The sequence below is a fragment of the Cydia strobilella genome, chromosome 15, assembly GCF_947568885.1.
Source record: "Cydia strobilella chromosome 15, ilCydStro3.1, whole genome shotgun sequence".
Classification (NCBI taxonomy): domain Eukaryota; kingdom Metazoa; phylum Arthropoda; class Insecta; order Lepidoptera; family Tortricidae; genus Cydia; species Cydia strobilella.
The window spans coordinates 5109410-6262842 of record NC_086055.1 but is presented as its reverse complement, the minus strand read 5'-3'; the positions used below and the strand labels follow the sequence as shown (position 1 = coordinate 6262842).

Genomic DNA, 1153433 nt, shown 5'->3' with positions numbered 1-1153433 from the left:
CGTTCTTGACACAGCGGCACAGCGCCGATGAGCTTGAAACGCTCGAATGGTTGCACGGTTTGGGAACCCCTGCGCTAACCTTTAGAGGGTGGGAACCGTTGCGCCCTCACGATTTGTAACGAACATCACCCCTATTCAATCGGTAATGAGATATTCACAAACAATATTAGGTTATTAAGTAGACATGATTTAATTCACTAATAACGTACGGCTACATATTAGTGATTTGTAATACAAGTGATAATGCAATAAAAATGATAGGTACCTAACCCTTTTTGTGCTGAATGGACTGTAAAGATAGATTAATTGATTTGAATGTTTTTATAGAATGAGTATTAAATGCATTTTTCTTTCGCTTTATCAAATCACATGTAGGGATTTTAGCTGCTTATCGCATCGCATGATATCCACTTCCAAAAACCGGGTCTACTTATTATTTACAATTATTTCCATTTACAACGAGCTCGCTACTTTGAGACATATTCGACAGTTCGACACAAATAAGATGGCGGCTATCAGCGTTAACCGATGACGTAAAACACAATACGTAATATTACACGAGAACTTATGTACAAGGTACGTAATAAGTTTCATTTTGTAGATTACTTCCGTAATGCGTAATTGCTGTACTGCACGTCCACATTGTATCGATAATAAATTCGGATAAAAACACTTAAAAGGAAGTGATTTCTTGATCATCGTAATGGTTTGAACGAGAGGCTATTCGGAATCGAGATACGTCCACACGTGTCGATTCGATATAATTGTCCTCGTCTTGCTTCTTTCTTTGCGTGGGAATCGGGAAACGATCGGATCGAATCGAACGGTGTTCACATTGAGCTGGAATAACCGATTTACTCAGCATTGATCTTAAGAGAATCGGTATTTTTTCTCAGGGCGTCATTGCGATGTAATGGTTTGTTATAAGTCATTATATTTTAATTTCGTATGTGTAAAAACAAGCCGTGTAGGTAGGTAGGTAGTCTCATGTTGTGCGAGCATGGGCCAGTCGAGTACGTCGGGTAGATCAGTGTATCTTGACCTCTCAACATCTGTAACAATAACAACAATAGCATTATGCGTTATCGGGAATAATTCTAAAATCTTAGGTTGACATTACTTGCAGTGAATTTTGGTCATCTCTAAATTGATATGATAAAATTAGTAACCTTCGCCGCCGCATTACTGTCGCAATTATGAAGTTTAATCAGTCAGTTCAGAAATCGTAATATCGCAACCGTAATGCAGCTGCATTTGATATCCGAAGTATCCGAACGTCACCTTAAGACGAAAGGGGACGACCGCCTCGTAACCGCCTTTCCATACAATCGTAGTTCCCATTTTTCGTATATTAACATTATTGAAAATATTTTTACACATTTCGATATGTTTTAATCATAGCTAACGGTCAGGCGTTTAATGTTTTTGATTTTTTTCATTATTGTAAGTAGGAGAATTAAATTTTTTGTATGAAACCTGTTTTTCGCTTCTAGGTGTTGTTGCTTTCATTATAGGTATTTGGAGCACGCAAGGTGCACTGGGAGAAATGTCAAATCATCATCACATTTTTAAAGTTCGATGTTGCTGCTTAAATCTACTCGCTCACGATTTTCATGGAATCGGAAGCGAATATCGCCTCCGCAACCAGTTAAATGTGTGCATTATTTTCAGATTTCAAGTCGCTAGGGAATTCGCAGAATTCTCACGATGACATCATTTTGATTTGACTGATCACACAAATAATAAAATCTACCTTTAATCGTTTCGAATAAGATTGAGTTTGCCTTGTTTAAAAAAACCAGCCCGCATATTTTGCCCATACTGAGATTAAACGACCACAGCAGGGAGTCAAACCCCTAATCGGTGGTTGAGGAGGTACCTACTAGACTGACATGTGATGATTTTATGAGTATTGCCGGTGGATTGTGGTCACACGCGTTGTGTGGAGGGGTCATAAAACCGATGAACTTTGTATGAGAGTACCTATTTCTAAGTATGGGAGCAAAACGATACAATACTGATTACTGGGTATACAACATTTTTTAAAATATTTGTGGCACCGTGCAACTAAGTTTGATAAGGTTACAGCAGAAACCAATAGGTACATAGTGTTTAGGTATCCTTAATCGTACGTTACTACCTCGCAAAGATATACTTATGCAATTTTAACGCTAGATATCCTGAGAGACTTGTGTTACCCGCCATATTATATCTTACTAAGTTCTGCAGTAAAAATTGTTATCCAATATCAATAAAAATCGATTAATGACTTAGCTTACCCTCAAACCTTTTAACTGTTAACCTGTATAAAGGGTTGGTAGAAAAATGTTTTTATTCAATTAATTATTTTTTTGGTATTTCATTTAATTTGACGTAGACAATTTATTTTATATACTTTTTTTTTTATTAAATCTTGTTATTCATACCCGCTGTTTCTTTCAGCAAAGTATGTAAAACTTTTAGCCCTTATTATTTACATCGATTAGGTAATTTAATGATATCTGGCTGATTTCTTCATTTCTGATGTGATATCGCAACTATCGCAAGCAAACTTTGATAGCCTAGAAAGTTTTTCTTTCTAGTGTACTTCGTTTTCTACTGCAGATTATTCAGAATTATGGTTAGCTAGTCAATATAACATAGGTACATATTTCTAAAGGTTGAATGTAGTAAACAACATTGCATGTAGTAAGGAATGCATTGAAGGAACGAAAACTGAACGTAACGTATTGGCTAATTTCGATCAACTCGTAATTGTTATTACATCTTTGCTGTAATAATGTTCTGTAATATTTGCATGCCTTTCTACGGACACGAACTTCATGACCTACAAAGCGAATAGCTAATTACTTAAAAGACGTAACAATGCCTAATTGAAATAGATGGACATAAAATCTTAGTAGAGGGCTTATTAATGCAGAAATTTTAAACATTTATTTTTAATTTATTAAGAAACAAGTCACAAACAAATAGTCTTATAATACAGATAAGTATATAAAGTAACGTTTTTCTAGTAATAGACCTATAGTTTCGTATATATGTAAACAAATATTAATAAAAACTTTTTTTTTGTTTAAAAACATTTATTTTATTTTATTGTATGAATATTGTATAAATATTGTATGAATTAAGCTAATTTTAGGGTTTAACTCGTATATTATGCGCGGCTATCGTGACATTCGTGTCCAATGCTGCTCATGGACTGTTTGTGCCTAAAAATGAAGACATAAAAATACACAATAGAAATACGTAAAATTTACTTAATGTTAGTATGTATGATCCACGGCAGTTAAAATTCGAAAATATTATGATACCGAAATCAAATTGGTATTAAAATTGAATACAAACAGATGAAGTGGTTCTCGAGGAGTAATGAGCTTAATTATTTTTTTTATACGAGTAGGATTCTACTATATAATATACAGCGCGCAGCTCACCTCCTCTAATCTTTTATTTTTAGTGTCATACTTAGTTCGAATCCTTCGAATTAGCAAGTATCCTTAAAGGTTGATTATTACCCTAACCGAAACAAAATAGTATATCAGTTAAAAAAGCATAAGTACGCGTACCTATATTTATTTTACGTAGGTAAAATAAATATAGGTACTTATAGATAAGGTGTACAAAAACTATACACCGACCAAATTACGCGTATCGTGCGTAACAAATCCAATCTTAAGGGTACCTACTTACATTAAAGCAATGGAATAAAGAATATAATTTAATAGGCATTGAGTCATAATTTTTTACACATATAAGGAAGAAACCACCGAAAAGGTACAATTTCATTATAGTACTTAATAATAGTTTGTTCTAAACTGTAATTAACATTGAAATGTAATTTTTTTAGCATTGCTAGTAGATCTAGTAGGTACTCGAATGAGAATAAAAACATTTCCGCAACAAAACCGTATGCAATATACATAGGTATGCTTAGTTTGATAATTGCTACATGCGTTTAAATTTTATTTTACTAACCCATTATTATCCGTCATCCTAATTAAGTTCAATGAAATCTGCCCTACTGTAATATTACATACAATTAACGAAAAATCACAAAAATATTTTATTTTACATATTTTACAGGGGTTTGCAGGGGGGTCAACTATCTCTGCAGCAGACTGATTTATTGAACTGGTCAAAGGGGTCGTTGAATAAAATTGGCAATCTATTTAATACCAGTATTATCGACCAGAGACATTTTTAGAAAACTGTTTCACAGAAGCCGTTTTGGCTATAGCCAGGCTTAATGAAGACCTACGCTTATCTTAGCGAAATCAATATGTTAATAAAGCTAACGGTTATTGTAAAAAACGGGTCGAGGAGACGCGGGGAACACAAACCACCCGCATGGGAGTTATTAGTGGCAGTGCTGCAGTGGTGCGCCAATCTAGCCGCGCTTCCCCTCGCTCTATTTAAAATGAGAGGGTGTCACACTGCTAATAATATCAACCGTTTTATCTTTAAAATCGGTACTCAGTTTTTTTAGTTTAGGTAATTGAATATTGACGCATAGGGCCTAAATAAATTTGTATTCGGTATTACTCGTATCTACCTAGTGGGTACATACTAATATTAGGTATACTTACGAACAGTTTGACCTGCTAATATAGATCAGGTTAAGGAGAAGGTTGCTAATTTTCTGCTTGACGTTACCTTTATTAATACTAACTGAATTCCTGAGTAAACTTACTACTTAAAAAGCTTAATTTCTGAGAGGAGCGTGCGTAAAGTAGCGAGTAGATAAAAGAGATATTCTAGAAAAAAAAACCCTTGTATTTAGGATCAATGCCTGGATTAGAATCACCTAACTATTGACATTATTATATCACCGTTGCAACGTAAACGTACATCTTTGTCGTTTTAATCTAAGAGTTGTATTTTGGTAAACCATATAGAGTGTCTTTGAAGATTTCCATGAGTAGGTACTTACAATACTTAAATGCTCAACTTTTTCTTGAGTGCCCCCAAGTGAATACATAAATAAAGTTGGTTGTGAACACAGCTTGACTTTACCAGCTATTTCGCACTCCAAAGGGGAGTGCTGAGAGGAATGGAAGTGATCTAAATTTAGCTAATTTGCGTGCATCTAAAATGCAAGTCACGTATGAAAACAAAAGGGCCCGGCGACCACCGCCGCGCGTTCTGCGAACACGCGCTTACCACAACACATTTAACTACCAGTACGTTTAAACTCTTTCTTACTATTTCCGGCACAAACTTATACATCTATCTAGTCTTAAACAAAGTAATAAATCTAAGTAATTTACACATACACATGAGATCTAAGACTCGAAGCTAAACCTAAACAGAAATGAATCAGTAACATTTTATTTGTATCATTTGACCTTAAATCGGAATAAGACCGCTAGAATGGTCAGTTTGCATTGCAATAACAAAATCGTTTTAGGATTTAGGATGTTGATCAAAATTTACTTCATTATTACTTAAGTTCCGTTATTGTTTAAACTACCCAAAGATTTATCTAATTTTACGGTACTCACGTGTTTTTAGTCACTCTTGTCGCGCGACATGTTATGTATGCTCGCATTGTTAGTGCTTGAGAAAGGAGACCTATATGGCTACCACCAGTTTGGCTCTGATATAAACGCTATCGAGAACGTAACTTACTTTCTATGCATCTTGTTCGTACTCGCATATTATTGCGAGCGAGATGTATAGAAAGTAAATTACGTAGACGATAGCGTATGTCAGTTTTGACACTGTCAGTGACTCATGATACGGGTACTAGTCTCTTCAAAACATGTCGCACGAGTGACTAAAACAGATGAGTTTAACCGTAAAATTAGTTTAACGTTAGTATGTCTAACGACAGTTTAAATTCGAGTTCGGTAATTTTTTTTTCAGTGCGGTAGATTGTTCAAATTCGAGTTCTTTTTCGAGGTACTAAAACAGATGTGCTGTACTAAATGCGCTGTGTTTAATACACACAAGTGAAGTCGGAACCTCAGAGCGAAAATAAACTTGCTCCATTGAATTTACAAAGTAAACCTAGCGTAAACAGTTCGGCGTGATCGAATCCTGATCGCTTTACGGCCGGTCCGGCTTTTTGCTGCTGCCCCAATATTTTACAATCTCGGTCTGTCATCAAAGTATTTTATGCAACAGTTTATAAGAGAGGTCAAATAAGGCGAATGGACAATGTGAGACAAGGGCACAAGGGTAAACGTCGCAAAGGCCATTAAGCGTTTTTTAAAACTTAGAGACCTATAGTTTTTTTTTGTGTAATTACAAAAATTTACCATTAGTCATAAATGTCATAATAGTTAACGTAATTTTACCAAAAGATACCTTTGGGAAACTCCAGGGGACTTTATTAAGGTGCAGTTGCAGTAGGCTCAGAGAACGGAGTTATTGAAAAGCCGTAGCGCTTTTTTAGATCACAATACGGTTTTAAAAAAATGTATTAGCAATATTGACGCTTTTCTCTAGGGATTTCAGCGATTCAAATCTCGAGTTTTTGACTTTCGCCTTGTAGTAGAAAAAAATCACGAACATAGGTCTAATATGCACTTCAATACATTTTGCACAATAACTACAAATATGAAAAAAAAATTAAAAATGTTATGCTTGGGAACTCGGCGATTACTTTTTTTATTATTTAAACACACACAAAATTTAAATTCATAAACATGATATCCGCGGTCCCGCGTGAGCACGCACGTCCATCTCGCTCACGCTTACGCCCACTGAGAGTGAGAGAAGTAGACGAGTCTATACTGGGCCTTAACCCTAAATCAAAGACTAAATAGTTTCAGACTGTCGCAGATCACTTACCCATAGACAGATCATAGTTATAAAATTATTCAGGCGTGAAATACACACAAACGGCGTAAGGCACAGGCGCAGGTCAGGCACGGTGCCGCTTCAAAACGTTTGGTTACAAAATGTACTAAGGAGACATATTTTGAATTATACCTACACTCAAGCGGCGCGGCGTAGGCATGCTAGCGACGCGCCGCTAGCAGTCACAACTGAAGCGTCGCGCAGGCGGCACGTCGTTTTCTATATAGGACGAGTATTATTTATCAGCAACAAAAATGCGTGATGATATTATGATATAGAAGTTCATATACAGTTCTGCGAAATTGTCGAACAATATCCGGCTCTTTACGACTTTAGCATGCCGGAGTGTAATAGAAATGTACAAGATAAATTATGGATAATTTTCACACAGGGTGGATCCAATATCTTCTGTGCCTCTGCACATTAATGAGTTGCAGCAAAGCAAGCGCAACTTCGTCATCTGAAGAGGAAGACATGCTATCGCAACGAAATCAGCCTGTACCTATAGTGACGCATCGTGCCGTCTCTTCACCTCTTTTCTATATAATTTAAATCGCGTCCGCGCCGTATCCGTTCCACGCCTTATGCCTTACGACGCTTGTGTGTATTTTACGCCTAATAACGCGAATAAAAAATTGCCTACTCCAGAGCACAGTCGCTGTGGCCAAAATCGATCGGGAGAGCATCATCATCATCCATTCATCATTTATATTAAAATTAAACACAATAGGTTGCTATCGTGGCCAAGTAGTCCAGATGCATATCTCTTTTCTCTACGGACGACAAAAAATTGCAAAGGTAAAGACGAGTAAGTGCCCCCTGCTCTTTTGGTATACCTAGGTATGTAGGTACATACTTTTTTAAATAGCCTATCATGTTTCCCACTGGGAAAAGGCCTCCCCTTTCTTCCGTCACTCATCACGGTTTGGTACATGCTCCCGCCAGTCGCTGCAAAAAGCACATACCTACTTACTTAAGAGCCAACAGGAGTGGTCATTTCTCCATACAAACGTACTCGACTGTTTCCTCCCTGGTTTTTGAAGCTAGAGGAATGATTTTTTCAACACAGATTAATATTGTCAATATCTGTGTCGGTGTGTTTTGCTTTTTTTGATATTTTTGTTTTTTAAGGCGCTAGAGCCCTTCAAACATGGCCAAAAATGGCCTCACTGACTATGCCGCAATGAGAGGCGTGGTATTCAAAACTGGTATCAATTAGCCAAAAAATCAAAACAGTCCGACACAGACAATTTCATAATCATTTAGATTTCCAAATTTGGTTACGATTGCTTAAGTTTTGGAGGAGGAAACAGTCGAGTACGAAACCTCGATTTTTGAGATTTTTACGCAGGATTTTTCGCCTAAGCTGCAGTTGTCCTTATCGCACTAATTTTAGGGGCGGGGTCAAGTTTCTAAATACGTACACGGACAGAAAAGTGATGGGCAATAGTCGACATTGAAAGTCGATAATCTAGTGATGTGATAAGTTATCGATAAACCATAACAAAGTCGCGATTTGCCTCTTAGTAGGCGAAGTAAGTAAAGTGAGTATGCACTTTGGCCTCAGGGGATATCGTTTAACACTATTTATTATTCCTTGGTTCATACAAAGCTGAGCTGACGCACTAGCTACGAGATTAAGTCCTGGCTACCCCCCAAAAAGGGAGGGGATAAGTCGGCTTCTGCGGTCCAGTTTGCCTCTATTTCTACCTATCTCTTGATATGAGATCAAATTTGGTATAAATTTTTTTTATGTGGGAATAAACGCTTCGAATACATTTTTCTAGACATCATTCTGAATCCAATGAGGTATCATACGTATTTTTAGGAGTTAGTATCTCTATTAGCGGCAGCCGTACAAGCCCAATTTCAAAGAAAAACCGCAAATCGATGTACAGGTTAGCCGTTTGGCACACGCATACTAAGAGGTCAAAACAAAATTTTTGACCCGCAGTTTCTAAAAAAAATCCCTTAGGAGGGGTATGCTGAAACATTTTTTTTGTATGAAAAAAAAAAAACATATTTTTTTTCCAAAAACCTATCGTGTGTGGTATCATACGAAAGGGCTTTTTGAGGCGATTCTAAAATTATACCACATTTTAGCCATTTTTTTGTAAATTAAAACAAATAGAATTTTCAAAACACACCAAGTTTGGGGTCAAGTTAAAGGGTTAAGTAGAACTGTGTCACTTTGTATTGAAAAAAAAAAAACTAAATAAATTTTTTATTGCTTTTTTGGGGTTACATATGAGGATATCACGTATCATTTGTACAAAAAAAATTAGCCATATCGTATCTGGAGGAGCCCAAACTTGGTATGTTTTGAAAATTCTTTTTCTTTCAATTTAAGAAAAAACCGGCCAAGTGCGAATCGGAATCGGGCGCCGAGGGTTCCGTACATTACACAATTTAAACAATGTATTTTTATGTGAAACGTGAGTGAAAGGTAAATTGCGGTTTACGATTTATAACGTATTAAAAAAAAACTACTAACTAGATCTCGTTCAAACCAGTTCTCGGTAAAAGTTGGCAAGGTAATGTACATCATATATTTTTTCAGTTTTATCATTCTCTTATTTTAGAAGTTAGAGGGGGGGTTACACATTTTACCACTTTGGAAGTGTCTCTCGGTCTCGCGCAAACTATTCAGTTTAGAAAAAAAATATATGAGAAACCTCAATATCATTTTTGAAGACCTATCCATAGATACCACACACGTATGGGTTTGATGAAAAAAAAAAAATTTTTGGGTTTCAGTTCTAAGTATGGGGAACCCCTAAAATTTTTTTTTTCCTATTTTTGAGTGAAAATCTTAATGCGGTTCACAGAATACATCTACTTACCAAGTTTCAACAGTTCTTATAGTTTCGGAAAGAAGTGGCTGTGACATACGGACGGACGACAGACAGACAGACATGACGAATCCATAAGGGTTCCGTTTTTTGCCATTTGGCTACGGAACCCTAAAAATGGCTAAAATGCAATGATGTGGTATATTTTCAGAATCGCTTCAAAAAGCCCTTTCGTATGATAGATGAGAAGTATACGATAGGTTTAAAAAAAAATTTTTTTTTTATACAAAAAAAGGTTTCAGCACTCCCCTCCTAAGGGAATTTTTTTTAGGAACTGCGGGTCAAAATTTTTGTTTTGACTAGTATATACGTGTACCAAACGGCTAACCTGTACATCAATTTGCGGTTTTTTTTATGCGAACAGCTTACACTATTTTTTTCACCACCTTGAACCTTTTGTAGACTAGACTATTGTCCCAAAATATTGGGCGACGACCGGTCGTCTGGCCTAGGAGGTAGTGACCCTGCCTGTGAAGCCGATGGTCCTGGGTTCGATGATATGATATGATGAGCACAGATATTTGTTCCTGAGTCATGGGTGTTTTCTATTTGTATTTAAGTATTTATATATTATGTATATCGTTGTCTGAGTACCCATAACACAAGCCTCCTTGGGCTTACCGTGGGACTTAGTCAATCTGTGTAAGAATGTCCTATAATATTGATTTAATATTTATTATTATTTATTTATTTATTGGGTTTCATATTTATTCCGATCAGAATTAGGAGCTCTTCAATTTATACCTATTTTTATCAAAATCTGACACATAAATAAAAAAACGGACCATCAATAAAACTGTATAATTACATCAAAGTAAGAAATATCACATGTCACATGTTTATTTATTATGATAATTTTATCTAACCTGAGGCTTTCTTTTTTTCTATTCAACGGAGCCGGAGAGCGGCAAATTTGTTTTTCAAGACGCTTGCTCGAAAAGATCTTATTTCATGCAGGTGTACTGAAGGGAAAAGGCCTATATTGTTCCCGCGGGAGTTATAGCTTTCTTTTTTAATTAGGTATGTCACTAATTCATACGAACCAAGTAAGTTATAAGTAAAATACTTTGTTTAAAATCAAGGTATAAGGGAGTTTTACTTTTAAAATACTCACGACTATAATTTAATATTTTTGTTTATCATATTTAAAAATATTTAATTGGATTAATTTAACAGCCGTTATCTTGTATGTTTTTATACAACAATGTTTTCTTGTATGTCCATGTTATGTTATGTTTTTTTACTATTCTGTAACTCGAAATGTTAATTAGATTGCAGGTTGTAGAAGGATATTGAATTTAGTTACTAAAAACGCGAGCGGCGTGAGGCCGGCGAGGAGCGCAAATAACGTGCGCGTCGGTGTGCGTGCACCACACACACTGGGATAGTCCCTCGGTACGCGATACCGCCCCCGTCAGCGCGACGACGATATTCTCTTTCAAATCTCAAAATTGAGTTTGGTCTCGGCTCCTGTTGGCTCTTAAATCAAAAAATTCTGACTATGACGAAAGGTCAACCACGCACTTCACACTGTCTTAATGCTTAATTTTGTAACTGAAGCTGTAACCGAATGTTGCTGTAACCCTCTTGCGTGATGAAATAATTCCTGTGCCCAGCAGTGAAATGTAGATAAGCTGGCGATGATGATGATGAACCACGTTAGGAGGTTTTCTGTGTGATAGATTTACATTTATTTATTTCATAATATTATACATATTACAATATAAATTATTTTACACTAATCACTACTAACTAATAATTAGTAGGAGAATAACAATTGATTATAATTATACAAATGTCAAGCAATACACAATTTAAAAACCATTATAATATATATAATTTGTACATCCTGTAAGTTTGTCTATCTGACCTGGCTATAGTTTTCCACTCATCTACTCGAAGGTTAGCTGGAAGAGATCCCTTATAGGGATAAGTTCGCCTTTGTACTTCCATTACTATAATTTATTTTTGTAAACCTATGTTGTGTACAATAAAGTGATTACTACTACTACTATAATCAATCAATTAATTAACTAAATTATTAACAATGGTAAATAATATACAATGAAAAACAATATCAATACTCTTACTTTTGCTGCTATACTTAACTCATGTCAATGAATAAATAATATCTAATAGCCCTAAGTGTTCTTAGGGTGGCATATTACCCACACTGAAAAAACTTGGCCTTCGCCTTTTGATATAGGTACATTCCCACATAAAGTAAAAACTGTTCCTTATTTGCTGTTACTTTGTCTCTTATCTCCGTTGTATGTACTGTACTGTCGATATCGTTAGATACCTAAACGGGACATAAAATACAAAACCAGAACATTAACTTAATTAGAGCTTTACCATCTAGTCATAAAGTCCTCTTTACGATGGAGTTGTTTTTTGTGTTTGTCTGGTTATATCGGTAGTGAGAACGGGGGTTAGGTCGGGGCTATCTGCCGATAACGCCTGAACCGCCGGTTGTTGGCACTACTGAGCCCAAATTCATGATACAGAGCATTAATAAGTTCGCTGTACAACCTGGAAATGAATACGTTTTTATGAAATGACACCCACGTATTTTGATAGCACAATGAACTTATTTGATAAGCATGGAAGAAGCTTGTACTAATTTGTATACAGTATACTCAGCTTAAATTGGTAAATATTATGAATATGGCTTGAAATAAGTATTTTTTTGCAGGCGTTTTTAGTCACATATGTATGTATGTAGAGTTCACTACAGGGTTGATTTCTGTGGGACTTCGTACTTTGTCACAGTGACAATCAATATGAATCCGTTAGAGATTTCATGTTGTTAGCAACGAAAACTAGTATTAGACATACATACTTTCATAGTATAAAACAAAGTCGTTTTCCGCTGTCTGTCTGTCCCTATGTATGCTTAGATCTTTAAAACTATACGCAACGGATTTTGATGCGGTTTTCACCTATCAATAGAATAATTCTTGAGGAAGGTTTTAGTGTATAATTTGTAAAGGTTTTGTTTAACCCGTGCGAAGCCGGGGCGGGTCGCTAGTAGATATATAAGTATGCTACGTAAATGTTCATGCCAAGTTCCATGTAATTTAATCATGTTTTATAATGAGAGCGTAACTTCGGTTGTGTGTTTTATAGCGTCGGGTTTGTGCGTTGAATTGTAGTGCCTCAAAAGATATACCTAATACTTCATGTCAACTTTCTGTAAGGATAAAGGATGTTATATTTAATCTCAGTCCTGATCGTATTTATAATGAAATTCAAATCCATGCAGAGGTAATCTCAGAAACCTGTTCGAGAATCCAGTTGCTTAAGACGTGGTGAATTTGTTTTTACAAGTATTTGTAGTTAGAATAAAAACTGGAAAATATAATTTCGCTACGAACTGGTTCACTTATTCACCTTAGCTAAATATACTTAACAAAAACCAGTACTAAAAACATTTTCATATTTATTTATATGAATTAAATTATTGGTTGCATAACAAGCGAATGAATACAACACTTCAATAAAATTATAGGTAGGTAGTGTTTGATATGATAATATATAAATACAAATGTAGGTAGGTATAGTTTCGCGCTCTAGTTTATCATCAGAATAATATGTCATGCCATTTTATGTTAATAAAGTCATTTAATTCTTATTTTTATTTTTATGAAGTCGGTCTTAAGCACGATTCACCTCTTGGGGTTGTCGCAACATCTCCGTGAATTGGGAAATATCGATGACGGATGAGGTCACGACTTGTTATCAGACCATTCGCATACTGGTACTGTGCTAATAAAATAAGTTGATTATTGTATTATTTTGTCGTTCTTTTTTATAAGAAGTTTATGCTTAATGAATTGCAGTATAAAAAAAATATATGTTTTCCGCAAATACCAACTAGTCCTTGGTTTTTGCTATTTCAGTAGCGTGATCAAGTAGAGTGCATTGGGATGACTTCAGAAAACAATTTTTTACTTCGTAATTGACCGGTACGTCGTTATTAAGCTTCTCTTTACTTGAATCATACGAGTATAAATTGTGATTGTGACGACCGGTCAGGCCTATTAGCGGATAGTGACGGGTTCGAATCGCGGTAAGGGCATTTATTTGTGTGATGGACACAAATATTTTTTCCTGAGTCATGGGTGTTTTCAATGTATTAATATGCAAAGTAGGTATTTATCTATATACGTATATCTTCCCCTAGTACATAGTACAAGCTTTGCTTAGTTTGGAGCTAGGTCTATCTTCGATCTGTGTAATATTGTCCCCAAATATTTATTTATTTATTTTATTAAATATTAATTGAAGACCATATTTATATTTATATATTTTTATTTATTTATTTACTTATAGAATTAAAGTTTCATTTTGACTTAGGACGATTACCATTACTACCTATCATAATGTTTAAAAGTATCTTTCTCCCACAAGTTGAATAGGTAGGTACATAATTAAAGTTGTAAATAGCGACTACTCTATATACTACGGTAATTACATGAATATTTGAAAACAAAATGCATGAAATCATAAGTTTTCAGAGATTGCGTTAGTTCTACATAACGCATGACTGCTATGACGTAAAATGTGCATAAAACATATTGCAACTTATAAGGAAAGGTCATTCATATTATATACAAAAAGAATTAGCATGTTTTTACAAATTTATAACTAGCTGACCAGACACATTTTTATGCAAAAAATAACACCACACTGTGGATGATTATTTATAATTAGGTTCCTTTATAAAACGTATCTTATTCACAATTGACTCACACACATGTGTTGAAACACACATTTCACATAGTTTGCATCAAACGCACTTATTTTTTATCGTTGAAACATTTAAGTAACTTTTAGTCAGACCAAATTCAACGACTTACTTTCACAACCGCTTAACTTCCTTCAGCGTAGTCACGAAATGCAACTTTATTTCGTACATAGTAAGATTGTTTATGTGTTAAATATTTCTGTAGCATACGAGCCTGAGACAGTCTGATGTCTATATCGATTATGAGGGCCCGCATGTTTGTCTAACACGTCAAACATTATGTAAAAAGAGCTTATCTTGATAAATGTGCTGCCGGGTTGACGGGCTACGTCACTTACTTACTCGTCAAATCAATTCTACGGAGTTAGTTTTATCTTATAACATACTTATACCGGGTGTGTCCTGTAACACGAGCAAAGTATTAAACTGTAGGTTTTTTTTTAATTATAATTTGCGTTACATTTAATTTTTATTCATCATAATGTATAACTACCAACTAAGAGAAGAGCAGTAACCTAACACAGGTAATGATTTACTCAAAAAGAGGTACTAATTACTATATTGTAAACTGTAAGCAACTGTTGATTGAATATATATATATATATATATTTTATAATAAAAGACCCAGAGTATCTGAATTAGGCTGTACTCACCAAACTGACCAACATTTGTCCAGCGATTTTTAAAAATAACTTGTATTTTTGAGTTAATAGCACACCTTAAAGTTTATTCTAAGACGCAACGTATTGCGAACTTTGTTATGTTTAAAGCATGACAAGCAACATCACACACACTGAGGACACTGACATTGATGACAGCGTACATTGAAGACAAATTTGTATGAAAAATAGGAAATCTAAAGTCTTCATAATGTTTAATGTAACTATTATTACTTATTACATAGGTAATATCCTTGCGACGGGCAGTTTTTAGGAGCCAGGTTTATCTTAGAACAATTTCACGAAATGTTAGAATACTATCCGCAATTTATCAATTAGGTATATCAGGTCGGTTCTTGCACCATAGGGTATATCCATCTCATAAGAGCGCGACTATATTGTATTAAAATTCTATTTTATTAAATGTGTTGTCGCTCGCTGCAAGGTAATCTACTCATGATAAAATACGACATTTTAAATAACTCAAGATAATAAACACCCAATATTGTAGGCCATGGCTGTAAATATGAAAATCAATCTCGACGCGAACAAATGACAATCGGGGAATTATTCACCAGCGACGCAATCTGCTCTAAAATTCAGATTTGTAACGTAACGGCCGTGTTACATTGGTGTCTGTGAATTAGGAACGGGTGATACTAAGAGCAAAACGCCCTATTTAAAACTCTTCTCCTTTTGACGTGATTCACGTGATAACACCGGTAGCATGCACGAAAAAGTGTCCTTGGTTTTGTAAACTATTAATTTTGAAATGGCGCAGTCTATTATTATATGTATATTATTTTATGATAAATAAATAAAATATTTCGCTCCCAGTATAGCCCGCTCCGAATTCATATCGCAGTTAAATATTAAACTCTTCTATTTAGCACCTTAAGCGGCTGTATTATAATGCTATTTGTTTTGTGACAGCGTTTGTTTTGTCATAGATACCTATGCGAAATACATGAACGCGTTGTGGTTGTACAAAATTCGCAAATTTATGTGCATAGAATGTGTCTATATCTTCCCGCTTCTACTATGGTAGAAAATGTTGTAAATTTTAAAACTCCCGTGAGACTCAAACATATTAAATTATTTTAAAAAGGGTCACTCACGTATTATTAAGTCGAATAGCTAATAATTAAATAATAATAATGTGTGTGTTTATAATGTTGTGAAAATTACATACCGCGAAAATATTCGAGTATAATATAGATTTCTAGGCATCATTTACGTAGTTAATAAAATAACTCGGATTATTATAACTTATAACGTTACACATTTGAAATAAGAACCTCTTTTCTGCTAAATAGGAGAGATTAAAAAACGATAACATGGAGTAATAACAAACGTTATACATTTACTTGCGGCTTCGTTCATAATCCATAACTCGATGTTCTCATTTGAATTTGACTATTTTTGCACGCTTTTCTTTGTAGTGACAAAATCTGCGAACGTTCGTGTTCGATTTCGAAATGTCAAAGGTCGTATACTAAACGTAAAATGCGATAATACGATTGCGACATTCTACCTATAATTTTTAACATCAAAAGCAGCTTTATGAATCTCTAATTGATTTGACGTTAGTGATTTAATAATTAAAAACATTGAAAACATAATCAACTCCACTGAATTAAGTGGAGTGGTTTCGATTATTTAACCCAACTTGAGTAATTTGACATTGCTTGCAGTATAGTATGCGGTCTATCTACTGAGCTCGTTCACTTACCTGTACTGACAATGGCATTCTGTTAAACAAAAGCCATGATTTATTTTGTGCCTGAGCGCGTGGCCTTTGTGCCTGATCGCGTGGCTATTGTGTGGGAGCCTCAGGCACAAAGGCCACGCGCTCAGGCACAAAAGACATAATGGCTTTTGTTTAACATAATGCCATTGTTAGTACGTAAGTGAACGAGCTCAGTAGAGATAGCGTTAACTATACACACATACTATACGTCACACTTATACTTATACTTGTACAAATCAGCCTCAGACTGAGACTTCGTCCGCGTAGAAGCCGTAAAAAAACAACCCAACAGTTTATCCAAATATATAATTGAATGTATTAAGTTACAGAATTCTACCGTCAACGCTTTGGCTGAGCGTTATCTCTCAGAACCTTAAACTTAAAACGCCAGTTACGAAAAAAGAGACTTAAGTAACGTAATTAACTACTCCGTAAGTTTTTAAGAGCAAGTTCGGCGATTGAAATTTACTGCATGTAATATCAGATCACTATACACGGTGGCAAAAAAAATAAGTCCATTCCCGTTGCCAGGGAGGTTTTGGGATTATACTGAGCAACTTTTACTATGGGATAAACCCCGAAATCGCGAAAAAAAATTTGACTGTTTCATACATTTTGACTGGCCCATTTTATTTATTTATTTAGGTTTGCCAACAGGTGCAATACAAAAAATACTTATAAATGACGAGTTATAAAATAAGATTGCTTGAGTATTCACCCAATTACAGGCAAACACGGCATGCATGTAACAGAAATGTTGCTTACATATGTTTTTTTTTTTATCCTAAGTACTGTATTTTCTATGGGAGGGTAAAAAATATTCGCGATTTCGTGGTTGGTCCCATAGTAAAAGTTGCTCAGTATAATCCCAAAACCTCCCTTGGCAACGGGAATGCACTTATTTTTTAGCCAACCTGTATATGTACATGTACTCATTAAGTTGAGGTTTATAGTTCGATCGAACTGAATAGGTACAGTACAGCCATTTTACACTTACATAATACATTGTTTACGAATTAGATATTAATTACTTGTACAAAATACAATACAAAACCGTATTCTGAATACCATTTTAGACGGTTATTTACACTTAAATACATTTATATTTTTTATTGCGGATTTAACGAATCGTTATCAGTTATCACTCTTTATAGTACAGAAACAGACTGTCCCCACTAGTATGTGACTATGTGTAGACATGTTCTATATTAATTATTCATTGAGAGTAACAGACGAGATGTTTGTTTTGACTCATAAGGCAGACTTGGCAAGCGCCCTGCCTAATCATGTTTAATTATGTGAATGTCCAGTACGAGCGCTGATCGGCTCTGCAATGTATTATAATAATCCGTGAGATCACTGTGTTTTTCATTTCTCATCAAATATACTCGTAAAAAAAAAAAAAATGTTATTAGGTTACTTATGCAATGGATACCTTTGAAATTAATCTGTAACAAAGTCACCAGACAAAAAAAATTGATTGACTTATTAATTTACTGAAAATAATTCTCTACTGATAAATTAGGTATATTTACTGTCTGATAAGAATTGTAAATTAAAAGTGGGTTAACACGTGTAAGAAGAATTTAAGGAACATATTAGTAGGTAAAATCCTCAAGAAAGGCCAGGTCAAGAGCACCCTAAACCGGGGAGCGTGTATGAGGAATGTTATGAAAGTGAAGGAAGCGAAAGAGGTATGTCAGGATCGTAGCAAGTGGAAATCCGTGGTCTCTGCCTACCCCTCCGGGAAATAGGCATGATTATATGTATGTATTAGTAGGTAATAAAACAATATGTGTCTACCCTTTAGGTAAGTTAAAAAATAAGTCATTAAAAATAAACAACTAACTATGTATCTCAAAAGAGTCAACTTGTCAAACTTATTCAAATAATATGGTATATGATCATTTCCTATCTGATTCGGTTAATACGGAATTACGGATACGGTAAGAGTAATGCGACTCACCATTTTATTGCATGTTATTTACTCATGATTCAAAATTAAGTACCTATTATTTAATAATTATGGGCCATTTGAAATGCTTACGTATATATATGTTTATGGTACAGTTCGTGATTGTTTAGTTTTTTTAATGTACTTAATTTGTAGAAATTCGACAAAGCATTTAGCTGAGTTCGAGCTACCTCCCAGACTATGTATAATCAGCGATTGGTAAGCAGCGCGCAACCAAGGTCAGTCACCCACGCAACACCATCACTTCCTCGTTGGCAACCGAGCTTGGGCAACCGCCTCTCACCAGAATTAGGCTCCTGGTTGCAACACTAAGCTGGCCTAAGGCTAGCCTTTGATACGCGTTTATACTAGTTTCTGTAATCGTAGAAATGCTGAGGTTATCTGAGTTATTATGTTAGATGAATAATTTAAGCCATACGCATGTTTACATTAGAATGAGTAATTATGTACGGTCACAGTGACATACAATATAGCCTTTAGGAATATCGTATTATAATTTTCACTCTGGCAAGATACGTGTGGCCCGCCTGAAATCAAATCCCTTGACTGTATGTACCTATACTGATTTGACAATCCAACGGTCCTATGAGATACAATACCTATGCATTAATCAATAAATCTTTCTTGTTAAACGTGAAAATTAAAAGCAAGTAAACAGGTTTATGAATTAAAAAACAATCAACGATCAAATAATTTATAAGTAAAAAAAAACATTAATTGTACGAAAATGTCAAACAGATTTCAAAATAACGGTACAGAAGCTTAATAAAAGCTGTCATGCTGTATATACTTGTCAAAAAATAGTCCGCACTTACCCAAACATACCTTAACTCAAAGACACATGTCAGAAGACTATTCAGATTCTCATTCTTGAAATAATAAATGCCACTTACAATTTCTATAACAAACGTCCGCTACATCCTCTAACTAATATCTTTATTTAACCAGTCACTTAAGCATCTAATGAAGTTGTAAACTTAACTCGATCATGACTTACACGTCATATAAGCGGCACTTTGGAGCAGTTTTAATGATTTCCTGCCCATTTTATTTGATTACTAGATTTACAACCCATGCGAGGAAGATTACTGCGATTACTGGTTGTGGATGTTTACTGGCGCTAGTGTTAGTTAATTATAATTAATTAGGTACGTCGTTGCTTTGTCGATTGTATCAACTATGTTTTATGCATTAAATAAGTAAGGAAAAATCAAGTTATTCGTGTCCTGCTGAAGACATCAAATTTTACATATCGGGAATTTAAAGTATGGCTGATAAGTTTAAAAATATTCGTTTTAAAGATCTACAGGGCCTGCGAGCGACTTTTATTTTCCTTTATCCTGATGCTACGAGTAAAACTACATAGTCTAAAACTACATATGTACAATGTATTTGTAGAAGAGGAGAGCAAAGAGGGATTTGAACAAGAGGAATTTCGATAGTTTTGGAAAAGGAACACACAAGCAGCTGACTTAATCGCACCAGATTTAATAAAGTACTGACATAAAAACATGAATTACAGACATACGTCAATTTTTTAAAAATAGAGTTCTAGAAAAGGAACAAAACTAAACATAGACAAGAAATAAGTATCAAAAACTATACAAATACAACCTCAACAGTATTTGACTCCAGTCGATTTTCTGTTTCCTGACAAATTATTAGGTAGTACCTACTTACATATTTGTGTCCATCATCATCTACCTATCTAGGTCTCTCATATCATCTACTTACCTATCTTTAAGGCATACATGCGTAGGTTATTTCTAAACCAGTGAGCTTGACTATCTTTTGCTGAGACTAGAATCAATAACACCGGTGTTTGTAATAAAAAGTCTAAAACAAAATATTTAGCAACCTTTTCTCGATGTAAATTAGCCGGTCATTAAGCAAGAAGATTTAATTTCAAGCCTGCTTAAATGTCCACTTATTTTTATGAATACTTCGAGTATTCTTAACAATGTTGCTCAACATTCAACTTTTAAGGTCTCAAGTATTACCGGTTCAGTAGAAAAAGAATAAAACGTATGTAAACAAGACGCTATTGTAGATTCATTGCTGTATGGTTCGTACCTCTTTATACACGTATCACAGATCACTCACCCTCTAGATGGAGTACCTATAGGTAGGACGACAATGACGACATAAATGACGATTCAGCTCTCCACGTATAAGTACTCTCAAACTATTAAGGGGGCTTAACCAAGATGAAATTCGTTCATTGAAAACGCCGATTGAAACTTAAATAATGTTCGGAAATAGTCACGTGACCCTTCGTGGCATCTGTCATCCCAATACATTTGTTTCTTTTCGTTTTGCGTTTGTCGATGTACGATTGTCATGTTGGCTAACGCTTAAGGTGTGAGAGCACGATAGTTCAGTTCAGTTACCAGTACCGACCGAGGCATCCATAAATATTGTGCTGTGCTGTTAATTGAGCGCAACTCGAAGGTTTTGTTAAAGTTCCATGTGGAATCTGTAAGAACTAATCTATGACATACATGCATATACGTTAATATAATCCTACATCCAATGAAATGAATTTACATAAACACAGCTCTCGGAACTTGAGACTTATCTCATTTAACGACTTTGCGATGAAATTGGACGCTATGTCGGATTGTAACTGCTGAGCAAACTGAAGCATAACATACCATAATATTAGGCGATCTATACACTATTACCTATCTTAGCATCTAGCCTATATGTCTGTAAGCTACGGCCTTACGGTTGTTATACGTGATGAAGCAATATATATGCCTGCGTTCAAGCCATGCCACGAGCATTCAATTAAAAATGTCTGATACAACTCAAGTTGAATGCTAAGTAATATTATTTTTTTAAGATCGGAAATCAAGGTATACTGACAATATATGTAAATTGACAAAGAAAAAGAAAACCAAAGTGCAGTAGTCTAAAACAAAAGATGAACGCGACGAAGACTTCAACGCATAAGTAACAGTTTTATTTTGGCCGTTCGTCCAAATTTCGAACATCTTTGTTTGCCGCCCCAATTCAATTTTCTTTGTCTTTCATAACCGTATTTTACAGTTACAGCTCAAGATTCTTGGCGTTGTCCAGTTCATTCTGTCTCCGTGTTGCTCTTTATACCTTTGTGCACGTTGGCACAAAGTAGAATTATGGTACTGTTTTAGGGTTCCGTACCCAAAAGGTAAAAACGGGACCCTATTACTAAGACTCCGCTGTCCGTCTGTCCGTCCGCCTGTCTGTCTGTCACCAGGCTGTATCTCATGCGTGATAGCTAGACAGTTGAAATTTTCACAGATGATGTATTTCTGTTGCCGCTATAACAACAAATACTAAAAACAGAATAAAACAATGGTACGGAACCCTTCGAGCGCGAGCCCGACTCGCACTTGGCCGGTTTTTTTTATGTATTTCACACTGTAAGTATGAATCATTTTTAAATTTGCGACATTTTAGGTCATTGCAGTTATATATCTGCACATAAAACATTACATATCATACCAAACTATAATTAGATAAGAACTTTTGAAGAATCTTCAAAATGTCTTACTACACTCATGGACAATGAAACGGGTTACTCTAATTTCTGTATAAACCACCAATGTTCGTTGCTCTATAGTGCAGGTACAAACTTACAAAGGCATTGTTATTCATAACAGCAGTGTAATTTTATAATTCAGTTCTCTGCATGACAAAAATACCGTAGAACGGTGACGCCAGTGTTGGGCATTCAAGAATAAAATTATTATTTGAATAAGAATTCGTAAGAATAAATCCGAGTTGATTTTATTCCCGTCAAAATTATTCAAATAATTTCGGTTGGAACTAATTCGTATGTGACAAAATTGAATGGGAATAACTTATTGTTATTCAAATAAATTTAATCATGATTTTTATTCAAAATAATATTCATCGAATAAAAATGTAGTGACGCCATGCCAATTTCATTTTAGGAGCAGGAAGTGCAGCAGGTATGTGAATTACGTACTTTATACCAGTGCCCTTTTATTTAATACACCACAATAACACCGTCCCATGACGTGACAGGTGACAAACCGGTCCAACCTTTTATACCTTCAATGGTAACCGATCGACAGAAATAAAAGTGTATTCGATTCACATTCAACTCACGTAGTAAACAAAAGACAGAGGCCAATTCGAACTTACATTTTGACATCAAAATGATGTTATACAATATATTATTATTCGTCCGTGCGTCTTGCTCGCACCAACATACATCTTGTTCTTGTATAAATAAGTACGAGCGAAATGCATGTGCAAATGATACCAAAATGACATCATTTAGATATCAAAATGTACGATTGAATTGGCCTCAGAATAACTTTTACAACTGTATACGTACGTAGTACGTACGCGTAAAAACTATGAATTAACATATAAATTGCATCTTACGAGCAGACATTTTGATAAACGCCTCAAGGTCTTATAGCCATGGGCTTTGCGTGTCTGCATCTTTGGAATAGGCGAGCACGGAAGTTTGACTTAATTGGTCTAGTGGGAATCGGCGTCGCCGTAAAAAATCATATAAGTAAGGACTGTATAGTCCTTCCTTATTACTCGTAAGTGAACTATAAATTAGTATGATACCTACATGATCACATCACCCAAGCGCTGGCTATTTCAGATTCTGTATTTCCAGGAGTTGTATTTCTAGTAATAATTTATTTTTTAATAATTTATTTCCAGAAATTGTATTGAAACTTGAATCTGTGCATCCTAGGATCCCTAGGGCCTGATATTGATATTCACCTCGATAGTAAATAATACGTAAGTACACGGGAATAAAAACGTCTAGTTACCTACCTTAATTTTCGATATATCGATATAGGTTTCACTATAGTCATGGTCACTGAATAGTTGAAAGCCCAGCAATTGTCAAAACAATCAATCAGAGAGATGAAGAAAAGTCTGTAAGAAAATTGGGGGTAGGCATCACAATTCATCATCACCGTGAAAAGTTTGTCTGTTCGAGTAGATTTTATACCTACTACATTTTATTTTGTCATGTTCGACTTGGGTCGGATATTTTGACTAGATTCCATAATTTAATGGACATAGACGAAGCATGTTGCTGATTTGTATCTAATTATCTATATTCACCTGATGAAGCCTGGTTTCAGGGTATGTCTTACTCGTACCTGTAATCGTTACCCTTTTTTTGCAAATAAAAATTATTGTATTGTTTTGTAATAGAATAAAAATAATTTGTTCGTTAGCACACACAAATAGAAAATTAATTTATTTAGTGTGTGTTATGTAGGTGTTAGGTTTTGGTATTTTTAACGTTAATATTTATCAATTTTACTAAGGATTTATTTTTAATAGTCATATTTAATTAATTATCTATGGTTCACACGAGAAAATAAAGTCGCTCAACGATTGATTGACGCCATCGATATCACCCGATGTCGTCCACCAATCACGAGGCTCGAGTCTCCCGCCATATTGGAAACGGTTCTTGGCGGGGAAGAGATCGAACTCGGTCATTCGGTCTGGATCGTTCGTTGAGTTAACTTGCTTACTCGTTGGAATAACTTGCTCACGGCTGTAGTTAGCCTAGGTTGCCTAGCCTTTTGTTATCTAGCTAAATCAATAATTATATAGTTATAAAATAATGTTGAGAGGTTTAAGTGGATAAAATAAATTACATATAATAAGTGTATAAAATAAACATTCCTAATCCAATCGTTTGGAGTTTCCTTTGTTCTGGTGCCCAGTAGTTGGATCCTTCATACTTCAGAAGTGGGATGAACAGTTAAAACGTAAGTACACGCCCCAATAGTACGCTATTTTTGTGCGAAGTGATTCAAGTGATCGTTATTTATTTGAAAGTTAACGTTAGTTTTAGTATGCCTAGTGATTTTATTTTAGAATCTCAATCGTCGTTATTGCTATAATATACCGTTAACAGTTTAAATTTAACAAGAGAGTCCTTTGTTAATGCTGTTTAGTGTTTATATAATTTTACGATTAGAAAGTGGGTAGTATTTTTGTTCGATTACTTATTTTACTGATAGAAATCAACCCTAATGATACTACATCTTATTTATATTACTGAATTAACAGTAGTTAAGTTATATATTAATCAGGTTCGAATCCCGGTCAACAATGGAACAAGTTAAATTGAAGTCCAGTGAACTAGCTTGAACGTTAACGCCTTCTTATACTTAATAGCATTGTTGAAGCAAAGGACTTATGCATCGTAACGACAATTCGATTTAAATTCGTATTTTGATTATATGAACTGGTATTAGGTTCATCGTCTTTTTCTTAATAAATAAGATCCTTTTATCTTAAACTTTGTGGTTTGTTTCCTACGTTTTTGGCCACAAAGGTAATAGTAGAATATACCTACCTACTTTAACTATTCCAAGAATTTGCAGTAAAGTTTTTATGAATTAACATTAAAACACATTTTAAAACATTCAGTTCTATATGGTTACTAAATTTTGATCTTGTAATGCGTTACCAGTTTAATACACATATCGTATATCTCTCAATTCTCACTTATTTACATGCATGTGTCATTTCGTTGTAAATGCGTCGTAGGTTAGCCCTCATTTAACTGAAATTATACTATAAGATTCTCAAACCCTCGGACGTGAGATTTCAGACATTATGTCAGAGCCGCCAGACCGACGAAGGCTCCTGACTCCGAGGCGAAGACATGCATACTCGGACACAAGCCGGAGCCGTAGTCGCCTGCGAAGCCGAAGCAAAAGTCACCACCTGTCGGATCGGGACATTGAACTGGGACGCGAGCGACTACTGATGCTGGAAGAAGTACGGCGCGATCGCAATCGCGTACGCGCTGCCAAAGACCTACGTGAATCACCGCGGCGCACCAGCTCACGTCAAGCGGCCAGCTTTCATCGAAGCAATCCCGTCTCAGCAAGGAGACAGGATGAGGAGCATCGAGCTGAGCGCGGATCACGGCAGCCTGACATCGAAGAACGGATTAACAGGTCATGTAGTCTTTTTATTTTCAAATAATTATTCACTCGATATATTTAAAAACCTGCGAGATGGTCTGTCATTGTTGCCCGTTAACCAAAACGCACCCCAACCATTACAGAAAATTGATCATAAAAATATATTGCCAAATTTTGACTTGATTTTGTCAATAAAATTGGAGGATGGATGTACGATTTAAGAAGTTGAATGAGTGCGTTTCGGTATACCTACGGGTGGGATGGGAGAACAACTTCGCATTTTGCTATGCAGAAAACTTCAAGGTCTGAACAAAATATAGTATGAGAGCCTGAATACTATTTTGCATACATGAAGTGAGTGGCAAGATTAGTTGTTGAGTTATTTCCCATGTGAACAAAATTATGGCCAGACCTTGGGGGACATGATTAGAAGGAAAAGTAGGTACAATGAGTCCATAGAGGTGTATTTACTACTATGAGCAGTCGAGTCAAGTGCATCGATGCGAGATAGTGGTCATCTACTGCGCAGCAGAGTGTATAATACCTGGTATTATATTATATTATGCTATTATAGATAAGACACCCAAGTACGGGGCTTTGGCACCACATTGTCCCCATCCCGACCAGCTTTTATAGTACTTGATCAGTAGAAGGGATTATAATTAGAATAAATCGGATCGATCTAATGTTCGGATTAGGACTAGGAATTTTAATACGGTACTGGTTGTTACAACACTTACAACTGCAAGGTAATGGTTCTTAGTTTTTTGCACTGCTCTAAGCCGCTGCTTAAATGTGCGCGATGTAATAAAGTTGGCCACACCATGGAGATGTGTTTCGTTAAGCCAGATGACAAAGTACTAGCAAACACTAGTGGTGCAGTGCAGAAAACTATGCGAATTAAGGACAGTAGGGACATGATGGAATCTTCTGGAATATTATCAAGACGTTAAAGTCGATAGTGCTGAGATGAGGGCGTTCATAGATTACGGAAGCGATGCTCATTAGGGAAACAACTGCTAGTGGGTTGGATCTGTCACATGATCTTGAAAGGATTTGATAATTGTTCTAGTTCAATTGCTAATACGGAATTTATATGAAACAATACAAAATGACGTCAGGGTCAACTCCCCTACATTTATATTTCTATCCGATTTATTAAATATAACTTGTTTTTAAATTAACCACTATCTATGTTTTTCTAATAAATATTTGGTGCTTATTGCACACATGGTGTAAAATAACTTATTTTAAATACAGTCAAATACCCTATTGCAATTCTCTGATGTAGGGAAGGAGTTGCCTACTTCCGAGTTTGTCGATAATAACAACGCCTTGTTGGTGTTTTACCCATCTAGACCGATGTTCATGTTCTTTCGAAAATTATGTAGCAGGAAAGCCCAACGAGCAGTATTCTATCAGCGGCGGGCCTTATCGATCGGTGAATGGACACATTAATGTACTAGTCGTACCATGTTCAGAATCTTGTCTTCTGTCGTGTAGAAGTCGTCAACGTTGTGAATCGGGTAGTAGATGTTCCGCAGGGTGAGACGCATAATAGGCATATGCTATTTAGGTGTGCCAGCTGCAGTAAGACGAAGTCTAATGGAGTTGTTAGGGAAATATCAGCATTGTTTTGTCATCTTTCTTGAGATACCTAGGCTGTACGAGCGTCACTGAAATGAATACAAGAGCTTAATAGTCAGCGTCCAGTCGTTTATTGTCCATACAGGTTGTTATACCACGAACGGGAGAAAATGCGGTCGATCGTTGAAGGTATGTTAGGCGCCGGTGTGAACGGAACGAGTGTTTGAGTGTTAGTCTATTCTGGTTTATAGGCCGGTTCTTGCTATTTACGATCCTCCTGCTGAATTGGAGCTGTCAGTAGGTTAGGGGTCGGCCAGCGGTATGTAACCTTCTGCAACGGGCGCATGGTAACGAGCTTTCACCCAGTAGCATTTTATAGTCGGCAAACATCCCCCGAGAGGAATAACTTCACTATTAGTAGCGAAGATTGGCTCCACACGCTGCAGTTAGGGGATTCCGAGCTGAGCAGAATAATTTGCGTTCTTAAAAGTGATCTAGACGAAAAGGGATTATATCAAACAAAAATTTTTCATTAAATATTATCACTTGTTTCGCTATTTGGACAATATCAGGTGGGCGGTACCAAAGGGCGCAAGGTGGCAGATATGTAGACTCAATCACGATGACATTGGATATTTTAGGATCGACCTTGAAACGAATTAGAAGTAACTGCTGGTTCCCAAAAATCCAGGTTTGTCAAGAAATTAATGGGCGCATGTATTGAATGTGTCTATGCAATAAACAATTGAGGCGCTCGCGAAGAGTTAGTGTACCCTATCCTCTTCCACACCTTTCATGTGGACCACCTTCGACCCTTTGTAAAGTCGTTAAGGGGTTTTACTTATTGTTGGTGGTTGTTGTCAGCTCGTGGTTAGGGATTTTGAAGACATTTTTAACATATGTATTTATAAACCCTGATCGGCTCGTTAGTGACCGGGGTAGTTGTTTTACCTCGCACACGTTCAAACATTTTTGTTTGGATAAAAGAATAAAACATGTCTTAAATGCGGTGGCTAGTGGTGGTCAGGTTGAGCGTTATAACGGCCGCACAGTCTTAGACTGTGATGTTCGAAACTCGTATGAATAGCGAAATTTACCTCATGATCAATGTATTGTCTTTAATAGCCGTAAAAAAAAAAAAAAATAAGCCGGATACCTACCGTCTCCAATTCTCCTTCAATTGCTCAAAAAGTTAACTGGAAGAGATCCCCTAAAGGGATACGTTCGCCTTTGTACTAATGACGAATGTTATTTTTCCTGTGTTGTTTTGATTTTTGTACAATAAAGTGTTCTACTACTAAAACCATGATTTGTGCGAAATAAGCGACATTGTTAAGGCTAGGACAGTTCAGGAGCAGGCTAAACAAAAAGATAGTTATGATTTAGGTTAGTCATGATTGATAGTTGTGATGAGGAAGGAAACTTTCCCGTGTATATAGTAAGGGAGATCTCGTTAAAATAACAATAACGGACAGAGCAAGAAATTGATGCCTTCTTTCATAGGACCATACCGCGTGAGCAAAGTCTTAGGCAATGACCGTTGATCGCTATGTTGTAGCCCCAATACCTGGATTAATCGATACAGAAGAAAATGGGCGGTCAACGACCGCATGAAACGGTGCATGGATACACGTGACCGCTCTAGAAGTTAACGAACCTAATGAAAATCCTGAGTGATGATGGAAACGATTCGATCTAGAATATGACTATTATAGCTGTTAGGATATTTTATTCAGATTTATTTGCTACAGAATGTTTGTTATTCGTTGTTACAGATCAAGTACGCGAGAATCGATCGGTTCGCGGCTTGGTGCAAGTGTCAAGAAAGTCCTTCGGCTGCCATTACGAGCATTAATCGATCGGCTCGGACGGGCATCGATAGGCATCCTGAAAGAATCGATCCTTCAGGAGATCAAGTACGCGAGAATCGATCGGTTCGCGGCTTGTTGCAAGTGTCAAGAAAGTCCTTCGGCTGCCATTACGAGCATTAATCGATCGGCTCGGACGGGCGTCGATAGGCATCCTGAACGAATCGATCGTTCAGGAGGTTAGGGAACCCTGATTAATCGATCGTTCAGGGAATAATGTATTCTGATTAATCGATCGTTCAGAATACTCGTTCGATATGAATAATGAATGTCACGACATAATCGATCGGTCGTGACTTCACTTTATTGTTTGTGGCCCAATTAATCGATCGTTTGGGTTAACTAGATTGAAAATGCCATCGAGGCGAATTGTTATCAAATTTATTATTTTAAATTTCATGAGAAGAGTGGAGATTGCTCCACCAATATTGATGATGATGGTGGTGATGATGATGATGATGACTTATTACTTGGATTAGCCTACAGTCTTTATGTTTGTTGTGTTTAATAAAATTACACAAATCTATTGTGGTAAAGGTACATGATAGCTTCGTAATTTTGCAGTTTATGATTCAATTAAATTTAGTTTAATAATAATTGCTAGACTACTGTCAATATTCACTACTAGAATAGCTTATTTTACATATTGTATGTTAAATATTCTTTGAGAGGGCACAACGTCTGCATTTGCATTGTAATGTAAAAGTTATAAATTAATAATTCAAATGTTATGCATATTCAAGACTAATTTGTTGATAACTGATATAAATTGTCAAGACACCCGATTGTTAGGTTGCCTAGGTTACCACCTGGTGTCGTGTGCGGGGACGCACACGATGTCAGGACAGCCGATTGTTAGGTTTTGGTATTTTTAACGTTAATATTTATCAATTTTACTAAGGATTTATTTTTAATAGTCATATTTAATTAATTATCTATGGTTCACACGAGAAAATAAAGTCGCTCAACGATTGATTGACGCCATCGATATCACCCGATGTCGTCCACCAATCACGAGGCTCGAGTCTCCCGCCATATTGGAAACGGTTCTTGGCGGGGAAGAGATCGAACTCGGTCATTCGGTCTGGATCGTTCGTTGAGTTAACTTGCTTACTCGTTGGAATAACTTGCTCACGGCTGTAGTTAGCCTAGGTTGCCTAGCCTTTTGTTATCTAGCTAAATCAATAATTATATAGTTATAAAATAATGTTGAGAGGTTTAAGTGGATAAAATAAATTACATATAATAAGTGTATAAAATAAACATTCCTAATCCAATCGTTTGGAGTTTCCTTTGTTCTGGTGCCCAGTAGTTGGATCCTTCATATAGGTATATAGGTAAACATGTACACAAACCACATGTACGCAATACATAATTCCATTCTCGAAGTGTAATTCACGTCAGCTTGCAAAATCGCGTGATCAAGAGAATACGTATACTAACTACGTATGTATTATGATACAATACGTACGTACAGTAATCATGCGAACTAAAGTTATTACGTGTTCAGTGATATGTTAATTCGTAATTATTTAAGAGTCCCCGGCAAGCTCGGCCGAATTTCACCTTCCCATACAAACGGAGTTTCGTTCTCATTTTTTTAAACTACGTGTTGGATTGTAATGAAAATTTGCACATACAATGACATGAGGTATATCTACGCCTGTATGTAGTTTATAAAACAAACGAAATGGATCAAAAACAAGTTTTGTATGAAAAACTTCAATTCGCTCTATTTTTTTAACTATGGTATCTGAAGCTACATAAACTAATTACAGAGATAGATGGTATAGGATGAGATGATGAGAGAGATGGATAGTATGGTGGATGGTATAAGGTATTTATTCTATTGTAAGTACAACGTTTCAGAGCAAACTAGCTACTCGTCTTGAAATGAGAGCGTAACTACATTTGTATAGAGAACCGAGCTTGCCGAGGACCCTTAAGTAAATAACACATAAATTACATAAAGTCCGTAGTTACTGATACAATTGTGAAATGGAAAGTGACCAATAACCAGATGTGAACTATGCTGATATCACTTGATGATTTACGATTAAAGTATGTATTACGAGTATCATCATAATAATTTATTACTTAGGTATTCATCTAACAAAAAGTTTAAGTAACGTGCTAATGCTAAGTGAATCCTAGTGTAGTCAGAATAAAAACTAAAATTTTTGCTACTCGAACTCATTTCCTTGTTTTTTACATGCATAATGAGCGCATTATATCGTGTAATATATTCCGTTCAGTCGAATATCCGGGTCAAGTACAATTCGAGCCTTATTTGGTTGCTAATAGCTGTTATTCTGTTGGAGATGAGACCGAAATATGACATGTTTTATAATTAATTACATACATAGTTGAGTAGTATCGACACAATTCCAAAGTTATTCAAGACTGTTACGTTCGTAGTACTCCAGCCATTATGATGCGACCGAGATTGTTATGGGGCCCACTGACTATCAGTCCGCCGGACGACATCGGCCTGTCAGTTGTTCGGAACTGTCAAATTTTTGTTCTAACTGACAGGCCGATATCGTCCGGCGGACTGATAGTCAGTGGGCCCCTTTACGATTGAAAACAAAAGAGAATGAATTTATAGAAAGGGTTTTTGCTTACAAGATCTTAATTATCTTAAATTTTATGTTTACTTTTCTAAACCATGATTGTACATTTATAGTATTTAAGTGACTATTTAAGCCTATTTATTACGATTGTTTTTATTTTTGGATATTTTTCAATGAAATACATTTTATCTTATCTTTGCTATAATCGTACGAACACGATAGCCTTGGATTTAAGTTCTAATAGGAGACAGAATCACATCCTTATATCGTTCTATGATAACAAAGCTGAAGGTATCGATTTACGATATATTTGGGCACTAGTGACAGTACTGACTGTAGGTACGCTATCGTTCAATTACTGGTTTGTGTGTGGGACAGCGCGATGACATTTCACTTTCTCAGACCTCGCATCGTGTTCGAACTGTAAACATACAATTACAATATAATTTTACAATACGTATGGTGCTACTTTCTCATACTAGTGCGTAAAAGAGCACTTTTCGTGCTTATGTCGAAAGTTTAAAGGGCCATATGTACTGTAAAACGTTGTACGATACACGTGCGAATAGGTAATTCGCAAATCGTGTCGATTTAAAACACTCCCTGCGGTCGTGTTTTAATTTATCGCCACTCGTTTGGAATTTCCTCTTTTCCGCACTTGTATCGTAAATAACTATTGTGACACGTGCTCATAGGCACACAATGCGGTTATCTAAGCCGGGTTGGATTAACCACCTATGAACCGAGGAAAATCGGTCAGCGATCGCGATGTGACATAACCGACACTAGAACTAGGTATATCTATACACTTATATAGGTATATGCTGACCGTAATTTGCTCGGTCAATTGTTCCTGCCATGTGAATTACGCCTTTATGAATATAGTATTAGATTGGTTGATTTTTGCGTGATTCATTTAACTATATTCTATAGCTGTGTGTAGTTTCAGCGCGCCGCAATATTGCATGGACACATTATGCATGAAATTCGTTCATAAAGTGGTTATGTACTTTTGCGGCTGGGCGTAAGTAATAAATACGTATATATCTACAATTATTATATTATATTTAAGCCTATTTAACTGTAACTACGGACTTTTACTATTACCTTACCTAGCTTTATACCTGTATAAGGTCTGTTTTTTTATTTCGGAGACTAAAATGACGTTTCATGTGTAAGACATGACATTTCTTAGTACCACATGAAATGTCATTTTAGTCTACGGAATAAAAAAACAGAATATAGTGTCCGACCGAAGATTCGGTTTCGGCCAGTCTCGGCTAAAAAATCATGTTTCGGCCGAAGTTTCGGTTTCGGTCAAAAAACAGCCGAACCTTTCGGCCGGGCCGAAACTTACGATATGTACTTCGTGCTTGTGAATTAAACTATGAAACTAAATCATGTGACAAGGACCAAAAGTAGGGGAACAAGTAGGGCAACAATATTAATATACTGATTTATGTATACAGAAATTAATTTCACCGTCGATATGTATAAAAGCGGTTTTATGACATTTTTTCAACGATTTTAACAAAGTCCTTACAAAAGTTTCAGTTTCGGTTTCGGCCGAAACTAGAGCCAAAGCCGGTTCGGTTTCGGTTTCGGCAAGAAAACATGTTTCAGTCAGACACTATATACTGTAAAAGCTAACGAACAGAATAGTAATCCATAGTATATCGATAGCTTGATATACTTAGGTACATATTAATCCGTATTATCCCTTAAACGCCACCTTGCAAGCTTAGGTACTGAGACTGACAAGCGTATTCTATATCTTAGAATACGATAATGTGAATAGGGTATTACTGCAATGTTCTGCCTCCAGAGTGCAGCACTAGCCCCATTAGTAAACCATAGAGTAACTTATACATACTGTGCCTTTACTGTTAAAGGCTCAGTATGTCTAAGTTACTTTTTTTTAATAAGTTTTCAGAGATAATAAAATATGACATTGATGCATTAAGGCGGTTTGTTTACAAAAGACCTACCGGGAACGCGAATCCGGAATTTTGCTATCTGCCTCTTTATCGCTCGAATATGCAAGAGTGACAGAGATTTTAGATACATTTCTTGTTTCGCGATAGACCCTCAGATTGTGGTAGTGGTGCCCCCTACGCAGAGTTTCGCTTAATATTCCCTATTAGATTTGGATCAGATCCATAACTAATGCAGATCTAATTCACATCCTCTTATTAAAATTATAATACGCCTGTGAGACTTCTCTAAATTAATTCCGACGCTGATGATGAGGAACACAACTTTGTATGTTTATTATTGATTTGTCTCTGCCATTACCAAGCCCATAAAAAAATTATCAACCGACCATTATTAACATAGTTGATTTGTGGTCTATGTATGAAGCAGGCATATAGGGAATTCTCATATTGCCCATTGGCATTACTTATGTCCACTACTTATTACACAAGCATAAATAAACATCTCTAAGTGATCATTAAAATAGCCTTTACTCTGTAGTGACAGTGACTCACAATAAATACCGTGAGAGATTCGATGGAACTTGAAAACATTAAGTCTATAAAGAATGATACATCAGAAGATTAATAACACTCATCGTTCATGAAACACACAGGCGTATTGTGATTTTAATAACATGATATGAATTAGATCTAGATTAGTTATTAAGGCGGTTCCCTGAGCCAGAAGGCGAAAAATCTCCTTATATGATCCTGTTTTTCTAAGAGGAGTTGATATTCGTAGACGTGGAAAAAATATATGTAGTTCTTGACTATATTATCTTTAATATCATAGCTTCCGATACACGAATTATGATACTTCGCTCGATACAATTAATTCCCAAAGTAACATCTAACTCGGACTTTTAATCCAACTTTACTCGGTTATTTATTATGTGATACCATAAACAAAAAAAGAAGAAAAAACAATCTTAACTTAAATAGTAATTTCATAGCTTTCGAATTTCGATATTGTAGGGTAACGTTTTTAAAATAAATAAAAATCGACAAAATTCGATCAAAATTGACACTTGGCGCGCATGATCTTTCCCGTTCTTTCTTGCGAAATGTGACAGAGACAGCGGCAAACCGATGGAACGGCCTTAAAGTCAGAATACGCCCTGACAGTCGAGACGCGAAGTTAAAGATCCACGTACATAAACATATAAATATTACATGTAGTATATTCGCACACAAATAGACTAAATCCCACAGTTAGCTCAATAAAACTTGTGTTCGGGGAGATAAGCACAATATTGATCCTCTAAGGAGTCTAAGGCTTAAGCACGGCTTAAGTAAAGACTTTGCCTGTGATCTAAATTATCGCAGGATACTTTTGTGTAATGCGCAAAACAGGCCCTACGCCTCGCCTTCAAAAAACCCCACCCAGGGTACATCTCTAAGAAATCTGGCGATTTTTCTCATTGCCAAGAACCTGTAGCTGTATAAAATTAGACTTATTTCTATACTTACCATATGTGACGTTTTCAACCAAAAGGTTGCAAGTCATATTTATTGTAACAAACCTACGTAAAGCAAAGCCTATTACGCACACACAATTTCATGACATCACCAACTTACTTTGATTAGTAGGTACGTAAATCAAATACCGATTTGGTTTAGAGAAAATCAAATCTAAATATTTCAGTTTCATCAACTTGGGTCTCAGTTGCCTAAGTTCCCTTCCGTTAACTTTTCCAGTAAATAAGTATCGATTTATTTGATTAAAATTGGAATCCTGTTTTCCTCGTAAATTTTCATTAAATTATAAACTTTATTTCATACACCACAGGATTGCTTTCTAATTGAGACCATTGATTAAGTTAGGAGTCTGAAAAGGAAGCCAATGGTCACCAACATTGAACAGCGGTTCGCCGTCCATTATGCCCTGTCAGCCGTGGGATCGAAGTAATGAATCGGTTCAGCCGATTCTTGGTAAACTTCGGGTTAGTTTGTTCGGATTCCAAATGTCGGAACTAGAAGTAATAACATCGGTCGGAGGACTATTTTATCAATATCATATCCAGCTTAGCTTAGAAATATCAACCTTAAACAGCATAGGACAAGGTTCCTTTAAGCATTCCCTAAGAAAGGTACCTATGCGAGATTGGATAAGTAAATAAAAGGACATAAATTGCTACGGCACGTTCCAGTTTCACACCTATTTCGATGCTTTGCACGTCTGAGCTCAATTTTCAACCCTCTAAATTTTAGAGCATTTGTGGTACGTCCTCTGCAGTGTCGAAATATGCAATTGAGAGATTTAATTCAGTTTCGAATGTGACGTTAAAATGTCAACTAAATCGGTGATATTTTACTAACAACGCTCTTTGACGCAGGTTTCCCATAAATACCATAATACCAATATACGCAAAGGAATTACTAAAATTGATTTTATATTTTGTATATGTATCCACCGAAATAAAAACCGAAACGCACCGCAAAAATTAAAACCAAATACTAAATAGTATTACTATTTTAGGTCCCGTAGTCAACTATTAGTTAGGCATATCTTCACCATGTCCGTCTGTGTGTCTGTCTCTTCGTCCGCGACTTTGCTCAGTGATCATAGCCAATAATGTTCTATATAGCTGCAATTTGGCATGGGTACATAATATAGCAGTCACGCCGACAATAGGTAAAAAAAAATTTGTTATTTGTTTTACAAGGAGTACAAACCCATACAAACGGAGTTTCGTTCTCATTTTAAAACTATGTGTTGGATCGTAATGGAACTTTGCACATACAATGACATGAGGTATATCTAGGTCTGTAATTAGTTTATATAGCTCCACTTTGCAAACAAGTTTAGTACGAAAAACTTAAATTCGCTGTATTATTTTAACTATGGTATCTGAAGCTACATAAACTAATTACAGACATATTAGATATATACCTTATCCTATTGTAAGTACAAAGTTTTAGAGCAAACTAGCTACTCGTTTTAAAATGAGAGCGTATTAACTACGTTTGTTTGGAGAACCGAGCTTGCCGGGGGCCCTTAACTCCTCGTGCTAATTAATTTAAATTATGATAACCGAGCAAATAACAAATTCCGAAATTCATTACTAACTAAACAATACTAACTGTAAAACATTAAAATTAAATCAAACTGAATGCTATATCTAAATCATGACATAGAAGTCAATTCTTCCAGCCAGCATGAGGATATAATACTCAAATTTTGTATCAAAACTTTATTGCACAAAAGAACAACTTAATGTACAAAAGGCGAACTTAATGCCATGAGGTAATCTCTACCGCTTTTGTGGATAAACTGCAACTTTTTCATCAGTTTTTTTTTTTTAATAAAGAGAGCCTTAAACGTTAGTGGAGGACCCGCAAGAAATCGCCTTTACATACAAATTTCCACTCATTTCTCGCTCTTAGTCTCATTTTCCTCTCTGGATATTAACATTATTGTAAATCTTTTGACTCAATTTGTTGTATATCAACCACGGCTATACCCCTTCGTTTGATTTTTTTCGAATTTTTAATTATTACAAGAGTTAGAAGCATTTAAAAATTTGTATGAAATCTATTTTTCGCTCATAATATTTACCATAATCAAAAAATCGAAAAAAGTCAAACGCAGGGGCATAGGTATGGTTAATATACATCCAATTACGTAAAAATATTTTCCATAATGTCAATATCCAGAGAGGAAAACGGGAACTACGTTTGTATGGAGAAACGGCCGTCCCCTTTCCTCTTAAAGAGCTGGTGTGGTGACTGTGGTGACTTGGTGAGAATATTTTATATAGCTCCCGTGCACCTATATAAAAAAAAAACATTTATTTCGGTAAAGTTGAGTATTTACTTTTTTTAGGGTTCCGTGCCCAAATGGTAAAAACGGGATCCTATTACTAAGACTCCTCTGTTCGTCTATCAGTCTGTCACCAACCTTTATCTCATGAACCGTGATAGCTATTAGCCAGACAGTTGAAATTTTGACAGATGTATTTCTGTTGCCGTTACAACAACAAATACTAAAAAGTACGGAACCTTCGGTGGGCGAGTCCGACTCGCACTTGTCCGTTTTTTTTTTCACTTCAACCCTAATATGACACTGTCTATAAAACAATACAGTCATTCGATGAAGCCGTCTACTGAGCTGAGATACATTCACCATTGTTAGTACTGTTAGTAGCTCGATACACGTCAAAGTCGTCAAATGATGTGGGATGCCGTTGGGTAGCTCTTTCAAAAACAATAGGGGTCTTCAAAACTGATATTTCGGTGAAATGCACATTTTCAGAAATAATCGCTCCGAAAGTTAAAAAAAATGTTTCCTCTTGTATACAATTTTTTTAAAGGTATCAGTCGATCATGTTTGTTTTGAGGATCAAATGTCTGTATGGGACCTAATGTCTTAAAGCAATACAAAAGTCACAAATGATGGTCAAAGTCTGGCATCGCCACTTTACTGAGCAAACGCTCTAATACAAATGACAACACATCGTGACGTCACTGACTCTTATCGCTCAAAAGCGAGCTCTTCCAGACAACCTTTGGATAGCAGAAAACCAATAACTTACAAGAATCAACGGGCACTGCTGATACAAAATTACGTAGAAAACTAAAAGAACAGCATCACATATCAAGCAAATGATGTTGAAGAATTATACTAACTACAATAAATATATAAAATATATAAAATACATACAATAAATAAATAAATAAAAGCAAATTTATTTAAGTACTCTCAGAGAATATAGTGCCATCAAAAATGCAATGTGTTCCGATGTTTCTCAAGTTAAGCTCAAGTTGGTTAAATTTATAAAACTGGTTCCAAGCGTAACGCCTTCAAGTCTGCCCTGCAAAATTAAATGACTTGCTGTGGAAAAAAAACAAAAACCAGGTATGGTTGAGGTAAAATCAATTCGTATGCACAAGTATAGCTAATAAAAAGTTAAATTGATTATTAGGCATTTGGCTTATCATGTTTGTAATAGATACTGGCCAGTGTAGTGATATTTGAAAATTAGTTCAGACTAATTGTACGGCGCTAAATAAGGATAGGACTAATTATTTATAATATTATAATGGCTCTGAAGATGAAACCTGTTACTTTTTTTTTTTTTTTTTTTTAATCTTTATTAAAGGGCTTTTTCGAGTGAACGAATATGTCGCCCCAAACCTGTTACTTAGTGGGGACTACTGGTAATGTGATATTTTAGCATCTATGCATCTATGTTATCCGATATTTACTACTTTCTTTAAAAAGTTTTTGGAAAAAAAAATCGTTCTTACTCGATGCGTACACACCTGCCAGGTCTACAATATCCGTGGTGCCGTAGGTTCAGAGAGTAGAGATTTTCAGAAATCGTACCGCTTTTTAAGATCAATGGTTGCCAAAAATTTAATTAGCAATCTTGAGGATTTTCTCTATAGTGACTTTATCGATTCGAATCTTTCGAGTCCCGATTTTTTGACTTTTGCTAGATAGAAAAAAATCACGAGTATAGGTCTAAACGCACTTTATGTATAACCTAATAATATGAAAATTGTTTCTAAAAATGCACAATTTTTTTTAAGGGGACACCAATACCTTTTTTTTGTTCAACTTACAACAAATTAAAATTCAAAAACATGATATCCGCGGTCCCGAGCACGCACATCCATCTCGCTCACGCATACGCTCAGTGACAGTGAGAGAAAAACACGAACGGGGCCTTAAAAGACTGTAAATTTTATTGTACCGACGAGTCTCCTCACACAGAGCCACATTTATACAATGAAGACACAAATATACATTGATGGGCCATTTTTAATTTTATTGTCGATTTTTTTTTTACAGATTTTGATAAAAATTGGTAGGTTTGTAAAGCTCCTTATTCTGGCCGAATAAACACAAAATCCAGGGACAAAAAAAAATATGAAAATTCCCATTCCCAGTGAAATAATTTGTAGGACATACAATGAAATTGCGCTTATGTTGTACAGAGTAACTAGAATAATGAGCTCTATCTATCCACCAAATTTTATCAAAATCTGAGAAAAATTAAAAAATTACAACAAAATTAAAAATGACCCTGAAAGGTGAGTGGTATTTATGTCGAGTTTCCTTGACGTCATAGTGCTGCTACATTTTTGAAGAGTCACCTTTGAGCTCTTGTAAACACATTGCACTCGGAACAGTTTCTTCATTGTTAAAATTAAATCTACGTGAACCACGCAAAACGACGAACGAAGAGCGTTCCACTGTGTTTATGCTGGCTCATCCACCTACATGAGACAGGTGATAAAATAATTATCTAATCAGTCGGCCTCTCAACTGGGATTAATGTTGGGCCGCTAGCTGTCGAGAAGTTCAGCAGATATATAATGTTTGCTTATGACCAGACTAAAATTTAGTGTCTTGTCTTGACATGATAAGAATTACCAAAATGCGCGTGCAGAACGCCACTAGCTAGCCACTGATTCTTCTTGCGCTTGCTGTTGTTTGTTTTGGTGATTTCATCACTTTATTTTGGTGGTAATCATTGCAAGCTTTTTAGCCCTTTCGCTATTTCTAATTAAATATAAGTTTTTTTTTGTTCCATGAGACTTCCAGGGAAATGCTTTATTCGCAAAAAAATACACGCGCACTAAGTTTACCTTTTTCGATTTGATTGTAACTTGCATTAAGGCCTCTTTTCATAAACAACGATACTATAATATAATTAGCTAGGTAAACTTAGTACATAGTTAAGTCACCTCAACTTTATCATTACAAGTAGGCTTACGCTTAAACAGTAATGACAGATAATCTAGGGATTCATTGAGACTTATCATAATTTAAATCCAAGAGGACGAATTTCGTAAATAACTTGCCGCCATTTATTTTTATATCGCCGCTCTCCTAATCAAAGTTACTATTGATTCATTAAATTTATTCTCCTACTACGGACAAAATTGGTTTTTCAGACTAAGCCCGGTTCACATTTGTCTGACGTGTCGTGTTGTGTGATGCACGCTGCGTCAGACAAATGTGCACGCAATCATATTAAATGTATGAAACCGATATGCGTCACGACACAACACAACACGACACGTCAGACAAATGTGAACCGGGCTTACGGCGCGGTTTTCTACAAGATGGTATCTTACATAACAAGGCATGCTAAATATTACCTACCAATACCACGAAAAATCTGAAGAGCCTTTCTTCAGGCTGTCATACATTTGTCATATATATACGCGCTAGGAAGCTTATTGGAAATGCGGGATTGGTAGAGGCTAGACTGCAGAGCCTTGAACACCGTAGAAAGGTAGCTTGTTTATCGGTATTCTACAGGATACATTTCGGGGAGTGTGCGATGGGATTACATAATCTAATCCCCCCATCTCCATTCTGTCACCGTGGGACTAGACGCGGACTTGCGTTTCACCCTTACGTCGTTACTCTGCCACTGATTCGCAGCGCTATGCATCCAGCTTTATCATGCGAACGGCTAAGGAGTGGAATTCACTTCCTGCTAATCTATTTCCAGTCCACTATAACTTGGATCTTTTTAAATCGAGAGTGAATAGACATCTTTTAGGTAAGCATAGAGTTGTGCCGTTCCCGGTAACATTACCCATTTTGTATAGAGAATGTTACCGAGCGAGAAATTTCCCCATACAAAATGGGGAATGTTACCGGGAATGGCACAACTCTAGGTAAGCATGATCCATCCTAGACTGCATCGGCACTTACCATCAGGTGAGATTGCGGTCAAATGCTTGCCTTTTCGTAATAAATATATATATACCTACTTAAGTGCAGCAAAAATGAGATGTATTTTAATGAAATGATATATAATACTCTTGACTCTATTTTGGCGCGCTTCATCATATTACCTAGATCCGAAATGTCTTACGTGTTACAAACTTATTGAACTATGGTGTTTGTCTCTAAAGTAAAACAATCTTAATAAGTAACAAACCATTAAAATCGAGTCGATTGCTAATCAGTGTGGCGTGCAAAGCGATAATTATGTGATCGTTATAGCACACTAATGTGATAATAGTCGTAATAAATGACGATATATCTACGATTATGCCAACCTGCCGATAGACTGTTGACCAATATTTGTTATTATGTTTCAATAAGGACTCAAGTCACGTTATTGTCGTAGTATGTTATTATTATGCAGTATGTATATTTTAATGTTAGCGTTGACAGGATCGTAGAGAAGTTGCGATGGATAAGTAAATAACGAGTAAAAAGGTGATACCTATTGGCTACCCAGATGCTAAATGTAGGTATTGTGAAAAAACTTCCTAACATTAGGTATTAAAAATATAGTATGAATCTTCTCAAATGATTTTTACGCCTAAGACCCTATAATCTGTTAAAGCCATTGTTTCTTTTATGCGAGGCACAATGGCCGACCGCTCTCACAAAAGAAACAATGGCTTTTGTTTAACATACTAGGGTCTTAGCCAATCATTTGAGTAGATTCATACTATAATTGGTTAGACAGCTGCAGCAGAGAACCATATTTTTAGGGTTCCGTACCTCAAAAGGAAAAAACGGAACCCCTATAGGATCACTCGTGCGTCTGTCTGTCTGTCACAGCCTATTTCATCCGAAACTACTGGACCTATAAAGTTGAAATTTGGTATAAGTACATATGTAAGTTTGTGACCCAAAGACGGACATGTAACGTAAACAAATGAATTTTAAACACGGGGGCCACGTGGGGGGGTAAATGAGAAAATTAAAAAATAAAGTTTTTCAAACTATATCGTGTTACATATCAGATGAAAGAGCTCATTGTGAGAATCTCAAATATATTTTTTTATAATTTTATGATAAACAGTTAAGAAGTTATTCAAGAAAATAGGCAAAAAATGACCATCCCCCCCCCCCCCCTTTACCTCCGAAACTACTGGGTCTAAAATTTTGAAAAAAATACACAAAATAGATCTTTACCTATAGATTACAGGAAACCTATTAGCAATGTGCAGTCAAGCGTGAGTCGGATTTAATTACTTAGTTTTTGATCCGGCCCCTACGGGTTTTTTAAAAACATTTCACTAACGTTTCACATAAAAAATACATTGTTTAAATTATGTCATGTACGGAACCCTTGGAACGCGAGTCCGACTCGCACTTGGCCGGTTTTTTTACCTAGATGTTTGAAAATGTCAACTGAAATAATATAAGGAAATAGTCACGTGACTTTTCTAAGCTGAAGTTGATGTGCGAGTTGTTTAATTCCTCTCTGCTGTAGGGCGATACTTGATTTTACTTTACATACATCCACAACTAAGTATTGCAACCTCATGCTTTCGAATAAACGATGTTATAGACTGCAGTGTCCTTCATATCATTTCTATGATTAAATTCCCCTTTACACATTACAAAACATGATGTAATGATCCAATGATATTTAATTTATTGAATGATATCGATTATTTATGTAGAGCGCGCATTAGTTAAATCAAACGTATAAATCTGAGCTTAATTTATTGACTTGTTTGTCTTAATGGTTTAGTTTACAGGTGGTTTAGCTGAAGACCAAATTAATCATAGCAATATAAACCTAATAATACCGTGTTATTGTCATTTAGAAATATATCGCAATCATTGCCCCAGTGGGCTCCAAGCGTTCCTGTTTCCGTTCCTGTTCCTGTCCGACGGTCTGGGTAATTTCTCTACAGTTGGCAGAAAGAAGAACGGAGTGGCGGTTACTCCACCGACAAGAGCCAGGCTCTTAAGAGTTATGATATGAGTATATTTCTCACAGATTTTTGTGAAATTTATTGTGAAATTAACTACTCAATGATTATATAGACGGTTGCAACTCCTGAGATGGCCAGACGTTAAAAACCTGTTCACTCCTTTCCCGGAAAACCTTACACTGTAGTCCTTCGAAAAACCAACAAAGCAACGTATTGTGTAAGTTACGCATACTAAGAAAGTTTGTGCATAGCCTGCATTCCTGCATATATATTTGCTAAAAAAACTTTTATCTTATGAACTGTCAGGAATACTTGTTCATTATTCAATACTTGCAGGTCTTCAAGGTAATGGTAGTGTAACGTTAAGGCAGGTTGACACTTCCAAACTAGAGATAAAGCACGTCTGAAGTAGCGCTCGTGTTCTTTAGTTACGACACTTACGACATGCAAAACTGCACGGTTCGGGGTAACGATGTACGAAATATATGCAACTTTTCGTAAAGTGAGTTTTATGGCGTACCGGGGTAACACTATCATTGTATTGATGTCGAAAATTTGCTTTAGTTTAAGTAAAGAACAGTAATTGTCACGAATTAATCCAGGTACTTACGAGTAGGTATTGCTGAATTTTACAGGTAACGACAAATATGTCGTTAACTATAACACCTTAACCCTTAATTCGGCATAATTCTATATTGTAAGGTAAAAGTGACCTTATCATCACCTTTTTTTTCATGCCTAATTTTAAATTGATGAGGTGGCAATGAGCCTTGAATTGCGTTTTTTTCATATGATGCAAGGATTAATAAAGATCATCGAAAGGATTAGGTGCCAATAGTTATGCCATCGAATATAAATAGATAATAACAATAACAAGTATTATAAGTAGGTAGGTAGGTACTTGTATTAGCAATGTTAAGTAAGCATTAATTCGTTATCGGACTGAGTGTGATTCCAGTCGTTTATACCGAACACGGGTGAGTCAAAAGTTCACTCCAACCAGATTTTAGTTAATCTGAGTTAATACTGTCTGTTGAGGCAAGATAGTCTATTATTACTTTTGTATAAGATATACGTAACCCGTTTAAAAACGAACGATAAAGCAGTAAACATTCACACGGTGACATGCGGATGTCACTTGCTGCCTACTCTACTGTAGCGACATAATTTGACATCACTTAATAATAATTATTTGCCCGTTTATTTCTGTATTTAATACACTGACAATTATCTGATTCAATTCGGCTCATATGTATAGAAACTACTAAATTGACCTACTTTTATATTATACACATAGATTTAAGATTAGATCCTAAGTATGCATGTAATATTGCTATACCCCCACGGGGTCCATGTGGAACTACCAAGAATTTGTAATACCTATAAAACCATGGTTGCAATAAATAAATATGAAATATGACATTAGGTACTGCGGCGTCGTTGATGCCACTCCCTTATCATTCCCTTGATAAAATGAGTGACGGATTTAGATTTATTTATTTCATAATACAGATTACATTATAAATTGCAGGCATGTCAATCTACAAGAATTATGATCGTCAAAACAGACATACAAAAAGGTAAATCAATAAAATATCAAATTAAAAATTAAATAATTACAGGATACCTACTAGGATTTCAAAATAATGTCAAGATAGTATCTCCTCCTAGAGGATCGTCAAAATATATACATCGTTCATAAATTCACTAACAGATACTCGTTTTATCCAGGAAATTGACAGATACAGCGGCGACAGCTGTAGTTGACATCCGAATGTCATGAACTCAGGCACAGTATTACAATTATTCTTACTCAGGCCCACTGATTATCAGTCCACCGGACGATATCAGCCTGTCAGTTAGAACAAAAATTTGACAGTTCCGAACAACTGACAGGCCGATATCGTCCGGCGTACAGGTAATCAGTGGGCCCCTTTACCGACAATGACAATGTCTAAGCGGCGTACCTATACTTAAATACATAAACACCCATGTTCATATTCTGGCCAACCACGCATAACTGCCCTAACAGCCAATGGAATACTGGGTTCACACGGCGTTAATTTTTCCCGTAGGTATACCGTATACAGCATTTTATCGAATACCGTAGTGACAGCAAACTTTGGCTTTGTATGGCAACTTTCAAAATCGTTCACACTGGTATACTTACATATACGGTTTTCCCGCATAGACGCCGTGTGAACGATTTTGAACGTGTGAACTGTGTGAACCTAGCCTAACTAGTCATTGTGTTTACGCGTAATTCAGTGGCCGTTAAGACTGATATACACGGTGTTCTGGTATTACGCAAAATTTTAAGAACCCTTTTTGTGTACTTACTGTTGGGGTACGTACTGTTGGGGCAGTATTGAAGCTTTGTTGTTAACTTGTTTCCAATCTCGATTCGAAAATTCGAATCCGCGATCACGCAAGCATTATGAATACCTATTTAAGCACCGTGGTCGTTAAACTAGTAATAGGTCAGTCATACCTGCGGTTTACGTCACGAATGCAGTTTTAGCGCACTGTATTGCGGTAGGTTTGCTATTATGTCACCTATTCATATTTTCAGGTTATGTAACTTTTCTATTCAGCGCAAGATATTTGTTAGCATTATAACATTTGGTGAAGCTTGGTACAAAATAACCAATTTGCAAGACCGAAGTGACCGAAGTGATCTCATAAGAGCTCCGCGAACAATTTTGTGCCGAGCTCTAAAAAAAACCAGAATCATCTAATGGTTTACAAAACTAACGCATACTTAATACTATCTTACAAAATGAAGCATGTAAAAATATCTAACACCAATAATTATTAGTAGAACCAAAGCCAATATAAGGTCTTAAGTTTTGCGCATTCGAAACGCGTCGCTTTCAACTTGCTCGCAAATCGCCAGTGTGATAGGGCCCAGTCGTATCATGCATGACATATTTTTAGGTCAAAAGTTACCTATACTAAATCTAATTTGGCCGTTTTTGAGAACCGATATACATAAGTATCCAAATGTGGGTCCTTTAATAATGTAGGATCTTGGATCTAATGCTAATGCCAACCCTGTATATACCTATATTAAACTTTAAAACTAACTTCAGATGATGGTAACTTCTGATTTCTAAGGCCTTATGATTCGATACTAATTACTTTAGACACAGACATAGATAAGTAACCCAGTAAAATTAATATCCTTAATTTACTTAAACACACCTTTTTCAAAAGGCAATTAACTTACTGTCTGGCCTAGATGAGCATTCACAATCATCAAATACCAAATAAACGAGTTGATGATAACATTGCAAGATCCTCTTCATCATAAAGGTTACATCACTCTTACTTTATATTTGTCCATAACTAAATGGATGAAATATCGCATTGGGTAATAACAAGGTTGAAGACATTTCAACTGACGTGCAACTTTCAAACCAGTCACTATACGTATCTATCATCATACTTTATATGCATTTTCAAAATTACTTATAAGACTAATAGAATTTAAAAAGAAGCAGCGAAGGTAATAAATACAAGGGCACATATGTTTATAAACCTACGTAAATTCTGAACTCTTTAAGAGACAAAATACCTACTCCTCGTTTCGTCTAATTATTTGACACATTAAGTACGAGTAATGAAGAAATGAGCAGTCGCGTATTAGTATTTTGTGCAACAGGTAAGTACGCAAAAAGGGTTCTTAAAATTCAAGGGCCAAAGAGTCGGACTCGCGCACGAAGGGTTCCGTACCATAACGGAAAAAAACAGTAAAAAAATCACGTTTGTTGTATGGGGGAATATTTATATTATTCTGTTTTTAGTATTTGTTGTTATAGCGGCAACAGAAATACATCATCTCTGAAAATTTCAACTGTCTAGCTATCACGGTTCATGAGATACAGCCTGGTGACAGACAGACGGACGGACAGACGGACAGCGAAGTCTTAGTAATAGGGTCCCGTTTTTACCCTTTGGGTACGGAACCCTAAAAACAACAGTTGCATAGGTAATATTGTATGAATATTCCTAAGAACACTGCTGTTAGGATCCTAAGAACACTGCGCTGCCACACTTCTTATGAAGTTGATTTCGATCTCACTGGCAGTCATATAATCTACAAATAAAAGTGCTGGTGTAGAAAAAAAATCGTTTGTGTGTGTGTGATCACCGCGAGTCTTCTCGTTCTCGCCTGCATGTTCTATGATTGTAGTAGGTACAGCATCTAGTCTAGTGTGTTTCAGTTTGAATAAAGCGGGTAAATTTTTTACGTGCATTTTTTATTCAGCATGCAGCAACACGAAAGTTCATCGAAAAATAAAAAGTGCAATATCTTGTTGGTCGTCAATGTGTTTTATTATTTTACGAAACAACAAAGCAGTAAAGCGTATTTATACAAAATATTTTTCATTTTATTTATGCTTTTCACTAAAAGTAAGGTTAAATATGCATAACAGAAGAGGACATTGATATTTCTGCCAACTACATGGTTCTTAAAATGAGAAAGTCTTGTAGGCGGTTAATGGAAATATACCATAAGGTCATTAAAAGCTATCGCAGTATGTGTAGGTAATAATGTATACAATTATGTATGTATGTATGCATATTGCAATGCAGCAGGAAACTTAATAACAATAACGCATTTGCTATGCATACGAGTACATTTTAGAACGTATCTCTCACGTGTAAGATTTAAAGTTGCAAATATATATTTCGAGACGTGACCGCCTATAGGAAGCCATTCGCCCTTGCTGTATTCCCATTGTTTAGAGTAGGCTAATCCAACGGCTAGACAAACCAGTGTAACGTGCTACCTCGAGATCTCTAATCACTATACGTAATGGGTATACTTAACAAACAATGTCTGTAGGTAGCCGATTGCCCATTTATTAGTCCTGAAAGTTCTTCGGGTACATGACCAACAATTTACATTGAAAGTCTGGTAGAGCAGGGCTGGGTGGAAGCAAGGAAATTCTGCAATGGGTCAACCAGAAAGATGAACAGACTGTCTTCAAATCGCCGACGAAAGATTTCGTCACTCGATGCTCTAACTGTTATGTATCTACATACCTACGTAGCTTGAGTAAAGGTTTTGACAGTTAGTTATTAAATGATCATCTACTGAACCACACCTAGTCTTTTATTTAACACTGGCGACAGGCTGGTAAAATACAGTTTTTTCGAAGTATTTCGCGTATGACAAATACATATGACAACCATCGGCAAGTTAAGTGCATTCGATTTAAGTAATGGGAATTGGCAAGTATATGTGGACAGAGTTGAAATGTACTTCAAGGTTAACTCGACCGCGGACGACATGAAGCTACCGGCATTAATCTCGGCCATCGGTGATACAGCATATGAGTTAATGGCAAACCTTTGTAGCCCTAAAAAACCAGCGGAATTAACATATGCAGAGGTCGTAAAAATAACGGGAAACCATCTCCAACCGCCGCCATCTGTGTTCGCAGAACGTTTTCGCTTCCGTCAATGTTATCAGGGCAAAGGTCAGTTGGTAAAGGAGGACGGAACGCCATGCAAAAGTATATATAGGAGAAACAGAGAGAGCTATGAATACCTCATAGCCAAGATCATTCTGTCAAAAGATACTGATGAAGAAGAACATACGTATCTAATCGAAGAGCCCTTTAATGCTAGTTCGCTAAAGAGTTCGATTCACCTGTACTCGGGAAGTTATGAATCCACGGCCTTGTCTTAATGTCCGCGTGTCACTAGGAAGCGACAGAAACGTTTATTTGGACCGTTTCCTAATGTAAATTTTGATGCACGCGTCTTTGTTAGATACACCATATTAATATTAGTATAATACCAGACGACGTAAAGGTTACTCGGCGGATGTAGTTGTATAACTGTTGATCGTAAATCTTGGGCCGTTGTTTTATGACAATGCCGCATATGGCTGGTATAATCGGACTGGTATATGTGTTCTATATGTATTTTAGAACTGTTAAATTGTAGGACAACGTTTACAAATAACGTTTGGCTATTAACTGTGTGCAGGAAGGTGGCTGGAGTAGTGGGATCACAATCATATGTACAAACAGACTTTACATAAGTTCGCTCAATGAAGTTCAATCTAATCTGGACCCGGGTATGTCCTTAAACTACGTCCAAAAGGAACCGGGTATGTCCTTAAACTACGTCCAAAAGAGAGGTATGGGCACTGTGAATGACATTTCGCTTTGTGTGGTAGGGCACAGGGCAGCGGATGTCATTCCAGATCTAGAGCAGAGCCCAACTGGGGAGGTACCTCCACCTTACAGAAAACCGCAGCCAAATAACACTAGACCCTACTAATAGTGTTGTGTTCCTGCCGGTGAGTAAGGTTGCCAGAGCTCGAGGGAGAGGAGTGTTAGGGTCGGCAACGCGCATGTAACTCCTCTGGAGTTGCAGGCGTACATAGGCTATGGAGACTGCTTAACATCAGGCGGGCCGTATGCTTGCCACCGACGTAGTATAAAAAAAATTAATTTAGTAACAACAATTTAAAAGCCAAAACAAGTTCGCAATAACTTTATTTGCTTAGAGCTTTATTATCAGCAAAACGCAACAGGTTGTTCGACTGACTAGTAGTACTCTGTACTTACATCCAAAATTGCGTAACCCGCAATCCACATCATAACTTGAATTTTTTTGTCCTTATGATTGGGCTTTACTGATCATAATTAAATTACTTACTTACTTAGTAATATTTTTATGATATAGGTGGCAAACGAGCAGTCGAATCGCCTGATGGTAATTGGTACTAATTAGAATAATTAAAAAAAAAAACAAAAAAAATTAAATGACTGTGTTTGCTATCTATAAACGCACTTGAATACCATCATTCATCTAGTTCCCTCATAAGAAGATTAGTTTAATTGCTCGTATTTAAAATAAATTATTAAAAAAAAAAAAACACACCATGCATTAAATAATGCACAAGATAATTATTAGAAAAACATAGACCTAGCAGTCGTTTTTAAACAAGTTCTATTTAATAAATCGAATAGAAATATAATAAAAAGTAGGTGTGTTGACCGTGACGTCAATGTGTAATGTTTCATATAAATTCCATATTAGCAAATCGTTTTGACAGTTCTAAAAAAGAAACTGATTTGAGTAAGAGAATACCCTATTCGAATTAACGATATCAGCAAACAATCTGCATTATTTGCCAGATCTGAACATGATTTTGAATAATCGTGCCTAGTTATAGAATGTGTGATATTTTTTGCCCAGGCTGTCATTAGGCAGTATTATTTAAATTGGTGAGCAAAAACTGGTTTGCGGCTCTCTTTGTGGCAGTCCGCGGACTCTCAGAATGCTCAGGGCTGTTGGGTTAATCAGTTTATTTTATACTGCCTTTTGTCTATATTTTAGGTTTTTCTTCAGTTTGAATATTCATAAACGTGCCTCACGGGTGGCGCGCTTCCGAGGCCGATATTATCAAATGGACCAAAATAGCTCGGTCGTGCCAAATTTTCGGTGGAAACAAAGACTCAGTGTTTCGAGACTTAAAAAGTTAATTGCTGCCACGGATTCACATCGCAAGAAACACCAAATGTGTTTTTTAATGTTTTGTACCCATCGGCTGTATTTAATAATTACTTATTTTTTATTATTTTTGAAGCGGCGTGAGATTTTAACACGGTTAAGTTTAAGATTTGCGCTGACTGATTTTTACATATGTAAGTTTAACTTACAACTAGGTTGGACTTACAATGAATAGAGCGAAAACTCAGTTGATGACCAATCAAGCTAAACATAGCATAGTAGTAGATGGGCAGGATATACAATATGTCGACGAGTACGTTTACTTGGGCCAGATAGCATCCTTCGAGAACAGGCGGTCTATCGAAATCGATAGACGTATCGAGAACGCCTGGAAGAGCTTCTGGTCCATGAAAGCGCTAATGAAGGGTGACCTTCCCTTGTGTCTTAAGCGCAAACTCCTTGACATGTGCATCCTGCCCATCCTAACTTACGGTGCACAAACTTGGTCATTAACTGAGGCCCTAAAATCGAAACTCAAGGTTTGCCAGCGAGCTATGGAGCGTAGTATATTAGGTGTTCGTAGAACTGATCGAATCAGAAACACGGAACTACGCTCCAGAACTAGAGTTGCAGATGTAGGCGTCAAGACCGCTAAGCTTAAGTGGGACTGGGCGGGACATGTCTGTCGCATGCACCCGGAAAGATGGGCCAAAATGGTTACTGAGTGGGACCCACGGAGCACCATAGACGGTGCAGGCCGGGGTTCAGGCAGACCAAAAAGGAGATGGCGGGACGACTTGGACGCATTCTACCCCAAATGGTGGGAAAATGGCGATGACAGGGTCGAGTGGAGAAAACGAGGGGAGGCCTTTGCCCAGCAGTGGGACACCAAAATAGGCTAATAAAAAAAAAAAAAAAGTTTAACTTCACGTCACTGTAGGTTCAGCAAACGTATTAGAGTTAATAGTCGCCTTCGTCGGGTGATAATCGATAGATAAAAATAATCGGCAAGAGAAACCAGTTAAATAAGTTACAACATTGGAAATCAATTAATAGAAAATTAAGATAAGATAAGGTAAGATAATTTATTGACCATGTAATATACATTACATTTAGCACGTCATACATTACAGTAGATTTAAAAATTATATTAATAATATGTCACACACTTATTTTTCAAAATTAATTCATTAAACTCTTTTATAGAGTACACAGGGTTTTTTTTTTCAATAATCTCTTGATTTTGTTCTTGAAGTCCTTCTCTGGTAAAGTAGTTATATCTGTAGGCAGTAGGTTGTATAAATAAATTTTGATAGAATTTCCTTGCTTGTATAATCTCGTAGTTCTTGATTTAGGCATACATAGCTGTTCTTTATTCCTCGTATTGTATCTATGAATATCTTTCTTTTGTTTAAAATTATTCTTATCCTTGTGTATTTCTAGAAGACTATTGTATATAAAAAGTGAGATAACGATCATTATCCTGTCTTTTGCATAATATATTTTAGCTGATTGCTTATAAGGTATTTAATATTCTGATTGATCGCTTTTGTAATTTTAATACTGTCTCGATATCTCCTCCATTCCCCCGTATACTAATTGCATAATTTATATTTGATTAAATATATGCGTAATATACAGATAGCAATGACTGTTTATTCAGTAATTATGAAAAAACCCTCGCAGAAACAATGCAAATAGAACATTGTCATAGGACTTAAAAAGCTACTGTTATTTCACCAGTTCCTACATAATGGAAGACACTTAAAAGGTTTTTTTTGTTGATTCTGGGATTTGTTAAATCCCTGCAATAACATTTATCTAATACCTATGTAGTTAGATAATAGGTAGACATGAGAATCGACCGTAATAGAAGTAAATCAGATCTTCTTCTTCTCATGTCGATTGTTTCAGACTGTGCGGGCTGAAGGTAGCGACATTTATCGCCCTATCTATCGTATAGTAAATCAGATGATCAGATGTGAATATGACAACATACTCGTAATAAGGAATGTCCGTCGTACAGAGACAGCGATACTCTGGTCTGATCCCTCAATAATCCTTCCAAGGATCCGTTTTCAGTTAAATTACTTTAATTCAAGACAGACGCGCTATACAAGGATCCGAGATAAGTTAACATTGTTTTATTTCGATCCGATCCCTAATTTTACTGCATACATAGTACTTAGACCACGACGCAAAAAGGATAATAATGTTGAAACATAAAACCGGACAACTCTAGGGACAACGTAATTCTCCAGTTGAGTGTATCAGCGCTTCTAATGCACATGCAGTTGTCATTAGGCTCGCGGGCCCTAATCAATCCGCCATAAACCTTGCCGTATCCAAGCTAGACTACTTATTCACCGACTTCCTCAATCCACAGCCTTATACGTCACACATGCACAGAGCATCGCACAAAGGAGCCTTGTTCGTGAACCAACGAAGGCCGACCGGCCCGCCAGCAACGAGTTCCTACACACATGAGCAATGTACCCGCTCTTACGAGAAGTTCATGGCTACTTTTATTTTTAAGTGAGATAAACTCGACAAGAAGGTCAAGGACTTTATTTTTGGCGGATGCGGCGGTGTGCCCGTTGGCAGCCGCTTCTGATTCAATAAGAAACATTCGCTCTAACGTCTCTAAGCTTTTAAATTTAACAGATAAGTACATTATAAATAGATGTTATTTTTTTTGGGTTCCTTACTCAGAGGGTAAAAACGGGACCCTATTACTAAGACTCCGCTATCCGTCCGTCGGTCTGTCTTTCCGTCTGTCACCAGGCTGTATCTCATGAACCGTGATAGCTAGACACTTGAAATTTTCACAGATGATGTATTTTTGTTGCCGCTATAACAACAAATACTAAAACAGAATAAAATAAATATTTAAGTAAGTGGGGCTCGCATACAACAAACGTGTTTTTTTTTGCCGTTTTTTGCGTAATGGTACGGAACCCCTTCGTGCGCGAGTCCGACTCGCACTTGGCCGGTTTTTATTGATATATTTATGCATTGCCTGATATGGCACCATATTTTGGGGAAAACGTCACCAAGAACCCAGTTTTACTAAAAAACTGTTTTGATGTCCTTATTATTAACTCTTATTATCTTCTCACAAACATTAATCACAAAAACGCTATAATCGATTTACATAGGTAGTAAAATCTTGTTACTTTCATCTCGAAGTTGTTATGTTTCCATTTTCTTAAAATTACAATGTTTGGCACTACACGACTGTCATCAATATTTTTACAATAATGGATATGTCGTGTCGTGCCGCAGACAAGCTCACAACGGGCTCACAAGAATCGTAGTAAACAACACATAAATTGTATAAATACCTACTCCTGGGAGTCGTGGATATATGTTTTTCCGCAAGCAAGAAATGAATGGACAAGTCCACTTAAAACTCCGCTGCATCCCAACGACATCAGCCAATTTTATTCGAATTTAATTTTATTTTACACTGATGTCAATTCGTCACGCACATCGCTTTTGCTTTAGTGCTAGTGCTAGCAGTTGAAAACATGCATTCAATAAATTTCCAATTAGATTCTCAGCGGCCAAAGCAACATTAAAACCCGATTTAATTACATTTTGACATCACCGCCTCACAGAGCGTATCTTTGGCATTTTCCTCCGGCAAGTATGTAGGCACGGTGTTTTTTTAACACCGCATAAGGTATTCGCCATAGCGGACGCATTAGCATTTCGTCGGCGATTCACTGCCAAGTTGTCCTTGGAATAAGGATGTAGCAAGTCTGAGCAGATATACGCACATAGAATCGGTGTGTTTAAGCACTTTGAATGGGGCTTGTAATCGATACGTTATGAAAGATTGGAAACTGAATACGAAGGCAAGCGCTGTAAAAGTAGGGGATTGGCGTATTGACAGCGGGATCTTGAGTTCTACCGGCGCCTTTCCTTATCGATTACAACTTGAGAATGCTGTTCTGTTTAAGGAAATACTGTAGGTATTTGTAGAGGAGATTATGAATGTAATAGTGTCGCTAAATTATGAACCTATCTTTGGATACCTACCTACGCATTATATGTATTATTAAATTTCAAGAAAAATCGAATGATGACTAACAGTGTCTAATACGCTACCGTTAATGACTAAGATAGTCTTTTAGATGCTTTAATGATATACCTACTTAAATGTGTATGTATGATAAAAAAACTATTCGATTGATGTAGGGGGTATATAGGTATCTTAGTTTTGATTTTATAAATAGAAGAAACTGAACAACCGGCGTATTCTCCCACATTGTAATATTATGATCAACACATTGCAGAAATCCCCTATTTTTAGGTATAACGTAGTCTCAAAACATATTGTACTACGTACGCCACAGGGTTCAACGTACGCATTAAGCGACCATGGCGATTTACCAGAATGTTTGATAAATATTTGTGTGCGTCACATGCGCATGCGATCGTGAGCTAATCACGATCTACATTACTTCGCACCTCGCATCAAATAGTATAGGCAATATGACCGTGAAGCCTCCGTGTTTTTATTATATTCCATATACTAGGTAACCAAAATGACAGTTCAAATAAGCCAACTGGTGGAACTGTCATTTTAGTATCTGGCAAACAAAAAAAAAAAGGTTGCATTACAGAATACTGGGAGTTTTACAATTAATAGAATGAACAACAAGCATAATTTTGGCTCTTTCTAACAAACACAAATGTCAAATTAATAGATAGAGACAAACGATTATCAACGGCTTGTTAAGAGTTGACAAACGTATATGAATAACGCCATAATAATGTATTCGATTCTTATGAATCGCACTTATTGCCTTTGAGTAAATGGGGATGACAAACGTACGTAGGGAGATATGTATTGGTGATCATTGGTCGTATTTTCGTGCTCTATCGTAAATGTTGCATTTACGCAGATGCATGTTTTTGCTAAATTTATTTAGAAAATAGAAACAATGCCATCTCTATAGCTTTTGTATTACTCAAGTGATATAATAGACACTCAAATCGGCGATATTCTTATTCGAATCTCAATGTTCTTTCTCATCCGTAAAACCGTCACGCCGTATATTTTAACTATTTCGAATAAGATACTCGTACTAGTGGCGCTGTGATAAGCACTATACACTGCTAATGTTAAAGACACCAACTAAAACAATAACGACGACCGGCACTTTGTATTGTAATTGTCCGGACAATTAATAAACGTTAGTAATAAAGACGGCCGTCTTTATTACTTACGTTTCTCTTCGATGAGAATAAGCAATTATTATTGTATCAGAATGTGCATAAATAGTATATAATAATAAGTATTAATATTGTAACAATAACAACAGCACGTCCATATTTTAAAAACTATAATATATATGTCTATGCTTCACGGTGAATAACATGTTTACAATATTAAAAATCAAACACATAAAAATTATGCATTCTTAAATTATACAAAGAGCAGCTGACGCAAAAAGTCCAGTTTTCTGTGTATTTACATACTTACCAAACTAGCTCACTCACTTTAATTAACAAAAAAAGTCAGGCGCTCAATATACTAAAATAATGGTTTATTACTCGTATATCCCACGCAAATATTTCCATGTGAATTCGTTCAATAAGTAGGTACAACAGGAAACGCATATCGCTTCATTAAGTACAGTTAACCGGAAATTCTTACTACTTTGTCGCTGTAAAATAAAATAAAAAGGTTTAGTTCGACGAACAATAAATAATCGATGTCATCTATGAAGTTAAGATTTACGTCAGAAATATGTACCTACGTAAAAAGACACGATATATTTCTGCAAAAACAAAAGCATACCTTTTGTTATCTTTTCCTTTTTTGGCTATACATACTCGTAATGCGTTTCACGGCCGGATTCATTTCTGAACTCTAAAATTAACATGCTGAAATTGTACATATAAACATTTGAAAACATAATTAAGCTTGTTATTAATCATCGCCCTAAATATGCCCGGAAAGTCAACATCGCAAGATAAACGATGCATGCGACATAAGTTAATTGCTCGGCCTCCGAGCACCAGGAAGGCGGGCACTTCCGAGCGGAAGATCGGGCGCGGAAGTAGACACTTCCTAGCCTGCCGCCGACGTTTTGACTCAATTTTTGATGCAGGCTCCATGGGTACCTTGCATGCAAAGCTTGCATGCATACCTTGGTATATATAATGGGAAATACCCAGTCCATGAAACCACTTTTTACGGCTATGAAAATCGAGCTGTACCTAAAAGTTTTCAAATTGAACTAAACTTATTTGAGAACGTACACTGAAATATTGAAAATAGATTGGGCCGATGGGTACCTTGCATGCAAAGCATACATGCATCACTTGGTATAAATAATGGGAAATACCCAGTCCATGAAACCACTTTTTACGGCTATGAAAATCGAGCTGTACCTAATAGTTTTCGAATTGAACTAAACTTATTTGATAACGTCTAACTGAAATATTGAAAATAGAATAGGCCGATTGGATTGTGTTCTGCGTTCTGTTTTCGCTAAAGAACTGGCTATCTTTGGCAGCGCGAGGCACTATGATTGTCTATATTTAATTATTCATATTAAAACAAGCCTTATAATTAATTGATTTCAATTTTAAAAATATTGATTTGAAATGGTGAAACGTGATATAGTAGTAAAGCCCAACCGTAATATTGTGATCACGCGCCATGTTGCGGAGTTTCATAAGAACTAAATTTTTCGTAAATAGTACGAACGTAGGTACATACGTACGTACTGAACTGTCATCATATAAATGAGAATAACAGCGCCCTCTTGACAATGGTCATATTATATTACTGTGGTCAGGCTTTAATCAAAATTCAAATCAGCCTGCAGTAAATTGGTTGGCCCTAAGGCAAAGGACAGACAAAAAGTGTAAATGTAACAAATTATTTGCAAATTGTGTATATTCTCAATTATACAATATGTGCTAACACCGTATAGGGATATTTGCTACATTCACGTATGGCTTATTCAACATGTATGGTTCAATAAGTTAACTTCCAAATATGCAAGAATGTTGATAACATTGTTATATAATATTTTTGATTTATAAGTAGGTAAGGTGACGGCACCAATCATGGACATGTTAGGCACAGAGTAGTACCCCAGTAATGGACAGCAAAGGTGTAATGCCTTATAGCCCAACATTTATGATCTTTACTAGTTATTATGGCCATCAGTTACCTGAACATAGTGTTGTTAGTTTAAAAATATAGTGTCTTGTTCTTATTAAAAAATTGAGTTTACGGAAAAAAAATGTCTATAATTGGTTCTTGTCCATTACTGGTGCCGTCACCCTAATATATTCTAAAAATGCAATAAATATTAAACATTTGCAGTCTGTGATAGCAATTTAGTATTATTTATTAGTCTGTGGCTCGGCTCTGTTGCCTCTGTTATTTATTTAAAGTGGGTGTGGCTCCTATAGATCGTCTTGAGATGAGATATCCTTGAATAGCTTATTCTAAATTCTAAATCACTACTACAAAATAGAAATTTAGTACCTTCGAATCGAAAGGGATAATCCCTAAACACACTATTACTATACCTACGACTATATGTGACATTCTCAATCAAAAGGTACCACATTGCCGCTTATGGATTCCGAGATATCAATGATTTTGTAAATCAAGTCGAAATTTACGAAATTTTGTTCTGTTCAGAAACAGTCTAGACGCTTAAAATTTATCGAAAAATTCATATTAAATTTGACGTTTCTTGCAGTAATGTCGCGCTGCAATGTTTTTCGATTACCTATACCGCTTTTATTTGCAATTCTGCATCCATATCATAACTTCCCTACAATACGTTCAGAAACGATAAGGTAATGGCCTATATGATATAGGTATTAAAAAACCTGGATCTGTGTTTGCATCGTAATTTTCACTCCACGGGATCGATAAAAAAGTTTATTTCAAATTATAGCTGTTTAATGATGTTTATTATTATCCCTACATTATAGACTTGCAAGGGCAATATAAGTTAGCCGAGAACTTGTCCATTTCAAGCCACAAAATATATTTTTTTATTTCACGTCCCGATACCCTACGTGCTTTTTTATAATATCTCAATAATATGTAGGTATAATATTAGCGATTTAATGTCATTTGTATAATGATTAAGTAAAACCGCTCTCTCCGTAACTTCGCACTAGAACTTGGGTATTTTAAACTCAAACTTTATCAGAATATTTCAAAACTGTAGGTATTTACATGATGAATTTTCAATAAATCATAGAAACATAAGTAGGTACGAAATTTAGTTCTGATTTTTTTTGCATATTAAAGAGAATGTTTTGAACTGAGTATATGCTGGTAGCAATAACTCAATACCGACAATAAGTTACATTTTGATTGAGGATGACACATATAGGTATGCAAAGTAATGATTATACTACAGTGATTCTGAACATACATATTCATTATCCCATTTTTAACTACTATATGATAAAAGCTTTAGAAACATGTATGGTACAAGTACAAACCAATCAATAGCGTAGTAATAAAAGCATTCTCGATTCTACAGTCGCATACAATAGTTAAAAGCTCTTTGGTCGGATGGAAAAATACTGCCTTAAAATGCAAATACTTTGGTGACTTGCAGCCATTAGCCGGCCACTCGAGAACTGCGCTTTTACGATATGCAGTGAAATTATCTATACAGTCAACGCCCACAATTTGTTATACATTGCTTTACCTATTCCCTATATCTAGCGCGGGTTCTAGTTAACGCGTCGATGGATTACTTACAAAGCGATGTAGTCAGTTGTTTTCTTGGAGTTGTCGCGTTGTTGTGTTGCAGTTTGTACGTGGTAGGGCGCATTGCGTGGGTCGGAATACTCGGAACGAGTGCGACCGGTCCCCAGGTGTCCGCGCTCTACAGGGATGTAATAGTCACTTTACTAAAATAGTACAAATCCTCATTCCTTTGAGATATTGACGGCTTTTAGTAGCTGTCGTACGACACCTACTAAAACTGGTAATTGGGTATACTTGAGAATGGGAATTTAGATTGTTTCAACTATATTGTATGAGGTTGACAAATTGGTTAAATTATTAAAATGAGATTTGTCTGCAAGAGAGTAAGTAGGTGCAGATTGAGCTAATGCAATTTGGTATTTAGTAAGTTCAGTTCGGCTAATAATAAACTACAGTTTACGTACAAGTTGGTACAAGTAAATGTTGTTTATTTCCTTTTCCGAACGCTCCGTCTGTGAAATAACCTTCCTGTCTAGCTTTTCTGAAGAGACTGCATTGTGGGATTCTTCATAAAAGAAATGTACTGAACTAGCTTAAGGTGACATTTGGACGTCAGCTACATTACTGCTGCTGCCTTGACGCAAGCGCTGACACTATCAATTTCCCTGATATAAAATGAGTGACGGATGAGCCATGATTTTGAATGATAAGTTTATTTGAATTTGATTTGATTTGTAATGCTTTACAGTTAGTAATTTTTTAATTGTGTTTCACTCGGGAGCAAAATTTTGTTTAACCCTCATGCCTCGACGCCATTGCTACGCTACGCTTAAGATTCCACTTTTCGAACCAATCGCCGTTACTCGTGGTTCAATTTTGAAATCTTTCGTTTACTCGGGTATCAATATTAGCACGAGGGGTTAAACAACAGCTTTTCCCCCTTGTAAAACAAATAACTATTGTATTACCGGCCAAGCACAATTCCATACTACAAGTTGAGGTTGTATACATATAATATATGTAGTTTTTATAGTTTGGCAAGAGTCGTTTGTCAGTGGATTTAGGCAGACAGATTCATACTGTCTTTTTCTTATGCTAGAATTATGACCCCAAAAAGGGGGAATACTTTGTCTCACACCAAATATCATTTATTGCCTTTATTTGCAGTCTCCCATAATGTTTGCTTTTGTTATACATTTTTTGTTGCACTTTTCTCTCCAAAAAGCTATTGAAGTTCGCTGTATCCGTATAGTATTGATTAAATACTGAATCCAGCTCTGTGGTCAATCCATGCGGGCCCCGACAGGAAAGGTACGGTTGTTTGCGTAAATTTTGCATCAGCTGGCTAGGAGCTTCCTTTAGTCTTTAGTTTAGTGCTAAGCAACATTGACTATCTATACCGTTATAACTATATCCTACGCTACATAAGATATTAGTTGTGTTACAAATAGATACATTTTGTATGTAGTACATATATGCAAATACAAATATCGCTCATTTAACAGAAGCCTTGGTATTTAACGAAAGATAATCATATTTTTTTTTTTTTTTTTTTTTATTATTTATTAAGAAATATTATTTGCATATATATATACATAATATATATATTTCTAACAAACTCAACAACAATAGCGTTCTAAGAGTATAATAAAGTTTCACTCCTGGCCTGGGGGCTTAGCCAAGATTATAATCGTAAATCGACAAACGTAAATCGTCAAGTAAAAAGTTACGTGACTAGTTTCATACATTATTTGTCTCGTTTATATGTTTTCCCAAATACTTAGGTACCCACTTGTATCAAGCGAAGATGCTCACAATTTTCATGCAGGCTAGGTTTATTTTTTATTGCCACTTTATGAGTAAGCACTTAAACAGATAATAATGAATGAAAACTTATGTTGCAATACTTAACAACAACATTACCTAAAACCTAAAAGGGAACACAATGACTTACTACATATATTATTATACTCTTTGATAATGACAATGCTGCTGGCTGGTAAATGATTACAATATTTACAATCATTTAAGTCATACGTAATTAATACATACTTTTTGATTATAACACCGTTGTTGATATTAAAATTTCGCGTTTTCTTAAAAAAACTGAAAACAAAGGTGTTTTTTTAACATGTGGGTACATAAACTCATCTGTGGGACGAGACGAGACAATGTACGGAACGTTTGGGGAAGTGCGTGCCGCGCCTTACAACTTGCGGTTGGCAGACGGCAGGGATGCGCCAGAGCACGATTGTCGATGGTTAAAACAATTTCTTACATAGGTACCTAACAAAAGTAGTTTGTACAAACTGCTTAGTTTGGGACAAGCTCTATCAATGTAAGATCGTCCCAGAATATTCATTTATTTAATTATGTCAATCACAATCTATAATGCTAGCATCCGATGTAACAACTCCATTTATGGCCTGACTACTCACGAGTCCAGCCAATTCTATTTCTCTAACTGAAAATAGTCATTCAAAGAAAATTTACTATGTAGGTACAGTCAGCATAAAAAAAGCGTAAAAGTTCTCTGATAGCTTAATAAAAAGAGATTAATCTCTATATATAGAAAAAAATAAGTATTGCACATACTTTTGAACACGAATTGTCGAGATATATTTCTATTCTGAAAAGTATTCGAAGGTGGCAGATACTTTTGGCGCGTTGTTTCATCTATACGCTACTGTTAATTCTGGCTGTACGTCCATTTACCTGCCGATAAGTAAGTAGGTATATAAAAACGGACCGGCTGAATTAAATAAAGACGTATAGTATTTAATGAGTAATAGTGCTAACATAAATGTTATCGACAATAGCAGCTTGCATCCCTATACAGGTAAGTCAACCTGACGCGGTTAGCATACTATAAAAGTGCATTGTACCGGTGTGTGCGTGGACTTGAGCTCGAAATCATGCAACGTCATCTCAAAACAACATTTACATATGTATAATTACACACATTTACATAACGTATGGGAAAATCACTGATAGGATGTGTTCAAAAGTGCGAGGAGAGTTTGCTATCTTATAGAGGTTGTATGTATTATTGAGGATCATGAATTTCCTTCACATAATGAGAAAGTTAATTACTCAGTTGATACATATAGATGCTCTACTCTTTGGTGTGTTTATTTTCATTTGACTTACTTATATAGTAGCTTGCTACTCACTTACTAACTACTGAGACTTATGTATTCGGTCAGTTAATCTGGCTAATACCAAACTAACCATATAGGCATATATACCAACAATGGCAAGGATAAAGTTTAATTTATATTATCCAGGAAAAAATCAAGATCATTTTGTCTTAACATCAAAGACAGTCAAATGTTATTAAGACTACGATATTCATATATGTACATTAGTAAGTGTGTTTTAGGTTTATCAAATGTTTCAGTAAAATTCTAGGAATAATAGTTTAAACATCGATGAAAATAAATAACGCGACCTGTCAAGAATAAATTTATTTTGAAAATATCCAACGGCTGACGGCTGCCAATGTCAACATCGTTTTGAAGGCACTTTGCATTCGGGTCTGGGCCTCCGTCGTTTCTCCGAACCATAAACAAAGGCCTAGCATTCAAGGCAGGTTTTAGGCGTACTCAGAGACATAACACTTAAAGTATATTATTTACCTAAGTCGGGTCTAGTCTGTCCATATACCTTTAGATAAAATCAAATAGCTCTCAATGTTCTTCTGTTTGCAACTCAACTTGAACTGGAACGGAAAAAACTTATTACTTAACTCGGTGTCATGTTCACCACTTTTTCTACTTTAACTCGCGACCCGCAAGACTAAGGGGATTAAAAAACACTAACCTATTTTTACTTGAGATTTGAAGCAAATGACTTGGGGAAGCTTTATAAACTTCTCTCTTTAAATTCCATAGGGTTTATCCCTACTTTTGCTTTATATTCATATGAAAACAAAGTTGTTTACCTGTTATATAAAAATAAAGACGCACGCACGAAAGAAATAAAAGATCCGCATGTGAAAACGTGACCACATTTCACAAAAAAGGCACTCGTACATTACCTTGAGCTATTTCTGTCAATTGAAATTATAGATGTAGTATAGTTACCTATCTATAGAAATAAACCGGCATGTAGAGCACCGACATCGAACCCCTTAACCGAAAACATGCTTTGTTTCTATTTCTATATATAACATAAATAACATTTATATTATATATGTTCACACAAACTCAACTGATTAGGTATTTAAGAGTGGAGTTGTAATCCGTAATAATTTGTTTTTTTAAATGATGTTGAATGTAATTCTGAACGCACAAGTTGAGTCGATGCAATTTCAAAACGCATCGCCAGAAATGTCAAAATTGTCAACAAAAATTTTCTCACCGACTCCGACACGTAAAAATACACAACTTCCAGTTTTCTGTTATAGTATCGTATTATCGTAAAAAAATGAGTGATTCCAGTGATGAAGACAATCTAACGCCTGTGGATGTTGCACTTTCCTCGCTATAGTGAGGGGAAAAGTTTTGTGTTACACACGGGTGCAAATGTATTTTGTATATAATGTATTCAACTATAGAATCCTTTCGCTTGCTCGTGTTTCAATTCCACACTCACGGGTAAAATACAACTTTGCACCCTTGTATAACAAATAACTATTACGGTATAAGTAATTAAAAAACCGGCCAAGTGCGAGTCGGACTCGCGTCGCGCACGAAGAGTTCCGTACCATTACGCAAAAACCGGCCAAGTACGAGTCGGACTCGCACACGAAGGGGTCCGTACCATTACGCTAAAAAACGGCAAAAAAATCACGTTTGCTGTATGGGAGCCCCACTTAAATATTAATTTTATTCTGTTTTTAGTATTTGTTGTTATAGCGGCAACAGAAATACATCATCTGTGAAAATTTCAGCTGTCTAGCTATCACGGTTCATGAGATACAGCCTGGTGATAGACGGACAGACAGACAGCGGAGGCTTAGTAATAGGGTCCCGTTTTTACCCTTTAGGTATGGAATCCTAAAAATATTGATGAACTAGTGAGCTATATCGCTAACACTAAGCATTTCCACCAAGTATTAAGACTAGATCAGTTTGGTTAGTTTGTAAAAAAAATCTCGACCCGTACATAGCCTTTTCGTTATCTCGCCTTGCTCCATCATAACTTAAATAGCGTAGCGTTATTAACCTGCAAATCGTAAATTAAGCTAAAAGTGATTTCAGCTGTCGAGAAATAATTTATGTATAACCGTGGTCTTGTTTATGGCCTATTAGGAAACGCAACGAAAGAACTCAAGGGCGAGGATTTCAATAACGAAATGACAAGTCGCTCTTAAGGGGAGTTGTTGAAAAAATTCGTTGTCGCCGTATGAGGCATATTTTAGTCGGGCCCGTCAACCCCACTCACGTAAAAAGTAAGCATTGAGTGATGGGACTTTTTATGGCAGTTTTATCGATGTTACCTCATGTTATGCAATTTTGTCGACGCAGGATTTGGTTTGTATACTTTATAAACGTAATTAACAATAAATAGTTCGATATAAGTATGTATTTGATATTTATGTGTGTAACTATTTATGTATGTATATTGTTATATATTTATATGTGCTGATTTATTTTTCTACTACTCTTGTTCTCCATTTATTTTGCTACCTATTTATTTCTTCCATACGGTAAATTGTACTACCTGAAGATTGTCTGGACGAGATCGCTTTTTAGCGATAAGACCGCCTCGCTTAGCTCGTTATGTTACTTGTAATGTATTTAATGTTATTGTTTTAATTGTGCACAATAAAGAATATTATTATCATTACTATTTGTATGTCTTACCATATCTCGGGACCATGGGGTCCCGGACCATTGGGAGGCGTGCGTGGGGCCGAAGCCAACATCGCAGAGGCCCTTTAAGACATGTTTGATTTGATGTCAAATTATAATTATTCATATAAAGTTTACATTTTTGTTTAATAAATGATGTATATATATAAATAGTAAGTCGGTGCCGAAAACGGACTAGTAAAGTAAATAAATGAAATTTATATAAATGTAGGAGTACGATTTATTTTAGCAGTTTTTAAAAAAACCTGTCCTGCAGGTCTCTGTAACTAAACTATTGAGAAAGGTTGCCTTGGTTATTTAAAGCAGTATCTAAAATTTAATTATATAACTAAATAGGTATTCGAAAAAAGTTAAAGATAAAATTCATGAAATTTAGATATAGTTTATTCTGTAAGTACCTCAAGTTTTTACACGGGAGGGCTCTAATTAATGGCACAGGAGCCTGTAATGCCGACGTCAAAGCTGCCATTATTTATGTGGCAATGTGGCATATCGTTTGTTCAAGCTCGCCAGACGCCGCGCCGCGCCGTAGTAATTAAACTGATTGTCCATGTTCGCTCTTTGGGACAAAAATTTCCCCTTATTCACTGTAAGCTGAAATGTCTCTTCTATATTACTAATAGGTTAATGATATTAGTATTACCTTGATACTTTTATCCACTTAGTCTCTTGGTGAAACATAAAAATAACTAACAATTAGCAAACCTATACAAATATGATGGTTCCTATTGATTAACGTGTCATGCGTTACTCGAGCACTTCAGTAAGTGTAAGTACTATCGACTATCGAACAACATGATTCCTGAGCCACTGTGAAACCATTTCACATTTTACATCATTGGCATTACATTGATTTAAAGGTATAGAGCTATTTATGCAACAAGTGCGGAAATCATCTTTACGCACGTGTATCATACAATGTTTTACTATGTATTGTGCGAGTAAATAAAAAAAAATATCATGGCAAATAAATTTAATTATTAAAAAATTGAAAACAAAAAGCACTAGTGCGGAAAAGTGCTCTTTTCCGCACTAGTGCGGAAAAGTGCTCTTTTCCGCACTAGTGCGAGAAAGTACGCCATATGTACTGTAAAAAAAAATGAAAACAAAAAGCACTAGTGCGGAAAAGTAGTACTTTCCGCATGATATGGCTCCGTAGGAAACGCACTTTTCCAGCACATGCATTGTAAAAAATATTTATTATGACACTTTACTGTGGAAACGTTTTATGTTGGGTCACTTGGGTATTGTACATTGTACATGGCTAAATACACACATATACCTACGTAAGTGAGATCACATTTTAGGCTCGCAGATAAACTAACTCAGTCACAGTTTATGTGCTTACAGCTTACAACATATATTTCTATCGATATCGATTAACGACCGCACGTGGCTCAGCCGCCGCCAATCCCAGCGGGAGTCATCTCACAAGTGCAGGGTTGCGTTAGGTCAGGTGCCGCACACAATATACACATGCATACTATGTATTACATTCGTAGACGGGCTTTGTGCTACAAGAAAACACGCCTGTACATCATCTGTTTAACTTTGCGGTCAATGCAAGGACTTTTGAAACAACATGGAGTATATAAAAATTATATCTGAAGTTTTAACAATAGACCTGATTGTTTTGATTATACAATTTTCAATGTTTGTTTGTTTGTTGTAGACATAAAAGGAACTTTTTCTTAGATTCTCATTTAATAATGTGTGAAAGAACTCTGAATTGAAAGATTTGAAAGGCGAAATGGCGGAACACCGGTAATGTGGCGATCTGTGCGCCTACTCGACTTGTCAGAGTTACATGACTTGGCGTTACGAGGTTTGGTGTTTTGAGCATGTTTAACAGTAGGTAAACATATGGTGGTCGCGTAACGACCTGTCATTCTGTCTAGCTAGTCAAATGGATCCCCTTGAGCGGTATTCAGAACTTTTTGAGACCTCTTGACATCACAAAAGCTCTTATTTTAGACGAATATTGTTTATGTTTATCAAACCTATAACTAGTAATGGAGAAAATAACGAACGAATTACTGAATAACTACAAAACTGTTTTAAGTCGAAAAAAATCTCTTACAGCATGTATTTAATACATAGGTACCTATTACTTACACGAGAATTATCTAAGGTGAGGTATTATTACAAACAAGTGGAATACCCACGATTAATTCATGTGGTAGTTTACGTCTATAGGTACATAACTTTAATAGCCTTTGAATTATTCATGGAGTTGTGTTAACATTAAACTATTATATTGGTACCTTCAATAAGTAATCACGTATGAAACGATATTTTCCTCGAGTATATTAGCTGCGAGTACCTACCTATTAATTTCGAAATTATATTTCGGATTACCATATACATATTATCAATTTACAATAAAAAATTACAATCTTAAGCAAACAACTAACAACAGACTGACGGTAGTGACGGTACTCTGCTTGTTCCCCCCAATATTATTATGTCTATATAAAACAATGGTTTTTTTTTACAACGTCGAGATACAGTATGTTTTCAGGTAAGCGATTTCTCGAGATTATTTGAAAAGTGATATAATATTGTCTCAGAAAGATGAGAAAGATCCATCCGATCCTTGATAGGTTAGATGTTAGTGTGTTTTCCATATAAGTAGGAAAACCTTGTACCTACTTAGCAAATAAGTTTAAATTACAAATTGTAAAATATAAAATAGTAAATGGTAAGTAGTCCTGGAACCGACATTTGTATATAAATAACGCAAGGCACTAATCCAAACTGATTTGGACCAATTCCGTTACAACTTTAAATTCTCCTAAAATGTTGCCAATTTTTTGCGTCTCCCAAATGTTAGAAATACTTTTTACAAGAACGTAAAAAGCCATACAATTGTTGCAGTATCAAGGTCTCCGATTTCGTACTGTTACGCATTTTTCTCAATCTTGGCGGTTTGGTCAATCTTTTCCATTATGCGGCCCATTAGATATCAAATTAGCTAAATTAGGCTTACAAAACGCGTTCGAACAGCAACATTAAATTAGTGCTTATGCTTATATACCATCAAAAGTCTGCATCATAGACGTAACCAGTGGACCACTTTATTAATGAGGTATATTAACTATTTATAATACGGACTTATTCTGTCTGTTGTTGAATTCCGTGCGTAATCGCAGAAGGATGTCGAAAAATGCTCACCCTCTTCGTATTAAATTGCACGAGAGCAAAAACACGCATCCGTGAATATGCGAAACCTTACAATTGAGCCGTTACCCATTAGTGATTCACTAGGTACAGCATCTGGACATAATATATGCGCCAATCACTGCCCTACTGAAAAAGTTAACATAGCTGACATACTTAGCAAAATATGAAAACATTGGCAAAACGAGGATTAATGACCTTACATACATACAACACCTTCGTATTGAGTTTTTTTTTGTTATTTATAACGCGAAATTTTTACATTTCCTGAAATATTTTCATAATGTTATGCCTTTAACAAGGATCAAGGCCCATATAGCTGTATTATAAAGGTTGCTTTAGAAATTTTTCATGATCCATTTCGATGTTGGCCTTAATTGTTTTCAGTTTGAGTAACCGAACAATTGACGCGAACTGAATAGGTAGCTACCAAACTGTCGATCCTATGTTATCTGTTGTTTCATACCACTTGACCAACTTGTTTTTATTCTTCGCGATAAATACTCGTAAGTCAGTTCAGGCCCCTATTTCACCACGGAGACAGGTGTGAGTGGTGTGACAATTGTCATTAGCTTCGCAAAAAAAGTATGTACCTATTTATTGGCGATATAATGGAGATATTTTTAAATTAAAATGTTGGTGGCAAACAAGCACACCGCCCGTCCGATGGTAAGCGGTTACCGTAGCCTTATAGAGGCCTGTGACGTGAGTAACAGTGATGTCGACAATTGTCGCACCTGTCACCGTGGTAAAATAGGGGCCTGGTGACATTCGTATGTCAACTGCAGCTGCATTACTGTTGCGACATTACTGCAGCGGCATTGATGTCGCAGCTGTATCTTATAAAAGGAGCACTTTTTGATTTTACTGACCCATTTTTATTTACAACGACGGGACTTAATCGCGTACAATAAGTTTTAAATTTACCTCCGACGTTTCGAGGACGGCGTTGTCCCCGTGGTCTCGGAGAAGACTCGTCATAGTCGTTGTGAATAATTATGAGCAAAACTCGTGAAAGTTTTACTGACTCATTCTTGAATCTATAATCATGTTTGATCATACTCAATACAAAGTTCGATTGCATGTGATTCACATTCAAATAACATTGAATCCAAATGTCATATTAAATCATACGCCAATTATATATACAGTACCTCTTTAAATCGTATTCCGTGCAACTACTAGACCACACTTAACAACTGTAAGTAAAATCAATTATTTACCGTATTTCCGCGCAATAAAATCCAAATTCATACTGATTTTCCAATGTCACTTACGGTGTTATACGGCACAACAAAGGTTTGAATTCACATGGGAGCTGTAAACTTTTCAAATGATCCCTCTAAGCTAGTCTAGCCGAACAATGAATCATCGGCTAGCCAGAGGGCGCATAATTTCAGAATATCTGACTCACGGCACATTGTGCCAAACTGCTGCATGTAGGCGACGACAACGCCGCATGTCATTTCCTGAATAATAAAGATCACTGAACTCTGTAAATACCACAAATAGCAACATGCAAAACAGTTCTGCATCGTAGGAAATTGTCAGATGCTGGCATTTTTGGCGCTGTTTACATCCTTTGTGTACTATTGTTGAAGTTAAGTGTTTCGCTCGGCTACTGAGAAGCCGCTAGGTAGGCTCATTATTGTCATTTGAATTTAGAAGCTTTTTCGCGTTAGGTTTACTACACAGCTACACACTGACAAGGGCTCGGAAAAGAAGTCCGCTTGAAGAGAAAATCACTCGTCAAACTCTCTCTAAAACCCATCTTCCAACTTAGTCGCGATCGTAATAATAATATATAAAAGCGTTTTGCATTTTATTCCAATAAAATATGTTGGTAAAATGTATTAGTACACGATCAACGTTTATGACCATAACTGTACATTTATAAGCAATATTTCTTCTATATTTACAGTCGGTAGGTACGTATTAAATTTGATGCTTTAGTGTACCTATTTAGTTCGTATAATTTGAACCACTTTATTTTGGCTACAGGTTTCAGAAAAATGTTATGTAAATAATATTTTCCGCGTTCCCAGAACAAACACATTACTCATCAATCATTTATTTTCCTGACGAGCCAACAGAATAATGCATCATTTTGTTTCCCAGAATATATAAATGGAATAGCGAACTATTTATTCTTGCTTAAACATTCATTTAGCTTTATTTTGTTACCCGTTTTCACATTCAAAGTGCTAAATCAGGTTTTGAAATGAAAAGACCCGGATGAGAGTATAGTATGAATCTTCCCAAATGATTTTTACGTCTAAGACCCTAATCTGTTAAACAAAAGCCATTGTTTCTTTTCTGCGAGCGATCGGCCATTGTGTACCATTGAGTATGAGCGGCTGCTACGGCGCGTGCCATTGTCAGAGACAATTGCACACAATGGCCGACCGCTCCCACAAAAGAAAAAATGGCTTTTGTTTAACAGATTACCGTCTTAGACGTAAAAATCATTTGAGAAGATGCAGACTATACTTAGGTATAGTCTGCATAGGATATTTTTAGTTACAGCCCGTTGCGGCAACAAACTTGCGGCAAACTTTTGGTACGTATTCTTAATTACATTAACTTTTAATCTATAGTAGCGATCCATTAGTATGTAGGGATTTTTCTGTTAACGCTTAATTAGTTAATGCATCGATCAGCCGAGCCGTCACCTAGGACCCGGGAGGTGAACTCGGGCCAGCGTTACTTGGTCCCTGCCCATCAATTATATTTGTTATTAAAGGCAGCGCGATATGTACAGCATGGATTTATGATGGTTCAATAATTTCCAGTATTTTCAAGGAAGTAGTCGTAATATAGTAGGAAAAAATATTCCATATTATAGTGTCACCCGTCTTCATTGTATTTGAGACCATTTTATCAAACTTTCGACACTGTTTATTAGTCTCTTCAAATTTAAAATTTTAAAAATTCTGCTGAAAATCTGCAAAAAATGTTTTAGATACTTCTTTATCTCGGTTTAAAATAAAAAGACACCGCAGTCCAATAAAAGCTACAAAACTTTTTATGACAGTCGACTTATGATATGACGATTTATGAGTCGACATGTATGGTATGTATATGTATGATATATGATATACATATATTGATCTGCAATCTACCCCATTGTTAGTCACTCGGAAGTCGCAACTTCAGCGTGACTACACTACGTGAGTAAAAAATTGGCACACTCTGTGCATAAAGCTCCTCGACACTGGTCGCCACATGGCGCGGCGTGGGAACCACGCACATATGCACAGCAGCTTTATCTCGCTCTAATAATAATAACGACACGATAGCGATATAGGGAAAATCAGTCGCGTGAGTCTAAGGGCCATCAACGACACTTGTGTCGCTTAACTTCAAACTCGGATAAATCCATTCTACCCTCTCAGCAAATATCTACCCTATTACCTTTTCTTAATACCAAAATCGCATAATCTGACAGATGGATTTACCAGTTTAAAGTTAAGCGACTCACTTATTGGCTCTAGTTATCATGTTTGGTCACGAAAATCAGTCAGTAATAGGAATGCCGGATAGTCGGGAAAGCCGATTTGTAGTCGGCGATTAGGTAGTACAAAAATTGCGCGCGAAAAGCTAAAGCGACGCAAGGAGCAAAACAAATGTTTTTCAAAGCATCCGAACTTAGACAAAGCTGCTGCAGTGACTATTCAAATGCAAACTTTGAAGAGAGAAATTGATTTATGGATTTGGCCGACTAGCAGACTAAAATTACAGAAAATTACAGTCATACTCGCATTTGTGCAATTACATTCAGGTATTTACAAAAATGTAGTCCGCTTCAGATTATTGTTAAAAAACCGGGAATCAAACACGGTATCCCTGGTTTATTGAGCTTGTGTTACGTGTAGGTACCATTTACTCTTACGGTATGATTAGGCCAACGGTTAAAACAACGAATACCTATTACGAAAACGATTGTAAACACCAACATTAATTTTCAAGAACAGAAGGGACGAATTAAGATAATATTTATTAGGTCACATGTGCGGGACTCGATTTTGTTTTCGTTCTTTGAATAGGTATATTGTGGCTTTATTTTTATTTGTAGTAGGTATACAGAAACCTTGTTAAAAAGTTAAAGCCAGAAGCTATTGAGGCAAATTAAAGTAACGCAATATGTGGTGGCATTAGTTTTAGTAGGTAACGGTAATTGTCGGTTCAAAAAGATTTTTCATTTCATTATCTAATAAATACCTACCTTATATTTTACTTTTTATTTTAAGCGACATTCAAAAAGCGGGCATTTTTAATTCCAATGTTTTTGTTGTTACCTCATAACTCTGTCGTTTGTTAACATTATATGTATATTTTTGTTTCAATATTAAGTTTTAACCCTCTTAGTCCCCTGGAATTTGGATAACATATGATTTTGAATTCACAAGGTTCTTTGTTATGAAAATGTGAGACAAAAATAATATAAAAGTAAAAATCAGTAATCGGAGGTGATACTCGTAGGTATGTAGTGTAAGTGTGCAAATGACACGGGATAATATCAAAGAGTTTATTACCTCGGTGCCTACTTCATAAAACAGGACCTACGAACCAGTAAGTACTTACGCCTGGAAACATGAAATGAGCTCATATAGTCAAGTTTTATTAATGTAGATTGTTTACTATTTTGCCCATATAAAGTTTTAAATTTCAAATGAGAAAACCTCTCCAGTTAAAAATTAAACTTGACTTCGAGGACCATATTCCAAATGAAGGTCTTCTTTCACCAACATAGAAATACCTACTTGAGGTGCAATTAATAATGATACTTAATAGCAGTGTTTGTTATCAACATTATTACATTTATATGCTAAATAGAAGTTTGGAGCGGACATTTTAAGCGAGAACGCTTACCTTGACAACTTAATGAAATAACTATGCCTGCCCTTCGTTGCAACGATGTTCATTTAGAGCATAATAATCGAGGTTTATTAGTAGTAACCATAAGAGGATTATTAATTTATATAATTTACTACTAAGATAAAATGAAAAACGTATACATTCAGCAGCAATAGAATCGGATAGAACACTGCCAAAAGCCAGACTTATATTGACCGGGATATAGACCGTGATTACCTTTTCGGGGGGTAATATCGGGAGCTCAACAACAATACAAAAGGTAATCACGGTCTATATCCCGGTCAATATAAGTCTAGCGAAACTAACCGTGAATCTTTCAAAACTGTTACTGCCAAAAGCATCTATACCAAAGCCTAAAGGGTATTTTACTACTTGTCAAATCAGTTTCTTTTTTTGAACTGTCACAACGATTTGTTACTATGGAATTTACATGAAACACTAGCATGTGACGTCACGATAGTTACCTTTATAGTTTTATGCGGGTTTTAAAATAGAAATTGTGTCTAAAAATAACTGCTGTCTACGTTTCTCTATTAATCTTCTGGACCTTCTGGTGCTTTATTTCTTGCATGGTGTAAAATAATTTATGTTAAATACAGTTATATACCCTATATAGAGACATCTCTTTTTGTTAAACTTCGAGAATAGCAGATAGTGTAGATACTTTTGACCCAACCGACTCAAGTTTTCGAATGATAGCCAACAATTTTTTAATGTTCCGTACCTACCAATATTGGTGTATGTGCAGTATGTACATAGAGCTAGACCAAGATAAGTCTGCAACGATTTTGATAGCACACGCAGTGCAAGTGTTATTTTAAACGTCAAACTTCTATAAAATTATGACGTATAAATAACACTTGTACTGCGTATGCTATTAAAAATTGTTGCAGTTTCATTGGTCTAAACTCTACCTACCTACTATAATTACGGAAAAATTAAAATCTTGGGTTTCTTTCAAAATTCATCAACAAACCGGCAACATCAACCGGTCTAAGCGAGTTATCAGCGCAGAGCAGACGCGCCTGTTTAGTTTTCGTACTTCGTTGTGTAAGTACTTATAGTTACTTAGTTCGCTTAACTCAAATGTAATTTCCATATATATAAGAACTTAAAGACTTTATTATGGGCTTATGCTATTGCTACTGCCTTCCTACGTGGTATTTTTGTCATACGTTTTTAGGATTCCGTAGCCAAAATGGCAAAATCGGAAACTTTATACTTAGTTTCGCCATGTCCAAAAGTCAACCGGTGTATCTACCTAACGAGTGGTTTAAGGCGCCAGTTTATTTGCCGATCACAGGTATATAAACATTCATAATGAAGAGTCTGTTTTATCTCGAAACTTATATAGGTGTCATATGTAACAAAATTGCGCAATATACATTACAACTAAACCAATTAAAATATCTCGCAACATTTCCAAGAAAAAGCCGTCAAACGCTGAAAAGGTGACAGAAATTGGCACGACACCTGGATGGCCGCTGGGCAAGTTCAAGGCAGGGTATTTTGAATGATGGCACTGGACGGAATCCAAAACTATTCGGAATTTTACTAGCCGTGTATACGAGCTCACTTTCGCAGTTCGACGGTAGCAGGCTGAACTAAACTTCTGTCATTTTGCGCAGTTGACGTAGGCTGCTATTGCAAGCATGTATAACTATCCCTAATTTGATTAAATGCATACACAACTACTAAATAAGGTATTGTAACTGATACGTAGATGTACAACTATCAAATTCTAGATTCGAATCACTTAATAGCGCTAATTGGTAGACATAAAACTGACCATGAAGGTGCATTGCATATATGTAGTTCAATATGTTCCAGGAAAGGTATGCAAATGTATACAATCCGTAATAGGAAATGTAAGTATACAATGTCTAAAGTCTCCCGGAAATGTGTGAAATAAATTATATTACACACATTTCTTAGGAAATCTATACATTTCCTAAACAGCGATCGGAAATGTATTAAATTCAAGATTTCTGGCAACAATTCGTTTTCATGAGAGTCGCAGTTCTAACCTAACCTAGCCTATTTTTCTGGCAACAGTTTTTTTTGTGGAAGTCGCAGTTCTAACCTAAACTATTTTTCTGGCAACAGTTTCTTTTGGTGGAGGTCGCAGTTCTAACCTAAACTATTTTTCTGGCAACAGTTTCTTATTGTGGAGGTCGCAGTTCTAACACTTCTAACCTGACCTAATCCAAACAAACCCTAAAACAATAGTAGATTGTTAACCAAGGGATGAAATGATGCCTTTCCCCGAGTTAAAAACTACTTTTCATTTCGAATACGAGGAAAGTAAAATGCATGTTTTTTAAAAACATGACATGTATAAATTTTTATAGTATTTCTTGAAGGTACTTTCAATTAACAATTCAGACAAAAGAATCGTTATTTATGGAATGGAGAGTCAAATATTGGAATGGAAATTGTATAACAAATCCATTTAAACTGAAATTTCAATTACTTATTCGAAAAAAAATAAAAAAATCGTACTTCGAACGTATAATGCTCTAGTGCAGACACGTATCATTTTCTGCACACCTTTTAGGACAACAATGACCCTCTTTCAGAGCATGAGAAATGAAAACAAACTCGATGAACACTTTCGAAAAAGGACAAAACACAAGAGGACATTGATGATGATTGTGATGTGCAAATATGATTCGAGCTTTAAACTGCCTGTGCATTCACATATAATATAATATATAATGTAATAATCTACTTCTCTGGCAATAGCTTGTTATGTGCACTTGTGCAGTTTCTTACCGTGTTTTATATTCATTTTATTTTTTATACGTTTCCTAGTACCTATTGTATCGTAATTTCATACAATTGTCTACATTTCCTAGGATAAGCGTGTATTATAAAATCTTTAAAACAATATTTGATACATTTCCTAAATGACCTGGGACTTGTATACATTTCCTAGGTTTCATACATTTCCGGTGACATATATCCAAACAACACATACAAGATGTGTTGTGCGTATAAAGGTGAAAAAACTAGTCGGTCGGACCAAGTTACTCATTTTCAATAACAAGGTGTGGGAATGTCATCACCAATGTCAAATTTCTATGAAAATATAATAATGACACTCATGCATTTCGCTCGTACTTGTCCGTACATGAATTGGTGCGGGCGAAACGCACGATATATCAATCAATCAATCAATCAAATGTTTTATTCGTGATAAACTTAAAACTAAAATTACATACAAAAGTATAACTAAAGCTATAGGAACTTATAAAATAGGTAGGAGTTGAAGTTTACCACGAAATGGTCTCGCTCAGCATAATGCTGACCCGAAGGTCAGCGCTGATCTTCCGGCGGGACCATTTTGGGTCACGATCGCAGCCGTACGACACGGCCCAACCATAAGCTGAACGCAGCCTTTGCAGCAGCGACCAGCGCCATCTTGTCTACTGTCTATGGCAGTACTTGACAATGTCATTATTGACAACAACAAGTGTATAAGAATAAGAAATGGCTATGCCGTACAACGCGATAAAATATATTTTTGCCTTTCATTCGTTTAAATTTACAAGTAACAAAAGAGATAAAACAAATACAACAGAACAAAAGTGGTGAAGTTTACTTTGTCAAGGTGAAAGTTTCCGCAGTTGACCATGGAGTGATCGTGCCTAACTACATAGTTGGGAGTTTATACTGTGCACTGTGCATATAGAAATAATATGATTAGAATATAAACGAGAAACTAAAGTTTTTATTAGATTTATTACTTAAAGGCGTCCTGTATAATGACCATTATTTGGCCTTTTATCAACTTGTGGTGTTAGCCTTTTATTTATACGAGACTTACAATTTTCACAAGACATTTCGTAATACTGAGCCTCATATAAAGCAGATAAACGTAAAAATAAAACTAAAACATAAAAGGCCCATCCCACCCGCACTCCAAATGGAGTCTGTTCTGCACGAGATGTCCTGCTTCATTATTTCTATTTACGAAACCTCATTCACTTGGGCTTACGAAAAACCAATATCTATTGAACCTGAAACTAATTCTTTCTTTAAAAGTATTTCCAAGAAAGTTATCTCGCTTTAAGTAGGTATAAGTCACGTTTTTGCCGGTCTCGTTCTCAAGGGACCCATTCATAAAGGTACAAACATTTTACCTTCCCTATAATTTATATTAATACGGGGATTGAAATAAATTTTCTTTTGCGAAAACGCGCCAGCTTTGTGAAATTAACGAGGCCGCTTGAAAGAACGACAAAGGTAAGTAAGCAAAGCTTTGACTTTGAAACTGTGATGTTTTCCTTATTGAGGAACGGCGACAGGTGATACAAAGGACTCTGGCGGCTGATTGAAAAGCAGGTGTTTCAATGACAAACTGACACAGATTCCGAAAAGAGTTCAACAAACAGACATAACACCTCAATCCAGTGCCTTGCTAACTTTAGTGCCAGGTATTTTACCTGCTGAATACATATTATTTTTGAACAATTACGCCACTTTGTACATGATATTTAGTTCAAACATAAATATGTAGGTAGGTGTAGGTAATACTAACGTCTTAAAGGATCTATATCGGGATTCCTAAAGTTTTTTCTCCTATGTTTGCTTTCCCTAATACTTTTTGGTATAATGATCATTTGTTCTAAAGCTCAAACGCCCTAATTGTGGTTGTCCTAAGATGGAAAGGATGTTTTTTTTGCCCTAATAGCTTATATCCTAATTTGAATTGCCATATTGAATAGTTGTATTTATTTATTTATTTTAAACTTTATTGCACAGTAAAACATATACAGTGACAAAGTGTGACTAGTTTGGACTATTATTGGTTGTCCTAATATATTATTACCTGTATAATTTATCCTAAGGGATTTTTTCCTAATTTTGATTATCCTAATCTGTTTTAATCTAACATGTAGGTACTCTTCTGGTAGCATTTCGTTTTCGTGGGGTTCGCAGTTCTAAACTATCCTAACCTACTCTTCTGGCAACAATTGATTTTCATAGGGGTTGCAGTTCTAACCTCACCTACTCTTCTGGCGACTACTCGTTTTCTTGGAGGTCGCAGTTCTAACCTAACCTAACCTTATCCTCAAAAACTAGTACCTTAGTTAGTTATTTTAAGAACCACCTATACTTTTGTGGCGTCTCCCCTAGCTGTCACTGTCGACATCGTGCCACAAGATTCTTACAGATGGCATTAGGGAGCTAGAACGCAATTAGCTAGAAACCTACATCGCGGTTACGGAGTTTCAAATGTCACTTACTATATATACTGGTTCTGACTACCTCTTAGTGGACTTCGGTCCCCACCCCAGGAATAACACCCACCTGGAGAGAGTACTCTATTGCTCCCTCTCTACATTTTCCTACACTTTCTGTGTCCATTTGTGTTGCGATTGATAAAAAGGCTTTTTTTTTTCAAGAATATAAATTAAATTAATAAGGAAATGTGGAATGGGGCAGGTAACAATTTGGCACACAAAATTAGACTAGTTGATTGTTATGCCAAATATGCTTAGTTCTAATATGTTTAGGACAATTAATACTGTGGCAACTAATCAATATGGCTGTTGAACATTAGGGCTGTACATATTAGTAAAATAGTTATGGTAAAATAGTTAAGCAGTTTAGCAGTTAAGCAGTTTTATAGAGCCAATGTTATGGTAAAGAAAATTAGAATTTGCATCATTATGGTATTGTATTGTATTGTAGTTCGGGCGATTTTCCGCAACTCGACGACTGGCGCCTATTTTGCGTGACAATCATTATGGTAACAATGCTTAGGGCAAATGAATAGTAGAGCTTCCATTACACTATGCCAAGTAACTGTTATGATAATTGATCATTAGGTTAAATACCTATTAGGACAAAACGGTTAGGGCAAGTGATTTTAGGGCAAAAGTTGTTAGGAGGGAGACCCATATAATTAATCAAATAAATTAACTCGATTCAAGTAAACAAACGTCACAGCTCTAATCCAAATCCACATACTGAAACCGCAAATGGAAACCGGTTAAACAAGACTCGAGCAACCCGATTCCATATCTCCATATCTATATAAACAATACGTCCAATACGAAGATAACGTGAGCTTTACGACGACAGTAAATTTAAATTAGCATACGCATATGCACTTGCACTTTCGTCGCTCAGTTCAACGGCCCGGGCCCGGACCTATGCCAAAGCCAACAAATCTTACAGGCGATTGCCAAATCGACAGCCACTTTAAATCGGTAAAGCTAGCTAAACATTAACTCAGTACACATTTTTGTTTGTCTACCCACTAATTTAAGTCCTATTGAATACGCTATAGTAAATAACATAATTATATTATATAATCTTCTAATTAGACACTAATGTAAACTTGCGCGATTAGGTTTTATTGAATTGAATTAGTATGTAGTTTCTGAAAGCAGGCCCAATTTCCACACCATATAGCTAAAAAGCAAAAATCAAGCAAACCCTTAAAACTAGTTAAAACCGGCGTTAAAAACGTGTCCCTTGGTGCAAGAAGAATATTTTACATCGGCAATAGCGTTAACCGTACACTACATAGTTTAAGGCAAACATTTTATCATACTATACCGCCTAACTTACTCGTAACTAGTCTAGTTTATATGTATCATAATATCTGCGATATACCTGTATTTCTAACAGCAGCTTTTCATTAGTCTCTTCATACCTAGGTACATATCGTTTATTATAGTTCTCGCATCTAGTTTAAAGATAACAAGAGCATTGACACGTGGTCGTGAATTTCACTGTTCCTAATTTAATAACCTTGAAAGGTCCTTTTACGAGTCCATTAAACCAGGGCTTTATTCCCCTCTCTTACCGGTAACTCGTCAGGACTAACCAGAATAGGGTGATCTCCGATTACCGATAGCTTTCACAGATTCCAAGGTTACTCTTAAGTAGTAGCAAGGGTGTGCAACATGTAAGACCCGAGGCATAACGTAAAATAAACTACTGAAACTGATGTTTCCTCGAAATATTAATAAACATCTGCTCAGTCTGGCCTCACGTTCGGCCATCTACGCAACTCCTGTCAAAATTGTAAAAATATTGGCTCTCAGAGTATCAAAAAAAAATAGAACGGCCCTTCAGGCACTTGACGTTCCTAGAATCGTGCCAGTTGATTTAGAAACAACCGAAGTCACTATGAAACTCGTATTAAGTTCGGTTGTTTTTAGATACTAATACAATTGACCTTGAAGTATAAAATAGAGCTAGTCAAAAGTGCGTTATGGTTGCTAATGGAATAAACGTAAAATACCTATCTCGATCGTGCACAATTTTGAAAGTTTAATCATTTATAATTGATAATTTGACAGCAGAAAACTAATTAAGTAATATACACAATATCTTAATTAAATTTCTGATCTTCAATATATAAGCATAAAATAATTTGGTTTCTAGTAACTCTGTCCGTACTGTAACATGACTTACATACTTACAGTGACATGTAAATACGTAGACCAAGAAAAGTCTGCAGATTTTGTCATAATTTCATAGAAGTTTGACATTTAAAATAACACCTGCACTGCGTGTGCTGTCAAAATCTCTGCAGACTACGAGTACCATTTCGTTGCTGTTTGACAACCTACTATGTATATACCAGTTTTTGATCTTATATGTATTTTATAACTTTTAATTTTCAAGAACTGGTTCAACCCGAATAGATAAACATATATAACGAGATATTATATAGATAAATAAATTGATGATTAAGTAAATTGTATACCTAATATCGTGTCCATATTCAACCGCATGGCACCACATCAACTTCACGCCATTAGGCGTTTATGTAAATTATAGAGGTCACGTCATTTCAACTTAGTCGTGCTCTATATACGTTGTCCTTAAAGCAAACACATGTCGATTATATAACACAGTTTAGGCTATTCGTATCTGTTATTATTATCCATTAAATTAAATTTACGTGTAACTAGTCATGTAAATCAAAAGCTTTCTTAGCAACGCAGGATTTTTTTGAACGGACGTTTTCATTAAAACAACATATATTTTTGCTTTGCCTTAGTAATGATGTGTTTTTAAAGTAAAGTAAAGTAAAGTAAAGTAAAGTAAAGTAAAGTAAAGTAAAGTAAAGTAAATTAAAGTAAAGTAAAGTAAAGATTTATTTGTGGAACACAGGTAATACAGTTAAGGTCTTATATATAAAATAATAAATAGAGCTCTGTGCTTTGCCTATTGGCGTACAAATATTAAAAACTTAAAATATAATGGTGACTTATTATGTTAATAATAAATTATTTCAGTTAAACAAACATAAATTTTTTTTCCTGTTTTATGTTTCTTTTTTGTACAATAAAGTATTTTATCTACACACATATCATAAAGGATGACTCACGTTAGACCGGGCCGTGTACGGGCCGGAGCTTCCGGCGCTTACTTTTCTATGACATGACAGGTGATCACGTGATGCTTTCCATAGAAAACGAAGCGCCGGAAGCTCCGGCCCGGACACGACCCGGTCTAACGTGAGCTATCCTTAAACCCTCTATGATGCCTTCATATCCGTAAATAATGGCCAACTTAAAAAAAAATATCTGTGAAAATGTTATTAATTATTATTCCTAAATAATAATAACATCGATTTCGATAATATTATTTTATTCAAATTTCGAACATCTCTGAAAAACAAAGAAATTTTTTTGGACCTCTATTCTAATATCAGTAGAGATGACGTTTTATTCAATATTAAATGTCAATTGCCAATAGGCTACGGAGACTGCTTAACATCAGGCGGGCCGTATGCTTGTTTGCCACCGACGTAGTATTAAAAAAAAATGTATACAATTCTGACAAATCTCGCTTGTTAGTTGGTATCGATCGAACGATATGGCAATCGACCCCCCACTCTAGTTTGTCTCTGAATAAAAAAAAACTACGGATGCGTGACATGCGTGAAAAAAGTTTTCTTTGCCGCCATTTCACGTGCAGTTTATCTTTTAATTAGTTTGTAAGTAAAAAAATAATTTGTTTTGTTGTTTTTAAAGTAACTAGCAAAATTTTCGTGTAAAATATGCGATAAAGATATTTCGGAGGCGCCACCTCATATCCGCGAATTCCGCCAGAGAGCAACTATGCCCCAATGTCGGCTGTAATATGAGGATAGTGAGTGAGTGGAAAGTTTATAATATGTAGGTAGATAAAGCAGTGTAACTGTACATAATTAGGCATTATGTAGCAGTCAGATACACTACTATTACTACTACTACCTACTACTACTACTTATGTACATAATTATAAAAAACCCATTCATAGATAATAAGTTGTAAGCAAGCTTTGCAAAAACATAATATATTTCAAATAAGATTTAAGATTAATAAGTACTGATTGGAACGGAAACTGATGTAAGGAGTTAGCAATCTAAGCTTACTTTTACCTCTATGGTTTTATTACTAACTCCTCTGTTACCACACGGTCGTGCGAGTGGCGAGGCAAATAAGGAACACGATTGTGTCAACGCAAAAAAATCACTGTTCGCAATTTACCTACAGGCCGATTCCGATTTGGATTAGAAATAAAAGTAATTTATTTATGTTGACATAAATACTAACAACATACTATTAATATAACATATCATCTAATCTTATCTAAGCCACGAAACGGGTATTTAGGGTTCTCAAGGGTCGGCAATGCTTAAGTGGCTTCTGTGATGTTGCTTACGTCCATGGGCGACGATGACTGCTTCCCATCAGGCGGCTCGTCTGCTCGTTTGATATCACATAAAAAAAAACGGTCCCGACAGCATTTTACGGTTTTGATCTTGTTTTGATACGAATTTGGCAATCGCTCACTCTAATTGGATACCGCGCATCATACAGTCGTGCCAGATACACTGCGAGGCGTGTCAAAGTCATAACGTAACAAGTACAAAACTATAACAAATTGTTAAATTAGAATCGGCCTCCTAGTTTATCGCCTCGCCACACAATCTATGTTTTTAGGGATCCGTACCAAAAAGGTACAAAGGGAACCCTTATGGTGCGACTCTGTCCGTCTGTCTGTCTGTCACATTGCTAAATATCTCGAGAATTACTGAAGCTATCGATTTGAAATTTGGAATAGTTATGAACAACGCTAACCCAAACGAATTGACGAAAAACTATGTTTCAAACAACATATTGTCGCTACGTCAAAAAGAGTTCGGAAGCTCATATACACGATGAAACTGCTGAGAGATGTAGCCGATAGTGAAACCTTAAAACTAGTGTATTTTGCCCTTTGTCAGTCGGTTCTAACATATTGTATCTTGGCGTGGGGGGGCTCAGCATCCTCATCATTGATAGATTTAGAGCGCGCGCAGCGCTCAGTACTTAAGGTTATGCTCAAAAAGTCACCACTTTTCTCAACGGACAGTCTTTTCAGGGAGGCCTGCTTACTTAGTGTTAGAAAACTCTTTTTGGTAAAAATTGTCACCAGGGCCCACCGAAAGGTCTCGCTCTCGGTTGGACCGGTTGAATCCAACAGGCTCAGAAATCGTTGTTTTAGGATGCCATTAATGCCCACAAAGACTAGTTTCTGTAGACGTTTCAGTTCCTACCTAAAACCGTTCCTTTACAACAAGTTCTGCAAGATAGTTGACCTCCAAAAAATGTCTGAAAGGGAAGTAAAAATTGTCGTGACTAGAGCATGCTTGGACTGGGACTATCACGAGACTGAACGTTTCTTAAGAAACATTTATATTTGACACTCCCATACTCTCCTCCTTCTTCTCCCATCCTCCCTCTCTCTTTCACACCCTTATATACAAACACACCCACACACACGCTCTCTCACACATACTCACCGACTTTAATTTGTAAATTTATTAGTCGTTTTTAGCTGTAAGTTTCCTCTTATTTTAATTAATCTCTTCTTAAATTAACTTTTCCTTTTCCTTTTATAGTAGTATAGTTTTGAAGTTTTATTATTCAAATTTAAATAAAATAGGTGTAACATTCTTTAATGTCAACTGCATTCTAGGACCCCAAGTCACAGGGATAGCCTAGTTTGGGATCCACTGTATCCATGTGTCTGAAAACTGTTTTCTATTGTCAATAAAAATTATTCTTATTCTTATTCTTAAACACATCAGATGTGTAATTTTTTTTGTTTTATTTTTATTAATTATGAAAAATTACTAATATAAAGAAGGGGCAAAATTTCAGTCTAGTAACTAGGTCGAGTGGGATATCATTTGAAAGAGCTCGGATTTAACATAACAAAACAATTTTTTACTTGTTTTTCATTTTTAGAAATATAAATTTGACTTATGAAGGATAATATAAAAAAAATACGATTCCCCCCCCCCCCCCCCCCTTATCTCCGAAGTTTACCAACGAAAAATTATAAGTTTTTTTACATAATAATAACATTATTATCACAACATACCGCTACACGCATTACAGGAAAAATATAATCATACAACTTTTATTTTAATTATCATAAAACATTTTCTAATTTAATTTTCAATTTAAGCCCATTTCCGGGTGTATGTATGGACGGAACCCTCGGTGCGCGAGTTAAGCGAACTCGCACTTGACCGGTTTTTTTTTTAAGGGACTGATGATAAGGTTAGGTTATTTCGTGAGGTTTTTCCAAAGTAATAGAGTAAAATTGTTTTTCCCCTGACGAATGTTTACCACCAAAGTAGTCTAATAGTTATTTGTTATACAAGGGTGCAAAGTTGTATTTTACCCGCGAGTGTGGAACTGAAACTTTTAACACACGAGAAGTAAAATACATTTGCACCCGTGTGTAACACAAAACTTTTCCCCTCACTATAGCGAGGAAAGTGCAACATCCATAGGCGTTAGATCATCTTGATCAACTGGAATCACTATTTTTTTACGATATTATAACAAAAAACTCTGGAAATTCTGTAGTTTTACGTGAGAAGTTTTTAAGTAAAATTTTTGTTGACAATGTTGACATTTCCCCACTAGTGGACCTTGGATGGAGCGTGTTTAAGTAGCTTTTGACAGATAACAAAACGTAAAACGCTCATAATAATGGTTCGTTCGATATTAATTATCATTAAATAAATGGTTTGAGAATTTAATAAAACATACCAAATTTAGCTTTATTTGATGATAAACCTTAAATTCCATAAGAAACATTTGTTTGTAATTCTGAACGCACAGGTTGAGTCGATGCAATTTCAAAACGCATTGTCAGAAATGTCAACATTGTCAACAAAAATTTTCTCGCCGACTCCGACAGCTCCGACACGTAAAAATACACAACTTCCAGTTTTCTGTTTCGTATTATCGTAAAAAAAAATGATGAAGATGATCTAACGCCTGTGGATGTTCCACTTCCTCGCTATAGTGAGGGGAAAAGTTTTGTGTTACTCACGGGTGCAAATGTATTTTACTTCTCGTGTGTTGAAACCACTCGCTACGCTCAGTATTCTATTTTAGAACCACTCGCTTCGCTCGTGGTTCAACTATAGAATCCTTTCGCTCCCTCGTGTTTCAATTCCACACTCGCGGGTAAAATACAACTTTGCACCCTTGTATAACAAATAACTATTGTTTACTTAGGTTTCGCTTGTACTCAGGTACCTATAAACTATAGTCGTAAACAGCTTTTCAATTTCTGCTAATTCTATATTTTTAGAGAAGCTCCACTCCGTAGCTCACCTCTAGGAGTACGGTACGTCTCGCGGGGTCAACGTATTAAAGCAATAAACCGTATTTATTTCCTTAATGGTTAAATCTGAATATATCACTACATTAGTATTAAACAAAGTCGCTTTCCGCTGTCTGTCTGTCCCTACATATGTATGCTTAGATCCTTAACCTTTTCGACGCCGTGTCAAACACAAAAGCTCTCATCCAGACGCCACGTCACCGAAGTATCAAAACTGAAATTGAACTTTATGCATATGCATGCAGGTCTATGTTGCTCTGTGGTCTATGACGGATTAATCGGTCTTTGGCGTTGAACCTACGGTGCATATATATCGGTCATTGGCGTCCAAAAGGTTAAAACTACGCAACGGATTTTGATGCGGTTTTTTTAATAGATATAGTGATTCAAGAGGAAGGTTTAGGTGTATAATTTGTTAAGGTTTTGTGTAAATTGGTTGAACTACCCGTGCGAAGCCGGGGCGGGTCGCTAGTTAGGTATATAGGACAAAAGTCATAGAGGTATCGATAACAGTTAATAGGTACTCATGTATTACAGGGTGGCCCACATTACACGTTGACATTTTTTTGACTGTGGCACAATGTTGATAATTTTAACAATTTGCGTTTGTTTAAGATAATATGTTTTGTTTTTTTTAATTGAGTGTATAAAATGCATGGAAAAATGATTAAAACATTATTTTTATACTTTTAAAAACAAAACAAACTGTTTTTGTAAACATTTTAAATCTGACTTTGGGCATAGTTCCATTTGTTGGAAATCGTCACCGCCACGCGCTATAAGTATATTTTTTTACGATAAAATTTATAAATGCCTTCTTTAAAGTGATGTTTTCCAGAATGAAGAATAATAAGAATAAATGGGCTACATGATTGTCCAGGTTTTTATTTAGTGAAAATCGCCACACTGTGGCAGCCAAAATTGTCACAATAAATTACATAACATTTTAATTTTTATACAAAAATATATTTTTTATGTATGGAAAAGTATAATAAATAGCATAGATTGGACCTGGGGAGCCGACTCTTTCACCCCCCCCCCTCTTTTTTGGGTGGTATGCACGGTACGATCTCGTGGCTACTGGGCCAAACCAGTATTGTTTGACCTAAGGAACAATCGTGTCAAGCGGCATCGCCTGAGACAAATGTGCATACTCAAGGCGCTTACTTACCCTACGTGTCCTACGTAGAAGAAATCTAAAATTGTTATCGATCTTTTAGATAAGACTAATTTTATTTATTTACATAATTATGTGATTATTCTTGAATGGAAAATGTGATATCATGATAAAAAACTTGTTATAATTTTTATATTATTTTTAAGTAATAATTAAGACATACACACTGATTGTAAATATTAATTTAGTGCACGGTGCATGCTAATTGCTATTAGCAAACAATACTGAATTTCGTATGCCGTTGGGTACGACATAGTGGAACAATTTTTTTTTTTTACCATCATATGCAATATCATGTTGTGTACACCTATGATCGACGAATAAATAATTTGTTTGTTTGTTCGTTTGTTTGTTTATCTTTAACTATACCTTGTACAGTAAATGGCATCAATGAAATTTGATTAATTGACTTACTTACGGAGGTGATCAGATCAAAGTGCTAGAGTAGGACCAAGCTAACTCTGCATGGCTTTTGCAATGACAGTGTGGCAATTAATGTCATTTTTCTATGAAAATATGACATTTATGATCGGTCTATTTAAATCGATGCTGGTAATAAACAGCAGCTTAAGCCTCGCAGACCTCGCAGTTCACCTCTACGCCTCACAGGTCAACGTATGAAAGCAATAAACCGTGTTTATTTCCTCAACGGTTAAAACTGAATCCGTATTCTGGAGATGTAAAGTCATATGGCCAAAAGCCGTTTCCTTATCATGAGTAAGAATTTTTTTTTTATGGCAAAATCATTATAAATCATACTGGGAGATATTTATCTATCCGGGCCTTGAGTATTCATAGATACCTATCTATATTATAGCGAATAATTGGGGCATTTTCTATGAAAAGGGACCTTATTGTCGATGGCGCTTACGCTGCACAGCGTCGCGCGGCATTGTATTTATAGGTATATCAGAGCATCGTTTATAATGGCGTAAGCGCCATCGATAATAAGGTCCCTTTTTATACAAAATACCACAATTTACCTAAGATACGGTTTTTGCTATTTCACTATCAATGATTGCCTGCGTTAAAAGTAGGTACTACTTATAGAGTCAACTCTCCTTTAGAAAGTTCGTTTAGACAAACCCAAACTCAAATGAGATGATACTCCACTCGATATACACAGCTCTAGCGCGGTATTGCAATATGCTCATACTAAATAGAAGACGATGCAAGAGGAACGCAAAAGGATGTAAAAACCCGATTGTCTTTTAAGTGGTATCGCACTGTATAAATAACTCGGCATGTGCTCACAGCTACATCAATTCGCAAGTCTAACAGACATATATATAGAGGTACCTACTTCTAATATGATAAAATCGAGTAAAAATATTTAGCGATATGGCATAGAAGTCGGTGCGCTCGCGACGCGGAAGGGTGTGAGTGTTGGCGCTGCGCCCGCGCTGCAGATGGTGGCATTGGGCCAGCCACGGTCAGGAGCGGCCGATGCACCCGCCGGCAACGATTCACGTCCATTTTTTTACACATTGGTGAAACATGCGTAGTAGAGATGCAGAAGTAACTAGCTAGGCGAGGTGTTAAAAATAATCTTGGTACGACATTTTTTGAGAACAAAAGCGTTTAGCTCATCCATTCTAGCAGAAGTACGGTCTGCTAGATGCTAATCGGCGAATGGGCTAAACCAAACTCTATTCCTGAGGCACGCCATTCCGTAGTACGACCAAAAAACTCGACAGACTTACATACATAGATTTAAAATAGATCTTAGGTTGTGCTGACTGCTGACGTGAATGTGATGTTCTCAACCACGGCCAGAAGCGGCTGATGCACCCAATATTCAATGCTTCGTGCTCACTGCGTGGTCTGCGTGCTGACACGAGATTCTCAGCGCATCAGTGGAGTTCAGGTAAATAATTCCCTCGAACTTGTGTTAAAGTCAAGTGCAATAATAAACTGATCTAACTCATGAAATGGCCAATTTTATGATCTGACTAGGAAATATGCATAATGCCGAATTTACTAAACGGCTACGGAGAAGCAGGAGAGGTAGGTATACATACTCCTACATACAATATCAATAATTATATCTTTCCAGATATTGTTTGTATATAATGCTACCCTTGTTCGTTCTCTGCATCCTCGGAATGTAAATACAGTATAGGTACATTATTATTAGTAAAAAAGCATTATTAGAGTTGCCCTGGCTCTCTATTCAGGGCATGTAAACGACGTCGTTATGAGAAGCTCAGCCAGGATAAAAATTACATTAGGCCGCGAGCTTCATGAGTATAAATTTCCAAGATAGGTTGAAAAAAACTTCTTACATATGTTTTGCATCGGCATGACTAAAAAGAGGCATGCGGTCATAACAACGAAACTGAACGTGCATGTTAGGGCGCGCAGTTTGCTTTACCAAAACTGTAGTTCTAATTCCAACAAGGGTGTGTTTATTCAAATTACCAGACAACCAAATCTCAGACTTACGGGGCTATCTCTTTTATAGATAAGATAAGCAAAGGGGCTCCCTCTATGGTTCGGAGAAACGATAATACATTATATTTAGAAAGCGCTTACTTAATGGCCAAAAAAAAGGACCTGTCTCCTTAAGCCCAGCGGGACTCGGACCTTTTCTTTGTTTAGATACCAGAACAATATTAGCTGGGCAATAAATTGTAATTTTAGTTTTACACTGCCTCGACAAAGGTCGGCGACGTCGGCGTTGTCGATTTTAGCCACGTTCGAAAGCGGCCATGTGTTTAACATAATATTTATTTAGGCAAACTCGTTAAACGCGCAGGCAGGATGTGCTTTGAGGACTCAAGGTTGTAAAGGATTTGTAATCTCGAGTATTAGTGTTAATAACGTCTTGCCCTCGAAATATCGATATCTAATCACGAAACTGGTTTCTTCTTAAAATGAAGTGGGCGCTAAGTTTTTTTAGCACTTGAATACATTAAGCGCGATAGCACGGTTGGGTTGGGACTGTTGGGAGTAATCTCCGCGAGCATACTGCCAGGATGAATTCCAAATTTAGAGCCAAACTCGTGCAATCGGATTTAGTTGAAACACATAGACCTTATCATCATGGTATTTAAGTTCAAAAAAGCAGTGCTTATTTGAGCTAATTAAGTATTTACGCCGTGTTTATGTCGCTTTTGGCTCTTAAAAACACCACAAAGCGAATGGCGCAAACGTTTCGCAAATCGTCGTTCAGTAGCTCTACACGCGTGTAACGTAGCGTACAACTTCTTATCTTTTTACATCCTGCGTATTGCCACAGATTACTAACACTGTAACCCAAAGAGCAGTAAATTACATCGAACCATTCGAAATCATCGTTAACCATATCGCTTTAGGCAATTGTCTTGCTATTTCTGCGGCCCCTCGGTCGGACTTACCGCAGGGCAGTACTAAATTTGTCGAATTCGGACCAAAGTGCGCTTAGCGTGCGTTTGTCGTGTGCGTTTATTTACGCGATGCCCCGCGGCGCTGGCGTTGGTCCAAAAACCCACGGAAATAGCAGCTTTGTCGATGTCATTGTACTAGAGCAGCCCTAAAGATAATTTCGCTGCTAACCCTTTAAAAACTATGATCTTAGTAAGTTCATCAAACGTATTGAACTCATGGACGGCTGCAATACTCGTAAGTTATGTATTTGCTGTCATGCGTAAACCAAAAACGCATAGTTAACTATACTATAACCAAATAATTTCGGTTGGAATACCAAGAATGTTTTAATAGAAATGTCATAGACATTTAAAGGATTAAAGTTGAAATCTCAAACTTATCTCTATAACCTAAGGGTCGCTTGCACCATCCCACTAACCCGGGGTTAACAGGTTAACCCAGTGTCAAATTGTACTGGTAACCATGGTAACTCTAAGTTAAACCGGTTAACCCCGGGTTACTGGGATCGGATGGTGCAAGTGGCCCTTAGTGATTAACAGATTCGATAGGAGACATCATTTGACATCAACAAACCACTATTTATATAGTCCGTGAAATGAGGTCACTTGTCCCTCTCCTGTCAAGATTTAGCTTAAAAATGTTATTTAACTTTCGTTAAACTTTTTTCCCGTACCATGGTCTCCTAGAGATACCTACCGTCAAATAACCACGAAACCACGAAGTAGGTAATTCAGGTGTAAGTAGACATGAGAAATAAACAACCCAGCAAAATTGCATTGATAACGTACTTTCGCTAAAACCTGTAGGTACCTAGATCTAGTCAATGAGAACATTGACAAATGACAGTGCGGTACTAGGTATACAAAAGATAGAGATAGTTATCAGGGTACCTACCCTACCTTTTAGTTACATAATGCCACTTGATATACCTATTGAAGCTTACCTATAGGTAAACAAAGGCTTGAGTCGCTACGAGGCGATAAAAGGAAAAAAAAACATACAAGGTGAACCTATTCCGGGCCCTCTAAATTAGAACGTAGAAGTTGATCAACAAAAAACTAAAGACGATTCGCTCGCCCAACCCCTTTATTTTGCTTGGCCGAACACTTTTTACTTTTATTCTAAAAATATCGCATTCACGAATGAATTTCGAAACGAAACGTGATTCCGTCCAAGGTCAGGCAAATTAGTATTCGTGCGGTGTGTTCGCTGTTTGACCGGACGCAAAAACTCGTTGCCGACTCTCGGACGGTCCTGTGACTTTTTCTAATCTTGATTAGTATGGCCGGCGCCCGCGCTGGCTGGTTAACACCTCGCTATGACACAACTAATTTAATAGGCACGCACACCTCTGCAATTATGTGAGGAGGATCGTTAATTTTATGATTACTAGTAGTTCGCCTCTAACTGAGAACTCGCGGTTTGCCAAAAACTATATAGAGCGTTTGAATATCGCTCATAAACATCGTTGAAATTGCATTCGCATTCAAGCATCGTTCATAAACTGATACTGCATAATAACATTTCTCCAGTAAGAAAATTTTTAAAGAGTTTATAAAAAGATTGGGTTTCCCTATTGTTTTTAAAGAGATGGGTATTTTATTATAAATTTTGATTACGCTGTTAGGGACCTTTCTGATATATGTCAAGGTCTCAAGGCCAGATTCCGGAAAAATTAGATTGTATTTACGTCTTTCGCTTTTATTATATTTTAATAAATGTCGATTATTTTTCACAAACGTTACAACCTCTAAAATGTACAAACAGGGGAGTGTTAAAACTTTTAGCTTAATGAAGTGAGGCCTACAACTTTCAGATTGGGGTATGTTGGCTATTGTGCGGATACACTTTTTTTGCAGTATAAAAGGTCACTTGCGTTTGTGCTATTGCCCCACAGCATGACACCGTATCGCAACCATGCTTGTCCATATGCGTGATAAGCAGATAATGTACATTGGGTTGTGGATTTTAAGATTCTCAGACCATAGATTAATGACGACAATTTGGATTTGATTTTGTCTATTTGTTTTTTCCAGTTTAGGTTTGTGTCAATTGTGATTCTTAATTTAATGTTAGGTAAGTCTGATTGTTCTTCAATAGTTAGTTCTTGTTTGAGTAAAGTTAGGTTTATTTGTTGTTTTATTTCTATTAACTTGGAGATTGTGATACAGTAGCCATTCTGAGATTAGGTTAAAAGATGACTAGAATAGCAAAACCCCGCACAAATGGCTTTTTAGCCTTCTAAGCTCTTCTAGCTCAATAGCCCCTTGATCGAGCCTGCTCAGCATTTAATGACTAAAATATTATGCCCTCAACTACACGTTTACCAAATTTCATTTAAATTAGAAGTATTAGAACAAATTTACTTAAGTTCTCTCTTTGCCTAGCCACCTCCCATTTCATTTGGGGTCGGCTCTCCTCGTCAATCTTCGCCACACTCTTCGGTTCTGGGTCGTGGTGTCGTTGATTTGGGCTTTCTTTAGGTCAACAACAACAAATTCACTTAAGTTATTGTCCATCATACTATCCTCTGATAGTTCAGCTTCAAAACATCGAAATGCCGGGACGTGCAGAGGCAGCGAGCGCGCCAAACGCGCGCTAGCTAGAGAGCCAACCCCGCGTTCCAAGTTGAATGTAAAGCGCGCTCCAGACTACGCAGCGCGAAGCCGCGATTCGCGCACGAGTGTGGAGGGCCCTTAAGAAATTCGCTCACTCGTTCGAAAAGCTTGGGTTTAACCCGCGTTAATCGTAACAAAGGAATCAAAACAACAGTTAGTTAAGACGATATTTTATGATCTCTTGCCTCTTTTAGCAAATAGTTACACAGATTTCGTCATCGCCATTTCATTCCCGAGTTTATGGTTGTTTAGCTATGGCATATATGTTCGGTTTGCCAATATATCAATATATGCAGTTACTACGTCCACACAGGTTGCTCTGACGTATGTTACCTTATGTATAAGGATGCATAATTCATCCACGTCCGTCATCCTCATCGGAAATTGAGCAATTATTTTGAGTGATGAATTCGAAAATCGATTGGTTTGTGGCTTACCATTATGGTCATGAATACTCAGAATTATTCCTCTACGTCCTGTAGGTACCTATAGTTTTCCTGGTAAGTAATTTACTTTCATATTGCTAAAACTGCGACTAAGCTTTTTTACATTTAGTGTTTTTCATTAAATGGTCAGTTTTGAGGTAGAAAATTGGGTGAGCTGCGTGTGACAAGTGACAATCCGTGACGAGCTTTAGGAATGATCTTCGGTTTTCGGGTCGGATTGGTTAATCGTGATCATGACAATGTGTTTTCGATTTAGTTGGAGACCAACACGCAAAACAAGCAGTCGATAGTGTTGATACCCCCATCCCCCAAGCCCTGCCTACCTCGCCTTTACTAGATAGAAGTAGGTACATACTTATCTAATAAATGCAGGGCAGGTGTGTATTAGGCCAACTCCAAACAATTAATGCAAATCGTTTCAATTTGTCAATTGCAAGGTAATTTAATAAGAAAAAAATCAATACCTACCTTACCTTTACTACATACGTTACATTTTAGATAAAATAGAGGTAATGAACAATTAGGTCGCAGTAATTTTTAGATTTAGGAGACTTCACTTCAGAGATTACGGGAAATCCCCTGTAGGTAAATATTTATTACGTCTGGCGTCGCCGCCGACCACGGCTGCTGGTGGAGCCGCGCGGGCGCACGGACCTGCTCGGTAAGGCTCCGCTGACTCGAGCATTGCGCACCCTCAACTTAATAGCCGAAAATATTGACTTGTTTTCGTGTTCTATGAACGAGTTCACAAAGTCGGCATTATACATTATATGTTATAGCATAAAGATATTTATATTTAAGGAATAAACAAGATTGTTAGAATAGTTACACTGTTGTATTAGGCTTAGTAACCTGTAAAAATAGTTGTGAGGTAAAAAAAAAAAAACGTAGTGTGTTGTGTAGGTACCTATCAAGTTGTGAGTGCAAAAGAAGCCATACTTACGACGCGGGTGAATGAATCATTAAAGGGTTAATATCCTCTAGTCTGAACTATACAAAATACTTTATAAAAAGGTAGGCACGCAAAACTATACTCATAAGAAAATAACAAATCACTCAGTCGTTTTTAAAGTCGCGCTGACCTTTGGCCTACAGTTTGAAAGACGAATGTAAATATTTTAAAATTATTTAAGAACCAGTTTGACTTTAGTGAAGGAATATACCATGTGCTGACGTAAAACAAGCTCCACATAAATGCCAAAATCATAAAAATACACCCAAGATGTTATGACCCATTTTGCCCGCTGCCAATAATGTCGTTATGTGAACCCAAACTAAATTTTCCATTTCATTTGTCACCCGGGTGGAATATCAAAAAAACTTTTCGAAATACGGTCAAGTCCACTTACTAACAGACCTAACAAATACAAATATAAATCATTTATTGTTAGAAAGTGAGTAATAGAATGTTGTATTACCGAGGTTTCCTAGTGCAATAGTGTCGGTGCAGTGCAGATACTGCACAGTGACGGTTACGGAGTATTGTTATTGTTATGGTCGTGCCGTGTGATGTAGCAACCGGCTTCAATCATAACCTCAAAGCTGGGGGTGTCCGGTGTGGCGGAGGGCGCGCGCCGCTCAATGTTGTCGCGCATGCGTCGGCCCCGCACCAGCCCCCACGGCGCACAAAGCAACGGCACCGCGATGCCAGGCGTCGAGCCCTCGCCACGCTAGTGACCGCGACTGCTGCCACCTCAGACGAGACAAAATATGTGATAGCAGTGCATGTGACAACGTAACTGTAGTGTTTCTTTTCACAATACTTAACTTCCGCTAACATGTACAAGACGGTGCGGCATGGCGAGAACAGCCTGCAGTACACCATCCTGCCGCAAACTGAGGAGGTGCTCAACAACAGCGGCCTTAAAGGCAAAGGCCGTGATTATAGCCCCTCGATCCATGTTCGACACTCTCGGAAAAGATCGTCAGTGAAATATATTCTGCTTGTGATATTCGGTATAATAGTAGCGTTGGCGTTGGCATCTATTCCACTTTATGTTATGAACGGAGCCCTGTACGCTCGCAGGAGCCAGCAAGACGTGATTACGTCTTCGCCTCATACGCCAGGTGGAAGGGATATAGTGAAGTCGCGCAAAAAGGACCTTAAGGAGATATCGTCAGAAGTGCTCTCAACACTAATATCAAAACTTGAAACCACGTCGACTACTGCATCTCCCACCACTGCATCCACTACAGTTGCTACAACTGTAGTTAGTGAAAGAGCAACGACGCCTCCATGGACTATGCCCGCTCTAAGGTCGTGGAAAAGCTCGACATCTTCTACAACTATTCCTCCTATTCCAACTGAAGATAACGAGGAGATTCCCCTTATAGGCACTCCCTCTGGTAGCATTCGACGTCTCGATCAGTACATGTCGAATAAACCATGGGGGACAAATAGTAATAATGTAATACCACTAAAACCTACTGTAACACCTGAACCAACAGTGCGGAATATGTATAGATACTACTCTCGGTCATTCGTTCCGTCAGTTAAAACACCAACTGATCCTCCAAAAGTGTTTGAGGAAGTTGTGCTAATTACTACGAAGGGTACTACGACGCGTGCCCCTGTGACGACCGAGATCGCGACCACCAGTGACAGCTCAAGAATGAGTGAAGAATGGAAGGACACTCTGCTATCGGTTGATGATGACGAGACTTTCAAGTCATTGGAAGTGGATGAGGTGTTCTCCCTTCCGCCGCTGAAGCCGAACACCGCGGCCGACGGTGACGAAGTGACGGTGTCCAAGGCGGGTGACGGTGCTTGGTACGGGGCACGGTGGCCTTTCGTGGACACGTCATCATACTTTCAATGGACGGTGAGTACGATTGCAATATTTCCATTCTTACGTAAAAACGTCTCGTGTCTGATCGAAGCGTGGACCAAGCATGTATCCCACGTACAATTTGGATAGGTACATTTCAGAGTAGTTAGATGTAAAATATTACGAAAGCGGACATGAAAACCGCTGCTACAAGTTAATAGAGTACTGGTACCGTAATCGCGGTTGGGTTGCGAATTTTGAGGTGACACAACATTGCAAAATGACCATAATTATTAAGGTAATATTTATCGTAACTTCACATATTGGGAGCCGAATATGATATCATAAATAAAATGTTGTATCAACACACGATACCTACTCGTTGCAAGGTAATTGGAGACAGTCAGTCCCTGGCGAGGACACGAATTACATAACACGATTACTTTGCGGATATGAGAGAAAGTTTTAATATAACTAGATACTCCCGAGACACAATTTTCCCGGTTCTCTAGCAGCATTGAATCTGATCTAGTTTTTTTTCGTAGAGTATTAAGAAATAAAGATTAGGTAACTTCATAATATTCGATTACACTATTTTCTTAATATACTTATGGCAAACAAAAACTAGGCATCCGAAAGCTTAAAGGAGTTTCATTCCGTAGGTACCTATTCAAAAAAGGTACTTACGGAATCATATATGCCTACCTACTCTCTGAGAACACTAACTAAGATACATAGCTTAGCCATGTAAATTTGAGTAGGATACCTACCTGCCGGGTTAATTTCGCTTTAAGTTACCTTTCCCAACGAAAACATCTAGGTATAGCAAGCCTGAAATGAGGCTCTGCTCATTTTCTCCCAAGCAGCTCATAAATTAGGCGCCTCGTTTACGGAGCGGCATATTGCTCTCCACTCCAAGTTAATTTGAGAGTTTAAAACCTCAGAACACATTTCTGTGTCATTACAACGCAACGTGTGAAATGTTGCCCGACACGTAATATCTGTTCATGTATTCATGGAGACTGTATAAAGGAGCCAAATCTCTATGCATGAAAAGTGTCCATCAAAAAACAGTAATTAGGCGGCGCCACCATACACCGAAATACTACCAAAAACAACCTACGTAATTTGGTCGGGTTATTTGTTGGTTCATGTTATACTCATGTCCCAGAGCCTAACTAGCGCCACCGGAGTGATTAGGAACTATTATTTAAAGCTTAACGCGGTCACTTTTACAACAATTCTGCCATAAGAGATTGCGATCCTTTCTATACCATCCATACATGTATTATTACGCGTGTCGCAAACGTGAAAACGCGCGAGAAGTCAGGAAGCTCGCGATAGGGTATTTGAATGTACCTAAATTTACACCATGCATGAAATAAAGCACCAGAGATTAATAGAGAAACGTAGACAACAGTTATTTTTAGACACAATTTCTATTTTAATTTGATTGTGACGTCACAATAAGTGTTGCATATAAATTCCCTAGTAGCAAAATCGTTTTGACAATTCGAAAAAAGAAACTGATTTGACTACTAGTCAAATACCCTATATTAGCCCCTATTAAATACTGTTTTGCAAGAGCTACGTTTCCCGGGCAACTCTTCAGCCTTGGTATTTTGTTCTCGGCCTTTACAAAGAGCCTAAAGTGTGCTAAACCGCAACAGTTATGTCTAGTCTACATATCTACGTAGGTAGTATTAGGAGATACGTTATAAGAAGTGTATACCCTCGTCTGTTATTTATTTGTGATATTTAAGAAATAAATGATACTTACATAGATAATATTCATAGTACTCGTATAATCCAGGTACTTACTTAAATAGAAAACAAAACACAGATGAGTATGGTCTAAAATATATTATACGAAATATAAACCTACGGCAACCTATTTGCAATGTGTCAACGTGAATATTAACTATCATTTATTTCTTATCACAAACAAATAACATATGAGGGTATAATTATATTTCCTATAACATATATCTTAGACTATTAATACTCATCTGTGTTTTGTTTTCTATTTAAGTAAGTTACCTAAGTACCTGGATTATACGAGTATATGTAGGTAGGTACTTGCATTGGGTGCAAGGACATAGAATAATGATTTTTCCCCTCACTAGCTCGGAAAGCCGTCTTTTATCCTTTAAAACAAGCGGGGAAAAACGCATTTTATCCACTAGTGGGGAAAGTAATTTGACCTTGGATGGAGCGTGTTTAAGTAGCTTTTGACAGATAACAAAACGTAAAACGCTCATAATAAGGGTTCGTTCCATATTAATTATCATTAAATAAATGGTTTGAGAATTTAATAAAAAATACCAAATTTAGCTTTATTTACTGATTTTAAGTCAAAAACCTTAAATTCTATAAGAAACATTTGTTTTTTATTAATGATGTTGAATGTAATTCTAAACGCACAAGTTGAGTCGATGCAATTTCAAAACGAATCGTCAGAAATGTCAACATCATTGTCAACAAAAAATTTCTTACCGATTCCGACACGTAAAATACACAACTTTCAGAGTTTTCTGTTATAATATCATATTATCGTTAAAAAAAAATTAGTGATTCCAGTGATGAAGATGATCTAACGCCTGTGGATATTGCACTTTACTCGCTATAGTGAGGGGAAAAGTTTTGTGTTACACACGGGTGCAAATGTATTTTACTTCTCGTGTGTTGAAACACTCGCTACGCTCAGGATTCTGTTTTAGAACCACTCGCTTCGCTCGTGGTTCAACTATAGAATCCTTTCGCTTGCTCATGTTTCAGTTCCACACTCGCGGGTAAAATACAACTTTGCACCCTTGTATAACAAATAACTATATTCATGTAATGTCCGACTTTTGAGTTAGTTGTATTGTGTTTCAGTGTTTACAAGGAACCTCGGCGTAGACCTGCTGTATATACATATGTTGCAAATTTATTTACTATTTGTCAGCCGTATTCAAACAATATTATATAGGTAATCAAATTTAAGGCCGAAATTCATTTTAGAATCCGTGCTTCGCTACTTGTAATTAAGATTGATATCGGTATGATTCATAACGAAATTACGAAGCCGTATTCCCAGAAAATGTTAATGCCCCGAAGTTGTCCAATCAGTCAATCACATAGGATAGGTATGAATTTTTCGGGTACATAACGAGCATTTGTAGCTTATTTCCCTTTTCGCTACCTTAGGCGAGTATAAAGGTACCTATACCTTAATTCATAATTAATATAACTTTAATATTGAACTAAAAGATATATATCGTTATCTGTAACCTTATCGTTTATGTACAGTCGAAGGCAAAAATATCGATCCAGACAAATGGCTCAAAAATATGTGAACACGAGTTTATTTTCTAAGGTGTAAGAGCGTACACATATTTTTGAAACTGTTCGCTTCATTTTATAGGTACTTAGATTGATTGTATATGTAAATACATACTACAAACGATAGAGGATCTTATATTCGAACCTATTTTTATTATTGGAGAAATAAAACAACTTACTGCAAACACCCGAAGCTCTACCCAATTACATACAAAGTGCCAATGCTATATTTACTTAGTAAATGGACCGTTAATCTTTCTTACCTACATTACTTTTCTCTCACCTTCCCTTTTGTCCCTGAAATTCTAAACACTTCGTGTCTTTTCATCTCAAGTTAAGAGTCACCCGAAGTTTGAATGAGGGAGGGATGACAAAACAAAAGCCGTACAACGCAGCGGAGCGTGACATCGTGACCATATCGTAAACATGACCCAATTAAAATAATCTCAAATCAAATCTACTACCCGAACGGCTCCTATCTCGAGCACTCATCGTCCAACTTACATAATGACACCTCTACACGATAGCCCAGCGTTGGACCAGCGAGATGGCCATGCGATGGTTGAAACGCAACTACCCGATATAGTTCTAGAATACGCGACGTGTAAATGCGTACCGCCATCGCTAGCCCATTACCTTTGATGTGCGGACGAAATACCGACACCGTAGCCATCCCATCGCCATACGCCATCCGACACCACTACCCTCCCTACACGCTGGCCCATTTTATTCGGCCAGTATGATGTTCCATGGTGTAGAGGAGCCATAAAACATAAATTCAACTGGATTTTATACCCGCCCGTAGCCAATATTGGAATGTCGCTATTCAGACTAATAGTCACATTTGTGGATATAGATATTAGCTGGAGCCCAGCCCAATTCAGATGTAACCACTTGTTACGGTTTTGAAGATTGCTCTCACTGATTGATGCATGCGAAATAAAGTGAGTCGTGCGTGAGCTGCGCGCCAATCACGAAGACAATCGTCAAGGTCGTGTCAAAACCAGATCCTGTTCTGTGAATCTAACAAACTTTAGCTTTAACTTCGTAGTATTAAAGGTTTATGGCGTTATTCATAAATAAACGCGATATTGGCCTGAATTAGCTATTAATCGTTTGTATTTATCTGTCATTTTGACTTATGTATTTGTAAGAAAGGGAGATAACATAATTTAACTAAATCCAACTAAGGCCCCAATCAAAGTTTTATGAATAAGGGGGTAGTGTGTTGATGTGTCCGCGAGGGTATTAAAGGTAAGGTAGCCCAAAAGGGTGACCCAAAAGTTTGTTTTACGAGTTTTCTTATAGGTACTTACGACTACGACGATTTTCTTGGTTTACACTTTATTTATGTAGTTTACAGGTAGGAGCTAGGTATTAAGAGTCCGTCTACGCTAATTTTGCACCGAATTGAACAAAACGAAGTGAGGGAGTGGCATTATAAACGGCATATTTACATAGAAACGAGAGAAAATAATGATGACACTGTCATTGCAAATGGCATGCATAGTTAGCTTGGTCCGACTCTAAAGAAGCATGTCTCCAGCAGTCTGAGCGGAGTTGAGTTGTCTTTAAGAGGTAAGCGTCCACAGGTCCGCATCGGACGCATCGCACGCAACGGATTTTAGTGTCCTTTGTATGGAAAGTCACACAAGTTCGTCCACTGATTCGCACGCATCGCACGCAACGGATTTTAGTGAACTTTGTATAGAAAGTCACACAAGTGCATCCTGCACTGATCCGTTGCGTGCGATCCGTCCGATGCGTACGATGCGGGACTGTGGACGATACTCCATCTAGTAGTTGAGGTGATCTGTGTTTAAGAATGTTACCCCAATAAGCAAGGTCTATTTGTTGCAGGGCTACTCCCCCGGCGACAACCTGCTGCTGCCGCTTCTGGTCGCGGCGCTATCATCAATCGCGCTAGTCTTGTTGCTGGCGCTCGCTGTGCGCAAACGGAAGCGCAGCCACACCGCCTCAGCGATTGGGGTATGTCTCTAAACTAACAAGGAAAGGTACCCAACTGCCCGGCTCCGATTTGATTTATTTTTATAAATGTTGTAGTCTAAAATAATAGATTATTTTTATTAGCTGCTCAAATTACCTTATGGGAGATGGGAGAAATTGTCCTCCAAAATACTGAAAAGTGACCATACCCTCTCTAACTTCTGTAGAGAGTTTTGTTCAAGCAGATTGCTAGTTAATTACTGGTTTGATTATATGTTGCAGAACATGAAAAAGTAATGGACTCGTGTTTTGTTATTTCGGCTCAAACTCATATTTTACAAAAAAAAACACACACTTCAAAGTTTTACTTGTCATCATTTCACTCAGCAGAATGAGTTCGGCTATATGATAAATGTAATAACCCTCATGCCCTTTCGGGTCCGACTGGGTAACTTGCTTACGACTCTGTACCTAAATCAAGACAGTAGAGATTACGAGTAGTGTAGGCTTTTTATTTGCTCTATTACATACATGCCTACTGCTTACTGAACCTTGTGTTTCGTCACACCTATAGACCGATAATTAGCAGACACAGATAAAAGACACGTAAAACGTTAACATTAAGTTACAAAGTTAATCACACACAACACAATACACACAACTAAAAAAGGAGCCCGATTGAGATTTAACAACTTGTTCCGGTTTTGATCTTATTTTGACACGACCTCCACTCTGATTCGTGCAATCTAAATTAAGAGGAAGTCGTGTGAGATTCGCTCCAATCATCAAGACGATCGTGAAGGTCGTATCAAAACCATAGCACCTTGTTAAATCTGAACCGCGTTCCAGAGTAGTTCTTTGAAGAATAGTCTTTAAAAACCGGCCAAGTGCGAGTCGGATTCGCGTTCCAAGGGTGTTCCGTACATTACACATTCAAGTTTTAACAATGTATTTTTTTTATGTGAAACGTGAGTAAAATGTCTTTAAAAAACCCGTATGGGTCGGATCAAAAACTAAGTAATTAAGTCCGACTCACGCTTAACCTGCATATTTGTAATAGGTTTTCCTGTCATCTATATTCTATAGGTAAAGAACTACTTTGAGTAGTTTTTTCAAAATTTTAGACCCAGTAGTTTCGGAAACAAAGGGGGGGGATTGTCATTTTTTTGGCTATTTTCTTAAATAACTTCTAAATTATTGATTTTGAAATTACAAATTACAAAATATATTTGAGATTCTCAAAATGAGCTCTTTCATTTGATATGTAACACGATATATGTAGTTGGAAAAACATTATTTTTAATTTTTTTCATTTACCCCCCAAAAGGGTTTCAAATTCAAAACCCCCATGTTTAAAATTCATTTGTTTACGTAAATTGACCGTCTTTGGGTCACTTTACATGTTTGTTTGTACCTCAGCTTAATTGGTCCAGTAGTCAGGGCCAGATCTAGGGTAGAGCGAGTGGAGCGGCCGCTCTAGGCGCCGGATGGCAAGGGGGGCGCCAAAATGGAAAATGAGAAAAAAAAATAGTTTTAAAAGACGCGAGTGTTACGCGGGTCCAAAATACGGTTCGTTTTGCTTTTGGGCAAAAAGCTTCAACGAAGGGCGCCAAAACCCGATTTCGCTCTACCCTGATCAAGGACTCTGGCCACGCACCGCCCCGCCCCGACTCGAATTACCTCGCCCCGCGACACCAGATTGACGGCCGTTTGCCGGCCGCTCAGTACTATTTTTAAGCAACTTACTCACACTATGACGCATGCCGCGTGTACAGACGTGCCGTTCACACATAAAAACGCAAGTGATTTTTGATGTATAACGTGTCCGCCCTATGCTTACGCTCAAAGATATTTGAAGGTTACAAAGGGGCAGCCATCACATATGAACATTTCGTGGGTGCGAAAAGGCAGACTATAAATTAACAAAAACGTGACCATTTTTGAGTTTCATAGCGGCCGCTAAAGGCCGCTTGAATGTACCAAAATGTAAGGTTAGCGGGCTGGAAAATATGAAAGCTGTAAGTATTCAGGAGATACGGTGGGTGATTAATGATTATATCTTGTTATATACTGAGCCCGTACCATGAGTCACTGTGTCAAAACTGACATCATCTGACATATACGCTAACGTCTACGCAATTAACTTTCTATTATCTCGCTCGCACTAATATGCGAGTACGAGGGAGATGGATAGAAAGTAAGTTACGTTCTCGATAGCGTTTATGTCAGTGCCAAACTAGTGGTAGCCACACTGTTACAAAAGCTAATACCATCCGCAATCACATGACACTTGACATCTTGGACGATATTTGACCGGCATTTTGTACATCAGATCTGTGATCTAATGTGAATTTCCGAATATTTGGAGATTATATGCTGCCTACTGTTATTGGCGATATACCTACTACTATAAGTACTGGAACCCTCGAAGCTATTTCAAGCAGTGTTGTCATAACATTTTAAGCGTACCCATGAAATGTTGCCATAGGCTGTTGCTCTTTGGCCTTCATTGTTAACAGCCGCCCACGTGGCTAACAATAAGTCAAACGTGAATGTTGTTAGGTTTTATTGAAACATAACATACGTAAGATACGGAATAACGTGAGACATACGTCTGATGACATATAACTATGTCATATTAACAACTATAAAATGATAAATATAGTTGGTCAAATCAAATTGTCAGTAAATAAGAACAAAAAACTATACTAAAAAAAACTAGTGTCAGGGGTTTTACCTCAACTAACCACTAGAAGTCAGCTAGGCTGGCTGTCCACTGAGGCGGAGACGAGCGGAGATGAGTCTAGCCAATTATAACTAATGCTATTGGGTGATTTCCCACATTTCCGCACGTCACCGCCTCAGTGGACAAGGAGCTTAAAAAAGTTTAGCATTGGGCAGAGGAAAGGGAAGGTTATGCTGTAGCTACAGCATACGATGGCGAGTTATGGGGCTAGCGAAAGGTTTTGGAATAAGGGATTCAATTTGGGTGAAATGACCGTGTACAGAACTGTTAGGGTGATATCCGTACATTTGTTAGGATATAAACTGAAATAAATGTCATATACGAAGGAAAAAATGACCAAAGCCTCCAGTGTCCAGAGCTGGAATCGAACCAGCGTACCCCGTTTACCGGACAGGTGCCTGAACCGCTCGGCTATCCGGTCACGATGGCATGGGTCGAAATTTCTGGACACTGGAGGCTTTGGTCATTTTTTCCTTCGTATATGACATTTATTTCAGTTTATAGTTTAAATAGTAGTGTGTCTACTTGAAAAACCACAAATTAAAATATTTTCATAGAAAATAATTTAATTTGTTCTTAGAGTATTTGTTAGGATATTTAAATTTTTCATATGGCAGCCCTAAAAATATTAGAGCCTTTAGAAATATGTTTTACTTGTTCACAGCTGACCTCGGACCTGCAGGCAGACGACAACACGAACCTGCTCACGGCTGAAAATCCGGAGGACGCAGAGGAGTGAGCTCCGAGTCACCGCGCTTCAAGCTTCTTCGATCCATCCTAGAATGCTTCTGTACATATCGTGGGTAAGCACACGGGTATCGTGGGTGGGCTACCGCAAGTCGAAATTTGAAAGTCGTCTTTTTGCCTCTAGCTTATTAGAGCGATAGGTAGCTAGATGCAAATAGAAGAACGAAGTAGTTCGCGGTTATAACCCAGGGTATCTGCACTCAACTTCTTTTGTGTACGTACACAAAGGGAGAAACAAAATATGTCAAAGATGTGCTTACAGCTAAGTTGTAAGTGACATAATATACTCTTACCGAGTGCAGTATCTGTGACGTTATCCATACAGCAGACGCACATGTTAGTGTTAACTACTGTAGGTATATCATCTGTGGCACGGCGCAGCTTGCAAGCCGGGGACTGAAAAACCGCAAAAGTCCTGTAACAGTAACCCAAAATAAAGGTATCAATTGAATAGGTATCCAACAGTAATGGTACCCGAATAAAACATCAAAAGTCCGATAACCTAAAATAAAGGAATGCAAGCAATGTCTCGGAGTTGGAACTGTAAGGTAGAGATTGTTAAGAAGTCCTATAATCACGGTTGGTAATCGGACGCAGAAAGGCTGAAACATTATTACAACACCCGCCTCTTCTATGTTAACACAACACAGACATAGTTAATGAAATAGGGACGTAGGCTGTCCTCGATTGTACACGATGCATTCGCGCACTTTGTAATGATTTAGCTGCCATAGATTTGTTGGAGGTGTATCCTCTGACGTACATAACGGTCATATTTAAAGTTTCAGTGCCTATTGTTTGTATATAAAATGTACCTACGTTCGGAGGTCTCCGTGCCGGCCAAGGACTTCATATTCAGAGATACGATATAATATGTAAGTATATTTTGTATTCACATTAGATATTGGACTGTAAATTAGGTATGCGTCAAATGCCAAAGTCGCTAACTTATTTTTGTTACAAAATATAATCTATAAATATTTATTGAATGTCATTTGCCATCCTATTAAGAAGTATTATTACTAGATATTATAGTAGAATACTGATGAGCTTGCTAGTAACTTTATTGTACGGGGCTTATCACAATTTGTATGATTCCTTTTAAGATACCTTCATTAGTAGCCTCTTTCGTACCCCTATGATAATGTTTATAGGACCTACCTTAGAAGTTAGATAATTCTCAATAATTATTAAATTGCTAGGTTTTCTATTTATTGTCATTGATTAACTTTTGATTGAGATAAATTATAATGGATGCTACCTACTAAAATAATTAACTAATACAATAAAGGAACAAAACTACACCCAATCACTTTATATGAAAAGGTAGGTATTTACTCTTGATCGTAGTACAATTATTGATACGTAAACTTATACACCTATCACCAGCACCTAATTCAACAGTACCTATTAAGTATTCAACAAGTATATGGAAAATGCAATTCACACAGCATGTACTATGTATATCATATCTCTGAAGGTTCAATTGTATGACTCGTCAGTATTATAATAACCCTGTGGTATTACCTTGACGCTAAACATGCAATACTATTTAAGTTATTTAATCGGTACACTAAATAAAAAATCCGAATATTTTTTTTCTGAAAGTATCATTGAGAAAACCATGTTTTATAGAATAATGTTAAACTCGCTTATATTTTCTGCTATATATCCATGACAATATTTCCCTTTAGCAAAGTGGTTTATGGAAACAGAGAAGTATACTTTTGGAGAAAAAACTTTTCGGATTTTTTGAGTGTTCCCCTATTTATTTTAATTGTAGTCGGATGATAGGATAAGGCGAAAATATCAATCTCGGTGTACCTAATAATATTGTACCGTTTAAACGTCATCTTATTATTCTATTATATTCTTTTAACTTTATTATTCTTCAATAAAAATATTTTTAATATAGACATAAGACTGATATAGGATTGCGTTTACATTATTTTGATGTTATTAGATAGTAGCGATTCGTTGAAAATATTTTTTATAACGGCACTATTTGTTTCAATTGTTTTTTCAGCAATGCGTTTTTCGTGTGCTATATATTTAATGTAAATCTATTTATATGTATGTACTTCAGTGTTAGAATATGAGTGAAGATCGAGGGGAGGCGAGTGGGATTGTGTAGGACTAAATAGTTAGATATTCAAATGTGATACCTGTGTAGTATCATCGGAGACAATGTGATTACCCTGAAGACAGAACAGTCCATCGGTCAAGACAAAGACCCCATTCAAAACATTAACGCGTTATATTGCGACAACCCGATATCATTAAATTTGTCATTAAGAGTGACATATTTAGTAACAAACTCCGTAATGTCACCAGTTAACTTTAAACGTCTTGAATGGGGCCATCGTCTTATCCTAAAGTAGCCTTAAGTTGTGTAACATTCTGAATTCAATGGATGGATGGATGGAATGGATCACTATATCAATCATGCTAGCAAACATTATATCTTGCAAATGATCGCACACAAATGTATCAATAGCAATAGGTAGTTGTTATGTTCAATTAGCTTTTGTGACGACATTGTGTTCTGTGAAGCTATGCGCGTAACTTTTATATACGCCGTTGTTTTTACACCCACCATGTACATAAAGTAATGAAATAAACTGTGTTTTCCCACCTTAAAACTGGTTTTAATTAGTATCCGTAAAATTTTGAGGATATTAAGGCGATTCATACATAGCCAACTCGAACTATAGCAATAATTAACCTTTTGAACGCCAATAACACTAAAGTCGTCTCAACTAGTCATGCCCACAGCGCCATGGACAACTATATATATAGGTATTATGGCGGACGCTGTCAAAGTAACCTTAACACTATAAAGTAAGGTTTACATTAGCTCGCTTGCGCCCGAAACCTGGACGTGACGTTTGTTTGTTTATAATGTAAAACGTTCAAAAAGTTAAGATACCTAGTAGCAGATGCAAGCGGGATGGTTGATGTCACTCCGCAGTGTCAATGTGTGAATCGACTAAGCAGGCCAAACACCAACGGGAACAAACCAATTTTTTTTTGGTGTTTTTTAAGTAGTCACACTAATCATCATCATCATCATCATCATGTCAGCCGATAGACGTCCACTGCTGGACATAGGCCTCCCCCAAGGCTCGCCACTCCGACCGATCCTGTGCCGCTCGCAACCACCGAATTCCCGCGACCTTCACCAGGTCGTCACTCCATCTCGTTGGAGGCCTACCGGCAATTCGTCTTCCGGTACGCGGACGCCACTCCAGAACCTTCCGGCCCCACCGGCCATCAGTTCTGCGAGCAATGTGCCCCGCCCACTGCCACTTAAGGTTTGCAATTCTGCGAGCTATGTCGGTGACCCTAGTTCTACTGCGGATATCATCATTTCTGACTCTATCACGCAGAGAAACCCCGAGCATAGCTCTCTCCATTGCCCTTTGCGTGACCTTGAGCCTTCTTATGAGGCCCATTGTTAGCGCCCACGTCTCAGATCCGTATGTCATCACTGGCAACACACACTGGTCAAAGACTTTTGACTTAAGACACTGCGGCAATTTGGACGAAAAGATACTGTGGAGCTTCCCGAACGCTGCCCAACCGAGTCGGATTCGACGAGTGACCTCTTTCTGGAAGTTGGACCTACCTAACTGGACTGTTTGTCCTAGGTATACATAATCGTCAACAACTTCGAGCGCAGAGCCTCCGATTAATACGGGAGTATCACACTAATAAATATATAAATTATAAACTGTAATACATATCATAGGCCAAACACGTTGCTGTTTACCGGACAGGCCTTCATAGACCATTCTATCAAGGGTACTCTAAAATGAGGAGTGTTATTTTATGTTAGAGGTAGCATTGAGAGGGTCAATTTGGAACCTGTGGGTTTTATAAGGAGCTGTAATATTAATAAGTTTCGAGTCTGATTATTTTACACCATCGCAATATTGTGTTTTTTTTTTATATGTTATAGTCAGCAAACGAGACGAGCCGCCTGATGGAAGCGGTCACCGTCGCCCATGGGCATAAGCAACATGATACAAACTTAAACCTCATTCTCATAGGATCTGCATTATACATCTGGATTATAGTAAATGGAGGCATCCCTGTCTCTTTACAAACGCGCAAAAAAATAAAACCAGCATTAAATTGACTTAATATATTGCATTCGTAATTGAATTTCATGTCGAAACAAGTATAATATGAAAACAACAAAATAAATAATGATTCTGTTGTGACGTATTGCATTGCACCATTGAGAAACAAGTAAGGTTAGTGCTGCATCAGTTTCCTTACTTAATATATAATAAGTTGTATGGGAGGTATTGTAAACCGTATTAAAAGTTTTAAACTCGCCGAAAACTTGTTATTAATGAGTTTTTATCTATGTATGGAGTGAGCACTCTAAGCTTACTTGTTTCTCTATGATTCCGCGGACAGGGACAGATCTCTACGTGGCTTTCTGCCCGAGATAAGACGTCGCCAAAGCAATCGACCGATCGGCTGTGCTTTTCAAAACCCTGTCTGCACCATTTGTATGGGTGTCTGCTTGGCTCTACAGTTGAGTACCTTTTCATATTGTGCATTAAACTTAAATTAATAAATAATACTACATAACACACTGGAAAAAGAACTCGACGGAAAAAAGGCCTTTTAAGGTACATTTTTCACTTTCAACCATCTACGTTGACAGATCGACTGATTCGGCACTTTAAAATAAATAATAACATAAATATTTCATAATGTCTCGCTCAAAACTGACACTGGTATATACAATAAGTTGAGAGTTATTAATATTGAGTTAAACTTTAAAAAATCTTTACAACTAATTAACACTTCTCATAAGCATTTATACAAAAAAAGTTGCAGCCTTACGAGCAATTTACAATGCAAAATACTGGCTTTGTACATTTAATATTGTATTATATATAACATACATAGCTATCCTTCTATGATATGAATAAGATAATAAATTTCATTGCAAAAACAACTATTAGGTACCCCTTTACAATCACACACTTAAAACATTAAAAACCTCGATTCGAGCCAATTTACTAACATAACTTCTATGGAAACTTAATATTTTCCTTCTAGATAAACCGCTTTGCAATTAAAGTAAATATTCTATTTACATATGAAAATAATCTGAACGAATCCACGAATTGCTATTCCTGCCGAGGCATATATAGTGCTTTTCTCCAAACTAGCGAGGAAATAAGGTAAAATAATCATTATTTAAGCATCAAGCATTATTCAAATCAAACCTTCATATCAAAATCGTCAAATACAATTTCCCTCTTTAATTATTTTTTTAACAGTTTAAGGCACAACTCATACTGCCATTCAGTACCATTCAATATTGGTTCATTCAATTTAATTGTGCAATAAAAGCTGTATGTGCACGCCTTAGATCCTTAAAAAAATACAAAAGTAATGTAGTCTTTGATTTTATTAATCAGTGTTTGCACGAATATACACGACGGTCTTGTAAGAACGAAACATGAAAGCTGGTTTATCATCACCTATCTCACTCTATCCTATAGCTTAAAATGACTGCTGACCTGTGTAGAGGCGGCTATAAAAATAATTGGCAGTTTGTATTGATTTTTCTTAGCGTTTACATATTTTTAAAAGGTAAAAAACAATACAGTTATAACTTCCCGTCCGCTAAAACAGGACAGTAATTATTTGATTTTTTTTACTTCCTTTACTTCCCGTTCTATAGCCAGTCAAACAAGTTTGTCAGTAGAAAAAGGCGCGAAATTCAAGTTTTCTATAGGATGATAACCCGTCGCGCCTACATTTTTTAAAATTGCCGCTTTTTTCTACTGGCGGAAATGGCTTGACAGACTATATTTTTGCTACAATAAGGTGAACATTTCCGAGCATATTGGAGAAAAACAACTTTACAGTTAGTTTTAATAGGTAGTTAGAAACTCAGGTGCTCATTTAGTTTTACTTAGAATCAGCATCAAACGATTCATAAACAGAGATTATTTACTTCTACAATAATTATGAGGGGATACTTTGGTTAATAGTTTGTTTACCGATTTTTATTTATCTCATTCAATAATCTGTAAAGTCAAGAAACTATCAATTTTCCAAGAAAACTAATATAACTTTTAGTAAAATTAACCGCATGTGTGATAATTTGATACCAACTGCAGATTTGCATAGATAATCAAGTCTAACTCATTCAAACATACACAATATCAACTATAAGTAAACATATCACAACAAACTGAATGTTCACATATCATCCTTCTGTCATTTGAAAACATAAGTAAGCTCTTGTGAATTATATATTTACACACTCGAGCATTATGCTACAACTAAAAATTTATTTACAATGGCAGAAACCCACCAATAATGCTGCTCTGCTTTAAATAAGAGTTATTTCTTGTGGATACATACCTATTCCATACAATCGTGTAGTTTAATAGTAAAAACTAGGTATGTCATTAGTATTAAGTTTGAAAGATGGTAGTTACCAAGAATACAACTTTTGCATTGTGGCAACATGTTGGGTTGTCACTGGGTTCACATATGTAGAACTAAAAATGAAGTTTTAAGATGTGAAAATTGGGTAAGACTCGGTTTACGGCCACTGCCCACTTAACAACATAGACAACATTTCTTCACGATGAATAGGCAACCTAGCACGTGGCTCCTATTTTTTCAGTCTATGTAAGACTTTATGGTGCTACCAGTAGTATCCTCAGCCTATATTAATCTAGGTATACAAAAGAACCGTCAACACATCGCATGGTTGTCCGTTCATGAGCACCCTTCGTACCGCGTTAACGGCGCTAGAACGCTAGCTATTTTGAACTTTACACCACTAGCCTTAGAGCTGACTTTACTGTAGCGGTGCACCGGTCGTACCAAGCGCGTCAGTACATGTCTGGCGCCGACGAGTTTTAGTTGCTAGCCGTCCATGAGAATGCCCGAAACCGCGTCGAGCTCATGCTAGCTAGTTTGAACCTTACACCAAAATCGTTAAAGCTCAGTTCACTGTGGCGGGTGCGCTGGCCGTAACAAGCGCGCGAGTACATGTCTGCCTCCGACGAGTTTGAGTTGCTGACCGTCCATGAGAACACTCCGCACCGCGTTGACGGCGCTAGATGTCGCCACCGTGGCGTTCGCCCCCGCCTGCCCAAATCAAATAATTTGCTGTAGTTAAACCGTTTTAAATCATTTAATTTTTAAATAGTTTTATACACAGTAATGCCAGGTCAAAGTTTCGTATTAGCCAATCAAATGTGTGTATTTTTTATAAACTAGGACCACAAACTATTTAAAACATCTACTAAAATGCGCTTATTTCATAAAAAAAAAGGATTAAAGTACCTATAAAATAAAATGCACAGAGCTCCAGAGAACTAGTCCGAAATAATCAAAGGATTGTCCGCGTGCAAAAAAAAATAGGAAAAATATGGCAGTTTGTTAATATGGTGTTAGTCAGGGGGGTGTCACTGCGCAGTTTAGGTATATTTGGCCGGCGCACCGCCCGGGAAGGAGTATGGCAGTGGGCTGCCGCTCGGCTCGCACGATAGTCGTGTCACGTGGCGCTCGCGCAAAATTGTAAATACGCAATGGCTTCGAAACCTAAATCGCGATCTAATCTGTATAAAAGATAATGTTCTGTTTACGGATGTCTGAATAAACGGAAGAACAAGGAAGCAGAAAAAACTTTTTTTGTAAATTCCGGACTATATTTTCAAAGGAATAAGTACTTCTGTGGCATACCTACTTCCGTGAGAATCAGACATACTATCTCCGGCTAAAAATTGTATGTTTACAGAATCAACGTTTGTAATTCCTACATATTTATCTTAAAAATAATAAATCAGTAGGTATAGGTACAAAAACTGGTCAAGTGACAACCCCGTGCCGACACTCGCAGCTCGGTCATAAAACTGCGGCGCGCAAAGAAGATTCACGGTTCGTGCGCGGTTATAAGTTTCAATTTTGCTTGCAGGCGGCGAGTGTAGGTATAATTTTATACCTAAATCTGGCTTTTGTGAACGAGTGAATTTTCTGTACGGTAGTACTATTAGTTATTCTGTGTGTTAGTACTTATTTTGAAAAGAAAAAATACAGCAAATATTACATGGATTTTACTACCGAAATACTACTTTTATTTTCAGACGTAAAAGAAAGAAAAAGGCCCATCACCAAAATTTTAATTAGTTTAACCGACCTCCAAAAAGACAAGGTTTGAATTAGACGTACCCATGTACCATTTTCTATGTTGTCATCCCTAAACCAATGTTGTTTTTGTTAAGTTTGATGAACCCTTTAAGTTGCGTTTTTTTGGGAAAGAAAATAGTGTTACTACTGGGATATAGGGGAAATGAAACATAAACACGAACAGCAATTAAGCATTATGTTCGCATCAGGTCATGGAAGTCGATAGTCATAAATATTTCATTTACTAGTATTAAATGAAGTGGTACTAATTATTACCTACAACCATTTTCCTCCCTCAAATTCAAATCAACCAAAACCCTATGCATGCTCTACATAAGAAAATCATTCAAACATGCTTAGTGTCAAAACTTCACCTGCTGAATTTTAATTCCTTGGGGAAGTTTAACTTGTTGTATCGGATTGACCTAGAATGTAATTTTAGCTATTATAATTTTCCTGCAGAAAAACATTAATGCAAAAAATGACAATAAGGTTTGACCAATAAATTTTTTATTAATGTAGGTTATAAGTGATAATTTTACAAAGAATTTATGTTTCAATCCTTTCACCGGTAAAGACGTCAACAGACGTGCACGGCTTCAGCCCAATATCGCCCTTCATGCATTCCGACCAGGCTTAAGATGACGCGCCGCACACAATAGGGTATTTGACTTAGTCAAATCAGTTTCTTTTTTCGATCTGTCAAAACGATTTACTACTATGGAATTTATATGAAATACTAGCATGTGACGTCACAATCAAATTACCTACTCTTTATAGTTCGATACGGGTTTTGAAATAGAAATTATGTTTGAAAATAACTGCTGTCTACATTTCTCTATTAATCTTCTGGTGCTTTATTTCATGCATGGTGTAAAATAATTTAAATACAGCCAAATTACCCTAAAGGCGTGGCGTCCATAGAAATAAGAGCCCATCAACGTGCTCACTAGCGCCACTGGTGAATAATTGTGATTATTCAAATTTAACGACAGATATTTAAAAAAGGGGGCCGCTATGTAGTGTATTTTGTAATAATAAACCACGTACCATGCATTCACCACGCATGCACGCATGTAAAGCCTGATCAGTAATATATGATCATTGTCAAGAGGGCGCTGTTCATTCTCATTTATAGGGTGACAGTTCAGTATAGTATGAAAAAATTAGTTACAGTGAAATTCCGCAACATGGCGCGTGATCATATATTCCTGGTCAGGCTTTACCATGTACCTTTTGAATACATTATAATAGTTTTTACGTTGTTGGATTCGTCAATCTATGTACCCAAAGTTAAACGTAAAAATATAGTCTCATTACTAAGTCGTGTGAGATGTAGTCCCAACAGCATTCTAAGAGAAATTGCTGATAGGTTTGATTGTCCGATCCTCAAGCACTGGACCGAGCAAATTAAAAGTGTAGCGCAATTTATAATATAAGTAGGTACCTATTGTATTAAATACTAACACTAGATTAAGATTTTGCTTGTATTACCAACACTCTATGGATGCATTTGTTTGTCCGAAATAAAGATTTTATTTTTTATTTTTTATAAAACGTTTTGAGTTCATAGATCGACGAATCCAGCAACATAAAAACTAGTTTGATATATTCAAAAGGTACTTAAATACAAAAATACAAAATACAGTACATAGCGGCCCCCTTTTTTTAAATATCTATCGTTAAATTTGAATAATCACAATTATTTACCGCTAGTGAGCACGTTGATGGGCTCTTAAATACAATTAGTAATAAAATGATGGCCAAAGCATAGGCCAATCCACCAGGTTTTTATATGCATCTCTGGATCTCAATGGTAGGAGGTAATAATCCTCCGGGTTCCCCCCGAGAAATACTAAGTATCTGAAGTCAATAAATACTTTCGGAAGAAAGGACGGCCGTCGGACACAAAGTATTTTTAATTTTGTCTTATTTAGTTAACCTTTTCATACTGAAAACCACTAAAATTGCTATAGTTGACGTATCTTTTAAAATTTAAACTATCGTGAGACATATTTCAAAATATTTAGATCACTACGGTTGACGACTCCAGGTGCGGACTGCCCCGCGCCCCCTGCCCCCGCCCCCGCCACCGCCCCGTCAGCGCGCGCGCAACGAGCGACGAGGCGGGCGGGGGCGGGGGCAGGGGGCGCGGGGCAGTCCGCACCTGGAGTCGTCAACCGTAGTGATCTAAATATTTTGAAATATGTCTCACGATAGTTTAAATTTTAAAAGATACGTCAACTATAGCAATTTTAGTGGTTTTCAGTATGAAAAGGTTAACTAAATAAGACAAAATTAAAAATACTTTGTGTCCGACGGCCGTCCTTTCTTCCGAAAGTATTTATTGACTTCAGATACTTAGTATTTCTCGGGGGGAACCCGGAGGATTATTACCTCCTACCATTGAGATCCAGAGATGCATATAAAAACCTGGTGGATTGGCCTATGCTTTGGCCATCATTTTATTACTAATTGTATTTAAGAGCCCATCAACGTGCTCACTAGCGGTAAATAATTGTGATTATTCAAATTTAACGATAGATATTTAAAAAAACTAAGGCGGGCGGCGCGGGCGGCGCGGGCAGTGCACGGAGTTCAACCGACGCGAACACGAGCGCCTGAGGAAGGACTCCCGAAGAGTCCGAAATCTATTTAGTTATGTGTAATGGATTGGAGTAAAATAAAATCTGTTTGAACCTAGTACAGTCAGCAGCAGAAGTTGTTAAGCGCGAGGTGTTCAAAATTAGGTTAACGCGCTCTTATTCTCTTAACTATAAAGTCGCGTCATGGTCATTTTGAACACCTCGCCCGCTTAGCAACTATTGCTGCTGACTACATATATACCTGTTGCAATTTTAACAACGGCGCCGAAGAAGTGGACGTAGTAGCTGCCTGCGAGCCTGAAATAATTTAATACAATTATAACATTTACACCCCCCTTACACAACCCGCATCTATTCAAAATAATCAGATTTGGTAATTGCCTTTATTATCACATGATACAAAATTTATAAACAAATTGCTTCCAAATGATAGTAATGATATAAAACTTGATAAAAATGGAAAACATTAAACATTTTAGTTCATTTATTTTAGGTCATAGATCCGAAAACATACTTATATTAATAATTTGATTAGTGATCATCGTCATATATTTAAGAGTAAGACTCTTGTCGGTGGAGCAATTTCCATGTTTGGCGGTCCTCTGCCTTCTCTTTGACAGCCTGATACGACACAACGTTGAGGTTTTCCTTTATTTGATGCATGTACGATCTCCTTGGTTTTCCCTTCTTCCTCTTTGCTTCAATTTTCCTTTCTATGATGTTTTTGATAAATTCGTCGTGTCGTATCCTGATAGCCCATCCCAAGCATCTTTCCTCTAATTTTGTCTATAGTTCTTAACAAACTCCTCCTCTCTCCTACTATACCTACGTAAAACCTCTTCGTTGGTTTTATTTTCAGTCCAACAGATCTTTGCCATTCGACGCCAGCACCACATCTCAAAAGCCAAAAGTGCATCTCAAAAGTTGATTAGTGATGTGTTTTTTAAATAAATGCTCTGTGGATGACTGTGGCGCCACCATGGCTTGTATATAATACATAATAGCGTCATTATGTCGTCGCGTGAGCATCGTGATGGGGGATCGTACCGCGTGCACATAGCATTGTTACATATTACGGCCATAGGTATTACTGTTACACTTGAGATATGACTTACCAATATTGCTAAATACTATAGTTTGCGAGGAGCCCGCGGCACCGCTCGACGTTACCCGTATAGTGCTGCCGTCGCTTTGCTGTCAGAAAAACAAATAATGTAAACCCAAGAGAATATATAGGATAGAGGGGTAATGGCATAGTAAACTTTGTAGTCACAGTAAATTTACTGCAATGTATCGACACACGGATAAAAATAAAATATCAAAAAATGTATATATACACGGTGTTACTTGAGCCACTGAAAACCTGAGACACCCCAACAGATTTTTTTTATTTTGAACTCATTTTGAGTATTTATTCTTTAATCCGATAAATATTTAAAAAAAAATTCGTTGTTTCTCTTTTTTTTTCTTAACAATTCTATTCGACTGGTAATTCTACACAAGATGCTTCGTCGTTTTAGTGACGTCAAACAATTGCTAGTTACCATCATAAACACTGTTAACAGACCACTTGCATACCTTACTGCAACGAGATAAAGTTTACCAATAGTTAAGGCTGTTGCTCATTGACAAATAACATGCCAAATGCTAGTTATTGTTGCATTACAAACTTGTAAACTGGGCATGTAAAAAAATAAAATAAAAAAAAATACCCCCATTAAAATATAGCGCAATCGATTTTCCTATCGATTCTGAACATACTGTTTTTAGGTTTTCAGTGGGTCATGAAACACCGTGTATATGGATAAAAGATTTTTTTTATTTGTATTTATTATTTTTCAGCCGAAAGCATGTCAGCCGGCACGGCAGCATTAGGTATACCTGCAGGATGAAGTTGTGGAGCGGCTTGGCGGCGGTGAGCAGCAGCGGGCGCGCTAGGCGGGCGGTTGCGGCGGCGTGCGCGTGCGCGTGCGCGTGCGCGTGCGCGTGCGCGTGCGCGTGCGCGTGCGCGTGCGCGTGCGCGTGTGCGGGCGCGGGCGCGGACGCGGACGCAGGCGCCAGCACGCGCACGGCTGCGCGCGCACGCCCGCCCACCATGCGCGCGCCCACCATGCTCTCCAGCGAGATCATTTGCCCCTGCAAATATACAACGCTTTTATTACATTGTGCTGGAGAAAATTCAAAATCACTATAGCGACAAAACGGCTTTCCGCTGCGGCACCTGTTCCATATGTGACTACTGATAAACATAAAATAAAAACCATTTGTTTAATTATATCGGGGACCAAAAAAGGACGATGATAGCTGATAACCTCCCGTAAATTTTCTAAATTAAAATTACAAATCTTTAACTATACCTGAGTAAGTAGTTTGGCTCTGATCGGTTGCGCGGACTTGTCGCCGGCCGCCTGACCGCGAACCAGCTGAAAACGAAATAGAAAAAATAAATAAACAAAATGTAACAAGTTAAAAATCAGACTTAAACACTAAAATATAATTACAGCGTTAATTTACGCGCTTGGGCGTCTGACCGGAGAATACCACCGTCTGACCATTAGGACCGCTGGAAAGCTGGAGCTTTTGACCAAAAAGCTGAACTATATATACTTAGTACTTAAAAGCACAGGGCGGACACGCTATACATCAAAACTCACTTGCGTTTCTACGTTTGAACGGCACGTCTGTACACGCGGCATGCGTCATGGTGTGAGTAAGTTGCTTAAAAACAAGTACTGAGCGGTCGGCAAAAGGTCGTCAATCTGCTGTCGCGGGGCGAGATAATTCGAATCGGGGCGGGGCGATGCGTGGCCGTTCTGTATGATAATACTATTACTTATTCTGTGCTTTAAAGGTCTAAAGGGCTTAGGTACCTGCGCCATGGACTTCGGCGTCTGACTCGCCAACTGCACCGTCTGACCGCTAGCCAGCTGCAGTGTCTGGCCGGAAAGTTGCACCGTCTGACCACTGGGTAGCTGAAGCGTTTGACCGGAAAGCTGGACTGTCTGACCGCTCGGTAGTTGGAGCGTCTGACCAGCTAGTTGCACGGTCTGGGAACCTAAGAAAACAAAAGTACAGGCCTCAAATACCCCGTTTTTTATAGATAAGATTTTTTTCTAACCTCAAAAGTAGTGGTAATAAACTTTATCTTCCGAAATGATAGGGTTCCTTTGATATCTAATATTGTGGTACAATAATATGTCAACGACACTATAATTCAGTGCATAGTTACTTAGATTAAATTTTGGAGGAAAAAAGTTACCACTACTTTTGAGGTTATGAAATTTATAATCTAAAAAAACGGACTATAGAAATAAATCTCAATGCTTAATAGTATTTAATCTGTTCTGTCTATTTACTAAGTAAAGTATATGTTCGACTAGGTATTTACAGCTAAGTTTAACAAACTATCTGTAACAAAGTAACAACTGTGACACTTTTCTTATCAAATTAAAAAGAATCGTAAGTTCAGGCCTCGGTGGCGCCTAATAGAGCTGAAAGAATTATCTATAAAAAAAGTGCAAAAGAAAATTTAATAAAATTTGTATCTCGTAAGACGCGTCACCAAGAAGCGTTCAGTGAAATCGTGCCTATATCCGTGAAAGTGAACCGAACTGAGGAGTGTCTTTTCAAAATTGTTTATTTGTCTATGAAAAACCATACAAAAATAAGCCTCGAGTGCCTTTTCACAAGGCTTATTTTTGTATGGTTTTTCATAGAGAAATAAACCCTTTTGGAAAGACACTCCTCAACTATGATTTAGATTTAGACGTAGGTATAAGCTATCCGTCTAAAATTGAATACCTATATATATTACCTAGTTGCACGCTCTGGCTGGTGAGAACGTTCTGACCAGCTAGTTGTACAGTCTGAAGATTTCTGCCTGCCAGTTGGACTGTTTGACCGCTTGGTAGTTGCACCGTTTGCGTCGGAATTACACCCGGCGCGGCTACCTGCAAGTAAAACAAAAAACCTTATTTAATTAATGTCCTGACGAAGGCCCACTGGATTTTTGAATCTGAGTCGGTAAGGTGGACACCTAAGAGCTCAGAGAGAGACTTTGATAACTTAAAGCCTATATATTAAAATTTGCACCCAAGAACTAAAAGGACGCTGGATGGCTCTAAAATAACGCTAGACTTCCGTCGCAAAATCATCTTTTTAAAATCAGTATATTATTATCAAGTCTAAAAGAAATATCAAATCTGAACACTTTTTGTTGAAACCGTTAACCTTTTGGAAGCCAATGACGGGGATCCAGGTCCAGCGCCAAAGACTGATTAATTGCTTAATCCGTCACGGACCACAGAGCAACATAGACCTACGTGTATGTGCATAAAGTTGAATTTCAGTTTTGACAATTCGGTGACGTGGCGTCCAAGTCACAGCTATTGTGTTTGACACGGCGTCGAAAGGTCAACAGGCTCGTCAACTGTGACGCCCTAGCGGCAGTAGTACGGGCTGCTCGCGGGCAGTAGTGCGAGGTGGGACGGTTTGAGGATTCTTTCTAAGTTTTACATAGTATCATACTTGAACGCTCTTGACGGCGTGTTGCGCGAGCTGCACGCTCTGGCCGGCCAGGTGCACGGTCTGCCCCGTCAGCTGCACGGTCGAGGCCGGCACGGGCTTGTGCGCGCGAGCTGGCAACAGGCTGGTCAGCTGGAGCGCCCTAGTTGCCAGCTGTACGGGCTGGCCGCCGGGGAGGTGGACGGTTTGGTTGGCCGCTAGTTGTAGAGTGCGGCCGCCGGCGAGTTGGACGGTGCGCGTGCCGGCGGTGGCTACGCTGGTGGAGCTGTGCGCTACGGTCGTCACGAGGGAACTCTGTATAAGGGGGATACAGATGTAGTGCATAGTTGTTTGTCATCGTATTTTCACGGAAACGCACGAATGTGATATGCTATTTCAGTCAGTCTCTGTACAATAAGTACTGAGGTTAACAGAAGTAGCATGACAAATACGAACATCTCCGAGAAAATACGATGGCAAACAATTATTATTACTAAATCTGTACATAGTTAGTAAGTATTAAAAAAAAACTAATTACTCAACTGCCAAATAATTTAATGTTTGAAAAACGAAATGATAAATTTACTGCAAATAAATGTTTCTTAGTATTATAAAATTTTAATGAGAAAACAATATTTTACGGGGTTACCTGCGCGATAGTCGTAACGGAGCTGGTATTTGGCACAGAAGTCCGTTTCTTCGTCGCCATCGGGGTGGCTGTAAGCAACAATAAGTAATCTTGTTACTATCAAATCGACAAGAATTCCAAGAGCAGAGTCCACATCCACCGAGGAATGGAAGGAGACGGACGCACATTAAAAGGTCGGCAGCGGGCACGTAACACCTCTGGAGTTGGAGGCGTCCATATGCTACGGGGACCGCTTACTATCAGGCGGGCCGTATGCTTGTTTGCCACCGATGTGGTATATATATATATATATATATATATAAAAACATCGGAAACGCATAGATCCGATACTAGATAACGACTTGAGATTAAGTACCCGAGCCGACTCGATAGTTCTGAAAGTATGTAATCGTACAAGTAATGTAGACGATACCTTGGTGCAGCAGGGCGCGCGGCGATATGAGCGACTTGCCCGCGGCCCCCGCCGCCGGGCTCAGCACGCGCACCACGCCGCGCCGGCTGCCGGCGCCGGGGCCGGGGCCGGGGCCGGGGCCGGGGCCGGGGCCGGTGCCGGTGCCGGTGCCGGTGCCGGTGCCGGCCGGCTGTACTCAACACATTACAACGGTAACATTTATACCAAGCAGAGCAAGGCTTAGATAGATAGATAGATAAAACGTTTATTTGGATGCTGCAGAAACACACAATTTACAAATAGGTACATTACAAACAGAACAAAACTAAAATACATGTACAAAATTGCATATACAAAAAAATTATAAATTAACGAAAAATTGGTTTACTTGCTGTACGCTGTGTGCATTGCAGCAAAAACAAAAGGGTTCCAACTCAGCTATACGCTTCACTCTTTTGAGCAAAGCACTGATATTCTGCCGGAAACACAGAACATGTATTCTAAAGACAGCAGTCCCGCTACTCCCCCCCCCCCCCCCTCTGCCACGCATACGGTAGCTATACTCGATAAATTTTTGAATTTCGAATCACGTCACCAATCCTACTTCAGTCGGCGGACCACATGTCTTTGAACGGACCAATCACGGCACGGGACTCGCTCACCTCGTCCCCCGCACCCCTGTATTTTTGGCAGCATCGGTTTCATGAAATAATTGCTCTATACGAGTTCTTTAGAAATAGGTGTTCTGTGGCCGGAAAGCAGTTCACGTTACAGTTGGGTAAATATGAGGGTAAAAAGTACGGTACTGTAAAGTGTGTAGTTTAGTGGTGTTAAAATGTTCCGAAAATGAACTACTTACTACTTACTAGTCAAAGGATTTTAAACCATCTATACAGTAGTTACATTTCATGTTTAAACAGAAGGCTAATGGCCGAGAGTAGTCGCGAGCGAGCGGCACCGTGCAACTACGTATAGATTGTAACCACAGAATGAAAATTAACTGCGATAATGGTCAGAGAATATGCAGTATTAAGATTAATAATATCTCTTCCAGATATATTAAGAATCAAACGTGAAATAGACTTCGATTCGTATCCGTTCTATTTAACATAACTTTTAAGCTATTCCCCCTTATCATCGTATAAGTAAAAAAACGACTAACCTGTGAAATAGGCGTAGAGACAACTGCAGTGACAGTCGTCTGTACTGCAGGCGGCCTTATGAGCAGCGATCTTGTGCCTTGTGTTACCTGCTGATATTATTCATTGTGAATTACATACATTAACCAGTTTATTTCGCTTTCTTTTAATATGAAAACCAGTTTCAACTAGGTATGTTTTAAGTATTTAATAATATTTTGTTGTTATTACCTTGTTTGGTGCCGGATGTAACGTTATGGTGGATACAGGTTGTACAATGGAAACAACAGGCGCAGTGGGTTGACTCGTCACTACCGGAGCGGTTATCTGAAAGGCAACATCACAAACCTATAACCACTCTGCCTGTTCGTTTATTAACTTACTCATCCTTCCTTTGCACCCTGGGTACCGCGAGGGTTACTAGGGTTACTAATAGGGAATATTACGCGAAATTCTGCGTAGGAGGCGACAGGGCGCCACTACCACAATCTGAAACTATCGTGAAACAAGAAAATTTCTTTATCTAACATCTCTGTCACTTGAATTTAAACTGTTGTGAGACATACTAACATTAAATCATTTTACGATTTAGACTCACTTGTTTTAGTCACTCGCGGGACATGTTTCGGACGGACAAGGATCCGCTGGGTAACCCGGGCGTCTACGAGATACCATGCGACTGCGGTAAATCCTACATAGGAAAAACCGGACGCAACGTGTCCACAAGACTGTTAGAACACATACGGAGTGTAAAGAAGATGGAATGCAGCAACTCCGCAGTGGCAGAGCACGCCCTAGATACAGGCGCGTCGCACTATCTTCGGTTTGACAAGGCGAGATTACTGGTACGAGAAAAATGCTACGTACCAAGTAAAATACGTGAAGCGATCGAGATTGGGCGGCGCCCTAATTTCAATCGGGATAGCGGCTGGGCTGTGCCGCCAGCATGGAAGCCTGTGATTCCTCAGCAGAATGCCGGTGAGTGTTGTGACAGTGTAGTGGACATAGTGAGTTCGTGCTGTGTGGCGCTACAAGTGTTGGGTGACCCAAACCCAAACAGACCACTGTGCCCGCCTACAACGATAGCGCAAGACCTCCCCCAACCGGCTTTCTCAGCGCGCGCGCAGCGAGCGACGCGGCGCGCGGCAGCGGCAGTACGCAATACACGGTCGTCGTGAACGCTGCTCGCACTATTAGTGCTTGAGAAAGGAGACCTAGGCTCTCCGAAACATGTCGCGCGAGTGACTAAAACAAGTGAGTCTAAACCGTAAAATGATTTAATCTCTGTCACTCTTGCATATTCGAGCGATAAAGAGGCAGATAGCGAAATTTCGGATTGGCGTTTCCCGGTAGGTCCTCTGTAAACAAACCGCCTTGGTGCATCAATGTCATATTTTATTATCTCTGAAAACTTGTCAAAAACCTGTTAAAGGTACAGTAGGTAGAAGTTACTCTATGGTTTACTAGAAAGGCTATTTCTGCACTGTGGTGGCAGAACATTGCAGTAATATCCCCTATTGACAACGTACAAAAAATGGTAAGTACCTTCTACCGGAAAACGTTATTTAAAATAGTAAACAAAATCGAATGAGTGGTTCGTAAGGTTGGTATTCCATTCGTCCAATTTCTATGTCCAATGTGCATTGCGTATCACTCTCTCACCAAGCAAAATGTGAACCGCAAATACACATTGGACAAAGATAACACCGCATGATAATGTAATGTTCAATGATTCGCTGCAATTCGGACGAGAAATTAGTATAAAGTAAAGGGTCCTAACAACGTAAGAAAAAAAGTCGTGACTTTGTGGCGAAGCCTCGACCAGCAGCGCCCTCTATCTGAGCGGCAGCTGCACGGCGGACGGCGAGGGCTTGGTTGCAGCTGGCTTGGGCATGAAGCCGGCTCGGGCATAATGAACCTACACTCTGTGGAGCCTCGACCAGCAGCGTCCTCTGCCTGAGCGGCGCCTGCTGCACCGCGGTCGGCGAGGACTTGGGCGGCGCGGCCGGCGGCGGCTTGGCCGGAGGCGGCTTGGGCACGGGGGCCGGCTTGGGCGCGGCTTGCTTGGGCGATGGAGGCGGCTTCGCGACCGGCTTGACTGGCTGGCTCACTGGTTGAGCTGGTTTCTGGACCTGTTAGATAATTAATGTAGATGCAGATGTACGGGGCAGTACAGGAAACTCCTGTTTATTAACGAAGTGTCAAGTTAAAGTTTTCGACATTTGCTTGTATTGTGTGGGGGGGGGTCCTCCTTATCGGCGTTAAGCGTACTAAAGTAAAGATAAACTTGGCACCAGGGCACCATGGGCACCAGGTGGCAAACCCTCAACCGCTGTATTCAGTCCGCATCTAACAAGTATGTATAAATCCTACCATTCGGAACCAGATTAACTACCTGATAAAGCTTATTGCAATAATAAGGAGTTCCTTCTCTCGCTTGGAGAAACTAAGCTGGCTTATTTACCCAGATGGGGTATGTAATGTTAAACCTTAACAGCGTTGGCTGGTTTAGCTGGAGCGGGTTTCGCGTGCTGACTTAGATTGGCCTGTTTGGCCGCTTGAGCTTTGAGGTTGCTTTTCACGGCCTGGGCGACCAGGCTGGCGTGTTTGGCCGAGTGGACAATGAAAGAATCATGTTACCTTAACCACATTGACCGGTTTGGCCGGAGCGGGTTTCGCGTGCTGACTTAGATTGGCCTGTTTGGCCGCTTGAGCTATAAGGTTGCTCTTCACGGCCTGGGCGACTAGGCTAGCTTGTTTGGCCGACTGGGCCATGAGAGCCGCCTTTGGTGTTGATTTTTGTTGTGGGGACGGCTTGGGCGGAGTTACGGTGGGTTTCACTTGAGTAGGGGTCGGCCGCGCCTGTAAGAATTAAAACTTTTTATAAGTACTGAGATATACACATATCAATTAAGTTACAGTCTGGCAAAAAAGAGTAGAAATTAAAAAGTGGCAACACTGTAGTGTCGTCCCTTTCAAATCAATCTAAGAAAAACGGGACGACACTACAGTGTTGCCACTTTTTAATTTCTACTCTTTTTTGCCAGGCTGTAGATTTGCTTATTTGGAACTAACAATATAAAATACCTAAACAATTTTTTCATGTTTAATACCCTCAAGTATCGGCTAACGCGACAACCATAGGTTGGAGCGAGACAGCGTTCGGACCTTTCGTTCCCACCTATAGTTTTCGCCTTAACCGAAGCCAGTCGCGCAATGTCGTGGCCAGGCCGTAACAGTACCTGCGGCTCCGGCTTGGCGGGCTTCTGCTTGGGTCGGTCTCGGGCGCGGGGGCGGGCGGGCGTGGACGCGGGCGCGCGGGAGCGGGCGGGCGTGGATGCGGGCGCGGGGGTGGCGGCGGCCAGCAGCAGCTGCGCGGACCCGGGACCCAAGCCGCCCTCCACGTCCACGTCCACGTCGCTGTCCGACACGGATGCCTCCGTGCCCACTTCCAGTTCCACCTGGAACAAAAACTCTATGTCAACGATCTCTGTTCAGGCAGCCAGCTTTCCGATCGGTCACATCTTTACGATTACCGACTACGAAATGGACAATGCGCAAATTTTTTAAATTGATATTCAGAAAAATAATTAGTCGAGCAGATCTCTTAATAAAGGATGCGACCGTGAAAGAGCTAATTAGGCGAGTCCAAAAATAACGAGCCGCCTCGCCAGGACATTACCAGTATTAGTACGTACGTAGTAACAACAATTATTTCTCACTTTCTCATTCTCATTATTTCCACACGAACTTCACTCACTCTAATGACGAACCTTGTTGTGGCTTAGTCGTCGTGTGTGGTAATTTCCTCGCCTTTGAGTAACAATTAGTACTCAAGCAAGCACTATCGGACTTGCTGAGGAGTGATAACAGTATGAAACTATAATAAACATGTAGTTACCGCTGGTGGCGGCGTTACAGGCTCGGGCTCTCTTTTCTCCGCAGCACGACGCCCGCGCGCCGTTGACTTCAGCCAGTCCTCCTCTGTCCTGCACACGGAATATAAAAAACGTGGTCGAAAAGTCTGTATTTTTATTTCAATATTCTCAAAATGATTGTAACGAGCCCAATTTCAAAGATATTTAATTTAATATCATTCCTAGTTAAGTATTGGACACACTGCACTTTAATCTCTACCAAATATTCAAAAATGAGATAAAAATCTACAAAACATTGGTCAAAAATTTCAACAGAGAATAAAAGCGGCTGAAACTGTAAAAACAACTTAAAGAAAGCACTTTGTTACCTGTTTCTGTGCAAATATGTCCAAATGGCCGTCCTTTGGTCGTATTTGACAACAGGGTCCCGCTTGGCAGACAGGAGCCTGTCTAAAGCCGTCGATAACGCGCTGAGGAGCGCCTGGTCACTGCACGTTGAGATCCATTGAGACATCCTGGATTGAGTAAAGGTTGAAACAAGTTTGAAAGGCGTTAGGTTAGATTAGGTGATGTAATGGGTAAAGATCACGGAGTAGGATGGAGATGGCAAGTGGGCGTTCCCGTCTATCCGACAGTTAGTAGCGACCGACTCACTTTATGCACAGACTATGCTCAGTTGTTGTGTAAACTTCATGCTCGAATGACATTCACGTAGTACGTACGCTCGTCTAACAAAAATTGATAATTAAATTTAAAATGCCGTATTGTGCAGTATTAAGCTGCAGAAATCACAGCGGTTTAAAAAATCTTTCACGTGGAGGTATTTCCTAACACCGGTGGTTATTTATTTAAATATAATCCAATAAATACGAAAAATCTGTTTATTTTGCATGATTTAGGAATGTTCGTTAAGTAAATCTATATTTTATTAGTTAGAACTTAGAGTTCACAATCCTTTGTCACTATTCTTTACGTTTATCTGGAATATTCGCTATCCTAAATGTCAAATAACTTCGCTACTCAGATGCTGCGCAATGTCGATATTTATATCGATAAAGTTAAAGTTACGATATTTCAAGTTTGCTGTTTGGTTTGGTAATAAATTATTATTTTAGACACGTTTCTAATTATTATTTGGGATAATCAATGTCTTAGTAAATATGGCAGCTCTGGTCATCAAGCACTAAGTTAAGTCGGGGTCATTTCATGGCAACCTTTCAAACCTTCGTATTCCTTTACATATGTTTTTGTTTTTTACACCCATCATATTTTCATCGTTAATATAATTAGACTAGGTACTTAATGCACTTATGCGTACAATGCATGCAATGTGCCATGAATAAAAGTTTTATATTTTCTATTTCTTTATCATTAATTATTGTAGGTTACCACAAGATGCCGATATTAAAAATAAATGGATCAATGCTACTGGGCAAGAAAATTAGTTTCCGCAAAAATATAGCACCATTTGCTAGGAGCATTTCTTAGAGAAAGATTTCTGGGGATAAAATTGCCATACATCTCATCTAGCGTCCACACGCAACTTAGTTACTAATTTAGTAATTATTAGTGACATTCGGGCTCACTAAATTAATAAAAAGTGTTCCGTACCACGCAAACTAGCGTCAAATATTGGAATTTTGCCGCCCCCCTTCCTGATTTGATAGGTCACAATCTTACAATCAAATCAAGTGGGATCGATGAGCCAGTTTCATGTATGCTTTCACACCATACAATTAATTTGACAATTTAATCAGGTTGTCCCGTCTAGATTGGCCTTAAATGCTGCTACAAGTAAATATATTGTTAAAGACGAATACTTACCTATGTAAGTAATTGCAGATTTGTGATTACAAAATAACAGCAATACCGAGTTAATAGACCTTTAAAGAACTATGATTTTATCTGTTTGACTTTAAGATATATTTAATGTTCACATTAACAACCTAGTTGGTCAATTAATAAGAAACAAATTTCTAGTTAGATATTTGTTGTACTGTACTACATATTATTTTTCATGCAATCACGATTATCACTACCTATATTATAATCATAAATAAAGTATCATCTAAATGTGTTAAAACATACGGTAATGAAATATCAATACCTAACTGAACACACAAATATCGATAAAACACTCCGATTACACTGTCCCCTCCCTATATCGTCGAATGGAAAGAAGTTCCAACGGTTAGCTACTCGCAGGCGTGTAGAGATCTCGAAAGCACCAGTGTAACGTGACCGTGAGATCCGTAACAAACCATGCGTAATTAGACCTTACTTATACTGGTTTTTTAGCCCTTTTCTCGCCTGTAATAAGTAAGTGATTTTAAAATTATATAAAATAACGCCATCTGGTGTTGAGTAGTTGTATTAGGTGAACGTTGAGCGAGCTTTTGTGAGATGAATGAGATAATGAAAGAGTCGTATGTCATATAGCTTTGACATTATATTTTAAACCGTCACTCATGTAGCCTACAGTTGATATTCGTTCGAGAAATGTCCACCGGTAATAACCTTTTGGTATGGAAAGTTGCTACGAATCAGAGCAATTTTGTAAGTGTGTGACATATTTTAACGTGGCTATGAATGTGTGAGTTTAGCGACGCTGGTTTTCATACTAAATAGGAGTCATTTCACATCCACTAGTTTATTAATTCGTGGTAAAGATAATCCGTCCAGTAGAAAAAGGTTGAGAGAACTTCCAATCCTGCCACTTGATTCAAATAATTGGTGAAGTAGTTTTATGGTGCTATTATGGTAAAATCCGAGCACGAAGACCGTCAATTTATGAGCCATGGGACTACATGTAGTTTTAAGTATTTCGTTTTCATTTACTAAGCAATATAAGTCAATCGCACGCAGCCAATCCAAAGTTAAGTAGATATAATGAAAAATCTATGGAAGCGTTAAATCGGTGACCCGTTCAGTTACGAATCGGACTAGTTACAGTTTGTTTAGTGCACTCACTTGAGCAGGGTGAGCACGTCGTGGCGGGTGCCCTCGCCGTTGGGCAGGCGTGCCACGGCGTCGCGCACGAGCGCCAGGAAGGAGGCGTGGCGCGGCCGCGAGGCAGCCAGGAGGCGCTGTATAGTGGCACTCACTTGAGCAGGGTGAGCACGTCGTGGCGGGTGCCCTCGCCGTTGGGCAGGCGTGCCACGGCGTCGCGCACGAGCGCCAGGAAGGAGGCGTGGCGCGGCCGCGAGGCAGCCAGGAGGCGCTGTATAGTGGCACTCACTTGAGCAGGGTGAGCACGTCGTGGCGGGTGCCCTCGCCGTTGGGCAGGCGTGCCACGGCGTCGCGCACGAGCGCCAGGAAGGAGGCGTGGCGCGGCCGCGAGGCAGCCAGGAGGCGCTGTATAGTGGCACTCACTTGAGCAGGGTGAGCACGTCGTGGCGGGTGCCCTCGCCGTTGGGCAGGCGTGCCACGGCGTCGCGCACGAGCGCCAGGAAGGAGGCGTGGCGCGGCCGCGAGGCAGCCAGGAGGCGCTGTATAGTGGCACTCACTTGAGCAGGGTGAGCACGTCGTGGCGGGTGCCCTCGCCGTTGGGCAGGCGTGCCACGGCGTCGCGCACGAGCGCCAGGAAGGAGGCGTGGCGCGGCCGCGAGGCAGCCAGGAGGCGCTGTATAGTGGCACTCACTTGAGCAGGGTGAGCACGTCGTGGCGGGTGCCCTCGCCGTTGGGCAGGCGTGCCACGGCGTCGCGCACGAGCGCCAGGAAGGAGGCGTGGCGCGGCCGCGAGGCAGCCAGGAGGCGCTGTATAGTGGCACTCACTTGAGCAGGGTGAGCACGTCGTGGCGGGTGCCCTCGCCGTTGGGCAGGCGTGCCACGGCGTCGCGCACGAGCGCCAGGAAGGAGGCGTGGCGCGGCCGCGAGGCAGCCAGGAGGCGCTGTATAGTGGCACTCACTTGAGCAGGGTGAGCACGTCGTGGCGGGTGCCCTCGCCGTTGGGCAGGCGTGCCACGGCGTCGCGCACGAGCGCCAGGAAGGAGGCGTGGCGCGGCCGCGAGGCAGCCAGGAGGCGCTGTATAGTGGCACTCACTTGAGCAGGGTGAGCACGTCGTGGCGGGTGCCCTCGCCGTTGGGCAGGCGTGCCACGGCGTCGCGCACGAGCGCCAGGAAGGAGGCGTGGCGCGGCCGCGAGGCAGCCAGGAGGCGCTGTATAGTGGCACTCACTTGAGCAGGGTGAGCACGTCGTGGCGGGTGCCCTCGCCGTTGGGCAGGCGTGCCACGGCGTCGCGCACGAGCGCCAGGAAGGAGGCGTGGCGCGGCCGCGAGGCAGCCAGGAGGCGCTGTATAGTGGCACTCACTTGAGCAGGGTGAGCACGTCGTGGCGGGTGCCCTCGCCGTTGGGCAGGCGTGCCACGGCGTCGCGCACGAGCGCCAGGAAGGAGGCGTGGCGCGGCCGCGAGGCAGCCAGGAGGCGCTGTATAGTGGCACTCACTTGAGCAGGGTGAGCACGTCGTGGCGGGTGCCCTCGCCGTTGGGCAGGCGTGCCACGGCGTCGCGCACGAGCGCCAGGAAGGAGGCGTGGCGCGGCCGCGAGGCGGCTAGCAATGCGCTCGCCGCACCACCGCCGGCGCCGCATCGAGCGCAAGGACCTACTACTGCTCGATACCTGCGTTCAACAACACAGACATCTTTACTAAACAATTAAACACAGAAGAACGGTCAGCACCCAAAAAGCTCAGCAGCTCTTAAATAAATCACTTTCTTATTATTATTTATTAAAGTTATATTTCATCTTGGCCGTATGGTGGCCCGCTTTAAAATAGCGCCATCCCTCACATAGGAGTGTCTTACGAGGCGACTAAGTTTACAAACGGAGCAAGTTCAAGCTATTCGTTGCAAACCAATGCTAAGAGGACCATATCCCCTAGCATTGGTTTGCAATCCATCTAGGTCCTAGATCCTAGGTCCTAGATTCTAGGAGAAGGATACTCCAAAAAAACCGGAATGGAGTCCGTAGTAGGGTCCAACCTGAAATAAGCGGCAGATTCCTGCAGCCGACCTGTCTCCACACGTATTGGCTCCCCTTTCCTGTGGGATAATACAGTGAAGCCGAGAGGGTAATGCGGATGCTGGGCATCCCTGCGTTTCCTTAATTCCATCCCAGGCGGTGTAATGGGGTGTCTGGCTAAGCTAAGGTCAATGGTGATTTCATCTAAACAGCTATCTTATTCATTGCGCTTTTCGCGTTTTCTGTTATAACCTCATAGCCTCAACAATACGATTAGCGGTGGGATTACTCTGGAAATATTACAAAACGAATTCTACCTTGTCTTCATAATCACGAGCGAATTCTTAATGATTTTTTTTTTGACTCACAAAACAAGTTACAGACAATTTTAGAAATTACAGTATTAGCATACAGTTCAGATCTAGACTATAACTCTAAGCTTGTGTGCACAGAAGGATAAGAAGATTTAATTACAATTTATCGCTAGGGAGGTGAGATGTAATTTCTTTATTTTTCTTTTCTTTTCTTTATTTAGAAACATACAGTCTCTTATATTAATAAGTTGTTACAATATAGGGTAATAGACTTATAGACCTACAGTTTCCTAAAATAGAGTATGAAAGCCATATGACATAAGTACTTAATTAAACTAGAAATAGAAATTCTAAGCTGTCAAATCAATGTTACAAAAATACTCTTTCATTTTAACAAAAATAAAACAAAAATGGATAAATTGTAAAAACAGACAAAAAGTGCAATTAAAGTTAATTATCTAATTAAAGCCTATTATAACACTTCAAGGTCAGTCGTTTGAAGGTATAAAACTTTTTATTTAAAATATCTAAATTATTAAATTTATCATGATTAGATATGCGAGCCGCGCCGGCTAGCCGCCGCCATGAAGAGGTGGCGCGCCGCCGCCGCCGCCGGCCTTTTCGAAATTCGCGCCGCGACAGCATTATCAAGCTCACCCGCGATTGGCCAGCGCAAAAAAAAATAAAAGCCGTACGGTACCGTTTACCAGATTTAGAAAAAGAAGCCGATTCCCAAGTGCAATACTTTCGTTTACTTGAAAAGCCAGCGCGCACTTTCGAAGATGATAAAAATGACCCTATTTCTGATGAAGAACAGGAACAGGATTTATTTACCCAAAACGATGGACAGCATCGGGTTGGCGGGTTGGATAATCCAATCCAATTAAACTTGGATCACGTTCCAAGTATTAAATTAGCAACACCAACACGTTGGCATAGCGTACTTGAAATGCTCAAGAGCATGATCCACTGCTGCAATCGCAGAAAGCTTGCACCTTGAATGTGGCATTGGTTTTCAAGTCCGAAATAAAGGATGTGTTGAATTCTATCCCAGAAGACGAAACCTTTATCATAATGCTGTCCTTGAAAAGCAATATGATGAAGCAAGTTGACAAGAGGTTCCCTACAACAAAAGCAACCATAGCAACAGCTCTGCTAGACTACGGGTTCATGGGACTGACGGAGATAGATGTGTATCTTGAAAAGCATAATATGACTCGTGCATCATTTCTGGCTGGGTATTTTAAGGATATTGTGGAAACCAGTGACAGCGAGACTACTCAAGCAGTAGTTCCTAGCACTAGTACTGTCCCTGTCCGTAAAACAAAGGACACAAGCTCTTCTCAGCTGTTGTTAAAGTTAGCCAAGAAGCATTGCTCTTACAACAGTATTGGCTTTCAAAACGAAGATGCAATTGATTAAGAAACGTGGAAATATCTAGCAGCTGACGGTCCCACTGAACTTGATGATGTCGACCTGCTATCTTTTTGAAAATAAAAAAGAACAACCTCTTTTCCGTTGCTGTCAACTTTGGCTAGAGCGATGCTTTGTGTCCCTGCCACAAGCTCACCGAGAGAGCGGGTATTTTCTGTTGCGGGACTAGTGCTCACGGCAAAAAGATCACGCCTGATGCCCCAGCGTGTCAATAAAATTATATTTATCCACGATAATTATCGTGTGTGCAAAGACTGCTGCAGTGTGTGCAGACGCAGACGACTAAATAATTTAAAAACGTATAATTGATTCATGTATTCTTTTATTTTTACAACAATGATCAATCGTTAAGTCATCAACATCATTCGAATATTCTTTATCATAGTCAGATTGTCTAAACTGTTAGTATGGCTTGATTTCAGCCTAAAAGTTAGATTAGGATAGAAATCAAAAACGAGCCGCCGGCTAGACGCCGCCGCCGACTGTTTCGCACCCGGCTCGCATGTCTAATCATGATATACATCCTGCATGCTCTTCTAATGAAACCGTTTCCACAAGATTATGGACAAAAAAGTAAAATAAACAGTAACAAGATTTAGTATTTACAGAGTTGCGTGCGCTAGTAATTAAACTACCTAAGTCTAAAACTAAATATTTTTATGTTACAACTAAACTTACCCGTGTTGGACATAAGTGAAAGGTTTCGCCGAAGCTGCATATCTCTTTCTCTCTTGAGCTCGGAAGTCTGCTATTTCCGTGCTAGTGAGAGGACGCACAACCCATGACGTAGGATACCTGTGTAAATATAAAAATTCGCACATCTCACAATTTGAATGCTTTTACAAGTCATATTATACCAAAGTTGCTGTCAAAATAAAGAGGTAAATATTTCTGCTGCCGCCCCAATTTATCCGCCCGATCTGACATGCCACTAGAAAATTGGTACAAAGGCTAGTAAATTGGCCAATCAAATTGTCTGCCTAAAACCAAAAAGAATATAGTATAGAGGCATAATGTCAAAGTAAATTTTGTAGTCACAGTCCTCCCATCTTTCGCTTTCGACACAGGATTTAAACTTTTAGAACGCCATTTGACTTTGATCCTTGTTCTTTCACTGATATGTGCTAAAATTGTTAAATATCAAACGGTGTCGCCATCTACACTACGAGTATAGGCTAAAGGTATGGCGCCATCTTTTCTAGCATACATTTTTCTTGTAAAACTGAGCTTATAGTTTCGAATTTCCTCTCAACGTCCCACTTTAAAAAAAAACCTGTAGCGTAAACCTTGTTTATTTAGTACTAGCGACCCGCCCCGGCTTCGCACGGGTACACTGTTTATACATATAAACAGTGTTGACCGAACGTTAATTGCAATTAACCATTAACCAGTCATTAATCATTAACCAGTACAAACGGACCGTTACAGTTTACGGTTCAATTTGTACTGGTTAATGGTTAATTGCATTAACGTTTCGGCCAACACTGCATATAAACCTTCCTCTTGAATCAGTCTATCTATTAAAAAAAAACGCATCAAAATCCGTTGCGTAGTTTTAAAGATCTAAGCATATAGGGACAGACATCCATCCAGACAGCAGGAAGCGACTCTGTTTTATACTATGTAGTGATTAGAAAAAAAAGTAATCAATCTTGACGTGTCTTTTTATTGAAAAATAAGTCACGGCAATATGCAAAACTTATAATCATATCATATATGAATTGATACGATGATTTACATTCTTTGGCTTGCAAAAGTAATAGTTAATAATTTTTAATAAGTGTTTTTCAATAAAAAGACACGTCAAGATTGTTTACCTATTTTCCAATGCTAAAAAAACGTAGTATAGTTTAGGGTCGGTTGCACCAACTGTTTGTGATCGTTAAAGAGTTCGCTAAATTTCATTGTATGGAAAGTTTCATAGTAAACCGCCGCGGCGCGCCGGTTGACGTTGATCAGTCTGTCAAGTGCGGATGGTGCAACTGGCACTTAAAGAAGCAAACCTAGGTGGGGGGGGCTCGTTGGCGGGCGGCGCGGGCGACGCGGCGCGGAACCAGCGTTCACACAGCCGGCCCAATATCGCGTCGCAGTCCCGACCCGCGCCTATCCACTGGTACATCTAAATACAAACAATCAATCAATGGTCAACGCTTTTGGTTGGGATGATCGTCATAGGACAAGTTCAGTGGTATTTGAATACGTAGTACATTCAGACATAATAGAGAGGAAGAGCATCGCTCCTTCTGCTCTACTGACCTTCTTACAAACGCAATAGTAAGAAGCGATGAAAAAACTATAGTTCGTTTTTTTAGCATTAGAAAGAAGGTAAGCGATTTTGACGTGTCATTTTTAAAAAATTACTTGAAAAATAAGTCACAGCAAATATGTTACAATTATAAATCATATACAATTTTGCTTTCATAAGTAATAGTATGTTAAAAATGGCCACAATCATTTATAACAGATTGCCGAATGACATCCTACAACTAAATTTGAAATTATTTAAGAGAAAATTAATTAAATTGTTGTTGCAAAAGTGTTACTATTCAATTAAAGATTACCTAAACGATCAAATGCTATAGTTTAATTTTATTTTATTTTATTTATTGATGACTTAATAGTAAGAGTGTTTTCACAGTTGACATCACTATGATATCTAATTTTATTCATAAATTGATAGACATTTTTATAATAATAATTTTAAAAATTTAATAATGTTAGTGACTCCTGTCCTATCATAACTTATTTTAACTTGGTGTAATTTATGTTGTATATAAATTACTACCCTACAGTTAAGATGCATGCTGCATGCGATCAAAAATTTGTATACCTGCACCCGTGGGTAAAACATAGAGAAACCTGTACTGTACATAATTTAACACCACAGTTTTATTATACCTATGTTTTCACAAATAAAAATATTCTGATTCTGAATATAAACTCATTTTTTAAAAGTGTTTTAACTATTTTTCAAAACAGACACGTCAAGATTGTTTATCTTTTTCTAATGTTACAAAAAACCCAACTATAGTAGACGGTATTGACCGTAATTAGTACCTACACAGAAAAAACATTCAGGAAGCGTTTTAGCTTTGTAACGACGTGATTGGCGAAATAAATCAATTTTTAAATTTCAAAATGGTATGACATTTTGATATGAAATTGACTAAAAACTGGCGTAATGTTGTAGAATAATTATTATGTTTTTTTACACGGATTTACTTCAACATATTTTTTATTTTATTTATTTTTTATTTTTTATTTTGGTACATGGAAAACCAACAGCGCTAAACATATCAACAAACTATAATAGAATTAGAGAGCCAATTATAGGTTTTCACTTATAGAAACGGAATAAAATATAACAAGCTTATTGCCCAACTTAATTACACATGTACAAGTTCATACAGCACAAGAACAGAGGATCGATATGAATATGATCGATTATTACAAAAAATAAGTAGAAAAGAAGGTAAAATCTGTTAGGTAGTACATTTAGCCACAGTACATTAGCCAAGATTATATAGCATATCAAAGATTTTATCTGCCATCCGCGTCATCTGACACTAAACAGTAGGAAAGTTGGAAACAGTAGGAAGTTTGGTGTTTTTGGTTGCCAAAAACACCAAAAGTCACCGTGTCCACAGCGCCAAAACAACTGTTATGGCGATGGCATACGGTACAATGTCAATGTGTTCATGCTATCAAGAAAGGTTTTTGTTGTATAATTTGTCGCATTGATTTTATATTTACCTGCGTCTCCGGAATATATTGTAGGTATGGCACGAAGTCGTCAGGGTGCGGGCCTCTCTCGCCGGCCAGGAAATCCAGCGCGGAGTCCAACTCGGCGCACCAGTCTTCTGACACTGAGGACCAAAACCTAACATTAATAACGTTACTTATTTACTCACAAGAATTTTATTATAAATTATGAAAAACCGGACAAGTGCAAGTCGGACTCACCCACCGAGTGTTCCGTACTTTTTAGTATTTTTAGGGTTCCGTAGCCAAATGGCAAAAACGGAACTCTTATAGATTCGTCATGTCTGTCTGTCTCTCCGTCCGTATGTCACAGCCAATTTTCTCTGAAACTATAAGAACTATACTGTTAAAACTTGGTAAGTAGATGTATTCTGTGAACCGCATTAAGATTTTCACACCAAAATAGAAAAAAACAATAAATTTTGGGGGTTCCCCATACTTGGAACTGAAACTCAAAAATTGTATTTTATCAAACCCGTGTGTCATCAAATCAAATGTGGGGTATCTATGGATAGGTCTTCAAAAATGATATTGAGGTTTCTAATATCATTTTTTTCTAAACAGAATAGTTTTCGCGAGAGACACTTCAAAAGTGGTAAAATATGTGTGTCCCCTGTAACTTCTAAAATAAGAGAATGATAAAACTGAAAAAAAATATATGATGTACGTTCCCATGCAAACTTCCACCGAAAATTGGTTTGAACGAGATCTAGTAAGTAGTTTTTTTTAATACGTCATAAATCGTAAACCGCAATTTACCTTTCACTCGCGTTTCACATAAAAAATACATTGTTAAAATTATGTTATATACGGAACCCTCGGTGCGCGAGTCCGACTCGCACTTGGCCGCTTTTTGTTACAGCGGCAACAGGAATACATCATCTGTGCAAATTTCAACTCTCTAGCTATCACGGCACGGTTTATGAGGCACAGCCTGCCTGGTGACAGTCAGACGGACAGAGGAGACTTAATAGGGTCCCGTTTTTACCCTACGGAACCCTAAAAACGGTAATTGCCGTTAATTCAAGATATTTTTTAATTAACAAAAAAAAATAAGAATAATGTATCAAAAATTTATATTAGAGGCTGGCTAATGAAAAATGTACCTGCAAAAACGCGGCTATAAAAAAAATCTAATCTTACGTCAACAAAACGTACAAATGTAAGTCCGGAAAATATATTAAGTACTGAAAATAATATAGACATGATAAAAAGTATCAAGATTATGCAATCATAGAGTAGCCTGCTACATATTTGTTACATTTGAAATTGCCGCGTTTTTGCAGGTTCACTTTCAACCCGACTCTACGCTCAAATACTTTTTTAGCGAACGAATCGCTAACCTGACCCGTACATTTCAAAATCACTAGTAAGTAAATCAGGCTTTAGGAAAAAAACCTATGATTTAAATAATAAGCTTTTGTTGTAATATTTGTAAAAAATGTATTTATTAAAAAAAACAATGATATACAAGATATGATGGAAGTGTTCTTTGACCAGGTGATATTTCAGGTCATAATCCTACCCACCTTATAATAATAACTATTAAATGTACATTTAAAGGTCATTTTAATTATGATTTAATTTAAGTTGAATTGTTAATGATTGTACGATTTAGTAGATTTAGCTGTACTCACAGCTATACCAGGTGTTGAGCGGCGCTATAGGCGAGCTCATGACGGCCGCGCAGCGCGCGTGCAGCTGCTGCTTGCTCGCGCGGTGCGCCGCCCGCGCCGGGAACAGCGCGCGCACCAGCGACAGGAAGCTCGCGTGCGTCGTCTCCGTCAGCGCCGACTCCGTGGCCACGTCCACCGCTTCCTCCCTCTCCGTAGGCGACGGGAGATCCTCGTCCGCTAGCTCGACGGGCAGCGCCATCATGTCTGTTATACATATAGCGTTTAGAGATGCTGCGGCAGATAGAAAATTATATGCGCTTCTAGTTCTACTTCTACAGGAATGTTAGTGAAGATGCGGATAAGCGAGTGCACAAACTGCAGATGATGCAATCAATGGTACGTTCCACGGGAAAAGGCACATATACCCATTCATTTATAATGATTTTCATGCATTACTTTATCTAAGCGAGGCGATTTCCTCGCGCACAAAAGGGCCAGTGTAGACGTGCCTCGGCTAAAAATGTCGATACAACACGCGCGCTTCGGCCGAGGCACGTCTACACTGGACGTTTTGTGCGCGAGGAAATTGCCTCACGCGTATGCTCGCTCTGTGTGGACCCGGCTATTTAAATGAAATAAAGTTTCGCAATATAAACAATCACTACATATTATAAAACAAAGTCCCCCGCCGCGTCTGTCTGTACGTTCGCCATAAACTCAAAAACTACTTAACGGATTTTCAAGCGGCTTTCTCCTATCAATAGGATGTATTCTTGAGGAAGGTTTAGGTATATAATTTACTAAGGTTTTGTGTAACCCGTGCGAACTCTTAGTCTAGTCTACATGTCTCTAGTCTACATGATAAAACTATACCAATCAGCCTTTTAAACTTACCAATTCCATCGAGATCTTCCAATTTGATGGGAACCGGTTGAATTATTCTACCAGCATTCTGTAGCGCAAGTGTAGGATCTAAAGGCTCTTGCTTGATTACACTCTCCAGTTTTGGGTCATTGTAATTTATACTGAAAAAAAAATGTGTTTTACTAAGACTTTGTAAATAACTTCTTGACACAATACCCAATGCTAATGGTAAGCATCCACTTTGCTCCCCACTGGGTAAGTGTGCTCCAACAGTTTACAGTATACATTAAAACTGTATTATATCACAACCTCATTTATGTTTTACAATATGCTAGTAGCATGTAATGTTTATCTGTTAGTGCTCATATTACATATTAAATAAATGAAATTAAATAAATGAATGTAGAGAGAAGGGATGAAAGGGGGGTGAGATGGGATTTTAAGGCTACTGCTACAAAAATAATGTATTCCAATTTAAAATGGAGCTATAGTAATACTCATAATAAATAAAAAAACGATCCAACAATCTTCCAAAATCACCTTTGTATGAAAACCCATCTCACCCTGAGATTTCCTGTTCATCGTCAAAGTTATGAAATGGACCTACCCAAAGTAGTGATGGTAAATTTTGGAGCTAATAACGAGGCATAATATTTATAGAGGCATTTTACAATAAGTTTGATATTTTTATTAGAACGTAACTTACTTTGTTGTATCAGAGTATTTAGGATCCACAATTTCTTGCTTAATTTCAACATTATCACCTAACTTTTTAGAATGTTTGGCCGCCTTCGGCTCTGCAAAGGAACTCTCCGAGTCTGACTCCTCTTGCTCACACTTTATTTTTATATTTGGTAACAATGGTTTATGTTCAACGTCCTCTTCCTTTCTCTTACTAGCTTTAGCATCAGATTTCACTTGTCTCTGACTTGGCTCTTTCTTAGGTCCCCTTTTCACTTTCTGTGCGGATGTTTCTGATTTTTGTCCGCCAAACATGAGTTTTTTTGTACCATTTACAAATGCTACTCTCTGCTTTATGTCTTCTAAAGTTAAACCAGTTGTATTTAGTTCTGGATGGTTCTGAAATATAACATTTTATTTTATTAAAAACTTGTTACTTCTGTTTTCTGTAATTTTTTATTAGTATTTTCATACAGGCAAATAGTAATATACCTCTCTATATTGTCTTCGAGCTCTATGAGCTGCTAAGACATTTTTTAGACAATCCAGAGATGTGGGATGTGAAGATTCTGTGCCTCCAAGAGTACCGGAAACATTGCTGTCCTGATTCTGATAATGCATGAAGAACAAGAAATACAATGATTATCGTTTGTTATTTATTATAGCAACTTGTTTAACTATGTTATCAAAGTTACTTTTTTTATTTTATTGCATAGTAAAACAAAGTACAATGAATAATTCTCTGGTAATATGGAATTAGCATACATAGGGGTTTTTGGGAATGATTTCGTGTATTTATAACTTTGTTTATTGTAAAATAATTACCAAACTATGAATTAAAAGTAGGTAGTAAGCTCCAAATGAGCTTAGAAATGTTAAAATTGTATTTGTTTTTACAGTTTTTATCTAATTTTCGGCTAATGTAAAATATTCCCGCACCAAAAACCTCGATGTATGATAATTAGGGATACCATTGCTGAAAAATTGCTAACCATGCACAAAATTTAAAAACGTAGACAATTATGTAACATAATGTTTATCAACCGACACAATTTCACAAGATTATTTAAATTAGTTTGACTGTATAAAAATCCAGGGGAAAGACAATTTTGTTTTTGATCATTCTTTAACAATTTTGCGTTTTTTGGTTTGGTTTGATAGCTAAGATAGGACTAAAAAATTGTTGATCTTTATACTGTGCGAGGTACATAATCTAATCTAGAGACGTGGTAACAATTTTTTTTTGTCAATTTCATTTTAATATTATTTATTGTTTAGTTTGGTTAAAGTATATTTGTGTACCTGGCCAGCATGCATGTGTTTGCGCTTTTTATTAGACGGCTCTGGAGGTCCCTCGGGATAGTTATCATCCTCAGACTCCTCACCGCCCACTTCACTCCGGATAGCTGCCAATTCCTCAAAATACCTCTGCCTTGCTCGCAAGTATAAAGGTTTATAGGAGTTTTTGGAGGAATGTTTTTGTGGCAGAAGGGGTAGGCGAGGGGTGGGGCCAGGTGGGGCAGCTTTGGCTGCTGCTAGCAACCGTTCCCGAGATATTAACACTTCTGGCATCAGTTTAGCATAGTAGGATTTAATCTGAAAATAAAATGAGGACATATTGCTTTAGTATAGGGAATATTACGCAAAAATCAGCATAGAGAGCGCCACTAGCACAAACAGTAAGCCGCGTCTCGATATCCCGCGGCAAATTATCGAACATTGGCTCGTTGTACTTTAATTTTTTTCCGCCACCATCTTTCCGTTTTGGTTTCTTGTGAATAATATGATAAATAACTATAAAAGCGGCAGCTGCACGTTTACTACGTGATACGTACAGGATTGCCGAGTACAAACTGGTTGATCGTCGGATCGCTTGCCGCGTGCGGCTGCCGTGCTGTAGTTCAAAATGGTGCCAAAAACGGCTCACAAGCCAAAATACAGATTTGCCGCGGTCGAACAATGCTAGCGCGGCCACCGCGTGATATCGAGACACGCCTGTAAACAAACCACCTTGATGCAATGTCATATTTATCATAACAAATAATCAGTGAAAAGTTTACGCCATAGTATGTATAAGTTACTCTATGGTTTACGGTTTATGCTAGTACTGCACTCTGGCGGCAGAACATTGCAGTAATATTCCTCATTGATCATAATGCCTCCAGCCTCCAGGTGCCCCTACATTTATATTCAGTTTATGTTTTAACAATTAAATTAAATCTTAGACCTTTTGCCAAACTTGGGTTGTTGTTATTATTATAACATAGTTTACCTTGTGTTTCTGTTGCTTAGCTCTTGCTTTTTGCAAAAACTTTCTCATCTTGGCTATATCTGGCCGGTAGTTTCCCTGTTTCAAATTGCTGTAAAACACTTCTAGTGGTGATGTGAAATGAAATGGTTCATGATCAAACAGCATCTTTATCGTTTTTTCTCTTTCCTCTTCTTCATTTTGTACAAATTTAGGCAAATATTTCATAAGCTGCTCCTTATGTGTATCTTCTAAGGCTTCCCAAGTCTTATAGGAGAAGAACTCTTTGAAGAGTCCATAGTTCTCACAAAGCTCCTGCGGCAGCTCAAGGCTCTGGCCCAGCAGGCGCACGGGCTCCGTGAGCTCCTCGTCGGGCTCCGAACTGCCGCTCCCACTCCCACTGCAACTTTCCGAGGAGCTGCTACTTTCGCCACTATAACTCTGTTCACTCTCCATCTTCTCCTCCATCGGAAACCGACTAAACGACCACCGTCTGCTTCCGTTGTGCACTAAATACCTTTCTCACTCGCGATAACGACTATTTTCCGCACACTTCATTGAATTATCGCTTTGTTTTGCCAATGTTTACGAAATACCGAAAACAACAGTACACAGAAAAGTCGAATAAAAAGCCATGAAGATATTTTGAGCGGTCGTCAAATCTCATCTAAAATAAAATAGAACGCACACGCCAAATCGTAATGTTTCATACATACTATGCGCCAGAACGGCACATTACGATGAGAAAATAGCTTGACAGCCAAGTACAGCGACATTTTGCTCGTGTTCGTAGAGATTTTTAAACTTTTTAAAAGATAGGACATTTGTTTATGGCTTTTATACATGGCAACACCTACAAACCATAGGCTAAGCGTTTTCTTTTTGTTGCATCACAGAAGCTTAAAGCACTCCAGACTACGTGACGCGAAGCCGCTAACGTGAGTGTGGAGTCGATTTCGCTGATTAGCGAACTAGATTCGCGCATGAGTGTGGAGGAAGCTTTTAGTCAAATTCAAAAGCCGCTCCAGACTACGCGGCATGAAGCCGTGAACGCGAGTGTGGAGGATGCTAAACAGTTTTGTTTGCTTATTACACTATCCTAATTAAGTGACTAACAAGAGGGACGCCGCTATACGTGAGAAACGATAGGATGTATCTCTTATCGCGTCTCACGTATAGCGGCGTTCCTCTTGTTAGTCACTAAATTTAGCAAAGTGTAATAAGCCCTTAAAATAGAAATAAGAAATGTTTTACATACGATATTTTTGAATAATAATAATCTATTAAATAATATTCTGAATTGATTTTTGATTCATATAAATATTAAGTACAATCTACTAAACAAGGCTTGATGTGCTATACCTTGGTCCATTCTAATTGGATGAGTGTAAAAATCACAAGTTTGCTCGCGGCGGTGGTTGTCGAAACCTTTTGACGTAAATTATTCGTGTAGTAAATATGGCTGACGAACTCAATGTTGACAGTCTAATTCACAGACTTTTAGAAGGTAAAGATTCATTTTATTGTTTATAATAGTGTACATTTTGGTAATAAGACTAAAACATTAAAATTCAAAATAACATATCAATGTTCTCGCGCTGTTTGTTGCGTAATTATCACAAGTATGTAGGTACAGAAACGTCAAACTCATAAATAAATCGATTATCCTCAATTCTTATCTGATTCCACTTTTGATGATCGTTTGCCAGAGATGCTAACGGCTTATTTCATTGCCGCAAAGGGATGTTCTCATTGAATAACAATCCGATAACCCAGCATCACTGGTACTTTTGATTATTGCTGATGTCAAATTATATGGAACACTTCCTTGGGCTTATTGTTATGCTTTGTTCGCATTGTATGTTACTTTACTTGATTTAAACATGTTTATTTCACTTTATTATGCTGCTTTTTGATGGGTTACAACAGTATTCAGAGTGCAACAGGAAACAGCAAGGCGGAAAGGGAAATTCAAAGACATCTTTTCATCAGAATGTATGGTTATCTGCATAGTTCTTGGCCACAGTATTGCGCTAGATACGTTTGATTGGTTTTTATTCTTGCGTTTGTATGACCTGACAAGTGGCTTGTTCCCATACAAAGACATTTTATGTTTCAGTTCTTTCCTTTGCAATTTGATCTAGATTTCAATCGAGCTAAAAATAACCCATTCTATGAACCAAATAATAACTGTATGTTTCACGTGGGTTGTACTTGTGTACTGCCACACTCTGCTCAGTGTTGTCTTGTTCTTGGCAACAAGTTTTGTGCCAATTATGTCCTTGGCGCTGTTAGTACCGGTAACATGAGTAATTAATTGTGTGCTAAGGGCATACAAATTATGATTTTTCTTTTTAATTTAAATTACTCTAGCATGTGCTTACAACAGTGGTAATGTGTAATGCTTTGATGAAACCCAAGTGTATGTCCATTAAGTATTTTTCAAATATGTTAAGCGTTCTATACCTAGAGTGCTGATAATAGCATGCATTGTAACCATGAATATTAAGTATTTGTGTATGAATAGTTGAAGGTCTTGCCTGTAAATGCCTATTGTTGTAAAATTGTCTTCTGGCTACACTATAATATGTATATACAGCTGTGTGCAATATAATAGCAGTCAATAGGAAAATGAAAATTAGGGGAAAACTATTACTTTAGATCGATTATATTGTATCTTAGTTTATAATTCTTATGCATTACTTGACATTGTTTTAAAATTAACTGTAACCTTTACTTAAATAATATTGGAAGTATTAATAAAATTATCATGAAAATCGTCTTTTTCACTACCTCGCGGAAATTCTTATAAAAACGACCTACGACCTACGAAACCTACGAAAAAAATACAATTTTGTACTATAATTGTAATTTAGTATCTTGCCTATTATTTCCAATCAAAACTTTACATCTAAACTCATGTCATCCAGAAAAAAATATTTTTTTCTATAAGACGATCTTTGTCTCAGTGTACTAGGTCAGGGGTCGGAAACCGGTATTTGCTCCATACAAAAATACCGGTATTATTACGTTATTTTTCGTTCTTTTGTTTATAATTTCATTTTTAATTGGATGTTTTAATAATGCAAAATTGTTTTCTAAATACATGACTCAGTCCTACGTAATGAGCATTAAAAAAATCAAAATATTGGGCTATTTCGGGGTTTTTAAAAAATACCGTTTCCGAGCCCTGTACTAGGTTGTTACGTTTTTATAAGAATTTCCGCGAGGTAGTAAAAAAGCCGATTTTCATGATATTTTTTTTATACTTCCAACAATATTTGAGTAAAGGTTACAGTTAATTTGAAACAATGTTAAGTAATGCAGAAAAATTATAAAAAAAGATCCAATACAATTGATCTAAAGTTATTGTTTTCCCCTAATTTTCATTTTCCTATTGACTGCTGTTTTATTGCACACAACTGTATGGTAATTCTGCCTGTATTGTAAAGTAATCTTGAATATTGTTGAGTCTATTATTGATATCTTGTAACTCTTATCTATCATATCATTCATTGCTTCATCTTATTGAACATTAGTTAATCATACATGTATCAATCAAAATAGGTTGATCATAATCTCAAATTTACAATGAATCATTTCAAGTGCATTGAAGCATTAATTGTGGACTAATAAATTACACAAGAATTAAATGCCAGCCGTTGAGGCAGGCTTATTAGTAATCATGTTAACACTTGTTGTATAATGTTGGCACAGTTCGAGGATGCAGGCCTGGGAAGACAGTTCAGATGTCCGAGTCGGAGGTGCGTGGGCTGTGCACCAAGTCTCGGGAAATATTTCTGCAACAGCCAATACTACTGGAATTGGAGGCACCACTAAAAATCTGTGGTAAGGATTAGCAATGAGTACTTTATATGTTAAGGTCTGTACCAAATTCATTAATGGGTACTTCTTGTGCCTGACAGATAATTACTTATGAATTCATTTTAATAATTTTATATGTATATTCAATATTGGACCTTGACATAATTGGTCAAAATATTACTTGTTTTCTTTGTGTGTAGTATTTTTCTTACTATACTATACTTTAGGTAAATTAATACCTACACATTATATATAGTTCTATTTTTTGTTCAGATTGCAGTGTATGTATAAAGATTTGAGTTATGGCTAAAAGAAGAGACATTAGTCAAGAGTTGATTGATTTTGTATTCATTTGGAATTTTCGAAGCACTTCAAATGTTTTTTTTTTTCTTCTTTATTTTCCTCGGACCTTGTGTGTTGTGCGTGAACTGTAGAATCAGTTGCGTGAATTTGGTATATACGCAACTTGCGCTGGCTACACGAACACGTATAATGTTTGGAATGGCGCGGATAATGTTCCGCACGAATACCTACTACATGCAGGACATAAAAACCAACCGTGTTAGCTAGTCTACTGACAGTCTAACACCTCTTAATCGTGTTATCCATTCTACATTACAGCATTGAAGTCGGCACAAATAGATTTTACACCTGTTCTGTAACAGTTTGCATCTGGCCTGCACCTTTCTCAAAAACAACTTTAAAGAACATAAATTAAGACTTTGTTTATAAATAGATGCTTGCCAGTTTGACTCTTGAAGGCTAGTAGAGTAAACAAAGCTATTTGACTAGATCATTACTAGCTATTTTTAGCACACTTTAGTATTCAATCATTTTACACAAACTTCTAAATAGACATAGATTCATCTAAACAGACCACGCAAGCTCACCTGCTTCGTGAGCTAACAATGTTTTGGTTTTGATACAAATAGGGGTATATGCGACATCTATTAAAGTACAGTAATTACACTAACCTCCTTTTTATTAAACTTTTTGTCGACTTTAAAACAATTTTAATCATAATAAAAACATGTTATATGATGATTTTATTAAAAGAACCATATTCTAATTATTATAACTATTTTTAGGTGATATCCATGGCCAGTACACAGATTTACTACGCCTGTTCGAATACGGGGGCTTCCCGCCCGAGGCCAACTATCTCTTCCTCGGCGACTACGTGGACCGCGGCAAGCAGTCCCTGGAAACCATATGCCTCCTGCTCGCGTACAAGATCAAATATCCAGAGAATTTCTTCCTTTTGCGAGGCAACCATGAGTGCGCTAGTATAAACCGCATTTACGGTAAGTGTTGCTCTGATGAGATGCCGAACGTCCATATCCTCTCTATCACTCGAATGTGCTATGCAAGAGCGATAGAGATACAAATAACGAAATTTAGATTTTCGATGTTCACAGTAGGTCATATTTACATCTATCTGTGTTACGGGGGCACCCATAATTTACAAACAAATAAAATTCTTAGATCTCTGCAAAGTGTGTCGTGTTGTGAGCGTGAGGGAGCAGGTCACACACCTAGTTAAAATCGAAACTACGGAACCCTCGGTGCGCGAGGCCAGCTTGCACTCACACTGATATAACGAAAACTTAAAATAAAAAAAAGCTTATAAAATGTCAAAATACCAATTAGGTAAAGTTCCAAAATGGATACTGTTTTAAGTGAAAACTTTTTGGATACATGCAAGTCTCTTGTGGTGAATGAAATCACGATATGTTCATTTATTGATAATATTCTTAAAATATTACATGTCAACATCAGAAAGTACAAATATAATTAATTCATAGTAATATATTGACCTGATCATAAATGATGTATGATTTAGTTTTGGAAGGTAATAAACAAAAAACTATTAACATTAACATTTAACATGTACAATTTAAACTTATGCTAACAAAACCTAAAACTAAACCTTAAATATAAAAGACTTCCCCCAAATCACCTCCTTCCGGCATGGTCGCAAGGACGCTAGCGGCGTTACCCCTCTGCACCGCCAGACTTAGCCTCTGGGCAAAGAAAGCGCCCGCCCTATGATCGCATATGTTTGCATAAGAAACATGATTGACATGTTAATACATAATAGTATTTAAGAGAAAAGATAAATATTTATAATCCAACCAAGGCAGCCAATGTCAATTGAAGTTCAGAGTACCTTTTATGGCTTCAACCGAAGTAAACTTATAGTGTATTTTATCTTCAAACAGAGGTACACGCGACAAGGTCAGTGCTACGCCGGCCAAGATTTAGTATAGTGTATTCGGGTGATTCCGAAAATCGATCAGTTTCATCATACCTGAGTATAATTGTGCCATTTTCAACCAAAAGGGTACTTATTGTCGGAATCTCGCTTGCTCGGGTATCAATATTAGCACGAGAGGTTAAACAAATAACTATTATCTGCCTGTCTATCACTTGCATATTCGAGCAAGGTTATCAGATCAGGTTATCATCATTGCAATGCTCCCCCACAGGTTTCTACGACGAGTGCAAACGCCGGTACAACATAAAGCTATGGAAGACGTTCACCGACTGCTTCAACTGCCTGCCCATCGCAGCCATCATCGACGAGAAGATATTCTGTTGTCACGGAGGCCTGTCGCCGGATCTGCAGGGCATGGAGCAGATTAGGAGGATAATGAGACCTACTGATGTGCCTGATACGGGTAAGTACCTAGTCGGCTCATAAGTTCTGTCACTGGCCTTTAAAATTTAAATTTGGAACTCCTAAAACAAAAACCGTTCTGCATTTGAATTTCGAATCTTTATTAAATATTTGAGTAGTATAATTTTGCAATTTTCTGTTTTCTTCAACATGGAGTGGACGCTTAAAAATAGCCGTACCGCAATAATTGCACTATATCGTTGTGGTCACTCGCCGACTAAAATTTTTAAGCTACTTGAAAATTTAAAATTCTCTCTAAGATTTGTGTATCGTACCATAGAAAGATACAGTGAGGTCTCTAGTTTAAATGACAAGAAAAGAAGCGGTCGTCCGCGTACAGCTAGGACTCCAGCGGTTGTACAAGCAATTAGGGCACGCATTGCCAGAAATCCCGCTAGGAAACAAAAAGTTATGGCAGATGGGTTTGAGCAAAAACACGGTGAAAAGAGTGCTTAATCAAGACCTGAGACTTCGTGCTTATAAACGAAAAACTGGCCATCTTCTCAATGGTCGGCTTAAAGCTTTAAGGCTTAAAAGATCTAAAGCTTTATTGAAGAAGTACGCTAAAAATAAGCACCGTTGTATACTGTTTTCGGACGAGAAAATTTTTGACATAGAAGAAAACTGTAATAAACAAAATGATAGAGTGTACGCTCGCAATAGTAAAGAAGCGTCTAATAGCATTCCCCGTATTCAAAGAGGTCATCACCCTTCATCTGTGATGGTTTGGCTGGGAGTTTCTTATGCGGGCGTCACTAGTATGCATTTTTGTGAGAAAGGAGTCAAAACTAGTGCCAAAGTGTACCAAGACACGGTGTTGACTAATATTGTGAAAACACTATCCCATACGATGTTTCTAAACCAGCATTGGGTTTCCCAGCAGGACTCTGCTCCAGCCCATAAGGCAAAGTCTACACAAGCCTGGCTCGCCTCCAATAAAATCGACTTTATACGGCATGAAGATTGGCCCTCCTCTAGCCCAGATCTTAATCCTTTAGACTATAAAATATGGCAGTATTTAGAGGAAAAGGTGTGCTCAAAACCTCATGCAAATCTAGACTCGCTGAAAAAATCTCTTGCTACGGCAGTGGCCAATATCGACATGAAAGTGGTGCGTGAATCCATTGACGACTGGCCACGAAGACTTCAAGCCTGTGTAGATAATTATGGCGGTCATTTTGAATAAATGTTATACATTTAGATTCTCTAGTTTATAAGCTTTCAAACGCTGTACAAATTATACGGAATAAACTTAAACTTTTGATTTTATTTGATACTATGTATATGACAGAACTTATGAGCCGACTAGGTACTTACCATTTTGTTTTTATTGAAAGTTCTTACTAAAGATCAGCAGCCTGGCTATTTTTTCTTAGCGTCTTTTGTTAAGGAACCTTGCTCGTTGAAGGGTCCAGCTCATGGCCTGAATCACAATCTTTAACCTTTTCGACGCCGTGTCAAACACAAAAGCTGTCACTCGGACGCCACGTGAGCGAGGTGTCAAAACTGAAATTGAACTTTATGCACATGCACGTAGCGTAGGTCTATGTTGCTCTGTGGTCTGTGATGGATTAATCGGTCTTTGGCGTTGGACCTGCGGTGCCGATATATCGGTCATTGGCGTCCAAAAGGTTAAGCCTTTGACCGCCAAAGACGTCAACTGACGCGCGCGGCTACAGCCCAATATCAACCATGCATTCCGATGACGCGCCACACAAGGGGTTAACCTTAACGTCTCTAGGCAGGCGCTGCCCCCTAACAGTACATGACTCTTAATATTTATCAGTACGGTTTTTACTCACTATTATGTTTAGTCGCTTTTGGCGACATGTTTCGGATTCTTTCATAATTCTTGTTAGCAAATATTTTGCGAGGGAGTGTTGGCCTAAGGGTGTCAAGTTTTGGCGGTTCCGCGGCCGGCTCCCTGGCACAGCAGGGTTGCGAAGTGCATCGCAGCCATAGCGTGTGTTTTAATTTTTAAGATATATTGTATATGTATGGTATATTGGATATGTTGTCTATGTTTGTTGTTTTAACGTATTTATCTATGGGCCAATAGTTGCCTGAAATAAAAGATTTTCATTTCATTTAAAGTAAACAATTTCGATGTTGAGTTTGCACGTTGCGAGATTCAACCATTGTTTTTTTTCAACAGGTCTGCTTTGCGATTTGCTGTGGTCAGATCCAGACAAGGACGTCCAAGGATGGGGTGAAAATGATCGCGGTGTGTCATTCACATTTGGCCCTGATGTTGTCAGCAAATTTCTCAATAGACATGACTTGGATCTCATTTGTCGAGCCCATCAGGTAAGGGCGATCGATGTAGATCTCCTCGCCGCGGTGTACGAGCGGGACATCGCTATATGCGTAGATAGCTCTGTCTCGCTCACACATCTGAGCGGCGTAAGGAATCGCATCGGTATGATAACCGCATAATTCTTCATTTCAATGAGTTTACAAACCAAACGCTCGTTGCAGATGGCACCGTATTAGGGAAACAAAATAAATGTTATGTAACGTTTCACATAACAAGGAACCGCAATTAGTACATTACGAATATTACGATACGGAAGTGCGGAAAGTAAAAAAATCGCAACGAGTGACGATAAATTAAAGCACGACCAAAAGGAGTGTTTTAAATCGACACGAGTTGCGAATAACCTATTCACACGTGTTTCTTACAACGTTTTGGGGTACATATGGCCTTTAAACTTTCGACAACGGAAAGTGCTCATAGTAGCACCATATGTACTGTAAAGAATGCTGAACCTAACAGCGCCCTCTATAGCAAGCAGTTGGTAGTTAACTTCATTAGTTAACTCCAATTATGGCTCAAGACCTAACTTTTTTTTCCTAATACGTAGTCACGGTTTTCAGGTAGTAGAAGATGGCTACGAATTCTTTGCAAAAAGGCAACTTGTCACGCTATTTTCCGCCCCCAATTACTGTGGCGAGTTTGACAATGCCGGTGGCATGATGTCTGTTGACGAGACGCTCATGTGCTCGTTCCAGGTTGGTATTCTTGTTGTCTGGTGTGGCAAGTGCTCTCCACCAGGTGTCTTTTCCCTGGTACTTGTATACATATAACGGTCTTTATCTACCTCTACCTAGTTTTATTTATCTGTCCGTATTTATAAAGGTACTGACACTTGCCTTTAGTTCGTTTATTTTAGCACTAGAAAGAAAGTAAGCGATCTTGACGTCTTTTTATTAAACATTGAACAACAAATCACGGCAAATATGTTACATATGATAAATCATATACGATCTTTTACATTCTTTTGCTTGAAAAGTAATATAAACTAATTATTTTATAAAATGACACGTCAAGATTGTTTACCTTATTTATAATGCTAAAAAAACGAACTATAGAACTTACCCTACCAGACTTAACATTGTCCATTGTTTATTTTTGCTTTTTTAAATAACTAACCCCAACAATCCCTTCATAGATATTGAAACCGTCTGAGAAGAAGACTATAAAAAAGGAACACTAACTTTCAATTGATGTTTTTTTTACTAACAAGAAACTAACATTGAACATCTCTTCGTAAATTCGAAAATGTATGAGAAGTCGGATTAAAGTGGATTGCTTATATTCAATTGCTGACTTTTTTTCCAACCAAGCGACTAATGATGAAAATCCGTTCATAGATATTGAAACCATCTGAGAAAAAGGCGAAATATCAATACAATGGCATCAACAGTGGCAGGCCCGCCACGCCACAGCGGTCGCCGCCCAAAAAGAAATAACTGACGTTTGGGATCCAGTGTGCTGCACAGTGAGACGAATGCTACAAAATAATTGATTATATCATGTATTATAATTATTGTTTAGTGCGGTCACTGGACAGAGCCGAGTATGTCATGGATTGTTAAAATTATTTATCAATTTGCTTGTGCCTTCTTATTTTTAATTTTTATTATTAATGTGAGTGATATTAATTTATGAATTTAGTTCTACAGAGATTTCGTGGATGAGCAAGCATGATCTATTCGGCGATGCCTCGTGACTTCTGCTTTTTCGATCCCCAGTTTGACACACGTTTTAAGATCGGATTGCCCCTTATTGTGTTTGACATGTTGGTCTCCTAGTTAAATTGTCTTGTTGATTTTAAAAAGTTTGAAGTGGTAAGTCATTCTAAAGATGCGGGCATTGGAAAAGAAAATCGTAGTTACATTTTCACATGACAGTCATGTTTATTGAGTTGTAGTGGATCGAAAGCACGTTCGCTTTGTTTATTCTGTAACTAATGTGCCTATAAATGTAAAGTATATTATTATAGGTCTCGTATATGTGACGATAATAGTTGTTTCGAAAAGATATTATTTAAATTTGTTTATATTTAAAAAAGGTCGTCCCTTAGATAATATTATATTTCTGGTTTGACTTGTTAGAAAGCCAATCGGGAAACGAATGCTGGCTCATTGCTATCACTACGGCGGGAGGAGTAGTCCCAGTGAAATTAATGATATTTTGCACTCAGTATTACTCTTAAAAAATAAGTAGATAATGTAAAATTTGTTTTGTTGTACAAATTGGCATTGATCTCCTAATTGAGGCTTTTCCCTTCACAGCGTACAGTATGTCTAGATAAACCAATATCAGTTGAGGTGATAGAGCAGTGTAGTCCTCGCAACAATAGTGCAATTGCTATATTATAACATAAAATTATATGCAAACTTTGCATTGTACAATTATATTTTTTAGCTATGTTAACAATATCAAATAATTTTCATGAATAAATATTGCTATTACAAATAATAAGTTTATTTTGTTTTATTTTCAGTTAGGTTTGCATTTAAAATATATTTTTCATTTTGTAACATAGTTGTTTGTTTAATGAATGGTGTATGAAGTTTTTATGTACTCTTCTTTCAAAGTATATTTTTCTAAATCATTATCATTCACGAAGCTTGTTTCTTTATCAATTAATTGAATATTACTATAAAATTCAAGTAAGCTTAGTCCTCATTTTGTGTATTTTCTAAGTAGTTAGCGGATAAACATTCACTCCAAGAATACACCTGTGTTAACTAATCAGTGTGATATTATAAATTTAAAATTTTATTATCATACGTCGCACTACAGCGGGCATTTTGCGGGCAAGTCATTTGGTAAGGTTTACAAACAAACAACTTACGAGTACATGTACTTAGTATTTGTAACAGTTACCTGTTATCATGTATTAATCTTTAATGTGTAATACTCTTTGAAGTGACAACTGATAAGCCCATTTAAGTGGCCATCTAAAAAACAAATAAATAGCTGACATGCGTCACATGCGTCATTATGACTGTCGTTCATACTTGTATTTGTTGGTGCAGTGGTGTCTATTTAATAGAAAGATTTGCTTTAGTTGTTAATTTGCACACCTACATATTGAAATGGATAGTCACGGAAAGGTCATATATTCGAAAAAATATTAATAATATATTTGCATAAGTAATAAGTAAGTTGTTAAATCAAATATACTACATATTATTCAGTCTTATTTTTATTTAAAATTGAAGGGATATAAACGAATATAGATACCTAACTAACGTACAACCTTAGTTGCTAAGGTATTTGGAATAATTTGGATTTGCACATTACAAATACTAGGTACCAAATACTTCATTCTGATAACTCGAAAATTGATATGTGAACCTTACGAAGTGACACATGAACATATGACGTATGTTCTTATCTATTTTCATCTACATCTTAGTAAAAGTATTACATAGATTCTGAAGTAATTTAGTTAAATAAATACACTTATTATAAAAATTCACTGTACTTTTTCTCAGGTGTGTACAATTTTCTGAAATATAAATTTTATTCCAATAAAATGGTCATGCGTTTTCAATTTCCTCATGTTCCACATCTGCCCAGTTTATCTCAAGATCTGGCTTGATTGGTATAATTATCTTAATTCGCTGCTCATGGCTCTTAAGTCTTTCACTGATTTTAGAAACATTGCTTTCATTCTTCCTCTTATATTTGGCAATATCCATTTTCAGTGCTTTGATGTATCCTCGCTTGGCAGAAAGAATCTTTCTTAGTCTGCTACCTCTGGCTTCATACTCCTTTGCTAGGCCTTCCAGCACTTTTTTTTGTTTTTGTAAGTTTGCAACATCATGAGCTTTCAATTGGCTTTTGACATCACCCAGCTGAGGCCTCCTGTAATATTAAGGTAAAATATATAAATCACTGGAGAGCTAAAATGTCAAGGAAGTTATTGGTCTATTCAGTCAGTTACAATTAAAATAAGAGGAGCACAAGAATTATGTTAATTTGGGAACCAATTTTATATGTCCCTACTAATATTAAAATGTGAATGTAACTGTCCGTCTGTATGTTACCTCTTCAAGCTTAAACCGCTGAACCAGTTTAGATGAAATTTATGTAAAGAGTATTTTGAGTAAGGTTAGGAAATAGGATAGTATTTAGTTACAGAAATCATAGTGGCCTAGCGGTAAGAGCGTGCGACTTGCAATCCGAAGGTCGCAGGTTCAAACCCTGGCTTGTACCAATGAGTTTTTCGGAACTTATGTACGAAATATCGTTTGATATTTACCAGTCGCTTTTCGGTGAAGGAAAACATCGTGAGGAAACCGGACTAATCCCAACAAGGCCTAGTTTTCCCTCTGGGTTGGAAGGTCAGATGGCAGTCGCTTTCGTAAAAACTAGTGCCTACGCCAAATCTTGGGATTAGTTGCCAAGCGGACCCCAGGCTCCCATGAGCCGTGGCAATATGCCGGGACAACGCGAGGAAGAAGAAGAAGACAGAAATCATAATGGCAATGTGAATATATAGGATAGAAGGGTCCTGTCAGAGTAAATTTTTAGTCACAGTAAATTTACTGCCATCTATCGACACACAATTAAAACTAAAAATAAAAATATTAAAGATGTATAAATGGATAAACGATTTTTTCATTTGTATTTATTATTTTTATATAATTTTGACCCATCTTTTACTCATGAAATAAAACTATGGAAACTTATTTCATGAGTAACTATCGCGGTAACCGAAGACCATCTTTTAGTGATATGTGTTAAAATTGTTAAATAACAAACGAAACCGTCACCGCCATCTAAACGAGAATAGGCTAAAGGTTGGTATTGGTGGTAGCGCCATCTGTGCGAAAATCAAATTTTCTTGATTTCCGAGGCATGTTTTTTCCTTAAACTTTATTCATCTTATACGGACTTATATAGGTCTTTGATAATGCCAAAGAGGATATAATAAGATAGAGCGGTACTGTCATAGTAGATTTTGTAACCACAGTAAATTCACTGCCATCTATTGACACACTTTAAAACTAAAAATGAAGATTTATAAAAATACGATAAAATGTATTTAAATATGGATAAATTATTATTTTTATTTGCATTAATTATTTTTATGATTTTGACCCATGTTCTTTCCCTGATTTGCGTTAAAATTGTTAAATAACAAACGAAACCGTCAACGCCATCTATACGACAGTAGGCCAAAGCTAGTAGCGCCCTCTGATCAATAATCAAATTTTCTTGATTTTCGAGGCATGTTTTGTCCTTAGACTGTATCCATCTATTACGGAGTTATATCTATCTTTGATAATGCAGACTTAGTCCCGGGCAGAAGCTAGTGACTTAATAATTAGATAGAACAATTCAGATTTCAGGATAGTTAAATAGCTTTTTAGGTTTTCTATTATACTAGCATGAGAATGATATCATTTCATATTACATGCTAAATCTCGCCAAAGTTATAGTGAGATGACTAAATTATGACAACGCTACATTGTATATTACAAAATAATTATATTATCCTTTATTTCAGACAGTAAAGTAAATTTCATATATTTTCTTCAGTTCTTGCATATTTTTTTATTGCTGTCTGTGTGCCACTTATGGGCAAAAGGCCTCCTCCAACCTTCTCCATTCCTCTCTATCCTTGGCAACTCTCGTCCATATCCATGACAACACACACTACATTGTATATTACAAAATAATACAAATTCATATATTACAAAAACAATCATTAGATACATATGTATATGAAGAATAGTATATTAATCTTACCATAATGTTGTGTTTGAATTTATGTGACTATATTTCGCCCGCTGCTTCTTTAAGATTTCCAACTTTTGCGGAAACTTTTCCGAGGTCCACATAGCATTCATTTCCTCTATCATTTCATCTAGAATTCCTTGTTTCAAGCAGTTGAACATTGGCACCCATTTTACTCGCTTCATTTTTGCTTTAGGCACAGCTTCAAGGAACTCCTCATCGCTGGAAAGATATAGCATGTATATGACGACATCCCTACAGCTTGTTCACCAAATTTAGATTCACAGTTTATTAAAGGGGAAGGCTTTTGTCCAACTTACCTCACATGATTTACAATACTACTGAATTCCTTTAGAATTATAAGATTATCACACGTTACATCTGATTTGTTCATTGATTCGTTAACGTGTTCTTCTTCCATTTTTACAACACAAATATCAGTAACTCAGTTTGTTTTGAATCGAGGTTTTTAGGTTGTTTGGTTTTGATTTAAAACATCTAATCAACGAACATTTTTGACAGACGAGCGCGTTGTGTGACATTTTGAATTTCGATGTTGCCCTACTGCGACTATCAATTACACACGAATTAACATCTTATGGTAGTATAATAAGGTTAGTTTTTGATATAATGGAAGTGGTTATAATAAAAAATATTTCGCGCTATAGATCGTCTTTTTCTTTCTCTACTTTTTTTGTAAAGCCCCTCCACGCTCTTTCGCGAAGCCGCGAACGCGAGTGTCAGTCGTTTCGGAGATCTGCGACACTCGCGTTCGCGGCTTAATAAAAAAATTGTTGAATTTTCATTGCACCACGGTGTTTATGCCACACTCGCACAACTTCATGCATTAGTTATCTATGGCATCATACATTTGTTGTAAAACGGTAAAGGGCCCTTCACACTCGTGCGCGAATCGTAGTCAGGAGCGCGCTTAAAATATAGCTGCTTAATTTATATAATCTAATATAATTAATATTTATCTTGCCACAGAGGAGCCAAAATAGTGTGTAATGTGGAGTCTTGCAAGTTCGTGCTTCACAGCCTTTGACGCGGGCCGAAAAACCGCCAAACATGGGAAACAAGGCGCATGGCGCGAAGGCATGAACATTCTATTCAAAACTTCAAAACATCTCTTCTTGCATGTGTATTCAAAACTTGATCGTACACTGTTGTTTTTGTTTGTTATTCGTAATTTCCTCAAAGGTTAACTGGAAGAGATCCCATACAGGGATAAGTTCGTCTTGTTGTATTTCATTTACTCCGTGATTGTGTTTTTCGTGTTGTTATTTTTTATGTACGATAAAGTATATACATACGTACGAAATCGACGCCACACTCGCGTTCGCGGCTTCGCGCCGTGACTTCCGCACGAGTGTGAAGGGTACTTTATGGTTAGTGAATAATGTTAAAGCTTTACAGACGGGCGTACTGGACCGCGACCTTGGTCCAGTCAGAGCAAAGAATATAATAAGGCCCCTCCAGACTAGACTGCTACTCCTACTCTCAGAATAATGACTAAAGCATAGAAGTCGGGCAAAAATGCTTCGCAAATATGTATACCCGTACTTTACTTCCTTACGAATTAGATAATGTGCCGAAAAGAGATGCATATATGCTTGTTATTTCTCATTTACGTACGGTGTCATAAGTTTGATAATTTGCTAGGGATGTGACTGTGTCGACTTTTTATATCGATAAATTATGCATAAGTTTATGTGTCGTGAAAAATCACGAAATTGGCAAATTGATCTGGCTAATGAAAGTTGAACCTGAAAAAACGCGGCAATTTCAAGAAATCTGTAGCAGGCGGCTCGTTGAAATGAAATGAAATGCGTGGAATACAAGGATTGCATACCTTTATACTTTTTATAATTTTCATATTCTAAAAATCATTAAAAAGTATAAAAATTATGCAATCCTTGGAATCAAAGAGCCGCCTGATATGAGGATTAATGCATGTACCTAATATAGCTTTTATCTCATTTGCAGTCTACCACTCAGAACCGTCTAACTATACCTCTCGTTTTTTTATCATTAGAAAGAAGGCGAGCGATCTTAACGTGTCGTTTTATCGAAAAACACTTTGAAAATAAGTCACAACAAATATAATATACGATCATTTACATACTTTTGCTTTCATAAGTAAAATATTGCTATATTTATAAAAAAACTTGTCAATAAAAAGACACGTGGAAATGGTTTACCGTTTTTTCTAATGCTAAAAGACTAAGTATAGTTTCTAGTCATGTACAGTCAGCTGCAGAGAAAAGGCACCCCCCCCCCTGCATACAAAGTTCTGTAAATTAGTATGGACGTGGGGTACCTTTTCTGTGCAGCTGACTGTACCAAATAGGAAATGAAAAAAAAAACGTTCGTGTAATATATTTTTTTTATTTAATAATAGGGAATATTACGCGAAACTCGGCGTAGGTGGCGCCACTATCACAATCTGAGGGTCTATCGCGAAACAAGAAAATCGAACTTTCGTTATCTAACATCTCTGTCACTCTTGCGTATTCGAGCGATAAAGAGGCAGCTAGATAACGAAATTTCGGATTCGAGTTTTCCGGTAGGTCCCCTGAAAACTTGTCAAAAACCTGTTAAAGGTACAGTATGAATAAGTTACGATACGGTGCACTAAAAAAGCTAGTGCTGCACTCTGGTGGCAGAACATTGCAGTAATATCCCCTATTCCTCGTCCTTTGGAAATCTGAAATAAAAAGTTGAGATTTGTGACCAACAATATTAATAAAAGGAACATTCATCAATGATCATTAATGTCTTTTTTATTAGGGTTCCGTACCCAAAGGGTAAAGACGGGACCCTATTACTAATACTTCGCTGTCCGTCTGTCTGTCACCAGGCTGTATTTCATGAACCGTGATAGCTAGACAGTTAAAATTTTCACAGATGATGTATTTCTGTTGCTGCTATAACAACAAATACTAAAAAGTACGGTCCCCTTGGTGCGCGCGTCCGACCCGCACTTGACCGGTTTTTAGTATTAAACTATAGTCTGGCAAACACAATCTGTCAGTAAGTAAGAACAAAGAAAACTATAGGTACAGTCAAAGGCAAAAATATCGATCCAGACAAATGGCTTAAAAATATGTGAACACGATTTTATTGTCTGAGCGTACACATATTTTTGAGACTTTGGGAATGTATATATATTTATGCCCTTGACTGTACTCATCAATTAAAATGAGACAGTCCTGGGCCAAACTATAAGAAAGCTGTAAATGTCGATAGGTTATTGATCTGAGGTCGATACATCACTATGCCAAAAATATAACCTTTCATACTTAGCAGAAAAGTTCGAAAATTTATGCAAAAATCTATATAGACTTGAATGCAAGTAATAATTACATAAACAATATATCGATTTCTATGTTTAGGGTCAGGTCCTATAAATTAATTTCTTCAAAATTGAACAAAACTCACCGATTAAAGGTTATCGGTTCGTGCGTATTTTCTTTTCTTCCTGTATGCGATTTACAGCCCTCGATCACACAAGACATTATCACAAAGGGAACTTCAAACCATTACAAATAAAAACTCAACACGTTTTCCAACAATCTTTCAGGAATAGCAAGAATATAATTAAAATAAACCAAGATGACCGCTGAAACATCCCGAAATATTTCAACTAAAATAATACGACTATGTCAAGTTGTTACAGTTGACACCTACCTGTGAAATAACGAACTTATATTTTATTTGGCTGGATTATATTATAGAACCACATAGGACCATTTGACATTTCCCTCAGTTCATCTTATGACAATACTGAAAAAAACGAAAGAACTTGCGGATTGTTGTCTCACTCACTCATAGACAAAAAGTAATAACGTGTTGTGAATACGATATCTTTTACCAAGCTTTTATTTTTGCCCGGCTTCTTTGCTTTAGTCATTATTCTGAGCTCCTACTGAATGTTCCATAAGAGCATCTCATTCAGTCAAATGGGGGAGGGGCCATCCTCTCCATATTATTGTACCTCTATGGTTCTCTACATAAAGTTGCCCTAAACTGAAACAAGATGGCGCTAGTAGTAAAGGTTTCACCGTTATCTTCATCGGTTTCGGCACTAAGCGCCCTCCAGACCTCAGAATAATAACTAAAGCCAAAGATAGATATAACTCTGTAATAGATGGATACAGTCTAAGGAAAAAACGTGCCTCGAAAATCAAGAAACTTTGATTCTCGTTCAGAGGGCGCTACTAGCTTTGGCCTACTGTCGTATAGATGGCGTTGACGGTTTCGTTTGTTATTTAACAATTTTAACGCATACCAGTAAAAGAACATGGGTTAAAATCGTAAAAATAATTAATGCAAATAAAAAAAACATTTATCCATATTTAAATACATTTTATCGTATTTTTATAAATATTTATTTTTAGTTTTAAAGTGTGTCGACAGATGGCAGTGAATTTACTGGGGTTACAAAATTTACTATGACAGTCCGCTCTAGTATAAGTTACTCTATGCTAAAGGATAGAAGCCGGGCAAAAATAAAAGCTTGGTAAAAGGTATCGTATTCACAACACGTTATTACTTTTTGTATATGAGTGAGTTAGACAAAAATCCGCAAGTTCTTTCGTTTTTATCAGTATTGTCATAAGATGAACTGAGGAGAATGTCAAATGGTTCTAATATAATCCAGCCAAATAAAATATATGTTCGTTATTTGACAGGTAGGTGTCAACTGTAACAACTTGACATAGTCGTATTATTTTAGTTGAAATATTTCGCGGAATTTCAGCGGTCATCTTGCTTAATTTTAATTATATTGTTGCTATTCCTGAAAGATTGTTGGAAAACGTGCTGAGTTTTTATTATGTGATAATGTCTTTTGTGATCGAGGGCTGTAAATCGCATACAGGAAGAAAAGAAAATACGCACGAACCGGTAACCATTAATCGGTGAGTTTTGTTCAATTTAGAAGAAATTAATTTATAGGACCTGACCTAAACATTGAAATCGATATGTTGTTTATGTAATTATTACTTGCATTCAAGTCTGTAAAGATTTTTGCATATATTTCCGAAATTTTCTGCTAACTATGAAAGGTTATATTTTTGGCATAGTGATGTACTGTGTATTTATCGACCTCAGATCCTAACCTATCGACATTTACAGCTTTCTTATAGTTTCGCCCAGGACTATCTCATTTTAATTGATGAGTATAGTTTTCTTTGTTCTTACTTACTGACAGATTGTGTTTGCCAGACTATAGTATAATACTAAAAAAGAAATTAATGATCATTGTGTTAAAAATTGTGTATTGATGAATGTTCCTTTTATTAATATTGTTGGTTTACCTATCTGACAAAACCATGAATCTAGTATAACTGGATCGGTCATGAGGGGTGGGGGAAAATGACCGAACGGGATAGTCTTATGTATCTTTCAGTAGGAGTAGCAGAGAAAGCGCTGTTATTGTTTGTCCTTGTCATAGTTTCACTTTTCCACCGCTGCCACAACCGAGGTTGTGGCAAACAAATAACTACGTGACATGTCATGTTTGTTCGTTGCTTGTTTAATTATTGTTGTTTTGTATGAAATTGTGCTTTCTCTTATGAAATATAGTGATGGTTAGCGTTTTGAATGCTTGAACTTTGATAAAATAATGGTGAATTGTTCTGTAATGATCGTATATTGTATTTTTTGTGACTTATTTTCAAAAGTGTTTTTCGATAAAACGATGTAGACTGCAAATGAGATAAAAGCTATATTAGGTACATTCATAAATCCTCATGTCAGACTGCTCTTTGATTACAAGGATTGCATATTTTTTATACTTTTTATGATTTCTAGACTATGAAAATTATAAAAAAGTATAAAAGTTATGCAATCCTTGTATTTAACGAGCCGCCTGCAACAGCCTTTTTTGAAATTGCCGCGTTTTTTCAGGTTCAACTTTCATTAGCCAGACTATTATCAATTTGCCAATTTCGTGATTATATTTTTACACGGCACATAAACTTATGCATAATTTATCGATATAAAAAGACACACTTACATCCCTAGCAAATTATCAAACTTGTGACACCCTACACAAATGAGGAATAACAAACATATATGCATCTCTAATTGACACATTATTTAATTCGTAAGGAAGTTGGGACGGGTGTACATGTTTCCGCAGCATTTTTGCCCGGCTTCTATGCTTTAGTTATTATTCCGAGCTCCAGACTATGTGCGTGAATTGCAGCGCGACGGCGGACGTTGACGTATGACTCCATACTCGCAAACTTAACGGCGATTTCACAGTTTGGTTCGCGCCAAGATGACGGAAAAGCCTCGGCTGATCGATCGATCGAGTGCTAGTGATCTATGGCATCATACGTAATTTAGCCTTTTTTTTCATTTTGTTTTGTCGCTTTTTATTCACATTTCGTTGCATCGATGTATTCGAAAAGTTCACTTGAGATGATTCTTAATCAAATCTACCTCCGACCTCAGCAAATCTAGTTGCTTAGCTGTGGCAGATTGTTCTTTTAATGTGACTTCCCGTTGTAATACCAAAATATCTTTTAACAATTTTGTCACGTCAAGATGATCAAATAACAGAGGCGGTAGTTTTTGAAGGTCTCTGGCCACAAATATAGGTCTCTTCTCGGCAATGGCGTTCTTAAAAACCCAAATGATATCAACTATTTCACGGAGTGTCTTTCCACTCCCTTTCCTGGAAATATTTCTCTTTATAGTCGGTATAGGTATAGCATCAAATAACAAGTTTTTTGCTTCCAGAATATCAGTCCGAGAAAGCACTAACACAAACACGGCTGATGGTATCCTCCGTGACCACATCAATCTTGTTGCTCACAAACGCGCAAATTAACAGCGCAGGCAGCGCATCGACACACGACCAAACACAATGGCGCGTACGGCGAGACTCCGATTTACCGCGAATAAAAAAAAACTAAATTTCATTATCTGCGTCTCTATCACTCGAATATGCAAAGGTGATAAAGAGGCAGATAACGAAATTTGTGTTTCACGATAAACCCATAAGGCTAGAGATCGCTGCTAGAGAGTCTAGAGACCTCTTATAGCTCTTTCAAATTCAGTCGCCGTTAACAGGTGTTCCCAAGGCGTTCCCCTCTGTCGAAAATAGTCGGCCAATGGTCATACACAACGTATGGACTGACGTTTATCTGACATGGCTATTTTTACGTTACGTATACATTTGACGTTCCCCTCCCCCGCAAAAATCGGCAGACGTTTTTGTACAGAAAATTACAGACGGCGTCTTCGTTTGGTTATATCCTCTAAGGCAATCAACGATTGTCATCTTAAGCCCCCCATTCACACTCCTACATGGTAGTCCACCTCGTCGTCCACCTCATTATGTAGGATTGTGAATGTGGTAGCGGACTACATCGCGTCCTACAAAACCCAGGTAGGATGCCTCTTGGGTCCTACAAGTCCTACAAGCCCCGCCCACCGCTTGTAGTTCGCTGTGCAGGATTGTCTGTGGTATGACGTCCTGCGTAGCAGGACTGTCATGTAGCGAATTGGACCGTGAATGTTAATGCAGAACTGCAGTCCGCCATTTTCTTTACAATGGAAAACACTAATGCAATAGGGAGGCAGATAGCGAAATTTCGATTTTCGTCTTTTGTGGTAGGTCCTCTGGTAGGTAGGACTGCAATGTAGGAAGTGAGTGAGCTATATCCTACTCCGCAGTTCTGCGAGGTGGACTGCATTGTAGGAGTGTGAATGGGGGGCTTTAGGGTGGTAAAGCCTGACCACGAATATAATATGATCACGTGCCATGTTGCGGAATTTCACTGGAACTAATATTTTCATACTATACTGAACTGTCACCGTGTACATGAAAATAGCAGCGCCCTCTTGACAATGATCATATGTCACGTTTTCAATCAAAAGGTACCACATTGTCGCGTACCATAAGGACGAAAATTGCTTGTATCTTTATACGAAAAACCTTCAGAGCGTCCTTATGTCAAGCGACAATGTGGTTCCTTTTGCTTGAAAACGAAACATATATTACTGGTCAAGCTTTAAATTCCATGTCCAACCCAACCCCTGCTCTACTAAAATCAATCTGTAGGTATCTCTACATTCTCTACCCACAAGATGCCGACATCGGATCGACCTTAACAAAACCATAACAAAATAATAAATCTAGTTCAAATTTACTTTTTGGTGACAAAGCTGTAGTGTAAACTTCGATGACTCCGTTAGTAGTAGTAGTAGTAGTAAATCACTTTATTGTACAAAAAAAAATGTTAATGCCAGAGAGTGAGTACCAAACGTACCAGTTGGTAGCTAGTACCTATTAGACTAGAGTAAGACCCAGAAAATTCGGCAGAGATTTTGACAGCACACGCTGTGCCAGTGTTATTAATACGCCATAACTTCATATAAGTTTGAGGTTTAAAATACCACCTTGCATAACTACTATACTATGTCTATGACCTTGCAGTACCTGCACCAAAATCTCTGCAGGCTTTTCATGGTTTAACTCTAGTAAAGATCAAAATAATAATTAAAAAAAAATCGTTCAGCTCTGCATACTTAAACTTTTAGGAAGAAATCGTCCATAATCCTAAATAAAATAAATAGTCACACTTACTTACTAGGACCTGGGACATAGATAAATACAACAATAGCAGTGGGTAGCGGATTGTCTACATAGAATTCGATATCCATTGGCTTTCCTAATTTCCAGTGTTAAGCATTTTTCCAAAGCTCACAAAGAAAAGAAAAACCAAATTAGCTTCGGCTTGCCTGAGCATATTTTTGATGCGCCACCACATAGGTGCCACCACCACCTAGTCCTATTAGTGCCTAGTCACTATAGGTACTGTACTGTCGCCATGATGTAGTACGGTTATTACAGGCCTTGGCATGTTTTTGTCTAGCTTCATACATATTTCAGTTTCAAATCTAATTCAGTCACTCCGGTATATATAAATTTTGGTCCTTCGAGCCGGATTCCACGCCTTAATCTAACCGTTCTAGTCATTTTAAATAAGTATTCGTTTATTTGTTACTAGCTGTGCCCGCGGCTTCGCCTACGTGGAATTCGGTCTGTGTCAGTAAGCAGCTAATTCAGCCCTAATTTATCTCCCTCTCCCCTGGAGGCGGAACTTGAAGTAAAGTTGACAGCTAGAGGACTGTAGTCCAGATAAAATATTTTACAATTAGGAACCACTAAATAAAACTACACTCCAAAATCAATATTTTTTTTGCCCTTATTCAAAATTTTGACGTGATTTAAACGACATAGAGTAGTAGGTGTATATCGAACGATACAGTACCATTTTTGTATTTTTACGTCCTTGACTGTACCTATCCAAATCATGTCCATGGCAAATATCATCCAAATCGGTCCTCCAGTCAAATCAGTCTAAGCATGACGCCAGCGGCGCGCAGCGTCTGCCCTTACGACTTGTTGATGGTCATGGCGAAGCAGACGCTCACGGGAACCTGTAGGCGCTTGAAGCGGAACGGGAAGTTGCTCGGGATGCGCGGGATGAACACGGCTTCTCCGGCGCCACACTCCGTCAGGATCTGCGCCTACACATGTATTGCGTACGATGTCTTTGGGATCACAATCGAGACTCGCGCTGGCTTGCCGTTTCAGCCGAAAGCGAAGCGACCTGCCTGGCTAGAGCGCCACTGAGTCTCTCACCGTGGTCTTTCTCAGACTCCTGAGACCGTGCCCCTTGTAGCCTCAATGCGTTGCGAGACTTTAGCCAAAGATTCGTTTTTTTCGGGAAGGCATGGTAACGTGTATAAGTCCCAAATCGTTTGACAATTACTCCGCAAACGACATAGAAAAATGTTTTTTTTTAAAAGTACTCACCTTCGTGGCCATTATTAAGACGAAAGGGCACGGCCGCTTCTCCATACAAACGCAGTCTCCATTTTCCTCTATCATTATGAAAATATTTTTAGGTACATAATTTAATGTATATTTACCATAGCTAAACGCTACGTTTTCTACGTTTGACTTTTTTTAGATTTTTTGATTATTGTAAAAATTAGGAGCGAAAAACTAATTTCAGGCAATTTTTTTAATGCTTCTAACTTTTATAATAAGTAATTAAAAATTCCAAAAACACAAACGTCCACGAGACATAGCTGCGGTTGATACCTACACAACTAATTGTGTCAAAATATTTTGAATAATGTTAATGTCAAGAGAGGAAAATGAGGACTAACAGTTGTACGAAAAGGTGATTTCGCGCGGGTCCTCTTCTTTCGTCTTAAGTGCTTAAAGAATGCGATACGTATGAATATGGATGCGATATAATTACGATTAGGTATTTGGCAGAATTAATCTTGGTGTTCCTAAGATGTAAGTATTTAAGAAGTGGAGCTACCCAGATTTTTGATGTAGGGGGGGTGGGGATGTTTAAGATTAGGTATTAAGACGTTTAGTATCATTTTCAACTAAATCAAAAGACGTATACGTAGATTTCATGTAAATCAGTTCAGGCGGTTATTGATTCCCCCTACAATATTACACCTTCCTTTTCAGTTTTAAGGTAACTTTTTTTGGATAAAAACTACCCTATGTTCTTCTACGGGACTCTGTCCTAAATTTTATCTAAATCGGTTCAGCGGTTATTGAATCCCATACGATTTTCCACCTCCCCTTTTCACACCCTTAAGGGATGATGTTTGAGATTAAAACTATCCTATGCTCTTCCCTAGGACTCAAACTATCTCTATACCAAATTTAAACTAAATTGGTTCTGCGGTTTAAGCGTGAAGAGGAATAAATCAATATAAATCATATTTTTTGTGTTTTCACTCCGGAATGGTGTCATTTTGATATCAAGAATGAATTCGGCATACCCGATTTATACAAAAACGAAACCTAACTTGGCCTAGTAGCTTATTAAATGATATAGTTATCAAGATAAAGTTTTTAACCCCCTTTTCACCACCTCGGGGGATGATTTTTTTAAAACGCTAAAAGTAATTTTCTTGCTTTTTAATATAATACCTTTTTGCAAAGTTTCAAGTTCCTAGCTTAAAATAAAATTTGCACCCCAAGACAAACTTTCATCCCCTTTTCAACCCCCTGAGGCGTTAAATTTCCAAAAACGTCTAAATTACTTTTTTTGTAATCGTCTATTATACCTTTCTAAGAAGTTTCAAAGCATTTGTAATGGATTCAAACTTTCAACCCCCTTTTAACCCCGTTAGGGGACGAATTCTTGATAACGCTGAAATCACTTTTCCTGTATTATAATAATATGCCCATATACAAGGTTTTAAGTAACGCACTCTTAAAAAAATTTGATCATACAAACTTTCAAATCAGTTTTCTTGTATTTCAATAATATATATTTTACGAAGTTTCAAATTAACCCCCATATGAACCCCATACAAATTTTCATCCCTTTTTTAACCCCCTTAGGGGTAAAATTTCTCAATTTTTTATAGCCTTTAACCTGGCCGTGGTTTTTTTCGACAGATTAGTAAAGTTTCCATCAAAATCCGTTCAGCCGTTTTCATTTGATGCGCGGTCAAATAAACAGACAAACAGATACTGACAAACAGACAAAAATTCTAAAAACTGTTGGAACGTGTTCTGTTATCGATTCTAAGTATCCCCAGCCAATTTTTTTTCGAATATCTTCCATGTACAGACTTTCGACCCTCTTCCGCTTTATTATATGTATAGATAGATATAGATTTTCGCAACACATGGAAAGAGAGTAGGTTTCACACACTTTCAGCTCGTTTCATAAAAACATCACACGAGTGGTTTGGACTTGGAGATTATGTGGAGTGACATTACACTGCTTTATCTACACACATTATAAGCTCTCTATGATGTGTTCAGGAACCGCAAGTTACGACCGCCATTGCGGCATTTGATCACACTGTTTGCAATTGACATTTCATTTCGAATAAAACTTCATTTCGACTGATACTACAAATGAGGTCAAAGCAAATTCCTTTGTTTTACGAGATGTTCGAAATTTTAATATATATATTTAATCGATATCGACTTTATTATTACGAAATAATAATATTTTCACAGATAAGAAATTTGTTCTCTATGCTGCCCTTTATGCTACGCTGGCCGTAATTTGCGGTTTTTGAACGCATCATAATTCATAGGGTTATGATGTGTGTAGATAAAATACGTAATAACCTCTTTCGAAAGATGTGACAGGTTTCTGTTCTGAGGGGCTACCGCGAAAACCGAAATTTGCAAATTGCGGGATCTTCCAGTCCTCTTTTACTCCAATGCAGGCGTAATTAGAGTGGCAGAGAAAAATGCCTGCAATTTGCGAATTTCGATTTTTGCGGTTATAGCCATGTAGTTAGAGCATGTCTTGAGCGTCCTGACTTGTCGGTAAAGAATGGGTTCATCATTACGTACCATAGAAATATGATCTATGTTAGGTACAGTAGCCCTACGTTAGAAGCCACTTATAACGACTACCTAAATATGAGTCAATTTGATCTCACCTGGACTGAACTCGCCCATGTAAGTACCTCGCTCGTACTTATACTGGGTGATTTTGGGGTCGTGATCCTGAATGTCAAATATGTTAACACATATTGAGATGGTCATAATAAGCAAATGTCCTCATGGGAGTACCCCCACATGCCACAAAATCGTGAAAATAAATCTAATGCACTTACACGAAACGAAACGAAACGAAACGTATGGACCCACGACCCCTTCGCCCGAGGCACGTGTCTACCGCCACGTCACATCTCGGGCGAGGCAGCGCGCGCGAGGCACGTCTACATTGGCCGTTTCGTGCGCGAGGAAATTGCCTCGCGCGTATGCTTGCTCTGTGTGGACTGTGGACCCGGCTATTAACATATACCTAGGCACTTAGTATATTATTATCTATCAATAACAGATTTTGGGGGAATAAGGAATGGGAGGAAGTAAATCATTTATTGTATTTTAGTGTTTATTTAGCTTTTTTTAGTTTTGAAATACATAAAAATATAATTTATAATAAAAACAAGATTTGTGTAACAAATATTTTTATTTCCGCGGCAGTGACTATGTTATAGCAGTCTTTGAGATCTTTAATTAAGTAAATATTTAGTTATCAATACTAAAAATGTAGTATTGCAATGCGTCCATGAATATTACTTAATTACTTATGTTGTCATATTTTCGATAACATAGTCAACGCATGAATCATCGATTATTATGTAGATAGTTTATTATAAAAATTGTATAATGTACTCATAGGTATATTCTTAAAGTAGAAGGTTCGATGGTTAGCTCCTTAGTAAGCAGCAGCTGAAAAAAAAACATATTATCATAATGTTATTCCTCATTGGCGTGTCGTTGTAGAGTCCACCGCTTCACCAGTGGTGTTAATGTTTATATTTTTTTAAAGCATCTTTGTAAAGTCTTTAAATCCAAAAATAAACTCCCGGCCAATATTTTTTTCTATATCTTCTGCTTAGTGCATACCTTATTTATTTTCTTACATATGATTTTTCAGCAACACAGAGCATTCAATGAAAATTACTTAAGTACTAAATGGCTCAGTCCGTATTGGAGATAAATGAGAACAATTCATTCGTATCTACAAACAAACATCAGCCTCGCGCTCAGATGTCAAATGTTTAATCTAAACGTTACTTATTTAAGTTTTTCCAATTAGCATTTAGTGTATTCGGGTAATTACGAATATTTTACAATATCGGGTAATTCCATAACTCACCAAAAATGACATTATTATTAGACTCCATTTTCGGAATTCCCCAATATTCAAGGAGGAAAGAATTAGGTACCCGAATACATGACCTTATAAAGAAAGATAGTATAAAAGTTGGTCTTCTTTTGCTATCTAATATATATTCCTTTTCCTATATCTAAACTTGGCGTAATTTTTATATTACATGCAAAAATATGTAAAATATAAAGCTTTTTGTATGTGAACCTTGTGGCTAAACCGTGTCCTTTAGACCTACAGATGAAAATGGTGGACCAGCTTAAAAAAGAATATATCTAAAATCCCTGAACTTGTTTGATAATGATACAGTGCTTATTACCTATAGGATGTAATCACCCCAAACATATTTCGATGCAGTAGGTATTTACAGTGTAAAGTTAATGTGAATTATTATAATTATGTAAATGGATATATGTGAATAATGTACGGGTAAATGAAAAAGTGAATAACAAGTCACTGTTTTAACAGCATTAATATGTAATGATTTCAATACATCACAGGTTCCGTTAATAATAAAAAAAACATAAACTTGGAATATAGGGAGGTAGGTACTGGCGACTACTATGTTATGTGTATATTTATCAATGATACTAAGTACAAGTTGACACTTCTACTCATTCAAAACGGAAACCTTTGTTCTTCAAGGTTTTTCAGGTGTAGGAAAATTGGAACAAGAGTATTCTAGCTAATAAGGGCATGTATAGATAGTATATTGCTCTTAGAAAGGTACTACTTCTAAAAAATGCTGTTGCAAGACTCCATAATCTCATCGCCAGATACCTGATTGTACTTTATAGACTATGCATGAAGGGCATAGTGCTGCTTAGGTCACCCACGGTGAGTGCGTCAGCGACCATTAAATCTGCCATGATATAAAGTATTATTTTTTTAAACTCAGCTTCGGACAACACAGTACCTAACGCACAATAATTGATTAATTATTAACGATTCGGCATTAGCTTTCTTTTTACAGCTTCTTGGCAAGCTGCGTGATTTGCGTATATACAGCGGGCCACTAACCTAGCGGCCTGACGGGGTGTTTGTCCCAGAGGAAGGTGCGTTTCACTGGCGACAGATACGAGTCCCGGATGTAGGAAGGGCTGCGGTCCCACCGCGCGAGGGGCTTCAGCTCCGGCCAGTCGTACCAGAAGGGGTCCCTCGTGATCGCCTGGATCGGCAGGGAGGGGCTCGGGTTGAAAATGTCCGCCCACGGCCGGCGGCGCATTCCACCGGCGGTGTACAGCGGGGCACCTACACGCCGCGGCACAACACGTCAGTAACGGCACAAACACACACTTTGTACTTCGTCATCGCCCACAAGTGCTACAAGCCAATAAGCCTTACGTATAAATTGAAGTACACATGCCATCGTTAAGCTGAAACCAACATGGCTGAAGTGATCATGGAACATTGAAGAAGATATTTATTAATATTTGTAATGATATCCCGTTTGTGGACTCGCATGCTGATGATGGTGATACCTATGATGAGTATGCATGCATCATGCTTGAAATTAACTATGCTGATAGGAGACATTTTCCTTTGAAAGAACACATACACTCGAAGGATAAAATTACGTATTCAACGTTACAGAAGAATAAATAACGTGAATAAAGATGTCTTGGGGTCTCATTCAATAATATTACTCGAAAAAAGGATTTAGGATTATCTAACTACAGAAATGGAAGCATGTATACGGGTATAGTTTGCGAAACCAACTATCTACTCAACAGGGCTTAATCTTTGGTTGATTTGTAAAGTTTCTCAACTAGGAGCATTCAGATAGGGGAGCTGACGAGGTACAGAGTGCTCGGGTGCCTGCGGCCCTTACCGTCGGCGTCGTAAGCGACTTCGCAGTCCCTCGGGGGGCTGATCCTTGGCTTCACGGGTGTGGGTGACATCCCTCGGAGCGAGCGATCAAAATCCGTCCATTTTTCGGCTTCAGCGAAAAAGGGATCCCTTTTGAACGCGTCCGATATCCGCTCCGGGCTCGCTCCTTCATGGCAAGTCTTACAATCAGTACCGATCAGAATATCACTGGCTTAGAGACAAGGCATGAGAGCAAGAATAGCTGGAATTTTATGTTTCCTATTGACTGTTTGTTGCCTAAATAAAATAAAATAATTTTTTTTTTTTTTTAAATAAATACAAAGGATTTGAGGAGTTGGAAACTTTGCAAAAAATGCAGGTATACCAATGGTTTCATATGTAGGTATCTAACAGTGAATCATTAAATATTTTCTGAGTGTAGTTGTTCTTCATCAATTTGGAATTAAATTTTGGATGTAAATAGCTTTTTACAATGCAGCTTCCATGCATGTGCTTGATAATAACAGTATGTAGGCAAACTACCTAATTACGTTAAGTTAATTTTTTTGACTGAAGGACCTTTCTCTTTGGCAGACATCTATTCGTTGGCTGTGTGCCAGTGTTTACATTAATGTAATTTGGAAGGTACTAAACTACAAAATCAAAACACGGGTTGGTCTTTTATGTTTTAATACAAATTCGTTTCAGGTTAGTTAACGTAATAAAGTTTTGTACTATAGAATAAATGTATTGTATGATGTGTTGAGGTATGTACATTAACAAGCATTTTCAAGTTGTTTAAAAACTTACTAACACAATGATGAACTAGTTTACAATGATAAATACAAAAATAATTTTGAGTTTTCTATTTTACAAATATTTTATTGATAAGGATATAAATATAAAAAATATTCAGATACGATCATAACACTGGTAATATAAATTTCTTAAATTAATGCGGACTTTATCATTCAACTCAAATTAGATTCAACGATGATCGAATCGAACAGGTGAACAGAGTCGCTATTTTAGTAATTATGATATGCTGTTTCCACATGATTCACTGCGATGCGACTGTACATTGTACATACATCCAGTTGAATACAATCTTAGTAAATCATCTAACTAGATACGAGTATCTGGCGTCGTACCACAGCTCATAATGTGGAACAGAACCTTAACCACAGTTAGTCTGATTGTGATTCAACAATGTAATCAGTCTTTCCGAGACACCAAGAAAGACTTGGCATGGATTTTTCTTGTTAATAACGAACAGTCTAACTGCGGCGGGACTTACTCTAATGTCAGCTTTACACATTACCCGCTAAAACTCCGCAGGACGGCCGCGCAACATAAGCTGGAATGTCTAATATTCGTTCAAATAATAAGAAGTGTTGAGACCAGCGGCCGTCCCAGGTCGATCGTCGTCGAGGCTAACGCGTGCAGCTAGGCCTTATCCTAATAGGGCGTGTCGTGCATAATAGTTGTTTAGTAATATTTACCTGATCCCCAGTGAGGCTTGTTGTCGGGTTCATATTCAATTCCTTTCAGGCTCCTGGGCGACAGGTGGTCGACGAGGGGGGCGCTCAGGTCGGTGATGGGGTATGCCCGGTCCTTGAGGTAGAGACCGTAGCGGGAGGGGTACAGGCGGTCGATGGCGGCCAGCCGGTCAAGATGGTCCTGCCACGCCTTGTGCGCGTCGAAGGGATCGACGCCTCGTCGGATGCGCCTCGGCACATGGTACACTGGACACAAATTAACTTATTATTCAAACGGAAGTTTAACAAAATGTAAACAAAGAAGAAGGTTCTATCAAAACACACTCTTAGTAGGGCGTCCTTTGAGTAGGACTTTGAAGTTACGCTAGAAATTTTTCGATGCTGCAAGTTGGTACAATAGTCACTTTTACCTATGATTTGAGATAAAATACACAAAGATTGTTTGAACCATTTTTATATGGAGATGTACATAAGTAAAATATAGAAAATTAGTAAGGCTCACAGCATAAGCGTCGTTAGAATAAATGATAATGAAATTCTGTACATAAATATATACAGCAACGTAGAACTCACCTCTTCAACATCCATGGAAATACATGTTACAATAATAATGAAAGACATTAATAATATATTTACATAAATAGGGGGATTTATTGATAGACAAAATGCGCCGCCTGACAAATGCTAGAAGATCGGTAGATACAAACAATGAGGTCGATATAACATACATGGATTATTATGTGTGAAGTTTTATTATGTATGTATAAGAGGTGATTTCTAATATATGACACATGCGATTATTAGCCATGATAGCATAAATATATGTAAGTTGCAACGGCAAGCAAACATCTAATGCCAACATATATGTATTATCACGTAGAACCGGCGAAGCGATGCCATCAGCAAATGAAACGGACAACTTGTTCGACAATGTGACCCTTTACATTTACCAAACTACAGAAATAACGTATGAACGCTTGAACGCATGAAACATTGCAGTTGATCCAATATTTTGAAGGCGGATTTAGTTTTATATGTTTGTGATTATGTTGTTTCCATGTAGTGTTAATCGATCCTTTGTATTATTTTCTCTTCGAGCCTTCGGCAGGTTTCGCTTCTATAAAAAAATTCCAACAATTTATTTATAAATTATTATTACAAATTAAAATATTAACTGCAGAATAACCCGCAACGTTATAGAGGACTCCCTCATATTATAATGGTCTAACATAACAGCCGCCTATTTGACGTGAAGTAAATGAATGTTAATTATATATCAAATAGTATGTTGATTCCAATTCAAGATGAAGTCACAACATTGACAACAAAGTGATGCGGCGCCCGTAAATGATGTTCCAAATTACAATATTACTGGCCGTAGATGTTTTATGCTGAAACAATTAAAGTCAAATGCCAATGTGTACTAATAGACTTGGTTAATAGTGGTGTGTGTACCTAGGCCGGTTAATACAATTGCTCAAGCAAGCTTACAATCAAATGCTTTGTACAGTTAAAAATTGTTTGTTAGAATGTTTGGTTATCTACGATTAGAATAACCTCCCATCAATATGATCGGAAAATTTCAGAAGATACTTAGTGCTATGACTGTGTCGATTGCCAAATACCTAAGGTGTATTATTGCTAGTTAAGATGCACTTGCCAATCAATTACCAGCTTCCTGTATTGAAAATGTTTTATCTTTCGTCACTTCAATAGGAAGTACCAAGCTCTATATTCGTGTTGGACGTGTTTACATACGGTCTGACCTTTTGTTTCGAGTCGATAGTAATGCATTGTTGACAAAGGGCTACCGATTTAATGAGAAAGTACTGATTGTATCCTGATAGCTATGAATCTAATTTCCACCGTATATATAAGTAAAAAGGTATATTTCCTGTAAGACTTTATTATTCAAATAGTGTCTCATGTTACCCATTATTCTGATAAATTGCCAATGACCGAAGTATTTTGCTCTTTAAACATCTCAGAAACAGTGAAAGCGCGACAAATGATTGACAAGCTTCGTGTATCACCATATTTTATTAACATTTAGGTAGACTGGTTTCAGTTATAGATTCCTGTTGGCATCAGTTATTATTTCAAATAACGTTTTCCTATTATCAAGCTTAACGTGGTAGAGTTAGACCAAGAAAAATCTGCCCCGATTTTGATCGCATACGCAGTGCGTTATTATGTCATAATTTCATAGAAGTTGACGTTTAAAATAACACTTGTACTGCGTGTGTTATCAAAATCGTTGCAGACTTTCTTGGTCTAGCTAGTGCACGAAAGCCGAAAATACTGTAAATGCTTGACAAATGAACTATGAAAAGACTAGTACAGAGACACCAAAAAGCATCTTCACCTTCACCTACCGATGTGTGCCCAATAAAGCTACTAACCTGGCCTGTATCGGTCGAGGGAGCGGGGGTAGTTGTGCGCGTAGATGGCGCGAGGAGAGTAGCCATACACGTCGCGATGGACCGGCAGGTAGCGGTAGCCAGGCACGTTGATGCGCTCGGCGGCAGCGACGGGGTCGTCGTATATGGACTTGGTGTACGGGTAGGTCAGCTCGGGGAACACGCTGCGGCGTGTGGGCCTGTACCTCTCCTCAGCTCTGATGTCTTCCGATCCTAATACAATATATTGCATCAATAAATTGCTCTGATAATTCGTTTAAGATGATGTGTGCTGATTATTCGAAAGTGATTGTTGCTAGGCGTACTTGAATAAGAAATAGATAAACTTGTGTTATAATTTTCTTTAATACCTTTGTTGCCACAATTTGAACATTTTAAAAAGGGGTGAGAAGTAAGAACTAGTTACATCCTTACTTAACGTATTTATCCGAATCTGATAAATACAAAGTAAAATATTAAGAACTTACCTTTAAGAGATCGGACGAAGGATTGCCAAAATCTGGCTTTCTTCGATGCCGTCTCATTTCTGCCAATCATTTCTAAATGATTTTTAAACATTTTGATGGTTTATGTCGTGCTCGTGGTCTGCAACAAACAGAAAGCATTTTATGTAGGAGTTTGAAGTTTGTTTTGTTTATGTCGATTAATGGGTTACTTTCAGTCGTTAACCTTGTGTGGCGGTTCGGGTCGGGTCGATGGTGTTCAGGTGACATAATTGAGTACAATAGCGTACTCGTTTCTCGTAAATAGAGCAATGACGTGGAGTGGTCGCGGGGCCGCAAATAGCCGCTGAGCCCGTTGTACTTGGGCCGCCGCCAACTCGCCGTGTCGAGGAGAAACTTGAAAATTCGTTTTTACGAATGTCTGCTCATCGCTCGGCTATTTTCGAGATTGTGGCGACCTTGCAGCGAGTTTCTCCGTGGGCAAGTCAGCGGCCTGCCGCAATTTCGATTACGTAAACTCCAGTCTCAGCGCGATGACAAACTTATAGGGCTCGCTAAAACGTTTAGATTTTATTTCAGGATTGAGAGATGGATTGGGATTGTCATTTGGATTCTCAAATGTAAAGATTGTTATCATTAAATTGCAGCAGATATCAGGATGTTACATAGGTACATCGCATTAACACATATATTAATGGTACCTAGCCTAAACATGTAGGTATTTCATTTGATTGTTATTTTAGAATTTTATTATGTGCTCCGGAGCAGTAGGTACCTAACCGAGGATGCAACCGGGATAAACGCTAAGATGAAAGAAACATTCTTCAAATCTTTGCTAAATAAAAAGTTTGAAATCTCATATTTAACCGAGCACTTGATGTTTAATTATACTTCATAAACATAATCAAATTCTCATTTATTTATGCCTCACGTCAAGTTTGTATGCACTGATCGTATTCATTGAGCCATAAAAGTGTTTAGACTCACGTAAATATCAGTAAACTTTAACTAAATGGCCAGTAATGCCAGTATTTCTGGCTCACGTCGGGTAATGCTAACCATAATCATGGATTCGCAGGATTATTACACGGAATCAACGTCATTGGTTCTAATTTAGAACGGCCGTGCCATTCATCAGTCTCGAGTCGAAGCTGTGCAATAGATACTAGCGGGTGGAAGCATCCAGTGTGCTCTTGAAGCATGCAGCTACCTAATGTTAACTGTGTGTCATGTATGGTATGGTTAGACGCTTTTACAATAAATCTCATCTTAAATATTAGAATTATTGGATATATTAACCTCGCTAAAAAAAGTTTGTAAGATGCCCAAGACTATCTTCTGAAGTAATCCGTAACGTTGACATCGAGTGAAAGTGACTAGATTGAAAATAATTTTCGTAGAAATATGTAAAATTTCTACGAAAACATTGCTATAACTTTAACAATTCCCAACGCATATTATGTAAAATTATCTAATACGCGTCTGTAATGAAAAAGAGTTCGTCGTAGCAGGCCACGGAAGTGCTACGCTTCTACGAAATTAGGGTTCTACGCGACAAGCAAGAAGGCTCTACGGATATTTTGACTACCAGTACCTATGTAGTAAAAAAAATTATGAATTAAAATTGAACAATAATAAATTATTGTACATTAAATATGTACACAAATTTGAGTTAATCATTTTAAAAGAAAAATGTATCTTAATTATTATTATTGTATAACGTGATTTAACTATCAAATAATGTAAATAAAATTTACTTTACATTAAAAGAAAGTTGTTGACACAAACATTATGTCAGGGACGCACTTACATAGCTACATCATCGATCATCACTTCCTTTTTAAATGTGTCAAATGAGTCACTAACTGATACTTTATCTTATTTTCGGTCAAGAATGAAGGCCAATGTCAATTGTGTGGCCATAAAAAGCCAGGAAGCAACACATACCTAAAAAATTAGTTATATTTTCATTCGTTTTGAGTTCCTTTAGAAAATTACGGATAGAAGAACGAAGGGCACGTCTTTGATAAACAGTAAAATAAACATAAAACTGTACTTAACAATAATCTCACACTACTTTGTGTCGTATTGGAGTATGCGTTTGTTTCAATCGTTCAAATCCAATTTACTGTATTTAAAAGTGCGGTTATGAAACGGTTACAAAAATACACAGGGCGTCGATTTGGTGGGATCGCAAATTTGGCGCGCGCGCGCCGCGCCTCGAAATAGATCGTATCGTGTTCGCTCGCCACAGGTGCATCGATATCGAGACATCCGACCTATACCAGACACTCGGGAATCTGAAATGACGAGCCAGGTAACTGAAACATGTCTTGTCCGGTGTGTTTTTTAAGCATTTCAAACGGTTCATTTGAATTTTGATTTTGAATTTAAGTACAAGAAAAAACTACACCGTCTTGATAAGAATGTTCAAACTGGCATGATAGCAGCAAAAATACTCGAAAATTTCAGCTGAACAAACTAAACATACACACCACCATGGTGGAGCAGTAGGTACCTAATGTAGCATTTAAAACTATAGAAGAATCCGGTACGTTCACAGACCGGATTGAGATGAGCGATTTTAATGCGATTTTTTCTTGGCACTTAAGACTCCTTCGTGTTATTTGATCAAGAAGATAAAATCTTGGATGTGATTGTATTTTGATTTATAAATGTAATTACCTATTTACTCAAATTGAATTACACACTAAAACCGGGCGTTTTTCATACACAAAATCGGACGAAAACAAAACTTTTGGCTCGAGCAATCCAGTTCCGTTTAGAAATCGGCACATTTTTCGAATGACGCTTATCTAAAATGGGGTCACGTCCACAGATCCCGATTCACTTTACAATTAGACTTACTTGCGACACTTTAGCTTAGGTAACACTCCCTTACCGATAGATAACTGGTCGTTTATAGTGTGTATTCGTGGACGAGCCGACGTCGAGTGTCGGACCGGGGCAGGCGCGCACTGGCCGGCGGCCGCCCTGGCCGGCGCCCGCTCCGCCCGCCCCCACGCCGCCCGCCCAGCGCCCAAGGCTGAGCCCCGCCGTCAGCGATTGGACGCTTGACCGTCGCATTTGATAACATCTCGTGTTTTGCTTCCGAGTTCCGGAATATACTGTTTATACGCAAACTTTAATGTGTGTACAACGTCGCCGCTCCTAGGAAAATCGTTATAGCTGCGTTTTAACTTCTAGTATCTGGAAAATACATTCAACGGATATATTAGTTGAGCACTTCTAATTTATGATAGATGGATTATTTTTATACATTTAATATTTTGGCTTAAACCACAAACAAAATTAAGCCAATATTTTAAAACCCGCCGCGCCGCCTAATGCTATGATGGTATTTACCTTGTGATTATTATGATCTATATGGTATAGATAGGTATGTCGATCACATACTACAGTTAAATCGCTAGTATTAAAAAATAAATTAAATTTGAATTAATTAATTTATAATTTAAATTAAATTAAATTGAAAGAAAAATTAAAAATTGTAATAGAATTATTACAATTTTTAATTATATATAGTAGTGTGACGACTACTTAAAAAACACAAATCAAAATATTTAATAAAATAATTTGATTTGTCCCCAAACTTGTAAATTGAAAGAAATTGAATTGAAATTGGTTAAATTGAAGTTAATTTATTTATAATTTTAAAGTAATTTTAATTTTATTTATTTATTTTACAATTTATGTATTCAACTAATATATTTTTAAGCACTGTAAACCAACAGAATATGGGCCGACAGGCCTGAAATAAAGATTATCAATTTCAATTTCAATTACATATAACTTCCAAACAACGGTGCGATTAGATGACGCGCTTCAAAAATATTTGCCATTCTTTTAGATAAAAATATCAATAGTGTAAATTATAACTAGTATCAGTTTAAGGTACGTTCCCCCTACATTTATTGTACGGTTTAGTATATACTGAAAATGAAATCATTAAACGTTATAAAACCCGCTGCACTTCTAGCCGCAGCCTTACGTTGAAAACAAAAGTAAAACTGACCAGTTGACCACTATGCATTTGGCATCTACACATAATTAGCAATATTACTCGATCATCTTACAAAAACCACATTAAAACTACATATTTTTTATTGTTTGATGTTGGAACAAAAAAAAACATAGTCGCGCGACCTTCCTCGGCCTTGCGGCTGGCTTGCGGAAATTAGACTTGTCCTAGAAATAGGAATAAAATTAGACAGACAGACTGTCAACCTTGACTCCTATTCTTGTGCACTACATTTACTTATACAATACATTTAAATTGTAAAGTATAAACAGAAAACACGTCTAGAAAAACGCCCTATAGATAGAAATACATAAATTAATCGATATTGTAAAACGGTTGAAGCCAAATTATCAGTACCTACTTAACTTATTAACAAAGACAATCAGCAGCAGAAATAAGTTGACTCGCTGAAACCTCTCCTCCTCCTTATGGGAATAGGAAGTTGTTATTAATATAGTATAAATCTTCTCAAATGATGCCATTGTTAGACACAATAGCACGCGAGGTGGCACGCGCTCAGAGACAATGGCACACAATGGCCGACCGCTCGCATAAAATAAACAATGGCTTTTGTTTAACAGATTAGGGTCTTAGCCGTAAAAATCATTTGAGAAGATGCAGATAAATAAAAAATGCCTTCCGCAAAACCACCCTTATCAATATCAATACCAATATTATTTTTAGTGTTGCCTGGGTACCTATTTTCTTTGAACTGCGGCTGAAAATGTTTGAACTGCATTTTTAATACCACGTCGGTGGCAGACAAGCATATGGGCCTGATGGTAAGCAGTCACCGTAGCCTATGGACGTCTGCAACACCAGAGATATTACATGCGCGTTGATGCCGACCCTTTAAAAACCTGTACACTCCTTTTTTGAAGAACCCCATACTGTAGCCCCTCTGTGTGTTAAATTATTCGTTTTATGATGTTGGAGGTACAGGTTTTTTTAACTGAAACCGTAGTTTATAAATTCAAATCCTAGTTGATTAGGTACAGAATTTTGCATTAAGCAATGGTGACGTCAAGTCACGTTTTTCCTCAGTGCTCGCTCACGCACGAGACGCTTCCTGACGCGATATATCGAGACTTCATACGTTGTTATCAAAATCACGTATCTGTTTTACACCACCATTCTATAACAGACCTTGATTTATACAGCTAAAGTATAATCTTCTTAAGAAAAGCGACTTGTATGTGTGCTGAAATATTTAAAATAACTGACGATTTTGCACTCGTTCTCTTAACCGTCATTGCTTATTTAATAATAAACAAGACAGTTTATAAAGCGTAAACATGGCGTCATTGTAGGGATATATTAGTGTTCTTTTGCTGTCTTTGAGCTATATTTAAGTGAAAGTCACATTCATTTTATTAATTCTTCAGAATTTATTCTCACATAATTATTTTAAGTACGAGGACAATTCTAAATTTGTATTCTGAAGTATCTACGCTATCATAGGCGCATTAGGAGGTACATATTAGCCTATTATTAGTTATAGTTATGACTACAAATATGAAATAGCCTCATGCTTATTTATTGTTGACATCTTAGAGAAAGTCTGAATTCACAGCCTTTATTCGACTACAATTCAATTGTGTCTTTGTTTAACAAAAATAAGTCATATTTTACAAGGATAACTGTCGTTACACATTGCCCATAGGAATCGACTAACCCCCTTATTCATAAAACTTTACGGGCCTGATTTAGTTAAATTATGTTTTATTAAATTCTGAAACGGGACTTAATCACGTACTTAAGTTTTAAGATTTACCTCCGACGTTTCGAGGACGGCGACGGGGTAAATCTTAAAACTTAAATACTTACGCGATTAAGTCCCCTTTTACAATTTAATAATGTGTAGAAATCGTAAAAGTTTAAATTAGGAAATTATGTTTTATCCCTTTCTTACAAATACATACGTCAAAATTACAGATAAAGACAAACAATTCATAGCTAATTCAACTAACGCCATTAATCTTGGACGAACCAAAGTCCTTAACTGGGTATGTACGCACGTACTTTTAATCCATCTTATTTGCAACCGAGCTAGAGCATTTTTTACCAAGACCTAATAACAAGGTAATAAGAGGTTTGTGCGTAACTTTGAAGTGCAACCGCTATGACCACTGCCTCCCACTCCCACATGATGACAGCCCAGAATAGTCCATGTTTCATCTGAAAGTCATGAAAACGGACCCAAGTTCACGCGTGACTCACAAACATTCCGAGGTCGTGATATGGCTGTCATGGTCTAAACTGGAATATACCAGGAGGTCGTTCACGACACAGAGCAAAGGACACCGAAAGATCAAATATGTGGAGCATTTCTAAACATAGGTGCGTTTAGAAATGAGCAACGTAATACGTTGCCTATCTACATAGGCGGGCAGTCAACGTTTTATATAGGAAGAGATCCCTCAAAGGGATAAGTTCACCTTTGTACATCTTATTATTTGTACCATGTAATTTTTAATATGTATATTTGTATAATAAAGAGTTTACTACTACTACTACTATATATCTGCTTACAAATTTACATAAACACATTTAAATGTTTTTTCAAATGTGTATATCTAAATTTGTAAGCAGATACAGCAGCTGTCTGTCTATCCGAGGATTTACTACATATCTGTGATCGTTAGTGCTAGAAAGCTGCAATTTGGGATGTTTTGCATTAAAAATATCCACAGGTGGAAATATATCAGCATCAGCAGTAATACGTACGAGGCTTCTATACTTCAATGGTAAGTATAATAATGTAATAATCATCTCTATCACTTTTATTAATCGTTATTTACTTAATTTTTTTATCGCAGTATGTGCCTGATTTAGAACCTCGTCCATATACTTCTACACAGTTCTTTCTTCTTTCGAACGCTAAATAAAACGAAGAACAAGCCTAGCCAAGGTGACAATCGCTATCGCTTCGATAACGAAACGCTTTGTGTCTCTCTATCACTCTTCCATATTAGTGCGACAGTGACAGTTGCGTTTCGATCGCTACGGACCGTTAGCGATTTTCGTGTTGGCTACGCGACCTGTTTCTTTTTAATTTTTTTACCATTTTTGCAGCTAAAATGATTTTTGGGCTTTTCTCCCATAAAACTTGACGTCCTATCTGCTCTAAGTATAAAACAATGTAAGTCCAAAATCATGTATAATTAATTGCAAAGTCCGTCATAATTTTTGATATAGCACCGGATGTTGTTTTCATTTTAATTTATGACGAGAAAATAAATGTTTTTTCAGATACATTTTATTTTCGTAAAGGCGCCAGCAAGGTTAGAATCATCGATTAACCTTAATGTCAACTTGTGTCTTATTTATGACCTATTTTATACCGTCACATAAAAATAATATTTTAATGTATCTATAATATTACGCGAGGCCGATGTTTTTACATTTAACCAGATCTAAGTTTTGGTACTATATTAATAAATTGTAACTATGTCATTAGATTCTTCAAAAAATTAATTCTTAAATCAAATAGGTATTTTTTTTTTCAAGCAACTAAGGTCCATACATACATACATACATCGAGCTGACGGTGAGTGGCGACACCGCGGACCCCTATTCCAGAGGGCCTTTACATCTGGCCTTCGCCTCTGTGCTTGCCTTGACCGGGCCGGCCAGAGTGGAGTCGCATGCTCCAGGTTGGAAAAGTAAAATGTCATTACGCCGGCGGCCTGCTGAACGGATTACCGGGAACTAGCTATCGCAGACTCACCTCTCGACAACCTCACAGCCACTTCAAAGTGTTGCCCTGTTGTCGCACTGTGCGTGCGGTCATTGCGGGGACCACTCAATGAGTTGGCCAGTCACCACCTGTCTTTTACAATTCTGAGACTGATTGTCACGGCAGGTGTCCGCTAGTCTCCACCCATAGCCCGATATCCAGTCCATCCAACATACAAATCAATAGCCTATGACCTTAGCACAAAAGTGCTGCACTACAATAGTCTTTGCATCTGGCGGGGACCATCTCCGGATGTATGATATTGTGCGCTCGGGGGTATTCGCCATGTGTATCCCTGGCTTTTAGATTAAATTGTCTAAAGGGCCTCTGCGCTGTTGGCTTCGGCCCCACGCACGCCTTCTAAAAGTCCGGGACCCTATATGGTCTCGAGATATGGAAAGGACAAACATATAATAATAAAAGCTAATAAATCATTTTGACGACAGAGTTTATGCATGGCGTGTAAGTACTGTTTGTTTGGACTAGAAATGGCTGATTGAAAATAAACATGGATTGAGCTCAAACCAGTAAGTGGCTCGGCATCCTCCCAAAGGAGGACTGAAACCTCGTAAAGAACAACTTATTATCTAAAAAAACCGCCTACAGCGAAAAACGAAAATGAAAATCTCTCCATCGGTCTTGCATTTTCGAATGATGGAGAGCCAGATAACAAATATTCTTATTTTTTATGAAATATTTGAATTGTTTGACTACGATTGGGATCCAAATCTGATAAAGGAACCTAGGGTGGAAATTTTGTCTGTGGCATTGAATGTATTAATTAGCTCAAGTTGGACCGAAACCCCTCCTGGGGTCAATGGGCTGCTTGAGTCTTGGGCAGGAACTACGACCTAACGGAATTTAATTTTCCAATTCAACATTATCAAATTCGCTTCTGGTCTAAGCGAACACGCAAATACACGAAGCACACCTAATTTACATTTATCTAGAACAGTATTACGTATTTAGGTATAGGTATGTGCCGTCCAGCCACTAGGAAAGTAAAACGACAATAATACCACGAAAAACTACGTTTTATCGAATTTTGGCTCAGGATCAAAATACATAAAAATAGTGTTTCAATCTCAAGAGCAGACTTTGATATTATCAAATTCCCATGAAACAAATGTTATTTCCTCTGTCACGCTAAACAAATTAAAATTAGTTTAAAAACATTTTTAATAAACTTTCCTACTTTAGTAGGTTTGGGTTACTTTTGCAAAGAATTCTAATATTTATGTCACTTTTATTGAGGTTACAATACTTACAATTAACTAACCTATATAAAAAAAATAGGGAGCTTTTCTATTAATTCAATCTTCTTATCTATTTTATTAATTAAACCCGAACCTAATGAATATTAGGGAAATCTAACAATTTTACAGCAGGTGAGACCTAGAATTATATCAGAAGAGTTTTATGGCACATTACCAAATCTAAATATTTTGAAAACTACTTACTACACCCTCGAGTGTAACCCTAATCAACAGTCGTAAATACTTAAATATTAATAATTTAATCGACATCATTGCCTAAAAAAGCAACACTTGTGTTTCCTGTGACGTCTTGAATTGGAATCTAAATGTAAACATGACAAGACACTGGAAGTGAAAAGTTGAAAACTATGATGTCATATTGGCTTCAGCCAGGGCTATTATTCAAAACTCTTATTATGCGCTTCGAAAAACGTACCTAGTATAAGCGAGATCTCTAGATACGCATAGTTTTGTTAAGGATTTCGAGGTCTCGTTTTAATGTAGACGAGCTCAATTCAAGACAAATGTCTTAGGAATTAGATAACAACGTGGATCGTGTTGTGTTGTTGCCATTCGCTTTAATTGTACGCCATTCATTATGCCTTCTATGACGCGGGGATGTGCTAGCCAGAACGAGAGATATATATTTAGATTGGAATCATTCGTAGCACATTGTAAATCTTATCCGTTTTGTCGAGAGTAATTAGTGAAGCATCTCGAATGATTGCTAAATTAAAGATAACTACAGCCGCCCCGGGTACTCGAGCCTGAGGAAGGCCTCCCGACGAATCCGAATCATGTCGCCAAAAGCGACTAAAATACTAGTATGTGACTGTAGTGATCTAAATATTTTGAAATACGTCTCATGACAGTTAAAATAACTAATAATTAAAGTAGCTCGGATAGATCAAAATACAGAACGATAGTACAAGTGGCCAACTGCGAAGGCCAAAGGCCGAGCTCCCCTTACTTGGGACAAAAGCTCGGAGCGTCCGACGGGAGCGCGCTTCCCGATAAAACTATATCTAGTGAAAGTAACCGTGAATCATTCAAAACTGTTATTCGTACAAGTACCTAATCAATCAATAGTGCATCTACCATTGCGGCTGTGTGCCAGATACAGCCTAGTCGCATTTTTTTCTTCAGTCCGACTCACGCTTGAACCTAAAGGCGCGCTTCTGGCCTTCGACCCTACGCGGTGTTCGGCCTTCGGCCTTTGCGATTAAGATACCTACATGAACCATTATTCTGCGTTTAAGCACTAATCTCCCGCAACTTGGCCTTCGGCCTCGCGTGTAGTATAGGCGTGCCCCTCCCGGACGTTTCACGACTTCGGGTTTCGGCCTTCGCATTTAAGAAACTTGTGGAATTTTCAGAAAGCATGCACAGATCGGACGCTCCGGGCCTTCGGCTCTACGCGGGGCTCCGCATTCAGTCATCGAATTCAGAGACTTGTACTATTGTTCTTTGTCTGAGCACTATCCTCCAACATGCCGACCTTCGACCTAGTATAGGCACGCCTCTTCAGGACGTTTCGGGCCCTCGGCCCTACGCGGATCTCGGCCTTCTGCTTTCGCAATGCACCACTTTTCACGTAAATCATTGCGGCTGTATCCTTAAAACAGCCTAACCGCATTTTTGTCTTAATTTCTCATTTACCCCCCAAAAGTGGCCCCCATGTTTAAAATTCCTTTGTTGACGTTACAATACATGTCCGACTTTGGTTCACAGATTTACATATGTGTACCTAATTTCAACTGAATTGGTCTAGTAATTTCTGAGAAAATAGGCTGTGACTCCGTTTCTTCCTTTTGAGGTACGGAACCCTAAAAATGATTTCGATATCATGTTGCAGAATCTAAAAGGCCCCAGAGGCGCCTGCGATGCAATTGCGATGTGAATCCGACGTAGGTTGCCTTATAAACCTTATTAAAAATCCTGATTGAGGTAGGTGGGTACGATGGATGCCAATTCGATCGAAGCGACGTCCTTGATCAATTTTCAACTTTTTCTTCAATGGAGGGTAGAAAAAACGAAACACTAAGAAGCGAATGTCAATGACATAACGAAACCAACCCATTCGTTGCATTGCCTTATATAAAGTAACCACAATATGGAATAAGCACAATCGGGGTTGTAAGTTGTAATCGCGATTCTGAATTATATACGCAACGAATTATTGTATTATTAATAAAACTAACAATTCATTATTGTCCCAAATAATTAATTCGTAGGGCCGTCCCAATGTCGAATGTAATTTATATTGTTTTGATGGTCGTATTTGTTACTGTTTATTAGAGTCATCCATTACTGGTCTTGGCTAGGCCTGCTTTGCCAGGTGCGCGTGCGACTATTGCATAAAATACAAAAGCTTCAATCAAAGTAGGTAAAGGTAATTTGTAATACGCCAGATTACTGATGTGCAATCGGAAAGTTTCCATATTTGCGAAATTTAAAGATTATAAAGGAAATTTTCGGAATCTTTTGTTATTATTAGTAAACAGGAAATTTGCCAATTCCGATGTGGTAACTTTTTATTGTCTCTAAATAAAAAACTACGTTGTCAAAGTTGTAACATAACTAAATGAGGCGTGGAATAGGTTCCGAAAACGTACTGCCGCGCCGCTGCTTATTTAATAAATAACTGATTTCTGCTGCTGAAGTTTTTCGCTGCGAGTTCCTTGGTGAGCTTGCGACGGCGGACATACACTAGCACCCGGGGCCAATAATTAGTATTAATCGTTCGGATACGTGGATGAAGATCAAGATACGAACGTAAAGACCAGTGACGATCTCTTATTTGTTTGTCCCCATATTATTATATATTTAAAATATTTAAGTAATAGTCTTCCCGTTTGAAAATCGCACACTACTCGTATAACAGCTTGACTGACACTAAATATTAATAATAACGATATACAGGGTATTTTTTACAAAGAACCTGTATATAAGTGTCTAAGATCCATCCAATTCATGTGATTGAACATTTATGATGCTTTTTAGTAGTAATCACTTTATTGTACATTATGTATCTATTTACAATGAATGCAGCTCCTGTTGACCATTTGTCTTAGTATTTACGACTCGTGCAGTTTCATTGCAGTTGGCGCTTCCCGGAACCGGGAGTTAATGGTTACGAATGATTTAGTGTTAATATGAGAATAGCTACCGCTTTTAAGATTAGTATGATTTTATTACTTTCAAACTCGAAGATTCCATAAGTCATAAAGCTTAAGTAATTAAAAAGTAAGAAGAAAAAGAAGACGGTTTTCTTCAGCTCTAGTTCGCAGTCTGTTAGATTACTGCTTTAATATATGGAAGCCGTTTTACAAATGTCACGTAGAACGAATCGAACGTAAACAAGAGATTCCTATTTTTCCTCACTGTTCACCAGGGTAAACTGCGCTCACTAAACTCATACCGTAAACGATTAATGTTTTTTAAAATGAGTTCTCTCGAGGACCGCCGTTGGATTTCTGACCAAACACTACTACACAAAATTGTCTCGGAAACGCTAGGCTGCCCACAGCTTTTGCAAAAATATATTGGACTGTTCCGCGGCAGCATTCTCGACTGGCTAGTTTTCGGGTTTTCTTATGTAAAACTTATAGAACAAATGTTGGTTCTCATAGTTTAATACCTAGAATTTGTAGAGAGCATACTTATTATAAACAGAATAGGCTTGACATGTTAAAGATTACACAAAATCAGCCCGAAACATATCTACATAGACTCAAGATAAGACCAATTCCAAATTATGCTGTAATAGGGTAGTTGACACATGTTGATTTTTATAGACTACCAATCATTTAGAATAAATATATAGTCACGAAATCACGACTATCTTGTATACTTACAAAATGATTAAATTATTTATTTTCCTTTTCAACTTTTGCAGAAAACACATTGTCGCATCACTAACCTGTCAGTATTCTGTCAAGTGCTAACGTTATGTTACGACTGCTACGAGGTACCAAGTATTTTTTTAATACAAAAGAGACAAGGAAGCTATTTAGTATATATCCGTCCAAGAATATACAAGCAGATTGAGTGCATTACAGAATTTATTGCCAATAAATGTATGTTGAACGCGTGCATATATTACAGCAGCAATGTTGCCGCACAGTCTAGACATCTTACACTTACATATATAATAACATGTACTTATTATATCCCGCAGAAAAAAAACATATAAAGACTGCCAATTCACAGGCTCAAAAAGCTTTTACTCTTAAAAGCCTTAATCTCTTTAGAACCCCTAACACGAAAAACCTTGGATATAGGTCAAGTATACTCGGGTAAGTAGGTAACTTTGGCTGTTCTGGAATATTAATAACTAGTGCCCGCGACTTCGTACGCGTGGATTTGTATGTTGGTGGTTATATATTTTACATGACCATAGAATATTATGCAGCAAAACATATCAGTAGGGACGGTTAATCATCATCACTACATAGTATAAAACAAAGTCGCTTCCTACTGTCTGTCTGTCCCTATGTATGCTTAGATCTTTAAAACTACGCAACGGATTTTGATGCAGGTTTTTTTTTGTGTGAAAATCTTAATGTGGCTCACAGAATACTTACCAAATTTCAACAGTATAGTTCGTATAGTTTCAGAGTAAAGTGGCTGTGACATACGGACGGACAGACAGACAGACATGACGAATCTATAAGGGTTCCGTTTTTTGCCATTTGGCTACGGAACCCTAAAAAGGTATGATCTCCATACAGTCCATACAAACTTTCAACCCCTTATTTACCACCTTGGAGGATGAATTTTCAAAAAAGCAGAAACTTGTTTTCTTCTCTTTTAATTAAATATCTTTCCAAGAAGTTTCAAAAAGTACCTAGCTTAAAATAAAATTAGGACCCCCTACAAAAAGTTTCAACCCCTTTTTAACCCCTTTAGGAGTTGAATTTTTAAAAACGTCAAATTACTTTTTTTGTAATCGGCTATTATGGCTTTCTAAGAAGTTTTAAAGCATTTGTAATGGATTCAAACTTTCGACCCTTTTTAACTCTGTTAGGGGATGAATTTTTGAAAACGCTGAAATTACTTTTCCTGTATTTTAATAATATGTCCATTTCCAAAGTTTCAAGTTTTCAAGTCCCGCACTTAAAAAAATTTTAGATCTCCATACAAACTTTCAACCCCTTTTTCACCACCTTAGGGGATGAATTTTTAAAAACAGTGAAATTAGTTTTCTTGTATTTTAATAATATATCTTTTTAAGAAGTTTTAAATTGCTGGGCGTTGATTTAAATGAGTCAGTCAGTCAAGACTTTTACGTAATAATATAGATGAAATTCCTTTTTTTTGACGCAGGGGTAAATGCATTTACGCATCTCACCCCCGGGCTGGAGAAGCCCATTGGTATGTGGGACTCGCTCCTCCCATAACTTCCTCTGCTAGCCAGAGGAAGAGGAGGAGAATACCCACTAACATCCCCTGCGGCGTTTTCGTCTATGCCGTTGAGGGGGGTGCAATGTGTTCGCGAGCATGTCGACCACGGCGACCCCCCGATATAGATGAAATTCCTAACAATGACCTCCGTAAGTTTACTAACCACCTTGAAATTACAAAAAAATGTAGTTTATCTAATTTAATTTAGAAAAAACTGTCCCCAAATACAAAAAGAACATCAATGTAAGTATTAATAAAAATATATTCCATATTCCCATGGAAACGACATGAATTTATATCGTTTGTCTATTGTTTTATTAACTGGACAGGCGATGTTAATAGCAACTGATTTCTTCCATCGCTCTAGCGTCTAAATTCCATAATCTCCACAAATAAACCTCACCACATTCAAGTATTGTTTACAAACATAAAAACAGTCGTCATCATAGAGACCGCATCAATGGAACGCCGCGCTAAGGGTGTTTGTATACTTTGCAGTTGTCTGGTTTTGGCACGGCGTTGGTCACGTTCAGTCACGTTTTAGATATTTGAGAATAGCGATGACGAAACGTGTCATCGTCATTTCATGGCGAAGCTCTCGTTCATGGCAAATGATGGATTTTGTTTTATTAGCGCGAACGGGTTATAATTAGCATTTTGTTTGTGCCAGAAAAAAAAATCACATGATCTACACACATAGTTATTTTGATTTATTTTTACAAACATACAATTGCTTAATAAAGTTTTTTTTTTATGTTTATGAAGCATTTCGATCATTTTTGGAACTATTTAACCAACTGCAAAAATACTCTTAGGTACTTAAACTCATATTTTCGAAGACTAATGATAACGTTTTCCTTTCTAAAGGAACTTAGAGTAAGAAGTCACATATAGTTCCATTTCAATTATATTATTATGTTTCTTTTATGCAGTTTTGTACAAAATACTGAACTCACGATGGTAATCTCCAATCATCCAAATAGGGAACAAATCAAATTATTTTATGAAATATTTTTTTATTTGTTTTTTAAGTAGTCACACTACTATATATAAATTATAAACTGAAATAGATATCAGTTTATAAACCTGGTCTGCGGCCGGGTGGTCTAGTGGTCAGGACGTTAGCCGCGTAAGCTGAAGACGCGGATTCGATTCCCGCCTGGGCCAGCGGTGGATTGGTCACTTTTTCTTTGGTGTATGATATCTATTTCAGTTTATAATCTCCAATTATCCTTGGATAAACTAGAGCCGGCTAGCGGTCACGCACACTACAAGAAGCATTATGCCTACACATACGTGCACACACAAATATTATCGGTCCGACAGCTGACGGGGGGCTCCGACATGGCTGAATTTATCGGAAGCGCTTTTCCGATATCGGATGTCGGCAGACGTCTATGACAAACAGCTGCAATAGAGTGCCATTGGCATTAAGTCCGCCTTTTTTGGCGTTATTTATCGTTTTTTAGTAATAATGATTTGTTTAATGCATAAATATAGAGAAAAACATATATCTTACATTTTACTTCCTTCCGACATCCGATATCGGATCGGACAATGTGAACCCGCCCTAAGGGAAAGCCAGAAAAAGAAGGTCGATGGTCTAGAAATGTGGCGCTGGAGAAGAATGCTCGACATAACCTGGACACAGTTCCGAACCAACCTCTCAATTCTCCAGGAACTTAGTACCTATAAACAGCGGCTTTCTTCCATCGTCCAGTGTCATATTCTCATTTTCTTTGGACATATCACACGTCGAGACGATACATCCGTGGAACGACTTGTAGTGAAAGGAAAAGTCGAAGGCACAAGGCGCGGCAGGTCACCAAAACGAATGTACAAGAAGGGCCACAGTACGGGAAGAACGGCGACGGATTGTGAAGCTTGCCACCGGCCCGGATATGACGACTACGATCACTCTGACAAGTGTGTGACGACAAAGAAGAAGAATACACTGGACGCGTACCGCCATGATCCGGATGGTCTAGAGGTTAATCCATACTAATATTATAAATGCGAAAGTCTGTCTGTCTGTCTGTCTGTCTGTCTGTGTGTTCCCTCTTCACGCTTAAACCGCTAAATCGATTTAGATGACATTTGGCATAGAGATAGATTGAGTCCCTGAGAAGGACATATGATAGTTTTTATCCCGAAAATCATCCCCTAAGAAAGTAAAAAGCGGGGTGGAATTGAGATAATTAACGAAGTGCCTGCTAATTTGTGTGCATAATATGCTCAAATTTAGATTGCTATGAGAATTTTCCAGGCGCTATTCAGACGAAGTCGCGGGCAAAAGCTAGTATGATATCAGCTGCGAATGCTAAAGACATAGGTTCGACCTCTGCCCTGGGCACCTTAGTCATTCAGTCTGGGAGACCTTAGTCATTTTTTTTGCATCTTGTTCTTCCTCGCATTACAACTAATCCCAAGAATTGACGTAGGTACTATAGTTTATACGAAAGCGACTGCGATTATCTGACCTTCCAACCCAGAGGGGAAAGTAGGCCTTAAGGATGACTCACGTTAGACCGGGCCGTGTCCGGGCCGGAGCTTCCGGCGCTTCGTTTTCTATGGAAAGCATCACGTGATCACCTGTCATGTCATAGAAAAGTAAGCGCCGGAAGCTCCGGCCCGGTCACGGCCCGGTCTAACGTGAGTCATCCTTTATTAGGTTTCCTCACGATGTTTTCCTTCACCGAAAAGCAACTGGTAAATACCATTTTTTTTTTTTGATATTGAATCGAATCTATTTGAGTTTAAATATGCACTGTTTAGAACAAGCACTACCAAACTGTTACTCTCAGAGGCCACGGACATGCCTTCGGCTAATCCCGCTTCCTTTTCGCGAGCCGGCTTATTAGGCCTTTGGCTCTCCCACTCTCTTTTAGCGGTCCAAAAACATGTGTGACCAAAACCCATTACATAATTTAGTGTTATCTCATGCATACAAAAACCTCAGCGTAGGTTTTAATAAGCTCGTAAAGATAAAGAAGAGTAACTAACATTGAGGCGGCGCGTGGGCGTGCGCTATTCGTGGCAAGGTCGGCGATATTGTGTTACAGGCCCATTCCCGGTCCCATCGAACGTTTGACTCGGTTCAACCAGTATAACTACGACCTCGAGATCCATAATAACTTATACTACGTAGGCAATCAAACTTAATACTGGTTCATCTCGTGCGAATTTGCCCTCATGGTCGGTACGCAACACGATTACCTAGCTTACAACTAGCCAGCTCAGACCTTTGCGATCCGATGTCTTTCCCCTTCTCATCTATTTCCCTCTATCAATAAGGTATATTGATTTAAAAAAAAGAAGCATTAGCCTATGGATTATAATGGTAATTTCGACATTTTTGGAATCGTAAGGTTGACTAGACTCGCGTAACAGAGAGATCACCAATGTTGGCAGCACCCACGTATATCGACACGCGTCATTCTTTACCGGATAAACAGACCGTTTTTATTCAATTTTATAATGTAAATCGGAGGCGCCATAAGTCACTTTTACGCGCTAATGTGTCTTCGGATAATAAAGTTTATTCGCAATGTTTTTGATGCTGATAGGCTTGATTATAGATATAGCTATCCTTTATTTCAGCAAGCCGTGACGGTCGTTTATATAGGGCGATATTGAAGAGTTCTTTCTGACACGTTTGTCACATTTTGTTTTCATCACGTAATGCCTTCAACGCGTTAATAACACTTTTGGACAGGTCCAATGGCCATATCTCGTGTCTTCTTATTCGATGATTGTAACTATTCAAAATATTCAAAATTTATAAAAAAAAAGTTAAATATGACTGCAATTTGATATCAGTTTAAGGAGTATTTATCTATGACCATTATACGTTAAAATAGAACCTATATTTACTCATTTACTTTCAGAAAATGTTATTATAGGTACGCACTTAGTTATTAAGGATCTCGTAGCCCGTAGCAAGCGCTACGAAAATAATAAAATTTAACTTGTCGAGATCCACCCGAGACATTTTAATACACAATTTATTTTCACTGGTTCAATTTTACTACAATTTGCTAGTGGAATTTTAAAGTGGCATGCTTCAGTATTTTAAGTCTAGAAATACCGCGTCGCATAAATGACGCTAAATTAGCCTCATGCATGAAGTTTATATTTGAACGAAATATGTTTTATTCGGATGTTTGTTACCATTATATCACGTTACAAATGCATTTCCGTTTTTAAATTACCATTTAATTACTCAAAATTATAAATAAAAAGTACAAAAATTTGCCCGCGAAAAGCTAGTGAGCGAAACGCTCGAAACGCCACGTGACGTCACGCGTTCGACAGATTAGTGTCATTAGTAGCAAACGTCAGTTGGGTCGCCCATCGTGTGACGTCATCACGCTCTGTCGAATTCGCGCCAAAAATTATGAGCGTTTCAACCGCTCAAAAATTTTCAACATTTTAAATATTTTTTAATAAAATATTGTAAGGTTTACAAAAGTATTTTTATCATTTCCGGTGTTTCAACGATATAAATTATGAATCCAAAAATAAAAATAAATTCATGCATGGAGCGAATTGAAGCACATTGCGAAACTACAGATACTTTCATGAACTCGTATTATTTATTGTATATTCATTGAAAAGTTATCTTTATGCTATACAAGTCAAGGTGGAATTTGTAATTATGACACTTAGGCAAATAAGCAGTAAAACTTACGTATTACGTATTAGGTGAATGCAATTATTTCACCTGGTCAGTTGACAAGAGTAGCTAATTCAGGTTTCTTGGATGAAAACGTGAAAGTGACTAAATCCAAATGAATCACTCATAGATTTGCTTTCGTAGGAGAAAACCCGGTCAACGAAATTGAAAATAATCGAAGGAGACTCATTTTATTAGAACCGGAATAATTTAAGACACTTTATTATCATCAGAATACCTTTACCCTCACAGACTTCGTAAACAAATAAATCTCATGAACATTGAATAAAAAGACCCTCAAGGAAACTAGCAGACATCCCCTTAGACGTGACAGCTCGAGACGACTTGAAGGAGCCGGAAACACGTCAGTAGCCGGACAGTTGTAGATGGCGCCACAATGGCAAGTTGCGCAATCCCTCTGGGTACTTCCGCCGGGGCTCGGCATACAAATGGCAACATTACACATTGTTAGAACAAACTTTTTCGAAGTAATACTCGAAGAGTGTGTGCATTTCTGAACTGGCAAGTTTAATAAACAACACATTGTAAAAGTTGTTACTAATCTTAAGGAAACCTTATGTGCGCTATGCACGTTACATTATTTACTCAATTAATGCAATTTTACGTAAATTTTACTTACCAGACTGTCCTTTAAAATTGTAGAAGACAACGCACCACGATCAGTGATCCGTGGTCCATATTGTGTACAAGCACTACTATGGGTGCAAAAAATTCTAATGTGTCTTCCTATCGGAATTAAACACATATTTTCTCGTTCCACGAAGATCGCAATATCCATACTAATATTATAAATGCGAAAGTGTGTCTGTCTGTCTGTTAACTCTTCACGGTTAAACCGCTGAACGAATTTAGTTGAAATTTGGTAGAGATAGTTTAAGTTCCGGGAAAGGACATAGGATAGTTTTTATTCCAGAACTCACCCCTTAAAGGGGTGAAAAGGGGGGTGGAAATTTATATGGGCAATCAATAAAAGGCAGATTGAATAAAAAATAAGCTACCCAAATTACTAACTCCACGCAGACGAAGTGACGACGACGCGGGCAAAAGCTAGTAAGCAATATTGCTATAAAGGAAATATAACTGAACGGCATTGCAAACCAAGCCCATTCCTATGAGATACAAACAACATCGGTGCAGCAAATCACGCGTCCTAGTCAAACAGCAGTTAACCTGACGGCAAGCAATTACTGCCGCCATTATAGTAACAAATAGAACAAACATCGATGCACCGCATCACATCACCCTTGCTGCATCGATTTGTGTTGTAATGTAACAGTGCGTACAGCAGGCTATGAAATGAAAGCATTATTTAGTGACGCACTTTCACGATTTTTGAAAACGATTCTTGATCGGTTAGAAATTTGAAAAAGTAACCGACGCTTCGATCGCGAATATCGCGACATTGTACTTCATGTCTGTAACATGACTGTAACAGTAACAATTGTAACATCTTCCAGCCGCAATTTTTTCATACTACAAACTACCTGCATTTGGTATTTTTATTAACTTAGTTGTTACGTTGTCGACGTACAACACTCACATATACCAGTTTTTCCAACGAATGACGCCTGTATAGCTAAGGAATAAACTAAGGGCTGAAGAATTGACCTGTTATAGCAGCGTTGAAATTGTTGATGCTGTTACGCCGCCGTTTCATAATTGAGAATAACGTTGATAAAACTAACATGTTACATATCAAAAGACAAAAACTTGAAATAAGGTAAGTAATATTAATGACAATGAATGCAACGCGGAATATAAATCGCGGGTTAGTCCTATTCTAATTGTCAAAATGTGAGCCTTACCTAGTTTTTAGGTTTTTACCGAATGATAGGATGTGTATTAATATTCTAAAAAAAACAACACAACGTGACTGACCTTACACTGAGCTGTTGGCTGTCATAATTCAACCTTACCTTAAACTTACTGTATTTACTGTATTCACAGTGAATTGTCAATCAAGACCGGGGCCAAGAGAGGCGCGTACACCCGCAAACATTTGCGGAGCCGCGCCCGCCACGCACCACGCACGGTAGATCGAGCGATACGTGACACTATACATTGTCATTACCTTTCAGGTTTCAGGTAACATTGACTTTTGGCATTTATTCAATAAAAAAAGTCGATTGCATCATGATCTTGAGGAAGGTTCATGTATTTTTAGTTTGCTTGTGGGGCGATGACGTTGGTTCACGTACGTCACGTTAATAATGCTTTCGTTCTTCACATATTTATTTTACACAAAACTAATATCTTGTTTTTCTTTTTTCAACTTATTTATATAAACTAAATTCAGTTACGTAGGTACAACTATTAAATATGATAAATATGCGTAATGGAATGTGTGTATGTGTTTACAAGTTTCTGGTAGGCTTCCGTAGCTCAACTGGTTAAGAGCAACGCACAGATTGCGGAGGTTGCGGGTTCAAGTCCTGCCGGAAGCGTAACTTTTTCCATTTTTCCTTTAATATAAAATTTGGAGTATCGCTCGAAGACGTATATATCAGCATGTTAAAAATTGGTTTATGTGTATTGGGTTTTCGAATTGCTTTAAAAATCTATATCTTTTGTTTATCCCTAACCTAACTCCCTATTTTATCGACGAGTGATGCAACCACGAGCCATAGGTACATTGTTGATTGGTGGACTTTTTCGACTGGGTTAGATTACTGTGTTAGAATCCTAAACAAGCGAAAATTATTTTGGACGGATTTCAGAATTTTAAGTAGTGATGTTTTCGGGTTTACTGCGTTTCGGGACCATAATGTGAGTACGAGTAAGTATACGTACCTACCAGCAACGAAGATTCTTCTTACATGATAATCCATACTAATATTATAAATGCGAAAGTCTGTCTGTCTGTCTGTCTGTCTGTCTGTCTTTCTGTCTGTGTGTTCCCTCTTCACGCTTAAACCGCTGAACCGATTTAGATGAACTTTGGCATAGAGATAGGTTGAGTCCCTGAGAAGGACATAGGATAGTTTTTATCCCGAAAATCATCCCTTAAGAAAGTAAAAAGCGGGGTTGAATTGAGATAATTAACGAAGTGCCTGCTAATTTGTGTGCATAATATGCTTAAGTTTAGAATTCTAATGACAACTTTTCCAGGCGCTATTCTCACTCTAGCTGCGGTTACTAAGTCCACGCAGACGAAGTCGCGGGCAAAAGCTAGTTTTTAATAAACAGTAGCCGCTGATTATTGTAAATTGACTTTCACCAAAATAACGGCTTTCCAAAAAAGGCACACGACCGGTAATAGTATACACGTACCGGCAACACGTTTCAAATAATTACTAAACAACATTAGTGCCACAGATAAAACAATCAACTTTTTTTAACGTTACCGTAACTAAAAAAAAAAATTCAATAATGAACCTTAGTGTACTTGTCTATAGTCGAATATTGCGTAGTTTTTTTTTTTCGAATAAATGTTTATTAATGTTATACTGGCTACACCGGTGTTGTAGGGTGCAATTCAAAGATGGCGCGGCACGTGTCGGAAGAGCGGAAGCGCGGGAACGCCGCCCTAATAAAACAATGAATGCACATCGTGTAAATTGAAATAAATTGATGCTTTCGCATTGTTTCGCCTTTCAATAAGTTTTACGGATCATCGCTGAATGAGCATTAAGTGTTGCTGGGATCGTAATGTTTGTTCACGATGTGTCGTAGTAAAATTTAATTTATTTAAGTATTTAAATTTGATTGAACAATAAGAACCTCACAAAAGGCTGATTTTAAGTAATAAAGTAGGTAGGTAATAATTGTTGGTGCGGCATACGAGAAAAACAAATATGTATAACGAAAGTTGGTAATAATCAGCTAAATACAAATACAGTAGAATCCGCATATAATGACATCGAAGGGAAGTGACAAACACGTCATACTAAGCGGATGTCATATAAAGCATAGTTGATTACGTTCATATTTTTGTTCATTTTTCCAAATTAATCTCAAATTCCTCTGTCTGAGATGAATTTTATTAATCTTGTACCAATTATTAACTTGTCACTGAGAATCAAAACTAAAACACCGCACGCACGGAAAGACGTGGGGATGGCCACGAAAACCAGCGAATGTGTCAGTATAACCGGACATAATTTCATGAAAATAGGATTTACAGGTCATAAGTAAGCGATTTGTCACTATAAGCGAAGTCATCTTATCCGACTTTGTCACAAAGAGTTTTATATGAAAACCAAACTTCGCCGTCTTCGCTTCACACAGTAATTACGTCATAGTAAGCCTCCTTAGACATGGACGCTCACTAAGGAGGCTGTGCATAAAATCCGCGTAGCACAGAGAGCCATGGAGCGCGCCATGCTCGGTATCAAGCTTCAAGATCGAGTAAGGAATGTCGAGATCCGTCGACGCACCAAGGTGCAAGACTAAAATGGAGTTGGGCGGGACATGTTGCTAGGCAGAGTGATGGCAGGTGGACTAAAATGTTAACGGAATGGTGGCCGCTTTCGAATGAAAGAAGCCCCTGGCGTCCATCGGCTCGTTGGGTGGACGACATCCGGAAGATTGCGGGTCACTTCTGGATGAGATTAGCTCAGGACCGGGACAAGTGGCGTACTGGAAGAGAGGCCTATGCTAAGCAGTGGGCGATAAAGGGCTGATATGATGATGATGAGTAAGCGGATGGTCAGTATAGTCATAATAAACGGATTCCACTGTATGTGTGTACATAGATAAATACGTTTTATTTAACTGTTTAACTAATTAACTATAAATGAAAAAGCCAAATAGGAATAAAAATATGTATATAAAATAAATATACTTATATTTGACGTTATAAAATATTACAATTCATCACAATGGTTATTGGAAATCCTAAAATTGCAATCTAGAAAGGACAGGCATAGTGATGGTCACATAACAAGGTCGTTAAACATTAACTGTATGTACCGATCGAGAGCGTTATTGAAGTTCCCACTTATTAAGTCAAGTCAGCAATCATAAAAGCGTGTCAACAAACACTAAATTGACACCAACGCAAACATTAGTAATTAAACAGTCCCACGGGTGCGGTAAAAAACAAACGTAGGGCGGGTTTTCCCTGTTCCCGCGCCCTCTGCTGCCGGTGGTCGCGCTAATTACGGAATAAGTTCTCACAGCTATGGGATACCATCATCACTTGATTCTTAAATCACTTAGATTTTCCGTCTTTTTACAGGTACTACGTCGGTATCCTGCAGTCATGTAACCATTTTAGGTAAGCTTAGTCTACATATGGACGTAAGCAACTTCAGGGGTGGCACATGCGTCTTGTCGACCCTTTATTTATTACACATGCACTAGTTTCTTTAACAACCCGAATCGCATCGAAAAAATATATTTTAATTTATTATGCGCTTGCACAAATTTCAATTTATTCTCATTTTGACATCACTTGCCAGCGTGCCCGCTCGTAAGTTAGTATATGTTTCTCTACTGTTACTTGTTATTACAACAGAATAAATAATAGTACTACCGTACAGACAGGACACTTCCTACAAAACCGAAGTTTGACAGCGATTCAGGGTCGAATCATGCTGTCCCTTTCTAATGTATGGCACTATCCCTTTCGGCTATTTAGGGTTGTCAAAATTCAAGTCCTTATAAAGAGCCTTAATACCCCCGTAACCATTGCTTACACAATGCTACCTACTTTTTAGGATAATAATTATGTTCAAAATAAATAAAAACCGAGGGTGTCGCTTCCCGCGCCCTCTGTGACTTTTAGCGCTAATTACGCAATCAGTTCTCACAACTTGGGACACCGCTACCCTTCCGAATGGTTATCGCTCCATCTTAGATTCACCAAAGTTAAGATAGGCAGGTAATGTGCGATAATAATATTAAACAATCGTAGGTAATGTTTTTTTCTATCACTCCTCATATACAAAGGATACCAATACGGATGTAAAATAGTTATTTTCCCCTCACTAGCTCGGAAAGTTGTCTTGTTGTGCTAATATTATTACCCGAGCAAGCGAAAGATTCCAAAATTGAACCACGAGCGTAACGAGTGGTTCGAAAAATTGAATCTTGAGCGTTACGAGGGTTAAACAAATATTGCCACCGAGTGAAACACAAAAATTTTCACCACACGAACACAAGGAAAATAATAACTCTAAAATATCAAACAAAATCAATGCAAATCGATTAAAACTTAATGTTATTAGATATTCATCATTCAAAATCATAATTTAAAAGTCATTTTTACCAGCAAACATAAGAAAACAACTCAAAATTTGCATTTGTTTATTTTGCCTCACATGTGAATAAAACACAACTTTCTTATCAGTTTTTGAACAATCAAGAGAGCCTTTTTACCAGCTGTGGTGTGGTGAAAAAAGATATACCGCGTATCCATGTAAATATTTTTCTTATTTTTCATTATATTAAAATTGCTAAGTTCAGTGATAGTATTAGAAAGCTGCAATTTGGCATGGATATTCATAAAGCAATAACACCGACAAAGTGTTAAAATGAAAAACAGGCCGTTTTTGAGTGACGTATGTGTTTTAAAATTCTTCTTCTTCTTCTTCCTCGGTCCCTCATTGCTGAGGATCGCGACCATGTATGCTCCGTCTCCATAGTGTGCGGTCATAAGCCATATGGGTCACGCACTGCATGTTGCCGCCAACCACCCTCTTCACACCATCAGACCATCTCGTGGGTGCCTTTCCTCGCCCACGCTTGCCATCTATTTGACCCAAGATAATCTGCCTTTTTAGGTCATGCTTCTTAGACCGCATAAAATTAAATATTTCTATAATTCAATATGATGCAATAACAAGTGATATTTATTTATATTTGCATAGTCAACGTTCATTAACCGCGACCTGAAAGTGCTCTCCATGCGTTAAGGGTGCCCGGCCCGCACCGCATGATATTAATCTTCGGATCCGACCGGTAACGAGTTCGTTAGTAAACGGATTGCGAATATGATGCCAGCGGGAAAACCGTGGAAACAGTCGGTGCCAAAAATAGAAGAGTATGTAACTGGTGGAGCTAAATATAAACGGTGAATCACTACTAACTTATCTACTCGGTCATTCATTGAGAAAAGTGATATGAAAGTTCAGCACGCGAATAAGTTTTTTCTTTTGAAACGTTTAGAAAAGGAATTTTAAAATCATTTAAATAAGCTTTTATTTATTTTTAACAATTTGATTTCACCCCTGCACCGTCTGCCATCCGTAAATAATAGATGTGATTAATAAAAATTACGTATTTTAACAAAATAAGATACAAAGTCTAGTGCAATGCGTTATATAGGTATAGTACTCGTACCTATCTGTTGCAAAAATATTAAAAAATAAAGCTAATAACTAAATTATTTTATCCATCAATCCTTTGCAACTTCTTCAGTGAGTTAAAAACACTTTGAACAATAGCTATTCTACGGATTTGCGATACAAAAATGACAAATACGCACCGGAAAAGATCCATTTTGGCGGGAAACAGTGCACAGGAAGTCGATTCACCGACCGCGAATTTGGCCGGCGCCACCGGGTTGCCATATTTGAAAATAAGCTTTTCTTTTTTTCAACGACCTCGTTGTTCAAACTCTTACAATTAAAGTGCCAGTTTTTGTATTCGTATAATCAGACTTGTGGTGAATTGGTTTTTATTTCAAAGCGGTGCCATTAAACAACTATGATAAATGCCTCACTCGCTGTCTATTGTGCAAAATCATTAAAATACATAAACCGAAAGTAGGGGTAGCGCACATCTGCCAGTCCCCGCCCCCCGTCGCATCTGCACATATTTGAAGAAGTACTTAAATAAAATTTGAAGATCACATAATATAAATTAAACAACCATATTGACAAAAGTCGACGCGTTGCGAATTGCTAAAGGCACCACAGTGTACGGTTAGGGGTCGCGTGGAGGCCAGGTGCCTCCGAGTCATTCTTCGATGACAAATTATCATTGTGTTTTTTAGAGTACGGATTTATTTTTGAACACCACAATGGCAATAAAAACTCAAAAATATTTAATGCATCCCTTTGATACAAAGGTCGCATTTATTGATATAAGTATCCTGCTGACTAGAGTTGGCACCTACTACCTAAAGTAGATATGATGATATTCAGGATTAGAAAAAGTTGTGAAATAAAACTATGAAAACGGATTATTTCGCGTATATTGAATTTATAATACAACCCGACTTACCCGACGTTTCGAACCCTTTACAGCGTTCGTGGTCAACGGGTGACTGAGGGAAAACTACAATGTATATGTTGTATGTGGGTATTTTTGCACTTTGTAGTTTTTCCTGTCACCCGTTTACCACGAACGTTGTAAAGGGTTCGAAACGTCGGGATAATCCGTTTTCAGTTTTAATTCATGAGTAACTATCGCGGTAACCGAAGAATATATCTGAAAAAGTTGTGTTAATATTAATTCTTAGTGCACATTTTTCGTGGCACGATATTGAATAGCCAAGGCATCTGAAAGCTTATTCCGATTGCAATAAGCGGTTATGAATTTGAGCTGAATTTGTTATAGATAGGAATGATCTGCCGGAACATTCAAGCAGAAACAAGCCTGCTGAAAAAACAGTATTATAGGCTTAATTAACTCACATCCAGGCCATAACTGTAAAAAGTAACAGTATTTATTTAAACAACTTCACATAAACTTCACTCTAAATCTAAAGCTACATTTAGGCTGCAGGAATATGTAGGCTAACCCGAACTCAATCTTTTGGTAAAATTTAAATACATAATCCTATCGCTTTCTTATGGATGAGCAGCTCAAAACGCTACCATACAACTTCAATCATAATTTCTCAGCCAACCAACACACAGTAAACATAATTATATTTGACGTTTCTCCGTTTAAACTTTTTTTTTAAATCAAGCAGTAAATTCCCATTGCTTATTACATTCAGGCGAGTCCAACAATTCTAGGCTACGACATACATAAAATTAACAAGGTACTTATTTATATGAAAAACTCATTCAAAACTCAATTCAAAGTTCATAGGGTCACCTTCGGTAATCGTTGTCACCAAAGTGGGGTAGATTTCAGTTCAAATCCGGTTAACTACCTTACCTTACCTTGTTTCCCTAATACCAGGCTCTAAAAATACATACCCACCTCTTCTTCTACTCGTAACATTGGTTCTTTAGTCGGACAGGGTTGAGCACAGCCGTGATAGTTACTCTGACATAGAGAAAAAGATGGAAACTGCACGGCAATCATGGAGACAGACCACGTCGCGATCCTTATAATAGAAGAAAGAAAAAATAGCAATCTTGGTTTTCTTCAGGGTTTGACTCGCCTAGGCTTTTGCAATGCCAGCTGTAATTAACTGGTAAAGGTCTATTACTTCCTGCCCGCCGGAGCCAACGGCAGCCTACTTAGCGTGTTACTTACAAGCAATTACTCCTGTCCCGCCTAGTTCGCGCTATTATGTGTCCAACATGCATTATATGCATACACTTGCTTGAGTGAAAATAATAATTATTACAAATATTAACAAAATAATTGTTGTACGTAATTAAAACTTCTTAAAATTAATAGGTATTGTATAAAAATAGATTTCTGGCGTAAGTTTATTAAAACATGACTGTATATAGGGGAGAGTGGGGGAATTGGGAACGGCGAGTAATTTGGAACAGTGAGATATACATATATAGTACATATGTAATTGACACTCTAAGAACAAATTAAATTATTTTCTATGAAAATATTTTAATTTGTGGTTTTTCAAGTAGACACACTACTATTTAAACTATAAACTAAAAAAAATAAATGTCATATACGAAGGAAAAAATGACCAAAGCCAGAGCTGGAATCGAACCAGCGTACCCCGTTTACGGGACAGGTGCCTGAACCGCTCGGCTATCCGGTCACGGTGGCATGGGTCGAAATTTCCAAGTATATGACAATTCCCGAAGGCTTGTGGCGCCCCCTGGCCATCTCTAAGGTAGAACAGTATGGTTCGACCTTCTAACTGAATCAACTCGGGTGATTACGGGCTAGCGAAGAGAGGTCGCGCTGCCATTAATTCTCTAAGAACAAATTAAAGAGAGACTATTTCATATGTAATTGAATTTAATTTAATTAAATTATAATTTTTAATGTAACTTAAATTAATTTAATTGAAGTATAATTTTAATCTAATTTATTTTCACGTCACAATAAATAAAACCTTAAATGAAAGTCCATGCATAGATCGCGATCAGCAACGCAGGCTTCTAATCTAATTTAATTGAATTGAAGTTAATTTATTTATAATTTTAATGTTATTTAATTTATTTATTTTACAATTGATATATTCAACTAACATATTTTTAAGCACTGTAAACTAACAGAATATGGGCCGACAGGCCTGAAATAAAGATTTTCAATTTCAATTATTAACTTCAAACAAAATTAAATGGTAGTCTAGTCGGTAATAAACTCCCTTCTCAAATGCCGTTGAGTAGCGGAGAAGAGAAATATCGAAGAACAAAACCAGCGTGATATCTGATATGATAGCAAGATTACTTGTAATCCCATTTATCTGAAATATAAATACGAGATACGAGTACCTTAACTCGACTTAATATCAGGTGATTTTTTTAAACTTCACCAGCCTCAGGGAACGTCGAGACCAAAGTATTGTAGGTAACAACATACTTAAAACTTAACATTCTTAACAACTGCAAAAGTTCAACTCCATTTCAAAGTCCAAATTGCAAGTCATGCTTCCTGCTCTGAATTACCATTTGAATGAAGAGTATCCAGAAGTTTTTTCCCTTGTGCAATGGTAGCAGTCTTTTTGAACGCCGCCGCTGCCACTGTTAATCGAATAAAGACTATTTACTTCCTTCCTTTGGCTATTAACTTTCTGTAGGAGAATGCATTCAGCCGGGCGGGTGCCTTTAAGGGTCCATCTACAATGAAAGTCGACTTTTAAATTGATTGGGGTTACGGTTTTTTTGAGTTTTTGGGGGATAGATACGTTTTTAAAACATAAATGTGAGGGTTACCGGTAGGGTAGCGTATAACGTAACCTGTGACGTAATATTAAAATCATGTAAATTATGAGTTATTTAAAATTTCATCTTCATGAAAACTTATTTTGCCTTTGTTTATAGTATAGTATGCTTAAATAATGTTGTTTTAAAAAGAAAATTGCATTCTTGATTTTATTTTTTTATTAATTTATACCAAAACGGTATTAGGTAGGTACCAATAAAGGCATACCCATATAAAATCCTCAATACGAAATTTTCATGACTAATGGCATGTTACTGGCGAATGAAAACTATACCCTAATAACAGGAAAAACTTTTATTTTATCGCACCAAAAAGCGGATACGTCCCCCATGAGATTGACTTGAATGGTGAATCGAAAAATCAATTGTACCTACATGCCCATCGTACTGTTGCGATGACTAACTAATGCTTTATATTATATCTGTCACGCTGATTCCGCATGCAATTAGGGGTTGACTTGACTGTTAAAATTAGCAACCTATTCCTCTGTTTGCTCTGAGCCATGTCGTCGTCATCCATGTGAAACGTAAACGGCAATGGTGTTTGTGACAACGGGAACTGTCACAGGCGGTAATAAGGGTGACTGGTCAGAGTAATATATAGATCCGCTACAAAATATATTAAACTCTCCATTGCGCGGTTTGGTCAAAGCCACCTTCGTCGCGTCAACTTCAAACGTCAATGTTATAGGGACAACGAATGTTTTCGGTGCTGCCTATAGGGGTGAGCGTGACCATGTAGGCCGGTTAGGTGATTTGCTATTAATTCTTATCACTATTCCATTGCTCGGCCTGCCCTAAATCAATTCCTCTGCGTGGAACATAAACGGCGGTGGTTTCTGTGATAACTGTTGAATTCGCAGCTTTAGTAGGGATATGATACCGAAGTGGCGGGCGCTGTTACCATTGTGGACTAATTACACGGTGCACGATGAGCGTTACGATATGCGATAACAGTAAAACTCCAATAATGGCCACCACGACGCCGTTTGTGTCAACGTTGTCGCACTCCGTTAATGACTCGGCTATTAATTGGTCTGTGCACCAATAAATTGTGCCAATTTTATAGGGCTAATTTATCCGTTTATCGAAAAGGGTTCTTATTTTATTTTTATTTTATTTATAAGGCACACTATACAGACAACATTCAATACAGGATTACAATTTACAATATTATAAAAGTGGTAGGCTTTACACAGGAATTCCCTCTAAAATGCACAGCAAGAAAAATAATTAACAATGAGCAAAAACTATCCTAAAATGAATTCACAATATATTTATTAAAACTCATTCACAATAAAATCCAAGTACAATTTAATTTAAACTTATGCTAAAAAACAAAACCTAAACCTAAAATTATAAATATCTCTCTCTATATATATCTTCATACATACTAAATTACAAAATTGCATAAATGATTGTGACATGTTAAATTGCTTACTAGTGTTGTGCAGTATGATGTATGATGGCCGAGAACTGTAACGACTTGCCTTTTGAATACGTCTAGCCGTGAGTTGAATTGAAAATATCAATGTCTCTATATTTTGATACTAAATCATTGTACTGGCGACACATTCTAACGATTGGATTATAAAAAGATGTATTATTTTTGTTGTTCCTAAATGACTCGTAGCGCACACAATCATTGTAAGGTCTATTTAAGAAGGAGGATACTAGATTCTAATACGCAGCAAGACTGAACAACAGCAATGAGTATCTTTGAACTTATTTTACAGTACATATGGTGCTACTTTCTCGCACTAGTGCGTAAAAGAGCACTTTTCGTGCATATGTCGAAAGTTTAAAGGGCCATATGTACTGTAAAACGTTGTACGATACACGTGCGAATAGGTAATTCGTAACTCGTGTCGATTTAAAACACTCCCTGCGGTCGTGTTTTAATTTATCGCCACTCGTTTCGAATTTCCTCTTTTCCGCACTTGTATCGTAAATAACTATTTTAAGTATGCGCGAAACATATTTTTTTTTCACCTCAGCAGCTCGAACAAGCCTACTTTCCTCACTCCAGGGAGTGAAAGAATGTAGTTTTTTAATTTAGTGAAGGCCATGAACTGCCACTTCATACTTTTATTATGGTATTGTATGGTATCGTATCGTATCGTATGGTATCGTATCGTATCGTATCGTATCGTATCGTGTCGTGTCGTGTCGTGTCGTGTCGTGTCGTGTGTCGTGTCGTGTCGTGTCGTGTCATGTCGTGTCGTGTCGTGTCGTATCGTATCGTAACGTATCGTATCGTATCGTATCGTATCGTATGGTATGGTATTATATTACATATTAAATTACATTTTTTTTCTGTTTATTCTGTGTAATTCGAAATACATTTTAACCTTTAATATGTTCTCACTACTGAGGTGAAAAATTATGTGTGCAACACGAGAGCAAAGTTATTTTACATCTCGTGTTTTTGAGTCCCTCGCTGCGCTCAAGATTCTACTTTAGAATCTTTCGCTTTCTCGGGACTCAAAATAAACACTCGCAAAAAAAAACAACTTTCCTCTCTTGTTGCACAAATAACTATATTAGGTTGCCAAAAATCGTGAGTTCGTGGGAAGAATAAGTAATACCAACGAATGCTACTTTTTCTCTTGTTTCGAAAGGTCAAATGGCATGGCAATCATGGCATATATTTCAAATATAGATAGTATTTTTGTTCAAAAACGCCAAGCAAACGTAGCCTAACTGTATCTGAATTTGATATACAGCTAGTGTTGCCTCGTAAACGTATGTAGTGGGGCTACAACTTTCATTAATCAGACTCTAAGACCATCGAAGTATATATAGTCATCAGCGATGGACCATTGATATGATATGATTGATAATGGGCACACCTGCATGTAGGTACACTTATTTTTATACAATCGAGGGGCAACAATGCAATGATCACTTTTACAATATCAAAAGTACAAGTGGCACTAAAAGTTCCGAAGTTCGTAAGTCATTTCCGATTGTCGGTGGCGATGAGCGATGGGCCGGCGAGTTGTGGGTGGAAACATCTCCTAACAATCGCGCATTGTAGAATTATAGCTAGTGAATCTTTCACACAAGCCAGGCAAAATAAAACTCTCTAACAATGGTAGTAAAGCATAACCACCAGCAAATGTCTGTCACGTTATCTGTATCGAAGATTGCGTAAAAAACATCTCTTGCGTTTGTCGGCGGGACGACGCGAATCGCATCCGGTTCCGACTTTTGTCGGCGCAACGAGCCATTGTCGCGCCCGATATTTTTGATAAAATTACGTCACACAATGACTCGGACGCTCTATGGCTTGTTGTCCGATTGTTGTAGCCTCATTAAGCGAATGATGAATGGTCGGGGGTCTATTCTGTATCCCGTTCCTTCCGATCTAATTTGGCTTGTAACGTAACGTTGTACGTTGTACAATGCGATATTTACTGAACATTAAGGGACTATCTATTGCAGGCGGGTATTAAAGTTAAAATTACACGATGAACAACAATGAGGAGTTCTGCTTGATCGACGTTCACATTAATCTTGGCGTTGGTATTACGAATTTGTGTTTCGTCCAAACGAAGACCGATTTAATTGATTGATGTTTTGAGAAACAACAACAAAGAGATCTAGATCGTAATTGTTACGATAACGACGTGACAAATATGTTCCATCTAGGTCTCTTCAGTTCAGAACAATATTAAATGCTATTAATTACGCCTTACGGTATAAGTACCTACATAACAGTAGACATAAAGTAGCGCTGAATCGGTGTTAGTTGATTGTAATTTTAATAAAAAAAAAAAAAAAAAACAAAATAAAAAAAAAAAACTTGATTTGCACCTTAAATTGTATTTTGACTTTTAATGGACAGTGGCAATATATTTAGGTCGGCACATGTTAAACAAGCACGCTTTTAAGTGTTCCGAAAGAATATCTGTGTTTTTTGTTCAATCGTACCTTCTTACTTACCTATCAAATATAATTAAATTATTAAAATTCCTTTTTCGACTTCCGTACTTATATCTATAGGTAAGTTACACTTTATCCGGGTCTGTAGGTCACATAAAAAAGGCAGAACAACACAAAAAATGTAAATTACACGCCGGCCGACAAACGTCACAATATTTCAGCGACCGCCTTTAACCCTTCCTCTGCGCTTTGTCAGGATTAATAACCCGTAAACTGCTCGGAGCAATGTTACTTTTCCGATTCTACGATTGTTTTACGCATTATTAAGCTGGCAATTCAATTACTCAGATAAGGAGAATGGGGTTGGTTTGTGTTTACCGTTACGGTTATGGTTTGAAAACAAAATAGACAAACGATTTTTAAAAATTCAAAGCTTTATTCACTTGTTAAAATTTTAAAACGTTTAAGTCTACTAAACTTAAACCAATTAAAAAAAACTACATACCTAAATGGAAACTACAGAATGGAATTCGCTCCCTTCGTCTGTATTCTGAGATGACGATCGAGGTATTGTCAAGTACAGTTACAGGCAAAAATATCGATCCAGAGATCCAGACAAATGGCTAAAAAATATGTGAACACGACTTTATTGTCTAAAGTAGCGTACACATATTGCTGAAACTTTGGGAATGTATATATATTTATGCCCTTGACTGTACTCGTACTTAAGTAGGTTGCTACTGAATCAGTTACCTAAGTTACGTTTAGGCTCTTCCTTTACAATGCAATCTGAATAAGTCTATAATTCAAAATAAATACGTGTTTTGTACATACTTTGTAGCCAGTACCTACTCTATATTTAGATCAGTACGGTTTTTACTCACTATTATTTTGCCATGCTATTATTAACATGTCGCCAAAAGCGACTAAAAATAATAGTGATTAAAACCGTACTGATCTAAATATTTTGAAATATGTCTCACGATAGTTTAAGTGCGATTAGTACCTACTCTACCTATTTTATATTCAGTTACTAGGTATACTACTATAAACAGTACCCAATAGCCCCAAAAAGCCATACAAATCCGTGTTAATTGATCGCGTTAGCCGACGGGTGTAAAACAACTGGCAGGGGTGCGCCACGCCATGATTAGGCAATATCCTGAACCCTCGGCCTCGCCAGCCCTCTGTTACATCTTACTTAATGCGCTGTGGGACCTCTGGTTTTTGGTGATGGTAAGCGATCGCGTATAAATAAATGCATGTTATAGAGGCAATTTGTGCTTCAATATATTTAAATGCGCCAAGGAGGAATCAATAGGTACTTAAACCAAAGTCAGTATAACTTGCTTCGTATAAATATGTTATTAGTAATCACCGCTAAACGTAGGTATGGTTGATTGAGTTCTTTGCAAATATAATAAATTAAACTATGTAAACGGATTATATCGCGTATAATGAAATACATCACGACGTTTATAACAAAATAGTTTCACACTGATTTAAACTTTCACGATTTTTACTCATTATAACTCGAGAAAACTTCTCCGAGACCACGGGGACAACGCCGTCGTCGAAACGTCGGAGATACATTTAAAATTAAGCGATTAAGTACCGTCGCTGTAAATAATAAAATTGTTTCAATCGACATTAAATAATACAGATAGAGATACGATACCCTATACAATTTGTTTGCGTGTCATCGTAGTTTCAGGATAGATATTTTCTGCAACTGGTTCTTGGGTCATGTATGTATCTACATATCAAGCCTCAGTCTGAGAAAAAAGAACATAGTATTTGCCTCATAAACCACGTGTTTTCTTCATAAACCAATTACTGTTTTAACACCGCCTAATGAAGACAGATCACCCTAAAGGAATTTTTAATATATTTAAGATTGAATTTAAATCAGTGCACCTAGGCGGCCATATTAAACGGATCCATCACACCAGCTTTGCGGTGTCACCCTTTATTCGGTTAATTACACTGGCATTGTCGCGTTTGAGGGTTAACTTAGCGTGCTGTGTTTTTGTTTCGCTACAATCTGTTTAAACATAAGACAACTGTTGGTTACATATCGCATAATAGATTTAATTGAATTTTCACTACAATTTTTAATAAGGGTGGGTACTTATAGGTTAGTACGTCATGTAATAAAACATCATCATCCGAAAAAAGAAACAAGAAGATTAAATAAGAAAAAAGGTTTAAAAAATCTTCAATCGCTGTTTTGCCTTTACGTTCTTCTTAATTTTGTATGTTACAGTAGGTATATAAGTATGTACCTACTCGTAGTTTCTTATTTACACATGCTGGCCCATTTAGATTAAAGATCCTGTATGCAAACAATTACATAATCTTAATAAGAGGAAAGATATAAATTTACCTATGGCTATAATCTTTCAACTAAAAAGCTGAAAGAAGTGCGCCCAAATCGCGTCGAGAGAACGTCATCGGATCCTTCTTTCGAACGTTTACACAGCTATCTCTCGACCAAATAGCTGAAAGAGAAACGTAATGGTGCGACGGTGGTCTTACGACATAATTTGCTAGTTGGGTTGTACCTACACTACCCAAAACTGTAAAATAATGTAATCTGTCTCATGTAACTAAATTAAATTTTTGACGTGTAATATGTAATAATAAATAAATGATTATGAGTATGAATATGAGTATGCCTCTTTCTAAGTTTAACAGCTAATGTTTTGTGGCACCTAACCATATAGATTCCGTAAAATGAGGTAACTTTAGTCCACAACTTACAACTATGGTCCAAATTCAAGTTCCAGTAAAATATATACGTATCAGTATTTTTCAAATTATGTTGAGTACATAAAATAGAACAAGCATTAGTGTATCAAAGCTCCAAAACAAATGTAACGAGTACAAATCATAAAGGCTCGTTAAGAATCAACGTTAAAAACTGGACCATAGTTGGACTTAAAGTCTATAGTTACCTGCTGAGTTTACGGTTGTCAAATATGAACTTTTGACCACCAGTTATAGCGTAGTTATAACATTGCAGCGCAATCTTCGCCAGCTATCAAATTCAAAGCACGACTTTTTATTAGACTAAAATATTCTAGACAATAATATATTTTAGTATTGTTTTACTAGTAGTAGCAATAACGTCATCATGGCACCTATGGTGATGTATACATATGAAGTGATGTAACGTGCGATATTTTAATAAAGTCTTGTACCGAAACGGCGAGAGGCGCAGATATGGCCCGGGATTACCAGCAAAGCCGCGCGTGGGTTAGCATACTACGAGGGTGCGTGCACCGCAGTCCAAGGGACATACTTTTAGTTTCTATGAACCAACCACAACCTGTCATTTCAATCAAAAAAATAATTAGACAAAAAATATTTTTCTTTTCAAATTTAACTATATAATTTCTATGATTCAAGCAGGGCAAAACAAAAACATGTAATACCTACCTATTACTTTGAAGCAACTTTGAAGTAATTATTTCACATCGATATGAACGTAGGTACATTATGTAAGAAAATAATTAATTATACAATATAATTAACAATACTTTTTGGTAACAAATGAATATGATGAAAAAAAAACAGTTTTAAGTTCTAGAAACCATTTTCAGTAGATGTCGTTGACTGTACCTATTTTTTTCAGCGACTGCTACTACCATATTAAACTTAATTAATTGGATGATAATTAAATTTATATGAAGTAAAGACTATATGAAGGGTACACGGAAAGAACATCTCTAGTCACTTTATTAACATTTTGAGTATTTGCGGTTTTAAAATTTGGAACCATGTCAGTATGTATGGTAATTCCGTGACCAGGTCTTTTTTAAGTAAAAAATCTCATTTTCCGAAAAAAGTGACTAGACATGTTCTTTCCGTGTACCCTTCATATAATACTATGAAATTGTTACTATAGAATGTCTTTGAAATCATCTAGTCTGTCCTATCTAGAAGTATTTAATTCAAACTATAGGTACGTTCTTGTGAAAGCACAGGTTTAGGGGAATCGCTTCTCTCTTCTCACTTGTGACAAACACAACAACAGGGGCGATTTATCCGGCACAACAATCAAAATGTACTGGCGGTTTTAATATTGTCGACAATTTATAAGGATAAGTCGTGAGAGTAAATATTAAATTTGTTAACGATACTCTGAGATTAAGTGGGAGGGTCTTATTGGCCTCGAGGGTGGAATCAAATATGTTTCTGGAACCAATTGGATTTGAGAATAATGGTTTGATTAGATTAGAATACTGTTACGGTATTATCGCGTTGTATATCTATAGATATGTACGTGTAAGGTACTTTGGATTGTACCTAGATTGAATGTAAAAAAGTGAATTATCCTTGTCGTAAAAAGGATTCATCGCCAGTTAAGTTCCTACTAAGGTAATACAGTCAACCGTAGAAGTACCTAAGCGGGCGAGATATTCAAAACGACGGACACAACTTTGTTGTTAAGAGAACAAGAGCGAGTAAAGTCCATTTTGAACACCTCACCCACTTAGCTACTTGTTACTGACAGACTGACAGTCGCTATCAGATATATCGGAGCGGCTAAGATGTTCTTAAATATCACAACAAAGGAACAAAGTCTCTATTATCAAGGCGTTAAAATGCACGTTCAGATATTTATGAGCACCTTGACCGCTCGGTCAATTGTAATCTAGTATAAACGGTAATCCAGGGAGCCGTGACGTCCCGCTGTCTGCTATTGCAGGCTACAATGACGTCGGCTAATGAGGATGGATGGCGCGCGATATTGCGAGGCAATAATCCCATCAGCTCTTACTATGAGGGCGCTTGGGCCGAGGAAATATTGTCATGTGAAGGGAAAACAGACGGTTACATAGGTACAAATAATGTAAGTATAGTCCCAGCCTATGATACATTGTAGGTGCGAGATTTGATTCGACACTTCATCTCGAATGTAATCGATAAGTATATAGGTGTGTTCACTTACTTTTTAGGGTTCCGTAACAGAAGGGTAAAAACGGGACACTATTACTAAGACTCCTCTGTCCGTCTGTCTGTCCGTCTGTATCTCATGAACTGTGATAGCTAGACAGTTGAAATTTTCACAGATATATTTCTGTTGCCGCTATAACAACAAATACTAAACACAGAATAAAATAAATATTTAAGGGCTCCTATACAACAAACGTGATTTTTTGCCGTTTTTTGCGTAATGGTACGGACCCCTTCGTGCGTGAGCCCGACTCGCACTTGGCCGATTTTTTTTATTTCATTGATTTAAGTATGTATTTATCATTCAAGTAGAGGTCGTCGTCATCGTCGCCTAGTATTTTACTCATATTATGTACAAGCTTTGCTTGGTTTGGGACTATGTTGGCACTCTACACAGACTAACTTAGTCGCAAAATATTAATTAATTGACTTACCTTTATTTACTTTATATAATATAATATAATATAATATTGATCTAGCAAAAAGTATTTTCAAGTATTTTTCGTCTGAAATAAATGTTTTTTTTTTTTAAGTAAAATCGTGTTGAATTAGGGAAGAAACTTGGTAGGGGTTGGAAGCCTGACAGCGAGCTACAGGGGCGTGATAAAGCGACCGTCAATACTGAACCGGCATCATTAAGTCTTCAGGTTCAGGTGATTAACTCTTGTTTCGACTGATTTATATACGAGATACCGTCGCAATGTACAAAGTGCCAAATAATATAGGTAACTTAAGTAAAGATCCACTTTCATGTAGATACCTAGTTGTTAACAGTTTACAAAAACGCATTTAATTCATTATTTGACTGAATGCTTACAGGAAGAAACAAAGATGTTTCTTGGTAGGGGTTGGAAGCCTGACAGCGGACTCCAGGGGCGCGATAGAGCGACCGTCAATACTGAACCGGCATCATTAAGTCTTCAGGTTCAGGTGAGTAACTCTTGTTTCGACTGATTTATATACGAGATACTGTCGCAATGTACAAAGTGCCAAATAATATAGGTAACTTAAGTAAAGATCCACTTTCATGTAGATACCTAGTTGTTAACAGTTTACAAAAACGCATTTAATTCATTATTTGACTGAATGCTTACAGGAAGAAACAAAGATGTTTCTTGGTAGGGGTTGGAAGCCTGACAGCGGACTCCAGGGGCGCGATAGAGCGACCGTCAATACTGAACCGGCATCATTAAGTCTTCAGGTTCAGGTGAGTAACTCTTGTTTCGACTGATTTATATACGAGATACCGTCGCAATGTACAAAGTCCCAAGTAATATAGGTAACTTAAGTAAAGATCCACTTTCATGTAGATACCTAGTTGTTAACAGTTTACAAAAACGCATTTAATGAGGGCTATCGTTTTTTTGCTCACCAGTTGGCGCCTCTGTTGATGGTGGTCCAAAAGACTAAAGAACAGCAAACAGTCATTGAAGTGACAAGTGACATTTGACATTTCGAAGTATGGAAAAGACCACCATCCACACTAGCGCCCCTAGCGGCGAATTCATACACGTTAGCCCTCATTCATTATTTGACTGAATGCTTACGGGAAGAAACAAAGGTGTTTCTTGGTAGGGGTTGGAAGCCTGACAGCTGGCTTTAGGGGCGTGATAAAGCGACCGTCGATGAAGCGACTAAATCGGCATCATTAACTCGTCAGGTTCAGGTGAGTTACTCTTGTTCCGACTGATTTATATACCTACAAGATGCACCGTCAAAATTTACCCCAGGTATCAAAGTGACGTCAGCGACGTCATAATGACGCCATAATGACGTCATTTATACGTATTAATGCTACCTGAGACAGATCTAAAGTAAGTTAATTAAGGTCACTAAGTATACCTACTCTGGTAAGCGTTTTCAGTAGAATAAGGAGGTAAGTTTGAAAAATGTAGCTATTTCTGCTGACAAAATTAGTTTTCCGGACTGTATTTGCGTATACATCAATCTCTATTACCATCGTCGGTAGGTACCTACTTTTGAATTATATGTGTATAAAATTGAGTAAGGGTAATTAAAATTAGCCTTTTTCTGCATATCTATGCAGCCACCAATTAGATATTTACTGGTCTCTTCATAAAGTAGATCTTCCTGGGCATAACTAATACGAGTACCTAAGGTAAGTTCTTCTGACGCTCCTGGGAAACCCAACTTGGTTAAGACTGCTATTTTACCCTGAAATTGGGGTATACTAACTATTAAGTGTAAAAAGCAATACAATCCTGTCGTTATTCTACATTTTATAGTAAATCAAATACCAAATATACATACATACCTGTATAAGTAGACATTGTGCCTGCAACAGCGACGAGATTGCCTTAATAACATCGATCTTACGTAAACAATGCACATAAATTCTCCAACAATGGAAATAAAGCTGCCTTGTAAGACTTCCTCGTAAGTATGCCTGGTACATACACGCACACATAAATCTTCACATATTGTCTATCAGTATTCAAAATCTCTTATATGATACTAAAATATAATTCGAAAAAGAACTTTATAACTTAGTTCATAATATTCAATTTTAAAAAATGCGCAGGAGGAGTTAAGAGTTTTAGAAAGTTATGAGTCGATATTGCCTGCTGCCGTAAGAGAAACAGCCAACCCTTGGACGCCTCGTTATTGAGCTCTCACTCCCGTGTCTTCTATCCTGCTCGTTCTAATGACGAGCAATGGAGCCTTCAGCGCTCGCTGTCTCTGTCTAGTTTCAATTTACTCGAGACGGATTTTCAGGCCTTCATAAGATCGCTTAGAGAAGTATATGCAAAGAAAGACGATGTTTTAATTTTCGACACAGAGATACCATGATTACCTATCCTATGAGAAGAAATATAAGGCTGCGTTTCCACCAGAGATGTGCGAGGATGCATAGCACGAGATGTGTTTGTTAAGAACCAACAGAATTACTCCATTTGTTTTCCTCGCTCAGCGTGTAGATTCTATTGGTTCTCCCCTTGAAACTCGCAAGGCATCCTCTCACATCTCTGGTGGAAACGCAGCCTTAACAAATCCCCATAAAAATGAAGTATTTTATATTGTGTTAAATGACTGTTTACTTTTAACAGCCATTAACAGTTTGTCTGTTGGGATTGGGAATAACAGCATTTTAACTGGGGATAGAATAGATACGAGTAAGCATCTTCTTATCAGTGTGCAAGCTGCCTACTTTCTAACCTAACCGCCTCGGAAAATCTTGTAAGTTAGGCTAGATAAATAGGGGTAATTATTGGAGTTTTATTTTAGCATATTTGATCTATTCTAGTCCACTGGCTAAACATAGGCTTCTTGCCCCATCAGATAACGTGCGTAAGGTTTGAGGTCGCCCGGGACTACGTTATCTCAACGTAGTGAGTACGTGATCTCAACTCCCTGAACACATTTACCCAAAAGGTTATCGTCAAGACGATGGCTCGGTGGTCATTTTTATAATTAAGTAGTCACTGTCCTTCATAACAGAAGCTTTCGCGATTCGTCACACATTAGTTTTTTGTAGACTGTTATCCGTTGGTAAGCGGTCTAATGTGATTATCCCGCATATACTACGTCCCGTGATACCTTAGGTAATAGCGACGACAGCCTTTTGTTCTTGTTAGATGGTGAGTGCGCAGGCTGTCTCGCTCGCACACAATGGCGGCGTTGCCGATGTGCGTCAACTTTACTGCTTTACTGAAGCGTTCGCTGAAAATACTTATTTCTTACATTTCGGATTTACTAAAGGAAAGGAGTTTTTGATATTTTACTACATTTATTTGGATTATATATTACGAACTGAAAGCTGTATTTTTTTTTTCATTTGAATTGAATTTTGATGAAAACTTAAATAACATAATAAATATAAACTAATAATATATATCAAACTAAAACTACTATTAAAATAAACTAACTAAAACTAAAAAACCAAACTTAAAAATAAATACTAGAATCAAATAGATATATAGATATATTTTTATGTAGATACATTTCCAAGTAGGTCAATATCATAAATCATTTTTTTTTATTCGAACAAGCAAGTGTTAAGGAAGACTCACGCTAGAATCATTTCGAATCATATCAATTCATAACATACTGAGAAAAACAAAAGTATGTCTTTTGTTCCCGAAAGTAATAGTACATTATTGTCGAGTCTCGGAAGAAGCTACTTGCTGGCTGAGGAATCGTTTTAAACGGACGACCTTGGGAGTCCGTTTAATTGAATCCGAAGCCAGCAAGTAGCCTTCCAGCCGAGTCATATATAGTGCTTTTCTCAAAAATGGCGCAATAAATACAAATATAATAGAAATATTTTACAGAAGCAACGTTCTTATGTATATATTTTCACAGAAAAAAGTGAAAAGATTTGCTTTGCCGCCTTTTTTCATTTAATTAAAAATAGAAGTGTATTTTTCTGCTGAAAATACGCCAACCTATTTGAGACGCCTAAATAGTCGCGGTTCCAACATTATAAATATTATAATAATAAGTACTGATCATCTGTTTGGCTGTTTCATGGATCTATGCCTTCATTTGATATGGCCACTTCAACTTTTAAAAAATTTGGAACTCGACAAATAATGGAATTTGTATGCAACATTGCAGTCCCGAAATCGAGACTGCAATGTTTTAAACTTTTTAATTTTTGACTGACCATAAACTTCGCACTTCTCGACCTACTTTTTAACCGGCAACGTCGACTTTGCCGTCCATTTTTGAGAAAAATACTGAAGCCATTTTTTTCTGATATTTATACTTCGACCGAAAACGCTTCCAGGTTAGAATGAAAATGCAGCAAAATTTGGAATTTGTTTGACAAATACATAATTCAAGCATCAGCTCAAACCGAGCTAATCTTACATCTCTTACAAACGGATTTCAACGCAAAGTTTGCCCAAATGTTTTATAGCCTCAGCTATAAACCGCAGCCCGCCGTTTGCACGCCATATATCAGCGGTCGTCTTCTGTCTGATCTGATCATAGTTCTCAGCTGTCTTTAAGAAGCTACGTTATTCACGAGAGCATTTTCATCGAAGAGGCCAGTCGAAGGCGGGGAAGCCATTATTCAGGAGTGGGTGTGAGCAGCGGTTGCGCACATCAAAGGCACAATATGCGCGACGAATGACAAATTGTTTTTTTGATGCATTGCATACGGGTATGCAATTCAATGAATGGGAAGACGAATAAATAATGCTAATATTGGTCGCTGATTCCTATAATACTTTTTTTTATTACAATATCAACTATCCTCTCTCACCGGCTAGCATTAGTTATGTTCTCGCGCGCGATACTTGAAGTCGCGCTAGATGTATGGTATGGAGTCACGCGCGAGAACGCAACTCATGCTAGCCGGTCAGAACCTACTTAAGAGTGAATTTTGATTTTTAAATGCAAAATGTCTTATTTATTCTTAGCAAAATTCAACATGATTTTGATTTCTCATCATTAACTCTGAATGGGTAATTAGAGTTGTTACTTGCGTAGAGACATTTCTCATAAATTACTTGTCTCACGGGTACCTAACCCAATAATCTAATTAGTCGGTTCCGTTTGATCGAATGGAAGGAACATGAGTAGACGTACTTATATTTTAATGGGGTAAAAAAAATCTCATTATTGAAGGCGATTTGCCCATTACAGAATTGGGACCTATCAGAGAATATGAAATTGGATTTGTTTTTTATGGAAACTTAGGTGCCCTAACTTAAATACCCACATCGCCATACTATTGTATAGAAACGTGGATACCTGCGTATTTAGGGCACCAACTGTACCTGTATGTCAGTTAAGTCCTGTTCGAATGGTATTCGACACGATATACATAGTTGAAAAACTTGGTAGTCCGTTGGTACCTACCTACTGTTTTGCTAATCATTAGAGACTTAGAATTAGATTACAATTCTATCTAGTCACGTTCAATTCAAGTACTCAGTTATCATTTTTGAGTATTTTCATAATCTTAAAGCACTTAAAATTTCCTATTTAATTTGTTTTGTTTATTAACATGTTCACAACAAATATTTATATTTCATATATTTTTGCCTACCTACTCGTACTGATGAAATATCTGGTTGACTAGGTACTGGTTAGGTAAGTAAATAACTATAAGTAAGCAAGTTAACTAAACATGGTGTCTATATAGTTCACTAGGGACTGTACTGCATCAACCTACTATGCAAGATTATGTACCTACCTATTTTATGTATGCCTACCTACTTACATCAGTTTCCAAAAATAGCTTTAATCAATCAAAGACATTCAAAGATAACGGTTTATCATATTTAAACAAATTTTAGGATATCCTAATTCTTTCCCAATAGGTAATACCTATACGTATCCATATTTATTTATAGATTGTTATTTAATATTTTACCGATTACAAACTCATGTCTGATTAGGAACTAATTTGCGATAAAGATAATAATAATTGTATCTTATTCAAGATGCGTCATTTTCCAATGCGCGCATGATAAAGTAGACACGAGTATACTCAATGATATATAAACATAAATAGAAACATGTAAAAGCGAAGGTTTTGGTAAAAACAATGTTTTGATTTCATACATGCTTTATATTGTATTTTTTACTACCATCATTTTCACGATACTAAGAATACAAACCAATACAAACTAACGGATTGCATTGTTTATTACATTATTAGGGTACCTGCATAGTGCCTATGACTAAACCTTCCAAATTTAATATCGAACCAGTGACCCGATCAATCTGAAATTTGCTATAAATGCACGCTGATGCTGAAAGTTGCTATAAATCAGCCTATAAATGCACTGGTTTACAGGGAGAAAAGAGAAAAGTGAAATTAAATTATAATCTGTAAAACAACATCATTGTGCAAAACTGCGAATAAAAGCAGTTGCAATGTTGTAGGTAATGTTACTGAGGGCGAGGCCTAATACTTTTTGCAGAATATTGCTGAGACACGCGCAACACGCATTCAGATAGAGCGTATTGAATTCCAACGGGTCGCTGGACTCAAATGTCGCGCCGCCATGTCTGGAGAAGCAATTTTTTCAGTAACAAGAACATATTGAAGGCACTGCAATATTTAAGCTGTATTTATATTAGCTTCATCTTTAATATTAAGATATTTTACCATACGTGCTGCCCTACCACAAACCTACAACGATCGCAAGGACTTTTATTTACTTAGGGACTGAATATTTAATTAGGTACCTACATTCTAAACCTAAACATTTGTCGTAATTTTTTCTGGGCTTGTAGGAACATGCTTGAGACATCTTATTTGTTATTTAATACTTAATGTACAACCTAACTTGTAGTTGTAGCAAATAAATATCTTGAAACTATGCATATACATATTTATAGCAGAGACACTATTAGCTACATTGTTTTCTCAAGGGATTTTGCCGTCCTACTTTATTGTGTCATACAAACAGCAGAAACTTTATTTGATAACCAATTGTTAATCCGGTATTTACAATGAATTTATCTAATTTTACACACAAAATGACCTCCAAAAAGACAAATATATCGTTAAACATAAATACTGAAAGGGATTAGACTAAAAAAGTATGACTCAAAGCGTTATAACATTCAACATTCAGTTTCGTATCACGCTCATACGATGACTTCAAGAAGTACAATTTGTCGTTACACTACTCGTACTTACTTTAAGCACGGTCATGGCAATAATTTATTAGCGTACTTGTACAGCGAAGCAGAGTGTGGTCCATCCATTCAAGATGATCCTTCATTGTCCCTTTGTGAGTCTGTCACTGGCGGCCCAAACATGTATTCTCTCTGGCCGTTAGAAAAAATCAATGTTTACCTTTATACTCGAGCGCATATTTTTATACAAAGTGTGGTTTCATAATGAGACGCGTTTACAGAATAACGCCTGTCCACAAAGGCTGGAATTAAAGGTGGTGTGATAAATGGAACGCGGTCTAATGGGTGCTGGGTGGGCAGAAGAAAGTACTGGCTATATTTGGTAGGTAAGTAAATCGATAATTTGTATTGTTTCTACGTAGGTATGAGAGTTAAGTAAGTTTAGGGCAATGCTGTCTTAGTATTGAGTGCCCCTTGTCTAAGATATACCTACTAAGTAGGATTTGTTAACAAAAAAAGAAGAGCGAAGTTTAGGGCAAAGTGAAAAGCGAAAGCGTGACAAATGAGCATATACATATTAAATGAATAAGAGCAACACACGGCATCCATTCTTATTACGTATTCGCTCTATTTACCTTCATTGAATTAACCACAATCTGATGTAGTTGCCAACTATTGTTACTGAGATTACTAATTTTTGTCCGTCATTAAAATGTTACTACGTAATACCCGTTAGCTCTGAAGATTAAAAATAATTTATTTGACCGTCAAAAACGAGAACAGTGTTTATTATCGCAGGAAGAAATGTTGGCACGCTTCGCCGGCATCGAATACAGGAACGGGTAACTTACTGAAGTTGCTGTCATTGAAACAATCAATAATTGAAATATTTTTGTCAAGATGCTAATATGTCCGTTATTGCTCGTAGGTATCTCGACCATTACCAGTACTATTTGACACTGGGTTAACGGTTTAACCGGTTAACCCTGGGTTAGTGGGATGGTGCAAGTGGCGCTTAATGTTAGTATGTATATATGTTTATGTAGCTTAATGTAAAATTTCTAATACGTATTGATATGCAATTCTATTGGCTATTCTAATCTATAGATCAATTGTATTTACGTTTTATCATAATTAATTTATAACTAAAACCGGCTGCATTTTAAAACAGATTTCCTTTAAGATTCGTCATGGAAAATCCTAACATAAAATATTCCTTTATTAAGAAGGGAAATCAATAATGATTCAGTAATCATCCCGTACTTTTTGGCTGTCGTACACCGCGATGGCTACCGCAGCCTCTCTGGGTGGCCACAACATTGTGTGTACAGTGTGTACACAGCCTTGCCGGACACTTCCGAACGGATGTGGCCGCGCATTCAATGGCATTAAACACATTACAATTATAAAAGTAGTTTAAAAATTATTCGTTTATTGTGCCAAGAAAGATAACCCTGATGTGTCTCCCGAATACTTTTACGATATGAAATCTAAAATCTAAGCTTAACACTCTGATTTTGTAATTGTAATTATATCTAGGAAAAAAATGTTTTATGATTATTAAATTTTAAATGTCATCATCGTGAGGTAACTTACTGTTGACACTTTTTTTATACTTATCAGGAGCGGGAAAAAAATAGAGATTTAAAAACGTAAGCTGTGTAAGAATAACCCATCAATATATCAAAACTATTTAAGTATTTAATACTGTGTGTGTCAACATCAAAAAAAATTAGGTTTGAGAGAAATATATGTATTATGTTCTTGAAATAACACGAACCGACATCTTGCAGAACACAAACCTTCATGAAACAATTCGACTATCAATAACTTATAACCCGATCAACAACACGTTTTTGTGTACCTAGTCTGCAACAACTTCAATAGACTTATCTATTTCTGTTTCTATTTCTAACACCAGATAACTAACGTGTTAGAACAAGCAATGGGCCCAAACCTCAACATCTGTTGGCCAAATTACCTCATCTTTACCATGTGGCGCTTTGTTCTTGACAAACAATTGAATTCTAACAAACAAAAAGAAGAATAAACAAGTGAAGTCGACACTTAATAAACTAACTGTCTGTCCATCGTGGGAACGGCGTAGATCTCTGATTCGCATCCGGATCGGTACCTGACTTTGACTAGGTTTTTTGCGTTGTAAAACACTCCTTACTCCAAATGGGTGTCCATTGAAATAAGTGTGTTTGGAGTGCCCGCCTTTTCACTCAATAGGCTAAGAGTGCACGTTTGAGGAATTACTCATCAGCACCCTGGAGAGTTTTTAATGTCAATTCGATTGACAATTTGAGTCATCTGGAGTAGATTTGCAGGCTCAATCTTTAAAGTTTTAAAGTTTTAAAGATTGAGCTTACCTAGTTTTACCTGCCTACTTACTGGCATATTTAGGGTTCCGTACCCAAAGGGAGGGATGTTAAAAACGGGACCCTATTACTAAGACTTCGCTTTCTGTCTGTCCGTCTGTCACCAGGCTGTATCTCAGGAACCGTGATAGATAGACAGTTGAAATTTTCACAGATGATGTATTACTGTTGCCGCTATAACAACAAATACTAAAAACAGAATAAAAACAACAAACGTGATTTTTTTGCCGTTTTTTGCGTAATGGTACGGACGGAACCCTTCGTGCGCGAGTCCGACTCGCACTTGGCCGGTTTTTTATAAAAAATATAAAACGCCACGAAATGGCGAAATAAGAACAAAACAGACCGAAGCTGCCAATATTTTCATTTAAACAAGCGAACTTTTTGAGAACATTAATTCATTTTGTGTTAGCTAAAATATTCGTAGAAATATCCGTGAATGTTCGGGTAGTATACTAACTAAATAATTTATAAACATAAGTCATCATCATCATCATCATCATCATGTCAGCCGATAGACGTCCACTGCTAGACATAGGCCTCCCCCAAGGCTCGCCACTCCGACCGATCCTGTGCCGCTCGCATCCACCGAATTCCCGCGACCTTCACCAGGTCGTCGCTCCATCTCGTTGGAGGCCTACCGGCAGTTCGTCTTCCGGCACGCGGACGCCACTCCAGAACCTTCCGGCCCCACCGGCCATCAATTCTGCGAGCAATGTGCCCCGCCCACTGCCACTTAAGGTTTGCAATTCTGCGAGATATGTCGGTGACCCTAGTTCTACTGCGGATATTATTATTTCTGATTCTATCACGCAGAGAAACCCCGAGCATAGCTATCTCCATTGCCCTTTGCGTGACCTTGAGCCTTCTTATGAGGCCCATCGTTAGCGCCCACGTCTCCGATCCGAATGTCATCACACACACTGATCAAAGACTTTTGACTTAAGACACTGCGGCAATTTGGACGAAAAGATACTGTGGAGCTATCATACACACAAGTAAACATATGTAAATTAATAAAATAAGTAACCAGCCGCAGATAATTTTGCGTACGAATAGAATGATCCAACAAAATATTTTTTGAATAAAAGTCATCACAGATAATTGACGGAAAAGAGTGAGTAAAACTGGGATTCATTCATAAATTTCGCCTACCTGCGCGTACGCTCACACGTAGTAATATCAATGAATGGACACCGTTTATGAATGGAGGTGTCCAGGGATACTCTTCCGCCTGCTCAATGGCGTGGTCGCGGTCCAATTTCACGCATCTACGCCGTTGCATAAAATAAAACTGCATTTGAATTCTGAACACAAACACCGTGTAATCAGGCTTCATACTGCGATAAAAGTTACATGAAGTGAAAATCATGCGAAAATAGCATTTAAAACATCGACTTATGGTCTTCGTCGTGATTATTTTGCGAGATTTCATACGCGAATTTCTTTCAATTCCCTCGCGATTTGCTAGGAATAACAAATCATATGAGTGAACGCCTTGCTTGAATGAATGAATGGAAACATGGGTTCGATTGAGTCTATTTACTCAATAAACTGCTATTTTAGGGGAGATTTTACCAGAACACGAGAATTGTTGGTAAAGCTTCTGCTATTATTATTTAATCTTTATCACAAACAAACTGTAGAAGTTTAACCATTCCAGCACGATTTCTACAATTATATAGGACATACATTACTTGTAGCTATATGAGTAGGTATCCTGTGATCTGAAATATCTGTTTTTTATTACTTAGGACTTATTATTACCTGCAATCAGACAATAAAGAAACTGCATGCCACCTTCTAACCTTGAACCAAAGTATATAGTTTGTGACTTGTGCAAAAAATATTTTATTTTTAATTTTCCTCACTGTGCTATATAACTAATTAAGTTCAAAGATTACCTAACATTTTTTGAATGTTTTATATAATGCATATGTAGGTAATATGTTTTTTTATAAGAAATGCTTGTTCTATCTATTTCCTAAAATCTAACAATAAAGAAATTGCATGCGATCTTCTTACCTTGAACCAAATTGGGTTACACAATTTTTTTTTCGAAAAATTGTCTTACTGTGCTATATAATTAAGTTCATAGATTACTTAACATTTTTCTTGAATGTTTTACCTAATGTATAGGTATAACTTGTAGATATGTAAGTAAATTAACACTACTACCTATTGCTTTAGGTATTCAGTTTTACTAGGTAGCAAGAGTTTTAATCGAAGTAATAACTTGTTACTTATAATATATATACTGATAAACGTTATCAAACAATACATATAGATACATTAAATCATTGCTATCTGTATTGCTTATTATCTTTAAATATTGTAAAAGTACTCAACAATAATATAGATTCTATTAGTATTTCTTATCAAAACAATACCTAGGCACTTGTCTACACGTGAAGGTTTCTTATTGGGTATGTAGTACCTTCCAATCATACCTAAAACATCTAATTTAATTCCATAATACAATAATACAATTATGATGGCCAATATGGCCAGTCTACATAATCATTTCTTTAACCTAGTATTATAACCACCAACCTGACACAATTTATAAACATAATCATAAAAAAAGTGCCAACATAAACATACTCATCGTTTTAAAAAATTCGGACCTCCAACGATTGCAAAGAAAGTTAAGCGGCGCGTCTATGAATCCATAGAGCTCGGCGACACTCTGTCTGCCCCGAATGGTAGCCCATTCAGCCACATACATTCACGCTTAATTTTTGCTACTACTAATGCCTTTAGTAGCGACGCCTTGACGTGGGTCCTTTCCGGTGGCTACAAAAGACAAGTAATTATAAGAATTACGCGTCGCTGTCTTCTAAAAGGCCCTCCACTTCGGCTTCCGAGTTTCAAAGAAACGCCAAGGATATAATAAGTATAGGATTAACTTAATATAGTTTATTCATTGAAATTATTAGAGAACAGAAAAGGACACCCGTGACGATGAGTTATAACGAGATAAATTTCGTTTTAGTGAAAAGAATAAATATAGATTTGTTTTTTAGCAAACAAAAACTTTTTTTGGTAAATTGAAGTCCGGCATCGCGCCCCGCTGTTATTTAATTCTCCCTCACTAAAACTTTTTTATTTCTGTCACTGCAATGTTCTTCCAATACCCTATACCCAATTGCTTTTAGGTTACCTACAATTACAGTTTTTTTTTCAGATTGTATTAAAAAGATCAATATAATTTCTATAAACAAATTTACCTACTAATGTTTAAAATTCTTTTTTTTTGGTACAAAAGCACTTTCCGAACACACGCATACATTTTATAATACGGTAGCAGCATCAGAAACGTTTATACTCACCTCAAAATCTTTGATAGCCAGTTTGATATACAAATTAAATTCTATAGAAAGTCATTAGCGCCCTAGTGCTGTCGAAACAGTTCTATTCAACTCCGGATTGATTAAATGATTTAAGTGAATACATGTAGACTATGATTGTAGAGTGATGCTGATGGTATGAGATTAATGAGCTTTGACCAACTGAGCGGAGTTTAATAAAATAATGTCTAGTCTCGGTGGTGCCATTGCCTGTTCACACGAACTCAATCCTTCAATTGTACCTGTTATGTTAACTCTTAATGAGAAACTATTTACCGTATTAAAGTCGCTAAAACAGTGATACAGCTACTCTCAGCAGGAAGTAAAAAATAATATTTACGTCATTCAATTTTCTACATGCAAATTATTAAAATTAGTAAAATGCATACGACTTGTGCACGCTGTATGCACTGCTTCGTTTGTTTGCAGTAGTAGTGGTTTAAAAAAATGTTTGTAAGCGTTTTCAGTACCTAGTACGAACCATTCCAATATTTTTAATAATTTGCCCGCAGATAACTTGACTTAATGACTTATTATAATGACATAAAGTTTGACACCGGTTCTAAAATGTTTGCAATTTTCTCATTTATCGCTGTGGAGAAAACTCGACCAACTCTACTAGTTAGTACGCAAGTAACATTTACTCGCTTTTCTATCATCGCTGACATATATGTATAACGTATAACCCTCCAACGCCAAGTCGACTACCTGTATTAAATGACGATGTACTGTGTGTTGTACACATGATGTTTGCAACATTATTGTTTATCGCTGTAGAGAAAACTCCATCTACTCTCCTACTTAATACGCAAGTGCGACCATTTAATTCATATTCTTCCATCGTTAACCCTTCAACGACTAAGACCACTACCTGTATTAAATCTGGGTGCGCTCATCATAGAGCCATCAGCGATAAGGGTCATTAATCATTGCCACGGCGATGACCATTAGACGATGCTGACTCACGCACCGCGGTGGCCAGGAAGCTATGTTTCAATGGACTATTAGCTTAAATAGCGCGCTCAGATTACTTCTAAAGTCAATTTGAAGCGTTTCATGATTAAACCTACAATATTCTGACTTACCTAAGACTCTTCTGACTTAAAAGAATTAAACTCGGACAAAAAAAGAAAGAGCCTAATTTATACATTTAGCAATATTTTTATAAGAATCATATTGTATTTTTACAGAAAAGTATCTAAACTAGTAGTAAAGTAGTAGTAAACTCTAGATAGTAAAGTATATATCTGAGATTATTAACTGTATTACTATTACCGCAAAGTACTTAATCGCCGAAAGAAGGTTTCTTTCTGAATTAATTTTACACCTAATATTTTTCGCGAATCTCCTGGGATGTTTTTTAGCAAATTACTTGTCTTTATTAGTTATGCTGGATGGTCATGACCTGGTTTCATATTCCAGTAGGACACATATTATCAGGCCTCATGTCTCGTAAAACCTCTGCACTGGTTTCATTTGCACTGTAAAGTGAGGAGATCCTGCAGCTGTCGGCTGATAGTTTTTCTATAGCCACGTTCAAGTACAGTAATTTTTATTAATAGCAATAAATCGTAGCTATGCTGGTGGCATGAACCACAATAATGCTCAAGCTGGTGGTCGTAATTGAGCCGTCAGTCATTAATCCACGGGTGTGACGTCTCTTTCACAAGTCCCACAACAAGCAGCGGGGCGCCACTGTGCCAAGAACCGGAATTGGCTCCATATTGCCATTATATCGGGCCAATCAATTTGCCACTTCCGGTGGGTGATACTGCAAAGATATATTGTAACAGCAAATGAATGTTGGAATCGATGGCATACATATTTCAGTAACTATAATGGCGAAATAAATCTGGCTCAAAATGTAATAATGATATCAGCTGCCAATTATTATCATATCGCGTAGATTACATATTCAAATTCAAAACATAAATCGTTCAAGACGACCTTTAGTTATCATTTTTATTTGTTAAAAAAAAACGTAGCTCATAAAGTCTTTAAGTACCTAACCTGCACCTGTATCATTGTCGCGTTTTTGTCACTTGTCATATCATGCGTCACTTTCGCTTACGTACTTGTTAGAGCGTGACAGTTATGGTGACAAATGACAGACAGCCGTCCATCTTAGCCCCGCTGAAAATGCTGCTTACATACCTACCGAGAAACTCATGTTATCACCTACCTCGGAGCGCTACGACCGACGACCGTAGCCTTGCTGTGAATTGGCTCCTTAATTACAGCGCTTTACTATTTAATCCAAGAAAATTGAACGTCAGTTTTCACATTGATCGTGAGTTCTGTCACGGTAAGGCCGCTAAAGATTCGTTAATACCACACAATAATTTCTTACCTAGGACTTACACGGGCAGGTAATTGTGACAAGTCCCTAAGTAACTTTACATACACGATGATGGAAGTTATTAGAAAGTGACCACGCCACGTAAGTTTAAATCGAGCGTGCTGCCCGCGCGTGTATCGATTTACTGATTTAGCTCCCCCTGCAGATAACGGTGACAGGTACCCGCGCCGCGGTGCGTCTTTCCGATTCAAATTATACGTTCAGCTCACACTGTAAACTACAAGGGATTGGGAGTCACTAAAACTGAATTCCGAAAAATAACAATGTTGGATTTCAGTATACCTAAGAAATTTTCTAATAAATTTTTGACAAACTCTGACGTTCATGCGTCAAATCGCATTGATATCCTACTTTTCAATTAGAGTCTGTGCAGAAAAAGAAGAGTAATGTATGAGTTAAGAGTCGTGGAATGTATTGGTTCCCTTATATTCCACGACTCTTAATTCTCTTTCCGCACAGACTTATAACGCAAAGTTGCTGTTATATTTGTTGCTGCCTGCACTCGAAAAACTCTTCAACCATTAAGTAAATAAAAATCTCCATGGTTTACGCAAAAAATAGCTACCTAATAAAATAGTCCTGTCTGTTCTTCGTATAGGTATGACCAAAAGGTCAAGTGCATCAAATGTTCAGTGGATCGGGATCCACTTCCAAAAAAGAACCTATAATGTCAACCTCTTTCCGAAATATCTCAATACATATAGGGTCGTCTCCAATAAATATAATAACAACAATGCAGCCGATAAAAAGCTTAATAAAATAAAGTGTAGTATTAATACAAAAGACCGGTACAGTTTCCTCAGATTGGATGGCGATTTATCGTGCGGAAATGCCGTTACTAGGTAATATTTCCGCCCCGCACTATTCATTTTCCCTTTTTTACGAAAAAAAGGGCGCGAGACGTCTTAATCGAACTGACTGTCCAAACTAACACACTCGGCCATCCGGAGGGCCACAGACAGGCGATATTGATAGTTAAGCTGTTTTCACTCTGCTTAAATCGTATCTTTTTAGTTGGCGTTTTTGTAATGCTGTGGTGTGGGTCTGTTAATTTGGAAAGGGGCTAGGATAACCGTCGTCACCGCGGGAGATTGTCAGGGGTGTTTTACTAACTTTAGTTGCTTGTCTCGTAGATTTATTTAGATACATTGTTTGGATGCTCACTCTTGGACGACAACTGTTTAATTATAAAAAGTGCAATCCTAATTTATGAGCTATTTATTAGCATAGAAAGAACGCTCTTAAGATGGAGCCTTACGCTTTTATACTGTAGAATAAAATCGGAGCATTTGAACACTGTTTATTAAGTGCTTACATAAAATTAATGTGGCGCCACAAATACGTGCTTACAATGTAATGTACAATGATATTTTTTTGAGATATGTGAATTAAAAATGTACGCGGTTTTTGTAGGTTTTTATTTTATTTTAACCTCCACCGGGTATCAGAATATGCCAGTTTAAATTTAACTCTACCAAATTTTCTTTGGAAGCCTTAGCCCAGCAGTGGGACACTTAGATAGGCTAGAGAGAAAGAGAGAGAAATTTTCAGAAGATTATCTAAGCTCAAATCATAATTGTGTTTAAAAAAATCGAAATTGCCATATCACTAAACAAAAAGAAAGAAAGGTCGGCCCAACGGAGTCGCGACCTAACACCAAAACGGTTGCATCCGCGCGATGATATACGCGAGGGCATTTCCTGGCACCGGCCAGTAGCTACTTGATTTAGCGGAAAGCAAGATAAAACCTAATGCGCACAACAAAAAATATATCACAATACCCACGCCATAAATATGACGGCCTGTCGTAAACCTTTATGTCTGTGCGTTGTCGCTGGCACGTGAAAAATGAGCGAGCGATACAAATAGAAAAACCAAAGATAGATATAACTCTCTCGTTTAAGCGCATGTTACGCAAGCATTTTTTCGACAAGCTCACTGGTTAGTTGTCCATCGTAGGCATAGTATTATTTGCACTGGGTACACAAAATGAAGTAATATATATGTAAGTTTATTTAATTATAGTATGTATAGTATGTATAGGTATATGTAAGTTTATTTTCGGTAGTGTGTATTATTTATCGCTATATTTTTTTGTTTTAAGTTACCTATTCTGCTTTTTTTTTGTTCAATGCCTGCACCTATCACTGTTTCTGTTTAGCCTGGTGGTTGACTGGTAGAGAATGCCTTTAGGCATTAAGTCCGCCATTTGTACTTTATTTGTTATATTGTGCAATAAAGTTTAAAATAAATAAAATAAATAAAACTCTGTAATAGATGGATACAGTCTAAGGAAAAAACGTGCCTCGAAAATCACGAAAATTTGATTCTCGATCAGATGGTGCCACTAGTTTTGGCCTACTCTCGTATAGAGTATAGAGGGCGTTGACGGTTTCGTTTGTTATTTATAATTTTAACGCATAGAACATGGGTCAAAATCATATAAAAATAATTAATGCAAATAAAAAAATCATTTATCCATATTTAAATCTTAATTTTTAGTTTTAAAGTATGTCGATAGAGGGCAGTGAATTTACAGTGGTTACAAAATTTACTATGACAGTACCGCTCTATCTTATTATATCCTCATTGGAAAAACTAAACGATCGCGAACGCTTAGCGCGGGAATCCGCGATGCATAATAGGGAAAGTAAGTAAATAGCTTGCTGAAATATTTTATTACTGAATTGCCTCAAAATATATTGTATGGCCACTTTTAACTTTTATCGCACAGAGAATAGAATGAATTTACTTGTAACACAATTCGTACCTACCTATTCACTTAGGTACTTACTTAGGTGTCTTAAGTCATTGAGAAAGAGAATCGGTAAGTAGAGTTAAACGCTGCGCTACTAAAAAAACAGTTCCAACCTTTTAAGTTACCTATATTTCTTGCAAACCTGAAATTATATGGATTACTGAAACTTTTTTTACAATTTCTTAGACGTCATAATTTAGGCTCCATGAGGGGAGGAAAATTTATTCAAACGTAGGCTAATCCTTAAAATCCTAAACGACGTGACGACAGCCGACAACGCAAATGAAAACGTTAGATCGCGGGCACTGTTATTAATATTCGTTTGGTGCACGGAAACCATGATAACGATGCGCTTAAATTAAGGAATAATAGACCTTTTTGCAGAAAATTTAAGGGTTATAATCTAGTTAATATCGATATGGTTTAGCACAACGTGTTTATTAGCAGTGCATAAATCGCCGAGGGCGCGGAGCCGCAGAATGGCTGACGCGTGTCGGCTGAGCTCTAACGATGTTCTTCAGATACTAGTAAATTATTTGATGACTTTGATTTACTTAGCGGATTAGTTGGCGGATGTGTGGTCTATTGAACATTTAGCCAAGCGAGTTGTTGGGAATACGTAGTTGTAAATGAGTCACTCCGCAACCTAGCTCAATTGATTAGTGTTAGGCTTTTCGCCATAATTCAGTTTTGTTCAGTAAGTAAACGTGGACATGCTGTTTGTGAATTGTGATTTCTAGTAAGTAGATGTTACTTAATTAACGGTTAGATAAGTAGATACTGACCGAACTTGCCTATTATTTAAGAAAACGGTCATCAGCCTAAATAAGTAGTGCGTTTAACGTTTATACAAGGAACCTTAATTCATGTCATCGTTTTGAAAGGATTAAGGCTTTATATGATGACGAGTAACTAAAACAACTATAATGTCAGTATTTACAACGTATTTGGAACTAAGTATATCTTGGTACACCGAATATGATTTATGTTAACACTTTTGACCTTAATAACCGATAAGCATTTCAGGTGGCAAAAGTGCCATTCTTCCGCTGTTATCGCGTTTCGAGTCGACTGGGCGCGCTGACCGCCCGGCACGATACGTGGCCGTCCATCATACAGATATTGCGCTTACATCAACAATATTGTGTTTCATATGTTCGCTACTGATCCAAACCTTAACTTAAAACCCACCCTAATCAAAAAGGAATACAGTTGGAAGTCACGCGGCTACTGCTACGAAAATCAATACACCCCACAATCAGAACTCTGACTTCGAACAAACTATCAACTTCCTTTCCAATAACATCGTCTAAAGGAATATAAACTTTATGATATTCACAAAGGGTTGAAATTTATTTGATGCTTCTGCTTGTAGCTATAGGTTTTGCTAATGATACTTTATGTCCAGGTTGCGGCTATAAAGGGCTACGTCATAGTCACTTATTAATAGAGACGACATGCGCACCATTACTGGCCCGATAGAGATAAGCAGAATCTTGTATGTACTTGATGACTTATAACTATGAATCATTGGAGACAACACAAACATTAGTGTATTATTGTGTAATTTAATAAGTCTACTTTTGGACTAGCTTGCAATGAAACTAATTTGTGCATTAATTTTCAAATTATGACACTGGGTATTCAATTAATTTTTTTCAAGGCCGTTGCCCAAAATTATACCTATACGAGCATGCTTTCGTTTTCCGGTTCAAAAATCTGGATCATTCTCTTTTGGCCTCTATTAAGTTACTCATTTCGTAGCTGACACGTCAATTGAAGAATAAAATGAATAGTCACATTCCAAAAACTTGCGCATATTCCATTTGCCAAATAAATGTAAGCAAGTCGTCTGCTTAGGAAAACACGTGAAACTTTGATCTCGACACAACCGGTGATAGCCATGTGTTATCAGAGAGCTCATATTTAATGGTTTACGGGAATGTTTGATACGCCAGTGCTCAGTTACAAGAAATTTCAATTATACCCCTTAAGTATTCACTTGTATAGCCATACAAGTACACGACACATAGACGAGGAGTGAAGGAACAAACAAACGTCCCACGTGTGTCAACGTCAGCACCCGAAAGGCTGTATTTGTGTACGCTAATCGGCTTAACCCTCGATTTTCTCTATTGGGCCGATTGGGCCATTTATACAGCACAATCGAAGGCGTTTGGAGAATTTATCGAAATTATTTCAGTTTGTTTGCCCATTGTGACTACCGACGACTCGAGCTCTTTGTGCTGATGTTATTATTTATTTAATAACGACGACTTCGCATTGTCGCGGGTGTTTCGGGCGGAGGCGTTAGATTAGCTCTTTGTGAGACATTTGCCGGTGCTTTCACCCAGCTTACTGTTCCGTCGTCAAACAAATGGTGGCGAAACTAGAAGTTTTTGTATTTAGATAAATACGTATGTATGTAAACACTTTATTTTTATATTAAAAGTGCATGTGAAGAGAAGTTGTTGTAAAGCATTTTTAGCTACTCAGAATTAATCGTTCTGTTTATTCTGTGTGTGTGTTTTTTAGAACTTTCTTTATGTTTTTCACACTAAGACTTTTTTCATGTTGTTACAGAAATCTGTTGCAGCGTCATATTCTTGATATTACTCTGGAGCGGCACTCAGTTTTAATAATACCGTCTTGTTGATATTTATTGATATACATATACCTAATTAAAAAATATTATCTAAATAGGTAGGTAGGTAGGTAATACCTGTTTTGAAAATATCAGTGTTGCCACTTTTTACTAAAATTAAAGAGCATAAGATATATTATGTTTGCGCACTAAAAAGTTAATAGTACGGGCGGTGACCGTATGATCCACTACGTCATCTGATACAAGAATAAGCCCCATGGCACACGTTCATAAAAGTGAACGACGACGAGTGACGGTGAATGAGTGACGTAGTGGATCATACGGTCGCCGCCCGTACTATAATGAACTTATTTCTGTATTTTGTCACATTTCAACAGTGAACACATGATAAAACTTACATAATGTGTGAATCATGACAAATCTAAAACCACTAGTTATTAATTATTTAATATTTAGTAACTAGTGAATTAATTATGAAACCTTCTTTGGAACTGCCACTGGATTTAGGTATTTGCCTATTAGAAAACATGTGATAATAGTTTTGATTACTTAAATTAAAAAGCACGAATACGTCGGAACCTACTTATTTATTTTGCTATTTACATATTATTACTAAACCCCGACCATAATTAAGGCCTAAAATCCGGTAAATTTTTCTTGATTTAGATCTACAATTATTTGTAGGTACCTGAAATTCTTTTAAATAGTTACGTACAGTACCTACTAATTGATTAAATTCACATTCAGTACAAACAAAAACTAAATGTGTATTTAGGCACACACAGGCCTTTATTGGTTAATTTTTTGCCATAATTTTGTTTTGAAAATAACCCATTTGATTTAATTTGGGTCAATTTAATTTACTTTAAAAAGAAGCCTAATATAGAATAAAGTTTTAGTTAATTTTTCCCGCGGCGTAGCATAGGTAGAAAAGTGGAGCGGGATTTTTTTACTCAATATCAGTAATTAGTTTCATTACCGACTGTTTTAAATAGTAATTCATTCCTAGTCTCGCTTAGCTTACAGAAAATAAACTTTTCTTTGAGCCGAGAATGAATCATTACGTAGTTCTAGGTAACCTGCGCTCCAATAGATAAGTCTTGGCGTTAAATAGAACAGGTGAGGAGAGAAGTTATCAACGTATAGGCACAGTAATCGGGTCGCAAGCTATCGGCAGCTCGATTAGATAAGCCGAGGTAAATGTTTAACCGGTAAACAATACTACGAGTAGTACTGACATCAGTAACTGTTCGATAAAAGTAATCCTGGATGGGATGGTCAGAGGTATGTACTAAAGTGGCGCGTTGTCCAAAGAATGCGAATTCCACCGGATTGTGCAATTTAAAAATTAAGTAACTAGTCAGACTAGGTAAAGGTCTCAGAAAACGCTGACTAACTTGCCAACGGGAGGCTGATGCTGCCTCCTCATCAATGTGGTTTAATACGCTTTGCCAAAAAGTTGAGGATAATTTAAAGACTCTACACGATAAAATCTGACCATGCATGATATGGTAAATCTTTTAAATGAATGTGCCATTTCAAGCAGCAGCGGTATCCTGGTCGCATTTTTATCACCTGTCATGCCACGCGTCACTTTCGCACTTACATATTGGTTAGAACGTGACAGGCATAGTAACAAATGATAAAGAGCCGACCATCTTAGCCCTACAGTACTGTTTTTAAATATTTTTTAACACACTTGCTCAAAGCGACGTTTTTATTCCACCGATTTTTGGCTCATAATCCTAGATATTAAACACGCGTGCTCTTTCAGTGTATTATTCCACTCGTGCTTTTTCATTATATTATCCGACTGAGTTAAGAAGCTAACTGATTGCTAATAATTAATAATATGCATGGAAAGGGAGCCTTCTTTAATTGGTCGGACTGGCGGGCACGGGCGCGCCCGACCGCCTGCACAGTGCGCGGCCCGGCCGACCCGCCCGCCGCGCTTCCCGCGGCCGGGGCGAGCGAGGGCCGGCCGGCAGTACGAGTATGACAGATGAAACACACAATACTAGCTGTAAAAACTATTCAAATTTGATTAATATGAAAGTTTCTTTTTTTTCTCGCAAGTGTGTTGAAAAACGTCGTATGAAACGCGTGTGCATTGGTCATTACACACATCGGCTTTCTTATTGCGCGCTCGCTTACAGCTCGCGCGCACAATATCGCCTCGTGTGTAATGACCAACTTAGCACACTTGTATCATAATGTACTAATTTTCTACTTATCGAGTATAATCTGTGTATTACAATTACAACTTCATATGCAACACTACAACCTTACTCTTTCCAACGTTGGATAGTCTATGGCACTTCCGGCTCAAGCGTAAGAATTTTATCGATACGGTTTGGTCAATTATAAAAATTTTGAAAATAGAACTTCATACATTTCGATAAAATATTTCTTGTTTAAGGAGACTCGATTCAATGCAAATTAGCCTACTTAAACACGCTGCTGCGTCGCATCTGCTTTGTGATTGGTTGGCCAACAAAAACATTTTATTTTATGTTGTAGTAGAAACAATTGCTACATAAGTCAGAAACGCGCATGTGACACCCTTCATATAGCAACATCCATACCCTACGAAAACCGCTTAGCGTTACTTGTGAGTCTCCATAGGCTACGGTGGCCAAAATCGAGAAAAAAACTGTCTTAAAATTGAATTTAGCAAGGTGCAGGTAAGTACCAGGGCCTCATGAGTTACGAGGAGGTGTCGTTGACTAACCCGCCGGGGGCGCCGGGCCCGGCGGCGGCCGGGGCGCGTACGAGTATGAAGGTATCGCGGGCTGCGGCAGCTCGCGTATCTTAGCTGTATACTTTTGGTTTGTTTACCTATATGATTCTACTAGTTGAAAGTATTATTTTTTTTGTCTCGTAGAATATCATTGTATACAATAGTGATATAATCAAGCTTTTCAATCTCGTACCTTAACTTAAGCAACTCAGCAAGCTTCGTTGCTTAAACACGGTACTCGACTGAAAGCTCTCTATTATATCACGATTGTATAAAATACTATTGTGGATGTCAAAATACATAATAATAATAAAATTCAATTATAATATAATATGACAGTAAATTATCTGTGACTTTGCATTATACTCGTACATAGGTATATTCCACCGAACCTTTATTTATTTGGCCAGCGTCTTCTGACTGTCCTATCAAGTTTTCATGTTAAAAATATGTTTTTTATTTTTATTTGGATAAGCCGAATTATACTTTATTACCCGCCCAGAAGTGATCCGACGTTGTTTTGGGCTGTACCTACCAAAATATTGGGCGTCACTTAGTAGGCACTAGGCAGCAGTAAGCAGTGCTAAAAAAGACGTTACAAATAAACTCCTACATTGGTACCCAATTGCAAAGGACCGTGGCCCGCCTGTTTACTGGCTCTACGTAACTGATTTCAGGTATAATTTACAGAAATGCCGCACGGTTGCCTTCCGTGGCAGCTTTCGTTTCGCTGCCACCAAGTGTTGGAATGATTTGCCACCACCAGTACGTAATTCGAAAACCGTGTCCACCTTTAAAATTCACCTCCGTAAATTCATACTGGCTAAGCAAAAATGCAACACTTAGGCAACCGTGCACACTCAGTCACTCACACACAAATCGCATAGACACTTACATACACACGAACATTCATAAGACTTAGGTATAGGCTAATTTTAATTAAGTAATTTGATTGTTATTTGTATTTAAGCTTTCCCTTATTTATTTTTTACATTGTGTTCACTAGTCCATCTACTGGGCCTTACTGAAAATCAGCGTCGCGGAGTGTGCCATGTTGGCTCACACCGTGACACCAAGCTGAGTAAGGACCATTTAGCGCAACCTCATTCTGTTTAATTATTTCTAGTTTTAGTCTTATGTTATGTTGTGCTAATAAATGCTTTTTCTTTCTTCTTTCTTTCTTTCTTAAACCACCAACATTTTCATGCATAAGTATTGTAATTGACGGTTTGACGTCTACTTTTTAAATAATATGGGTATATAGTAGATATATACATACAGTGAGTAAATGCAATACGAGCAAATATTTAATTGGTGGTTAGCATAGGACTTAAGAAGTACCTAAAAGTCACAATTATGTTCAGCAAAATTAAAGAATTTTTTTGAGGGCGCCATTGAGCTTTAACAGGAACCACATGATAAAAACATCCAACTCCTTATGCCGCATAAAGGTAGTTATTTATGTTTGATGTTTGATATTTGACGTTTGGCGTTTACATACGTGGCGTTGATGTCTTGATGTAATAAACGGATATTTTCATCTAACATCAAAATTTACAATAGATAAATTATTTTTATTATTTTAGTATGACGTCACATAGCCTATGTCACCCGGGATGACGTAAGGATTCTAATGATATATCATACATCTAAATCGGTTAAGGCATTTAGAAGTTATGGTGGAATAAAGACTCACATTCAAACATGAACCCTGAAAACAATACACTCCTTTTTTTTGGGCAGTCGTGTAATAAATTAGACCAAAATACTACGTATTTCATCAATAATTGTAAATTTATATTATGGCCAACCTCCATTATAACACGTTTTATGTTTAAGTACGTGTTGTTTAATTCATTTTGATGCTACCTATTTCTTTTCTTCGAAAATAACTAGTTTAACACAGAAATATTTTAAAATAAAAATCTAATTTACTAAAAAAGTGACATAAATGTGATTGTTGGTCGCACCGAGTTGGTGTTGCAACTATGTTTCGCCTTTAGTTCCATTTTATTTAATTTCTACAATTGTATGTACCACTATACCGTAAAGTCGCTAAAAATCTTTGTTATTGTTTTAATCGCGATTGTTGTAATAATAAACAAAACAAGAGATTTCTCTCTCTCGTAAGTACTCGTAATACCTACGTGTGTAGGTACGTGTTTAGTTTATTTAATCATATTATTATTGAAATATTTAAAATAAACAGCCTCGCTACACTTTAATAAACATTTGCTAAAGTTTAATTAAAATATGTAAAACGGGCTCAAATTTGTCCTAATAAGCTTTTACTACCATGTAATTTTATATTACGCCGTTTTGCTGACTTGGCCCTGTCCATTCATACATTTTTGGCATCATCCTTCATTGTTCTGCTCATGCATTTCTTCATCCTATTTCAGCTTTTTTGTACCAATAAACTCTTTAAGGCCATTACCACTTGCACCATTCCACTAACCCGGGTTAACCGGTTAAACCTGGAGTTACCATGGTTACCAGTATAATTTGACACTGGGTGAACGGTTTAACCACTTAACCCGGGTTAGTGGAATGGTGCAAGTGGGCCTAAGGATTCCCCGTATAAAACATAAACGAAAAGGGTTGGCAACAGGAGATTGTATTTTATTTAATAAAAAAAAACATTGTTAAGTATCGCCATGTTTAAAATAACTGTCAACGCTTGTTGGCAGTTACTATTAAAAGCTCGTATCTCGTAATGTCATGTCATGTTATGTTAATGTTTGCAGTAGGTACATTGCTGCTCGGTAAATTAAAAAATAATAATTACGGGGTCATAATTAAGTAAAACTTAAATAAAAACTTCTTAATTAATGATTAGACGGATAAATTCTATATCTGGTTTAATTTATTGACCGTATTGGTTTTACACACTGTATAGTAGATATTAGGTATCGCTTGTTCTTGTTCAATTATTTTGTTATAGACTTGCCACAATTAAATATGTAGTATGGCATTTGGTTGCAAGAAAAAGAAAAGGTATATTTTTCAATCATTTATTTAGTTTTTGATAATAATTTATTTATCATGTAACACATTTCCATTAGCTTATTTTAAATTCACACAGAACTAAGAATGGAGCAGTGCGGACAAATGTGGACACAGGTTTACCTCGCTATGTAATGTAGCTTGCGAGATAAGATAGGGAAGCAATGATGCAGACTGACTGATACGGATCTGTTGGTATTTATTTGCGTAACTGGATACATTTTCTGTTATATACAATATATTATGTACAACTTACAACTCCTAAACTACATAAAAATGTATGTAGTTACGTAAAATAACAATAGTTTATTTGGAATATAAATAATTATTCACTATACACGACTATAATAATACTGAACCTTAAAACTAAATATTGCATTCTGATAAAATCTGGTCATTTCTCATAATATTAATCTAATACTTGTCAAAGGCTTTATACATAAATATACACACTTCTAAAGATGGAATGTTCACTAATGTTCAATCACTAGTTAAGGCCAACTCCAAACAGCTATTCGACGTCTGCAAATAATAATTTACTTGATACAGAATTTTAGATTACCTACTGAAGACTTCAGAATATCTAAATATAAATAAGTAGGAACTCCAGATACCTTATATGCCGATTATTAAATAGTAGGTCTTACTTTAATTTAATTTACTATTCGAGTTTAATTGTTAATTTAACAAGTTCCAAACTCCTAATTTTGTTAGATACATCGTCGACTAAGTTTGCGTGTTGCAAACGGCGACGTGAGGACTAGTAGACACTGTGGAGGGGTTCGGTGGGTTACCACCAGCAGGGTGCGGGCTGCGGGCCGTGCGCAGATACGGGCGGCTGGTGGTGCAGCGGCTGGTACGGGGGCAGCCCCATGCCCAGTGGCGGCAGCTCCGGCTTGCTCAAGCAAGGCCTTCCATCCTTCACTAGCACTGGAACGGCGACTCGCCGCGGTGAGCTCAAGCCTCCAACATTCATCTCGTGCGCTCCTTTTTCTTGCACCGCGCGTTTCGTCTTGTACCTGTGATTCTGGAACCAGATCTTAACCTGCGTAGGGGTCAGGCGGATCAGGCTAGCGAGATGTTCGCGCTCGGGGGCTGATAAGTACCGCTGTTGGCGGAACCGCCTTTCCAGCTCATAGGTCTGCGCTTTAGAAAAGAGTACGCGTCGCTTGCGTTTTTTGTGCACCATGCTGGGGTCGGTGTTGTTGATGGAGTCGTGCTCGTGGTCGTCGTCGTCAGGCTCGACGTCGTGTTCGTCGTCGTCATCGCGCGGGTCGGGCACGGGCGGCGAGGAGGCCGACGGGCCGACATAGGAGAGCTCTGAGGCGCGGGACGTGCTGTCCGGGCTGGCTTGTTGGCCAAGGAGGCCTGTAGGCAAAAAAAAAACTGGATTAAAAACAATTAAAAAGTAATTTTAATTCCAAAATGTTACATTTAACGCGGCGCCATTAGGCCAAAAGACGAGATTCAATCAAAGTATGCAAGTCATGTCATGCTAATTGCCGCAGTAGATATGTTAACTCTATTCCTTTTTTTCTAATATTATTTGGTAGCTATGTACCTACAACTTTTCTCAAATGTAGACAGTATAAGTAGGTTTTATTAATTTAGATTTATTTATTTCATGATAAAAAAATACTTTTAAAATTGTAACAGCTACATATCGTGTAGCCCTATCTAAAAAATAAGTAAGTAATAATACTTAATATAATTTAAAATATTCCCACGTATTAAGTTAAAAGCCCTCGCGCCATATTTGCTCTTAACTGGAGTTATTAATAAATTCATAACAAAACGGAATTATAACACCACTACAGTTGACATACAAATCTCGACTTAATCCTCAGGGTTACGCTCCATTTAACTCCAACTAAGTTCGCATACAAACGAGATGTAAGGGTAAAATGGGGCAACATTGTAGTTGTCGCCCTCGGTAAACGGTTCACACGCGCTGGGCGTGGCGCGGGCCGAGGGGGGAGCCACCCCGCCCACCCCGGGCAGATGGTACTTTGTATCCTCATGAGGACATCTTGGAATTTAATAATGGTAATGCATGTCTATGTCCTAATATTCAGCGGATAGTCTCACTGATTATAGGCTGATAGTTTCTAAGATAATTTTCGGTTTGAATTACCTAATTAACTAATTTTAATGGCTCTACCATATTATTCTTTCATATGATAAAAGGAAAACAAGACGTAAGATAATTAAGCGCAAACTGTTTTGACAGATACCTATTATTTAGTATTTTTTATCTAGAGCTTGAATAACCGTGCGCCTTAGCTGCCTTAATCATAGGTATTTGAGCTCATCTCAGTCCACTGTAGGTATATATGTGTCTCCCGCGTGAGTAGGTACTTACATAATTTCATGCCCTGTACACATGTAGAGCCGAAATACTATTTAGATAAAAAAGGGTTATCTAATCTTACCCGTAACTTAAATAGACATCTCAATACTTCGCAATCTTTAGGTACGTCTTCAATCTAGACGATCATTAAACTGAAGAAATTCTAACATATTCGAAAAAGTACAAATTTGAATTTACCTAGGTATCTAGATAAAAGTACCTAATAACTGGCATATTTAAATCATATCATCACAATGTACCTAATTGTATCTATACTATAACTAGCGGGACCACTAATCAATTCTTGGTTATTAAAATGAAAATCCCATGGACATGTATGAATTTAGACCTTACTAGGTACAGTAGGTACAAACAAATCTCGAAGTGTCGCAGCCGACGGGACATTCCCGCCCGAACAACAGACAATGACGGCACAATAAAATCTATAACTGTCATTGAATAAAGAACAAATAGCGTCCCTAACAGCCGCAAACATTTGTAATTGATCGCCAGCTGCCGTCTATGGCTATTGGTGACAAATTCGCCCCGACCCCTAGCCTGTGGGGCGTGAACATGCAGCCCTTGGCGTGATTCGCATTTAGTGACACGGTATTTTTATTTGAGTTTAATTTTATGTTGTAATATGCTCTGTTCGAAAACAATAGGAAAGTGTTCATAAAGCATCGATCATTTATAAAAATAACTTTATAACATCATTATGAGAGTAAATTTGACTATTATTAATTGTGGATGATATTTGACAAAGAATAATCTCTCACAAATTTATGCCGCTAACGCCACATAAAGCAGTTGAAATTTTATCAAAACAAATTAAAGATACGAAATGTAACCGTTTTGTAAAAAAAACCGGCCAAGTGCGAGTCGGACTCGCGCACCGAGGGTTCCGTACTTTTAGTATTTGTTGTTGTAGCGGCAATAGAAATACATCATCTGTGAAAATTTCAACTGTCTAGCTATCACGGTTCATGAGATACAGCCTGGTGACAGACAGACAGACGGACAGACGGACGGACAGACGGACAGCGAAGTCTTAGTAATAGGGTCCCGTTTTTACCCCTTGAGTACGGAACCCTAAAAAACACAAAATAATTTTTCAAATATTTTTGAACCAACACGGTCCAAAAAGGAAGTTCCGTTAAAATAAACAAGCAATCGGACGCCAAAAGTGCCTGATAGCGATAAAAATAATTAATGACAACAGCAGATTAGTGTGAAGGCACTCCACTGGAGGAGCATTTCAATAAATAATCTCTGCCTCTCCAAACTCACTACCGAATACTATTTTCGAGTGGGCCATACACACATTGTCGATAATTCGATTATGTAGGTACTCGTAAATGTCAAATTTGAAGATATATTTGATCAAATATGCATATTGTTTTATGTTTAACAAGTAAATATATACTTGAAATAATTATGTTACACTTTTATCCGAAATTAAACAAACACGAAAAGTGAGTCAAAGTAGTAGTAGTAGTAAAACTCTTTATTGTACAAAAAGAAACATAAAATAAGAGAAAAACGCATCATTTGTACAAAGGCGAACTTATCCCTTTCAGGGATCTCTACCAGTTAACCTTTGAGCAATTGAGGGAGAATTGGAGAAAGGTAGACATCAAAGCTGTACTAATCGGCATAAAAGAAAATATTTAATTTCCTAAAAGATAGGTAAACCTATAACCTACAGTATATAGCATGGGCATGGGATTTATGTGACATAAAACAAATATATTAACAGTCATGTATACTTATAATATATAATACATATAATACGTTCTATACGATATAATAAATATGTACAAAGTGTACCTATTGCTCAGATATGTTTGTATATAAATATTTGTTGGGAAAACTGCTGATTACTATCTGATCTGCTGGCGTTTTTGCGTTAATAAGTATATATGTTAATAAGTATAAGTAGGTACCTACAACTACTGTAATATTACAAAATTGTTTGAAACGCACATAAGTAGGTAACCACTTCAATTGAATAAAATTTTTGTGAATATACTAAACGAATAAATAATTCTAAATGAATAAATGTTAGGTTGGATATATTTACCTACATCTGCCAGTTTTAGAGGGGAGGCAAATAGTTTTTAAATTTTCAACAACGCACACCGCGCAAACATCGCCTAACACCTGCTAACATTGTAGTCTACATATAATATTTATCTAATAAATAAAAAACAACGCTTACCAGTATTATCATGGTGATCTAACGACAGCCAGGGCTGGTGGTGCCGCAGCAGCTCCGGGGGGTAGTGGTGGGGCGGGTAAGGGGGCAGCTCCACCGGGCAGGCGCCCTGCGGGGGCTCCAGCTTGCCCTCGTTCAGTCCTAGGATGTCTGAGATCTGGAACCCGGGGCGCTGACCGGGCATCTTCATGCTGTCCAGGAGGCTGAGGACAAAGGAAAAATGATGAAGATAAGATAAGGTAGGTTTGGTGCCTATCGTGAGTGCCGAAGCTCAAGTAAGGGATGCAATTTGTACTTATTTATTTTATAATAACTACAGCAGCTACTTAATTTCTCGAGCTGAAAATAATCTAGTGTAGGTAGTTCTTTATTATCTACATATGTAATTAAACGAGAACCTATTACTTAAGTAGCCACAAGAACATAATAGATAAGTATATAAATAAAATAAGCGGCAACTTTTGTGTCCTGCTCTGCGTCTATTGTATCATCTACTAAAGGTTTGTACTTGATATAGGTAAGTACTGAATGAGACTTAACGCTTGCCTGATTTCAACTTTATTTCATTACAGGAATATTTTATTAAAAGGACAAAAATACCTAAAAAATAATGCATAGAGATTTTAAACGCAGTCTAAAATGCCCTTTAAAAGATGTTACGCGCAATGTTACCGTACTCGTAGTTCACTCAGAACAGTTTTGCAAATCAAAGAGCAACCCGTAAAAGCCACTTTACACGCTTGTCCTCTCAACAGTCTACTTATGAATGAAAGGACTCAAAAACGATGTCCTACTCAAGCTTTACAGTCATTGTGAGGACGTAGATTGAAAGAAAACATGAGTACGACATTCCGACAATCGAAACGTTTTTATAAACCTCTCGAAAGAACGTGACCTTAAGAATGAAACAAGTCCATGGTTATTACAAGCACCGTGCCGACACAGAGAAAGATGGATTTACCACTTCTTTACGGCTGGTTGTTTGAATAAATAGTCATACAATACAATAGATTTCTAAGAAAATTGTGCGTCAGTTACAATTGATACAATCTGCAATTATAAGTCTGTACTTATCAAAATATCCTACATACAATATGCAGGTGTGCATATACCTGCGTAACTATAAACTAACAAATAATGGTCCATGGGGTCCCAGCGCGCATAAGTTGTTTGCAGAAATCGCGAAGCGTCTGGTTGACGTAACTGGTGACCGAAGAGCTGGCGGCTTTCTCGCACAACGTATCAGCATTGCGATACAGCGGGGAAATGCCGCCAGCATCCTTGGTACAATGCCTCAAGGGCCTATTTTAGATTTAAGCTAGTTATTAATTTCGTTTACGTAGTACCACTGTATATATCTTGTATGTAAATAAATGTTTAATAACAAATAATTGTAATTAGGGTTTAATTAACCTACTAAATACCTACTTACAAATTTCATTAAAATGACAACTATATAATCAGAATCTCCACCGCACTGAATACCTACTAATCCTAATACTACATATATATTTATCCGCCGGATTTGCATATCTCATGGTTAGGTTTGTTAAAAGGTTTCATTAAATTTGCAGCTTGTTTTGTTCATATTTAATTTAAATCTTTTACACGTATTACAACTAAGCATACAAGTTTATCTCACGTATCTATAAACGGCGGTCATGTGTCACTCCAAACACGGGAACTTGTGATGTGAATCGTACGTGACCTGATGAATGGGCCCTCGGGAGCATTTAGCAGGTTGTAAACAAGTCCAACCGAGGTGCAAACTGTCGCACGCTTTGAGAGCTTAAGAGTCCCCGGGAAGCTCGGCCGAATTGCACCTTTTCTTAAAAAAAAATTTCTCTTTCTTTTTAAACGTTGCTCCGCTCTAATTTTAAAACTACGTGTTGGATTGTAATTAAACTTTGCACATACAATGGCATGAGGTACTATATCTAGGTCTGTAATTAGTTTATATAGCTCCAGTTTATAAAATAAACGAAATAGAGCAAAAACAAGTTTTGTATGAAAAACTTAAATTCGCTGTATTTTTTTAACTATGGTATCTGAAGCTACATAAACTAATTACAGACATAGATATACCTTATCCTATTGTAAGTACAATGTTTCAGAGCAATCTAGATAGCCGTTTTAAAATGAGACCGGAACTAAGTTTGTATAGAGAACCGAGCTTGCCGGGGACCCTTAATACACATGTTAGAAATAATATACCTATACCAAAGTATTTTCTGATCTTTACGTCTTAGATAATCAACTAGTTTATGCTGCCGAAAAATATGCATGCATATTTGAATTAACTTCTACCATTTGCACAGCTAAACTTATGTTATGCGATAGTAATGCAGAAAAGTTTAGGTTGGTATTTTTAACTGTGCTTGCGTTTTAGGTGCTCACACAGTAAAAAATAAAGCACGAATAAACTTATTAGCGCTTATAAGGGCTCGCCGCTTACGCCTGTGCACTTTTATAAATATGTCCAGTAAGCTTATTTACAAGTAGCAACTTGTAAATAAGCTTACTGGACTTATTTTGCTGTTCGTCCGTCTGTTTTCCAAAAGAATGCAGAGCGACAAAAACAAGTACTTAAAAAAAACAAAGAGTCAATCACAATAAACACTTGGGAAAACTTCGGCAACATAGACGAGGTGAGGCTCACCCAGGAAACGCAGACCGGAAGGCCGCCGGGTAGAGCGCCGGCAGGAAGGCCGGCGCCCACGGCGGCAGCAGGATGGGGCTCCACGCTAGCAGCGACGCCGGCGGCAGCAGTGGCGGCGACCGCTCGCCTTCCTCGCACTTCATCTCCCGACCGGGAGAGCTCGCCTTCGGGATAATGGTGAAGCCTTCACAGAACACTCGCGTGACACGTGCTGCGCCCTTCGACGCCGCGCTCGCACTGAACAACCCTCGAGTGGCCCTCGGGGTGAAGAACACCCCGCGCCGCCCTCGTGCCTCGACAGCCTACTCAGCGTCGAGGGTGCTCTACTGACCCCCGCCAATCCGCGCGCGCGCCTGCCTGGGCGGGGCGAGTCCCGACCAATCGCGGCGAATTACTAAAGCCTTCCCAACAAAAAAAACCTGGAGTATACTTTGTGAAAAGAGCTTTCGACGCAGCGTTATGTTATGTCGCTTTTTGTAATGAGTGCGCGCGTTAAGCCCATTGTTGAGGCCGGTTCGTTATGGACGCCGCTCCAAATGCCCAAATAACGATTTTCATTTAGAGTGTTTTTATTAAGCCCGTGTAAGCCCATGTTTGGGAGTTTTTTGCGTAACATCACAATTTCGTTGTAAATGATTTGCAGACTATTGTTGTATCTACTTATACAAAATGTACGCATTCATATCCTAACACGGATATTTACTATATACCTATAGCTACTACATATTTGTATTACTATTAATAGGTCCAGTCTTATAACTAACGAACATTATATTCAATGATTGTAATATCATATCATCCTTAAGCTTCGTATTGTTCAAAATCTTATTCACAATTAAATTAATTAATTAATAAATATTATAGGACAATTCTGCTCAGATCGACCTAGTCCCACAGTAAGCTCAATAGGGCTTGTATCATTGAGAATTTTATCAAATGATGATAGTAGTCTAACTAGACTAAGATAAGCCTGCAACGATTTTGAAAGCACACGCAGTGCATGGAAGTGTTATTAAAAGTCGCACAGATATTGACACTAAATTAAATTTGGTAAACCTATTTAATGCCCATCTTTGAAGTAGGCCCCCAACTCTGTGACATAATAACATTTATATTCCTATAATACTTATATACCAAAATAATGCCAATAATGATTATTGATGAGTATTCTTTTGACTGAAGTCCAAAATAAGTTAGGTATGTTACTAAGTACACAAACGTATTTAAACAATTTCTGTTAAAACATTTTGTTCAACACAATACACTTTGAAAGCCCGTCATTAGTTTTGGAAACATCTGTCAAAAATCCCACTTCGTAGTAATGGACACTTTAAATTTGGGTTCAACTTGAGAAATGTATAGAAACATTAGAAATCTCGCACATGTGCAAGTACTTACCGAAAGACAATGGCGGCAGCGCCGATGGCGATCGCAGCAGGTAGGATTTAGGAATGACAGAAGTATCACTATTTATCATTTTATGACTTGCACGTGTTCGCATTGTTTTAGGATCTCTTGAACTTTAAGGAATTGAAAAGGAATTAATAATTTTATGTAGGTTTATTCCACTCCAGGAAAACTATTTTTTTGGTAGGTATAAAAATGTTACCACAACCCGATGGCAAACATATTAGAGATACCTACTTAGAAGTATGACTATCTTACTCTATCCAGAAAAGTTCTGATTCTAATACTTGCTCACTAATTTCTATTGTTGATTTATGATACTAAGCAATAAAACATCGATATCGATACTGATTTCATAGATCTATTTTACAAATCAGTGAAAAAAAATCTTATCTACCAGTAATGCACAATACGTCACCTGCCGAAAAACCCCCAACCTAACCCCTTTCTATAGAAATTTATCTAGTGCAATGCATTGCTGAATTCAAACAATGACAGGATGTTAAAAAAGTTTTTATCAAACATTATATTTTTAATCGTATTGGTACCTCAAATATTTTTGCAGTGATTTTGGGTATATTTATGAAGATGCAGGTAAGTACATGTTAACTAATTTAAAATCAAGTTTTAAGTGGATTCAAATATTTTTACATGCTTCAAAAGCTGATTGATTTATTTGTGAGAAGCGGATTTATCTAATTCTTGTTTTTATATCCCAGATTGTAAAATGCCAGTTTGATTACCTAATCAACCTACTTGGGGTACCAAAGAAGGCTACCGTTTTTGTGCTCACCAGTTAACGCCACTGTAGATGTAGGTCCAGAAAACACACCTCAAAATTCTTCTATGCTTATTTTTATAAAATCAATACGTTCTAATATACACAATAGTTATTTGTGCAACAAGAGAGGAAAGTTGTTTTTTCTTGCGAGTGTTGATTAATTTGAATCTTGAATTCTAAGTTAGAATCTTAAAATCTTAAAATAACTTTGCTCTCGTATGATACATATAATTTTTCACCTCAGTAGTGAGAACATATTAAAGGTTAAAATGTGTTTCGAATTACACAGAATAATACAGAGAAACAAAAAAAAAACTAATTTGTCAAACAACTAAGTATGAAGTGGCAGTTCAGGGCCTTCACTAAATTAAATAACTACTTTGTTTCACTCCCTGGAGTGAGGAAAGTCGCACTTGGATGGACAAAGATTTACCACAATTATGAATAAGGAGTGAAAATTCCCGATAAAAAAGCTTGAAACCCGAAAAACTTCTATGCATTTGACATTTTGGAAGACCACCATCTACACTAGCGCGAAATTAACCGCGGTAGCCCTCATTAGTATAAAAACAGAGCTTAATTGCAACAAAATTACATTAATTATTAAATACAATATAAAATACAAAAAGAAAAAAATTAAGATCTAAGTGTAATAGGTAGTTATGAAATTGACCCTATTAAAAATGTATTGTACATAATATAGGTTTGTTAGTTCATCCTCCACGTTGATCCGGCCACGACACATTTGGAAAGCCTAAGGTTCGCTTGGCGACCTAAAACTATAGGTTGACAATAGAGAGCCAAATAGATAAATATTTAATGTCCATAAACAATGTTATATCAAAACTGATGAGCAACGAAGTTTTAACTCATAAAGCGCACTTAGTAAAGGGGCTAAACAAAGGGCAATTATTTATATTGGGAACGATCGTAAGCGGCGCGCGGCGTGCGCCCACGGCTTTAATTGACTTATTGTGAATGAGTTTTTAAAATATCTATCGCAGCCATCGTTGCGTGCTCATCGCTTTTATTTACAGTATACGCATAATTTGGTATCTACCAAAAAACGGGGTTTTCTTAGAATTACGGACAACCTTTATTTATTATTATTCACAACAACGGCTTAATCGCGTAAAATAAGTTTTAAATTTACCTCTGACGTTTCGAGGACGGCGTTGTCCCTGTGGTCTCGGAGAAGACTGGCTAAAGTTGACATCAACATCTTCTAGGCGCGCGAGTTTTTCGAGCTACCCGCACTTGGTCTTGTTTAGTTTATACCTATTTAGTCTAACCTTTATTTAGCTTACAGTTTTTTTTTACATTTTAATACACACAATGTAATACTATGAATTTATTACTACATATTCCGAATTGCTACAATCTACATACCTATATATCTACTCTACCCTTACATATACTCTACGTACATGATCACATTTTATGTTACCTTTTACTTAAGTACCTACTTACTTAGGTATTTAATATAATTTGTTTGCCGCCGGCGAAAGGAGTTACTTTAGATGATTTCACCCCATGAGACATAAGGGTTCATCCATTACGTCACACGAATTTCGAGGTTTTTTGTCCCCTCCCCCCTCCTTGTCACACTTGGTCACATTTGGCAAACCCCTCCCCCCTGATGTGACGTCACATTTTTTCAATGAAATCGGCAAATCAAATTACGTATTATTAATATTTTATCAAAATATTTTTGACAAAAGTAATATTAATTTTATAACCCAAAATAGATTAGGAAAGAGAATTAAATGATTAAAAACGATTATCATTCCAAAAACTTGTTACATAACTGTACAGCGAATAAAATAATTTAAATAAGTTAAAGTGACGTCACAAAGTTTGTGACTCCCCCCTCCCCCTTGTCACAATATGTCACATTTTCGTGACCCCCCCCCCCCCCCCCCTAAACGTGTGATGTAATTAATGGATGACCCCTTAAAGCTAAAAGGTAAGAAACCGTTAGTCATCGTTGTTTGATTTATCAGCATAAATAAGTAGGTGCAATATTATATTAGATTTTTAAATATTCATAAAATTATGTAGGTAAGCACCTACTCGTATAATGGTCAATCTTTATCCCCGCTATCGTTAGAAATGAATAGCGGACACAAATGTGTACACGCAGGAAAAAAGTGCACTCATTACTATAGCAAACACTATAGCAATACTGTGGAAATTCCGGCTAAAATTATAAGATTTAAGCTTGATCATTTTTAGGGTTCCGTACTCAAAGGGTATAAAAACTGGACCCTATTACTAAGACTCCGCTGTATGTCTGTCTGTCTGTCCGTCTGTCACCAGTCCAGGTAAAAACAGAATAAAATAAGTATTTAAGTGGGGCTCCACATACAACAAACGTTTTTTGCCGTTTTTGTACGGAACCCTTCGTGCGGGACTCCGACTCGCACTTGGCCGGTTTTCTCATTTGTGTACGTGACACAACGTCAAGTCAGGAATCTCTAGTCTCGACTCATTTTCAAAAAATAACACATCGAGATGCCCAGGTGTTCTAATCTTATTTAGCAGGTGTCAAGGATTCCGCGGATTGAAAAGATAACTCCAAAATCCAGGTACTTAATGAATTGCACAGCTGCACCCGCTTTGAGGCGCCTAGGCCCAGTGCCATAAAACTATTGTTTTTGTTAATCCCTTCTATGTCTTCGCATTATCTTATTCTCGATGTTGCACGTGCAGACTTGAGCCGTTGTCTCACTTAATTGTTTACCAAAAAGAGGTTCTGATTGTTTTTGATAAATATTATTCATTTTATTCATAGGTATCCATGTACATACAAATCGTATACTTTTATAGATACAGTTACTTTAAAAAACAATCGATATTAAATGCGTTTAATGTGATCTGCGCGTATACTGTGAGGTGAGCTGAGGGCCAGATTTGAGGGATGGCGGGCCGGGGCAGGTGCGCGCGCCCTCCGCTGCGCCTCACTAGGCATATGTTGGCATTGTTGGCACTCCCGCTATCCGATTATTCCGAATATGCGCACTTTACGATGGATCTTAACTAGTGTGGAAGCAACATTAAAAGGACCGAATTGAGCTGAAATCAATTCGGTAATTGCCTGATTCCTTAGGAAATAATTCCACAAAAGTGTGTACAAAAATAAGTTGTCAGTTGAAAGCTAATTATTATTTTATTAAATAACTAACTATGGTATTTTAAATTGATTAACAAAGGAAATATGTGTATATACTCGTATATACGAATACTTAAATATGTAAAAACTTTTTAAGAAATGCTAAAAAAGGTCTTTTATTAGAATAATGCAGAAGGTTTTTTAGGTAGAGTCTTAATTTTAAGTAAACAACCGAAAATCGGAGCGATATTTTTTAAATATTAAAAATTGTACAACAGTCAGTATACGAAAATAAGTATTGTTCAGTTATGGGGCACTATCTAGTAGTACCAGTACCTACCTACTACAGTAGACACTGTCAATATTAATCATAACTCCCAATTACGATATTTTGTAATCAAAACTGTTAATGGATTACCAAAGCACACCTGTCCAACCGGGGTTAGAACTCCAAACCCCTTAGCAGGCACTCATGTTCGACCAAATGCGCCGGTTGAAGCCCGGAGTAAGAGAGAGCCAGGTATGAGGGACAAGCCTCTTTACCATAAGTAGAAATTCTTGTATATGTACAATAAAATTGTGTAGTAAATATGTATAATAATGTTAAGAGTAGGTGCAATTTGTTATAGTGTGATGCATGCAGTGATAGGAGATAAATGTTTTTTGGGTGTCCTAACATTTAGTTCTCAATAAAAAACTACTTGATAAAATACACGGCAATTATTTATCTACAGTAGTCATTTAAGTAATAGGTGCATTACATATAACACTAACTACGAGTCATACGAGTGAATATCAATGTTATGACCTTTCAATATACAACAGCACCTAATTTTGCTGGTTCAAATCAAACAAGGGCTTTTATTGCCGTTTAATTTATATCGAGCGAACGTGTCATTATGCTCCGAATTTAAAAAGATGATCATTTCGTATTTGCAATGGTTAATGATAAAATAATGGGGGCTGATAGCGGGCACGATAGGAAAGTAATTTGTGTGAAAGTTGAATATACTTATACCGCCGCGCCATTCGTACCACGCGCCGCCAATCGCCAGAAAAACTACCCTATGACCAAACTAACTTGAAGCCATTATCTGTACCACAGTACCTGTACTGTACCGCAGCTAAAATATGCATAATATGCCTAATTTAAAAACAACTTTGTATCAAGGAACCTAATGGCTTCGTGCTTCGAATAGGCATTCGAATAGCTTAGCAGTTAGCAGTCGGAACCACACGTTGTCCTCTCGTCTTCCTGACCCAGATTAGATACGAAAAACAAACAACAATCGTACACACGTCATCGACCCGACACCTACGGTACTTTAGACGATATTTATGGCCAGCGGAGTCATGGATTCCCTTTAATTTTGTGACTTTGCGATCTCGTTGGAAATTTCGTTTGGCAATCTGGTTAGGCGAACGGGTCTAAATGGGTGGTGGCACGCTAGCTCGCGAAGAGGGTTTCAGAACCAATTAAGGGCTAGGGCGCCTGGGAGAGGGCACAGCTGGTGGATTACGAGCTCAATGGTGCTCACTGCACCGCTTCACCGCTACGAGTGCGGACACGCAACCGCCGCAGCCGAATACCTGTTCACACGCGACACCATGACGAACACATACACTATCAAGTACTATTTCTTGAATTTTTGTTGATAATCGGAAACGTGTAATTTTCTACTTTTAATAGGCTGTAATTTAAGCGGAAAATCAATTTGTTTGTCCCAAAGCCGCTTCAGCATCATTTATGCCTAAGCATTAGGCTCCGGTGTGGTTGATACTTTGGGTCAAAGCGCGGATTTTGCATTCCGCTTGTCACCTCAACTCAACACCAACAGACTCTTCTGATAGGTTAATGATCTAACTATAATCAACTGTCTGAATGTCGGAATAATAATGTTATATTATAGGTACCTTTAACATGAAGTACCTACAGACGTTACGTAGACGTAGCAACAGAAATCTTTTCGATGAGATTCACACGTTGAAGGATATTTTTTTTTTATGAAATAGGAGGCAAACGAGCAGTCGGATCACCTGATGGTAAGCGATTACCGCCGCCCATGGACACCCGCAACACCAGAGGGGGTGTAAGTGCGTTGCCGGCCTTGAAGATGTGAGTACGCTCTTTTCTTGAAGGTTTGAAGGTCATATCGGTCCGAAAATACCCCAGGCGACAGTTCATTCCACAGTTTAGCTGTGCGAGGCAGGAAGTTTCTAGAGAAACGCACAGTTGAGGACTGCCAACCATCTATGTGAGGATGTGAGGATTGTAATGTTGTCGCGTAGGGCGATGGCGAAAAGAAGCGGCAGGGATTAATCCGAACAATTCCTCGGAGCACTCCCCGTTATACACGCGATAGAAAATGCAGAGCGAGGCCACATCTCTACGCAGCGCCAAGGAGTCAAGCCGTTCCGAAATACGCTGGCAGTCGATAGTTCGAGTCGCTCTTCGTTGGATGCGGTCCAGAGGGAGAAGCTGGTATTGGGGTGCTCCTGCCCATAGATGAGAACATTATTCCATGTGTGGGCAAACCTGCGCTTTATACAGCTGTAGGCGGTGGGCCGGCGTTAAATACTGTCTCGATCTGTTGAGCACACCGAGCTTTTTTGAGGCTAATTTGGCCTTACCCTCTAAATGGCCACGGAACTGGACTTCACTCGAAATGTCGACGCCGAGGATTCCGATGCTGGCTGCGGCAGTCAGGGGAGTGCTCTCAAAACGAGGTGACACGACAAACTCAAACTTTTTTGCGGTAAACGCGCAAACCTGTGTCTTGGTAGGGTTAAAACGGAAAACCAACAGAATTGCTCAGTAACACCAATGAGGATTTAATAAGATAGAGCGGTACTGTCATAGTAAATTTTGTAACCACTGTAAATTCACTGCCATCTATCGACATACTTTAAATCTAAAAATGAAGATTTATAAAAATACGTTAAAATGTATTTAAATATGGATAAATGATTTTTTTATTTGCATTAATTATTTTTATATGATTTTGACCCATGTTCTTTCACTGGTATGCGTTAAAATTATAAATAACAAACGAAACAGTCAACGCCCTCTAACGAGAGTAGGCCAAAACTAGTGGCGCCATCTGATCGAGAATCAAATTTTCGTGATTTTCGAGGCACGTTTTTTCCTTAGACTGTATCCATCTATTACGGAGTTATATCTATCTTTGGTAGCACCAAGTAGCGCTATTACACCAATATAAATGCTTGCGATAAAACTATGTAGGTACCTACTTACCCGTAGTTTACATATCTACGGTATCATTAGTCATTACTAACAAACAGTTTTTGTACGTAAATCTTTAGTAGGTAAGTAGTTAAAATATAGACAGGTGCTCTACCTACTCAAAGCTTGAGTTATGCACGTTTCCATGACATTTATTTGTACCTACTACCTACGGGTAAAGTTCCGAAAAATATGTAGTCTACATTCACATGAAGACTAGACAGCAAGCATTTCAATAAACGAAGATAGGATCATTGAAATAGAAGTTTGTTATAAAGCCGTGCAGCGCCGATGCACTTGGCGGCGGCATTCCTACATTGTTAAGTTCGCGTGCATAAAACCCTAACTTTTCTACTTCTATTTTGTAAATAACCCTTCTTTATGGGCACTGCACGAAGTGAACATCTATAAAACTTAGCATTAAGTAACTTTTTTGTAAGTAACAAATGGAAGTCTACTGTCTACGTCTATATACAATATATATATATATTTCTAAATATATAGATCGTTCTTTAAAGTCGCATTTACCTATCGTCAAATTAGGAATTTATAACTTGTGTTATTTAAAAGTAGAAAGAAACACCAGTAATAGTATTAGATTGTTAACCAAGGGATCGCCAATAGTCCGAGGCTGAAATGATGCCTTTTACCCTAGTTAAACACTCTACTTTTAACTCGAGAGTTAGAGTATTAAACTCGGATGAAAGGCATCATTTCATCCCTAAAAAGGGATAAACATAACAATCTACTATTACGGTTTTTCTCTCTTTCAAAAATCCCTTTTTTTTTTTTCATTTTACCCTTCTTGCTACTAGGTAGGCAGCCTAGGCACTCTACTTGCCATGACTCATATTTGGTGGTAAAATAAGTAATTATGTAGATAGGTAGAGTGAGACCAAGAAAAGTCTGCAAGGATTTTGATAGCACACGCAGTGCAAGTGTTATTTTAAACGTCAAATTTCTATAAAATTATGACGAATATCACTTGGTCTAGCTCTAGCTAAATACTATATCCTACTAGATTTTCTTTGTCTAGGTCTACAACCAATGTACACATCTACATGTCTAGATTGGTTATTGGTGTATTATACTCACGCACTGGATTTAAATAACTAATCTAGTTTTTTAACCAGGTATTATGAATAGGTAACAGTACTAACAGTCTTGGTAGCTCTTACTGTTAGCTTTAACATAGGTAAAGCTTTAACATAGGTATTGACTGTTTTTAATGCAATTTCATACAAAACTCACCCGGGTTATTCCCTAAGGTAGGGGGACTGGGGAGACATGAACCTAGGGTTAAAATTGCTATTTTAGATTAATTTTATATTTAATATAACTTTATAATGTAGGTGACCAATACTCCCCAAGGATCAAGTCTCACCAGTCTCCTCTACTATTAGTTAAGTATGCTTTACTTACGCATAAGAGTTGTACCGATAGTCCTCCTCCTGCGGCTGCCGCATCTGGTAGTTAGGGTCATAGTACTCCGGCGGCGCCCAGTTGCTGTCATAATTGTAGTATTCCCCGTAGCCCATGTCCTCACCCATCATTCTCATTACGCACCGCACTCCAAACTTACACCTTTATTTCTTAATTTTAACTATGTTTATTTTAACGTTCTAAATTGTTAAAATGGTGGCAAGTCTGCCGCGCGCTTAAGCGGGACTGCAGGGGATCGGATCGACTGATCGATGCCTGTGCCCTTATCAATAATATTGTATCGTTATCATATCTAGCAGCTTTCCCCGATACGTTTTATAAACGACGCGACGAGCAGCCAATATTGCACAGATAGCTTTATCGGTTCATGTGCCACAGCGTGATGTTATGAAATCCAGGAATGACAGGTGTTGGGATCTTGCGATAAATGTTTGACAGTGGTGACGGAATGAAATGATAGCCGTGTAGCTAAGCGCGGACTGAATGGAAAACCCTCTGACTACATAGTATAAAACAAAGTCGCTTTCCGCTGTCTGTATGTCTGTCCCTACGTAAGCTTAGATCTTTAAAACTACGCAACGGATTTTGATGTGTTTTTTTTTAATAGATAGAGTGATTCAAGAGGAAGGTTTATATGTATAATTTGTAAAGGTTTTGTGTAAATTAGTTGAACTACCCGTGCGAAGCCGGGGCGGGTCGCTAGTAGATAATAATATAAGGTAGCCACTGTATAATTTAATCCCCCGAGGTTTGTGCTAACTGAGAACTTTTCGTTACTAACTTTGGATAAAACTCGTTAAGTAATCGCAAAAAAAGTTGTACCTACCTATGTTGTAGGTATAGTTTTGGAGCTTAACTTGGCAAATTTATATGAAAACGTAGCTTTGGTAGAAAAGCAGCCTAAACGTTGTATAAAAGTGATACCCTGGGTAGGTAATGATAAATGTTCAAAAACAAATAATCACCTATGCCATTAATTCTTAGGTCAATCAATGAAGCATTGTACCTACTATTTGTCCTCTACTTAAGACCGTATAATGTACCTAGTCTGTATAATACTATTTGTTTTAAATTTCACAGTGTATTAGTTCGCTGTAATGCTGTGTACTTTTTTGCATCAAGAAAATAAAAAATAATTTAATTAAAACTATGGGTACCTACATAAAAAGTTACTACTATACAGGAATACAATTACAATTGAATCGTTTAACTTGGGTTATCTTCTAACTACTGAAACATTTCTAATTCTACTCATATAATAACTTCATTTTTCCGCTTTGATAAAAAAAAACTATTTTATTTGTGCTTTAATGTAATTAAAATGAATACGATAAGTAAAAAAAATTAAACCTGGAAAAAACGAAAATAATCCTATAAAATCAATGGGACATCAATCCAATAAGATACTTGGGTCTGAATTTCGTACGTAAACATTTCTTATGTGTAATAAATAAATAGTAGAAAACATTTAAAAAATCAGCAAATGAAGCCTATGCCGTATCCATTGCGCTAATTAATAAAAAAATCTTATTAGAAGACAATCTAACAAGATCTCCCCCTTTATCCCATATTATCCCTTCCATGCCAAATCCTCCAAATCAATCCAAATTTCCCTAAACAAATTTAACAAAAAAACATGTTTTTACCTCTGGTGGGACTCGAACCCACAATCCTCGGCTTAGGAGGCCGATGCCTTATCCATTGGGCCACAGAGGCGGACGGCAGAGCGGCGCGAGAGACGCCTCTGGTTCGAGCGGCCGCGTCACCGCGCACGTCATAACGCCCGCGCTCACACCAATTAATACCTAACCGATAATTACATACGGTAACGTTCGGCTTCACTTGCGGAAGCATTCGTGAGTGACGGTGTGAGACTCACTCTCGATAATAACAAAAAACACAAGTACCCCCCATGGACATGTAACAAAGCTGATACCTATGAAATTTACGTCAAAATGTCAATTTTGGAACTGAACTTTTTTTACACGTTATTTTTACATTCGAAACCTAACTTGGTGTATTTGTGACTCAAAACGGAGGTAGATAGAAAATTCAAGGAGCGAAATTCATAATTTAATAACATACCTACGCTACAATGTACGTAACCTTGATATGAACTGATAGCGGTACGTTAGGTATATACCTACCGAACTAAACACGAGGTCACTAACCTTTGGTATCACCATAATTTTAATGCCGCAATTGAGTATGGCCATGAATTAAACATAGGACCGATGTTTAGATAGTTGTTTCTCGTTCACTGTTCGTATTAATTATGCTGTAATTATCTATGAATACCAATTTCGGGCGAGAATTGTCTGTTCCCATATTTCGGGAAAGACAGACAGACGGACGTTGCACGCTATTATGGGAACCGCTAATTTGGGCGGGTAGAGGTAGCGACGAATTTAGATTCACATTTTTCGAGCGTGCCAAATATTTCGTGAAAAACGAAAAATTTGATTGTTTTAATTATAAATGGTTGATATTCACGCGAGGTGTCAATACGCATTAGAAGTTGTGGCTTTCAATATAATATTGACCTCAATCTAGTTCCATACGTAGCTTGGCGTAAACCGGCCCATGTGTTAACTACCTAATGTGGTTTCTTAGATTAGTAGGCGGCTGTTCGACATTCATTCAAGCAAATACCTAGTGGATCGCCGTTATAAAAATCGCATCATACAGTGTGTATCCACTACGGTCTAATCATTAATTAAGAAGTTTTCCCCTCACTAGCTCGGAAAGTTGTCGTTTATCCTTCAATGCAAGCGGGGAAAAACGCGTTTTATCCTCTAGTGGGGAAAGTAATTTGACCTTGGATGGAGCGTGTTTAAGTAGCTTGACAGATAACAAAACGTAAAACGCTCATGATAATGGTTCGTTCGATATTAATTATTGTTAAATAAATGGTTTGAGAATCTAATAAAAAATACCAAATTTAGCTTTATTTAATGATTTTAAGTCATAAACCTTAAAATTCCATAAGAAACGTTTGTTTTTTATAATGATGTTAAATAAAATTCTGACCGCACAATTTGAGTCGATGCAATTTCAAAACGCATCGTTGACATTTCATACATCAGAAATGTCAACATTGTCAACAATTCTTTTACTTAAAACCTTTTCTCACCGACTCGCGTAAAAATACACAACTTCCAGAGTTTTCTGTTATAATATCGTAAAGAAATGAGTGATTTCAGTGATGAAGATGATCTAACGCCTGTGGATGTTGCACTTTCCTCGCTATAGTGAGGTGAAAAGTTTTGTGTTACACACGGGCGCAAATGTATTTTACTTCTCGTGTGTTGAAACACTCGCGGGTAAAATACAACTTTGCACCCTTGTATAACAAATAACTATTTTTTATGTTACACCTAATCCCATCAAAAACATTACATGTAAAAAGATGCAAGTCACGCAACGCAATTCTTCTACTACAAAAAAGTTTTGAGATGTAATGTAAAACCAAGTCGGTATTTTAGTCAGTGCCAGGGGGTGTTAAAATCGTATCAATATTAGACATCTTTATTTTTTAATACATATAATGACTCCATTTTACGATGGATTTTAACAGGCTACAAAAGTTTCGGTTTCGGTTTCGGCCGAAACTAGAGCCTAAACCGAACCTTCGGTTTCGATTTCGGTTTAGTTAATAGCTTTTGTGCAAAAATAGATACAAATTTTAAATGGTGCGTTTTAGACCTATGTTTGTGTTTTTTTCAATCGAGTGAAAGTTAAATCAGGTTTCGAGTCAATGAAGTTACTAAAGGGAAAGGCCTCAAGATTGCTATTCATATTTTTTGGAAACCGTATTATGGTCTAAAAAAAACCGGACAAGTGCGAGTGGAACTCGCCCACCGAAGGTTCCGTACTTTTTAGTATTTGTTGTTATAGCGGCAACAGAAATACATCATCTGTGAAAATTTCAACTCTCTAGCTATCACGGTTCATGAGATACAGCCTGGTGACAGCCAGACAGAGGAGTCTTAATAATAGGGTCCCGTTTTTACCCTTTGGGTACGGAACCCTAAAAAGCGCTACGATTTTGCACAAACTGTACTGGCTAAACCCAATGCAACTTAATCATTTTCTTTTAGTATGACCTCATAATAGTGCAATTCGAATGTTGAATATTGGTGACATAATAGATTGAGTTCGTTATTATTTTCTAACTACGTAACTTAAAGTTCGGCACGTCAAGGCCCAAAATAGTGCCATGTTAGCCATGTACAGTAAGCTACAGAGTTAAGTGGCCCCCCTGAATAGAAATTTGTTTGCAGGGGGTGGGGGTCACTTTGCAGCTTACTGTACTACTTTATCGCGCGACATAGAGCTTTTGTACCGCGATAAAGACGTGCCGGCTTTTGGGTCCGATGATAAGGGGATATTACATCTATCCTAAAGGCAACTACATAACATATTAACCATAGACTTGCTTATTATGTGTGCGCCTACATAACAAAAACAACCTACTTACGTTATTTAGTCGGATTCGTTGGAGCCCGTCGCACTTGGATTTATTTTTGCTATCTTGTGCAGTAAAACAAATACTTCTGCACAACACGTATAATTTGATAATCACTTCCGAAAGTCACAAAAAACAATCTACACATGGAATTTAAAAAATTAATGTAACCAAAACAAATTGTTTTTCTGACGGTCCGCTTTCCGCACTGGCGTGAACTGGTGTACGTGCGAAAGATAGCGGCGTATAAATTTAGCTGTAGAAGGAAAGAAATGGATTAATGAGATGGAGATTATGGACGATAATGGCTGTTTCAACGTGTGATAGGTACCTAAATTTATTGCCGAATATTAGTTTCGCCTGACAATTAGGGGCAATTATAATTTTAAAAGAAATGCCTTAAATAAATGCGGAATACGGATAACAGCGGCTTTACAGAATTAAAGGAAATATTGCATAAAAAATAACAATGAACCGGGAAAAAAATAACAATTAAACGGGAACTGATTCCAATACGTTAAAAAAATATTCAAGCTCCGTAGACGATGACAATTTGTTCGGCCAACCGAAGCTGTACCGTGACCTATCGAACCGCGCTGTATGCGGACTCGTGTCCTCCGTGGGTCTGCTAGTTCCTTTCTAAAGCAAACGTTCGGCCAACCAACGCTATCGAACCACGCAGTATGCGGGCTCGTCTCCTCCGTGGGTCTGATACCTGACCGCTGACTGATGGGGTCGACGACCATCCACTGCCGACTGCACGTCGGCGGCTGCGCCCTGTCGTTGATACGACCACCACGCACCACCGGAGCACTGCTCCACGGTGGCCTTAAAAAAGGTCCTGTTGCAGGCAACTGCGGCCAACAAGGCCGCGGAACGACGGGAAGTAAAGCGCACTCGAAGTTGTTATTAGCAACCTCAGAAGAAAACGTTCCTTTAGATTAAAAGGTTAACTTTGACGAAAAAAACCAGGAAAAAATCTAATATATCACAAACAGATCTTTACACGTCAATCCCAAAATCCATCTGAAGTACCCCGAAGAAAACAAATTTCTCTTTCCGAATCAGAATTGAAATTCAAAATTCAACGCAATTGTAACCTGCCAATCTCGAAAATATCATCGTCCAAAAAAGGTTCCATGTGTTTCTTTAAACCGCCATCTAACCGTAATTGCGTGAATCAATTCACACTATACGACACGACTAAACAAACAAGCAAACTAGACATGACTGACAAGCAAGTAGTTTCCAAAACAAAACGACAGATGTAGCGTCATGCTACACTTGCTACTAAGAAGAACAGAGAAACAACATAGGTATACTTTACTCTGTCCCTCTAGAAAATAGTAAAAGGGATAGATGTAATAACCCATATAGAGAAGCTTGTTGTGATAATTAGATATGGGTAGTTTAAATCAGCAAAATCCTAACCACTTGGCCTAGGGTGGTATTACGCCTGTCCAATGTGTATTTGCATCTCACATCTTGCTTAGTGAAGACGAGAAGAGTGAGACGTAATGCACATTGGACCAAGATATTGGAGGTGAAATACCAACCTCAGATACATTTTTTGTAAAGTACAAAACAGTTTATAGTTAATGATATAAGACAGGTTTACCTAGTTTAGGGCTCAGGACACTATTTCTAGGCTGTCTAACAATAGAATACTCCTAAAAATGTAATTCTACTATGTAATAAGCTGCGTTTTTGATACACAAATAAATCAGTGTTTTAGGCTGCATCCTATTCTTAATCTACATTAACGATCTGGCAAAAATAATAAATACCGAATATACAAAATGTTTCCTATATGCCGATGATATATCTATAGTATTCTCTTGTTCAAACAGTAACAATCTAACTCATAAGTTAAATAATATTTTTGATACCGTAATTCAATGGCTCAGCGATCATAATCTACAACTAAACCTAAAAAAGACAAATTTAATTCAATTTCGACCCCATCAACGAACCCCATTAAATTTTGATTTCACTTACCTAGATACCCAAATTCAACCAATAAAGCACTGCAATCTCCTCGGCATAGTCATTGACGAGAATATCAATTGGAAAATGCATATAGATAAAATTAGCTTGAAAATATCATGCTTTGCTTATGCCCTCAGAAATATTAAAAAAACCACAGGGTTAAAAACGGCTCTTAGTGCTTATCATGCATTTACCCAGACATGGCTCCAATACGGGATCAATTTGTGGGGTAATAGCACAAATAGTGCAGATTTATTCATATTACAAAAAAGGTGTATTAGAATATTAAGTAATATAAAAAACCAAGAAAGCTGCCGACCGTACTTTAAAAAATTTAATATTTTAACTCTACCATCCCTCTATATATTAGAAACATGTAAATTTGTAAGAAAACATCCTGACCTATATTTAAAAGCTAAAGATCGTCATAATACTTGTACCTTAAATTTAAGACACCAAAACAAAATAGCCCTTCCCGCCAGTAACTTACAAATAAGTAATAAGAGCCCCTATAATATGTCAATAAGAATTTTCAATAGTCTCCCAAAGGAAATAGCGGGAGAGCAAAAATATGATAAATTTGTTAACTGCTTGAAAAATTATTTAACGAGTAATTGTTTTTATTCTATACAAGAATATTTTGATTGTAATAAATACCATAAATAGACATATAAGTAATACATAGCTTAGATAGGTATAACTTTTGTGTAATGTTATCTCTGTGTTTAATTTACATATGTATTAGTTTAGAGTAGATAGATAAAATTGCAATACCCTTACAGGGTGTCATGTTGTGATACATTATCGATTAAGAACATCTGTAATTTTACCAATGTGAAAGCAATAAACATATTATATTATTATTATTATTATCATTTTCATTTCATTAAATCATTTTCATTTTAATTTCATTTCATTTCAATGGAGTCATAGATCTTTAAGGGGCTTTTCAGAAGAAATAGTATCATTAACTTTTTTCGAAAAACCATAAATTTTTGGGTTTAGTCTCAGAATCACGAGTACTGTTGAATGAGACATGTCCCCAGTTTTTCATACAAATTTTGGGTGTCAGTTTTGTAACGATCCATACAAAATGTATGTGGTAATGCGTTACAAAACTGGATTTTTTTTTGGGACACCTTTCTTCTTCTTTTTAAACTGATAGTCCTCGTGATTCTGAGTAGAAATAACCCAAAAGTTGATGGATTTGTGAAAAAAGTAAATGGTACACTTTTAAGTGAAAATGCCCTTAAGAGGCCGGTGTCGATTTTAGTCGCAAAAATGTAAAATTCTAATTGAAATAACAAGTACTGGTTTCCACGTCTTCTTATCTTACCTTTTATCAGACCAATTTTTTTAAAACAGACTCAGTAAATTAGTAATGTTTGCTTTTCTAATGGACGTTTAGGTAAACGCGCGTAAAGCACTGATTTTGTCGCTCTTATTTGTAAATTTTGGACTGCTAAACATGGTAATTTTGTATTACACATATCCTGTACTTGACGTTTATCAGACTACATTTTTATTATTATGACTTTGAAGTAGTGTAAATGAAAGTTAGACGAAATCAATTTTCTCCAGAAATTACTTCAAAACAAGTGACAATTTCTCTAAAAATCAACTTAATTTCAACGTAATTTTGATACTTAAACAATCTACAACATTTGCTGAAACTATTCTTATACATCAATTTGTATAATTTACCACCATGATTTTTTGATGAATTTTTAAAAACTGCCCCTTCTCTTCATGCATTACCGGTGACGCACGCTCGCGACCTCATTATTAAAAGGCAAGATGAGAAGACGTGCTAATAGAAATCAATACTTGTTATTTAGATATTACGTAACAAAACGTGTATAATTTCAACGACTAAATCTATCAATTTTACATTTTTGCTCCAAAATCGACTACGGCCTCTTAATACTCATTAAATTGGTGTTCTTTGAGGCGTACCCCACAAAAATATGATAAGGCTAAGTAGTAACCACTTTGTATTATTAATTAATATTTTTTTCTTTGGTAGCAGGTGATTAAAACCAAATAATTCCGATATAAATTTTACTACAGTCTATAATATATCATTTATACAGGTATAAATATTAACATTATCACGAAATATAACATTTATAAATATACAGCCAAGTCTATCAATAATTTACACTTAAAGCAATTAATTTCGACTTGCGAATTGCATCTTGTAGTCATATACATTAAAGATGCAATTCGCAAATACTGCTAATTTGATTATTTATTCATCGCAGCATTTGTGAAAATCTGCCTTAACATTAAGTAAAATATACAGACACTAAATACATTCTCGTATCTACTTCATGCAATGGATGTAATTCTATTAAAGCAATCTACACAATTTAAGGCAACAAACAGGGCATTACAAGGCATTACGGAAACGTGTTTTTATAGAAAACAGCCTTTTTTTCAATAACTCGTGTTTAAATTGTAACCAAGTCCGTTCCGTATAAAAACCGGGAAAATTTCAAAACGGCTCGTTTTTTTCAAGTTTCTTTCGAAAAAAAACAATGTATTTTTCAATATACTTAATTAGGAATTTAAACAGGTAGGTTAATGTTGCATATCTAATGTGTTTGTCTATGGCATTGACACTGTCATCAGTCATCAGTGGCATTGTGTGTGACGTATTTAATAAAAAAACGAAATTTTGCAAAATTCCCGAAAATTACATTTGATTTTTTCCGGAATTTTCACCCCTAGACTGCGTCTCACATTTTGCTTAATGAGAGAGTGAGACGCAAGACGCAATGCACATTGGACAAATGTAATACCATCCTGAGCAGTGTCCAATAGGGAACGTATGCGTTGTAGTCTGACAGTGCCACCTTGTGAACAAAGTCGGAAACTTGACACTTCACGCCATCTTCATGCTAATTATGGAAGGTCGAGATAAGGTAATGAATCTTCATGTATCAAAAAGTAACCATAAAAAAACAGTAAATAGGCGGCGCCACCATACACTGAAGTACCTAGACCATACACCTAGTATTTTATATAGATGTGCACCCGTGCGACCGTGAGGGACAGAACATACGCAATGCGACAAAATTAAAAACACGTTTTAACGTTCCTGACAACATACCAGAAACAACCTACGTAATTCGGTCGGATTATTTGCTATATTCATTTTAAAACGATTAGCTAGATTGCTCTGAAACTGTATCACAATAGGACTTGGGTATATCTATGTCTGTAATTAGTTTATGAAGCTTCAGATACCATAGTTAAAAAAATACAGCGAATTTTAAGTTTTTCATACAAAACTTGTTTTTGCTCTGTTTCGTTTGTTTTATAAACTGGAACTATATGTGACGTTTTCAACCAAAAGGTACCACATTGTCGCTTGTCAATTATTTATTTAGTCGTATGGCAGTTTATTACAAAATAGGCAATTACAATCTCGCTTGTCAATGCTATATGGAAATAGCGCCTTATTGACAACCGACAATAAGTACACTTTTGATTGAGAATGGCACATATAAACTAATTACAGAGCTAGATATACCTCATGTCATTGCATGTGCAAAGTTTAATCACAATCCAACACGTAGTTTGAAAATGAGAGCGGAACTACGTTTGTCTAAGAAGGTGCAATGGCTGAGCTTGCCGGGGACTCTTAATGGAGATCCCTGTGTCTTTATCTGTGGCTCTAATCTGATGTAACATATACCGTAGTTTGATGGGTTCACTTGTCTAGCCTACATGAATAGTGCACGATGTCACCGTTAGGGTAGCGCACGAAGGCGCTCTGGTTACCGAAGCGCTTCTTGCATACGGGACACACGTTGTAGTCGTTGATTACTACGCTTTTTGACTCGTGGTACTGTTTTAACTCTTGTACCTGGAAAAAATTGGACAGCAAGCTTTTAGTTTTCGCAAACGCGATAAAATAATTGCGATATATGTATTTATCTGGACATTATATCTAAATATACTGACAAAGTTGTCAATAACGAATTCCTACAAATTATCTTAGATTAGCTCTGCTATTAAATAACATAAAAGCGAATATTAATTTTTTGAAGAAACATCGACGCAGCGCAAGCTTCACGTGAAGCGACTGGGCATGAAAATTAAATCGCAATGTGTTCGTGATGTATAGAAATGTAAAAAAAAAGTAATAAATACCTGTAAATGTTCCGCATACAGCAATCCCTTGAGTACTTGTGTTCTTCGCTTCAGCGTGAGCTGGTTGTCCACGGCGCTCTCCAGGAAGTGCTTCAACCTGGCCAGCGGCACTGAATCGGGCAGCACAGAGAGAGCCTGGGTACAACCAAGTTTAACCTTTACATGGTGGGGTAACTAAAAGCAACGAAGAACATATGTGAAATTTAGAAACACTCATATTTTTATACTGATGCACAGCTGTTAAATAACTAGTAGCTGCCGGCGGGCGTCAGTATCGCGCAAACAACCAAAAGTGACATCAGACAAAAGTAACGGCGTGACGTGTTGATAAGTTTTATTTGACTTCTTAATAAGATTTTTCTCTACGCAATCAACTTTTTAATAGGAGCACTGGCAACCGAACGGTAAGGTTTCTATATGGGAGTTCATGTTTCCATCTGCTCGCAGCAAAAAGGACAACTGTTAAAGCGGCCAGAGTCGAGGGTAGGATAGCTAGAGGACGGATAAGCGATCTGCTCTGTTAAGAATTTATCTGGATAAATATGTAGAACTATTTTCGATAGATCTACTACAATATAAGTACATATATGTTCCAACTGTAACCTGTACCTTGCAATACTTTTTATTATTATTCACAACGACGGGACTTAATCGCGTAAAATAAGTTTTACATTTACGTCCGACGTTTCGAGGACGGCGTTGTCCCCGTGGTCTCGGAGAAGACTGGCTAAAGTTGACATCCACATCTCCCGTCCCGTCAGTCCCGTCGTGTGAATAATAATGAGTAAAAATCGTGAGTTTAAATATGTACGTTGATTAGAAATATCTTGTCCGCTTGTTTCTCCAATATACTAAGAGCTGTCTCCAGGTCCGGTTCCGACGTTTTTGGGCGTCTGGGTATGTTGGCCAGTGGGCCTGTCAGCGCGCTGCTCTGTTGAGGGTTCATCAGGATTCGTAGCAGCATGATGTCGCGACTCTTTCCAACAGAGTTATCGCAATATAACATTACCAACTAACCTTGACAGGAGATATTTTGTCCGCGTGTTTGTCCAATATACTAAGAGCTGTCTCCAGGTCCGGTTCCGACGTTTTCGGGTGTCTGGGTATGTTGGCCAGTGGGCCTGTCAGCGCGCTGCTCTGTTGAGGGTTCATCAGGATTCGTAGCAGCATGATGTCGCGACTCTTTCCAACAGAGTTATCGCAATATAACATTACCAACTAACCTTGACAGGAGATATTTTGTCCGCGTGTTTGTCCAATATACTAAGAGCTGTCTCCAGGTCCGGTTCCGACGTTTTCGGGTGTCTGGGTATGTTGGCCAGTGGGCCTGTCAGCGCGCTGCTCTGTTGAGGGTTCATCAGGATTCGTAGCAGCATGATGTCGCGACTCTTTCCAACAGAGTTATCGCAATATAACATTACCAACTAACCTTGACAGGAGATATCTTGTCCGCGTGTTTGTGCAATATACTAAGAGCTGTCTCCAGGTCCGGTTCCGACGTTTTCGGGTGTCTGGGTATGTTGGCCAGTGGGCCTGTCAGCGCGCTGCTCTGTTGAGGGTTCATCAGGATTCGTAGCAGCATGATGTCGCGACTCTTTCCAACAGAGTTATCGCAATATAACATTACCAACTAACCTTGACAGGAGATATTTTGTCCGCGTGTTTGTCCAATATACTAAGAGCTGTCTCCAGGTCCGGTTCCGACGTTTTCGGGTGTCTGGGTATGTTGGCCAGTGGGCCTGTCAGCGCGCTGCTCTGTTGAGGGTTCATCAGGATTCGTAGCAGCATGATGTCGCGACTCTTTCCAACAGAGTTATCGCAATATAACATTACCAACTAACCTTGACAGGAGATATCTTGTCCGCGTGTTTGTCCAATATACTAAGAGCTGTCTCCAGGTCCGGTTCCGACGTTTTCGGGTGTCTGGGTATGTTGGCCAGTGGGCCTGTCAGCGCGCTGCTCTGTTGAGGGTTCATCAGGATTCGTAGCAGCATGATGTCGCGACTCTTTCCAACAGAGTTATCGCAATATAACAGTACCAACTAACCTTGACAGGAGATATCTTGTCCGCGTGTTTCTCCAATATACTAAGAGCTGTCTCCAGGTCCGGTTCCGACGTTTTCGGGTGTCTGGGTATGTTGGCCAGAGGGCCTGTCAGTGCGCTGCTCTGTTGAGGGTTCATGAGGATTCGAAGCAGCATTATGTATATGTCGCGGCTCTTTTCGTTGGAAGTATCGCAGGTTTTCTCGCAGTACTGAATGGCTCGATCGACGTCGCCTGAAATATTAGGGCTGATGATACAAGGTGCTTAAAAGTTGTGTCGTGTGCGAATCCCATTTTGGTATTTGTGTCCTATTTATTTATTCAGGTCCCATTGACCAAGTATGACGGAAATTGTGGTTGGCAAAATCGGGAACCTAACTAATCTAACGACTTGCCGATTTTTAGGTAAACTTACCTAAAATCTGTACATAAATAGCAAGCGCCTGTTCATGCCTGCCCAACTTCTCCAAAATAATAGCCCTCTCCTCAAACAAACTGTCGGACGGGAAATGCAATATTACTCTCTCCGGCGTATAATGTGAAGATTTCTCGAGGAACGCCAACAATTTCGACTTTGTATGCTGGAGCTCCTCTTCAGTAATATTAGCCTTCTTATCCGTTATTTTTTCTCTATACATATTAATCAAAGCATCGTGGAATAGATTATTAGTATCGTTCCATGTATGTATGACATGTTCTAAATAAGGAACGACTAGAGATTTGTGTTCCCGTAGTAAGAAATCTAGAACTTTCGGTCGCGGTAGGTTTTCAACTTCGATTTTGTCTTCGATGAATATTTTGAGGCCTTCTTCGGGGTGGTCCCGTATGATCCAGTCGGAAAACTCGAAGATTAGATTGATGTGTTCGGCACCTTTAACAAAACATAGTATGGCTCAATGCATAAGAATTGACCCTCATTGAAAGAAAATACGATGGCAAAGGATTATGCACTACATGCACTACATCTTACATGCAGAGCCTTTAGATGCTGTCCTTTAGTTTGGTACAGAATCACGAGACCCGTGTATTTTCTAACTGAATTAGTTAAATAACTGGTATAGTAAAATATTACCTAGTTGCTGTAAACACTTCTTGGTCATATTGTATCCCTTCAAATTAGAGTCTGGCTGCTTAGCCTGCTCCTTCAAAAGCTGCAGAGCCTTCAGATGCTGCCCTTTAGTTTGGTACAAGATCACGAGATCCGTATATTTCCCGTGCGCTGACAGGATCTTTTCTGCTTCGTCTAGTCGGCAGTTGTTTAGGCGTAGGAGTGGCGCGATTAGGGCGTCGTTGATCTGGTGAAAACAGTTGTAATTAGTGAATTTGTTATGCTAAAAGAGGCAGTATAGAAGTGAGTTAGCGCTGTACGCTGTAACCTTACGCCCTGAATAATATGACGGAAATATTCGCTGAAATATGTAAAAGTTCCATAACTGCGAAACCGAATGAATTTTTTTATTTTATCTTCTTTAAAAAAAGGTTAACTTAAAAGTTAATAAATATTGTATGAATGCTAGAAGGATGATAATGGGCAGTAGCCGCGCGCGCCAATTGACGTCTTTGGTGGTCATAGGGGTAGCCCTATGACCACCAAAGACGTCATATAAATATGTAGATATGTAGATATTGTAACACATTCAAAATGATAAAACTGTCTAAGATTTAGATTTTTTCTTTGGGTTTTTTTGAATTTCAAAAAAGGTAAAATTACACCAAACATACGGTAGTATTTGCTACTTTAAAACTAACCTGCAAATAACACTTCAGAAGCGTTATATCAATGAGTTCCAGCTGCTGCTGCACATTCCTCTGTCCCGCCTCATCCTGAGAACCACTCGCCTCGCTCGCACTACTCTTCCTCGACCTCAACTCCAACAAGTACTTCACTAAAGCGTTCAATGCATTTTCTAAGTCTTCCCCTTTTAGTTTCCCATTTTTCCCGCTAGAGCCCGGTTTGTTATCTAATTCTGGGAATAACTTTATGACGTCGGCGGGATCGGTGTTCAGTTTACCGAATTCGTTCATAGCCTGAGCGTATTTCTTGTTGTCGAATAGCTCTAGAGCGTACAGCATTTGAATGGAGTGTATCTTTTGACGCTTATCTTCCTCTGGGCAGTCGTTCAAACTCTGTAAGAAATAAAGAATTCGTGAAATGTGCGCTGGGATGTGATGGTTTTCCTTTGAAGTGCAGAAGTTTTAATATATATGCGAAAAAAACAGAAATAATTGCTGTAAGAGGTTTCTGGTGAACATTATTGTTTCTGGGGGGTTTATAGACGGTTCTATTAACGCATTTACTGCCAGCAACCCGCCAGGCGGGCGCTCTGTTCGTAGTCGCTTTTCGCTACATACGAGTTTTCACATGAAATCAGCTATACGCTTGGCACTGAATATGTTAAATATGGTACAATACATGAAATGTGGAAACAAGTCGTATTATTTTTTGTTTCTTGCGTAGCCTTACATTTTGGCCTTCCAATTGAAATTACAAACAAACTGCTATTTTACTCACACGAATCAACAATTCAAGTGTCCTCTTTCCGTTTCGGATAGTACGAGCAATTTTCAATTTTTGCATCTTTTTTCTTGCTAATTTAGTTCCAGAGATATCAAGAAATTATAACTAAACACTATGATCACAATGTTTAATACGACTAAATTCAGCAAATTATAACGTTTAAAACCTGATAATTGGAATTTCAGGTATAAATAACTGAATAATAATGTTAAACAACTCGATTCCACAACAGTACTAGCAAAAACTGTATGTTTAAAAAAACATTCACAATATAAGAGCACTCATTGAAAACAAATTAAATAATTTTAATGACTGTAAACGAACATGTACACTTGTGTATGTTAATCAAAAGAAACTGAGATAGCTAAAAGGATAAAATATACCACTAGCAGGACGGTGTATCACACCAGGAAAGATATTGAAAGAATAATAAATAAACTACAAGGAAAAATATTCAGCTAATTATTGTATTATATAAACATAAATAAGTGTACATTATTATTTCAGTTATGACGGCAGCTTGCAAATTGCAACAAACTTTGCTTTTGCAGCTTCGGAACGAACGATTGTTTAACGGGCAATATTAAACCTTATTGGAATGCATGAAAGTTTATTTCAACCTGCACCTACAAAAAAAGTTTTTGTATAATAAATATAATAATACTACAATAAGTTCCTGTTCAACTGCATGAAATTTTGATAAACAATACACTAGAAATAGTCTAACAAACATCGAAACATACAAACATGAAGGTCCTCCCTAAGACCTTGCTTCGTTCGGTAAGGGAGCGTTTTGACGAATTTCAACCAGTGAGATTCCATCCCAAAGACGCAAAAACTGTACAATCGAGTTTCTTCTTCCTAATGTGTAACCTTAGAGCTGTAACATCCATTATAATATTCACAGCATAATGAAGATGTCCGAGTTAGTTTTAGCCCACAGGTGGGAGCTTTTACGGTACCTATTCCATTACTCACCGTCAAGTTGATGGCAATTTGGAACTGTTTGTCTTTGAGGAGCTGCTGTATTTGTTTATTGATGTCCACGGAGCTCAGACACCACACTTGCCCTACCGAGGCAGCAAACACCAGGCCTCGGTTACATCTGGAATTAATAGCATAGGAGGGTTAGGTATTAGTAGCGTTGTAAAAACAAGATAATCTCCTAAGGCCCAGCCATAAAACTCAAAATTTGCCAGTGAAAATTTAACCTATAGTGTAGGATATAGAGTTGATTTTGGTTAGGTTGAAAATTTAACGAAACAAAACAAATGCAAATCTATTCCGATGGAAACTGATTTGCCCCCCTTGTCAATAAGCACGAAGATTGATATTGGGCTGTAGTCGCGCGCGTATGTTGACATCTTTGGCGGTCAAAAAATTCATAATGCATATTCACCTGTACATCAGTCTCGCTTTGTTAAGTTCAGGCAGTGTCTGCACGAACAAGGCGGGCTCCACTGTCTGCACCACCACGTTGTCGTCCTGCATCAGCCCGAGAAGGTAAGGCTCATCCCACACTAGACAGATAAAAATATATCACTATAATACGATTTCAGTAGGCCAAAGCTGGGGCAAAAATGATTTCATATGTCCGGATGTTGTCCTCTACAGGTCGCAATTATAAACCGATTCTCGTGAAATTTTCTGAGCAGATTCGATTATGTATTAAATAGCTTTTTGTTGTGGATTCATTTTTGGATTTTTTTCAAAATGGTGGAACCATACGATTATTCAGTTTTAAGTTATGCTCGCGAGGTCTCTATAGGTTCATTGCAGTCAATACCCATGAAAACGTCAAACGAACTTGATGGAATTGGGATTAATATTCATGATGGTATCATAACACTGGATTGTCACCAGTTACACCAATTTTTATATATGATAAAGTGTTCTTACCAAGAGCAATAGGTGCTGACTGCCACTTAACAGTGTTCCTTATTTCTATCTCCTTAGCTTCTTCAACTAAAACTGAGGTGAGATCACGACCCAACAGGAAGCAAGTTTCCGAGTACTTTGCTATGGTGGGCTCTAGAGACCTGGAGCTGCTGGTCGGGAAGAGTTCTTTGGGCTTCCCTGATGAAAGCTGAAAGTAAATGATTTCAAGCTGAACATTATTGACTGACGCAGGTTACTTCTAGTTTGTCATTGATAGATGGGATAATCCATTGATTTACTGCCTTCAAACATCAAACATTTATTCAGCAAATAGGCCACAGGGCACTTTTACATGTCAAATTTTTATAAGCAATAAAAATAACTAAAAATTACAAATATGGAATCAATGAAATATTAGATACTTTGTTAGAGATGTATCCAGTCTCTAAATGTCGAATTACACAAAAAAAAACCTATAATAGAAAAAATATACAAACAATAGACAAGTACTAAAATTGTTTAGAGATGTGAAATCATCATAAAATAAAATAAGATGTTTAAAAATAATTTGCCCATCATAAAATAGAGGTAACTAAATTATTAGGTGCAGCCCCCTAAAGTATGAAACAGAAGTATGTGTTCAACTCCAAATAATTGCACTGACAAAGAGATTATCTACTTAATAAACACTTACATCATACAATGTATATTCGGATTTGAAACCAACACATAAATATTGTTGGCCCCACGCCAAAACCTTTGGCACATCGGGAATATTGAAGTCAAACAAATGCTGTTTGAATTCTCCATTCTTTCCGTAAAACAGTTGCAGCTTCCTTCGCACGGCGACGCAAAGGCGGACCACGGAATTTGATTCACCAGTCATGGAGGTTTGAGACTGTAAATAATTAAAAAATGTTTAATAGTTTTACTTGTGCCATCAGCAGTAAAAGTGCATGGCGAATTTATCAATGAATTCATTCATAATTTGTAATACTGTACATATTTTATAGTATTAGATGATGTACAATAAAAAGGCGTCAACACCATGTCTTCCTAAATGGCTATAGGTTTGACATATTATGAATTGTAATGCCACTTGTACATTCACAGAAATGAATAACAAATAACAGGAGGGTCATTTTAGATTTCAGGTTTTTTATGTTATTTCTATTCGGAAATCTCTTTCAATCCTAAATAGGAGAAACAAATGGCCCAGTGAAGGTGGCAAGGTAAGGCAAGGTGGCATGGCCAAATGAAGTTACTGAAAAACAATAGAAAAACCTTATAATATCTTCAATACAATTATAAAAACCATGAATAACACTGACGCTGCAAATCATAACACCTAGTTAAACAACATAAAATTAAAATACTATACACATGAAACACATTTCATAGCTGTTTTCTAATTTATAGTTTCAGTGCATTAGAAGCTAAACAGTTATGATTTTCTTACAACTTTACCTTATTGTCAATAGCAAATAGGGATGCCCCTTTCGTTTGTGAAAATGTTTTCAGAAGTGGGAAATTCACACCTTTAATATCATGTGTCGTGAGTATGTTATCGGTGAGACACAAAAGAAGATTATCTCCTGAAAGCAGAAAAGAAATTATAAAAAAAGTACTTAAGAGTTTAGACTACTGTTTGACCAATAGCAAAAAAGTGACTACCAATAAACTTTTTTCACAAGTTGACTAAGTTCTTCTATCATATCTTGGAAGTGGTATAGCAGCCTAAATGCTTTATTTAGGCTGCTATACCATAATCTATATCTATATAATACCTAATTATTATAATCAAATCCATTTATTTTTCATTAAAAATAATTTTCTACTATTAAGTGGCGGATTTAAGAGGAGGAGTGCTGAGAGACTCAAGGCCTCACACAAGCAAAATTTTACCTAACCAGGTAGGGACCACAAAAATTTTCATGGCATGCTTTTGGGGAAGCCTTAAGTCTCTTAGCGCTCCTCCTCCTAAATCCACCACTTAACAGTAGAAAATTATAATGGTTTATTAACGGTTAGTAACGGGATTATTAACAGTTGTTGGGTTCAAGCCCCTCCCAAACCCAAAACCTGGATCCACCACTGTCGACTATATTATACAATTCGTAAAATTACTATGTAAAGCACAGATGTAACAATCTTTTTTTCTCACCTGGGATAACTTCAATTTGCTGAATAGGTTTCTTGCTAAAATTCTTACAGTACTGTAAGAGTTGTAGCTCATATTTCTGATTCCCGTTAGTGGTTGACAGTGAATACATCATCAGGTGGCCCTGCCTGGTCCCCAGTATCAGGTGATCATCTACAGAATACATGTAATTTAGTGAAAATAGTCCAAAAGGGATTAAAAAAAGGTTGCCATACAAGACCACTTTATGTTAACAACAACAATGAATCTTCAGTCCTTGTATAGGTAGGTTTTAAATCCTGATTACTATTTTATCACTGCACTGTGTGTAGAGGAACTAAATTATTGTTGTTATTAGGTATATGACTGTATACTCAAAAATGTAGAAAATATCCAATAGGTATTTGTGTATTAGGTCGAAGAGTTTCTTACCATATGCTGCAATAGCTTCTATTTGGACCGTAAGATTAAGAAGGTGGGACACCTCATATGCCTCGTGCATGTTTGTATATTATAATAAAATACACGAAATTAATAATTGCTGACACGATACGCGTCCAAAACTCTATTACATCGATACGATTATTTCATATCATGTCGAAGTACAATATGACTAAAGAGCACTATGAATACAGGTAAATTAGCATGTAATATATTTGCTATTAAATCTAAACCAAATAAAATATTTTTATTAACATTTCTGTATTGTTGTTTTTTTACTTGGCATTTGACATTTTTCGTCATTTCATTTGTTCATTTGACACAATTTTGACGGAATACCATAAACAAAATAAACGCGTGTTTAAATGTCCTTTACATCCATCCATATTTACACTGTTAGACAGATATTGGACAGATATATTTTTAATATGTTCAACAATTATCTTTGTACCATGTATACACTAACGTTTCATGTCAAGGCCACTCCTGACTACGCGGCGCGAAGCCGCGAACGCGAGTGTGGAGCCGATTTCGCTGATTAGCGAACTAGACTCCACACTGAATCGTGCACGAGTGTGGAGAACCCTTAATAAACATAGTTTGTCAAGCAAATCTTGACAGCAGAAAAGGGCGCAAAATTCAAATTTTTTATGGGACGATAATCCTTCGCGCCTACATTTTTTAAATTTGCTGCCTTCTTCTACTGACAAGATTTGCTTGCCAACTATAATAGCCGTAACCAAGGTCGGGGTGCGGTGCGGTAGTCTGTTACAACTTTAGACCTATGTCTATGCTCGGAGACGGATGCATGCTTAGAGCGGAAATGGTTTGTCTATGGTTTTTAACCAGCCTGGAAAAACGCGCAAAATAAAGTCTAGTATAACTGGATCGGTCATGAGGGGTGGGGGAAAATGACCGAACGGGATAGTCTTATGTATCTTTCAGTAGGAGTAGCAGAGAAAGCGCTGTTATTGTTTGTCCTTGTCATAGTTTCACTTTTCCACCGCTGCCACAACCGAGGTTGTGGCAAACAAATAAGTACGTGACATGTCATGTTTGTTCGTTGCTTGTTTAATTATCGTTGTTTTGTATGAAATTGTGCTTTCTCTTATTAAATATAGTGATGGTTAGCGTTTTGAATCCTTGAACTTTGATAAAATACTGGTGAATTGTTCTGTAATCGGCTGTAATAGTCGCTCTGAGCAAAAATATGAGATCATAACCTTTCACACGTAAGTACGGTATTTTACACCTTCCTCTTAACGCAATATGTGAGAATAACATCGTAAAATTACGTTACACTCAAAGCAATGTAGAATCAAACGATTTCAATAAAAATATCACAATTATTTACGCAAATTAACAAAACATTACTTGTAAAATTATCCGCCCAAATTACGTAGGTAGGTAGGAGTCTGAGGTCAGCCATTTTTAAACTTCTTCTTAATTTAGCTGCATAACAATCATGTTAGGGATACCAGATGAAAATATCATAATTTTATGGGTAATTTTGACCTCGAAGTTTTTTCGTACTTCTAATTCCAAAAAATAAATAAACAAATGTTGTGAAGATTAAATGTGGTGTACATTAATTGGTGTGATTGCGATTTGTGATTTCTTTAAATTAAAACCCATAATACATTTTATTTTACGTTTTATTTACTAAACATATTTAGTTTTGTACCACCTGCGCGAATTATAGGAGGTATTTCATTGTTTATACGCCTAAAAAGAACGGCCCATTGACATTTTATTTAACAATTTTTTAATACCGTCAAACAAGCTAACTTTGCCTCCAGGGTAATCGCCCCAACGTGATATCAAATATTGGGGTAATTTTTACCAATATGGTATCCCCACGTTTATGACGTCATCTATGTCTATCCCTTACGGGCGCACGCGTATAGCTGGTCTATGTAAGATTCATGGTTCAATGGTTCCATGACCCTATCGTGGAATGAGTCAAATGAGGTCAGGAGGTACAGGAACTTCGTCCCAAGCATAGACATAGTATAATACAAGTAGTTATAGACGCGCCACCGAGCGATCGGGGGTAAGAGAAAGAATATTCATATAAAATTTGGGCAGCATAGGACTTTTTCTCTTTACTCTTACAAATTTCGGTATTTCGCCATCGCCTCCTACCTATGATGCCACCCGGTCGGTGATAAGGACAAAGCATGGCACTATTTTCTCTTTCCTCTTATAGGAATCGCAATAAGAATATCTTTCTCTATCAGTGTCAGGCCCTTGGTCCCAACACAACAATAAATGCTTGTTTTTGTCGCTTCTATTCTCACTTCCAAGATTCATTTATTAGGTTGCGTTGCGCGAATTGCATCTCTTTCTTCATTAAACGTAACTACGCAATAACTAACCAGAAAGAGTTGCGGCAATACACTAAATGATTGTACGAATTTCTTGAATATAAAATTGAATATAATAATAATTAATAATTCAACGAGTAATTGGCAAGTGTCAATTTTTTGACAATTAGTAACTGTGAAAATAGATAATATTTTAACAAATTAATGAAAGGGGTGTGCCTAAGGGATAATTACTGCTAAAATAAAAATAAAACATATTTACTATTCATTTAATATTTACTTTTATAATTATGTTATTTTCATTCATAACTAACAACGATATGGGTGTTATGATGTATTCAATTTCAGTTAAACGAATTTAAAACAAAATACAAATTTCACTCACTATTAAATTTAATATTACAGTAATAGTAATAATAAAAAGTCCTTTTACTTTAAATAATTTATAAGTCATAACCCCATTTCGAACTATGTGTTTTATATACGGAAATTCTCATAAAGGTAGTAAATGTGCACGCAAAACGTGAGAGTGAGAATTCAGTGGGATAAAGTTCAATAAACATCATTTTCATACATTCAGGTCACTAGTATGTCTTAATCTTTTTACACAGAGGGTCTTTAGAAGCAACGTCGATTACAAAATCCATATTAGATAGACTTAACAAAAATATGCGTATCTAAACTACTTCCCCGAGCCCGCAGCGGTGCCGGCAGTCGCAGGCTGCGGGCGCCCGGTACCGGGCGGCAGACACCCGGTACCGGGCCGCCGGCGCCCGGTACCGAGCCACAGGAACCCGGTACCGGGCCGCAGCGCCCAGTACCACGCGCCGGCTTCACCCTCCTAGCCTACGCCCACCCGATTACCAATAAACGGCACTCAGTCATACCACAAAGATAATTGGGGCATTTCAGGTGAAGCGGACAGGGTAAAATGGTTGTTTCCGATTTCGGTTATATTCGAGTATGTTACACATGTATATGATCTCGACACAACCACAAAATATTTTTACAATTGGAAGCCTATTTTACAAATTATGGGCCTTAGATTTGACTAAAGGCGAGATTTATACTTCTTTAAATGCCACGACTCAGTTAGAGAAAGTTTAGTGAACCAAACTAGCTGCTACTTAATGAACCATTAAATTGCCTTTCATATTTCGTATTAGTTTATAACTTTTTTCTAGTTTTTTAGTTCACATTTTTTTTCAAAAAATGTTTGCTAGTAATTTTGAAAACTTATATTATGTTTATACTCTACGCAAAATTTCGTAGTGGGCCGCAAAGTAGTTATAGGAGCTATACGAACAACTGCTACATTTAATGAAGTATAAATCTCGCCTTTAGTCAAATCTGCTAAGGCCCATAATTAGTAAAATAGGCTTCCAACTTCCAATTGTAAAAATATTTTGTGGTTGTGTTGAAATCTCGTACATGTGTAACATACTCGAATATAACCGAAATCGGAAACCTCGACCATTATACCCTGTCCGCTTCACGTGAAATGCCCCACATTTTATAATATATTTACAAGACATATAAAGGTGTCAGCAAATCAATAGCCTTATTGACGACAACTAAGCTCCACTAGGTGTGATTTCAAATCGATGCGCCGCGCGCTCACCGAATGGCGATGATACATCTCTTAAGATACAATAATTTTACAGCTAATTAAAAGTCATTGCGTTTCAGGGTTCAAAGGAAAAACGAGGATTTTGGAAGTACTAGGCAGTGCATGCTAAAAAGAAATAAATCTAGCACATACATTTCATTACGTGTAAAATATAAAATCATTGCGTATGTATATGTAAATGTAACGATACGTTACATTCACATGTTTTGACTACTTATTTATTTTAAAGCGTCGAAATTGCGACGAATATTCACTTGTCCAGCTTTTAAAACTTTCTATCAACTGTAATCATTATTAGGACGTGAATCGTGACCGTGCTACTAACGGATAGGTTATAACATTACATAGGCTGTTTAGGTGTCCGAGTTACCTATCACATCGCCCGAATACACAAATACAACAATTATATCGTTAATGACATATCCATATTTAAAGAAAATGAAAAATTAATGAGACGACCTTTATCACGAAGCAATATCTTAGTAGAGAAGGGAAAGTATTCCGATGAAGAACGCTATAATGTTTAACCTACCTCGCATAAGTTCCAAATGCCTCTATTCGTAAGTCGGCGCGCATGCGCGACTAAGCCGATGGTCGCGCGCTGAGACTACGTCTTCCACGAATAAAGATTTCGATAGTCTACGTTAAAGGTTTACTACCTTTGCCTAATTTGTTTTTATGCCCACAATAGAAGTGCAAAACGAAATTAGTTCGCATACGTACTTAAAAACTATGACAATGAAAATAGCTTTATTTATACACCGTTTCATAAATGACTACTAATAACCATAGTGTTTTCAATGACAAATTTTTATATAATAGAAATATCATTTAAATATTGAATATAGAATACAATATTATCGAAAAACTATGTCGTTACATTAGGACACCGACAGTGCTATCAAATAGATTACATTTATCCAGCTTTGGATAGACTTAATAAGGTACACCGCAATAAAAAAAGGTTATTACATATAGAAGTTGCCCGAAAAAAATCTATAATGTAGTAAATCTAAAAAAATTATATTCTCTGAATTGTTTATACAAATACAATATTCCGAGTTATCATTAAACATTATAAATTATCTCGAGAGATCAGTTTACGCTAGTTATAAAAATTTACAAGTATGCTCCCTATGAATGCGAAAAATGTACCATCTGCTAAGTTTCATCGTTGAAATAACACTAGGCATACGCTTCGTAAGTTTCATGAGTTAGTGATACGTTCCAACAATAAATACACTAATGCACTACAGAATATGTCTGCCCTACTGATTACACGGCCAAGCAAGGTTACGCTCGTAATAGTGTCGCTGTGAGACCGGCGGCGGCCCCTCATCCCGGGACGGTAGTACCAGAAACAAAACGAAGCAACCGCTCCAGGTGATCATCTGTCGTTTACCCGGTAAATATTACTCTCCAACTCAACATTTAAGGTATGTACACAAAGAGACAATTTGAGCTTACAAAAGTACAAAGTAATCACATCGCGACGGTTTAGAATCTACAGCGGATTTACCCTTCTCACCGACTACGACAGCTCAAGCTTTATCGACAATCACACTACTGTATCACACGATAACTCGCCGAAAACACCTATTATGCATAAAATTTATCCCCGACGGCCAATAAAAAGGACTAATCACTAGTTAGCATACGAATGACTCTCAATCTAAAATCCGTATCGGAGAGGTCCGCTCGGCTCTCGGCCGGCTCCGGCCGACGATATGATCACGTATCATCGGCCAGAGGCCAGGCGTCACCACTCACACTGCCTCGCCGAGGGAGCTGCCCGTCTACGACGCGGTCGGCGACCCGCCGCTCGGCCCGCTCGCTGCTGCGTTCTCTCCTGCAATTACAAACAAATATCCCTTTACTCATATGCTCACTATATCCCGGACAATAGTGTAGAGGCCACACTCGGCAGTCCCCGCCAGTCATCGTCTATCATCGCCAATGAACGCCTGCGACCCGTGAGTTGTCGGTTTTTTGGGCACGCATCAAAGGGAATCGCCGGGTGGTTGCGTTAACAAACTACTACAGGATGGACGTGTGGATGCTTGCACGATGCTCTTGCCGATGAGAGACGATGATACTCTCAACCATCATCGCCGATAGTGTAGAAGAGGCATTAGATCCTCGCGGTCGCGATGATGATGATGTAACTCAATTCTGCATTAACCTTAAGGTTGGTTTTTGGCTATCAATTTTAAGTCAAGCATTTACTCTCGTGAATGAGTGGTAGTTTCGTTTCCAGCCTTCGTGTAGTGACATAATTGAACTATTCAATTCAACTAATACTTTTAGTTGCAGCTACCATACTGAATACTGGGCAAGTTTAAGACGAACTTGACCCATTGTTTTTTGTGAGTACCTAAAAAGTTTTTTTTTACTCGTCAACTGTAATGGTTGAATTAAGATTTCGTATACCAAACTGTAATTGCGTACTTTTCATGTATGGGCTCCCAACTCAACTATAATATTTATAAGCAAACGCTGCAGTCAACTATAATGAATTTAACCTATCACGTGGCGCCGAGGTCCAGTGCAACAGACACGAACGCGCTACTATTTCTTGTGTAATATTGATATATTATGCTCGCGTTGATGTCTTTTGTACTACTGAAATACTTACCTAATTTTCTTTTATGGTAGAAAAAGTATTGTATACAATAATGATATTATCGAGCTTTTCAGTCCAGTACTTTGTTTAAGCCACGAAGCTTGCTGAGTGGCCTAATGAAGGTACGAGATTGAAAAGCTCTCTTATGTCACGATCGTATAAAATACTATTATTGGTTTGTAAATGGATAGTTTACATCTTTAATTTCACACCGTTCTGGGTTAATGTCTTCTAGGCTGTTATTGCACATGCGGTTGCATTGACAGTCTCAAGATCACCTATAGTGTCTTTCAGAGTAAAAAAATTATATAAAGTATTTTTATACTAAACGAAAAACTTTTAAGGTAACTTAAGTTGAGTAGGAAATGTATGCCATAGGAATGTTAGGAAAGTGAAAATTGACCTCGGTTAGGACGAGCCATTTGTTTAAGTTTTACTCCTGGGCTACGAAATGTACGGCTCCGAGTGTGTACGCTCGATACTGACACCGATCGTCGGACATCGGTTAAAACAATTTTATGGCGGTCGGCGTCGGCGTTCAGTGTGCATCTGCACGTTCGCAGGCTGGATGCGGGAGGGTGAGGAGCTCTCTCTCACCTGGCGGGTCCTGGTCTTGGGCGGCGTGGTGGCTGGCCGAGGGCGCGTCGGCGGCGGGCGGCGAGGCGCGCGGCTTGAGGAAGTCGTTGAGGCTGGGCTGGATGTGGGTGGGTGTGGGTGAGGAGCTCTCTCTCACCTGGCGGGTCCTGGTCTTGGGCGGCGTGGTGGCTGGCCGAGGGCGCGTCGGCGGCGGGCGGCGAGGCGCGCGGCTTGAGGAAGTCGTTGAGGCTGGGCTGGATGTGGGTGGGTGTGGGTGAGGAGCTCTCTCTCACCTGGCGGGTCCTGGTCTTGGGCGGCGTGGTGGCTGGCCGAGGGCGCGTCGGCGGCGGGCGGCGAGGCGCGCGGCTTGAGGAAGTCGTTGAGGCTGGGCTGGATGTGGGTGGGTGTGGGTGAGGAGCTCTCTCTCACCTGGCGGGTCCTGGTCTTGGGCGGCGTGGTGGCTGGCCGAGGGCGCGTCGGCGGCGGGCGGCGAGGCGCGCGGCTTGAGGAAGTCGTTGAGGCTGGGCTGGATGTGGGTGGGTGTGGGTGAGGAGCTCTCTCTCACCTGGCGGGTCCTGGTCTTGGGCGGCGTGGTGGCTGGCCGAGGGCGCGTCGGCGGCGGGCGGCGAGGCGCGCGGCTTGAGGAAGTCGTTGAGGCTGGGCTGGATGTGGGTGGGTGTGGGTGAGGAGCTCTCTCTCACCTGGCGGGTCCTGGTCTTGGGCGGCGTGGTGGCTGGCCGAGGGCGCGTCGGCGGCGGGCGGCGAGGCGCGCGGCTTGAGGAAGTCGTTGAGGCTGGGCTGGATGTGGGTGGGTGTGGGTGAGGAGCTCTCTCTCACCTGGCGGGTCCTGGTCTTGGGCGGCGTGGTGGCTGGCCGAGGGCGCGTCGGCGGCGGGCGGCGAGGCGCGCGGCTTGAGGAAGTCGTTGAGGCTGGGCTGGATGTGGGTGGGTGTGGGTGAGGAGCTCTCTCTCACCTGGCGGGTCCTGGTCTTGGGCGGCGTGGTGGCTGGCCGAGGGCGCGTCGGCGGCGGGCGGCGAGGCGCGCGGCTTGAGGAAGTCGTTGAGGCTGGGCTGGATGTGGGTGGGTGTGGGTGAGGAGCTCTCTCTCACCTGGCGGGTCCTGGTCTTGGGCGGCGTGGTGGCTGGCCGAGGGCGCGTCGGCGGCGGGCGGCGAGGCGCGCGGCTTGAGGAAGTCGTTGAGGCTGGGCTGGATGTGGGTGGGTGTGGGTGAGGAGCTCTCTCTCACCTGGCGGGTCCTGGTCTTGGGCGGCGTGGTGGCTGGCCGAGGGCGCGTCGGCGGCGGGCGGCGAGGCGCGCGGCTTGAGGAAGTCGTTGAGGCTGGGCTGGATGTGGGTGGGTGTGGGTGAGGAGCTCTCTCTCACCTGGCGGGTCCTGGTCTTGGGCGGCGTGGTGGCTGGCCGAGGGCGCGTCGGCGGCGGGCGGCGAGGCGCGCGGCTTGAGGAAGTCGTTGAGGCTGGGCTGGATGTGGGTGGGTGTGGGTGAGGAGCTCTCTCTCACCTGGCGGGTCCTGGTCTTGGGCGGCGTGGTGGCTGGCCGAGGGCGCGTCGGCGGCGGGCGGCGAGGCGCGCGGCTTGAGGAAGTCGTTGAGGCTGGGCTGGATGTGGGTGGGTGTGGGTGAGGAGCTCTCTCTCACCTGGCGGGTCCTGGTCTTGGGCGGCGTGGTGGCTGGCCGAGGGCGCGTCGGCGGCGGGCGGCGAGGCGCGCGGCTTGAGGAAGTCGTTGAGGCTGGGCTGGATGTGGGTGGGTGTGGGTGAGGAGCTCTCTCTCACCTGGCGGGTCCTGGTCTTGGGCGGCGTGGTGGCTGGCCGAGGGCGCGTCGGCGGCGGGCGGCGAGGCGCGCGGCTTGAGGAAGTCGTTGAGGCTGGGCTGGATGTGGGTGGGTGTGGGTGAGGAGCTCTCTCTCACCTGGCGGGTCCTGGTCTTGGGCGGCGTGGTGGCTGGCCGAGGGCGCGTCGGCGGCGGGCGGCGAGGCGCGCGGCTTGAGGAAGTCGTTGAGGCTGGGCTGGATGTGGGTGGGTGTGGGTGAGGAGCTCTCTCTCACCTGGCGGGTCCTGGTCTTGGGCGGCGTGGTGGCTGGCCGAGGGCGCGTCGGCGGCGGGCGGCGAGGCGCGCGGCTTGAGGAAGTCGTTGAGGCTGGGCTGGATGTGGGTGGGTGTGGGTGAGGAGCTCTCTCTCACCTGGCGGGTCCTGGTCTTGGGCGGCGTGGTGGCTGGCCGAGGGCGCGTCGGCGGCGGGCGGCGAGGCGCGCGGCTTGAGGAAGTCGTTGAGGCTGGGCTGGATGTGGGTGGGTGTGGGTGAGGAGCTCTCTCTCACCTGGCGGGTCCTGGTCTTGGGCGGCGTGGTGGCTGGCCGAGGGCGCGTCGGCGGCGGGCGGCGAGGCGCGCGGCTTGAGGAAGTCGTTGAGGCTGGGCTGGATGTGGGTGGGTGTGGGTGAGGAGCTCTCTCTCACCTGGCGGGTCCTGGTCTTGGGCGGCGTGGTGGCTGGCCGAGGGCGCGTCGGCGGCGGGCGGCGAGGCGCGCGGCTTGAGGAAGTCGTTGAGGCTGGGCTGGATGTGGGTGGGTGTGGGTGAGGAGCTCTCTCTCACCTGGCGGGTCCTGGTCTTGGGCGGCGTGGTGGCTGGCCGAGGGCGCGTCGGCGGCGGGCGGCGAGGCGCGCGGCTTGAGGAAGTCGTTGAGGCTGGGCTGGATGTGGGTGGGTGTGGGTGAGGAGCTCTCTCTCACCTGGCGGGTCCTGGTCTTGGGCGGCGTGGTGGCTGGCCGAGGGCGCGTCGGCGGCGGGCGGCGAGGCGCGCGGCTTGAGGAAGTCGTTGAGGCTGGGCTGGATGTGGGTGGGTGTGGGTGAGGAGCTCTCTCTCACCTGGCGGGTCCTGGTCTTGGGCGGCGTGGTGGCTGGCCGAGGGCGCGTCGGCGGCGGGCGGCGAGGCGCGCGGCTTGAGGAAGTCGTTGAGGCTGGGCTGGATGTGGGTGGGTGTGGGTGAGGAGCTCTCTCTCACCTGGCGGGTCCTGGTCTTGGGCGGCGTGGTGGCTGGCCGAGGGCGCGTCGGCGGCGGGCGGCGAGGCGCGCGGCTTGAGGAAGTCGTTGAGGCTGGGCTGGATGTTGAGCTCGTACTCCGTGAAGTTGAAGAGCGGCGGCAGCGCGCGGCCGTTGGGCAGGCGCGCGGCGGGCTCGCGCAGCTCGTCGAAGAAGCTGTGCGCGCACGCCTGCAGCGGAGACAGCCGCGCGCCCGGCGTGTACTCCAGCAGCCGCGACACCAGCGAGATGGCGTCCGGCGGCGTGCACGCTCGGAACACCTGCCCCCACACACATACACATACACACTCTTATTCACAGCTGCTCTGTTTTAACACGTTCAATGCCGAAAACCCGACTATTGGGTATTTTATGGTTTCGTTCCCAAGCCGGGCGACCCGATAGTCGGGATCGTTGTATTAAGCTTTCACATTTTTGTGGCCCGGCGCGGATGTCTTGTGTGGCTGGGTGGCAATGAATGTGTTAAAACTGCTTCTGACAGAGTAACAGCTCTATACGGCCTTGTTTATATGCTTATGCCTCAAAAAACGCTCTAAACGAATTCGCTCGAAAGAGTGCTAGTATCGAACGATTTCGTTAGGATTTGCCCATTTGAGTCTTAACACATACACAAGTCGATGCTGTCAATGGGCTGCATATAAGTAATAATAGAACCAACTCAGATAATACATACATAATAAAAAATACGATTGTACGAAACAGTTGTTCTAAACTGTACTCTGTGCCATTGTGCCTATTGTATAGAAATCCGACATGCCCACCATCATCTTAGTCACTCACACTCCCATATTTCTACAGCGTACCAGTTCCGTTAACACAGTCCATAATACATTAAAGCCGGACACGATAAGAGCGAAATTAATTATTTATTAATACTCCATATAAAAACATATATAAGATAATAAATAGCTATATTATGTACGCAAGGATTATTTACGAATGAGTTCGTAAGGAACATTTTTTGGAAGTAGTAAGGCGGCGCACCACCGCATTCTAATTTCATTGTGTGGCTGTGTGCTTTACTGTGCCAAGGTTTAAGCGGCTATGTATACGTCGCTTGTACAGCCCTCACCACGCACTTTGCATATTATCAATATAAATGAATACTAAGAAACGTAATGACTAGAAAATAAATAATTTATATTAAAATCATGTTATAATGACTTTTTAATTCAATTTAATCACGGTTCAATTCTTGTTTAATAAAACCACTCTTTAAAACAATGTTAGCACTTACAAAATGAGAAACGATAGGAAGACTATTATGTTAACGTTAATTGTCGGTTAGCTAATTTGAATTTGATGAAATGACCTTGCGAAACCATTTTAGACATGATAGGAGCAAATGTTGCAATTTTATGTATTAAATCATAATCATACGTCACAAAAATGGACGCGAATTGCGCGCATATCATCGAGTACAATGTGCAAAAAAAACCATCTAGTAACCAGTACTTGGTAATCTCGGTATTATACATTAGGTGATTTAGTTGTATGCCTTAAGGTATTAAGTCCGCCATTTGTACTTTCTTGTATTGTGCAATAAATACTATAGCTATTTATGCAACAAGTGCGGAAATCATCTTTACGCACGTGTATCATACAATGTTTTACTATGCATTGTACGAGTAAATAAAAAACATATCATGGCAAATAAGTTTAGTTATTAAAAGGAGTGTTTAAATCGACACGAATTGCTAATTACCTATTCGCACGTGTATCGTACAACGTTTTACAGTACATATGGCCCTTTAAACTTTCGACACATGCACGAAAAGTGCTCTTTTCCGCACTAGTGCGAGAAAGTAGCACCATATGTACTGTAAAAAAAAATTGAAAACAAAAAGGACTAGTGCGGAAAAGTAGTATACTTTCCGCATGATATGGCTCCGTAGGAAACGCACTTTTCAAGCACATGCATTGTAAAATAAATAAAAGATATTTTTGCTCCTTGTACTCAATGAAATACCCGTAATTTGCTCCCAATCTCGCGACGTATGGTTATAAGAAAGAAAACCAATTATTTACAATAATACACTCAGCGTAATGGCACACTGAACACCAACAAACATTTCATAGGGATGGCAACTGCTGGACTATTTACATTTAACATACACTTAACACTACTATAAGACCAACAAGTGAATAAGTCAAGAACTCATCGGCCCTTATAGCGTGAGACGCCATAATCGACCTGTACAGTGTACAGTCACTGTCAAAAAATACTATGAGTCCTATGAGATACATAGGATCTACTTGGCGTTAATGTTGCAATTACAATGTTAATTACAATGAATTACAATGTTAATGTTACAAGTTGAAAATGATTATTTACTTTTGACGCTGACTATACAGAAAAACGTGGATAATTGTCCACGTCGGGCGTTTTCTAAAATAAATATTGAAACCTGATTCTTACAGATCCTGGTGTTTTTGGGTTCTTTCAACTCGCTCACTAGCATATTCAATCCTGATGATAAAAAAATGTCCCAAAAATATGTATGAACATTGTACGTCTACGTCACGAACATACAAATAAAAAGAAATTCACACTAAAACGTGACGTAATGGAATGGACATTTTGGGACATCTTTTTTAATGGCAAAATGGAGAATGCTGTCGATTCTGAGTAGAATGAGCCCAAGAATGTCCAGATTTGAAAGAATCAGGTTTTTAATATTTATTTTAGAAAACACCCTTTAATAACGTAGTGAATTAAAGACTTACTTGGCAAGCCTACTTTACTTACAAACAATCCTTATAAAATGCAACATTTATTTAAGCTTTTTACAAAAGATCATTCGGTTTGCAGTTTCTGTTTGGAAACATAGTGAAATATCACCCCCCCTCCAAGTATTTTAAACAATATTATATTCGTCGCATGGGTATTTTCACAAAGACTAAAAAGAGCTTCTGCATTTGGGTTTTCTTTAAGCATTAGGACAGTCTGTCTGAATCATGGCGTCATGAAATTTTCGCAAAAATACCCGTGTAGTCCTGGAATTACCAATACAAATAGGATGCAATCAATTAGATACATTCAATGGATCAGCATTGCCATCCCCATTTCAGTAGACAGCTTGAAAACATTAGAATGACTGTAGGTCTCCAACAATTCATGCCAAAGGTCATGTAGCAACTGACACTAAATGCCTTCATTTGCATACAATGATAATGCAGGAGGTAAAGAAACTTCAATACGATGATTTATTTTATTTCTATGATAAAATGGCCGTTTCAAATGTGTATTAATTAAACAAATTGGCAATGTTCACGCTCTCTTAATAATCTTAAATATTAACTATTATTTAAAGCTGAATATTAGTTACATCATACTAATTAAATTAAAAGTAGTCTGTTTTTAAAACGTTAACCATCCAGTTAGCAAATCGATATCATCATAGCTCATCTCATTCGTTTTTCCTTTATTTCGTATCATTCTGTATTCGTCACTTGTTCTTTATCCGTCTTGTTCGCTTTTTGGCATTATCTTTTTTAGTCAGTCTGTATCTTTTTTAGTCAAAGCCTCTCTCATAATAAGTCTTATTCGTTTTAGTCACAGTTTTCCTTAGTATCTGTCGTTTCTTTTGTTTTTAGGGATCCGTACCGTATCCGTAAAAATTGGACCCTATTTCTAAGACTCCTCTGTCCGTCTGTCTGTCTGTCACCAGACAGTTGAAAGTTTCACAGATGATGTATTTCTGTTGCCACTATAACACCAAATACTAAAAAGGACGGAACCTTCGGTGGGCGAGTCCGACTCGCACTTCTCCGGTTTTTATCTCACCCGAGAAAGAACGAGTGACGAGTGCAAAATGATACGAAATAAGAAACAAAGAAAAAACTAATGAGACGAGCCATGATGATATCGACAAGTCAATAGTAGTGAAACCATAAACTTACAACAAATACTACTGTCATCTGTAGGGCACACTGAAATTTAAATTTAATCAAAGTCGTCACGATTTTAAAAATCTTTGAAGAATGGAGTTGTTTTAGTAGTTCAGTTACTTTTAACTTGAGTGTACTTTTAAAACCAGAGACAAAAAGAAATAAAGCAGTCTAATGAAAAACATAACTCAGGTTCTATAATTTCACATAATATTTCGGGGCTTGTCGATGGTAAACGAATTAAAAACCTCCATATCTACATTGTAACTAAAGTGACCCAAACGCATTTAATCATACAGCAATTGTCGTATAAAAAAATGAATTTAAGCACGGTTTTCTCAGTTTTAAAAAGGATGACGAATCATTGCCAAGGCGCTTTAGTAATGTATCGAATGATGGCACTTAGCAACGAGCAGTGTCTTACTCGAAGGCGCTGGTGGTCAGTGAGATTCTTGGGCATGGTCATTCGCTCCAACATATACTGCAATGACGGCGCAATATCATATACATAAATATAATATACTGTGACTACATTACGGTATGTCCGTACGTTTTGTAGACTATTCGTTTATGTGTAAAAGACCACGCATAGGTTAACCTTCAACATCCATGGGAAGGCGCATTTTTAGGGTCTTCGTGCTTAATTTATTTACTGCATAATTCACTTAACACCACATAACAACTCTTAATTTAAAGTACGACTACTGTCCATCAATAAGTTAATCTACGCGCAGTGAAGCATGAAGAAGCCTGGTTTTAAAAAGCCTTTTGCATTATGGTAGTTCCAGAACGAGTTTTGCACGAACTATTTTTTTTTAAGTGACAGCACTGATTTCCCGTCACCTACAAACATTTTACTCTGAACCTGTCGAAATGATACAAACGTGGCTCTTTCAAAAGCTTCATGCCATTTCTCCCCTAAATAGACCCAACACATAATGATTGTAAACTTAAAAATAAGAACGTTTTATTACAGAGTGCTCGTCTTCTCACCAAATAGCCAACAAAACGCCCGGACATATCAAGATCGTGCATCTACTTACGTCAATCCATTATAAATTAACGAATGTAATTATTCTACAAATAAAACATATAATTAAACTTGTCTCGCTGTGCTAAAATGTAGTTTGAAACTCTTAAACCTTAAAATAATATTGGTAAGAAAACTCACCTTCGCCCATGGATGACTCTTGATCTGAGGGAATTTGAATTCTGTGTAGTTCGGGTTCATTTCTCTGATCTGTTCCCGCGTGGGAGTGCCTAACACCTGGAAAAAACAAAATAAATATTATTGTACAATAGAAAAAAGGGGGAGTAGAAAGCGGGAAGTCACATTCGCTAACAGTTGATTATGATTTGATGGAGTTGTTTCATGTCATGTTATATGAAGAGGGTTAGGTAGGTACCCTTTCTACGCAGCATGTATTAGCTGTCTATCATGTGGCGCCAAATAGTTGAATTTTGTCTTAATACAACGGCCATTACAAAGTATCAGTGACACGGATAACGAGTATTTTATTCGAGGGCGAGTGTTATTGCCGGCAATGTAAAATATCAGTGACAAACGACAAACATATATTGTATGTAAACTTTCATCCACACAGGATCTTTATTTATAGTGTACACGAACGTTTCTGGCACGAGATAGCTGCCCTAGTGAAATGATTTTGCATTGATTAGGTACCTTGATGATTTCCACGAGTTGGTCTACGCCGGAGTCTCCCGGGAAGATGGGTTGACCGAGCAACAGCTCTGCCACTACGCAACCCGCGCTCCACACATCTGGAATGAGGCACAAACAAATACATATTAATAAATACAATACAGTTTCTTTATTTTTTCAAAGAGCTTTGTCATTGAGTTATTACGACTTTTGTAATAATACATTCTACCCGAGCCTACTTTTACCCAGTTATAAATTAAGTTTGCAGCATCTGACGGCGGATAATATATAATTTAAACGACCTCAAGAGAGTATCCCTATAGTCTAGTTGAATGGACGTAAAATAAATTAAAACAAAGGAATCGAATTGGATCACAGTGGATTAATCAATAACCAGATATTTTGGAGAGAACCAGACCTGACAGTTTACTTTATCTTTATTAATTTGTAACTTACACGTTGAAGTTTTTATACGACATTGTATATAAGAGAATGGCGATTAAAAGGTTAAAAGTTATAATAACACAGAGTTATACTTTTATCTTACGATAGAGCAATAACCAATTTGTTTTATTACGTAGTAGGGTGACTGCTATAGTTACTGGCCATACAGACATACATAGTAATTGGCCTTTCCTAACAAATAAAAAAAAAACAAGCCAATATAAGTCTTATTGGTAAGAGTGGCCAATTACTATATTCTGTAAAAAAAAAATACCAAGCTACATTATCGGTTTGGCCGCCAAAAGTGTAGGAAACTTTACGAACAGGAAAACCCAACGAACGCAGGTTATGAAGCTGTTTGTATTTGCTTTACATATATTTTGCGCATTACAATACAACTTTTAGCGATACGACTCATAAGTACTCTTGAATAAATAAGACACCCTTGAAAAACGAATGACGTAACTTTACAAGAATTTTGTCCACTAAGGTGCTTATATTGCCCTAGCCATAATATATTTTGACACTTGACACCCCTGTATCCCAACGCACTTCTACGACCGCAACACTTGAGCTGTGATAATCGCTCTTTGTTCCTGTAGTGTGTATTAACAGTCACAGATATAATAGATACACTAGATAACGCAAATGCATCTACTTCGCGTGTCCGAATCCCGCGTCGAGGTTGGCCATCGCTACTGACAGTCCACGCGCGTCAGTTGTTGCAGCCGGCCGTCAACGAAAACTTGAAAAATGCCTCATTTGATAATGATAAAAAACTTTCATTATTTTAGTTACCAACATGATCCAGTCGTAAAAGAAAAATCGATTGCAGCCACGGGACGGAAAGACTGGTATCGGTGTCTTAGAATCGGTTAGATTTCCCATCACTAAATTTCGGCTGTGACGTGACATTTGCTTTATCTCGTGTATCTATATCTGTGTTAACAGTAACACACTAATCTGACCATTGATGAACCAAATTTCGTTGTAATAATGTCCAAACATTGCAATTTAGTATACGTAAGTATTATATTTTGAAATAATATCTAAGTTTTCTAAGAGTCTAACAGTTTAAGTTCAGTTGTAAGGTTTTTTAATGGGCATTGTATTGAAAGCTTGCAAACCTTACTTGCAAGCCTGAAGGTTACTTTGATAATGTATATCATATTGTATGTGTTCTTGGTACTACGAGTATACACACGAGAACTCACGTTGAAGGGTTCTTGGAGTACAAAGAGTCAATTTTGAATTTTTGACATAGGGTGGAGCACTTTGATTATGTGTCAACGTTACATAGCTTGAGGAAGGTATTTTCGAGTCAAGTTAGTGGCCTAACAAGGCCGAAAGTCTCTATAAAGAAAGTTACCAAATGTAATACTCAATCACTCACCGATTTTAGTGGTATAATCTATAGCGCCGAAAATAAGTTCCGGCGCGCGGTAGTAACGCGAGCAGATATACGAGACGTTAGGCTCGCCGCGCACGAGGTGCTTCGCCGAGCCGAAGTCGCACAGTTTGAGGACGCCCGTCTTGGGGTCCAGGAGTAAGTTTTGTGGCTTGATGTCCCGGTGGCAGATGCCCAGCGAGTGGATGTACGCCAGACTTCTGAACAACTGGTACATGTAGAGCTGGAAAATATAGGAACGATGTGTTAGTATGAAACTAACATTTTTAAAAAACCTATTGAATACAGAAATTTGATATTGGCTGAATGGAACAGCTGTCACTGTTGTAGCGCTTTAGTTTATAAATGTATGTTTAGTTCCAAAAATGGTCTTCTGGCGCTGGTAGTACGATGGTGGATGTTCGGTTGTATACATTTACCTACTTACCGGCGTTATTCTTTTTTTTTAATACCACGTCGGTGACAAACAAGCATGCAGCCCGCCTGATGGTAAGCAGTCACCGCAGTCTATGGACGGACGCCTGCAAATCCAGAGGTGTTACATGCGCGTTGCCGACCCTTTAAAAACCTGTACACTCCTTTTTTGAAGAACCCCATACTCGGCAGGGAGCTCATTCCGCAGCCGGAGCGTCCGCGGGAGGAAATTCCTCTTAAACCGCACAGTTCACGACCATGTAGGCTTTATAGGGTATGAGGATGAACACCCTGCCCACCACGAGCGGTGCGGTGACAGAAAGTGGCCGTTGGCATCATGTCAAACAATTCTCCAGGACACAGCCCACTGTACAAGCGGTAGAACACACACAAGGAGGCAAAGTCTCTCAGACTTAAAGGTTCAATGCCGCTTGTGAGTTTGGGATCGTCGACGACGACAGCGCGCCTTTGGACTGAGTCGAAGGGTTCAAGCTGGCATTCAGGTGCTCCTGCTCAAAGGTGACGGCAGTGGGGTCTGACTTGCGATTTATATAGTAGCAGTCTTTGTCCCAGAGTAAAGTATCGCCTCGCTTTATTGAACACTGGAAATGTCGACACCAAGGATCCCAAGACTCCCTAACATGGTAAGGGCGTTGCCTTGGAACTGTGGGACTACAGTAAATGGGATTTTCTTAGCGGGAAACGCGCGAACTTGTGTCTTGGTGGGGTTGAATCGGACTAAATTGTCCCGACCCCACACCGAAACTGGATAGAGTGCTCTCAATATTCGCACAAGCTTTTCACGGCTCTTCAGCACCTCAGAACGAGGGATGTTGGCAGAGCCTGCGTAATAGAATAGACATCCCCAGTACTGTCGTCTGCATAACAATGAATGTCGTCGATAGTCATTGATGTGGAGCAAAAACAGCGTTGGGGATAGCACAGAGCCTTGTGCAACAATATTCGATCTAATATACTATTGGTTACGAAATGATCCTTGTTTTTTTATTTCTTTAAGTAAATCAACGCAGGTTAAATGACGTCATATACCACGTCAAGCAAAGCCGTCTCTCGTGTGACGACAAGAATTATCGATATCAAATGCTGTTAAAATATAATTAAATTATTCTAAAGAGTCTTGTTTCTCTACTCCTTATAAGGTTATGAGCCCCTAAGAATCAAATGATTATAAATAGAATTTAGAATGAAGGCAAGACCACAACCTTAAAAAGGGTTAAAAAAGGAAACAAATGATAATTGTCGGATCAGCAAAACGGTTGTTATCAGTTCTATTCCTTTTTGACTTTTAGTAAACTCTACGAAACGATAATGAGAATTTATTTAAACATATTAAAATTACATATTAGAATTCATTTGATAAAAGATCTACACATTAAAATTTTCATGTAGACTGCTGTATTGGCACTCTTAATTTAACCACTAATGAGCTCTTCATTATAAAGATTTAAGAACCATTTGTCATATACCCCCTAATAGACTTTATATTTATTTTAAATTTTACCATCAACTCAACAAGCTAGATTCTTGACCTAATTTGCAAACTCTTACGAAATTCAAGAGTCTTAAGACTAATTAACTTAAATATATTTTAAAACAAAAAAATCTGATTATAGTAGAGAAAAGAGAAAAATTTCACCCCATTATAGGTGTCGCGCAGTCAGCAAACGTATCGATCTACCTAAAAATACCACTGCAGGGTCTGCAGTCTATAAATAAATTACCTATTTAAAAGGTTTCGTAATTGGCCAACGATTCATATTTTATCGTAGATTGGAAGGAAATTCACACACAGTACAATATTGAGTTCTATCCTATGGGCTTTTTAAAGTAAGCAACGCGCATTATAACGCTCTGGTGATATGCGTCTATAACATCTATTCAATCTTATACGACAGCCTCTTACGACTATATATCTAAGGCCTTACCTTTATAAAACTAATGGGTATGGTTTGTTCATCTTTGGAGTAATGACGTGCAACTTTATACACAGTTTCGGGAATATACTCCAGCACCAGGTTCAGGTACACTTCGTCCTTCTGCAAACGCAAAATTAATGTTAAATGGTGTCTTTCAAACTCTTAAATAACTAATGTACCATGTACCTAAGAATATTAAAGCCTAGAAACATTTATAAAAATATGACCTGTTAAATAGTGGAGCCCGAATGCGGCTACCTCCATCTTTCGCTCTTACCTTAATTGAGTGATGTGTCAAGAAGATATAGTAAAACTGGCTTCACAACGGTTGGCTGCAGGCATCTAGTTTCTAAGCTTTATCATTCTATGTAATGTACATACTTTTAAGATCTGTTCTGAGCCTCGACCATTTGAATTTTACCAACATTTATTGTTTGAGTCTAGCTAACTAAAGTTGAACCGGCAACGCGATAACTCCATTGGTCAATATATGACGTACAGTGTAACAGCGTAATCTATACTCTGATTTACAAATCGATTACAAAAAAAAACTATTACTTAGTATCACAGCTTTTGTTCATAATTATGGATGAACCCATATTATTAATAACATATCAACCTCGAAGAATGTAACTAAACGTTTGATGTAATCAAAGATTTCAAAATTACCTTTTTAGGTAAAGCTAGCTAATCGGTTATTTTTATCGGTCTTTTTAATCGGTTATTTTTATTCGGGTTAAAAATGGAACGAATTCAATCTTAAGTCAGAGTATAGGAAGTTCAGTTTTAGTTAGCCAGAGTCCTCTTTTTTTAGATACATATTACCAATTCACGGATAGAGAAGTAATGTTAGGCGCATGAAAACTCATACAAAATCACAAAAAGAGAATAAAACAACCCTTATTGTTAGTCGCGTGACCGTATGATTAGTGAATAGTATTCTAGGTGGACTTCTTTGTCTTACACATGATTCATTTAAACAAGTATGTACATATTTAGGACATTGTGAGAAACGAATCCTTGAGAGGACAAAGATTTGGATTTCTTCCAAAGGTTTTTGGATCTAGCTTTTACCGAGATAAATAATGATAGTTTACTTTGAGCTACTGTGTAAGTATTCAGTATTTAAAATGGCGATGACTTTCAAAGCAGTCACAGGAATAAACAAAAAATCAAGCAAGCACGGGAAAGATGATTGATATTATAGTCCAAATGCATTGTCGGTCATGAAATGATGTAGATCCGTGTAGCTTCATCCGTTCCAAATGTAAAGCTGATTGAAAATGGTTTATGGCGGGATCTTGGCTGCGTAAAAATCGACTGGCGTGCTTGGTTACCGAGCAATGTTTTACTATTGTACTAGAAACCGGTTATACACCATGGTTGAGAGGTACCTTGCAAATTTTGGCAACGTGATTCGATTTTATCTATACATAGGGGCATAATTAAAGTAAATTTTAGCACATGTATCAAAGCTTTACACATTTTGATAACATTTATTAAAGTAATGTTAACTATCTGTCCGATAAACTTACATTTTCCAAGTGGTATTACAGCACGACCTAATAATGTCTTATTAAACAAAACAGTTAACAGGGATTTATGTATTGTAAATCAAGGCTCGGAACCGGTTTAAAAAAGAGCGGTAAGTACCGGTTTATTTAGGTTTTACTCCGAACTTTCATAAGAACGCGAACGTTTTAGGATCGTTATTGTAACCTAAATAAACCGGTTTATTGGACGAGCGAGTCGAGCGACGAGACGGCCGGCCGGCCCGGCTGTGTCCCGCGTAAATATAGACACCGACATAGGAAGAAACCGGTTTTTATTGTTCTATACCGGTTAATCTGACAAGAACTTTATGGAAAAGTTCTCCTAAAACCGGTTTAAAAATAACGGTTTAATGAACGAAACCCGAACTAAAAGGTTTTGCGCCAAGTACATGATACCGGTTTGGAAATTTAACCGGTTTCCGAGCTTTGTTGTAAATAACTACTAAATTGTGATCGACAGGAAGTTAAATCTGCGCAGTACCTCCCCAGATCACGGTGTAGAGATTAGTACTAATTAGAATACGTGTTTATTTCTCGATAACCATTGCCAAGAGTCTGGAGCTAATTGTGCGTTAGCACACTAGCGCAACAATCTGATTGGTTTAGAGACATACTGTGACTTCAATAGACTGCATTGCGCTTAACAACGTACTGACTGCTGAGGGTACTGCCGCCTTCCCCCAAATAAAACACACAAATAACACAAGCTTAAAAACCGGCCATTTTAAAGTACAGTAGATCTAGTGCCACGCGCACCGAGGGTTCCGTACCATCGATCGTCGCCGGGCCTATAAAGTCGCGCTTAAATCAGTTATCACTGTGAGTAAACCTTCGTCGTATCATTGGTAAGGTGACGGACGTTTTACCCGCAGCGATAAACGACCAAAAGGCGATCCTCATATCCGTGCATATCTTCGATCATGCTAGTTGCCTATATTACAGCATACAGAATACATACATAGAGTTTTGCCTTGACGCGGTTGCGTGGCTGTCGGGAAAATATGTTCACTGACTGATTTAATTGTGATATTATTGAAATTACTCTACATACAAACTAGGTATAACATAACTTTTACTTGATTTAGAGACATTTAAAGCGGTTACGAGTTGATGAAAGTACATTAAGCATTATTTGTTACTATTGTTTCTGAACGTAAGCTGATCCTAAGCTACAATAGACATTATTTTTTTAGATACGGAACCCCTAAATAGTCACAATCTTAGCAGAAATAAAAGAGTTAAAGAAGAAATTTGCAGTTTTTACTATAACTCTTATATCTCTGACTTATTACATACAAATAATGTTAATATCATTCGAAATAATCACATAGTAAATATTTCAACTATTACTATTATCTACAAAAAATGGTCACTCACCTTTTCTCCACTAGAGTAAAAGAAGTATTTCAATTTGACAATATTACAGTGCTCCAGCCGTCGCATAATTTGAAGTTCTCGATTCTGTAAAGAATATAATACCATTTCATCTATACAATTTACGTACATTATCTATTCAATAGTGTACAACTTATGCTATAAAGAAGTAGTTTAAATAATAATGCCAATCACAATAGGAAATAATACACAAGGCGACAACCGCACGTAAAAAAACAGTTCAAGGCGGCCAGTTAACTGATCACAACAATGATACATTTATATTTATACAAACAAAAAATCTTTTGCAGGAAAACTTTTTACGTTTGGCTCATGTGCTTGAATTCTTCCCAGGCCAGTCGGTGGAAAAGGTTATTTAGACGATGCTCTGATCGATATTAGAGATTCCGTAAAAGTGAAATTAGACGATACGGCACGATAGAAAATATATTATATCTCGAAGAAAAATAGGTTCCTTTTAAGATATACAGGATTTTCGGTTCAGATGGAACGAAACATAATTTTACTAAGCAGTAAATTGTATAGATAGGGGATACATTTTAATGCGTAATAATAGTAAATTGTGCAACATGGGGTGTAAGTTAAATATTGCAAATGAGAGTATAGTTCGTGAGACTCGAGTTCGCAATATTATTACGCCCCGAGTTACACACAATGTTCTTCATTACACTTGCGATACAAAAATGAATTATAAAGACAAAAAACTATTTATTATAATACTAGAAACTTCATAACTCCCTAGGGAAAACGCTTTTTCTATAGTTCCCGCTATAAGCCTGCGTGCAATTCCACATTTACTGAGCGAGTGTGATGAAAAAGTATATTTCGTTCGATCTGATCATACCAATTTATATTGTTATTTTGTTTTCATATGGCTGAAAGCCCAATCTTATGATCAACCGATTGGCGGTGTTTTCGGGAATTAATTCTAGCGAACGAACTTTGTGATCATGTCATTTACGCAGCGTACTACGTAGGCGAACAACACGCGAACGCGAAGCGATGCGGCGCGGGGTGAATCAATCCTTTGATAGAAGTGTCCTACGTGGGCGATCTCGTTGCGAACGCGAACGCCGTAGGCCCGCTGCGCCGCGCCGCTTCGGTTCGCGTTCGCGAGTTGTTCGCTTACGTAAGACGCTGCGTAAGTAATTCGTCATTTTCGGAACTTCAACTGGCGATAAAACTAAAAGGTTACAATATTACATAGAGTTATCTCGATGGTTTTGGTCCCGAGATTATCAACATTTGATCTACATATCTTTAAAGTATTGACCGAATGATCGTACAAGGCTTACGTTACGTCGCGTAACAACAATTTTACGAACAGGCGCCGGCAATAGCCCGGCCAGTGCAATTAGCTACGCCACAGGTCGAGACAGAAGTGGCAATATGTGGGTCGAGCAACTTTTTTATTGCTGTTATTCTGCCCCGTAAAACCAATAAAAGTATTTGGTTTGTAGGTCATAACATAATATAAAGTAATGTTTGGTTACGAGTAGCTATAGTTATTAATGTTGACCTAAAAAACATTACCAGTGCAATCTGTGCAATGAACCCATTCTTGTAGGTACCTAATATACTTTGATAGGTGTTGTAAAATTGGCCAGACTTAAATGTTGCCTAATGGAGATATACCTATGACGACCGGTCTGACCTAGTGGGTAGTGACCCTGCCTGTGAAGCCGATAGTCCTGGATTCAAATCCCGGTAAGGGCATTTATTTGTGTGATGAGCACATATTTGTTCCTGAGTCATGGATGTTTTCTATGTATTTAAGTATTTGTATAAGTATCGTATATATCGTTGTCCGAGTACCCACAACACAAGTCTTCTTGAGCTTACCGTGGGACTTAGTAAATTTGTGTAAGAATGTCCCTATAATATTTATTTATTTATTACTTCTGCAATCCGTGGACTGTCTTCTCTGGTTCTTGGCAACTACCGTGAGTCATTTATTATCAGAATGTCAAAAATCTAACACCTTACCCACCATTCGGTATGTCTAAAATATAATCTGTATTTTCCATCATTTATCATTCATTCCGTCCAAATGCCAGAACGAGTAAAGTCAAGCCAAGTAACACGTGAATGTCCATTACCTTAAACCTTTTGTCCTGGAGCACTTTTTTGATGGCAATGAGCTCGCCGGTGTCACATAGTTTGGCCTGGTAGACGACGCCGAAGCTGCCGTTACCGATGAGCTTCATGTCGGCATAGCTCACTTCCTGCGGCCGGTCGGGGCCTTGCCCCGGCGTCGCCACCACAGTCGTCACCTTTGAGCCGTCCTTGCCTGGAAAAAATATCGAGCCGTTTAGTATGCCATTTATTACGTCCCAACTCCCACTATACCACTCATTAATCTTATTATAAAACATTCTCACTCTCTGAACTAAAAGACGCTAAAGACCAGCAATCATTACCAGGCGTTTAATTTGAGAACGCTAGTAAAGCTCTCGTCACGTATCATTTGAACGTACATATAGGTATAGGTACTACGCCGCACGCAGCGTCAGATGCGTCCACGTTTATGACCTCGCTTCTATCTATTCCACATACTTGATAATTGTCTTCTGACAATGACAATTCACTGTACCATGGTTACTTGTCAACCCATAAATGTACGATTTATTGTTATAGCCAGACAATATTTTGTCAAGATATATATGGGTGAACAAAATATTAATATTAAGTGGGTTCCAGGGATAAATATGGGATAATGTGTTATAGTTTGGGATGCAACTCGACGGCGCTACTCGCGGTAAGTACTCTACAACCACTTATGAATGGCAAGTGCCGGTCATCTTATATGGTAAATAGCGATTGGTGTACGTGCGCAAATCTAGGTTACCACATGACCCGATCGCCCTTTTATGAATGCTAGTCTAGCTAGATTAATCGCGTACATGTTCATAGTTACCTAGTGCTTGCGTCAAACCTATAATGGATTACTTCAAATGCAATTTGTCTGTTATTGGAAAACTACAAATTGCGTTTACAAGTTGCAAATCAAACAAGAAATACGGCACATATGCAGCTGTAAATAAAAACACGCTTAGTTATAGCTTAAAATTATATTTTACTAAATTACGAACAGAGATAAAATGATCGATTACGAATATACAGATAAATAAGGGTTGAGCAAAGTTTGGTTCACTAGAAAGGCAAAGAGCCCTGCGGGGCTACCGCGAAAACCGAAATTCGCAAATTGCGGGGATCTTTCTCTTTTACTCCAATGCAGGCGTAATTAGAGTGACAGAGAAAAATGTCCGCAATTTGCGAACTTCTATTTTCGCGGTTATAGCCTTGCGCTTACACACACATTTAGCTAGGACTTGGTACAGTAAACTGCAGTTAAGTGACCTGCATAGAAATTTGTTTACAGGGAGGGGTCACATAACTGCAGCTTACAGTACTTGTAAATCTCACAATCAGAAAGTTTTTCTGTCCGATCTCGAAACGTCAAAAGCGCACTCGAGGAAAGACTTAGTTTTAATCTTGTATTTACAACGGAATTGCTTACGCAACGATCAAATGGCCTCTCTAATGCAATTGAGTGTGTGACGCAAATGAATCCATTTCACTGTAATGCGTGCCTGCGGCTTGACAACTTAGAAACCACCTTTGTATACGAGAGAATTTAAGACATTGTTCTTCCCCCCTACCAAAACTTCGGTATCGTAATAATAAACTATAAGTTCGTATATAAATTAATATATAAACGGTATTTCGTTTGAAAAATTGTAATGTGATAATGCTGATTCGTTTTGCTATAATTGGTTAATCAAATTGTTTACAGTTCCATATAATAAGCGTCGTTTCGACTGTCAAGACATGTAATTTTAATCGTTAACATTTAGTATATACCATTATACCTAAATGTTTCTTGTTATACTTAAAAAAAACTCACCAATTGATTCCATTATACCAGAATAATTTATAGGCATGGCTCGCATCCATGTATTATACATCATTTTTACACGGGGTTGTCTATAACCCCGATTTTAAATTTTTATACAAAAATATGTACAATATAAATGTGTTTAGAAAAGGTAACCATCGAGAGTAAAATGTCATTTTTGATGGTCCGTTAAAAAACATGTCAACACGACATATATTATAACCGGACGCGACTCGTTAATAAGCAGTCGTAAAATTAAAAAATCATGTATGGGTAATTGTGTAAGATTTTATAATAAACTTCCAAACCAAATTACTGAATTATCAATTAATAAATTTAAGAATTATGTAAAGCGTAAACTTATTATACCACACAAGACTACATGAATGATAAACCAACGTGGGATTAATTTTGATTCGAAACGATTAATTATTTATTAGGTATATTTGATTAATGATGAGGAAACTGATAATCCAATGCATGTACAGTCAACAATACTATTCGCTTAGCACCTTTGCATACAAACTTCTATGCAGGGGCGGGGGGGTACCTTTTCTCTGCAGCTGACTGTACCTACTTCTTTTGTTGTTGTTGTTTTTTTGACATTTAGATTTTATTCTAATAACATTCTAGACTAGTACTTTCTATACAATTTTTTTATGTTTGACTATCTTTTTATGAAATTCTCAGTATTATTTATATTTGATCTGTATAATAACTCAATATTATTATGGAATAATATTAACATCAATAAATTGCTCTGATAATTAGCTTAAGATAATATATATGTACATATTAGTCACCATTCATAAGTGCTTGTTGCTATGCCTACATGAATAAAGTATATTTGAACTGAACTAAACAAGATGAAAAATATGAATTTTCATACAAGTCCTACGTCCTACAACAGTAACAATTTAACACCTTCCACATTATAGTAATAAATAAAAGAAGTAGATAAATGACAGACATTCTTTACTTCGAGCAAAACAATGGAATGGTAATTTAAGTCAGATGAGTAAGAATGTCAGATGTTACAGAAACATGCCTCACATTTGTGTATCGATTCGATATAGTGTTTGTATTATTAAATTGTCTCTGTATGGCACTTACGTTGTATAATTTACAGTGTGATTAACAACCACATGAACCAAATCAATAGAAGCGACACAAAATAATATGTCCCCTTGCAACTAGCTAGACGCTTTGTTGGTGCGTCTCATATTAATTGATATTAGGTACCATCCCCAGTAAATAAACCTGTTTTGGTACAAAGTGCGCTTACGAAAATATTAGTTTAAAATACTATGCGAAGAAGTGACGGATCGCAATCAATATTGCATTAGAGGACAGGCACGTGACGAATACAGACCATTAGCGCAGCAGCCAGTCTATTTACAAAACATTTTGTTTAGTAGACAGTCAGCAGCAGAAGTTGCTAAGCGGGCGAGGTGTTCAAAATTACCTTGACACGCTCTTATTCTCTTAACAATAAAGTCGCGTCAAGATCATTTTGAACACCTCGCCCGCCCGCCTCGCCTCACCTTACCAACTTCTGCTGCTGACTGTACTTCGACATTCATCATAAATAACATAGTGTAACCGGAAGTCAGGTTTCATTCTGGTCCGCCAGTCGTGTGGCTGAAAGCATTATGAATAGCAACCCGTAGTGTAATCGACGCATCGCAGTTACGTAAAGATGCTCTGCGCACGCAATTGTTCTACTCGTGTCACAAAAGGATCTACGAATCTGATCGCGTTGACAATTCCGCAACTCACTTCTTACAACTCATATTACATTCCTAAATGCCTATATTGTTTGCAAACGAGTTACATTCCTGTATTTATATATACTCGGCCTCCAAACTATAACAATATCTTTGTTCTCAGTTATTTTATAAACAGGAAACTTATCGGAAGTGTAAAAATTTTAGGTACTTCCTTGAGCACCTGTGCGCAAGCAGTAAATTTTGTCATTTCCTTACCGTATTCCGAGACCTAAAATTGGACTGAAATGAAATAAATGGTAAACGAACAAGCGTTCTAAGAATAATTTAGTGTTTCGTTATGATATTGACATTTTCTAAATCTCCAGTCCAGGAAATCAATTTACAACTTGTGTTAGCTTGTTACTGATGACTTACGACACGTCTAAAAATATCACAGGTCACACATATGACCTAATCTGCCTGACGCAGATATAAGCAGACGAGTAATTCGTTAAAAACCTATAAAATAAAACTAAACAAAAGGAATAAAATAGTACATTTCGATGCTAGTACGGAGATATCTTAAAGATATCGATATCGTAAATATTAAAACATTGTACTATTATTACCTAAATATCGTTATTTACGATTATTTGTGTATCGTATATTTATAAAAACAATATCGAATGTTGCCTTTGGAAACTTAAAACATTCTTGCAGTAAGAAAATACGCCTCTTCTTTGACAGGCGTTCCGTTCCATTCAGACAACTTATTAAGAACGGTTTCTCAACATTAAAAAATAAACGTGTTATAATACTTATAATGATGAAGAGGTAAGTAATAAAATATGAAATATGCATATATTTTTTTGTATTCTTACATTAACAGTAGGTTTTTATGTTAATTACGACGTTTAAAAGAAACTAATATTAACACTCATCAATAAGTAGTCATGAATTGAACAAGTAAAAATTTTAAAAAATTGGAAAAGTAAAAAGCACTAGTTCGTGAAAACCAACTTTCGGCACGCTAAACAGCCACGAAAAGTAGCACTTTTTGAGCAACTGTATTAAAAAATACTTTGGCAATCGTCAAGCAACATAATTAAGACAGTAAAATTAATATCCACGACGGACGTAACACAGTACTTGAAACATAATAAGATTCAAAGTCAGGCGATCAAACATGAATGACCGCTCTTAAGTATGCATAAAACTTAGTATTGTTCATTCCTTTCAATTTGTAATAAGTACATAGGCTGTTGACATTTATACAAAATAAGACCGTTGTTATGGTAATGTCTCTGACCATTTTTTTAAATGTTTAACTCAGCATGCGTAACAGACGACCATATTTTGCACATTGCATAATCATTACGAGTTAACAAGTTATAATGATTACGAGACGTAGCAAGACGACGAGCCATAAAAATATAAATCAAAATACGATTTACAAGATATTAACAGCTAATGAAAATGACGATTTCAGAAAGGAATACAAAACAAGCGGCATGAATATGACACCGCCATTTTTACCCCTTAGTTACATTATATATTTATGTAAAATAAAGCTTTCATTTCCTGAGAACCTGAAGCTTAATTTTACAACGGACCCACAACAACACGGACTTTTGACTATACTAGTTTAGATTTTCGTAAGTTCATTCGTTTATAATACAATATAATTATCTATCTCCTGTTGGGTTCGATTTTAAAGATGAATGGCATTGGCAATGGTAATGGTCGGGGTAGCGGGGCGGAGGGGCATCGGTGTATTTGAATCGGTTTGGATTTCCCATCACTAAACTTCGGCTGTGACGAGTTGACGACATAGGTAAGTTAGGTGGTAAAAAGTCGGCAAGCTTGCTTTCAATAGAAATCGTGATATTTGCTCTAGGTATATCTGTGCTAAATATTTACCAATAAATTCGTCCAAGTTGTAGTATGGTCTCTGTGAGCAAAGTATATTTTTAAGTTTGTTCGAAAAAACACTTTTCTGATTATCATTTATCGACTTATAAGTTTTTCCTTTATAAAAATAGATGGCTATGTGATAAATGTACAATATAGTGTAACCAGTTCCAATTAAAAAACCGCAAATCGATGTACAGGTTAGCCATTTGGCACACGCATACTAGAGGTCAAAACAAAATTTTTGAGACCCTCAGTTCCTAAAAAAAAATCCCGGGGGGGGGGGGGTTTGTATGAAGAAAAAAAATTTTTTTTTCCAAAACCTATCGTGTGTGGTTTTATACGAAAGGGCTTTTTGAGTCGATTCTAAAAATATATCACATAATTACATTTCGGCCATTTTTTTTAAATTAAAACAAAAAGAATTTTCGAACAAACATAGTTTGGGCTCCTCCAGATACGATATGGCTGATTTTTTTTTGTACAATATACCACAAATGATACGTTATATCCTCATATCCAACCCCAAGAAAGCAATTTTGATAATAATATCATAAACATTTTTTTTTAATTTTTCAATTTTACAAACTGACACAGTTCTACTTCAATACCTATTTTACGAGACTTATGGAACTGTACTGCAGATACGGTACAAATATTAATCATAAAATGATACGTAATATCCATATATTGAACGGGAAATACCTCTTTAACCCTTTAACTGCGCCTTTTCATCGGTTGGTATAGTTTGTTTTGTTTTTGACACAAAATATCAAGATTGTATCCTTCAGATACGATATATGTACCTTACTGATTTTTTTTTGTACAATATACGTACATCGTAATAATACGTAATATCTTGATATCTAACCCCAAGAAAGAAATTTTGAAAATAATTTCATTAATGGGTATTTCATTTCATTTGTGGTATATTGTAAAAAAAAAACAGCCATATCGTATCTGGAGGAGCCCAAACTTGGTATGTTTCGAAAATTCTTTTTGTTTTAATTAAAACATAATTGCCGAAATGTAATCGCCTCAAAAAGCCCTTTCGTATGATACCACACACGATAGGTTTAGGAAAAAAAAAGTTTTTGTCATACAAAAAAATTATGTTTTTATCACTCCCCGCCGGGAATTTTTTTTAGGAAAATTTTTGTTTTGACCTCTAGTATGCGTGTGCCAAACGGCTAACCTGTACATCGATTTGCGGTATTTCTTTGTACTTGGGGTAGAGTTGCTTCCGCTAATACAATGACAGTTTTGATACAATGTTTACTTAAAAGAGGCCTATGTGTAACGGGAAAACATCTCTCTATTAATCTTTTTTTGTATAAGTAGAATTTTATTTACATATGTGCTATTGCCCCTTACCTCTATGCCGTATCTAATAATATAGCTCTCCAAATAAGAAAAATAAATAATCTTTAGCGTGTCAACATTTACAATTTTAGTCATTCTTTTTAAAGAGTAGCAAGCTTTCGCGAGTTTTTTTGCAACGAAGTCTATGTGATTGTGCCATCACTGCCATCTAAGATATGGGTCTAATTCAATACCAAGGAAACGTATCGAGTCCGTCTTGCTAATAGGCAGATCTAGTCAGACTAGACTATCATCAGAGTTGACAGTACGTCTAAGTCATGTAAAAGGTTCTATCATAATTCAAACCCGAGCCATTTGCATCAAACCAATTACAAAAATTGACCTATACATTTTTTGTAACTACGTTGAGCGCATCACAAGTATCAGCTTTAAATATGATGCTGGTATAGATGATATTGTCTGGTAAGTCGTTAATGAATATAGTAAATAACAATGGTCCGAGTACAGATCCCACACTTGATAATATTATCAGCTGAATTCGTAGTACGTCCGTTCCCTATTTCATCTGTATACCTGAGTTCAACATACTGTTTCACCGATTAAGCCCTGAGAATAGACAAACATCGCCTGAGGAATTCCATCCTAGCGAGAGAAATAAATGAGGGAAAATGTCACAGACCGAATCAAACACAGGCGGACCGCAGGTACAGATTGTAGGTATACATACAAGATAAAACTTAAGTCACCCCACCTGCGTAATTGTTTGCAGAATGCTAGATTTATTGTAGCATGCTTTATTTATCGTTTATCACGTGTAAAGCGTAACCATATTACGCCTGTTGAGAACTGCATCCGCTGTTCTAATCATAAACATGCATTGTAACATTGTATAGGTACAATTGTAATAGTCATAGTTACCTATTTCATATTGGACACACAGTAATCAATAGTTTGATTTTGATCGATCGAACTTCTTCAGTTGGCTATATATTAGTTTTGGTAGGTTGCTAACGTGTACTTTATATAATACCTAATGATACTGACTGTCCGGGTGATCAGTTGATCACAAATGATATCATATCACGGCAATTTAACTAATTTTACCCAAATTATATTCAAGTAGTATTATCGGAGGACTGTAATGTATTTTGAAGTGAGGTGATACTACTCAGACTAGAGAACAATTGTATTCTGTTCATACGGGGTTTATTAATATAAATGACAGACCTATTAGGAAATTGTTTTGTATTACTTTCACAAAGGAGTGAATCAATCATATCATGTCATGGCTTTTTCGTTCCAATATGTCTCGTAAATAATGATTGATTGATAAGAATTATTTACTAACACGGTTATAATATCCTCGTAGTTTATAGAATGCAGACATTTAAAATTTACGTATACAACTTACAACATACGTTGAATCAAGTATTCCTACGCAGGTAATTCGCATTCAGAAAACTAGTAGAATTCTGCCAAGACTATTCAAGTTACGAGGTGTACCCGACTTTGTGAGTAGGTAGGTAGGTACGTGAAAGCCCCATAAAATGTTATATGTACAGTACAGCGTAGAAGTTAACTCAGGAGCGGGGTGCGCCCAGGGTAACACCTCTAAATACCTTGACTTTAGTGGTAAACTTTAGTACGAAAACTACACTAGAAAAATAGTTCAATATGGTATGTTTTTGGAGCCAGCGTGTTGGTCACGTCAGCGCCAGCGTCTTTATCGCCATATACATAAATGAGATAAAGATAACCGATAAGAGTAATGTCAAGTTCGATAAAAGGTTTTATTGCCAACTGTCTTTATCAAACAATTACTTTGTATTATCTATACCCATCGAGACGATGAGATGATGAGACTGCGTTGTTTTATTCTACCTTCGGTCTCCATCTTTTGACCCGCTTGACGATTTCAGGAACAAGCTCAAATCATGCTGGCAAGTTAAATAAAAGCTTGTAATCAATCACTAGATAATATTTTTTATATGAGCGAGAATCTATCATACCCGCCCTGAAAGACCTCAAGCCACATCACAGCCTTAGCAACTCTTATTGACGCAAGCGCAAGACCAAGCGATACACTACACTCCCTTGTTTATCATAGCATACATTCACTTTAATATAGGCACGCTCGTTAATTTACTTAATAACGGTTATCTCAAATTGTCGGTAAACTTAATTGTATTTTAAGCAATTAAAAATATGTGATACGAAATTGGCAAGGCAAGGTGAATAACCAAAAGGTTTCTATTTTAATTCATTATGAAATACATATATTCATTTGTTAAATTTATAGGTTTATTTTTAAAATAGAATTATTTATTTATATTTTGTTAGTTCTTAAACTAAAAGTACCTAAATTACAGGACACTAATCTGTTGCTACGCTTTTGCTCATAAAATTAAAATCTTAAATTAAATCCAACTGCACATGGTTACTAACCTTTGGTTAGCGTGTATCGAGATCACGTGTTAGTAATAGCACAGAATAACTAATGTAATAGTTGGAAAGTGAAGACGAAGGTTCGGTACATTGCACTTCTGGCCGTAGCGGCCAGCAGGAAGCTAGGGAAATGTCAAGTGTGGTGTGTGATATTCCTACTAGGGCAATCAAATTAGATTTTATTCGAAAAATGAATTCCCAGCAAGCTGGAATTCGTTTTAACACCTTCATTTGGTCCTAAATGAGTGTATATCCGAATTTGCGCAGGTTGTAGCATCCCATAAACCAGGCGTACTCGATAGTTCAAGTAACTCCCTCTATCTCGCCAAGTCGAGCAAAACAAAGAGGCACGACCGTAACATCCTTTTCTTGAAGCCACTTAGGCCATTTTCTACGTTCTGTAATTTTGTGATAGCTAAAGCTAGAACCCTGAATTTTAGTGTCGTATAGAGCATAACATGATTAAGATATATTCTCAATACCATGGAATTTGAACATGTAGGTTAAGAATCATTGCATGTCAAAGTTCCTTATTATTTTTGTCACTGACACACACTCACGATCACAGGTGGTAATCGCACACAATGCTTTACTTGTAAATACTCGTATTTGTATTGCTCAAACTGCTGTCATTAGGGCTAGCGCTATGTTCAATTAAGATTATTTTAAATAGTTGACTAATTATCCTTATGTAATTATGTAGCAGTGCGATTGCCAAGTCATTATAAGTATTAAAAAAATAAAGGTATCTAACAACCATCCCTCTGTACCTTACCACCCCCTGGCACTGACTAAAATAACCGACTTGGTATCACATTACATCTCAAAACTTTTTTTAGTAAAAGAACTGCGTTGCGAGACTTGCATCTTGATGGGATCTGATATAACTCAATAACTAAGAGACGAGGTCAAGCAAAATATATCTCTTTGTCTTACAACAAGCAACAAGGACGATTCCTCATTGCACTTTTATATCCAGTAAGTAGGCTCAGCGTTACAGACAACAGACGAAGTTCCTTTTTCTGAGAGCAAAAATAACTTCGCACCCCAGTACAATTACACTGATTGACTATTCAAATGGCCATGATCCTTCAATACAATGTTGACATAATCACGTCGCATTTTCATGTGAACGATCGGTTTTCAAATTTCAACTGGAGTAATCGGAGGACTTGTTTGTCACAATCAACAAAAAGGCTTTGTAATTTATACCCAACTGTTGAAAGGGGAGGTGTGTGTACAACTTTGGTATGGCGTATTGGCCGATCATACTGCGCATCACATAGTCTATAGCAGCGGTTCTCAAATTTTTTTGGTGACGGAACCCTTTTGGAAAGCGAAATATTTGACGGAGCCCCAAATTCAAATTTTGCGTACGTCACTGTGGGCCAGATATATATACCTATAGAAGAGCTGGTTTTCTTTCTTATTATTACAAGTATCCTTGCGGAGCCCCAACTGAGGCTATAATATTTTGAAAGCAGTCGTGTTTTAAAAAGTTTGACTTTATATTCGAAGTTACTGATGGTTAGTGGACGATGAATTGTGCAAAATACGTGCTAATTAGAAGTGTGTTTATACTGTTTATCAAACAAAATTCCGCGTTAGCTTCTACTTCTTATCTCTGTGGTTACCATCGTATGTAATCTAATGCTTGATTGTGTACCTACTTTTATGTTTACTTAATGGAAATAAAGTGATAATTATTAAAAGTACAAGCAACTTTAAAAACAAATTTACCGTTTACTTATAATACTTAAATACATGTTCATATTCTTATAAACTAATTCATGGAAGGAACGTTGTGTCTAAAAAATTTGCAAAACAGAACGTTCAATATGACACGGAACTTATCGTTGTGTAGCAAAACGGGAACGAAAAGGCGTTTTAGGTACCTATATATGTATTACTATAAACCTACATTGTATTTACAAATGTTTATATATCCACAGTTACAAACTAAAGAGATAACAAAACAACTTAGGGGACAACTTGAAAATAACTAAAAAAACCTTGTAGTGTTCAGTAAAAATATTGCAAACTTTCCCGTTCTTAACTTATGGGTAGGTACATCAAAATTTAAAATCCATACTTATCATTAGTTGAGTTATACCATATACCTACATATAAGTACATCCATCCTCTCGGTGACAAGCCGGTATGCATTCATTATTATCTTATTTGCCTATAAAATGTGTCTCGACTCGATGTCGACCACGCGAGTAATATAATGCATTTGCTAATGGAATAGAACTACTTACACGATTGCCTTATTGAATCCAATGTGCTGAGTACATAGATAGATGCATTTAAAAAATTACAAATACACACAACACACAATAACAAAAAAAACTAAGAGATGAAATTGTGTGATCCAGCATATTGCGATAATCCAATTAGCACACGACTCTTTTGAAATTTTAGAATTCATGTGTTGTTTGCGCCAAAAGACACCATTTTTGTTTTGACCACCAAGAAAGTGTCATCTTTAGCTACAAGTTTGGCATACAGTCACCATTAGATATATTTAAACGGCTAAGGAGTGTACAAATATCTGAACAAAGCCACCTATTATCAAGAAATTAAAGTGCATGTTCAGATATTTACGAACACTTGGCTGCTCCTATATATTTGATGGTGACTGTATAAGACTCTAAGAGTCCGAGTGAAGGATTGCCGCATTGCCGGAGCACGAACAGACAAGATGGTGAAGGTTGTGAGACTTGTGAGGAAACGACGACACTACAACCGAACTAAACTAAAGCTATACCAATCAACTAGGAGTGTTCTGTACATGGGCAATAATTCTCCGGACTACGCTACAACTACAATCTAATAAAAATATAAAGATCAGGAATTACGAGTTTGTCGACTTACGTTTGTTAATTAACACTCCCCAAAAGGGTACACAGGTACACAGTTGAGGTTCAACATGAGTGTTGGAATTCAATTTTAAGATGACTTTATTACACATTGTGTCAGTCGGAGCAATTGCAGTTAAAAGTTGAATGCACGTGTTCTAGAAATGTAAACAGTGGGTATTTCTAGAGTAGGAGCATCGTGCAATGGTTGCAATGTCCCGACCCAATCAAAGATTCCACGAACAGGAGAACAATTGCCGGGGTCAAATCCTAAGTTGATTGGACTAATGAAGTGCGGCACATCTAGCACTTACGCGACGTAGCGCCCTTCTTTTCCGTAGCCAGCTCGGCCTTTTTAGGAGTTTCCACGTCGCCTGCGCGCCGCAGCAAAACACAAAAGCAGCATTAGAACAATGACATGGACATACATGTATGATACAACAGGGAAATACCGGTGATATTACACGAGATATACATGACACTGGCGTTATGAAGATGTCGGACACTCACTGATGGTACGTCGGAGTTTCTTACAGAAAGACGACAGACGATCACAAGCGCGGCTGATTTGGGTTTTGTCATTGTCAAGTAGGCGCAGTAGGGAGGGTTCGGAGCGAGCGGCCACTTCGCCGACGGGGCGGAGCAGTACACCGGGCCCGTCGGAGACCGCCAGGCTGTCCACGCATACCGGGCCTGATCGCTCCAGCTTGAAAGGTTAGCACGCGAGCGCGCGACGTGCTAGACTGCCGGCCGATCGAGGCGCCGCGCTCGCGACGCCCCGCCTCTAAGGCCGACTACCTAATTTACTACTGACTTGTCTCTGTGTGAGCTCAGTCCTAGTATTATTTGACATTGATACCCATAACTATTATTCGTAATCGCAGGTCACGCTTACACTGGATAGCTCGAGGCGACGCAGTATGTAATTCGATGAACACCGAGATACATATTACATTTACACGGTAAGAGCATGTTTGTGGTGCTAATTCAAACAACGCGACTCCACACCTCCCTATATAACTTTCATGAAAACATGTGTCATGATGCACAGGAATGTTTTCCTGAAAGAAATAAAACACGATCGGACAATTAAGTTAATTATACGCCCTATACAATGTCTAACGAAGATACATAGCACTTATACATTGGTCAATCAAGAAATGTTTTTTGCAATGCTATGGATAACAAACGCGGCTAATAACGTAAGTATGAGTTCTACTAGATAAACTAGATTAAGAACTTCAACAATAGATTTGACGTATGTAAGTACTAAAAGGTATAATACAAATTGCCAATATTAGTGGCAATAGGATCGCACACCCGTATTAGCATACAAGCTCTATGTAGATTTAACAATATTATTATATTTTCACACGATTGCATGACTTTGCGTGTACTTACTCGTGTTTACTATTAGTAGACCAGTAGTTTACTAATGTAAAAAAAGTTTATCAGTTTACGACAACGATAATAATGTAAACAGTCGTATGTTTATAACAATGCCCGCGGCTCTGTGTAACATCCTTTCCGTAATCAGGATTAAAAAAATATAGGTACCTATATCCATTTGTCTTAAGATTTTTCATGACAAATTCCTTTTAAAACTGTTTAGTAGAATTAGTAGTTTTCCCGTGAAAATGCTACAGAGAGACAGACAAGAGTTAAAATTGTATGACGCAAGATATCTTGTTTCACGTAATTTATAAGTCAATCTCACTAATTTATTGCAATTTTGATCGTAATGATATCGATTTACGAGCATTGCTGTATTAGTTAGATTAGTCTTAGCCTCCAAGTAAGGTAATGATTTGATACCCCGGATATTTGGGTGCGGGGTGCGAGAATAACTTTGTTTATTATAAAATAGTTACCAAACTATGAATAAAAATAGGTAGTAAGCTCCAAACGGGCTTAGAAATGTTGAAATAGTATATTTTTTTACAGTTTTGACTTATTTTTTGGGTAGTGTAAAACTATTGTAAAACATTCCCGCACCCTGGGGTAATTGATGAGATAAAAATACCCTCGAAAACTCAAGCAAATAGAGGTACCTACACGATTCTATTTTAAAATATTTGAATGTATTGAGTTTATTACGATCAAAAATGAAAAAAAAAAGTAAACTAACACGATTTTAGGGTCAATCAAAAAATCCTCAAAAATGCCTTAAGTACCTACACAAATACTGTATTGAATTGTTAACCATTTTACACCGAAGCTTACAGTCTGGTCCCATTCGTACATAAAGTTTAATTAAAACTTGCATGTTAGCAAATGAAAGCTAAAATAAAAATACTGCAGGCTCCATATTGGGATGTAAATCGTATGCCATGCAATATTTTTGGAAATGTTACTTATGCCTAACGATACATTTGACTGAATAATACTTGGTAAAATGAAACCAATTAGGTACCTACCTAAACTTTACAGTGTCACAGATCGTAATTGGCCGTATTATTACAGGTCAGTCACGCAGCAGGGGACCTATGATGGATGATGGCCACCTTTACGTCGAGTTTCGGAAGTCTGGGACAAAATTATATTGCAGAAACATTTTCGCGGACCAAATTCGCAGACTCACGGGCCGGAAAACTGGCCCGCGGGCCGTAGTTTGAAGAGCGCTGGTCAAAACTCACAGATGCGATTATAAAACTTAACTCGACAAGTTTGTATTGATGATGTACCGAGCTCAATGACACCACAATATGTATTGTCATTTAATTTACATTATTATGTTAAAATTCAGGCCAATTAAAAACCGGAAAATGTATCAAAATTTGCACTAACCAGCAAATATGTAATTTAAAATGATTTTTTTTAAAGTAGGAAACATAATAATGGGTCCTACTTGTCTAATATTTAGTGCAGAATCCTATCACGTTGTGTAGAGCGTGTAAAGCTTCTTATAAAACTAGTGATAATGAAACGTGTCGTCACTACTAAACGATAAAAGAATTTGTACACAAGTCGACCACAATAAACTAGATATAGCAAATTGCGGTTTTGTATTTTTATATCACAGTACGTGTTAACGTACTTACGCCGCACTTTTTGTTTACTTGATTTTTATTACTTTTTTCTATTGCGTAGTAGGTTTTTTGTGTATCTTTTTATAGATAAAGAACTCTTATAAATTTACCTGGGGTAATCACGCGGCCATGGCTAATAATGTCTTAATAGAATTATGTCTGTCATATGGTGGACAATTGGATTAAATTTCGGCGGAGTTGGTTGGGTTCCTAAACACGCGAAAGATTAATAAAGCGACATCGGAGAGAACACATCAGTAAACATAATTAGTACGCAACAAGAATCGAAGAAGTGGATCGACGATTAGTTGTTTACACCATTGTGAGGCTGAGGTACACGTAAAGAATGTAGCGATTGAAAAATTTACAGAATAGGAGTATAGGCCCCAGATAGCTTAGTGGAACAAGCGCGTTGTCACCGATAGCAGTGGATTTTACGGTTGAAATCCCGCTTGAATCAAACTAGATTTTCCTTTAAATAAGAAAATGATCAGATCGTATGTACGAGTAAGTTACTGATTCGTAAATACTCACAACTTTGGGAACAAATCAAATTATCTTTTTAATATATCTTTGATTTGTGTTTCTAAGTAGTCACACTACTATATTTAAATTATAAACTGAAATAGATGTCATATATTAGAGAAAAAGTGACGAAGCCCTCCAGTCCGGCCTTCACCATTGGAGGGCTTCGTCACTTTTTCTTTAATATATGACATCTATTTCAGTTCGTAAAATTTAATAATGACTGAATTAAAGAATCCAAAGACAGAAAATCAAAACAAAACGATAGAAATATACTAAAGCTAGTGAAGCAACTTCTAAAGGCAAAATGAAGATGACTGCTATAAATGTTTCCTAACTAACATTTCCCCAATGTTTGTCATATCACGCGTGGGTGGACAACAACTGTAGGGAGACACGCTAAATATACTGGATGCTAAGTAAATTCAGCAAATTTACATCTAATTCGATGAAAAGGCGTCAAACAACGCACCCGGTGCGAAAAGCGAATCTTGTACAGGCTACGTAAATATGAGTATGTAAATATAGTAGGTTTACATAGTAAAGTAACAATAGGCACAATGCATTTTCTCGCTAATCCCCGGCAACACCATTGTTCTTGAAAGACGACACCGCGTTTTATCCCGCGGAAACAGTCGGGCTCGGGAGACTCGGGAGTGATTTGCCGTAATACATGAGAGTGAAGCGGACGATAAGAAACTCCACATAGATCGAGAAAACAGGCTAAGTGCGAGTCGGACTCGCGTTCCAAAGGTTCCGTACATTACACAGTTTTTAACTATGTATTTTTTTTATGTGAAACGTGAGTGAAATGTCTTTAAAAACTCGTAGGGTAATTAAGTCCGACTCACGCTTGACTGCACAATTCTAATAGGTTTTCCTAACATCTATAAGTAAAGAACTATTTTGTGTATCTTTCTCAAAATTTTAGATCCAGTAGTTTCGGAGATAAAGGGGGGAATGTGAGGGGACTTTATAGTGTCAGGCATAGGCCACTCAGGCCATAACCAAGCGGAAAACGCAATGTCCCTCGTGCACACTGGCCTTATCGTATATCGTATATATCGTAGACCTTATTGTAAAGCCGTAAGGTCTACCAATGGTCAGTAATATCTGTACTAAGTCTCACACCACCTAATTGCCCAACACACAAGTTGGGGTGTGATATTTAAATACCGCGAACACCTATCTTCGCAGATTGTGGGCATCTTTCTCTTTTACTTCAATTATGGTACAATTATAGTGACAGAGAAAGATGCCCGCAATTTGCGAAATTCGGTGTTCGTAAAATGACGTTAAAGAGCAGGTATTTATAGTAGTAAAGGTTGCCTGGAAGAGATCGCTTTTTAGCGATAAGACCGCCTGTTGTTACCTGGTTCTGTTTTTCTTTAAAAAATTCTTTGTAGTTTTACATGTATGTAAAATGTATAGTTTTGGTGCAATAAAGAATATTTACTTACTTACTTAATATTATAATACTACCTACTCTTAAGCATTATTCTTAATCAGGGTAACATTACCCTGATATGACTAAACATGACATGACGCTTTATATAATTAACAATAAACATCAACGAAGGATTGAAAGCTAAAAATGAACTGGAAAATCAAGCTAAAACAACAGAAAAGGCATGATTATTAACGTTCTACTCATGAATTGGTGGAGGAGGCCTATGTCCACAAATGGACATCTCAATAAATATTTATAAAATAAATAAATACAATCATTATTAAATTACTTATAGAATTAAATTATAAAAATGCAGGGAACAATAATTTTAAAACAAAACTTAGTACTTATCTTTATAATTGTATAAATTTAAACTGCATAAATTATGAATATATTATTAATACTAAATCTATTTACAAAAACCACTGCATGTTTTGTAAACTAGTGTAATATTTATTGAAATAAATGGCTCTACTACTACTACTCATGAATTTATTTCGTTACTAAAACTCCTAACCTTTCCCGTTCCCGCTATAGGTTATACACTCCACCACCCTGCTGTCACGAGAGACTAACTGCAGATAATAGGACGAACCGGTCGAGCCAGCTCGCTATGACGCGTCGCACCTCGTGTCCGATTACAATAGCTTGCATAGCCGTGGGGCCGGCGAACCAGGATTAATGGGCTGTTCGATTACGCATACTAATCTCGAGGTCACAGTCAGACTGGCAGGTCTTAGCAATCAATTCAGCAAGCAATGGGAATACACTGAAAATGTTTCGCATTAGCTCTCTTCACTGTCAGACACACACACGCGCGGAAAGTTCAAGCGTTTGAAACGAGGAGTCAGGGTACATATTCAGATATTTTTGAGAACTGAGGCTGCTTACATCAGAGTAGCATCTTATTGCGACTGTAAAAGTTGAAATGAAAAGTTGCCTTTGTTCTTTGTATGAGTCCCTCTCCCCCTATCATTTTCTTTTTTAAATATACAATATACGCCTGTCAGTATTCGGTTAACGATATACATCCCGCTGACATGCGTACAGTAAGATGAACATGATTGAAGAGGAAAATATTTTAAGAGTCCTTTTGCTTTTGTAAGGACTTAAAATATTTTCCAAGTATTCCAATGAGGTTAGCAACAACAACAGCAGCAACGGCGGCAACCCACAAGTTACACATAATGGTTTTAAATGTCTTGGAACCAAACAAGTCTGTACTCTGTGGTTTATGTTGTTTGGATTTGGCATATCTACAGACATGTTTCTTAACTTAATTACGTTATCTGTAAATTCAGGATTATTATAGGAAGATTAGAAGAAATGTGTGTAAAAAACACAAGAATCTAATAGGTAATTTAGAAATGGAACCATGTATATAGGTACAGTTTGGTTCCTTTTCCAATTAATATAATATTCCCGCTTGATAACGCTTATCTAGATTCTCAACAATCAACGGAGCAGGCATTCAATGAGTTAATTGGTCCGTGGAAGCGGCAAACTAAACAGGGAGCTAATCTAACCTAATTGTCAATACAGCAGGATGAGTTGCTTACCGGAAAACAAATAAGGAATACAGTGAAGTTATCTTGATAGAATGATAATGAAACGAGTATCTTATTCTCGGGTCAACTTTCTCTTTATATTAACGAAGGCAGTCTATATACAGATTTTATTATTGGTTTGACGTTCGAAGCCTCACCTTGTTGGAAAATCCTTGCCCAGGCGGAAAACTTATAATTTCCTTTGTTTTACAGTAATCACATTTATTACTGTTAAAACAAAACAAATACCATTCAAAACGAATTCTAATTTATTTAAAGGCCGCTGGCTTTTCGCGCCCGAGGCAATGCCTTTTTTTAATTATAATTTATAACACACGAATATGATTAACGTACTGGGATATTTGTGTGAAAATACTGGGCGAATTTCCAAAGGAGGCCGTGTGACGTAAGTAGCGTGTTTACTCCCGAGAGGTGACCACGCCACGCAACAAGAGCAAAAGCATGACGATTCAGCCTCATCTATTGGCGTGTGATTTATCTCGATCAGTATAAGATGACCTCAAGATTCGATATAACATCGCTCTTGCCGGTCTGACTTACACTAGCCGGTAAACGTTTTAAACAGACCAATGTCACCACACACGCGAGCCTAGGATACGTGGACAGTTGTTGATGAATTAAATATAACCCTACAAAATTAGTAGGTGGAACCGGTTATTTTGGGTACAGTTCTGAAGGGCGATGCGATGTCAAAGATGGGACGGTAAAGAAAAATTTCTTCATGGAAAAATGTGCAATAAAAATTTCATTAAATGTCTGGAACGCAGATAACAAGTTGTCCTTCTTTTGTTTCGGAAATAATAAATCTGGAATATATTTTCTAAAAAATTCACTGTAGGTACCTATATCATGTGGCAAGTATAATACGTGTATTGCCTTAAACTGCGAGCGAAATCCTTTAAAGTACTAGGGTTTTCATACGTCTAACTGGTTGTCATACGTCATTTAAATGGATTTCGCTCGCAGTTTACGATGCCTGATAATACGTGTATTGCCTCCGACCGACGTTTTAGTTTGTGTCAAAATTGTGCAAATCAAAGTAGCATTAAATAGTAAGTTTTAGCCTAATTTTCGAACAGATCGTTTTAGATACTTTGTTCGAACTAGCCTAACGAGGTTACTATGATATTAAAGATAGTATGAACACTTTCGGTCTTCATCATCAGACCAGTTTGATGGTATCACAAAATTTCCTTAACGGGAATTTTACTAGGTATGCATGCAGTTCAATCGTAAAACAGGAGGTGGGTCAAAGTACGTCCTAGAAATATCCAATATCTTTGAAAACCCTTGAATTAATAGAAAGAATTAAATTATATACGTATAAGTGAAGATGTTTTTAAATATCTGTAAATACATTACTCATACAATATCTATATGTCATCCGTTTAGATCATTCCATTTGTGTCAGCTTTGGTGTATCGATTTCGACGTAAAGATGGAGAAACAGATAACAACAACAAGAAATCGACATCCGTCACAAACTGCGAAATTAGCATTCCGATATAAAAAACTGAAAGTAGGTCAAGCATCGCCTTTTCGATGATAAACTCGGGCGATGTAAATAAAGCGGAAAATGATTTTGTCGACGTTCTCCACTCTGTCGCGGAGAAGTGCATTTTTAATGAACTCGCGGACTACCAATCGATATGACAAGAAACATTCTCTTAGCTTTATGTAGTTGGTTCAACTGTAGACTCATTGGTATGTTCTAATCTTATCAATACCTGTCAAGATAGTAACATAGTTTCTTATTGCCGCTATAAAATTCTGCAGTAGAAATATGTAAGTAAATGGGCAGTTTAGTAATAACAGTTATGACTTTTATTACATGAACTGACGTATTTATTGTATGTTATTCAAACGAATGCTATCAATTTATAACTGATAAGGAAGTGTCATTTGTCCTATAAGTCTTGTTGTTATGCTGTTACGCCTTGTTAGAAGTTTAAATTACAAAATACTAATTATGTCAAAATTTTACATCCATCCTTACATACAAACCCGACAGTTTGTCGGCTGTTTACCAGACTGTGCTTATACATATCATCATCATCTTCCTCGCGTTGTCCCGGCATTATCCCACGGCTCATAGGAGCCATGGGGTCCGCTTGACAACTAAACATATATAAGTTGGAATAAAACGCAGTCAATGTAGAAACAGTCAACATGCGTATTTAATACGTTACATGACTTTTGTAAAGTCTAAATGCTGACATACATATAACATGTGAGTCTATAGCGCATAAAAAGTCTGCATCACATGTGATCTACATGGACTACGTAACCACTCAGCTGATTCAAAGATGGAGGCTGTTACGTTGAGAGAAAAACAATGTTAAGCATAACAAGTAACTTAATCACAGGCCAAGAATAAACGTACCATATCTTTTGACTAGTAGCGGTAACGAGGATTTAGGCCGATCATCGGGATCAGCATTCACAGTGTATATGCCGCGGCGTCGCAACATTGTATCTAAACAAGATGCAAGGGACGCACAACACTAAGAGCAAATGCTCTGATACTTTTCCTAATTCACATTTCCACATCACAGTATAATTTTAGGGTACACAGAACACAGAATCACATCATGGCAGACCGAGAGCACAGACGCGACGGTTTGTTTTCAAAATGAGCACCGGATACAGGCGGCGAATAACCGAGGAAATGGGTTAATGAACCAATCGGAAATTTTGCAACATGCACCGCCTGCGACCACGTCGCTCGACTGTGACCGATGTTTAGCGAAAGGCGACTCGAAAACCGAGAGTGCGTTTGCGCGATTCTTCCGCGAATGGCGGATGGCGCGGTCACGCCGGCCGCGAGATAGCGAGATCGTCAACGCCACACCACTGATAACGGCGCGATAGCACCCACTCGTACCTACTCCGCGAAACAACTGAACGGCGCTCATTCGAGGCTACGGGTCCCTACAAGTAAATTACTTAAAAACCCCACCACAATCTACATTCTTGACTGTAAATAGCATTTTGCTTAGCGCGGAAGTCAAGCTAATTTAAATAACTTAAGTTATACGACTAGCGTTACGGGGCAATAAAATTTTCTTTTTCCTAACTGCCTCTTTCAACTATAGTATTATATATATATATAAATGCCTATGACTATGAAGATTGCGATTAATTCACAAGATAAAATATGCTGCAGGCCGTAAAATCCACCAAGATAGTAAAAGCGCTGAATAGATGGATTAGGAACTACCTAATTAACTGAACGTCTTGAAGAAAACTGGGAGTGTTGAAAGAAAATGCGAACTGGCCAATAGGTTATTTATTCAGTTATGATTTTTTCCTAGGGAATTAACTGAGTTAACTACTAATTCAACAAGCCACTCTGGCAAACTTCATTACTGAGTAGGTAAACTAATTAAGTCGTTCATTATACAAACGAGTAGGTATTAAACATTAATAAATGCTGCACCGTTCCATTTCGTAATACTTTTCATTAATAAACCTTCATTAAAATTAACATAGTCGAACGCTTGCAAAAGAGTAACAATCTTCAATGCAAGCCAAGGGTGCGTTCAGCGTTGCCAAATCTACCGAAAAATCTGTAAACCTACAGATTTCAGGTATTGAACAATACCATAAAAACAGAAATTTACAACAAGTCTACAGAATATTGGGATTTTCTTCTTTGGCATAATCAGTTTTTAATACAATAAGTATCGAGTGTCTTTTTTAGGGTTCCGTACCCAAAGGGTAAAAACGAGACCCTATTACTAAGACTCCGCTGACCGTCTGTCTGTCTGTCACCAGGCTGTACCTCATGAACCGTGATAGCTACAGTTGAAATTTTCACAGATGATGTATTTTTGTTACCGCTATAACAACAAATACTAAAAAGTAAGGAACCCTCGGTGCGCGAGTCCGACTCGCACTTGGCCGGTTTTTTTTTAATTTATCTGATTATGGCGCTTAAAAGTATAACCTTAATTTTAATGTCTTTGTAAGTTCTGATCTTGGCTAGATTTTTACCGAATAACATTATGCTTTCCTATGTGGCTTGTCAAAAATGTGCTATTGAAATAAGGATCTAGAAGTTTAAATTATTGAATTTTAGAATTGCTTAACTACAGATGCCTGATTCGGGCCTCGTCACACAGGAGATGATTTATCACAATCAATCATATTCAATTACCCATCAAAATATTCTAATTAAAATCTGTAAGACAGAAAGTTTATCGAAAGGTAATCATAATCATAAAGATATTATGAATATGAAAATGAAATTTTCACCGTAATCATAACGATATTCACGATTTTCAACCTTTTGATCTGGCAACACTAGCTGCGTTGCAGAGGCATTAAAAATGCAAACGCGCGTCCGTCGAGGTGTTTACCCGTGAAACGTACGCTCGATGAATTTTTTACGCGCTCCCGTCCGCAATGCTACAGCCGAGCGTGCAGCAGTGCATCGGTAGACAGTCAGCGAGACTCCTGACACAAATTCAGAACTAGGTCATGCAAATTTAAGATACTAATAGCTCAAAAAGGAGGACTCTTGCATGAAGTGACGTGGTGTGTTGACACGTCCCATGTTTAAAGTTCCGGTGTCAATTATATCATAATAGGGCCTTTTTAGAATTAGGGTCCGTAACGTAATGGAATTCCACCCACCAATAAATAGTAGATTGTACAACAAGGGCATAAAGCGATCAATTTTTATCCGAGGCAATTTATTGGGCCACTATGATGGTTCATCATGTAGATGAGCCATAACGTAACATAATCCCGTCTATCTGTCTCTAGATGTCTTTGACGTCAATCACCATTGTCAGTTTAGGAAGACTATGAAAAAATATTGGCACATGCGTTTTTACGTCAGTCTAGTTACTCTAGTTGAAATGCGTGAAATTGAAGCAAGAGCAGCGGCAGACAATATGCCTACAGCGGAATATTTGGACGGGCCAAGAGCTCAAAAAGATCTACACAAGATCCGGCAAGTTTTAGATGGATGTATAGATAGATATTTTTGACTCGAGCTAATATTATCAAGTGAACTTATTTCCACCAATCCAAGCCGAAAACCATCACATTGCAACCGTTATGTAGTTTATCTGAGTAAGTAAAATGACGTTTCATTTGTAAGACATGACATTTCTTAGTACCACATGAAATGTCATTTTAGTCTACGGAATAAAAAAACAGAATATAGGTAATAGTACATTGTGCAACGTGGGGCGTAAATTAAATATTGCAAACGAGAGTATAGTTAAATCGCGACGGCTTGCCGGAGCGATTTATAGACTCGAGTTTTTGCAATTATTATTACGCCCCGAGTTACACACAATGTTTTTCGTCACACTTGCGATACAAATTGAAGTATAGACAAAAAACTGTTATTTATAATACTAGAAACTTTATTACTCCCTAGAGAAAACGCTTTTTCTATAGTTCCCGCTAAGCCTGCGCACATTTACTGAGCGAGTGTGATGAAAATTACTATAATGAGTGTTTTTCTTAGTAAGTCACTTTTTACGCAGCCTTTCGTCAACAAACCCTAAAGTTTATTCGAACACGCTACTCGAAAATAACCTAAGGGTTGCCTTATAAAATTTGTGGCCCTAGTGAAAAAGGGTACAAGTCCCGCAAAGCTTAGCTCTAAAAGGGCATAGGTGTTACGTGGAACTTGCGCCCTTTTATAACTGCGCTGCCCGAGACTTGTACCCTTTTTCACTACGGCCATAGAAATATTTCTTGGAGGGTCTAGGCTAGGAGACTATTTCTTTAGTTTATTAGGCAATGTTATTTATTAGAGATGGGCCGAATATGGACTTTGGCGAGTACTAATCTTCGGTTCAGCTCATACCGAACTACCAAACCGAATATTCAGTTGGGCTAAAACTGGCTAAAACGCTCAATACAACTTTATACAGTTCCACCGTCTGCACTCCGCACGTGTTTTCGATTTCTGGATTTATACCACATGTACGTAGGTAGGTGCTCCTCAAATATTTACAGTATGACACCACCTGGAAATAATGAGACCCAACATACTACTGCATATCACGAAGAAAAAGCTACAAACGCGATTTGAAAGTGTTCAAGTGTCTAAAATGTACTGCATGCAACTTTTTCAGCCCTATTGTAACGGAATTAGATAAATATTTACTGGAGAATTTGCTTTAGCGGGAGAAAAATCCGTTTTTTTTTTCATTTTAAACATATTAGGTTCGCCAAACTTACGTTTAACGGCGAAGTGATACACTCATTCATTTTCAACATTATTAATCTAAATTACATGACTAACTTATATTACTAAGAATTGTGAATGGTGGACAAAAAATTAAATAAATTATCATTTAATGAAAAACTTAGCTAAAATATACCCGGGAGCGCCTGCAGTATATTACAGCAAAAGACTTTTCTCTGAAGCTGAAGAAGGAATGTTTGGTTTTATAAATTATAAGTATTAAGTTACTACTTAATTACCTAATATTCGGCCCATCTCTAAATGTTATTCTTCGGGAACAAACGCAATTAATGGCAAATCAGTCTCCTACAAGCATTGGCAGGGCGACACCAAAATTTGGTGTTTGCAAAAATTCAAAAATGGATTAATCGATCATGTTCCTTCTCTATTGAAAGATTTTTTGTTTTTTTTCGGACCTATGGTTAGGTAAGAGGTAGCGAAAAAGACTTTTTTCATTGCATGAAAACAGACACAGGAATAGAACCAAAAGGCCAAGTGTAAGAATAGCTGAAGGCTGATCTCCGTATAGTGTTGAATGCTTTAAGCTTTCCTGCGGGACACATTCAAGGGAGGCCTAAAGACAAACTTTGGTAGAGCTGTCAGACATGAACCAATCTCTGTTTTTAAAAACTTTATAGCAGGTGGCCCACGGAACGTCGGATCGGAGCTTCCGTAAGTGGAGCTTCTGTAATCCTGCGCTGTTCTCCACCAGTATCTGTCAAAGTTCACTAATTCGTCTCTCCATCTTTTTTTTTTTTTTTGGTTTTTACTAATAACTTAACTACTACTATTAAATTACAAGTGAAACTGTTGGTAAAACTACTTTCACGACATTAATTTCACGCCACTAATTTCGTAATGTAAATCCCGCTTAAGTGGAGTATGTGTACAAATAAATAAATAAACATTATAGGACATTCATACACAGATTGACGAAGTCCCACGGTAAGCCCAAGGAGGCTTGTGTTACGGGTACTAAGACAATGATATTTATAATATATAAATACTTAAATACATAGAAACACCCATGACTCAGGAACAAGTATCTGTGCTCATCACACAAATAAATGCCCTTACCGGGATTCGAACCCAGGACCATCGGCTTCACAGGCAGGTTCACTACCAACTGGGCCAGACTGGTCGTCAAAACAATGTGTACAAGCGCAAGAGTTACAAGTAACGGAAGCACTGGTAGACGGTCTCACCTGATAAACAGTCTTCTCGACATTAACCTTGAGCCAAATAAGTTCTGGCTAACAAAACTGATAGATGATTGATTTAGAAATTTGAATGGAAATAACATTCTTAGGTTAGGGTTTCTACAATATGCATATAAAAGTAAAATAGAAATTATACATATTATTTTATTTATTTCTCCTCTTGTTATATTATTAATTATGATAGTACTTTACCATATACCTATAGGTGGCATAGGTTGGCTAAATCATGTAAAACCAAGAATAACAGCAGAAGGAACAGCCTTAATGCATTCTTATTATGTAATTGCCTATAAATAAAAAGGAAAACTATAATCTAATGAATGGTGTAATGAAGACTTAATTTTTCAGTTTGAATGAGAAGTTCATTACAAGGTTGGTTGACTTCATTAATCTTTAACTGGCTGCCGGCCCTTGAAAGGGTTAAGAAAATGAATCTGACTACCCATCCCCAGAAGCTGAATAATTCTACAAAATTATACCTGTGAACTCAGTTGTATCACAGCGAGACAAAATGATCATGCATTCAGTTCAATCTAGTATAACTAATGTAACAAACATTTTATTTGAAACTCAATTTAATTATCATTTTATGTTGTAAGAGATAAAATTGTTTTAGACAGCTAATAGGGTCCAGCTAATCCATGAAAATCAATAAAAAATTTCCTTACAGTAAGTGGAGGTTACATGAAATTTTGGCATATTAAATAAGACTATTCTGATAGTGATATCCCACTTTCAGACTGATCATGTAAATTTCTATCCATAAATTACAGTGTCTGATTTGAAAATTTAATAAGCTAGGTTGGGTTAGCCCATGGTATATATAATATCTAGCTATGCAGATATATCAGAGCCCTATAGCTGTCAAATACCTATATAGTATGCGCCTAGTTACTGTTGTACTCCTACTTCATTACAAAGTATATAAATGATACTGTACTACTATTTAAATTACGTCATGAAGTAACCTCAAAGAGGTAGTAACATTACTAGTAATTAGCCAGAAATTGCTTAGCAACTCAAGCAACTGCACAAAATGGACTCGAGAGCCGCCACCTAAGGCACTGAGGTGGCGACAGAAATACATCCCATGTTCCAGAGATGATATAAAATACTACGCACTTTTTAACTAAGTTATTTTGACGTGCTAACTGTCACGCCGAGGCATATGTGGCAGAATCGAACCACAGGCTGTGGCCATTTTTGATATGCTTCAGACATAAAACGCTCCAGATATTGATTATTTCTAATTACAGTAAGACACAACCTTAATTTTAGGATGAATTGTGGCAGTTTGCAGCCATATTTGAAATTGTCAGTATTCTGATACGTCACAGGCGTAGGAAATCACGATGGCCGACAAAAGAATGGTTAGGTAGAGGATACTTACTGCTGATTTTTACTCCTCCTAGTGGTTTTGGTGGCTGATTATCGAATGTCTTTCGAACGGATTTGCTGCCCTCGGCGAATGACGTGGTCCTAGGGCGTCCGCTCATTATTATAGGTATAAAATAAAAGGCTTTAGAATCCTGAACTTCATAGATACTTCACATTTCTCGTTACCACCCTTGCACTCGCACTAAACTCTCTCACTTTGCCGACGAAATACAGAGTTATGGGTGTTACAGTCAAAACAATATCACTAAGATACAATTAAAATCAAAACAAGATTGTCTTATTAAGCTTTTACATTATCATTTTGTTGAATTTTCAAATTTTACATCACTAAGGTGAACGACAGATTTTTAGTTTCTTGATTTCTTCAGTCTTGTACTAGTTCGGCTAGTTTCGGCGTTCACTCGGACGTTCGATCATTGAACGAAGATGACGTCACATGAAAGCTAGAGACTTGCAACGCCATCTAGCATCAGTATTTTGCTAAATTTACTCCTATGATAAAGCAGTACGTCTATTGTTTATGGTATTTTATACACGTTATTTTCGTGAATGTAAAGTCCGCACGAAAATAATTTTCATATTTTTATAACTAATGCGTGTGGGAACTAAGCCTAAATAATGTGATCCATAAATTTACCTTTGATTTGACCTTAAGGGCCCTCCACACTCGTGCGCGAATCGCGGCGTGAAGCCGCGAACGCGAACGCGACTCCACACTCGCGTTTGTGGCTTCGCGTCGCGTAGTCTGAATCGCGCTTTATGTCAATGTCAAAAACGCCAAAACGCGCAAATTTTGATTATACGTTAAGTTTAAAATTAAATGTAGGTATTTGGCCAGCGTTAAAAACCTGTTACATTGCATATTTGTTAGTATTAAGAAAGAAATCCCTGTAAAAGATTAGCAAATAAAGTTTCCTAATCAAGTGGTCGAACAATAATATAATAATATAATTGGCTCTGTATTGTTATTCAAAAAGTTAAACTAATATTTTATAGCTGTTGGAATTCCTTGTATAAATAAATAAATAAATAAAAAGCTGGTAAGTACCACCTATATAATTCAATTCTATGTACCTAATGCGTAGACAAAGTTAGGCAAAAAATGACATATCCATACGAATAGCGTACACATGACCTTCAAGATACAACGTAATTTAGCTCTTGGCATGGTCACACGTCTAGGGGGCCACCAACCAACAAACTTCAATTAGGTAATCAAAGCAAGTCGGCTTAATCTGTCTGCGCTGCGCGCACCGCGAGGGGCGCGAGGCGACCGCGGAGGTAAGTACAGGCAGTTGCGCGCGCGCCTCGAGCTAATGCGCGCGTATACACCCGTAGCTCGATAACTATAATATGATTAAACACTTCAGTGCACAACGTATTGGACTTTTTGTCAATATCGAACAAAATGGAGTGCTACACATCCGACAGCTGTGATAGCGACAGTAGGGAACAAAAGACTCTGGACCTGTCCAACCAGTTGCTAGACACGAACAGTCTGGCGCTGGAACTAAAAGGGATCGTCGATGAGAAGGACTGCGCGGAAAGTTACGAGATCGTTCTCTTATACAGCAACAGAATAAGTGCATTGCCCGACACTATAAACAGGTTTTGCAACTTGAAGATATTGGACGTCAGCCACAACAGGCTCAAGACACTCCCTGACCTGCTGAAATACTGCCCGCTGACATCCCTCATAGCCAAACATAACTTGCTCACCAACGAGTCGCTGCCAAAATGCTTCTCCGCGAAAAACACTTTAAAGGAACTCAATCTTAGTGGAAACCAGCTCTGTTCTTTCCCAGAACAAGTAATGGAGTTAACATCACTGCGTTATCTCTATATGGGCGGAAACAATATAGTCAATATACCAAAGGATATATGGAAACTCAACAGGTAGGTCTTATATTATTGGTAAAAAATAAAAATCAAAGACTTAACAACGAATAGAACCATTTTACTGCAGAATTTGCAGTACTGTTCCCAAAGTCAATACTAAATAAGGTCATTGCGCTAGTTTTCGTCCACTTGACGAAATTTGAATATAAACCTACATTGCTGCACAAAATTGGACTTATTGCAATCCTTAACGTCTAAACAATATATCTATCTACATAATCTACATAAATATTATATGTCGCAAGTAGCAAATTAAAAATGAAATGTATTATTTGCTAATCCGTCAAGTGGACGAAAACTAGAGCATGGACGGAAACTAGCGCAATGACCCTACTAAACTTACTATAAATTGAGCTCTTATCAATACAGTGATAAGGTGTGTGTGTTTGTAGTTTGTACTTATGCCAAATAGATATTTATTTAAAACCCCCACATACAAGCAATTAAGATTGTATGGCATTTATATAGGTTTAAATCTACCTAACAATCCTATATTAATCGATTAAGAAAATAATGAAATAAGTTTAGGTAGTTTAGGTACGTATAAGTTTAGTAGGTAGGTTGATATAATTATACTCTGGCACAGCGACCTTGTCAGTAGAAAAAGTCGGCAAATTAAAAAAAATGGCGTGAATAATTTACTTTCCATAGAAAATTTGAATTTCCTGCCCTTTTCTACTGATAAGTTCGGTGTGTTTCAGTATACATGACGGGTTACCATTTTGTTAAAAAAAAATCGGCCAAGTGCGAGTCGGACTCGCCCATCGAGGGTTCCGTACTTTTTAGTATTTGTTGTTATAGCGGCAACACAAATACATCATCTGTGAAAATTTTAACTGTCTAGCTATCACGGTTCATGAAGATATAGCCTGCTGGCAGACAGACGGAAAGCGGAGTCTTAGTAAAAGAGTCCCGTTTTTACCCTTTGGGTACGGAACCCTAAAAAATATATTGCTACAGCTGGCCAAACAAAGGGTTAAAGGCTCCGTCACACACGCGCGTTTTGCGGGCGGAGCGTGAGCGGACGCCGGCGCGACGGGATCGGGAGCGCTCTCATCGCGCTCCGCTCACGCTTCGCCCGCAAAACGCGCGTGTGTGACGGAGCCTTAAACCAGGTAGCAGAAGAGTTTTCGCAATTAGCTTTGCGGTTAGTTTAGTCTTCGCAATACAACAAGTTTTATTGAGACATTGTATCGGTTTACATTGTAAATACTCGTGGAATAATTAATTTTAGTCTCTCGTAGTTAAATAATTGATTATATTAAAGGCTCCTGCTGACGTTGCAACCACGACGTTTTTGCTGACGTTGTGGTTGCAACAGTTGGCATGCGATTAATACTTGCTGGCTAAGTAGGAGCAATAAATTCAATCGATCCACCAAATGCCGCAATGTATTGCAAATCGCGTGCGATTATTGGTGACGTTTGGAGAAGCCCATCTCTAGCGATATTAAGGCACCATTCGCACGAGAGCTTAAAAAGCGTTGCGTGTAGGACGCACCCATAAGTAAGAGCGAGAAAGAGATATCGCTAGATGTTTACAATTATCTAATGACGCTATCGCAAATTTCAAAGGCATGCGAAATTGTTACAGTAACTGTCATAGGTCAGGGGTGTCACCCGACATAGATAACTGAAATGTTAGGTCTAATTTAACTCTTCAGATGATAATGTTCATCATATTGAACATATTACTGTTCATAAAATTTTGTGATAAGGTGCGTTGGGCTAAGATTGAAAGTGATTTTCATGCGGGGTAAGATCAAAAGTCGCCCGTAATGCTTCGGCATACGGACGATTTTTTGTCTTACCCCGCATGAAAAACCCGTTCAATCTTATCCAAACGCACCTTATATTATTAAAGGTACTAACTTCTGCCCGCGACTTTGTCTGCATAGAATAAGGATTTCCGTGAAAAAACCATACATGTCCTTCCCCGGGACTTTAACTATTTTCATATAAAATTTCATCTAGTTTAAACTTAAGAGTTGGTAAGAGGTTACAGACAGACAAACAGTTACTTTCACCTTTATAATATAAGTATTTGTTTTTTTTTTAACGTACAGTAATAAACAAAATTTCCTTATAGTTTTCCTAGGGCACTATAGAACCTTGTCGCTGTAACTACTAAATACATGAGTTACATGACATGACATACATCACTAATAAGACAAGCCAAAAAAATTAGTTCATTATGACATGGTTCTATAGTGGCTTAGGAATCAAATTAGTTGACTGTACCTACCTACTTACTCAAAAAGTTTTGTCAATTTAAAGGGACGCATTTATGCGTTAAAGGGAGGAAGTGGTATTGGTATCTCATTCCACCGCATAGCTGCGTCCCTTAGATTGGCCTACGTTGGTCCAATATGTGGACTCGGCATTGTGTAAACATTGTCGTAGCTTAGGGTGGCACGTACCTGTCCAATTTCTTGGTTCAATGTGCATTGCGTCTCACTCTCTCACTAAGCAAAATGTGAGACGCAAATACACATTACACACGTGGAATACCACCCTAAGCTACGACAATGTTTACATTTTCGAGAACTGAAGCTCTTTGTTAAAGCGAATGTTATTCTAAAACATACCCATGAGTTGGGTTCACAAAACCACGTGACTGGTACAGCTGTGGACATTTAAATTTAAACAATAATGTTTATAGTTTACATACTGTATTAACTTCTTACGTCATACTATGATGAGAACCGACGCTATGGCTTTCACAGTACCTACCACGGCACTCGATTCCCGCCGGCTTGATTTTAAGATAATTTAGAACATGGAGCGTCGTGACGTGACGAAAAAGCAAACTATAATTATGTGGGCGCCAACTTACCTGTTCATAAGTTTGATGCCATGCCGCAGGTTAACCTTTGTTGCATGAATATATTCCTCCTCCTCCTTGCTTCGTTCTCCTCAGTGCTGAGGGTCGTGACCACATGACGCACACGTGGAGCACATGATTCCGGACGGCAGATTTCCAGGCTTTCCTATCCCTTTCGACTTTTATTAAGGCATTATGGATCTTAATGGATAGCAATTTGCTAACCGTCGGACCATCGCGTTGGACTGCGGCCCCTTCTCTTTTCTTCCACCGAACCAGTGACCATAAGCTTTTCCAGGTTGTCTCCAATCTTCCTAGCTATGTGTCCGAAGAATTCAAGTACTCTCCGGGGACATGTGGTTGAAAGCCTGGTGGTTATTCCGAGCTCCTTGAGTATTGAGGCGTTGGTCCGGTGTTCGGTTCAAGATATGCCTAGTATTTTCCGCCAGCACCACATTTCAAAGGCATCGATGCGCTTCCTAGGTCTCAGAGGCATACAGAAAAATGGAGAATACAAGCATGCGCACTGCGCACTAGCTGCACCTTGCTTTTGCGTGTGATATTCCGATCTCGTCAAATTTTTTGTAGCCGTATCATTGCCGCTTTCGCCATACCAAAGCGTCTTCGGATCTCTAGTTCTGAGGAGCCAGTGTTGGAGATGTTGGAACCCAGGTATACAATTTTATCGACCAGCTCAAGATTGAGTACATTATCTTCGTCTTCGATCTGTTTACAGATAAACCCATTTCCTCACCGATAGCTTCCATTCTGCTTAATAGGGCGACGATTACTGGAAGAGATCCCTTATAGGGATAAGTCCGCCTTTGTACATTGTATATATTTATGTTCTTTTATTGTGTTTGTAATCTGTCTTATGTACAATAAAGTGTTTACATACATACATACATACATACATACGATTTCCGCCTCGTTCGATGCAAGTAGTGTGTAGCGTGCTTTGGGGTAAATTCGAAAATGGGGATAAGTCGAAAATCACACATTTCTACTAAACTGGGAACAATTTCTACGCTGGCAACACTTGTCAAGACGCCATGTTTATCTGCCCCTCCGCTTCAGTAACTTCAGTTCACTACTTCACTTCGCGTCGCTAGTCGTGAGCGCACATTTGCTGCGGTCTATTAAATAAAAAAAGTGCGATTTAGTGCCTTATGAGGACTTTCGAAATTATCCCGTAGCACATAACTCGGAAACCTGATAAGTTAAATCATTGTTCGTTTTAACGTTCGTTTTTGTCGTATTAATGAGTACAGCAAAACGGTCTATCTGTAGTTTCCCCACGGGGGCACTTCGAATGAATGTACTAATAACCCCATTTATACAAACCTTCGAAATTACCCCACTTGCTTTCGAAATTACCCGCTCCTTAAAAAATGGTATTCAAAATATTTTATTTTTTTATTTACATTTATTACCAAAATCAAGCAACGTATTAAAACGCTATTTTCACAAACCGTTGACGAATATATCCAATTTCGCAAAGATGTCATTACTTGGAAGGAATAATTCTTAGGTTCTGACTTACGAGCCCAAACCCTAACATACTCTACACTCGCCTAAAAATATGTCGAATATACCCCAAAGCACCTTACTGCAAGTTGGTGAGTTTTACCCCACCAATGTTCACGCCACCCGTCCAGTTTTCGCAGGTGCGTCTCATATAATATATTCACCATACGGCATTGAATAGTATGGGAGAAAGAATACATCCTTGGCGTACCCCCTGCTTGAAATAGAATGGCTCCGAGTTTAAGTATTCTACTCTTACTACTCCTTATGATATAGACTTTGTAGCAACCACACCAGGTGTTCTGGTACTCCAAGTTCTGTAAGGACCTTCCAAAGCCAGATCCATTACCTATAGGCCTATAATAAAACTCTACCCCACCCACAGAGAACATACGACTAAAGTTAGAGGAAGACAAACAAGCGGCCTTAAAAGTTAAAATCTCATAGCTAAAACGCGATTATTTCGAGTCGAGACAACCTTAGGTGGGGTAACAGTCAGTCGCAGGTGTAATTTCAGGGTGATTCTATAATCAACACGCGGTGTAAATTCTATTAAACTTAGAATATGCGTAAACCCTTATAGGTAATATCAGACAAGGTATTAACAATGAATTTAACAAAAACCGTTATCTTGTTCCTATTTATTTGCTCACCATCCCCAGATAAGGTGGAAAGTATTGATAGATAGATTATACCTACCTATCGCAAGAATCATGTATCAAAAGCGTGAAAGATAAAACAATGCACAATGGCATCAGGCGCCAGGCTTCATTGGAATGGGGTCAGGCTTGTTTGCCACGGACGTAGTATTAAAAAATGGTCTAATAATACATATAACTTTGTCAATAAAATTCCTATTACCATAAAGTAACTTATACTAGAGCAGTACTGTCATAGTAAATTTTGTAACCCCAGTAAATTCACTGCCATCTGTCGACACACTTTAAAACTAATAAGATTTATAAAAATACGATAAAATGTATTTAAATATGGATAAATGATTTTTTTTTATTTGCATTAATTATTTTTATGATTTTGACCCATGTTCTTTCACTGATATGCGTTAAAATTGTTAAATAACAAACGCCAACGCCATCTATACGACAGTAGGCCAAAGCTAGTAGCGCCCTCTGATCGAGAATCAAATTTTCTTGATTTTCGAGGCACGTTTTTTCCTTAGACTGTATCCATCTATTACGGAGTTATATCTATCTTTGATATTACTCATATTTAGTATGTTTGTGGATTCTGTCAATTCTAAGAAAACGCGCGAAAACAATATGGTACTCTTAATAATTCAATAACATATATATCTGGATAACTACTATGTAGTAGCTAGTACCTACCTGATAGTATGAATCGATTTATCCCGGTTCTTAAAGTAGGTACCTATACCTAATACGTAAACACCAACTCCAAAGACCGACGTAGTAAACAACTGTTAACATAATGACTCGCGAAACTGGATCATCAGGCTATAAAATTATTCGCGGGCTCTTATCTGGTCAGACGCACAGTCATGTATGGCACACGATGATAGCACCTAAGGATATTACGTTATCTGGGACAGACGAGTCTTCTAAAGGATATAATAGGTATTCATAAGAATCATAAGATTAGTAACAAAACGGCTGTTATTTGTAGATGAGGAAATTGACCATGTTAAGCTATTTTTGCTGTATAAGTAGGTACATATTTTACAAGCAAAACTGACGTAGATATTAATACAGTGAAACTAAACTTGCATATCTATTAGTTAGGTAAGGTAACTAGATGTTAAGCAGCCATTTCTCGCAAAAACTTAGTTTCTGCACTAAATGACTGCCTTGAGGGTATACTGCGTAGTCATAGCTCTAATTATTTCACTGGCAATATTAATTGTAATAAGCACTAGCTAATGGACAATGTTTTGCAGTTTACAGATTCTCTCATTAGGAGGAAACCAAATCAACGAAGTCCCCGATGCAGTGGGAAGACTGACGGGTCTGCAGGCCCTGGTGTTAAGTGACAACTTTATAGAACAGCTCCCGAATAGCATAGCAAACCTGAACCAGTTGCGGTCGCTGCTCATCCACAGAAACAAACTTAAGACACTGCCTACTCAAATCATCAAGTTAAAATGCCTAACAGAGGTAAGTAATAATAAGTTTGATATTTTTCTATTTAGACTAACATCACTGAACGTTTTAGTAATAAGGGACCACTCAAAAATATTTTTTTGTCAAGGACCACCAAATGTTTGGAATACCTATGTCGAATAAAATCAACAAAGCGTTGGTCTGGTGCTCTCAGGAACCACCACTGTGTCTCGGAATTGTTCCTAATCTTATGCATCGTGGTAGAATTACCACTAGTAATGCTAATTATTAATTTTGAATCCTATTTCTGCCAGTATTTTTTTCATACAAAGGTACTTTATATCACCAAAGATAGATATAATCCTTTTTGATATAACGAATAGAATCATGTTTATGCAGGGAGGGGCATTGTAAAAGGATAATACATTGCCTTGTTTGTCTAGACTAATGCGAAGTTCCATTTGTCACTAGCTTTATTAATCAGAGACGGTAACTGCGTCATGTGAAATATTTTAAGGAAACTAAGTAAAGAAATTGTCTGAACTACTTAGTAAATAATGTATTATCTGCAACACAATAAATTGCGCGTTATAGGTACCTATTGCTCCCGTTATCGTGCACGACTGCACGTGCGATGTCACTGGCTGGACAAGAATGTCGAAGAATTTATCGTAAAAGGCTAAAAACATAATATTTCAATTCTAAATTTTGCACTGGTCATTAGTAGGTATAGGTATAATTTAATAATTAATACGATACATATTATGTATTAATACATACTAATGTAGGTGTGCCTATAGGAGAAGGTGATATTTTTCAGTTATGCATAATATTTTTGACGTATTTATATCCAGATATTGCGGCCTACGATAAATAGTTATTTGTTTTACAAGGGGGCAAAGTTGTTGTTTTTAACCGCTCGTGCTAATATAGATACCCGAGCAAGCGAAATATCCCAAAATTAAACAACGAGCGTAGCGAGTATTACGGTATTGGGATCAAAAATAGTTCACTCTTGATAGTAAATGAAATAATAACTAACTACCTAAATAACAACAGCAATAAAGTAGAACAGTTCTCTACTTAGAATCCAACGTGATAAAAATAATAATTCAGAAAGCCTTAGAAGAGTCCACATGAATAAGAATAAGAATGATTTATTGCAGTACTACAAGACACACACAACAACACAACAAGAGCACGTTATTCACCCTTCTGCAGTTATATTCATGATTGTTTTTATTATGTGACAAATACAATAAGCTATTTATTTATAATTAGCATTTCCACAACTATTTATAACATGTGTTGATTTCATTGTATGTCCTTAGTGTTATTGTAAGCTATAGGTACTAATTTAATGAAACACCACAATTACCTATTATTTTTGTTATAGCTAAGTCTCCGAGACAACCCTCTCGTGGTGAGGTTCGTTCGGGACATGACATTGCAGCCCCCCTCGCTACTAGAACTCGCTGGCCGGACCATCAAACTACATGAGATCCAAACTTTGCCAGGGGAGGTGCCAAGGGACCTGATTAACTATTTAGGCGCAGCGCAGTGCTGCGTTAATCCAAAGTGCAAAGGTAACCTGTTTCTACTGTAGCTGTAGATACAAACCAAGACATTACCATGGTATAATAATATCTACACATTTTGCCAATTCGCAATAGGTACAGGCGAAGTCTAGTGCGGAGATTCTTGACATATGACAGAATATTCTGTACCTAAGGTTGGTAATTCCATCTGTCCAATTTCTTGGTCCAATGTGCATTGCGTCTCACTCTCTCACTAAGCAAAATGTGAGACGCAAATACACATTGGACAAGAGAAATACCACCCTAATTTGTATTTTTGGAAATAATGAACATAATATGACATATGAAATCAAAAGAGTACTAATAAACCGTATTATTATCACTTATTACATACGATAAGTTGCCAGTTCGAACACACAAAAATTAAAGATGTTAACAAAATCTAAGAATGTTCATCCTGATGAACATTATCAGCGAAAGGGTTAAAATTGAAAACGTACCCATGTTAAATACCTGCCACTAAAATTTTGTCGATATCTACGCTACGTACATATTTAAGGGGTAAAAAGTTATAACGCTAGTTTTAGAATTATTTAGAAAATGAGCACCATGAACATGTTCACATCTAGCCCACACTATATGTCAATAAAAATATATAATCACCTCCCAAATAACATAAAAAACGAGAGTAAATTAAGCCTGTTTAGCAAGAAACTAAAAACATTTCTGTTAGATAAATGTTACTATAATATCAGAGAATTTTTTGAAGATGTATAATATCTCTTTTGTGATACTTGTGATCGTAGATTGATTGTAATTGTATTTGATATTGTGCATGGCAGATTTTATTTAAATGTAAAATAATTAATTAATTGTTTGGCACATATGTAAATAATATTATGTATAATTTTAGATTAAATAAGTATGTTTCCCGTATGTGGAACTGTTGCCGTGCCCTAACAGGGCGTCACATGAACAGCTTATATTTAAGAACACCTGTACCTGCTATGTGATATGCAATAAATGATTTCAATTTCAATTTCAATTTCAATTTCAATTTCAACATTATGGTTAACTTAAACTCGAGAATATCGCCCCGACCATTTTTAACCTCTTAAGGCCCAGTCATACAACTGAAATGTCCCAAATTTTCTACTGAGATTTGAACCTTTCATGTAACAAATGATGATTTTGTTTTGTTTGAAAATTTAATGAAACCAAACAAAATAAACATAAGCAACTCTATTCCAATTGAATATGATTTAAACTTCATTGAACTGAATAAGTGTACGATAGAGCTACCTACGGGGGTTAATAGAAGTTATTTACACTGAGTTTTAGGACAACTGTTCTTTTTTACGCTATCCTATAGTTATGACCGAACGTCTTATGTATCTTTCAGTAGGAGTAGCAGAGAAAGCGCTGTTATTGTTTTTCCTTGTCACAGTCTCACATTTTTTTTTATTCCCCACCGTAAATTTAGTATGGTTTATGGTGGGCTACAAATCTTCTCGACCAATCATATTGTCGCATTGCGTATGTTTTGTCCCACACGGGCGCACGCGTATAGCTGACCTATGTAATACTAGGTCTATGCTATAGTTCGATTTTTTTAGCATTAGAAAAAAAGTAAACAATCTTGCCGTGTCTATTTATTGAAATAGTTATTTGTTATACAAGGGTGCAAAGTTGTATTTTACCCGCGAGTGTGGAATTGAAACACGAGCAAGCGAAAGGATTTTATAATTGAACCACGAGCGAAGCGAGTGGTTCTAAAATATAATCCTGAGCGTAGCGAGTGTTTTAACACACGAGAAGTAAAATACATTTGCACCCGTGTGTAACACAAAACTTTTCCCCTCACTATAGCGAGGAAAGTGCAACATCCACAGGCGTTAGATCATCTTCATCAACTGGAATCACTAATTTTTTTACGATATTATAACAAAAAACTCTGGAAATTCTGTACTTTTACGTGGGAAGTTCTTCTTCTTCTTTTAAAATTATGGCTTCAGCCCAGTGGGACTATTTGCCAGTATCAAGGTATTAAGAGGTTTAAAAACGACAAAAATTGTACGGTTGTACAAGACAGTGTACGGTGATTTGTTAGCTCTTGTAAATCGATAGCTAGACTTTACAAGAAGCACGTGGACTACCGGCCGTTGACTCCAAGATGGTGGTTAAACGCGCTTCAAAATTAATTCTCCATTCACTGCACACTACTACATTAGTTTACTGTATAATAAGCTATCGATATTACACTTTAAACAATATTAATGAGCAAAACACAAAGTAATTAATCACGATGCTAACTATCAAGATGGCGCTCGAACCGGAAGTCTACGTGAGAAGTTATTAAGTAAAATTTTTGTTGACAATGTTGACATTTCTGACGTATAAAATGTCCATGCGTTTTGAATTTGCATCGACTAACTTGTGCGTTCAGAATTATATTTAACATAATTATTAAATAACAAACGTTTATTATGGAATTTTAAGGTTTATGACTTAAAATCATTAAATAAAGCTAAACCTGGTATTTTCTATTAGATTCTCAAACCATTTATTTAATGATAATTAATATCGAACGAACCATTATTATGAGCGTTTTACGTTTTGTTATCTGTCAAGCTACTTAAACACGCTCTATCCAAGGTCAAATTACTTTCCCCACTAGTGGATAAAGTGCGTTTTCCCCCGCTTGTTTTAAAGGATAAAAGACGGCTTTCCGAGCTAGTGAGGGGAAAAATATTGAAAAACACTAAAAAAAAATTGTTTATAGGTATTACTTATGAAAGCAAAAGAATGTAAAAGATCGTATATGATTTATAATTGTAACATATTCGCTGTGACTTATTTCTCAAAAGTGATTTTTAATAAAAAGACATCGTCAAGATCGCTTACCTTCTTTCTATTGGTAAAAAAAACGAAATATATGTGTAAAAAGAGTTCTCACCTTATCTTGCATATTATTTCAGGCGTTTTCTTCGACAACCGCGTAGAGCACATCAAATTCGTCGACTTCTGCGGCAAATACCGGATCCCACTTCTGCAGTACTTGTGCAGCTCCAAATGCATCACCGGAAGCTGGGAGAGCAGGGAAACAGATAGCAACCCACATCCTCATATGATGCGGAAGGTTCTCCTGGGATAAAGCTCAAAATGATCATGAACTACGACAATACTGTTTAAAAAGCTTTAGGCCTCATTCTCACGAGCCCTTTTTCAACGCGCGTTAAAAAAGTGGCGGTAGCGCTTTTTATCAAGCGTTGTTGGATTTTCAACTTTAAGCCTTGGTCTTTGAATCGAATTTAGCGTGCGAGCAGATTCAAGCGTTTTTTTAACGCGCGTTGAAAAACGCTCGTGATTATGAGGCCTTAGAATAGACCAGGGGTCTCCAACCTATGTGACTATGAGAACGTTGCGAGACTTTGAATCTCTGGCTTGCATTCTGCGGGCCAGAATGAAAGAGCTTGCGAGTAAAATAATCTGTGATGCCTATTAGAAAACAAAAAGCATATCATAATATATTTTATTTAAATGAGATTGGAGATTTTTCTTATCTTAAAAGTACAGACTTTTAAGATGATAAACTTTAGGTAATATATTTGTTTACTCCTGATGATTGTGATTATGTAAATCTAAAATGATACTATAATTTACTTGAATTTAACCTTTTGAGAGTTAAGCTTAGAGAATGGTATAGATATCATCACTACACCTTATAAAACAAAGCCCGTTGCCGCGTCCGTCTGTGTGTATGTATGTTCGCGATAAACTCAAAAACGACTAAACGGATTTTCATGCGGATTTCACCTATCAATAGATTGATTCTTGAGGAAGGTTTAGGTATATCATTTGTTACCCCGTGTAAAGCTGGGGCAGGTCGCTAGTCTTTAGATAAGAAGAGCAGAACTATGCAGCATATAAAAAAGATTTACCCTTCCATAAATCTGTGATTTCTTAAATAATAGGTCAGTCTGGTTCAGGTGCATGAGCTTCAAGCAAAATCAAGATTATTATTTTAAAATTTTATTGCATATTTTTGTATCCAAGTTTGTATAGGTACATTGTGTTATACTGTATATTTTGTTAAACAAATTGTTTTAACTAAGTAACTACATATCATTTATTTCCTTATAAAATAAATGTTATTGAAAGTAATTAGTTTTTACTCAGTTTCTTGTAGGAATTTCATTTTCGCTTCCTTGCCTCTTTGTATGGCACCTTTAAATAGTTTGCAATATAGTTCAATTGCTGCTGGAGTGTCATCATTCCCTGGTACTGGGTAAGTGATTAAATTAGGATTACAATTTGTGTCTACAATGCCAATGGTAGGTATTAGCATCTTAGCACTATCTCTTACTGCTGTATGTTGACTTAAAATGTTATTCTGTGTGTTGAAGAATATGCAGAGATCTGGCAATCTTGTGACCGCACCAAACTGGTGGTTAGCATTTGTGAAGATGCCTCCACGCCAGAATCTAGTATGAGCATATTCCCCACATTCTTTTGCAGTTTTTTCAATAAGATGTGCGTTTAGTGCATTTCTGTTAAAGAAGCAGATTATACCACCTCTGTAGGCAATATGAGCTGTGAAGTTGAGAGCTTTACGGAGATGTTCTGCAGTAACGTCCAGGTCAAATATCAAGTGGCCAAGTCTAGAACCGTACAAGTATGGCCGCATGTAATCATTAAGGGAGCCCTCCTTGTGACCATAGTGCACTCTGGCATCAAACAAATCCTTTACAGTGAATAAATTGTGCACTTGGAAGTAGTCAGGGCTATCCAGGGGATTTTTTCTCGGTGGGTTAGCTTCTACAACAAAATAAACGGATTCTAATTGGGGCATTTCCTATGAAAAGGGACCTTATTGTCGATGGCGCTTATTATATCGGAGCATCGTTTATAATGGCGTAAGCGCCATCTACAATAAGGTCACTTTTTATAGGAAATACGACAATTAATTTAGGATTGTTTCAGTACCCAGTGAGAAAACGGGTTGACGGGTTGAGTTAGATACATATTTACTTGAATAGCAGCACCAATATTCAACAACAGATTCGTAAACTTTATTATTCTATATTATTGAAGTTCATACAACTTTTAGAACAGTGTATGTTACATACCTTCTGACACATTTTGCGGAGCTGCAGCCGCCTGCGTTGCTGTGGAACTGTTTCTTAATGATGCAAATCCAATTTTCACAGGTTGTCCTATAAATAAAAGTAATATTTTACTACAGTACCTTCGAGTATACTCGCAACCATATCGTACAAAACCTTTTTTATAGTACTTACGTAAAGTGCGTGGCAGCATTTTGGATTTTTATTAAGAATTAAACGCAAATAATAATTTGCAATGAATAGTAAAGTATATTTGGAATTATTTCACATACCACAAGAACTTGTATCGTAACAGAAAATAATATTTAGGTTAGATTTAGAAACATATGTCACAATGACAGTTACAGATAAGCTAAATAGCTTGAATAGAAGAAGAAAAAAAATCGAGGTATTTTTTAAATGGTCTTAAATAGCTTTTATATTTCAGTGTTTCCAGTCGAACCAAAAAACCTACAAATTGATGTAAATTTATATTTGAAAATATTCATACGATGGTTATTAAAACTTAGAATCGCTTGACGAAAGCTGATAAATAAAATTTTCTGTGATAATAATATAAAGCCTCCTCCACACTCCTGCGCGAATCGCGGCGCGAAGCCGCGAACGCGTGTGGATTGATTTCGCATATCTGCGACGTGTGCCCCACACTCGCGTCCGCGGATTCGCGCACGAGTGTGAAGCGAGCTTAAGAGCAAAAATTTTCACAGCTCCTTCGCAGCTCATAATTGTTTAAAAAAAAATCGTGGCTACATCACTACTAATGTCACTGTCAAATAAGTCAAATTCAAATATTACCATTACCACTTGAGATTTTAGGTCCGCGTCCCATTTAGCAGTGTATTTATATTATTTAAATTAAAAAGATTAAAATGGCAAAAACTAAAATTGAGGATGTCGATTTATATGCTATCCTTGATCTTACTATCAGCGCCACAGAATCGGAGGTAAGCAGTAGTGTGATGATGGTTTATGTGAAATCATTGTTTTTACCTTATAATTGAGCTATATATTGATTACTGCATTAAATTTCAGATCAAGAAAGCGTACCGCAAGAAAGCACTACAGTGCCATCCAGACAAAAATCCAGATGACCCAAAAGCAGCAGAAGCATTTCACGAGCTCTCAAGGGCTTTGGAGATCCTTACCGATGCCGCCGCCCGATCCGCCTATGACAAAGTATTGCGCGCTAAGGAAGCTGCAAAACTCAGGCATAAGGAACTCGACAGTAAGAGGCAGAAGCTCAAAGAAGACCTGGAAAGGAGAGAAAGAGAGGCTATGTCTGGGTCAGGAATGAATAATCTTACAGATGAGCAAAAACTGGCTGCTGAAATACAAAGATTGCAAAAGGAGGGCAGTAGACTTCTGCAAGAGGAACAAAAGAGAGTTAAAGAAGAAATACAGAGAAGCCTCGGCCGTCTGAGTGAGCCTGTGTGGGACTCTAGTTTAAACAGAATCAAGATTAAATGGAAAGCAGATAAAACAGATGAAAGCAATGGTGGTTATGATGAGCCAATATTGAGAAAGTTTTTGAAAAAGTATGGGGATATTGTAGCTTTAATTGTATCACCTAAGAAGAAGGGGAGTGCTTTAGTGGAGTTTGCTAATAAGGAGGCTTCAGACATGGCCATTGAATTTGAAAAAGGTAAAATTAATCAAAACATTAGAACCCAAAAAGTAATAGTAAAAAAAAACAGTTTTTTCTTTCTTTCTTTTTGTTCAGATCAAATTTAAAATGACTTGCATATTCATAAATAGCTTTAATGGTCTTATAAATTTTAGAAAAGAGAATTTATTTAATATGCGCACACTATATTATAGAGTCATAGACATATGTCTGCAGTAATACCCAATTGTACCCTTAGGTGTTATAAGTTTAAAAAAACTGTTATGGCGTTATTCATAATCGCATTACTGGGCCTGAATTAGCTATGAAGTTTGTCTTTATCTGTCATTTTGACTTGTATTTGTAAGAAAGGGACAAAACATAATTTAACTAAATCAGGTCCGTAAAGTTTTATGAATAAGGGGGTTAGTGTTTATACTAATAATTATTTTTCATTCCAGGTTTACCAGAAAACCCTCTCACATTGAAGTGGCTAAATGAGAAACCTGTACTAACCACGAAGCGGGAAGCTCCAGGGCCCTCACTGGTTTCAGACAGGGACTATGAGTCACTAGTGATGACTAAGATGAGGCAGGCAGCAGAGAGGCAGAGGCTCATAGAAGAAATGAAGAAGGCAGAATCATGACGAACTTAATAAATTATTTGACAAAACAAATAATTGTTTGATATTTTAATGCGTGTGACCCGCAACCCTCTCACTTGTGCCTGGCTATTATTTTGTATGTAATATTGACAAACAACATACCTGATAAAGTTATAATTATTAACAAAGTACGGCCCGCATCAATTTCGTTAACACGTGGCCCTTGGCTGCTAAAAGGTTGCCGACCGCTGCTTTAAAGTATACACGAGTTTCGATGTAGGGTAAAACACTAAAATATCAATGAACCAAATTACATGCCATTGTTGCTATATATTTCTTTGAGTATAATTGATATGTGAATATTATGGAACATAGACTGGATAAATTCACATAATAATTAGGAATTTAAAAAACAAAATTCATAAATAAAATGATTCCAATACTCTGTCACACTTTATTCTTACTAACTATATCAAATGGTTTCCATTCTCTTGAGAATTCTAGCACTTTTTGCCTTTGTTCATTACTTGGTTCCCTTTTAGGATTTTTCCACAAGTAGTGGTCCAGGTCTAGAATACCCCCAATTATTTCCTGCAAAACAATGAAGTATTATAGTAAATTCATACATTTTTGTACAAGTTGCGCAATATTGCACAATATTTTTCAAGAAAAAGTGTTTCTTTAATCATAAATAAAATTACCTCTGCAAAATTTTTTGGAAACAGTTGCTGATCTTCTATAACATGGGCAAAGCCAGGATCCATGGCAAAATCAACCCAAAAATATGGTAGCCCTTTGGGAACACCTTTCCTTATATTTTTCCCTTTTAATTCAACAACTTTCTTATTGACAGACCATTCTGCTTCACATTCCAGAAGTGCTTTCTTGAAGTAGATTGATGCCATGTCTCCTACATCTCTTGGCAATGGTATGCAATTTATTACCAAATGTGGGAATTTATGTAGCCTTGTTGCTGTTTCAAAAAACACAACATCTTTGTCTTGAGAGTTGAAGAATTTTGTGAGAGCTTGTCTGTAATTCTAAAAAAAAAAAAAAAAAAAGGTTGTGAACATTAAGGGTTAACTGGCCATAAATCAACTTATTATTTTATATAGGGGTTGGCCGGTTGAAGTATTTAGCAGATGGCGCCAGCATAGCTCGCCCTGTCAATCCCTAGAATTGTGTAAAATTTTTGTTTTTTATAATATAATTTTATGCCCTGGATGTCAGCCCTTTAAGCCAAATCTCATACAAAAAGGGGCAAGCTATGATGGTCGCTAACCCCATTGAATCTCACCATGATTTCCTCCCAAACATCTTCATCAACAGCAGTAACACATGTAGAATGCTGTATTGTAGAGATAATGCACTGTCCTTTCACCAGTGACTTCTTCGCAGGCAATGCCAAGTACACCTTAGTCCCGCAGCTAACCATGAGATGTTTCAACATGTTCTTAGAATCCAGGCAATATTCACATCCTTCCAGAGATCTCTCCATCTTGCTATGCATTTGAATAGCTCTCTGTTTCTCTCTCTCACTGTCCTTAGCTTCATTCCTGTTTTTGGATATCTCATCAGTGAATATGTCTTCCAGATCATCATTTGGATTCTTGTGTTTGGATGCAATTTTAGCGAGCTCTGCATCTTCATTATAATTGTCACCATATTTCTCTTCTTGGAACTGAAAAATAAATTAAAACATGCATGACATAAGCCTATTTTATGTACAGTTGGTATTCAGCCTATATATCTTGATAATTGCTATATTTTTGATGATTTCTAATTTTAAATATTTTATAGCAGACTTGGCAGACTATGTAGGTACAAAGAGAATATGCATGCAGACAGACACTCACCATTTGCTTAAGATTATATTTGTCATCATTGCCAAAGTACTTAGTCCTTTCTCCAGAAGCATGTGTTTCAGCCTTTCTCTTCCCCCCTTTACTCCTAGGGTCCCCACCTGACCCTTTGGTCAAAGGCCTACTATTACCCATACTGTTAGTAGACATCAGCATTACTCTATTATCCTCCTCCTCTTTGCCTGCATCTGGATTCTGTTTCCTGTATTCTCTAGCTGCTTCAAGTTTAGCTTTAAGTTCAGTAAGTAAAGTTGTGTTTCCCATAATTTCTGCTTTTACAATCTTTGCAGCTAATTTGTTCAGTTTTTCATCACTTAAATAGAGTTCATCCTTTTTAGAATCCTGCTTTGGTTCTACAGAATTTGTAGTGCTTGGTTTTGATTCTATGTCTTTGTTCCCAGGGGATTGATGTCTAAAATCTCTTTTGTTCTCCCTTTCATCCCTCCTGTTGTCATCCCTTGAATCCTTTCTGTGGTCATCCCTTGAATCCTTTCTGTGGTCATCCTTTGACTCTTTTCTGTAGTCATCTCTTGAGTCCCTTCTGTAGTCATCTCTCGAGTCCCTCCTGTAGTCATCTTTAGAGTCTCTTCTACTGTCCTCTCTTGAGCTACTCCTATGTTCCTCTTTTGACTCCCTATGTTCATCTCTTTTGCATTCTTTCCTCCAACCACCAGATTTGTGACTGTAAGAGCTACCGTAACTGCTACTTTTTCTTTTGTAATCTGTATCCGTGTAGGATGCTTTTGAACTAGAAGATCGATATAGATCTCCAGTTGATTCAGGTTTGAGAAATTGTCTAGATTTCCGGAAACTGTCAGGAGTTTGTGGTACACCTCCACCACCATCTTTCCAATAGGGGTTGAGTTCTCTACTGCTAGTTGCTGGGTTGTACGAATCAATGTTTTTCTTCTCTTCTTGTTTTGGCTTCCTTATATCATCCTTAGTGTATGTTTTCATCATACCTGTCATGGCCATCCAATCTTCTCGTTCAGCAGTAGTTTGCTTCGGTGCGGGCTCTTTTTCCACCCACTCATCCTCACTAGAGGTGCTGGAACTAGTGGACTGTAATTAAAATTAGCGGTTAAATGTATAAAAAGACTAATATTCTGATTTAGTAAGTTCTTTTTTTTTATTTAAGAATAAGAATATTTGTAATTGTATCCAACTACTTACGCTATGACGCTTTCGCTCACGTTTATCCTTATGTTTATTTTTCGTTTTGTGCTTATCTTTCTTCCGTTTTTCTTTCATTTTCGAACTCAACAATTGCCAATCAACGTTAAATATATTTAATTGTAATACAATTTAAAACATGTTTTTTTAGACTAGAGTATCTTCATACACTCACGCTGTCAATGTCATTGTCATTCTTAATCTTAAATGTAAAACATTGAACCAAAGACCACTTAAAAAACTGAGAAATAGGACATAATTTAGCATAACAGTCACACGTCAGTTGACTCATTTGACTTTTCCACAGAGTGGAGAGTTCTTGTTACGATCGTGTCCACAATGCGTTCAAGAATTCATTGAAGAATCCATAAAGCCATAACCGACTACCGCACCGCGACCTTAGTGCGGTCAAAATATCTCTTTCTCGCTTAAACTTACAGCTGCGTCCTTACCGCACGTAAGCCGACCACCTCATACACTCGATACGTGTGCCGCACCGCACTATGGTCGCGGTGCGGTGCGGTACTCTGTTACGGTTATAGACAGAAAAAACCGGTTCAAGATGAGTAAGTAAAACCGTACAACCCTAGCCCGGAATGCGCTTTTTTGCGTTTTGAGAGGTTTTGCGTGACAGTTTTGGTTGGGTGATAGAACGACGTGAATTTTAATACTTAACACAAGAGTCATGTTTTTATGTAAATCAAGCATTTCGACAGTGAAACATTAATATAAACAATACCGTCTATAGCCCGTTAATTCAATTAGTTTGATACGCAACGACATGGCCGCTCAGAATGTCATGGTTTCCATGGTGTAGACTATTTGGTATTCAGTTTGTGTTCACCAAGCAACAAAGTGTGCAAGTATTTAGGATATCGGAGGTTCGTATTGACATACACTTGTGGTCATTGTTCCCGTATAATAGCGCAGCGCACCTAGTTGTATATGAATAGTAATCGATTGTTTACGCATCTTATCTAGAAAGTAATGCTACGCTATTTTCCAGCTTTCTTTTTCTCGTTACATAAAGTGTTTCCGGTGCTTACTGTTATTACCGAGTCTAATGAAAAGCAAACACGCTTGGAGAGCTTTCGATTGACGTGTTTGGTCTAATAAAGGAACTTTATTGCAGCAATATAAATGAGCAGTATGTTTTCTAAGAAAAAGAAGAAGCCTCTTATTTCGCCGCCCAGTAATTTTGAACACAGAGTCCATACTGGCTTTGATAGACGAGAGGGCAAATTTGTTGGTCTACCACTGCAGTGGGCATCTCTTGTTGGAAACAATCAGGTAAAATAGTATATATCTCTTAATGTTTTAAAGTATGTACTTACACATTGCATACAAATCACAATAATCAAAATTTTTATTTTGCAGATACTGAAGTCAACAAACAGACCACTGCCAATGGTAGATCCTTCTGAAATTACCCCCACGGAAATCCTAGACTTAAAAACCATAGTAAGAGGTGACCACAGAACTGCCTCCGTATCCTCTCTAATTTCCACTCCATCGCAAGTGCTACCAAACCTTCCAGTACAACCTGTGCAAAATGGTGTCATATTGCCAAAAACATCAAATGTTGCAAGATCAAATTCATTGAGAAGTAGTAGTCCCCCTAGAATAAGAAGAGATTTCCGGAATCAGCCTAATGTTCCACCCGCAGTCCCTGAAGAGTCCCCACCTGTACCACCAGCCCCAACACAGTATCCCAGTTTACGAAGAGAACACAGCAATTACACTCTAAATAAACCTATAGCCGAGTCACCTACGGAGTGGGCTCAGCATACACACGAGGCCACAGTCAGGCCTGTGTCGGAGCTGAATGACAACCACCATGCTACCATGACCTACCAGAATGTACAGAATGCCAATGTACCTTATCAACACAACCACCCACCGAAGCAGATGTCTCATAGTAGCATGCACCGAGGGCTCAATGGAAATAATGCCAATATGGGTAAGTAATATTACTTATTATTTTAATCATTCAAGTATTTAATAGTAAAAAGGATGTAAGCTTCCTTTGAAAGGACATGTATTATTGGTTGTAATACTGGGACTGGGGTAACAGAATTTCTATCTAAAATTAAGAATTTTGAATTCAAGTTAAGACCAATGCTTTAAAATGATGGGTTGTTATAAAGTTGAACCTATAATTATTTTAATAAGTAGGCTAAACTGAATTAGGTTACCTTTATCAAGTTCTCGAAACTAGAATAGTAATTAATAAGAGATAAAGCTTCAAATTTAACCTTATTTGATGTCATATCAAGTGGTAATTAACTGTTAAGTTTGATTATTTAGTTTAGATTAGACAGGCAATTGATGTATGTAAAGAAGTGTTATTTTTAAAAGAATTTAAATTTATACTTAGACTATGTGTTCTTATATGCAACTTTTCCTCTGAAACATCATTTTGGGAATATAGTATACTAAAAAATATGAGACACAAAGTTTCTGATTTTTTATAGTGAGAGAAACAATTTTAAACTATGATAGTTTACTGGACCTGAACCACTCGGCTATCCGGTCATGGTGGCATGGGTTGAAATTTCCAAATATATGATAATTTCCTAAGGCTTGTGGCGCTCCCGTGGCCATCTCTAACGTTCAACCTTCTATAGTTCGTTTTTTTAGCATTAGAAATAAGGTAAACAATCTTGACGTGTATTTTTGTTAAAAAAATATTGAAAAACGCCTTTAAAAAATTAGTTTCTATTACTTATGAAAGCAAAGGAATGTAAAAGATCGTATATGATTTATAATTGTAACAAATTTGCTGTGACTTATTTTTCAAGTGATTTTTAGTAAAAAGACACGTCAAGATCGCTCACCTTCTTTCTAATGCTATAAAAAACGAACTATAACCAAATCAAACTCATGTGATTACGGGCTAGCGAAAGTAGCGAAGAGAGATGGCACATTAATGGTCGGTTGCACCAACTGTTTGTCATTGTTAAAGAGTTCGCTAAATTTTATAGTATGGAAAGTTTCATAGTAAACTGCCGCGGCGCGCCGGGTGACGTTGATCAGTCTGTCAAGTGCGGATGGTGCAACTGGCACTTATAGTGCTACTTGCCTGTGATTAAAAAACTACAAACCATATAGGGTGGATTCCTTCAAAAGCGCCAATATCAAAATATTTATTTTATACATGTGTCCTTAGGTGACATTGGCTTGGAGTAATGATAAAACTAATATATTACTTTGGGATTTATTTAAAAGTGAATGGTTACAATACCTGGGCATAGTATATTTGAATTCCAACCATATGTATTTGTCGAACAGGTGAACCATACGGCGCGCGAGCCGCGCACGCGCCGGGCGCACCGGGCGCACTGGGCGCGGCGCACCTGCCGCTCGCTGCCTCCAAGCACGAGCTGAGGTTGACTCATGAGCAGGTAACTACTCAATTTATTCACTAGCTCCTGTCTGCGACTTACCACTCCCATAATAAATTCCACCCCTCCTGTCACCCCCTTAATTGATAGTGTAGCCGCCGTGCAGGTCTCGACGACAAATAAAAATACTTCGATTTGAAGTAAACTTATAATTAATAGGTGCTGGTTACTTTACAAGGTACAGTTGACGTAAACGCTTAAAAGTGTAGAAGTGGTGTTATGGTATGGAGGCTGATGCGAGTGATTAAGCTAATTTTGAATGGTAAAAAGGTAGTCTAAATTTAGGTGCCTCTAATTGGCCGCGATACAGGTTATGTGGAGCGCTCCTATTGATGCATTTAAATAAGCATAGTAAGCGAGCCCGACGGCTGCGTTTAGCTACTGCATTATACAAATAAAAGGTTGCGTTCGCAATAGATAGTTTCCGAGATAAAAACTATCCTATTCCTATGTCAAAATACGACTCAAAAATCTCCATATCAAATTCATCTAAATCGGTTGATGCGTGAAGAGGTAACAGACAGACAGACAGTATATTAGTATGGATAATAATGATTGGCGAGGCAAACATATTTGTTTCTTATTACAGAAATTAATGCTGTAACTGTACATTCATGGACTTACTTTGTTTGATGAACCATTCAGGTTCGACGTTTCATAGTGCAAGTATTGTACCTAAATTGCTTAACAGTGAAAGCCCGTGATCGTACTTTCCTCAAACTTTACCCTTCATTTATCAGATTATAAATACAACTTTTCTCTCAATTTAGCTCGATCTATGCGTTACAGTTTGCATTAAAAAAATAAAATCCTCGATTACACCAATTACAATTACCACACTGTTAAATAACAATTCATTATTTTAGCCAAGATATAAGGTCCACCGATTGTCATTTAAGGTGTGGTTAAATACATATTAATTTAAAACAGGTTTGCAAGGTGCTTCAAACTCAATAGTGGTTACAGGAAATTGGATAATTCCTGCGCCTGCGCTAATGTGCAGGTTGTGGCATATGTCCATTTCAACATCGACACTTGTGAGTTGTGTCGTATTACTTTGTTGCAGGTGTAATGCTATGTTTATAATTATGGATGCATTCAACTGTTAGCAATCATTTAAAATAAATTCTTTTCTGATAAATTATTACTTATAAACTGAAATCTGGCCGTTGGGTTCGAATCCGGCCTCCGCTGATTTAGGGCTTGGTCACTTTCTAGCTTTTTTTTTGATAAATTGTATATTGTTTGTTAAGGTGTGACAATAAACAATTTTTATTTATGAAATAAAACTATGAAAACGGATTATATCGCGTGACCCGTTGACCACGAACGCTGTAAAGGGTTCGAAAGGTCGGGATGTATTATAAATTCAATATACGCAATATAATCCGTTTTCATAGTTTTATTTCATGAGTAACTATCGCGGTAACCGAAGACAATTTTTATTTATTTATTTATAATGTTAAGAGTGATGATAGCGGCAGTTAAGCTCTAGGGGGCTTTGTTCGCTGTCATATTTAAGTTCGCCTTTGTACAAATGATGTGTGTTTTTTCCTGTTTTATGTTTCTTTTTGTACTATAAAGAGTTTTACTACTACTACTACAATTTTTTTAAATGTATTACATATATGCTTTGTGTTGTTAAAAAAATACCACAATCAAGTTTATGTCATAGAAGCATTTGTCTGAAAGATTTTGCTAATACAATGGCTATGCGTTAAGATCATAATAAAATGTTGTATGTTCAGTTCCGCGCAGCGCTCCGCCTGGTAGTCAGCGAGGGCGACCCGCGCTCCACGCTCTCCGGCTTCAGCAAGATCGGCGAGGGCTCCACCGGCGTGGTGTGCGCCGCCACCGACTCCCGCACGCGCCGCCGCGTCGCCGTCAAGATGATGAACCTGCGCAAGCAGCAGCGGCGAGAGCTGCTGTTCAACGAAGTGGTGAGTTGGTCCAATCGACCGCTAGATGTCGCTGTACTGCGCGGCGCGATTCCTACATCGTGCTATCGGTGTATCGACGTAGAATCGACATCAGGGGCCGATTGCATAAAAACTTGTATCTAATAATATTAGCGGAAGTCTTTTTCTAATCAATCGGCCCCTGGTGAGTTGACTCAATCGTCCAGTAGATGTCTGTGTACTGCGCGGCGCCATTCCTACATTACGCTAACGACGTATAATCTACAATTCTACATAAAATCATGAAGTCCTCTTGCCATTTAGGTATTATAGGTCAAACCAATTTGTCAGTCAGTAACAACCAGGAAAATCATATTCATCCCTTTCTTTTGGGCGCTAGTACTAGTGTAAGACAAAGATGGTATGATTCTCTCTGTCTATGTTTGAAATGAGACAGTCCTTTGACAAACTATAGTTGTTTAACTTGTTTGATTTTTCTGCTTTATACGGCTGCCTGAAGTGCCCGAGCCGTAATTCCTTTTTCGAATTTACTAAGTTATATTTTTATGTTTCACAGGTCATAATGCGCGACTACCCTCACCCTCATATCGTAGAAATGCACGCGTCCTACTTGGTTGGCGACGAGCTGTGGGTAGTCATGGAATACATGGCCGGCGGGGCGCTAACCGACGTGGTCACTCGTGCAAGAATGGACCCGGAACAGATTGCTACTGTCACCAAGCAGTGTCTAAAGGTAGGTACAATCTCTCTGATTTCAATACAGACTTTATTAAAAATGTATTGTGATAAGTTTTAGAAAATCTAAACTGAAAAATTATCTGCAGACTTTTTTACCCGAGTCCCAGCCATAGATAATGTCACAAACCTCTACACCTCTTTTTGACTTTTCATACATTCTGTATGAATGAAATAAAAACGACTACTCGCCCGTAGTACTTGAGGTAACTTCTACGGGATTTCGCCTCCGCGGGACGGGTTAAATGTGATTTTTACCTGACTATGACTAAGTCAGAATGATGGGTTATGATTAATTCAACTATTACCTAACATATTTTTTTATTTTCCAGGCTCTAGCGTTCCTCCACGGACAAGGCGTGATACACCGAGACATTAAGTCTGATTCGATACTTCTCACTGCGGACGGCAGGGTCAAACTATCGGACTTTGGTTTCTGTGCTCAAGTCTCTCAGGTAAATTATAAACTGTAATAGATGTCATATATTAAAGAAAAAGTGACGAAGCCCTCCAGTGGTGAAGGCTGGATTCGAACCGGCGTCTTTAGCTATCGCGGCGTTAGCCTTGAACCTCTAGGCCCTAGGGCATCCCGCCACGGCGGTACCTGTCCCAATTTCTCGACTATATGCCATCTTAGTAAGACTACGCGTCTTTGACCAACTCTAAGGGCAAGCAATGCAAAAAAACGCAAATCAAAATATTTAATAAAATAATTTGATTTGTTCCCAAAGTTGTTCTTTCAGGTAAAGTTTTAAAAGTTTACTATCATCATAGACAATGACTGAGCGCCACTTTCACCATCCCATTAAACCCGAAGTTAACCGGTTAAACCTGGAGTTACCATGGTTACCAGTACAATTTGACACGGGTTAACGGTTTAACCGCTTAACCCTGGGTTAATGGGATGGTGCAAGTGGCGCTAAAGTGTTGTAAAGTATTTAAATCGCAACTTTGAACGGTTAAATAGATGGCCCGCTAGCCCGCTACAGTGGCATATACGTTGACTCTTCAACCCAGGCAAACATTAGCGCCTCACAACTAAGTTAGTCTGTAAACTAGAGGCTGTTTAGCGCTGTCTTTCCCAGGGGTCAATATTGCCTCGTCAATACGTTACGTGTATTAGTAATGTTACTAAAACTGTCTTATTATAGTTAGTCAAACTAAATTGTCAGTAAATAAGAACAAACAAAACTATACTGATCCTTTTCTTTCGGGTGCTAGTACTAGTGTAAGACAAAGATAGTATGATTCTCTCTGTCTATATTTGAAATAACAAACCTCCTTCTTTCCTTCAAGTCCTTTGACAAACTATAAATCGCCGAAAGCTCTAAAATACTAGTACGGAAATATACTCTTCTCTGGTTTCGTAATATGTTTAGTGATAACAAGTCCATTTGTTCTTTCCAGGAGCTTCCAAAACGCAAATCCCTAGTCGGCACGCCATATTGGATGTCACCCGAAGTGATATCGCGGTTGCCGTACGGGCCCGAGGTGGACGTGTGGTCGCTCGGCATCATGATGGTGGAGATGGTCGACGGGGAACCGCCGTTCTTCAACGAGCCTCCCTTGCAGGTACGAATAACAATAGAAAACCGGCCAAGTGCGAGTCGGACTCGCGCACCGAGGGTTCCGTACTTTTTAGTATTTGCTGTTATAGCGGCAACAGAAATACATCATCTGTGAACATTTTAACTGTCTAGCTATCACGGTTCATGAGATACAGCCTGGTGACAGACAGACAGACGGACGGACAGCGGAGTCTTAGTAATAGGGTCCCGTTTTTACCCTTTGGGTACGGAACCCTAATAATAGGGTAAGCTTTCTCCAAAAAGCGCTAGTGGACTAGCGGTAAAAGCGTGCACTTTCAATCCGGAGGTCGCGGGTTCAAACCCCGGCTCGTACCAATGAGTTTCTCGGACCTTATGTACGAAATATCATTTGATATTTACCAGTCGCTTTTTGGTGAAGGAAAAGAACGTGAGGAAACCGGACTAATCCTAACAAGTCCTAGTTCCTTGCCATTTCCCGGCCTTTGCAATAATGTAATATTTCTCTAAAATGCTTCAATTTGCGTCTTATTGTAGCAAAAATAGTACGGGAAGATCTTTGTCAAACTCAAATATAAAAAATCACCCTATACATGAAATTAACAGCGCCCTCTTGACAATGATCATATATCACTGGTCAGGCTCCATTTGTGTCATTCAAACGCTTTTTTAACGTGCGTTGTAAAAGCGCTCGTGCGTAAGAGGCCTTAAGGGTGGTATTCCACCTGTACAATTTCTTTGTCCAATGTGTATTTGCGTCTTACATTTTGTTTAGTGAGATAGTAAGACGCAATGCATATTGGACCAAGAAATTGTACAGGTGGCATACCAACCTAAGAAGAAACAATGCATTTGCCAAGTATAGCCGTCAAACAACTGTCAGTAGAAAAAGGCGCGAAATTCAAAATTTCTATGGGACGATTGCCCTTTGCGCCTAAATATTTTAAATTTGCCGCTTTTTTTCTACTGACGGAAATGACTTGACAGACTATTAAATTATTGAAGCCAATTATTAAAGCCGCATGCACACGGCCCGGTACAGCTATCATTTCAAGCTGTAGAATAGAGTGAGATAGGGAGACAATGACCCTAATATATTTCTCGTTCTTGCAGGATCATTTTGTAAGATCGTGCGTAAACTGCTTAATATAATCAAAGACTATACAACTTTTTTTTAAGGATTACAGGTTTGCAAAATCAGCGTTTTAAAAATTGCCTTAATTAGTTTTAACTTTTCTTTTTTTTCTTAATAAAAATAAAAATATATTAAAGAGGGAAAATAAATAGTTTATGGCGTTTATCATGTTGCGATTCGAGTACGAGTGATGCTTGATGCTTGACATACGAATGGTTAAATAGGGTTAAGTAATTGATGTTTGGCTTTCCATTACATTAGTTTACTAGATAATTATTAGAAAAACATAGATAGCAGTTTTTTTAAACACAAGTTCTATTTAATAAATCGGATAGAGATATAAAAAGTAGGTGAGTTGACCGTGACATCATTATATAATGTTTTATATAAATTCCATATAGGGCATGAATCTGATATAACTGGATCGGGTATGAATAGTTGGGGGAAATGTCTGAACGGGATAGTCTTATAATGATGTATCTTTCAGTAGGAGTAGCAGAGAAAGCGCTGTTATTGTTTGTCCTTGTCCGTCTCAATTTTTTTTTAATTCCCCACCGTAAATTTAGTATGGTTTCTGGTGGGCTACAAATCTAATTGACCAATCATATTGTCGTTTTGCGTATGTTCTGTCCCTCACGGGCGCACGCGTATAGCTCATCTATGTAATGCTAGATCTATGATATAGGGTATTTGACTACGAGTCAAATCAGTTTCTTTTTAGGGTTCCGTACCCAAAGGGTAAAAACTCCGCTGTCCGTCTGTCTGTCTGTCACCAGGCTGTATCTCATGAACCGTGATAGCTAGATAGTTGAAATTTTCACAGATGATGTATTTCTGTTGCCGCTATAACAACAAATACTAAAAACAGAATAATATAAATATTTAAATGGGGCTCCCATACAACAAACGTGATTTTTTTTGCTGTTTTTTTTCGTAATGGTACGGAACCCTTCGTGCGCGAGTCCGACTCGCACTTGGCCGGTTTTTTCGAACTGTCAAACGATTTTGCTACTATGTAATTTATATGAAACACTAGCATGTGACGTCACAATCAAATTACCTAATCTTTATAGTTTTATACGGGTTTTAAAATATAAATTGTACCTAAAAATAACTGCTGTCTACATTTCTCTATTAATCTTCTGGTGCTTTATTTCATGCATGGTGTAAAATAATTAATTTTAAATATGTGCAGTCAAATACCCTATTAATGACACTGAGCTGTTTGTATTCGTTGCAATTCCAAATATCCAAATATATTCAGTTATTCTTTCAACTATTTATATTAGTTACCTAACATTTTCATAATAGAAATAAGTCGCTTAAAGTTACGCCTTATGTTCTAATTACATTAGTTACATTTTCTAAAACAGAAACTTAAGAGTAAATTTGCTTTTGATAATACAAATGTATTGCGGCAAGCGATCAAGACGTTATCGAGCATATCTCTACATCACGGTGCTTGCTCGTATATCAGCTGTATTTCGGCGAGGTACGTTTATATTCGCACATTTAGTTTCGCGAGGCGACAGAGCGTTCTCACATTGTGAGCGACTTAAAAGGAGCAGGACCATAAAGTAAAAGGTACCTTTTTACATTTTTTTTTAAATTTAATTACTATTTGTCGCTCAAAAGAAAGCGTTAATGTTAAAAATGAAAGTACTTTATGTCATAGGGCATTTTCTAGGAGCAGTTTTTTTCCAAAAGTCACCCGACATTCGATATCGGATCGCACAACGTGAAAGCGCTCGCAAGTCTTTGCGCATTCGTCTAGTGAACCATTTTATGTTTGTCCTGCAGGCGATGCGTCGCATCCGCGACATGCCGCCCCCACGCCCCCGCGGCGCCGCGCGCTGCCCCGCGGACCTGCTGGGCTTCATAGAGAGCGCATTAGTACGCGACCCGGCGCAGCGCCTCGCGGCCGCGCGCCTGCTGCAGCACCCCTTCCTGCGCCGCGCCGGCCCGCCCGCGCTGCTCGTGCCGCTCATGCCGCCGCCGCCGAGGCCCGCCCCCGCCACCTGTGAGTATACACGACACAAGCATAGACCCGCGCCTGCTGCAGCACCCCTTCCTGCGCCGCGCCGGCCCGCCCGCGCTGCTCGTGCCGCTCATGCCGCCGCCGCCGAGGCCCGCCCCCGCCACCTGTGAGTATACACGACACAAGCATAGACCCGCGCCTGCTGCAGCACCCCTTCCTGCGCCGCGCCGGCCCGCCCGCGCTGCTCGTGCCGCTCATGCCGCCGCCGCCGAGGCCCGCCCCCGCCACCTGTGAGTATACACGACACAAGCATAGACCCGCGCCTGCTGCAGCACCCCTTCCTGCGCCGCGCCGGCCCGCCCGCGCTGCTCGTGCCGCTCATGCCGCCGCCGCCGAGGCCCGCCCCCGCCACCTGTGAGTATACACGACACAAGCATAGACCCGCGCCTGCTGCAGCACCCCTTCCTGCGCCGCGCCGGCCCGCCCGCGCTGCTCGTGCCGCTCATGCCGCCGCCGCCGAGGCCCGCCCCCGCCACCTGTGAGTATACACGACACAAGCATAGACCCGCGCCTGCTGCAGCACCCCTTCCTGCGCCGCGCCGGCCCGCCCGCGCTGCTCGTGCCGCTCATGCCGCCGCCGCCGAGGCCCGCCCCCGCCACCTGTGAGTATACACGACACAAGCATAGACCCGCGCCTGCTGCAGCACCCCTTCCTGCGCCGCGCCGGCCCGCCCGCGCTGCTCGTGCCGCTCATGCCGCCGCCGCCGAGGCCCGCCCCCGCCACCTGTGAGTATACACGACACAAGCATAGACCCGCGCCTGCTGCAGCACCCCTTCCTGCGCCGCGCCGGCCCGCCCGCGCTGCTCGTGCCGCTCATGCCGCCGCCGCCGAGGCCCGCCCCCGCCACCTGTGAGTATACACGACACAAGCATAGACCCGCGCCTGCTGCAGCACCCCTTCCTGCGCCGCGCCGGCCCGCCCGCGCTGCTCGTGCCGCTCATGCCGCCGCCGCCGAGGCCCGCCCCCGCCACCTGTGAGTATACACGACACAAGCATAGACCCGCGCCTGCTGCAGCACCCCTTCCTGCGCCGCGCCGGCCCGCCCGCGCTGCTCGTGCCGCTCATGCCGCCGCCGCCGAGGCCCGCCCCCGCCACCTGTGAGTATACACGACACAAGCATAGACCCGCGCCTGCTGCAGCACCCCTTCCTGCGCCGCGCCGGCCCGCCCGCGCTGCTCGTGCCGCTCATGCCGCCGCCGCCGAGGCCCGCCCCCGCCACCTGTGAGTATACACGACACAAGCATAGACCCGCGCCTGCTGCAGCACCCCTTCCTGCGCCGCGCCGGCCCGCCCGCGCTGCTCGTGCCGCTCATGCCGCCGCCGCCGAGGCCCGCCCCCGCCACCTGTGAGTATACACGACACAAGCATAGACCCGCGCCTGCTGCAGCACCCCTTCCTGCGCCGCGCCGGCCCGCCCGCGCTGCTCGTGCCGCTCATGCCGCCGCCGCCGAGGCCCGCCCCCGCCACCTGTGAGTATACACGACACAAGCATAGACCCGCGCCTGCTGCAGCACCCCTTCCTGCGCCGCGCCGGCCCGCCCGCGCTGCTCGTGCCGCTCATGCCGCCGCCGCCGAGGCCCGCCCCCGCCACCTGTGAGTATACACGACACAAGCATAGACCCGCGCCTGCTGCAGCACCCCTTCCTGCGCCGCGCCGGCCCGCCCGCGCTGCTCGTGCCGCTCATGCCGCCGCCGCCGAGGCCCGCCCCCGCCACCTGTGAGTATACACGACACAAGCATAGACCCGCGCCTGCTGCAGCACCCCTTCCTGCGCCGCGCCGGCCCGCCCGCGCTGCTCGTGCCGCTCATGCCGCCGCCGCCGAGGCCCGCCCCCGCCACCTGTGAGTATACACGACACAAGCATAGACCCGCGCCTGCTGCAGCACCCCTTCCTGCGCCGCGCCGGCCCGCCCGCGCTGCTCGTGCCGCTCATGCCGCCGCCGCCGAGGCCCGCCCCCGCCACCTGTGAGTATACACGACACAAGCATAGACCCGCGCCTGCTGCAGCACCCCTTCCTGCGCCGCGCCGGCCCGCCCGCGCTGCTCGTGCCGCTCATGCCGCCGCCGCCGAGGCCCGCCCCCGCCACCTGTGAGTATACACGACACAAGCATAGACCCGCGCCTGCTGCAGCACCCCTTCCTGCGCCGCGCCGGCCCGCCCGCGCTGCTCGTGCCGCTCATGCCGCCGCCGCCGAGGCCCGCCCCCGCCACCTGTGAGTATACACGACACAAGCATAGACCCGCGCCTGCTGCAGCACCCCTTCCTGCGCCGCGCCGGCCCGCCCGCGCTGCTCGTGCCGCTCATGCCGCCGCCGCCGAGGCCCGCCCCCGCCACCTGTGAGTATACACGACACAAGCATAGACCCGCGCCTGCTGCAGCACCCCTTCCTGCGCCGCGCCGGCCCGCCCGCGCTGCTCGTGCCGCTCATGCCGCCGCCGCCGAGGCCCGCCCCCGCCACCTGTGAGTATACACGACACAAGCATAGACCCGCGCCTGCTGCAGCACCCCTTCCTGCGCCGCGCCGGCCCGCCCGCGCTGCTCGTGCCGCTCATGCCGCCGCCGCCGAGGCCCGCCCCCGCCACCTGTGAGTATACACGACACAAGCATAGACCCGCGCCTGCTGCAGCACCCCTTCCTGCGCCGCGCCGGCCCGCCCGCGCTGCTCGTGCCGCTCATGCCGCCGCCGCCGAGGCCCGCCCCCGCCACCTGTGAGTATACACGACACAAGCATAGACCCGCGCCTGCTGCAGCACCCCTTCCTGCGCCGCGCCGGCCCGCCCGCGCTGCTCGTGCCGCTCATGCCGCCGCCGCCGAGGCCCGCCCCCGCCACCTGTGAGTATACACGACACAAGCATAGACCCGCGCCTGCTGCAGCACCCCTTCCTGCGCCGCGCCGGCCCGCCCGCGCTGCTCGTGCCGCTCATGCCGCCGCCGCCGAGGCCCGCCCCCGCCACCTGTGAGTATACACGACACAAGCATAGACCCGCGCCTGCTGCAGCACCCCTTCCTGCGCCGCGTCGGCCCGCCCGCGCTGCTCGTGCCGCTCATGCCGCCGCCGCCGAGGCCCGCCCCCGCCACCTGTGAGTATACACGACACAAGCATAGACCCGCGCCTGCTGCAGCACCCCTTCCTGCGCCGCGCCGGCCCGCCCGCGCTGCTCGTGCCGCTCATGCCGCCGCCGCCGAGGCCCGCCCCCGCCACCTGTGAGTATACACGACACAAGCATAGACCCGCGCCTGCTGCAGCACCCCTTCCTGCGCCGCGCCGGCCCGCCCGCGCTGCTCGTGCCGCTCATGCCGCCGCCGCCGAGGCCCGCCCCCGCCACCTGTGAGTATACACGACACAAGCATAGACCCGCGCCTGCTGCAGCACCCCTTCCTGCGCCGCGCCGGCCCGCCCGCGCTGCTCGTGCCGCTCATGCCGCCGCCGCCGAGGCCCGCCCCCGCCACCTGTGAGTATACACGACACAAGCATAGACCCGCGCCTGCTGCAGCACCCCTTCCTGCGCCGCGCCGGCCCGCCCGCGCTGCTCGTGCCGCTCATGCCGCCGCCGCCGAGGCCCGCCCCCGCCACCTGTGAGTATACACGACACAAGCATAGACCCGCGCCTGCTGCAGCACCCCTTCCTGCGCCGCGCAACACGTCATGAAAAAAATATGCTGAAGCTCGAACGCTGGGCGGGTCCACACAGAACGAGCCGCCTAGCGAGGAAATTGCCGCGCGAAGCAGCTCGGTCTGTGGAGACGTGCCTCGCCCGAGGCATTGTGGCCGCGAGTGCGTTTGCTTCGCCCAAGGCAAGTCTGTACAGAGCAGCTTCGCGCGGCATATTCCTTGCGCGGCGGCTCGTCTGTGTGGATCCGCCTATCCCCCCGTAAAAGTTATTAAATTCCGTGCAGCTACAGAAAGAAAATTATTACAGTTAAGCAATGTATGATGTTTGGGTAGATTTCAAAGGAACTTAGGTCAATGTCTGATGAACAGTAAGCGAAAACAATTTATTTACTTATTTATTTATTTTTCATTCAATAAGCACTAACAGCTAAACTTGACGTGCTAATTGGCATTACAATTAATACTTAATGGCTAACATGCATTAATTGCTAAAAACAAAAAGATAGACATACAAATTGCGACTTAACTTATGTAAATAAGAATTCATTAATTCAAACCGGAATAAATGTCATATACAAAACACACATTACATTTGTTACATAATTACACAATGTATGACAAAACTGATTATTATTTTTGAAATAAAACTATGAAAACGGATTATATCGCGTATATTGAATTTATAATACATCCCGACGTTTCGAACCCTTTACAGCGTTCGTGGTCAACGGGTGACTGAGGAAAAATTACAAAGTACAAAAATACCCACATACTAAAATAATGAACAATCATAGACTATAAACTTTAAGGCTGGTTGTACATGCAAAATCGGTTCATAAGGCTAGTTATACCCTACAATTATTTTCAAGTAAAGATATATATATATATATATATATATATATACGCGATAGTAGTAGTTTCAGTTAGCGCCAGATACTCGTCCCGAACGGTTGCTACGTGCGGCCTACCGTGTGACTTATTTGTTTACGTCGTGTGTATCATATCGCGTCACAGAATTATCGACTTAACTACATTGTAACAGAGTTGTTTTTTGTCAGACACCCGTTTTTAGTAAAATCGAATTATCATATCATAATGAACTGTGCTAAGTGCCGTCTGGCAGTTACGGATGGAGTAAATTGCAGTGTTTGTAAAGGTATTTTACATTATGGGTGTGCTGGCATCCTTGAGACTACTTATCGCAAAATGACGAGCGATAAAAAAGCAAACTGGCGGTGTGTAACCTGCCGTGCTGGCAGTAATCCCGCAACTGGCGTCGTACCGGCCGAACCTCAATGCCCGCAGGACCCTATTTCAGCACCAGCAGCGCCTGGTGCATCGTCATCAGAGTTGCAGCAAGGTTTTGCCGCCATCCTGAAAGAGATCCATGACTTTCGCGACGAATTTCGTTCAATAAAGTCCGACCTAGTATCCTGCAAGGATGGTATCCAAGAGATTAATACGAAGTTAAAGGAGATGGAATCTCGAGTGTCTTTTGTAGAGGACAGTGTAAGCCAAATGAAGGAAAAAACCGAGCTTGTGGCTAAGTTACAATCCGACCTTAATACGGCGTCAAAAATGATAACTACCCTCCAACAAGAGTTTGATGCTCGAGAGCAATACTCTAGGATTAATAATATTGAAATCTCCGGCTTGCCCTTCAAAAAAGGAGAAAGTCTGACTAGCATCCTTCAAGATATTTATATTGTAGTAGGGCTGACGTTTGAGGCTCATCATATCGACAGCATACAGCGAGTGCGACGTTTCCAGAATGGTGACGACAACGACGGCGGTGACAACGACCAGGGGCGGTCGTCAAAATATCGCGAACCCGCTATTATCGTAAAGTTTACCAGGCGTGTTTATAAGGACCAGCTTTTATCAGCAGTCCGTGCGCGCAAGGGCATCACAACATCCTCCATTGGCCTTAACGGGCCGGCATTGAATCTGTACTTGGGCGACCATCTCACTCCGGCCAGCAAGATGCTGCTAAAACGCGCACGGGACCTCAAGAAGGACAATAAAATCACGTATTTATGGATTAGAGACTGCAAGATCCTGGCTAGAAAAACCGAGACGTCTAAAGTAATGGTTATAAACAGTAATTTCGATTTTAATAAAATAAAATGACTGTTCTACGTTTTAATCCCATTTTCATGTGCATGTCAACTGTTCTGCTTTTTTTTCCTAAAGTCGTTTAACATAAAAACTAGTTTAATTGCGCCTTATAACTCTTTGGTTGTTTGTGATACGAATATGTGTTGTATATCTATTAATATCTTCCTTATCAGCGCCGAACAAATGCGATTTGAATGTACCACCTGCACTGCCTATCAAAAAAAAGTTATTGTTTTGTTCTTGTCGCCCGATTTACAAATAAAAGGTTACCTACACTTTTTGTTTACTTCACAACGTCTAACTAATGTTACTTTCTGGTATTTAATGACAAAAATAACGTATGTACGATTTGTACGAGTAAGTAACAATGGTCGTGTAATTTCTAACTCTCATTACGGCAGCTAATATTATTGGTTACTATCAAAACGTACGCGGCTTGCGTACAAAAACGCAAAGTTTTTATTCACATGTGTCAATGTCAGACTATGGCTTTATTTGTGTGGCTGAAAGCTGGCTAAATTCAAATTTTTATGACGGGGAACTATTTGACAATAGGTACATCGTGTATCGCAGCGATAGATCTGTGGAATCGAGCGGCATGGAGCGCGGTGGTGGGGTGGCGATAGCGGTGCGCCGCGAGCATCGGCCCGCGCGCCGGGACTGGCCTTGCCCGTCGCCTGCCGCCTCCGAGTGTGTCTGGGTATCAATACCCTTATCGCAGTGCGGCACTCAGGGGCAGACGTCTCTGAATATCTGTTGTGTGTACATCCCGCACGGGCCACTGTATAAAGATACGTTAGAAAACTTTTTTGATATTTGTAGTCAATTAATAATAGAAAATCCCAATGATGTTTTTCTCGTAACAGGCGACTTTAATATATCAGACGCTCAGTGGGCTACATCTGATAGTTCTAAAATGGACCTAATTGGGGGTACTAATACTTTGCACGTACAGTTACTTAGCGAGTTTCTATCATTTTCAGGTTTAGAGCAGTACAATTGTTGCCTAAACTGTAATCAACGAATTCTAGACCTTATTTTTTGCAACAAAAATTGCACAATATCCGCAAGCGACGATCCTTTAACACCGGAAGATTTGCACCATAAGGCTCTTCAAATAGTATTGCTTACACGATTCCTCTCAAACCGGCCCCTACTTTTGTATATCGTTTCTTCAATGCAAACTTCAATGAAATAAACCTCGAGTTATCTAAAATCGCCTGGTCGGAACGCTTTTCGGGCCGTACGTTGGACGATTGTGTTTCGATTTTCTACAATATACTAAATAGCTTAATCGATAGATATGTCCCTAGGGTCCCCCAACGGTTCTCTTGTTCCAAGCCCCCGTGGTATACTAAACCACTTAGAAGACTGTTGAACGAAAAAAAGAAATACCATAAGCTGTGGAAGACGTATGGTAACCCATTAGACCATGACACTTATAAATTGTTAAAGAAAAGAATATCAAAATTGGAGCCGGAATGTTATAGAAGTTATATTAGTTATATTGAAACTAAGATTAATGCTCACCCTAAATTCTTTTGGACTTATATAAAATCTACTATGTCTAAAAGAGGTCTTCCGCAGGTTATGCAATATAAGGGTGTGACAGCTTCAAGTGGGACACAAATATGTGATTTCTTTAATGAACACTTTCACTCAGTTTTTGAAAAACCAGGTAGTGTTTCTTTTGATTTAAATAACCTCCCATCGACAAGTGACTCAGTTTTCGACTTTGATACAATTCACATAACCAAAGAATTAGTTTATAAATATCTTAAATCCATAAATGTAAACAAAGGGGCCGGTCCTGATTTTATACATCCAGTAATAATCAATAAATGCTCTTCCAATTTAGTAGAACCGGTTACATTACTTTTCAAAAAATCCCTTTCAGATGGATGCGTCCCCTCGTTGTGGAAACGTGCACTAGTCACCCCTATACCTAAAGGTGAAATTAGCCATGACATAGAAAAATATCGACCAATCTCGAAACTGTGTCAATTTGGTAAGATTTTGGAAAAAATTGTAACCGATCATCTATCCACTGCCATACGTCGTCACATTATTCCAAACCAACATGGTTTTCTTAAGGGCCGGAGTGTTGAGTCCAATCTGATATCCTACACGGAGATCTTATTGGACGCACTAGATAATAACTATCGGGTGGACGCTGTGTATACCGATTTTGCCAAGGCCTTCGATAAGGTTTGTCATGAGCGCTTACTGCTGAAGCTCTGGCATATCGGTATACACGGTGACCTTTTCCGATGGATAAAATCTTACATTGAGAATCGTTCGCAGGCTGTGGCAGTGGGTGGATATACTTCTCAGTACAGGCCTATCACATCTGGTGTTCCACAAGGGTCTCATCTGGGGCCTTTATTATTTATCATCTACATCAATGATATCTCTGCATGTATAAAAAAGTCAAACTTACTTTTATATGCTGACGATGCAAAGATATTTAGAGTCATTCGTAATGTGGATGATTGTAAAGCCTTACAGGATGACTTGGATCTTTTTGAGACTTATTGCATTGATAATAAGTTGTCCATAAATCCGGACAAATGTTTCGTTATAAGTTTTAGCAGAAAAAGGAGTAGTATTAATTTTGACTATAAACTTTGTAATAAAAATTTAAGTCGTGTTCACCAGATTCGAGACCTCGGTGTCATAATGGACTCAAAACTCACTTTTGTACCTCACATTGATGACATGTTAAGTAAAGCATTTAAGCAGTTAGGATTTATATTACGCGTAGGTAAACCGTTTAAGAGACTTTTAACTTATAAGGTACTGTTTAACAGTTATGTTCGTAGTCGTTTGGAATTTGCAAGCGCTGTGTGGAGCCCACAGTATAAAATACATAGTGATAGGATAGAGAGAGTTCAAAAAAAGTTTGCTAAGACAATAGAATACAGGATTAGAAAAAAAAAATCAGATTACGTCACCGCAATGAGAGCACACAATATAACATCCCTTAGTTATCGCCGAGAACGTACCGATATCTTAACCCTTTATAAAATTATTAACAATATTATTGATTCTCCGTTTTTATTACATTCACTATCCTTCAGAGTTCCTCGACGTTGTGAACGCGCTTGCAGGAAAAAACCCCTCTTTTACATCCCCCGTAGTCGGACTGCTTACGCGAAAAATAGTTTTGTTAGAAGGGCATGCAGGTTGTACAACGAAAAATTTCTGAATCTCGATATTTTCTGCGAGAAACTTAATAGATTTAAAACACTATCCATGCAGTGTAATAACCCAGATCATTAGTTTGGCGCTATTAGGAAAAAATCTCAGTATTGAACGTTAATAAGTAATAAGAATAGTAAAACCTTTTTAGTATTCAGTTTATATACAATTTAATTGTTAACACCCTGATACTCTTGCATCTTTTTTTTTTCTCATTATTGTTGTTATTGTTTTTGTTCTTGTTTGCACAAATAGCTCTGTTTTACTCTGTAGAAACTTTATTAAACATGATGTTAAAATATTTTCATTAAGGAAACTGTAAGTCTAGCTTTAAGAAAATTTCCAGTGTTATGTATAACTATAGAAGACTGTTTGTTTCTTAAATAAATAAATAAAAAAAAAAATAAAATAAAAAAAAACTACGCCGGCTCCAACCCTACACCACGGACCCGAGAAGATTTAATTCCCTCCTAAATTGTAGGAAGGAACACATAGCTGATGTCAAGCACCGTCGACCTAGGTCTGCAGTCTGTGAGCATGTCATGGATAAAGTCAATCACTCAATCTCAAGTTTGATAAGCCTCTGGTTCTTGCCAAGGAGAAGCGTTACATACCCAGAATGCTGCGCGAGGCCATTGAGATTAAGAAATATCCAAACTTTAACAGGGAAGATGGCTTTTCTCTACCACCAGCTTGGGATCCTGTAGTCCATCTGATAAAGGAGCAAGCGAGACATAGACTGTGAGACCTTAGTGTTGGATGAGGTTGGACATTCTGAGTATAATATGTTTTGAAAAGATGTGTCCCGCCGAGTTTGTTGCCGGTCCCATATTGGGATACCCTCCTACAATATAGGAGGGAATTAAATCTTCTCGGGTCCGTGGTGTAGGGTTGGAGCCGGCGTAGTTTTTTATCGCGTATATATATATCTTTACTTTAAAATAATTGTAGTGTATAACTAGCCTTATGAACCGATTTTGCATGTACAACCAGCCTTAAAGTTTATAGTCTATGATTGTTCATTATTTTAGTATGTGGGTATTTTTGCACTTTGTAATTTTTCCTCAGTCACCCGTTGACCACGAACGCTGTAAAGGGTTCGAAACGTCGGGATGTATTATAAATTCAATATACGCGATATAATCCGTTTTCATAGTTTTATTTCATGAGTAACTATCGCGGTAACCGAAGACAATATTATGATTATTATTATCTTTTTCAGGTAATTAAGATATTCCTAACGACTTACCAGATGCCCACCAGTTCGACACGAAAAAGACGTATTTATTTTATCGAAGTGACAAGTGGCGTAGAGCTTGCAGCTTCTTATCATTTAGCATTCCCACAACGATCATGACAAACCAAAGTTGTTACGAAGCAACTTGTAATGTGTAATTTTAGTTTTTTGTACAAAATAGTCGTTACGTCACGCATTTTAGCTATCGTAAGCGGGAATTACGTATAGACCTGAAATGTTGGTATCCTATATTGTATTACTATAAGTTTACTATTCCACATATTTATAAACTAAAATGTTACTTTCCATATCAATAGGTGCCTTATGATATCATGATATGACAAGTGATTAAGGTAGGCTTTTCAAATAGAAAGCCGCAAATATCTACTTTAAATGCAAATAACTAACAGCCGGTTGCTCAAAAATTGTATGTAAAGTGACTTCTTAGCCGAGTAAAAAAGTAATAAGCCGTTGATTGTGGTCGGTGGAACCGGTCAGTGTTGTCTAAAACAGTGGATTTTCAGTCAAGAATGGTGCAAACAAGAGTAATGTGAAATCTACTTTGTACTAAACTATTGTATAATTATTCGTTTTGCTATTTTAAATCGCTTATGTTCCAACTGTTCGAAATCATAATCAAGTTAGTGTTGGATTCATAAATTCCATAAATAATGAAGATTTACATACTGTTGACATTTGATACCTACATATATAATAATAAAAAGCTACAATCCTAAACACATACCGAATGACAAGATTTATGACTTCATCTACGATAACAGAAAACACCACTTAATAATTATTTATAATGGTTGGTTATGGCCCGCATTATAAATATAAAACCCTTTAAAAAGGAAAAAATAAAAGAAAATATTAATTAGGTATTGTGTACAATGAAGACATGATTCAATGCACCAAATTAACAAAAAAAAAACAAACTACTTTCCCTTCTACTTCTGCGTGGAATGAATTTATTTGCATCTTTCTTATCTGAAATCCACTCGTAGCCTAAATTTAACAGCTTTCAAATAACAATTTAATATACTTGACAACGTATTTTACAAATTTCAAATACGTAATTTCCGCGTCTTCTCTTCCAGTGAAGTCATTCCATTGCCGATCCATATACTACATGTATGGAAAACATTCCTTTTGTTTCTATTTTCTCTTGAACATGTAATCGATATATCGTTGAAATATATTTATCGTGTTTTTATGCCATAAAATTGTTGGATACATGTTTGTTGTAGATTTATGTGTTAGTGTATGCCTTTAAGCGTTAAGTAATATTATCACGTTTCTATAACTCCCGTCCAAATGGAGTGTTATACTGTTTTCTTGCACTATAATATTATATTCATACCTTTATGACTTAAAACAAGCCTTTTACACTTATTTAGGTTCTTACCGAATCGTGTCTTGTTATACAGTGTGTTTTAAATTAGTTTCTTAAAAGATGACAAAAATGAATCAGTATTATCGAGTTGCAAGACGGCTGCTGTTGTACTTAACTTACTAAATTATAAATCGATATTAGTAGATATTATTCGTAATCGTAAGTTAAAAACGTCGATTAATCTTCTACATTCCGATTCCGGTATTCGGGTATTTTAAATTTCTATTTTCTTATTTTTATATTCAACTTTATACTTGATATGTAATGTTATTAAATGAAATTTACAAAACGGTCATATCAGCCGATGTTTAGACTTAAGACTGGGCCCTTTTTTTTCATGGAACCAGTGTCCTGGCCCATCAAATTCAGTGGCAGCTATATTATTATTTAAAAAAAACAAAATGGGTCAAAATGGAGGGACTTTAATCCTTACATCATACTTATAACCGATGAATAGGCGCAGTTGCTTACTTGTCCCGAATTAACTTATTGTTTCTCGTACGAGTGTTCGAAATCTTAGTAAAATCATACATTTTTGCATTCGAGCGTATGAACGAAGTTTTATTAGCAATAAGAATAAACAGAGTCACAAATACCCTTTTTTTCCAGTCGATAGGTATTTTAAAGAAGTTAGGATGACTAAAAAGCGATTTGGCCTTAAAACTGTGATGTCTTGAACCTGATTATGATATTTTATCTAAATGAAATTTTGTCTGCCAGATATTTTTACAAAAGATTACATTACTTGCCAGATTTTTGAGGACTACTGCCCTCTGGAACTCACTGAAATTCATTTGAACGACTAATTTCTGAACTTAGGTAGATTGCGCAAAAAAAAACTATAACAGACATACGAACTGGTCACAGATTCCTTAATAATTTTACAAAGTAATAGTCGTTCGAGGTTTGAGTGATTTTTGTATGTAAAAACAAACCACGCAATTTTGGCTTATATGTTAAGTGAGTAATATTACTAACAAAGTATTGTATGTGAATTATAAAGCTAGAGTTGTGACTAAATGATACATACAATCGGAAACATAGGCAGCTAGATGTTACTAAAATAGACTAGAGCCTTACCTAGACTTAGTGCCTTAACACAGCCTAGATTGTTGAAAGCACGTTTGTTATTTACAATATTTGCTCGTATTTATACAGTAACACGTTAAAGTAGATCTTCATCACAAATCATTTTCATTGTCTTCTTGCGACATGATGTTATTCATCAGAATGTCATAATTTATTTGTATCAATTTCAAATTTATGTAAGGTATATGCCAAATATTTTGTAAAATTATGATATCACATTGTTATAAGATTGTTATGAAATATAGATTTTGAGAAAAAGAATGTTTTATTGTTGCTTTATAAAACATTCTAAAGATAGTTACAGAAATGCAACCTCATTGAGTTTGTGCTCTTTAGAATCGCCTTGATGAGTAGGAGATTAATGTTTAAAAGAAAACGTAAAAGCCTGTATAAAACCTGAAATCTGATTTCAGTAAAAAAAACAACGGGTTATAGTGACATAATCATATTTACTTGGAGTTAATTATTTTAAGAATTTTAAGATAATACACGAATACAATTTATATCTATTTGTAGAATTCGTATTCACACTCATCCTTCTTGATATTGTTCTTGTATCCCTTTTCGAAGTCTTTAGGCAGGACAATATACCTGAATAAAAAAACAGAAAATATGTGATTAGTTTCGAGCATTTGGAGAGCAAGAGCAAGACCAAATTAAAATGAGAATGTTGAATAGTGTAATTGCATTGCATAGTGTTTTAGCCATTTTGGTACCGACAACGCCATTTAGCTATGTACCATTCAAGCGTGGGACTTTTCATTTGATTCGTCGCTCGTAAGTCGAAATTCTTTATGGTGTTTATTAACATTTTGAAGGCCATATATGTCACATAAAAACACATTGCCAAAACCACGGGCGTAAGTTTGTCACAATATAAACCTAACTTGAATGCATGTAGTGTACAGCCCAATATCGACTTCGTGCATTCTGAGTATTCTGACAAGTTACACGCTGACCCGCCGCACCATAGGTGTGGCGTTCAATTTAAGGGTGATTAAGTGGAGAACCAACCTGTTCTCGCGCACGGCGTGCATGCCGGCCTCCTGGCAGATGGCGTTGATGTCCGCGCCACGAACTCCTTTAGGTTCCCCTCCTCCAACAGGTTCACCTGCTGTGCCGTGCTCGTGTAGACGAGGGAACACGCACCTGTTCTCGCGCACGGCGTGCATGCCGGCCTCCTGGCAGATGGCGTTGATGTCCGCGCCACGAACTCCTCCAGGTCCACCTCCTCCGACCGGTTCACCTGTGCCGTGCTAGTGTAGACGAGGGAACACGCACCTGTTCTCGCGCACGGCTTGCATGCCGGCCTCATGGCAGATGGCGTTGATGTCCGCGCCAAAAACTCCTCCAGGTCCACCTCCTCCGACAGGTTCACCTGTGCCGTGCTAGTGTAGACGAGGGAACACGCACCTGTTCTCGCGCACGGCTTGCATGCCGGCCGCTTGGCAGATGGCGTTGATGCCCGCGCCACGAACTCCTCCAGGTCCACCTCCTCCGACAGGTTCACCTGTGCCGTGCTAGTGTAGACGAGGGAACACGCACCTGTTCTCGCGCACGGCTTGCATGCCGGCCTCCTGGCAGATGGCGTTGATGTCCGCGCCACGAACTCCTCCAGGTCCACCTCCTCCGACAGGTTCACCTGTGTCGTGCTAGTGTAGACGAGGGAACACGCACCTGTTCTCGCGCACGGCTTGCATGCCGGCCTCCTGGCAGATGGCGTTGATGTCCGCGCCACGAACTCCTCCAGATCCACCTCCTCCGACAGGTTCACCTGTGCCGTGCTAGTGTAGACGAGGGAACACGCACCTGTTCTCGCGCACGGCTTGCATGCCGGCCTCCTGGCAGATGGCGTTGATGTCCGCGCCACGAACTCCTCCAGGTCCACCTCCTCCGACAGGTTCACCTGTGCCGTGCTAGTGTAGACGAGGGAACACGCACCTGTTCTCGCGCACGGCTTGCATGCCGGCCTCCTGGCAGATGGCGTTGATGTCCGCGCCACGAACTCCTCCAGGTCCACCTCCTCCGACAGGTTCACCTGTGCCGTGCTAGTGTAGACGAGGGAACACGCACCTGTTCTCGCGCACGGCTTGCATGCCGGCCTCCTGGCAGATGGCGTTGATGTCCGCGCCACGAACTCCTCCAGGTCCACCTCCTCCGACAGGTTCACCAGTGCCGTGCTAGTGTAGACGAGGGAACACGCACCTGTTCTCGCGCACGGCTTGCATGCCGGCCTCCTGGCAGATGGCGTTGATGTCCGCGCCACGAACTCCTCCAGGTCCACCTCCTCCGACAGGTTCACCAGTGCCGTGCTAGTGTAGACGAGGGAACACGCACCTGTTCTCGCGCACGGCTTGCATGCCGGCCTCCTGGCAGATGGCGTTGATGTCCGCGCCACGAACTCCTCCAGGTCCACCTCCTCCGACAGGTTCACCAGTGCCGTGCTAGTGTAGACGAGGGAACACGCACCTGTTCTCGCGCACGGCTTGCATGCCGGCCTCCTGGCAGATGGCGTTGATGTCCGCGCCACGAACTCCTCCAGGTCCACCTCCTCCGACAGGTTCACCAGTGCCGTGCTAGTGTAGACGAGGGAACACGCACCTGTTCTCGCGCACGGCTTGCATGCCGGCCTCCTGGCAGATGGCGTTGATGTCCGCGCCACGAACTCCTCCAGGTCCACCTCCTCCGACAGGTTCACCAGTGCCGTGCTAGTGTAGACGAGGGAACACGCACCTGTTCTCGCGCACGGCTTGCATGCCGGCCTCCTGGCAGATGGCGTTGATGTCCGCGCCACGAACTCCTCCAGGTCCACCTCCTCCGACAGGTTCACCAGTGCCGTGCTAGTGTAGACGAGGGAACACGCACCTGTTCTCGCGCACGGCTTGCATGCCGGCCTCCTGGCAGATGGCGTTGATGTCCGCGCCACGAACTCCTCCAGGTCCACCTCCTCCGACAGGTTCACCAGTGCCGTGCTAGTGTAGACGAGGGAACACGCACCTGTTCTCGCGCACGGCTTGCATGCCGGCCTCCTGGCAGATGGCGTTGATGTCCGCGCCACGAACTCCTCCAGGTCCACCTCCTCCGACAGGTTCACCAGTGCCGTGCTAGTGTAGACGAGGGAACACGCACCTGTTCTCGCGCACGGCTTGCATGCCGGCCTCCTGGCAGATGGCGTTGATGTCCGCGCCACGAACTCCTCCAGGTCCACCTCCTCCGACAGGTTCACCAGTGCCGTGCTAGTGTAGACGAGGGAACACGCACCTGTTCTCGCGCACGGCTTGCATGCCGGCCTCCTGGCAGATGGCGTTGATGTCCGCGCCCGACACGCGGTCCGGCCGCGCCACGAACTCCTCCAGGTCCACCTCCTCCGACAGGTTCATCTTCGCCGTGATCGTCGAGAAGATCAGGCGCTTCTGACGCCTGGAACATGATATTATTATGATCACTAAGTGCCCTTGTCTGAGACTGTTACAGTCTCAGTTAGTATCAAACATGGTGACAACCAAAGTGATTTAATTTAACCTTACCTATCAGGAAGAGGGAATTCAATTTTTCTATCCAGGCGTCCAGGCCTAAGCAGAGCAGGATCCAACGTATCGGCACGATTCGTGGCCATTATAACCTTGACATTAGTGGTCTGGTCAAAACCATCCATTTGGTTGAGAAGTTCCAGTAGGATTCTCTGTACTTCTCTGTCGGCACCAGTTTGTGCATCAAATCTGGAACAATTTAGAACATGTTAGTAATGATATTTATTCAAAACCTTTGTATATTTTTATTTTTAGCTGTCGATTAAATGCCATACTAAAACAATGACTTCATTTTACAAAGTGTCATACATACATACATAATTTTGGTATAGGAATTGAAATGAGCGTATTTCCTGGATATCAGGTGCAGTTGCTACAAATGGTCTCTAATCGTATTTCCTCTGGACTCTTTAATTATAGTCTATTGTTTAAATTAACCAATACTCGGTCATGCCAGTGTGGATCGCAATGAACATGAGGAGACAACACTGTACAAATCAAGATATTGACGAAATTAGCCCTAAAAGTGGCGTTTATATTAGTTTATTTGATGCCTGGGGTGCTATCTCGAACTAAAGCTCGTGTATTTAATTTAAGTTTTTATCGCTTCTACATAGTTGTATATTTTTGTACCTCTTGGTGGCGATGGCGTCGATCTCGTCGATGAAGATGATGGCGGGGCTGTTCTCCTTGGCGAGGCGGAACACGTCGCGCACCATGCGCGGGCCCTCGCCCAGGTACTTCTGCACGAACTCCGACCCTACTACGCGGATGAACGCCGCTGGAAATTACAAATATTTATGATAGATAAAAAAACTGATACAAACATTTGTATGGCACCATGTCCTAAGAGAGTGTTGCATGACGCATAAAGACATGTGATAGACATGAGGACTCGCAGGGAGAGTGATATAATTACTACATGCCCAGTTCAGGAATGATTTTGCCTTTTTCCCAATTTTTTTAGTGACTTCTGAATTTAAAGTATAGTCAAAATAGAATTCGAAGAACTCGCAAAAAACTAGAATCAGGTTCCAGTGTTCATTTTTAGCATCAGACTATTAGCTTACTTCATAATGCCAGTATTTGTGATTGCTAACCTCTTTAATGTCATTAACCTTGTGTCCCTTTAGGAAGACAAATTTTTCGCCTAATTTAAATAATTTGAAACAATCAATACTAACACTATGCACTATCTTCTACAAGAAGAAGAAGAACACTATGCACTATCGAAATGCATTGTCGGTATAAGTATTTTACTCCTAAGGAATAGTTGTATCCCCAGGTAGGGTTACCCAGGGTAGTTACCCTGTGCTCACCAGTAGTGTGGTGCGCCACGGCCTTGGCCAGCATGGTCTTGCCGCAGCCGGGCGGGCCGTACATGAGCACGCCTCGCGGAGGCTCGATACCGATCTGCCGGTACAACTCCACGTGGGTCAGCGGCAGCTCTACCGCCTCGCGGATTTCTTGCTTCTGTGTGTCCATGCCTCCGATGTCGGCGTATTGAACGTCGGGTTTTTCGTCTGAAAAAAAACAAGAAAATTTTAATATTTATCTTTTAAATCTTAAAAACAAATTTACTTACATTAAAACTTTTTAATAAAATTTTTGTTATTGTATGCGTGTAAAACTGTACATAGACCTAAGACTAACAGAACTCAACACAGCAAATAATACAAACAAACAAACATACAGTATGTCTAATAGTAAGCAGTTACCAGACTATTGTTCGAGGTCATTAAAAATTCTGTACATTTTTTTTAAGAATCTAATTTTGTAGTCATCAAATAAACATAGGGAATACAGTCCATTTATTCATGTCTGATGATTTGATTGGAGCATACAAAATAAAACAAAAAAATGGAGCTAATTTGGCTTTGTTTTATTTTTAGAACATCAGTAAAAGAGTATCTACTGCCCTATAAGAGACACACCACGGTCACCCATTGAGGTAATATGTATACACTAGAGGCGGCCTCTCAAAGAAAATGTTTCCGCACCTCAATAAAATGCATGCACTTCTTTGCTACTGGCTAGCTGCGCTTTCTTTAGCTTAGTGACAGACGTCAAACGCAACAAATGGCGGACACCTCGCGGACACAATTTGTTCTCGGCAGCTTGCCTATAGATATATGTCAGTGCAGCCACCACACATAGATAAAATATTGTCTAAATGAACATACCGGCTTGCAACATTGAGATGGAGCTGTCAGCTTCTGGAGGCAATACATCAACCAGAGCATTGGAGTGCTTGTGCAGGGCAACAGATGCTGAAGGCTTTAGGAGCTCCCGGTCGATGGTAGACAAGATCCGGACATAATAGTTTGATCCTGTTGTGCTGCCCACTGTAAGAGTATAAGTAAAATATATAAATTATACTTAATGAGCTTTCCAGCATTAAATTATTTTCAAAGTTAAAATTAACTGCCAGGAAATCACTTGCAAATTGTGTAAAAATCCTAAAAATGTTTGTGAGATATTTGTGACGTTTTCAACCAAAGGGACCACATTGTCGGTTGTCGATTAGGTTGATTTCAAACTGAAACTATATGGAATATGCACCTTATTAACAACCCTTTTGGTTGAAAATGGCACATTTTCTGTCCATAACTATTATCTGGATCATCTTCAGACAAAGCCACTTTGTTTTTAATAATTTTATTTTGTCTTTATGCCGCCAATGTTGTGTTGGCCAAGGCTCAGGTTATTTCATCATACAGAAAATACCAGTATCATTACGTTCTTTTGTTTATTATTTAATTTTTAATGGGACAATCTAATAATACATGTTACCTTAATACATGATTCAGTCCTACATATAGAGCATAAAATAATTAAAAAACCGGTTCTGAGCCCTGGTGTTAACAACTCACAATTTTTTTTTCATATTTTAAGATTGTTACAAGATATACAGGCTAAAAAGTGTTAACAAATATGTTTTATAGCAAAACTTAAGTATTTCCTTATAAACTCCCTTCGATGTAAAGAGAAAGTGCCTCGCAAAACACTCACAAACTAGTAGGATGAATTAGTGCACAATAAATACCTATGCCGGTATTCTGATCCACAGCCTCAAGGAACTGCCCGATGACCAGCGGAACGGATTGGATGCGCTTCACCTCCTCCTGAGCGTGGAGATACTCCTTTTTGAGGTTCCTCTGTTCATCTTTAATGTAGTCTTCCTGCACTTCGAGAAATTCCAACATGCGCTGCAGTTTCTGCAATAAAATGCAATCATCTCACACAATTCAAGAAACGGAGACATAAACAAAGAAAATAGATTCTGGTAGAGGAAACAGGCAGTTAGCAAAAAAATCCTTTTACACTTTTATCTAAGATTTGATGTTTTTAAGCAATTATTACTAACAGGTGTTTAAGATTGAATTAAAGATATTTAGAACAAAACACAACATAATGTTATAATGTTGACAAACAGGCTATACTTGCCGCAAAACTAAGGCAAGTAGGTAAGGTAAGTATAGTTCCAAGGGGTTCCTGGGTATATTTAGCTTTAAAAACTATTTAAACGTTTAAAGTAGTGTTATGTACGGTTGTAGTTGTATGTTAAGCGTCTTACGCAGTACGTAAAAGTTAACCTACATTTACTACTTAGCATGATATGCATATTTCAAGTCAAAAATATAATATGTACCTTATATTTTGTGTATAAATCTTCTGATTCTATTTCTTCGAAGGTTTGTGGTCCTGCAAAAGCTCCTTTGGCATCGGTAGCAATGTCATCCTACAAAGGCAAACATTTGGATAAATGCACAAAGAATACTACTTACTAAAGAAAATGTATATTTTAATTAAGCTCACTTACCTTCTCAGGTAGTATAATACCAATTTCTTCCATATTTGCTGGCTTTTAATTAACAATTTATTAGAAAAGGTGATAATACAAAAACACTGCCACTACTACCAACAAATTCAATCGTGAATTGTCAAATCTACCTAAACCTAAACGTCAAACAACTAACGCATTGTCATGACTATTTCATTTCACGCAGATTTGTGTTGAACTATTGACACAGCATAAGGCCAAAATCAGGAGCATTGTAAAGGCGTAACACACCATCGCACCACACCAAGGTCATGAGGTCGTAAAGCCCCTCCTCACTCGTGCGCGAAGCCGCGAACGCGAGTGTGGAGTTGATTTCGTAGATCTGCGACGCTCGCTACACACTCGCGTTCGCGGCTTGGCGCTTCGCGATTAGCGCACGAGTCGCTCCACACTCGTGCGCTGTTAAGAGCCCTATTTGTCCTATTTATACTATTCTTTGTTGCGCACACTAACATTTATAAAATAAAATCGAAATAGAATTGCTCAACATTATTGCACGAATTAATCGGATTATTTTTAATCCGATATTTTCATTATAATGATAACCAACCCAAAGTCTACCTAATTAAGTAGTCGGCCAAACTGTCTGTCTAATACAATACAGCACACTATATGTAATGCGATTGCGATAACTTAAACCTACAATTAATGACGAAATCGACAAAATTACAAATGTGGATTAAATCAGTTCGATCAATACGGTTATACGTTATACCTAATAGTTTGAGTCCTGGGAAATGCCATCGCATAGTTTGTAATACGGATATCATCCCTTAAGGAGGTGAAAAGGTCAGTGGAATAGGGTATAGGGCCATAGTATAGGGTTTTTGACTGTATTTAAAATTTCATAATTATACCTACCCTAATATTTGACTAGTCAAATCAGTTTCTTTTTTTGAACTGTCAAAACGATTATGCTACTACTACTATGGAATTTACATGAAACACTAGCATGTGACGTCACAATCAAATTACCTACTCTTTATAGTTTTATACGGATTATAAAACAGAAATTATGTCTAAAAATAACTGCTGTCTACGTTTCACTATTAATCTTCTGGTGCTTTATTTAATGCATGGTGTAAAATAATTTATAATACAGTCAAATACCCTATTTACTTTGAAAGTAGGTATTAATTCCACGCAGACAAAATCGCGGGCAAAAAGTAGTTAATTATATATAAATATGATATGCTTAAAAACAACAGATTAACTGCACACTGATTTTGCAACCGATTAATCAAATCAAATCTTGACATAATCTATAACCATGATCAAAATTGTTCGTAATAAAAGAACTCCACTCATTCCAAACGTCTTGCAGTTGTCATTATGAAGCTATTACTGGTAACTTTGCTGGTAGCGTCCGCTTATGCGGAGTACACCGAGGACATTTCAAGTACTCTTACCGCCTTCGGGTACTTAACTAGGTACGGTGTGCCTCGCTTGGAAGCAATCAAGGCGGCTGAGGAGGCCTATAACAATAGCCCGGAATCTAGGATTGTAGGTGGTGCTGCCTCATCGCCCGGACAGTTCCCTTATCAAGTAAGTTAGTTACACCAAGAAAAGTCTGCAGAGATTTTGACAGCACACGCAGTGCCAGTGTTATTTATACGTCATAATCTCATAGAAGTTTGACGTTTAAAATAACACCTGCACTGCATCTACTGTCAAAATCTCTGCAGACTTTCTTTTGACTCTAGAACACTAGTAAGGCCGAAGAGTACCTTAGTATAAGACTCGTAAAGAGGGGTTTATATAAATAAATGTGTATCAGTGTGTAACCGTAGCTCCCAAACAAATTATCGATGGGAGAGCGATTTTTGAAAAACGAATCGGGATAGATTTAAAAAAGGTTTTAAGTAGATAGGGGCTATAATAATGTTGCCGGAGGTTTTTAATGATACCAAAACCACCGAATCCAAATTTGTAAAAATAATTTCATAGCACACACAAAGATCGTTATAGTTTTAACATTTAAATACATATAATAAAAGCCAGTTTTAATTACCTACCTATAGTTTGTCAAAGGACTGCCTCATTTCAAACATGACAGAGAGTATCATACTATCTTTGTCTTACATTTAGTACTAACACCCAAGAAAAAAGGATGAGTATAGTTTTTTTGTTCTTATTTACTGACAATTTGGTTTGACCAACTATATATCCATTCATCGTGAGAGATTGGACTCTGAACAAGGTCTGAACCTATATATTTTTTGCACATGTAGGCTGGCCTTCTAATCGACCTCATCGGCTTTACCGGCCAAGCGGTCTGCGGGGCTGTCCTCGTCAACAACCAGCGCCTGTTGACGGCTGCCCACTGCTGGTTCGACGGGCAGAACCAAGCCTGGCGCTTTACCGTCGTGCTGGGTACCGTGCAGCTGTTCACTGGCGGCACCAGGGTGGCGACAAGCGTTGTGGTAAACCATCCTCAATGGCTCCCAGCGCTCATTCGCAACGACATTGCAGTTATTTACTTGCCTACGGCGGTTGCTACGTCAGGCAAGTGCCCATCATCGTCATCCCAACATAGATACGATACCTTATTCCATTGCAAGGTGGGCCATTGATTTTCTTGGCGTGGATCCATCAAAGTCATCATTAACGCTTTATTCTGTAGATTTTGCTAGATCGTTTATCATTAGACATAACTGTTATCGATAAGGAAAGCAAGTTAAAGATATACCTAAGTAAACTATAATTTGTCAATCTAGTTTTTGCTAGAAAATGTTCTAAATCTATTTATTTATCACGTTTCTATGCAGTTTTAAGCACCATATGACCTAGTGTAGCTACCACAATACCTACTAAGTCTAATACCTTGTCGTAAAAACAGTACTTTTGTTTTCAGCAACTATTGCCCCTATCACTCTGCCATCTGGAGCCCAACTCAATGAAAACTTCGCTGGTGAAATCGCCATTGCCTCTGGTTTTGGTCTAACCTCTGATGGTAAGCTAAGTAAATGCATAAATAAATAAAAACCGGCCAAGTGCGAGTCGGACTCGCGCACCAAGGGTTCCGTAATTTTTAGTATTTGTTGTTATAGCGGCAACAGAAATACATCATCTGTGAAAATTTCAGCTGTCTAGCTATCACGGTTCATGAGATACAGCCTGGAGACAAACAGACAGACGGACAGCGGAGTCTTAGTAATAGGGTCCCGTTTTTACCCTTTCGGTACCCTAAAAACAACAGCAGATGCTTATCTTCTTGATATTTTTTTTGTTTGTGAATAGGGTATTTGACTACCAGTCAAATCAGTTTCTTTTTTCGAACTGTCAAAACGATTTTGCTACTATGCAATTTATATGAAACACTAGCATGTGACGTCACAATCAAATTACCTACTCTTTACTTTTCTTTTCTTTTTTTTCTTTGTACGGGTTTAAAAATAGAAATTGTGTCTAAAAATAACTGCTGTCTACGTTTCTCTAATAATCTTGTGGTGTTTTATTTATTGCATGGTGTAAATTAATTTATTTTAAATACAGTCAAATACCCTATTGTGATATAAGCGAAGAGTAAGTAACACAATTTGCATTGCAGGCGGTTCTCTCACAACCGATCAGTATCTCAGCCACGTTACGCATAACGTGATCACCAACAGCGCTTGTTCCATCGGATTTCCCTTGGTGATCCAAGAGTCTAACATCTGCACCAGCGGGCTCGGCGGTGTAGGCACCTGCAGCGGTGACTCTGGTGGACCTTTGGCTGTGTACAGGGATGGAAGGCCTGTTTTGGTGAGTTGAAGTCGCGGTACATGTATGCTGTGAACTTTTCCCTTCAAAGACAGATCAATGTAGAATAGGGACGGGGAGGGATAGAAATAGTCAGTCGATTGGTTTTATAAGTACAGACCTGAGGGCTAGCCAAGTGACAATCATTGATAGAAAAGACTAATCGAAACTTATTAATGTATAGTGCGCGAATCGCGGCTTTGCGCACGAGTGTGGAGCCAGCTTATGAAAATCATCACGTAACATTTCGTTGCATCTGTCATCCCGATACATTTTTTCTGTTGCCCCCTGTAACCTGAGGGGTGATTAATTTGGCTGTCTTTATAAGAACCATATCTGTTACAAAGAAACACTTGTACCTAAACGTTACAAATGTTTTAGGCCTTTTCTTAAACGTTATACATAGACACAATTTAAAAAAATGCAAAATTTTGTTGGGTCAGTAGTACTGACAGTTAAGTAGTAGTGACTTTTATACTAGGCACCTTATGAAAATTAACAGACCTTTTTGTTCTCATACATACTGTTTTGATGTTAGAAAGCGATTAACTATACTTAATTATTGTTTTGGCTTTGATGTGTTTCAGCCTTTTGTAACATAATAGTTATATGACTTGCCTAATTTTCAGTAATTGTGTGGCAATGTTGCTCTTGTGTGGCTAAACATTATTCATTGTGCAATTTTTTTATCCAGATTGGAATCACCTCTTTCGGCATCGCATTCGGCTGCGAGCTGATTTTCCCTTCAGCATTCGCCAGGGTGACGTCATTTACCGACTTCATCAACACATACCTGTAAAGAATGTGATAATCTATTCGTATTTATTATAACAGAGAAATTTTTCCACTTATTAAGTTCTTTACTTAACCCATTAGTTCCCAACTTGCTTACCAAAGGCTCTTAGTATTTAATTTGTCACTCATCAGAATTATCGTACTGTCTTGATCAGTCAGTCGATTAGACTTTCAGGTTAAGGCCAAAAGTACCTGTATCAGTAGTTGATATGACCTTCCTTCTTCTTCCTCGCGTTATCCCGGCATTTTACCACGGCTCCCTGGGAGCCTGGGGTCCGCTTGACAACTAATCCTAAGAATCGACGTAGGCACTAGTTTTTACGAAAGCGACTGCCATCTGACCTTTCAACCCAGAGGGGGAACTAGGCCTTGTTAGGATCAGTCCGGTTTCCTCACGATGTTTTCCTTCGCCGAAAAGCGACTGGTAAATATCAAATGATATTTCGTACATAAGTTCCGAAAAACTCATTGGTACAAGCCGGGGTTTGAACCCGCGACCTCCGGATTGAAAGTCGCACGCTCTTACCGCTAGGCCACCAGCGCTTCTCAGTCGTTGATATGACCATGGCACTCTTTATCATTGGTCGTATCGTAAGCAATATAATATAGGTACTATACACATAGGTACAGTAAAGTAAGAAATGTCTCGGAACACATGTAATTTCGATAAACATGTGATCTGAGGCTTTTTCTTATTTACTGACCGAGGTGGTTGTATACATATACTATTTTTCTGTTCGACGGAGCCGGAAAGCGGCAACTTCGTTTAGCTCAGCGGGCCGAAAGATGACGCTTTTCGGCCGGAGGGCAGAAAAATACCTACACGAGTAATAGAAAAATATGCTAATACCTACGAAATTACGAATACTAGGATGTTCCGTCGGTATACCGTATAGTATAGATTCCATCTTCAGATTTTAGTTCCGACGATAATAAGTGAGAATTCAATTCTATATTTGAAAACAAAAGAAAAATTGAAAACAGTGTACAGTTCATAAATATGTATACATTTTTTCACCTTATTGCAATGCATTAATGTGAAGAAATTTACACATATTTATGAACTCGACTGTATCTACCTATAGGTAATTTAAACGAATTTAATATTATGATTATGAAGATGGTTAAAAATATTCTTTGATTTGATCCCTTTCATTTTGGAATGAATGATCAAAAAAGATATAGAGGGAAATGCTTGGAACACAATTTTTGACGTCGTAACTTTGTTCGGATTAGTTAGGTGAACATAATATGTTGACCACATTGATATTATCAAATTATTGATATAATTCAAGAGCGGATATCTCAAAAACTATACAAGATATCGATAAACTTGACAATATAAAACTTGTAGCAAATTTAATGAGCTTTCGGTTTGTCTAAGTAGTCATGTCGCTAAGACGCAACATTTCCAAGATATGTGAAAAACCGAAAAATGGGACCTTCTTACTCCCCTCCCCTCCCGGGCTCAATACCCACTACAAATTAAGCCGAATAATTATGGCCAATCAGCGAAAATAATTCGTGTAGTTTTGAAAATTGGTCCAGATAAACATATTGACCTATCAAATTACGGCCGGGGACTTTTGATATGTTTACCTCCCAACTAGACCAAACAAAGTTACAGAGTCAAAAATTGTGATCCAAGACTTCCAAGCATTTCCCTCTATACCTTCTTATTAGTAAAATGTCAGACTAAGAATCCAAACCCTTCGCAGTAAATCGGCTAAATAGATATGGCTTTTGTTGTTTGTTGTGCGATGGCAATGTATCAACCGACATCCGCACAGGGGACTGTCAGTCAAGCAGTCGCCTGGAACAACCCAATGCTATTAGATAGCAAATTTCAACGGACCCCCGCATGCACCGTTCTGACCCCTCACGAATGTCGTATCGTATCAATTTGCAGTGCTAGGGGGTTCAGGATAAAATTGAGTCTGGGCCTACGGCCTGCAGCAAACACTGACAACCTCTTTAGTTATGCCGACAATGTATTCAGATTCAATTCGCATGCTACTCTGTTAGTTTGCCCGTCACTTTTGGGTAGACGTTTTCGAGTGTAAATAAGTGAGCAGATTTATTATGAATTCTTAATCGTTAGTAGTCTGTTCAGATGAAAACTTAATTATATTTTCATTTGTACTGATACACAAATGAAAATATAATTAATTTAACTATGTTTGAAGTGAGTGTCAAATGTTCGATGTTAATTAAGCATCATTGCTATGAAAAGTATATTTAGTGGTATGGCTAACATACAAAGCTATAATAAAAGGGTAATTTATGTGCATGTATTCCAATTGGTATACATATTAATGTGTGGAGGGAGTGTGGATGAGATGAGTCACACGTTTTAACAAAACTTGACTTAAACGATCGTCTCACTAGGTATTTATTTTAATGGCTTGCTTCGGTATCGGACCGGGGTAAACCATTTCTATTGCTTTAACGTTGACGATTTGATTGATAAATCGTTGAATATTTAACAGTGCATGCTGAATCGGCTGGAAACAAAGAGATTTGATTGGCTGTCTCCGGGCTAGGACAAGCTGCGTCTCGTTCGCTTGTTACCGGTTGACGAACCAAACATGACCCAACCGAAATTCTAAGCAATATGCCATTACAAACTCTTATCTTACTGAAAAACACAACAGCATAATCAACTCTACCTTTATTATAATAAGGTGTATATTGCAAAATGCGTTAAGATAATTCGACGCGGCGGACGTTCGCAGGAAATATAGGGGCAACGTCGAACCATGCATCGTTGTCCTACCAGAAGCCAATTAAATGCAGCGAGGAAGTATTGTTCGTATTTTCAGATGCACCCGAGGTAGCATTCTCTGTATTTTCAAATTTAGGCACTGAAAATCTTACTCTATTAAATAATAAAATAATTTGAAATATTCAATTATTTTATTATGTATTACTGAAACATGCGGGTCATTATTTGGTATAAGGGGGTCTGTAATAGTATAGTGCACTTGTGGAAATAATTGTAAGTACTCGCTGATTGAATTATTTTTCTGGTTTATCTGTATCACAAAATGAAAGAATTAGATGATTTCTTTGTAGGTAAAACAAATACATACACACATGCATACATATATACGTACATATATAATATTGTATATGTACTTGTATAATACTGCTGTAAGTTAAGCTTATTGTTCGTACCAATAGGTAATAATAATAATAACTGTTTTTTTTTACCGCGACAATAAATAACTTTTTTTTAAATATTGAAAGAATTTTTTCACGACAATCTTCCTGGCAAAAAGGAAGAATAAAGGATGACTTACGCTAGAATTGCCTACGTGATCACGTGATGCTTTCTATAGAAAACGAAGTGTCGGACGCCCCGGCCCGGACCCGGGCCGTTCTAAGGTGAGTCATCCTTAATGTTGGGTCTCTCCATCTTGAATGTGCTACAAAAGCGACAAATATTCACGCCCAGCATTTGATACAAAATTAACTTGTTCTTGGCAACAAAAATGTAAAAAAAAAACCGAAACCGTCGCTCACGCCTCACAAGGGTCCGAAGTAGGAAAGTGCAATCCCGTGTACCAATGATTTTTTAAACAGGTGGTCGTCGATATAACTATGCGCAGGCTTTCAAATGCTGTTTTGTTTTATTTTATTTTATTACGCATTCAACGTGAAATCATAATGAGTATAAAAGGATTTCCGCAGCGTTGACTGCTGTATCGTGTACACAGATAAAAATATTCTAATTTTGATTAAGTTTTTTGTGTAGATAGTTTTGCGATACCTAGATTTCTTGGATGCGCACGTACGAACTTTTTTCTTGTTTAATTTATGTAGAACACATTCGGTTAGGTGTGGTACTTTCTAACAAGTAGATATGTACATGACAGTACGATAACCGATAAAATATAATCATCATATTCACGGATTACTTAGCATAATATTTATTAAGTATAGGTAAGTAACATGTACCACAAGGATGCAGAAATTGCAGAATAAAATGAAAATTATGAAAGTACAATAATATTTTAAGTAAGTGAAATTTCTCAAAATGAGAAACGCAAAATAAATTAATTAAAAACGTAAATCTGGATGCTTGAGTTCGGTTTACCATTTTTTCTGGCAAAAAGCAAGACTTTTTCTATGTGTGTGCCAGCTCTTCCTAAGTTATCGGATATAAATCCCAAAAGAGCTCTCCAAGCGCGGCGTCCAAGAATTATACCAGCTGACAAAGAAATTTATGAGATAAATACAAGCCTGAGGAGCTTTGTGTCAAAAACTGGAAATTAGTAGCCGAGGTGCGAAAAAGCAGGTGCATTATTAAACGACTTTTGAACAAGATTCAATTTGAGACTTTATAAATCAGGAGATTACTCGGCTTAGGAGCTTAAGGCATTTATCCAAGTCCGATTCTTGTTATCTCGAGTTCATTGGCACATTTATTTAACTTAACATTAGGCTGCTAAAAATTAATCTTATCGAGACTGAAGAATAAAGCAAACCCTTTTGTCTTTCAGAAATGTCAAACAATGTCGCTACGTCCCGTATTCACAAGTTTCATAACACAATGTGCGAAAATTGACAGTTTTATTACAAGAACCCTACCTTGCCCGTTTATATATAGGCATATATATATCTGGTATTTCACATGTATATACCTATGCGATTTTTCATTCCTGCATGTGAAACCTATGGAATCTAATTATTGGTTTTGATATTAACCCTCTTATAAGGGATGCCCCCTATTATAATAACAGGTTAAACACGATGTTAGGTAGGTAGGTACTTAGGTTTAGGTTTTAGGTACATACAAAATTTCAATACATTGCCTTAGAATGTTATGCTCTAAAAACCTCTTTGCACAGCTAAAAGCCGTGCGTGATAAAAGTCGCTGTACGTTCACGAACGCTTTTCACGCTGCCCAAGCTTCTACTGTTATTGTTCTTATGCTCCCATGGAAATTGAAACACGTAGGATGTTCTACTTCGCTTCCTACAAATATTTAAACTCAAAATCGGGACACTTATGCCACGTTATTCGTAAAATGGCTGTTTCGGGAGTTCCTCAAAGGCGTTTTAATCGCGTGCGTTATTCGCGGCGTTTCAGTCGCTCTCGCGGGCGGCACATTGTTTCATCTCAGTCGTGCCGCGTGCCGCTGACGTTTAATAAACTTGCCGAGGATTATAGAGTTAACGGTGATACGTTTTTGAGAACGCGGGTCGGCAAGTCTTGATACTTGCTCAAGAGGTGTTTTTCTGAAGATGTGACTTTATAAACCTTGGTTTACGCCGATTGTAAAATCAAATTAGAAATGTGTCGTTACCAATTAAAGCAAATTCACATGGAAATAAATCTGGAATATTTTTGTTTGTGACAGTTGAGTCAAGTGTTTGTGAGATTGGTAAAAATGAATTGATATATTGTGGAATTTAAAACACATACATACAATTTTGGTTTCCGTTCCTTTCGGCAGTTTAGTTTCAAATTAAGATTAGGTTTCGATTCGAAACTATTATGTTTTCCAGTTATTTACGAACACAAAAAAATCAATCTATCGATCATCGCCCGGAAAATCAATCCACGAACTCAATCTCAGATAATATATAAATTTTACTGGGTTTTTTATTAAGAAATACTTACCACAATTTACTGTAGGTACACGGTATTTACAAATCACGAGGTCTTAGTTTACCGGTGATACAAATTTAAACAGTACTCATGTATCAAGTATTACGTAGCCGCAAGTGGAGGCGAGTTCACGAGCGCGAGTGTAGGCACTTGTATCTACGCAGGGCTGCCCCTATATCGCTAATTAAAACTAAATAATATGTGGATTTCGTCAGTGATACGTTGCATTCAGAGGGCTTTTAAATTGATTTGGCAAACAAAATGCCCTACCCCTTCTAATAACTTTGGGCCGTAGGTACTTAAAAAAATTATAATCATCACATCAATATCATGTTGTCCATCCATCTTTGTTAATCTAGTTCATAATGCAAGTTTTTGGATTTTATTTAAGAATGCGTCTAGATAAAGACAATGTGCTATAAAACGAACTTTATCTAGATGGTATAATTTGACGCGCTTCAAGCTACGGCGTAGCGCTACGAAGAAAACATGAACCCTGGAAACAGAACGCCCTACCCCTTTCAATAATGATAATGATGACACCTCTAACTACGACGATACCTCTAACGTAAATAAATGTAAAATGAGTAAACGTTCCTTTAGTATTTACCTTTACACTTAAATGCTAAAGGAACTGGTGGTGTGATCACGTCTTGTCCCGAACTGTGTGTGAATCATGACGGGGCATCACTTGTGGGGACTGAATATTAAGTTCACAAAATATAATTTATGCAAAGAAATAAAACAAAAGATAATTATTTTTATATATGTAGTATCAATATCAATATAATCTTTATGCAAATAGGCCTAGCAACAAGCACTTTTAAATTGTCAAGTTTTAAATATTACCTTAATCTAAATATCAGAGCAATTTATAGATGCAGTTATTATTATTCTTAAAAATATTGAATTATTATAGATATGTCAAACTTAATAATAAGAATTCACAAAAGGATCGTCAAACACCAAAATTGTATAAAAAATACTAGTCTAGAAACTTTCTAGAATAAAAATCTAAATGTCAAAAAATACAGATTACCTAATATAGGTATTCATTGAATTATCAATTTCATCATTATTAACACAATAATAAATAATGAATTATTTTCAATCACAATCCCACGGTGTTTCATCATTCATGTAGTCTTGTGTGCTATAATAGGCTTTTTAGTAATATACTAGTATGTGACGTTCTATCAATATTTCAATAACATATTATCGCAGTTTCCAGATCTGTTTGTGGGAGATTAAAATATTGTGACAAGCTAAGCTAGAGCCGCCACAATTGAAATAGTTATTTACGATACAAGTGCGGAAAAGAGGAAATCCTAAAACGAGTGGCGATAAATTAAAACACGACCGCAGGGATTGTTTTAAATCGACACGAGTTGCGAATTACCTATTATTTACAGTACATATGGCCCTTTAAACTTTCGACATATGCACAAAAAGTGCTATTTGACGCACTAGTGCGAGAAAGTAGCACCATATGTACTGTAATAACTATTTATTAACTTACTAAATTTAACACGGTTAAGCGGTGTAAGCGTGATGAAGAGGTAACAGATAGACAGCGTTTCTTTCACATGTATAATATTCGAAATGTTCATCTGACTTTTACGTGTTATTTATGAACACGTGTAGAATGACAAATAAACTAAAAACATACGACTCGCAGCCCTACTCTAGTCGCGAGCATACGTTTTGACGTGCCGCCAATAATATTAGCTCTCTGAGACGTAGGTAGGTATTTTATGCTCGGGACAGCACGGTACATGGGAACTTTTTAATTAAGGATTTATTAATAGTTCTATTTATTTATTTTTCTGTTTTGGTCCCAACCAAAACAGAAAAATATATACTCATTCCTTTTATTTAGGCTTCATAACTATCATAAAATAAATCTTTGAAAACATCGTAAGGTATTTCTGTCTGCGTTGGAAGGCCAGATGACAGTGGCTTTCGTAAAAAACTAAAATACGTAAAAAACATACATTAGGTGTAAAACGAACCATATAGGTATAAAAATACTATTCATTTTTAGAGCCATAAGAACGACGTGCGTCGCCGCCCCCATGCAATCGGTGTTACACTTTCATTTTAAAACGATGGTTTAACCTTTTCGACGCCGTGTCAAACACAAAAGCTGCCACTCGCCACTCCGACGCCACTTCAGCGAAGTGTCAAAACTGAAATTGAACTTTATGCACATGCGCGTAGGTTTATGTTGCTTTGTGGTCTGTGACGGATTAATCCGTCTTCGGCGTTATACCTGCGGTGCCGATATATCGGTCATTGGCGTCCAAAAGGTTTAAAACATACACATATGCACAAATAATAGGTATCATGGGCATTCAAGTACTTATTTAATACATAATATATCTATTTCTGGTAATAGTTTTCGTTTGTACAAATGATAATAACTAGGGGGGGTCATCCATTAATGACATCACACGTTTATGGGGAAGGAGCGGGCCAAGAAAATGTGACATATTGTGACAAGTGGGAGGGAGGAGTCACAAACTTTGTGACGTCACTAACTTATTTAAATTATGTTATTCGCTGTACAGTTAAATAACAAGTTTTTGGAACGATAGTCGTTTTTATACGTTTAATTTTCTTACTAATCGATTTTGGGTTATAAAATTAGCAATATTTCTTTTGTCAAAAATATTTTGATAAAATATTAATAATACTAAATTCGATTTGCCCATTTCGTTGAAAAAATATGACGTCACACCAGGATTTGCCAAATGTGACCAAGTGTGACAAGGAGGGGGGAGGGGTCAAAAAACCTAGAAATTCGTGTGACGTAATTAATGGATGACCCCCTACCAATAACATAGAGCGAGTAGGACTTTATGCTGTTTAAGTGAGTAACTTATACATATATATTCGCTTTATGTACTCATACTCATACTCATTTATTATAATAATATTATTACATATTACACGTCAAAAATTTAATTACATGAGACAGATTACATTATTTTACATTATTTTCTTTGTATAACAATTTTTAGAAACAAAAATATTACCAACCACATATATATAAGTATGTTACTTTAATATTCATGTCAAGTTTCAAGTTATATTGTACGGGGACGGCTTTTTGGCGGCAGGTTCTTATGACTCTTAATAAAACAACAAAGACCCTACAAGACTATAAAGAGAGGCGATTACAATATGGGGTACCTACTTAAAAAAAAAACCGGCCAAGTACGAGTCGGACTCGCGCACCGAGGGTTCCGTACTTTTTAGTATTTGTTGTTTAAATTATACTGTAAAATTAATGTCTACCCGGACCGGACCAAAACCCGCACGCAATTGCTGACACTTCAATTCTGGTAACAATTTTGCTTTCTCACGCAACAAAAATTCAAACACATTTATTTCTTTCATTATCAAGCAACATTGCCAACAACTAATCTTTAACCGGTTTTAGCGTGGTAATTGAGTGAAGGGTTTAGGTGAAAACAGGGGTTTTTCATGAAAACAAAGGCAGCGGCATTAGCGATACGGCAATTATCGCTCTTTAATTAAATTTACCCGCCTTATGACTAATTTATTCGATAACGCGCCCTCTCCGCTAGACCAGAACGACGGCGAAGGACGAATGCGAAGAACTGATTGGGAAATATTTTTTAAACCCTTAGCGACGTGGATATACAAAAAGGGTAACTTTTACTATAGATGCAACTACATTCGCAAACATTTTGTCAGTTTCATACATTATGGCTGATGATCACATGTTCGGTCATGTGTATATGGGAGTGTCAAAATTTTTACGCGATGTTGATGTTGGCATAGTAAAAGTTTCTCAAAATGAGGTATTGGTAGTAGATCCATAAGAGCTGCCGCGAGACTCGCACTGAGCTGTCCTTAGGTATGTGAAGTTCGCGCCAGCTTTCGTAGTTTCACGAAATACCCATGTATTAAATACTAAATTCACGCTATACACAGCCTAGAATGCTTGGCATGCATTTATGATTTGCTTTTCATGTAGATTCATATAGTTCAACTGTTTTATTTTTACGTCATACATATATGCCTATTTTGTGTAACTGGCAAACTTGACACCTCTATGATTATATTTTTTTAAAATTCTTTTATTAACATTTCATTTCATTTTGTAAAAAATATATTATTACTTAGGCTTAAACAATTTATTCCCCAGAAGCGAATTAATGTAAAAATATTAATTTAATATAATTTAAAGAATAAAAAATATTTCTGAAAGTACCTGCTCTTAAATCTATTATGTAAAAAAACTCACATACATACAAACATGAACGCTGAAAACAATACACTCCTTTTTTGGGCAGTCGTGTAATAAAAGATCTACCGTGGCAATAGTAAAAGAAGAATTTAAATCAAAAATTCCCTGTGTCTTTCATAAATAGACACAGGTCCCGAAACTAAAGCACTCAGCATAATTCTTTACGTATGTAAATAATTTAATTCCCTAAAGGGTACGTGCACATATCGTATGTTAATCCGTTTACCGCGATATTAACATTCGGTACCTCCGTAATCCGTATTCGGAAAACAAAATCCAATACTAATTCAACGTGCAAGAACGTGCGTGTGTTCGTTTGAAGTTAAAATTTTGAACACCATTAAAGCGCAAAAAATAGCCAAGATCATGAGTTCGAGCATCTTTGACGCTTTATGGATTCTGGTTTGGAAAAAATGCATGAAAGTTACGCTGTTTCTAACTTACAAGTAACAAATGCGTTGCAAGTGATATCAAAATGAGATGAAATTATGATCAATTTATGAAGTTCCAATGAAGTTTCAAGAAAGGTGGGAAAATAACCCAAGTTACAACATAAACCTTGGTGAAACCACCAAGACCACCTTCTGTAGATGAAACGCATATAAATAAAAAAATAATACTTACATGTTTGCCATAAATACGATTACAATATCATCGTGATACATCAAATACTCATTCGAGAATAAACCCAAAGGAAATCCCTCTTGGGACCTAAGTCGTGAGTATACTATTATCATATTTCAAGACCAGTGAAAATAGTGTGAGACTTGTTGCACTACGAGTGTTTTAAAATATTCAATGGGAATGAAGCACCTGAATATGACTGAGAAACTAAGCTCTACTTCTGAGAGTTGTTTGAAATTTATAATAAGTATAATATGCTTCTTTATCCTGAAAAGAATAAACGCTACAAGATTTTCAAAATTGTTTTGTATGTGGCGCACTGATAAGTTTTAAATTTACCTATATCTTGTTGGAGAAATCAACAAGATATAGGTAAATTTAAAACTTACATCGGCCTCGCACTTACTGGACTTCTGATACTGGTTAGGCATTAGGCATAAACGGCTATATTTAAGTTAGTTGAGGTAGGCTGGGCTCAGGCTGTACTTAATGTCAACCTTTCGATTCAATTTTCTATCGTTATAATAACCAATAATCATGGTAACTTGGTAAAAGTTCCGAAGTAGTTCATAAATGGTTGCAATACTTTTCCAGTTGGGCTGCTTAAGATTTGAACAAGACAACATTTTACTATGCCATTTAAAAAATTACAACAAAGAAATGTTTGCAGAACTATATCGACGTTCCAAGGTCTATGGTTGTAAGCCGAGTGGTATGGTTGTTCCCAACATTTTTAATGGAGTTTAGGTGTTGCGCGATGGCTCGTCGCGGCTTCTAATTGGTCCCGGTGTTCGGCCGCGTCGGCCCGTGCGGTGCGCCAGCCCGGACTACTGCGCGCCGAGCAGCATAGATTCGCCATTAAAATCTAGCTTTACAGCACACCGACTGTACTGTGCTGGAGTTTAAAGCACAGTCGATTACAGGACTAAGTAACTGCGCGTAGAATTTGCCAAGTAAAATGATCGCTTTTGCTAGGGAATTAACGCGATCATGCTAAGTCGTCAAATACAATTATAACCTAGTTATAATACACAAACATAAACTTTGTAATGGATATGACCGGTCGGTATGTCGGTTCCCGAGATTCGACTACGCCTAACATTTACGGTTCAGCTTTCAAGAATGTGGGCAACTAGGGTGCTAGCTAGGTAGCTTTTAGGGTGCCTGGGATTATTTAAATCGGCTTAACGACTGGTATGGTCTATGTACAATTAAATATTAAAAAGGGCTGCTTACCAAAGTACTGAACGCTTTAGGTTCAGTTAGTAACTAGGTAACCACTAAAACAGTTTAACCATTAAATGACAAGCTAACGTTGATTAACGGCTGGGTAAACGATGCGGAGGTTGATATGAAAAAAATCCACTTTCTACATTAATATCTAATTGAGATCGGGACTGCTCTCCTCTCCGCTTGGCAAATTGTATGCATAATATATTAACGGCTTAAAGAAATCAAGTCATAAGTGATTATCAACTACTTAATCAAAGTTAATGCCTGCGTGAGAGACTATTTGGCCCCAGCGCTTTACATCGCAGACAGGTCGAGTAATAGGCGAGGTAAAAGAATTTAACTTCCTAATGGACATCCTTTTAACACATTAATAGGTTTTAAAATTCGTCTAAAGCGGTGGTGAGGCCGAGAGCGGCGCTAATGCAAAATGCGGCTTACTCTGTCGTCCCGTGCAGTGCCCCGGGGGTCTGTTTTGAAAATTGAAACGTTTTCCGATCTCTTTACTCGCCAGTTGAAGAGTCATGGAGTAAAAGAGACAATGAACGGGTTTTTGAATTTTGTTATTTGGTGATTCCCTGCGCGGCGTTTGCGGCTGGCGGCCGCGGGGTCGCCAGGGAATTTAAATTCTAGCCCATTATTTTATCACTATTTTGTTTATACTTATTTTAATGCTATGATAATGAATGTAAGAGACATTCATTTTCACCTACATAGATTGCTATGATTTTACAATGTCAGTGTTTTCACATGCTATGCAGTCTATGTAATTCAAGTTCTTATTTTTATAAAAATAAAATACTTTATATAACGCAATATAATTGCTCTTTTGGATGCACTGCATTAAAAATAGATAGGTAGTTGATGTATGATGATGACGCATTTACCCTGGTGGACCTTATATTTTATAACCTATATCTAAAATCTAAATGCATTCACATCATTTTAGACAGGATCGGCGTTAGGTACTCTCCAGTGGCCGACCCTCGAGCCCATTCACAGCTGCCAGGCTAGATAAACACCGGATTGATATCGGTAGAAGCCAGATACCTCATCCACCAAACATTTTGCCTAGAATGTAAGCTCGTCAAGTATAACGCGACCTCAAAGTCCCTAAAAACTATTTACACCCAGAGGTCTCGACTTATACAGGTTCACCTGAAGCGATGTGGTTGTACGTATTAAATAACAATCTAGGGCACACGACGCATGATCGAATAGGTAGTTGGATCCTACGTCCTCTCAACACGAGTCGGTCCTGTACAGTGCGAAACTCATATTTCACAGCCTAAAACAATAAGAACACCTTTACGCTAACGGCTTTAAGGTCTACTAAGGCATACCAACAGATATTCGTGAATACACGTGTGGGAAGTTGTACATATCTGTGCAAAATGAAGTGAGTGCATCAACCGCGTTGCGTTCGGTGATTCCGTCCTCTGTTTGGACCCTCGACATCCCGATATCACTCTTGGCAGAGATCTCGAGTTTGACTCCGTACGGCGTAGACAAGTATCGAGTATCGAGTTTAACTCGAGAGGAGGGTAATGTGAACTAACGCATACTTGATCGCCCGCCAGACTCGACTACCAAATTCGATTAATGTTTGAGCCCGCAGCCACTCGCTCCGATTCGAGTTGACTGCGACTAATCGAAACCCGAACGGGTCTTGCCAATTTGAAATATATAAATCCCCGTTTAGTTCGCACTTGAAAATGTGTACGAGTGATTCAGTTGGACTGCTTTTTTATTGATAAGAAAATTGTCATGTTTAAGGCTCTATACTTTTTGATTTTACCGAGATGTCTTTATGAAACGTAAGAAGCTGAAGATATCCATACTGTAATATTATAAATGCGAAAGTAACTGTTTGTTTGTCGGTCTATACCTCTTCACACTTCAATCACTGAACCGATATTTGGTATGGCGTAGTTTGAGTCCCGAGGAAGGACGTGAGGTAGTTTTTAACCGACTTCAATTTCATAGAAGGAGGAGGTTCTGTATTCGGTTGTGGCAACTTTTTATTTTATCCAAGTATTCTTCACTTAAGGGAATGAAAACTGGGGGTGGATTTTACTATAGAAGTGATATTATGGAAATATTAATTCTAGTTATGCAGATGAATTCGCGGGCAGGAGCAATTTTTTTTTTGTTTTTTTTTTATAAATAAATGTTATAGGACATTCTTACACAGATTCACTAAGTCCCACAGTAAGCTCAAGAAGGCTTGTGTTGCGGGTACTCAGACAACGATATATATAATGTACAAATACATAGAAAGCACCCAAGACTCAGGAACAAATATCTGTTCTCATCACACAAATAAATGCCCTTACCGGGATTCAAACCCAGGACCATCGGCTTCACAGGCAGGGTCACTACCCACTAGGTAGGCCAGACCAGTCGCCAGGTGTTATAAGTTATAATACATAGGTAGAATAATTTGTGGAAACTCAATTTTAATACATCTACTGCAGTCAGTTAGATATGCAGTCGATCAGATCGGGCGTTGTTGTAGGTACAATTCGGAAAGCGCTAGATTAAGAAGGTCAAAGTTCAAGTATAGCGGGATCAACGCAAATCGACTTAAAGACTTAATATCGTCGAGAACGGTTAATAATAGCAATTAACATTTAAATTAATTTCGCTACAAGTGTGCGTGCGTGCCAGCGTTGTCGCGACGAAGATTATCGCAGTGAGCCGGGCTTACTGTAGTTTACACAAAACGCCATCGATCTGGCGTGATTGGCAGACTCAGCCGGCTGGTTGGGTATTATCATTGCTTGAGCAAGCTCGGAGGCCATTTCTAGTATAACAAGGCCCGAGCACACTCAGTCGCCATGTCTCGACGAAAATGAATCAATAAACGAATGAATCAATAAAATAATGAATGAATCAATATGAATATGGTCAAGGAATTTCATTTCGCACTTTGTCACGGTGATAATAATATGAGGTTTCCTAGCTGCTTTCATACTTCTACAAACTAAATGTCACTATGGTATGGTACGAAGTGGCACATAATAAATAAAATTACTTGACTTCTAAGTCTTCTGTTTCCTTCACTGTGATGGCACAATCACACTGGGTCGTATGCTGCATGCAAACAATGTCTGTTGCCGGGCACGGACATGGACAACCTCATACTCTGTATTCTGCGACCGAACTGGTGAACGACCCAGTGTGATTGCGCGAATGATGTTTAATGGGTATTAGGGTAGTGAGATGACACTTCATTCAAATACCTATTTTTCTACAAGCTCGGTGACCATGTGTCCCTGTACACACCTAAGAGCGCACCAGCGACGCTCTCAGCGGTGAAACGCAGGCGCTTTGGTTGAAAACGGCTAGGAGGAGAAGAGAGCATTGTACAAATACTCAGGACGATTTCACACTAAATACGTGCTCTGTCAATCCCTACCTCCAGAAAGCGTAGGGTACTGGGTGGTCTAGTTGTTATGATTTCCTTGTCTGCCGCCTCAGAATTCTTAAGTCTAACAGGGAACGACTTTAGCTTAATAGCGTAATATAGCGATTTACATAAGTGATCAAGTTGACCGTACTGGCCAAGCGATCGGAATGTAACCCGCGTGCCGCGGCGAACTGTCGGCCTTATTCGATTGATTTGGATTTACATTTTGGGATAATCTAATGGGATGATACGTCCAACCTAACTCCGGGTAGGTATGTATTAACTCGCTTGTTCAACTATAAGTGAGTAACTTATGTACAGAGGTGTTTGGATTTGTTTTTTATCAGACCTACTCCCAGCTTGTATTATGGACGTTATGATGTGACTTTGGTGTGGCCAAAAAGACGACAAAAGACACATTCTTCCACGGGAGATCGATTCAAATTTAACAATTTATAATGGTTTTGAACTGGTTTTGACACGAGTTTGACAATCGTTTTGGTGATGCATTTTGCATGCACACCAATCAACGTTAGTAATCTTCAAGGTTGTATCAAAATAAGATGAAACCTTTGTGTTTGTGTTATTTCCATGGGATATAGTTATAGAGGCTCAATTAATTTGTTTCAAGACAGCTCGTGTTGGTATCAACGCTAAATAGGCAAATGACTGTGGTTGAAGAAATAAAGTTGATTTCCTTTAACTACACATTTTAAAAACGTTACTTTCTTTTTCCCAAGTCGAGTAATTCGAGTCGAGATAATCTAACCTAACCTTACCTAGTACTGTAGTGTTTAAGCTAAATTAAAGGACAAGTAGTAGTATAATAATGACGATGATCATTATTATATCACGACCAACGTAAGCACAGTGCACGGGCGTAAGTTTAAATCTAGCTTTACTCTAACTCTATACATATATTGGGCAAGCTGGTGGGCATCAAGTCCGACGCACGCCCCCCGCTGGTAAATATAAGTATTTGATGTTGGTGCTGTTCTGCTGTTGCACGCCGCAATCGATTCCTCACGTCGCCGGTAATGAATCGGCTGATATGCATTACGCCTCCCGCGCTATTTGTCAACATTCGTCGACGCGACCCCCTAATGTTGACTAGCATTTCCAGTGTTGCGGTTCTAATACACACCATCGAATATATTAGCTAGCCTGTATTAGGTACATAATAGAAATTAAAACTGAGAGCCCATCATGATAAATTACAAAATATACAATCATATATTTTCTTTTATCAATCATATACTTTCTGATACTTCTTGCTCATCCCCTCTTAAGATCAGCACTCTAAAGGAGCCCAAGGTCTGCTTTTGGAAACATAATCCCATTGGGATTAATCAAGTTTCTTTAGTTACGATGTTTTTCTTCACCAACGTACATAAGTTCTCGAGAACGCATTGGCATCAGCCAGGACTCGAACCCAACAGCCGAGTAAATATAATTGATGTAGATATTGTAGATGCAACAGCACGCCGCAATCGATTCCTCGCGTCGCCGGTAATGAATCGGCTGATATGCATTACGCCTCCCGCGCTATTTGTCAACATTCGTTGTCGCGACGCCCTAATGTTGACCAACATTTCCAGTGTTGCGGTTCTAATACAATCATTTTATTTTTTTTATTCACGGGTAACCCGTAAACAAGATACATGCAACTGCGTCGAAATATCGGGAGCTCAAAAACAATACAAAAGGTAATCACGGTCCATATCCCGGTCAATATAAGTAGTGAAACTAACTGTGAATCATTCAAAACTTATATTTTGTCATGTCGTATATGTAATTGTGAAATGTATTGATTATATTAGCTAGGGTAGCCTATAGTGATCATTAAGGGCATATTGTGAGACCATGACGCAATAAAAGGCACGAAAAATTATTTGTTACTTTCCGATACCTCTTGCGATCGACAAAAGGAACGCTTCTACTTCTCAAAGTGAAGTAACTTATTATGTAGATTTTAACTAAAACTAGACTTTGAAATCTTTAGTTATTAACACGCCACTGAACCAGGTTTTAATTAACAATGATGCAATAAAATCTGAATAGTGAAAACTGTAATGAAAACTCGCAAGCTAAAAGTTCAAGGACTAAAATTTATCCTAATCTTGAAGGTCAGTGAAACAAAACCCCTAATGATCGGAGGCATCCGTAATATAAGCAACGTGTTTTCAACGTGTTATAAAAACAAATAATTGCTAAAAATATATTCGTACATATTATAAACAAAGTAACTTCGCGCGTGTTTAATAGGAGCGATAAAGTTCAATTGTACATGACAATATGCCCCAGTTTTGCTCTTAAATAAATCTGAACCCAAAAATTTGAATACGTGACAAATTAACATACCTATCCAAAAGGTTCGCTGATCGAGTTAAAAACAAATGCGAAATTTAAAAACAGAACAAAAGCGTAGATTGAAAAATAAATATAATTAAATGCAAGGAGTGTCGCGAACGTGACAGCAGCGGGACGTTAATGCCGCGGGACTAACGTTAGAGCACCCTTGTTACTGCAATTACGGCCGACCGGCCTAGGGATAGCCAAGGGAATTGCTGGGATTTTTTTCCCAAAAATATTCCCAGTGCTTTCGTTTAATACGAGCGCATCTAGAAAAATTCAGACTCAGGTTTCGACCTGAACAAGGGTTTTGCATTATTTCTACATTTTCTTGTTTATCTCTTTGATGTTGAAACCGTTTAAAGTCACGTCACGTCGGGAGGTTAATTAAGATTTGTTAAATGTTGACACATACATAAAAATAGGACAATCGTTGAAATAAATCCAGGATTAGCCAGATATTGCCCAGAACCAAGACATCGGAAATCAAGAGGGAGGCCTTTGGTCAGCAGTTCATATTTTTTTGTATATGTAAAATACGAAATAATATTATAATTATTATTGAAAAACTATTTATTATTATTTATTTGATATAACACGAAGGATGTAGGCACTTAAGCATTAGCTAGGTACCGATTTACTGCACTTAACCTTATTTTTTGTTCGAAAAATTGTATGGTTCTAAAATGATCATAAGGTCTGCATTTTGTGTCTCTGGCTGAATAATATTCTCAACCACTCCTTGCGGGTAACAGAACTCCCCAGGAATATTCCGGTACGTGAGGTCGCTAATCCTGCCCTACGTTGACTGATTGCACTGGTAAAACCAGCGGGCGATGGGGTCGTCACATCCCTACGCCTATCAATTATTGTTATTATTAACTTGATTCACAAGCCTAAAATAATAATAAAAAACTACACTAAATATTAAAGAAACATCCCCGACATTTTTTATCCTCAGTCAGGAATGTTCCCTACATCAGCACATCATGCTTCGGCCAGTACAGCGTTTTAAAGTTTTCACCCGGATTTAGCAGCATCACGCCACAGGATTTAAAGCATCCATCAAACCAAACACTTTACGGACAACGCTCGATGGTGTCCGTTGCGATTTATTATTGCGACGTGTCGCTGCAATGGTTACGAGTATGTACCTAGGTAACATGCAGTCGAAATAGGGGGCGATGGTACCTATTGCTTTACAGTTTGGGTATAGTACCTATACAATTACGGATATCAAAGGTTGTTGATTCGAACAAAAGGTTCCAAGAATCGGAGGTATTTGTACTTCATTTTATTTCACGCTCAACGTATTTTAATGGTCCTAGAATGACCACTAAGTTATGTTTTTAAATTACAGATTACGTGATCATGACGTGTTTTTTTTTTTGCATTAGCGATAGCCAATGTGGACGAATCAATGCGATTCCAATCTAATATCAATACCTGCGTCAAATATGTAAACGTTACTATTATTTATTAATTTTCTTCCCCGCTTAATAAAGTCTACTGTTGGACTGTTGCAGACTGCTACATGGTGGTTCATCTGCTATTATTTTTAGTGCACGCATTCTCATTTTATCGTCGCTTATTTACAACAGAAAGCCTCAACAAAAATTTAAACGTCGGAGGATGAATGAGCCAATCAATTTGTACATTAAATCGCAACCCTTTTATTGGAATAAACCATTGTTTGTACAATGTACAGCAAGCTACAAATAACGTTGATTGTAACGTTTTTGGCAAACTTTAAGTATTACTTGCAATAAATGTCGCTCATTAACTGCCTTGGTTACGGAATGGGAATTATTTTATAATTGATTAATAAGTGGGCAGCGATGATTTTCATCAGAACAATGGCTCTTGCTCGCATACGAAAAATAAGATATTCTGATCGTCCCGTTGCGGCCATTGCTGAAAATTTACGGATGGTAAAATACCTATTTTTTTGCTGGATTGCGGTGAAAATAAATACTTAGGTGTATATACTACTTAGGTTGTGTTGGAATTGATTACACATTTGCACAAAACAATTTTGTCCAAACCGATTCATAAGACCAAAAAAATCATTTTGCTACCCCACAAAATGAATTTAATAGATGACTACCATAATATGTATTGGAAAATACTTAATTGTAAACCTAAAAGTAAACTTTTGCTTTCGGTCTCTAGATTATTTTTAAACTTTTTGTCGTACTTGGCGTAGTCTGCAATTTTAGAAATTTAAAATGACTTATTACAAGTTATTGTATACAGCCGTTATATTTAGCGTTGTACATGAATATGACAAAGCAATGTGTAATAAGGGATTTAAATGGACAAAACAAGTCCCAAGTTTCTTCTATAATACTTAGGTTTACTTTGAAGCCTAGCTAATTTGTTTCTTCTGAGTCGTCTGACCCTATTTTATTTGGGGTCGGCTACTTCCAAATTTGTAAATGTAAATTTAATTTACCTTTTTACGGCAATAATTATGTACCTCAACAATTCGAAGCCCTTGACAGTAGGTATATTGTTTTCGAGTTGTTTAAACAACTCTTTTCCATTTGATAAAGGTACAGAAAAGCTTTTTAAACTTTGCTTAGGACGAGTTAACTTTTTCATTGTGAACAATTTAAGAGTCGGTCCGGTGCCCTAAACCGATTGTCGTCTTCAAAAGAAAGTATACCTGTCTCATTCATGTACAAATGTTTGAAAAGGATACGATGTTTGTGTTGTTTTATGTTGTAAGAATAGAGATATAAAAGGGAAGTTTTGTGGGGTGTGTAACAAAGTAAATAAAGTGCGTGAACCGGTATATAACCCCGAGCGTCCTGACTTCTCGACCTGGAAAGTGGTTCCAATCGCGTTGAATATTCAGGTGATCCAGTCAATAATCTAGCGGTCTCAGATAATATGTACTTCCTTGTAAGAGTTGTAAGTGTATCTGAGACTGCCCTGTTATTCAAGTAATTGGCTGAAAACAACGGATTTAGATCAGGACAAAAAGTGTTACATGATACTGACGTTATGAATTAGCTGGACGGGATAGGCTTAGGTACCTAGCTAACTATACACGTTGAGTTAATGTATAGGCAAATTGACTTGTTGGATTTTCTGTTCCGGGGCCAGCTTATGTAAGGTCTTGTTCTTGTCTTAACTGTGCGAGTAATTACGAGTCATACATCTATTTAGGTTTTAAGTTCAAACGTGTCTTTTCTGATTCCAACATTTAAGAACATTGGTGAAACAAACACGGCCACAGTTATCGATATAATGTAAGTTAATTTGATCAGCCTTTTAAAGAACCGATTAGCCGGTGCATTAAAATCTCGTGAACCCCAGTACACTTTGATTGAATCGTAATAAAGTATTAATTTCCTGCAGCGAAGTGCCAGGGAGCCTCCCAAGTAATACGCATCTATGAGTCTAACAGGATTGCTATTCACACTTCACACATACATACATGCAGTGTATGCTTGATTGTTGCTAATAACTTTATATTATTTCAAAACGTAAGTATAACCTTACATGGTAAATTAAATGATGCGATTTATATTATGGGCGGGACCGTATGATCTGCTACGTCATATGATACAGCCCTGGCACACGTTTATAAAAGTGATGCTAAGTTCAGAAAAAATTGTATTGGCCGAAAGCACGAAAAAAAGTACTACATGACGGTGACATAAAAAAAGTGAAATTTACGTCATCTAGTGTAGCTAAAAGTACTGTAAGTACCTAAGTGTAAAGTAGTACTGAATCGATTTGAACTGATTCTGTAAAACACCTATAACTCCGCTAAGTAAATTATTTTATGCATGTCTAGTTTTTGACAACTAAGCTCACCAAAACCTTAGCACTAAGCGATCCAACCTCAAACATCCACTCTGAACGTTCCTAATACTCCTGACAGTACAATTTATCATCATTCATTACCCTCCCACGTGCGGTCTCTTGCGGCCAGATTAGCAAAGGGTTTAAGTTCAAGGGATGGAACGTTATCGGCCGGTAAAAGTGATGACGTGAACTTTGCCCATACATGGTTAGCTACATTCGCAAAACATTTTGGCTCAAAGAGTGAATTTATCTCGAGTTTATATCGAGGAAATAATGCTTTTGTTAAAAATGGGCTACAGCGCAGTTTTTGATTAGAGTCAACTATTTTACTCTCGAAGGAATGACGTATGCATTTAGGGTGAGAGGCTGTTTGTTTGTTTGTGTACACGAATGAATTCCAGTCCATTACCTCCAACATCGTAAAGGATTAGGAATAAGCAATGATCACCATCATTTAACAGGATTTAATTCACTAGATAGCGCTGTTATAATTAGGTATGTCATTTTCTTATTTTAAATTTAGATTGTTTTACCTGTAGTTATGTTAGGTAACGAAAGCTTGAAGTTCTTATATTTTTGTATTTGCAGAAACTCGACTACTTTTTTTCTAAATTTAGCTTACCTTACTTTAGTTACTTCTTCTTTTTTTTCTAAATTTAGCTTACCTTACTTTCGTTACATGTGTTTTCGGAGGTCACATACATCACTCGCTTGCTTCGAGCGATGTGCTCAATAATTGTAGTGAATAGCACCATTAGCACCCCGAGGTTTATGACGGTTGTGTTATCAGTACAGGGCGGTGGTCGAATGGGTTTACTATGGGTATGTGCGATTTTGCGACGTCGCTGTGAAGATCTGTAAAGCTTGGCTGATTGAAGTGATTAAGAGGCAGGTCAGAGGGACTTCATGGTCAAGTACCTAATTATTTGAACTTTATAGATGTACTTAAATCACCGATATGTAAAAATGTCCTACAGTTTAGGTGTGATTGTTGAAGTTTCCTAGAAATGAAAAGTCCGCTGTCAATAAGCGAAGTTTATTCTGAACCTCTTGTTCTTAAGAGTCACCGGCAAACTCGGCCGAATTTCACCTTCCCATACAAACGGAGTTTCGTTCTCATTGTAAAACTACGCGTTGGATTGTAATAAAACTTTGCACATACAATGACATGAGGTATATCTAGGTTTGTAATTAGTTTATATAGCTATAGTATATAAAACAAACGAAATGCTTGGCTGAATTTTTTTACTTTTGTATCTGAAGCTACATAAACTAATTACAGACCTAGATGGTATATTTATCCTATTGTAAGTACAAAGTTTCAGAGCAATCTAGCTAGTCGTTTTAAAATGAGAGCGTAACTACGTTTGTATGGAGAACCGAGCTTGCCGGAGACTTCAATTTCCTTTTACGAAAGTACCTATTTATAGGAAGTATTATATATATAATTATATTATATTTTAATTTTAATAGATTTTTTTATGTTTCAAAGCTTTTATGAGCCATTTTGTTGCTTGAATTAAATGAATACAATACAATATACCAGTATCATTGTTAACTGACAATTCGTAATAATTATGTTAAGAGGATTGCTATTAGTATAATTTTATTGTAAAAACTCATGACTTTGTTTAATAATCAATGCTGCATTAGAACGCATATGTATTACAATTATTTTAGAAGACATTAAAAGACATTTAAAGCCGTAAGTTGTGCAATATAAATACAACTATATACATATCCTTGTATATTGCGCTCTGCGTCTAAGCCTCAAGTTAACTTTGCTAATGGTTCGGACACCGAAGACGGAACCACAAGATATTTAGGGGTCCCTCGGGAACGCATCGAAACTACGTGTTCTTTGCGACTGCTAATGATTGTAGATTGCTGCGTAGAACTATACTGACTGTCGGTGATTTATTTAGATATAGTTGGCATAGTTAAGTATGTTCCACATAGAGAATTTTGTAGTCAACTCAAATTCTGGGTATTGACCTCCGATTGAGACTTGAGAGTAGTGTTAGATGAATTTGTGGCTGTTGTAGATTTTTTTGTTGTGCCTGATTAGTAATTAGAAACCATGCGCTTCAGCCATCAATAACCTGTGATAACAACGTCATAAGCATAAGCACCTATGTGAACAGTACGCATAGTTTTCATAATATATATATTTTTTTTTTGCAGGCCCATGATTTATTTTTGTAAAGGTTTTGTCCATATAATATATAAAATAATACATTAGAGAGATGATGACTGTGTGAGAGATGAAATAATGAAATGAACGCAAGTGAATGACGAGATGACAGGCGACAGAGAGGTATGGAAGACATGACATGCTGGCCGACGCCAAGTGAATGGGACAAGGGCAAGCGAATGATGAATGATGATGATATAAAATAATACATTAGAATCATTTGCGGCCAGTTAATGTGCACCTCTTAACAGTTAAAATCAACGAAATACGTAGGTTATTGATGTTCCACAAGTATTCTACTCGTACTTGACGAAATAATCAATCATGTCTCTTTAATTCGTCCATTTAACTGCTTCAAGCGTACTCTCGCCTGCAATTGTTTACGGCGACCTATTTCTGAAGTGGATCCATTAGCTACTGAGATTTCTTGTTCGAATACTATCCATCCCTTTCAATCTAGTACGTACCGAGTGAAAGAGAGGTGATAGAACGACTCCTACTCCGCTAGATCTAATAGGTTCACTGGAAGACTATTATTCAGTCGCAGGAAGGAATTAAGTATTCGGGACAAGTGCAAATGCTGGACAAGGCTGAAGCCCGGAGATTCTATTTCAATTGCTTACAAAGCAAGGGCGAGTTGAAAGGCTTAACAAGACCAGTGTAAGTGCGCTTTCTAGGTTATTACGGATCTCGAGGTCAAGTTAGAATGTTTCATTAGAGAGCTGGATCGAAGGGAATGAACGGCTAAGTCGTTTGTTTCTGTTTGGCGAAGTAAAACATTATTACTGTTAAAGATTACCTACATTGTTATTGAAATTTTGCCATACAACTCATGTACAGTCACAAGCAAAAGAAAGTCCTAAATAGTACCAAAAATACGTAAAGTCGACGTCAAAGATATGATTATATTTCCTCACCTCATTACAAAGAAGTAAATGAAGGTGCAAAAGAAAAAAAGGGAACAATAATGAATAAACATTTTCAAATGAAATTTTTTCAGGAACGGAGCTTAAAAGTCCATAATTCAAATTTCTTAAAACTCAACAATAAATTTTTACAACGAAACGCAATTGGGCAACAGTAAATCTCGTATGGGCACGCATGGCCGCGCGACCCGAAACACCACTTAGGCGGTATAATTCCAATGAGTAATGGTGGCCAGGAACCGACCTGGGTCAACCATTACTGCGAGTAGAGCAGTTTCCGTCGCCACCAGGCAGGATGATTGTATGGAGATGCCTTTGTTTCTTGAGTTTAGAGTTTCTTGTGTCTTTCTAGCTTTTGTACTTGTTAAGCAATCGGATGTGTTGAACTCTCTACGACGCATCATCAGGTGCTGAAGGTTTTGACGGTCTGGTGTCAGTCAACGAAAGGATTCCTGTCTTTCTTCATTATTTCTGTTTTAATATCTGAATAGTTAGATATTTACGATAACAATTAGTGTTTTTATCGTGTCACTTACGGTTTTTCTTTTAAACTGTTGGAGCATATGTCTACCTAGGTAATGCATCTCGTTTATCTGACTTAGAAGTACCTATAGAAGAATTACTTTGTTAATCTCACGGTCCCTCTTTCCGCCCTAGAGAGATATTTGTATCTATTCATAGGAGGTCACTCTGCAGCTATGTGTATCATACTCATTGTATAATTTTCGAATCGCTCATTAAGCTGATTGTAATTAACTACCTATATGATTTTGAATCAGTTCCGTCGCGTTATTTTGACGAAGATTAATGTTTACGCGTAATGTAAACTGATAAGCCAATTTTATTGATGATCAATTTTTAATAAATGTATTAATCATCAGTTTAATAAGCAAAACAAATGAAATGTAATTAATTCTTACGGTTGAAATAAACCACTAAAATGAAAACTTTAAATTATGGTTGACAATAATTAAAGTAAAGTAAACAGACGAACTAACTTTACACATAACTCATTTTGAACAAGTTTAATCTTCTTTGAAAATAAAAGAAAGTTAACATATCTACGTCATACATTTCTTGCATGATTAACTGCCGGTTAATTTGCCTGGTATAACTCTTTCATGTAGGCCTCGCACAGGAGAGACGCGACAGTATCTCGCTCGCGAGATAGACTACCCGTCTTTTTCTAATTGTGGTCTATCTCGCGGGCGAGATACTGTCGCGCCAATCATGTGCTAGCCCGACTGTAGACACGCAAAGTTAAGATAAATAACAACTATTTTTTACGCTGCAACCTTACAAGCGGCCTTATATTTGTACCTACTCCGACTCGCACTTGTTTTGTATTGTACTCAGACTTTTTCCTGAATTGTGTTTGACACATATTTCAGTGTAGTAAGCTCCAATTTTTGATTTCTGTTGTTAACTGTTCTTTCTTCCAACAAAAAAATCGAAATTTCTATTGTTGACTGTTCTTTCTTCCAACTAATAATTCGACTCAACACTATAGTTTCATTGAGACACACCGAAGTCATCTCCGACTACTGCTGCCCCGTGGTACTTCCTGTTAGGGGCATCCCGAGATTGACCACGCTTATCTGCCACTGTAAACATTGGGCGATGATGCCCGTCAGATAGTATCGAGGGCTGCCGAGACTGATCAACGAGGGGCGAACTAATTTATAATAACTGTCCAACACAAACATGACGTAAGTCAATATCGGATTGCAATTTTGGTAGTAAGCTATAGTCCGAAAACACAGGTTTTTGGCACAAACTATCCTGAGTCATAGCCCCGATGCATCCGAAATATACAGTGTGGAAAGATAAGTCGGGCCCTGGAGGGAAACTACCTTAAATCCTTAAGCTGGCTCATTTTACTTAAAGGAGACATTCCTTTATTTTTAAAAAGAAACAAAAATGCATTCAAAGATTTTCTAAAACTTGCTTGCCTCTCCCGGGACTCGAACCAACAAAAATATAAAAATAAAAACACTCCCTATTTTATTATACTAATCGATAGGATAAAATTTCTCTAACAAACATTTGGTTACTGTTTACTTTCAACATAAAAGACAGTTCTCTTATCTCTCCAACATTCGTATGAAGTACACGCGTACGCTAAGTACCTTGTTGAAATCTTTGATAAGAAAATCGTTGAATGGTAGTAATACCTCTAAAATTGCTATGAAACCGTTCAAGATCTAAGGGTTGCGGTAGAAAATGTTATTACACCACATACACCACAACACTTTGCTGAAGGCTACAAGAAATGAATTTCTACGCCGACTAATATTGTGTAGCCGGAACGAGGGGGCTCATTCGAACAATCTATCAGTTAAATAATTTAAATGTAACACATTCATAGTAAAATAAAGTTAATATTAGATTTAACGATCATTTTTATTTTTAGAGAAATTTTATCCTGAATAAGAATACTATCGATTAGTATAATAAAATAGGGAGTGTTTGTTTTTTTTTAATTTTAGTTGGTTCGAGTCCCAGGCGAGGCAAGCGAGTTTTAGAAAATCTTTGAATGCAGTTTTGTTTCTATTTAAAAATAAAGGAATGTCTCCTTTAAGTAAAATGAGCCAGCTTAAGGATTTAAGGTAGTTTCCCTCCCGACTTATCTTTCCACACTGTATATGTGCTAAAATGTGATTTAAATACCCCGCCGTGAAGCCTTTTAATAATATTTTAATATCTAGGAATTCTATAAATTACGGCTACAATTTCATTGAAATTTTTCTGTCTAGGTAGGTAACAATTTTTTTTAAATATGCTTCGTTGATTGGACTACAAGGGGCCAGAGATAGCACCAGTCATCTGACGCAAATGGAAACGAGAGTAATGTCCGGCGGAACGTTGTTGTGCTCAAACGTTATTAACATGACGGGAAGCAACGGGGCCAGGGATATATATATACACTTTCATTATTAAATTAAAAGATGCATAATCATTATCAATAGAGAATAACAGAACTGGTCTGTTGCCAGCGTCAACGAACGAGGGGCCGTAGTAAAGATGACAATCGTTTATCGACAAACTGCAATCGATAGAAAAAAAAAGCCAACCTCAACACATAAATAATTTATATTCGACTCTATTGGCTATTGGCTTATAGAAAAATGTTTTTACTGTGTTAATGATTATTTAAGTTAGTCATAAGTAATTGCAGTATATTGATAAAAATGTAAATATATATGTTGCATATGTATGTACACCTGAAAAGGTAAAGTCTCAGTATAACTGAATGTGTAATTGTATATTCGACCTGCAATGTAACCTGATTCTTATATACAATAAAACTTACTTACATACTTACTTACTGTTGACCATATCTCTATACCTAGTATTTAAGTTTCTGCTGGAGTCAGGCCCCAGCTCTACTTGAGCCCGTTGGCATTGTCAGGGACGAGGCAAAGGACCAGATGAAATGACTGACATCGTAGATTTGCGGGTGACTGAACAGCATTTAGATTTTAAAAACGTGTTATTATTTTACTTTAATTTCTTATTGTTAATTATTATTCATAGTGTAAAGTTTGTTAAAGTTTGTTTCTATCGATTTGTCTAGTCCTATGAATTATTTTAATTTTTATGAATAAATTACTAGGTCTCATTTAGTTTTTTCATCATAAAACCTAGTTCACTAATCACCTCGAGATCTTCGTGGAAAAAAAAAACTAAAGTGATAAAGCTTGGAAACTAAACCTATAAAACACCAATAATTCATTGCCATTAAACAAGCTTCAGGCAAATTAAAAGAAAAATAGGTATCTATCTAGTTGACGGCTCGTCTGTCTGAGCAGTAAAATTCATCAGACGGACAAACAAAGGCTTCGGAATTAATAAAACCCCTTTAAGAAGGCAGAGATGAGAAAATAATAAAAACATCCTAACACGGCCTCCTAGCCCAGCCGGTGCAGGAAATATTTGTGAATTCTTCTGTTCTTCTTAGCCATTTTCAATCTCGGAGAATGCCCTTTTTCAGTTTTTGCCATTCTTTTCTGATTGTGTTCTTTGTACGCAATTCGTTCATCAGGTTTTAGAGATTTTATATAAGTAATAAACACTCAGTAATTATCACTAAGTGTTGTAATACTTACTTGCTAATTCCTAACGTTCTTATAAATGATAACTTACCTACGTTGCCCTTGAGCCATCCTAGATGTCGCTTTTTGTGGGTGCCCATCTTGTGAGGGCGAGTTAACGTCCGTCGGAAATAAAATTGCATACCGTTTTATTAGACAGTCGTCCGGTTTTTTATTCCAGAGCTCAGTACTTAGTCCATCACTTTCACCCAATAACCTAGTTCATTTACACCCGTTGACCACGAACGCTGTAAAGAGTTCGAAACGTCGGGATGTATTATAAATTCAATATACGCGATATAATCCGTTTTCATAGTTTTATTTCATGAGTAACTATCGCGGTAACCGAAGACAATATTACTAGTTCATTTTAGATTTCATTAACTCCAATAGTCCTTACACCCTGGCGGGTGCTGCCTCTGCGTGCGTCCCATGACACGGGCAAGGCCAGCATCCGCTCGGTGTACCCCTTACATTTCATTAAAGTGTCAAAAGGGTATCTACGTGTTAGCTTCGACTCCGCGCACGCCTCGCAAAGGTCCGGAACACCATTGTTCCGTGATGGGAAAGACTTACCTACATAAATATCGACAAGTTAATTCACAAATATTTAGGTACTTAGAAGGCCCACAACATTGCATGAAGACTAACAATTTTTAGGGTTCCGTACCCAAAGGGTAAAAACGGGACCCTATTACTAAGACTCCGCTGTCCGTCTGTCACCAGGCTGTATCTCATGAACCGTGATAGCTAGACAGTTGAAATTTTCACAGATGATGTATTTCTGTTGCCGCTATAACAACAAATACTAAAAACAGATTAATATAAATATTTAAATGGGGCTCCCATACAACAAACGTGATTTTTTTTGCTGTTTTTTCCGTAATGGTACGGAACCCTTCGTGCGCGAGTCCGACTCGCATTTGGCCTGTTTTTTTTTATTCACTCATTAACAGATAAAAGATAAAAAGAACGCTATACTTAACATTAGAAAAAAGTTATGCTTGTGAACGCGACTTAGACTCGTAACAACAAAACTACAATATGCGCGGAGAAAGAATTGAAATAAAACAATACGTTGTCTTTAAATGCAGGTGTATAAAGGAAGTTAATGTACAAAGCTGAGGTGGAAAGCTCGGCTTATGTTGGATTACTACTCTACTCTACTCTACTGCTTTAGGCTGTGGTTCGACGTACAAGAGAACGCGATTTAGTAGAATATTTTGTCAAAAATTGCATCCAGGACACTTAAACACTTAAGTATATATATTTAAGTGTTCGCGCCCCTTTTGTTTCAATACCGTTCACATTCCTAAATCTCACTCGCTCTTCTTTCATAACTCTATTCGACTTCATTTTTATTTTATATCATCTACCTTTGTGGTTGGTGGAAACGTAGAAAGATGTGTATACTTAGTGAAAATGGAAAAAACAAGGTGGGCCAGATTGCAAATGAAGTATTTTCCAAAGATTTTGAAGTCTGCCATTACTTGACTAGATTTTCTGGAATTAAACATATGATGAACAACTTAAGGGGCAAAGTAGAGCCTCACACAAAGGATGATTTTTGTGTGATACTCATCGGAGAACAAGATTTCTTGATATCAAAAAATTATAAAGAATTAGTAAAAAACATAAGGGATACTATAATGGGCATACAAAATGTAAATTTCATAATATGCCTACCAACTTTCAAATGCCATCATTCAGCCTCCATATACAATGGCAGAATTGAAACTTTCAATAATATTCTGTATGAAGATAATGAAATTTACAAATACGCATACTTACTGGATTCAAATTACAATTTAAGTTACGACAGTGACATGTTCTCTAGCAGACATGGAACACTCAATAATAATGGAATGAAGAACATTATGAACACCTTAAAGAATTTTATATTGGAATTAGGGTCTGTTATAAACGAAACTTCTACGAGCTCCGAGGATGGGCCTGAGATCGACGACGCGTGCGACATGAATGTTTTAACAGATGGACAGGAGACAAGACAGGGATCTGCAAACGGGAACATGTCTTTCCTCACTGAGAATCACCATGAAAACACTGTTGATAATACATGTAAGTCAGGTACAAAAAGTATACAAGGAACTATTACGGACTATTTCCCTGTTGTTAAGAATTTAAGTACTGTAAATACTATTGATATTTCTCATGGAAACAATGTTTCAGATACATCACTGAAAAAATTTTTTCGTTCCCAAAAATAGTGTAAGTAACTCTTCTACTATAGGAACATCCTGTAACAAAAGTAATATAGAATCATCTTTTGCAAACTTGGGTATTTTTTGTCAGAACGTATGTGGGATTTCAAATAAAAAAGAGGAACTTGAAGTGTATTTATATAATCTCAATCAAATGACGCATTATGTTTGTATAACTGAACATTTTTTAAATGCTACCTCAGCGCCGCTTTTCAGTCTAACTGAGTACAAAATGGCGTCTTTTAATGTAAGGTCAAAAAAAAAAAGAGGGGGTTCATTAATTCTTGGTCATATAAGTACAAAGTTTGAGGAACTTGTTATCTGCAAAAAAATGTACAGGGATGAATTTTTCGAGGTTTGTGGGGTCAGAGATTGCAACACTAATCCCAATATAATTTGCTGCTATCGCAATCCAACTGCTGCGGACTTCGATCTATTCATGAACCAACTTGAGAGCCTTCTGGAACACTTTTTTAGCAAAAAATGTATAATTTGTGGCGACTTCAACATTAATCTATTGGAGAGCAATAGAAGAACTACAGATTTTATTACATTACTTACGTCATACAATTTCAGATACTTAGTTTCGAAGACCACTTACATACGTAATGAGACTCAGTCGTGCTTAGACAACATATTAACCAACTTACCGGAAAATTGTGTGGCGCCACCATTGGTTGACCACAACGGCATGGCAGATGGTCACGCTGGTTTACTGTGTGGTTTTTTTGTTGATGAAATTAATAAGCCGAAAAACAACAATAAACATATATATAAGGAAATGAGAAAGATAAGCAACAATGGAAAAAAAACTTTTCGGGAAAGAATTAATGCAGAACACTGGATAGGCATAGGGCTGAACACCTTTATCCAGAAATTTAATAAACTATTCACAGAATGTTTCCCGAAAAAGAAAATAAAGGTATACGAAAAAAATGTCTCCAACCTAATTTGGATAACCAAGGGGATTCGAGTTTCTAGTAAAATGAAACGTTTCCTAACCACAAGCACAAATCCCATCTCTGAGTCCATTGCTAGCTATAGAAAAAAGTACATAAATATTTATAAACGAGTCATTAGAACTGCCAAAAGATTGTCAGTCCAGAAAACAATTGAAAAAGCAAGCAACTCTTCAAAAGAGATATGGAAGGTTGTACAAAAGCATCGAAACAAATTTACCCAACATAGTAAAGAAATGCAAATGTTAAAAATTGAGCAGGATGATGGTACTGCTAAAATCGTCAACAATCCCAAAGACATGTGTGATATACTATTGGAACAGTTCACTAACAGCTATCATACGTGTAACCAGTCAGATGAAGCCACTCGATTGCTTCAGTGTCATGTAACAAGAATACAAGACGATATTATTTTTGACAAAGTCAACCCCGCTGAGGTAAGTTTTATTGTAAAAAAACTAAAATCAAAGACTTCCAGCGGTTATGACGAGATTCCTATCGCTGTAATAAAGGAAAATATTGACATCCTAGCAGAACCACTAACTTATTTCTTTAACGAATGTTTTAGTGCTAGCATTTTTCCGGATCAGCTTAAGATTGCAAAAGTCTTACCGATACATAAAAAGGGTTCTAAATCTGATTCAAAAAATTATAGGCCAATATCTCTCTTACCAACACTTTCAAAACTGCTGGAGAGACTTATGAAGGACAGGTTGATGAAGCACCTTATTCTGCATAAAATCTTAAGTGAAAGACAGTTCGGCTATCAGAAAAGTAAGGGAACAAGTGACGCAATCACAACCTTGATTGGAGACATAGTGGGGCAGCTAAACCAGCGTAAGAAAGTGGCGGGTTTGTTTTTAGATTTAAGCTCAGCTTTTGACACAGTTGATCACAATATATTACTCGCCAAGCTGGAACATTATGGAATTAGAGGTAGGACGTTGTCACTTTTTCAATGCTATTTAAATAACAGGAAACAATTCATACAAATTAAAAAGACATCAGACAATGAGGAGAGGGTTTACAGTTCTAGTATGGCCAAACTAACAAGAGGAGTTCCACAAGGATCCATATTAGGCCCTATTTTCTTTATAATTTTTATAAATGATTTAAATACTTTTATAATCAATACTCTTCCTAGTACTCAGGTTGTAGCTTTTGCTGATGATACTAATGCCATCATATCGGCAGAAAGCACTTCAATATTAAATGACAGAGTGAATGAAGCTTTAAAACATTTTAATGCCTGGTTCAGTGTTAACAACTTGTTATTAAACTGTAAGAAAACCAATGTGTTGCTTTTTAGATCCACTGCCAGAAATAAAGAAGTGTTAAACATTTTTACTAACGGAACTGCCATCCACCAAGTTGAATCAGTTAAATTTCTTGGTGTTAATATAGACGAAAACCTAAACTGGAAAAAAGAACTGCATGCAATAGAAAACTCTGTGAGTTCTGCTTGCTATGCCCTAAGGAGTCTTAGGGACGAAGCAAAATTATCTCAGCTAAAAATTGTCTACTACGCATTGATCGAATCCAGGTTACGATATAGCGTCAAGTTTTGGGGTAACAGTTATAAGTACAATATACAAACAGCTTTTGTGGCTCAAAAAAGAGCAATAAGAACGATAGCTAGATTGCCTCAGACAGAGTCCTGTAAGAGCTATTTCTTGGAATATGAAATTCTCACCGTTCCTAGTCTGTATATATTGGTGGTACTAACAGATTTAGTTAAGTCTATTTCTAATATAGAAACACCAGAAGACAGAGAACTTCGTCTAGCTACTAGGAGAAAAGACTTGCCACAAACAATCTCGGCTAAGCTTAACATAGTTAAGCACTCAGCAAGCTATCAGGCCATTATTCTCTTTAATAGATTACCGGTTGAACTGAAGATGATCGTCAATGTAAACAGGTTTAAAACCAAGCTCAAGACTTTTTTGCTAAGCAAGTGTTTTTACTCAGTGGGAGAATTTTGTCAGACTACTAATTAAAATTATTTATTGAATTGACATTATATACACTCAAATTAGAATTATTCATATATATACAATATAAATAATAGAATTATTGCGTAATTGACATATTTTGATTTTTTAATTTTTTTTAATTGTAGTTGTAGGTACAAGTTAAGACTGACATTTTATAATTGTAATAGTTTTTTTTTTTTTTTTCATTAGTAAATCATTTTTGTTATATTTGAGCAAATTAACGTTTATTCCTTGTATGTTATTGTGTATTTTTTTGTGTTAGCCTAAGTATTTTAATGTATAATTTCCAATGCGATGTTTTATTGCTTGTGAATGAAATAAATGAAATGAAATGAAAATGAGGTTGCCTGTAAACAGACACACAAAAGAAGAACAGATTTTAAAATATGACATACCGCTATACTATATAAGCTGTTAACTTATGTTATTTTAGACGATATAGATCTATACTCCGAGCAAGTTGTATTATTTCAACGTCTTGTAGTATTTACCTTGCATCCTTGGATTACTTCTCTGTACTGTAACTCCTCTGTCTCTTGTTTGGTTTTTAGTGTAAGAATCCAATTGGTCCAACCTTTTAAATTGCATTCTCTGGCTCCAATTAAATTTCTATTTTCTTGATCTGCACCTGAAATACAGAGGACCACGAACGGATACAGGTTACGGAGTGCTCAAATAGACCGCGAGCCAGGCGCAAATTTCGTCAATTTCAAATTTCATTTTCAAATTGTTCTGCCGGGCGAAAACTCATATAGCGGTTAGCGGCTATGTATGATGAACCCTCGTCAACGTCAGCTGCCGCTCCGTTGGTGGGTTGAGGTATGGCAGCCACCGAAACGCGTAACACGGTCTTTCCACCGCGATACAACCGGCTGACGATATGTTTTATTAACAATAGCATCTAAACTATCATCTGACAAAGTATCAAACTGGAGGCGATGACGCCGATGACTGAAAAGAATATTCTTTTTTACATGTTCATGTGACCAGCTGACGGTCTTTCCACAGCGATACAATCGGCTGACATCCCTATTTGCCACAGTTCACAGGGCAACAGCGCGCTGCATTGCATCACCATGTTCTACATCTGCATCTGCATGTTCTACGCCTAAATTAACCAGGGCTTATCGCTCGGCGCTCATTGCTTGAGTCCGCGCTCGTCTTAATGCACAACACATAGCACTCATACGCCGCGATTGTTCTTTTATACCGGGAATTAGCAAACATTTCGGAATACTTTAATGCCGCCCGCACTGTATAGTGGAAAATAAAGGCTAGTTTTACCACAAGCAGGTATTTATAGTTATACGCTTTCATCTAACAAAGACTGCAAGTCGTTTGTTGTTACATTAATTAATAAAGGAGTAATTTGGCACCTACTTAATTCGACTATTCATAATGTAACTTATTTTTAGTCCCGTACAAAATTTTCTTTTTTCTGGTAAGTAAATTTAGTGGGCACTGGACATAACAGTATAATAGATATGCCCAAATTAATATTAATCAATCGAAACGGTAATTTCCTCTTGTAATAGATATTCTATAGTCAGTCGCCAGTACGTATATACTTGTAAAGAGTGAAATTTACCATGACATATACAGTTACCAGCCTTAAAGTTTATAGTCTATGATGGTTCATTATTTGCTGTAAAGAGTTCGAAACGTCGGGATGTATTATAAATTCAATATACGCGATATAATCCGTTTTCATAGTTTTATTTCATGAGTAACTATCGCGGTAACCGAAGACAATATTATATACAGTTATATAAAAGAATATTGTATGGTGTAACTATATAGTTTAAGGATCGGATCGACGACAACTAACTCAGTAACCTACTTGTCTTTTGCCGAGTTTTGAGTTAAAATTATGGTGTATGTTACCTATTAAAATCTAATTTTACGTCTAAATGCAACCACGGTTAGCAAGTCAATCAGGGGCCCTATTCGAGATGCACAACTGTCAGTTTCGGCTTCAACATCAGTTCAACAGTGGAATGAATCATTTGTTCATCAACTGTGGAAAGTATCATTTGGTACAACCAAAACTCATTCATTGAAAAAATTATGCAACAAAAATCAACTTTGTTTTCTTACTACTATACGGTTTAAAATGGCTCTGAACTCGGCGTGGTTCGGTTTGGTTTCGTTGTCACCTAACTGTGGATTGCTAATGTCAAATTTACCTATTCGACAACACACGATTTCTTCCATTCAACTGAAGTTCAACACGAAACGTCACTTAACGCATGTCGAATACCGCTCCAGTTGTTGGTCAGCCTCTGCGCAGCGCTCGGCGACGCATCGCTCAGCGACCGCAGCCGTCTGGCGAACCACCAGCGACATGTATTATCGGAATGCTATTCGAGACGTGCGTGTTGTGGCTACAGGACAAGAGTTTGCTTGTAGATGTAGATGCTTGCTTAGACGTATGTAGCTCTGCTGTTATGTGTTCTGAGGCTTTAAGGCTTATTGTTAGCAATATATATAGGTATTCTTAAAAGCTATTCATTTAATCCCATTTAGGCAAATCGAAATTGCTTTGTCTTCGCAGGTTTTTATTTGTGTTGTGGCTAGAGATTAAACTATAAATTAAACTTATTAACTACTTACGAGCAACTCTTGTACTCGAATCATAAAAACAATTTGTTACTTACGAATCTTACGATCGAATGTCAAATTCTTAGATATGCAAGTGAAGCGGAAGATGCTGTCTCACACTTCTTAGAGCCACCCCACATTGCGTCGGCGTCTAGTAAGCACTATGGAAAATGTCGTTGCTGCGCAGTGCAGTCGAGCAGCAGCCATAGAGTCGACTACAGACTAGACGCCGATGCTCGAGAGATGCTAGTGTGGGGTGGACTTAAGACTTGACGTTCCTATCCTGCTGGCAACGCAAGACAAAATTAAGAATAATGGTTATCCTCGTAATACTTACTAACAGCATCTATTTTGTAGGATATTGTTATGCATTGGGTTAGTGTGAGTTAAGACCGTATTATAACTTAGTTTAATGGCTAACTAATCTGCGGGTACAGGTACATATGGTGGTTATGTTCGTGTAGGGGTTCGAATGTGGTACACTGCTCCAGCCTCAGATGGCTGTGCCGGCTCGGCGTATGAGACGCAGTGGAGACTATTGTCAGTATCATAACTTAATAAACGTAGTAAACTATTTTTTGGAGATTCGTTCTAGTACTTAAGTCAAATTATTTATGTACATTGGGTATCTGGTCCAACAGGTCTCCTTGGCAATTCAACGGGGCAACGCTGCCAGTGTCATGGGGTCCTTTGGGCTGGCTAAGGTTCGGGTAGAGACTTGGCTTAGTTTAATTTAGTGTTTAAGATTGATAAAGCCTGTTGCGGATTTATCATTTGTTAATAATTTACATAAACAATTGAAATATGTCTTGGCTTGTAGTACATTTGTGGTTCAACCGTGGTACAAAAATAGCCACAAATGTCTTTGGTACGCAGTCACAGTACAAACGGCATTACAGTCACATATCTATAAGGAATTTACCTAGTCCTGAAAAACAAGAGATTCCATCACAATATTTTGTATTTATTGTGTCTTTATTTAAATGAATAAATTTGGATAATAATATAGATACATCAAAAAATCACAATTGTGTAGATATCTACCAGCTTTTAACCGACTAAAGTTATTTACTTGTCTAGGACTCCGACTGGTATTATAATCTCCTTTCTTTATATACAACTGTTCAGCAGTATAATACAAAAGAGAGAGTAGGTATTATCACTTTTAAAATACTGTTCAAAAGAATAGATTCTAAGAACCATTTACAGGGTGTAGTACAAGATCCCAACCCGATTTCCCTCCGGCGTGTTGTTGTCTGGAGACCGAAGTCCGCCTGCCGCTGGACGCAACTTGCACATCCGAGCTTAGAACTTCGCAACTGCGATATACGACACGTCAGATTAGTTCTGACAAGCCACTAGGAGCACTTGATCTTACGAGTTGTCGTTAGTGGCGGTCACTACTTTAATATTCCACATTGAACACTTTATGGGCACAATAAAAAATGACCACCCTAAAAGTCATCTTTTTGTGTTTTTCCTTAAGCAAAATTTTTGGACTATAAATGGCAATGAGTCTTTAATTGAGAATTTCTTATAGGTAATCTTGTCCGTTATAGGATTGAGTAGCAGTTGTAATCAAAGTATATACGTTACGCAAATATGACCTTGTTTCCTATCCGTCATCGTCGTAACTCTTACATACTTTCTTTTCTTTATTACTCCTGCAACTCCCCGCTATCTCAAAAAGCGTTTCCCTTATATTAATTCTCTAAGATCCTCTTAAAATTTACTCCTAACATCTGTGCCATCTTCCTCTTTCAAATTTTATAATTGCTCATTTACTTTTCGGGCCATACCACTATGGAACTCTCTCCCTGTTGAGTTAAGACGTTCTCAATCTATTACCTCCTTGAAATCATACCTTACAGAATACTATCTTTCCCTTGCTTAGTTTTTTATTATTGTTTTTTTTATGTATGTATGTATATGTATTTTTATGGTTATATGTATTTAAGTATGTTTATCTATAATAATGTTTTGTGTTGTTTGATTATATACTTTTCATATTTTTTTCTTTGCGCCATCTAGCGTATATTCTAATTCTATTGTCTCCGAAACCCAAAGGTTGTCTGGAAGACCGACAAGTCCGCCTGTTGTTACCTCTATCCAATTGTCTTTATGTTACTGTACATTTATTGTAAACTATGTGAGGTGTGCAATAAAGAGTATTGTATTGTATTATATTGTACTGTATTCTATTGTATATAATTAGTATAACAAAAGTCTGTTAATGTGAATCTTACGCGGCAGATCGGTAATCCATAAGTTGATGAGAATTGAGTGGCTTCTAACATTTTGAGGACGCGTTATGAGGCAGATTTGCCTTCAAACCTTGAAGAAAAGAGCGTACTTCCATCTTAAATACCGGCAACGCACTTACAAACTCTCTGGTGTTGCGGGCGTCCATGGGCGGCGGTATTCGCTTACCATCAGGTGATCCGTCTGCTCGTTTGCCTCGTATATCATAAAAAAAGACGACATAAATGAGCAAGGTCAACAGAGGCTTTTGCACCAGGGGGGTAATAAAGTAAAGCGATGGAAATATGTAAAGAAATTAATTCCTTGTGATTTGCCGTCTATAGTCATAGCACTGCAACTACAATTTGAATTAAGAACAATGCCACCACCGTTTTGTATTTTTTATGGGTGTGTATTTTGATCAGTCAAGGAGTTAGGCAGTCAGTTGCTTCTCTGTATATCTGCACTATTTTTAATTATCTTCAGAAATAGTTGCAATACTGAACACTATGTACTGTATTACATCTTGTCTTGACCATAAGCTACCCACGCGGCGTTGGGCACAATCCGACTGTGGACAGCCTCGGGCATTCCTTATGTGCTCGATGTGTTTAATTGCCTAATGGTTGATATACATGAGCATCGAATAATTCAGGTTTGGTAACTGCATTGCGAAGGTTAGCGTTGGTGGGATTATAGTTAGCGGTTACATATAATAGCAATGTAACATCATGTTGGGGATGCAGGAAACTCGGGTTGCTTTAGGAAAATTATATTGATAAACTCTTTTCGAAGATTCTATTTGCACAATTTATCCTAATTTCATATTTTTTCAATAGAAATTCCATAAAAAAACACAAATAAAATCTTAACTATTACAATTCGGATTTTAAAAATAATACCAAGGTATGTCAGATAAATAGAAGACAATTGGGGCATTTCAATATATTTTACTGTTTGGACTCCAATAAGAGTTCTTTTCCACTAAAGTACTGTAAAAAATTAGATACCTGAACTTGTTAGATAGAACCATTTTTATTCCTGGGAGTAGGTATTGTAATTGGAAACTTGAATTCCCACGAGGTATCCTACCAGTAACGCCAATAAAATCCGCAAGAGCAATAAACGTCAGAGAACACACGTTTATGTCGAATCATAAGGTTAACATCTCCCAAAACAGACTTCGCGAGCACCAGGTCCATTCCTTTTACGTCTTATTCAAATGAAAGCCTTCCGTCTACGTCAGTCATAAAAAGAATTTACGTAGGCAAATAAAGCAAGGTACCGGGAACACATAAACTGACAATGCCGATCTTGTTTAAATTCAGCGCGGGGCTCGGGTAACGCAGGACGCAACCGCACGATATGGTACTAACACGGAACTTGTGTGCATTAAAAAGAAAAGCTTTTAGCTATAAAGAAACGGCATATACATATTTCTGTCATTCTCAATCAAAAGGTACCACATTGTCGCTAATGGATTCCGAGATATCAATGATTTTGTAAAACAAGTCGAAATTGACGAAATTTTGTTTTGTTCATTACATGATGAATTTTCACAAAATCAGAAAAATAAGTACAAAATTTAAAAGATCATGTTTTGAACTATATGCTGGTAGCAATAAATCAATACCGACAATAAGTTATCTTTTGATTGAGGATGACACATTTATTCGATGGTATCTAAGCGAAAATTATTTTTATAATAGCATACTCAATATCATTAAAAAAGTTTGTCTAGTTTTATTAGCTTTATTATACTATTAAGTGTAGGTATGTGCATAATATAGGTCACCAGATTACTACCTGATATTGAACTTGGTGATAGTTATTACAACTTTGTATTAAAATTGTCATTTTGATCCAATTGTTTGTGTTTTTTTAAATATGTTTGTGAGCTCGCCACGGAAAGCATCACAAATATAATCCCAGCAGGTTTTGTATATTAGGTATATTGCTTTCATTCTCGACTCGGATTTAATGTTTAGCGATGGGCAACGATCGTGTCGGTAGGGGAACCAGCCACCGTGACCCCAGCTCGTTGCAGTTTGTCTCGAGAAATACTTATTTTAACTTTATACAACTCCTTAATTGTACTCTAACTTTATAGTCTAACCTTAGTAATGCGTTTCTGTGATTATAGCAACGAAATACTCAGAAAGTCAGAAAGTAAGTATAGGTCGTAATGCTAAGGGCGCTATGGCTAGAGAGGTTGATAAAAGTAATTAAGTAACAAAATTATTTATGTGAAATATATGTATACCTATGATAATAGTTTACAATATTGGCAAAATAAAAGAATTCGGACTTGCATCAGAAACTGTTGATAAAAAAAAATACTGATAAATATACTATAGTATATTAATAGTATATTAGTAGTTTATATATAAATAGCACAGTTTTCCAAACTATTGTTATTTAGTCATTAGTATCTATCTGTTTCGTCTGCATACACCACTATATATGATATGACCAATTATTTAAGTGTCCGAGGATTAGGTAAGTACCCCTGCCGGGCTATGATGCTCGACTGTATAAATGATATAGCTGTATAAATGATGATAAAACTGACATTTTATCCAGTTTTGACGTCTTATCCACTTTTGACAACGATAGCCGTTAAATGATATACTGCATAACATGGTCGTTGGATAATATGTCATTTGTCCACATTTCCACCTTAAAATTTGATGATAAGTGGATAAGTTAAATGATATATATGACACTTGTCCAGATTTATACATTTTTATACACTTTTGTCCACTTTGACAGCAATAGCCGGTAAATGGCTACGATTGTTGGATAAATAGATATATAGTCGATTTTTGACGGCTAGCCTTTGATTAATTTATCGTAGTGCTCACTGGGCACGATAAGTGGAAACACATAGACTTGAATACTAGAAGGGGATTTGAAATGAAATGAAATGTAATTAAAAGTATTTATTTGTCAGAATATGGTACATTGATGTGATCTTAAGTTAGAATTAATGCAAGTTCCATCATATTCTACCGTGAAGTTTGGTTTAAGGTCTTTTTGTGAGGATAGTACATCTTTCGTTTGTTCTGCTAAGATTAGCGAAAAATACTTGTGGAATATAAATTGTGAAATATACCAGTTTTTGGAGTTAAATATCAGTAAGTATCTGTTTTTTTTTTCACTATAATATATACAATTTGGATTCCATTTATTTACATATAATATTATCAATACATTCTTTGTAGGGATGGCAAGACACCATTTCTTCTTGGCAGCTGCTGCTATTAAAAAAAGAGGAAAGAAAACTGCAACGACGGGCCATAAGGGATGCATGCAACCGATATGCCTAACAAGGAGTTTCGTCACATATATACCTATAGAGTGCGCAAAAAATTGGCACTCTATTTGTGTGGCGAACTCGACGCCGACCTCAAACCTCAACATGGCGATGGATTGCCGGCACATCTTAAAGTAAAGATATAATGTTGCACTATTCCTCAAATCTTTCTTGTCACCTTTACCACCACCTTGATCTTAATACTTGTTTAATAATGACATACCAACTTACAACTCTTTATTTTAGGTTCTAACATCACTGCACCTATTAACTGACGGTAGTTACCAAAGGGGAACTGGACAAGACCATGGCTTGTCCATTGCTCAATCTACCGTCAGCAAGTCCCTAGATCAATTTGTGACTGCGGTGAATAGAAGGTATGTCCATTTTGGTACTGAACACCACTGACGCAGGTGATGAGAACTATAATGATGTTCCTTTTATACGGCGTAATCACATACATAGTCAGTAACATTATATTTATACATTTTTCCTAATACATACTTACGTAGAATTTTGAGGACTATGAAATAGAAATAAGGCTTGAATGTGTATTTTTGAAAATTAAATGTAATTTGAAGTGTTTCTAAATATTTCAATGCATATTCATATTCATATGTACCTAACTTTTGTTATTAAATGCAACTTCTTTAGGACTCTTCGAAGCTTGTACTTCCATATTTATGGAAGTATTATTCAATATTAGCTACGTGTAGCTAAGGTACCAAATCATAAAAGTGGTGGGTTGTTTACAGACTTAAGGACAAATGGATATCTCTTCCCAGGAGACGAGCGGTCCCGGCAATCCATCGCCAGAGGTTTACCCGGGTACCTGTCGAGTCGACCCTAGTATATAGTATCCATAATTTTTAGATGTAGGTTTTAAGTTTGTAAATTTCTGTATACTTTTTAATATTTGTTATATAAATAAATACACATATAGCTAATAAATTTTTTGATATTTTTTTGTATTAATATAAATAAATGTGGAACTTAAAAATGAAGTTCATAAGATAAGTATGCATAAAGCTGATGAAAGTAATTAATATGTACTTTATATCAATAATAAATTATGAATAAATAATGGGCTTGAAAAATTAGGTAGGTATATGCAACCTTCTCAATGTTACTTCATACAACCAAGTATTGTGTATACGCGAGTCAATGGCTAAAGAAATCGGTATAAGTAAGCTCTCCGATTACGCATAGGTTGTTACGAATCTCACGGTCACGTTATAAATACTGGGGTTTCCGAGATGTCTACATGCTTGCTAGCCTATCGTTGGGAATTAGGATTTTTCTTTTCTAGGGTTCCGTAGTCAACTAGGAACCCTTATAGTTTCGCCATGTCCGTTCGTCTGTCTGTCTGTCCGAGGCTTTGCTCCGTGATCGTTAGTGCTAGAAAGCTGAAATTTGGCATGGATATATAAAATATAAATCAATCGAAAAAAATGATATGAGGTTTTTAAACAGTTTCTGACATTTCCTGCGATAAATCGAGGATTGAAAACATTTTAACAAAAATACTGATGATCTTAGATTTTTCTCATGGGCTGTATTGTCATCGAATAATAAAAGTTATCGAACTATAATAGAAGTGGCCTACCGCGTGCGCCCGTGAGGGATAGAACATACGCAATGCGACAATATGATTGGTCGAGTAGCCCACCATAAACCATTCAAATTTACGATGGGGAATAAAAAAACCGGCCAAGTGCGAGTCGGACTCGCGTTCCTAGGGTTCCGTACATTACACAATTTAACAATTTAAGCAATGTATTTTTTATGTGAAACGTGAGTGAAATGTCTTTAAAAAACCCGTAGGGGTAGGATCAAAAACTAAGTAATTAAGCCCAATTCACGCTTGACTGCACATTTTTAGTAGGTTTTTCTGTAATCTATATGTAAAGATCTGTTTTGTGTGTTTTTTTTTAAATTTAAGACCCAGTAGTATCGGAGATAAAGGGGGGGAATGGTAATTTTTTGTCTATTTTCTTGAATAACTTCTAAATTGTTTATCCTAAAATTATAAAAAATATATATTTGAGATTCTCACAATGAGCTCTTTCATTTGATGACCTTCCAACCCAGAGGGGGAACTAGGCATTGTTAGGATCAGTCCGGTTTCCTCACGATGTTTTCCTTCACCGAAAAGCGACTGGTAAACATCAAATTATATGTCGTACAAAGTCTATCATTTGAACCATGGGTTCAAAACAAAAAAAAAAAACGTGAATGTAGAGCTGTAGAAAGACATTCAATGAAAAGTCGTTTTTGACTTATCGCTAAAACTTCCCTTCTTAGTAAAAAGACGTACCTATGTACAAAGCGTTGCGAAGGTATGCACCTACTCCCTTTTGCCTGTTATGTTATGTTGTTACTTACTAATAGGTTCCATTCAAGGCAGCCTATTGTGACGGACGGGTAACTACGGAGCCCTACAATGAGCATGGCCCGACATGCTCTATGCCTTTTTTTCAGATATTCAGCACTTGAACCTCTTATGGTCACGGAATTAATTTAGATATTGTCTATGTCACCTATTTTGTGTGTTTTTTTACTAGCCTATACATATATAATAGAAGGAAGAATAGAAAAAAGGAGAGGCAGAGGAAGATCGAGACGTGCGTTTTTGGACCAAGCCAAAGAGAAAATCAACGTAGTGACGTATCAGGAGCTCAAAACAGTGGCAGAAAGAAGAACGGAGTGGCGTGGCGGTTACTCCATCGACAAGAGCCATCAGGCTCTTAAGAGTTATGATGATGACATATACATATAAGAGTGTTCCACTGCTCTTCCCTCTCACCGCTATTTAGTCCTATCCAAATTGTCCAATGTACACTCCCACTTCTTTTCTAAATAAGTGTCCTGCCATCTCTATTTTGGTCTTTCTCTGCTCCGAGGTCCATCCTGTGGGATCCAGTATGTGGCTAGTTCGTTAATTCGGCCAACGTGCCCTGCCCAGCCCCATTTAGCCCACTTATAGCTTTGCGACCTTCATGCCCACATCCACAATACCGGTTTTGGATCGCAGTGCGGTGTTTATATGTAATATGCTCGGTTGGTCGGTTCTACGAACATCCAGCATGCTGCGTTCCATTGCTCTCTGACAAACCTTGAGTCTGGACTTTTCAGTTTCAGTTTAAGACAAAGTTTATGAATAGGTAGGATAAACATTCCTACCAGTTTATTTGACAAAGAATATCTGAATTTATACCAAATTGACCTGAATATCTATTCAGGTGCTGAATTTCTTAAAAAACAAGCGCACGTGTTGTCATCACGGTTTATGACATACAGCCTGGTGACAGACAGACGGACAGTAGAGTCTTAGCAATAGAGTCCCGTTTTTACACTTTGGGTACGGAAACCTAAAAAGTAACCAAGGAACCATATACATTGGACACACGTTTTGAAATGTTTACGTTTCCCATTCGTAAAGTGTCCTAACAGCAAAATCCAACTATCTATATCTCTTTCGCTCATTACTTTTCATATGTAAATGTGGTGGTCGAAAATCGTGGGTTCACCCTCGGGTTGTGCTTTAGCTATGAATTTCGGTTAGGGTCCGTTTCATACAGACAAGTGGTTAATAAGGATATTCGCTGACTTTGAATATGTTTGACGAGGATGTATTTTCAAAATGGCATAAAATCGTCAAATGAAGGAGTTTAATAATAAGTAATACTTAGTTTTAAAGAACATATTAACTATTTACTTAAATAAAACCAAAATTGGGCGATATCGTGAGAATTTTTTGAGAAAAGTTATCTTAAAAAAGAAAAAAACGTTAAATGCTAAAAAATTTGCATCTTTGGTGACAGATTGCACAAAAACTATAAGTGATAGCACTGTAGTGTGTATAAGAGATTAATAGCAAATTTATTAAGGATCACTTCGTTCCTACACACTTTTTCTGTATCTTGAACGGTTTCCTTAAAAATTGAGAAAACCCGGGTTTCAGGCCCATTGCGGGGGGGTGGGGGGGGGGTGGGGTGACGCAGAGGGGGGAGGGATGGGGAGGGTTGATGAAAAATAACCTCGGTCCATAACGTACATATCCCAATTTAAAAAAGTCTTCCATTAATTATGCCGTAATTTTAGCTAATTTCCCTTACCTAATGATTGACGCGACAGTATCTCGCCGCGAGATAGACTACCCGTCTTTCTGTATGAATTAAAGGGGGTCGGGTAGTCTATGTCGTGACGAAATACTCTCGCGCCAAACATGTGCTAGCCCGGCTATAATTAGTTTATGTAGCTTCAGATACCATAGTAAAAAAAATACAGCGAATATAAGTTTTTATAGAAAACTTGTTTTTGCTCTATTTCGTTTACGTTTACGAGAGCTATATAAACTAATTACAGACCTAGATATACCTCATGTTATCGTATATGCAAGGTTTCATTAAAATCCAACACGTAGTTTTAAAATGAGAACGAAACTCCGTTTGTATGGGAAGGTGAAATTCGGCCGAGCTTGCCCGGGACTCTTACATGAAGATTACTGTTTACATGGCGGAACAAAAAGTATCATTCATAAGATTAACATATAGGATAGCGTTTACCCCTAAAAGCATCTGCTAATAGGATCAGAGTCACATGGAAAAGCTAGTTACTAAATAAAATACCTAATTCATGCATGTTTGAGAAAGATAGACGCATTTAAAATGGCATGGCGGTAAGAAATTCTGCTTCTTCTGATACAGGCGTTCGCAGGGCTCTGTAGGAAAAAGATAGGAGGGCGAACCATTCGTTCAATCCATTAATTGTAATGCAATTATCAATGATACTACATCAGTTACTAGCGGCGATACTCCTCGCCCCTTTTGGAATGTGGCGAAAATCTCGCACTGACCCTTAATGAAACAAGTTGGTCCAGGCTACAGCTATATGTTTGTGAAGCTGGAGCTGGTGATGGTGGTGTGATATTAAAGCGAACAGAGGCCTCGCCGGCGAGTTGCGGAGGCATGAGGCGGGGAACATCTTTGTGTTAACGAGTAATATGCGACTTAAGACCTCGGGACGTGAACACTCGCGACGAGTCAAGACAGTAAGGGGCACGACGACTCAGACAGAGAACTCATTGCATCTAACACCATGAAATAGTAACATAGTAAATGAGAAACTTATATCAAATAACAAACACAAACCACAGTATATAATTATGTATAACTAAACAATTCACAATTAACGTCTGGCACGATACTGCAGAGTCGATACACTCTCGATGTGTGCACGGTGCACCGTCGCATCTAGCGGCGGCAGCGGGGACTTGGTCGGAGCCGGAGCGCTAGGCCTCAGACAGGGCGTCGAAACGAAAGGGGCTAAAGGGCAGGCGAAAGCCGGCACTCCAATGGGTAGGCCTAGTTTTTACAGGCGCCTTCGGGGACATCGGTAAACAATGAATTCGATAGGGTCGTAATCGTAACACAATTTCAAACCGTACCACAAAATTCTTACATTGCATATTTCCATTTTAAAAGAACATTTTTACATATATATGATTAAAATAGAATTTTACTACTGCTGTAATGCGACATGCTAAAGACGGTTAAATTTGAGGCGACGGTATAAAAGTTTTACTTTAATAAACGCCTTAAATAAACTCAATTAGAGTTTATTTTTCAAAAGCTTACACCATGGATAATTTTTAACTATCAATATCACATGTACATGGATAAGTGATAGGACGTCATTTAGCCAAATATTCATTAAAATACACTTTAATTAAACTTGTTTAGAATTGATTTTTCAAAAGCTCAAACCATGGATAATTTATAACTGTCTATGTCATTTGTACATAGATAAGTGGTAGAATGTGATTTAACAATCTATTCTTTAAAATACACCTTAAGTTATCGACTTTAAAATTGATTTTTCAAAACCTCATCGCTATCATTTGTCACTTATACGTTATCCTCGCGACTTTATATCCAATTATATCACTTATCAGATATGCCGTCTTTTCACTTATACAATTATAAATGAAATGGTGACAAAGCATCATAGCCCTCCTGATTTGTAGACACAAGGAAAAAGGATTATAACAATGCGTAATCAGCAAAACAAAACCGAAACGGCTATGAGTGGGTACCGTGACAAAACCACATCCCGTCCCTTAATTTGATTTCTATAATTTATGAATCAATAATGTTTTGAATTTGTATTCATTGTTGCCATTACGTGCTCGGAAGTTTTACGAGCTTTGTGGTGGAAGAAATGCACAATATTTTCTGTTTGCATACTTTATTTTGCTTTAGGTTTAATGCCAGCACGTCCGTGTTTGTATTGGATTCTGTGTAAAATTTAAAATAAATTAAATTATCGAAAATCAGTGGTGAACACTGAAATATGAGTTGGATTTTTTGGAACTGATTACACGGTTTTTTTCAGGAAAAAGATACTCCAGAAATCCAATATGCTAGTCCTACGATAGACTTACTTAATCTTGTGATTTAACCTGTGACTTTGAACAACAAATTTTATGTAATTTATTACTGTGTACGTACATAGCTCATCTACCTACTAATAAACTATTCTGTGATTAATTTAATTGCCTCATTATCCTGACCTAGTTTCATTCATGCACCTTTACTTCCGCAACTAATAACCCAATAGCAACGCGCACGTTCTTGTTTTCTGCAAGGTAAATTATGCATAAGTTATGATGGTAGAGATACAGTAGGTATCTGAATTTCTTTAGCTTACACGCTGAGCATTCTTGCGCCTAATATAAACCAACATAACAGTGAAATACGATTCCGAAGTGTGGTTATGGATCTAGAGATCACATTTATGTGGTTTGCCGCAATCGTAGTTTTGGAATATAGTACCAGAAAATTGCACCGTCGCTCGCGGCTCACGGTGGTTCGTCGTCGTTTACAGCTCATTGGTACACGAAAATGTAACAATTTTGAAAATGCATAGTATTAATACTACTAGCTGCTACTGCTTAAAAATTTATCAAAAGATTATAGCCAGGTAAAAAAAAGGAGCTTCACTGTTTCTGACGCGTAACTTTATCAAAGTTTAAAAAATATACGTAGTCGTCTTTATTTTACAACCGGTATTACTCTTTATTCAACCCCAGCTAACAATTTAAGAAGCTTTTGAGAGTGTTGCTAGTTAATTAAGTAACAAAGAGGTGGCGTCTGTTACGTACGGGGCCTGACTGCCGCACTCCGCCATTAGCCAGCCGCGCCGCGATGCGTGACTCTTTATGGCCCGTGACTTCACCCCTTCACCCCTACCCTGCTTTAAACGCGGACACGTGTACGAATTAATCCCGATTTTTCCCGATAAATCAGTTCTCCGACGAAGACAAAACATCCAATTGATATACAATTCAATTTCACTCGAATATACGATTCAATCGAGTTTTTCCAAGCAATTTGGATTACGGTCGGCCTGGGAATCGGCGTAGTGATTAAAAAACGTTTACCTTTGGTGTTTAACGGAAAGTTCTTTTTGATCTGATACGAATGCATGAAAGAAAAAGTTTGGAATTTGATTTGTAAAATAAAATTGTACTTGTTCTTCATCAGTGTACAAACTTTTTCGAAAGGTTTTAGCTTAGTTTTAAATAAGTTGCCACAATTGAAAAGTACAATGTTTTTTTTTTAATATGTATACAGACGAAAATGAGTTGTATAATTATTTGACGGAATATTAGTTTTAGCGCATCTTATCAGCCGCTGCCATAAGATTTTTTTTTAAATATATGCGCAAAATTTATTCCAGTTGTAGGTGTTTCGTATGAAAACTCATAATTTACGCATTACTCAGGGAACAAACAAATTCACTTTAGCAGCCGTAAATATTTCCATTCCAACTTGAATTTGTGCGTCGGGCAACTGCAAATTCTTCATTATACCGATTTAGTGTGGCCCCGCACGACACGCTTTATGGCAGCAATACAAGGTTATAATATTTGCATACGTTCATTCGCACTCGTCCTCGGCCATTACCTTTCCATTTGGTAAATAATTTAGGAGCCCTCTAGGAGCCGGCCAAATATTAAAAGTGATGGTTCCCCGAGGTTTAATATTAGACTCCCCTCGTATTAAATTTTCTGTCACGCGAAATTCCCAAATGCATACGCCAGATATTTTTTGCACATGTTCATATTCTTTCTTTTGTCCGCCATTCGATACAGAATGTCACTAGCTGGCGTAATTTCAATACTCTTCTCAGAATTTTGAAATCGTTTTTTGCAGGAAAATTAAATGGCTCTATTGAACTCTATTATGGGATTGGTATTTTTATGTGTGGCCATTATATTGGGCGATTGTTATACAAATTGCGGACGCATTGTTGTTGTTGCTCGGAAATGTTCGCATATTTGGTGGCTTAAGTTAGTTTAGTTTAACTTGCAAAATCGGATAAACTGCTAGGCTCGTGAGTGCTCCATCAAAAATGCACTGGGACTTTTTTCCTATAACATTAAGAGATAATGTTACCTACAGAATATTATTATAATACTATAAGACAAAATGTATACGAAATTATGGCATATTAAAAATATACAAAATACAAAAATACAAAAAAATTATTTCGTTACCAGGCATAGATGAAATATAGGATAAAACAATTGGTTTCACTTACAAATATGACAATTTGGTTAGCAGTAGCCCCTCACACTAGGTCAAGCCTGTGTCGTGAGGACTAGGAAATTCAGTAGATTTATCAATAAGATGATGCGAAAAAAATACAGATAAAACACGAGTTGCAAATATAAATCTAAATTAAACTACTTTTAAAAACTAATAAACAATACAATCTATATCTTATTATTTTAAACTTATGATAAGTATAAACTGTGCGAGCGTATGCATGCATGCATGCATGTGTGTGTGTGTGTGTGTGTGTGTGTGTGTGTGTGTGTGTGTGTGTGTGTGAGAGAGAGAGAGAGAGAGAGAGAGAGAGAGAGAGAGAGAGAGAGAGAGAGAGAGAGAGAGAGAGAGAGAGAGAGAGAGAGAGAGAGAGAGAGAGAGAGAGAGAGAGAGAGAGAGAGAGAGAGAGAGAGAGAGAGAGAGAGAGAGAGAGAGAGAGACTGAGAGAGAGTGCGTGTGTGTGTGTATGTGAAAGAGGGATGTGGTGTTTACTGCAAAGGTTTCAATACATCTTCTGTTGCCTGGTACGAGAGAGGGGTTAACCATCTACGAACAGTGACCTGAAATTCTTTGACTGTCATATCTTGCACATTGAAGTTTTGATATGTGGTTATAAGTAAACGGATGAAGGAATTGTGGGAAGCGTCTTGCATATGGCGTTCTCGTCTTATTTTGAGGGACGCGGAAGATCCTTTTACTAAGGAACGATGCGAATCCGGAAGAATTTATTGTGTTGCGATGCATTATCGTGGCTACCTTGAGGATAAATAATTGGCGGACTGAGAGAGTGTTAGTTTCGGACAGCAGTTGTCTTGTTGGGAATTGGAATGGCTTCTTGTACATTACTTTTAGTACTGATCTTTGTGCCCTTTCTACGTCAAGCATCGTTGTAATACCTGCCCCACCCCAGACCGATATACAGTATCCTAGGATAGACTGACACAGAGTCACATATACTAGTGTTAGGACCCGCTGATCAGCAGAGTTTCGGAGCAGGCGCATTACATACGTGAGCTTCCTTACACGATTAGAGAGAGTTGCTATTTGGTGTTTGAAGTAGAAATGCTGATCAATATCCACGCCCAAGTAACGCACGCACTCCACGCGGCCAATCGAGTTTACAGGGTCTGTCGACAGCGAATTAGCGGAACCGTCAACATAGTGACGTCGGATGATTTGGTTCAGATGCCTTGGTTTTATGGAAGCAGATGTATTTTGTTTTATCGATATTCAGGGAGAGTAGATTGTTGTCTAGCCAGTCTTTCAGGGTATTCATTCCTGCTTCTGCTTCTTGTAGGGCGTCTTGCCATGTAGAGCCATAGTATAATGCCGCTGTATCGTCTGCGTAACATATGAGCTCACCTGTAGGAGCACTGACTGAGAAAATGTCGTTCATGTAGATGATGAATAACGTAGGGCCCAGGACGCTACCCTGGGGAACCCCGAAAGAGTTGGTAATTCGTCACTCAAATCATTCCCGATCTTAACGCGCTGATACCTGCCCGTGAGATAACTCTGGAACCATTGGAGTGGACGTCCCCGATGCCGTAGTGCTCCAACTTTCTCAGAAGTATCGTCACGGACACAGTATCGAACGCTTTGGCGAGGTCGAGGAATACACCTACACACTTTAAGCCATTATCTAAAGCTGTGGTCACTTTCCTAGTTAGGTGATCAACTGCATTCTCCGTTGATTTGCGGCATCTGAAGCCATATTGAGAGTCCGAGAGCAGGGCGTATCGCTCCAGGAAACTGACCAGGCGACGATTAACAATTTTCTCCAATATTTTAGAAAATATTGGCAGAAGCGAGATAGGCCTATAGTTCTCGGGGGCGTTTTTTGGTCCATTTTTGTGAATAGGAATGACTGTAGCCCTCTTCCAAGCGGCTGGAAATATTCCGGTCTTAAGGCTTAAGTTATAAATAAAAGTAAGCGGGCTAATTATATTAGATTTGATTGCTTTAAGTAGCGCAGGTCTCACGTTATCAAATCCAGGGGCGCTATCATTTTGCAATAGGCTTATGAGCCTAGACACTTCGTTGTCATCAGTAGGATGCAAAAAGAATGAGCGAGATGAAGCGGCAGTCTGATTCAGTCTATATGAGAGTGATACTTCTGTTTTGTTTAATCTTGAGAGTATGTTGTTGGCTAAACATTTACCTACATTTGCAAAGTAGTCATTGCAGTGGTTTAACGCTTCTTGAGTAGTAGGTTTAATTTTGGTTAATTCCGTGGACTTTGACGTGCTTTTTGGGTATTCCGCGATGTTTTTAATAGTTTACCTTTTGTATTGTGTTTATGTTTTTCAAGCTGTGATCGGTCGTGGGCGTTTTTCAAACGGTGTAGTAAGTTTGTTAGGAAATTCCTATACCTTTTATATACTAGCAGACGCATGGGGTCATCGGGGTGCTTTCTCGACTCCAGATGCAAGCGATCGCGATGTTTTTGGCATCTAATGAGGCCTGGCGTAATCCACGGCTTAAGATTGTATCTGCTTCTGCTAATCCGCACTTTTGATGTGTGTTTCTTTGTAACAGTATTCAGTATCTTTTGGAACTCCTCAGCGGCCAGATCAGGGCTATTGTGTTTGGTTATGGAAGATATATGAAATCAGACAGTTTTTTATTTTATTATTTTCTTTAATGTGATTTTTCCTTCTTTCGTTTGTTAATTTTTAAGTATACATGGAAAAATATTTAATTTATCAGTGCACGACCCTTATTTAGTCACGAACTCTCCTAAAACTTCACGTAATAAAGATAATTTATTATTTAAGCGCATTAAAGTTACTAACTAATAAAGATAAAATCACCAAAGAGCCGCTCATTCACGCACGAGGGTGCTGCATACAAATGTTAAGACGTAAGTCGTCATATGGCATCATTTTATATTCATAGTACAATAGGATGCAAGTTGCGCAGGGCGTTGAATAATCGAGCTCATTTTATATGCATCAAATTCACGGAACAAAACTAATCTAGAGCTCAGGGGCAATAAAAATGTCCCACCTCCGCCCGTCGCGTTAAAAATAGATGGGTACAAGGTGTAATCTCGGCAAAGCTTATTATAAAAATTTCGCATCAGGGTGTATTCTTATTTCTTACGGGGCGCAGACGAGCTGAACTCTCAAGGGTACCAGTGTGACTGTGATCTTTAAAGTCCATGACAACTTTGCGAAATCAGAGAGCGCATAACACTGGTTTCTCTAAACGGACCTATTTGCGATGGGAATACATTAGAATCCTTCAAGAGTCGGGGCGACCCCGAGCAGGGTAATGTGTGCTACCCGCACAAAGTCGCCGCGTCAAGAACAATCCGCCCCCGCTCTTGGAACATCTTCGTAAATAAATAATACGCCAGTAGAGTTGTGCATGCTCGTTCACTGAAAAGATCGCTTCCAACTAGTACAATCTCACAACTGTACTAGTTCGGTCTTTTAGTACAGTAGTACACAGAGAAAGTCGACGTTTAGTTTTAGTTCGGTCGGATGAGCCGGATCACTCGGATCGCTTTGCTGTCATTGTCACTCCTCGGTCCTCGCTCCAATTCTGTTTCGTTCGCGTGTAGTGTACTAAAATGTACTAAGAGCAGAATCATTAGGGAATAGTTCGGTGTAGTACAGTGGAGGGAATCGTCTTTTTAATTTTACACAAGCCAGGATATAACGTTTGTTTGAGCTTCAAGACATATTTTTTAGAATTATTTTGTATTGTGTACTATAGACGGTAAACACTGAAAAACTTGTTTAAAACACGAATAGCAATAATGATTTGAAGGAAAAAAATGGTAGAGATGTTCAGTTTTTAATTACGTCAGTTTCAGTGATAGTGGCTAGAATCGAAACGATATTCCCGTTTTTTAAGACTTTTCAGTTTTATTTCTATTGTCAGTCTATCGTACTTGGTTAAGTAAAGCACTCAGACAGTAATTGAGTGACAGAATAATTGCTTTGTTTGAGAACTAACCGAATTAACTCGATCCAAATTGTTCCGGGATTGGCTAAATCATTTAACACAAGACTCTCTCATCTCCCATCGCCTGTCGCTACATTGAACCAGAGGTCGACGACGGGTCCCGATGCGAATGTAATAAATCTGCAACAATATGCGTTGATTATCAAAATGAAATCTTTTTGTTGGCCCAACTAATCAAATTTATCGTTGATTTGGATCTTCATTTGTTTAAAAGGGTCTAAGATTAAGTCTGTTTAGGTACATTGGGTTTGATGTGATTACTGTGATTAGGCTAATGAAGTTTTTTTAAATCCTTATGCGAATAACTCTCGGCTCTCGGGTGTTATTTCAGTCGTTTACACAAACCTGGCGAGTTAGAACTTTCAGGACATCCAGTATAAGTTGGCTCTCTGATTACACGTAATTGTTATCCATCTTGAGATCACTGTTTCATGGTTTGGCTAAGCGATCTATTCACCTGTGCTTGGTAAGAAATAGGAAGGCAGCCTGGCGGCTGCGGGCCCTTACCTGCCCTCGGTGCCTACTTAAGACGTGTTCCGCCCCATGCGGCCGGTAAACGGGCAAATATGTTCTGACATCCCCCGTCTTGGGATAACAGGGACATTGTTTGTTCTTCGTATTTTTGCAGAGCCCCGCAATAAAATGTTTGCATTTAACATTTTTGGGGGCCATAAATAAAAGTACTCTTATAAAATTGCATTTTAAGCATTTCTAAAAGCGTGCCGTCACCTTTGCCCGGGAGGCTGGTGGGTTTTATATTGCAAGGGGGATATTAAAGTTTCGGGTAACGATGGGACGGCAGTGCGTTTCTGCGATTTGAAATTTACGACCTAATTTATCACAAGGTCAGCAAAGATTCGGCATTATTTGAAGTAACAAAAATATTCACGTACAATTAAACGCCATCGTCAATTAATTTCGGTGCCCATTATTATGAAAATCTGCGTGTAAACAAGAATACAAATGGACAAGCGGGCGAGCGGACGCGTGCTGTTGGGGTTCAAGCGAAATTAAATTACGAGTTGACAAAATGAGTTACGCCCTTTTCTGTAGATTAACAAACAAAAACTGATGGCATAAGGGTCAGGGCTGCTAATGTTGTTAAAGGCAAATGACTCTATTCTTCGCGGACGCGTCGCTTTCCCGGCCGTTGGCGCACAATGCTACAATTTGAACTGTCCTTTGTTCTTGGTTCGCTTCCGATTTAGTCGCTCTTTTATCGCCGGCCATTATCGCTCGCAGCTTCACTAATTCACCGAATGAGTTGCATCAATGAACGTTGCCTCGGAACATGCATTCGGTCTGTGCAGTCGTGTTCTTGTCGTGTCTTTCGAGATTCTTTTTGTAGTGTTTTTGTTTTAGAATTGACACAATCAAGGAAGGTACCTATTAACTGTTTCGTACCTGCCTACTTAACAGTCACACCAAACCATCGTGATAGTGTGACCCAATTATCAGCGATCTACATTTCTGTTGATTTTGTGTTTACATGGCCAGCCTAACTTGCTTTAACTATTTTTTTTTTAAATTAATATGTCTTGAACTTTTGGGTCATTACTCGTAGACCATGTGGTTTTCTCAGTGTGAACAAGGGGGCTAGCCAAGTAACAATCATTGCAGCTTACTAGCACTAATGGTCAGAGAGCTAACTGGACGGACAGACAGACAAACAGACGGACATGGTAAAACTATAAGGGTTCCTAGTTTACTACGGATCCCTAAAAATTTATTAGATGACCACACATTTTTCTTTGCCACCAAAGCAAAAAGTTTCTCTACTAATATTATTAATGCAAAAGTAACATTGTCTGTCTGCCTGTTTGTTACTTCTTCACGCTTAAACCGTTGAACCGGTTTCGAACTTTCAACGAAGTTTAATATGGAGGTTGTTTGAGGCCCGGGGAAGGACAGTTTTTATCAATCATCATCAACATTTCACGCAGAAGTCGCGAGCAGAAGTTACTACACACTAGTCTTTGCAGCGCAGTATGTCAAATTTTCTATGCTAAGGAGACCAATCCAAAGCCTCCAGTTTCTTCTCGACTTACCTACCCTGTTTAAGTTATCCTTCTTACATAAACTAGTTTAATCTAGTCAGACGTAGGTAGGTGTAATTTGAACTCGGAAACAAAGAGAAGATTGTAAAAACCATCTTCTGCTTCATCCTTTAAATTTATAGCGTTGGTGTTTTACGCTCGTGAAAGTTGGCTCGATTTACGAGGACACTAATACCAGCTACTAACGTAAAACTACGTCTAATTCCGGTATTATGATTAGTTGGTTGAGTTCTCGACCAACCAGTATAAATGTTACAATTCGTACACGTCGTGAATATATCCATTCCCTTAAAAATAATAAATAAGTGGTTTCAAATATCGTACTAAATATTCCAACGCACGTAGCAAACTATCGATACAGATGTAGTGCGTAATTATTTTCCATCGTATTTTCACGGAAACGTACGAACGTGTTTTGCTATTTCAGTCAGTCTTGGTACAACAGTACTGAGGTTGACTGAAGTAGCATGACAAAAACGAACGTTTCCGAGAAAATACTATGGAAAATAACTATGTACTACATCTGTAAGCACGTGCATCCTTGTTGACATCGGGTTTTATTGGACCGACGCTTGTATATTGGCGCTTGTATATTGGATTGTGTAATGGCGCTACAACAGTTGAAATCTGTCTTTGTCAAATAACTAATGTGTCCGACAAGCACCACGCGAGCAAGACTGTGAAGTTTTCTATTTAAGCCACAAGATAACATACCCTACAACGCACAACGCGCGTGAACTGTAGGGAGCAGCATCTGCTTATTAGCATGAAGTGATACCTATTGTGAAGTTATAGTTTTAAATTTAGGTCACAAGGTGGTGGTAGACAGTCCAAATATACGGTCCCTATACTGGTTCACCTGTGCCCTGAACCTACTCCTCGCCCATGGTAAACCAGCGATTGGAATACAACTTCAAGCCGCGGGCGCTGTGCTGGACTGCTTTTTGCATCCATTACCTGGCATTATGAGAGATGCCACCTTCATGAGGTCGCTAAACTAATACCGTGCTATTCTGTGGAACCTTAAGCAAAAAAGATTAAAACTGCACTGAAGCTTTTGCACCCGAAAATCGTGGCCAAGAGTGTATTGGGCTAGGTATGCTTCATCGGCGTGATTGATAATGTAAAATTACAGCTAAGGTAAGGTGGGGTAAGACTAACGTAGTTTATTTTGCTCGGGGCAAGACTAACAGTATGAGGATCCCATACAAGTGATAGTTTCACTAGACTTGTACGTCGAAATATCGGGAGTTCGAAAACAATACAAAAGGTAATCACGGTCCATATCCCGGTCGATATAAGTCAAGTGATAGTCTTACCCCGGTGACAGGGTAAGACATATTAACGGTTACTAAGCTAAGCCTTACTGGAAGTGGAAGTGGACTAACTTATTGGATAGGTATTGTACCTACACATCGAGCTGCAAAAGTCCATAGTCCATACACACTTATGATTGAATACCATTCTTAAATTTTTATATACTCTTTCACATAACCGCCAAGCTTTGTCATTGCAAACAAGCAATTCATAAAGTGGTCATGTACTTTTGCAGCTGGATGTACAATATACTTGATTTTAATTATAGGTTCCTACCGTTGTATTTGTCGTTGGTAAATATATGCTGAGGTACTTACCTATACATAAAACATCTAAAACAACATTTAAGACATCTTTTATCCGTGCCTCTTAGCCTTCTAACCTAGTTCTCAGAAATCTGTGACGTCACACACAATCGCGCCCTCAAGTAAACAGCATTGTCAGAGCGGTCAGGTCGGGCGTAATCCTTTATTACCGCGCGGGATGAGCGGTGTCCCACTCGTAAGCGCATTACCCGAATTAACAATTAGTCATGCCTGCGTCTGCCGGCGAAGTTTGCTCAAATTTACATAACAATAAAGCCGAGGGTTCGATGTTATGGCGATTTTTAAATTAATTGGATCGCGCACCGTGGAAAATTCCTAATCCCCCGCAGGGTTTGCGGTCAGCGTCGTGCGAACTGCTGACGCTGTGCAGAAATCTAATTTTAAACTTGATTTCATATCAATTTTTGACAAAAGTAAAGAATAGTAAAAAGTGTAACTAGTAAGTAACAAGCGTAATAAAATATTTATTGATAGTATTCAATAGGTAATGTCTAAGAGAAATTCGTGTTTCGATTTGACAGCTGATATAGATGGTATTGTACGGCTTCGTATGTAGGTACATATATTTATGTAATTATATTAAACTAAAACTGAACTGAATTGGATCGCGCACCGTGGAAAATTCCTAATCCCCCGCAGGGTTTGCGGTCAGCGTCGTGCGAACTGCTGACGCTGTGCAGAAATCTAATTTTAAACTTGATTTCATATCAATTTTTGACAAAAGTAAAGAATAGTAAAAAGTGTAACTAGTAAGTAACAAGCGTAATAAAATATTTATTGATAGTATTCAATAGGTAATGTCTAAGAGAAATTCGTGTTTCGATTTGACAGCTGATATAGATGGTATTGTACGGCTTCGTATGTAGGTACATATATTTATGTAATTATATTAAACTGAAACTTAGGGGTGACTGCGGTGACTGGGGTGAGGGGCTTGACTGAAAGATAGCGGTTGCGATCCTCGCTCCGGATCGTACCTGGTCCAACAGATCTCCTTGACAATTCAACGGGGCAACGCTGCCAGTGTCATGGGGACGTTTGGGCCGGCTACGGTCCGGGGTGGCACCATAGCCTAGTTTAATTTAGTGGTTAAGATTGACAAAGCCTGTTGCAGATTACATCATTTGTAAGTAGATGACGAAGCCTGTTGCTGATTTGCTTTTATGTCCACTTGACGAAGCCTGCGTTGCCGATCATGGTCTATGCATGGACTTTCTATTTACTGTTTTTTTATTGTGACATTATAATGTAAGTTTAATAAAATAATTTAGTTTGGATTATATTATATTATACATATTATAATAAAACTAGTCATTACATTTTCTGGTATACATTATAATACGGTAATTCTGTTTGTGAAAAGTTGACGTTTGACGATTCAGTGACTACGCAACATATAAGCGCAATACAGCACCATCTATTCAGCTGTCAAACAAGAGGCACGATTTTCTTAGATTTTACATCTTATCGACAATCAATCAGCTACGAACTGGTTAAAATATTAATAGAGTAAAAATGTAATGTATATATTAATGTATTGTATAAGCCAGTTATAGTCTCAAAATTTTTTACTAAAAAATACTGCCCAACTTCTTTACCTACCGCCTGAGATAATTCGTAGACGTAAGTATAATATAATAATATCACATGTTACGTGTAACACTGACTATATATCAAACTAAGCTGGGATTTTTAAAGCTCGAATTATATCCTGTGCCCTTTTAACTTTTACCGGAAAGTTGGAATAGGAACATTCGGCTATCAATGCAGTTGTTTTCTATGCACTTTTGTTTGATAACAAACTTTGTAGACCAACTCCCCGGCAACTAGGGGACCTGGTTTGCTTTGACAAAACTTGGTGGTTATGCGAAGGAATAGATAAAACTTTTACTAAGACCACAATAATCTTAGTACATTTTATTGGAAAAAATATAAAAGTATTTATTTTTGTAAATTACTTAGTCTATTATTTTATATTAATACGCATCGAATTAACTTCGTACAAACGCTGACATAAGATTTTTGTAAAAAGAGGATACTTCAAATCCTGTTTTCTAATATGCCCAGCCTCAGCCAAATCCTCACCTCCGCCATCCTCGAGTTACTTTCAAAAGAACCTATCATTCATAATATATCTAGCTTCGGTCCATGACTTCTTCCTTACTTTCCTGTATTTAAAGTTGCCTTGCGTATTGCATATAGTTATTACGTCTACGGGTAATTACTGATATACTACGTCGACAGGGTAAGCTTTGCAGAAACTATAATTACAGTAGGTACGCTACCCCCTGTCTAGCCCGTAGAGTCATAAAACGGTGGGAGATTGCGAAGACCTTAAGTCTTTGCAGTAAGGTTTATATTCCAGTAGCTAATAACGCTACTTTTAGCACGGTTGAGTCATAGTACACGTGGTATATTCAGTAGCTAGTCTTTGAAGAGTATGCGTTAAATGTCTACAGCTGACATTTTCCGAAACAGACTGTAATAGAGCCGTAGCTTGTATGAAAACTACACGCCAATTAACTCAATGTTTGGTTATATCTTAACAAGTGTATCTGCGTATGCGTATGTTACCAATGATTAAAAGCAAAATTAACAACCAATTTGACAAAATAGACAAAAATTGATAAATACTATTGATGCCCGTCGCAGCTATTTTTCATAATAATAAAAACCCATTAGTCACGTAAATTTTGATACTTCGGTCGTGATATCGCAACGGCAGAGCCTATTGTCACATTTCCGAATCACTATAAGTAAAAGAAAACAGGGAACTTATTGAAACCACTCGCATTGCATGAATGGCTTATCAGCAGAAATTTGAGATTTTTTCATAACGTTTTTGTAGAAATAGTATTTGGCAAATTATTTATGCTACTGTTTTTTCATAAGCACTGCGGTAATAGTTCTTCCCTAGCCGTAATTATTAAATGGAGACGAAGTCCGCGCGCGGCGGGCGGCGTGAAATGGCCATTACATGCTCCACAGTATTTCAACACTAGGAATTTCGCGCTGTTCTTTACTGTCCCCCTTTATTATTAATAATGAGTTATGTGTTATGAAATCTTGGTTGACTTACTAAGTAATATTCTTTGCGGGTTATCAATTTAGTGAGAGCGAGCTTAAGATGCGTGAAATTAGTTTAAATAAGTTCATTTAGTTTTGGATTTAGTATGTTTTCAGAAAGGCGTTTTATTACAGTTAAATTTGAAAATTACTGATGTATTTAAATTGTGTTTTATGGTAGTTGATAAGAGGTACTCTTACTTACTTAGGTATTTACCTTTGTGGTTATAATAAAGTAGACGTTTTACTTTTACTAGATTTTACCATTTGTCAGGTTGTACCTACCTTTATTAACTTAAGCTACTTTTTCATGAATTCTAAATTTTCTAGTTGAATTTTGGCCCTAATCAGAAGCCAAATGTAAGGTAGGGACAGGCCGGGAGACTTGCCAAGGAGACTGGAACCATTAAATTAAAAATAGTGCCAAAATTAAATATTTTTTTACATGTATTTATTTACTCGTATCAGCACTCTAGTATCGCCTGACGGTAACATATGGCATGCATGCCAAAAAAAAAGTTAGATTTTGGCACTATTTTTATACAAATTTTTAAGCCTCCCGGACTCTTCCTACAAACCGTGCGTACAAACATAAGTGAATTGTGAACAAACTCGCGTTCCAAGGGTTCCGTAAATTACACAATTGAAACAATGTATTTTTTATGTGAAACCCGAGTGAAATGTCTTCAATAAACCCGTAGGGGTGGGATCAAAAACTAAATAATTAAGTCCGACTCACGCTTTTAATATACATTTCACATTTCTAATAGGTTTTCCTGTCATCTATAGGCAAAGAACTATTTTGTGTATTCTTTCAAAATTTTAGACCCAGTACTTTCGGAGATAAAGGGGGGAGGGGGGGCGGTAATTTTTTGCCTATTTTCTTGAATAACTTCTAAACTGTTTATCCTAACCGGAACCCTAAGAAGAACAATGCGCTACAGATGTACTAATATTCGATTATTTAGGACTTGTATAGTTTGCATCCCCGTTCTAAACCTACGTATCTAAATTTACGATACGACCGTTACATGAGCACCTACATGAGCACGTTCAATAATGAATTCAGTGCATATACTGCAATATTGTTCAGTCTTACTGTTGTTAGGCGGGCGGACAGACCTATGTCTAGTTTCTAGTTAGACCACGTAAAACAAATCCGATACCTACATAACATATTTATTTTCACCACAGCACCAGCTAGTCTAGGCTCTCTTGCTTGTTCAAAAACTGATAAGAAAGTAGCATTTTATACACATGTGGGGCAAAGTAATCAAATGCAAATTTTGAGTTTGTGATGATTTTGAATAATTAAATATTTAATCGAATCATTTCAATAGATTTGCTTTGATTTTGTTTGATATTTTATTTTCCTTGTGTTGGAGTGGTGAAAATTTTTGTATTTCACTCGGTGGCAAAATTTGTTTAACCCTCGTGCCTTGAATAACTCTAAACCCTCGCAAAGCTCAATATTACATTTCTGTACGCTCAAGATTCGCTTTCGCTTGCTCGGGTATCAATATTACCACGAGAGGTTTTAAACAACAACTTTGCCCCCTTGTAAGACAAATAGCTACTATTTTAAGTTTAGTTTGTAATTTTTACTTTAAGGCCTAATTTTATTGTTTTTTGTTTATATTACTTTTTATAAACAAAAATTACATATTTACCGTTCAAATGTCGGAACTCGGAACAGTAATGCAACTGCAGTTGACATCCGAATGTCACCTTTACGCTACGGTCGTGGCGGGATAAACTATGCTATTGACTACGCCGTAGCACTACGAGCGTAGCATGACAGTGAATGAGTTTATTCACAGGGTTTTTTTAGTAATAGGTACTTGTGAAGGGAGAAAGGGCTAACTACACTCTCACTAAATAAGGGCCACTTGCGTCATCCAGGGTTAGCCACTAACTCGGGGTTAATCGGTTAAACCCGAAGTTACCAGTACAATTTAACCCTGTTAACTCCGTATTAGTGGCTAACCTTGGATGGTGCAAGTGGCCCTAACTACTTCTAACTCTCAGAATTAACTAAGTAAGTTAAAATGATGTAGGCACATTTTGTAAAAATATTAACGACATGGCGAGCGTGGAGCCAAGTAAGTAAAAGGAAACCTAATTAAATTTCATTAAATACACGCCGGTAAACGTCAGTTTTTTACATCTAGGAAACAAATCAAATTATTTTATTACATAATATTTGTGTTTTAACTAGTCATATCATATTATTATTAAGTTAACTTTATCTAAGTTTGAGAAGTATCTATAATTTTTATGGAACATGTTCTAATACGATATCTATTTAGGTACATGTCTGGGCCAGCGTTTGACAAATCCTCCTACCGGTTATGATGCAATCTGGAATGTAATCTTCGGACCGCTTTCTGAGACAAACTGCTCCTAACTTGTCAAACAGTAGTTCTCGCTTACAATGGAATTGCTTCGTAAATTCGGTGCTGCTGTATTATGTGGATAGTTATAATAGCATATAGGATCTAACTAGGGAACAAATCAAATTATTTTATGAAATATTTTTTGATTTGCGTGTTTGAGGTGCAAAGCACACATTGCTTGCCCTTACGGGCCAATTCGAACAATGATCTAGATATCAACAATACCTAATATATTTTAATATCAAAAAATAAAATAAAAAAAAACACACAAATACAAAACAAAACACAAAGCAGTAAGCAACAGTCAGTCAAAAATCCCACCCCGCGTCATCCCCAGCGCAAAGGTGCCCAAAACGCTCGCCACAACTATTTCTAGTGGATATCTAGTTGATATCCACTAGATATGAAACAGAAACGATAACGAGATATTTAAGAAAGTCATGTCAAATTTGACATTTCCGCGTTTCCGAATGTCCTCATACTTATATTTATTATCGGATTAACAATTATTATTATTTAATTAAAAGTAAAACTAAAAGTAACTAAGAATAACAACTTATAAATAAATAAAAAAAATTAAAAAACAAAACTACTCTTAATTAAAAAACATCTAAATAAGGCCCCCGCGGCATTGTGCCAAAGATGCTGGCAGCATTCCCTCGCTGAATGGCAATACTTATGCGCTGCAAGAGAAAGCCGCCAGCTCTCTGGTCACCGGTTGCGTCGACGAGCTTTTTGCTAAGTTCTTTATGTTCTTTATCTTATGTCCTCTGGAACGATCTCTTTAAGATTTGCTTAAAATATTACTTAGACATCCAATGCATATGTAATGGATATCCCAAAACGTCACAATAATTGTAGCGTGAAATGACAATTGGTTTCTCGAATCGAACTGCAAAAGATAACTAGTTGAGAACGAAACTAATAACGTATCTATTAGATCTCGTATTGTTCTCGTATCTAGTAATATCACGTTGTTAGAATTGACCGGTTTGAGTTGGTCAAAGGGGCCTAACCTTTCAAAGATAGCATACACCAGAGAATTTGGGACGGGTACCGCCGTGGCCGGGTGGTCTAGTGGCCAGGACATTAGCCGCGTAAGCTTAAGACGTGGGTTCTATTCCCGCCTCGGCTACCGGTGGACTTGGTCACTTTCTCTTTAGTGTATGTTATCTATTTCAGTTTATAGCATATAGGATACTTTCTATAAATAGTATTTGCTTAAGCTACGCCGTTAGAGGCCAATAAGATGCATTGGGGTGACTTCAAGGTGAGGAAATTTTGAAAATGGCAAATATCTATAAAACCAGAAAGACTTTTCATACTTTAGCAACACTTACGCAGCGTACTACGTAGGTGAACAACACGAGAACGCGAAGCGAAGCGATGCGGCGCGGGGCGAATCCATCCTTTGATACCTATAGAAATAGAAGTCTCCTACGTGGGCGAGTGGGCGATCTCGTTGCGAACGCGAACGCCGTGGGCCCGCCGCGCCACGCCGCGCCGCGCCGCGCCGCTTCGCTTCGTAAGAAGCTGCGTTAACAAGGCATCTTGCTCACTGTTGCTGCAGTAGAAAGCGTTTCTAGTTTAGTTGATATTTACCATTTTCAAAATTACCTCCCTCTCGAAGTTACCCCAATGCACCTTACCTATCAAATTTCTTCATACCATGGTTATAAAAATATGTTGTTTTTTATTCCTTTCTTACTACCTGAAAATATAAAAGGCACAGTAACGGCAGCCTTGAAAATAGCTGTAAAAGGGGCCCACTGACTATCAGTCCGCCGGACGATATCGGATATTGTTTGGAACCGTCAAATTTTTGTTCTAACTGACAGGCCGATATCGTCCGGCGGACTGATAGTCAATGGGCCCCTTAAACTTTAAAGCGATATAATATTGCAGCTACGCGTACGCCTTTGCTCATAAGTTGGTACTAAAGCTAAATGAGCGTTTTCCAAAAAAAATGTGAAAGCTTGATTCTTAAAAATCTGGGCTTTCTTGGGCTTATTCTACTCAGAATCGTCAACATTATCTACTCTACCATTAAAAAAGGTCCTAAAATATCCGTTCCATTACGTCACGTTTTAGTATGAAACATTTTTCACTTGTATTACGTGCGTCACGTGCGTCACGTAGGGTAGACCGAGGAGAATCGGATCACAGGGTGAATCGGATCATGATGAAAAATCCGTTGATATTTGATATATTTCATTGATATGAGTGCACTAAAATAGCGCTGTACATGTCTTCTGTTAGTCTGCGACGCCAGTCATAAGCAATATTTTCAATATCAACAATTTTTTTAGTCTGACTCGATTCGCCCTGTGATCCGATTCGCCTCGTTCTACCCTAGTGGAAACTAAAATACTTATATTTTTTAGAACATTTTAATAGCATCAGGATTGAATATAGCAGTGATTCTGAGTTGTAAGAACCCAAAAAGGTGTGAGAATCAGGTTTTCTATATTTTTTTTGGAAAAAGCTCAAAAAAAGTAAAAGACAGCTGTCAAGTGTCGCATTATCGATCGGTTACGTTGTCGCATTGTCGCGTATATAGGAGCAATGTGACACTTTCACGATGCCTATTGAATCAAAGAACATATATAGTTACTAAATTATACAGAGACTGAGTTGTATTCTTAGAACTGGACAATTCGTATTATACCACACAGTAGCCTGTATTTCATAGGTTTAGGTTTCAACGTCCAAAGTGAACTTTATTATTTTTCCATAACTCATTTCCCAACAAGCGACGCGTTGACGTCACTTTGTTTTAAGGAACCGACGGCAATAATTACGGGCACGCAAGTAAACCTCAAAATAAGTTAAAGGTCACACCAACTTCATTTCCTTCATCAGTTATTCATCAATATCGAAAGCAATTTCGAACGTCGAGGGAAGGGTGTGATTAGCAATTCGTAGTAAAGGAAATAACACACAACAGTAGTAATCAACAGATTCGTTATGAAAAATCACATTTCGGCAGGCGAGGCGGTGCCAAGCACAGATTTTGTTGGCAATGTATCGTGAAATTAGTTTAGTGGCACTATATAATTATGCGCCCTTACTTTTTACGGGCCCTCCGGCCGTCGCCGAGCGACGAGCGGCAGCGAGCCGCGGCGAGGGGCCGCCCCTCCTGTTATGACCAAAACGTCACCCCCGTATGTCACGTGATGAATTGACACTATTTTAAACAATTTCTCTTAGCTTTTATTATGATAGCCGGCGACGTTTACACACTCCTGTCGGCACACAACATCAATGAAATCGGCAAATAAAACTTCAAACATGAGAGATACATTTCATAGATTTATTATATAAAATCTTAACGCTACATTTGAAATTTAACTTAATACAGTATAGTAACATGTGAAATGTACAGAGCTACCTACTCGATTAGTACAGATAATAGTAATTAGTTATAATTATTGCGCAAGACAACCCGCAGGGGCGTCGTAGTTTGAGTACCTAACCACTAAAATACTTAAGTACCGAATCTTAGCTAATATAATAAACGACGAAGCTCAGATATTTTTAAGATTCATTATATCTATTTCGATTTATGTATGTACATGATATGAGAAAAGTCCGAAATATATCATAAAGTATTTGCAAAACTAATCCTTAAATGTCGAAGCACCTAATGAGTCTAAGTCTACAACGGTTACTGATTTCTGCTTTGAAAAGCTTGAAAATCGAATAGCCTTAGTTGGCAAACATTGTCGCATCATAAAATATGAATTATAACATAATACTCTTGGTTTAAAATTGTGAAGGGCGGACTGTTTCAACAATTTACTAGCTGAAATGTCTATCGGACGTGTTTAAAAACTGAACAAAACAATTGAGTTGTTTATTTGGATCTTGCAATACTGACAATTAACACTTTAATTTTACTCTGCCGTGATTATAAATGCCGTTTTAACCGCAATTGTTCCATCAAATATGGTTGTAACAGCACGCCCTAAGATAAATGCGAAATCAACATGAGTTCTCTATTCAACATATCTATGTCTACTATTTAGAATTTGTTTCTACTATGGCTACAGTACTCTTCTCTGCCTACTATTTCATGTCATGTCAACGCAAAGATCTCGACAGGAATGGGCATGAGAGTCATGTAAAACTAGAAGCGAATGGCAGTGGTACTAGTATTCTACTTGCTATGGCATTGTGGCAGCTGAAAAAACCTTAATAGTGGCATTCCGTCAATATATCTCTAGAAAAAATATGTATGATATAATTTTATAAAATGCAATTCGTTTGTAAATTTGTAATCCACCGCTACCTATGTAAAACAATGATAAGATGATCGTTAAATATATACAAGCTCTTAGGTAGGTACAGTAAATGTTTGATATGGTGACTAAAGTCCCAGTACTAGTGAGAATGATAGCTGGCGTGTGGCCGGGGCCATATCGGAGTGGGCATCAAGTCTTGCGATGACTTTGAAACAGTTTTAAGTACCGTAATCAACCTTAGTTATTGACAACCCGGGACATTGCTAATATTTTGTTAAGTAAATGGCCATTTTTTGCGCTTCAAGCAAAATATTGGAGTTTTTCGGCGACATTACCAAATTTTTAGAAATGTGACCATTATTGATAGTGATTATAGTCGTCACTCACGAACTGTCACCAAATAAGTGAAATCATTCCGGACGCTGCCTAGCTGTTCGTTCACTTGTTGCTATTTCACTCTTTCCAACGTAACATTTACCCACTCATCACTGACATTAGGATCGAGTTTTGTACAAAAATATGCAGAGATAAATTCTTAAAACACCGTCTACGTCATATTAAATTATCTCTAATATTAATCTTTGATCCATAAATATCAGAAAAGACTTTGTTGACATTAAGTATTTGAATTATTGCTGCTAGAGTTCGATATAATATAATATGTTTAAGCTATACTGTGGAATAAATTACACTAATATTGTAACTTGAAGTTGGCTAACCTGTATTTAAATAATTTTGATATATAAATGAAATAGGTACAAATACGTAAAACAGTTACATCAAAACGTTATATTAGTAAAACAATTACCCTGAAACATATTTATGACGATGAGAAAATTATAGGACAACAGCGATTTACTCCACTTCCCGACCATTTAAAATTACTTTCTAAACATGTTTCTTATATATCACAGGCTTAAATTATACTCATTACATTTAGGGACGTGCATACTATACGTACGTACACTTATATTAATACAGAACCAAATTAGGTAACTATTTACACAAAATAGGGGAAAAATAATGAGGCGAACCCTCCCACAACCCTCAGAGATTTGAAGCTATAGCGCGTCGGTCCCGTGCGGTTACTCTGCCATTTAAAAACGACGAACGTTATACTCGAACCGCAATGTTAATGATCTTTTTAAATTGGCAGCGTAATACTGCACCTGTACTCATTTCGATTACACTGCAATTCAATGGTCACCGTCCATCGAGTATGCAACACTGCTAGTGTTGTTGAATCGCGTTTGGGCTGATAAATTTAGTTTTTGTAAACTCCAGTCCGTACAAATATAGATTTTTAAATTAAGATAGCAGTCGTTGCATAGACGAGTGGATTACATTATTCCGATACCACACTTTACACAGGCGTTACGGCCATGCTTTTCAATATGTTTGATGCAGGTTGGTTAAAATAGAATGGAATAAAACAGAGCAAATAGCATTTTGTGTTGCATTGGCGTCTATCAGTGACATTTTTTATTTACGGTTACGGGCTTGTAACAAGCCGTTCTAAGCATCGATCGATGATACAATTTACAAGCTCGTATTTTCTCGTTTTTTATAGCTGCCAATTAAACTTTGCTTCGTGTGGAAATTGCAATGCATAGTTTGCCATAAACCCGCAAAATAAAATACAGAGCCAGACCATACGTCACCATTTCAAATAATCTAGTATTAAATAAGCTTTGAATAAACTAGGTACATGGATGTTGGGACACAAATAATAATAAATACTCTCAATATTCACTACGACAATGAACGGCAGCAGTCAATTAATATAATTGCATAATACTTAATACGAGTAAGCAATTATAAAAATTAATTCCATTTTCGTAATGTAACAATTTTCCTATTCTCTTATCCAACGAACAAAGCATACTTATAATAATGAGAATTTTGATCTCTAAATCTTTTTACAATCCATTTCCAACAAGCATAGCGCGACGCGCGTATTTACCGATCGATTTAATTTAATAATGATAAATGTCCATATAAATTTAGAGTGTCTAATCACCTTCTCATGTTCCCGGTTCGGGAGCGGGCACTGTCCTTAACATTAATTTCAATATGTCTTTACAAAAGCTACAGGGAGTCACTTGTTTGGGTCACTAGTGGTCACTACGGGTACTAGCACGGTACCAGCGCAGTACTGGCCAGGCACTCAAGACAGGATGAAGTGGCTGAGGCCGGCGGAGACGTAGGGCACCGGGATGGCGCCCGCGTAGTAGTTCACGGATTGAAACATGAGATAGGCGATGTTCAGAAGCTATCACACGATCTCATTCGGGTGTGTGTTCTGATTCGAATCGTTCAGTCTCGCGCATTGCTGGAAAAACAAAAATTACCCTTTACTTCGCTCATATTCTGTTAAACTCTCGCCGAGTCACAAAGCTGATAAGATTACAATAAAAAATATATGTAAAAATATTGGCTAAACTATTGTTTATGAGTCTCACCTCCTGTTTCCTCTCCCATGTCTTCATGGCAGTTTTATACTTCTCAAATTCATGGCACCAATTAGAATATATCTTTTGATACTCGTTACTCTTCTCCGGGGGAGAGCATCTGAAAAAAGACACGTTTTTACAGACTCTTATTTACCCTTGATGTCGACAAACTTTTTATTAAAAGTAAAATCCTTAATGCTAGGTTGTTTGACGATGCAATATTTGCACTACTTCTTACGTTTCTGTTTGACTTGGGTACAACCCCTAGGATAAATTGATCGATTTGTAAGTTTTCTTGTACGTTAAGTGTGTTGGAAAATAAGATGCCAAAATGTATCAAACCTAACAATTCCATTTTTTTACATTGCTCGTACCATAACTCGGATTTCTCTTTATGCATCGCTGGCATAGTAGGTATCAATACACTTAGGTTCTCTAAAATACGAATCGTAAAATACCGATTGATGTCAACATTATTACCTACCCTATAAATATTTTTTAAGAGGTTGTTTCTTACCTGTGGATATCGACGGTGATGTTGTAGGAGCAGAGCAGCGAGCCGCCGAGCCAGCAGTCGTAGCGTCCAGCGTCGCTCTCACTGACTGAGATGATCAGCAGCCCGTGCTCAGAAGTCTCGATGTACTTCTCCGGTTTGCTGGAAACACGACTCTTGGATTCAATGACTGTTTACACAATGATTTGTGTTAAGTGCGAGTTCATACATTTGCCACTAAACGCAAGTAGCAAATGTATTAACTCGCACTAAACATTAATCAATGTTTTATGTTATGTTTATGTTGTTTATTACCAGGCTTTAATATTGATTCTACTTTGACACGTCTCTAATTAGCATATAATCCCCTCGTGGACTATCGGTAACAATTTTCCGTTATCGTGGCTGAAAACGGTTTGAATAGGAATGCCAAAATACCCGTCGACCCTTTAAATCTTAAAGTTAATAAATAATTTACCTACCAACACTTGTAAAATGTTTTGTATAGCGATTGAGTAAACAAACAAAGACAATCCAGATAAGAAAAATATGTAATCATGTAGGCTGCACACAAATCCGTTTACTCCTATTACGACAAGATAGCCAAATAAAGTCAAATGAAGCGCTTCGAATTTATTGGGTATACCCGTTACGCAAATAAACTAAATGAACTCAGTAATGACCGATGGTCATTATTTTTCTCGTCAGTAAATCAAACCGAGCAAACCACCGATTTCGGAGTCAATTCAATATAGTAGCCCCAATATCAATTGCACGAGCCGCAGCGTTCCCTTTGCATCGTAATTACCGCAGCGGAAGTGCGATAGCAGCAGATTTGGAAACACTTTAATTAATGTTGTTAGACGCGTGTTTAGTTCAAGTGTTTTCTGAATAATTTTCTGTTCGTAAGCAAACTGAAGATAGCGGAGAATTAGGGTTGCATTTAATTAAAGCACAGTTTATTTAACGATTTGTTTTGACGGTGCGTCGGTGGCGTGGAAATTTTGATACGTAAACTGCACTGCTACGTCGTATTTTGGGATTTATTGTATTCTTGTTCAAACACATAAGATAAACATGAATATTTTGTTTACCTGCTGCTTTAAAATTTCACGGTAATGACCACTTTATTAAACTTGTTTTAAAAAACTAGTAATAGTAAAATAATGTTAATTTAACGTTAAAAATAACCCAGTTTCTATGTAGGAGGCATTTTAACGTTGCATTTCCTTAATCTAATGTTAACCAGTCGTATCCTCAACGGAACACCATAGATGGTGCTGGCCGGGGTGCAGGCAGGCCGAAAAGGAGATGGCGGGACGACTTGGACGCATTTTATCCGGATTAGCGGGAAACTACAAACGACAGGGTCGAGTGGAGGAAACGAGGGGAAACCTTTGCCCAACAGTGGGACACTAAATTAGGCTAGTAAAAAAAAAAGAATCCTCAACCAAATGGTTTTACTGAGCGCTTCAATCGAACTCACTTAAACGTGATTGGATGCCGTCCCTTCTCCCTGGAATAGTGGTACCAGGTGATAGCGCGCGGTTGCAGGACCTCGGGCATCTTGATGAAGCTGCCGAGGTGCAGGCTCTGGCCCCATGTCGCCGACACGCTCTTGCGAGCTATGGATGAGTCGCAAATGTCCGCTGTTTCGTTGGCCACGTCTTGAATCAAACTGTGTAAGAAGAAGAAAATAATTACAGGCGAAGGACGTGTTATTTTGGACATAGGTCAACCTTTTCATCTGGGATCCCTACTGTGAACCTATTTAAATTGGATAATAGACTAGCAAGCGTTGTTTCTGTTATAAGATTACAATAATTTTGAACATGTGCCATATTTTACGGAATAAAGTTCTCTACTAAAATATTTATCTCTTCTATTATTAACTTATAAAATTAATACTCGATAAACTAATTATTAATGTTTCATAACTATGACCCCACTGCCTACACTTACCCTGGCGCGTATTCCCTGCACACGGAAGCCTCGCGGTCCCAACCGCAGTAAGGGTCGCGCGCGCAGCGCACGCATGCGTCGTAGCGGCGCGCGCACAGTGCCAACCGCAGCTGCAGAACGCGCCGGTCCGAAGCAGCGTACAGCGAGCCGTGCACGCGGGATATACCCATTGCCTAGAACAAGAACATTTTGTCAAATTTCTGAGACTCATTATTGAATCCTTGAACAAAAATAGCTAAATAAACCAGTAGGTTGTAAGTATCTTTAGTAAGTAAATGAAACCTTATCATCAGTGTAAAAATTTAAAATAACTGATTTACTAAAATCTTTGGGCAGGTTCAGTAGATACCGGATGGTACTTACCTATCGGTCACTAAACACTAAGCTAAACATCTTGAACAAACTAAGCAGTCTCTAGGTATATTAAAATGTAAGAATGAGATAGTTTTGTATATATCTACTTATTTATACGTCATATATAAAATACTTAGGTACTATTAGATTTTGGTATACCTATATAACAATTAACCAGACGAGAGCTCATTCATAACCACATTTACAAAATCACAACCTCATAAACCGCAAACTCATGCTTATATTATAAGTAACTATTTGCGTTTATATTCATGACTCGAGAACGACTACTTACTCCAAGAGAAATGGGTTACGTTACCAATATCAATACTAGATTACTGCTATGTTACTGTCCTATAAAACTTAATAGACTCCCGAGCTACGCTGCTCGATCTATAACACCCAAACCGCCAACAAAATGTTTCCATTATAGTAATCCATACCATATAACTATCCATCCTATGTGAAGATCTTAATACACCATACATACCCGACCGGTCAGCATAATAGTACTCATAAATCCCCAAAAGATACTAGGCAAAAAATTGTTATGGTATTAGTTACCTGAATGGGTTCTCCAGGCGTTACGTCGAAAATATCCAGCAGAGCAGATTGGCTATCGCCGTTTCGGGTCCATTGAACTATCTTGTGAATTTTCCCTTCATCTATAACAAAGGTAATATTGTGTTACTCGTAGTGTAGTTACAAGCTTAGGTATAAGAAAAAGAGAAAGAAGAGTACCGTAAAATCGTCGGTTTATGTTTCGTTACGAGTTTCATGAAAAATATACACATCTGAATAGAGAGCGGAATAGGTAAAAAAACTTATGGAATGGTATTTTTATGTAGTGTTGTTGTAAACTGATGATGTACCTAATTAATGTTTACGTCTAGACTTTGTGTTTGGATATCCAGAGTACACACGTTAGATATATGGTTTTAAATATTTTCATTTAACTTCATTTAAACGTTAAGCTATATTCGACTTAATTATTAGGGCCGATACAGATGGACTGCAACCCGACTGCAATTTGTATGGGAACTGCACGCTGTCGCGTCTGTATCGGCCTTTAGTCATTATGACTACAACAGGTACGGTCACTTTTATGAAAATATAAATTTTATTGATAAAAACATTAAAATTTCCCCAACCTAGAAATTCTATAACTCGAATTTGATCTTTCGGCAATTTTATATGTAAACTTATCACTACATTTTCTATGTTATAAATTGACAAAAAAAAATTACCAAATGCCACTCAAAACGAATATTTATACTTTTTACTTGCAAAGTGATAGTCAAACGTTTTAAATTGTTATGAACTAATCTTATTACTTAGATGTTTCTTTGATTATTCAAGCATAGTAGTACTTGTAGGTAATGTGCTTGACGTGTAAGGTAACGGTTAGGTATAGACTTAGGTACTTTGATCTTGTGACTGAAAATCATGCATATATTGTGTTACCTAGTTACGAAAATGTCAAGCTCCATTAGAAACAGATTAAATGAATCTCCTTTTATGAGTTTTATGAGCTCCAGATTTTCGTCTGGAGAGAAATATTCAATAATTTAGTGCTTAATGTTATGCTTTAATTTATTGGTTTAGGCAGGCATTCATATTATATATTTGTATGAAATATAAATGCAAGTGTATAATGTATATACATAGGTAGGTAGCATGGTAGGTGATTATTTCCTCAGTAATAAATTAAATTAAAAGTGGAAAAATTCACTGTCTTGGGTGGGATTTATTTCTAAGCTTAATAGCATCGTTCGCAGACGTGTCTGTTTGATACAAAATTAATTTAGTATGGGATAGTGCATCTTTACTGGTGAATTTCCATTATGAGTTGGAACTCCGGTAGCCGTTTAAGAAGTGTAACACTCTTACGGTAGATGTCGCTAGAGCCTCCCTAATGGCTAATATATGGTGGAAATATTCGCTGCATTGGGTACGGTCTTGGTGGCTCAGATGGTAGAGCACTGTACTTATATTATTATTATTATTTTTATTCCATTTATTTTTTACCAATTCTTATTAAACATTGCGTGACATACAAATTCTTAATCTTGACATTCTTGACATAACTATTAAATAAACTAATATTATATACCCTACATTTTCAATGTTAAATTTAATTGTCAATAATATCTCCAAGACATTAATAAATTTGTTGCAATATAATTTTAAATTACAATCTCTTAACCATTGTCATAAGACCTAGTTTATATAATGATTACATAGATACTAATACCTAGCATACTTTAGATTTAAGACTATTGCTGTGCCCTACCAGGGTCCATGTGAAACCCACTATGTATGTACCATCAAATGTAAACCATGGGTGCAATAAACAAATTATGAATTATAGTTCCACGGTTCAAGTCCCACCCAAAACAGTGAACTTTTCTACTTTTAAAAGGCCGGTGTCGATTTTAGTCGCAAAAATGTAAAATTGATAGATTTAGTCGGTGAAATTGTACACCTTTTGTTATTGAAATAACAAGTACTGGTTTCTATTAGCACGTCTTCTTATTTTACCTTTTATCCGATCAATTTTTTGAAAACAGACTCACTAAATTAGTAATGTTTGCTTTTCTGATGGACGTTTAGGTAAACGCGCGCAAAGTACTGATTTTGTCCCTCTTATTTGTAAATTTCGTAAAGTTTGGACGGCTAAGCATGGTAATTTTGTATTACACATATCCTGTACTTGACGTTTATCAGACTACATTTTTATTATTATGACTGAAGTAGTGTAAATGAAAGTTAGACGAAATCAATTTTCTCCAGAAATTACTTCAAAACAAGTGACAATTTCTCTGAAAATCGACTTAATTTCAACGTAATTTTGATACTAAAACAATCTACAACATTTGCTGAAACTATTCTTATACATCAATTTGTATAATTTACCACCATAAATTTTTGATGAATTTTTAAAAACTGCCCCTTCTTTTCATATATTACCGGTGACGCATGCTCGCGACCTCATTATTAAAAGGCAAGATGAGAAGACGTGCTAATAGAAACCAATACTTGTTATTTAGATATTACGTAACAAAACGTGTATAATTTCAACGACTAAATCTATCAATTTTAAATTTTTGCTCCAAAATCGACTACGGCCTCTTAATTTAATTTATTTCTGAGCTTAATAGCATCGTTCGCAGACGTTTCTGCTTGATACAAAATTAATTTATTTCCTTAGTCTTGATACCAAATGAATGTAACAATACAAGTCAGAAAACGTCGTGTACGCAATGAAGTACGGTTTTGTCAAAATAAACCCTTCTTTTCCTTCTTATACATATGTTACATCAAACGACAAAATAATTTAACGCTACAAATTAGGAGCGGTAAAGTTGCTTCGTTCTATGAAACACGCAAAACGTCAACTTTAATATAATTCAGAACAATGAGTCACTCAGCAAAGTACTAAATTTAAGGTCCCGTATCCCTACCTCCATTTAAAACTTCACCTTCACGGTTTAATCAACTTTCGGCGTAGTTTGACGACCTTAAGCGTAAGGGTCGGCACAAACACGACGAGTCACGAATCTGAATAGTATTCATTTCTCCACTTCCCTAACCACCGGGTAAATTATAAGGGCACGTCAAAATAAAGGCGCCAATTAAATTGACTCGTTAGTTGTTCCAACAATGGTCACGAAAGCATTGTTAGCAACCTTAGGTCACTTATTTTGCTCGTATGAAAAAAGTATTTACATAAACATTTCAATTGCTTTACGTTTTAAATGACCTGTAATAGTCACGAGCTTCAATGAAGAATTCACATCAATCACAACCGGAATAGAAATGTAGGTTTATTCAAAGAAATACTTATGGCCCGTTCAAGACTCCGACCATTGTTTCCAGTCGCGATTCTCAAGAAAATAAAAGTTCGCCAAGAAACACAATCGACATTGGGCACGTGACCACAATGTATCGACGAAGGATCGCCTTCATTGTAACATTTGTAAATCCGTAAGGTCACGGTTCGATCCGCAGCCTCCTTTCAAAGAGGCCGAATCACGAGCGAATTAATATTCGGCTCACGAATCTTAATAGCTAATTGGATTACAGGCATGTACCGAAATTACCTAACCCGGTTACGCACAATAGTAGCTATACGTGTGCGTACCCGGCGCCCGGCCTCAGACGGAACGGCGGCAAAGCCTCGCATTGTTATTGTGTTTGTTAAGTTATAGTTGCCCTGCTATACACCAATAATTGTATTAGGCCCGTTGTTCATTATGAATGGTAATGCGCACCGATGGTGATCGTGCCTAACAAGAGCGCTGAGTTGCCTTTATTTGTATTATTGGCGCAAAAGGTTTTGTCAGCGAGACGCTTATCTTTAATGACATCATTCTCGCTTTGTTTTCATGTGTCTTATCTATAATCGACTAGCACTATTTGATTATTAGCGAGGAGAAACGTCGGAAAAGTAGATTCTTGGTTAATAGTGAATTATGTATCAGGGATTAATGCCAAGTCGAACGGGACAAATACAACGAACAACGAACGACAAACGAACGAACGAGACAAGTGGAAGAGATCCCTTACAGGGATAAGTTCGCCTTTGTACATTGTATACTTTCTGTTTAATTGTATATCTTAACCTGTCTTCTGTGCAATAAAGTGTTTACATACGTACATATACATACATACAAATTAATAATTATAGTTATGGAAATGTTAATGCATGGATTAAATATTTAACTAAACACTAATCATAAATGACTTGCGTTCCATTAAAATCCATAATTTATTGCAAAACTAAGTGACATAGTACAGTGCGAGTGGTATGTTTGACGAGCGAGGTGCCGGAGTCCATTAGCTATCACACGGAGGCTTTGATTGACACAGACAAGTAGGTGGCGGTAAATTTTGTCCCGGGTGGGGTGCGAGCGGAAAGGGCTGTCACTACGTTTGCATATCATACGCACCTTCAGGCGAATTCAGAAATGCAGAACACGCTAGCAATCTGGTTTCAACATCAGTGCTCCACTTTCACCATCAATTTTAATGCGAGTGCGGTGATCAAATTAGTATAATATTTTACGTTTCTGAATTTATTCGCGCGTCTAAATAATGCTGTCAAGTTTTTGCTTTTAGCAAAGTAAAGTTACGCCTATTTACTGATTTAGAAAACAAAGAAGTAGTATTAGCACAGTGTGTTAAGTATCCCTCGTGATCTAGATACACGGATAGTGTGTAGAATTTTACACTGCTGACCGGTACCTACTTATATCGTTAGTTTGCTTCTACCCGGATCATCATATAGACCATGTAATAGGTATAACTAAGAATAATTACGTATTTTAGATATATATTATTAACTCCTTTATTTATTTTTCTTCTTAAGTTAGGTTTAAAGTAAAATACAAAAAGTTTTACAAAATACATATAAACATATTATAAAAAACCTAAGCTACTACTACTCAGCAGGCTTCGTGGCCTAAACACGGCACTCGACTGAAAAGCTCTCAGCAAAAATATTATTTTAAATTGTTACTATTTTATTGTTTTGTATATCCCTTAAGAAATAGCATGCTATACTACCTTTGTGCCAGCTTAATCTTCTTGATGGGCCTTAGTAAATAGATAAACTTTCTACACGTACACATTAACAAACTGTATCCAAATCATAACCTTACTAATATATTTTCCACACATTTTTTCGGAAAGAGGCTAACTAAGAGCAATCGGAAGTTCTGAACTTGCTTCGTCCGCGACATTGGAGGTTGATTTTGATTAAATGATTTGTAATGGTTATCATCTTATTTTGATGCGACCTTGATTCGTCAGGCATCTCACATGCTCTAAAACAAAATGATAAATCATAATCAGCCTCATGTGTATCTGAACGTAGCCGGGCCACGTCGGCGTATATTAGACAAGTTTACAGAGTGCTTTCACGCATTGACACAAGTATTTGGTTGATGCGATAATAGGGAACACGGGAAAGCATTCACCCAACTTGTCTGCAAGCGGCCTGGTGCCGGGGGCAAGGGAAATCTGTTTAAGGGTAAGGGTAGTGGTGGGATGAATACGGGAATATTCCTGATTCAGGGAATTATTGGAGAATCTTAAGCAGGTATCCCATACAAAGTCCTTTCCATAAATGGTGATCTACCAATCGTGTTAGTAGAACATGTAATAAAATTTATTTGAACAAAATGCGTTAGTGCATTCGGAAGTACTGAATTTGTTTCGTCCGCGACAACATGGGAACACAGAAACACGGGAAAGCATTCACTAAACTTTTTCAACCAGAAATGTCACTTTTGACAGTTGACAGATCATACCAAAAACAAAACTAGATAAAATTCATAACCTTACAATCAGAATAAGCTTCCTGGAAAGAGGTGAGTGGACATATTCCACACACCGCTTATTGGTATTGGTGGTTATTTTATGAGGAATGTTTATAGGTTAATTAGTAATTATATAAGTAGTAACGGTTGAGTTTAAATTTTATTGTCAGGCCAATTCGAACGTATATTGACATCAGAATGATGTCATTTAGATAATATCATTCTGATGTCAGTGAACGATCGAGTTGGCCTGTTGTGACTCATCACCGAAACAACATGTTTGCTCAAAATAAGTCCTACTGCCCTCCTGTCGTTGGCTTACTAGATGATAGTACATAAAAAAGAACGGTATCAAAATTATGATACCGTTTATATCACCCTCGAAGTCGCAAGATGATATACAAGAAAAATGTTTTTTAATATGTGCATCGTCTCCCGGAGGAACTAAAGCTGCTGGAGGCAAACACAGTCTGACTGGCTCTTAGTGCGTTGTTTTTATAGCGTAAAGTCGTATTTCGAATACCAGCAGTATTCAAAATAGTCATAAGTACTTACTTAGTTATATAATTGTATTGTAATATGCCTAATTATGTCAACTTTTTCAATTTAAGTATTTCCATTTGACATTTTATATTGATTTAAATTTATTGTGTGTAATCTTATTGATACTAAATTTGCACGATTGCATGCAAGCTAGATACATGAACTAACACAATGTATTGTAACATCCCCATACTGTATCAAGGCAAATAAATAATTTCTGATAACTGATTTCTAATAAACTTATGATGTAAATATCCATAACAAATAAATTTTCGAACACTGTTTAGGATCGCATATATCATAAATATTTCTGGGACCATAATTTTCTTCCGGGCACGAAAATGTTAACTACGTCACTATGCCCCTACATGTTTAAAGCCTTGAGACGCCGAGTGTAATGGTTACTACTAATATTAGGGCTGGTATTAATTTAATGGGTATTTATCGAATGGCACAGGTGCAGGATACGTGGATGTGATTAAGCGTGCTATTAGGTAAAGCTATTATTAAACCTTATTATAAGTAGGTAACAAAGTATGATTCGATTTACCCTTTATGTGTATTGTTTAATCCTAATTGTATAAGTAATTTAAGGGTTATACTCATTTACTGTACATAATTTTGTTTAATTGTTATTGAAAAATATATTCCGGCCTTTTCTTATTTCAGTTCTAACACAAACATGAAAATCCTGCACAGAACAAAGTGGGTCGAAACTTTTTAAGTAGGTATGAGTTAGTTTTATGCCTCTTTTATGTGCACGTCAAAAATGGACTGTATAGCCTAATATTCTTGATAGACCCTTATCTTAGGTATTTTAAACTTTCTGAAGCACCAGAAAAATGTACCTATCCAAATCGTTAAATTTTATACATGTAGATATATAGCCTTTTTTGATATTTTAAGAGAGGCACTGTGAATGTCATATTGTGTTGTATGGTAGGGCACAGCACAGCGGATGTCATTCCAGATCTAGAGCAGACCCCAACTGGGAAGGACCTCCACCTTACAGAAAACCGCAGCCAAATAACACTAGACCCTACTAATAGTGTTGTGTTCCTGTCGGTGAGTAAGGTAGCCAGAGCTCAACGAGGTGTTAGGGTCTGCAACGCGCATGTAACACCTCTGGAGTTGCAGGCGTACATAGGCTACGGTGACAGCTTACCATCAGGCGGGCCGTATGCTTGTTTGCCACCGACGTAGTATAAAAATCCTTATGGTGCAGTGAGCTACAGAATTGCATAGAGAAATTATAAATGAATTCACTGATAAAGTCGCCATGCACTTATACGGCTGATGGTACATGAATGTGCCCCAATTAGTAGGTAAAACTTCCTTCACGAAATCAATAGTTGACGTTTACCTTATCAATATTCCAGGGGTATCGAATGATAGATTGGTTCCGTCTCTGTTCGCCGGCTAATCAGGTCGCGTCCTGACAGCGTCTTAGATTAAATAATCTATATGAGATATGTAACGCGACTTATAAGAAAATACGTTGCTGTATTATGCGTCTTTAGTACCTACTCGGTTACCTCCCACCGTTGTAGCCTAGTTGTAGAATCCAACGGAACTAGTTTTTTTTTACTAAACGTCAAATTATTCGATAGGTAATTGAAGACAGAAAGACAAACCGGACAAGTGCGAGTCGGACTCGCCCACCAAGGGCCGTTCCGTACTTTTTAGAATTTGTTGTTATAGCGGCAATAGTAATACATCATCTGTCTAGCTATCACGGTTCATGAGATACAGCCTGGTGACAGGCAGACGGACAGACGGATAGTGGAGTCTTAGTAATAGGGTCTCGTTTTTACCCTTTGGGCACGGAACCCTAAAAAGCAAGTTATGATGCACTTATAATGTACACTAGTAGAAAAGTTGGTAATGTAGATTGTCATTTATTAAATTAATTGATTATTATTAATTTTATGTAAAGTAAGAGCAATAGTTTAATTTCTACCGGTATAAAAATATTGATATACAATAGATTAGATTAAACATTTGCGTTTTTGCTTGCCTTGCTGTATATACTACAGTAGCTATATAATCTGTGGCATGCCTAATTACTAACATTGAAACAGTGACACGAACATACGATCTCTAAACCGTCGCGGAGATTTCGCCGTGGTCATTAATTTCCCGATCACGCCCGGCCCGAGCGAAATAATTAAACAATCCCACACTGGGGTTGCCAGGCTAATCAATTTGATAAGGAAACGATATACTCGTAATGTATATAAATAAATAAATAAAAATATTTGAAGATCAGTGGCGGCACTAAGCGAAATATGGGCGACAGCGACATTAACTTTCCGTTTAGGCAATAAAACTTCTTTTTTAAATTTCAATAGTCGCCGACTCCTAGCGCCGCCACTGTTGGTGGTACTCGTACATCGACTAAGTGAGCCTTGAAGGCACTAACTAAGCCATGACGTAAGTACATAATTAGACACAAAACTAAATACGTACTTAGAGACATAGTTTCTTACTACCGTAAAATATTAATTTGACTCTTCATATATACATTTTATTTATCAGATTTAAACAAATAATTATTTCACTGCTCACTGCTATAAATAATACCTAAAATATAATACTTTTATCTTTTTAACTTAGCCAAAAGATCCTCGCGGCGTTTCCATCTTCATAAAGAAAAATCCTTCTTAAGAAGTGAATTAAATCGAATTAAGAACGGATGAATATCGAACAAATACGCGAAGGCGTAAACAAAATTCTTTAATTATCTTTTCATATTTTCCACGTAAACGGGCACAGGGGCCCAGAAAGCCGTCTCAAAAGAAATAATCCCGCAATCCAATAAAGATTTCGCTTATATATACAGGCCTAAGTGAAAACTTTTTGCGATTCCCGAACAATATAAGTTTTATTCCTCCAAGTGGTATAAATTCCAAACACAAAGTAGCTGTAACCTCTTTATTGCTTTTCATACAAGGGCCGAGTTTAACGTATAGATTTACCTGTTACCGACGGCTATGACTTTGCGCGGGTGGGTTGGAGTTCCGACACGAGGAAATGAAAATCACCTTTTTCACCAACGTTACAATACCTATTGTAGATCTCGTAGCTAATATGTTTCGTAAAATACTTAATGATATTTCATGTTGTTTGTAGGCCTAGATAATTAAAAGATGTTCATTTTTCTAAAGGCCTATAAATAAGACGCAATTTATAACTAGAGATATGGTCACGGTTTGAAAGTATTATAATGTATAAATTTGTTTTTTCTTTATTTCAAATGCAAAGATTAATATCAATCCGGCTGAGATCAACTCATTATTTAAAACATTTTTAAATTCAGAATATGCTTGCTGGTCACGATAGATAACATTGTTATTGGTCACGATAGATTACCTAAATTATGTTATTGTATATATTTACAGGATGCTGCATATGATTCTTGACACGAAGCAAAACTTGCCACAACGCAATACTACGAGCTTAGTTTCTCTGATTTAAACTAAATCATCATTCGCTTGCCCTTGTCCCATTCACTTGGAGTCGGCGCAGCATGTCTTTTTCTTCCATACCTCTCTGTCACCCGTCATCTCATCATTCACTTGCGTTAGTTTCATATCATCTTTCACACAGTCCATCCACCTTTTCCTCGGTTTTCCTCTCCTCGTACCTCCCTCCACATTCATTCTGATTTAAACTAAATATCCTAATATTAGGTTAAGAATAACAACATTAATAAAATTAACGTTGTCCTCGTAAGTTTCGCTGACTTAACCGCACCGTTAAGTGCGTAGTTTTTAAATTTTACGACGCACTCGAAATTTGATTGATTCTCACGGATTTCCCCTTATATTCAGTATTCTCACAACTCGAACATATCAAACGTAATAGAAAATCTTGTGGGCAAAATGAAGATCGTTAGAAATTTATTCGTTTTTGTAAGTGGGGTTGGATAAATTTCGCGATTAGCAGTTGGAACGAATTCGGCAGGGCCGTTTTATCGCGATTCGCAATATGTATTTTATAGACGCCGTAAATCGAGAAGCGCGGCTTTTTAACGTGGGCCTACGGACACAGATCACTGTCATGATTAATGGAGCATATAAGACGACTCACGTAGTCGATAATTTAGTGTAAGAGCGCGACTGCTATTTTATTGCATCCATGTTCACATGAATAATACATATGTCAACAAGTCCTTATTGTTATGGTTTAAAAATATGTATGTTGTACCTGTATAAAATAGTGTAGAAAAACAAGAGTGGTAAAATTCAATGAGTGTAAGAGCGATTTGGTATGATGGTCGCGAGTTTTCCATAATATGGAGTCCAAAGGAGTGTGTCTATGCTACGAACATCGGCCCATTCGGCCCACTTTTACAACATTCGTCGCTCGAAATTTTATGTGACTATCAAACGGATAGGCCCGCTGCTCCCTGACCCGTTTGAAAATGTATGTCTACAATCGATATAAATAATTGTCTGTTACTGCCATAACGCAGTTCTCGCAGTGGTAAGGTTTTAATAGCAGTTAAAGGTGCAGTGATACGTTTCTTCAATTGTTTAGAGGTATTCAAACGGTTCAGACATGGTTCAGAGCAGAGTACCACAGATAAATAAAATAACATGCCTAAATGACAATACTTTCGTTATTTTACCGACAAAACAAAAACTATTTGGTATTATGATTTTCGAGCGATATTCTTGCTAAAAGATATCCTTGCTTAACTTGCTAAATAATTGTCAGAAAACTCAAATATCTTCTATAAAAACGTTTTTTGATATCATCACTTTATGAGCTTCTAATTTTCTCCTACAACTGGTAAAAGAAACGTTTTTACATTGTATTTTGGCGAAATATCAAAACAAATGACTAACCGGTTATTTATCCCATAAATGTTATATTTGCGATGGAAGGTCGTTATTCCAAACACGTTCCAAAGGTATATTTTTAAAGCAGGCTTTCTCGGTGGCCAGCATTAGGGATGCCGCGGCCGCGCCCTCCTCGAAACTTTCTCGGCGCACCTTTTGATATTCAATATATTGTGGGTCCTAAGCAATCCTTTGATGAGATGTTTTATGCAAAAAACGTTGGGTGCCGTTAGCGGGGCGCGAATAAGCGTTCCAAACTGAACACATTAGTATTCTCAAACCCGCCCGGGACCGCGGCCTCCCTCCAGTTTTGGGGGAATAAAAAATCAATGTTTATTTTCGTTGAACGCGATTGGAATGCTAATTACGGGCATAACTAATTGCTTGTGTTTGTGTGAAGGCGCGATCGTTTTGCAAATCGCCCCGCAAATCATGTGCCAAAACGGGATTTAATTTTCTGGCAATTGAAACTTATTATGACACTTGTTTGCGAACCATAATTGTTTCGGTAATGTAAACAGATCGTTAAAATCTTGGCACGATACGAGTAGTAACCGCTACACTGAAACGCGATCCCTGGGGTTAAACCGGTAAACCTAATAATATGATATTTTAGTGAGCTGGCCTTAATGAAGCCGGGAAATTTAAAACCTAAGCGCCACTTGCACCATCCTACTCCCGGGGTTAACCCGTTAAGGCCCTTTGCAGCGTTCCACTAACCCGAGGTTAACCGGTTAAACCTGGAGTTATTATGGTTACCAGTACAATTTGACACACGGTTAACGGTTTAACCGCTTAACCCCGGGTTAGTAGGATGGTGCAAGAAGACCTTAACCGTTAACTCAGTGTCAAAATGTACTGGTAAAAATGGGAACTCCAGGGTTAGTGGGATAGTGCAAGTGGCGCTAAGGGGGTTAAAAGGGTATGGATACAATTACTGATTTAAATTCCGGCTATCAATAATAATGTCGGCACTGTTGTATTGTGACAATAATGATACTACATGAGTGATCAAAGTTTTTAACATGGGCCCAGGTGCTTGTTTTACAGCATATAACATTTATGTGTAGGAGCGATAGAGGCAGCTCGCAGTACGGGCAAGCTAAAGGTGTTACAAACTATAAATTACTTGGAAATTCCGTTTCGGAGCATCGTATCGCGGGTGGGCGATAAATATTGTTCAGTTTGGTCCTGCGGCGGCATGCACGTCAATGTAGCTTGGCTTTGAGACGCCCAGGTCTTGACAGTTGAGACCACCTTAGGGTGCCACAAAGAATAAGTAAATATATGTATAATCAAGAACACCATCATGGACCACTTTATATGGAAATATCTATAGGTACAAAAGTCACGTACCTATTGTTTTAAATAAAAATAAATAAAATAATAAAAATAAAAATAATTTATTTTCAGACAGTTACAGTCCATAGTTGTTAGTATTAACTTACAGGCTATGTTATGTTACAGAACAGTACCTACACTTCACACTAATTAAACAGTTCACATTTGCACTAGATACAACGTAGCAGCCCTAATCAGAAAATAATCTCAGATAAAGATATTCGTTGGTCACATCGCATAAATACAGAGTTGTAGTCGTTTCCATTAGAGACTGGCTCGACGTGGCCGGACTAAATTTTCTCCCGAAAAGTTCACGATCTTCTCACAAGTTATGCACAAACTGTGAGCGATCCCATCAATTGCCGAGTAAGCCTCTGTACGTATTTCTAATGGTACGATACCTCAACCATACCTTAGCATATCATTTTGCGCGGTCCGCATTTCATGTTTATGGCAAAACTTGGACTTCATGCACTTAACCAAATGGATTTCCGATACTTGTAAGAGCCAGTATCCTAACTGTATCGCTATGATCTATGCATGGGAACTTATTTTGTGAGTTATTGCCTACATTACTTCAATGGCGGTATAAATATTTCGAACTTTAAGCGCTTAGGCTGCAGAGCAGAAATATTGCGTGCGCTAACTTTGTGGCGAGCACTTTTCTCGTAAATAAATATTATGGACCGCGGAACATGTAACAAAGTAGCGTACTTATTTAAATATCAACTATGTAACTAGTACATTATGGCGCAGGTAACACCTAATTTTATAGTCGATGCGGTAACCAGGTACTTTAAAATCAGGTCAGCGCATTGTCCATAATTTGAGCGTTATCGAGCAAGCAGTACATTTACATCAAATACCGGCCGTAACATAATGTTTCATACACGGGTTTATTGCAAATAATTCTTGGCCATATTATAATAAAATCAGGAGCAGGTTTATGTGAGCAGCACACAGACCGCCCGCCGCTTCCAAACGCTGGTAACTACATTTCAAAACATCAAAGGACATAGCGTTTGGCGACTTGAGCTTCCATAATTATGTCATCAAATAGCTATGAAATTTCCAACTGTGCGGACTGGGCCGTTAAGCCGACTGTGAATTTTAAATCGTTTTTAATAGTACCGCCGGGCAGCAGGCACATATCAAAGCGTAGCGCGTGTCTACAATTTGATTTCTTGCGGCTAATTGCTGCGCTTGGCTCGTCGTTGTTTTTATACATGTTGAATATGCGACAACGCTGATTGATTCGTAACCTACACTGCTGGCTGTAATTGCTATTACGAGGAATATCCAGCGATTTAAACTATTATTAAATTATTTTGTACAACAAGTCGGTTAATAAGTCCAATTATGGAAAAAAGTATCTATATATTTAGGTAGGTACGGGTCTAAAAGAAAAGTAACAAACATTTTATTTTTATATTCAGGAGAGTATTGGCACTGATGCTTTTCTCTATTTCACGACCGCTTATTGGGTTGCTGAATTTAAAAGAGGCTGATTTAGCTGTAAAGACGACCCCCCGCTTCGGCCGGCCTTCCTTGTCAGTTAAATTTTAGAATACAGGCAAATTAGTGTTAAATATCTAGCAGAGACCCTAAAAATTTCATTTGGTATTGTGCAGTCAATCTTGACAGATGTATTGGGATTTAAAACAGCAACAGAAAAATGGGGTCCACAAATGTGAAACAAGGTTAACAAACACACTTTATCTGCTATCCCTACTCGCCAGACTTTAACTAAATTAAATTAAAAAGATTTTATTTCGTACAAGATATCCATATTACAACATAAACAAGTTACAAAAACACAAACAATAAATTAACATACCATAAATTAAATAATTCTTAGTAGTAAAACTAAATACGAGTAATTTCCACTTATTTCCAAAATTAAAGGAACACATCCGTAGAACTAAATTTGATGACAATAACGAGTGCGAGTGCGATAATGATAATAGGTGCTGTTGAGGAGTTTTTAGAGACTTAAGGCATTTAATTCAGACGGATTGAAATAAAGGTACATTAAATGTATACATAGAAAAACAGTTCTGTACAAAAAGTAAAGATAAAAAATAGTACATTGTGAAACGAGGGAGGTAAGTGAAATATTGTTTACGTTGTGTTAAAGACTCAAGTTGGCAATATTCTTACCCCCAGAGTTACACACAATGTTTTTAATAACATTTGCGAAGACAAAACTAAATTTTAAGCGAAATAATTCTTAAATACGGTGACATTCCAACCATTCGAAAAAAGCTATAACAACCTAGGGCTTTTTATCACAATCCATAACTCCCGTGGGAACAATATAGGCCTTTGTCCTGCCTGAAATAATATCTTTTTTAAGGAAGTGTGATGAAATAGTACATTTGAAATAGTACAATAGTACATTCGATACACGTGCGGAAATGTCATTCTTCACTCGTCCCGGTATATCTCGGTTCTCGTGGGCCGATGACATGTTTTCTGCACGTGTATCGAACGACGTTTTTTAATATAGTTGCGAAAAAATAATAAAAACAACAAGTAAAGAATAAAAACTTTGGAAAGTTAAATTATGCTTGCAGTAAGAAAAAACGCCTCTTCTTTGACAGGCGTTTCGGCAGCTATTCCTACCTCTACCTTCCATAGCTATTCCGTTCCATTCAGACCAATTATTAAGAAAGGTTTTTTAATATTCAATATTAAAAAATAAACGTGTTATAATGATGAAGAGGTAAGTAATGAAATATGCATATTTTTCGTATTCTTACATTAACAGTAGGTTTTTATGTTGATTACGACGTTTAAAGGAAACTAATATTAACACTCATCAATAAGTAGTCATGAATTGGAATTGGAAAAGTGAGAAGCACTAGTTCGCGAAAACCGAGTAGCACTTTTTGAGTAACTGTATTAAAAAATACTTTATTTTGTTTTTGACCCTACTTCTAAGAACTTTTTGATTCACCCTCGTAAATATATTGGGTCGATAATTTGGTGTCGTGAAGTTCGACTGTCGATCGAACGGGTTGGTGGCAACGGTCAATCATCATAATTCTCGGTTTTATTAAAAGCCCTTATTTTAAATTACCTACTTAATAAATAGCAATAGTTCCATTACACAGAGGTATCTCGCAATATTCAATTATATATCAATTACGGCTTTCACATAATATCGTCCCAAGAACAGTTATTAAGTACCAAATGTTTCCATATTATAAGTTCCGGTGTCTGAGAGGATTACGTACAAGTCGAATAGTTTGGGAGTTCGTTTGTTTATGCGTGGTAAGGTAATTCAGGAAACTGCGCGACCGATTTGGGAAATTGTTTCGCCATTTGAAAAGTTTACTTCACCCGTCGTACGAGTAGGTACGCCATAAATTGTATCGCTTCTAACAGGAGGAAACATAAAAGCTATTTCAAATACTCAAGTGTGAGAAGTTGATAATGTACCAAATAAGTATTTAATATTCAGGAGTTTCTTAATGGATAACGCGAATGTGCGCCGTGACATACATTTTGCGAAGGCGCCTCATAATTACATTTCGAGTTCCTATTTAAATGTTGATAGGTGCGCATAAACACAACACACTTTGTTGTAGGGCCTGTGTTCGCCCGATATGCAAACATTAATATGTTCTTCATTTGTTTACAAAGACGCCCTTGATACTAAAGAGTCTCGGCGTTGACGTCTAACTCGGGGAATTTAATTAACTTCCTTAACTTCTAAATACTCTTAACGTCTTTGATACCTCGGTTCCCTTTCAGTCGCAAACACGTGACTGGGTGTGCACATGACAGACGCTGTCAAACTTTTATCGAGCGGGGAGACGAGGACGTTTCAAAGTTGTAGCAACAGTGATTTAGGCGTGATAAAACAAACGAAATGAAAGGATAAAGGCGCGTCGCCCGCCCGCGCGCCGCAACCCTGGCCGCAATGCAGGAGCATCACGCGGTCGTTTCTCATTGTCTGGTAGCACCTCGAGCGCCACGGCAACTTTCCGCCTCTGCCGGTGCAGTTTAATGCATATTATAACGCGGTAAGCACTCAAAATGGGCTAAGCGAGGAGGCAATATACTCACAGACGCTAGTGCACGAGCATATTCTTTATTGAAAGAGTAAACTGTCCTTTTTCACGGGACGCCTCGAGCTCTTTGTGACGGCCGGAATTTCGTGCAACTTATTTTGCGCTCTAGTGTAAATAATAGCGGCGTAAAATACGAGAACATCGAGTTTTTGGGGATTTACTTTTTCTTTCTCTTTGCGGTTTAAGTACACGGCGGGAGTATTTATTGCAATGCGCCGGTGGCTAATGCATTGAACACTATTGTCGAAGCCAGAGTAATGAGGGGGGCGTTCGGAACGAGGTAGCGATGCTGTATCGTAACATTGTGTAGATAAGTTAAAGTAATTATTACGGTACGTGGATATAGCTCGGGAGGGAACGTCAAAGGGAACGTTTAAACAATTTAATATTCTACACACAAGCATTTCAAACGCCAACTCAAACGTAGCTCTCCTTTTGGAAAAGTTGTTCCGTAAACGAACCCCTCCTTCGTTAGATATCTACGTGAGTTTAATCCACTGCAGTGTTACGGGAAGGCGGTCGGGTTGGAACGATTTTGCTGGGAAAATTGGTGAAAATTGCAACAACATGGGCGAAAATTACCACTTGGAGGCGTTGTTTGGAGTGGCGCGTGGAATTTATGCGGCTTGTGCAGTGTGACTAGTAATGACCGCCTCCTGTGGATTCCACATTAATATAAATTTTCTACGAAGAGCTGCAGTCAGCAAGCATAGGCGTTCTTATAATTGTAAAGTTATAAACCGGGAGCTTTACCGCTCAATAGCATCCAACACCGTTTTATACTACGACGGCCCTTATTTAGCGCTCGACTTGAATGTAATTTACGTGAGTATATAAAGCTCACAAACGTGCACACAACTGAAATGAGGGATTAGACTTTCATATTCAAAGTATAGAAAGAGCGTTAAAGCGTGGTGAACCTGCGGCATTTTATATCCTCCTTCTAATGGGTATGTAATCTGTGGTAACTGGGCCTCGGTGCAGCCGCGAGTCCGGCGAGCCGTTGCCGGCGCGAGTGCAGGGCATAATGTTTCCACTCAGTTTATGCCCAGTTTACATCGCATTATAGGAGTGAGCTTGCTACAATCGCGTTACGAGCTAGCTTTCTGTATTAACGCTACAACAATTGCCGTTGTTTCATCATAATCAATTTACGTTGAACATGCTGTTATACGACTGAAAGTTCTGAACTGACGTGTCTGAGTAATTTTTTTTTCTAGTTGTTGTCTTTTATCTACAAAAGCGCTGTACCGATTCCAAGCTTATCTCAAATGCACAAAAGAGCTTACGTTCATGCTTTTAGTCAATAAATCGCAAAGCTGTCAAAAATTTGGAAAACGTCCGGTATTTTGCTACAAACAATCATGTTTTAAGCGGTTTTTCACGTTTTCAACTAAATCCCCTGCTTCATAGCCGTGTGCGCGCCACCGAATGGCATCCAGACGAGAATCCAAACGTCCAGCCGTCACGTGCTACACGAATTATGGCCTTTGAGTCACTTTCGCCTCCACTTTTTAATTTCCCTCTGCGTTGCCGTTTTTTAATTCGTATGCTTTTATGAAATTTTATGTGCTACCGTATCCGTAGCAGTGAATGCGGACTTATTGTTCGTGGCTACTCCTTTTGGAATGTGATTGTGCCGTGCATGGGATTGGCTGGAGTGCTCGTTCCGTGACGTTTGCCATACACATACGCGCGGGGTAATTGCGCGAAAGTATAATTGGTTTCATTTCAGCTATGCTACTGTGGATAGATTTATGCAGTCATTGACTGACGCTCTTTGTTTGTATCGGTTGAAAAGGTGTGTTTACATTAAATACAGCCTTAATGAGTAGCAACATTATTGTGATGTCTGAAACCGCATATGTACATATATTTATAATGTAGGGCGGTTGCCACATATAAGGATAGTAATGCTCAGATAGTTAATAGACTGTTGTCAAAGAGTATGATAGCGTTTCAAGCTTGATAGGGAGTCGAGTTCGACAGGGAAATATTAGGAGAGAGGCTGCACAATGTAACGTGACTGGCTTAGTGGTCTGTGTATTACAAAACTGAGTGTACCCCTCAAGTGGTTCAAGCAAAGTAAATGAACTATTTATACAAACATCGAAAAACAATCCATTACTTATCTCACGCTTACTTGGAGGCTTGCAAATACTTAAGTGGCAAAATTAAAAAAAATATGCATTGAAAGTACCTATGTTCACGAAGATATGTTAAGTCAAACCTTACACGCACAAGTACAACGATCGCTATAAGAGGTACAAAAATAGATTTTATATATCCTCAAAACTGTATAAATGATCAGCTTTCAATATTTCAATTCACTGAGAAGTCGGATCGATAAAATCCTGTACAAACTTACTCTCATGTTCCATTCCCACTTAGTTTCACGACCTCCGCAGACGAAGTCCCAAGCAGCGGCTAGTGTTTTATAGTTATTGGGGATTAACTTACTTGTGCCAGCATAGTACACGGTGTAGTCGAGCTGGTGGCCCATCATGTCGACCTTGACGCGGTCTACCACCAGGCGCGTAAAGAACAGGTCTCTCTTGTAGTATATTGGCTTTTCGTTCTCGTGCGATACCGCTGTGTCCATAAGCGGATGTGATCTATTGAAATAAAGAACGCCGTTAGCAGAAATTATAGTGTGTTTCTTTATTAGATTAAAAAAATATTAATGGCCGACCTCTCTGATTTCATTAATTATTAAATAAGTTTGTAGGTGCCAACTGATAAGGCAAAAGTAGGAATTAGCACATACACATTTTATGTCACCTACTTAAAGGGGTGGGATCGTCTTGATAGGTATTTTGTCAGCATATTTTGATGAGTTCAGATCAATTTAGATGATGTCAGAACAATTTATAAACAATAAATTTTTCATAAAAAAGGCGGTAAAAATTAACATTACGGTAAAAACTGGGTCCTAATAAGATAACAAAATACAACATGAATCTTGCAATCTTGTACCTTTGTTTATGGTATTGATCGTACCAAGACAAGCGTATTCTATAGAGCTCGAAACCTTTGAAATATGCCGCCACTAGAAACTACAATATCTATTTGCATTGAATTGAGGGTGTCGAGAAGTGTTTCGCAACATTGTATCTATACTCCCCATGATAATTTCACAACAGAAGTCAGGTGGTAGGTATCAAAGCCGAGTCGCGAGCGAGCGGAAACAACCTCGATAAACATTGTATCAGAATCGACCTCCGCCACCTCAGTGTCGCACGACGCAAATGTCATCAGATAAAAGCCTTTACTCCACCGTTAACAACAAAAATACTCATTCATTTAATTAAAACTCTCACTCGCATGAATAAAATTTTTATAAATTATTTTTCGCCAGACTGGTTCAGGTGGAGTGTTAAAATCTCGACGTTTCCACATGAGGATCGTGAAAAAGTGGGAAAAATAATAATTGAACGCTCTCGGGGTGAGAGCGTCGGATAATTAACAGGACGTGTCGTCAGATAAAAGTGTCTGTAGATTTCAATGAGCGTGGAATTCTGGGATCGCGGAGACCGGCGGCACTCGTGTTCCACGTTTTTAAGGGACGATTTTTAACTTTGTTTACATCCGACTCTCGGTTACAATAACCGTGCCTTTTGTTTTTTCCCGCTCGCCGGCGCCCGACAGTTACATTTTTGCAAATTAATTAATGGTCGTTGTAAAGTTTGCCATCCGTGGAAACTAAACATTCTAAGTTCGCGTGTGTACTTGTTGAACAAAGGCTTTGTAAACAATTATGTACGAAGTAAACATGTAACGAAGTTTTCCGACACTTCATACATGTATGTCGCGATAAATTGATTTAGCTTTTCCTTCACATATTGACGTGTTCGTAAGAATATGCAAATAGATGGCAACGACATTGTCAACTGACCTCATTGAATTTTGAAATGTATGAAATAGATGTTTAGATGTAAATTACTTAGCCCCTTGTCAAATCAAAAAAATGCCAACACTGTTAAAAAATTAATTTGGCAGCATTAAGATTATTGTGTAATTAATTTTTAACACGAAACCCTTCTGCAAATCTTATATTAACATCATAAATTGGAGCCAAAGAATACCTAAATACTAAAGCAAACCATACCTAATAAAATTGAGCACAGTATCCGGCAGCGACGACGTGTCATTGACACAAGTTCCCGGCCTCGGCTCGGGCACTCGGCTGCTGATCACCGGCAGCCAGGCCGAGCTGGACGTGGCCTGCTCCTTGAACTTGCCCTTGAAGGCCTTCTGGATGTCGCCGATGGTAAACGTGCAAATGGCGGAGCCCATGAGCCCCGTGGAGGCGGTTGTGAACACGCCGTAGAAGCGGCTGTCGTCGCCGGGAACCTTGTAGATGCTCTCTATGAAACAGAAAACAAAAGACATTAAGTGATTCATGACAATCATGACATACCTAAAACCATTGTAACATATCAGCCTTAAATATCGGACCGTAAGATTGATATTTGAATGCTACGTCACGCCAAATAGTATTGCGTGCATAAATACAATTAGGTGAAGATGTAGTGCATAATTGTTTTCCATCGTATTTTCTCGGAAACGTTCGTATTTGCTACTTCAGTCAACATCAGTACTTTTTGTACCGAGACTGACTGAAATAGCAAGACAAGTTCGTACGTTTTCGTGAAAATATGATGGAAAATAATTATGCACTACATCTGTATTGATCTTTAAACATTCCAATATAAGACATTGTCTTATATTGTCCATAATACTGTCTTAAGCTTGCCCCGTTTAATCAATAAAATTAGAATATGCACATAATTTAGTCATTTTAAATAGACAGAGGTAAATCTACGCCAGGGATAACTAATTAGTATACAGAATATAATTTGCTTTAATCGTCACACAAAGATACATATTACATAAGAAAAAGAAACGAAGTATGGATAACTAACAAAACCGACATATATGTATACGCCAGAAAACGGCTTTTTTCCAGGATGGTGTTAAATGCGAATGAATAATTGAGTGTAGAATAGATACTAAATTATTATACGACATATTTTATAACATCATTCAACAACTTTAATTACATTTCTTTCTATAATTATTCCTGAAAATATGATAATAGCTTAATTGAAATGGCACCTGTCCTACGAGGAACAAAAGGCCATCTATAATCTATTCATAGTTTAGTTAGTGAGTCGGAGCAGTGGCGAGTCGACTACTAAACTACTGTAATTGTGGCTCTGAACTTTACACTTCGCTGTCACTAAAAGTTGCCGAGACCATTAAAATTGTGTCTAGAATTATAAATGTCAACAGTGATTATTAACAAATGTTTGACTGGAATTTCAGACAAATTAGTCTTACGTATATTTGTCTGAATTAAATATTAAATGCAAAATTAGGTTGAAGGCAGTTTAGCTAATCGTGCCTAGTTAATATTAATACATCTAATTCGACTTTCATGTTTAGTATACAGAAGTATATTAAACATGAAAGTCGAATTAGATGATATACTTGCATACCGTTCTGATTACTTTTATGGTTGAAGGCTAAAGAAAATAATGTGCGAGAATTAGATACTTACTAAGTATTACTAACGAGTAAAACACAATTTCCTTCCGGGTATTTCCTTCCCGTAAACCCAACATATTCTAACAGTATTTTGTGTTAGTCGGAACATAGTCAAAGCATGGAAGCTTCAAAAAGCAAATTGAGACTTCAAAAGGAAAACAGCACAGACAGTTCAGCTTCTAACGGTCTCGGCCCCGTGGAGTAGCCATGATTCAGAGAGGTACCCAACTGTGCGGGTCACAAACATCCCCACGCCGAAAAGAGCGATTACGCGACGCTCGCGTAAACGCTGCTAATGGCGCTTGAACGGACATGTAAATAACACACCTATAGCAAATACTGAGCACTTGAGTGTTCCTATTAGATTCTCATGAGTTATGCAGGGAATGTAGCGGGGCGCGTGAAAAACCGTGGCGGCTCCCGCCGGCTTTAATATTGGATGAACACGGTCTGCGAAGACCAGAGCGGAGCGCCAAACGAATCGGCTAGACTGTTAGTGTACACCTTTTGAGTTCCGAACAAAATGTTTGCTTGAGATTCACTCGCTGTAGGGATTAGGTGAGGGTGTTTACATCCACGGCTTTGTTAGCAAACTAAACTACAAATTCGTAAACAAAAGGCTGCACTATACACTTATTTTTGTTTAGCGGGCTTTCAATTTTCAACGTTGATTAAATTGAAAATCCATGTAGTTTTTATTACGGAACAAACTTGCCATTAAGCTAGGTTTAGACGAAGCGAAGTCAGCGCTGGCTTGTTATTGGCCTCGTATAAACAGTTTTTCAAGAGAAGCCAGCGCTGGCTGCCAGCACTGGCGGGAATAGAGCGCTAGTCTATTCGCGCCAGGGTGCTGGCTTGTCTGAGGACTGGCGCCAGCGTTACTGGCTTCGTCTAAACTTAGCTTTAGCACAGCGGCTCCCTTAGGTTGTTGCGAGCTTAGTTACCACTAAGTACACAACACTTGTTTCAATAGACTTGTTTAATTGTGACATCTGTAACAAAAGTCCCCAAAATAAGTATTTATAACTCACGTATCTCGTTGAAGTAGAATGGGAACTCCCCAGGGATACTGCAGTTGAGGCGCGCCTTGAGATACGTGGCCCAGTTCTGGCTGAGGATGTTTTTGCCGCCGGTGTCGCGCTTGCACACTCGCGCCACGCGCGAGTACACCGCCTTGCCACAGTTGATGTACTCGACGGCCGTCTCGCGGAAGAAGAACAGCACGTACTCGCCGACCTCGAAGGAGCCAACGAAGTTCGGTTCTAGGTACAAATAAATGCTGAGTTAATAGTTGTTGTAGGGAACTGTTATACAGGGAATGGTATATAACATTTATAGATAATAATGTGGTACGCCCCACAATAAAAAAGGAAAAATATTAACATTTAACAAATGTCATATTTTGTACGCTCACACTTTTTCAAATTAGGTATACACTATTTAGTATCAAAAGTAGTAGTACTTAGCGTGATTAGTACTACTACTGTATGCCGAAAGGTATAATTTTGCTGAATTTTGGTAGTATAGATTCGTGACCCTTACTGAAAACGGAAAATATTATGTTAGCACGTAATTTGTGAGTTTGGCAAATATATAATACTCACTGAAAACGGTATCCAATAATTGGTTTAATAGACTGTAGATAATTCGAATTATTGGCACCAACTGTGCCACTATTTCCGATACCTAGTTCGATTAGCTACATATTTAATACCATAATTATTAGAGAAATTCACTAAATAAATTACAATAACAACCTCAATGTAATTTAGACAATAACCGATTTCATGTATTCGGGACAGCCGTTCCCATGTTAATGCTGTTATATCAAATTGCTGTTATTCGATGTGACGTGCAATAAATATTAGATGAAACGGCGGGTGTCGATTATGTCATAGAAAGCGGGGCGGTGGGCGACATTAATAAGTGCTTATTAGCCGCTGTAATGAAATCGCCACGTGTCCTGGATTACGAGCACACGTTCCCAGTCAATATCTCTATATTCCCATTGTTCACTGATACTAAATCTTATACAATATGCTTTGCTAACTGCAAAGGATGTAATTTTAAATAAGGATTCCGCGAGCGTCTGCTAATCTTTTAAAATTATTGCGGCGATAAATTTGGCTTCACCGTAATTAATAGTTTCGATTAAAGCCCGGGCTATTTATTTCATGAATATGTTGTACGTGGTGATATATTTCACAGTAGGTATATTATTTTAAAATTCAAAGATTAAAATATAAACCAAGCAGACCCAAAAAATCCATTCTTCTTTTTTTGAAATGCAGATACCCAATTTAGTAAAAGTGTAAAAGGGATGGCCCTCGATCAATCATTAATGCAAACCAGCAAACCACTGAACTCGGCCAACTACAAAATTTAGGGGCATCACGTCCCTATACGTAAGCTCTCTCGCAAAGGACGGATTTTTAGAAATTCAACTCTTGTGAAGGGTCCTAACAGATCGTGGGATTCATGCTCGGGAACACATTTGTATCAATTTTAATAACACATTTTGTCTAGACGTATAATCAACAAGAATATTAGTCGGTTCGCTTATTAACAATCACTGTTCATGTTCAACCATTATTATCTATGCTTCATTATACGTAGGCGCCACAACTAAAGCCTAAAATATTCTATATTGTTATTCGAATGTAGCAATGATTGCGCAATCATTGTTATTTCATAGCATGTCCAAATATTAACCATTGTTTGTTAGAACAAAAAAAAATGTTCAGTGAACTTGATTCAAATGGAGTTTGATTTTCGGTATTTTTTTGTCATCGTTGAAATAGTTAGTAGAACTAAAATAATTTGTTCAAACATGTGTCTGCTTTAAAAACTGCCTGTAAAATTATGTTGTTTACAGATATTAGAGCCTTATTACTTAACATAAATTCCTAAGAATTTACCATGTGTAATTTTAAGTGCAATTGTATATTGTGAGATAAATAAATCATATCATATCATAAATCATATCATAATAAACAGAATTACTTATACATAAATCCATTCTGCAGGTTGCATTAATGGGTAATTTCGGTCGTATTACTCTAAGGTTAGAAGTTATTATTCCTGAAGGCAAATTTCCCTAGCAATATTAAATACAGCACGTCGCCTTAAATAAGACATGACCAGGTGCAGGGGTGCCAACAAAGTATATTATGTAGTAAAGATGGTAATAACAGTCATAAAGTTGATGCTTTCAACGAGTTACTTTATAAGCATTTCGTTAAAATAATCTAAAACAACATTTTAATTTTATACTTCCCAAGATAAAGGGAGAATGTAGGTACAACAATGTGTGATTTTAAGCCTTTAATCCTTAATTAAATTAAATAAATTGGGAAGGTTTCGTATTATATTCAAAAATGTAATTCACCGTGAAATAAGGTAGGTACCTAGAGAAAGGAAGCAGTATTCGGGTGTGTAGGAGTGATAATTTATAAAGAGAGCCAAGTCGAAATTAGTGTTGAATATGTGAACGGACACAAATCTGACGGAAACGTTGTTAATTGAAAACACTACTGTAATCCCTGAAATACGGCCAATAAAGGAACGAGTTTAATGAACAAACTGTTATTAACCGAATTTGTCGGGTTGTCATTTCTATGCTGTTATTGCGGCACGAATGCCAAGCGGGTAAAGATTAGAATTCGTGGATAATGAACTTAATTTTACTGTTTGATTGCTGTTTTGAATCTGTTAACTATTTTTTCTGATAAAGTGCAAGCCAAGTGGCATTATGTATAAATTATTAGTAAAAGTTTTAGCAAATGCCCCTACGATAGACTTTTTTAGATTTTTTGAATATTATAAAAATTAGGAGCGGAAAACAGATTTAATACCAATTTTTAAATGCTTCTTACTCTTATAATAATTTAAAATTTAACGTAGCGGCATAGCCGTGGTTGATATATATGTACAACGAATTGTGTAAAAATATTTTCAATATTGTTAATTTACAGAGAGGAAAGTGAGGACTTAACTTAAAAACTTAAAAATTAACTTTAAAATTGATCATGTATATGCCTTTGAAAAAAAAAAGAAAAAAAAATTGAAAACTACGTTTGTATGAAAAGGCGATTTCGCGCGGGTCCTCCACTTTCGTCTTCACATAGGGTGTTGAAAATCAGTAATTTTATTAGTGTGACTAGGTAAATAGTATTAATTTTAGTTGGATACAGTACAGTACAATTTTCTATAACTATGTACATCGGTTATTCGATTTTAGATACATTTCCGAATCTATGGCATAATTTGGGTCGTCGCTAGGGATTACTCCACGTCACGCATTTATTGTTTTGTACCCGAATTAACCCTCACTCGATTATTTACTAATACGATTAAGGATAATGACATGATGTAGTCGCTCTCTTAAATCCAAATGTCATTGTTTTATAAATATATCGTAATCTGATTTAATATCAACGACGAACATCCATCCATAGATCTCTCAGATGTTTCAAAGTTACTGTAATATTATACAAAATAAATGGCAGCAATCTTTTCAAACATTACAGTGAACATAAAATGCAGATCAAAATAGCAGATGACCGTTACCAATAATTTTAAAATGCACTTACTGTCGAGCCATTTGGAGTCATACTTGAGCGTCCTCTTGAAAGCAAACTCTTGTCGTCCCGTCGTCAAATTATGCAGATCGGTTCTGAAGATGACTGTATCGGCCTTAGTGAACTCTGCGTTGGTGCCGGAGTAGAGCGCGGGCAGGTCGCCCGGGTTCCCTCTCTCGACCCATAGGGCCGTGGAATTGTCCGCCGGATCGTAGGGGCACTTAGCGACTCCCATCCCGATGCCCGGCACTGGGGTCCGCGCGTGCCGCGGCAGGTGAGTCAGGTTGGACTGCAACAAAAAAACAATTTTATTTCTATTACGTGATCACGTCCTAGACGTTACCTTTGTTGTGCGCGATTTGATTTCTCTATTGAGAGACAAAAGATAAAACGGAAGGTCTAGCGATCGTTTAGTAACCCAATATTTTCGCAAATGGTTTAGGTATTTTTGTATTTATTTTAGTCTCTCCCTTCTGGTAAAAGAATTTTATATAGGTAAGTTCGACTACCTAATTTCCCTAAGCGACACTAAAACGGGAAAAATATTTGAATTTTTACGCGTGAGCACTTCGATTTTATGCGCCATTAATCTAAAACACTTGTAAAAAGCATACCGTAACGAGTGGATTTATACGTTTCAAAGTCAGTAGCAGCCAGCTGGCCCCCGGTTTGCTCGACTCAACAACACATCTGCTATTAATTTTTCTAAAAATTTACGGCCGCTTCACGTTCAACACGATTTATTAACCGAAACTTATTATTTTGAAGCGGTCGAACATTTTTCCGGCATCGCTCGGTCCTCCGGAGAATTCCTCTATTAGTATAATGCGATGGGTGGCGGTACGGTTTTCGAAATTATCATAAAATTACTAAATGTAGCATAAACGTGGGGGTGGGTAGGGCGGCCGTCGTCGTGGATTGAGACTTTATGTAAATTTTAACGACGCTGCGACCATCGGGGCCACCTGTGACCCGGCCCCCGCTCCCCTCGGCGGGGCACCTGTCGAAAACCTATGTCTTTTTTATTTCAATAAGCCGAGGATTAAATTAGGCATGCGAGGACGTGCCGCGCGGCCGCCGCTCGTGAAAACAACCGCCTTCCCTCGTTCCTTACACTTGGAACCGATGGACCCCTCACTTATATTAAGTTCTTGTAACTTAGCAGAAATTAATGCTAGCTGTAAGTACCTACTGATTATTTCAAAAGAATGACAAGGCAGTAATTTATTTTGTAACAGATTTGCAGAAATTAATTGAAAACAACAAATTACGTATACTTATTATATGTATTACAATGTAAATGCTTTTTTTTTGATTTTTTGGATTCACAGGCATAATGACTTTAATGTCTGAAGCAATCACACAGGTACTTTTTACAAACGTTTATTTAAGTTGCAATGTATGTATGTATGTTTGTTGGGGAAGTGGGTCTAATTTCGCTCAAAAGATCCAAATCTTGCTACTTCCCGTTATTCGATTGAGCTGAAACTTCACATAGGTCACATAACTATGATAGTTGGATAACAGTGCAATATTATGGTACCATCGAGCTGATCAGATGATGGATACAGGAGGTGGCCATAGGAACTCTGTGATAAAACAACGCAATCTAATTGTGTCTGGGTTTGTTAGAATTGTCTCGATGAGTTAGCTGCCTGTTGAAAGGAAAATACAGTCAGTAATAAAATCTTGTATCAAAAATGAAATTTTAGAATTTTTACTTATTACAAAACACATCCTCAGTACCTACTAGCACAATCGGATTAGGACTAACCTCAAAATCTCCGGGACAGTCCTGAAATTTAGTATGTACCTATGTTAATAAAAGGTCTCTTTTTCATGTCCACACTAACTGTACATTTGGGGACCTGTTAACATACATACCGAATTTCAGGACTGATCTAGAGATTTCGAGGTTTGTTCTATTGCGATTGTGATATACGCTTATAAATAGATTTTAATAATTATTTATCTTTATACTCTTTGCTAAGCGTATTTAAATATAAAGAACGTATTGTTGATAAAATCTAGCAGGACAACTACAATCCCGCAGCGATCCAGTGGTGTAGAAAAATAAAACGATCTACATATTGCACGCTTGTTTGCTTTAACTTTCAGGTCAGCGTTTGTTGGAAAACATTGTCAGATTCTAGGCACTAAGCACACCGCATCACTGCTTGTATTCCTAAACACTGTAAACTCAAGTGCGAACTGTAAACCCCGCTGAAAACCGCAGCAGGCGTTTACTTTCAAACTCACTAGGGCTGTATTATTTTCCCTTGCGTTTGGGCGTCATCCTAAGTCCAGAATAAACAAGCAAATGGATCGGACGGAAGAGCTCCCCTTGTAGAATAAGAAAGTTTGTCGACGGACCCGCAAGCGCCCCTCATTAGGCCTTTTGCTTTTGTTTATTTACGAAATTAGCATCTAGAAAGCTTTTCAGTGACGGAACGGAGCGTTCGATGACGCCGTAACGACGTAGCATTCAATAAAAGTTGACGGCCGTCGGATTTACATCTTTGTTGGGTTGGCATTTTAATAACGTTCCATTAATGGTTTTATTGCGGTCCCATCAATACTTTTCTATAACGAATATTTATTTCTTCATTCGCAGAAGAGGAGATTCGAAAAACAAGAACCTAGCTAATGACACGAAGACCTCTATCTGTCTTGTTTCCGTTAGTTTACTTTTATTGTCGCAACTTCGCATAAAAGAAAGATAACTTTTAGATTACCTAGCTTACAAAATACTTGCACTTCTGTTATCCGAGCGAGGAAAACTACAAATTTTAAAATAAAGCAGAAGCAACCGTTAAACACGTGACAGACAAAGAACACATCAATAACTAATCCTAAAATAGTTGAATAGTTTATCGTATAACTTAACTCTTACTAATGGGGGCATTCGAACGTTCCTACACTGAAATCCGTATGATATTTTTAGTTATCGTGCGTCTCGCCTGCGCCAATACATGTACGGACAAGTACGAGTGAAATGCACGATAACTAAATACCATGAATCATATATCATTCTGATGTCAGTGTACGTTCAAATCGGCCTGTAATAATGAATACATATATGAGAACAACCACTCAGGTATATAGACATATAGGTTTCATTCAAAGATATCAGCTCAAACCTGTCTTTAACAAAAAAAGTATAAAGTGGAAAATTTATACCACTATGCAAATATGAAGTGCAAAATATATTTTAAACCAACAGTTTTACAATGTAAAACAGCGGACATGAGATGCTCGTAGTTGGCACCTGGAGATACGTCCATGAAATACGACAATGGCTTCCCGATACAATGTGAATACGTATATCAGGCGCAAGAAACTTTGGAGACAGTCGCTGTAAATGCTGTGCAAGCTGAACAACGGAAATTTCATTCGGTTTTTGTGCGCACAGCGGGGATAATGATGGCTTGTTACATCGAGTGGCTGTTGTTTTTACTGAATGTTGTCATTGTTTACGTATGCTAGTAAAGTCAAGGGCATAAATATACATTACCAAAGTTTCAAAAATATGTGTACGCTCTTACACCTTAGACAATTAAATCGTGTTCACATATTTGTGGGGCTTTTGTATGGATCGATATGTTTGCCTTCGACTGTACAGTACAATAGTAGCTAATGAGACTTCGCGTCAGAATTATCTACTTTTCTCCAATATGTTTTAGCTTAATGTAAAGAGATATGGTTCTATATGTATAACTTTGAAAGCGACTGTAGACATATATCGCTATTTGTAAAACAATTAAAGGGTAGCATATACTTTTGCCGCATTATTTTGTTCGTTACTATTGATGCTAATTGTACGGTACGAAAATTATCCTACAATAATTTTATAAACGAAGAGTGGATGAAGATTAAATAATATTTGCTGCAACAGGATCTCTACGGCGGCTTCGTAACTTTTTACCGCTCGCTACTAAAATTGCGCTTGCTCATGCTCTGCTTCTTCCCATTTTAGATTATGCGGATATCAGCTACCCCGATCTTTCTGAAGAGCAACTAAATAAACTCGAACGTCTTCAAAACCTATGCATCCGGTTCATTTATGGCTTGCGAAAATATGATCACGTCTCCTACTATCGTTCGCAGCTCAAGTGGCTTCCTATACGTTTGCGACGCAATTCCCACATTCTAGCTCACCTATACGGTATTCTCTTCAACCCCTCTACCCCGCTTTACCTGAAGGAGCGCTTCAAATACCTCTCTTCTTTAAGATGCTCCCAGAATTATCTGCTTACCCAAGTTTCTTCTTCTTCTAAATTCTATAACGATTCTTTTACCTTCCAAGCGATTCGGTTGTGGAATGCTCTGCCGTCGGAGCTAAGACGAGCTAAATCACTCCCCATTTTTAAGGCTCAGCTCAAAATCCACTATCTGTCCCTTCCTCAAACTCGTTAATTATTAGATTCTGTCTGTCTATCTGTATTGTGTGATATGTTTATATATATATATATATATATATATTTATTTATTGTATATATTACATTTATGCATGTATTGATATTGTTATATATTTAGTTGTGCTGATATATTTTTTTTTCCTGTACTCGTTCTCCATTTATTTTTGCTACCCTTATACATATTTCTTCCTTGCGCTAATTTCTACTACCTGAAGGTTGTCTGGAAGAGATCGCTTTTAAGCGATAAGACCGCCTGTTGCTGCTTAGTTTTTTATGTTAATTTGCTGTATTTAATCATGTTTCATTGTGCACAATAAAGAATATTATTATTATTATTATTTGTATCTCCTTGGATATCACGGGCCTATAAACCCCGGTCTTTTGATAGGCTTGCGTGGGGATATAGATCCAACACGTAGAGGCCCCTTGGAGAGCTTTAATGTCATGTAGAACGCCTGCTGGAACCCGTTCACAGGCGCAACAATAGACACCCATGAACCGGTCGCAGCAGGCATTGGGACTATTGCAGAAAAAGTGAACAGTATACCGGTCTATGGATTGAAGTTTGGGTGGACAATGAGACTGGGCTATTGTAAAGAACTCCGGACACCTGCCATAACAATGTTAATACACGTTATCGAGGCAGGTGGTGACTCGCCGCTGACTAGATGGGCCCCTGAAACTGCCGGCGTGAAGACGACCAGGAGCAACACCGGTGTGAGCGGTTCAGGGGTGTCGAGAGGTGTGCGCCGCTTTCTACCCAGTGGCTGTTACCAGCCGCTGTGCCAACTCGCGTCTTATGCATCTTTCACTTCCACCCCTGGAGCATATAGCTCTTACGACTCCCCTCTGGACGGCCAATGAAGGCAAGCCAGAGCTGAGAGTCCTGCGGGTCCCCTTGGGGTCCACTCCGACCGACGAAGACACGCCGGAGACGGAGACCCTGACCGACTCTCTGGAGCACTCGGGTCCGTGGGGTCGTCACTCCCCAACAGCTCGCCACAAGCTGCCCTTATTATTATTATTATTATTATTATTTCTTACGCTTGTACCTATGTATCTACCTGTAGGTTTGTTTTGTACTGTTTTATCCCGTATTCGTTTTAAAATACCTATCCAACGACACCCCAGAGCATTGGGTTAAACGCGAAAAACAAATTTAAAAAATAACATTTTAACATACATACATACATATAATCACGCCTATTTCCCGGAGGGGTAGGCAGAGACCACGGATTTCCACTTGCTACGATCCTGACATACCTCTTTCGCTTCCTTCAATTTCATAACATTCCTCATACACGCTCGCCGGTTTAGGGTGCTCTTGACCTGGCCTTTCTTCAGGATTTCCCCGATCTGATCAGAGAAAGTCCGCCGAGGTCTGCCCCTTCCAACTCCCGTTTCTACCTCTCCCTTATACACTCTCTTTGTTAGCCTCCTTTCACTCATTCTTTCCACGTGTCCAAACCATCTCAACATACCTTTCTCAATTTTTGTCACTACATCTTCGCTCAGTCCACACTTTTCCCTTATCACACTGTTCCTAATTCTATCTTGTAATCTCACCCCACATACACTTCTCAATGCTCTCATTTCCACTGTATTCACTTGGCTCTGATGCCTCTTCTGCCATACCCAACTTTCGCTACCGTACATAAGTGTAGGCACCAGCACCCCTCTATGTAAAGCTAACCGTGCCTTTTGCGACACCTTCTGGCTGCTCATAAAAGCGTTAAGTGCCCCATTCACGCGATTTCCAGCACTCACTCTCCTTTCAATATCTTTATCATGCTTACCGTCCCTAGTGAATAATGTTCCCAGATACACAAACTCTTTCACTTGTTCTACTCTTTCTTGAAAAATCAAAATTTCACAGTTTGTCATATATTCCTCCTTTTCAAATACCATAACTTTCGTCTTACTTACATTTATTTTCATTCCTTTCCTTTCAAAAGATCCATGCATTCTAGTTACCATCTCCTGCAACTCTTCACCCGATGACGCTAGCAATACCAGGTCATCAGCGTAAAGAAGACATTTGACGGGTAACCCACTCATTCTCAGCCCACATTCATCATTTCTCAAATCATGCAAACTACTGTCCATGAACAGATTAAACAGCCACGGTGACGCTACACATCCCTGCCTAACACCCTTTTCGATGCTAAACCACTCAGTGTACGACCCGTTTACTCACCCACACCACTCATCACTCACTCACTCACTCACTCACTCACTCACTCACCCCACTCATTTTAACCCTAAAAAAAAATGTTTTGTAGTTTTTATTTTACCGTTCTGTCGCCATGCATGATTTATGTATCCATGCCAAATTGCAGTTTTCTAGCACTAACGATCACAGAGCAAAGCCGCGGACGGACAGACAGACGGACTACGGAACCCTAAAAACAAGGAAAGTAATTACACGCCCCCGAACTAAAAGTAGGAATTGCCATAAATTGCATTAGCTGCAACGGAGGCTAAATTAACGGCTACGCGAACCTTGCACGTAATTACTTGTAACCTGCAGCGGTATCATGGTCGCATTTTTATCACCTGTCATGCCATGCGTCACTTTCGCACTTACATATTTGTTAGAGCGTGACAGGCCTGGTGACAAATGATAAAGAGCCGACCATCTTAACCCTACTGAACTTCATATCACTATTTCGTGAACGTTTTAACTGCAAAAATAGCCCATTTCACAAGAGACCCGTCTGAATTCTTAATATGACCTCGTTGCCCGTCACACCAGCGTGTCGCGAAGACAAGGACTGCCCTAGGAATACCAGCGAAATAAAACCGAAATAGTCCACTGGGAAATTCATCTGGAAGTGGTTTTGATATAGTGCTATAATTACGAATTCAAACGTAATCTTCTACAGATTAAATAAGGAAGATAAGAAGGAGGTAGGTACCTACCCCTTTTACAAGAATAGAATTACAAGGCTGATTAATTTTGTCGAAATCTATACCTATTGTAAGCACAAGTCATATTAGAGTTAGATAATTGTTACAGTGTATTAAGGGAGTTGCCTGTCACTGCGTGTACAGAATTAAACTTTCAAACACAGTAGGGACCTCAAATTGTAGATCGCTAGGAGCGACAAAGTTTTGACAACGTTGTCACTATCAGCTAATACTTAAGTAATAACAGGGGAGCGATCTGAATTCATAACGATGCTTTGCTTTGTTGTTGTAATGTTGTAATGACGGGACACGAACTATAAATTTAGTTTAGGTAGGTGTACAAGAAATTTTCTAGTAATGCTTTATACTGAGGTGACAGGGCGACAGTAGGTATCAATAAAAACAGAAGTAAAATATAATAAATATCTAAAGGCAATCTCCATCGTTGGCTTTCAAAACTAACTGTAACGGTCCTTAGTCCCTACTATGTAGTTATTTAGATCACTTAGTAAATTTATCAGGTCCCTGATATTAAACTGAAGTTTTATTAGGTAACATTTTAATAACCAGCAATGTTTGGATTCCTTTTTGAGTAATTAAACTTCATCCGTTTATCGAGAATTCTGAATGAAGTATTTATAGAAAAGACCTAAGAAATCTCTGCGTAGTAGATCAATCTTTACGTTACATCAGAAAGTTAAGTTTTCCTCTAAAGCACCAAGATCCCACGAGACGCAAGTCGGCATAATCAGAATTCCCTCAAAGTTAGAGTACACCAAGTTTTGACAGCCCGTATCACTTGCACACACTGGCTTATTCTGCATTCCCAAAATAGAAATAAGCAGTTTTGTTAGTTGGCAGAAACGAGTATAACGGAAAGTTTAGTACAGGCCGGGCTTACCTGCGGCATACATATTTAAACGACTTCCAGAACTATGCTGTTGTTTTTTTTTATTGAGGTTTTTTGTGATCGAAAGACGCGAGTTACGTATGCACAGCCCTGAAGCTTGTAAGTCTCAGCGAACTTTACAATACAATGTTGTTTATGTATAAACAACAATTGCAGGCGAGTATAAAGGATTAACGAAGTCGCCAATTGTCATTAAAACTGTGGGATATAAAACTATAATGGAACTACAAAGCAACAGTCGTAAAACGTGCGCGATATTGGCTCCTAATTCCGAGTGGGATAGGTATTGCACCTGCGACTCTCACTAGTAGCGGTACGAGTATTGCCTGCGAAATACGACTGTGGATTTTAGATAACCGTATACAATGTTTCAATGCTAGAGAGTAGTTTGAAATATAGGATTGAAATTTATTGTTTGTGAAATATGCGAACAATTGAGAAAAAATAATTTCTTTTTCGCTTGTGAATTTAGATACCGTCCATACGAGTACGTCATTGCTCATACTAGAATGAGTATGTTCGATTTACTTATTGGGTTTAAGAATTCTAAAGAAATGGATAAAATTCAACTGAGTCAAGCATTACAACTAGCAGTAAAAGGCATCATCATAATCTCAGCCGAAAGACGTCCACTGCTGGACAAAGGCCTCCCTCAAGGATCTCCACATCTCATTCGCTGCCCGAAGGCTAAAGGCTATATTAACATTCGCAAAAACATAGGTATTTTAGAACAGTAATGTAAATATGATTTTGATAAATGACTACTGAGTCACTCTCATGTGGGAGTAACCTATTATATCGTATGTTAAAGTTTTACACTCTTCGGTATTTTATAGCTAGAAATATAACTTACATAGCCACGATGTACATAGCTACATTAAAATGGACAGCGCAGCAACAATAAATGTTGGTTAGCAAACACAGAAAGTGTAATAGATTTGTATAGCACCAAAGTTTACAGAGCTATTTGAAGTTGGAAAAGAGTAAGTGTCCATACCGTAGACGCTTTAAACTTTTAAATTGATTTGCAGACAAACTGTAAATACCAAAACAGATTTTAAAATAGAATAAACCGAGAAAGTTTTTTTAAGCTTTAAATTAACAGATGAGTAAACAAGGAAAAATACGCAAAACAAGTGAAGATAAATAGGCAATACAATCCCATACAATCTAAAATACTCCATCATTCATTTGTTTATGTCCTCTTTACCAACAATACAACGATTTGTACCTACGGCAGATTTAAAACTCGCGCATTTATCTTATTGGAACAAAATGCGATAAGCCGAGCTTATTGATTGTTTCCATTTAAATTGAAAGCTTCGATCAGTTTCTCTCCCAGGAACCAAATGAACTGAAACAATAATAAAACATTGCCTGATGAAGTGTGCGATCTTTAGCGCTCACGGGTGCTCAGTCTTTGTTCCTCAACCATTTGGAAATTGCAAAGAGACTATCATTATTCGATCTGATTTAATTGATTATGTTATCCATTAATGTAAATTTTTATAATTTTTTTATTTACTAAGACATAACTAAATTTGAAATAAACTCTTATCCTGCAGACTATTTATAATCTAACAACCTTTATTTGTCCTTCTTCCAGATTTCCGAGAGTGAGTTTCCTTATGAAACAGGTACTTATTGACTAAAAATATAAAGAAATTTCCTTTCGCTTCCGCTCACTTGTTTTACAAATGGTAAACAATAAATTCATTACACCGAGAGGAAAAAAATATAAAAAGGTAATATCAGAAACGCGCAGAACACTGTCATTTGTTTCCAATAACCGTCCAATCGCAAACAGCCATTTGTAACAGATATATTGGTGGTTACTGCAAATATGAGTCGCTCGGGTGGTTTTGCAGCGGTTCCGGTAGTCTACGCCACTAGTGGTTCAGGATCCGCCCGCGTGATTCCATATGTCGTAAGTTAAAAATTGGTGTAGATGAAGGCCGATTGGCCGGATTATAATGCTATTGTATTAACAATGGACAGATTTAATCCATATCTGCAAACATGTATTATTATATCTCTATAATCTACTTGTAGGTATCCTGTGGGATTCTTTCTTATCATCGAACCTTATCTACTCATAAAACGAAATAAAAACCGTAAAATTAAAATAAACCTTGTCTAGACTTTAGTTTATCGCGCTAGCTTTTCTGGCACTCGAACTGATCTACTAGTTAAAAGACAATTAAACAACAATAAAAAAGTTACTTCACGTTAAATCTGCCGTATTTTTTCATGACTTATTAACACTCATGTAAATAAATTATTATTTTTGTACGAACTTAATCGTTATGCAGCCAGACGCTGGACTATGTCATTTGTACCAATCGCGTACCCACATGTGATTTCACTCAATTTTTGAAACTGACGCGCCCTCCTCGAAAGGGAGTGAACGCATAACTCAAAACGCAGATTATACACACTATTTACTTTATGCCATCCAATTATTTCAGTCAAATAGTGATGCGAATTATTTTTACATTTGTAGCATTTGTGCGAATTGAAGTGTAATAAAGTTTTACGATTTAGTATTTGAAATAGCTCTGTTTTACGGAGTTAAAAGACTTATTGGATGTGCAAATAACTTTTGTCTAGGATTGCTCTCATGACTTTACAAACTTACTTAAATGTAAATTACGGACGTCGACTTTCAAGTTTACGTCATCGTCATTTGTATGTTTATAGCAATTTGAGTGATGTAACACTTTTTGTACCCATTACTTAGTAATATTAGAATAGTGAGCGGAGACTTCATATTGTAACCAAATGGGTTTGTTTACCAATAATATAGAATTAGATTAATTAGTTATATCACAATGCAAGTGACGGCTTGTTATAAATATTCGTAAGCAAGCTGGAGCTAATTCGTCTTTCCCTTTCGTCTTGAGCTGTGGGAAAAGTGCACAACTAGCTGAGACTTAGGCAAGCTGGTGAGATAGTTCTATGGTCGCGACGCCACTATTAAATAGTACTAGTACCAATACATAAACATTTAAATCATTAAATTCTAGTTATGTTTCCAACGTTACCTCATACTTTAATGAAAAATCAGTCATTAATGTGCGTAACTTTGATAAACCGCAATAATACCACATATTCCAGACGGTACAATTGAGTTTACGCCATTATAACGACGAGTGACAGCATGCAATTAATATAACTATGAATTAACTAAACCAATTTATGGTAAAATCAAGACGGTTTTATCGTCGCGTCAGAATTGGTACTATCTCTGTTTTGACAGGCTGCTCTGTACAAAGGCTACCCCGGCAAGTATCGAAACGAGCAACCCTCCCATGTCGAGTAATATATTTCCAATTTTTGACTTATAATAGGATTTATCTCTATTGCTGAAATGTGGCACGGTATATATCATAGTGGGAGAAAATCGCGTTGAAATCTATCGCAAATGCATTCCACAAATAGGCGAGCGAGATTTACACTTTTATTGCTTCTAATTTCATTGGGTTGGGGATGAAATCGAATATGTGTCTTTGTTTCTTGACGTTGGTACATGTTCGGGGGTCAATTCGACAAGTTTAAATTACGAGTAGCTGAATGTTATCGTCAATCTATTTAAATAAAGAAGAATGCCAAAACAAGTGTTGTTATCACTGAAAAGCTTTTAGATTTTGCTCCTCGAAATTCAAGCATAAAGGCCTAGAAAGCTTACGTGACATAAGTAATAAAAGAATTTGTAAAAATTGGGCGGGCGTGTTGTATTTTGGCCATGCCACAAATAAAAAAAGCGACATCAAATGCAACCTCACGTTTCTGATTTCGCATTTGCACTTTAGTAGAATACCTACCTACTCGTTCATGTCGTGTATTGCATCATATCGGAAGCCGTTTAAGAATGTCGTCATTTGATTGTATTCTTATCACGAATGGAAAGCCGGCTGGAGGAAGTAAGTCAAACCGGATACACTAACCGTTTCAAAGATACGTTTTATGCTCTATAAAATCACCCCATGGACATAAAGGCTATTTAAACCGAAAATTTGCAATGAGATAAAACTGTTGTAGGTCTTAAAGCGATAAAGCGCGTGAAGGGTCAAAACGGGCGCCGATACATCATAAAATTATATGAAAGTCAAGTGCAGGGAAGGTGAGGGCACGAGAATTTATTGCGGTGTGCTTTCGATACCTATTGTAAAAAGGTTTTATGACTTTTAAAATAATTTTATGGAAATAAGTCTACTTATCTGCGATCATAAAGCACTCACGTGGTCCGTGAGTAATATCTATTCATCAGAGCGTTTATATACTTCATTTTTAAAATGTTTATGAAGGAAAAATACGTTCACACGTAAGATCATTGGAAGCGGGGGTTTTAACGGAGTCTTTCGAGTAGAAATTTCTGCTCTGACGTGGGAGAAAAATCCGCGCTCGTCTTATGGCATCGTTTGGAATCACTGCCCGTGAAATTTGTCGCGGTTCTCGTTTCTCCGTAGTCACAGATGCATCTAGCACCACTCGCGCGGAATCTACACTCAGAGAGCGGTCTAGTTCTTGTACAGGGAACAAGTCGGTAAAGTATTTTATTGGTAGTTGAGTTTGTGGTTATATGGTTAGCTTATGTCATTTTTGAATGCCGAGATAAAAAAACACACACACACACACACTCACCAACAGTCCAACACACCTGTCGATAATCTTATACAATCCCATAGTCATACAATCAAAATTTATAATAGCATTTTTAGGAATATACCTACAAAGCTAGTGCTTTTAAAACCGGGAAATATATAAAGATTTTTTTTTCACTTTGAATTGAGGAACAAAGCAATAATATCCCAGAATATCGAATAACGAATAATTTTGCTGTCTCTCGTATTTAAATGTTTCAAAGTGAAAATCAGAGTTAACACATCTATCACTAAAATACTTTAGCTACGTGACATATACTCCATTTACTTCAAAATCAGTATAGTCAAATATACATTTCATTTAAAATTTGCACGGCACTTGCGACATCTATTTAGATACATATCTGTAAGACAGATGTGTGTTGGAACCTGTTGGGGATCTGTTGCGTCGCTGGCGTGTGTCCAAGGCTCCTTGGGATCAGTTCAAGTAGCGGCTCTTTAGATAGTAGCTACTGCACATTGCTCTTCAAGATAGTACTTATTAAATTTAAAGTGAATTATCGTTATCCTTATTTCAGCAATATTTCAAGGAACGCTTTATTTACTTGCCAATTTGCTTTTGACTTAACGGCCGCCAGATTCGAAACATGCTTATAAGATGTTACAGTGACATGATACTGATATGTCAGTGTCAAAAGGGTCATTTTTTTAAACCAAAAGCGTCACTTTTGACACTGACAGATTAATTACGTATCCGTAAGCATTGTTCGAATCGTGCCGTAATTTAGTAAACATTACTAGATGCTAAACCGCAAGAAGAGTCTTGCTTCAGTTTTAATTACGAGAACAAACAATAAATATCTTAGATCTTTTCTCCAATTGGCGAGAGGTCGTACAGGATCGAGAAAAGTGGCGCTGTCTTGTGTCGGGGGCCAAGTCTCATTTTGGGTCGCTGAGCCAACGGAGTAAGTAAGTAAGTAGATCTTTTAAAATCACGAGTAAAATATGGGTAATCATATCGACCATTCTCAATCCGCGATTATTTAGTGCCAGCGAACTGACTTTACCTAAGCTGTATCATATGGTAGCAAAAAGTTATGCGACTAATAGAGGTTTCTGAGATGTTTCTGAGAATGTCGTCATATTATATCCTGTATACAAGTATAGTCTTAGATATCCATATAAGACACAGTCTATGGGCTTTGCTCATTGGTGCCGCACACATACCTACAGCCACGTCGATGCTGGTAACAATAGGGTATTTGACAACATTAAAAAAATATAACGAATTGCTGTCATCCTGAAAGATAATAAACTAATAATAGTAGATTGTTAACCAAGGGATGAAAAGCACTCATTTCTGCTGAGGTGTTTTGGCGCTCGAACGCAGTGAGAGCGCCAATAGTCCGAGGCAGAAATGATGCCTTTCACCCGAGTTAAACACTCTACTTTTCATTTCGAATACGAGAAAAGTAAAATGCATGTATTTTGTTAAAAACATGGCTAAGTATACATTTTTATAGTATTTCTTGAGGGTACTTTCAATTAACAATTCAGGCAAAAGTATCGTTATTTATGGAATGGAGTCAAACATCAAAATGGAAATTTTATAACAAATCCATTTAAACTCAAATTTCAATTGCGTATCGTAACAAAATTAAAAAAATCGTACTTCGAACGTGAAATGCTCTAGTGCAGACACGTATCATTTTCTGCGCACCTTTTAGAACAACAATGACTCTCTTTCAGAGCATGAGAAATGAAAAGTATATTTCACTATATTTGAATGTAAATTATGTTTATTTTTTGGAAAATAAACGAAAGAAAATTTAATATTTTTTGAAATTTCATCAGGGACGTGAACGCTCTGTGATTGGTCAACGCTCGGATGCCGTCACACGCGGGTAAAAATTCTTGATTGCCTTGAGTGTTTTAACTGTTTTTTTTTTTGTATTTACTTAATTTTAGTTATTGTTCCACAGTTTTCTGATATATTCCGATTTATCCGTATATCTAGTAGCACAATATTCATAAGAATCTCAAAATGGAGCCGAAATATGTGAAAGCTGATAGCGCAACCTACCAGACAGACGCATTAATGGTTGCAATTTTCTTTAAAGATAATCCGGATTACTATGCTGCGGAACTTAGAAATGTAAAAACAGCTGTATGAGTATACGTAGAAATAGTTTATTTACGAACATTTCGATTTCGATGATACGAATACGACGACGATATAATATATATATATAGAATACGATGACGAGAATAATATCTTCATACTGCACTTTAGTTTGAAAGAAAAAGTATGCTACTAACTACCTACCTACTAATGCTGAAAGAGCTATGTTATGAGGTTATGTAGTAATACATTAAATACCTAGATCTTGTTTCGTGAAATAACAAAATCCGCTGCTTTAATTACCATATTTATTTACAGTTAAATATTACTTACATCGAAGTGGTCTTCACACATAAAAACATGTATATACGCTAAAATGCTTTGGGTCTCTTCGCGCTAGTTTTAAACACATTATTCTTTTTTTGGGATTCGTTGGAATGGAAACAAACGATTTGTCTTGATTTTTTATAGTCGTACTTGAACATTGCTGCACTATACACCATTTATATACCATTTTACAGTGAAATAATGAATTCAATGCACATAAACCATAAGATTACCTAAGGTCATTGACTGAGTTTACTTGCGCGTGACGTCACACGTGTCACGTGATTAGCCCTTTGCAAAATCAGCGTTTAAGACGCGTTCAAAATAAATAAACTTTAATATTGTTTTTTTACATTTAATACAGGAAATTTCACGGAAATATCAATGTAGTGTAATTATTAAGTCATAAGCAATAAATTAAAACCATTTTCAAAAATTAGTCAAATAGCCTATAGAAACGGTATTCACATCTTAAATTTACTCAAATATACAGTAGGTACCATAGTATAAATAAACAGGGTGGAAAGGCACGACGATCCTTTCCGCAAAAGGGGGATTGTTTGGATTTAGTACTGTATTTCCTCTAAAGAAACTAGGCTCATATTCGTAACCGTTTTGAAGTTATAGGCAACTTTTAATGCAAAATACTGCAAGTGAAAACCCTCATTAGGTTCAGTAACATATATGGTTATATCCTCTTTGCTTAGAACTACTAATATTTGTGACCCAAAGACATTTCAGTGCAGGTGACAGATTTGACGTGCGGTCTGCAGCCGCAGTTGCAATAATACACTAAATACGCTAAAATGGCCAAGCTACGTGCAGTCGGCCTTCATTAATTTTAGTATGGCAATTGACAATAACACCGACGTGTCGGAGCAGTAGTGCAGCTGCGGTCGGGAAAACGGTAAAATCACCATACGTGCAGTCGATATAGTCATTCCTTTTACTATGGAAATTGACAATAACACCGAAGCGTTCAGGCCGCTGCAGTAGTGTCGGAGCAGTAATGCAGCTGCGGTTGGAAATGGACTGTCACCTTTACCCGTGATAAAACCGTGACCGTGACCGTGAAAACCTATTTTCAAAATGCCCTTTTACCTAAATTTTAGCCCGCGATTACCTAAATTTGCTTATGTTATACGGGGAGTGTAATTATAATGCCGCCGAGACGTTACTACGCTACAGACAAAGATATCCTCCACCACACCCAACTAGCCGTATGTCAATTTTATGTCAAATATTTTTGTAAACTTAAGTGTCACGTTACACTTACATGTAGGTAGATAGTACGTAGTAATAGTAGGGTTGTCACTAAGAAGAAGATTAATTAATTTTAATATTTTTACTAATTGTTCGTAACAAGAATCTAAACATTACGAATCGATTCTCCATCACTTAAACTAACCCTCCTTTGCGAGAAGGATCGTCGTGTCTTTCCACCCTGTATAGTACCTTGCATTTAGGGCGGTGCACTAATTAGGCACTGGACCTCCCAACATCTTAGTTTAGGTACTAACATAGTAATTTAAGAATATTTGTAACTAACAAAACAAGGATTGTATTGTCCGAAATAAATGATTTTATTTTATTTTATTAGTGCCGCACGTCAACTTGCGCAGCGGCCTATCTTGTGCCGTGTACGGGGTAGTAGCAACAACGTCCTGAGTGCGCTTGCTGAACGGGCGGACTGCCTGATACTCATACTCATACTCATACTTATACTCATACTCATACTCATTTATTGACAATATAATTACATATTACACGTCAAGAATGACACAGAAGTCACATGAGACAGATTATAAATTGTTTTTACAGTTTCGGGTAGTGTACAAATATGTCAAATTTTACAATATTAATTAGTTTTGTTACATTAAATTATTTTGTTGGATGTCAATTAAATTATACTTATATTGTTGAAGTCATCCAAGCTGTAAAAGGTGATATAGATAATGCGGCATTGGGACAAAGCACACACTCCAGTGCGTGCCTCTGTTCGTCGTTATTAGTTTTTAAAGATTTCTTTATGTTATCACTTGTCTTAAATTGTATTTTGTTGTAGTGCTGTACTAACTAAACTATGGACCTAGTGTCTGCAAACCTCGTGCCGCCCTCCATACAAAATTTTTGCTAAGGAAGATTGACATTTGGTTGTATTTTTGATTGAGTTGAATTTAATTTGTTCGAAAAATTTATGAGACAAAATAAAAGCTACTTTGTTTTGATGAAAGGTGAAATTCCATTGAAACAGAGTGTACATTGTAATTAACATTTTTATTTTATATATAGAAAATGTACTCACGTATAAGACCCAGTCCTTAGGGCTGTGGGCGTTGGTGCCGCACACGTAGAGCCGGGAGCCGTCGCCCATGGGCTGGATCACGCGCACGTGGTTCCGGCAGTCGAAGTGCTGGAATCAAACACATTTTTAACTTTTTTATAATACATACAAGGCAAGCTCTTAAACGTAATTAGGTATGTTTTATATTTAAACTTGTCGAAAAGAGACATTTTTTTAGGGTTCCGTACCCAGAGGGTAAAAACGGGACCCTATTCCTAAGACTCCGCTGTCCGTCCGTCTGTCTGTCCGTCTGTTACCAGGCTGTATCTCATAAACCGTGATAGCTAGACAATTGAAATTTTCACAGATGATGTATTTCTGTTGCCACTATAACAACAAATACTAAAAACAGAATAATATAAATATTTAAATGGGGCTCCCATACAACAAACGTGATTTTTTTGCTGTTTTTTTTTTCGTAATGGTACGGAACCCTTCGTGCGCGAGTCCGACTAGCACTTGGCCAGGTTTTTTATTGAACTTTTCAAACTGTTCGCTTATGTCTAAAATAGAAACCGACGATATTATTTAAAAAAAATAACCAATAGTACAAACAAGCCAATTTATAAACAAGCGAACGAAAACAACACAACCGCAAATTCAACTTGATTCAATATTGAAAAAGCACAATGAAATAAAAATCATCGAAATATTACCTCGAGCGAAATTCATTGGAATAATAGTTCATTGGCGAAAGTGTGCGGGAACGGAAGAAATACATAATAACTAATCAGTCAGTACCTTGACTTTATCATCATCATCATCATCATTATTATATCAGCCTTCTATCGCCCACTGGCACTGCTGAGCATAGGCCTCTCTTCGAGTACGCCACTTATCCCGGTCCTGAGCCAATCTCATCCAGAAGTCTTCTTGACTTTATACATCGTTTTAATTATATCGGGCGTACAAAACTCTTGTTAAACTTTAACTCAAACCAGCATCTAAACCATCTCATACGTGAATAACCTATTCTATTCGACGCTACGATGTCAGATAATATCGGAAGCAACACGCTGTCTTTCAGCCGATCCTGACTGCTTAATAATCAGAATCAATATAATGAAGCCTATGTACTCGTACTGCTTAAACATTTACTGTGGCATGAGTATGCAGAGCCCATGATTATGTAAATTCGTGCACAACATAAATATTAAAGGGGGCATTAATATTCCGAACGTCAGAAATATGCATTGTAGTGGATAAACACTGCTCCACTGAACTATTGCTGGTTACTGCAAATAATTGTATGCTTAAATGTGTATGTACTGTATGTGTCATTAATTAGACTTGTCATTTACATTAGAATGCCATTGGTTAAATAAATTAAATGTAAAATTATTTTGTAAATTGTCATGCTTTTCCGTAAAGGCTGGTATATTGATTGCAATTATATGCAATTATATGCAATCATGTTGAAATCATATGTAATTATATTGAATGTAATAATTGTAATTCTTACTTTATATAGATCATAAACTTGTTATAAAACGTATCGCTCGAGCTGCCGGCTTACAATCAACCGATATAACAAAAAAAGAACATCCAAATCCAAACTGTTTAATGGCGGATATTTTAGTCTTAAGCTTAAGATAGCTCCTTGTTAACTTTTGATCATTTGAGTAAAAATTATAATTAAGTATGACAGACAAACGAGAACTAAGCTTTTTTCTTAAACCTTGAGAGTAATAAAACACAAATCTAGTTTAATTTTAACGTTTATCCTTTGCAGATCCTTTTAAATAATCCAATTTATATTCTCAGAGGCACAGCGACAGTTCATACCTACACAAAAATCCATTTGAGTCTGTCAATCCTAGCTCAGACGACGATGAAATCGAAATTTCAGTTTTTAGAGTACCTAGTGAAACCGCGTGTTTATTAAAAGCTAGGGGGCTTATTCTCAAACATTCTTTTGACGTATGTATGTTGAAATCATATTGGCTTGCTCATATTCATTAAGAAATCACGTCATGTTCATGTAGCTTTGGAAGCGAGCTGCCTAATATTAAGTATAATCAAAATGTCTTACATGTTTTTATTTTTCGAGATCGCTTAATCTCTAAAGAAACATACATTTCTATTTCATACAATAATAATACGAAATGGTCTCTGACTTTAAAATCATCCTGAATTATATTAACCGTTAAGATGTCGACACCTTATAACTTAATTTTGAGATTAGTGCTTTGTAGCTTTTAACGTATACCTTAACCTTTAACCTTTTGAGGTTTTGAGGTAGTTTTCAAACATTAAATTTCAACGTTTAGACATCTAATTAAATCGGTATTATATTAGAATGAAGTTTTCATATCTGAATACATCGCCAGATTGGTGCGGCCAGGAGATCGGAACTAATTTTCCCCACGTCACCGTGAGAGCACGCGCTGATATTCTGACACAAGTCTCGGTGTACCCGCAAATGAATTTCCACATTTCGATTTAAGCCCTTTTGAAGTCCGTTTATTGACGAAAGATTGGATTTTCGTGTTGCTTGCTTCGACATATACACTTTAATTTGTTTGTGCATATTTTCGTAAACATCGTTCAGGTCAGGTCGCTCGAAGTCAACACACACGATGTACAATGTTTTTTTTGGTTGGTTTTTATTCCGGATCTTCACTGACACTGCACAAAGAAACAATGGTTGTATAACGGTAAGACTGAATAAATGAAGAAGAATTTGAAAGAAATACTACCGACATAATCCACGTTAAAACGATTTTTTTTGCAAGTATCAGTTTTCAAAAACCCAGTAGACAAAAGATACTTTTTAGGGTTCCGTACCCAAAGGGTAAAAACGGGACCCTATTACTAAGACTCCGTTGTCTGTCTGTCTCTCTGTCCGTCTGTTACTAGAACCGTAACACAGTATAGCGTAGTAGCTATAGACAGTTGAAATTTTCACAGATTATGTATTTCTGTTGCCGCTATATAATAACAACAAATACTATTTTATATAATAAAAACAGAATAAAATAATTTATCGAGACGTGGACATTAACCCAGCGTGATAGAGACAGACTAAGCGCTTTTGAAATGTGGACATGGAGAAGAATGGAAGGTATAAGCTGGAAGGAGAGGAAAACGAATGCAGAAGTGTTGGACTTGGTAGGTGAGAAGCGATCTCTGCTGAGAATGATTGAAAACAGAAGGGGAAACATGTTGGGGCACCTGATACGTCACGATACTTACATAAAGTCTATAATAGAAGGAAGAATAGAAAAAAGCAGAGGCAGAGGAAGACCGAGACGTGCGTTTTTGGACCAAGCCAAAGAGAAAATCAACGTAGTGACGTATCAGGAGCTCAAAACAGCGGCAGAAGGAAGAACGGAGTGGCGGTTACTCCACCGACAAGAGCCAGGCTCTTAAGAGTTATGATGATGAGAATAAAATACTTAAGTGGAGTGGTGGTATGAACTGTCGCTGTGCCTCTGAGAATATTTAAGTGGGGCTCCCATACAACAAAACGTGATTTTTTTGCCGTTTTTTTGCGTAATGGTACTTCGTGCGCGAGTCCGACTCGCACTTGGCCGGTTTTTTCATTTTGACTTAATATCATTTAAAAGCAAGTTGTTATTATATGCCGGGAAAACGCAAGGAAGATGATGATCATTTAAAAGCAAGGAAGCATAGTGCCGTTTTGGTTTCGAGTGTATGTTATTGTTTGAGGTATGTTTAAAACTGAGCCTGAGTTTTTATTTTTAATATTAAAACAACTGATTCAATCAAAGTAATCACTTTTAATACAATTCATTTACAATTAGTATTTTACAAAATCATTAGATAAATCATCATTCGAAACGTTATTTTCTTTAAGAAGCTTCTCGCTCGAAACAAACCAAATTAATATGTAAGTGGTTAGTTACCGTAGAAAATTATATTTAATAATTAATTACTCGCCTAAAGTCCGGCCGGCCCTTATTTAGTAATTAATCTGTAGTCTGTAGTGTTGCTGGGCACGTATAATTCATGTAAGAAGAAGACCCACGTGTATTGAACACGTGTACTTACTTATCTTGGATTCCAATCTTGGGGTAAATAAGAGATCAAATAATGGAAACACATGCATTCATATGAGAAAAAAAAACAGTCTATTATAAAGATGTCTCGGCTCTTATATATTTTAATAATATTTATGAACCGATTAGTCGGACTATTATTTTTCCTAAAATTAAAGGACAACACATATTTGAATTGTGACATAAAAATAATATGGTCTTAAGAGAACCGGGTCATATTTTTATCTTCAGTGTAATAATTAAATCTGAAACTTTTAAAGTAAACATATTTTGTACACAAAATGTGTGCGTCTGTGGTTAGTAAACACTTATAGAGAGTCTTTGTGTCTTCATAAAAAGTTCGGCCACACTTTCCTTTGTACGCTAGAGTTGGCAGAGCAAGTTCCAGAAAGATTGTTCTCAAGTAATTATCGGATTAATATACTTGGAACGTCGAGTCGTTGTACTGACGTGAACAGAACTGTTTTGCGCTCGGAAACAATCAGAATTAAGCAGAGAACAATTAGGCCCACGTCTAAGTTTCTTTTAACGGCACTTAGCCGGGAACGCTCGCATAACTTCACTCCCAACTAATGCCTTCGATTGGTCCATTTCGTTAATTATTCGCCACTTCCTACGTAAGTAGATTTACGGCCTGCCTTTCTCGCCTTTTTTCCGCTTATAAGATTTTTACTTAGAAAAAATCGAGTGGCGCAATCCGAAAGCGAATTATTCCATAATGGCTTTAGTTAGAAATTTAACGTTGATCTGTATTGCTAATATTCATTACGGCGCAATCAATACAAAGTGCTTCTACGAATTTCAAATGTTAATTATTAAATAAAGTTAATAACGTGTGGTGTCACGTTGATTATGCTTGTCACGTTATGCAATTAAACATACCTACAGTTGATTCTACAGCAACATATATTTAGGTATATTAGGTAGGTGTTCGTAGACATAAGCAATATAATAGGTATATGTAAAAGCGTCCAATATTACTTTAACCGCACAATTAAACTAATCACCAGGAAACGTAATGGATTCCTTTGTTACGTGACAGGATCAAGAGCCGCCCTTGTAGTTATTATGACACGCGGTAAGTGTAATTGACAAAGACAAGCAAATACATTTGCATATTACGGCGCGCGGGAGCGTCAATGGCGGGAAAGTGCGTCACGTAAAAACCGCGGCTGTTCCCGTCGTAAAAAAACATAGTGAGCCGAGATTTTGTCCCATGAATTCTTTATACGAAAATCGCAAGTTCTCTGATTTACCTAGCTAGTGAATTTTCCTTAATAGCGTCACAAAGAAGAGAGGAGTTAAAACAACAAGCGAGCGACCGGCAGTCTCACGGAATTTTGCCGACGGCATTTTTCCAGCCTTTTTCGTGTTACAACATCGTGTTTAGAGAAAGGAAAACTCGCCGACACCAAGAAACTTTGATTATAGCCTTCACGAGTGGCCGTTCCTTCCACGATCGAGGTGATAGACTCAGGGATATTTCTTTTTTATGGCCCTCTTTGATACTACTAAACCAAATTAACTTTTTTCGCCATAGGAAGAGTTTGAATGGGTAGCATGTGGTCTATAGCTTTTCTTTCCCTATTGTAAAAGTTTTGACCTTTTATTTGGGAGCGGGTGTATGTTTTTATATTACGGGACATTCAGTTGTCGCAGTAAACTCGTGAATTTGCTTGTGGCACTTTTTGCTTTTTGCGAGGGAATCATTTAGAGCCGCACGGGGTTTTACTTTACTGCTTACTTGGAGACTTTATGTATATTTCGCATGAGACGTTCCATTTCTGGTAGCGAGCTTTATGACTTTCTTATTAGATATGACTGCGACGGGGAGGTAACCAGGACAAACAAATGTTCAGCCCTATACGTCTGCATTCTGCACGATAAGGTTTCACAGCGTGTTTAAATAGCCATCTTGTGTGGTTCATTACAAATGTCGTTATTTTATATACGGGAACCGTAACTTATACAGTTCCTTAACGTAAATGGCTTTCTTACCCTTCTACATAAAGGCTTTTGTAACTCAAAACAAGCATGTCACAAACAATCGAATACCTAACGCGATTATCCGAAAAAAAGCGCGGAAAAAATGGAAAGAGCTCACGAAAATACAGCTGCGCACTCAACTGTTAGAATCGCTCGCACAGTGGGCATTATTGAATTAGTCGATCGTGTAGCGAGGCAACTCGCAATAATCGCTCGCCGATCCTCCACTTCCAGACGCGGTTCAACCGCTAGGAAATAAAACAAATATTGCTTTTGCGCAGCGATTGTAAATCAAAATTAACGGCCTTAATATAGCGGGGCGGCCGCCTCTAAGCTCCCGCCGTGAAATATGCTCCGCTCAATGTTAAAAACAGGATTAACCCTTGATGGAAATAGTGCTAGTCCACGCCGTCGCCACGCAGCGCAGCCTCTAATTGATAGATTATAGTTTATGATTTAGAATTTTACCTTATTTTAGAAAGTAGTTTTTTATGCATTTTTTTGTACGCACAAACAAACACTAATTCCTAAATAAATATAAAAATCTATTTATTTCTCTCGTTATTCTCGATCTCGAGTGGAATTATAGAGAGTAATCTATTTATGATAGTACTTTCTTAGTACAGTCGCCATCATATATATTGTAGCGGCCAAGGTGCTAAAAATATCTGAGCACGCCTCTATTGACAAGGCGGTAGTGTGCTTGTTCAGATATTTGTGAACACCTCGGCTGCTCCGATATATCTCATGGCGACTGTACCTACATATACTTATACTCATATACTTATCATATACTTATCGTACCTATTCTGAATATGAAACACAGAACACAACATTGCCAAATTCAGATTCATAATGGTACAAAGCGATCATAAAATGCAATATTTACCTCTGATTTCCCTTTAGACACGCATTGCGCCACGTTGCTCGGTTCCAAGTTTATAGAATCTCGCTGAAAACAAAATAACGCATATTAGTATTATTCTGTTAGCAATTTAATGACGTAGGTAAGTACACGATCGGCTGCTCTGTATACAAGAAAATTTTAACGAAATTGATTGATGAGATTTTATAAGACAAATTAGCTTCATAAACTAAAAGTATCAGGGATATTTTTTTTGCCCTCGACTGTTTCTTTTACAAGATAATGTAACAAGAGGCTTATAAAGTATGACACAAAATTTGCCAAATTTTTAACTCTTAGGTATTACGTAGTTACACTTAAGGGGCCCACTGATTATCAGTCCGCCCCCTGGTGCCCTTAAGTCTAAAAAACATCGCGGTCTAAGGATTAAAGTTTTGACAAGTCAATTGGGCATTCAGGCTTACGTAATCGTTCCAGACCTATTTTCTGCTAAAATATTCTCAAAGTTTGACTTCTCATTGGAATAATAGTGTAGTTTAAGCTATTTCCATTTTCATTTACATAGTGAGGACATTTTAATTGATGCAATTTTATTTAGAATTCAGGTTGTATGGCTCATTACAAAGTCTTGTTTTTATAGAAATCGACTTGTACATACTATGACAATCGGCCTGATTCGAACTTTAAGATACGTCAAATAATTGCTAAAGATACGATATGTATTGGATATGTCAGTGTCAACTTGTCAAGGACGTGTTTGTTTGAAAAAACAAATTTAGCAGTCATCGACACAATTTTAAAATCGGAGTACCGCTATGGTTTTTAGGGTTCCGTACACAAAGGGTAAAAACGGGACCCTATTACTAAGTCCGTCAGTCCGTCTGTCTGTCACCAGGCTGTACTTATCTCATGAACCGTGATAGCTAGACAGTTGAAATTTTCACAGAATATGTATTTCTGTTGCCGCTATAACAACAAATACTAAAAAGTACGTAACCCTCGGTGCGCGAGTCCGACTCGCAGTTGGACGGTTTTTTGAAATATATCCTCCCCGAGAATGTGTGTAATATCGATATCGTATTCGCCGCTTAATAGTGAATACTACTAGGAGCTCTATTCAAATATTTAAAATATCATCTTGTCATTATTAATTTGTTACTGATATTTGTGCATATCTCTCATATTTTATGTACTTTGTGTGACTAAGATGTACATAATATACAACAATGATTACTTTAATAACATATAATAAGAGCTCATTTAGACGGATTGAAAACTAGCATGCAAATTTCATTACATTGCGGCATTTGATCGGTCGGCTGTATTGGATGTAACGTAGTTCGCAATGTAGGAAACTAAACTCGCATATGAGTTCGCGCGCCGTCTAAACGAGTCCTAATATGAGATTATTAAAATTTGTATGCTACTTTGTTAAGCAATACTCACTTCGCAATGGGATGAGCTGATGTTGTTCATGTTCAGTCGATACAGTCGGTCCCTGGAAAAGACACATTTATTATTAATAGTCATTATTAGCACCAATTAAACGCAATAGTCCCGATTTCATCGTTAGTAAGCACATTAAGTTTCAAAATATCGCAGCATTATTGTTAATTGCCTACGGCGGCGTAGGCAGCCTAGCAGTTCGTTTCCTCGGTTACTAAAGAGGCCCATTCGTAGCACTTCAACACATTCTGCTAGCGACCCGGAGGCCGAGTCTAATTTGACAATTGGTTACCGTTCTTACCTTCTTTTGATTTTGACCTTGAAGAACGCTCACGCTGATTGATATGATGTATATGAAATGCAATGAAATTTGCGCGTGAGATGCGCACCAATCACCAAGATCAAGATCGTCAAGGTCGTTAAACCATAATAAATCAGAATGCCTCCCGTTAGGCGGGATCTCGGTTCGCACTATTCGCTACAAGTCAAATTAAACCTACATTTGACACCAAAGGGATATCTAAATGATATTAGGTAGAACAAATCGAGTTTTAGTTATTCGATCTGTTTCCGGATGTTAGTGTCAAAAGTGACGTTTTTGGTTAAATAAAACAAATGTCACTTTTGACACTAAATGTACACTTTCGAGTTAACACGATATTACTCATTACATTGATAAACGTAAAATAGCTATTTTGTTTTAGTCAGTATTTTAACTTTCATAGCGACATAATAATTTAAACAATCCAATAAAATAAAATTACGGTCTCATCAGCATTAAGAGCTAGTACCTAAAGTTCAAATAGCAGTCTGCGCATGATTATGAACTAACATTTAACTATTTAGTGAAACGCTTAAAGAAGATCGATTTACGACAGAAAAACGCCTTTATTACCTTCGTGACATACACGATTGACCTACATCACCCGTTATTATTGCATTACCAATGTAACCTGACCCTACCAATTTCAGCGGCGCTTGTTTACTCTGGGTAAAGCAATGAGCTATTTATAAATGTCAGGGGTTTGAGTAGCTTGGTTAGCAACACATACATGGCAGCTAACAAGTTAAATCGTTTTAGTGTAAAAATGATGAATCTCATTAAAAATCAAAAGACTGCTTTGCTTCAATCGATTTTAAGATACCTAGGAAAACTGAATACATACATATGCAATTACTTATGTTCGTAATGTTATTGATTTCAGGGTATGTTTAAAAAACTTGCTGTTGTAGTGTAATACGCAGTGCCGGCCCGAGTCCTTGATCAGGGTAGAGCGAAATCGGGTTTTGGCGCCCTTCGTTGAAGCTTTTTACCCAAAAGCAAAATGAACCGTATTTTGGGCCCGCGTCACACTCGCGTCTTTTAAAACTTTTTTTTCTAATTTGCCATTTTGGCGCCCCCCTTGCCATCCGGCCGCTCCACTCGCTCTACCCTAGATCCGGCCCTGGTAATACGTTCTCTGCATATAATCTTTGGGCTATTATCGAAGATTCAATTCCCTAACAAGTTTTAAAATCAAAGCAGACTTAATTACTAATTACTACTTATGTATAATCTTTAAGCTAGTAAAAAGGTCAAGACATAAAAGACTTACGTCTTATTATTTATTAACAGGAGACGTACGCATTATTTTTTAAACTTTATTTGCATAATTTATTCGTTTGATGACAGGTAATTGTATTACAACATTCATTTGTGTTACAAATTTGTTTGTATCCTTTCGTGGAGGTTGTTTTAGAAAATAGTTAGTTACCTAGACCTAATTTTTGCTTACAAATTGCCACGAATAATGAATAATTTTACTTTTGCGATAGATTTATGATTTATGAAGAAGTAAGATCAATTTAACAGTTCTCGGAGATATTTTGATATTTTTCTAAACATTTTTTTTTCATACTTTCAATGTCCTGTGACAGCTGCACATTTAACGCTTCGAAGATATAAATTGTACTGTAATGGGGTGATGACAGCTCTCATAGAACCCTTAAGGATAATAATATAATGCTGTCCCATAAAGCATAGGTCAAAACATAAAAAACCGCACAAGCATCAATGCAGTACATGCATCGGAAAACTCATTTACATCACATTTGCTCGAAAAAGATCTTATTTCATTCAGGTGAAGGATAAAGGCCTAGGTATATTGTTCCCGTGGGAGTTATGGATTCTGAAAAAAAGCTATAACACTCGATTACCTTTTTTAATTATGTCACTAATTCATACGAACTAAGTAGATATAAATGAGTTTTACTTTGAAATAATAAAGGCAGTTGTAACTTACATAGCACCAACGTATAGGGTGTCTCTTTTCGAGTCCATGAAGAATGTTCTGTAGTAGAGTGTGCCGCATGTAAATTCCCGGACATGATCTGTGGACAAACGAAATAAATTGTTAACTTGGGTTTTGTGATTTTGTCACTTCACAATAGATTACAACTTGCATGATTTTATTTGTGCATATTCTAAAACAGAATATTCTAAACTTATCATTAATTTGATTACTTAATGTTTAATCATAGGCATTACTTGTATTAGATTGATATGACTTAGATTGATATTAGATGAATATGACTAAAATACTAATTTATTGTTTATGAAAATAAGTTAATTGTCTCCAATACAGATTTGATAAATAACAATTCGTTTCTAAAGATTATTGGCGTTACTCATAAACGCGTTACTGGCCTGATATAGCTATGAATCGTTTGTTTTTATCTGTTATTTTGACTTATGTATTTGTAAGAAAGGGATAAATCCTGACGGAGGAGTTCTTTGGGTGAGCATGCCTTATTGAAATTTCATTGTGCTGTATTTTTTCTTTTTCTTTGTGTATCTTCTTTAGTTAATTTCGAATTATGAGTTTAAGCTTTGGCGTGTAAATGTAGGAATTGTGCAATAGTGCTAACCACCAATTGTTTTTGTTAATATGTAGCTACTGGTGAGAACCTGTAATTGGCTTTTTGTATCATATTTATAATACCTATAGACATGTTAACAGCTGTTGGATCTCCGAATAATAATAAATAAATAAAAAATAAAATAAAAAATTTAACCAAATCAGGCCCGTAAAATTTAATGAATAAAGGGGTAGTTTACATAACTTGCATGATAACATGAAATAACTTGCATATAGCGCAGTGAAAATAACAAAAAAACACGATCAATAAAATAAACATATTTATGTTTTTAGCCTTAGCTGGCCCGTATTAAATGCTATTGCAGCAAAAAGTGTTTTCATGCTACACTTTATTTATTATTTAAAATGTCATGCCTATTGCGTATTGTAAGTGACGCCGCACTATCACTACATAGTAGAAAACAAAGTCGCTTCCTGCTGTCTGTCTGTCCCTATGTATGCTTTTATCTTAAAACTTAAAAAAAAATAACAACGGATTTTGATGCGGTTTTTTTTTAAGATACAATGATTCAAGAGGAAGGTTTATATGTATTAATTCATCAGCATTGCACCCGTGCGAAGCCGGGGCGGGTGGCTAGTAAAAAAAAGATAAGGTTACATATGTGTAGGCAAAGTGGAGGCATATGTTTTAATAGTTCTTAAGACAGGTCACGTTCTGGGGTCGTCCAGTTTCTCTTCTGAAGTCTGTAGGTTGAACAAGGTCGAGGCTAACCGAGATATGTACGAACGAATGTTTGCTCTCCGTAATATCAATAAATCACACACGGCTTACGTTAATTTCGAGCCTATGAAACTAATACATTAGGACCCACAAGAACTTAATAGACAGAACTATAAGTTATCTTAGATTTTGTGATAAACTTAATATAACTATTAAGCTCAGTTTTAGGTTAGTTGTTTTTAGTATGAGATAGCGCATCGCTACTGGTGAATTTCCAATATTACTTGGAACTCCGGTAGCCGTTTGTAAGAAGTATATCAGTCTTATGGTAGATGTCGCTAGGGGCCTCCAAAGACGGCCTATTATAGTGGAAATATTTGCTGTGTTGGGTAAGGCCTCGACGGCATGTCCCGCCCAGTCCCATTTAAGCTAAGCTAAGCTAAGCTTAAGTGGGACTGGGCGGGACATGTCTGTCGCATGCACCCGGAAAGGTGGGCCAAAATGGTTACTGATGGGACCCACGGAGCACCATAGACGGTGCAGGCCGGGGTTCAGGCAGACCAAAAAGGAGATGGCGGGACGACTTGGACGCATTCTACCCCAAATGGTGGGAAAATGCCGATGACAGGGTCGAGTGGAGAAAACGAGGAGAGGCCTTTGCCCAGCAGTGGGACACCAAAGTAGGCTGATAAAATAAAATAAAAAGGTCTTGGTAGCTCAGATGGAAGAGCACTGGGCTAGTGATCCAGTGGTCGTGGGTTCAAGCCTCATCCAAGGCAGTAACTTTTTCCACTTTTAATTTATTTCTAAGCTTAATAGCATCGTTCGCAGACGTTTCTGCTTGATATAAAATTAATGACTCCTTAAGATTGACTTGACAAAATTATTATTGCGCGTATATAATGTTACAGTGAGCAAACATCAAACATGTTATTTTATTTATACACATGTTAATGTTTAACTAGTTTTCTACGAAAGGTTTATACTTATTGTCGCTTAATCTAAAAGGCAATTTACCTACGCTATCATAATAAATCGTAAGTGTTAATTACTAGATTTGACTGGGCTCCGATCCACCTAACAAAAGCTGCCATTTTTGGGGCCCAACTCTTAGCCGTCTTAAAAATGGGCATAAAATATTATTGATAATGCTCAGATTTTGTAGAAGTTTCAGGGCCCACTCAATATTCGCTTCATAGTTTGGGAAATGCTGTACTAAATAGGTAAATGAAACGTTTAATTTTTAAGATTCTAACTACGCAAACATTTTTATGGCTTAGCTGTGTGTACAGTACAATATGTCGCACTAATATTCACATTAGATAACTAGGAAATCTTCAGTTGCCTACTGTGCGACATTTTAACTTATAGTCAATTTGCAATCGAGCGCAGTGCGACCAGTTCCCTCTTGGCAGACTTTTTAAACTGTTCTCCTATTTGCGCGCTCGGCGCTGCCGCCTGATAGAATACATTTTTCACGGCGCCGTCGTCTGCTCAGCCATGCAAGTTTCGACTGTACCTTGACGAGACGCAAAAGTATATGTGCTCTTTATAAATTCACTAGTTTTCCACTTCGGATGTCCCTCGGGTATCTTTCTTCTCAGTGAGAAGCCGACGTTATTCCGGGTTCTGCTGGTATTTTTCAAGGGCCGAATCAGATTAAAATAGAAATGTTATTCAGGGTTTAAGATAGGTTTGGCTGCAGCGAAGAAAGGGTTTAGCTTTGATCATAGAATGAAATATAAAATTCTGATTGCAATGCGTCTAGACAAAGTTTAAGTGCCAAGCAATCTAAGTTGGATAAGTGCCCGCCAAAATTGATTACGACTCCTGTTGCATCCATAAACTTTCTACAAATTAATATAGACAAGTTTTCGAGAGAATATTTGCTCTGAATAGAGTTTGAATAGGGAATGCAACATCGGCAGCAGGGAATAGTCAGGTGTGGATGCAGAAATCAGTATTGCTCGCAGACGCGCCATAGGGACAGTCGGCAGCAAGCTTGTTGTTGCATTTGCATACAGTGACGGCGATGTATGCGGCCGTATGTACGTATGCTAACGCAAGACTTGCCTGGAGACGTAGATTGGAAAACTGAGTAAGCTCAGTTTGGGGAGCGGTTCAAGTTGACTTATGGATTAGCTACGTTTTTAGCATTTAAGGTTTTTTTCCTTTTAAAATCGCGTAGTTGTCACGCATTAATGCATTTGAAATACAAGTAAAACAGCAAATAAACACAACAATCATAGTGCTATGTTTGTCTTTAAGTTCTGAACGTATAGGAAATATCGGAAAAATTAAAATATGTACAAAATACGTACAATATGGCACTAAATAAATAAACATAATAAGATCCCAAGCACGTTTCTTAATAACGTGGAAATTGCTGTGATCTGCGATAGACTTAATAAAAGTCCAGGCAATGAACTTACACATTACTACATTAGTCGTATAGACAGACATACGAAATGCATTGTCTTTTATGAACTCGTTATATTATATGACAGCGTTATTAGTCTGCCAGCATCCATTAGATACATCAATATGTTATGTATTGTTTACGTGACAAAGTGAACGGGATGATTACATTAAGGTCATCAATATTTACCACTTGTGTGAAATAATAACATTATTTTCGAATACATTATTTACCCATGTACTAACATTTACTCTCAATGTCAGCGGATTAAAAGAAAACCTAATTATAGTCTCGTTTTGATACCAATATGACTAACATATGTATGACAATGACAAATCAATTATAAGAATAATGCAAATTAACTATTCCTGGAATTTTTAAATTCTTCTTCTTCTTGTTTCTGGCTGTATATGTTCCATATTATTTGGGGTCCGCCCTCCTTGTACGTTTACGCCACAATGTACGATTTTGTGTCGTCTCCGTGTCTACCTCCACCAATTCCAGGTCCTTTTTAATGGTCTGACTCCAAGTCGCGGGAGGTCGGCCTGAACCTCTTTTTCCCTCCTGAATGGTCACAACTTCTCGTCATGTGGTCTTCATTTCTTCTCATGACATGCCCAATGCCCATACCATCTCAGGCGGTTTTCGCGGTTTTTGTCTTTCTATTTTAGCGACTTTGAAGGTTCGTCGTTTTATTTAGTTGATTTTATTACTATAGCTTACCCTTAGCGATTTCTTTAAATTAATTTTGTTTTTGACTAGTGATAATGTTAAGTAATGAGTTATGAGGCAATAACAATGTTAGAGTATTAACTAGGCCTAAGTAAAAAATCCCTCCTTAGATCTACATGAATACGAGTAAATGAAAGGTGACGTTTACGTCCTCGTGTGTTTAAAAAGACATCTCTGCGTCTCTACAGCAAATATTTGTGTCTATGCAAATGTGGTGCAGACCGGCTTCGGGATCATCCGAACAAATAAGTACATTTCTTCGAACTGGCAACCGACGCCAGCAAGTACCTAACCTTTTAAATCCACTGGATAGAACTAATCTCAGTTAATTAAAGTTTAGTATTTAAACAAGTAGATTGAAACTACGGTTGAATGGAGGAATATTCAAAATGTTAGGAGATAGTCGTACGAAAAGGTCAAGAAAAGAGCATAATTGAAGAAGCTGTTTAACCTTTCGTATGCAAGAGCAGATCTGCTCCATATATATTCAAACTTAAACATGAAGTTGTCACGATTGCTATTTATATGGCAATTTTTTGACATGCGCATACGAAAGGTTAATAAAGCAATGGTTTCACCATGGCCATACATCAAAACATGATGCAATAACATAAAAACGTGATTTTAATCACAAAAACATCGAATAAAATGTAATTGAGTTTAATATAATGAACATGTATGTAATAATAATAATAATATATAATCTTGTTCATGAATTTTACAGCAAACTTACATATCAAACTATATTTTGATAAGTACTTTAATCTATTATTGACTTTTATTTTTCTATCAAAATATACCCAGCCGACTGACATTCACATAATGGATTCTTTACGTATATTCGCCAGCATTCGTCGGTCGCATGGAGCGTACATATTTGAGCACGGCCGCCGCTATCTTTCACTGCGGCTGTCAGAATCATATTCGGTGACGATGCATTTTTCATCATCCAATCCCGCACGATGACAATGAAGTAAGAATTGTTTTGTATGATATGCCTTTCAAATGGCGAGGTACGTGGCTACGGCGTCGGCTACGTAGCTTGTAGCGCTCGTAGCGGTTTGTGTTCTATACAACGAGTTCAAACGCAGCGCGCGGTTATTGGGCTTGGTTCGTAAACTTTTTTATGATAAACCATATTTTAAATGATTTTGTTGATAAAAAGATTTATAAATATGACATAATAATTTACAGAGATTTTGCATTCTGTTATTTTGGTTAGCTCAATAAATCTCAACTAAATAAACACTTCGTAGCATGTGTTATGCCGCGTATATGGATGCCGCCTGGTTTGGATTACTTTCCTGCAAAGGATAACCTTCTCAATTGTGTCACAAACCGGTATAACCAATTTGGTGGGAATCGAGTCATATGTGCACTTCGCTGTCATAATACACAATCTAAAACAACACGTTCCTGTAAACCTAATCAACACAGACACTTCGCAACCGCACTGCCTCATTTCGCGGTGAGTTCAAAGCGAACGCAATCACCGGCTAATCAGTAGGCAGTGGTCTAGTAATAAGCAAAACTATAATTACTCGCCGCGCTATCAAGATCCGAACACACGCGAACAGTTTAGGCCGCAACACGACGACGGAACCACCCGACCTGACAGGAGTAACCTAATGCTTTGTTTACATTTTTTTCTCTAAAGTGGGGGAGAGTACGACCAATATTATTACGGATACTGTAATTGCTTTCATGCTTAAAAGGTATTCATCATGTATTATTGAATAATAATGAGAATATAAATAGGATTGCGAGCAAAGAGAACAGAGAATTGTAGCTTAAGTGCCTATTGTTGGCAGTAGTAAGATAGACATAGTTGATGACGATAAATAGTTAAATTTACTTAAATGAAAAAGCATCTAGACTATAATAAATTAAATTAAAAATAAAATAAAACAGTATTTTATTTCATACAGCATCGTTTATGTTCCTTACATAAATAACGGTGAAATAAAAACGCATTTATTTAGTTAAAAATTTAACCAAGAAAAAATATAGAAATTATGATACATAATTATTTTTTGTCCACGAATATCCGCTAATCTTAAATTACAAAGTTAAACATGTTTTTGTACTTTTACCTAAAAACTACACGGTTACCGACCAAATAAAAATTAACTGCCATGAATACCGCACTTTTATTTATCCAAATGAAGATTGCCTGTCGTGCTTACAACAAATAAAGCAAACCAAGCGATTTAGTTTCAAATTAGGGCAAAATTCCTTCTTTGACTTTACTAATCTAATTCGTAAGCCTGTGAAAACTTTTGCTATTTTTCGGACTGTGAATGTACGAAGGAAACATGGCTTCATTGGGGTAATTGTTTTATCGCATGAGGCAACACCGGCCAGTACTGCGGAGCGCACAGCTGGAGTTCAAAGGAAGAAAGTTATAATAAACCGTAGCACGCTCCAGATCGTATCGCACCAAATTATTTTGGTCAAGGATAGTTTAAGCAAACAACGTTCTCTGTTTCGAGGGTATAATAATAATTTGTGAATTCCCCACTGCTACGAATATCCTATGCCGGTCACACCGCCCGGGCTCTGGAGTAGTGCGGTTTTATTGCGAGTTATAATAAAACAATGTTGCTTTGTACCTAGATGACTGGTACATTATATGTACAAATAATAAAACAATTTCTTTAAAAGCCTGCTGCCAAGCTGTAATTTATAACTGAAACTTTAAAGGACCAGTGTGAATCATTTAAAAAATTAAACGAATATGGGAAAGGCAAATAAAATTATAGCTGTGTAATATCAGATAATATTAGAAACAAAAAAAAAACATAATATTTCAGACTGATACAGTCTGTTTTACTATTGAATAATAAAAGTCGAATAAATGTATCATATTTTATCTGATAAAAAGAAGGCACACAATAAATTCTTTGTTTAGAATTAAGGCACGAAATAGAATTTACGTTAGAATTTAAATATAGACACAGGCACATCCTAATACGGTGGACAGGAAAGGTTTCCAATGTTTTATTTCCCTTTATACGTTTCATAAAATATCATGCGTTACTTTAACATTACGTAATTGTAGAACACACGTGCTACAAAAACAATTATCGAAAAAAAAAACCAATTGAAATCGTAATGATAATCAGAGCATCGGCAGCCGTTCATACATCAGTCACAATCCTCGTAAATATCATGACATCGGCAACGGCGCGTTTCCTAAGCAAAGCGTGCGCCATCGTTTCCCTTGATGGATTACATGGCGATTACCGCCGACAGGAAATCCGCGTATTTTTCATTTGGCAATTGTAACCGTAGGTAATGGGCCCGATATGAAAATATCGTTCTACACGGCACCGATTAGATTAACAGCACACAATTGGCTTACATGGAAACTTGGCCCATTAGCTTGCGGTGTTCTTGCCCGGTTTGGAAAAAGCGGAGGTATTTGTTTTGAATAAACATTTTCGGTGATGTATCGTGATTTTTATCAGTACTACGAAAAGTTGTCAATCTTTTGAAATATTTAGCTCATTGAAAATTGTCCTTTTGCAATTTGATGGATTTAAGATGCGTTAGGATCTTAGGATCTTCTTTAAAGTGGATTTTATCTATTTGTATTTTATTTGGATCTGAATCTTGTCTTTAATAATAACAAAGATGAAATAGGTATCTTGTTTAAAAAAAAAATGGTACACTCTCTTATACGCATATTAGCAAAAAAACCGGCCAAGCGCGAGTCGGACTCGCGCACGAAGGGTTCCGTACCATTACGGAAAAAAACTGCAAAAAAATCACGTTTGTTGTATGGGAGCCCCATTTAAATATTTATATTATTCTGTTTTAGTATTTGTTGTTATAGCGGCAACAGAAATACATCATCTGTGAAAATTTCAACTGTCTAGCTATCACCGTTCACGAGATACAGCCTGGTGACAGACAGACGGACAGACGGACGGACAGACGGACAGCGGAGTCTAAGTAATAGGGTCCCGTTTTGACCCTTTGGGTACGGAACCCTAAAAAGTATCATGAAAATCTTAACTATTATTATTATATCATGTTAAAACCATTGAAAATCGATTTTGTTGTTAATTGTATTGTAATAGCTGGCGCCGTCGCTTGCTATCAAAACGATGGGTAGAACCATAATATTTTATCTTTAGGCTTACTTGTACCCCCGAAAAGGTGATAAAAGTCTTAAGTAGGTGTTTTTTGCGTTTGTGTGTGTGTGTGTGTGTGACGAAATGTGATTGATTATTAGTCTTCGTACACTATCATTTATACAAATTATTGGACCAATTTTTGATCTGACTTCCATTTTTAATTTACATAGGTACAGTAAATAAAATATAACTATTTTAGGGGCGATGTTCGATGATAGGCACAATAACTAGCCTTGTTGACAGAAACACAAATTATCAAAATTTAATTTCTCAATGTATAGATATCCTTTTAAAAGTATTACTTGACTGGACATGGAATACTTGATGAATAAAATACTTGGAACTTCGAACTATACAACTCAATTGATAGCGATTGATCTAGATTGCATTCAAAATTGGGTTCTAAAGTCCGTGCCCACCTGAATTCATTTATAGCTATCAGTAATCAAAATCATCGCTTCAATTGGCCAATTCCCGAATTAAATATTAACTTGTTATTAGATTGCTCCATGCGCATTTGTTTATGCTAACGCAAAAACGAAGTGAGCGAGAAGCAGCCAGATCAAATTGGAATTAAATAAAGACAGATGGAATGATGGCTCAGGTTTTCGATGGAAAATACACCTCGGATTAATTTAGTTACCTACCGGCCATTTCTATTCCTGTTATCACCTCTGACTTTACCAATAGCACGGACGAGGACTAAATTAAATATTTTGTATGCCTCTACTATGCTCCCTAAGGACCAGTTTAAAGTGCAAATGATACGGGTTTGGCAAAGGTAATAAAGGGAGTGTATATAAATGAGAATGGATACTTCATTGGTGTTGTTTCATTTCAAAATGTTGGACACGTTCAGATGTAGGTACTAATTTTATTAAGTTTTGAAATAAGATGTTACCTTTTAAACTATATGCCTGCTTATGTACATCTTTAATACTTTATAAAATTAATACAACGTCTACAAATATTTAGCGTTAAATCTGCACGTTCTGTAGTTAGTTCAAGTGTATACAAAATATTTTTAGTCAATATGTGTTGTCCTCTTTCGAAATTTGATTTATTCCAGTATAAGATTTATAAGTTATTTAATGTAGGAATATTAATATACATATATGCATCCCAAAAAATATCTTGGAATTCCACCTATCACAGTTAATCTTTACCCCTAGCACGAGTGCGCCGCGGCAGTAGTTATCTCGCTAGTCTAGCCTAGTCAAAGCCATTCGTCTCGCTGAACGGAAATTTTAACCTGTCCGACGGCCACACGTATTCACGCAGCTGCGATATAAGATTTGAGTCACGACCGCGAACACGAACTCGAAGTGAGTTAGCGAGTTAATCGGTACACGTGTCGAGATAATGTACTGGGGGGTTATTCCAATTAGTTACCGAACGCTGGCAAATAGAATGTCCTGGCAAACTACTAAAAGTAAACAGGGATGTTGAGAGTTGCTCTGGTATATCTTGACCGCTTAGAATGACTTGTCGCTGTCGACTCCACGCTTGCAGTCGCGCTTGACGATTATTGAGTAGCGCGCGACAACGCGAGTGATGCTGAGGGGTTTGAGCATCCGACTCATTTACGCTCGGAATGATAATCGTGGCCTTCTGAGTGGGGAAGCTGATCACGCCTTTGTTAAACAACAACAACATATTTTGTTGCGTATAAAACAAATGTTATAACATTCTGGTCGAATTCCGTCAAGTTTACATTTGATGACAGCTTGACAAATTACTATGTTTATAAATATTGGTTTGTATATATTTCTGAAAATTTAAAATCGAGTAAGAAATTATATGAAAATATCAATATTGGTGATAAATGGCCGCTGATAAATGGGTGAACATAAGTTAAAATCTTAACACCTAAATGTTAAAATTAACGGACAGTAGTAGTTTGTTTATCTAGTCTAGGTACTTATTGGGCTCGGTAGGACGAATGTAGTAACTTGTTAGTAGCCTTAAAAATATTCTACAATGTTGCCCCATAACCTTTGTTGAACATAATAAATCGGTCCGTTAAACAATTTAGGATAATAAATTAAGAGAGTTTTTACAGGTCGACTCGCGGGGCTCAATCAGCTTTTATGACCTTAAAGAAAAGCTAATAAGTAACAGAAAATGTTGTTAAAACATAAAGTAGCTCTCGAGGCGGCGGGTAATTCAGCAGAGTCGATGAAACTTAGGAGCGATTAAACCAGTGTCGTAAAAGGAAACCGAGTAATCTCATACGAACCGTAATAAAGTATTAACGCGAGGACCCCGCCTTCAGCTCGCGCTTAAGGGACAGTATTTTGAAATAACACAGGATGGACATAACATACGTTACATTTCTAATAATTATGAATAGATAAACGTAAGTACTTTGTCAAAACCCGTTTTAGCAGCATCTCAATATTCTTAGTTTTCGAAAGCGCTGTGGAAAGCGACATCGAAATCTGATAGAATGAGATATATTGATCTTGAAGTGGCAGTAATCGGCATCCCTGAACTGGCTAGCTATTAAGGACTGTATCGTTTATTACAAATACAGGTAAAACCTAAGAGTTAGATTGAGTAAGAGTTTGATCTAAGGGTTTAATTTTTATTTTACTTTAGGGACTTTGTGATGCTTTCAACATCGTCTAGTAAATATATTTCGGACAAGCCTATTGAGCTTAATTTGAGACTATTTCTCTGACTCCTAGGTACGATTTAAAGAAATCCTACCAAAACATCTTATCTAAGTGTCCTCTTCATGATTGCTTAATTGAGTAGCTGCGGAATAAATGTGGTGAATTTATATTTTTACATAAAAACGATTTTTCACCCCACGTTTTAGATTCCCTATTGATGCAAGCGAAATGAGAGAGACAGCTAAAATAATCAGTTAAAAACCAATGCCTAATAAGGGACATTCATGGCGTTGAACCATCGCGACTTCGTCTGCGTGGACTTAGTAACCGCAGCTAGAGTAGGTATATATAAATATGCCGCATGGATAAAGTGTAATAGCAATCATGCAATTTGAGCATATGCTTAATACAATTTATAGATTGTAATAATGTTATACGTCCCACAATAAAAAAGGGAAAATATATTAACATATGCTTAATTGCTTATGTACACAATTTATCGGGCACTACATTATTTCAATTCCACCCCGCTTTTGACCCTCTTAAAGGATGATTTTTGGGATAAAAACTATCCTATATCCTTCTCCGGGACTCAAACTATGTCTATGCCAAATTTCAACTAAATCGGTTCAGCGGTTTAATCGTGAAGAGGTAACACACAGACAGACAGAGAGACAGACTTTCGCATTTATAATATTATAAGTATGGATTACGTAATCGAATATCACTAGTCCTGATGGTACCAATGTCAAATTAAATCACAAATTTATTTACATACAAGATATATACAGTGGTACTACGTAAACGAAATTAATAACTAGCTTAAATCTAAAATAGGCCCTTGAGGCATTGTACCAAGGATGCTGGCGGCATTTCCCCGCTTTATCGCAATGCTGATACGTTGTGCGAGAAAGCCGCCAGCTCTTCGGTCACCAGTTACGTCAACCAGACGCTTAAGCAAACAACTTATGCGCGCTGGGGCCCCATGGACCTAGAGTTTCAACTCCAATTAAATTAAAAGATCAACATAAGTTTTGACAAGTTTCCTTAAGAATAAGTCAATTTCTGTCACATAAAGTAGGTACCTAGCTTATTTCTATTTACTTTGTTGCATTCTGAACTATTTAAAGTGAAGAAATATTTCCTTGCGTCCAAACACGCGGACGCAAGGAAATATTTCTTTACTTTAAATAGTTCAGAATGCAACAAAGTAAATAGAAATAAGCTAGGTACCTATATATAGGTTTAATGAAACTTACCTACTTTTTCATAAACATTACACGTACATTTTAACTTGTAGTGCTATGAAAAGCAAATATTTATCGCGTCATAACTTGCTTTATATCTTATCTTATAAACTTGGCTTTTACGGAGATTATTACTCGCGCCAGCAGGTGAGAATAAATTAATGTAAATATTAATTAGGCGGTTAGACATCTGGCAGTGTTTAATAGGAAGGCACGCCGGCACGAGGTGTTCCATAAAGCGAGCCTTCTCGAGACTGACAGATTACCTGAATACCGCCCTTTACTGCTTATTAACTTCACTTTATGAACTCACTCTGCTCTGTAGGTACCACAATTTCGGAGATGCATGCTAGCAATTTATAACTCCCGTGTTGTAAATATGTTTACACAGAATTAACGAGACACCGCGTCCCGAATTAAGCAAATACTCCGCGAATATTGATCTCAAGAAACACGGAAAAATGCTCAGATAAAAAGCTAACAATATCATAAACATTCTTGCTGCTGTTACGGAAAACTTCAGCGATTTAAAAGTGAGCTACATTATTCGCTCGACTGAGGCTCCGGGTATTGGAGACCGATATTACGACTATACTTTCCGTTCAAATAATCAAAGTTTTGCTATGTTGAAGAGAAAAAAGTTTTTTAAGGGGAACAATAGTTCGTATAATTTTATGGCGTTATGCGACGGCTGCTAGGTAAGCAGTTACCTAACGTTACCCTAGCAACCAGATTTCGATTAACCAATAAAAAGTTTGATATGCCAGCATTGGGCGCTTTGGGGAAAAACTCACTGTTAGTCATTGTAATCCTTTTTTCCATCCATCTTCGCAGACACGGAAAGGCTTTCTCGGTAGCGCGGACTAATTCTGAATGCACCTCCAATCGTAAAAGAAGTCGTAAAGAAGCGAGTCTCCCCTCGAACCGATGCACGGGAATCAGGGAACAAATAGTTGATTTCTTATTGGTTTCCACCCAGACTCAAGATTGAAAATTTGCCATAAAGACATTGGGACACGCCTGGCCGGATTAAAGGGGAAACTAATAAAGAAAAGTTTTGCGACACCGTATTTTTACCAAATGCGCTCTTAGAACTTTCAAGTCTTTATTAGTTTTGCGATGGTAATAGTGGAAAATATCCAAGTGTTGGACGTATTTTCCTGAAACTCTGATGAAACAAAGTCTGAGTTTATGCATTAAACCGGCTCCAGCGAATATATTTTGATATCTACGGTTTTGAAATTGACCGAGCCGCTCAGCGTCTCCTTCATATAAAACGTCTCTGAGTTACGTATCCAAGTGGGAGTACGTTTTAATAATGTTGTTTGTATTTGGGGAAGAGCACGTACATAAATATCAAATAGCTTTTAGCGCGTGATAAAATGTTAGCGAATCTGTCGCTGAGAGCGGAAAAAATTATGAAATACTGCGCCTCGGTGACACAAGCAAATAGTGACTTCAAAGATGAGATAATAAAGACAAAACACAACACTAAACATTCTCGAAAAACATGTCGGAGCGAGCAGGCTTTGAATAGAAGACGGGTAATGTGAATTTTATTTACATAAATTATCTCACGGCGGAATGATGTGTACTCGAGGCGAGAGAGCCTTAAAGGGTTGTTTGTTTGGGCAACACTACGGTGATCGCCTATTGGGAATAATTTACGGGCGCCATTTGTAAACAAAAGGTTCTATAATTACTTCACACAATAAACCTATATACCTGTGAACTTATTGTTTTATAAGCAAAAAAAACACAAAAGAGCTCGTGCGCTGTTGTAATTTCTACAGTATCTTGAAGTAAGTACATAATTTAACACACGCTTTGACTCATCGTTCGGTAATAGTAGATTGTTAACCAAGGGATGAAAGGCACTTAGTACTGGCAAGGTAGTTTGGCGCTCGAACGCAGTGAGAGCGAAAATAGTCCGAGGCTGAAATGATGCCTTTCACCCGAGTTAAACACTACTTTTCATTCCGAATACGAGGAAAGTAAAATATATGTACATGTGTTTTTTTTGAAACCTGATTAAGTATAATTTTTTATAGCATTTCTTGAGGGTACTTTCAATTAACCATTTAGGTAAAAGTATCATTATTTATGGAATGGGGACTTGGGGAGTCAAATATCAGAATGGAAATTGTATAACAAATCCATTTAAAACCAAATTTCAATTGCTTATCGCAAAAAAATGTTAAAATCGTACTTGGAAAGTAAAATGCTCTAGTACAGAAACGTATCACTTTCTGCACACTTTTTAGAACAACTATGACCCTCTTTCAGATCATGAAAAATGAAAAATATTAAGGTATATAAAATGTTATTACGGACGTTACCCCCTTACCCTGTTCTCTATAAACATTTTCTGTCGCGCTCCCCTCGGCCGAGCCGTTCTTTCGCCTGTGCCTTATTTCCCTCTAATGCCACATTCGCGTCTTAATAACGAATGGTATTATGTTACAAACGCTCGCATTGTTTGATTTTCAATCTCTCGAGATTGCAGATCCCTCCGCTAATGGGCCGTGCTCGGAAAATGGAATTTTTGAAACACTATATCGAGAGGCTCAGCTTTATTACGTATTATTTAAACTTCTATTTCTTTCTGATTATTCGAGCACCACTTTTAGCGCGAGCTATTTATAATATTCCATCAATTTGAATGGGCAAAATCATTGCATATTATCTGCTTCAATGAGATGTTTGATCATGATCGGTGCGAGAGCAGACGAGTGGAATATGCATAAAATATGAACTTTGATGCAGGAAAGGAGGCTTTTATTTCATAATTTTATGAAAGTCTCCGATTATTTAAATTTATTAAACTTCTATCCATATATTAAATATGTCTCACTAGCTGTGCATTTAATGCTTTGATAACTAGCGGATATAGTAAGTAGGACATTTCCTTACATAAATAGATCAAGATTCCAAAAAAGATTTGTCTTGTCCATAAAAGTAGCCACTAGGCATATAATGGCAACGTCATGATCTATTATTCTGATGAAATTCATGTGCTTAGAAAAGCTGACATTAATGAATAAATACCCATATTTTATGTTATCTTATCTTTACCTACACTGGTACAGTAAGTCGGTGTCGTAGCTTACGCACGGCACGGCAGCAAACAACTCACAATTTGGAGCGGGGAACATTGAACAAGTGAGTTGCACCGATAGCAATCTGGGCGGTAATCGGTGACAATCTGCGCGCGGCACGTTTCAGGGTTGCCAGTTTATAGTTTTTTTCTTAGAATATAAAATTTTACACATTTTGTTTAGCAAGGCCTGACCTAACTAAGAAGAATTTCAAAAATATTATAATTTAAAAAAGTTCCAGAAATGGTTATGAAAAAATACTTAACTTTTCGAAGCTATTCTTTGAAACGTCATAGTTCTGGAGTCCATTAGCCTCGTAAGGTTTCTACTATCAAATATTACTAAAAAATTTATTTCATCTTCAAATGTTACCACGGTAATTAAGATTTGATCCCTTCATTATACATGAAACTTGAAATGACGGTTTTATAATACAACCAGTTTAAAAATCTTTTTCTGAATTTGTGCCGAAATTTCCTAAAGAAATAATGAGAAGTAGTAAAGCGATGAAAATAAATTCAGCTTTAGATAATAAAAACCCTAAGGCCCTAAGGTAAGGTCAAGGTCCGCTAAGGGCCGCTGCTGGAAGCCAACGCGAGCACGGACTTCTGGCCGAAGGGTGTGATGTAAATGGTGTGATATTTCGGCGGTTCCGTGGGAATCTGCCGAATTCTACACCAAAAAAGGCTGTTGTTTCGCCAAAACAATTTTTAGTTTTTAAGATTATAATTAAATATTGTATGTATGTTAGTGTGTAAGGTAAATATCTATCTCTCTATGGGCCTTCGTTGCCTGAAAATAAATGTTTTGTTTTAATTTTTAGAGAATGCATCATGGCATTACGTTCGCTTGTGGTACATTATGTTTTTCTTTTCTGCAATAATGTTTAAATAAATAAATAAAAAGTAATTATTTAGGTACATATTAACAAAACGCGATTATCTCAATAACTACGTGCCCACAGACGCAATGTCAACTAGCTGGAAATTCTATCGGGATTTTCCAGCTAGTACTTTTTTGCAAATCCCATATTGCAAAAGTCACGGGCCTAGTAAGCTTAATAATGAGTGAGTTGCAGTCTGGGTGATAATGATAATCGACGACAATCTGCGGAAAGCACGACATACGGCCTGATTCGAACTTTAAGATACGTTTAAAATTTGCTAAAGCTACGACAATAAAAACGTCACTTTTGACATATCCGATCCATATCGTATATTTAGCAAATTTTTGACGTATCTTAAAGTTCGAATCAAGCCGTTAGGGTTGCCGAAATATGTTTTATCGGGGATATTGATGCGGTTCCTGATTTGCAATAAATAAACCGAATAATTCATGCAAGTTGCCACTAATTCGTTAGACGATTAATCAAGGCATATGAATAAAGTGTAATCAATAATTATGCAGGTAGGTACTTACATTTAACTTAGAGATGAAATGGACAAGTACAGTCAAGACTTGAAAATATGAGAATACAATTTTGATAAAAACGTACTTGTTTGTGCTGCTCTTAATTATGTACTTGATGTTTTTAGTTCCATTTAATATGTTTACCGTGACTACCTTTACAAAGCAATCCCATTACATTATATAACGCAATACTATAAAATGTAGGCCTTCATTATAAGTATTCTCTGACTTACCTATTTCTATAAATATGTAAGGTGCATTTGTGTAAAATGAAACGTATTGAGTGAATGAGACAGTATACTTGAATAGACATTAGAAAGAAAGGGAAGAATGATTGATTGAATGAAAGAGATAGAAATAGTATTAGGTCTAGAGTAAGTGAAAGAGAAATATATCCATTATGGCCGAAAACGTTGTTTCTTTCTTAAAAATATTTATTCAGAATATTTTGGACTACTATATTCTCTTCTCAAAGGTTATCGACATGAAATCGCTCTTTAGATTAAATGCCATCAGCCTGTACACCATTTCATAGTTATAGTTATTTCTACAAACAGCAATAACGGGACAATAAAGAACATTTGTATTGTATTGCAGGTAGGTACTTAATATTGTCGCAGTCGCACGGCAGCCCTATCTCCTTCGCGGCCTCAATCCCAGCAGTTGGTCGCTTCACGCTTATTGACGGCGCCGGTGTCGGCTATGGATATCCCGATATTGATACCTGTTTGTCTTACAACCACCATATTGGCTAAGGTATCGTCATATTGTTTTATTTTCCCTATTTCCTCGCGTTCGCGGATATAACTATTGACGCCGCGTCGGCGTTTGTGCCGGGGCTCAATAAGCAGACTTGAATAGCTTTGTTTTTGTAGTTATGATAATATAATCCGATTTTCATGTTTTGTTCCAGATGTTTCTTTTATATGTACAGATTAATCGTATATTAGCAAACATTTCATATCGTTGCTTTCCGTTACTATTGTACTTAGACGACATGACCAAGATATTACTTACCGACATAACTACTTTTAAATTAATTAACTACTTTTTAAGGTTGAATGATAATTCTTAATGGAAACTCTTTATTTCGCCTTTTGATTAGTATCATTGAAATGAAGGATTGTAGACTTTTCAATAGAAAAGTTAATTTACAAGCGACAAAGTTTACTGGTTTGTAAGATGTTTTTTGCATTTCACCCTAATTGGTTCAGTGATTTTGTAGCAATAAAGCCGCGGTCGAATGGATACCCAAACTTCGCTAATAGGGTCTCCGGAATGTACCCTCGATAAAGGAAAACATTTTTTTTATAAAATCTAAATATGTTGATGCGTATTTTTGCTACTGAAATCTGTGTTGAAGATAAATTAGGTTTAGGGTAGGGTAGGAAACAGTGGATCAGCTCGAACAGTGGCTCAGTCGCCCCAATATCCCCTTTATCATGTTGAAAATGGGTTGAGTGAGCCACTGTACCCGCGTATTTTTTTCCGAGCCTCTGTTTCCTACCCTATCCTACAAATGATCTGACAAAGAGAGTGCCATATAATTGAGTAACGTAAAATTATTAGCATGTACACCCATGAGTTGAAATCAAAATAATTAATTAGCCTATGACATTTTCTGATTTAAAACTAATGTTCTCATAGATGATTTAACATCAATTAAATCGTGTATGCATATGTATACTTCCTACATATTTTAGTAATAATTACACATTATTACCTATATAGACCGCCGCCGCCGCCGCTGTTCGTGGCGCCGACGGCGGGGCCTCGCACGCGCCGCGCCGGCAACGCGCCCGGCGCTCGTGCGCCAGCGCTGCTCAACCAACTCGTTTTAAGCCAGGATGCCGACGTGTTCGCCGATAGCTGGCACACTTTGATTTGTAAAATACGCTCATTATGTAATGAATTCATTTAAACTTAAATGTACATCAGATTTACTGTTACATAATATATGATATAAATCTACTGTTTCATTATGTATTGTTAAATACTGTTGTTAGCATTATAGGCGCTTTGGTATTACTGTAAGCTTATAATTGTAATTCTTCTTCTTTGTTTGCCATGCCCTAACGGACGTCGGCGACCACCTTTGCCATCTCTCTCCTGTTCTTAGCCATTTCTGCCAGCATGGCTGCGTTATCGACGTTCGTCCATTTTTTTATGTTGTCAAGCCAGGTGACCCTCCTTCTTCCCCTTCCCCTCTTGCCATCAATTTTTCCTTCTAATATTAGTTGTAGTATATTATATTTGTCATTTCTGTATATGTGTCCAAAATATGATATTTTCCTTCTTTTTACCGTGATCAAAACTTCTAACTTTTTATCCATTCTATTAAGTACTTCCACATTCGTAACTCTATCGGTCCAGGAGATTTTTAACATACGCCTATATAGCCACATTTCAAATGCTTCTATTTTCTTTTCCATAGCCTTATTCAGAGTCCACGTTTCGCAGCCACTATAATTGTAATTAAATAAATAAAATAAAAAATAAAAATAAAATAAATAGAAGGATACAATATTTGTACACCTGCATGCAGGTTGAATATGCATGTACTATTAATTAGATCAAGATCCCATGTTAACCGTATTATGATAAATAAAATATTGATTGATTGAAAGCTTCACCCTCTGCTCCTAGTTTAAAAAAACTAAATCTTTTTTGTTGTTATTATTTACTGTCAAAGCGATCAATCGATCGACGTCGTTCGCCTGGTGTGGTAAATTTAGTACAATTGATCGACAATTAATTGATGCTCGATCAAAGTCGATTGAGTGGGAGTGGTTACACTTCATTCCCTAAACAAGAGACAAAACTATATCTAAAATTGGAAAAACGACGACTATTGCACATTGATACTTTTTTCCATGAGCGAACGTTATTGGGATTACAGTCATTCGACTGTAAAAGAAAATCAGTGACCGAAGTTACCTTCCGCATTTCACACCCTCGTACTAAAAGTTTATTGAAAAATAAAATATTAATGCTAACCAATCGCCCTAAGGGTTCCAGGTAAATCTCCGCACCTTTTCTCCTCGCTCGATAGTGACACCGGCGGTTTGGAAGAAATATTTGGGACTATCCAGCGCGTACAATCCTATTGCAGTTCATGCTCAGTGAACTGGAAAAAGTATATGGGGAGGCTATGGTCGGCGTCGATTCTTTTATTGCCAGCGAATCAATAAGATGCGTGACGCGATAGTGTTCAAGGAGCGCAAGAAGCATAATAATCTGGACACTCAGCGGTATAACATATTAACTTAACATATTGTACGCATTGAATTAATTTTGATTGCGATAAGCTAAGGAGGGGTAAACGCGTCAACAAGCATACAAATATGTTATATATATTTGTTATGAATGAATTCTGAATTCCTCCATAACCTAATATTTAAAATATACACATAGATTAAATTACTAGCTCTTTAAGACATATGTAATTTTACCCACTTCTGCTAAGCGGACATAACTTGTAACAAAAAGATATACAATAAATATGTTTCTATTCTATTGATTGCTTACGAAGTTAATACTAATAACGTCATCTGACATGAAAAATTATAGACTGAAATGTTAATTGTGCTCGTTGTGCTGCTATTTGTGATACTGTGACGTTTTAAAATAAATTTTTCGTTCATTAAAACCTGATTCTGAATGCAAGCGTGCAACGATCCAGGCACGAGTAATCAATGCAGTGGCTTTAATAACTCCCTGATCAACTCATCGAATAAATCAAAACTTATTGTTTATCTCCAGAGGGCAAATTCAATCGGACCGGCTGTCTGTGCTGCGAATAATTATTCAGAATACGTTATTGAGGCATCAGCCAGGGCCGATACAGTGCAATAAGTTACGTTCCTCCCGGGACTCGAAGCCGCTGCCACTCCTCCAGGGTCATAATTGAAAATTGAAATTTGTTTAGGCCCGCGCCGGCTCCTACTTAATTCGATTTTGGCGGCGGTTCGTGCAATCGGGATGCAATAACAGTAAATCCTGAGGTGAATCACTGAGCTTAATTTTACAGTCAGTGCTTGTGGGAAAATATAGGTATGTTCGAAGAACCTCATAGTTTTAAAGGGTTCTTTGTACCAAATCAATCACTCGTTATTGAAGTGTGGCAGAATAGAACTGGCTCTCAATACTTGTTTGTTTTAACGTAGTACTTGAATAATGTAGATATATTTATTATGTTTATTGTTTTTCAGTTGTTTGCAAGTGTTCCAAATTAAATTATATTACTTTTCTTCTTGCACCATTTTTATTACATCTCTGTAGCCCTATGGTTGCCTGGTAGAGAATGCCTTTACGCATTAAGTCCGCCATTTGTACTTTTTTGTATTTTGTGCAATAAAGTTTAAATAAATAAATATATTATATTAGTGTTTACAATAAATATAAAACTAGTTGATTTATGTAATGCGTTGGATGCTTTTTGACTTGTTCAATAGACAACGGAATAAACTTTACAAGTATGATGTTGTAGTCAATCAATTACCTATTTTTTCTTTTTAGAACATAAACAGTCACATTTACAAACGGATTTGTAGTACAATGTAAATACTTAACATACCTAAGAAACAGACCTGGAGGTTCATTATTAAGTACTTACATGATGTTAACATACATAATAACAGCAGAAAGAAAAAGAAATCATAAGCCATACCTACCTAGGTAGGTAGGACAACAGGAATGTTACATTTATACGTTTAGTTACGTTACATTTCGCGCCATTCATTAAGGGGCCCACTGACTATCAGTCCGCCGAACGATATCGGCCTGTCAGTTAGAACAAAAATTTGACAGTTTCGAATAACTGACAGGCCGATATCGTCCGGCGGACTGATAGTCAGTGGGTCCCTTTACGTAAGACGATTTTTGCCCGTTTTTGATTCCCTCCCACCCTATGTAAGAAAAAATAAGAATAGGCCTCCCCCCTCTCCCTATATTACGTAAGATTCTAAAGGAAAAAAATAATGCAAGTTTCGTTTGTCTGTGTTTATTTTCAATAAAATCATTTATTAAAATTTGTCCCTACAAAGATACTGGCGCCCGTCTAAGCTAATTCTGTAGCGTGTTTGATAGAATAGAATGTGGAAGTATTATTTTAAACGTCATAATTTCATAGAAATTTTAAAATTTTCGCATCTTTGTGATCTTACGTAAGGACCTATGAAAAACCTTGTAAGAAAAAATAAGACATGTTTGACCCCCCTCCCCCTAAATCGTCTTAAGTAATAAATGAATGGCACCTTTGTAGAATTTGATCGCGTTTTCATAAAAATATACAGATTTCATGAGCGTACAGTCCGTGAGCCCTCATTTTTATTAGAGCCTTTTATGTCAATCTATAGTGTGCAAAGTTCAGTCCAATTACCATGAGACCAACCCCGATGACTTCTCTGAAAAATATATGTATTTCATCATATTGAGTAATGAGATGTCGATGTTTTACATTGGAGGGACTAAAGCAGTCAAGAGCCATGAACTATTATTTTGTAAGTTTTTTTTGCTATTTCGTGGTTGAGAAAGATGTTACGTATGACCTACAATCATCAAAGTTTGGCTAAACATTTTGTTTCAACTTTAACCCGCAAGTCATATAGATCAAGTACTGACGGTATTGAGTGCAGGGTGCCGATGCCATAAACTTGGCCACTATTCCAATTTTATGGATACTGAGCTACGGCTCGCGTGGGGATGTGTTCTCGTAAATACGCATTATGAGTCACATCTCCCTTCTGTCTTTTCTCAGGAGCGTAGACTAGACCTAGCGTACTCAGTGTCTATGGGCTAGTAAATGGTAATCCGTTGCAAACTTTTCCCAAACATAAAACAAATTCTTTTGGAGATAATTTCAGCGATAAAAAGAATCGTTTGTGTTAAAATTATGGGAACTAGGTACATACGTTTGTACCAAAGTATTACCCCCGCCGCTGTTCGAACACATTTTTTGTTGATAATTGTAATTAAGACGAAAGTGGAGGACCCGCGCGAAATCGCCTTTTCATACAAACGTAGTCCTTATTTTCCTCTCTGGATATTAACATAATTGAAAATATTTTGACACAATTTGTTGTATATCAACCACAGCTATGCCCCTACGTTGTGAGTGATGTGATTTTTTTCGAATTTTTAATTATTATAAGAGTTAAGAGCATTTAAAAATTTGTATGAAATCCGTTTTTCGCTCCTAATTTTACCATAATCAAAATATCGAAAAAAGTCTAACGCAGGGGCATAGCAATATACATCCAATAATGTACACCCAACACCAAGTACCTTAGCTCGGACTCTAGTTTTCTCCATTTTTACATACTATGGCGCAGAGACATGGACCCTTAGGAAAGCTGACGGTAACCGAATTGATGCCTTTGAGATGTGGTGTTGGTAGAACAAATACAAACTTTGCTTAGTTTGGGGCTAGGTTGATATGTGTGAGATGTACCCTAATATTTATTTATTTATTTATTTATACACTGGACAGCGCGTCGCACTAATTCATCGATCCTTGATGAACTGAACATCACAACCAGGCTGTCTACTATCTGCTTAGGCAAAGTGCTTGTGTATTTTGGCCATATTGCCATAAAAGACAGTGATAACCTGGAAAAGCTGCGGGCTTAGCACAGTAGCATTTTTATCGCCTGTCACCATGCCTGTCACGTTCTAACAAGTAGGTAAGTGCGAAAGTGACAGGCATAGTGACAGGTGATAAAAATGCAACCATACTGACACCGCTGGTAATCACTGGTAAAATCGAAGGCGACAAGCAGAGACGCAGGAGCCCAATGCGGTGGACAAACCAAATTCGCTCAGCCCTTGATGTAACGCTCCACGGTGCCCTACACTCGGCGACAGACAGAAACAGGTGGCAGCAAGTTGTCCAAGAAAAGCTGTTCCCTAGAAGTGACCACGTCCCTCAGTGATGAGGAAACCGATGCAAGGAGGGAGGAGGTCATCCAATTATGTAAAAATATTTTCTATCATGTCAATATCCAGAGAGGAAAATGGGGACTACGTTTGTATGGAGAAACGGTCGTCCCCTTTCCTCTTAAGAAGCGGACGAGTCGTAAACGTGGCAACTAAAACAAGCTGTGGCGGTCTCGCTATAATATTATGCATGGGAGCGTGAACTCATATACGCTGTCTAGCGGGTACGTCATCTGTACTTCGGAGCTATTCTTCTGTCGATCCCACAGGAGACCATAACTTGTACAGTATCAAAGGTACTTACCTGAGATATAAAGTGCAGTAATGCAACCTGTGTCTCTAATGTACTCATGGTTTATTATAGCGACGTTAAAATTTACCATAAATCCCTATACGTTACAGATATAACATATAAATTTTTGTAGGTTTTATTTAAAGAGTTAAACGACTTTAATTTTTTCAGGCAGGAAAGTTTTCATTATAAAAAATGCTACATAGTGCTTATACATTAAAATTGCCAATCAAATAATAACAAATGTATCGACGCATGGAGAAAACATGCCAATCCTGCTTTTTCCATAATAGATATCTACATATAGGTATGCGAAAAAGCCAATAAAAGGAGGATAATATCAATAAACTCATATTATCTTACCAGTCGCGTGTGACAAGAGAAATGATAAAAACAAAAGTGTACGCACACGTGAACACCCTATATTGGCAATATAAGAAACACCACCGATACAATGGAGAGACACGTTCCGTTATTAGCTAGGGGGTTTCTTAGTTCCTGTGCCCCCTTGCTATCACTCACCTATCCGTATCAAGCCCCGCGCGCCCTACACTAATCACACAGGATGTGCCATAGACGCGCCATGCATATTTATCATTGCCTCCTTCGAATTCTCACTATTCGATCCGAGCGGGACGTGGATGTTTTTCATTTGCTCGACTTATTTATTTAGTGGGGCTCCAGGTACACGTAGGGGCTTAATGTTTGATAAGCTCAGATTCGACCTCTTTAGTTTCTGGTGTTTCTGCACGCATTCAGCTTTCATTTGACCCGTATGGGCATTCTGTTGTTTCTCATTTATCAGTTATTTATTGTTAAGAGTTAAGAAAACAAAAGAATTAAATACGTTGTCATAAATAATGTAGCCATAAAAAGCAAATTTACAAGTCCAGCAGCGAATGAGAGCAATATTACGACCGCAACAAACAATTTGCGACCGACGCGGCGTGGCGCGGCGCGGGGCGCGCTCCTGCGAGCGGCACGCACCTCCCGCTCTGCAGTAATTAAAACTTCTCAGGTGAAAATAAAACCCAATAAAAATAATTACCTTCCCTTTCGTTAACAAACGGAGTCATGTGTGAGAGGAGGAATACTAATGCGAAAAAGTGTAAATAAATATTTTCCATTCCGGCCGAATTAAATTCCTGACGAAAGCTAATGTTTAACCGGGGAATTCTTGTGCACTTAGATCGGGGGAGGTCGGGTTAATTAAATATGCCCGGGGTTCATTTTCATGGAATTATTTGATCTTGTGAGCCCAATTCGCCGCGTTTCATTCGTTAAGATCGAGACTTAGATTTTACTTTTGTACTCTTCTCTGCTTCGCTTCAAGTTTCGCTCGCGCTCCGCGCTTGGGTTAACTTTATTCACAAAGAAACTGCTTAAGCGCGTAAAATCAGTTTACTAACTACAGTTTTCTGTCCGAGTTTTGTAGTTGAGTTTAATAAACAGTGTCCTGTTCTTACTCCAAATGTACTAACATTTTCACTAGGGCTTGTTAACTTTATCCGTCTAGCTGGAGCTACATTTAAAGTCACTTTTTGGTTGGCTCTATTTTAGTATCTGAGTATCAAGAGTAATCAATCCAATTAGGCTTATTTGCCATTTATTTGCTGAAAAAATGACTTGATTGAAGTGTGGTATCGTGTTGAAATAATTATCTTTGAGACTGTTGATTTGGGTCAACTTGGCGTCTGATATAATATAACAATGCAATACAAGGACTAAAAAGGGGTTACAAAAAGCAACATAAAGGTTTTGCTGCATCAGACGGCTAAACCATAAGCTTCCTTACCGCTATAAATAATCATATAATTTGCATATCTCCGGATAACCATACCGTAATAACATTTTCTTGTGCAATAACGGCCACTACGGCATTACGTAAAACAAACACAGAAGATTTATAATCGTAGAGTGCATACGACAGGCTGCATAATTTAATAACATCACACCCTTGATTAAAATTTCGGAATAGCGCATTAGGGCCAAACAACTTAGATGCCGAAGGGCGCGGGCTAGGAAATTAAACGGGCCATAATAATTTTGTAACGCCAGAAGCATGATTAAAATCTTACAATTAATTAGGAAAACTTTTGGTTCAGCATAGGGGATGTTCCGCAGGATCGTTAAACGCAGCTTTGGCTGGTCGCCGACAGTCTGCTCGCTCGAAACTCGCGCTTAACCGCAACTTTATTCGGAAAAGACTTCGACTTTCAAATTGTCTTTCTAATTGTTGTATTTTTTGTAGTGTTAAGTAACGGCCTCTGGGAGCCACATAAAAGAGTCGCAATAGACGACAATGAAAATGGCCAGGAAAATATTATTGAACGAGACTGGCGCAACATGAGAGGCCTTTACCCTTAGCAGTTTTAACTCATCAGTCATCAGTTTAACAAATGTCACTAAAATGTAAGCGTTTAACCTGAAACGGAAAATTGCTGATCTATATCCTGTAATTAAACAAGTGAAGTTGAAATGCGGCCCACAGAAGGCGAACATTGCAGACATAACGTGCCGTGCCCTTCCGATGGTAATAGCTGGAAACCTTCATTCAGAGGTGGAAAACTTCCCCGACGATAATTGCTCGAGTGTGAAGGCGACGCCAATTTTGCTGAGCGAACCACCGTGGCCTTATGCCGAAGCTCAATTTAACAATTTATCAGCTTTTCCTATGTTCGCAATCATACTATTCTAAGCCGTAATTACTTTAATCACAAGTTACGACCTAGCTTGACTCAAAGACAATAGAAACAATCGATATAATGACACCGGTACCGTTTGAGTACGGCTATTAATTTTAGCTTTGAAACAGGTATTTTTAGGGTTCCATACCTCAAAAGGAAAAAACTAAATCCTTATAGGATCACTCGTGTGTCCGTCTGCCTATTTGCAACGAAACATTGCTAAAAAAGTGAGAAGTACGGTACCCTTGGGGCACGAGTTCGACTCGCACTTGGCCGGTTCTTTATTTACGCATGGCCGGACATTGGGCAAGTCGTTAAAGCTCGGAAAGAAAAACAGTCACATATGCAACAATGGACAAAGTCATAAAACATTCCCAGTGTCAATGCTTAAAGCGAGCTCTATCCAGCGGCTGAGACGGAGGGTCGTTAAACGTCAAACGGCTTAAAGTTTAAAAGGGAACAGGGTCTGAGTGCAACATCGATACAAAAACCTGTCGGAGGCCAAACAAGAATAGATCGCCTTAAGTTAGCGCTCGCCGTGGATACGGAGGGTACCTATTCCCGTTTCACGCGATTCAGGCGGGCTCTGAATTATAGATGCGCGGGCCACGCCGACGGTCGTGTGATTTTGAGACAATCTGATCTTGTGTTTTCCCCGTTTTGGCCTTTGAATGTTTTATTAGATCACTCCTCCAGATCGGGGTGCGTCTAATGGCCCTGCGGTTGTCTTATTATCCGTGCTTTGTTTACTCCACGTAACGTGCCTATGCGTGTTCTGACATTTGCCGATCAATACTCACCGATTATGTACAGTCGGGGACATTACCGGTGAACCACTACCAAAAATTTTCACCTCGATGCATTTAGGATTCTTTATATTAATAATGAAAAGGGTAAAAACAGGTAATGAGACAAACAATAGGTACATATAAGGACAGTTTATTAGTTGTTGTTGTTTAGGCTAAGCTTCGCCTCCCCATAAACATAACCAATTAGGATGCATTTTGGATTCCTATATTAGTTTGCAAATGCCGACCGTCACAAAGACAATGAACGGCAATAAACCTGAGCTAACATTTTTGTTTTTAACACCCACATTTTTAAGTGCCATGCTTATGGTCATCACTTTTATGATATCTGCTGACCGTCTGCAAGACGTTTAAACGATTTTTGGCATTAAGGTCGTTCACCGGAAACGTCCCCGATTGAACCTATATTCAGCGCTGGAGCTATTTATTATTATTATTCTCTTTATTTATTCATTTTCTTATGTTAGGTTTTTTATAATATGGATATAAAAGTAAAATATAAAAACACTTACAAAACAATACAAAATACATATAAACAAATTATAAAAAACCTAACCTAGGGTGCCGCCAGCAGCGGGGCAGGGCCCAAGCTGCCGGTGGTCAGGGCCGCAGAGAGAGGAACCGGCGGACTATCCGCGCCGTGTCCAAGATCACCGCCTTCTGCATCTGACCCTTGATCCAACCACCTAGCGAGAGTCTCTCAAGTCTCTCTTATTATTATTTGTATCTCCTTCGATATCACGGGTCTATAAATCCCGGTCTTTTGATAGGCTTGCGTGGGGATATAGATCCAACACGTAGAGGCCCCTTGGAGAGCTTTAATGTCATGTAGAACGCCTGCTGGAACCCGTTCACAGGCGCAACAATAGACACCCATGAACCGGTCGCAGCAGGCATTGGGTCTATTGCAGAAAAAGTGAACAGTATACCGGTCTATGGATTGAAGTTTGGGTGGACAATGAGACTGGGCTATTGTAAAGAACTCCGGACACCTGCCATAACAATGTTAAAACACGTTATCGAGGCAGGTGGTGACTTGCCGCTGACTAGATGGGCCCCTGAAACTGCCGTCGTGAAGACGACCAGGAGCAACACCGGTGTGAGCGGCTCAGGGGTGTCGAGAGGTGTGCGCCGCTTTCTACCCAGTGGCTGTTAGCAGCCACTGTGCCAACTCGCGTCTTATGCATCTTTCACTTCCAGCCCTGGAGCATATAGCTCTTACGACTCCCCTCTGGACGGCCAATGAAGGCAAGCCAGAGCTGAGAGTCCTGCGGGTCCCCTTGGGGTCCACTCCGACCGACGAAGACACGCCGGAGACGGAGACCCTGACCGACTCTCTGGAGCACTCGGGTCCGTGGGGTCGTCACTCCCCAACAGCTCGCCACAAGCTGCCCTGCATTATTATTATTATTATTACGAGCCTATTGTGTCCCACTGCTGGGCAAAGGCCTCCCCCCTCTTCTTCCACTCCTCCCGGTTTTGAGCTACATCTGGCCAGACCCCCCCTCTTAATATGGAGCTATTTATAGCTCTGCAAAATGCCGTAAAAACTTCTTTAGCGAATTAAAACACTCGCAATCTCATTTGGCTATAAATGAAACAAATTTCGGCAATAAAGGCGAGTTTAATTAGGGTCTCAAAATCGAAATCGCGCCATAACATTTCCCAGGAGTCGCGGACATTTATTGGCGTGGAGTGGGCGCGCGGATAAAACAATAAAGAACGGTTAACTGCGTTTTAATGTGAACAAGAACAGAACTGGACAATGGCTGGCGATTGGGGCAGCGTGGTCAGTGCGAACTTGCCGTTACCCCTCTAGGGGCGCACTGTGCTCGATATTTATCGCTATCGATATTTTTAGAGCACTCATTATTTAACTCTACTACCATTATTTCACGTTTTATTTGGTGTTGTTTTTGTTCGCGTTAATGCTGAGTTTATTTCCTAAGTCTAATGTATATTAGGCCTATTAAAGCAAAAACAATTTGTGTAATGCTAATAAGAAACCAGACTGGACAATGACCGTGGTTAATTCGAGTTTATTAAAATTTATCGTTATCAGAATTTAGTTCTCGTGCTCGGAAATGTGTTTAACTGCATTCGTCATGTTTTAATTCAGATGCAATATTTTGTACCGATAAAGGAATTATAATTGGCACAGCACTAAACGTAGGTAAGTAATAAACGTACCCGCATAAACCTTTGAATTGCTGACCACGTTACGGTATCGAACCTGGACCCTTTGTCTGTGTCCGGCCGCAAATTGTTTAAGAAATAAAATAAAATCTAATTTACCGCCTTACTGCGTTTATAGGAAATGTTTTAAGAGTGCTGTCGACTCAGTATTGTTCACTTTCAATACCTACTCGCCCTTTATGTGTTCCTTACGTACTTGAAGTTCGTAATCCGTGCGATTTGTTAAAACCAAGAGGTTCAATTGAATCCACACTTTTTAAATTGTGCGTATAACTTTTTATGTCAGTAAGTTTGGAGTGCCGAATCATAATTTAATCACTGTAAATTTTTTAATAAAATTCTGTTGCGATGAAATCAAAGTGAGTATGTATTTAAACTTTCAAATTTGTTATTACTTTCAAGAGAAGCTAAATAAAATCTTGTCAAACTCATCGTGCAAACGTCTAACGAGATACAAAATACGCTCGCAAGATAACTCGACAGATAAAGGCCCATTCGTCCCCCGATATGATTTGCTATAGCAAGACACTCGGCGGACTCATCAAATCCCAATTACGATGAATTCAAAGTAAGTAAGTATTAAAATTTCAATATTTGTTATACTTTCAAGAGAAGCTAAATAAAATCTTGTCAAACTCATCGTGCAAACGTCTAACGAGATACAAAATACGCACGCAAAATATTACTCAGCGGATAAGGGCTCATTCGTCCCCCGCTATGATTCGCAAAGTAAGATGTATAGCGAGACACTCGGCGGACTCTTGAACTTATATCTCTTATTTATGTTCATTACATTCGTTCCGCGCTGCACCACTCACATGCATTATGGTGGACAATAGAAATTGGCAACATATTTGCAGATAATGCAGTTACCGACACTGGAGGCAGGGGATTGCCGTCATACGTACAGAAAAATAGCCCCAAGCAAGCAAGCAAGCTGCAAAATGTCCAAAAATACATTAGGCGCATTAGAAGCGCCATTAAGGGCCGGCCGATAACAATTAGGGTGGTTCTAGGGGTCTTACAGGGAATTAACAGTGCGTAGCCAGTTAGCACTGGTTTGAAGAATTTGGATAAAATTGCTAAGGCCTAAATCACATAAATATGTACATACATTGTCAACTTGTGGTTCACGTGTTTTATTATTTAAAAAAAAAGATTTGGCAATCAGATAATAAGTTATACCGTTTAATCTGGTGTGTTCTGGTTTGATAATGTTAGTATATGTGACTCTTAAACTTTAACCATTAATAAGTTATCGTCTTGAAATACTTATAAACGCCAAGAGAGTAGAAAAAAATATTTTAAAACGAATATGTTTTTAAGAAGGTAAAAAACGCTTGACTTAAATCAAAAGATTCAGTCAGTAAGTTTTGCTGATTTTAGTAGACACTACAAACTAAGAAGTCACCAAGTCATAACCATAAGATATGTTTAGATGCTAGGGGGGGGGGGGGGGGGGCTGCAATCCGACTGTATTCCGGCTCTAAAGGCAAAACTCGACACGCAAGTGCGGAAAACTCTACAAAATGCATAACTTATTGAGAGAGTAATCAAAAGACTATATAAAGTGAGGAGGAGGACAAGGCGAAAGGCTAAAAATGTAAACCCTCTCTTAGATTTCCTTCAGCAAAGACTGGCGACCCTCGGGCGAAACTTGCTGTAAGATGGGAAAAATTACCTAGCCCCGACAAACTTTTTTCGATTTGAATTATGAATCCTTATTTTATGCTTCGTCCTTAGGAAGTTTGTTTTACATTGCCCGCGCTCATTCTTTGACGTTACACGAATATTATTAACAATGGATAACACTATGCGGTAACCCTACCAAGATTTCACTGAGTCTAAATTTTTCTCTAATTCGGTCCCAAGTTATTTAACGTTGCAAATACATTTTGTTTGAAGTTATTTAATTGTTCTATTCATTTCCGTTGCGTTATTTGACCAACCCGTAGCTAGATAGAAAGTAAGTTGGCAGTGAAAGACGCCTGGGATATTAAAAGACTTTGACATTAAAGTTTGAGAAGAGTTTCTTGAATAAATTTTCTCCATTAAATAGGATTATAGGACGAAACTATTATTTTTCAACCACAAAGTTTTTGCTGTTTTCAGTAAAATTAATGGAATAACCATTCGACGCATAACCTTTAATTGTAGCTTAATAGCGTACTTATAGGGTAGGTAGCTTGTTGTCTGGCAAGAAAACCTCTATCTTCTACAGAAATAATACAAAATTCCTATGCAAACCCGATTTATGGTCGGTTTAAAGCGGCTGGTCCCGTAGGCGTGAGCTCTCCTTCTCACTGAGGAAATATGTAAACTTATAAATTGTATTTGCATTTCATACAAGCGGGAAACATTGGCTTGGCGCTCGTCTGCCTCCCACAAAGACTTCTGCTAGATACGAGTACATAATGGATCCTTTAAAAAAAAAAGATCCGTGCAATTGTATTCCAACGTGAATAAAGTTTTGAACACACACAAACTGCTAATACTCAGTCGTGTATCTAGAGTAGGTACAGAGGATGCGATAGATTCTTTAATGGCATAAATCTCGTTCAACCCTTCGCGTCTTTAAATAGATATATTGAGGGTGTAGTTTCAGCTTCCTCCTATGCCAAGTCTATTTACATCTGTTACTATTTAGGATTAATGCCCTAAATTTTGTATGCCCTAAACTATTAATATTTATGCCCTTAACTTCTACCTTAGCAATAGAACACAAACAGCTGTTGTAAACAAAACCCAATCTAACGGAACTGTAGTCCAATTAGGAGTACCACAAGGTTTATTTTGGGCCCATTCCTATTTTTGGTTTATATAAATGATTTGCCATGTATAGTAGAAAACGTTTGTGATTTCTTTTTGCTGATAACACATCACTACTTTTTAAGGTTGATCGGAAATATACCGATTACAATGAAATTAATAGCACACTCGTTGATGTACTTAACTTGTTTACTATTAACAATTTGCTTTTTAATGCTAAGAAAACCAAATGCATTAGATTTTCTTTGCCGAAATTTAAACTAGTCGATACTAAAATAATTTTGAATAAAGAATGATTACAGATGGTAGATAAGGCACTGTTTCTTGGTTTAACACTAGCTAACAAATTAAGTTCGGCCGCTTACGCCGTTAGGAGAATAAGAGAACTGACTAATGTTGGGACGGCTCGCCTTGTGTATTATAGTTATTTTCATAGTGTAATGTCATATGATATTCTGGTTTGGGGTAAAGCAGCTGACATACAGACTATATATTTTTGACTTACAAAAGAGAATCACTAAAAGAACTTTTTAAAGAAATTAATATTTTAACCGTAGCTTCCCAATACATCTACATATTATGATAGTATTATTTATGTTGTTAAGAATCTAGACTCCTTCACTAAGAATTCTGATGTCCATAACTATTACACTAGAAAAGAAATTAATATTTTAACCGTAGCTTCCCAATACATCTACATATTATGATAGTATTATATATGTTGTTAAGTATCTAGACTCCTTCACTAAGAATTCTGATGTCCATAACTATTACACTAGAAATAAAAATAAGCTTGCTATCAAAAGGTATCGTGTTCGTGAAGTACAGAAGTCATTCGTTGGGCAATGCATTTATTTTTATAACAAGTTACCTGACGATGCTTTAAGATTACCCTTTCCAGCTCTTAAGAATTACTTAAACAAGTCTATGATGTTGAAGGCTTATTACAGTCGAGGACTACTTGACAACCAAACATGCATGATCCAAACCAGAAACTGTAATAAAAACCAGTAGCAATTAAAATCATTGTATTATGTGTATTAGTTATAGGTGACAGAGCTCAGATAAGAAAGCACATCGAATATTTTATGTAGGTATTTCATAACAATCATTCAGATTTATATAATATATGTATAGTCTCATTTCTTTTATGAATTTCATTTTCTTTTCATTTTTAAGAATTTGATATGCTTTCTGAAAGAGCATCGTAGGTACTTGTATAATTTGATGTACATATATATTTTTTTAAATCAAATTTCTATAAAGAAAAGTACCTACTGTATGTAATTGCATGAATTCTATAGTAATTAAAATTGATTTTTTTCTTATTTACCTACTCGTAATACATGTTTATTATAACATGTAATGTTTTGAAAGATGTGTCCCGCCGAGTTTGTTGCCGGTCCCATATTGGGATACCCTCCTCCAATTGAGGCGGGATTTAAATCTTCTCGAGGCAGAGGTGTAGTGTTAGAGCCAGCGTAGCTTTATTTGACGTTCATAAGCGCATTGTAATATGCCTACTTGAATAATAAACTATCTTTATCTTTATTAACTCTCCGAATACATAATAATTATTATAAACAAAACGGTTTATTTCAGTGATGCTTATATTTTACTTCTTTCACACATTACCTGCGCTGCGTTTAGCTAGCCATTAAATGTTTACTAAGAAAAGGTTTTGTAAATTTTAAACGAACCTTCGGGACGGGTCGTGCCTTGACCTTCCGCGCACCCTTTCGGTGACCATAAACGTCAAGGAACAATAAACGAGTAAGAGTGACCCTGCTACCCCTGCCTAGCAAGTTCTTAGCCCGCACCCTCGCTGTCCACCTCCCCTGTCAAAGGCCAGCCAGCACAGCCCCCAGGGAAATTATTGTCGGGATTTAAAGGGCACTGCTTACGTGAAATAAAAAAACATTGCACTTATAATCGCACTTTTGTATTTTGTAATAGATCGTATCGGGTATCGAACACGTGGCTTCGCGACATCGACGGCTGACTGACGGTTTAATTGATATTACATGTATCCCGAGCTGGAGGACAATCCAAACTTACATTTTAGGATCAAAATGATGTCATTTGTACTCATTCGCCCATGCGTCTCGCTCACGCCAATACATTTAAGCATGTTTACTTGTAAAAAACCGTCCAGATTTGTTTAAAATGAGATCTGAATTCTTCTCAAGCCAGAGAACTCAATACCAAAATCTACTTTATCAACCCCGGTGCAACTTGGATATATATATAAGAGGAATGCGTACAATATGTGCATAGTTCTATACAACAATTTGCCCAACAGTATAAAACAACTAAACGCTATGGAATACAAGAAAAAACTAACTAGTTTTCTGTTAGAGCACTGTTTCTATAGCGTTAAGGAATATTTGGAATGTAATTTGCAGTAGTACCTAAGAATTAATGGTTGAAAAATGTATTTATTTTAAGTTAAGTGTTCTTATTATTAATTAATCAATCAATTACTTATTATGAATTTTAATATTGGAATTTTAATCTATTAATTATACTATTACACAACTTTTTTTTTTTTGAAAATTTGCAAGTCGTTATGCGACTGAATACACCATATTTTAACAAAACAACACCTGTATTTTAGAATTAAGTATTCTTGCAAATAAAGAATCTTTATCTTATCTTTATCTTTACGGACAAGTTAGTATGAGTAAAATGCACGTGCAAATGATAACTGAATGACATTATTTACATATAATTTTGGTGTCAAAGTGTACGTTCTTTACCTCCGGATGAAGTTTTATTTTATTAGTGTGTGAATTCTTTTATTTCTATTAGAAAACTAAACATCAAAATCTTTTATTCTTTATATTTAAGATCAAAGAAACAAAACACAACCAAGTAACTGATTGGAAACGCGATGAAGCTTTTAAAATAATTTCACAGCAAATTGTCGGTGTTTACATACTTCCCCTGTTCGATCATCCCTACATCATGAGCTTATGCACTCACGGGTTTTTCAGTAATTTGATTCACCCCACGTTGTCAAAAACGTTCGTGACATCTTAGGAAAACTTTGGTTGAAAATTTTATTTACTTGGACAGGATAAATTCTTCAATCAGCATCAAACAGGTCAGCTCACCCTACACTACCGACTTGGAGAAAATACGCATCGACACTCTACGGACAAACTTTTTTCAAAATCATTGTCAATGCCAATAAAATAAGACGAAATTAAATAAACATCCCTCGCCAAGATAAAAGCCAGATCTAGACGCCGTCAACTAAGACCGCACTTTTGATGGTGTTGTATTTTAAAAAGTTGGGGGAAGTTGACACTTGGACGAATTTAACCTTCCATTGTATTAATTATTCAGGGCGGTGCTTTCGTTTTAAGGTGCGCTGACGGGGGCAGGAAAATTTATTTTTAGAAAAAACCGAGGAAAGAATTCGGGGAAGGTGCAGTCTCGCTTGCGAACATTAGCAGGGGCGGAAGAAAGTTTAATTTTGTTGCGGAATGCATCTTGGAACGAGATAACTTTTAGATGCATCGATCTAGAGGTAGGTATTGGTTTTGAGGAAATCAACTAGCGTAACAGCCCCAAACGATAAAATAATATGAACTAATCAATTATTCAGCAATTGAGTCCTCGGCCGTCTTGACTATTCAGCTCTGAAATTAAATTCTGCCCCGAAACTTGAACCTACGCAAAAATTCGCCCTTCAGAATAAAAATCAGTCAGACATAATTAAGTCTCCAAGTGCACGACATCGGGTGTGTACACAATGGAATATTCCTACACCAATCTCATTTGTAGATACTGGGGAGGCTTACCGTCCCACCCGGAATACTTTAACTTTTCAATTGTAACTTTTGATGGGTTTTCGAACGTAATAATAATCGCTGTATCGTCTTGATGGGGTGCGAGAATCAACGAATGCTACAAAATAATGCCAATTTTTGTGCGGAAAATTGAGTTACAACCCGACTGTATTCAGAGTATCCATCTCCATTTCGTAGTTAAATACATATTTAAGAGAGATCCTTTTAAACTCGAATATTCATCCTTTCAAATAAAGGTGAGCAAAAAAGAAGTGAAATCACGGAAGAGTCAAAGACGGCTGTCGTTAGTGATCGATACTTGTTACCATTCATTCTGGCGCAGACAAGCCGGTAACATTCAATTTTTGAACACACATTTCATGGTAGATAAAACTCATGAATCAGAAGTCCATATGTGAAAGCGAAAGGAGGTGGGTTCGTTTCCTTAAAAAATCCACTCTCCGAGGCGGCACGCGAGTCGAATTTCCTGTCTGATATGAATCTTCCCTACTCGCTTTAAGGTGATGTATTTTCCTATTTCTACCCTCTCAGTTACTAACAGGTCTGTTTCTTCCCGACGTCACCCGTCTATTTCATAGAGGGCCCCTTCGTTAAATTGATTTTCAATTTGTTTGAAATGTGGTCCGCAGTACCTTGGGCAATAAGGAGGCGGAATAGCGGAAAATTATTTGACTGATGTTACCCTTGATGAGATTTCAACTGAATTAGGCGGTTTGTAGTGAGCACTCAAGTAGATTCATTGTTATGTAATTGAATTGTTCGTTTGTCCGATGCGAATACCCTAATTGACTAGTAAAGGAAACTATCAAAGCCAAACCAAAAGTAATTGATCAAATGGATCGTAAATAAATATAATCATTGAGGAAAAATGCCACGGGAAAACAAAAATAGACTTCCGGCTTGATTTAAAAAAACTAATCACAGTCTTCTTTTCCGAGACAATAACTTTCTATTAACTCTCGAGGCGTCTTTCATTTTATTGTCAAGTGATAGGGATTATTTCGTCTGACTTATAACTGCCATATATCTGCTGTCCTGTGGGGGTTGGGTAGGTAGTATAAAATAAAGCTTCCTTGCGATTATATTAATACGTCGGGGGGTTCAGTACAAAATGATCCGGGTAGACGCTGTAAGCCGTCTAAGTGGCGGGCTAAAGGTGACTGAGCCTAACACATCATTTTCAGCCGCGCGGTGACATCCCTCTATATATGTTTATTCTTAATATAAATCAAAACAATGTATATCTGTCGCCAGGTTCAAGCTTCACTCCTTGACTCTGCTGCTTCAAGTAGGGAGAAAGCCCGTCTCCTAGCTTCTGCCAAAACGAAGTCAGCGTATCCCTCCAGTTACTGCGCTACCCTTTTTGGACAATAACTCCCTACGATTGGCGGTCGGCCTCCGCATAGGGGCTGAGTTAGTTGTTTATCGCTGTCCATGCGGAGTGGAGGTTGATAGTCGCGGTTACCACGGCCTTTTCTGCCGGAAGAGAGCTGGCCGGTTTTCCCGCCATGCCAACCTTAGTGATGTTATCCGCCGGGTTCTTGTCAGTGCGGGCGTGCCATCTATGTTGCAGCCTCCCGGTCTTGTGCGCGACGACGGAAAGAGGCCCGACGGAGTGACCCTTATTCCCAGGCGTATGGGACAGCCCCTTATCTGGGATGCAACTTGTGTGGATACTCTGGCGCCGTCCCATTTAGCCGCTACTTCATTGAGGCCTGGCGGAGCGGTGGCAGCAGCTGAAGCTCTAAAGCGCCGCAAATGTGCTGGACTATCGAGCAATCACTTATTTGCGGTGTTTGCGGTTGAGACTTTGGGACCTTGGTGTCAGGATGCGCTTAGTTTGTTTAAAGATTTAAAGAAGATGCTCCTTTGACAGCACCAGAGATCCTCATTCTTTGGCCAAAGAATCTGAATTGCCATTTAGCGGGGAATGTAGCCAGCATTATGGGCACCCTTCCGCGGGGATCAGATCTGGGGGACTATTTTTGTTAGTTATAATTTAGTTTTTATTTAATTGTAATTTATTTTATAAGGTAATTTTAGATATCAAGATATTAATAAATGTATATTATTAGAGCATATTTATTTTAATAAATACATATTATGGTTTTCTGAAAGTGCAATATCTTATCCATAAGTACTATTTTCTTACGAGTGGTACTGTATTTTTATTATTTAATTTAGGAGCAATAATATGCGCATTTTGTTATTATTCAAAATATTTAGATCACACGGTTACACTGAGCCTGAGCCCGCCTGAGGAAGGACTCCCGACGAGTCCGAAACATGTCGCCAAAAGCCGAAACGTCGCAAATTTTTTTCGCCGAAAAGTAAATTTATATTTCACAATACAGTTACGTACGCACAGTTAACATTCCCATGTATTTTTTTAATAAAAACAGTTTGTCTGTGTTCAAAATATCTCTTACCACATATATTGATATTATGTACATATGTACACTCATTGTCTCCGAATAATAGTTCCTACATTCAATACCATCAAACATCTACGAAAACAATCGCACCACCGCGAGGGTGGCGTCGCGAATCGTCGATACGGACTTGCTCTGATTAATTTCAAATGATATTTGATATGTTCATCCAAGGGTGAGGGAGGCCTGACAAATTGGCAGATTTTCGTGTCTTCGGCTCGGGGTCAACGTTAAACGTCTTCGGTATTAAACGTATCGGATTCGGAGTATGAGTTCATATAAAATTAAACGTCATCTGATAACGCTAAGAAAATTAATATTGCTAACTACTAATTGACAGTATCAGATAATTATAATACGTATTAGTTGTTAAAACTATAAAATATTATTGCTGATAAAAAATTCAAAGTGGACGCTATATTATGACCTCTAATAAATCATCTACAGTTTCAGCAAATCGTAGCATTTTTTTTACTTTTCTACCGCTGAGCGTACTATTGAAATCAAAAATACTGTCAAATTTTACTTACAAAAAATAAAGTCCACGTCCATCTAATTTCATGATGTCTGATATCAACAAAGATTGAATACGAATCGTATTTACTTCTGAAACACGTCTTAGTAACAATGGTAAAGAAACGTGTTTACAAAAAAAGTACAAATCGCGTGCATTTCAAATTCTTAAGCTGTATCAAACGAGAAGGCGGAAGAACTCGTTTAGGACGAAATATAAATGAAAGCGAAATTCAAAAGGCAGAAAGCGGGCTCATTCCTCTAAGCACATAATGTTTCACATTTTTTCCTCAACATGGATGATACGATGAGGCGCTACATGAAATTTTTAAAAGTCGTCGGATGGCGGCTTCTTTTGTACTCCTAGGCGGTGCGATTACATAACAATAACGTGCCGCGTGACAAGGGGATAGGCATAAGTAAACCTTACTTCTTAGGGAATAAGAGCTACATATTGACCATAATATGAAGAACAGGTACTTTATATGCCTGAATACATCATACAGATCGTATACACAATGTTAATAACTATAAATTAACATTAAAATTTATAAAAGTATAGGTAGGGTTGATTAATAATAATATAAGACCGAAGTGAACATATCACGTATTTCCTCACTAGAGTATGTGAAAGGGATAAGTTCGCCTTCGTACTAATGACGAATGTTTTTTTTTCCTGCTCTGTTTTCATTTTTGTACAATAAAGTGTTTTACTACTACTACTGCTACAAAGTGAGGAACTGGCATTATAAAGTCAATATCATAATTAGTGTCACATATCTATGAAATACCATTTACACGTCGGTGGCAAACAAGCATACGGCCCGCCTGATGGTAAGCAGTCACCGTAGCCTATGGACGCCTGCAACACCAGTGATATTAGACGCGCGTTGCCGACCCTTTAAAAACCTGTACACTCCTTTTTTGAAGAACCCCATACTGTAGCCCCTCGGGAAAACCTTGCAATGTACTTTGTCATTGCAATGGCATGCAGATTTAACTTGGTCCGTGGTCTATGCGAATTTTTCAGACAGAGCTTAGTCTACCTAGGTAAGCCGAATTTTCTAAAGAAGGGAAAAAAGATGAATCGGTCTTATTTTATTTCTGTCAGAAAGTAAACAGTCTCTACGTAAGCAGCTACTCCTCTATTTAAGTTATTGGATAAAACAACAAACAAAATGAAAAATAAATCTAACAATAGTAAAATATTTGAATCATAAGAACTCTCCTTAGTCTCCTTTCATAAGTTCCTAACATTAAAAAAAACTACTAGAGGCAATCTCAATTTGTAGGAATAAAAATTCATAAGCCAGCTGTTACCGTCATAACGCAAAGTCTTTGATTGCGGTATTGAAGTGTTGTAGCCGTACCGTTATTAGACAATGGATGCACCGCCGAGTTTCCGTTGTCCCTCTGGATCTTTGAATCTTGTAATTCACCGTTTTACTTGGAAGTTTGTCTCCGTGCCGACTTCTTTTGTCGTCCGCTGGAACATCTTTATGAATATCTTATTATGAACCTAAATTGAGGAGGAGCTTACCTAGTCGTTATTTGCGTTGTAGCAATTTTTGTCAGGATTTACCCGGCCATTCGCAAACAATGTTAATTGGGTTTTTCGTGCCTGTGTAAACTTTGTACTGTCCACGAAAATGAAATGAGTTTTTATATATTTCAGTAGCCTATTCAATGTATCTAATTTATTTAGACATTTTTATTCCATTCATGTTTAAGTTTTTTAGCTAACGCGTTTGGGTAGTTTCATTCAAGTATCTGCGAGTTATTATTTAAATCAGATATACATTTTAATAATATTCGGCGTTTGTTCCGAGCATTTATTAGCTCTCAACATTGCCAGTTAATAATTTAATTTTTCGCATTATTTAGTCGTGACGACCGATCACATTAATCACCTCCTGTTGCCATAGCAACTAGTAATTACATCCAAGAGGCACCATCAAACGACATCATTACGCAATCCCGCGTATATTACATCGTTACTCCAGCGCTCCAACAATCCGAGAAGCTAACACGAGATGGTAATGGAAAGAAGGCGACTTTTGATAAATTCCTGGTCGTTACCCCTCGAGTTTAAAGCGCGTGTGATGGCACGTGGTGGATTGGGTGGAAATGAGCCGGTGTGATAAGGGCGCTTTGTGGCGCTACTGATGACGCTACGCCGAATGCTCCTATATTTTCAGTTGCGCTCACTGATAACATTTGTTTAATAAACATAAAGGCCTATTCTCACATGGCTAAAACGAGTTGATATTAAATGAGAAGGATTTCGGTAACAATGCTTTTACTCTCGCTTCTGCTTAATCAAATGAGAAAGTGAGGGAAGCTAGAATATTATTAATTTTCTGTTGAGCAGCAGTGGCCCTATGTTTGCCTACATAGCATACCTTATATTACCTAGGTATAAGGCTGCTAGCAGTAGGTTCAACTGCAATTTATACAAGTAAGAAAAACGTTATAATCAAATGCCCGTAATATTTAAAATCCTTAATAATACCTTGTTTTTAGAAATCAAGATATACATTTCAACTGCCATTGAAGGATTCAGTAGGGACCTACTTATTTTCCATTCATAAAATTAAACTAAACAACCAAACACAAAAGGTCAGAAAAAATAATAAAAATAATTCAGAGAAAAAAAATAGTTTATTTACCAAAAATGATACATATATTATTGTTTTATTAACCTATGATCTCCACACTAGGCTAGGCCTGTCTTGTGGAGTCAGTTGAGACAATTCCAATTTTTAATTAACTTACTACGCTGAAGTTTTGGCATTGTGCTAAGTTATACATATAGCTTACAGTATTAAATAAAAACTTAATCTATACAAGATAAATCACAATTTAGGTAAATAATAAAATACCTGTTCTAGTATCTAAAATTCTATTCCCAACTAAAATGCAATAAAAACATGGCAAAAAGTGAGTGCTCGCGGTTTGTTTACCTTGCGGCTGTGCAGCGCACAGCTCACTGCAACATTTGGTGCTCGCTGCCCCATGTATTCCTCAGGGCATTTCCGCCCCACTCATTATACCCGATAGTTATTACTGTCATTTTTCAACTCGTTATTTACTCTGAGGAGAGCTGATAGCGCGACATTTGCTCGAGCCTAACTTCAAGATTAGGGTGAAGGATTTGCGGGATAGAGGGGGCTTTTCGCGGACTTACACCAAAATTGAAAATGGACCTTTAAAGTTTATTTCCATTTCCCCTGTTTACTCGCTGAGATCATTCCAGATAAGTCCGTTGACTACGACTGTAATTTACGGAGAGATGTTTTAAATTGAATTTGAAATTAAACAGGTGAACGAAGTAAGAGGTAAATAGAGCAGAGTCCAGTGAGCATCCGCTTTGATAATGAGTCGACGAAACAAAATAAATACCTTGCGTACATGTTAAATGGGAAAAGTTATATTTTTCAGGCCGGCTACAGAGCCTACCCCAAGAGACAGTTTGTGGAAGGTTTATCAAAGTGTCACTGAAGATAGCAACCGAAATGACATCTTGATAACTAGAATGAGAAAAGTTTCCTTTTTTAAATTCGTGATCGTACGATTTTACTAAAAAGTACCGGTTTATATTTTTTTACAGCAACTTTATTTTAACAGTAAACAACAGCATAAAATTAGCGAAATAAATTCTAAACGTAGATTTTAGCCATAGGGGCTGTCATCACCCAATGTCCTTGAAATATTTTCATATTGAAAGTCAAACAAGAGTGATATTTCCGGCGTCCGCCCGATACCGCAGTCTACTTTCAAATCACTCCACAATTATCGGAGAATTAAAATTTACCCCTGGAGTTGATGGTACATTAATTTATTCTTTAAAAGCTTCTCGAGTTACTTGAGGCAGTGACGTCACTTTGTCAAACATCAATTACGTTTTGACAATGATCAACGATGAAATGGACGAGCGCACAAAGCGATCAACTCATCGCTCAATATTAATTCGCCTTAATTTAGTGTAACATCTTTGGATAATCGCGACCACAGATTTAAAAGGCACATTAAACGAAGTGGAATACCTAATTACTTGGATACTTATCTAGCAAAGATAATGTAATATCCACGGAATAAAGAATGAGCGCGTGTAATATCCATTTCAAAAATGGTGAGATTTAAGAATTGAATTGCGACGACATACAAATTAGTTAAATTAATGTACTTGAATGTACATAGGGCTTGAGCCAAATCACAAATCATATAAATATATATCTCCATATAACAATGAAGGACTAACTTCGCGAGTAAAACGTAAAATAGAACCCCTTCAACGACCACACGTGCAAGTGCATCTATCCACTAATAATTGATTCGTTCGTGACCGCAAATACGGGAAAAGTTAAAGAAAACTGAACGTGATCGACACTGTCATAAATACGTAACGATTACGCGGTAAGAGCGGCTTATTAAACCTCACCCCCGGCAATATGATAGGGAGAACATTTATAAAAGGCACGTAATGGATTCGCGGCCACTCAGAATTAGGTTTGTAAATATTTTATTCCATCTATTGTGGAGTGGTGGGCGAGTGATTGACGGCGGAGCGGTCCCCAGTGGCCGAAACGCATCGCCCGGCAAATGTCTGCAGATATGTGTCATTCACGAACATGTTGCGAGATTTGATTTTATTATTGAACAAGAGCAGCAATTAAACTGTATTGAATCTAACATGAGTGCAGGGCGGCGTAGATCAAATAATAATCCAGCTGGCTTAAAAGTAAGGTTTTTTTATGATATAGGAGGCAAACGAGCAGACGGATCACCTGATGGTAAGCGATTACCGCCACCCATGGACACCCGCAACACTAGAGGGGTAAGATGGGAGTACGCTCTTTTCTTGAAGGTTTGAAGGTCGCATCGGTCCGGAAATACCGCAAGCGCCAGTTCATTCCACAGTTTAGCTGAGCGAGGCAGGAAGTTTCTGGAGAAACGCACAGTTGAGGACTGCCAACCATCTAAGTGGTAAGGATGGTAATGTTGTCGCGTAGGACGAAAAGTAGCGGCAGGGATTAATCCATACAATTCCTTGGAGCACTGCCCGTTATACATGCGATAGAAAATGCAGAGCGAGGCCACATCTCTACGCAGTGCCAAAGGTCTTCGAAAGTAGCGTAGGTAGTGAAAATATACTGTTTAAATAGGCTTACCCTCATATTTCTCTTTAATTGTATCTCTTTGTCAAGTCAAAGAGGCTCGGATCATAGAGAATTTTATTAATTTTATATATTTTTAGAGAATAAGTGAAAATAAAAACGACATGCTGTGCTCTGTGAATACAATTTTATAAAGAAAATAGAGTAACCGTTTTTAAAAATATATTTTCATTTCTAAAATTGAGAAAGGTATGTTGAGATGGTTTGGACACGTGGAAAGAATGAGTGAAAGAAGGCTAACAAAGAGAGTGTATAAGGGAGAGGTAGAAACGGGAGTTGGAAGGGGCAGACCTCGGCGGACTTTATCTGATCAGATCGGGGAAATCCTGAAGAAAGGCCAGGTCAAGAGCACCCTAAACCGGCGAGCGAGTATGACGAATGTTATGAAAGTGAAGGAAGCGAAAGAGGTATGTCAGGATCGTAGCAAGTGGAAATCCGTGGTCTCTGCCTACCCCTCCGGGAAATAGGCGTGATTATATGTATGTATGTATGTATGTATGTATGTATTTTCATTTCTCATGCTCTGAAAGTGGGTCGTTGTTGTTCTAAGAAGTGTGCAGAAAATGATACGTTTATGCACTAGAGCATTTTACTTTCCAAGTACGTTTTTTTTTCTTATTTTTTACGATAAGCAATTCAAATTTGGATTTGTTGTACAATTTCCATTCTGAGAACTATTAACTCCCTATTCCATAAATAAAGATACTTTTGCCTAAATTGAAAGTACCATCAAGAAATTCTATTGAAGTTTATACTTAGTCGTGTTTTTTAAATGCACGTGCATTTTACTTTCCTCGTATTCGAAATGAAAAGTAGATTGTTTAACTCGGGTAAAAGGCACCATTTCAGTCTTGGACTATTGGCAGTCTCACTGCGTTCGAGCGCCAAACTACCTCGACATAAATGGGTGCCTTTCATCTCTTGGTTAACAATCTACTATTTCAAGATGGCTATGGCTTTTAGATGCATAAAAACTAACAACAAATTAGTATCCGTGCAGAATTCTGCATGAAGTGGTGTTAGCTATTTCAAGTAATGAATATATGGTTCGGCGAGGGACCGGTCAATGTTAACTAGTTTGTAGTTTCAAAGTGGCTCTAAATTGAACACCTGAATGGCTTTCTCTGGGTTCAGACGCACCGTGGTTCTAAAATGCACGAAATTAATCAACATTTAATTCCATATCGCGGCCGACCTGAGCAAAGGCGTTGGTTGCACGTACGAGCGCCGAGGGACTCCTAGGAAATTAACCTACAGTATTAGCCCGTTGCGAAACTCGACCGTCGTTGCAAAATATGCAAATGAGAGGCGACTCATTTGACGAATTTTAATGGATATTTAACTGTGTTAATTATAAAGTTTCAACTTGACTCAATTCGGCGGAAACGTCCAGGCTCACGTCGCTAACACAAATGCATGTTTAAAGAGTTTTCCCGTAACACCGGTTTTCCACTCGAACGCGTGAAAGCTTTGGCTTAGCTACAGATTTAACTAACACATACCGATTGTGGTTCTCATCAATATTAGATAACAATATCTTTTGTCTCCATAAATTTCTATACTTAGTGTGTCGTAGTTATTGTCTAAAATTGGTACGAAAAACAAAATAGAGTTAGACCAAGATAAGTTAGATAAGTCTGTAACGATTATGATAGCACACGCAGTGCAATTGTTATTTTAAACGTCAAACCTATTAAATTATGACGTATAACGTGTGCTATCAAAATCGTTGCAGACTTGGTCTAAAGGGGCCCACTGACTATCAGTCCACCGGACGCTATCAGCCTGTCAGTTGTTCGGAACTGTCAAATTTTTGTTCTAACTGACAGGTCGATATCGTCCGGCGGACTGATAGTCAGTGGGCTCCTTAACTCTAACAGATGTATCTGGATAACATGCATTTGTCAGTCTTACCAATCATATGAAAAGTAGATGTGTCCGTTGCTGCACTTACCTGTAAAGAAAAAAATATTTAAGTAATAGTACTTAATCAAGGCATTATACAATCAACAAGTCGCTAGTTTACAAAATATTTTTTTTTTAGTTGACAGAATCTTTAGTTAATTACGGAGTTGACGACATAAATTTATGCAACAAAAAGAAAAATTTTAAAGCAGTAATCAGATTGTGTCCTTAAAGAAGAGCTGTAAGTTGCAGGGCGGCCAGACAGAGGCCGTGAGCCCGTGACAGATTTACGAGATAATATGTAAATATACCGCCGTGTTGAAAAATTGTTATAACACAATTTGGGTTAATTGAATTTTTGTCCGTTAAACTTGATGTGAAGCACACCTCTCACTTAATTACTGCGAGGGTTTGTTAATTTATAACGTGCCGGCCTTAGCGCACCTACTCGAAGGCCACGGGCTAACATCGAAACTCCCTAAAGATTAATTTGCAGAGTAGGTACTCGGGAACTTTAACTCGTTTGCCTCTGACCGAATTCCCAGCAAGCCACCCTTGGAGTTTAGAATTAAATTTAATGAAATAAAGGGGAATCAGCAGTTGAAAGTTGTGTCTGGGGCCGATGGGCAGTCGGGGATAGTTCGGCTTGCGGCAGACAGCGGCCGCGGGCTCGCTGCGCCTCCGTCTTTTGCGTTCTCGCCTACGATAATGTTTGATAGTACAAGTTGGACAAGTTGGTAGTAAACAATCTACACATTCGTCTACTATATATTGTTTAGTTTTACTGTCTTTGGCTGAGTCTTAGGTTCTAGACCATAGTTTAAATGTCAGCTCGCAACCGATCACTAATTATCATAATTCTCTCTCTTTATCAAAGTTAAAAATAAAACATGAAAATACATTTGTTCCAGGAAACAAAAAAGAAGTTGCAAGGAGCTATCGTCCAGTATTGAGCTTGTGTTAATAACACCTCCCACTGACTAAAGTGATCTCGTAGTTCACGAAGGTAAGGTTGCAGTAAAACTCCGCTAGACCACTTGATCGCCAGCAAAAGCTATCGCAGACGCAGTCGAATGGGCTGGGGAAAACTTGCGTTTACCTACGAATGAGATGTGTTTTCAAGAACTCTCGTAAGGAGTGATTTCGGGAGAGGACGACAAACTCTTATGTCTGTTATTTATCTACATACAGACTTTCAAACTTGCCGCAGAATTAAGCTTTCAAAATGTTAGAGGTTTCTGGTAAGATGATGTAATCCGTCTTGCATTACTCGTACCTCATTATTTATTAATAAGTCTAAATTTATTTTATTGCTCTTTTGCGGTAAATTTATGGACTTTTCACTTCAGTATAAGTAACTTGGATTAGTAATTTCTGGGTGCCTTTTTTTGATTTTCCAGTAATCTGTCCTATATTAATAACTTTAATACTTTACTGACCGGCCTGAGGAAATGTACATAATTATGTGCTCTGTTATCTATTTTATTAATTATGTGGGCATGCAACGCGAACTTCTAGCAACTAATCCTTATGTCTGCCTCTAGCTTCTGGGTACGGTACGGAACGTCTGGGTAATGGGTAAAAATTACTTCTAAGAACTTCCCCCGAATTAAAATTGGCCGCCATTTTGTCAGCGGCCTCAGAAGCCCTATAAAGACTTTTGGGCGCGTATTTAGCGGGTAGACGGATGAAGCCGTATTAGTAGAATGGGGCTAAAGACAATAAGTCTACATTGATATTCGGTTGATCTACTGAATCAAAACGTAAGTAGGTAGCGCTAATTACGAAATCATGTCAAGGATATTGGGATTACTAAGATAATTCGATAATCTAACAAGCTCCTCCTTCATGTTGTAGTTTGCGCTACGAGAAATTGCAAGCGTCATGGTCAGAGACTAAACTAAAGTAAACGAAACAAGATTGCCATTAGCGGCGGGTAGGTGAGTAGCGGCAGGAGCGATGAGTTACGAACTTAAGTGTCAATTCAGGGAGTGTTTGTCAAGTACCGCCGCGGTGTAAGAGGGAAATTAAAAATTGAAAAACTCGCCGCCATGACGGCAGTGGCGTTAATGGCTGTACATAATAATTAAAGCGGGCGGCCCGTAGGCTTATGTGCGAGTCGAGTGGGGGGTGTGGCTCAGCCCCGCGAATGGGCTCTCTCAACGACATCTGAGACGCCCGAGCCCTTTGGAGAGCGCCTCACTCGCCTCGACCTGTTTTATATTGCCCGGCCTGCTGCCCTGAGAGCTACTTTACTTTGATTTAAGAGAAAAAGCCGTTTTGACGCTACACGGCAAATCCTTTACATCATGTTGATTTGAAAAGGGACGCAGAATGCCAAACGTCAATGCCACAGAAATGAAGAAGTGAAAGCGTTGCTTTAAATGAGATAGAAAAGTTGATAAGATATTTTACTTTTATCTTGTCTTTTGTAACATAAAGTTTTAAAGTGTTTTTCTACGACTTCAATGTCGGAGCACAGAAATACTAATTAAGTAGGTACGTTAAGTTTGCAAGGTTAGGCTAAAATTCGACTCGACTTTAGAATTTATGTTTTATGAGTTTGGTACCTACTGCAATAAAATATCCTTTTAGGGATCATTATAGGTACAGTCAAATGATTTAATTTCTGACCCCATTTGTACCTTGTCACAGTGACAATCAATATGAAAGCCGCTAGAGACCTCATACTATTGTCACTGTGACAAAGTACAAAATGGATAGGAAATTAAAATCTACAAAACAAAGTTCCGAAGTCCAAAGTCCAAAGGTCACTAGCTCAATATTGGCGAAGGTTGAGTAAAGAAAGCACAAGTCGGTTCCAATTTTCTTTTAGAATGACTAAACCAAAACTACTTTATACCCCTTTTGCGTGGGGCCGCCATGTTTTTTCTTGTTTCGCGCGTCAGACTGACGTCTGACAAGCCGCCATTTTGAAAAAAACTCGAGTGCGGCTTCCTTCCGCATCGGCGGGCCGTCATGAGAACTATCGCGGTGACTCCCCCTGCGTTTTACATACATCGGATTCATTGTTTTAGGAACGCGTCGTATATGCGAGGAACTTTTGTTGTTCGACGCGCCCCAGTATGAAACTCATCCGCCATGTCAGATTCGATACTCAAATTCACGTGTGACATCAAATACACGTCTCGTATCGCTGCCAAAAACTCTAGAAAGTTTGATCCGCTTTGGCAGGGGAATCTTCGTAATATTTTCTTTGTAATTTGTAAAAAAATATATGCAAATAAGATTGGTACTTGCGTCGTATTTATGGAGTCATTAGAAATTCAGTGTTTACGTACGTGAGTACACATAATTTACCTAAGCATTTTTCCGTCATGTGGTGAAGCGGCGGAGCGAGAACCGTCACCGCTTCCACTTAGTAGTTACTCCCTTCGCTCCCTAGCCCTTATTGTTTTAATTGTTGCCCCTGAGAGGTGGGAGGATCAAGCTCTCAAAGTCTTTTATATCTCAAGCGTAACTTCGATGTACAACGTACCTACATTTTTACATAAATCTGCGATGGCAGCCATTTTGAATATACCTACCTAGTAGTACCTAGTTGCATGCATTTTATAGAAACATACCTAGGTGTTGTTGTCTCAATTTTAGTCAAGCCAAAAGGCCAAAAGGATTGTAGGTACACACTACATACAGCTGCAAAAGTGCCTATCCACTTTATGAATGAATTCCATCTCGCGGTAGATACATAATTATGTATTTGTAATTAGTGTCAATCCAATCTATAACCAACATAAGACCTGCAGCAGTTTGGTATATTGCTATATAAAAGAAAAAAAAAAAACATCTGTCACAAATAAGTAAAAACACTTCTTAAATGTAGGGAAGATAGGCACCGTTCGGACACCTAAAACATTGGTCTTTAAAGATAGATTGCTCAATTATTTATTATAATACTAGCTGTTGCCCGCGACTTCGTACGCGTGGATTTGTATGTTGGTGGTTATATATTATACATGAGCATAATATAGAACATTATGCAGCAAAAGATATCAGTAGGGACGGTGAATCATTTGTTATACAACGCATGAAATTTGTCTTTCACAAACTACGAAGTTTCAAGACCCTAACTGAAAAAAATTGTTCCCGATATAATCCCTCTCGACTCTCTTAGAAAATTTACAAGTTCACTATTTAAAAAAAAATTCGCTCCCGAAACTATTAATACAAACTTTTCAAAAACGGTGTAAGTAATCAGTTTTCGTCTATTTTAATATAATGCCCTTTTTACCAAGTTTCAAGTTCCTAGCTTAAAAGAAAATTTGTACCACATATAAACTTACATCCCCTTTTTAACCCCTTTAGGGGTTGAATTTTTAAGAACGTTGAAATAACTATTTTGGAATCTTATACAATGCCTTTCTAAGAAGTTTAAAAGCATTTGTAATAGATTCACTTTCAACCCCTTTTTAACCCCTTTAAGGAATGAATTTTTAAAAACGCTGAAATTACTTTTCTTGTAATCTAATAATATGCCTTTATACAAAGATTCAAGTCCCACACTCACAAAAATATTTGATCTCCATACAAACTTTCAACCCCTTTTTCACCACCTTGGGGGATGAATTTTTAAAAACGCTGAAATAAGTTTTTTGTTTTTTTGTTATAATTAATAAACATTTATATTATAAAATTTGAACCCCAAGACAATCTTTCATCACCTTTTTAACCCCCTTAGGTTGAGAGTGCAAAAACACATTAATCCTCTCATGTCGCTTGTGACTGCTGCGTTGGCTGCTAACTTCGTGGACACCTGACTCTCGCCAATGGCTACTTATACAAGCAAAGCTGTAATAAATACGCTGTTCTGATATGCTGTAAGAGTGACTGTTTGAAGCTACCCCGTGTATGAATGTTGCCTATCTACCCCCTACCTAAGTTAAACCCTACTAAAGTTTTAATGTATTTCGGAATGTGTCTGTTGATATTGTGTCAATTATATTATTCTGTGTGTATGTTTTTTACAGAAATTTAAAAATAGAAACAATAGACAAATCACATCTCAAACTATTCGTCACCAGTAGTTTTTACGGGACAACTTTTCAGTGCAGCTCTAAAAAATTCATTTGAAACTCTACGCAAAATGAACATTCAATCACAACAAGGGTAAATAAATAATTGAACGGTCAATAGTAGAAACAACAAAGCACAATGAAAACTGTTTATTTTATTGGAGTAACTTCCCAACTGATATACCTAGCTACAATTATTTTCATACTTCAATCGAAGGTAATTACAACGAAATGACATGTAACAAAATAGAACAAGCGAGTATAAAAATATTAGGGTGCTTGCAAAAACAATGGGTCAAGACAACCCTGCAAAAAAGGATACAGCCCTCGGCAACAATATGTGGCCAAATATATTCTATATACGTTTTAGGGGATTTTACCCACTTAATTTGTGCGAATCAGAGGCAAGTGTCTTTTCGAAAACCAATTATCTCGTGACAGTGGAGTCAGTATTTCAATTGTTATCGATTTAAGGGTTAATTGGGGACCTCGATACATACAAGATACATTTTTAATGAAGTCGAATTCCCAAATTATAACTAATTAGGATTGCAATTTTGAGAATATACAAATACATACTTGTACTACACTAGGTATTCTAAAATGCAACATTCTCTAAAGACAATTTAATACAATTTAAAACGAAATGGCGATTACTCCACCGACAAGAGCTAGGTTCTTAAAAGTATCATAATGATATTGATGATGAAAACTTGCCCTTACTCTTAAAAGCTTAGTTATAAAACGGACAAATCAAAAAAGAAGACGATAGATAATGATTTAAATTAGGTATGTCGTCATTCCAAGAAAAAGATGATGCTCTGAGAATATTTTACACCCAAGTAAGTTATTTGATAGCATACATATCTACTTAATAAATAAGTATATATAAATAGGCCATAATTGTTTAAGAATATTAAGAAAATTTGGAGATACTCAATTTTCAATGAGAGTACTTTTAATATGAATACCACATTTCTAAAAGTAAAAAACATTCATTTTTCTTCCAGGATTCCAAACGCAAAAAATCTATTTGATTCCAAATTTAAACATAGGCTACGTACCTATTGGCTAACACGTAGGCTAGTTAAATATAGGTTAGCTATGGATAGGATATGGTTTAGTGCGGCGATTCATCCCCTTGATTATATTTTAGCCGACATGGCGACCGCAACCGCAACGGCATCGGCATCAACATGTCTGGCCTGCCCGCAGAGCGTAAGCCTGTAAGTATTGAAATAGTTTTCAGTATGTTAAACTTACTATCTTCTGCATATAAAGGCTTATCTTTTATGCTGTCTGATATTAGTATAATGAATTCTACTAGATTACCAAATCAAAAAAAAGTTGGTAATTTGTCCTTTTGTGTATCTTTTGCACCGCTAGTCTAGAGTTAGGTAGCCATATTTTTCTTCAAAAGCCACCCCATATCAATATAGTCGATTTTTTTAACGTAACACAAGTTTAAACAGAAAACAACAGCAATAAGCGTGTGAATAAAAGTAGGTAAAGTGGTATTTTCGTAGAACAAAATCCTTATTTTCTAAGCAACACTAACGTAACACGTAAAGTCAACAGTACCGTCACAGAAGGTGACACTCCAAAGGGACTTTAGAAAAATAGTAGTGACAAATAAATACATCTTTGTTGTCTATGTTTCGTTTGTTTTGTGTATTGACAAGCAATTTGTTTTGTAAGAGAGTGTACATAGGGCCGGCTTCTTGATTGCGCCAAGGCCGCGGATGTTTGGATAATGCTCGACGTTTGCCGTTGATTAGCTTCTTTGGGTTGCACTGATTAAACACTAAGCAGAAAACGGAATGCTACAAGCTTTTTTTAACTCTGTTTTTTAAAGGAAAATGTTTTTGAGCTTATAATATACTTCTATTTAATCTAAGGCAAGCTATAAATTATTCGTTAAACTACTGTCAACCAGTTGGTAAACTGTCAAGTGTTAGGCACTGACACATTACACGCGGGGAGATATTTACGAGCAGGCCGAATAGTTTATACCTCTGGTGAGCAACAACTACAAACAAAAAAAGGTGGGCGGCCACTGCACCGCGCAAGTTTTAGCTCAAAAGTTAACTCGCCGGCCCATAAATAAACCTTCGGTTTTGCCGGGACCCTCGTCGATTGCAAATTTCCACTGGAACCGTAAAGTCGCATAAATTACAGTTTCAGACGGTCGCAAAGAGAAAAACAATCGGAAAGTAGCACTTAGCAGCTTGACTAATCGCCAGGCGGCGATGACAGCCGCGCGATGTGGGTTTAGGCACGACACCGCAAGCCAAGTCGCCCGCACCGCAGCCGTAATGCGTTTGCTGTTACTGAATTCTGTGACAAACTGCTTTTGAATAGCCAATCGGCGGCAGGATGTTTGGCCGAGCTCTCGCATTCTTGACTTAAATTGGTTAAGAGAAGATTTATTTGAGCTTCCCGCTTGTTGAGATGACTTGTTCTTACACACAAATACTAAAGTCATCAAATTTAAATATAAACACATTACAGAATTAACAAGCGCTGTACAAAAGACATGTTAAACGCTTTTAGTTAATTTTCAAAGCTATCCCAATGCACCTGACAAGATTCCTACACAATAATGTTATGTTATATTATGCAATGTGCATAATTGCAAACAAATTGATAAGACTAAGGGAATTAAACAGCCTCGCGTCTGTAAATCGTGAACTTACTTAGAGCATTTTGTCCAGAAACGTCTCTCTCAGATAATTTAAGAGGCAGCTCTAATGCTGGGGTGTAGATTTATTCCAACCCGACAGGTGTATGGAGGGCGCAATGAGCGTAACAATTAACATACGCCATTAAGAGACCGGTCTCCGCCATTAGGGAGACGCGTCTTTGTGAGGATCATTCAAAGTTGCACAATTAACATTACACTTCAGTGTACGTCTTTAGGTACGTCTAATCACCTCAAATGCAACCTTCAATAGAAGCTCTTCATTGAAAATGTGTGTAATCTGGGAATAGTTTACGCGTTGATAATATACTATAGGTGATAATTAATGTACTACTAAACAACATTGGACTGTAAATACCTACTAACGCGATTTTAGGCTCATTATTGCCGAAGCACGACTCCTTGATCCAAAAATAGGCTCATGTGGTGATCTGCATAAATGTCATATTTAGGTACATGGGCACACATCTAAGAACCTCAGTTTAATTGAGTCGAAGTAGCATCTAAGTACCAAGTAGCACTATACTACTTATTACCCCATAGAACTATGAAAGTGTGTTGATATTTATGAAAATTTTATACAGTGATCCGCCTTCCTTCAACGTATACAGAAGTAGATATTTTAATACCTACCCAACGTAGATATGTTTACTTCAATGGGTTGCTACGAGTTTTAACTTAAAACTAGTTTCTACGATAACATATCCAACGTAAGTATCTCCATTTATTTCTTACTACATCCGCAAAACATAACCCGTACAAAAAACAAACCCACGGACTTTAAAAATGTATCAGTGCACACCTTGGTCCGGGAACTATTAAACTCACATTATCAAACCGGGCGAGTTGGCGCGGGACCTTTGTACAGCATAAGCCGCTGGCATAATGTTTTCCTTGACGGAACTCACACAAAACAATTCCGCGGACGGTGCTATGTCCATTCGCATCCGCCGAAGTTTAACTACAAACAATGGAGTCCGCCTACAAAGAAGTTAGGGTTGAGGCTAGATCGTATGCGAGCGGTGCGATGGGCTAGTCGCTCGCATGGCTCGGGATAAGTGCATAAATTTTACTATGCAAGCCGCATTAAAACTTTTGTTGAATAAAGCTTTTTAAGGTCAAAATCGTATTGAAAAATTATTATATATATATATATTATATGCTGTGTTATTGATAACAAATAGGTGTGTGTCTGAGTCTGAGTTAAGTTTTTATTTTTATTCTATATTCCAGTTAAAAGAACTAAGTAATTTATGCAGATATACACATCGAGTGGTTTTTGATAAAGGACTTATCAGTATAATAAGTCATAAGTATCATAACACACCACTACATAAACACGACTCATTTCCTACAATGTCTTATAGTACGACCCATGTCTTGGTACGTAGCAACTGATTTATTTGCGGGTATGAGGCGTGAAGCAAACTAACCGCTCGCCGAGACGTACGGCCCTGCCTCGCAGTAACTCTGTGCCTCTGGATCACCAAATAAAGATTGGTAGAACACGCGGAAACTAATTCAAGATGTATTTTCGGGTAGCTAGCGAAGTTGCAAAGTAATCAAGCTAGAGGTGAGGTCGTAAAGACCTCCATTAGTTCAGAGACCAACATAGAGTCTAGGAGATAATAAAGTGATCATCATTGGGAAAGGTCACGTTTTATCCCCTAAGAACAATTTGCTGTGATCATTTGTTTTATCATAATTGGTTACGTGACAAAGGGTTTTAACACTTTCAAGAGTGTTTTTATGTTCCTAAGAAATAAAACAGTCTCTTTAGCGTTGCAGTCATATTGGTAATATTAACTTGAAATTTAAAGATTACCTACCACGCAATTTAAACTTTGTAACATTCACAAAACGCCGTTCACCATCTGAGCCCAGAAAAATATCTAATTTATATACATTTCAAAGAGTGAGTGCTTAAATTGAGGATCTCCAAGTATTGTTTTATGCAAATAACCGCGATGACTAAGCTGCAAGAATAACTTCGGCAAGGAGTATTGAAAGTCGAAAACTCGGCCCATAAAAATGTTTTGTTTGTCCTAATTGCTCCAAGTGGCTGGTAAGCTGACTTTCCGACAAGTCATTGTTTTCGACGTGCCTCTGCCGTAATAGGAATATTTTCGGGTAAGACCCTCCAGAGAAATTCGTGACTTTCAAAATTATTTGTAGTGGTAACCAGCCATATAGTGGCGTGTTTGCTATTCCGGTACATTGGTTAGACGACGACACCGGTTAACAATACCTTAGGAAGGACATTTTCTTAATGTACCAAAAGAAAAACAGAAATAACATTGTATTCAACAACTTTTTATTTAATTGAACTTTGTATTAAAGCTAGCTCGGTTTGCATAAATGTAGGTATGTTAGTCAGAAAATTAAACAATTGATTTGTAAGGTTGAGTCGCATATTCCTTTCAATTTCTCTCAATTAATAATAATTAATTGTTTAAAGCGAACCGCGATCTGTATAGCCGATACAGAAACAATCACTCAAATAGGCTGTTCAAATTGAATATTAATCGCCATTTTCACTGAAGAATGGGAATAATCTGAAAGGCAAGTCCAGATACTGGAGGAAATAAATTTGTAATGCAAAGTTAGAAATTCCATTCCTGTGTTACCGATAAGTAAACGCTTTTACGAAGAGTGCGGCACAAAGGTAAGAAAGAATACGTTTAGCATTTTGGCTCGCTATTGCGACAGCTCGCGAGAACTAGGCTTGGGAGGCGCCGCGGGAAATAATCCAGTGCAGGCCGAACGATTAAACTCTGAGCCAATAAGGTATCCCGCAATTTATTAGCCTTGCAAATTCGATGCCGCCGCTCCCCTCTATGAAATATTGCAGTAGCCACAACAGCCTTCTCGGCCATGCCGACTTCGCAACGTTACACCCCTATTTTAGCTCTAATTAAAAAGCCATCAAAGAGTTTTTAGTCATTAATCATGAAACTGTTAACGGTGAATGCCGACTTCCCTTCGAGTTCGAGTCGAGGAAAAAACGAGGATTAGGATATTAACAAAATGCCTAAAATATTCAGGGTTAGTGGAGTGGCAAGCCGCTTGTAAAAAATACGGCTCACTGGAACTGATTTCGCAGGTTTAATGCGGATGAGTCTTAAGTTGTTTCCAGCGGTTTAAAGGATTGAGAACCCTTCTTTTTAAATACTGTGAAAAATAACAGCGATATTTTTAAGCTCCGTAATTAACCGCGGTTATACTTTTGTGTTTTTCTTTCTTTACTCTTAAATGGTTAGAACGAAGAAATTATATTTACCTTTAATATTTGAGTTGGAAGATAAAACAGAAAGTAGAATAAAATAGAGTTGCAAAAAGTGGGTTGTTACTCTTAGATTATGACTTATTCCTAACTATACATACATAGTCGCAAATCATCTTATAAATAAACGTTAGTTTATAGTTATTGTCTAATAACATTTTGAATATCACTTTTGTTCGATAAATTTAACTAGATTAAGCTGAAGTCAAACCTAATGCACAGTGATGTTATGTTTCTGATTGTTGACATAGGAGACGGATTGATGGGAAAGCCATAAGTTTATAATTTCGTTATGTAGATAATAGATATGGTTATTATACAGTTCTTGTCTAAAGTCCCGTAACCTAAGATGTTATTCGTAGCGACAACCGAATCACGTCAACTCGGCTACAAGTTCTACAAGTTAGGCGCCTAATTGTTAACACGATTGGGTCACAAGGCGCATTAAATGCGAAATTCGTCGCGTCTGTTGGTCGCATTCGCCAATCGCTTACCTAGCTTACTGCATCAGATAAACTAGTACCTATAAACCGAAATTAGCGAGTTTTTCAATCAGTACGAATTCTGTTATATATATATATATATATATATATATATATATATATTAAATTTCTGGTCTTACATTAAAAAAACTCACTAGTGATGACACCTTGAACAAAAATAGTTCACGCAAATAAGGTACGCATACCTACTTATTTGCCACGAATTATTTAGGTACTGTAGATAAATCTACCACTTAACTCAGGCGGTTTATTAATAGAAGGCTGCTTGGTATTTGGATTAAATCTAGTGATAGTTCCCAGTTTATAATTAATCAAAATCATTTCTCACCCACCCATCTCTGTTAAATGGTAGACCCGGTAGATCTCTTCAAAGATGAAATAGTTCTCATGATATACGAAAGAAAAAGTGACCAAAGCCTCCAGTTGCCCAACGCTGGGATCGAACCAGCGTCTTTGCTGCAGATGCCATTCATCTATTTCAGTTTTTTACGGTTCCGTACCCAAAGGGTAAAAACGGGACCCTATTACTAAGACCCCGCTGTCCGTCTGTTCGCCCGTCTGTCACCAGGCTGTATCTGATGAACGGTGATAGCTAGACAGTTGAAATTTTCACAGATGATGTATTTCTGTTGCCGCTATAACAACAAATAATAAAAAGTACGGAACCCTCGGTGCGCGATTCCGACTCGCACTTGGCCGGTTTTTTTAATGTTGTTTTTCTTTTATTAAAAAAAAATACAGCAAAATATTTAATAAAATAATTGGATTTGTTCTCTAGTTAGGTAGACCTTTAGTTACTCAGCGGTGGTTTCATTTTTATCGCCTGTCAATATGCCTGTCACTTTCGCACTTACATACTTATTAAAACGTGACAGGCATGGCGATAGGTGATGCGAATGCGACCGAGCTACGGCCGCTGACTAGCGTCTGAGCGACTAGAATGTCTGCGCAATAATTCCACGTCGGACCTAAACAATCGACCCATTGATTCCGAATACCGCTGATGAACCGCCGTGTCCGCTGAATATGTATTTGAAAACGACATTTGCAACTGTTATTTCGTTTACGTTTTGTTGTGAAAATGTGATTAAACTGTGTTTTATTTAGGGTTCCGTACCCAAAGGGTAAAAACGGGACCCTATTACTAAGACTCCGCTGTCCGTCCGTCTGTCTGTCTGTCCGTCTGTCACCAGGCTGTATCTCATGAACCGTGATAGCTATAGACAGTTGAAATTTTCACAGATGATGTATTTCTGTTGCCGCTATAACAAAAAATACTAAAAACGGAATAAAATAAATATTTAAGTGGGGCTGCCATACAACAAACGTAATTTTTTTGCCGCTTTTTGCGTAACAGTACGGAACCCTTCGCGCGCGAGTCCGACTCGCACTTGGCCGGTTTTTATTTTGAGATGTTGGGGTTAGATTTTTTGGGGAAGGGTTTTTTTTACAATCTGTTTCATATATTTTCGTTAATACCAAAATATTACTTTGCTGATCCGCAGAATGATAACGTGCTAGTCAATGAGTGCTAACCCGTTATACTTACTTGTGTATTTTTTACATGCAATTTAATATTAACACCCTCTCACCGCAAAATAATTACGCAAATAAATATAACAAACAAAATAAAAATATTTTGGTATTAATTAATATGGATTTCCGCAAAGTAACGCCTGATTCTATTCATATATTTTCGTGGCAATTTTTTTGTTCATCACTTTTTAGCCCTTATGGACATTTAGATTTAATTATTATTAAAACTCAAGTACAAAACAGACAGACAGACAGGCGCGAGTAGTGTTCCGAAACATCACTGGATTTATTATAAGTAGGTCAACATAGGTGAAAAAATCATAAACTGTTTTAAATCAATCTTTCTCCTCTAAATAAAGTTCATGAATCATATGTTTAGGAATCAATAAGTTTGATTCGAACCTTAATCATTTTTGAATTTTGATCTTTTTTTAACGCGCCTTAGTAGTTTTGATCATGCCGTCACAAGGTGCTGTCCCACCCGTTATAAGCTATGAGAACCAATTTTTTTTATTTTTTTTACAAATTGCATAAATTATACATGTACCTACCTAATTCAAACAATCTCAGAATTCTAATACCATCCATCAATCACCATCCACCATCCATACCATCTATGTGATGTTGAATAAAAATGTTCTATGACTTCTATGTCTATGTCTATCTATTTATAATAAGCAAACATCAACACTTATTCAGCAAATATGCCAAAGGGGCACTTTTACACGTCAACACTGAATTTACATACAAGCAAAATAATAATAATAAAACATCAACAATTATAAAATTAAAATAACTGCAACTACCAATTCAAACTAACGTATTCCAATCACTTACAGATGTATAAGGTCGAATAACATAAAAAAAAAACTATATTACAATTTAAAAAAACACAGATGCATAAAAAAAATCTAATAATAAAACTATTTTATTACTTTTTACAATGGTGAAGTTACTTTTTACTATTTAATAGGTACAATATTGTAGTTGTTAAGAAGAAATAAATCAAAGTGTAGGTGAAAAAGGAGTAAAAATGTCCCAGCCGTCACTTTGGAATGATCCAGTAGTCAAACTTAAACATAACCACTTTTTACTATTTGTTGATATGCCATACATTTGTTTCATAATCATAGTTAATTTGATGTTGATATATTAACACCTCGCCCGCTTAGCTATATCTGCAGCTGACTGTACGCGGTGGAAATAACACGGCGAGATTAGAAGTGAGGTTTACAATTATCCAATCAGCCGCAGGTAGCAAGTGGGAAAGTGGTTCGTATCGTACCTGGCTTTGTACGTATTCTGACGTAACCTACGTCAATCACCCCATTACTTACAACGAAAAAAGGAAAAAATATTTTTAGATTTCATCACAGTGGGATTTATTTATTCATTTATTTAGTCGTATGGCATCAAAATCACAAACCTTCAGATTCACACAATCACACAAATCATATGGGATTGTAATGGTAGCACGACTGGTGGTGGTAACAAAATTTATTTAAAGTTTGCCTTTGTTATATGTTGCCGATTTGTAAATATAGGTAATAATTCTTTAAGAAAATAATTTTCTGTAAATGCTGTGCACAAAACGTTATACATATTAATATTACCAAGAGTATTCTACGACATGCAAAAAATTAATTTGCATTTAATGCAATTTAAATTTAGAAAACCGGACAAGTGCGAGTCGGACTCGCGTTCCAAGGGTTCCGAACATTACACAATTTTTAACAATGTATTTTTTATGTGAAGGTCGGAACAAAAACTAAGTAATTAAATCCGACTCACGCTTGACTGCACATTTCTAATAGGTTTTCCTGTCATCTATAGGTAAAGAACTATTTTGTGTATTTTTTTTCAAAATTTTAGACCCAGTAGTTTCAGAGATAAAGGGGGGGAATGGTAATTTTTTGGCTATTTTCTTAAATAACTTCTAAACTATTTATTTTAAAATTACACAAAATATATATTTGAGATTCCCTAAATGAGCTCTTTTATTTGATATGTAACACAATATAGTTTTAAAAACTTTATTTTTTAATTTTCCCATTTACCCCCCAAAACTGGCCCCCATGTTGAAAATTAATTTGTTTACGCTACATGTCCGTCTTTGGGTTACAAACTCACATATGTGTACCAAATTTCAACTTAATTGGTTCAGTAGTTGTGGAGAAAATGAGCTGTGACAGACGGACAGACAGAAAGACAGACGCACGAGTGATCCTATAAGGGTTCCGTTTTTTCCTTTTGAGGTACGGAACCCTAAAAAATAAACGTTATTTCAATAAAACAACAATCGAGATAACTTTTATACAGCCAATTAGAGTTAGACCAAGAAAAGTGCAACGATTTTGATAGCATACGCAGTGCAAGTGTTATTTATACGTCATAATTTCATAGAAGTTTGACATTTAAAACAACACTTGCACGGCGTGTGATATCAAAATCGTTGCAGACTTATCTTGGTCTAACTCTAAACATGTTTTACAGGTGGCAGGGTATCAAATCTTCTTTGGTTGACCACAATCGGGATAGTTTCAAATAGGTACGTGCAACTCACCGTTGATTCTCCAAACGAATAACTATTTCAACGTTCTCTATTTTCATGTGCATGTCACAAGGATAGTCCAGGACGTTGATGTGTGCTCGACTGCTCGAGCCGCGAGCGGTTATTTCGATCAACGACGAGTACTGTATGAACGTTCAGCTATAATCCAGTACAAGTCTGACCTCGAGATCCATAATAACTGCTGCTAGTCGGAGAGCACACTACACTGGTTCGTGTCAACGATAAAGAAAACGATCAGTAAGTTTAGTATAGGATTAACCGTCTACGTTAGTTATTCATATTGCTTATCTAGTACACGAAAACTGCTCTAGAAGACCTTAATTACCTTAAAACCGCAGAGGGCAGCTCGCCTTCGGTCGGTAACTGGTTGGAATTACAGTTCAGTACGGAATACGACCGTGGTCGCATTCAAGTGCTCTTCAGGCACTCCATAACCGAATCGGAATCACGACTGATATCGATTATGGCCGATGATCCCCGAAACAATGGACTCTTTATCACGATTGTGTCGGCGAAATTCACGCTGCATTACGGGATTATAAGTGTTATGTGCAAATATATTATGTCAAGTAATAACGGGAGGGCAACATGTATAACTTACTTTTGACAAAATTTTAATTATCTTTACGTTTTTGTCGTTAATAACATGGTATTTCCTCTTTAAAATTACGTGGAACATATCTAACACAGCCTTGACAGGTGCTAAGCTTAAGTGGGACGGACTGGGCACATCTGCCGCATGCTAAATAAGTTGTTAGCCAGTGATTGGATTCCAACGAATAGCGATCGAGAATAGTTTTTATATTCTTTCTATTATAAATATATTTAGTAATGTTTGCCTAAGGTCTTTGACAGTCGATCGAGTTCTAGCTCCTACATAATTATAAAAGTACAGTAAATTAAGTAAAACAAGGTAAGTAGCTGTCATAAGAAATATTTTTATTTTCTGGATGTACCTTAATGCTTTATAAAGATTCATGACATTAAATAACATGCAACCCCTTTAGCAGCAGCGTTTAAAAAATAAAACGTTGCCTATAATAAAAATATAAATCAAGCGATTCATTTCCTGTGTTTGGAGTTGTCAAACGTAATCATTATCAATAGGAGGCAATAACGTTTTTACGATAAATCAATAGAAAAGGTCACCGACGCGAAATCGCTATTAAACCTTATAAAAACAGTCAAATAGTACAGTTTATCGTTATAGTAGCGTGATCCCAAGCCAATTTACGTTAGTTTGGGGGAACAAAGTAAAAAAGAATAACAATAAAGTAATACAATTTAGGGCCAGCGGCGGCCGACGTCGTTACCTATTTGTACGGGGGGCGTAATTTAATGAAGGAGTAGGATTTCCATCGTTACTCGATACGGGAACGACATTAGTAATTAACTTAATAAAAACTGTTTCTCATATAACGAGATTCATCTATAGAAATAGAAATGCAAAGTATAACATATTTCCGTTCAGTTGGAAACCGCAACCTGACCTGAGGCGTAATACCCGATGAAAGCATTTAATTTTTTTTCTGACAAACTCCCGAAAACACAGACGAAAATCGTATAATTGTATTTGACATTTCAATAACACGATAAAGCTTTTGACATAATAATGTAACAACTTAACAAGTAAGGCAGCTATGATTTGACATTTGCTTTCAACTTTCTTATTAAGTAGACACTGTTTAGCAGAAAATACTGATTTATACGTGAAATAAGTATGGATATGGTCTTTAATAATTTTAATTTCTTTGATGAATGTTCAGCAGCAAGCAGCAACGCTACCTAGTACGACAATTGACAAAAATTAAAAACACAAGTTCCAAAAATAAAGTTGTAAATAAAAAATAAAGGAAGAACAAACATCCAAATTATTATTTCGTAATCAGTTTCATTTTTTCAGGATTCAGGCTATAAAAAGAGATTTATTAGATATTTCGGGCACTTTGTTCTATCACGTAAGTATGCACTCTTGAATAAGTCTTCCGTTTTAGTATTAGCTTTCTATTGGTTGCAATTGCTCGACCTACTCATCTATCTTATTCGGTCCCTGTATTGTAAATCTGTCAGCTTCACTAACCGCCCATAGTTAACTATGATGGTTCAAATATGCCCCGTTTAGTGCCCAATTCGTCTTCTCACATGATTAATCTCCCACAGTAAACTCCCTTAACCTTACCTTTACAATGTCATTAGGGAAATTGGAGTCGTTAATTTATAAAGGCTGCTATCGACGTATTTAAATCGGTAATCCCGCGGTTTGTTTTACGGCATGATATCGGCCAATTTATCGGCGGTCGTATAACGTACGTTTAATGCACGGATATCGATCCGTTTAATATACCAATTGAATGAAAACGATCGGTTTGACGATCAAGTTTCGGTTTGCTTGAGGTTGTTTGATTGAAAACGATTTGTTAAAAATCTGTGAAATTAAATTTTAAGGGGGTAGTGTCCATTTTGAGTAGCTAATTTTATATTCAAACTTCTTTTCGCGTAACATATTCTCTGGCCTAAAAAAAGTAATTTCTCTGGGTCTGCCTAAATAATACTCGGTCTGCATAAAGTCAATAAGTTTATGTATTTACATCAACAATCGCTGGAAACTTTGAGTCATAACACTAGCTGCATATAATTTGCTATGTTTCTCGTATCGACTTTGCCATATCACTTCTTTTAATTTATAATTTTAAGTTTAGGTAAGGATTACGTCTTGTATGCTATGTCGCAGAACTCACAGACAGTCCGTTACACTTTATTGCCGTTTTTTGATAAGTGGCTGAACAGTATTAGTGACACCAGCAGTAATGAGTTTTGTTACTCCTACTTATTATGTTGGCCAGTTTCTTACGTTACAGTTTAAGTTTTCCTATGGTGCGACCATACCATTTAGGTTCTACCTTGCTTGCACTTACAGGCAGTTTTAGTTTCGCTAGTAGCCGCTGGCGCCAGCAGCTGCAAGCTGGCGTTGACCATGCGTTGACGCATGGTATGGTCGCGTTCATAATTACAAAGATAGATATAACTCCGTAATAGATGGATACAGTCTAAGGAAAAAACGTGCCTCGAAAATCAAGAAAATTTGATTCTCGTTCAGAGGGCGCTACTAGTTTTGGCCTACAGTCGTATAGATGGCGTTGACGGTTTCGTTTGTTATTTAACAATTTTAATGCATATCAGTGAAAGAACATGCGTCAAAATCATAAAAATAATTAATGCAAATAAAAAAAATCATTTATCTATATTTAAATACATTCGTATCGTTATCGTATTTTTATAAATCTTCATGTTTAGTTTTAAAGTGTGTCGACAGATGGCAGTGAATTTACTGGGGTTACAAAATTTACTATGACAGTACCGCTCTAGTATAAGTTACTCTATGATAATTATAAATTGTTTATGATACTAATTTGTTTGATTTTTAATGTTTTTTTTTCTTGTATATTTGTGTTTTGTTTTGTTTGTGTTCTTAATGACTTCTATGTATATTTTTTGCTTTGTTTGTTTTCTTAACTATTTTTTTTTGTAATGTTTTAATATGTATCTTTATGTGTTATCTGTCGTGGCATCACCGAATAGGCCCTACGGAAGACCAACGCTAGCTATAAGCTAGCATTATGCTCAGTTGGGTCCATTTCATGATGCACCTATACATACATAGTTTTCATCGTAAACCTTAACTAAAATATAGATTAAGTTCCCACAATCGGTTTAGTTTGGTCCTTTCTAACAAACCTTAATAAATGATGCCACTGGGTTAAACCCTTTAAATTCAGCGGAGCATTATTAAAACAAACACGAAATCCCGATCATGGACTCCGAAAACCTTTTAATTCACCGTGTTTTGATGGGAAGTGTCAATAGTGGCGTGAACAGCGTGTAGAATTACCGACCAAACACGAGGCGCGGTGCTTAAGTGCGAAAATAAAACGGAAAGAACTCTATATGGATCAAATTACCTTTAAGCGGACTGCATTCGTATAAAAGAGCGTATTGATCGTGCAGGCGTTGGCTTGTTAGTTTTTTATTCGAGCGCGAATTTGACAAATGCTTGATATATTTTGTTTTTCACGTATAGGGGATTAAGTCATAAAAGTGCTTAATCTGCTGTGGTTGACGCGTTGTGCAATGGAACCATCTGGTAGGGTTATAATTGCACTATCATATATATAAATCAATTTCATAAAAATGTTTGAACAAGCTGTGCTCACGGCAAATGTTAGAGATGTATTATGTGATAATTTAAACAGTATTTTTGAAGGAAAATATAGACACGTATTTCGATACATGTCTATATTTTAATATGCCTCGCCTAATATATGATATATGCCTCGGCCTATTCGACAGTTATACAAGATCTGAAAAGCCAATTTATGTGAGGCACCAAAATATAACATGCAACATAATGTTTCTGTTAGACAAAATTAAATTGAAGTTACTACCGTAAACACTAAGATGTACCTATGTAGGCTATGTGCTTAGTATGTAATTAGCTAAGACTACCCATCTGTATTAAGGGAGTCCCCTCTGCCAACAAACTGTCTTGCAGTTTGGCAGAATAAGATAATGTAAAATGTTATTTCGCCAGAAATAAATGATTTATTTATTTTATTTATTTAATAAAGTTGTATTAATTTTCGAGCACCTTGTCCGCTTTGATATATCTGATGGCGACTGTACTATATCTATTCAGCTGCAGTAGCTACCGTTTATAAAAATATAATTTTATATTCAAGTTAAATAATACATATTTATTAAAAATTTGATTTAACTTGAATATTTAAAATTATATTTTTAAACACAGTGTCTTATATGGGGATGCAACCTGTGTGAGTACATTTGCTGCATCCCATGTAGGACACACTGCTAAGTCGGCAGGCTCAGCGGCAGAGACTGCCGCCAAAAGCAAGCGCCTCAAATACTCTGCTTTGGAAGCCACCTATGACTTCGTGCCCGTCGCCGTCGAGACAGCCGAGCCCTGGGGGCGGGAGGCGCGTGAGCTCTTCCGAGAGCTTGGCAAGCGCCTCAGAGAGAAAGGGAGTGACCCCCGTTCTGAGTCATGGCTCGTCCAACAGGTCTCCATCGCCATACAGCGGGGTAACGCTGCTAGTGTTATGGGGACCTTTGGACCCGGCATGGCTCAGAACGGATTTTAGTTTCTAATTTTTTTTTTTTTTTCGTATTTCTTGTATTACAAATAGTACAGCTAAAATATTAAGTACCTATGTGTAGTATATTGGAAATCGATATTATTTATATGTATCAAAATATATTATAAAGACTGAAATCTGTCCCCTTTCCCAATTAAATTAAAACATTAAAACATTAATTATTTATTTGAATTTATAACTTTTATAACAATTTAATTGTGACAAAACATTTAATTATTTATTTACTTACCTATATATTATTATTTTTAAACCCAGGTGAACAACGTTAGTTCGTTTCTTGCGTTCCTATTCAGCATATAAAATGATATATTGAAAAATAAAAACATTTGAAATGAGTGAAATGCTTCTTCTTCATTTCAGGGATCTCGGAAACGGCTCTAACGATTTCGATGAAATTTGCTATATGGGGGTTATCGGGGGCGAAAAATCGATCTAGCTAGGGCCTATCTCTGGAAAAACGCACATTTTTGAGTTTTTATATGTTTTCCGAGGAAAGTTCGGTCTCCCGGGTACTCATTTTTATGCCGAAACTTCCTATTTCTCTCACGGTGCACGGAAACCCAATATTTATAAACAGGATTGTCCAGATACCCGGACAGCTCTCGGAAAATACTGTTGTCAGACGTTATTAGGCGACTCCAGAAGGTAGCGACGCGGGAGCGAATGATAGCAAAAAAGTCAGGGACTTCGGCCTCAGCAAACATGGTCGACGCGCTGCAGTATCTTGGCACTTTTATTAGAATGCGGTATGCGTCATTATACTGAACTCTAATTTTATTCATCGCGCGTCTTGTGAATCTGCTCCAGAGCTGACATGTATAGAAGCATAAACAATATGCCCTAAACAATGTCACCTTCACTTCATCACTACAACGCGCGAATCTACGCGCAAGCATGTTCGCACGGCCAAACGGTCTTAGTCTACTCAGATAAAAGAAAGCGAATTTATTACAGTTTTACCTACAATTACATCCATCCATTCTAACATTAAACTTTATCCGCCACTTTGTACCTTGCATGCATGCAAGGTTGTCAGTAGCGCACCGTGCATATATGTAAAAATATACAAATATTAACAGGTGCACACATATAATTTGGAACAATGTCATAGTTACCCGATACGATATTTTTTTTTATCTCAAAAATAACGTATTCCTATTTTGTATTTCCAGGAATTCGTCGCGTGCAAGACTTGCGGGCCAGCTGGCATAACATAAACCGGCTCAGAGTAGCATGTTATCGATAATTTTCTTTGTAAAACTTCAAAGTTAACACGAATACTTAACAATTGTTCAAGATACAGCTAATTAAATAATTACAATTGGAGTAAGCACAAAGGAAATGGTTTAGACTGCACATGAACATGGATACAAATATAAGAAGAATTCACACCATGTCTCATAATCTTATTTTACAACACCCGCTCACATAATCACACACATAGGGGCCCACTGATTATCAGTCCGCCGGACGATATCAGCCTGTCAGTTGGGACAAAAATTTGACAGTTCCGAACAACTGACAGGCCGATATCGTCCGGCGGACTGTTAATCAGTGGGCCCCTTAAGACATAAAACCGACCAAACATGCAAAAATTAAAAACTGATTTAAACACGATTTTCACTCATTATTATTTAATTAAATGGGATTTAATCCTTCGAAAAACTTGCGCAGCTAGATTTTGATGTCAACTTTAGCCACTCTTTCTCCGGGATAACGTAGACAATGTCGTCTTTGAAACGTCGGAGGCAATTTTAAAGTTTAGGTAAGTATACGCGATTAAGTATCGTTCAAATAAATAATATCATAAAACAATTACATTTTACTTAGCTTGTAGCACGGAAAACAGTTACAACAAAGCAATGGGTTCAGAAATACCTATTTCAGGATCCTGATCTCGAAATATTGTCTATCTCATTTCGTTATTTTATAGATATGTCCACTTGTCTAGAGCTTTCAGCCGGGCTAGCACATGATTGGCGAGAGAGTATCTCGCCGCGACATAGACTACCCATCCCTCTTTAATTTATAGAGTTGGTAAAAGACGGGTAGTCTATCTCGCGGCGAGATACTGTCGCGCCAATCATGTGCTCGGCCTACAGCTCATACAACTTCAAGCATTTTAAAAGTGGCCATACGGTCTCTGAGCCATCACTGAAACGAGTCGAATTGAGCCCCTTGGTCCCCGCACAGCAAAGAGCAACGAACATTATGCCTGAGACCAAATCTTAATTAAGTCTAGGGCACCTCTACAACGGGAACTAATTAAACTTATTCCATTATTTCTCCTAACGAAATTCTTAGAACGGCCGGGCGCCATGTCGGAAGGATTTGTTGTTATTACATTATATTTTGATGGCTACGTGTAACTTACGCATAAGGGCAGTAGCAGGTATTTTTTATTTATCATGTTAAAATACTATATTTAGATAATTATAATAATTCTATATTAATTCCTTTAGCACAAGCTTTATCATGCTTAACTGATTCATAGAAAATGAAAATGTTAATCCTATTTTTTCATGCGATATTTTTTATATCACGGAATAAATACTTAAATTGGTAAAGCTTATCTCATTAAAGCGTTGTTATTGTTTTCAAGCAATATAATATACCTAACGCGGCGTTGGCATTTAGAATCCTTGTCAGCCAGAACGCAGATCAATAAGTTGATCCCTGCGTCGATTGCTCATCGTTTTCGTCATTTCCGATGATCACACGACGAGCTCTAAAGCCCGGTTTGCACGAGTTAAGTACGTTCGCAAAAAACACAAGAAATAACACCAGCCAAAGTGAATGTGGTGTTTTATAATGATGATGTTGATAAAGTAAACAGGACAGGCTTGTCGCGAGATTTATGGCGCGAGAAGAATGGACTTTTTTGGAAAATTTTGTCGAGCTCTCTTTACAATTATCGAAATTGGTAGAAAAGTTTTTCGTATTCGAAAAAATTTGAGTCATGCAGAGAGCTTTCAATTCTCTGTTTTCCAACACTGTTTAGTGATAGCAGTATTTAAATAGATACTCATCTTTTAAGATAAAACTGGAGCTTATTCTTAACCTGTATCTAAAATATGTGAACTAGTAACTATGTGATGAAACAACGAATTTTTAAGCACCATTAAGTTAAGCACCACACCACCTCGTAAAGACTATCTTTATTTATTAAAATTTAAATGATTCGCTTGTTCGAGTATCAATATTAGCACGATGCGTGAAACATTAACTTTGCCCTCTTGTAAAACCAATAACTATTATTTACCAATACGGCCATGAGATTATGTTAGTTCACTCGCCTATTTACTTGACTCGTGTACACCTAGACTTAGCTGCAATTTGGAAAAGTATTGTGATCCGAGCACAAAGCGGGCGCTTGGAACAGAGATTAAGTAACTTGTGCGGCTTCAATTGTTCGAACGGGCCACAAAGGCACGATATTCCGAAAGGCAAGAGTTTTGATGCTTTTCGCAACTGTCGATGATCACTGAAGAGCCTTTTAATGTGCTTGCTGCCTTAAAACCAGCCATTGTTTTAAGATGACCAAAAACTACGTGACTTGAAATTGCAAATTGAGAATGTCCATGTAACTAATGTCTTCTTATCTTACATATAAAATTATTATGTAAAGGATATTAGAATAAAATTAGTTAAAAAAGGCCAAGATGTGTTTAATAAGTTGTATGTTTAGTCTAGTATAAGAGTATGTAAAGGTACATAAAAATAAAAACGGATAATATACGAGTAGTGCATCAAATAACGTTCCAAAATAAAATAAAATGAATACTCTGTCTAAACATTTTAAGCTTTAAATTGCCGCTTCAAAAGTATTACATTTTATAGATGCAAATTGGCAGACAAAAGCTTATTATAAAAACAGCTCTACAACAATTTCACGCAGACATTACTTATGTCAGTTTTGGTCAGCTCAGCACTGTTAAATATTCATTAAGCTCTCAAAATACGCATTATTTTCCCCGTCCGGCGCGTTATCACCACCTTTACATCAACGAATATTTCCCGACAGCCCGTTGGTATTCAGCAATATGAAAAACTGCACCTATTGCATTTTTGTAAATTACCTGCAATATTTTTTAATATTTACAATCTATAAAAGAGTCGAAAGTGAAATACCAAATTCTGGTGCCCGTGAAATATTTTCTATCGTTGACATTCCATTACCGAGGCTGCGAAAAACAAATAAATACATATATTTAGAACAAAAATTCCTTTTACTGGCATTGGCGTATGAAAGCTGCGGTCATTTCGCTTCAGTCCACTGCAGTGTTTAAGTAAAAGGAATACACTTCTACTTTGAATGCGAGTATTATGCGAGTAAATGGAAAGGAAAAAAGAATACGGCCAGCAACTAAAAACTGCTTAGGAGCTTGCTGGCTCTCGTTTTATCTTTGAGCACCCTGCATTGTGCAATCAGCAGGGTATTGTACGTGGCTTTTGGCTTAAAACAACACTTAAGAAAAATTTATATCTGTTCTATTAAAAGCCATTTTCTTGTTATTGTTATTTTAACAATCTTAAAGCCTTAAAGTTTAAAACGTCAAGTCAATTAAAGCTTGCAACTATGGGACTCAAATATACTAGAAACATAAATAGCGCGTAACTGCATCTACGTACTACATAGCGTACCTACTTTTGCTAGTTAAATAAGAAAGTACATACAGTACCGGCCAATAATAATATTGCAGGTAATTTACAAATAATTAGGAATATCACACCTTGAAGTTTGCACGATATTGCTGGTGGTCGCTAAATGAAATGGCGGCGTTTCATGATATACCTAGGAATATCACACCCTACTTATTTGATATGCCTAAACTTCTCCAGGCAAATCGTCAAACATTGAGGTTTGAACGATATGGCTGGTAGTCGCTAGTCAGATCATGAAATTGCGGCGTTTCATGATCTGCCTAGCACACCTTGAGGTTTGTACGATATGGCTGGTAGTCGCTAGTCAGATTATGAAATGGCGGCGTTTCATGATCTGCCTAGGAATATCTCGATATGCCCGATTTTATGATCTGCCGCCGACATATTGACTAATATAAATATTTACACCACAGTTGCAACTGTCTGCCTGTGGTTACTGAATTGATCTCTTTCTCTTTTAATTAAATTAATAATTATAGTATACATTTACTCTGGCATTTTAATTAAAATGTATTTTTGGTACTTTATTTATTACGTTACCACACAAATTCCCAGAACAATCGCTCAAATTAATTCAAACGGAAGGACAACACGAGATAAAACGCACTGATCAACCTCGAATAGCTAAGCGTTCGGTTCCCGAAAAGTGGTTTGACGAAGGTAACGTCCTGGTCCTCAACCCTTTGTCTCGAAGGAATACAATGGACAGTCGCAATGGCTCCGAGATGCGATATGGGACCCTCGCCTCATGTCTACGTGACCAAATTTTGAGAGAAATGTTTTGCTCTACCTAACGGTTAAAATAAGTAATGTCATCTCCCTTGGGGAGCGTCTTCAGGCGGGTTAGGGGCTCGATATTAATACCTGTTGGTATTACCTGTCGATGAAAGCGGGGAAAATTCTAACTAGATAGAGTAGTGCAGAGATGGCTATAATTTATAATTAATCGTAGCATTATTATTAATGAAAATGTTATTAAAACTAAGCTGTGCTGTGATGAATAATAACACAACTACAAAAACAAAATTAGCTAAGGATAACACTTTAATATAACCAAGTTTAGCACGGTCCTCTAGCGTGTTTTGAGTTATTTTTATAATCGCGCGTTGATAAGATTATCACTATACCTTAAAAATAAAGTCCCCCGCCGCGTCTGTCTGTTTGTATGTATGTATGTTCGCGATAAAATCAAGGACTACTAAACGGATTTTCATGCGGATTTAACCTATAAATAGAGTGATTATTGAGGAATGCCGTGCGAAGCCGGGGCGGGTCGCTAGTTAAGTCATAATCGCGCTGACAGTGATTCACAGAATATTGTTTTGTCCGTGGTTTTTTTCTGCGATGCAGTACTTAACACAACATGAACAAATACGTAACCTATCACTAGGGTTAATACATGAATAATACGGCTGAATATATGCCAATATTATGATCCAGAACTACTAATATCCGTTAGCTGGCCCATCTCAAGCGCCTGGTCAGCCGGTCAAAGGATCTGTTGGAAGTTTTGACTAGACCGGAAGCCGTCTCAGACCTCCTTCACTTATTGTGTGCATTTTTTGCCTGTTTTCGCTTTTTCCCTCGCCCGAGTGTGCTTATTCTTTGAACTCTGTATATTTTGTTTGGACATTTGCTTTTGAGCCCGTCTGCACTCAACGTGCTTTTAAGTTGTTGGTAATTTTTGTTTGTGTTTTGCAAAGTTTGTTACGAGTTTCAATTAGAAAAATGCTTTGTAGGCTATATTTGTGTGTACTGGATAAGGAATCCATGTATATTAAGGGAATAAATAATGAAAATTAAAATAAAGGTGCTGATAGATTTGAGCAATTTGAGCATTCACTCGAGCAGAAAATCAAGCATTCGCAGTTCGACGAACGGTAGTACATTATTCTGTTCGCGAGAATGCTTTCTAAATGAGAAAGGTTGTTAAATCACATTTAGAAACGGGTCTATCGCGAATTTATTTTGTTACCTTTATTTACCTAAATGTGATTTAATATGCACGCTCGGCAGTGGCTACATATTTGAGCCTTTTGGGGTCGAAACGTTAGGGCCGTGGGGACCCAGCGCCCGGCGCTTATATAAGGATTGGCGTCGCGTTTGGTGGATGCCACGGGCGACCAAAGGGCTGGCCAGTATTTTGCCCAGAGAATTAGCATCGCTATTCAACGGGGAAATGCAGCCAGCCTGTTGGGCACACTGCCTGCTGGCGGCGAGTTAGAGGGGGTGTTTTGTTTGTAGGGTTTTTTAATGTACATAATTTTAGAGTAAGTAAGTTGACGAAGCCTGTTGCGGATAGTGAGTTTGTGTTCACCTGACGAAGCCTGCGTTGCGGATATAAAATTATGGTCCCTGAATAAATAATTTTTTTAATATGTGTTCAAACCGCGAAAGTTTTAAATGTTATATGAGAAAGGTTGTATTGAAACCTTGTTATTTTTGCATTCTGCATGATTGTTCATTAAAATCTAGTCGTAGTTATAGGAAAATACTGTCTTCATTAGTTTTATTTTATCTATGTATGAAATTGTCAGGCCCACTAGCATGCTGAAAACACTGTACCTAGGTACCTCAGAAATGTATTTGACAACATCCACTTGACTGTTACTAGCAAATAAATTATTTTATATTTGATCATTACAAGTAAATGCTCAAGTCTATCAGTACCATAATATTACTTATCTTTATTCTGCACGAAATAATACTTAACCAATTTCACACATAATGTATTAAGAAGAGAAAACGTATTTTGAGACAATGAAACCGACATGCAAAGCTGCACGACGTATATAGACAACAAACCGTTTAAATTGAACATTCGTGTAGTTCATCAAACCCTTTCATTAAGCGCGGCTATATCGTGGAGTTCGCAAAACACTGCCCTACTAATGACAGAGCGGGCCAGCGGCGTTTGTCCGTCCTCGTTTACTCTGCCAAAGAATCATCCCAAACTTATTCGGGCCTTTCAACCCGCCTGCTTAACCCTCTGTAATTAGCAACATACTATATAGTTTTGTTTCCGGTTCAATCGTAGGACATTTGGAGCTTAACGAGGAAAACTATTGCTGTATTGTGGGGTACGAGGTGATGGATCGGTTGGCTAGGGAAGCATCCGAAATGGGTGACAAATGCCATAATGTAAATGTAGATTAAAAAACCGGCCAAGTGCGAGTCGGACTCGCGCACGAAGGGTTCCGTACCATTACGCAAAAAACGGCAAAAAAAATCACGTTTGGTGTATAGGCGCCCCACTTAAATATTTATTTTATTCTGTTTTTAGTATTTGTTGTTATAGCGGCAACAGAAATACATAATCTGTGAAAATTTCAATTGTCTAGCTATGACGGTTCATGAGATACAGCCTGGTGACAGACGGACAGACAGACAGACAAATATTCGGGTACGGAACCCTAAAAATAGCATTTTATTGTGTCAATTTGTAAATAAGTACTTAATCAGTTTCTATGCATGTTTTTTACAAATTGATAATTAAAATTTATTATTTAATGGGATAAACGTAATGTGTTTTAAAAACACTATTAGTTTAAGCAGTAGGTATAAATTTGCAAGTATGTATTTTAAAAATGTTAATTGTTACATTCAAAGCGCGAATGTGATTTAAATTAGAAGTTTTAGCTTATTATAAAATTATAGAAAGGTAGAACATGTGCGTATGTCCGTAACACGTCGATCCCTAAAATTTATAACTCGATTATATTTTCGAGAGCCCAAAAAAGAGGGCCACGCAAATTCAAATTTAATAAGAACTCCGACAAAAAAACCTTAGCACAACTACAGGGCGTGCAAGCGCTCCGTGCAGCTGACGCCAAAAATATGGCATATTATGATGTCCCTAATCTACTTCACGCTTCGATGGCCGCCTGTCGATAACAATAACCGACTTAATACGCCCGATAATCGGTTTTGCTATTCGAAAACATCCGTGATTGACACTTTTGATGACGTCTGAGTTGAACCAAACGTCCCGTGCTAGCTGGGATTTGTGTTCGGAGGGGAATGTTAAATCGGGAGGTAAAATCTAGCCGCCCTGAAAATTGTAGTTGTAAAAGTTTGAGCAATGGCACTTAATTTATATAAAATATTATCGTAACTTTTTACAAAAGAAAAAAATCACCGAGAAGTAATATTTTTGAGTGAAGTATGAAACAGTTGCTTCGTAAAATTAATCCTTGTTTTAACAGGATCCATGTGCATTTCCCAAATAAATATGAACCTGGATAAATCTCAATTGAATATCACCACAAACAGGATTAGTAACTGTTTAGTCAAAATAATCAACCAACCGAATGATAATCAAATCGAAACAAGTGCAGTATGCTGCGGAAATCCATTAAGTGTGGTCATGTTTAATGATACAAGTTGCCGCATTTAGTGTTGTGCAAGGAGAATATATAGGATAGAGGGGTACTGTCATAGTAAATTTTGTAGTCACAGTAAATTTACTGCCATCTATCGACACACGATTAAAAAACTAAAAATAAAAATATAAAAAATGTATATAAATGATTTTTTTATTTGTATTTATTATTATTATTTTTATATGATTTTGACCCATGTTCTTTCACTGATATGTGTTAAAATTGTTAAATAACAAACGAAACCGTCAACGCCATCTAGCCGAGAATAGGCCAAAGGTTGGTATTGATGATGGTAGCGCCATCTGTGCGAGTATCCAATTTTCTTGATTTCCGAGGCACGTTTTTTCCTTAGTGTATTCATCTTATAATACGGAGTTACATAGGTGTTCTGTGTTATGGCAATCCCGGGAATATTTCTAGTAACATATCCAAGAATATACAGTTAACTATATTTTTTTCTTTTTAATCATAATTACTATGCATTTGTTTCGGTTTGTGAGCAAAACCTTATAGCATAACGATGCATTTGTTTAAATGCATAGTAATAAATATGTTGTCGGTAATATTTATAATAAACGTTGAAACTTGCGGAATTATAACCGTAAACATTACGTATTTGTACGTTCGTTCTCGAAAAGTCAATAATTATTGAAACGGAAAAATAGAGGGCAAAATAAAGCCAAATATCTTTCTAGGTAATCTACGTTTTCAACAAACGCATTCGCCTAAGTTTCCTCAGTTTTGAAAGTACACGGGTAACATTTTGAATTCAAAAGACTTGAAACTATTTTAATACTTGACCTTTAAATGTATTCCTTGGTGGCCTGATAATAAATAATATTCGGTACATCACTAGCCGCATTCATTTAGCCCTGAGCAAACTGTTTAAGCCCGCAATGTTTAATGGATGGTAAATTGCACATTAATATTGCGCTATCCTAACCGCGTCTCCTCACTAGGCCGGCAAAGCCTATAACAGTAATAACAATTAGTAATTGCCGCAACTACGTTAAATTATTGTGTGCTGATATAATTTACCAATAATTCAGTGAGCGTCATTGTAAACTTATGTTGACGTTAGGTAAAAAACCGGCCAAGTGCGAGTCGGGCTCTCGCACCCAGGGTTCCGTACTTTTTAGGGTTCCGTACCCAAACCCATACAACAAACGTGTTTTTTTTCCGTAATGGTACGGAACCCTTCGTGCGCGAGTCCGACTCGCACTTGGCCGGTTTTTAGTATTTGTTGTTATAGCGGCAATAGAAATACATCATCTGTGAGAATTTGATTTATGAGATTTTTTTTTTTGAGATATGAGATACAGCCTGGTGACAGACAGACGGACAGCGGAGTCTTAGTAATAGGGCCCCGTTTCTACCGTTTGGGCACGGAACCCTAAAAATGGTTTCAACATTGGTAGTTATTTATTGATTTAAATATATTAAACTGTGGTAGTACAATAAGATTCTGTATTACGGAGTTATTAATTTGAAATTAAATAAATACCTATTTTACAAGATGATTTATTACTATTTAGAACGATTATACGTAAATTTAAAATACAATGGTCAATGTTTTAATTAAATCTGTAAGTAATTATTAATTAATGTCAATATTTACTTAAAAATCTAGATACAATCTCTGTTTTTAAAAATAACAGATTTTTTGAAAGCTAAATTAAAAGCGTAACCAATAATTTTCCAGATTAGTAGTGAGAGTAGTAAACTACATACCTACTACACCACACTTCAAAGGGGTACCCTATAGGTACCTACATCCCGAACTTGTAGTGTGCACGGGCGAAATATTAACTACTCGGTCTACAACTGTATTAAAATTCTCACTCTCGGCATCATTGTCGGAGGGCAATGAAACAAAAGAATAATTCCATCTCACTTCCACGCCCTGATATTAATATTTCCTTCTCGCTATACACCGTGGACCCTCGAAAGCGTCTCACTTATGAATGTGTTAGTGATAGTAGCGTTTAGATTACATGGCCGTGTGTGTAGTGTACCTTGATGTGAATACGCTGGTTTACATATGCATCTTAGCAGAATTCACAAAGATCCATGTTATTCAAATCTTGTGTTAAAATACTTAGCGAAGAAGTAAAAAATATATGTTTTAAGAACTTACCTCGTCTGTGTCTGACGTGATATTTACTGTTGGGATTCGTTGGAGTGCAGCAAGATTGTTCGTAGTAGAAATTGTATGAACTTTCCACTTCTGAAGATTGTTGCACTGCCTGGGATCGAACTTGCCACCCGACTCCGAGCAGGAGGAACAACAGCCACCGGACCACCGAAGCGAAGCCCCCCATAGTCCGTCCATTTGTGTACATTCTTGTACTAAATATCACTGGCACTAACACTAAAAGTCAAAGTTTATTTAAATGTCTGAGGGCTAAGCAACGTTTGGTATTCTGTAAAACAAAATTAATATTTTACCTTCAGAAGCCCACCTATAAATTATCTACTGTTAGCATTGTAGAAATAACAATTAATTATGAAGTAGTAACAATTTTTATGATGAATGGCTGGAGATTTTATCAAAGAGAAATATTTAATAAGATATATATTTTCATAAGCAAAACTCGACGCCAGCTAACATTAAATAATACTTACTTAGATTTAATAAAATTATGATAAGTAAAATAAAATTAAGTTAATTATACAAACATGTTATTTTTTTTAATAGTTACTTCTACAAACATAAATTTAGATATGATACGATCGATGCGTGCTAGGGCATAATTACAATAATTGTTCTGAAAACTACATTCGTATCAATCAGTGATATTCGTCCGGCACATTTCGTTGTTTTATTTTTCATTTGTATAATAAATTATTAAGGAGCAGCTCCGCCTTTCGATGTGAACGATAAGTCGAGCCGTGAACAGGGTGGCAGGGACTGGGTATTATTTTAATTTGACGTGAAATTGTAGTGTTTGAATCTACTTTCTTTTTGAAACCAAAGGATTATGACGACCGGTCTGGCCTAGTGGGTAGTGACCCTGCCTGTGAAGCCGATGGTCCTGGGTTCGAATCCCGGTAAGGGCATTTATTTGTGTGATGTACACAGATATTTGTTCCTGAGTCATGGATGTTTTCTATGTATTTGTATAAGTATTATATATATATTATCGTTGTCTGAGTACCCACAACACAAGCCTTCTTGAGCTTACCGTGGGACTTAGTCAATTTGTGTAAGAATGTCCCTATAATATTTATTTATTATTTATTATTTTAATTGAAACCACGAAAGGTGTGGTAGAATAGCATATATATTAGAGATTCTCGCACCGAGCTCTTATAAGATTTTGTTGTACAGTACTTCAAATAAAGCTGAATGTAAAGGATTTCTTTCTAATATTCCATTTTGACAGTGTTTACTAAATCGTACTATAAACAATGTAATCTAAAATCTAAAATGAATAATGAATACATAATAAATATGCACATACTCGTAGTTTATTGCTACGATTAATTTATTTAAGCCCAGAGCACCTAATATTAAAACATTAAGTACTACAGCATATTAAGGTATGAAACATTACGTTTCGCGCATAGTCCTTAATTGTCTCTAAGTTTAATTATTAAGGGAATCTTGCGAGTTTGTAAATATCGTTCATTATTCATCACGCCGCCGGGTAAGCACAGCTTGTAGGCCTAAATCATCGCGAGTCGCGGTCGAACCTAATTCTAGATTTAGTTTGTTATAGCATCTATAACATGGTTACTAATTGTCAGTTAACGCTGAATACTTTTCGAAGGCTTTGTTCATGAATCATATTTATCATTCAAATTATATTACGTTGTAAAGTGTAAGCCTAAAAAGATTGTATAGTATTTTAATTAATCAGCAGCATATAGGTTCAATGATCAGCATTGATGTTACTACTACAAATATGAAGTACCTACATAATTATATTCTAAAAATGCTAAAGGTTGGTTGCTTTGACCATAACATCTGATATCGTTAAAAAAATAATTGTATGAAAAACTCCCACTTTGAACAAATAAAAATCGCTGAATAATTAATCAAGCTACACGCCATTTGCCACCGACATCGACATTAAATAATAAATCCAATTACGAGACCAAAAACAGCAACAGCCACAATATCCACAATAAGAATGACAATTTTGCTTGTTGATTTTACATTAAAAAAGTCTGTTTGTGGGGTTGTTTAATGGGTGTATGGGCCATTAAGACCCACCGGTTAAGCACACCTCTGTAATGGAAACCGCACGGATATGCAACAGGGAATGGTGACATTACATAGCGGCCCTTTATTTCAACCTATTATAGGACACATTTGCAGGATTTAATGGTCACATTCGAAATAAAGTCCAAATAAAATTAGTTTTAGGAACCTTTACGAAAGGTAACGGGTTAGACCTTCGACCGAACAAAGGAAAGGTACCGTTATGTAAAAAGATAAAACGCAGCGAAAGCACATCTCAGACTAGACTAGGGGTTCTCACACATCTTAAAATCTGGGTTTGTCCAATTTTACAAGTGAATTCCTAATTAATATGTTTAAGTATTGCTCTTCCACGTAGTTAATTAAAAATGCCCAACAATTCTAGACACTAAAATTTGGATTGGTAAGCTATTTGGAAAGAACCATGGCAATCGATTTTCGAAGCTAGCCGAGTCGTCAACGTTTAGTTCGTCTATCTACTCTAAATATACAATACACTGATAGTTCGTTAATTCCATATTGATTTTGTGATTACGTATCGTGTTTAAATATACATGGCGCCTAACTCTACCCTTTAACGTTTCAAACAAATGATTATATAATTCATGAATAACTTCGTAAGAGCGGAGATTACACGGGATAGGTATCAGTGAATAAGTAAATATCATCCAGTAAATTTAACGCAAAGTATGGTACAGGCCCTCGTCACATGACCGATATCCCACTGAATGCTATCAGGGATCGCCTGGTGAAAGAGTCCAGCGATGAATTAAATAAACGAGGCCTAAAAGGGATAGAGATGTTTACCCTTCAAGATGTTTTTATGTGATAAACCCCCGAAACCAGATAACGTTTCTCATTTCATATAGACGCCTGCAAAAAGGAAAATGTGTTGCGTATTATATTTCTAGAGGAAAACAGCGGAGGCTATTAGCAGAAAGTCACCATTAATGACAAAAAACCTTTTTCCGACTTCATGAAGACTAATAAAATAAACTTGTCTATGGCTAAAGCAGGTGATAAAATAGTCAGCATCTAAAACAGAGCCAACATTTCAATTGGTAGTACAAAAATTTGACCAAAAAAATTTGGTCGTACAATATTTTTTCGTGTCATTGTACATGGGTAAAAAGCGCTAGGTCATATTTTTTGTATGTGATGCGAATAATTGTATATTCACACATGAATAATACAAGCGCAGTCGCAAAAATGCGGGTGCCAGGTTATCACCATGAGAAGGGTCCTCTAAATTTTAGTTGAAATGATTAATGATATCGGGTTAGCACATGAATGAATTTTGTTCAATTGACAGTAGATCTTTCTGAGTAAACATTTCCAATCTCCCCCAGTTTCAAATAATACTTAAAGAGTATCAACATTAAACTCGTTTCGTATTTTGTTTGTATCCTTTGGGATCAAGGAGACGCGCTGGGAGATATGATTTGGAAAAGAAATGAAAAATACATTAAAAATCATTACTCATCTTGAGTCAATGTCTGACTAGAGGTTTATAATTGATCATCATCTGTTTCCTTAAGGATTTACGGTACGGTACGGATTTGAAGAAAATATTTCATGTTTTAGTCAGCTTCCTAATATATTAGTTATTCAGGTCAAAGAAGAAGCCAATGTTGCGATTTTTAAGAGGGTTTACCAAACTAAGTAATTTTAACAATAGAGTGTGCTATTTAATTTCGCCCCGTTACTTTTTCGTTTAAACTTAAACAAAATATGTACTTGGTACTTATCTACGCATAACATTACATAATCTCATAATAGAACATTCTCAACAGCTATACATTCTCAACGGTTTATTCAGACACCATAACCGGACCCCACGATTTCGAAGAAAAAAGTGGTTGGAGCATTGCGGGCCGCTCTCGGTCATCCGAACCGGTTCTGTAATGATGTCTTCATCTTCATTACCGGTGATTCACTGCGGGTCCACTTATTTTACTTGGCTAGCGGGGGTAATGTTATTATCGAACTTGTGTGAATATTTTTTGTGTACTTTAACACTGCAGCTGTCTTGTTGTTATTTAAAAATCGTGAATACTTAAGATTGAAACTTTATACCTAATATTGTGGTGAGATAAATACTACCTATGTAGAATTATGAGTTTTTTGTCATGTTTCGACCATTTGTGAAGTGCCATTCGTTAACTAATTAAGCCTTTTTTTCTCAGGAGTTTAGTACTAATAATTATGTATATGCGTTATTACTGAAGATCAATTAATCAAAAAATATAACGCCCTTCCACCAAAAATAATGTGACAAGGATTCATTAAGCAGATTCTTATCTATTTTAATATCAGTCGATCTCATTTCGCAATACAATTATACCGTTACTGCCCATTTCATGACAGGCTTCGCTCATTATGAGCGAAGAATGTTAAGAAATTTCATCCGACAACCCATTGAGGCAGCCCTCCCAATTGTACGAAGGTGTTCCAATTGAATGGTAGGTGGAATGGGGGTACGAGTATAATGAAATTTCGCCTCGATAAAGACCACTGAGCCTGTAATACAATACTTGATGTTTCCTCCACAGCCCGTATCCATATCATACCCATTAAACTGCATAAATATATCTACGGAACACATCTTCAAATTAACACTTGCCTGCACTTAATACTTATCATTATGCCCTATGCCTCATGCGTTTAAATCATTAATTAATATCGTCAGTTAGACGTATATTTGGACAAAAATGTATCAGGTAACTAATTATATATTTACTTACTATTAAGATATTTTTCCACAGGTATGCTGTCTTGATTTGGGGTACTTTCAGGTAAATTTTAGTAATTAATTATCTGTCGAATTGATTGTTGAAAGGATGACCCTAAGTAAGCTGATCTTTCTTGATTATATCATACTTGACCGTTTGCGTTAAATTATGATGAGGAATGTTTTTAATAAACAAATTAAGGAGGGGTGCGTATTGTAATCAATAATTGCGCAAATGAGAAATAGGTAATCCAGATGAACAAATGGGCTGCCCAGAAGAGATACGGTTCGGTCCCTGGAAATTGGCTCTGAATTATTAATTAATACAATACTGTAACGGCAGCGAATTGTAAGCTTCTTAACAAGGGAACTGAATAAATATCAGTGAACGATAGTGGAACCAATGATTTATATATAAATTATAATGCGGACTAAAATATTTAGTAAAAGGGATTAAAACTATGCGGAACAGGGATTCATGAATCTTAAATAAACCTTGGAGTTCTTAAATAAACGTTTGAAAAACTTAGGCAGGTATTGCTGTGATATAAATTTTGTACAGCAAGCTGCAAAATTACATGGACACGTGGTACATGGTTGTCGAAGGGATTAATATTGTTTAACGAAAATCATAATTCAAGTTCTGAATAGTTAATAATCAAAGTAGATTTTGTCTTATATGCAAACACAGCCAGGAATATTAATTATTACCTTAACCAATATCAAGGGCGTATTGCTGAGATTGTATTATGACTAACACACGGCAAGTTAGTTATTAATACAAGTCTGTTACATAAACCTCAAGTCTAATTAGTTTCTGTAGTAGGTACAAAATCAATTTAATGCGACTAACGGTACGGGTCTCTGCGTGATAGAGTCAGAAATGATGATATCCGCAGTAGAACTAGGGTCACCGATATAGCTCGCAGAATTGCAAACCTTAAGTGGCAGTGGGCGGGGCACATTGCTCGCAGAACTGATGGCCGGTGGGGCCGGAAGGTTCTGGAGTGGCGTCCGCGTACCGGAAGACGAACTGCCGGTAGGCCTCCAACGAGATGGAGCGACGACCTGGTGAAAGTCGCGGGAATTCGGTGGTTGCGAGCGGCACAGGATCGGTCGGAGTGGCGAGCCTTGGGGGAGGCCTATGTCCAGCAGTGGACGTCTATCGGCTGACATGATGATGATGATGATGATGAACGGTACAATAGCCCATTGCCGCAATATCAAGGAAAGGTTTAGTATTCGCATTACTGTAGACATTCTGGATTGCATAATTTATTCGTTACTAGTTACTTTATTTCTCTTTACTTCCCAATAATAGATTATTTAATCAGTTGATAGATTTGGATTAGGATAGGTATCATGTATATCCGTTTAACGGACGCATTTTAGATCATCATATTCATCATACAATACTTCCTTCCTATGATGATGTCACTAAGCAAAGTTTTAATTAATATTATTATAATGCCAGGAATAGATACTCTACGCATCTAATAGATGATATTTCTTTCTGAAAATAAGTTCCAGTTTATATTTTTTTACATAGCTTTAGTAGGATTGGAAGGAGCTTTATGATTACGCGGTGCACATATTTACACACACTATCCTAATGACTTATTGTTACTAAATAATATTTCACTAGGCATACAACTACCTACACTCCGCTAAAAGAACGTTGGGGCTGTTGGACATTCGATTAGGTAGGTACACCACTAATCTGTAAATAGAATCATTTTGATCAAATCACCCATATTGTGAGTTACTCGCAAGAAATATTTAATACCTGCTTCCCCTACAAAGCTTCCTATGAATTTGGGGAGGATTCACTTCAATGGATTCTGGCCACGTAGCGGCACACGTAAATATCGGCCTCTTGTATTATTGATACAAATGGAGATATCAATTGTTTTGGACAATAACCTTTCTGACAATAGAGGTATCTTTGGTGGGAATGTTTGAATTATTGTGGTGTAGGTAGGAGAAGTGTGTGACTCGACCAATGACGGATTTCATATTTTTTAAGTCCGATATTAGTTATGACAAAATATTAAACATTGAAATCCCATTCCTAGGCTAAACTACTTTTACAATAATGAACTTACAATAATGAACTTTCAATCATGGACATCTACTATTTGACCTTTATCTTACAAATAAAAGGATCCAGGTACAGACCGTTAGGTTATATAAAATTTACTTATTTTACTATAAAAAATACCAACGAAATTTAAAATAAGTCGGTTCTCTTTTAATAGGTACTCGGTCGGTAGGTCAATAATTTTCCCTTACATTTTAAAATTGTTACCCCCTTATACATAAAACTTTACGGGCCTCATTTAGTTAAATTATGTTTTATCCCTTTTTACAAATACACAAGTCAAAATGACAGATAAAGACAAACGATTCATAGCTAATTCAGGCCAGTAGCGCGTTTATGAATGGCGCCATTAGAGATTTATTACAAAAAAACTACATATTTTCCAATATATTTACAGGAATTTAGGTAGGTGATGTACACGAGTTTTTTTTTATATTTTAGCCTCCAATTACTTATGTTGGATTTCTAGCAGAAGATGCCGGTTATTAATAATCTATTTGATCCTAGTGTTTCAGTAAACTTAAATAAATTTGGGAACGAATTTTCAGTGAATTTCATGTTTACAGCAGAATTTCTGTGTTATGCATGCAGCATGATGTGCATCTGTATTCGACGTCTATTTATACTTTTGGGTTGATGAACTCAACGGAGCTGCGGATGGACGAGGTTATAGAAAATCAGTGCCGGATAATGTTGTTGATTTACTTAGTTTAAATTTCACTAATACTTTGAGGAGAAAAGTTTGGCTAATCACTTTTCTCAAATTTTATAATTGAGTTGCATACATTTATTTATTTCGTAACAATCTTTATTTAAAGTGCAAGTTTTATTGAATCACAGCGAATATGCAGCGTATTGGTTTTCATCGTTAACTTTTCTGTCAGCACAATGTTTTAAAATGTTCACTTTCTGTAATAGGTAGTCCGCATTTCTTTGCTTAAAATATCTTATAACTGTGGTATTCACAATCATCCAAATATGAAATCTAATTACAGGTATACATGATAAATCTATATTGAATCGTCCTTCTTTTATTTACATTTGTCTTCACAAGTTAGCTTTTACGTCGCGCAGTCAGTTTTTGTTTATACAACGAAATTTTCCGGAATCATATCATATTTTAATACACAATAATACTGTGTAGCTCTGCCCAGAACACGGGAATGGTGCGCCGACCAACCTCATCCGTAATCCGTTGAACCAAACACGTTGCAGTTTCACATATAAACAAAGAACACACAGAAAACCAAAAGCACTTTATTTATAATTATATAGAGTCACTAACAATAATTGCAATTTACAACATTGTTAGATGAAACAAGTTTTTGTAGTCGGGAGTATTACGAAGAAGTTTATCGCGGAGGTCTCGCACACGTCCATCGCGCGTGCCGGCCGGCGCACAACTAACTGGTTGGTCCCATTCCATACAAAACTTTTAAGTCACGGAGACGGCAAAGCTATGTCGCGCCTCTACAATTCACGCATACAGACGCGAGCAATACCCTATGCACAAACACGAAAGCAAGCTTCCAAGTTCACTAAATAAACGAACACCAACACAAACAAATGCCAACACCGTCTACCCCCTGTGCACGAGACTCGAGAGCGGGACGCGAATATAAACAATTCGTTTCAGAGCTCGAGTGCAAGCGAGAAACAAGTACCGCAACAGATGTATATTACTTCACTCAGGTAAGTATTGGAAATGTGAGTGTGCGACGGAGAGCGCGCATGTATTTAGCTTACGAGAGACCGGCTGCGTTTGAAAGGGACGGAAACTGTTAAAGTCACCCACTACAGTACATTCCTTACTGATACCGGCGCGCCGTCGTCGTACCTTTCGATCGTTCAAGTGGCAGATGAAGCTTTTAGGGCTGTCACCTGATGCAAAATACGTTAGGCTCGAAGTTGAGTAACGACAGTGTTGATTAGCTATACTGCTTCGAAAAATGTCTGAAGTCTAGCACTTGTTCAAGGGATTATTAACAGGCATATTCTGATTTTAATAGCAGGTTAAGAATTAGAACCTGCTATTAAAATCAGAATACATCTGTTAAGTCTAGCACATAGTACAGGCTACAGGCTGGTTATTCAAGAATTATGTTATAATATGTACAAATTTAATTTATTTTAGCAAGTTTTATTTTTAGCTACAGTTTGTTTACTTTTCAAAGAATCCTTTTTTTTAGTTTGTGCTTTGTAATTTAAGTTCAGTAATTAAGTAAATAAAAACCTACTGCAATGATATCCATTTCATAGTGGAAAATTTTATACCTACTTATAATATTAAATATAATCCATACTAATATTATAAATGCGAAAGTCTGTCTGTCTGTCTGTCTGTCTGTGTGTTGCCTCTTCACGCTTAAACCGCTGAACCGATTTAGTTGAAATTTGGTATACAGATAGTTTGAGTCCCGGGGAAGGACATAGGATACTTTTTATCCCAGAACTCACCCATCAAGGGGGTGAAAAGGGGGGTGGAAATTTGTGTGGGGAATCAATAACCGCTGAACCGATTTAGATGAAACTTGGTATGGGGATAGTTTGAGCTATGGGAAAGGATATAGAATAATTTCGGGGATAATCATTCCTTAAGGGTGTAAAAAATGGGGTGGAAATGTGGAACAATTTGGGGGTGAAAAAAGGATGGATTAAAAAGCAGATAAGAATTAAGGTACCCAAATTACTAATTCCACGCAGACGAAGTCGCGGGCAAAAGCTAGTATAATATAAACCTGTCATAATATTTTATATGTATATTTATTAAATGCATGTTTATATAATTGTCATTTTGTTTACTTTATTTTCAACTAGCTTTTGCCCGCGACTTCGTCTGCGCGAACTTAGTAACAGCAGCTAAAGTAAGTATAGCGCCTGGAAAAATTCTCATAGCAATCTAAATTTGAGCATATTTTGCACACAAATTAGCAGGCACTTCGTTAATTATCTCAATTCCACCCCGCTTTTTACTTTCTTAAGGGATGATTTTCGGAATAAAAACTATCCTATGTCCTTCTCAGGGACTCAACCTATCTCTATGCCAAATTTCATCTAAATCGGTTCAGCGGTTTAAGCGTAAAGAGGGAACACACAGACAGACAGACAGACTTTCGCATTTATAATATTAGTATGGATTAATAAGTAAACTGAGCTGGATATATATTACACATACTAAAATTACATGAAACAACTTTGTACTTAAATGTCATATTGGTTGGATAAATTAAGAAATTCCCAGTCAGTACCATTTTAGTATCTGAGACAATTTTTATATTTATTTTACGCAAACGAAAACACCAAGTTTAGAAACAAGTATAAAATCTATATTTTAAAGACGTGCTCAAGAATAATGTGTGAAAATTAAATAGAGAGATGATATATTGAAATTTCAGTTTTTATTTATTAATTAAATTATGTTAGAATCGTGAACCTTAAAATAATTCAAAATATACCAATATTGCAACTTGTTAAATTTTCCCGATGTTTTAATATAAAAAAAAGTAATTGTGTGGTTTTATGAAACCACGATGCAAGTGAAACTTTTTTCTGATTGCAGGTATTTAACTGAAAATTTTCGGAAAATTATTCGATTTAGAATATTAAAATCGCGTTTTTAATCTTAACTTAATAAATATCCTCTTTAATTATCTTACAAAAAATAATTATCAACCCGGATTGGTGCTGAAATTAATTATTAAGGTGGTTCGATTTTCATACAAAATTCAATCTGCTTTAATTAAGGCACTACACACTATTACTACAGAAATATTTGCTCATTTATCTACTTTCGAATATTCGTTTGCGCTAAATTAATAGAAAAACTTTGTTTCATACAGAAATCATACATAAATCAACGTAATTTTTTCATCAATTTTACGTATGTGTGTGTCACAAATGTCGTGTACAAATACGTTGCGTGCGGCGTTGCCACTCTATGACGTTGGCGACGTTGCCTGGCCGACCTGGCAGGATTTGCAGTGCCGTCATGTTTAGTGCATTTTTATTTGACAGTGTTGACACTGACACATAGGGTCATGTTTATTGTGACATCAATTTGTTTGTATAAATTGAAACTGATAGCAACGTCTAAATCAAGTTACAAAAATCATCGGTGTTCTGGTCCGCGAAAATCCAGAAAAATTCAGACTCAATTGAAGCGGAATTCATGATGGTGAAGTTTCGTAAGGTAGGCACAGTTTCATTCCTTCATTGTACATTGTAATTTTCTCGTGCCGATCTTTTTAGAAAATAATTCTCACTTCTTCCGTAATGGTAGATATAAGCAGTGAACAATACCTATATAATGTAATTATTACTGTTTTGGTTGCCGAATAGTCAATGTGTCACTAACTCTAGGTTTTTTTAGGTATTGTGCAAAATGAAGAGGCATTCTTGGAAATAAAATGTTTTCCTTCATTAGCCAGAAAAAATCAGGACATCCTCACTGCAATAAAGTAAAATAAAACATTTCCTGGGGATGAAAATTATGGAATTTTGTCTATGAATGAAAAACACAATTATTACTAGGTAAGTAAATGATAACTTTATTAGAATCCATATTGTTGCATCATCTTTCTTCCTATAACATTAGAGAATTTGTGCTATCATGATATTATTTTTCTTTCAGGTACAGGGACAACTACGGATAACAAATATGAAAAAATGTTATTTCATTTGTTGTGTGAATCCATCTACACCAACAAGACATCCACTGCTGGACATAGGCCTCCCCAGGGATCTCCACAACGACTGGTCTTGCAAGACCGGCCAAAATATCGAGAAATAAATAATATAAATAAACATGATAAATATCCCGTTTTCTATAATAGTTATAATTAGAAGGCCATGCAATGTTGTTACTCACTGTACCTACTTGAATCCAAAAAAAAATATATAAAAAAAGTTTTAATTTTATTTTACAATTACTACTTTATTATTAGTACATTACGATACAAGTGCGAAAAGTAGGAAATTGGCAACGAGTGGCGATAAATTTAAACACGACCGAAGGAAGTGTTTTAATCGACACGAGTTGCGAATTACCTTTTCGCACGTGTATTGTACAACGTTTTACAGTACATAATTATGGCCCTGTACATTTTCGACATATGCACGTATTGTACTAATTACCGCACTAGGGCGGTAACGTATATGTAGCACTATATGTACTAAAAAGTATTTTACAGTACATATGGTGCAACTTTCTCGCCCTAGTGCGTAAAGAGCACTTTTCATGCATATGTCGAAAGTTTAAAGGGCCATAATTATGTACTGTAAAACGTTGTACGATACACGTGCGAATAGGTAATTCGCAACTCGTGTCGATTTAAAACACTCTGCGGTCGTGTTTTAATCTGTCGCCACTCTTTTCGAATTTTCTCTTTTCCGCACTTGTATCGTAAATAACTATTTCAAACTGCAAGGGTACGATGATAGATCTCAATTCAATATAATTTTACAACATTTGGCATTATTAGGTTATAAATTGTATGGAGATGAAATCTATCATCGTACCCTTCCAGTTTGAAAAATACTATAAGAGGCTGGGCAGTAAGGGATTGCTTTACTTGTAGAACTATATTTAGCGCTTTAAAAAAAACTGATACCTGACACTTACAAACCTGGACTTCCTTGGGCTAGTGCTAATAAGAATCGTCAGTATTCTCCATCCTTTCTGAGTTGGAAGAACCCAAAAAGGTGAGATTTGTGAAAGTCAGGTTTTCAATATATGTGGCGTTTTCAACCAAACGGGTACCTACTTATTGTTGTCATATTTCCATAAAGCTTCAAAATGAAATCAACCTAATCGACAACCGACAATGTGGTACCTTTTAGTTCAAAACGTCACATATTTTTATAAAACGTTATAAACTAATTTATTAATAATACTGAATATCTGGGAGAAAAAGAAAACATAAGTAAAAACTCAAAAATGCTCGTTTTCCCAGAGATAAGACCTAGCTAGATCGAACCCCTTACAGCAAATTTCATCGAAATCGTTAGAGCCGTTTCCGATATCACTGAAATATATTTCGGTTATATCGGAATCGGACAAGAATTCGAAGACTAAAAGGTATAAGAAACATAACACAAAAAGGACAAAAAAAAGTACCCCTGACGTACCAGTCTCGAACCCGAATCCTCTTGCACGTATTTCCACGAACATACCGCAACGCCATTGCAGCATACTTACACTGCATGAAATTGTCTACTACAAGCATCACGGAAACACTGTTTGCATGTGTGAGTAATAGTAGGAAATAGCATGACAGAAACACTCTGTCGACTTTAAAAGTGTTTTTTGCACTAATGAAGTATTCAATGTTTATTATAATAGTTCAATATTTATGTAAAGAGTGCGCTAAACATACTTTTAAGTATACAGATACCAACACTATTCCACAAAAAAATAAAACCTGAAAATTTGCGAAAGTGACGCCATCTAGCGGGGTTTAAGCTTTGGGTAACCTAGTCGAACCACCTTAATATCGCTTACTTATCATACACTCGGGTATGATAAGTAAGCAAAGACTAAAGAAACTGGTGTGGTGTAAGTAAGCTCACCGATTACGCATAGGTTGTTATGTTACGGATCTCAAGGTCACGTTACATTACATTGGGTTTTCGAGATGTCTTTGTTTACACGCTTGCGAGTAGCCAACCGTTGAGAATTGTTTGACGAAATCGTGACGTCCGTGACGTTCGAAAACAAAAAGTCGTATGTGACTGTAATCGTCCTATTACGATATAACTATTTACAATTATAGAAAGAGTTTGACGTATTTAATTAAGGTTAATAAGGTCTACTGTCCTTAATTTTTTTTATGAAATATCAGACATTGTGAATGATGTATTGTAACATTTGTAACCTTAGTCCTGTAATGAAGCTTATTTTAAAGACTGAACTTAAGTACTAAAAATAAAGTAGAATTTTACTAGGTAATGCTGTAATTCTGTTATGCGATATGCTAAAGACGGACCAAAAAATTTAAGGCGATAGAATAAAAGTTTCACTTTAAAAGACGAGTAGCACCCCTACATCAAGATGTCACAAAGTAGCAGGTAGCGGTGCAAGGTCCTGCGTAAGTACGCCGAGCACTGCGAATTTTTGGACTCATGTTTTTTTGCATACTCCACGTCCTTTGTTCGGCGCAACACGTTCGTCTGCGATGATGGCTTTATTACATGTAAGAGTTTTTGCAAGCAGACTTGCTAAAATGGATCATGTTTGGATGGTTAGTAAAATCTAAGGATTAAAAGGATGTAGATTCAGTTGGAATCCTTCATTTTATTTATTACTATGTATTTCCCTGTATTTAAATTTTATTTTAGACTTCTTAGACAAAACTTAAGAATTTAGAATTAATGTATAAGTATCGTAATTAATAATTATCTGGAATTATACATGACGTTTACATTAATTACTTGTTTGCTGAAGAATTCAATTAAAAGGCAACAGTGCGGCAATTTGGTCACTGAATAATTTAATTCTGGCGAATAGCCAGTTTATGGATAAAGTGCCAGTGACACCTCGAAACCTCTATCTTCCAATCAATATAAAATATTATTCAGTCCAACAACCAGAGAGAAACGTGAGCATGGCGTCAAGCGACACGCTTCTGCGTAACCGGAGCTTGCGGCCGGCGCGCGGCTGCTGACGCTAATGCGACGCGACACCGGATCACAACACACTACAACTTTTCAGCTAACACACAAATTAGTGTAGCATCATGTTTTCTCTTTATTTTTACACCCTTTTCATACTCACGCGAAATGACAGCTCTCGAAAACAAAAACTGTTCGAGTCAACCGCGCGCTATCCATTTTCATAAATTCTAAACGAAATCGACATGGCGGACGCTTAAAAAACACAAAATGCGTGAAATATGATGTGTTTCTGACAGTTTGACGTAGGTAAAGTATTCGCGGTACACTTCATTAACTTTCAGAGACCGGATATTCTAACATTGAGGAGATCCTCCAAAATACCTACCACCAAATCGTGTTCTGTGTCAGATTTTACTACATAAGGTTAAGGATTTATTTGAAGTTATGTTAGCTATGAATTTACTGCAAAAATAAAATAAGACTACTTTTGAAAAACCAGAATCACTTCATAGATTAAACATTTCGTCATAAATTATTGAGCTTACTTAAGCCTTAAACAATAATTTGTTTTGACTTAGAGCTCACCATACAAGGTGTATGAAGTGAAAAGAGGGCTAGCTCTATAAGCGCGAAATAATGACGACGTATTGTGGCTTCTTAGGATCAAGTAAGTCGCTATTATATTTCTTCGGAGGAGCCCGACAATGGCGTACCAAGGCTTTGCTGTCAGCGATACAATAAGCAGCTGCTCTGGGTTTATTTTGTACGAGCTGCTGAGTAAAGCGTGCGGCAGATGACGTAACGTTACCTGTCTTTAAGACTGCCCGAGAGAAATACGCCGACGTCGTCTCTTGTTGGATCTTATCGCTTTGTGCCCACCACTATTGTGTTCGTTGTGCATGAGACTATTGGCATTTTATTAAACAACGCCCGGGATTTAGAAAAGGATTTAGTTAAAATTTAAAAATAATGAACATCTTTTAAACTTTTTCTTGTGCGGAGAAATGGCAACGACCCGAGGAGTTCTGATCGTTTTTTTGCAATGGTCAGTTGCGCTGTCAAAAAGTTGCCGACGAGCGGAAGCGCGACTCTGCGCGTAATACTCCAGTAGCAAAAACAAAAGTGAGTCCAGATAACCTTTGATTTAGATTTCGTTGGTGAACAAAAAGCGAATGGCTTTATGCGGTACCTATCTGCAAGTCTGACCACTGCATGGCACTCGAAATGCACGCCCGCTATGAAAACTGAATGGAATTACGTATTTTGGGTCGACAGGTGAATACTAAAAGACATTGCATTGTTGCGGAAGCAAATCTACGCGCATTGTTGCTTCGGTAGTTTTGTTGCACAGCAGACCGCTGGAATAATCAATGAGTTATATTTTCAGAATTCAAATCCCATGATAAACTATGTGGTTAAGTTTTCTTCACATGGCTTGGTTATTTAGATAGTGGTCACGATGGCGCGCACAAACTTATAAACACATGTCAGTCGTTAGGACCGAATGATGTTATTCATTTGAGAGCTATTTACGGGAGTAAACGTCACTCGCAAAACGCTGTGGTACAAGTTGAACTTTACAGAGCGGTTAGTCGGCTCTTTCGTATTTCCTACTTAATAAATGTCCAAACGGCGAGTGGCGGGGCAGGCCAAGCCCCGACACTAACCCGACGGGGGCCTGACGGCGTTGCACACAGAGCTAAAAATGATCGAGTTGCTTCACTTGCTACACTTGACGTTTTACTGAGTTAGCAGACCAAGTTCGATCGGGATATAGCTGTGAATATTAGAAAAGTCTTGGCGTATTGGACAGAAGGCGAATGCTAAACTGATATTGCTAAATGGCAAAATCATATTCAACACTGCATGATATTAGAAAGTACCTATCTACTACCTACCTATTTGCGTTATGGTGAATAATACTCGTAAAGTCTAGAAATTGTCAAGGGAACTACTGAGTTAAATTAATCGTGAAGCTAATAAATGACTAGGGAAGGTTCACTTTTTGATTTCCTTAATGCTCTGTTCTATTGTGTTGTGTATTACATGCGTTTTCGGATTCTCATGAAGAATCGATCAGGTGTAACGGGGATTGAATTAAGTCGGTGGTTCGCTGCGATCAATCAGGCGTCAGTGTTATTGTTGTGATTTGTTGCGGCAAGCTCGGCCCAATCGCGCGCCTGGCCCTCCAGCGACCATTAGTTTGATTAGCTCGTCCGACCCACGCACGCTGATTGTGCGAACGTTTGGCTTTGATTGATTCCTCAAATGGCACCGTTTCGGAAGCCGCTTTATTTCGATACGTTGTTGCTGGCTGTAATACGGCCTCCTTCGTTACACCACTTTATAAACCCCTGAAGCATAGCGTGATTTAGGGACAGAAACCCTTCTGTCGCTAAATGCGAACGCGAATGTTTACTTTAATGCCTAAAACAGTTTCAGTGTCAATGCGAGGTAAATGTGTTTGGACGAAACGACATTCCCAAAAAAATGTAGGCGAGGGTTAAGTTAAGATTGGGAAGACTGACAAAAACTCTCCGAATAAAGGAGGTCATGACAACGGACCAGAGGTCGTTTAAGGTGCCCGCTTGAATGACGATATTATGTTTATTTATCTTAAAAAGGGAGACGCAATTTCTTACATTTGGTCTAGAGGTATGTCACTGTAAGTAGCGTGTAGGTAAACAAATAAACAAGTATTAGGGGACATCTTACACACATCAAAATAGCCCCAAACAAAGCAAAGCTTGTACTATGGGTGCTTGGCGACGATATACATACTTATATACATAGAAAACACCCATGACCCATGACTCAGAAACAAATATTTGTGTTCACCACGCAAATAAATGCCCTTGCCGGAATTCGAACCCAGGACCATCGGCTTCACAGGCAGGGTCACTACCCACTAGGCCAGACCGGTCGTACTACGTAGGTATAACAACAAAAGTATGCATGTTAAAAAAGATAACGTGGAATTGATAAGGTAAAGAGTTTTATACATTGAGGTCTTTATTTTATTTCTGCTTTTTAAATATTTTATTTGCATAATAAATCCAGACAAAATGTAAATTATGACACGATTTTTTTCTACACTGTATACGTTCTCAGAAAATAAAATCGAGACTTTATTTAGGAACAGAAGGTACGGATTTAAGTAATTCTTGTTAGAAAACTCTGCGGGAAATTAGTTTTCGTTCATTCCTAAATACGTGACCGGATTATATAATTACATTATCTCCGGGTATCCACGGCAGCGATGCGTATCGTATCGATTGAGGGAGCTTCGGTAAATCGAAGCCACCTACAAGTCACGAAGTGGACCATCAAACTGCAGGAAAAGGACAAAACAAAATGTATAAAGGAAATTGCTTCCACAAATCCACTCGTATCTTGAACAATAAACGTGGACCCGGTCGGCCGCCCTAATAGCAATGAAATCACGAAACCAAAACTGTCTCCCATGTCGGATTCAGCTCGATATCGATTACTCACTTTCGCAACCTCTGATCGACCCTGCGCCTTTTTATGAACTTTGGACTTTAAAATACAGCGGACTGAGTTTCTTTTGCAACTAACATCGAGTAAGATACGTTGTTGCAAAGTTATTTCGCTCGACATAACCACAACTTAAGAATTTCATAGACGGGCTATCTGTAATGTGGTCGTAAAATGATCCTTCGGAAACTGTTACTGTCCGGTATTTTGTCAGTAACTATATCAGTGTACTCACTCTGCATGTCTGTTCTGGATTTATATTTATCGCCTTATTTGTTGAATTATTACAGTTATTTCTTTGGTATGTTAATTATCATTAATTTAGTCGTTTCTCATATTTTTTTATTCACTTGGTAATTGAATAGAATATTATTGCATATACTTATGCAAATGTTTCCTTGTCATTTTGATATGGTGAATTTATTCTTTAAATAGCCAAATCAACGCGATCTTCTTTTTAACGTAGTTTACCAATTTTCAATTCAAATGGTTTAAGTAGCTGTATTTTTATTTCAGGTATCTATTTGTTTTTCTTCTCAAGACAATGTTTATTCACGTGAGATGTAGGTAGAAATGTGATCAGCGATTGGTGTAAGCCCAGAAAAGATACGTGTCCAATACAAGACCGTTACTTTGCACCGCAGTTCACTGCATGGACAATTGGACGATGCTACGTGACCGAGTGAAATGAACCGTTGTGCACTTTCTTTGTCAACCACTAAAATGTCTCTTTACATAAAAGTTTCAGGTATCTTTTTTGCTTACTATGTTTAAAGAGTTTAATTTATTTTTATAAATATCCTGGTTTTGTCATACATTTTCGAAATTGAAAATTTAAAGAAAATAAAATGACTGTGATATTTTTGTCGGATACACGTTTTGAAAATGAAATATTATACATACAACTCTTGAAACATAGTTATTTATTTAATCTTTATTACTTTTTATTTAATGAAATATTTGACCGCAGTCTGGAAAAGTCTAAATACACATCATTTGCTACATACTTGTTGATTTTTCTGCTGTTCAATTATATTTTATTTTAAAAGTCAGAGTATTTAAAAATATTATTATAGTACCAAAGAATACTGTAGAAAATTGCCTGTCAGCTGCAATACGCTAGTGGTCAAAGAATAAAGAAACCGTTATTTTAGTTTCAAACAAAAAATGCTAGTGAGTCATGCATCGGGCACATAACTTCATATACCGGGAATGGGTAAAATATTAAAGGCTAGAATAACTACAAAAAAGTCAAATTCAAAAGCTTATATGAATATTCTTTATTGGCCCGAGTATATATTTATGCCTCTGATAAATTTTTCTCTCCTTTTTATATTTATTTTAAAAACGAAAAGATAAAGAAAAACATCAGTTCTATAGTGCGTTATTCCTGATAATGAGATTTTTTGAGAGGATTTTTTTTAAGGCTCTTACAAATATGAATATGGCTTAGTTTTGAAAGTTCAAAGCCATTTGTGACTTTACGCAATATCTGATCACTAGTCATAGTATAAAACAAAGTCGCTTCCTGCTAACTGTCTGTCCCTATTGTATGCTTAGATCTTTAAAACTACGAAGCGGATTATGATGCGGTTTTTTTAATAGATAGAGTGATTCAAGAGGACGGTTTATATTGTATAATACATCAGCATTGCACCCGTGCGAAGCCGGGGCAGGTCGCTAGTAAAATATAATTGTATTTAATTGAAGGGTGAGTGCGCCCGAGAGTTGTCAAAAGTACCTACAGTTAAAAATTTCTTGGCTTACTTACATATGGGAATTTCCAACATATGAGCAAGAATTTGTAAATTAGGTACTACCACATCTATTCGTATGGCTTACGAATGTTGTAGATATTTAACAGTATTCTCCAAAAACATGCATGCGTAAAATTAAAGCCAATGCATGCGTAAAAGAAGCAACAATATAACGTCCATAAAAGGGTGAATACGAGAACATTTGTCAATTCGTCAATTGTCTTTTGTCAGCAGGCGACAAGGAATACAGCTTTAACTTAATGGATAAAAAAAATTAAAATGTGTGAAATTCACGCACATTTTGTAAAACACAAGTTCCTCTGAGGTTTTTCCTAAAGCAGACTTGTGAATTAGTTTTGCCGACAGATTTTATTTACGATTTCGGGCTTGCTCGTGTTATTGTAGCTGTATATTTAGGTCATTATTCTAAAGCCATTCAGCAATCAGTTTTAAAAAATTATATTCAGTTAATAGTTCACAGTCAGTTAACACTAGTTGTGATTAGAATGAATACCATACCGTTATAGTTATTATCCATATCAAAAGGGTAACACAGAACTTCCGCTGTCCGTCGGTCTATCCGTCCAATTAGGCAAAACATTCTAGATACTAAGAATCTATTATTTTGTATACAAGGAACAAATCAATCTTATGCCGATAAGAAAACATTGTAAACATTTCGCGATTATACGGAACCCTCAGAGTACAAGACTCCGTCTCCTACTCGCAATTGGCAAGTTTTTTATACTAAGGAAGAATTTCAACAGAAATCTGCGATTTAAACTTTAGGTTAAAATTGGTACATCACTAGGATATAAATAAACCACTTTGAGCATTCACTAGAATTAAAGCAAAAACGTTAGTAGGTAATTAATGTTTTTCTTCAATATGCTCGGAAATGTTAACATTTGTAGCAAAAATAGTGCGGGAAGTTCTTCATTATGGACATCCACAAAAAAAAGATCTCAAGTGTATAGAAACAGCGTCCACATTAGCATATGGCATAATAATTTTGCATGAATACAACGAACGCACGGCCACGCACGTATGTGTGAGTTGTAGATTAAAGTTTAAAAAATAATTTAAGAGGGAAATTGTTTTTGACATTTTTGATGTAAAGGTTTGATTCGAGTGATGCTTGGTGTCCTCGCCGTATGTTTGGAGAAAATCATTATATATATGTAGGTACCTCGGCAGGAATAAAAATTCGTGGATTCGTCTGCGAAGCAGTCCGACAAAATAATATCTCATCCACTGATGAGATATTATTTTGTCGGACTCTGCCATTGTCATTTCCCAGCTTCTGCAATAATGTACATTTGTTCATTACTATTGTAATACTTTTATAAACCTTCGTGCAAATGACGTATAGAGGTCATTAGCTTCTAAAACTTAAACTAATCATACACGTATGCCGTCTTCCAAGACGCAAGTAATCATGAACTTCTGCTATAGATGGCGGTACCTACTCTCGAAACTTAGCAACAATTTCCTGATGTAACAGTCTAAATAAGTCCTTTGAATTGAAAGGCAAGTTGATATCGATTTTGAATACGTTCATTTGTACGTAATCATGTTTCGAATGTTGAACATGTTGTCATTTGACAATATTTAGAACATAGTCTGAGAATTTTAATAACAAAACTTCCGTGAGATATAAATTATAATTGTAAATTTGAAAATGTGACGTGTAAAATGATTTTTTTATAAATAAATAATTGAAATTGAAATTGACACAGACATATTAAATATATTAATAACGGGTCACGGGTGACGTAGTGAGTGTTGTGTGCAACCCATCATTTGACAATGATGCCGTAAACGAGGGTAGTTTCTCGCCCCCCCTGCCGCCACCGGCGCCCGCGCCGAGTCATCGGGCGCGGAGGGCTGCGCCCCGCAGTCTGCGCCGGTCCGTCACCGTCGACGCAAGCTCCTGATGACGCTCCTCGGTACGGAGTGAAACATGTCGAGCGTTTTCGACTTCAAATACGTGAGTGACCCGTTATTAATATATTTAATAGTCTGAGAATAATCAAAACTTATTGTGTGTGTGTTTATTTTATTGACGATACAACGATGATGTTTAATTGTCTCCTTTTATGCAAAATTGGGATAATGAAATGACAACCTTCCAGCCGAGGTCATAATAAGTTCTGTTCTGTTAAAGTAAAAGGGTTTTCTGGAAAAACACGCATTATCATTTATTTTTAATGTATAATAATATTGAAAAATGCATCCCGCCGTTTCATGCGCAGAAAGGTTTTTCGTGACTACTTTGAAAAAACTCGTATCTTGTTCTATCAATCAAAAGAAAAATGTGGTAACTATGTATGAGATGCATCCAGTTACTGCGTTTTAACTTTGAGTAGCAGTGCGAGATACGAGATTTTTTCAAAGTAAGTAGTGACGCTATGGGAGTGACATTAATAAGTGCATTGTAACATGGCTAAATTGAAAAATAAAGATTTTAATTTTAATTTTTTATGATATTTTCAGAATTAACCACCTCATAACTTCTCCACGAATTCTCCAGAAAATTACTTAAAATGAATTAGACGAAGAATAGAAATATTCTGAAACAAATAGCCGTCATTTGTGCAGGAACGCGAAGTGTCAAAGTTAAATTGAATATTGTCGAGGAATGATCCCAGTTTAGCTAAAGTTTAGCCCGCTGAGTAGTTAATCCGATGCCACAATTTACTTCAACTCCACTGTTCTAAACTTCAACTATTGACTGTTAAATAGCCACGTTGCTTATTCATTAAATTAAAAAAAGAATACTGCAGGTTTTCTAGTCGGGTCTCCAAAAATAATGTCGATGTTGCCTCTAAATTTCCGCCATGTTTTTTTTTAGTTTCGTATAATAGACATCAATATGCAAATTCGTATAGTGGTCAATGGTCGACATTATGTTGATTATTTTATTCGGTTAATGAATGAATGAATGATAAACTTTTTTCAGACATTAGGTATCCATAAAATTGGTTAGAAACAAATAACAAAACAAAACAATAAGGATAATGTTAGTATAACTTGGTATAACTTAAGGCTAAAACCAAAACAAAAAATAATTACCTATCCTAACTGCGCAGTCTAGATGGTTAAAATGTGCTTTTCCATATCTAATTATCCACCTGAAAAAAATTAGTTATGAAGTAAAATGTTATTCATTTGGGTTAAAAGTGTGCCTGATGTTGTCTCTCCGTTTTTTTTTCTAGTAAATATCTACTAACATATTTAATTTGAGGAGGAATTCTTATTGTTTGTTTATTATTTTAGGAACTCACATTCGACTAATAAACTTTCACCTAAACAGAGTGACATCATGAAGCTAAACACCCACGAGGTAACTGATACACGCTACTTCTGCTGCACTTAACTCTGGTTCCGTAACTATATTTGAAAAGACGTTCAATTATGTACCTTGTTTTGTTATAATAAGGTACAATATTGAATGAATTTTCAAATGTAGTTACGCTACATATGCTAAACATGGCAGACTTGACGTGGACAGATCGCAGCACACACGGAGGTCGACGGAAACCTGATAGCCTAGATGTAAGATTAGGCGCCTACTGGCTGCTCTGCCAAGATGGGAATTACGGTGAGATATACATTTTTAGATACTTGAGTATGGCGTCAAATTACGGGGAAACTGTAGAAAGAAAAAGTAAAAAAAACTGGTCCTAAATGACTAAAACACGGTTAATGTCATTTATATAATTAGGGTTCCGTACCCAAAGGGTAAAAACGGGACCCTATTACTAAGACTCCACTGTCCGTCTGTCTGTCTGTCACCAGGCTGTATCTCATGAACCGTGATAGCTAGACAGTTGAAATTTTCACAGATAATGAATTGCTGTTGCCGCAGCGCTATAACAACAAATACTAAAAAGTACGCAACCCTCGGTGGGCGACTCCGACTCGCACTTGTCCGGTTTTTTTAGACGGATTTGTAGAAAATTTCAAGGAGTATTATTACGTATTCATATTTGAGTGACAAAAACTTCTCCACATTCTACTAAGATATTACTATTGGCCCTATTGGGTCAGTTTTGCACCTAACTGGTCATAACACTCGTAACTATACTGTAGCATACAAGAACCTCAGCTTCGTTAGTAGGATTCGAGTGTACTTTTTTTCAAAGAGACTAACTATTGATTTACGTTCCTATTTGCATTAATAAACCTGAAACAAATTATGTAGGTAGTAATTTTAACTCCCATGAGCCCATGAGAGAGGTATGACACTACAAGTATTGCTGCTACAATTTTTACAGGCTATTTAAAAATATAGGAAAACTGAATAGGTACCTGCTTAAAATATAGATATGTAAGGATAAACTCACTTTCTATCCGAACGTATTCCCGGTGATATCCTTATAAAAGTTACACCCGAGATTTATACAAAAGTAACATCCAACATACGTTCCTAATCATTTGCGAGAAAAAAAAAACAAAGCTATCTATATAACGTACACTAAACAGTGGTCAGACGGGCGGTATGATCCCCTGTCCCTTGGGCGGCACGCCCTAATTGCACGCGGCCTGCCTACAGAATCAGCCGATGTATTTAATTTTTAATACGACGTCTTACGTGACCTTAGTGAAATGCTTACGTGGGTCATATTGGACACGTTACCTTTTTTAGTTGAAGTGAGAGGGTGTTACGTGGTTGAATTCAATTCATACCACACAATTTGATTCAAACTATAGTTTAATGATTTGTTTTAGTGAATTTTGTACTAGTCCCACCGTCGATACTACAAATAGGACTACATACATTTATACAGGCTGACCTTAGCCATTGGACAAACCCTGAAACCCACGTAGGGTTACTTCTCAGGAATTCTTGTTCGACGTTCATATTTTTTTAATTAAAACAAAAGACAAAAAAACAAATTTTTAAACAAAAGTTATTTCCAATAATCGACAACAAAAAGAAACTTAATCATTTGCAGTGTTTTTGAGAATTGGTTCGAAAATGTGCGGCAAAGATGACATTTGTCAAAAGTCACAAGTCACAATCTTATTAGTGTCATAAATAAAAAAAATAAAAAAGGTAGAAGAAGGTTTCATACTATGTAATAGTATGGTAATAAAGCTAGCGTAAGAGCTTCTACCACATACAGGCTGCTCCAAAGTAAAAAATCGTTATTTGTTAATTTCTTCGTAACCGCTACATCGGTTGTTATGATACTTTGTATACTGGTTCTAAATACCCTAATGCATATGTACATTTCGGCTTTGTCCAATGGCTAAGGACACCCTGTATAAATCTAACTTAATAATAAGGAGTTCTTTAAGGTATGCGTCACCAAAGCAATTACGCCTCCCGGCATCAATCAGACGTCGAATACACAGAGCGGAAAAAGGAGCCGATTACCCGTGTTTACGCACAAAATAAAGTTTTCTTCTCATTGGCTCGCAGATAAAGCGGGGCAAAGATTAAAGTCGCGTCGTGTTTGCAGACGGCCCCCAACGGTGTAGATAGATGCAACAGATTTCGTAAAAAATACAGATATGCCATCTAGTTAAGAAACACATTCCAGAAAAATAAACCATCGTTAAAATTTCACAAAAAATTTGTAACGACACATTTTTGAGAGTTGCTTAAATGAAAATAACTAACTAGCCTATTATGAAAAAAACAACGCGCGCAAGCAACGAGCGCGGTAACGCTGCCAGCGTAATGGGGACATTTGAGCCAGGTACGATTCGTGACGGTTATTTTATTAAAACAAAAAAAAATTACAAAGCCTGCGTTGCGGATTTTTTACATGTAACTATATTATTTTTTAAGATTTTCTCAAATTCTGTATTTTATTTTTAATGTAGTGTGCACATTTTTATTGTTTTGTGTGAATAAATGTATTAAAAATTAAAAAAAAAAACAAAAAAAAACAAGGAAAACTATTTTTAACAATGGGTGATCCAGTTAGTAAGATCATAATACTAGATGTCGCTAGGCGCCTCCCTAAGGCGCATATAAGTGATATGGTGGGCATACATAGAAACGGATTGACTTGCATATACCTAAATGTATTATTAATTTTATAATTGTTTTGTTCTCCTAATTGTAAATAATTTTTGAATATGACGACGTACAATTACTACAAATAAAATATATTCTATTCTATTCTATTCTATTCATATTTGCCGTCATTGAGTGAAGTCTCGGTAGCTCAGTGAGCAGATCGAAGGGCTAATAGTGATCCAGTCGCGAGTTCGAGCCTCGCCCGAGACAGTGAACACTTTTCTTTTATTTCTAAGTTTTGTGGTATCGTTTGCAGATACTGCTTAATACAAAATTAATGACAAATTATGTATGTAAGTAGGGGTTTTCCGTGTTCTATTTAAGAGTGAAAGATCTGGTACAAATTGTTTTAATCTGTGCCTTAACTAACGCAAGAGACAACATTTGGCATGGCATCATAGCACTGTCGCATTTTTATCACCTGTCACCATGCCTGTCACGTTCCAAGAAGTATGTAAGTGCGAAAGTGACAGGCATAGTGACAGGCGATAAAAATTAAAGCATGCTGCCACCGCAGGAAAAGTTGCTTTATCACACTTATTCGCCTGAAGGTAATGACTTCTGTTAATGCTAATAATTGGATTGCTTGCGTGAGGTGAATTTCATTTACAATAATTGTTGTTTATGTTCTTTTACATTATAATATGTGATAACCTAATACATATATAACACAGAAACTACCTTGTAATTTTTTCTCTGTTAAAATCTTTTAATTTTCGAACACAAATTGATTAGTTATGTACCTACCAATTTTGATAGGTATTCTTGTTCTTATACTTTTTCCTGGTAATGACTTGGTCTTTATTATATGAATATTATGAATTACACATGAGAAACGGTAATTATCTGTACGTTGTTAGCGAAACAAAAGTATGTTTCGTGTATTTTTCTGTTAAATATACTGTTAGTATTGTTGAAAAGTAACAGTGAATAACGATTTCACAAACAAACAATACTCCTTTTATAATAGCGGCGTAATCCTCTCAATTCGAATTCCGTTCTAACATTACGTCTTTCAGTACACCAGGATTCTAGCATTGTCGGCAGCGGAGACAACGATCCTTGGCCCTGCATTCTAACAGCTTACTAGCATTCAAGTCAAAGGAACCAGTCTTAAATAATGGCAAAGAGGATATAATAAGATAGAGCGGTACTGTCATAGTAAATTTTGTAACCACTGTAAATTCACTGCCATCTATCGATATACTTTAAAACTAAAAATGAAGATTTATAAAAATACTTTAAAATGTATTTAAATATGGATATATTTTTATTTTATTTGCAATATTCATTTTTATATGATTTTGACCCATGTTCTTTCACTGATATGCGTTAAAATTATAAATAACAAACGAAACCGTCAACGCCCTCTATACGAGAGTAGGCCAAAACTAGTGGCGCCATCTGATCGAGAATCAAATTTTCGTGATTTTCGAGGCACGTTTTTTCCTTAGACTGTATCCATCTATTACGGAGTTATCTATCTTTGATAATGGATAAAAGGCTCACTGTTCAATGAAATCTGCCACCGGTTAGTGGCTGCTAATAATCGTTATTCATACCGCTTCCCTCTGGCGTAGCAAGAGACAAGTATTAGAGTAATAATGAATTCTAACTTTTCAGTGCCTAAAATATCGATTGCAGGTACCCTGTTCTGTTCAAGTAACAACTCTCTAGCTCTAATATACGTTTGACCAGGAGGAGTGCTAAGCTTTTGAAGATCTGGACACTAGATTTTATTGTAGTCAAATATGGCGCCGGCATTAGAGATTCTGTAGAGCACCTGTCAATTTTTTTTAATGAGTTACTTTTACGAGTTGATTACAGATGCTTTGCTAGGACCGGTCCTGGGGGCTTGCCAAGTGACAATCGTTGATAGAAATCGCCAATCGAAAGTGTTCAGTAATTCTAATGTATGACAATTATCACGTGACTTATTTTCGTTGCAACTGTTATCTTTTCTATCGACGTTTTTCGATGTAAGATTGTCATGTTGGCTAGGGACCCGAAACGCTTGGCTCCGCTCAGTTAGCGATGAAAACAACAATGCAGAGCCCTTTTCACAACCCACATACAATGAGATGTCAGTGTCAGCGTCTTATGAGAAAACATTTTTACGATGCGAGAAACCAAACTTTAAAAAGAAAGTTTGTGTTTTTTGACAGTAATGCGTTTATACAAACAATAAGACCTTATTTTTTGTAGAATTATATCTTTTTTCGTGAAATTCTGTCTTTGGCATTGAGAGTGATATGAATAGGTTGATTCTATTTTGTTAAATAAAAAGGTTGATTCTATTTTGGAAATGAAATAACTATGATTATCCATAACATAAAGTGACACAAGGTGAGGTAAAACGTGATTCTCACGAAGTTTATTGGGGTCCTTACCAAAAAGGTAATAAGGAACGCTTATGGTGGGAGTCTGACTGTCTGTGTGGCTCTATATCTCGGAAACTACTTAGTTTAATTGTTTTTTTTTCTTATTTTTATAGGTACCTACGGAATCATCTATCTTGCGTAGTTCGATACGCACTAGCCCGGCTTGGTCATATTAAACATATTAAACACTAGCTGTTACTAACGGCTTCGTTCGCGTGAATTTAGTATTTCCCGATACACCCCTTAAACCCCTATTTAATTCTATTACGGGATGAATTTTTAAAAGCACTGATATTAGTTTTCTTACTTTCTAAATAGGTATTTTGCTTTAAACGAATTTCAAGTCCCTACTAAGATTCCCGTTACAAACTTTCAATCCCCTTTTAACCCCCTTAAGGGAAGAATTTTTAGAAACGCTGGAATGACTTTTCTTGTGTTGTAATATAGTGCCTTCCTACGAAGTTTCAAGTCCCGCACTCGAAAAAATATTTGATTCCCATACAACCGTTCAACCCCTTTTTAACCCCCTTAGGGATTAAATTTCTCAAAATCTCTTGTACACATTATAATTGTAACCTGGTGTGCAAATTTCATCTTTCTTGCTTTTGTACATAGTTTCGGCTCTGCGTTGATGAATCAGTCAATCAGTTCACAGTCAGGACACACACATTGATATTAGAAGATAGATAGAAGATTACTTTCGTAAATAGGTACGTAAAAAATTGTGTATGAAATCATAAACCTGCCCATCATCTGGTGAAATGCGATATGTTTAAATTCGGGCCAGCATTAACGTTCATTTTAATGAAAAATTACTTAGCCCGTAATCGAACACTGGCACAAACAGAAGTTCTACGCATTTGATATAGCTTCGCATTTACTTAGTCCCTTATTGGATTTCCAAGAAAACAACAATGTCGATGTTGATGTATTTTATTCCAGCCGCTGTAAGATTTTAGTTCCATTTTTGTATCATTTAATTAAAAATGATTGTTATTCTGATTAGAATATGTGCAACTGAGGCACTTGTTTACAATTAGATTGTAGAGGTCGACCTAAGGATTTAGCAAAAGTGTCGGCCTATAAATTTTTGTCAACTGATATATTCGCGCGCACCGAGGGTTCCGTACTTTTTAGTATTTGTTGTTATAGCGGCAACAGAAATACATCATCTGTGAAAATTTCAACTCTCTAGCTATCACGGTTACGGTGTTAAGCCTACAGGTCAAGTTTTTGGCCAATCCAGTTTTTGAAATCTTTTCAAGAAATACATTTATTAAGTTTTAAGCTATGGAAACTTGGAAAGGCATCAGACTCGCGAGATCTATGTATATCCCACAGAGGCACTACTTAGTTCATTTTTTTCATGAGTAATAATAATAGCAGACAAGCTTTTCTTCTTATTATTATTACATATTTGTTTGATAGATACTACAAAGTGGCAATACTTATGTGACAGTACCGGAAGTATAAATAAATAAAAAAATACCGTAAGTTGTGTCTCGTTTTTATAGGCCATAAGAATCACTTGATACGACCTGTCAGGCAAAACTCTTCATTATCTATTATTGAAATTTATTTTGCCGGTGCCTCCCAGTGACATTTTTTTAAACAGCTGCTAGTTGGCAAAATTTTAATATTAGCCTTTTAACGAAGAGAAGCTACTTGACAACGAAATTGAATATTAAAATTGAGTCGAATTTATTTTAATAAATTAAAGCCACGAGTTAACTTGCCTTTTTCAAGTGCAGATTTAGAAAATATTTATTAATAAACTGGCTTCGGCAATGGAATAACGTAGAAGGGAGCTACTTTTTATGTCCAGGGGTTACATTGATAAAAAACTTCGTTTTGTCTCGCCTTTGAATATAACACGATTTCTGTAATCTTATGTAATACTGGTAAGTTTTCAACTCTTAAAAAAGTTTTAATTTTATTCCGTAATTTTTTGGAATAAACAAGACTGATATTTGCATTTATAGCCCTCAAATTTTTTAATTTGCAAATAGATCAAAGGGACCTCAATTCACGGTATTATCAGTTACAGTTACAGGTATTCAAATTGAGCTGCACTTAGCGTCTTAACAATAAAGCTGTGTTACGTTGATTTTGAACGGGGAGTAATTAAATAATCAGCCGTTTTTGAAACTAATCTGCAAAAAAACAGCTATTAAATCATTTGGACAGCATACAAAAATTTTGCTGGCAATAAATGAAAATCGAACTACAACTCTTGTTCAGCAAATAATTCACAATCGGTCAACATTATAATCAATATCGATCTGCCTCTGTTATTATTTAAATGTTTAATAATAGAGCTGCAAAATTATTATTTGGTCAGCAAGATTTCAAAATTGGTTGGTAGAAATAACATGTTTCTAAGCAATTTAATTGAGACGTATATGCAATATGCATTAAAGGAATGGTAATCTAATATAATAAGGTGGGTGACGTTTGATTTGAAGAATCGGCAGAGTTGCAGGTGGAGCAAAATTAGTCCACGTGACACGAGCAGCCAATCGTGTGCGTGCATTTCATTCGATGATTACTTGTTTGACACCAACTGCTAGGTACTAGAATTAAAGAAGAGGTGATAATTTTAAGTATTTATTTATTATAATCATTTCTATTGGGCTGTTTATTTTCGGACATAGGCCTCCTTCCTGTTCCACTCGTTCCTGTCGGCGGTTACTCGAGTCCAGAGGGCTTACCGCGAACCACGTTCGACGTGTTGCCTCTCTGTCGCACTTGTAAATCCGTACGTAAGTGTAACAGGAAGGCAACACGTCTAACGTGGTTCGTGGTAGGCCCTCATGCAGGTGATGCCCGCCTCGGCCACGATGTCGTCTCGCCAGCTTCGCCGCGGGCGGTACGCGTGCCGCGTGGAGCCGCTAGCCGCGCGGGTACCAGTAATACCAGTGCAGAATCTACTCTCTCTTCGGTCATGCGCTAGTTATGTTTATGTCTTTTTGCTTGAAATCAAAATCCATACTATCCAAAATAGCTTAATGCAAGAGTTTTTTGCCCGACGCAGTGAGTTCCTTAAAAGCCAATTTGAATATTGATATAAAGTTAAAGGTTGCCTGCACGAATATCTATATGGTTTACGCAATCCGTTTGAGCCTTTTTATTGAATATCGGAAACGTATTCGCGGCTGAAATGAGATCTTTTGATATTGTTTTAGAGGCCTCTTGTTCTTTCGCGTTTGAAGTTTGGGAAGAAATTTCTGTCAGTTTTTCCGTGGTTTTGGCGATGAGATTATGAGAAAATCTATTCTTTCCAAAACAAAACGTTTTTATAAAACGGCCTCGAATAATATGAGGAAAAGTCAAAAGAGATATAAATATTTTTAAGTGGTAGGTGTAATAACTAAACTATTAACAAGTTTGTTATTATTCTCCAAATGTATTAATATTTTAGCAGTGACGTAAGTACTCAATTAGTAATAACAACTTTAACATACCGATTTCTTCTTTACAGTGTACCTACATGTAGCTAAGTATAATATTGTTACATCATTATTATCGTTATATCACAGGATTACAACAAGAAAAGTCACAGACAGGACGTGACATGACAGGGCAACGTCAGAATCACATTCCCATTAGCAAAATTAATTAATAAAAGGGGCGATAATAAAAACAACTATGTATTTATGTACAACAAAGAACAACAGATAACGTGCAAAAGACGTTAATCAACGGCGCCTGTCCTCCGGGAAGAGTTTTCTGGATTTTCCCTTCATTTCCTTGAGGACATTCGTGTTTCCGAGGCTGGCAAACGTAAATATTATCAGATGATGACATTGCCGGCAAAAATGAGAGATGCAGAAAGATAGGTGGGAATTAAATCATGTTACTAATGCCGGCAGACTTGTTACACTAATGCATTTCATTTTTCATGCGTTTTAATTTCCGAGGCTGGGTAAACATTATTATTATAATGTAGGCATTATGTTATGTTATGTAGGCATGAATCTCAAGGGAAGCGCGAAAAAATAACAAGTTAACATGTGTTCGCGGCCGTAGTATAGTAACTGCATACAAAAAGGTTTACCATATTTCACGCTAGATGTCGCTGACCCGACCGTACAACTAGCTAACGATATTCTTATCGAATTTAGATACAATGTTCGAAAATTATTTTACAGTACGCAGTACACAGTCCTACCGCTCCAATGGCCTTAGTGCCATAGAGCCTGTCAGATTCAAAAAAAAATTACAGTACATATGGTGCTACTTTCTCGCACTAGTGCGTGAAAGAGCACTTTTCGTGCATATGTCGATGTCGAAAGTTTAAAGGGCCATATGTACTGTAAAACGTTGTACGATACACGTGCGAATAGGTAATTCGCAACTCGTGTCGTTTTAAAACACTCCCTGCGGTCGTGTTTTAATTTATCGCCATTCGTTTCGAATTTCCTCTTTTTCGCACTTGTATCGTGAATAACTATTGCAGTACATAATTATGGTGCTACTTTCTCGCACTAGTGCGTAAAGTGCACTTTTTGTGCATATGTCGAAAGTTTAAAGGGCCATATGTACTGTAAAACGTTGTACGATACAAGTGCGAATTAGGTAATTCGCAACCCGTGTCGATTTAAAACACTCCCTGCGGTCGTGTTTTAATGTATCGCCAAAAAAGGAGAACCACGAAATAAAACGGCAATGTTGAGAAATCCTGCAGTGGAAACAGAATCTCGTAAGAAAAACTTTTAAACACCTATGCGTATACTATTTATACTATTGCGTAAAATAAATGCGATATTTTTCAGAAAAGTTGACAAAATCTGACATGCAACACTGACTCTTTGTTTCGTGTAATATAAAGTAATACTTTGATATTGTTTGTAGTTCATTATTTCATAATAAAAGTGAACATATTGTTAATTGACCATTTGTAACATTTCTTTCCACGATAATAAGGTTTATTTTAGGGTTGGCGTTGCTTGCATAAATATTTGACAGATTGAGAAAAGATGAATGCGTTTCGTTGTATTATATTTTCTTATTCTGAGTACCTTTACATCTCTAACCTGTAAACCAAAATGCTAAATCAAGTGTTTTACTAAACTACGTATTTTAGGCATTTTGATAGTCGTTTGTAATTTAAACGTACGTAGAAAAACTAAATAATACTGCTCGATGATCTCCTTTACATATTGGTTTCTATAATTATGTTATCTTTAAGAATCGAATAGCCATTTTTATAATTTTTTTCAACACACTTGCTCAAAACGACGTTTTTATTCCACCGATTTTTAGCTCATAATCCTAGATATTAAATACAAGTGCTCTTTCAGTGTATTATTCCACTCGTGCTTTTTCATTATATTATCCGACTGAGTTAAGAAGGTAACTGATTGCTAATAATATGCATGGAAAGGGAGCCTTCTTTAATTGGTAGACTGGCGGGCACCGGCGCGCCCGACCGCCTGCACGGTGCACGGCCCCGCCGGCACGCCCGCCGCGCCGCCCGCGGCCGGGGCGAGGGGCGGCCGGCAGTATGACAGATGCAACACACAATACTAACTGTTTTAACTATTAAAATTTGATTAATATGAGTTTCTTTTTTTCTCGCAAGTGTGTTGAAAAACGTCGTATGAAACGCGTGTGCATTGGTCATTACACACATCGGCTTTATTATTGCGCGCTCGCTTACAGCTCGCGCGCACAATATCGCCTCGTGTGTAATGACCGACTTAGCACACTTGTATCATAATGTACTATTAGTACTTTGTAGGTATGTATGTAATTAGTTCGTAAGTTTTCTAACACAATGTATTATTAATATTGTCTTCGGTTACCGCGATAGTTACTCATGAAATAAAACTATGAAAACGGATTATATCGCGTATATTGAATTTATAATACATCCCGACGTTTCGAACTCTTTACAGCGTTCGTGGTCAACGGGTGACTGAGGAAAAATTACAAAATGCAAAAATACCCACATACTAAAATAATGAACAATCATAGACTACAAACTTTAAGGCTGGTTGTACATGCAAAATCGGTTCATAAGGCTAGTTATACACTATAATTATTTTTCAAGTAAAGATATATATATATACGCGATAAAAAAAAAAAAAAAAAAACTATGCCGGCTCCAACCCTACACCACGGACCCGAGAAGATTTAATTCCCTCCTAAATTGTAGGAGGGTATCCCAATATGGGACCGGCAACAAACTCGGCGGGACACATCTTTTCAAAACATCAGAATGTCCAGCATCATCCAACACTACGGTCTCACAGTCTATGTCTCGCTTGCTCCTTTATCAGGTGGACTACAGGATCCCAAGCTGGTGGTAGAGAAAAGCCATCTTCCCTATTAAAGTTTGGATATTTCTTAATCTCAATGGCCTCGCGCAGCATTCTGGGTATGTAACGCTTCTCCTTGGCAAGAACCAGAGGCTTATCAAACTTGATTGAGTGATTGGCTTTATCCATGACATGCTCACAGACAGCAGACCTAGGTCGACGGTGCTTGACATCAGCTATGTGTTCCTTCACCCGAGTGGAAATGCTCCGTTTCGTCTGCCCGACATATGATAGGCCACACTCACAGTCCAGCCTGTACACTCCTGCAGTCTGTAGAGGGGTATTGCATTTTACAGGCCTCAGGAATTGTGACATCTTCTTCATTGGCTTGAAATATGTTTTTATAGAAGCACGCTTCAAGATGTGGCTGATCCTGTCCGTGACCCCCCTGACAAAAGGCAGAATGGCAGGCCTGCGCTCAACTGTGGGGATCTTAATGTGGGACCTCTGGTTGACCCGCGGTATCCTGAGCTCGTTTGCCTGGAGCGCGCGCCTGGCATGCTGGAGCTCCGCGGCCAGATGCTGGTCATCACATATCCTCTGGGCTCTCTGAAACAAAGATTTGCCTACTGTAACAAGTTGACTGGGATGGTGATGCGATTTGCCATTTAAGTACCTATCAGTATGAGTAGGTTTCCTATACACAGTGCGACCTAGGGTGTTATCAGGATTTCTTTTTACCAATACATCTAAGAAGATCTTTTTTTTTATCGCGTATATATATATATCTTTACTTGAAAAATAATTATAGTGTATAACTAGCCTTATGAACCGATTTTGCATGTACAACCAGCCTTAAAGTTTGTAGTCTATGATTGTTCATTATTTTAGTATGTGGGTATTTTTGCATTTTGTAATTTTTCCTCAGTCACCCGTTGACCACGAACGCTGTAAAGAGTTCGAAACGTCGGGATGTATTATAAATTCAATATACGCGATATAATCCGTTTTCATAGTTTTATTTCACAATGTATTATTGTTAAATAAATAAATAAAATAAAATGAATGAATATTATCGTGCCGCATTAACGTCAATTCAAGTTCAAATCTAATTATACAGAATAGAATAGAATAGACTATCTTTATTTTGCTTAAAAATGTGGTACAAGAGATGTTATAAAATATATCGTGGTCACACACATTCCACCAGAAACTGGCATGCAAATTTTAAAGTACCTAAATATTAAAAGAAAGCATGCAACGGTACGCATTTAGAGTACTTAAAACTGATATTCTTACAAAATAAAGGAATAAATTATATCGGGTACATACCTGTGTTATTTTGTTGTTGTTGAAATCAATTGATATATTCCACTACTCCGATTTTTGATGCATCAAAGTCGCAAATTGTAAGCCGTCGTTGCCAGCTCTCTACTTGTTTAGCGTATTTGACCGTGCAGCAGCCAATGGGGCGTGGGGCGCGCGTCATTTGTTTCAGTGTCACAAATCGCCCCCTCGACAAATGGACAGAGTGCTTCCAAATAAACGCGTTTCAAATCTATCTGTTTCGTCTTTCAGTGTAAATAAAGGTGCAGTTCAAAGAAATGTAGAGATGTACGGTAAACGTGAGACAAAACGTGGTTATTTAATATATGTATACAGTTGGGGAATGAGCTGAAAGCCTGCAGGGAATGGCCGAACCTCGCTTGTTTCTCATTGGTATTTGAAAACTATTTAATTTACCTGTAATACTTGTTGTCTAATCAATCTTTTTAATTTAAGATTAGTAGTTAAGTTAAATATTACATGTGTTTTTTTTTATAAAAATAAACAGTTTAAATTTTAAATTTTTTTTTTTTTTTTTAACTAGGATATTATGTTACAGTAGGGTAAAAAAATATTATCCTAAGTTTAAACGTGTAAAATATTGTCGCGTAGATTTCTTTTCCTTAAGAGCTCTTTCTCTCTCTTTCTCACTCTCCATGGTTTTCTAACTCGTAACTATGCTGTATTTAATTGTTAAGTCACTCAATTTAATAATTTTTTATCACTAGGTCTTCACAGGTATTCACATCATCACAAAGTTAGACGAACTTCACAAAGTACATTACATTACAAGCATAGAGTAACTTATACTAGAGCGGTACTGTCATAGTAAATTTTGTAACCCCAGTAAATTCACTGCCATCTGTCGACACACTTTAAAACTAAAAATAAATATTTATAAAAATACGATAAAATGTATTTAAATATGGATAAATGATTTATTTATTTGCATTAATTATTTTTATGATTTTGACCCATGTTCTTTCACTGATATGCGTTAAAATTGTTAAATAACAAACGAAACCGTCAACGCCATCTATACGACAGTAAGCCAAAGCTAGTAGCGCCCTCTGAACGAGAATCAAATTTTCTTGATTTTCGAGGGACGTTTTTTCCTCCATCTATTACGGAGTTATATCTATCTTTGATTACAAGTAAGAACAACGTTACACAAACAGCGCTAGATAATAGTAAGTACAACTTTGTCTGAAGCACGTTGCTATTTCAAAGACAGATAAAAGTTACGTAGGTAAATCTCACCTTCATAAAAATGCCTAATAAAATGCTAAATATAATTTTGAAACAATGTAGCGAAAATGTTGAGGTAACCTAATTGTCCATGAAACAAAAATGTACGCAATGTAAATTAAGGCTATGGTCTTCATAGATGTTCTGGGCTTGGTGAAGTATATATTTTGTTATATTATATATCTAACTTGTGGAGATAAAACTATTCGCGACTGCAAGTGTTGGTAGCGATTCTTCTGTCAAAATTTTTAAAACTCCTCATTTTTACGACTCGGCGCTTAAAAAACTTCCAACTTATTTATGATCCGAGTCAAGCCCTTAAATCTTTTTTTAGCGCAACTCAAAAGGACTCGAGGGGTCTCTATTATTTCCCATATAGTTTCAAGTCATAATGTATTGTTTGTCCACATTTTCTTTAGTCATAATTTGGTTTTTTAGAAACGCGTAATTTTTCAGGATTGCCATAAAACATACCTAACCTAACCTATCTATAGGATAACCTGAGGAAAATCCTGAAAAGCTAACGGTTTCAGAATTATGACTAATGATAATATGACAATCATTACATTATGACTTTATTATGAATTATGTCAAACAAAGGGACCCCGGACTCGAGACCTCGAATAAAGACTCAAGTCATAATTTTATGTGAAGTCAGCATTGTTTTCAATTGTTGGTGTTGATTCTTCTTGTAAATAAAAAATAAATTCTCTGAAGAGGACTCAAGTCTCTACAAAAGACTCGGGTCTCTAACAAGTTGAAAATAACTCGAGTTTCGACTTATGTCATCAAGCTTACTATACTTATTAACCTATCAAATTAGCTGATGCCTTTACAGATACTGGAAAGCAATATGTATACTACATACAGTACATACCTATACGAGGCCTGGACGTTAGTGAGATGACGATAACTCATTGCTGGTGTCCTACGTTATTACCTACATATAATATGAGTCTCACCTGATTATCCACCTGGTTTCTGAGCTTAAGAGCCAACAGGAGTGGTCATTTCTCCATACAAACGTACTCGACTGTTTTCTCCGTGGTTTTTGAAGCTAGAGGAATGATTTTTTCAACACAGATTAATATTGTCAATATCTGTGTCGGTGTGTTTTGCTTTTTTTGATATTTTTGTTTTTTAAGGCGCTAGAGCCCTTCAAACATGGCCAAAAATGGCCTCACTGACTATGCCGCAATGAGAGGCGTGGTATTCAAAACTGATATCAATTAGCCAAAAAATCAAAACAGTCCGACACAGACAATTTCATAATCATTTAGATTTCCAAATTTGCTTACGATTGGTTAAGTTTTGGAGGAGGAAACAGTCGAGTACAAAACCTCGATTTTTGAGATTTTTACGCAGGATTTTTCGCCTAAGCTGCAGTTGTCCTTATCGTACTAATTTTAGGGGCGGGGTCAAGTTTTTAAATACGTACACAGACAGAAAAGTGATGGGCAATAGTCGATAAACTAGTGATGTGATAAGATCGATAAACCATAACAAAGTCGCGATTTGCCTCTTAGTAGGCGAAGTAAGTAAAGTGAGTATGCACTTTGGCCTCAGGGGATATCGTTTAATACTATTTATTATTCCTTGGTTCATACAAAGCTGAGCTGACGCACTAGCTACGAGATTAAGTCCTGGCTACCCCCCAAAAAGGAAGGGGAAAAGTCGGCTTCTGCGGTCCAGTTTGCCTCTATTTCTACCTATCTGTTGCTATGAGATCAAATTTGGTATACATTTTGTGTAAATTAGGGACGAATAATTTATTTTAGAAATAATAGTTTCACATTTTCATACACAAATCTGAATATATGAACGAAACATTAAAATAAAATAAATATTTAAAGGTCGCTCCCAAACAACAATCGTGATTTTTTTTGCCGTTTTTTGCGTAATGGTACGAAACCCTTCGTGCGCGAGTCCGACTCACACTTGGCCGTTTTTTGTTAATAGCTTTTGAACTTTTTTTATGTGGGAATAAACGCTTCGAATACATTTTTCTAGACATCATTCCGAATCCAATGAGGTATCATACGTATTTTTAGGAATTAGTATCTCTATTAGTGGCAGCCGTACAAACCCAATTTCAATGAAAAACCGCAAATCGATGTACAGGTTAGCCGTTTGGCACACGCATACTAAGAGGTCAAAACAAAATTTTTGACCCGCAGTTCCTAAAAAAACCCTTTTTTTTTGTAAATTAAAACAAATAGAATTTTCAAAACATACCAAGTTTGGGGTCAAGTTAAAGGGTTAAAGAGGTATTTCCCGTTGGATATATGGATATTACGTATCATTGTATGATTAATATGTACCGTATCTGCAGTACAGTTCCATAAGTCTCGTAAAATAATTATTGAAGTAGGTTGTGTCACTTTGTATTTAAAAAAAAAACTAAATAAAATTATTTTTAAAATTGCTTTTTTGGGGATCGATATGAGGATATCACGTATCATTTGTGGTATATTGTACAAAAAAAAAATCAGCCATATCGTAACTGGAGGAGCCCAAACTTGGTATGTTTAGAAAATTCTTTTTGTTTCAATTTAAGAAAAACCGGCCAAGTGCGAGTCGGACTCGCGTTCCAAAGGTTCTGTACATTACAAAATTTAAACAATGTATTTTTTATGTGAAACGTGAGTAAAATGTCTTTAAAAAACCCGTAGGGGTGGGATCAAAAACTAAGTAATTAAGTCCGACTCACGCTTGACTGCAATTTCCTATAGGTTTTCCTGTAATCTTTTGGTAAAGATCTATTTTGTGTATTATTTTAAAAATTTTAGACCCAGTAGTTTCGGAGATAAAGGGGGGGAATGGTAATTTTTTGCCTATTTTCTTGAATAACTTCTAAATTGTTTATCCTAAATTATAAAAAAATGTATTAGAGATTCTCACAATGAGCTCTTTCATTTGATATATAACACGATATAGTTTGAAATACTTTATTTTTAATTTTCTCATTTACCCCCCAAAAGTGGCCCCCATGTTTAAAATTCATTTGTTTACGTTACATGTCCGTCTTTGCGTCACAAACTTACATATGTATACCAAATTTTAACTTAATTGGTCCAGTAGTTTCGGAGAAAATAGGCTGTGACAGACGGACACACAGACAGACAGACGCACGATCCTATAAGGGTTCCGTTTTTGAGGTACGGAACCCTAAAACTGGCTAAAATATAATGGTGTGGTATATTTTCAGAATCGCTTCAAAAAGCCCTTTCGTATGATAGATAAGAGAAGAATACGATAGGTGTAAAAAAAAAATATATGAAAAAAAGGTTTCAGCACTCCCTCCTAAGGGAATTTTTTTAGGAACTGCGGGTCAAAAATTTTGTTTTGACCTCTAGTATACGTGTACCAAACGGGTAACCTGTACATCGATTTGCGGTTTTTTTATGCGAACAGCTTACACTATATTTTTCACCACCTTGAACGTTCTGTAGACTAGACTATTGTCCCAAATTGGGGTTTCATATTTATTCCGACCAAAATTAGCTCTTCAAACATTTTTATCAAAATCTGACTCATAAATAAAAAAACGGACAATTCATAAAACTGTATAATTACATCAAAGTAAGAAATATCACATGTCACATGTTTCTTTGTTATGATATTTTATCTAACCTGAGGCTATTTTTTCTATTCCACGTAGCCGGAGAGCGCCAAATTTGTTTTTAATCACACTTGCTCGAAAAGATCTTATTCTATGCAGGTGTACTGAAGGGAAAAGGCCTATATTGTTCCCGCGGGAGTTATAGCTTTCTTTTTTAATTAGGTATGTCACTAATTCATACGAACCAAGTAAGTTATAAGTAAAATACTTTGTTTAAAGTCAAGGTAAGGGAGTTTTACTTTTAAAATACTCACGACTATAATTTAATATTTTTGTCTATATTTAAAAATATTTAATTGGATTAATTTAACAGCCGTTATCTTGTATGTTTTTATACAACAATGTTTTCTTGTATGTCCATGTTATGTTATGTTTTTTTACTCTTCTGTACCTCGAAATGTTAATTAGATTGCAGGTTGTAGAAGGATATTGAATTCAGTTACTTAAAATCAAGGAGTTAATCACAATAACAGGGAATAAGCAAACGCTTAGTGGTGGTAGCGAGCGAACGAGTTATAATCGAAGAATAAAGTAAGGAAAGAACTGGGTGGTGTGTGGCGTGGTATGTGGTATGCATAGCTATAGCGTAGCGGGCCGGCCAGCGGAGGCCGGCGAGGAGCGCAAAATGCGTGCGCGTCTGTGTGCGTGCACCACACACACTGGGATAGTCCCTCGCTACGCGGTACCGCCCCCGTCAGAGCGACGGCAATATTCAACTTGAAATCTCAAAATTAAACCCGGGCTCACCTCCTGTTGGCTCTTAATAGTCGCCTCCATACCTCCTCTTATAGCGACCCCATTCCTCACACTAAGCTTACCTTAAGTTCATATTAGCCATCAACAATTTCCTCGGATCACTGTTCACTGAATACTGATTTACGTTGGTGACAATTTACAGGACACCTTATCATTCTAATAACACCATAAGAAAGTCCTTGTATCGATCCCAAAGAAAATATCACTCTCTCCGTAGATTTGTTCGCACACAACCATCTTTCTTATTGTCGTTCGGGCGTCTACCCTCTCGTCTTCACCTAAAAAATCACAATAACCTAGAAACGGTTATTTAACTTAAACGTGACTACTAGCGCCATCTACTCCACGACGTTGGCAAGTATCTGCCAACTGGTTCGCGATATTCGCGACAACTTAATTATAAGAGTCTGAAGGAGTCTTATAGCAGAGAGCTCAAAGGATTCGAGTTTTTACCAACACTAGCTTGCATTCAGTCGTAGAATGAAAATTAAGACACTGCGTAGTAATATTGTAATATTATAATTGTCCAGAGAGCTGCAAAATTGTATTGGATACATTATGAATAAATTCATTAAAACAAATAATATCTATAGTTACGTGCGATCTTATTGAGAAAGAAGCACTACACACTTTTTTTGCTGGTTTACTTACGCATCAATTTTGTATGAAATAGGTAATCGGACAGTGCTTCGGATACGGTGTGCCGTATCTCGAATTGACACGGCATAATAACCCGTCCCCGTCCGTTCAAGTCCACGAGTCGTCCATTCGTCGGCGGCGCTGCCATCTATAGTTTTAATTGGCAGTCGTACATCTACCGGGGACAGACGGGTTGATGAGGGCAATTCTCTGCAGTCTATCTTGTTGACTGTCTATCTTGTTGAGGCGGCGGCCAAAAGTGGAACCATTAAAAATAAACATGCTGATAAGACCTTAATTACATTATCTAGTATACATTCCTAGAGACACATCCCCACTCCATTTACCTCATTTGCTAACGTTAGTACCGACAAACAGGCAATCGAAATTAGGTCTTCACTCAGCGTACGAATCATTTGTCGACGCCTTCAATTTACTTATTTTAAACTTGTAGTAAAAGCAATGGATTATGATAATTCAGGTAAGAATGTTTTAACCTAGTATATATTTAAGATAGTTTACGTTAGTTTATTATATTTAATTATAGCTCAAACGTAACACCTTTTTTGAAGCAAATTTTTGTAGATTTTAGAATTCAAAAGCTATTTTGAAATATTTCCAAGTCCGTCCAAACCTTTGTTTTAATTTTAATCATTTAAATATATATTAAAAAATATGTGCAAAACTTACAGTACGAAATGAGGTCTGTTGTTTCTGCGGCGCCATGTTGATTATTACTAATTAATTTACAATGCCACTTGTGTGGATTATTTTTTGCTATAATAAAGGATGGTAGATCGACATATTTATAACATTTATTATATTAAGTAATAAAGTGAACCCGCTAGATTTTTTAATGTTTCATGTATCACGGGTGTTACAATGTCAAGATAAGGATAAATAAAATTAATTTTGATGATTAGTAAAAACCAGTTTTCAACAAGGGACTTTGTAAAAACTAGTTTTGACTGGAAAATCCCAATTTTACTTGTTTTCACCGAGGCCTTACGGAAATCTTGTTTTAGCTAGTGAAAAACGCGTATTCACTGAGGCCGTACGGAAAACTAGTTTAACTAGGTAAAACGCGTTTTCTCTAAATTTTGATAGGCAGCTTTTAAATGTTGCATATCATAGGCAGGTTTTAAAAGGTAAATTATTCAACGCACTAAATACTTATAAATAAGAATATATGTTATAAGACACCGTGGTTTCCGTACCGAACCTTACATTCTTTTGTTCGTTGTTGTGTGTCGTCTTCGGGTTTCCGTAAACTGAATCCAGCATCGGAAAAGTTTCCATAATTTTTCTTTTATTACAAAATCGTGTATCATTCATTCCTTCAAATCTCTCGAGGGTAAATGGCCGTGTCATTTACAGAAACTGAGTAATGAATTCAACTTTATGAACTTTTAATTATCACTGCAATGACTTCTCTACGGGAACCGAACAACGAAAACAATACCAAATCCATTCAATTATATAAAACTTTTAATTAATATTAATAGGGTCTCACTTTCAAATCTAAAGAATACTGCAGATTAAAAGTTCTTAGAAATCAACGTTATCCACAGCTGTGGGCTGAATTAATGTGAAAACAATAAAGAGTCAGGGAGTCCGAAAATGGATGATGAGCGGCGAGGCGAAGAGCCGCGAATAAAAATTAATTCCAAATGGTTATTAGTGGCCGCGAACAAAAGCAGAGCGGTGTGAGTGAGCGAAGCTGCAATAAACGTCACGGCAAGAGAGATAGGAAATTAAACGCAACTAAAGCGAAGTCGGTCGTGCGACATCTGGGGGAGGAAGTTTGGGGGAAGCCCATTCAACGAGACTTAAAAAAAACTAAATTAAGTCCGGACGCCTGATTCTGTTTACTCTGTACTATGCCCTGTGAGCGACAGGTTAAAAAAGTGCCGCTTTTGTTTCTGGTGTGCTTTTTTCGTTTTGTTTATCAAGCTTCATTGGAACTTACGAAATAAACGCGGAGAACAAACTAATGATTTATTAGCATATGACAATATATCTATTAGGTACCTTGTAAGATTGTAACTATGTCATACATAAGTAAACTAAATTCTAATAATATTCCTAAATTTAATACTAGTAGCTATCTTGAAGTCCAAGTTAAACGTTGCTTATTGTAATTGTATCGTTCTCAGGGTACAATGTATCTCAAAAAAAATTAAATTATTTACTAATTAGCTGTAACGTAGGTAAGCACATAATTTAAAATTAAACGCTTATTGTCAGTAGTAGTAATTAATTAACTAAGTATTAAAGAAATCCTGGTGTACAAACTTAACGGTTCGATGCAAACTACACACGATGTAAAACGAGCTAAGATTTTGCAGTCAAGATCAAATATGAAGTGCTGAATCCCCTTTGTTATTCTAGCCTTTGGAACGGTAGCATTTGCTAACCCAATTTCACCTGACTTTTCGATGGCAGGCCGAAAAGTCGAAAACTGAATGCCAATTCGTTACTGCCGACCTAGGTTAAAACTCCCTTTGTTATTGCGAGTAACGTATGGAGATACGAGTGGTCCGTAAGTAAGTTGCAATGTTAGTATGTATCCACTTACCTTTGGGAAGGGGTTCTATGACAATTTTGACGGCGTCCACTGCCATCAGTGTTGAGCAGAGCCAGACTAAAAGCATAGCGCCGGGCGCTCGCAAACACGCTTCCATCGTGATTCTGGGTCAGTCTACGTGTTCCACATTGTATAAACCTAGAACAATAAAAGAAATCTGTTAGAAAATAGTTTCATGTAAACACAATATCAGCAGCGGCATTACAACTGAGACCCCGGTTTTGATTTAATATTGTTTTGAAATTAGTCGCAGTGAATGTACCTATCTAATGTTAAAATCAATATCAAATTATGATCGGTTTTATGAAGTTACAATGTTACGGTTTCTGACTGGACATGCGATGCTGAGAAAAAATCATTGGAAAACTAGAAAATCATACATTTTCACGACTTTCCTTTTTGAGCTTTGTCTTAAAATTGAATATTACACGGAAATCATAGCAGTAACTTTCGATAATGTGATTACAAATACATACATATCTTTAAATTGTAATAACAATACATATGGTTATTAATAAGAGTTGGGGATATAACTAGATTAATATATATGTTATTGAAGTCAATTAGATTAAATAAAATTTAAATTTGTTTTAAAGAAATAATAACATGACACAGTGTCGCAATGTCAAAGAAGAATGCAAGACGTTTGAATGTTTTCCGACAAAAAGATCCAATCTCCGTTATAAATCCAATCCTTCAACTTTGCTAAAGTGAGTTCGCCTAATATCTAGCGCCTTTGCATTTATGAATAATAACTGGAAAAAGTTAAACTCTGAAATCCGCCTCCATCTGAATACTGTAGAATTCGAAAGATAACGTGCCAAAAGAAAAAAAGGCTTTCTTTTTTATTCCTCTCCGTGTTTATTCTCGCCGGGAAGTTTCTGAGGTGGATTAAGATTGTCTCTCAATTCCATCGGATTATTTAAGTAATTTCAGTTTCGTATAATCTTTTCCAAATTAGTATTTTTTTGACAGATAATTTTGCAGACTAGGAATTTTTATTTTCTTTATTTAGAATAAATAGTATAAATACCATGAAGATTTTAAAAGAAAAATTATATTTAGGACAGTGTATGTGGCATATGTTAGCTAGCAAAGTGATTTAACTGCTTTGGCCTTTTTGGTACTTAACTCAAATGGTGTGAGAACGACTCCTCCGGACCTTGATTAGATCGCGGATTCGAGTACCGTTGTAAGCGATGTTTCTTTTATTTTTTCTTTAATTTGTTACTGTAATTTTAAACATTTGTAACGTAACTAAAATATTTCGACAATGTGGTTTCCTCAATACTACGTATACACAGGATAAAATTATTGTTTTAATATTTAACTTGGGCAAAGTTGGGCACCCGCTGGTGAAGTTAGTATTCCTTACGGTACATATCTCATATTTCATACAGGAACATATTTTAAGCAAAGACAATGTAGATTGCTTGAAATTTCCTCGCACATCCCTACGTCACGTGCAAATTCAACTAAAGTGAATACACATTCAAGAGAAATTAAGCAAATGCGTGTACCTTAAGGCTAGTAATAATAGATGGTTTGGAATGCTGGGGTAAGCTGCAGTAATTGCAATGTGCATCATTAGTACTGCACTATACAGAGGTCGGGATATTCGCAAAGGTATACGCAAATTTGGGTACTTGCCATATTTATGCATATTTATGAGTCTAGTGCATTGAATTCTTGGATCTATCTATAGGTATTTCTTCTCATTAAATTATATTTATTTGTTGATTTGAGACTAATACGAGCTGATGCACGTACGTGATTTTATTTAATTGCTTATTTTAAAGAACCTCATGTAATGTACCTATGAGAAAAATATATCACGGCACAAAACACACTAACACACGTAGGTAATCGCTTCAATTAGGAAAATGAATTAGAAGTTCGTACTTCGGCTTTACAGAAACATTGCCATATCACAGGGTAAGTTTCTAAATATTACTAGTGGCTGAAACATGCATAATATCAATGCATGCATTATTATTATATGCCTTAATATTTTTAATAGGCCAGTACCAGTAGCTTATTTAGAGTATCTAAAAAAAGCGTAATAGGTAAAAAAAAATACTTGTTATATGTAGTTACCTACTTAAGTAAAATAAATTTGTAATACACTTATAATACCTATGTTTATGCTTCTTATGTATTATGTAATACATAAATTAAAATTAAAGACAAGAAAAGTAGTTTACAAAAAAAAAACAAAAAAAACATACAACCGAATTGATAACCTCCTCCTTTTAAAATATTGAAGTCGGTTAAAAATGAAGCGTCATGGTGCTGATTTACAGGTTAACCAGAAAAACAAGAGGTTGCCTGGGGAGAAGTATTGTTCGGGCATTGTTATCTTTTTAATATGAGAGTATCCCGTTTCGGAGCAAATTCGGAGGTAGATTCAACACCTCTGACTGTCGATCACTTCGGCTCGGGCGCGGCCTGCAACGCATGTTCCTCTGTGTGTTAATATTTCTAAAATTCGGTATTTCGTGGTGTTTGCGAACAATGGGAACCTAGGACCAGCTGAGTTATCGAAGGGGTGGGGGGAGGGGGGTTATGTTCGTACTTGTGTAATAGTTGTGATCGTCACGAATAAATGTCTTTTATCTTTTATACGTGAACAAGTATGCTTTTAAAGCACCTAACACGAAAAGTAACATTCAAATTGTTTAGAAAGGAATATTAAACGAAGAAGAAAGGCATTATGTAAGAGATTAGACATGGACGATGTGAAGAAAAACGTAGTTATGTCAGGCTATTACGGTGTTTATATACACACACACCGTTTTATACTGTCCATAAAAATAAATAAATTATCTGCGAGTACCGTTATGTTATTCAGCACTTTTTCTATCTAGTATATTCCGTTTAGTTTTAGTATCTAGTATGACTATTGAGCTGAGATATGATTTATTGAGCTTATTGTGTGGCAAATTTGGTTTCTTTACCATATTAATAAAATATCATATCTTAACCTATCGTAGTTAATAATTATTACTTTATTTTAATACACTCTATCCCATAAAATCGATAGTATAATAATACTGTAATAATATTATGATGAGAAATATCATCATACGGTTACTACATCGTATGATCGATTAATAGTTTCAGGTAATAGGTAGGTAGGCCATTTACGTACTACTAGTAAAATTATAGTCTATATGCGCTTACGTTTGGACGTCGACGCATCATCGCAATGAATGCACCGTTGCTATGCTACTAGTATTTAGCCTTTTCCGTATAGGCTTAATACTGATGCGTTCATAGTCCAGTACAAAATGATTTATGAATACTAAGGTCGGTTGGAGGATTATAGGCTGGAAACTAGACTTAATGTCAAGGCACGGCTCAATATAACGCAAGGCAATTAGTGTGAAACGGAATTAGTAATGCCCATCGGACGTATCGTATCGTGTTATTTCCACTTCGTCGTAGTCACAACATTAATAGACGAACGATTATCCGTACATAGTTAAAAATATGGATTTATCGGCTATGGTGGATTTATAAAGGGAATTGTGAATATACTGCTAATCGGTAATGTGCTGCTGAATTATTTCCATGGGTATGAAGTTATTGTTAGTCTAATATATTATCGCTGTTTTATTTTGAGGCCCTTCCTGTTTTTTTTTGACGGACCTGTTAATTATTAATAGTAAATCCTTATGTGTAGTGACCGCTACAATCGTCTTATTTATGTTAATTTATATCAGTTTGTTTCATAAAGCTTTTCTTCGTGTGTTCATAAATGTAGAGATGACAGAAAAATATCAAACATCAAATACTTAATGAATACCCTACCCTACCCGACCTTACCCTATCTGTACCACACCGAGTACTGGCCTCCGCAATACAGGCTTGCCTCGTGCGGGGACCACCGAAACCGATTTTGCATCGCATGTTAAGATAAGTTTCTTACATAGTAAATTAGTGAATAAGCCTGTAAATATAGGTTACTTAATAAGTTTATTGTACCTACTTATATTAAATAAATATTTCTTCATTTTTTTTTCAATTATTTTTTAATAAGCAGAAACGTCTCAGAACGATGCTATTAAGCTTAGAATAAATTTAAAAGTGGAAAAATTACTGCCTTGGGTGAGACTTGAACTCACAGCCTCTGGATCGATACTCCAGCGCTCTGCCAACTGAGCCACCAAGACCTCATCCATTATAGTCAGCAAATCTTCCCACTATATGGGTCTAGGGGACCGTAGCGACATCTACCGTAAGAGCCTAACACTTCTTAAACAGCCACCGTAGTTCCAAGTCATATTACCCATTTTAACAAGTCTAACCCAAGGCAGTAATTTTTCCAGTTTTAAATTTATTCTAAATAAATAATGCTCGACATGCGGCATATTATTACTACTATCAAACTACTATTAATCATGTTATAAGAATAAATGTAGTTCCCAAAGGGTAAAAACGGGACCCTATTACTAAGACTCCGCTGTCTGTCTGTCTGTCTGTCACCAGGCTGTATCTCATGAACCGTGATAGCTAGACTCGCACTTGGCCGGTTTCTTTATTTTACTTTTTTTAGGTTTTCGTTCGGTCGTTTGACAACTGGCACGCGACTGATTTTACGGAGTTATTTTGTTATTTTATAGTACCTCATTGACAAAATTTGGATAAAATTGACATCAGGGTTTTAGGCCTCTTTTACCTGTTCGAAAAAAAGGTATATTTGTCCTCAAATACTAATCTGGAACATTGCGGCCAGGGCTCGATGAAGACACTATTCGGAACTAAAAATCGAAGGAAAAAAAGGTTTTCGTTTATAGTGTGATTTTTTTACGGCAAAGATACATGATCAAGTTTAAAAATAAAGTATTTCCAGGATGATTGTATGTTAGATACGGATTTTAAAACTACCTACAAATAGTCTGTCCGACAATTTTACACTTTGAATTTGGCACCTCTTGCTGATAATGAGGAAAAATGTGCCATTTTCAACCAAAAGGGTACTTATTGTCGCTTGTCAGTAAGGCGCTATTTCCATATAGCTTCAATTAGAAATCAACCTTATAGACAACCGACAATGTGGTACCGTTTGGTTGATAAGGTTGATTTCTAAGCATATTCTCATAAGAAGGTAGTCCTTCTTATGAAAATATGTTTCCCACCACAATACGGGCAAGATAATTAAATATAGGTCATTCAGCATAGTAATTCTAATAATTTCTCAATATTTGGTATTGGTATAACTTGATATTTCATCTGTGTAACATCCGTGTTTTCTTTTACTTCCAGTACTTTATTTTCAGTATCGTGTACATCCTACATACCTTCGTCTGGCAGTAGGTTTGTAAAAAGCAGGTAGATGTGTATAGCCTATACACTATAGGTGTGACCTGTTTTGGTGGACTTAAAGATAAGATAACAAAAAAAACAGGTTTTTTTTATTACAACCCGAACCACGCCTTCCAAATTAGCTCTTTTTAATTAAAAATGTTTAGAGTAGTCAATGCACCTATCGGCTCAGCCTCGGTGCTTAGTTGCGCATGTAAAGGTTGGCGTAGACTGAGACCTAAGGCGCGGGCGTGGTCGCCACCTGATTAAGACGAAAGTGGAGGACCCGCGCGAAATCGCCTTTTCACACAAACGTAGTCCTCATTTCCCTCTCTAGATATTAACATTATTGAAAATATTTAGACACAATTTGTTGTATATCAACCACAGCTATGCCGCTACGTTTGATTTTACGAATTTTTAATTATTAAAAGTGTTAGGAGCATTTAAACATTTGTATGAAATCTGTTTTACGCTCCTAATTTTTACAATAATCAAAAAAATCGAAAAAAGTCAAACGTAGGGGCATAGCTGTGGTTGATAATTATAAAAATACATAAAAATGTAAAAATATTCTCCATAATTTCAATATCCAGAGAAGAAAATGGGGACTACGTTTGTATGGAGAAGGAGCCGTCCTCTTTCCTCTTAAGGCATCAAAGATGCCACCCTGAGCCCGTCTCGTAATTATTTGGCCTTTGCAGTAACGCTTTGAGGCGACGAATATCTACACGAAAGTACGAGTATAGAGTACTACAAGTGACGGGAATCAGCTAGGTACTTTTGGCATACTGGGTATTTTTGATACTTCGTAAATGCTCCGTGAATAAATATGTTTGTTATGAGAATTAACTTATAATTGCTATGGCAAAGTACGTATGTATGTTTAGTTAGTTAAGGGTAAATAACTACATGTACAAGTTTGACTTATTCCAAAGGATTAAAGGAAAAATTACGTATGTTTACAAATTTAAAAAATACAATTATTTTGATAGTATAAATAATAAAATTGCTGTATATATAGTTAAAAAATTTAACGTTAGTTCCTTAGGTATCGCCAAATTTCAAAATAACAAGCTATTAAAATGTTAATAATTTTACGTTATATCTTGATTTAGTTCCATTGGATTAATGTACAAAAAATAAATACAAAACTAATATTTATTCTTACATAAGTGACTTACTTTACCATTTATTCTGTGTTTTGGGTATGTATAACGAACAATATGAAGTACGCACTATTTGGATATGAATTTGAAAATGAAAATATTCGGAGTTCAGCCCTCTGAATATTTTCGCAAATAAAATGGGAAGAGGCACGGAGAAAGAAGAAGAGTTGGAAACCAAATTAAAATGGAAGTTGGTAGCAAGTATTCGCATACTTCAGTTTGGTTCTCATACTAAATTAACACTGCTAATGCGGCCTTATCTCGCTCCATGCTCTAACCCAACCATGGTTAACCATCTGAAAATTAACAGCAAAAACCGCAGACTGCGAAAATTGCTTTCAATTTTATAATTAAAGCAAGCAAAGAACGCCTTTGAAATTTAGAAACTTCTCTTTCAAATCGGTTACAACAGATTTTAATTTTAGCCTTTTATTGAATAGACATTTCGGATGGTTAACGAATTTGAATAGCGTCATCAATTCTGTTTTTCTACATTTTCAATTATAATTTGAAATACTAAATTCATGGAATGGATGCTTCAGTGAATAATCGTTGCCTACCGTGTCGGGTTTATTGTATTATTTGAATGTAGGAATGACCGATACGCTGCCGATGTCGGATGACATACATAATCATAGGTATTATTATTATACATGTGTTTTCTGTGTTCATATTTTTGTAAGCTGTCAATCCTAATACCCTCACACGATGAACTGTCGCTTTTAAATTTTAAATGTATTGCAAAGCCAATGATCCACAGTGTACAAAAATCGAGATACAAATAATCTTCGCGGGCATACCGCACGTACGAGTACGCGGTGTTACTCACACCTCTTCAAATCCCATGTAATAACGAGACAAGCTCGAGTCCCTTTGAAGGAAATTTTTAATAAAACGCTTTAAAGGGGTTATAAAAGCCCCGCTATCTTAAAAAAGTAATTGAGCCAGCAAAGAGCCTCTGTTATATCTTTTTTGTTGGTTAATAAGTTTCGAATCTTAATTTTTTTATGGTTGACAAAAATTGTATGGCTTGGAATCAAGGGTTATTATAGCAAATGAAAAAGGTTTAAATTTTAAATTCGGATTTTGAATATTCGTCACTAATTCGTTAGCTAGTAATATAGTCACTAGTCATGTTAATTTGGAATACGTTTTGTCAACTTAAGTACTGAGTAGGATTATTAATAGGATGTTATAATTTATGCACAACACTGAAACTGTTTGGTTTTAGTTTTAGCTAATAAAATATTAAGGAAGTTGGTCCTGTTTGTAGTACTCGTATTTAAACAAAGTTGTTCAAGGCCGAAACATGATGGTAAGACCAATATGAATCAAAATAATATTCTATTTCAGTTGGCGTTGATAGCAAACAAAATTAGTGGAATAGCCGTGGTCGGGTTAAAAAGTGTTGTAATTATGCCCTCGGCGAGTCGTTAGCGATAGTTTAGCGGCACCTGCGGAAGCGGGAACGAGCTCGCTAATTGTGCTTAATTCAATATACCGTGTAATTACACTACATACATATTATATACGTCCAATATTAAATAAAGTCAAAACAAATAAATAATTGCATTGTCATCAACTATTGCTAGCAAAATATTTATCTATTTATATGGCGGAATTTCATCGCAAATCTCGTATTGTGGACGCTATTTTCGAATTAAAGGATACACACCCAATTATAATTTTATTTTTCGTACGTCTAATTTTATTTTTAATTTACGAGGTGTGATTATATTTTTTCTGTAATATTTATGATAATGTTATTATTATGTAAAAAATTCAAAAAAAATCGTTGGTAAACTTCGGAGATAAGATGGGGGGAAGGGTTTTTTTTAACATTTTTCTTCATAAGTCTATATTTTTTACTATTAAAAACAAATAGATAAAATGTTTTGTAATGTTCAATTCGAGGTCTTTCAAATGATATCCCACTCGCCCTAGTAACTAGACTTTGACTTTTTGCCCCCTCTTTATATTGGGCAATTTTCATAATTAATTAAAAAAAAATACACTTCTGATGTGTTAAGGTTAGCGCTGTTCATAAATATTCCAAATTTCAAATCAATGGCTTCAGTAGTTCTCGAGATATTTAGCAATGTGACAGACAGACAGACAGACGGACAGAGTCGCACCATAAGGGTTCCTTTTGTACCTTTTTGGTAAACCGCATCAAAATCCGTTGCCTAGTTTTAAAGATCTAAGCATACATAGGGCATACATACATACAGAGCGGAAAGCGACTTTGTTTTATACTGAGTTTATGCTTTTGTAGTGACAATGCGCTTGTCTCAATTTTATTAACTACTAGCTGTGCCCGCGGCTTCGCCTGCGTGGAATTCGGTCTGTTTCAGTAAGCGGCTAATTCACCCCTAATTTATCTCCCTGTCCCCTGGAGACAGAACTTAAAGTAAAGTTGACAGATGGATACGCTAGAGGACTGTAGTCCAGATAAAATATTTTACAATTAGGTACCTACCACCAAAGATAGATATAACTCCGTAATAGATGGATACAGTCTAAGGAAAAAACGTGCCTCGAAAATCACGAAAATTTGATTCTCGATCAGATGTCGCTACTACCTTTTGCCTACTCTCGTATAGAGGGCGTTGACGGTTTCGTTTGTTATTATCTAACAATTTTAACGCATATCAGTGAAAGAACATGGGTCAAAATAATAAAAATAATTAATGCAAATAAAAAAGATCATTTATCCATATTTAAATACATTTTATCGTATTTTAATAAATCTTCATTTTTAGTTTTAAAGTGTGTCGATAGATGGCAGTGAATTTACTGTGGTTACAAAATTTACTATGTCAGTACCGTTCTATAATATTATATCCTCTTTGCTACCACTAAATAATATTACACTACAAAATGAATATTTTTTTTGCCCTTATTCAAATTTTTGACGTGATTTAAATGGCATAGAGTAGTAGGTGTATATCGAACGATACAGTACCATTTTTGTATTTTTACGTCCTTGACTGTACCTATGCAAATCGGGTACACTACATAATTCCGAAATTTTTTATTTCGAATTTTAGAATGTCGAATTTTAAATCGGAATCAAAATCCCACTGTCACCCATCAAAATTCCGACTGTCATAATTACGAATGATGAAAATCACGAAGATTTTTATTTCCGAAAACCCAAAAAGCCGAATATTGTAAATTCCGAACTACATAATTCCGACTATAACAATTCCGATAGTGGCAAACACCGAATTTAACATTTACGATTTTCAAAATCACGAATTCGGAATTGCCCTTATTCCGAATTAACGTGATTCCTATTTTAAATATCCCAATTTTTAAATTTCCACTTTTCTGGCAACAGTTCGTTTTCTTGGGGGTCGCAGTTCTAACCTAACCTAACCCACTTTTCTGGCAACAGTTCGTTTTCTTGGGGGTCGCAATTCTAACCTAACCTAACCCACTTCTGGCAACAGTTCGTTTTCTTGGGGGTCGCAGTTCTAACTTAACCTAACCCACTTCTAGCAACAGTTCGGGTTCGCAGGTTCGCAGTTCTGTCTAATTTATTTATGCCGAATTTTTATGCCAAACATATTTTATGCCGAATTTAACATGATGCGGCACGACAGGTACCCGTAATAATTACTAAAACGTGAGTCTTCATTTGAATATCACGGATTTCATTTTTCCGATCTTGTAAAAAACCGAATTTCTGAATACCGAATTATTTTATTTCCGATCGGACAATGATTTTTCGGAATTTAGGAATTCGGAAAAAAAATATTTTCGGAAAAGTGTAAAATCGAAACTTTAAGCTTTCTATCAAGTGACAATCGGATTTTAAGTTTTCGGAAATAGCACATTCGTGATTTTATTCCATCGTGTTCTTAAAAATCGTAATTTTGATATTTCGGACTTATAAATAATCGGGATTATGAAAGTCGTGGTTATAAAAATCGGAAAAACATATTTCGGAATATTTGGGTGTTCCCATCAAAATCATGTCATCCAAATCGGTCCTCCAGTCAAATCAGTCAAATGACGGGCAGCGTCTGCCCCTTTTTTTTTTGTTTTCGGAGTGGGAAATGCATCTGCCCCTACGACTTGTTGATGGTCATAGCGAAGCAGACGCTCACGGGGACCTGTAGGCGCTTGAAGCGGAACGGGAAGTTGCTCGGAATGAGAAGGATACGCGGGATGAACACGGCTTCTCCGGCGCCACACACCGTCAGGATCTGCGCCTACATATGTATTACGTACGATATATTTGGGATCACAATCGAACTCGCGCTGGCTTGCCGTTTCAGCCGAAAGCGAAGCGACCTGCCTGGCTAGAGCGCCACTGAGTCTCTCACCGTGGTTTTTCTCAGACTCCTGAGACCGTGCCCCTTGTGGCCGCAATGCATTGCGAGACTTTTGCGGAAGATTCGATTTTTTTCGGGAAGGCATGGTAACGCGTTTAAGTCCCAAATCGTTTGACATTTACTGAAAAATGTTTTTTTAAAGTACCCACCTTCGTGACCATTATTAAGAGGAAAGGGCACGGCCGCTTCTCCATGCAAACGCAGTCTCCATTTTTTTGGTTAAAAACTACCCTATGTTCTTCCACGGGACTCAAACTATCTCTATACCAAATTTTATCTAAATCGGTTTAGCGGTTTAAGCGTAAAGAGAAATTAAAAAAAGTTTTTTCATATTTTTTGTGTTTTCATTTGGGAATGGTGTCATTTTGATATCATAAATGAATTCGGCATACCCGATTTATACAAAATCGATACCTAACTTGGCCTAGTAGCTAAAATGATATAGTTATCAAGATAAAGTTTTTAACCGCTTTTTCACCACCATGGGGGATGAATTTTTAAAAACGCTGAAAGTAATTTTCTTGCTTTTTAATATAATAACGCTTTGCAAAGTTTTAAGTTCCTAGCTTAAAATAAAAATTGATCTCCATACAAACTTTCAACCTCTATTTCACCTCCTTAGGGGATGAATTTTCAAAAACGCTGAAATTAGTTTTCTTGTATTTCAATAATATATCTTCTTACGAAGTTTCAAATTGCTAGCTTAAAATAAATCTTGAACCCCATACAAACTTTCATCCCCTTTTTAACCCCCTTAGGGGTAAAATTTCTCAAATTTTTATAGCCTAAAACCTGGCCGTGGATTTTTTCGACAGATTAGTAAAGTTTGCATCAAAATCCGTTCAGCCGTTTTCATTAGTTGCGCGGTCAAATAAACAGACAAACAGATAAACAGACAAACAGATAAACAGACAAAAATTCTAAAAACTGTTGGAATTTGTTCTGTTATCGATTCTAAGTATCCCCAGGCAATTTTTTTTCGAATATCTTCCATGTACAGACTTTCGACCCTCTTCCGCTTTATTATATGTATAGATTATTACTAGCTGCATCTGGAGCGCTTATCATTATTTATGTAAATTACGCATCCATGACAATGTATGATTAATACAAATAAAAAATATGAATATGAATATATGTAAGAACACAATTACAGAACAAGCTCATTTTTGTAAACAAGTAAACAATTTAGAGAATCTTGGTTTATGTTCACAAAAATCCCAATTAACTCTGTTAATATTGGATTCTTAAAATGTCCCTCGAGAAAGTTCAGCAACCCTTCTTATTGACGTAACTCAAACATTCTGACGGCAATGATCTCCAGAGATTCTAATTCTACTTAATTTAAGCAGCGTCAACAAAGCAAGGATATATTTGGTAGATAATCAAGTCACGGTTTGCCGTCAAGTACGGGGATTCCTGGTGCCTTTGTCAACTGATTGACGCTATAAAAGTGAGAGGCTGACGATAGCCGGAGGTGTGAGGAGCTTTTATAAACCACGGCGACGACACGATTTTTTCAGAAAATAGTGATAACTGCAAATTTACAGATTGATTAAATTAACTGGATTGACGGCCATTCGTGGTAAGTCACTGGGGCTAAAATTTCAGTGCCCTATGATTTACAATGGTAGGGACGCTACGCTAGTTTAATCCTAGCCTAGGGTACACAAAGCTTTAGTCACCGTTTTTTTAGTAAAAATATTGTATTATAATATTTTCTTTAAGTGTTGTAGCAAAGCCAAGAAAAAAGGGTTATTGAAATTCAAAGCGAGAATAATTAATTTACTCAAATATAAGCTGAACAAACAATTGTTATTGTATGTCAAATAGGTACGCTAATAAATTAAGCTATTAGCGATATCATACGCTACCATTAACAATCGTATACAATAATAAATCGTATCATGTAAATCGAGCCTTCTCAAGGAATAATCGGAAGACGGTTTATCAAGCAGATAGCCTGTTCGAGACAAAGGAATATTTTCTAGGCTATTATCAAAATTATAGACTGGGAATAAGCCGGGACAATGCTGGCCGTCCTCCGCTTCTTATTTTAATGGCGTGTCGTTTGTATGCATTTTATGAAAAATATTGTGGGATATTACTGAAGCCAGTGACTACATTGTTCTACAGCTTGAAGAGTTTCGAGATTTTTAATGGACGTTAATGAAACAAGGAGCTGATAACGTTGCTGGAGGAAATAAACATGGTTACAGGGAAATTTTATCATGTTCACGAGCGCGACGAATTTGCTCCGCTACTATTAATATTATCTGACGTTTTGGCGTTATCGGTGTTTCAAATAGGTTTTCATCTTATTTTAACACAAGAAAACTATAGCAAATAAGGAATTACATATGCATAATACTTGTCGTAAAGGATATCAATCTATGAGGTAGTAATATGCTTACTAGAGTGTGATGTTTAAGGCGCTTTAAACTACATTAAATCTTAGTTTGACTGTCATTTCAGTTTTCAGCTCTCTCAAAACCCGCTTTAACTTGATTAAAACGCCATTACAATTTGATTAAATATGCTAAATTTTGCCAAAAACTCCATTAGATTAAGCTCTTTAAGCCCGTCACTTGCCAAAAAGGCAAAGAAAACTATAGAAACAATGGCACCGCACGGCGTTCACGTAAAGGAAATCTATACGCTGCGCCGTTTACGTGCAGGTGCCGCGGACTACAAAGGTGGAGGCTTTGAGCCGTTTAGCCTAACCGTTCCGCTTTACAACTGGGAAAATGTAAACACACATGGCACTAATTTTGAAAAATGTTTGTCAAATATAATATGTAACTTTGAGCTGGCAACAGAATTAACGAGGTAGGATTGGTGGAATAGATAAATTACTTGATAATTACACTAAGTACTGACATTAGTGGTATTTTTTTGGGTAAAATAAAATTACTTAGGTAATACGTTTCCTAAAATTATTTATAAGAGGTATACTAAATATAAATATTTTCACTGAAGTCTTGTCAAGTCAAGGCATAGGTAGCCACAATTTTTTATTTTTTTTTTAATATATGAAAATTTTACTTTCAAATGTATATTACCTACCTGAAATAGTTATTAACAGTAGTTAGTGACTACTTAAAACAATATAAATATTTTGTAAAGACCCAATCTTTAAAAAAAATCTGTTATTAACTTAAGGAAAACCCTATTTCCATATTTCTTAATGTCATACATACGTACGCTGTGTATACCAGCGACCTCATGTGAATGCATACATCTCCACATGCTTTTCCAAAGCTGAAGAATCTCAAACATAATGTTAAAATACGTATCTTAATAATCTAAGTTTATTTAGTAACTACTAGCGCCATCTGTTGTACATTTAGTGTAAAGTGTTATATGTCGTTGTCTGTGACACATTAGAAAAATAAATCAGTCTCATTGCAACGGCTATCCTACTTGTTTCATTTTAGGTACCACCACTGTGTAAACTACACGTTTCTTAGATGGGATCGTGGTATAAAAATACTCGACATCTATATTATCTATGAACGCTGCATCATTATTCATTAACCGTGTCCTCAACAAAATGTACAGTAGGTAAATCGAGCCCGTATTCCAGCTCCCGCCATAATAGACGCGTCAGATAAAACAGGAGTGACGGCCGGACCGACAGTGCACTTTTCAAATATTTTTGCCTTTTAATTTGCTTCTGTCGTCTACTCTGCAATTGTTTTCTGTTACCGCGTTTTCATTGAAAAGAAATGTTGACATCGTGTTTGAGTGATTAGACCCGCAGTTTCTCAATTTAGTTATCTGTAGATGACATAAAAATAAATACAGAGACGAATTACTTATAATTTTTTACAAATTTTTATTATAAATGTGCTCGAAAAACACCTTTAAACAAATAGATACTGTTATTTGTGGTAGATTTCCAACTAAAATGTTCTTGAACTTTATCCTAAAGTAATTTCAAACAGCTTGGGTACGGTGACAGATGTCATCTCAATGTAATTTTGCAAGATTTTGTGTTTTAAGGTTATAAATTGTACGAAGATGACATGTCATCGTACCTACCCAAGCTATTTGAAAAATACTATAGACTTAAAAATACTTCATGCATATTCATATTTTAATAAAATCTCATTGCTATTAACCTTTCACATGCTTTCACTGATAATAGTAGCTTTATGAGCTATAGACCTAGCGAACACCTATGACTCTGCTATTATGAAATATTTCCTAAATCTGATCCATAAAAAAATCTATTAGATTATTTTGAAACGGGTCACTCACGTATTATTAAGTCGAATAGCTCGACATGTTTCGGTCCAATTTACGAGGACCGTCTTCACGGAGACCTCGACCAGTGAAGACGTGTCGTGGCTCCGTGAAGACGGTCCTCGTAAATTGGACAGAAACATGTCGAGCTATTCGACTTAATAATACGTGGGTGACCCGTTTTAAAATAATCTAATATGTTTGAGTCTCACGGGAATTTTATACATAAAAAATCTATATAATTTCCGAATCTGCTGACCAAATTTCACGAGAATCGGTTGAAAAATGCGACTTATACACGAGAACACCCGGACGTAAAAGAAAGAATATCTAAGCTGAAACGGACACCTTCGCTTTCGCTCGGTCAAAAATATATTTGTATTAGTGCAAGAGGAAATAGAAGGTTCAGGTTGGCAGTAAATTACTACTTTACTTTTCATATAGCCGTATTTAGGATTATTTTACAACCAACGAACATTTTAATGATAAATAATTGAGATCATTCCGCAGCTGTATATAAATTATGTCAAAGTTGTATTAAAAGTTCTGCCCACATTACGAACTTATAGCTATAACTTTCTACTGTGGCAAAAAAAAACAAACCTATATCTACTTAGGTATATTTGCAGTATTATAAACTTTTGTATATAATCTAACACAATTTCATGACAAGTAAAGACGCGCTTTCAGAGCACTCCAGTGCTCCGGAGAAGTTAATTAAAATGCTACTTATATCTGTTTAATTTAATTTTCGCCAACAATTCTAGTGCAGACTTAATAAACGGCAGTACTCATACTTCGCCTATTTAGACATGCACAGTCTACTTGTAGTTACGGGAAAATAAGCAGCGAATTTTCACACCCCAGCTTTTAATGGCCTCGCATCGCATACCGACGGCAAAAAAGTCAGTAAATATACAGCCACTATACATAATTAAATTCGTGAAATTCTTTAGCAATATGATGATTAATGAGAAAATTCTTTACGGCCGGAAAAATATTTTATGGTAAAGAAAAGACAAACTTGCAGTTATGTTTTTACTGTACTCCTAGTGTACATTTCATTCAATAGCGTGACGTGACGTAAGTACGTACGCGTTGGCGTTAAGTACGTATGGGATTTTTGAGTTTCCAAAACGTCCCGCTTGGCGCGCTGTTCAAAATCTCATACAAAAATAGACAACGCAAACGCAAACGCACGTCACGCTATCGAATGAAGTTTACACTAGGGGTTTTGAAAATAAAAACGTAATAACAATAATGCACATTGAAATAAATATAACATTTAAACAAACTTACGTAAAACTTGATAGACCTATATTATTAGAAATAGCATGCATTATTACTGTTCTGATATTAATAATTATAATTAGAATAAGTATCAATTTTTTTTTGTACTAAGTTGTTGACATTTTAATGAGATAAGATCTAAAAATGCAATAAATATAAACCTAAAAATATGATTTTTTGTGCTCACTATTCTTCTTTTACTCATATTAAACTGTTGCATGTAACTATTGAATATATATATGCATATATATTTTTTTATTGCAAATATTTTGTAAAATTTTTACGTATTTATTAGCGAACTAACTTCCAATAACAACATCAAGTAAAACACTACAAATTTGAAATTGATATATTGAATAAAAAGTGACGTAGCCCACTACTTAAAATAATTTAATTTGTTCCTAAAGTTGTGTTAAACAATTTAGTTGAAAAGTTGTCCAAAGTCTGCACAGCTCAGTCAAGATAAAGGAAAATATTCTCTAATAAGTATTAAATAACATATTAAAGACTCACTGTTCTCACGAGAAAACTTCCTTAGCAACTAAAACAAGAAAAAGTCGAGCCATTTTTTTCCCAACGTTACGATCTAATTTCGCGAGCCGTCTCCTCGGGCTCTCCACAATCCACAAAGTAGCGAAAGTGGCGCAAAGTGCTCACCGCGGCAGACAATCCGTGCACGCCATTGTTGTCTTTGATTTAGCCACCGCGCTGCATACACGTGCATAATTATACTGACGTACGTACGAGCAAGGCATGACGGCACAAATTACCAAAAATAAAAGAAGATCGTTATCATTCGAAACACGATCTCGTTATTTCCACGAACGGAAAACAATCAAGCCTCAAATCTCCAATAAAATCACTCGCAAGCTAAAAAAATCGTCAAAAAACTCTGGAACATTTTTCATTTCATCAAGTCGTTCATATTAAGTTGGAGAGGTAAATATGCACGCAATTTTCATCCATTCCATTCCTAATGACTTTCACTGACACGGCGCAAAACCCCTCATTTTACACTTTGACGCGTTCGCTTACGCTTAGCCCTGTCGCGGTGACATTTTCCTATGGAAGCGAAAATCAAACCTCTTATAATTTGAACCTCGTTCACTTGAAGTAAAGTTCAAAATTGAATGGGATGCGCCGTCGGGCAGGGTGACTTTTGTCTATTCTGGGTCTCTGAGGATAAGTTTTCGTTTGGACGGCAATAAAGCACATCTTACTTTGAGTTTATTGTAAAGTGAGCCTTGAGTTTGTGTATTTTCAGTTCAAAACAGTTCGCTAGGCGTCGTGGAGTTGCCACTAGCTGCGTGAAATAGTTTCCGCTGTCGGATCGTTTTGTCTATTGGTAATGTGAGACTCGGTTCGCACCTCTGAACAACAGTGTGTAACTTTTTTCACACTTTTTATGTAGGGCCTTCTCAATAGAATGTCAGCGTTGTGAATATTCTGCGTCGAGTGCGTGTCGAGTTACGTTTCAAGGCTGATGCCTTGATTATTTTCGAAGTCTTTCGTCTTGAATTCAGTGTCACGTCTTAAGAAGGATCTGGTGGTGCTCTTTGTTGTATTGAGATCATAAACATATGGAATTGAAGCAGGTGGACTGCGCATTAAGGGTGAGCAATACGAAATAGGTTTTTATATTTAGTCTTATTAGTAAATATAATAAATCATTTTTTTGGGAATTTATAGATACCTATGAGTCATATCCGGTAGTGTACGAGGATTAAAGTTACAAATTTCCATCTCTTTGGTTCAAATTTCCCCTTACTGACCCATTTCGATTGCACACCGAATACACGGGTACGTCCCCTTGAGGCACATTTAGCATCGTAAAATTGTATACCAATATAATATCAATATTACTTCTCGAGCGAAACGAACAGATATTGATATTGAAATTATACCCTTTTAATACCTATGCCTGCTGATGTTACGATACAAAGTTAGGAATCCGCCAACGTATCGATGCTGTAAAATAATAATGAAGCAAGCTGAGCCTGACCAATATTCAGCTTGAAGCTTCTCGCGTGCCGGACATACCCCTGCAACTATGAAATACGAAGTTGGAGACACGGCACGGTCAGCATAGCACAGGAATTCTAAAACTATGGTCTACATGAACGTGAATATACAACTATGCGGTATTTGCCTAATGGAGCGTGCTGCGTTCCTCGAGTGCCGTGGAAAGTTAATCAATTTATTGAATAGTTAATGACTTGATGGAATATGTAAACGGACTACAGAACAAAACACTGTGTATGTTACATTATTAGGTATATACATAATTAAATAAAACAAAAATAACCTTATTTTAGGATAAGTCCGACTTTGACCTATAAGCCTCAAATCATTATCATATTCCGTTTTAGTCAAATCCGACCATAGCAATAAAAAGTCCGTCCAAACTCACAAAATACCAGTAATACAAAAAACGAAATCATTATTCGTGTACCCCATCGATTTTTTTCCTTGTAATATTACTCTAATTCTGTCCTTTCGCCGTACGGACCGGTGCCGCAGGATCGCCCGCGGGATACGCGAAATTCCCCCTTTACATTTACGTACTTTTACTACACGCTTTCACACTTTTCGCCGGCCCTGAAACGGCGAAAAGACGGCCTATTTGAAGGCCTATTGGAAAACTTTACCAGTTTACGTTGTTGCGTTTTTCTGCTCGCAATAACTTTGAATAGCATCCACGTGGTGGGCTATTGAGGCGATAAGTGAGACTTTTTGAGGATTTTCATAAAGGGGTGACGTGAAACGTGAGTTCGGTTTAAAATTTTCGTCTTACGTGCAAATTATATATTATCATGTCTTTATTATTAAAAACACGTTATTAAGCATTACCTAAATATATTAAGGAATAGATTACATTCAATAGTTGCACAAGGTACCGTAAAACGAGGTGGCTTTCAAATGCAGGGGCGACTGAAATTTTAGTTTTTAAGCCATAAATATATTTTTGCGAGATTCTTTACAGTAGGTGAACATCAATATATAGCAATCTAAATAGTTATACGAACAGTTTCAGTTAATAATGAATAATGGTAATTTTATGGCCGTTTTAAAACTATCAAAGTAGCCCCAAATTTTCCTAAAGCCACTCTATTTTACGGTACTAACAGCTGGTTTAATAGATAAACCTCAAATATTGCTTGGTGTTACCTTTTCCAGCCATGTTTAAAATAAACGAATTTGCCTCTTGCCAGTATAAAGAAAAAAAATTACTTCCCTGGCGAATGATATTTTTGTTATTTTCGTAGAAACGAGACAGTTGTGTGCATCCTGTGTGAAATGAGGTTTTTGTTTAAAATATTATGATCACATACGTCAAGGGGTGCTATCAGTCATAGAGTAATGCTATCGCGATGTTAGAGGGAGGTCTTTCTCTGTACAAAATAAATGAACAATTTTAACCATGAGTTGTTTTGACAGTAAAGGTGACAGTCCATTTCTGACCGCAGCTGCGCGACTGCACCGACACTACTGCAGCGGCCTGAACGCGTCGGTGTTATTGTCAATTTCCATAGTAAAATAAATGACGATATCGACTGCACGTAATATGGTGATTTTAACGTTTTCCCGACCGCAGCTGCACTACTGCTCCGACACGTCGGTGTTATTGTCAATTTCCATAGTAAAATGAATGACAAGACCGACCGCACGTAGCATGGCCATTTTTGCGTATTTGGTGTATTATTGCAACTGCGGCTGCAGACCGCACGTCAAATCTGTCACCTGCACTGAAATGTCTTTGGTCACAGATATTAGTAGTTCTAAGCAAAGAGGATATAACCGCTACGTTCTAAGGAGCTTATTACACCCACGGACAAAGAATCCCGATGGTACAGTCGCCATATATCGCAGATATATCGGGGCGGCCAAGGAGGTCACACATATCTAAACACGCCTTTATTGTCAAGGCGCTAGAGTGCATGTTCAGATATTTTTAGCACCTCGGTCGCTCCGATATATCCGATGGCGACTGTACCTACTGTAAACTTTTTTGCTAATCTATATTGAGCCCTAGGAGGATATAACAAAACGGAGTAGCCATTGGCATTCCCCTCTGTCGAAAATAGTCGGCCAATGGTCATACACAATGTATGGACTGACGTTTATCTGACATGGCTATTTTGACGTTACGTATACATTTGACGTTCCCCTCCCCCGCAAAAATTGGCAGACGTTTTTGTACCGCAAATTACAGACGTGGCGGCTCCGTTTGGTAATATCCTCCTAGATTGAGCCATGTCACAGAGCCAGTCAGGAAACTATAATGATAGGTCCGAAAAGAGAGCGTCAAATTCGGAAGTTAACTATAGTCTGGCAAACACTTCGAGCAACACCGGCTTCCGACACGTCGGAAGGGAGGAGCCCAAGCGATATCTTACCGTACAAATCGTTCTGCCATTTTTTACGGAGGAAAACGTGCACACAGTCGCACTTCTCACTCACTACTTACAAAATCCAATCTCTAATGATGACACAAATACATAGAAAATGACACACGTTAAAGACAAGTCTTGCACACCTCGATCTCTTTATAATAAAGAGCGCATTACACAATTATTGTGTGCAACACGAGGTGTGTGTTGTACGTACCGCGCTAGTTGTATGCATGCACAATTGATCTTGTACCTCGACAGAGGGGAAATAGTGCGAATGCCGACTCCCTTCCGTGTTGCTCGAAGGGCAAACCAAATCTGTCAGTAAATAAGAACAACCAAAAATCTACTCATCCATTTCCTTTGGGTGCTATAGTATACTAGCCCAAGACAAAGATAGTATATGATTCTCTCTGTCTGTTTCAATTGAGACAGTCCCTATATTTTCCTATGTGATTTTTTTAACATTTTATGATAAATTCATTATATAAACTGTTCTTATATTTTTTCGTAGTTTTGCGAAGATAGCCATAAGGCCTATAAGCTCGACAGGGCACGAGCGATAGAGAGGCAAATAGAATACCGAATATTCGGCAAAGTGGCCGAATAGGCCGAATACCGAATAGTTGCGAATATTCCTGGCAACTCTAGTCGTAATATCATAGTATAGTTGGTCATCTAATGTTTGAAATGAGACAGTCCTTTGACAAACTATAATTATATAATGTCGTTTATGGTGACACTTTCTCATTTTGTCAATGCAAAGCCATTCCTGAGCTAAATAAAAGAAGCAATCATTAATTTTTATTACAAGGGGCAAAGATGTTGTTTAATATCTCATGGTATTGATACCCAAACGTACGAAAGGATACAAAATTGAACTACGAGAGAAGCGAATGCTTTAAAATTTAGAATATTGACAGTTGCGGGGATCTCAAGGCATGAGGGTTAAACAAACTTTGTTACAGTGCAACACGTAATTTTTCATTACACCAACACGAGGAAACCATTTATTATTCAAATTAATTTATTAAAAGTGCTTTCTATCGCTTAAGGATTTCTTGTCTCGCCCGTCAAGTTTTATATGGATGGTGCGGTCATATCATGAAGAGTGGGACACCTGCAACACGAGAGGAATTATAAGATTTAAATTTGTGTTTCAGTTTGAAATACGAAACTGGACAATATGAAGTGTAAATTGCGCAATTACTTATAGCTCTTACAAATTATTTTATTCATCATACTTCATTGTTAGGTACCTAAAGAAAGTAAAATTGGCTTAATATGAATACTTAGAAAGATAAATCTGTAATACTTTGCTAATACGGAACGACTGTCTGCCCACCATTGGATAATTTATTGTTACGTGTCGCATCGCCATCTCCGGAACCCACGAATCACTGCAGAAATCAATGAAAGACCTGATAAAGAGCCTACCTGGCATGGTTTTGAGGGGACGTTTATCACAGACTTCTAAATCCAGCCGCACGTTTCTGACGGCCGAGTAGGTACCTATACTTGATGCAGGTGGATTAAGTAGTATATATCACGAACTACATGAGTCCCGTTTGCGTCGGCTTGCTGTGTGCGGTGGTCACGCATTCAGGCAAGAGGATGGGGAAGAAAATTTCACAATGTGATCTTACCTTAATGTTAAGAATAATATTTTTCTTCTGCATTAATTTCATTTGAGGAATTTGGTTGTATTTCGTCAATTATTAAGTCTCATTCAATGTTGAATTGCTTTTCATTTAATCGGCAATATTCCCTGAATAAACGATCACCATTAAATATCAGATTTTATATTAATATTGCGTAGCTGCCTTCGTCGGACTCTGACTATTGTACTATTGTAGAAAGGCAAACTGGTCTTCTTTTTCATGTAACATGTAGCATTATCGTCACTCGCTTCTTCTCGTAAAAAATACAAAACTAAAATAAGTATTTTATTTGTACGTCTGACATTATATGACTTGACATTGACAAGCCATCAACGAACGCTGTCGCGACTGCACGCCGCAACAGCAGCAGTCGTGCTGCTACAGTAGTGCTGGACCGCGTAACGTCGCAACTGCAGTGCAGCGGCAGTCACAAATGGACAGTCACCTTTAGGCACAAAATCTTAACTAGCATTTACAAATAATCTCAAATTTTAATACAAGAAAATTTGGAAGCTTTTGTTTTTTAGTTGTGAAGTTGTGTTTATAAATTTTCATCTCTGTTATTGCAAAATAGTCTATGTTCCTTTTTCTTCCTCGCGTTATCCCGGCATTTTACCACGGCTCCTGGGAGCCTGGGGTCCGCTTGACAAGTAATCCTAAGAATCGACGTAGGCACTAGTTTTTACGAAAGCGACTACCATCTGACCTTTCAACCCAGAGGGGGAACTAGGCCTTGTTAGGATCAGTCCGGTTTCCTCACGATGTTTTCCTTCACCGAAAAGCGACTGGTAAATATCAAATGATATTTCGTACATAAGTTCCGAAAAACTCATTGGTACGAGCCGGGGTTTGAACCCGCGACCTCCGGATTTAAAGTAGTAGTAGTAGTAATCACTTTATTGTACACAACATAGGTTTACAAAAATAAAATATAGTAATGGAAGTACAAAGGCGAACTTATCCCTATAAGGGATCTCTTCCAGCTAACCTTCGAGTAGATGAGTGGAAAACTATAGCCAGGTCAGATAGACAAACTTATAGGATGTACAAATTAATATTTAAAAAAAGAAATAACACTAAAGATTAAAATACATACTAGCATACATACATACAATACTAAATATATATTATAATACCTATATATATAAATATCACAAGTGTAAGAAAATAAACATAAAGGTTAGTAATGAAATAAAACTATGAAAACGGATTATATCGCGTATATTGAATTTATAATACATCCCGACGTTTCGAACTCTTTACAGCGTTCGTGGTCAACGGGTGACTGAGGAAAAATTACAAAATGCAAAAATACCCACATACTAAAATAATGAACAATCATAGACTACAAACTTTAAGGCTGGTTGTACATGCAAAATCGGTTCATAAGGCTAGTTATACACTATAATTATTTTTCAAGTAAAGATATATATATATACGCGATAAAAAAAAAAAAAAAAAAAAAAAAAAAAAACTATGCCGGCTCCAACCCTACACCACGGACCCGAGAAGATTTAATTCCCTCCTAAATTGTAGGAGGGTATCCCAATATGGGACCGGCAACAAACTCGGCGGGACACATCTTTTCAAAACATCAGAATGTCCAGCATCATCCAACACTACGGTCTCACAGTCTATGTCTCGCTTGCTCCTTTATCAGGTGGACTACAGGATCCCAAGCTGGTGGTAGAGAAAAGCCATCCATCATCATGTCATGGCTTTTCTCTACCACCAGCTTGGGATCCTGTAGTCCACCTGATAAAGGAGCAAGCGAGACATAGACTGTGAGACCGTAGTGTTGGATGATGCTGGACATTCTGATGTTTTGAAAAGATGTGTCCCGCCGAGTTTGTTGCCGGTCCCATATTGGGATACCCTCCTACAATTTAGGAGGGAATTAAATCTTCTCGGGTCCGTGGTGTAGGGTTGGAGCCGGCATAGTTTTTTATCGCGTATATATATATATCTTTACTTGAAAAATAATTATAGTGTATAACTAGCCTTATGAACCGATTTTGCATGTACAACCAGCCTTAAAGTTTGTAGTCTATGATTGTTCATTATTTTAGTATGTGGGTATTTTTGCATTTTGTAATTTTTCCTCAGTCACCCGTTGACCACGAACGCTGTAAAGAGTTCGAAACGTCGGGATGTATTATAAATTCAATATACGCGATATAATCCGTTTTCATAGTTTTATTTCATGAGTAACTATCGCGGTAACCGAAGACAATATTATAAAGGTTAGTACTTAACCAAATACATATAGTACAAATAGCAGAATAAGCAACCAATTGTCACTTACCACCTAAGACACTATTGTACCTACTTATTTTTTGCAAATAAATACTTACTTACTTACTTTACCAGATCACGCTGATTGGAAAGCCAAAGCTTCTTCAGATTAGCCTTGAGTGACGCTACAGACTGGGACTGTTTGAGCGACAGGGGCAACTCGTTCCACAACTTCACAGCGCGAACCGTGAAAGAATTTGAAAGTCGCACGCTCTTACCGCTAGGCCACCAGCGCAAAATAGTCGTTGTTATGGTCTTAATACTGTAGTTCTAAAATCTTTTAGATAATTTTAAATCGTGCATAGGTGTTTTACACATTGTCGTATAGAAAATCATACAGTCAGATGCAGAAATCAATCCGCCAAAAAGAAATTTCCACCCTGCCAGGACTTTATTTATTGAAATTGTCTTTAAATTGATTTTGCGCCTTATCGAAAGCCGTTACCTAGTAAATAACATTTTCAATTCTCATGCTCTAAAAGAGGATCATTGTTGTTCTAAATGGTCTGCAGAAAATGATATTTAATGTCTTGTTTGTTTTTGCTTACGAATAAAATCTTATTCTATTCTATTCTATATGTGTCTGCACTAGAGCATTTTACGTTCGAAGTACGATTTTTTTAATTTTTTTACGATAAGCAATTGAAAATTTTGAGTCTAAAGGGATTTGTTATACAATTTCCATTCTGATATTTGACTCTCAATTCCATAAATAACGATACTTTTGCCTAAATTGATAATTGAAAATTCCCTCAAGAAATACTATAAAATGTATACTTACTCATGTTTAAAAAAAAAACACATTTATTTTAGTTTCCTTGTATTCGAAATGAAAAGTAGAGAGTTTAACTCGGGTGAAAGGCATCATTTCAGCCTCGTGCTATTGGCGCTCTTACTGCGTTCGAGCGCCAAAATACCTTGGCAGAAATGAGTGACTTTCATCCCTTGGTTAACAATCTACTATTTACACCTGACGACTTCTGTATTTATTCGGTTTACTTTTACAAAACGCGTATCTCTACAACAATTAAATGAATTCGATTATTTACGTTTAGGTAGGTACATCACGTATGACATGAACAGACAAGGAAAGCAAGATGAAACGTATTGTTTCTCTTCCTCTTTCAATGGGACGCTTTTACAGTTTCTGTTCCTCAAAGGAGACCAGTGGTTAACACCAAACTCAAAATGCTCTAATTTTTTTTTTTTTTTTTTATGAAATAGGAGGCAAACGAGCAGACGGATCACCTGATGGTAAGCGATTATCGCCGCCCATGGACACCCGCAACACCAGAGGGGTTGTAAGTGCGTTGCCGGCCTTTAAGATGGGAGTACGCTCTTTTCTTGAAGGTTTGAAGGTCATATCGGTCCGGAAATACCGCAGGCGACAGTTCATTCCACAGTTTAGCTGTGCGAGGCAGGAAGTTTCTAGAAAAACGCACAGTTGAGGACTGCCAACCATCTAAGTGGTAAGGATGATGTAATGTTGTCGCGTAGGGCGATGGCGAAAAGAAGCGGCAGGGATTAATCCGAACAATTCCTCGGAGCACTCCCCGTTATACACGCGATAGAAAATGCAGAGCGAGGCCACATCTCTACGCAGCGCCAAGGAGTCAAGCCGTTCCGAAATACGCTGGCAGTCGACAATTCGAGTCGCTCTTCGTTGGATGCGGTCCAGAGGGAGAAGCTGGTATTGGGGTGCCCCTGCCCATAGATGAGAGCAGTATTCCATGTGCGGGCGAACCTGCGCTTTGTACAGCTGTAGGCGGTGGGCCGGCGTGAAATACTGTCTCGATCTGTTGAGCACACCAAGCTTTTTTGAGGCTAATTTGGCCTTACCCTCTAAATGGCCGCGGAACTGGACTTCACTCGAAATGTCGACGCCGAGGATTCCGATGCTGGCTGCGGCAGTCAGGGGAGTGCTCTCAAAACGAGGTGACACGACAAACTCTAACGATGGGTCACTGACCAGTCCCAGTAAAGTGAGGTAGTGTGCGTTAAGCTTGTGTGTGAAATGGGGTAATATTGATATATGGGGTGAAGATTTACCCCATGCATACCTCGCCTTAAGCATTTAAAGGCAGTTGCTACGGCCAGGCTACAAAAGACCATTTCATTTTTTACGTATTAATATTTATTAATATGAGAAAAGATTCCAACATGTCAATCATCATCATCATATATTTAAGAGTTATACTCTTGTCGGTGCAGCGATTTCCATAAGTGTCGGTCCTCTGCCTTCTCCTTGACAGCCCAATACGACACGATGTTGAGTTTTTCCTTTACTTGATCTATGTATGTTCTCCTTGGTCTCCCCCTCCACAACAACATGTCAATGCGTAATACATATTTAATTCAATATGATTTCATTAAATTCAATCAAGTACGTACGGTTTCTAACTCAAATCAACGTTTGACAAATTGTTACCGAGGTATTCCTATAACTCATAAGTAGTATCAAGAGACACTACAGACAGCCTATTGTTTTCATCGTTCGGGCTTCAAAACAGAACGAATAGAATAATAGGAGCCGTCCAAGAATTCCAGTTATCCCATTAATCATCTTCGAAATTCAATACATCGACACGTTGCCAGAGTGGGGCGGCCATTATCTGAATTCCATAGATTTTATGTTTCAGTTTCTATAGCGAGATGGGATAATTCGAATATCACCACGAGGCGTATTTAGATTTTAAAGTTTGATAGCGTCCGCAGGTGAGCGGTCATCATTCGCTTGCCCTCGTCCCATTTATTTTAGGGTCGGCGCGGTATGTATTTTTCTTCGACGCCTCTCTTTTGCCCGTTATCTCATCCTTTTCATGATTTCTTTTCATAAATCATTGCTCACGTAACAGACGTTTATAAAATCTCCTTGGAACGAAAACATCGTAAAAATCGGTCTAATCTCAAAACGACCTAGTTTTTCCTTTGAAAGGTCAGGGGACAGCACTGAAAATTCTTGGAAATAGGTTGCCGAGTGGAATTAACGCTTCTTTGATAAGGTAACGCTAGAAGGAAGATGACCTTACAATAATATAAGTGCGTCTCTCTCACACCAGTATTATGAGAACGGCCGAGGTGCAAAATTAATATTAGATGAATATCAAATCAATATAATATTATAAAACCTAGCTACGCCTCTTTAGGTATTGGAATATGCAGACTGGCGATCGGTATGCTAACTCTGGCCTCTATTGATTGTTTGTGTGCGGGTGTTTGGTGGCGTTTCAAGATTGTATGATGTTTGCACTGGCTTGATTGATAATTTATTCATATTGTGCATCAAATATGCTGGGACGTTAATTATTTACCGCTATCGAAGCTTGTAATTAGGGGTATATAAATCATAACTATTAACATTTAATAAATTGTAAAAAATATGTTTTTTGTTTTGTTCCACATATGATATACAGAAATAAAACATAATACATATAGGTATTACCTAAATATAGTCTTTCAAATAAATAAAATATATTTCTCTTAGCATTTTACCATCAGATCTCAGTTCTACCAACATGGAAATTAAATCTCACAAAACTAAATTTTCGATTTATTTAATTATCTAAATAACATTTTTTTATCCTATAAGAAATTTAATTAAAAAGGCTTTTATACTCCTAAGTCTAACAACTTATAACTTGATTAAAAAGGTTTTAAGTATAAATCACATCAAAGAAGATTTCAAGAAATACTATTTCATTGCTACGAGTAAACAAGCGTAAAATATGTAAGTAAAAGGAATCGGTGTAAGTAAGGATTTTTTTTTTAATTAAGAAAAATATTATTTCTACTCGTCGACTGTAATGGTACTATAATATTAATATAATATCGAAACGCTTTAGTCAACTATAATAAATTCGAACAATCACGTGCCGCCGCGGTCAAGAGGACGAAACAAAACGATAGGTAGCTCAAATTATTTATTTATTTTAGGTTGTATAGTAGAAACAATTGCTTCATAGGTTAGAAACGCGCATGTGATACCCTTAAAATAGCAATATCCATGGACTACGAAGATCGTTTAGCGTTTCATGTTAATCTTCATAGGCTACTGTGGCCAAAATCGAGAAATAAGACTGTCCAAACTGAATTTAGCAAGAAGCAAGTACCAGGGCCTCATGAGTTACGAGAAGGTGTCGTTGACCAGCCGGCTGGGCGCGTATGCAGGTGTCGCGGCTCCTCGCGTATCTTATCTGTATACCTACTTTTGGTTTATTTACCTACATGATTCTACTAATTTAAAGATTTCATTTAGTTGACTCTCGTACTGAATAAGGCCACTCAGCAAGCTTCGTAGCCTTAACACGGTACTCGACTGAAAAGCTCTCCATTAATTCCAGATTGTATAAAATACTATAACGTAGTTATTCACAGTTTTTAAAAGTATAACAAGATATTGAATAAAGCGAAGTTCATTTTTGCCGAGGAGTTTAATCCCGCGTCTGAACCTTTCTATTAGGCGATACTGTTATAGTATACACGGTTCAAAGGAAATACTGTGGAGGAATAGTAATACTTTCGACTACTTTATGGATTTAACCGTCGCATTTTTAAGGCGACGAAACGTGACCAGCCTCGCCGAACGCCCATTGTTCGGTTTCAAGCACTTCACCAGAGTTGTCTAAGTTTTTTTCTCTACAAAAGAGTGAATTCACTTATTTGAGTTACAGCCCCGTAATAAATTCAGAGGGTCGGAGCTAATAAAAAGAGATAACAACGAGTAATGCTTTCCGTTTGTTGATGAAGTAGCTCGCTAACAAAATACGCGGGTACGCGTGGAATGCTGAAACGGCACTGGAACTCATATAGGTCTCGTTTACCTCGCGCTGGCTTCAACTGCAGAAAATTTTGCACTCGATCACGATGCGAGCTAGAACTACACAATTATAACTAGTTTCTGAAACTGTTACTCGTATCATAACCTTTACCTACTGTCAGATGTGTCCAGCATTTTGAAATTCTATTTTTGTTTTAGGTAATGTACATAAGTGTCTTTAACGTAGCCGCCGGTCGATAAATTGGTACGTGTGTTGAAAAAGATCAATGCAAACATTTTTATTGTATATGTGTTTGGCACTAATTGACCGAGCGAAGGCGAAGGTATCCGTTTCAGCTTGGGCAAAAATGCTTTCGTATGTTCAGCTGATCTCCTCAACCAATTCTCGTGAAATTTTGTCAGCAGATTCCAGTTACATGTTACATAGATTATTTTGTCGTTTCGTATTTTTTTAAATATTTAAAATGGCTGAAATTGGTATAAAGAACTTAAGTATCATAAGGGTAAATAACGCTTAAGGCCATTGTGAGTTCGCTGTCACATGACTTAACGAAGTAAGTATTTTTATTTTTTGTGTTTATTTTTAAACTACACTGAGCATGGCCCGACATGATTTGGCCGTTTTTTTTATATTTGATCAGCAGGTGACTAAGCTTGCTTATTCTAAACTTCAAATTTGAGTTATGATGAACAACTGCGAAAAAAAAACGCCTTTTTTTTAATCGTCTATTTTTTCTCTTTGTTAATTGAAACAACCTGTAGCTCTTAAGTATTTGATCGTAGAGTAAAAATAAATATTTTATGTAGAAACTTTTGTCCGAAGTAATTATAACGCTATTCCAGATATAAAATGAAATTAAATGAAATTCTTTATTTTCAGGCAACTATTGGCCCATAGAGCAAAAATATGAAAAAGGGTGTAGGGGGGTTTAACCTTCAAGGTATAGGTACCTTGAAGGTTAAACCCCCCTACACCCTTAGCACTCCTCTACCCTCGTGAACTTTTAGTATGTTTATCTGGACACCACAAGGTATAACTATACCAATTCAAGGAAAACACGTTACATGTGTTCTATACTATGGAACGAATAATTGAATAAACTGCCTATAATAGCTTCTAGCAAAGAACATTCTTCTCACCCCATTCACTGCTGTAATCACAAAAGGGTATCTTTTATAATTGATATTCGCAGAAATAAAAATATAAGATCATTTGTCTGCTCTGTAGCGTTTCATTTTCAGCCGAGATAGGTTCTACCACGCGCTCTGATCCTCCCGCAATCGTAGACTAATCTCTGTTTGATTTCAATTAACGCTGTCCGCCGTGCCACTACACTGTCAGACTGATGAATAACAGTCTTATGAGTCATAGATTCTCCAGTAAAGTTAAGCTGTTCTGGACTGGTACAGCGACGTAAGTACTGCGTTTTGCAGTGTCCAGTGAGTTATTCTTAAATTTCCTCGTAAAAATCTATTAACGACTGATGAAATTGATACATTTTTAGAATAATACGATGCTGTTTTCATTGAAAATATGGTTAGGTTTTTCTTTTATTCGATTGCTTAAGCTTTTGCCTATTCAATGATAATAATAGTAAGATTTTCTTCTAGGTAACAGTCGCATTTTGGGAAAATAAATTTGTGATTGATATTTTAAAATGAGTAGAAATTATTTAAAGTCTAGGGTTAATTTAGGAGTAACTAGGGAAAAAATCGAATTATTTTTATAAATTATTTTGATTTGCGATTTTAAGTAGTCAACTACTATTGTACGAATTATAAACTGGAATAGATGTCATACTAAAAAAAGCTACCTAGCCCTCCAGTGGCCTACAAAGGAAACCAAATAAAAAGAGGTTTAGATAAATAAAAAAAATTAAGACTTTTCACTGTATACAAGGAAATTTAAAACATTTTAAGCTAAGCATGGCTTAAAGTTTTAAATAGAGCTAGAAAGTAACCTGACTTTGATGAATCCATATTCTAACATTGAATCCTTAAATGCCCATTAACTTAGTTTTTCAATTTCAAAAGGAGAACAGAAAAACGGCGGAAGCTTAAAACATATTTTCAAACTGAGTATACTCGTATGAACAGAAGTTGTTACGCGCAATAGTTTGATTTCCATGCGGATAAGCGTTTACAGTCAAGCGCAAACAAAATTCTCCAAGTGCTGCTTTGTTCAGACCGGAATTGTAAACAAAACGTAGACTTAATTGAGATAATGTAAACAAAGAATTTCCATCAGTGAGCGGAACAAATAACTGCGCTGCATTGGTCTTGTTTGTATGACTACTTATTTAGTGAAACAATTTCGCTAGCACTGCTTAAGGTTTTTTGGGAATGGTATTTTAATTAGCATCTAATGATCCTGTAATTTGCTTAAACTTGAATTTTTCGTAGTGATTTGTGGAAAGTTGAATGAGAAATGGAATCAAACTTTGATAAACTAATTAGACCAAACTAAGTACAAATTTTATGTTTGGTTTTAATTAATGGGTTGGTTTTAATTATTTTAGATTATAAGTGGTAGTAGTAGTAGTAAAACTCTTTATTGTACAAAAAGAATCATAAAACAAGAGAAAAACGCATCATAGATTATAAGTTGTGAATCGATCTGGAGATTCATTCGCAATTCACATTCAAATACGCCATATTATTATCAAAACGTCATATTGGAAAAACTACGCCGCTACGCACACAGCAATACGTAGCTTAGAACTGTGTGAGAACACACCACAAACCCGTAACAGTTGATTAGTTCTCGGCTTTGTTACTGCGTATGATTTTTAACAACCAATTGATGTCCTCACTGGATTTCGGACATGTAATCTAATCATGATCCTCGTTTGCTACCAGCTCCCTACGTATTAAATAAATAACTTAAAATTGGTGTATTTATAGGAAATCGATTCAAAAGTACTAGAAATCGCAATTAGACGTATGCCTCACTTTGTTTTTATACAGGCTAAAAAGTAGGGCAACCGTGTATGAACAAGAAAACATTAAGGGCCTGTTTCACAATGTCCAAGTAAAGTCCTGAATAAGCTACTTGCCACTTATCTGACAATTAAAGTCATCGTTGGCGTTTCACAATCTCCAAATAAGCTTTATCTGCTGGATAAAGTGCTTTTTTTGTAGGAAATTTTATCTGGCAGTTAATTTATTTGTTAATTAGCTATCCCATACTTTACTTGGATATTGTGAAACAGGCCCTAAGCCTTACAGCATGCATCACTGCCCCACATTGAGTAAATATTGCTAACAGAAAGTTAGTATAATTACAGGAAGGCCACCCTCCCAGACAGCAACGCAATCATCGTACAGTCCGTTTTAGCTCATTAGCTTGATATCGTTGCGAAGATTGGACTTTCAAACAGTCTATTAGAAGTTTTCTTATTAGAAGTTACCCTATTACAACTTGTGTAGATGCACCTAATTCCGATCGATGAGAAATCAAATGGAAAAATCGATCCTACAGAATTATTTCACTAGGAGTGCTATGGGTATGGTTTTCACTTACTTTTTGGAACGCATTATGTTTTACGTAATCAAGTACTCAAGTACTTACGTCAAGTACTTAGAATAAGTAGTAGTTATGTCAAAAGATAGAATAGAATAGAATATCATTTATTTCAGTATAAGTACACAGTTATACAATATATACAAAGAAAGATAGCATAATATTTATAACGACTAGAGAATTTGGGAAGGGTGCCGCCGTGGCCGGGTGGTCTAGTGGTCGAGACGTTAGCCGCGTAAGCTGAAGACGCCGTTCGATTCCGACCTCGGCCACCGTTGGACTTGGTCACTTTTTCTTAAGTGTATGACATCTATTTCAGTTTATAATCAAGTACTTGCTTCAATATTGTCACTAGCTAGTAGCTACGTCAATCTATTGTTGTATTTGTACACAAATACTCTTTCAACAATTAGAACTAAACATTATTTTTATTAGGCTGCAGATGTATTAAGGCTGCATACATCTGATTTAATCAATGTGGAGACTGTAGATATAATAATTAACAATAAAATAATAAATATTATTAGGCACGGCAATGATTCCTAAAATGAAAAAATAACCGTACCTATAAATTATTATCCAGACCGTGTTCAAATGTCATATCGATAATAACAAGTGTAATATATATTGGCACACAGATATGATCATTATACATGTTTTATAATGCACGGGAAGGGGAGGCCACAGTTCAGCGAGCATATTAAATCGTTAAGTGTTTTGATAAACACAGACAAGGGGGCTAAGCGATGATGCGATTCAGTTCGGAATTCGGAAAATCATCGTCGCTTCGAGCACGTACTGATTTAACCTAAACAGCTATAAGTACAGCGGTGAAGGGTTCGCTCAATATTATATCCCCACTCAGTATTCATAAATGTGATTAGGTATGTACTTGGAATATTGCATTAATTTTAATAACGTTGATTTAACGCTTTAATAACGTTTTTAACCCAGAAAACATGTTTAGCAAGTTACAAAAAAATAAATGAGAAATTAACTCATTATTATATTTAAGGAAAACTTGAATTGACGTTCTGAGAATTGAAGTGGCTTTACGTAAATTACGTTTAGCTTGGGTCCAATTTAATTAGACGTCTTATATATTAAGTATATTAAGTGCTTAGTTTAAACTGAAAACAAAAAGTAATTTTATAAATAAATAAATATTACCTATAGGACATTCTTACACAAATTGACTAAGTCCCACGGTAAGCTAATTTTATGAACTCGATAATTTAGAAACTAAAATCTTCGATATCATCAGTGATTTGAATGTAAATTGAAGGCATCTCATTCAAATGAGAATTATGAAACTTGTTAAGCTAACAATCGGTATTTAATTAAATATGCGAAAGTCGAAAACAACAGTTAAACAAAACGATGGAACGAGATAAAACAACACCGTCCTAAACAATCCGATTTTCTAATGACAAATTAAAAGTAGTCGGGACGCACGGAAGGTTCCGAGTGTGTCCCGAACGAGCTCGAATTAGCCATCAGGATCAGCGCCGACAAAGAGCTAGGGGCTTATCTGTCGGATTTAGATGAACTCAACCCTCGGCGACGATACAAAATAATAGCCTGCTCGATAGCGTCATTGTTTGAGCATGAAATTAAAATTGAACGGGGTTCACACGTGCGCACCGCCGAGATAAGGGCCCGAGTCCGCGCAATCGATTCGCGAATCGCGATGTTTGCTCTACCCGCTGATTTACTTAAGGGGTTTGCTCTTTTCTTCATTCCATCTCTAACATAACAAGTGCGCGTGGACCATTGTTCGTCGGCTTATTACGATACGAGTTTACTTTCCGAGCGCAGGGCGAAAACTCGATTGATTTGATTTTAAATGAGACGAGATTTAATCAATGGCGTTTGTCATTTTGGAAATTGACTAACGTGTCTCCCTCAAAATTAGAGCTATTAGGTTCCCCCAAAGGCTTTTAGGTGCGTATTCGATTATTTAGCTATTAACAAATACCTATAGGTATGGTTGCGGTGGATGCCATTTTATTTATCGGCAGCGTGTATTGTGTGCTCAGGGCGGGATCGGGAGTGCAGGCCGTTTGCGGACCTCCTACAGAATTTTGGTGAGCTGTATTTGTCCTGGCTCTTGGGAATTAGATCTGCCTGGTAATTTTATTAGTTCAGTTTCTAATTTCAAAATCCATTTGTTCATTGTTTTTTATCTAATACCTTTTTATAATATCTAATGTAATGATTGTGTCCATTATCTAAATGAGCAAACAATGTTTTTATAACTTCGTTAATATCAAAAAAAGATGCTAAAACTACTTACAAGGGTCTGAATAAAAATAACAAGCACTTTTTAGGTACTCTTACCTAGATGCCTTTTACAAAAGCACAGAAAAAAGGTTAATTATTACATTAAAAAACTTAAGAGCGACAAATTAACAATCCGCAAAAGCGGATTACCGCTCTTTTTAAGAAGCCATACCACATTGTTCCGAGCCGCAAAAGCAAGGGTTCACAAATCATGAACTCTTTATGCAAATCTGCCGAGCAGCCGGATTACGGCGAGCATCTGTGTCTACACGGTCTAATGAGATTAATGACACCAACTGTGACTAGAACATGCGCATCGTGCCTTATAAATATACAGGTTTTTCCGATAGCAGAGCTATATCTGCTACGATTTTCAAAATTTAACAATTAAATTAATGTTAATAAACTAATAGATCGTTGTATTTCCTATATAAGAGCGTAATTACCGTTTTAAAACTTTTACATATCAGATATTTCGTAGTAAAAAAAAAGACACTTCAAAACTTCACTTTTATCTATTTTAGTCATGATCAGAAATATCAGAATCTTTAAATATAAATAGTTTTCCACAAAAAAGACACTGCATGCGTGAATTCTTCCGATAAAAATCCGAGCCCCAATGCATCAAGGTAATGAAAGGGAACTCTACAATAATTTCGAATATTACCAGATATGGAAATATATTCACAACCTACCCTATTCCCGTATTTACTTGTTATTTTTATGAGCTACATTCACGAAACGCAGTTACTTAGGTAGTTAACTTAAACTGTTTGGTGAGAAGTTTTACGAGGGCAGGTATTTACGACTAATAGACAAAATAAGGTGCTAAAAACATAAGTAATCCATGAAATCGTAATTCTAAATATTTCATGAAGGGATGCAAGATTTCACTGAGAAAGTATGAACATACATTGAAGTCAATAAAAAATAATTACGTTTGTTATTTACTTTCACTACGCGGACGAAATAGTACGCAGTAAAAGTAAAGAGCATGTGACACAAAAATATATAATCGCCTTTGTTTGGATTGTGTGGATTTATTTCGGATTAAGGGAGCGGAGTAGCCAGTAATATTCTGTGTATTTGTAGAATACTGAATTGCAATCACTAGTATTATCCACATAGCTGCTATAATACGATTTCAGTTTTTAGCGGCTAGAACCAGATTATTCAATCACGTATATCGAAACAAACGAGTTATTTGGATTACGAGAAACCGCTAGCTCTTTATTCAGTTGAATTATATGATAAACTGTTATACCAATTTATACCAGGAAAAGACTAGACCAACTTAGAGTACCTTTCATGGAAGATATAATGTAAATTAGAAAACGGTAAATTACTGTTCCGACCAAGTACAATATTTTGAGGACATGATTTGTCAGCGTTAAAGTTCAGCAGAAACCTAATTATGGTACAGGCCGGCTGCCGGCTTGAGGTGTATGTGAAAATCCATTGCCGGCAAAACCCGAAGTTTCGAAGCCTATTTCCACGAGCTGATAATATATTCTCACACATATAGAATGTCTCAGTACTAAGTTTAGCGGGAAAATGGCGGATTTCAAGACATTATCGACTGATGCATACAATGCAATGCATACTTCAAATTCAATATGTTACAATTTTAATTAGACAACTGCAAGCCATACGATAAATAAATAACACATGTTTAGGATAATTAATTTACTTGTACAAACTCAAAATTTTCCCTGTATTGAAAAAACCCTCTCTTCTATCAGCAATGCACGTTCTCGACCACAACGCCCGTATTGTACAATGCACCCCTATCGGTGTCGGCTCGATATCCAAACACGATTAACAGAATATAAATGTCGCATTGATAAATCGGCTGGCGGCGCTAACTGCTAAATAGCGTGTGAGTAATGACGCGAACGTAGAACAACGAACGATACATCTGCTGTTTACTGCACTTGGGCTTAAGAGGTTGGCATTTTTCTACGTAAACGTCTATTGACTAAGGTCAACTGAGGTAAGGTCATGCTAAGGCATGTCTGTATTTTTTGAAGTATACCTATGTCTGCCATACCTAAGAAACGTTAAAATTGTTAAGTTAAGTTAAGTTGGACAGATTGATTATGTTTTTATGGGGTGGTCTTCTTATGTTTCGCCATCGTCAAACTTCATCAATCATCGTCATTACATCATCAGCAGTATTATTATAATGAATGCTGCTAGTGTCAAGGTTAGGTTTCCTTTCAAGGTTATAGGGGCTGTGGATAACTCAAATGAGGTTTATACCGTGATGATCCGTGAAGAACCCTGCTTGGTTGAGTAGAATTACACTTGCCAAATTAAACATGTGTTCGAATTCTGCCTGCGCGACAAATGTCAAAGTTTTAAGGTTCGTTTTTTTATGCTTTGACCTTTGTGTAGCAATAGTTCAAAATATAAGTGAAAAAGGTTTCTTTTTAATATTTTTTGTTAGAAACACTAAAAGTAATACAAATCTGTCAGTTCAATCAACTCACAATAACCCAAATAAAGAGGGTCGGCCACAATCAAAACCCTGTCAATGAAAAAGTTTAATCGAAACCAAAAGCTTTTAACCACTCGTTCGGCCGTTGACAGTTTTAGCGGACTAAGGATTTGAAAGCCTTATAGTTTACCAATGGTTTTTAGTTCGTTTTCCTATAATTATCCTGGCTGGCAATACAGGGTACGGGCAAGTTTTCATATTAAGGCGATATCAGCCTTTATGGGCTGTTTGCATGCAATTCTATCGACACGCTTGGTTTGCCTGTTTTGTCTAGGGCCGAAATAGTTTTTGGTAACTATAAAAAAGATAATACTCTAACTTTGTACCCAACTTGACCTTTATTATTCACATACGTTTTTTGGGACGCTTATTTAGTATTTGTTGGATATTTACTTGATTTAAAACAAAATTCTAATGTTGATTCTTTTGAATTACAAAAAAACTGCAGTTGTATTTTTGGCGTACTATGAAAAAAGTGGACTGATTGCGTCTATAGCTAAATGCGTCCAACTATATCCATTTCCTTGTAACTTAAGAGAAAACCGTTTTACCCCATGGGACATAATTGCCACGATTAACCCCAATTATTACTTTTCCCTTGGAATAAAAGTTTTAAAATATTTTCGCCTTAACTCATATAAAAAATAATAAAAACGTAAAACGTGAAAAAGTAAATACTATTCTGTCGATTATAAATGCTCAAACGATTGATGATTATATAAAGTCTCTAAAGTGTCTAAACAGAGAATAATACAAAAGGCGTACCTATGTTACGAGTTCGTGAATCACATTATAAAATTGTAACAAACACATTAGATAATTTAAGAAAAAAAAACTAAATGTGGCTGAAATAACGTCGTAGGTAATCATACTAAAATACTCTTTTGACAGGTTTACACATCACTCGAATCTTTAGGCTTAAATTGCATTATACCTGAATAGACAGAAAAGATTAGTAAAAAAAAGGAAATTTAACTAGATTTATTAAATGACGTCTTGTATGGTACGATTTTAGGTAGAGCTTATATTACAATCTTGTTACAAAGGCAAACTCTTGAAGGGTTAATTTTATTAAAGTTTACTGAAGGGTGGTTGAACTTCTTTAATCTGTTTTATATTCCAAAATCTGACTTTGCCAAGCTAACACTTATACATCATTCGCAAAACGCAATTTAGGTATATTTGACCTTTGAACTTGAAATGCGTCATTTGTAAGGCATTTAGCATCTGTTATTTAAATTACTGGTGCGTATAGTATTAGTCTAATTGCGACATAAAGATTGCTTTGCAACATTTCGACCCCAGCCGACTCATTCGTATCCTTGAGAGAATGAAGCGTGTTATCTTCGTTCTACATTCATAACACATGAACAGTCAGCAAGTTCAAGTTCATAACAAGCAAGTCCGGGCATCAATGCCCCATAAGTCACTCGTAGGATAAACCGTAAGTAAATCACGGCGCGATGAATACGCCGCCAGGTCTGCCCGGCCTGATAACGATTAAATATGGCGCGGCCGCTCATATTGTGTGTACTTAACGCGGCCGTGAGCGCTGCAGTGGAAACGTGGAGATTTATATCCAGTCGGGTATAGTGGGAAAAATTGGGACGGAAATATTTGACAATAGCCTACTTTTTTCACCTGAGATGACCCAATGTGGCACACGCTCTGCATGAATTAAAACTGCAAATAAATTTTTGGCAAAAATTAAATTTTTTGATACAAGCTCTACTTACATTTCTTTCCACAGACAACTAATACTCATCGAGGCAATTCTAAAAACCCCAAGCACAATTAGGTTTCTTAACCGCGGAGCCATACATTTATTTAGATTTAAGTGGTTCTCCTTATTCCGAATTTCATATAATTTTATTTACAGTATTTCTCTTAAAATACGTAGATTTTTTGCACTATAAACTTTGAGGTTTAGGTAGTATAGATTCGTTTGTCTGAGCGGGTTTATGGAGCCAATTATTTAATAATATTATTGAAAATTTCAATAAAAATTGAGAAAATTTTGCCCATCGCCTAATTTGCTCGATATGTGGTGACATCGTGAGGTCGAATCGGGCCGATTTTTAGGGTTCCTTATCCAAAGGGTAAAAACAGGACCCTATTACTTACTAAGACTGCTCTGTCCGTCTCTCCGTCTGCATGTCACCAGGCTGTGTCTAATGAACCGTGATAGCTAGACAGTTAAAATTTTCATAAATGATGTATTTCTGTTGCCGCTATAGGAACAAATACTAAAACGTACGGAACCCTCGGTGGGCGAGTCCGACCCGCACTTGTGCGGTTTTTAGAGTTTCGAGCGCTTGATTTCGTGTGGCTCCCTTCAATATATCTCCACTACTAAGCATTTCAATACTTTTAGAAATTCAAAAATCAGCCAGGTATACAGGGTGGTTTGGGTCAGTGAGGGCAACTACCAGATCCCGTGCTGCTACGTGAAAATGGTCTTAGAAAACCTTCCCTCAATTTCAAATTAATGTAGATTGGGGTTTACCGATTTTGGAAAAAACATAGGTACTTACAGGATGCAAGAAAAAGATCATTTTTGACAAATGCCGGCGGCGCCCTTTTTCTCTTACCTACAAGCTTTTCACTGTAGGGTAGGGCAAAGCTCAACATTCAAGTCTTACATACAGGGCGCCTGCTTTACGCTATGAGGTCCCTAAGCGGCCCTATGCGGTCTTCGCAATAACTTTTCCACGCCACGTTTCACGTCAACCACTGCGGCTGTGTTCCTAATAGCCTTTTCCTATGTTTTTTTGATGGCAATCGATCCCATTCCTATCCACGATCAAAAGCTTGCATGGGACCATAAAAAACTTCGCCTAGGAAAGCCACAAATCGAGGAAAACTTTTCCCATACAATTTGTATGAAATGAAAACTTTTATTTTTCACATGCTATTTTTTATGCCAATCGATTCCATTCCTATTCAGTATCAATAGTTGCATAGAGTTCAACTAATGGTAATGTACCTACTAAAAAGCCACAATAATTTTAAAAGCGAAATTTATAAACCTAGAAAATATTATGCTGAAGCGATCAACATCAAGATCAAAGTGATTTGTTAAGATTGTATGAAAAAAGTACCTATTGTCTAAAGCTATTCTACCCTCTTATTTAAACCATCCTAGACACATCCATCTTAAGCTATGCTCGCGAGGTCTACAGCTCACAGAGCCACTAGTTTAGATTATTTACATTTAAATACGTCATGTGTGACATGAACAGACTAGGAAAGCAAGGTTAAATGTATGTCTCTTTCTTCTTTCAATGGAACGCTTTTACAATTTCTGTTCCTCAAAGGAGGCCAGTGGTTAATACTAAACTAAACTAAAAGTGCTATCTTAAAATTTAATAAACATGATGGGTCACTGACCTGTCCCAGTAAAGTTGTAACATGGCAAACCTGCATAGTGCAGCCACCGCGCGCACTGGCCGGCTGTAAAAAAAAATTAAGCCATTCGCCCGTCTTTTGTTTTTTCTGATAATTTTTCTCTGGGAATTTTGTTGCAAATAACCCACAACTCTGATTACTAATATTTATTTAATGTGACTCCATGCTTATGTGATTTGTGTTAAAAGTATTAATACGATAGTAATACGAGGGCTGCGTCTAATGCAGGTAAAATTTGTATAGTATTAAGTTTATGTTTAAATTAAACCTAATCCAAGTCTTATTTGTACGTCACTGGTTTTTTGTAACTGAATGAGGCTTGGGTTAGGTTTCAACCCGGAAACTAAGAACGCACGATTGTTGCAGCCCTTTCTTTTGGTTTAAAATTGAAGACGCATGATTGAAGCTACTTATTTTCTGGATATTCGCTCCTGAAGTTTTTATCTGCTTGCGCCTGGTGAGCCCGCGTAGCCCGCAGTTGCTACTACCGCTGCGGAAATTCATCGTTCGGCTCGACGAAGATTGGAAATCGAAAACGTTAAGGCCAGTGACGATATTTTATTGGTTTTGACTCGTGTACTGACAGAAATTAGTTTAATTTATTGTACATATTTTATTATTATATTGTTTTACTATAAGAACCTATTTTTCATTTTCTACCGCTCTAGTTAGCCGGCTACAAAGTGAGGTAGTGTACGTGAAGTGCGCTTGTGTGTGAAATGGGGTAAATTAACAGAATCTGAAAATTTACCCATTGCTACCGTCGCCTTAAGCAATCGCAAATGTGCGCGTCGGCGCGGCTACGGGTTGATGCAGTGCATTAAGATTTGGTCTATTTGCAGCAGTGGGGCCAACTCAACTGTAACACCGATAATGTAGCAGGAATACTCGAAAGTCAATATATTGTATAAAGAAATGTGGCTGTACGAGGTTTATGCTCGTTAGTGTACACAACAAATATAATTTATATTTCTTAACAGTTGAAAACTGCGGTGCATCAAGATTTGGTATATTTGCAGTGGGGGTAACTCAACCATTACTGCGATAATGTACCAGAGTACGCTATTAATAAATATATGCATGTAGACGTGGCTTTTATGAAGTTAATGCAGGTGGTGAATATATTTCGTAATAGTGAATATCACATATTTCTGTAGATAGTCTACATTAAGTTTTGGTCTGTTTGCAGTAGGGGAAACTCAACTGTACAGGAACAAAACGATAACTATGTATTATCTGTAAATTTTGAGCAGGATTTGAATGTGGCTTCCTTGACAGTTTCTTTTGTGACGTGTGTATAAACCTAAGTTTTATTGTAGATATTATATTATTATTACTAAAAGTATAATATCACAATTAAAACGAGTGGCGACAGTTAAGGATTTAGACCTTAATAAATAATAACTAAAAAATCTAATTCTATTAGTAATAATTAAGATCATTTCATTTATTTACTGCAATCCATGGTACATATAGGTGTTATAATCATTTTAATTGTAACAGCATGGACCCTGAATAGGGTATAGCAAGATAATCTTAATAACTAATTAATTAAAAAACTTACAAAACTTAACATAACATAGATTTGACTAGGTACAAGCTGAATGGAACAACAACTATGTACTCCAGGAGAATTGGACAGTTTTACCAAAATCATCATTAACAAGACATCTGTTCTATACCCAAAATGGTTTTCGCACTCACTCGTTATGCTATACATTTCCCCTCGTCCTCGAACACCTGTCTCAATACAAACTCATTAATTGCGAAATCCGCTGCCTGGTGATAGACAATTTTTACGTTCTCATTAGGCATTCGCATGCGAACTATGCAAACACTGATGCGGTAACCCATCCAATCACTCAGCGCTATGATACGGCAGCGGAAACACAGATTAATAAAAACGCTTTCTATTTTTGTTTACTTTCTATCTACTTATATAGTTTGCTGTACTTGCAAGTAAAATTTTGGTGTTCACTCATTTTTAGTTATTTAGTGGGTGCTGGTAGATAAGCGTGGGTACAGGGTAGGCCCAGGAGGAGATGGTGAGACAACTTTGACACCTTCCTTTACAACTGGCCGGAGGAAGCACAAAAAGGGGAGAGGCCTTTGCCCAGCAGTGGGACACTAATAGGCAAAATAAATAATAATAGTAAAATATTCCAAATATCTGATGAACAAAAGTTTGCGACGCAAGCCATCTAGAACGCGATTCCCACCTACTATCCTATTATTAAGAGAATCGTCTTTAACTACTCGTGAACTAATGAATTATGTCGGGCTTTTTATACACGCGTACCTAAATTCTTTAAATGTTCACCATGAAGACCATATTATTATAGGTACGAAATGTACAGCGACGACGTGTGATAAAATTTACGCATCAGCGATCGAGCCCCACTGAAAATTCTGCAAACCTAAGCTGCGTCATGCATTGATTCTGATGATGCAGTCGCAGACGGGTCATTATCATTATCGTACCACTCGGCATCCATTAATCACGTTGGTATTCTTGATTCGTGCCCCCTCGGCCTGTAGGGCCCCCACACTGTATCTGCCTGTTTATTCGTGAAGCATTTTGTTCTCTATCCCTAGAATAACTTGCTCTCCCATTTCGTATTGGGTACGCGTAATCGCCTTACACTTTTATGCTGGTCTGTCTTGTCGTGAAGTTGGTTGAGCATTATGAATATGGGCCCTCGCGGTGTATTCCTTATTGCCTACTAAGTGTAGGTGAATCTGATGGATCGCCGACCAATGTAACTTTAACCCCGATCCGTAACAACTTTGTGTTTGGGGAGAGTGCGCGCTAATTTTGCCTCATCGTTGGACTCGCTTGAGCTCAGTAAGGGTTGGAATAACAGCCCTGGACGCACGAGTGCGTTCACCCTTCCCTTATCAGTTGTAATGCTACCGAGCCGAGGACAGCGGGGGATTCGGAGTGCTAAATGATATTGACAGTTTTTGCGATTTCATTCAGTTCTAACGGGTGAACTTTGTGGGATGATTTAAAATAACTAATTTATAGACCTTGTGGGATTTCAATTTAGTTTTTAAAATATAAAATCATAAATAATTGTCAAGAAAAACAACTGATCGAATAGGAGTAGAAGGTCTGGCGTCATGCTTAGGTATGCAAAGTATCATGTTCACGTCACGTCGATAAAACTTCTTTGCCATATTTTTTTATTTAATAGGTAAGTACCTAGGCTACCTAGTATGTAACAAGCAGTGTCTGGTCAGATATCTACTAAATGGCAGACAAGTAGTTACCGTAATAATGAGTATCTTGGCCGAAACGTCGGCCTGGACAATAACTTTTCCTAAGATTGTCCACAAACCACATTGACCGATCGTGCGCTCTTTCATTCAGTTCCCTGCAATCTTGACCAGATGAAAACCTCGGTGGGGGCATCCCCTAAACAGAACATCAATTTGCAACTAATTCAGTAATGTGTTTACTTAATGCGCCTGCCAGAAATGAACATAACAGGCTTCATCATTGACATTATTAAAGTACACAGTCGAATCCGTACCTGCGTTGTTTGCCTTCGGACCTATTCCACTAATGCTGCGGCTGGGTCGGAACAATCCTATCCCAGAGTTTCGTGATGAACAGGTTATTGAATACAATCGAACCGCAAATGCTTGCTCATTGGAAAACCGACAGTTTAATAAATGTGTATTTTCAGATACAGAATGTGAATTTCCGACTAAACGAAAAACGTACAATTTTCAAACAAAATATCTTAATTGAATATTCTAGGAAGGATATTGGATATTAGACTGTACTTACTCAAAATGTATTTTTTAATAAGTATTATAAATTGGCTTTAAAAAAAACTTTTTTGTTGCATCTCGGGGTGTAAATTGGTTCGGTTTGGTTAAAAACCAACCAAAATAATTGACCCTAGAAAGAGATTTCTTTATATGCCTAATATTAATTATGTTTTATATACGTATAAAAAAACTATCATGCACTTGTCATAATGCCATTTCAAATATTATTACTTGTTATAATGTAATTACTAATTATTATTATACTGTTATCCGTTGATTTTGTTATATTATGATTTAATCTAAACCGTAATTGATATAATGCTTGTTTCACTTTTTAACTAGTATAAAGACATATTGTATAATAGCTATTGTTATATTATATTTTAGTATAATGTTATACTTTGTACTATCAAAAACATTATTTTTTATGCGGGGTCGCAGTTCTAACCTTTTTTTTTTGTTTTGACGGAGTGGTGGTAAAATGCGTTACGCATTCCCCCGGCCTGGGGAGCCATTGGGGGATATGTGGGACTCCCTCCTGCAGCCATCCTCTCCTAAAGAGGAGGAGGGAGAGAAGGAGGAGAGGAGGTATACCCACTAAAAGCCACTCCGGCGTCACCCGTCTTACCGTTTTGAAGGAGCCATGGGATGCCTGAGATTCTACCGTGACTCGCAGTTCTAACCTAACCCACTTTTCTGAGAGCCATTTATTTTTATTGAGTCCTACATATAATTATATAATGTCACTAGTTAGAACAGACATATTTTAATGTATGTAATAATACTAATAATTATTGCAGTGTATATAAGACGAAGCGTAAATATACCCTATAATCATTATACCAAGAATAACATTATGTATGCCCGGTAGGCCGTTTGTAAACAAACCGCCTTGATGCATCAATGTTATATTTTATTATTTGTGAAAACTAGTATATATAGTAAACTTGATATAGGTAACTTGAATTTGAACTATTTTAAACGGTCTATGTGTACCAAATCCATGTGATGATATGTATTTAATAAAATAATCAAACTCGTGCTAATTTAGGAAAAGTAATCCTATGTATGATAAAAAAATATCTTTCGTTCTTCAAGATTTAGAAGTCATAATATAAACTGGGTAGGTATATAATATAGCATCAATACCTTAGTTCAGTTAGCATTAAATAGATAGTGACAGCCAAAGTGGCCAGATATATCGGAACACATCCCTATTTCTATGGAAGCAAAGGATATATTTGGCCACTTTGGCCGTCACTATCTGTTAGATGCTGACTGTACCTATATAAGTAGCTACTACTTATCCAAACAATGAACACACGGGAACCAATTTCTACAGACGATTATGTAGATAATGCTTAATCAATCACTAGCAGTCGCTCCTCGTCCCGTCCAAATAACCCAGAAAACAGTTGAAGACTTCACGAAACTTTAATTTCACAATCACTGCTACTTAGCAGACAATTAACTGAGACAATCGGGCCCTAGTACCTATAAAGCTGGACACAATGTACCCGTATATCAGCCGGTAATAGCTTGAGTTGGCGTAATTGAGTCTAACCAATCGGATATCGGCATTACGTTATAGTAATTCATGTACGGTGTAATGATATCATATCGGACATGGCCGAATCCTGTGCCATAATTGGATATGCGTCAAGTTTGTCTAACTGACACGATTAGATTCTTATCGATTAGTGTTGATTGGATTTATGAAACATCCAGTTATGGTGATCGTTTCCGTTAAATGGATTCCATTGTATGTATATATGTAGTACAGTATTCATAAAATTTAAACGTAAAAATATTGGCTACCCATTTCATTGCTAAATGTTTGCTAAATGTAGTTATACAGTTTATATCGCTTAGTTAATGTAATAATAATCACACCCCGAAGTTTCTTGTTTTTATTACTAAGCCATATAAAGCAAATAAAGTAAAAGACCAGTTATTTCAGTTTAGTCTTCAATTTAGTTTAGATTTAAACAGTAAGCATTGAATTCCAGAACACGCCTCACAAAAACTAATCTAACTGATTGAGATCTCAATATTCGACTATTAAAACGATCCCCTCACATTATCTATTCGAACAGTATTTCCATCATATCACGTAAGCGGGCGCGGTCTCCGATACCATCTTTCACGGGCTTCGTGACCACAGGATAGTCATGCAGTGAATCGATACCTGCGTCATGAATATTTCAACAATTTTTGTACCATTGTCGCGTAGCTAATTGAAATATTGTGTGTTATCTGTATAGTTTTACGGATGACGGTTTTGATGGGTTTCGATTGATTGCTGTTGTATTTTTATGCTTAAAATCGTTTTGAATAAATATAATTGACTTTATATCGTCGGACTAATCTAAAAGTAGTTAATTTTTTTAAAACTATTTTTATATAGAACAAAATTACAATTTATTTACTTGGCATTAGCACTAATCTCATATTTTTAAGATTATATGGACTAAGGGATATGGTGATGCAACCCCTGTTCACATTATTGAATTACAATTAAACATTTTTACATGCTACTGAGTCTTTGTACATTTATATCTATCAGTGCCTTTTAAACAATAGCCTTAATATTACTAGTTACAGTGTTGAGTGCCTTTTTGTGACTGCTCCCTGTTCTTTGTATATTTACTTGCTTATATGTATGTTAATGTTTATTCATGAACCCTTTAATTTTCCCAATTTGCGGGGTTAACACGGCAATACATCACGACCTGCCCATGGAAATGACACGACCGGTATTCCCAACTTTTAATAAAAACCATGGAATTTTTTTCAGCTTTGGCAAACAAAAGGCCCTCCGCCGTCCTCCGTACGCGTACGCAGTAGTAAATTACGCAACAATTCGAATGGAAAATGAAATGCCTGCTTCCGAACCATTAAGCAATTTGAATTTAACACTCGTTCCTTCATTTTCCTATTACCGCAGAAATTTTGCGTATTACTCACGAGGCTCTGAGGGGGGATGTAAACAGCGCTGGGCGTATCGTGTTGAGCTACAAGTTTGAATGCATTCATGAAGTTGCGAACTCGCAAGTTCATAAATGATCATTCTTGCGTAAGTGAACAAACGATATGAGAATGTTGCTTTTATTACGAGTGTAACTGTAGGTAGGTGTATACTTAAATATAATATTTTACTACAGTACTATTACGAATTTACATACTCGCTTGATCTAAGCTTAAAGATCTGAGAGTGGATAAGTAATATCTACGCACTGAGCCTCCAAACTTCAAGAATATTAGGTGTTGCTTAAATATTCATGAACTTAGTCAAAGAAAACATTTTCTCATAATTATTTGCCAGAAACTCTTCAAACGAATATTTTTGGACCTATGACATTTTCATAGCGACGGACGAAATCGTTTTAGCTGATTTCGTAATTTCGTTGGTAAAAACCGTGTACCGAGCGTCTCCGTCAAAGAGAAATGGACTCATCCACGTGGAATAAATCAACACGAAAAAATAATATGCTGGTATGCTATAGGACATTGACATAGCTGGAGAGGTTCAGGCAAAATATTGAAAAATTATCCAAACGCGGGACACGATTTTTTGTTACAGTTAGGTCCTTATGTTTGACTATAACGATTTTTAAAACAGGGTATTTGTAGTTGATGTTGCGATAGAAGCGCTGGTGGCCTAGCGGTAAGAAGAAGCGCTGGTAGCCTAGCGGTAAGAGCGTACGACTTGCAATCCGGAGGTCGCGGGTTCAAACCCCGGCTCGTACCGATGAGTTTTTCGGAACTTATGTACGTAAAAAAACTAATGCCCATGACAATTCCTGGGATTAGCTGCCAAGCGGACCCCAGGCTCCCATGAGCCGTGGTAAAATGCCGGGACAACGCGAGGAAGATGATGGTATTTGTAGTTGATAATTAAACTGATTTGACTCTAACATAGTCCATAATAAGAAAAGCATCCAGGAAAAACCGGACAAGTGCGAGTCGGGCTCACCCACCGAGGGTTCCGTACTTTTTAGTATTTGTTGTTATAGCGGTAACAGCAATACATCATCTGTGAAAATTTCACGGTTCATGAGATACAGCCTGGTGACAGACAGGCGGACAGTGGAGTCTTAGTAATAGGGTACCGTTTTTACCCTTTGGGTACGGAACTCTAAATGTTTATCTCGTTTAACGAATGCGAAGTACTTAATAGCAACGGGACGGGTACAAGGAGCGGACCGAGCGGATTCGCCCGATGCAGCCTACACCGTGTCTGCAGACACGGATCGAAAGGGGTGGCAAAGATTAAGTTGCGTTTTTTAATCAAACACATAGCAATCCGTCAATGGGACGATCCACTGACTAAAACAAAGCGATAAATTAAAGCAGGAAACCGGGAGGCGAGCGTTCGCCGCTCGTATTGAAAGATTTACTTCCTCTGTTTAATTGCAATAACGGCTAGGCACGTTGGTATCGTATTTTTCTTTTTACACTCCGCCTCTTATTGCCTTCGGGCCGTTAAATAAATTTATGACGCCCGACAAAGTTCAGCCCACCTCTGCAGCCTCTGTGGTGCGCGAAATTAGGTGGGAATGCGAACGGGAAATAAAAAGCCAGGTCTCAGGTGCGTTGTAGCGCTGCCCGCTAGTGCGGATTAGCTCTTGACTCGCGGTTAAATGGGCCGCCCGCTCATAAAAGTTTCTTAACACTCATAGTTTGGGGCTACCTTCCGTCCGGTTGACTCGAATTTCCCTCTCTAAAAAGTTCCGGCGGCCGCTAGCTTTGTTTTCCATTACGCCGTGTACCTATTTTGTGTATATTTAATTCACGGCGGGAAACTTTGTTATTGAGGTATTACTTTAAATTACAGTTATGAAGGATCTGTATAGAGACTGGTGTAATTCAAACAGCTTGAATATTTAATGCCCACATATATGAAGGTACAGTATATACTCACTAAGAAATTGGCTTAATGTAATTACCTATGTGAGGAGATATTTCGTACCAGCTTTGAGCTTTCTCAAAATTATGTAGTTAATCCATTTATATTTCAAGTGAAATCTTGTAAATTCTCATGATGATAAATAATATACATAATATAACATTATTTATTTTAATCAGTGTGTTGTGCTAGTAGGTACTGAATCCTACTTATCTAGGCCTCGGAAAATCATTTGCTAATAAAATATGCTAAACTAGCGACACGAGTTTTCAAAAATAAACAATGTCGTTAAAACAAAAACAAAAGCGTGTCAAATAAAAATACGGTAGCAAAATTATGTATACGAAATAATACAAAGCTCTGTTGTTAAATTAACAAAAGAAATGTAATAAAGACGTTAGTACATTTTTATCCATGTACTTAACAAATAAAGTTAGCGAATAAACGTAATCGGTGTACTCATAAATGAAAATTTGTGTACGAAATGAACACAAAGCGTACAATACATTAGATTACTTCTCTTAAGTTTGCTCCTACACGCAGAAAAAGGGAGAAATTCAATTACACTTTCGTATTATAAATTAAAGGGAAATTTAGCAACTCACATTAACGCCCGGCTCCTTTAAAACCTCCAATGTAATCTGAAACAAGGAACAAACACGCCTAAATAACAATAAAATTCTAATAAAAACTTTGAGCACGCAACCGAAATTGTTGTTATAGGGAAAATTGACCAAATTATTATTTACGGCTGAGAATTATTACGAGCATTTATCGGCGACTGCTCGTAGCGTGGGACAGGCTACGTGACGCCTTTCCAAACTTCCTACACAGATTATTAAATGTTGTGATACACCTGCAATTACAACGTATAACATTCAGGAAATTTATAGTGATTTAGGCAATTGGTATCTTCTGGAACTAGTTGTTGTAAGCTTAATACTGTTTAATGACAAAAATACATTTCCAAGTAAAGATGGAGTGCTGGTAATACATTAAAACGTTTGAGTAACAAGCGACATGCGTAAAGATCGTCGTCCAGTTACTGAGTTTTTTGATTACTATATTTGAATGCACTCTAATACCAATCTCACTGTTTGACCTCCGCGGGGTTCCTTGTGGAGACTTCTTTGTGCCGTTCTGGACGTTCGTCGAATATTAAAACGCTTGTTGCTAAGTTGCCAAAAACTAGTGTAGTTTGGTAGTTAGTATACTAACTATTATAAGTGCGAGTCTAAATACCCTGTCCAAGTGTCCACCGACATAGTTCCGGTTTTTTGCCGGGGCACTGACCATACACAATTACGAACGATGTTTAGATAACGACTAATTTCAATAGCTTCCTACTTTCTGCTGGATGAGCTCTTTGTTCACTTTATATCTTGCCTGGGTACTTACTTTGTTAAATTAAAATGTATCGCGGTAAATCTAAATCCATAGAAGCAGAGAATCATGCCCGTATTATTAATCAAGAGCTCCTTATTCTTAGGCAAACGCTGCAACTGTCTACCTCTCTGTCTGTCTATCGCCCTGGTACAACAGGTATTTATAAGATCAGCCTTACTACTGCAGTCGTTGATAGGGGACGCGCAGATGCGTTTGCATTACGATGACAATCACTGCTTTCAGCCAGCCTAACACACGTTTCATTGGCCCAGTTCACGGTCTATATATCTCAAATAGCACACGTTCAAGGCCCCATAAACGTTCTGGACACACAAGAAAATCGGTCAGGATGAAATTCTCGGAATGGATTTAAACTTAGGAGCTATATTCAGCTCTTCTTAACGTTTTTAGTTAAGAACTATTTCAAAACATTCAATATCACCGAGTAAAGTAAAGTTATTTAAGTTTATTTATACCTAGTTTGTATTATTATTTTTAAGCCTATTTGTATTTGTATATTCATAGCTTTGTTTTCATTACTAATTAATTTGTTAACCAAGGTATTAATTATATTTAAAAATAACTTTATTCTGTTTAGTAAAGTAAAACAGTCTTATTTAAAAATTGCGAGTATTGTTTAGGCACGCTGCTCTGAAACTGATCCGACGAAAAAAAATTGCTTATTTTATAATAATTGCATATCTATATTGTCATACTTACTTATTGGAAAATACGAGTAAACACCGCTCAGCAAATATAATAATTAAAGCACTTTTTTTATGTACAGTCAATCAAAAATGTTTGGAAACCGCAGGATTAGACCACAGAGCCTAGCTAGATAGATACATACATTACGTGCCTACGCGTTTCCTCGAATTAAACCCGTAATAGGGAAATTTGGCTACATCAGAGATCGAAGGTAGCTTTTAGACTGTTTATGTTAAACCTTGCTTCTCGATTTTGTGTCTCAATGAAAAGTATGTCGTTTCTCGTATTAAACAAGGATATTTTTTCAATGAGAAGTTTAGTTTAGATACGAGTTTGAGAAAGTTACGCTATGGATATATTGCGAGACCACGCATCATTTCGTAACCGCCTACTTGTTTGCGGTCACTGGTTTTGATCAAATTTGGAATAACGGCGGTATTGTTAAAATAAAATCCCGATAGGCATGTTTACGACTGGTTGGGGATTATGCCTTTATGTTATTTTAATTAAATTTTCTTCATCAACTACCGAGAATTTAAGGGAGCCGTACTTGAAATTTGTTTTTGCGATGTCAGTTATGTAAATCGCATTTCGCACTGATTTACTTATATAGTTACCTACTATGCCACAGCCAAGCGGGACAATTAAATGCCACGCACATACATATTACTCACTCCAATTACTCAGTCAATTATAGGTATAAACATAGGGTCAGAAATAAACTGTATCAAATTCAACAAATTTAATTTCAGAGATATTTCTTGAACAAGTAAAATGAAAACATCAATCTCAAGTCAAATCATCACAAATAACAAATAATATTAACTATCTATAAATACTTATCTAGAATATCTTTATTTGGGCCAAATAGTCTCTTTCCAGGCGCGACAAGAAAAAGAGGTCAACAGACAGACCGAGAACGCTTGGAAGAGCTATTGGGCCATGAAACACCTATTGAAAGAAGACCTACCTCTGTCACTCAAACGTAGGCTCATGGACATATGCATACTTCCAGTCCTAAGTCCTAACCTACGGTGATCAGACTTGTCCTTATTTCGTCAAAGTTATAGAACCCTAAAATGTATTTAAAAATCTGAAAAAAAAAACACATTGGTGTTTTTGTGGTAGATTTATAGAAAAAAAAAACTGACGAAATAAGGACCACTATAGGGGGGGAAGCCTTTGCCTTTAAACAGGAACGTAAAAATCATTCTTTTCTTATCGCGCACTCGAGTAAAAGTGTTACAATCTAAATATTATACTACCTTCTCTTTAGACTACAAATAAAATACAAAGTAAGAGATTTCTCTAAAACCCCTTATCCAAGGTCTGGTGATCTTTCCCTTGGGTAAAACCTAAATTTTACAGACGGTCTGTCAGGCGTCCGCTGTCGTGTGTCATTAGCACGGGTAAAATTAACATTTCCCGCATTTTGTTTCGTTTTATATTATAGGTAGAACCCGTTGGACACTTGCGAAAGCAACTTTGTTAATGTCGAAATAATGCGTACGTGGTTGAGGGAAAATTTAAACATGTGTCAAAACAGAAGAGGGGCGAGTGTTTGTGCTGGATTTAAAAGGCAATTAAAGGATTGAAGTGCAGTTGAAAGGTAAGTGACGTAGTGAAAGAAACCCATTGCGAAATCCAAGAGATGTTTGTCAGATTTTAATTTTAGCTTGAATTTGAATTATACAATTGCCGCTTGCCTGATTTGGGTCTCAGTTATAAAATAAATAAACCGACAATTATATTTTACAGTACCAGTAATACAGCAAGAGAAACCAATAAAACATTATGATTCAACTCATTCAACGAACCAGTCTATCTATAAAGAGATCGAGGTATGAAAGAATCAACAAGAATCCTGAACACTAACTGAGTTGTCCCATGTCGCGGCGCGGAACGTGGCCAAACAAAATGTAATTTTCCCTCCGAAGCGCCCACTTACGTGACCCCGGGAAGATATAACGCCTTTATTAAATTATTTTAGCTTTTATAACTGCTACAGACATGTCGGAAAAATTAACGACAAAGGCCAAAGGGATTAAGCTGCAAAGTCTACCCCACACCTGCCACGTTGAAAGCGCTTTTAGTCTCTTAGTTCAAGTAAAAATACTACGACTTTAATTAAAACAATTTAGCTAACAAGGGCCTTCAAGATAAAGTGTTTAACGTTTTAACTACCTTTGTAGTCCAGGAGATGGAGTTTTATGTCAGTATTTAATTAAGTTGGAAATATCAAAAAAAAAAAATACTAAAAATTAACAGGTGTAGCAAGATCGTGTTTTATTATTGAACGTTGAATTTGAAAATACACATGAAAAAAACGTTAAAAAACTTTTAATATGAAAATACACAATTAGGATTGCGATAATTTCTATCAGAATGCGTTCAGAAAAGAAGGCCTTTTGATAGTTTGAAGTTCATTTCTATGGTTATGACTTATGAGTCCAGTCAACTTTAGCGATATGATTAAGTCATCTATTTTCCGTGAATAAACCCGTATAAAAAATGAAAGCCTGATCACGCTTTTAACTCAATGGCATATCTAATTCACGGTCGTTCCTCGGACTATCGTAGGTAGGTAGGTAGGTATTATCGCACCGGAAACACACGTAGCCTCGTCCTATCAAAGTTCCGGCGTTATGAAATAACTGTCGGCCGATTATTTATGTGCGGAAGAGGGAACATCGCGAGATAGCGATTGTCACCTCCCCCTCACCCCCACCCCCCACCAGATATTTTGTAACTCCGCTAAATTATCATTAAACGGCGATTTGTTTCACTCATACCCCATTGGACGCGCCTCGTTCTAAACGTAAATGAATTATAGAGAGACTTTATTGCCGTTTTGAATCTTAGTTAATGTTGAGGCGTGATTGGATATTTTGATAATTTTGTTTGATGATTTACTTTAATTTATTGTGAGTATAGATGAGTGATGAGTGAATCAAGTCTATAGATGAGTGTATATGACAGCCTCTTTATAGCACAAATTATAATTTTTCTGAATTTTTACTTGTCAATGCTTTCTTTTTCTGTCAATAAGATGCTTTTGGTATTGCTCATGTTTTTATGGTCTCGTTAAAAATTAACGTGAATAAGCGCCAGTTGCACCAACCACAGTTAACAGACTGATCAACGTTACGTAGCAGACATCTATGAAATTTCCCATATAATAAGATTTAACGGACGCTTTAACGGTGACAGACGGTTTGGTGCAACCGACAACCGACCCTAACACTGGGCACCAACATTGGTCCTTGGAACTAGATCAGAACGAGCGTCTAAACTAAAGACTAAAGTTTTATTTAATTATCAAGCGTCAAAGGCTACTCGAATAATACTATTAACACACCCTTTTAAGCAAAGATGAATATGATGCTAAACGAGACGCCTGATAGCTTTTATAGCTAAATTTGTTAAATTTGTAGGTAATCTAATATAAGTGAAGAAGGTTAGATTTCATATTATATTGACATGAACCCTTATTTCAAGCAGTTAGATATTACAAATTTATATTTCCAATACATACAAATAAAAATAGAAATCGCCACGTGGAGTTAGTTCGCGTACCGCCGTTCGTAGCACTTTAGCGTAATTTGACGTAGCTCATAGCATGCTACGAACGCCGTATGTGAAGGAGAGACGAACCAAATAACATTTACGCCGCAAGGCAAATCAGTTTCAGAATTGAATATATTACGGAAATCTTTTTTTAGGGTTCCGTACCCAAAAAGTAAAAACGGGACTCGGACTGCGAGACTCCGCTGTCCGTCTGTCCGTCTGTCCGTCCGTCTGTCCATCTGTCTGTCTGTCACCAGGCTGTATCTCATGAACCGTGATAGCTAGATAGTTGAAATTTTCACAGATGATGTATTTCTGTTGCCGCTATAACAACAAATACTAAAAACAGAATAATATAAATATTTAAATCGGGCTCCCGTACAACAAACGTGATTGTTTTGCTGTTTTTTCCATAATGGTACGGAACCCTTCGTGCGCGAGTCCGACTCGCACTTGGCCGGTTTTTTATAGTTACAGTTTCTTAGTTGTTACCGATTAAGGGAAAGACACGTACATTTAAGTAAGTAAGTAAGTAAAAAGTTCAAATTCTGTTACCACCTACGGGAGAGCGGTGTCTCTTGACACAAGTGTCATTGTACGCTTAAAAAGAGGCACCTGCCCAGTTATAATTACGTTTGTTTGTGCGAACTCAATAAACATTTTTATTATTTTTATTAAGTAATTTATTTATTGTAAACTGTGTAGGTACATAAAGGTGTTCATTATATATCAAATGGTATCAACAGTTGCTCGTTTCGAGCGTACAATTTATAGCCTTAAAAATAGTTAACAACTATATACATGTAACAACTGGTCTTAGCATCTAATACATATCACTTGCTGTTTCCATCGCTTCGAAAATTTCCTTTTAACTATAATATACCTACATTGTCTGTAAGAAACCTTTTTAACTGGTACTTAAATTACTTTGATAAGAACTTTTACATATTTATTTTATTGCATAATGCAATTGATGTATTTTAGTTATTCGTAGACGTTAATATTGTAGTTTTCCTTTTTAAATATTATTGTACGTTCTGTAAGTTTGTCTATCTATCTAATTCGAATTTTCCACTCATTTACTCTAAGGTTAGCTGGAAGAAATCCCTTATAGGGATAAGCTCGCCTTTGTACCTAAATTTATATGAATTTCATGTTAACAATTTTTGTTTTGTACAATAAAGTGATTTACTACTACTACTACTATTAACACGAGAGTAGGTAACAGTGTCACGGACTTTCGACTAGGTACGTATAGTTACAAAACGTAGTTGAATTTTGGACTGGAGACTTGCTTAATTATCTCAAGTTAATACAAAAGAAGGTAAAAGAAAAATGGGAAAAGAAAATATTATAATTATAGAAACCAAACTCAAGGCATCATTAGCTTTGTTACAATTTTGGTGAAAATTGATTTGTAGATCGTAAACAGATTTCTAAAATACCATATTTAAACACCTAAGTAATAATTACTGGTAATTACTCAAACTGCTTAAAATGGGTTATGATATTCAATTATTGACTGATTCGTTCATTAGGTGCTGAATTTTCGAGGAAGGTGGAATTATAACGGGAAATCGAGGCAATTATACCTCTTAGAAAGTGAAGGACAGAATATGGGCGGTCGTAAACTGAGAAGTTGACAGAACTTTAAATTGAGTTTATCAACGGTGATACTGTCAATGAAGGCAGGATTACTTTAACGAAATACCATTTTTTTAAATGGTTCGTATTAAAATATGTAGGTATATAGAAAAAAACTTTTGCATAGCAGGCGGTCTAGCATAAGTTGCGTTTAACGCAACTCATGCTAGCAGGTCTGGTGTACTCATAGTTGTTTTTTTTAGTTAGATATTTGCAATCTAAAAAATTTACATTTTTAGTCAAGAAATAGGATGAAAACCTGAATTAAAGTTCAATCTAAAAGCATTTTTTTTCCATTTAATATCTACATTTGTTTTTCTGGCGCCTTTGATTCATAATATAATAACCGCCACGTCAAAAATTTGCCGATAAATTCCCCTTTCCCACCAACGACAGCCTAAAACCGCATTTTGCAAAACTTCCTTAAAACGACATACTATTTAAAAACCTATAGACATTAGCGTAATTTGTCCAAAACGCGCTCAAGGGAAGGCTTGCATATCTTAAACGGCCTTGTCTTGGCCTGGCAATCCCGCTACAATCAGAGCTTATGCATAAATTTGAATTTTCAATTAAGGATACTTTGAAGAAAACTTTATTAAACATAAAGAGAAACCTTTGGTCTCTTAAGACGGAATACGTATTAAAGAACAGGGGTGATATAGAGGCTAAAGGTTTTTTTTAAATTCTCTCATTAATATACCACACATTAATAGGCGCATCGTCGTAGATAAATTTATTTTCATGGTTTCATTTTAATTTTCAGGTTTGATGTGCAACTGAGCAGTTGGCGTAAATACATATTTTTATAATAGCTATTTATTTCTAAGCTAAATAGCATCGTTCGCAGACGTTTCTGCTTGATACAAAATTAATTTAGCTTGTCGTTATGTAACTAGTCATAGGATATTATATAAATTATTACATTATTTAGGTACGTACCATTTGAGAGATTACTGGCGACATTTACCGCGATGTTACAGAATCATCAAGATAAAACCTTCATATGTAGGGTAAATTTTTCGGGTGCACAAAACACGTAGGTAGGTAGTATCGCAGTGTAAGAAATGTTCTATAAAACGTACAACGCTGACGAAAGTAAACACACTAAAAAAACTTGGCCACAGCAGCAAGTCATTTTACTACTAAATAACATCCCCATTAAATCACGAGTCTGTATAAATCTAACATTATTATAATCGATCGTTTGCATAATGTCGACTCCATGGGCATCGCTGTGCGCTCTCACGGCTGCACCCCAAAACGCCTGAAAGGAGCGATCGCGAGATATCTTAAATGAGTTTCGTTATCTCCGGGAAGAGAAAATAGGATTAATAGTTAACAGAGATCGCTTCAGGCGCTAAACATCGGGGCTTGAGCAGCACCTTGTTACTTTCCTCTATTTATCGCCTGGTAAATTGAGCTGGTTCACTTAGCAAACGTTTAGAAGCTTAATTGGCAGAGATCTGAATTTGAAACGAAATTGAACAGTAATGTTTCCATTTGCAAGCAGAGCACATATTCACCTAATCTCCTACTAATGAATGGGCGAAACAGTTTTCCCAAAGTATCACACCCTAAACTATTTTACCCAAATTATCATTTCCCAAAAAAATATTTGGAAAAACAATGAAATAAATCTATGAAAACGGATTATATCGCGTATATTGAATTTATAATACATCCCGACGTTTCGAACTCTTTACAGCGTTCGTGGTCAACGGGTCACCCGTTCATTCATTATTCGTTTTATTTCATGAGTAACTATCGCGGTAACCGAAGACAATATTATTTGTTTTGCCAAATTAAGCTTATCGCAATTATACAGTTAAGTTACAAAACTTTTTTTGGCAAGTTGCTGTTTAACAAATAGGTAGTTGGTCAATTATTTTTTAGTCAAATGTATAGTTAGGCATAACAACTTATATTTCCCAAAAGATTTCATGGCATACCGATTTACATCCCAATAGAGAAGCCTGCAGTATTTTAATTTTTGCTTTCATTTGAAATAATCCCGACCTTGGTTATTTTCATCATTTTGCTTATTTATATTGGACATAAAATCTCTCACTCTATCGCACCAATATATCAGTGCGAGCGAGAGGGACAGCGAGTCGAGAGCAAACGTCAAGCGTGACCTGGACCAGGTGATTACCATAAAGTTCTAATTTTGAAACGTATTTACGTGTGGGTTGGTTCACGTTTGCAGAACTACGTCCATTGATGTAAATAAATATGGATTTTACATTTTGATAGTTAAAAATTATTGTATAAAATATGTCTGCCATTACTTTGATTATAAAACATAGTAAATGTGTTTGGTACTGAATTATACAGTTTCGTAATTTTTGAGATTAAATATATTTCACAATTTATGTACCTTTTATCGGTTTTATGCTTGGAATACCTGTATAGTTACATATTAGTTAAAATAAATTATCATTCGGGTATTTCTATATAAAGCAGTACCCCCAACTTGAATTCTAACACATAAAATTAAGGTACAAATTTAAATAAACATGACTATGTGCCAAATTTGCGAAGTGACGATTTGATCAAACATCTTTTTGGAATATATTATTAGCCAATAAAAAACGATTGCTAAATAAGTTTTTGTCTTATTAAAATTTGACAAAGTAAAATTATGCCAAATGATAATTTGACCAAATAAATTAAATAGAATAGAATAGAATGGAATAGAATAGAATAGAATAGAATAGAATAGAATAGAATAGAATAGAATAGAATAGAATAGAATAGAATAGAATAGAATAGAATAGAATAGAATATAATAGAATAGAATAGAATAGAATAGAATAGAATAGAATGCAGTGTTAATTTGCTAAAGATTCATTTGGGAAATGAAAATACCGCTATAAGTTTGTTGGGAAGTAAAATTTTGCGGAAAACATTTGGTCCAAACGGAAGGACGGCAGTACTAGCACTACTTCGTACGATTGCCGCTGTTTTTTCAATTACATTCCTTTAAAAAAATAATCACAGTCTCACAGGCGCACGTGTGCATTACACATGATTCATACTACTTCTGAGAGTCCTTTAATGCAATGCAATGTTGCAGAACATGCTGAGTCAGCGCCTTTTCATGATTGTGTCGTGATTTTTTTTCCTATTTTTTTATACCTGTTGTTCATTATTTTTTGACATTATACGTTTAGCAACAAAAATTTTATCTATCTATCTATGCTTCTACATGGTATGTACCAGGTTTTCGTTATACATAATTTTTAAACGGAGTATTTTTCTTAATGACAAAGTCCGACTCTAGTTCTGTAGGTAGGTAAATATCAAATAATGACCTGTAACTCTTTATACCTATATCTCATTGGACTTAGACTATAAACGCTAAAACCAATACTTCTACACCGACCATTGTCCAGCTTCAATAAACAAGGTGTAAAGGTAAACTCCGCCTGTTTATACGGCCCGGTGCCCGGTGTCCGTCGTCGTAAGCGAAGCATCAAGAGAGACACTCGCAAACTTCCAGTACTGAGCTCGATTCGCATTGCTTGCCTAGATTTTACTAGACTTATAGTGACCGGGATATAGACCGTGATTACCTTTTGTATTATTTAATATAAGTCTAGTGAAACTAACCGTGAATCTTCAAAACTGCCTAGATTTTGTTTTAGATATCTGTGATGATGGTTAATTGAAGAAACTTTTACATAGGCTTAATACTCAAGATATATTTTGTTATGGATAAGAATGCCCATGTAATTTTGGCGTGCAAGTCCAGGTGTTGTTTAGGTTGAGATCTACAGAATGACAGAAATAATTGTTACCTGTGGTTTTAAAACATTTAGTTGGATTTTGGTTTATGATAAAAGCATGGTAAATGGAACCAGTGTAATGATTATTATGATAAGTGCTTTATTTAACACATGCATAATGTCACGGTTACAGATCACGAGCAGCTACATATGGTTCCATGAGCTCTGCTGTCTCGTACAAACGCATTTTATTCCGTATATTATCTAACTTTTTTAAATGTATCCTCAACTTTAAATATTAGGTACTGAGCATTTTTCACATAAATTGTGACAGAAAAAAACTCCTGTTCCTACAAACATTCAGACAACTGTAGACAATTTCGTGGAATACTCTATATTTACATTTAAGAATAAGAATAATTTATTTGCAAGAATATGTATGTACAAAGATGTGCTTATAAATAGTGAGCAACAATATTCAGTTATTTGGAATGCAAATAGCTGATGATTTAGCTTCGAGAGACGTGAAAACTCGGCAAGCTTCGAAAACAACAGCACTGAGGCTTTATGCAAAAGGACTCAAGTCTATAAAGCGACCATAAAGGGCCGCTGTACAAAGAATGCAAAGTGAGCTATACCGTAAACTGGGCTAGCCTCTCCGTGGTGTCCTTTACGATAGATTTATATTCATGACACTATCTCCGACGCGTAAAATTTCGGGCAATGGCGATCCAGAAGCAGGCATATGTAATTTTGTTTGAATAAGTAAAGAGGGGAGGACAAAGGCTATTTGATCTCCCTTTCTGTCTTTGGGTAGGAATAAATAAAATAGCCCGTGGACTGGTTTATGTGATATATCATAAATGGATTTTGAAGGATGTGTGTTATGGGATTATTGATTCCCCTTTGGAGCGCGAGTGCCCAGTACAGACGCATGACTAACAGAAAAAACAAATAAATAATATAAACTGATAGTGTGAAAACAAAATTACGATTCTTATCAGTGTAGATGGCGTATTGGTGTAATAAATTTGTGTTGTGTAAATTTTGGCCTAGGGTTGTTAGTATCAGGGTTTTTAGCGGTTCTTCGGCTAGCTACCTGACACCGCCGCTTGAGTGCGTATCATTTAAAAAGTTCCGTACAAAGTATACCGAATTGACCATTGTGTATAAAAGCTCTTACTTAGCTTATTAGATGGCGTTTCAGTAATAAGATGTTAGAGTGCTGAATCGAATATATCTAAAACTTCACTAAAAGGCACTGGTCGAATAATATACAATTAGCATAAAGAAAGCTACTGTGACTATATTGAGAGTTTGTATTATTTATTAGTCTTAGATAACAGTTATAATCATTTAACTTCGAAGAAACCTCACGAATAGCGTAAACAAACGCTTGATCACGTTGCCATCAACCACGAAACTAAACCGAATTGAATGTTAGCAGCGCGCTAAGCTAAACTGTTTGAAACAATATAAGTTTAGAACAGGTGAATTTGCAAAAGATAACCCACGTGTCAGTCTACACACGGCAGACTGAAGCCGTTGGAATTCGCGTTCGAAATGCGAAAATCAATTTCGGGGATCATTTGGCGGTGTTCGTGTGTTTATTGCCTGGAGCGGAGCCTTTGCCGAAGAATGGATGGTCGGTTAATGGTTTAATGTCACCTTTTAGCTAATTCGTTTTAATGCGTGGAATAAAGAAACACAGACGTATTGACATCTGTGTTCGTCGACAGTTAAGTTTCATAATTAATTGTGTACCTACCTAACTAATATGTTTAGTGATTAGTTAAGCGTTCAATCTAGAGGTCGTGGACTCGAATAAAAGGTCTTAATTAATTAACTATTAATCTTATTGAACTAAATAAATGGTTTAGCATATATCGTGAAAGCAGTGTGAAAACTGCGTACAATTGCGAAAAAGTTTACGTTGTTGAAAAATAAATAAACGGTTTTCATTCGATATAGGTAGGTAATAAATACGCTTCTTAAGTCAAATAAAAAGGATCAACTTAAATTTAAAAGTGGAAAAATTACTTCCTTGGGTGAGACTTTAACTCACGGCCTCTGGATTAGAATTAAAATTATATAAAATTACATTAAAATTAAGAAAAGTATCAACGTCAGTGTCTCCGAAGGTTCGCAATACAAACTAAAAAATTCAGCATACATACACTTACACATTCAAAGTAAGTAAATACGTAAAAACATATTATACATACCTAACATACCTGCAGGTTGAAATTCAGTCAAATCAGTATGCGTGACATTTGTGCAATCCAGTCTAGCTCCTGACCCGTTATTTCCCCCCTATAACCCGCCTCGTACTCCAATCGCATTCCTTACAAAGGCTAATTCTGAAAATGAAATTTACTTCCAAAACCAAATAACCCTAATAACTGCTACTTGAGATTGTCAAAAGTTTGCCTATTAATTATGCTTTTCATTGATTTTCGTCGCCATTGATCTCACTTTAACTTCAAATGTCACCGAGCCCATAATTGTTGGAAAGTTAAACGGAACCCCAAAACAGGAACAATGAAAACGTTGAGGATAGATTTAATTCGGACAGGGCTTTTATACATATTTATAAGTGTACTGAAAATATGTTTTATGTTTAAGTACAATAGCTTGCTGTCAAGGCGTGTGAAAACCCTGGCTCCGGCTCATAGATTATCTCCTACAGACTTCGTGTTTAGAAAAATTTACGAAAAATTGTGATGGTAAAGAGTTGGACCGGCTAATTTCTTTGGGCGTTAGTTTTTTGAAGTTGTAATTATTTTTATGGTAGTTTGGTAGTTAGTTCTGATTGTTTGGACTACCATAACCAATACTAGACAACTACCCACCACCACTAAGTTACCACCACTAAAAAATATTATCACAATAATATATGGAGTTACTTCTACAGAAATACGCCCAAAAAGTAATAAATTGTAGTAGTTTTTGATACTGACTTCACATTCATAAAGTATATTGTGAAACTAGAGCCATACGTAGCATTCCACACCACAGGCAATACCTATTGTATCCTTCTCCTACAACAGTCACTCTTTGAATTCGTTTTTGATAGGACAGGGAACCTATTCGATGTGTAAATGATAGTATGTTGGATACGGTGATAACTGGCTATGTATATGGTATATCTAATTAAACTTAAGAGTAAATGTTTAAATAAAAACCTTGCGCGACACCTTTTACTTTGACGGGTCGATTGTAACTGGCGTCTGGTGGTCTAAGCACGGTTGCGTTTCACATTAAATAAATATTGAGGATCAATATGTGGTAAGCGTGAGTTAGTGAGCTGTTGAAAGCTCCATCTAGAGAAAGAGTAATCTACACTCCGGCTACATACGGGAATGCACACGGAAAACAAAAAAGAGCTTAAAATAAGAACGTGTGTTAACATGATGTAAGTAGGGAAAAACAAACAAGAGAGCATTTTGTTTACATTTTGTGTTTTCTTGGCGCACCGGAAATTTACAGTTTCACGATACTTGGTTTGAAAGAATAATTTTCAACTGAAATCTAAGAAGACTAAGGTTCTTAATTTTGTTAAGAATTGTGTTGTAATAAAATTGCTGTATTAATTTATATTTTTGTTATTTGTGAAATTGCGTTGCCTTTCCTTGGAAGGGACTTAAAAGTCTGGAAAGGTATTAGAACTGTCAGAAATAAAGTAAATTCCACGCGAGTTTGAGACAATTCAACTAAATAATATATATAGCTACTTACATAATTATAAAACCCAATATACGTATATTAAATACGTACATAAAAATAAAAAATACCAGTAATGCATGTTTATTTAATTAAGCTTTTTTAATTGAATTAAGTAAACTTTATAAGAAAATTGTTTATCCAAAATCCGATCGCTCTCTAAAAATTGTGTCACATATATTGTAACTAGCCCTAGCACAGGCCCCGGTCTTTTTGGGCTGTTACTGCACACTATGTCTTTAAATGCTGGCTTAAATTAAAATGTATAATTAGAAATAGTGAAAAGTTTGTTGTATATATTTAATGAATAAAAAATATAAATAAATAAAAATAATCATGTACTATTTTTCAAACAATGTTTGATAAGGTAAACTAAAGGCTAACTCTGAGTCTAACACTTGTATCCATTGTTTTTTTTTTTTGAAAAACAACACTAGGTTTCACCGAGACCTCATGGAACACTAGTTTTATATAGTGGAAACACGTTTTCACTAAAAACGGGATTTTTATGGCAACACGTATAATACATTTGCAAAGAAGTTGATAGCTGCTCATGATTTTTCACACTTGTATTGAGCTAGCGCCGATACTATAGGCAAATCGCTTTCGTTTACTTGAGATTCAAATGAAAAACACGGAATATATATGTACCAGAATCGTTGAATTATATTGTATTGTCTACAGAAGTGATAATTTTCTAAAATGTATTTGACCCATACGAATAGTAGAATAGCGCCGTAGAAAATCGTCTGTTGCAGATCTAACCCACGCACGAACTGCAAAAATCGCAGCCGCAGCTTTAATGAAAATGACGCCGCCACAATTTGCGCGCTGCGAATGAAATCTCTCCGAATCGGTTAACCATTAATTAATATTTTAAACATTACATTATTATCCAATGCTTAATTAACACTGAGGTGTGATTTTTCATTTAGATTTTGAATTGTTTACTGAATTAAATACCAATTAATCTTCTACCAGAGGTACCTACATTTGCCTAATTAGTATTTCTAACACAGTTGGTATTATTTAGAAGCTTTTTAAAAAGAAAATGCTTAAATATGTACATTATGTACCTCGTACATTCTTGTCATATTCTCGTCGCTCATTTGAGAATAGGATCATTGTATCAAAATATTCTATATTATTATTGTGGTATTATTGTGTATTTTAGTCCAGTGGCCGATTGCATGAAACCCAGGTAGAGATAAAAAAAACAGTAGGGGTAGATGAATTTTAGTAGCTTCAATTGCTCTTGGTCGGCCACGGCTTAACTTGGAAAATTTTCCAAAAATGGCAACAAGGTGGTACATTTTTTTAAATGACATGTAAAAGATTCTCAACGTATTTTTGGGTCGTATAAATAAAACAAGACCCATCGTTTTCAAGGAAAAATATAACCAATTTGTTCCCAGTCTTTTGTTTCGGCGACCTTTATTCCGCTTCCATAACGCGCACGAACGTGACATGAGCGTAATCAAGTTACGTTGACTTGCAGCAATTAGGAGACCGCCTCAGATGGTTTCAGGAGAGACTGAAATTGTGCCCTTTGTTTTGAACGCTTTTATCTAAATTAGAAGGTATTCGACGGTATATACTCCACGTTTCGGCAACGACCGCAATTTCATTACTTATGAATGCCCTACTATTTTTCTATGTACCTTGTTCTTTCTTTATTATATTATGTATTTCGACAGTTGTTTCAAATGTCTGTAGATAAAAACTACGGTAAAACCGCTCAACTATAGTCCAATGCTACAACTATGATCCACACGTTTATTACATAACTAAGCATGAACACGAATCTTCTTTTTGGTTATATCGGAGATTTTTTCTTACATTTATGACAATATTTGGCGGGTGACAACTGTATCATTAAAATAATAATCACACCTAAACAAAGATATTCGAATTAGTTTTGGACGACAGTTGGGAGATTCGACTATAGTTTAACTAGTGGTTTTACAGTACTATAGCTATTCATTATCAATATAAAAACTTAAGTAACCTGCCCCTATAGTTAATTTATAAAATATTTCGGTACATTAACAATTTAGTAATACAATCCTAGTTTCAAAAATTCTAAATCATACTTTAATGTAAAACGCCGCTCTGAAACAAAAAAAACTTGTCTGTATTATAATTCTAAGACGTACCTTTCTCAAATTTATTTGCTTATTTCGCGTTTTTTCGGTGCCTAATTATCAAAGTTTTAATGAGTAATTTATTATATCTTCTGTAATAAACCTTATATCCACAATTCGCCATAATGGCATAAAAGCGTACACGACTTGTCTGTAAAGAGAAAATTGTCTTTCATGTTACGCCCTTTGCACGCACCTCCTAATAAAGCTAATAGAATATAAAGCACAGTACCTACAGACTCATAATTACAGTAAGAGATGCCTCGACACTATGTAGACTCAAAGAACACTTACAATACGTAATGTACTTTGCGATGTAGTGCTAGTATGCGTCATTACTCTGAGGCGAGGCGTCGGTGGAAAGAACAGAAAAGGTGTGGAGCTTTTATAAAATTATTGATTTATTTTGATAGATATTTAGAATAAGGATGCCAAACGGATTCATAATCTGAATAAACCGCCCACTTTAACTTTCAAGGCATAAAAACTATTTTGTGCACAGAGCACGCCTATGGTTGGGTACATATTTACGAGTAACTATTATTGAACTCATTTTATAGGCTACAACTTTTGGGAAATCAGTAAGAATTGAAATACACAATATTGACCGAGCGTTAGCGAAGGTCTCCGTTCAGCTTGGGCAAAAATGCTTTCGTATATCCAGATGTTCTCTTTTACAGCCTTTACAAGTAGCAATTCTCATCTGATTCTCGTAAAATTTTGTGAGCAGGTTTAGTGTGGTTGGTGGTGTGGTGGTTTAGGTTTTGTGTGGAGGTTATTTTTTGTCGATTTCGTTTTTAGATATTTTTCAAAATGGCGAATCCACACATTTATTATTTTATATTTTGCTCGCGAGGTCTACAGCTCACAGAGCCACTTAGTATCTCACTGTATTAAAAGTTTTTTCGCCAAAAGCTGTTTATCCCTTAATTTTTTTATTTCTCATAATTACCAATACTATTTTCATCTTACCCAATGTATCATCTAGATGTGTCGAATATTTCAACAATCATTATACTGCATATACGGCATAGTATCTTCGCTGAATTGTTATCTCTAAATGAGAGCATTATTGAGAAGTGTTTGCCACACATCGTCTCCATGCCTCAGACTAAAGTGCCCCTCGCAGATAAAGCACATTGGGATGAATGAAAGAGAGCCGCAACCTCGAGCGGGCGGGCACTCTGGACTAAGCGACAGTCTTAATTTTCCCAAAGTAATAATTAAGAGTGAAGGCTCGAGCTCGTAGGGGCCCAACTCAACTCCAGCGGAGCACTTGCACTAAATTTTTAAATAAGCTTAAGTACAAAGTCCGATACGTTTAAATTTAATTATATTAATTATTAAATGGTACTGTAACTTTGGCGGCGGCTGAAAGGGAAGTAAAACGTAATTAATTGGTTAAGCGAGATGCTTTATATTATGGGTGCGTCTGAATTTGTGATAGATATTTGTATACTTTCAGATTTTTGGCATTTGATTAGTTAAATTTTGATGGCAGAAATATGTAAAAAACCGGCCAAGTGCGAGTCGGACTCGCCCACCGAGGGTTCCGTAGCTTTTAGTATTTGTTGTTATAGCGGCAACCTGTGGCGGCAACATAAATACATCATCTGTGAAAATTTCAACTGTCTAGCTATCACGGTTCATGAGATACAAGCCTGGTGACAGACGGGCAGACGGACAGACGGACAGCGGAGTCTTAGTAATAGGGTCCCGCTTTTACCCTTTGTGTACGGAACCCAAAAAACAACATACTGTTTAAAGGTTAGCCTAGCCGAGTTTTTTCTAGACATTACATAAATCGGTCGACGCATTTTATTAATTTCTATAAACAACTTTACGCAATAGAATTAAGAACCTTAAAATTTTGAAAATTCACTCCTACGAGGGTAAAAACGGGGTTAAAAATGTTTCACGATAATGTCGTAGTCGCTGGTGGCGCCAAGTCATAGGGAATTAGGAAAAACGGGGTCAAATGTTAATGTCCAAGTTGCCGGGGCTGATAAGTAATTAAGTTGAAGTTAGGACAGTCACTTTAAGTGAAATTGGCCGACGGGTCCGACCTAAATTTAATAAATGATTGCCTGACATCTTTAAACTCCAAGAAACAACTTTGTATTATCTTGTACTGTAAATAATTTTAACTTTAAGGTTCTGTTTCTGATTCGTTGTCCAAAAGTTTCTTATCCGCAGGTAAATTGATATTTCCACCTTTCTAAAATGTTAATATTTGCTTTATTTTAAGAATAATATAAATGTAATTCAAGTAAATAATGTGTGTGTTTTGAGGTTACTTTTATTCTTGCGATACTTGTAGTCTAGTAACAAATTAGTCATTTGACTGAAAGCTATTTCGACTAGTGAAAACATTAAATAATTTCTACACTATTGCATAAAATTGACTTTATAACATTTTGTCCTGGATACACTGTCATTTAGCCTGAATCCATATCGCGTTTTAAGGTCTTCAAGAGTCAAAATAAGGATATCAGATTATTTTTCGTCTTCATTTTTGATTATCCAGCACTGCTGGAATGGGTTTCTTAAATGTGGCTTTCCATCACAGAAGGGTTCTTATGCTTCAGGTACAATACGGTGCTTTCCATCTGAAATTCCAACAGAAATTCTGAGAAAAAAGTCCTTATTGCACATGAAGCATACGGACCCTTCTCTAATAGAAAGCCACAAATATTCCACGAGCCTTTTAGCCCACGAGCCACGAGCTTTCTGTTTGTTATCAAATCTTATTAATATTCTTAAACAAGTCAAAGAAGTATCGACTATTAAAAAAAGGTATAGCTAGAGAGGAATTCACAATCTCTATAATTAAAGACAGCCCAATTACCTGAATCCTTAATCCGTTAAATTAGACGGTCACATGTTGTTGTGATGTTGTTGTTGTATGTGCCGACTAGTCCCAATAAGGCCTAGTTTACCCTCTGGGTTGGAAGGTCAGATGGCAGTCGCTTTCGTAAAAACTAGTGCCTACGCAAATTCTTGGGATTAGTTGTCAAGCGGAACCGTTCAAATATTTTTGAGCACCTCGGCCGCTCCGATATATCTGATGGCGACTGTAATATACAGAATTAAATACATCGCTCAAATGAAGTTGATATTATATAATTGGGATTGATTTACCTAACTATAATGATCTTTGATTTGGCTTTGATTTTTGAGTTCGCCTGCTGTATCTTGTCAACTACGACTTCTACTCTAATTAGCCAACTGATTGTAGATACAGACTCAGGCGCCCCTTCACCGACTTGGCAACTCGGGTCATAGCCGTTTCATTTTATGCCTAAATTTTCCGTTTGAACACCCATGCAATTTAATTTTAACTGGTAAATATAAAAATAGAGGTAGCGCTGTAAGAGGGTGTTAAATTAATTAGTAGATCCCTTGGCTTTCTTTTTAGTTGCCCTGTTTTATTAATTAAATGACTAGCCAAAAGTCTCGGTCTGATATTTTATTTTCAGTTTGTAGTAGCCCTATATAAACTGTTCATTTATATAAGTATTTAATTTTAAGTTTTTTGTGAAACTTAAAAGATATATTATAAAAGAAAATTTGATAAGTAGTACATATTATTATTTTGACATAATTATTGAAATTTGTTTGACCGACTTTGTTTGACATAATTATTGAAATTATTATTCACAACGACGGGACTTAATCGCGTAAAATAAGTTTTAAATTTACCTCCGACGTTTCGAGGACGGCGTTGTCCCCGTGGTCTCGGAGAAGACTGGCTCAAGTTGACATCAATATCTTCTAGGCGCGCGAGTTTTTCGAACTACCCGCACTTGGTCTTGTTTATTAACTTGAATGTTTTGCGCACTAGGGATACAGGATGGGATAATTATTGAAGGTCATAATGTAATGATTGTCATATTATCATTAGTCATAATTCTGAAACCGTTAACTTTTCAGGATTTTCCTCAGGTTATCCTATAGATAGGTTAGGTTTGTTTTATGGCGATCCTAAAAAGTTACGCGTTAATGAGGAAAACTAAATTATGACTAACGAAAATGTGGACAAACAATACATTATGACTTAAAACTATATGGGAAACAATAGAGCCCTATTATTTTATTTAGAGACATCAAAGTAAATTAAATTACATTTTAATTAAATCTGCACACCATGAGCTAAGCTCGGCTCTCTGTACTTACAGAAATGAAAATCCTATTTTTCATTTAGTTTTCTTTATATAAAAGGGGAAAATATGAACTAGGCTACTTGACTGTCTTAGTAAAATTAGCAGCTTTCAACATCATTGAATCGCAACTCCCCACGACTGAATCGCAGCAAATATACTTGGACTCATAAAACCTTTGAAAAGAGCGTGCTCCCATCTTAAAGGCTGACAACGCGCTTACAACCCCTCTGGTGATCCGGATGTCCATGGACGTCAGTTTTTTATGAATAATATCATTTCCTTTAAATTTTATTCCTTTACACCTATTTGCAATACACGTGAAAATGATTAGGTGGTTATTTGATTAGTTTCAATTAATAATCATTTCTTTCTCTATTTAAATATAACAATACCACCTGCATATTATATTCATTAACAAAAAATATTATTAAGCATCACGTCCACAAATATGATTATTGTTAATTTACCGGCCTCAGCGAGTTATTCAGGTCGAATAAACAGTTCAGTGAGATTTAATGAACCGTACCTTTATTATCTGTATCCCTATTGTACAGATGCATAAATAAATATCGATACACTAATATATCTTATGTCATTGGAATAAAGTGAAATGTTGTATACATATTTTATATAGTCGCAACTGTACATATGCAGTTTGCTTTTGAATTATTCGAATGAATAACTTCCACGGACCGAATGAGTGTTCACAGCTATAATCAAATAAAATTGAGGCAATGTTTTGGCATTTAAATGTATTGTTTTAAGTTTGCGTTGTTTTGCAATTTGTTTGCATACATATTGGCTTACAGTATTTTGCTTTAAAAGTTGCAATTTAAATAAAATAACATTCGATTAAAATGGTTAATACAATAAACAAAGAACAGAAAGATTTTTATATTGTATAATAATACAGATATTTTTATGCAGGTACAGCATTTCTAAAAATTGTGTAGCTACATTAAGGCATTCATAAAATATATGTATCTAACAATTTGGTACCATATTTTTAAACTTTCTTTTAGGAAAAAGTGTAACTAATTTTTTTTTTTTGTATTTTTTAAAATCTCAGACAGTTTTCTTATAGGTACATATGTATGAATTTGAGTTATCCCTTATATTGTATATTTTGAGACTTCGTTACTTTAAATAAAAAATAATCTAGCCGGTGCGACGTTAGAATATACCTACTCAATTTGACAGTAATTTATTCGTAAATTTTATAGGATCGAATCATAGTATACAAAGTTCTGATAACTTTGACAAAATGGCTTCCAACCTACAATCATCACACATGAATCGCCTCCGATCTAAACACGAATCTGCCGGTATCAGGCGGAGCCAACGGCGCGAGTCAAGTCAAATAGGCGTTGCGTGTATCGAAGGACTTCCAATAAGTGAGGCCGGCAATATATTAATCTACTAATGTGGTTTCTCTTGGCCTCTGGTGGCATTTAGACAGTAACTCGGCTGTATTGATGACTTCGCTTTATCTATGTCGCTCTGCTGAAACTCTCAGTGGGATCTAGTTTGTGAGCTAAGCGGGGGTTTATTTAAGTCATCGTGTATGACCTAAATCATTTGCTTGAAGCTTAACTACAGGGTAAAATACGTTGACAAAGAATTGTAAGGATATTTTTGTTACTTAGGTAGGTAAACGTCTTTTACAAAATGACATTAAAGATTAAAACTACAATTATTTAACTTAATCAGAACGTATTACCTATCTATATTCAAAATATTCTTCTTTAACTCCACAAAATTCCAAACGTTTGTTAAAATTATCAACATTATGCCGCTGTAAAAATTGTCTCCGTATTACCTACCTATTTTTGAGCGAGCCTGTTTATGCCGATTTAATATATTATTGTTTGCATATATTCAGTTCTCGGAATACCGAATATAAAATCATGTGTAGAAAATAAATCGCATGTATAAAATTCTCTTACAAAATGTTTTTTTTTACATTACCAATACTAATGTTATGACTATTTAGTTCCAAAATTGAGGTTATAATTTTAAGAATTAGCACATAAATTTCATTTCATTCATTCACTTGATAACTAAACTGATTCTATGTTCAACTCTCGGTGCACTCAGTTTGAGAACAACCGACCACGCTAGGAATTACACTTAAAGGGTTCGCGGGCCTTAATTCTATGGAGATTCAAGTGTAATTTTGTGGTCGGTATATAAATCACCTTGTTACGTTTGTAGGTGGGTTTGTAGACGGGACCCTTAGGGTAGATTTATTTAATCACGGACTGTAGCTACTACGTTGCTGAAATTGCGAACGCCACGGGCTTGATAGATGAACGCAGTGGTCATCTCGAGATAAACATCCGACCCATAAACACCCTTCCGGTACAAGATGTAGTTCTGCTTGTAAATAATATAGCAGATGATAAGACATTTTCTACAGCGTCTACGAAAATATTTATAAAGGATCTACGAGTACTGTATTACTTACTTAGAACTTAGGGTGCTACTTTACCATCAGGAAGTCCTTCGTAGGTCTGGGGAGTTATGAGCTTCGTCGCCCGTCATTATTGTCAACAACTTTTAGGCAGAATTTTGAAGAAAGGGATAACAAGACGTAATTCCACAACTGGAACGAACCTACTAAAATGTTTTAACACTAAGGACCACTTGCACATTCTCACTAACCCGAGGTTAACCGGTTAAACCTGGTGTTACCATGGCTACCTGTACAATTTGACACTGGGTTAACGGTTTAACCGGTTAATGGTGCAAGTGGCGCTAAGAGAGCCGATGTTCAATTTTTTTTTTGTAATTTTGCTAATTTTATTGCTTCTGACATAAGAAAGCATTTTGGGATGAACACTAGACTAAGCGTTGGGATATCCCAACGCTTAGTCTAGTGCATATGCACCAGATCTTCAAGTAAGATATCTTACTGCTGTTCTACGGCCAAGGTATACCGTGAACGTAAACTTGTAACTATTTAAAACACGATTTGGTGACCGCTGTTTTATGCATGTTTCTCTTAATAATTAGCTGACTCTACACTACTAACTGTCACGCCTATGAGTTTTGCTATTTTTTTTGTATGATACATATGATTTTTTGGATGATAAATAAAAATAATATAAAAACTTTGTTAAGCTGACTGCCTTTCGTGACAGCATAAAAATAAATCAAACTATGTATTTTAAAACTAAAAATTATCCCGTTCTGATTCAAGTACATCTAACACGCACTATCTATAGATAACGCACGTCAACTGCAAAACTACTTCATATAGATACTTGAAATTCAAATTAAGGCCTCAAACCAGTGTCAGGCTGCCACAGCGACCCTAACAGGTGCATGTGTGTGGAACTAATGCGGGCCCGCCACGTGCGTCACGGTCCGATAGCGTGTTGTTGGCGAAAAACATTTGAATGGCTGGTAATGGGGTTGCCATCGTAATTTATTAGTACACTAGTCGAACTTAGATAGTACTTAATTGGTACAGATATTCTGCACTATATTTACCCCATAACTATGCCGTATTTGAGAAACAAAAATACATAAGCATAATAAAATAAGAAATCAAATAATTATTAAAAAAAAAACAATTTCATATCATTTATATTTTATTTTTAGAACGTTTTTTAATTATTATTCTTTTTAATTTGGATTCTTATCCTCGTAATACATTTTTTGTGTAAAGGTAGGCCAAAATTATAGTTCTCTATCCATTCAATTTAATATACGCAGAAAAAACAATTGAAGCATATGCAACAATAAATAAACAGTAAAGATTGCAGAGGATTTACTTTAAATAAAAATAAAAATCTCCGATCGGCTGCGGCGCGAAATCACTCGAGCATGCTTGGCTTGAGCCGAAAGCGGCATACGTTTTCACAGCGAAAGCTTTTTATCTTTAAAGCCGTCAATAATGATGCTAGGGCCACAGCCACAGTTTCATTAAGTTTCCTAGTCCACAAACGATCTAAACTCACAACCGTATAACATGACGGAGACGGAACATGATCCTTCCAGTATACAGGAAAGAGATGCAAGACAATCGTACGTTCCCTCACTTGATCCTATTTATCATGCGCGCAGACTTATTAAAGCGACCGACACGCGTGTTGTTACTTTAAAGTTAAACTTTAGAGTGGATACGGAAAACTTGGGAGTCGCGCTTTCATTCAATTTTGCTCGAAGTTAACGCTAATGTACTGAAATAACGTGATGTCATAATGCCTGTAAAAACCCTGACAATTTTTCCAAGAATATTGTATACTGCTCAGTTGACATTCCACCTACACAACATGAGTGATGAACGCCTACATATCACCAAAGGTGTGTCTAAATTGCTTTCAGAGTCACCATTTACTCAATTAGCTTAAGTACACTTTCTAGAAGCTCCATCCATAAATAACATGTTTACTTTAATTATAAGTAGAACAAATATTAACGTACATACAATAGAGATTACCGTAACAATGGCTTCTCAATGCCCTCGCACGTCCAACAGATTGCGATATCCATTCATATGTAGATGGCAACAAAAAATCCAATAAACAAGACACAGGGCACTTACATCTCCCCTCCCCATCATTATTGAAAAGAATGTTAACAGAACAGCCGGCTTATCCTAGGGTCGTTTTACCAAAAGAGTTAGACTAACGAACAGTCACCCTAGTCTCTCGTTACGCATGACACTTCAATTCGGATTAAATTTAGTTAGGAATTTAAATGTGCCGATAGAGTAGATCGCGTTTTCTGATGAGGCAGTTTTGTTTTCGGCCAAGTCCAAACGACCCAATTGGCGCTCAACGACGTTAGTTTCTACGATGTTTTTCTAAAATATCGCTTCGTCGACGTAGAACCTCTTGTTTCAACAAGTTAGTTTAATTCGTATAAAAAGGGATTTTGTTAGGATTGGCTCTTACATCGCGCGGAGTAGCATTTATATTGGAGCTTCGTTAACAATGACGTAAGAGCCAACTGCCTTCAAGTGCCTTTTTATATGGAATGACAATTGAAGTTAAGTATAGTAATATTAATAGGGAATATTACGTGAAACTGCGTAGGGGGCGCCACTACCACAATCTGTGGCGTCTATCAGTAAAAAAACACAAATCAAAATTATTTCATAAAATAAGTTGATTTGTTCCCAAAGTTGTTCAAATTAGTTGTTACGGCGCCAAAGAAAATTCAGTACGTTGTTCTGTATGTCTAGTTGTCTACTCACTATAGACGGCGTTATGAAAACCTTTGAAGCAATATAGGTATGTATTTAATTCGAACGATAAATGCTCATCTGCAGGAACGCGAGGTATCCACATATTAGCCTCGCTTCCGCACCGCTAAGCGGGACTTCACAGAGGTGGGATTCATATTGGCGATCAGTCATCCAAAAGAAGAATGCACTAACGCTAAGAACCTTTGCGTTTACTCTGTGCGTTTTTCGTTACAGGCAGTAGCCATGCGTTTGTTTTGTTTCAATTTATTTTATCAAGTAAACTGCTCAGTGAGCTGCGACTAACTCAGTAATGCGTTGGCAATGTGCATCTGCGCTCCAGACTAATGAGGAGCTAGACGTATTTTTGCGTTACGTTGGTTCTGCCGGGGTTTTATTGATAATTAAGGAGGGCAGAGATCAAAGCGCTCGTCTGATTAATATCTTAATTATAATTTCACCAATTTAACATACCTGAACGGATAAGCTATTACTGACGGTTATTTGCCTCGGTAATTTTATTATGAATGCATATTTGTTTCGGTTTATCAAAACGTTAGGTAGTTCTCAACTCAATTATTTGTTATTACGAGTAAGGTACAGCTAGCGATCTCTTTATTCCTGTATTTGTTCAGATTTGACAGGTATCTGTTGTTAGAACTAAGTATACGATATGGATGTTATTTTAATATGAAAGCCTATAAAATAAATGACATACTGCTAATTATCATTTTTTTGAGACAATCATGTAAGTACATCGTGCGTGGAGACTGTCGAAGAATACAATCTTACTAAAACAATATATAATTATTTTCGTTATTCTCTTTTTCTATAACTATATTCAGCTGAAAATACGTTCCGTTCGCAACAAACGATTTATGTTAGGTAGTTAGGATTAATATTTAAAAAACATTAAACTGAGCGACATTAATTTACGATTTCAGGCAAACGAATGTGCATTTAATTTTGTGTCAACAGCGACGCATTGTCGGCGAGCATATAAATGACACAATCACGCATCGCGCGTGCCATTTCACTAAAAGCGTTGAAAGTGAGCGAGAGAGTGATTAATCGCATTTTCATTAGCTCTGCATCAAAATGACATAGTTATGAATCGCCAGTTCAATCAACTCGGTTTCAATAACAATTTTTCATTCTCGACACACTAATTAAGTGCTTTTCATAAATATTCCGATGAAATTGCAGCATCGAATATTCAGTTTTAAACCCTATGTCTTTGGAGATAAGTCTGATAGCTTGTTCAGATTACGATCGAGTAATAACTGACTTGAAAGCGACATCCTTAGTAACAAGTGTAAAATATTTTCCCCAATCGTTGTACCTGGCACCCCCTAGGGATATTTCAAGGGTGAATAAGCTTGCATAATGGCAAAGGGTACAATATTTTAAATTTCAATCGCTGCAAGCGGTCCAGCGTGGGGTGGAGGAACAAAGATTTCACTCGGTGACTTTCGTCGATGCCGTAATGACGGCAACTCGGAATTAGTTACAGAAAAAGTAATCAGAGCCTGCAAAAAAAGTTAAATAAAAAGTGTCGGCTGCAGACGTCATGTTGCTTTCTCGAGGTGACAATAATATTACCTTTTATAAAACCAATCAACGCCCTTTGTTCAAATTTATGATTATAAAAAAGCGAAACAATTAATCAACATTAAAAGAAGTTTAAAAAAAGACAAGATTTTTAAAATCACGAATTTAATCTACGTAGTCTTGCATTTTTAAGTGTGACAACTGTCATCCATTTCATTTGTAGAAAAATTACTGTAAATTATATTCGCCATGTCTAGGCGTAATGAATACGAATGTTTCGTTTTTCATTTCCTGAGCTCCCCTCCAACACGATTTTTTTTGTCGCGAGATTAATTCTCCGAATCGTTATCAACGCCTTGCGATTGCCGGCAAATTTGTTACGGCAGAGTTCACCTTTTCAGTCAAATTGCAAATTTTATGCGGCAGACAGATAAAGTGCCTATAATCATTATTATAACTCATAAATTTGATTGAAATTCGGTCACATTTTCGCAGTCGCTTATCGCGTGGTTGCAGTCGGCTTGAAAAATACCTTTCGTCGAAATCAGTGATTTGAGCGCTGAGCTGTGCGGGCCCGCGCTTCCGATCGATTTGCGTTTAGTGCCACAATAAAGGTGTTTAATGTCCACATTTGCATACCAAATTAGTTGAGTAAACGTGACGTAAATTTAACGGTTGTAAACACTGAGTTTTTGTACAAAGTTTTATCGTTTCTGGCATAATTTGGCAAACAGTTGTTCAAAAGGAAGCACGCTTAACAAGATTTATGTAAATGACACAGCAACGGTAGCTAATGGAAAAGTCTATACCTCATTTTTTTAGGGTTCCGTATCCAAAGGCTGAAACGGGACCCTATTACTAAGACTCCGCTGTCCGTCTGCCAGTCTGTCCGTCTGTCTGTCACCAGGCTGTATCTCATGAACCATCACATGAGCTAGACAGTAAAAATTTTCACAGATGATGTATTTCTGTTGCCGCTATAACAACAAATACTAAAAAGTACGGAAGCCTCGGTGCGCGTCCCACTCGCACTTGGCCGGTTTTTTTAGCATTAGATCTTGCCGTGTCTTTTTATTGAAAAACGTTTTAAAAAATACCAAAATAATGTACGTAAATTAACATATATGCTTTATAATTGTTACAAATTTGCTGTGACTTATGTACTTTTCAATAAAGAGATGTTTTTCAATAACGAGGTATAGTTGAAAAAATGTGGGCTAGTGTTCTATTTTTTACCTCTACTTTGAAATGAGGCCGATTGTTAGGTAGGCAATTACATTATTTACATATTTATGTAAATTTAAATTCACAAGTAAGTTTACTTAAAGTTTTCTTAAGAGTAGGTGTCTAGACACGTTATAATGATATTAATATAATAAATATTCAAGAAACGACACGTGACAGTTTTGTGTTATTTAAATAAGTAAAAGATTTTATTTTTATTTTATTTTATTATGGCAACAAACAGTCATTACATAGAAAGATACAATAAATAGACTACAGAGAAGACAAACAGTGCCGAAATTTTTTACATGTGATATTATAGAAACATTATAAGAGTTGATACTGAGTGGTAGAGAGATTCATCGTGCAACCCAACGGACAGGTTTACAACATTTAAACTGATAACTGAGTACTTTGTATACATACGTATATGTAATGAATTTTGAAAACCTTCCACTGTCAGTTAAGTTGTCGACGAATCCGAGTAACAGTTTAATTAAATGACAATTTATAGGAAATACTTATTAAATGGAAAGTAGCAAACTGAAGGTTCTTAAAATCTATATCCTTATAATCGATAATACATATATCATTTACGTTTTACATTATTCAAAGTTCCAATTATTAAGAGTTATTGACGGGGATGTTTTAATAAGCAATTAGATATTTCGTTTTTAAAAGATAAAATGGATACATTAAAAGGGTTTATATGCAAAAACTGATTACTATACATTTCAGGCGCACGGGAGAGAAAACAATTTTTTGTGTATTTTTTCTTAAAGTGGGGAGGTGAAATTAGATATTTTTTACGTGAGGAGCGAGCTGGACGATTACTACACGAAAGCCTTATTTTAGATAACAAAGTAGGAGAGTCGATGAGATTATTTATAATTTTAAATAAAATTGTCGCATCAGTCAATTTGCGTCTGTTCTCTAAAGATAGAAGTCGGTAGTGCTTTAGAGATTCCTGGTAACTTGAGTTAATACGAAAATTGCGATAGTTGAGTATTTTAATAATTTTTTTTTGGACTTTCTCTATTCTAGATTTATGGCACTGGAAGTAAGGGCTCCATACAACACTACCGAAATCTAATATGGATTTTACAAACGAGAAGTAGAGAATTTTAATTGTTTTGTTGGTTTTAAAGGGTTTACTGAGTCTATTGATGAGGCCTAAATTTCTAAATGCTCTTTGAACTATTTTGTCTATATGTGCATTAAATGATACCTTATCATCCATTATAATACCTAGATCTCTAATATTAGTAGCACGTTTAAGTGTATTATCACAAAGGTTATAGTTGAATATTATTGGATTTATTTTACGGGTATAACTGGTGACAGAGCACTTATCAGCATTTAAAAATAATTGATTCTGTAAACAGTATGACGACAAAGTTCTAAGATCATCCTGCAAGTCACAACAATCTTTGATTGAGGTAACTATTTTAAAAAGTTTCGTGTCGTCAGCATATAACAAGTGATTGGAGTTATTAAGTGTTGTACCAATATCATTGATATATATTGTGAATAAAAGGGGCCCCAAGTGGGATCCCTGAGGAATACCAGAAGGCACGCTAAGATAATTAGAGCAGTACCCTTTAACACATACAGCTTGACTACGGTTACGTATATATGAATCGATCCATCTAAGAAGGCTGCCGTGCACACCGGCGTTCAAAAGCTTGTTTATGAGCAAATCATGATTAATTTTATCGAACGCTTTTGAAAAGTCGGTGTACACGACGTCCACTTGTTGATTATTGTCCATAGCTTGAAGTATAAAGTCTGTAAAAGTCAACATGTTGGATTCGACACTCCTACATTTAAAGAAACCGTGTTGATGTTCAGATATGTGGTGTTTCAATGCTGCAAATAATTCAGTAGTGACGATTTTTTCAAAAACCTTGCCTAGTACGCACAGTTTAGAGATGGGTCTATACTGGTCAATATGTGCCCTACCCTCTGTTGTTTTGGGTATGGGTGTTATTAACGAGGATTTCCATATGCTTGGAAATATTCCTGTCTTTAGAGAGAAACGGAAAATATACGCAATAGGTTCAGCAAGTTCAGCTGCACATTTTGAGACTAAGAGTGGATGTATTCCATCTGAACCAGCACCTTTATGAACATTAACACCTCGCAACTCTCGAAGGATTATATCTTTATGTAAATGAATGGAGTCTATATCTACGGTTGTTTGAGATGTACTTGAAAAATCTAACAAACTATTTGAATTGTTATCTATAAACACGGAATGAAAATATTGATTAAAAGCGTTGCATATATCAATACCCTCAGTTAGAAAATTATTTTTGTAACACATTTTATCAGGCATGTCATTATTCATCGTTTTATTTTTGACAAAAGGCCAGAAGTATTTGGGGTGCTTATTAATTTTTTCTTCGCTAAAATCAATATAATTGTTGTAGCAATCACGTTCCATTTTTTTAAATCTTTTTCTTAATGTGGCATAGGTTAGATAATCGTTTCTATTACCGTATATTTTCCATTTTTTATGTATATTATTAGCAACACCTGCTAAATCCCAAGTATGAAAATACATTTACAACTAGCGTAAGCTGTGTTTTCAAGTGTAAATAACTGGAGTTCAAGCCGCACGTTGAATGCCCCTAAGCTCCTCATTCTGCCATATACATTATTCCGCCTATTAGATAGTAGACAATTATAATTCCATTATAATTTATTCATTTTTCTCCGCAAATGCGGTATACTAGCATCCCTAGAGGAGAATATTGTAACAGACGAAAATAAATCGCATTTGGCAAAACAAAGCATTCGTAATTCCCTTTCGAAAGATCTCGTTAGAGTCTTAATGAATCTATTGAGAGATCGCGAAGCGTTGCTGGACACGAAAGAATGGTGGGAGGAGGGGGGTTAAAGTTGCGCTAATAATTTGCGTTACTGCTGGTGTACACTGCAATGTTGCACCAATACAAGAAACCAAATAAAGAGGGAACTAATAATTCAAAGAGAAAGTCATTCAGTATACAACTTCTAATACTTACATAAAGGTAATGTAGATAAGGGAATATTAATGATGTAGGAATTGATTGTTATATCTATTTATGAGTACGTGTAACTCGAGTAAGTGAGTAAGCGCTGCGTTTCCGAAAACTCCGGGGTCTACTTTAGGAAAACTCACTGGGAATTCCGATATGAGTCATCTAGAAACATCTGCATGACAGGGCACGGAAATGCTTGTTTTTAGGGTTCCGTACCCAAAGGGTAAAAACGGGACCCTATTACTAAGACTCCGCTGTCCGTCTGTCCGTCTGTCCGTCCGTCTGTCCATCTGTCCGTCTGTCTGTCTGTCACCAGGCTGTATCTCGTGAACCGTGATATCTAGACAGTTGAAATTTTCACAGATGATGTATTTCTGTTGCCGCTATAATAACAAATACTAAAAACAGAATAATATAAATATTGGGAGCCCCCATACAACAAACGTGATTTTTTGCTGTTTTTTTCCGTAATGGTACGGAACCCTTCGTGCGCGAGTCCGACTCGCACTTGGCCGGTTTTTTTAAAGACAACGAGCACGAATAAAAATAATCACATGCTAAACTAGTTAGCGCCACTTGCATCATCTCACTAACCCGGGGTTAAGCAGTTAAACCGTTAACCCAGTGTCAAATTGTACTGGTAACCATGGTAACTCCAGGTTTAACCGTTTAACCCCGGGTTAGTGGGATTGTGCAAGTGGCCCTTACTTACATAGTGCTAGTTAAGCATAATTAATTAATAATAAGTAGCTTATGTCAACAGTTTTTATTGTTGTGCTCATTTTGTTATTACTGTCCCTCTAAAAAACATAATATGTAATTTGCGTTACTGTTAACGCTCAGTAGCCTACATATTTTTTGCATGTATCGACCTATCTCAATAAGTGAAATGTAATATTTCTTTTGAGGCAAATAAAAAATATCTTTATCCCGAATTCATAAAAAAATATATATATCTTTAACCCGAATTCATGAAAAAATATCGATATTATTTAGGTAATTCGGAAGTAGAACTCAGTTGCAGTGTACTCAACCTGCTAATCGATATAAGTCCAACTAAAAAACAAATCGAATTGAAAGATTATGACTGTCTCGATACATATGTAAATATAAACCGTACTGACTCACAATATTATGATTAGTTATCCATGATAATTGATAATGAATATTCATTTCCAACCAAATCCCAGACAAATCAATTTTCAAACTAACAAGCTTTATGTCTCAACACAGACACACAGTTAGGTAAGGTAAAGGTTAACAAGCTAAGTGATTGCCACGTGCACGGCGGCCCAAAGCTACACGAAGAATCCCCAGAGCAATGGATCTCGGTAGCAGTGTAGGCAACTGGCAGACCGACACCAAGACCCCATCCCGGGTCGCTCCACGAACCATTGAGCCGGAGAGAAGCCTAATGCCATTTACTCTCGCGAATTTGCACCTAGACACGACAGCGAGAGCTCTAAATGAACGCTTTTGTACGACGACGCGAAATTAAAGGAATTCATAGATCTGAAGCACTCTAGCGTGCCATAAATAATCCGAATGTATTATTTTATTTGAAGAAAGTTTGTACAAAATGAGCTTAAAAATATTTAAGTTCGGTATTAGTGACATTTGAATAATTTTGTAACTGAATTTTTTAAGTAGTTACCTATTAAAAATTGTTTTATTATCTTGTTTGAAGCCTTAATACCTAACTATAAATCTCATTCGAATTTAAAATGAATGAGAGGTTTTGGGTTTTTTGCCTCTTTGTTTAATAACTTATGGAAAATTAGAAATAAATGTGTTTATTTATTTAGTGTAGGTAAACCTACTGTTGTACAGCTAGCAAAACTATTCGCTTAGCACCTTTGCATACTAACTTCTATGCAGGACAAGCGTTACTTACAAGGGTTACTTTTCTCTGCAGCTGACTGTACAATGTTACCTACTTTTTATAGTAATCTAAAATATGAATTTTCTTTTGCAGCTCCGGTGAACTTTTTAGAATCTATTATTTAGAAAGTACTAAGACTTTTCATAAATGTAGGTTAGTAATTTATCTAGCAAAGTTTCTCAAGATCGATCAAGTGAAAAGATTCTGATGAAGTTAAAAAAACCGGGAAAGTGCGAGTCGGACTCGCCCACCGGGGATTCCGTATAATATAATTTTTAGAATTTGTAGAAATACATCATCTGTGAAAATTTCACGTCTATCACGGTTCATGAGATACAGCCTGGAAACAGATAGACAGACGGACAGTGGAGTTTGTAATGGGGTCCCGTTTTTGCCCTTTGGGTACGAACCCTAAAAATCATGTCTGACATTGACATGTATATCTACGGTAAGGCAGATTTTCAGCATTATATCTTAGATCATAAACTATCACCGTACGCGCAAGCTCTTCAAACGGCGCACTGTATAACAATATTTTCTTATGAACACTCAGTGGAATAATCTTATTAGAACGCGAATTATATTTAGGTTGAGAGCAGGCGGTGTCGCGGTGCCTCGCTGTCGACTAATTGCGTTTAGAGCAGAGTCGAGACGAGCAAGCGATGCTAATGGACGGTATTAATTAATACTGGCGTCGAATTTATGCTTAGACGTCTCCTATCTATTTCCAAAACTTCGCAACATTGAAAGGAAGTCGTGTTCCTTGTTTAAGAAAAGCTGATAAAGTTTTAAAGAGCTCGATGGAACAATAAATTATTTGACCATATCGAAGGACTCTAAATTATAGTAACGTAACTAATTATTATTTATTTCCAAGTAACTTACAATTTATTACTTGTAAATTAAAAATTTCCGATCTTCAACCTCTTTTACCACCTTTGAGAATTCCTATATATTTAGGAGATGAATTATATCAAAAATGTGATTATATTTATTGTGGATTTTCAAATAATACAATTACAAATAAATGAAATATGAAAAGATCCTTCGTATTTTCCTACCTTTGATCTTAGATTTCTCAAAGAGAAATTTAAATGTACTCGTACCAATGAACGGTTAAGTGAAACAGAAGAAACTAAGAATATTTCTTTTTTCCTTGTAGCTTCCATTTTACGCTTGTGATTTTAAGAAAATATTTATGTTACTGCGAGATAGTGCAATGGTCCTTTTTAACGTTTCCTTTTGTTTAATATTATTTTTATTTTTTGCGTATTCGATTGAAACTTGGGTAAGTTTGTTCAAAATAAGGCTAAGGTCTCTGGTTCCGATAGACGTAGTAAATATGCTACAAACTGCGTCACCTACAAAGATACAGCGGCAGCAACACCGATGCCGTAACAGTAATGCAGCTGCAGTTGACACCCAAATGTCACCTTAACTTAGAAAAATCAGTCGGCATTGATATTCAAGAGTGGTAGAGCGATTTATGTGGCATCAGTTTTGACAGTGTTTTCTTGTAAAATTTAGTCTTGATACATTCTATAAACTCAGTGTGGCTTTAGTAATCCAAATAATTTAACAAATACCTGCGTTGAAAGTGTCGAAACTTTGTCAGTCCAGATACCGGCAAGTTTTAAACAGCTGTGCTCAAAGAAGGTAGTTATCATGCACCTGAGACCCCTTTGTGTGATACTCACGTAATTTTTGGCAAAGCATCGCAATAAATTTAGTTGCTTAAACCAATCATATTAAGTTGACTACCTACCTTTTTAGGCCAAAATAACAAAAACGGAACTCTAGTTTCGTCATATCCGGCTGTCACAACCACTCGGAAACTGAGATATATTTTAATAAAATTTGGAATGTATACATGTATTTTGTTACTTATGAAATGAAATGAAATGAAATGCGTTTATTTGCTTAACTTAGTTCTAACTTATCTTATTAAAACGACATAAGTGCTGGAAAGATACGTACTTTTGCTTGTATGTCTTTTTGTATTGCATGAAGATACGGAACCCAGCATTATGCGTGGTCCACTTGGCCGTTTTTATAATCTTTCAAGGTCAGATGGTACGATGTAATGCTACCATGATTATTGTATGATGGTAATCACATTCGTTTACATTAGAGCCTGGGTCAATAAAAAAAATAAACTATATCCTTATCACTAGAGTGGCCATATGATGGTCATGTCACTAGCTGTTACTGAAATTGTCGAATAATGCTCCAGTATACATAGGTAAGCATTGGCTGCATTGGGTCGTCATAATATGGCCAAATAATTAGTCGTGTTATGTTTTTATAAGAGTTTTAACACTAGGTACTATATCTATCTGCCTATCTGAAATGGAGTATATGAGTGCTAATAGATATGGTGTTGGCTACTGTATGCTCAAAAATTGTGACGTTTTTCAATCAAAAGGTACCACATTGTCGCTTACCATAAGGACGAAATTAGATTGTATATCTTTATACGAATAACCTGTCAGAACGTCCTTATGGCTAGCGATAATGTGGTACCTTTTGATTGGAAACGGCACAATTTTCGACGACGACACAAACCCGTGACGAGTGGCGGAAGACAGGGGAGGCCTTTGCCCAGCAGTGGGACACAATATAGGCTATTAAAAAAAACACCTACTGAAGTTCTACAATGCGTTAGTACCCCGAACACGCCACGCCCCACTTACAATTACAAGAATTTAATATCAGTTCAAATTAGCGAAATAACTAACTGTGACGTCAGATGCAGGAAATGCAATCTCGTTAGTTAGGGGGTGTAATGAAATATTAAGCGTCGTGTGACGTCACGGCTTATGCCATTGATTTACTTAGAAATATCGTACCTGTTACCTTGAAATTCGGTTGCAATATAATACGTTGTTAAAATGTAATTTAGTACGGGACGGTTCATGGGGCGCAGGGGTTTGTTGTTTAATTGATTTGTAGGGGTTCACTAAGATAATAGCAGATTTTAATAATCATTTTCTAAAATTAATATTCTGGTATAAATGTCTGTGAATAGCTTCATTTCATTTCATTTTGTATCAAACAGAAACGTATGCGAAGCTCTATAGGCGGATAGAGGGTAAAATAAAATATATCTCAATACTCGAGCAACAGTCTATATAGGTCTTCTATTTAGACTTAAAAACATTATTTGATAGTGCCTCTCGCTCCACTACAAGAAATGTCAAATCCAGATCAGATTTTTGAAGTTTAAATAGACTGGGTAAGTTGAAACGTATTTTAGTGTAATAAAAGTGCTCCATTACATATAAAACCCTTCTAAGATAAAATTATGTAAACAATATTTTTTTATCATTTTATAAAAATAAGAAAAATTTAATGTGCTCATTATAACTGGAATACAAGTAGGTACATTTTGAAATCTCACGTTCTCGCATCTATGTAAAGCGTCTTATTCTGGTGTAAAAATTACTGCCATATAGAGTTAAGACAAAGAGGTTTTGTAATTGGAAGTCTTCATTATAATTTAGTATAATATTTTAACCATTTCTTGCGTCCCTTTCCATTTTAAAGCGCCGCGAATTGTATAATGATTACGTTATTTTGCTTTTGACTTAATTGATCATTACGGGACTTGTATTTTTGGCGACGGAATATGTGTAGTTTTTTTTATCACTAGGATGCTTCGAATAAATAAAACCACGACAATAAATAGCAGCGGAATGGTAAAAAATCGGTTTTATAAAAAATATCATCCCCGCTTACTAATGACTTTCTGGGAATCCAGAAATAAAATATTATGTATTATTTGCCAGTTTAATCTCAGTAAATAAGAACATCTAGGAGGAAACTAGTATGCAACGTCATCATACAACAACGCACCAGAAGTATCTGCCACCATGGTCCACTTAAAGAAAATAACCGGACAAGTGCGAGTCGTACTCGCCCACCGAGGGTTCCGTACTTATAGTATTTGTTGTTATAGCGGCAATACAAATTAATCTCAAAGAAAAACATCTGTGAAAATTTCAGCTTTCTAGCCATCACGGTTCATGAGATACAGCCTGGTGACAGACAGACGAACAGACGGACAGACGGACAGTGGAGTCTTAGTAATAGGGTCCCATTATTACGCGAACTCTAGTGATTTTTCCCTTTTTTAGGGTTCCGTGCCCAAACGGAACCCTAAAAAAGGGAAAAATCACTAGAGTTCGCGTTATCTGATTGGCACCGTGCGAAGTACATGGTAGGGGTAAAGAAAACGATCGCAGCGCATAAGGTGGTAAAAATTGACAACTACGAATTAGCGTCTTTAACATTTTCATACTAGTTATATGGGTCGAAATGGAACTTTAATTTACAATTACTCTTGAGATATTTATTTAAATTGTATGGTGTAAGGGACCATTTTAATCTGTATGAAATGCTTAATATAACTAATGTATTTAATTTGATAATTATTAACACTGTATCCGTGTAAATAGCTTTGCAAATACCACATACTATGAAATCTTTTTGTAGAATATAAGAATGGGTATAGTAGTGGGTTATCCTTAAAAGATAGACATACACCATCGCGGACTTTTTTGTAGAGCAATGAAAGATAAATCTTTTCACCATACATTGTTTTGTTATATCTCAAACGGGTTGGGCAGCGTTTTCGATTAAAGCTCTTAGCCAGCGTGATTTTTTTCTGACTTCATTACCAAATATCGTCATATTTCAACCAATTTACACAAAACCTTAACAAATTATACGCCTTAAGCTTCCTCAAGAATCACTCTATTCAAAGGTGAAAACCGCATAAAAATCCGTTCAGTAGTTTTCACTGAAATTATTACGATTTACTTACTCTCGCTTAATAGTTGTGACAAAATAGAAGCCTATAGTTGCAACCGCTGTTTGGCGCTGACATCGTGCACGGTCCCATATCATGAGTACGCTGTCAGATGTCATCTCAGTACTATTTTGCAAGATTTTGCGTTTTAAGGTTATACATTAGGTAGTTAGGTACATAATTATGGAAAATACTAGTTTTGAAAAATACTATAATTGTTCTACATACATAGGTATTTTGATTTTAGTATATTTATTTTGTTATGTCGTACGCCGTACACTATGTGCCGTACACCATGGACCATGGACCTATTACCTAAACTGACCCCTATGTAACCCATGATGACGAAATAAATAAATCTTAATATACTCATAGAGACATATCAGATATCACTTTTTGTCAGAGTTCTATGCTCAGCTATGAGACGTATGATGATGATGATTGTGATTATAAACTCTCACCAAATGGCCATTAATTGTTATTAACTGACTAGAAAACAAATCAAATCATTTTATGAAATATTCTTAATATTTACTGATTTTAAATAAAGATGAGGTTCGCAATTTGTATGATTTAAAATGGCCAATCAACATCCAATTTGAACTAGTTTAGCAACTGACGCAACCATACACGCTGCAAATAACTAGTTATGAAGAAAAATCAATACCTAACTTAAAGGCCAGAAAAATTGAAAACCAATTGCACGTTAGCCACATCAGTTGAACAACGATAAAGGAATGTCTCCAATTTAAAAGAAACTCAAAGCCAATAACAATATACATTTTACAACTGCAAGCTGAGGGTATAAAATCGATGGAGTATTTCCACCCCATTGGTTTTCTGGTCTCTACTGCAAAAGGGTCCCGTGTAAGCCTTTTGAAAGTAACTATTTACGTTCGCGGCAAGCTTTAGGAATGATTCTGAATTGCCTGGGTATTTATGCATTGATATCGTAAAGGTTTCGTCAAATAACTCCATTGAAGCGTGAGAAGCTAGCAGAGGCAAACATATGATAAAATATATATTAGTGGTAATAATGATGTATGAAACCGTTCTATGGCGTGGCGTAGGCTCAGTTCAGAAGGTCTATATTTTATTTTGATTTTTAGATTTGGCTATAAAACAATTCAAATTTAAAAATCGTCCCCATAAAATTACTGGAAATTATTCTGATTTTTTTTATTTTTTATTTATTTCAAGATTAATTTTTTGTGAAAAAAAAAAATCTCAAAATTTTGTAACAAAGATATTTCAAGTATTAAAATCTAATAAATTATACATAGCTATAGAGAAGTGTGATCGATTGTCATAAAAAAGGAGTCGACAAAATTTAAATTTTCCAGTATACTAATGGTTGTTATTTATAAAATTCGTGAAGATCCTTCCTAAGATCGCTATAGCGCTGTAGCACGGGAGATAGCAGTGACATGTAATATACTTATAGTTTAACCTATGTAGCGTTCGTCTAGGTTAACTTTACACAAGTCGGTGCAAAGTTAACATAGACGAACATTAGTGAGGACAAAGTGAGGGTGTCAGGTATAAAATGTCATTTGTCCATAGAAATTTGACCTTATTATGACATGTCATTGCAAATGCCATGAGACAGCTTGGTCCGACTCTATTATGTTATGTATGACTTGGCAGTGTCATTGTTTTGAAAATTGAAACTGGAAGCAAGGCCAGTCATTTATGTACAAACGTATGATATGAACGGCCTTGATTTTCCGCTCGCCGCGCCGCGTGTCGCTTGCGTCCAGTCCGCGGCCTTAGTGTTACCCACTATTAAAATTCAAGTGATTGACTTTCATTTGGCACAAATAAGATTAAATAATTACTTAAGAGATAAAACAACAATTACTGCAACATAATCAACAAAAAAGCTGAAATGTATGCACGTACTAATTATTCTAGTAATACAAAACATTATAAAATCAATTAACTTCATATGGCGTGTACCACTTTACATGAAAGCCCCGTAGGAATCACTAGTATTTGCGACTAATACGTAATTATTTTGCTGGATAATGCTTCGTAACAACTGCACTACTTTTTAAAATTGTTGCAATTTACGACCTTGTTACGACGATGTAAGGTTTAGTTTCAAATGTCATATGACAAGGAGATACGACATTTTCTTGCTTGTTGTGCATCAGGCAGCATACACCCAGTGTTGCATTATAAACACTCCTACGAGCCAAGTATCTATAATTATGCAAGCGCTTTTACAGAAAATCTGTTTCACTTTTATGTTAATTTATGTTAAATGTTTGGAAATTCAAAACTAGTTTACTGCGTTACTACGTTGTCTGGTTGCTGTGGTATGTTTTAATAGTTTCAACAAATTGTTTGCTGCATGGAATATAAAATGTCTTTTTCCCGCATGTGCACACAAAACGGGGGTAAATGGAAACGTAATGTAATAGAATAATAAATATGTATCAACATTTCCGTATTAACATAAATATTAACATAAACCCTAAGTGAATTGAACGTGATTCTGTATCTCCTGAAGCTGCACTTATAGCTTATCATGGTCATGTAGCATCCATTCTTAATTACGGCCTCATCATATGGGGTAACTCTGTAGATGTTTAAAGGGCATTCAAGCTTCAAAAGAGATGTATACGTGTAATTGCAAACGCTCCTGTAAGTACCAGTTGTAGACCTTTGTTCAAACAGTTCACCATCTTGCCTTTGGCATGTATATATATATATATATTAAAAATTTGTACTTTTGTTAAGCGATTTCCACATTATTTCGTAAAGCGTTCAGACTTGTTCTGTGATAATCCAAGACCACAATATAAAAATCGCCTCAATCAGCCACGATGTATGACTAGCATTTATAAAAAAATTCTTGACTTTACATTCGATGCTCAGATCTATTTCCAGGTCAGCTAGAGTTGAAACATGCAGATTTTTTGCACTAATGTTCAACAAACTGTATCACACAAAGGTCAAGAAATATTAACGTGACTAATGAGTGAAAAATAAAGTCCGTAGCCTAAAAAATTCCCCGTTTGCATAAAAGTCCTTCGTTCTGTTCCACCTGATATAATAGGTACTCATTTGTTTTAATATCTGATGTAATAAATCTTTTTTTTATATAGATGTTATCTGTTGGTGTTTCAGTTTTGTTGCAGTTACTCTGAAAGTGAATAAACAAATCCACCACCATGATAATAATATGGGAGTGGAACTTTGGGTGGTTCATGAATCCCAAGTGCAAATATTTGCTAAATGTTGTTGTTGGAAAATAAACACATATTATTATATGAGTAAAACCAAGAACATACTATTGCGAAAAGTAGAGTCGTCCTCAGGTCCGTTTACCTACTAAAACATATTTTTTTGTTATGTAGGAGGCAAACGAGCCGACGAATGCTCTTGACCGGTTTTGCCATTTTTACCTGTTTATTCATACCGTAAACCCCCTCTTCACCGATTTCATCCTAATCACGATGAACATTTCTGCGATAACGATTTTTACCGACAACCGTATCGCAAACGCACTAGTGACGTTTCATGACAAATGGAAATATAAACGGGACAAACGTAACCATTCTCGTGTCCGATGGTATCAGAAAATTGCTCACTTTTTGCGGCGACGACGCGTCGGGACGCCCTCTCGTGCCAGTAATGAAACTGAGCAAATTATGTTGCACCGAACACGCAATTTCGATCGTTACAAACCCTATTTAATTCACTGAAAAGTCGCCATCCCTATCGGAGCTGACAAGGTGCTCAAAAAATCTGAATATGTACTTTAACGTCTTAATAATAGAGGCTTTTTTCAGATATTTATTTGCGAACATCTTAGCCGCTCCGATTTGTCTGATGGCACTGTACAGGTATACAGGCCTACAAAGCGTAAAGTTCAAATTCGAACAAAATATGTCAGTTGCAATAGATAGCAATTTTGGTAAGTAAATGGGGACATTATAATCCTAGTTAAACGTCATTCGAATTAAAGTTTATTTTAGTTGTCATAAAACATTTCCATAAAGACTATTAGTTGCTTAGTTGACATTTCAACGAAAATTAACTCCGGTACACGGCGAAATTATACCGACATATTATATAATAATGAAATGACATACTAAATTAGTATTAATATAGAAAGTATAAAAGTGTAAACATTCTTTTTACCACACAAGCTAGTAAAGGCTCTCTTGATTATTCAAAATCTGATAAGAAAGTTGCATTCTATCCACATGTGAAGCAAAGTAATCAATTGCAAATTTTGAGTTGTTTTCTTATGTTTGCTTGTAGAATTAACTTTTAAATGATGATTTTGACTGATAAATGTTTAATAACATTCATTTTGTATTGTTTTGCTTAGATTTTGTTTGATATTTTACAGTTAATAATATTTTCCTTATGTTGGTTTGGTGAAAAATTTTGTGTATCACTCGGTGGCAACATTTGTTTAACCCACGTGCCAGGAAACCCTCACAACGCTCAAGATTCCATTCCGCTGCGCTCGTGGTTCAATTTTGGAATCTTTCGCTTGCTCGCGTACCAATTAACACGAGAGGTTAAACAACTAACTTTGCCCCCTTGTGAAACAAATAACTACGAGTATTGTGTCCCAAAAGCGCATAATAAACGTATAAAATACGTGCCGCAAATTAGTTGTTTGATTATAAGTATTCAAAACAATTGAATCGTAAACAAATGAAGTAGAACACATAATTATGTGACATAAATCATTATAGTAGTTGGTATTTATTCAATTTATACTGCGTGAACAACGCTATCAAGTCAAGCGCGCACAATAAATTACAAACACTAAGCTGATTAGCATAAAACGAAGCCAACATTTACCGATTTTCCCCAAAATCTGTTAACAAATGGTGGCTCTGCATAATATAATTAAACAAAACCCAGAATAGAGCACGTGTAAAAGGCACAATCCCACTAAATTACGAAATGCACTAAAATTGGCTCAATAGAGTGATTTTTGATGTTTGTGCTCGACAAACCCGACATTTTAGGTTGTTTTGAAATCTAAAATGATTCGGATTTTCGGTAGCTTGCAATAACAGATGTTAGCTGCAAATCAAAATCATGAATCGAGTTTGTGATTCTGATTTTCCATCAGTTTTACTCCATTGGATTTTATAAATGCAAATTTTGCTATTGTTATTTTAACGGAAATACAACTACCTACCCAGTTTATCAATTAAAAAAACGGTGTTTTTGGTTTTAGTTTTCTAAATACAAAAAATAGAAGATCCATAAGTAGTAGTAGTAGTAGTAATTATAATAGAAATTACATTTAGCTGCTTGACAATGAACGTGAACAATTATTACCTAGAGTACCGTGGGACTTTACAGCAATCAGTATACCAAGGTAACACCAAAGAGAATGCTCTACTCCTAGAATTGAAACTGGAATTGCTAACACTCGAAAGTGCTTGGAGAAACAATGACCGAGATCTAATTGCGGAATAGTGCTGCGGTGGTGATGGCTCCGATATTCTGAGATATATGTCGATGCTATCGAAATTTCATGCAATGTCTTTGATGAAACGACCAACCCTTTGTCTCTGGCGTGATATGATGCGATAGAGGCTAAAAATCAAGGAAGTGTCACTTAAGGTACCGTTCGGATTTAGACTAAACCAGTATTACTGCAGCAGTATCGCAGCACGACATAACTACGGACTGCATTGCTGAAGCAAATGACAAAAATTCGAGGCTACATCGATTTTGACATTTACAACAGAAATGCAGTCGGCAGTAATGTTGTGCTGTTACTTTATGTAGTTACAAAAAACTATAGGTAGTTTAATATGTTACCACATGCATATTGTATGCTATTTAGTAGCATATAAGCAAAGATAGATATAACTCCGTAATAGATGGATACAGTCTAAGGAAAAAACGTGCCTCGAAAATCACGAAAATTTGATTCTCGATCAGATGGCGCCACTAGCTTTGGCCTACTCTCGTATAGAGGGCGTTGACGGTTTCGTTTGTCATTTATAATTTTAAGGCATATTAGTAAAATAACATGGGTCAAAATCATATAAAAATAATTAATGCAAATAAAAAAATCATTTATCCATATTTTAATACATTTTATCGTATTTTTATAAATCTTCATTTTTAGTTTTAAAGTATGTCGATAGATGGCAGTGAATTTACAGTGGTTACAAAATTTACTATGACAGTATCGCTCTATCTTATTATATCCTCTTTGATATAAGTAAGTAAATATATTAGAAAATAAAATACGCAATCTTATCCATTCTAGCCTCATCACCCTCATCACTAGGTAAAGACCGACGGGAGTTACGCAAAGGGAATCAAGCGACGCAATTCTGGGAGTTGGAATAGCCGACGATGTCGCCGGAGCCAAACACAACGAGGTTACACTGTTAGGTCAGGTGTGTTGGTTTCGGGTCTCTCTACAGTAGCGTTTTGACAGCCGAAGGTCTTTAGAAGTCAAAAATTCAAAATAACTAGCTGTATCCTATTTTGCATAGCCTTACATTTATGTTCATTATTTTTTTATTTCGATAGTTTTGCATATTGTAATTTTGACAGACGTGATTAGGTTTTTCCTCAGTCTCCCGTGGACCACGATCGCTGTAAAAATGGGATCTATTTAATTTAAAAAAATATTTATAATACGCAACATAATCTGTTAAGATAGTTTTATTTCTATATTATTAAATCAATTACGTAATATAACGTAGTTGTTATTAAAAATTAATTAATTTATCATCCCTTGGGGGAGGCCTATGTCCAGCAGTGGACGTCTATCGGCTGACATGATGATGATGATGATGATATGTTAATAAAAAAACTATATACGTAACTACAATGCCGAACCTAAAGTAAAAAAAAACATTCCTCTTTCTCTAATCAGGGTTAAATTGCAATCCGATCACAGATTTGATTCTGCCGCGATGCTCCCATTAGGCCAGTACCAATTAGAGGCACATTGTAACTTCAGAACCAATAGGTCATAATATCCAAGCCGCGTAAACGATGCACTTAACTTTTTGATCCCGAGGTACAGAATTGCTTCCTGAGAACATACGGTCGTACGTTCTAGGTATCTAACTGGGATATTTGACTATTAGATTCTGAGTCTAGGTTATTACCAGTATTAATTAGTGATAAATTTGCATGTAATTGATAGCTCGCTCATGTCGGAGAAAATCATTTAACCGTTATTAATGGATCATTTGGTTTGGTGTGTTGGAGATGGATTGTTATTTTACGGAACTGTGGAAGCAATTTTTAAAATTTTGTTACACATTACCACCTTATATAAAAAAAATATTGAATTAGTAACCAATGGTATTCAAATATGCTTTATTATTGTTGAAATTTGTAACACTATTGTTATAAAATACACCATTTCTATTTTAACAACAAAATTTTCATACGATTTCAAACAACGAAACGATTTAAAAATAGGGAGGATATGTAGAAACTTTGGTAAGAACGCTTGAATTGCTTTGTATGCCTGTTTTTCGCGAATTCCATCAACAACAAAGAAACGTGGCACATGCACAAAAATCCCTTACCAACCCACTTCACCATTATTACGTCTACCAAGACATTTAAATTACCTAGACACATTGAATTGCAAATGTAAGGAAGTAAAACGTTGTTTGGCGTTTTCTGTATTCCTATTATAAGTTGCTGGAGTTCCATGTAATTGCTTAATTCCAGCGTTGCCTTACCAAAGTTTGCCGTGGCCTCCTGGAACAACATTTGGCACGGGAGCTGGGCTGAGATTCATAACATAAAGTGCGTTGGGGTAAGATTGAAAGGGTTTTTCATGTGGGATAAGATGAAAAGTCGCCCGTAATACTTCGGCGTACGGACGATTTTTTGTTTTACCCCTCATGAAAAACCCGTTCAATCTTACCCCAACGCACCTTAATGATTTATGTTATAAATGGGACTTACACTCATTTAAGGTGCATTGGGGTAAAATGGAATGGTTTTTTGATGAAATGAGTAGTACTGTATTGGAACCACCGTAAAACAAAATAGAAAAATTGTACATGGGGTGTAAGAGCAAATAAAAGACATTCCAATTTCATCGATAACACTCCGGAATGATTAAAAAATACTAAAAATTACTTTTACAGGACATACGGTGCGACTTTCTCGCACTAGTGCGTAAAGAGCACTTTTCGTGCATGTCGAAAGTTTAAAGGGCCATATGTATTGTAAAACGTTGTACGATACACGTGCGAATAGGCAATTCGGAACTCGTGTCGATTTAAAACACTTCCTGCGGTCGTGTTTTCATTTATCGCCACTCGTTTCGAATTTCCTCATTTCCGCACTTGTATCGTAAATAACTATTTCCAGAATATTCAGGAGCAACTAACAATCAGCTGTTCTGGCCAGTTAAGATATGGACTAAGCAAGTTGATCATATATTTCTGAACAAGATCTCTTACGTTTTAAATTGCGCTGCTCACATAATATAAGTAATTTCTAGGACCTCAAACACATGAATGTAGACACACACACACATGATGTGTGTAATGTATGTGTGATGTTACAAGTTAAAGAAATGTAATAATATTAGAAGAAATGTAAACATATTTCGAACGTAGGATCCCGGCTTATACATGCATGCAAAGCTTGCAACGCTGTTGGTACCGCTGCGACAGCCTGCCGAACTGACGTTATCTAAGTAATTGCTGTTTTTATACAAAGTAGTCCAGTCCACGGCTCAAAAATTATTATGCATTATTAAGTAACTATTTAGAATAATATAATTAAAAGTAAGCAGAGCAAAGGAAATAGATAAATATCAGGTGGAAAACCGTTTCGATATAATCACTATTTAAGGTGAGGAGGCTCCAGTCAGATGTGTAAAATTTTCAGTAAAATTTACGGATCTTTGGTAAAATCAATGTGCTGCTACGCGTAAATGGTCTTAAGTAGGAGTATTTCCCTAATTTTTAAATGTTAATGTTTTAGATTGCTAGATTGCTTCCAATAACAACATTAACGTCATAAACAATACAATACTTAATAACATTACGGATTTTTACATGATAATTGGAGGAATTTGTAACTCTACAGCTTAAAATTTAACAGTTAATCTATTTAAAAAGATGAAATATTTTTATAGATTACAAAAGAAGGGTTACCAACCAAATAGTAAACTTTATACTTGTCAACTGCATATGACAAGGATACTGGTAAAATATCGTAACTTGATTATACTTTTTATATGCTACCTACATACATTAAAAAGTTAAAATTCTATATTTTCTTCGATGCTAAAGGCCTATACAAAGTGACAAAATTGGGCTTGAATATTTATTAAAAGATAGTCAGACGTGTAACTGCCTACGTGATTGGGGGGCATTTACAGTAAATTACCGGGATATGGCGCTATTTGAAAACTGATAAAAAGTTCCCTGCGGGTAGTGTTTACTGAAATATTTGTGGGGGAACGAAACAAAAGGAAAAAAACAGAACTTTTTGGTTACATTAATTTTTAACGACTTGCCACCCCATAAATGTATAAAATGGTATTTGGTTTTGTGGTATAAGGATTTGTAAGGTTTATATTGGTAGCTTTTAAGTAAGTACCTACAGTTTAATTTGGATCAACAACTTTTTTAGTATGAGTTAGCGTTATGCGTCTTTCCTATGGCCGTTACAAAACTTGTAAAATGCATGGATTATTCAGTGAAAATACACAATACTTGGGGAAATACTGAATACAGGATATACTTTAATGATATTAATACTCTGAGTTGAATATGAATTGAACATCAACTTATGAAACCAAAAATCCGAAATTCATAAAATGAAATTTGATACCCTAATTACCTACTTACCCGAAAAAGACACCGAGATCTGATCGGGCGTAATGAAAAGGAATAGCCAATGGCGCATAATTAAAGTTGGTTAGTACATGACTAAAATCTTACAGAGTATAGGGGATTTTATTGTTTCAGAGTAATTAGAGACATAGCCAACCAGCTTGCTTCTTCACCAACATGTAATGACCGCTGGGGCCCGTTTATCAAAAGCTTGTAGCTTGTAATACAAGTTTTCGATAAACGGGCCCCTGGTACTAAATAAACAGCTGAATTAGCATGAATAATATAAACTAAAAGGAATCAAAACCGAGGACATAACCCTTAATGGGTATTGACTTTCATTTACCTTAGGAGCACTTCTAAAAATTAAATAAAAGCAAAGAGGATATAATAAGATAGAGCGGTACTGTCATAGTAAATTTTGTAACCCCAGTAAATTCACTGCCATCTATCGACATACTTTAAAACTAAAAATGAAGATTTATAAAAATACGTTAAAATGTATTTAAATAATGATAAATGATTTTTTTATTTGCATTAATTATTTTTATATGATTTTGACCCAGGTTCTTTCACTGATATGCCTTAAAATTATAAATAACAAACTAAACTGTCAACGCCCTCTATACGAGAGTAGGCCAAAACTAGTGGCGCCATCTGATCGAGAATCAAATTTTCGTGATTTTCGAGGCACGTTTTTTCCTTAGACTGTATCCATCTATTACGGAGTTATATCTATCTTTGATAAAAGTATGGTTATTCAGCGTATTGCTTACGTAAAAACTTAATTATTAACGCTGTGCAGAAACGCGTCCTTTCCGCGATTTTGAGATCAGCGCCACCTAGCGGAGGGAAGTCAGAACTGCTTGCCTCACTCGCACTCTAGATGAACCTTTAGCAGCGCCATCCTACGTGTGCTAGATGAACTACTAAGTAGCCTCGAACTTGTACGTGTAAATATCATAGAGGGCGTTGTTTTGTAAAACACTGATAATTATCACATAATTCTAGAGGGTCTCTATTGTTTGACATAATTATTGAAAGTTATAATGTAATGATTGTCATTATTATTATTAGTCATAATTTGGTTTTTCTCAGAAACGCGTAAATTTTCATAGGATAACCCGAGGAAAATCCTGAAAAGTTAACGGTTTCAGAATTATGACTAATGATAATATGACAATCATTACATTATGACTTTCAATAATTATGTCAAATAAAGGGACCCCAATTCGGGTTTATAATTATTACACGTTTTCATGCGCTCTGTCGAATTTGCGCTAAAATGATCAGCGTTTCAACCGCTGAAAATTTTTCAAATTTTTTATAAATATTTTTTAATAAAATAATGTGACAATTTAACACTATTTTATTGATATATATACTATATATATTACTTATTTTTTTATTAGCCTACTTTGGTGTCCCACTGCTGGGCAAGGGCCTCTCCTCGTTATCTCCACTCGACATTTTCCCACTATTTGGGGTAGAATGCGTCCAAGTCGTCCCGCCATCTCCTTTTCGGTCTGCCTGAACCCCGGCCTGTACCGTCTATGGTGTTCTATATTACTTATAAGTATATTAAAACACTATTTTCACTCTGTTTATATATTTTACGAAGTGTGTGAAATAAGCACACGGGTACATTATTTAAATAAGCGGGTACATTACTTAAGCCAACAAAAAATATTTTTAAACCTATGCGAGTATAATGGGAAACCGTGTGCTTCCTCAACAATAGCGTGTTCTCTTTCATATCCTTATATTCTCTGATCTAGAACTTGAAGGTAAACAACTTCACACACGTAGTTAAATTACAAGAGCCAAGAGTTTTTACGACCCGAATACTACCAGTACACGTAATTAAGCAACGACAAAGAAGCAACCTTTATCCTTTATACCGGATGTTCCGCGGTGTTGTTAAATTTCGCCAACAAAAACATATTTCACATCTACCGGAAATACGCAATAAGATGGCCCAGTTTCACGAGACCGGATATCAAAGACAACCTCATATGGATTCAGCATTATGAAGACACGAGTCTTCGTAAACGCTTCCTAGGTGGTCATGAAGTTGCATCCTATACCTACCATTTTGTACTATAAAGAACAACAGCCCACGTTCCGACTTGTTTTTTTCGTATTGCATTTTGTGTTACTCTAGGTACTTCAGATTTACAGTTGATATTTATTTATAAACTAATAGCAACCCACCCCGGCTTCGCACGAGTAGTTCAACTAATTAAAACAAAACCTTTACACATTATACATATAAACCTTCCTCTTGAATCACTCTCTATTAAAAAAACCGTATCAAAATCCGTTGCGTAGTTTTAAAGATCTAAGCATACATAAAGACAGACGGACAAACAGCGGAAAGCGACTTTCAGGCCAATTCGAACAATGAGATACGTCATTTACTAGTCCTAGTCTAGAAACGATATGGATTAGATATGTCAGTGTCAAAAACGACGTTTCTTCAAACAAAAATGTCATTTTTGACACTGACATATCTAATCCATATCGTTTCTAGAACTACTAAATGACGTATCTCATTGCTCGAATTGGCCTGAGTTTTATAATATCAAAATATGTAGTGAAGTGCGCGTAGATCGTAAACGTGTAGCTACGGAACTAAAAAGAACCGTCGCCCTCTAAAAACGAGTATGTAAGCACAAAATGGTATGTAAGCGCGATGCTCGGTCTAGAGGGTGATCTATGCCGGATGTCCACAACATTTTCACTTTTTGCTGTCGTGCTCCACATCGCTCGCTTGAAAACATTTCGAGAACTTTTCTCTTTGGTTAGAGAAAATTTTATTTTTACATAAAGGTCACATTTATTTTCATGCCGATGTCGTTCTGCGAGGGCGCCATTACAAAACTGTTGAAACGTATTATTTTTCACCGACAAGTTTTTTGTTTCTTAGGCCTGTCTTTTTGACCTCAGGTAAGGCGCTGTCAGTTATTCATTTTTATCAAAAGTTAAAGACATTTGGAGTATTTTCGGTTACTAATTATAGGTGATATATCCTTGTAAGTTGCTATGAAAAAGATGACCATATGCCATGGCCAATTCTTATGTACGGATGCGAAGCCTGGACACTAACACAAAAAGAGGAGCGCGCGCTGCTGGTAGCCAAGCGGAAGATCTACCGCAAGATATTGGGACCCACACGTCGAGAGGATGGAGCCTGGAGACTCCGCAAGAACCAGGAGATTGAAGATCTGGTGTCCGAGCCGAACATCATCGGAGAAACGAAAGCCGCCAGGCTCCGATGGCTCGGGCACGTAGTCCGGATGGGGGAACATCGCGCAGTCTGGAGGGCGTACTCTGGAGTACCAAGTGGCTGAAGACCGTCTGGACTCCCTAGGTACGTCGATGGAGAGACGAAGTGCAGAAAGACCTCAGCGAACTCGGCGCCGTTGACTGGACAGAAACGGCTTTGGACAGAGTAGCATGGCGTCGGAGCATGGTCTTTGGTGTCGGAGGCCAAGATCCACTTCGGGTCGTCGCGCCACAGCAGTAGTAGTAGTAGTAGTAACTAGTAAAAATTAGTTTAACTTATTTTACCTTAATTGTTTCACTTCGTTAATCCTATTTTCATTGTTAGCAGTCAAAGCCACGTCGAAAAAGTAATTTGAGGCATATCTACCTGTAACAAAAAGAAATGGTTTTCCGTTAAGTAAATAAAAAATAATGGCTCAAAATTCAATCGAGGTTATTATATTTGCGAATTTTAGTGAGTGCGATTAATTTGTTATGCAGCTATAAATTGTAATATACTATCTAAAAACGGCAATTGCTGAGAAATATTTATGCGGCTTCAGTCCAGTTATCATGGGTTTGTATACCGGAGTCTCGTATCTAAGTATCGTATCTAATAACTAAGGAGATAAATATTCATACGTTCCGAGTTCTTTCGTAAAACATCGTACATTGACATTGAGCCAGCAAAATCCCAAAAATACTCAGTTTTCATTTTTGGCCTTGAAAGTTACAGTGCAGTGCATAATGTCGTCAATTTATCGGACTAGGTATTAGTTAGGGCAAGAGAAAAAGCGCTATAAAAATTATGAGGGAAAGGAAAGAGAAACAAACTAAGTAGTTCAATAAACAAATCCTTAATACATTTTAAACCTTTTAACCACCATATGGTGTCAAAAATTAGAGCTAGCAATTTTAATTTTGCTTTGGAGGGTACGCCATAACATCTTACAAGTAAGCGTTTTTGGCACGGGTACGAGTACGTTATCCCATGATGGCTTTAAGTATTCTTGACAATGACATTCAAACGGTCAATCCCAAGTTAATAAAAGTTTCCAGGATAAGTGAACACGACAGGGTACGGAAAATATCTATGGAGTATTTGACTAAAATCTTTATTTTTTCTTTATCTTTCCTTTAGGTATATCAACAACCTACCCGGTAAAACGGTTCCTTGTTGAATTATTCATCTAAGGATGTTTAACTTCTTTTAATCCGCTTTTTTATTGCCACTAGGATCAGTAAAAAGGGAGCCAAGTTTATTTATTTAATCATTTTTCAGGGTGTTGAAAGCGCGGATGAAGCGCCGATAAAAAGCTAAAATCTCATTTATTGAAGTGTCGGCGTCTGTTTTTCCATCAATGGAATTGCCCATAAACTAGCGAAGTACATTTTTGGGTTATCTCTTTAAATAAAAGAGTGGGTAATTTGTGTATGTTATGTCATTGTGATAAAGGAAAACACGAAATAAAACTGGCGACAAAGGCTTTATACCGTTAATGTTTGGCGAATAAACCGTTCATGGCACATACTCTTCTTCTTCTTCTTCTTCGGTCCCTCATTGCTGAGGATCGCGACCATGTATGCTCCGTCTCCATAGTGTGCGGTCATAAGCCATATGGATCACGCACTGCATGTTGCCGCCAACCACCTTCTTCACACCAGCAAACCATCACGTGGATGCTTTTCCTCGCCCACGCTTGCTCCAAGATTTTAGGGAATGTTTACAAATGTACGTAAATTGAGTCTGACTTATCAAACACATTTCTAGAAACAATAACGGATCAGTTGGAAACAAATTTCAATTTCGACAACCGAATTGCAAAAAAATATCGCACAAAAGTACTAATTTGTACCGAAAATAAAGGGTGAACTTAAACTTTTGACCGGTAATGTATTTACTCATGATTCCAAGTGTAGCAGTATTTTATGCGATTGAATAAATTCGTATAACTTTGAGATAGCAGACCGTTTTATTAAGTAAGGTCAGATTGGGTCTAAAACCTCTCTTTGTGAAAATATGATATAGGTATAGGTATGTGGAATGTGAGTGAATGATGAGATGAAGGGCGAGAGAGAGGTATGGAAGAAAAAGACATGCTGCGCCGACCCCAAATGAATGGGATAAGGGCAAGCGAATGATGATGAAATTGATGAATTGTGTAGATAGTACTATATACCTATTTAGATACTCCCTTGTTTTCTATAAACACTGTCCGTTACTTTAGGTACCTAGGTACTTTTAGGTTACCTGGAAGAGATCCCTTATAAGTTCGCCTTTATACTTTCAATTATCTGTTATAACCTATCCTTGTTTCGTACAAGTGTTTTTTACTTACTTAAATTTACATTATCAGCAAATGCTTTTTGCTTGAAATATATTTAACCCAAGAGACCTCTCTGTCCATAGTTAAATTCAATTTGCGAGCAAACAAATAATACACAACGGAATTGTATTTTAATAAATAAAAATTTCCAAATACTTACTTGTTCCTTGTTTGTAGAACAAACATTGAAATAAACAATTGCCGAAAAAAATGTCAGACAACTACGTTTTATCACAGGCTAGTAAACAAAACACAGGGTGGCTGAAAAATACGTCGACATTTTTTTGGCATATTGTTAATAATTGTACTACATGTTTGCATTTGTGTATTAAAGTTAAAGTAGAATATTTGAAATAATTTCGTTTTAGTTAAATCATTATCGTTTAAATTTTTAATGAAATTTTGTAAAAGACGCGTAAGACTTTATAAATACTACCTTCGTGATTGTTCGCTAGTTGTTTTGCTTGACTGTCCAAAGCTAAACCAATCATGAATACCTTTTGTGATTAACGCTCACATTCAATCACAAATTGAGCATGAATCACAAAAGGCCTATATCTAGATTTCCTCGCAATTTCAATAGGGACCTTAACTCATTCAATCACGACGGAGACAGGGCCTAATGTATCGCGTACCATAATCTATTAACAAGCGTGGAACTATTCACCCTAATGTGCGTGTACTATCGGAAATATCTACGGATATTCACTGAATCTTGCTCACGGAACCGTTCCAGATTAGGCCCTTTTCAAAATCGTGGCAAGTTAATATGTAACTTGGCTTAGAACTGACGTGTGACTAATAGTTCCGCTCGATTTCAAGTTAAAGCGTTAATTAATTTCATTAATTTCATTCTGTTATCCTCATCTTATTTTATTGATAAGAAACACACACAGAAAAAATAATGTAGCTACGTACCTAAGTACTTCAGGCAGGTCAGAATTAGTATTAGAATCAGAATTAGGTGTGGTGTTAACAAGCATACATACATGCATATGCTTGTTAATACCACATCTTAATGAAATTCACAAGATTTACCAAAAATTTTCTTCTGTCAGGGTTATGATATTGATAATTGCTCCGATCTTTTTTTTCTTCTGTTAGTTTTTTTTTTGTTAAATGTCTCATTTCTTACCTACCCAAATAGGTCTGGTATCTAAGACCTGTATTCAACATTTGTGTTTGCCTACATTGTTTCTCACCTAGTCAAAAAACAATGGCAAATGTGTGTCTACTTTGATTGTAGATCGGCAGATAAGGCAATTTGGTATATAAAACGATCCAGCCACAACTTTTAAGGAATCTTGTATGGGTCCGAGGACTCGTGTATGGGTCGACGCGAACTAGTAGTTTTAGCATTTAGACTACGTTCCGGTCCGGACACATCCCATTAAATAAATTTGCGTAGATGAAAAAGGTGCCGTCGCCAAACTGTGACGAATGTGAGATTTTGGACGATGCATAACATGTGTTATATAATATGACCTGTATACCTATTTTAGTTATTAAGTTGCTACTCATGTTTATTTACCTTTCCCAATAATTTTGTACTTTGAAATCATAATTAATACTTTATTTACATTTCTCATTGATAATTGTAAACATCCTCATTATCTTAATGTGTTAGTAGTCATTAGCATTAACTTATCTCAAATGGTCCTGAGACCATAATGTGTTTGTTGTTCTCATGTTTATCCTAATATCCTAATGAGATTTGCTACCCTTATAAGCGACACTACGTCCCACATTAAATCAGTCTAGTTTGAAACGTCAAACTGTGTTTTACTCCACGCCACATAACACATGTCATCATGGTTTCATGGTATGGTGTCCGAATCGAAAGTGAGAGAAAAAAAAACTAAGTATTTACAAATGTATTCTATATATAGTAATGTATGTATTATGTATAATATATTTTTACTCTGCTGCGCCTTGCTTGCCTTCGTGTATATGTATGTGTGACCCCGACAACATAATTATCAGTATGAAAATCAAATCTCATTCTACGTCAATAAATATACCTCTTTTCGCATCATTCACTAAAAATAAACCTCATCTTGTTTTCAATAACCGTTAGCGGTTATATCATACATAAGAAATATTATTTACTCTCAACGGGATATTAAGCAAATAACATACCTACTTATTTATTATCCTGAGATCTTGCGTGGGCTAAAGCTAACCTGACTTTATATGAATAATCTCTCCGTAATGCTAGGTTTACACGAGTTTAATATTCCTCTTAGTATTTACCAGTACCCTCTTATTTCGTCGCTTAGTAATAAGTTAGCTGTTTAAGTAGAATGTTGATAACTGTCGGGTAATCGTTTACGTACTAGATTATTTTGCAAAGCTGTTTTGTAATTATTCACATCATTCAACAAGCAAAATAGGCTTGGAATAACTGTTGCTTTTGAAACATATTATGTAGCTACTATACATATTTATTAAATGTTAGGTACTCTGAATAGCAAACTACAAAACACAAAGGGTAAAAGACTTCCATAACCATTTGACACTTGAAGCACTCGACTATCAGCGCGGCGTAAACTAATATGTATTTACTTTTACTTTTTTTAAATTAAAATCCATATGATTTATACCTATCCTATTACGCTTAGCTGAATACTCACACACATGGTCAAAATGAACCTTATTACAATGACCAGTACTAAAGGCAAGTGACTGAGTCCAAGTAAACCCAGCATAGCGAAGACATCCCTTCCGTAATCCGGGCCCTACCGGCACAGTTAGTTGGGCTTAATTTGTCTTCGTTAGCTGAAACGGTCTGCACTCCTTGAGGATTACATACTTCATCAAGGGTCATTCTTCTTAATGGAACTGTGGACAGGTATTTCTGGTTCAGGTGATTCATTTGTTATGAGGTCAAGGTAGTCTGACTTTAAATTCAATTTTTTTTATTTTACAAGCAGAACGTTATATTCTTAGGTTAGGCGAACCAACGTATACCTATACCTAATTCCTATTTCGCATAGTTTGCGATTTAGCATAGGTTAGGTTAGTATTTGCAAAACAAAGATCAGACTGATGCGGACCCTTGTCTTCTCGATCGTTTTATACGCGTCCGAAACCTAGCTGGAACATTAAAACCAAAACCCTTCGTAGAATAGATGCATTCGAGATGTGGTGCTAGCGGAGAATGCTCCGGATCTCATGGACTGAACGTCGTACAAATGTATCTTTTCTCGACGAACCTAACATTAAGAACGAGGCTCTCCACTGTTTGCTCCCACCATTGCTGTTTGTTCGGCCATCTGAGCAGGACAGAGCCAGATCCTGTCCTGCTCAGATGGCCTGCCTGCCAGCTTGAAAAGCTCACAATTACTGGTTGCATGGCATAGAACCGTAGGGATGGACGTATGGCCACGGGTTGGGCGGACAGAATGACGTCAGAGACAAACGCCATATTGCAGGCTAGCATGCACTGGACCAAAGATAGAGCGGATTAGAGAACACTGCTGAAGAGTCCACAGTCGTCACGTCCCTCAGCTATGAGGGTACGACAAGGAAGAAGAGAAGTATTTGCTCAATAATGCGAAAGATGCATATGTGGAACGTAGGTATGCCGTTTGATGTGTGGCTTATATTTAATGATAGTAAAAATGGTTTGGGTCGTGACAATTTTCGATAAAAAATTTCGCCGAACATAATAATAAGGTAGATGATAATAATCCATAGACCGGTATACTGTTCACTTTTTCTACAATAGTCTCAATGCCTGCTGCGACCGGTTTACGGGTGTCTATTGTTGCGCCTGTGAACGGGTTCCAGCAGGCGTTCTACATGACATTAAAGCTCTCCAAGGGGCCTCTACGTGTTGGATCTATATCCCCACGCAAGCCTATCAAAAGACCGGGATTTATAGGCCCGTGATATCCAAGGTAGATAATAATATAATAGGTAGATGATGATAATAGTAAGGTAGGTGTTCGAGTGTTCGTCACTGTCCTAGTACATGTAATCTGTATAATTATTTACTTAAGTCATTCAATAGAGGTGGCAGAAGGTTGTTTGTCTATTGGTTGAGTATCAGGATGTTTACCTTACTTGTCTCAGAGTCGTAAATAGATACAATTTTGATCTCTAAAATAGTGCTAATGAAAATGGTTACGCTTCCCACGCATCATAGTTAGTGTGGGCGTCTCTATTACAAGTTATAACAACGTAAAATTTTGACTTCAAAATACATTTTAGTAACATCAATATAAAGTCGTTATTGAGAGCGTAGGAGTTTCTGATTATCAGTTTGAACACGTGTCAAACGTTGAGCGTGGGTAGGTATAAGTTTCTAAACACATTAAAATAAATTAATCCTTAGGATTAATATTTAATTTGTTAGTAGTTCAGATAAATTTTCAACATAGTTTGGAATTAACGATTTGAGCAAGTTAGAAATGCTAACATAGGATGTTACAATTTATATACCTACGTATATGTATTTAATCACACCTTTTTTAAGTATAGGCGTATATTACGGATTTATACTAGGTAATTGTAACAAGCTAGGTAATTAAGTAATTAGTAATAACCAATACTAATACAACTTTTCATTTTCATAATATTCTTTGAATATATACTATAATAGATTAAACAGTCAAAAATATATTTTACGTATCTCTCATTATATTTGAATTAAAGATATTTTTTCATTTTATTAAAAATTTTGTACCAATAAATTACAAATTCAATTAAAATATGACAAGATCAGCAGTATTTCATCAATGTCTACCGGAAACATAAAGCTCTCAATTTCAGGTCGTGCGGCGGCCTGATGACGTCATAAGTCACGTCATTCCGAACGTCCGACTTATGAGTTATGGCTGTAGCTTGCATTTGCATGGCAACTTCAGTTCATAAAACATTTTGCCTGAACTGTAAGCTATAGTCACCAGTATAAAATGACCTATAACTATGCGCAACCTGTAGTGGTATATTTACATTGGACTTCTTTAGCTAAAACAAGGTATGTGATGTTAAAATGTTTGTGAATAATTCCTACTATGGGGGTCCACTAACAAAAACGAAAGGGAACAATCGGTTGTTTTGTAAACGACTTCCGAAAAAGAAAGAAAATCTCAATTTTAATTTAACTTTCCCTCAGTACTATAAACACATAAATAACGATAGAAATAGAAAACGACTTACGTAAATAAAAGTAGGGTGGGTAGTGACCCTGCCTGTGAAGCCGATGGTCCTGGGTTCGAATCCCGGTAAGGGCATTTATTTGTGTGTTTAGCACAGATATTTGATCCTAAGTCATGGGTGTTTTCTATGTATTTAAGTATTTATATATTATAAATATCGTTGTCTGAGTACCCATAACACAAGGTCTCCTTGGGCTTATCGTGGGACTTATTCAATCTGTGTATAAGAATGTCCTACAATATTTATTTAACTTCTCAACATCTCCTTCGAATCTGGATCCCGAGCTAGGAAACTTGCCTCACCTTTTTTTCTCTCCATATTCTAATAAAAATACGTAGGAGTAATGAGACGGATACACTTCAACTTGCACTGTGTGGGCGGTCTCACTCTAACGGGAGGCCAATTTTATTTAAACTTGCGTTTCGACGTCAAAATGATATCAGCTAAATGATGTATTTTTGTTATCATTCGCCCATGCGTCTCGCTCGCGCCAATACGTGTACGGACAAGTACGAGCCAAATGCACGCGCGAATGATAACTTAATAACATCATTCAGATAATCATTTTCATAATGAATGTCATGAACGGGTCTAACGCAATTAAAATTCATTATTTTACCTTTTTTCCGACGTTTCAGCCTGGTTGCACTAGCTGTGGTCACGGAACAACGGGATCTATCTTCGGACCAGTGTGCGGATATTGTTAGTGTTGCGTGTCGTGGACAATAAACAATACACTGTACATAGTTACAAACTGAAATAGGTGTTATATACTTACTAAAGAAAAAGTGACCAAGCCCTCCAGTCTACGGCACTGAATCCGGCCTCTGTCACTGGAGAGCTTGATCACATTTTCTTTGTATGTGATATACTGATATATACATATTTCACTTTAGAATTTATATTATAAATAATATAATATAGTAGTGTGACTACGACTATTTAAAAACACGAATCAAAATATGTAATAAAATAATTTGATTGGTTTCCTAAAAGCTTATCAAAAATTAACCAATATCATAAATAAGTAAGTAAGTAAGTAAATATTCTTTATTGCACCAAAATTATACATTTTACATACATGTAAAACTACAAAGAAATATTTAAAGAAAAAATAGAACCAGGTAACAACAGGCGGTCTTATCGCTAAAAAGCGATCTCTTCCAGACAACCTTTGGGTAGCAGGAAATGTAGAACTCATACAAAAGTCAACAGGTAGTGCAAAGAGCTTAAATATGGAGACTATTAAACACAAACACACATACTACAATTACTACTTATACATATAAGTATTAAAACGAAACCTAACACACAAATAAATATACAATACAATATATATATATATATATAATATATATTTATACAAGCATATATACAATATATAAAATGGCAACTTAAGGCAGAGATAGAAAGTATAGTTTTAGCTGATTTTTGAATATGGGGAATTCAATTTATACCAATTTATACCTATCCCGAACTAATTTAATCTAATGTATCATTCAATTTAATCCTGGCAGTTACAAAATGAACTAAATAATTTGTCGTCAATTCTTGTACATAGACACGTTGTATAGATATTATCATCAATCACACCTTTCAGAGCCGCGGTGCCAGTACATTTGGCTCCTTAATTAAGGCTTTCAACAGATGGCGCCACTGCGCCGAGCGTCATAGATTTCAATTAATATGTGTCTGAACAAAATTGGCTGGCTACTTTTTCACTACACTGTTTGACCAAGTTTAAATGGGACTCATAAACGGGAAAGACTGCAAATGATGCAGATAAAGTGAACACTCTACGAGAAAATTGCTTGAAGTAAATGGACTCCACGGAGGGTTATAATCTGATTTAGGTATGAGTAAGTGTGTTCCTCAGTTTCATTGGAATTGGAAGAATTTAACCCCAAAACATTAGTAATGTGTGGCCAAACTACAAAAATATCAGGAATGCTGCGGGTAGAAAAGTAAAGATTATTCACTTGAAAAATATGATTTTATTTAAGATTTAATATTAGTTTGACATGACTCACAGTGCCTAAAATTATCACGAGCGATTGTAAGCTAAGAGAGAGCTAGAGAGAATCGGTTTAGAGTGAATAATTTGAAAGTCCATGTATACATTGTACACATCACTGTATTACACAAACACAGTCACCATCAAACACGCATTTACGAAACATATGCATAAACCGCTAAAGCTTGTTTTGAAATTTCTGAGTACCCTTGTTTATTTTAATAACCATTACCTACCTATACTAGGAAAAGCTCCAAGTCTGAACTTAATTCCTCAATAATTAAATATAAAAGTTTAAAAGTAGCTAACCAGAATGCCCACGGATTAAAAGTTAAACGGCAAAAAGAAAAGTTAAAGCCCTTGAAAGTAAAGTTACCGTATTTGTCTCACGCCAAAGGAAAAAAGAAAAAGAAAAGCAGCTCGTAATCGCCTCATAACAACAGACCATAAATCACGCTTGTTTCCAAACGTCAACATTAATCTATTGCTCCTAAACAAAGCAACTGTCATGCACCCGTGTCACCTGGCGTTGCCCAAACAAAATATTTCTTCCCGCACTTTAGTATCATCTTTAGAACGTCGGAGCGCGACGGTGAAATAACTCACGCATACGTGTGCCATAAACAAGTCAGGGTATGTTGTGACGTCACTGTATGCAGGGGGTCGTATTAAAACGATGTGTTGGTTATCCGAAGTTTCGAACCAGTCTAAGTACCTACGCTGCTCCCCTTTTACACGTAGGCCAGGAAATGAATGCCCAAAAAAAGTTATAGAGGGAAATGCTTGGAACACAATTTTTGACTTCGTAGCTTAGTTTGGACTAGTTAGGTGAACGTTTCAAAAGTCCCCGGCCGTAACCCTGGTGCTGGGGGGGGGAGAGGGGGGGTTTGAAGGTTATTTTTTTCGGTTTTTCGATTATATCTCGGAGCGACTTGATCACTTATACACAATGAAAAGAAATTCAAATTGAGGCAAATCGTCAAACGTTGAGGTTTGAACGATATGGCTGGTAGTCGCTAGTAAGATCATGAATATGCATGTATAACCAGCCTTAAAGTTTATAGTCCATGATGGTTCATATTTTTTTTTGTATGTGGGTATTTTTGCACTTTTTCCTCAGTCACCCGTTGACCACGAACGCTGTAAAGGGTTCGAAACGTCGGGATGTATTATAATTCGATATACGCGATATAATCACTTTTCATAGTTTTATTTCATGAGTAACTATCGCGGTAACTGAAGACAATATTAATTACTTTATACGATAGTCACCTGTACCTCATACTACTTATTTACCTATTGACGTGACTTGTTCTTATGCTCCATACGCATAAGGACCCTTTAGGCATGGAATTTCATATATAATAGGCTATTTGACTAATTTTTGAAAATGGTTTTAATTTATTGTTTATGACTTAATAATTACACTACATTAATATTTCCGTGAAATTTCCTGTATTAAATATAAAAAAACAATGTTAAAGTTTATTTATTTTGAACGCGCCTTAAACGCTGTTTTTGCAAAGGGGCTAATCACGTGACACGTGTGACGTCACGCGCAAGTAAACTCAGCCAATTACCTTAGTTAATCTTATGGTTTATGTGCATTGAATTCATTATTTCACTGTAAAATGGTATATAAATGGTGTATAGTGCCGTAATGTTCAAGTACGACTATAAAAATTCCAGACAAATCGTTTGTTTCCATTCCAACGAATCCCAAAAAAAGAAAAATGTGTTTAAAACTAGCGCGAAGAGACCCAAAGAGCATTTTAGCGCATATAAATGTTTTTATGTGTGAAGACCACTTCGATGTAAGTAATATTTAACTGTAAATAAATATGGTAATTAAAGCAGCGGATTTTGTTATTTAACGAAACAAGATCTAGGTATTTAATGTATTACTACATAACCTCATAACATAGCTCTTTCAGCATTAGTAGGTAGTTAGTAGCATACTTTTTCTTTCAAACTAAAGTGCAGTATGGAGATTTTATTCTCATCATCGTATTTTATATAAATATATCGTCGTCGTATTCGTATCATCGAAATCGAAATGTTCGTAAATAAACAATTTCTACGTATACTCACACAGCTGATTTTACATTTCTAAGTTCCGCAGCATAGTAATCCGGATTATCTTTAAAGAAAAGTGCAACCATTAATGCGTCTGTCTGGTAGGTTGCGCTATCAGCTTTCACATATTTCGGCTCCATTTTGAGATTCTTATGAATATTGTGCTACTAGATATACGGATAAATCGGAATATATCAGAAAACTGTGGAACAATAACTAAAATTAACTAAATACAAATAAAACAGTTAAAACACTCAAGGCAATCAAGAATTTTTACCCGCGTGTGACGTCATCCGAGCGTTGACCAATCACAGAGCGTTCACGTCCCTGATGAAATTTCAAAAAATATTAAATTTTCTTTCGTTTATTTTCCAAAAAAATAAACATAATTTACATTCAAATATAGTAAAATATACTTTATTAGTTTATTATCTTTCAGGATGACAGCAATTCGTTATATATTTTTAATGTTGTCAAATACCCTATTATACAGTGTGGAAAAAATGTATGGGCCCTGGAGGGAAAGTGCCTTAAAACCTTAAGTTAGGTCATTTTACTTAAAGGAAACATTATTTTATTTTCAAATAGAAACAAAACTGCATTCAAAGATTTGTATGATTAACTTTGTAAATAATTATGATTTGTATTCTTAAAATGTCGACACGTTTTTATTTATTATTTAACAATCGGGTTCATTGCTGTTATGGACCTCAAGTTCAAGTTACACTGGTTCTTTAAATAACTATTTGAACGTGAACGAGAAGCGCTGTGTGACGTCAAGTCAACATCAGATCAAAATAACTTTGAAAGTTCGCGTGCCGCTTCTGGCCAAGGGAGTGACGTAAAGCATAGAGACCGTGAACGCCTTGTGACGTCATTAGTCACCGTCACTCAGTTGTGACGGTCAGTATAAATCAAGCGAGATGTCAACAATTTTTTCCGTATGCTATTCTTTCTGAAATTCAGTAGATAAATCTACAAGTAATCTTGTGGTTAAAATAGCGTAAAGGGGCCCCCTGATTACCAGTCCGCCAGACGATATCGGCCTGTCAGTTGTTCGGAACTGTCCAATTTTTGTTCTTACTGTCCGGCGGACTGATAATCAGTGGGCCCCTTAAGGCGTATTCCGGTAATTTTGACTTCCGAATGTCGGTTGTTCCGAAAATGGATTAAAATTATTAACCTAAAATATTCAGAATCACTCAAATAGGTACATCTTATTGTTTGTTTATTTATTTTAGTCTAAGAAAGCATTTCTGTATAGAAATAGTCGGTCAAACTATGGTAAATTAAGGAAATTAGGTAAGTAAAATGATTACAGATGTCCAGTCAGTACCTACTGAACCAACCCACTGTGCCTCTTGCCTCTATTTACTACCTACACTACTATGGATACAGCAGCCTACCCAAACGGTACACTGCAGAACTGCAGACGGACACAGAGGCCTTCTTCCCACGACTGACATCCCTATAATTTCTTTCCTTCTTAAATTACTTACCCCATCAATCTTACGCGATCAGCATCATAGGTCTTTATTAAATTCACTAAAGGCGTATTGGCACGGATTACATAATCCTGTAGATGTAACATTAAATAAAAAAACACACCGAAATATTATTCGCCGCGCGATGGTCCATTATAGAATGCAGCGTCAGCTAGTGAGCAATGAATTATTGACAAAAAGGATGTTAAGTAATAGCTACTAGACCGTATATTAGAATCATATTTACTGCGCGAGTATCAATGATTGCTAGGATTTGGTATCTCTTGTTAACTACGTAAGCATAAAGCCGAATTTATATTGTCTAAGACTAAGATTTCAGAACCTTATGTTATTGAAGTAAAACTTCTTTAGGCGCGACTAGAGGGTAACTCAGATTTTTTTTCTGACGGAAGTAACTCTCAGTAGTGACACACGCACAAGAGGACACACGTCAAAGTGCCAACATAGCGATAAACATTATCATCAAAGAAGTTTTAATTCAATCGTGCGTAAAGATTACACGCACACATTTGCGTTTGTTAAACAGGGAAGCTTGATAAGTTTTATGAATAAAGGGTTAATCATACAGAAATATAATATATCCTGGATTTTTATGAGTGGTGTATTTGCACTATCTTGTGTAATCTTCCTTATCGGGTCGGCCATATTGGCGCCATGTCTCGTGATTAATTCTAAGTCATGTCAAATTTACGTGTGCTTTAATATCATGAGATGGATCGCTGAATGGTAATTACCACGTGTGTCACGTCAATTTAGACGGGTTTTAAGGCTTAGTTTAGTTAACAAGACTTGGCTACAGAATTTTGTAATATGTCTTGGTAAATAACGTGGCAGTCGCTATTCATTACTCATTTTTGGCGCAAACACACTAATTTATTAGACAGCGTTAAGCTGTGCAGACATTATTGCGCTAAGTTACCATCAGAGGGTAATTATGATAATTTAGAAGTTGGCATCTATGGTAGTTCAATAAAGATAAGCATTTAGCGGCCAATGCAAAATCGATTGATAAGATAAGATAAGATAAGATAAGATAAGATATCTTTATTTCATTATAAAATACATTATAAATTTGCCTTCAATCAAACCTAAAACGCATAACTATAATGATCGATCGATATTATCAATTAAAGTAACTAATCTTTCGTTACCATGAAAATGCCGTACACTACACACTTTTCACTTTTACTTACCAATATGGACCAGAGGAGAGGACATTACTAACCGTTTTAGTCAAAACATTTATCCATTCAATGTGCCGACACCATTGTCGGCTCAGCAAGTCCTTTTCTTCCATATCAGATTTTCCTTCGTATGTTTTTACAAATTATTAAAAGCTTTTATCTATTTACGTTTAACTTTTTCCTTATGAAAAAATAACTAAATCCGTGACCCAAAAAATAAACAACACCTAAATTCAATGGACAAAATCCGGCAAAGACAAAATATTGTTATAGCAGTTTTTCTACCGCATGTTTTCTTAGGTCCCCCACTGGTATGCAGATTGCAAGTACGTGATCGGGGAGTGTAAACTCGACCTGCAAGTGGCAGACTATTACAGGCTTACCAAGACTTAAAGTAGGTGTCGCTTTTGATGGCGCTGACCTTAATCTCCCGCTTTAATATTCGGATTTGCAGGAGTTTTCCAAAGTGATTTTATAAGCGATCGGACGACGGCATGCGGTTTGGTTTGTCAATAAGATTATAGCCTCTTCTCGCACCTGAGGTTTCCTTTTTACGGAAAGGTGAGACGATTTTCTACCGATTTTGGTTGATCTTGTTATTATATAATTGGCTATATGAAAATATTACAAGCTCCCGTCGATCGGGGTGAGAATGGGTCCAGAAACATTGTCTTGAATATGGAACCTAATATACTACCCCAGATGGGAGTAGTATTAGGTTCCATATTCAAGGTACTGGCAAATAATTATTTTGTTCCGCAAAATACAGAGCACCCTTTTTAAAAAGTTTTTCAGTAATTTGATATGTTCAACTATCAAAATATACTTTATTCATGTAGGCCTAGCAACAAGCACTTATGAATTGTGAATAATGTATATATATATATTATCTTAAGCTAATTATCAGAGCAATTTATTGATGTTAATATTCAAAATATTTAGATTAGTATGGTTTCACTCACTATTGTTTTTAATCGTTATAGTCTAAATATTTTGAAATATGTCTCACGATAGTTTAATTTCGATATTATTCCGTAATAATATTGAATTATTATACAGATCAAACTTAATACTAAGAATTTCACAAAAAGATCGTCAAACAAAAAAGATATATAAAAAATACTAGTCTAGAATGTATGAACTATGAACTTGGTTTGCTTAGTGAAATTTCTAAAAAGAGGGCTATTTTCTACATAAATCATCGGTTGATCATTAGCAGAGCCGGAAACACTAATGTGTAATAGGTAATTCGTTCAATGTTCAAGAAGTCACACCGTATGAGGCGTCGACGAATAATAGCATAAGTTTGCACCAACTTCATAATCTAGCCAAGCATTCTAATTGAGATAAATGCATTTAAGGGTTGTATTTATAGTCGCATCCGTCTTACATAATGGCTGTTTTGCGCTCCATGAACATGAGGGCGTCAGCGACACGGATTTCCTCTAACTATAAGACGTTTCGTATAAGAACTAGTTCCTGTATTCATAATCGCTTACTAAGCACAGCTCACAGGGGCGTTTTCACGTAATACTAACCAGTATAATGCACTGGTCATAGATTTTAATGTAGAGAATTTTTTTACATGTAACTTCTTTGTACCAAAATATTATAAAATTCAAAATGTTAGTAAAAGCCGGACATTCCTACCAGGCGGTAGAAAGAAATGACTTAACAGACCTCTAACAACAGTCAATTTAAATATATAGGTATAATCATAAGAAAAATGTTAGTTTAATCGTCAAGTATTATGTTCGAACTTAAAGTGTCCTAAGACATACTAACATTAAATTGATTTTACGGTTATCTCGGAGAGCCTAGGTTACATTCTTCTTACATTCTTAGCTGCTGTTTTAGAGCCCGTTGATTATACAGTTATCAATTCAAGGTAATTCCCAAATTGTTGAGGACTTATATAATTTAATCAATTCGATATTTTTAATTTACGTAATGTGTATAATAGACATGATAGTTCGCTTATTTTATAATCAAGTAAACTTTGTTTCGAAACCAACAGACACTAAAGGGACCCACTGACTATCAGTCCACCGGACGATATCGGCCTGTCAGTTAGAATAAAACTTTGACAGTTCCGAACAACTGACAGGCCGATATCATCCGGCGGACTGATAGTCAGTGGGCCCCTTAAGTTACTGTCACTCGTAAACCCCCCTGTCACTGAGCGTAAAGTAAGATATTATTTTGGTTTTACTAAGCGTAAGTCTAAAGGTCTCTTTGTTATGGTTCTGCTAAAGCGAATGCTTTGCAAACAGTAGGAATAGCTTAGCTCTCATCTTCGTTAGGATAATTACAGTGATCGTTAATAACGCGGTGATGACGGATGAGACATGATATTAATTTGATGTCAGCCATCTTGACGTGACGTCATAACTCGATAAATTAAGGGTTGTAACCTATGTGTGATGATGATTTATCGAATTTTGTGGGAAATAATTAGACGGTTGTATGACTTGTATGTTATGGTGTGATGCACCCAGGCCGATTTGTGACAGTTCTCATTAAATGAATAGTAATTTAATAATAAGTAGTAATAACCTAGATCCATGCTTCTACTAACAACATTACAAAATAATAACACGATTGAATCAAATATCTATAGGTATGTATTGCAAATCAGCCTCGTCGTAAGTGTCATAATCATATTTTAGTGTGCGTAAGTATCTTAATAAATAATTTGAACTTACTATAAAGTCTATAATAATGTACAAGCATACAAAATCAATATTTCATCTTCACGTAGACGTGCTACAAATCCTCGTAGAGGTCTACAAACAAATCCGTAGCGTATTGTAACAGGATTGACATGGCTTACACCAAAAATATGTACTCAATGAATGTTTTACAGTCAAGGACATAAACATAAATATATACTCTTCACGTTTTATTGATTGATTTAAGTGTATTCTTACTAATAGGACCAAAAAAAGGTACTGATCTAAACTTTCACGATTTATACTCATTATTGTTCACAACGACGGGACTTAATCGCGTATTAAGTCCCGTCGTTGTGAATAATAATGAAAAAAAACAAGGTCTCAATTAATAAACACACCGAAATTTTTACCATTAGCTGCCTTAAGTATAGTTTTTTTTATTTACACTTACCTAAAATAAATATCAAACTTATTACGTTTTTCGAAATTAAAATAAACAATAAATAACTGAAGTATAGCCAACAATGCAACCGTCATCAAAAAGCGACAAAAATGCATTTAGTCCCCTCTCCGAGCGCCTCTGAACAACCAGCCTTTCAAGAAGGTGTTGTATTCACACGTACTCTACGTGATATTCCAACTTGCCGGCTATAATTGCGAGTCGAACGTCGAGTCGAACCAATATAAATATATAAAAACTGAAAATCCCATACAAAATGACACTTAATGCAAACGCGTACGTCACGTCACGCTATCGAATGAAACTGCTCAAACTTACATTCCGATATCAAAATGATTTCATTTTGTTATCATTCGCACGTGCATTATTGGACCGGACCGATACTGTTATGTTATAAGTACGATGCTTGCTTTATATCAACTTTATATAAATAATTTTTAATTTAAGCGTTATGTTGTATCTTCTTGCTGTGTACCTTTTTCTTATTTAACTATTTGTTCATTGTATGTTATTTTATGTATCTTTTCTTCTTGTCTGTTACCTTCCGTGATTCTTCTCACCTGATGGTCTCTTCGGAAGATCGGCACTGGAAGTCACCAGCAACATGCTGAGATGAGGCCATTTCGTGGCACTTTAATCTTATTTTATGTTTTCTTTATATTATGTAATATCTTGTTTGTTTGTGCCTACGAATAAAATCTCATTCTATTCTATTCTATTATATTCTATTCTATTCATTACGCTCGTACCTATTCGTACAATGTTTGGCGCGAGCGAGACGCATGGGTGAATGAAAACTAAATGACCATTAGGTATTTTTATACCCAAAGGTTTTCTGGATGAGATCGCTTTTTAGCGATAATACCGCCCGTTGTTTACCTCTGCATTGTTTTGTTTTATTGATGTGGGCCATTAAGAGTTATGGCGGTCAGCAAAATATTATCGGCGCGTGTCGATAACTTAGTATAGGTTTGAGCAAAAGGGGGGAGTACTATGGCGGTCAGCAAAAAGAGTATTTGTATTGTATTTTCATATCGGAATATAAGTTCAAATTGCCTCCTAGTCAGTCTGTTTAAATCGCCTTCAGTAAGTGTTAGAAGAATACCTTCTCAAATATTCCCGACACTTAAATGCGGACGGGAATATCCTTTTGCAAACCTTACATAGTAGACCTCAAAATCCTGAACAACTATGCATACTTGAAGATCTTAGTTATACTGGTTATCTTACTAAGGATGCGATTGAAATAACAGCCGAGACAATTACCAAGCGCGCTAACTAGACGCGATCTGAGATCTGAGTGAGGCTTTTGTGACTTTGGTGTGTAATATGCTACTTTGCATGTAGGTACTGTCTGATTTGTTGTAAGTTTTTTGGTGGAGGGTTCTTTGATAACAGAGACAAATAAGAAAAAATAGTACGTAATTAAATGCAATTTCTTTGGCCAGAATGACAGAAGCGCTAGTCCATATGAGCTAACTTTGATATAATATTTAAAACTTCCGCGTTTTGAACGCATATTAATCACATTTAAAATCGAGTCTATCGCGAATTTATTTTGTTACCCTTATTTACCAACGTTTCGTCACAGGTTTTACTGGTCGTGGTCGCGGCTAACTGATGTCCCAGCAAAATTCGCGATAGACCCGATTTTAAATGTGATTAATATAACTTTGGTATACCTAATAAAGCGTGGAAGAAAGAAAATTGACGTTTATAATATCAGTTCCACCTATTTTCAATATTTATGTTTAAATATATTTCATCAAAATATATTGACGTAAACAACAATTTTCCTGCGTAAACCGATATAGACAAAATGTACAATTTAACCACACTTTTCTAGCATTGATATTCTCATCAAAACGCGGAACGAATGTCTAGCGAAGTGACCGGAAAATTTGATAGCTATCCGTACAGCGTACAGTAGTGATGTACCAAAAGAACTTTCGCAAAACAAATAAAATAAATAATTTAACTAAACTGTAATTGTGTGTATTAAACTGTAACCGTGCGTTACGGTTTACGGTTCAATTTGGACTGGTTAATTGCAATTAACGTTCGGCCAACATTGGTACACGGAAAGAACATGTCTAGTCACTTTAGTAACATTTTGAGTAATCGCGGTTTTAAAATTTGGATCCATGTCAAAATGTATGGTAATTCCGTGACGTGAAAAAAAAAAATTGTGTTACATATATTATACAGTATTAGCAAAAAATATAACTAATAGTTCATTAAGAGCTCTACATTTTGAAATGAAAATCTTATTTTCCGAAAAAAGTGACTAGACATGTTCTTTCCGTGTACCCTTCAAATGTTGAATAACATTACATTACATTAATACATTACACACACACATTACACGGTTACACTTGTATTACCTTTTTAGGGTTCCGTACCCAAAGGGTAAAAACGGGACCCTATTGCTAAGACTCCACTGTCCGTCTGTCTGTCACCAGCCTGTATCTCATGAACCGTAATAATAATTAAAATTTTCACATATGATGTATTTCTGTTGCCGCGATAACAACAAATACTAAAAAGTACGGAACCCTCGGTGGGTGAGTCCGATTCGCACTTGTCCGGTTTTTATTATTCAAGTTTTTTTTTAAATCCTCATTCAATCTTTATTGCATAAAAAACATAAACACATGTATTTTCGCAAGCAACAGAAATGTATTTGTCATAACTCTCGTTTAATGTAATCTGGTGTGGCAACCATATAGAATGAAATTTATACAAGGGGTTCTGTTTGTAAACCCTTATACCGTTTTTTTTTGTTTTTTTTCTCAGTGCACCCACCTTGACGCTTTTCTGTTTAGCCCTATGGTTGACTGGTAGAAAATGCCTATAATGGCATTAAGTCCGCCTGTTGTACACTTTTTATGTGCAATAAAGTTTAAAATAAATTAATAAATACGCACAGAATTCGTTTTTTTGTCTGAACTCCTTGAGTTTACAAGCTCTTCCTCCTATTCTTTTTACAAGCCTTTCTTTAACTTGCCCCTTTAGTATGTATGTTTGTTAGTTAGTGTGGGTCAAATCGTAGAAGCTAAATTTGACCCACTTCCCGATTTCCAATTGAGCTGAAATTTAGCATATATAATACAGACACACAAGCACACTCATATGGACTTGCAAGTCCATCTTCTCATTAGGTTAAATTAAACTAAGTAATTACTTTTGTTATTCTCTGATGTGTTAATTTTTATTTCTTTAAATGTATATTTATATTTTAAAACCATTTATTACCAATTTTAAGGAAGAGCGGTGCCACTTAACACAGGTATTTTCTTACTTAAAAAGAGGCACCAACACTTACGTGTATAAGTAATTCGTAAACTTAATAAACAATTTTTCATTTTTCATTTTCTTTTTTTTTTCATAATATATGTAAATCGGACGATAAAGCAATATTATGATGACATGGCGCTGATCTGACGATGGAGACAGGAGATGGCTATGGGAACTCTGTGATAAAACAACGAAAACTAATTGCGTTTAGGTGGTTAGAATTGTCTCGATGAGTATTAGTTGCCTGTGGAAATAAAAGTACAGTGAGCGATAAAAGCTTGAACCAAAAATGTAATGTTTTTCGAGAATTTTAAGAGGCATGTAGCTATGTGTTTTAATTTATTATTATTGAAATGGGAATATTTCCGGGCGATTTTTTCTAAACACAATACAGCACTATTCTCTACAACATGAGAGCGGGCCACAGAAGCGTTAGCTTTTTTACATAAACGGAAGCTGAATAGAATCCGACACGACGCAAAATGTTTTATCGAACGTTTTTTAAAAACAGGAACTCTCCACCGATAAAACATTTGAAACGAACTAAATTTTATCTTAATTGAAAACCCTTGGTTTGAAGTGGGCTGTTATGTTACGATTGCCTTTGTGCAATATTGTATAAGCAATTGATGCCAGTAGTGCTTAATTTCATTTTGTTTTAGGTGCAAATAATTGTTAGTGCGTGTGTTGAACGTGTCTTCGTAATCTTTTACATATTAAAACCTGAAAATTTTATATTCTACCAAGCCCCATCGCTCATACGGAAGCGACACCAAAAATGTAAGCACTGAATGGTTTACATTTTTTTCGCATAAATGAATAAATAAAAAAAATAAAAAATAAAAAAAATGTTTATTGAGTTCGCACAAACAAACGTAGTTATAACTGGGCAGGTGCCTCTTTTTAAGCGTACAATGACACTTGTGTCAAGAGACACCGCTCTCCCGTAGGTGGTAACAGAATGTATATAAAAGCAATAGCTGTGGCTTAAAACTAATGTACCGACAGATAAGTATGTTAAAGTTGTTATTTTTATATTAAGTACATACTTATTAAGAGTTTTGCATGATTCACGGTTAGTTTCACTAGACTTATATTGACCGGGATATGGACCGTGATTACCTTTTGTCTATATCCCGGACAATATAAGTCTAGTGTGATGAATACATAATATTAGTAAGAGATTAGAGTATTAGTAATTAACTTTGGCTACTGCACTGACTTTTTTACGAGAGCCTCGCAGCAATAAACAGATACGAATTGGTTCACTGCTCTCCACATACAATAACTTGCCATACGATTAAATAAATAAGTACTTAAGAGATAAGGAAACCAAAGGATTAGAAATAGTATTTTATACAATCGTGATATAATAGAGAGCTTTTCAGTCGAGTACCGTGTTTAAGCAACGAAGCTTGCTGAGTTGCTTAAGTTAAGGTACGAGATTTTCTACGAGACAAAAAAATAATACTTTCAATTAGTAGAATCATATAGGGCTGCCGCAGCCCGCGATACCTTCATACTCGTACGCGCCCCGGCGGGTTGGTCAACGACACCTCCTCGTAACTCATGAGGCCCTGGTACCTGCTCCTTGCTAAATTCAATTTTAAGACAGTTTTTTTCTCGATTTTGGCCACCGTATCCTATGGAGACTAACAAGCAACGCTAAGCAGTTTTCGTGGTTTGATGTTGCTATATGAAGGGTGTCACATGCGCGTTTCTGACTTTTGAAGCAATTGTTTCTACTCCAACATAAAATAAAATGTTTTTGTTGACCAACCAATCACAAAAGCAGATGCGACGCAGCGTGTTTAAGTAGGCTAATTTGCATTGAATCGAGTCTCCTTAAGCAAGAAATATTTTATCGAAATGTATGAAGTTCTATTTTCAAAATTTTTATACTTGACTAAACCGTATCGATAAAATTCTTATGCTTGAGTCGGAAGTGCCATAGACTATCCAACGTTGAAAAGAGTAAGGTTGTAGTGTTGTATATGAAGTTGTAATACACAGATTATACTCGACGAGTAGAAAAACAATAATATTGTAGTTGAATTATGGCTATAGCAAAATTTGGTAAATTGTTACACATTTTTTCTCTTGTGGTGGAACAAAGAATATTTATTTACTTAATCAATAGACAAATGAGAGGTATCCTGTTTTCCAAATGAGTTTACCCTGTAATTACGTACAGCAGCAAATAATTGAACATCAAAGTGAATTATTTAAATTCTTCAATAGGAAATAGGTATAAAACATCAAACGGATTTATGTAAACTCAGTTTTAACTAAGTTTCAAAGCAACCGCAATTCTGTATGAAACCAACGAACTGTAAAAGTAACATACCTATTACTTAATGGAATTTTATTATCTTATCTTATTAATGTACCTTTGCAAGCATAAACTTGGAAATAATAATAAAAAAATATATTGTGTAGCTAATTACTACCACACTCAATGGACATTATATACTTTTGTGATTTTTTTTACATTCCGAACCTAAGAATCCATACTAATATTATAAATGCGAAAGTCTGTCTGTCTGTCTGTCTGTGTTACCTCTTCACGCTTAAACCGCTGAACCGATTTAGTTGAAATTTGGTATACAGATAGTTTGAGTCCCGGGGAAGGACATAGGATACTTTTTAACCCAGAACTCACCCCTCAAGGGGGTGAAAAGGGGGTGGAAATTTGTTTGGGGAATCAATAACCGCTGAACCGATTTAGATGAAACTTGGTATGGGGATAGTTTGAGCTGTGGGAAATGATACAAAATAACTTTTATCCCCGAAATCATCCCTTAAGGGTGTAAAAAATGGGGTGGATATGTATAGTGTGGACCAATTTGGGGGTGAAAAAGGATGGATTAAAAAGCAGATTTGTTTAATAATTTAGGTACCTAAATTACTAATTCCACGCAGACGAAGTCGTGGGCAAAAGCTAGTAGGTATATGTACCTATTAGAACATATGTATTATTGGCTAAACTCGTGTAGATAATATGATACTTTATGTTCGCTTATTATCGGGTCTATTCAGATACTAATTTCTATCTGAATAGACCTCCCTATGCAATCAACACAAGTAGCTGCATATTGGTTGACCACGAAATACGCACAAATTATGCACCCATGTAATCGTGGTCTGCATTTCAATCAGAATTGACGCAAATAAAATTTTGTTATAATAAAAATGTTAAATGGTTTATGTAAAATGTTAACTTTTCAGACGGTTTTAACTGTAGCAATTATCGTTATTCATATTCAAATTATGCGATTTTCTTTATAAAACGTACCGAACAGATAAAGTTTTGCAATTATATTGGTTTTGTACAGAATTGAGTTTTGTCGAGTTTTGGTTGTCTTTAATTTAATTAATTGTTGTAAAGAGGTAACTCAGTTTTGCAAAATACAATGTTTACACAGTTTAAAGACTGTAAAAAAAGGGTTTAATTTTCAACCTTTCTGAAATCACAAGGTTTGTCTCAATCTGTGTAAATAACGAATTTTGAAATAGGTAATTCAAACGAAATTTTATTCTTCAGTAATGAGAAACGTTAGAGTACCTAGAATATTAAGAGTTGATTAAAAAGTAACATTTGTCAAATTTGCCGTTTTAAGAAAAATCAAAGTTTTTATAACTTTTTTATGCACCTAGCGAAAACATGTATATATCTTAATGGTAGCAAAGGAAATGCCAATGGTGAAACGAATGATGACTGACAACACAGGAAAAAATAGCAAAGAGATCAGGATTCTAATGAGACTGACAGTGTGTGTGCGATTTCTCACAATTCAATATGATGTCCACGTTTACGGAGTTATAAAATGTAACAGGTAAATATAAAATAAAACGCGTGAGAAAGAGGTATAAATGATCATCTTCAATTTGCACGTTCGCTACCCCACGGTCCCCCTCGCACTAATTACTGCCAAGCCCCGCATCTTTATACAGATCACGGAACCACTCTCAACGCTATTGATTGAACTTGTGGGAATTACTCGCGGTCCACGGAGAAATTCACCTCGGCACCTATTAGTAGAGGCCAATACTCGTAGCTACCTAATACGTTCGGTTGAAGAAAATAAGTATAAGCAAGTCAACGTAGAAAAAATGTGCTGAAAGATCGAGAATAAAGGCACTTGGCTGATTTTGCTTACTACCGACACATATTTAAAATCGCATTCCAGTAAACAATGAATATGTAGAGATTTCTATAGCAATGTATATATTCATTAGAATATGCTCCTCATTGTCCACGATTAGCGAGAAGTGACTAGCGAGTTTTTTTGTCAAATCGTGAAAAAAAAAACTCAACCGATCAATAGAACTATTACAGGCGTGCCTAGTGCAGTTACCAATGTTTATCAACTTTGATTGTAATAACTTTTTGCTAAATAAATATTTTTCATTTTAATTTTTCAATAAGATACCTTTTCATATGCATGTGCTTTTGCCGTTAGAGAAAATAATAAACAGAAAGTTGCTTTTATCGTCACTCAATCGTCAGCAATGGGACATGGCACCTGTTCCGTAAGTCCCGTATTTATGTACGACTGTATGTACGTACGTATAATTTAGATAAAAATAAACTAATGTGATATTAAATATTTGCTTAATTACTAAACGAATCTGAGAAATGTATTAAAGAATAATTACATGATATTACAATAAAAAAAACAACATTACTGAAATAAAGCCAATTGCTCTTCTAATGCAACTAAGTCCCGCTGACGATAAAAACCTTTACATACTGAATTTTATCGCGGATTTATCGAGAAAACTCAGCAAAAATAAAATAAAATACTAGCTGCTAGAATTTTTCCAGGCAACGCAATGAAGAGAAGGCTGGGTACACAGAAGGCTGCTGAAAAGAAGGCTGCCCTCCCCGAGGTGCCGACACCGCAATTGGCTTTCGTATTACCTTTCCAATACCGTTTTCATGTATTGTACCGACAACCGGCAAAAAACAAATTGAACTAGTGCTCCTTTTCAGTTAGCTCCGACTCAGCCAAAAGCAGTGATAACTTTTTATGCGACTATATACGAGGAGGCATAAAGTTCCGCCTATTCAAACAAGCTGAGTTATACGTTATACCTACTAGGGATAATGACAACTAATCCGCGCTACAAACTGGTTACTACGCTCCAGCCCCACTCGTTGTTTTCTTTTTCACACTTCAACAACCTCTCGGGTGCGTATCAGCGGCGCGAGTGTCGGGTGTAAATTGAAACACTTGCAAATTTACCCCATACATTATTCATATGCCGAACACCCTCGCTGCAAGACCGACAGCTACAGTGACGCTCCAGTCAAGTTAGCAAAAAGAGACAAATAATATTTAATTATGAGTTTACGTGGCAATATTAGTTTAGGCCTCATCGGCACGGTCTTTTATCAGTGGTGTGAATAATTTGACAGTGGCTTTGTGAGGCACAAATTGCACAAAATTTCAGAGGGCTCACGGAACATAAGTAAAGCGGGTCAACCATTATACGTGTAACAAATGGGCGCTCGCGGTGTTAAGCTTTCGAAGACGGTTTGGTACATTTCATTACTTAAGGCTTATACTATCTACTCAACCAGTATAAATTGATCTCCGATCACCTGCAGTTATTAAAGAGCTCAAGATCACATTATACTGATTCATTAGAGTCGACGACACGCTGGTACTTGGGAAACGTAGAGAATAATAACTGTGCGCAATAAGGACGAGGTTCGGAAACCCGAACCTGTATTATTCTGACCCTAATAAATTTGCCAAGTCAAACCGGCATTGTCAGACAAATGTGTTTGAAGAGCCATATAATTAGAGTAGTATGCAAGGTAGAATCCATTAGAACGAGCGGCTGAATTCTTGCCCTTCCAACACACATAAACAAGACCGCAAATTTACGAAGTATCTTTAACGTTAAACTATTCACATTATTGCTGTGAACATAGGTAAAATAATTGTGTCGTGCAATTATGTACTCATACTCGTTTGTCTTATAAGATCAGAAGTAAAATGAGCATGTTTCGTAAACTTTTAACGAGAAAAATATTGGCCATTTTCATGTCTAAATAAATCATACGTGTAAATGCTAGAATGCAAGAAAACCATATTAAACGCGATAAGTAATTTTCAAAACCTCTATTTTGTTTTTTTGCCTCTCCTATCACTCCAGAATCCATCCATTTATATAAAATCAACACTCCGAAACCCACAAAAACAAAATGCAAATGTATAATTAAAACACATTTTCCTTGAAGAGTTAAACGTAATTTCTTTCACGCCAAGGCGTTTCCTGAAATAAATAACAAGTGTAAAATTCACAACAACAAAAGCGTAACAACAAAAGGCTCGCGGCCCAACATCCGGCCGACCCTTCCAAACTTAGCAGCCTGATTACGGATTTCCGAATAAGAAAATAAGAGAATAATACCGCGCCACGTATACCCAAGTGTTTCTAAATAAAACTTGTTTTATTTACTTCAAAATTTTGCAAAAAAGTTTACTCAGACGTCCGCCGGTATCCAGTAGAGAAGTAAAGCCTACGCCACCAGCGAATTAGTCTTTGATTTTGATTTAGTCCTTAGCTTTTAATGAGTTTTATACTGCCAATGGGTTGGTAAAGAAAAACAGTTTAGTTAGGCAGAATTGTTTGTTTTTTTTTTTTTTTTTTTATCATATGTGCATATAATAAGAAACTATTGAGTCATATTTTTCATTGCAATTATCAAAACAAGGCACGGCGTCCTGGTGAGAATGATCGGATCACAGAGAAGCGCTCATAATTAAGTATGGAAATCCAGTCTTTGCAGCGTGACGCCCGCGTAAGTTTTGCGCGTTGAAAGAGTTAAACAAAATTATTCGTCGTTGACGTGTTGTATCGAATTTTTTCGATTCGTTAGAATGTTTATATGGAAATCTACGTAATCCATTAGTTTCGGTTGAGGAGTATAATGTTGAACATACAAGTGGAACCTTGGGTCTTTTTGAGGTTCAGCATCTCCTGCTTCTGCAGGAGTCGGCGCTGGTGCCACTGGCATCTTGGACCTTAGCACCAACTTAGGCATGAAGGGCCCTCTATCAGCAAAGGATGTCGGAAGCCTCACTTTCCTCCACAAAAACGGTTCCTTATGTATAGACCCGTGATGCAATTGCAAATGCCGGTTATCGGGAGGCTTGGGTACTGGACTGGTTAATTCATACATTTCGGGTAAAGACAAATACCAGTACTCGGATCCATCTCCAATAATAGGGAAAAGCCTCTTATTAGAGAAATTGGGACGATGTTTTCTGAGAAATTCGTCATATTTCCGTTTCAATCTCTTCATATAGTGCTTGTAGTGAATCGATTTTAAAAGTTTTTCAAATTGCGTTAGTTCTGTAGTAGCTGGGTCAGAATAGACGCCTGCGCGACTTAAAGTTCTAAGGAGGTGATGCAGTTTGAATACGACAAAGGCAAGCCATTTCCTTGCTTCCTCCTCGAGGATCCTGAGACTGTCAGCTCTGCTGATGAGGCCAAACTCCAAGGCCTCGGCAGTGCGACGCTCGCCTCTCTCAGTCACGGTGGCCAGCCAGCGGCGGTAGCGGCGGTAGCAGAATTTGGTGCGTCTTGAATAGTGACCACGCCATAAAGCCTGTCGCGAATGTCGAGACTAATCAATGGAATGTAATTGGTTATTCTAAAAGAAATGTCTGCGGTCTAATTACCGCTACCCATACAAAATGTATGGAAAGAGTCATGGCAATTAGACGCAACTGCAGACACATTCTCAGAGAATGACCCTAATATGTATTTAATATGCATCTTTAATTTATATGTAGTTGATAAATTATTAAAAATAAAAAAACTAACGAGCAGATATCAAATTATTGATATTTTATAGGGCTGTAGAAACTATTCAAATAGTTAGAGTTTTGAATGATTCACGGTTAGTTTCACTAGACTTCAATATAAGTCTATTCAAATAATATTGAAAATAGACATCCCCTCTTTTAAAAGCAAACCTTGAAAGCACACCTAATTTTTATAGCGAGGTAACGTTACTAAATTGACTCATCGTTTTATGAATTCTACGAATAAAATGTTTTGTATCTTAAAGATAATTTAAGAATTTCCAGAAGCTACAGAAAGTTCTAAGGATTTGTTTGTTAGTATATAAATAAAAGTATTTCAGCCTGTAAACTTGGCTAAATATAATCCCGTTATTGATAATGATGAGTACGCTGGCTCAATGCGAGTTGAATATCTACTAGCAAAGAGGATATAATAGGAGTTAGTACCTGTATCCTAGTAGTAGCTATGTCGTAGTGTCTCCCATGTTTCTGCCGCACAGCTCGACGCAAGGCTGCCCTATACGCCTTCCGGGCCTGGTGGATCCTGAATGCGCACTGGATAATCGTAGCGTTCTTGGACAACCACGCAACATGCTTCCTAATTAAGTAGCCTCGGGCCATTCGCTGCAGTAGCAGCACGGCTATGAATCTCTTATGACGCTGGGCTTCTGCCTTGTCTGTACGTTCTTGTAAGATCGCGTAGTACGCGTCTGATGAAGGCAGGAATGCGGCCACTCTAGCCATTTGAAATTTTGACTTTCGATGCGATGTAAACAATTGTGCAGGCAACTGACATTTCGCGATGACATTGATAGTTTGACGTTATAAAAAATGTTGTTTATGATGACACAAGTCGTTTATATTGACATAGGATGGACATAGGTTGTATTTGGTGGATTCAAATAAGACTTTACTCCGCTACGCCATACTAATGTCTGTTATTTTATTCCGTAGACTAAAATGACAACCACAAATAATTTGACCAGCTTAAAACAATTAGTGCTGATCTTTGATTTCGGTTTGTGAATAACCGATATATTAAATTAATATTAGATTCAAAATAAACAATAAATGAAATATTTTCGCTACATGACAGGAAATAAACAACAAATAAAACCTACTCACTACTAATCTACTCAAACATTAAAAAAAATTAAATTGACGTATCGCCAACCTGACGCAACGACATTTTGGTATTTTTGGTTTACGTTATGGATGGTATAGAAAGGATGCCAATCTCTTATGGCAGAATTGTTGCAAAAGTGACCGCTTTCAGCTTTAAATAATAGTTCCTAATCTCTCCGGTGGCGCTAGTTAGGCTCTGGGACATGAGTATAACATGAACCAACAAATAACCCGACCAAATTACGTAGGTTGTTTTTGGTAGTATTTCGGTGTATGGTGGCGCCGCCTAATTACTGTTTTTTAATGGACACTTTTCATACATAAAGATTTGGCTCCTTTATATAGTCTCCATGGTTTACGTATTCGATACTTTACTCGTATAGTGATCGAAGGGCCTACCGCGAACGACTTACGACATATTGCCTCCCTATCACTCTTACGTACGAATGGGTCGAATCACGAGAATCGGCGAGGTTTTTCTTTTAGATATAATTTACAGTTTCAGTACAAATCTTCCGCCGGCTCTCGTGAGTTTTACCTATACCTACCTTCAAACTGTTACTACCTAGTACCTACCTACATTATGTTTTTGTTGTTTTATAGACTGCAATTTATATACAATAATGAAACTCCAGGTCTTAATTTAAGAAATATTTGTAAACTTGTTTGTAAACGACTGTTTGTTTCTTAAATAAATAAATAATTTACAAGTGCGACAGAGACAACACGTCGAACATGGTACGCGGTAGGCTCTTGGATGTATTCAGTGCGTTTTCTCTCGTCTTCATCAACAAATATAAGTTATTTTAGATTAGTACCGGTTGTAGCACATCACTATTTATAAGACGTACAACACATGAAATGTCATTTTAGTTTACAGAATAAAAAACAGACTTCACTTACAATTAGATATTATTCAGTATTGCTTAATTTTTCTTTAAACCCCTGATATTTTCAATTCATAATTAAGCGAGACGAGCTCTCCAGTCGCGTCTAGTTCGGTCTATTCAATTCATAAGATTCAATTCGTAATAAGCGGAGCTTGTTTTTTTTTTTTTTTGGCCCTTAAATGAGGCGGTGTCTCGGTTGCCCATTTCATTCCCTTCCCCTAAGCAACGATACGCCGAGTTGATTTGGAGAGTCCTCTCTCCCTCCGACCCTTTTCGTCCAGGTGAGCCCGTGCAAGACATCATGCATAATTCAACAATCAAATTGGCAAGGTGTGTATGACTGCTTATTTATTTTATGCGTAAAATTTTCCGGTAATTTTCATAGATGTGTATGCCCGCAGGAACTGAAAAGTCAATTTGAGGTTGGCATTAAAATAAATTGTAATAATGGGACGAGAGACAATATAAATATTGTTTGTTTGCCCGACCCATTTTCGTTGATTTGGTATACAATGAAAAGGTCTGGCGAATTGGATTGTGGAACACAGTTGACGGCGTTTTTATTAAAACGACTTACGACTTACGTCGTCTTAGTAGTGTAATATTACAGTGAATATGCTACTCTTATAGGGCCCTCCACACTCGCTTTCGCGGCTTCGCGGCGCGATTTGCGCACGAGTGTGGAGCGCCCATATTAAAAACAAACGGTATTTTATTATACCTATGTATTGGTCTCATGGAACTTTCATTAGCAGTAGCAGAGAAAGCGCTGTTATAGTTTGTCCTTGTCATAGTCTTTAAATTTCTATCTACTTCTAAAAAAGTGCTAAGTGCCACGTCAAGTCAAGAAGGTAAAAGTATATAGACGTATTGTTGTTCCCCACCAAAGCTTGGTGGGCAATATTGAACCCGACTAAATTACGTAGGTTGTTTTTGGGTATGCCGTTAGGAATTTTAAAACGTGTTTTATTTCGTCGCATGGCATATGTTCTGTCCCTCACGGGCGCATGCATGTGGCAACTGTAATACATACTTGCATTGAGATGGGACGACATCTTCATACTCGAAAATTTGACAGCTTTCATCTGTTTTAATGTTTTTTGTTTTAATGTTTATTTGGGCACAAACGGTACATGTTTCTTATAACTAGTGTCTTATACATAATTCATAAACCAGGACAGTTGCCACCACTTAATAGCTCATTAAAGAAAAACAAAATACAGGATAACTAAACTTAAAGATTAACAACGAGGGTCGAATTAGGACAGGGGCTAAATTAATGAAGATAAAACTATTTTTATACATTACATTTGCAATTAAGTGTAAAGTTACAGTGTCTTTAATTCGTTTGTTTATTTAAAACCAAAAGTACTTGACGTTTAAATTTAGACAAGGAGTCATTAAATATATCAATTTTTGAGAAAATATCATTATTAAATCTGCAAGCTCTTATCAGAAAGGAGTTTGATTTGTATTTCTTTTTAGTAAAGGGAATACAAAATAATTTATCGCTACGCCGTGTGTTCAAGCGGGGAGTTTTAAAGCTAAGTCTACTTAACAAATAAGGGGAGTCAATTAAATTTCTTAATACTTTATACAAAAATATTTGATCTTTTAATGTGCGCCGGCTTTCAAGAGACACCAGTTTATTCAGGTTAAGCGGTTGAGTTGACACAAGGTTTTTATATTTTAAATGTTTGATGAGCTTCTTTTGAATTCTTTCAATACTATGAATATAACATTTATAGCTAGGGTTCCATACTGTTGATCCATATTCCATAATTGGTCTAACTAGCGAGTTGAAGAGTGTCAGCAAGGTGATAGCTTCTTTGAATTCTTTACAAGTTCTCAAGATGAACCCAAGTAACCTAAAGGCTCTATTTATTAAGTTGTCGGTGTGGTCGCTGAATAATAATTTGCTATCCAAATAAATACCTAAATCTTTAATGGTAGAAACTCTACATAATGACACGTTGTTTATAAGGTAGTCGTAGTTAATAAATTGTTTTTTTCTACTGAACGTTATTATGTTACACTTATTTATATTTAAGTGCAAATGATTTAATTGACAATATATATGCAATCGGGTTAAGTCTTCCTGTAAAGCTTGACAATCACTGTGTGTCAGATAACTAATATGTCCCATACCAGCCAGGGCGGCGCCACAGTCTTGGTCTTGCACAAAGCGAATTAAGATCGTAATAAAATCTGTCTCGAATATGTATAAAGTTTTTTTATACTACGTCGGTGGCGAACAAGCATACGGCCCGCCTGATGTTAAGCAGTCTCCGTAGCCTATGTACGCCTGCAACTCCAGAGGAGTTACATGCGCGTTGCCGACCCTGACACGAGGAGTGTTCCCTCGTTGAGCTCTGGCAACCTTACTCACCGGCAGGAAGACAACACTATGAGTAGGGTCTAGTGTTATTTCCTCCATTGTGTGGGTGTCCTGGTGCCAAGCCGGGGCAGCCGGGGGGTGCCATGGTAGAGTGTACTCGATCCCATGGCGCCCTCGCAAACGGCAAAGAGGATGAAACGCCGGAGTGGGTTTACTGGGTAGGGCCAGCTTCTCTCTCCCCTCTCGCCAGTTAAGAGGGGACAGGAGCGGCGAGTCCCCATCAATGGCCTTCCCGCGGCCGGGGGGACGGTGCGTAAAAGCATTCGCCCACTCCGTGAACAAAAAAAAGGGTCTAGTATTATTTGGCTGCGGTTTTCTGTAAGGTGGAGGTACTACTTCCCCAGTTGGGCTCTGCTCTAGATCTGGAATGACAGCCGCTCGGCTGTGCCGTGCTAGGGCATGTATACGTAACGTAAAAATAGCCATGTCAGATAAACGTCAGTCCATACATTGTGTATGACCTATGGATGGTATAGAAAGGATGCCAATCTCTTAAGGCAGAATTGTTGCAAAAGTGACCGCTTTCAGCTTTAAATAATAGTTCCTAATCTCTCCGGTGGCGCTAGTTAGGCTCTGGGACATGAGTATAACATGAACCATATAAGGCAACAAATAACCCGACCAAATTACGTAGGTTGTTTTTGGTAGTATTTCGGTATATGGTGGCGCCGCCTAATTACTGTTTTTTGATGGACACTTTTCATACATAGAGATTTGGCTCCTTTATATAGTCTCCATGGTATGACCATTGACCGACTATTTTCGACAGAGGGGAACGCATGTTAATGGCTATCCGTTTGGTTATATCCTCCTAGTTCAAATGTTTTAACATATTTTTGAGCCACTGGCCACTTTATTTATGTAAATGAAGAAAAATATGTCATTGCCATTATCAGTCAATGTTATTTTATTATATTTTAGTGTTAAATTTCAGCTGTGTTTAACTGTTTAACAAGTTGTAATGTTTTGTACAGTACTTTTATGTAAAAAGTATGAAAATTAAAGACTCCCATTTTTTTTAATAAGTACTGTTGATTATATGTAACTTATTTGTGATACGATGTTGACAGAGTGATAGTGTACCTGTATGTATAACTGCGTGCTAGTAAAATGATGAAAAAGTAAGTACATCTTTTTAATTACGAAAAGCTTAAAACTACATTAATAGTAGTTTATGCAACTGATACATAATGAGAGGCTGTAAAAGACAAGTGGTTTTATGAAACGAGCGTCAGCGAGTAGTGTTTTTAATACATTAATGTATTATATATTAATGTATATGTATTAATGTTTAAATTAATAACATTAAAGTACAGATTTTACCTACTATCACAGATAAGAAAGTTCTCATAGTAAAATTGGTTGTAATAATGCTGGTCATTTCCTACGGGTTTTATTTATTTATTTATTTATTATTTCAAATAACAAATTGCACCTTACAGCTATTGCCAAAGCGGCACAAATTGAAATGCAATTAGAACATAGTCAATAACACATAACATACAACTAAGACACGGATATTTATTATGATATGGTCCTCTGAGGCATCTCTCTTTCTAATATCCTCTTGCATTCCATTATCACTCGCCCCATCGCACTCACAAACAAATCGCACTTTTTGAACGCATTTTAGAGCACTAACGATATGTACGTAGATAAAGTTATATTATACCTCCGAAAGCCGTACGGAAAATATCGAAAAACACTATCAGCTATGTTTAGATAGCATAACTAGATAGAACAATGATTATAAAACTAAAATGCTAAATAATCAATTTTCGTATCCTTTACAAACTAAATCGGTCAATCCGTCAAGAAGAAAAATGGGAACATACATGGTGTGCACAAATAGCCTTCTCATTGTACCATTTCTGTTTCTTTTTTGGCTAACATGTCAGAATATACTTACAAATAAGTCTTAAGAATTTGATATGTTTTCTAAAAGAGCTACGTATTTGTATGATTCGGTGTACATATATATTTTTTAATCAAATTTACATAAAGAAAAGTACCTATATGTAAATGCATGAATTCTATAGTAATTAAAATTGTATTTTTTATTTATTTACTTCATAATGCATGTTAATTATAAGATGTAATGTTTTGAAAAGATGTGTTGGGATACCCCCCTCCAATCGAGGGGGAATTTAATCTTCTCGAGGCAGAGGTGTAGGGTTAGAGCCGGCGTAGCTTTATTTGACGTTCATAAGCGCTTTGTAATATGCCTACTTGAATAATAAACTATATTTATCTGTATTTCAAGCGTCTCTTGTTACGATTACCATTTATAGCCTTTATGTATTTGTACCTATTTAAATATTTCGTAATATAGTTGCGTGACAGAATAACCCTTAGTAGAAAAAAAACAAGGTTTTGTTTATCAAACTTAATCCGACACCTTCTTATACTTGGCTAACTCAACCTTAGACGAAGTTTATATTACATTCAAAGCAAAAACAGCATTTTACAGAATGAATTTTAGTTTCACTTCCCATGTAAGATAACCGCGAAGAGCAGACTCTGCCGCGAAAATAATTTACACATGAATATTTAAATATCGCTGCCTCTGCTATTTAGTGGCTCTACATCGAGGTTATTAACATTTCAAATAACATATAACGGTGTTTTCCTAATATTTAATGTAACAAACAAACTAAAACTTATCTAGAAGCTTATTTTCTCAAACGTCTAACATTTATTTTTACTAGTTACTATAGGTACTAGGTAAGTACCCACTTCCCACTTCATAATCGGGTTGGGTGTGAATACAATTCTTCAAGTAAATTATTATCAGTGCTGAAGTGGTGGAGTAGGTATGTACACCAGAAGACCGGTTACACGCTAAAGGCCACTTGCGCCATCCCAATAACCCGGGGTTAACCGGCTAAACCTGGACTTACCATGGCTACCACCAGTATAATTTGACACTAGGTTAACGGTTTAACCGGTTAACCCTGGGTTAGATGGGATGGTGCAAGTCGCGCTAAGGGTGTTCCAGCTTCGATCGCGCCACTACGTGCACTTAAACTCTTTTGTGGTGCGCGTGCCGCGACCGCTGCAGGGGACCATCGGGTTCGCCGACTTTTGGCCGAAGGGTGTGGTGTTTCGGAGGTTCCGGGCCAAACTGCCGAATCCGACACAAGAGCAGACGATTCAACGGAGCCAGGCTGTACTGACACCAAAATAGTGTTTAGTTTTTGAAATTTATATGTATGTTAGTCTATATGGTAGGTATATGTAATATGTCAAGTGTCAAAAGTGACGTTTTTGTTTGAAGAAACGTCACTTTTGACACTGATGTATCTAATCCATATTTTTATTTATTTACCTATTATAAACTGATCGGCGATTGGCCCTAGTCACACCTGATGGAAAGTGAAGACAGGGCCTAAGATGGAGCTCACCGGTTCAGTAACAACAGCCTATTCACTCTTGTTTTAAAGAGACTGAGGTCATATTGATCAGGGAATACAGATGGCGGGAGCGCATTCCATTCCTTAGCCGTCCGTACCAAAAAGGAGGAGGCAAAACGTTTCGTCCGAACAAATGGAATGTGGACCACGAACGGGTGCATTCGCTCCCCGCGCCTGGATGTCCGATGATGGAAAGGGGAAGGTGGGATCAGGTCGTGCAGTTCCAGTACGCACTCCCCGAAATGTATCCGATAGAACACCGATAGGCAAGCGACTCGACGTAATATCTAGACGTAATATTTGACGTATCTTAAAGTTCGAATCGGGCCGTTAATCCATGAGATAAATTTTGATTGTTACACAACCCGCTTGCGGCTCCTTAACCCGATGCGTGCTAGTTACACTACACGCGCATTAACTAGGTATATATGCACAGCTGCGATACGACGACCAATCGATTCCTTTGTGTTAATTCCTGATTCGGGACGTTCATTACAACAAATTAAGCCCGCTTTGTAATTTGTACTCGAAACTCTGAGTTAATTGCAATTAATTGTTTTGTACATGTGAACAACGTAAGGTGCTGAAACTGTAATGATTATTTCGAGTACGTTTGAAACGTTTAATGTGTCATTTTAATTGCAATTGAGCTCATTTACTTTTGCATTTTGATTTTTGTGTTATGACATGCAAAGGCTATATCGAATATATTATACCTATTAAACAATATTTAGCGCAGCCTTCACTAAAGTTACACATTTAAGTATTTCAACTGAACGGGATCTTAATGTGTCTCATTTGATATTTCAGACGTATTGCAACGGTCATCAAAGAAACATCAAGGTAAAAATTAAAAATGTACCTGTAGGAGAGTGCCATTGGGATTAAGTCCGCCTTTTTTGCGTTGTCTGCCGTTTTTAGTAATCATAATTAATTAAATACATAATAATTATATAGGTGAGGGTCAATCGGTCCTCGCTAGATAAGTTATTACTATCTGGGGGCTAACAAGTTATTTGTTGAATGATTTTAAATTATCTATTATGTATTTACTATAGTTTAAAAAACAGTCGAGGGCTTCATATTTTTCCGTAAGCTTATTTATATTAAACGGGTCTATGTTGTACTTGCTGCATATGGTGTCGTGGATCGTTCTTGCGTAAAGGAACCTTGGGTAAGCTTTAATAAGATGTTCCATTGTTTGCTGTGTGACGTCGTCACAGGGACAAGCGTCATTGTCAATTTTGTAAAAACGTTTTAGATAGAATTTGGTATACCAGTGACAGTACCGTATACGGGTTAGAATTTGTGTTAGCTGAAATGTGATAGTTGTGTGTTTGCGTAACAAGTATATATCGTCCAAGGTGGGTAAGCAGTCTTTTACGTGTTTACCTGTTTTGCTCTCTATATATGTTTTATTATGGTGTGTGTGCATTATTTTCTTAATTTGGGCTTTATGATGCGATAGTGGGAAGTGTATATAATCCGGTTGCTTGTGGAGTGCGGCCGCATGCTTGGCTGCAATGTCCGCCCTCTCATTGCCATCGAGGCCAGCATGCGCCTTAATCCAACAAACCGCTACCCTAGGAAACCAGAGCTTAACAACTCAAATGCATAAAATAAACAAGGAGGCTAAATTGCATTTTATTAAGTTCGGGTTACCATACAATCATTCTCTTCTATATAAAGCTAGCACCTACAAGGATTACACGCGTGTACTCTACGATTTATTAATTAGAATAAACGGGACACAAACATCCCCGGCTCGCGATAAGAGTACGGCACTAAAACGTTTTTGTAATTACAAGTACTGCCGGGATGCTGCAATGCAGTACGAAGTAATTCCTGCTAATATTCTTATGTAGCATTGTTATGACCATGGAGGATCATAGAATACGGAATATTGTAGGATCGGGGTAATTCAACTCAATAGAGGGTAACTTTGGCCCATGTAAAAGTGGTCTTAATAAAAAACAAAAACGTGCATATCCCGCTAAAAGCAACACGATAATTTTAATGCATCAAATCTGCAAGGGGTTAACACCAATGACCAAAGTTACCCTCCAAGATCAAAATATCTAAAATGAAAAATAAATAAAAATAAAATAAGCATTTATTCATGGAATACATATTTTCAAATTGGTGCAACCTACGCCAAACTGTATTACAGTATGTTGGCAGAAAAATTTATCTCGACTATGGTAACAAAATGTATGCTAGGCAAATTTGTTTTTGTGGTTAAGACAGAATATACGGTATCCCAAACTAAAACCAGTGTAAAAAAATTAGTTAATAAAAAAAAACTATAATCTTCACAATATAATAAACTATTTTCACCTCAAATCATAACGGCTATTTTAGAAACTCAATAAACAAATCGGACGTTTTATTTTATTTCCGAGAAATATATTAAAATAAAGCAAGGGATAAGTCAGGAAAATAAATTTCAACCTAAAATAGCTCGAAATAAATCTTAGGTACCAACACTACACGTACATTTGAAACCACAACTCAATTTGTGCTAAGAATTTCCCAACAGATCAAATTCCTTTATTAATAGACAAGGATCCCAACGTTCTAAGAATTAGGAATGGTTTGATACGACCTTCAGCTGTGTTATCAGGTGTCTTTCTAAAATCATATCAAATTTTAGACACAATCGACCTCCTGACACAGCGAAAATTGAATTTAATAATTTTAAACCAAACTATTAACCTTTTGTTCGTAAAATCCGATAGATATTGAATAGGAAAACAACGGTCGCTATTTCCGATAACACGTTTAGCGGCGCTGATGAAGTTAAGGTGAAAATGTTTATTTTCGTGTTAGTTAAATTTTCGCTATACGAAAACAGTATCTAGCTCTCAAATGAAACGTTTTTATTGTTGCGCCGTGGATATCGGTGTTGTTGGATTTTTGTGTCAAAAAAGCTTTTCGTTTCAGTTATAAACTGAATTACTTATAGATTTTTAATGGCATAGATATTTTTTTGAAATAGACTTAAAGATTAAATCTATTTTCCAAGGAGGCGGTAGTTTCTTGAGATCATCAAACGTCAGATGGTCTGGATATGAAAACAGGATCAGTTATTAACATACAATACATATCAAATTTCAGCATTTCTTGAGATTTCGACCTTCGTCCTATTTCGATTGTGGTAAAAGCATTCGTCTTAACCATGAAAAAGTTAATTTCCTACAGTAACATATAAAAGTTTCTATATTACATTCTCGGTAATAACATATTATTTCCACCGTAACCTACATTACCTAGGAGCTGTTAATATGAAATGCGGGAGGCGCCATATTGCAAAAGTTTTAATTTTTCTCTAACCTCAACTTCGAGGCGAGTCGGTGCCGGTGACAAGTTTCAGAGATATTATGTCATTAGATTTCATCTGGGATATGTCTATACTGGGATATGTATAAGGTCAATTAAATAAAAATAATATATTTTTTATGAGTCGGTAATGCATTTTATGTTCGTACTTACATATTTTATCACCGACTCATAGAAATCGGTAATAGCAACCATAAGAAGCTATTACCGATCGTAGATATATAGGTAATTCATTTCATACTTACTTTTGTGACATGACAGGTACCTATTATTATAAATACATACACTCAAACTGACCCAGATCAATCGCTCCAAACTAAGCAAAGCGTGAAAGTTCCTAGAAAAATTCTGGAAAATTTTCATTTATATTGGAAATATAAAATTTCAATCTCCCTATAAAAATGGTAGAAATTTTCAAATTAATCCACTAGGGAAACTGTCACCACACCAGCTTAGGTATATACGTCTCACTGCTGGGCACATACCTTCTCTTATCACGATCGGTAATAGCTGCTTATAAATCGTTAATAGCTCACAGCCATTATTATGGGTTACAGTAGCAACAATCGACTCAGTAACTTTAAAAAAATATTTTTTACATCATAATCCTTTATTTAGGTACAGGTAACTTAGTAATTACCTTTTATAAACATAATATTAGCATATAAAAATGGAAAAGTATATTTGAGGGCATCATGTATGCTTAAAAACTGTGGTCGATTCTAAAATTGCCTTAAGGGGGTCGTTAATACCTGCAGTTACCTTATTTATAACATTATTACTTATTTTATTACATATTGATAATGATAATGCCAAACCACTTATCCACGATTATTTTAACGTGTTTAAACTGGTTATTTAGAAAATATACATTATTATCCGAAAAAAAAACGTGTCAAATCCCAGCTTGTAACCTGAGTCCTGACCTACTTCCCAAAGTTTAAAATAATTGTCTTTCTAAGTAAAAATAATAAATCCTCTGTCATCGTAAACGTAACTCATATCCCAAAAGCGATGAGGGGTGAGCTGGAACTTCCACATTCCGCGCCCTTTGACCCGGTCACTGTAACTGGAGTTCACATCTTGTTTTAAATTGAAAAAGGCTCTATGCACCATTTCAAACATACTAACATATGTTCTTATAAATCTGCGCCGCGATATACCCGAGTGTCTCTAGAAAGAAAAAACCTGCAACTTTTACTTTACCCTCCTCGCCAAACTTATTAAATGTCGCAGAAAGATATTTGACGGTTCCGGATATTTTATGGTGATTAAAATGTTAAGTATGTCTTTTGTTTTCCGCAGCTTTGCTCAAAGTTTCGATATTCGGTACAGCGTTGTAATAATGTCCTTGAAGCCGATATTTGTGACGCAGAGCGTCTATTCATACAGTTTGAATACGTTAAGGTTGTTTGCGAAAATTTTAATTGGATTTGTTTGATGACATCATTCTTGTGAAAGTTTAATCTAAAGGAACAGGAACTTAGGGATCCTTGCTATGGTTACGAGATTTACGAATAAAAAAAACAATAATCGATTTCTAAGCGCCAGGTCCATCTTTTACCTAGAACTTGGTCTTTGCCACGTAAGTTGTATTAAATACTCGTATCCAATCAAAATCTGGTAATAGCCAGTCGATTGTGGTCGATATAGAAGCGCTACGTCGAAATCTTAACAGCTTTAAATATTTTTCCATCCGTGTCAGCTACTTGTGATATAAATTACTAGTAATAGCACTTCGTATTTACGATTCCAGAATAACCGTGTTTTAATATCAGACGCAGTGAATTACATTTGCCTGGGAACCCGGGTTTACGAGGTGCCGGTCGTATACGGCGAAACGTCAACGCATAAAAATGTCGTAATATTGCATGCAACATATATGAGCTGTATTGTATGAAAGTGAAGTAACAGCACGTATAGTTATCAGTATATTCCCTTAAAATATTTGAAATTTGTGTCCGTTTAGTCATTTGCTATTTCGTGAAGCAACTCGATGAAAAAAATGTTTTTATTTATGGATACGTGCTGATACAGTACGAGTTAGAAACTTTACAACCTTTTCATTTCCTCCGCACACGACCACCAGAAAACGTTCAAACAACTATTCTAATTTTTCCTCAAAACAAGCCATGAGCAATATATTAGTACGCGCTAGAGTTTGAATCTAAAGGGGCCCACTGACTATCAGACCGCCGGACGATATCGGCCTGTCAGTTGTTCGGAACTGCCAAATTTTTGTTCTAACTGACAGGCCGATATCGTCCGGCGGACTGATAGTCGATGGGCCCCTTAAGACCACCTAGTTTAAGTCAAAGTACTGATACATAAACTGTGGAAGCAATGTTTTACTTGAGACATAAACTTGTATGCAGATGCGTCCACTAATGGCACCACATGTGGTGGCTGTAATGCGTGATAGTGAAGGGTATTCCGGTATCGCACCTGTAACACTTAAAACATTGCAACTATCGCGTCGGTTAAGATTCATCATCTTCCTCGCGTTGTCCCAGCATTTTGCCACGGCTCATGGGAGCCTGGAGTCCGCTTGGCAACTAATCCCAAGTTTATTAATTTATTTATTTATCCCAAAAAACTTAAATGGTATTTACATAATTATATTCCACCAAACTGAGGAACAGTTTATTGGCGGATAAAGCGCTCTCTATCCTTTTGTATTCTACCCACTTATAACCTACATACTACTTAACTAAAGCGGTAGGTATAGGTACTATTACTACTCACTACTATTATCATACAAATCTAAAAGGTTTGCTTGCAGTTTTTTCTTAAATATCTGCTTACTATTAAGCTAAAATATCTGCTTACTTAATTGGTGGGCACTAGTTTTTACGAAAGCGGCTGCCATCTGACCTTCCAACCCAGAGGGGAAACTAGGCCTTATTGGGATTAGGCGTCGGTTAAGATGATCAATTTATTAGCCAGCTGTCACTTAATATAGTTTTTGATCTTTGTACTGATTAACAGCATTCTACCTAATTTTATACCGGCATTACTTTACTTGTTCATTGTTGTCAGCTATTAAGTTTCCTGCTACCAAGGTTGTCTGGAATATATTGCTTTTTAGTAATAAAACCGCCTGTTGATACATATTATTATTTAGTTACTATGTTATGATAACGATGCGGTTACAATTCCACTTATAAAAAAATCAGTAACTATACTCCAACTAAAATGTCAAATAAAGACGATTATTATACCTCTATATATGTATAAGCTATTGAATACTTAGTTATGTCAAAGAGAATATATAGGATAGAGGGGTACTGTCATAGCAAATTTTGTAGTTACAGTAAATTTACTACCATCTATCGAAACACGATTAAAACTAAAAAATGTATAGGTATATATGTATATGGATATATATTTTTTTTTATTTGTATATTATTTTTATATGATTTTGACCCATGTTCTTTCACTGATATGTGTTAAAATTGTTAAATAACAAACGAAACCGTCAACGCCATTTAAACGAGAATAGGACAAAGGTTGGTATTGGTGGTAGCGCCATCTGTGCGAGAATCAAATTTTCTTGATTTCCGAGGCACGTTTTTTCCTTAGACTTTATTCATCTTATACGGAGTTGTACAGGTTTTTGGTAATGTTAATATCACTCCTATGAGTTATCAACTGCAAACAAATAAAATTAATGATCTAATTCTATCCTATTCTATACTTATACTGTTAATAACTATACTATCATAAACCCCATGTTCAGGCAAATACACATCATCAACTACACAAACAAATAACACGGTAATTACCTGTTGCTAACCGCCTCGAAGCCGGCTTCAATGGGGCATGGGGCAGAGCCCCCGCTCTCGTTGGTTCTTAAATTTAATGTTCCGAGTTCCTTAACACCTTTTACACAAACACAGAACCGCCACAGGTCAAATGTACAGCATTTTCACAATAAAACAGTTTTTATTACAGCGCGACAGCAAAAACGTGCCGCCCGTATTTTGTTTTCTCTTGCGACTTGATTCCCTTTTTAGCCACGGGCGGAGCTCACCGGAGAGTGGCGTGACTGTCGCGCGATCGGCGCAAGGGCGGCGTTTTCCCGCGTCATTTGAATTATGTAGCCGATAGACATGTTTTATTATGCCTGAACATACACTCCCCCCCCGAACCAAGTAGAGCTTGGTTGATCTTAAGCGTCAAGTGGAAGTCTAGCTAATTTAGCAACGGGTCTCATTAGAGTCCCCTTTTGAGTACGAAGTTCTACAACTCTTATTACGTTATCATTACCCGGTAGTAACTTAGTTATTCGTCCACGTCTCCATTGTAAGGGAGGATAATTATCTTCCTTAATAAGGACTAGGTCCCCGATTTTAACCGAGTCTGTCGGATCCGACCATTTATGCCTTAACTGTAGGGTATGTAGGTATTCGTTACGCCAACGTGACCAGAAGTGTTGTGAGAGACGTTGTAACAATTGAAAACGATTAAGTCGACCGATATTTGTCTCCTCAAAGTCATACTCAGGCAGGGCCGTCAAAGGCTCAGTTATTAAAAAATGTCCGGGAGTAAGGACATCAAGATCATTTGGATCCGAACTTAAGGGTGTCAAAGGTCTAGAATTCATAACTGCCTCCGCACGGGTGAAGAATGTACTAAGCTGTTCGAAAGTCAGGTTTTGTTCGCCGAGAACTCTACGCATAAGCGTTTTAGCTGTTTTTACTGCTGCCTCAAAGAGACCTCCCATATTAGGACTACTCGGAGGATTGAATAACCAGGTTATTTCAGATTTAGCAAGTTCCCGACTAATATCTGTATTATGATTCCGCAGGTACACATAAACGTCCTTTAAATATTTATCAGTGCCAGTGTAGTTAGTGCCACAGTCGGATCTAACGAGAGATGGTAATCCGCGCCTCGAAACAAAGCGTGTAAAGCAGTCCACAAAAGCTTCTACGGAAAGTCCAGAAACCACTTCTAAGTGTACAGCTTTTGTAACCAAACAGACAAATATGCATAGATAACATTTTTCTACTCGAGCATTTCTTAAAGTGCTGGTCTTAATGTTAAAAGGTCCTGCAAAGTCCGTGCCTACACCTTGAAATGGACGTAAAGACCTAACACGATCTGGTGGTAAATCGGCCATGAGTGGTTGAGTAAAGCGTGGACGCACTCGAAAACACTGAACACATTTAAACGTTACACTTCGAGTTATTCGCCTGACTGTCAGGATCCAGTATTTACGTGATAATATTGATTCGAGCGTATTAGCTCCAATATGACAATATGTGATGTGATAATCTTCAACTAGACATTTAACAAACGAACCCTTCCCCGGGAGCAATATTGGATGCTTCGCATCAAATGGCAAAGTTGAATGTTGGAGGCGGCCACCGACCCTGACAATACCTAAACTGTCCAAAAAGAGATTTAGCTTTTTTAAGGGTGATTTTATCCTAGTTTTTAAGTTAAGTGAGTTTATTTCATCGCTAAACGCATCTCTTTGAACCAGAATAATAAGTTTTCTTATAGCATTCCTACGTTCGTTCACTGTAAGGTAAGTCCTTGAAATTCGCGAATTAGGGTTACGGATATTATGGAGAAAACGCAGTATAAATCCCGTAACATTTACAATTTTTTTAAAGGAGCTATATCGCTCAATTATATCGCATTTTTCGTCTATAGTAGGCATAGTAGCTGCAACATTTGTGACAAATTTAGATTTCAAGCCAGGAAGTAATATTTCAGGAAATTCGGGTCCTTTACTTGGCCAAGTGCTGGGTTTACCGGTTAACCATGCCGGGTTCCACCATAACGAATGGTTTAACAAATTAGCAGCAGATGTACCACGTGAGGCCACGTCTGCGCAGTTTTGATCAGTTGGAACATGTCTCCAGGTAATTTTTACTTCAGATGTTATGATTTTTGATACACGATTACCTTCGTAAACCTGCAATTTGTGAGGTTGTGTCCGTATCCAAGAAAGTACAATGGTGCTATCGCACCAGCCAATAACGTCATTGATCTCTATAGACAATTCGTTAAGCAGTGTGCTGTATACATGATTAATAAGGTTAGTCAAAAGCAAAGTACCGTTCAATTCCGACTGAGGAATTGTCATCCTTTTCCGTAGGGGAGAAACTCGCGATTTTGCTAATAAAAGTCTAATAGTAACTTCACCACTTCCGCTAACTGTGCGTAAGTAAACCACAGCACCATAACCTACAGCAGATCCATCACTGAATCCGTGCAATGAGTAGGTATTATTTTTACTATCCGATAATTTCAAACATCGAGGTATTGAAAGCCTCGTTATGTTAGGTAGATCCGAGAGGAGTTCACGCCATTTTTGTACAAGTTCTTCAGGGGCGGGTGAATCCCAATCGACGGCGTTATTGCCATCTCCATTACTGAGTAGCTCTTGTAATAGCAGTTTGGCCCGAAATATTACTGGACTGATCCACCCGAGTGGGTCGAATAATTTTGCAGTAGATGATAGTATAGTGCGCCGAGTAACTTGTTGTTTTTCGTCGGGCACATTGACCTTATAAGTGAAACAATCAGTTTTCGGATCCCACTGTACACCTAAAACCTTGATACATCCATATTGGTCATCTTTATCGAAATTGTTGGGCATGCTCATCAAGGCAATAAGCTCGTCACGCACGCTTAAAGCCTCCTCTAAAGAATCACCTCCACCGTTCAAATCGTCTACAAAACTATTGTGACGTAGAATTTTAGCCGCTCGGGGAAAATCTACTTCTCCGTCATTCGCTAATTGTTGCAAGCAACGATTCGAGACATACGGACTTGACTTCAAGCCATACGTATTAGTGGTAAGCTCGTATACAGTCAAGGGTAACGAACTGTTTTCTCTCCATAATATTAGTTGATATTTTCGATCATCGGGGTGAATCCATGTTTGCCTAAACATCATTTTTACGTCCGTGGTGAACACAAATTTATGGTATCTAAAGTTCAAAATTATATTAACTATATCGTTCTGCAGTTTTTCACCAGCGTATAAACAGTCATTTAGAGAAACACCGTTCGACGTTTTTCCACTTCCATCAAACACCACACGAATTTTTGATTTGTCATTGTCACCACTGTCACCAGATTTAAAAACTCCATGATGAGCTAGGAAATAGTGTTCATCAGTATAGTCACAAAAGTCTGACTTCTTCATATGTCCCAGTTGTATATATTCCGTCATAAATTGCATATATTTTTCCCGGAATACAGGCTGAGCCTTAAACCGACGCTCTAAAGCTTGAAATCTCCGATAAGCCATTTGTCTAGAATCGCCTAACCGAGGATGTGTAGGTATAAGTGGCAGACGTACCGTGTATTTTCCATCAGACCCCCGATTTGTTGTTTCAATAAATAAATTCTCACATTCAATATTCATGGGGTCCTTAATTTTCATCATAGGTGGTTCTTCCGAAGACCAAAACCTTTCAACAGCTTCGACAAGTGCGCTTCCCGAAAACAAAATATTATCAGCATCCGTATTATTATTTAAACCCGTAGTGTACTTATGAACCGAATTTAAACCGAATAAAACCGAATTGTCATTGACAGAGGTTGATGTATTCACCGAGACCGAATCAAATAAAGCCGCATTATCACTAACCGAATCAGAACCGACTAAAACTAAATTTTCTCCAACCGAGTTAAACATATTACCCGAAACCGAACCGAATGAAACCGAATTTTCATTAACTAGGTTATGCGAAACCAGGTTTTGAGCCGAAAAACCACTATTAAATGGCCCGAATACCGCATAGTCGAAAATCGTATTTAACGCATATGGCCCACCTGGCCCTAACGTTACAATTTCGCCGGTTAAAATCTCGCCTAAAATATCACATCCTATAATAATATCGATCCTTGATAGATGTAATAAATCCGTGTCTGAAATCGGAACCTTATTTATGAATTTTATTATATTCGCTAACCTGCACATATAGGTTGTAGGAATATTCATAACAATGGCCGTGCAAGATAAAACCTTATTATCATTACCTTTAGGCTTCAAATTCAATACTACCATTTGATCATTAAGCCTACCTTTTCCGCCAACACCGTAAACAGAGGTTTGACAGTTATGTCGCTTTAATAAAAGTAAATTACTAAATGCACTTCTAATTATTGTTAATTGTGAGCCAATATCTAACAAGGCGCGTGTAGGTACAAAGTTACCGTAAGCAGATTGTGCATAAACAATGACAGTAGGTAGTAATATGTTATCCGGTAACTTAGGAACGGATGAAGCGACACGACTGTCAATTAGTTGCTATGCGTTTCTATTCTGCCCAGCAGTGGGCGAAGTCGAGAAATGAGAATCGTTATTCTCGCGTACATTTTGCGTCGCCGGCGCCGGCGCCGTCAAACGATTGTCATTTGAGTCGAAACGGCACGAGTACTCACGACTCGTCTCAAATCGCCCATAAGCCGAATGCGGGGCGTTATTCTCAAATCTGTCGATCGACCGATTGTCGAAATGATCGTTATCATCGTTACAATAAGTATTGCGTTCACCATTGTAATCGAATACACCTGCGGATACGTGACGCGTGTTTTTATTTATTTTTTCATTTTTATTTAACTTGTCGTTTTGGGTCAAACAAATCAATTTATGATGACCAACGTTACCGCAAAAGGCACATGCTACATTACGTGTGCATGAAATAGCCGAATGTCCACCGAAACATCTAAAACAATACCCCTTTGTCTTAACCCACGTACGCCGTTCATCGGGAGTCGAGCCTAGAAATTTAAAGCAATCGAATACCTTGTGACTCGCATTACTACAGAATAGGCACCCGACGGATTGTTTACGTTGCTCATAAGTATTTAACTTTCGAGTCCGTTCATCAGGTTTCACTGTAACCGAATTGTAATCCGAGGCAGTGTCAATGAAATGGCATTCATTTTGAATAAACGTTATAAAATTTTTAAACTCCGGTAATCCATTATTTAACCCACCGTGTTTTTGTTCAAATCTAGTTCTTAACTCTGTGGGTAACTTCCCAAGCATCATATATAGAACCATGTAGTCTTCGATAGATAATCCTAGATTTTTTAGGGACCTGGTACATTCTAATAGCGGATTAAGTAACCCTACGCGAAGATTTCGCGAATTCGTCAAGACGGGCAAATTAATCAAGCGTCCTAAATATCGGTCAATCATCATCCTTTTATTATCATATCTACTCTTTAAAATTTCTAGGGCGGTATCTAGTGACTCGTCCGTCATAGTCAGGTGTTGTATAAGCGTCCGGGGCTCATCATAGACATGACTAAACAAATAGTGATATTTTTGCGTCTTGGAGAGATCATTTCTGGACAATATTAGCGAGTTGAACAAACTAATAAATCCGAACCATTCGAATGGTTCTCCGTGATAGTTTTGGAGATCAATATTAGGCAGACGGCCATGCACTGAACTTTCCGTTGTCATGTGTGAACCATCAGAATTCGGTAATTTTACAGAAAAAGCTTCAAGTTCATTGTAACAGATATTAGCCTTCTTATATTGCTCATCATATACCGACACGCGTGCCTTATCCTTTTCATCATCTAATTTTGTTAACAAGTTCTCATAAGAGTCCGATAGACTCTTATAGTGGTCTTCAAGTTTACGAATACGAGCCGATAATATCCCTGATGAGTAATCCTTTGATTTAATCATAACAGCCGTGTCCGTAAACCACTCGCATTCAATTTTAAATTTTACTTCATAACTTTTAAGCGCCATCTTGAATCATAAAACTTTTCACAACACAACAGGCACGCCGTAATAACAATACCAATACCTATGAATTAAATATGCACCGAAAGCACTATATTACCTACTTAACAACAATCTTAGATAAATCTACTAAAAACCGAACTAACCGCCGATATAGTAATGAATAGGTACTTAAATCAAATGTTCGCGCCGCAATCGAAGACGCGTCTACTAATAGGTACCTAGGTCGATCTCAAATCCGCGCTCTTAGGACCAAAATTTATGTTAATAACTATACTATCATAAACCCCATGTTCAGGCAAATACACATCATCAACTACACAAACAAATAACACGGTAATTACCTGTTGCTAACCGCCTCGAAGCCGGCTTCAATGGGGCATGGGGCAGAGCCCCCGCTCTCGTTGGTTCTTAAATTTAATGTTCCGAGTTCCTTAACACCTTTTACACAAACACAGAACCGCCACAGGTCAAATGTACAGCATTTTCACAATAAAACAGTTTTTATTACAGCGCGACAGCAAAAACGTGCCGCCCGTATTTTGTTTTCTCTTGCGACTTGATTCCCTTTTTAGCCACGGGCGGAGCTCACCGGAGAGTGGCGTGACTGTCGCGCGATCGGCGCAAGGGCGGCGTTTTCCCGCGTCATTTGAATTATGTAGCCGATAGACATGTTTTATTATGCCTGAACATATACAATAAGATAGAAACACGTACTCATATGTCGCCTGCAACCCGAGCACTTTAATCAACAGCTGTTTGCTTAATGAGATGGCGCACACAATGGTTTCTCGCACCTTTGTAGAGCTAATACAATTTAACTTACTAGGAATGGGAGCCCTGGATGCATTGGAAGTTGGAAGTTACTTAGATTCTAGAGATTTCTTCGGAAGTTTGCCACAATATACCTATTATTAATTATTATGCTTTTTTCAAAATAGTGCATTGTGCAACGAGGGGGGTAAGCGAAATATTGGAAACGAGGCTGTTAATTCGCGACAGCCGTAGGTTGGATTGCATTAAGGACTGGAGTTTGCAATATTCTTACCCCCGGAGTTACACACAATGTTTTACATCACACTCGAAAAAAGAAAAAGAAAAACTTAATTTTAAGCGAAATCATTCTTACTTTCGATGAACATTTTGACCTCTGCTTATCGGTTTATGTAAATAAACTCTTTTTAGTAATTTAGCCACAAAAAGGTCTAGCAAGAGTGTATATTATACATACCAATTAAACAATTGTTAAAGTGCTTTAACAGTCGTAAAGATATTTAAAAAAAATCTCTCAATATTTACAAAGAATTGTATATTCAATAAGGCCGGGATCATTTAATTTACTAAGTACCAGTCAGGGTACATATTTATTTAAGCTAAAATCGCATAAAATTGTGCAAACATTTGTCAGCATAAAACTGGCTGTTCCTTCAGCTTACAACATTAATTTAAAAAACAAATAATTCATTTACTTTCGGGATTTGGGGCCAGAATATTGAGATTCCATGACCCCTGGTCCTGGAATCTGTCAGGTCAATTCAGTGATTTCAAGTGTTTTATATGGTGGAAGAAATATCACTTTTGACAGCTGACAGATCATATTCGTAACCAGACCTCGGATTCTAGCGGGCATAATTTATTGACAGGTAGGGAGTTCCTATATCGATAAATTAAATCATCGATACTTTCCCTAACACTAGTGATCGGCCCCAGCTTCGTTTGTAACTATAATATGATTTGTGAGTATTATTTCTTTGTCGATGATAAAACTGATAGAATGTAAACAGAGCATATTTTATATCTGTGATATGAGACTTATGAGAGTTCAATTGTTTATTGATTTATTTTTTACCTTAATGTCGACCCTTTCGTGGTGAATTTATTTCCTTAATTGTTTTTAATTTATTAGGTAACTGCGGACATACAATTTGTAATTTAATAACTAGTAATTTTGAATAAAATATTAAATATCACTGATATTTTTTATATTTATATAAAGTGAAACAAACTGACGATCACAATATAAATTCCTAGGAATTTACCACGCATAGTTTTAGATAGTTGTGAGATAAATAAAATAAATCATGTCATATGATCAAACTGAATAAAAAAAATTGACTGAAGTTTCAAAATTCCCTTTAAAATAAAGAAGAAGGGAATCTAGTTACATTTTGTTTCATGTAAATACTTTAAAAAAAATCATATTTTTAAAACAAAACCTGGAGCAATCACTAATAATAGGGAAAATCGATAATTTGATTTATCGGTATAGGAACTCCCTACCTGTCAATAAATTGTCTGTGGTCTCTGTACAGAGGGCCAACAAAATGCCAACCAAAATGCTACTAGGGCTGTCAATAAATTATGCCCGCTAGAATCCGAGGTCTGTTCGTGATCATTACAAATTGATAACAATAAATTACTATCTGAATAGACCTCCTGATACTAACCATTGTAAAGCATATAATTTGATTGAGTACTAGGGCGGAGAGCACGATATGTGGCTTAATAATTAGCATTTTTAATAACAAAACTTCCGTGAGAAAAAACGCATATTTCAATGAACTTAGCACAGGTTAATAATTAAAAATATGTGCCTAAAAGGCGTAAGGTGGGGTGTTTTTACACGTTCATTCTAACAGCTGACGGTTTTTCTTTAACCTTTTCGACGCCGTGTCAAACACAAAGCAATCATCCAGACGCCACGTCATCGAAATGTCAAAACTGAAATTGAACTCTATGTATATGCATGTAGGTCTATGTTGCTCTGTGGTCTATGACCGATTATCGGTCTTTGGCGTTGAACCTACAGTGCGTATATATCGGTCATTGGCGTCCAAAAGGTTAAATTTAACATCTAAACTATCATTTGACAAAGTTTCAATGGAATGGCGATGACTTAATTTTTTTCACGTGTTCGGGTTGGGCTGCTGTTCCTCAACCCACGGCCACTCAGCTGACGTCCACGAGGGTTCATTACACATCGCCCATCGCCGCCCACTTTACGACTTTTCGCCCGGGTTGCGATAACTGATGAAATTTACGTCTTGCCCACGGTCTATAAGCTCGAACAAAGTTTTTTGTGTGCGTGGTGTCTTCCTTGTTACAACTGAACAACTATAGGAAATACAACACACTGGTGTGGACATACTATAACTTGTTTCACTCACGTGTTGAGAGTATCCTGCGTTTCGCAAATAGAAACTATTTTCAATATTTCCTGGCTGAATTTTTGTTCTGTTCAAAAAGTATAAGCGAAGTACAGTAAACGATTTCTTGCGGAGCTATTCCGTTGAAATGTTTCTATTTGGCAAGTTGCGGGAAATATTGTAGAAATATTCTGTAAACAACAATAACTTCAGTCATGTACACAAGTCAAACTAAAATACTTGTAGCTTCTTAAGCACTTGCGTGTGTTTTCGATGTAAGTAGGTATTGAATAGACAGAACGTCTGCTATTTAAAATAAATATTCAGATGTTTTAACATTTCAACGTTCAATGTAAACTCAACATTTTTTCTGTTTGATATAAAGCAGTAATGTCTGTAAAGGTACTCGTAAATTTATATCAAGATGATTAATTAATAGGTGGAAGTTCTTGTGTTACCGATCAATTCAAACAACGTGATAATTACTAGATACGAGAACAATACGAGATCTAATAGATACGTTATAGTTTAGTTCTCAACTAGTTATCTTTTGCAGTTCGATTCGAGAAACCAATTGTCATTTCACGCTACAATTATTGTGAAGTTTTGGGATATTCATTAGATATCCATTGGATGTCTAAGTAATAGCTTAAGCAAATCAGAGATCGTTCAAGAGGACATTCGGAATCGCAAAAATGACAAATTTGACATGACTTTCTTAAATATCTCGTTATCGTTTCTGTTTCATATCTAATGGATATCTAGTTGATACCTAGATCATTGTTCGAATTGGCCCGTTAGTAAGATTATTAATCCACTTGTACAATTAAATCGTAGGCGAATTAAGGCCTAAACTTAAAACATTTTAAAGATTCATTCTTATTCTTCCTTAATAGCCCGTTTATCTTACCCTCCAAGTCAAACGTATCGACTATTCCGCATTTCACTTAAAGAGTTGTTTTGCTAGACGGGTTGCATGAATAGCATCCTTTTGATGGAAATTTAATGAGCGCAAGGGAGGACTGACCATTACTGAGACAAGGACCGCTATTCTAACCGTCTACCGGGCACTGGTAAGTCGAAGCCTCTGAACGACCAGCATAAGTGCGTTCTCAAATACTTATAAATACCACACTGACACTTCTATGTCACAACTATGTGCAAGCACTAAATGTCTCTATAGTTTAAACTGTGTCACTAGTTATTTATTAATAATTAATTAGGTAAGTACTAACTTTCGACTATTTCATTATTTTCCACTGTTTTTTGTTGACGTGATCAGGTCCTGGCAGAAAATCAGTGCTTTTCCTAATGGGTGAAGCGTAATACTGAGCCAGAACCTTTTTGTTTTGCTGCGACGCACACAGGATTTTTATTTGTATAAAACAGTATTTTTTATGTATTTTTTCCTTTTTCTCTATTATGTAAAAATCTGTGTGACTTATTTGTTGTTGTAATTTTTATTTTTTTTCTGGATTGTTCTGTGTACCTATGTCATTTCTGTATTTGAATATTTTGTGTGTATCGTGGCAAATTAATAAACAGTTTATCTATCTTATCGTTATTAAGGATCTTAAGTTCACAGTTTATATTGGTTCGTCAGTTGTTTGATTCGCCTGTGTCTAGTGAGCTTCGGTAATAAGACAAGGGCCGTTTCATTCAATGCACTGTCCGAAGGGAGATGTGCACATTTTGAAAAGTTTTCGTTGATCGTTGTATGCATTTTTACACTATATATTTATATTAGTGTAAGTTAGAATTTCGATTATATAGCATATTTTTAAGCTCGATGATGTTTATTAGAGCTTTACAGGTCTTTTTCAGTTCGATGCGAGATACCAATTGTCATTTCACGCTACAATTATTGTGAAGTTTTGGGATATCCATTAGATATCCATTGTATGTCTAAGTAATATCTTAAGCAAATCTTAAAGAGATCTTTCAAGAGGACATTCGGAATCGCGGAAATGTCAAATTTGACTTGACTTTCTTAAATATCTCGTTATTGTTTCTGTTTCATATCTAGTGGATAGTGATAGTTGATATCTAGATCATTGTTCGAGTTGGCCCGTTAGTTAAAAACTCTCTATGAAACATTGATTGTACAATTTATAAACGCAACTTTTCAAAAGGATCTTTCAATACGAAGGACCGCAGAGGCGTTTTCCAATTAAAGTCTGTATTCGCTTTCATACCTTAACTGGGTATTAAGACATCCGCGGAGTTAACAAGGTCCTTAACTATTTGCTGAATGCCGGCCTTTCAGGCTAAACTCGTTAACTAAAAAACAAACAGCATGTGCCGCTAAAAGAGAGCCTTATTCAGATTTAAAAATAAGGATATACCGATATTTTTTTGTCTTGATACTTGTATCGGCGAATAGGTACGCTTTTGTTTAGACTGACTAGAATAAGACTTCAATAAGCCCCTCAATAAAGTTGCGTTGCTTTTTTACAAAGTTTTTATAGCCACCTTCGTCGGTCTTCATCATTTGGAACTAAAACATTGCAGCATTGTTGCTGAATTTACATTAGTAGGTCCACGAGAAACCTTACGCAAACTCGGCGGCTTGAAATAATAATATCTATTTTTAATTTTCTATATAGAGACCGATTCGAACTCTAAAATGAATGTCAATTAATTTAACCTCTATTTAATCGCCTTCGATCGCCCTAGTAAAATATAATTATTCTTGATTCGAACGAAATACGCTGCGAGTAAAAACATTATCAATAAGAATCAATAACAGATTTTAAAGCTTGGCTGCCGCCCGCCCCCAATATTAGGCACTATTAATGGGAGGGACTTCCATGAGATTGATGTGTGTAATATTGTATTGATGTATGTAATATCTGATTTCGCATCCGAGAGCAATTTTTACGTTCTAAATAAAAGTCTAATAAAGTCGCCATTTTATCTATAAACATCATAAAAGTGACATAATATGGATAAGAGTAATTGGTTTTGAATGGACACTTGTTGTGCGCCGTATGCATTATTTTGGCTGTGGTTCAAAGTGTTGAAAATTATTGTCTGAATAAAAATGCTGAACGGTATGAGCACGGTTCAAGCATAATTAAAGGCTTAGCTTAGGTGATGTTCGATTAGGGTCCCTGTTACTGTTGAGTTAACGTTTGTCGGCGTTGTATTTAAATATTTCTAACCTGAACTGATTCAAATTCTTAAGAAACTTACTTATTTATACTTCCAGGAAGTACTTAATTGGGACAAACACATTTTACGACATTTTAAACAAAGTTAACGACTCGGGTACATATTATATATCACGTTTTTCTTATTTGAGAAAAAATGTATCCCGCCTGTAACTATGAGATATCCACAGGAAAGTCGCGAACGAGTTAAGCATATAATTAAGTACTATAAAATGTGTATGCCCATTTATTCAACTTGAAAACAACTTCCATACGTTCACGATAAGTAAGCTAGTTGTGTACACATTCTGTGGAGGAATTTCGCGTATCCGCTTGAGCCGAGTTGTACAATAATGCAGATCTTCTCTGGCATAAACGAGTGCTGAGACGCGCGCGCAGGCTGTCCGGCGGACCGTGTGCTCTCCAGAACCTTTACAGAACTTTGCAGAAAAGGTTCTGCGTAAGTTTGTGAATGCGCTAGCTTCTAAAAGATGATGTTGACAAGTGGATCTGCCTGGGGTATGTATATAGATAGTAAATATTTTTTAGAAAACAATAACCTTCACTGGAATCTTACTGGAATTAGCAATTTACCGAAAAAGTGAATTGAAAAATGGTAATCAGTTTTATTTAATATTGGGTGATCAATTATGTTATTGACAAAACAGCAACGTTATTAAGGTAGTTAGTTATACATATATATTGTATATTGAATTTTTATTAAAACGGTTAAGTGTATAGTTATTTTTATTACCTATTTATTATGAGCCCATATTGTCCCACTGCTGTACAAAGGCCACCCTCTTATTCTTCCACGTATTCCTGTCCTCGGAAGTCTCCCACAGTCTGTCAAAGGCGTCATGCTCGACCCGCCATCTCCGACGAGGGCTACCGTGACGCCTTACAATTTGTGCGACCCAACGGGTGGCTGGATCAAAATTATTTTCGTTCTCTTGTTTCTGACCACTCTGTCATGCTTTTATTTCCGTCTTCAATCAAATAAATAAAAAAGTCAAGTGCTATCGCATGTCTTTCTAGCTGTAGATTACATTTTAAATGCGAAAAATTAAAAACTTAATTTCACCCCATACAAAACCACCACTCCACTCCCTCGTATTTTTTGGGGACAAAAAAACAAGACAACGAAAAGTATTTTGAATCGGCTCTTAAATAACATAGTTATTTAATTAAATTACTTTTTATAACAGAGGTGATTGATTTATTATTGCTCTATTAAATATTGAAATTCTTATGAGAATAAAATAATGCGTAGCTGTTATTTTCTACAGCGTCTATCGGTTCGTATAAACAGAGATATCTAAATCTACAATGAGCAGTCTAAGCAAAAAAAACTGTCAGACCATCCTTCACTTTTTCCTCTTAGCTTGGCTGTCTATACATTATTCATTGTAGCCATGTAACGCCACCGTCGGATCGAAAAAGGCAGTAGGAACATATGGGTACTGAAGAACCTTGTTTCATTCTTTCCTCTAACAAGGGTGGTGTATAGTGAAGGGCTGTTCTCAGGAATGTTCCCGACTAAAGGGAATACCGCGAACTTTTTAGCACTCATACTTTTTAGGGTTCCGTACCTCAAAAGGAAAAAACGGAACCCTTATAGGACTCGTGCGTTTGTCTGTCTGTCTGTCCGTCTGTCACAGCCTATTTTCTTTGAAACTACTGGACCAATTAAGTTGAAATTTGGTATACATATGTAAGTTTGTGACCCAAAATTGGACATGTAACGTAAACAAATGAATTTTAAACACTTTTGGGGGGTAAATGAGAAAATTAAAAAATAAAGTTTTGCAAACTATATCGTGTTAATCAAATGAAAGAGCTCATTATGAGAATCTCAAATATATATTTTTTATAATTTTAAGAAAAACAGTTTAGAAGTTATTCAAGAAAATAGGCAAAAAATTACCATTCCCTTTATCTCCGAAACTGCTGGGTCAAAAATGTTTAAAAAACATACAAAATAGATCTTTACCTATAGATTACAGGAAAACCTATTAGAAATGTGCAGTTAAGCGTGAGTCGGGCTTAAATACTTAGTTTTTGATCCGACCCCTGCGGGTTTTTTAAAGACATTTCGAATAAAAAATACATTGTTAAAATTGTGTTATGCACGGAACCCTTGGAACGCGAGTCCGACTCGCACTTGACCGGTTTTTTTAAATCCAAACCGCTTGTACTTATTGACGTGGTGTATTTGTTGCCTATAATTTTGACCATGAATGTGCGCCGAAAATTCATTTGGTAGTTGTATATAGGATTAGCTTCAGTATGCTAAGTGCTTTGCTTTACTGACTGACTTGACTTGCTTTTCGGTTGACTAGTGTAGAATGCCTTTTGGCATTAAGTCCGCCTTCTGCACGATAAGTTTTTCTTTTGCGAAATAAAGATTAAATATATAAGATAAAAAGTGCATACGTCATGGAATAATTTAAAAGGCGTATCGATAGCGTGTAGCACAGAGTAAAGTAAGTATGTAAAGTATGCGCGTAGTCTCCAAGTTACATTGTCTAGATATGTCATTTTATTATTTAGACACTAAGGCTCACTTGCACCATTCCACTAACCCGGGGTTACCATGGTTACCAGTACAATTTGACACTGGGCTAACGGCTTATCCGCCTAATCCCGGGTTAGTGGGATGGTGCATGTGGGCCTAAGAGTTTTCCAAAATGTAAGCCTTAAACAAACATATTTAACCTTTTGAACGCCAATAACACCTAAAGTGGTCGTTACTAGTCGTGCCCACAGCGCCATGGACAACAGTAAATATAGGTGTTATGGCGGATGCTGTCAAAGTAACCTTGACACCATAGACATAGTGCAGTAGTTATAGACATGAAACCGAGCGACCAGGGGTAAGAGAAAGACATATTTATGTATTGACAGGTTAATGTATGGCAGCATAATCCTTTCTCTCTTTCACTCTTATAAATTTCGGTATTTCGCCATCGCCTCCTACCTATGCTGCCATAACCCGACCATGAAAAAAAAAACCCGGTCGGTGATAAGGACAAAGCATGGCACTATTTTCTCTTTCCTCTTATAGGAATCGCAATAAGACTATCTTTCTCTATCAAAGAGTGTCAGGCCCTTGCTTGACACTTTCAAGTAAAGTTTACATTCGCTCGCTTGCGGCCGTTACCTTAGCGTAACAGTGACGTTTTTGTTTATGATGTAAAACGTATGTGTGTAGCGTTCAAAAGGTTAGTTTAGGAGTAAACGTTACTAATTTAGGAAAAAAATCGCAAAATAAGGAAATATAGGACAATATTGCAATATGTTCGTAACACGGCCCTTCACTAAGGTCCGTATAGATATGTAGGTATACCAGACGGCGGGCGACCGTGTAGAACAACGGGAGAAAAATCTGCTTTTAATTACCGCCCAGCGAACAACGGTGGTTAGAATTTTCTTTTGAAACCCTCACCCTTTTCGAAGCACTCGATAGTAAAATTTGCTTTATATAAAAGTTTAACTGGAAAATTCAGTGAGGGTTTTACATAATAAACTTTATACATTTACAATTCCTTTCAGATTTACGTAATAGTATTTACGTTACTTTGTTTTGATGTTTAATAATAGCGCCATATTATGTATTGACATTTTACAAGTCTCCCGTTATGTGAAGAGAAAAGTGATGTCAAAATAATGTCATACTTGCCGCTTACATTCACACACACAATACACACATAAGTATACATATTACTTCACATTCTTCCTTTCACCTTAGCTATTTTAATCTGCTTGTACTTGATTGTTGGCTCGTCTTATTTACACTAAGATGGTCGTTCTTTTATCGTAAGTATCTTGTCCGTCACATATCAACAATTACGAATAAGTGACGTGTGAAACATAAGTTGCCAAAAAAAATATAAATATAAAAAGTACCTTGATGTAACGTGAATTCCATATGTGATATGTATTTACCTGTAACAAATATAACACAATTTAAAGCAATATACAATATATACATACCAGTACACTACACATGCGGATGTGTTCTAAAGGGCTAACGCGTAATTGTAGTTACTATACCTGTAAAATTTTTACACGTAAATGCCACGAAAATATTCACTTTCATTTATTTTCAAATGCACTTATCTCATTTCCCTACATACCATAGCAGTTATTTTAGTATAAAATTGCTACTCATATAGGCAAGGGCTATGATGAGCAACATATCAAATACAAGTATATTTTCACAGTAATTCAGATAAAAGGTAAAAACCCGCGGAACGGCCATATTTACGCCGTCGTAACTTACGTCGCAAGTTTCGCGCAGCGCTCCATATCATTTTTTTTTTCCTTCTAATGTCCTGCCTTTACTCCTCCACCTCTTAATACGTAACTAATATGTTACGTGTTAACATTAAGTGATACCAGATACTCTGGTTTTAGTACCTAACGTAATATTAATAGAATGCCTTTCCAAACCACGATAGTAATATGAATACCGTATCGACTCCAATCAAGCAAAGCACGAAAACCATAATTATACAACAAATAAACAACGGTTGTAAACAACATAGCTAAAACACAATAAATTGCATCAAAACATGTAAATTGCCAGAATAAAAACGATTACACGAATTTCCCACCACGAGATAAACTAATGTAAAATCTGCAACAACAGATTGAAATTCTGCTAAGCTACAAAACAAGTTGAAAATTTTGAAGCGAGCGCAAATTTAATTACTGGATAAGCGTACAAGTCGAGTTTGAGCACTGCCAGGTTTATTAGCTCGGGTTAAACCCTAATATACACTTCCTGGAATACAACATTAATAATTAATTATATATATTTTATTAAATTAAAATTACGGGAAATGTCTAAGAACCATCTTGAGAAACAAGACTTGCGATTAAAATAAACTTAAGCCAGTTCATCCGTTACTATGTCATAAACAAACATACATATATTACAGACTGATACAATACTAAACTTAAATGACTTCTTAGGTATTTATTGCATAGATTTATACTTACTTCATTGATCAAATTATAAAAGCAAATAGATATGTGTGTTGGTTTTCTCGCTACATACCATCAACCGACACAGCCAGCTGACAAATTCGTTTCGTAATCGTTATTTGCATCGCAAAAAGCTGCTAGTGCGTTAATATTATGTTTTATCATAATAGCTAATACTGAAATCGCGAAGCGTGACGTAACTGGTGACCGAAGAGCTGGCGGCTTCCTCGCACAACGTATCAGCATTGCGATACAGCGAGGAAATGCCGCCAGCATACTTGGTACAATGCCTCAAGGGCCTATTTTAGATTTAAGCTAGTTATTAATTTCGTTTACGTAGTACCACTGTATATATCTTGTATGTAAATAAAAACAAAAAAATAAAAGCTAACACTTACACATTTCCAGTCAGTAATACATAAATCACATATGAGGCTCAAAGGGTACTAGATAAAGTTTAATTAAACGTTATAAATAGGTAGAACTTGTCATCCTTGGATACCAGCTTAACTTGATTAAATTACGGCACTGTAACCGAGCTGTCCTGAGGTTTAATTATTTTAGGAAGCTGCGAAAATTCGATCTGGGCGTATGTTAAATCCTACGTGTTACGTAAATCTGAAACTTTAAGTATAGCTGAGTAAAGTAGGTAGAGATTGGACGGCGATATTCAAACAGTCGAACTTTCTATCGAACCGGCGGTAGAAGGTATTTTTAGAATGTTGAAACAGTAGTTCGTATTATGGTAGCCAGTTTTCTGGAGTAAATTTGAATAAGCTACTGAAAATTATTATTTTTGTACTTATAGGATTTTAAACTGATTTCGACCATTTGAGCTTGTTGAAGATAAAATTATAACTTGTAGGTACTTTAACCAAAGTATTTACATGTTTAGTAAATAAATAATTTCTATTACATTTTTGCTAAAATGAATCATGATATTTTTTAAAGCACAGAATTAAAAAAGATTTCGCATTTACCAAAGTACAGGCGCGGGGACTAAATTGTTAAATCATTCAGACTTTACGTTGGACATTTAAAGCGTAATTTAGTATTAAAAAACTAAATAAGCTTGAACCCTAAATAGCTGACTGGCTGGTACTTGATTTTCGAGGCTAGACTAATTTTATATAAAGGAAAAAGACGAATTACGCTTCAACTAATTCCGAGTTTGTGAAAATTATTCCAAGAAAGGTTTCAAAATATTTCTCTAATACGATCACTTGCTTCAGTTTTGTTGATCTTTCCTTTTATAGTATCTTAGAGGTGTACTTTAATTGGTTTTGGGTTCTACGCAATTCGAATATAATTGGACAAGCTGTCACCGGGATCGCATTAATTAAGTTTCAGTTGATAAGCGCCACTTGCACCATCCCACTAACCGGGGGTCAACCGGTTAAACCGTTAACCTAGTGTCAAATTGTACTGGTAACCATGGTAACTCCAGGTTTCACTGGTTAACCCCAGGTTAGTGAATGGTGCAAGTGGCCCTAAGTCGGAGTATACAACGTGGGCTGTTAAAACCCGACAGATTTTAATCACCCATTCCTGAGGCCATAAGCAGCAAAAAATGTTAAATGAGTTGGTTAAAATCGGCCAAAAATTAAATTAAATTCTTGCCGAAAAAAATGTTTTGCACACCTTATTTCTATTTACTTATTGGCACAAAAAAACATTACAACGAATAAGTAAAGTTTTTTTTATAAACAGATAAAAATTGCGAGTTTCTTTTAAAACTGTCTAGCTATCACGGTTCATGAGATACAGCCTGGTGACAGACAGACAGATAGACAGACGGACAGTGGAGTCTTAGTAATAGGGTCCCGTTTTTACATAAGTAATCTGCAGAAAATTACCTACAAGAAAGATTCAGTACAATTTTTCGCTAGGAACAATATTCAAACAGATATTAACGCGGCAAAGTTAATTATAATCAATTCTCGGGTCCTTTTATTTAGTTTTTCGTAAATAACTTGTAAACGGTGGCCAATAGCAGAAAATGTTGTTAAACGTAAATAATCTACATAATTTTAATATGAAACATATGAAGTAAAAATATGAATGGAGATTTACTCGTAGTGTGGGTTGGTTCCCATTTGCAGAACTACGAACAGTTTAAATTCGATTAGGATTATAAGAGATACTTCTAATTCTACTCGTCTGTATGTCATAGCAGCTCAAGACTCTGTGGCGCGTGAACATTCAAGGCCTTCGTGTAATTAGGTTCTAAGACAAACAGTCGGCAGGTGCGACATTTGAAACGGATATTCCAATTAGCGACGTTCGGAATTCCCCTGCCACCGTAAGTTAATATTCAGACATGGACTTTATTGAATGCGAATAAGGTATATTTTGTTGTATTTAAATATAAAAAGGAATTTGAGTGCGGCTTCGTAATTTACATGAGGATAATTACACCTTTGAATATATATTTAAATGGCTGTAGAATCGAACTTTTGAACAAATGTATTCTCTCCATATATTCATGTACTTATATTGATACATTGCCATCTGTAATTCTTTGCAGTTTATTGGCAGAAGGCCCCTTTCCATCTTTCTCGATATTGGATTTATTTACTCGTATAATAGTTACGTATAGTAGTTATAGTAGTTATACTTACGCGTGACAGAGACATTTATTCGTCGCAATCCGACTGCAAATTACAAAACGCAATACGTAATGCGACATTTTCGTTTAAAACAGCTAACCACGTTAACCTGTTGCCGTTCTTCAGCCCGGCGTCGGTACATTAGACACAGTAAACACTAATGACGTGACGACATTTATCACATCGCTTGACACAGGTAGCTTTATCTTCAAGTGGGTAAATGTCTATTGTTGAGCGTGCATTTGAAGGAAAGTCTGTGCTGTTTGATACTATATTTAAACTGATAGTTTAGTGAAAAGCAACCATTTTATTTATAACTTCATTACATACATACATACATACATATAATCACGCCTATTTCCCGGAGGGGTAGGCAGAGACCACGGATTTCCACTTGCTACGATCCTGACATACCTCTTTCGCTTCCTTCACTTTCATAACATTCCTCATACACGCTCGCCGGTTTTGGGTGCTCTTGACCTGGCCTTTCTTCAGGATTTCCCCGATCTGATCAGAGAAAGTCCGCCGAGGTCTGCCCCTTCCAACTCCCGTTTCTACCTCTCCCTTATACACTCTCTTTGTTAGCCTCCTTTCACTCATTCTTTCCACGTGTCCGAACCATCTCAACATACCTTTCTCAATTTTTGTCACTACATCTTCGCTCAGTCCACACTTTTCCCTTATCACACTGTTCCTAATTCTATCTTGTAATCTCACCCCACATTCAACTTCATTGCATATTACAACTTCATTGCATATTACTAATACTCTTTATTGCAGACCTCAAATGTTAAAAAGACACGGTGCAAGTTACGAATAAAGCTTGTTCACTGAATTAAGATTTTTATTTAATTTCTACACTTATAATTAGCACTAGGTGTTTTTTAGGGTTCCATACCATACGGTAAGAACGGGACCCTATTACTAAGACTCCACTGTCCGTCTGTCTGTCCGTCTGTCTGTTACCAGGCTGTATCTCATGAACCCTGATAGCTAAACAGTTGAAATGTTCATTTGCCGCTATAACAACAAATATTAAAAAGTACGGAACCCTCGTCGGGCGAGTCCGACTCGCACTTGTCCGGTTTTTTTAGTTTTGTGACTCGTTCTTGCTAAATAAAAATAAAAATTACTCTATTAAATACCTATCACACGTCACACAATTTTACAGAATGTAATATCTAACAAATGATTCGATAATTGCGATCAGCCCCCCACCGGCACTTCGATGAAATCGCAAAAATGTCATCCGAATGTTGATGATCGATCACTCTCCATGCAACAGACACGCATAGAGTCCTTATTCTAGAAGGTCCATTTGACGTATCGGAATGATACCGGAAAAGAGTTCGGGTTGATTATTATTTTAAGTATGTTAACTATTACATATTATTTATTTACATACAAGATATATACAGTGGTACTACGTAAACGAAATTAATAACTAGCTTAAATCTAAAATAGGCCCTTGAGGCATTGTACCAAGGATGCTGGCGGCATTTCCCCGCTGTATCGCAATGCTGATACGTTGTGCGAGAAAGCCGCCAGCTCTTCGGTCACCAGTTACGTCAACCAGACGCTTCGCGATTTCTGCAAACAACTTATGCGCGCTGGGACCCCATGGACCTAGAGTTTCAACTCCAAATGGAACGAAATGATACTCTCTACCGAGGCTCTTATATTTTAAGTATTGGGTTCCATAAAACCACCCAACTATAGTTGCCCAGAATTAACTCGAAAATGTCATAAATATAGTTCGAATGCCAAATATCGTATACATTTAAATGAGCAATTTTTGCATATTTGTATATATTTATATTTCGGGGATCTCGGAAACGGCTCTAACGATAAGTTTTGAAGGATTCACGGTTAGTTTTACTAGACTTATATTGACCGGGATATAAAATAATACAAAAGGTAATCACGGTCTATATTCCGGTCAATATAAGTCTAGTCGATCAAATTTTTCTAGGGGCGAAAAATCGACCTAGCAAGGTCTTATGAGTTTTTATATGTTTTCCTAGTAAAGCTCAGGCAAAATTTGGGATGGGGCTGCCTCGTTTCTGTAGCGCATCAGTGATGGTCGCGACGGCGCGCGTGGACTGTTTTTATACTACCATGCGTGCACGCGCTGCATCACCGGTGCGCCAGGTGCGTGGCAGTCCCAACAGCATCCTACGAATGATAGCGGCCCTACTTGTCGCACTGTGAGGGATTGCATTCCCACATCAGTGTTGTTTTCATTTAAATTTAAGTTCGCTGTACCTACTAACCTCTTAGTTTGAAAGTTCTACTAATAAAAAATATGTGTCCATGTGTTACACGAAATAAAAATATTCATTCATTCATTCATTTAAAATTAAGTAACATATTTATATTCTTTCTTTCTTTCTTTCTCTCTGTTTCCTAGAATGATTGAAATGATAAGTAATAATGTATTTTCAGTCTTCAAAGTTCCCTTTGAGCAATTATATTTTATTCCATTAGTGGAAACTGTTTGGCTCATTTAGTCATAATATCTATACACTGAAATAAATGTTTATAATTTATATAGTAGTGTTTATAATTATAGTGTTATTAAATCTTTATAATTTATATAAGTTTATAATTTATATAGTAGTGTTTCTACTTAAAATAAAAACAAATTAAAGTATTTTCTGTAAATAATTTAATTTGTTCTAATACTTCTAACAGTATAATATATGGTAATCGCTTACCATCAGGTGATCCGTCTGCTCGTTTGCCTCCTATTTCATAAAAAAAACTATATCCTGTATTATTGTAAGCTGTTTGTTTCCCAATAAAATAAAAATTATAAATAAATAAAATATTACATAGTTCTAGTACTGGTATATACCTACGAGTAACTGGGTGGTTTTAGGGTAATGAATTATTTTGTTTCTTGCAGTTAATTTTCTGAGCATTTATCGTTACCAGCCTACATATATTACTTCCCATTTCCTCCTCCACTGCTGGGTACAGACTCTGGGCCTTGTCTCATGGTACCACAGGGTTTGGGCTCAAAAAATTCTAATATTATTCTGTATTCCTGATGGTATCTGACGGATTGATGACGGATTGGTGGCCGCTTTCGGATGAAAGAAGTGCCTGGCGTCCGTTGGCTCGACGTTAAAAATCGCGGAGCACTTTTGGATCAGACTACCCCAGGACCGGGATAAATGGCGTACACGAAGAGAGACCTATGCTCATTGTTTAGCAGTAGGCGACTGAAGGCTAAAATGATGATGATCATGATGAATGGTATGCTTTCTCACGACGATTTTTTTCACTGAAAGCAACAGGTACTTAAACAGTAGATAGTCTTAACATGATTAGATAAGTATTATAATATGAAATTTTGTCTAATTGTTATAACTCTCTCTCTCCTTAGCATTATTATTCCCATCTGATTGTGGGGTCTGCTTTCCTTATCTTTTCTCTCCACTTCGCACGATCGGACGTGTCGTCTACTGAAACGTCGCAGGCCCTCATGTCTTTTGGTATGGTATCTGCCCATCTCATCTTCGGTCTTCCTCTTCCTCTGGACCCAGCAATGTTCAGATCCATAGCAACATTCCCGATTGTTATAACATTTTATTAAATAGATGACCTAGCGAATACAAAGCATCTCTGTTGCAGCTTGGGCAAAAATGATTTCATAATTACAGCTCCTTTTACCGTGGCATTTCTAAACGCCTTCGTAAAATTTTGGAAGCAGGTCCAATAATTATTAGCATTTTTGCCGATTCAATTTCTCAAATCATTTCAGTATGGCGGGTGGTTCGCGAAGTCTACAGCTCACAGAGCCATTGGTAATGGTATTAAATCGTTTCAGAATACGGATCCGGTAATGGACAGCGCATTCAATCTGTTTGCGACACGTAGCGGCGCTAATGCGGTTATCGGGTAGCTGTTTACGGTGTGCGTGGGCCATGGCCGGCGAAACGATCATTGCCATAATGATTTACACGGATTAATACGGCGCTTGAGTGGAAATTGGTAAGATAATAAAAGCTAGATGCTAAATTTTGTCATTACTGTCATTAGATATCGATTTTACTCTTTTACTTTTATATAAAGATTAGGTATAAGCGTAGGTAAGTTTTGATACTAATGTTTCTGCAGCTTTTTGGAGTATTAAGTTAGGTATATTTTTTATGTTAGTACTTTGTAAATGTGTTCAATCCTAATAGTCATTTGGCGCCCTATACAAAAATATACCGTATTGACCAGCTACAGCACTCAATTATACGCCGTAGGTAAAATATTTAAACACAAAAAACAATTTGCAATTATTCTATAATTTTTATCAACTTTGTCGCAAATGAGTTAACGTGATTCACTAATTGAAACAATACTAACGGATAAATATTAAGCAAATATGCCAAATATCTGCAATAATTTTGAACTATTTTAAAACTTATTTTTAACTTCGGCCCATTTTACAGTACTTGAAAAAATACCGCACAAACCAAATTGTTATTCAAACAAATGCACTGCAAAAAGCGAATTGCAGTGTTGGTGTATTTCCACACTGAGCTCCGAGACAATCAATAATAATGAAGGTTAATAAAAATCGTGATTGAATTCATTGCCGCTCGGCTACAATCGGATTTATAAATCGTGAACAAACGAAACGCACCCATATTAAAAATATGAAAATTGGTTGTTTAGATGTTTGTCACTCAATCACGCACAAATATCTATACGTTTTTGGGTGAATTTTAGCTCACATATTTACATACTGGATAATCATTTTATCCCGGAAATTATGTCCAAAGGGTTACTCCAGTATTATCTCTTGAATATAGTATTATGTTATTAACAGTTCTAGGCGAATTCAGTTCAAGTTCAGTCAATCTCAGTACATAAAGTACTGAGGTTGACTGAAATAGCATGACAAATACGTTCTTTTCCATCATCATCATTTCTCTCTGAGTCTCGGGCAAACTGTAGAGTGGCATACTGTGAAATAAAATCAATTTTTTTAAGCAAGTCATCGTTAATGTTATATAAAGATCAATCATCAAATCTTCAATAAAACAGCAGCCAAAACTTTGCAGTTGTAGCAAATACCTAAACTTACGTTACATAGGGCCACTTGAACCATTCACTAACCCGGGGTTAATCGGTTAAACCTGGAGTTACAATGATTACCAGTACAATTTGACACTAGGTCACCGGTTAATCCGGTTAACCCCGAGTTAGTGGGATGGTGCAAGTGGCGCTTAGGTACGCGTGTACGTAGATACGTATTATAATGGCCTTACAAAGTAACTAAGTATTTAATTGCTCATCTATTTTCCAATTAATTGCGAAAATGACGATCAAAACGTTAATGGATCTACTACAGCAGTTACATTTAGAGAACGTATTCTATTACATTAATTAGTAAAAGCAAAACAAGCAACTTGATAATCTGAGAACATCGTTAGATTTGAAATACCATTAATTAAAACTGCAGTACATCCGTTTCTAGCAACGTATCAACAATTGGAGAGAAAGATATTGCTATTAGAGCCACATTGCTCGTTCATCAGAGCATTTCTAACGTTCAACTGAGCAGCTATTGCCACTCTTTCAGTTCTTTATTTCTGTAGATACGGGAACAATACATTCGTTACTAGCGGAACTTATTTGCTTTTAGTCGCCCGTTTCTATCTGCTCGGATGAGCTCCTGGATTGAGTGCGGGCCGGATTGAGTCGCAGGCTTGTTTGTATGTTTCTGCCGTTTGACAAGCCTGTGACACGCCTCGAAAACTTTTCGGGGCTTATCGGAGAGGATAATCGATTTCTCAGTGAACTGTTGTGAAGAGTGAACAGTGAAAAGTTGAATTAGAGGAACTGCTTGTGGATTCCGTAAGTAGGTATTTGGCAAGTAAAGGTGGGCACTGGGCTACACCTAATTGTTAATTATAGGTCGATAATTGTTCACACATGATAGGTTAATACTATTATCTATTCATATGATATAAGTACCTACTCAATTTTTTTATGAATGAATTCATACACTATACAGTTTATAAAGTGATGATGAGAACTATGTTTTTTTTAAATATCTTTATTTCAACAAATTATCACGATTTTTATACCGAGTGAATAATTTATAATTATTTGAACTTAAACGAGGTCACATTAACTACCTAATGTAATTTTAGGAAAATGTCGGACCTATGCCTTAAGGCAATTTGTAGCCGAAAATAGAAGCCTTAATAAGTTTCACTATAATGTCAAAGAAAATGTGGTTTCAGTTTGTGTTATATAAGTTAATACCCCGTAAAAAGGGAGCGTGCGTGGGCGTATTCCATTGTTGATCTTTTATTTATAGTTTTGCCAAGCTTCCTATGTTATTCAAAAAATTCATTTTTTTTTTAATTTTATGTTATTACTATTTGTCCAAGACAATTTATGACAAATTTTAAAATTGTGTTTAGTCACACAAAAAGTAATATAAATTATCTGACTAATAATTTAAATAATGGCAAGTACTTGTTTTGGCCTAAAACACACTAATAAAAGCAAAGGAACAAAATGTTCAGTTCATTAAGGATTTATAAATTGTTTAATTAAGCTACGTACCTTTATTTAATTCGATAAAACGGTACGTTTCGTTATTTACGTTACAAATAAAATTATAAATAATATAAAATACTGGACATTAATGCACCGTAAAGGCAGGAACTTTGGCCCTGGAGGATAACAGAACTGGCTTATGATTAACTCGGTGCAGGTTGTGACCTGCCTGAAATGTTATTGCGTTGAAATTATGGCGAATTATCATGGTTGAGTGTATAGGTATTTAGCAGCTGACCATCTGCGTGTAGCTGTTTTTATAAGACCGATCCATGTATATGTTGTTCTTATGGGACAAAGCTACCCTCTATTGGGTTAAAGTAATCCGACTTTACAGAGATTTTTATGTCGGTTTAATGAACCCCGAATATTGCAGCTAAATCTTCGTCTTATAGCTTAATAGGTCCTTGTTCTCGTTTCATTTCTAAAGTAGACGCCGATACAATGTCGCTAGATTGATGGAACTATCTCGAACGAGATCGGGGACTAAGCTACAACTTGGTCCGTGCTGAGAAATATGAACGTGAGAAACAGAGTGACCCAAGTACACGTTAATTTGCACGCCATTATATGTCCAATTTTGAGACCCGTATGACCTAGAATAGGGTAAACATCTATGTAGATTTACGCCCTTTTAGCTGTTAGGTGCAAAAATGAGGAGGTTCACTTTGTAACACTGTCGCAATGTTAATACTTAGACTAATCAACAAAGAAGTAGCTAATACTTGTATGAACTAATAAAACGATCACTATTCTAATATTGGTTTCGGTACCCGCGATAGTTACTCAAGAAATAAAACTAGTATGTAAACAGATTATATCGCGTCAAATGAATTAAAAATATAGCCCATGTGTTTTAAATTAAATATATGCAATACTTATAATCCGTTTACATACATATTTTTAATTTATCTGTATTCTAATTTTGTGGTAGACTTTTAATTGTTTATTAAGTGTTCTATACAAAGCCTCTGGATACCATTATTCTTGTAAAGTAAACTGTACGATATAAATGGTAACCTATAGCGGAAAATGCATGTACTAGTAATTCAAATCAAATCAAATCAAATGTTTTATTTGTGATAAACTTAAAACTAAAATTACATACAAAACACTACACTACTAATTAACACTGTTTGCTTAATTATGGGCGTTTTAAAATTGTATTTTGACTCGAATTTGTTTAAATGTCAAATTAAGCAATTTTTTCTAAATGTAGGAATGATTATCCAAAGATGCTTCTTTCGAGTTTTCTCTCACTGTAAAGTTCATTAATTCTCCAAAAAGATTTGTCACAAAAATGTTCCTTGTTTATTGGGGTAGCATTCAAAATGCAGTTCGCGGGCATGAGCCAGACTTGAGCGGACGTAAAAGTGGATACGAGTAAGTAGGCTTTTTGGTGAAATTGCTAAGGATTTACAACATTCAGACTTTATTTACAATGTCTCTGAATTATAAGATTTTAAGTAGGTAGGTACTTAATCAATCTCTGAAGTGTCGTATATCTCATATAAAATTAAACTACCTATTTAATATGTTGTCCAAAAAAATACAAGAGTAAATAGATATGAGCAAGAAAAAATTATGAAATAGCATGATTTGCATGTTAATTGAATTTAGGGAAAATTATTAGACAATAGTGATACATCTGTTACGTGTAATATTATCTTAAAATTAATTTAAAACGCCTAGTTATAACATATAAAGATACTACTTAATAACTATACAGTATAGGTACTAGTGGGATATAAAACTCCCGTGAGACTCGAACATATTAACATTATTTTAAACGGTTCACTCACGTATTATTACGCTCGACATGTTTCGATCCAATTTTCGAGGATCCTCTTGACTTCTCGGAGCAACGACTAGCCTTAACTGGTCGAAAATTGGATCGAAACATGCCGAGCGTCTATTCGACTTAATAATACGTTAGTGACCAGTTTAAAATAATGTTAATACTTGTGGGATAATCATAAACATATGCTGCGCTTTCTAGTCAAGATGATGATATTTTTTCGTTTCCTATGTAACGTCATTCACCGGGTGTCTCCTGTTCCTGTAACACCAAATAATTAAGGGCGTCCGCTACTTGGCGCGATTGCACAGAGCTGGTGACCCGGGCTACCGAAAAATACACAGTATGGGAAACGCTAATTGGCGCGGATGGATGCGTGCGACGGATTTTACCTACCAATGGCAGCCGCGTACGTTCGCCCGCTCCGTGCACCGTGGTGTGCGCCAGTCAGCGGACGCCTTAATGGCTCCGGAGCCGCGGTCCTCGCGGTTCTTTTTTTTTTTGTTTTGCTTGTTACTGTTAATGTGTTATTGTTAGATATTAACCCTTAACCACTTACGCAAGGTCTCTCAGACCTTTGCAAATACAAAATAGTGAATAACTCAACACGTGTTCATTGCACGGACCTCTGTGACCCTGTACCTTTCCCTGCAGCCGTCTCAGTGCCGGCCATGTGATCGATGCCTTCGGACGTGTGTCTTTGTGTATTTGGTCAGCAAAAGACTATCGTCGGTGGTCTCAGCGACCTTGCCTAGGTGGTTATATACTATATCTCGCTGGTCTCTGAGGCCTTGCCTAGGAGGTTACGTTAATTTTTATGGGCTTGTAGTTTTTAATATTTTAACGCAGTTTATGTTTTTTGTTTCTAAAATTGTTATGCCTGCACTCCACTAATAGGGGATGGAGGGTAAAAGTTACAAATTTCTTAATTTTTATGATCTTTGTATAGAAATCATATAGGCTTCATACCAAATATTTTATCTCTCTAGGTCATCGGGAAGTGCCCTGGGCACACTAGTTCTGTATAAGTATTTAGAACTGCACCCCCTTTATAACGGGGTGCAGTTTTAGGATAGCAAGCGGGGGAGAGGGGAGGGGGAGGGGGGGTTACGGTAATTCATAATTTATTGCTTATTATCATGTGGTACAAAACAGATGCTACATTAGGGTAAGTTCACACATGAACCCTGTTAGGGCACAGCAAGTATTTTTTACAGCGTACAGCGTTTTATGTAAGCCGTAGGCTCATCAGGACATCGAGAAGTGTCCTAGTTTTACTTGTAATATATTCAGAACTCTACCCCCTTTTTTAGAGGTGGGAGGGTGAAAGTTACAGATTTATTAGTTTTACTGTTCTATGTAGGTATCTAAAATATAGACCACATGGGAAAATTTCAGCTTTCTAGGACAGATATAATAAAGTATTGAATAAAATGTGTAAGTATTGTATTTATTGGCTGTGCATTGGCTGCCGCGAAAAATGGCTATTTGAATAGCTTGCAATTTTATAATCATAATACGTTTTTATATAAAAATTATAGCTGATTAGCTAGACTGATTATTGTTCTTTAAGATTTATTAATAAAAAAATATATCATGCAAATAATATTTTGTGATCCCTTGTCCCAAAGGATTTACAATGATTTTTTTGTTAAATGTAAGAAAAATTTTATATGTTAAGTTCAAGCTATATGTTATTGATTAATGTTGTATCGGTATTTGTTAATAAATGCCTTCAACCAATAGATAGGTAAATATTATTTAATTGTCCCTCTAACATAATTCTTATAAATATTTTAGACCCATTTCAAATAGTGGTCTACCAGACCTTTTGTAGGTGGTTATGCTATAGAAATCGGACGTAGGTAGTTAAGGGTTAAACTTGTGATTCTTCGCTCTTATAAAGAACGCGTCCGATCGTCACTATACGTCGAGAACGGGCTGGACCCGTGTAATTAATATCCGTGGATCCGGAGTAATCCGGACACACGGGTAACTTTAAGGTGTACTAAATACCAAAACTTAAGTATTAATAAAAGTACCTGAACAAATGTTGGTCAGTTTGAGGAGTACAGCCTACAGTTTAGTTAGACTATTATTGCTCCTGTTACATGCCATACCGGGGATATATGTGTATGCATTTATAGGAAGCGCACTTGAACTAAATAGACAGCACAGGTGCCCTCAGGTTATTGGCGTGTATTAATTTCACGCCTAGGTTTCAGATTTAGGTTGCAAGATGGCAGTGCCTCCAGCGCAAAATACGATCGTGCGTGAACTGTAGGGGGAGGCACCTGCTTATTACCATGATGATGTGTATAGGATATGTCAGGTTTATATTAGCGATTAGATCCGAGGTGGCAAACCTTCTGATGCGCAAGGTACCTTAACCTGTTGGATGCCAATGTAGGTTCAACGCCAAAGACCGATTAATAGGTCATAGACCACAAAGTTCAACTTCAGTTTTGACAGCTTTTGTGTTTGACAAGGCGTCGAAAAGGTTAATTATGTGCCAAATATAAGGTATATTATATTATAGCTGCTTCCTTCATTAACTATTTAACCAAACTATCCTACAACGACAGAGAAAAAGGACCAGAATTAATTAACCCTGGACGTTGAATAATATTCAATTGGGACCTTCATGATTCGAGTCATTTATGGTCCCAAATCCATTCCACTTTAGCGCGATTCCATCATTTATCATTAAAGTTAATTACGTTTAACGTCTCAGTCCATTCGGCTAATTAGTTGGCTCCAAAAAATCGAGGATAATTGCGAAGAGCGATTGCCAGGATTTCCTCTGTCGAGGGCACTCACTGATAAATAGGGCTCTTCGAATGGACTGCTTTTCGTGACGAGCTCCGTTGGATTGGTGTGAGCTGTTTACGTTTTTATAAATACAGAAATACGTTTAGGAGTGTACAGGTTTTTAAAGGGTCGGCAACGCGCGTGCAATATCTCTGGTGTTGCAGGCGTTCATAGGCTACGGTAACTGCTTACCATCAGGCGGGCCGTATGCTTGATTGCCACCGACGTGGTATAAAAAAAAACAAGTTGCGAAACTAGCGCGCACTTATGGAGAGCTGAAACCGGAATCAAGTACTCCATATTTCTGGAGTTTTTCCGAAGTTGATGCTATTGCAATGCTATGTTGGGTTCTAACTGATGCGTTACGAATCATTTGACGGATTTGAGGTTAAGTTATTTAACTGATTTATATTAAGTACTTAGGTACGACGAGAAACTATAAATTGTGTTTGCGAATTATCATGATGTATGAATTAGTTCGCTATCTACCTATCATAATTTTTGAATATCAATCTAACGAAGGTGTAAAAGGAATTATTATAGTGTCCGTTTTGATATCAGCCTTTTCGTCAGATTGTAATAAAATTTGGTGGATAGATAGTTCTCTACTCTGTACAATATATTCCCTATTCTATACAATATAATTGTATACGTACTTACTTATTCAAGTGACCAGCAGATCAGTTGCACAAATAAGTGCAATCGAACTGGCATTTTTGAATATGGAGATACCCAGTTTTATTTGTTTTGTTTTATATGTGCAAATCTCTTGCGGGCTTACAGGTGACCCCAAAACGCTCACAAGATAATAATATTATGTAAAAGATTAATTTCCTAGGAAATTCAAAGAAACATTATATTTAAAAAAATTAAAATGTAATTCAATTATTAACATAACGCTCCAGGTTTATATTATTAGAATTCTTAATGGTTTATGTCCAGCAAAGCGTGAAAAATTATTTATTTAATCTTTCACGATTTTTACTCATTATGATTATTAAATTCAAATTCAAATTCAAATGTTTTATTCATGATAAACTTAAAACTAAAATTACATACAAAAGTATACTAAAGCTATAGAAATTTCAATTATTATTCAACAACGACGGGATTTAATCGCGTAAAATAAGTTTTAAATTTACCTCCGACGTTTCGAGGATGGCGTTGTCCCCGTGGTCTCGGAGAAGACTGGCTAAAGTTGACATCAAAAACCAACCAAGTGACCAAGGTGCGGGTAGTTCGAAAAACTCGCGCGCCTAGAAGATGTTGATGTCAACTTAAGCCAGTCTTCTCCGAGACCACGGGGACAACGCCGTCCTCGAAACGTCGGAGGTAAATTTAAAACTTATTTTACGCGATTAAGTCCCGTCGTTGTTGAATAATAATATTTATTTAATGTATCATTTAAGTCTAACTATAATTCAGAAGACTAGGTACGAATAAACAATACAGTAAAAACTTGAAAAACTTTATTTTTACATTTGTATATAATGATATACCTACCCTCTTAGTAGGAACCCATCAGTATAATATAATTATTATACGAAACAGATTAGTTAATCAATCGACGAACAACCAGTCGAATTACAGTAAGCTGATTCACATAATAACATAAACAGGGTGGTCCCTCGAGGCTTCCCGTACTACAATCCCAGCTAGCAGTTCAAACAGCATACTCCCTAATTATTCTATTGTATTAATGCTATAATCACGAATGTACTTTGCGTGTTATATGCAAAGTAAACTACGGCGATATCAATTACGTGCAAAGTATCTTTTCCATTGCGTGTACGTTACGGTACCTAATCCTTACAACCCAAATTACATTAAGGTTAAGTGCAAATAAGAAACTCTCAGGCAGATGAAGTTTGAGTTCCAGCGCAAAAAAAAGTAAAAATCGCAAAACTTTAAGGCCCATTCGTAAACGTTAAGAACTAAAAAGCTTACACTTTGTAGCAAAAGTACACATAAATGAAAGTCACTTTAACGCAAAAGCTGCCTCTTTGGATAAAAACTATTCGGTACTTCTGAAAGACTTCTGAAAATCCCTCTTTCCTTATCACACTTATTTTCACTCCAGACAGCAATCTTTGGTCATAGCGAGAAATGAAAATTAATGATGTTCTTGAGTATATTTTCGTGTCGGTTTGAGTACACACCATTATTTCCGTTTTTGGCTCGAGACCCTCATTTATTATGTAAGTTTTCACGATACGCTATACCTACCCAAGATGCAGATGCTGTAGTGAATCAGGCTTATTTCAAGTCAAACGGAAGACCCTCGTTGCCTCGCCGTTTTTATCTTCAAAGTGAAATCAAGTATTCAAATTTACAACTTAAAGAAAATAAATTATAAGAAATAACTGCAAGTATTATTCTGCACCACTCGGCAAATGATTATTGTGAAGTAGAAATATATTTCGACAGGAATATAAATCAGAAAATATCTATTTCATCTAACACTTGTCTTCTCACAATTCTTGTGTCACCCCTCGCCATCCCTCATCATGAATCAAATTAAAGTAAACTTAAAAATAAATACATTTTAATACATCACGACCTTTCAAGAAGAAAATTAATCTTCAAACGCAAACAGTAAGTAAGATCAACCTAATATTCGTTAAAGGCGTCAGGGGATGTCGTTTCAGAAAAAAACGCCACTCGTAGATTATTCTTGATTCCACCTAATTGGATTGATGGAGTAGCTTTAGCAAATCTGTCGGGTGAAAGATAATGAATGAGGCTACTAGGACGAAGTTTTTCGAGGGAACTATCCTACGAGAAGGGGCAACCCTACTGCTTACCTACAACCGCATTCAAAGAGGGGAGCTTTAAACATTATGGAACTTTGTGACAGTTTGATGTACTTTGAGTATCCGAATTACAAGATTGCATCATAATAAATTGGCGTAGCTGTATAGCCCCGAGATACTCTTTATCTAACTTAGGGGTAAACATTACCGTAACAGTTTCGAAAATCTCGACGGTGATTGGATGAAATTAGAGGATTGTCAACACACGTGATCTGGAGCGATGTTTGCACACTCGCTCTTGAATAGACGTGAGGCTGGCTTTTCATGGCTTGATGAAATACAAACTGTGTCACTGGGTAGGTGCCTGCCAAAATTTCGGACAACGTTTGTGCACAAACACACGCTATTGGGAAGTGTAATGTTAGTCACTGTCTATAGACGGCTCTTGAATACCTAAGAGGTATGCCTAGGTAGGTACTAAACATCAAAAATTGCTTATAGTAGGTGCTGATGTGCATTAATAATATTAGAGTACGACTAGTAAATAGTTTTGTAGGAATAATAGCGAAATATTTTTTTTATAAATAGATAGTGGAAAATCTAATGAACACTATCAAACCTTTAGCATTTCTCGTATTAATAGGTGTTGGTGTCATATATTTACTTTAAATAATAACTAATGTATTCATAATTGAGAGATAATTCCAAATAATTCCAAAAATTACAAAAAATGGGCAAGTTTATAGGAACAAGGTGAAATTATCAGGTATAATATCAGTCTGAAATCACTTAAGAATAGACCACTTGAGTCATCCGCTTCTATTCGCCTTGAATTTTGAATATTACGAAATTTCATTTATCACAATTTGCCTCTCAAGTAAAGGGAACTAGGCAACGTCGCGGCACTTCCGTAGCACATGATTTGCATAATAACTGAACTAAGTGTTCCACATCCCGGCAATGGTTGAATTTGAACCATAAATATAGGACCCTACTACTCAGTTTCCATAATCACGACTGACCGAAATTGCTCTCAGTTCGATCAATTCTCACATGTAGATTCAAGGAATTTGAATATGTTAGTTAACTTAGGGAAATGTTTGAGTATATTCCATGCTGGACTTATCTACTTAAGGTTAGTTTATCTGAACGACTTCCAGGGTTTTAGTGTCCGAACTAATGTAGTTGAATATGGAAGATACTATTTGAACAAGTCCACCTCGTGAATGTTTCATAAGCTGCGTTGCATCGCGTCGTCGAAACGCATTTAATGTGCCATGTCATAACAAAATATAGTTACTCGTATGTAAAACGAGACAGTGTTTATGCTGCGACAACGCTTGCGACGAAACAACGCGACGATGACGCTTGCGCCGAAACAACGCGACGATGCTTGCGATGAAATAACGCGACGCAATTTTAAGCTTGACTACCGATTATCGTTTTTATCATAAACGTTAAACAGATTTTGAAGGATATAATTTATATAAAAAGTGTTTTAGTTATAGTTAGCGGCGGCCTCGTCAGGTTAATAGCCCTTTCGTACAAAACGTCCTTGAAAGCAGACAAAATATATTATAATACCACATGATGTACATAATGTCCATTATTCAAGGCATTGTACGCGACAGTCTGTGCGTGAGGAACGTGAGCGAGGCAGACCCCCAGGGATTTGCGCAGGTTTTTCAATTTTTATTTGCGCTTGTAAGTGCCAACCCGCTATTGGGTGCGAGTAGTGAATGTGCACTATTTTTTCACCCTTTCATTTAAGCTTTAAGCTAACGGGAATGCGAGTCGATTTCAGTGACAAAGTGACGGCGAAATTGCACGACGCCCTTTGAGGGTTTATTGGCAACACGTTATGCCTCCGCTTATTAGCGAGATGATTGGATATGGCAATTACTATTCGATAAAATTTTACTGGCGATATTTTTGTATAAAAATGTTTCATCAATTTCTTTATTTTATACTTCGTTGTAATTTTAAATTTACACTGAGTATCTAACCTGTAGCTAACAATTTTAGCGAAGTTTAATTCTTCAAAATATCATTTACATAATTTTATTACCAAGGACTGTACCAAGGACTTGTTCGTTTTAATTTTTCTGTCTCTCTCTTTCTCCACAACTTTTGTGTTTATTCCAGGTGAACCATCAGGAGGCCAAAGTCGTGTGTATTACTTACATATTCCATTATTGTAAAAATGGGCATAGTACAGCATTCCTAACTTTCTGGCTCCGCACGATAGTACTTAATAGGCGAACGCTTTATCTTGTCATTAGCACGGTATCAGCGACCCTGATATGCCTATGTTATAATACAACATTGATATAACATGTTGAATATTATTCAATTGTATTCTCGTAAATATGAAAGTTACAAGGGACAAAGTCCTGTCTCTATTCTCATGACGAAAACAGAAATACAGTAATAGAATAATGTAACAAGATCGATCTTTGCCTAACTGCTCGGAATTACGAGTATTCCTAATCCCTACTGTTTTCCTTATTCTAACAAAAGTTCAACAACCTTAATTTTTCGCCGCCGTAAAAAGGCTCCATCGTAATACAATGTCATTTCATAAACATTTATTTCAGTTCACTGCTCATGATGCAAATGTAATAAAGTTAATGGCCCTTTACCGCACTCGTGTGAATGGATGGCTCTTCATTCCTCACCGGGAAATATTATTTTTCTGCATCACTTAGGTACACGTTACGTTACTTATACGTTAGGTCATAAAAGTATTTACATTTTGTTTAATATTTTCGTTTCTAGTCTCGGCTTTACTACTTTAATATTTTATTTTACTTCATGACCCGTCAATTTTTTTATTAATTTTTGAATTTCAAAACACATTTAGTTGTACCTAACCGTTAGGTACCTAACATTAATTTGTAGAACAGGAAAAATCACAAAAAATTTAAGCAAACTTATTCGCTTATTCTTAGTTTCTTACTATACATATTTTAGCCCAATACCTCATCGGGCCCAAGCGTGGAAAATTTATTTAAGTAATTTAAAATAAATAGAAGGGATATATTAAAGAAGTATGCAGGTTTTTAATTTATTAAGAAGTAAAATTGAAATATAGTTTTATTTACTTCCTATTATTTACCAACTATATTCGAATGGAATATACCGCACATAATTTCCCACATTTCCGCGCATTTAATACCTATCTATCTATTTCGTACCTATCGTATAGAAATGCTAAAAAGTTTTTTTCTTTTCTTTCAGCATTTATTCCACTGAAACCAAACAGACCACAAAAAATAAAAAAATCAGGTCAACTAAATGCAAAAAACAGTGGAATCGTACAAGGAAACCGTCAAGCTAATCGACAATAATTAGCCAAGTGCTGATCCAAGATTGATGGCAGAGAGTCGAAGGTCTGTCTGTGATGAATTGCCTATATAAGGTCATCGGGGTATTTGCCTATCGCGACAGCATGGTCGACCTAGATATTTTTCCTTAAGTTGAAGAATTTATTTATTTATTTAATCGCATGGCTTGTAACAAACTGGTCGCTTGTACACCTAATATTGGTGAAAGTATAATAATTAGTTGCTTATTAAGTACCTAGGTACTATAAGTTGCAGAATGAGGCTTAGGTACAGAAAGCGTAGCAAACATTCGAAGTGGAGTGATAATAAAACTAATAATTGTAGTTATTTATTATAAAACTATCTTTAAAAAATGGGTTGATTTTGGCTTTGTCATCAATAATTTGTTTTTTATTGATGATTACGTCTTTACATTATTGTCGTTTGTTATTCTCATACCTACTGGAACTCTAAACCAAACTCCGTGGGTTCAAAAGCTCGGCCCATAAGTTTCTCTGAATGTCATTCAAAATAAGCTTCCATTAAATTCATTTGATATATAGGTAAGTACCATATGTTTTGTAGGAAGATATCGGGATGAAATCTCCGAATACGTGCGAAGAAATTCAAAATTGTGTATACATAAATTTTAACTCGCATTGGGCTAGCGTTTAGCCTAAACTCCAAACACTACACTTACAATGAGAGTATGAGACTATAGCCAGTATTGGGGTGTATTTATGTAAGTTAGTGATATTGATTTCTCGAGATTTTTCAAAAAAAATCATGCAGTTACTTACTAGTAAGGAGGATACGATTATAATTCTAATTTTTATTTTATAACCAAAAACCTACTACTGTTGCACGACGCATCCTTTAGCATTGAGATTGATCAAATAGAAATACGTCCTAAAGAAATTACCATTTACTTGTAAACAACATTTTTTGTTTATAAAGAGTGCTTACGTCAAACATGTAGGTATATTTAAGAATGACCTAATACACAAATATTCGTCCTTCCACTATTTCTTTGTGTACAAAATATACGAGAAACTAGCTAACAAAAATATGGCCCAAAACATGAAATTGAAACGTTGGTACGTGTTTTATTAAAGTGATACATCGTGATACAACACGAGTTATCGCGCCGCTCGTTCTTCCAACCCGTGTTACTTCTCATTTGCGTCCACCGACACCGTACGTTTAGCTTTACGTACCAGCTCTGTCCGCCACACGAAATTAAAACTAATGGCACTAGCAACACGGACTAAATTATCAAGGCAGTGTTAGTTGTTGGCCTATTTATGTTGGGCTTTATTTCCTACCTTACACGCGTTCATTCTTGTAAGGTTCTTACCGTCTAGCTTTTGCAGAGAATAGTATTTATGTCTGAAGTTGTGTTCTAAGTTTGTTGGGAGCTGATTCACTAAACCTCTACGTGTGTGTTGTGCATAATAATTATAATGAATGCACTCCAAGTTCTACTGTTGTTTATTATTTGGTACAAAACAGTAGTTTAAGAGTCGAGTAATACGATTTTTATCACTTATTTTCATAAAACGTCACGACTTTTTATAATATATTTCAACGTAAACAGATTATTATTTAGTAACAATATTATAAAATTATATAATATGTATTTATTTTACTCAGATTAACTAAGTTTCACATTAATTAATGTACCAAAATATAAAATCAAAATAATTGCATTAAAAATTATCGCGTAACGCGTTATCACATTAGTGTTTCGCCATTATCTATTACGTAAACTGTGCCGGTGATACTGCGCGCCCGATCGCTGGCTAGATACAAAATCAGGTCAGCCACCTCCCCTGGCTCCGCCATTTTACCCAGCGGATAGCTCTTATCACGAGCCGCGTACAGTTGTTCCACTTGTTCTTGGCTGAATCCGGCGTTCTGCGCGAACGGAGTCCTTGTACCTCCAGGATTGACGGAACATACTCTTACTCCGTCACGGGCAAGCTCCAAAGCCACACACTTTGTCAGTTGATCAAGCGCAGCTTTTGAAATGCAGTAAGGCAAGTAATCAGCATCTTTGATAGGCTTGAAAGCAGCAACGCTCGACACGTTCACAATACAGCCCTTGGTTTTCACAAGATGAGGTGTAGCAAGACTGGTTAATATGTATACCGATCTGACGTTCACAGCCATGACGGTGTCATAAGGCTCGACACCATCACGAATGCTGCCGCGCATTCCGACTGCAGCATTATTCACGAGCACGTCAATTTTCTCAAACGTTTCAATAGTCTTCGTCACTATATTTTTTACATCGTTATCGCTGCTTAACTCTGCTCGAACAACCAACGGTTTGATTCCATTTTCGGCTTCACATTTCGCTGCTACGTTGTTGAGTAGTTGCTCGTTTCTTGCGACGAGTACGAGGGTGGCAGATTGTTTGGCGAACAGAAAGGCGGCAGCTGCACCGATGCCGGAACTCGCGCCAGTAATCACGACGACCTTATTCTTGAAGTCCATCGTCGGGGACGCCGCAGTGCAGACTGATCGAGCTCCGAATGTTTATGTACAAACAAACTGTGGCCTCTAAAGCTGACCGTCGAACGCAGTGAAGGGTAACTGATTAGATAATTAGTGTTGATAGTTTTTATGCTGTTCGTTAATGATGTCTCTAGGAGATAACCAATTATTTGGTAGTAAAATAGATCATTTATTGCAGTATTTTTCTCTTTGTTTGCTTCTTTTAATCAGTATCTTATTAGGCATGCAGTAAAGTCGACTAATTATTTTTATCCCCTCGGGCGGCAATATTTTATGATTTAGATGCGATTCACTAAGTCCACTAAGATATCTAAATCTGAACCTTATTGAAATGTTGATAATCTTAATTTGTTAGGTAGTTTGATAGGGTTCCGTAACAACTAGGAAGTAGTAGCCTTATAGTTTCGCCATGCCGTCCGTCTGTCTGTCTGTCTGTCTGTCTGTCCGAGGCTTTGCTCCGTGATCGTTAATGTCTTCATGTAAATAAATAAAAAATGCTTATTTTACTCATTCAATTGTTATTATAATATTTCATAATTTCTCTTAAAACTGTTTCATTGGCTGACTGAGTAATGCAGTTGACTATTGACAGTTCTAGAAAGAAAAAGTAAAAAATAAATAAAGTAAGAGGCAATCCCGCTGATTTTCGTACTTTAATTAACAAATCATTTAAAAATTACTGAAGTGTTTGTGTTTTTTTTTTTAATATTGCAGTCTAATGTTTTTCACTATGGGCCATGACCATGTTTTATTTTATGACCAGACATGTACTTAAAGTCTCCGATTGAAAGTAAGTTCTAAGGAAAAAATCATGGCCATACGGTCTATTACTTTAATTAAGTACTGATTATGCAAATTTGTCTTGTCTTTTTGGTTTCCTCGTATTAGATATGAAAAGTAGATTGTTTAACTCGGGTGAAAGGCACCAAGAATCATTTCATCCCTGTGTTAACAATCTTCTACATATACTGATAGCACGATTTTAGCCTATTGTCACGGAAGGATAACCCTGCCTAGACTGAGCATGGCCCGACATGCTCTTGGCCGGTTGTTTTAATAGGTAAATCCACTGCATGTGTTTTATATTAAAGGTTACTCACGAGTTTCCTCATATAATGAGGATGTGGAAAGGTGATCCAAATTAATCTCCATAATGGAAGTTCACGGAAGAATTTTTAATTAAATTTTATAGAATTAAAAGAGTGGTTTTGAAATAATCTAATGATGTTACGTGTACCGCGGTTCCGGTACGTCAGTCCTACTATAACAACAAATTAAAAGCAGTTTTCATTACGTTTTAGCTGCAGAGCATCGAACGCACTGATGTAGTCAAGGACGCATTTGGTAACCGAATTTAAACTGTTGTGAGACATATTAGGCTCTCCGAAACATGTCGCGCGAGTGACTAAAACAAGTGAGTCTAAACCGTGAAATTATTTAATAGCATTTAGTAACTTAACGTAAAATATAATAACAGAACTTTTAAATGCTATACACGTTATACAGTCGTTCAAATACATTGTAGAATTAGGATGGATACCTACTAAATGAAAATTAACATCGATGTATAACAAAAAACACAATTAACACTCGGACATCTGACTTTGATATCATAATATATTATTATGGATTCGGTTTTAGTGCGTCGCGCTTGAGTACAGTACCGAGTACACAGAGTGCACTATGTCAAGCGGCTTGACATAGTGTACTCTGTGTACTCGGTACTCAGTCGGCCGAGCAAAGTGACAATCGTTCATAGAAAACGCAAATCGAAAGTAAAATAATGTATGGAAATGATTACGTGACTTTTCGTTGCATCTTTCATAAAGATATTTTTTTTTGATCGGTATTTGTTGTTGTACAAATTGTCATCTTATCTTATTAGGCCCCGAGTAAGTAAAGCGCAATATTGACATCAAATCTACATGTCATTTTTAAGCATCAGATTACCTTTCACATCCACTGTTTACCGCGGTGAATAAAATGTAGTATTCAATATAACGGAAAATGAAAACTGATTATTTAAATCTGTAATATTTGATTTCCGTAATGGCTGCGTGCGAAATATCATTTGGTGTGTAAATAATATGACATGTTTATTTTATTTACTTTTCAATTTAAACGAGAACAGGACATACATTAACATAGATTACTTCCATTTATTCAACAATAATTACATGTCTATATTTAGATATACTGTATTCATTTGCGTAATAAAACTAATGCTAGGTCGTTCCATCCCGGCCATGTGGTCACTTTTGTAAAAATAGGTGAAATAGCTGACCGACAATTAATTCTTAATTCATAGTGAATTGTGCCGGAGAAATCCTAGGCCACCAAACGAAGGAAATACAGGGGAAATAATTCGTGTATAAGCACATAGTTGTAGGGAATTGTGTATTAAACAAGATACTAAAAGTACCCGAGGGTGGGGGTGAAGCTAACGGGTAAGGGGGGGGTTTAAAGGTCCCTATTATAGTTTTTCGTAAATAATACCACCATTTCTAGCTAACAATTTCAGTAAAAAAAAACCAAGTTAAAAAATAAAATTTATTACATTTACTTCATTCGACAACGTCCAGTATTGGACCTTTGACAGGATTATAAAACTTATAATTATAATTTAAGCAGTATTTTTTGTAACTTTATGTGCCATATTACATACAAAGTGATGTCATGGCAACGTCATATGTTCATTTTAATTCATGTTACAGCCAGTAAAAAACAAAGGCTATAACTACATTTCCTTATCGAAGTAAGAGTGATGTAGAAAACACAAAAATCTGTTGTCTTTGTGGTTCAATAAGCAATTAGATAAGCTCCCTCAAACAATACTTATCAGTCCGCCCGCACCCGAAATATGTATTTTAAAATGCATTATCCATTCAGGATTCGGCTAAACCATTCGTCCCGACTCAGTATCGAGGGTAAAATGTTATGTGGGTCCGAGTCATGCCATTTACATGAATGATTATTCAGGCATAGTTACATCCCGGGCGCAGAATCATACGAAAATGCACTTTAAAACTAGGAGAATAAGGTTACTTTTCAATTTTGATGGTTCTGAGACCATTTCAAAATTTATCTGGGCCCGCATGGCGGTATTGTTCGTAGTGCCAGCCTATGTAACACGCGTTGGTCCACATGGCAAACAGAAAATCGAATTTTAGGTAGCGCGTGTTCGGTAAGTGACGGTTTCAAACCAAATGTGCTTTTTGAAAGATGGGTTGCAGCACGCGATCGATCTGACAGAGCAAACAGCAGCGTTATTGCGAAACGGTTCCGACTATTGTCGGTCCCTTTGATAAAAGTTCATAAATACATACTAAAATACGTAGGAACCTATTTAAAATAAACCGACTTAACGTCAGTTCGATAATAAGTTATACTTTTAATTATAATATTGCCTATATATAAATAGGCATAGGCATAGCGTATGGCGTAACATTGCAATTGCATACCTACGCTTAAATAAATAAACGTTGATTGATTTTGTTTCACGTGTGCCGAAAAACATGTTAAGTACACCAAACGAAAACCACAAATTGCCAATCGGGGGAAATAATTCGTGTATAAGCGTATATTGGCATAGTTGTAGGGAATGGTATATTAAACAGCATAATAAAAGTACCGGAGGGTGGGGGTGAAGCGGGTAGGGGGGTTTAAAGGTCCCTATTTATAGTTTTTCGTAAATAACTCGTACTCGAACGGTGGCCCGTAGCAAAAAATGTTCTTTAACATACATAATCTACATAAAATTGTCTACAAAATAGATATACAGGATGTCTGTCCCAAAAATAGCACGTCAAACTGAAACTGGAGGTAGGAAACCCTAAAAGGATCATCTAAACCAGCTTAGATTTGTTCCCTAGTTGTATAAAATGCCTTTTCCACTTTGTGGGTTTAGTATTTATACACATAATTTGGGATACTTTTATTCACTCTCAAGTGCCTCACATACTATTTGTATAATTTGCTAGGTGCTCTATAGACTTGATTAAACCTACCAAATAAGTTTACCCAAAGCGCTTAATTACTTATATCAAAATTAACTTTTTAATTAAACCGCGCCATGCAGAGTGAGGAAACGATTTAAGATGAAATTAGAAGTAATGTTGGCGTCCGGATTATACAATATTTGTGTTTAAAAATATCCTGTTTACTATCGTTTTGACCTCCTTCCTTCGATATTTTTGTTAAATATTTCAATGGTGTAATAATATCTGGTGTAAGATTCCAAAGAATAGATTACCTTTGTTTGATTTAAGCTCTGTTTAATATTTAAACGTTAACGTTCGAACGTTATTTTAATGATTATTTAATGAAAAAAAATTGCAACATTTATTCATGCAAGAGGGTCGCACAAACCAACACCATTCGGATAAAAATATTAATGGCGTTATTCATAAACGCGTTACTGGCCTGAATTAGCTATAAATCTTTTGTCATTTTGACTCATGTACCTATTTGTAAGAAAGGGATAAAACATAATTTAACTAAATCAAGCCCGTAAAGTTTTATGAATAAGGGGGTCTTTAAGCGGTACCCAGGGGCTTCCTTAGAAGGCAACCGGAAAAACTCCTAGGAGGGCAACAGAAAATTGTTTTTTATAAATTAAAATTGCTGACAATTGACACATTGTGTAGTGTATGATTAAATTTTAAGACACACCAATTATGTGATGAGCTGATGAGTTTCCTTTGTCTAGATTTTCATTAAGGAGTATGTTTTACCTGTAACAAATTAAAATAAATGTTATTATTAGACTTTTTGAAACTACATGCCCTAAAAAATACTTGCACTACTTTTCTACAAGTATACTTAAATCATTAATTAAAATTTAGTCAATTCAAAAACGACTTCCGCAAAACCCTGATATTAGCAAGAAAACGCTTAAATCTACATTTGATTTATAAACAAAAACGCAAAGTTATACAAGCACAGCGGGCTCTCAGCGGGTGGGGACATTCGTAAGTTAGGACTTTATCATAAATCTTCCGAATGGATCACTCCTCGAGGTGCACCCGTTCTTTACTCGTGTTAGCTTTGTTATTGGAGCCCATTTAGATCGGTTAGTATGGGAAGGTCTGAAACTATAAGACATACGGAAATCTGTTCTTACTAGTGTAAGACAAAGATAGTATGATTCTCTATGTTTGAAATGACATTTATATGTCCTATGACAAACTTTACATACTTATTTTAAGTGGGCTTTTTAATTGATTGTTAGTGTATGATTTATAGAAATAAGCTATTGCAGTCTAAATAATATTATCGCAGATAAAAAAATTGCTATTCCTGCCGAGGCATATTATAGTGCTTTTCTCCAAACATGGGAGGAAATAAAATAATCGTTATTTTAAGCAACAAGAATCACTCAAATCGAACCTTTACATTAAAAACGTCAAAAACAATTTCCCATTTTAATTATTATTTAAAAGTTAAAGGCACAACCTGTTCTGCCATTCAGTACCATTCAATATAATTGTGCTGTATGTGCACGCATGAGATCCTTAAAAAATATAAAAGTTTTAAAGTATTTAATTTTATTAAGCGGTATTCGCACGATCATACACGACGGTCTTGTAAGAACGAAACATGTAAGGATGTTTATCTTACCATCTCACTCTATTCTATAGATGGAAATGATAGCTGACCAAGTCGTGTAGACGCGGTCTGCGGGTATAATAATTGGCTGTTTGCATTTTTCATAGTGGATACATATTAAAAAAAAAACTAAAAAACAATACAGTAATAACTCCCCGTCCGCTAAAACAGAACAGGAATGGTTTAAATTTTTTAATTTGAATTTTAACAAATAAGAATTTCCCGTACCTTCTATTTTTGCTACAATAACGTGAACATTTCCGAGATTATTGGAGAAAAGTTTATTTAACAAGTTCTTAATTCAAAATCAATACAATTGCTTTTGGATCCCAGGAGGGTAATGAATGCAAATAGCTGAACGCTTTGCTAATCAGTTAACAAATTTGTTACCCAATTTCAAATTGTAAACGTACATAATCAAAGTTGCAGTAAAGACAAGCTTCAAATTAGTGCCAGTCCTTAAGATTTGCATATTTAAATGAGGCTTAAAAGTCTTGGGAACCGCAGCTGTGGCAGAAATCAATCAGTAAGCCTTTGGCTGCTGCACGAGGCGGATGTCTGTGATGGGGATGGGGATTTGCATAAAATATTATAGAAATCTTATATTTTACTCAAGTTATGAATATTTAAGCATTGTAATTTTAGTTTTTATGTAAATTTGTGTGATGTATAACTGAAAAATGATAAACATATATAATGTGAAGTTATTACCTTTCTGTTTGAAAAGAAAGTAGGCTAATAAAAGATTAACCCGTTACATACAAATAGAAGTAGGAAGAAAAAGGAGGAGGAGGGAAAAGGGATTTTCATTGCTATTTAAGATCGGAAATCCTTTTGAAGCTCGTACGCAGACTTCAGCTTAGAATAATACATATATATTTTCAATCACATTTTCATCTGCACACAGATCATAGCGCCTATTATTGATGTTTTTTGTTGAAAGAAATAATTAACTTTTAATTACTACTAGGTGAGACGCGGATAAAACCAGCGAGGGTATATATAGTCTAACATTAACCTCATTTTACTATAACGAGTATGCATTTAGCCGGTCTGACCTTTTTACATTTTTACCTGCAGTTTACTCCTAGATAAAGATAAAGGATTTTCTCAGAATTTAAATTCGGAATTCGATTTGACGTGAACCATTTTGCATTTCGCCAAGGAACATATGTAAGTACGTGCACGATACGTCAGTATCAAAAGTGGGACTCGGGGCGACTTCCGCACCGGTGGCGGGAAATCTTTGCGGAAATCTCCGACGCAGTTAGCTTAAAACAGTAAGTCAACTGGCCATGCATTATTTTTGTACTAATTTAGACTAAACATAATGGGATACAGCAGCGGCCGCAGTAAGCGGGTACGCATGTACTCAGAATACACGTACAGAACCAATAATGCCTATGCAGATTGCTCTAACTTTCTGTAATGCGAATTTTCCAGTAACCCGGCTCTCTTGTGTCAGAATTAGTGCCGGATTAGTGAGATTGTACTGTATCGTAAATTTTATTTTTCTGGCACCAATACCACCGGGGGGCAATATTTCGTAGGACTCCCGAGTCCAGTACTGATAATTCCGCTACTTGACGATAGATGTCGACTACGAAAAAAATAGTCGCTAATGAGCACTATGTCTACTTAATTATTTTTGATATTACATTACATGTTTTATTAATATATCATATTTTATCATTAAATTATTAATTGATTCTATTATGTGACCCTGCACAAAATCTTGACTCATGGAAGTAGCCCATTTCTAATAGGTATGCTAGAAGCAAACAAGTTTTGGCGCTACGGTAGGTAAAATCATACGTGCAAATTAATTTGGAAAACACCCACAAACACAGCCTGCGCTGTGGATTGATATTGTGTTTAATTTGTTTTATTTTCTTGCTTAATTAATAAAGATTTTGCTCCTAAGATAGTTGTACGGTAATGGGGATTTCCGTTAGTACCTACTGAAGTACTAAAAGTAACAGTTTGACGGCTTTTACCCGATTATAGTTATTGGCAGAGATTTGGAAAACTACTATACTAGACCGGTTTTAGATTAGATTAGATTTATCGATAGAAAATGTTGTAAATTTATTACAATATGCCATTGATGCAATATTAGACTTAGATGACAATAATATTTTACTGTCGGCAGAAGACGTTCTGATTCACTCAGACAACGAAGATTAGTCTAGTTTCCACACAGAGTTCTAGAATGATTCGTAAAGCTTATATTTTAGCCAGATATTTATTACTAGTTTTATATAAATTTAAATGCCAAATTTCAGTTTCGTAAGTCAAATAGTTCTACGAAATCTTCGTATTTATTCGGTGAGTTAGTCAGCATTTTTCCAGATTACAATTGAAATAGTGTTATATAATTTTTTAAGTGTGATGTGACAACCCTATTTCCATAGAAATTAAGTAAATCTTTAGAAACTGCATATATCCGAAGTCCTGCTATTTAGGATTTTTTTTAAATATTGTAAACCAATATATTGTACACGTGTACAAAGTAAAAAACATCGCCCCAATATAAAGACAAAGTTTTTTTTCTAAAACACATTAATAACTAAATAACTCCATGGATACAGTACCTACACGTTTCTTCTTTTGTATATATTTAGATGTTATTGTAGCACATTGATCTTAATACAATACATGGACTTAATATGTATACTTTAGGTCTGAGACGTAAAACACAGTTTTTCACTGAAATCACTAAAACATCAATTATTCTGAAACGAAGCGAAAAAGAAATATAGTTTCTTTCCCAAAGTTGTAATATTTAATTAAATCCATTAAATGAAATCATAAAAACACTATGTCCACAACTAAGGCATACATAATCCCACACTGTGCTCGGGTTAGTGGGATGGTACCAAGTGATGCTTAGTCGAGTTACTGCCTAAAGATAATGTATGTACTGTGACGGAAACCTCAGCACCCGATAACATTGAATAACTTTTTGTGTTTATCTGTTTTGCGGCGTATTAGGATGGAATAGTCGATATAGCGACGCCAAGCGCCTTGCATCTTTTCGACACAGCTCTCACGACATAGATATTCATAAAACTGTGAAAAATTCGATATTGTATCGTCTATTTTAGTGAAAAGTTTTGTCATAATTAGTCATAAAATAAATAAATACATAAAATTTCTTTTTTTCGGAAATACAAATGCATCCATAGAGTATTAGCAATACAAGCAAAATCTTAATCTAGAGTCAGTATTTAATAAAATAGGTACCTATATTATAATTTTCGCTACACTTTTAATTTGCTTGGTCCAGTGCTTTAGGTTCGGGCAATCAAACCTATCAGCAATTTCTCGTAGAATGCTGATATAAAAACTGTAAGTGATATTTGTAATAATTTCAAAAGTTACATGGTGAATTGAAAAATGTTTATACCTTGGTTACTGTCAACCCTTTTGCCCACAAAACACAATGTCCAGTAAGTCGATGTAAGTACCATATTCATCATGCGAAAGCAAAGCAAGCGGTAGAGCACGAGTCCATCCATCAGGCTCGGGCCCTATGACAAGAGGGCTTACTCTTCATGAATATTTACAACCCTGTTTATGCCTCAGACCGAGTTCGAAAAAATATGTCTTAACTCGATTCGCTTTTTAACTTCGCGAACTGAAATATTAATAGCTTCCGAGGAACAACCATTTGTTTACGGACTAATAAAATAAATGGACCGCGGTGGCTTCACTTATGTCTTTTTCGAAATCTCGTGTAGACTTCTCAACATAGTTTCCGTAAGGAAGGCCGAGGTGAGTTAAAACAGAATAAGTTGAAACAACATCAATTTTGCGGTATTTATAATAGTTTTGAGGCAAGGACGTATATTGAGGGACCAGCGGACAGTGGAGCGAGGTTAAACATCGTTATTTTCCGCTCGATAACAGTTATAAATGTCTCAAAATTGACGTTGTTTCAACCTACTTCTGTCTTAACTCACCTCAGTCTCCCCTACTGCAAAAATGCAATCTTTAAAATAGCTATTTTATACCTAGATATATTTTATACTAATGTATATTTATGCGTTAGTTATCAAATTGACACACCGATTCGGTTTTAATTTTAAATGCATAAATAATTACTATAAAATAAATATTTATTTTATTTTTCTAATTACAATTTGTCGAAATTGTTGTCAATATGAACACGTAATAATAAAACTGAGAGGGCAGGGATGTAATAACAATTTCTAAATCTGTATGCCAATAAATATATTCATTTTTGGTTATTTAACCGCAGCGTAATTTAAAAAGTTTGTTGTAGTCTAGTTTCCTAAATTTAGCTTTTGTCCGAACCGGGTAGTATCACATCACCTAGAGGAAATTCAATAACTTTGACATTCGAGAACAAATATACCCCCGTCACGACTAAAAGGCAGTCTCACATTTTCTGAGAGCTGTCAATATGTTTACCAAAAATTCTTTGACAAAAGACGGCCTTTGTTACTCGGCCCTTTTTGTTTTGCCCAACTTCTTTGATCAATCATGACAAATTGTGTTTTGTTTTAAGAGCGCCCGTAATATTGTCTGACTGCTGTTGTGGACTGAAAGTCCGCTTTGTGGAGAAAAACGAACAAGTTTAAATTAGTAGATGGTCCATCATTGGGGAAAAAAAATATGTCTATACAGATGCGATTATTCAGTCGCACCAATCGCTTCATTACCACTCATTATTGACGAACTGCGTATAAATGAAGTCATTTTCGGTTATCTTGTAGTACCCGTGCTTCTGCTATTTGTCACAATGATACTGTTTGCTTTTATAAAACGGCCAATAACGTGCTGATGGTGATGAAGAATCAAAACGCAGTACAAAATCGCATAGAGACACCCACACACCATCTTATTAGCAAAATGGAACTCCATCAAATATACATGTAACCAATTGGAAAGGAAATGAGCTCTAACTATGTTATGCGCATCCATTTTAGAACAATGTCCATAAATGCAATGCAATTAGGTAACATAGCCTAACAAAGCATGCACAGTTGAAATTTAGTTAGGCACTGTTTGTTAAACGAACTGTGAAACCATGCCCATATTGCCAATTACAACTATGTTTGACCTCTAATTAATTACTAAACAACATCAATATGATGATGAATTATTTACTCTAAACAGATTAATTCATGTCCCGTGTCCTTCAAGTTCAACAATATTTCACGTCGCCTCAAGAAAGCGAACGCCTTGGAGGCCGGGAAAATATGGCGCGCAATAAAAATGTCAAGTCAAGTCATCAGAATGGAAAGCCTGAGGCGTTTTGTCGCCAGATGCGGCACTGAATCAATGAAAAACTGTTTTCTTGCGTGCCCCACATAGGCGATATATCAGGACGCGCTGCCCGATCCTTCTCGAAGGTAGAAAAACTTTGCGAGAACGTAATAATAGCTTTTGTTATGTTTGTTGACGGGACAAATGCTGATCCGTGCACCTGCTTGCCGTGATGGAGAATACGGGTATTTTGTTGTGGATTTATCTTTCCGACACTAAATTAAACTCCGGCCCAGCAATTTCGACTATATTACGCTATTGTAATGTCGCACTATTACTCACTCTGATGGTAATCGATGAAAACATCGAGTACATTTCGGAGCTACAAAGGCGTGCCGCTATGTAAACAGAAAACTGTTAATTTAATCTACTGTTTACTGTTCAGTACTGATTGTTTATTTAGGTTCACATCCTTACTTTAATCATTATTACAGAAAATTTTGTTTAAGCTAAGTAGAAAAAATACAAAACGGCCGGTCTCGGAAAGCATAATAAAATTAAACATATTGAATTTGTATCTTCTAAAAACAATATTTTGACGAACGAATCTTATGTTTCCCTTTTTTCTACTATTTCTATTAAATTTATTTGATTCCCTAAGTAAGGAATTAAATGACCGTATAAGAATCACGCATCAAACTATACGTAAAATCTAATACAATACAAACATTCATTATTGCACACCAATTACAAAAGAAACAGTGCATACAAACTAAGCAAATAAATTAAACTATGGTAGGTGAAAAAATGAAGAGCTAGTGTTATTCACCTAGATAAATAGTCACACCTAAGCAGACCCCACATCAAAACAAGGAAATGGCTGACTTCCTATCGACGGCCATGTTACACACAATATTTTAAAGATGCATTGTAGAGAACAATGAGTTCAGAATAGTTTTCATGTCGGAAGTGGCATTACACTGAACATTAGCCGGGCCGATAAGGCGCCGACACAAATTGGAGCCAGCACGCGACCGCTGCCATCGCATTAGCCCAGCGATCATGACTTTATGAACCCAATTTTTGTGATTGGGCTATATGTGCGGAGACGTTAACGAATTTAATAAATCTGATATCAGAACTATACCTGTGCTAACTCGGGGCACTAATACTAAAGTGATGTAGCAAAATATTTAAAAAAATGATGTCGACGTCTGTCAACATCTAGATGTTATTCAAAATAAATAAATATTAGTATTTTCTCTGGATTTTAAAATAAAAACAGTTGTTACCTACGCTACAAATTCACAAATACACGATACAAAAGTTAAATAACGTTTATAAACTACTAAAACATGACCCAGAAGTCAGAAGCAGTAGGTCGATACGGCTTGAATGGGATGATAGATAGATAAACCGATGCTTGACACCATTTCAGAAGTGGGGTGTAAATTCCCGGAACGACAAATGCATCGCGAGCTGCAATTTATGCTTTTCTGCGGTGGTTAGATATAAATTATCCCGTATCATAAATTTCCCAAGTAAATTCTGTTTCGGAGTTCCAAGAACAAGTTTAGTTTGTAACTGGCTTATTGTAGTTCGACAATGTGTATTTAAATAGGTAAAATCTAAACATCATATTAGTTGAGTAGTGAAACTAGAGTCGTATTTAGAAACGTCCAAAACGCACGCAAACGCACGCCCTGAAATTTAAATGAAACTGCTGTCATATTGTACGTTCATAAATTCACCATCGCCGTATCAAATAGAATAATATTTTAATAGGTAATCTACAAATAAGCCTTCTCCTTACTTAATCATTGCAAATATGTCCGATATTAATCTCAACAAAAATCCATTAAACTCGCCAAATGTAGAAAAAAAATACGTTTTGTAGCTGAAAGTGTGCCAGTTACACCGGCGACAGTCCCGTTAACATCTGTTCGCATGTTTCCGTTGCTCATCGCCTAGTGGTGAATCGAGTTCTCACACAACCAAAAAAATTGATCCTCCAGATTTGTAAAAACTGCCCGTATTCCTAGAGCGCTCTTATACTGGTTTGCTTAAAGGACAAAGTAGGTCTTGCTCGGTAAGCGAATATATTGAAACCCCTGTGGTCCCCCGAGATTCCCCAAAAACGCCTCGGGCTCATTCCGCTCCACGTTTATCTGTAAGCAATCAAACAAACGCCGAGATAATGACATTACAAGTTACGTCAGCTTTCCATATATCTTCCCGAGTATCGAGTTTTGCTAAATTACCTTTTACGAAGATTTTAAACAAGTTTAGGTGTTATTTTAACACTTAAAACTTTTTTGATAAGGTACGCATTGTAAGAATGTCGGTTATGTCGGCCTATTACGAAGAAATTGAGTTGTGAATATGAAGTGGGGCTATGATATATTTTATAGGTTTATAGGCTTGAGATTATATGTTTTAATTGCTTAATTTTGGTAAGCTAGCACTATCGTTACTTTTGAAGTAGACGTCGATTAGCATTATAATTTTACGTCAAGACGTTCAATAAAAAAAAGAAACATAGTTATTGAAACAGTAAAAATAAACACATTTTAAGTGAGTCAGTAATTATTTTAAGTCAAGGTATACTTAAGCAGGCAATTAAAAATGAATGGCTACTATTAATACAAATAATTATACATAGTTTTAACAAAATGTATTAGATAGGATGTGCTGTTTAATAATTCATGTTATTTTTGATAAATTTCCTTTAAATTATGTAAAATAATGTATGCCATGACTTATTAATAAAATTCAGATTACTATTATAAATCTTAAACAATCCGTAGACTAGTAAAACGTATTTTTATTACAAGTATATGTTCAGTCCACCTCGAGTAGAGTATCTAACGTTAAACTTGAACACTTTAAAATTTTACGACTATTTACCCTCTTATGAAGTGAGGGTGCGAAGAAGAGATAAGGAGGCATTCGCGCCATAAAGGGGTTAAAAAGTATATCACACAAAGACTGGTTTTATGGAGTTCGCAAGTTCGCATAACATGACATTTGAATACAAATTAGTTAAATTATAATATGCGCGCCTGATATGGCTTGATATTGTAACGCCCGATGATTTCATTATTAGTGAAACCATCGGTTATTTAGGATATAGCCAGTGTCAAGAACCTTAATTTGATATTACAACATGCAATTGTTGTTTATAGGCATGCATATGGGGTTTGTTTACTATATTTCTAACATTGACATAAAATATTATAAGTTGGAAATGTAATGTAATGGAATGGAAAATAAATATTTAAGACGTGTGTTAGATTTGATATTGCGCAACTAAAGATGTATATGAAATAAACTAGAAAACAGTCTTAAATTAGCTATATCTTTTGTTATTTTAATAAAATATTGCGTGCGCCACGTAATTACATTTAGGCTATTTTAAAATATTTTTTGTACATTTTGGTAGAGAAAAAATACAATCTTACTCTTTAACTGCCACAAAAAATCCTCTAATCAGTTTTTGCTACAAAGTGACACAAACTTATTTACTAAGTGCTACGACTTACCGCTACGAAACGATTTGCTCAGTACAAAACAGTCAATTATTATACATTATCAAACATGCGGACAATATCCAAACACATTTAAACACAATCTTAACACAAATCCTTCTCAAATAAACGATTACATACCTAAGTGTATATCAAACACAGATTCTCATCATCCTATACAAACTATGCAGCATTTCAAATCGAGCATTATTATGCTTGCTCAGCCCGTCTTGTCTGTGATGTGATGTACGTTGTCATAATAGTAATGTGGACTCAGCCTTCTGCCTCTCGGTCGCAACTTAGATAAATTCGGCAGAGGACAATATTGTAATAAGTAATAATATATTACTAGCAATATATTATTATTGAGTGTGTAATTTGCAACATTGCAACATAAATGCATGAGGTTGATTTAAAATTTACTTATATTGTTAAGGCGTTAGAGCGTAATCGTTAAATGCATATTTTGAATGCAACTATGTATCTTTTTGCAATCATCTAATTTGACACTCTAAGGGCCACTTGCATCATTCACTTACCCCGGGTTAACCGGTTAAACCTGGAGTCACCATGGTTACCAGTACAATTTGATACTGGGTTATCGGTTTAACCGCTTAACCCCGCAAGTGGGCCTAAGTAAATATTTTCTTTTAAAATCTAGGGATATGTTTTCTGTCTCATTTTGGGTTTCAGTTGTATAGTCGACGTCAGATGTGTGACGTATGAATAAATATTTTTCTTTTAGAATCTAGGGATATATTTTCTGTCAAATTCTGGGGGTCCAGTTGTACAATACTAAGTAGTACAGTCGACATCAGATATGTTTACACCTTGTTCCTTTGTAATAAAGCGAAAAATGTAAACATATCTGACGTACTGTACCACCTAACATTCGTTTTAAAAGTGTTAAAAAGTAAAATGCACATTATGAGGACTAATATAGAGGAGGTCTCATCGAATTACGAATATAGTTTGCTGTAATCTTACGTACACGCGAATGCGAACAAAAAAATGCCTTTAAGTTTCCACTGAAGCTTACGCATCTTATAGTGATAAATAGCACCACGCGACGCGTGGTGGTACTGGTAAATATTATATATTCTTTACTACTCATATAGTCACTCATTTCTAATTACTTCTCTGACAATCCCCAATATGGACGGCAGCCGTCCACTATAATTAATATACTGTGGTAATTACTTTCCAAAAAACCTTATTGCGTTGGCATAAGGCTCATTATTTTTGTATTACGTCGCGCAATAAAAGACGGATGTCACGTCGTGGAATTCGATCAATAGCTTAACATTTTTGTTCCTAAGGTGCTTTGGGGTGATATTGGACCATTTTTCGTAACCAGCCGGGCTAGCACATGATTGGCGCGACAGTATCTCGCGGCGAGATAGACTACCTGGCCCTCTTTAATTAACAGGGTTAGAAAAAGACGGGTAGTCTATCTCGCCGCGAGATACTGTCGCGCCAATCATGTGCTAGGCCTACTGTGAGGTAAATTAGGTTGACCTTCTATTATTATTTTATCAAAGAAATATTAATTATAATAGAGAGGCAGACTACAAAAAAACGTGTCCCCCAGTTACATAACCAAACGGCCGCAGTACTGCGCCATAAGATTTTGCTCACTGAATTGTCAAACGTCAATTTTTGACAACCATAGTTGTCTTGTACAGCGCCGTACAGCGTTATCTATATCACGTGTCAAATTTGAGGGACGAATTTGTCTTATACTTTACACATCTTACACAATATAATATATAACATACAACACAGTATACTATATTTAGTACACAATAAAATAATTATTCATAAACGTTTATCAAATCTAACAAACCGTTGATAGCTGTTCGTCCCTATTCCTCAAAGAAAATTTAAGTATTTAGCAGAGGGGGAGAGGGGGTAAGTTTCCCGATAGTAGTTTTATAAAATTATTTTTTTCGGAATTGCCCCGAACCACCTCAGCGACGATCCGGTAAATATCACATCTATGACAGCCGATATTAGTTTCCTTGACTGCTGTAATGAAATCGTTTACAATATCAATATATATTATAAGTTTCTGTTTGTGTAGGACTGATTGCTTGAAATATCGACAATATTACTTACTTCGATTCTGATAAATAGCAGTTATAATGATATTTGATCCAATTGTGTCTGAAACTGTACTTCTCGACTTTCGGATACTTGGCTTTTATATAACTTGTTATTAAGGCGAATGAAACGTTCGTTTGGATTAATATTTAGATGCTCAATATTATTTATCCAAGAAACAAAACCAATCTGGTTTTAAATTTCAATAACATTCATAAAACGGTAATTATTCATCAATAATTGTTACTATAATAACTGTTCTTATTTACATTTATTTATTTAAACTTCTTTGCACAATACATGAAGGGTACAAATGGCGAACTTAATGCCAGAAGGCATTCTCTACCAGTCAACCATGGGCTAAACCAAAAGATCTAGTTGGTGCAGGGTCAGAATACTGTTAGAATAAAATGGAAAATAATAATAATAACACAAAACTATATAGTATTGTACATACATAAATAATATTATACATAAATAAATAAATATACTTACATAAATATATACCCATTGTGAAACATCATGAGGACGACATTTGAATTTTCTCAAACAGATGCTTGCGCAACATGCGCTTGAAAGAGAATTTGTTCTGAGCCTGTCTAATAGTGAGAGGAAGATCATTCCACAACCGGATTGCCTGGATGGTGAAGGAATTCGACATGAAATCTGTACGATGTCGAGGCACAATAAGTTGAAGATTACGGGAGGTTCGGCGATCAGTGCCGGGGCGCGGAGTCACAAATTTGAATCTAGAACGAAGGTAGTCGGGGGCTAAAGGATCAAATAAGATTGAAAACAAAGTACAGAGAATACGCAAGGATCGACGTTCACGAATAGGCAGCCAGTTAAGTTTTTTGCGAGAGGCGGAGATTTGGTCATATTTTCGTAGTCCAAAGACAAACCGAATGCAGTTGTTGAGTAACCGATCGAACTTGGTTAGGTAAGCTTGGGTGAGATTGCTATAACACACATCAGCATAGTCCAGGATGGGTAGAACGAGGGCTTGGACTAGAAGAGTCTTGGTGCTGGTTAGGAGAAAATATTTAAACCGATAGAGTGCTCTAAGAGTATTGGTCACTCTACCGCAAACGCCAGACACCTGAGGATCCCAAGTCATTCAGCTATCAATGGTCAACCCCAAGTTCTTCACTTGTGGGACAAAAGGTATAACTACTTGCTCGTACATAATAGGGGCTAAGTACGTCGTGTCAGTTAAAGAAAGCAAGCGCGCACTACCAAGTATGATGGCCTGACATTTAGTAGGGTTCACTGCAATGCCAAAATAACGCGACCAGGTAATTAAGATCTGCATTCAGATCGGCGACAGCTCGACCCAGATCATCGGTGCTAGCTTGAGTGTAGAGCTGCAAGTCGTCGGCATACAGATGGTAAGAGCATTTAATCTTGGCGGTAATGAGGTTAATAAAAATCGAAAACAGCAGTGGGGAGAGTGTGTCGCCCTGTGGAACCCCAGATTGGAGTTCACACCAATCTGAAGAAGATTTGTCAGCCCGAACTAACTGATGACGGTCCTGGAGATAGGAAGCAAACCATTCAGTCACAGATGATGAAATGTTCACGTGCTTAAGGGAAGCCAAAAGTAAATCGTGATCTACCGCATTGAACGCATTAGAAAAGTCGATAAGGACCAACACTGTAAGCAGCGAAGAGTCCATACATCTTCTTCACATTACATTATATCTTCTTTATTTATCTTTCTTCTCTAGGGTAGAGTTTTTACAATAGGAATATAAAAACAACTACAAAAACAATACAAAATTTAAACACATTATAAAAACCTTAAATTATATTATTATTAAAACCAGTAGTTTGCGTCTTCTTCCAAATAAATTCATTCATTCATTCTTAAATCATAAAGAGGTAACATAAATTTAGTGGTCATTTTTCCATACAAACGTTCTCGACATTTTCCTTTGTGGATTTTAGCCCTAGATGAATGAATATATTTTTTATATGAGTTCAATATTACCAGTACCGGTGTCTGTACGTTTTCCTTTTTTTGATAATCTTGTTTTTATTAGAATTAGGCTACTTTAAAAATGCTAAAAACGGCGGGATAAATGCGTCATAAACAGATGCTTAGCATATAAAATCGGCAACAATAAATGCAAAAATCAAAACGGTCAGACACAGATAATTTATTTCTCATTCCATTCTCAAAATTTGATTATGATTGGTTTAGTTTTGGCGAAGGAAAATGTCGAGAACGAAACCTCGATTTCTCAAATCTGAGAAGGGGCTCAGCTCAGCTGGTATGTCCTCTAATTGGTTAAAAGCAATAACAAATTATTGAATAGTAAACTATCCATTAAAGATAAAGATAGTTTATTACTCAAGTAGGCATATTACAATGCGCTTATGAACGTCAAATAAAGCTTTTGCAACCCTATTGTGCTTGTCTACGAAGTAACTACATTTGTAGGTGGTGAAAAAAAAATTGTGTACAAAAAACAGGACCATGTACTCGTACTAATAAAGAAAAGACGTGTTCTTCGGATGTTTCTGATGTGTGGAATGTTATTTAACGAAAATTTCTCAAAAGTTCATCCTAGACCTACCTAGTTCTAGTACCTATGTTTATCGTCGCCTAGCACCTATAGTACAAGCTTTGCTTTTATTTATTCATTTACATAAAATTATTCCCATTAAAATCACACATGAATTATTGTATTTACTATATGAAGAAGTTTTACAATGTAAATTAATTCGATACCTACTTGTCAGAAAGTGACTATTGTTTCATCTACGGGGATAACTAAATACGTAGTTAGGTGTATTTAGAATTCGTTTACATAAAACGAATTTGTTTATTCATCATAGCCATATAAAAAACCCTCGAAGATAGGCTCTTTTGTAGATGTGATGATTTGCACAGAGCAACCCTTCTTCGGCCACTTAGGCATCACCGCAGTGCCCGACGGTATTTCATCTTTTATCACTGCATGACTCAGAGGACAAGGACAATTGAATAAACAGTTGCAGGGTTAAATTGTGGAAAAATGTGACTGATGTGACGTAGCAAAAGTGTATTGTCATGGAAAATGAGGATGTGATATACTGCTATGGTACAAGAGATACCTATCTTGTTTATGCTGCCCAAATTTTGAATAAAAAATGTATTTAGAAAGAAATTCGTTCAATAAACTTTGAACTTACTTAATTTGTAAACCTATTTCTGTTTTTGCTAGAAAAGCTAATAGCTTTTCTAGCAAAGACAGAAATAGGTTCATCAAGTGTATCAAATATTGTTAGTCTTGTTGTAGTAGTGTTGTTTTGCTCACGGCGTGGGCGCAGACAAAATCCTCTATTCTCATTGTCAATTATTAGTTCGGTACTGTTTCTCAACAATATTGTTTTTCTGCTCAACAAACGGAAAACAATCGCTTATACTTATTATACATATAATAATATACAAGCTGGCCCAAACTACGTTGACAAAACATTTTTAAAAATGATTTTTTCACATATGCGAGTTTAACAATGACATTAAAAGTAATAAATACAATATTTACCAGAAGAAATCTTATGATCTTCAAAACATTACCCTTTATCCTTTAATACAAACGCAAAGGTTTGTTAAAAAAATCAACAAAATGCCGCAGTTAAAAAAATGACACCGTATCTTTGAGCCACCCTGTAATTAAAATAAGCTGAATAATTCATATAAACTTTTAAGCTTATAAAATCTCCTTACAACCTACATTACACTAAAGTCTGGCCGGTTTTCTGCACAGTTGCCTCTCACGCGTCCTCAATGATCTACATGAATGGAGTGTCCGGTAGGTCTTTTCAGAGTTTATCGCGAGCCACGGTCGAGGGAGCCGACACAATTGAGGGCTTGAATACCCCAGGTAAATGTGCTTTTCTATCTAAGTGTTGTATGTTTATAATGTTCTAGTAAAATTTTGCTGCGTCAAGTTAAAGCTTTTTTTGAGTTGCCTATTCACAGGTTGTCATCAGGGTGCGTATTTTTTACATTGGAATTCTCCCAAACCAGAAATGATTGAGAGAATTACATAAACATAGATACTTACTTAATATTAATTATTTTAACAATTATTGATTTTATTGTTTATCATATAAATTATCATATCATAATATAAATTCATGTAGATTAGTCTAGCATAATTTATAATGTAATTTTATATTATGAGAATAAATATCTAACCTAATCTAATCTATATGAAACTAGCGACCCGCCCCGGCTTCTCACGGGTGCAATGCTGATGTATTATACATGTAAACCTTCCTATTGAATCATTCTATGTATTAAAAAAACCGCATCAAAATCCTTTGCGTAGTTTTAAAGATCTAAGCATACATAGGGACAGACAGACAGCAGGAAGCGACTTTGTTTTATACTATGTAGTGATTGCCTTTCTGTACAGTAGGTATTTTGACAGTATGTGAAATCCAATCTTTATAGCAGTGACCGTAATGCGACACAAATTGCAACACATCAACTCGTCGTCAAAGCCGTAACTTTAAATCTGCCTTTTAAACGCGACAGCTTCAAACACAATCCGATTCAGAATGCATATAAAATTTAATCGTTAACGCCGTTTTACAGCGCATTTTATTTCGCTCGGCAGATATTTGCAGCCCATCGATATGCTAATGCCGATGCAGCGAGCGTAACGTGATATTCGCTACCTGCGGACAATTTGCAAGCGTAATGTAGCCACTACCTATGCTACTTTAAGCTGTTTATTTATATTTTTATATAGTGACACCTAAGTCTTATGACATTAATTTTTAAGTCCCTATACAAGAGTGCATTCTTAATGTCAAACACCCGTTAAAAATATGTTCATCACACTCGTAAAATGTATCATTACACGTAGACGATGGTAGGGCTGTAATGTACGTCCGAAATAAGGCAGAAGTATATTTTTTTTCCTTATGTGTGATGAAAAAAATTGCATGTCCCACGGGCGGTACAGGAATTAAGTCTTGTTTACCGCCCTTAATACACAATGTACTATTGATTCATAGGCGTATCAAACCAGGGACAACTGCGTTTTTTAATTATATGTGATTTTTGGGCCAAGAAACCTGTTGAAAGACTGATTATTTACGTATTAAATCACATTTACAAACGGGTCTATCGCGAATACCCGGCACTCGATAGACCCGTTTGTAAATGTGATTTAATATGTGTTCAAGTTCAAACCGCGAAAGTTTTAAATGATTATTTATGTATTGCAGAAACCAAAAAGGTACCTAACGCAAGTCACAGTTTGACTTCTGCTAACCTGGCATAATAGGTTATCATTAGGTAGATTTTATAGAGGAGAGAGGTTTTTCAATACATTATGATTTAGAATAAACAAATCTCGAATTACGTTTTGTACATCAAAATATTTACCTTCACCAAAAAGCTTTTAGTAAGATAATTGTTCGAAAATTAGTGTACCTAATAATTAAACCACTATTAATCATTTTACTTCGACTTGTTTATCATCAAGTAGTAAAGATTAGTATATTCTTCTGTAGACATGATGTTCCAAATTATACTTTTTTATGTTTGCTAGTTACCTACTTCTTGACCCAAAAGTAGTTTCTTTTAACAATGGCTGCCAGTTGAATATTATTACAATAGCTGGTACTCCCAATGCAATATTTTGTGTATAAACATAGCTATATTATATTGCAGTGACAGGTTACTAACCTACCGCTCTGAACAAAATTCAACTAGACATCCCTCGTACAATTCTCAGGGGAAACGGAATAGTACCTACAATTGAACGTAAGTAAGCATCAAAAGCAGCGTATCAGACTATGCGTCGTATTTACCATTCTCTGATAGCTTAACAAAACGTGAAATAGTCTTTATATATAGAACAATCAAACTATATCACATAGTTTTCAACTGCCGAGATATATATTTATATTCTGAAAAGTAATCTAGTACAGTTTCATATGTTACTATTGATGCTGACTCTACCAGTCGGCTGCTTCAATTTGTAGTTACTGGGTTTTACAGTTTCGTAGTTGCTTTACTGAAAATAAATAATGATTTATATTAAATAAAACTATGAAAACGGATTATATCGCGTATATTGAATTTATAATACATCCCGACGTTTCGAACGCTGTAAAGAGTTCGAAACGTCGGGATGTATTATAAATTCAATATACGCGATATAATCCGTTTTCATAGTTTTATTTCATGAGTAACTATCGCGGTAACCGAAGACAATATAATGATTTATATTATTAATTTTTAGTGACATTAAATTGACGTGATAAGAAACGCGGACAATATTGAGATTGAGATCATACAATAAGTAATTAAGGGGCTCCCTGGCGCCAAAGACCTTCGATCTGAATCTCTTAGTTTTGTATTGTTTTTTCTAGCTTATCATATCAACAGCAACGGCTTTAAGCAATATAGTATCCCATATTTACTTCAAAGTTCATTGTCTTCGAGATATTTGGCATCAAAGTTGAACAATTTTAGGCCAAAAAACAGATTTTCTGGCCATAACTTTTGTATTAATAAGTTTAAAATTAAAATCTCTGACTAGTGTTTAGAGACGTCAAAGACGAACCCAAATATGTAGATTTCGTATATGGAAGATGCTTCACAGCAATCGAGTTACGAAAAAAGTATTTTTAGACAATGGGTTGAAATAAATGTGTTTAGAGACGTCAAAGACGAACCCAAATATGTAGATTTCGTATATGGAAGATGCTTCACAGCAATCGAGTTACGAAAAAAGTATTTTTAGACAATGGGTTGAAATAAATATTTTTAAAAATATTTTTAATATAAATATTTCTTTGATAAAATTTTAACAATGGCTGCCAGTGGCATAGTATTACTGTTTTTTTAAAAAAAAAAGTATTCATTTTTTTCAAAATCCGGCTGATAAGAATGGAGATAAAAGATTGAAGAACCGATAGCCGTTTGTCTAATACTCCTATCTGTGGTACAAATAAGTAGATAAACCAAATATGTAGATTTCGTATATGTAAGATGCTTCACAGCAATCGAGTTAGGAAAAAGTATTTTTTAGACAAATTATTTTCCTGTACAAGGTGACGCTGTACGCAGTCCTAAATCTAACAGGCCAAGGCCTAAAGGTATGTCAACACCAGTGCCTTAGTACAGTCGAGTTCATAAATGTGTATACATTTTTTCACCTTATTGCAATGGATTAAGGTGAAGAAATGCACACATATATATGAACTCGACTGTACTATCTACTTAGTCAGTAGTAAAGTTTTGCCACTCGATGGAAGCCGCTGCACCGAACAACGAAGCGAAGTCCGGAATTCGAAATTGCCTTCTAACTACACCCCATACTCATACTACTTTAGGAATATAAGAAAATTGAAATTATGTTAACCCTGGCCAGTGCGGTTTGGGAGTCTTATTTTAACCTTTTATGTAAAATGCCCCAGTGTAACTTTAAATTTCAGGTGTACGGTGTATCTATATGTCACATTTCTAGAAATAAATATGAATTAATGTGCCCTAAAAAAAACTTTGGTAATTAATATTTTCAGGTGCATCCAAACATAACTTCCGTGGGACACAGACACATTAAATATATTAAAACGGGTCACTCCGTATTTTAAGTCAAAGATGCATCAATCCGCCAAAGCGTATTCCCGTTGAAGTTCCTCGTCATGGAGCGAAACATGTCAATCTTCGTCTTAAAATACGTGAGTAACCTGTTTGAATAATATACATGTATTTAATATCATCCAAACATCTTGAAGGAATCTCGTGTTCCATTTCCACCTGCACCTTCTAGCATCCGTTCCTTAATACCTACCGCACTTTTAATATTAACATTTTACGCACACAGCAAGAAATTAAACTCATATTCATCCCCCGGACGTATTTCGGCAAAAATAAAACCTTAGGCGAGTGCACGTTTATACAGCGGGCCGGGGAGTAGTAAATCTTTTTAATAATTGATCCTGGTTGAAATATTCATGAAATTCCAGTGGAAGGATTCCGAGAGAGAATGGTTGAAAAATGTTTCGGCCCCTATAATATTTTGCTGAACTGACCGTTTTGCTCGTATTGATCCCTTGTTCAGTGTTCTTTTGTCTAATGCTAATTTGATTGTGCAGGAAAATCCACGGTGATATGTAATAATCTAAATGGACAAACAGCAACATTATAATTATTGCGTAATCACCTACACCTTATAAAGCGTGTTTGTCTGTATATCTGTATGTTTGCGATAAACTGATAAACCAATACTGAACGGATTTTCATGCCTACCTATCAATAGAGTGATTCTTGCGGAAGGTTTAGGTGTATAATTTGTTGACCCGTGCAAAGCCGGGGTGAGTCTTGTCGTTAGTCATTCATATGTTTCATAAAATAATGTTTACGAAGGAAGACAGTATTTATTTAATAATATAGATATCACATTGCCTTTCTATTTTACATTTATATACGATTTCATTTTTTTTCTGTTTTAAATTATTTATTAGTAAATACTCTTTACTTTTAAGTATCGTTTTTTTTTGTATTGCCTGTAGGAATAGCATAAAACATTCCCGCATCAAAAACCCCTATGTGTAAACATAAGATATACCTCATAGATTGCAGGTTAAGCTAATTATTTAACATTTGCAGTCAAAGGAAATTTTTAGGTAATACCGAACATGTTCCAAATAGTCACACCCGTGGCTTTAAAAATCTGTCACCGCCACGGACTTGAGTCATTTTTAATTCGTTTGATTAATTTAGAGGCATATGCACTCTTTAGAAATCGATTTATATTAGCTATTGACATTGCTGGATTGCCAAAGGAAAAAAATTTTTTTCACGTGTATGTATGTATGATGTATATACAATTTTTTGCCACGCTCTTCAGCCTTTATAGTTTGACGGATTTCAACGTATGAGCTGTCAATAGGTTTGTCGTTTGTCATCAAAATGTGGAGTTGGCTGCCACAATGCCGAAATGTCACAATTGAAGGACACTTTGTCACAGCCGTGTTTATGTACTCAATTTATTTACCTACCTTTCTGAGGGTATTACGCTTGGCCATACGCATCAAAAGTTTGCTTTTTGTATATACTTTTGATATAAGTATGGAACAATATTTGAAAAATAAAAACTTTTATGACATAAAATTTTCTAAACACAATTTAAGAATCACCCACCTACGGTTGCCTAATATATCATAACACACCTTTGTTACCGTAAAAATACGGATGTATTTTCGAATTTTGACCGTCACTTTTTATTTAATGCTGTCTTTATCTTAAAAAAATATCAAGAAACATCTTCTTGGTAAGTCGAGATACACGTTGTCAAATAAAATAGAAATAACGTGACTCCAGTCTCCAAGGAAATTTGGTAAGGAAATGCCAACATTGCCGCCCGTCCGGATACGTGTCGTGGAATAATATGCAGAAACGTTAAGTCAGGTCATTAGGGCAGCGACCTCGAAGGGATTTCGGGCCCTTGCAATATTTGCTTGTACAACGTCTTCATAAGCAGGTATGACACTTGTAATAGTTGTAATGTAGGTATTTGGTACCATGGTTCTGTTTAGGTAAAATGCGCTTTCACTTAAAACGGTTTTTACGGTATTAAATTAAATTATAGTCTTTTGATATTTATAATATTGCGTGTATAATATTTCCTGTACGTAGTTACATATGCGTATGTGTGTTTTATTTTAAGCAAAGGTTTTGTAAAACAATGATAATTCAATTTATTGGCCACATGGGCTCAATGATAAAATCCATAATATGTCATGTTTATATTGATTATTTTAAACCAGCAACTGTTAATTAAAAAACGGTTTAATTTAACAACGTTACGAGAATATTAACATAACAACTAATTTTATTAAACATCCAATAACGAACTACCCAATTATTCTTTTGAATTGCGAAATCCTTAATTGCGTTCCGCGGAGTCTGATATAATTCAAAACGCTGAAAATGACGTGAATGAATCTTTAATATACTGTTTGAATAACAATGGCCGCAATTTGCTTTGGCGTAAGATCGCTTATGTAAGGATGGACGGCGAATAAAGTGGCCGTTGAGAATTGATTCGCCGAATTTTAATTTCTATTGTATAATACAAGCAATTTATATTTGATTTATTTATAAAATAAAATAAACATATTATTGAAGTGGAAAATTTACATTACATATGATGTTAATTAGTTTTCTGATCGACAGCTTCAACTCGTTCCTTTGACGGCGTCCTCCAAAACCTTCCATTTATTTTGGTCCTTTGATGTTTGATTTACTTTAATAGAGTAAAATAGAAATGAAATAACAAAAAAAATCCAGTAAGTAAATATGTATCAAACTCAAAAATATGCTTTATTCAAGTAGGCCTAGCAATAAGCTCTTTTGAATAGTCGTTTACCTTGTGCGTATTTGTGTATGCCTTGTCTACTTAGGTTATGTAACTTATGTATCAAAATATGATTGATGTGACTACTTGACTAGTAAACGTACTAGAGTTTATGTACCTACTTATCGTCAAGCTAACAGGTCTTTAAACATACATAAATCATTGAAATATTAATACATCATGTTTTCTTTATTTAAACATAACTAAATCTTTTTCATCCGTAGGTTTTACGTACGAAAAATGGTACCTACTTATAGTATTGACACAATTTACCAGAAAATAACACCTAAACAATATGTATCGACTCTTATTTAAACTTAAGCTGACCAGATACTGCGTAGACTAAAAAATCCCAATTACATGTATTCGAACAAAAAACATAAAATTTTTACCATTTAATTACGGGGTTGACTGCACCATTATACTTAACAACCAACATAATTACGTACCACGAAACTCAAATACATTATACTCAGACTGTCATAGAAAAACATATATCATGATATGTTAAGGCACAAGGTGTCACTGAAACGTGTGTCCTGTTTGTATAGCTAATGGGCGACCCCGCACTTGACAGGAAATGAGCAGCCCAAATGTAAAGCCGCGTTCAAACACAACTTGTTACGGGCCACCTGCCGTCTTAGCTTTATAGATGTCACGCACTTGGAAGAAAGCTAGAATACAAAAGTTCACAGGCCTTGAGCATAGCCTCTTAAGATATTTACCTAGTTTTTGTTGGTGTTTTCGCAGTGTTCATGTTGGGACTGTACTTAGCTCTAACCTAAAATATTTGGGTCTGAGTTAAAGTGTGATTCAGAACACAGGTAGCCTAACCTCGCGGTAGCGGGTATTTTTGTGGGCGAGTAAATTTTGAGAATCCTTTAAAAACGCGGATTGCGAGTTATATAGAGTTTTCTTTGAAATGTAATTGTGTATTATTCACTTGTATCGGATCTATATCGGGATTTCTAAAGTTTTTTCTCCTATTTTTGGTTTCTCTAATACTTTTTGGTATAATAATGATCATTTGTCCTAAAGCTCCCTAATTGTGGTTGTCCTCACATGGAAAGGATGAAATTGTTTTGCCCTAATAGCTTATTTCCTAATTTGAATTGACATATTGAATAGTTGTACTAATATTGTGTTCCATAAAACATATTTGTCATATTACTTATTTGTCCTAATACCCTATAAATATGTCCTACTCGTTATTACACCTAAACTAGTTTGGACTATATATTATTCCCTTGTATAAATTATCCTATAGGTTTTTTTTCTAAAGTTGATTATGCTAATCAGTTTTAATCTAACATACTCTTCTGACAAGAATTCGTTTTCGTGGGGTTCGCAGTTCTAGCCTAACCTACACTTATGGCAACAACTCGTTTTTGTTGGGGGTCGCAATCCTAACTTAACCAACTAATTTGACAACAATTCGTTTTTATAGGGGTTGCAGTTAGAACTGCTGTAGGTTAGCTAACCTAACCCACTCTTCTGGCAACAACTAGTTCTCGTGGGGGTCGCAGGTTTGGACAAGTGACTTTAGGACAAAAGTTGTTAGGAATATAGAGGGAGACCCACTCGTATCACCATGGAGACCATTGGGCGTTATGGAGGTCACGAGTAAGGGTTTTGAAGGGTTTTTTCGTGAATCTGAATGCGAATTATGGGGTTATAACCTAGGCACGTTATTATACATGTGCAAGATATTTCTCATTGGAGCTAGGTAACCGACCGACGTCGTCCCACCGATAGTGATACACATTTTTCACAAAAGCAAATCTTAAACAAAAACTGCGAATGTGCTTTCCCTTTACATAGAATCGCTGCGAACGACTTTAAATAGATATTTTCTTCCTAAACGTTATCAACATGATATATAAAATGAATTAATATTACAGCTAAAAAAAATATATGGTATTTTTTATATAAAAGGATCGTATAAAATAAGGAAAAAGTATTAGTATTTGAATGTTATTAACATTCAAAAAAGCTAAATAGTATGCATGAGGCATTATTTGACTATCGTCTAATGGAAGGAAGCACCGCCTCGTTCGTCACCCACTGACCCAATTTTGAATTTAATTACATACCGCGGGTTAACGATAGGAGGTATTAACCTGTAATCTTTTTTCATGAAAGTCAAAAATTTAAAAATTATTTTCATAAATCTATCCAGTGTTTATAAAATTCAAACAATGAACACAACGCTGTTGTCTGAATTTTTCACTTTCACCCTGGATTAGGCACAACATAAGCTATGTCTTGACAAGTGAATTTCAGAGAAACGCGACCGCGACATCGACAAAGACCGAGTCATTCCTGCGTTGCAAAGGATCTGTCAAAATAATACGTTGGTCGCAACACGTCATATCGGTTGCAGATATATTAGAAACAAATAGATTATAGCAACAGTTTTTAATACCATGTCGGTGGCAAACAAGCATACAGCCCGCCTGATGGTAAGCAGTCACCCTAGCCTATGGACGTCTGCAACACCAGAGATATTACATGCGCGTTGCCGACCCTTTAAAAACCTGTACACTCCTTTTTTGAAGAACCCCATACTGTAGCCCCTCGGGAAAACCTCGGCAGGGAGGACCTCATTCCACAGCGGAAGCGTCCGCGCGGGAGGGAATTCCTCTTAAACCGCTATACAGTTATAGTTATAGTTAGGCCCACTTGCACCATCCCTCTATAGCCGGGGTTAAGCGGTTAAACCGTTAACCCAGTGTCAAATTGTACTGGTTAGTAAATGGCAGTGGGACTTAGTATCACAAACCACCAAACTCTTCAGTGTAACACCGTAACACTTACCTACAGTTAGAGACGCCTTTGTCAATGTTTTATATTTTGTCATGTTATTGTCTGAAGTGACAGACAGCGCTGCTGTAAATAGTGTTCTGATATGCGTTGATATTTTTTATCGTTATGACGTTAGTTAAAAATATTTATTAGGCGAACAACACGCGAACACGAAGCGAAGCGATGAGGTGCGGGGTGAATCAATCCTTTGATTACCTATAGAATTGTCCTACGCCCGCCGCGCTGCGCCGCTTCGCTCGTTCGCGAGTTGTTCGCTTACGTAAGACGCAGCGTAAACAAACATTGGTTGCGTTTTCTTTTCCTTCCCATTATGACCTATTTTAACTTCGTAGTTCATTGAAATAATGGCAGGGCTAGATATACCGCGAGCATTCCAAGGCAGTATCTGATGAGTGACAATGGATCGATCATTCCTTCACCCGCAGAGCGGAGAAATTGAATTCTAATTTTCGATTTCAATAACAATGAACCTCAAATTACAGTGGAGTGGCAGAGTCCTGATTCTTCATCGTCTCTGAGGACATTTAATATTAAAATTGATTTAATTGATATTAGGGTTCCTTATCTTGAATGTAGTCATAATAGGTAGATATTGCTTTGTTCTCAAGTGCCTACTGGGTGAATTTGAATGTTTGAAATTTATTCTATTGATGATGGATGACATTTCGAATTCATTAAATTTTATCAATTGTTTTAGAAAGGAGAAGTGCTCCAGAGTTCATGATAACGTCTATCAGGGGTTGGTTAAATTAATTAATTAATGAAACTTGACATGTACATTTACATAACATAATATATCTATAGGTATCTGGTACTAGTTTTCGTTGTTAAAAATGTTATACCAAGAAAATAGTTATAGTAGACCGAGTTGTTAAAAGTACTAACACTAATTCCAAAATAATAAGCAAGTTTTTTGGTTAATCAAATATACATGAGTATTAATAATGTACTTTTCCCAAGTAAAACTTTCCCGAGGGTTGAAAAAAAATGTAAACGTCATAAATTCATAATGACGAAAGCAATCTAAATTTTCATTTCAAACATTACACCAATATCTTAATGCTATTGTCGTTTAGCTTGTCGAAACATTTAGCGAAAACGAAACGCGAAGGACGCGATAAGTGCCGACAAACAGATTACACAGCAGAAGCGCCACTTGAAATGAGGCCGCAAGGTTGGAGTCGATTTATTTATGATTATCCTTCTGCGACTACAACTCGTTGGGCGACGAAAATGATTTTTATTTACATGAGTATATGTATTATCGACGTTTTTTGGCTTTTAAGAAACAAACTGTGGTCACTTTTATAATTATGTTATTATAATATTTAACTTTAATTCTTATATTTAAATAAATAAAACGTTTTTCAATTAAAAATGACGTATCTGAGCCGCATGTAATCTGCGCCCGAGGCCCATTCTTCAGCACACTTTATCTCTCTCCCTCTGATAACGCCGTTTTGTGAATACTGCCTCTTTAATGGCCGCCCTTACTCGAACGGCCTAACGAATAAAGTCAATCTTTCGGACGTAAATCTTCGAGGAGTCATAACTCAGTTTCGAGATTCGGCCTCGTGGAATTTACGATCTATTTACTTGATTGTTTGCGCCCTAACTTATGTTATACCTAAAGGAAGTTTATCGGTTAAGATCAACTAAGACAAGTTAATGACAAAAAAACCGGCCAAGTGCGAGTCTGACTCGCGCACCGTACCTTTTAGTATTTGTTGTTATAGCGGCAGCAGAAATACATCATCATCAAAACACGTTTTAACATTCCTGACAACATACCAGAAGCAACCCACGTGATTTGGTCGGGTTATTTGCTGCTCCTCCCCCATTTCATCTGTACATTATTATACCTCTACGGTTCATATCATAGAGTCTCCTATTTATTACAATAGGTACTCTTTGGTCTCAGAGCCTACCTAGCGCCACCGGAGAGATTAGGAACTATTATTTAAAGCTGAAAACGGTCACTTTTGCAACAATTCTGCCATAATAATAATAATAATTCTGGCATCCTTTCTATACCATCCATAATTGGCATGTTGTCTACTAATATGGAAGAGTGATAGAGACACAATGCGTTTCGTTGTCGAAGCGATAGCGATTGTCACCTTGGCTAGGCAGGCTGTGCGGTTGAGTTTTGATTTGGTGCGTTGAATTTTATTAAAAAGCGTTGTTCATAAATTACACTAAACGCAAACGCGTACGTCACGTTACGCTATCCAATAAAATTTATACTAGGGGTACAGTTAATTACAGATGTAGTGCATAATTGTTTTCCATCTTATTTTCTCGGAAATCGTATTTGTCATGCTACTCCAGTCAACCTCAGTACTTTTTTTACCGAGACTGACTGAATAGCAAGACACGTTTGTACGTGTCCGTGAAAAAACGATGGAATAGTAGATTGTTAACCAAGGGATGAAAGGCACTCATTCACTCACGTTGAATAGCTTGACATATTTCGATCCAATTTACGAGGATCCTCTTCACGGAGCAACGAAAGGCCTTCACTGGTTGAGGGCGCGCCGTGTTTTGCGGGCCAATACGCGACTTGCACGGCCGCTCACGACAGGCGTCAACACTCATTGAGTCACTTGCTAAAAGCCGGTCCACACTGATCACCGACGCAGTACCCAAAACCGTTTTCCAACTAGGCGGCACCGACCAACCACTGTCACGATTGAAATTCGGATAACGACCGATTTCAATAGCTTACCGTAATTTTCGTTGAACGAAGAACTTTTTTCGCGCCAGAACGGTTACCCTATCAAACCTAATATAGTGCGTCGCGTCCGAATTCAGTACGTGTTCAGTGTGTGTGTGTGTAATACGTGAGTGACCCGTTTAAAATAATTTCAATATGTTTTAGTCTCACGAGAGTTTTATAGTTAAAATGGTCATATTCGCCTTTTTCTAAAGTAACATCAAAATTATATACCCTAAAATTATTAAATAAATTTCCGAGCAAGTTGGGCAAATTGGCTGTGACAGACAGACAGACACACGAGTGATCCTAGGTTTCCGTTTTTTCTTTTTAAGGTACGAAACCCTAAATATAAAGTTAAATCCCTGTCTAAACCTTGTACACTATAAAATAAGCAACATGCCCGTATTTAAATTAAAATAGTTAATTAACGTTCAATATCAGGAAACGTGGTGAAGAGAGGCTGAAAATTGTGAAGCAGAAACCCAATGTTTTCACCCGCCGTATGTCGGGGCGTTTGAATATTTCATGTCCGATAATTTATTGCATGATTTAGTGCGGAGGGTACTTTGCAGGTTAGGAAATATGCACACGTTTTCACGCTCGCTAATGATACTGAGAAATCGGACCGTGCGGGGTGATCGATAAAGGATTCCGATGTCGTTTTGTTTTGTTATTTAAAGCCAAATGTTATCGATAAATGCTTCTCAGTGCAAATAAATTTGACGTGGGTATGTCATTTTGTCGTGGGGTGGGTATGTCTTTTGGAATCTGGAGTGGGGAATCTGGTATTAACAGAGATTTACTGAAATCAGCTGCCATGTATTAAATATAACAATCAGGACTGCTTCAAAATGTCAAATAAATAACCATATTTCTACTGTGGTGAGTGAAAAAGTTTTTCTAAAAAGTAGCTTATCATTTGTAAACTATTATGCAAGCTCAGATACTTACCTACTTTATCTTTTGTGCCTGCCAGTCACTGCTTCAAGGCACTTGGCGTAGGCAGGTTAGTACTAGGCATAAGCGTCACTGTCATACTTACTGAAGTGTCATACGCACTGCGACAACCATTGACACATATCTAAGGACGGGCCTCTGACACTAAGAATGGTGCTAGTTCAGCGGTGTCACTCACGAATTCGTACCAATCGTGCAGTCTAACTCAACTAGTTGCGACCAATCGCGTGCGTGATGCGAACTATCAACCAATCGCGTTGTGGCGTTTATGCAAAATAAAAATATTTAATTTGACTGCACCACTGCACCATTGGCTCGAATTCGTGTGCGTGAGACCGCTGTACTGGGCCCATTCTTATTGCCTGTAAGGCCCGTTCTTAGATATATGTCAATAGCGACAACTGTTTCCAATTCTGCTCAGATGTGATTGTTAGGCGCCCAGCCTATCCTTCCTAACTTGGCTGCATTTCATGCTGAACGGCCCCCTCATGAAATTTACATACGGAAATAGTGTAGTTTGCTTTGATTGAGTGCGTACTCAATTTCTGTCACTTGAATGGTTTCGTTTATCGACATAAAGATATTATCTCAAATTGACTAGTCTCAGACGTTTTATTAAGTACTTCAGCTTTAGTGGGTGCTTGACATTTCTGTAACTAGTTTCTCCCCAAGGACAACTTATTAGATTGGAATCCGAGTGGACTTATCGTTGTATGTATTTTATATTCTATATCTTTATCCGTTCAATTAAATATTTCGAACATTCTATTAAACCTATTACATAAAAATGAATTACATAGAAATATGAGGCCATAATTTTAATACTCCAATGATTTAATGTTATCAAAAATAACCGCACAACTAATTACTTCCTGAAAATTGATTAAAATACCGAAAATGTTGACCGCGAATGTAATGTAAACATTAAAATTACCATTACCGTAATTATTGGAAATTGAATTACGTATATTGCGTATATAAAGTCTGTGATATTTTTTTATAATATGGGAAGCAAGCGAGCTGACGAATCGCCTGATGATAAGCGATTACCGTCCACCCATGGACACCTGCAGCAATACCAGAGTGGTTGTAAGTGCGTTGCCGGCCTTATACAAAACAATACAAATACTCTTTATTGCACACCTCATTACAGAAAACAATTGACAAAATAACAGGCGGTCTTATCGCTAAAAAGCGATCTATTCCAGACAACCTTTAGGTAGCGGAAATTCATCAATTTATGTCATGTCAGTATGCGTTTCAGATGCAATAAAAGAAATCTAGCAAAGAAAAACACAAAACAAAACATTATACCATACATATGAAAATAAAATAAAATACACAGATATATAAATACATATATATATATATACATATATTTATATTAGGTACTTCTATAAATATTTAATATAAAATAAAAATCCTTTCTAGTTTGAACACAGAATTGAACTTACTTATTAGATGTTATTTTTGAAATGCGTAAGTTCACTTTATTATCAAAAAATATAACACATTAGGCACTAGAAAGAGTTGACAATATTTTTCCTAATTAAAACCTTGCCATAGGGTCTCATTTAATGGTTATAACGTGTGAACCTGAACGCAGTGTACCTATGCCCTCAAATAAGTCGGTCCCTCATTACCGAGGGTCGTGATGTGGTCGATCTAGCATTGTCAGTATTCTTGCCCAAGCATTTCGGTCGGCTGACGGTTAAAGGATCTTATTCAACGTTTTTCGAGACTCTCCTACACCCTGGTTGAGGCCTTTTCCGCGTTATTCAGTCTTTGGATGGTCATTAAATATAAATATCTCGCAGAACACATACAGTTGATATTATACCTTAGTTATTTTATTGGGATAAATTGACATAAACCTCTCAAAAATTACGTCTTTGAACATGAATTTATCTCACAATCGGGAAATGTAATCCTAGAAAGAAAATTATGTACTCCATACAGGTATTGTTACCAATTACTTGATCTAAATTGTCTAGATAAAAGAAGCCTTGCATAATTTTCTACTACGGAAAATACATATAGCGAATATTAAAGACACAAAGCTCCGTCTTTACCTACCTACATTCCTTCAGATACACAGAAGCTATCCGATGTCAAAAACAGCCTTTTGCTCGACTTTGAGTTCGTTCCTACAGATATGTTCAATGTTAATTCACAAAGGGGCCACTACACGAGGCTGTTTTTTTTTTTAATTATATAAGATACATATACGCGAATCTACTAATTAATGTAAGCAACTTTTATTATGAGAACAACTCTGAAATCGTAAAAAATCCAGGTGTTCCATAGGTACTAAAGTTCAAGTCGACACAATTGTATGAAGACCAGGATTTTTTGTGCTATTTGAGTTGCTGCTATAATAGTTGATCATAGATTTAAGTACAATCGTGTACATAAATATTACGTGTCACTTAAAAAAGTTACCCAATGTAACAACATCTTAAATATCCATGACGTATTTCCAAATTATATTTCAGCATATTTCAACTCGGGAATACAGGCCAAGAATAGCCAGCGGCGGCAATTCCGTGATCGTTTCGGGTTCTATTCACAAACTACTGACACGTGGGCACAAAACTTTAGATTGGCTCTGACCATTACGGAGTTAGTGCGGTACCTATTTACACAAAAGGAATAGTAACGAACGGTCATCATTAAATCATATTACTACCTTGGGTATCTCCAAATATAGCTGTAGGCACTTATATCCGGTTTTTCATTAATGATCTTATTTTTATATAATTATAACGGGGTAATTGTTTCATGTACACGTTTTTAATTTGAGTGTTTTATTATGTTTCATATTTATGTTGTACAAATAAAATAAACGGGATAGAAATATTATAAAGAAGGATAAAAAAACTTACAAAAAAAATAACGAATAACGTAAACAAATAAATACCACAGCCACCATAGCTCTTGAAAAATACTTATCATTGAAAAAAGAACCAGTAAGTCTGTCTGCGACCCAGTTGAGCGTAATGTCACGCTCAAAATTGTTAGGAAAAACTAATAAATAGGAGTTTTCCTGCTAGATTAAATCACTTAAAAAAGAAATATTTATGTTATACTGTTTTCATATTTATACTCGACTCATGCCCCAAGTTTTCAACAAACGTAAGCATCAATAAAACTTCGCAAACAACATTACGGAATAGTTTAAAGGTGGGCACACTGGGTACGTGTACAACTTGGCCGGGATCTGATTAGACAATCAGGCACAGAACAGTCACGTACTTACTTAGTTCCTTAGAGTTACTAGAGCGAGTGGTCTACTGAAAACAACTTAAATTGCTTTTTTACTCTGGGAAGCTGGAATTTTGCTGTCGATTTGTAAAGTTACTGAGCGTATATATTTAAGTTATTACTATATTAATACTAAAGTTTTTTAGTCGTAAAAGTGTAGGTATAGAAGTCATTTAAGGAATTATGTTGCTGAAATACCTACTAGATAAATAAGAGCTAACCATTACATATAAGTATGTCATAAAAGTAACATTGTCTTCAATTTTGTATTTGTAGCGACTTATTCCTGTCATGATGAAAGTAAACTGAGTCGACAAAGTGGAAAACGCAGTTTCATGTAGGTACGCGTCTCATCTCCATATAACTTTGCAAACCTTTGTTAAATTTTGTCCCTTTTGAACACAAATGTCAAAATGACAGATAAGGACAAACGATTATCAAAGCTTGTTAGACGACATGTGTTTATGAATAACGCCTAAGAATGTGTCAGTTTCCCGGCCAACTCTCGGATACAAAAGAAGTATAAAGGCGCGTAGCCAACGTGAACAATCGTTAACGCTCCGTAGCGTATCGTAGTCATCTCTCTGTATCACTCTTCCACACTAGTGCGACAGTGACAGTTGCGTTTCGTTCGCTACGGAGCGTTAATGATTGCACGTTGGCTACGCACCCAGTACGGTAACTGAAGTCAGTAAGTCGACACACAAGACGCAAGCTGTTTTTTGGTCACAATTTTTAAAGGTCAAGAAGCTAGACCTTTTTACATCCAAATTCTGCTTATCGTTTATTCCGATCCACGTGTTTCTTATAAACAGAAAGCAAGTGCGATCGAGCATGACAAAAGCCTAATTCCCCTATTTATAAGTAGATTTTCCTTCGCGGGCCCAATCAGGCGAACGCGTAAGAATAACGTGAAAATTCTCTATTCGATTTTTTTTAAGCCGGCGCAGGTTTCGGGGGTCGGCCCACTTGCCCCCGCCGGGGGAGGCCAGGGCAATAAGTGCCCCCTGCTATTTCACCGGCACTTTAACTTGGGTGCACTGATTTGATAACGCCGTTTGTTTCAAGAGCCACTCGTGGCGGCCATCATTTTAAGACTCCGATAGAAGTGCAACCCAATCGAAGATTTGATTGAAAGTGTAATGTTACTTATTGAAAAAGGAATTCTTGAAGGGTGTACGAGTTTTAGTTATACACACACCTACAAAATTTACTAAGAGGTTTTTAATAAATGTACTTTTTATTTTCATTTAACATTTCATACCTATCCTTTCCTGTTTAATTTCCTGCGTTACAGCTTAAGACAGAAAAAAGTATCTTAATATTAAAATACATGTTTAAGGTTTAAAATTATAGAATTACAAATTTTGGGTGTCTGTTATTGGTGGCTGAGTATTAATATAAGATAATCGTGTTGTAGTTTCGAGAGCTTTTGTAGAGAGAATAACTTGTTTTTAAACATTGACAAATGTAATGACAAATTCTAGGAAAAAAACATTGTCTTACTTTAATTACAAATTATGTAACCAGGACCTGGTAAGAGTAAAGGAGATTCGTGATCTTGGAGTACTCATGGACGACAAATTATCGTTTATACCTCATATCGATTCCATCTTAGCTAAGTCTTTTAAACAATTAGGTATGATCCTGCGAGTTGGTAAACCTTTCAGGAATACCTTAACACTCAAAATTCTTTATAACAGTTATGTACGAAGTCGACTTGAGTTTGCATGTGCGGTCTGGAAACCCCATTACAGTATTCATATTGACAGGATAGAGAGATTGCAAAAAAAGTTCCTAAAAAGCCCTTGATTTTAAATGCGGTATTGAATACAAAGACTATGTCGAATCCTTAAACCGTCATAAAATGCAGTCGCTTGAGTGTCGGAGAGACTGCGTTGATTCTGTTCTATTATATAAAATAATAAATAGTCACATTGATGCCCCTAGCTTGTTAAAAGACATATGTATAAGAGTCCCAGGTAATAAAGAACGCCGATGTCGTCTCAGATACAAGCACTTATTCTCCATCCCATGTAGTAGAACTAACTATTCTAAAAATATGTTTACAGTACATATGGTGCTACTTTCTCGCACTAGTGCGTAAAAGAGCACTTTTCGTGCATATGTCGAAAGTTTAAAGGGCCATATGTACTGTAAAACGTTGTACGATACACGTGCGAATAGATAATTCGCAACTCGTGTCGATTTAAAACACTCCCTCCGGTCGTGTTTTAATTTATCGCCACTCGTTTCGAATTTCCTCTTTTCTGCACTTGTATCGTAAATAACTATTATTAAGCGAGCATGTGCACTTTATAATGATAATAACATTGTAAATAATGTAGACATATTTTATTGCACCATAAGCTCAATAAAAATTTTATTCAGGACTAGTATGTAAATCTAGCCGCGATCTGACAATATCTAAAAGTGTTAATATACCTATTATGTCATGTTTGTCGATACCTATTCGCAAATTCTGTGTAACCTTTTACTAATCTGCTGAATTTAAGCCAAGATAGGTACTTTTTCGTGCTATATATAAATATATGTTTAATAAAAATGGAAACTATAGGTCTAGACTAAGAGAAGAAACTGTAACAATATTTTATGTATGACCGTTTGTTTCATATTTAAATAAATAAATAAAAAATAACTTTGTGAAACCAGTGGTTATTATCCAACTAGGAACCAGAGAATTTGGGACGGGTACCACCGTGGCCGGGTGGATCAGGATGTTAGCTGCGTAAGCTGAAGACGCGGGTTCGGTTCCCGCCTCGGCCACCGGTGGACTTGGTCAGTTTTTCTTTAGTGTATGATATCTATTTCAGTTTATATTTAAAACTAACGCAAGTGAATGATGAGATGACGGGTGACAGAGAGGTATAGAAGAAAAAGACATGCTGCGCCGACCCCAAGTGTATGGGACAAGGGCAAGTGAATGATGATGATCTATTTCAGTTTATAATCAGTGGTTACTAGGCTCAGACTAATCAGTAAGGTAAAGTTTCTTAAGTTGACTCAATAATGAACTTGGCTTCCAAAAGTTTATGCAAACTAAAACTTGTAAATCGTCTTCAACAGTAACCGCAGAGCGATGAAAACAAAAACCACATTATAAAGTGCCAAGTGTCAAACTCTCATCAAAGGGCTGCCTGAACTTAAATTGGTTCTTAATTTTATTCATCCAACTTCAATTCCGTCAAAAAGCTTTTTTTTTCGTTGATAAAACTAATTCCCACGAAAAGAGGAAAAAGTTTAATTATTTCAAAGCTTCTTACTTTAACTTGCAAGGAAGTGTTTCAGACCACTTTTATTATCTACTTCGCAGGTTGGGTGGAATAGGGACTATCCGTTTTTTGCATAAAAAAAACTGAAAAAAAAACAAACAAAATCTTTAATTTTCAAATATCCTATTTCACTTCTAAAATATGTATATATACAGATATTGGTTCTGATTAGTGACATTTATCCACATAAAATATACAGGTAAATTGAAACCTACCCCTGAAAACATTGTCAACTGTTTCACACTGGCTTGGTAAATAATAAAAACAACTTTATTATATTCAATTATTGAGAGAGAACACGTTTTGCTTGTGTTATTTGATTGATTGATCAGAATTTAATTAAATCAAAACTCGCTGCATATTTCTCTTTTTTTCCAATTATTCCCACGACAAGCTTTTATAGGTAGAATTTTTAGGTGAATGTTTATTTAACCTCTTGAGAGCCCGCGTAAATTCTTTGTACATATTCCTCAATCTATTCTGAACTTTTTATATAGTAACTATACGAGTAAGTTCCAAATTCAAAAACATAACTACTGCGTTTGAGTCTCAGGGGTAGATTCTTCTACAATTGTTGAAATTAAAACTACCTATATATACTAGGTCTACAATAGTCCCTTGAAGCTGTGAAAAAATCAAACTTCTAAGTTATCGTAAAAAAAGATACGGCCATAATTTATGCCGCAATATAATGAATATGCTAAGACAGAGAATAATAAGACTAACCGAAAATCAAAATCACCAGGCACTAGTCATGAGAGGATGCCCCCAGGGAGGAGTACTCTCACCATTGCTTTGGAACCTGGTTGTAAACGATTTGATAACAAAACTAAACAACAAACACTTTATGACTATAGGGTACGCAGATGACTTAGTAATACTAATCAGCGGCCTAATAATAAGCACACTGTGCGATCTCACACAGACAGCACTGAGAATAGTAGAGAAATGGTGCAAGGAGAATGACCTATCGGTAAACCCAAAAAAGACCGACACAATTCTCTTCACACACAAACGAAAACTGGGTACATATGCAATGCCAACACTTTTTGGCACAAAACTGACACTTTCAAAGGACGTAAAGTATCTAGGCATAATCCTGGACGATAAACTGAACTGGAACAAACACCTGGACAATAAACTGAACAAAGCAACAGTAGCCTTTTGGCAATGCCGGAGGATGGTGGGAAAAAGATGGGGACTTGCCCCTCACATTATACTGTGGCTGTACAAAATGGTAATAATGCCAATGATCAGCTACGGCGCGGTGGTATGGTGGCCCCGCACCCAGCTAACTACAGTAATAGACAAACTAAATAAAACACAAAGACTAGCATGTGTGGCTGCAACGGGCTGCATGAGAACTACTCCGACTGCGGCTCTAGAAATAATGCTAGGACTCCTGCCACTACACATATACATACAGAAAGAAGCGGCTGCCACAGCTCTTCGTTTGAAAAATCTAAACCTATGGACATCTTTCAGCTCATCGCACAAAAAGATCTATGAAAATACGATCTTAAAACTGCCCATGCTGGAAGCGCCCATCGACAAAATACCAAAAACTATGATCTTCTGGAAAGATTACGCCATATCGTTAACAGAAGATCCGAAAGAAGGACTAAACCAAATAAACCTAAGAATATTCACAGATGGCTCAAAGACAAACGAAGGGACAGGATGTGGTGTCTTCTCAGAGGACCTGAACATACACATCACAAAGTCCCTTGGTGAACACAATACGGTATTCCAAGCTGAATGTTTAGGAATAATAGAAGCTTGCAATGCTATTACAAGACGACAAGTGAAACACGAAACCATACTAATACTGTCAGACAGTAAATCGGTACTACAAGCGCTATGCAGCGACAAACTTACTTCAGAGCTTATACTTGAATGTCATCGAAGCCTCACTGAAGTGAGCAAAGAAGGCAACAAAGTAACAGTACAATGGATAAAGGGGCATAGTGGATCAAGAGGAAACGATGCAGCGGATGAACTGGCCAGGAAAGGTTCAGAAACACCGGCATATGGACCCGAGCCAATCATGCCCCTACCAATATCCTACATACACAACCAGCTAGAACAACATCACAGACAACTGCACAACAAGTACTGGAATGAAATGAAGACATGCAGGCAAACCAAAGAAATTCTACCGGAACTGAACCACAAACTTACCAAAATATTACTGAAAACACCAAGAAGCCAACTACGTAAAATAGTAGGATTAATAACAGGACATAACACACTAAACAAACACCTACATATTATGGGTAAAACGGACAGCCCCATGTGCAGAGCGTGCATGGCAGAAGAAGAAACAACAAAACATATTCTCCTAGACTGTAAACAGGTAGAAGTATATAGGAGCAAATACCTAGGGAATCCATGCACACTAAAGGAAGCAACTAGCAACCTGAAGACCTTGCTAGGCTTCGTGGAGGAGCTGGGGTGGTTAGAGTAGCGCTACCTCGTTTCACGCAAAATAGGCACATTGGATGTCGAGTTGCGGAAAATGCCCAGCAAAACTAACTAACTGACTAACTATGCCGCAATAAAACGTATATTTTGACACTCTCAAGGAAATCAAAATTCATAGGGAACTTCCCGTTGACCTAGAACTATGAAATTTTTCAAGTAATATCTTGTTACACTACAAGTACAGGGAAAAATCTTAAAACTATAAATTTGTAAAAAAAAATAAGTTAAATGTGTACGTAACCCTCGGTGGGCGAGTCCGACTCGCACTTGTCCGGTTTTTTTATATATTATCTAACAGTGACAAAGTGCTCTTGTTAAATTCAAGTTTCTAGCCATGATATTTTCGTTGTTTTTTTTTTTTAATTTTCCCGACAAAAGACTTATGACAAGGCAAAAGTCGCCAAGCAGACTTTTGAGCAGACTAAATTTGCAACAAAAGAATCTAATTTGGTCTACATAGACCTTATATGAAAGGGTTGCTCACACTACAGAAAGCCTGCATTCTTTGTACAAAATATAATAATATCTTCCTCATTCGAACATGAAATAGAAACCTCTCAAAACAGCTTGCCATGAATGTCGAGCTTGTGGCTATATGAGTAGTTTCAGTCACGACGGGGAAACCACCAAGTGCTAGAGCTCAATCACGTGAAATGCGGTAAATATCCCGATCTGGGAAATACGGCTCAAATACCGGTACCGGTATGTAGTTTGGGCTCGAAATTAGGCTTAGCTATTTCGGTTTAGTAAATAATGCAAGTAGTGCAACATTATTTTCTGATATATTAAGGCACATTGGTTAGCGGCATAAGACTAATGTAGTTTCTCATCTGGGTGCGTAGCCAACATGCCAATCGGTTACGCTCCGTAGCGAACGAAATGCAACTGTCACTGTCGCACTAATATGGAAGAGTGATAGAGAGACACAAATCGTTAAAATGGGTACTTTATATTCTATAAACGTCATATCATATCTTATCTTGTTAATTAATTTTGTTTCTATAGCTTAATAAAGGAATGTACATACATGCTGTGTAACAAGGGAAGTGTAAAAACCTCTTTTAATTGGTATTTACAGACTAACCCTCTCCTCGGGGTATAATAACTTGATCTTTCTCGGCCAGAATTAATTTCCCTATGGGACGTTATTCAGCTTCATTCACTTCAATACTCTTTTTTTTTGTTAAATGAATACAATTTAATTTTGTTAAGTGGTAAAGAATTGATTATCATCAACGTTATTGGTAATATTTATAATTTTGTAGGCAATAAATGTACCCTGAACCCTGAAACAAGCCCTTATGGTATCGGAAAAACGCTTAAAATCATGAAAGAACCCCTAGCTTTTTCTAGTAAAAGCAATCAAATCAAGGTTTCATGAACTGTTGGCTCAATGGGTTTTATTTTCAAATAAGTAGTACCTGCCTATCAGAGATTTTATAATATAGTATCATATACTTTATCATATATAATGTCTCTTAGATGGACATTCCAAGAAAATGTCGCTTACGTTACATATTTGCCTTGTATGGCAGCTACCTCAATCAAATCCGTAAAGCTCTAGAATTTACTACTTATTTGTTAGCCAAGTCATGAAATAATACCAGACCCAATATCGCTTTCTCGGCATTTTCAAAAGTAACAGAAAAATGTTGTCACGTAAGCGACATTCTCGTGGATTGTCCCCAGTGCAAAAAAAAAGTCGATGTCAACATAAACCTAATAATCGTGTTATACGTAATTAATCGGGAACTCATACGCTAAGCAAACAATGCATTTTTGTTTATTTTATTGGTGATTAAACTGATTAATAAATCTAAGTCTGGAGCCAAAGAGGACTGCTAAGTGGGAGTGCTTATCCTTTAAGGGTGGCCAAAGCAGAAAGTTTGCTGAAAATCAGTCAGACAAGCGCACTCCAAACTTTTACCCATTTTTTTCTAACTGTAGCGTAGAATATTCAAGCGGGTACCGTTAATAGCGTATTTGGGAATCAGCAAGGACAGAAACATTTAAATTAAATAAAACTGCCAAGATCCATAGAAAGTGTTTTTTTTATTATTTTAGATGACGTCGTCGTTAGTTAGGTCTCAGGTCCATAAGTTTTGTAAGTGGTCGATTTGAAACTGTTTAGTTACGAAAATAATGAAATGATGACTTCGCTAATATCACGCCATCTACAAAATTGGTGTTAATAACGCATATACTTATTATAAATGATTCAAACGGTTTACTAATTAGTGGGCCAAAAACTTTTCCCAACACCCCAAACTATTTTACCCAAATTATCATTTCCCAGAAAAATATTTGGTAAAACAGCATCGCAAATTTACAGTTAGCAAAACTCTTTTTTGGCAAGTTATTGTCAAGTTTCTTTTTACCAAGTATTATTTAGTCAATTGTATCGTTAGGCATAACTTACATTACCCAAAATATTGCATGGCATACGATTTACATCCCAATAGAGAGCATGCAGTATTTTTATTTTTGCTTTTATTTAAAATAATCCCGAACTTGGTTATTTTCATAATATCATAATGATTGTTAATTTTACGCGAACTGATGTAATTTGGTGATTATCTCTAATAAACATTTTAGAAATATATAAGAACATACAATATAAATTAAGTAATTAAGATTCAGTAATCAATTCAGTGTGTTCAGTGACTGGTAAACTTTTCTGTAAGTATCTTACTCAATTCAGTCGTCCTAACTGGTATTCAAACTAGGATCCGTATGTAAATGGACCAAACAATTTGGGAAATTTTTTTCTCACTAAAAATGGAAAAAGCTCGTGATTCTGAGTATAAATGATAAAATAATTCAAAATTTTAACACGAAAAAATTTGGTACAAATTTATATAGAAATGCCTATTTGCCAAATTTGCGAAGTGACGAATTGATCAAACATCTTTTTGGAATATAAATTTAGCCAATAAAAACGTTTGCTAAAAATATTTACAAAGTATAATGATGCCAAATGACAATTTGACCAAATAAATTAAATGCGAAGTGTGAATTTGCAAAATATTTATTTGGTTAACTACTGCGACAAGTTTCTTGGGAAGTAAAATTTGGCGAAGAGTATTTGGCCCAAAGGGAAGTACCACCGGCATATTGCATGCAATGTTTATAGCTCTCATGTCGAATGATAGTCTCTATAGTTAATTTTTATATGGACTAGCTGTCACGTAAAATGTTTGCAGACATTTGTAGGTAATTTAGCACATTAATTTAGAAATGTAACATTTGAGGTATTTAAAAAGTACTTATGGACCGCGAGCCAGGCGCAAATTTCGTCAGTCATCGCCTCCCGGGCGAAAACTCGTATAGCGGTCAACGGCTATGTATGATGAACCCTCGTGAATGTCAGCTGCTGCTCCGTTGGTGGGTTGAGGAATGGTAACCAATGAAACGCGTAACACGGTCTTTCCACCGCGATACAACCGGCTGACGATTTGTTTTATTAACAATAGCATCTAAACTATCATCTGACAAAGTATCAAACGGTAGGCGATGACGCCGATGACTGAAAAGAATTTTCTTTTTACATGTTCATGTGACCAGCTGACGGTCTTTCCATAGCGATACATTAGGCTGACGATTTTGTTTATTCACAATAGCATCTCAACTATCATCTGACAAAGTATCAAGCGGGAGGCGATGACTAAATTTTTTTATGGACTTTATTTGCTGCCATGCCTTAACCCACCAACAGAGCGGCAGCTGACGTTCACGAGGGTTCATCATACATAGCCGTTAACCACTATACGAGTTTTCGCCTAGGAGGCAATTGGTCATGGAAATCTGTTCCTGGCCCGCGGTCTATTACAGTAAAAACGTATCAGCAATTATTATTTTTAATTAGCTCCAACCAACAGAGACTTCAAGGAATTGTCATAGGGAGATTAGGGACCATCATTCGACGCGAGATAATGATGTTTTTTTTAAAACAATTCCAGCAATTTCTGTTTTAATGCAAGAACGCACGGAGATTTAAGTCTGCATTATTTATTTGTCTCCGGTAAGGCCTAATCTTACTCAGTTAAGCTCACTCTCAAAGTTGCTTTGCAGGTTTGGCTTACCCGGAAGAGGCACAAATATTTTATAAGGGTTAAGAGCATAACCCAGAAGGGTATATAAGGTATATTACATCTTGACCAAAATTTTATTATGGTTTGGTTTGCAGGTAAATAATTAGATTTTATGAGCAAGTTCAATATGTATGCTTACTAATTTTAATACTACCAAAATATATATGTAAAAAACAATGTATTTATTAGAAGGTTTACTGATTCAGGAATAATTTCATACTTGATCACTAAACGCCCTTACTATAAAATTGTAGAAACAAAAATAACAACAAAGCTGCAAAACATGAAATAACGTTAAAACGTTAATTACTCCCTTAAAGCAGATGGTGCAAAAATCTAACCAAATTATAAACGCACTTTTCAAACACCGTACCTATTAAGAGTAGCTACGCAATAAAAAGGGATGAACCTTGTTTACCGAAAAGTTAAAGCCTTTCGTCTCCAAATGAAGTTTTAATCCCCATTGAGTTGGTAATATGTGTGTGGAGCGAATCCTTTTTGAATTTATCTTGCCGGGGAAGACGTGGCCTACATCGGTGTTTTCGTAGCGGATTTGCCCCAAGTTCCCTCGCCCTAACTTAAAACGGAGTAAACTTGTACGTAGTCCCACTGCACTTAGTCCGTTTTCCACAAGCTGTTGGAGTTGGCACCCAATCCACGCCAGCTACGGTGCTACAGGATATTTTCCTTTCCTTCGACATCAGATCTTGACGACTGGCTTTTGTGATTTAAAAAGATTTGCGCAGGCAAAACCGCTTACGGCTCTCGATATAGCAACGACTTTGTCTTGTTGTTAACGGTTACGGCTTCCATTGTATACCGCTTATAGTAGTTGCCGATTTTGTTATAACTAAGTGTTACGTACATGCTGTAATAACAACCGTCTGTAAATAGTTACAATTAGAATAGTAACTATAACAAATTACTAAACTATTCATCACAGGTACATATAAAATTGATGGGCCCTGGAGAAAATGTGCCTTAAAACACTCAAGAGTTTTGTTTCTATTTAAAAATAGAAGAATGTTTCCTTTAAGTAAAATGAGCTAACTTAAGGTTTTAAGGTTCTAAGGAACCCTGTATATTGTAATACCTAGGTAGGTGTTCTTGAAATTTCAGTATCCATTTATTTGAGTTTCATGAATAATTATATTCTTATAGTTACAGTTGTTATGAGTTAACGACAACGCATTCTTCCAAGACCTTGACCAAAAACTCGCAACAGGCACAAACCACCTGAAATTGCTGCCGACATGGCTCCCTACTTCAGCTGCCACAAATGCGGTCGCAAATGCAGCGACGAATTATACAGCCACGAGAAACGTTGTCCCTTGCATACAGACGCTGCATAAATCATCTGTCAAGATGTTAAAGGCCTCATGATGATGATTAAGTACCCGTAGCAACCTGTAGAGTACAAAATGAAGTAGTGCTAGCCTTTTTACCTTTCTAAAGTTAATCATTTATACTTAGAACTATTACTTTCTTTACGTCCTCAAAAGACATTTTAAATTACAAAATCAAAATACCTAAACGACACTTAATACGCACATATTATATGCCTTATTTTGATAAAAATTAAATTGTTTTGCATGGATCCTTTACCATAAATATAAATTATACTTATATTAAATACCTTCCTTAGGTTCTAATTAAATTAAAATAGAAACGTTATAATGAAAATAAAAAAGTTTCATTTAGTAAATATACGAGTATATATAGCAGAGAGATATGCAGTTATATATCTGCACTAGCTGTTGCCCGCGACTTCGTACGCGTGGACTTGTATGTTGGCACGGTTAATCATTTGTTAATAATTATACAACGCATGAAATTTGTCTTTCACAAAGTACGAAATTTCAAGACCCTAGCTGAAAAACATTGTTCTCGATATAAAAAAGTGTTCGCTCCCTATGCAAACTTTCTTAATACAAACTTTTCAAACACGGTGCAATCAGTTTTCGTCTATTTTATTATAATGCCCTTTTACCAAGTTTCATGTTCCTAGCTAAAACAAAACCTTGTACTACATATAAACTTACATCCCCTTTTTAACCCCCTTAGAGGTTGAATGATTAAAAACGTTCAAATAACTTTTTTTGTAATATTATACAATGCCTATCTAAGAAGTTTCAATAAGCATTTGTAATGGATTCAAATTTTCAACCCCTTTTTTAACCCTTTTAGGGGATGAATATTAAAAACCGCTTAAATTACTTTTCTTGTATTCTAATAATATGCCTTTCTACAAAAACTGAAGTCCTGTACTCAAAAAAAGGTTTGATCTCCATACAAACTTTCAACCTCTGTTATACCACCTTGAGGGATGAATTTTCAATAATGCTGAAATAAGTTTGCTTCCCTTTTAATTAAATACCTTTCTACGAAGTTTCAAGTACGTAGCTTAAAATAAAATTAGGACCCCAAATTTTCTACCCCTTTTTACCCACTTTACGGGATGAATTTTTGAAAACGCTGAAATTACTTTTCTTATATTCTAATAATATGCCTTTATACAAAGATACAGTCCCGCAGTTCCAGTTTATATAGTCCCGCACTCAAAGAAATGTTTGATCTACATACAAACTTTTAACCCCCTTTTCACCACCTTGGGGGATGAATTTTCAAAAACGCTAAAATCAGTTTTCTACTCTTAATGATATACCTTTTTACGAAGTTTCTAATTCCTAGCTTAAAATAAAATTTGAACCCTATAAGGGGTGAATTTTTAAAATCACTGAAATTACTTTTCTTGTATGCTAATAATATACCTTTATACAATGATTCCAGTCCCGCACTCAATAAAATGTTTGATCTCCATACAAACTTTCAACCCCCTTTTCACCACCTTGGGGAATGAATTTTTAAAAACGCTGAAATTAGTTTTCTTGTTTTTTAATAATATATATTTTACCCAAGGTTCGAATTCATAGCTTAAAATAAAACTTGAAACCCATACAAATATTGGACCCTCATTTCATCCCCTTAGGGGATGAATTTTGAAAAACCCCTTCTTAGTGGATACCTACGTTACATAAACTACCTATTGTGAAAAATTCAGCTCTCTAGGTCCAACGGTTTGGGCTGGGCGTTGATTTAAGTGAGTCAGTCAGTCAGTCAGTCAGGACTCTTACGTTTATATATATAGATGTACTACGTAAAATACCATTCCCTAAAGTTTAAACCTATTTAAATGAGTGACGGGAAACTCGCTGAGGTAACCAATGCCTTACTTTACCAAAGTGACGGCTGAGCTTCGGCAGCTAAACTTCCCTTTCGGCTCTAGAGCGGCAATGATAAATAGTTTAGCAGCATTAGGTACTCAAATACGATATTGTCTAGGCCAGTCATCGCCTTACTTTGAAACTATCTACAAACTTATGCTGTAGATTTCATCTATTTATTGACCGAAGCGTTAGCGAAGGTCTCCGTTTTGACTCAGGAAAACTGATTTCGTATGTCCAGATGTTCTCCTCTACGGGTCACAATTCTTAACCGATTCTTGTGAAATTTTGTGAGCCGTTTCAGTAGTTAGATATATTTTTTCTGTCATTTTTAGGACTCCGTACCCAAAGGGTAAAAACGGGACCCTATTACTAAGACTTCACTGTCCGTCTGTCTGTCACCAGGCTGTATCTCATGAACTGTGATAGCTTTTAGACAGTTGAAATTTTCACAGATGATGTATTTCTGTTGCCGCTATAACAACAAATTACGGTTCAGCGAGACCTGAAAGAGCTTAATATAGACGCCGACATTGCACCCAATCGTGCAGAATGGAGGAAAAGAACAGGGAAGGCCGACCCCAAGTTAATGGGAACAAGGCCTAGCAGGATGATGCTATAACAACAAATACTAAAAACAGAATAAAATAAATATTTAAGTGGGGCTCCCATACAACAAACGTGATTTTTTGACGTTTTTGCGTAATGGTATGGAACCCTTCGTGCGCAAGTCTGACACGCATTTGGCCGGTTTTTTGGAAAATGGGTATTCTAAGCTTTAACTCCCTAGAGATAAGGCGTAATGTAAACTTAATGCCTGCTGCATCTCAAATATTAAGAGGAGAGTCTGACTGCTTGGACTTGATAGCGAAGACGACTACCTTATTTGTTCCCGACAACTACTTACGTGGTCGTAGCCATCGCCTTCTAGCGAATGAAACCTCTCACACAATATGAGTAAGCACACCGGTACCAAAGTGGATATAATAGGATAGAGCGGTACTGTCATAGTAAATTTTGTAACCACAGTAAATTCACTGCCATCTATCGACACACTTTAAAACTAAAAATGAAGATTCATGAAAATACGATAAAATGTATTTAAGTATGGATAAATGTTTTTTTGATTTTCATTAATTATTTTTATATGATTTTGACCCATGTTCTTTCTCTGATGCGTTAAATTGTTAAATAACAAACGAAACCGTCAACGCCCTCTATACGAGAGTAGGCCAAAGGTGGCGCCATCTGATCGAGAATAAAATTTTCGTGATTTTCGAGGCAGGTTTTTTCCTTCCTACATTGATCTATTACGGAGTTATATGTATCTTTGCCGGTACTCTTCAATGATCCGCTCCCGAAAACTTCTCAACAATTTCTTAATTTTTTCACCTGACTGCGACTTGCTAAATACCTATTTGTGTTTTATAACCTCGTTCTTGAGGCTTAGATGTCTTCTATATATTATGTATTTATCTATTCGAGTATTTGGATATATCGTCACCTTAAAAGCTTTGATTAATTTTTGGCTAGATCCATGGAAGTATTTTTCAACCTCTGAAAAAAATTAGGTAAGGTATTTTACTGAAAACATATATAAAATGCGCACATGGGATCTTCCTTCTTCTTAGCACTTTCCAGAAAATGCAGAAAAATGCCCCGGTCTGCTCTGCCAACTTAACCCCAAAAATGCCCCGGTCTGCTCTGCCAACTTAACCCCAAAAATGCCCCAGTCTGCTCTGCCAACTTAACCCCAAAACTTAGGTACATTGGCCCTAGTTTTTACTAATTGAATGCCATATAATGTGACCAAAGGACAAAATAATTAGCTTATATTTTAGTATTACCTCGGATTCCTTGTGATGGTTTCCTTCACCGAAAACAAATATTTCGTAGGTGCATTTATTAAATTTGTTCAAAGAAACTATTTATTGATGCCGCCATAGTTCCAGCTCACGATGTTTTATTATTTATCTTATATACTGATAAAATAGTTAGGTCCTTGGACACAACATCTTATAAGAAACACTAAGCCGAGGGTCCAGAAATCGGCTACACAAAACGACCGTACCGCAGTTGCAATATTTTTAATTATAAACTGTTGTCTGTGATTCGCGTATTCACTCCACAGCTAACTGAATAACGCGGTTTTGACGTTCGATTTTCGCGGAGGACAAATATTTGTATATGCGAAACCACGTTGCGTCCCTCGTTTTTAGCGCACAAAAATCTAGTTCGCGGTCTGGCTACACGGACGTGTCTGCCATGAAGCACCGCAATGTTTATGTTTGTAAACTCATACTCCCCTGTGAGTGAAGTTGAAAACTCGCTTTTTAACTAAATAGGTAGAGATTTCAGCTGTTTGTTGTTTTTGGACGAAATCAGCATGTATGTTCTCGTCGTCGTCTCTCGTCGTCGTTCACGTTTTATATCTACATCTTCCCTTCAAGCAACTTTTCATGTAAAACTTAACTACATTTGCATTTCCTTCCCACATATCCGGCTATATTTTAATGCTATCAAGTAGTTAATCTAATATCTCCATAAATAACTTACCTTCGTGAGCGGAAGTGTGCATTATGTAGACGGCTTTCAGGCAAATCCCACGATTATTACAATCCACTCGGCAGTCAGATATTAGACGTAATGTAGAGCAAACACTGAGACATTTCACATGATGTTCCGACCACGATTGGCGTTAACCTAATTCATTTTATAATTTACCTACATTCATTCATCTCAATCCAAACGTAAATATTGGGAGGTCACTTCTCGGTCGGGTTCAGGACACGCGCGTTCGTACGTACGCAGCCACAGGTGAGAATGTCGCTTAAATGTCGCTGGGAACGGACAGCGATTCTTAGATTGTGTTTTTATAGTGCGGTTATGTCAGGAGAGGGTTGATGTGTGGCTTCAGGGGCGGCGGCGCGAGCGACGTGGCGCGGCGTCGGGCGCGCGGGCGAAACTGGCCGGGGCGGGGGCGCCTGAAGCCTTCCGTAGACTGCGCGACGCCCGCCTACCGTGCCGGGACGCCGATACAACATTAATACTTGTTTTGCTAAAAGCGATTTCGATTTGTCGGTCCCCGAATTGGGAAAGTTAGACGGATCTTGTCAGCGATAAAGGGTTAGCTAATCAATACCACATTTAAACTCTTATCTAATAAAGCTTTCAGAAGTTCGACATGTGATCTCGAGTTAGGGCTTACGCGAATTATGACACGGTCGGGCGGTTTTGTGTTTAACGTTGAATCCCGATGCTGAGTTTAGTGAAGACAAATATTGTGACAAAAGCCGAGTAGACACGGGCAAGTTTCAGAGGACAGGGCTCTGCAAACATTGGAGGGCTCCTAAGAAAGGCTCCCCGCTACCTCTGTTATTGTGCCTCTAACTTTGTTCGTAGCGCAGTTTGGAGGCACTTGAATGACTTTATTTTAGTTTAGAGTGAACCAATCTTTCAATTAGTTGTAACACTTCCGTCGTGATATATTTTATTGTATAAATAATATGTAATTTGATATCTAAATTATAATCAAATTTTGATTGCAGATTTTAATTTCGAAAAATTTACAATTGTTTGTTATTTACAGAGAACTACGATAAGTAAACAACTTTGTGAACAAATCAAATTGTTTTATTAAATATTTTGATTTATGTTTTTATAAGTATCCGGCCTTCACCACTGGCCTCGTCACTTTTTCTTTAATATATACGATAACTACGATAAGTGTCGAGATCATTCTACCTACTTATACAAATTATCCACGATATAACCTCAAACTTGTACCTAACAGGGTGTAGCTAATAAAAACGGCAAAACTGCAAGATGCAACAAACCTGACGTCAAACGTTTATATGCGATGCACTGCTCAATGGTAGGGCATTTCATCAGAGTGAGCCTGACCCGATTCTTTGGTCCGGACTACCGATATAATGCCACAAACGCTGCCCGCTGCAGCTACCCGCATAAAATAAAATTGGATTTTTAAAGTAGCTCAGCGGATATTTTTGAATTGGCTGGGAGAGGTGGGTTAAATAAATGAGTTTTCAATATAGTACAACGATTTTACAATATAAAACAACACTTTTCAAAGCGGAATACGATACTAATAATATTTACCCTTTCGTATGCGCGTCAAAAAATTGCCATATAAATAGCAATCGTGACAACTTCATGTTTAAGTATATATATGGAGCAGATCTGCTCCTAAGCATACGAAAGGTTAATTAGTGGGAACGGTAAAAAAAGTTAACTTTATTCTTATTTATGATTCAAACGCGGCGCGGATAACCTTGAAAAGCTTATGGTCACTGGAAAGATCGAGGGAAAAAGACCTCGGGGCCGCAGTCCCATTCGAAGGTCAGACCAGATACCCCAACAGCTGAATATGACCGTCAGCAAAGCACTACATCAGGCGACTGAACCAAACCGATGGCGACAACTGGTCAACACGATCATAAGGAGTCACGATCCTCAGCAGTGAGGGAACGATCAAGAAGCTCTCTTCTTGAGATAATTGAAACATTTTATAAACGTGTTAATCATACTTCCTATTCCTATAATATAAATACCTATAAGGTACTCCGTCGATATTTACAATTGAGGCTACCTTAAAGCAAAAAATAGATATAAGTATTAGCTCATTATTATTCAACAACGACGGGACTTATCGCATAAAATAAGTTTTAAATTTGTTGAATAACAATGAGTAAAAATAGTGAAAGTTTAAATCAGTATTATAGCTATCGACTGTTTCTTAGAAAGAATATTTCTCTTTACGGTATGTAGGTACCTATCTATAACAATTATCTATAAAAGGCTAAAAGCAGTGGTGGCCGAGTGGATCTGACGTCCTACTTTCAATCCAGAGCTCGGAGGTGGTGGGTTTAAATCCAGGCTCGTACCAATGAGTCTTTCGGAACATAGGTATGTACGGAGTATCATTTGATATTTACCACTAGGTTTTCGGTAAAGGAAAACGTCTTGAGGAAACCTGCATACATCTGCGAAGAAATTCAAGTGTATGTGAAGTCCCTAACCCGCATTGGGCCAGCGTGGGGACTATAGTCAACTCTCTTGCGCTGAGATAAGGCCTGTGCCCAGCAGTGGGACGTATATAGGCTGAATTACTATTATACGGTATGTATCTGTATTGGCTGTAAATGCGCGTTAGTGTTAATCTCAATCCTGTTCGATTTTTCAGATATCTTTACGAAAATTTTAGAACTTCAAATGAATCAGAAAGAACTCAGGTCTCTCTGTCGCATTTGATCTCTTCTCCTATATTCAATTTCTTCGAACAATAATCTGGAACGACTCGGTGTGACTGTCAAGCACAGCCGATCGATAGACCAATCGGAATTTTCGACTAAATAAAACGACGTACATCTTAATCAAATATATCAAAAACAACTCCTAATAGATTCATCAAGCGTGTCTCAAAAACAGAAACAATAACGTATCAAGCCCGATAGAGTCGTTCCATACGAGCAGGGACTGACCCCAATCGCTCTGCGTCAGCTCAATATGACGCGTCCAATAATGCGGCCGCAGCCGCCTCCTACACGATTAAATTTTCAACATTACCTCACGCAAGCCACTATAAGTTCCTGTTACTTAAGTGCATACTAAATTACTTGGAGAAACTTGGTATGAATAGGATGGGCGGGAAATAGCCATGTCATGTCTATATTTTTTTATTAGGTCACCATGTCCAGAGGAAATTGTTTATTTTATATAATTATATTATACCTACTCGTACGGTATTGAACTGCCTAAATATATCGTAGGTTATTACGTAGGTTGTATTCGGTTACTATAAAGAGGTCAAATTATTTGGACACCAAACTGTAATTTTACTGCTAAGTAATTATTTCTTATTTCTGGTGAACGTTTTTCTATATATTTCCATGGCTCATTTATTTTTAAATAAATTTTAAGACGTTAATAATTGAAGGTCATAAGCGCGTCAAAGTACCTATTCCTAATATTTCTGCATCATGTGAAAGTATATTGTATTGTAAATTCTTATTGTACTTAGTATCAGACATAGGTAAGACCTATATCTCCATTCAATTATTTTTCATTCATTTGTAGCTGCGATGCCGATGCTATTTATACTATTTGCCCTTTGACATCTGACTCAGATGTTACCGTTTGTGGTCATGTTATCGCTTCACCTAAACAGTTGCGGTTAATTCATCTGTTACCATGATGTCAATTAAAGCTAACCACACGAACGCTCGGAGATCTCGCCTCAGCACAAAATGCTGTCAAAATCAGAAATTAGATACATCTAATTACCCCTAATGGTTCCGAGAAGACTATATCGGCTAACGTGTCTATAGAAGCTCAATTTCGCCAAAGCTTCCGCCCAAAATAAACGTGGGTCTGGTTCTACAAAATCAAAGCCTCGCAACTTGTCAACTCGATTACCATAAACAAACGAGAAAGACGCTTCTATGTTTTAATGACAGTAAGCCTTACTGTTTTGAAGCTCAGCGCCAACTTTACGGTAAAGGGGACGACGCAATAAATGTTTGGTTAGCAGGACGTGATTAACTTTATGTTTGCTCCCGACGACACCGGCTAGTCGGGAGGCGTCCGAGAATGGGTATTCATATTATGTTGACTTTCTGTCCGTAATAAATGCAGCCTCCCAGACGCACATTAACGTGACTTTCGCTCCGTACCCGCTTTTGACAAAGTACACTACCGAACTGAAATTGTTCACGCTTCCTGCCCAGAGTAGGTGTTAGTTTTTCCCATCCTCGGACCTCATTTTCCAGTTAGTTACTTTTCACTGTGCTCAAAGTTCACAATGGTCTGTTTGAATTTTAATGTTCAACTCGACATTAACTTCTAAAAAGCTAAATGTCACAGCGTTTACGGGAATTCGTTGCGTCTTGAAAGAAGCAGTGGATTCGAACTCGCCCGCAAGCCTGTCTGATTTGCATAAGCAGATAACGGAGTTGGCGCTAATCCACTATTGTTTCAATTGCAAGGCCATTCATTAGGACCGGCCGGGATGCCGCTCGTTATGCTAATGTACCGCCAATTGTAAGCGTTGCTGTCGGCCCTTATAATAAGATGTATATCAAATATGTATGGATATAAGGGTGATTAAACTTAACTTATTTTTAACTGATATTGTTAATTTATTAAAACACACTTCGTATAAAGATATTTCAATATACATGCCTCGCTTGACAAATATTGGGACGAGTCGTTAATTTTGTGCCATTAATACTTGATCCATTAAAGTTTCGTAAGCTAAAACTTCATAAGTTTCGTAACCCACGAACGAAATCTTCAGTGGGCTGGTTAGTTTGCAATGCAAATGCTAATTTGTATTCCATTGTTTCAATTCAAAGCTAATAGATTACTTTGAATTCGCGATCATAAATTTCGAACGTTGTGACAGAAAAATGTTCGTTGAATAAAATACGGGAGACATTATCGGATGTTGATGCCGCAAGTGGTGCGGGAGTGTGACAGCCAGTATGTTTTTATTATTTTGCGCAATAAAATTCGTTTAAAACTTGGAGATGGTTCAAAGCGCTCAGTACGGAGGCGTGCCAGCGAAATCTTAATCATTGTTAGCGTTATTGCTCGCCGAATCAGAATGTAGGTAGTTCGCATTGTAATAGCTTCTGTTGGAAGTTTTGGCGTATTTTACACTGAGCGCTTATTAAATTTCTCGAGAAACAGTAGTTTCTTTACTGTGTTCTGAATATAGGGTGCAATTTACGGTATTTGAATAACGGATTAGATTTTTCAACCTTTTTTCTAATAAATGCATGACTTATAGATGCGTAAGCTTATATATTTGGACTGATAAATAATAGGTTTAGATACTAACCTAGCTTACTAGGTATTGCAGTGGTTTGTTTTTATTTTTAAGGAGGTTAAGTTCAAAGAAATATACTTACAAGGTCGATTACATACATAAAAGCAGGAGCTTTAATTACCTAATGTCAGATTCCTACCTAATCTGACCAAACACGTTAGTATACCTAAAGTTTAGCCATTAGAGTATACGAAAAAATCAATCTTGTGTCATCAGTCGGGAAAAAATGTATGCCGGAACTCATCCCTAAAGAGGGTGAAAACGGGGGTGGAAATGCGAAAATTTATGAATTGCCTGTTAATTGGTGTAAGCAATTAAGCATATTATGCTCAAAATTATTGCCATTAGATTGAATCCAGGCGCTATACTTACTCTGATTGCTAGAACTAATTCCACGCAGACGAAGTCGCGGGCAAAAGCTAGTAACCAGCTAAATAGAAAAAGCACACTGTATAAGTGTTTTTCCCTGTAAAAGTAAGCCACAAAAATTGGAAATGCTTGACCCATTTCTCCAGCCAGCCACATATCATACGTGAATAATGCGTGCTAGCTTTTACGTATAAAGAGATGCAACGCTTTGTGAGACCTCGAAATAAAACAAAATGCGTCAGCCTGACAGTTTTACATCGTTGATTTTTATAAAAAGCCTTTGTGAAGCCTAATTATGCATTAATACTGCATTTTTGCATGAATTCTGGAACAAATTGTTGTGAAATGTACGGGTCGCTGTGTCCTGATTTAAGCACGGTAAAGTGAGCTTACAAAAATGTTTGTAGTTGGATGGCATTTTTAAAATGTGTTTCTACAGACGGTACTTCGAAATGAAATTTGAATGCGCTTAGATATGTGAATAGTAACATCCTGATTAGAAGCGACAATTTACAGATTTTTCGTCGCTGATAGTTCCAATCCTTGCTCGTACCAATGAGTTTTTCGGAACTTATGTACGAAATATCACGACGATATGTACGATATGATATTCACCACTAGCTTTTCGGTGAAGGAAAACATCGTGAGGAAACCTGCATACATCTGCGAAGAAATACAAAGGTGTATGTGAAGTCCCCAATCTGCATTGGGCTAGCGAGGGGACTATAGCCCAAGCTCTCTCGTGCATGAGAGGAGGCCAGGGCTATAACCGCGAAAATCGAGGTTCGCAAATTGCGGGTATCTTTTTCTGTCACTCTAATTACACCTTCACTGGAGTAAAAGAGAAAGATCCCTGAAATTTGCGAATTTCGGTTCTCGCGGTAGGCCCTCTGTGCCCAGCAGTGGGATGTATATAGGCTGAATTATTATTATTATTTTTATTATGACGATCATGATGAGATGAGAAACAAAATTTTAAGTGTAATTTGTATCATAAGTTAAAGAAATCTAATCTAGTCCAATGATGCAGAGTAATTTTCGACCTTAAAAGTATTAGAGATAGATAGATAGATAGATTAACTTCCAACACCGAGAAATAAACAAATGAATAGTAACTTACTTACTTTAACCATCATCATTTGTAATTTTGATATTTTAGTAATACGCTAGATTTAAGAGCACGAGAATATTAGTTTTAAGTACTCTAAATGCGTACCGTTGCATGCTTTCTTTTAATATTTAGGTACTTTAAATTTGGCATGTTAAGCTAAGCTTTAAGTTTCTGGGGGAATGTGTGTGACCACGATATATTTTTATAACATCTCTTGTACCACATTTTAAAGCGAAATAAAGATATTATATTATATTATATTATATAAAACGGCTTAAAGCTAGCTTTTTTAAGGTTTACTGGTGTCTTCATGTAAGGTATGTAGTTTCAGACTCTTTTACCTTTATCGTACTTATCTTTGTACTCTTTCATAGTTTTGCTTAAAAATTGCGAACCCAAAATCTTATTATATTTTTATTATAACTAGTTGATTAAAAGTTGTCCGTAAAGTAGTCCGACAGTTCCAACAATACAAATATGTATTCCGTGGAAATATTCTTATCAAACTCCATTTTCGTATTTCCATATAACGAAGTTTTCAGAAAGATCCTCATTACTTGAGTTAGCTAGCTAAACTCTCACAGTTATCCAACTACCCTTGCAATAAGAAATGTTTCCCCGAGTGGATATTGTATCGCAAATAACACGTTTCCAACCTCTTCGGGTAAGTACCAGTTTTCCGGCAATGCACCTATCTAAACTTCTTTATTTATTGCACGAGCATTTCGTTAAGTTGCATCGCAGGCGCTAAACTTTGCAGGGGAAGGTCAAACAATTCCTCCCCGATGAATACTTATAGACAACGTAATTCTGTAGGTAATACATCTTATCAGAAGGGAGGCTCGCCCGCTGTACCCGTGAGCGTAAATCTTGCCTTTACGGCCTCACCTGTCGATGGAATAATTTACTGCTGGCTTAAAACTTCCCACCCAGAAGGAAATCCCAAACACTTCTCAAGAAATAACTGAATAAGAAATTTTCGATTGTGCTCCGCCGCCCCTAGCTTGACAGCGAGGAAATTCAACCTTAAACCTTTTCTATTGATAAAAATCGAAATACCGTAGACAGGTATCGTTACAGGTTTTACAGAGGTAAAACGGGTGCTCGTTCGTTCGCTTTGAGATAATACGGAGTTTGTTAGTTGGGAATTAATAGGTAGGTAAGTAGGTAAAGTTGAGCGGGTATTAACAAAGTCAACTCACACTTGAGACTCGCAGCGTCGCTAAGCGGTGCAGGTAAAGTCAAATATAAATCTCGAGAATTCTTGTCTCTTTACCGAGATTAAGTTTTGAAAGGAATAGAAAGGATTCCTGTGACAACATTTTGGCTTTAGGTTCAGGCAGAATAACGCCTGTCAAGTGTCAAATAATTACATTCTTTCATTCTAAAGTTTCTTCAGAAAATACGATTTCAATTTTCAAATTAAATTACATTTTTGGCAAATATTCAAAGGCAATATTTATTTGTTTACCTGCAAAGAACAACAATTTTACTAAGTACAATAGTACGAAAACCGCTAGAGCAAACGATATATAAATCTGTCTCTGTGTGTAAAAAAAATTGAAAAAAGATAGTGGTGTTAAAGTTTTAGTCTGCCTAAAGGTGATGTTTTCCATTGACGGAGAACCTAGAAACTTAAAAATGCAACGAATTAGCGGTATTTAACATATAAGCATAAAAGAGTATTCTCAATACCGACGGTACTGAGTTTGCAAGTAAAATGTGATATTAGATGCACTGGCGTCGTCGCGTGAATACCGGTATTCCGGTATATCCATTTATTTTTTGCCTCGCATGTGAATATTGTGCCGGCAAAAATATCCACTGTCATAATTTCAAAGAATGCTCCGCTCCGGCGTACCGCGAGCTGTGAATGACTTTAGAAATGTGTCCCGCGACCAGTTGGTTGTTTTAGAAGGCGTGTGATTGAATTTTATTTTACAGTGGATAGCAACAAAATACAGAGGGACGTTTTGATTTACAGTATTTTTATTTGAATTCGAACGATTTGCTTTCAATATGCGATATACAGAATGATTCATGAAACGTGAGCAGGACTAATTCTGCACACTCAGTAACTGTTGATTGATCGATCACCGTCGTATTTATTTAAAACAAACCACACTTTTTCTGATTTTTTAACTTTTTGGTGAGGACAAATTAAATTCTCTACAATCATGCATGGTTACCCTACAACACCTAATTAATAAACATAAAACGTCTTGAACCGTAATGACAGCATTTGATTATGGAGAAAATAAACTGTCAAACTTGAGTTAGATACGAGTTTACAAAAGTAACCAGACTAATGACAGTGATGAAATGGTGATGACACTCAATTTGACACAGTATATCGGTAGTTTAGTAAGTTAATAAGTTTTAATTGTAGGGCGACAGTTAGATAAGTTTAAATTAGTAATTTTTTTTCAACGCGACTAAAAAATTTACGTTAATCTCACTAATACGAAACAGTTGCTTGTAATTTACGAAATGCGCAGTGTTGATCCTGCTCACCCTGTATATTTCAATTGCTATTTTCAGGCCAGTTGCTCTCAATATCTATCGTTAGCCCACCATAAACTGCCTCCGTTTAACTTAGTATACAGTATGACATTCATATTTTACAATAAAAATTATTGGTACTTACTTCAGAAGTCTTCGCCGAGAAGCAACAAGAAAACAGCATTTTACAAAGAACGAAATCATAATTCTAATGTAATCGTACTTTATTTATACTAACCAGCTCAACGAACACAGGTAATTCTCCTAATTTCGTAAAAGCTAACATAAATCCACTTCAATTCAGTCAAATTGGCAAGAATCACGCCCAAGAATGAAAAATAGGTATGTACGCGTGTCGGCTTAGTAGATTATCTTGGCTTGGGCTAGGCCTGGCCGTGTGTTCCAAATGCTTACCGCCTCCAATCAAGTAGGACTCTCAAATAAACCAGTGAAACTCGTGACCTCGAGATCCTTAATAATTGAGAATTGTCACAGAGTGTACTTTTTAACTGGTATTCCATGAGCGTTGGGCTAGGCAGAGGGTGCGAATACTGTCATTGTAATGTAGGCAGTGGTCCAACTGGCACAGCCTGTGCGGAACTAGTGGACTATTCATTAGAACAAAGGATTTGCCGTTGTGATGTGTTATGTGTAGTTTTAGTTAGTGATTTAGAGACGCTCGTTCATAACTTAATGGAAGCTAGCACTGTTAAAGCAAAATTGAGGCATCTCTCTTGTGATAAAATACCTAACTAGAGCCGATCATAACTCAATGATCTAAATGTACACCCCTGCAACTGGGTATCTACAAACCTATATCATGATCTGGTGACTTCTCTTCACTAACTCAGAACTAACCTTAATTCATCGAGTAATAAACATGTATTGTATTGTATTGTATTGGTTCGGGCGATTTTCCGCAACTCGACGACTGGCGCCTATTTTGCGTGACATGGGGGTGGGCTAGTCCTGCCAGCCCAGCTCCTCGAGGAAACCTATCAAACCTTTGATGTTGAGTAGGACCTCGGGGAGGTCTCTCGGGGATCCGAGATGTTTTGCCCTGTATGGGGCCACTCCGCTGCACTCCAGCACCACGTGAGAGGCTGTTTCTTCTGTCTCCATGCATCCTCTGCATAGGGGACTGTCTGTGACACCTGTTATAAAAAGATGTTTGTTAAATAGTCCATGACCTATTATGACACTGGTCACCATGCTCAGTCGGGTCTTTCCTAATTGAAGGAGCACCCTTGTGAGCTTTCCGCTGATGCCAGGCATGGCTTGTTTGGCCTGTCTGCATCCAGTCTGGTTTAGCCAATGTTCTGTGTGTAGTTTCCCTGTACGTGCCAGCAGCATTGAGCGTACCTTGCTAAACGGTATCGGGAGGATCGGTTCTGGGCCAATCGCTCCCGCACTCGATCCTTGCCTGGCAAGCTCGTCCGCAGCATCGTTACCCCGGGATCCGCTGTGTCCTTTGATCCATTGTAGGGTGATCTTATTGTTATGACATACCTCCATTAGTCGTTCGTGGCATTCGTGTATAAGTTTGGATGTGACTATATGGCTTTTTAGAGCCATCAAGACTGCTCTACTGTCGGAGAGTATGCGGATGGAGGATCCTACTACCTTCCTTGCAGTGATGGCAGCCGCCGCGTTTATGATGCCCATGCACTCAGCCTGGAATACCGAGTTATGGGCTCCTAGCGGAGTGGTAATTGACATGTTCAGGTCTTCTGAGAAGGTTCCAGAGCCCGATCCGCTGTCTGTTTTGGACCCATCAGTGAAGATTCTGAGCTCCCGAGGATTGAGTCCTTCGTAATTTAGTAAGTAATAAATATAGAACGCACCTTTTTTATACCGCTATAAGTTTTATGCGACAAGTTACAGCAATATTGTAAAGATAAAATTTCACTTAAACTATCGTGAGACATATTTCAAAATATTTATCAGCACACTGCACTCACTTGCTTGACTTCGTTCGATACAGCCGCCCTACCAGACCTTCACTTGACGACTCCATCTGCGGACTGCCCCGCGCCCCCCGCCCCCGCCCCATCAGCGCGTGCGCAACGAGCGACGAGGCGGGCGGCGCGGGCAGTGCACGACGTACAACCGCCGCGGTCACTCGTGCATGAGGATGGATTCCCAAAGAATCCGAAACATGTCGCCAAAAGCGACTAAAAATAATAGTGAGTAATAACCGTACTGATAAAATTTCATACGGTACCACTCAAATTACTGCTGAAATCAAAAGCTTTTGCCTGTCAGTTAAAGGAAAGTATCTAACTAAATTAAATAAGTAGGTAAAAATGAATTAACACAAAACATGTGTTTTGGAAATATGCCAGAAGTTTTAAACTGTACTTAAAGGAAATAAAAATAAAGTCAACAATATTTCATTTTAAAGTAACTATTAGATATATACTTACATACTTAACTCTTTAATGGATCACATTTAGGAAACTATGATTTGAGCCTCATTGCCACGTTGAAACAAAATAACGACAAAATCCCTTTAAAAAGAGTAATTAATGATGTGTAAAGAATTCATACATATTAGATATAAAGCCGTGTATACACGCACTTGTAATAAGGGAGCACGCGACGCTCGCATGTGCAAACACATTTCTACTTACACGTCCGCAATGAGATAATGTAATTACGCGGGTGTCGTGCTTCCGTTTTCGTTGAAGGGCGAAAAATTGCTGCTATTGTGGTAGTAGTTTCATAACTATGATAAAAAGTTAGGTACAAGTTTCTGATATATTTAATGTTTTAATGTTTAGGCCCTTTAGATTGACTTGGTAAGTATAAAAATTAGATTAAATTAAGTTGACATACGAATATGATTTTTTTAATTATTCTTTACAAATGTCAGTATCACTTTGTATGATAACTTAGCGTGGTCCGACTCTATATAGATACAATAATTATCAAATCTTTCATTATTAAAAAAAATAATTATACCCACACAGAGTACTCAACTAGTGCTTTAACTGATATACCTACTAAGCACCAAATGCTGAAGATGAAAATTATATCCTCTAGTGTACATTATCCTAACTATGAGGCCAATTCAATCTTACATTTGGAACACAAAATTATGTCATTTTAATTATCATTCGACGTCATGCTGTTACATGTACACGTACACGTATGAGGGAAATAAATAAAATACCTGGTCCAAACTGGATGCAAATTGCCCAGGATAGAGCAAACTGGGCATCTTTGGACGAGGCCTTCACCTGCGGAGGGGTTCTTGCGATTAAGCACTTTTTTACAAATAACTTAATTATAAATGTAAATCATAAGATAGAATTTAGTAATACGTATTTTTAGTTATGTAAATCTGATGTAGTTAAAAAAGTTAAAAGGCTTTTTTATTTCATTATTTATTATTGGTTGAGAAACGCAGCCAAGCAGTCCGTACATAACTTCTTACCAATCGCCTCAGTTTAACGGTAGACCTATAATTATGAACGAAATACAGATAAATGTTTTAAGCATTAAATAAAATTAAAAAATAAAAGTTTCAATTGTCTACACAAATATGCGCAGCGCTTAAGACTGCGCGATAAAGATCTCATCAAATATTGATTTTCCTCTTCGATACAGGAATGGAATAAATTGGAATATTAATTTCTCATAACAATGGCTACAAACAAATTATAGTGTCACAGATGTTCCGCTCCTTGTTGTTTCCATTTATTTCTAACCTGTGTGCGCCCTGCGACTTCGCTTTCTAAAGCTTGATGAGGAATTGCTTTTAAATATCAATTTATGGGTTTTTGAATTATTAATTTAGTTAAGGCAAGTAAACCCCACGTCCTCCACCCACCCTACCCCTACCTCAATTGCTCAAGGTTACCTGAAAGGGACAAGTTCGCCTTTGTACTAATGATGTATGTTTTTTCCTATTTTATGTTTATTTTTTTCTACAATAAAGGGTTTTAGGGTACTATTAAAGTTTTAACGATATTTTAACGATAATATTTGCTTAGTTAATGCCCAATCAGATAAACACATAACATAACTTCTATGGAGAAGCGATTACGTGACGTCGTTCCCTTTCCTATTAAGTCAAATACCGCCAATCTGGGTGCTATCTTTTGATTGTAATATTATTGTTCTTATCAAATTTTTCGACATACTTAGCTAATATTTATTTCTAGGATGTACATACATTTTATATTTCGTTTTAGTAATTATGAGAGCATTTATTTAAAAAAAAATCCATTGAATTCAAATTATTATTGAATAAATCATCAGGTGAACCCCCTATTTCAACTTAAAATGAGGATTATAACTATTATAAGTTTATAGATCAAAACACATTTAGTATATATTGTATACCTACAATTTTTTAGCTCATATAGTTAACCTTACCTAACCTATAATTTAAAAGTTTTTCGATCTTCTGTTGCGAACGGAACCTTTTATTTGTGTAACATTTTAAAATATTCCCAATGCAGTAGCTAAACGCAGCCGTCGGGCTCGGCTAGTATACGGAAGCTTTTTCTAAAGCACCAATAAGAGCGCTCCACATAATTTGTATCGCGGCCAATTAGAGGCATCTAAATTTAAACCACCTTTTTTTAATGTTCAATTTTGCTAGATCACTCTTTCATCAGTCTCCATACAATAACCACCACTTCTACATTTAACCGTTTTGGGCAACTGTACTTTTGTAAACCAGTATATTTGGAAGATTACATCAGTTTACTTCAAACCTAAGTTTTATTAGAGTCGTCGAGACTTGCACGGCGGCTACATCTTCTATAATAATTATGTATCGCAGCACCCTCCGTTACACCGTTCATCATTAAGTTGCTCTTAAAATCATCACTGATGTTAAAACGAATCTGTAGCAAATAATAAGCCAATCCACTTTAGAGATAAATAAATAATACTGACACAAATAACCGGTGCTGTTGCACAGATCGGTCCTATTTCGTCATGGGTAAAAATCGCGTGTTTTATAAGCCAGCACTTATTAGGTACCACTTTAAAATTACCTTAAAATAGCCAAACTCTAACTTCGCCCGAGTGCACGAGCTCCCTCAATTGTTTATGCTTCATATGAAGCACGTAACACTATTTTAAGTAGAACAAATTGTTTTACCTAAAGGCGGAATCGCGTGCCATCGCCAATTTACACGAAACGTATCAGAAAATACATGCTGATGCGTTATAAAAATATGCTAACGTGAATGTTTTTATTCCGTATGCAAATTGATTGAACCAATGATGGGTTGTCTGCGTGTTATGTTATGTTTAGTAAAAGCAACAATGGACTTGGTGGATTTATGCCATTTTTTACAAAGCTTTTATTTAACTTAATGCTGATGCTGATATGGATCTTCGTATGTTACTAAATAAGTAACCCGTAAAAAGTTAAAAACAACGAACGCTAAAATAGGAATACTTACTCTTTCTGTAAAGCTATAATGTAGGTTTTTTTGTTATTCCAATTATTTCTTGTAAAATGATAGGTATATTTTGTAGAATTTAATTTCCTATTAAACATTATTGAAAATATAGGATTCTAGGAATATATTTGTAACTACTAACTTTATTAGGACATAAAATGATATATATATGTCGTGGACATGGGGCGACGTGTGGCCTATGGCGGTGGCGGTAGTGGGCGCAGTACATCGATGTATGCCTACACAGCTAAATAGTATACTACCACTGCTACCAGTGTATGAAATAATACTACGGACTCATCAACCTAGTGCCTACTATACTTTCGTACTAAATAATAAAAATAACTAGTCACGCTTGCAATGAAAGACAATTTAATTTGAAATAACAAAATCACTTGTAACGTTCAAATCTTTATTCAAGTAGTTAGGCATATTACAATGCGATTATGAACGCCAAACAAAGCTATTCCGGTTCCAACCGTACACCTCTTGACCCGAGAAGATTTAACCCTATATGGGACCGGCAACAAACTCGGCGGGACACATCTTTTCAAAACAACACTTATTTTCTAATTTTTATAATAGTAAACCTCTAATGACTCATAAGAAATCAAATTAACACTCGGGATAAAACACTTAGCTAAATGATTAAATAATGTTGGAATCTATAAGCTTTCAAAATAATCCTTCAGGTATAAGCCTTCAGGAACGTAGTGAGTTTAGGCACGAGGTTGGTTAACGTCCGATATCAAGCACGGTCCGATCGAGAATCCTGGAATGAATGCCGCGGAGCGGCGGAGCCTAATCGCTCCCACCAAAATGAATGTAGGCCAACTTGCTTGACCAGTTACCAACAAAACTGCCAACTCGTACCTAACTTCACGCAAGCTAAACCACTTGACGTTCCGAAGCCTGTACCTAGTCTTATTTCAACAAGAATGCCAATAGATGGCGTTACTCTCTACATAACTCGATAAATTACATTATCAACCAAGTAATACATAGCAACACTTTGCTAATCGATTGTATACAGGCGTCTAAAACTGAAATGTAACGCTGCAATGTGTCCTTCTGGAGTCTCGCTCCGACACGGCCATCCTGCGGTACACACGTCCTCGTGTGTGGGTGTATGCATTTGATTCTGAAACAAAACACACAGCAGAGTATTTCAATCGCTCGGTCATTCCTGACCAACAATTTCGGTCTCATTTGTCATCAAACAAAATCAAGCTATGACTCTACATATGACTCTACATATGACTCTACATATGACTCTACATATGACTCTACATATGACTCTACATATGACTCTACATATGACTCTACATATGACTCTACATATGACTCTACATATGACTCTACATATGACTCTACATATGACTCTACATATGACTCTACATATGACTACATATGACTCTACATATGACTCTACATATGACTCTACATATGACTACATGTGACTCCTACATGTGACTCTACATGTGACCACATGTGACTACATATGACGCGCCAGTCCATCAGCTTGCTGGAATCTAACAACTCATCAGAATAACTAACCATCTCAGCCGCGTAAGTGCTACTCCTCGCAAAGAGTATACTGCACATAAAAAGCAGACCACTTGCACCTCTTACATGCTCCGGAACTTCTGATGCAGTTACTAGACAATGCCCAGTCCATCGAGCGCCTTCAGTCCATCGAAAGCAAAACAGTAGTGAGTACCCAGTCCATCGGGCTGCCTTCAGTCCATCGAAAGCAAAACAACAGTAGTGAGTGCCCAGTCCATTGGGCTGCCTTCAGTCCATCGAAAGCAAAATAGTAGAGCCCAGTCCATCGGGCTGCTTTCAGTCCATCGAAAGCAAAACAACAGTAGTGCCCAGTCCATCGGGCTGCCTTCAGTCCATCGAAAGCAAAACAGTTAAGTAGTGCCCAGTCCATCGGGCGTACTCTCAGTCCTTCGAAAGTACAAGCTTTCAGTCCGTAGAAAGCAAAATAACATGTTAACAGTTAATCCCAAAAAAAGGAAATAATAAAAACAAGAGTTACAATAATGTTACTCAGAATCACTAGTACTATCAGCGTCATTAATATCCAACTCATGGTAACCTGTACCTGTTGCTCAGGCATTTTTATAATCTGATTATGCGGGTATATTAAAGTCAAATTTGTGTCAGTATATTTTTGACCCAATTACAGACTGAAACTGAACATTACTGATCAAAATCACATAAGATCGCTTGTTACTTTAGCTTTAACAAAAGGTGAACATGAGTTCTGAACAGAATTAAAACTTCTCTAACATAATAAACCCAACGAAATGGGAACTGCTCACCAGCTTAATACAGTAGGTATGATGCACACGTCCAACTCAAAGGTCCAAGCACGAAGGCCGATGCTCTCCGCCTTGCAGTTGCCGTTGCTGCGGCAGATGGCGAGATGCACGATGTGGTTTTTCATAGCTGGCTGTTACTGAAATCATCATTAGCACGGTATCAGGTTTATCGTGTATGCAGGTTAAACTCCAAGGTTTGTGAAATGCTCTAGTAGCGGAAACAATAGACAAGTTACTAATGGATACGGGACTTTATATGTCAGATTAAAATTTAAACTTCAATGAATGTGTTTTATTAACAAACACGCATTCCAAAATGAGTAAAACTGCTTTAAAAAGAATACTAATTCGAACAGAGACAGCTAATTAGTCAAGGTCGACTGTTATGCTTAGCCATTAAACTCAAAATAAAATCCACCAATAAAGAATAGGAACGAAACCTGTCCTTTTATTTCCAATACTCCAGCACAGAAGATACTGCACAGCAGCTTCAGTCATGTGTTACAGGCGTGATGGCGTCTGTAAGTTGTCTCTGCTCAGGCTGAACCACACTGTAACATTAATTTTCAAACGCGTAGTTCATGTTTTCATAATCTACACGATTTGTGTCTATCACGGCACTACGGGCAATAATTAGTTCCAATTTATTAACTACAAAACGTTACAGAACTAGAATGTCATAATTTTATGCATTGGCGAATCGGCAGGATTATTTTCTATCGGCACAAATTGTATTTTCATGAAAATCAAAATTAGAGGGTAGATTTACAATAATCACAATTGAGCGAAGAAATAATAACATGTCGTGATAGTTGATGCTTGATTGTAATTAAACGTAATGATATTACAACAAAATAACACGTGATCGCTCTAATTTTAACGGATTACAAATCAACAACAAAGAAACGTGGTGATATCAGAGATAGGGTCACGTTACGACGGCTCTGGTCGACTGCCTTAATCATAATTCACAATAATTCACACCAAATAACAATGAACTTCACTCACCTTTCAATGTAGATCAGACACGTGAGCTTACCATTACCACGTGTCCAGATTAGGCATGTATGTCCCCGAATACAACCCGGACATACGAGTACACCACGATCCCACGTGGCTGTGCAAGCAATACATGATGCTCTTTTATCCCACGCTCTGATGTCGTGGACATGGGGCGACGTGTGGCCTATGGCGGTGGCGGTAGTGGGCGCAGTACATCGATGTATGCCTACACAGCTAAATAGTATACTACCACTGCTACCAGTGTATGAAATAATACTACGGACTCATCAACCTAGTGCCTACTATACTTTCGTACTAAATAATAAAAATAACTAGTCACGCTTGCAATGAAAGACAATTTAATTTGAAATAACAAAATCACTTGTAACGTTCAAATCTTTATTCAAGTAGTTAGGCATATTACAATGCGATTATGAACGCCAAACAAAGCTATTCCGGTTCCAACCGTACACCTCTTGACCCGAGAAGATTTAACCCTATATGGGACCGGCAACAAACTCGGCGGGACACATCTTTTCAAAACAACACTTATTTTCTAATTTTTATAATAGTAAACCTCTAATGACTCATAAGAAATCAAATTAACACTCGGGATAAAACACTTAGCTAAATGATTAAATAATGTTGGAATCTATAAGCTTTCAAAATAATCCTTCAGGTATAAGCCTTCAGGAACGTAGTGAGTTTAGGCACGAGGTTGGTTAACGTCCGATATCAAGCACGGTCCGATCGAGAATCCTGGAATGAATGCCGCGGAGCGGCGGAGCCTAATCGCTCCCACCAAAATGAATGTAGGCCAACTTGCTTGACCAGTTACCAACAAAACTGCCAACTCGTACCTAACTTCACGCAAGCTAAACCACTTGACGTTCCGAAGCCTGTACCTAGTCTTATTTCAACAAGAATGCCAATAGATGGCGTTACTCTCTACATAACTCGATAAATTACATTATCAACCAAGTAATACATAGCAACACTTTGCTAATCGATTGTATACAGGCGTCTAAAACTGAAATGTAACGCTGCAATGTGTCCTTCTGGAGTCTCGCTCCGACATATACAATATAGGATACTATTTAAAAATTCTAACGTCAGACAACTATAAAGGTTTTAAAATAAAATAGACCATTCACGTGTGAAAATCGTATAAATTAAGTAAAATGTACATAATTAATCATTAATTTTTATAAATAACTGCCAACTGAAGCATAAGTTAATACTGAACCCGAGTGCTTAAGCTCTTGTCATTACTTACACGTACCGCCTTAATATTCAGTGAGTTTCCTACATTGTGGTGACCTCGTTTCATCTCGGCATTCTTGAGAAAAGATAGTTCATTTAATAAATGGCCCGCTACGCCCCTCATCAGTCTCGACTTTGTGCTGTAGATAGTGTAAGGAAATATGGTTTTTATTGGATGTCTTTAACGCGGCGTGCGTTATAACTGATGATAGTGATGATATACGTACTCTACTTGAATTGATGTATGTCTCAATTACATTTCTTATACATTTCCAAACTTTGTACTTTTGGTATCTTGATTTACATGATAAGCAATTATTGTTGACGTTCTTTCCCTTCTCATCATAACGCTTTATTTTTTTCGTATACGAAAGTAGAAAAAATCTTACGAGAACGAAGACCTATTTTGAATTTGTACGTAACTGAATAACTGGAAGAAAAGCAATAAAGCTTATTACCCTTATAATTAACGATTTTATTTCATAGCAATTACACACGTGTTTATATTACGTAGTCATAAATTGTAAATAAAAGATATACATTCTAATAATAGCTTATTTCTTCGAGTTAGATTAAAATTTTCAATTTGGATTTAAATTTCTAGTTTATTAGTAATTATTGCGTTTTAAAAAGTTGATTCAATAAACAAGAAAAGCCACTTGCTTAGCAAAGTACATAAAAAACCGCCGATATTTGGCCACTGGGCGAAATCGCACGTGCCACGTGCAGATTTTAAAAAGTATTTTTTTTAAATATGTTTAGTTTAAATTAGTTTTAAGTTTAATATTAATTTAATTTTTTAATTTTAATTTTAATAATATGTAATTCTATGGATGTAATTAATCCGAAATAAAAGCTTTTTTTAATTTTAATTAAATTTTAAAACGAAACAATAAGTAATACTAATACGAGCAAACTAGGTCAACAATTTGATCGTAAGCTTAGTTCTTATACACAAACTCTATCCTAATGCACTGGAGCTCTAGAAACTACTTGCAGCGCAACCTACTTCCAGAATCTTGACCCCGTTTAATGAAACCTATTTTTAAAAGCATCTCCTAATTAATAGCTAACTTACCGGTACATTAAACTAATAGGTAATTAACATTAATCTTGTGCGAGCAGACGAAAAAGTAATTATAAGAAATGACAATGACAACTAACGGAACAGGAATATGGGGTCTGGTTACGTAAAGAGATAGAGATTAAATACGGGACATATCCTACATAGACTCACAAAGACGAGGTTCTTTCCTGACCGTTCTTTTTAAGAGCACTTATCTTAAACAAAAATATATCTTTCAGATTTTACTGAAACTATGTTTTCATTGTTAATTTGTCTTTTTACCTACCTCAGTCAAGAACTCATAATATAAAAAATAAATAATAAGTTTGCTCTAAGTATATAAAAGACTACGAGTAGAGCTTTTCGATAAAACACGAGAAAAACGATTCTTTCCTAGAAAAAAATCCCGCAATAATAATAATTCCGTACCTGTACTTATACAATTTCTGGTTTTCGAGAATTTGTCTACTTATTAATAAAACATGCTTGATAAAATGTAGATCAATATATATTGGAATCTATTGGAGAAATTGAATCCCACCAAAAACATTTTCATGTAAAATTTTGCCAAGACGAGACCATATGCCAAGAGCCAAGCTGTTAACTCAACACGCTCTAACTAGGCAGCCCTACAGATAATTATGTTATTCTTTTAAATCGCTCAACTGAAAAATTCCAGCGCAAAAGGAGTGAATAGTTATGTAAACTCCGCCATAGCCATAAGTCTCCATCAAGTAACGTAATAGCATCGGATGTCGCGGAGCCGGCCACATCCGCGGGCATTAGAAGAAATCATAATTAATCGTTCTGCTCCCCGCCCGCTCCACTTAATAGAGAGCTTTCTACTTTCTACCGGTTTCCATGTTTTCCCCGAGACGTAATAAATTAATCTCCATTCCTGTTCCCTTTGGCTGAAAGAAAAAACAAAGAGCGGCAACTTTAGCTGTACTTTTCCTGCTGTTTGGTGCGTTAACCCGCAACTTCACGAAACGCTTAAGCAGGTGGAAGTTGTTTATTTTCAGTTGGTTGCAGCGTGCCTGTGCAGTATTTAGAAATTATTAGGGTGAGTATAACTTGAGCTCTGTTACGCAATAATTGAGGTCTTCTAAGTGTTAGTAAAACCCTATGGTTATTTATGGTTATATATGGTATGATTTATGGTGGTGGCTATGGTTTTACTAACACTTAATTTCTCAGTGGGCATAGTTACACCCCAGAGAATTAAAAATATAGCTCGTTCGTAATATTCGCTCGTGGCTCTATTTTGGAATCTTTCGCTTGCTCGAGCATCAATATTAGCACGAGCGATTAAACAACAACTTATTAAACAAATAACTATTAAAAAGTTAAAAGTGATGTTCAATTGAAATAACAAATAATATAAACAAACCAACTTACTCGTACTTCATTGCTTCTTAATCTCGCAATTTTAACAAAAGTGAAAATAATCATTTATTAAAAACTGTAATAGATGTCATATATTAAAGAAAAAGTGACGAAGCCCTCCAGTGGTGAAGGCCGGATTCGAACCGGCGTCTTTAGCTATCGCGGCTAACGCCATGAACCCCTAGGCCACCCCGCCACGCCGCACACAAACGCGCGCGTTCTCAAACTTTTTAATCATTTATTCATTTTTTATTTATCTTAGCGATCATTACAGATACAGACCAATCTATACTATATCCATCACTTTTATAAATTCTTCCAGAACACATATCCTTATTTTGAATAGATATAGATACAAAACTACAAATGTAAGTGGGTGTGTTTGTCCTAAACCCAATTCAATATATATTTTCATGTGGCTGTCAGTTTCAGAAAATCTTGCTTATTTTCTGCTTTTATGGTCTAGACGGCAGTGTTGGCCGAACGCTAATGCCATTAACCATTAAAAATTAACAATTAAAAAGGTTAATGGCCATTAACCATTAGCCATTTAATTCGGATTAAAGTTAATTCGGATTAAAGTTAATTCGGATTAAATTTTTGAGACGTTAATGGCCATTGAAGTTAATTCGGATTAACTTTAATTCGGATTAACTTCAATGGCCATTAAAGTTTCTAAAAATTTATTAGAATTACTCTCAATTGCATCAACGTCTAATAAAATTACATTCGTGATATTTTAAAATGAGACAGCAAAATGACCCTGACTGAACCCTGGCAGTAGTAGCAGTACCTACCTACTACCTAGTAGAATTCTGGTTTGGTGCAACACAGACATACGCGGTTTTGGTCATTTAAATCGTCTTGATGAGCACTTCGGAGAGCCGTACTCACGATAGAGCTGATGCTGAACCCTGGCAGTACCTAATGGATCTAAGGTTTGGTGCAACATAGGCACACGCTGTTTTAGTCATCCGACTCGTCTTGATGAGCACTTCGGAGAGCCATACCCATGATAGAGCTGATGCTGAACCCTGGCAGTACCTAATGGATCTAAGGTTTGGTGCAACATAGGCACACGCTGTTTTAGTCACCCGACTCGTCTTGATGAGCACTTAGGAGAGCAGTACCCATAATGGAGGTGATGCTGAACCCTGGCAGTACCTAGCGGAACTAAGGTTTGGTGCAACATAGGCACACGCTGTTTTAGTCATCCGACTCGTCTTGATGAGCACTTAGGAGAGCAGTACCCATGATAGAGCTGATGCTGAACCCTGGCACTACCTAGTGGATCTAAGGTTTGGTGCAACATAGGCACACGCTGTTTTAGTCACCCGACTCGTCTTGATGAGCACTTAGGAGAGCGGTACCCATGATAGAGCTGATGCTGAACCCTAGCAGTACCTAGTGGATCTAAGGTTTGGTGCAACATAGGCACACGCTGTTTTAGTCACCCGACTCGTCTTGATGAGCACTTAGGAGAGCAGTACCCATAATGGAGCTGATGCTGAACCCTGGCAGTACCTAGTGGATCTAAGGTTTGGTGCAACATAGGCACACGCTGTTTTAGTCACCCGACTCGTCTTGATGAGCACTTAGGAGAGCAGTACCCATGATAGAGCTGATGCTGAACCCTGGCAGTACCTAGTGGATCTAAGGTTTGGTGCAACATAGGCACACGCTGTTTTAGTCACCCGACTCGTCTTGATGAGCACTTAGGAGAGCGGTACCCATGATAGAGCTGATGCTGAACCCTGGCAGTACCTAGTGGATCTAAGGTTTGGTGCAACATAGGCACACGCTGTTTTAGTCACCCGACTCGTCTTGATGAGCACTTAGGAGAGCAGTACCCATGATAGAGCTGATGCTGAACCCTGGCACTACCTAGTGGATCTAAGGTTTGGTGCAACATAGGCACACGCTGTTTTAGTCATCCGACTCGTCTTGATGAGCACTTAGGAGAGCAGTACCCATGATAGAGCTGATGCTGAACCCTGGCAGTACCTAGTGGATCTAAGGTTTGGTGCAACATAGGCACACGCTGTTTTAGTCACCCGACTCGTCTTGATGAGCACTTAGGAGAGCGGTACCCATGATAGAGCTGATGCTGAACCCTGGCAGTACCTAGTGGATCTAAGGTTTGGTGCAACATAGGCACGCGCTGTTTCGGTCATCTGACTCGTCTTGATGAGCACTTAGGAGAGCGGTACCCATGATAGAGCTGATGCTGCACCCTGGCAGTACCTAGTGGATCTAAGGTTTGGTGCAACATAGGCACGCGCTGTTTAGGTCATCCGACTCGTCTTGATGAGCACTTAGAAGAGCAGTACCCATGATAGAGCTGATGCTGAACCCTGGCAGTACCTAGTGGGTCTAAGGTTTCGTGCAACATAGGCACACGCTGTTTTAGTCATCCGACTCGTCTTGATGAGCACTTAGGAGAGCAGTACCCATGATAGAGCTGATGCTGAACCCTGGCAGTACCTAGTGGATCTAAGGTTTGGTGCAACATAGGCACACGCTGTTTTAGTCACCCGACTCGTCTTGATGAGCACTTAGTAGAGCGGTACCCATGATAGAGCTGATGCTGAACCCTGGCAGTACCTAGTGGATCTAAGGTTTGGTGCAACATAGGCACGCGCTGTTTAGGTCGTCCGACTCGTCTTGATGAGCACTTAGGAGAGCAGTACCCATGATAGAGCTGATGCTGCACCCTGGCAGTACCTAGTGGATCTAAGGTTTGGTGCAACATAGGCACGCGCTGTTTTGGTCATCTGACTCGTCTTGATGAGCACTTAGGAGAGCGGTACCCACGATAGAGCTGATGCTGAACCCTGGCAGTACCTAGTGGATCTAAGGTTTGGTGCAACATAGGCACGCGCTGTTTTGGTCATCTGACTCGTCTTGATGAGCACTTAGTAGAGCGGTACCCATGATAGAGCTGATGCTGAACCCTGGCAGTACATAGTGGAAGTAAGGTTTGGTGCAACATAGGCACGCGCTGTTTTGGTCATCCGACTCGTCTTGAGGAGCACTTAGAAGAGCAGTAACCATGATAGAGCTGATGCTGAACCCTGGCAGTACCTAGTGGATCTAGGGTTTGGTGCAACATAGGCACACGCTGTTTTAGTCATCCGACTCGTCTTGATGAGCACTTAGGAGTGCAGTACCCATGATAGAGCTGATGCTGAACCCTGGCAGTACCTAGTGGATCCAGGGTTTGGTGCAACATAGGCACACGCTGTTTTAGTCATCCGACTCGTCTTGATGAGCACTTAGGAGAGCAGTACCCATGATAGAGCTGATGCTGAACCCTGGCAGTACCTAGTGGATCTAAGGTTTGGTACAACATAGGCACACGCTGTTTTAGTCACCCGACTCGTCTTGATGAGCACTTAGGAGAGCAGTACCCATAATGGAGCTGATGCTGAACCCTGGCAGTACCTAGTGGAACTAAGGTTTGGTGCAACATAGGCACACGCTGTTTTAGTCATCCGACTCGTCTTGATGAGCACTTAGGAGAGCAGTACCCATGATAGAGCTGATGCTGAACCCTGGCACTACCTAGTGGATCTAAGGTTTGGTGCAACATAGGCACACGCTGTTTTAGTCACCCGACTCGTCTTGATGAGCACTTAGGAGAGCAGTACCCATAATAGAGCTGATGCTGAACCCTGGCAGTACCTAGCGGAACTAAGGATTAGTGCAACATAGGCACACGCTGTTTTAGTCATCCGACTCGTCTTGATGAGCACTTAGAAGAGCAGTACCCATGATAGAGCTGATGCTGAACCCTGGCAGTACCTAGTGGGTCTAAGGTTTGGTGCAACATAGGCACACGCTGTTTTAGTCATCCGACTCGTCTTGATGAGCACTTAGGAGAGCAGTACCCATGATAGAGCTGATGCTGAACCCTGGCAGTACCTAGTGGATCTAAGGTTTGGTGCAACATAGGCACACGCTGTTTTAGTCACCCGACTCGTCTTGATGAGCACTTAGTAGAGCAGTACCCATGATAGAGCTGATGCTGAACCCTGGCAGTACCTAGTGGATCTAGGGTTTGGTGCAACATAGGCACACGCTGTTTTAGTCATCCGACTCGTCTTGATGAGCACTTAGGAGTGCAGTACCCATGATAGAGCTGATGCTGAACCCTGGCAGTACCTAGTGGATCCAGGGTTTGGTGCAACATAGGCACACGCTGTTTTAGTCATCCGACTCGTCTTGATGAGCACTTAGGAGTGCAGTACCCATGATAGAGCTGATGCTGAACCCTGGCAGTACCTAGTGGATCTAAGGTTTGGTACAACATAGGCACACGCTGTTTTAGTCACCCGACTCGTCTTGATGAGCACTTATGAGAGCAGTACCCATAATGGAGCTGATGTTGAACCCTGGCAGTACCTAGCGGAACTAAGGTTTGGTGCAACGTAGGCACACGCTGTTTTAGTCATCCGACTCGTCTTGATGAGCACTTAGGAGAGCAGTACCCATGATAGAGCTGATGCTGAACCCTGGCAGTACCTAGTGGATCTAGGGTTTGGTGCAACATAGGCACACGCTGTTTTAGTCATCCGACTCGTCTTGATGAGCACTTAGGAGTGCAGTACCCATGATAGAGCTGATGCTGAACCCTGGCAGTACCTAGTGGATCCAGGGTTTGGTGCAACATAGGCACACGCTGTTTTAGTCATCCGACTCGTCTTGATGAGCACTTAGGAGTGCAGTACCCATGATAGAGCTGATGCTGAACCCTGGCAGTACCTAGTGGATCTAAGGTTTGGTGCATCATAGGGACACGCTGTTTTAGTCACCCGACTCGTCTTGATAAGCACTTAGGAGAGCGGTACCCATGATAGAGCTGATGCTGAACCCTGGCAGTACCTAGTGGATCTAGGGTTTGGTGCAACATAGGCACACGCTGTTTTAGTCACCCGACTCGTCTTGATGAGCACTTAGGAGAGCAGTACCCATAATGGAGCTGATGCTGAACCCTGGCAGTACATAGTGGATCTAAGGTTTGGTGCAACATAGGCACGCGCTGTTTAGGTCATCCGACTCGTCTTGATGAGCACTTAGAAGAGCAGTACCCATGATAGAGCTGATGCTGAACCCTGGCAGTACCTAGTGGATCTAAGGTTTGGTGCAACATAGGCACACGCTGTTTTAGTCACCCGACTCGTCTTGATGAGCACTTAGGAGAGCGGTACCCATGATAGAGCCTTACCACCTACCTTAGATCCACTAGGTATTGCCAGGGTTCAGCATCAGCTCCATTATGGGTACTGCTCTCCTAAGTGCTCATCAAGACGAGTCGGGTGACTAAAACAGCGTGTGCCTATGTTGCACCAAACCCTAGATCCACTAGGTACTGCCAGGGTTCAGCATCAGCTCTATCATGGGTACCGCTCTCCTAAGTGCTTATCAAGACGAGTCGGGTGACTAAAACAGCGTGTCCCTATGATGCACCAAACCTTAGATCCACTAGGTACTGCCAGGGTTCAGCATCAGCTCTATCATGGGTACTGCTCTCCTAAGTGCTCATCAAGACGAGTCGGATGACTAAAACAGCGTGTGCCTACGTTGCACCAAACCTTAGTTCCGCTAGGTACTGCCAGGGTTCAGCATCAGCTCCATTATGGGTACTGCTCTCATAAGTGCTCATCAAGACGAGTCGGATGACTAAAACAGCGTGTGCCTATGTCGCACCAAACCTTAGATCCATTAGGTACTGCCAGGGTTCAGCATCAGCTCTATCATGGGTACTGCTCTCCTAAGTGCTCATCAAGTCGAGTCGGATGACTAAAACAGCGTGTGCCTATGTTGCACCAAACCTTAGATCCATTAGGTACTGCCAGGGTTCAGCATCAGCTCTATCATGGGTACTGCTCTCCTAAGTGCTCATCAAGACGAGTCGGATGACTAAAACAGCGTGTGCCTATGTTGCACCAAACCTTAGACCCACTAGGTACTGCCAGGGTTCAGCATCAGCTCTATCATGGGTACTGCTCTTCTAAGTGCTCATCAAGACGAGTCGGATGACCTAAACAGCGCGTGCCTATGTTGCACCAAACCTTAGATCCACTATGTACTGCCAGGGTTCAGCATCAGCTCCATTATGGGTACTGCTCTCCTAAGTGCTCATCAAGACGAGTCGGGTGACTAAAACAGCGTGTGCCTATGTTGCACCAAACCCTAGATCCACTAGGTACTGCCAGGGTTCAGCATCAGCTCTATCATGGGTACCGCTCTCCTAAGTGCTTATCAAGACGAGTCGGGTGACTAAAACAGCGTGTCCCTATGATGCACCAAACCTTAGATCCACTAGGTACTGCCAGGGTTCAGCATCAGCTCTATCATGGGTACTGCTCTCCTAAGTGCTCATCAAGACGAGTCGGATGACTAAAACAGCGTGTGCCTACGTTGCACCAAACCTTAGTTCCGCTAGGTACTGCCAGGGTTCAGCATCAGCTCCATTATGGGTACTGCTCTCATAAGTGCTCATCAAGACGAGTCGGATGACTAAAACAGCGTGTGCCTATGTCGCACCAAACCTTAGATCCATTAGGTACTGCCAGGGTTCAGCATCAGCTCTATCATGGGTACTGCTCTCCTAAGTGCTCATCAAGACGAGTCGGATGACTAAAACAGCGTGTGCCTATGTTGCACCAAACCTTAGATCCATTAGGTACTGCCAGGGTTCAGCATCAGCTACATTATGAGTACTGCTCTCCTAAGTGCTCATCAAGACGAGTCGGGTGACTAAAACAGCGTGTGCCTATATTGCACCAAACCTTAGATCCACTAGGTACTGCCAGGGTTCAGCATCAGCTCTATCATGGGTACTGCTCTCCTAAGTGCTCATCAAGACGAGTCGGATGACTAAAACAGCGTGTGCCTACGTTGCACCAAACCTTAGTTCCGCTAGGTACTGCCAGGGTTCAGCATCAGCTCCATTATGGGTACTGCTCTCATAAGTGCTCATCAAGACGAGTCGGATGACTAAAACAGCGTGTGCCTATGTTGCACCAAACCTTAGATCCATTAGGTACTGCCAGGGTTCAGCATCAGCTCTATCATGGGTACTGCTCTCCTAAGTGCTCATCAAGACGAGTCGGATGACTAAAACAGCGTGTGCCTATGTTGCACCAAACCTTAGATCCATTAGGTACTGCCAGGGTTCAGCATCAGCTCTATCATGGGTACTGCACTCCTAAGTGCTCATCAAGACGAGTCGGATGACTAAAACAGCGTGTGCCTATGTTGCACCAAACCTTAGTTCCGCTAGGTACTGCCAGGGTTCAGCATCAGCTCCATTATGGGTACTGCTCTCCTAAGTGCTCATCAAGACGAGTCAGGTGACTAAAACAGCGTGTGCCTATGTTGCACCAAACCTTAGATCCACTAGGTAGTTCCAGGGTTCAGCATCAGCTCTATCATGGGTACTGCTCTCCTAAGTGCTCATCAAGACGAATCGGATGACTAAAACAGCGTGTGCCTATGTTGCACCAAACCTTAGTTCCGCGAGGTACTGCCAGGGTTCAGCATCAGCTCCATTATGGGTACTGCTCTCCTAAGTGCTCATCAAGACGAGTCGGGTGACTAAAACAGCGTGTGCCTATGTTGCACCAAACCTTAGATCCACTAGGTACTGCCAGGGTTCAGCATCAGCTCTATCATGGGTACTGCTCTCCTAAGTGCTCATCAAGACGAGTCGGGTGACTAAAACAGCGTGTGCCTATGTTGCACCAAACCTTAGATCCACTAGGTACTGCCAGGGTTCAGCATCAGCTCCATTATGGGTACTGCTCTCCTAAGTGCTCATCAAGACGAGTCGGGTGACTAAAACAGCGTGTGCCTATGTTGCACCAAACCTTAGATCCACTAGGTACTGCCAGGGTTCAGCATCAGCTCTATCATGGGTACTGCTCTCCTAAGTGCTCATCAAGACGAGTCGGGTGACTAAAACAGCGTGTGCCTATGTTGCACCAAACCTTAGATCCACTAGGTACTGCCAGGGTTCAGCATCAGCTCTATCATGGGTACTGCTCTCCTAAGTGCTCATCAAGACGAGTCGGATGACTAAAACAGCGTGTGCCTATGTTGCACCAAACCTTAGATCCACTAGGTACTGCCAGGGTTCAGCATCAGCTCTATCATGGGTACCGCTCTCCTAAGTGCTCATCAAGACGAGTCGGGTGACTAAAACAGCGTGTGCCTATATTGCACCAAACCTTAGATCCACTAGGTACTGCCAGGGTTCAGCATCAGCTCTATCATGGGTACCGCTCTCCTAAGTGCTTATCAAGACGAGTCGGGTGACTAAAACAGCGTGTCCCTATGATGCACCAAACCTTAGATCCACTAGGTACTGCCAGGGTTCAGCATCAGCTCTATCATGGGTACTGCTCTCCTAAGTGCTCATCAAGACGAGTCGGATGACTAAAACAGCGTGTGCCTACGTTGCACCAAACCTTAGTTCCGCTAGGTACTGCCAGGGTTCAGCATCAGCTCCATTATGGGTACTGCTCTCATAAGTGCTCATCAAGACGAGTCGGATGACTAAAACAGCGTGTGCCTATGTTGCACCAAACCTTAGATCCATTAGGTACTGCCAGGGTTCAGCATCAGCTCTATCATGGGTATGGCTCTCCGAAGTGCTCATCAAGACGAGTCGGATGACTAAAACAGCCTGTGCCTATGTTGCACCAAACCTTAGATCCATTAGGTACTGCCAGGGTTCAGCATCAGCTCTATCATGGGTATGGCTCTCCGAAGTGCTCATCAAGACGAGTCGGATGACTAAAACAGCCTGTGCCTATGTTGCACCAAACCTTAGAACCATTAGGTACTGCCAGGGTTCAGCATCAGCTCTATCATGGGTACGGCTCTCCGAAGTGCTCATCAAGACGATTTAAATGACCAAAACCGCGTATGTCTGTGTTGCACCAAACCAGAATTCTACTAGGTAGTAGGTAGGTACTGCTACTACTGCCAGGGTTCAGTCAGGGTCATTTTGCTCTCTCATTTTAAAATATCACGAATGTAATTTTATTAGACGTTAATCCAAATTGAGAGTAATTCGGATTAATTATTTGACTTTCATGCCCATTGAAGTTAATCCGAATTAAAGTTAATCCGAATTAACTTCAATGGCCATTAACGTCTCAAAAATTTAATCCGAATTAACTTTAATCCGAATTAACTTTAATGCAATTGGTTAATGGCGGAACTAATGGTTAATAAAATTGATCAATGGTTAATTAAAATTAACAATTACGGCCAACACTGCTAGACGGTAATAATAAACCAGGTAATTTACAATATTATTTTCTATTACTCACATTCATCAATTCATGTCATTTAAAAAACAACCTTAATGTGTGTGTTCCAAAGATCGCTTTAGAGTTACAAAAAAAAGATAGGTGGCTCGAGAAATAAGCGGTCCAATTTTAGGAAGCATATAGACAAGGCGTAAATGGTTGCTTAAATATGTACTAAGAAGAGATAAGTAGTCAGTTTCGTGTAAGGTATAAGATCCGTACTATACTAGTTCTTTGTTTAATACAGGAATGATAGAATAATCTAAAAATACTAAAGTTTTATTTTATGACTGGGTCCGGATTAGGGTGTGCAATCTCGAAATACCGAGATCTCGCCCATTTTTTGCAAGATTAATCTTGCACGCTAAATCGTGCGCGATCTCGCAAGTACCTGTTGTGCAGTCAGCGTATCAATGCTTAGTTGTTTATCGTCAGTGGTGCCAACAACTGTAATGGTAGAAAGAACCTTTACTGCTGCAGAGTACAAGCCAACTGGCTGACGGTACACTAGGTATTTTTTTTTTTTTTTTTTCAATTATAATTATAAGCTTACAGTAATACCAAAGCGCCTATAATGCTAACAACAGTATTTAACAATACATAATGAAACAGTTGATTTATATCATATATTATGTAACAATAAATCTGATGTACATTTAAGTTTAAATGAATTCATTACATAATGAGCGTATTTTACAAATCAAAGTGTGCCAGCTATCGGCGAACACGTCGGCATCCTGGCTTAAAACGAGTTGGTTGAGCAGCGCTGGCGCACGAGCGCCGGGCGCGTTGCCGGCGCGGCGCGTGCGAGGCCCCGCCGTCGGCGCCACGAACAGCGGCCGGCGGCGGCGCGGCGTCCCGCTCGTCCGTATTGCTCGGGCACAAAGAGACGGATACCTTCCAACGCCACGGGGTTGTCTATTTTCCCTCTTATCAAAAGGCTATAGTGAACGGCAAGATGCAGCTTACGTCTAAAACTGAGGGTCTCGAGTCCGACCATACCTGCTACAAAAAGTGACGGATATAGGAAAGGATAATATCCGTACTGCCTCTTGTAGAGATGTCGAGCAAATTTTTCCTGAACTCGTTCAAGTAAGAGCTTATAATTCAGTTCAACAGGGTCCCATATTATAGAACTGAATTCGAGCTTACTACGTACGTAGGCATTGTACAGAAGTATTGGTACGGTCGTGCCGTGGTCGTGGTAGGTATGATGTGTTTTCTCAGGAGTTATTTTCAAAATGACGCATAATTTTCTAATATCAAATAAAAATATGTAGGTATTATTAATATATATTATCTTAGCAGTGCAAGTCCTCTAAAAATAAAAATAAAATAAAGCAGTTTTTTTTCTTCTTGTGTGTTATTATTTAGTAAAGTTGTTACCTACTGTTGTTTAGCTTAATATTATTTTTTGTTTTGTTAGGTATAACTAGGGGTCATATTATTTTTAAAAACCTGTTATATTTATATAATCATGCCTGAGACTCACGAAAATTTTGTTATTAAATTATCCATAATGTGTCTGGAAAAGATCGCTCATTAGCGATAGGAGGGATTTTATAATTTCTTGCGCACACACAGGATAGGTTTTATCTTATGGCATATGTACATGTCACTGGATTACAATTTAAAAACAAAAACTTATGGTTAGTTAGAATTTCGCCCTTCCCAGGTACGCGACTGTTGCATCTGACAGGATCCTAAAATCGTCTACATTGCCTGTGTAAGAGGACTACATCACTCTGGAATGCCCTCTTTCTAAATAACTACACACATAGGTAATTATTTAAAATAAAATAAATACAATTAATTACATATAACTTGAAAAACATAAACGACCACTACTTTAAACAACTTCCGAATAAAAAAAAAATACGGCGACACAATTGGAACTGGCTGCATACCAATTTATTATAACAATTAAAAAGCTGGAACGACCTATGATATTCATAAAACATTACAGTACTTGCTACCTTTTTATTTGAATGTCATGGGACCTTGATCGCGGGCAACTGCCGACCTTTACCTCGTCTTATAATTTTGAAATGGCGTATGTTCATAGGAATGACAAGGTTGATAAGCATGTATTTTCTCTGTGAGTAGAAGTAGAGGTAGTGTATCTTTAGTGGTTTTAACAATGTTCATTATGTACTCAACTCTACTAGTACTCACTCTGCTAGACTGGGACTTGCTACCCTGCTTAGAGATCAAAAGCGAATTATATGAAACTAGCGACCCGCCCCGGCTTCGCACGGGTGCAATGCTGATGTATTATACATATAAACCTTCCTCTTGAATTTTCTTATTAAAAAAACCGTATCAAAATCCGTTGCGTTGTTTTAAAGATTTAAGCATACATAGGGACAGACATACATCCAGACTGCAGGAAGCGACTTTGTTTATCGCAGGAAGCGACTATGTAGTGATAAAATTGTAAAATCTAACTAACTCATATCTATTTCTCACTCGCATATAATTCCCTCGAAATTGCAATAGACCTAGAAACAAGGATATCGTACCATGTGTTTAAAAACCAGACTTGTGACACAACTTTGCTGCTCTTGCAAATATTTACGTAATCTGGGCAAGGTAGGACCGAAGTGCGAGAAAATTATGGCATGCAATGTTGTTACATTACAGGGAAGCTTACTTACTTAAGAGTCCCCGGCAAGTTCGACCGAATTTCACCTTCCCATACAAAAAGAGTTTCGTTCTCATTTTGAAACTACGTGTTAGATTGTAATGAAACTTTTCACATACAACATTAGGTATATCTAGTTCTGTAATTAACTTATATAGCTCTAGTGTATAACAAAAACGAAATAGGTACTTCCTTAATCACAATCTTTCATTGAAGATATTCGAGGATAATAATGAGTTATTTACGTTGACACTTAAGCATTGACTGGAAATAAGTAAGAACTTTTTATTGATATAATTTTATTAAAATTATAGGGATCAAGCTTGAGTTTACCCATATTTAAACAAAGCTAACTTGCCAGTTAACTTGGTTCAAGTATGAGCTGAACATCCTCTAGGTGATAAGAGTTAATGTCATTATTATTAAATCTAAAATCGACCCCATGGTTCCTAAGAACAGATTTCGCTATCTCTCATAGTTTCTGACTTCTCCATACTGACCCATTTGGATTGATCGCCCTTTATACTACTTTAATTATGCGCCAACTGTAAATAATTACTGGTACCGAGCCAAGTACATACAAGGTCAACGTCCACGTGCTGACTAAGAGTTTAAGTTGAATGACGAATGTCTTTCCTTTGCCAGTTCAATTAAGTAACCTACCGAAAGTTAAATTTAGCAAACTCTTATGTGATAATTTTATCTGATTGCAAATACTTGTACCTACGCCTGTTGAAGTGATTCGGCCGTATGTTTTACTTTAATGATTTATTATTTACTGTTAATCACTGTGCATTTTGCTTATGTATGTTCATTAGTGTGAGTGGTGTTAAACGAGATTATTATTATGTTATAAAAAGCCAGAATGAGCGAAATCCGAATGTAACACGAATTCAAATGTAGGGACTAAATAGCTTAGAAATCAGATGTTTGATGTACAATAAAACATATAACTACATGTAGATACATACTCGTAAACTAACACTGGTTTATCTAAACGATTATTGCACTTAAGTTGCAAGTGTTGCAACTACAAGCTAGCACGTGTAGCGCCGAATCATGTATTATTTACACTCATATTCACAAAAAATGTCTCGTTTAGTTAAGGCAATTGGCAATAAATAATATTAACCCACATACATTTGTTTGGGCTTGAAACATTTGAAATCTACACACCTGTGCAAACGTACAAGTAAACTTTACATTCCAATTTAAACAGCAGTGAAGCGCAGCAATGCTGCCGACTGCATTGCTGCAGGACACGACAAATTAATCTTCTTGATAAAATGACATTTTCTTGCAACAATGCAGTGTGCAGCAACGCTGCGCTACAATGCTGTTGCAATTTTATTGGAATGTAACTTTAAATGTTAGGAATTCGCTTAAGTGTCAGTTACAACATTCATTTTAAACGCGTTTACTAAAAACAGTTCTATGACATGGGAACGGCAAACGCAGTACTGGCAGTCGAGTCATAATCTGTGCGACTTTTAAACCGAAGGTTAAGTGTTTGAACCCAGGTTTGTATTTATACGATTTTCTTATCATTTGATTATTGCTTGTTGTTCTTTGATTTAATCCCGACATGTCTGACCTGTCGCTGGATTATTTGTTTTTGCTTCTTGAAAGTGCTCATCAGTTTTTTTCTGCAAAACAAAACTGCTATAACCAGCTTGAGTAACCGCGGAAAAAGGATCACGTTTACGGACGTCATAATTATCTCAGTTATCGCCATTGCGAGGAAACCCATTAGAAAGTAATTTTATAATAATAAGTTTCCCGTGAGTTACAGGCATTTTAAATATATTAACACGGGTCACTCACTTATTTTAAACTGACGATTGCTCGACATATTTCGCTCCATAGGTAACGAGGATTTTCACATGCATATTGACAATTATTCGATATAAAATAAGTGAGTGACCCGTTTTAATATATTTATTACATTAGGTATATAGTCCTCCTCATCGATTTCGATGACGGCGACCTCAGCAACTAGGATTACGCCTGTTATGGGCCCGAATGTGGCTGGCCAGGCCGAACTTAGTCTTAAAGACTCTACTGTCTTAAAGGCTTCGGTCTCTTGTTACATGAGAAAGTAATTGAAGCAGGTACTTTGATTAATATCTACCACCCCTTCTTATATCAGAGACTTATTTATTTATTTTGTTGGCCGATATATTCGATGGTACCCTTGAGTCTGAATATTCTAATACTACTTATCTAATACAAAGCGCGAGAGAAACTAACACGCAGATAAGGAGATAATGTAAAACAAAAAAATATTTTCACAGCAGTTTGAATTTCCATTTCAGCTCTGTCAGTTCGAATACGGTCTTCACTACAGCAGAAAAGTGGGTTGCGAGCGAGTAAAAAGTAATTTGTTATGCGTAGTCGCGCCCGGCTAACTGTGGAGTTTATTTCAACCCAACCATTGCTCAGCGGGGTTAAAACGTCTATTCAGCTTCCTGTACAGCAACTACCAGCAAGAGATCCTTGTTCTTTTAGCGGTAAAATAACTTTAGGTACACTACAATTTTGTGTTTTAAAGCAATATTAATCTTTATTAGATACCTTCAAATGGATAAAGGACCAGAAGGCCAATTCGAAGGAACACTTGCCATTAAAATGATATCAAAATAATGTTATTTAGTTACCATTCGCGCATGCATTTCGCTCGTACTTAACCGTACATGTATTGGCGCACGGCACGTGCGACACACGGGTCAATGAGAACAAAATAACATCATTTAGTTTGACTTGGCCTCTTTGATTATTTTGTAAGTACCAATAGATAAATCTATTGATATATTAAATTTCCTTTACAGTAATAAATCCATGTTCAGTTAGCGTTATACATAGTAATAAAATTACACAATACATTTATTTTGTGTTCTTAAAGCAATATTATTTTTTGTAATAACAAAAGGAATTAAACAGATGAAAGTTTTCTGAGAGCTGTTTATGTAGATAATTTACTCCCGATGGATATAGTGAAGATTTTTTTCTGATGCATATTGACAATAGACGGGGTAATCAATTCGAGATTACCTCCTTTTTTGAAATCGGTTAAAACTCAAAGCCATCTTGTCACTACAATTTCTATATAAATATTGTATGCACGTATAAAAAAATATTGAATGCACGTTGAGTCATGTTGCCTTCGTTAAAAATACAACATTTCGACCTTAAAACCGTTCCGTTTTAAACTCTTTTTGGTAAATTAAAATATTTACCTACTGTGATATATTATTACGCAATATAGTAAAATTCTCTACATGCTCCAGTAACTTGCAATTAGCTAACCTAGAACAAAGCACTATTTATAATTACACATCAGCGTCAACGTACTAAGCAGTTTTACGCAAACCTGATAAGACGCCTTGTGGGAACCTGCATTAATAAAATCACAAAGGCCTGTTAGTACAAAATAATAATTAACGGGATACATAGATTAACTAATATCAAAAAACGATCTTTATAAACTACATCAACACAATCAAATAACAAAAAGACTTATGCTGTAAAGACTAGAATTGTCATATAAATGAACCAGTATTTTGTATAAAATAATTATGCGCTTCGAAAAATAGGCCAGTTGACATTTAACGGAGGTCGTTTTTTACCTCTAGGACGGCACGGGCGATCTTCGCCTTAATGTCACTTCCCTGATGTGTCCACGCATGCATCGGATGCGGGCGGGAGCTATGAACGCGCGAGATTTTCGCGGTCGCGCCCGTAGGCCCTTCCAATAGGCGTCAAGGCCTCCGCTGTTCGTATAAAACGAGTTCACCCGCCCGCAACGACATATTAAGTTACTTTCACGCGGGCAGTGCACATTTTGATCGCAAAATGTACAGGCTCGTGATATTCGCCTTTGTGCTCGCGATCGCGACGTGCCAGGAACAACAAGGCAGACGTGTTCCCAAATACGCGGGAGATCCGAAAACAGCCGCAATCGTCCAGGAAGCTCGCTACCTCAGCGGAAATGGAGCATTCGGAGCCGCATACCAGCAAGAAGATGGAATTGACTTCAAAGAAGAAACAGATGCTGATGGCAACAGGAGAGGCAGTTACTCATACATCGACCCTACTGGTCAAAGGAAAACAGTGAACTACGTCGCCGGGAAAAATGGTTTCCAAGCCAGCGGAGACCACATTCCTACCGCGCCTCTGCCTGTCGCCCCAACGCCAGCCTACCAGCCCGACCCGAGGTACAACCCTCCGGATTACAAAGCGCCCCAGTACAGTGCTCCCCAGCAATACACAGCTCCCGCTCCTCAGCGCAACTACGGTGGCAAGCCGAATGAAGATGATGGACAATATCACCCGGAGTTATACGAACAAGAAAACTACGTAGCACCTCAGCCTCAGTACCAGGCTCAGCCTCAGCCGCAGTACCAGGCTCAGCCTCAGCCGCAGTACCAGGCTCAGCCTCAGCCGCAGTACCAGGCTCAGCCTCAGCCGCAGTACCAACCTAACAACATCTACCCTGGTGTGCAGCAGGCTCAGTACAGTGGCCTGAACACGCAGACCTACCAGCCTGCACAACAGTATCAGCCCCAGCCTCAACAAGCTCCCCAGCAGTACTACGACCAAACGACGCCACCGCCAAGCCGCTTCTTCCCTCCAGGAAAGTTCAGCCTAAACAGAGCGCCGGACGGCTACACGTACTCTTTCCACAAAGTATAAATCTAAACTATAAAGGGCTCAGGCGATTTGTTAAGGCCGAGACACGTAAAAAGCATGCATCAATTAGCAACTCGCCGAGTCATCGAAGGGCCCGCACTCGGCCGCTTCGAAAGCATTTCTTAATTGTTGTTTGCTGTGATATTGTGTGTTAATGGACAGGTATAAATATGTTGATTGTTGTTGTTACTTGTGGAAGAGGGGTTTGATTGGAAAGAGCGTCGTCAGTACTGGACATGTAAATAAACATAGATTTTCTTAAGTAAAACTGATTTTCTTCCTCTAAATAGATAATTTTTTTTTTTCACCTCAACTAATCAAAGGAGATTAATATTTTAACAACGTTTGACCTGAAACTTGAGACACGTTTTTTCTCATTAAGTTATGATCTAAAAATAGAAATGAAAACTGAATTCAAATGATCAATGAGGTTTATTATTTTAAATTACACTACATAAGTTAAATATACTTGCTCTGCGTTGCGTTGCATCCTAAATAAAATTAATGTACGTGTTTTCAACAACCTTCATTGCAACTAAACTCCCAACACTGTTATTGAATTTGGTACGCTTGCACACTTAAATGTAACCTGATAATTGCACGAGTTTACTTCCTGATAGCCACGGCTCGTGGGTGCAACCGCGTCCGCATTGCTCCCACAAATTACCGCAAGCACGCGTCAGATCTATTCGAGGCTTTCCAACTGATATAGCCGCTACATTACTTGCTCCTATCTCTCTCTCACCAATAGTACGTAAGAGAGACACGCATTATCGCAGTACCTAAAGTTCGAACACAGGGCCAACTAGATCACCTTACTTAACACAAGGATATTTCACGAACCGGTCCCGACCACGCCTAGCTTTCCATTTACCTGCCAGTATCGGGTCACGTGTACCGGCAATAAAACTTACAACGAACTATTGTAATTATAAATTTAATCTTCTACCCGAATGGAGGTCGATCGGGTAAAATAACTCTGATTGGAGAGATTGCGGGTGTCCATTTATTTGAACTCCGGTTATCAAAATGTACAGACCACAACAATAAAATAGCCCATAGTCAGTTAATAATTTTGCTAATAAAGTAGGTTTCTCTTTTCGATGTTTGTTCATTCATTCATTCTTTTAAAATTATGGCTTCAGTCCAGTGGGACTATTTCGCCGGTATCAAGGTCTTAGGAGCTTTAAATACGAAAAAAATTGTACGGTTAGTACAAGACAGCATACGGTGATTTAATAGCTCTTGTAAATCGATAGCTGGACTTTACAAGAAGCACGTGGACTACCGGCCGTTGACTCCAAAATGGTGGTTAAACGCGCTTCAAGATTAATCCATTCACTGCACACTCCCATATTAGTTTACTGTATAATAAGCTATCGATATTATACTTAAAACAATATTAATGAGCAAAAAACGAAGTAATTAATCACGAGGCTAACCATCAAGATGGCGCTTAAACCGGAAGTTTTTCGATGTAATGTTATAGAATTCAAACGGATGCTCTTAATTTGACATTGCTGGCATGTCACCACAAACCGAATCACCGCATTTTTAAATTTTTATTTGATCTATTTATTTTCAAATAAATAGATCAAAAAGGTTAAGGACACAACATAAGTACTTATCTAGATTAAATCTCCAACCAATACAAAAGTTTACACTGTTTTGCAACGTAATAGCGGTTATTGTTTTGTAGAGCATTAAGAAAATTGATGACGCAATGATGTTATTGTTCGTTTCGACATGTGATTGTTGCTATCTAACTTCTTTGGCTTTAACGGTAACAGATCGATTTGTAAAGCGGCCGTTGCTTAATCCGCGTGTATGGTAATATTCCCAAGCTATTGTAATTACAAGTATAGCTGTGTATGATCATTAGGAATAAAGTCAGACCAGGATAACTGTACACAACGTATATGGAAAGCAACAACATGAGCGGTATGTCGCGGTGCTAAGAATAAAAATTGTTATACAAAGAAAATAGAGCAAGAAGAAGTTTGTTTGTTGACTTTTAAGCTTATAGCAATGGCCTATAATGTTTTATCATATGTCCTTATGTCAAGTGGCCGTCGTGTTCTTACTACCAAGAAAGTGTGAGAGCGACGCATGGCACATAAGACGATAAAACTCTTCAATCAACCATCTAAAAGGCCGTTATTCTGATATCGCAGATGTCCATTGGGCGACAGTTATTGCTTACCATCAGGCGATTTGTCTGCTCGTTTACCTTCTATATCATTAAAGAATGAGAAAAAGCAATGGTCATAAGTTCAGAACACATCACTTCTTTATTAAATTTATTAAGATGATTGTGTCGACCCACATACCGAGTTCATTGAACCATAGCTATTAACCATTTTGCTTGTTAGGTGGCTATAGTTACAGTTAAACACATTTGGGTAAGCAATTAATTAGGTACTTAAAGTTATGAGGTGAAAATGTGCAACTAGTTGTGACCTTGCTCTAAATAAATTGATTACCATTTGTGTCAAAAACGAACTACTACATGGATTGGTAGAGCCAGCATCAATATTAGCGAATAAAATAATGTACCAAAAGTATCCACCATCCGAAGTATCTCGTTCATACGAAGTGATATATGGCATTTATAATATTCAACTCTATTCATATCTATTAAAGTTCAAATTTAAACAAAAAAAAATTGACATGCACTAGAAAGCTAATAGTGTATAGTTTGTTTATATATGTAGAGAGATATAATTATCTCTTTTTGTAAATCAATAATTCCCCGACAATCTCGGTTCTCTATACAAACTTAGTTACGCTCTTATTTAAAAACGACTAGCCAGATTGCTCTGAAACGTTGTACTTACAATAGGATAAGGTATATCTATGTCTGTAATTAGTTTATGTAGCTGCAGATACCATAGTAATAAAATACAGCAAATTTAAGTTTTTCATACAAAAATTGTTTTTGCTCTATTTCGTTTGTTTTATAAACTGGAGCTATGTAAACTTATTACAGACCTAGATATACCTCATGTCATTGTATCTGCAAAGTTTCACTACAATCCAACACGCAGTTTTAAAATGAGAGCGGAACTCCGTTTGTATGTAAAGGTGCAATTCGGCCGAGCTTGCCGAAGACTTAAAGATGACATGATGTTGAGTGTACTTATTACGCGCATACTGCCTATTGACATCTATATAATCAAAGCCAAGGCGTGAATAGCATTTCATTATACAAGCCACAAGTTTGTATAATGAAATGCTATTCACGCCTTTTATCAAATTGAACTAATTATTCGGCAAACAAATATTTATCAGAACTGTATGCCTGCAGGGGTAGAAAATTATTTTCTATACCTACGCGATAGAATACACTTTATTCTACGTCAGACACCTGACAATTGTATTACCGGTTGCCATTGCCACTCCATAACGACTAACTCGACATTGTGGCATTGCAAAATATTTTAGAAGAGATATCACATTTGTTATTTCAGATGCTAGGATGCTACCTCTTTGGAAAAATGTTTGGAGTTGACTGCATTTTCAAAGTCAAATCATTTATTTGTCATACGTACACAAGTATATATCCAAATGTACAATCAAAATAGAATAGTATTTACAATAATATTTACATTAAGTTATTTTCGACGCAGCTGGGACGTTAGAATACGTACGAGGGGATGTTATGTATTAGGTCAGTTTATTTTATACTACCTACAAAGGCACTTACTTACCTAGGAATGTTGTAATTCTTGTTCTTTATAAAAATAAATAAATAAAGTTATAATTTAAAAAATTTTTTTTTTTTTTACCTAAATTTTTTTTTACTTGGTATGACCAAAAGTCCATGGACTAGACTACTATCGGTCATGACCTACATACTTTAAATAGAAGAAAAAAAATCGTATTATAGTTATGATGGAAAAGGGAAACACACATTTACTCTGTGACTGTGTTTTTTGTGTTTTTATTTCTATAAAGTATATACGTACATCCATACATTCACACTGACAATATAAACTGCATACTAAAATCACTATACTTGTCTACTAGGTACTGACTATTGGTAGACCTAGATCGATGACATAGATTGACAATAATATGTAGGTACATATATCCTGTGAATACAAGAAACACCACAATACCAAACAATACACTTTAAATAACGTAATTTAGGACAAGCAGTTCGTTACGTCCATAATTTGACCAGGGCCGGAAAGTGATCTCATTTTAAAATTTATGTTAAGGTTTTGATACGATCACATTGATCACTGGTGCTGATTGGTAGCTTGGTACGGTACGCGTGAAAAATGCACAGTGAGTTATTTCATTAGGCAATACGAGTAGTGTTATGATCGTATCATAATAATATCAAAACATTAACAAATTTTAAAATCAGAATATCGCTAGTTGTTATGTGAATTCCGTTATTAAATGTGCTGAACAGTAGGTATAGAACAGAATACTGTGTGCTGGGTGATGCCCGTGATGGGTCGCACAAGGTGTTTAACGATCGGTGAAATTACAACTCGCTTTTACAACATCGACAAAAATATCTGAGTGAAGATAAAAATCGGTCAAATAATATTCTCTGTAAACTTACCCCTGATCCAAAATAAAGAATTTACTACATATTTTTATCGGCATATATTTTAGAGCATTTTAGAAGAATAAAGATTACCTTACCTACCTAATATTTTTTTGCCTACTTTTCGACTTTTAAGATGCCCGGTTAAATATTTATTTTAGCGTTTAAATATATATTTTATTAGTATTTATTTATTTACGCTATAATCGTAGTCCATGCTTTAATGTCCACTAAAAGGTCTATTAACTACTAAATATTATTTTAGGAGGAACCTAAATATATTTAAAACTGTAATTCCTATACATAACGATAATCCGCTTTCTGGGAACTATTATTATGCATCAAATAAATAATCTTATTTCCTAAAAAGCTCCTTATTCCCTATAAAGCTTAGCTTATTTCCTATAAAGTGCATTTTAGACCTATCTTGATTTTTACTCACTGGGTCAAGAGCTCTGCTGAAGTTTAAAAGTAAATAAAATCAAGTTAGCGAATCAATCGCAGCTGAAGCGAAGAAACGTTCCAGAACCTTCGAAGAACTTCGTCTTACCGTAATTATAAGCGGAAATCAGAATCTAAATGCCGTCTAACGTAATAGGTACCGTAAAATCAGGACGAAGTAAAACGAAGGTAAACTAATAAGTCAATGTTAAGTGGCGACGAGCGACGTTTAAATGTATTTTTCTAAAATTGAAAGGGATTGCGTTAATACAGTATGCTATAACTAGTGATAACTACAAACTATGTTAATTTATGTGGTTAAAGCGAGCAAACGCGGTCTCGAGATGGCGCATTCAAAAATCTTAAAATATGCTTCTGTGGTGAGCTGGTGAGGTTTTTGCGCATGAGGCTTTGTGATATGAAGTTTTCAAAAACCGGCCAAGTGCGAGTCGGACTCGCGCACGTAGGGTTACGTTCTATTACGCAAAAAATGGCAAAAAAATCACGTTTGTTGTAAAGCCAGAGTATGTTTGTTGTATGGTAGCCCCACTTAAATATTTATTTTATTTTGTTTTTAGTATTTGTTGTTATAACGGCGACAGAAATACATCATCTGTGAAAATTTCAACTGTCTAACTATCACGGTTCATGAGATACAGCCTGGTGACAGACAGACAGACAAACGGAAAGACAGACAGAGTAGTCTTAGTAATAGGGTCCCGTTTTTACCCTTTGGGTACGGAACCCTAAAAAGCGAGTATTCAAGGTTTTCCAGCGACGGAAACGGTCTCATTTGATGTTCCTTATGTAGGTAGGTACAGTCGGCTAACCAAATAGTTTTGCTGACTTCACAAAATATGTGACGGTCATCGCCTCCGACTGTGGTCGTCTGCTCGTTAGCTAACTATTACATTTAAAAATCTAGTTTTGACATGACAGCATCGGTCTCTTTCTGACACCGCGCGTTAGAGATTCGCTTAGTAAATAATTCTAAATTAGTAATATTTTTTAAGAGCCGAAAATCTAAGTATAGTCATTATAATTATAACCTACGCTTGTTTTTAATGATTATTGTGAAACACAAAAATGGGACATGCAAATGTGTACAAATGTTTTAGTAGTATTTTTCACTAGGACAACAAATAAATTAACCTACTGAGGATACTATTTAACTGTTTTTACGCTAGCGTTTAAGCCTTTTCAAATAAGATTTTTAACCAAGAAATATCTGAGATTAGCTACAGTATTGCTTCAAAGGAAATAGAGATAGACATCAAACTTAGTCAGAAACTAGGTCACGCGGGTAAAGGAAAACCCAATGTGTTCTGAACCGACTCGAAGCTGCTATCATCGGACTAAAACAATCTGACGATCGATCGCAGCTAAATGTTCACTATTGTGTCAGGTGACACAATAATAGATTATCTGTCAAAGTTTGTTATGATCTCTAGTTTTGAACACTGGCTAAATAAAAATCTTTGACTATTTTACCTTTAATTTTTTTATGTAACTTAAATGACAGCATAAATAATACGAAAAAAAAAATTGTTTCATTCCCTTTCGATCGAAGCGTAGGGCTTTCTGGTAACAATACGACAGCTTAGTTGTTCCGAAAAAGAAATGGACCGAAAAAAAATTAAAATACCTGCCTACGTATTCTACTGCGTCAATTAAATAATGAGACGTTAACAAAGGGAGCCTTAAGTTCCCATTTAATTGAGCAAAGAGGTTACAAAGAATACCGTCTTTCCTTTAATTAATAACTTTTCTCTGAATTTACTTTTAACGATTGTAAATGCCTTTTGCAGACTTTTATTACCATTATTGTGTCTCATTCGTGTTATTGGAAAAACTATATTTACTTCCACTTGCATTCATTAAAAGTTTTGAACAATATTATTGTACGGTAAGTATTTCATTTAATCGATAGAAATAGACTTTACGGAATAGAATAATAGTACACGCCTACAGTGGAGTGGGTTCACTGTTCAGTTTTCATATTTTTAGATTTTGTGCAAAATTTATTATAATTTTTTAAAGTGCATTTTAGACCTATGTTCGTGATGATTTTTGATTGAAGTTTTATATTGATCTAAATTAGTTAAAAATTTAGATCGTGACTTTATTTACTACTTGTTTACTTTGGGATTGTCTTTAGACGCGAATACGCGGCTGGATTGTGAAAAATTATACTTTACAAAAGCGAGTAAAATCAGTGTCACATTAATAAAATATGTACAATTGGTTATTTGTATGAATCTACTTTATTAGAACATTATTTTATCACCAGCATTAAGCTCTTCGACAAGTCTGTACTTTACCTAATACCCTTCAAACTTAGGGCACTTTTCAGCAACACGCTTATTTTTCACTGCCATCCAACGAGTAGGTTTGGTAAAACATGTACAATTGCAATTATGGCAGTCCAATACACATGCATTATATATCTAAAGAAGGATACAATACCCAGCTTTTGTTTTATGTAATATATAACCATGTAAAAAAAGAAAAATAAATTAATAGGGATCAAAATCACCTTGACCAGGCCGCATATTCTTTGCATGTTTTTTTATAACTTTTTTCCCAATATAACATAGAATTATGCAAAACTGAAATAGCAAATTACGTTAAATTATATTGTAAGTAATTCAGGATTAAATAAGCTTTCAACCCATATGTATGAATAATTAGGGATCTGTACCTATAACTTTTTATCAGTAAAAATATTTTTGACACAACTTATGACCTGACTAAGTAGTTATATCAGAGTTATATCTATTTGACAAAATAAATAGAAAAAAAAAAACAATAAAAAAAATGACAGCGAGGAATGTATATCGTATTTTCAATCAAAAACTCATTTAAGAAATAACCATCGCAAATCGAGCACACGTAGGTACATACGATTCGTAGCAATAATCAGTCTTTGTCGCCGAACGGTACCTATCAGAGCACAGGAAAAATCACGGTTCACTGCTTGTGAAGTTCACTTTGTATGCATTGTGCATTCCTTCCGATGCATTCGACTGCAGCTCACGGAGTGCAGATTCTCTGCACCAATACGACAAACATACACCAATTGGCAAGACTGGAGACTTGGATTTTTGTGCTTTAAATTGAAATCTTGGCCGATAAATGAATAATGTAGACGGTGTAGAGGGTATGCTATTCGTCTTATTACCTATGTGGGTTTACAATCATGTCCCATATGCCTATACACGACCCACTGCTGGGCACAGGCCTCCTCTCATGCGCATGCAGGAAACAATAAATACAAAGAGTTGGTACAGGATAAATATCCATAAAATTCAATCATAGATATTATTTGAGAATTATCCCACACAGGAAACAATTTTTAGAGACTTATGAACGCTTTCAATACCACGGGTGTCACGTACGCGTTACTGGCTCTCGAAAATCCTGTTCACCTTGTACATTGCTTAATAACTATTATAATAATTATTAAAAATTATAAACCTTACGGAAAACCGTTTGTAACTTTATAAAAAGTAGGAAGTTTTCCGAAGCGTTGCTAAGAAAAAAGTGTATAACGACAAAAGTTTTGCACTTTATATGATTGAAGTGTCTGAATAATGCTTTCTAAAATAATTTATACATGCGCTGGCCTTTACTTAAAGAAGTAGCATTAGCCCATTTTTCAGAGAATTATAGGTATTTAAAAACAATATTTTTACTCAAAAATATGAGCTCTTGCCATCTTAAAAGTGTTCCAAGATTTTTATCTTCATTCCGTTACCATTTTCTTTTAGACTTTGTATGACGGTTACGGAATGGAATAAACGAAAAAGTATGGAAATTTTGGGACACGAACACGATAACATTTCAGTCATACAAAAAATACATACTTACTCAATAATTATTATCTTCATAAATTGTATGCCAGTGAGGTATGCTCATACAAAAGCCTACATATTTATAATCAAAGTAGTCCGATGACATAGTTCCTAAAACACAATTTCACAATTTGGCCTACACACTAGTAGCCTCTCAAAACTTTACCTGCCTATTGCTATTTTCATTCAAACTACCCTGCTCCATTTATACTTGGACTTTGTGGATATTTATACATAACGACATGAAGACGACTACCTACTGAACACTACACGACGAATGGTAAAAAAGTGTGTATAGAAGATAGGAAATAAATGTACGTAAAATGGTTACACTGCTAAAATTAGGCAATTTTCTAAGGTTATTCAGCTATATACGTCCTACCTATATTTACTCGACTGATACCGATCACAAAAAAAATCAATACACCTAATTTTAGCTCCAACAAATGGACTCAAAAGCTTCACATAAATTTTGATCGATCTTAATCTATTTCATTAAAATCGATCAAAATATTGCTAAATTATGATTTCACGATAAAATGTGTATAGATTACTACCGAGACACTGTCCTTATCGCTTTCGTACCGCACCTTATACTGTAGCAGCACCCATGTAGCAATTTATGAACAAAACTGTTCCCGCCGAAGTGCTCCATAATGAAGTTAGGCAGTTATGCAGGTTACGGCCCACGCGTTTACGGCCTCTCAACTTGACGCCGGGTTACGACTGCTAAACGTTACCGAGTGACGTCTAATGCAGTTTGAGTTTTCTGACGTTTTATTACGTGCTGTTGATTTTAGAGCAAAGACTTATTGATTGTAATAGGTAAGTAAAGTCTAGGATATAAACGTGCCTCCTGGTAGTCGTACCAGGTGGCGCTGTACTGCGCCATATGTTTTGTGGTCAATGAATTGTCATATGTCAACTTTTGACAATCAAAGTTACCTACCACGTAGTGCACGGAGCCGTACAGCACCATAATATACTACCACGTATACTCGAATTTTACAAAATCAATGGCTCCATGGCTCTTTGTTTTACAGTCTCGTTTGGAGGCATTTTAAAGTGGTATAGTTGTTATGTTTTTATTTCTTGGTCGCTAAACAAATCTTATGTAAATATATATTTTTTAAAGGAAAATGTTTACATAGGTGCCAGTTTAAAAGTTCAAAGGAAGATGTATACTAATAATGAAATGAAATATTTTCTTATTTAGTATCTAGATAAATATAATATATTCTATAACTATACATATCTAACATAAGCTCAACCAAAAGAGACATAGAGAATGGTCATACCTAAGACCATCATTCGAAGCAAGAGGTATATAGTAATCTTTATTTGTTTAAGAGTTTTAGATAGACTTTAATTATTTATGGCATCTTATTGGGATTTTACTTATAAAACCAGACAAATTCAGTTCCTCATAGTCGATAGTGGGTTTAAAATTAAATTACTCCATAACCTACTTTTTTAGGGTTCCGTACCTGCGTCTGTCTGTCTGTCACCAGGCTGTATCTCATGAACCGTGATAGTTACACAATTGAAATTTTAACAGATGATGTATTTCTGTTGCCGCTATAACTTTTCATGGGTGATCCTTGCCTGTTAATAAACGTTTTATTATTTATTTATTATTTTTATATAACAACAAATACTAAAAGGTACGAAACCTTCGGTGGGCGTTTTTAGTTTATTACCTCAATATCCGGTCAACATAGAAACATTTTAGGACATACAACAGGACAGGAGAAACAAAGACTAACTTCAATTTTCCGTCGCGTCGTTTAAAACTTATACCCACGTCACATTCAAGGAAACTTTACATCCCGGCGGAATAAAAAGCAAGCTAATCTAATATTAAAGAAGAGAAAACCAGCGATAAATTCATCTTTTTATAGATCTAAACACTAACATCTCCGGCACATTACTATTCCAGTGGAAAACCGCCCGCGTCCCTCGGGAGTGCGGGAAATGCATGCCCCTTACTGGACACACGATATCTTGTAGTGCGGCACTTATGTATGTAGGTGTAACCAGAGTAGATGTGTTTACAGTATAAAACCAAATAAAAACAAAACAAGCACACACACAAGCAAACAAGTATAAAACCAAGTAAATAAATAAATAAAAACACCAGTATTGGCAGGTCTAAAAAAGGCCCGTAGGTTTCTATAATGTAGGTTTTTTATTACTAACATAACTTTTCCGTAATTTGTAGTAACGAAAAACAAAAGTATTGAGGGACTCCTACGGACTTCTATTATAATTATAAATAAATTAGTCGGAGTAAAAGAACGGAACGAAATTATAAAAAACATTTAAAAAAAAATCTTGGATTCTGGCCGCGAGCAAAAAATATTTTTTTAAACACATGTTGCAAATGCAAATATCTAAATTTGACACATAAATGGATGGCAGTAAGGTCGACCAGTTCGTCTGTCAGAGGACTTAATGTCGAGCAACCTCACGTTCCTAAACAGTTTGAAATGAAATAGCTTACTATCATTGTCACTAATACTGTGACACCTTGTAATGCGGAACTTCGTAGGTACCCATACCGCAAGAGTTACTGCTGTACGTATGTTAGGGATAAATTAGATTTTCTTACGGTTCGGTGTAGAATAACAATAAGTTGAATGAATGTTTGCAAAACTTTTTCATTGTTTTAGTAGCTCCTGTCGTTGTTAACAGATTATAAGTTTTTTGTACGTTCTTTATCCATGATTTTATCTGTGCTTTTGCACATCTTGATAAACACTACATGCACTAAAAGAATTGTTCAGCATTACGAATTATGTTTGTTTTAGGGTTCCGTACCTCATAAGAAAAACGGAACCCTTATAGGATCACTCGTGCGTCTGTATGTCTGATTTCAGTCCGTTTGTCACAGCCTATTTTCTCCGAAACTACTGGACCAATTAAGTTGAAATTTGGTACACATACGTAAGTTTGTGAGCCAAAGACGAACATGTAACGTAAACAAATTAATTTTAAACATGGCGGCCACTTGGGGGGTAAATTTGAAAATTAAAAAAAAGTGTTTCAAACTATATATCGTGTTACATATCAAATGAAAGAGGTCATTGTGAGAATCTGAAATACATTAAGAAAATAGGCAAAAAAACGAAGCCTGGACTTAGTCAATAATAGTAAGAATGTGCTATAGGTATATATTACGCAAAAAACGGCAAAAAAAATTACGTTTGTTGTATGGAAGCACCACTTAAATATTTATTTTATTCTGTTTTTAGTATGTTTTTATAGCGGCAACAGAAATACATTATCTTTGAAAATTTTAACTGTCTAGTCATGAGATACAGCCTGGTGGCAGACGGACAGACAGACAGACAGACGGACGGACAGCGGAGTCTTAGTAATAGGGTCCCGTTTTTACCCTTTGGGTACAGAACCCTAAAAACATGTAATGTAATAAGTACATTAAGATACAAGTGCGAAAAATAGGAATTTCGAAACGAGTGGCGATAAATTAAAACACGACCGAAGTGTTTTAAATCGACACGAGTTGCGAATTACTTACCTATTCGCGCATGTATCGTACCTACAACGTTTTACAGTATTTTTTAATACAGTTGCTCAAAAAGTGCTACTTTACGTAGCTGTTTAGCGTGCGGAAAGTTGATATTCGCGAACTAGTGTTTTTTACTTTTCCATTTTTTTTTAATTTATACTTGTTCCAATTCATGACTAATCATTGATGAGTGCTAATATTAGTTTCCTTTAAACGTCGTAACCAACAGAAAAACCTACCTGTTAATGTAAGAATACGAAAAATATACATATTTCATATTTTATTAAATACTTACCTCTTCATCATTATAACACGTTTATTTTTTAATATTGAAGATTGAAAAACCGTTCTTAATAAGTTGTCTGAATGGAAAGGAATAGCTATGGAAGGTAGAGGTAGGATTAGGAATAGCTGCCGAAACGTGTGTCAAAGAAGAGGCGTTTTTTTCTTACTGCAAGCTAAGTTTCCAAAGGCAACATTCGATTTTGTTTTTATTCCTTACTTGTTGTTTTTCTTATTTTTTCGCAACTGTATTAAAAAACGTCGTCAAACGTCACGTAATGTGCTAATTATTGCACTAGTGCGGTAAAGCAGTACCATAAAAGCAAATTTGTAAAAGCAATTTTTTATCATATATCGAGGTGGTGATGGTGATCAATTATCTCCCCCATTTATCTCATAAAAGCCTTCTTTCAAACAACGTAAATACATATCTTTACGCATTTTATGTAAATGAATACCTATGCTTTTCTTTTTGACGCCGACTCCTGAAAGACACAAGCAAGACAAGCATCATACGTAGACTAACAAGGTTCCGTTTTCAACCTTTGTACATACAAAACTCGAAAGGTAAAGACTCTGAAGCTTACGTCATCAAATTAATAAAATATGATAAATATATTACGCACAGTTTTTAACAGTAAATTGAGAATATATGCATGCATGTATGCATTTAATGTAATGGGTTGATACCTAAATAAATAACATTTTTATTTTATTTTTATTTATTTTATTTTATATGCGACCAAACTAATTAAAAAAATGTCAGTTAGATATCTTAAGACCTTGAGAATGACAATAAATAGGCTACGGTATTTCGGGAAGCCCAGGAAGGAGAGGAAATAGTACTAAATAATAAAATTAATACGCGCGCAGAGCCACAAGCACTGTTTGAAAATATATAAGAAGCAGTGTATATGTATGTATGCTTTATTCTTCAATCCCTTGAACGGCCACTTTGTTTAAACGATAAAAACTTAACTATTAAGCCCAAGTAACCAGAAAAAGCTGGACAAACTCTTAAACTGCATTATTGAGCGCAATAAAAACAGGACACATGGAAGTGTTTTTTTTTCATGCGATAAGGCACGTGCCCGTCGATTTATGTCCTGTCCGTGATGGGATGTGCTGTCGCCCTAGTCATTCCGGTGATCGCAACATGAACTACCCTTCACTAGCAAATAATACGAGTATTATGTATAATCCAACAGATATCAAACGTATAAAGCAATTTAAGACATAATTCAGCAACTGCAATCTTATTCCTGAATACTTTATAAGTACTTTCCTTTATTTGTATAACTGCAGCCATCGCGATAGTTTGCTTACTGCAGTGCTGCGGTGCATGTATGTTTGTTCGTAAACAGATTATTTCGTTCGCCAACAGTATCGCATTACTGGAGTTCGCTCAGAAGCCCTGCGGAATTACCCGCTAGTTCCGTTTACTCATTTACTTTCTTGTACTTATGGTACACAGACATCAAGAATGAAAAACAAGATTGTTGTTAGTAACATCACTTGTGTTTTGTTTATTTTTCTCGGTATTTCAATAAGATTTCTATTTTGTTTTTGTTATATTGCCATCAAAGAATATTATACTCGCAATTGCTATTGAAGCGCGTATTAATTACAGACAAATAGATATGCAATAAGATGGTTCCTGTAGCAGAAAGTTTTGTATGATTTATCACAGGCTTTTGACACCAACCATACACTAGTATTCTCGAAATACTGTGCAATTGGAGAAAATAAAACATCCTAAATTAGGATCCTAATTATTTAAATAAGAAATAAACAAATAAATTCTAATCTTAGAATCTAAGGATAGATTCGACGACATTCCACATTAATACGAAAAGATTACCACAAGGCAGTATTTTAGGCCCACTTTTTTTCGCTTCTTTATATTAACGATATACCTCGTATTTACAGTACACCCTCGTCACAGTCTCGCTTTTTGCCAATTTTCCCCAATTGGTTGTATGTCACTTACCGCCGTATAGCACGAGCTCGCTCCTCGCGGGTTCGCCACACTATTTTGTTTGTTCGAGAGGGTGCCGGCGCGTCTCACTGCACCTGCTGTTTACTACTTTAATTGCTGCCGCCATTAATCCCCGTCGACTGCTTCAGAGACGGAGTCTGGGATCCAATATTACCAATAGTTTGGTATTTAGGCACCATTCAGTGATTCCTGAAATTGCATTTACTTACGTGTTTTCTGAAGTGTGTTAAGTGAGTGACCCGTTATTAATATTTTTAATATTTCTGTCTCACGGAAGTTTTGTTATTAAAAAACGTAACTGTTGACACTATAATTTTGCTAAACTAAACCTTTAAGAAAAACAGAAAGGACTCCGCTATATTTTAGCGATATCGCAGCAGTCCTTGATCAGTTTCTTCCGTGCTATGGAAATCTTGTATAGTTAATACGTTAAATAATCTAACATCGTGACAAAAACCGAATACCAAAAGTTGTTAAATCCCCAAAAAAGTCGTTGAAATCACCGAGGTGTCACGATCGGACACGTTAAGAAGCGCCACAGGGCACCCAATCAATGGTTCGGTACAAACATATCTGTCCAGGATTCCACCAACTGCGGCCCTGTGCCCTGAGGGTCAGCTGCCGCATTCCCAGCGTTTTTGCACCTAATACCCTCGCCATTACGGCGGGCGTTGGCTAAATTGTTTTCTTGCGGTATTTTCGACGTCTGCAAGTTGGTCATTAGAAACACGTTAATTTATGTCTCTGTATGGTAATTAGTTGGAGACGAGTGGTTTCAACCGGGTGGTTTTTAATTTAAAATTCTCTTAATAATAGTAATTAAGGCCATATACGTCCCACTGCTGGGCACAGGACTCCTCATGCGCGAGAGGAAAAGTCTCTTAACTACGAGTATTTCGGACTTTACTATGAAACACCTACCTAACTAAATAATATCGTAAGGAAAACTTATTCTAAGTAGGTATTTATATGAAAATTAAAGGTATACCCACGTAATGATGTTTCCCATTGGCTTATGTAAGGCCTGAGGGGCCGCTCGAGTTGAGCGTGCAGCGGAACGGGGCGTGCGGCGTGCATTTTAAACAAATGCAAACGTACAGGAGCGGTCTTAGGGCACGCTGCTCACATCACTTGTGATCCCGACGCCACGCTGCACGCCCCGCTGAACGCTCCGCTTCGAGCGGCCACTCAGGCCTCAGGCACTAATGCCTGTTGCACCATCCGCACTTGACAGACTGATCAACGTCACCCGGCGCGCCGCGGCGGTTTACTATGAAACTCTCCATACAATAAAATTTAGCGAACTCTTTAACGATGGCAAACAGTTTGGTGCAACCGAACCTTAGTCACTATAGATACCTTACTCCTGTCCATGAGAAGCTTGTGACGAAAGTGAGGCTTATGGCTCTAAGGGTGGTATCCCACCTGTTTAATATTTGATCAAATGTGCATTGCGTTTCACTCTCTCATTAAGGAAAATGTGAGACGCACAATTACATATTTGATCAAATATTTGACAGGTGGAATACCACTCTAATATATATATATATAGATTTATGTTATCTTGTCATTTAGGAGGTTATAATATTTGACTAGATCTCTTTTTTTTTATAAAAACTGTTAAATTTATGTTTCGTATGTAGTAAATTATTAGCTCCTCATTTTAAACAGAAAACGTTACTCCCGACCATTATATTTAAAATTAAAACTACCTACGAAGAGTAACATTCTGAAAATTTAATATTCAAAAATTTTAAAACGATATCTTCTACAGAGCTCGTTTGGACGATATATCTTTATACATTAAGAGATGACAAACGGTACATTTCAGAGCAAAAATAATTTATACCTATTCCGCATGCTAGCGCACGTTCACGCCATCCGGGTACAATTAAACTTTTTGCCCCCGTATTCTAGACCAGTGCATCCCTAGCACGTCCTAGAATTATGAGCCAATCGTGACACACTGCTCATAAGGATGCTTTAATAAAAATATTCTTTATTACTTGTCCCAAAAGGTCCAAATTCATGTTGAACCTGAGTGGGAGCGCTTGCGAAAAGTTGACTAAACAGTTGCGTCATTTACACAGGTACGGAGATTAAAATCATATCGTAGTTTGTGTTAAGGCTGTTATCATGTTGTTATGTTTTAAAATTGTATCAGGTAAGGTCAGGTAAGGTAAATAGGCTGCGACAGCGGTTATTGCCTTTTAGAAGTTCAAGTACCGAATCGATGGTACTATATTTGGAATTTTGTGAACTTGAATATAATCGTGAAAGTTTAAATCAGTGTTTAACTTGAATATAGTTATAATTTATTACAGTTATTAACAAAAAAAATTGTTATACAATTACAACCCTTGTTTTAACAGTTACAGTGGCATATACCTAGTACTTCATAGTTTCAAATACCTAACCCGACAAAATAGTAATCATCACCAGCCCGTAAACAGAGGGCCTACCGCGAACCACGTTCAACGTGTTGGCTCTCTGTCGCACTTGTAAATTCGTACGTAAGTGTGACAGGGAGGCAACACGTCGAACGCAACGCATCCTAACCATTTAGAACAGTATCTATTTTTAAGATTGTGAGTATATCGTTAGATGTAAATAAACCAAGTTAAATTTTCCTCCTGAACTTGAGCCGGCTGTCCACTTAGACTAAGTTTGGATGTGCCCTGAACTTATAAATTTAATGATTTCGAACACGGTAACTTCGCAATTACTTGCTGTTCGAGCCGTGTAACTTAGCGTGCAACTAATTTAGAGTAAATTTAATGAAGAAATTTGTTTACTATAGCTATCCGTTAAAAGTGTTGGAGGTATTTTTACAACAATAAAGACGTTAGTTTGTTGACATCTGTAAAATGGAAAAATCGGTTTTTGCTAATTCTGTGTCCCCGATATACGAAGATTCTAGCGTATTTATGGATTCCAAGGCTCGAGCCGCAAACAACTTTATTTCTCTTATTGCATACACTATTATTTATCACCTTACTACCGAGAACACAAAACATTAAAGGTTTTAAGTCAACGTTACATTATTTTTAAACTAGGTACGCTATAAAAAATTAAACGACTAGACAGCCAGAGCAAAACTGAGTTTAAAGCACGGTCAACCCTACATATCCGCCACTGAGGAGGAAATTATCTACTCTCATCAGCTTAAGTAGTCCTAATTTTCGTAACACGTATTAAAACAAAAAACAGATGACACAAAGAAACTCAAACGGAAACTCGACACACATTTTTCACGTAAGTGTCTGGCTAATTAGCCCTGGCACAAATCTTCCAAACTTTTAATGACGACGAATAAGTTTACACGCTTTAAGTTCCACCACTCGCATGCACAAATTTTCTTGGCCTCATTAAGAAGTTGACGTTCAATTTTCAACGAAGTTGTTGCCATTATTGATAACTTACGTAGGATTCGAATGTTTAAAGTTTGGTGGGATGTGGGATGTTTTCACTTGAGGTTACACATTCGCTTTTAGATTCGCATTCGCATTTAAAACAAAGATTGTGACGAATTTATAAAAACAGAATTTAAGCAGAATTCTGTTTGGTCTTTCGCGCTGCATTTATTGTTTTTTATTTAGAAAATGAGAATTTGTTTTCTTGTGACATTATTTTTACCAATACAACTATGACTAATCGCTCAAACGAACAATGGAAATATAATCTTGCTTGCATGATAACGAAATAGGCAAGCTATGAATAATAATATAATATATGTAGTTCAAATAAAGTTAGTTGTCACTGCGCAGATCTACAATCAGAATGTACGTCATCTATAATCATAATGAAATGAAAGCTACTTTTAGATATTGTTTAAAGATTAGTGGGGTTATTCACAAACACCTGTCAAGTCTAACAAGCCCTTGATAATCGTTTGTCCTTAGGTATCTGTCATTGTGACATTTGTTTTTAGTATACTATAGGGAGTTGTAGTATAAGTACTAGATAAACTTGTCTTTGCTAGTATAATTTTAATGCAAAACAAACTGGACTTGATCGAGACTCAAAGGTTGTCTACTTACCTAGGTGCTAAGTAGGTACATATTGAAAGAAGTTGCGTGGCCCGGATTCCCTTATGCAAAGTGTTGATGAGGCCAGGTCGAACAAGCTTATCTGACTAGTTATCTATGCACTTTAAGACCTAAAGGCGTGGGCAGTGCATTGCTATTGCGTAAGTTATTGACTCAGGGTATAATATTTAAATCTAAGCTGCAGGCTATACCTACTATAAGTCCATAAACCATGGACTCATTTAAGGGACGATTACAACCTTCGTAATGCTTCATACCTAGCATGGCCGCATTGGCCGCAGCGCGACCCCAGTAAAGTATCTCGTGCATGAGACTATCCGATTGTATATATTGACGAAGTCTGCGGTGTGAATCAGGTTTGTTTTATTACTTACATCATAAATGTTGGGATAAAAAAAACTTTCTTCAGAAATATCTACAAGGATTTTCGGTTATTCCGACGGAACCTTAAAATACCTGGAGGCAGTCTATCGGAGGCGATGGCGTGTGAAAACATCTACAGCGGCGCGTTGATATGAAAAGCGATCACATTCCTTAGCGAGCGCACCGGCATAGCGAAATGACGATCTTTAGATAAATGGGTCATGGACGAAGTCAGGAAAATATAAAAGATAAGGACAGCATTTTTTACTTGAGAACTAAGAGCATTTTATTATTACGAAAGTTTACAACAATTACAACCTTTAATGTGTGTCCAAATTGCGATCGCGAATTATGATCATATTAGATTCCAAGATGGCGGACATAAAACTTTTGTAAAAAAAACGTCATGGATCTTGGTTCTCGGGGGTACGGAATTAGATAATTTTTACATTCATTGACTGGCTGTATGAAATTACCCGGGACCGTTCGTTTACAATAGAAACTTAATTGACCGAAGCGTAGCGAAGGTCTACGGTTCGACTCGGGCGTTTTGCTTTTGTATATACAAAATTTCCCGACGACGGATTTGGCAGCATCGACCCTAGTTGAAACTAGTTAAACATATTAAGATAATTATTACAGGTTTTTTTTATAGCTATGTGGTAAAAATAAATTATTCCATGAAACCAACAAGTCACAAAAACTAGGATGTGTAGTGTTTCACTCTTCAAAAAGGACTTCCCATTCTAACCAATATGAGTTCATATTAAGGATCACCTAATGAAGTCTCGAAAAGAGGGGTATAGGAGAGATAATAATTCATGAATTCATCATTTCTACTTTCATAATCGAAATGCAACTTCAGCGGCAGGATGCCCACTGGGGGAAATAGCTTTCGCCACACGTTTCCACGTCAACCCGGCTTTCTATCGTCATATCCACGGCTTCCTCTCCGTCTATATTAGGTATGCTTATCGGAACTTAGTTATGGAACTTAAAAGGAAAAGCTGTGGAGATTAATCCTCACGAAATAAAAACTAATTTGTCAGTGGGTCGTTTTCAGCCCTATTAAAAAACTTCTAGATTTAAAATGTGCGAGGAAAGAAACCTGTAACCTTAGTAGGTTTACACCAAAACTAGTCTGTTTTAGGGATATAGCTATAAGTTAAGCCCCGGTTCGCAATTATTTTATCAAAAATAATAATAAATGTATTTTCATATTCTTCTGTAACTACTGACTTTATTAATTGATTGAATATCTTTACTGAAATCTACAAAACATTTAAATATACCAAAATGCAACAGATGGAACGAAGCAATAGGTATTATTCGTGTTTTGCCTGCTATAATTTACCTTTAACAAAGGAAAGCTCCTTTTACCATACACGTGCATATTATAATTTTCTTATATAAGGCATTTGCAATGACGACTAACGCGCTCGTAAAAAATGTATAAAGTATTCCGTGTTTTGCGTCACGGCTCACGACCGTAAAGTGACGACATGTTTACGAGCCATAAATTTTCAAATAAGTGTACCTTCTGTGAAATTTCATTGTCTTTTCTTCTGCCGCGTCCTAGAATGGGATTCGTTTTTTTTATTGGGAGATAAGTTATGAAAGCTCTCCAGAATACCTGATGAAACACGCATTTTTCAAGAATAGGTACTAAATACTAGAACGTACTACATGCCTTATGACTCGTTAAACTGAAAATTCACAAATTGAACACGAATTGTGACAATATTTCACCTTAACACCTTAACTAGCCTATTTATAACAATCATGACCTTAATATGTTTATTACTAGCTCTAGAAAACACATTTTTTTTAAATAAGATCTTGTTTTCGTAGTCTTAGTCGATATTCATTGCATTTACAATTAAATTAGTAGCAGCGAGCTGTGGCTAACATCATATCAGAAATTTAGGACAATATTTTCACAATAACAAGGATACTATTAAATGAAATTGGGTCTGTAAGTTCAATTTTTAACTAATATTTAGAGTAACGTAAAAAGGTCAAATTGTATATGTATATTATTATGTAGGTACGTAGGCAGTAGGTACATATAACTAGTTCAATATGAAATATTCTAATTTAATAACAATTTGAACAAGTTAGGAGCAAGAAGTGTTACTTGATTCCTAATCGATTTCGAAACTAAAGCAGCACATGAAAAACAAAACCAAAGGTAATAAGTTGGTGGATGGAACGCAAATTGCACGGTAAAGTTTCTGCGGTACGGGAATACTCCCTCTTAACATAAGGGCGTAAAGGCCTTTTTCCCTTAACTAAAATAAGCCTTTTCACGTAAGCGGTCGGGGAATAGAAAATGCCAGTACACTGTGGAAAGGCTATTAATTATGAGAAAGGAAATTGAAACCCCAGTGGAAATGGAAAAGTAATAAAATGCAACAGCGATTGCAAGATGAGTACTGCGCCGGCAAACTGGGGCAATCTTGCCGTCTCCGCGCTTTATGTTATTAATAAATGACAATACTTTTACTTCAGAACCTACGCGCTGTGATTCACTTAGGCCTTCCGGTTATACGCTATTTGAGAAGAAGTCCTAGGTAGATAAAAGAGACCGACGATAGTATTCATTCAAGCTATTCAGATAATCTTTGTTATATATAAATACTTATATAAGATACGATAAGATAATTCATGGTACATTAAGTTGACATAATCGGTATAAACAGGCAGTACAGCAGATGTTTAGCTAAGGGCAGCATGCAAATATTGATCTTACAATTTTATTAAACTATTTACATTACACATAATCATATTATACATAGCTATATAGACATAGAAAACATCCACAACTCAGGAACAAATATTTGTGATGAACACACAAATACCATGTTTAAAATTGACCTTACCAGCTAGGGAAGAAATCAAATTATGTATTTTATGAATTTTTTTTTAAGTAGTCACAGTAGACTAGGCCAGCCATTCTCAAAGTGTGCTCCGCGGACCCCTAGGGCTCCACAAAGCCTCTGTTGGGGCTCCGCGATAATACTTGTAACAATAAGAAAAATAACCAACTCTTCTATGTGTATGTCTGGTTCACATTGACGAACGAAAAACTTTAATTTGGGGCTCCGTGAAATATTTCGCCTTCCAAAAGGGTTCCATCACCAAAAAAGTTAAGAACAGTAATGCGGTTGCCACAATTTTCACGAGACAACATTTTTAAAGGATTATTTTAACATTAATTAGAGATGTAAGTATTTCGTCTAGATACCGTTAAACCTTGGAACAATATTTGAGTTTTTTCCGTGTTTAGATTACTATTAAATATACTAACAAACCGTAACAAACAGTCTTAGTTTGCTCTTGAAATATTGACTCGCAAAATTGATAATCATTGAAGAAAATACAAAATGTTTAATGAATTTGAAGACAGCATGTGATGATGCTGTTTCATTCAACATCGGTTTTGTTAAAATATGACTTCTTTTTTTTCTAATTTTTTTAGACTGACAACCGAGCATCAAAATTTGCCAATTTAGATTTAACTCTGTCAAATTAACAGAGTCAAAACTTAATTGGGTACTATGCGTAGGACGTTTGTCGTCAGGAGGATAAATGAAATGAACAAAACTTACCAGATACATTGCCCAACAGTCTTCAATGTCCGATGAAAATAAACACGTTTATCAAGAACCAGTTTAATTGACTAGGAACATATTACTCAGATTTACAACCCTCAAAATGAGAGCTCCCCCACGCGGGGACCACAGCCCAATTTAAATCTTAACTTTTAGTTCAACTCCGCCATATCTCCCGCTTTCCTGCAGATTCGGATAATGGAATAATTGCAGTCGCCTTTGCATTTAATAAACGTACAAAATTTAATTTCATATTACTTTTGAAAGTTTAAAGTATAAGTTCATATTAAATGGGTTCAGTGTAGGTAGTTAGATTAATTTTGTGAAGAAATAATAAAATAGTAATTTACGATAGCGTTAATTTAAATACATCCTTCAGACTTGTTAATTGTATTTTATATTTGTTTTTTTTTTATCTGATATAAATTTATTTATATAAATAACAATATAGGTACAGTAAAAGTTAAATATCTACAGAAATGATGTCCAAACGGCTTGGATGGAAATAATGTGCTATTGAAATTAACTATCACAAGGGTAATATTTCAACCAAAAACATATGAAGTTTAAGACTCTAACTTACCTTAATAATTTATAGTTTCTCATAAAAGCTTAAGTCTTCAGTATCCTTAAACTAGGTTAAACAGTAAAAAATATAAATAAATTTCTACTCTGACGTTTTGTTCTGCTTTGAACTGTAGCTAAAGACCGAAGTATGAACATTAGTCAAAATTAAAGGCTCGTATACCACTCCCCTCGCCTCACGGGCACATTCATCTCAGTACTTCCGAGTTTATTGGGACAGTTCAAAGAATATTCACAAATCACGGTTTGTTGAAAATAATACATTGTCGTTGCTTCATAAAACCGGGGTGACTTTGAAATGCAGGGCGACATTGAAATGTCAGTTTTTTGCCATCATTTATTTTTACAAATAAACGAAATAAATGTCATATACAAAGGGAAAAACTGGCCAGACTCGCCCACCGAGGGTTCCGTACAAATTTAACATTTTTATTTTACTTACAGTTTTCAGATTTTTCCCTGTATTTGTAGTGGACGATATTACTTGCTAAATTTGATAGTTCTAGGTCAACGGGAAGTACCCTATCAATTTTGATTCCCTTGAGAGTGTCGAAATTTACATTTTTTGCGGCATAAACGGTCGTATCTTTATTTTACGTTAACGTAAAAGTTTGATGTTTTCACAGCTTTAAGGAACCATAAACCTGACCATAGGTTTAAATTTTAACTTGATACCTTCACGCATTCCCGAGATAAAGGGTCTTGACAAACATACAGACAGATGGACGGACAACAAAGTGATAAGGGTTCCGTTTTTTTCTTTTTGAGGTACGGAACCCTAAAAATGACCAAGGCCTCCAGTGCCCAGGGCTTGAATTGAACCAGTTTCATATACTTGAGAATTTTGAATCATGCCACCGAGCCCGGGTGGCCGAACGGTTCAGGCATAATTTATTCTGTCGCGTAAACGGAGGACGCTGGTACAATTCCAGCTCTGGACACTGGAGGCACTAGTTGGCACTTTCCTTGGTATATGACTATTATTTCGTACATAAACATAAAGATAGAAGACAATAAAATATAATAAATAAGTAGTAGCCGTTTTAAAACTATCAAAGTGACCCCAAAATTTACTTAAGTCGCACCGTTTTACCGGTATCATTAATATAATTTTATTTAGCTATTTGGCCATCCAAATAGTACCTAAGCAAGTACCTACGTTTTAGTAATGTTTTGTTAACTTGGTACAGATAAGCTAAAAAATAAACATGTGCTAAAAAAATAAGCTCTGCTGTTTGAAATCTCCTACCATCCAGTTTACCTATTAGTAGATTGCGCTGCTAATATTTTTCCCATCCAATTTCTACATGTCAATTGGCGCTTGTGAGATTAAGCTAGTAAAAATTTTTTGTACTTGCGTAGGCACAAAAATAAATATAGTAGTGTAGCAACGAGGCTTTAAATAATCAAATATTCACCACTATTTAGAAGCCTATAGCTACGTTTACCTACCCAATATTTTAAATAATAGATAATAACGCATTTTAATTTACGCTTCTACACCCACACACGTCCTTCCTTACCTAACTACCTACGTGAAAACATTTACCGATATGAAAGTGGCTAAATCATTGTTAGTGCTAAAACACAACCTCCTCGTACCTCTAGAAGTGACACTTATCGAGGAGGGCGTACTTTACCGCTATCGCAGAGCGGAAGATTTGTTGGCAAAGCCATTTAGGGCTACCCCTATCCAGGCGGTAACTTTCGTGTGTATCTCTGCAAGAATATACTGGCCGTGTGTTCGAGGGAGACAAGAATTCTTGGCCAAATCAAAGTGTAACATGACCTCGACCTCGAGATCAGCGTTCAAAGGCAGAACGCAATTTATACTAGCTCGTCTGATCATTTGACTCGACCTTACTCAGTAAGCTTTTGAAGTAAACAAAGCAATACACACTCAACGGCTGAAGCAGTACATATAGCTTTGTTGTATTGTATAGGGAATAAGAGCTTGTGGAATACATTACCCGACAATATCTAGAAATGCCGAACGGGGTAAGACTATTACTTGTCCATACAAGTTAAGTTAATATTGCATTTATTTGGAAATACTGCAGACGGAAGCATTACGTTCCTCTACTAAGCGCATTCCTGGTCGCTTCCAGGTCAGCATTTGAACAGGCACTAGTTTTTAGGGTTCCGTACCCAAAGGGCAAAAACGGGACCCTATTACTAAGACTTCGCTGTCTGTCTGTCTGTCTGTCTGTCCGTTTGTCACCAGGCTGTATCACATCAACCGTGATAGCTAGACAATTGAAATTTTCACAGATGATGTATTTCTGTTGCCGCTATAATAACAAATACTAAAACCAGTTTTTTTTTTAAGTGGGGCTCCCTTACAACAACCGTGATTTTTTTGCCGTTTTTTTGCGTAATGGTACGGAACCCTTCGTGGTTTAGATATCGCATATCTAACCTGTCAACTATCGGTGTTAGTTAAATAAATTAACTAGACAAAGACTCCATAACCCTCATACTGTCTGTCTTGCTCCGAGCAAAATAAACTATGTTAGTTTTATCCCACCCTACCTCATGTGATCTTAAACGTTGTAGATAATGTAGATGAACTCAACTGACAACTTTACACGACCTTCAAATTTTCGCGACAGAACAGAATATTATTATTGATTTGGCAACACCGCGCCAATCTGTATTTTTCCATGTGTAAATTACGACTCGCACGCATCAGTTTGTCTATCCGGACCAACAGTTTACAAAATATTTCGCGTCCTGTCAGCCGAAATAGTTTATTTTCAAAAAGAACATGTTCAGCTGTAGCTAACATGTTATGGTGTGTTAACAAGGTCCGAACGGTAACGGCATCGCTCGTCGGAACGTGCCCGGACTGGGTTTTTGTCCAGTATTGTTGGGACACACCTGAAAAAACGGGACACTGCGACCGTGTCCAGTAATTCACTATACCGCGGGGTAGCGGACAAGATACAGCAGGAGCAGTGTTCCCCTATTTTATTACGTATTGTGAAATAGCGACCACAGGCCGCGTAGCCAACATGCCAATCGCTTACGCTCCGTAGCGATCGAAACGCAACTGTCACTGTCGCACATATGGAAGAGTGATACAGAGACACAAAGCGTTTCGTTGTCGAAGCGATAGCGATTGTCACTTTGGCTAGGCCGGAGGTTATGGTTCAATTAACCTAATGTTTCTATATCTGGAATGAAAGTTGAGATTAACTTCATAATTAACCAATTTATGTAAAATAAGACCATGTCATAAACTCCGGTCAACCCGGTCAAAGAAAAAATAAAATAAAATACACCTCCAGAGGATATATTTCATCATCATAATGCTGTGTTGTCTAATCAAGAAATATCCACATTAGTGTACTAAATTTTCTGTAGACTATCATTTTAATTTTAGGTTTTCAACTTTTAATTTTTGCGTTAAATGTACAGCAAAATGCACAGATTGAAAACTCGGCGATTCTGAGTAAAGAGTACCTAATGCAATTTCAATATCAAGGTTAAAAGTTAAATGCAAAAAATACGTACTACGACGGGCCTGCTGTATTTCATAGTTCAGTAGAACGTAGCATGCAAACGCAAGTACCCAGTGGCTGAGTAATCACATTTCGTGTTATCCTTTTGTTATTCCGCTGGACAAGGCAGTGGACACAAAAAACTCTGATTTATGTAGCATTATTGTCGAAATACAACGCTATCGTGTTAACGTACAAATGGGAGTAAAACATGAATGTTTAGAATCGTGCTGCGTTTCAAGGACGGTGCGAGCAAACATAATTATTAAGGTGTAGAAGTGGGACAGTAGTCCGTGTTATGACTTATGACTGACTGTTACTCTTTGTCTAGTTAATTTATTTAACAAACACCGATAGTTGAGAGGTTAGACATGCGATATCTAAAACAAAGATTATGGGTACGAATCCTGGCTTTATACAAATTTCACATTTAGTTTCTCGGAACTTTTATACGAAATATCCTGCTGTTTTAGTAAACAGCAGGATATTTCGTATAAAAGTTCCGCTGCTAATACCAGATACAGAAACTATTGTTCAACATCCATTACCTATAAATCCTAGTTTCTAGTTGGATTGAAAGGTGAGAGTAGAAGGCAATCGGTTTTATAAAAACTAGTGCCTCGGTAGCGACCAGGAATACGCTTAACTAGTAGAAAAGCGTAATAAGCTTCCATCTAACTAACTATCACTATTACTAACTATTTAACTAACTAACTATTTAAGCGTATTACGATTGTTTGTATTTTTGGATATTTTTCAATGAAATAAATCTTATAAACTGTAATAGATGTCATATATTAAAGAAAAAGTGACGAAGCCCTCCAGTGGTGAAGGCCGGATTCGAACCGGCGTCTTTAGCTATCGCGGCTAACGCCATGAACCCCTAGGCCACCCCGCCGGCCGCGTGAAATAAATTTTATCTTATCTTATCCTATCTTATCTGCAGTATTTCCAAATAAATGCAATTGCAACTAGTAGAATTTAGCTTATTATTGATGCAATAGAAGTGTACGAACCTGGTACATTTAAGGACACAAAACATAAGTTTGGTACCCTTTCAAAATACCTATCAGCCAGATAACTGACAGATTATAATGCTGGTAAAACATTATTTATTGTGCACCGCTTTCGTTGCTTTACCTACCTTATGGCTCATCTACACGATGGGCCATCATAATGGCCCACTTAGATGGGCCAGCGTGTAGAGAGGGTAGTGGTGTTGGATGGCTTATGGCGCGGCGGGATGGCGATGAGTTGGCCACGGTGTCGGTTTTTTGTATGCACATCAAAGGTAGCGGGCTAGCGATGGTACGTACGCATCTACACGTGGCTCATTCCATATTGCGTGCTCTCAACCATCGCATGGCCATTTCGCTGGTCCAGCGCTGGGCCATCTTGTAGAGGAGCCATTATACTCAACACACGGTAGAAAGAAGAGATGAAATAATTGACAAAATAAACCACCGCAAGCTGCATACGAGCTCATTTAAGAGCCTATACAAGTATACGCCTTTTATAACTCTTCTTTGAGTACTTTGAGTAAAGGGAGGTACAAGCCCTTATGCAGCTTTTGTGCTGGGGTTTTGGGTGATCAAATCATTCCTAATTATGGTACTTTACCGAAATTCTTAGGATTACTGTAAGAGAAAAACAACCCTTATCCAATGGGGGAGACATGAGAGACCTTTTTATATATTTGCTTAGGGTATAAGTATGTTCGTATTTATAGATACCTTGATGGATTATGTAGCTTAAATGTAATAAGGAAAAGAAGCTTCTCGTATACATTACGAGTAGTAGTAATAATAATAAGTTCGAAAAACTGTTACTGTAACACATTTTATAATGGCTTTTTCTTTTGATACTTTTCTTAACCAATAGGTCTGTTTATAGCCAAAAGTATTAACGAAGAAGTACTTATAGGCCAGGAAATGAATGTAAAAAAAAAGTTAGAGGGAAATGCTTGGAACACAATCTTTGACTTCGTAGCTTTGTTTGGACTAGTAGGAGGTGAACATATCAAAAGTCCCCGCCCGTAACCCTGGTGCCGGGGGGGAGAGGGGGGTTTGAAGGTTCCATTTTTCGGTTTTTCGATTATATCTCGGAAACTATGCGTCTGAGCGAAATGGCCACTTATACAAAATGAAAAGAGATTTAATTTGTTACAAGTTTTATTCAGTCAAGTTTTTCGATATCTTGTATAGTTTTTGACATATCCGCTCTTGAAGGTTTATTTAGGGCTCTCATATTTATCTTGATTATCTACATCAGTGAAGCTGCTAGGCCGCGTTTGGTATCGTTTTCGTATAAATCGGGGGTGCTGAATTCATTTATGGTATCAACATTGACACCATTCCTAAGTAAAAACAAAATTTAAAAAAATGCTTTTTTTTAACTCCTCTTCACGCTTAAACCGCGGAACGGATTTCGTTGAAAGTTGGTATAGAGATAGTTTGTGTCCCGGGACAGTACATATGATAGTTTTTGTATTTGTTTTTGATATGTTCATCTCGGCATTTTTTCTTTTTTGTTTTTATCCCTTGGGGGGGATTGCCGTAGTCGCCACGCTTGGCAGGCGGGTTGGCGACCGCAGTTTGATAGAGGTAGTTCTCGGAGGACGCTGCTGCCCATCCACCGGATTTCCTTAAGTCGCCTCTTACGACACCCACCGAAAGAGAGGGGGGTGGTGCTATTCTTACCCGGCACCACACGGGCATGGACCTGGTGAAGGTCGCGGGAATTCGGTGGTTGCGAGCGGCACAGGATCGGTCGGAGTGGCGAGCCTTGGGGGAGGCCTATGTCCAGCAGTGGACGTCTATCGGCTGACATGATGATGATGATGATGTTCATCTCCTAACTAGTCCAAACAAAGTTACGTAGTCAAAAATTGTGTTCCTAGCATTTCCCTCTACATATACCTTCTTATTTGTTTTTCTTTAATGAGCTATTAAGTGGTGGCAACTGTCCTGGTTTATGAATTATGTATAAGACACTAGTTATAAGAAACATGTACCGTTTGTGCCCAAATAAACATTAAAACATTAAAACATTATTGCTCGGCCTATTAGTATTGTGAAACAAAATGTATACTTACCAACGTCTTTTTCGTCGACTAGATACCGCTATTATGTTAATACTATTACTTATTCTGTGGCGCTATGGCGCTAACCCCTACACCTACAGTGTAGCACATGTGCCGCTGTTTTTAAATGTAGAAACCTTTTCCAGGCGAATATTAAGTGTATAATATATGTAGGTATATAGGTTATTTCATATACATTGTTAAGCTTTCGTCCAAAAATATAAATTTTGGCTTATAACGGAAGTTTTAAGTCACAACCAACGTTATAACGGTTGAGGCAACAGTGAGTTTATTCTGCTGCGCTGTTTTTACGGTATAATTAGATTAAAAAATAAGTTTGCACCATGCTATTTTCTACCTACACTATTCTCTGCCTTTTCTTGTTTCTTTAATTATCTTTGATGTTATCACTACATTTATGTAAAATAAGGCCATGGCGATAACTATACCTAATTATTTAACTAAAATACGTATAGATCTCATATAGGTACAAAAGAAAAAGTGATCAAGCTCTCCAGTGTCCTCTATTTCGGTTTGTAATTTATAAATATTAGTGTAAATTAAAAAACACAAATTAAAAATTATTTAATAAAATGTACTTACTGGATATAAGAATCACTATTTTAATTATTTTTTTTGCTATTGTTGAATGTGTAATTGCACATCTCTGTTTCAGAGTTTTAGTAGGTAAAAGGTATTTCTAGTAGGTGGAAGGTAGTATTTTTCGATGTTAAATAAGTAGTAGCTACAGCAGTAATGTTGAAAACGCAAACACCACATTGCACAAACAATAATCGTGAGGCATTTCTCCCGAATACGGCGCTAAGCGCATACGTCCACCTATTAGTCATTCCGTGATCAGCAAAATCCCCGCCGCCTGAATGGACCCAAATTAATGCCAGTGTGCGCATACCCTAACAAGCCCGAGTAAATTACTCTCTATTTCCAAATGGCCGTTCAAGCTTTGTTTATCCTAATGACTGTCACATTAAAGAAAATAATTTCGCTATAAAGCTAAGTGCGCATATACCTAGAGGTTGTTTGCACGTGTGCCGTGAATTCAACAACCGTGTAATGACCCTTGACGTATTATAAAGTCTTTTTACCGCTTTTTGCAAGAGAAAATATTTTCTTTTACGTCCACGCTTGGCAAAGTAACCGCGTTTAATGTTTTTAATCATTCATTTTTTTAATTATTCAGCGACAGTGCGGAGTTATGCGGAGGACTCAATTATGAAGTTGTAACTTGGGGAAATGTGGCATTGTTGAATTGGCAATGATGTTACCTAATTATTTCAACTACCTAACTCTAACTTTAACTTCTGAATGAACTAAAACTACTTCAAGCCTTTCACATTTACCAAGACCAAGTTTACATGGAGCAACTTTTGTGTAACCTCGCAACTCCTCAATGACTACACCAGTATAAAACTATCTCGCATGTTTGAACTACAAAATCCGGAAATACACCAGCTTTATCTTATTCAATGTTGGAAAATGTATGCGCGGGTTGCCACGAAAAGTCCCGTATGCTTAATTCCTCAAGTATGTATACGTCGCTGCGAATATAAAAACGGTGAAGGATAAAAGTTTCCGTTTGAGGCCACAGCCAGCGTAATCCGACAGTTTCCCGATGTACACCCCAGTCTATGGCGAATAGTGGGAACAGGGAAGACTATTCAGTAGCCAATTTTATTCCATAGGGTCGTCAATTGAAGTACACATTCAAATTAGAGAATTTTCCAAATTAGTATTACTATTACTTACAATTCTTACTTATTAGTAACTTGAGACTTTTAACACTTTTCAAACGTCGACAAAATAGAATGTAAAACCGTCTTCGGTTATCACGATAGTTATTCCTGAAAACAATTCAAATAATATGAATTAAACAAAAAGAACATTGACATTTGGAACCCTTTACAGTGTTCTAAGGAAAATATGTAATATTCTGTGACAAAATTACATTATATGCAAAATTACGCATTTACAACATTACAGCTAGTTGTACCTACATGCAAAATAAAACTAGCTGCACAATATAATTGTTATGTTTTAAGAGAGAGACATTGAAATGCTACCAGGACAACGTCGCGGGTGGAAGCAGTACTAGTACTAGTTATATATTTTCTTCGGAGGACAGCATTTTTTATAAAAATAAAATGTGACCTATGATTTCTTGCACAAAATTTGTTTTAGAAAAATACCTCCATAGAAACTGCTGCTCTGAAGAAAGACTTAAGGCGGGTGAACACTGAATTTTCTACTCTTGTAACAAATCCACGTCAGGCCACTGGCGATAATCCAAGAATTTGTGACCTCCTAAGGATGCTTCATGAATATAATCATACATTATTTATACTTATCGGCAGAAACGGTTTACATTTGACAAAATAGAATAAAAAGCTTGGTCTGTAATATTTTGCTTACGAAGCTGGAGGTCCTGGATTCGAATCATGGTAAGATCATTTATTTGATGAGCACGGTTGTCTATGAGTTTTAAATTATTATTTACCTATCTATCAGTCTACTATACATGTCATATTGTCGTCTAATACCTACAACAAGGTTTGTGGGAATTACTATAGACTAGGTGTATTAGGCAGAATCACAACGCCAATGTCATCGAGGTTCCAAAAGGTCTACCTAACTAAATAGTTTAATAACCGTGACTTAACAGCTCTAACATCATGAAAATGGACTTGCACAGCTCATAATTATAATCATTTCACACGCAAAATACGAGTATTTATTTTACTCAAAAATCCCAAAATTCCGAAAATGCGCGTTCAAAACAGACAAATACAAATACGAAGGAAATCCGCAAATAGGGAGTGATTACTCCGGCCCCCTTCCGTATTTCCTCATTAACTGTTTAGGGATGGTCCTTATTGTGAAGGGGTAAGGCCTGTTTTTGTGGTACGTTTTGGTCCTTACCGTACCGGTTAATGTGCGGAGTCCGATCCTTCAACGTCCGAAACGCCTGCTCGAAGCGAATAGCCGACGTAATTAAAGTAGTTGACAGGTGCACGTTCAGCGGGAATATAGGAACAGAAATAGCTAAAAACAGAAAATAGATGACAATTAAGTAGCCGAATCTGATGTCTTTTATTTGAAAGATTTTTAGTCGACTTTAAAAAAATAATTTATGGAACTTTTATTGGTTAAAACAAAACACGGGAAGTGCGGCTGTGGGATAAGTACTTTCATATTGGGGCCTGTTTATTTGCTACTTGCGTTTAGTGATGTTTAACTCGCAATAAATACGAATCAATGTGTAATCAGCTCCAATATGATGGCTAGCCACAGTTACAACCAAATTTACCCGTATTGACCTAATTTCTATGTAAGTTTTTCCAATACTAGTAACTGGTAAATTTTCTTAAATGTGTCATCATGATAGAATCAAAAGAGTAAAACTTCATGTTATTCGGAAACCTTTTATATTTCTTTTTTATATCGTATTTAACGTAAATTTATTATATGTAAATTAGTGATGTACCGACTAGTGATTTGGCCGACTAGCCGACTGGCCGACTAATCGGCTCTCAGGTGGCCGATTAGTCGGCCGACTAGTCGGCTAGTCGGCCGAATCCGTAATCATTACTTCTCTATAAAGTTTACATAGCGATGTTCACTGCAATAGCTTTGTCTTATTGTATAACACTGTAAACTCTCGCGTTTTGTACACATATTTAATGATATTAACGGGTCTACCGCGATAAAAATTCACCATATTTTAGCTGGTCCAACCCAGCAAAAACCATTTGTGTTATTTATCAAATTACTATGTGAAAGATGTTTCCTGCCGATTTAGACAGATAAAGACTTAACGACTGGTCGCGTGGAATAACAATTCAACTATTCGTTAACCGTGATCTTGAACCGGATCTTGGATCTTCCCAGGGGTTTATTTCTCATACGAAGAGGCAAGTCAAGAACCCATTCCCAGTGACCATAGGCTGTAGAAGCATTGTGCTCCGCCATTACCCAGAACAGGAATAATTCCTCTGCGGCTTGAGTGATATAGAATTTCCTTAAGAGACCCGCGTTTCGTGAGGTCCTAGCAGCTTAATTAAAGACACCTCATGTAATACAAATAAAATTACCTACTTCCGTAATTGTAACCAACTACAAAATATGATACGGTCTGCGACGACGACGACATTGCGAAAATAATAATTATGTATCCTAAATAGATATTTAACATTTGATAAATATTGGCCGTTTATATCGTTTAAGTCCTGTTTTTCTGTAATTAAGAATAGGCCGACTAATCGGCCATTTTGGCCGACTAGTCGCCGACTAACCGCCGACTACAAATGTGGCCGATTAGTCGGCTTTCCCAACTAGTCGGCGACTAGTCGGTACATCCCTAATGTAAATAATAATTATAAAACCACGCATACGCCATGCCATGCATTCATTACTGTTGTTTCCATATTAATTAAATAAAATGTAATACTTGTTCCAGCATTTCCATTTACCGGATGAGAGAGCTTAATGTGAACTTTGGTTCTGGATAGTCATAGCAAAAGTCCTCTATGTTTATGCACACTAGCGAGTTTCCCTGTTTTGTAGTATCTAGGTAAATATTATAATTAGCAAATGCTACATTCTAGCCTCGAAGCAGTTCGTTTATTTAGTGAAAAACAGATATTATGTTTATTTAAAAAAAATACACATGTAGAGCAAACGACTTAGTATTGGGACCCATACTAGTAATGTTTAATCTAGTTTATTTTGATTGCATAATAAAATTGCATGGCCCTTTTAGTATCAATAAACTGGACTTTTAAAAAACGTAGTCTAAATCATATTGTCCTCTACGACTGCAATTCTGCATATAGTATGAATTTTCTCAAATGATTTTTACGCCTCACACCCTAATCTGTTAAACAAAAGCCTTTGTTTCTTTTGTTCAGCGGTTACCAATGCTACCGCTACTGACTGAACGGGAGAACTCGTTTAAAAATAAATTTTACCGTCCTATTTATATGGTTCAAATTTATGTAGCAACTCTGTATTCTAAGGCCACACACAGGCAACCGATCGTCCTTTATTACTCAAACTCGTAATGTCAGAATGATCTGTTACATTCTGAACCTTAATACTATCACGATAGTTGCTTTTTAACGACATGGTTGCTTTGGCAAGCGCTAGGACCATCTACCACCTTAATGTGCTCGCCTACATTAAGGTGGTCGATGGTCCTACATTACCAAAACATGTTACAAGTACAATAGATTTGAACCTTAAAACTAACACGATACAGCCGCTATTTAAACGACATTGTTGCTTTGGCACGCGCTCAGATACGGTAGCCCACCGCTCACACAAAATAAACAATTGCTTTTGTTTAACAGATAAGGGTCTTAGGCGTAAAAATCATTTGAGAATATTCACACTATACTATTTGAACGAACAAATTCTAAACAAAATATTTTTATAAATATTATGAGAGAACAAACACATAAAAAACCGAACATTTGGATACTTAATGATGTATTGAACTTGTGGACATATATAATTTTGGATATTTGTATAGTTGGGTGGTTTTACGGTACCCAAAATAATTTGAAAATGAATATCGGGTGTTTTTTTTTTTACTTCGTACCATTGATATTTCTTGTTTTTAAAATTTGTCATTGCAGAATATTTCCATTTAAATTAAACTATAAGTATTATCATTATAAAATAAATAATTAATAAATAATATAAATAGATTTTATATACAAATAAGAGAACCTCAGAAAATGCTTTTAATAGACGAGAACATATGCATTGGGGCTCGTAGTAAAATAAATTGAAAATTTGCTAAAGCAAATAAAGCAGGGAAGATTAGCAAAACAAATTTATGGGGCAATAATTTCTTCTTAGCTACAAATAACTGGAGGGGAAATTATGCCGCTTGGGCATAAAAATACTATTTTATGTCCTATAAAACTTGCTTCGTTGCTTGTTGTCATAAAATACATGCAAAAGAAGCAAATATTTCGGCGACATAAATAAAATGATCAGATTAAGGTGTCAATTTTGAAGTTGCCAATGTTATACTTTTGTGTTATTTAAATTGTAAATGCATTTGTATAGTTTTGACATAAAACATGGATCGCAAATCTAACCCGCATACAGTCACGATTGAAAATAGTGTTACAATATCAATATATGAGTAGGAATTAATATGAAGCATCTAAAGAATTACTAAATATTTATTTAATAAAAAGAATTACTAAATATTTTTTTAATTTGACCATCTTTGTACCATATTCTATGAAATAAACATTTGTATTTGTATTTGTATTTTGTATTTGTAATACTGACAAAATCTAAATGAGTGAATAATAATATTTTAATTTTCCGTGCAAATATGTCAACCTAGAATAACAAATATCGATTGACTTTCTTTCTTTATATGAACCTAGTGACATATATGGCATGACCTAATGACATCGATATCGTCAAAAAGTGCATTACGGTAGATAAGAGTAAGAGTACATACTCGTAATTTCGGCTACCTACTGCATCACAGGATGAACGGCACAAAATTCTACGTATGTGTACAGACACATACGTAGAATTTTGTGCCGTTCTTGAGAACGTTCCCTATTTTGTATGGGTAATATTCTCGCTCGAGAACATTCCCCATAGTAAATGGAGAACGTTCTCAAGACGACACAACTAAAAATAATACTTATAATGAACAAGAGGCATATAAGCAAATCTTCACTTAATAGGAATGCAATATGACCGTTCTCAACGTTCTTGAATGCATGCATTACATTGGCTTTGTCATTTCGCTGTCTTTTTGTACTAGAGATATATATGTCGGAATGATCATTAATTCTCATCTCTGAATGCATTTAAAACTGCACGGCGGGAGAGCGTTATCTTAATTAAAATCAGTTTCGGTGCATTATGTTCAGGAATAACTTATTTCTTTCACAGATACCTCGAATTTATTACTGATTTGGCACTTGTGCTTTATGATGGCAGAAATATGTAACTTACTGGAACAGTAGACATAACTAAAAGAGATATATGTATACGTACAGCTTTGGACTCGCTGACGGGACGTCGAACATCGTATCTATTGGGCAAGCCGGAGATAATTTAACTTGCTTTTTAATCTAGCTATTGCTACGCGCTTCGTAGTCGTAGGTATGGGTACTACAAATTTAAAAATAGGAAGAAATCGACAAAATCACCGCATCGGGCAAGGTTCGATAACTTTCTACCTTCTGAAACACGCAAGCTCGGATCTGTGATTCGCGGTTATTTTGTTTTTTTATTTTATTTCTCCCTTATAATAATAATAAAATTTATTGTATCGCTTACAAGCGTTTTTCTTGATAAAACCCTACCTACTGCTCTCACTAGCGGACTTTGATGAATGCGATTTATCGTATGTCATCGTGGCCATCACATTCTAACAACTAGATATTATGATGTTTTTCAAACTGGAAGGGTACGATGATACATGTCAATTCAACACAATTTTGGGACATTTGGCATTTTGAGGTTATAAATTGTATGGAGATGACATCTATCATCGTACCCTTCCAAATTGAAAAACATTATACTTAATAATAACAATAAGTAACGCGAGAGTGATGCATGACATGACAGGCGATCAAACAGGCTTTTCCTACTGGAATATTTTCATTATAATTATAATATATTATCCATACTAATATTATAAATGCGAAAATCTGTCTGTCTTTCTGTTTGTGTGTTCCCTCTTCACGCTTAAACCGCTGAATCGATTTAGATGAAATTTGGCATAGAGATAGATTGAGTCCCTGAGGAGGACATAGGATAGTTTTTATCCCGAAAATCATCCCTCAAGAAAGTAAAAACTAAAAAGCGGGGTGGAATTGAGATAATTAATGAAGTGCCTGCTAATTTATGTGCATACTATGCTCAAATTGAATTTGCTATGAGAATTTTTCCAGGCGCTATACTTACTTAGGCTGCTGTTACTAAGTCCACGCAGACGAAGTCGCGGGCAAAAGCTAGTATTTATTATAAAGCTAAATATGTAACCCTTGATGGGACACTGCTGGAGTACGTGAAAAGCTATATCTACCAAGGTACATAAGTAGATATAATATAACGTATGTCATATAATTTATAAAAGCTTTTTATTTACCTACTTTGTTTATTACATAAAGCTACAAGCAACGGCAGCACTGTCTACATATTCTTTATCTTTTTCGTAACAACGGAACCCTGAATTCCCTGAAACGATAATACTTGTAAACCACTTAGAAATATAAAACCCAATAACGAACTCGCACTCCAAACTTTTGAATCACTAAAAAAACTTCACAAAGTTGTCAAAAGAAAACTTTCAGAGCTTTCCGTATCAAAGTGAAATTTAAACTATTTACGAGTGCACTGCTTTTTAAATCGCTATAGGTTGTCGCACATCAAACGGCTCGGTACCGTCAGCACCAAGAAACCAAAACTACCCCAGGTAGCATTTATACGTCATTAAAACGTCCGTTACGTCATTATGACGTATAAATGACGTCATTATAACGTCGCTGACGTCACTTTGCTACCTGGGACGAGTTGACATCACGACTATAAATTTTCGGCAACAATAATAATGTGAAAACATAAACTGATATCTGAAATTTTAATCATATCGATCGACCGTTACTACTCATTGTACCTATCAGGGGGCCTAGCAATGGTGGCAATTGTTGATAGGAAACGTATGGAAATAGTCACGTGACTTTTCGTAGCATCTATCGGCCATCGCACATTTTTAGGGTTTCGTACCCAAAGGGTAAAACCCTATTACTAAGACTAAGATTCCACTGTCCGTTTGTCTGTCTGTCTGTCTGTCTGTCCGTCTGTTTGTCACCACTGTTTGAGACACAGCTCAGTTGAAATTTTCACAGATTATGTATTTCTGTTGCCGCTATAACAACAAATGCTAAAAACATAATAAAATAAATATTTAAGTGGGGCTCCCACACAACAAACGTGATTTTTTTGCCGTTTTTTGCGTAATGGTACGCAACTCTTCGTGCGCGAGTCCGACACGCATTTGGCCGGTTTTGCAGTCCAAGTGTTTTCTATTAGTTTTGCGTTTGTCGATATACGTTTGTCATCTTGGTTAGGCCCCCAATACAATAAAATACTCGTAGGAAATTTAATTTATATAAGTACGAAGCAGACTAACACCATGATGTTTTTGCAACGCCAGTTTACCCTTGTTAAAACAATACCCACAATAGTGCCCCAGTATTTCGCTGTTGTTTTGTCGCTGGAGTCGAAAATTTAGTGCAACCTCTTTTAAACTTGACCTGCTAGTGTGGACACGGGTAGTATGGAGTAGCTTTTATTTTTTTTATAAAATACTATGTAGGTACTATGTCTTACGTGTGCATTGTCAGTGCCACACGTACTACATAAGTATATTCTGATTTCTAAAGGGTCTGAAAAGTGCACATTATTGTATTGTATTTAGTTGCAGGCGGCCATAGGCTGCGGGAATTGCTTACAATTAGGCGGGCGGGACGTACGCTTATGTGACAAAAAATAGTATAAAAAAAATGTTAAATTCATATTGAAACGTAATATTATATTTTTGATCCCCAAATAACTGGAGACAAGTATTCTATTTAGTTAGAAATGCCAGGTTTACTACTTGCTGTTTACTTCACCGTCATGTAACCGGATTAACGAACGGTTAGGGAGAGTTTACACTTGCGTCTCTATGGACGTGTCCGTTCCGTGTCTATGGCACACACTACATGTTAGCAAACAGTATGTACAATGTTGTCCACCTGAAAAAGGTGTTCTATTCATAATTGAAGCTTTTGTCACTTTTACGGTTACTATTTTAACTAGTATAGGTACATATGTCATTTGTATGTTTAACTTTAAATTAAATGCGGGGTAAATAAATTACCCTTGTAAATTAGGAACGATATATCGTGCCACGATATTTGATAACTTGAAAAGACACATAATGAAACACTAAGTAATTAAATATTTATTGTTTTATAATTTTTATCAATTAAAAATGAGAACTAACACTACTACACAACTAACTAAAAAAGAACAAAGAAAAATTATATTGTATTCGGTTACCGCGATAGTTACAAAGAAAAATTACTCGGGGGCAAAAGTCCACATAATATGATTGTATTAAATATCGTCGTGGCAGCATTCGTGAAATATTGTTTCAGTTCTTAATATAAATTTTATTTTATATACTTACGAAATAAAACTATGAAAACGGATTATATCGCGTATATTGAATTTATAATACATCCCGACGTTTCGAACTCTTTACAGCGTTCGTGGTCAACGGGTGACACACCACACCACGACCACGAACGCTGTAAAGAGTTCGAAACGTCGGGATGTATTATAAATTCAATATACGCGATATAATCTGTTTTCATAGTTTTATTTCATGAGTAACTATCGCGGTAACCGAAGACAATATTATATACTTACGTTTAAAAGTTGCAATACTATTTGCACAAAGGTGTCCTGTTCTAGCCCCCACACCCACACCCGCATGGCTTATGCGACACCGCGGCCGGTGCCATTTTATTATCTCCACCTATTTCTTTTGAAAAAACAAAGGGAACACTCGTCTGTTTTCAAATTTTACACTCTCCTGCACCCGGCTTATAATGCGAAAAGAATTCGCAATTAATGTAATAAAAGCGTTGTCATATTTTTCCCCTTCTGTGCGGACATTTTTGTAATACCATTTACGTGTATAAGTGTAACCTATGACACTCTTTTTTTCTCGTGACACTTTTCCGCTTGTTTTTTGTTTTTAGCAAGTAAATTGTAATTTTATAACAGCAACGTGGCTGTATGTAACGAATTTTAATATAATATCATATTCGTGAAGCGTAACATGAGCATGGGCGCGATGTAGCTTTTAACAGAAGAATATTTAGTTCTGAAAAAAAAAATCTAGTTTTATTTATCAAAGGTAGGTATCTAAAAGTTGGCCAAAAATGAGTTTCACTATTCTAGCGCTATTCTGTTGTCAGTTTGTTACTAGTACTTTGCCTGAATAGACAATAAATTAAAATTAATTAAATATTATTATTTCTTTCACAAATTGACTAAGTCCCACCGTAAGCTTAAAAAGGCATGTTTTGGGTACTTATATTTTTGGGTAGTTATTTATATATATATATATATATATATATATATATATATATATATATATATATATATATAATAAATTGGTACTTAAATACATAGAAAACACCTATGACTCAGGAACACGAATCACACGAATAAATGCCCTTACCAGGATTTGAACCCGGGACCATTGGCTTCATAGGCAGGGACACTCACTACCCAAGTACCTACTAGGTCAGACAGGTCGTCACACACAGAAATAAATATACCATAGAAGACGCAAATGCATCTACTTCGCGTGTCCGAACCCCGACCAAGCGTCGAGGTTGACCGTCGCTCTTTACAGTCCACGCCGACGGTTGTTGCAGCCGGACGTCCGTGAAAACTTAAATAATGCTTCGTTGTATGATAATTAACTGCAACAGCCCAAAAATTGCGAGCACTCAAAGGCAAGAATATATTTCCTATCACAGATAAGTAATTTTAAAATTATATTATGCGTAAATTTTGTATGAAAAAGTCGGCACGCTTGGTTTCAATACAAATCGTGGTATTTGTGTCATCTAGCGTATATATTAAATCTGTGTCGTCACAGGACAGGCCTAATAAAGTCTACAAAACTGAAACAATATTTCGAAGTTAAAAACTGTTATTTTAGCGATAAACTTGTAAGTGAGTTACTGAATAGTGCACACAAAGAGATGGGAATCAAAGGGTTCATTAAAGTGGCGGTTAGATGAAGTTGCGGGTACGATATGAATACAGTCGGGATTAAAGTTTCAACTCGCTGCAGATTACCTAGCATAAAATTCTATTACAATAATAATTACTGCCAACGAACTTGCGGCACAGATTATATAATAGTTGCTTGCGGTGAGACTTGGGTATAGTTTATCTAAAATTTGATTTGCGAGATACGTGCAGTTTTAATTGTAAATATGTATTAATATTATGTCTGTACTATCTTAGTCTCTTTATTGTTATGGTTCCGTACCCAAAGGGTAAAAACGGGACCCTATTACTAAGACTCCGCTGTCCGTCTGTCCTTCTGTCTGTCTGTCACCAGGCTGTATATCATGAATCGTGATAGCTAGACAGTTGAAATTTTCACAGATGATGTATTTCTGTTGCCGCTATAACAACAAATACTAAAAAGTACGGAACCCTCGATTACCCGGAACCCTTAATTAAAAAAAACTAGCTCAGCTTACTTTATTGCCTATATTTGGGACTTTTGAATGTGTGGAAGTTCGAATGGGGCACATATTCATGTAGCAAACGATATAATAGGCTAATGTATCTCTGTCTCGCTCATATGTAGGGGTGACAGAGAAAGTTTGCCGTTTCGCTCGCGAACGATTGGCATCTTGGCTAGGCACACTGAGGGTCTCACGTCAACATCGAAAAATCAAAAAAACGTTATCTGCCTCTCTGTCGCTCGAATACGCAAGAGCGAGGCAGATAACGATTTCCAATTTTTCAATGTAGGTGATAGGCCCTTAGTAGGTACACGTAAAAACGAGGTTACGTCCCGATTCCATCGCAGATGAAGGGATGTGTACTTTGACACTTCTGTGCATGTGTGGTGCGAAGTGCACTAACCCAGGAAGTATTCCAACCGCTTTCCTAGCGCAAGTAAGTACTCGCGTTAAGTTGACGGAAGTAGCGTTACCTATACATACACTACTGCAGCTTTTCTGGTGCAGCATGCAGTTTAGCGCTGTTTAATACACGCTGTAGCAGTAACACACTGCTACGGTTGCAGTCTGAATAGAGTTAGACCAAGATAAATTTGCAATGTTTTTTTTAATCAATAATAACATGGAAATATAAAATATGTGCACCATAATACAAAACTTCGCCAGCGGAGCAGTTTGTTGGCGATGAGCTCGCTCTTTTTCTACATCAAAAGCAGGTACATAATTTTTGCACTGTCCTACCATCCCAGCGTAGCCTTTTTTTTATTATATACCTATAGGTATATTACAAGTGAATATAGGATGACTGAGCCATCGCCGGTGGCGCGGGCGCGGGTCAGGAGTACAGCGGTGCTTAAAAAACTACTTTACAGCAACTGAGTACATAACTTAAAAATGAGTCAGCGAGAGCATGATAAACAATATGCAGGGTGCCTTTGTTGACTATTCTGCTTAAATGAAAAAAACCCAAACAGATCGTAATCTATTGCATACCTGATTAATGTGCAATTTCCAGTTAAAGAGTTTATCTATTAATAATCGTAAGTATCTGAAGCTGTCAACAGTGTCAACTAATTCTATTTTATTACATGTGCAATTATTTTTATTCCCGTGCAGGCATTCATAAGTATGTCTTGTAATACTAATATCGGTTGAAGCTATTTGTTTTGCTTTTTTATTATACGGTGAAAATATTCTCATACATTTAGTTTTGGTGATATTCAATATTATTCCATTGTCATGCGCCCACTTGGTAATGTTCTCGAAATCATCCTGCACTTTGGTTACAAATGTCCACTACATTCCCGCCGGCGAGCAGGAGGCACATGTCGTCCGCGTACATATAGACCTTGCAGTGCCTGACAACATTCGACACATTGTTCTCATGCATGACATAGCCTACGGGTCCGTATACTCGCCGGTCGCCGGTCGGCACGCCAAGACTAACGCAGGCTTCGGCTCCGGCCGTCTCCTTGACGACAGTACGTAAGGTCCTATTGTTTAGATATTCCCTAAACCACTGGTTTGTGGGTCCGCGTATGCCGCACTCGTCCATAGCCTACAGCTCCAGTGTGTCGAATGCTTTCCGGAAGTTTATGAAGACCCTGCTGTCCGCCGCGGAGGATGTTGTTCACATAGTTGGTGAATTGGGTATATCTCCTTCAGGCGAACCACGATAAGTATAAGTAATCTTCATGTAGTTCCGCAGAGACGGACCAAACTAATGGCATTTGCAATGACAAAGTAGGGAAATGTCATTATTAATAATTTAAATTATATGAAAATATGACGTTTGTAATAACATTAATGACACTACCTCAGCAGCGCTAAAATACAAGCGCTATTGCTCGTAGCGCTACGGCAGCTTAAGCCGCTGTTCATGGTTACCTTAAATATCGGTCAAAGGACCAGCAGCAATCAGGTTAGTTAGTTCCTATTTACCTTTAGTAATATGCGCCAAGTCATATACCTACGGCAATCTATTTACCCGGCCCTAATTTACGGGCAGTAGCGGTAGGGGCATAATATACATAATTAGTACATTCAATTCACTGCCGTCGATCACGCCCGGCGACCTGCGGTATAATTTTGAGTAACTTGCTGCCGGGGGCATGAGTATAATGTAATACTCGAAGCAACCCATCCTGGTTCGTAAGTGTGAATACCTCTGCTAGGTAAGCGCTGGGAAGTACTCGTCTGGAAGTGGGTCGCGAGATACTTGATGAAGGGGATGGCGCGAACGTCTTGTGTTTACAAGTTTCGTAATAATGAAAGTTTTGTTTTGTTAGATTTTAATTGATTATGATTTTATACTATTTAGGTATAACAACGTCCAGGCGAATCGTCAATATTTATTTTGTTAGTCTGCAAACACAGGACGTGTTAAGTGAAACTTAGCTTATCTAGTCTAGATTCTAATCCATGGAGTGCGCCATTAGATACATAGAGAAGGTTCTGAAATCTCTTGAGTAGGCAGGCACAAATGGAGGGTAATTAATCAAATCGATCGATTCAGGGTGGTTTATTTTAGTTTTATGTTTTAATCTTATTATTATTTTGACGAGTTAATGTATTGTGCTTTAGTTGACTTGTTTTTTATTTTAATTTCCTATAATAGATTTGTATTTGTTGTTTATTAATGTTAATGAATGGATTATTTTTGTGGAATAATTTTATTAGGTTAGGTTATTTATTATTGTATCTTGGAAAATCTTTATTTTGTAATTTTTGATTATATTAAAATTTGATTATCACTTAATCAAAAGATATCCATGTATTAAAATACTGACATCCATTGTCTAACACAAACTAGATAAGATTCGATCGTCATTACACAATGACAAACCGGGTTAAGGTAATTACTTACCAACTTTTTTATTAAAATATTTTAATTTGTTAATGAAATCATCATTGATCTATCTTTCGGTTTTGGTGAGTCACTGACCTTTAGTTTAATTAAATCGATGAACGCGAAACACAATCCGGATAAGCAAAAATAACAGTAAATTATACTAAAATTGATGTTAAATAAAATAATGTTTCGTTTATTTTATATGTAGATTTGTAATAAAATTTCATCGACATCATCTTTCATTCGGATTACATAAAGCAAATTAAAATGGATTAGTTCATCTGATTACACTCTGATTATCTAACACTTATGATGCCAGGAATTAGGATCTCTATGTATGTAAATCCTATCTCTCGCCTCTGATACCTACTTACATCAAAACATTTATTTGGTAAACTTGCTCGAGTATACTGCATACAGTATATGATAATAAGTATAACCACAAAATTAAACAATAGAAAAGTTTTAGTGTCAGGGATTTATCTAAAGAATTTTATCACTTAGGACCACCAGGACGTAATTAATTTTTGAAAATCCTTTAAGCGGCAATGTATTGCAGACAACTGTTAAAAATAAAATACATACATTGCGTGCTAAATTATTCTACTTATAGGGAAAAATAAGTGTCTTGGGATGTGGAGCTCAATCCAGGTGGTTTGGCCGAAACTGGAAAATATACTATACCAAAAAAAAACATATAAAAACTTCTTTTTTCTGCGTTGAATCTTTGCGTTTTCCGTTGATTCGGGAATGCGGACGAATTGGAAATGTCGACAAGATACTACAATAATGAATTGCGGTAAGGAGCTAAAAACCACTGACGAAATCAACCTGAAGGATAATTTTTAGTGCGGTAAGTTGTGTCTTCCAGCCTATATGACCAAACTAATGCCTCATTTCCTTTTACTCACTCACTCGATAGCTGAAAGCAAATGCTTTGTTTTTTTTTCTGTGAAAATTTAAGTCAATAGTGTAAACTTATATCTTTTAACAGTATTCCTCCATTAAATTAAATTGCATCTTATCTTATTCCATTGAATAAAAAAATGAATTGGACAAAAAAGACATATTATAATAATATATTATGTAACCTATACCGAGTACCGAGGTACTTACCTACAAATACCAAAGTTATCGATCTGCAATGAAATAAAAGAGGTAACTTACATTACAGCTAAAATATTACGCGATTGCATTTTGATAATTTGCAATCACATCCAATAGATACATCGATCGATCAAATCGTGATCAAATCTAAGCATGAAAGTTCTTAATCCGGGATAATTAATAAAGCGTCTGAAAGATTAGATAAAGGCACCATATAAAATAAACGATTTCAATATTGACAAACACAGTTCTTCGATATAATGAAGGTGTTAACTGTATTGTTGACTTTGGCTATTGCTGCCTCATACGCAGATTCTGCTAGAGAGCTATCTGCTACAGGTTACCATGAAAAGATAGGTATTCCTTTGGCTAGAAAGATCAAACTGGCTGAAGAACAAGGACAGTTAACTTTGGAAGGTCAAAGGATTGTGGGCGGTTCTATTGCTGATATCAGTCAAGTTCCTTACCAAGTAAGTTTTGCATTATTATCTTGCTCTACTGGTCTGCTCATGTTCAGAATTGAGTAATTCATTCATTCATTGAGTAATGAGTTCCCTAAATGACGTCTTGGCAAAAATTGATATAAACTACTTATAAATACATTTTGTACTTCTATACGTGTATTGTGTACAAAGTAAAACAGTATTTCTTTCTAGTTGTTATACTGCAGATTTGTGAGAGAACAAGTATTTCTTGTAGGTTGGTCTTGTCATCACAATCCTCTGGGTTTTGACATCAGTTTGCGGTGGCAGCCTCATCTCTACTACCCGTGTGCTTACTGCTGCCCACTGTTACCACGATGGAATATTCACTGCCAACTCCATCCAAACTGTCCATGGATCCAATTTGCTGTTCACCGGCGGAGTGCGGCTTAGCACCACAGATATTGAGATCCACCCTAACTGGAATCCCCAAACGATTGCTAATGATGTGGCTATCCTTCGCATACCTGCAGTTACCCTTTCTAGTAAGTTTTCATTGTAAAACTAATCTTCCCTGAAATATTAAGAGGAAAGGGGACGGCAGTTTCTCCATACTAACGTAGTCCCTATTTTCGTCTCTAGATATTGACATTCTGGAAAATATTTGTACATAATTTGATGTATATTAACCATAGCTATGCTCCTACGTTTGACTTTTTTAGATTTTTTGATTAATGTAAAAATTAGAAACTAAAAATAGATTTCATGCCAATTTTTAAATGCCCCTAAACAATAAATAAAAATTCGAAAAAAATCAAACGTAGGGGCATAGCCATAGTTAATATGCATCTGACCGTGTCAAAATATTTTCAGTAATGTTAATATCCAGAGAAGAAAATGAGGACTACGTTTGTATGACAAGGTGATTTCGCGCGGGCACTTTAGTTTTTAAGCAATTTCTCGGCTTTTATGCACCATAATGCAAAGGCCTGCAGAGATTTTATACACCTCATCTAGTAGATTTGGTTAACCCCTTGTCCTTTTACTTTATCCACGATTAAGTTTAGCCTAGCTATTACAGAAAATTTGTGGTAGGATAATGACATGAAACTTAATAGAGAAGAATGAGTTATTAAGTAACATATAGTTATAATTAAGAAATATTTCAGTTGATGAGTTTCATGACAGAAATTAACAGCTTGTGACAATTTTAAGGTCTACCTGACTCTTGTAAACGTATGGCGTGTATTTATAAGGGCACTTCAAACCTAAATTAGATATTTATTGTTTGTCGACGTTTTCATCATAATTTGTTAGAAAGTGATTAAACATAAATTAACTAACTGAGGCTTGTAAATCTTTATGAATGGGTTATTTTATATTTGAAAAATTTAAATTACAGATGTAATCCAGACGATCGCTCTGCCTTTCAACGATGCTTCAAATCTTTTTGTCGGAAATCACGCGCTCGCTTCTGGATACGGCCTACGTTCCGACGGTATGTATTCCTATGTAAAAAAATATACGAAAATCATAAAGTGAGCAAATATAACGAAGTCATAGTATGTTCAGTTCATTATGGTCGTACCGTAAAATGTGCCTAATTTGCTCCCCACTGGTTAATTGTGCTCCAACATTTTTTATATATGAAAACTATACCATAAGTGTTACAACATGATAGTAGGTCTACTTTAAATCGGCATATAAATCAACATAAAGTAGCGTAAAATAATCTATCATATTTTTTCAGATACATTTCCATATTTATTTTGGTAATTTCTCAAAAACGGCTCTAGCGATTTCGATGAAATTTACAATATAATAGGCGCGTATGAAAAGGACAATTCGATCACACTAGGGTACATTTTTAAAATAATTAGTTTGTCCGAGTTTTCGCGGTAGCCCGGTGGATATGGGTATTATATTGTAAAGTAATGATTCGATTTAATTTTTAAACCAGAGGCAAACGAGGGTAAAAAAGCGATCTAGCTAGGTTTTATTGTTGGTAAGATTCGCTTTTGAGTGGTTTCAAATAAGAAATTCAATATTTATAATATACATTAATTGGTGTGTGTGCGTGTGAAGTCCCCAATCCGCATTGTGCTAACGTGGCTGCCTATGTTGGCACGTGCAGTGGGACGTAAGAAAATATAATCTCTATATGATCGTGATGACGATACAATCATTATTTACATGATATAAAGTCAAATTTTTCGTAGAAAATAGGAATATATATGATTTTGCCGCTACTGTACCTCAGGTACAATTATTATACTGTGACAGCTGTGTTATCTGCCACAGTATAATAATTTTAAAATTTTAATTATATTTCGAATTTGCAGCAAATTTTGGAGTAAAGTAGGCACATTTTACAGTAATGAGTTAATAGAAATGACTGGAATCATAGCAATCTTTCTAAAGATTACCTTATTAACGAAATACATTAATATTGTATTGTTTCTAGGAAACTGACAAGTGCACATTTCTTACTTCTTTTTGTACTACATTTTATTCCACAGAAAACTGCCACTACCGAAACAATTGAAAAACGTAATTGTATTTTCTAGGTGGTTTCATCGGCATCCTTCAACGCCTAAGTGCCGTGACTCTCCCCGTGATCCCCAACAGCGTTTGTGATGCAGTCTACAGACCCTACATCACCGATACAACTATTTGCACCAGCGGCACCGGCGGCCAAGGAACGTGCAGTGGTGACTCCGGTGGTCCTCTTGCTCTTAACATTAACGGGGTTCCCACACTGGTACACTTTAGTTTGCTTTAATATGTTGAATTTTTGATGTGATGATGCCTGAAAGGTGCCGAAATAAGATGGCTCTAGTATATTAATTTTCCGTTGTTCTGTAGTGAAACAGATGGGTTTGTTTTATTGGGTATGAGATGGGTAAAGGTGACTCAAACTGCCCAGGACCGATGCCAATAAAAATATGATTCGAGCCATACCTATCTAAATATCTATATCCCTACTGTTAGTTGATGATTCACCTTGACAACGACCTTACAATGTTTATTTTTGCTGGAGCGGAAATCGATTTTGCGAGCAAAATGAGCCTACTGTACTGAGTTGTATCGACGTCCTAGGTTTTATATATTTTATTTCTAATTCAACCTCGCAGGAAAACCCCCTTTTCTCAATAATTCAACATTTAGGTGCTGGCAGCACCTTAGTTTCACGCTAAAATTGTGATAATTCGCCAAATAGCAGCTAAGCTGACAAGCTAAAAAGTTTTAAAGCGCACTATTGGTATCCTATTAATCACATTAAAATCGGGTCTATCGCGAATTTATTTTGTTACCTTTATTTACCGACGTTTCGACACAGGTTTCACTGGTCGTGGTCGCGGCTAACTGATGTCCCAGCAAAATGCCAAAACAGAGATTTGTGTGATAGACCCGATTTTAATGCGATATTCATTTGGTGTTCAAAACGCGAAAGTTTTAAATATTATATTGGTATCCTTATCTATTAATACTTATAATCATTGAAAGTAACAATCTCTCTCTAAGATAACTCTATCTTAAGGTTTATTTTAAATGATACCAATTATTTCTAGAACAATGGCTTTATTCTTTAAAACAGAAAAAAGAATATACAATTTTTTACATGACCTCATCAGTGTGACATTGTTTTTCAGATCGGTGTGACATCGTTCGGCTCATCTGAAGGTTGCGAAGTCGGTCTGCCTGCTGGTTACGCCAGAGTCACGTCCTATGTGTCTTGGATCACCTCCGTGAATTAACTTTTAGATTTAATGAAAATAACGAATATAAATTGTGATTTTTTTAATTATAACTATTTCTATGATTTTATCCCTAATAATACCTATACTGCTACTTACAGCCTACCTCGATACTACTACTTACCTTATTATATTATACTGAACACCACCTAACTACTAGGTACTTAGATATTTTTTTTGTAAAAAACAATGACTAGGTGCAGCTAAACGAGATAATTATTGTTATCAAACAAAAGGTAAATACCTACATTTTATTTTAGTCTTGAAAAGCTGTATTTAAAGTTTGCAAGTAAAATCAAGTAAAAAAATCAAAAAAGACACTACTATGCTTGAAAGTAGGTACAGTCGAGTTCATAAATATGTATACATTTCTGCTCCTTAATCCACTGCAATAAGGTGAAAATATGTACTTGTAATGTACTGTATTTACCTCAGTATATCATACGATGTAATGTATTTCCAACGATTCGGCAACACGAACATCACGCGGTACGTCCGGCTCTGCTCACGGCATAATATCGACTGGCCCTAACTGTCAGTGACGTCACCATGACGTAAGCGCTCGAAGCGTCAATACACTACATCCCTTCCTTTGTTTATTTTTCGAGAACTAAGTTAATCATAACAATACATAATTACATACCCAACGTTCTATGAATGCGCTGGTACCATTGCCTTGGGTGGACTTCTCCAAGACTCCGAGATCTATGACTTACCCCACTTGGGACTTTTGTAATCTTCAATTTCTCTACTGTATTGTCGATAGCTCCTGTAAGTCTGATACCTGAATCCCTTTTCCTTTCCCCCTTTTTCCGTAAAGTCTAAGTGCTTATACTTAATCCCCTTGTTTTTATAATCGTCAAAACCGTTCCTAAAATGTTCGTGATATGGATAGTGGACTACATCATCGGGTAATGCCTAACAAAACAATTCGTAGCCAACTCAGTCTGTGATAATTAACTTATTTAGGTACTGAGTTTATTATCTGTATTAATTTTGAAATGATTTCATGAAGCTCCAACTGCTCCAAGTTAGTAGTTTCCCTCTAGAAACCTCTCATCTAAGTCACTGCATGAGCTAATGAGCTTATCATTTGGGAGTGGTCTGTGTGGAAATACTATGATGCAAGGCCTTTAATTTTTCTTCGCCTAGTTGTCCAAAACAGTTCTACCAAATAAAACTGTGGCCCCAATTCTTTATATTTGATTAGCTAGACAATAAGAGCTGAACAATCATTACAGTATTTAATGACATTCTTCAATTTTGGTGACAATGACGGTTCATTTTTTTTCCTATAACCCATGACGATTGAATGCTGACATGATGATCATGTTTTGGTTTATCTCTGGTCCGTTTGTTATTTATTTACATTTCCTATTGTTAAATTTAATTTTTTTACACCTTGTGTAGCTTTCTACGACCCGAAAGTGATTTCACGAATCCTATTTGAGTACTCGATAATGGCTCACTATCTTATCTCATTCTTTTGCTTATTGCTTATTTTCAACTTTCAATACTGTACAAGTGTACTTACAGGTTACAATGCCACTTAAGCTATAAGCTACACTGCCAACCTAAACCAAGTTGTTCTTATATACAATGCATTATTATTAATACAATATACAGAACTCCAACCAACTTTGATTTGACAAGGTAGGGTTGTGGACTAAACAGTATAATTACAAAATTCAAAAGTTCATTTTTTCAAGTGGGCCTCAAGACTTGGAAGTTTTTTTATAAGAAAGGCAAGCAGGCAAGGTCACTCTTATACTTCTGTGTGAGTAAAAGAGGCCTTACAGGACTCCATTTACGCTAGCCACTTCTAGTTTTTATTCTCCTTTTTCTAACTGCATGTTTGAACTTCTGACACAATTAACAGTCTTACAGAAGCGAATGACACATCATCCGAATAAAAGATCTAATTATGCTTACACTAATAATATGAGATATTATAACCACATTACAAGATACACAGTACCCACAGTGCAGTGTAATTACCTTGCTACTTTCATCTTTATAGTGAATACAGAACGGAGCTACGGAGCTGTATCTTTTCTTTCAGTGCTACGGATTAGCTATTTAAATTCCAAATTTCTTGTCTCTCAGAAAATCAAGAACCCATATGTGATTGTTTGTAGCACATCTTTTTTTTTATACATAGAATTAATAATTAATTGGCAACCATCAGTATCACTTACATCAATCTCACACTGATTCTGGTGAACTTCATGTTTACCTTTTTTATTTTGAAACGTGATTGTTTAGTTACATACGCTTTGTGCACATACATTTTCTGTTTACTTTATTATGTGCAACATTTATACAAATTCACGAAGATAAGCTTCCTATGCAATTTGTGCTGAGTCTGATACAGCATGTTATACATTAAATATTGAACCAACATTAGTTTTATTTTTATTATCACTTTCAGAAGGTCAATGATAATTGCTAGCTTGTGCAATTTTCTGTGTATGTTCAAATAACATGTATACCTACATTTTAGACCAATAAAAACTTATTTTATAATATTTATTTATTGTAATCTTATATTTTATACACAAGATGCTTTATAAATCGGTTTTCAAATGTATGTGTCCCGTCCATTAACTACGAGTTATATACATAGTATCTATAGACCTGCAAATGTGTTTATGTGTATATATATATATATATCTACAATACAACGCAACGTCCATCAACCGAGAGCAAATTCGTTAGATACTTGTGGTAATGTGAAACCAGGCAGTTGCTTATTCATTACCCATATTACATACCTATATATGATAATGACTGCACTGTTCGCTATGTTCTTTGTACATACATATAAATATATTGTACATGGTATCGTGTGGTATCGTTCACCACTAAAATGGACTTCATGTTTTCTCTAGAATTCTTTATTTTCCCGCATGTAGTCTAGTATGCGCGTGCAGACGGTTAAAACTACGAACGACATACATACATAAGCTAGCTGCATAGCTTAATTATTTAGTTTTTATTTTATATATTAGTTGGATTTATTTTTATGGCTATCTACTTAAATTTAAACATATATTCACATTTTCAACCTTTGACATACCAACACTGCCGTGTCAGACGTATCTCTGCTATCTTTAGATAGCAGAGATACGCCTAACCAGTGCTTAATGAAACTAGACACTATGCTTTATATAATACTTAAACAAAATTTCAAAAAATGTCTTTAGTTACTGAGATATTTCATGTTTTAAGATAGACGTTTTCGAATTTTTGGACATTGAGTTATGCGTATCTCTTCTAACTCAAGTTAGAATAATTATGCGTAACTCTTCGCAGTTTTTTTACGGCAAACTGGATATCTACTATGTCGAGTTATCATAGTTTCGCGTAACCACACGCAGGTAGTACGGCGATAGGCGGCTCGCGGTGAGGCGGGGGGCGGGGCGCGGAGGGAGCGGCTCGTCGCTCCTTGCCACGTGTATTTGTTTATTTGTGTCGTTTTCAAGCAAAAGGTACCACATTGTCGCTTATCATAAGGACATTCTGACAGGTTTTTCGTATAAAGATACAAGCAATTTTCGTCCTTATGGTAAGCGACAATGTGGTACCTTTTGATTGAAAACGTCACATTTACATTATTTCATTACGTACGTAATATTGACCCGGTTAAGTTAGCGTTCCGATGTTTTTTTATGTTGTTTGTTCAAAATATGATAAAGTCTTTGAAATGAGTTTTTTACGAAGTAAAGCCTTGTTACGAATGTGTAGTGATAGAAATGTGGTAGAAAACAAAGGTTGTGCGACTAATTATCTTAGCTAATCTCACTTTGTAATCATTGCTGAAAACCCTGTGAAAAACTAAACTATTTCGGTTTTTTTTTTAAATCTTAAGATAACCTACATAGGAACTGAACTGTTTATCGTCGTCCGCTGTCTGTCATGAACTATATAGTCGTCAACTGGTCTTGTGATTGTCATGTCTAATTTTGAATTTAAATGTCGGTCGTTCCAAATGTTCCAATATTCCAAATATGTATGTCAGTCAGCCAGTCAGTCAGTCGGTCTATGTCAGTTCGCCACGGAGGTTAGAAGCCCCGACAGGTACCTACTTACAAAAATCTTAACGTAAATAAAAAATAAAAAATGACAAACACAAAATTTATTGAAATAACTGACAATATAATATAAGTAATGCACGAGTACTATCTTGTTACATACTTCTGTAGTAGTTTCTTTCTTCTGTAGAAGATAACTAATAAATGCATAAAAAGTAAGTAAAGTTATGAACATAATTTATAAAACATATTTTTTTACTCTTCTTTTCATTTTTATTACTAAAAGCAAGAAAAAGTTTCAAACAGTGTCAGTAGAGGCAAAATATTAGTTTAAACATATATTTGGATCGCTGAAGTGTCTTATTTTGAAATACATAGAAACGTATAGTTAATGATTCTGATTCTGAATAATTTTTTTGGAGTAACTGACCTTAATATTTTTACTGTATATCTTCTAATACCCACAATAAATTTACACCAAACCTGAACCAAAACCTGAGTCCCACTAGGTACAGCCGGGGTTCATCATCAGCTCTATCTTGGGTACTGCTCTCCCAAGTGCTCATCAAGGCGTGTCGGATGACCAAAACAGCGTTTGCCTACGTTGCACCAAACCTGAGTTCCACTAGGTACTACCGGGGTTCATCATCAGCTCTATCTTGGGTACTGCTCTCCCAAGTGCTCATCAAGGCGTGTCGGATGACCAAAACAGCGTTTGCCTACGTTGCACCAAACCTGAGTTCCACTAGGTACTACCAGGGTTCAGCATCAGCTTTATCTTGGGTACTGCTCTCCCAAATGCTCATTAAGACGTGTTGGATGACCAAAACAGCGTGTGCCTATGTTACAACAAACCTGAGTTCCACTAGGTACAGCCGGGGTTCAGCATCAGCTCTATCTTGAGTACTGCTCTCCCAAGTGCTCATCAAGGCGTGTCGGATGACCAAAACAGCGTTTGCCTACGTTGCACCAAACCTAAGTTCCACTATTAGGTACAGCTCTCCCAAGTGCTCATCAAGGCGTGTCGGATGACCAAAAACAGCGTTTGCCTATGTTACACCAAACCTGAGTTCCAATAGGTACAGCCGGGGTTCAGCATCAGCTCTATCTTGGGTACTGCTCTCCCAAGTGCTCATCAAGGCGTGTCGCATGACCAAAACAGCGTTTGCCTACGTTGCACCAAACCTGAGTTCCACTAGGTACAGCCAGGGTTCAGCATCAGCTCTATCTTAGGTACTGCTCTCCCAGTTGCTCATTAAGAGTATTAAGACGTGTTAGATGACCAAAACAGCTTGTGCCTATGTTACACCAAACCTGAGTTCCACTAGGTACAGCCGGGGTTCAGCATCAGCTCTATCTTGGGTACTGCTCTCCCAAGTGCTCATCAAGGCGTGTCGGATGACCAAAACAGCGTTTGCCTACGTTGCACCAAACCTGAGTTCCACTAGGTACAGCCAGGGTTCAGCATCAGCTTTATCTTGGGTACTGCTCCCCCAACTACTCATTAAGACGTGTTGGATGACCAAAACAGCGTGTGCCTATGTTGCACCAAACCTGAGTTCCACTAGGTACAGCCAGGGTTCAGCATCAGCTCAGATCTATGTATACTAAAACCTTCTCCAAAATGTAACAAACATTTTTCTGAATACCGCATCAAACTCGGTTCAGCCAAACGCGAGATAATCTCGGACAAACATACGGGTCAAACTGAGAACCTTTTTTTAAGGCGGTTAAAAATTTTGAAGTAACTGACCTTCTGCCGTTAATTCCGCCTTTTACACTTACTGGGATTAAATATTAAATAAAGTACATACAAACAAACACACAAACACGTACCACATTACGTGTATTAGCGCAGTTAATTTAACTCACGTGCAAATAAGTTCCTGGGTATGCCCAGTCTGCAAAGTCTCAGCCAAAAAAGGGGGAGATAATTCCCAAACAGTACGTGGAAACATACCACCAGACGTGAGTCGGTCTCAGCTGCCCTCTGACAACGTTACGGTACGTAATAAAAAAACTCAATCTGCCTCCGTATCACACATTATGAACTCCAAACCTACAGATTCGGAGAGGCTACAGGCACAGCTGGATTATACATCTACGCCTCCAGATAAAAACACGGAAATCTCAGAGTTAACTGCGGAAATCAGAGGCCTACGTAGTGAGGTGTCCACGATTCAATCCCAGATTAAAGAGGTGCTGGACAGGCTTACACTTCATACCGAACGCCTGGAAACTATTTCCAACAGAATATCAGACAACGAGTCAAAAATCAAGTCTCTTGAAGCCAAACAATCGCAGACTGCTGAACTCCAAGAGACAGTGTCCAGGCTTCAAGACCAGCTGAACAAACAGGAACAAGTTGCTTTGAGAAATGAAGTCGAGATAGTTGGTTGCCCTGAAAGCTCTAATGAAAATCCCATCCATATTGTACTAACTACAGCAGCGAAAATTGGTGTGACTCTTACTCATTGTGACGTGGATGCTACCTGGAGGGCTGGTCCCCGCCTACGCTCGGCGTCGGGCATGGAAGGAGTTAATCACCGCATCCACCCTCGGCCAATAGCCGTCCGCTTTATCCGTCGTGCGACGCGTGACGAGTTCCTTAAAGCTGCGAAGACTAGGCGCAATGTAACAACGGAAGATCTCGTCTTTAATGATAAAAACCCCCAAAGGATTTTTGTCAACGAGCGGTTGACTAGAGAAAATCGGCAGCTTTTTCGTGCCGCTAGACAACGGGCCACGATCGCTAAATTTAAACACTGCTGGACATCTTCAGGTTCGGTGTTTGTCAGGAAGCACGATAGTTCGGCTGTTATTCACATCCGCAATCCTCTGGACTTGGATCGTATTACCGGGGATCCTAGCAAAGAATCCGAAAATCCCTATGCAAATCCTGGTATCGGAAATGCCGTGGACTCTTTTGCAGAAGAGAAGCATGTGTGATTGCCTCAAATTCTCAAACTTTAGCCATTTTTATTTAGAAACAAGTAGCCCAATATGTTTGCAAATTCTACCATATTCACTTATTCTACATTTAATATGCATTTTAGTTATACTAAAAAAATATACACTATTATATTCACACCCACTCACCTACACTCACACACTAATTAACATATACACACTCAATATCTCAGGCTACAATTATAATTATCAAGTGGATGCGCCGCTACACTATACTAGTCTCGCACTTAACCGCCGCTTTATTAAGCCATGGCCGGACTAGACTTATTAGGAAATGAACTTGATAACTCATTCCCTGTAAACTGTCATGTTGCTGAATCTCCGGAGCATTGCTTGAATATTATAAAGCCTAATTTTTCTTTTAAAGTCCTTACATTTAATATCAGAAGCCTTCAACACAATTTTGATCAGTTCCTTGTAACATTCAACCGAATAAAGATAGTTTTTGACGTTGTAGTCTTGACAGAATGCTGGCTGAAGGAGGGCTCGGTTATAGGTCAGCTCGAGGGTTACTCCTCTTACCGCACTGAAAGATCTCACAATCAAGCTAGCGGAGTAGTCGCTTATGTTAGAAAAACCTTAAATGCCACAGTCACCGAACCAGTTATACAGGATACAGATAGTCTTTTTATATATGTACCGGAACGTTTTTCTTTGCTGGGCTTATACCGTTCCCCCTCTTTTGTAAATCCTATCCCATTCATACACTCATTAGATTCTTTCGTTAATAATAACTCACTAAATCCTAACTGCTTTATCGTTACGGGTGATATTAACATTAACATTAACTCTCCCTGTTCTGACACTCATGCATCCGAGTACTTATGTATGCTGGCTAGTCTGGGGTTTATGCCTGCAATTGATAAACCTACGAGGAACAATACCTGCCTGGATCACTTCTTTGTAAGGTCAGTGACGAATTTTGCGTCGGTGGTCTGTGTCTCTGATATTACAGACCATGACCTAATTATGATTGGTGTTACAGCCCCCAATAAGGTTAATCGCGCCAAGCCATCCAGAACCGTGATCAGCCATGATTTTGAAGCCATCGGAGCGGAGCTTAAAGAAGAAAACTGGCAGCCGGTCACTAGTAAAACATCAGCTACTGAAGCCGCAGAAGTTTTTTACTCCATATTAACTAACCTAATTTCAAAACATTCTTCATGTAGATCTGTAAGTAATTCAAAATTAATTTTGAAACCATGGATGACTCCAGGCTTGATTAAATGCTCTAGAGTCAAGGACAAACTACATGTCAATCACAGAAAAAACCCCTATAATGAAATAGCCAAAATTACTTATACTAGATACAGAAATTTTTATATAAGCATTTTACGAAAAACCAAGGATGATCATGACCGAAAACAACTTTTGGATAACAAAAAAAACCCGAGGAAACTTTGGAAAACTATTAGAGACATAGCTCACCTCAATCAGGAGAGGCATACTCCCCATGAACTAGCCACCATCAAGCCTAACTTTTCTGACTCCCTTAATCACACCAATGAATTTTTCTCATCAGTGGGCAAAAACCTAGCAAATGTTGTACTCTCTGATAAAAACACGAGTGAGATGACACTTGCGACTAAAGTAGCTTTAACCAAATCCCCTCTTAGATCTATTTTTTTAAATCCTACCGACGATACTGAAGTAGAGAAATTAATCATGTCCTTAAACCCAGATTGCGCGTCTGGCATTGATAAAATAAACACTCGTATCTTAAAAAATCTAAAAAACTATATCGTCAAACCACTCGTTCATATTTTTAACCTCAGCATTTCATCGGGTTCTTTTCCGGAGTGTTGGAAAGTAGCTGCAGTGGTTCCCGTTCATAAAGGAGGTGACAAGAGCTGCCCCGGGAATTATCGCCCTATTTCTCTTCTCAGCAGTCTATCTAAAATGCTGGAAAAGATTATTAATAATCAACTAATCAATTTCCTTGAATCAGAACACCTGCTCTCCCAAAGACAATATGGTTTTCGAAAAAACAGATCTTCTGAACAAGCCGCCACCTTACTAGTTAACCTTGTTTCTTCCTATCTTGACAGAGGAGAAACCTGCGTGGGAATTTTCCTAGATCTAGCTAAGGCATTTGATACTGTCTCAATACCGATATTGCTAAGGAAGCTTGAACTGTTAGGCATTCGCGGTATCGCATGGAACTGGTTCAAAAGCTACCTTACAAACCGGCAGCAGTGTGTAAGACTTGGCACTTTAGTCAGTGACTCAGCTCCGATAACCTTCGGTGTCCCGCAGGGAAGCATCCTCGGTCCCACTCTTTTTCTGATCTACCTCAATGACTTAATTTCTCTGCCCGTCAGTCAGGCAGAAATTATCTGCTACGCAGACGATACTGCTCTGCTGTTTCACGATGTGTCCTGGGAACGATGTTTTGCGGTAGCTGAGACAGGTTTGTCTGTGATTACCAAATGGCTCGCTAACAACCTGCTCTCACTTAATATTTCAAAAACAAAATACTTATGCTTTCATAAAACGGCTTCTTCTGCCCCCAGCTCCCGGCCAGATCTCAAGTTTTCTCGTGCCAATGCAGACGTCGATTCAGCCAGTCACTCGAGTAGAGTTTTCGGTGTTGTTAGTAATTGTACCACCATAAAGTATCTGGGCGTTACGCTTGATGAAAATCTTAATTTCAAAAAACACATCGAAATAATGTCTACTAGAGTCAGAAAGGTGATATTTATTATGAAGCTGCTACGAAATTCTGCTACGAGGGAATTGCTTAAGATTGTATACACTTCGATATGCGAATCCATCCTGTCTTACTGCATTGGCGTGTGGGGTGGCTCCACTAGCTCTGCACTACTGCCTCTCGAAAGGGCCCAAAGGTTTGTGCTCAAGGTCATGCTTGGGAAGCCTCGGTGGTTTTCAACGGTCACCCTTTATAAAGACGCGGATGTTCTTAGTGTGAGACAATTATTGATCCTACGAGTTGCAACTCACGTGCATCGAAAAACTATAAATTCCGAAGAATATCTTACCCTAATCCGTAATCGAATCTTCAAAGTTCCTACTCCCATCACAAAATCCGCATTCGCGAGGCGTTTGCCTAACTCCCTGCATCCTTATATTTACAATACAGTAGTAAAGGCCTGCAACATATCTAAAAAGTCTCCTCTTGAAGCAAAATTCGTAATTAAGAACTGGTTGAAAGGTCTTAACTATAGTCAAACTGAAATGCTGCTGAAGGTCGTCACCTAATCACTTACGTATGCTAACAATCTCTGTAGCCTTAATACATGCGCAACCCAACACACACTCACACACATACACACACACACACACACACACACACACACACACACACACACACACACACACACACACACACACACACACACACTTACACACACACACACACACACACACACACACACACACACACACACACAGAGACAAAGTTTTTCTTTCTTTAAATTACTTAATTTCTTTAATTATTACTTCTATTAATGTCACCTAGTTTTTTACTTAACCTTTGGTTGTTTAATGCGAACCCGGCTACCACGTGACAGGCATTGCCTAGTGTGGGGCCACTGGATATTGTCGAATATTATTAAGGTTTTTTCTTTTAAATAAATATATTCTTATTCTTCTTATTCTTATTCTTATACATACATACATACATACATACATACATACATGCAATACATGCAAACGCTATTAAACATAAGGCTCTTTCCACCATACGATTGATCTACTTTATAACCAATGATGTAAGGACTGATGGAAATCGGGCTCCTTGTATGTAATGTGAGTTAGCACAATATAAAATGGATTATCTTGTGTAGTCTGGTTACGCGTTTTACTAGGAGCACTAATACAACGAACTCTTACAACTTAAGATAAAAGAACTACGCGTGACCACCTCAATATTCCCCATGCCCTGGTTACACGTTTTACTAGAAGTTGATACAATGTAGTCTTCTAACTTTAGATAAACGAAAACCGCAATAAGCCCGCGAGCCGTGGCCACGCGAAATAGTATGAGCGCTCATACAACGAACTCATCTAACTTTAAGTTAGCATAGTTACGCGCAACCACCAAATGTATGAAACAGTGGTTACGCCAAACTATGTTTATGCGTTTATTTCAAAAACTATGTCCTTTTACAAAAAAAAAGTAAAGAAATATTATTCTTCACGTCTATTGAAACACAAAACACATATTAAAAATGACTTAACTCAATAAACTCACGAAATATATGAGTTTATTAGTTTTCACGCTCACCAAAAACTTTAAAGTCGATTTACTCAAAACTATGTTTTTTGAGATAGCAGAGATACGTCTGACACGGCAGAACTCGTAGGTAGCTAACAATATGCCTATGGAACATATCGGACGTAGGTTTACTAATAAAGCATTCAATGTTTATTATTTCATAATTTCTTTTTTTTTGTATAGTAGCCGTGTGACATGTGACGTTTGGTCTGAAGTCACAATGTTATTTTAATATCACTGGTACTTATTTACAAGTATCCATTTATGTACCGTAGTTGTGTAATGAAACGTTCACAATTTAGTTTTTTGCTATACACTGTATTCAAAAGTTGACCGAAGCGTTAGCGAAGGTCTCCGTTTTAACTTGAGCCAAATGCTTTCGTTTCTCCTCTACAGGTCACAATTTCCGACCGATTATCATGAAATTTTGTGACCAGATTAAATATATTTTTTCCGATCCAGGTTTTGGTAATTTTTCAAACTGCGTAGATTGGCATTAAATAACTAGTGCCAACAGCGTCCATGGCGCTTAAGACCCTTGTGAGTTTACTATGATAATGACAATGACTCAACGAACCAAGTGTTTCACACATAGCCACTAGTAACTAATTATAGTGATTATTATGAATTTGCTAAATAATCACGACTTCAAGCAGACACCTTCATCCCTTCCTTTTCAAATGAATGCAGTGTCCATGTAAAGTTCTGCGAATTTCGTTTAAATCTTCGAAGCTTATTAGCTATGTAATATAAACGTCACGAATGACCAGTAAGTGTTTTCCTGCAACCGTTTTTTTTATATAATTATTGGATGTCGCTGACTAGCAGCCAAGTTAAAGTATTTGCAATTGATATCCACTAGATTATGGAATAAGCTTACTTAACTCATTGTTTAATTAATTTATATCTTTATATCGGCAATACTCCTTTTTTTATTACATATTACTGTATAAGGTAGCTGTTTGATTAGCTAACCTCATTTAACACTTTAAACTCTCGCGTTTTGTACACATAATTAATGTCTATACCGGGTCTAACGCGATTAAATTTCATTATTTTACCTTTTTTCCGACGTTTCAACTAGGTTGCACTAGCTGTGGTCACGGAAGACTGACGTCCCAGCAAATGTCAATTGAGATTTGAGATATTGGTAAACAACACTAAACTACCCGACATTAGTTTATATAAATGTTCGGGGTAGACAAATAAATTTTACCTCACCTCATTTATTTAAAAATTTAATCAAAAGTATACTGACTAGATTGTAGACTATCCAGTTTTTTTTTAATCAGTATAACTGGATGGATAGTCATGCCAGTACCTCAAAATCAAATCTATAAATAAGCCAGATACATTTATATATATATATAATTTCGTTTGGATTATAACTTTACCCCGCTCTTGAGGTCTTCAAGCGATTTCTTGCGTCATATTAGAAACGCTTTATTGGATGACCTATTACAGGGTATACCCATTTATTTTAATACAACGTGTGACCTTGCTGTCAATTGTATGACGATATAATACAACATCAATGTATTAAACAATAGGCCGTACTAAGTACGATGCCGATTTAATGAACCTGTCGATTGACACCAATTTTGCTATACACAGCATGACTATTTTTTAGTCCTGGCTTTTTCAGTCTATATTTATATTATTTAATGAGCAGACAAAAGATATGCCTATTTGCATTGACCGATTTAGTAATCAGATTTTAATATACACGTGACAATTTAATGTCTAGGATCGGGAACCTGCTAGGGTACTAAGCACCTATGTCAATTTAATGAAAAAATCAATTCATCTGTATTAACCGATTTTGTAATCAGATTTGTTATTTCCGTGACAATTTAATGCACAGGTACGTGAACCTGCTATCTCAATTTAATGGTCAGATCAGTTTATCTGTTCTAACTGATTTTGTTGTCAGATTTGTTATTTACGTGACAATATAATGTCCAGATACGGTAACCCGTATCTTAATTTAATGGCCAGATTAATCTATCTGTCTTAACTGATTTTGTTATCAGATTTGTTGTTCACGTGACAATTTAATGTCAGGTCTGGTAACCCGCTATGTTAATTTCATGACCAGATCAAATTATCTGTCGTTACTGATGTTGTAATCAGATTGGTTATTTAATGTCCAGGTTCGGTGACCCGCCATGTCAATTTCATGACCAGATCAAATTATCTGTCGTGACTGATTTTGTAATCAGATTGGTAATTTAACGTCCAGGTTCGGTAACCCGCCATGTCAATTTCATGACCAGATCAAATTATCTGTCGTAACTGATTTTGTAATCAAATTGGTTATTAACGTGACAATTTAATGTCCAGGTTCGGTAACCCGCCATGTCAATTTCATGACCAGATCAAATTATCTGTCGTAACTGATTTTATCGTAACTGTTATTTGCGTGACAATTTAATGTCCAGATTCGGCAGTCTGCTAGCTGCAGCTGTTTTATGTCTATCTAATTACCAGATAAATTTATCTGCTATGATTTCATAAATCATGACAATTTAATGTCCAGATTCGGTAATCTGCTAGCTACAGCTGTTACATGTCAATCGAATAGCAGCGTTTTACCTTACAATAAAACGCTTAGAAGCTTAATGACCAGATAAATCTATCTGCTATGTTTTCATAAATCGGGTTCATTATGCCATCCATAATGTTACGTGTGACAATTTAATGTCCAGATTCTGTAATCTGCTGTTTCAAAATAATCAAGTCACTTGGGCTCCTGATTGGGAATCACCTTACATATTCACATTACTCGTAGCAAAGTAAATATTTTCTTCCTCTCACTACAATAACATTTAAATAAACCAACTATGTATTACATTTGCATCACACAATTGCATTCTGATGGAACTAAGTTGCAATAATAAAGCTCCAGTGTGAACATGTCAACCATGAATGTAGTGTCATTGTACCTACCTACCTACGTTTAAAAGTGGAATTCAACATGCAATTATTTGCAGTGTTGATGCCTGGCAGGCTATAAGCTTTAAACAGTGCTATTAACACTGGCTGCCTCCGAGATGTTTTTTTTATTTGTAGGTAGATCTAATTGTTGTTAGTCGCACATCCAACTTTAAAGCCTACAATTATAATTGTAACGTTCAACGCTTCAAAGATCATGTTGCTGGATGGCGTTACCGAATGGAAATATTGTTTTCTTTGTTTTTTAGAAGTGAGTGTGAAAGGTGTACCACCAGTGCGTACTCTCACTTATCACTTGTTTGAAACAGTGGATTCGATTTTAAACCAATTTTTTGCACACTGACAAAACTTGATAATTAATCGAGATCGACTGACCTGTCTTCCCTTTCCTCTTTTCTTGTTTTCCTCGTCGCCACATGTAATGTACTGTATTTACCTCAGTATATCATACGATGTAATGTATTTCCAACGATTCGGCAACACGAACATCACGCGGTACGTCCGGCTCTGCTCACGGCATAATATCGACTGGCCCTAACTGTCAGTGACGTCACCATGACGTAAGCGCTCGAAGCGTCAATACACTACAGTACTCATTTATGAACTCGACTGTACCTACTCGTATACCTACATATTTGCCATGGACAATTTACATATTTAATTATTTAACCATTTGATTTTGTGTAGATCTTATTGTTTATTACCTAAATAATTGTAACATATTCTTACAAAGCGTATTTTAATTAATTATGACTAAGAACATATACATTTGAAACTAATGGGCAAACATGAAAATTACAAATGCTCCACTTCTCACTCCCCATTAGTGCAATATCTAACACTTCATTAGCTTACTGCGCATCTTGTTACACGCAATTGACAAAAATAATCCTTATGACGTCCACAATAAAATCGTTTATTTCAAAACCTGGCGACTAAGATAAGAGGTTTTAAAAAGAAAGCAGTATTGCTTATCAAACGAAGAAGATCATAATAACCGCGGATTTCAGTTAAAATGTGTCGTTTGTGTAATGAAGGAAGAATATTAGGCAATTAAGCTCACGTGTAGGAACGTTTTGTCGCTAAGTGCACTGCGGTTACAGGTTTGAGTGCCTTTATGGGGCACTAGAGAAGTTATCAGTTCCTGCTGCAGAGGAAGTAACACATTAGTGATCCTGGTTGTTACTCATGGAACGCAACGTGTTCCCAGTGATTTCGAAATTTTGTCCTTCAAGCGACTATTTTAAAAATAATATATAAGAAAATTATTTAAACTGCATCGAAATATGATTGTACAAGACGTCTATGCTAAAAAAGGATGTAATATTTAAAACATTTATTTTATTTCGTTACCGTGAAAATTACAAGTTTTTTTTTATCACAACGTGACGTAACCATTATAAAGTAAATATTATTGATAAGTTATTTCTCATAGTACCTACTCACTCGCTTAGTCATACAACTTCATAGTTAAGTGTTCTAGATAGCCTAAAATTTCATACGTTTTATCTTTAAAGAAGATAAGCTGTGATCATGATAAAATACGCATTCTCGTAGATCACTAACAGTCAGACGTCTTCAATATAATTTAACTGTACCTAGGAAATAGTTTCATTCTATTTTGTCAAGAAACTGTAACTTCACATTTAAACAAAGTTGAAGAACATGTTCAGCAACATGAAACTCACTTTACTGATCATGTTAATGTCCGTGTCCGTGATAACAAATGCTTTCCTGATAAATTACAACTCATTTCCATCAAACATTGGTGTATATGATTACCATCGAAATATCGGCATACCACTGGCTGAGAAGATAAAGAAGCATGAAAGTGAAATCAGCATGCAGCGGATTACTGGCGGATTAGTGACAGAAATCGATGCAGTGCCTTATCAGGTAAACACCATTTAGGAGTATTAAATCAATATCCCTAAGTATAAAGATTTATAATTTGTTAATGGCCAAATATGGTTTTAGACCAAATTAGTTTGTCCTGGGCCAAAATAAGTGTGCTTGGGCGCGTTAGAAAAAAACTAGTTAAGGCTAATACAAACTAGTACCTATCGAAGTTGGATATGGTCGGTAGCACTTACGCCTCTGTTATTAAGCATGGGTCCAAAATATCATGCCTAGAATAGAAGTTAGTCCATCTTTCCCCAGCACAACAGTTCTTACACCCTGGGTGCATACCAGGCTGTTGTCCGTAGTTTCCGTGAATAAATCCCCGGGATACGGGCACGAGCAGTAGGTGCCTTATAAGTATTTCAGAGGTCCCTTAGCAGTGTTAACAAATAGGTGATTAAAAATGTGTACCTATAATTAATTATTACTTTCAGGCAGGTCTCATTATCTCAGTCCTCGACAATCTTTCTATCTGTGGTGGCTCCATCATTTCTGCCACTAAAGTCCTCACAGCTGCCCACTGCTATGCTGACGGCAGTTCAACAGCTGAAGCCATACTGGTTGTTCTGGGCTCCAACCAACTATTTTTTGGAGGCACAAGGATAGATGCAGTAGATGTGGTAGCGCATTCTGGATTCAATCCCGTAACGGCAGAAAATGACATCGCCATTATACGAGTGCTAAGTGTCGTATTTTCTTGTAAGTCGTGTATTTTCTCTAAATATTTATAAATTTAAGAGTTAATTAGAATACTTAATCAACTATGAATTTATAAACATAAAACTTGAAGAAGTTTAAACTAAATTTTAAATTTCAATCACATAGCATGCGAGTTTCGTCCTAGTTCTGCTGGAGAGACCCTCCTGGAGAGACCTTGGAATCCTGATAACGTCGTTGTAGAAAATAGTTATTTGTGCAACAAGAGAGGAAAGTTGGTTTTTCTTGCGAGTGTTTATTTTGAGTCCCGAGAAAGCGAAAGATTCTATAATTGAATCACGAGCGAAGCGAGTGATTCTAAGGTAGAATCTTGAGCGTAGCGAGGGATTCATAAACACGAGATGTAAAATAACTTTGCTCTCGTGTTGCACACATAATTTTTCACCTCAGTAGTGAGAACATATTAAAGGTTAAAATGTATTTCGAATTACACAGAATAATCAGAAAAAAAAGTAAGTCCGGACCGGACCGGACCGAACCGGACCGTACCGTACCGTACCGTACCGTACCGTACCGTACCGTAGTATGAAGTTCATGGCCTTCACTAAATTAAAAAGCTACATTGTTTCACTCCCTGGAGTGAGGAAAGTTGCACTTTCCTCACTCCAGGGAGTGACGAAAGTAGGCTTGTTCGAGCTGCTGAGGTGAAAAATATTTATCTCATGAAATCGTACTTAAGTAGTAGAGAGCAGTACACTGAACTGTTATAAATATGTATTAAATCGTAAAGGCACATAATTCTCGTTATTTTTCTTGCACAAGTGATTACTCCTAAGGTCAAGTTATACAACAGATGTCTACAGTTCTCCTTAAATTAAGTAAAATAAGTTTAGTAATAAACTGAATACTAAAAGTTTGCTCTTACTTTAAAATTTCCAGCGCAGATCCAACCGGTGGCCCTTCCTTCGGGCGAAGTAAATATGGATTTCACTGGATACCAGGCACTCGCCTCAGGCTATGGGATGACAAGCGATGGTTAGTAATTTATTTTACGGAAACACTTCGACATCTGAGGCAATTAAATATTAATAGTTAAAGTTCAGCTGTTAACCAATTTTCTGCAGTACAAGAAATAGCTATTTTGAACTGAAAATTTGAGGAAAATAATGTTAGCAAGTTACTTGCTAGATTATTTAAAGCGATGTACTTACAGTTAACAAAACTAATCCTTGAAGATACTACCAAAAATGTAAATTAAAGCAAGTCGTAAGATTAATCTTTATTTATGCTTAATAAATATTATTATAGTGTCATGATCCATGATGATTTAATATGGTAAAATAAAGAACGTATTTGCAAATTAGTGACATTTCTTAGACAAATAAAAAATGTGCATAGAAAATAATAACATTCGATCAGTAATAAAAGTAGTTACCACGACATCATACCATTCAATTTAATTAAAAAAATACTTTCAAGGTATTATTACCTCCTCCGCGTCCTTATGGACGTGTTGTCTATAAAAGGACTTGTCTTTAATATAATGTGATACCTAAGTACAGAAATGGAACACCAAACTTAATTAAATATTGCCATAGATACATTTTTTTATTTCAGACGAAGACATAGAGTTACTCCAAACTGTTAGTTCAGTGACAGTTCCTGTGATCAGTAACACAGCATGTGCAGCAATGTACGGAGGTTTCATCCTAAGCCAGCACATCTGCACGAGCGGTGTGGGTGTCAAGGGTACATGCGGTGGCGACTCTGGGGGCCCGTTGGTAGTAGACTTCGACTCCAGGACTGTTTTGGTGAGTGAGGGGGCATTCCACTGGAATTTTCGCAACACGTCATTTGAAATCGATAAGTCTTAGCAATATACTTAAAAGACAACTAAGCTATTGTAAAGAAATTAAATAAATAAAAAATATTGCCTACTGGGAGTTTTCTAGTAACTTCAACCGTTTTTAAACCTTCAACGAGTAGACAAATTGTTTCTACTTCCATTTTTTTGTACCTACTTCTACATGAGCTACTTGCATGCCAAGTTTCATGATATCAACCGGACGGTGTTGCACTTTGAGCTAAGAACCCGGACCATGATAACTTTAATAACATTTGACAACTTACTTTAAATTCGACGGTATATTCCACATATTTAGGTATGTAGATGATTATGGTAGCTGCCATACTCTCGCCTGAAACACCGGGAATCCTAGTTCAGGCCCGTGTAAACCATCACTATTTTTTAAAGTCTTTGTTTTTTTATGAATGTATGCAATACGTGTTTTTGAATAAATTATGTTTATGTTTTAGGTTTATGTTTTTACGCGTCACGTCATTAATTAGGTTATTAAAAATTATGTTATTGAATGATTCAATAACCTAAGCCTTCGCGTACTTTAGCGAACATGTAGGCTGATAAATACGTAAGTGACAGCGCTAGGTATACGTAAGTAAAGCTGAAATTCGCATCTCTTTATAGGGCACAATCTGTATTGTATCGGATATATCGGAGCGGCTGAGGTGCTCACAAATATCTGAACACACCTCTATTGTCAAGGCCTTAAAGTGCGTGTTCAGATATTTTTGAGAACCTCGGCCGCTCTAATATATCTGATGGTGACTGTATGCGTGATGGGTGCATATAACTTACTCAAGAATATGTCCCATAGTTCTTAATTCGCTGACATAAAAGTTATGGGACATATTTTTGAGTATATGATGTGTGCACCCATATTTTTACACTTGACCCAAGGACCTGTACCTAAGGCAAAAATTACCACCCTATAACATAATATTTTAGTATTTTCTTCTTAGGAATAATTTTTAGGATATGAAATAGCAATTAGACCGTAAAAAAGTTAAACAATTGAGATGTTGTAAACGTTAAACTCTAATAATGAGTACCTAATTTGTCTGTTTGCAGATTGGCATAACGTCTTTCGGAGCGGAGTTCTGCACGCTATCATACCCGTCCGCTTATGTCCGACTAACTGAGTTCTTGGATTGGATATCAACACAGATGGATTGAGGTGTTACGTATTTACAAATACTAATTAGGTATTTATAAATATCTCGTAAATAAGTGCTACTCAATAAAAGGAAGAAAACTTTTATTACATACTTGTTTTTATAAGACCTTAACCAGCCTCATTATCGAGAAAAGAATTTAAACTTCTGCCTATGTGCTCCAAAATATTGGCCTCACTTCTCAACCGAACCAATCAACCGGCCATTTTCTATTTCCGCACTTAAAAATAGATAACAAACAAAAGTTTCTAAACTTTATAAACGCAAATAAATGTCATATTCTAAAGAAAAAGTGACCAAGCCGTCCAGAGTGGCCAAGGAATATTTCAGTTCCTTTTTATACTTTATATATAGTGGTGTGATTAGTGTGAAACACAATTTATTTTTATATATTTTTATAAAAATAAGTTGATTTCTTCCTTAATTCCTATACTTCTATGTGCTCTATCTAAGATATTGCCTTCACGTCACAGCAGGAGAATCAATCAACCGACCATAAAATTTATCTTTCTGCCTAAAAATAGCTAACAATCAAAAGTTCCTAAACTTTCTTAGAGTATTATCATGCAAATTATAAAACGTACCTATATCCCAATTAAATGCGTCAAACTTAGCCGCACCTCCCCTAAGCGAACAAAATGCAACCGTCAGAGGCTTGAAAAATGAATGAAGTTATCAAACCCGAGAAGGGAATAATTGAGAACTCGCACAATCGAGATATGATGGATCTCACACCTCTCCTGGCCCATCAAATCGCTCTTCAAAGGGTAAATCTATATTTAAGTGCCTCGAGAACTTGGTTGTAATTACATTTTTATGTTGTAGGGCCCGGGGTTGCTAATGCCCTTTACAAATACGAATATAATAGACCGCTGGGTTGAGATCTTATTCAGGCTCTGTTAAGATCTTTCTTCGTATAAATGTTTACATTTTATTATTGGATGTGTCGTTTTGTTGTTTGATAATAAATCTTATAATGTGATGCGATTCTTTACTCAGATGTTATTATTATTGTTGCTTTATGTATTTGTGAATACAAATTACCTAATGTTCCCATTTATCTGCGGTTTTACGTGTTACACCAGCAAGGATTTTACTCATGCTTCTGAAATATTTATCATTAAGTACGTTAGACCTTATTAAAATGACTCTTAATTATATATTGCATTTAGATACTCAACCTCTTGTCTGTAACTCTGTAAGTATATAATGAGGATCCTAAACGAATTTGTCAACGAATCTTTTTGCATAGCATTTTTTTTCGAGAACGTTTTTTTCAACTGTATACAGTACAACCATTGTTTGAACTATCGATTTACGACAGCCACACAAATATGATTTCTTATGTTTACAACTGTATAGGTGCCCAGCTACCCAAGCATAACAACCTCGTATAGCTGTAATATAACACCCCCATTAGATTGTTCTAAATACAGTACAGATGAAAACAACAATGGAGGCTAGAAAAGGGCAAAAGGCAAACTTACACGTAAACAACGACCATAATTCCGAGTAATCCAACAGTCTGGAATACCCTATCAAATTAATAGGGTTGACACTTTTATAAATAGAAATGGAAATAGTTTATTCGTGGCACACTGTAACAGGTTAACAAGAGAAACGAAAAGCAAACTTACACATAACATTACAACGCATATTTAACATTACATTACATGACACAAATAATATTGACCCGCGAAATGGTCCCGACTCAGCATGGTGTTATTCTGGATGGGCCAACGCTGGTCTTCCGTCGGGGCCATAAACGAGTGAAGCACGGAAAGTACATAACATAAAAAATAATAAACAAACATATTAGAAAGAAATAAATAACAGATTACAGTTACACACACACACACATACGACAAAAAACATTAACTTGAATTTACCCTGCCAGCCTGGGGCACTGGAGGCCTTGGTCACTTTTTCTTAGTATATTTATTTCAGTTTATAATTTGAATTTACTTAAAAGATAGTTAGTAATGCAAGTTATTCACAATTGTTTTTTATTAACGAGAGTTCGTTTGCTTATTTATTTACTGTACCTAATGTAATTTAATTATTTATGTATTATGCTGTTAACAATTTTGTTTATTTTCTTTGGCATATTCTCCAAACCAAATTCAAATAAAGTTAAAAAAGAGTCCGCCTAACTCTGCTAAGACTTTGAAGTAACTAAGTGTGGGAGCACCGCCAAAATCTATCCGATTTTTTAAATAACTTCAAATTTCACACTGTCCATTGGGCCGCCACAATCTATCCGATTTTTAAATAACTTCAAATTTCACACTGTCCGTTGGGTGGTATCCATATACCTTCAAACGGGACGTACTGTTGTTTGCCAGCACCTTAATAAAAAAAACTATCCATAGTTGACAACCCTCACTGCGAAGCCATATGACGGTGTCTCGTCGTGGTTACGACAGGACGAAATGTACACTTGTCTCTCATTTTATTTTATTTTGTTGATAATTACAATTATAAAAATAATATAATATTACATTATAAAAAGAAAGTGAGAGGAAAAAATGCCCACGTATAAAAGGCTAAAACCAGTGTGTAGAGCCCTTTTACAAAAAAAAATATTGAAATAAATTCGTAACACCGTCAAAAGAGACCTAACTTTATGCTAATGACTAGTTAATTAACTACAAAACAAACCACAACATAGGTATACTGTTATGAGGGGAATAGCGATTTATGCAACAAGTGCGGAAAGTGTATGATTTCCGACGAGTGGAATAAAGGAATACGAGTCGTTAATCAATTTTACGCACGTGTATCATACAATGTTTTACTATGCATTGTGCGAGTAAATAAAAAAACATATCATGGCAAATAAGTTTAATTATTAAAAGGAGTGTTTTAAATCGACACGAGTTGCGAATTACCTATTCGCATGTGTATATGGCCCTTACATACATATGGCACGTACATATGGCCCTTTAAACTTTCGACATATGCACGAAAAGTGCTCTTTTCCGCACTAGTGCGAGAAAGTAGCACCATATGTACTGTAAAAAAAAATTAAAAACAAAAAGCACCAGTGCGGAAAAGTAGTACTTTCCGCATGATATGGGTCCGTAGGAAACGCACTTTTCGAGCACATGCATTGTAATAGTTATTTACGATACAAGTGCGGAAAAGAGGAAATTCGAAACGAGTGGCGATAAATTAAAACACGACTGCAGGGAGTGTTTTAAATCGACACGAGTTGCGAATTACCTATTCGCACGTATATCGTACAACGTTTTACAGTACATATGGCCATTTAAACTTTCGACATATGGACGAAAAGTGCTCTTTTACGCACTAGTGCGAGAACGTTTTACAGTACATATGGCCCTTTAAACTTTCGACATATGCACGAAAAGTGCTCTTTTCCGCACTAGTGCGAGAAAGTAGCACCATATGTACTGTAAAAAAAAATTAAAAACAAAAAGGACCAGTGCGGAAAAGTAGTACTTTCCGCATGATATGGGTCCGTAGGAAACGCACTTTTCGAGCACATGCATTGTAATAGTTATTTACGATACAAGTGCGGAAAAGAGGAAATTCGAAACGAGTGGCGATAAATTAAAACACGACTGCAGGGAGTGTTTTAAATCGACACGAGTTGCGAATTACCTATTCGCACGTATATCGTACAACGTTTTACAGTACATATGGCCCTTTAAACTTTCGACATATGCACGAAAAGTGCTCTTTTACGCACTAGTGCGAGAAAGTAGCACCATATGTACTGTAAAATATTTTACAGCATTAATTATTTGGTAAATGAAGCTAGTATGAATCGAGATAGCATTAATTTTAAACAATTAACGTTAAGAAGAAAATAGGCTTCGAACAAGATAATTTCGATGTTAGATTTTTATAGCAAACGCTTAATAATAATAACAGCACTATGAACACTTCAACAGGCGTTTCGTTAAGTTCTAAAATCATGTCCTACAAGATTGGTGAACCTATAGATAAACTCGTATTTATTAACATTCAGTACATGCCGAAGACCGTGCCAAAGTGGAGGAGAAAAAGTAGAGAGAAAATATTTCTGAGACCAGGGCCGTGCTGCATAATAAACTACATCTAATATTACAAGCGGAACTTCTTTTCTAATTCTACTTATTGGACAAGGAGTTCCGCTTGTAATATTAGTTGTAGTTTATTATGCAACACGGCCCAGTATGTAATCAACCACTCAAGTGCAAATAGTGCAATCCATTAGTGAAAAGTAAATTTAGAAGAAATAACCATCATTTGGATCGCGTTTATATCTGGACCTGTATTTGAATAAAAAATATTTCATACAGATAGGTAGATAGACAAAAACTTTATGGCAAAACATTATCGTGACAAAAAAAAGAACTTATAATAAAAATAAAACTAAACCGTAGGTCTAAGTACTATAATACTAATCTAATATTACGATTTTTTTTGTCACGATTGTGTAGTCGCGAAAAGGCGCCGGCTCAGCATATGCTGCAGCATTGCTGCCGCAGCGCTGGTATTCTGCTGGGACCTAGCAGAACGCGCGCAGACTCAGTATGATCAACTAACAGTGACAAAAGAGATAGCAGTAAAAAAGTAATAGAGAAACGTTATACAAAGAAAAATGTTGAAAGCATTTGTAAATTAATACAAGATAACATACAAATAATTTTAAGATAAAAAGTTTAGAAGTTATTCAAGAAAATAGGCAAAAAATGACAATTCCCCCCTTTATCTCCGAAACTACTGGGTCAAAAATTTTGAAAAAAATACACAAAATAGATTTTTACCTATAGATCACAGGAAAACCTATTAGAAATGTGCAGTCAAGCGTGAGTCGGACATAATTACTTAGTTTTTGATCCGACCCCTACGGGCTTTTTAAAGACATTTAACATAAAAAATACATTGTTTAAATTGTGTAATGCACGGAACCCTTGGAACGCGAGTCCGTCTCGCACTTGGCCGATTTTTTTCTAGTATTTGACAATATTTTGTGTGTCACCAAACACCAAAAAACACCAAACGTCGGAATCTTGCATCGAAAAAAGGCCTTAAGACCCCGCTACTACATTAATTAGTCATGAATCTTAATTAGAATGGTAATGCTGGTGTGGGCATTGTCTAGTGACGTCACGGTTTCGCCGGGATGTTTCCGTCCTATACGCACTTGTCTACGTGAAATCCCTTCAGTAATAGAACGTAACCCTAAAAGTACATATTATGTGTAAGTGACGGAAAATTAAAAGTCGGAAAAGTCCAAGAAAACTTCAGGAAAATTTTACAGGAATTTACAATTTCTATTCCCATACTAAAATATAAAAAGTTTCCGAAGTGTTCCCATGTGAAGATTTTTCAATTTTGGAAGAAAAGGGCCTACATATCAGTAGTCGGCACAGACTACTTAAAAGTAATTGAAAAATAAAGTTTGCGCAATAATTCGATTAATTATTTAAATCAGTACTTAAGTAGATAAACAGCTCAAATACAGAACTGTGTCATAATATTCATAGTCCAAGCATTGCACTCTGCAGATACCGTTATCAAAATTCATCTGCAAGTAAATGAGTACATTAGCCACTCGTACGCATAACTTTCTACATCATTATATTCAAAAACAGTCTCGGCCGCGCCGTCGGCATGGCATCACGTCTTCACTATTTTCCACGACGATCGAGGTCATGACCAAATCATTAACGCCGTCACCAGTATTTTTGTCAGTTACGAAATAAACACGTCATCAACGATTACCTCATACCTACCTATTATTAGACAACTACGCAAGCCGCCATCAATTCACGCCCTAGTGACCAATTCTCAGTGCAACAAAACGAACGCGTCCGCAAAAATGGGAATATACGTTCTCTCTTATTTCCTTGCGACCCTATTCGTTGCAGACTGTTACAGAATTCTCGGCATATTCCCATCGTTGGATCGGAATAATTATCTGACTTACCGTGGTTTGTTTAGAGAGTTAGCTACGCGCGAGCATGAAGTGACTCTGATTACACATTTTCAACTCCCCAATCCACCAGCTTTGTATAAAGAAGTGCTAATAAGTGATCAACAAGTGTATAAAGGACTATCTTATGAATCTGTGATCGTGAATGAAGTGTCGCGAGTGCCGTTCGAAACACTTGTGTCGACTAAGACTGCCAACGACGACTGCAAGAAGCTAATGAATAACAATCAAGTACTGCACATGATAAAGACGCGACCTCGCTTCGATGTCGTTTTAGTGGAGTCGTATAACAGCGACTGTGGCATAGCATTGGCTGCCAATCTGAGCGCTCCGTACATCGCTTTCAATCCTCAGCCCGTCCAAGCGTGGCAGTACAACAGGCTCGGAATCAATTTCAATTCCGCATCCGTACCTTTAGCTAGCCTTCCGTATGGAAAGGATCCCTGGTACTTTGACAGATTAAAGAGCTATGTTCTATATCACATTACCAATTGGGTGTACTACGTTGGATCGCAAGTGACAGATCATGTATATTTGTACAAGTATTTGGGAGATGATTTGCCGAGTTTGGAGAGCATCGCGGCGAATGCCAGTTTGGTGTTTGTAAACACGCATCAGTCAGTGTTTGGCGGTGTTGCCAGGCCTGATAACGTGATTGATATCGGAGGCATTCATGTAAATCCGCCTAAAGCATTACCAACTGTAAGTATTACTTATCATGCTAATTATTTGGTCTACCTCATTGATTCATTTCAATACAGTAAATGTATTCTTATTTTATTAAGTAAATGTTTTTATCGCTACTCGTAAAGTCAACTAGCATGCCTGTATCGGATCTGTGTAGGTACATTAGTGCATAGGTAAATGAATGCATAATATCAGCTCGTAAAGGATTTTTTATTCTTTAAAAACTGATGGGAAAGTTTTATTTTATACAGAAGAGTGGCAAAGTAATTTGATGCAAATCTTGAATTATTAATTGGAATTGACTGTTAAAAGATGTCATTACTTTTTTACCACACAAGCTGCTAAAAGCTCTCTCGATACTTCAAAAATGTATGATAAAGTTGCATTTGATCCACAAGACTGGCAATGTCAATATATGCAAATTTTGAGTTTTTTTTTTTTTATATTTGCTGATGGAATTTATTTTCAAGTAATGATTTTGAATTATAAATATTTAATAGCATATATTCATTTGGATTTGATTTGTAATATTTTACAGTTAGTTGTTTTACAGGTTGTTGTAAATATTTTGTATTTCACTCGGTAGCATAGTTAATTTAACCCTCGTGTCTTGAACTTGAAACTTTGAAACCCTCGCAACTCGCTACGCTTGTGGTTCAATTTTAAAATGTTTCGCTTGCTCTGGTATCACTATTAACACATTCACAGCCAGCAACGCAAACCTTGTGTAAATTCAGTACAGGCGAATATTTAAACATATTGACAGTATAGTAACATTATCATCATTATCTTCATCCAATATCTTAATAGGAAACTTCTCACACAGGTCACAGTTGACGTAAATTGAAAAAGGTCCCTATCTTTTCAGGAAATTGAAAGATTCATAAACGAGGCAGAGCACGGCGTTATATACGTAAACTTGGGCTCCACGACCAAGGATTCGACGATGCCAGCTGAAAAACTTAGTGAACTGTTATCAACATTCAATAAATTGCCTTTAAGAGTACTTTGGAAATGGGATGGAGGCAGTATTGAAAATTTGCCAAGAAACGTGATGACTATGAGGTGGTTCCCGCAGTACGACATTTTAAGTGAGTCATTTACTTAATAACTTAATAAGTTATAGAGTTAGGAAAACGTAACAGTGGTTTACAAAGTTATGAGTATCTAAATGTATATTAATACATTTTTAATATAACGGTAAATAATCGGGTTAAAATCAACAAAACAACATCAGCGCAATATTTTTCTCTCTTTTTTTTAACATATATTGTAGTAAATATATTAATTAGACATGGATTTTAGGTGTATTTATTTAAAGTTAGTGCCAGCCTGATAGTTACAGCCCCCTCTTAATATACATATTGGCCCAAAAATACTTTGTATTTTTTTTATTGTGGCTAAAGGAGAACATTTTGAAGATAATATGTTTTGTTTTATTTAAATGATTTGAATTTTAGTTTTTAGTGACATTTTGTAAAAGACGAGTAAGTAAGAAAAATATCCCTATAAATTATTTGTCAAAAAATCATCCTTGTAAGTCATAAAAAATATAAATGTATCTAAAGGCTGTCCCAAAAAGGACGCAAGATTTGAAATTGATGAAAAACCTTTTTTTTTTCGTTATAATATATTTGTATATAAAATCTTGAAATACAAATAAAATAGGGTTATTTGTGGAATAATACGTCAGGAAACTGTCCTCCTAGGCTTTGCTGGCACATACGCATTTTTTTTTGTCAAAATTTTCTATGACCATTTTGCATAGATGCGGCTGAATTTCTCCGATGCAGCGTCGAATTTCCTCTTTCAAAGCATGAGTTGTTGTGGGCTTATTGGCATAGACTTTAGACTAAATAAGTATATTATAACGAAGAAAAAAATGTGTTTTTCATCAATTTCAAATCTTGCGTCCTTTTTGGGACATCCTTTACAATAAGGAAACGGATATATTATGGATTCACCAATAATTTTTAGATTTGAAAAAATCGAATGATAAGGTTATGACGAAGTCACCTCAGCTTACGTAAGGTTAAATCCTGTTTTCAGGCTTACGGAAGAAACAATTTTTTTAACTATTTATTATGTAATACCTATTACGCTACGAATAAACGTCGTTTTCACTATTAATAATGTTATAACACCTAACTATCCACTTCATTAGATTAAGTTATGCTAATTTCCAGAGCATCCTTCAGTCAAGTGGCTCTCGAAAGCATACTCGAGAATATAATAGTTGGTTTATGGTATATATATATATATATATTTACTTTGGAACTAAACGTAGGTATATTTATAATACGTAAGTGATAAACTACTGGTTTTAAGAGACGACAACAAAAAAATGGACTTTGATTGACATTACTTTTGTTCATGAAACTATATTGAACTAAGTAAATGGTGATGGTAGAAGCTGACCCCAAACCAACAAGCATATAATGTATGGAGATAAGATTGAACAGACTCCATTTACATTTTTCAATAAAGTAAAATTAGATTACATGATATGTATGACGTTATATTAATAATAGGTACGTCTTAACATATGGAGTGAGCACTCAAGCTTACTTATTCCTCTATGATTATAAATTATAACATGTCATTCGCGCACGTGCCAATACATCGTTCAAATTAAGAATTCAGTGTTTAATAGATTACTTAATAGATACCTACAAAACCAGCAAAAAACATTTTATTTTATTTTACAGAACATGAAAATGTCAAGGCATTCATTTCTCACGCCGGCATCCTCAGCACAGTAGAAGCACTAGATGCTGGGATACCAGTGGTGGCTGTTCCTCTCTTCGGAGACCAGTATGGCAACGCGGCAGCTCTTCAGGACGCTGGAGTGGCTACCATCGTCTCTTACCAGGATTTGTCGAAGGAGTACCTCTTGAACGCTATCAATGAGGTCTTGGATCCGAAGTAAGCCTAAGCAGCCATCTACTTTTATTATTTTATTTGTATTAGAGCAAACATTTTGCAACCCTGCATATGTTTAGTCTGATGGTGTACTTGCGAGTATTTCATGTATTCAATCTTGGACTATTTTAAAATAAAACTCCTAACTAGTTAAAAAAATACATATAAGCACATTATAAGAAATGCAACAAGTAACGTCGTAATAAATCCGCCTCGGTTTTTTGATTTTTTGATTGTAGAATGATGAAAACGCAAAAACATTCGAAACCTCGTTTTTTCAAGTGTACTTTCGTAAATTTTAGTTTATGATTGCTGATAAATAGTTTATTTCTTCTATAGGAAACTAGCCTCTAATCTTCATTTAATTTTGATATCCTCCGTTATGCAAATTCATTGAACTTATTAAGTTTACTAATTAACACTTGCCAACCTTCGCAATTAGATCTTTTCGGATTGTATTTCCCGTAATAAATTTAGATTTAAAACTGAAGAACAAACGAAACTATTTGTAACCTTTCTCAATGGCAGACAAGATTGAACTTTGTACAATTGATTTTAAAGGTGTGTAGGTACGTAGAAAGATGTCTTGTCACATTACATAGATAATAATATAGGTATATTGTACATGTACTTCATTTGGTAGGTATATTGATGTTGTTGTTTTAAATTGTTTATTTAATATTATTGTGTAGGTAATTCGTGTAACTATAAGCTTAAATCGTGACAAAAGACAAAATAAACAAATTAGTTAAATTGTAAACAATTATCATTATAATGCTAATAATTAAGAATGTTTGTTGTTCAAAGATAATGCGACCTATTATTGTTGTCAGTCAGTCAACCAAGTCAGGTTTCCAAATGCCCTTTCCTGTAGAACAAGAATTATTAATAAATTTTAATATTGTTTGTTTTTCCAGTACCCAGCAGCACGCTAAGTTCCTGTCCAGAGTATGGCACGACCGTCCGATATCGCCTCTAGAAACCGCAGTATACTGGACAGAGTACGTCGCTCGATACAACGGCGCGCCGAACCTCCAAGCGACATCTGTGAACAAACCTTGGTACCAGCAACTACAGCTAGACGTCTTGGCTTTCATAGCTTTAGTAGTGTATGTTATGAGCTACGTTTTGCGCAAAATCGTCGGAGCGCTCTGCTGTTGCTGTTCTAATTCTGAGACGATCAGCGTTGAAGCGGAGGAAAGGAGAACTAAACGTGTCAAGTTCGAATGAAGCGAGTAAGAAAAGTCGGCGAATAAAACATTAAGTATGTGCTAGAAATTGACAGAGAACTCAAATCAGTCTTTTTTGATTACGGAAGATTTTCTAGTGCAGAATTTGGAAGGCGAAGTAAGAGAGTCGCGCCAAGATAATTCTGCATGTCATTTGAAAGTGTAGAAATGTAGGTAATCATTGATGTCAAATTTCTATTAAAAATATGACGTTAATAATAATGACGCTCCCTTAATTTGTTCTATTCAAATCGATGCAAGGTGAGCTTAGGGGGACTTAAGTATAAGGTATCAATCGGGGACATTCGCGGTGAACCGGTGAACCACTTCAGAACAATTTTACCTCGAGCCTTACGAGCGAGCTAAACTCCGCCTCCCATAAAGATCACCAATTACGATGTATTAAGGATTCTTTATCTTAACAATGAAAAGGGTAAACACAGGTAATGAGACAAACAATAGGTAGTAAGGAATGTTTATTAGTTGTTGTTGTTAGGCTAAGCTTCGCCTCTTCATAAAGATAACCAATTACAATACGTTTTGGATTAAGGAATCCAGATATGGATTTTAGTTTGCAAATGCCGTCCGTCACAAAGACATAAATGGCAATAATCTTTACCTGAGCTTACCTTTTGTTTTCAACACCCACAATTTTAAGTGCCATGCTATTGGTCATCCCTTTTATGATATCACCTGACCGTCTCCAAGACGTATAAACGATATTTGCCCTTAAGGTAGTTCACCGCGAATGTCCCCGATTGTACCTAGTTGTTGTGTCTTACTTAGTAATTTTACTCAAGTATCTTATTTATGATTTGTTAACTGTTGATAATAATGACTCATGTAAACAATTTATATCGATTTTTTTGCATTTGTGGCTTTTAGCCTTCCTTGAGATTCGGAGAATCATGTAAGGAGTGAAAGAATATAGTGGCTTAACAGGAAGTGGTATAAATAAACTAATAAGTACGTAGTTACTATAAAAACTATGTATTGTATATACTGGTTTTCAAACGCCAGTAGATAATATTTTGTGTTACGAGTATGCACTTTATTAATTTATTTATGCCTTGTGTCCGGTTGAATTTCTACGTCATTTTACATTGATCTTAACTGCTGTGTAAAAATATAAGATATTAATATACGACATTACTTAAATAACTAGATACTTACTGTCTGTTTCAGAAAATGCTCATTTTTTTATTTGAGACCCATGGGTAAATTTTATGTAATTTTGGACGCATTAATACGCTTATAATCTAATTCCCAGTATCTTCTATAGAACTGACAATTTTCATAAGAAACCTATGTATTGATTTACAGTCGTTAACAAATATTTATACATAATGTACAGGGCCATAGCACACTGGGTCCGATTCGCACGTTACTCCAAAGTTTGACCGAGACAACGCCGCTATGCGCGTTTTATAACGACGTGCGAATCGGACCCAGTGTGCTATGGTGACCATAGCACACTGGGTCCGATTCGCACGTTACTCCAAAGTTTGACCGAGACAACGCCGCTATGCGCGTTCTATAACGACGTGCGAATCGGACCCAGTGTGCTATGGTGACCATAGCACACTGGGTCCGACCATAGGACCATAGTATGGTCCTATTCATTTATGTATAAATATTTATAGATAATTTATTTTGTTAACTTTTTTCTAATTTACATAGAATAAAATAAACATTACTTTACACGCATTGGTTATTAATAGTATCTAACTAAAACAAACATCACCTTTATATAAAAATGTGTTCTTAATCTGCGTATTATTCCAATATTTAATTGGCTATCTGTACCTTCTTGTCTAGCTGTTTTGGATTTGAAGACAGAGACGACAGACTAATCTCGGTAGGTACATAAATTAACTCTGGTATTACGTCAGGACATACATGCATACTTGCGCTTATACAAATACTTGAAAACCCACACAGCGGAAGAGGATACTAGTCAAAGATATATTATTATTATGGAAAAAACTTCTTATTAATTAATCAATGCCACCTTCCTTAAAACCTCTTTTTTCCTAACCATCATTGATACTCGTATATGCTACTATTTAACTATAGGTACAAGTATTATTCACCAGGCACCTAGGGTCCGTAATCCCTAGAATTGGCGTAGGCACTAGTTTCTACAAAAGTGACTGCTGTCTGATCTGACCATATTAGGATTAGTCCGGTTTCTTCACGATGTTTTCCTTCACCGAAAAGCGACTAGTGAATATGAAATTATATTAGAAGGTACAGTTGTGTGCAATAAAATAGCAGTCAATAGGAAAATGAAGTAGTAGTAGTAGTAAATCACTTTATTGTACAAAAAAATGGTTAACATGAATTTCATATTAGGTACAAAGGCGAGCTTATCCCTATAAGGGATCTCTTCCAGCTAACCTTAGAGTTAATGAGTAAAAATTCGAATTAGATAGACAAACTTACAGAATGTACAATAATATTTAAAATGGAAAACTACAATATTAACGTCTACGAATAACTAAAATACATCAATAGCATTATCCAATAAAATAAATACTAGCATACATAAATATATAGTACTAAATAAATATTAAATATATATGTATATATATCAATTGCAAAAAAAACAATAATGAAAAGATTAGTACTCAACCAAATCACACTTCGTGGGAAAGCCAAAGCTTTTTCAGATTAACTTTGAGTGATGCTACAGACCGGGACTGTTTGAGCGACAGGGGCAACTCGTTCCACAACTTCACCGCGCGCACTGTGAATGAATTTGCATACGTTCGAGACTTAGTCGAAGGAATAAGATTAACACTAGAACGTAAGCGGTGATCACTTCCTTTATCCAGATAGTAAAACTCTCGGTTAGGTAAGATGGGGAACAGGGGTTGAAGAGTATGTAAATGAAAATTAGAGGAAAACTATAACTTTAGATCAATTATATTGGATCTTTTTTTATAATTCTTCTGCATTACTTAACATTGTTTCAAAATTAACTGTAACCTTTACTTAAATAATATTGGAAAAATAAAAAATAACTATCATGAAAATCGGCTTTTTTACTACATCGCGGAAATTCTTAGAAAACGTAATAACCTACGAAAAAAGTACAATTGTGTACTATATAATAATTGTAATTTAGTATTTTCTATTATTTCCAATCAAAGCTTAGCATGTTAACTAGATAGTACGCCAATAGTCCGAGGCTAAAATTATGCTTTTCAGCCGAGTTAAACACTCTACGAGGAAAGTAAAGTGCATGGTGTTTTCTTAAAAACATGACTAATTTTTATAGCATTTCTTACTTTGATTACTTACTTTCAACTAAAAACTTAAGCAAAACTATCGTTATTTTATGGAATGCGGAGTAAAATATCAGAATGGAAATTGTATAACAAATCCAATTACACCCAAATTTCAATTGCTTATCGTTAAAAAAAATTAAAAAATCGTACTTGGAACGTAAAATGCTCTAGTGCAGAAACGTATCATTTTCTGCACACCTTTTAGAACAACAATGACCCTCTTTCAGAGCATGAGAAATGAACAATAATTTACCAGTTGGTTTTTCGGTGAACGAAAAAGTTCAAGATGATTTGGTGCGACCGACCCTAAGCCTAATATCCCCTCTGGTCAAATAGAAATTGCGTTTGTAAAACTATAGTGTCTGCGTCTAACTTATTCTCCCAAGCAACACAGCCCTGGCGGCATAGCCAAGGTGACAATCGCTATCGCTTCGACAACGAAACGCTTTGTGTCTCTTTATCACTCTTCCATATTAGTGCGACAGTGATAGTTGCGTTTCGATCGCTGGTCTCTTTAAAATCTAACAGGAAAAGCACTATAACAATCCGTCTTTCAGTATCATTACACAGAACTGGATAATATCTAGATATTAAACGAAGATAACACAAAAAAATATGGCAAATAAACGGCCGCACAGATAACACACAATATAAGTAAGCGTTTTAGAACTTACCTTTTTGCAATAATATAATTTTTAGGGTTCCGTAGTCAACTAGGAACCCTTATAGTTTCGCCATGTCCGTCTGTCCGTCCGCGGTTTTGCTCCGTGATCATTATGGCTGGAAAGCTGCAATTTGGCATGGATACGTTAATCATGCATGGCGACAGAACGGTTAAATAAAAAGTAGGTAGGTACAATTTTTATTTTATTTCTCATGCTCTGAAAGTGGGTCGTTATTGTTCTAAGAAGTGTGCAGAATATGATACGTTTCTGCACTAGAGCATTTTACTTTCGTAGTATGTTTTATCTTCTCATTCCATAATTAACGAAACTTTTACCTAAATTGTTAATTGAAAGCACCCTCAAGGAATACTATAAAAGGTTATACTTAGACATGTTTTTTTAAATGCACATGGATTTTACTTTATTTTTAATTAATTTTTAAAATCGTTTTTTATTTTATTTTTTTTCACCCGAGCAACTCTAACAAGCCTTCTTTCGTCACTCCAGGGAGTGAAACAATGTAGCTTTTTAATTTAGTGAAGGCCATAAACTTCATACTTTTATTACATTTTTTTTTATGGTTTGGTATGGTATGGTATGGTATGGTGTCGTGTCGTGTCGTGTCGTGTCGTGTCGTGTCGTGTCGTATCGTGTCGTGTCGTGTCGTGTCGTGTCGTGTCGTGGCGTGTCGTGTCGTGTCGTGTCGTGTCGTGTGTCGTATAATACTTTTTTTCTGTTTATTCTGTGTAATTCGAAATACATTTTAACCTTTAATATGTTCTCACTACTGAGGTGAAAAATTATGTGTGCAACACGAGTTAGTTATTTTACATCTCGTGTTTTTGAGTCCCGAGAAAGCGAAAGATTCTATAATTGAATCACGAGCGAAGCGAGTGATTCTTCGGTAGAATCTTGAGCGTAATAAACACTCGCAAGAAAAACCAACTTTCCTCTCTTGTTGCACAACTAACTATTTTTGCTTTAACCTGGCCTTTCAAAATGAATAAGAATCTTCAACAACCACTTTTTGATAAAGTTAATATTTTCGGAAATAATCGCTCCGAAAGAAAACAATGTGTCTCCCCTAAAACAAAAACTCAATAAATACTTTCAATGATCAGTCCAGCCGTATTTGAGTTATTACAAAAAGCTTTTCTTCTTAATAAAAAGACTTACAAAGCGCTGCGAAAGTACTCCCTCTTGCTTGTAAGGTAAGTAGTATCATGTACATGATACTTACTAATAGCCCCCGTTTATCCTATTCTGACAGAATGGTTACTACGGAACCCTACACTGAGCATGGCCCGACAATGCTCTTGGCCATTTTTTTTAAATTGAGACAATATATGCATATTTATTTTCCTCTCTGCTGTCACCTATATAAGAACCGTAAACTGTAAGTGCAAACATCTAATATGAAAATAATCCTTTCCATAGAAATAACTATTGAAAAACTAAACAAATTATTTAATCGCTTTCTGGATACTTAACGTATTTTTTATCGATATAATTAATTTACTACGACTATTTAATTGACAATGACGTCATTAACAAAAAACATAATTACCTAATTGCCAATCCAATTACTCAAGTAATTATCGAAGATTAAGCGAATATTGGGCGGAAAATGTCTGCCGTATGCACCCGGATCGGTGGGCCAAACTGGCTGACTGACACCGCAGACTAGCCGGGCCAGAGGCAGACCAAAAAAGAGATGGCAGGATGACCTCGACGCTTTTAACAGCGACTGTCGGGAGCATGCACCAAGCCGTGATGAGTGGCGGAAGAAAGGGGAGGTCTTTGCCCAACAGGATATAAGATAGGCTAATAAAAAAAGCGCAGCAGTGAAAATTAATGATACAATGATCGACATTTCAAGCATTTACTATAACATTTCAGCAAACAATATAATCGTAAATAGAAAGCTTGTACAAAGGTAACATGAGGTAGGGCAGTGAACATAATATAATATATATGTATTGTAAGTTGATAACCATTCACAATTTACTAGTAGGTAGGTATAACGTAATATCAAAATTGCATGAAACCTCTGTTACGAAATTATCCATCATGAAAATCATCCATATAGGTATATATATATATTATCAATGTTATCATTACGCTTGTTGCTCGTCAGTCAATCTTCTGCCACGATACAGTCCGCTAATAAAATGAGAATAATAAAAGTGAATTTCTTGTTGGTAATTTTAATATATAGTTTAACAATTAGTGATGTGAACTCTTTCAAAATTTTGGCAGTGAATCCGTATCAAGGAAAAAGTCATTATTCCGTGTTTCAATCATTGCTGCTAGAACTAGCGAAAAGAGGGCACGATGTCACCTCTATTTCGTATTTCCCTCTGAAACAAAAAGTCAAAAACTTTACCGACATCTCCCTAGCCGGTTCTGTAAAAAATTACGAGGATGTCTTCCCTATTGCCTTTGAAAGATCGTACAAAACCGTAATAAGTATCGGTATGTTTTTGGCTACCAGTGGTACTGATAATTGCAGAGAATTGTTGCATAATGAAGAAGTACAGAATTTATGGAAATCGAAAGCAAAGTTTGATGTAATATTAGTTGAGCAGTTCCAAAGTGACTGTTCCCTGGGATTGGCATATGTGTTGGGAGCGCCTGTGATTGGTCTAACTTCGCACACTCCGATGCCCTGGCATTTTAACCGGTTTGGCATGCCTTACAACCCATCATATGTTCCCTTTATATTTTTAGAAGGAGGAACCAAACCATCTCTGTTCCAACGTATAGAAGTATTCGTTTTCAACGTTTACTTCAATACTTTATACTATTTTATGCAAAGAACTGATCAGAATACTTTGGCTGAATATTTCGATGATGTGCCTCCACTGGAAGATTTGGCAAGAGATATGAAATTCTTACTTTTGTACAAGAACCCAATCTTATTTGGATCGTCGTTGATTCCGGAGACTGTCAAAGAGGTTAACGGTTATCACGTCGCGACTCCAAATCCGCTATCAGGCGTAAGTACTCCATCTACTTATCCTATCTGTTAGATTGCAAGTCATCCGATTTGTACCTGCTTACTAGCACAAGGCAGTAGGACAGTGAACATATATATATTGTAAGTATAATAACTATACCAATTTACTAGCATAATAACGTAATATCAAAATTACATAACTCTTTATCATGAAATCATCCATATAGGTATATATATTATCGTTAGGCTTGTTGTTCGTCAGTCAATCTTCTGCCACGATACAGACCGCTAATAAAATGAGAATAAAAGTGAATTGTTTGTCAGTAATTTTAGTATATAGTTTAACAATTAGTGATGTGTACTCTTTGAAAATTTTAGCAGTGAATCCATATCAAGGAAAAAGTCATTATTTCGTGTTTCAACCATTGCTGCTAGAACTAGCGAAAAGAGGGCACGATGTCACCTCTATTTCGTATTTCCCTCTGAAACAAAAAGTCAAGAACTTTACCGACATCTCCCTAGCCGGTTCAGTAAAAATTTTAGAAGATGTGTTCCCTATTGAAAGATCGTACAAAACGGTAATAAGTATCGGTATATTTTTGGCTACCAGTGGTACTGATAATTGCAGAGAATTGTTGCATAATGAAGAAGTACAGAATTTATGGAAATCAAAAGCAAAGTTTGATGTAATATTAGTTGAGCAGTTCCAAAGTGACTGTTCCCTGGGATTGGCATATGTGTTGGGAGCGCCTGTGATTGGTCTAACTTCGCACACTCCGTCGCCCTGGCATTTTAACCGGTTTGGCATGCCTTACAACCCAGCATATGTTCCCTTTATGTTTTTCGAAGGAGGAACCAAACCGTCTCTGTACCAACGTATAGAGGCATTCGTTTTCAACGTTTACTTCAATACCTTATACTATTTTATGCAAAGAACTGATCAGAATACTTTGGCTGAATATTTCGATGATGTGCCTCCACTGGAAGATTTGGCAAGAGATATTAAATTCTTACTTTTGTACAAGAACCCCATCTTATTTGGATCGTCGTTGATTCCGGAGAATGTCAAAGAGGTTAACGGTTATCATGTCGCGACTCCAAAGCCGTTATCAGGCGTAAGTATTCCATCCATTTATTTAATCAAGGCTCGGAAAAACGCCCCACACTTTTAGGGTTCCGTAACTACCCAAAGGGTAAAAACGGAACCCTATTACTAAGACTTCGCTGTCCGTCCGTCTGTCCGTCTGTCACCAGGCTGTATCTCATGGACCGTGATAGCTAGACAGTTGACATTTTCACAGATGATGTATTTCTGTTGCCGCTATCACAACAAATACTAAAAACGGAACAAAATAAATATGTAAGTTTGTTGTGTTGTATGTGTTTATTTGCCGTTTTTTGCGTAATGGTACGGAGCCACTGGTATTTAGGATCCATTTACGAGTCGCAAATATTCGTTCACAGTCTGCGGACGTCATTGGGTCATATATATAACTAATCGTTGACATTGGTATAAGGAAGTATCTGTTGTACGGAACAGGGTTATGTTTTTAAAATGACGGGTGTTTTTCCGAGCCTTGATTAGAACACTTGTTATTCGCATTGAGTTTTTAGCGTAATGATTATATTTTTAATGTTCCTTTTACAATGGTGATGACTTTACCTTTTAGCGCCACTTGCACCATCCCACTAACCCGGGATTAACCGGTTATACTGTTAACCCAGTGTCAAATTGTACTGGTAATCATGGTAACAACAGGTTCAACCAGTTAACCCCGGGTTAGTGAATGGTGTAAGTGGCCCTTAATGAATTTAAAATCGTTAATAGCTTTATAGTTGTTTTAGGTCAGTAAATAGCAATATTCGGCCAAGTCAAATTTAAACTCTCGTGAGTCTTATTAACTAACATTAAACTAATTTTACAGTTAAACGCTCTACGGCGAGTCACTAAAAATACGTTACGAGTTAAACCGTAAAATTAGTTATCGATGAAGTCTCATTTTCTTGTTAATATCTGTCCGTCCGTCTGCACGCGACTTCGCTTGCATGTAATAATGATGATGATGACGTTCCCTAGGTCTTACACTATCTCCATGTCAAATGTCGTCTAAATCAGACAGACAGACAAACAGATAGAGTTACTTTCATACATATTAAGGACTGTATCGTTTATTTTATATACAGATAAAACCTGGCCTTGTTTCATCTTAGGGTATTTATTGGCCATATTTTAATTTTTATTACTTTAGGAAAGCTTTAGGGACTTTATGATGCTTTCAATATCGTCTTGCAACTATAGCAAATACATTTCGGACAAGCCTATCGAGCTTAATTTGAGACTATTTCACTGACCCCTTTGGCCAGGCTTAAAGAAACAAAAGGTTAATATGCTGCCAAAATATGTAAGTGTTCTCTTCATGATTGCTCAATTGAGCAGCTGCGGAATAATTGTGGTGAAATTTTATTTTTTACATAAAACCGAGTTTTCACGCCGTGTTGGATTCCCTTAAATTTCTGATGCAAGCGAAATGAGGGAGACAGCTGAAAGAATCAGCTTCGGACGGACGTTCATGGCTTTGAACTATCACTAGAGCTGGTCGATAGAAACGCTTCATGGTAGTTATATTGGATGTCAAAGTCGGAGGTTGTCCTAAGTAACATACTCGTACCATATTCTCTAAAAGGCCACCATGCACAGATCCAAACCTTTAAAAAAATTTTAGACTATGCCCAGACATTTCGTTTTACGAATCATGTGTAATTGCTGTTCGCATAGTACCTGCTGAGAGTTTCTTAAGAGGTTTTGTAAAAAGGGCGTGTACAAGTTTTTAAATGGTCGGCAACACGCATGGGATGTCCCATGTGTCTATAGGCTATGATATCCACATACTAACGTAAAAAATGTAGTTAAACACTTTCCAGACAGTTCTAATTAAAGTTTCGAAAATCATGACATAAGATTTCATGTTGGTGATGACGTGAATAAAAAATATATCACATCTTATAATGGCTAATGCATTTTTTCTTAGAGCACTTAAATATGAGATTATAGGTTAATATCATTAAATTTTATATCATTGAATAAGGAAAACTTAGGACACATTGTAAACTGATAATCAACGTGAAATGTATATTCATACATATGATACATACATATAACCTCCTTTTAAAAAATCGTCTACTAAACAGTAAAAACAAACCTAACATAATTTATTTAAAAACACGTGCTTCATGGTTACATACGAGTATAAAACAAAGATTTAAAAAATAGTGATAGTTCATCAATTGGATGGTTCAATCATTGCATTGTACTTAAATAGAATTTGCGCTTGCCGCTCCTCAGTCAGTCTCCTGCCGCGGTACAGACCACCAATAAAATGAAAATAATAGTGAATGTTTTGTTTGCAATTTCTGTGTGTAGTTTAACAGTTAGTGATGTGAACTCTTTGAACATTTTAGCCGTGAACCCGTATCAAGGAAAGAGTCATTATTTTGTATTTCAACCTTTGTTGCTCGAACTGGCGAAACGCGGACACGATGTCACCTCCATATCGTATTTTCCTCAGAAACAAGCAGTCAAAAACTTTACCGACATATCACTAGCCGGTTCAGTGAAAATTTTGGAAGATGTATTTCCTATTGAAAAGTCGTACTCCACTGTTTTAGCTATGGCTACATTTTTGGTTACCAGTGGTACGGATAATTGCAGAGTATTGTTGCAAAATAAAGAAGTGCAAAAACTATGGAAATCGAAAACAAAGTTTGACGTAATATTAGTTGAGCAGTTCCAAAGTGATTGTGCCCTGGGATTAGCATATGAGTTAGGAGCGCCGGTGGTTGGTCTGACTTCACATACTCCGATGACCTGGCATTATGACCGCTTTGGCATGTCCCTCAACCCATCATATGTTCCATGTTTATTCTTTGGAGGGGGAACTAAACCAACTCTGTACCAACGTATTGAGGCTTTCTTCTTCAATGCTTACTTCAATACTTTATACAATTGGTATGCTCAAAGAACCGATCAGAATACTTTGGCGCAATATTTCGATGATTTGCCTGCGTTGGAAGAGTTGGGAAGACAAATGAAGTTCTACCTTACGTACAAGAACCCTATCTTATTTGGGTCGTCATTAATTCCTGAAAATGTAAAAGAGGTTGCAGGTTATCACGTTGCGGCAACAAAACCGTTATCAGGCGTAAGTATTTACATTTATAAATCCTCACCTCAAGATTCTTTACAGTAATAAATTACGAGAGAATGTATTTAATAGCAGAAGTGAATTGAACTACGAATGCGTAGCCTTGATCTTATTAGATATTTGTGACTCGCATTAAAACTATAGGATCGAATCTCGTCTGAAGTAAATAGATATAGACGAAAAACGACTCTGCGTTGAAAGCACACAAGGCTCAAAATCAAATAAAACTGAATAGGTATCAGATCTATGAAGCAACTTCAATCATGGTATAAGTACGCTACACGCGTCGCTCTCGCTACCATGTGTAGCGACGACATAAATTTGCGAATTCTCTGAAACTCCACACAATAAATCTTCGTTGACTTACTTAAGCCAATCACATCATATCCGAAAAACCGACATCTCAGGAAAATAATGTACATACTTTATAAGTTTCGGTCTTATTTTAAAACTACGTGTTGGATTATTGTAATGAAACTTTGCACATACAATGACATTACGTATACCTAGTTCTGTAATTAGTTTATATAGCTCTAGTATATAAAACAAACGAAATAGACCCTACTCGTAGTGTTGTTGTGTTCTTTACTCGGTTGCCAGAGCTCAACGAGGGTGTGGAGTGTTAGGGTCGGCAACGCGCAAGTAACACCTCTGGAGTTGCAGGCGTACATAGGCTACGGAGACTGCTTAACATCAGGCGGGCCGTATTCTTGTTTACCACCGACGTAGTATATAAAATAAAAAAAATGCATGAAAAACTTTAATTCGCTGTATTTTTTTAACTATGGTATCTGAAGCTACATAAACTAATTACACTAGATATACCTTATCCTATTGTAAGTACAAAGTTTCAGGTTCAGGGCAGTCTAGCTAGTCGTTTTAAAATGAGAGCGTTACTACGTTTGTATGGAGAACCAAGCTTGCCGGGGATTCTTAACCTTCAGAAAATAGGAGGCATATCTTATAAAATCGTTTTTCTAGAAATCGCATAGCGGATAATGCATGATATTTTTCCTCTACAACTATTTACAATTTAATTTATTTAGATACATATTTATTAGCACGTTCATCAATATTTATGTTGTACTCAGCATCTGCCCGCGATTTCGTCAACGTACATTTAATACCTATATCGATATAATAATTCCACCCCCATTTTCACTCCCCTAAGAGATGATTTCCGGGATAAAAACTGTTCTATGTCCTTGCACGGAACTTAAAATATCTCCATACCAAATTTTATCTGAATCTTAAATCTGAACACAGACAAACAAACAGACAGAGTTACTTTCGCATGTTTAATAGTCGTATGGATTGAACTGGTAAAATTGACAAAAACCGGCCAAGTGCGAGTCGGACTCGCGCACGAAGGGTTCCGTATCATTACGGAAAAACCAGCAAAAAAATCACGTTTGTTGTATGGGAGCCCCATTTAAATATTTATATTATTCTGTTTTTAGTATTTGTTGTTATAGCGGCAACAGAAATACATCATCTGTGAAAATTTCAACTGTCTAGCTATCACGGTTCATGAGATACAGCCTGGTGACAGACAGACAGACGGACAGACGGACGGACAGACGGACAGCGGAGTCTTAGTAATAGGGTCCCGTTTTTACCCTTTGGGTACGGAACCCTAAAAATGGACTACAATGAGTTGCATCGAGCTTTATTGAAAAAATTAATAATCACTTTGGACGTTATGTTCTGAAGATAGGTAGATAGAATTATGTCAGTCTTGTACAACCCTGGATTATTAGGATGATGTATGGACGAATTAAGTAGGTGATAAGATAAGTATAAGCGATGACATGATTTTATTATTCAGTAACACAAATAGATCATATTATTATCAAAATATTTTTCCTCGATGGTAGTATAGTATAGTAAGCAGGTATATATCGCTTATTTTTCGATTGATACAGAAAAAGTATATAACTACATTCTGGTGCTATTTTACGCAATATCTTAGCTATCAAGATATACATACTTTGAAGCTAGCCATAATTCAAGTCACTACGGTAAACGGTTTTTAAATTAGATCAGCTCAAATCTTAAACGGTGGCAAATGCCAAGTTATCCCACACTTGAACTGGTAACATTAGAACACATTAAGGTCGGTGATTTAAAAGATACTGATCCCACTTATTTAACCGCGAGCTAAGTATGTATATGCTTAGACAATTTTTATGTACATATGAACATGGAAATAATATCCTGGCAAGGTGATCTGTCCAAATCCGCGAAATTGGTAAAAAGGTATATTAAAGAATCTTGGATGTATGATAATATCCTCTATTATAAATATTATAGGGCTTCCGCTTAACTGAGGCGGTTGGTAAGAAGTTATTATGGTCAGCTTCGGACTGGTTGAAGTTTTGGCTGCATGAAACTTATTTGAATTGTGTTATGTTATACCGGGTGTAACTATTTACCTGGTACAAAATATATACATGCGACTGTACCAATTAGCAACCCTTTTATTTATTTATTAGAGATAAATGACAATTACATACCTACTATTTGATCCAAGAGCATCGTTAAACCAGAAAGGTTTGTCTCGATACTTCATTCCGCAGTACTTAAATAATTAAATGTACAATTAAATACTTACATATCTAATTCGTAAACAACATAATGATTGCAAAAAATCACATACTGAGCGCATCTGTTAATTCTGTTATCATTATCAACAAAACAAGAACCGGTCGGCGCATACTCGGTACAGACAGGCTGCTTCATTTATGCTAAATGGAATAACATAATTAATATAATTATGCATTTTAGTTGAAATAATTTAATTGTTTAAGCATTTCGTTCTAATTTCCTATATTATTTGGTGTTGCATTCTTTAAGGGGCCCACTGACTATCAGTCCGCCGGACGATATCGGCCTGTCAGTTGTTCGGAGCTGTCAAATTTTTGTTCTAACTGACAGGCCGGTATCGTCCGGCGGACTGATAGTCAGTGGGCCCCTTTAGGTAACATATCTATTAAGTCTATAAGGTTAAATAATCCTTGAAATCGCAATAAAAATTTTGGTGTCCCATACTAAAGTTCAAGTCAACATGATACACGATGTATGGAAACCAGGATTTTTTTGTGATTTCAGTTGCTGCTGCTAGTAAAAGTTCATCATATAAATGAGTAAAATCGCGTACCTACAATATATCTTGTATAACCTAAAAAAATTCTTAAGTTGCAATATTTTCTGTTATCATTCTGCAAAACGTTGTATGCTATGATAAGTTTTGTAACACATACTCATACTCATGCATACACATATCCCCATAATCTCCATATTTGACGTAACGCTTGGCATGAAAACTTAGCGTGGTCTAACTCTATTGACAATACTTAAATAGAACAATGTGTACCTGTTACCCGTTTTATCATAGATTGAGATTACATTCAGTTTATTCTAGTCCACTACAGGACAAGATACATCTCCAACAATGGGCGCAATTCTTGCCAGAAATTCCAGGAGAGCCTCTCTTGCCCTTCCACACTTGCACTTGGTCTAAAAATCTTCAAACCTCATGCCAATACCACAGAATAAGTAATAGTATTATCATACAGAACGGCCACGCACCGCCCCGCCCCGATTCGAATTGACGACCTTTTGCCGATCGCTCAGTACTGTTTTTAAGCAACTTACTCACACATTGACGCATGCCGCGTGTACAGACGTGCCGTTTACATATAGAAACGTGATTTTTGATGTATAGCGTGTCCGCCCTGTGCCAATACTTCACATCCCTTCATAGTAAACTTAGTACCATAAAATAACTAAACACAAACCTTCCAGGACCTCAAGAAATTCATCGACGGGGCGGAGCACGGCGTGATCTACATCAGCTTCGGCTCGATGTTACGGGCGACTTCCACTCCTCGTGATAAGCTGGAAGCCATCATCAGTGCCGTTTCCGAGCTGCCCCAGAGGATCGTGTTCAAGTGGGAAGAACCAAACCTCCCTGGAAACCCGACAAATATTTACGTCTCTAACTGGCTTCCACAGAACGACATTTTAGGTATGTAAAAGAAATAACGCGCGGGAATTCGGTGGTTGCGAGCGGCACAGGATCGGTCGGAGTGGCGAGCCTTGGGGGAGGCCTATGTCCAGCAGTGGACGTCTATCGGCTGACATGATGATGATGATGATGATGAAAGAAATAATATTTCTATAGGGTACCTACGCCGGAAAAAGGTGTTTGATGTCATTATCATTCCTGGATTGGTTTTCCAGGATTGGTAGCCACGAGAAACGGACTGTATATCAAACTGGTGCAGTTTATATCATGCAACAAGATTAGTAAAGGCCCTTGCCTCGATAGTGATATTGTTAGGAATATAAAGGCGTCTTCAGTTAACTTGATATACCTATGGGTATAAAATATCAAACATCTATAATAGCCACTGTTGTATAGTCCAAACTCATAAACTACGTAAAGTTTAATGCTTGCGCGCAGCTACGACGAATGAAGTAAATTAGCATTACCGTAATGCTTGGTGGCATATTTTGATATATGACATACTTTTTCTAGCAGTCATTCGCTGATTTACATTCTAATTTTATTATTGTCATATAATGATAGACTAAAACCAATGCTTTATTATATACTTATGGAATAAATTACATACATAATGTTATCATTCTAATATTTTATTTTTATAATTTCAGCACACCCAAACGTGATAGCTTTCTACTCCCATTGTGGTCTATTGGGCACAACAGAAGCCATCCACCATGGTGTGCCCGTTTTGGGCATGCCAATCTTTGGGGATCAGCCTTCAAACGCAGCAGCAGTTGAAGAAAGCGGCCTTGGTGTTCGGATCGAGATTACGACCCTGACTAAGGAAGAATTGCTTAGCAAGTTCAAAATAATTTTAGATCCAGAGTAAGTGTATTATCATCTGTCTAGAAAACCGTACACAAAGGTAGTTAGACCAAGCTAAGTTGGCAACGATTTTGATAGCCCAGGTTGTGCAAGTGTTATTTTAAACGTCAGTTTTAATAACATTTTCACAGTCTGGGCTATCAAAATCGCTACCGACTAAGCTTGGTCTAACTCTAGCAGAAAATTGAACTACGCATTTTGAGTAGTTTCGCTAATTTATTCTAACCTGCAATGAAAGACACTGACTACGCATGGTGTAACTTTATTGTAATGTAACAACTGGCCAAACGCATTGTACCTACATAATGCAAATCCTGTGCAAGCGGGGGAAGTGAAAACATGATTATGAGAAATCGCATTGGTGGTTTCATTTCCGTTGTGTTTTGTATTCCATAAGTATTTTTATGCCAGCATTGGACTTGACCTGTGCCTCGACATGAATATTAAATACTTCTTTTTTAATTTCAGATTCAGGCGTAAAGTAAAACAAATTTCTAAGGCATGGCACGACCGCCCAATGTCTGCTATGGACACTGCTATCTACTGGATAGAATACGCGGTCAGAAACAAAGATTTCAACTTCCGCTCGCCCGCGGCTGATTTGCCTCTCTACAAATACTTTAACCTAGACGTTTTAGCTATATTTACATTTATATTCTACGCTCTTATTTATGTTATTAAATATGTGTTTAGTTTAAGGAAAACGCAATCGAATAAACAGAGTAAGAAATCTAAGAAGGCGTAGTGTTGTGAAATTTTCATGTGCGTGTAATTTATTTATTTATGTATTTTTGTGAATGCAGTAGGTACAAATGTTTAACTGTTTTATAAGGGATGAGGTGGAATATTTAGATTATTTGTGGTTTTCATCACAGAAGGGTCCTTATGCTTCAACTGCAGTATGGAGTTTTTCGTCTGAAATTCCAAAATAACAGAAATTCTGATAAAACGGTCTTTATTGCACAAGAAGCATATTAAGGACCCCTCTGCTGAAAAGCCCCATTTTGAGGTGATTTTGACATTACGAGATTAACCGCGTACGCGCGTTTAGCGCGTAGATTTATTTATTTCGCCTAAAATTTCAAACGAAGCGTCACTTTATTAGTATTGTCAACTGATCCATTATTTATTATTACTTAATTTAATATAGACATTAATTTAGTAGAAATATTGTTGAAAAATAAACAGTAAATATTTATTACTTTGTCTGGTTTAATTTTATTTAAGTATTTTTAGAGAAGTAGTGAGAGTCGGACTCGGGTTCCAAGGGTTCCGTACATCACACCATTTTTTTCAAAAAAAATTTTTTTAGAAGTAAGACTCGCGTTTGACTGTAGATTTCTAATAGGTTTTCCTGACATTTATACGTAGAGGAAGATATTGTGTATTTTTTTTTTCAAGATTTTAGATCCATTAGTTACGGAGAAAAGGAAGGGGGAATGTTCTAATTTTATGACAAAAAAATAATTGCTCGAATAGATGGCCTTTAATATTTAACAATTTTAACACATATCAGTGAAAGAGAACAAATATATTTCACGACTCTTCTCGTCCCGCACAGACTCTATACATATATTTTTACTCATTTTCATTTTTAGTTTTAATCCTGCGAAAGATGGCAGTAATTTTTTACTGTGACTACAAAATTTACTATGACAATAAACCTCTATATACTCTAGTTTCTTTTCGAAAACTGAAGAAAATGTTATCCGGGTTGAGAGCCCAGAAGCTTTGCGGTATTTAACAAACATTACTACAACTATACTACAACAAGAAATTGTAGAATTTAAAAAGTGGCAATACTGTAGTGTCGTCCTGTTTTCTTAGATTGATTTGAAAGGGACGACACTACATTATTGCCACGTTTTAATTTCTACAATTTCTTGTCAGACTGTACAATGATGATAATCCATCTTAGACGATTCCAGCTGCAGAGACGATATAAAGAATGAAATAGGCACAAGTATTTGTTAAAAAAAATACAAGAAAGATGACGTGACGTGGAATACGTGAAAGGTGACGTGGTCTAAAAATGCTTTTTGGTAAAATAAATCATCGTAAGGAAGCCAGAATAATCAAAATTAGGCCCGTTTTCCACTCTGGATTGAAAGATTCGTATGATAATTCTTGGGATCTGTTTACCGAGGGACCTTAGGCTCCTTTGTAAGCCATGACATAATCCCGGAACAGCACTAGAAAGATGTTTTTAGTACCAAATGTTCAGTAAATTACAGAGAAAATAAAGTTGGTGCCAAGACTCAACCTTGTTCAACTCCATGGAGTTGTAAACATGAATGTCAAGACTAACAGGGATTAGTTCGGACTACAACACCACGCATCATTCTGTGGAAACTGCAGTTGATTCAGTTCGCCAAACGTAGTGTTCTAGCAGTAGTAAATATATTATTTAAAAAATGCGATTGTTCATCACAACATTACTGTTTAATTACTTATTTACTTCTGCACATGTTGAATAATTATATATATAATTAAAATTAACACTACGAGTATATCAAAATCGTTTGTATCTTCGGTTATCGGCATGATAACGCAAACGAAATAGTATAAGTATAACAATTGCTGCTTAGACTCTAATTAATCATTGTGTTGCTGGATAGGAACAGACAAAAAAATGAAAATCGTTATCGCTTTATTCTTAGCATTAGTAACAATTAATTTAAATGAAGTGGACTCTTTGAACATACTTGGAATCTTTCAATACCATGGAAAGAGTCATTTTTTTGTGTTCGACCCGTACCTCCGAGAATTGGCGAAAAGAGGGCACAATGTTACAGTCATATCGCATTTCCCTCAAAAACAATCCTTACAAAACTACACCGATATCAGTTTGGCTGGTAAAAAGGAAATATATGAAAGTGTTGTAAATATGGAGCAGACTGTATGGTCATCGGTTGAACTGATAAATGTTGTTTTGGAGAGTGTCGTGGAAAACTGCAGGATACTAGTGGAAGACCAGACTGTGCAGCAATTAGTGAAATCCCGGACAAAATATGACCTAGTGCTAGTAGAGGCGTTCATGAGTGACTGTGCCCTAGGAGTAGCTTACAAATTGGAAGCCCCGGTGGTAGCTTTAACAACGCATTATGTAATTCCATCGCATTTCGATCGATTTGGCGTTCCCCATCAACTTTTAAAGTTTTGGACAAATCCTGATTTCTTAACACGTTTTTTATTAACAGTGTTTTTACCATCACTTAATTGGTATTATCGATACTATCAAAATGCGGAACAAGCGATTCTTGCAGAGTATTTTGACGACATTCCACCGCTCGAAGAGTTAGGGCAGGACATCAGGTTGCTTCTTGGATACTTTCACAATTCCATGTTCGGTCCTCAAGCTTGGCCCGAAAATATAAAAGAAGTCGGAGGATATCATGTCGCAAAACCGAAACCACTGCCTGAGGTAAGTACCCAACTAGACTCTCTTTCTTTACATTTTGAAACTGTTATTTATTAAGGCTTTATAAACAAAACTTTATTTTCTAACCATTTCGAAGTAAGTAGTCGAATGTTATAGGCCATATCTTTGACTACCATGGCAATGTGGCATTTTGTGTAACCTTTTAAGGCGGTTCCTGAGCCAGAAAGCGAAAAATCTCCCCATATGATCATGTTTTTCTAAGAGGCGTTGATATTCGTAGACGTGGAAAAAATATATGTAGTTCTTGATTATATTATCTTTAATAACATAGCTTCCGATACACGAATTATGACACTTCGCTCGATACAATTAATTCCTAAAATAACCTCTAACTCGGACTTTTAATCAAACTTTACTCTGTTATTTATTATGTAATACTATAAACAAAAAAGCAAAAAAAGAAGAAAAAACAATCTTAACTTAAATAGTAATTTCATAGCTTTCTAGATTTATTAGCTTTAGTAATTTTTTAGCGAATTCCGATACTGTAAGCTTAGGTAACGTTATTAAAATAAATAAAAATCGACAAAATTCGATGAAAATGGACACTTGGGGCGCATGATTTTTCCCGTTCTTTCTTGCGAAATGTGTCAGTGACAGCGGCAAACCGATGGAACGGCCTTAACGCCTAAATTTAATAAAAAAACTTTTTTTTTTCACCGCTATAGGCTAATGATGTCTTTTAAAATTCTTGTGGATAAAATGTTTCAGGCCTATGGGACTGACTTCACCATACTCGTATAATTTATTCGTTCATATCTAAACGAGAAAGCAGTTATGTCACATTCTTTTCCTATTCCAGAAATTAAAAGAGTTCATAGAACAATCGGAACACGGAGTTGTATACGTAAGTTTTGGTTCAATGGTACAGTCGACAAGCCTGCCGAAGCATAAACTAGAGGCCATAGTTGCAGCGCTGTCGGAGCTACCTCAACGAGTTGTCTTTAAATGGGAAGCGGAACAATTGCCTGGGAATCCGAAGAACATTTACGTGTCGAAGTGGTTACCGCAAAATGATATTTTAGGTACGTCAAAATCAACACAAACTTATCGGCATTGCGCATATTTCAGCCATTTCAAGAAAGACCATACGTTAGCGTCTTTTGAGCGTCGGAGTCTAACTAGTCAGCACTATGTATAGAAAATGGTGTCGCTGCGCAGTTGCGCCAACGTTGTGTTGCAGCAGCCTTAGAGTTGACTATACGCCGACGCTTGGGTGATGTTAGTGTGGGATTTGTAAAGAAGTTTGTATGCAGCCCTGCATAGAAGTTTGTATGCAGAGTGGCACCTTTTCTCTGCAACTGACCGTACTTTTTATTATATATAGTTATCAAATGTTCATTAGCGAGACCCCACACTAGCATCACCCGCGAGCGTCGGCGTATGGTATAGCGTACAGTAGGCAATACAATTTTGAATCAAAAACATTTTTTCAGCTCATCCCAATGTCGTGGCGTTCTACTCCCATGGCGGGCTCCTGGGTTCGACAGAAGCCATACACCACGGCGTCCCCGTGGTTCTCACTCCAGTATTCGCGGAACAACCGCTGAACTCTATGGCTTTGGAAAGGAAGGGATTTGGCGTTTGGATGCCCTATGATGAACTTACCAAAGACGCGCTGCTTGAAAAATTTAGGACCGTTTTGGATCCAGAGTGAGTATTTTTTGTGATCATAAATTCAAATAATTTGGATGTACTTACTCTTTGCTAAATGTACAATACCTACAATAATATCAATAGACAAAAACGGGCACAGATTTTATGATAGGTAGGTACTTAAGAGGTATATAAAATGTACTTAAATATGCATTTGTGCGTTATTTAGGCAGTCAAATAAGAGCACACTTTTTATATTCTTTAATTACATATTTCCGAAAAAACGTCGGCTTATTAACGTTATATTTGTAGAAATAAATCAACAATGGCATATTTTAATCGTTCCAATTATTTCCACTTAGAATAGAATAGAATAGAAATAATTTATACGTTAGCACACACAAATAGAAAATTATACAAAACAGAGAAACATAAATAAAAAGAAAAAGTGCCACGAAATGGTCTCACCTCAGCATGTTGCTGGCGACTTCCAGCGCTGATCTTCCGGTGAGACCATCCGGTGAAACAATCACGACAGACAGACAGAATTAGTTACATTTTCAAGAAATGCATAGGTTAGGTAGTCATTGTTACCAATTACTACATAATCGTGACATTGCGGGAAACCCGATTATAGATACTACTAGCTGTGCCCGCGGCTTCGCCTGCGTGGAATTCAGTCTGTGTCAGTAAGCGGCTAATTCACCCCTAATTTATCTCCCTGTCCCCTGGATACAGAACTTAAAGTAAAGTTGACAGATGGATACGCTAGAGGACTGTAGTCCAGATAAAATATTTTACAATTAGGTACCTACCACCAAAGATAGATATAACTCCGTAATAGATGGATACAGTCTAAGGAAAAAACGTGCCTCGAAAATCACGAAAATTTGATTCTCGATCAGATGTCGCTACTACCTTTTGCCTACTCTCGTATAGAGGGCGTTGACGGTTTCGTTTGTTATTATTTAACAATTTTAACGCATATCAGTGAAAGAATATGGGTCAAAATAATAAAAATAATTAATGCAAATAAAAATGATCATTTATCCATATTTAAATACATTTTATCGTATTTTAATAAATCTTCATTTTTAGTTTCAAAGTGTGTCGATATGTGATGTGAATTTACTGTGGTTACAAAATTTACTATTACAGTACCGCTCTATAATATTATATCCTCTTTGCTACCACTAAATAAAATTACACTCCAAAATGAATATTTTTTTTGCCCTTATTCAAATTTTTGACGTGATTTAAACGGCATAGAGTAGTAGGTGTATATCGAACGATACAGTACCATTTTTGTATTTTTACGTCCTTGACTGTACCATGCAAATCGGGTACACTACATAATTCCGAATTTTTTTATTCCGAATTCTATAATGTCGAATTTTATCATTCCGATTTTTAAATGCTCGACCCATCAAAATTCCGACTGTCATAATTACGAATGATGTAAATCACAAAGATTTATATTTCCGAAAACCCAAAAAGCCGAATATTGTAAATTCCGAACTACATAATTCCGACTATAACAATTCCGACGGTGGCAAACACCGAATTTAACATTTACGATTTTCAAAATCACGAATTCGGAATTGCCCTTATTCCGAATTAACGTGATTCCTATTTTAAATATCCCAATTTTTAAATTTCCACTTTTCTGGCAACAGTTCGTTTTCTTGGGGGTCGCAGTTCTAATCTAACCTAACCCACTTTTCTGGCAACAGTTCGTTTTCTTGGGGGTCGCAATTCTAACCTAACCTCACCCACTTCTGGCAACAGTTCGTTTTCTTGGGGGTCGCAGTTCTAACCTAACCTAACCCACTTCTAGCAACAGTTCGGGTTCGCAGTTCTGTCTAATTTATTTATGCCGAATTTTTATGTCAACAATATTTTATGCCGAATTTAACATGACGCGGCAACCCGTAATAATTACTAAAACGTGAGTCTTCATTTGAATATCACGGATTTCATTTTTCCGATCTTGTAAAAAACCGAATTACTGAATACCGAATTATTTTATTTCCGATCGGACAATGATTTTTCGGAATTTAGGAATACGGAAAAAAATATTTTCGGAAAAGTGTAAAATCGGAACTTTAAGCTTTCTGTCAAGTGACAATCGGATTTAAAAATTTTCGGAAATAGCACATTCGTGATTTTATTCCATCGTGTTTTTAAAAATCTTAATTTTGATATTTCGGACTTATAAATAATCGGGATTATATGAAAGTCGTGGTTATAAAAATCGGAAAAACGTATTTCGGAATATTTGGGTGTTACCATCAAAATCATGTCATCCAAATCGGTCCTCCAGTCAAATCAGTCTAAGCATGACGCCGGCGGCGGGCAGCGTCTGCCCCTTGTTTTTTTGTTTTGTTAGCGAAGCAGACGCTCACAGGGACCTGTAGGCGCTTGAAGCGGAACGGGAAGTTGCTCGGAATGAGGGGGATACGCGGGATGAACACGGCTTCTCCGGCGCCACACTCCGTCAGGATCTGCGCCTACATATGTATTGCGTACGATGTATTTGGGATCACAATCGAGACTCGCGCTGGCTTGCCGTTTCAGCCGAAAGCGAAGTGACCTGCCTGGCTAGAGCGCCACTGAGTCTCTCGCCGTGGTTTTTCTGACTCCTGAGACCGTGCCCCTTGTGGCCGCAATGCATTGCGAGACTTTCGCGAAAGATTCGATTTTTTTCGGGAAGGCATGGTAACGCGTATAAGTCCCAAATCGTTTGACATTTACTGAAAAATGTTTTTTTTTTTTAAAGTACCCACCTTCGTGACCATTATTAAGAGGAAAGGGCACGGCCGCCATGCAAACGCAGTCTCCATTTTTTGGATAAAAACTACCCTATGTTCTTCCACGGGACTCAAACTATCTCTATACCAAATTTTATCTAAATCGGTTTAGCGGTTTAAGCGTAAAGAGAAATTAAAAAAGTTTTTTTCATAATTTTTGTGTTTTCACTCGGGAATGGTGTCATTTTGATATCATAAATGAATTCGGCATACCCGATTTATTCAAAAACGATACCTAACTTGGCCTTGTAGCTAAATTGATATAGTTATCAAGATAAAGTTTTTAACCCCTTTTTCACCACCATAGGGGATGAATTTTTAAAAACGCTGAAAAAAAATTCTTGCTTTTTAATATAATTAACGTTTTGCAAAGTTTTAAGTTCCTAGCTTAAAATTAAATTTGCACCCCAAGACAAACTTTCATCCCCTTTTCAACCCCCTGAGGGGTTAAATTTCCAAAAACGTCAAAATTAGTTTTTTTGTAATCGTCTATCATACCTTTCTAAGAAGTTTCAAAGCATTTGTAATGGGTTCAAACTTTCAACCCCCTTTTAACCCTGTTAGGGGACGAATTCTTGAAAACGCTAAAATAACTTTTCCTGTATTATAATAATATGCCCATTATACAGTTTCAAGTAACGCACTCAAAAAAAATTGATCTCCATACAAACTTTTAACCTCTATTTCACCGCCTTAGGGGATGAATTTTCAAAAACGCTGAAATTATTTTTCTTGTATTTCAATAATATATCTTCTTACGAAGTTTCAAATTGCTAGCTTAAAATAAATCTTGAACCCCATACAAACTTGCATCTCCTTTATAACCCCCTTAGGGGTAAAATTTCTCAAATTTTTATAGCCTATAACCTGGCCGTGGATTTTTTCGACAGATTAGTAAAGTTTGCATCAAAATCCGTTCAGCCGTTTTCATTTTATGCGCGGTCAAATAAACAGACAAACAGATAAACAGATAAACAGACAAACAGACAAACAGATAAACAGACAAAAATTCTAAAAACTGTTGGAATGTGTTCTGTTATCGATTCTAAGTATCCCCAGCCAATTTTTTTTCGAATATCTTCCATGTACAGACTTTCGACCGTCTTCCGCTTTATTATATGTATAGATATCTGGTAGTACTATTAGTTATTCTGCGCTATATCATAATGACTGGCGAATCCTCTATCAAGATTTGAATCTTAGAAATCAGCATTCACATGTGTGGCATATGATAAAGTGCTATGATGACACATGAGTATCAACTGTTTTCCTCGTGATTTTAGGTTCAGAAGAAGAGCAAAGGAAATCTCCAGGGAATGGCACGACCGACCCATGTCGCCGATGGACACCGCCATCTATTGGACGGAGTACGCGGTCCGCCATCCAAATTCCACGCTTCGAACAGCGGCAGTAGGCAAACCTTACTACCAACTTTTGGAATTGGATGTCCTATTAACTATTTTTATTATTTTGTTTATTAATCTGTATGCGTTTGTTTTCGCAATTAAATACTTGGTATTTGGAAAGATAACGAAATCAAAGAAGGATTAAGGTCGCGCGATTGGATGTTTAGTATAATAGTAGATTGTTAACCAACAGGACGGACACGCTATACATCAAAAATCACTTGCGTTTCTATGTGTGAACGGCACGTCTGTACACGCGTCATGCGTCATAGTGTGAATAAGTTGCTTAAAAATAGTACTAGGCCGGGCCGGCAAACGGCCGTCAATCTGCTGTCGCGGGGCGAGGTAATTCGAGTCGGGGCAGGGCGGTGCGTGGCCGTTCTGTATGATAATACTATTACTTATTCTGTGGCCAAGGGTTGAGAAGCACCCATTTCTGGATAGACATTTTAGTAGTTCGAGTTAGAATGGGTGCCTTTCACCTGAGTTAAACACTTTCAGCTGGATTTTTATGTCTTAGTTACAAAAAATTAAGAAAAATTAAAAGAAATACATGTAATTAATAACGTAATATATGTTATCAATGTAGGAACATCGTCTAGACCGATAAATAAATAATGTTTTTATTAAGCAAGTCAGCATGTCTAAATAATCCAAGATAATAATTCTGACTTCTATCACGTGCCTTGCGAACGCTTAGACATAGTAGTAGGTAGGTTATTATTTAGGTAGTAGATAGTGATTGTACATAAAAAAGTGTAATTATTTAGGAAGTTGTTATTGATAATAAACTGATATGGATAACTTTTATTATTTAAATACCTTTAGTACCTAATTATTCTAATGAGAATCATTAACTCTACCTTCAATATTTAAAATTATTTATAATTAATATAATTATGTATACCTAGGTGCATTAGACATATGTAAGTAGCTTAAAAGATAATTATTTAGTGTACAAGTACAAAGAAAATTACCGAAGTTAATTAATTTAAGTATTTTAGTAGTGAACCGTTAAAAAAAAAGTTGCTTTTGATATCGTATTGCGCCTGCTCGTCTATGCTATATTTCAATAAAATAATGAATCTTTAAAAAAAGGATAAAATAAAATAGTATCCCATTTTATATGCGCTAGAAACTGAAACGTTTGAAGTCGGTGTCAAGCCAAATAGTTACAATACTGGTTATATAATATTATAATATATACTGGTTCTTTCTTTCTTATCACACTACACCAGCGGTGTCAGCATGGTTGCATTTTTATCACCTGTCATTATGCCTGTCACTTTCGCACTTACATACTTGTTAGAACGTGACAGGCATGGTGACAGGCGATAAAAATGCTACCGTGCTAAGCCCGCTGGGTTGGCATTCGATTTGACGAGGTGTTATTGACTCTTTTAAAATTTGGCTTGGCACCGACTTTCTTTATGCTAGATTATCAGACCATTAACTTCTCCTTTAAGAGATCTAACTAATTACCTGTTTTATTTTATATACCTCCACCCATAGTTTGTAAACACTTCCACGCTTCCATTGTCCTAGATCAAACCGCATGTTTTTCTTTAGCCAAATGGTTGACTGATAGAGTCATTTGGCGTTAAGTTCGCCGTTTGCACTTTTTTATTGTGCAATAAAGTCAAAAGATAAGGAAGTTTTTAATGAATCAGTATATCTAACACTCAAAACCTATACCTACCTACCTAGAAGATTTAAAAAAAAATGTAAAACTTGTTCCGTTCAGATAACTATGGTCGGACGCACTATTTTTGAATGATTTGTAATTGTCAGCAACTCTACGTCCAAAAAGTTTACTGAACCCTACGCGCAAGCCCCGTGCACTCCCTCGACATGTTTACCGTTACGATAATTATGTTGGCCTCAGAGCTTTATTTCCATGGCCAGTCTGGTTCGAGTCTAAGACACGAACGACGTATAGTTTTACGCGTTGACGGGTTACTAACCCCAAAAATTATTTAACAGTTCCTAACCAATAAGTTGTTAGCGAGACAATTGAAATTTGACTTTGTTATTTAGTGACATTGACTGCATGGATGTAGTTACAAATATAAAAGTTTTTAGCAGCAGTGTTGTGTTACATCTTTGGCCTTCAACGCAATGAAGTCAATCATCTTGGCATTCACTTTATCTATCGCACTAGCGCATACCGCTAATGCTCTCAACATTCTAGGTATATTTCCTTATCATGGAACTAGCCATTTCTTAGTGTTCCGCGTGTATCTTCTAGGACTCGTTAATAAAGGACATAATGTTACCGTTATATCGCACTTTCCGGAAAAGAATCCGCCACCAAATTATCACAGTATCAGCTTGGCGGGAACCTTAGAAATACTCAAAGATGACGTTCCGATAGAAAAATCATATAAAACTATTTTCAATGCAGGATTATTCTTAACATCCACTGGCAAGGAGAACTGTGAAGTGATGCTCAAGAACAAAAAAGTGCGTGATTTAGTTGATTTTAAAGCAAAATTTGATGTGATAATCGTTGAACAATTCAACAGCGACTGCGCATTCGGCATTGCATACAAACTGAACGCTCCCGTAGTCGGCATGATGTCTCATATACTAATGCCTTGGCATTATAGGAGACTAGGCATCCCATACAATACGGCCTACGTGCCTTTTCACTTCTTAGAAGGAGGTTCTAAGCCTACGCTATACCAAAGAATAGAAAGAGTATTATTTGATGTGTACTTCAGAACTCTTTACTATTTTGTAACGCAAAGAAGCGACCAGAACACCCTCGCTCAGTATTATGATGATATTCCGCCTTTAGAAGATTTGGCTAGAGAGATGAAGTTCCTTCTTGTGTACCACAACTTTGTGCTAACTGGATCCAGGCTTTTTCCGCCTAATGTAATCGAAGTCGGCGGTTATCATGTCGCAAGGGCAAAATCTTTAGCTGGCGTAAGTATCTCAATTATCACAAGTGAACCGTTGAAGTCGTACACTGCAACCGTTGACACATAAATACACACCAATCTACCCACTTACACCCGGACCCGCTAAAACCATAACCCATTTTTTACTTTATTCGCCGTAGTCGGGTAAAAATCGTCCAGAAGATGATCATTAATCAGACAACATTAGGTCATAAGGTATGTGTTGATAAACACACCAACCACTAGAAACATAGCATTATGAATCATACCTCTCATAAAGTATTCATACATTTTTGACTTTAGACTATTTAATACTGTAACCTCATAATTAACTTTAGTAAATCCAGTTCCAGTTCCGTTCAATTACTTACTTCAAAGCGAACTGTAGGTACCTACATAAGCTTTTTTGTTTAATCTGCAGGCAGTTTTTGCCCTCTTCCGTAAAGTTAACGGTAAAGCTACAGTTACCTGAGTTATTAGGTTGTCTTCATTGTTTTTTTACAGGCTTTGAAGACATTCGTTGAAGGAGCGAAATATGGCGTAATTTATATAAGCTTCGGATCCGTGATCAATTCAACCTCTCTGTCTCCTGAGAAGGTGCAGGCCATTTTGGACGTGATGGCCCAACTGCCGCAAAGGTTTATCTGGAAGTGGAGTAACAAGACTTTAGCTGTGGCTAAGGATAAACTTTACACTGGCAGTTGGCTGCCTCAGATTGACATTTTAGGTAAGCATACTTGTAGTAGATACGTACCTACCTACACTTCTTTGTAAAATATAAATATACTTGAGTAGGTAATACGATTGATTGCAAACAGACAACAACAAACAAACATCATTATTAAAAACATTCAGAGTTGTTAAACATGAAAGCATGCAAGCAATGTAGGTATCATCAGAGATTTTCAAAAAATAAACTTGCAATTAATGCTAAACCTCCGAAGTCTCCCCATTATCCATAGGGACCATGTTTTTTGAGACCGGGAATGTAATTTAATTGCTATCGACGAAGACCATTTAACAACATAAACTTTAGGAACGGTCCCCCAAAGTTCCACCCAAAAGACTATAACGCACTTAAAATAAGAATGTTTAATGTTTCTTTACAGGTCATCCAAATACGTTGGCGTTTTTCTCCCATGCCGGGATGGGTGGCACTACTGAGGCCATACATTACGGCGTCCCAATGGTCGCCATGCCAGTTTTGGGCGACCAGCCAGCAAATGGAGCCGCCATAGAAGAAAGTGGACTAGGAGTACAAGTTCAAATAAGGGATTTAAATAAAGAAAATCTGCTGGCAGCATTCCGAAAAGTTTTAGATCCCAAGTAAGATTCTATATCCTAGTAAGGTCAATGTAGCGAAGACTGGCATATACAAGTTTAGGTTAGAAAGACCGTTATAGGGCAAGAATTCTCGTATCACGCAGGTACCTCGCTCAGACAGTCAGAAAGGAAGAGCTTCGCTCCTTATGCTCTACCGACCTTCTGTGTCCAGTAGTAACTACTAGCTGCCCCTTTCTCAGCAGCACGCATCATATATTAGACTGCCGGCTTGCTGCCGCCCCCAATTTCTTGCCGCCATGGGGCCGGGCCTACTGGGCCTTAGGGCAAATCCGCCACTGAGAGTATGACTACTATCTCTACTAAGTGGAGTGGAGTATGTGTAGAAAACGCAAGAGTTAGAAACGACGAAAAAGATTTTAAATGGTCTTAAATACCTGATAGATGGTCTTCTCCACATTTACCTTATGCTTATTAATAATCAACGACATCTTACTATTACAAACCAGCTTATGGCGCCAAACGTTGGCTATAATTTTTAGGTATTCTCTCCTCTTCCTTAACTTACCTTAGTATTTATTTTATCTTTTCAGGTATAGAGATAGAGTGAAGCAGATTTCCAAAGCATGGCATGATCGACCAATGCGTCCGCTAGAAACCGCAATCTACTGGACCGAGTACGCAGCTCGGCATCGTAACTTCACATTCAGAGCTGCGGCTGCTGACACACCTCTATACCAACATTTCTACTTAGATATTATAGGCGTATTGTTAATCTCCTTATATGTTATAACAAAAGTTCTCAGTTTGTTATTAAGTTTATGCAAATCGAAGCCAAGAGTCAAAAATGTCAAAGCAAATGACAAAAAGACAAATAAGAAGTCAAAGCGTGAATAACACGTTTTTCACAGAATAGGTAAATAATTCATTCACGCATTGCTTAAGCAAGTAGGTGCATGAACAAAACGAAACGAAAAAACAGAAATTCATATCTCTGTCTCTATCGTACCAATATGCTTCCATGTGATAAAGAGGCAGATACCGAATTTTTGATTTTCATTACTCGCGGTAGGCTCTCTGGTATCTCAAGAATTGGTAATATATTTTAAACTATTGTGATCTGATTGTGATGTAGGTACCTACTCAAAATATAACATAGATGAATTTATAAAAACAAGAGTTTTATTGCTTTAAGTTGCGCATACCCTGAAACGACTGTGTACCTACTTAGCGTGTGACTATAGTTTATTATTTAACTATTCCGGGGTCCATTATGTACCTATGTAACATACTGGAATGCAAATAAAAATCTCTATCTCTAGCGAGTAGCGACCGACCTAGTATGATTACTTATTTTACTCCCGACCAAACCGAAAAAACTTACGGGATTGTGGACTCAGATAGGTACTTTAGTATATTAGGTACATACATCTTGAACACGTATTGAACCTTTTAAGCAACAACAATTAATCTTAAAATATTGAAAACTTCTAGAAAAATAAATAGATTCCAATGACAAATCTTTTTATGTCATACGTAACACTTCAAACAAAATGTAGGTATCAAACAAGTAATAATTTATGATTTCAATTTAAAATAATAGAAAATGTAAACATCATAAAATTCATAACATTACCACTATGACCGCGGACCAAACAAACTTTTCTGGGCAAGGTTTTAACAAATATTAACATGATTAACAGTCTAACCACCCAACCATCCAATCCAATCCCAATAGAATCCTGAATCCAATAGGAACCCAATAAAATCAAATATAATCCTGTTACCCAACGCAAAAATGGCTTGTTGCTGTCAATCCTGCAAAAGTAAGTACCTACGTTTTGAATGCTGTAACTTTAGCTAGCGCCTAATATTGTTGCGACAAAATTGTGCCCCTCTTGTTGTTAAACACTACAGTAATAAGCGCTTATTACATCAACCCTTTCTCAAGTCACTTTGGAAAGGGGGCCTGTGTATCTATACTAGGTACCATGGATTTTCGACTACCTACTTTGTCTTGAAGTGCCAAAATTTCACTTCGTATTGAACTAGGAATTTAATGTCGATTGCGGAAGTAGGTAGATTTATTTTTAGTTGTAAGTATGATTATTATTGCTATCTGAACGGTGTCCTTATGTTACGTGGAACGGAAAACTGCTGTCAGGATGCTAACTAGGGTTTGATAGCTTCCGTTGACCGTCCTCTTCACAAAAAGTGCCCGGCGACCGCGTAGATGTAATCACCTTATAAGCTTATAGGCTTCTTTATCCACTGCTAATAAGCAGCTACTGATAATGAGCTAGATTGTGGCCATGATAGTTTCCACTTCAAGGGCTGCATCAAGTACTCATGTATCTATCGATCTATGACGCAATTCCATACTTTGACACTCCCAAGTCTGAGCAAACTTAGCGTACACGGACTCGTAATACCAATAGACAAAATGTTACCTATGTTACTTAGGTACACTATTGCATTTAAGGATTTTAGTGTGCATGATATAGTTGCGGGTAGGTACAGAATATTCCCTACTTCTCTTCTAATGCTAATAGTGGTGAGCTGTAAACCTCGCGATAAGATTCATAAGCTTAAAAATGTAAAGACCAAAAATACTTCATTGAGTCATTATCACAGCGTACCTATCAATGGTCTTAAGTGCCATCATAGACCCTAATTGCAAAAAAAGAAACGACAGTAAAATTCTATCTAACTACTGAACCTGCTCACAAAATTTCACGAGAATCTGTTGAGAATTGCGACTTGCGGAAGAGAACATCCGGACATAAGAAAGCAGCTAAGCTTCCGTGAACTAAGAACACCAGATATCATCCATAATTGTTTGCAGACAAATCCTCATCCAGCTGCCTCGGCCGATGCGACCTGCCGAAGCACAGATGCCTGGAGAAGGAGGAAGTCAAGCCCGGACCCGTGCCCAAACATATGGGATGGATGTACTGCGCTAAATCTTCTCCTAGGTTTCAGGTAAAACACATAGCATTCGCACTAAACGCTTTATTATGCGAACAGCTAAGGAGTGGAACTTCCTTCCTGCTATTCTATTCCCGGCACACTATAAATTCGATCTTTTCAAATCGAGAGTGAATAGACATCGTTTACGTTTACAGCATCGGCACTTAGGCTGCGTACCGAGGGACGCGTGGATTTACATTACGAAATTAGTGGCGTGAAATTGATTTCGTGACAGTAGTTACAAGTCAAAGATTTTACCAACAGTTTCACGTGTAATTTAATATTTTCGTAATGCATGCATTAATTTCATGACAACAAATCAAGGTCGTGCCCTGCACGATTTTTTGGTGAAATTAGTGTCATGCAACTAATTTCGTAGTGTGAATGCGACGTGTAAAACTACTAAAACTAGTGTGGCGACAGTGCCTGCGCTGTAAGGACGTGTAGCTTCGATGTCGATGGGGCCTTGGTCACTGCGATACTGTGAATTTCACTACACTAATTATTTCACGAAATTACTTTCGCATATATAAAAACTACTTTCGTGAAACTGATTTCAACATGCATGACACCAATTTAGTAATGTAAATCCCGCTTAAAGAACCAATAGAATCACTTCATTTGTCTGTCCTCGCTCAGCGCGCAGCTCTAGTCGGCAATTTTCTATTGGTTCTTAATAAACGCATCCCTCGCTCAGGGCCTGATTTACCCACAGGCTAATAAGGCTAAAGCCTAGCCAGCCTAGGGCGCAAGGACTAAGGGGGGGCGCAAGGGGGCGCGGTGGCGGCTCTGAGTTGAGACAAGCGGGGGGCGGATATACATAGTCAGCCTAGGGCGGTCAGAACTAAGTCAGGCCCTGCCCTCGTTATACGCGTCCTCGCACATCTCTGGTGGAAACGTAGCCTTATCATCAGATGAGATTGTGGTCAAATGCTTACCTTTATCCAATAAAAAAGGTGGGAACAATTCAAAGAGTTACCTAAGAAAGCAGAACACGCCAGTTCGAATGTCTTCGGCCACTGAGTGTTCATAAGCATAATTCTTAGTAAGGTTGTAAGAAACTAAGAGTATTCTTATTCATCTTTATAGCAGCCGAAAGATCAACTAGATCAGGGATCGGCAAACTGCGACTCGCGAGCCGTGCGGCTCTTTAAGCAAAAAAAAAACTTGACGGTTCTTAGACTACTGAAAACAACACTTTGCGGCTCTTTGAGCTACATACTCTTGTTAATTTCTGCTGGGTTTGGCTGTTTTTCTAAAACGTTTGCCGACCCGTTACCGTTTGTGGGTACTTTGATCTCACCCTAAAACCGCGACAATAATTGGTCTCAATTCTTAGCACTGAGCATATTTACCTACCTACGATTTATTTTTAGGCCAAATGGATCGGTATGTCCAGTGACGTTGCTAGGCGTGGGCGTAGTAGACCCTCGCCCACGGGCCCACGGCCTCGCACTTAGGTACCTATAGCAACCGCGGGAGGCAACCCCTTTTTAGGGTTCCGTACCCAAAGGGTAAAAACGGGACCCTATTACTAAGACTCCGCTGTCTGTCTGTCTGTCCGTCTGTCACCAGGCTGTATCTCATGAACCGTGATAGCTATTAGATGGTTGAAATTTTCACAGATGATGTATTTCTGTTGCCGCTACAACAAATACTAAAAACAGAATAAAATAACAACAAACACAATAATTAAACAGAATAATTTAAGGGGGGCTCCCATACAACAAACGTGATTATTTTGCCGTTTTTGCGTTATTTTACGGGTACGGAACCCTTCGTGCGCGAGTCCGACTCGCAATTGGCAGGTTTTAATTATAGGTAATCTTGGGAATACTTACACTTTGAAAGAAAACGGCCTCGCAGATGCGTCTTCGCCCACGGCTATAGATTAGTTCACGCTACTGGGGTGTATATTATTATCATATTTTTTATTTGCAGCAAAAATGTGGTTGGCGGCCCGGCCACATTTCCTGCACAGTCCTTCGCCGAATCGAAGCCCACAACGGCTCAAGAGAAACCTGCGCCATCTGCCCGTCGAGATGCTCAAGCAGACCTTGCCCATCCAGATGCTCATCCAGACCTATCTGCTCCCGTCCTTGCTCAAGATCCTGCTCCAGGGCTTGCGTTAAACCCTGCTTCCCGCCGCCTTCTTCTTGCTCTGGACCAACTTGCCCACCTGGAATGCCTCTAATCAGAATCGTAAGACACGGTGGCAAATACAAAATATGCACGAAGCCTTCTAACCTCGACAATTCGCCTTCCGGCCCGTATCCTCTGAAATACGTACTGAACGCGGACGCCGACACTTCTTCGACAACGAAATTCAGCATCGAGGCGAAATTCAACGATTATCAATATGATTACACGAGCTCGCAGACTTCGTTTATATTAGACTTCTCTCCACCGCCGACATCGTGCGCGAGACCTTGCCCGAAGAGGAGTATTTTATGCATGTTTGGAACGTGCTCCAATTCCTGGCCGCCTGCCACTTCAACTGCTGATAATGGATCTAAATCCCAACAAAACGAACCTATTAAATCCAAGCCAGATCCTGCAGACTACAATGCCAACACTGGCACCACCAAACGTGATCCCAGTGCTGATAATTCTGTCGCAGACTACAATTCGAAATTAAAAATAGATACTTCTTAGATAACTACAATGTACGTAAGTGTATACAGAATGTTTTCATTAGATTTCTAATAACATCGAGCATCTAATTGTTTCATTTGCTTTACTTAATATATTCAGACTGCACGGCCGCGGGAGCGTGGGGGGCAAGCGGGGGATTAATCGACTTCTTCGACCTTCATGTACAGTCGAGTACATATTTACAAGCCAAAATTTCTAATAGTACATTGTGCAACATGTAAGCAAAATTTTGCAAACAAGGTCTATAACGACAGCCGCAGGCTGGAGTGGAGGAGATAATTTTTTGCATGATAAATATTTAATAACATGTTCCTGTCCAAATTTAAAGGGCCATATGTACCGTAAAACGTTGTACGATACACGTGCGAATAGGTAATTCGCAACTCGTGTTGATTTAAAACACTCCCTTTGGTCGTGTTTTAATTTATCCCCACTCGTTGCTAATTTCCTACTTTCCGCACTTGTTGTTGTAATAACTATTTTGGAATGTTGGCTTGTAAAGATGTATTTTTTTTTTTTTTTTTTTTATTATAAACTGATCGGCGATTGGCCCTAGTCACACCTGATGGAAAGTGAAGACAGGGCCTAAGATGGAGCTACACAGATTTATAAAATCAAGCCTCAGTATTAACCTTTTGTACGCCAATGACCGATATATACGCACCGTAGGTTCAACGCCAAAGACCGATTAATCGGTCATAGACCACAGAGCAACATAGACCTACATGCTTATGCATAAGGTTCAATTTCAGTTTTGACACTTCGGTGAGGTGGCGTCTGGATGACGGCTTTTGTGTTTGACACGGCGTCGAAAAGGTTTACCACCTTAACCACAGAAGATATTTCAGAAACCAATATTACTGCAAAGTGGGGCTGTCAGCAAAAGGATGTTTGAAAGAACTGGCTAATTATATAAAGCAAATCTTCTAACCCATAACAATTTTATTAGTCTTCGTCTTCACTGAAGACAATAAATTCTAACAAATAATATAATAATTAAGTGTGACGTCACTACTTAGATGAGTCCGTTCAGCAGGAATTAGCTAGGGTTCCCAGCTTTTTGGGCCATTGCGAGCATATTCTCATTTGCTATCATTTGGAATTCATGGAACCTTTGAGAAACCCTCTGGTTCATGCGCAGGTATTTCTCCATGCAGTTTGATGTACATTTATCCTGAAAAAAAATAAGTTTCAATAGGGAGGTATATTAGGCCATAAATGTTAAAAAAAAAAAAAAAAAAAGGGAGGTATATTGATATTTTAAAAATATGATACAAATTTCATATCAAGCCGAGTAACTGCACCAAAATTATAAGTTTGAACAGGACACAGGTTGAATTAAACCTTAATTTGAAACAAAACAGGGAAAGTTGTGTTTAACTTCTTCGGTGAATGGATTGTACTCGTAATAACCCTTAAAGGTCATTTTTACCTTTCCATTCCCACCATTGTTACCTTTGAGCCCATATTCACTCAATTATTATCCCAAAAAGTAATACAAGCAAGACTGCAGGCAGGCGGCCTAGGGGACCAAGTCCAACGAGATGGTGTGACGAAATGTCCGCCCAGATGGACATCACACTAAGCAAAGCTTTCCACCATAGAGAAATATAAGTAAAGAAAGAGTGGTAACTTCATAAGTACATCAGTTTTCTTCATCGTAGTCGACATCTAACGGCAAGTAGTGGAACTATCAGTATGGCTACCTACTTAACACCAGATATCATAAGTGTCGCTACTGACAACAACTAATATTATAAGCAGGAGTCGAAAATAGACTTCTAGTTAATCCGGCTATAAATGGGCTATAATATTAGCTGAAAATTGTTGAGCATTAGATTTTTCGTTGGTAGCAACATCTATTGTCAACTAGCAGTACTGATAAATTCCGCTACTTGATGCTAGATGTTGACTACGAAAACTGATGTATGGAGTTACCCCTCTTTCTTTACTTATATTTCTCTATGCTTTCATAGCATAAGAGCTACCATAAGGAAAATTAGTATGCGGAGTCACGATCCTCAGCAGTGAGGGACAGACTTAGAAGAAGAATACAAGCAAGAATTAATTAGAAAAAAATATGAGTTCTGCAACATTTCTGTATAAAAATTACCTACAAATCCTACAATGTTTATTTCGAGATAAGACTAAGCAATATTTACCTCAGAGGACTTCAGAGATCTTGAAGTGAAATCATGAATACAGTCATTGAAACACAGTTCTGACAGTTTGTTGTATTGCACCAGGAAATCCTTGAACTGGAATTTAAAAAAATTACTACATTTCTGGAAGTTTTTGTTTTTTTCAATAGAGCTACATCCATACTAATATTATAAATGCGAGTGTGTCTGTCTGTCTGTCTGTTACCTCTTCATGCTTAAACCCCTGAACCGATTTAGTTGAAATTCTGTATAGAGATAGTTTGAGTACCAGGGAAGGACAGGGTAGTTTTTATCTCAGAAATCATACTTTAAGGGGGAGAAAAGGGGGTGGAAGTTTGTATGGGGAAGCGACAAAAAGCAGATTGGGTACAAAATAAGCCACCTAAATTACTAACTCCACGCAGACTAAGTCGCGGGCAAAAGCTATTAATATATAATATTCGGAAAAATGCTCTTCACACAAGAGCTTATATAATATTATAATTATTTCGAAAGTCTATTTGTGAATACTGATTTAGATCGAAAAATGCTTGCTATTGAGACATCATTTACAAAACAATTATTTTACCGTCTTGATCTGATCGGCTTCACTAATTTCGGCTGCCATGCTGAATAGTAAGTGGGAACTTAAGCACACTGGTTTAGAGTTTATTACGCTGTTATAGCTTCTAATTAATAATCAACACAGGAAACTATTTCATTTACTAAAATATTGGAACAGTAAAATTTGTTGAGAATTTTAGGTTATAGTGTTTTTTTTTAAATAGTCAAGTAGACAACATTGTCCATTGATTGGAACTTGCGCGAGGGCCAAAGAGTAGCATGTAGTATGTAGTATAATATATGCGAGGGCGCTCGTGATGATTGTGACGGACGCACTTGACATTTTAAATTTTTTGTCTTTTCGATTAATTAAATGGCTTAAATTTTATTTCAAAAGTTATTAATTTGATAATGTTATACATTCATTATAAACCCATAACCTTATTCTTTCAGCAATTAATTTAATAATAGTAATTACAGTATTACGTTTTTTTATCAGCTATTAACCAGAGCTGGCTGAATGATCTCGAATCTACGAAGCAACATCGAGTTTCATTTAAAAAAAATGTGGAGTTGCCTGTCTTCTATTTACCATATATTTCGGTAAAATAATTTTATTATTTATCGAACCGAAATCATATTCCAAACTGTATTATAATTTAGATTAGTTGATAATTTTATTATAAGTCATAATATGTAAAGTTTATTTGTAACTTCTTAAACTGAAAACAATTAATAAAATGAACTAAACATTTGATTTGGTAAAACAAAGAGTACTCTTACAAGAAATCCATGTGAAATCCATACATTATTCGGTTTTTAATTTTTTTTCAGCCATGTTATTGACATTTAGGGTATTTTCTGCTTTATTTACTGGCATCATTGACGAACATATGTTGTCTGTGGTATTTTTTTTTCAACTGACAACTGACGTTTTAGTGTTGACACTTGCTTAGACAGCAAGCTTCTGTTAATTCTGTTTCCTTGGATTTAATTGTAAATATTTAGCATAATGAACGAAAACGATGAGGAACTTACTACATTTTGTGATTCAGCAGTAAGTTAACTTTCGAATGATATATAATTTGTCTGTGTTTGTGACAAAAAAAAAACAACTCAAAAATTGTTTCCAGGCTGCATTGGTAGAAGGCTGTAGATTGCCTGTTCGCATGCAGGGAGGCAATGATTGGCCTCTAGCAGAAATTATTAGTATCAAAGAGATTCGCGGACAACGAGGCTACTACGTGCATTATGTTGACTGTAAGTTGTCTTTATTATGTTTTGATGTCATTGTTTTGGTGTTATAAACAAAATCATTGTTGTTCTCTCTTCCTTCCATAAAAAGTTTTATAAATCTCTGCTTGAAGTTCACATTTTAATCCACCTAATAACCACATTTGTATTTTGTTTAAAATTCAATCATGCTAGTTGATTATTATAGAAATAGAGATTATGCTCTTGAATGTTCCACTGGTATGCCTTTATTACTAGTGTCTCTAGGAGTTGTAGACCTTGGGAGCATAGCTGAATAAATGTATGGCTTTGCCGTTTAAAATAATTTAGAAGATTTAAATGACAAAAAAAAAACATATTTTGTTTAGGGCTAGTTAAATAAAAACTTGTAAAAATGAAACAAATACTCTTATCTCGCGCTTGATCAATCAACAATACGAAATTTAATTTTTTCAAAATGAATTTAAAAAAAAGACAATATGAAAGATGTGTAAAAAGAAATACAAAAGTTTTGTCCCAGCATACAATTACTGGGGGTACCAGGTACCTCTCTAGTTCAAAGCGAATGTTTGCAACTGCGCCATGATAGCTCTTAAATTACGTCAGCTTCTCTATTCTTGAGTAAAAACGAAATATCTAAATACCACCTAAACCAGTGATACAAATTTTCTGCATTTGTTGCCATTTACTCTGTAAACGTGGTCTCAAAAATAAAAAAACTTACGACATATGATACGACTATTTGTTCAGGCGTGAAAGGATTGACAACAAAATTATATTTAACATAGAATCTGGTCACAAAATTTAACGAGAATCAGTTTAAAATTGCGACAAGTAGAGGAGAACATCCGTACATGCGAAAGCAAAATACCCGAGGCAAAACGTAGACCTTCACTACACTTCGGTCAATTATTGTGACTATGTGATAGATACGACATTGGAAGATGGCATCATTCCTAAACATGTTTTATAGATAATAACAATGAACTCTAACAATTCATTCTATATGCGTAGGATAGCATAGCGTGACCTTATCTAGCCAAGGGCGAAGTCGCATCTATGGGGCCCTTTTTCTTCAATGTGTATTCTCAAGGTAATAAAAAGGGTTGGCTCAGACCCTTTCAGCTTGAAGCCATGGGCAGGGGGCTTCGTCACTCAAGCTAAGCTATGCCACAGCCTCATAGGGTTGCCAATTATGCAGGTCTCCCAATTTTTATAGTTTAGAAAATATTTAAGCAGGGTTTTTAAAGTTGTCTGTGTAAGTGATTATTAAGATACAAACCATTTGAATTTAAGTCAAAATAATTTTGTGTAGTCTGATTAGCAAGTATTTACACCAAATTATAAAATTTCAGTCAACAAGCGTCTTGATGAATGGGTGGCCGAGTCCTGGTTGGATACTCGCAAGGTGCAGTTCCCCCGGAGAGATGGAGCCCCTGCCCTCGCCGGGACTACCACTCCGAAGAAAACACACATTGGTTCAGGAGGTGGCATTATGCCTCATGTTATTAGTATGTGTTTTGCTGTTTTTAGTTTCAAAGTCACTGGTACATGGTTCTTTGCACAGTTAATACTAGTTGTAGTTGGTACCTGCTTTTAAGAAAATATTTTAAGAATGCTGTTTTCTCTTATAAAAGAACTGGCTTGTTGAATGAAGCAAATTTAATACTGAGCTTTTGATATCAACATAAACTGGGTTTGGGAAATGATATCATGGATGTAACTTTCTGAATTATCATCATCTTCCTTGCGTTGTCCTGGCATTTTGCCAAGGCTCATGGGAGCCTGGGGTCCGCTTGGCAACTAATGCCAAGAATTGGCATAGGCACTAAGTTTTTACGAAAGCTACTGCCATCTTGACCTTCCAACCCAGAGGGTAAACTAGGCCTTATTGGGATACGTCCGGTTTCCTCACGATGTTTTCCTTCACCGAAAAGAGACTGGTAAATATCAAATGATATTTCGTACATAAGGTCCGAAAAACTCATTGGTACGAGCTGGGGTTTGAACCTGCGACTTCCGGATTGCAAGGCGCACGCTCTTACCGCCATGCCACCAGCACTTAATGTATAATTCTGGATATAGTCATAAATACACATCAGATTGTCAGTTTTTATTGATGGTAAGATGTTTATTGGTCTTTCACACAAATACGGCTAAATTAAATTGGTTGAAATTTGGTACACATACATTGACAGTTGCGGATTCGTAGTCTTGACCACCCTAGGCCCCAGGCATAGTAAGTACTAGACGCCCCTTTCTCAGCAGCCATGGCGTGGCGGATTTGCTCTAAGGAGCCTTACACTTTACATGGAGTAACATGTACATGATATTTTTTATACCAAGAATTATAAGTAGTGTACTTTGTACGGGGATATTATTCATGTTACAAAGGTTACGTGTAATGGCTTTTGTTCTTTAATATAATATTGATTTTTATATTTGCATTCATTAACTATTAGTAACTGATATGTTTGTACATATAGTTGGTCAAGCCAGATTGGCAGTAAATAAGAACAGAAACATCTACACTCATCCTTTTCTTTTGGGTGCCAGTACTAGTGTAAGACAAAGACAGTATGATTCTGTCTATGTTTGAAATGAGACAGTCCTTTGACAAACTATAGTAACAGTGGCATTCTTAAAATATTATCACAAGCTGTTTAATGATATCTAATGATACATGTCAAAACAGATTTAATGCTTACTTTAATTAGGAGCAAAGAATAGTGGTGCTATACGTTTTTTTTATCGCATGTTTTTTTTTAGTTCATGCATGCAGCTATTTGGTGATTGATTCTTTCTATTTACTTTACAGCCAATTATTAAAATTGACATTATATTGTCACACATGTATGCTTCATGCCCAGGCAAAATAAAATAAGTGGCTTTGTTTTCCAAATTTGTGTCTGGCATTTATTAAATGTGTGTCTTATGATTTGCAAATCTTCTCCTTCTTTTCGTGTCGTGGCTCCACCCCCACTTCTATACGATGGATGCCCAGTAGGCAGCGGTGTTGACAGCCCTGGCTGTCGCGTCCCTCATATCCAGTTCTGAGCAGTGATGTGGGCATGCGGGGCACGCCAGTAGATGTGCCATGGTTTGCGTTGCTGTGTCGCAGGTACACTGAGTCGAGGGGCTACGGAGCATTCCCCATCTGGCCATGTTATGCTTACATCGACCAACTTGGGACCTGAGCAAATTGCAAGTCATATTATGGCTGTAAATGTGATATTTTGTTGGCAGATGATAGAGTCTGCAATGACATACCGAAATCTAATAGCGATACCAATAGAGAAGCTAGTGTGCCACCGTTACAGCACAAAGCCCCAGAAAGAACACATTATGGCGAAGCCCTCAATGGTTCCGTTCACAAAAATGCACCTGGTATGTCTGCACATTATCTGTAACTTTTTAATATGTGTTGTGGTCACTTGTTGTTAATATTGTTTGTCTATAATTCTTTAAGGAATATTTTAACGCTGCTATTTTATATTATACTTTAAGCTTAACCTTGGTAGTAGTTATTATGTAGGTATTTTTAGTGTAATGTGTTTTTAAACTTTCTTTACTGGTCTAAAATATAATTAATCAAAGAAAAAAAAATTCTACTCGTCAACTGTAATGGTATGATTTCGTATACCAAACTGTAATTGGGTACTTTTCATGTATGGGCTCCCAACTCAACTATAATATTCATTTCGAAACGGTTTAGTCTACTATAAGAATTTGACCAATCACGTGGCGCCGCGGTCCAGTGGAACGACACAAACGCGCGACTATTTCATGAGTTATACCTATTCATATACTTATTATGCACGCGTTGATATCTTTTGTACTACCGATATACTTACCTAATTTACATTATTTATTTAGGTTTTATAGTAGGAAAAGTATTGTATACAATAGTGATATAATCAAGCTTTTCAATCTCGTACCTTCATTAGGCCTCGTACCAAACACGGTACTCGACTGAAAAGCTCTCTATTATATCACGATTGTATAAAATACTAGTCATTTATAGGTAAGTATGTAGTAATAGTAGTAGTCAAGCAAGAGTATTAAGCAATTAGATGTGGCGTTAATACTAAGTGTATGAAATGTATAAGTAGGTAGATTATACTTTAGAGGAAACCTAGTAGTTGTTATCATATTATAAATATCGACTTTATAACTGTTCGTTTAGAAAAAAAAAATGTGTGTTACCAAAACTGTGTCTCAGTTAAATGCACATTTGAGCCTCTACCCACAGGCCGTGGGTCACGGCCAGCATTTCACGGGTCGGCCACGGAATTGTGTACAATTTTTGCATGTACCTATAATGTGTCCTACCCCTGGATCTAGACATTCATTAGTACCTACATTGGATATGACCCACCTATTTTTTGTTGTTATCCTGTGCCATCAATAATAATAGCACAGTTTATTGGGATAAATTTTATACCACTTTCTTCTGATATGCCTGGTAGATGGTCCATTATGATAAGGGCTCATAACAACAAATAGTGACAAGAAAACGCGGATCTACCCTGAAAAACTTAACGCAGGGCCCATATCGTCAGATGACAACCAAAACTCACTAATTACCACAAGTTAATAGCTATAGTGAACCATATTAACACCTAAATAAGGTTGATTTATGCTTAATTATTTTTTAGTAATAAGTGAATTTTGGTTGTCACCTGACGATATGCACTTGCGGTTGCAACCGCAGCGGTGCGTCAAGAGGCAGTTTGACTTTAGTATGCGTGGTCGTACGAACTTAACCGCCAACTGGATACTGATAAGCGATAATGTGTGAACCCACATCAATTTTGCAATAAGAAGTTAACTCAAAAAATTGACGCTTAAATTATAAGCTGTAATAGATGTCATATATTAAAGAAAAAGTGACAAAGCCCTCCAGTGGTGAAGGCCGGATTCGAACCGGCGTCTTTAGCTATCGCGGCTAACGCCATGAACCCCTAGGCCACCTCGCCACCCGTCCCAATTTCTCGACTATATGCCATCTTAGTAAGACTAGGCGTCTTTGACCAACTCTAAGGCAAGCAGTGCGCGCTTGCACCTCCTATACGTATTCCTTACGGAATTACGAAATATTTAATAAAAGAATTTGATTTGTTCCGTTTGTTCCAAAAATTGTTGACGCTTAAAGTTGCCATTTTATTGAAAATTGATTGTGGGTACACACTTTTGTGCTAAACAGCATCTTTACTTGTACTGTAGTACGGAATGCCGACGCGGTTGTAACGGCTTGTGCATTTGTCAGTACATGACTGTTTTATGATGTGATCGTGTGTCAGTCCCCGGCACGCCGATGGCGGAGCCTCGGGCGCTGGTGTCGCGGCCCGCGAGCCCCACGCTGCTGGCCGAGCCGCCGCTCGTCAACGGCCAGGCCGTGCTGGCCGCCGCGCTGCACAAGAAGATGAACAGGAAACGGAAAGCTAATTCTATGGACAACGAGGTGAGATTCTTTTTACCCGTGTAAGGCTGAGAACGGACTGCGATTATTTTTTTGCGGTTTCAGAAACGCAAAAAGCGTAACGTACGGCATGCTTCATAAGCGCACGCACTTAAAAGACTGAAACCGCAAGAAATTAATCGCAGTGCGTTTAAAGCCTAAGGCGAAGCATTATTGCTCTTTTAGCGCCGTTATTCCTACCTATATTTTGGGCGAAGTCCAACTTTTGGGACGCACTCCAATGCCGGGCTCCTGTAGCCCTCATACTAAAGAAGTCCAGAGCCGAGCAGACGATTGCAATATCAATCGTTAATCGCGGTCGAGTTAATCGTACATCTTCAGACAGATTATAACCCCCTTATCAATCACGAATCACGATATAATTTCTGGCAAGTCCGACTCGCACTTGTCCGGTTTTTTAAATATTTAAAAGTCCACTTATTCCTCGACTTATGTGACTTCCTCAAAAGTATTCTGAGTTATGATTCAATCATTGTTCACAGAACTCCGAACAAGAATAATGTTACATTACCAATGTTATTTCACTATTCACAGTCAGAGGCTGGGGAAGAAGGCGAGGCTAGCGCATCAGGCGCGGCCACGCCGACCACGAGACCGCGACAGTCCGGCTCTCTCGTAGCGCACGGCCATGATGACTTGGTGACACGCATGAAGAACATCGAGATGATAGAGCTCGGCAAGCATCGCATCAGACCCTGGTACTTCGCGCCCTACCCACAGGTATACATACATATCCATAGATGGTCACGTTACTGACTGACATTTCCTGTCAAACCTGAAGTTTTTAACCCTCAACTCTTTGGTAGCCACTAAATACCCGGCTTTAATTACTGGCCATATCTCACTGTTGACCTAGTGATTATAAGAGGCAATAACTAAAGAGGCCATACCGACCACGAGACCACGACAGTACGGCTCTCTCGTAGCACACGGCCATGATACTTCGCGCATCAGACCCTGGTACTTCGCGCCCTACCCACAGGTACATATCCATAGATGGTTTCGTTACTGACTGACATTTTCTGTCAAACCTCAAGTTTCCGCAACGATTTTGATAGCACACGCAGTGCAAGTGTTTTTTTAAACGTCAAACTTCTATGAAATTATGACGTATGAATAGCACTTGCACTGCGTGTGCTATTAAATACGTTGCTGACTTACCTCGGTCTAACGCTATCTATGACATTAAATTCCATACTTTTTATTTTTCAGGAAATGGTGAATCTCCCCTGCATATACATATGCGACTTCTGTTTAAAATATAGGAAAAGTAGAAAATGTTTGGAAAGGCACTTGGTAAGTACCTTACCCTTAATATATTATTAAGCACAAGTTGGCTTCTCTCAAAAAATAGGAACGAACCATGTTGGATTCGGACAGACACAATGCAAAAAGAATACATACCTAAGCAAAAGAAAATAAAGATTCTTGTTATGAAAAGAACTGGTTTTTTAAGAGCACAATTTTTAAGTGTACAAATGATCACAGCACCTAAAAGTTGTTTTGACAACATGATTTATCTTTTTAGGGTTCCGTACCCAAAGGATAAAAACGGGACCCTATTACTAAGACTCCACTGTCCGTCTGTCTGTCTGTCACCAGGTTGTATCTCATGAACCGTGATAGCTAGTCAGTTGAAATTTTCACAGATGTATTTCTTTTGCCGCTATAACAACAAATACTTAAAAATGTGGAACCCTCGGTGGGCGAGTCCGACTCGCACTTGTCCGGTTTTTTTGAGTTGTAGCCTTAAGCCCGGTTCACATTTGTCTGTCGTGTCGTGTTGTGTCGTGACGCATATCGGTTTCATACATTTAATATGATTGCGTGCACATTTGTCTGACGCAGCGTGCATCACACGACACGACACGTCAGATAAATGTGAACCGGGCTTTACTTACCTTTATAACTTGTCAACAGATCAAATGCAAGCTAAAACACCCTCCAGGCAACGAGATCTACCGTAAAGGCAGTATCTCGTTTTTCGAGATTGACGGACGTAAGAACAAGTGTTACGCGCAGAACCTCTGCTTGCTTGCGAAGCTGTTCCTCGACCACAAGACCTTATACTACGACACCGACCCTTTCTTGTTCTATGTTATGACGGAATTTGACTCCAGAGGTATTTAAAAATATTTTAATTTAAAAAAATGTTTGTTAAATTATAACGGAAATTATCCTTGTAACGTCTTAGGGGTCGTCCAGAAATCATGTGATCATATATGGCCTATTTTTGATCCCAGCCCCCCCCCCCTCCCCTGGTGATATTTTGTAATTTTAACGCAATTTTTCTTTATATTTTTTTATATAAAATGTACGGAAACGAATGGTACAGTCAAGGGCATACATATATACGCATTCCCAAAGTTTCAAAAATATGTATACGCTCTTACACCTTAGACAATAAAGTCGTGTTCAGATATTTGTGAACCATTTAATTTTGTCTGGATCGATATTTTTGCCTTCACGACTGTACAGTCAGCAGCAGAAGTTGCTAAGCGGGCGAGGTGTTCAAAATTACCTTGACACGCTCTTATTCTCTTAACAATTAAGTCGCGTCAAGATCATTTTGAACACCTGGCCCGCTTAGCAACTTCTGCTGCTGACTTTACCACATGTTTTTTCCTTTTTGGAAGTTTAAAAAAAACTTACATTTTGAAACTTTACTAACAATTTCTAACAGACTTAAAAAATTCAAAATGAGGTTCTCAATTCGGTTGAATTTTTATTTTTACTTTATTGATTTATGTCTATCGATTTCATTTTCAGGATTTCACATAGTAGGATATTTTTCAAAAGAGAAAGAAAGTACAGAGGACTACAATGTAGCGTGTATACTGACTCTACCTCCATACCAAAGAAAAGGATATGGAAAACTTCTAATAGAATTTAGTAAGTATAATGAGATTTTTAGAGCGCTGGTGGCCTAGCGGTAAGAGCGTGCGACTTGCAATCCGGAGGTCGCGGGTTCAAACCCCGGCTCGTACCAATGAGTTTTTCGGAACTTATGTACGAAATATCATTTGATATTTACCAGTCGCTTTTCGGTGAAGGAAAACATCGTGAGGAAACCGGACTAATCCCGACAAGGCCTAGTTTCCCCTCTGGGTTGGACGGTCAGATGGCAGTCGCTTTCGTAAAAACTAGTGCCTACGCCAATTCTTGGGATTAGTTGCCAAGCGGACCCCAGGCTCCCATGGAGCCGTGGCAAAATGCCGGGACAACGCGAGGAAGATGATGAATGAGATTTTTAGTATTACAATAAGTTAAATATGAATAACTTAAAATTGAATTATAAATATCACTCGACTGAGACAAGTCTAATGACATCTCATACGTAAAATCTTGCAATCCTTTTGGCTTGCACCACAGGTTTGCACTGTTAAAGAAATAAGCATATTTACATGCAAAAAACACTTCTTCATCTGAAATATCAAGTTCACAGTTAAGATCGAATAAGTCGTGTATTAGTATGGAAGTTATTATAGATAAATGAAATTCTGTTTTGTGCTTTAGTAAGTTTAGATTACCTTTTTAATAAATATAAATATATTTTTCCTTTTTTTATTGTGTACCTCATTATTGCTATCAAATTGTAAAATACAGATGTCAATCACATAGAAAAAATCAACGATGATCAACTCTGGCCAAAGTGGGACTCGAACCCACATCCTTGGATTGCCGATCCAATGTGTGTGTGGTCATCATTGATTTTTTCATTATGATTGACATCTGTATTTACAATTTAAAGACCTTTTTAATATTTTGTAAATTGTTCAGAATGTACTTGTTGAATCTATCCACTCCCACAGTCGCGATCTCGCGATGTCGGCTTTGCAGAAAAAATATTTTCTTCCACCATCGTGAATATCGTGATATCGCACTCGCGGTTACATACAAAATGTAAACAAAAACTCTTATTTGAGTGCGAAGTGCGCATTAAGAGGTTGACATAGGTATAATTATTTTTGACCTGAAACTCATTATGTTCACATTTCGACAGGTTACGAACTGTCCAAGTTCGAAGGCAAAACGGGTTCACCTGAGAAACCACTGTCAGACTTGGGACTCCTCTCATATCGGAGCTACTGGGCACAGACCATCCTGGACATATTGATGCACAGCAAACCAGTTGGCGACAATGAGAAACCCATAATTACTATAAAGTAAGTAAAAAGTAGTAAACTTCAGCTTTGTGTAATTCAATTATAGATCTTGGCAGTATGTGTAAATTTCCGAATGACTAAGTTGTCAAAAAAATTAGAAAGCTCGTAAATTTCTTGAACTCTACACGGTGGCTGAAAAATAAGTGCATTCCCACTGAGCAACTTTTACTATGGGACCAACTCCGAAATCGCGAAAAAATATTTGGCTGTTTCATACATTTTGGTTGGTCCATATTCTATGGCAGGGTAATGTTTTTTTTCGCAAATTTTTTAGCCACCGTGTATAGAATGTAATGTAGACTTAGGACTACCCTCCTATCGAAGCTACTAGGAACAGACCATTCTGGACATTCTGATCCACAGCAAACCCGTTAGCAACAATGAAAAACCTATCATTGTTATTTCGTATTTTCTCATGGAACCGTGTCATGAACACAAACCTAGTCTTTGCAAGAAGGTCAGGATGTAAAAACGTAATGTGCTTACTAAATATAAGTTTACCTAATTATTCTTCCCCTTCAAAAATACATTAATATATTTCCAGTGAAATCTGCGAACTGACTAGTATTAAGAAGGAAGACGTGATCAGCACGCTCCAGAACCTAAACCTGATCAACTACTACAAGGGCCAGTACATCATCTCGGTGAATCAGGTACAGCTGTGTTGCCTTTACCCTACTTGCCGCGACCGCTTAAGAGTCCTTCATAGTAGAATCCTACTCCTAAACGTTCATTATTAGAACAGAAAACGAATAGTGAAATTCAAGTAACCCTACTTCTAAACGTTCATTATTAGAACTGAAAACGAATAGTGAAATTCAAGTAACCCTACTCCTAAACGTTCATTATTAGTACTAAAAACGAATAATGAAATTTAAGTAACCCTACTCCTAAACGTTCATTATTAGAACTGAAAACGAATAGTGAAATTCAAGTAACCCTACTCCTAAACGTTCATTATTAGAACTGAAAACGAATAGTGAAATTCAAGTAACTCTACTCCTAAACGTTCATTATTAGAACTGGAAACGAATAGTGAAATTTTAGTAAAATTATAGCTATTTTTTGCTTTGACTGTCGGGTGATTTTTGTTTTTGTTTAGCGAGCTAAATAACATTAGTGGGACTTTCAAATTACAAATATTGTAAAGATGGCTGTCTTCGGTCACATACACCTTGTGGTTTATTATTGCGTTGCATCCAGCGACGGGATATAGACGAAGCGCTTATTAGGGTTCCGTACCCAAAGGGTAAAAACGGGACCCTATTACTAAGACTCCGCTGTCCGTCTGTCTGTCACCAGGCTGTATCTAATGAACCGTGATAGCTAGACACTTGAATTTTTCACAGATGCAGATGCAGAATAAAATAAATATTTAAGCTGGGCTCCCATACAACAAACGTGATTTTTTTTTACCATTTTTTGCGTAATGGTACGGAACCCTTCGTGCGCGAGTCCGACTCGCACTTGACCGGTTTTTGAGTTCTATAGTCAGGCTTCTATAGTTATTTTAGTTCGTTGGCGTAAACCCACAAAGTGAACGTGCCGGTTTGACAGTCCTAATGTTATTTGGCACGCACGAATCTATAATTTTACTTAAAATCGATAAAATAATGCGCCCTGTTCATTATCCTTACATATCCAGTGGTTTGAAATGTCGTTGTCGCTTTTGTAACCTTTATGTTTATGCACGAATGAATGAAAAGTGACAACTAATACTACTAGTAGAATGCTGTTTTTAAATTCGAGCAGAAAATTGTTAATTTTGTAAAATTTTAATAAATTTATGAGTTAATGACATGCATTTATGTTCACGTTTTTAATGAACTCAATATTCTTTATTTCACAAATCGTTATTAATTCAAAATTCACAAGATAATTAGGTATTATTTTCAATTGGCTCTTAAACGGTCGCGGCATTAGAATTGTACTGGCCATCAGTAAAATCGAGCAACATTTTGAGTGGTTTAATTTAAAACCTTTCCCATTTTAATATATATGCCTTAATTTTACTGCTTATGAGATAATTTAAGATAGTCTTGAGATGGAAGTTTGTTAAATTTTGTTGAAGTTAGACATACGCTAGTACATTTACGAGTAGTCTTGAATAATTAAATAGATGGCGTTGCGCGATGCCAAGTATGAGATAGATATATACGATTTTTTAAACTGCGCACCCCTTCCCTCATAGACATAGTATATAATACAAGTAGTTATAGACATGAAACCGAGCGACCAGTGGTAAGAGAAAGACATATTCATGTATAGCATTATCCTTTTTCTCTGTCACTCTTATAAATTTCGGTATTTCGCCATCGCCTCCTTGCTATGATGCCATAACCAGACCATGAAAAAATGCCCGGTCGGTGATAAATACAAAGCATGGCACTATTTTCTCTTTCCTCTTATAGAAATCGCAATAAGACTATTTTTCTCTATCAAAGAGTGTCAGGCCCTTGCCTTCCCATCTCATAGACGCAAGTCACACTAACACACATATACACTGCAAACATACTGACTATTATTGTGTTTGTGTGAGTTGCCTCAGTACTCTGTAGATACGAGCGTAAATGCTTTGGAGGGGCGCGCAGTGTAAAAATGGCTTTACGTAAATGGGTTATACATGATCTTATCTTCAACAATCTCATAACAAGTTCGCGTTTGTGTTGTGCCTGAGCCTGCTAAATTCATTAGTTAGTACCATAGACAAATGAGTACAAAGACGCATAAAGTAGTGCAAAATATTGTAGCCGCAGAAAGTTTTACTTCAGCTATCACATTTGCGGCGTCATAATTTTGCACTATTTGCCGCGTCTCAGTATTCTTTCGTATATGTTACATAAGTATCACGAGCTTACCGCCAAAAGCCGCTCCATACAATCGAAGTTACGCTCTCATTTTAAAACGACAAGTTTCATGTCATTTTAGCATGTAGTTTTAAGGGTCCCCGGCAAGCTCGGTTCTCCGTACAAACGTAGTTCCGCACTCATCTTAAAACGACTAACTAGATTGGTCTGAAACTTTGTACTTACAATAGGATAAGGTATATCTATGTCTGTAATTAGTTTATGTAGCTTCAGATACCATAGTAAAAAAAATACAGCGAAATTAAGTTTTTCATACAAAACTTGTTTTTGCTCTAATTAGTTTGTTTTATAAACGACCTATTTGGACCTATAGTTGGTCAAGCAAATCTTGTCAGTAGAAAAAGGCGCGAAATTCAAATTTTCTATAGGACGATATCCTTTCGCCCTTACATTTTTTAAATTTGCCGCCTTTTTCTACTGACAAGATTTACTTGACCAACTATAGATATACCTCATATCATTGTATGTGCAAAGTATGAGAGCGGAACTACGTTTGCATGGGAATGTGCAATTCGGCCGAGCTTGCCAGGGACTCTTAAAATGAGACCGCAACTTGGTCTGTATGGCGGCGGGTTGGTTCGTGTGACTTAGTCTTTTCTTAGCTGCTTGTTTTTTTTTGCACGTGTTTTCAATAGTTTTCTGTCATGCCGATTTTATTGATGGCCAGTACGCAATCCATTCCCGATTTGATATCTCTCGACTCATCCAGGAACTGATGCAGCAACACGAAAAGAGTATGGAGAAACGGATGCTGAAGATCGACCCGAAATGTTTACATTGGACCCCTAAAGATTGGTCGAAACGTGCCAAATGGTAAGTTTTACATGATTTATTAATTTTAAACTGAAATAAATATCATACACTAAAGAAAAAGTGACCAAGTCCACCGGTGGCCTAGGCGGGAATCGAACCCGCGTCTTCAGTTTACGCGGCTAACGTCCTGACCACTAGACCACTCGGCCACAGCGGTACCCGTCCCAAATTCTCTGGTGTATGTTACTTTTTATTAATTTTGTTATGGAATATAAAGGCACCACTTAATTTTATTTTTAAAATTTTTTGTTTTCTATCGACGGTGCGTCCGATTTTGGCAAAATTATACTTAGAATACTTAGATTCTTAGATATCGATTCACCAAAGCTGACGTTTATGAATGGAATAAACCATACATTTGCCACTACACGCAAGTAGCAAATGTATTAACTCGCAATAAACACTAATCAATGTGTAAATAATAAATAGGCCATATTGTGAAGGCCAGTTACAATGACCCCGTAAGCTACACTTACCCGTATTCGCTATCTAAAATAAACCGTTAAAAATCTTTCGAAATACTCCCAAGCACCTTTGTACAGTCAAATGTAAAAATATGGATACATATAACTTACTCAAAAATATGTCCAATAGTTCTTAATTCGCTGACATAAGAGTTATGGGATATATTTTTGAGTATCATGTGTGCACCCATATTTTTACACTTGACTGTATACATATTTGTATGCAGTGCAGTCTGCTAAGCTAATAGTTTTGCGTATTGTACGCGGTGATATGATAGAATGTCACTCTGGCAATGATTGATTTCATTCTTTTTGTTCATGCCATTCACGTCAACTTTAGTGAAGCGGTCTGTACGGTCGGTCTCGAAAGCCGCTGTGCACTCTACTACCTACTCAAGGCCCGTACCTGGCTTGTCGATACAGTATCAGAAATTTTTGAATTTTACAATTTTACAGTCGCCATTAGATATACCGGAGCGGCCAAGGTGTTCACAATATCTGTACGCGCACTCTAACTCCTTGACAATGAGGGCTACCGCGTTTAATTTCGCCGCTAGGGGCGCTAGTGTAGATGGAAGTCTCAAAATGTCATAGAATCAAATACATAGAAGTTTGGGGGGTTTCAAGCTTTTTATCGTAATTTTCACTCCTTATTCATAATTGTGGTAAATCTTTGTCCATCTTTGATTAATCATGGTAAACAATAGATATAGCTCAATAAATCTTAGTGGTTTAAAAAAAAGTGCCAACGTAAATATGCCTATTATGCAAAATAAAACAGGTTGAAAAAATGGCACATTTAGACGTTAAAATACTTATGTGTATAAACGTATTGGTTTTATAAAAATAAGCATACAAGAATTGTTTTTCTGGACCTACATCTACAGTGGCGCCAACTGGTGAGCACAAAAACGGTAGCCCTCATAAAGGCGTGTTCAGATATTCGTGAGCACCTTGGCCGCTCCGATATATCTGATGGCGACTGTACAGTAGAGTTCAGAAACATGTTTACGAGTCTACTTTCCAAGAATATATTTTACACGCCGACCTCAAAGATACTGGAAACAAGGTAGTGTAAATATGTTTTGGGTTTGTAAAGATGTTTTTGTGAACTCGACAGTAATCAATACGTTGTCGATTACAAAAATCACGGTGCGAAATCGCCCAGCGACTTTTGAGGCATACTTAGATATCCTTAGAAAACCAGTTAGTTTTTCAAAATTCTTGATTACATCTGGACCTCCCGTTGCGTTCTTCGTAGATTATTATCCATTCACATACTCGCGATCGTGGACGGTGATAGTGATAATAATAGGTAATTTGATTGTGACGTCACATGCTAGTGTTTCATATAAATTATATAGTAGCAAAATCGTGTTGACAATTCGAAAAAAGAAACTGATTTGACTAGTAGTCAAATACCCTATTGCCGTGCGAAGCAGCTCGGTCTGTGTAGACGTGCCTTGGCTGCACACAGCACAAGCGAGGTTGCCTCGCGCGAGGCACGTCTCCACCGACCGAGCTGCTCCGCGCAGCAATTTCCCCGCGAGGCAGCTCGTTATGTGTGAACCCTGTGGTGGCCTATGGTATTTGCATTTGCTTCGAAATGAGGGCGTTTAATTTCGCCGCTAAAAAAGTGCCAACTAAAATATATTCAAAATTAAACAGGTTGAAAAAATTACACATTTAGACGTTAAAATACCTTTGTGTAATTAGAACGTATTGATTTTATAAAAATAAGCATAAAATAATTTTGAGATCTGTTTATCTGGACCTACATCTACAGTGGCGCCAACTGGTGAGCACAAAAACGGTAGCTCTCATTAAAGTGATTTTTGTTACAACACGATGTCAAATTTACAGTTTATCCTTAACACAAAATTTAAATTCAGCCTGCCGTCCACGATCGTGTAGTATTTCTCTAAGGTGCCGACACTAGATCCATCAAGACCTCTTTAATTTTTATTTCTGATGGTAAACTTGGTTTTTCTTTGTCACCAGTGTTTAAGGAGCTGCGAGATATTACTCTGGCTTCCGACACGTACGCATTTTGTTCATTTTGTATTTAACCTAAAGTTTGATCAGGAATATATGATCACGCGCCATGGTGCGGAAGTTCTCATGGAACAAATTTTTTCATACTATACGGAACTGTCACCCTATACATGAGAATAACAGCGCCCTCTTGAAAATAATTATATATTTCTGGTCAGGCTTTACCTATTTAATCTAGGAGGATATAACCAAACGGAGTAGCCATTAACAGGCCTTCCCCTCTGTCGTAAATAGTGGTCATACACAATGTATGGATTGACGTTTATCTGACATGACTATTTTGACGTTACGTATACATTTGACGTTCCCCTCCCCCGCAAAAATTGGCAGACTTTTTTGTACAGCAAATTACAGACGTGGCGGCTCCGTTTGGTTATATCCTCCTAGTATTTAATGGATTCATTTATTTATCTTGTTGCAATCCCATCATATTCACATGTCACTTCATTTTGCTATAATCTACTTTTTGCACTTTGTATCTAATCACTAACATACTCATGTAGGTTGAGTATTTAAAATTCACAATTGAGAGAAGTTATATGCATCTTTCGATCTGTCTACCCAATATCTTAGGCCTTGATAAAGAGATTATTGTCATTTGTAATAAAAATAAGAAGATAAAATTTATTTCATTGAAAAATATTCAAAAATTCAAACAATCATAATACGCTTACATAGTACTTAAATACTATAAATGTACAAACATGGTTTAGATGTTAGTTTATTGGCCTTATGCAGGTGATAAACCGATATTATCTTATTTTTTATTTCCTGTTCTCTTATTTGTTATATCAGTGATAACTTGATAAGACAATACTTAGATAATTAACGTACGTACGTACGTATATTGTGCTGAGAATAACTTACCTGAACCTAGCACGATTGACAACAAAAACGTTATTATTTATTAATTAAATCGACACGAAAATTGTTTTACTCTTTGTGAATTTTAAACGTTGTATACTTGTTTTTTTTTTTACTTTATTATCTTATTTTGCCGTGTGTCTATATATACTAAAACTACTACCTATTTAAATTAATTATTACGGTTTAGACACACGTGTTTATTATTTTAATGTTAGTATGTCTCACGACAGTTTAAATTCGACTAAGTACTATCTATTTATTGTGAATTGTTCAAGGCTACACTTACTAAACCAAATGTCATTGATATTTGAATTGTAAATGTTTGCTTATACGTTTATTTAACGAATTTAGTTTAGAAATCATCATGCTTAGTATCTAATTAAATAGTTATACTTCTAGTAGACGCTTTTATCTCTCATCGCTTTTCATTACATTTAATCATTCATGATCATGACATTGCTATTTTACATGATCGCAAGATCATGATTCACTTGGGTTTCTTCCATACGCATCTTACAGACCGCGGGCCAGGAACAGATTTCCATGACCAATCGCCTCCCGGGCGAAAACTCGTATAGTGGTTAACGGCTATGTATGATGAACCCTCGTGAACGTCAGCTGCCGCTCCGTTGGTGGGTTGAGGAATGGCAGCATATTATCGCCTCCCGCTTGATACTTTGTCAGATAATAGTTTAGATGCTATTGTGAATAAACAAAATCGTCAGCCGATTGAATCGCTGTGGACAGACCGTCAGTTGGTCACATGAACATGTAAAAAAGAAAATTCTTTTCAGTCATCGCCGTCATCGCCTCCCGTTTGACACTTTGTCAGATGATAGTTTAGATGCTATTGTTAATAAAACAACTCGTCAGCCGGTTGTATCGAGGTGGAAAGACCGTGTTACGCGTTTCGGTGGCTGACATTCCTCAACCCACCATCGGAGCGGCAGCTGACGTTCACGAGGGTTAGCCGTTAACCGCTATACGAATTTTTCGCCCGAAAGGCGATGACTGACGAAATTTGCGCCTGGCTCGCGGTCTATTACGACTGAATATATTCGCCAAAATCATCTTTTGTCATATTTTTATTTCGTACTAATACTGGTGATATCTTTTTAGCAGATTTTGCTAGGCCTACATTTGCGAGTCCCCGGCAAGCTCGGCCGAATTGCACCTTTCCATACTAACGTAGTTCTGCTCTCATTTTAAAACTACGTTTTGAGTTGTAATCAAACTTTGCACATAGCTCCAGTTTATAAAACAAACGAAATAGAGCAAAAACAAGTTTTGTATGAAAAACTTAAATTAGCTGTATTTTTTTAACTTTGGTATCTGAAGCTATATAAACTAATTAAAGACATAGATATACCTTATCCTAGTGTAAGTACAAAGTTTCAGAGCAATCTAACTAGTGGTTTTAAAATGAGAGCGGAACTACGTTTGTATGGAGAACCGAGCTTGCCGGGGACCCATATATAACTGATAAATGCCAGAGCACACTGGCTGCGTGTGCGTACACAAGCACATGCGCGTGCGCTGAAACGTTGGAGTCGTGCACGCACACATCACGCAAACGTTGTGCCGGATATAAGGACCTGTATGTATACACGGTAGCTATAAAATAAGTGCATTCCCGTTGCCAGGGAGGTTTTGGGATTATACTGTGCAAATTTTTCTATGGGACCAACCTCGAAATCGCGAAAAAAAAATTGGCTGGTCCATATGGTAATTTTTTTTAGCTATTTCGTGGTTGATCCCATAGTAGAAGTTGCTCAGTATAATCCCAAAACCTCCCTGGCAACGGGATTGCACTAATTTTTTTCCACCCTGTATATTACAACGCGCACGTGCACGTCTAAACGCACGCATCCGGTGTGCACAGGCCTGAAGTCTTTAGTATGTTAACGGTTATGAGAAAAGATGAATTCGGCGATATATTACATGGGATCGTGTTTGAATTGAACTTTCATTCGTTGGCTTTAAGCAATAGTACTTTAGGCTGACATTAAATATGTATATGTGGTATTTTCTATAAAAAGGGACCTTATTGTCGATGGCGCTTACGCCATTATTAACGATGCTCTGATATAATTACATTGCCGCGCGACGCTGTGCGGCGTAAGCGCCATCGACAATAAGGTCCCTTTTCATAGAAAATGCCCCATATTAATAACGCCTCACTCGGGTCGGGGTTGGGTCGGTTTACTTTAGGCTGGTTTTATTACATATATAACTTTTTTAACCTCTTATAACCCCGTATACAAATTATTGTAGATATTTTTTTTACCGTTCCGATTTGTATAAGTCAATGAAAAAGTATAACAGTTTGGTTCATATCTACAGTACATATATGTACCTGAAATAAAAAATCATAATAATTAAAAAACAAATAAATAGATTACCTAAACCATGAACATGATATAATAAAGTAAATGATTACAGGTAGCTGAATTCGGAGCAAAAGTCTTCATAGACGAATAGGTAAATATTTAGCTGTCTTACAACTAACATATATCAAATCTAACTCCGCTACGGGTTTGCAATGATTCAGTGCAATTATATATTGCACAATATTTTATTGTTATAATACATTATACATTGCCTTCTGTGAACTTTGTTGTACTGTCGAGTTCACAAACTTGCAAACAAACATTCCAAAAATGTGTCGTTGCCAAGCAAAAAAGTCTCACTTTGTCACTTGCCATAAGGTCACAAGCAAATCTCGCCCTTATGGTAAGCGACAAAATGGGACCTTAGACTAGACTTCAACACAAATGTATTTACTCGACATTTTGTTAGTGTCTTAAAGGCGTGTAAATATATTTTTGGAACGTTGGCTGTGTAAGTTTGTAGGGATGTACCGACTAGACGGGAAAGCCGACTATCCGGCCACATTTATAGTCGGCGACTAGTCGGCAGAAAAGGCCGATTAGTCGGCCTATTATTTGTTACAGGAAATAGGACATAAACGTCATAAACAGCTAATATTTAGCATATGTCTACTCAATACTCTGTATTTTACTCAAATTAATGACTTCCTATTAAGGGTTGATCATACCACAACTATTGTTTACATTGTCATATTAAATTCATGTATGTCGTCGCAGTTCGTATAATATTTTCATTATTTTGTAGGTGGTTACAATTACAATGGTATTATTACAGAGGGTAATTTTAGCATTTACATATTTCTATTATTTGAGGTATCTTTAATTAAGCTGCTATGACCACATAAAAATGGGTTTCTAGTGAAAAATCCATGCTTAGAGTGCTGCAGAGAGAGAAGTTGTGTTGAAGTTTCGGAATTATTAATGTTATGTGTTATGGCGGAGAACATTTTTCGTAGAGCCCATGTCCGCTGGGGATAGGCTCTTCTCACTACCTACGGGCCCGGGGAGCTAACCCTCGAAAGGTCCCCAACAAGGTGTACTGCAGATCGGGTCAAGATAACTGAAAAAAGTTGAATTTTGACTACATTTTGACAATCATTAGGTATTTGAACTAGCAAGGACACATTTTTTTATTAATAATATAAAAGTTTAATAGCGCAACACAAGGATCAAAACGATTGTCTGTGGCCGACCAATAACCTAGTTCATTTTAGATTCCATCAACTCTCAATAGTCCTTACACCCTGGCGGGTGCTGCCTCTGCGTGCGTCCCATGACACGGGCAAGGGCAGCATCCGCTCGGTGTACCCCTTACATTTCATTAAAGTGTCAAAAGGGCGTCTACGTGTTAGCGTCAGCTCCACGCACGCCTCCCAAAGGTCTGGATCACCATTGTTCCGTGATGGGAAAGACATATAATAATAATAACTAGTCGGCCGACTAATCGGCCATCCGAGCGCCGATTAATCGGCTAGTTGGCCAAATCCATAGTCGGTACATCACTATAAGTTCGTGAACAACTGTACTTCAGTACTAGCTTATAGTACCTATCTGAACAAGTTCTAGTACCTACATATTATGATTAAATATTTCTGTATAAAAATGCATTACGAAATTGTTTCTGCTGGAGAGGGTTGCTAATTTTAGTTCGAGTCAAAATGCCCTCTATCATGTAAATCGGTTGGTTGGTTGGTTATTTCTTTTAAGAGATTAAAATAACCAATAAGGTTAGAATATCTCTTAGGCCTTTGTAGTAACTATTGTCAAAACATCATTGAATGTGTAAGCGCCACTTGCACCCCTACTAACCCGGGGTTAACCGGTTAAACTGTTAACCCAGTGTCAAATTATACTGGTAACTGGTACTGGTACAAGTTGTGGAATGAGCTACCTTCTGAAGTGTACCCTTGCGCTATGACATGGGGTTCTTCAAGAAGCAGGTATGTAGGGATTGTAGGGTTCTCAAAGGTGGGCAACGCATAAGCGGCTCCTCTGATGTTGCTTATGTCCATGGGCGGCGATGACTGCTTCCCTTCAGGCAGCTCGTCTGCTCGTTTGCTTCCTATTACATAAAAAAACCATGGTAACAGATGTAACCGGTTAACCCCGGGTTAGTGAATGGTGCATCTGGCTCTAAAATGTATAGTCTGAGACAAATTGGTGCTTCGAATTTGACAGCTCATCTAGATGGCGCTGTAAGGGTACGCACATTATGCGGTAACTCTCGTTGTCAGAAGTGTTGACTTTTCAATTCGCTTGACAATTCAGTGACTACAAAACATGACGCAGTACAGCGCCATCTATTTAAGCTGTCTAACCAGGAACACGATGTCCTTAGATTAACTCTTTACTATAGTTACGATTATGTATTTGCTGGTTTATTAGCTTTTGAGCATGTAGCTCAAACAGTATTTCATAAATCCACTGTAAGCAATCTTGATAAATTGAAGTGAAATGTGTCTGTCATGTTTTAAGACTCAAGTAGTGTATCAATTGTTTAATTTATCGTATGACAAGATGACTGTATTAGCGCTTGTACATATAGCACTAAGACTAGATGTTTGTTATAAGCCTTAATTGTGATATTAAAATATATCAATCTAGTAAAATTTGTTTGTTTTTCACTAGTTAGACCAGGCCCCAATTTCACATCGGTGACAGGTGCGACAATTGTCACAAAATATGACGTATGTAGAATTATCGGTTAATTATTAAATTGTTATGGTCACCTGTAGGCCGAGCACATGATTGGCGCGACAGTATCTCGCCGCGAGATAGACTACCCGTGTTACGTTTCGTTTTAGTAAATAATTAGATTTTGTACGCCCTTAAAAAATCCTCCTATACCTCATCCGCTCCCTCATATTCACACTCTTGTGTATTGCTGTTTCGCTCGCACTCGTGCTGCGAGCGACATCTAGCGGAGCAATTGTCTCCAATCCAATATGGCGATTTGAGCGTTCCGTGTCGAATCCTCTCGTCTCTAATCAAGAAAAATCTGTGCAATTTATGTGTTAATCGAACTATCCGTATAATGAACGTGTGTGATGAGTGTTTTGTCGAAGACAACGAGAAAAGTCCAAGGCCTTGGTGAAAGTCAGCTCTCATGTGGTGATCGCAAGGAATACACGTGCCGGCATTCCCAAAACGGACATTTTTCAAGTAAGTGAGTGTGAATTTCCCATTTTCCCCTCTGTTTTTCCTTTCACTATTTTACATCCGCAGAATCAGTCAAATACAGTCCACTAAACGCGCTCGTGACTGAAAAGCACAAAAAAGCGCACCGCAAAAATAAAATTAACTATATGGGAAAGATTTTCAATATTTTGATTTAATATCACCCATAGTTTTGGTCACATCGATCCGAATATTCAATTAGTTTTGCAATCTAATTATCAAGTGATAAGCCTATTCTTAAATAACAGTAATATCACACTACTTATTATTCACTTCGAAATAAATCTGGGCTAAGTACCTACTTTATGCTTGATTAATCAAATTAGTTATTCTCCCTTTTTTATTCATTTCTCAATACCGCACCGCAGGTAACTAATTTGATATTTCGTTTTTCGCTCCCGCAAATCGGCATTATAAGTAAGTGTTATTTATACCTAGTTTTATCATTCGAAACGCAGTTGTTCGAGATTTCATTAATATCGCTCAAACACAAGTATTTCGCATAGTTATATCACATCTACCCGAAACTTGAAGGTTCGTTCGTTCTGGATTGTTCGACTGCATAGTTCACATAAAAGGTCGTAAGCGCAACTTGTATCGCATACAGTTACGACCTTCTTCCCGCAAACCGCATTGATTTTAATAATTTTAAGCACTAAATACTTTAAGTTGCATATCGAGTATTTGTCGTTTATCATACGTGAATTCATAAATTTCATTGCTTATTTGTTTAAATTTCGCGAAATAATATTAGCATTTCAATTCGCTCTTATTTCATTTGTACTAAGGTTTAATTTGGTACCGTATTGAATAATTACCGCCGCTTTCTGTACGCTGTTATTATTAATTACTGTAGGTATATTTGTTGTAAATTGCCGCTTAGTAACAAGTTTTAACCATGGCCGATGAGGATAAAGATGCAGCCATCACCGTTGAACTTGTCATCCTCGAAGGTAAACGTAATGCGTATTTTACGCGTTTACAAAATATTTATACCTTGTCACTTAAGGCGCAACAAGATGAAATACAACGCAATTTGTTTGTGAATAATGTCGCGGCTTTGGACCAGTTGCGGTCTGATTTTGAACGTGTCTTGGACACTTATAACTCGCGATTAATCCAACAAAAACCTAACGCTACAGTTAATTATCAACCTTTGATCGCTTTTGATGAGATGTATTGTCAAATAAAACGCGTGCAGGCTGAAATAAAGGATAATATGAATGAGGTACAAAAAAGTCAATCTTATGCCGTAAAACATAAGTTGCCCACCATTGAATTGTTACCATTTAACGGTGAGATTCAGAATTGGCCTTTATTTTATGAGCAATTCAAAAGTGTCATTCATAACAATCCGCGTCTATCGGACAGCGAACGCGTGCAGTTTTTAGTAGGTAAATTGACGGACAAGGCGAAGTCTGTGTGTGCCGGACTGCCGGCCACAGGTGAGAACTATCTCATTATATGGCAAGCTCTTATTGATAAATATGAGGATAAACGCGCGCTGGCTATTGGCTACGCTAATCAATTATTGAATTTTAAAACTATACCGACCGGGTCGGAAGCAAATTTGGATGCCTTTCTATGCAAATTCGACGCATCTGTAAGGGCGCTAAAGGCGCTCAAGTTAAACGACTTGGCAGATTTCCTCTTTTTACATCTCGCATTACAAAGATTGGATTCGGAATCTGTTAAATTATTCGAAATGTTTTATCGTAAAGAAAAGTGCCCGTCTTATGCTAACCTTGTTGAGTTTATCAAAGAGCAGACCAAGGTCGTACCTCACTCGCTGTCAAAACAAACTTTTCACGCGTCTAAACCTACTAGTTATGATAAAGGTTTACCTACTCCAAAAAACATCCAAACCAAATCTTTTGTCAGTCGACCCGCCCAGACACCAATTTGTCAGTTGTGTAAAACCGATAAACATGAACATTTGTATCAGTGTTCCGTTTTTACAAAAATGACACCGCATGAAAGGTATAAATTCGTAAAATCGAATTCAGTTTGCAATAATTGTCTTAGTTACAAACATAAAATGTCCGCTTGTAGTTCTCAACGAACCTGCAGTGTGTGTGCATCTAGGCATCATACACTGCTTCATTTCAATTCGCCGGTAAATAAACAGTCTAGTTTAATGCCGCCGCAAAACTGTTCTTCCAGTTTAGTGCCGCCGTCGGCACTCGCTTGCACACCTGTGCATAAACCGACAAACGATACGCAACCGCGCGCTCAAGGAGATACGGTTGATAATAGTTTGCAAACTAGATCCACTTTAAGCCATGTAGCGTACGCGCCTTGTAGCAGCGAGGCGGAATCTAATGACGATGACGCGGACTGTTTAACCCTTTTAGCTACGGCAAAAGTTAAACTTCTAGAAACGAATCATGCTTCTGGTGAATATTTGCGAGTTTTGATTGATCCTGGATCGCAAAAGGATTATATTACTCTTGACTGTTGCAAACGTTTATCTTTACCAATTTCAAATAAAAATCGTTTCTCGAACGTTAAAGGCATCGGAAATATTTCAGAAAAAATATTCGGTCTTGCATCGGTAAAGTTTAGCTCTAGGTTTGACAATCCTCATGTCTACTCAGCAAAACCGCTCGTAATTGAAAGGATTACGTCAGAATTACCGGAGGAGTCGTTAGATTTATCGTTAATAAAATTATTTGAAAATTTACCTCTGGCAGACGATAGCTTTTATGAACCCGGACCTATTGAAATGCTCTTAGGTGTCAATTTCTTTGTCGAAATTTTACGGGATCACAAAATTCGCAACGTTGGCATACCGGCAGCCATAGAGACTACTCTAGGTTATTTAATTATGGGAGACAGCAATTGGCCGTCCTCACCACACTCCGAGACGCGCGCCTTCTGTGCGTTCACGCATGAACCGCTTAACGAAAGTTTGGAAAAGTTTTGGGCTCAAGAAGAAGTTCCAAATAAAAGGTTTTTAAGCCCTGACGATCAGGCATGTGAACAAATATTTACCACAACTACAACGCGTAACGATAATGGTTCTTACGCTGTGGACCTTCCTTTCAAAGAAAGTCCTAACGCTTTAGGCAATTCTTTTCTAACCGCAAAAAAGAGATTTTTAATGCTCGAAAATAAGTTTTCTCGCAACCCGCAACTTCATAAAAGTTATAATGAGATTATTCTCGATTATTTGGATAAGGGAATTATTTCTCTGGTTCCTCCTGAGGAACTCCTCGGTCCAGGTTTCCATCTACCGCATCACCCGATAATTCGCAACGACAAAAGCACTACTAAAGTGCGCTTAGTACTGGATGGAAGTTGTAAGACGGACAGCGGTCTGTCCTTGAATGACCTTCTACATACTGGTTGCAACTTGCAGGCGGATATTTTTCAGATTCTTCTGAACGTCCGCATATTCCGCATTGCCTTTTTCGCCGATGTTCGGCAAATGTACTTATGTATCGAAGTACATCCTCCGCACCGCTCCTTTCAAAGGATATTATATCGCTTTTCGCCCGAAGAACCGCTAAATACCTTTTGTTTTAACCGTGTCGCTTTCGGTCTTCGATCTTCTCCATTCCTTGCATTGCGCACACTTCGTCAGCTCGCTAGCGACGAACGTGATAGGTACCCGCTCGCAGCAGATGTCCTCGAACGAGACGTTTACATGGACGATCTAGCTTCTTCTGCTTCTTCCCACGAGGAAGCAGTTACGACAGCGACCCAGTTAATTAGCCTATTCAAGGCTGGTGGGTTTGATTTAGTTAAATGGACTAGCAACTCTCCTCAGTTGCTAGAACACATTCCCGCAACCCATCGCCAGCCTGAATCCGTCTCTTTCGACGACAGCGGCTCTCTTAAGATACTTGGCCTTCAATGGCTTCCTGGGTCTGATGAGTTCGTTTTCACTGTCTCACCTCCTCCGCTTACAGGCACGAAACGAGCTATTCTTTCTGCCACCGCCCGCTTGTATGACGTTCTTGGCCTAGTAGGGCCCGCTATTCTTTATTCGAAACTCCTCATAAAGGAGTTGTGGCTGTTGAAACAAGGCTGGGATGATTTGCCTCCTCAGCACATTTTATGTTTATGGCACCAGTTTGTCAGCGAGCTGCCTCTTATTTCTGACATAAAATTTTCTCGACATCTAGGCATTGAAAAAACCTCAAAGGTAACGCTTATTGCTTTTGCTGACGCAAGTGAAAAGGCGTATGGCTGTGTCATCTACGCACACGTCGTTACGGACAATCAACATCCCGTCATACGCTTAATTTGCTCCCGCTCGAAAGTAACACCGGTGAGGACGGTGACTGTTGCGCGTCTGGAACTTTGTGCAGTTGTTTTAATGTCAAAGCTGCTTCGTGTCGTCCATGACACATTATCAGAACGCCACAGCATTGATGATGTCTACGCATTTTCAGACTCAGAGGTCGCTTTATGCTGGGTGCACTCGTCACCGCATAGGTTCGCTACCTATGTAGCCAACCGCATCGCTCAATGTCAGGCAAATTACGCACCGGAGCATTTCTATCATGTGTCCGGATCTGAGAACCCGGCAGATTGTTTGTCTCGTGGACTACTTCCCTCCCGCTTAAAGGACCATAATCTCTGGTTTAACGGTCCGTCCTGGGCATCCTTACCAGTTAACGAATGGCCTATAACTAAGTTCTCGCCCACAGCTAAGGCACTTTCTGAGGAAAAGGTTGTCTCTTTTGTTGCTACTAATGAAAGCAACAGCAGTCACTGGCTTCTGGAGTTGGGTGAAAGGTTTTCTTCATGGCACCGGTTTCTTAAATCAGTTGTCCATGTCTTAAGATTCATCAAAAAACTACCTCGAGGCGGCGAAATCACTGCCTCTGACCTGGACGCGGCAGAATTGTTCGTGGTCAAGGTCATTCAACAAACTTCATTTGCTGATGATTTACGCAATATTAAAAATGGCAAGGTATGCTCACCCTCACTTCGCAAGTTATTTCCTTTTGTCACTGATGACGTTCTACGAGTGGGAGGACGTCTAGGCAACTCTTCCTTGGATTATTGTAGTAAACATCCCGCAGTGTTGCCCAAGAAAGGGCACCTTATTGAAATTTTAATTGATTTTTTCCATCGCGAAAACTTGCACGCACCTTTTGCTTTCTATTTTGAGACAGAAATATTGGATTTTGTCCGCACGTCGAATTGTGAGACAGCGCTTTCACAAATGTAACGCTTGTTTCAGAGTTAATCCGACCAATACATTCCCTTCTATGGCAGACCTGCCAGAGTGTCGCGTTAATGAAAGTAAAGCATTCACGCATACGGGGGTAGATTACGCCGGTCCTTTCAACATTACCATGGTCAGAAAGCGTGGGGCAAAAAGCCAAAAGGCATGGCTGTGTCTTTTCATCTGTATGGTGACAAAGGCCGTTCATACTGAACTCGTCTCGTCGCTCAGTTCTGAGTAGTGATGGGCAGCGGTAACATTCCCGCTACCAGTAAGTTTCCATTTGGGAATGTTACTAGTAAGTTCCCAATGTTACCAGTAACATTCCCAAAAGCCGGTAACATACGAAACTGATGATAGTGATGACTTATATGAGATAAAATAAGGTTCAAAACTTATTTTTTTAGTACAACTTACTCAAAAATATGTCCCATAGTTCTTAATTCGCTGGCATAAGAGCTATGGGATCAATTTTATAAATTTGGTATACAGATAGTGAGCACCGGGGAAGGACATAGGATACTTTTTTATCCCAGAACACCCCTTAAGGGGATGGAAAGGGGAGTTGACACTTGTATGGGGAATCAATAACCGCTAACCGATTTAGATGAAGTTTGGTATGGAGATAATTTGGGTCCTGGGGAAGGACATAGGATAGATATTCGCGGGCTTGGTTTCCGCAACTCGACGTCTTACTATTGCGCCTATTTTGGGTGAGGGACATAGGATAGGTTTTGCCCTAGAAATCAACCCTAAAGGGGGTGAAAAGGGGAGTGGAAATTTGTATGGAACCCAATAAAACCGATTTAGATGAAATTTGATATGGAGATAGTCTTAATTGTTTGGGAGGGTGTAGAGTAGTTTTTATTCCCGAAGTCATCCTGTTCTCTTCTCCACTTTTCTAACACTCACTCAAAGTGCCGCTGGTAATGTATGATGGAGGCAGCTCAAGACCTGGAACACCTGGAGTGCTCCTGGGTGCAAAGGGTCAGGGGTAACACTCGCTCAACGTGACGCTGGTTGTATATGATGAGGAAAGCTCAAGACCTGGAACACCTGGAGTGCTGCTAGGTGCAACGGATCAGGGGTAACACTCGCTCAACGTACCGCTGGTAGTGTATTATGGGAAAAGCTCAAGATCTGGAACACCTGGAGTGCTGCTGGGTACAAAAGGTCAGGGTAACACTCGCTCAACGTGTCGTTGGTAGTGTATGATGGAGATAGCTCAAGACCTGGAACACCTGGAGTGCTGCTGGATGTACCTGATGAGGGTAAAACTCCTTTAATCTGAAGTTGGTAGAGTATGCTGTAGGCAGGTTAAGTTCTCCAAGACCTGGAACACCTGGAGGTCTGCCAGATGAAGCAGGCGTCTGACCAGAGCTACCACACGCTTAACGTGCAGTAGATACTGTTTGCTGTAATCAGGTTGAATTTTCCAAGACGTAGAACACCTGGAGGTGACTTCCCATGGGTCACTCGGTGCCTGCAAGACTTTGGTGACCAAGTTTCTGCTGGAGACGCTGCTGATCTCCCACCAGGGGGCTACCACAAGCTGAATGTTCAGCGGGTAAAATTTTGGTAGTAAAAAGAGGTGGAAGTTTGTATGGGGAAACAATAAATCTAGCTGATTGTTTAAAAATAAGCTACCCAAATTACTAATTCCACGCAGACGAAGCCGCGGGCAAAAGCTAGTAGTAGCATATATAACTGTGATCATTATTTATTATCCCTTTACTACTACTACTACTACTCTAATTTCAAATTTGATTAATTAATATAAAATTGAAATTCCAACAACTCAAAAATGACGTTTGTCACTTGGAACGTTATACAAAACTAGCTTTTGCCCGCGGCTTCGCCCGCGTGATTTAAGAATCTATGTCGTTTTGTCTAATGTACAGGGTGCGTGGGAGGCAGGGGAAGGAGAAAATATGGTTTTATAACTACTTACAAAAGATGGTTTATATGGTATATGGTTCGTAGGTAGAATACATATATATGTACTTACGATGTTTTGCATTTTACTTAGAATGGAAACCTAAACTTATAAGAAGCAAACAGACAACCACCTTCTTGTAGCACCTTGAATGTACTCATTACGGATGCAGGAAGTTTCCCGATGACTTACTCCTTCCGCCCCGTCCGTCCCGCCGCGCCGCCCGCACTCGCCTAGGTACCGATTGACGACAATCGAGATGGCACCAAATCAAGTTTAAAAATCTATTAGGATAACGCGGGTCTCCATACCTCAAAAGCAAAATTAGAACCCTTATAGGATCACGTGTGGCTGTCTGTTGGTCCGTCTGTTACAACCGATTTGCTCCGAAACTACTGGACCGTTTGAATTGCAATTTGGCACAAATACGAGTACTTTCAAGAATTTTCACGAGCACAGTATTCAATTTCAAAATCGATGCGATTTTCGTAATTAACGTGACAAAAAACCATAAAAACGACATCCATATTGATATTTAGACATTTCAACCCCATTGCACCCCAACAGGGGAGATGGTTTTTCACGTCCGTCACGTTGGATTTTAAAATCGTTCTTGTTTTCCTAATTAGCAACCCGATAAACTATAGAAACAATACCCATGTTGATTTTCAGACTTTGTCCCCTATTAGGGGGGAATTTGCAAAAAAACCTGTAACACGTGTTTATTCATTTATCGTTAGGAATACTCCTGTGAAGTTTCGAATATAATAGTCTAACTAATCTTGTTTCCCCATACAAACTTTGAACCCCCATATAACCCCCTTGGGGGGTGAATTTTTAAAAAATCATTTCTTAGTGCACCTTATAAGAAACCTACGTGCCAAATTTGGAATCTCTAGAACCAGCGGTTTGGGTTGTGTGTTGATATGTCAGTCAGGCAGTCAGTCAGTCAGTCAGTCAGTTTCTTCTTTTATATATTTAGATGTTGATTGGTTTATTCTAATAATTAAACTGATTTATACACATATTTTCTTTTACCTTATTTCCAGTCTTCACTTTTAATCATTATTTCCAGATAGTAATGTTCCCAGTAACTTTGGAAAAATACCTGGTAATATTGGGAATGTTACCGGTAACATTGGGAATTTACTCTCTCAGAGATTCCTTGACTGTTTTATGACTGTAAATAATAGCATTATTATTTTCTTAAGTATTTAACACGAAAAAAGCATATACAATTCTAATAATTTTTTCAAAGTTACTCAATGTTACCGATCTGGGTAATGTTACTGGTAGCATTACCGGGAATATTCCCACTTTTGAGTAAGTTACTGGTAACGACCCATCACTAGTTCTGAGGCATTCTTAGATGCCTTCAAAAGATTTATTTCCCGCCGTGGGCCGTGTCAGGTGTTATATAGTGATCATGGAACAAACTTCGTAGGCGCTAAGGCTTATTTTAAAGAACTTTATTCTTTTCTTAACACCGAAGATTATTACAAAATGTTTCGCGAGGAGCTCTTAAAGCATCGTATAACTTGGCGCTTAAACCCTCCCAACGCACCTCACTTCGGAGGCGCTTGGGAAAGTAATATTAAAAGCTTTAAAACGCATCTTCACCGCGTCATAGGCAAACAAATTCTGACCTACCAGGAACTATTGACGGTGACAATTCAGATCGAGAGTCAGCTAAACAGTAGACCTCTTTACGTTTTGAGTTCCGATCCATCGGAACCTACTGCTTTGACCCCCGCTCATTTCATATGTACTGCACCCTTGCAGCACTTACCCGCAGCCGATTTGAGTCAGAAACGAACGGACCTTTTAACCCGGTATTCGTTGTTAGATTCAATTGTCCAATCTTTTTGGAAGCGTTTCCGAACTGAATACCTTCACAACTTGCAGAGCAGGGAAAAATGGAATACTCCAGCTAAGCCATTAGCCGTAGGAACTGTCGTACTTATCAACGTGAATAATGCACCGCCCTTGCAATGGCCTATCGGCGTTATAACGCGTGTTTTTCCTGGTCGAGACGGAGTCGTACGAGTTGCGGAGGTGCAAACGCGAGGAGTTAAATTGGAACGACCTATAGTGCGGTTATGCCCACTGCCTACTCAGTAGAGTTCATTTATGTTAACTTTATTAGTACTAACTGTTTTTATTGATACTTAGTTTATAGTTAAGTCAAGCATAACTGGGTGGGTACTTAGTATTCATTTATTTCTATTTTTATATTAAACTTCTATTTTTTTTTTGAAGGGAATCCTTCAAGCCCGGGGGGATGTTACGTTTCGTTTTAGTAAATAATTAGATTTTGTACGCCCTTAAAAAATCCTCCTATACCTCATCCGCTCCCTCATATTCACACTCTTGTGTATTGCTGTTTCGCTCGCACTCGTGCTGCGAGCGACATCTAGCGGAGCAATTGTCTCCAATCCAATATGGCGATTTGAGCGTTCCGTGTCGAATCCTCTCGTCTCTAATCAAGAAAAATCTGTGCAATTTATGTGTTAATCGAACAATCCGTATAATGAACGTGTGTGATGAGTGTTTTGTCGAAGACAACGAGAAAAGTCCAAGGCCTTGGTGAAAGTCAGCTCTCATGTGGTGATCGCAAGGAATACACGTGCCGGCATTCCCAAAACGGACATTTTTCAAGTAAGTGAGTGTGAATTTCCCATTTTCCCCTCTGTTTTTCCTTTCACTATTTTACATCCGCAGAATCAGTCAAATACAGTCCACTAAACGCGCTCGTGACTGAAAAGCACAAAAAAGCGCACCGCAAAAATAAAATTAACTATATGGGAAAGATTTTCAATATTTTGATTTAATATCACCCAACCCGTCTTTTACTAACTGTATGCAGTAAAGAGGGACGGGTAGTCTACGTCGCGGCGAGATACTCTCGCGCCAATCATGTGCTAGCCCGGCTGTAGCTTGACAATTGTCGCTCGACATATGTCACTGACAATTCTAGCCGTGGTGAAATAGGAGCCAAGAGGTATTAAACAGCGTCTTTCCTCCATCGTCCGGTGTCGTATTCTCACTTTCTTTGGACATATCACACGTCGAGACGATCTGTGCAACGACTTGTAGTGCAAGGAAAAGTCGAACGGACGGCGCGGTAGGTCACCAATGATGCGTTGGTCAGACTTAGTCAAAAATGCACTCAATGAACCACTCCACGAATGTACAAGAAGGGCTACAGTACGGGAAGAATCGCGACGGATTCTGAAGCTTGCCACCGGCCTTGATGACGACTACGATCACTGACAAGTGTGACGACAAAGAAGACCAACATAAGTCTGCATCGATTTTTTTATTTATTTAAAACATACAGTCATATATGATACATATGTCAAAAGTGCATAGTACGCACATAGATCTTACTACTAAAAAGACCTGGAGGTTCATAAAATCACAGACAATATAATATATTGTCTGTGATAAAATATATATGTAACAAAATTGGTAATACAACAAGCACAAGCCTTAGGTGTTAATATGAAGCAACAGTACTTCATTAATACTTATTTTTAACGTCAAACTTCTATAAAATTATGAGGTATAAATGACACTTGCACAGCGTGTGCTATCAAAATCGTTGCATATATATCTTGGTCTAACTCTATCTTTGTCCTTCCTCAAATGTCGTTTGAATTTTGAGCACGTACACATTAGACTTACGTTTAGGGCGCATTATCTAATGTAAAGTAAGGACGCCCTTACTTTAGGTAAATGTAACTTTTTTATTATAAATACAGTATAGTATTAAGCCGCAACCAACGAGCCTAGTGTAAACGTGCTTAACCTTTTCGCCGCCACGTCCACTAAGTTATAAAGTGTGGTCAAAGCCAAGCCACAAATTGCACATAAACAACCCGTATAACATCAAGTCGTGGCGTGTGGTCTACGAAATATACTGACTTTATATTAAGTCAATGGCGGCGAAAATGTTAAATTGGGGGAGATTGCAATGAAACATAAAACTATGCATATATGATTTATTTTTTAATATTTGTAAGCACAATAATTTTGCTTTGTCTGTCGTATTGTTTAAAGAAGCAGGTACAAGTGATGTTTATAACACTTACAAAACCTATATACATTTCACAACTGCATTAAAATGTCTCAACAACGTGTCTTACAGAATTTATAATGAGAATCACTTTGTGACAAATAGTACCAAATGTGTACGTAACGCTGTGCTTCCACCAGACATGTGCGAGGATGCGTAGGAATGTGTGTTTATGAATCAATAGAATCACTGAATTTACCTATTCTCGCTCAGCGCAGCTCTAGTGGACGATATTCTATTGGTTGATAACAAATACACCTTTCGCTACACATCCTCATTCATCAATGGTGGAAAGCAACCTTAATGTGGTATTATATTTATAAAAATATATCCTTAAAAACAGACTATTTAATTCAATCTGACTCACAGAGAAGCATTATAATGATTTAATAATAGACATAAAAATATGTATTAAATAGTTGTAGGTACATGGTATGGGACTTATAGTTCTTCCGTTTCAATACGATATTTCCAGTAATCGTTTTATAGGTCAAGGGGTTTATACGATCGTTCAAAATGAAAGAACTATAATTAATAGTAAGGAATATAAATAGATACATCTATATTACAACAATAACTCTTAATTAGGTGTAATACTAGCAGTTATATAACAACCAAAATTCATGAAAAAGTAGTTACTTTTATACTTATATGTCAAAGAGCAAAGATACCAACTTATCTGTTCTGAAATTGACCATTCGGACAGATAATTTAGTAAATGAAATAAAAAAACGCGGTACAAGTAGCAACAGCGGTTAACATTTTGAACTTTATCTACATGTTAATAAAGTCGAAAACTTAACCGACTCGTTGCTTAGACAAAAAGCTTTCTTATACGCTACTATACCCTCTAAAGTTAATCTTACTTGTAAGATTACTGTGACGGTACCTTCACACTTCTAAGATGCAATGAGCTTTAGTTATACAATTTCTATTTACATTTACACAAGTTATTTAATTCAAATGTGTCAACGAAATATGAGATTTATATGTACCTAACTAGCTACCCGCCCCGGCTTTGCACGGGTTACACAAAACCTTAACAAATTATACACCTTTCTCAAGAATCACTCTATTCATAGGTGAAAACCGTATGAATATCCGTTCAGTTGTTTTTGAGTTTATCGCGAACATACATACACACAGAATGACGCGGCGGGGGACTTTGTTTTATAAGGTGTAGTGATGCCCAAATTAAATCGAAGAAAGATTGGCAAAAATAGAGTCTAAGACACAATGTATCTATAAACTGAATTCAAGCTCATTGCATTTCATTACATAACATTCTTGTTAAACAAGAGAAATCATAACTCCATAACATTCCCTTAAATATTGTGCTGTCAATAAATAGGTATTTTTGCGTGTACCTACGCTTAAGTTAACTTTTATCACAATGTATTTGTATTACCAACAATATAAAAATAAATGCTTGCGCGACTTGGCTCGGGAGGCCAAAAGACTAGGGGCACTGGTTTCATACGCGAAAGGCACTGCTGTAAGTATTGGTCTGCAATACCATGTAACTGAGCTACAGTTAACATAGACTTACTATGTTATCACGTACATTTTACTAAAATTAGCTTTTTATGCAAATTAACGAAACTTGACCATTTAAAAACCCAAATTTATAAAAACGACACACGCCAAGATCATGGGTGCGTTCAAAGCAATATAAACCTTACATCAAAGCATGAAGATTACATTGACAGCGTAACACTTTTAATACAATCACCTTGTACAAGTGTTGCTTGTTTTTGGCGTTGTGGGCACTACTCTTGGCGAATATGGGCGTCCTTGACGTCAAAATGGTACAAACTCCAAAACAATAAGTATTTATTGTAGATAGAGTGTGCATAAAGAGAAGAGCCGTTGAATGTATGGAGACTCTTCTTTTTCCGAACAGACTAAGTATTCGTACGACTATTGCGAACCGGAGTTAGCTACATGATGGTTTTTTAAACCTTAGAAACTATATAGGTGATATAAGTTATAGTGCTGATAACGAAAATATTATTATATTTTCGATTATTCGGTAAAAAAATACGAGTTAAGAGGCAAACGCACAGAGTACAGAATTTCCACGGTAAAAATTCTGTACTTTGCGGACAATAGGTAATCAGTTCAATGTTTGCCACTTTAACATGATATAAGCACTTGGCTGAAGTATTGCGTGTAAACTATGTACAATTTATCCTGTTATTCGAATTGAACAGGTACATTGTGGTCGAATTTAAATATCTTAGTCGTAAATCGAAAATCAAAGGCAGATGTTTCATGACAAAATCCAAGTCCCAATTATGATGGCTGTTAGTTAACTCATCGGACTTTGACCTTTAATTTTATAGTAATTGAGTAAAATGTTATTCTTGGCTAAAAGCACAACTCCGGTTACAGACTACACCATGAATATTTTATCTCATTCATTTCTTGAAAAGTCGCTGATGTAATATTTTTTGACTGCCAAAGACGTCAACTGACGCGTGCGGCTACAGCCCAATATCAACGACCTTCATGCATTTGTTCACGCCGCACACGACCGGCGTGGCATACAAAGGGTTAACAATAGTAGCTCAGATACAACCGCATTTATCGCTTATGGTAAAATCGTACAAAAATATAACATTCATATTTTACAACAAAACGGTAATACTTATTCCTGATTGTGTTAAATAAAAGGCACCATTTCATAATAAACTTTATACTATGTACGAGTACATGACGTCCGTACAAGGATGCAAGGTTCATATTTCCGCTTCACTGTAATGTAAAGGCCTTACTCAAAACCTGCCTGCAGTTTATCTGAACAAAATAGGCACTATAGATAAGATATTTTAAATCAAAATTCATAAGTAGCTTCTTTATAAATAACGTGTTTTAAAGTCCTGTTTTTTGCAAGGAACCTGGCTGTTACGTTTTTAGTAGGTACCTGCTAAAATATTTAAATTTAACATACTACGATCTTCTTTTCATTACTACTTAGCAACTTTAAAAGTTCGTGTAGCTAAACTTAGTTATAGGACTTATAGATTCCTGTTCTTCTATATGTAACTAGACAACTGCTTGCTAGGTTAACTTAACTAGCTCACTGAAAACCTAACTGACAACAGGGGTCGTAAAACTTGTCTTCCACACTTGCATAACTGGCTAGAATGAAAAAGAAATTAATCATCGCCTCAGTTAACCTTTTCGCCGCCACGGTAATGAATAAAGTGTAATCAACGCCATACGCCATGTCAAAAATTGCACGTAAACAACCCGTATAACATAGTATATCAAGTCGTGGCGTGTGGGGCACGAAATGTATACTGACTTTATATCAAGTCAATGGCGGCGAAAAGTTTAACGGAGAATACAGTTTAGTTGAAATGTTTCATATCAGAATTACATTCAAAAATATATATGATACATATTATTCGATGCCTTACTTATAAAGCCATTAAATTTTGTTTCCCATAACGCCATCTTTATATTCTATCACTTGTATTTTGTATTAAAGCACCTTACACGCTAATATTATTTTTTGTATAGCTACAACACTTATCTACTTATATAAATCATGTATGTTTTCATCTTTATAAATCTATTCGTTAATAATCTGTGAATATATTTTAGCAACAATACAATATACTTTCGGAATATCAACGGGAGGTATTTGTAAGTAATTCTAATTACCTATTGGAAGATGAAATATTTTAATGTGATGTATCATAATTTAGGTATTTTCTTTGTCTTGTGCAAGACATTTCATACACATTGTAATCAACAAAACAAATTCATAACGTGCAGAATTTTTCATCGTGAGATACTTTCATTAATTTAATCTCATTTCTCATATTGCACCACATAATCAGATCTCAACCAGTAAACTTATTATTAAACAGATCAAAGCAAAATTATTTCACTTAAAAAAATAACCGAGAGTGGTACCTAATCATATGTTAAGAGTTAAACATCTAGGTAAAAATAAAATAGGGGGGTACCTAACTATCAACTGTTTCACAGTTTCTATTGAAGTGTTAAGCAATAATTTTATTATTTCACAACGCGGAATAAAATAAACATAACATAAATAAATGGTCATAATGTCGAAATATTTGAAATGAAAATATTGATACCTACCTATACGGAGTAATCTTTCGCCAATACCCTTTAGTTTCACTCGTCATAAACGATACAGGCACCATACTAATCTACGCTGTTGTTCTACACAGTAGACATACGACTTTGTTTCGAAATATACCTCCCATCCCTGCTTTAGCTTAAATTTCTATATAATACGAAAAAAGGGCAGCTTTTACTTCACTTTTTAAGACAAAGTTATGAAAAATTATCACATTGGACACAGATATAAAGTGAAGTAAAAGTTACAACGGTGATGACGCTCTATTCCGAATTTCTCAATGCTTAACCTTACGTATACTCGTGAGACGTTAGACCAGGCAGCCGTCGTTGAGGCCGTTGTTGAGTTTGGTTTGCGAGTCGGGGACGGTCGCAGGGTACGTATGGCACTGCTGCGTGCTCAGGTTGTAGTTGGCCTCGGCATCGTAGTACTCTTGTTCGGACTCGATCGGGACGAGGAGGTTTGTGGTCTTGGATATGAAGCCGTCCGTCGTGACGAACGACGTGTCAGGGTTGGTTTGCAGGCTGAGCACGCTGTCGGGCCGGGTGTAGTCGCCCTCGAGGATCTGTGACATGTAGAGGGGCTCGATGGACGCGATGGGTTCTATTTCGCCGGGGAAGCTGGTGGCCGAGGCGAGGATGTTGGCGGACTCGGGGCGAATGTAGGGGCTCTGCTCGAAGGCGGGGAATGTGTTGGTGTCGTAGCGGACGAGGCTGTAGCCGGGGTTCGTGGGCGAGGCCCGCGCCCCGTTCTTGACGCACGACGCTTTGTGCACGTTGAGCATTTCCAAGAGCTGCCGCCTCTCCACTTCGAGGTCCTGAAGAGATAAAACATCAGTTAAATTACAACTTAAAAAAACATATCGTGTTTATTTCAATATTGTAATGACCAGGGCCGTGTTGAATAATAAACTACACCTAATATTAAAAGCGGAACGTCTTTTCTAATATGTTACGTTTATCAGTAATCTACGTCTTCTTACAAACCATGTAGATACGGTACATGTATGTAAGCTCCAAAGAGATTTGTGTTTTGAAATAAGTGAACAAGCCAAGTAAATATCCGCTTAATCTCCCTACTTACGTCCAGCCTAATCTCGGCTTATCTTAACGAGCCATAACATAACGTGTTTGGGCATTTGAGGTGATAAACGGCATGTGTCCTTCTGTGACTTTAAGTCTTTGTCCAGGGCAAAGTATCAGCTGCAAAAATATCTAATGCAACCTTTAAATTAACGAGCAAATAAAGAATAATAAGTATGAAGAATGAAATGAAAGAGCGTTTTAACGAGTGGATATCCTTGTGATCTTTGCCTATCTACCCTATAAACAGAGAAATAAAATTAATCTGTTTATTTCGTAAAAAAACATGCATATTTACAAAACTTTACTACTAATCTTAAACTAAAAAGATTTTTAATTTAAGAGAGCTCCTGTGCTGTTTCCCTACAGTTCATGATCGCTCTCTATTGTAGCGATCATTAGGGAATTTAAGGGAAGGGCTATTGCCCTAGCCCTATAGTGCTTAACTGGATATATCCAGTTAAGCATGTAGGTACCTAAGCGTCTTTTGACTGAAATGGTGGTATGTACCTTCAACTGCGCCTTCAGGTCGATGTTCTGGTTCTCGAGGACCTCGCTCTCGGAGACCAGGTTAACGGTGCGCTCCCGTTTCTTCAGTCTGCACTTGGTGGCTGCGATTTTGTTGCGCTCTCTTCGTCGCCGCCGTCGTTCCTCGTCTTCGGGGGTAAGCTGAAGAGGAAACATTTTAGTATGAGATTTATGAAAAAAAATTAATAAAGTTCTTCATCTTCTAACTTCTAACATCTTCTCGTACGTGACAGGGCTTGGGCTATAGTCCTAACGCTGGCCCAATGCGGGTTTGACTTCACATAAGATATATACCCCTGAATTTCTTCGCAGAGGTAATATGCAGGTCTCCTCACGATGTTTTCCTTCGCCGAAAAGATAGTGGTATTAAAAAGTCTATAGAACAAGGAAATACGTCAGTGAACATTTTCAGTTTGTTTGAAGGTTTTTATTGCCGATTTGAAGTATATAATGTGCCGCGCCCTGCACTGTGTGTGAGGATCCAGGGGCGGGCCAAACGTTTAGGCTCTAAAATTCCTCGGAACTCTTGCCCAAACTATCTTTTGCACAAAATATAATTGTATGTTCTTAATTCGATTTAAAGACCCTTTATGAGATTAGAATACAAATGTGACTGATGTTGCAAATAAATGAGGTGATATTAGGTACCTCAATAAATTATTCCGATTAATTTTACAACCACGTACTATCGAGGAAGTGAATTCACACGTAGCGGCGGTTATTCAAATCGCTTGCCGAGTGCTTTGCCTCTAATGAACCTGAACTGGTAACGAGTTTGAATGAAACTGTTGACTTAGTTACTTAATATAAAAATATATAGGTATAGACACGAAAGTTTTGTGACCTTTTTGCACCACCCATACCACACTCAAAGCCATATGATGTTATGGATGGTATAGAGAGGATGCCAATCTCTTATGGCAGTGACCGAAAGTGACCGCTTTCAGCTTTAAATAATAGTTCCTAATCTCTCCGGTGGCGCTAGTTAGGCTCTGGGACATGATCGAGTATAACATGAACCATATAAGGCAAAAAATAACCCGACCAAATGACGTAGGTTGTTTTTGGTAGTATTTCGGTGTATGGTGGCGCCGCCTAATTACTGTTTTTTGATGGACACTTTTCATACATAGAGATTTGGCTCCTTCATATAGTTTCCATGAAGTGATGTTTTAAAACAACTGTCAAGTGGGGAATTAGAAACGCTCGTCATTACTTGAGAGACCTGATAGTGATTATATATTAAATTATTTGGACCTGATTTTATCAGAAACAAAATAATAAATAGGTACTGTATAGAATAAATGCAGCAATGTTTTTGGAAGCTTTCTTTCCTGATCTTCTCTGTAAAGGTGCGTCCAAATCGAATGCGCTGTGGCTTGCGTTAAGCGGGCAATCTGAAGCAAACATACCTGCACTACTATAGTCTGCATCTTCTCAAATGATTTTTTCGCCAAATATCCTAATCTGTTAAACAAAAGCCTTTGTTCCTTTTATGCGTGCGCGTGCCCATTGTTGGTGAGCGCGTGACCATTGTGTATCAGCCAGTGGCATGCGCTTACCAACAATGGCCATGCGCTCACCAACAATGGGCACGCGCACGCACAAAAGGAACAAAGGCTTTTGTTTAACGGTTTAAGGTCTTTGGCCAAAAAATCATTTGAGAAGATGCAGACTACTACTATGCAGACCTTTTCTATAAAGATGTCCTACCAACTGCAAGCCTAATCATAGACCACGCATATACTGGTTCACGAGGCGATGAGTAACAAGCCATGAGAACAATATTAAGTGCATTCACAATCAAGCCTTCTTTGCACGGTGCTATAAAACTTCAATAGCACCGTGCATTACGATGCAGCCGCCGTAGCTAATAAAGCTAGTTAAGATATTCGCTATCGTTCGTTTCTGTCTATTCCGAGTAGTGGACTTAGGTTAGTCATAAACATTTTACTGCCTTTTTGCTTGAGGTCAAGCGTGCAGTAAGTTATAATTTAGCTGATTTCAAGTGAGATAATACAAAATAAACACCTTGCAGTTTCAGTGAATAATCAGGTGATATTTAATCGGTAGTAACAATCTTAGATTGATTTAACTTCTCAATTGCCACGGCTACATTCTACACCACGCGAAAATAAACCTTATCAGAATGCATGAAAGTGAATTTCAAACTTTGCGCATTGTCATATATAGTGGTCGGTGGCGCTGAAAAGGTAAAATGTTGTATCAAATCAATAACCAAATAAGTTCCTTTGTAATTTTTACCGACGCTTTATGTACAGTCGCCATCAGATATATCAGAGCGGCCAAGGTGCTCACACATATCTGAACACGCCTCTATTGTCAAGGCGCTAGAGTGCGTGTTCAGATATTTGTGAGCACCTCAGCCGTTCCGATATATCTGATGGTGACTTTACTTGCACACAGGGATGTAAGCTACTTATTAGGTCTGGCTGCATTAGTAGCCTAGGAGAATATAACCATTAACACCCATACCCATTAACAGGGCCATTAATGGAGTACCCATTAACAGGCATTCCCCTCTGTCGAAAATAGTCGGCCAATGGTCATACACAATGTATGGACTGACGTTAGCGTTTATCTGACAATTCTGACATGTCTATTTTGACTTTACGTATACATTTGACGGTCCCCTCCCCCGCAAAAATTGGCAGACTTTTTTGTACAGCAAATTACAGACGTGGCGGCTCCGTTTGGTTTGGTTTGGTAACACATTTAATTACATTAATTGGTAGGTAATTAAAATGTCCAAAAAATTTTAATAATGCTAAATAATTGTGTCGCTTAACTTCAAACTGGTAAATCCATTCGACCCTCTCAGCAAATATCTACCCTATTACCTTTTCTAATATATACCAAAATAGTATAATCTGACAGATGGATTTACCCGAGTTTAAAGTCGACTCAATTTATTAGCATAGGCCATAGAGCTCGACAAGTGTAACAAAAGATGGCGCAGTGCGTTCTATTTTGGCTAAAGAGGTTATTAAATCTTTTCGTCGGAACTTTGTACTATACTTACTGCTAAGAGGGACAGGGAAAAAACATATGTACGCCTTTCTCTGTCCCTCTCAGCAGAAACGATAGATATAATAAAGCCCCATTTACACAGTGCGAGCACTTCCATGCAATATTCGATACATTGCTAACTACAGAGATCGATCGACCAAATACCGCAATATGGGTAACGAAAATCGCATGCAAGTTCTTGTCTAAATTGGCCTTAACTCCTTATAATGATAATGTCAGCCGCGTTTCAAATGCTTACCCCTTCGCTCTTAGTTGTGTGCGTGTGACTGCTGTCATAATCCTCGTCGCTGTCTTCTCTCTTCATCCTCTTGATGCCCATGTCCGTGTCGCTGCCGGACATCTTGCGTTTCGACTCGATGGACAGCTTCAAACCTGCCTTTATTAGTTCCGAGCAAGTCTGTAAAACAAAAATAATTTTATTAATTAGGTGTGTTTGTAGATAATTGGTAGGTTCGTAAATGGGCTAAAGTCTAAACGAACTGCATGGCATTCGCAATGACAAAGTGTGACAATGTCATAATTAAAATCATATTTCATTGAAAATATGCCGTTTAAAATTACAAGCCCTCTGTTATATTTAATTTGGTGCAAAATTAGCTTAGAAACGGACTCTTGCATGCATGCAAGCTCGGCTCTAGCTAGATTGCTCTAAAACTTTGTACTTACAATAGTATAAGGTATATCTATGCCTGTAATTAGTTTATGTAGCTTCAGATACCATAGCTGCATAGTTAAAAAAATACAGCGAATTTATGTTTTTCAACAAAACTTGTTTTTGCTCGATATTTCGTTTGTTTTATAAGGGGGCTATATAAACTAATCTCAGCTAGCACATGATTGGCGCGAGAGTATCTCGCCGCGACATAAGTCTATGTCGGGTACGGGTAGTCACCGTAAAAGACGGGTAGTCTATCTCGCGGCGAGATACTGTCGCGTCAATCATGTGCTAAGCCTACAGGCATAAATATAACGTGTCATTGTATGTGCAATGTTTCATTACAATCCAACACGTATAGTTTTAAATTGAGAACGAAACCGTTTGTATGGGAAGGTGAAATTCGGCCGAGCTAGCTGCAGACACTTAAGGACAGCATTCGGCACTTGCTAGCACGTAGTGTCTTAGTGCTTGCACAAATGGGACAAATGCTATAATGACGGACATAAAAGCTATCATGGTAGGTACCTTTTATTGTAATAAATACAAGGAGGCCCAAAAATACGTTGACAAATAATTTTATTGTTGACATCTTAAGATATTTGCCGCTAAAAAATTCAATTCTATTAAATTTAAATGCAAAAATTCATGTTACGTGATGATTTATATCTAATGTAATTAATTAAAATTTGATGTAAAGCATGAATATATTTACATTAGCAAATATTGTTCATGTCTTGCCAGCTAAAATTATACTCAAAGCATGTGATGCAACATATGTATAGCTCATCAATGAATAGGCAAAATCGTGATAAAAGATTAAGCAATTGCGTGTCCCACTCAAAAAGAAAATGCTGCATGATTATTATCCGACCAACAATGGAAGGACATCGAGACCCGGACATTGAGTATGCAAATAACATTGTCATAATATCACTAAGCTGGTCTACTAGCTTAGCTATCTTGTAATAGTCATCGTTCTAAAGTCTATTATAATAAAGCTCATTTTTCAATGATGCACAACAGAGTTGGTTGAGACTAGGGTTAGCAGACATCAGTATACCAGACATATATATGTAACTCCGTATAAGATAAATAAAGTTTAAGGAAAAAACGTGCCTCGGAAATCAAAAAAAAGTCATGAGTCAAGTCTCGAATAGATGGCGCCACACCTTTGGCCTATACTCGGCTAGATGGCGTTGACGACACCGTTTGATATTTAACAATTTTAACACATGTCAGCAGAGCCCGGAATTTTCGCGGCAAAACAAAACACTGTCGCAATCTTGCTAGAGTTAGAACATCCGGTATCATGGTAGCCTGGTGACAGACGGACAGACAGACAGAGCGGAGTCTTAGTAATAGGGTCCCATTTTTACCCTTTGGGTACGGAACCCTAAAAAGCGGTATTATAAGTTAACACGTGTATCGGCGTCTGTCTGTAGCATCAAAGCTTTCAAATGGATGACCTAATTTAAGCAATTTCTTTCAATCGAAAGTCTTATTTGTCGAGATGGTCATATACAGACTTTATTTCTTAGACTTCTTTATTACGAGATGGAGCTATCTCCATCTACCGAAATATTATATCATAATAGATGTTATGTGTTTATTTATTTTTCAATAAAGATTTATTAAATCTATAGGTGTCTAGTAGAGCTAACTACCTAATGTAGGAACGTATGTATATATTTCTGTCGTTTTGGTCATAAACCAACTAAAATGAGCGGAGTTAACAAACAATAATTATTGTTCACCTAAAGTCGCTGTGACTCTTCCATGTCAGGATTTTTTGTCCAGATATTTTGTCAGGATGTCCATCCCGCAACCCTAGGTAGATGTGCCATTTTAATGCTTATTCAACATGTATTAGCAGTTTTTATGCGTGACATTATCTATCAATCATTGTCATTACCTATTCAATGAATGTGATTTTTTCTTTGCAATGTATGATTCATGATTTGCCTTAATGGATAAATTCAAGGTTCTGATTGAAAAACCATAATAATCTTAATATGTCAATTAATTTACAGTTGTAATAACTGTACGAGTATGACCATTGTGTGGAGAAGAATTGTTTATTTTTCTCATATTTTAAACGTCCGCTCATTGTCTAGGCTGGTGTTAAAAGGTATTCAACTCACGCCATTTATCTTAAACGCAAGACCTTAAATAATTTTTCTCTGTACAACAGTTTAGTTATAAACAAATACAAAGTTACAAATGCTATAGGTGCACATGCACCAGCCACCAATCTCATCTAAAACACCACTGAAATCACACCTATTTACCTATACTTAATTACTGATCAGTGACTTACTTTACACATTATTAGGGAAAGTCAGTATCTGACCTACCTAGTTGCCAAGCGGACCCCAGGCTCCCAATGAGTCGTGGCAAAAAAAGATGCCTGGACAACGCGAGGAAGATGATGTATCTGACCTACTTAGTACCTATTACTGGCCCATTAGCTCTCTACAAGCCTATGATTTGTTTATTAAATCTTCAAACGTGAATATTAACAATTAACTTTAATATGCCTATAATTATCTCGCGATAGCTAGCGGTCGGCACGGCATGAAGAAGATCAAACGTGCGACAAGATAGCCTTGTGCGAAGTTATGGCAATTAGCAGCCAGCACTGAGCGCATCGTAAACTAAGGTATTTCAAATCGTATGAAGAATTCATACGATTATAATTTTCTTTGTAGGTGTGCTCGAAAATGAATACTGATGGCGCGGTTTTAGGTAACTCGTAAACTTACCTATTTAGTATTGTTAAAAAATTAAAAATGCTTTAAGTATCACGATAAAAAGTACTTATATAGTAACTTAAGGGCCGTGTGGAAGGACGTGATAAAAAATATCAAGAATCTTATCACTTGTTAGGAACTTACAGTAGATAATGTAAAATTTCAAAAGTAAGTACCCACCTACTTACATAATACTTTACAATAATAACGTACTAATTTTACGATAATCACAGAAAGTTCAAGCCAGTTCAAGCATCCATACTCATTAGGTACATCTGGCGAGAAACTATGTCAGGGCCTACATTACAATCCTGATTTTAAACTATTAATCTTCATTATTAACCTAATTCGAATTCAAATTAGAAACAGAAGTATATAAGAGAGTGCTATACCTAAAATTTTATTTTGTGGGAACTGTGTTTCATTAAACGCTTAAACGCTAGTCCCTAATTAATCTAATTACGAGAGAATTTTGTTACTGTGTTTGGTTTGGACACTGTCTCTACGGGGTGCTGAAGTGAACTAAGTCCCCACTTAAGTATTACTTGTGAACAACTCTTTTTTATACTGTCGGTGATATAAAAGAAAATCGAAATGTCCTATAAACTTTACTGGAATTCGCCCAGTTTCAGTTAAAACCAGTAAAAAAAACATCTTTTTATTGTTACTGAGTGCAAAACGCCTTTGATGGTGATGTGGACCTAGTCCAAATAGGTACAACACAAAAAGTGACAAGTAACACTTAGCAAGCGACGCTTTACAAATACCATTTTCATTTTATGTATAAATACATTCAAAAATCGAGAAAAAAAATTTTTTTTTCGCCGAAATTTACCTAAACATATACCATTTTTTCCTTCTTTTGGCCTTAGAAATGCGTGCTTAAAATCCCTCGGATTGCTCGAGGGCACCTTGTATATACCTACCTAATAGATAGATATGTATAAATATCAATACATAGAAAACATCAATAATTTATAAACAAATGTTCGCGATAATCAGCTTCGTAGACAGGGTCACTACCGACTAGACTCTCTAGAGTAGGCCCTCGAAGGTTTAATTATTAGAATAAAATGTAGTGAGGGTACCTTTTGTATGCTGGGCGGAGTACCGGAGGCTGGCGACGTCGCTGACGAGCCGTTGGACATAGAGGAGTTGGAGTCGTTCCCGCTCGCACTCTAAAACACATCACAAGACGTTCTTCAATTTAGCTGATTGTGATTTTTGTTGGGAGTACTTCTCTACCCTATATATACAGCATTATCTACACCATTCGGTGTTTAAGTGGGACGCAAAGGATTTAGATTTCTAGAAAATTATATCCCTCCCTTCTCATTCGTGTCAGGATTCATTCCCAGATCACTATGACCAGTCACTCATTTAAGTAAGTAAGTAAATATTCTTTATCGTGCACCATACAGTTAAAAATACCCAAAAAATTAAATACAGTTAAAAGCTAGGTAACAATATATCGTTTAGAAGCGAAAATAAGTTTAAGTAAAACAGAATTTTATTTGGAAAGCATTATTTTCTGTATCCGATATTTTGTATGTGAACAATATAAATATTCCAACAGAATTATTTCCGATTAAACTGGGGCTTCAAGAAACTACGACTTTTTTACAAGAATTGATGGGATAGGACGACAGTGGTTTCGGATTTCAGCCTTTTTGTCCGCGTCTCAGTGTCCAAGCTAATGGAACGACTTCCGGTGTAGCAGCGTGACCAAACACGACGAGGATAATTTGCCTGGGTACCCGAATATCGATAAGCATATAAAATAGTAAAATGTTCATGTCTGCTATATGAACGGCAAAGACCCAAGTCACATTATTGGCAAATTGTAGATTTTGATTGTGGTGGCAGGGATTGTGTAGGGCATTCCACAAAGTGAGGTACATGTACAAAAAAGGTCTACTTCGGGGACCTATCGGAGGTCTACTGTATGACGTATGGCAGCTACCTTAATAACCTGCAGAAATCTGTTTCTGCTTCTTAGCTTTATATAAAGTGTAAGAAAAATAGCGTCACGTACCTACCCGACCACTATTCTGGAATGCCTCTATACTTTTTACTAGATAACTGGAAACATGATATGTATGAACTACTGCCATCTATAAAAGGTTCACTTTTATGCAACATTGTTCACTGTGGCTTTCTCACATCACACATCTCACATGAGTCACATGACCGGTTGATGTTCACTTTACGTGACAGGTTCATCATGTTCTATTTAGGCGAATATAATTATGTATATGAAATCTTAGACTTTGATATTGAACTCAAATCCATTTAAAAAGGGTAGGTATGAGCAATTTATATTATAAAACAAATATATATTTTTTTCAAATACGACTAATACTTAGTCGGCTAGTTCCCAACGAGTAAGTACCTACTTGTTGAGTAAAAAGTTTTGAAACGTGAGGTTTTGTCACTTAAATTAATTTCAAATATTTTAACCGCAACGATAATTTCAGGATATTTAATAGCGACCAGCGTTTAAATGAACCCTTATTTTATTCTCATTATAAACATTATCATCATCAGTTAACACGCGTCGACTCCAAATGGAACCAAAATGACATTTTAAATAATATGTCCCCTTTGTCCTTTCACGCTCTGAATGCGCCATCCCGTCCCATACATAATTATACTCATTCACAACAGTTCCATGTATGAGATAATCTGTACAAATAATGTGTATTTATACGATAACTAAATATAGATAAACTGATAAGTACGGAGGCGCCATTGAGTCTGCTTAACGTATGTTGCTGCACTCAGCTGCAGAAATGAAGTATGTTGATGCAACTCCAATACACATGCGACTTTGTGAAATTGAACTACGGCATGCATCAAAAAGGTGCATGAACTCATAACGTGTTGGCATCTCAGTGTTATCCAATGTTTATAAAGGGGTGGTGATGGCTGTCACGTGACCGTCCCCGCTTTAGAAATATGATCTATTTTCCTAGGAAACTGCCGTCATTTAGGACCTTCTCTCCATGACGCTTGGCCTACGTTATGTGATTGTTACTTGGCAGAGGTTCAAGATACTTGTAACACTTCTTTTGCATTTAAACAGTCCATCTGCATGCGTTAGACAGCCTAGGCACTAGATAAGGGACCTCTTTGCATTTTGATAGCTCAACACAATGTAAGGGCTAATAATAGAGAACGGGTGCTGTGCTGAGTCACAGACGTCACAGTTCTGTTGGTTTCGTTGCCAGATTATATATTATCTGTATGAGTCGCAAAATAATTAAACCATATCAAATTATAAAAAATCATGCCATATGGCACATATTTATTTTGTTTTATACGGGCAGGTTGTATTATAATATAAATACCTATAAGTACCTACACTACACATATATATGACCGTTCCCGGCAAAACGTATTAATCGGTATTTAATGTAACTGTTGGTTGTCGATACGGTTTAATTGGATAATTATAACAGTAATAATATGTACTAACGTAGCTTAAAACCGGACTTGTATTGGATTAATTTTCCTACTTTAGGTGTTAAAAACCTACAAGACTGCAAATTAAGCGCGAATGCGAATGTTAAACTTATTGAAATTACCTTGAATCCTGACGTCTTCTCACTGTAGTTGTACTGGTCCAGAGGATTCGTCATGGTGATGAGATCGTTCACGATCTCCGGCGTCCGCAACGTTGTATTCGCAGACTCCGCAGTGAGGAGGCCTATGACGGACGCGCTGAGGTTTACGTTGACGCTCAGGTTGTACGCGCCACCTGGGTCGTCCGCCCCGACAGCGCCACCTACCGGCGACGCTACCTCTTCACACTTTATCGTCGGCACGGCACTCATGCTCGACTGATTCATTATATCCTTGTAAGGAGCCAGTTTCGCTGATTTTTTGGTAACGTTCGTAAAACTAGATTAACACTTTAATATCACTGACACTAACGCTAGTTTAAGGCTAAATATCACTGTGTGGTAAACTGATTGAATGGCACTTTAGTCTTCTTTGCACGCCGCGGGTCTATCTGAAATGAAAGAAATATTTGGGTTAATCACCCGTCCAACCAGTTGACAAACGGAAAATGTTGAGGAAGGTAAATTATTAAGCAGGTTTTGTGTAGTCAAATCTTTATTAAATCTGGGCGTAGTTATTACAAATATTTGAGGCAAATTAAAATAAAGTCACTACAATAACTGTAAGTATAAGTATATTCAAAAATACAGTAATTCTGTAAGTGATAGTAATGAAATATCCACATGGCCGCTGTTCTGGCCATAAAAATCAAATGTTAACAATTCGGTAAAACAGAGGACGGAGTTTGTTTTGCAAGTTCATTCGCAAGAGTACGCGTCGGGTTTTAATTAGGGCTATCTGGGCATCGCGGCCTCGGGGCCAGGATGCGACTCCAATAAAACGCTTTTTTACAGGCCACAATTGAATGTGCCCCATAAAATTGAAATTAAGCGCGTTTTTACGACGCGTTCGGCTCTTCCGTGTCGCTCATTGTCACGAGGCTGTAATCCGGATGCGAGGACACGCATAGATTAAGGAGCTATTATGTGGAAATTAGGTCTAAAGTCGTGACCGAAAAATCCTTAGCGAAAACAGGAGCTAATGTTTCCATATATAGGTGCGTTGAAAGCTGTCCGGCGCCTTGACCTGCTGCATATCTGTATACCTATGATACCTATCTCATATCAAAGACACGTAAACACAATAAAGAACTGAGCTGTAACCTAGTTGCGGCGAGTTTGCTTATTCTGCGCGCGACGGAGGATAATGTGTCACAGAAATATATGCTTTAGGTAGTTGGATGCATTTGGAATCTACTGAATTTGTTTTAGTGGACGAAAACCGCAAGCATATGAGTGTAAATTATTATTTTAATTAACGTGGACACAGTCGAATTTTCCTTGTATCATTTGTTCCAAATACTACCTATGTATATATATATATATATATGTACACCTATTGATATTTTTCTTGTAAGTTATTGTTATTATGTTATTATAAGGATTTAGATAGTCGTAAATAGCTATTATCTAAATCTCTGTAATATATATGTAATTAGTAATAATATTTAGAATGTAACAAAAATAAAATAAAAAAGGCAGGTGTTATGTGTGACAGTATTAATAAAATTATTGCGTACCTATTACTTTAGAGCAAATTAATAAATTAATTAATAAGTAGTAAAGTCTCACTTGCCATTCTACCACGTCAAATAGTCCAACATTAGCAATGTTTTAAATATTTTTAGAGTGAACATACAGGTACCCAGAACCCGATAAAATGTGTTCAACGAAATTCAAACATCAAACATTTATTTAGCAAATAGGCAACAGGGGCACTTTTACATGTCATTTTTTTATAAGCAATAAAAACAAACAAAAATTACAAAAAGCAATTATTAGATACTTTGTTAGAGATGTATCCTTTCCCTAAATGTCGAATTACACAAAAAACACTAATAAAAAAATATACAAACAACAGACAAGTACTAAAATTGTTTAGAGATGTAAAGGTCTCTAGGTGTTAGAGATAAAATATATATAATAAAAAAACGATCATCAAATGAATATCAAAAGTATATTTGTACATTTAAATAGCAATAAGCAATATTGGAATCTTATTTTATAATACAAGAAATACAAAAAAATTGAAACTAAAACCCGTTCTGAGCCATGCCGGGTCCAAAGGTCCCCATCACACTAGCATCACATCATCAAATTATCCTTAGAGATGTAAAGGGTCTCCAAGACTTGAATTGTTATATAAGTAAGTAATTAAAAGACAAGAAATTAAAACAGACAAACAGACAAGAACCGAATTGAATTGAACTTTGTATGAAACCTTGTTTAACTTTCGGTTGCCAAAACTCGCTGCCTCTAGGACGTTCGCAAACATTTTACGCAATATTAAATCTCATACATCATCGAGTAACGACTAGTTGTTTGGTGAGTAAATAAAAACACAACTGAGCAAACATGTAACGTGGGCAAAAGTCCATAAAGTTCGAAACAACGGGGAAAGCTCCGACATTAATTTTACTACTAATAAATAACCGTAGATAAGCGGCAATTTCTTCCTGTAAATTTTTAATGTTGATTTTGTATTACTTACAGTGCTTTTCGATTTGTTACGAAACGTACTACCTACTAGTAATGTCAAATCCATAATTTGGTCGAGCCGAGGGCTGTTTTGGAGTACTAGTGTTTCGTGACCCTTTAGATCCATTAGCAGTTACATGTGATCAAAACAGCGCACTTATTCTGATCGTCTTGACTTGCTTGGTAAGCGATTACAATGTATTATAAACCTTAGCTAGTGCTAAAAAGGCAGATACCTATCGTATGATTACGAAAATAAGTCGTATGTATAAAACAATTTTAAAATTCGACCCATTGGCGCTAAAGCATTGAATAAACGTAAAAGACAAGATCGTTTGATATTCCGCAGTGCTACTTGCTTTATAGACCAGCTAGTCGATTACATTGTTATACAAATCTCTATTTTATTTCAAGTACCTAGGTATATTTGTATAATCGTGCGATGCATAAAATAAACAAACCAGGAAAACGCACCGAAACAATGTACATAAAACCAAATCGAAACATACATATATTTACCTGGTAACATGTTTGTATAAAATTTAAATAAGTCTATTACATGTATAGTACAATTTTACGGCTTCTAATAGAATAATCTCATAGTTTTTATACGTCACGATATTTTTACTTAGGTATACAGTAACTTTTCACTCGAGGACTTTAATGTACCTATAATACCTATATGAACAGGTCTATAGAGTAGAAATCTTATACATATTTTAATAAATTAGGGTATACATTGTATACTCATAAATTCTGCTTCACCTTCATCTTATACGTAAATAATGTGTGAAAATAGAAAATGCACTCTCTGGATTGAATACAAACATAGTTGCGACGTCGTAAAGCGGCTGCTTACTGATCATAAACCCGACTACGTTGTCGGACGAGGAAAAATTGCACCATCAAATAGACTACGCATTACTGTGAGTAAAACGTCAAATCTGCTTTGATCAAATCTACTACCAGACTGGCTAGCATGAGTCGCGTTCTCGCGCGTGAGTCCATACTTGAAGTCGCGCAAGATGTATGGAGTCATTGGAGTCGCGCGCAAGAACGGAACTCATGCTAGCCGGTCAGATGGATCATGGGAAACTAGTGATCACCAAATGACAAGATAACAAATGACGCTATAATTGCCACGATAGAGCCACTTTCTAAGCTCATTTTTTATTTGTTGAATAAGGAAACAAATTACAGTTTTTAAATTTATACAAATACATTGGCAAATACATTGAGGGAGCGCTTACTTTGTTACGTATTTCAGTTGCGTTTACGATCATTTGATTCATGTAAATTAAAAATATCTACAAAAATAGTTCTAGAGATCAACATCCAGAGTATAAAATGTTGTAAGATGCAACTTAGTAGCAGCTGCTCACAGAGTAGCATTTACGAGTAAAAACGCACCTACCTATGATGTGCGGCGTTTTTAGTCTGTGGCTTTCAGGTTTTCTGCGCGTTTTCACCCCTCAGGTCAAGTTTTGTGCGTCGGTAACAAAGACACAAAGGAAAGAGGGGAGAGTTTTGTAAGAATGCGTCATTTATAGGCTCCCTCGGTAATTTTATTGTTTGAAAGTAACTATATATTTTGATAATGATACTTATTTGATCATTTTCTCGAGTAATTTTTGGGCTCTTGATATTTGATACATGTAATTAGGTGACATTGACATGGATCAACTGGAAAATATTAAATAAAACCGGCCAAGTGCGAGTCGGACTCGCGCACGAAGGGTTCCGTACCATTACGGAAATAAACAGCAAAAAATCACGTTTGTTCTATGGGAGCCCCATTTAAATATTTATATTATTCTATTTTTAGTATTTGTTGTTATAGCGGCAACAGAAATACATCATCTGTGAAAATTTCAACTGTCTAGCTATCACGGTTCATGAGATACAGCCTGGTGACAGACAGACGGACAGACGGACAGACGGACGGACCGACGGACAACGGAGTCTTAGTAATAGGGTCCCGTTTTTACCCTTTGGGTACGGAACCCTAAAAACTATAGACGTTAGTGACACTCATTGCTCGGCCGTAAATTCATCATTTATTAGAAAGTATGCCAAATGAAATTATTTTATTTTAAAACTGCTATATTATTACAATAATGGTACCCATATCACGTTCACATTTTTTTTCTTAAGTCGCAATCGGCCCTAGCCACTGCAAACATTATCCTCTAATCGAGAGATTAATCCAATCCCATTACAAATTAGCTTTTAATAACTTACTTACACTTACAACAAGTCTATAGAATTAATGACAGTAATTAAGTATAATTCCAATGAACTCTCCAAGAAACGCCACTTGGTGTTAACTTATGGCATAATTAACACGCCACAGAGTTAACTTCCAAATTACTTAAAAATAAAACAATTGAGCAACAGTCAATTAATTGTTATTGTTAGAGTAGCTATCTTATTCCCACGGTATTTAGAATGCTTTAACAAATGGCTCCTTATTAAGCCCACCAATTTATTTGAAATCAAGGTACATCTTTCAACGATATAAGGAAGGTTTCATTTGTCCATGTGTACTTAAATCGTTACGGAGCGTAGGCGTAGAATATTTGTTTTTTTTTAGGGTTCCGTACCTCAAAAGGAAAAAACGGAACCCTTATAGGATCACTCGTGCGTCTGTCTGTATGTCCGTCTGACACAGCCTATTTACTCCGAAAGTACTGGACCAATTAAGTTGAAATTTGGTACACATGTAAGTTTGTGACCCAAAGAAGGAAATGTAACGTAAACAAATGAATTTTAAACATAGGGGCCTTTTGGGGGGTAAATGAGAAAATTAAAAAATAAAGTTTTTCAAACTATATCGGTGTTACATATCACATGAAAGAGATCATTGTGAGAATCTCAAATATATATATTTAATTTTAGGATAAACAGTTCAAAAGTTATTCAAGAAAATAGGCAAAAAATGACCATTCTCTAAAACTACTGGGTCTAAAATTTTGAAAAAAAATGTGCAGTCAAGCGTGAGTCGGACTTAATTACTTAGTTTTTGATCCGACCCGTCGGGTTTATTAAAGACACTCACGTTTCATATAAAAAATACATTGTTTAAATTGTGTAATGTACGGAACCCTGGGAACGCGAGTCCGACTCGCACTTGTCCGGTTTTTTTACAGTAAGACCTGTCCTACCTACACTTACAGTTTTATTGTTTTATTTTTAAGGCAACACAACACAAAAACGCAAGCTTAATAGGTTTTGAAATAGGCATGTATGGTAGTGATAAATATTGTTTATTGAGAAAGCATTTATATTTCTATAAAATAAAATAAAACTAATAACTATGTAACTACGTCTTATTAAATTTTTCTTAATGAAAGGTCGTTTGGATAAATTCACAGATTTGCAAAAACGATTCATTGGGTAACCGAATTAATCTTGTAAGCTGTAATAACCTGATCGTAGATTAATATTAACACCTTGGGCAAAAACCTACTTAATTACTCACAAATCCCCCATTTACGTACCTACTTGATATTTTTTATTCAAGCGTATAATTACCATGTCCATTGGTGTTCAAACTTTCGGAGCCAATCGCGTAGGCACCGATACGATGCAAACATGTTAGTAGGACGTCCGCGACCGATTATGGGAAATGAAAAATTATGCGTCCGGTGTGCGTAGGATTCGATCGTGCACCTTAAGGTGTTGTGACTTGTAAGTACTGGTGAACTAAATAACGATTGTAGCTACTTAACAATCAAAACAAATTGTTTTGAAATTATTTCCAGCAAATAACATTTTAAATTTTTCATATTTGTGTGGTCTTCAAAAATACCTAGTGGGTCTAAACCTTGTAAGCAGAACAAATCGTTCTCGAAAAAAAAAAAAAATGCAAAAAGATGACTAAAAATCTAAAATCTCGGTCAGGATCCTTAACATACACAGACAAGAAGTTAAATATCAATTGGTCTATCCTTCATTGATTTGCAAAGCTATTAAGAAAGTTAAATGCTTGGTTAGGACGGTTCCCTGAGCCAGAAGGCGAAAAATCTCCTTATATGATCATGTTTTTCTAAGAGGCGTTGATATTTGTGGACGTGGAAAAAATATATGTAGTTCTTGACTACATTATCTTCAATAACATAGCTTCCGATACACGAATTATGTCACTTCGCTTGATACAATTAATTCCCAAAGTAACCTCTAACTCGGACTTTTAATCAAACTTTACTCGGTTATTTATTATGTGATACTAAACAAAAAAAGAAGAAAAAACAACCTTAACTTAAATAGTAATTTCATAGCTTTCGAATTTCGATATTGTAAGGTAAAGTTTTTAAAATAAATAAAAATCGACAAAATTCGATCAAAATTGACACTTGGAACCGATGGAACGGCCTTAATACATATTTTTATTGAGTCTAAATTCTCCTGTAATAATTGTCGAGAGGAAGGGCTAGTTGCAACAATCAAAGGTTAAGTAAGTATGTAGGTTAGAGATAGAAAAACTTACAAGCACCCATGTGTTACGGAACTTTAACACCGACGTATTTTAAAAGCGCATTAAAGTGCCAAGGACAGAAAGCTCGGAACGAGGTTACGAGCTTCCTTTAGCGAGGCCGAGCGGTAAGTGCTTAGTCGAGTATTTTATTTACTTGGTAACTGTAGGCAATTAGTAAAAATGGGAGGTTTTTGTAACATCCACTTGAAGTCGCTTGACAGGTTATTTTAACGAATTAAGTAAACTGTTTATGTAAGATATTGAAATATTGACAGGTGCTTATTTTTTATTTTGTTCAATAAAGTAATATATAAATAATAAAAAGGTGTTTGTTAGTTTTGTCTTATAACCTTGCGTGGGTGTGTAAGTATGATGATTTGATGGTAGTAATTAGTAATAGCAGGTGTGTCTCACTCCGCGATTTCGTCGCGTCGCTATAAGTACCTGCGGCCGCCTCAATTTTGCGGTTTTGCCATAGTAATTGCCGCACACCGCTATGGAACGGACGCCTGCACGCGCTTGCGCCGCCTTGCGCGTAGTAGTAGTAGTTTGTTAGGGAGTGAATCTTCTGTAGCTAGTACTAGTATATATTCTATGGTAATAGTTATCTAGCACGTGTAACATCCCTGACTCTACTCGTCAAGTAGTTTGAAAATATCTACGTCAAAGTTTGATAATGCGTTTTTTTCAGTCCGTTTGACCGTCAAACGGACTGAAAAAAACGCATTTAACCGATTTGCAAGACCGAAGGGTTCCCATATAAGTGTTCCGTGAACAAAGCTTTGTACGGAACACTAAAAATTAGGTCCATCGCAATAAACTCATAGCACACAGTAGGCCGAGTTTCCTTAACTATTTACAAAGGTAAAATAGAACCGCAATTTGTCATAGACAATATTAAATTACAAATAAAATAGTAACTTGTAAAACACAAACATCTGTTTTTTTCACAATTCGCTTTTCAATGAAACAACAGGATTGAGTTATTCAATTCTAATAACCATAGTTGGTCATCGTTCCATTGACATACAGCTAGAGAATTATTGAAATGAACCATTACTATGTATTTGAATAATAGAACATAAACAATGTTTGTGGTGTAGGATTTATCACTTTGGCATGTAACGCGGTTTACCACGAGTTTAATCCTACTTTTTTACCTACCTACAGCATTTTTTCATTCATTTCATCTGGAAACTCCATTTCGCAAGTATCTCTCGTTTCTATAGTCGTTCTCGTAATCTCTATTTTATTTTTTATAGGTAAATTAATCACGACAATTCACATTTGAGTTATGAATAAAAAAGAAATTAATTACTTCAGTTTGTAGTGCTTTCATTCATCCTTACACGTGTAGCCTCGTAGGAAACTTTATTATTTGACAATTTCATTGTTTTGCAAGCAATTTAATTGCTTATTGCCAAGATATGTAACAAATCGGTTACATTTCCAGTTTTTTTTAATTATGTCAAAGTGCTATGATGTGGTGATGGTGTATTATTTATCCAAAATTTTATTAATAAAAATACTTTAACACAGTACTTATATCTGTTCGGGAATAATGCAATTAAACCGAGTCCCATTAATCAGACGGGCTAGGGCGGGGTTCGAACTGGGTCACCGAGTCAACACCGACACGTACAGATGAGCACAATGAAATTAAAATGTAAATATTGTTGACGGCTCACAACACCGTGGAAAGGAAGTTAATAACAGCTAGCTTTAAATTTTCCTTTGCGTGTATATAGGTAAACATAATACCGTCGGCGTAAAAGTTGTATCATATCATAGTATAAAACGTGATACAGTTTCTAGGTATATTAGGTAACACTTTGCCAGGGAATTTCGGTTTTCAATTTAATGACATGAAGTTTATGAAGAGGTAAGTAAGGTAAATATGAGGAGACTATCTGCAAGCTCTTTCCTTGTTTTTAATGCAGTTGTTTCGTCGTTTTTAATGGACTTAGCGGGATGACAGCTGCAAAGAAAAGTCACATTTTGATTGGCGTTTTCTATTCCCCCAAGTCAATGCGTATAAGGTGCGTTTAAGTATGTGTAAATTTATATTTAATTACTGTTCTTTGATATTGAAAATGTACACTCATAGCTTTCCAAGGAAACAGATGCCACACTACAAGCCATCTCATTATATTTTCCTTCAAATAGTGTAACGAATCGTATTACATTATAATAAGATTAGCATAACAAAAACCGTTTTACAGCCAAAACAAAATACATGAGCTCTAACAAACCGATTAAGCGAAATAAAATGGAGACCAAAACATGAGCCTATTGTTTAGTTACAATAGTGCTGATTGTAATAATATTATACTGTACGCTTTGACGCGTTTTAAGGTAAATAACACGACCATTAATAACTGTCAAATAACGCACGATGTTGATGTGAGAATTCCGTTCAATGCATCCATCAAACTAAATCCTCCTCAATAAACTAACTTAGATTAGAGATCACCCACACTTTGTTTACCTACGCAGAAAAATGCAGTAGGTGACAAAACGCATCACGCACTAAACAATTAACATCGAAACAGGGGGCCTAGCCAAGATACCAATCGTTTGCGCCGTAGAGAACGAAACGCTAATGTTTAAATTGATAATAAACAATGTTTTTTTCATTCGCAGATTTTTACGCAGGGACATGATGCGTATAGGTATTCAGCGTGATATTCCATTGTGAACGCCAAGCTATTGCTATCGAATGACCTATAGGTACTTGACGTTAATTTAGGAGTAACATTGGTTTATCATCAATCATCCTCACAGTTTCTATGGCTTCGATTGTTTGCAAGTGCGATGAAAGTTGCGTCGTAGTTAAAGCAGAATAACGGACGATGGCAGTTGCTTTTATTTTTTGTTTAGATTACTACCTTTGTTTTTTTTTGTTTTCTTAGAGAATTCTTGGTGTATAGATTTTAAAGTTACCTATTCAAGTTTCAGAATTATTCTATGTAGGTATCACTGTTGGTTTTATTGTTTTTTTTTTCTAATTAATAACAATAAAAATAGGTACCAAACGTCCTTATAAATCACAACGAAAGTAAAGGCTATGAATGTCTTAACGCTACGTTTACTGATTCGATACGCCTAATTAAGATGGAATGCAAATAATATCGAATCGAATCGAGAAGATCTGCTTAATCAAACGACCACCTCCATTTATTTATGGTTGTAAACATTCAATCAACGACAATCGATCGATTTTAGAATTGGAAGCGTAATTAAGAAGCCGTTCCGAAATTTGAAAATAACTTAAAAGCAGTTTACATATATCAGTTACATTTTTTTAACGATATCACTTAATTGGAACACTATTAAACTAATAGAATGTTACGGTTTTACATTACTTCTTGGTGATTTTGTACGAATACCAATTACATTGAATTTTGTATGAATACTGAGTAAATACTCTTAAGAACATTAGATCAGATAACATAAATATTCAGCCCCATTTTTACCAGATATTTTTAGTTTAATAAAAAATACTAGTAAATATAAAACTAACTCGAACTACTTTCAATGCAAAAAGTTGTGACATGAAACTGAATTATTCAGGCAGAACGTAAAACGTAACCAGAAACAGAGCCAAGTCGTAACAGCTATTTGGTCGAACACAACATTAAACATGATGCCATTACACTTTTTAGAGGATGCGTTTACGTCTAGTCAGTGATAGATTTGCAATATCCGGAATACTGAAATACTCTAAAACTAGAGCTAGTGCCAATACAAATTTAATACTATTTTTAACATTAATGCATGCACAACTTGGGAATAATAAATAATTTTATTAAATATTCGGGTGATCGTGTAGCCCAGTAGTTATGGCGTGTGCCGCGAATGTTCGATCCCAGCCTTGGGCATGAGCACCGGAGCCGGAGGCCTTGGTAACTTTTTGTTTCGTATACAACACAACATCTAACAACGTAACATTAATTTCAGTTTGCTAATGCATGCAATTGATATATTAGTCCGTTTTTATTTCGATCTATGGCTTCACTGTTTAGCTGGTCTCACGGTTTAGATTTCTCTGTCAAAAAGATATGATATGATATGTATGTATATATATGTATATGTATGTATATATATATATGATATATGTATATACATACAGCTTGCCTTTAGGCATTCGATTCCCTATATCCAATTCCTCCCCTCCCTTTAACTTTTATACTTCGTATTGGAGCTGTTCAGATTTGAAGACAAGTAACTTTACTAAAATTCGCCTCTAACGTGACCGCAGCAAAAAACAAATACCCAACTGAAGCCATTTCAAAGCAGATGTACAAAAAAGCATAGCTTCTTTCTCTAACTCACGTTAAATATAACCGAGTATTCGGAACGTGGCAACAGAAGCGTCCTTGACACTGCCGCGGACAAAAACTCGCGTCCGACGGCCGTAATTCGGCTCGTGGGTTCGCCGGTGGGTGTGTTCGCCATAAGCCGGCCACAGAGCAACGTGATCTAGACGAGAGACGAGTTAAATTTTTCACTTAACTTGAAATAAAAGTAGAACTCAGATGTGAGTTTTAGTGTAACACCTACTACTGAAAAACTGAAAACAGTTTGTTAAATATTATGACTTTTAAACTTAAGTTTACGAACAAGTTAAAAGAGCAACAGGTATAAGACAAACTATATCTCTGTTAAGGTGTAAAAAGGTTTTTGTTTTTGGTATTACATGAATCCTATTTATTGAATTTCTTGTCATTGTAGATAGGTACCTATATGATCTTGGAGCTTATTCACTTGGAGCGTTACTAACACTTTTTAATGGGGCATTTGCACGTACACCTTGACCTAAATACCTTTTTATTCATTCAGTCCTTTACGTTTTATTGCAATATGTATTCAAAAGAAATATTACTACATTGTTAGAGCTCTTTAGAAAGGAAATTTTCCTAATTTCAAATAATTACTATTATGTATGTTTGTAATAAGATAATCTTTGTAGTTATTTTACGAACATCTTGATGTTTCAATAGGTACAATGATTTACGCATGTAAGGTAATCTTTAAAATGGCTTACTCTATGAGGTTTGTATGTATAAGAAATATAGAAGAGAAAATTGATATTTGACAATTGCGCAATTGGGTATCGCTATTTCCATTTAAGTTATTTTAGTAAATACAATTTGTCACATCTATATGTTAATGCTCTATAATTCGGCGCCTCCTCGTATATTATAGGTATTCTCATATACGGAACAAAGGAAGTTTGGCAACGTATTGTTCCTTCGATTTTCTCGTCTCACTTCGAAAAAATATATTTGCAATTCAAGTGCCGGTCTTAACGCCCACGATATTGTTGTCATAGAATAATATTGGCAGTACTTGTTCGTTTTATTTTAAGTTAAACAGGTGTTATTTTTTTATAATTTTGTGTTACTTTTTTATAATACTTTAATTTAATTTATGTAGCGTTAGTACATTTATTGATGTTTTATTTCTGCTTTACAACAACGCTTACAAAAACGTCTACACTCACTTCAGGGTTATTTTCTAAAGGATTCAAACCTCGTTAACCTTTTCGCCGCCATTGACTTGATGAAAAGTCAGTACATTTCGTGCCCCACGCGCCACGACTTCATATCAAGTCGTGGTTTTGGTCAGGTTTGTTTACGTGCAATTTTTGTCATGGCGTTGATGACACTTTATAACTTTGACGTGACTGCGAAAATTTAGTACAAGTACTCTTAATGCTCGTAATTTGGTATCTTACTTTGGAAAACCGGATAAAAAGTACTCACCTTTATCATTTTCTAGGACTTTAAACTAGGTACTTACCTACTTAAACGAAATTGTCTAACCGCGTAAAAAATGTTTTTAAAAGAGTCTTCAATTTAATACTCTGTAGAAGCAACCACATGTTAAAATGTATGTTGTTTAAATGTTAGTTTCGTTAATATTATTCTCGTCGCAGATAAACTAATAGGCCAAGTCTACCCATTTATAATTCGTGCGTCGTGTTGTATCCGGAGATTAGGAAATGTGATTGGTAACAGACGTCCGACGTTTTTATACGCGTTTATACGGTCACTCGAAGAATAATATCGACGCTATCTGGACACGTTCCTTAATGTGTCCGGCCAAACTATATTAACCAGGGGATATATTTATTAAAATAAACTAGTTTTGCAGTAAATATGACACAAATGAATCTACACTATTGATCGTGGATGACACATTACTTTGCTTTAGGTACCGCTAATCTTCTTGCAGGTTTTTTTAATGAATTTGTATTTATTTTTTCGATAATATCGCTATCTCTTTAAGGTATAAAATTCAAAATGAGAAACCAAAGTTGCAAGTTTGTTGTCGGGCCTTAAGCACAATATAGGTACCTAAAGACGAACAAAAACTACAACAAAAGCAAACACGACCACGGAGAATATACCTTACATTTTATATGTTAAAGTTGTAGTTTGTCTCATTATGTTGGTTGATAGGTATCTACATTATAACGTAGATGTGTTTACTACTTTACATTAAAGATACTAGATAAGTTTAAAACAGCCTTCACCGATTTTATGTCTTTAGTTATTAGCATTTATGCACTTCTATATGTGTAGTCACGATTAATGTGGCCGATTAGAATGTTAATGTGTATGCTGGAACAGTATTTTTATTAAAATATCATGTTTTATTTGTTTATTTACATATTACATTCTATGTTCAAGTAGCCATTGCCACGAATAAATAATTCTATAGATGAATAGAACTTAACTTTTATTGCTTATTGGTTTTTATAATTTCACACAATGTATGTGTTAACAACTAATATCGCAATCGTATTTTATTTCTTGTTATAATCATGTTGTACCACTACAGAGTGAAAAAATACATCCTCATATTTAATAAATTAAAACCATTTTCGAGTCATTACTTTTATTAATAATTTAGGCACTTACCTACCTAATAAAAGTTTATTTTTCAGTAACTCGCTTTCCGCACAAAACAACTGAGCGTAAGATACTCGTACCTATATATTTTTATCTTCTATTCGTTTTAAGTATGTTTTAGTTTTGGTCAATTTATACACATTTACTGCTTTTGAAGTCTAAGATAGGTATACTTCTTGGCTATTTTTATAAAAAATTACACGATGTTTGGAACCCCTTTTGAAAATGAAAATATAAAATAAATGGAGACATATATTAAAAAGAACTCCATCGAATATGCAGCATCCTATTGATCACAGTATTCACACTGCACGCTTTGACCTCGTACCGTTTACGACAGGCAACCAATAAAATGTTATAATACCTGGAGTCACACAAAGCACAGACTAATTACAGAAGTACTATACGATAGCATGCCCATTTGTCAAGTAAAGCCAGATTGCACAAGATAAGGCAAATTGCTGTGCATTGTCAGCGCTGCCAACATACGCAAATCCAGATAATAAATGGTCTACAAAAGTGGCCTGAACTATCCATGTCACAAGAAAAATGCAAAAAATAAAAACAAAATTTTAAACACGTAATAAAATACAAACTTCTTAAAAATAACATTTCATTGGTGTAGAAATAACATTTCATTTCAATTTTGTAGAACCGTTAAAATTTAAGTTTCTATGTTCTTTAACTTTACTAAGATAAAATCCATAAAAAACTCATAAAGCTAATTGATGTTTAGTGATAATTTAAAAGTAAACTTAAATATCTACTAAACATAAACAAATTTAAGGGGTACCGGGTTCTTTAACATTTATATTAAATATTTAGGTACATGAATGTTTCGGAAAGAAAAATCATGAAATAAGTTTATTTTTAAACTTTGTGTTGAAGTTTAAGTTGCATTCATAACCAAAGTAATAAAAATAAATCATATAGCATTAAACTTTATTTATGGTTCACGCAGTAGAAACACTTAAGGTACATTTATGATCATTGTTTATTCAGACTGTCTAATTTAACATACCATCATCATAACTTAACATAAGCTACGTATAACCTAATATAAAATGTGGCTTTTGCATTAAATAAGTTTTGTTGTACCTATGCAATTTGAGGCTATTTAATATTATACATAAAATAACATATACGTCCGTTTATTATCATATGATTCCTCTATATGACAAAACTTCCGTGAGACACAGACATATTAAATATATTAATAACGGGTCAAACACGTGAGTGACCCGTTAATAATATATTTAATATTCCTCTATATGATTTTTATTTAGGGCGAGAAATCCTGTGTTAATCGTCTGTATATTGAAAATAGTGCCATAACTAAGCTATTGATAGTTGGAGATTATGCGTTGTCTGCATAGCCTAAATGGTTAAAGATAGCATAAAATAGCACTAAGAAAGGATTTTTTGAAATTCGACCCCTGAGACTCCCAGAAAAGGGTGAAAATGGAGGTAAATTTTTTAACGACTTTTATCCGAAAAAGTGCTGCGACGTGTGTGCTTCTGTTTCAAAATTATTGAGACAAGGTTTTAGCATTAAAAATGTTTGTAAAATCGAGACAATAGTTTCCTTGAGGATGCATGTTTTCTTTCATACTTATTTAATTCTTTTCATTTTACGCAGCATGTATTTAAATATATGCTTCCTAGAATTATGAGCGCGAAGCATTATTTATATCAAATCGACAATGTGGTCAACATGAGATCATTTTGTGTATATGTATAAGGTTCTCACATGTATCATAATGGTTATGAATAAGTATAGGTACCTATATAGTACATTTCCAATTTAAATCCTCATTTAGGACACGTGATTGTTTCAAGGACATTTTTTAGTTTATGGACATTTTGATTTTATTTACATTGAGTAGCTAGATTATGTACGGGTATTTAGATTTAACAATATATATATAGTTACGAAAAAAATTGGTTGTTTTTTTTATTTTTATTTTTTATTTATTTATTTAGGAAACAAACAGTCACATACAGATAAGTTTAAACTTGCAGATATACAATAAGACCTATAGTTCCATTAATTATAACATACTGATATTGATAACAAGTAGAAACAGGGCTTGTTCGGCACTGCCTATAAATAGGAAGATACACAGAAGTAACAATTGGATACACAACTAATAAAGTACCTAAGTATCAAACATGCTTACAAACATACATACGTTACATAAGACTATAGAACAATTACAATTTTTTTTTTTTTTTAAAGCAAAGACTGCTATGGAAAAAGTAAGCTCCGCAGACCACTACTATATTTACCGAAAGACAATGAGAAGATATCTAGATTTATGAAATTAACATTGTAATCATGACAGGCTCGTCTAAAAAACCCCTAAAAACGTCTAAATTTTACGCCTATTGATTGTATTGGACAAAAAAGAGGAATGCATTGTTTATTACCGTATTTGCAACAATATTATCTACTTAGTACTTTTCTCAATTCGCAAGGCAGTCTCCGCTTTATGACTTTGTTCTACCAAGTTTAGGTTGTTATACTCTGCCTATTCCGATCCCTGCTAATTAAGTATGAGATCTATATAAATATTTACCAGTTAAGTACATTTTTATAAAGCATTTTTTTAGTACAAAGAAACATATTTACTGCAATAATTACAATTAACTTATAGAGGTTATATGTAGTCAAGTGTGGGACAATATGTTTTATAAAACTGATAAAAGTAGACACATGTTTATAGTATGTGTGTATTTAGGTTTAAAGAAAATACATCTTGTAAGCCACAAAAACAACTTCATTCAACATGGCAGTCATCATATACCTACATATTTTCGACTTTTAAACTTTGGTAAATGCCAGCGGGTTTTGGAGTTTTGTGGGCGTGGAACCAGTTCCTGCGCGGGCGCAGGGCACATTCACAACGCTTACCGAACCCCACGGTTTAGCTAAACTAGTGTCAATGTGATCTCTGATTACTAAGAGTAGTTATAGGTTTTGGAGTCACATGAATAATGGTTCGCTTTAAGCAATACATTAGGTAAGAGATGGGTATAATAGCCCGCACCGCTACAGGAGACCAATTGGAACTTACAAAATCTAATTTTAATATGTTATTGAAATGTTATTGATCTTCTCCGCATTTTTGTACTGGTTCAAGCGAGACGCAATTATATCTTGCAAATATATCTATAACGTATCAATAACAGATTTAAGAAGAGCTTTTTAAATTCTGAACGGCGGTCCAGGGCAGTATTAATGGCTTAAAAACGAGTTTTCAGTGCAGAATAGCAGCTATAAGTAGTATTTTAAATATTTGATGATAGCAGAAAACTTGTCGGCCATCTATTCTAAGAATACAATTATATTTTATGATCAGACGTTCAAAATTGGACGAAAGTAAGAAAATAATTACTTGAAACATATATAAAAAATAAGTTACCATAATCAATAACATAATTAAGTTCTTTTAAATGATAACCCTAACACCCTTATTAATAAAAACTACTTCATTTTACACACCTCTGTTAATTTTTTGTCTATTTCTAACAAACAGAATTGTCTAAATGACGGATATTATCAACGGTTTGTTAGATTTGACAAACGTTTACGCCTTCATTTAATCTCCTAGTATGCCTCAGTTAGATTTTTCAAACAAATAAATTATGTTAAATACAGCATTTTAGGAGGTTAGGAAATGATTTTCCTCTTTCTAAATCCTGAATATAAAAACGAACACTCGAGCATAAAAACGTGAGATATCGCGCGATATTTCGGGTAATATAAATATTGGCACGGCTATCGCTTTATTGATTCGAGTTGCAATGTTTGTCCAGGCATTAACAGCTTCGATGCAATGTTTGGCAATCAAGAATTTTATGAAACGTTTATTAATAAAAATGTATAATAAAATGATTCAGTGGCTGGTTCATTTCCAGTCTAGACAAAAGGCAGTAGTCAGCGTATACATTACCCAATTAATTATTGACGAAGTTAAAGTTGATCTTGGTTCGGCAACGGGTAAAAACGTTTGAGTAGAACATCATTGTCACAGACTCACAGAAACACCTAATATCTATTTGTTGTTCATGCCATACGGTGACCACTTACTAGGCAGGCATAACTTGTTTACCATTAATGTGGACAATTCTCAAATATTGACAGTTATTAATTCAAGTTACAACGCGTTGGTTAGGTATAGCGAGAAGTATTATGCTCAAGAATCTCAAGATGAAACATGATGTTATGTTATTACGATAAATTTAAGCGAAAATTCTTAACACAAATACCCTATATTACAAGTACGATAGGTATGGTTATAGGCAGTGCAACTATAAATTAGCCACTAGAATCAGAGACAACACTTCGTCACAACTAAAAAATCCAATATTAAGCCGTCACGTCCAGACCTATATAGTGGTCCGCCTAATCTATCCTGCCTACACCCAAATGCCTCAAATGTCAGTACAAGATAACACAAATTGCGGAAACCCGATTCATTATGTTGACACGTTGATTCGTTGATGGTCCAAGACGATCAATATTAAGTTACTCTTGCCCACGCTTGACGTAAAAAAGGTCAAGTGTGAGATTTGACAGCTTGAGGTTCCGTCGTTGTTTTATCACTTTTATCAGGGATGCGATGAGTTGCGTTTACATGTGGTATTTGTAGTGTGCGTAAAGTTAATTTGATACAGTCCTGGGATTCGACACCAACTGCAAAAGTTGAGACGCGACAGTAAATCTGAATTATTGATAAAACAATTAAACTGAAATAGATATCATACACTAAAGAAAAAGTGACCAAGTCCATCGGTGGCCGAGGCGGGAAATATAAAATAAATAATAATAATTAAATTAAGTCGCAATTACAAACCATACACTTTACAAATCGACAACCTCGGAGGTTCTATCGTTCTAACATAATTACCTATCGTCAAAATAATTCTTGCAGCACGACATGGCCAATAGACAGGCGGTATACATTATATTAACCAAGTAGATACCTAGGTTATTTAGGTTATATTATTAGGAAACTGGAGAACCTATCTAGATCTCGATGAGACGAATACTAGTTATAAATGTACAAGTATTTAGTATTTTTTGCCAATTTTAAGAGCATCGAGCTAAAATATTATTAACTTGATGTTCTTCCGGTGATTAACTATGGTAAAACGAAAAGTTCCTACCACAAGGGCACAAGGGCAAACATTTCCAACTACTAAAATACTACAGAGGAACCCCAAAATGCTAACAATAAACTAGCGGATATTTACAATACGGCGCGACCTCGAGGCACGTTAATTGCATTGGGGCCGTCCGAGAAGATAATAATCAATATTTTGCGTCTTGGCTCCTCAAGCTTTAGCAAAAAATAACAAAAATAGCATTTATTATCTCATAATAGACTTAATGTTAAATATAGTAGCGGATTCGTTTCTCTTCATAGTCGTATATTCGAATTATCAACGCAAGTTCTCGGATTTCTTTCCTAAAGGGGCCCACTGACTATCAGTCCGCCGGAAGATATCGGCCTGTCATTTGTTCGGAACTGTCAATTTTTTGTTCTAACTGACAGGCCTATATCGCCCGGCGGACTGATATTCAGTGGGCCCCTTAACAAAACATGTAGATCAAATCGGTCCATGTGTCGCTGCCGCTGTGAGAATTGGCGGACAGCTGTACGGAAACTGTTGTTTTACAGGTTAGCTGATGCCAGAAAAACAGGAGGTGTTAATTATACAAGTAATTTTGGTACATATATTTTTTCAGTATTAAAAATTACCAATTATTATTTCATAATCAAACCATTTTCGAATTATCCACGCAAGCTCTCGAATTCGTAGTAGAAATTTAGGTGTCTGCCATAATAGTAATTTCGCATAATATTCATTTGGCAGAATTTTCTTAGTAGGTTAGGGTTTACTGCCAAATAATATAATGCAAAATGCTAAAAGCAGTATGCGAAAGGTAATTCTGCCAAACGACATTTCTGCCAAGTAACATTATGCAATACAAAAATATGTCAAAAAACTTTCTGCAACACAATAGGGAACCACCCTGGCGCACTGAATAACCCCTGCAGTAGGCTCCAACGTGCCCGGCATTACACGCGCTCCATAACAATTTATAGCACACTTAAGAGCAGTATTAGATTTCTCGCTTATTACACCATTGAAAGCAACTTAATATACGAACATAAGTAACCAGATTACGAACAATAGACTGTCGTTTAAATTAATGTTTGTAATCAAAATTGATTTTACGACCGATATCTTTGTTGCTACGACACCTCAATGTATTATATATATGTATCTTTTTATTAGGTTACCTACTTGAGGTTTGTACTGTAACTCATATTGACAAAGTGTATTTAGAGTCAATTCTAAGATTTATTTATATTATATTGACTTTTATTCCCAGATCATACAGTCTCCTAACTTTGTATATCCTAAGGCCCACCATACAAAGTTTCCCTTTTTTTAATTTAAACCTTCCCTATATTTAATTTGAAATAGAAGATTAGGGTGACTTTCGTTTGTTTTAGAAAACAATGAAACAAAAGAAATGCTACTTAATTCAGTTAGTGGTCTAAATTAGATTGAAACAAAGTGTACATTGTAATGCACATTGGGCCTTACGAGGATATTGATGATTAACAGCCCATTCGATTACCTACAAAACCGGCCACCGTCGTTACTAACTGTTTATTATGGTTATTCAGCGAATATCCATATCAAATCTTTCCGGCATCCATTCATTTTACGAGCGAACGTCATTACTGCGATAAGAAATCAAGAATATTAAACTAAATAAAAATGAAAAACCTTGAAAATTGTTGCGGAAATCAATTTGCACCATAACATTACGTAACGTAAACGTGCAATGGTAGTAAAATGTATCCAACACCCTGATACGACAATAATTTATTGAACGGCTTTGTTAAACTTTAATGGATGTGTTTATAGTTTGTAATAACCAGTGGGCATTAGATCCAACAGTTCCAATCCAATACACTACATTCCAATATAACTGACTTGAAGTAGATAAGATTAGATATCATTAATCAAGGGGTACTTAATGGTTTAGTTCTAGTTCTTCAGAAAGGTAGGTCACCGTTGCTAATCTAAGTTAATGGTTTAAGGATAACATTGACAAGTACGGTTAGGACTCGCGCAAGAAGGATTCCGTACCATTACGAAAAAAACGGCAAAAAAGTGTATGGGAGCCCCACTTAAAAATATTTATTTTATTCCGTTTTAATTAGGGTTCCGTACCCAAAGGGTAAAAACGGGACCCTATTACTAAGACTCCGCTGTCCGTCTGTCTGTCCGTCTGTCACCAGGCTGTATCTCATGAACCGTGATAGTTAGACAGTTGAAATTTTCACAGATGGTGTATTTCTGTTGCCGCTATAACAACAAATACTAAAAACAGAATAAAATGAATATTTAAGGGGGGCTCCCATACAACAAACGTGATTTTTTTGCCGTTTTTTGCGTAATGGTACGGAACCCTTTGTGCGCGAGTCCGACTCGCACTTGGCCGGTTTTTAGTATTTCTCGTTATATCAGCAATATTAATACATCAGCTGTAAAAATTACAACTGCCTAGCTATCACGGTTCATGAGATACAGTCTGCTGACAGACGGACAGTGGTCTTAAGGGGCCCACTGATTATAAGTCCGCCGGACGCTATAAGCCTGTCAGTTAGAACAAAAATTTGACAGTTACGAACAACTGACAGGCCGATATCGTCCGGCGGACTGGTAATCAGCCCCTTTAGTAATAGGGTCCCGTTTTTACCCTTTATGGGTACGGAACCCTAAAAATGGACGTATAAGCTCGCTAAGTTTAAAAAGCACATGAATGGTTTTCTCGCAGGATGTTTATATTTAATGATAATTAGATACTTTAATTCTACATACAGCTAAATAATTGAAACGCTATTTAAGGAAAATTACCATACAATAACGACATTCGACATTATAATTTATATAAAACTAGTTCAAGTGCACGATATAGGTACTAACACCACAGAAGGAGGATTGTGGCCAGTAATACAATTTGGCATGACAGTAATACAATGGAACTGATATAAGTAAGTAGTTTATTTCCAATAATCATGTTAATAGGTCACGCGGCGAGCTCTTACTTTTAATGTGTCTTCGTGAGCCTATTGTTCGACACAGACATTGACATTGGGTCATGCTGCTCATTGGGAATCTTAAATGTTTCAAATGAAATGAAATATTTTATTATATAAATAATACAATAATAATATAATATATACAAGTATGTACGTTGATCAGAACATCAACATGCAACAAGCATTAAAGATATAAATAGACGGGAGAGATAAAATATTCTGATTTTAAAAATAAGGTCTACAACATGAATCAGCCTCAATCGGTCTTCAGTCCAAAAACAGCTCTTTTTTTTCAAGATGGCTTTGTTTCATATTTTTTGTGGCGCCACTTTGCTTTTGCGTAGTAAAAAAGTGATTAACTTTCTGGCTTTGGATGGAATGAAGCAGTACAGATTTTTCTTCATATTATTTTAATTTAATACGTTTTGGTAAATAGCGATAAGATTTGCGAAATGGCCACGATATCACAAAAAAATATTAAAAAGAACCATTACTTACTGCAGATAATATATAATCGTCGCACTTTTCTACCCAACAGCGTGATATTATAGTCAGTGTGACGTGTTTTAAAAGTGACGTTTGCTGTTATCACGTTGATAACTCCGATTGGAGCTTTTAAAACAATAGATATTATTGCCTTCAGCTGCCAATTTTAACATGACACATTTTATCTGCGACAGAACTTCCGCAGTATTGTTCTGATACTTCTGATGGTACAAAGTATAGTTACTAAAATATTGCTAATGACTGTTTTGTCTTGGTCTGAACCAGCGACGGAATATAATATAATAGAAGAAGTTCTTACTAAAGTTTCGAATTCAAAAACGCTCCACATGACTGACACGTCACTGATACGTATCACTGACAGGGCTTACTCCTTCTCTTTATTATAAACTTCGCACGTAGCTTTGAAAATTACCTAATACACAATTTTTACGCTATTAAAAAGTAAAGTAAAAGATTGTGAATGGTCACTAACAGTTTTGATTGGCTTAAATAAAATTATATATGTCTAATATCTTGTTTGGCATCACAATATTTTACGCTGTCATGCGCACAGTATCTACTTACAATAGTTACAGAGGGCCTACCGGAAAAACCGAAATTTCCAAAATTGCAGGGATTTTTCTCTTTTATTCCAATGAAAGCGTAATTAGAGTAACAGAGAAAGATGCCCGCAATTTGCGAGCTTCGATTTTCGCGGTTATAGCCCAGTTGAGACGCTCGCGGCACAATATAGGTGCACGTGTGATCATTTTTGAGGTGGTTAGACTAGTTCGTCGATATATGTATACACACAGCCTTCGGATATTCAAAAACTCGTGCCGACACAGATGGCAAACCATTTCATTATCGAATAAAATAACACACAGATTTATTTATCTCATCTCGGCATAATGACATATGGGTGTGGTGACCTTGCCTAGTCGTGATTATTAATTACTTCCCAATACATTTTTATATGTCACGATTATTTTTCTGTAATAATTAATGATTATTAATAATGCGATTTTAAATCCTAACTTGCTCACCTTTATGGACGGTGGGAAATAGGTGAACACCGAAAAAACTTAAAATATAATTAATCGTTATAGTCATGGAGTGTTCCTAGTATACAAATAAATCGTGACACAATATAATATAACCATACGACTCATACGAGTAATAGCAACAAACTTAGTCTATGCCTACTCCTAAACGAATTGAATGTAAATTACTTAAATTGCGCTTAGGTATATCCAGAATTCTAATGAGAGTTACGGGTATATACTTCATGAGATTACCACGTTATCGTATTATTTTGAATATTTGTGACTTTATTATAATTACTTTTACATACCTACTTTGAAGCTGCAAAAAATATATTTATTATAAACTCCTGTCAGTTTGCTCTTCTTAATTCTGGATAAACCGCTATTTTTGGAAACTAAAGTAGTATTATTGTGTTAGTTTTAAAATAATAATTAAATTTAACTTATTAAATATAAATAAATAAATATTATAGGACATTTTTTACACAAATTGACTAAGCCGCACTGTATGCTGAAGAAGGCTTGTGTTGTGGGTACTCAGACAACGATATTTATAATATATAAATACTTAAATACATAGAAAACAACCATGACTCAGGAACAAATATCTATGCCATCACACAAATTAATGCCCTCACCGGGCTTCGAACCCGGGACCATCGGCTTCATAGGTCCCACTAGGCCAAACCGATCGTCAAATATTCTATAGAAAAGTACCTACCTTTAAATTCCGATGTCTTAGGTTATAATTAATCTAAAGACGTTTGACCTAAATGTTAGCTCCAAAAATATTTTTATTGGCTCTTCATTTATTTACATCCTGTAGAGATAAATTTATTGTAAATTCGTGTCAAGAAAATGATTTTTCGTTTGACCCAAATACTTCAATTTCTGTTGTATAGTCAGTGCAAAACATGAGGTAGGTTAAGGTAAGTTAAAAAATATCTCTATAAGTAATATAAATAAATTATGCAATAAGTATAAAAAGAAAACGCCGAAGCCTCTCCAAAAAATCTGAAAGATGAGAGTTGTAAAATGTTTACTTCCAAAAATCATCTACAAACATTTTATACGTGACAGCTACTCCTTATACATATAACATAAATAAATTTAATAAATGCTCTTAAGCATTACTTTATTTCCGTTAACATCCATCAATATCTCATTATTCTATAGGACGTATCAATAATAATAATGATCAAACATCAACTTTAACGTTTCGCGATAATGGTCGATTGTCTCCTAAATCGTAAATTGCAAATACGTGAAGAAGCTGTCGTGACGACCTCTATGTTATTGGTAAACAGAAAATATGCAATTACGCAATTAAGTGTGTTATAAATTAAGTTTACAAAGAGCAGTGTCAGTGCGCAGCGTGTGGGCGTGGCCCCGTGGAAATGGAGATCTGTGATTGGTGGGTTGAAGCGGTTTGCATTTTCACTTCGCACGTGGTATGATTGCTAATTTGCTGAAAGCGCGTCTGTTTGAAACTCTAACCCTAAGGCGTAACATGAGTCCTTCAAAGTGCTTGATTTATTTTTTATTACCAAGTAGCTTTGATTATGTTGCCAGCAAGCAAGCTTCTGTTTGTGTGTTTTTCTTCACAGAAGTGTCCTTAAAATTCCATTGTCATAAAAATCAAACATGCAACCATTACAGAGACACGACACCAATAAAGCATTAACAAAATGGCCGGTTCTCGTATATCAGAGGCATTATAATAAAAGCTATGTCTTTGATCACGCGTCGCATCTTCACAGCTATTTAATAATCATTTTTTACTTATTATCTAATATAAAACGAGCTCGTAATTCGTAACAACTAAGCGTAGACAGAGTTCAAATTTTAACTGGTTTTTTGATAGCGTTCAGTAATGGTTTCTGAGTAACAACATGCTCTTCATACTAAAATATACCGTCCTACACACTCATCGAATTTAAACTGTTGTGAGACATACTAACATTAAATAATTTTACGGTTTAGACTCACTTGTTTTTAGTCACTCGCGCGACATGCCTAGGCTCTCCGAAACATGTCGCGCGAGTGACTAAAAACAAGTGAGTCTGAACCGTAAAATTATTTAACATCCTACACACTATTTATCTTAATACAGTGTTTTCATCATCTATTTAACGTAAGTCATATTTGATAAAACTACATGACATTGGCGGGTGTGGAAAAATCACATGTCATGATAAATTCACGGTCGCTCTTTGTCTTTCTATAAAAGAATACATCATATTGTGAATTGTGACAACAAACGGTTGAACAAAAATAAAAATATTTCTTTGTCGTAAATGTGACATAGACGTATTTTTCCCATAGGTAAATAAAAGACCTACTTATTATTCAAATGTTGACATTACATTGACAAATTGACATTGACAACGCCACGAATTTCAGTATAAGTGTAGTGAAAGGTCCCACTTTGTTGCTTACCATAAGGACAAGATATGCTTATATCTTTAAACAAATAACCTGTCAAAGCGTCCCTATGGCATGGGATCTTTTGCTTGGAAACGACACATTTACTTATATATTAAACTAAAAGAGCCGAAATAGTATTGAATATTGCCGACAATGCTGACCTCTGGCCTAGTGCGATAAACTCGCATGTAATTACAACTACTTTATTGATAAAAACTAGTTATCATGATACTGAAAATTTATCTTGTTACACCGAAGTAACAAACAATATAGTCTTATAAAAAGAACCTATAGGTACATTAATTACTTATTATTACTTACTTACGTTACGTGTCCCAAGTCCCAATGCGCCGCCCGCGGTGCGTTAGACTTGAAAGGCTTTTATGAGAACGTAGGCAGCAAGTACTACGGATACCTACTTAAGACTAACATAGATTATAAATAGCATATTTCTATGCGTAGAGTAGGTACTTATACGCACTGGTAATAGTAAGAAAAACTGAAGAATTTCTTAGTATGTGTAATTATTACGATCACTAACACAAAACATACGACTAATTAAACTGATAAAGTACGAAGAATAAAAGATATATACATAGTTATCTATAACTTTTAATTCCTGTAACTTCTTTCCAATAGTACCTCTTTCCAATAGTAATACACTCCATCATACCAAATCTTTAGCAGTTGAAAATGTACAATCAGCGAAATCGGAATGAACCGCATAAAAAAAAACCCTTTAAAATACCATATATATAATATATTTATGCAGTAGGGAGATGGGTCACTTTTCTCTGCATGCATATACACGAAACTACTGGACAATATCGTTAATCTTATTTATTTTGCCCTTCTTATGTGTTTTTGTATTTTAGTTCAGTAGGTGATAAGTGATATTTTGTCATTATTATTGTAGTGATAATACAAAAGTAGGCAATGTACGTACGATTCAACTGATTTTAATTCACAAGTTCCAGAACCACGCTGTTTAAATATCACGAGCCACGAATGAGTATACTGTACTGTTCCTAACCGAAGATAGTGCATTTTTATAAAACCGGCCAAGTGCGATTCGGACTTGCGCACGAAGGGTTCCGTAACATTACGCAAAAGACGGAAAAAGTCACGTTTGTTGTATGGGAGCCCCACTGAAATATTTATTTTATTCTGTTTTTAGTGCGTTTTTAGTTTGTTGTTATAGACAACAGAAATACATCATCTGTGAAAATTACGGTTCATGAGATACAGCCTGGTGACAGACGGGCAGACAGACAGACGGACAGAGGAGTCTTAGTAATAGGGTCCCGTTTTTACCCTTTGGGTACGGAAAAAAAACAATTTTCAATCCAAGATATCTTAACATTTGTTTACGCCAACCACCAAAGGTGCTTAAGCTTAAAATGCTTGAATATTATTTGTTTTGGTTAGTCCGTGGGCGGATATCGTTACTTTCTGTTTTGAGAACAAATAAGGCAGCTTTATGCATTTTATTCACATTATCATCTGTTAGAAACTGACCGTGTGAAAATAATGTTAAGAACAATCGCTGTTTAGTTGGCACCTAAGTGATTATATTCTAGATTCTTAATAAAAACTAATGTGCTTATAAGGTGCGTTGGATAACTTAGATAACAGGTTAGTTTTGAAAATCACTAAGACTAGATGTCTTAGAACTTCGTAGAACGTCGTAGAACTTTATACTTTGGCAACACTTACGCTACTGCAACGCTTATCTTATTGCTTACTGTTGTAATACCAGAAAATGCTTCTACTTTAGTACATAGGTGTTTGTTATTTTCAAAATTATCCCGTTTTCGAAGTTACCCCAATAGACTTTATGAATTGTTTTGGGTTTACTAATGTATTGCCAAAAATCGTTTCCCAAAGTATTACTTCCCAAACTATTTTATGCAAATTATCATTTGGCAAAATTTCATTTCGCAAATTTTCATAATCCAACCTAACCTAACCCAACCTAGTACTAGTACGTCATTTTCATTTCGCAAGTATGGGGTTGGGAAATGAAATGGTTGCGAAGTAAAAAACTTGCTAAAATTTCATTTGGGAAATGAAACTGATGCCATAAGTTTGTTGGGAAGTGAAATTTGGCGAAAAATATTTTGGCTAAACGGCGGTATCCCATTGTTTTGGTTAGTATGTGGGCGAAAATCGTTGCTTTCTGTTTTGACGACAAATAAGGTAGCTTTATCTTCATATTATCTCTAAGAAACTGATCATGTGACAATAATGTTAAGGACACTCACTTTTTAGTTGGCACCTAAGTGATTCTAGTACCTAACAAATCTTTAGATTTTATTAGGTACTAGAATCACTTAAGCAAGTCTACAAGTAAGACCCATTGATAAGATAAGTCTAATCCTGTATAATATTATCCAGGTATTTATTATCTTGCAGTGACTAACAGTGATAAATAAACAATTCTTATCCCTATGCACAACAGACTAATGCAAATATTTGAGGAGACAATAAGACAATCATCTTACACAAAGGGTATCAATACTTTCAATAGATAATCTCTCAAAACAAACACTGGCCGATGCGCCGATGTTTTTAAACATGTGTAAACAATCGGAGAGCCTAATTTGGTTACAGGTGCCGACGGTTAGGAACATTTAATTAATTTAAGGCGTGCTTTTCCCGTAGGAGCTAAGCGCATCAGTATAGTTCTGATTAAAATTTTGCTAGTCAAATCCCTCGGCTATAACACTAAAATATGTCGTATATTATTTATTTATTTAAACTAGTGTCTAGGCCAAATTTCAGGATTATAGGTAGTTGCCGAGCGGACCCAAAGCTCCCATGATTCGTGGCTATCCTGTCGCCGGGATAACGCTTTGATTTAGATCTTTGATAAATTATAAACGACATTGCTTTGTGATTAAAATGAAATACTTAATATGTAGCTTGTAAATATCAAGTTAGTATACCTACCAAATGAATAATGTTACGTGTAAAATAAACACGAAGGTAAAGGAAAGGTCATGAACCGTCTGTTTATTGTTTACTGAATACCTGCAGCTGCAGAGTCCGCAGATTCCTAGGCGTGTTCGTGTGAATCACTATTGTTATGACTTGAAATCCGATACTACTAATACTATAATAGAAATCCATACAGCCGGTATCAGAAGGAACCGTTTAAAACGTAACCTAATTACTTTGATACTGAGCTGGAATTTGTTTGAAAGGTTGTAGGGATTGTAATGTTGATGACAGCAATGTGATAGTGTTACATGATTCGACGGGGCATTCCCCTTTCTCGGTTTAAAAGATACAAATTTGATCGAATTTAAACTATCGTGAGACATAATAACTTAACAAACTTAGCGGTTTCACTCACGTGTATTTAGAAATACAAATACAAATTTGGTAAGAAGTCATTTTTGAAGTAATATATTTTTTTATTTTCAGTAACTTAGTATTCTTTTTGGAGCCGCAGGATATTGAAAAATCTTACAAAGGTTTTTTTCTTCTTTTAGATAAATAAACAATTTAATTTTTAATTTTTTTAGGTTTATGATCCGAGGTCCCTAACGGCAACCGTTTCAAGTGTACACAGTTCATTAGTAGAATAGTAAAATAGACACATTGGCATTTGTACACACATTGGCATTGGGAAACTGTAAGGATAGCTGTAAGATTTATTAAATAAAAAAATAAATAAAATAAATTGTTCTATCGAAATCAGATCACTCATAACTTCATAGGAATTGAGCCACATAAGTGATTTTTTAACGTTTTATTGTTTATTACTTATTATTCAAAAATTATAAATACCTAACTAAAGTTTAAAATGAATATGAATAGGGTAAGCTGGTCTAAGAGCGAACGCATCCGATAAGAGTACGCTACACCAAAATCCACGAAGCTGTTTAGGATACATGCTTAACTTATATCGTATTTTGAAGTGAACGGAGGTTAAAAGTGCTGTGGGGAAAATAATGAAAAACTCAAATGAAAAATACAAAAGTTACGTAAGTTTAAACATTTTTTCTTACAGTCTTAATTATTTATAGCATTTTGGAAAGACAGTGAGAAGGACGCATTTTGGCAATACTTCGCAGCCCTTATGTTTAGTATCTAATCAGTTAAAATAGTTTAGTTGCTGGTGTTAACAGACAGAGCACGTATTTATTTATTTATTATTTATTTTAAACTTTATTGCACAAGAATAAGTAAAAAGTACAAAATACGGACTCCTCTATACAAAAGGCGCATCTACGCGCCATAGAGCAAAGTCAGATATTTTGAGTATGTCTTCATACAAGCATGCTATCGAAGGGAAGTTTACCTAAAAGAAAGTCCTGAAGAAAGTACCAAAAATAGTCTCCAGAGCACCTCTTCAAAGGACCTCAGGCTTGTAAAATCTGTGAGGGTAAAAGAAAATTATTTTGTGAGCTCTGCAAGTAAATTAGTGTAGTGCTTGACTCGCGTACTCTTATCGGCATTAACGCGTACTCTTATACAATAGGGCTTGTATTGTAAGAGTACTCAATTTCCATAATTGTTATTATTATTAGAAAACTATCTTAGTTTTGCTACTTTTTATGTCATTTTATGGAAGATGATTAAATTATACGTGGAATAATGGCAAATTTGATAACCTATTTGTCATTTTTTTTTGGTTTTTTTTTTGTAAGTGCGTACTCCTAGACCAGCTTACCCTATTGGAGTCACGCACGATTAAAAGTGTCGTGTTTAATCACGTTCCTCCACAAATTACGAGGAATTGATATTCTAATTTGATATAAAAATCACATCATTAACAATATTTTACAATTATTTGTATTTTTTGCTTTGGTTGGCACAGCGCCCGTGTTTACTGAGCTGTAGGGAAACCCTGCTAATGTATTACAGAAAGCAGGGCCATAGTTATTTTTGTACCAATTCGATAAGACAGCGAAAGTCAAAACTAAAAGTAAGAAGCCGTATATATAGACGAGCGGTAGCATTTCCAATTTTTTGGTTTGGCAATACCTAGTAACATCGTTAATATTTTGACACTGGGCATGGCTGCGAAAGTATTAGGTAACCTTTAAAATGTGTCTATTCAAATTTTCTACTAAGTGTATTGTGTACCTATTTAAAATGTTATAAATAGTGAAACTTTGATAGATCGCCGATTATTTCGCTACTTTTTACATGAGATCGCCATGAGAAAAGTGTAGTCCCATCTTAAAGGCCAATAACGCACTTACAAGCCCTCTGGTGTTGCGGGTGTCCATGGGCGACGGTAATCGCTTACCATCGGGCGATTCGTCTACGTCTGCTCGTTTGCCTCCTATATCATAAAAAAATGCGATCGACGTTTGCCATATCACTAGTTCTCATAAAAGATTCATTTTAGAGTAAACTCTATTCCAGTTTGGCCGAAATGCTACTTTGGCTTGGGATGTAGGTATCTACATAAAATATGGAGTCAAACCTTATACATTGTCACAAACACCCATAGGAGCCACGTCTATACCTGTCAACTATCGGAATATGAAAAATGATCCAAAAAGCAATACAAATAACATTTATCTACTGAGATATCGAATGTCGACCCAGTTCCTCCTATCTCCTTCCCATCGCTTAATAAACTGAACCCTAACCTATATAAGTGTGACCTCGTGATTCGTTACAATTATGTGGAATTGGGGATCAACTTATATCGGACTGTTTCAAACGATAGGATGGGTATAACAGCGTCTGGCACTGCGCCCGCCGTTTTCGCGGGACGAATACTTCTGATAAACTATTATCATCAGTCAATGTGACTACCGTAAAATGGGGTGAGTAGGGGCAAAGCTGTCTATCAAACCTCGATAACATTTTATTTTTACATATGCAAACTGAATGGTTTATATAACAAGTGTTCCGGACGTTTGTATTTTAGTTTTTATTTTATTTATAGTTCCATTTCATAACTTTAACGATAAACAGGAAATACCACCTTACCCCGTAGTCCTTCGTAATTGGGGTGAGATGGAATTTCATACAGAGGTAATTTTGGAAGATTATTGAATCGATTTTTTTAAATTATGAGTATCACTTTAGCTCCATTTTAGCCTTAAAATCCCATCTCACCCCCCTTTCATCCCTTCTCTCCCCATTCATAACCCAACTCTCCCCGCGAACCCTACTCACCCCATTTTACGGTATACCTATAATTATCTATAGCTCCTTGATTGGATATTAAAAAGCTATAAAACAGAGCATTTGCAGGTTATCGTGTTTTATTGGTGGTTATCTTTTCCGATGTTGTTTTAATAGTTAGGTAAAACCAGGGGGGTGTCACTGCGCAGTTTAGGTATATTTGGCCGGCGCACCGCCCGGGCAGGTGTATGGCAGTGGGCTGCCGCTCGCGCAAAATAGAAAATACGCAATGGCTTCGAAACCTAAATCGCGATCTAATCTGTATAAAAGATAATGTTCTGTTTACGGATGTCTGAATAAACGGTAGAACAAGGAAGCAGAAAAAACATTTTTTTTAAACTCCGGACTATATTGACCGACATATTTTCAAAGGAATAAGTACTTCTGTGGCATACCTACTTCCGTGAGAATCAGACATACTATCTCCGGCTAAAAATTTTATGTTTACGTTTGTAATTCCTACATATTTATCTTAAAAATAATAAATCAGTAGGTATAGGTACAAAACCTTGTCAAGTGACAACCCCGTGCCGACACTCGCAGCTCGGTCATAAAACTGCGGCGGGCAAAGAAGATTCACGGTTCGTGCGCGGTTATAAGTTTCAATTTTGCTTGCAGGCGGCGAATGTAGGTATAATTTTGTACCTAAATCTGGCTTTTGTGAAGGAGTGAATTTTCTGTACGGTAGTACTATTAGTTATTCTGTGGTAAAACTACGGACAACTATGTTTGTCCAATAATAAAACATGATAAATAACATTTCGATCAGTTAGTGTCAGTATATTCGACCATTCAAATATATATTTTCGAACATCCATCTCTCTATGTCGTTTAAAGACCGGATCCCAATTTAGCCCAATCTAGCTATAAAAATATCAGCTCACTAAATGTACCGTGATTGACTCCAGCAATGCGCAATCTCAATTTCCTTAGACATTTTACACTCTGCGACTTTGTGCAGTGATAAAAGTACAACTATGCTTCAGTATCGATACAGTAGCAATGTAATCGCGCAGCTCCCAAATGCCGCACGAAAGCTGTCTGCAGTGTATTTACGTGGTCATCATAGTAGTCACACGTAGAATCTTACCTGTAACAAAAAGTCGTCATTTTAAATGTCATTAATTTAAAATAAAATGGACATTGGCTTGTAGATACAGTTGGTGCCCTAATTCCCTAATACCTATAGGTATACTACTTTCCTACATACTAGTACAAACACATAATGGCCCAGATTGGGTTAGGTTGGGACTTGGGACACTTAATGTACCTTTAACCTCAGTATTAAATGGCTTTGTTTCTGAATCTTAGAAACAAGGCCCAATCTAGTAAATTTTACACGACATTATGGAGTCTGTACCTAAACTAACAAGTAGTTGATCCTCAATAGGTACACGACATTATAGAGTCTGTACCTAAACTAACAAGTAGTTGATCCTCAATAGGTACACGACATTATAGAGTCTGTACCTAAACTAACAAATAGTTGATCCTCAATAGGTACACGACATTATAGAGTCTGTACCTAAACTAACAAGTAGTTGATCTTCAATAGGTACACGACATTATAGAGTCTGTACCTAAACTAACAAGTAGTTGATCCTCAATAGGTACACTATTTAAAACCTTCGAACTTCTCCCAAACACTGTGAATATATTAGGTACATTTATATTTGTTATTTAACCTCTTGTCTGTGTATGATGAAATTGATTGATCCTTACAAAATTTATAGACGTATAATTATTTTTTTTTCAGAATATTTTTCTGCTCGACTATTCGGCACGACCGAGGTTAAATACCGATATACCCATACGAATGGAAATTCACGTAAACCATCAAATGTAGTCAGTGCCACCCATAGTGTCAAGAAAATTACACAAACAAAGATGAATGGCGATTTGTAATTACTTTCACCTTTACCTGTGGAACAGTGCCAATTGGGGGACCACCCAACTGACTGGATATCCCTTACACCACTTCTAACGCTCGATGACTGAACAAATGATGTACTTATTATAAGAAATTGAAATTAATTTCTTAAAATCTAAATGGAAAATTTGCCGAGTTAAAATGATTAATTACATCACAGGCGCAATAGGCAATTATAATACCACACCTACCTAACTTTTAAGACCACGATATAAATGTATCAAACAAAAATAAAAACAAATGTTATCTCATTTATAATAAAAAAGCGAGGCAAATGTTAATACGCAATATAAATATGCATACACGTACTGTATTTATTTTAAAGACGAAGATTTTTTGTTTAAAAAACGAAATCGTACTTTTTTTGCAAACGTTAGCGTTCTAAAGATACGAATTATGGCGCATACTATTAAATTACAAAATAAGCTTAGCTTTTTTAGAAAATAAAACAATCATGATTTGGCTCTTTGCCAAACGGCGCTCTACGGCCAGCGGCGGATTTGCAGCGGCACTGCATGGCCGTATTGGCCGTGAACTAGGGAAAATGATAAATGGATTCGCCTGACACTTCATTTCTAAAGACAGTATCTGTCTGACTATAGATACGTTTATTTCGTGCACAGTCAATGGAGCTTGATTTCGCGTCATCTTCAATTTACGCTACAGATAATAAATGGGTGTCATTATTATTAATTAACAAAGCACAAACTGTAGTAGCTTCAGTTATAAAGTTTTCTGGGACAATGTTATTTTGATCTGTTCACACACGTGTCCCGCAAAAGTGAACAGTTTCACACCCGATAACTATTAAATAATAAATAGCTCAAGGTCCGTCCGTTATTTTCGCTGTATAACTTATAATGTTTCCGATGCCATTAATTTCGACATACTTATATATTTATTTTCGAATTTGAGGAACGCTGATTTTTCAGTTTCTATTTTATTTTGGCCGCGAGGGATAGCGGATGAGTTTCGACAGATATTGTAAACATTTTTTAATGAGAAACTTTATATTTTCATGCATATCTAAATTAGTTTAGTTCTGAAAATACATATATTTAAAGATTCCCATCAAAAAATGTTTACAATATTTATGGACGTTATGGTATATGGATATGTCCGTGTTTAGTAGAGGATATAATTACGGTTGCCACATTAGTGAGCGAGTTAACGTTTCGGAACATATAATTAGAAGCAATAAAATTTCAAACGCTGTGCTGACTGATGCCGCACCCGCGTGCTTTATGCGATTGTAGTGTCAAACGGCATCATAGAAAAGCCAATTTAGTCTACCAAATCGTAGATTTTGGAATCATATAATGAACAATTATATATCAATTATAAATGGATTAGGAATATTTTTTTTAGAATAAATCACTCCAATTATGAATATAAATAAAATTCAAAAATATATTCTCTGTTATTATTATTTTGAAATTTAATTCGGTCAGCATAACGTATAAAGCTCTTAAGAATGTCAAGAGATTACCATCGCTACGGACCAATAAATCTCTGTCTTCAGAAGAACCAACATACGAAATTCGGCGAAGTTTATTTTTATAATCAGTATATTATTTTAAAACATCTTATGAGTTACATCATATAGGCTTGTTTTTAAATTGCATATAGATGCATTTTCTCTAAAACATAGTTATACAACCTGTACAATAAACACTATATGAGTTTACTGTATATAAATGTGTTGTGCGTATTTAAAAATATATAAAAATGAAGCCGAAAAATACATAATTTAATATCGTACTTATTTATTGTAATATAAAAAGAGTATTCAGAACAAAAATAAGTAATAAAGGCCAATGGCGTGTCTGTGAAACTAGTAGGTACGAGAATATTGCAGCTACCCTGGGGAATTGATAATGATAATGAATTGGGCTTGTCGCGGGCTAAATTAATTTTACTAGCGAAGTACGCCTCATTTTACTAAATTTACGTTGCTATATTTTATCAGCATTCATATTTTTTAACGACAGAAAAAAATTGAATCGAGCAGAGTAGGAAATTAATTAAATTAAATGGTTGTCTGTCCCTGACCTCATAGTCATAATACTTCTACAATCATTGGTATTGTTCACAAATTAATTTATAGTCATATCTTCCGCTCTTGTGGCCTTTAAATATCCACGAGTATTATAGGCTGACATACTTGAGATGAACCCACAATCCTCCACAAGGTTCGTATCACACACACAATTAATCAATATCCAATTAAATTAACATATTTATGTTTATGGGAACCCATCAGAATATATTAAGCTGCGTCTCCTACAGTATCTGAGTGATTTTCACCTCGACTGGAGTTCCGTTTATTGAATGACGTGACAAAATTAATCCTATAACTAATTGAATTATCATGTTTTTCGTAAGTATTAAGTAATATTAAATACATATTTAAAATTATAAACATAAAACAGATTAGCTTTGAGCATAGGTAAGTTAAAAATACATTTATCTTATTTGGTATTGACAGATAATTTTAATAGGTTTAACAAATATTTTTTTGCCCTGACATAATAATCTTAAGTTGTTTATTATAACCGACTTTTGACGGATGTGTTTTAAATTGAAACCTTATTTCATTTGCCTCAAAGTAAACAATCAAAAGGTACAAAACGTGGTGAGGTACAAATCATTAAAATTTCACACCTCTGATTACCAGGCATAACCTATTAGTCCGTGATTAATGTGTGATTTAAAAGCTTATTAGCGTCAGCATTAATTTCAGACAGCTCGTGTTAGAAGCAACCTTCACACAAAATGAACAGGACTGAAACTAAACGCTCATCAAAATCTGACCGACAGATGACAGTACAAACTCTTTTATAATGTGAATGGAATGGACCAGAGGTGGGCCACACCTGTTCACAAGGTGAGAACGGCAATATTTTTTTAATAACAAACATTATTTGCCATCTATCAGTACGTAATGTACATATGAGGGATAATCACATGAACTGATGATATAATTATTTATGATTATACTCGTACTTCCACTGTAAATTATAGATAAAAATCTCGTCGATAGTTACGCCGTTTGCGCTGTTATGATGTAAACGTATTTAAATTAAAGTAGCTATAATTTGTTGAACAGCCAAAACAGAAGAGCTAATTAACAGAGTAATAATCTGAGTGTCGGACTCGCCCACCGAGGGTCCCGTACTTTTTAGTATTTGTTGTTATAGCGGCAAAAGAAATACATCATTTGTGAAAATTTGGTGACAGACAGACAGACCGACGGACAGACGAACAGTGGAGTCTTAGTAATAGGGTCCCGTTTTTACTCTTTGGGTACGGAACCCTAAAAAGAATTAATAAAATTATGAATTTGGATATTTTGGATATAGCGCGGGTTTAAAAGGTTTACAAGTAAAAAAAGTCTAAACGTCTCTCCAAAACCAAAAGTAAGTTTACCCTTTTTTATAAAATAGCATGAGATCAATCAATTTAAACTGAATTCATTAGTTAGTTAGTAATCTGAAGGGTAGTTAATAATGAAAATTAGTAAATTTTACTTATCTTTGTCACTGCTAACAATGATACGAAGGCTCATAAAACTTGTCATTGCAACTACATTATAAACAAATTATTGACCTCATGCGTTACGAGGCGTTATGTTTGTACCAGCCCTTATCGCAGTTAACTTATACTCATAGATTACTCCCCCTAGAAGAGGCATACGGATTTATTTGGTGACCCGTCTGTGACTCATGTACACGCCAGAACGAGAGAGCAAAATAAATTAAGATTTGTATCCTAAATAGAAAACAGCTTTCCTAGAAAACTAAGGATTTCCGTATACTAAAACTAGATAGCGTCAACATCTGGGGTTACCAGTCGGTTAAATCAAGTATTTAGATATTATACATTGTATGATAAACCAAATAAGTTCGTATTAGATTATTTTAAACCGGGTCACTCACGTATTATTAAGTCGAAATAATCTAATATGTTTGAGTCTCACGGGAGTTTTATAGTTAAAATTGCAAATAAGTTCGTTGTAATAAAAATCTACAAAAAATATTCTAAGGATTAAAAAACGATATTGTAGTATAAACTATAAAATGATGCGGGCTACAGCTAAACCGACCAACTGTAATTCCCGACTTACAATTAGCACCGTAGTTATAAAGTTATAAACCCTTATATCCGGGCTAATATGTAGTTTAAGTCACAATAGAATGTCGGTCTTACTTATTGAAAATTGAACACATGTTTGAAGTTCAGTACGTGTGATTAATAATAGCCTCTGCTTTGATAAGGGACAGTATAACCAGTATCTTTAAGTTTTGGAAGATAGGCGCAATCGTGAAAGATATCTTGTAGATCGTTAAAATTAGGCCCCACAAATCCACCTGCAAAATTTCAACTTGAGGATAACGTTCCATCTAGTTGTAACTAGTGATCTGAGCTTGGACCATTACCGACAAATTATAATAGAGGCGGCTCGGCCGATATGTTTGACATTTCGACCTCTTACTTCTTATCGTTAGCGCTGAGTAGGTACGAAAGTTTCCAATTTATGCAAAGCTTTTAGTCTTGCAGTTTTTCATTCTTATTGGTCCTTTTTGTTTAAAAAAATTATTTACAATTTAGGAAATTGTACGTTATTTCTACGCAGAATCACGAGTTCTTTCAGTCGTTATAGGCGAAAAAGTGTCCCAATATTTCCATACATTCTTCTTAACGAAGTGGAAATAAAAATCTTGGGCCACTTTGTTTCTCCTATTAGTATCGGAACAGCTCTTGATTATGAGTAGAAATAACATAATAATTGCCAAAACTGAAAAAAGAGTGTAAGGAGTGTACCTACAAAAAATAAAACGGCCCAATTGTTATTTGCGTAAGAAATTGTCATGTAATTTACTTAACAGATTAATTGAATGGACTTTATAGTCATAACAATATTGTTTTGTGAAACTTGAAATCTAAATTGTAGTAGTATGTAAACTACCAAGTCTCTCCATAGACACCGCTGGTTTCTCATAACATAATTGATTATAATAGATAATATACATTTTACTAACGAAGATAGGTATACGTTTAGTTCGTGGCATGAATAACAGATGTAATTGAATTAAACACAATGGGTTTCATTGCGACCTTGACAGTCTGGGCTTTAGTTTAGGTAAACCTAATTTTCGATTTGGTGTTTATAAATTCTATTTATGCCGCAGTTGTCATCTCGTTCAATGTTTAAAATTAATTTGTACAATATTTGACTATTCTTAGTTCCATATTTTCATTGAAAATCAACCAATTTAGATTATTATTTGTGATTTGTTTCTTTTATAACAAGTTTTCAAGAACTGATATGCCCAATGAAATTGTATTTTTTACTGTTAAGTTCCGCGATATTTCAGTATTCTTATAAGCTGATAAAATATACAGTTACAAAATAATTTAGTTATGAGTTAAACCTGTTAATTTTACCCATACAATTTAAATATATATCAATAGCACAAAATAATACAGAAAAAAAAACAGCAATTCAAGTAGAGGTAACAATAGGCGATCTTATTGCTAAAATGCGACAACCGTTAGTTAGCTTACTACTTTAGCTTATTATCTATAGCCTAACATGTACTACAGCTAATAAAATTTATAGAATCTATCTGCGATATTAAACTCTATAGCAACAAACTTTACAGCGTTACATAAACAAGGTCACAACCAGATCTGTTGAAGTCATTAAATCATTAATCTCCCCCTGAAACCGTTCGCCTTTACAAATTCCCGAGCCTTAACCAAACCATTACACACATCTAAGCAAAAATGGACTATAAAAGCACTAAATTAGGCTCCAACTTTGCTCATCAATTGTCGCACTTAACCTATTCTAGTTGACAAGACATATTTACCGTCGCGACGCCGGCGCGTTTGAACCTAGCGATAATTACACAATTAATGATCGAATGCTTAGTTTTTATTGCAATTTAGAGTTCTATCGACCCACTTGGGCTGTTCAGTCTTTGCGCCAATTCACCAAGTATCAGGCTTATGCACTAGCATGAGTCTATATAGTAAATAATATTGAACTGCTTGAGCAACCCACATCTACTTTCCTTTTCAGCCTGTCAAGTTGTCAAAATTAAATTGTCACTTACTTCTTCTTCAGTCGGTCCCTCAATGCTGAGGATCGTGACATCATGTCCTCCATAGGCTTCTATTCTTCGCCAAGCGCATGGCCTCGTGCAGTTTTAATTGCATAAGTGCAGTGATTTGAGCACACCATCTAGTAGGAGGAGGGCCCTGAGGTCTGGTGCCTTCAACTTTACCCGTCATTATAACATTCTCCAGGCTATCCGAGGAGCGACGTGAGAGGTGTCCGAAGTAGATGAGTATTAGGTCCTGGCATATTGTTGACAATCGGCGTTTTATGCGTAGCTCTTCCAATATGGACTGATTAGTACCCCTAGCTGTCCAATGTAACCGTAAAAGCCGGCGCCAACACCATATCTCAAAGGCGTTGATACGCTTGATCAAGTTTGCTCGATCATCGATGTCACTTACTATCAGAAAAGCATCCTTATTCGTATAGGGCACACCGGCATCCTTATGCGTATTAAACATTTCAAAATGTACATTAGTATTAAAAGCAACACATTGACTTATCTCCTTGCCATAACTGATCACAATCAGTTAACTATGTTAACGATGATACTGTCGCCCATCAGATACATCGGAGCGGCCAAGGTGCGCACAAATATCTGAACACGCCTCTATTGTCAAGGCGTTAGAGTGCGTGTTCAGATATTTTTGAGCACCTCGGCCGCTCCGATATATCTGATAGTGACTGTACGAACGAGTATATAGTAGATTTAAATAAACTTGGGTATTGCAAAAAACCTCTCATTGAATGTTGATTATAAGTATCTTTATCTGACCTTGTAGGTATACGGAGAGATTCACAGTGCACATTTATATCTATCCGCATCATTAAGTGCCAATTTAATGCTCAACATTCAATTAATATACCTATACATAGTAGTTTTTTTTCATAATTTCAATATTAATTATATTAACTCCAGAGGTGTTACATGCGCGTTGCTGACCCTTTAAAAACCTGTACACTCCTTTTTTAAAGAGCCCTATCAGGAATACTGAAATACTGTAGACCCTCGGGAAAACCTCGGCAGGGAGCTACGGCCAGTTCCTACGGCCATGTAAATAATTTCTCTTCGATCCCACGCAACCAAAACGAACTTTAATTCCGGGAGGAGGTTACATATCTTTTTAACTACGGACCTTTTAATTCATTTGAATAGCGATATAAACCTCCAATTTTATAATTATAGGTCGTAGCATTATTAGTATGTTTTTTTTATAAAATATATTCGTAGGACATCCTCCCTCGCATATATTTTGTTGGCTTACATTTCGTACTAGTCATGTCAATGTCACCTTACTCCCACAGGGTAAGTAACGCTTTGATCAACATATATATTCAATTATCACGTATAGAATCACGGCCGCCGGTAATTCGAGCTAATAACCATTTAACGAGAGCAAACGTTTTACAATCCCAAATAAAAACGGCTAAATGGCTTGCAAGGCTGCGGTACAGTCAGTACGAGCTATTCATTCATTTGAATAAGAGTGTGATACAATGGTTTTTTTTTTAATACGTCGGATCACGGTTGCGAATAAGCGTAGCGGTGTGGAAGTTCTAGGAAATGTCAGGAAAACTTTTATGTGTGTACTTTTATGAAATTTCTTCTATGAAAAAAATATGAGAAAACTCCGAAATTTTTCCATGTGGAAATTTTGCTATTTTGGAAGCTTTCCGACAACACATCGGTAGACCTGATGGTGGATATAACACACTAGCAATTCCAGGGGTGCAACATTCGTATTCCTGACCTCAAAAATTTGTAGGTACACACCTTTTTTGAAGAATGAAGTGTGCGGTGCTAATTAGAACATTGAAGCGCGCGGTTGCTTTATGCGATAAACGCGTGCGGTCAACGGAACGTGGGAAAAAATGTATTTTACATTAGATAATCTAATGACACTATATTGTTTTACGCGGTAAGCGCATTGTCATTTTTCATACATTATCGCATAAAACAACCGCGCGCTTGAAAGTTAATTCACATAGTCTTTAGTATTTTAGGTAATTGTTTAATATAGGAGAAATTACGATTAGACTATTTTTCGTGGGTTCATATTCTGATCGGGAATAATTTAAGTAAAATACTTCTAAATTGGGTTTTTTTAAGGTGAATTATATTACTAAAATAGGCGTCTAAAGGCTGACTGTATATCAGAATCGCCAATAAGAAGTCGCATTCCGAGCCCGACCCGTGGCCTGATTAGGACTCCAGGTCAGTGGCGGCGTAGCGATTCAATCCTACACAGACATGTCTACATTTTTCTGATTTAGGTACTAGCGAAATAGCCTACAGCAGACTATTCAAAGTCGGCCATAAAAAGGTGCATTCTGAGCCCGACTTGTGGCCTGATAAAGACTCCAGAGGGCCTACCACAAAAATCGGAAATCAAAATTTCGTCATCTCTGCCTCTCTATGACTCATATGATTATTTCGGCTGTAATAATTTAATAGTGCTTGGCTGGTTGACCGATGTCTCAAATCTCTTCTGTGCATATGCCTTAGTCCCAAAGAGGCATCTAAGATTTTTATCTACCATATAAATAAAATACGTAGACTGTTAACATTTGTTTTATATGTTAGGTTAAAATGGGCAAAACCATGTCATCACATGTCATCCATGTAAAAGTATTACTGTTGAAATAGTTAAATAACTTGTGACTTTTACAGTAAATTTATGTGTCAAATAGATAGCATACCAATAAAGTAAGGTGAGTTCGGCTAAGTTTCGGACGATTTTAGGTGGGTTGAGATGATGTTGTTTTTTTTTTTTTTCTCAGCTTTTGGATAGGGTACGGACATGATTTAAGTACAGAATTGATAATAATGAAATGCTCTATATAATTGAATTTTATTATCTTTCTAAACGTCATAGTGAGCGTGTAATGAGTGTTTAAATATAGGAAACAAAATAAATTGACAGCATTCTTTTTTTACCTGGTGGTGTAAGAACGGACGGGCCTATAAGTTCGGCCCTATTGCCGGTACCATAAAGTTTACCATTGCAAAATAACCGGTTTTACTCACCGATTCATATATAGAAGAATTGGCCTAGCAGTAATTCGGGCTATCATATCCGACCCATTTCTTTTTTTTTGCATTTTTTCCGTCCGATCTTACACCATGCGCTCAATTTTCAAGAAATTGTGGTTGTCAAACTTTTAGGTGTGGGGTCAATGAACCCATGTGGGTCAATGAACCACGTAGGTTCATTGACACCTTAAGCGCGGTAGGTTGAAAGAGGGTGATAAAATAGGACATAAGGGTAAAATAATATGAAAGTGGAGGAATTAATACGACCAAAACTTAATCAATTGCAGTAATATCAGTCTATAGGTACTTAATAAACTTTCCAACGCCATCTCACATAACTACGAGTATGATTTCGTGTGAGAAAACATCTCTCGATCTTACAAACAGGCCAATTCGCTTTGATAAGCAAACATTTTAAACCAAGTAAGAATTGATTAATCAACACAACAATAATATTTCAAGAAACCATTATATTTCTTTAACATTATTAAAATAATAATAATAATCAACAAAAAAATAAACCTACCTCTTCATAATTACAGCAGATAGGTAAATAAAAATATTTATAATTATTTATTCATAAAGAGATCAGTTACCTACTTAAGCGTGCAATATTAGACGCTTAGATTGTAATTTGCGGTTATATAAAAAAAAACACCACTATATACGTCTGTTAGAGAAATTTAATCAAGCATCGTGGTGACACGTATAAAGTTTGAGCATTCCTGAGAATTTAAGATCGGATGATTTGCATCCGATCTTTTACCACTTCGGGTAAGACCGGATCTTGGCCTACAGGCATCGTATCAGAATTCCAAATATACAGATTTGTCACAAATTTAATAAAAATAACATGCAATCTGTAAAAGAAACAAATAACGCTTAAACTTACCAGTTATTCCAAAAAAACTGGCGGAGGGTATATCCGGATGGAAAATAAAAACACATTTTTTGAACTTTTCTACTTAACGGCACAAAACACGCGTCTAGTCTGTCAGAGCAACAAGTGCGGACTGAAGAGGGGTGCGGAACAAAATGGCGCATCGCATCACCTTGCCAGCATTAAAAAAATACCCCACAATAGGCGGAAATTTGAATCATACGATCTTACCCGATGTCCGTAACTTTGCCGAACTCACCTTAAAATGGTTTAGGTTTTGGTTTTACCTATATAACATTTAAAACTTTCGCGTTTTGAACACATTTAAAATCGGGTCTATCGCGAATTTATTACCTCTTTGTACCTATACTTTATTACATATAAACTACTACAGTGATAGGAAATTTGACACGTTTTCTGATTGATACGTTCACTCATGTCAGTCATGTCGTCTTGGCTCGGTATTGAGGCCAATTAGTGGCATTTATTTATTATTTTTAACAGCTTGTGACATTAGAATCCTTTCATGTTGCAGATGTTTCAGGAAATTTTCCATATTGTGCACTGATGTGCCATCGGAAAGTTTCCAAGATTGCGATATTTCCACATGGAAAAAATTCCAAGCTTCTCATATTTTTTTTTGGGAATCGAAATATTTCATTTCCAAAATGAAAGTCTCCTTTGTTTTCTGTGAAATTGTTCTGAAACTTTACGAGCACTTTTCCAACTTGCACATCTTACATCTGTCCATTTTAACTAGCTATGATTTTAATGCATTTCGAATGGAAATTAGTAAATTGTTTAAGTTTGCCGGTTATTACTAAATTTCATTAAATCAAATAAAAGTGACTCTCATTTTACATCACCGCGATAAAGTAGTAACACAATGTCACCTGATGATGTTTATATTAGATCTCGGATCTTGAAAAGTAAAGCTAAACGCGACAGGGTCTTAAATAATGGCCTATAACACGTCAAGTCCTGGCACGATCTGATAAATGTCCTAAAAGTGGGTTGTCCGAAAATAAACGAAATTACGCGGTACACTGTCATATGAAAAGGCAGTAAATTAATGACTTTCGTACCCGGTGTTACGATACCTGCTTAATACAATGTTGGTCAAAATTTGGAGACATCACTGGCTCGTTTTATTGCTAGCTACATAGTAGGTATTAAACTTTCTAAAGAAGTCCAGTAGTAACGCTTGCTATCTAGAACGTAATTGAACAATAGGTAATTAAGAAAAAAAAATATGTTCACTTTTTTACTTTACTTCCCATAAAAAGCAGTTTTTGTAAATGAACACTAATATGTTTTTGGCAAAAATTTAATTTTTGTTACAAGCAATAACGCTGAATGTACTTTTCTTACCACAGGCATTTCAGACAACTAATATACTCACCGAGACAACTATGAAAACCCCAAACAAACATAATTAGGTTGCGTTGTTCATCACAGTTGCATCACAGAGTTCCTATGGCCACCTCCTGTCTCCATCTTCAGATCAGCTCGATTGTACCATAATACATATTGCATTGTCACCCGACTTACATATGTATGCAAATTTTCAGCTCAATTGGAAATCGGGAAGTGGGTTAAATTTAGCTTAAAAGATTTGACCCACACTAACTAATTAACTAACAAAACAACATACATAGGTACTAGCAGGGCAAGTTAAATTAAAGCTTGTAATAATAACGTAATTTAAAACATCAACTGATATACAAATCAGTTGATGTTTTTTCAAAACAGGCATAACTTTTCTTTTTATAAATTATGACACCCGCTTCATAAAAAAAACGAATTAATTAACTCGACACTTCATTCACCAAAGTTTTGACGCTACAGTGGTACACAAGACACAAACATTCCATAAACAGCTAATATCACCCTTCCAGAAGTCAGGTAAAAACGTCCACCCACAGATAATGATAAAAAAGAATCAGCATGATTACGCAAGATGAAGAATTAAAAAGCGATTGTTTGTACTTACACCTTAATAAGGACATAACTGCGAAGAATCTCGTCCTGAGATAAGACTTTTTACATTTAATAAAATTTTAAGACACTAATTAGTAACTCTCGAAAATTTTCATTAAATATTGAACCTTGAACATAAAGTGTTACGGTTGAAAATAAAATATATGCATTCTGAAGTGAGTCTTTGTATTATTTAAGCGTTTTGGGCTACAGCTGGCGTATGCTTCCGCCGCAGCCAGAAATTGAGGCCTTGAGACTCTAACGAGTCTAACGAGACGTTCATTTGTGACAATTTCAAGTTCAACATTGTTTTTGTAAGAAAATATTGTTTTGATTTATAAATCAAAACAAGAAAAATAGAAGATGTCAGATTTATCCTAATTATAAAGTGTAGATGGCATCCTACTTTTCACCTCTATAGGAAATTAATTTGAAGGTGGCAACTATCGGGGCAGGGTCAAGCAATATCAAGCATTTACGGTAGGTGTTGGTAGCGGATGATTTGCTAATTAAAATAAGAATGTGGATTAAGGCTTGAATTACAGGAAAAGAGTTCTAGAAACCAAGATTTTTAAATATGTATACGAAGCTAAAATATTGTGGGATCACAGCAAATCAAAGATTGCGTTATGCGCAGACTGCAGACATATACCGATTTGTAAGAAAGAGTCAAATTAAATTTAATAACTGGCTAGGTATTTTTTTATAAACCTATCAGGTTACTTAATCCAAAAATCACGTGCGCTAATTCCCCACAGCTATAAAACACTACACAGCTGTATCTGACCATATAAACGAAGTAAACGGACGGATAAGGTTGTTTGCTCGGAGAGCCAATATTTGAGATCTCGCAAGCAGGTCGTGCGTTTTCTTTGCTTACCGAGCGCGGGCCAGTCGAGTCTTCAACTCGACCAGTGTAACTGCTACCTCCAGAGCTTTAGAAAATATTTACATCAGGGAAGGTTTATACACTGGTTATGTTGAGCGTTCGAGTCGCCTAAGATTAATAAACGATGGCTATAATACCCCAGGTCAGCTCAACGGACGGCCATTTGCAAGTGCAAATTTTCCGAGATAAAACGTCCCATAAACTCGACTGAAAATGTTAAGATAACGCTAAAGGCTATGGTAATGCGATGGAGTATTAAATACATTAGTGGATGTAGTCACGTTGTTCATTGAAAGTAAGATTCGTACAAATATTTTTTGTTGTTCTTCACGCTGTCAGCCAAGGGCCAATAGTTGTTAGAAAAAATTGTAAAGCAGTCTCTTTAGTAGGTAGACGCGCTTAGAAGATAGTCTGTTAATGGTATAGGTTTATAACAGTTTAGTAAGAATAGTAAAATCCTTTAATTAGTTTCAAAGACGGCTTAGCAGAATATCGCAACCATATCGCAACGAATAACAAGATAAAATCGATAAAATATTTTAAGAATTATTTTCAATTGACGTACGATATAATGAACCGCCCCTTTTAAACGTGTCTCGCCACGGGTGTCATACAAGCGAGAAGTTTCGTTGCATAGAAAGACGTCTAATTTGATATGGTTATTGTATACTGAAATTGTAATGTGTAGGTATGTACATTAGTGCATATAAAACATGCTTCATGGTGTTAAATAAATAAAATTGTTTCTCGGAATTGCTTAAAGACCAAAATGAGTCATGTAGCTAATATATGTATATTCCCTTTCCTGAAGTAACTGAACCATTAATTATAATTGACTATAGTGTATTTAATGTCATTAATAATTCACAGTAATAGGTGCTAACTGCTAATAAACGGACAATGTATGAACTATTGGATAATGATAAGATAGGTGACTGTTTCTACGTAGACGCTAAACGTCCTTCGGCACATGTGAAGTGTTCGACAGCTACTTGAGAATTAACGAATACACAACAACTAAGATGTAAACAAACGTTCATAGCATTTAATAACGTGTGTTGTAACCGTGTATCAAATCCAAACGCTTCCAAATTGACCTTCTGTCAAGGGCACGAGAGGCTTCAAATTGAAACACCCAAATGCGTTAATTTATTATTTCTTTAAACGCCTGACTTCCGCCCTTTGAGCTGTAGGAAGTGATTAAGTGTTGGTTTCGATAAAAAATAACAAAACTTTGAACAAATGATTCTCACGATAGCCACTATAGCCGCAAAGTATGTGTGAAGGTAATACTGGCCTTATAAGTGTATGTTTAACGCCTATTTTTCTATGAATGTATAATACATATAGTTACATAGCGTAGATGCAAATTTGAATATACATAATTTTTGTCATACGTTTTGATTTGTACAAAAAACTCCCAAATTGTATATACTCAGACGTTCAAACATCATGTGAGTTCCGTGTCCGCAGCTCTATGTGTGTGTACGTATGAGTGTGTTAAGTTAAAAACAAACATGTCTAATTATCATCCATTCATTCTCGCCGAGGCCTTGTCGGTGAGCGCTTATCAACGTGCACTTATAACATAATACACTGCAACTGCAGAAATGGACCAAATTTGCATTTCAATTACAATGCTATGCATACATTCAATTGTAGCTTGCTTGGCGTGAAAGGATGCACATATTTTAATATAATATGTGGTAATACTTAAGAAAATAACCAGCTGATTGAAAAAACAATGCCAAGTGACCTTGATTAGTGTGTGTTATCAGCAACAGGAAAGCAGTAGAAACATTTCATCAAAGGGCATGTCACGAATACAAATTATGAGTGGTCGTATATTTATTGCATCCATGGTAGGTACACAGGTGTGACATAATAGTCTGTTTCACATGGGCCCTGGTAGGGCACGCACGGCAATTATCTTAAATCTAAAGATTGATTTATGTAATATGTACAATATTGGACAATAACTTTAAATTAGTTGATAGTTGTATTATATAATGATTTCTAATGTCAATAACAGATTTTATGGCACTAAGAATAATAAAATGAAATATAGGTATATGCTTAAAAAATTGTTACATTACTAGTATTATTGTTAAAAAGGATGAAACATTCTGACAGTGTTCAGCATTAACAGAACTTTCCGAAATGCCACCAACAAAACTACCATAAATCTAAGTCTATGTCCAGGTCTGTCTATAAATTTCAACGACACGACAACGACTGAGAAGAACTAGGTGAAGAAGTATCCTTCCTTCATATTTTTTTACTAACAGGCGAATGATTTGTCATGGCTCTATCGTTTAATCAACGCGACCATAGGCGCATCAGAGATCATCGTAGATAAAAAATATCAAATTCAGAACATTCCTTTTATCCTGTCTTCGTGCACTATGCACGCTTGACCTCTATTGCGACCGAGGACAGTACTGTTAAAACAATTATTTTCGAGCCGTGGCCTATAAAAACAGCCGCGTGGGCGCAGGACCATTCATGAACTGTCCAACTTCGCGAAACGGTTGCATATGTCACGTTCTCGACGTAAATTACGAATTTCTTTTTTTGAATGGATTGTTTTATTGTGATATTGGGGTTTATGTTAATGGATATTGGTACATTTATAAAATGAAGTCGGTGCAATAAAATCAGGTGAAAATGCGCAATACGGTCAGGATTATCAGGATAACATACCACAGAACGAAGGGTAAAACTTTGGACATAGCTGTCCCTATAGCTCATAAAGATGTACGTGATTTTGGATAAAGGCTGCTGCAAAAGGGGCATAAAATATAAATTTATTATAGTTATTACCGCTATTCGGTGTGTAAATTTTATTTGGAACAGGAATTTGGTCTGGAATTACTATTTTCATTTTAGTTATCGAAGGTGCGAAGATTGTGATACAGATTTTTTTGCAGTAGTAGAGTCTGGTCTAGATGTAAGATGTTTTTAGTGCCAGCGACTAGCTTTTTTTATTGCGTACTGTCCATAAATTAAGAAATTTTCAAATGTTAATATAAGATTATGAGTATCTATTTACTTTATTTTCCCAAAGTAGTGGCATATGTAATAAGTGGTCTAAAAACGAGTATAAATTTAAAAGGAACACGAGGCCATTCGCCAAATATAGCTTGACCCTAGACACTTGCCACTTTATTTTTAGGTCTTTTAATTGTTCAGCGACATTACTCCTATTGTCAGAATTCAGAAACGCATAATTAAATGAGGCCAAAGTCAGTTGGTAAATCCAAAAGATCCTTAATTTCTCAACTTGGCTTCAAAGAATTATAATTAAACTTCGTTTTCCCCTCTTCGTTCCTAGAAACGTCCAAATGGACCAAAGACTTGGGTCTACGAGTAAAAATTTAGACAAGATGTCAGAATTCGTTTGGTACATTGCTGAATACTGTGGCACAGACAGTTTCATCGATCTATCAAGCACCGCAATGTATTGAAACTATGCGAAATCTTCCTTATAAATGAGCCGTTCAAATTCATATCATAATTAAATTAAATTAAATTAAATTTCTTTATTCAACGACCAACTAGGATCAATCAGTGTTAGTAATGCTTATGGGTAATCTTATACTACGGTTAGTAACAGCAAAATTAATTATATTATTATTATTATCAATTCCGTATTACATATTTATTTACAGATTTAAATATTTATAAGTTCCTGCGCACATGAATGAGGCAGCAGTTGTTCAAATAAACACCGTCAACCCTGTCTGCAATCATGGTCAGGATAATGGTTCGCAAATTATTGCCTGGAGAAAAAAAATTCCATTCTTAAACCCTTATAAATCTTATTGTTTTGTCTACTGCACTACAACTTTGAGGTTTTGTCGCTATATAGTATAAGTGTATTAGAGATAGATATTATCGGTAGGCATGTTAATTTAATTGCCATTTTAAATCTAGGCTTTTCTTATATTTCTCAAAAAACTTTGTTTACATTATAAGATTATTAGTTACCTTTCGCCCCCCATTCTCTCTAATAGTTATACTCGTATCATATCCTTTAATTATTCTAAGAATTATTCATGTCTGGTGTTACCTACTCAAACAGAAATCTCACTTCGACCACAAACAATAATTCCCTTGGTTTTTCTAGTCGTAAAATATTATTTATTTGCTATTGGTCATTGTTCTTTCGGCACGGCGTGCGTGTCGACTGTCGACTATTCGGTTTCCAGTTGCTTGTCGTTTGTTTCATTTTATATGTATTTAAAACAAAGTGCCTTTTCACGCATAGGTATAGAGATATACTGGACGCATCATATTACAATTACAGTACATACTAGTGTTGGTTAAGACTCAAGTCCTTTGAGTCCTCTGTTTTAAGACTCGACTCAGTTTTTCACTCTATTCATTAAAAAGAAACTTGTGTTCTTAGTGTTAAAGCTTACTTGGGTACTTTAGCACGAGTATTTAAAATTCAAGGACCAATATCAAAAGGATTCAACTTCGTCAAAGTTAATTTCGAGAAAAAGCGAAACTTAAATTCAAGCTTTAATTTTCGGTTATGACATAAATTATGTATAAAGCCTTGTAAATAATTTATTCATACTTGGTTATTACAACCGCGTGATAATAATATTAGCGTTAAATCATTCCTGTCACGTATGGTCTCTTCATTGAAGTCTGGACAATAGAATGTACTTATTTTGTATTTGATTAATGGTTTAATAGCTCGTTTACTCGGCTTATTTTAAAATTTGTTCCATAGGTACCCCGTTTATCAAAAGCTTGTAGCTTGTAATACAAGTGGTAGTCCCTTTCTAACAAAAGCTTTTAAAAAGTATAAAAAGTTTCTGTATAATTTTGGCGCAATAAAGAATATTTACTTACTTACTTACTAGACAATTTTTTGAAGCAACCGCATTATTTTAATATTGGTTAAAATAAAATAAAAAATGTTGGTGAAACATTTACCTACTCTTGCTCATCGTGTAGAAGTCTATTTTGAGACCCTTAACAAGTTCAATTTAATGCATTGTGTGTGAAAATACCGGACAAGTGCGAATCGGACTCGCCCACAGAGGGTTTCGTACTTTTTAGTTGCTGGTATAGCGGCAACAGAAATACATCATCTTTGAAAATTTCACGGTTCGTGAGATATAGCCTGGTGACAGACAGACGGACAGTGGAGTCTTAGTAATAGGGTCCCGTTAAAACTACACTTTTGGAACATATTTTATTGGAATGACAGGTCTCAAAGACTTATTAGCGGCAGGCAACTATCGTAGATACCTATCTAGTGTCAAACCAAGCTAACTGCATGGAATTTGCAATGACTGTGGAAATGTAATCAAAATTTCTATGAAAATATAACACATAAGTACACAATATGTTCTGTCAAAATCGGTTCTAAGCTTAAATAGAGTCAATTTTGTCATGTGATAACCAAAACTCACTAATTACTACCACACTAGTACCGAAATAAGATTGATACATATATTAAATTGCTATATTATTATTATTGCTTTACAATTAGTAACTTTTGGTTATCACCTAACGATAAACACTAGTTTCACCAGAATCAATAGTGTATTTGTGTTTAGTCGTAAACAAAACCTGCAAGCAAAATGAAAGCAATACAGAAGAAAATAAATATTAAGAGATGATTTATTTATCCCAATAATCATGAACTTCATGAAATCTCTGAAATACTTCTGAAAAACTGTTTGGTTAAAATCTAACTGACTCTTATCTACTGAAGACTAGGTACTACTGTTTTTTCAGCGATTGGCAACAACCGAAAGCGGACTGAAACAATTTAAATTTAAATTATATGAGCATGCATTTATAATTAATTGTAGTGAGTGACCATGAAATTTTGTTAGTTTGTCGATTTTAGTCCCATGATGTTTACTGAAGCTTTCTCGTAAAATGACTGTTTATGTGAAAATAGAAACATGCAAAGCCTTTAGGTACATAAATGTTGTTTTACCTAAAAACGAAATGAAGCGGATTGTTAAGGATACAAGTAATAAAGATAAGAATGATTAGCGATTGCAGAAAGAAAATACCAAAAGCGGTGTTAATAATTAAGCAAAACACATCACCTTAGCGAAAGAAGGTTTTGTATATTTATTTACCTCAGACGCCGGCAGAATCGCGGCGTAACAAGTGTGTGATGATCCCGACACTAATGTCTCCGAGTCCCAGAGGCCACAGCAACAGCCTGCACAGCCTCAAGCTCACTGATATCACCAAAAGAACTCCAACAACATCCACTACCACTCGTCGACCGATCAAAGCATAGCTCTCACGAAACTTTTCGACACACAGACTCGATTTGCAAAATTTATTCATCGCATCCGCCCGAAAACACGTATAATTTTTATTAGCCGCACGAAAATCAAACCCGGAGTTTCCGAACGGCACACACAATGTTTAGTTTACGCCCGGAACGAATTAGCACCGATAAACTGAAAGGAAAACACCATGGAAAGCTATTACAATTCAGCAGCGCTGGAAACTCTTGTTTAGCACGTGAGACCGTGCTCAGTGCGCGCGCCGGCTGCTGCCTCGCTCGGTAAACAGACCAACGCGCGCCTCGACAACACACGCACACACCCACAATCCGCGTACAAGCTTCCAACTCACACATGCGCGATCCGCGCGCGCGTACTCGCCAAGCACCAAAATAGCTATCACGTCATTTTCAACCAATCGGTGCGCGCGAATATCACGGCATAGCAGTCCGCGATTGGCGGAGGCGCCGTTTTGGATTACCTACCACAATACAGGTCCAATTTGCGATTAAGCGCACAGTTTTTGATAAAACTAATATCAATAGAGACGGAACGATCTAGACATTCATTTTAACTTATTAAATAACACATTCATTGATTGTAAAGCTGATGAATGAAAGGAGGAGCGTCTGAAAAACGTCGCGTTCTGAAACAGGCGAGAAAAATAATGGCGCGAATTCAAATTAAAATTATCGTGGCGCAGGCGGTCAGATCCGGTCGGCTCGAGTATTCGCTAATTTTTAACCGACTTTTTTGTTTGAGAAACTTGTTTTATGTCTAAAATATTAAAGCTCATATTAGTGCGCAGCACGTGTAAATTCTAAAAACAATTATTGCATTATTGAAAAACAATTATACACATTGCCCACTCAAATAAACATTTCTTGATCACGTTTCTAAATTGTAATCAAATTTATGCTACATAATTAATTGTTTTGTAGTGTTAATGTAATGAATGAGTTTAATGTATAATCAGGAAATGTAGAGATAAATAAAAACATAGTTAGGCAAGGATGGTAGAGTTTTAAAGCAATGGTTTGAAGTTGATTCTTTGCTTTAACATTGAAATCAGGGGTCGTTTATACGATTAATGAAATGCCATGTTCTATTGACAAGGTATAATACACTGTATTTGCTGGTCTATTTGGTTGAATCTAAATTGTGACTTATTTATGAATGTGTAAGTGTAGCTAATAACTTGGTTCTCTCGTGCTCAAATAAATATAACTACATATTGTCGCGGCTATATGTGTAGGTTTTATTGGGTCCGGGTTTAAAACTACGGATAAATAAATATGTGTAAAGTAAAAACCGGCCAAGTGCGAGTCGGACTCGCGCACGAAGGGTTCCGTACCATTACGAAAAAAAACAGCAAAAAATCACGTTTGTTGTATGGGAGCCCCATTTAGATATGTATATTATTCTGTTTTTAGTATTTGTTGTTATAGCGGCAACAGAAATACATCATCTGTGAAAAATGTCAACTGTGTAGCTATCACGGTTCATGAGATACAGCCTGGTGACAGACAGACAGACAGACGGACGGACGGACAGACGGACGGACAGACGGACAGATGGACAGCGGAGTCTTAGTAATAGGGTCTCGTTTTTACCCTTTGGGTACAGAACCCTAAAAAAGTGAACTATTGCTGCTACGAGTAACAACTATTTAATTACACGAACCATTTCGAGTTATATACTTTACTAGCTTTTGCCCGCGACTTCGTCTGCGTGGAATCAAGTAACAGCAGCTAGTAAGTTTAGCGCCTGGATAAAGTGTAATAGCATTACACTTTATCCAGGTAAGTGTAATAGATTAAATTTGGGCATAAGCTTAATTGCTTGACATCAATTATCAGACAATTCATTAAATCAAAATTCCACCCTCCCTTTCACTCTCTTTACAGATGATTTCGTTTTAACCCTTTGGGTACGGAACCCTCAAAACGAAGATTTATATAGAGATATTACTCACATTCCCTAATACTGTACCTTTATTTTCATATTTTTTTAAATTACTTTATTGTAAATTTATATTTATTTGTCGAAAATAACCGTAACCGAATTCGGTTATTTTTCGGGCATAACCATAACATAAACCATTATGAAGTTTGGCCGGTTATTGCATTCCCTAAAATTATTACACCATCCTTTTCAGTTATAAGGGATTTTTTGGGATAAAAACTATCCTATGTTCTTCTATGGGACTCAAACTATCTCTATACCAAATTTTATCTAAACCGGTTCAGTGGAATCACTGGTTATTGAATCCCCATACAAATTACCACCTTCCTTTTCGCACCCTTAAGGGATGGTTTTTGAGATTGAAACCCCTATGCTCTTCCCTGGTACTCAAACTATCTGTACCAAATTTAAACTAAATTGGTTCAGCGGTTTAAGCGTGAAGAGGAATTTAAAAAAAGTATTTTTGTCATATTTTTTGTGTTTTTAGGGTTCCGTATCCAAAGGGTAAAAACGGGACCCTATTACTAAGACTCCGCTGTCCGTCTGTCCGTCTGTATGTCGGTCACCAGGTTGTATCTCGTGAACCGTGATAGCTAGACAGTTGAAATTTTCACAGATGATGTATTTCTGTTGCCGCTATAACAACAAATACTAAAAAGTACGGAACCCTCAGTGCGCGAGTCCGACTCGCACTTTGCCGGTTTTTATTACTTCGGTATGGTGTCATTTTAATATCATAATTTTCGGTGTTATTAATAAGGCCGATGCAGACGGACTGCAACCCGACTGCAACTTGTATGGGAACTGCAATGCCGACGACGTTGCAGTTAACGTGCAGTCAGTGCAGTTAGACTGAAAAAAATAAAAAGGCACTAAACAAAATTGAATTGGGTATTATTTTGTTCCAAAACATACAGTAAAATATCGAAATTAGACCTAGCTAAGTATAATTAATCTAACTTTTTTAGGCTTCCGTATCCAAAGGGTAAAAACGGGAACCCTATTACTTAAGACTCCGCTGTCTGTCCGTCACCAGGCTGTATCTCATGAACCGTCATAGCTAGACAGTTGAAATTCTTACAGATGATGTATTTCTGTTGCAGCTATAACAACAAACACTAAAAACATAATAAAATAAATATTTAAGTAGGGCGTGGGGTGGTTTTTTGCCGTTTTTTTTGCGTAATGGTACGGAGCCCTTAGTGCGCGGGTCCGACTCGCACTTGGCCGGTTTTTATCTTTCGGGTTTTTCGTTATTAAACTTCACTAGATAGAAACTCGAATTGAGAATTTGATTTGAGTGTCTGTAACCTTGGACTACCTTACCTTAATAACGACAACATTATTTACTTTACCTAATACACATCGCTCAAGTATACAAGGTAAATAATAAGGTTTTTGTGCATAATGAGTCAATTCATCGAAGTACATTTGAGTTTATGTATTATGGTCATCATATACGACAGTCAACCATTTCTGAACATTTTACGAGAACATACACAATTGGTTAGTTATAATTTAAGTTTATTTAACTGCGGCAAGCAAGCTTAATTTTTTTGGTTGAAAATATCATTTTTTTTATTTAGTAGATATTTTACTCTTGTGGCATGTCGCAAGCAGGATAGTCTGGCCCCTTTAATCTTCAAATCATTTTGATTAAGAAAAAAAAAACATTATTGATCTGCAGGTATTTTGCTTTGGAGTAGAAGTAGTAGAAAATTAGGTAGAGGAAATTTATTCAAAAACCACTTTAACTAAACTTAAGTAAAACATGAGACATACAGAACTTACTATTAAGCGTCACTAAAAGGTTTACTCAGCTTAAAAGGCATCTCTTAAGAATATAAGAATCTCGACGCGCTGGTCTTCCATGGAAACCCTTTACAAGAGAGCGTTTTATACTAAAATTACAATACATAGGTACCTACGAAATTTAATAAAGCTTTTTAAAACGGCGTTACGGTATTTGGTATTTGGTATAGGTACTCAATTTTGCTACCTTTGAAAGGAAACGCCAAATTTGGTTGGAGTAGCTAAGTATGTTGATCGCAGTTGTCGGAAATGTCAGGTCCTTATCACGGACTTAAGTGCTATCGCGGTGATTAACTCGTAGGTTGCCAGTCAGTTAGGATTTAACTACTCCAAGACGTTCACAATACAAACCTTAATTACATAATACATAGTAAGGGGACCTGGCCCCGTAGACATTAGAGAATAAAACTTAGCATTAGTGCTTGTGCAAGTACAAGCACAAGCACTAATGCTAAGTTTTATTCTATTAGTAGGTATTTAGCATTTGTATGTACCTGACATGTAAAATTGTATTTTATCAATAAAGTATTGAACTGAATTGAATTGAAAAGTATTTAAGGGTGGCAGATACTTTTGACGAATTGTTTCGTCCGCTACTATTGATGCCGACGACTGTACCTACGTCAATAAATAATAATATTATATTAGTTGTGCGTTTTATTAACATCACAGCTTCAAATTATAAACTGTAATAGATGTCGTATATTAAAGAAAAAGTGGCGAAGCCCTCTAGTGGTGAATATTTAATAAAATAATTTGATTTGTTCCCAAAGTTGATTTGATCACAGCTTCAAACTTAATTTGAGGAGTTAATTATTACGAACAATAGCCACAGTGTTACAAAACAAACTTCAATCAGTTTCGTCCTTTGTTCTTTTTGCTCCCTAATCTCCCCACTCAATTCTTCTTTGTTCCCCGTTAACCATTCGTTTCTGACACTAGACAATAATTTACTGTCAAAGTAGAATTTAGGGTTGAGAATAAATTTGACATTATGTCGACACCCGCGTAAACGCGCTTGACATATTGACGGGACAAAGAAACTATTCGTAGGAGATTTATCTACCGAGACGTGTAACAGTGTTAGAATGTTGTAGATAAGACGATAAATATGTTCTAAATCAAACCCCTTTAATCTTTTGTGTTTGAGGCTATCCATACTGATGTTAAAATCATTAGAAAAACCGGTCAACTAATATCATAAATGCGAAAGTAATTCTGTCTGTCTGTTGTAACCTCTTCACGCTTAAGCCACTAAACCGAATTAGATGTGTCCTGGCATGGAGATAGTTTGAGGCCCGGGGAAGAACATGGGATAGTTTTATCAATCATCATCATCATCCTACGAAGACGAAGTCGTGGGCAGAAGCTAGAGCTCACTCAGTATTTTATGTCATGCAGTATATTTTTCTCTTCAATCATACCATATTTAACCGCAATCTAAAAAAATTATCTACCTAAACCAATAAAATGAATACCTACTTTTTTGTATGGTATGATGCATGGTATCGTATCAATTCCGAATCACTTATGGCTATCCTCCATAGTGTTTAGTTTTACCAAAGATAGATATAACTCCGTAATAGATGGATACAGTCTAAGGAAAAAACGTGCCTCGAAAATCAAGAAAATTTGATTCTCGAACAGATGGCGCCACTACCTTTGGCCTACTCTCGAATAGATCGCGTTGACGGTTTCGTTTGTTATTTAACAATTTTAACGCATATCGGTGAAAGAAAATGGGTTAAAATCATACAAAAATAATTAATGCAATAAAAAAAAACATTTATCTCTATATAAATACATTATATGGTATTTTGATACATGTTCATTTTTAGTTTTAATCGTGTGTCGATAGATGGCAGTTAATTTACTGTGGCTACAAAATTTCCTATGACAGTACCGCTCTATCCTATTATATCCTCTTTGGTTTTACTTACCTATATCTATCTCAAAATGGTTGTTTAGATTCATCCCGTTATCAAGACAGATGGGCGGATCGACAGACGACGAACAGCCGAACAGCAAATGCATTTTATTTCATTATCATAATGAAAAAAAAAATACAAACAAGATCGGAAAAGACGTCCATACACTTAAGGCAACAAACGAAGGCGGATCGCCCAAGAAAACGCACCAATCACATTGGAGGCATAATAGTTATCAAACCATTATATCAGCGCCTATAACTATTACATTTGATAACTGTAATCAACATGCTTACGTTAAGGTCTATATTTAAGTTTGATGTCATTATAAATATATTTTGCGCACCGTAGAAAAACAACTTGTAAGTTCGCTTCGTGAGTTGTTTTTATATGTTTACAGTTTAGCTGCACTCCGCAAAAAGAGTCCTCAGTCTAAAATCACTCCATTGCAGAATAGGGTAGGTATTCCACAAATTTTTATTAAGGTATCAGTCAATCAGGTTTGTTTTGAGGATCAAATGTCTGTAAAAATCATAAATGATGGTCAAAGTCTAAGCACCCGTACTTTACTGACGAAACGCTTCTAACAAATTGGCGTTACATAGTGACGTCAGCATAACGTCGCTATTGCTTAGAAGCCGTGGAAAACAAGGAAATTGCGATTTTGTCGGTGAAATATTACATTTATGTATATTGTTGCTTTACAATATTAAGACGAACCGTATCTTTAGTTAAGTTACGGTCAAATCGCTAAGTATTATCAAAGATAGATATAACTCCGTAATAGATGGATACAGTCTAAGGAAAAAACGTGCCTCGAAAAGCACGAAAATTTGATTCTCGATCAGATGGCGCCACTAGTTTTGGCCTACACTCGTATAGAGGGCGTCGACGGTTTCGTTTGTTATTTATAATTTTAACGCATACCAGTGAAAGAACATGGGTCAAAATCATATAAAAATAATTAATGCAAATAAAAAAATCATTTATCCATATTTAAATACATTTTATCGTATTTTTATAAATATTTATTTTTAGTTTTAAAGTGTGTCGACAGATGGCAGTGAATTTACTGGGGTTACAAAATTTAATATGACAGTACCGCTCTAGTATAAGTTACTCTATGGTATTATCAAAGATAGATATAACTCCGTAATAGATGGATACAGTCTAAGGAAAAAACGTGCCTCGAAAAGCACGAAAATTTGATTCTCGATCAGATGGTTATTTATAATTTTAATGCATATCAGTGAAAGAACATGGGTCAAAATCATATAAAAATCATTTATCGATATTTAAATACATTTTATCGTATTTTTATAAATCTTTATTTTTAGTTTTAAAGTATGTCGATAGATGGCAGTGAATTTACAGTGGTTACAAAATTTACTATGACAGTACCGCTCTGTCTTATTATACCTCTTTGATATTGTGTACGCAAGATAACTTTCGTCCTTCGTGCAATTAGTACCTAACATACCTAACGACTTCTAGTCATTACGAGTTGTTGTTAACAAAGTGAGGAGAAATCTTTGCTAATTCTTTGAAATTACCATATTAATGCCTAAAAAAGTGGATTAAAGAGTGATGTGAATCGGTAATAACTTAATAAAGCAGAGTTAGGGAAGAACAACTGTTGTACCTCCCTTAATCATCTTGTCTATCACTATTGCGGTTAAATTTTTCCTAACTATCACATATTAGGTATTTAGGTAAACGATAGCTCCCGATGATTAAGCTTATGCACTTACCATTGGATTTCCTCACAACAATCACAGGAAATTGTTATTATTTAGTCATATTCAATACAACCAGTCCAATCAAAAAAGGTCGCAAGTCTGTATGAAGCTCAATCGAGTTTCCTGCCTTGCGGTTTTGCTTTAGACACACATACCATCTGTTTTGCTAATTACAAAGTCACATTGTTTCCTTTATTTGTAAAGTAATTCACGTGGATTCCTGTACATTATAATGATACATACATTAGCACTTTTCGAAGAGCGGTCGCTTAGCCAAGTCAAGACTAGACGGACGAATGCTATTAGAACTACATTTTGTCTTCCATGTGACATAGGATACCTACGTAAAAGTAACTCTACCCAGTGTTTAAACTTTACGGAAAATAATATATTTATTTCGTGGAACTATATACAACTTCAGGCAAATTGCTACTTGAAATTATGTAATAATACCACGTTAAAAAGTTAAAATCCGCAAAGAATGCTTAAAAACATTAAGGTAGGGAGAAACTGAGCCCACGTATACAAAGCATTATGAAATTTTTGTTTGCTTAGAAACATATACCATAAGGAATAGGAGAGGCAAGATGTTAGGACACCTAATACGAAACGACAACTTTTTCCTTAACATCCTGGAAGGAAAAATTGAAAAAACGAGAGGCAGTGAAAAGCCTAGAATCACATACCTGAGCCAAGTAAAAGAGAATGCATCGTACGAGCAAATCAAAAGACTGGCTCAGGAAAGAAAGGACTGGCAATTACTCCACCGACAAGAGCAAAGCTCTTAAGTGATGATGATGATGAGAAACATATTTGTCATACGGAACGCAAAGCACGACAAGTATGTTACTAAGCATAGAAATTTCAGGTTCCAGATTTTATAATGCATTGCATACCTACGTTGCGTTGCGTGGGCTCAGTTTCTCCCTACCATTAATAAGAATGAATTATTGATGCTACTTATTAAGCATTGATAGATCATAATTATTATTTGTTATGTATAGCAAATTAATACAATACAGTAATTGTACATAATTTTCAATAATGGAGTAGACTACAAACACCTGAAAAACTCCGTAACTGAGTCATTATCACTGTCGTAAATTACTAGTAAAAGTTGATATGTCAAGATAATATTCCCATTATTTTCTAACCACGCGAAACAAAGTAACACCACACACCCGTCCCATAGTTCACATGTCACTTCGAGAATTGATGTTCTGTACCCAGTAGTAAATCTAGCAGGCAGGGGTGTTTGGCGTCTCCGTTAATAATCGGGGGAATCTCTGAAGGATGACAACACCACATGGTCTGATAATTAGAAGATATTAAAATAGTTAACTTGCATGTGTAACAAAGAAACGATGTTTGAATTTTTATTTTATTTGGTGTCCTGAAAGCAACACTTTTTCGTTATTACATTTGAAATTATGAGTACTGTTTTTCCACCTCTGATTTAGGTGTAGTTTTCACTTTGTAGTAGGTACCTTCAGTATCAATCATTATGGTTAGTTAGGGGCATATAGGGCAGTAGGTAGGTAGGTACCATTATGAATCTTTTCTCAACAAAGCGGGGACAATTTGGATGACTTCATTACGCTAAAGAAATGCGCCTGCGGCACTTGTCTCTCGGTAGTCTCAATACCATCATGGCCCGTTGTCGGCAACATGCTAAGAATTGGTAGTGGTATCCGGATTTGAGGGCCTACCGCGAACCACTTAGGCCTTCTGAACTGTGGTTTCATAATTAGAGAGAGGTCGCACTACCGGAAGTAGCAGTTCAAATTTAAGTAACACAATTTGAATCAAATATACAGTGAACTTAAGTAAAAAGGTGTTATCATCTTCCTCGCATTGTCCCGGCTTTTTGCCACGGCTTATGGGAGCCTGAGGTCTGCTTGTCAACTAATCTCAAAAATTGGTGTGTTTTAGGCACTGGTTTTTACGAAAGCGAAGCCCATCTGACTTTCTAACCCAGAGGGGAAACTAGACCGTATTGGGATTAGTCCGGTTTCCTCACGATGTTATAAGGCTACCAGCGTAAAAGCGTGTAAAAATAAAATAAACCAATAGTTACTTCAAGTTATGTTTTATGGAAGTTCCTCCCAGTTATGGCGCCACGTGTGTGTTAATGGGAATACATTTAAAGTGTTCAAAGTTCAAATAATTAATGACTGTGACAAAGTAGGAAAGTGAAAGATACTAATGACTTTTTGTAATGATGTCTGTAAAAAGCATTCATTCATGTCATGTCGTGTGTCTTAGAACAGCATAGGGTCTAAAAAAGATTATATTAGATTACTGTATTGTATCAGAATCACTTAGATTGGCTAGATTAGAAAAAGCACCTGTTTATTGTTAATTAATTTTTCCGAAGTAACCCAACATTTAACCAAGAAATATGATTTTTGGTAAAGTTTAAGTCACGAAAATTAAATTGGAATCAAAACACTTGTTTTGATACATATTGAAGTTTCGCCAAAAAAATATCGCAAGTATAAAATTTTTAAATTTAGGTATATTTATTTTATTAATGCAATTCCGGTATTTGTTACATGTTTTTAAATATAGGTATCTCTGTAACAAAATTATTAGTTAAGTAATTAATTAAATATACTCGTATTTGCGTATCAGTTTCATTACGTGTTTCTCCAAGAATAGTTTGTTTGCATCGAATCGAACCTTCGTCATTTTAGATGTGTTAATTTGTCATGTGTTATTAAATTGATAAGTAGGTACGAAGTTTCAACTTTTGTGTTTATCTCTGACGACTAAACTAGTGTTCCTAAAAGTATCTAGGTAGATACTATAACTATCACACTTTTCTTGGCAATGTATCTTACAAGATACATAAGTTTTAACCCCATTTTTGTACTTGTTCGTAGATAATTGTTTTAGCTCTATTAGGAACAAAGGCTTGAACTCATTGTCACATTTTGTGTTAAAAATGAATCTAATCCAATATAAAAATAGGTATGCTAAAATGCTGTTTTTTCGAAACTGTATGTAAAATTTGTTCTTACCCTCAACTAATAGGTATGTGACTTATGAGGATATTCTGAGAATCGAAACTTAATTTCTGGATACAAACAATATCTGTGATTTTGATTTAATATTATCTACCTTATGCATGCATATGGACAAGAATTTTCATACGGCAAAGTTGTTATGTTTGACCATCATCTAGATCATCAATAAATAATTATGATTATGATGATCTACGTTGCCCAGGCATACCCAATGCAATGGGCTCGTAACTCGTAATAACTCTACAATGGGTAAGCTCGTAGCAAGCGTAGCAACTCGTAATGCTACAATTGTATTCTGATTTTAATAACAGGTTAAGAATTAGATCTGGATTAGATATGGATCTGATCTATTTAATTCTTAACCTATTATTCAAATCAGAGTACACCTGTTAGCGTTATACAACTTGAATAGTCAGGATCCATTCAAGTAACCATGAAATAAAAGCCAAAAGTGCTAAGTACTTTACCTTGTGTATCTTACTTCACTCAGTAACCCAAAGAGGATATTGGCGACCAACATAAGAGAACGTCCCTTCCTCCTATTCTTCGACAATACACCCGTTTGGTGCTTCGAAAGCGATAAGATCTTTTAGGGTTTCTATCATTACTATACAGCAGTATGGAAGTGAATGAATAAATAATTAACTTTTAAAAGAAAATATAGATGAACTGGCACCGTGGCACCTAGCCATAGAGGCGGATCGCTGGCCGAAAAGAAAAGCTCTTTGGTGAAGAAAATGCGTTAGAACTTACCGCCAACATAGAAAAATCGATAATCGTTATCTGCCTCTCTGTCGCTCTAATATATGCAATAGCGATTTTTCGATGTTGGTGGTAGGCCCTCACCTTTTGGGATTACCTATGGAACGGAGACTGGGCTCTTTTAGAATGTACATAAGTGAGTGTCAGGATGACAGGACCATGATAGGTATTTATTTATTCCAAGTTTTAGTACCTTTTTGTACTTTTTGGTACCTGACATCAAAAAATTGTACCACGCTAAAAATCACATAAGAGTGCTTACGTTTGGAGGAGAAACGAAACCAAAGGGCTTTTTATTAGATTTCACATGTAGTCATACCATATTACTAACAGCTTACGACGAGAACGAAATCATGCTTATTATTAGGTACCTACTTAAAAAATTCTATGTAATAAAGTGGTGCAATAACAAATATTATCTTTTCCAACCTCGTATCAGCCACAATCGGTTTGTCACAAAAGCAACCATGGGCTTAAGGTAATAAAGTTTAAATGTCAGGTTCTGAAGAAGTGAACACTTGTTATTTTTATATATCCTCCCACCGCCGTTGCATCAAGGACAGTAAAACTAAAAACAAACAAGTGTGAAGTTGTTCACTAGTTCACAATTTGTTATATAGTTGGTCAAACCAAATTGGCAGTAAATAAGAACAAAAAAAACTATAGTCATCCTTTTCTTTCGGGTGCTAGTACTAGTGTAAGATAAAGATAGTATAATTCCCCTGTCTATGTTTGAAATGAGATAGTCCTTTGAGAAACAATAATACTATTATCTTATTAGCGAAATCAATCAGTCCTCCTCGCCTTGGCTATTCAGCATCAGCAGTACCTAGCTATTTATGTCAGAATTTCAAAAAGTCGTTTTCAGATGATTCTAATCCGTCTCAATTCTAAGCCGTTGGACAGTCATGTCCAACGGCTTAGAATTGAGAATTTTCTATAAGGTCCACAAAATGAAACTTTCCGGCAAAGGGAATTCAGATAGAGGTATGTTCGGTTTTCTATGCTGAACATTGAAATCCTCGTTCCTGAAAATCTAGACTTTATTTCTCATCTGCGCTTGTTAGATAGATATATAGGTATGCAATTTTTTTTTGCGAACAATGTCTTGAACAATATCCTATAGTTTAAGTAATAAAACTGGTACATACCTATCAGATTCACGGTCACGATGATTCACGAGAACTTTAAATCAACACACTAAGAGTCATATTAGATTAGCTGGATGTTAAAGTTCACAGATTACAGTGAATTCACACTACCGACTAAGACTGTGATGACTAAAAGGATGCTGTTTTAATGTAAAATTGACTATTAACTTATGTACTTCATACACGCTTAGTTCCTTTTTTCTTTGGCGAGGATTAGGATCCTCCTACAGCAGGACGTCGTGGCCGTGACTCAATCCTTCGATGATGCAATCACTTTGTAATTGATTCGATGATTTGGAATAGTGTTGGGACGGGTTGAAACGTTATCGATACAGTCTAGTCTGAATTCCGTTATCGATACAGTCTAGTCTGAATTCTGGTAAGACGGTAAAAGGTAACATTCGAGGGCACTCCATAAAAAGGTCTACTTTGTCGGGGACTTTGTAGTCCCCGCTACGCTACCTTAATAACCTGCAGAAATATGTATTTCTAAACCGTTGAATTGAAAGCTAAGTTATCAAACGTTATCATGACAACAAATATCGGCTTCTTGGCTTAATCAGAAATGTAAAAAAATAGCGTCACGTACCTGACACTTTTCTGTAATGCCCTTTGGTATAAAATTTGCGGATTGCGTATGCGGAACGTTTAATTTGCAAATGACTCGACCACTTAAAAATATAATCTTAGCATCCTAGATACAAGAGAATATCATTCTTCCCTTCTTTTACAACTGTTATGGGTACGCCAAAGTAAATGTATTCAGTCATTGAAGCGCTCAAAGGCTCATAAATAACATGTTTTGGAAGACTCCAATACCTCGTTACCAGAAAAGTGTTAAAAAATAGACATTCACTGACATTCTGTAAAATCTTCTAACTTCGATTTACAGTAAGTGCTACTATCTGTGATACCTCGCTTTATCGGGTTATTCCTACAACATAGTTACCAGTGTTACCACCAAAAGTGCCTTGGTGCCCTTGGTGGTAACTAATGGGTTTTTTTTTTCAGTGTTTACCACCTGGGACGGGTGAGAAAAAAATCCTCAAGGTAAAAACTATGGCGATAACTGAGTGGAGACAACCCGCTTTGTCTTACCTTTTCTTCCAAATAACTTTGCGCTTCACTACAAACTTTCATAAAAACTTCAAATGAAGAATAAATTACCAAAACAAACCGAACAATATGTCAATCCATCATCAACTTCATTTAAAGGTTACACGACTTATCCCTGATAACTTGATAATGACTTCATCCAAGTAAGATGTGTAAGATCGTGAGCATACACGAAGGTTAGAATCATCTTGATCGAAGGAAGGCCGTATATATTTATATACAAGAGATCTAGAGAATTTTTCAATTGAACTCGGTATAAAGGGATTTTGTTTATATGATATAGGAGGCAAACGAGCAGACGAATCGCCTGATAGTAAGCGATGACCGTCGCCCATGGACATTTGTAACACCAGAGCCCAGAGGGGTTGTAAAGTGCGGTGCCGGCCGTTACTCTCTTTTCTTGAAGGTTTCAAGTTGACCTGTGTGAGGAACGAAGGAGATCTCTTTCTTCTTAGTAAGTATGAGTGTGTTCATTTGCTTATTAAGTAGGTCTTGGCTTTTTTTTATCGCTACATAGCTAACGTCCGCTAATCATCTAGTACCTACATAGGTCGACCAACTTTGTAGATCAAGAACCACCTACAGAAGAAATCACCAGTTTCAGCAAGGTGAGGTGGGCTTAATATAAGAAGATTGCATAAATCACTGCTAATACTATGTCACCGTAGTACAATGTGCCGACAAGAATAGTTTCTCAATGACTCCTGCATGTGTATTAAAATTATACTATAAATATCATGATAAATACGAATAGGTAAATAAGTCATGAGGTTATAAAAGTCAAGTATTTCATCGTGACTTATTTATCCGTGTTTTTCCGTACCTCAGTTATACGTCACTACTTGACTGTTGGACCATCTCTTACTGCATCACTCAGTGAAACCATTATATGCAAGATCTCCAGTTACGCTTAGTTTCTATGTATTGAAGAGCTCACATTTGTATTGGTTTGTATGAAGCATAGTTTATATGGCTATTAGAATGGTAGCTGTTCGTAGTCTTTATGGCGTCATCACTGTCATCAGACCCCAGTCAGAACATTGCGTTTTAAGAAAATAGTATGACAACGAAAGTGTTAGGCATTTCGTTGTGGTTATTGCGATGTGCCAACGGTTGGGTCATTATTGGGGTATATATGGAGGTGTTTATATACAGTAATTACCTAATTACTGCAAAAGTGGTGGGCGAATTTACTCAGCTGATTAATAGGTACTTGTAGTTGATCCAGATTATCATGACACATGACTGATTGAAAAAAAAAACATTTATTTCGGACGATACAATCCATGTTTTGATTTAAGAATGTGTATTTGACTTGTTGAAAAGAGAATGGGTAGTTGGTACCTCACTCTGGTGACTCCGTTATAAAAAAAGGGTTTTGTGGAATTCATTTCCAGCAAGCTAGAAATCATTTTAATACATTCATTTGGTCCTAAATGCGTATAATCCGAGTTTGCTGTCCCAGGAGGTGTGGATAAATTTTGGGAGTCTTGGGATATACATTTCACCTTGGATTGACAAAACCACTCGATGTAGAAGGAACCCACCATCAAGGTTGTTGTGGATCAGACACTGGTGAAAAAACAATCGGATTTCAACACGATTATACAAAAAAAGAAATTCCAACTGGCGGCCACTTTTTACAATTTTTACAAGCTACGAATTCATATTAAGGCACCTTTCGGATCCACAGATGTAAATTTTTATCATGATTAGAGCAAATTTTCCGTCGGACGTACCGTTTTTAAACTACATACAAGCAAAAAAACCGGCCAAGTGCGAGTCGGACTCGCGCACCGAGGGTTCCGTACAAAAAATATTTTTATTATATGATGTAACTAAAAATTTACGGTTTTCGCAATTTTTCCTTTATCTGTGCTATAAGACGTTGCTTCGTACCAAATTTCAAGATTCTGATGAGTTCACGGGAAGTACCTTGTAGGTTTTAATTCCCTTGCGAGTGTCGAAAATTTCCGAAAATTTGCGACATAAACGGTTGTATCTTTTGATTGCGTTGGCTTAGAAGTTTGATTTTTTCGCTCCAAGGGACAGTAGACCTGAGTATTTGATATAAATTCCAGCTTGATACCTCCATACGCGTTCCTGAGAAAAAGGGTCTTGACAGACAGACAGACGGACGGACAACAGAGTGATCCTATAAGGGTTCCGTTTTTTTCCTTTCGAGGTACGGAACCCTAAAAACTGAAAAAGAGCAATAAATTTTCCACAACTGTAATGGAGCAAACACGGATTAAGTACATATACTAATTTTAGATCCAAACGAAGGTATGACGACGATTTCCAGCATGCTGGCAATTAATTCCTGGAACAAATCTAATTTGACTGGCCTATATTCATACATTTCGGATGATAAGATGTGGATGTTTTCTATGGGCATCAATTTCTTTAATGAGATTTCGGGGTCGGGATTGGTCCATTTGGTCCCGTAGGGAAATTTGTTCAGTGGCCGACACCTTCATCACGCACAGTAAGTATGGGTATGGCAACATTGGCAACTGATAAAACATTCTATCATAATAAGAAAAAAAATGTTTAAGTATCGTTTAGGTACCTACTAGTCGATTTTACAATCTATTCAGCTGTGTAAGCTGTGTTATTTCTCAAAGTTCACGTATCCGCCTTTGTCACTCCCATTTCTTAAATTAATAACACGTTT

The 1153433-nt window shown here is 37.2% G+C and overlaps 28 protein-coding genes, 1 long non-coding RNA gene and 1 other non-coding gene across 58 annotated transcripts; 15 read left to right on the top strand and 15 right to left on the bottom strand.

The window, feature by feature from the left end:
* Positions 1 to 95335: 95335 nt before the first annotated feature.
* On the top strand, positions 95336 to 107893 carry LOC134747878 (mucin-2). Its single transcript, XM_063682550.1, has 3 exons — positions 95336 to 96541; positions 101672 to 101800; positions 105169 to 107893. The coding sequence occupies exons 1-3, from the start codon at positions 95498 to 95500 to the stop codon at positions 105241 to 105243; spliced, it is 1248 nt and encodes a 415-aa protein (XP_063538620.1). The 5' UTR covers positions 95336 to 95497; the 3' UTR covers positions 105244 to 107893.
* A 1490-nt stretch (positions 107894 to 109383) lies between these two features.
* LOC134747875 (nuclear factor related to kappa-B-binding protein) lies at positions 109384 to 143321 on the bottom strand. The gene is made up of 29 exons (XM_063682549.1): positions 142502 to 143321; positions 141532 to 141825; positions 140722 to 140838; positions 140255 to 140628; positions 139579 to 139709; positions 138706 to 138948; positions 137060 to 137172; positions 135310 to 135425; positions 133985 to 134101; positions 131043 to 131216; positions 126967 to 127113; positions 126622 to 126709; positions 125963 to 126181; positions 125361 to 125582; positions 124643 to 124852; positions 122952 to 123047; positions 122744 to 122833; positions 121603 to 121771; positions 121191 to 121258; positions 120566 to 120856; positions 119853 to 119988; positions 118909 to 119093; positions 118396 to 118461; positions 118090 to 118174; positions 117920 to 117984; positions 117154 to 117232; positions 116280 to 116335; positions 113807 to 113857; positions 109384 to 112391 (listed from the first exon to the last, which is right to left on the bottom strand). Exons 1-29 carry the CDS (start codon positions 142943 to 142945, stop codon positions 112251 to 112253), a joined length of 4587 nt encoding a protein of 1528 aa, XP_063538619.1. The 5' UTR covers positions 142946 to 143321; the 3' UTR covers positions 109384 to 112250.
* Positions 143322 to 143830: 509 nt separating this feature from the next.
* On the top strand, positions 143831 to 154814 carry LOC134747848 (serine/threonine-protein phosphatase PP1-beta catalytic subunit). 3 transcript variants are annotated; one of them, XM_063682496.1, is made up of 7 exons: positions 143831 to 143984; positions 146195 to 146326; positions 147391 to 147606; positions 148792 to 148983; positions 151138 to 151289; positions 151860 to 151994; positions 152637 to 154814. In XM_063682496.1, exons 1-7 carry the CDS (start codon positions 143936 to 143938, stop codon positions 152733 to 152735), a joined length of 975 nt encoding a protein of 324 aa, XP_063538566.1. In that variant the 5' UTR covers positions 143831 to 143935; the 3' UTR covers positions 152736 to 154814. The 3 variants fall into 3 exon arrangements, with proteins under 3 accessions (XP_063538566.1, XP_063538567.1, XP_063538568.1); XM_063682497.1 differs by lacking the exon at positions 152637 to 154814 and adding an exon at positions 152435 to 152585; XM_063682498.1 differs by lacking the exon at positions 143831 to 143984 and adding an exon at positions 144343 to 144472.
* Positions 154671 to 157535, bottom strand: LOC134747850 (uncharacterized). The gene is made up of 3 exons (XM_063682501.1): positions 157344 to 157535; positions 157036 to 157245; positions 154671 to 155145 (listed from the first exon to the last, which is right to left on the bottom strand). Exons 1-3 carry the CDS (start codon positions 157442 to 157444, stop codon positions 154818 to 154820), a joined length of 639 nt encoding a protein of 212 aa, XP_063538571.1. The 5' UTR covers positions 157445 to 157535; the 3' UTR covers positions 154671 to 154817.
* A 12402-nt stretch (positions 157536 to 169937) lies between these two features.
* Positions 169938 to 179970, bottom strand: LOC134747847 (uncharacterized). 6 transcript variants are annotated; one of them, XM_063682489.1, is made up of 8 exons: positions 179812 to 179970; positions 176934 to 177051; positions 176449 to 176679; positions 174050 to 174292; positions 172570 to 172734; positions 171759 to 171989; positions 171519 to 171600; positions 169938 to 170296 (listed from the first exon to the last, which is right to left on the bottom strand). In XM_063682489.1, exons 2-7 carry the CDS (start codon positions 177022 to 177024, stop codon positions 171530 to 171532), a joined length of 1032 nt encoding a protein of 343 aa, XP_063538559.1. In that variant the 5' UTR covers positions 177025 to 177051; positions 179812 to 179970; the 3' UTR covers positions 169938 to 170296; positions 171519 to 171529. The 6 variants fall into 6 exon arrangements, with proteins under 6 accessions (XP_063538559.1, XP_063538560.1, XP_063538561.1 ...); XM_063682490.1 differs by lacking the exon at positions 179812 to 179970 and adding an exon at positions 179778 to 179799; XM_063682491.1 differs by lacking the exon at positions 171519 to 171600.
* A 62677-nt stretch (positions 179971 to 242647) lies between these two features.
* Positions 242648 to 260291, bottom strand: LOC134747849 (homeobox protein vnd-like). 2 transcript variants are annotated; one of them, XM_063682500.1, is made up of 3 exons: positions 259845 to 260291; positions 247223 to 247422; positions 242648 to 244019 (listed from the first exon to the last, which is right to left on the bottom strand). In XM_063682500.1, exons 1-3 carry the CDS (start codon positions 259979 to 259981, stop codon positions 243442 to 243444), a joined length of 915 nt encoding a protein of 304 aa, XP_063538570.1. In that variant the 5' UTR covers positions 259982 to 260291; the 3' UTR covers positions 242648 to 243441. The 2 variants fall into 2 exon arrangements, with proteins under 2 accessions (XP_063538570.1, XP_063538569.1); XM_063682499.1 differs by lacking the exon at positions 259845 to 260291 and adding an exon at positions 249879 to 250561.
* Positions 260292 to 261508: 1217 nt separating this feature from the next.
* Trnar-ccu (transfer RNA arginine (anticodon CCU)) lies at positions 261509 to 261581 on the bottom strand. Its single transcript has one exon. It is a non-coding gene; the product is annotated as a tRNA-Arg (tRNA).
* A 6788-nt stretch (positions 261582 to 268369) lies between these two features.
* Positions 268370 to 279778, bottom strand: LOC134747845 (vam6/Vps39-like protein). The gene is made up of 13 exons (XM_063682488.1): positions 279495 to 279778; positions 279087 to 279236; positions 278390 to 278517; positions 277617 to 277820; positions 276944 to 277130; positions 276444 to 276564; positions 276023 to 276149; positions 274276 to 274653; positions 273599 to 273821; positions 272942 to 273397; positions 272531 to 272760; positions 270484 to 270618; positions 268370 to 270196 (listed from the first exon to the last, which is right to left on the bottom strand). The coding sequence occupies exons 1-13, from the start codon at positions 279562 to 279564 to the stop codon at positions 270041 to 270043; spliced, it is 2565 nt and encodes an 854-aa protein (XP_063538558.1). The 5' UTR covers positions 279565 to 279778; the 3' UTR covers positions 268370 to 270040.
* Positions 279779 to 284195: 4417 nt separating this feature from the next.
* Positions 284196 to 332376, bottom strand: LOC134747857 (glycogen synthase kinase-3 beta-like). Of its 10 annotated transcripts, XM_063682511.1 has the most exons (12): positions 331959 to 332376; positions 316877 to 316936; positions 304515 to 304705; positions 302398 to 302481; positions 301635 to 301694; positions 299477 to 299587; positions 297102 to 297339; positions 295286 to 295383; positions 294773 to 294868; positions 294026 to 294082; positions 286681 to 289970; positions 284196 to 285309 (listed from the first exon to the last, which is right to left on the bottom strand). In XM_063682511.1, the coding sequence occupies exons 1-11, from the start codon at positions 332062 to 332064 to the stop codon at positions 289533 to 289535; spliced, it is 1539 nt and encodes a 512-aa protein (XP_063538581.1). In that variant the 5' UTR covers positions 332065 to 332376; the 3' UTR covers positions 284196 to 285309; positions 286681 to 289532. The 10 variants fall into 10 exon arrangements, with proteins under 10 accessions (XP_063538581.1, XP_063538582.1, XP_063538584.1 ...); XM_063682512.1 differs by lacking the exon at positions 294026 to 294082 and having other exon boundaries at positions 331959 to 332375; XM_063682514.1 differs by lacking the exon at positions 316877 to 316936 and having other exon boundaries at positions 331959 to 332375.
* An 868-nt stretch (positions 332377 to 333244) lies between these two features.
* On the top strand, positions 333245 to 345377 carry LOC134747843 (leucine-rich repeat-containing protein 58). Its single transcript, XM_063682486.1, has 4 exons — positions 333245 to 333862; positions 340131 to 340347; positions 341690 to 341879; positions 344810 to 345377. The coding sequence occupies exons 1-4, from the start codon at positions 333375 to 333377 to the stop codon at positions 344983 to 344985; spliced, it is 1071 nt and encodes a 356-aa protein (XP_063538556.1). The 5' UTR covers positions 333245 to 333374; the 3' UTR covers positions 344986 to 345377.
* Positions 345378 to 345858: 481 nt separating this feature from the next.
* On the bottom strand, positions 345859 to 347278 carry LOC134747844 (small ribosomal subunit protein uS2m). The gene is made up of 3 exons (XM_063682487.1): positions 347132 to 347278; positions 346961 to 347047; positions 345859 to 346649 (listed from the first exon to the last, which is right to left on the bottom strand). The coding sequence occupies exons 1-3, from the start codon at positions 347148 to 347150 to the stop codon at positions 346003 to 346005; spliced, it is 753 nt and encodes a 250-aa protein (XP_063538557.1). The 5' UTR covers positions 347151 to 347278; the 3' UTR covers positions 345859 to 346002.
* Positions 347279 to 347740: 462 nt separating this feature from the next.
* Positions 347741 to 349239, top strand: LOC134747842 (dnaJ homolog subfamily C member 17). Its single transcript, XM_063682485.1, has 3 exons — positions 347741 to 347901; positions 347990 to 348599; positions 349022 to 349239. The coding sequence occupies exons 1-3, from the start codon at positions 347827 to 347829 to the stop codon at positions 349204 to 349206; spliced, it is 870 nt and encodes a 289-aa protein (XP_063538555.1). The 5' UTR covers positions 347741 to 347826; the 3' UTR covers positions 349207 to 349239.
* A 365-nt stretch (positions 349240 to 349604) lies between these two features.
* Positions 349605 to 352357, bottom strand: LOC134747841 (CWF19-like protein 2 homolog). Its single transcript, XM_063682484.1, has 5 exons — positions 352200 to 352357; positions 351021 to 352088; positions 350462 to 350845; positions 349866 to 350204; positions 349605 to 349755 (listed from the first exon to the last, which is right to left on the bottom strand). Exons 1-5 carry the CDS (start codon positions 352275 to 352277, stop codon positions 349612 to 349614), a joined length of 2013 nt encoding a protein of 670 aa, XP_063538554.1. The 5' UTR covers positions 352278 to 352357; the 3' UTR covers positions 349605 to 349611.
* A 14102-nt stretch (positions 352358 to 366459) lies between these two features.
* LOC134747876 (uncharacterized) lies at positions 366460 to 375894 on the top strand. The gene is made up of 2 exons (XR_010128371.1): positions 366460 to 366555; positions 373134 to 375894. It is a non-coding gene; the product is annotated as an uncharacterized LOC134747876 (long non-coding RNA).
* A 168-nt stretch (positions 375895 to 376062) lies between these two features.
* On the bottom strand, positions 376063 to 591898 carry LOC134747863 (26S proteasome regulatory subunit 6B). The gene is made up of 10 exons (XM_063682535.1): positions 591889 to 591898; positions 382987 to 383078; positions 382816 to 382905; positions 382210 to 382381; positions 381347 to 381508; positions 380483 to 380686; positions 379797 to 379944; positions 379161 to 379352; positions 378895 to 379053; positions 376063 to 376224 (listed from the first exon to the last, which is right to left on the bottom strand). Exons 2-10 carry the CDS (start codon positions 383017 to 383019, stop codon positions 376140 to 376142), a joined length of 1245 nt encoding a protein of 414 aa, XP_063538605.1. The 5' UTR covers positions 383020 to 383078; positions 591889 to 591898; the 3' UTR covers positions 376063 to 376139.
* On the top strand, positions 384337 to 387565 carry LOC134747867 (brachyurin-like). The gene is made up of 5 exons (XM_063682540.1): positions 384337 to 384552; positions 385239 to 385512; positions 385862 to 385960; positions 386558 to 386751; positions 387443 to 387565. The coding sequence occupies exons 1-5, from the start codon at positions 384340 to 384342 to the stop codon at positions 387545 to 387547; spliced, it is 885 nt and encodes a 294-aa protein (XP_063538610.1). The 5' UTR covers positions 384337 to 384339; the 3' UTR covers positions 387548 to 387565.
* Positions 454467 to 877261, bottom strand: LOC134747854 (semaphorin-2A). Of its 3 annotated transcripts, XM_063682505.1 has the most exons (17): positions 876391 to 877261; positions 689776 to 689811; positions 639278 to 639424; positions 516180 to 516267; positions 513898 to 513949; positions 512476 to 512538; positions 505540 to 505647; positions 487956 to 488232; positions 484395 to 484625; positions 481922 to 482180; positions 480274 to 480428; positions 461245 to 461345; positions 460327 to 460499; positions 459851 to 460042; positions 458389 to 458526; positions 457881 to 457989; positions 454467 to 457750 (listed from the first exon to the last, which is right to left on the bottom strand). In XM_063682505.1, the coding sequence occupies exons 3-17, from the start codon at positions 639381 to 639383 to the stop codon at positions 457694 to 457696; spliced, it is 2109 nt and encodes a 702-aa protein (XP_063538575.1). In that variant the 5' UTR covers positions 639384 to 639424; positions 689776 to 689811; positions 876391 to 877261; the 3' UTR covers positions 454467 to 457693. The 3 variants fall into 3 exon arrangements, with proteins under 3 accessions (XP_063538575.1, XP_063538577.1, XP_063538574.1); XM_063682507.1 differs by lacking the exon at positions 876391 to 877261 and having other exon boundaries at positions 689776 to 689834; XM_063682504.1 differs by lacking the exons at positions 639278 to 639424; positions 689776 to 689811; positions 876391 to 877261 and adding exons at positions 594660 to 594945; positions 602742 to 603156.
* Positions 768535 to 770352, bottom strand: LOC134747695 (spermatogenesis-associated protein 17). Its single transcript, XM_063682302.1, has 2 exons — positions 769995 to 770352; positions 768535 to 769348 (listed from the first exon to the last, which is right to left on the bottom strand). The coding sequence occupies exons 1-2, from the start codon at positions 770289 to 770291 to the stop codon at positions 768572 to 768574; spliced, it is 1074 nt and encodes a 357-aa protein (XP_063538372.1). The 5' UTR covers positions 770292 to 770352; the 3' UTR covers positions 768535 to 768571.
* LOC134747694 (meso-2,3-butanediol dehydrogenase-like) lies at positions 823293 to 824157 on the bottom strand. The gene has a single exon (XM_063682300.1). The coding sequence runs from the start codon at positions 824105 to 824107 to the stop codon at positions 823343 to 823345; it is 765 nt and encodes a 254-aa protein (XP_063538370.1). The 5' UTR covers positions 824108 to 824157; the 3' UTR covers positions 823293 to 823342.
* A 36649-nt stretch (positions 877262 to 913910) lies between the features above and the next one.
* LOC134747840 (activating signal cointegrator 1 complex subunit 2 homolog) lies at positions 913911 to 915062 on the top strand. Its single transcript, XM_063682483.1, has one exon. It carries the CDS (start codon positions 913958 to 913960, stop codon positions 914795 to 914797), a length of 840 nt encoding a protein of 279 aa, XP_063538553.1. The 5' UTR covers positions 913911 to 913957; the 3' UTR covers positions 914798 to 915062.
* A 46131-nt stretch (positions 915063 to 961193) lies between these two features.
* Positions 961194 to 985000, top strand: LOC134747902 (uncharacterized). Its single transcript, XM_063682580.1, has 12 exons — positions 961194 to 961422; positions 961652 to 961919; positions 962777 to 962872; positions 963942 to 964135; positions 965028 to 965130; positions 971232 to 972068; positions 973122 to 973219; positions 980985 to 981224; positions 981665 to 981929; positions 982827 to 982922; positions 983505 to 983698; positions 984817 to 985000. Exons 1-12 carry the CDS (start codon positions 961213 to 961215, stop codon positions 984919 to 984921), a joined length of 2706 nt encoding a protein of 901 aa, XP_063538650.1. The 5' UTR covers positions 961194 to 961212; the 3' UTR covers positions 984922 to 985000.
* A 5437-nt stretch (positions 985001 to 990437) lies between these two features.
* LOC134747839 (UDP-glucosyltransferase 2-like) lies at positions 990438 to 997111 on the top strand. The gene is made up of 4 exons (XM_063682482.1): positions 990438 to 991572; positions 992426 to 992648; positions 994266 to 994482; positions 995397 to 997111. Exons 1-4 carry the CDS (start codon positions 990757 to 990759, stop codon positions 995707 to 995709), a joined length of 1569 nt encoding a protein of 522 aa, XP_063538552.1. The 5' UTR covers positions 990438 to 990756; the 3' UTR covers positions 995710 to 997111.
* Positions 997112 to 1001837: 4726 nt separating this feature from the next.
* On the top strand, positions 1001838 to 1002698 carry LOC134747929 (UDP-glucosyltransferase 2-like). Its single transcript, XM_063682606.1, has one exon. The coding sequence runs from the start codon at positions 1001838 to 1001840 to the stop codon at positions 1002696 to 1002698; it is 861 nt and encodes a 286-aa protein (XP_063538676.1).
* Positions 1002699 to 1002878: 180 nt separating this feature from the next.
* Positions 1002879 to 1012925, top strand: LOC134747838 (UDP-glycosyltransferase UGT5-like). Of its 2 annotated transcripts, none has more exons than XM_063682481.1 (4): positions 1002879 to 1003740; positions 1010635 to 1010857; positions 1011508 to 1011724; positions 1012193 to 1012925. In XM_063682481.1, exons 1-4 carry the CDS (start codon positions 1002922 to 1002924, stop codon positions 1012467 to 1012469), a joined length of 1536 nt encoding a protein of 511 aa, XP_063538551.1. In that variant the 5' UTR covers positions 1002879 to 1002921; the 3' UTR covers positions 1012470 to 1012925. The 2 variants fall into 2 exon arrangements, with proteins under 2 accessions (XP_063538551.1, XP_063538550.1); XM_063682480.1 differs by lacking the exon at positions 1002879 to 1003740 and adding an exon at positions 1005957 to 1006824.
* Positions 1012926 to 1014611: 1686 nt separating this feature from the next.
* LOC134747928 (UDP-glycosyltransferase UGT5-like) lies at positions 1014612 to 1021123 on the top strand. The gene is made up of 4 exons (XM_063682605.1): positions 1014612 to 1014809; positions 1015969 to 1016191; positions 1016603 to 1016819; positions 1020856 to 1021123. Exons 1-4 carry the CDS (start codon positions 1014612 to 1014614, stop codon positions 1021121 to 1021123), a joined length of 906 nt encoding a protein of 301 aa, XP_063538675.1.
* A 1860-nt stretch (positions 1021124 to 1022983) lies between these two features.
* LOC134747837 (UDP-glucosyltransferase 2-like) lies at positions 1022984 to 1026097 on the top strand. The gene is made up of 4 exons (XM_063682479.1): positions 1022984 to 1023909; positions 1024389 to 1024611; positions 1024994 to 1025210; positions 1025759 to 1026097. The coding sequence occupies exons 1-4, from the start codon at positions 1023097 to 1023099 to the stop codon at positions 1026060 to 1026062; spliced, it is 1557 nt and encodes a 518-aa protein (XP_063538549.1). The 5' UTR covers positions 1022984 to 1023096; the 3' UTR covers positions 1026063 to 1026097.
* Positions 1026098 to 1026868: 771 nt separating this feature from the next.
* On the top strand, positions 1026869 to 1030790 carry LOC134747926 (uncharacterized). Its single transcript, XM_063682604.1, has 3 exons — positions 1026869 to 1026991; positions 1028011 to 1028147; positions 1030077 to 1030790. The coding sequence occupies exons 1-3, from the start codon at positions 1026964 to 1026966 to the stop codon at positions 1030788 to 1030790; spliced, it is 879 nt and encodes a 292-aa protein (XP_063538674.1). The 5' UTR covers positions 1026869 to 1026963.
* A 975-nt stretch (positions 1030791 to 1031765) lies between these two features.
* LOC134747874 (mitochondrial import inner membrane translocase subunit Tim9) lies at positions 1031766 to 1033740 on the bottom strand. The gene is made up of 3 exons (XM_063682548.1): positions 1033521 to 1033740; positions 1032953 to 1033048; positions 1031766 to 1031964 (listed from the first exon to the last, which is right to left on the bottom strand). The coding sequence occupies exons 1-3, from the start codon at positions 1033557 to 1033559 to the stop codon at positions 1031830 to 1031832; spliced, it is 270 nt and encodes an 89-aa protein (XP_063538618.1). The 5' UTR covers positions 1033560 to 1033740; the 3' UTR covers positions 1031766 to 1031829.
* A 686-nt stretch (positions 1033741 to 1034426) lies between these two features.
* On the top strand, positions 1034427 to 1054054 carry LOC134747834 (histone acetyltransferase Tip60). 9 transcript variants are annotated; one of them, XR_010128368.1, is made up of 14 exons: positions 1034427 to 1034552; positions 1034629 to 1034755; positions 1036084 to 1036215; positions 1037975 to 1038115; positions 1040032 to 1040192; positions 1040745 to 1040930; positions 1041423 to 1041506; positions 1042131 to 1042332; positions 1042980 to 1043102; positions 1044214 to 1044376; positions 1044921 to 1045029; positions 1047953 to 1048056; positions 1050522 to 1050595; positions 1050963 to 1051023. XR_010128368.1 is itself a non-coding variant. In XM_063682475.1 (14 exons), the coding sequence occupies exons 1-13, from the start codon at positions 1034508 to 1034510 to the stop codon at positions 1050526 to 1050528; spliced, it is 1608 nt and encodes a 535-aa protein (XP_063538545.1). In that variant the 5' UTR covers positions 1034427 to 1034507; the 3' UTR covers positions 1050529 to 1050561; positions 1053885 to 1054054. The 9 variants fall into 9 exon arrangements, 4 of the variants coding, with proteins under 4 accessions (XP_063538545.1, XP_063538547.1, XP_063538546.1 ...); XR_010128367.1 differs by having other exon boundaries at positions 1036084 to 1036239; positions 1047965 to 1048056; positions 1050963 to 1051021; XR_010128366.1 differs by having other exon boundaries at positions 1036084 to 1036239; positions 1050963 to 1051021.
* Positions 1054055 to 1068101: 14047 nt separating this feature from the next.
* On the bottom strand, positions 1068102 to 1137560 carry LOC134747833 (activating transcription factor 3). Its single transcript, XM_063682474.1, has 6 exons — positions 1137096 to 1137560; positions 1083982 to 1084409; positions 1081483 to 1081572; positions 1077225 to 1077383; positions 1073918 to 1074076; positions 1068102 to 1073142 (listed from the first exon to the last, which is right to left on the bottom strand). Exons 2-6 carry the CDS (start codon positions 1084243 to 1084245, stop codon positions 1072636 to 1072638), a joined length of 1179 nt encoding a protein of 392 aa, XP_063538544.1. The 5' UTR covers positions 1084246 to 1084409; positions 1137096 to 1137560; the 3' UTR covers positions 1068102 to 1072635.
* Positions 1137561 to 1153433: the final 15873 nt, after the last annotated feature.

Bases quoted from the DNA above. Each gene is read 5' to 3' on its own strand.
- LOC134747841 (XM_063682484.1), bottom strand. From the start codon at position 352,277: ATGAAAGAAAAACGGAAGAAAGATAAGCACAAAACGAAAAATAAACAT. The intron at 350,846-351,020 runs GTGAGTGTCTGT...TTTATTTTTCAG, and splicing joins AATATAATCTTAAGCAAATG to TTCCAAGAAGAGAAATATGG. The intron at 349,756-349,865 runs GTAATTTTATTT...ATTGTTTTGCAG, and splicing joins TTCCAAAAAATTTTGCAGAG to GAAATAATTGGGGGTATTCT.
- LOC134747694 (XM_063682300.1), bottom strand. From the start codon at position 824,107: ATGGACTTCAAGAATAAGGTCGTCGTGATTACTGGCGCGAGTTCCGGC.
- LOC134747867 (XM_063682540.1), top strand. From the start codon at position 384,340: ATGAAGCTATTACTGGTAACTTTGCTGGTAGCGTCCGCTTATGCGGAG. The intron at 385,513-385,861 runs GCAAGTGCCCAT...TTTTGTTTTCAG, and splicing joins TACGGCGGTTGCTACGTCAG to CAACTATTGCCCCTATCACT. The intron at 385,961-386,557 runs GTAAGCTAAGTA...TTTGCATTGCAG, and splicing joins TTTTGGTCTAACCTCTGATG to GCGGTTCTCTCACAACCGAT.
- LOC134747838 (XM_063682480.1), top strand. From the start codon at position 1,006,003: ATGAAAATAATAGTGAATGTTTTGTTTGCAATTTCTGTGTGTAGTTTA. The intron at 1,006,825-1,010,634 runs GTAAGTATTTAC...CAAACCTTCCAG, and splicing joins CAACAAAACCGTTATCAGGC to GACCTCAAGAAATTCATCGA. The intron at 1,010,858-1,011,507 runs GTATGTAAAAGA...TTATAATTTCAG, and splicing joins TCCACAGAACGACATTTTAG to CACACCCAAACGTGATAGCT.
- LOC134747902 (XM_063682580.1), top strand. From the start codon at position 961,213: ATGAAGGTGTTAACTGTATTGTTGACTTTGGCTATTGCTGCCTCATAC. The intron at 962,873-963,941 runs GTATGTATTCCT...TGTATTTTCTAG, and splicing joins ATACGGCCTACGTTCCGACG to GTGGTTTCATCGGCATCCTT. The intron at 965,131-971,231 runs AACTTTTAGATT...CCAAACCTACAG, and splicing joins TTGGATCACCTCCGTGAATT to ATTCGGAGAGGCTACAGGCA.
- LOC134747854 (XM_063682504.1), bottom strand. From the start codon at position 594,864: ATGTACACAAATGGACGGACTATGGGGGGCTTCGCTTCGGTGGTCCGG. The intron at 488,233-505,539 runs GTGAGTACATTT...TTTTTGTTGCAG, and splicing joins CTAAGGACTGGGTCTTATAC to TCCAACCTGACTCACCTGCC. The intron at 480,429-481,921 runs GTATGGTTTGCT...TTATTTCAATAG, and splicing joins ACTGTGCTCAATTTTATTAG to ATCACATCCGCTTATGGACA.
- LOC134747845 (XM_063682488.1), bottom strand. From the start codon at position 279,564: ATGCACGAGGCATATGAGGTGTCCCACCTTCTTAATCTTACGGTCCAA. The intron at 272,761-272,941 runs GTAAGTTTACCT...CTAATATTTCAG, and splicing joins TATTTATGTACAGATTTTAG to GCGACGTCGATCGAGCCATT. The intron at 270,619-272,530 runs GTTAGTTGGTAC...GGTTGTACCCAG, and splicing joins ACAAGATATCTCCTGTCAAG to GCTCTCTCTGTGCTGCCCGA.
- LOC134747843 (XM_063682486.1), top strand. From the start codon at position 333,375: ATGGAGTGCTACACATCCGACAGCTGTGATAGCGACAGTAGGGAACAA. The intron at 333,863-340,130 runs GTAGGTCTTATA...AATGTTTTGCAG, and splicing joins GATATATGGAAACTCAACAG to TTTACAGATTCTCTCATTAG. The intron at 340,348-341,689 runs GTAAGTAATAAT...TTTTTGTTATAG, and splicing joins AGTTAAAATGCCTAACAGAG to CTAAGTCTCCGAGACAACCC.
- LOC134747839 (XM_063682482.1), top strand. From the start codon at position 990,757: ATGGGAATATACGTTCTCTCTTATTTCCTTGCGACCCTATTCGTTGCA. The intron at 991,573-992,425 runs GTAAGTATTACT...CTATCTTTTCAG, and splicing joins CGCCTAAAGCATTACCAACT to GAAATTGAAAGATTCATAAA. The intron at 994,483-995,396 runs GTAAGCCTAAGC...TTGTTTTTCCAG, and splicing joins AATGAGGTCTTGGATCCGAA to TACCCAGCAGCACGCTAAGT.
- LOC134747926 (XM_063682604.1), top strand. From the start codon at position 1,026,964: ATGGCTTGTTGCTGTCAATCCTGCAAAA. The intron at 1,026,992-1,028,010 runs GTAAGTACCTAC...AATTGTTTGCAG, and splicing joins TTGCTGTCAATCCTGCAAAA to ACAAATCCTCATCCAGCTGC. The intron at 1,028,148-1,030,076 runs GTAAAACACATA...TTTTATTTGCAG, and splicing joins AATCTTCTCCTAGGTTTCAG to CAAAAATGTGGTTGGCGGCC.
- LOC134747863 (XM_063682535.1), bottom strand. From the start codon at position 383,019: ATGGAAGAAATTGGTATTATACTACCTGAGAAG. The intron at 382,382-382,815 runs GTACATATTATA...ATTTTATTGCAG, and splicing joins ATTTATACACAAAATATAAG to AAACTGCAGCGCATGTTGGA. The intron at 379,945-380,482 runs GTGAGCACAGGG...TGTAATTTCCAG, and splicing joins CGTGGCGCACCACACTACTG to CGGCGTTCATCCGCGTAGTA.
- LOC134747695 (XM_063682302.1), bottom strand. From the start codon at position 770,291: ATGGCTAGAGTGGCCGCATTCCTGCCTTCATCAGACGCGTACTACGCG. The intron at 769,349-769,994 runs GTACTAACTCCT...CATTCGCGACAG, and splicing joins TAGCTACTACTAGGATACAG to GCTTTATGGCGTGGTCACTA.
- LOC134747834 (XM_063682475.1), top strand. From the start codon at position 1,034,508: ATGAACGAAAACGATGAGGAACTTACTACATTTTGTGATTCAGCA. The intron at 1,036,240-1,037,974 runs GTATGTGTTTTG...TTTTGTTGGCAG, and splicing joins CATTATGCCTCATGTTATTA to ATGATAGAGTCTGCAATGAC. The intron at 1,038,116-1,040,031 runs GTATGTCTGCAC...ATCGTGTGTCAG, and splicing joins CGTTCACAAAAATGCACCTG to TCCCCGGCACGCCGATGGCG.
- LOC134747929 (XM_063682606.1), top strand. From the start codon at position 1,001,838: ATGAGAATAATAAAAGTGAATTTCTTGTTGGTAATTTTAATATATAGT.
- LOC134747840 (XM_063682483.1), top strand. From the start codon at position 913,958: ATGTACAGGCTCGTGATATTCGCCTTTGTGCTCGCGATCGCGACGTGC.
- LOC134747850 (XM_063682501.1), bottom strand. From the start codon at position 157,444: ATGGAAGAAGAACACGTTAACGAATCAATGAACAAATCAGATGTAACG. The intron at 157,246-157,343 runs GTAAGTTGGACA...ATATCTTTCCAG, and splicing joins AGTATTGTAAATCATGTGAG to CGATGAGGAGTTCCTTGAAG. The intron at 155,146-157,035 runs GTAAGATTAATA...TTAATATTACAG, and splicing joins AATTCAAACACAACATTATG to GAGGCCTCAGCTGGGTGATG.
- LOC134747874 (XM_063682548.1), bottom strand. From the start codon at position 1,033,559: ATGGCAGCCGAAATTAGTGAAGCCGATCAGATCAAGACG. The intron at 1,033,049-1,033,520 runs GTAAAATAATTG...TTTAAATTCCAG, and splicing joins AAGCCGATCAGATCAAGACG to TTCAAGGATTTCCTGGTGCA. The intron at 1,031,965-1,032,952 runs GTAAATATTGCT...ATTTTTTTTCAG, and splicing joins GATCTCTGAAGTCCTCTGAG to GATAAATGTACATCAAACTG.
- LOC134747837 (XM_063682479.1), top strand. From the start codon at position 1,023,097: ATGAAGTCAATCATCTTGGCATTCACTTTATCTATCGCACTAGCGCAT. The intron at 1,023,910-1,024,388 runs GTAAGTATCTCA...GTTTTTTTACAG, and splicing joins GGGCAAAATCTTTAGCTGGC to GCTTTGAAGACATTCGTTGA. The intron at 1,025,211-1,025,758 runs GTAAGATTCTAT...TTATCTTTTCAG, and splicing joins CGAAAAGTTTTAGATCCCAA to GTATAGAGATAGAGTGAAGC.
- LOC134747833 (XM_063682474.1), bottom strand. From the start codon at position 1,084,245: ATGAATCAGTCGAGCATGAGTGCCGTGCCGACGATAAAGTGTGAAGAG. The intron at 1,077,384-1,081,482 runs GTACCCTCACTA...TTTGTTTTACAG, and splicing joins CTCCGCCCAGCATACAAAAG to ACTTGCTCGGAACTAATAAA. The intron at 1,074,077-1,077,224 runs GTAAGCATTTGA...TTTCCTCTTCAG, and splicing joins ACACAACTAAGAGCGAAGGG to CTTACCCCCGAAGACGAGGA.
- LOC134747847 (XM_063682489.1), bottom strand. From the start codon at position 177,024: ATGTTTAAAAATCATTTAGAAATGATTGGCAGAAATGAGACGGCATCG. The intron at 174,293-176,448 runs GTTAGTAGCTTT...ATTTGTGTCCAG, and splicing joins CCTCGACCGATACAGGCCAG to TGTACCATGTGCCGAGGCGC. The intron at 172,735-174,049 runs GTAAATATTACT...CTTGCCATGAAG, and splicing joins CAAGCCTCACTGGGGATCAG to GAGCGAGCCCGGAGCGGATA.
- LOC134747878 (XM_063682550.1), top strand. From the start codon at position 95,498: ATGTACAAGACGGTGCGGCATGGCGAGAACAGCCTGCAGTACACCATC. The intron at 96,542-101,671 runs GTGAGTACGATT...TATTTGTTGCAG, and splicing joins CATCATACTTTCAATGGACG to GGCTACTCCCCCGGCGACAA. The intron at 101,801-105,168 runs GTATGTCTCTAA...ACTTGTTCACAG, and splicing joins ACACCGCCTCAGCGATTGGG to CTGACCTCGGACCTGCAGGC.
- LOC134747928 (XM_063682605.1), top strand. From the start codon at position 1,014,612: ATGGAGCAGACTGTATGGTCATCGGTTGAACTGATAAATGTTGTTTTG. The intron at 1,014,810-1,015,968 runs GTAGCTTTAACA...TTCCTATTCCAG, and splicing joins ACAAATTGGAAGCCCCGGTG to AAATTAAAAGAGTTCATAGA. The intron at 1,016,192-1,016,602 runs GTACGTCAAAAT...ACATTTTTTCAG, and splicing joins ACCGCAAAATGATATTTTAG to CTCATCCCAATGTCGTGGCG.
- LOC134747857 (XM_063682511.1), bottom strand. From the start codon at position 332,064: ATGAGCGGACGCCCTAGGACCACGTCATTCGCCGAGGGCAGCAAATCC. The intron at 299,588-301,634 runs GTATGTCTCTAA...TTGCGTTTGCAG, and splicing joins TGCAGTCTATTGAAGTCACA to AAGGACGAAGTGTACCTGAA. The intron at 294,083-294,772 runs GTGAGTTTTCTT...CCGTCATTGCAG, and splicing joins AGAGTCATCCATGGGCGAAG to TATATGTTGGAGCGAATGAC.
- LOC134747875 (XM_063682549.1), bottom strand. From the start codon at position 142,945: ATGGAGGAGAAGATGGAGAGTGAACAGAGTTATAGTGGCGAAAGTAGC. The intron at 134,102-135,309 runs GTTTGCTTCTTT...ATATTTACACAG, and splicing joins AACGAGCCCCCCCCACCTAG to GTATCCTACGTCATGGGTTG. The intron at 112,392-113,806 runs GTGAAGTTTTGA...TGATTTGGGCAG, and splicing joins AAGGAATTAAAATTCAGCAG to GCGGGGGCGAACGCCACGGT.
- LOC134747842 (XM_063682485.1), top strand. From the start codon at position 347,827: ATGGCAAAAACTAAAATTGAGGATGTCGATTTATATGCTATCCTTGAT. The intron at 347,902-347,989 runs GTAAGCAGTAGT...ATTAAATTTCAG, and splicing joins TCAGCGCCACAGAATCGGAG to ATCAAGAAAGCGTACCGCAA. The intron at 348,600-349,021 runs GTAAAATTAATC...TTTTCATTCCAG, and splicing joins GGCCATTGAATTTGAAAAAG to GTTTACCAGAAAACCCTCTC.
- LOC134747849 (XM_063682499.1), bottom strand. From the start codon at position 250,021: ATGAAGTGCGAGGAAGGCGAGCGGTCGCCGCCACTGCTGCCGCCGGCG. The intron at 247,423-249,878 runs GTGAGCCTCACC...CTTTGTCCTCAG, and splicing joins TTCCGGTCTGCGTTTCCTGG to CCTCCTGGACAGCATGAAGA. The intron at 244,020-247,222 runs GTAAGCGTTGTT...TTTTGCCTACAG, and splicing joins AGATCACCATGATAATACTG to GCCTCCTTGGCCAACAAGCC.
- LOC134747844 (XM_063682487.1), bottom strand. The intron at 346,650-346,960 runs GTATGTAACATA...ATTTTGTTGTAG, and splicing joins TCCGCAAAATGTGTCAGAAG to AAGCTAACCCACCGAGAAAA.
- LOC134747848 (XM_063682496.1), top strand. From the start codon at position 143,936: ATGGCTGACGAACTCAATGTTGACAGTCTAATTCACAGACTTTTAGAA. The intron at 146,327-147,390 runs GTAAGGATTAGC...AACTATTTTTAG, and splicing joins GGCACCACTAAAAATCTGTG to GTGATATCCATGGCCAGTAC. The intron at 147,607-148,791 runs GTAAGTGTTGCT...GCTCCCCCACAG, and splicing joins TAGTATAAACCGCATTTACG to GTTTCTACGACGAGTGCAAA.